This window comes from Lissotriton helveticus, chromosome 3_1, assembly GCF_964261635.1.
Source record: "Lissotriton helveticus chromosome 3_1, aLisHel1.1, whole genome shotgun sequence".
In the NCBI taxonomy this organism is placed as follows: Eukaryota; Metazoa; Chordata; class Amphibia; order Caudata; family Salamandridae; genus Lissotriton; species Lissotriton helveticus.
The window spans coordinates 10,851,678-12,005,110 of NC_136061.1; the positions used below are offsets into that span (position 1 = coordinate 10,851,678).

Here is a 1,153,433-nt window from a genome sequence, read left to right on the forward strand (position 1 = left end):
TCTTTCACAGCCAAGGTCGTCAAAAGGGCCATCAACACCCAGCTACCAAACTTCATCAAAGCCCACAACATCCTGGACACCTCCCAATCCAGATACTGCAGCAACCACAGCACTGAGACCACCCTACTCATCGCCACTGACGACATCCGTGCCTTCCTCAACCATGGCTAAACGGTAGCCCTCATATTCCTGGACCTCTCAGCTGCTTTCGACACCGTCTCCCACCACATACTAGCCACAAGACTCCACCACGCTGGCATCCAAGGAAAGGCCCTAGACTGGGCAAGTCCGAATCTCACATGCAGTACTCAATGAGTTAGACTTCCGCCGTACCTCTCAGAACCGATGTGGAGTACCCCAGGGATTCTCCCTCAGCCTCACCCTCTTCACATGGCCAACATGACCCCCGCACAACCATCATCAGAAACCATGGGTTCACCATTGTCTCCTATGCGGATATAGGAAACATTACCAGGCACAACTTTGAAGAAGGGATGAAAGTCATTGCCCCCCCGGATGAAGAAGAACTGCCTGAAACTCAACTCCGAGAAAACAGAAGCCCTCATCATGGGCTCCACTCCCTAAGCATGGGACAACACCTGGTGGCCCTCCGCCCCCTAAACCCTCCCCCAATAGACAATGCACGAAACCTAGGCATCATAATGAATTTATCATTCACTATGAACTGCCAGATCAACACCATATCCTTGGCTTGCTTCAACACCATCCGCATATTCCAAAAACCGTTTAGATAGATCCCCTCAGAATCCAGAAAAACTATCATGCACGCTCTAATCACTAGAAGACTGGATTACGGCAGTACCCTTTATGTAAGAATCAACAAAAAACTCCTTTGCAAGCTCCAAACCATCCAGATTGCCACAGCCAGACTGATCCTAGACATCCCCAGTCACAACCGCATCACCCAACACCTCCGTGATCTCCACTGGCTCCCCATCAAAAGAAGAATAACCTTCAAGCTCCTCATCACACATACAAGGCCGTCCACAACTCCGGAACAGCATACCTAAACAACTGCCTCTCCTTCCTCGCACCCAAGTGAAACCTCGGATCAGAAAACCTCTCTTTGGCCACCTTCCCATGCATCTACAAGACCAGAATGGGTGGAAAGTCTTTCTCCTACCACACAGCCAAGATCTGGAACAACCTCCCCCTGCACCTCAGGAAAAGCCCTATATAGCCCCAGTTAAAGAGAACCTCCAGACGTGGCTCTTCAGATGACCCCAGCACCCTACGGAACCGTCCCCCCTAGCACCTTGAGACTCTCACAGATGAGTAATTGAGCTTTACAAACTCCTGAATGATTGATTGATTGATTGATTGCAGTCATGGCAATAAAATGTCCCACGCTGTCATGGTTTAAAAGGCTGGCATGCCTGCAAAGTGTGGTGGACTTTTAATGCGCGGGGAGTTTATCCTCATGTACACCCAGAGAGAGAGAGAGTACAAGGTCTCCACCTACTCTTACTCCACACGGTCACCAGCAGCACTGAGCAGCAGAGCACAACTGCAGATTAGGAAGCAGCATCTCTCCACTAGTTGAGTGTCAAAAGACAGCCAGTGTGAGTCCACACACAGGAGCAGCTATAGTGTGAGTGTTAGCCCACAGAGGGCTGTTATAACTTATTTGTCTCTTCCCTACTGCTCAGCCAGTGTGAGTGCTGGTGTACTGGATGATGTTTGGAATGTTGGATGTGTGTGATGTCACGGGATGCTTGGGGTCTGGAGCTGTGTGGGGGGCAGTTGGTGGATGCAGGCTGAGCAGCAGGGAGGCTGCTCCTGGTGGGGCTTTTGTCATCTTTACTTATTTACTTGAAACCTAACTTGGAACTAAGCTTTATTAAATCCAGCTTGTTATATATACCTGGCTCAAGGACTTTGTTATTTACAACATTTTTGGCGACGCTTGTAGAACCTACAATCTACAGGAGAGAGTCTATTTACAGCGTGCAGGAAAGGAAAACAATTAAGGAACCTACAAATGATGAGTCTGTACTTAAAAGAACCTGCGTGTGAAGAAAACAGTCTGGGTCTGGAAGAATTAAAGAACCTACTAAGAGAAAAGTAATGGTAACTATTGGAAAAGACTTAACTTTACAGAAAAGACAATGTAAGCAACACCCTGGTCAGCCCCACCAGTGTCCCTCATCATCTGGACAGCCTGCAGCCAGGGCGTTTGGACTGTGAACCTGCTAGAGAAGTGTCATGGTCTGACAGCAGGTTTTGTTTCGGCAGTAGAAACTGGCGATTGGGCACTCAGCGGTCACCTGAAAAGACTTATGGGTTCATATCTACATGCTTGTGAGCTAAAAACGGACCCTGTCAAATGATCGGAGCCCGTGTTTTTATTCTTTTCAATGAGAGTGATATCTTGAAATGTGTTGAAAGAGGGTGAAGGTGACTTTCTGGACTTGGCACTTGTGTGAGCAAGCTGTTTGGAGTTTTATGCTCTGGGTGCCTCTGTGTCACGAATTGTGAAGCACAGATTTTGACAGTTTGTTGCCTGTGTATGTCTCTCAGCGATAATGGGACATGGCTGAGAGTGATTTGGGGGATTCTCTTGCATCGCTGCCTGCCTCAGGTGAAGGTTGTCTGGGTGAGAAAGTGAATTTGTGTTTGCCACGTAATTTGTTTCGTTTACAGTGAGGATAAAAGAAACTGTCACGCATCCATTTAAAACTGTAAACTTGGCACGCGCTTCTCACCTCTTTACAACGAACAGCTGGTGAGTCTCCTATGATGATGTCGTAGAACCTCCATGGGTTCTGGTGGAGAAGCAGAGTCTTCTGTGCGTCAGCCAGCGTCAGAGGCTTTCAACCTCTGACCCGAGAAGGACTTGTGCGCAACGTCGAGCAGCCATTTTGGTTAATTGAATTTTAAGGTCACCGGAACACAATGACACAGGAGCAAAATTCAAGGTTACAAGAAGATAAAGCCAGTGGATCTCACAAGCATTTAAAAGAGGGAAACATAATTTGTGAGTAATTGCTGTGTGACTGCCGTTCCTGTGCTTTCTTCAGCACTCCTGTGCTCTGATGGATTTACATGTGTATGCATCATTTGGGAAGTGAGGGCAAACAGTGTGCTTAATGTCTCAAGTTAACTTAATGGCAAAAACGAGCCTTATTGAATTTTCGCTACATTTCAAAGACTGTGATAAGGTTAAATATTGTACATTACTGCCATCTCGTGGATTTTCAAAGTATTTAATTAGAATTCTTTTCTCAAAGACTGAGAGGAAAGTAGACTTCCTTCATATGCTAGTGAGGGTGCAGTCAGCAGCTCGGTGAAACCATCGTTCACGTTAACTGTTTCCTGGGTTTCTGCAAGTTTTTTCGGAGTAATACAGCTACTGGCAGCTTAAGGACAGAGATTTGTGTTTGGTTGGGGACCTCGGTGAGAGACCGCTCACCGGAGCACGGGACTTTCCCTTTCATTATATTGCTGGTCACTATAATGTTTGTCTCGTTGTGTGTGTGCGGGTTCATGGTCATGGTCTGTGTCTAAGGTCTGTATCAGTGTATGTTGCACTGTGCAGCCATCTTAGGGGAGGTCATGGGGTGGTATATTCTGTCCTGAGGTGATTTGATACTTCTTGGGGTGTTTAGTGCCTAAGTGCTGTTTAGTTTGGATGGTGAGTGTTCTATTTGTTTGTGAAGTTGGGGGTGGTGATTGCCCCAGTGCTGTTTATTTTAGGGGGTGAGTGCCCTATGGAGGTGAGTTTGTGGGGTGGTGAGTACCCCAGTGCTGTTTATTTTAGGGTGGTGGGTGCCCTACGGTGGTGAGTTTGTGGGGTGGTGAGTGCCCCAGTGCTGTTTATTTTAGGGTAGTGAGTGCCCTACGGTGGTGAGTTAGTGGGGTGGCCAGTGTCCCAGTGCTGTTTATTTTAGGGTGGTGAGTGCCCTACAGTGGTGAGTTTTTGGGGTGGTCAGTGCCCCAGTGCTGTTTATTTTAGGGTGGTGAGTGCCCTACGGTGGTGAGTTTGTGGGGTGGTCAGTGCCCCAGTGCAGTTTATTTTAGGGTGGTGAGTGCCCTACGGTGGTGAGTTTGTGGGGTGTACAGTGCCCCAGTGCTGTTTATTTTAGGGTGGTGAGTGCCCTACGGTGGTGAGTTTGTGGGGTGGTCAGTGTCCCAGTGCTGTTTATTTTAGGGTGGTGAGTGCCCCACTGTGGTCAGTTTGTGGGGTGGTTAGTGCCCCAGTGCTGTTTATTTTAGGGTGGTGAGTGCCCTACGGTGGTGAATTTGGGGGGTGGTGAGTGCCCGAGTTCTGTTTATTTTAGGGTGGTGAGTGCCCTACGGTGGTGAGTTTGTGGGGTGGTCAGTGCCCCAGTGCTGTTTATTTTAGGGTGGTGAGTGCCCTACGGTGGTGAGTTTGTGGGGTGGTGAGTGCCCCAGTACTGTTTACCCAGATTTTACTGTGGAGGTCTTCACAACTCGCATTTCATGGTCAAGGAGCTAGGCTTGAAGTATACTCTTTTCTACCCTGCTAAACTACCTTCACTATAACTTGCGGATCTGGAACATGATAGGTATGGCCAATTCCACAAAAAGGAACTGGGTTCATATGTAGCTTAAGCGCCTCTGCAAGCACAGAGCTTTTTTCGCAAGAGATGTATTTGACGCAGGCAGAGTTACAACTAGTACCTGTAAAATGGAGGGGATAGGCGTATGGCATTAAGACATTGTGCATGCAAGGGGGTCTTGATATGGATTGCCCTGAATGTCCCATTTGTGAAACAGTTGACACTGAGGGCCGGTACGTGGTGGCAGAAGGATGTAACAATGGGAACCCTTCATGTTGATGGTTATTTATGCCCCAACACTAATCACTGCTATTTTTAGGTCTCCTGACCCCAGCTCCTTTCCGTAACCCACACAATCCAAGAATATCAGGCACTGGCTTTAATTGTGTTTCGGATGTAGCCCGGGACTGCTCCCCCTCCTTTAAACTGCGCTATGTGTGTCAGGGTGTGACAATACTTTCAGGACTGGATGGTTAACAGGATCATGTTTGATATGTTGCACATGCAAAGTCCAGACACCAGAGCCTTTTCATTTTATTGCCTGGTCCATGTGCTCTAAACCAAGCCTTTTTCTCTGCAATGATCCATATGACTGAGTAATTGCTGGGTACTCTCTCAGATCATTGGCCACTGATGATGACAATTCTGACCGGGAGGTTCCAGGCAAAGGCACTTCGGAACTGCCTTTCAGGGAAGCCCTGTCGATACATATTACCAGAGCACTGAAGTGGGATGCCCACAAGGTGGTCATCAGAGGGCATTGCATTGCCACTATGTGGGGATCCCATAAGCCCTGCGTGGGGAGCTATTGGACATGGAGCGGATGTTGAAACTACTTGATACTGAGGTGTCATGGAGGGCTCATAGGACGCAAAGACACAAGCAGGTGAGAAAGAGCCAAAGGTATCTAGTGGTGCAGTAGGGGAAACAACTATAGGCACTACCTTGCCCTTCTTCATGCAGAGGGGATCACTCAGACAGGCTATAGGCATAGCTGGTTAAAGAGGACCAGGAATGCCCATCAATAGAAACAATCAAGTTAGGGGTGGGACAGTGGTTAATATGCATGTGGCCATTAAAGCCGCTTTTGAGGAGTAATATTGCTCCCTGTAGATGGATGCAGACAACCCCACATTGACAGGATCACAAGGTTTCTTCATGGGGTAACATAACCATTATTGAATCTGCTTCAATGAGTGGAACTGGATATAATACATCCAAACCAACAAAGCCCCTCATGACTGTCGGGTGTTGGTCTTGTTGGGGGTCCTAACGGGCACCCCAGGATTGGTGCCCTGGGCCAGAACGACCCTTTGCACTGGGCTAGAGTATATTCCTATATCTTCCTGTGTGAATTAGCCTGTAATGGCACATGCACATTCCTGGGTGCCCTTCCCAATTAAGTTGTTCCCCCAGTGACTACTGCCATGATACCCCATACTGCGAACCTTGTCCGTGCAGGGGCCTTCTTCCTCATAACATGCTGCCACATCTGAGGTTATGGGTGTGACATGTCTAGGCTATTGTGACTCCACTGTTCCCTTTTGTTAATAATCAGTTTGTTGAGATATTGTTTGTGAGTGACACAATGGAATTGGTTTTTTGTTTCTTTTTCTACTTGTGCATAAACCATTAAAAAAATTTTTTAGGAAATAATTCTTTTTTCAAAGTTATGTTTTAGTGGGTCTCTGAAGTCCTACGATCATGCCACTGGGTGGACTATTTATGAATGAGTGTCCATCAAATCACTTCAATAACTTAAATCTTGTTTTTATTTTTTGGGTGTATGTGTTGAACCTTTTATTCGTCTCACTGCAATCCCAGACTTTACCAAAATTAAAACAAGGCTACAAATCCTCCAGCTCAATAGTTCAGACAATGAGAAAGAAGGTGCAAGGATTGATTTAATCTTGTACAGTGCAGTCATCTCTCCCCTCAAAACATTCCTATGTATGGACAAGACCATGCCAAATGCATTAAACCTGCCCCCCTTGCTACTTCGATTTGCCAAACTGATTTTTTGTTCTGAGATAACACTGAATACGAAGGTTTCCTGAACAATATGAATTATGTTTCAGGTTGTGTTCTGTATATATAGAAACATCGTCCATGTACACCTGTACAACCAATAGCCTGCTAACTATGCAAATTCCTCTATGTGCATGCAGCCGCCTATACACAAGGGTCAAGTGTTCCACCTCAATGGCAAATAGGAGTGGTGACAGGGGGCAATGCTGTCTGGCTACGAGTTTCCTATGGAACAAGATAATTTTAATACAATACCTAACCAGGCCTGTTCTAGTTAATACCTAAAACATATATGGCCACTCCAGAGGGTCAAATACTTTTTTAGCAAAAAGAAAAGGTGACACTACCAGTAATTTAGGGTATAAATGATGCATCACTACATTTAAAAATGTTGGGTGGCTGGGTATAAAATCAGTCTGGTCTGGAAATACCAGACCCTGATATAAGTGGTTTGAGTCAACTAGCCGAGACTTTTGCAGATATCATATTGTTAATGTAAAGCAATAACAATAGTCTATATGATGCACAGTGGTTCTCTGGTCTGTCTGGGTTAAAAAGCGCTACCCGTATATCCTTTCATATCATTGTGGAACTCTCCTCTTCTAGAAGGGCTTCTTCATTCTCCTTAAGTAGTTGGGGGCCTAATAAATCAGCATAAGCTTCTTAAGATTGAATTGTAATCCCATCAGGTCCAGGTGTCCTTCCACTCTGCAGCTACTTTATTACCTACAGACTAAGGGCCCGATGTAGGTAAATCTTTTTTACCATTCTTAAATACCGATTCATACCGAATTGGTATTTAAGAAGTGGTAAAAAAGAGGAGGGCAGATGTAGGTAATTAATTACCGAATCGTAAGGCACCCCAATTACAGGCATGTGTGCCATGTGGCACACATACATGCCTAAGGGCCTGTCTGTGTGTCACATGGCATAGGTGTGCATGCACAGATGTGCATGCACACCTGGATTCGGTGTTTCAACACCCAATTGGATTGGGTGGTAATATACCAACTCCTAAAGGCCTGTGGCACTGTTTGCAGTGCCACCTACATGTGAGATTTACCGAATCGGTAAAATTACCGATTCGGTATTTTACAGAATCGGTAAATTTACCGATTCTGTAAAAAAGTTCCCCTACATCTCAATGACCCATTTACCGGTCGGTAACGGCCGAATTCGGCCGTTACCGACCGGTAATGGCCACCTACATCGGGCCCCAAATCCTTAAGACAGACACATGTGAACCTTTCCATTCATGCAAGTGTGATATCATTCGGATAGTCTGCAAATCTGCTGCACTGTAGTAGTGTCTATGGACCGATCTCTCAGTGGTGTGAATACATGCAATACTTGTAAGTGTACTGGACAGCATTCAACTGGGTGTTCTGCATTCCTCCAGTCTGCGCGCCTGAGGTTTGTGAGTGTGGTGTACTCCTAAAACCGTGAACTACAAAAAACACCCAATGGTTGGGTGGATTGGAAATTGTGTTAACCTTAATTTCATGAGGCAATATGTCCCGAGATAATATGCAAATCACCATATCAAACAACAGTTATAAAAAAAAAGAATGACTCAAGTGACAGAATTTGAAGTTTAATGAAGATTTATTACAAAAATGTAAAATGTAAAATGCACAAAATAGTAAAGTGGAAATGCAACTAATCTCATTTATATACATAAAGTCATTAGAGTGATGGCTCTTTTTAATAGAAGAATACAGAGTAATAGACAACATCCATAAAAGACCAAGTTCCAAATATGCGGGAAAATCATTAAGAACTCAAACAACATCATTAGTAGCATAGGAAAGATCTTCTGGTTCATAACAAAAATCAGGCATTTATGTAGGAATGAAAACTGCTGAATCATGGTGTGAGCTAGGAGATACGTTTCAACAAATCAGTATACAGACTTTAAGCACTAACTTACTACTTTTTTAGTGTATACCCTCCAGCCCCCTGATCTAATATCACCCAGAGGTGACACACTAGTTAAATAAACAACAATAAACCATGGGGAATGGATCCAATGCCACATGCAAGAGCCTTGGAAAAATGTTAGAATTTAAGCCCATGCCAAAGAGTCTTCTTCAGGAACAGTGTCATTCAGAAATAAATAAAGACGACTTGTTTCACGATGTGCAGCAGAAATAAAAAGTACCTGCGCAATACATGTTTTGGCAAAGACGATGTTTAAACCTAATCAAGCCTAGTGGCATAAGCCAGGACATATCAAAACAATTTCAAATGCAATATTATTTATTTATTTTATTTATTTATTTTATTTTGCGTGTTTGTAGAGCGCTAGAATAAACTCCCAGGGGAGTATCTCCGTGCTGTATGACTGCCGAACCTGCAGGAGATCGAGTTACATGACTGCAATCTAGTTCTGAAACTGTATGGTTAGACCTGGAACAAGAACGTCTTCAGCTTTTTCCTGAAGGCCAGATGATTTTCAAGCTGCCTAAGCTGGAGAGGGAGGCCATTCCATATCTTCGGTCCCCTTACCGACAGAGCCTTGCCCCCTTGTCTTGCCCGCTTGATCCTAGGAATCGTAAGAAGCAATTGATCACTGGACCGTAGAGCACGGGAAGGGACATACGGCACAAACTTGTCTGCCAGATAAGAGGGACCCAAACCATGAAGTCCTTTGTGTACCGTACAACAGATCTTAAAGATGACTCTCTGACGGATGGAAAGCCAATGAAGCCTGGCAAGAAGTGGTTTTGATGGTGTTCTGGCAGGGGCATTTACAACCAGCCTAGCTGCAGTGTTCTGCACGACCTGTAACCTGTCCAGATCCTCCTCATCAGTATCAGGTTGGCATACACATGTGCATTTGATTAATAGGTAATCCCTTCAGGAAAGTGTGGCATAATTCGGACCCTGTGTATTATCTTTTCCAGCTACCTAAAGAAAATGTCAAGTCTTGTTAATTGTTTTCACAGCAATTTCAATGTTTCTGTTTCCTTTGCTATGCCCTTCCACACAGCTTACACTTTAAAGGCCTGCCAAACCATTGTTATCGATGGCACAGAGATCAGGAAGAGGTCAGAATATTCAGTGAATGGTGAACACAACTCATTTATGAAAGAGGCATCAAGTTAGAACTATTGGGGAGTGGTCTGATAAGGTTCTGCACAGAATGCCAGTGTGTCCAATCTAGGATGTAAGGCCCATAGACACCCGTCAATAGACTATTCTTGAACTTGCATCGCGCACCGTAGATTATTAATTGTATTGTACTGTGGTTGAATGTTGTGCTCACCTGACATCCAAAAAGTATCCGCCATTCGTGATTTATGCTATTATTGCAGACTAGAACGCGTCAAAGTTAAGGTTGTATTCATACACCAGTGTCACTTCAATAATATTTAAATATTATGTATACCACTTGTCATGATACCTTATCACTCTGGGTTCTGGGTTTGTCAATAGATGAAAGTTCAGGGATTGCAAGATGAGGGTAACAACTCCCCTAGAGCTAGAGTGTGAGACTCATAATATTTGTGTCTTCCCCACTTCAAGGCAAAAGCAGATTGTGGACCAGGACTTAGGTGTGTTTCAAGTACCATGTTTCTTGTATCATAGTTATGTCCACTTTAACACGGGACCGAGACAGCCTTGCTAGCAGTGACTGAAGAAACAAGAACTGTGCTGGACCAAGGAGGGAAAGCAGCCATTATATTATTAGATCTTAGTGCCGCGTTCGACACGGTGAACCATGCCATTCTATTACATCGTCTCAATGGCATGGGGGTGTCGGGCGCGGCCATGGCGTGGCTCACCTCCTTCCTGGATGAGCGCTTCTTCCAGGTGTTTGAGGGGGAGGCTGTATCCACCAAGCAGCCACTTAGTTGTGGGGTCCCCCAGGGCACTGCCCTGAGCCCCACACTTTTTAATGTCTACATGAGGCCTAACGGAGATAGGCCACCCATTTGGTGTCCGAATTGTCACCTATGCAGACGACACTCAGCTGGTGGTTTCATTGAACCACGCTGAGGGGTCGTCCAACAGTCTGAGCCCATGTTTAGACGAAGTTGCCAGATGGATGGAATACTCCTGCCTCAAACTAAATGGGGCAAAGACGGAAATCATGCTACTGGGCAACCCTTCACCCACTATTTTGGCCTCTATGTGGCCTACCTCTCTAGGTTCCCCTCCCCCCCGAAACCCCAGATAAAAAGCCTGGAAGTTTAGCTAGATAAATCACTTGACTTCACCTTCCAGGCCACCAAAATTGCATCTACCTGTTTTGGGTTGATGAGAATGCTCCGGAAAGTTCTCCCTTTGCTTCCGTTCCAGGTGAGGAGAATCATGGTCCAAGCCCTGATACTCTCCTGCCTGGATTACGGTGATGCTCTTTACCTGGGAGCACCAGTGGCCGTGATTAACAAACTCCAGGTCACTCAAAACAGTGCGGCTCGACTGCTGTTTCAAATTCCTCGCTGGCAGTCGGCCAAACAGGCATTGAGGAAGCTACACTGGCTTCCTGTGGCAGCCAGGGTACAATTTAAAGCCATGTGCCTTGTCCAGAAAGCCATTCATAGAACAGGCCCTATTATAATGGATCCTCTAGCCACTCCTTATCTTCCCCCTAGAGCCCTCCGTTCCTGACGTTACATCTGGCCACTATGACCAAGATAAATAAGGCTCGCTGGGGCGGTCGCTCTTTTTCTCACAATGCCGCGAGAATTTGGAATTCCCTCCCGCTTGACCTTAGAGCGAACAACAATTTGCTGGCATTCAAAAAGCGTTTGACAACCCACTTGTTTGGAAAGACCTGTTAGCACCCCATCCCGCCGGATTCCATTCAAAGCGCTGCGAGGCCTCCGGTAGTCTACGCGCTATATAAATATCATTTAATTTAATTTATAATGATCCTATGATTGTTCAGCCCTCTAACATTCCAGTTTATCATTTTAACTACTCTTTCCCAATGCATATCATAAACTCCACATATCATACTTCCATTTGCAAAGGTGTTGTACCTGGTGTACTGCTGTATGTAACATATTGATTATATTGCATGCAATCCTGGTGCCAACAGGAAATGTACTCTGCTGTGCACTGGACGTGATTAAACTGTCTCCATTCTTTCAACCATCTCTCCGCCTACAATTACCACAATAGTCAACAAGTTCCCAAATCCCTTAACCCCCATAAACATATTGTTGGAAATTCGGTTTCTGATTGGCAGAGGTATCCACCCTGTCAAAACAGATATCACAATCCTAGTCAGGGTAAGTCAGATACACACCCTATATTAACCGCTGATCGCCCTCTAGTAGCTCGGCACAGAGCAGGCAGGCTTTATTTGAGAGGCAATATGTAAAGTATTTGTGCAACACTTCAGACAATAAACCAGTACTTACAACCCCCAAAAAGAGACCTTAGAGCTTGATGTAATGAACAAAACAAGACCAAAACCACAAAACCCAATTCAGTAGGGCAGGAGATATGAAATTTAATATTTTAGATGAGTATTACACAGAAAAGCACAAAGTACCAACGGTGGTTAACTGGTCACGCCAGATCGGGACAAAGCCACAAATTAAGGCCAACAGGGATGCAGCAAGGCCCAGCTACAGGGACCCACCTGCACCCACAGAACACAGAACATTTAATCCTGGAGCGCGGTCTGTGCAGTGTTGCTTTGCGAGGCTTCAGGTCATCTGTTCCGAGAAAGACCAAAGAAGGCAGAGCACCTTAAGTAAACTTCCAAGGGTCCGGGACAGACTTAAATTAGGATTTTGTCTTAAGTCTGTCCTAGGTCTGTCTTAAGTCTGTCTTAAGTTTGTCTTAAGTCAAACTAAAGACAAAATCCTAACTTTACTACCACTAAATGCCTTCTGTGAATACCAAAAGTAGTAAGAGCAGGACCTCTGACCTCGGCCACGGACCTGCTCTCACACCTCGTAGCTCCGGTCTGCCATCTGCCTGTACTGTGCCTCTGCCAGGCTGGTAGGGGTTCGAGCCCAGCCTTGCTTGTTGCCCTCTTTTGCAGTGCCTTCTTATCGCTGGTTGCACCTTCTTTTGTTATATTCATTATGCTTCACTGTTTCATTCTTGTTGTGATTGCTGTACCCCTCCGTTTGTGCTGTGATTTTTGTGCCCCACTGCTCATTCGTGCCATTTTTGCCTCCTTTCCCGCTTGTTTTTCCACGCCCCCCCTCCTGCAGCTGCTGCCCCCACAGGCCCCTCCCCTCCTCCCTCCTCACTCCCACCTCCCAGGTGTGCCTCTCTCCCACCTCCCCCTTATAATGCTGGCCGCTGCATGGTGAGGGGCCTGAATGCTCCACACGCCGCACAGCTCCACCAGTTGTGCCCGTGCCTTCCCCCCTGCTGCCTCCTGAGTTCGCCGCTGCTGGGTTGCGCTTAGTGCCACTTGGTTCATTGTCCACTGCCTGTAACTATCTACTACCTGTAATTATGTAATTGTGTCATTGTTCACAGTCCACTGCCTGGTTTTCTTTCATTCTCTCCAGTATCCCAGTCTCCCCCTCCTTGCCTTCTGTACCACTCGCCGTTTGTTTCCCGTTCCTGCCACTGCTCCGCTGCGGCCCGCCCCCTTTTTTTTGCCTTCTGTATCACACTAACAATGTATAGTATCCTCAGGTTGTAAATATGTTCATTTAATCCTCTGCATCTAGCTGCTCAGCCAGTGTGAGTGTTCCGGTTAAAATGTTAGTGTGAGTGGAATGTTTGGGTGCATGAGTGTGGTCAGTTTAGGATGGGCTGAGCAGCTAGGAGGCTGCTCCTGGTGGGGCTGCTTGTTCCAGACTTATACTTCCTGTTATCCTACTTATGGCTGAATAAACCTTCTACATAACTCAACCACATCTGCCTCGACTACATCATTATATGTATGTATGGACCAAGATACTACACAATGCCCATTCACCAACCCGCTCCCGCCTCCCAGCTGCTCCTCCCTCCCACCTCGCCTTAATTGGCAGCCGCGCAGTGGGCGCGCAGCTGGCGCTCCAGAGGCAAGCCTGTTTGCACCCATCCGAGCCAGGACCACGCCCAGCGGCAGAACCCCTAGACCCCGCAACCGCCACCACACCAGACTCCACTACGACGCCAGCACTCTCCACGCACTCAACACCGGCCGAAACCACTGCTGCTTCCAGGCCGCCCCAAAACGCACCATGGACCCTTCTCCTGACGTACATGCAGCTTCACCTGCGTCAGAACCTCCAAACCTCCTAGAACCAATTCCAACCACCTCTGCTGCTTACTCCTGAACACCTGCTCCGCATGCAAACACGCCGTTGAGCTCTGGGACATGCTCGACACCTCCGTCCCAGACGTTGCCTTCCTGACCGAGACCTGGTGGAACAACCTCTCAGCGCTCGACATCACCATAGCCGCCCGTACGGCTACAAGATCACCCACAGGGACAGCACCAACGGAATCAGAGAAGGAATAGCCGTTATCCACAAGTTCACCCTCAAGGTCTCCACCCACTCGGATGACACCCTCAACGCCACTGCACACCTGCACTTCCTGATCCACACAAACCCCAACACCCCCCTTAGAGGAACACTCGTCTACAGACCCCCCCGGACCCTGGGCACAGTTCAGCGACATCATCGCTGACCTCGCCAGCAGCCACGCACTCGTCTCCACGGACTACATCCTCCTCGGGGACCTGAACTTCCACCTCAAGAATGACAACAACACCAACTCCGCAACCCTGATTGACAATCTTGCAAACCTCGGCCTGAGACAACTCATCTTAGCACCCACCCACACCGCCGCCGGCCACACGCTTGACCACATCTTCTCCACAAGCACCCATGTCTCCTTCCATCACACCACAGAACTCCACCAGACCGACCACCACTGCCTCCACCTTCAAGAAACCCACCTCACACCACCGCACCCAACAGCTGCCCCACCGCTGCTGGAGCAAAGCCACCGAAGATCAGCTGACCACCACCCTCGCCCAGAACCCTCCCACCGACCCAGACGCCGCCGCCCACAATCTCAAACAGTGGATCAACAACTGTGCCAACACCGTTGCCCCGCTCAAAAAACACTTCAACAGCCGCACCAGCAAGAAGGCCACCTGGTTCACAGAAGAGCTCCAGACCTCCAAACGACATCAGGCGCCAACTAGACAACGGGGATACATCAGCCCTCATCCTCCTGGACCTATCAGCCGCCTTCGACGCCGTCTGCCACCGCACAATAAGACACGCCTCCAAGAAGCCGTAATCCAAGAGAAGGCCCTCGACTGGACCACGTCCTTCCTCCACAGCAGGACCCAGAGCGACCACCTCCCACCCTTCCGATCCGAAGCCACCAACATCATATGCGGCGTAGCCCAGGGCTCATCCCTCAGCCCGACGCTGTTCAACGTCTACATGGCCCCCCTCGCACAAGTGGCCCGCCAGCACGACCTCAACATCATCTCCTATGCCGACGAAACCCAGCTCATCCTCTCCCTCACCAAGGACCCGCACACCGCCAAAACCAACCACCACGAGGGAATGAAGGCCGTCGCCGAATGGATGAGGAACAGCCGACTGAAACTGAACTCCGACAAGACGGAGATCCTCATCCTCGGACCGACCCCCCCAGCCTGGGACAACTCCTGGTGCCCGACCATGCTGGGAACAGCACCAACACCCACTGACCACGCACCCAACCTCGGAATCATCCTCGACTCCTCCCTCTCCATGTCAAAGCAGGTCAACGCCGTCTCCTCATCCTGCTACAACACCCTCTGCATGCTCAGCAGGATCTACAAATGGATCCCTACCGAAACGAGAAGAACGGTAATACAGGCTCTTTTCAGCAGCAGGCTTGACTACAGCAACGCACTCTACGCAGGAATCTCAGCTAAACACCTGCGACGACTACAACGCATCCAAAATGCCTCCGGCCGACTGATCCTCAACGTCCCTCGCCACAGCCACATCACCCCCACCTGAGAGACCAACACTGGCTCCCCGTAGTCAAGAGGATCACCTTCAAGCTCCTCACCCACGCATACAAGGCACTCCATAACACCGAACCAGCCTACCTGAACAGCAGACTCAACTTCTACACCCCTACCCGCCAGCTCCGATCCCCCAGCTTCGCCCTCGTCACTGTCCCCCGCATCCAACGAACGACCTCTGGCAGCAGATCCTTCTCCTTCCTCGCCGCCAAGACCTGGAACACCCTCCCCACCCACCTCCGGCAGACACAAGACCTGCTCACCTTCAGAAGACTCCTCAAGACCTGGCTCTTTGAACAGCAGCAGAACCAACCCCCCCCCTCAGCGCCTTGAGACCCTCACGGGTATGTAGTGCGCTTTACAAATTGCTTGATTGATTGATTTTGTCTTAAGTTAGTTCTGTGAATCGGCCCCAGCGTGTGACTGTTTAAGTGAGTAGTTGGATGTCTCAGTTAATGTCTGACTGAATGACCGGTTGTGTGAGTTTGTGTATCAGGTGTGTGAGTGGTACTTGAGTGGCTGTATGCACGCGTGACTATGGTGTGTTCTGGCACGTAAGCTGTAAGTTGTGTGAGAACTATTAAATCTCCAGTTCATAAACTCGTGGAGGAAAGGCACAAAGAAGGTAGTTGCCGAGTTGCCAACTCAGTACAGGGCTCAGTTACACCCTGGAATTGGTGATGGATCAATAAGGCCTTGATAAGCCTTATATCAGTTTGGACGTCAAACATCTGTGGCTGTAGTAATGATGTAGTAACGATCTCTCCCAAAGACCCTCAATAACCAAGAAGACTACATCCTCCTATCAGCAGTGCGCCAGGAGGCTTGTTTGCAGACTGTTGGTCAAAGGAGGCATGGCCTCAAAAAACCTCCTAGCTTATCGAGATGATGTCCTAATTTTCTCAAGAACAAAGGTGGAGCATAAAGATATCTTATAAAAGTGTTAGAAGGGTTGAAGGACATAGACATCACACTGAAACCTGAAAAATGCAAATTACTCAAAACTGAATTAGATCATCTAGGACAACACATCTCTGACACTGGTGTACATCCTATGTTTTCATTGGTACAAGACATACAAGGTGTTACTCTTCATAAAGATAAAGACATCTTGAAATCTTTTCTTGGGATGAGTGAATATTATGCAAGATTAATTCAAGGTTATGCTATGATTCTACAACCACTTGGTAAGTTATTAAAAAAAAGTTAAATTTCTTTAGGATGATGCAGATGACAAAGCCTTCAATACAGTCAAAAAGGTTTTTATGAACGCTTCTGCTTTATCAGCTTTCAGACACAATACTAAATCATGGCTGTTGATGCAGGTCATATTGGTTTAGGTGCCGTGCTATCACACTTTTATGGAAACAATGAACATACAGTAGCTTTGCTTCACGTTCCCTCAAAACTTCAGAGTCTCACGTTAGCACTATTGCGAGAAGCTTTTGGCCTGCTCCTGGGCAATTGAAAAGTTCAAAATGTATCTTTAGGGTATGAGTTTTGTCCTTGTTATTGATCATAATCCTTTAATTAATTAACGTAATGGAAATGGCTTAGGAAAAGAGTCCATTATACTGATTAGACTTCTTTCACACTTGAATTGATTTTATTCCTGGTAACAACATCTCTTGAGCAGATTTATTATCCACAATGCCTATTCAGGACATTGACTCCACTGAGGAGCATGAAGAAGTTGAATCAGTAGTAGCCACTTTAGATGATATTTTAAGTACTTCTGAGCTTATTTCTCATGATAATTGTTTGTCTGCCATTGCTCATGATAACATCTTATCCCTCCTGATTATGGAGTTTGTTAAAAAAGTTTGGCAAAGGAACGGTGTTCATCTGCTCCCCATAGACCTTTCTCACAGGTGGCCAGTTAGTAATCCATTATTGATGTCCTGCTTTTTCACAATGATGCCACCATTCCATCTGCTGCCATAAGAGCCAAGCTATTCCACGTGGCTCATCAAAGTTATCTGGGGGTCGGGGCCACAGCCAAGAACTTAAGCCAATATTTTTGGTGTCCCTCTCTTTATTCCCAAGTAGCCAACTGGAGGTCTTCCTGCAGTACTAGTCTGCTCTTAGACAAACACTGGTTTACTCATAACACACCATTATGTGTGGCTCCTTCTCCTGAAGACCCTTGGTCAAGAGAATCCATAGATTTTGCAAGACCAATTCTTTTATTGCCAACAGACAAAAGATTCCTAATAGTGCTTGTTGATTATTTTTCAAAATGGATATTTTTTGATTTTGTCCCGGTAGTGAACACGTTGTCTGTAGAAAGCTTTCTAAGCTATTTCTTTGACAGTGGATGACCACCTAGGGACTTGGTAACTGATAATGGCACTCACTTTATTTCCTCACAGATGAAAACGTTTGCACACAAACACCATATCAGACATCTTAATGTGGCATTATACTCATCACCCTCTAATGGTCTCATAGAGAGAGCAAATAGGTTTTTGAAAGAAGGTGAACATTCCTTAAAAAAAAATGTATGGGCTAATCATCTTACCCCACATTCCACCTCTGGTATTCTCCTTTTCTGCTATTAAGAAAAAGGAAACCCAAATAAGATGTATGTCATGATTGGGTAAAGGACAAAATGCCCACGGACAAAGTTTGTGACTGTGCCAGTACCAAGGTGGTGAAAGAAAGGGTGGATCCTGCACACATAAAATACAAATGGTATTAAGACACCACACATGGAGTGAAATGTGTTAAATTTATAAAATAAATGACTTGGTTCTTCTCAGATAACCCAATAGAGTACAAAAAGGAGAATCTGTGTTTTCTGAGCCAGTTCAATTTGAAAAACCCTCATGTATATATTTAAATTAAGCTCATGACCCACATTCCTTCGCCAGGGTATCCACAACAGAGCTTTCAGATATGGTTTGGTTTTCTTGAAGGACGAACTTTGGTAAGTAGGCTCCTGCTTTACTTTAAGTAAACCTCGAGGGCCTCATTTATGAAAAGTGACGCAACGCTGCGTGAAAACAGCGATGCGTCACTTTTCATTGCGACCTCTTTGCGACACCAATGATGCGTCATATTTAACGTATGACGCATCATGTCGCAAGGAGTTACAGATACGTCAGTATTTCTGACGTATCTGTAAGCGCAAAAGTGACGCATTGCTGGAGTGTGTCACAAAAGTGACGCAACTCCAGCAATGCACCCTTTCACATGGGGCAAACCCCATGTGAAAGGGCCTGCGTGAGTCTTACACCTGCTGTAAGGCAGGCGCAAGATTTTGACGCAACGTCGTCCTAAAAGTGACGCAGTGAAATCTCATAGATTTCACTGCGTCACTTCTACGACCCTTCCTTGCGTCAATACGCCCCCCTTGCATACATTATACTTGGCGCAGGGGTTTACAAAGTGACGCATCTACCTAGATGCGTCACTTTGTAAATATGGTGCAACAAGGCACATTATTTACGCTGCTGGTGCGTCACAAAAAGTGACGCACCGGCAGCGTAAAAGTCACGCACGGCCTCATAAATGAGGCCCCGGCTGTTTAACTCACTTTGCTGACTGTTGGTATTGCTTACCATCACCATTCCAGTTTAAAACATTTTGTGAAGATTCATCAAATGATGCCAAAGTTATTGGCACATGAATAAATGTTCTTCCTTTGGAAACTCTCATAGTCTCAGCCCATGGCACTAGATATAATACTGCTTGTCTCTTTGTAGTGGTGAGTGATTGTTTGTTTTAGTGTCTTTGTGGGTGGGGGAGGGTGTGTGTGACTGCTTGTAAGGAAGAGTGAGTAGTTGAGTCAGTGGCTGCATGAGTAATGTTACATATGTGAGGGGCTGATTGGGTGCGTGAGACTGTGTATGTCAGCGTGGGTGAGAGAGTGGATGTGCCAGTGGTTTATGGATGAGTGACTGGGTATGTGAAATGCAGTACATGTGAGTGACAGGGTTTATGATTGAATGTATGGGTGAGTGAGTGAATGTGAGAGTATCTGCATGGTGAGTGCATGCTTGTGTCACTGACAGTATAGGTGAGTGAGTATGTGCTAGTATCTGTAAGAGTGAGTGTGTGTTAGTGTATGGGTGAGTGAGTGGCTATGTAATTGACTAAATAGGTGAGTGAGTTGGTGTATGAGTAGCTGTGTGTGGCTGTATGGGCATATGAGTGGATATGTCAGGGACAGGCTAAGTGAAGAAATGGGTGTATAAGTGACTGTATGGCTGACTGAGTGGATGTGTGTATAGATCTATCAATCAGTGAGGGGATATATAAGTACTGGCTGTGAATAGTTTTGCAATGGGTTTTGTGGGAGTGGGTGTCTGATAGGGTCTATGGGGTGTGAGTGGGTGTGTCAAAGATTATGTGGATGATGTCATCAGTGATGCCATTTGAAATGTCATAAGTGATGTTATCAGCGATGTCAGTGACCATGTCATCAGTGATATAATATATGAGGTCATAAGCAGTACATTGCGGAGTGCGAGTTCTAATTAGTTCAGCTAACTATAACTGCTGTATTGCTCTGGTTTTGTACGATTCACATTTTACCCTAACTATAACATCCCTGTAACCTTTGTTTTTTTTAATGAATTTAGAAGGTTTTTTAAATTTAATTTCCTAACTATATCGTCTTTGTAACCTTTGTTATTTTCAGTACATTTCTAAGATTTTCTAAATATTAATTCCTAAATATAATGTCCCTGTAACATTTGTCTTTTCAGTTAATGGTGACGCGACCCCATCGCAAGTCATGTCACATGGAAAAAACGCTTTTGATTGGTTATAAAGCTTTTGGTTCTGTTACAAGTAGGATCCAGCACCTGTTTCTTTCTTCTTTTGGGTTTGTCTGAATCTGTTGATACCTTTTTGTATTCTCTGCACCTATCTGTTTCATCTTTTTTGGTGTTTAGAGCAACTGGTGTTTAAAAAAGGATATGGCACCTTCTCATCTGGAAGAAGAAGAGCTGAAAGAGGTTGAAAAATCAATGAAGAAAAACATTTTGTAGTTCTTACCAATCCTTAGAACCTGTGTATTGCTCGGATAACTTAAACTAAGGGCTTGGTTTCAAGAGTGATTCCAGACACTCCCCTAGGATATGTTTGCCAATAGACCACCCAGCTCACAGTGCCACCATAAGCGTCCATTACCTATCAAGGAAAGAAAGGTTTCTGGCAACCACTGAACATGACAACCCTGAGGGATCATGGGAACAGTACAAATCTTTCAATCAGTCACTTATGCTCACTTATTCTCAGCGAATTATACAGAGAATACACAGTGGGACGTTTTAAATAATATGTATCTGATGAACATTATTCTTGCATAAAATAAGTGTTCTGGAATGATAAGTAGACAGAAGCTAATAAGCGTGATTACGAGCACCAAGAGCATAAATAGTAGATATAGTTCTACCATGGTGCTAAAACAATGTATATATGCACGCATATAAACAAGACAGTAATCCAGCGTACTCCAAATATGTGAACCATACTCTAAGTGTACCTAGAATGCATGTAGGTGTTGAGCCAAGAATCCCCCCAGAGTACTGTTCAACCCCTAATACCTGATGGGAGAGAGTGAATGACCCCATTTTGATCTTGAGTTGGACACCCCTCTCGGAATGTCAAACTTGTGCTTTGTGAATTCTCAGCATGCACGGACCCTCAGTGTCAGCAGAAGTACCTTCTCTACCAATCTATTGGGATGCCTATTATTTATGATAAAAGGCGGCCTTGCAATGTGCACATTAGATAGATGAAGTTATAGATATGTGGATAGCATTGTCACCTCGCAGATCAAGAAAGGACTACTTTTGCACCCAATGCATAAAGACGCCTAGCACATGATGTTCAAGGCATAGTGATAATGGTGTTCGAAGCTGGATGTGTCAACAAAGTAGTTTTAGAGAAACTAATCCAACAGTGTCGTGTATGCAAATGTTTGCGTAGGTTCACAGCTGAAATGCTATTTTTGAGTACAATGTAAGAAATAAGTTGCTTCGCAACATGTACCTAACTGGTGACTATAACACTCACTACCCATACTAAGGGGCAATATATAAAAGCTATCTTAAAGCCAGCATACCATAAATGGAATAAAAGGTTAAAACATTACTTTTAAAGTCGTCTAAAAGCAAGCTTCTCTTTAAAATATCTCAAAAAGCCTTAAAGTCATCATATTCTCAAAATTCCCAGTTATTATACACATTTGAAATCCTAAGCACTCCAAAAGTCATGGTGCCTGGGAAAAAAATACAACTAAATTGTTTTGGATAAATTTGTTTTTTAACAAGCTGAAGTGTTCCCACACTGAAAAGCGCAATTATTTCCTGTGTTCAGAGTGGCAGACGTAACATTTTTGTTGCCCATAACCACAGACAACAATCCCTGAAGAGCACCTCAAAGCAGATTTATGGAGCAAAGGTGATTCCTTCCAGTTCCCACAGCAGCCTCTGAGAGAGGGACTGCATCCTGTATTTATATCGAAGAACCGTTGTCCAAGTCACTAAGAGTTGAAGCATCTCAGGGTGGCTCAAGAAATGCATTTATCAGCAATGAAAGAGGCTGGGGACAAAAATTACCCTGGGCTGTTAACGGGTCGAGCAGTACATCAGTGTCCAATGGCACAACCAATTGTGATCCTAGGCATATGTCAAATATTCATTCATGGACGCAAAGCAGAAAGTAGAATACAGGTTGTACACAATTAAGCCACACAGGCCTGAAGGACGACCAGTGCTCTTCCAGTTCCGAAGTGTGCCAAACGTGCAAACCATGTGCTCACGGCATTGTAGCACGAGCAGGGTTGTCTTCATTCTGAATCGAACTGGAACACCCATTGCAGAAAAAAAACATTTTAGACAGGGTTCCCTCCAAAAGTAGCAGGACAAGCGGGAGCTTCCCAGCACAGAGTGTATAAATGATAGAATAACTCCGTAGATTGTCTGAAAGGTGTTAATCAGTGCAGAGCTGATACATTTAAAAAAATGCACTATTCCCCTTATATCAGAAACTTTGAAGATACGATGAACTACCTCCCCAAAATGAAGTGGGAATTAGTGTGGAATAGTGTCTGTATCTCAAATGAGGACCTTGCAACCTGGAGATCAAACATCTCTCTGGCGAAAAGTAAGGACATATTCTGTTGAAAAAGCATGGCTTTCAGTCTACTAAGGGAATCAAAGCTTATATTGAAGGCATTTATCGAAGGCCACACCAGTGCCTTCCTATTTTTGTGCCCAAAAACACCACTGGGTTTGGGCTCCCAACAGTAAGGCCAAGCCTCTGAACAATATTCAACTAAACAAACACCACTACTGTCATCTTATTCCTGCCTTAATTTGTACAAACAAGTTGGGCCTCCTCCAACAAGTCTACCAGACTACTAATTCTCTCAGAATCAATCAACACTTTTTATTAGTTTTCTTTTCAAAGTCAAAACATAAATGAAAATCTTTCTTTTACATCTTTACATCCTAATTACTCACGGCCCAACAAAACAATATTTACAATTCAATCCTTTGATACACTTCAATTTTTTACATAGCCATAGACAACAAATGTTAAATGCTTTGAATTATTTACAAAAATTAATCCACAATTAATAGCACTCTTATGGCTATCTCAACATGGCCTACGCGTTTTGAACTTGTGATGCTTTTTGAGTTCTCATTAGGAACAAAGGCTGTGAAGGGAAAAACAGAAACTGTTTTTAGCCTAAATCTTTTAAATCTGACCGTTACTAGTCTCAGAACCTCCTTCTACCATGTTTTTCATAGATAATTTTTACAGTCTTGCCCCATTAAAAAGGTCTAGTTTCGCCACAAAATTTGGCAATAGCTCAAGACTGTAAAAATAATTTATGAAAAACATGGTAGAACCAACAGAGCTAGTGGCGTATAGATAAAGTCATCTTTAAAATACAACGGAATACAACTAGCGAGACAATAAGAAAAAGAAGTGGAACCACAAACAACTAAAGTGCAATAAAAAAGCGCTCGTATCAAGGGCCAAGAGAACAAGACACAATTTAATTTGTGGGTTTGTATGATGATACAACATGCTCTTAGGCTAAATATCAAGATCATGTTTTATGGGCAGATTCAAACCATTGATGACAATGGATGATGTTGCTTAAGATATATGAAAGAGACATTAATTATGGGACTGGTGCATGTGAATACCTTTACACATTATATGTCGATATAACAAGATAATGGACATTGTAAGCCTCAGGTCGTCACCAAATGAAACTACGAATCCCATGAGCACCCAGACCCTGAACACGGAAGTACATGGCGCTGAGGGACTCTTATAAAGCAAAAGTAATCCGTTTCCATATCACTGAGAATTTCTACCTTATACACCTCACTGAATCTATACCCATAAGTTTTAATAGGATATGTTATGGAGACACGATCTTGAGCAAATCGATTAAAACCAAAAAACTATGAGTCTCACAGTGATGACGTCATTAACTACATATCCCATGATCCCTTGACCCAGGAAGACACCACGAGTATTAATCGGGATCGTCGGCACCCTGATACCAAGAGCGGACACCCAGTGTTGTGACCATCCGGAGACAGCTTTAAGGTACGCTCCGCTGCCCCGCAGATCATTACTAAGACTGACTAATGCCTCAATTAGTACTCGTATTTTTAAAGTAGATGCCCACTTTGTCTCCCTGTTTAGATTCACTCGGAAAAGCCCCTGCCCACGTTGCAAACCGGATAAAGTGATCCCGGTTAAAGTAAGTCAGCCACCGCATGTTCAATCTTTTGAAGGCAATCCTCCTTTTTTAACAATTACACTCAATGTTGGTTCCATCACCTTTTAGGTCCCCCTTAAAATTCCTGATGCTATTGCACCTGAATAGGACGGGCCAAAAGAATTGCCAATGTAAGTAAAGTGTGCCTGAAACCTTGGCCGTGTTTTTCTGTATGAGTCAGCTAGTTTGTTGGAACTGGAATATAAGGCTATTCCTAATACTACTGTTTTTGATACAGTGTCCTGCGCCAGTTGAAGATAAGGCTTCATGTTGAAAAGGTAAGAGTGCTACAAGGAGGTTCTGAGACTGGTAAAGGTCAGATTTAAAAGCTTTAGGCAAAAAACAGTTTCGGTTTTTCCCTTCACAGCCTTTGGTCCTAATGAGAACTCAAAAAGCATCACGAGTTCGAAACGCGTAGACCATGTTGAGATAGCCATAAGAGTGCTATTAATTGTGGATTAATTTCTGTAAATATTTCAAAGCATTTAACATTTGTTGTCTATGGCTATATAAAAAATTGAAGTATATCAAAGGATTGAATTGTAAATATTGTTTTGTTGCGCCGTGAGTGGATGAGATGTTGTGAATGTTTCTTGAAGTGGGAATGAGATAATGAATGTATGATGTTTCATTGTTGTATTTTTGAATGTTTTTATTGTTGTCATTAGTATGTAAAGAAGTAAAAGAAAGATTTTCATTTATGTTTTGACCTTGAAAAGAAAACTAATAAAAAAATGTGATTGATTCTGACAGAACTAGTAGTCTGGTCGACTTGTTGGAGGAAGCCCAACTTGTTTATACAAATGAAGGCATGAATAAGATGACAGTAGTGGCGTTAGTTTAGTTGGATAATCCTATTTTTGTGGGCAGGTGGAAACAGTACTTGTGTACAACAAGTGACTAAGGAATTAACTGTCACTAGATAACCCATGCCGAGTTCCATTCTACAGCCACCTTGATCATTCAATATCAAATAGCTCCTACTCGAGAGTAATTTGAAAACCAGACGTATCACAGCAGCTATCGATCCTTCAGATAACAAGACAAGTTTGCAACAGAAGCATTACATGATCCATGAAGAGAAATGTCCTTGCAAACTAAAGAAGCGCTCAAAGTGCCCTCACAGTCGGAACCACTAAGGACAACCTCTGTGTCCCCTTTCCTGCATCTAAACCTGAATGGTAATTCCCAATACTGGCACACATAACCTTCTCCTAGCGCTTCACATCTGCTTACCTGTTGGTATTGGAGACAATATTAGAATTGAAAGGTTGTGACAAGTTGGGTGATATTGCCATGTATAATCCAGTTTGTGGATGGTGTCTCAGCCATGGTGAAAGGTTTTTGGTGTAGTTTTTCAATGTGCAGCTTGGTGTATTTTGCACCTCTGCGTGCCAGAGTTATTTGCCTTTCTGACAGATCATATAAAGAAAACAGGCTGGTAGTGTTGATGTTATGCCACAGCAAGAGGCCAGAACATAGTGTGTGTAACATCCAGCTCGGTATTATGATTGATTGTAATTGTGACTTTCCATGTTGTAAAATTGACATGTCCTGCTGAATTATGTTGATTGCAAAAGATGCAATTTTGCCTAGTGAATAAATTCTGGATGATAATGTGGTCATCCCCTTGTCGACCGCAGTCAAAGCCATTTCCAGATTAACCCTGTTGATCTTGGCCAATCTCTCTGCAGCTTCCTGATAAGAAATATTCCCTAGCTTGTTGTATATACCATACAAGAAGCACTTTTGACATGGGATTCTGTGACCTTGTAAAAAATCATTGAGATCCAGGTCATCAGAAATAAGGGACAATTGTTGTTTCACCTGGGAAGTGTTGAGGTCTTAAGTAAATCTAGGCATACATTCCTGAACCTATATAATGTCACCACCCATGCTTGTTCTGATTGTGCATAGTGTTGATCAGGCCTGTTGATCTTAAACCCTCCCGTATTTCACAGGAATCTAGAATGATATTTATCTGTTTCTAGAGTCCAAACCATCCAACCCTGCTGATCGGGATCTGATGTGTTGTATGATCTATTTCAGAGCATGGCATCTAGCTTAGCCTCACTGTGTTTTGTGTATTGTTGCCAATGTTTAAAATGTGCAAATGTGGGAATACGAGGTGTGTTCAAATCTTTTGCCTTATCTAAACAAAGACAGGATCTCTGCTGCACTGTTTATTCAGGAAGATTATCTGATGTGGTATAAGGCATGCTCTGAATAAAGCCTCTTGACCCTGAACCTGCTAAATCAGTGTTCCCCATATAGATTGTGTGTCTATTGTGTCTTTCCAACAGTCGAAACCCTGTATAGACAGTTGGGAAATAATGGAAGCAGGTTAAATCAGTTTGTGAGCATATTCTTATATGCAGGTGTAGGTGCAAGCCTATAGAAATAAGAGGCTGGGTCTGATGTGTCAAAACCAGCAAAATATGCAAACTTCTGTGCAAATGCTCTTGAACTACCTTTCGGTGGTGTTGCGCAGTGTTCCCATTGGGTGTACTTGTAAACAGCACGTGGGACATTAGCTTTGTTTAAAAAATGGTGACGTAATATTGATAACAGAACATGTTGCCAAAGTTAAATGTACCATCATTCAATTCATCATTAGAAAATTCAGCTAATTGCTCTAAATCCGAAAGCAAATTATGAACAGTTTCAATGTCCCAATCATCAGAGAAAGTACTAGAGGTGATGATCATTTAAAGGAATTTGTAACAAATATGGAATTTGCAAAAGTTCTGTAAGACCATACTTATCAAACAATACCCTGTCCCATACAATTCTTTTAGGAACTGGAACCTATGTAATGTTCTTAGTCATTATGTGATGATGCATGTGGTTTTAGAACCAAGTCCATGTGTTGAACTGCAGAGTGTTCTGGCAGATAGTGTCCATTTAGAGGTAGAAAAAAGGCAGTTACCAAACCAATAAGAAACACAAAAAGGGGTGCTAGTGGTCTAAGTGGAACTGAGAGTGTCTGCTTTCTCCTAAATAGTGTGTGTATGCGTATAGACTGAAGAGTAGTAAGAGAAGGTAAGAAAACCCATCAGCCCACCCATTGGCGGAGCTTCATCATCTGGGATTTTTTGAATCTGAACTGGTATCCACTAGGTTACTCACTGTTGTTATTGTGAGTAGGTACTAGTAACGGATCCACCAGTGATGGAAAAGAGGCCAAAAAGAAATGATGGTGTAAAGAGCTGAGGGTAGACAGGTTGCAGTGCTCGAGAAATGTGTATTAGTGAAAAATAGTGTATTAAAATTGACTAACATGGTGCCAAAGGGTGACTTTTATTCTGGTGGTCACCATGATGACAAGGTTAAAAAAACAGAGTGTGGATAGAGTTTCAGCAAATACTTCTATCCAGATGGTAAGTTAACTGGTCGACATGTTTCAGACGGAAATGGCTTTCTTCAGGACCTATGATAACAACACTACTGCAACTATAACCAAAAAGTGTAGTGAGAATAACATACCATGCATGAATAGCCTACCATCTGACAGGTTAGTGAGTGGTAGCTTCGAAGGTCATGGATGTAGAATCACCTCTCCTAGAAAAAATAGTGTATACAGACACACAGTATAACAGATGAAAGTCACAAAATGCAATCAGACATAAATCATCCAACGAGACATTGCTCATTCATTATTTTGCTTAATTAATCACTCACCCAAAATCTGCTTGGGAGTGGCCTCACCTCGTCTGGCACCCGCTCAGGTAATGAGGCCCGCTCTGAAGAAATGGAAAAGGAATACCTTAGGAATCACTTATCTGGTATTAGTTCCAATTCATAACATCCCTTGGTGTAGAGCAGTGGGCATGAAAAAGACAATGGTACTCAGCTAACCTGGCCAGCTGATGATGGAAGATCTTACAATGAAAATAACGTAGATTAAAAAATGCAATGGTATGTGTAAGATTAACAGGTGGCATTATGGCCCCTACACATAGCTGTTTGCATTGGGGGTAATACTTGGAAGTATACTATGCACTCATATCAACATCATAATCCACATACTATTGGGAAAAAAAGGGAAGTGCATAGTTGTAGAACCGAGTGCATAGTTAGAAAGCCAGTATTTGGTTGAAAAAGCCTTTGAATCTAGGTTGTTCCAACCCCAAAAGCACTCATTAAGCCCTTTTGAAACATGTCAAAAATACGTTTAGAAAAATACGATGGAGTGCGGTAAGACGATGTCCAGTGGAGAGAGCCCCTAGCAATATTGCTCAAAGTGAGCAAACATCCGAAGAATCTAGCCTAAAAAAACTATCCCCAAGAGTCAACAAGCCGCTGTACTCACCTGTCCGTCGGTACCTCCAAGCCCCTCTGAGCTGAGGGGAAGGTAACCTGACGGACAGGGACAGCAGCTTAAATCTGTTGTGTGCGGACCGTAACGGAAGCAGCCGTGCTGACCCTCCTGTGTTCTCTCAGGATTGTAATACGTGCCCGTATCAGAGCGAACGGACTAGAGAGAAGACTATGGACGCCCGCAATGATGTACAAATATTTCACCACAAGAGTATCTAGATAAACCCGTGCTGGTTTGTTATTGGGCAAAAATTAAAAAACGCTACGCTGATTGGATAAACAATCGGCCAATCAGGGCCAAGCTTATGCCCACACGTTAAGTTGGAGCCAAAAATGTCTTATCGCTACGGTGGTTGGGTCGGCAAATAACCAATCCGGGCTCAGCTGATGCCCGTAAACAACAACAGATAGGGGCCCAGTCAACGAAATCGGCCTCGCTCTGTCATTGACAAATGAGCTCGAAAGGGTTTAAAAAAATAGTGTCACTACACTATCTTCACACTGGAATCGAGTAATTGTTGTAACTCCAAAGCAGATTTTAGGTGGAAGAGTTCTAAAAGTGTATTTAAGGGAGTGTATTTTGTATCAGTCTCCCTAGTGTTTCCTAAGGGTGTAGTACGCCGGATGTTAGAAAGGCGGACCCGAAGAAACACCGAATGAAGAAAAATAGAGACGTATCAGAAAATACCCAGTCAATTCTAAGTATGTAATATGGATATAATACGTCAATAATATCAGACAAAACACCCAGAACAACCACCAAGGGAAGTGTGATGAAGACGTAACATTACACGCCTAATAGGTCGAATAGTCTATGAAGATATCTAGCAGTCGCAATATAGAATTTATAAAACAGACAATTGGAGGCATGCCTACACCTTATGTTCAGTAGACGTGGTGTTGGCCTCAAGCTGAAATATAAGAACAAATGGGTTGGATCAAGGAAAATGCCCCGCCCAATATGTGCCTAGCAGTGGCGACCGCTGACATTAGTAGAAACAGAGTCATAAACAAGTACAATGCTCAAAAGATCTTATAGGTAATAATCCAGAGGTATGAACATGTATTTGAAAGAAACGCCGTAATACTGAGCAAGATGGTTGTCAGATTTGAACCCAAGGAATCTCGTCATTCAGTCCCATAATGTCGCACTTCATTCTAAAAATCCATTTTTGTTCTTTAACAAACAAATAGTGGGATATGTCGCTGACATGGTGGGGAATGTAAGGTTGCTCGAGTACTACCCACTTCAACTCTTCAGGAGTATGTTTCATACTAAGGAAGTGATTGGTCAGGCGCGTTGATTGTCGATTGCGCCTGATGGTGCGTTAATGCTCGTTGATCCTCAGTTTGACCTTTCTTGTGGTCATACCGATGTAGTGAAGGGAACAGGGGCATGTTATCAGATAGATCACCCTTTCGCTATTACAGTTGGTGTGGTGTTTTAAAATCCATGGGCGCTCTGTGCCAATGTCCACGGTAAGGGTTTTTTCAGTCTGTGGGCATTCAGAGCAACCACCATCAAAACCAATTTCTAAAGTTCACGGTTGAACATAGCAAGACTGAACTCCCGTTCTTAGACTTACTGATTTTTCCAAAGGATGGCCATTTGGCGAGTAGATTCTACCGCAAACCTATGTCTAGGAACTCTCTACTTCAAGTCAGCAGTCATCACCCACGGTCCCGTCGTGAGAATTTGCCCTTTGGGCAATTTCTGAGGGTCCATAGAAACTGCTCTGAGACTAGGGATTTTGAGGATCTCTCTCGTGATCTGAGTACCAAACTAAGAGACTGAAACTACCCTAATGTCCTGATACGTAGAGCACGAAAGAGGGCTTTCAACAATCACAGAGAGGTTTGCTTGCCCCTCCAGTTGTTAAACCTCCCCTGGAAAATCTGACCTTTGTCACCACTTTTAGCACTGCGTCTACACAGGTACAAAAGATAGTCTGGAAAAACTGGCGGATTCTGAATACGACCGGAGTGACTATTCCATTTCCAATGTTTGCCTTCAAGAGGAGTCACAATCTACACGATGAGCTATTACACACTAGACCTCGCTCCTCTCCTGAAGAATCTCCTAATACACTATGGAACCTTCCACCGGTCCAGGGCCATCACCTGGATCTGATGAAAAATTGTCATAATGCACGAATTAGCCATGTGCCATCTGGCCTATTCTTGGCAACTCATCAGATTTTGTAGATCTGGGATATGACTCGATCTGTGGCATGTTGACATAAACGTCATCAATTTTGTGAATTGAAATTTGTGTACTTGTTGTCTGTACAGTTGCAGTTGTTTCAATAGGGAGAATCATCAACTAATTTTCATTGGCAGCATCTATTTGGAAAGTGGAGTCTTAAGTCGTTATTAAAGCTTCCACCCAAACTTCCTGAACACGGGGCCTATTGTTGAGAATCAACCACATTTTGTGTTTGATTAGATCAATTGAGACAAACTTTTTGTCTTGACGGCCCACAAGAGGCAGAAGAAGGATCATTCTGGATCCTTCAACAGCTAGGAAAGGTACAAGCCCAAATTCTTTCGTGTCTACTATTTACTCTCTGACCAGGTCCCCAGTCTCCAAGACCCAGGCAGGTCTTGTTGCTACTGTTTTCACTTCCCAGTGGTGGTGTATTCTACTTGGACATTGCTTTGTAAAGCTCTGTATTCTTTTAGGTCCTGAAGCTTTGTGTTTAAGTGGTTTTATGAGGCTTGCTTACAAAAGACATGTGTGGTCTTGGACTGAAAGGTGAAATAGTTCTGTCAATATTTGCCCAGGGGTACGATAGACCGTCTGTTTTTTAAGTTAGGATCATCAGCTTCACCACACGTCTCAGACTACATGTACAAGTGCAGACATGGCTGACACATGGTTGCAGTCAGACATTAAAATTTAACAGAATATGCTTTCAGTGTCAGGCACACACATCACTATCTATGTCCTTCTTGAAATTTACCTTTGCAGAGTTATCAGTACTAGGATATAGGTTAATACACTTGGGAACGTGTTTCCAACCTCACATTTCGCTATCAGTTTGATTAGAGACACAGAGCTGACAGTGTCAGGCCTAACCCACAATGAAAGGCCGACTCCTCTCATGTCACTCTTATTAATGTCAGTGGGCCTGATTCAGAAAGGTAAATTGAGACAAAAGACTTACTTTAAGTGAGCTATTGCCCAGAGCCACATGGTGCCGGGCTAACCTGCCGCCTGCGCCGTGGTTCGAACCATGAGCCTGTCTTCCAGATTCAGACGCCATGGCCACTGCACCACACTTGTACTTGGTGCATTGCAATTTATACCTCATTCATGGCTATTGCTGCTTCCTTTTCTATAATTGATTGTCAAAGTGGATCTTGAGTCAATTAACTAGACCTTTGACTGATTTGTGAACTTTCTCTAACTATTTCTGCTCTAATAATTCCTTTTTGTTCAATCTCATCAGTTATAGTTTTTAAATAAGTAGGAAATACTGTACACTGAATCGTATATTTTGTTGCAATAAAAGAATATTCAAAGCAGCCAAAATCACCAAGTAAGTCTGTTTTACTTTGCCATGGCTTAAACAGTTTCAGAAGTGCTAAATAGAAAAATTCTCTCTTATCTGGAGTTACAACTGAGTTTTCAGTGTCAATAAGATTTCTTGTGGCATGTTTCACTAAACAGCCATCACATCCAATTAATACATATTCTTCTTCTTTTCTGTAACATTCTTTTGAAATCTGTAGTGTTGAAGTATTGCCTACAGACATACGTTTTATAGATGTGAACTCTTTTTGAATAGTGTGTATCCAACATATTCGTTTTCTGGCTCATACTCTGTTAAGTATTGGATTTCTGGAAAATATTTCAATATTCTGTTTGGAGGGTAGGCCTAGGCTTACCCAAATGATTCCTCTTCACTATGAATACAAACAGACTGAGCTCAAGCGATCCAAAGACTCATAAGATCCTATCTATTTATGGGAAACCGTCTTCATGCTAAAGCTGTAACATTTTTGCTAAGACTCTTTGTGCAGACATTTTTTCCTACATTTATTTTATCTCTGACTTCACAGATTTTGTGATATATGATGTCACATAACAAGCAACAGCAATTGAGTTGTCTGCAACAAACTGAATTTCCATATTTGCATTCCACATTTTCAAAATGACTGGATTATAGTCATTAATGTACTTTGAAGCTTCCATTCTCCTAAGTTGTATGTATTCTTGGGAGATTTCAGAGGTATTTTATATCTTACTGTGTCAAAAAGCCATTTACTCTTCTTTAGGAAATTAAGTTATGGGTTGTGGGAATGCAAAACAACATTTTGTATAAAATCTTCCTTTACAATTGTATTTCCTTCTGCAGTATTTTCCACATATATGGCTTTGAAACCATAAACCTTGCTGTCTTAAGTTGTGTTCTCCTCATTCTCTTGGGATGGCACATCTAACATACTGTTTGATGACAAAGCAAACAGCCTCATCACTATCCGTTCAATGGTTTGGTGCATCCTTTATCCATAATAGCATCAGTCTATAAGGAACATCTCTGACTTGGTACTCTTTTCGCCAAAAGAAATCAGTTACCTCTCCAAGAGGTGAATGCGGAGACGCCAACCGGGAACTCGAGCCTGCTACAACTATGCTGTTGCCAGCACTGGTAACACGGCTGGCACCAGCCCCTGAATTTCGCCCCAGATTGTCCAGCGCAGATATGCCCCGGAAGCACTCAAATCAAATGAATTTGAACTTGTAAAGCGCACTTATACCCCAACTGTGGTTTGCTGGCGCTGTACGCATACCGCTGTGGAACCCTTCCTGGCTTTTCCCTGTGAAATGTCCACTCCTTGGCACCCCCAAGGTGAAACCAGGCATCCCAGCGCTGCTGGGGCCATTGTGGAGATTAAGCAAGCTATTGCCCAGAGTGGGACCCATGATTAGAATAGGCACCGAGTCGAGAATTATCAGGTCAGAGAAATTGAGCCCAAGACCCGCCGAGGCGGGAATTGAACCCTGGTCCTGGGCCAGACCTCTGCATCAGGGTCAGCAGCTCTAACCATTGAGCCACACTTCTCCCCAACTTCTCAAGTGCTTCTGTTTCCCAGGTTGCAGTGTTAGGCTGGATCCTGCCAGCTTGCGGGTCAGAGGGTGACCCTTTTAAAGTGGGCCATGGAGCAGCTGGACGGTCTCTTTCCTTGCCGCTGTGCACCCTGCAGGCAATTACGCCCACGCAAGGATGTTTTTTAATTTCTGATTTTGTTCTCCCTTGCAGGTCGGCATCCAGTGCAGGTCCGCTGCTCATCACCACGGGAATCAGAGAGGGAGCAAGGCACTGTCCCATCTGCAGAGTAGCCGGGAGCCACGTGGGTTTGAGTGTATACTCACCTGCCCCTCATGATTGGCATTGCAGTGGTGGCTCTGTCTGGTTGTGCTACTTGCCTGCATTACCTGTGAATTGGGTGCTTTGGAATTAGGGCAGCGGAGGGGCAAAATAAAGCTTTGGTCTGGTGGCACTTGCACTGAGGTAAGGTGCAGTATTCAGGCCTGCTAGGCCAACAGTTATTGCTTTCTTGGGCCCTAATTTTCTACTGTGTTTAAGGGCATTTCATATGCTTGCCATTTGTGAGGGACAGTTGAATCCAAGTGGCTTGGATTAGTTAGTTTTGAGTGGTGATGTACGTAGGTACTTGGTCATTTTGGGTTAGAGGGCTCTAGATTTGTAGTGGTCACGGCACCAAAGTTAGAGAGGGGTGAGAAGCGCTCACGATGGAAGAATGGATGGAGGCAATGATGCATAGGATGGAAGATATGGGGCAGTCCTAGACACATTTGCGAAACGGAGTTGAGGGACAGGAAGGAGCAGACGAAAGGCCTAGGTGAGAGATAATTCAACACACCCTCAAAAACTAAAACAATAGGAAATAATTAGGAGTACCACAAAAAATAGAGGTTGGAGTAATAAACCTCTGAGTTGCTCCAGCAGGATGATCTACTATTTAGGTAATGGTCCTGGTAGATCTATATAAACGTGAAATGGATTTGTGGTCCCCGATATTGGCTATAGTTTATAATGTTGCAGCTGAGAATGATTTCCCAAAATCCTGGAGACAATCCCTCATAATCCCAATCTTTAAGAAAGGTTTAAAAACTGAAGCCTGTAACTATCGCCCGATATCTTTGCTGGATTCTTCGGTTAAGGTTATGAGTAGGGTGTTATTAAAGAGTCTGGAAACCTGGTTGAATGACAATAAGATACTGTCCCCGGTCCAATATGGGTTTAGAAAGGGCCTAGGAACCCTTGAACAATGTGTCAATCTTGATTTATTGTTAGGGAAATATACTCGTGCCAAAGGAGGAAATCTGTATCTTTGTTTTGCTGACCTCAGCAGTGCCTTCGACTTGATCGATCATTCTATACTGTGGCCAATACTGCTAGAACTTGGAGCTCCCAAAGAAATGACCCTTTTTTAGCAAGACTATATGCGACGCTCTCTAGCAAAGTGCGTTACGGGTATAAGGGAGAATGTATACCATCCTTTAGGGTCAGAAGGGGAATCTGCCAGGGTTGTGTCCTGGCGCCTTTAATATTTTCTTTATTTATTAATCATGTTGATGCAGCCTTGAGATTGGTACCTGCAGACGCCCCAATGGTCGAGGGAAGTGCTATACCCATTCTACTATATGCAGACGATGCTGTATTAATGTCACGTACACCCATTGGATTGCAACGTTTGATTGATGAGTTTGTTTTGTTTATTGAAAATAGAAAACCTTTAATTAACATGACAAAGATATTTGTTATACAAAAGGGTATGATGGACGGAGCATTTCAACAAATCAAACACTCACCCCCAGTCAACTGATCTGGGTTTAATCCATCACCATTCTTTAGTTCACTCAGCCACCCCAGTTCAGACATGGCTATATGCAAATCAGTCTGACCCTGTGCCTCACGGGAACAGTCCAGCCCGAACTGCCAAGCCATGTCTTTCCTGGACCGGAAACAAGCATCCTGGGACCGGTTTCGGATTCATAATCCTCATCAGCCAGGCTATCTTGAATCCAGTGGCCAAGTGAACAAGGGACTCACGTCTGAGCATACCCTGCCACACTTAGGGCGAACAAAGCGATACAAAAGGGTATGATGGACAGAGCGTTTCAACAAATCAAACACTCACCCCCAGTTAACTGATCTGGGTTTAATCCATCACCATTCTTTAGTTCACTCAGCCACCCCAGTTCAGACATGGCTACATGCAAGATATTTGTTATGTCCTGTGGCATGAAACCTAAAACCAATAGCTCTTTTTATATTCAAGTGGTGAATTCTTTCTGTTACTTAGGTATTACTTTTTCAGGCAAGGGGAGATGGGTGTGCGAACACGAAAATATACGCTCTAAGATGACTAGAACACCAATGGGATTTTTTAGATTTGCGACAAAATTGGTTAATCGCCGCATCGAGGATATACAAGCCGCCAATAATGATTTAGAAAAATTTGACAACATATTTTAACATTAAAAGAATGTGTAGAGAACCCAAAGGATCAACTACAGCGGAATGAACAAGTGAACAACCCAGACATCACTCACTCTACCACAACATGCTTAATGTCACCTAAAGAACTGCAGGATCAACAGCAATAACACCACTAGGATACACAGAAATCCTACAACCAAGAGAACCTCAGCATCATCAACAGTCTACGATGCGAGGAGACATAACGGGGACAGAAGACAGCCTGAAGGGAGAGGACTCAGAGAGCATAGAAACAGCGATAATATTTGAGTGTACTGCCCCGGCACAAATACAGAGGGAAGAATTATCAGTGCTGGACCAGGAGACGGATCCACAAAGATCATCAATACTAGAAGACATTACGGAGAGTGAGGACAGTCTGGATGAAGAGGCTACAGAGAAAACAGAAACACCCATACTGTCTGGTAATACCGCCACAGAGCAAACACAGAGGGAAGAATCAACGCTGCTCTCACATGAAGTGACTTATCCTACTAGCAGACCACCCAGTATGAATCTAGGAGTAATTGACATGGAAGATACCACCCCACGTTCAACCTCCCCAGATATGGAAGATTACACCTTTCCAACAACTTCCCATTGTACATCACAAAGGTCAGATAGGAATTCACGAAACACCAATCACCCAAGAGGGGCAGAAAGACCACACGACACAGATGGCGCATCACACGCCGAACATAAAGAAGGCACCACCAACAGAACTAGGGTCACAAAGGAAAGGAACTCAGGAAAAGGAATAGACCCGAAACACTGGAGCACAATCAGTGAATACAGAAATGAGAGGTTGAACATCGCTAATACATTTCATCAGACCCGAAGAGATTCCATAGGACTACAGGCACAAATGGACAACATATCACAAACAATGAATACAGAAATCACAAACAGTGAATACAGAAATGAGAGAATGGACACCCCTAATACGTCACCTCAGACCCTGAGAGATATCAAAGGGTTACAGGCACAAATTGACAATATATCACAGGACATCCCTAGCACACGGAAAACAATGGAAAAGATTCTGGAACTCACGATGAGCACGCACTCCAAAGTCGAACACATCCAAGAAGTTTTGCATAATTCTCAAGAAAAAAGGAGGGAGATAGCCATGCCATCACTAAATAGGCAGAACCGTCCAGATAGGAGTCCTAGTTATTTAACAGAAGACGAAACCTTATCCCTACTTCAGAATTATGAGCCTCCAGAACATAGTAGAGGGGAAGAAATAAGAACAGTTCCAATTGATGCTAATAGAACAGCCAGACATAAAGAAAGGAAAACTAACCTTAACAACTTACAACAAGTCCAATTTTCCACCAACTTGTCTGAGCAGGACTCTAGTAACACAAGAAAACCTCTGAAATGCCTACTGCTTAACTGTAGGTCCGCAGTAAAACATGCGTCAGACATCGCGGCCCTCATTATTAGCCAGAAAATCGACCTTGCAATCCTAACAGAGACATGGGTGTCGGAATCATCGTCTACAGTCATGGATCTGCTAGTGCCCCCTCAATACAACATAGTGAGACTAGACATAGAAATCAACCAAAATAAATGCGACTCTCTCGAATCCTGTGAATACCTAGGTCTAAATATACGATCCACAGAATATCAAAGATGTAACTTACATGCCCTATACCATCCTCCTGGAAATAATGCCACTTTCATAGACCAGTTAATGGAGATCATCACGGAAAACTCTAACACCCACTCTAACGACATATTCCTGGGCGATTTTAACTTGGGATGACAAGAAAGACAACAGATCAGTGTTCTTAAAGACTTTTTAACTGAGCTAAATCTTACCCAAGCTTGCAGACAGCCGACACACTCAAAAGGAGCAACACTGGACTGGATAATATCAAAAAACAAGAACATAGTGATCAACTCAGTTATGCAGTGTGACTGGTCCGATCACCATGCAATAACCTTCCTAATACCCACATTGAAAAGGAATAAGACCACAGAGCCTATTAAACTCAAAAAGTGGACCCGGGACAACAAGGATGCGAATATTGAACGGCTAGTAGAAATCTGTGAGAAAGGTCTGAATCCGCCCCACAACGTGCAGAATGTGAATGACCTAACGGCTCACTACACTACAACAATAACAAACATAGTCAACACTACCATGCCACTAAAACTGAAAAGGATCACAGAAAAGGACAAAAACCCTTGGTTCAACGGGGCACTAAATGATGATAGGCGGAAACTAAGACTTGCTGAAAGAAAGTGGAGACAACACCCTACAACAGCCGAACTGAAATCACTCAGAAAAATTAGAAATGAGTACAACAAAAAGATCCTCAATTCCAAAAAAGAATATATTAGATCAGAACTAGATAACGCCAAAAACCGGCCAAGGAAGCTTTTCGAGATTTTAAAGCAACAATTCAACAAATTAGCCAAAACGGCCCAAGAAACCACTAAAACTCAGGTGAACTGCGAAGAAATTTCAACCTTCTTCACCAACAAGGCCTACACTTTGGAAATAGAGCTTAAGATGACAGCGGACAACATGCCTGACAAACCACACAGACTGAACAACCCCATCCTGACAATCAACCACGATGAGGCAAAAAACAAAGCGCATTGGGATACCTTCAAGCTTTACGATCAGAATACTATCGCCAAAACATTATCGGATATCAAACCGAATAACCACTATAATGACCCTCTACCTGCCAAATGTATACAAAAAATCAACCACATCGTCATCCCTATATGGACCAGAATAATAAATGCATCGCTATCACAAGGGATACTTCCTGATTGCTTAAAAACAGGCCAAGTGGTTCCCATCATCAAAAAACCAACAGCGGACCCAGCAGACCATAATAACTTTCGCCCACTTACCAATATTCCAGTACTGGCCAAATTAATCGAGAAATGTGTACAAAACCAACTGAGCCACCACATATCGAATTTCACACTGCTAGACGACTGCCAATCTGGATTTAGAACAGGCCACAGCACAGAAACAGCAATCCTGCATATTGTCGACGATGCATTACAGGCCCTAGATCAGAATAGAACATGTCTACTAGTACTTCTGGACCCGTCCTCTGCATTCGACACGGTAAATCATGAAAAATTACTAAACGGGCTGCATAACAGGATGGGAATATCGGGAAATGTGCTGAAATGGTTTGAATCCTTCCTTCAGAATAGAACTCAAAGATTCTTGGTCAGCCAGACACTATCCCCATCATGTCCTAATTTGATCGGAGTCCCTCAAGGATCTACACTATCTCCTTCACTCTTCAACCTGTATTTCAAACCTCTGACAGAAATTCTCAAAGACGCAAACATATCTTATCATATGTACGCAGACGACACACAAATATACATCAAGATCGCTTCTCTGGAAGATATCATGTTAAAGAATGAGGCCTTAAAAATGTCCTTAAACTGGTTGACCAGCAATCATCTGAAGCTAAATGCAGAAAAAATGTAGTTCCTTTTAATCTCTCCACCTAAGAACCACACGGAAGTGAAAGAATGGGCTAAATTGATTCCAACACTAAACTGCACTCCTACTCTAGTGGACTCAGCAAAATCACTAGGAATCACATTAGACAAGAACCTTGACATGAGAACCCATATCAAATCTATGGCAAAAAATGCCCGCTTTCACTTGAACTATATTAGGAAAGTTAAACCATTCGTCTCTGCCGCAGACCTCAAAATGGCAGTACAATCCTTAGTTATCTCAAGGATTGAATATGGATGTACTACCTAAGCAGGTCTACCAAAAAGTTCAACAGCACCACAAAAAGCATGTCTCAATACAGCTGCAAGGCTCATCACCGGATCGAGGAAATTCGATCATATCACGCCAGGCCTGAAATCTCTAAACTGGCTACCATTCGAAGCCAGAATCCAACTTAAAATGTCATGTATCACCCACAAAACGCTTCACTACAAAACACCAAGAGACCTGGCTCAGAAAATAGAGTTATCTGGAGGAGACAGACCGGCCAGGAGTGCTAAGGAGCTGCTGCTGTGACCTCCCATCTTCTGGAAGAAGAAAACATACGACAGAGCTTTTTCAGGGGCAGCTCCTAGAATCTGGAACTCACTCCCTCCAAATGTTAGGAAAATTACTAACACGGCAACATTCAAGAGGGAAGCTAAGATTTTCCTAATGAGTAAGTTCCTCACTTAGGCAAGAAGAGACATCATCGCCATTACGACATAGTTGTGCCAAAGCAGAGCAGCAAAGGGAAGTAAATAGAAAGTCACTAATTGTACTGGGAATAACCTAGAGGCGCTATACTTATCTAGAATCAGAAGGAAAAATGCACAAATAAAGACTAGTGGATCTATTGTTATTGTACTACAATTTACAGTACTGTATCATGTATGATAACCTTGAAGACTGACACCGGCTGAAATTATGTTGGAATATGCACATGCCGATGTCAAGTAGTAGTTTAATATACTGCGCCATTGTACATTGTTATGATAAAATGCTTTATAATTGCATACCTAACATACCACATATCAGTATGAAACGGTTTACTACATAACTTTATACCTGAATAATTATGATATGCAAGATGTATCCCTAACCCACCTAGTGTATTGTTTTTGTATCTGTGAAGTGCTCTGATACCCAAGGGTCACGTTTGTGGTATACAAAACTGTCTAAATAAAATAAAATAAATAAAATAAAATAAATAAATGCAAGATGTGTTACCTCAGCCCTTTATGGTGCAGGGGTATGGGGTCACTGTCAATTTGATTTATTACAGCAGGATGAAAATACTTTTCTTAAACGTCTTTTATATGTTCCACAATCAGCTTCAACGGAACTCATACACCGCAAAGTGGGTCTTAATTATATCACTGATCTCGCTGCCCTCCGCCCACTCCTCCTATGGAGATCTATTTGGGCTAAGAATGAGACCTTTTTTACCCAATCAATAATTAAAGACTGTATCAGATTAGATAATTGCCTAAAACTTCCATGTCTAAAATACAGCCACCATTGGAATGGCCTCCTTTTTAATTATGATGCCCAGCAGAACTAGATTATGCATCTTCAATTGCTAAATCAGAGATAAAAACCTATTTTCTTACATATAAAATAAAGACCCGTCTGAGAGCTATTGGTGACCAGCCAACTTTTATGTTCTATCAGCAATTGGGCCTCAATGATGTTTTTCAGGATTATTTAACTATTGCTACTAAACCATTTCATCATTTTGTTTTGACTCGTCTTCGGCTGGATATCGCCCATCATCTTGTGGCATTTCCAGTCATGAAAAAGCATTCTTCTGCCGTCTGTCCTTGTGACAATACATCACGTCAAAGGTGTTGTCATTTTCTATTATTCTGCAAAATTGATCTTTTTTAAGGAAATTGTATTTAAAACCTATCTTTTTAACGTATAATGTAAGATCGACAAAAACTGCAATGAACTTGTTGATCTCTTTGGACAACCCAGGATTATGTTTCAATGTAGCGTCTTATTTATTACATTCTATTGCTATTAGGAAATCTATTGTAGTCTGACAATTGAGAGGGTACAGCTAACCGCTCCTAAACCATCGATTGTTATTATGAATGAATGAATGAATGAAAGATTACTTATAATGCGCAAACTTAGCCCAGAAGGACGTCAAGGCGCAGACTAAAACATAAAATTGCATAGGCAGAACAAAAGAATTGAGAAATTTAATAATAAGTGATTTAGGGGCATATTATCAAGGGGGTTTATCTCCGCTTTTTTGGCTTTAAAAGCCAAGAAAGCGGAGATAAAATTATCTCCCTATTACCTAGCTGTCGCTAACACCAGTTAGCAACAGCTAGTAGGAGATAGCGACCATCTTGGGCCCCACTTTGCATGTCAGTGATATTTATCACTAATGACGTGCAAAGTGGGCGTGCCAAGATGTTAGCGACTGGAAACAGTCGCTAACATCGCTATCTCCTATTACCAACTTTTGGAGATATTCGCGCTAAGCGCAAATATCTCCAAATGCTAACACCTGCCCCTGAGCAGTTCTTAGCCATCTTATCCAATGGGAGGTGGATAACATGGCTAAGAGCATTATCTCGGTAATGCATGAATATCGCTGACTTTTCAGCGATATTCATGCATTGCGGCCGTTTTTTATCGCATTTGCGATAAACCTTGGTAATACCAAGGATTATCTGCGATAAAAATCGCCGCAGCTCAGCGGTAAATTTTTGTCTCTAACCAAGCAATAGCGATAATTATCGCTATTGCTCGGTAATATGCCCCAAGGTGATAAGCCTGAGAAAAGAGCCAAGTTTTCAAGAGCTTCCGGAACGTGATCAGGGAAGGTTGGGTGGAAAGGTCGGGGGGGAGGTTATTCAACAGTTTGGAGGCCAGAGTGGAAAAGGCTCTTCCTCCCCATTTCGCCTTTTAAAATCTGGGGACCGTCAGAGTCTTTATACCATCGGAGCCGGAGCCGAACACGGCTCTGTGGGCCAGACATATAAGCTTAAAGGAAATCCTGGCATGTATAGGTAGCCAGTGGAGATCCTTTCTGGCCTGAGTTGCGGATGATAGCCTAGGGAGGTTTAGATCCATCCTAGCAGCCGAGTTTTGAACCATCTGGAGACGATGGAGGGCTTTCTTGTTGATGCCCCCATACAGCGCATTGCAATAGTCAAGCCTGGAAGATACCAGGGCAACAGTTGACTGCTTGCGAGCGTCAGGTGATAAGTAGGGGGCAATCTTTTTTAGCATGCGGATGGTATTGCAGCAGGTGGAAACAGTTCTATTTACCTGAAGGTCAAAGGAGAGAGGGCCGAGTCAAAAAGAACGCCACGGTTCCTGGCCGAGTTGGTGGGAAGGGGACAGTCTCCCAAAGAGGGGGGCCACCAGTCCTTTGACCAGATGTCGGGATTCCCTCCAAAGACTAGTACCTCCGTCTTCTCACCGTTTAGCTTCAGGTAATTGCGTACCATCCACTGAGAGACCTCCTCCATACAAGTTTGAAATTTGGAAGCGGCCTCAGTGGTCGGTGAGGTAGTAGAGATGACAATATTTGGTACCCAAAGGATCTTATCACCTCGGCAAGTGGGGTTACATAGATGTTGAATAGAAGGGGACTCAGGGCAGAGCACATTATGGTAGGAGGACAGAAAGCCACCAAGCTGGACCCTCTGCTGTCTATGCGAGAGAAAAGAAGACAGGAGACTCAGGGCACTTCCCCTCAACCCTATCCCCTTCAGCTGGTCGACCAGGATAGAAGGGGATAGGGTAGCCAAAGCTGCCGTGAGATCGAGGAGCACCAGTAGAGTTGTCCGCCCTCTGTCAACCTCGTGCGGATGTTATTAGCCACGACAATGAGGGCGGAATCGGTGCTGTGGGCAGCACGGAACTCATGCTGGGAGATGTCAAGAAGACCAGATTTTTCTAGATATGCGTTCAGATGGGAGTTGAGGTGGGCCTCAAGCATCTTCGCCGGGGCTCGGAGCAGGGATATTGGCCGGAAGTTTTTTAAGACTTCTGGATTGAGCGAAGGTTTCTTTAAGAGGGGCTTTACAACTGTCGATTTCCAAGGAATAGGAAAATATCCCTCATCAATGGCCATATTCATAACTTGCAGGAGGGGAGGAAGGACAGACTCTCTGCAGCCTTTCAAGATTTTTAGAGGGCAGGGATCGAGAGGCGAGCAAGATTTAGTGGCATCGAGAAGGTGATTAAGTTCCTCATATGACAGGTGGGGAAAACTGGAGAAATTTGGCAGGGAATCAGACTCAATGGTTTCCGTGTGTGAAGGGAGAAAGGGGGAGGGCAGGAGTGTACTGCTGACATCTAGTGAAGTTTTAACGGATTTGAGGGAAATGTAGATATCAGAGATTTTAGAGTGGAAGAATCCTGCGATATTGTTGCAGAGCTCTTGTGACTCGTTCACTGATTCAGTCATTTTGGGAGTGGCCAGGGTGTCAATATGTTGAAAAGTTCCCTAGGGGATTTCAATGAGGCGGTAATTTTGTTAAAATAGTTCTTTTTTTCTTTGTCAATAGCTTTTTTGTATTCTCTCAGGGCAGACTTATGTAGATTTTTCATCCGGGGGTCCGGGTGGACATACCAAGCTCTTTACTTCTGTCTACATTTCTGCTGCAGTGATCTTAGATGTTCCGAGAACCAGGGAGACGAGGGGCTCTTCCTGGCTGAATAGTGTTTTTTAAGGGGTGCTAGCGAATCCAGGGCATTATGGAAAATGTTACGGCATCATCAATGTAAACAGCATGATGCACTTTACTTTAACATTTTATAGTACTGTTTAAACAATGGAAAACTGAAATTTGAATTGTAAAATGCACTTTTCCCCGTCCTTTCCAACAAAATTGTGAATATATGATCTTGTTTGTCGATATACATTTTTCCATTGTCTTTTAACTGCTGGTATTTGCTGCCTGTTTTGTATTTTATTATGTCTTATTTTCTATTGCTTATATGGCTGTATATTACACCCGAATAAAAGCGTATGAACTGAACTGAAGTGAATGCTCAATGTGGAATAATTTAAGGAGCATCCTTATGATTAGAAGGACGAAGAGAACAAAAGAAAATATACACTTTGTGTTTGTATGTTTAAATGTAAATATGTTTATATATGTGTTAACGTGATGTATATGTTTATATATACGTAAAAAAAAGAACACTTTCTTTTGTGTTTTCCAAAAATTGATGAAATAAACACAGAAAAGTATGCTTTAATGAGGAGCACGTGTGTCTATACTGAATTGCTTTGACTATTAATGGTTAAAAAATATATAGACAGTTTTCTAGGGAATTATGTCCATAGGAAGAGATAATTTAGGTATCGCTTCATCTTACTGTTAAGTGAGGTTATCTATCCCGAGCGGCATTTCCTCTGGTACCTAAGAAAGCTAAATCCAAGTGGGGTTGGGGGCCCTTGGTCCAATGGTTACCAGACGTAGAGACTCCAGGACCTTTGCCCCAACAGGGGACTTCCATCTGAGGGGTGAATGGGGCAGCAGCGTCATGGGTTACACCAGGAGGTACGGGGGCACCAGTCAACTGGTCGTGGCGGTGCCAGCAGGAGATCCATGTTCAGAGGGGCCCCAAACTAGCCAGTTTCAGGCCTCAGTAAGTCACGTGCCTGGGCACCAAGAAATGTTGACCAGTTTAGCAATGGTGCTCAATGGTTAGCCAAGGCAGGTTCATGGACCTCTTCAGCAGGAAGTGGTGCTTTTTTAGGACCCACCCAAGGAATTGGGGCACTTGGTCTCACAAGAAGAAGATTGAGGAAACTGGAGAACTTGATTACACTGGTGGGGGTGATAAGGGGGTATGTTGAGATTTCAACAGGACAAATCTACACCAGTCCCATGGGCTCATGCTGATTAGGCGCGCATGTTCCTTCTGTGGCTTCTCCTCACACGCTGAATCCAAATGCTTTGAAAAGTCAAGGGAAAAAGGAGGTAAAAAGCAAGAATGAGGACTTACTTCACATCAAGGCCCATGCGCCGATAAAGACAATGGCATCAATACCATGGTTGAATAAATAGAGTTGCCAAACACATCCCTGATTGTTTTGGAAGGCTTATGGGATGGTTTTAGGATTCCTGACTCATATTCCTGGGCTCTGAGCGCCCGAGTATGATTCAAGTATGCACTGATGGAGTCGAGTTGCTCGTAGTCCGATTGACGTCTATGGGAGCCTGGATGCATCGTGCCCTCTGCACCATGCATGCATGTGTCGTGGGGCCCTTGAACCCCCAACTGTAATTGACTTGCTGGGATTTGGCTGAAGGGGGGCCCGCTATGGCCCCTGAAGTCCGCTTCACAAAGCTTTTTCAAGTCGGAGGCACCAAGTCGATCTGGCTGCTCGAGGCACGCATCATACTTGGTCGCTTGAAAATCAGACCCATTGGGCTGTACGAGTTGGCCATGTTGTAGTCGTCCTGAGGGCTTCGCTGATGAGTACGAGTCACTCGGAGCGTGAGGTGATATTCACATCGTACTTGCACAACGTGTCGGAAATTGTAAGCGTGACTTGGGCGAGATCGGAATCAGGCCCCTAAGTGTTTGAAATCAAGTAGGTGTACCTAGGTTTCTTAACATGCATTTAAGTTCACCATGATGGAGATACCAATATTTATTGGTGCCATGTTGGCACACTATCAAATTAATTGAGTGAGATTACAAAATGTCACCCCTTTGTTCAACTTTATCCATGAACTCTTTTGCAGAATATTTTGAAGATGAACTCCTGTTTTAGTATATAATTCACCACATGTGAAATCAATAAGGCTAACATGAAGCTAACCTAGGCTGTTGGGGGGAATTTTAAAAGTCCATAAGAGTTGCGTTTTAAAGGTTATAAGCCCACCGCTAGAAATCTACAAAGTCCAAGCCAGGGCAGCCACCATATATGGGGCAGAATTGGGGGGGCACAGTCCATCCAATGCCTTTACTTTAACTGAAAATAATTTCATTAGACAAACTCTGGCCCTGCCAAAAAATACACCCCTAGTACCACTAAGGATGGATCTGGATATCCTCCCAATTGCGGATTTAATCTCCTCCCGTCCGTTGCTATATTGGCGACGGCTGTGAAGTACTCCTGAGTTGGGCCACTACAGGGAGGTACTAAAAGTGGTATTGTCATCTCTGGGGGCAAGTAGTATACCCTGGTTGTCCTTTTAGGGATTCCTTTCACGCAATTGGAAGAGAGGACCCATGGACCACTGCTGAAGAATCTTGTCCATCTACTTCTAAAAAAACCTTGGCAAATGCAGTGAAAGAGCACAAATTGATTAGCATTTTACAGGCAGTAAACCCTTTGAGTTTAAATATAGGTTTTTGGATTTTAAGTCCCAATATAAATTTGAGCTGGTGTTGGACTCAATGCAACCGTTATTAGCTAAGAAGTTGTGTTTGCAATTTAAATATGAGACGTTCACCCTTTACGCCACAACTAATAAATGGGCGGGTGTAACCCACCGCCTATGTCCTGGATGCCTAGCGGAGGAAGAGACAGCAATCCACGTAGTGCTCTTCTGCTCGGCATACAAAGAAGCTAGGTCTAAATGGGTTATACAACTTTGTAGAAACCTGGGTATTAGAACTATCGTGAATGCTTTAGGATCCTAAAAACTGATACTTACCCGGCTTATGTTGTTGCACTCTCGAAATTTCTTTTTGCTATGTGGTCTAAACGAAGGCACCTACTAAAAAGCTGACCTGATTTCAAGCAACAACAAGCTCCTTCCTGTAACTTGCTTTGATTATTTAGTATGTAAAATCTGTAAGTCAGGTATTGGGAGTTAATTCTATATGAGAGATAGAAATACCTCCCAGTTGGCCGGCACTTTGATCCTGGGCTTTATAAAAATAATATATATTTATTTTTTATTTTTTATTTTTTTTATTTCTTTATTTCGGCCGAATGGCCATAAAAGACACACGTATGTACATACATGGAACAAAAAATCGTAACAGTATACATGCATCAATTCATTTAAAACAACAAGTTCTAAAATAGAGTGCGGAGTTAATTTTCACCAATCAATTTAAAACATCATTCATTTAGCAGCAAAGTTCAGTCTTTAGAATTAGTCCAACTTAAAGCATCTGTCCCAATTTCTTTCGGGCGATGTACACAGAGTAGAGGAACCTACTAATGCTGAATACGATAGACTGAGCAGTATTAGTTTTTAAGATCCTGTATGCTGTTAAACAGGATCTGGTTCCTAAAAGTACACACATGGGTTTAAGCCATCTTTTCCGAGCTTTCAGATACGCTTTGCATATAAACAACATGTGGACCTCATTCTCCTTGCACAAGTCTGAACACATAGGACATCTCTCACTTATACTATTCAGACAATCCGGCTTATTCTTTGACCAACACTCTATATTGGAATTCAGCATGAGATTCCCATACCTAAATTTCAAGAAGAGAGTCTTAGCAACAGGGGGCTCTATTTCGTCCAAGAAGGATTCAAAACAAGGTTCATTTTTAAAGGACAAAAAGTTTTGGGTTAGAGTGCCAATTCTGCTTTCATGAGCATGCCTATTATTCATAAAGGACCAGTAGGCTCTTTTTACCATGGGTTTAGCAAAGGAGGGTAAATTCTCTGGGTTTTCCCAGAACGAATGCAAGCCCAGAATTACGAGCCATTTTTTAATATGCCCGAACCACCGAAGGGAATTAAAAGAATCTAAGTTCATTACTTCTCGGAGACCATTCCTATAGTCTATCAATTCTGGGGTGGACCAAATCCTTATCCAGAACATTAACGGTCTTATAGTAGTTAGGTGGTTGGTTCGTTTAAAATTCAAATCGAGCTGAAGGGGAATTAGTGGTGTACTAGTTGGGACCCTTACAATTGTTCTCATAAATTTATTATCCAGGCCTTGAAAACTCTCCCTGGCCCAAGGTCCCCATATCTCAGCCCCATATAGGGCGGCAGATTGAATTTTAAATTTAAAGAGTTCAAGTACAGGTGTTACACTTTTACTTGTACTAGAATTCAATCTACAGATTATTGGTTTGGCATTATGAGCATATGACACCTTGCTTTTCTCGATTTGGGCCTTCCATGTTAACTTAGAGTCAAGTACTACCCCCAAGTAGGTAAAATTCTCCACGGTACCTAGAGTTTCCCCGTTCAAGATCAGGTTCCCTCTGTCCGGCCTACTAGGATTCAAAGCCATACATTTGGTTTTATCAACGTTTATTTCAAGCCCTCTGGTCACACAGTAGCTACTAAAGGAGTCTAAGAGTGCCTGGAGGCCCTTCTTGGTTTGGGATATTAAAATGGTATCATCCGCGAAGAGCAACGCAGGCACTCTCTCTCCATTGAGCTGAGGTGAATCATTGCTACAAGCATTAAGATAATCAGGAACATCGTTGACAAAAATAGAAAACAGGGTGGGGGCCAGGACGCATCCCTGTCGGACACCACGCTTAATCGGGATGTCACGCGTCAGTTCGCCATTCGGACCCCATCTGATGTTTGCATGATTTCTAGCGTGTAGCTCAATTATGTGGACCAAGAGGCTTCCTGGCAGGCCGGTTTTGTTTAAAGATCTCCAGAGCAAGTTGCGGGGAACAAGGTCAAATGCCGCTCTCAGGTCAATGAAGGCTACATACAAATGACCTTTCCTAATGTGAACATACTTCCAGTACAGACAACAAAATCTGAAGACCTGGTCTATGGTGCTGATCTTAGACCTAAAGCCTGCCTGAAATTTGGAAAGTATAGCTGACTCCTCCAACCAATCATTTATCCTAAATAGCAAATGTTTGGCATAGAGTTTTTGCAGAATGTCCATTAAACTAATAGGTCTGTAATTTGAAGGGACGGATCTATTCCCCTTTTTGAAAATTGGGACAACTTCTGCTGCACGCCAACTATCAGGGAATTTGCAACTTACGGACAGAGCATTAAACAGACGATTAATATAGGGGGCCCAGACTTCAGATTCATGTTTGTAGAGGTCACCCGGTATTTTATCTGGGCCGGGAGCTTTGTTATTTTTTAATTCATTGATTGCCCTATTTGTTTCGTCCAGGGTAAAATCAAGGCATACAGGTAGTGGAAGTGGACATGGGAACTCCTCATCACCACTGTCATATTGTTTATACAAATTGGTAAAATGTGTCACCCATGTCATTTCATCAATGAACGTGTCCTTCACAGGTCTTCCTGCATGCCCCCCGTTTGCAACCAACCTCCAGAAGCCAACATTATCATTTTGTTTTGCAGCAGTCAACATGTCAGCCCAAATTAACTCTTCCCATGTTTTTTTTTGAACATGCTTATACTCATCCCTGGCGAGTCTAACATCATCTTGGGATTTGTTTTTAATAGCATTAAGAGCTTCCTCTTGGCCATTTTACATGAATGATCATACCAGATTTTCCCATGGCATCCCACTCGTACATTTTGCTGTTTCTTCTTTGGCATTTTGGACATATAAATTCTTAATTCATTAAAGAAAACCTTGTGTAGCTCAACAAAGTGATCACAACTATCAGTTAACAAGGGTTGTCCTACTAAAGGTGCAAAAGTCTTATCAAACAGTGAGTAGACTGCAGCTGAGGTCTTACCTTCAGTTAAAAGATGCGACCATTTTAGAGCACGTCTGTTATTATTAATTATATGTAGCTATCTCACTTGATGTAAGGGCGGGGATATCTCTAATCATGTGTACGTCAATATAAAGTTCCAGAGGATAATGATCACTCTCGGCCCTTGTTGATACTTTAAAATCAATCATGAAGTGCCAAATAGTTAATGAAACAAAAATAAAATCTAGCCTGCTATTTGATTTCCCAAAGGTTGGTTGTTTGGTTAGGTCTGAGGGAAAGCGACCATTGCACGCTCTAAGACCATGGTCAACTGTTAGCCTCAGTAGTTGGACCGCCAAAGTGGTACACGGGACATAGTTAGAAGTTTCGAGCTGAGGAATATTATAAGCTTGATCTTCATCTTGGAAAACATCAGTAATCCCGAGTATCGGTTCGAAATTGCAATTCAAGTCACCTCCCAATATCAGAGGGACTTCGCCCACCACCCTTTACAAAAAAAGAGTCCAGGATTTCCAAAGTGGGCGAGACCTTGGAATGCCCTGTAGGTCTGTTGTAGACATTAACAATGTAGTATACACCCCCTTTTGCGGATGCAATTTTTAAAGCCAAAATATCAGGGGTTCCTGTATCTATGGGTTCAACCTTTATAGCTAGGGTAATTTTAAGCCATATGATCAGTCCCCCAGATGGCCTACCCCTATCAGACTGGATGGCCTCAATGCCGAAGGTTTTATATCCCATCCTATGCGGGATATCCAATGCCCAGGTTTCTTGTAGTAGGCAGAAATCACTGGAATCGACATAATCTGCCCATTCAGGATCTTTCTGATTTTTGCCTACCCCTGCAATATTCCATGACAGGAAAAACAGCTGTGGAATTGGGCCACTACCAGAAGAATCACATTCGGCAGTAGGCGACACTGGTGCCAAAGGGGGAACTACTCTGTCTCGGTATGGGTCATCTATTTTGATCTCTTCATCAGTAATCAGTGCCCCTGTTGAAGTACTGATTTTTCCACCAGAACAATCCTCAACTGTATGGGTACATATTAAAGTCAAAACTGAATGACTTTCCATATGTCCGAGACTATAATCAGACACTACGGAGAGACTATCAGTAAACCCTGCAATCTGGGGTAGGGAAGCCGTTGCCACTACATCAACAGTAGGTTGCCTTGCAAGTCAGTCTACCTCCTCAAGGCTACCAAACCTATTCTGGGTAGATAGACCATTCCAGCACACAAAAGGATCTTGGTAATTGGAGGGATGGATCCTCCATGCGTGGCGCTGTACCAGGGACCAATCGTCTTCCCGTGACTTTTTGGGAGGTGGCGGATAGAAGAAAGGCAAAAGCCTGGGTATAACACGAGAACCTTCACTGGTGGGGCAAGAACAAATGTAACGTGCTGTATGTGGGTCCTCGAAGGTCACCACTATGCAATCCCCAACCGCGGATTTCTTTGTGGGACCCACCCAGGGGACACGACGCACCATCAGGACTCTGCTCTTCCGACCATTGGGGATTGGACGGTTCGCATTAAGCCAGTGCATTGTCTTGTTCTTCAAAGACCAGTGGTTCTCATAATGGCCGCTTTCAATCTGAGAAACGCCCGTCAGAACAACCACATAATCATTGGCCTCTGGGGGAAGATCGATGTAACCCCCTCTAAAGTTATTCTTAGCAGAAGTGCCCTGAGAGTATTGCTGACGAGATTCACTGGGGGGAGGTTTGACAGGAGGGCCTGTAGTAGGCTTTGGAGTTGGTCGGGGAAAAGGACGGGTGGGGACCTCAGGTTTAGAAATAGCAGGAATTTGGTTCACACCCAGGGTTCGCGGCTTGGGAACCGGGCGTTCAGGTGATGGTACAGGGGGAGGAAGATGTAATGCTTGTGGAGTTGGGTCCTCTACCCCGAAGCCCTGGTTTTCTAAACTTCTCAAGCCGAGAGTGGCCAAAGCAATAATGCTTTTCTCCATCTCCAGCAAGCTGTTTTCAATGCATGAGAGTCTCAGAGCAAGGGGGGAAAGAAGTTTCTTGAGTGTTTCCCAAACTATACCTATGAATTCCCCATCCTTCCCTTCCCGACCCTCAACAAGTAAGCCCCCCTCCTGTACTGTGGTGGTAGTAGAAGCAGGATCTGTCCCCTCAGAAACCCCCTCTCGATATGGCTGATCCCTAGGGATAATCCCTTCTGTTATATTGGGTAGTGGTACACTGGGCAATTTCGGTTTCTGTGCCACCGCAACTCTTGCCTTCTTACGGTAATAAGTATACCAGGAGATCTTTTTCCTTTTGGGTAAATTACCCAGAGTTGTATTAGTCCTAGATGAATTAAAAATTACTGGGGCGGGGAAATTAGAGCTGGGATCCTGCTTGCCAGTAAGTGGTTTTAGAATTACCGGGGTAGAAAAGTTAAAACTGACATTCTTCATGGGAGACAACACAGGCAGGATCGAGTCACCTGCATCAACAGCTGGCCCTAGGGCTGAGAAGGGGAGTTGTAAAATCGGAGCCTGGTGGACTTCTGCCTGCAAGACTAAAGAGCTGAGATTGGCAGGTCGCTCCGGGGTAACAGCCGTAGCTATATGCCCCAGTGAAGATTTTTTGGAAACTGCAATTACCTCCGATAATCTTCTAGCGGCAGCCAACTCAAGAGAGACACGAGTCTGCAGTTTGGAAATTTCCTCGTCAATCGCAAGATTAGTATGAGTGATAAAATCATCCATTGGACCACTAATTGATATGCCTCCCTTACCGGCCTTACTACGAGTTAACCTGGTGGACATAGTTAAACAAGGGCAAGGACCCGGGTAAGGCCTCCTAGGGAATGCGAGAGATTACAACATCAACCCCACTTAATCAATAAAGGAAAAAGGACGAAAGAGGGTAGGCCAGTCCAGTCCTCTCAGACCTCGAACGGCCTCATACGGCCCAGTCTTTGCCCAGTCTTCGCCCGGGCTGCGTCCCGCGCTGCGGGAGGCGGAGGTTGTAATATAGGGGGCGTGGGGGGCGGGCCAGCAGGGAGAGCGGACCGGAAGCTCTCCGTCGGTCTTGCAGGGACTTCTGGGAAATGAAGTCCCCGCACGCTCGCAGCCCTGCAGTCGCCTCGCGCCCACAGCCGCCTTAGCTCCACAAACAATGTCCCTCAGTGGTGGTGTCCGCTGCACACGTCGAAGCGGCACCCGCGGAGCGGGTGCAGCGAGGAGTGGGCCGGTGGGCCGGTGCGCTGGAGTGCTGGTTACAATGATGCTGCCTCGGTGGTTAAAAGCCAGGAACTGCCGCTAAAAAAGTGAGTGTCCCACACCTTGATTCAAAATGCACCTTTTTAAAAGCCTCGGGAGGGGCGGGGGGCGGGCCAGCAGGGAGAGCGGACCGGAAGCTCTCCGTCGGTCTTGCAGGGACTTCTGGGAAATGAAGTCCCCGCACGCTCGCAGCCCCGCAGTCGCCTCGCGCCCACAGCCGCCTTAGCTCCACAAACAATGCCCCTCAGTGGTGGTGTCCGCTGCACACGTCGAAGCGGCACCCGCGGAGCGGGTGCGGCGAGGAGTGGGCCGGTGGGCCGGTGGGCGGGTGCGCTGGAGTGCTGGTTACAATGATGCTGCCTCGGTGGTTAAAAGCCAGGAACTGCCGCTAAAAAAGTGAGTGTCCCACACGTTGATTCAAAATGCACCTTTTTAAAAGCCTCGGGAGGGGCGGGGGGCGGGCCAGCAGGGAGAGCGGACCGGAAGCTCTCCGTCGGTCTTGCAGGGACTTCTGGGAAATGAAGTCCCCGCACGCTTGCAGCCCCGCAGTCGCCTCGCGCCCACAGCCGCCTTAGCTCCACAAACAATGCCCCTCAGTGGTGGTGTCCGCTGCACACGTCGAAGCGGCACCCGCGGAGCGGGTGCGGCGAGGAGTGGGCCGGTGGGCCGGTGGGCCGGTGCGCTGGAGTGCTGGAGTGCTGGTTACAATGATGCTGCCTCGGTGGTTAAAAGCCAGGAACTGCCGCTGCTTCGGGACGGGCGTGTATTCTTCTTGGAATCTCCCTGGGCGTGGACCGTCACAGTGGGATTCTATTACAGGACTGGAAAACAATATATATATTTCAGCGTAAATTATATTTTTAATGTATGTTTTATTTCTTCGATTTCCCTATAATGACGATTTTCTATTTCCCATTGTTTATAGTGGCTTTCCTATGTCTACAGGCCTACATTCCAGTGTTCTTGATGATTTAGCATTTTCCTTTTTTGAGATTTTATTGTGCTGTACATTTAAATGTGCTTTTATGGCTGTAATAGCCGAAATAAAGTTTTTTGAATGAATGAATGAAAGTCTAGACAAATCACGCTCAAACAGAAGATGAAATATATATGGCATGCACTGTCAAATCGCAGATCTTCAGAGAACAATATTGTTGATCGGTACTTTGATGCTGGAATCCCTACAGGCCGATCATCAAATCATCCACCTTCCTCACTGGGAAACAGCTGTGGAAAACAACACGCTTCTAAACCTTTTTCCCATATACTTATGGGAGCTCCTTTTGCTTTTTAATTTGAAATAATTAAATAGTGTTTCCTATGGTTTCTTTTGAATAGAGGGGGAATGTGATATAATGTTCATACATCCCTTCTTTTCTGGGTTAATCCACTTTTTCAATTTGGCCATTTGACCTTACTGTTTCATCAACATCTACGATTCTTATCATATCATAAATATTCTGTACCAGGTATAATGTTGCATTTCAAAGTTTAGTAATATCTACAAACTCTTGCTAGAATATTTTACTCTTTGCTGGTACTCCATTTAGTAGAATAACTACTGGCTGATTTTCCTCTCTGTCTACAACAACAGTTTTAATATTTTTCTTAAAATCTAAAGGTAAGCACACAACTCTTCCTTTGAGACCTTTTAGTGAATATGTTGTAGCCAGCTTACCTGTCCTAGGCTCCATACGAACTATGGCCTGGAATGGGTGTACAGATTATAGACTTATATACACTTACATCTGCCAGTTCCTGAGGATGGATTCCAACCCAAAGTTGTTATGTACTGGTCTAGCTAGCTTCTAATTTGTTGTAACAGTATTTAAATATAACTTGATCAGTGGACAAGTCAAATTGTTTGCCTAAAAATAAATAAACAGCGAATTGTAGCCACTTATTTTTGTTTTCTTTTTCACTTTTTAAATATAAATCAACAATCCCAGTTTGATGTTTGAAGTCAGTGCGTCAACAACAAACACAAACATAATTAGGTCTTTCAGAGGAGACAGTGTTAAACATTGCAATTTTATCCGCAAAATCATCAATACGAATCTTCCTCAATCAATCAATCAATCAATCTGGGGTATATAGAGCGTACTGCTCACCCTTGAGGGTCTCAAGGTGCTGAGGGGAGGGGGGGGGGGGGCAGCTCTGGATCAGTCAAAGAGCCAGGTCTTGAGGTCCTTCCTGAAAGCGTGTAGTGTTGCGGAACGTCAGATGTCCATGGGGAGCTTGTTCCTGGTCTTAGCTGCAATGGAGGAGAAGGATCTCCCACCTGTTCTGTTTCTGTAGATGAGGGGGACCTCTGCCAGGGTGAGGTCAGCGGAGCGGATGTTCCTCTTAGGTACGTGGAAGGACACTCTCTCATTGAGGTATTTGGGTCCACTGTTGTTGAGGGATTTGTAGGCATGGGTGAGAAGTTTGAAGGTGATCCTCTTCTCGATGGGGAGACAGTGGAGGTCTCGTAGGTGTTGGGTCATATGTTTGTGACGTGGAGTACCAAAGATGAGTCTGGCAGCGTCGTTCTGGATGGTCTGGTGTCTGTGTAGTAGAGCTCTGTTGATTACGGCATATAGGGAGTTGCCTTAGTCCAGTCTGCTAGTTATGAGCATGCGGGTGATGGTCTTTCTGCAGCCGGCAGGATCCATTTGAAGGTCTTGCAGAGGATATGCAGGCAATTGAAGTTGTTGGAGGCAACGGCGTTGCCCTGGCAGTTCATGGAGAGGGAGGAGTCGAGGGTGATGCTGAGGTTACGTGCATGGTCTGTAGGGGTGGGAGTGTTCCAGAGGGCGGAGTGCCACCAGGTGTTGTCCCAGGCAGAGTTGCAGGCTCTGAAGATGAGGACCTTGGTCTTCTATGAGTTGAGCTTCAACCCGCTGCCTTTCATCCAGGCTGCCACGTTCTTCATTCCTTCCTGGAAGCAGAGTCTGGTGTCTTCGGGATTCTTTGTGAGTGAGAGGATTAGCAGGGTGTTGTCGGCATAGGATACAATGCTGAGCCCATACTGTCTGACAATGGCGGCGAGTGGGGCCATGTAGATGTTGAAGAGCGTGGGGCTGAGTGATGAGCCTTGGGGGACCCCACAGTTGATATTGGTGGGTTTGGAGAGGAAGGGGGAGTCTGATCCTCTGGGTTCTGCTGGAGAGAAAGGATCAGATCCAGTCGAGGGTGGCTCCTTGTATCCCTGCATTGTTAAGTCTGGCTGCCGGTGTGCGATGAGAAAAGGTGTTGAAGGCAGCAGAGAGGTCTAGAAGGATGAGGGCCACGGTATTGAGTAGCATGCAGATGATGTCAGTGGCAGCGAGGAGAGTGGTCTCAGTGCTGTGGTTGCTGCAGAATCCAGATTGGGAGGTATCTAGGATGGCGTTCTCTTCGAAGAAGGTGGTCAGCTGGGCGTTCATGAGTCGCTCAGTGACCTTTGCCGCGTAAGGGAGGAGAGAGATGGGCCGGTAGTTTTTCAGGTCCGTTGGGATCCAGCTGTGAAATTCTGTGGCTGCGGAGTTGGTTTTGGTTGTGGCACTGTGGGGGTCTTAGAGGAGGGTGGTGATGAGGAGTTCCTCTGTGACCCTGCTCCTGTTTCTTTGTGGTGGTCGTGGGGCGGGCTTGGGTGCGGTGGTGGTGTTGAAAGTAAAGTGGACACAGTGGTGGTCCGTCCAGAGGGGCGGGGTGGTGCATCTGAAACGGATGTTAGTCCGTCCTGCAAAGATAGGGTCTACTACACCTACAGACATCAAGTCCTCACTTTCCCTACCAGAACCAAATAAACAAATTTGTACATCATCATAAACTTACTGAATATCTGCTACAGAACCATTTGTAGGATCCATTTTCTCCTTTGGAATGGGAGAACCATCTTTCACCTCATAAAATCAACCACTAGCATCGACTGCATGTAAGAATGTGTTCTCCTGAAAATAACAGGCTTCATTCAAGAAATGCACAGTGCTGGAAGCATGTTCCCAATTACTAAAGAAAGTTTCACAAAATGTACTTCTTTTAACCAGTCTTTTTCTTATCTTCATGAACACCACTGCAGTGTTCTCAATCTCTTTAATATTAGGATAATTTTTGTTTCAACTCAAAAAAACTTTATCTACCACAATTTTAATCTGTTGCTTTTGCTTATAAGCTGCCGATATCCTCTGAAACTGGTTTAATTTCTCAAGTAAATTTTGAATTACTCTGCTTCTAAACATTCTTCTTCTTATATCTTAATACGGTTTGTGTCTTCTTGTTAGATGACTTGTTTTTCCACAAAATGTTCTTCTCTGAGTAATCCCCTTTCTTTTGTTACTTGTTAAAGTTTTATTTGTCTTTTCAGCACTTTCCACAGTTTTTATTTTTCTTAATATTGTTTTAAGAAACTCCGTAGTTCTCACCAGTAGATTTCTTTTCATCTACAATATTGTGCCCCTCTTACAATACCTTCTTTTCAGTGTTCTTTAAGTAGCACTGTTTTTGTGCTCTTCTATTTTGTTTTGTTGTCATCTTTAAGTCTTTTGGTTCAAGTAAACTATATATCTGAAAATAAAGAATAATTTAAATTTCATGTTATATAAATTAATAATCTTAAATTGTGCATATTACATTACTCCCAACAATCAATTAGTAATTGCTTTAATTAGACTGTCAATATCTCCTTTAATTATAGATATGCACAATTTCTAAATAACTACCTCACAGAAGGTGTACATGCTTGAAACACTGTTTGCGAGGATACATAGGTAGGTATACTCTTTCAGTTTATACATTTAGTGTTTTTTTATACAAGGTAGCAGAGTATGAAGGTGTAGGTCCAAGTACTTCCATGAGGGATGCTTAGAAAAAAGATATTTAGTATTGAGAATGAAAGATGAATTAGCTATGTCAATAATTGTCCAGGGATGTGACAAACTGCTTAGTTTTCAAGTTAGGATCATAAACTGCACCTCACAGCTTGCTCTACATGTGCGACATGGAAGAGGTCAGACATTCAAGCTTGACAGAATGCCCATTCAGTTTCAAGCTCACACATTGCTATCTACATCCTATTTGCAGTATACCCTTGCAGAGTTATGTATACCAGGATAGTAGTTAATACATTTAGGAACACATTTTAAACCTCAGATTCCTCTACCAGTTTCATTAGAGAGACAGAACATTCAGTGTCAGGCCTAACCAAAAAGAAAATGGCATCTACTGTCATGTCACTATTATTAGTGTCAACATCTTTCCTGAGACCTCAATGAGTCTGTCAGTGCCTTTTACGGGTGAGTTGACACATGTAAAGTTTTGTGTAGGCACTAGGCTACCTCTCTTTCAGTCTGTATGCTGAATAAATGTATCTAGATGATCCTAAATATATCACTTTCTGCTCATTATACAGGGCAAGCAGGAATGAAGCTGTGTGTTCTGGTGCTTCCAGCAGGCATACCTAGAAAACAGATGTCTGCTTCATGCATATGTCATGTCTGGGTGATGAACGAATGCATGGATACTGGTTGGGTGATTGTATGGCTGCTTGGGTAGTGTCTTTTTCTGGATTTGTGAATTTCTAGTACCATGTTGATTGCATGAGTGCAATGGTATTGCTCTCCCAGCGTGCAGCTCTGTAGCTCACTCAGGCAGTGCTCTTTCTCTGGTAGCAGGCTAGCACAACAGACACAGACTGTGGTTCAAGGCCCTGTGGCTTGCCTCTGTACTACTCTTGCCTTTAGTTTATTTTATTCAGTCTTGCTTGTCTTTTAGTGTAGACTGTTTTACCCCTTGTTCCTCTGGGTTTTTCCTTTCCTATTCCTGAGTCCTACCCCTTCTGCCTCTTCTCACTGCTCCTGCCACTGTGGTCCCTCCCACTCCTGCATTTCCCACTCCCGCCTCCTAGCTATCCCCCCTCCCCTGACCTCTATTTCATGGAGGCTGCTGCGTGGCCACACTGCTTTTGCGCCAAAGGCATGCCAAAGGCAAGCCTGTCTTTACCCGTCTATTACCCAATCACAACCGGCTACAGGACCCTGGTCACCTGACCTACCAGTGCTACAGTTCAACGGCTCTGCATGTACTCAAAGCGAGCAAGAATAACAACTGAAAGTTCTCACCACCCATGGTCCTTTAACCTGCTGAAATTACAGCCACCCCTTCAACATTGCCAAAACCCAGGACCCACCTCCATCCTTCTCAAGGTCCGCTCCCTCCACAGACACACCACAAAAATCTGGGACCTCCTCGACAGCACCTCCCCTGACATCGCTTTTCTTACTGAAACCTGGCCAGGATTTTGTGTATTGAGGTCAGGAGGGCTGAAAGGAATGAGACGTGCCTGGAGCACACAAGGTGTCCCTGTGCATACCCCGGTTCAAACCAGTTGCTGGGGCACTCCAGCCCCAGCTCTGGCGTGAAACCAGACAAATTATAGGGGGTGTAACCACCCCCGCTTCCTGGTCCCACCCATGGGAGGGACCTAGTCACTAGTACAGCCCACTTTAGCAGGATAAAGGTAGGAGCTGGTCCCATTCCAGATTAGATTATCCTGAACAACTCTACAAGAAGAAACTCTGGACTTCGACGTTCTGCTCCACAGAAGACTGAAGAATCTCCCTTGTGGACAAGGAGTGTCCACCCTGCAACTGCAGGCACCATCAAGCGTCCTAGCGGTTCACTTTGTCGTCCTTCCTGCCGGAACCAGACTTCAGAGCCCGACGAGATCTGGACTTCCAGACCTCTCCGACTTCAACCTACATCTGCAGCACAGCTGAGATCCGTGGGTGCGACGAGACACGTGGGACCGGCCATCTTGAAGAAACTGCACTTCACTTCCAGCACGACTTCAGAGGCATCCTCGAGAAAGTGCTTTGGGGATTGAGAATCCCCAGCCCCGAGCAGCTCCTGCACCGAAGGCCAGCCCTCCAGCATCCACGAGATCTGCATGGGGCCCTTTTGCTTGGTTTCTGCTCGACACGTTGTCTGGTCACTTGCCGGCTGGCTAGTGGCCTCCTAGACGACGATCCTTGAAATCTTCACTGCTGGTCTGGTTGCTCCAGACTGGCCCTTGCTCCCTTCCAAAAGAGGAGCATCCCGGACCCTCCTGGTCTACTCCAAACGCCGTTTCCACTCACCACATGGGTTGCCTTTGCCAAGGCCTGTTGACTCCAAATCCGGATCCGACACTGCCGACAGCGAGAACCTGCGTGGGACAGCTCATGCCTCCATCCTGCTCGTCGAAGACACCTCCTGGTCCACGTGGCTCCAGAGACAAGCGTCCACTCTTCACCTGATCGCGACAACAGCATCCGGTTCTCTCCTGGTTCCACACCGGTCACTGGCTAGTGACTTTGAACACTGTTCCCTCTGCTTTCAGGTCCTCTTCTTCCTCGATCCACCCGTGGATCGCACCGGACATCTTCCACTTGGTCGCCTGCAGCATCTTTCTTCAAGGCTCCATAGATTTTGACGCGGAAACCCGACACACTTTGACACCTATGCACCTGCAGCCCGTGGGTGAGGTAACAAGAGCATTTCGGTGCTAAAGGGTAGATTAACTCTCCTAGTGTCCAGATTTCCAGTTGTTTTAGTCCTAAGTAGTAAAGACTGTCCGTACTTACCTTTTTCGTAAACTGTACTGTCCATTGACTTTGTTCCGCATCTCGCGTGTGAGTTCACACTCTGCACACGTGTCCCGTGGGCCTCCTATTACTTACCTAAGGTTAGGATAGTATAGTCCCAGCGATCCTACAGCCTCTGGACAGCTCCATTTCTTCTATCGATTTCCTTATACCATTTACTTAGTATATGGTTTGTCGTGCCCCCAGGGCACCATTGTAATTTTGTGCAACTTATCGTATTTTTCCTAAGAGATTGTCATGCGTTTAGCCCTCTGATCTCATAAAGAGTTCAGAGGTGTTTGTTATTAATAAATATATTGTTTATTTTCATAACAACCTGTGTGGTGTATTTTCATCTTGTATTCAAGGGGTTATATGTGGTAAAACAGCTGGCTTCACATGCCAAAAGAGTTTAGCCTAAGACTGCTTTGTCCATGCTACCATTAGGATAGCTGGTCTATAAGGTTGACTTACAACCAATCACCATAAGGGTTGTCTGGACTCATACAAGGTGATCACTAGAACTAGTGAACATCATATATCAGGCCAATTTCTCACAGCACCCTTTCTTGATAATATGGCCCTATATTTGTCCATTTTTCCACAATTTCTAGCCTCTCTTTCAATACTCCCCTCTCTCTCCTCTTACTTATTTCTCTCTCTCGGTACAACTGTCTTTTTCTTATATTGTCCTCTGTGGTCATATTGCCCTTCTTTGTCTTTATATTTTCCTGTTTCTCCTCTTATTCCTTCTGTCTCCTCATTTTCTTCCCTTTCTCTTCATATTTATTTTTTTCTTGATACTCCCTGTTCTGTCCTCTTTTTTGTTTCTCTCCCTCTGTATATAGTCTGGGTCGATTTACAAGCCCCTTGTGCATCTTTGTTGTTTTATTGAGTTTGTTTTTTTGATGTAATAGTGGCAGAAATAATGTAGTAAATTGCATATGTATTTGGAAAATAAGTCAGTGTTGTTCACTGAAATGTAATAATTATATACATGGAATATGTATAGTCACTTAAACGTTTTCCAGTAGTAAATGGTAAAATGCATGGTCTAATTTTTTTTGTCTAATATCACACTGTACATGTGTGCACATTAAGGAATTATATTCACCCCTTTTTAAACGTTTTACAGTAGTAAATGTGTTTTGGTAAAATGCATGTTCTTATAATTTTTTGGGTAATATCACACTGTGTATCTGTGTACATTAAGGAATTATGGGGCATTTTATCAAGGACCGGTGTTAAAATTATCTCTGTTTTATCGGCAGGAAGCTGCCGATAAAATGGCGATAATGGGCTTGATAATACGCCCTTGTTAATTCCCAGAGAAGCCCATGTTCTGATGTTAACATGGGCTTCTCTGGGAATTAACAAGGGCGTATTATCAAGCCCATTATCGCCATTTAATCGGCAGTTTCCTGCCGATAAAACGGCGATCATTTTAACACCAGTCCTTGATAATATGCCCCTGAATTTGCACCTTTTTGCATATTTTCTACACTCTCTTGCCATACTTCCTCCTCTCTCAAGTCTCCTTCCTCTCTCATTATACTACCTTCTTTTTCTTATACTCTGCTCTCTTTTTATACTTTTTTTTCATACTTGCTCCTCTTTTTGCATATTTGTCCTCCTCTTTATATTCTCTCTTGTCTTTATATTCACCACTGTTGTCATTGTTCTTACTGTCTTCTCATAGTACTCCCTCTCTCCTTATATGGTCAGTCTTCATTTGTATTTGTCTTTTCCCCACATTTTTGTCTCTGTGTCTTGTTACATTCCTTCCTCTTTTTTCATATATACGCTTCTGTTCTTATATTGTCTGTTACTTCTTAGTGTTGCTGTTCTTTGCAGGTACTCCCTATTGTTTTCTCATACTTTTCTTTTTCTAATACTCTTCTCTCTGTACTCACATTTCTCTTCTCTTTTCTTATACTTTGCACTCTCTACTAATATTGCCATCTTTTCTTATTGTCATATGTCTCTCCTCATTTTCCCCCTGTTCTAAAACTCCCCCCTGTTTTCATATTCTCCTCTCTCTTCTCTTACTTCTCCATGTCTCCTCATACTACTGAGTTTTCTTATATTTCCTTTTGTCCTATACTCCTTCTCTCTGTGTTCATATTTTCCACTTTTTCTTCATATTTCTTTTCTATTTTCATTTTCTGTCCTCTCTGTTTATACTTCTTGAATCTGTTCATATTGTTTGCTCTCTTCTCTTACTCCTCCTTGACTCCCTGCATACACCCTGCAGCATTTTCCTCATGTTCTCCGTCTTTTCATACTGACCTCTCTCATTATATTTGTTTCTCTGGTCATACTTCCGCCTCTTTCGTCATACACTTTTCACTCTTCATAATCCTCCATCTGTTTATAGTCCTTCTTTTCTCCTCATACTGTATCCTCTGTTCTTGAACACCCCTTTTTTCCTTATTCTCCATTTTTCCTCAAATTCTCTGTGCTCTCTTCTGGTACTGTTCTCTCTGTCCTTATACTCACTGTCTCTTCTTATAGTACCCCCTCTGTCCTCTTACTCTCTTTTTTTCATCTTATACTCTTTCTTCTCTCCTCAGATTTCCATCTTTCTTTTCATACTCTCCCTTACCTATTCATATTTTCCAGTTTATTCATACTTCCTTTATCCCGTTATATTGCAGTGTCTGTTTATACTGCCCTTTTTCGTTATATTTTCCCTTGTTTCTTTCTCCTTGCTCTCTTGTTGCAAGTACTGTTATTTTCATAGTCCCACGTTTGTCCTCATAATCCTCCCTCTGTTCTTATAAGTAATTTTACAGAATAGTTCATATATTTATTTTTGTAATGTTATATATATTTTTTATAATAGATTCTGTTTATCAATACTGAAAAAACTGTATCATGCCTACGAAATGTCAAATTAAGATACATCTGCATTGTGATTAAATAACAATGCATGGGAACTAATTGTGTGATTATTTTGTGTTAATAATCTATTTGTATATTGCTTGTTGTTTGCTGGGACCCCCTTCTCTCAGTACTGGTAAGAGAAGGAGCACTTTTCTGAGGAAAATATTAAAGACTAACAGCCTGATTCATGTACAGGCCGTTTTGCGTGGCCCTAATAGCGAATCATAGCGACTCGCTATTGAGGACACGCAAAACGGCATTCATGTAGGAATTGCAAATTAAATAGCGATTCCTACATGTTCTTTATTTGCGAGTAGCAATTTGCTACTCGTAAAAACTCACCATTCATTCCTATGGGCCAAGAGGCCCATAGGAATGAATGGGGAGTATCCCTTATTTGCGAGTAGCAATTTGCTACTCGCAAATAAGATAGCGATTTGAAGGGTGCCAGGGGTGTCCAAAGGACGCCCTGTAGCACCCCTAAAATGCACATTTGAACAGGTGTTGCGCACACACATGTCCAAAGGACATGTGTGTGTGCAACATGCAACTTTGAAAAATGCTTTTAAAAGCATTTTTCTGAGTTTTTGCTATTTACCGACAGGTCTGACCTCTCGGTAAATAGCGGCCCCAAAAGTGCAAATTCGCAATTTTTTAATGTGTCATGAATAGCATTTGAGGAATCTCTAATACAGATTCCTTAAATGCTATTCCTCGCATATTTGCTAATTCTTAAATAGCGATTTTTGCATTTGGGATCATGAATACCAAATGCAAAAATCGCACTCGCAAAGGGCCAGATTCTCAGAATCTGGCCCTTTTGCGAGCGCTATTGCCTACATGAATCAGGCTGTTTGAGTAGTGTGCACAAAGTAAAAATGGTATTAGTGTATCTGCAACGAAAAAGAAAAAGAAGCATAAAGAGAACAATCATGGAAAGTCAACTGCAGAAAAAACAGTGTATAGTAAAAGGAGGAAAAACCAATTTATGGAAATTTGGAAAAAAATGTTTTATAATAGAGTTGTGTTAAATTTAATTAAAGAAATTAAGGGATGTAAAAAAAAGCATGTTATAAGAAGAAGAAAGGTATAGAAAATGTAGATGAGAAAGCTTTTGAATTGAAAACAAAATTGTTTATTTTAGTAATCAATAGAATTCGACCACTAGATAAGCCAATCCATTTAATGAAGGGCAAAAGTAAGTGGAGAAGAGTAATTAACAGAAGTAATTTTTGTGAGTTTTTTTTTGAGTGAATGGAAACATAGTTCAAGTTCTGAGCCTTTTTTTTATGAATACATTTATCTTCAGAGTAATGATTTGTTGCATGCAGTTGACACTAGTGTTCGTGCTTATGAGGTTAGAAATGGTTGTCCTATTGAGAAAATTGTTCCTAGAAATGCAGAAGAGGTGTTAGCTGATGAAGTTTTAGGGAGACGTCCTAAAGCTCCAGTGTTCACTTGGAATTGTAGTAGTATTTGTAGTGTACGGCAAGAATCTATAGATTTTTTACGCAATTTCTTACGTAACTATACTAAGAAAAGTGTTAAACAAAAGATTAAGATGTTGCAAGGACTCGACCCTTGCAGAGTGAGAGAAAATACTGGTTTGCAAGGTCATTCTCTGGCTTGTGTTTCTAAAAAAGTATGTCAAAGTGGTTTTCACCATTTCAGGATGTTAGCAGTACATCATTCTGAAATGAGGAAATTACTGAGAAGATTGTATTATGCAAAAAGTCCAGCTCTAAAGTTAAAAAAGTTGAACATTGCTCTTTTGCATGGGTCTGTTTCAAATGTAAAGAACGTTTGTGATGAAATTAAGGTTAGTTGTTTTGTTCCTGAGGAAGACAGTGCAGAAATTTAGATATTAATAGAAGGAAATGTAGAAGAGAATGTACAACATTGTAGTACAGAAAATTTTGAGCAAGAAATTACAAAGTTTAAGGTGATTTCAGGTGAAAGGCCAAATCATTGTTGTGTCTGTTGCCGCAGACTTATTATAAAAATCAGACCAGGACTGTTGATTTGTATTTAAAAAGTGAAAAGGAAAACAATAATGTGTGGAAGGATTTTGCAACTTGTTTGCTGGTGGAGAATTGTTTTAATTTGATTTCTGATCATCGTATTTGTAAATATTGTTATAACAAATTGGACGAGAACAAAATGCCTGCTAGAGCTGTGCATAATAATGTTGAGTTGGTAAATATTCCTTCTGAACTGATAGATTTAAATACCTGATGCTACTAAGAGTAAGACAATCTGGAAAGAATTAGTGGATGTTAGGAAAGTGAAAAAGGCAACGATGTATCTAATAAAAAATAATCAATATTACAGAAATGTGTATGTGAGAGAAGAAGAAATAACTGTAGAAGAAGATAGTGACTTGCCATCTGGACAAATTGAAAAAGTGGATGTCTCCAGAACTGAAGAAATCTACAAACATTACAGTGTTCATCCACTGCATTCTAAACAAGTGATGGGGAATACTATAGAGTTATTCTAAATGAAAGAAGCAAAAGGAAGTCCCATTAGTGTATGGGAAAAAAGCTTGGAAGCTCATTGTTTCCCTCAGTTGTTTCCCACAGGAAAAGGAGGATGATATGATGACCGACCTGTGCAGATTCCTGCATCTGAATACCGGACATCAAGATTATATGTAGAAGATCCAAGATTTCGACAATGTATTCCGTTTTTGTTTCATCTTTTGTTTGAGAGTGATTTGTCTGGACTTTCTTATGCAGTAAACCATATCTTGAAAACAGGTGTACATCTGCAAAATGTTTCGGCAAAGGAATTTATGGATAAAGTACTGCAGAAAGATAATGTTTTGGAATCTCAGCTGATTAATTTCATGGCATGTCAACGTGGTACTAATGAGTACTGGTACCGTTGTCATGGAGATCTGAAATATATGCTAAGGAACTTAGGAAATCCTACATGGTTCCTTACTCTAAGCTGTGCTGAATATGCTTGGGATGATTTACTTCAATTTCTTCGAGAGGCAAATCCAAATATACTAAATATTGAATACAAGACACCTGGAGAATTGTGCTCTTAGTTAACGTATGCAGGTATTTCAATCATAGATTTGAAACTATGATGTCTTTTATAACCAATAAAAAAAAATCCTCCTCTTGGAGAGGTTCCGGACTTCTTTTGGAGAAAGGAGTATCAAGCAAGAGGTGCTCCTCACATACACATGCTAATATGGATCAAAGATGCTCCCAAATTTGGAACAGACTCGGATGATGCTGTGTTGTCTTTTATTGAAGAATATGCTACATAGAATATGCTACATGTGATATACCCAAAAGTAAACAAGATAAGGACTTAAGACAAGTCTTATGATTCCAAAGCCATCGTTGTGGGAAATACTGTCGTTGAAAGAACAAATCTAAGGACAAATTCTACACCAAATGCTGTTTTGGATTTCCATGTCCAGTAATATCGAAAGGAAGAGTGAACAGTTTTATGTCATGTTTGCGACATACTATCACAAGAAAGTCTCCAAAAATACCTAAAACTTAAGAAGAAATGAAGAGTCAAAATACATAAATGACTATAACCCAGTCATTTTGTCCATGTGGAATGCTAATATGGATATTCAATATGTTACAGACAATTCCATTGTTGTTGCTCGATATGTAACATCGTACATAACAAAATCATAAAAGACGGAATTGAAGGAAATGTGGGAAGAGATTTCCCACGAGAAGAGTCTAAGTAAGAAATTATATACTTACAGTTTAAAGATGTTATCTCATTGAGAAATTGGAGCGTATGAATGCTCGGATCGCTTATCATCTGCAAGTCTATACTCCAAATCTAGAAGAATCATTTGGGTGAGTCTAGGTCTTGCTGCAACACGAAACCGAGTTCTTAAATCTGTACAAGACATTGAATATTTAGCTGAAAAAGAGCCAGAAAATACAGATATTGTGAAAAGAAATATGTTGGATACATATTATCCAAACAGAAGTCATCATCTTGAGAAAATTTGTCTCTATGAAGTGCTGCAAAACTATATTTTTTAAACAGGATATTGCAGAAAACATCAATAATGGTATATATGCCGTGATTGGTTCTGAAGGATGTTTGGTGAAACAAAGAAAAGGACATTTGATTAATCACCATAAACTGAGTTGCAAAACACCTGAGAAAAGGGAATTTTACTATTTAGCTCTTTTGCAACTTTTCAAGCCGTGGCGTTCAGAATTGGAATTACTTGGAGATTTCGAGAGCTATGAAGATTCCTTCAAAGCAACTAAAGATACTATAGAATGTCCTGTTTTTGCTAATTATGTGAAAATGTTGAATGACCAAATTGAGCAAGTAGCTAGAATTGCAGCAGAGATTGCTAGAGACAGTTCTCAAGAGAGTCAAACTTTTGCTCCGTTGAGTCAGGACCTACTAGGAGAACCAATTGTTCAAAATGAAGCAGCAACTGCTATGGAAGAGGTGGAAACAGAAATGTTTCAAGCTCAAGAAGATGTAACAAACTTAGGAAACTTGGAAGAACAACTAAATCTTGAGCAGAATGAAATATATGAGCAAGTGAGAGAACAGATTGACCATGGATCACTTCATGAGAAGAAAGAGTGCTCTTGCTCATCATTTGAACCTATCCGAATGTATGTGAGTGGACCAGCTGGAACAGGCAAAATTCTTTTAATTAAAGTAATTACAAGTTTTCTACAGAAAACAACTGAGTCGACTTTGTCTGTATTGTCACTGCTCCAACTGGATTAGCAGACCACAATATTAAAGGAATTACTTTACATCGTTTATTAATGCTACCAGTAGAGCATGAAAACAAATTAGAATACCACAAGCTATCTGGAGAAGCTTGTTGTGAAGTTTCAAGAGTCTTGAGGAAAATGGAACTTCTCATTATTGATGAGGTAAGCATGGTATAAAACGTAATGCTTGCTTTTGTGCATTTAAGAATGCAGAAAATTCTTAAAACAGAGTATGACGTATTATTTGGAGGAAAACACGTCATAGTTTTTGGAGATCTTCTACAACTTACTCCTGTAAAAGGACAACCAGTGTTTAAAACACTGTCGCATGAAGATACCAGAAGTCTTTGGGGAGCATTGGAAATGTTAACATTTGGTCATATTTTGAGTATAAGGAACATATTACAAATATGCGACAGGCAAATGATGCTAATTATGGAACTTTTCTTCAAGATATAAGAATTGAAAAAATGACTGAACATGACACACAAGCTTTACAGAGACGATTACTTTCCAATTTGTTTCCAAATGAAAATATTGTCCCAGAGAAAATATACATGAGAATTGCAGAAAACAAATCTGTAATCTGCTTAATGCCAACACTAAGTGAATGTTCTATATTCAATGAAGAAATGTTAAAGTTGGAAAATGAAGAAATTATAAAATTGGAAGCTATTGATAAAATAGAACATGAAGGAATCACTATTATTTTGACTGAAAAGTTGAAGAGGAAATTGGATTCTTTAGAGGAATCGATAAGTAAAACTGCTGGTTTAGAAAATAATTTGTATGCATGTGTAAACTGTAGAGTAATTTTATGACTTAATTTGAATGTGGAAAAAGGTTTAGTAAATGAAGCAATGGGTAAAATTGTTGATTTTGTTAATTATGTAAAGAGAGATGAGATTGAATTTTTGAAAATCAAATTTGATCAAATTGAAGAAGTACAACAATTTAGTCATTGTTCAGCTCGGTTTTTGCGTGTAAAGATTTGTATGTACGCAGAACACAGTTTCCTATTTCTTTGGCTTATGCGGTGACCATTCATAAATCCCAAGGTTTAAGTGTAGATGGTGCTTTAGTGAATATTGGAAGTACTGTGTTTAAAGAGGGTATGGCATATGTTGCTTTGTCTCGAGTCAGAACTTTATCTGGATTGTACTTGAATGATTTTGATGAGACAAAGGTTAGGGTAGATGCAAATTGTGTGAAAGAGTATAATAGGTTAAGAAGAGAATATGCACCCAATTTAGGTCAATATCCAGTATTTGAAAAGCGTGTGGTAGGTAGAAAAATAAGATTTGAGAATATCTGAAGTAAAACTGTAGAGTAAAAAAAAAAACAAGATGAAGTTGCGCCTGCATGCAAAAGGAAAAAGGACAGTGTTGAAGAGAATGTTGGTTATCGGTTTGAAAATAGTTGTGGTGTCAACTACTATGCTCATGTAGTTGTTAATGTTGTTTTTGTTTGTGAAAGTTTGCAACAGCAAATTGTTGAAAATTGGGACAAAAGATTCTGTTCATTGTTGTATTCTGTTTATGAGAAATGTAGTAGCGATAAAAGTAAAATACAAAGTGTTTCTGATATTCAAAATGTTTTGGACATAAATTCTGGTTCTAGTCAATTTACGCAGAATATTCAGCAAGATTGTCAGGAATTTTTTAATGTTTATGCTTGGTGTACTGAAAGATGAAGGTATAGGTATTGAAAACCTTTTTGGCCTTTCTTATTAATGGCAACATGACTGTCAAAATTGTCCCTCAGGGCTCATCATGGAGCCCTACGCTTTTTAATGTGTACATGACTCCGTTTGAAAAAATCAACACTTTATATGGCATTAAACTCTTGACCTATGCCGATGACACCCAGCTCATTGTATCCCTAAGTCAGCAGGACCACCCTTCCATCGATCTCAACTCCTGCCTTGGGGATATAGCCGGCTGGATGGACAGGTCCCACCTCAGGCTTAACGGTGACAAGACGGAGATTCTGGTCATAGGTAACCAGTCACATTTTCGCCCTGATACATTATGGCCCCCATGCATGGGTCCGCCCCCTACCCCAAAGGCTGATATTAAAAGCCTGGGGATCTGGTTGGATCAAGGCCTTACGCTTAACACCCAAGCAAGGAAAACCGCTGGAACTTGTTATGGCCTTCTTCGTACTTCCTGCAAAATTCTACCTCTGCTCCCAATTCAGTCCAGAAAGATTTTGATCCAGGGCCTCATATTGTCCAGATTGGACTATGGGAATGACCTATACCTAGGTGTTCCAAAGAAAGTGAAGGTTGTACAAAACACCGCTGCCCGGCTTCTTACTGGCGCCAACAACCGAATCTCAGCAAAACTGGCTCGCAGGTCACTTCATTGGCTTCCCATTTTGGAAAGAGTTCATTTTAAAGCCCTTTGCACGACTCACAAAATCCTTCATGGCAAGGCCCCCCCTATTCTAAAAGATCTCATTGTCCCCTATAAAACCAATAGAACCCTGCGGTCTACACATCTTCATCTGACTCTGACACCCAGGATCAAGAGGGCTCGATCAGGAGGCCGCCTTTTTTCGTATAATACCTCTAAACTGTGGAATTCTCTTCCACTGGATATCCGTGCTCAGCCTAATCTTCTTTCTTTTCGTAAACTTCTGAAGAGCTGGCTTTTCCCCTATCACTAGCGCTGGGACGCTCACGGGCAGCCATGCGCTCTAGAAATCAACAAACATAAACATAAACATTGGTAAATACGGTGTCAACATGACGTGCTCCCAGTTAATAATACCGCCGTTCCTGGAAGGCATCCTTAACTGCCAACAACTCCTTGCCATCAACAGAATAATTGAGCTCTGGAGATGTCAGTTTTCTAGATCGAAAGGCCACAGAGTGAAGTTGACCAGTGTTCTAGTGTTGTTGGGATAGAATTCCACCAATGGCAGGTCGGAGGTGTCGGCTTCCACATAGAAGGGTTCTTTCAGGTCTGGATGTAGAAGAATTGGTGCCGGGGTAAAGGATTCTTTGAGAAACTCGAAGGCTTCTTCTGCTTGATCTGACCAATTAAATGGTACTCCTTTCTTTGAAAGTTTAGTAATCGGAAAAATCTTCTTGAAGAATTCTTGAATGAAGCGGCGGTAGAAATTTGCGAAGCCAATAAAACTTTGTACCTCTTTCGAATTTCGAGGAGAGGACCCATCCAGGATTGCTTGAATTTTACCAGAGTCCATAGAAATTCATTTTTCAGATAAAACAAAGCCTAGGAATTCCACTTTATTCACACAGAAAGCACATTTTTCTAGCTTCACATACACATTATTTTCCAAAAGTCTTCCTAGGATTGCTCTCACGTGTTTCTGTAAATTCCCGGAAATAATCAAGATGTTGTTGATCTAAACCACAGCTACCCAGTCCAATCACTCTCTTAGTACATCATTTACAAAGTGCTGGAAGGCAGCTGAAGAACTGCACAAGCCATAAAGCATGACTTGGTATTCATACTATCTAAATCTGGTTCGGGAGACGGTCTTCCACTCATTTCCCTTGGCTACACGAATCAAATGATAAGCGCCACAAAGATCTAATTTTGTTAAGATTTTGGCTTCACAGTCCTTTGATTGAGTGCTCTATACCCAATGCACTTTCTTAGTTCTTCATTCTTCTCTTTTGTGACAAAGAAAAGAGGAGACGAGACAGGGGATTGGGGAGGACAGATAAAACCATTAGACAGATATTGATCCAGGTATTCCTGAAGGAATGTATTCTCTTTTTCGGTAAGGGCGTAGAATAACCACTGCTTCTAGAGCACAGACCTTCATAGGACTGGTGGCTAAAACCTTGGCTGGGGTGGTTCCGATGTCTTTATTTAAAAGTACCATACCAATGATACAGACATTAGCTGGAATTCATCTGGATGGTTCTTCTTTCCAGGTTTCTTTCCGGGTTGTGCTCAGTTAACCACTGCAGACCAAGGATCAATCGAAATTTGGGCGCATCAATTAGGTTGAAGGAAATTATTTCTCGGGCCCACGATGAACCTTTAGTTCAAAGAGTTCCATTTAATCTGTGATGCAACCAGAAGATAGATTTGTGCCATCCACGGCATGTACTGGTTCTGCAATTTTTATGGGGACAAATTATATTCCAATTCTTTTGGCATACTGGATATCTCAAAAATTTCCAGTTGCCCTGGAATTGATCATCACAGAAGTCTCCTTTATTGTGTTTTCACTGAAACTTATTTCAAATGAGACTTGTAGGTGAGGAGAGGCAGACTGTAAAGTATTTGCCACTTGCTGAAGATCTGGGGTTGACTCTCACTGAACATCCATCAGGAAACCCTTTTCACTGATGGTGTTTCTCTTTTACCAGATTACTTGTCTTGGGCCTTTTAGGACATTCTTTTACAAAGTGCCCCGATTGACCGCAGTACAGACATAAGTTCCCAGTTTTTTTTTTCCTTTCCTTCCTTTGATAGGGGACGTCTCACACTTCCAATCTGCATGGGCTCTTCCTTAAGTTGAGGTTCTGTATTCTTGATGACATCCGCATGCTCCTGTGAAACTATGGTGGAATTGGGCAAAATTCACATTTCATTCAGACCTCCTCTCAAATAACCTTTGATCAATTTGCAAAACTAAGGCAATTCATTTTGATACATCAGTGGGACGGTCTGGTATTAATGCAAATGCATCCTTTAACTCCTCTTGTAACCTCCATGAAAGATTGCTGCTCTTTTGCTTGCTGGCCGTCCTGTCTGAACAATTAACTTATTAAACTGGGCAAAATAAGAAATCAGATTTCTATTTCCTTGCTTTAGATCTAGTAATTTGTTATCAGTTGCCTGAGAAATTGCCCGATCAAAGATTAGGAGGAATTCTGTCTTAAATTTCTCTAAATCATATAACACAGTATTGTTTCTTGACTGGTCTGCATAGGAAATGTAGAGAACATTGGGGCAAAAATATCTGTGCCCTATGGAGGACACCATGGAAGCGTTCTGAGGGGGCTAAAGCAATAATAGAGGAGATAGAATCAATTTCTTCTGTTGTTATTTCTGAGGTCAGAGACAAGGGTGTCTTCCCTGTGGCTCCACTAGTCAGGGATGGGGTGCCCAAGGTAATTTCTCTTAATTTTTGCATAAGCTGTCGACTTTCCAATTGGGACCTTTTTAATTCCTCTCTTAATACTTTGTTTTCTTCTATGGTGTGGGTCAGTTGTTTTTGCCTGTTGTCAATTAGATTTCCCAGAGCATTAATATCTAACCCCTCAGCCATTCTACTCAGGTGGATATAGAAGGTAGCACAGGAGCAGACCACGGCTGTCAGCGGAACAACATGTCCATACTCACACCCACGGTCGGAAAGCGGAATGGGAATAGAAAAAGCAAGACCGCCTTCAGTTTCAAGTATCTGTCAACCTCCCTCTGCTAGCCACTATACGTGAGTTATGCAGATGAGGTGATGAAGAGACCTGTGGGGGAATTGAGGTTCTGAGATTCTGAACCCGTTCAATAAAGGTTGTCGTATTGTGACGATTTTAGTATCAGTGGACCAAAAATGGCGAGTATAGTATGTACGAGTGTTTTCGTCATGTTCGAGTGATGGATTCACTATGAAATATGGGATTCCGTTCTGAACCCTCGAGTTCCATTTTGTGTGCGGCAGCCATTTTGTGGTTGCCCTCACATAAGCCGATGACTGCGGCTGAACGAGTCTTTTGGGACACGTACACCTTTAGCTGACTCTTGTGTGACCTGGGCAAACTGACTCCGTTGCCCGAGGCCAAGCTTGTTAGGTCAGTTCCTTTCCCAGTAGCTGATCAAGATTAACGATCAAGGCACAGGACGCCATAAACCATTATCACACACACAACTATATCTTATCTTACTTGCACCTGTCTCTGCTCCTTTCTTTATGGCCTGTTACGATGGGGATGTTCCTGTTTTTATGATGGGTTTCTTTTGATTTGTCTGATGAAGAATGTTGGGTTTGACCAATAACTGATGGTGGGCTGGACAATGAAATGTGGGTTTGTCTTGCAATGCTTTTATTGTACACATGGGATTGGTTTACTGTAAATAAGGAATGTTTGCCTGAAGCGTAATATTTTGTATAAAAAGGGTTGACTGGCTTTGTAAAGTTGAGCAGTCTCCTATGAGTATACGTCATTGTACTTTGTGGACTTCTGTTACAGGCTGCAGCCAATAAATTTGATCTTTGACGCCACCAAGAAGCGTCCCGTATCTTTGTAGGCCGAGGCAGGGGACTCCGAAGACTTCGGTCGTTATCCCTGGCGCCGCTGGGTTCTAAAACCCGGTTCTTCACTTGGCGCCCAACGTTGGGCGACTTCAGCGGTTCCGGTCCAAAGCCTGAAGATCGTGAGGAGCTTCGTGTGAAATTCTGGAGGAAGGCCAGCCACTTCATCGAGCCCTGTATGTCGTCGTGGTCCGAAAGTCTTTGCTGCGAGGTTCCCCGCTTTCCGACGGCTACGAAGGACTGCTGCCCTGACTGTCACCCTGTCTTGAGCCCTTTGACAATTTGTAGAGCAAGACGATAGACGGGTCTTCTGGTGACATCATCGATACCTCAGTTAAGTATGAGTGGAGCGTCTCCCAGTCCTTAGTTTTTGGTATCCCCTTGGATCTTTGATTTGGAGCTTGCAAATCCCAAAGCCGAGGGATTCGTGTATTCACGAGACTATCGTATTCGATAATCCTTTGAAGTTTGAAGCTAGGCTAGTGAGCGAAGATGCCTGGTCTTAGCATTGGCAAATTGTTTTGTTGTGGTCAGAATAGGGATTCCCGAATGGAAGATTTGTGTCTGGTTCCGCCAATTGGAACTCCAACCTATGAGCTCTATGTGAAGCACGGCGTGGGTCTTATCACGTATAATGAAGTGTGGATCCGTTACACTAGGAAGGACGGTGTCCTTAAGTGGCCCCAATATGGTAGCTACGACACCGAGATTTTGGATGATCTAGAGGTTAGACTTTTCAAGAAGAAAGCCCGGCCGGCGATGTTTGACTCTTTCCGCCTATGGCGAAAGGAAGCCAAACAGAGGGAAATTAAATTAGCGAAGAGAAATAAAAGAGAGAAGGGTATTTCGATAATGCAGGCTGCCATACAGTTTAAAGATAACGAAGAGGAAAGAGCAAGTGAGCAGTTGCACAGGCAACTTAAAATGGCTATTGATAAGTGTTATCCTGTTCTGCCGCTTCTTCAGCAAGATGAAGGGAAGGAACTTGAGAAAGATCCTTTAATGTCACATTTGTTAAGTTCACCACCCCCTTATATGCAGAGTGCTACAGCACCTCCGCAACCTTTCGTTGCGCAACCTCCGGTTGTTTTGCCTCAGGTTCTTCCACAGCCGCCAGCTCCTCTTCAGTTGGCTCCTATTGCTATGGCACAGCCTCCTCAAGGGCCGCCGACTTTGCTACCTGCTCTGCCTTTACTTCCTACGACTTTGCCTCCTGTATTGACTACCTTTCCTGATATGCCTTCTGATGCTGCCTCTGCGTCTGCTTTGTCTCATTCTGTTTTTCCTCCTGTTCTTTTGTCGACTTCTCCTTCTGTTCAACAGAGAATGACTGATACTGTTGCTAGTCTTTTATCTCCCTTCTTCGGGTCATCGAGTATGACCCCTGCTTCAACGCGTAAACAGTTGCGTAGTCAACTGCCTGATTCTAGAGAGCGGGACGTGTTGGATCATTTGGCACGTAAATGGGTTACTCGTCCTTCGAGTTACGATATAGGTTCTGTTATGGATGTCTTCTATCAATGGGAAGCACCGAAGCAGAGATATGTTTTTAATAAGATGTGTGCTTTCCTTCGTGAAGAATGGGAAGATGGTGAGTTGGAGCAGACTCCGCCTGAGTTGATTCGCGTACAGTCTGAGTTTGCGCAGGGAACTATAGTGGGTCCCGATGTTGAGAAAGCAGTTGCTACATTCTTGTAGTTTAGGAATGAGGCTCCTTCCCAGTCGTTGTTTGAGCCTGATTCTTCTGTCAGGAGAAAGGTGCGACAATATCCAATGAGAGAAGTTCCTCCGGTATGGAAGGAAGCAGTTCAGGCTGATGTAGATCTTGGTATTGTAGCTGTACCGGCACACTTTCAGCGTGTTTGGGTACATGTTCCATGGAAGCGATCTGAAGTTCTGGCTCTTAAGCAGACTTTACCTGACCCCCGTAAAAATCCTGCAGGGTACTATAAGGAATTATCACAGACTGCAGACTCATGTATTATGAATTTAGCTGATATAGATATGTTGTTTGGGAATGTTGTTCCGCAGCCTTTATGGGGATTGATTCGTCATACGGATCATGCGCAAGAGTTGGGTGATACGTGGGTTAATATTGCAGCTGCAAATGATAGACAAGTTGGTGGTGCTAAACCTGATACAAAACACAAAAGAGCAGATCAAGTCTGGAAGAGGTGTGTGCCTGCAATAGCAGCCGTGTGTTACTAATGGTGAATGCGTGAAACAAAGGGTACCAGACATAAAGACTGTTGGTGGCAGGGGGCTGAAAAAATTCCCATCAGACCACCCATGTGGTGGAGTTTGCGTCATGTGGGAAATAAAGATCATGCCATCCCAAGTCCGACCAAATAGTGCCGGTACGGGAATAGATGTCCCCAAAAAATTTTTATGATCGTTATGTGCATCCTAAAGTGATGTAAACTAAGAAAGTGCAGTGCTCAATAATTAAAATTGGCTACCCAGACTCTAAAAATTGTTCAAACTAGAAGTCTGAGTGTCAAAGATTAAAATCACGATTAAAAGGTCCTGAAGAAAGCCGGGTTAGGTGCCCTTAAAGGCTGAAACATGTCGACCACACTGCCTAGCGCCATAGGGTAGTCTTACTACCCAGCGTGATTTTAATCTTTGACACTCAGACTTCTAGTTTGAACAATTTTTAGTGTCTGGGTAGCCAATTTTAATTATTGAGCACTGCACTTTCTTAGTTTACATCACTTTAGGATGCACATAACGATCATAAAAATTTTTGGGGGACATCTATTCCCGTACCGGCACTATTTGGTCGGACTTGGGATGGCATGATCTTTAATTCCCACATGACGCAAACTCCACCACATGGGTGGTCTGATGGGAATTTTTTCAGCCCCCTGCCACCAACAGTCTTTATGTCTGGTACCCTTTGTTTCACGCATTCACCATTAGTAACACACGGCTGCTATTGCAGGCACACACCTCTTCCAGACTTGATCTGCTCTTTTGTGTTTTGTATCTGAAGATAGGGGAGCGAGCAGACAGGTCATTAAACAGTCCCCCTGACCCTCAACACACCCTTCTTGTTTCTCGGTGCTAAACCTGAGCCTTTGGTAGCTGACCTCTCTGGTAAGATTGTTACTTACATGAAGACTTTGATGCCGGCTATGCGTGTAAATTGGGATAAATTGTCAGCGTGTAAGCAGAAGAAAGATGAAGGTGTGTCTGATTTCTTCACCAGGTTTGAAGAGACGTTTATCGACCATAGTGGTCAAGACATGAGTACAGAAGGTGGTCAAAGGTTGTTTGTTGACAAGTTTGTACATAATTTGCTTCCTGAGTTGTGCAAGAAGTTGAAAGATTCAGAGAGTTCTTGGGCCGTTTCCTCTTCAGCGCAAATACTGGCTACTGCACAGTATTACGAAAATAGAGATAAGGACGAGAAGGATAGAGCAGACAAGAAGACTAGAGAGTTGAAGACGAAGGTTCTTTTACAGCAGGCGTATCCGCCACGTAGTGGTCAGCGTGATTATCAGCAACCTCAGCAGTTTCAGCAAAGAGACTCGCAAAGGTTTGAGTCTTCTCAGCCGCGTTTCTTTGCAGGCCCTAATCAGTGTGCGTATTGTAGGAAAGAAGGCCATTTCAAGAGTAATTGTCCGGTTCTGTTACAGCGCGGGAATAATGTTTCTAATGTGAGAGGTCGAGGTGGTCAGCAAGCTTCTAGAGGTAGAGGACGTGGTGTGGTCCCCCAGAATGCACGTTCCTTTCATCAACAGAATACGATGAATTGTTTTGATCAACAGAATGGTGCGTCTGGTAGGACGACTCAGTACTTTACTGACGACTACTATGTCGAAGGTGAGCAAGCAGATGGTAATGATTGCTAGGACAGCCATGGACAAAGAGAGGGAGTTGTTTCAGTTCCAGTAGATCAGAGTGGACCTTATGTTGAGGTGATTACATCAGGTGTGTCAGAGCCTTTTCTGTTGGATACTGGTGCTACAAAGAGTTCTATTATGCACTCTAAACTCCCTGGCGCACCTTTGTCTGGCAAAATGAATGTTCCAGTAGGCTTTTCTGGCGCCCCGGTTAGGAACCCGATTTCTAGTCCTTTGTCTCTTTCTGTTGGACCTTGTGAATTGGAAGCACCCCTGATTTTGACGACAGGTTGTGGTGAGAATTTGTTGGGATTAGATCTGTTGAAGAGATTGTATGCGACGCTACAGTGTTCTCCTTCAGGAGTACAACTTACTTTAGGTAAGAGAGTGATTTCTCCGATGTATTTGTCGAGAGATCGACTCCCGGTTGAATTGTCTTCCCTTCCTGATACTCTTTGGGCTTCTGGTCCTAATGATGTGGGTCTCTTGGAGATTCCCCCATATGTTGTGACCTTGAAGACCATTGTTAGAATGCCACGTATTCCACAGTACAGGATTTCTAGTGATGGTGAAAGAGGGTTGCTAGCGATCATTTATGACCTGATTGAGAAGGATGTGATTGGGGAAACGAGAGGTAATGTGTGCAACAGTCCTGTTTTGCTTGTTTTGAAACGTACTGACTCTTCGCAACCGCCTGTGTATAGGTTCGTGATCGATCTTCGAGAAGTGAACAAGATTGTAGTGCCACAATTTCCTGTTGTTCCTGACATTACTGCCTTACTGACTATGATTCCAGCTTCGGCTGCCTGGTTTTCAGTAATTGACTTGAAGAATGCTTTCTCCAGCATTCCGATTGCCGAGGAGAGTAGAGATATTTTCGGCTTCTGTTTAGGAGGCCGAAGCTTTCAGTTCAAGCGCGCTCCTCAAGGCTATTGTGAGAGTCCATCGATCTATAGTCAGGCTTTGAAAACACAACTTGATACGATTGTTTTACCTGAAGGTGCTGCTCTTGTTCAGTATGTCGATGATTTGTTAGTGGCTACTGATACTGAAGAGATTTGTAAAGAAGCTACTTTGTCGCTGTTACATCATTTGTCTGACTTCCATCATAAAGTGTCCCTTTCGAAGTTGCAGTATTGTCGACAAGAAGTGACCTACTCAGGTCATCTCTTATCGAAGGAGGGAAGAAGATTGACCCCAGAACGAATCCAAGCGATTGCGAAAATGAGTGTTCCAAGCACACAGAGAAAAGTGCGTGCTTTCCTGGGTATTACGTCATACTGTAGACAGTGGATCTCAAATTTTTCGCTTCTTGCGAAACCTTTGATAGCTCTTACTGTTAAGGATACCCCGAATCCTATTCCATGGAGTGACGAATGTGAAAAGAGCTTTTCTGAATTGCGTGATGCGTTGTGTTCGGCTCCTGTGTTGGGTACTCCCGACTACAGTAAGCCCTTTACACTTTATGTCCACGAGAGAGAAGGTTGTGCATTGTCAGTGTTGACACAATCTTTTGGGGACAAGCAGCGTCCATGTGCGTATTTCTCGTCGACTTTGGATCCGGTAGCTAGAGCGTTGCCGAGTTGCTTGTGAGCTGCAGTGGCAGCGGCTGTTTCTATTCGACAGTTTGCTGGTTTGGTGATGGACAATACGTTGGTTGTGATGGTTCCACTTCCACATGCAGTGGATACCTTGTTAAATAGGACCAAGACACAGCACTTAACTAGTGCTCGATTGTCAGGTTACGAGTTGACACTCCTAGCGAGTCATGTGCACATAAAGAGATGCAATACGTTGAATCCAGCTACATTGTTGCCGATTTCAGTGGAGACAGATGTTTCTGAAGAGCATGATTGCTTTCTGAGGACAGAGGAAGAAACGAAAGGGAGAATAGATCTTAGGGATTCTCCTCTTGCGGAATGTGATGGTACTTTATGGTTGGATGGTTCGTGCTTCAAGCTTCCGAATGGTGATACGAATGCGGCATATGCTGTTACGACTTTGCATACGATTGTTGAAGCTGCACGTATCCCAAATAATTCAGCTCAAGCAGCAGAGTTGATTGCTTTAACGAGAGCGTGTGTGTTGTCAAAAGGAAAGCGAGTGACTGTGTACACCGATAGTCAGTATGCGTTTGGTGTGGCTCACAGTTTTGGACGTGTGTGGAGGGAACGTAGTTTCCTTACGTCTCATGGTACGAAGATACAGCATGGTCAGTTGGTGAATGAGCTTCTGGAGTCACTGACCTTGCCGTTGCAAGTTGCGATTGTGAAGTGCAGTGCACATAAGAAGGTTACAGATGATGTTGGTCGTGGTAATGCGTTTGCGGATGAAGTTGCGAAAGATACGGCAAGAGATGTGATGAGTCGAATGTATGTTGCGGGTCCGGCAAGATGGGTTCCGGATAGAGGAATGTTTGAAGATACGATAGAAAGTGTGAAGTCGATTCAAGCTGAAGCTACAGAGAAAGAGTTGAGTGTATGGAGAGAGAGTACGGGTAGATTGGATGTGAATGGTTGTTGGGTTGAGTTGTCAGAGCATCAGCGATGGTTGTTACCTGATGCGTACGTGCTTGCAGTGGTTACAATGGCGCATGGTATGGCTCATATCAGTGCGAAAGGGATTTGTACGCTGTTGGCTCCAGTATGGCAAAATGCTGGAATTCCTAAGTGTGCAGAGAATGTGGTCAAGAATTGTGTGGTTTGTTTGCAATACAATCCTGGTAAGGGAACTCCAATCCCAGCTGGTCATTTTAAGCCTCCGACGTATCCGTTTGAGGTTTTGCAGCTAGATTTTATTCACATGGAGAGATGCAACAACCTGAAATATCTACTCGTGGTTGTTTGTGCCTTTTCGAGATGGGTTGAAGCATATTCCCTGAAAGATAATACTGCCCAGTCCACAGCTAAAGCCCTTGTCAAAGAGTTTTACCCTAGGTTTGGTTTACCCAGAATGGTTTGGAGTGATAATGGGATTGAATTTGTGGGTCATGTGATGAAGAGAGTGTGTGAAGCATTGGGAATACGACAGAAGTTCAATGCTGCAAATCACCCCCAATCAGCTGGTCTAGTTGAGTGCTATAATGGCACCCTTAAACTGAAGCTTGCCAAGATACAAGCGAGCTCTGGTCTTAAATGGTCTGATGCTTTGCCTTTAGCACTTTTGTCGACTAGGATGACTGTGCATTCACGAGTGGGACTTAGTCCATATGAAATCGTTTTTGGTCGCCCGAAAAACATATGGGGAGTGCCGAGGCCGACAAAATTTAGCGAGATTGAACACCCTGTACTGCTCGATTACTTGTATGATTTGACGGCTAAATTACGTGTTTTACACCAACAGGTTCACGATACTTTGCCTCAGGCTCCTGAAGATTTGGGACATTCCATTACTCCTGGTTCATGGATTTTCGTGAAAAACTTCCAGCGAACGAAGAACGATCAGCCCCGCTGGATTGGCCCCTATTTGGTCCTGCTATCGACAAGATCTGCGGTGCGGAAAAAGAACTGGATCCACGGCGTACATTGTAAGAGGGCCCCTTTGCCTCTGCCGTATGAACGTTGGATCCAGGAGGGTATTGCAGATTCTGAAACTGAGACTGTGCCTCGTTTTCTGCCTTTCAGCGATGCACATTTAATGGGGACAAATTCTGAGCGTGAAAGCGACGATCTTCTGCAAGAAGCTGTGCCATCTTCAGTTCGATTGGACACTACTGAGCCTGACCTGTTGTTTCGTGATGAGACATTACCAGAGAAAAGCTGTTATAAATTGAGGTCGAGAACTATGGACAAATAAAATAAGAATTTCTTTTCTTTGCTATTTTTGAAAGTGCAGCTCTCCCATCTGAGAAACTGTTTTGAACGATTTTTTGTTTTTCGAATCGCCATCCGGGTTCAGCTGTAGGGTCGCGGCGTCAAGTCTTTGGAGTGCAAGCCGAAGACACAAGGTCGACGGTTCTGGTTGGTCCTTGGGCGTTTCCCTGGACTGACAGGCGCATTCCTTAGCACGGAACACCCTACCTCCGCGAGCAGCAAGGTTAGAGGATGGAGTTTTTCGAGATGGAGAGACCTGCCAAAGAGATGAATTGTAGAGCCAAAATGTGTACAATGATGACTAGAAAACGTTTTCTGATATTATGTCTTTTCATGTTGCTTGGTTTAATGATGTTTTTAATAGGATATGTTCTATTCTCTTTCCAAGTGATGTTTGCACCCACCACACAGCCCATACCTTCTTCTACTGTTTCTTCGCATTCCTTTCACCCTCTGCCCGAACATGAGTCCAAGAGCTCAGTTAGGGAAGAGTATCTGCACTGAGACGTATGTCTTTGCGTCCCAGACTTCCCCGTCATTCCTAGCAGCTAAGGGTACCTATTTTGTCTGTTACGATAGAGCGTGCACGTGGTTGTCCCCTGATTTCTCGGGCACGTGTTTTGTCTCGTTCCTGTTGCCTCCTACGTATACAGCTGCGGCACATTACCACAAGACAAGAGTTGTTAGAGGTGTCTTCAGTAAGGAAGATACTGCAAGACAAGAATTAGGTGACTTTTTGAAGGGTTTTCTGCCATTTTGGGGACCTATGGTTAACAGCAGGAATATACGGCAATTGACGAGTGGTGGAGTCCATCGTAGTTGAAACTGCCGGTGCCCTTAGTAACTTGACTGCTGAGCTCCAGTAGGATCGACTTATGACTCTGCAGAACAGAGTTGCGTTAGATGTCATACTTGCAGATAGAGGAGGGGTATGTAAATTGATCCAATCGAGCTGCTGCGTTTTTATTCCAGACAATGCTCCGACAGTGTACCAAGCCATTTCCAAGCTACATAAGATCTCCGAGTCTATACATGTGGACGAAGGAGATTGGTCGTTAATGGGATGGTTTTGGGGATTGTTATCCACTTGGGGATGGAAGATTCTGATGGTCATTGGGATGATCTTAGCCATTCTTTTCCTGTTCTGTCTTTGTGTGCAGTGTGCTCCTGCTACATGTGGCCTTTGTGCTACATCATGTGTAAGGAGACCTGTATCAAAAGATGTGCTAAGTAATAGGATGATGCTACAGCAACATCTTGATGATCTAATGAGTATAGACCTAGATTCAGACTAACGTGGGTTTAGGTGATTGCCTATGTAAGGGCAAAAGGAGGGTCTGAGGTTCCGAGATTCTGAACCCGTTCAATAAAGGTTGTCGTATTGTGACGATTTTGGTATCAGCGGACCAAAAATGGCGAGTATAGTATGTACGAGTGTTTTCGTCATGTTCGAGTGATGGATTCACTATGAAATATGGGATTCCGTTCTGAACCCTCGGGTTCCATTTTATGTGTGGGAGCCATTTTGTGGTTGCCCTCACATAGGCCGATGACTGCGGCCGAACGAGTCTTTTGGGACACGTACACCTTTAGCTGACTCTTGTGTGACCTGGGCAAACTGACTCCGTTGCCCGAGGCCAAGCTTGTTAGGTCAGTTCCTTTCCCAGTAGCTGATCAAGATTAACGATCAAGGCACAGGACGCCATAAACCATTATCACACACACAACTATGTCTTATCTTACTTGCACCTGTCTCTGCTCCTTTCTTTATGGCCTGTTACGATGGGGATGTTCCCGTTTTTATGATGGGTTTCTTTTGATTTGTCTGATGAAGAATGTTGGGTTCGACCAATAATTGATGGTGGGCTGGACGATGAAATGTGGGTTTGTCTTGCAATGCTTTTATTGTACACATGGGATTGGTTTACTGTAAATAAGGAATGTTTGCCTGAAGCGTAATATTTTGTATAAAAAGGGTTGACTGGCTTTGTAAAGTTGAGCAGTCTCCTACGAATATATGTCATTGTACTTCGTGGACTTCTGTTACAGGCTGCAGCCAATACATTTGATTTTTGACGCCACCAAGAAGAGTCCCGTGTCTTTGTAGGCCGAGGCAGGGGAATCCAAAGACTTCGGGCATTATACCTGGCGCCGCTGGGTTCTAAAACCCGGTTCTTCAGAATGACAAACAATTATTTTGCAATCCTACTCTATCATTCAGGTTCTGACTAATCTCACACTCTCTCTAATCTATCTGAGTTACTTTCAGGCTTGCATCAATCTATGAGCGATCCAGAAGCATTTCCAAACTTGAGCTGACAAACTTAGTGTCGAAGTGAAGCAATATTGAACACTCAAACAAGAGTAGATACTGTGATATTGCAGGAATATAGTTTTCAATAAATGTCTTGGATAATATAGTTGATGTCAAAAGTTTGAGTCAATTCGTAATTTTGCAGTATTCTGAGTTACTGTCCTTTAGATGTACTGCGCAACGGAAGCTATGTCGAAATTTGGCTCTTTTCTGACAGACTCGCAGACTCTTTCCTCTCAGGAAGACTATCTCCTCAGAAAAACTTGAACACTACTTTAAACTAAATGGGGAACACCCAGAGACCTGTCCTTCGTAAACATTACATCAGTTCCAGTTCCTGAAGGAATAGTTTGGAACAGAGTTTCCTATTAAGTATATGGTTCAACTGAAATTTTAAAAAATACCACACCTATTTAAAAATGTTCTTAGTGATATCATTCCTCTAGTAAACTCTCTGATGATTGGGACCTTGAAACAACAACATTTACACAAAAGCTTTCTTATTTTTCTGGGTTTAAGAGTTCAGATCAACCTCACAACATTATAGGCTTGCACCTACACCTACAAATGAAAATATGCTCACCACCACCAATCTGATGTACTCTGCTTCCTATATTTCCCAACTGTCTTTACAGGGTTTTGCATTTTGGAGGGACACTATAGATAGAAAATCTGTCTGGGGGACTAAAGATTGACAAGCTCAGGGAACTGAGGCCTTATTTAGAGCATGCCTCATACCAAATCAGTTAATCTTCCTGAAGACACAGTGCAACTCACTCCCTGTCTTGGGTTAGCCAAGGTTATGGACTTGAGCACACCTCGGATTCCCTCACTTACAAACTTTGAGGGGTGGCAAAATTAAACACAGCACAGTGAGGATACATTAGATGACATTCTACATGATTATTTGTTCAATTCATCAGTCTCCTATTGGAAGGGGTGGTTGGTTTGGCCTATCGACACGAATAGTGCCAGTCAAGACTCTGGGCTACCACCGAAGGGTTTAGTATCCATATTCATACCCAGCACTATGTACAAACAGAACGCAAGGGGGTGGTGACATCTTACAGTGATGGAAAGTTATGCCTAGAATGGCTAAAAACCTCAACACTGTTACAGGTGAAACAACAGATATCTTGTCTCTCAGATGACATGGACCTTAGGGATTTTTTGTAAGGTCCCCAGAAGCCACGCCCGAAGCACTTCCTATATGCTATGTTCAACAAAGTATGGAAACTCTCTCAACAGGAGGATGCTGAGTGATTGAGTCAGATTGACAGGGTTAACATACAAAACGCTTTGGTTGTGGTCGACAATGGCATGACCAACCTACCATCCAGAACTATTTACTGGGCAACATTGTGTCTTCTGGAATAGTCATAATGGAACAGGATTTGACTATATTACAACCTGGCTAATCACAAATGTGATCCATTCTATACTAAGCTGGACGCTACACTCAATGCATTCCGGTCATGTGCCCTGGTGGTATATCAACAGTACAACCCTGTTTTCTGCTTATAATCTAACAGAAAGACAGACAACAAATGGCACAAAGAGATTCAAAATATACAATGCTGCACATTGAAAAACTGGACCAATTACCTTTCACCATGTCTTAGTCACCTCCCACAGATTGGTTAATCCATGGCTTTACCAATACTTTCTCCAGTATCACCAGATAGGCAGGTACGATGCATTGGGAGAGGGATACTTACATGAGTACTGGGAACTACCATATAGATTTTCAGTTGTTCAGGCTGCAAAAGAGCCTTAAGTGGTTGTTTAGTTTGTAAAGACATTTTGCTTTACGGAGCCTGTAATGCTTCAGTTGCTGTCATTTATCTAATTTCCCAACTGCTGTTGAATAGGAGCTATTTTGTTTAATGACCAAGACTGTTGTAAGATGTCACCAGGCATCCCATATCTGTTTACAGTAAGTTCCAGGTTACTTGTTGTACGCAAGTATTGTTTCCACCGACCCACACAGTTAGGAAAGCGATGCTATGGCCTTTATTGGATGTTTCCTTTATATGGTTTGATTCTCTGAGCAGACTGAAAGACATGCTTTTTCAGAAGGATGTGGCATTAACCTCAGCCCAAGAAACGTTTGATCTCCATGTTGCAACTTTTTCAGCTGAGATACAGGCACTAGTTTGAACAAAAGTTCTGCTCCATTTCATAGAAATGGTTCATTGTATCTTTAACATGTCCGATATGAGGGGTATGGTACACCTATTTAAAAGCATAGGTTCTGCACTATTGAGTACCTTTCAGGCGTTCTTCGGAGTTATTCCTGCATTCATACACTCTGTATTGGGAAGCGATTTTGATGAGCTTTTGCTGGACCTACTACTTGTAGTGGGTATCCTGGTTAAAATGTTCCTGTTATGCAATGGATGGCCAAAGTCCTCAAGGTATGGAAATGGTACTTCAGGTGAGACTTTGCCATGAACGTATGGTACTCCACCTGGGCACACCTTGTATTGGGGAGCTCAGTGAGTATTGGTTCCTATTGTTAATACCAGTCTGGGTTGACTGAATCTTGTCTGCGCTCCGCTGCATACTCTGCAGATTCGAATGCGTGTTGGACACATTTCTGACTCTTCCATCGGATGTGCCATCGGACTTAGACGTACTACTGGACCCATTAAAGGCCCACTTATTACAATGTCCTCAGCATATTCTGATGTTTATGATGGCATTCGTAGAGCCTCCACAGAATGCTTCAGCTCCTGTCAGAATGGACAATCACTCCACAACAAGCACACAGGTTACTTCTGCCCTGAAGACTGTAACAAATTCCAGTCCTTCTTCTTAAGGAAAGTGAAAGCCTATTGACGGAAATCCACCTTACTCCAATTGTCCACTGTCGTTCAGCATCAGAACCCCTGCCCCCACATATGATAAACTACTCACCATCTTCCCTATGCTTACTCATGACTCCCTGTCCTTTTTAATGGGTTGAGTTAAGTCAGGATCACCTGCGGATCCCTGACCCCAAGGTTCTTCAATTTGGCATTACCAGGGATTGAAAGCGAGGTCCTCACATTACTAAATCAATCTCTCGAATGTGGTCACGTTACTACCGATTTTAAGGAAGCGCGAGTCATCCCACTCCTGAAAAAAATGGGGGCAGATGTGAAGACCTAAAAGATTTTAGGCCAATATCCCAACTTCCATTCCTGGCGAAAGTCCTGGAACAGCAAGTGCTGAAATCCCTGACACAGAACATAGAAGCAAACCATCTCCTGAAAACCAACCAGGAAGGTTCCAGGGCCCATCACAGAACGGAAATGGTCATGCTGGCAGTGCTGGATGAACTCAGGCTTAGGGCCTATAAGAAAAAACTATGGGGTATATTACCAACAACTAGCGATAATTTTTGTCTCTAACTTGTTTAGAGACAAAAATTATCGCCGCACATCGGCGATTTTTATCGCAGATAAACCTTGCTATTAGCAAGGTTTATCGCAAATGCGATAAAAAACGGCCGCAATGCATGAATATCGCTGAAAAGTCAGCGATATTCATGCATTATCGAGCAAATGCTCTTAGCCATGTTATCCACCTCCCATTGGATAACATGGTGAAGAACTGCTCAGGGCAGGTGTTAGCTTTTGGAGATATTCGCGCTTAGCGCGAATATCTCCAAAAGTTGGTAATAGGAGATAGCGATGTTAGCGACTGTTTCCAGTCGCTAACATCTTGGCACGCCCACTTTGCATGTCATTAGTGATAAATATCACTGACATGCAAAGCGGGGCCCAAGATGGTCGCTATCTCCTATTAGCTGTCACTAACTGGTGTTAGCGACAGCTTGGTAATAGGGAGATAATTTTATCTCCGCTTTCTTGGCTTTTAAAGCCAAAAAAGCGGAGATAAACCCCTTGATAATATACCCCGAAGTGCCCTGGTCTTACTAGACCTATCCGCGGCATTTGACATGGTCAACCAAGACCAAATTCTGTTGCTGATCTCAGAGTTAGGCATCTAGGGTACGACCCTCAGATGGCTCACGTCCTTCCTCACTGACCGATCACAGAGAGTACAGCTTGGTGACTATATGTCTGATTCCGGCAAACACTTGCGCCACAGGTCTCAGCATTGTCTCCCCTACTATTCAACGCCTACCTCCAGTCCCTGATAGCTTCAGTGAATCTCATGGAGTGTGAGATCTATAAATACTCTGACGACACTCAAGTTATCATCCAGATAGACAACTCCCAGGCTGCATACTCCCGAAAGCTAAACATTCTAAAATACATAGTCAATTGGATGACGGCCAACTATCTCAAAATCAATCCTGATAAGACTGAGGTATTGGCCATCACCACAGACTCTAACCCCTGGAGTGACCTCTTTTGGCCACAAGAGCTGCGCACAAACACTGTACCAGCCCAGGCCGTAGGAAGCCTGGGCATCAAAGGCGATGCCAAGCTGTTTATGACCCAGCAGGTATCTGCCGTAGTAGGAACATGTGTTGGCCTGCTTAAACATCCACAGAAACTTGCCCCCTTCTCACGTTTTCAACACTCAGAACAGCAGTATCTACAGGTCATCATGAATGATGCTGCCAGACAAATTTTTAGACTGCCCAGGAGGGCCCACGCTACCCCCGTCTATGCCAGCTACACTGGCTCCCGAAAAGGCAGAGAACAAGGTTTAACAGCCTTTGCATCAAGCACAAAGCCATCTATGGCCAAGCCCCATCGTACATTAAAGATCACTTAGCAACCTACACTCCTAGCAGGATACTACGGTCCTCGGAGGCTGGCCTGCTGGCCTGCCCCCATTTTATCATGACCTCTAAAGGAGGCAGAGCCTTCTAAACCTCAATCCCTGTGCAATACAACAAGCTGCCGGAGAATCTGCATAAGGAGCATGCCCCCCTCCCTTTTAGGAAGAAGTTAAAAACACTCCTCTTTGCGGGAATCTGGGGCACCACCTAATTATCTGTACCCCCTACACGTGCTAGGGTAGGGCTCTCTCTCACAGCACTTAGAGACTTGACAGTGAGTATGCGCTCTTAAATTTACAATTACTATTACAATTACATTTATCCACTGATGTCATCAGGTTGTTTGCCCTGGTTGGTGGTCCTAAATTTGGCTGGGTACATGAGGGAGTAATCTATGTTCAGTGCACTCAAGTGTTTTTTTTTATTTCCATGTATGAAGAAAGTTGGCACTCAACTGCTACAGTGTAGACCAGACATATCTTGCCTACTTGCTTGCTTATCTACCACAGACCCTTGGTGCGAGCTATTTCTAGCAGCCAGTCTCTGTCCTGAAGTTGAATGGGGAGGCCACCATTGACTATGGGAGGGGGGCTTTCAGAGGGTGGGCCCAACCAGAAACCTGTGACCATCTCCACATAGAAACATTTTGAAGTCTTGCCTTGTAAGACTGTAATGGGAACCAGTTCTCTCATGAGTACATTGGTGCTGGGGACACCCTTCAACTCTTGTACTCACTGTCGCGCGAGTGTGGCTTCTACATCATCCACCATGTCAGCTAAGGTTTTGTGTTATGCTCTTAACAGCTTGATGTGGTGTTTACCACATATTAAATAAAGATAAATTTACGAGGTATAGATGAGCAAGTGGGTTGTATTCAACTCAGCCACAAACGGTCTCAGCTCAACTGCTAATCCAGATAATTATACATTCTAAGAATCCTCATATTTACATTCCAAACTAATTAAAGTAACAGGCACATAAGATAAAGTACAGATCATCACATATCTCCCTTCTTTAACAAGACAAAATAAAATGAAGGAAGAGAGACTTATTTTATAAGAATGCTAATATACAAATGAAAGCTAATTAAACACAAACAATTACGGTAATAAACAATGGGGAAAAATTGAACACAAAATCAGACATAATCTTTCATGTAAGCAGGAGCCCTGCGAGATCTTTGACTCCTCTCATTACCATCAAATAAAGGTGTGGAGTAATCTGTGGAAAGTCTCACTGAGTTAAACACGTTGTTGTTATTGTCAGAAACATCTCGACATACATCTTTAGTTTTAACTACCACTACACGACTTTTGTTCCAAATTCTTCCATCTAATGTTTTAATAGCATTCTTAAAAACTTTAGTAACAGGTCTTACATTGGTATACCTAGACCAAGCTTTACTGCCAACTTGTGTTTTTATCTTAACAAGATCACCAACTTTCACTTCTTGATATTGCACACATTTCTTCCCATCAAAATATTTTTTCCTGCTCAACTGTTTATTCAACTCTCTTTCTCTCCATTCTCCTATGCCACTATCAATTAAACCTTTGTTCCATTTCATCCATCCAGGACACCACAAGGTATTAGGAACTCTACCTTTAAACAGTTCAAACGGTGATTTTCCAGTAGTGGAATGTGGAGAACAACGATATGCATTAATTCTGTCTTGAAGAGCAACCTTCCAATTCAACCCATTCACTCTGGCAAGCTGTATGCATTCTTTAAGAGTTTTATTAACTCTCTCTACTGCTCCTTTAGTCTCGGGATGGTATAAAGAACATCTTTTATGACAAATTCCTCTTTTTTTTATAAAACTTTGAAACAAAGTGGAACAAAATTGAGGACCATTGTCAGATAAAATACTATTAGGATAACTTTCTTTCTTGAATATATCATCTAAAAACTTAATAACAGAATCAGAAGTAATGTCTCTAACAGCACAACCCTCTATCCATCTAGAGTAAAGATCTAGTAGTACTATTAAATAAGGAGTATCAGCAACACCATTAAGTGGACCTAATATATCAATAGCAACTTCATCCCACTGATAACGTGGCAACTCTCTGCAAACCATGGTCATCTGCTTAGTTTTAAGAATCTTATCGCTGGCACAACATTCAACACATTCTCTAACCATTCTTTCTATCTCTAAATCCATTCCTGGCCACCAAAATTGCAGACGCATCATTTCCTTTGTTTTTACAATACCTAAGTGTCCACAATGTGCACGTGAAAGGAGTCTTTTTCTAACACCAAAAGGTGGTACCAATTTTGTGCCACATGTCAACATACCATCTGTTATTGAAAGTTCTTCACAAACAAGAGACCAGGGTTTTGTCAATCTTTTATTCTCTTTCAATAAATCCATAACCTTGATTAACTCTTCATCTTTCTCCAATTCACTTCTCCACTCGCCTTCTTCCACAACACCCTCAGTAATTTCACAAACATTAATCACTTCTTCATTTTCATATGAATCCTCATCACCTATAGAATTTCCATCTACCAATCTTGACAAACAATCAGCAGATTTATTTGCCACGCCAGGAATATACTGTACTTCGAAATCAAATTCTTGTAACGTAATAATCCACTTCCTAATCCTTGATGAAATAGCATCTAGACCTTTCTTCAAAAATATCTCTTTTAAAGGTTTATGATCAGATAAAACACAAATCTTAGTTCCCCAAATCAATTTTTTTAATTTTCTAAGTGCCCAAAAAATTGCTAATGATTCTTTCTCTACAACCGAGTAGTTTATCTCTGAACCTCTAAGACACCTTGAAGAACAACCAATTAAAAATTCCTTCCCATTTCTTCTTTGAACTAGAACTGCGCCAAGTCCTTTATCACTTGCATCTGTAAACATGTATGTTGGAAATCCAGGAATAAACGCATGAAGAGACGGAGCTTTCTTTAACTCAACTTTTATACCCTCAAATTCACTCTTGCACACACTAGTCCAATCAAATACCACATTTTTTGCTGTTAACTTTCTAAAGTTGCAAGTTTTGTCAGCGAAGTTTGTTATAAATTTCCCATAAAATTCTACCATGCCCAAAAAAGAAAGAAGTTCTTCTTTATTGACAGGCTCAGCAATTCTATCTATTGATTCAACAAGCTCTCTTTTTGGAAAAACACCTTCACATGTTATACGATGTCCTAAGTAATTGACTTCTTCCACTCCAAATTTACATTTTTCTTTTTTTAATGACAGACCTGCCACGTTCAAACGATCCAAAACTGCACACACACGTTTATTGTGTTCCTGAATGTTATCACCGTAAATTAACAAATCATCTTGGTAACATTTCACACCACTCAGACCTTTCAGAATTTTAGACATAATGCGTTGAAATACTGAAGCGGCTGAAATGAGACCAAAAGGTCTACGCCTGAATTTGAATGTGCCCATAGGAGTAACAAACGCTGTTAATTCCTGTGAAGCTTCATCTAATTCCACCTGGTGGTAAGCGGAAGCTAAATCCAGAGATATAAAATACCTCGCACCTTCTAATGTTCCAACCATTTCATCTATATTTGGTAACAGAAATGTATCCACTACCACTTCTCTGTTTAAGGAACGTAAATCAATGCATAAGCGAATTTCTGCTGAAGGTTTCCTAGCTATAACAACAGGAGCCAACCATTCTGTGGCTTCAACTGGTTCTAATATTTTATTAACAACCAGTTTCTCAATTTCTTTTTGTACAGCAACCTGTTCACCTATTGGGATTCTCCTTACTTTAGCCACAACTGGAACCTCTTTCAACCTTATATGATGTTTGTATCCTTTGAAGCACCCTAGACAATCTTTAAAAACATCTGGAAATTTTTCTTCAAACATTTCAGACATATTTCAAACCTCTTGTATCTGCACTTGAGGTGATGGATTAGGATTAAGTTAGGATCCAAGTTCCCGCTGAAGTCTCCAACCCAATAGTGCATCACCTTTTTTACCCACATAAATTTTCCCAACAGTTATCCAGCTGCCTAACACAATGGTAGCTATAAAATATCTTAACATTTTATGGGTTTTTCACCATAACCCAATGGAAATATATCATTCCTTAACATTTTTACCTTACGTTCAAAATTCTCAACATATAACTTTTCATCAATCATAGTAATCTGAGCACATGAATCAAATTTAAAATTCATTAAAACATTTTCTACATTTACTAAATGAGATGGATGTTCCAATAAATCTCATTTCACCTGAAAAGTAACTGTTTTCACCTGAGGTTGTGACCATTTTTAAGCATAGTTATCTTTTTTATACAATTTTGTTCTACAACGGTTCGCAAAATGACCCTTTTTTCCACAAGTATTACACGTTGATCTTAAAGCTGGACAATCTGTGAAATTAGCTGAATACCCAATTTGACCACGTCTAAAACAGGAAAAACTATTGCTCTGACTAGAAGAATCAGTGGACGTGTTACTTAATTTCTGATAATTTTTCTCCACATTGCCAGAATCCTGCTTCTTTACTTGACAAATCAATTCTTCTACTTTAGATTCTATTTTATCTCAGTGTTAGTTGTTATCTGTTTTTCTCCTTTTAGTTCTTCCACACATTTAGTCATATGTTCAACTTGTTTTGCGATGACTAATACTTCTTCCAGAGGTGGTTCGTCCTTTAACCAAAGTTCTTTTCTTATGCTATCTTCTGCACACCTCAAAACAAATTGAACTCTAATCCTTTCTTCCAATGTTTGGCCAAATTTACATGTCGAGGCTAGTTTCTTTAGAGCTGATACATATTCTTCAACAGATTCATCTTTTTTTGAGCTCGTAACCCAAAGTGATATCTCTCCATTATAGTGCTTAACCTAGGTAGATAGTGTCGATCAAGTTGTATAATAGTTATTTCATATTCATTTAAATTCCTTTGCTCAGATGTACCTAGTTCAGGTAAATGTTCCAAAACGTCTTGTCCCTCACCTCCTAAACAATGTAGTAGCAAGGAATGCTTACGTTCTGCACTTAAATTTGTGCCACATACTTTTGCATAGTTCGCAAATATGTTTTTCCATTTTTGCCATTTTACATTCGGTTTCCCTGGACTTGTTAGAAAGAACGCAGGTTGAGTTACGTTTTGCTTTTTTTTAATATTTAAATTTATCTTTTAATGTGTCTGTTATGGATACAAGAGTCAAATTCTTCTTTTGCACAAACTTCAGTTTAATTATTACTATTTTTTATTTATTCTTTAATATATTTTTCAGTTTCAGACTTCTTTATTTTGAAGAAATTCTTTATTTTATTAATCAGATGCTTTTCTGTTATTATTTTCATATTTCACAATTAATATAGTTATTCTTAGGATCTATCAACAACAGAAAAAGACCATTTCCTCTTTTTTCCATGAGAGTTCACTTCAAATGCGCCTTTTCTAGACGTAATACGATTTTATAGAAATGTTAGGCAACCTCAAAGCCCTTTTCTTTTTTTTTTAGCTACGAGATCACCGGGTTGTTAAGAAGAACAATGCTCCCAATTAGCCTCAGATGCCGTGCTTCTGATTTGCTTCTTAGTTTCCGTAATACGTCATAATGAAATCTTTGTCATGAATCACTGAAGCGCAAGACGCAGTTTCTTCCTCTCTCCTGGAATGCAGGGAAATGCTTCCTTTAACAAACATCATTGAAATGCATGCGAACGCGTAAATGACACGCACATCATCTTTTCTGTTGCATAAACTTGGCACTTCCACTAAAATCTTTCTGACTCCTTGTAAGCCTCCCACCACACTCCTCACCGTAACTGTCACAGAAGTGCATTCATACTTCGAAAACTGCCGCTGGGAAGACAAAGCTTCACTTCTTTACTTCACCGCCGCTGGAGGAGTTTTCCGAGGCAAGGTCAGATTTACCCATGTGTTGAGGTGTTCTCCCTTCTTTCGATCGTCGCCAAATTAATGTGGTGTTTACCACATATTAAATAAAGATAAATTTACGAGGTGTAGATGAGCAAGTGGGTTTTATTCACCTCAGCCACAAACAGTCTCAGCTCAACTGCTAATCCAGATAATTATACATTCTAAGAATCCTCATATTTACACTCCAAACTAATTAAAGTAACAGGCACATAAGATAAAGTACAGATCATCACACTTGACATGATGTACGACTGAGTCTAATTTCGTTGGAACACTTGAAGAATGGCATCAATTTGGATGCCTGAGAGTCCAAAATCCTTTTCACATGACTGATTATGGTATCTCCTGGAGGTACCGATTCTCTGGCTGTCATGATCTGGGGCTCTGAACTGGGGTTGGTTTGCTTGTATTTTACCATTCTTTCCATGGGTGGCCTCATGAGCACCGTGTTTTGGAGGGGATAGAAGGCCTGCAGTTCCCTCATGGCCAGGTCAGGACTGACTCTGTCCCTCTTTCCAAAGGACAACAGCTGTTGGACCAAGGAGTTTGGGTCTCTTACCGGTAGCCCTCAGAGTCCACCTTCCTGGCTGCTTTGGTTTCAGCTGCAGATTATTGTCAGTTCTGAGGCACATCAGTCTTGAGCCTCCACAGGCTCCTGCTCAGTCTAACAGTTGGCACACTCAACAGCCCTCAGCGCCACACTCCATCATACAGTTCCCCCACAGTCAATGTGACACTCAGTACCTCTGTATGCAGTGTTGTAGGTGCAAGGTATGTTCCCTATGTAGAGCAAACAGGATCCTCCTCATCTGACCCCCAGCCTGCATCCCCATCAGTTGGACCCACTCACAATTCCCATGCACAGCCGACCTACAGCTTCAGTGCTAATCTCATCTCATACTCACACTTGTGGTGGGTCACCAAAACCCACCCCCTTCCACTCATCAGTGTGCCTCTGTCAGCCATGTCTTTTGCATGGCAGCAGGTGCTTTGCCTGTGCCTCAGAAGAACTCCTCTTGTGAACTTGGGGGAGTTATGCACTTTCACTGTCTGCCAGGCCCCCTCTGCAGCCTTCCACAGCAACAGGAGGGTGATGGTATATAGGCCAACTGGGTAGCCCCTGCTCAGGCCCCCACCCGAGATTCTTTGTAGCATGCTCACCACTTCAACTATACCACGGACCCATTCCCTGGTCTATGACGGCCTTTGTGCAGCTTGCAGCACTTCTGTGTTTCTACCTGCAGAAATCAAGTGAGGGTTGCAAGCTCGGTCACCTGCCTTGTACACATGTGGCTCGCTAAGCCCTTGTGATGGTGATGCATGATGAATGTCCATGACCTGCTAGGCCATACTGGAGCCTCGGACTACATGTGTGGGGTCTTCAGAATTATGGACATGTCACAAGTTGAAGCTGTTCACTCTCCTACAGCTATTTTCTTATTCACAAAGCAATGGGAGTGTTCCGGTGCTTGATGCAGGATTAACAAAAGACTCCATGTTCTCAGAACACCTCTTTTTCTGCAGCAAATCTGTGCCGTTTGGAATTAATAATTATGGTTCAGTTCATTAAGCAAATCAGACTAAAACACCAGAAAGAAATGATATAATCTATTGTACTGAATATCATTAGAATATGAATGGCTATTAGCAGGAAATCAGTTAAAGACTAACATGCGTCAAAGACACTGATGAAAAGAAGCTCCCAGACATTGCATTCATTGACGTCATTAGAAATATTGAAATAAATAAGACACATAGGGGCTCATTAGGTGCCTCTCCTTCACTCTGGGGGCCCACAGGGGCCCCCCAGAGTGAAGACCGTATGCCTTTCCGTGCCGGCATCGCCGCCGCAGAAAGGCACCTGATAGACACCGCCACCATATTAAACCTTTTCCACCGTGGTCGCAAGGCGACCGGGGCGGAAAAGGAGCGGACGGTCTATCCATCCGCCGTGGTCCCCCCTGCCATCCTAATATGGCGGGTGGGGAATTCTAGGTGCGGATGGCGGGTGGATTGCCCCTGCCAGGCTGGCGGTGGCTACTGCCAGCCTGGCATGGGCAATCCGCTCGCCATCCTAATGGGCCCCTAAGTGATCAGATCCATTTTGTTGCCTCCATTTGTGTGACCTACTGATCAATCATTTCATAGTTCCACTTCCCAGGCAGGGGATGTTGATCCACTGTTGAGGATTTGGGGTGATTCTCTGTCAAGTATGATTTTCTCTCTGTTGCTCAGACTCAACCTTTGTGAGAGACCCTGACTGACTTCAACCTTCTTGGGCAGTCATCAGGCACAGACAAAAGCACAGTCCTGTTTAGTAACTTTGGGATTAGGTGATATTTTTGTGGATGGAGCATTCACCGTTGGGACTTTACATCCACCAGGCCGTGAATAAAAAGCCTGGCAGATTTATAAATGACTGCCAATAAATGTATAACGTAATTGACAGTAACCACAGTTACTGCAGTTCCTCTCAATGCATTTTACTGTTTCCAACAGGGATGTGTTTGAAGTTCATAGGCCTGTTAAACACAGTGTTTGTATAAAGAAATAGAAGAAGATAAGGCTGTTCTCACCATGGAAGGCTTCTCCCATAGCTGGGGGAGCCTTAATATATTTTTATTATTCCTTACTGACATTCACATTTGGTGCGCAGACATGTCGCCATTTCTCTGACCACCTATGCTCCACATGGCTGTCGGACGGGGTTAATCACAAAGGAGACAGGGTGGTCTCCACCATGATTAACTCAAAGGTTTATGATGCGACAGAGTTTACTTGATGCCAAGAATTATTTCATCCATTTCAGAGAAACGTTCAAACTATCCCTTACTCCTAACATCTATCAAATATATCATTACTCAGAAAGAAAGAAACAGCAACCCTCCACTCTGTGTTTCAGTCTCCACCCTCCAGCTATGAGGCTGCAGTCAATATACTTTCACTGTCTAGGGAAGCTCTATATTTATCCATCACATCATGGAACATGCATGCCCAATGGTCCACATATTTTTATTTATGTATGTATTCATAAAGTTTTATATAGCGCGAACATGATCCCGAAGGATATCAGAGCGCTTCACAATTGGAGTGACAGTAAAGTAACAATTGCAGTACCGGCATCAAATAGGAATACCAAACAAAACAGTAACAAACAAAAGGGGTCAACAAAGAATAAGACATTAACTGGTACATAGCGAACTAGGAGGGGAGCAAATGATTAGTAAAAGAAGAATAGCATCCAGTGTAGTGCTTATAGGTGTAAGGCCAATGCATTAGAGCAGACAATCCAAACCCCTTTTAAGGTAAGAACTTGTTCAGAAGGAATCCTATTCAGACTTTGGCCACACATGGAGTCTTTCTACTGTACAGTTGTACACACCACAAACATGCAGACACACATAGAATGCCAACTCAAAAGAATGGGGGTTCAACTAGTTCTTGTCACCCTGATTCTAATTTCCTGAATCCTGTACACCTGGTTCAAGTCCTTCCTGGTTATTATTATTATTATTAATTTTATTGAGCGCACAGCTACCCAGAGGGTTTCCCGGCGCTGACCAGAGAACAGGGGTATGACCATTAACAACTAGTTTACTGGTTAAATAACCACGACTTCAGTTCCCTGCGGAACCTAAGCTAGTTGGGCTCAGTTCGAAGAGCAAGAGGAAGGGAGTTCCAGAGGGAAGGACCCAGAAAAGAAAAAGAACGCCCACCCATTCTTGCTCGCTTAATCCTTGGGATCAGGAGCTTGAACTGGGTGGATGATCTGAGAGTCCGGGGGGGGGACATAAGAACTAATGAAGGATTAAAGATATTGTGGGGCTTTGCCAGTGATAATTCTGTGTATAAAACACAGGGCCTTAAATTTAACCCGACTCTCGATACGAAGCCAATGAAGGCTGCGTAAGAAAGGGGAAATGGATGACCTATAAGGGAGTTTACCAAGCAGGCGAGCAGCCATGTTTTGAACTGTCTGGAGTTTCTGGACAATCTCCCTACCAGCACCTTCTTCTGCTCCTGACCCTTCTTTGTATTATCCCTTCCTGGGCCTCCCAATCCTGGTACTACTGATCCTCACCCTGATAGTCTGCTGGGTCTTTCACTCCCTAATCTTGTTCTCCTGGTTCTCCTAGATCTGCCTTTTCAAGTCCTCTTGATATTGGGTCATCCTGATTCTCCTTGCCCTGATCCCTGTCTCTGAGGTCCATCTGGTACTGCATCCAGAGGTCCCGGTCCTTTCAGGTCCTCTTGGGCTGGGCTTGTTAATTTCTGTCCAGGGCTAGTCCCCTTGGGTCTTGTGGCTCTGGTTGTCCTGCTCTCCATCCTCCTGCTCCATTTGTTATTTTAATTTCTGGAGCTCTTGATTGTGACCCCTCTGGTCTTCCTAGCTCTGCTTCTGGTCCTGCTTATTCTGACCCTTCTGGTTCATATCATCCTCCCCAATTGGGCCCCTAGCCTTATCGGCCCTAATCCATCTGCTCCTGCCTTGGTTAGTTCTCCTGGTCCTCCTCCAACAGGTGATGTTTCCCTTGGACCTTTACATCCTATTTATCCAGTAATGTGTCTACTTAGTCTTGATTCTCCTTGCTCAGGTCATTCAGTCCTTAGCCAACCAGGCCTGGTCATTCTGGCTCCCTTCATCCTGACCCTCCTTTTACTCGTCCTACTTTCGCTACTTGTCCTTGTCCACCTTTTCTAGAGGCATAACTTATCTATCACCTTCTTTCACTTCTGCTTCCCCACTCCAAGGGAGTCCCAACACTATGTATCCATCAATTTACCTCATGAAAGTGTCACAGAGCAATAAGCCCCCCCACCCAGTACCCACTGTACTTGTTCCTCCCTCTGGGGATCAGATACCAGCTGTCTCTCTGTATTCACCGCTTTCTGCTGCTTGTTGGCTGCTGTTGTGTTGCCAGGTTTGAATTACTAAGCAAGCACAACCCTCTTAGAAACAAGGCCCTCCATAAGAAGCCCAAAACAGCAGAGCCCTTAAAAAGGATAAAAATAACATCATCACCATTCAAAACACAACATATTCTCATGAGTGAAAAAAACAGTTATGTAACATGCTTTAAAAGCATATTTATTATTCTTTGCAGACAGCTCAGTACTCCTGCACTGCAGCACAAAATACCTGTGTGCCTGATCCTCGCAAATGTCACAGATTTTTGAGGAGGAAAATGGAAGATTTAAAAAAAACTTAACAAGAAAAATGTACTCTCTCCTTCACTTCCATTGAAACAGAGGCAACTTTGAACAGGAGACAGCCACGATGAAGCCATTCTTGGATTCTACTGGCATGTGTGTATTCTGAAGATCCTGAAGTAGAAGAAGAATTCCTACACTTAGTTTTTGAATATTAAAATCACATAAATGATTTTTTATTCTTAATTGAATTTACAGTTTTTTCAACTATAAACAGCTTAGCTTACTTCATGCACCTATCTTTTTACAAACTATCGTACAATTGTATATGCACTTACATTCATATGCCTCACACATGTTGCATCCCCATTAAGAGATGCCATCACCCTACCATCACCCTTTTTCCCTCCTTTCTTCATTAGCTATTAAAGACCTCCTTCACACTATGCATCGGGCCCCCAGTCAAATGGTGCATTTCTAATATTCATCCTGTGGTTGTCTAAACAGAAGAGATTCTGTACTGTTTTGCCAGCCTCCGGGAAAATAGAAGCAACTCTACATTGTTAGTCTGGTGGCCGGGTATATTGCCACTTCTGTCTTTTAAAGCTAAAGGACACCTCATTTTCTGTAAATTTGTCTTAGTTTGAACACATGGGGCCTTGTAAACTAGTCATCAATGGGTGCCAGGATCACAATTCACTTTATTCCTGTTCAAGTCAATTGTCTCTGGTTTGCAATGCTTGTTGATTCATAACCTCCCTGTACAGTAGACAGATTTCCAACTTAAGAAGAGCAAAGCATTTGTGTAAGGATTTGAATTTTGAATTACTCAGAAATGTTTTATATTTTAGCAAATGTCCAGTGATCTGATACAAAAATATGTTATTGAGAATTGAACTTGAAAATCAGCTTGACACAAAGCAAGGCATCTACTGGAGAATGGGTGTGTTCTGTTGTGATACCTCAACAGGAAACCACAGAGAAATCAGATATTAAGATGTGCCCCTGGATGGGGGGGGAGGGAGCAGACCAAGTTTATCATTTGTAAGGTTATGGAGTACTGTATTATAGGAATGCGTGATTCCTCACTGCGGGGCTCTGGAGATGTTCCCACTTCAATGACTGCGCAGAGGACATCCCTCTGCTGTCGATTCACATTAAAGGTTTTGACCCCTGCCAGGTGACGCGGACGCTGATCAGCTTATTCAGAGCTCCTTTTATCTCCTTGTTCCGCAGAGTGTAGATCAGCGGGTTGAGTACCGGTGTCACCAGACCATAAATGAGGGTGAAGATCTTCTGGTCCTCCTTTGGGATGACGGCCTTGGGAAGCATGTACATGACGATGATGCTCCCATAGAAGAGGATGACCACCGTCAGGTGAGAGCTGCAGGTGGAGAACGCCTTGCGCCTGCTGGACGCGGGCATCCTCAAGATGGTGTAGAAGATGCGAAGGTACGAGAAGGTGATCAGCAACACAGGAACTATAATAACGCCAACTGAGATGATAAGGATCACTAGCTGCTGCAAGCGGATGTCCACGCATGCCAGATGCAGAGCGGGGGCCAACTCACAGATGTAATGGTCAATCGTGTTGTGCCCACAGAAGGGCACAGTGACTGTGGGAAAGACCTGCACCATGGAAAGGAGAAGCCCACTGAGGATGGTCGCAACGCTGAGCCTGATGCAAGTGGCTTTGCTGACTATGCTATGGTAGCTCAGGGGTTTGCAGATGGCGACATAGCGATCCCATGCCATCACCGCCAGAAGAATGCATTGGGAGATTCCCAAGGCGAGGCCAATTACCATTTGTGCAACACACATGGAGAATGGAACAATATTTGGTTTATAGAGGAAGCCATTCAAGCAGGTAGTGACGTTTGTTGATAAAAAAGCAATATCCAGATAGGCCAGATTACACAGGAAGTAGTACATAGGAGAGTGAAGCCGAGAGTCTGTGTGGACCACTGCAATGATGAGCCCGTTGGAAGCAAGCATGAGCAGATAGATGGCGAGGAAAGTCACAAACAGCGCAATCCCGGTCTGCCTTGTCACAGGAAATCCCACAATGATGAACTCAGTCAGCAGGCTCTGGTTCCCTCTGTCCATGCTAAGCCCCTAAGGAGACCTAAAGGAAACAGAAAGACAGCATAATGGGCTCTCATTCTTAAAGACTAGATATCAAACTGCACAGCCCCTAGATTTGGAGTGACTTTAAATAATCACTGGCATAGAAACTTAGAACTCTTTCTTCCTTGGGTCTTGTCATGTTGCATCAGCAGAGGCTACTCAAGCATAAAACAAATAATCTTATTTGCTGTCAATTTTAGTTAGTCTGAACGTAGGCCAATACTGACTGTAACCTTTCAGATCAACACTTCCAATCACAGTGCTTAGGGTTGTCTTAACTTTAATCAAACCCATAATATCTCAGCTTTACTCAATGATGATATTGGATATATGCATGGCAATAAAGAATAAAACTGGGATGGTGAAAGATACATAAACAAACAGAACTGAAGGGAAAGAGCTGCAGTGAAGGAGCCCTGTCTGTTTTCTTAAAGACTAGTTGCAGTCCAATTGACCAAGGAGTCAATGGTCTGTCTGAATGTACTCCTTCCTTAATACTAAGGCAGAAAACATGAACAGCAGAGCATGGTTTTTGTCTTCATATGGTCTTAGGGACATCTTAAGAATATGGGGGTCCTGCTGTTAAATGTATTTTGAGGGCCCCTGTTTTTTTTGTTTTTTTTCTTTAACATTTTTATACAGTGCATTTGACAAACTTAAGTTATGGCGAAGCAAAGCATTACAGGAACAGCAGATTAACCAAAGCATAGCACATGTATAAGAAAAACTAGGAACTCTAGCGGGCATACATTAACAAAAGAGAAAAGAAAAGAGAAAGACACCACATGGGTAGAGCAGAAAAAGCAGATAAGGAGAAGAACACAGGGGTAACCAGACCAACAGCTCAGTCTATCCTATCAAGTCTGTTATAGGGGTCCATATTTTACGGCCCATTTCCTGTCTTTTTTGCCCTTTTAATCTGTAGACTGCTGTTTCCATATTGTATATTGCTAGCAGTGGGGATCTCCAGTTAATGAAGGTTGGGGATCAGGGCTGATCCATTGGGCAGTAATCCCGATCTAAAGATAGAAATAGCTACAAATAAAAAGCATTTCTCTGGTTTACTGCACCCTGACATATTATGCGATTGGTCTACCCCCAAAATAGCTAGGCAGGGAGTTAGCCTCACAGCTTTCCCAGAGACCTGAGTGAGAAAAGTTTATATATCTTGTATGTACTTAGCAAGCAAAGGGCAGGAAAAAAACATGTGTAGAGTGTCAGCAGCTAAAAGGCCACATCTACTACACGTATTCCCGCGAGAGTTAGACCATTCAGAAACTTTACCAGTGGTGTAATACAAATCATAGGCTGCCATATAATGTTGGGCCCTCAGACTGCCAGTTATCAATATCTGATTGGCCATTTCGAGGGAGGCAAAAAAGTCTGTTCCTTCTTGCCCAAGCTTTCTGTCCCACTTTTCGCTTTGGACAATCAGATCATCTGGCAGATTGGATAGTAGTGTTTGATAAATTAACCCAATCCTTGTCCTTTTCTCTATAGATCCAACTAAAGAGATTTTCTGAAACTTTTCGGGTCCTTCTAACGTAAATTTAGATACATAGCTCCTAATTTGTAGATAATTAAAAAAGTGTCTAGTTGGGGGCCCATATCTTCCCTGGAGTTCGGAAAAATAGACCATTTGACCTTCATGGAAGAAATCCCCCAGAACTCTAATTCCTAGATTAACCCACCTAATAATAATAGGATCCTGATATATTAAAGGCTGTAAGAGGGGTGTGTGCATTGATGGTTGGGATCCCAAATTGCCACCGGATTTTCCTCCAAACAGAATAAGCTGATTGGATGGTTTTAAATTTAGCTTTCTTATAATAACTTGGTACGAAGATGCTCACCAGACATTTGTGAACAGCTTTGCTAAGTAATGTCGCATACATCGTAGGTCTAGCAAATACAGGCACTGCACAGCTGTCCCCTGAGATTAACACTCCCATATGTTGTAGCAGTGCAGCCCAGTGATAGAACATTAAAGATGGTAGACCCAAACCACCCCTTAATCTAGGAAGTATCAACCACTTAGATGCTCTTCTGGGTTTATGGTACCCCCAAAGAAATCTCAAACAGGCCCTGTCTGCACTAAGGATGTACTTCATTGGGAATTCAATGGGGATGGTCCTGAATAAGTATAGGAATTTGGGGAATATTGACGTTTTAAGAACGTTAGAACAGCCATGCAGTGAAAGGTGTAAATAGCACAATCTCTCCAGTGCTTGGTTTACCTTTTTGAAAAATGGCAAGATGTTAATTTCTGGAATCTTCTCTACTGCCGTAGTGATCTTAAAGCCCAAATAGGTGGCAACTGAAGTTGTTGGAAGCCCTGCTGGTTTTAAAAAGTCAGAATTTATAACTTGGGTTTTGTCAGCATTGAGGCGATAACCAGAGACTGACCCAAAAAGTTTGGCAGAGTCATAGACAGCCGGGAAAGCGGAACCCGCATCCTTCGTGAAAATGGCAACGTCATCGGCGTAAGCAAAGTTTTATAAGCCACGATGTTAGCCGTGACCGCCTGTATCCTTGGATTACTATCTAATTTACTCAAAAAGGGATCAATGTATAAAGAGAATGAGAGCGGGAAGCAGGGGTAACCCTGACAAGTTCCTCTGCTAATGGGAAATAGAGGCGACTCATGTCCCGAAATACGAACGGAGGCCTTAGAAGAGATTTATAGGGCTTGTATAGCTCTAATAAAGTCTTCTGGAAACCCCTTAAATCTCAACAGTTGCCAGAGGAAGTTCCAAGAGACCCTGTTGAACGCCTTTTCGGCGTCCAACAGGATAATTGCCAAAGGTTGTTTACAGGTAGAGGCCCAATCAAATAAAACGATCACCCGCCTGATATGATCAGAGGTGTCCCGGCCAGGGATAAAACTGTGCTGGCGAGTAGAAACTAGAGAAGTGATGGCCCTTCCCAATCTAAATGCCACAATTGTAGTGTAGATTTTACCGTCAGCACATATTAGGGAGATCGGCCGATAGGATGAAGGAGTAAGCTCAGGTTTGTCCTTTTTCTTAAAGACTACAATGGTAGTTTTATGCCAAGAGTCTGGAGTCCAACCACCCTGAGCTGAGAAGAACAGGGACTCGACCTCCTCATAAAGAATACTGCTAAAGTTCAGTAGAATTACAGGGGTAGTGAGTCTGGCCCGGCAGCCTACCCCGCAGCCAATGAAGTTATCGCTAATTCTATCTCTTCCCTTGATATCGGAGAAGAAAGGGCATCTTGCTGCTGCAGTGGAACTTTCGCTGTTATATAGTCATCCAGGTAACCCTCCCCTGGGACAGCTTCAGTATCCTTGTCTGGAGAATATAATGTCTCATAAAACTCTTGAAACACCCCAAGCACTTTATCTGGTTGATCCTGCGTAAGGCTGTTTTTATCGTTAATACAGCTGATCCGGTTTGCCACCTCCTTGCATTGCAGTCTCTTAGCCAACAACCTGCAAGTATTTTCCCCGTACACGTAGATATTAGTTCTATTTGGATGAACTTGGCAGCAAGCACTTCCCCAAAATATTGCTTTATTCTGTTCTTACAGATTGCTATTTGTCGTTGACACTCCTCTCTTTACCCTTGATCATCAATGACCAAAATAAATTCTGCTTCGATTTCTCAAAGCTGGTTAATCCAGCCATTAACCCTTTATTTAATTACCTTCTGACGGTGAAGGGAAAAGCTAAGAGTCTCCCCCCTCACCGCAGCTTTGGAAGTGTCCCAAACGATTAGATCGGAGGCGGTGCCTTTGTTAATCTAAAACAAGTCAGTTATCCAAGTATTCATGTGGCTATGGTACTCTCCTGTAAGCATAATACCTCAATATCTAAATGTCTAATAAGTTGGGCCAAGATTCCCCTTTTATTTCTGTAATTTAGCCCACAGCAGTTTAGAGAACACAACCAAATCAATTCACGTCTACCCGTCATCCTTAAGAGTTACCCGGAGCAGCCCATTGAGACCCAGACCTGTGTGCATCACACCCATGCCTGTAATCAATGTTTTGCCGAAAAAGAAATAAAAATTAAACACATACTACTTTAAGAAAATTTGTACTGTTTGCCATAACAACTTATTGAGAAAACTGTTTGTGCCCCAAACCCACAACCACCAACCCCAACCTTGCCCCTTCCCTGTCCCCCTTCATACCCCCACCACATTAAGGGCATGGGGACCAACAGTCCCTGGTGATGTAGAGCTGGAGACCCCCATCTCTCCCCACTCCACAACAAAGACCACGAAAGTTAGCTAAATAAAGACATTGAAGAACCACAATCGTATTAAACGCAAAAATGGAGAAACAATAAATTGGCATGATACTCCCAAAAAGTGAGAGGAAAAATAAAAGAAAACCCCCAAAAAAGAGATCAAATACCTCTGCCAACTAACCCCAGTTTTAGTTATCCAACCAGAGAACTGAACCTTAGTCCTGTCAAAATCTTCAAATAAAGAAGAAAATGACAAAAACAAACAAGACATTTCGCAAACTATTAGCTATCCAAAGAACATAATCTGGAATTTTCTCCTGCCGTCATGGAGAGAAAATACTCCTTGGCCTGGATCTCTGACTGGAAAAAATGTGTCTGTCTTTTGTAAATCACTTTTAATTTGGCGGGCTTCAAAAGAAAAACCTGAGTGCCCTTCTGCTGAAATTCCGGGATCAACTGTCTTAGGTGCCAGCGTAGTTCGACTGTCCTTTGACAAAAGGTAGGGCGATCAGGCCTGGCCAAGTCATACAGAGATTCCCGGCCCAAGAAGTTATTCAGAGAAAAAAGAATTGCTCGTGGCCGATTGTCAGACTGACCACCTATATTGCGTCGATTGAAAGGAAAGCGATGTGCCCTTTGGATTTGGGTATTCCAGTCCCATTGAAGGAGATCCAGAAAAGCTTCCCGAAAAAGTTCCACCACAAATTGCCATTGGTACTTCCTTTACCCTCCGGGACACCCAAAATTCTTAAGTTCTTATTCTGTGCGAGGTTTTCAAGGTCAGTCAATTTGAGCAGGGTATCATCCTTTACCATCTGTATATTCTCAACCTTAGATCTCTGTGAAGCCAAGTCGTCTTTGAGTTGTGATATTCTGGTTTCCGCTTCTGATATTCTCAAAGAGAAGTCTGAACAGGTTTTAGCGATCCTGCGGATGGAATTCTGAAGTTTCCTACAGGTTCCTTGTGTGCGGGAGCTTTCCCCCCTTGATTCCTCCCTATGAGCCATCATCACTTGATAGATGGTAAAGCGTGATTTCTTCGGGGAAAGCGATGGTTTAGCCGGATCCCTAGGCACTGCTCCTTCTGTTGCATTGTTTGGAGCCCCCAAACCAGATGAGTAAGAATAGTCCAAAGCCAACCCACCAGGGGTCTCCTCAGTCAAAGTGGGGCGAACCTGTACTATTTTCATTGGTTTGACTGTCTCTGGGCTTACCAGAGAATGCTAAGCAACCCCCTCCCAATGCAGGCTGCTTGAATCACTGCCATCCCCGGCCCAGTCTCTGTCTTAATTGTTTTCTTCTCCCGAAGAATGAGAAACATTTGATAGGGAGAAAAACGTACCTATTGTGTCATCATCTCTATTCAGGTCCAGATTTTCCTTAGAAACATCAGTCTTAAGTGTGGCCAGGATATCCACATTGTGATTTTCCGAGAGAGGAACTTCATTTACCAGCATGCATCTCTTTTGCTGAGTAATAGCCGAGTCTATATCATTGACAATTCTAGTCTGGGGAATAATTGCCTCGATACCTTGCAATGCAACATCACCCACTGCCACACCGGTGGGCAATGCAGATATGACTGACTTTTACCCTTGGGGGCATTCACTTACCGGTGTGAGCGTAGACACAGGAGGAGCTTCAGCATTGTCACAGACAAGCAATCCCTCAGTACTGTTATTCGAGACAAAATCTGGAGTTTTCATTAAACCGGAGCCTCTGACCGCCAGTGCCAGTACCAGTGCTGGATGTAACCTTCGTTTTTAATGACTGTGCATTGAACAGCCCGGGAACTGTCTGCTTGGCACGACCGGAGGTAGTGTTTTTCTTAGGCTCCTTCATCGCAGCCATAACTGCGAGTGAGACCTCGGCAGCCCGACCCTCTGTGGCAGAATTGGCAGGGTTGGTCCTGGGAGTTCTTACCGAAGCTCCAGCCCCCGTTTCCTTTTCCGGTAGCCTTTGGTGGCATAATTCGAAGCGGGAGCAGCCGTGTCCCATCAGGCAGCGAAAGAGCAGTCAAAGAAGTTAAACAGCTATCCCGGCGTCGACACACCAAGAAACAGGTTAGCGGAGAGCTCCACAGCCAGGAGCGGCAGCACCCGATCATTCAGATAAGTGACTCGATCAGCTTAGGGCAGCGTTGATAAGGGCACAGTATTGCTCATTTCCACATAAGCGCACAGGTAAAAAAGTTCTTCATAGCCCAGCAGATGAGGCAGCGGTAGAGAGAAGGAGGAGAGCAGCTCACTCGGCCATCTTCACGGCCGCCATCTTGCCCACATTCCTGCCGGCAGTGGTCAAATGAGGACCCCTGTTTGGAACAGCTTTGAATTTATAATCCAATTTCAGCTTTTATGCCCTATTTGGTCATTCCACTGACAATGCAGAGGCACACTCATCCAAATTCTCCCACACATCACTCATATTAAAATTAAATTTAGAGTATTTAAAAGCATCTGATTAAGAATTATTTAAGATTATCAGAGCAAGGCTATGCAGAACAGAGCTGGCGCCAGCATGGGGCCCCCTGAAAGGCTGGAGCCCTAGGCAGAGACCCACTTTATTTTATTTTTATTTCTTTATTTAAATTTGTATGTCAACGCACAGCTACCCACAAGGGTTTCCCGGTGCCATGAAGGAACAGCAGAAGGTGGAGAAACCTGTTGGCTGAAAAGTCATGTTTTAAGGGATCTACGGAATAAAAGGAGGTTTGGTTGCATGCGGAGGGGCAATGGCTGAGCGTTCCATAAGGCAGGGCCCAGGTAGGCAAAAGAGCACCCTCCCATACGAGAAAGTCTGACTTTAGGGACTTAGAATTTCTCTTGGGTGGAAGATCTGAGAGTGCGGGGAACATAAGGACATGCTAGATGTTGCAAATAGCGGGGGGACTTTGCATGCTTAACACAGAACATGTGAGTAACGGCCTTGAATTTGACCCGTTTCTCCACTGGAAGCCAGTGGAGATCTACCAGTAGCCCGGACATCGATGCAGTTTTGGATGCTCAGCAAAGCAGCAGAGTTTTGTACTCACTGCAGTTTACGTGTTACCTCTTTGTTGACTCCCAAGTAAAGAATATTCCCGTAATACAGCCTAGAAGTAACAAGGGCTTGGATTACGTTGGCTGAGTGTGAGATGGAAGCATCCACAGGATCTTCCTCAACCACTTCAGAATGGTAAAACAGGTAGCAGCAACCTTGGTGGCTTGTTACCGCATAGAGAGAGAGTCGTCAATAATGAAACCAAGGTTGCGTACTTGAGTAGAGGATTGTGGGAGCATACCCATTTCTGGCGGCCAATGTTGAGGGCCCCATAGACCTTGATATTTGCCCAGGATCAGGACCTCTGTTTTATCGCCATTGGATCTTAAAAAGGTGGTGTTCATCCAGGCCACGACTTTACTGAAACCAGATCTTAGTGCAGAGGGCTCAGAGGTTTTTCCAGCTGAGAGAGAGAAGACGATTTGGGTATCGTCGGCGTATGAAAAAAGCGACAACCCAGATTCCTCAACCATGGCTTCCAGCAGTCTAATGTAAATGTTGAACAACAGGGTGCTGAGAATCGAGCCCTGGGGGACCCCATACAGTGAGGTGTGATGCTTGGATTTGGAGGTAGATGAAAAGACCTGAAAGGTGTGGTCAGTGAGAAAAGAGCTTAGCCAGTTCAGGGCCGCCCAGGTGACACCAGAGGATTGGAGGGCCTTTATGAGTACGGTATGAGAAGCCGTATCGAAGGCCGCACTCAGGTCAAGCAATACCAAGGCCATGGTTTCGCCCACGTCAATAAGAACTACCTACCCCAATTGAAGAAACAAGGCCCCAGAGAGGGGTCCTTAAATAAACACACTGTCACCGGAGCAATTTAAGTGCAGGGAATATCAGTCACTCCAAGTTGTACAAAAATATGTATTATGTTAAGTATGATATCTTTTTGAAATAATTGTTAAAAATCAATAAAACTCTATATTTTAGTGCAACTTGGTGTGACTGATCTTCCCTGCACTTAAATGTCTCCAGGTGACAGTGTGTTTATTTAAGGACCCCTCTCTGGGGCCTTGTTTCTTCAATTGGGGCCGGTAATTCTTGGTGTAGGTGTTTCAGTTGTTCCCCTGTTTACCTGCCCTTAATTATTCAGGGGTCCCCCTTCTTAGTAGTTTTCGCCTGTGTCAATGTTATGTCGAGGCATTTCTGTAACCCCTAGGAGGGTGGACTCAGTGGAGTAACCAGTCCTGAAGCCGGACTGGGAAGGATGCAAAAGACCATTGGTTTCAATAAACTTAGACAAATGCCCATTAATATGTCTCTCAAGAATCTTTGAGAGAACAGGAAGGAGTGAAATTGGACGAAAGTTAGAAGGGTGTGCAGGGTCAGCGTTAGTTTTTTTTAATAATGGGACAACCATTGCATCTTTCCAATCTGGGGGATCAATGGAGTTTGTTAGGGATGTGTTGAGCAGTTGAAGAATGTGATTAAGAGAGGGTGGTTCGATTTGTTGTAAACCCGCAATCGGCAGTAAGTCACAAGGGGATCTGATTTAATTTGACTGAGATGCTGTGTGAGTGTTACCATGTCCAAGGGTGGCCAGGTGTCAAGAGTAATCATATGTATCTGAGCAGTGCAGTTTTCGGGCACTGAGGCGGGACGATCAACGGTCGCAGTAGGTGAGGGAGAAGAAGAGGGGGCAGTGCTAGCCAGAGCAGAATAAATAGTTTCCACTTTATTTAGGAAACATTGGGCAAGATCCTCGCATTGTGTTGTATTGAGGCTGGGAGGTGGTTGCGTGGCAGCTAAGCCGGATAGATCTTTGACCCTGTTAAATAAGATTTTAGGGCAGATATTGGCCTGAGTGATGGATGTAAAAACATAGTTAGCACGTGCAGCCCTACAGTGGGAATGATAAGCCTGTTTAATAGTTTGCCCATTTAAATTCTAAGACATTGCATAATATCACAGCATTCATGGTAAAACCTTAACCAATAGCACATAGGAACATCTGAATCATTGCATCCAAAAATGAAGCAAGGACAGAGTGTGCACTTAATAATAGTACACAATGAAAGATTTGCATTTTGTGTAATTATGTGTAAATTGGCTGAAAGTTTCAATAATAACATGATAGAAACGTATGCAAATTTCACACACCCAGTTTCTTCCTTGCATGCTGAGGTCCTGGTAGGGGAATCTTGTGATTGTTGTTGTTCTCTATTAGGAGAGAGCTGACTGCCACTGACATGATGGCCAAGTAGCACCCAAACTATCAGGTCAAAGGTTGATGCCAGCAGACTAGCTGAAGCCCTGTCGATGTACGCCAAGGGTTAATCACTGCAGTTAACAGACAATTCAAAATGGCCTCCATGTGACACTGAGGCTTGGAACACAGCTCTCTTGGAGGAGATTTGCTCAGACCTATCAAAGCTGAGCTGGGTGGCCATGGCCTGGCTAAATGTCCCTCCACATTACAACCCCTATTAGGAAGCCTGCCTTATATGACTCTCACTTATGTGCATTCAGGGGTAACACAGCTGCCAAGGTTTCAGATTGCTTATGTGTGACATTTTCAAAATGTCAGTGTCATTATGAGTGACACTTTCTCGTGAACAGTCTAATGTTACCCACCCTTAGCAGTAGCATGTCGCAGCCCAAGCCTTGGTCGGACAGCTATTGCTGAGTGGGGTAGCAAAATACAGTAAATTAACTCCTTCGCTGCAGCGGCTATTCCGCCGCAGTGCTAAGCCGTTGGGGCGGCCGCGCGGCGGCCGCATGCTGGTGACGGAGCCGCTCCGTCACCAGCGTCGGCTGAGCTGTGCTCATGATGGAGCGGTTCCGTCACGGCCCGCCCCGCTCAATAGAACGCTCAGCGCAGGTGCAGGATTCGCGCCGCGCAGGCGTGCCGAGCGGGCCGTGACGGAACCGCTCCGTCATGAGCACAGCTCAGCCGACGCTGGTGACGGAGCGGTTCCGTCACCAGCACCGAAGGGGTTAAATGGAGAGTTTCTGCCTTAGGCCCCTGGCTGACAACCAATCAAATGAATGGCACAATCCGATCACACCCGATGGATTGAGTCTGCCCAGGTTCTGCCACGTGGGACCCGAGGCCGACTACAGTATACTAGAGGGGCCCCAGGTCTCCTCATGTACACTTCTCTGATTGGATCCCACTTTTACTGCAGTTTACACTCATCCCAGTTTTTGCATATATTTAGAAGCTTCATTTTGCTACTATGGTTTGAGCCGTAGGTGCTTTTTTTACATTGCTTAGGCCAGTGTGTAGTTTTGTGTTTAGGTCTTCACATTTCTGAGGTCCTTTTCATTTGCATGTGAGTTTCTGTGATAGCAGGATCTTTCCATGTCATAATATATCGAGATTCCTAGTCATCCCGTCGGACACTAGCACCATCTTGTAGTTTTTTTAAACAAGCTTAGCTATTATGCGTTCATCCCAGCAAAGCCTCATGGTTTTATGGCACCTCAGGTCACCTTTCTATTGCGTGACAAACCCAGGCATTGAGGTCATGCAGGAAAATGACCACAATTGTGTTATTCTAACACAAGATGTGTGGCACTTGCCCGGCTGGGGAGAGACACAAACGTCTGACAATGAAACCCAGCGTGGAAACCCAAACCTTGTCAATTCTTGATATGACATTGAACAAAAAGTAACTTTTAGGAGAAATAGCAGACATTTGTCCAGGTACAGGGAAGGACCTGCAGTGGGTAAAGAATGCCCTACAGACCCTGCAGAGGCACACACAGGCTCCAGTGGATGTTGACACCTTTCACCGGACAAAACCAGGACAGGGAGTCTCCGGGTCCGCTCTCAGCATCCCCTCCTCGTTGCCTGAAAATATGTGTCATAAAGAAGACAAACACAAGGAAAGTAACAACATTTATTTGTGCTGTGAAGATCACATCTTACAAACAAGAGAGCCTCAGCTTTCTGGCTACCTCAACACTCCATGCACAAACCAGTGTCCCAGGGAGGAAGGGGGACGAGAAGCAGGTGAAAGAGAGACCAGAAAACTAGATGGAATACAAAAAATACATTTATATTTTGCACTATATAATTGAACCTATGCCCCAGAGCTGTCTGCATGGGTCCAGCCGATGCCGCGATGGCTTTGTCCTCTCCTCAGAGGTGCACTGTAGGCCTGTGGAAAAGTAAATTTTGCCATGTTGTATGTGCCTACGTGTTCCCCATCTTTTGCTATATGTGCATGATCGATATGCATGTATTCCCCTATGATCAATTAAAGACGCAATTACAGTTGTGTCCATCTCTAGTATGCCAGTTTCCAGTTTTCGTGAATACAACGAATATCAGGCCTATGTAATCCTACGTTGCCACGTTTTACAGTGTGCACGTTAATTCATTGAATTGTCCCCGTTTCTAGGCCTCAAAAGGGCCCGGACTCAGATTCAGCTCCTGTCTCCTGAACCCTCTCCGAGGAGCGATACAGCCCCCACCTGTATCCCTGACCCTTCACTTACTTTCATGCCTCGCAGTGCCCGGCTCGGCCTGGCTCTGTCTCCCAGTCTGCCAAGAGTATGTTATGATTCTAGTTATCAGTCCAGCCCTCCTTCTCTGCATTCCTAAGCTACTGAATCGCATCAATAGTTTCCGTCATGGTCTAGCCTTTATGTCTCCATGTAAGAGAAATACTGTATTAATATTCATAAGAATATTCCTCGCACACACACTACATGTAGAATTATGCATGCACCAGTCTTAATGTCTGTTAGCCTTTGCCCTGATAGCTTTTGGATTCTATCAACATGTTCTCTAAACACCAGATACCAGATAGGCTTTAGGTACATGTCGCTCTGACACTCCAGACTTTAGTCTCCTCTTCTAGCGCAGAAGTCATAGCCCCCCAGTTCTCCCTAGTAACACGTCATTGTCAGTTTGCGCGCACCACTAGGTTAGAGGTCCCAGCTGCTCAGGTAGCCCCCTCCATGTTTCCGCCCCATTTATGACATATTCTGTTACGTTTGCATCACATGTCTATGTATACGCCCTGTACACACCTCTTGTTACACCCACTTTATGCCTTATCTTTCGCGACTGCTACAAACTCCGCCTACTGCTACGCCTACTGTATTGAATGCAATGTATTTGTTTAACTATAAATATTGTGCACTGTTATTAAAAAGTTACCCCCCTTATGCTCCCAGATCCTGCCCCCGGCAGCTGCCATCCCATTCCCGTACAGGCTGTCCTGTTCCTGTCCTTTTATGCTTAATTAAAGCCTGTCAACTCCAGCTACCTCGAATCTTGACTCTTATTTATTGAGCTATCTGTTTATATTGTATCCAGTCAAAAATAGACCCGGTAATTAATTATTTATTTACCACATAATGGCGCCCGAATAGGGACTTGCCCTTTCCCCACGCGCCGGAGAAGCCACGCAGGCCCCCTGATCCTCTGCAGCCGTGACGGAACCATACCGTGCACGTGCAGATATTTCTGCTTCAAGTATCCCTCAGGCCCACGGAGGAGACGGAGGTTGCGGTCCAGCGTCCAGACGAGGCGGTGGAGGAACGCGGCGAGTCCCGACCAGAGCCCAAGCCGAGAGTCCAAGGTCCGAGGTATCCGGAGGCCCACCTGTAACTAAAGTCCGAAGTTCGTCCATCCGTCGTCGTAGCAGTCCAGTCCAGTCCGAGGCCTTCCGTTCTTGCTGCCCGGTGAGTACCGTTGCTGGGGTAGTATCTAGACAGGGTCAATTAATTTGTCTCTGGTCCGTGGGTCTGGGTACACAGATCCAACACGAAGTGTCCACTTAGGTGGATGCGGGTCCTGACGTGTCTCTTTATGGGACCGGTAAGTTTCGTACTGTTTCAGCAGTGCATCTAGTAATTCTAGTCAGTTCTGTTCTCGAGAAATTCATGTGTTCTGTTCTCAGTATTTCAGGTAGTATTCTGTCCGAACTGTTATTTTAAATGTTATTTCATGTGTTTTCAATGTCGTGGTATGAGTGATTTGTTTTCTTAAAGTTATTATTGTGTTTATCGTGTATTGTACTGTGTCCAGACTCTAGCCTAGTTATGCCTCTGTTCTCGAAGTTACGTCAGTTAAAAACTAGAAAAGGTCTGCTCGAGGAAGCAGTTCCTGTCCCGCCTAGGGACAGTCCAGGTCATTTTATGTATCATAAACATGGCATAAGTGCCATATTATATCTAGATTTATGGGTAGAGTACACCAAGGAATTAGAAGAGAAATATAGATGGCCTGTATCAGGTACATGGGATGCCAAGTGCATCATGTGAGTAAAAGAAGCATTATGGAAAAAGAAATCCAGACAGTCCCAGAAAGATGCCATCGAGTTATGGCGCAAAGAATCTCACAAAAGAACAGAGAAAGAAATCAGAAAGTCTGAGTTAAGTAGAGAATCCTCAGAAAGAGCCCAAGAAAGGGAATTAATCGAAGTAGGTGAACGAGTTAAAGCCGAACAGTCAGACAGACAGAGAAATGCCCTCATTAAGGGTATGTATCCTATTCTTGCTGAGGGCTTGCCGAAAGCAACCCCGGAAGCACCATGTAATTTTCCGCCGCCATTAGTTCCGATTAAGCTACGTCACAAACCGACCGCAGCTGATATTTTTCTCTCGTCCTATTTGGACGACACAGTCCCAGAATATGCAAATCCTGCTCAGCCAGCTCCTGTAAATAATGTAATTCCTGTTCTTCCAGCCACCGGGGCACCTGTTACAGCACCTGTTACGGTACCCCCGGTCCAGCCCATAGTACAAGTTCCCGCTACATCGGTCACTCTGCCAGCACGAAGAGTATCAGTCGACGATTCCAGTTTAGGGGCCGCGGGGGGAGGTCCTCCTGGTACCCCGCCGCCACACAAGCGTGTAACGTTAGTCGAGTTACATGAACGTGCGTTACAGCGTACGCCCAAATATCAGTCCGTTGCAGATATCAAGCGAGCTCTTACCGAATGCCGTTATGATCCAGTCCCAGGCGATGATAATATGGTTATATATTCATTGCGCGTAAGACGGGTGACCGAGTATTTGGACACCCTACCGAATATGAAAGAAGATCTAGACAGAATATATCGTTTCATCCGTACAGGGGACGATCCAGAAAGTATTGGCGAAATCATGTCTCTAAGGAAAGCTGAGACCCAGCTCATGCTATTAAAATTTCTAATTAATTGTTTAATAAGGGAACAAGATTGTCCGACTAAAGATCCGACCGAAATGAAAGTTCTGACAAGGTGGAGTGATAATATAGCCGAGGGTAGACACAAGACACTCAGTAGTATAGAGAGTATGTACAAGAAAATTCGTAAGGAAATAATAAGGTTACACGACAATCGTAAAGCAGCACAAGTAAGCGAGAAAGAAGACAACACTGATACTGAAGAAGTAGAAGACAAAAATACCGCCAGAATAGCGTATGTAGGTAGATCTAGACTTCCAGACCGACATTCACGCCTAGAACACAAGAAAGTTTTTCATCTTCCAGCACCAGAACAAGGTTCTCTTGAACAAGTATTTCAAGCTACCGATCACATTCTGAAATCACAAATCGGTTATAGTGAACTTAGTACCATGCATGAACAAGAACTAGCCCGATCAGCAGTCCGATGGGCTACTGATTCTACCACTTTTCCAGACGAAATAGTGGCACAAATGTTTCTGAAACTGCCCCCAGCCGAGCAGCGACTGGTGGGTATGTATATGATCCAGCACCTCATCACACTGTATGAGGGTCAGCATTCTGATCCAGGTCCGTTACATGATGTTCTGAACGAGTTACTCCAGTATAGATGGAAAGGTTTAGGTACCGATTTAATTAGCGTCATTCTAGAACAGCGCCACAAATATAGAACGTTTCTGAATCCGCATTTTGGTCATGTCTCACCTCCAGAAAGTAAATCATTTTACATAGATAGACAGCATCCGTTACGAGAAGTACACCCAGTTAGGACAGCGGGTGGTGAAATGCAACGAGTATTTGTTTACACCCCTATCACAAAGATGGAACTCTTAGAGATGAAGAAATTAATTCCCTGTCACGACAAAGATCCAGCAGGGTTCCATCGAGAATTAAAAGACATGCTCCGTATGGGAGAATACACGTATCCAGATGTCATTAAAATGTTAAAGGTCCTGTTGCCCGCAGGGGTATATGAAAAACTCAAGGAAAAAGAATGGGAGGTGGGAGAGAAAAAGATTGATTGGACAGCTCTAGAAGCTGAAGATAAAATACGAGTACCAGGTACCGGTCTTGGGGATAAATGTAAAGAATTGCCCGAGTTATTGATACAAGTTTTGCCAAGGTTACTAGCCACGAAAAAGGAAGATTGGGATGCAATCTCAGCATGTAAACAGAAACAGGATGAAGACACTAGTGATTTTTATTCTAGATTTGAAAAATGTTTTATTATTAACAGTGGTTTGAAGACAGGTAGCGAGTCGTACCCTCATCTTTTTGTTACTAAACTAGTCGAGAATTCAAGTCCACAAGTTAAAAATCGAGTTTTGAAAGTCGAAAGTAGTTGGCAAGCTAGTACCCCGTCACAAATGTTACAGATGCTCCAGTATCACCAGAACAGAATCAGGGAAGAGCAAGAACACGAAAGGAGACGTATGAAAGACACGAAAATGAAAGTACTAGTTGCACAATCTGTTCCACAAGACAGTCAGAAGAGGGGTCCGAATCAAGCCAGTCATCCTGCAGCTCCCGTTAAAGGGACATGCAATTATTGTAAACAGCCAGGTCATTTTATAAACGAGTGTGCAGTTCTGAAACATAACATAGCAACTGGTAAAACTAAAGAAAGACCACGTCCGCCTAGACAAGAACAAGTCTCACAGACTTCTCAGTCACCACAGAATGCACAACAGACAGCTCCAGCACCGCAGCCTATCGCTGCAACACAGCATGTTACACAGCAGATGTACCAGTATGCCCAGACAGAGTATCCAGAGTATCAACCGTATTCATGAAACAGCCTAGAGAGGGAGGTAGGCTTGCCTCTCATCGAGATACCTGTAGATCAAGAGGGTCCCTATGTACACAGTCAAGTATTAGGGAAAGACAGAAAGTTTCTGATTGATACAGGGGCAAGTAGGACTACTATCAGTCATGACGAGGTTCCAGGGGCTCCGCTCTCAGGCTCTAGAAATGTTTCCCTTGGATTTTCAGGAAAGCCTATTGTAAACGAGATATCAAAGCCAGTTACTCTAGAAGTTGGTCCATTGTCCCGAACTACTGATTTATTACTTACGAAATCATGTCCAGAAAATTTGTTAGGCATTAAAACATTGAAAGAATTAGGTGCAGTAATTTGCTGTTCCCCAGAAGGAATCCGATTGTTCTTAAGGGACTTTAAAGGTCACTATGTATTACGTGATTTTGATCCAAGATTGTCAAATGTACCGCAGCATTTATGGGCGCAAGGTCCAACTGATGTAGGTTTTATGCAAATCACACCCCATCGTGTGACTCTCAAGCAAGGCATAGTCTTGCCACGAATCAGACAGTACAGATTGCCACCTGAGGCTGTAGCAGCCTTATCCAAAATTATTGATGAGCTCATTGCTCAAGGAGTGGTTGTAGAAACTGACTCCAATGTATGTAATTCTCCTATCATTCCAGTCATGAAACGTACTGATCCAAATGCACTTCCAGTATATCGATTAGTGATTGACCTTCGAGAACTTAATAAATGTATCATACCCCAGTATCCAGTAGTCCCAGATATTTCATCCTTATTGACAGCTATTGATCCCGAAGCTACATTTTTTACTGTAATAGACCTCAAGAATGCATTTTTCAGTGTTCCCATTCATCCAAACAGCCAGTACCTTTTCGGTTTTTGTTTAAATGGAAGGAGCTATAAATTCACACGAGCTCCTCAAGGTTTCACAGAAAGTCCTAGTATTTACAGTCAAGCACTTAAAAGACAACTAGACAATATTCACATGCCAGCTGACACTGCCCTGCTCCAGTATGTCGATGATCTACTGATCACAGCCCGTTCTGAACGTGACTGCGAGCGAGCGTCACTTACAGTTCTGTATTTCCTAGCCGAGATGGGGCACAAGGTGTCCCCTTCGAAGCTTCAGTTCTGTGTCCAGCAAGTGATCTACTTAGGCCACTTACTGTCCAAGTGGGGTAGGCAGTTGACACCAGACCGTATCCAGTTAATAGCGAGTCTTCCACAGCCCAAGACACAAAAGGAGGTACGTGCTTTTATCGGCCTCACTTCTTACTGCAGACAATGGATTCCTCAGTATGCATTTCTAGCCAAGCCACTGATACAGTTAACGACACAAGAGGCAGCCGTATCGACTGTCCTCCCTTGGACCCAGGAACATACACTTAGTTTTAATGAATTAAAGAAAGCCTTATGCCAAGCACCTGTTCTAGCTACACCGAACTACAGTAAGCCTTTTACACTTTTTGTCACAGAACGTAATGGTACTGCATTATCTGTTCTCACACAAGATCAAGCCGGACAGTACAAGCCCTGTGCTTATTTTTCGAGCACACTAGATCCAGTATCCCAGGCTCTGCCTGCGTGCCTCAAGTCAGTTGCAGCCACAGCTCTAGCTATCAGACAAAGTGATTCCATAGTATTAGGACACTCCCTGACAGTACAAGTTCCACATTCCGTGGAAGTTCTTTTAAACCGAACACAGACTCAGCACTTGACAATTGCACGTTTAACAGGTTATGAACTGACACTGTTCCAGCCACACATAGAAATCAGACGCTGCAACGTTCTAAATCCTGCTACACTGTTACCGTCAGTTACTTCAAATCCTGCCACACATGACTGTGTGGAAGTTGTTAACACTATGACCAAGCCAAGACAAGACCTGACAGACATTGCATTACCTAATCCCGACCTGACACTTTATGTGGACGGTTCATGTATGAGAACTAGTACAGGAGAACTAGTAGCCGTGTATGCAGTGACTACTGATACAGAAGTTATTGAAACACACCGTATTGACACCCTGTCTGCTCAAGCAGCAGAGCTAGTTGCTCTGACCCAAGCCTGCATACGTGCCAAGAACCTGAAAGTGAACATATATACAGATTCACGTTACGCATTCGGAGTTGTACACGACTTCGGAGTACTCTGGCAGGAGAGAGGTTTCATGACTTCTCATGGAACCAAGATTCAGCATGGTCTCCTCATTCAAGCTCTGTTAGATGCAATACATTTACCAACAGCTATCGCTATCATGAAGTGCAAAGCACATACGAAAGTTACTGATATTATTTCCCAAGGTAATGATCTAGCAGATCGAACAGCCAAGCTTACAGCTCAGACTCCAGACATTCCAGTTAACAAGACACAGACATGCATTCCAGAACAGACTACTTGTATGACAGTTAAGGACCCTACACAAGATGTCATAGACATACAGTTACATGCTACTCCTGAAGAAATCAAGAAATGGTCCGAACAAGGAGGGGTCCAGACAGATCAGGGATGGTTGACGAAGGGAAAAGCCACATGGTTTCTCCCCGACTCTATGGTTCAAGTCATTATCAATACCGCACATAGTCCAGCACATCTAGGAGAAAAAGCCATGTTAGACAGTATACAGAACCTTTGGTTCAACAAACACTTACGAGCTGCAGCCAAGCAGAAAGTCCGTACCTGTATGATATGTTGCCAGTTCAATCCAGGTAAAAGTGTCCCGGTGGAACAAGGTGGATTCCAACCCCCTGACCACCCTTTTGAAGTCCTCCAGATGGATTATATTCAGATGGAGCGATGTTGAGGTTTCAAGTATGTTCTTGTAGTTGTATGCGCTTTGTCCAGGTGGACAGAAGCATATCCAGTTCCAGATTACACAGCAGCGACCACTGCCAAGCAGTTGGTTCGTGAATTCTTCCCCCGTTATGGACTCCCTAGGGTCGTGTATTCTGATAACGGCCAGCCATTCTCATCCGAGCTAATGAAACATGTTTCCCTTTTGTTAGGGTACCAGTGGAAGTTCCATTGTGTACGCCATCCTGAAGCAGCCGGTCTCGTAGAGGGACATAATCAGACCTTGAAAATCCGTATTGCCAAGACATGTAAAGAGAAAGGTGTAGACTGGCTAGTTGCCCTGCCAGTTGCTTTATTCTTCATGCGCATGGTCGCACATTCCAGATCAGGTCTGTCCCCTTATGAGGTCGTATTCGGCCGTCCCCCAAATATGTGGGGTACACCTAGACCCCGCAGTATTACAGATGTTTCCAGTAATATGTTGACAGATTACCTAGCTTCCTTGATGTCTGCCCTACACTCTTGTCGTTCGCAGGTTGCCGCTGCATTTCCAGACAATACTGAAGTGAAACCGCACGAGGTCATTCCAGGAGACCTTGTTCTCGTAAGGAACTTTGATCGTTCAAGTCCGCTGGAGCCCCGTTGGAAGGAGCCACGACTAGTCCTCCTGACCACCCGCACGGCCGTGAAGTTGGAAGGCCGCAAGGGATGGGTCCATCTGTCGCATATCAAGAAATTCCATGGAGTCCGGAAAAAGACGTTTATAAAGGACATTTCTAAAGACTGTTCCATTTCTAAAGACTGCCTGAAGCCAGACTCTAAACCAGACATTGATTTGAATCCCGAACTGAAAGTTCCTCTGTTAGAGAAAACTCCGCAGCAGGAGTATAAGTTAAAACTCCGGTCTAGTAAAATAAGTCAGCCAGTTTAATTGTCTAAGTCCCCCTCGGGTGAAACGGTTAGACAGGTATCTGACATGTATGAGATAGACCCCCATAGTGAGAGAGTTAGTCAAAACTCTATACGATGTATCATTTTTCTAAGTTTTCTATTGTTTCTAAGTTTGATGGTTACCTGCACAAGTTATGCATTGCATTTATGTTTTCCAATTTCTCATGTAAATAAGTTTTCTAATGCCACAGTAGAGCACACATTTAGTGATCTGCCTCCTCACGAGTTATCCTATCGTCTTGCTATGAGAAATAATACATTCATCCGAATGTTACACTATTCACACCAGACCAGCAATGCCACTAATTGTTGGGTGTGTGGTCGACTCCCCCCTTTCCAGACACCGAAGGGAGTTCTGCCACTCTTTCCTTATCCGTTTTCACATAATGGTTCGTGTGGAGCATGGTCCACGTTAACGTCATCTTCAAATGATATGTCCCTTCTGAATAGAACATGTTTTCCAGACAAGCAAGGTCTCTCCCATAGAACAGGGTTAGATCTAGAAAATGAAGTTTATAATTTAGGTAATTATTCTTCGAATTTTATGGTCCTGAATGTTCAGTCTGATACTACTCCAGACTTACCTGCTATTTCAGTACTACCAGTAAAAGGCGAATTATGTGTCCGAAATAATGGTTCCGCACATGTAGGACATAGTGATTGTACTAATACTGTCGAGTATAGTGACAGTGGGAAATCTATCTTCAAAGCTTCACGTCATTCTTATTTTGTTTGTGGTCAGACCGCATATGTTTGTCTGCCCCTCGATTGGGATGGAACCTGTTACATTGCCTTCTTACTGCCACCAGTTTTTCTAGCCCCATCAGATTATCACAGAAACACACATCTAGTACACGTCAGACATAGAAGGGAGATCGAGTCCCCAATTGTCGATCAAACTGAAACTGCTCTAGAACAATATCAAGACTTCAATAAAGGTTTCTTCTTTTTTATAGGACCTGTCCAGAATAGTAAGTTAATCTGTAGACTAACCAGAACCCTTGAAGCAGTAGTGAATGAGACTACTTCTGCTCTAGGTAACTTAACCGAAGAGCAATCTGCTATGAGATTTGTCGTGCTCCAAAATCGTCTCGTTCTTGACGTCATACTGGCCGATAGAGGAGGAGCATGTAGAGTCATCGGATCTAGTTGCTGCATTTTCATTCCTAATAACGCGCCGTCTGTTTATTCAGCTATAACCAGACTTCTTAAAATTGCCCATCAGTTACACCAGAATCCAGGCACCTGGACATGGTCCGGTTGGCTCTGGAGTATCATATCTGCTTGGGGATGGAAAGTATTGTCATTTCTAGGTATCGCAGTAATGATCATTTTCAGTTGCTGCCTCTGTATACAATGTGGCCCTGCGATTTGCGGCATGTGTGCTACCTCTTGTATTCCTAGTCCTAAGTCCCGTTCCAAGACAATTCGAGACGAGCAAATGATGCTATATGAAATGATAGATGGTATCATGAATATAGATGTTTCCTGATGGAAACGTAGGGCACAAGGAGGGAATGTGGAAAAGTAAATTTTGCCATGTTGTATGTGCCTACGTGTTCCCCATCTTTTGCTATATGTGCATGATCGATATGCATGTATTCCCCTATGATCAATTAAAGACGCAATTACAGTTGTGTCCATCTCTAGTATGCCAGTTTCCAGTTTTCGTGAATACAACGAATATCAGGCCTATGTAATCCTACGTTGCCACGTTTTACAGTGTGCACGTTAATTCATTGAATTGTCCCCGTTTCTAGGCCTCAAAAGGGCCCGGACTCAGATTCAGCTCCTGTCTCCTGAACCCTCTCCGAGGAGCGATACAGCCCCCACCTGTATCCCTGACCCTTCACTTACTTTCATGCCTCGCAGTGCCCGGCTCGGCCTGGCTCTGTCTCCCAGTCTGCCAAGAGTATGTTATGATTCTAGTTATCAGTCCAGCCCTCCTTCTCTGCATTCCTAAGCTACTGAATCGCATCAATAGTTTCCGTCATGGTCTATCCTTTATGTCTCCATGTAAGAGAAATACTGTATTAATATTCATAAGAATATTCCTCGCACACACACTACATGTAGAATTATGCATGCACCAGTCTTAATGTCTGTTAGCCTTTGCCCTGATAGCTTTTGGATTCTATCAACATGTTCTCTAAACACCAGATACCAGATAGGCTTTAGGTACATGTCGCTCTGACACTCCAGACTTTAGTCTCCTCTTCTAGCGCAGAAGTCATAGCCCCCCAGTTCTCCCTAGTAACACGTCATTGTCAGTTTGCGCGCACCACTAGGTTAGAGGTCCCAGCTGCTCAGGTAGCCCCCTCCATGTTTCCGCCCCATTTATGACATATTCTGTTACGTTTGCATCACATGTCTATGTATACGCCCTGTACACACCTCTTGTTACACCCACTTTATGCCTTATCTTTCGCGACTGCTACAAACTCCGTCTACTGCTACGCCTACTGTATTGAATGCAATGTATTTGTTTAACTATAAATATTGTGCACTGTTATTAAAAAGTTACCCCCTTATGCTCCCAGATCCTGCCCCCGGCAGCTGCCATCCCATTCCCGTACAGGCTGTCCTGTTCCTGTCCTTTTATGCTTAATTAAAGCCTGTCAACTCCAGCTACCTCGAATCTTGACTCTTATTTATTGAGCTATCTGTTTATATTGTATCCAGTCAAAAATAGACCCGGTAATTAATTATTTATTTACCACAGGCCACGAGGCTCCCTCACAGCTTCCTAAAATTACCACAGAAGTAATGAAGCTAAGCTAGAGGGGACATGACAACATCAGGTTACCAAGATGTGTGGAGACCAGAATCAGGAGTGTAAAACATTCTCCACATCTGCACCCTGCTTTGTTGCATGCACCCATGTCTGCAGCTATTCTACTGAGATATTTGTAAAGAGATACATTGTCAATGTTGGCGTTTTGCACCCCTGGCTGGTGGCCCCACCTGTGGTATTACTGTGTTATCCTACATTTGTCCAGCAAGAACTAACAACAATTTGGTAATCCTGCATGTGGGAAATACCACACCCTGTGGTATTGGTGTTTACAAGACGTTGTGTTACAGTTCCAAATATTCTGAATCAGGAACTTATGGAAAGCATCAGGACGTGTTCAGAGAGAAATAGAATAGAGACAGAGAGAGAAACAGCAGTGGAGCAAAGACCCTTACACTAATAAGAAAGAGACACAGAAATGTGAGACAAACCAGGCTCTATTGGATAACTGTGACAGACTGAGAGGTATACTGGAGAAGGACTGAGAGAGAGTCAGGAGCACAACTGAAGAGGCATATAGAGTGACCATCCAGGAGTAGTAAAACAGAGCTAGATACAAACACAAACACATACACTCCCGAAGGCACATACCCCCACAGACACACCCACACAGGCAAACCCAGGCAGACACGCACCTACACACACCCTCCCACACTGGAATACTCACACAACCACACAGGCACATCAATACAGAAGCACACCCAGAGAAACAGGTGCATACACAGAAAGACAGAAAGAGGCAAGATTGGGAACACCTAGAACCTTGAGTGTGAGTCTCACTAAACTTAGTACACGAGTGATGCAAGCCCCACTGTCCCCATCCTGACACCCGCTGTCTCTCCGCACTCGACTTCAGAGTTGCAGAGGGGGTCAGACAGTGGCTGGTGGAATGGGATGTCTTCAGACTGTGGGAGTACTGATCTTCACTCTGAGGAGGTGAATATAAACCGCCCCTTAGTCTGCTGCACCTCCATCCTCAGGGATTTAGCAACACTGGAGCTCTGTGACAGAGGACACAAGAGAATATATGAATGGAAAGAACATTTCCAATTTGCCAAAGTCTGTACTTTTAAACTTTACAATGTTCACAGATGTTATCAAGAAGGGTCATCTCTATGTCAAGCAAGCCTTTGACTCCGTAATTACGGGTGGGCGCAAAATCCATTCCACTTGTGGATTTTGCGGATTTTTGGCAATTGCACGATCCGAGAATCTCGCAAAATTGCCAAAAAATTAGTTAATCCGCTCACGGGCAGTTTCTGGCCCAGTTGAGCACAAACCGGTGGCGTCATCCAGGATAAATATGAAGGGCAGGGTTCATTCTGGCACGATGCTCCTGTCACAAAAATTAAACCTCAACAGGATGCACTTACAGATATAAATAAAGCAGGTGCCCGAGTTGAAGCTAAAATTCAGTAACGCATTCATAAGCCCAAAAACAATTGTGAGCTTTGTTGAGGCTGGGCTTGTATGCTTTCTCCCCATATCTACCGTCAAAAATTAGCTGTGATGCTGGATAGAGGTCTCTGCATCCTTCACTTTCACTAGCGCAATCCCTATGCAGTTCCTGTGTCCAGGAGCTTCTTTCTCCTCATCTGCTGCTCTGATCGGTCTCTGACCATTCATACACACAAGAGGTATGTGAACTCGCATAGAAAGCCTGCCCGTTTGGCCACGCCCACACCCTCGCGGTGTGCATTGTCTTCCCGCCATTTACCCACTATGATGGACAGCTCACTTAAGAGACCTCTGTGCCCTTCGGCGCGATGGCATAGTAACATACACATGGTAACTGGAGACAACTCTTCTGGCAGGAAAAGCACTATACATTTACCCAACGAGGTAGCACTTACTTTTTGGCCAGTAGAAAGTACTCCAGTTGTGTAGAGGTATCCCACAAAACAATGGCGTATTCTTGGATAAATATGAAGGGAGGGTTCATTCTGGCACGATGCTCCTGTCACAAAAATGGAACCTCAACAGGAATCACTTACAGATATAAATGAAGCAGGTGCCCGAGTTGAAGCTCAAATTCAGTAACGCATTTGTCAGCCCAAAAACAATCGTGATCTTTTTCGAGGCTGGGCAGGTGTGCTTTCTCCCCATATCTACCGTCGAAAATTTGCTGTGATGCTGGATGATCTCCTCATCTGCTGCTCTGATCGGTCTCTGACCTTTTATACACACAAGAGGCATGTGAACTTGCATAGAAGCCCGCCCGTTTGGCCCCGCCCCACGCACTAGCTGTGTGCACCGTCTTCCCGCCATTTACCCACTATGATGGACAGCTGACTCCAGGGACCCCTGCGCCCTTTGGCGGGATGGCAGTAACACACACATGGTCACTGGAGACAACTCTTCTGGCACTTTACGCAGCTGTAGTGTAGGAAAAGCACTATGCATTTACCCAACAAGGTAGCACTTACTGATTAGCCAGTAGAAGTACAAAAAGTACTTCTACTGGCTAATCAGTAAGTGCTATTTGTGCAAAACTGCAAATCCACGAGTAAGCAAATTTTTTTGCGAACTCGCAGATTTTTTTGCAATTTCGCGCAAATTTGTGGACCGCAAATCCGCAAATTTCGCCCATACTTATCCATAATACCAAATGGGATTCTGCAACTTATAGCGCATCTGCACCAGGACAGCAATGCCTATGTCCGATGGAACAAGTGGGGTGAACTCACTAGCAAGATTGGAGTGTATTAAGGAGTGTTGTGTAGCATTTTAGGATCCTAGCATAATTTACGAATTCATGCCCTTATATAGGAATAATTCATATTGCCCTTATATAGACATAGAAATCATACCCATATTTAGACATAACCCATCCGGTCCAAATACAGGCATGGCTGCTTACACTAGTTCCAAAAAGCCACAATGATTTCTTGGAAAACTCTGCTTCAGCAGTCAGAGACATCCCTTTTCTTGAATATTGATTTGTCCTAGAAATCATGGAGTTTTCAAAGAACTACCATTCCCTTGGGGTTCTCTGATGACGTTATTATGTCGACTTTACGTCAACCCAGGCATCTTCAAGGTATAAATATAGTTACATTTGCCCTAGTAAAGGCGCGGTGGTTCGGAGCAGCTCAACTATCTACTTGCCCGACGCAGCTCGCTACAGCAAGTGCCAAAGGAAGCCGATCCTCCAGCTGAGGCACTGATCGAGAAGCTGTCCTTTCTCTCGCTGAGAATCCAGCTCCAGTGTTTTCAAGCTCCCCTCGTGGGGTGTTGAGAAATCGAGTCCGAGACAGAGATACCAGACCTCCTTCATTCTAAAACAAAGGTATGGAGCTGATTAGACCCTAGGAAAAATCTTGGTTAGAAGCTTGGCAAAGAAAAACTAAACCTATGCTACATCTCACTTACTTCTTCCCTCGTACTAGACTTAGGTTAGGTACATTGGGGTAGGCGTATTTTAGAAGTACCAGTTGAGTACGTTCTAGCCTTTGTTATTTATGTATGTATTTAACTGTGGTTTAGAAACCATACAATGCTTTTACAGTATTATTTTATAATACTCTTCTTACTGTACGCATTATACTTTGCAACCAGTATTACGCTTGTAGCAGTTCACTTTACTTGCATGAGAAAGAAGGCTGTTCAATAAATACCTTTAATTGAAAACGCCTGTCTCTCTATTTCTCTGCTCCTCTGATGAAATGAAGCATGCATGATTGACTGAGTGAAATATCTATCTATTGTTTCCACGACTCTGAAGGTCAGTTTTATTCTTGTGGAAACAAAGTTGTCATGTTTATGCGGTTGTCAGAAAGTAATCATTGTTTATTCAAGAAAGTTTCAAGTGACCTCTGAGCTAGCTGGCCCTCACAATTAAGTTTAATATATTCGATAGAGACCTAGTCGACCTAAGTCCTACGTCAAATCTATAGGATATATTATTCCAATGCACATAGCCTATTGGGAATATAAAAAATACACTACAGGAGTGTGAAAAGGATGTGTCCCTACCAAAACCCTGTTTACCCTCTATATGAATCGGGTAATTCATATTTTTTATAAGTGTGGGGGTGATCTCCTACATGCAAATACCTTCACTCCTGTTTACAGATGACACATCATTAATTGCCAAAACCCCTATGGGCATGCAAAATATATTGAACAAGTTTGCAACAGTGTGCACTGATTTCGGCTTCAAGATAAATACCTCTAAGACCAAGTTTGGTATTTTTTTTGTTTAAGTTCAAAGTATTTTATTGAGATTTTATAATGGACAATACACATAGACATACAAAAAATATTAATAAGCTGAAAAATCTAATACAGTAGATACAATATAATAAATGCATATTCATTCCAATAGATATGCAATTAATCGTAAACCTAGAAAAACTAAAATAAGGGCGGTAGGCGGGGGAGGGAAACATTCAATCAAAACATTGTTTGAGTTATAAACAGAGCTACTACGTCGCATCAATTAATATAATATAAGTACAATACAAAAGAGAACAAATGATAAAAATATCAATCAGATGATAAATAAATATCCACAGGAATTCAAAATGAGTGGTAAGAATTAGAATTATTGAAAACCCCAGACAAGGATAACTGAGCACCTCTTCTTGTAAAAATAACCCATGACCACCAAGCATGAACTGATAACTTTGAAACATCTTTCCAACAGAAGGTAATGTATTTTAAAACAGCTGAAATTAAAGAAATTGAAGTGCTTGCATTTAAGATCACTTAAATCCTGCGATAAAATAATAGATTTGCATAGTAACATTTTATGTGATATGTCTTCATGAATATTTAGTATCTTTTTAATAATAGCCCAAACTTCTGTCCAAAATTTGGAGATTAAAGGACAATTGTAAAGCATATGTTTTAATCAACCAGGGTGTAAATTACAATGCCAACATGTATCAGATTTAAGAAGCTTAGCTTGAAGTAAACGTATTGGAGTCCAATAACAATTAAGTAAAATATAAGAATTAGTTTGATAAAGTGAGACATGTAACCATCCAAATATATTATTAAGCCATATAATTTCCCATGTATCAATAGACAATGAAAGTGATGGTTCATTATTCCAGAATGTTGTAATCACATTTTTGTTACTTCCTAGAGTATTAGATAATTTTTTATATAAAATAGAAACACCATGAGGATTTGTTGATAGTTTGTATATAAATGGATAAACCAGCTTGAACCTTAGATGGAATAGCATGCGAAAAATAATCTAAAATTGAATTACTTAAATTTTCGTATTTTATACATTCAGAATTAGATAGATTGACTTTGTTTGTAGATCGTCAAACAATATAAAAGTGTTCTGAGAATAAACGTCTTTAAGATAAAAAATACCAGCTTTAATCCATGAAAACGAAAAACTAATATTTCTATTCAATTTAATAACATTACTATACCATAAAGATAATTCATCAGTACTGCACATGGGATATTTAAAAATGGAGTCTAAATCGTTGAAAATCATTTTAGTGGATTTGAGGATAACAGACTTATGAAAAAATGATGATTTGTCAGACATAGTTAACAGAGTGGGTAGTGGAAAGGGTTTTACAATGGTTTCTTCAATGTGGAGCCAAGTAGACGGATTTTGTAAAAAGGAATGATTAAACCATATGGCACTTTGTTTTAAAATAAAAGTTTTATGATAAAGAAAAAAATCTGGGATACCGAATCCAGCATTACATTTAGACATTTTTAATTTTTTATAACTAGTACGAAGTGCTTTGCTATTCCAAAGAAATTGGGAAAGAAGTTTATTAACATCTTTATAAAATTCTAGTGGCAATTGAGTAGGAATCATGGCAGGGGTATAAAAGATTTTCGGAGCGATATTCATTTTAATAGATTCCATTCCACCCCACCATGAAAGATGCAACGAAGACCATTTAGACGTTTTATCTTTAATATAATCTAAAACAAAAAAACTGTTTAAGGTCATTGTTGATTTTATAGAAGAAGAGAATAAAATACCAAGATATTATAATGCATTCTTTTGCCTAATGATTCCCTTCATGGGTATCATATCAGGAGTGCAATAAATGTTTAAAGGAAAACATTCAGTTTTGTTAGTGTTTATTTGTACCCAGAAACCATAGAATATGTTGTTATTATTTCTATTACGGAAGGAAATGAGGATAATGGGTCACCGATAAATAAAAGTACGTCATGGGTTTGAATACCAGCTCTCTTACTAAGGATTGTATTAAAATGGTAGCAGAGTGTTTGTAACTTATCTCTTTATTGTGGATCATTACACGTAATAAAAAGTTGTTCATACTTCGCTATTTGTTTTTCTAATCGTTTAATATTTGCATTAAAGGTCTTATTTTTGTGGGCCATAATAGAATTAGTAACCCCTCTAATATAGGCTTTAAAAGCATCTCATCTATTAACGATAGAAGTAGAACCTTCAGGATTCAGTTGAAAATAATCATGAATGGCGGATAACAGTTTTGGCTTATTATGTTCATTGAGAGCCATACCAGAATTTATTCTCCATCTAGATTTAGAAAAAGTTGAATTTAGATTTAACATACAAGAAATCATAGCATGATCAGAAACATCAATATTACCAATCGTAGGAGTATTGATAGAATTAATAAGCTGTCATGTGACTAATATATAATCATTTCTAGAATGGAAATTGTGTGAATTTGAAAAGAAAGTAAAACATTTTCTGTAGGAAAATGGAGACACCAGATTTCAACGAACTTGGTGGTTTGAAGAAATGATTTAAAAGCAAAATAAACCATCGGAGGATGGATTTTTTTTTTAAATAGTCTGTCTAATAACGGATCAGATATAACATTAAAATCACCTGCAACAATTAAAGGGCCGTTACCAATTTTCAGCACCTCAGTTGAAAGATTGTTCCAAAAAGCAGGATCATCTGCAGTAGGACCATAAACATTTAATAAAAATATGATAGAATCATGAACTTTAACTTTAACAATTAAATATCTCCCGTCTGTAATTTTACTAAAAATTTGGCAATGTGACTTTTTTGCAAAAAGTATAGCTACACCATTTTTCTTGCCATTAGCAGGAGAAGAAACAATACTGTCAACCCATTTTTTCTTCATATAATCTAGGATTTTATCTTCTACATGAGTTTCCTGTAAAAAACAAAAATCAGCTTTGCAATTACCTAAATAATCCAAAATTTTAGTACATTTAATTGGATGGCGTAAACCTTTAACATTTAATGAAACTACTTTAATACTAGCAATAGAAGAAGAAAAGGAGAAAAAAGATTAAGAACAGGCTATTAAGATCAAGCATTGGAAATGCAATAGGTCTCGCAATTACGCGAGTCTGAACTATTAGCATTGTAAATGATAATGCCCTTTATTTTTGCGTTCTGGTTTTTAGAACATAAATAAAAGGCTTTGTCACTTACAAGGCCTATAGCTTAAATTTGCGTTAAAACGAGACCTATTGCATTTCCAATGCTTGTTCTTTATTTTATTAAGAGCCCAAAAGATGCAAAACAGGGACACGTCTGCTCTTAGCATTCAACCTGAAACATTCCGTCTTGCTAAATATGTTGTCCATGTGAGGAATTATTGTGCAATTTTATATCTACCCCTTTCCTTCCGAGTAATCTTCAGAACTCGGCCTGTATTCAAAGCCTATGTCAACATCTTTACTGCTTGAGCAATGATGAAAAAGACGAACAGATTATCACTGTAGCGCTCTGGACCCGTTTCCCACTAACGGCATGTCTGAAGTCAAGAATGTTACCATTTGTGTGGAGCCACGATCGGAACATGTAACTTAGTTCCCCTTGAAATCCGAAACTGAATGTACCGGGATATGTAAAATGACACGTTCAACTTGTGGCTAAAAGCCCGTGCAATGCCATCGCGCATTGAAGCCATGGCACGCTTTTAAAACACACACAAGTGCTAAAAAAAAATAATGATCCTTGATGCCAGTATCACCAGTGCAAGCACCATGTAGCTGCCAATATGTGATTTAAATAGGTGTAATCCCACCCTGCCACCATGCTTCTGAACAGGGCAAGCGCTGAATGTCCTGGTAGCATCAAAGCTGCCCAATGAGCAGTAATGATAAATGTGGAATGGTATAAATAATAAAAAAAAGCGTTCAGATAGGAGCAGAGCTCGCAACAGGAGCAGGAAACGGGAACCTGCCTGTTTTCAATCGTGCAGAAGAAGCAGCTGTGCGATGAGAGAGACTTCCCATACATGCCGCAGAAGCAAAAGAAAAAAAAGTAGATGCAGCAGGGGGCGGAGAGCAGGGGGTCGGAGCGGGAAGAGCTGCTGGCGTGGGAGGGTGATTGATGGGCGGGGCAGCTTTCTTTCTGGTGTTTTTCAGCCGTCGGAGTGTCCCGTTGCCCCTGTGGGAATGTGGAATGGTATAAGAGAGAACGATGTGATCGCTGTGTTAGCGAGATGTTGGAAGGGAGCATGCCGTCTGCGTAGATGGATCTACAGCCATCGCGCAAGATGTTTTAAGTGCAAGGAGGGAAGCCGGATGGGGGTAGGAGAGCCTGGGACGTGAATGCGAGCGAGGAGGGAAGCCGGATGGGGGTGGGAGAGCCTGGGGCGTGAATGCGAGCGAGGAGGGAAGCCGGATGGGGGTGGGAGAGCCTGGGGCGTGAATGCGAGCAAGGAGGCAGGCAGATTAGGGAGATGCGCGTGCTTGTGTGGTCACGTGACCTGCTTTGTGGACACGTGACCTCACATGCACTGTGAAGAAACGCCAGTGGTTTCACTAGCCGATAGAGCACTTGAATTCGATCCTATCCATTCCTGCGGAATGGGACAGGCTCGACCTAAAAAAGCACATATGATAAAAAGAGAGTAGCTCCATAGCATGCAAAAGGGAAAGGAGAAAGTAAAACATAGAGAAAGAGAAAAACAAAATACATAAATATGAACATTGAAACGCACACATGCTCTACAAGCATGACTGTAACCGTTGGAGCCCGAAATATGATGAATTAATCAAAAGTATCTCAGCAAAAAAGATACTGGAAAAAAGTCAAGTAGTAGGGTCACGAGTGTCCATTGAGTGCTGAAGTTTTTTAATTGTTGTACTTGGCCCTTCTGGCAGGTTCCCTCCTGAACTTTTTGCTTTTAATGGTGACTTGGTGTTAGTGATTTTTGGCTTCTGCGCACTTTACCACTGTGTCCCAGGGTAAAGTGCGTGCGTGTAGTGAGTTTGGCCTGCCCTCCCATAGGAATGCATGGGGAATGTATGTGTCCCTGGTAGTTCTTGATGCGTGGGGAGTGCAGATGCAAGTTTGGTATGTGCGGACTCGTGTGATTAAATGCTGCGCGATGATGTGTGCGGCGTTATTGTGTCTAGTGTGGAAGTGCCACTTCTAGAAGTTGGCATGTCTGTGTAATTTATGTGAATTGGCTGCCTGGCTTGTGATTGGCTGGAGCTGGCCGGTGAGCCTGGCTCCAGGAGTGAGGATGAGTCTGCCCCGGTGGTGAGTGAAGAGATCTGCATATTGATGTGAGGGAGGGGTGCACCTGGGACCTGAAAAGGGCTGGGCTTTCCCCACACAATGCTGGCTCCGAACTCTGTGGTGTGTCTGATGACCCAAGCCTGACTAGTGAATGGGAAGAGGTACTGAGCATATCAGAGTACTCCAAAATCAGCTGCAACTGGTTTTCCCCCCACCCTGCAGACACAAAGGAATTAGGTGTATAAAAAGGGGCTGTGTCCCCATGAATATTTTTCTCTTCCTGATCCTATCTGGAGGGGGGCCTGCTGCTGCTGGATGCCAGGAGGACCGCCACTGTGGACTGCCCCTGGGCATAGCCTTCGTCTGCCTTTCTAAAGGACTTGCCCTGGACCTTCGCGCATTTAGCGCCTGGGAGCGCTTGCTTATGGTGCTATGGAGCGCTGTGCTTCCCTGAGTAGTGCTTCCCTCTTTTGAACTGAAGCCCGGAGCTGCGATCGTTCTTTGAGGGATTCCCCGGCATGGGGATCCCCCTTGGCTGTATTTCCAAGCAGGTGCCTACCCTGCATTTTCCCCGCTTTCTATAACCTTTAAAGAGGGAGCCTACCCCTCGAAATCACCACAGCGGGCTGGGGTCGACAAGCAACGCAACCGTGATCCGGGAAATCCCGGAAGTCAGGCAACCCTCATGGTGACGGGGGCGGGGCCTGACCCAGAAGTGCTAGAGGGAAAGCAGGAAGCAGACGGGAGCCTACCCCGCGCTCCTGCATGCCGGCGAGAAGTCACCCTCTCTCCCTGGGTCTCCCGAGAGGAAGGGAGAGCCCCGGACTGCCTGCTCACTGGAAGAAGAGCCCACACATGAGCCCACCCCGCCCTGGCCCGCGCCCGAGGAAGTCTGCTGATATGCGGGGCTCCCGTGTGGAAGAGAGAGCCCCGCAACTGAGGGTGAGTCAAAGCGGAAGGGGCTAGAGGCACATTGTCGGTGCCTGCCCCCGCCGCACTAGTGTAGATGAGAGAGCCCTCGATGCCGAGTAGGGGACCTGGAGCAGCCACCACCGGAGGGTCACCGTCCCGGTGAGTGAGGGCTGGGAAGGGACCACAGCCGCATTTGCTTTCTTTTGTTATTGAGACAGTAATGCCGGTGTCTGAGCGGCCCCACCTGGCAGAGGGCCGCTCCAACGTGGGGCCTTTTGCATTCCGAGCCCATGAGGGGGGTATTTGCTGATCTCGAGTCCCCCCGAGTGGGAATACAACGATTCCGGGCATTTTTGTATTCAGAGCCTGAGAGGCTCCATCACTTCGGGGGCATTTTTATTAATCAGAGCCCACGAGGCTCACACATTGTTGTGGGCCCTATTGTTCCCTAGAGCCCACTGGAGAGCCAGGAGGCACGCTGGTGCCAGGCTCAGCTCCCCAGCTGCCCAGCACTTAGTGGGCAGCTGCTACGTTTAGGCCCCCTTGAGAATCTTCTTTGGCTGCCTGCGCAGCCTGCCCTAACATTTTAGACACAGGGCGTTTTAGCACCTGAGAGGCCAGTTGGCCTGGGGGACAGCTCAGGTGTTGTGCCCTTGCGTGGGGTACATGTTCATGCCTTATGTGATATTTTGCGCAAATGTGTCTTCATGCATCATGTGTCTTACCTACACCTCTGAATGTGTCTTCATGCATCATGTGTCTTACCTACACCGCTGAATGTGTTTTTATGCATCATGTACAAAGCTGCTTGCCTATACCTCTGAATGTGTTTTTATGCATCATGTACAAAGCTGCTTGCCTATACCTCTGAATGTGTTTTTATGCATCATGTGTGAAGCTTCTGGCCTATACCTCTGAATGTATTGTTATGCTTAGGAGGTTGTTTTTCCTAGTATAGTTTTGCTAGTGAACTCATGGTTCCCTGCGTGATATTTTCCTAAGGTGGTTAGGATTGCTTAGGTGGTAGTTTCCTTTTACCAGTGGTTACGGGTTGTGTGCTACATTTGCTATTTGGTGCTACAGTTATGATATGTTCCATGTGCTAAATGTTATTCCTACAAAGTGCTAATTCTACAAAGTGCTAGTTCTAAAAGTGCTTATTCCTGACAGTGGTCCATGTGGCCCTGTCCCATGTACATAATCCCCTGTAAATTCTGCCCGTGCCTATGGCGAGTTGTAAAGTGTGTGTGTTAGACCTGTCAGCCCTTGGGTAGTTTTCCCTATTTTTTTTCGCCTTGGCCTCATTTTTCCCACCTACTTTTTGTTGGCCTTAGGACTCTGAGCACCTTCCCATTGTTTCCCAATGTTAAGGTGGAGGTGCTCTCTACCCCTAAGATGGCTACCACTGACCCCTGCTACTGCAGTGTGGTCTTTTTAGGCGCACTCTAGTAGCCAGGAGCTGGCTGGAACCCTTAAACAATGTAGCAATACCAGCCTGCCCATAGCTAGAATGAGGGAAGCTCCTGGAACCTTCTAGAACAGGGGTGATGACACCAACTGCCACTGCCAACTGCCAACTGTCGCTATATAAGGAAAGGGAGGGAAACTTTCCAGCCAGAGTAGAGATGTTGGGGCATCACTTACCTGGGGGAACCTACGCAGGAGATTTAGGGGGTAGGGCTTAGTCAGGAACCTATGCCACTGTGGGTGACAGGGTTTAGGCGCTGCCCACCAAGCTGTGTGAGGAACACTGGACTAGCCCACTGATCTGGCCCGGCGGGAGGGGAACCCAGGGACCACCTGAAGTGACCTGCTGAGGAAAGCCTTCAACTTACCCCCCCTCTCAAGAAACCAAGACTCTACTTCAACCAAAGGGTGCCAGAACCAACAAGCGCCAAGAAGAAACTCCCCTGCGCCAGTCAGGACTACTGGAGATCGGTCAGGTACTGGACTGTGCTGCACCTGCGCCCCCTGTCACCTGGGCCCCCGTGCTGTCCTGCCTAACCACCCCCTGACTGAACTGCCTGAATTGCTATGCCTCTGAGTAGCGCTATGGACTTCTGACTGTCAAGCGCTTCCTTGTATGCCACCTGAGAGGCGCTGTAATTGTGCATCAAGCGTCCTCCTGCCTGTCCCGGCTCCCAGCGCTGTACCTGTGGTGAGGGATTAGTACGGTGCCCCCGGAGCACCGCTGCGACCCCGCAGCGCTACTAGAAGTACTCACCACCACATTCCCGGTAAAGCCTGGGACCCGAAGCGCTGTTGTATGCCCCCCGGCGGCCCCCGGTATCAGGAGAGGGCCGTCGCCATGTCGCTGAGGGCCGCACCCAGACCCAGAGTGAGGAAATCCCTGTGGCGGCCCCCGGTAGCAGGACAGGGCCGCCACCGTCGATATCACCGCCGCCGTCCGGCCCAAGAGTGGAGAATCCCTGTGGCAGCCCCTGGTAGCATGAGGTAGGCTGCCGCGTACTTCAGCTGGGCCGCGCTAGGCCCTGAGGCCCTTCACCAACATCTGAGTCTGAGTGAGAGCCCCCCCCAGCATGCACCAGCCCAAGAGGAACTCCGCGAAGGGCTGAAGAGGCCCAGAGACTTCAGGTAAACCCCTGGGGAGGAGGGCGGAAGGCCCCGATGAGGCTCTGAGTTCGCCCCTCCCCTGGGGGAAGACTGTTGCCAGGCTAAGATAGCCCCATTAATGAAATGTTTTCCCTAAGCTTATGAAGTGGTTTTCCTATGCTGAATGAACTGTTCTGCCAGCCCCAGTGTTCGTACTTTTACCTACAAAAAGGGTTATTCCTACGAGCTGTGATGACATTTATGCTTAATTAAATGTTTATGCCTGTTTAGTATAGGCCCCGGACTGCTGATTCTGACCTACTGTCCTGGGGTAAAGTTAAAGGTTCATTAGGCTCTATACATGGTTGGCCTGACCACTGAAACTTTTACTTCTGCTAAGTAACTGGTCTACATTTAATGAAAGTCCATTCATACCTAATGAGATGCCTGTTCATTTAGAATGGGATGTTGCATGATCTTTACCGAAATGTTTACCATTACCAGATGAAAAGCGTACTTCTGACTAATGCAGTATTTATTGGAAGGCATACAGATATTTAATATTTAATATTTATTTAGTTAAGTATTTATCGCTGAGTAATGCAGAGCATGTGTTTTGAAGGAAAGGCAATGAGTTAATGCTACTGTGATTTTTGACTGCCCTGATTCTAATCCCAGATAAAATGTATTTATTTGAATCCAGCATACTGGTGTGGTCTCAGTCATTGCGTGTGCATTTGTTGTCTCAGTGGATGCGTGTGCTGTGTAGTCACTTAACACCTGAGCTTTCGGGTGCCTACCTGCTCGTGCCAGGCTACCCGCGGGGACCTGGCGAACCCAGTTCCTACAGTGTGTTTATCATCTAATGTGTTTGGTATAATACAAAGGCTATTTTTATATATAACCTTGTGTGGAGTTTCCTTTGTGGTGGACCTTGGGTGTTGTTGTTGCTGGGTGCATGCGCAAATACTTAACTTACATTGCCTCCGGGATAAGCCTTACTGCTCGTGTCACGTTACCTAGAGGGTGGGCATGGGTTATCTTTGGCGTGTAACTCCCTTGCCCTGACTGGAGTGGTGGTTTCTGCCTGGCTTTGGTGCAAGCCTTAGCCAACCGGAAATCCCATTTCTAACATTGATCAAGAAAATGTTGCAGTTCTTCTGGGCGATGAAAGGATTTTGAGAAAGAATATTTCTTAGTTGAGGGCAAAGGTCAGTAAATTCCTTGCGAATTGCAACAGTTTCTTTTGCAAAATCCTGATGAATGAAGATTTTATTGCCATTAACCATCAGTGAGGGAATTTCTCTTGCTGCTTTTCTGATCAGAACCAAATGAGGATGACAAAACACTTTAAATATAATTTGTCTAGAGTTGGTATGTTGAGGAATAGGATGGAAAGGAATTCTGTGAGCCTTATCGATTTCAAAATTTTCGGGGAATTTGAGATTGAAAAGACCAGAAATTAGGTTCTCCAAGTATAATCGACAGTTCGTTCCCTCAACCTCTTCTGGTAAATTAAATATGCGAAGGTTGCATTGCCTATTGCCATTTTCCATATCCAAAAGATGTGAGCACATAGGAGATATTTTCACCACAAGTGGGGTAAAAGCATCCACTTTTACTTTCTTATCTTGTATTTTAATTGAATTATCAGAAATTTTCATTGATAAACATGCCATTTCTTTTCACACATTTTTAATTTCTGTCGCAATAGTGTCTTTATTGGCACAAAGTGCCTGAATTTTTTCCAAAATTAAAGATAGTGAAGGTTCAGATGACTCTACCACTTTCGATTTTAATGGAGGAGGTGAAACCTGCTGTCTCCTTTTATTGTTGAGAGGATTTTTATTTTCCATGTTTGTGCAAAAATAATTAAATTTGAATATAGATGAAGAAGTAAAAGAAATGATGCAATCCACAAAATGACTGGTGCAGCAGCTAAACTGTACTGTGGGTGTGGCTAGGCCAAAACCAGGCCCTTTCCCAAGGTATACTCCGCCCCCCTGACAGACAATCCAGGTAGGAAAAATTTGAAATGCCTCACTGCCCAGAAGCAAGCCAGGGCTTCCTTCTCGATTATGGAATAGTTTTGTTCTGCATTGGAGAGGCAGCTGGAAGCAAACGCTACAATCTTTTTTTCCTTCCCTTCCTTTTGTATGAGGGTAGCCCCCAACCCTTTGTTCGAGGCATCTGTGGTGAGGATTGTTTTCTTCTTGTTGTCGAATATCCCGAGTTCTTGTGAGTTCAAAACTTCTTCTTTTAGTTCATCCATGGCTACCTTATGTTCTTCCTTCCAAACGAATTCAGAGTTCTTCTTCAGGAGCCTATGCATTGACTCACATTTCGCAGCAAAGTTTTTGACATATTTGGCCATATACTCCATGAGTCCCAGGAAAGATTTAAGTTCTTCTTTATTTCTCGGGTAAGGGGCATCCTTCACTACCCCCAACAAGCTGTTTTTGGGTCTGAACCCCTCCTCCGAAATCGAATGGCCTAAGTAGTCTACTGATGTTACTCTTATTTTACACTTGTTCCTCTGTACCGTCAGCCCTGCATCGGTGAGCTTCTGGAACATCACCTTGAGGGTACCGTCATGTTCTTCTACACTACGGCCATACACCAGGATGTTGTCTTGGAAACACATCGACCGATCTACTCCTCTCAGTATTTGCTGCATTATTTTCTGGAACACCGCCCCAGCTGATGCCAGTCTAAAAGGCATCCTCCTGAACATGAATGGCCCTTGGGGAGTTATGAAGGCAGTGAGTGGTCTGAAATCTGGGTGGAGATCCACCTGGTGATACGCCATAGAAAGATCAATCACACTGAAGTACTTCGCTTGTCCCATAGTATTGAGCATTTCGTTAATGTTCGGTAAAGGGTGCCTTTCCACCCAGATGTTTTCGTTGAGACTGCGAAGGTCTACACATAACCGAATACCATCTCCATTGGCTTTGGCCGCTATAACCACTGGGGCCAACCATTGTGAGCAATCCACTGGTTGTATAACTCCCATGTCACACAATTTGTTCAGTTCCTTTTCCAAAGGTTCCCTCATGAGTTGTGGTTCAGGGCGCAATTTGTGGACTACAGGCTTGGCATTCGATTTGAGTTTGATCTTATGCTGGAATTCGTGTAGGCAGCCAAGTTTTTCTTGGAATAGACCCGGGAATTCCTCACAAATGGTATCGCTACTCTGGACTCTTTCTGTGAGTAATACTTTCTCTTTGCTGTTAGAGTCTAGAATGATGCCTAAATCCTTCTGCTGCTGCCATCGCAGCAGGTTAGATCCGGACTCAACTATGTAAATCTTCCCATACGCTTCTCTATTCTTGAATTGTATTCTCATTTCCTTCATCCCCATGAGTAGTATCGGTTCCTTACTGTAGCCCGTGGGAGAAATGTCAGGTTTCTGTAAGGAGGTCATCCCTTGTTCTCCTAGACTTTCATAACCTTCCTTGTTGAGTAGCGTGAAAGGGGAGCATGAATCGGCATACATGGTCACACTTTTATTGTTCAATAGAATCTCACACTTGAGATAAATGGCAATGACGGACCCAGCATTACTTTTGAGCTGCAGTACAAACTTTTTCTCACCAGCTATAACACATTTAACTTCTTTGTTGTACACTTTTTCCCCTTCTCTACCCCCTTCTCTCATGTGGGGCTCCCCTTCCCTGCACACTCTGGCAAAATGCCCCCTTCTGCTACAATTTTTGCAGTGCAGGTACCATTCCTTGCAGGACACTGGGGAAAGTTAGCAAACTGATTGCTGCTACCACATCTAAAGCACTTGAGGTGGCTTTCTTGGTTGCTAGTCTTCTTACTCACACTTCCTTTATTTATTAACTTGTAAACATCTGCTTCTTCATCACAGTCCTTGACAGTAGCCACTACCCCACTGCTGGGCTTCATTTCCTTTATACACTTGGCAGTGTGTTCAATAGATTTTGCAATCTCAAATGCTTCTCTTAAGCAGGGGTTCTTGGCTAAGAGCTTTTCCTGAATTCTAGGGTTGTTAGTGCAACGCACTAATTAATCCTTTATAAGGGAATCAGTGAGATTTCCAAATTCACAAAACTGTGTAAGTCCCCACAAGGCAGCAATATAATTCTTGACAGACTTTTGTTTCCCCTGCACCCTGCTAAAAAAGTTACGACATTCTAGTACTACATTTATTTTATCTCCAAACTGCTCCTCTAATTTTCCTACAGTGCACATAAACAGATCAACATCTCCACCTTCCTCTCTCCCCACAGGTTCAGGCAGTGTCTCATATATTTTCCTCCCATGGACCCCTAAATTATGAAGGAGGATGTGTTGTTTCCGCAAGGATGTAAACCTTTCACCCCATATGGCAATGATGTAGGATTCAAAAAGTTTGAACCATTCCTTCCAGCATATTTCTGGTTCCCCTATTTCATTGAAGAAGGGGGGGGTTGGCTCATGCTCGCCGCTGCCATCATGGATGCACAAGGAGAAACGACGGGAGGAGTGCCCCAGGAGGAGTAGGAGAGTTGGATTGGGGAACGCCCCTAGAATACACCTGACACAACAGTATAATGTGAGGGGAATAGTACAAAAGAGGCAAAGGATGGCTAAGGGAGTGAAAACACAAGGAATCATTAGGAGCCAAGGAACAATTTGTGAAACCGAAGACCCTCTGCACTAAAATGAGTTGTATGTGCAGAACCAAATGTTACACTCATGTCCCTCTAAGTCATACAGGATGAACATGCACCCGCCAGATGTTGTGCCCAGAACACTCTGAGCATGCAGGAGGATGTGACTGATGGACCCCAGCCACTATGGAGGAAGCAAAATCCACAGGAATAAGGAACCTTCCCCTGAGGATGTAACCGATGTTGAACCCCTCTAAATCAGGGAAATGTAGGATGAAGCTGTAATACCAATGTGAGTAACTGTCTACAGTACCTTGAGTCCAGTCATTGCCAATGCAGCCAGGAGAAAAAGTCAGTTGTCAGTGCAATATTACTTTGCTGCACCGGAAAAAAAAAAGGTCCTACCAACTAATACGTCTGTGTGGAAACCGAGGCAATACTGAAATTGACCACACAAGTGCACTGTGGTGCAAGTTGGAAAATCAGCCCGGGAATACTTTTTCCTCACACGAACGCTGACAGGAACCTGAAGAGAAGTACACCAGGTGAAAAAGAAGGACTGCTGTGCTGCGATGTCCTCATAGCAGAAGGCCTTCCGATCGGCGAGGAATTTTGACGAGGGAGCATCCGCTCGGCGCCCCAGTAACCCCACGGGAGGATGGCAGGGAGGCCAGAAATGGGAGCACTGAGTTCTTAAAGACAGCTGCAAAGGAAGTATAGGAACTCGACGGGCAACCTCCTACGGCACACAGATGGCTGGCAGGTCTAAACAACCCCGCAGGAGAAACCGGAAAAGGCCCCCTCGTTGGACGCCACCAGAAGTGGCAAGGACCTGGAGAATGTGATGAAAGGAACCTCACTGGAAGGTTTCATGAAGAGAACGCAGCACGCCACCACACAGCGCGTTCCGATGCTTGCCAGGAGAGAAATCCTAACACAATTTCTCCCAGCGTCACCAGCGATGTGACGGACGAGCACCAGAGGAGATCCCCACCGGTGTGCAAAGGGAGATCCGCCCACGCCACAGATAACGAAAGCTCCAAAGGTCACAGGGAGACTCTGACGGGAATGACCGGAGCAGCGCTGAGGGGATGGAGGAGGCAACCCTCCGCTGGCTAGCCCAAAAAACTCCTTCAGGGAACACACGCAGCAGGATCAGTCTCCTCACCGGCACTCCCTCACCAACAACAGGCTCAGTTCCCGACAGAGATCCGTGTGAGGCCAGGAAACACCGCCGTGGGTGCGCAGGATGGCACAGTTCCTTCTCTGGAAGACAAAGGTCAGAAAGCTTCTTTCCACTGAATCCTCCGCCGATGAAGAACAATAACTGCTTGAACATGAGGAAACTCCACCGAAAACCACGGAAACCACTGAAGGAAATGACAGCAGATGCATAGGAGAGAGTACTCAGAGTGGAGATGGTCACAACTGCCCCCTTCGCAGTGCGTCTCGTCGCCAGTGTTGAAATGAAGAAGGACACAGGAAATCTTAAGCAGGAACTTCATTGACCATCCACTCTCCACTGCTCAGCCAGCATCACCACTTGGGGATCCAACATTCTAAGGTGAGCTCTAGTGGGGCATACCAAGGTAACACAGGCGGGGGAGGGCGGAATGTACCATTGTGAGAACTACATCAGATCTTTATTTTGGTCAAATCAAGAACTACTACTACTATTAGGGTAGAGTGTGGAATATAAAATTCTGTGGAAGGGAAGATAATTCCTTCCAAAATCCAGAACTTTATTCAAATGTGTGCATATCCCTCTATGCATGTGTATTTTATTTTTAAGGATGAGATATTGTCCTGAAAATGAAGTCTACTTCTTTTTTTCTATAATCTTTTTAAGCGAATCACAATTTTGAAATAACCTTTTGTCTGTTTGTCGGTGCAGGCACTGCGATGTGTGGGTTGCAGGAGATTTCAGTAGGAATTCAGGACAGGTTGTGGAATATGGTGAGAAGTCTGTGGTCAGGGGCTCCCCATGGCACTTCCTGCCTGGAGGTGGAATATGAAAGGACTGGACAGTGCCTGAGACCGGCCACAGCTTCAGAATGATCCAAGTCCTAAGCGCCAAACAGGATCCATGGTAGCTCACTGACGGTATAACTGGTGACTCCAGAGGTCCTGATCATTCCAAATCTGATTACTATTATTCTTGGGTAGAATTTCTTTTTTATATATCTTTTTATTGAAGGTTTTTTTAATAAATCAACAATATTTTCACATTAGCACTGTCTTAAATCTCAGATTACATTCAAGAATTGGTCAAACCCACCCCCCTGATGCCACCATGTCTCCCTTCTCATTCTGCATTTAACCGTGTAATTCTCTGTCAATTTGTCACCTCTCCATCAGGCCCTTATCTTTGGGTACACTTTTGATCAAATTACAGTAACTGTGTCCAAGAGTTGACATTTTTCTGAAGGAGAGAAAATGTATGACATAAGAGTAACTATAGGGCCAAGATTGCTACACCTTTTTCAAATTGTGATCGTAAGAATGCAGTCAAAAGAATTTGAGTTTTTTTATGTAAAGTGTGAAATGTTTGGGGCCAGGAGAAATCTGACACCACCATTGGTGTCTGATGGGGGTGACCCTACCATTCCTGAGTGTTTCTGGTATGAAAAGTGGTGATGCTGAAACATTGATCAGCTGGCTTCAGACAGAGGTGTTAGAGAAATCAATTTAAATGAACACTGACAATTAAACCCTATGATTTGCACTTTATATAACATTGCCTAAAAAATGAAATGGCTCTTTTAGGTGGTAACGTGCCTCACACACATCCACTACATGAATAGGCTATGAGGGAATCTCTACATTTGCACAGATAACAAGCACACTCATGCCTGTTGGGAAAACCCCTTCCTTAAATGAAGAAATAATTATCCGGTCATAAAGCCTTGTTTGAAGTAAAAGGATGTGAATCTGCAATCGAAGGTAGGTGCATTTCTTCACATGGGGCAGAATTATGCCTTTTGAAATTCATAAACATATGTAGATTTCGCTGCAAACCTTTGCCGGCTGCTGTTGTCCAGAGTCAATGGTAGACAGGTTTTATGGGTTTCATTTTGTACACTAGCATTTACTTGGAAAATGTAGTCCTAAAGATTCTCACTTCTATAGCCCCCTTTCCTACCCTTGGCTGCAGGGATTCAGTTATAAATGCCAGGGTGGGAAGGGGTTTGTTAACCATACACATGACACATGCCCTTGTCAGTGGAGACCAATTTTGCGCCTAAAGGCCAATATTTATTTTAACAGTAAGTGGAATGGCCCACATGACTTAGTATGTAAGGCAGCCTCCTTAGGTAGCCCAATTGTAGGTCAAGAACTCAAACATGACACCAATGAGGATGTGGGGAGGGAGTGTGCTGAGATATGGGCATAAGATACTAGAAGATACACTTTCAATGAGGGTACGACATACAAACCAAAAAGAGCATACAAGCTAAAATCTCCTCTCCTTTGCTTCCTAGGTAACGGAACAATTCCTGTGGGTCGAAATACAAATTGCAGTGGCACACATTTCAATTCGGACCTTCAGTACGGCACCTCCAGCCTCATGGACATCTATTGTGCCTGCGGGGAGCACATCTACCTGCAGCTACCCCCCCACTGGCAAGGACTCTGTTCCATCGTGACCATGCATGAACTGCATCTGGTCGTCCCACCAGCAAACATTTCCCACATTTATGCACACCCAATGGCAGGTGATGTCACCCTGCTCCACCACCGGAAAAGGGAAGTCTTGAAGTATTTCTAAGATGGCCCATTTAAAAAAAATCCACAGGAATTCCGCCTTTTCAACGATGCCGAACTCTTCTTCGGGGGCATCATCCCCCTGTTCCAGACCAAAGCCAATGCACGCTGGCTACAGGTGACCAGATATGAACTGATGCAGCTTGTTAACAACATCCGTGATGGGTTCAACGCCGTGAAAGAAGAACTACGACCCCTACGACTAATGGTTCTAGAGCACAGATATGTTCTAGACCAGCTAACAGCAATGAATGGAGTTGGCCTAACGGCTAGGGCGCTCGACCTCGGACCTGGAGGAACTGGGTTCGAGTCTCGGTAACGACACCAAAACCTCCTGTGATTCTGGGCAAATCACTTAATCTCCCCGTGCCTAAAAAAACGAAAGTGTGTCCTCATGTAACGTAACTGGAAAAATATGTAAAGCGCTCTGATAACTGATTCGGTTCGGTTCTAGTTCGCGCTATATAAAACTGCAAAAAAAAAAAAAAAAAAAAGAATGGTGGAGTGTGCGCCAAGGTGGGAAAGAGGTCCTGCTGTACTTTCATCTTGATTATTTACAACAAGGGGTGGTGATGGACAGAGTCTCCGAATTAAGCAGAATACTCTCACCCAGTCAAGAGATCAGGGCTAGATCCAACACCATTTTTTAGCTCATTGCACCATCCCAGTTTCAGAACCTGGCTGTATGCAAATTAGTATGTCCCTGGCCCAGTGCATCATGGGAACAGGGCAGACCAGACTACAAAAGCCAATTCTTATACTGGGAAGGAAACAAGCTTCCGGGGACCGGTTTCTGGCATTTCAGCCGTCTTCGGCCCAGCTTGCTTGAATCCTGATGGTGCAATGAGCAAGGGACTCACATCTGAGTATACCCTTCCACGCTTAGGGTGGACAAAATTATTTACAACAAGGGGTTAAATTATTTTGGCCACCATAAGTGTGGAAGGGTATGCTCAGACATGAGTCCCTTGCTCACTGCACCATCAGGATTCAAGCAAGCCGGGCCGAAGACGGCTGTAATGCCAGAAACCGGTCCCCGGAAGCTTGTTTCCTTTCCAGTGAAGAATTGGCTTGGTAGTTTGGTCTGCCCTGTTCCCATGATGCACTGGGCCAGGGACAGACTAATTTGCATGTAGCCAGGTTCTGAACTGGGATGGTGCAGTGAGCTAAAAAACGGTGATGGATCAAGCCCTGATCTGTTGACTGGGTAGGAGTGTTCTGATTACCTCAGATACTCTGTCCATCACCACCCCCTTTTTGAAATTATTTTGGCCACCATAAGTGTGGAAGGGTATGCTCAGACATGAGTCCCTTGCTCACTGCACCATCAGGATTCAAGCAAGCCGGGCCGAAGACGGCTGTAATGCCAGAAACCGGTCCCCGGAAGCTTGTTTCCTTTCCAGTGAAGAATTGGCTTGGTAGTTTGGTCTGCCCTGTTCCCATGATGCACTGGGCCAGGGACAGACTAATTTGCATGTAGCCAGGTTCTGAACTGGGATGGTGCAGTGAGCTAAAAAACGGTGATGGATCAAGCCCTGATCTGTTGACTGGGTAGGAGTGTTCTGATTAACTCAGATACTCTGTCCATCACCACCCCCTTTTTGAAATTATTTTGGCCACCATAAGTGTGGAAGGGTATGCTCAGACATGAGTCCCTTGCTCACTGCACCATCAGGATTCAAGCAAGCCGGGCCGAAGACGGCTGTAATGCCAGAAACCGGTCCCCGGAAGCTTGTTTCCTTTCCAGTGAAGAATTGGCTTGGTAGTTTGGTCTGCCCTGTTCCCATGATGCACTGGGCCAGGGACAGACTAATTTGCATGTAGCCAGGTTCTGAACTGGGATGGTGCAGTGAGCTAAAAAACGGTGATGGATCAAGCCCTGATCTGTTGACTGGGTAGGAGTGTTCTGATTAACTCAGATACTCTGTCCATCACCACCCCCTTTTTGAAATTATTTTGGCCACCATAAGTGTGGAAGGGTATGCTCAGACATGAGTCCCTTGCTCACTGCACCATCAGGATTCAAGCAAGCCGGGCCGAAGACGGCTGTAATGCCAGAAACCGGTCCCCGGAAGCTTGTTTCCTTTCCAGTGAAGAATTGGCTTGGTAGTTTGGTCTGCCCTGTTCCCATGATGCACTGGGCCAGGGACAGACTAATTTGCATGTAGCCAGGTTCTGAACTGGGATGGTGCAGTGAGCTAAAAAACGGTGATGGATCAAGCCCTGATCTGTTGACTGGGTAGGAGTGTTCTGATTAACTCAGATACTCTGTCCATCACCACCCCCTTTTTGAAATTATTTTGGCCACCATAAGTGTGGAAGGGTATGCTCAGACATGAGTCCCTTGCTCACTGCACCATCAGGATTCAAGCAAGCCGGGCCGAAGACGGCTGTAATGCCAGAAACCGGTCCCCGGAAGCTTGTTTCCTTTCCAGTGAAGAATTGGCTTGGTAGTTTGGTCTGCCCTGTTCCCATGATGCACTGGGCCAGGGACAGACTAATTTGCATGTAGCCAGGTTCTGAACTGGGATGGTGCAGTGAGCTAAAAAACGGTGATGGATCAAGCCCTGATCTGTTGACTGGGTAGGAGTGTTCTGATTAACTCAGATACTCTGTCCATCACCACCCCCTTTTTGAAATTATTTTGGCCACCATAAGTGTGGAAGGGTATGCTCAGACATGAGTCCCTTGCTCACTGCACCATCAGGATTCAAGCAAGCCGGGCCGAAGACGGCTGTAATGCCAGAAACCGGTCCCCGGAAGCTTGTTTCCTTTCCAGTGAAGAATTGGCTTGGTAGTTTGGTCTGCCCTGTTCCCATGATGCACTGGGCCAGGGACAGACTAATTTGCATGTAGCCAGGTTCTGAACTGGGATGGTGCAGTGAGCTAAAAAACGGTGATGGATCAAGCCCTGATCTGTTGACTGGGTAGGAGTGTTCTGATTAACTCAGATACTCTGTCCATCACCACCCCCTTTTTGAAATTAGTACTTTCATCTTGGCCAATGATGCAGACAATGGAACACTTACGAAGGCCATCGAGGATTTGGACAATCTGGGAAAAGAGATGCATGATGAGGGAGGTGCTCAAGCAGATGTCTTAACTGACTGGTTCCATTTGGACTGGATGCCTTCATGGCTGTCTGCAGTACTTAAATTTTTAATGCCGATTTTTTGTGTGCTGCTGCTGTTGGGTTTTGGGACACAGATATTGATACACTGTGTTAAGAGATTCAGTTCTAAGGTAATAGGGATGAACTATGCAGACTCAGGCGCATACACAGGGATACGCAGGGGACAAAGAGACGAAGGAGAGGTGGCAATGATGAATGTAGTAGAGTTGACGATTCCTGACTCTCGCACATTACAAGTTCCTATGGATAGTCAGTACCAGGCCCAGGTGCATAGAACTCCACCGCTTCCCTCAGGAAGAGACTTGGTACATCCCTATGAGACAATGTGTGACAGATTAGGGAGTCCACATGAGGATCTAGGAGCTACCCAGAACAAAAACTCAGAAGAGCCGCTTCTTCATGACTCACATTGGCCCCTCCCCCCAGCACCAGCTAAATATGCACTTCGAATGATGTTCAATGATATTCCATAATATGAACAAGACGGGAGAATGATAGAGGGGAAGATTTTACTATATAAATATCCTGGGACACTCTCATCGCTTAGCCAGCATTAACCCCTGGGTAGGCCCTGCTGCTTGAAAGTTATAGGCCTCAGTTACGTTGACCAGAGTGCTGCCATTTTCTCATAGTTTAATCAGAAAGCAGGTCTGACCTAGGCTTCACCCAGCCCCACTTGTCTGCGAGGCTCCGCACTCCTGCTTCAAGCCCCCACCCTAATGTGTGCTAAGTTCACGAACGTTAAAGTTCAACTTCCCCTCTATTCTTTCAACACACCCTGAACCTCCACCTAAGGCTGTGCATGAGAAAAGGGGAAGTTCACACCGCAGATAGGACAAGCTTGGGTGATGAATGTGGCAACAAGCATTACAGACTGGTACATACACGCATAAATAGAATTCTTTTGCGCAATAATAACACTTTTCTGCCTTTCTGCCGCCCAAGCAGAATTTATGACAATCTTCCAGTCAACATGGCGCGACCTTAGTCTAGACTAGTGTACGTGTTGCATTTACAGGAAAAGGGCTACATTTGAACGTATGGATGGGAAAGGTACAGGCCAGGCTGGAAGTGATGAAGGAAGGGTATGTGGTACGAGGTGACGTGAGATGGCGTGACCATAGGCTCTCACCGCCTGAACAATATAAAAAGGAAGTCCACAAGAATATCTTCGGACAACTCCTCATCTGTTTGTAGGTATTCAGGCAGCGAGTTGTCTCCAAGGGCCCTTGTTTATTTATTTTTTTTAAATATTGTTATTGTTTTATTAGGCATCAGCAGAAAGAGAACAAAAAAGAAGAGAAGCACCTATATACATCCAGTCAAGAGCAGAAATAATAATATGATTCACTTCCCTAATTTCTCACTTTTCAATCCAGTTAGTAACTGGAGACCATAAATTACAGCCAAATGTCTTCCTTCTTATAGCTTTCAGTTTATACAGTGCAGTTTCAAGATGATACAAAGAAAGAAGCTTATTTCGCCACAAAATAATATTTGGTGGTTCTTCATCAAGCCAGCTGGACGTGACACAGAAACGGAAAACGGACATACTTATAAACACAAACCCAGCTACTGGATCTGAGATTGAGTTAGATGCATTTTCTTCACAGCCGAACAAAACCAAAGATGCGGTTAATTTAACTGAAATACCCAATTCGGCTGTGAGAAAATGCTCCACATCAGCAATGAATTTTATCAATCTCGGGCATTTGAAAAACATATGAATAGTGTCAGTTCCATAAAGATTACAGAGACTACAACTCGTCCCACGTCCAACACTCCATTTGGCTATCTTCCCCGGTGTATAATACAATCCGAATATAGACATATAATGCTGACTGATTAATGACCCATTCATTAAAACCTTTCTAGCGATTGCTAAACTACTCTCTATATTTAGTAAAGGAATATTTAATTTATGCTGCCATTTGCTCGCTACCGCCTCTAAATCATCCTCTCTTTTTTCCAGAATTAATTGATACAAAGATCCAATTCTTTGTCGATGTTCTATTGCTTCTAAAATTTAAATTTTCTCCAGAAAAATTAATGACTGTGAAAGCTTTTGTAGGCAGAAGCTTCGTACCTGGAGGTATTTAAAAAAAGTCGGATCGATGTATGTGATAAGTGTTTATCAAATGCTCAAATGAAACAAAATCTTGTTCCATAAACAGATCGCCCAGCTTTTTAATGCCTAAATCGTTCCACCTATCCATTACCCCATCCTGGAATATCGCCGGCAAAAAAGAACATTTCTGCAAAGATGTATATTTCGTTAAATTTATATTGAGACGGCATTTCTTCTTGACTGTTCGCCAGATGGAGTAGGCTGTATCAAATATCTTAAACTTAGTTTTTTTTGTAGTAACTGGGCTCTATGATCCTATTTAGACATTGTTTCGCCTCTGTCCCCAGGAGCATTTCGTAAATGGAGGGGGTCAGACATTCCTCCAGATGGTCCTCTGGTAATAGAAGTACACCCATATATTGCATTATAGCCATCCAATGATAGGTTTGAAAATTTGGCATAGCCCATCCCCCTCTTTCTCGGGGTAGTTCACAGCTTTTAAGTGCTCTCCTTGCGAGATGATACCCCCATAAAAAACTAGAGCTCATTCTCTCCAGCATTGCGAAATAGCCGGATGGAATTAACAAAGGTATGGCTCGGAAAATATATACAAATTTTGGGAAGATAAGCATTTTTAGCAAGTTGCTATGGCCTAAAAGGGATAGTCTCAGATTATTAACCCTTTCTAGAATCTTATTTGATGATGCTATTACTGGATCTAAATTAATTGGCCCTTGTTTAAATGTTTGTACTTCATGTATATATATATTACCTGTATTGTATTTTAGCTGTTTTTAATAAGAAAATCTATATCTGCAAATGTTCTCTAAACTTGTGTCAACTTTAATCACATTACATGCTTTTCTATTGTGATTGCAGGATAACTCACTTCTATAGTTTTGTGAGTGTTCCCAATAATATTTACTTTGTATTCTATGATATTTACAGGAGTTCTCATTTATAGGCGAATATGAGAATTCTCAATGAAGTGTACTTCACCTTTTGTGAGTAATCTACCTCAAAACCTACATGTGCTTCTAAGTATAGACACACTCTCAATCAGGAAACTGTATTTAGTATAATCAAATTGATCTATGCGACTTTCAGTGAATGCGGAGCGCTGGACTAAGAACTTATGCGATTTCTCATGCTGTGACTGTAGTTTCTAGAAGTTGCACCTTCTAAATAAACCTGTTAAACTTTCAGCCTCGGTTTCCATGGCTCATATATCTGTTTTTCTCTGTTTTTAGAACAAGCATTCCAGGACTCTCCGATACAAATTAAGGCGCCCCTTTTGTCCCTAGCTCACTCTCACAAACTCCCAAGTGCAGGCTCCGTGAGCCCTGCGCCAAGCCCCCACCTCCCTTACCCGTAATAAATCTCCCCCAACAGGTGCCAGGTGCTCTCACGGTCCTAAGGGGTATTATTGGTGCCAGGTGCTCTCACGCTCTAAGGGGGTATTATTGGTGCCAGGTGCTCTCACGCTCTAAGGGGGTACTGTTGGTGCCAGGTGCTCTCATGCTCTAAGGGGTACTGTTGGTGCCAGGTGCTCTCACGCTCTAAGGGGGTACTGATGGAGCCAGGTGCTCTCATGCTCTAAGGGGTACTGTCAGTGCCAGGTGCTCTCAGGCTCTAAGGGGGTACTGTTGGTACCAGATGCTCTCATGCTCTAAGGGGGTACTGTTGGTGCCTGGTGCGCTAACGCTCTAAGGGGATACTGTTGCTGCCAGGTGCGCTCACGCTCTAAGGGGGTACTGTTGGTGCCAGGTGATATCATGCTCTAAGGGGTACTGTCAGTGCCAGGTGCTATCAGGCTCTAAGGGGGTACTGTTGGTGCCAGGTGCTCTCATGCTCTAAGGGGGTACTGTTTGAGCCAGGTGTGCTCACGCTTTAAGGGGGTCCTGTTGATGCCAGCTGCTCTCATGCTCTAAGGGGGTACTGTTGGTGACAGGTGCTCTCATGCTCTAATGGGGTGCTGTTGGTGCCAGGTGCTCTCACGCTCTTAGGGGGTACTGTCGGTGCCAGGTGATATCATGCTCTAATGGTGTATTGTAAGTGCCAGGTGCTCTTACGGTCCTAAGGGGGTACTGTCAGTGCCCTCACGCTCTAAGGGGGTACTGTCAGTGCCAGGTGCTCTCACACTCCAGGGGGTACTGTCAGTACCAAGTGCTCTCAGGCTCTAAGGGGGCACTGTTGGTGCCAGGTGCTCTCACGCTCTAAGGGGATACTGTTGGTGCCAGATGCGCTCGCGCTCTAGGGGCACTGTTGGTGCCAGGTGCTCTCACGCTCTAAGGTGGTACTGTTGATACAAGTTGAACTCATGCTCTTTGGGGGTACTGTTTGTGCCAGGAGCTTACACGGTCTTAAGGGTTTCTGTTGGTGCCAGGTGCTCTCACGCTCCAAGGGGGTACTGTCGGTGCCAGATGCTCACACGGTCTTAAGGGTTTCTATTGGTGTCAGGTGCTCTCATGCTCCAAGGGGGTACTGTTGGTGCATGATGCTCTCAAACTCTAGGGGTTACTGTTGGTGTCAGGTGCTCTCACTGTTCTAAGGTGGTACTGTTGATGCCAGATGCTCTTATGCTCTAAGGGGTACTGTCAGTGCCAGGTGTTCTCACTGTCCTAAGGGGGTACTGTTAGTGCCTGATACTCTCACGCTCTAAGGGGGTACTGTTGGTTCCAGGTGCTCTCATGCTCTAAGGGATACTGTCAGTGTCAGGTGCTCTCACTTTCCTAAGGGAGTACTGTTGGTGCCAGGTGCTCTCACTTTCCTAAGGGAGTACTGTTGGTGCCAGGTGCTCTCATGCTCTAAGGGGTACTGTCAGTGCCAGGTGTTCTCACTGTCCTAAGGGGGTACTGTTAGTGCCCGATACTCTCATGCTCTAAGGGGGTACTGTTGGTGCCAGGTGCTCTCATGCTCTAGAGGTACTGTTGGTGCCAGATGCGCTCACATTCTAAGGGGTACTGTCCGTACCCGGTGTTCTCACTGTCCTAAGGATAGCCTTTAAGATCGGCTGCCTGGCCTTCAAATCTCTGACTGGCCCTTCCCCTGTTTTTTTTAAATCCCTGATCACTCCCTACTGCCCGACACGCAATCTGAGATGCACTCATCTTCGACTTCTGGTTGTCCTTTCCTTTAAACTTACAAAATTTGGCGGTCCAAGATTTGCCCACTTGACCCCCAAATTCTGGAACTCTTTACCGTTCTCACTTAAAACCTCCAATTCCATGCTTCATTTTAGGAAGTCTCTCAAAACCAGGCTTTTCTCACAAATCTGCTAAACTCCCCCGCTGTAACTTCTAGTATCCAATCAGCGCCAGGAAACTCATGGTGTCAGAGCGCTCTAGAAAAACCCCTTAACATAACATAACATAACATACTGTTGGTGCCAGGTGCTCTCATGCTCTAAGGGGTACTGTCAGTGCCAGGTGTTCTCACTGTCCTAAGGGGGTACTGTTAGTGCCAGGTGCTCTCATGCTCTAGACGGTACTGTTGGTGCCAAGTGTGCTCCTGCTCTAAGGGGGTACTGTTGGTGCCAGGTGCTCTCATGCTCTAAGGGGTACTGTCAGTGCCAGGTGTTCTCATGCTATAGAGGGTACTGTTGGTGCCAAGTGTGCTCCTGCTCTAAGGGGGTACTGTTGGTGCCAGATGCGCTCACGCTCTAAGGGGTACTGTCAGTGCCAGGTGTTCTCACTGTCCTAAGGGCACCTGTTTGTGCCAGGTGCTATCATGCTCTGAGGGGTAATGTCAGTGCTAGGTGCTCTCACTGTCCTAAGGGAGTACTGTTGTTGCCAGGCGCTCTCATGCTCTAAGGTGTACTGTTGGTGCCAGGTGCTCTCTCGTTCTAAGGGGGTACTGTTGGTGCCAGGTGCGCTCATGCTCTAAAGGGGTACTGTTGGTGCCAGGTGCTCTCATGCAGTAAGGGGTACTGTTGGTACCAGGTGCTCTCACGGTCTAAGGGAGTGCTGCTGGTGCCAGGTGCTCTCATGCTCTAAGGGGGTACCATTGGTGCCAGGTGCTCTCACGCTCTAAGGGGGTATTGTTGGTGCCAAGTGCACTCACGCTCTAAGGGGGTACTGTTGGTTCCAGGTGCTCTTATGCTCTAAGGGGTACTGTTGGTGCCATGTGGGCTCAGGCTCTAAGGGGGTACTATCAGTGCAAGGTGCTCTCATGCTACAATGGCATGTGTTGTAATAGCATCTGCGATGTAATATCATGTGTTGTAAAGGCATTCGTTGTAAAGGATCCTGCGTTGTAAAAATTGCGTTGTAAAAGTAGTTTGTTGTAATAGTTGCGATGTAACGGTTGTTTCCTTCTAAGGGGTACTGTCAGTGCCAGCTGTTCTCACTGTCCTAAGGGGGTACTGTTGGTGCCAGGTGCTCTCACTGTCCTAAGGGGGTACTGTTGGTACCAGGTGCTCACACGTTCCTAAGGGGGTACTGTCAGTGCCAGGTGCTCTCACTGTCCTAAGGGGGTATTGTCAGTGCCAGGTGCTCTCATGCTCTAAGGGGTTCTGTCAGTGCCAGGTACTCTCACTGTCCTAAAGGGGTTACAGTTGCTGCCAGGTGATCTCATGCTCTAAGGGGGTACTGTTGGTGCCAGGTGCTCACACGGTCCTAAGGGGGTACTGTCAGTGCCAGGTGCCCTCACTCTCCTAAGTTGGTACTGTTGGTGCCAGGTGCTCTCATGCTCTAAGGGGTACTGTTGGTGCCAGGTGCTCTCATGCTCTAAGGAGTACTGTCAGTGCCAGGTACTCTCACTGTCCTAAAGGGGAACAGTTGTTGCCAGGTGTTCTCATGCTCTAGAGGGTGCTATTGGTGCCAGGTGCTCTCAAGCTTTAAGGGGGTACTGTTGGATCCAGGTGCTCTCACGCTCTAAGGGGGTACTGTTGGTACCAGGTGCTATCACGCTTTCAGGGGGTACTGTTAGTGCCAGGTGGTCTCATGCTCTAAGGGGGTACTGTTGGTGCCAGGTGCGCTCAAGCTCTGAGGGGGTACTGCTGGTGTCAGGTGTGCTCACACTCCAAGGGGGTACTGTTGGTTCCAGGTGCACTCACGCTTTAAGGGGTAGTGTTAGTGCCAGGTGCTCTCAAGGTCCTAAAGTGGTACTGTTGGTGCCAGGTGCGCTCCTGCTCTATGGGGATACTGTTGGTGCCAGGTGCTCTCATGCTCTGAGGGGTAGTGTCAGTGCCAGGTGCTCTCATTGTCCTAAGGGAGTTCTGTTGTTGCCAGGTCCTCTCATGCTCTAAGGGGGTACTGTTGGTGCCAGGTGCTCTCATGCAGTAAGGGGGGACTGTGGGTGCCATGTACCCTCATGCCCTAAGGGGTACTGTTGGCACCAGGTGCTCTCACGGTCTAAGGGAGTACTGTTGGTGCCAGCTGCTCTCATGCTCTAAGTGGTGTGGTGTGGCTCACTGGTTAGAGGTGGCAGACCCGGGAGCAGAGGACGGCCCGGGACCAGGGTTCAATCCCCGACGCGGCAGGGTCTTGGACCAGGGTCAACAGACTCGATAATTCTCGCCTCGGTGTCTACTCTAACTAGGGATCACACTCGGCAACTCTGGGCATTAGCTTGCCTCATCTCCACAATGGCCCCCCACATACGCCGGGGATGCCTGGTTTCACCTTGGAGATACCCAGTAGGGATCATCTCACAGGGAAAGCCAGGACGGGTTCCCCAGCGGTCTACAGCGCAGAGATACTCCTTCGGGAGTCGATTCTTGCGCTTTAGAAACCCACAATCAATCAATTAAGGGGTTATTGTTGGTGCCAGGTGCGCTCATGCTCTAAACGGTACTGTTGGTGCCAGGTGTGCTCACGCTCTAAAGGTTACTGTTGGTGCCAGTTGCTCTCACGCTCTATGGGGTACTGTCTGTGCCAGGTCCTCTCTCGGTCTTAAGGGGGTACTGTTGGTGCCAGTTGCTCTCACGCTCTAAGGGGTATTGTCGGCACCAGGTGCTCTCATGCTCTAACTGGATACTCTCAGTGCCAGGTGCTCTCATGCTCTAAAGGGGTACTGTTGGTGCCAGGTGCGCTCACGCTCTAACGGAGGACTGTTGGAGCCAGGTGCGTTCAAGCTCTAAGTGGATACTGCTGGTGTCAGGTGTGCTCACACTCTAAGGGGGTACTGTTGGTGCCAGGTGCGCTCACGCTTTAAGGGGTACTGTCAGTGGCATGTGTTCTCAAGGTCCTGAAGTGGTACTGTTGGTGCCAGGTGCGCTCGTGCTCTAAGGGGGTACTGTTAGTGCCAGGTGCGCTCACGCTCTAAGGGGCACTGTCAGTGCCAGGTGCCCTCGAGGTCCTAAAGTGGTACTGTTGGTGCCAGGTGCTCTCATTCTCTAAGGGGGTACTGTTGGTGCCAGGTGCTCTCATTCTCTAAGGTGGTACTGTTGGTGCCAGGTGCGCTGCTGCTCTAAGGGGATACTGTTGGTGCCAGGTGCTCTCATGCTCTGAGGGGTAATGTTCGTGCCAGGTACTCTCACTGTCATAAGGGAGTACTGTTGGTGCCAGGTGCTCTCATGCTCTAAGGGGGTACTGTTGGTGGCAGGTGCTCTCCTGCTCTAAGGGGGTACTGTTGGGGCCAGGTGCGCTCACGCTCTAAGGGGTACTGTCAGTGCAAGGTGCGCTCATGCTCTAAGGGGGTACTGTTGGTGCCAGGTGCGCTTCTGCTCTAAGCGGGTACAGTTGGTGCCAGTGTGTTGGACTTGGCCCTTCTGGCAGGTTCACCCCTGAACTTTTTGCTTTTTATATGTGACCCTGGTAGTTCCTGATGCGTTGGGTGTGCAGGCTCGAGTCTGGTGTGTGCGGATTCGTGTGATTGAATGCTGCGCAATGATGTGTGCAGCGTGTTTATGTCTAATATGGAAGTGCCACTTCTAGAAGTGTGCCTGTCTGTGCAGTGAATGTGCTGGCTTGTGATTGGCTGGAGCTGGCTGGTGTGCCAGGCTCCGTGAGTCATGATGGGTCTACCCCAGTGGTGAGTGTTGAGATTAGCATGTGTGATGTGAGGGAGTGGTGCACCTGGGACCTGAATAGGGCTGGGCTTTCTCCACACAATGTTGGCTCCGCCCCCTGTGGTGCTTCTAATGTCCCTAGCCTGGCCAGTAAAAGGAAAGGGTGGTTGAGCACATCACAGTGCTCCAAAAGCAGCTGCGACTGGTTTTCCCCCCATCCTGTACCCTGAGACAAAGGAATTCCCTGTATAAAAAGGGGCTGTGTCCCCTTACAAAATGTTATTGTTTCTGACTGGAATCTACCAGGGGCGTGCTGCTGCTGGGGCCCAGGGGAAGGCTTGCCTCCCTGGGCCCTGCCCAGCCCCTGGATACCCTGGATTGCTGGAGGACTTCTTGGGGACCCCTCTGCCTTTTCTGGACGACTGGGGGACTTGATTTGCGGGGAGCTGGCTGCTTCTGTTCCTTGCCCCAGGATCTCTCCTTTATCTTTGGGGGCCTTTTTGCTTGCCCTAGCGCCTGGGAGGCGCTTGATTCTAGACTAGCTTTGTTGTTTGGGTGGTCCGCCCCTCAGGGCTGCATTCCTCATTGGCAGCGCGATGCTGCCCCTTTTGCTCGAGGGATTCCCCGGCGTGGGGATCCCCCCATCGCTCATTTTCGGAGCGGGAGCCCACCCCGCGTTCCTGCCGCTTATTTGCCCCGTTTTATGATTTCATTCCCGAGGGAGCCTACCCCTCGAAAATCACCACCGCCGGCCCGTGGATCTGCTGTGAGGCGCTGTCCCGCCTCCATCCCCCCAGGGCCTCGCTTCCATTGGCGGCCCCGGAGAAAGTATTGCCGCATTGTGATTGGTCCCCGGCCGCAGGGACTCCCTTCGCGATATTCCTGGGCCGCGCAGGGATTTGCCAAGCCCCGAGGGCTTCCCCGCGCGCACCTAGGAAACAGACCAGCCCCCCAGAGAAGTGAGGGAGGTGTGCGCAGGGCTCTCGGAAGTCTGAAGAGAGCCCAACGGCCCCGGAGAAGGGCCTTCACCCAGAAGCTTACCGGGAGGCGGAGAAGAGCTGCAGAGCCGAGGGGAGAGAGAGATTCCCCTGCAGCCACCGCCGAGATCAGGAGCCGGGAAGCCGAGCCTGTGAGTGGGGCCGTGTGTGCATTCAAAGGGAGGAGGGCGTCGGGGTACATTGCCGGTGCCCGTCCCCTCCCCAGTGTTGCTAGTTGGTTGGGGGCAGTATCGAGAAGGGGTAGAGCGGCCCCGGTTGCCAGAGGGCCGCTCCCCTGTTGCCCTGACACACTTGGTTGGAGCCCAGAAGAGGCTCTGGGGCATAGTTTATTTACGAGCCTGAGAGGCTCCAAAAGGAGGCATTTCGTGTGCGAGCCCAGAGAGGCTCGTGGGGGCATATTGTTGAGCCCTGTGAGGCTCCCAGCCCACAGTTGTTTTAGAGCCCCAGAGAGGCTCTGGAGTGCCATTCTGTTTGTTTAGAGCCACGAGGCTCTTGGGGGACACGAGTGCTTTGGCCAGAGCCTGCGAGCCTCCAGTGTTGGCCCATCAATTTCTCCACATCTGTCCAGCACTTAGTGGGCAGCTGCTACGTTTAGGCCCCTGACATTTGGGACAGTCACTGGTTGTGGCCTTATGTGATTTCTGTGCAATTGTCCTTTCCTACACCGCTGAATGTATGTTTATGCATCCTGTGTTTTGTTCCCATGCCTATACCCCTAAATATATGGTGATACTTAAGTGGTTGTTTTTCTCCTAGCACAGGTGTTGCTAGTGAGGTCCTGGTTCCCTACGTGACATTTTCCTAAAGTGGTTAGGGTTGCGTAGGTGGTACTTACCGGTTACCAGTGGTTACTGGTTGTGTGTTTTATATTCTATGTTCTAAGTGCTAATTCTAGCAAGTGCTAAGTTCTAAAAGTTAATGTTCCTGACCGTGGTCCATGTGGCCCTGTCTTGTACATATCCCCTGTAAATTCGTGTACATATCCCCTGTAAATTCTTGTACATATCCCCTGTAAATTCTGCCTGTGCCTGTTGGCACATTGTAAAATGTGTGTTTTTATCTAATGTGTTTTGGTGTAATACAAAGCCTATTTTAATACATAACCTAGTGTGGCGTTTCCTTTGTGGTGGGCCTTGGATTTTGTTGCTGGGGGTGCGTGCGCAAACACTTTACTCACATTGCCTCCGAGTTTAGCCTTACTGCTCGTGCTACGTTACCAATGGGGTACTGTTGGAGCCAGTTGTTCTCACGCTCGAAGGGGTATTGTTGGTACCAGGTGCTCTCATGCTCTAAGGGAGTACTGTCAGTGCCAGGTGCTCTCATGCTACAAGGGGGTACTGTTGGAGCCAGGTGCACTCAATCTTTAAGAGGGTACTGTTGGTGCCATGTGCGCTCACGCTCCAAGTGGGTACTGTTGGTGCAGATGGCGCTCAAGCTCTAAGGGGGTACTGTTGGAGCAAAGTGTGCTCACACTCTAAGGGGGTTCTTTTGGTGCCAGGTGATCTCACGGTCCAAAGTAGTACTGTAGGTGCCAGGTGACATCATGCTGTAAGGGGTTACTGTCAGTGCCAGGTGCTCTCACGGTCCTAAGGGGGTACTGTCAGTGCCCTCACGCTCTATGGATTACTGATGGTGCCATGTGCTCTCAGGCTCTAGGTGGCACTGTTAGTGCCAGGTGCTCTCATTCTCTAAGGGGGTACTGTCGGTGCCAGGTGCTCTCATGCTACAAGGGGGTACTGTTGGAGCCAGGTGCACTCAAGCTCTAAGGGGGTACTGTTGGTGCCAGGTGCACTCAAGCTTTAAGGCAGTACTGTTGGTGCCAGGTGCTCTTACCGTCAAAGGGGGTTCTATTGGTGCTAGGTGATCTCACACTCCAAAGGGGCTCTCTCGGTGCCAGGTGATATCATGCTCTAAGGGGGTACTGTCAGTGCCAGGGGCTCTCACGGTCCTAAGGGGGTACTGTCAGTGTCCTCATGCACTAAGGGGGTACTGTCAGTGCCAGGTGCTCTTATGCTTTAAAGGACCCTGTTGGTGCCAGGTGCTCCTACTTTCCTAAGGTGGTACTGTTGTTTCTAGGTGCTCTCACTGTCCTAAGGTGGTACTGTTGGTGCCAGGTGCTCTCATTCTCTGAGGGGTACTTTCAGTTTCAGGTGCTCTCACTGTCCTAAGGGAGTACTGTTGGTGCCAGGTGCTCTCATGCACTAAGGGGGTACTGTTCATGCCAGGTGCTCTCACGGTCTAAGGGGGTTCTGTTGGTGCCAGGTGATCTCACGCTCCTAGGGGGTACTGTCGATGCCAGGTGATATCATGCTCTAAGAGGGTACTGTCAGTGCCAGGTGCTCTCATGGTCCTAAGGGAGTACTGTCAGTGTCCTCACACTCTAAAGGGGTACTGTCGGTTCCAGGTGCTCTTACACTCTAGGGGGTACTGTCTGTGCCAGATGCTCTCACACTGTAGGGGGTTAATGTTGTTGCCAGCTGCTCTCACTGTCCTAAGGTGGTACTGTTTGTGTCATATGCTCTCACTGTCCTATTGGAGTACTGTTGGTGCCAGGTGCTCTCACATTTCTAAGGGGGTACTGTTGGTGCCAGGTGATCTCATGCTCTAAGTGGTTCTGTCAGTGCCAGGTGCTCTCACTGTCCTAAGGGGGTACTGTTGGTGCCAGGTGCTCTCATGCTCTATCGAGTACTGTTGCTGCCAGGTGCTCTCATGCTCTAAGGGGTTATCTTAGTGCCAGGTGCTCTCATGCTTTAAGAGGGTACTGTTGGTGCCAGGTGCTCTCATGCTTTAAGGGGGTACTGTTCATGCCAGGTGCGCTCATGCTCTAAGGAGGTACTGTTGGTGCCAGGTGCGCTCACGCTCTAAGGGGGTACAGTTGGTGCCAGGTGCTCTCATGCTCTAAGGGGGTACTGTTAGTGCCAGATGCGATCACGCTCTAAGGGGTACTGTTGGTGCCAGGTGCTCTCATGCTCTAAGGGGTACGGTCAGTGCCAGGTGTTCTCACTGTCCTAAGGGGGTACTGTTAGGGCCATGTGCTCTCACTCTCTAAGCGGGTACTGTTGGTGCCAGGTGCTCTTACGCTCTAGGGGGTACTGTTGGTGCGAGGTGCTCTCATGTTCTAAGGGGTACTGTCAGTGCCAGGTGTTCTCACTGTCTTAAGGGGGTACTGTTAGTGCCAGGTGCTCTTACGCTCTAAAGGGTACTGTTGGTGCCAGGTGCTCTCATGCTCTAAGGGGTACTGTTAGTGCCAGGTGCTCTCAGGCTCTAAGCGGGTACTGTTGGTGCCAGGTGCTTTTACGCTCTAGGGGGTACTGTCAGTGCCAGGTGTTCTCATGCTCTAGAGGGTACTGTTGGTGCTAAGTGTGCTTATGCTCTAAAGCGGTACAGTTTGTGCCAGGTGCTTTCATGCTCTAAGGGGGTACTGTTAGTGCCAGGTGCACTCACGTTCTAAGGGGGTACTGTTCATGCCAGGTGCTCTCACGGTCTAAGGGGGTTCTGTTGGTGCCAGGTGATCTCACGCTCTAAGGGGTACGGTCAGTGCCAGGTGTTCTCACTGTCCTAAGGGGGTACTGTTAGGGCCATGTGCTCTCACTCTCTAAGCGGGTACTGTTGGTGCCAGGTGCTCTTACGCTCTAGGGGGTACTGTTGGTGCGAGGTGCTCTCATGTTCTAAGGGGTACTGTCAGTGCCAGGTGTTCTCACTGTCTTAAGGGGGTACTGTTAGTGCCAGGTGCTCTTACGCTCTAAAGGGTACTGTTGGTGCCAGGTGCTCTCATGCTCTAAGGGGTACTGTTAGTGCCAGGTGCTCTCAGGCTCTAAGCGGGTACTGTTGGTGCCAGGTGCTTTTACGCTCTAGGGGGTACTGTCAGTGCCAGGTGTTCTCATGCTCTAGAGGGTACTGTTGGTGCTAAGTGTGCTTATGCTCTAAAGCGGTACAGTTTGTGCCAGGTGCTTTCATGCTCTAAGGGGGTACTGTTAGTGCCAGGTGCACTCACGTTCTAAGGGGGTACTGTTCATGCCAGGTGCTCTCACGGTCTAAGGGGGTTCTGTTGGTGCCAGGTGATCTCACGCTCCAAAGAGGTACTGTCGGTGCCAGGTGATATCATGCTCTTAGAGGGTACTGTCAGTGCCAGGTGCTCTCATGGTCCTAAGGGAGTACTGTCAGTGTCCTCACGCTCTAAAGGGGTACTGTTGGTTCCAGGTGCTGTTACGCTCTAGGGGGTACTGTCGGTGCCAGATGCTCTCACACTGTAGGGGGTACTGTTTGTGTCATATGCTCTCACTGTCCTATTGGAGTACTGTTGGTGCCAGGTGCTCTCACATTTCTAAGGGGGTACTGTTGGTGCCAGGCCCCTGACATTTGGGACAGTCACTGGTTGTGGCCTTATGTGATTTCTGTGCAATTGTCCTTTCCTACACCGCTGAATGTATGTTTATGCATCCTGTGTTTTGTTCCCATGCCTATACCCCTAAATATATGGTGATACTTAAGTGGTTGTTTTTCTCCTAGCACAGGTGTTGCTAGTGAGGTCCTGGTTCCCTACGTGACATTTTCCTAAAGTGGTTAGGGTTGCGTAGGTGGTACTTACCGGTTACCAGTGGTTACTGGTTGTGTGTTTTATATTCTATGTTCTAAGTGCTAATTCTAGCAAGTGCTAAGTTCTAAAAGTTAATATTCCTGAGAGTGGTCCATGTGGCCCTATCTTGTACATATCCCCTGTAAATTCGTGTACATATCCCCTGTAAATTCTTGTACATATCCCCTGTAAATTCTGCCTGTGCCTGTTGGCACATTGTAAAATGTGTGTTTTTATCTAATGTGTTTTGGTGTAATACAAAGGCTATTTTAATACATAACCTAGTGTGGCGTTTCCTTAGTGGTGGGCCTTGGATTTTGTTGCTGGGGGTGCGTGCGCAAACACTTTACTCACATTGCCTCCGAGTTTAGCCTTACTGCTCGTGCTACGTTACCAATGGGGTACTGTTGGAGCCAGTTGTTCTCACGCTCGAAGGGGTATTGTTGGTGCCAGGTGCTCTCATGCTCTAAGGGAGTACTGTCAGTGCCAGGTGCTCTCATGCTACAATGGGGTACTGTTGGAGCCAGGTGCACTCAATCTTTAAGAGGGTACTGTTGGTGCCATGTGCGCTCACGCTCCAAGTGGGTACTGTTGGTGCAGATGGCGCTCAAGCTCTAAGGGGGTACTGTTGGAGCAAAGTGTGCTCACACTCTAAGGGGGTTCTTTTGGTGCCAGGTGATCTCACGGTCCAAAGTAGTACTGTAGGTGCCAGGTGACATCATGCTGTAAGGGGTTACTGTCAGTGCCAGGTGCTCTCACGGTCCTAAGGGGGTACTGTCAGTGCCCTCACGCTCTATGGATTACTGATGGTGCCATGTGCTCTCAGGCTCTAGGTGGCACTGTTAGTGCCAGGTGCTCTCATGCTCTAAGGGTTACTGATGGTGCCAGGTGCTCTCATGCTCTAAGGGGTACTGTTGGTGCCAGGTGCGCTCCCGCTCTAAGGGGGTACTGTCGGTGCCAGGTGCTCTCATGCTACAAGAGGGTACTGTTGGAGCCAGGTGCACTCAAGCTCTAAGGGGGCACTGTTGGTGCCAGGTGCTCTCATGCTCTAAGGGGTACTGTTGTTGCCAGGTGCTCTCATTCTCTAAGGGGGTACTGTCGGTGCCAGGTGCTCTCATGCTACAAGGGGGTACTGTTGGAGCCAGGTGCACTCAAGCTCTAAGGGGGTACTGTTGGTGCCAGGTGCTCTCATGCTCTAAAGAGGTACTGTTGGTGCCAGGTGCACTCAAGCTTTAAGGCAGTACTGTTGGTGCCAGGTGCTCTTACCGTCAAAGGGGGTTCTATTGGTGCTAGGTGATCTCACACTCCAAAGGGGCTCTCTCGGTGCCAGGTGATATCATGCTCTAAGGGGGTACTGTCAGTGCCAGGGGCTCTCACGGTCCTAAGGGGGTACTGTCAGTGTCCTCATGCTCTAAGGGGGTACTGTCAGTGCCAGGTGCTCTTATGCTTTAAAGGGTACTGTTGGTGCCAGGTGCTCTCATGCTCTAGGGGGCACTGTTGGTGCCAGGTGCTCTCACTGTCCTAAGATGGTACTGTTGTTTCCAGGTGCTCTCACTGTCCTAAGGTGGTACTGTTGGTGTCAGGTGCTCTCATTCTCTGAGGGGTACTTTGAGTTCCAGGTGCTCTCACTGTCCTAAGGGAGTACTGTTGGTGCCAGGTGTTCTCATGCATTAGAGGGTACTGTTGGTGCCAGATGCACTCACGCTCTAAGGGGTACTGTTAGTGCTAGGTGCTCTCACTGTCCTAAGGGTGTACTGTTGGTGCCAATGTGCTCTCATGCTCTAAGGAGTACTGTCAGTGCCAGGTGTTCTCACTGTCCTAAGGGTGTACATTTAGTGCCAGGTGCTCTCAGGCTCTAAGCGGCTACTGTTGGTGCCAGGTGCTTTTTCGCTCTAGGGGGTACTGTTGGTGCCAGGTGCTCTCATGCTCTAAGGGGTACTGTCAGTGCCAGGTGTTCTCACTGTCCTAAGGGGGTACTGTTAGTGCCAGGTGCTCTCACGCTCTAAGCGGGGACTGTTGGTGCCAGGTGCTCTCATGCTCTAGAGGGTACTGTTGTTGCTAAGTGTGCTCACGCTCTAAAGGGGTACTGTCAGTGCCAGGGGCTCTTACGGTCCTAAGGGGGTACTGTCAGTGTCCTCATGCTCTAAGGGGGTACTGTCAGGTCAGTGCCAGGTGCTCTTACGCTTTAGGGGTACTGTTGGTGCCAGGTGCTCTCATGCTCTAGGGGGTACTGTTGGTGCCAGGTGCTCCTACTTTCCTAAGGTGGTACTGTTGTTTCTAGGTGCCCTCACTGTCCTAAGGTGGTACTGTTGGTGCCAGGTGCTCTCATTCTCTGAGGGGTACTTTCAGTTTCAGGTGCTCTCACTGTCCTAAGGGAGTACTGTTGGTGCCAGGTGCTCTCATGCACTAAGGGGGTACTGTTCATGCCAGGTGCTCTCACGGTCTAAGGGGGTTCTGTTTGTGCCAGGTGATCTCACGCTCCAAGGGGGTACTGTCGATGCCAGGTGATATCATGCTCTAAGAGGGTACTGTCAGTGCCAGGTGCTCTCATGGTCCTAAGGGAGTACTGTCAGTGTCCTCACACTCTAAAGGGGTACTGTCGGTTCCAGGTGCTCTTACACTCTAGGGGGTACTGTCTGTGCCAGATGCTCTCACACTGTAGGGGGTTAATGTTGTTGCCAGGTGCTCTCACTGTCCTAAGGTGGTACTGTTTGTGGCATATGCTCTCACTGTCCTATTGGAGTACTGTTGGTGCCAGGTGCTCTCACATTTCTAAGGGGGTACTGTTGGTGCCAGGTGATCTCATGCTCTAAGTGGTTCTGTCAGTGCCAGGTGCTCTCACTGTCCTAAGGGGGTACTGTTGGTGCCAGGTGCTCTCATGCTCTATCGAGTACTGTTGCTGCCAGGTGCTCTCATGCTCTAAGGGGTTATCTTAGTGCCAGGTGCTCTCACGCTTTAAGAGGGTACTGTTGGTGCCAGGTGCTCTCATGCTTTAAGGGGGTACTGTTCATGCCAGGTGCGCTCATGCTCTAAGGAGGTACTGTTGGTGCCAGGTGCGCTCACGCTCTAAGGGGGTACAGTTGGTGCCAGGTGCTCTCATGCTCTAAGGGGGTACTGTTAGTGCCAGATGCGATCACGCTTTAAGGGGTACTGTTGGTGCCAGGTGCTCTCATGCTCTAAGGGGTACGGTCAGTGCCAGGTGTTCTTACTGTCCTAAGGGTGTACTGTTAGGGCCATGTGCTCTCACTCTCTAAGCGGGTACTGTTGGTGCCAGGTGCTCTTACGCTCTAGGGGGTACTGTTGGTGCGAGGTGCTCTCATGTTCTAAGGGGTACTGTCAGTGCCAGGTGTTCTCACTGTCTTAAGGGGGTACTGTTAGTGCCAGGAGCTCTTACGCTCTAAAGGGTACTGTTGGTGCCAGGTGCTCTCATGCTCTAAGGGGTACTGTTAGTGCCAGGTGCTCTCAGGCTCTAAGCGGGTACTGTTGGTGCCAGGTTACGCTCTAGGGGGCACTGTCAGTGCCAGGTTTTCTCATGCTCTAGAGGGTACTGTTGGTGCTAAGTGTGCTTATGCTCTAAAGCGGTACTGTTGGTGCCAGGTGCTCTCATGCTGTAAGGGGGTACAGTTTGTGCCAGGTGCTTTCATGCTCTAAGGGGGTACTGTTAGTGCCAGGTGCACTCACGTTCTAAGGGGGTACTGTTCATGCCAGGTGCTCTCACGGTCTAAGGGGGTTCTGTTGGTGCCAGGTGATCTCACGCTCCAAAGGGGTACTGTCGGTGCCAGGTGATATCATGCTCTTAGAGGGTACTGTCAGTGCCAGGTGCTCTCATGGTCCTAAGGGAGTACTGTCAGTGTCCTCACGCTCTAAAGGGGTACTGTTGGTTCCAGGTGCTCTTACGCTCTAGGGGGTACTGTCGGTGCCAGATGCTCTCACACTGTAGGGGGTACTGTTTGTGTCATATGCTCTCACTGTCCTATTGGAGTACTGGTGGTGCCAGGTGCTCTCACATTTCTAAGGGGGTACTGTTGGTGCCAGGTGATCTCATGCTCTAAGTGGTTCTGTCAGTGCCAGGTGCTCTCACTGTCCTAAGGGGTTACTGTTGGTGCCAGGTGCTCTCATGCTCTATCGAGTACTGTTGCTGCCAGGTGCTCTCATGCTCTAAGGGGTTATCTTAGTGCCAGGTGCTCTCATGCTTTAAGAGGGTACTGTTGGTGCCAGGTGCTCTCATGCTTTAAGGGGGTACTGTTCATGCCAGGTGCGCTCATGCTCTAAGGAGGTACTGTTGGTGCCAGGTGCGCTCACGCTCTAAGGGGGTACAGTTGGTGCCAGGTGCTATCATGCTCTAAGGGGGTACTGTTAGTGCCAGATGCGCTCACGCTCTAAGGGGTACGGTCAGTGCCAGGTGCTTTCACTGTCCTAAGGGGGTACTGTTAGGGCCAGGTGCTCTCACTCTCTAAGCGGGTACTGTTGGTGCCAGGTGCTCTTAAGCTCTAGGGGGTACTGTTGGTGCGAGGTGCTCTCATGTTCTAAGGGGTACTGTCAGTGCCAGGTGTTCTCACTGTCTTAAGGGGGTACTGTTAGTGCCAGGTGCTCTTACGCTCTAAGGGGTACCTTTGGTGCCAGGTGCTCTCATGCTCTAAGGGGTACTGTCAGTGCCAGGTGTTCTCACTGTCTTAAGGGGGTACTGTTAGTGCCAGGTGCTCTCACGCTCTAAGCGGGTAGTGTTGGTGTGAGGTGTTCTCATGCTCTAGAGGGTACTGTTGGTGCCAGGTGTTCTCATGCTCTAGAGGGTACTGTTGGTGCTAAGTGTGCTCACGCTCTAAAGGGGTACTGTTGGTGCCAGGTGCGCTCATTCTCCAAGGGGCTACTGTTGGTGCCAGGTGCTCTCATGCTCTAAGGGGGAACTTTTACTGCCAGGTGCTCTCACGGTCTAAGGGGGTTCTGTTGGTGGCAGGTGATCTCACGCTCCAATGGGGTTCTGTCGGTGCCAGGTGATATCATGCTCTAAGAGGGTACTGTCAGTGCCAGGTACTCTCATGGTCCTAAGGGAGTACTGTCAGTGTCCTCACGCTCTAAGGGGGCACTGTCGGTGCCAGGTGCTCTTACGCTTTAGGGGGTACTGTTGGTGCCAGGTGCTCTCATGCTCTAGGGGGTACTGTTGGTGCCAGGTGCTCTCACTTTCCTAAGGTGGTACTGTTGTTTCTAGGTGCTCTCACTGTCCTAAGGTGGTACTGTTGGTGCCATGTGCTCTCATTCTCTGAGGGGTACTTTCAGTTTCAGGTGCTGTCACTGTCCTAAGGGAGTACTGTTGGTGCCAGGTGCTCTCATGCACTAGAGGGCACTGTTGGTGTCAGATGCACTCACGCTCTAAGTGGTACTGTTTGTGTCATGTGCTCTCACTGTCCTATTGGAGTACTGTTGGTGCCAGATGCTCTCACATTTCTAAGGGGGTACTGTTGGTGCCAGGTGATCCCATGCTTTAAGTGGTACTGTCAGTGCCAGGTGCTCTCACTGTCCTAAGGGGGTACTGTTGGTGCCAGGTGCTCTCATGCTCTATCGAGTACTGTTGCTGCCAGGTGCTCTCATGCTCCAAGGGGTTATGTTAGTGCCAGGTGCTCTCATGCTTTAAGAGGGTACTGTAGGTGCCAGGTGCTCTCATGCTTTAAGTGGGTACTGTTCATGTCAGGTGCGCTCATGCTATAAGGGGGTACTGTTGGTGCCAGGTGCGCTCACGCTCTAAGGGGGTACAGTTGGTGCGAGGTGCTCTCATGTTCTAAGGGGTACTGTCAGTGCCAGGTGTTCTCACTGTCTTAAGGGGGTACTGTTAGTGCCAGGAGCTCTTACGCTCTAAAGGGTACTGTTGGTGCCAGGTGCTCTCATGCTCTAAGGGGTACTGTTAGTGCCAGGTGCTCTCAGGCTCTAAGCGGGTACTGTTGGTGCCAGGTTACGCTCTAGGGGGCACTGTCAGTGCCAGGTTTTCTCATGCTCTAGAGGGTACTGTTGGTGCTAAGTGTGCTTATGCTCTAAAGCGGTACTGTTGGTGCCAGGTGCTCTCATGCTGTAAGGGGGTACAGTTTGTGCCAGGTGCTTTCATGCTCTAAGGGGGTACTGTTAGTGCCAGGTGCACTCACGTTCTAAGGGGGTACTGTTCATGCCAGGTGCTCTCACGGTCTAAGGGGGTTCTGTTGGTGCCAGGTGATCTCACGCTCCAAAGGGGTACTGTCGGTGCCAGGTGATATCATGCTCTTAGAGGGTACTGTCAGTGCCAGGTGCTCTCATGGTCCTAAGGGAGTACTGTCAGTGTCCTCACGCTCTAAAGGGGTACTGTTGGTTCCAGGTGCTCTTACGCTCTAGGGGGTACTGTCGGTGCCAGATGCTCTCACACTGTAGGGGGTACTGTTTGTGTCATATGCTCTCACTGTCCTATTGGAGTACTGGTGGTGCCAGGTGCTCTCACATTTCTAAGGGGGTACTGTTGGTGCCAGGTGATCTCATGCTCTAAGTGGTTCTGTCAGTGCCAGGTGCTCTCACTGTCCTAAGGGGTTACTGTTGGTGCCAGGTGCTCTCATGCTCTATCGAGTACTGTTGCTGCCAGGTGCTCTCATGCTCTAAGGGGTTATCTTAGTGCCAGGTGCTCTCATGCTTTAAGAGGGTACTGTTGGTGCCAGGTGCTCTCATGCTTTAAGGGGGTACTGTTCATGCCAGGTGCGCTCATGCTCTAAGGAGGTACTGTTGGTGCCAGGTGCGCTCACGCTCTAAGGGGGTACAGTTGGTGCCAGGTGCTATCATGCTCTAAGGGGGTACTGTTAGTGCCAGATGCGCTCACGCTCTAAGGGGTACGGTCAGTGCCAGGTGTTCTCATGCTCTAAGGGGTACGGTCAGTGCCAGGTGTTCTCACTGTCCTAAGGGGGTACTGTTAGGGCCAGGTGCTCTCACTCTCTAAGCGGGTACTGTTGGTGCCAGGTGCTCTTAAGCTCTAGGGAGTACTGTTGGTGCGAGGTGCTCTCATGTTCTAAGGGGTACTGTCAGTGCCAGGTGTTCTCACTGTCTTAAGGGGGTACTGTTAGTGCCAGGTGCTCTTACGCTCTAAGGGGTACCTTTGGTGCCAGGTGCTCTCATGCTCTAAGGGGTACTGTCAGTGCCAGGTGTTCTCACTGTCTTAAGGGGGTACTGTTAGTGCCAGGTGCTCTCACGCTCTAAGCGGGTAGTGTTGGTGCCAGGTGTTCTCATGCTCTAGAGGGTACTGTTGGTGCTAAGTGTGCTCACGCTCTAAAGGGGTACTGTTGGTGCCAGGTGCGCTCATTCTCCAAGGGGCTACTGTTGGTGCCAGGTGCTCTCATGCTCTAAGGGGGAACTTTTACTGCCAGGTGCTCTCACGGTCTAAGGGGGTTCTGTTGGTGGCAGGTGATCTCACGCTCCAATGGGGTTCTGTCGGTGCCAGGTGATATCATGCTCTAAGAGGGTACTGTCAGTGCCAGGTACTCTCATGGTCCTAAGGGAGTACTGTCAGTGTCCTCACGCTCTAAGGGGGCACTGTCGGTGCCAGGTGCTCTTACGCTTTAGGGGGTACTGTTGGTGCCAGGTGCTCTCATGCTCTAGGGGGTACTGTTGGTGCCAGGTGCTCTCACTTTCCTAAGGTGGTACTGTTGTTTCTAGGTGCTCTCACTGTCCTAAGGTGGTACTGTTGGTGCCATGTGCTCTCATTCTCTGAGGGGTACTTTCAGTTTCAGGTGCTGTCACTGTCCTAAGGGAGTACTGTTGGTGCCAGGTGCTCTCATGCACTAGAGGGCACTGTTGGTGTCAGATGCACTCACGCTCTAAGTGGTACTGTTTGTGTCATGTGCTCTCACTGTCCTATTGGAGTACTGTTGGTGCCAGATGCTCTCACATTTCTAAGGGGGTACTGTTGGTGCCAGGTGATCCCATGCTTTAAGTGGTACTGTCAGTGCCAGGTGCTCTCACTGTCCTAAGGGGGTACTGTTGGTGCCAGGTGCTCTCATGCTCTATCGAGTACTGTTGCTGCCAGGTGCTCTCATGCTCCAAGGGGTTATGTTAGTGCCAGGTGCTCTCATGCTTTAAGAGGGTACTGTAGGTGCCAGGTGCTCTCATGCTTTAAGTGGGTACTGTTCATGTCAGGTGCGCTCATGCTATAAGGGGGTACTGTTGGTGCCAGGTGCGCTCACGCTCTAAGGGGGTACAGTTGGTGCCAGGTGCTCTCATGCTCTAAGGTGGTACTGTTAGTGCCAGATGCACTCACGCTCTAAGGGGTACTGTTAGGGCCAGGTGCTCTCACTCTCTAAGAGGGTACTGTAGGTGCCAGGTGCTCTCATGCTTTAAGTGGGTACTGTTCATGTCAGGTGCGCTCATGCTCTAAGGGGGTACTGTTGGTGCCAGGTGCGCTCACGCTCTAAGGGGGTACAGTTGGTGCCAGGTGCTCTCATGCTCTAAGGGGGTACTGTTAGTGCCAGGTGCACTCACGCTCTAAGCGGGTACTGTTGGTGCGAGGTGCTCTCATGCTCTAGAGGGTACTGTTGGTGCCAGGTGTTCTCATGCTCTAGAGGGTACTGTTGGTGCTAAGTGTGCCCACGCTCTAAAGGGGTACTGTCGGTGCCAGGTGATATCATGCTCTAAGAGGGTACTGTCAGTGCCAGGTACTCTCATGGTCCTAAGGGAGTACTGTCAGTGTCCTCACGCTCCAAGGGGGCACTGTCGGTGCCAGGTGCTCTTACGCTCTAGGGGGTACTGTAAATGTAAATGTAAAATGTAAATGTGTTTGTATTTATATAGCGCACTTCTACCCAGAGGTCTCTCCAGCTCCACCCATCACTCTCTTCCAGCTCCACCCATCACTCTCCTCCAGCTCCACCCATCACTCTCCTCCATCTCCACCCATCAGTCTCCTTCGGCTCCACCCATCACTCTCCTCCAGATCCTCTCATCACTCTCCTCCAGCTCCACCCATCACTCTCCTCCAGCTCCACCCATCACTCTCCTCCAGCTCCAGCCATCACTCTTCTCCAGCTCCACCCATCACTCTCCTCCAGCTCCACCCATCACTCTCCTCCGGCTCCACCCATCACTCTCCTCCAGCTCCACCCATCACTCTCCTACAGCCTCACCCATCACTCTCCTCCAGCTCCACCCATCACTCTCCTCCAGCTCCACCCATCACTCTCCTCCGGCTCCACCCATCACTCTCCTCCAGCTCCACCCATCACTCTCCTCCGGCTCCACCCATCACTCCTCTCCAGCTCTACCCATCACTCTCCTCCAGCTCCACCCATCACACTCCTCCAGCTCCACCCATCACTCTCCTCCAGCTCCACCCATCACTCTCCTCCAGCTCCACCCATCAGTCTCCTCCAGCTCCACCCATCAGTCTCCTCCAGCTCCACCCATCACTCTCCTCCAGCTCCACCCATCACTCTCCTACAGCCTCACCCATCACTCTCCTCCAGCTCCACCCATCACTCTCCTCCAGCTCCACCCATCACTCTCCTCCAGCTCCACTCACCACTTGCATCCAGCTACACCCATCACTCTCCTCCATTCCACCCATCAGTCTCCTCCTGCTCTACCCATCACTCTCCTCTAGCACTACCCATCACTCTCCTCCAATCCACCCATCACACTCCCCCAGCTCCATCTATCAGTCTCCTCCAGCTCCACCCAACACTCTTGTCAGACCTGTTAGCCTTAGGGTGGTCTTTCCCTATTTTTTTCGCCTTTGCCTCATTTTTCCCACCTACTTTTTGTTGGCCTTAGGTCTCTGGGCACCTTCCCATTGCTAATCAATGCTAATTTGCAGGTGCTCTCTTCCCCCATCATGGCTGCCACTGACCCTTGTTACTGCAGCATGGTCTTTTTAGATGCACTCTAGTAGCCAGGAGCTGGCTGGAACCCCTAAACAATGTTGTGACTCCAGCCTGCCTGCCCTACCCATAGCTAGAGTGAGGAAGCTCCTGGAACCTTCCGGAATAGGGGAGTGGTCAATAACTGCCAACTGCCACTATAAAAGAAAAGGGAGGGAAACTTTCCAGTTAGTTGGGGCATCACTAACCTTGGGGGCCCTTCGCAGGAGACTTAGGCGGTAGGGCCTATGCCACTGGGGGTTACAGGGCTTAGGTGCTGCCTTCCAAGTAGAGTGAGGAACCCTGAACTAGCCCACTGATCTGGCCCAGTGGGAGGGGAACACAGGGACCATCTGAAGTGTCCTGCTGAGGAAAGCCTTCAACTCAACCCCCCCACCTCAAGAAACCAAAAGACTGTAACCCACAGCTTTCCAAACTGGGTGTCGCGACACAGTACTGTGTCGCTCCCCATTTGTGGGTGTGTCGCGCGATGATTCAGTCTGCGTGGCCAATTAGGAAAATGCTCTCTTGGACGTTGCCTTTACGTTCAGTACGCGGTGGAAGGAGCAGAATTAGACGAGCCGCGAGCGAGACAACGCATCCCGTGTTGCCTTTCAGAAGCAGTGACCACACAGAGCCCCATCCCAGGCACTCGGTAAGATTGGCCTGTAACTTTTTTTTTTCGTTGGGCGCATTGTAATTGCCACAGCTTGTTGTTTTCTGCCCGGTGGTTTGCGCGACAAATCGGATGCTAAGTGGCACTAGCAGGGGGAAATGAGGGTGAGGAAATACTGTTGATTTATGTATATGCTCCACCGGGTCTGTAGTCTGAAATACTCCGTCGGATGGGGCCTTCTTGATGAAAGCATCAAGAAGGCCCCATCCGACGGAGTATTTCAGACTACAGGCCCGGTCGAGCATATACGTAAATCAACAGTATTTCTACTGTTGATTTATGTATATGTTCCACCGGGCCTGTAGTCTGAAATACTCCGTCGGATGGGGCCTTCTTGATGGAGGCTTCCTTGGCACTCACAATCGGAGGGGCGGCACTCCTTTTATGCCTTGCAAATGTAAAGCAACGACAGTCTGCACAGTGCCAGTTGGCCACAGCAGTATCTCCTTGGGGTAGCGCTCTGGCCAACACAAAGGACCTGAAATCAACAGGTGTGGGAATACTAGGTTCAGATTTGCTGGGGGCATTTCTGGCGGTAATAGTGCAAGGGGGAACCACTATATATAGGGTAGTACCTATTACACTATTCCTGTCTTCAGCAATGTGTTTCCTGGCCGCAGACCCAGAAGCAACTCTACTGCCAGGAAAACAACCTTCACATACTCACTAAAAGAAAGATGGAGAAACTGAGACACTGACAGGACATATGCCAATTCCTGGATGATGTATTGTCACCTCCCTCTTCTCAGTGACACAGTTACCTCTGTATTCTCTGGAGTTAATGTGGCTTTATCAACGCTCAGTCATAGATCACAAAAATTGATGCTTTCTTGGTGGTGAAAATCACTCTCCGGAGCAGTGTCCTGTCACGACACTGTGATATTTTAACGAACATGTTCTGTACTATTTACATTATTTATACCATATTTCTTACTTTTTCATGTTTAGTATACCAATGTAACAAGAGATGCTATCTACATGCACAAAATATTAGATAGGGTGTCCCCAACTGTAGATTGCGAGGATATTGCAAGTCTGCCTATTTCCAATTTTTTTTCCCACCGCTTATTAGTTTTGTATTTTCTGATTGTTGGTGTGTTTTTTGTTTTCGCCACCTTTCCACTGAACCTGTCTTTCTTTTCTTGTTCGGACTCTCTTTTTTTTTATTTCTAACCCATCTCTTTTCACTTTCCTGTTCATATGTCTTTGACTCATTTGCCCCCTGTGGAAAATTAGTACGGTTTGGTAAACATTGTGATGCCACACTTTTTGTCGTGCGCACCCGCCATTTTAGGTGCCTCGATCAGAACCACCCTCTGCACGCCACTAACCCCCAGCACAGCTCTCAACCTCGCAGGCATCCCCCCGCACGCTGACAACCCCCCCGCTCTCACATGCCTTGGGTCGTAAACCACTCTTCAGCGCAGCTCTGCCTCGGAATCCCATCCTGTTCCCAGCGCGACACCTCCCTTCATTCCTTTCATGGTCCCAGGTCCTTTGATACAAACCCCCCTTTTTCCTGTGTGCCCGTTTGTCTTCCTCGTTCCCAGGCCGCCACCTGGCCCTGCGGATACTGTTTATTGCCCCCCCCCCCGTACAGTAGGAAGCTTCCCCCATTAAAGGACCCTCGAATTGATCAAAGCCCCCTCCCTATGAGATCCGATCAACCCCACACATCCCGTGAATCGGCGGAATGTCCAGCTGCGCGATAATCATCACCTGTTGTGACCGGGGTGGGGACTTCAACTGTAAATGTGTGTGGGAATGGGCCTGAAGGGGAGATTCCGAGGATGTCCTTTCATACTTCAAAGCATTGCAAGAATGTGTTACCTGCAATAAAGATCATAAACCTGTGTATAAGAGGCCAGGCCTCAGAGATGCGGTTAGAGCACCTCGTGAAGATACTTGCTGTCCGAACTGATGTGTTCTCCTCCGGAGAGAATAAACCCTTGTTTCCTGCCTTCCAGTCTCCAGCGCCTGCCTCTTCATTGATTAATATTTTGTGGGTTAAAGAGGCGACACCGCCGGGCAATACTTAAGGATCTTTGTTTATTGGTTGTCCCTGACCCTTTTTTTACACCCCACCTACTCTCTCGCCCCCGCCCTCCCCCCTTTGGACCACTGGTGCAAGGGCAATTCTGGCAGAGATAAGAGCTATTGTCAGCTGCCACAAAAGAATCGATGAGCGTGCTCCTACCTCTCCATTGTGAGTCTGCCCTGTGGAAGAAGGCAGACATGTACACGAGCACTGTGATTTGCTCTGAATACACACCTACATGCACACATCACCTGCTACTCTTGTAATTAATTATTACAGGCAACCTTGCACTGGATACACCGATAGAATGAGCAGCGGAACGAAGGGAGCGACAACCTGAGGGAAATTGGAGGGTTTTACACAGGCAATGGGGGTTTCTGATATTTGCAGGGCGAGAGAGATTATTCCTACTACTGGAGTGCACATGCTATGCACTTTAGACTTGATTTTTTTTCCCCCGGTTGCTCTTTAACTAGGATCGTAGAGGTGGAGTACTTGGCCTGGGGAATTAGTGATCACTCGCCTCTGCATGTAACTATGACCTGGCGTCTCTTTAACAGGCAGGAGGTCAAGCGACTAGACAAGGCCAGCAAGCTGTAACTCAAGGAAAACAGGGAGACAGTGCTGAGTCCGATCACTCTGTGGGTATCTTATAAAGCTACAATTCAGGGAGTGACTATTACAGGTGAGATAGGCAGTAGTAGGATGGCTGCCCTGGAAGGGGAGCTAACATAGCTAGAAAGTGAACATGTCACCACCACTGTGTCCCACTTGAAAACTGAAATGGACCCGAAGAGGGCCGAATAGCTGGACTGTTGCTCATAATTTCAGTGTAAATTTGAGTGCCATTTCAATGACTATGCGTGACACTTTCTAGTGATCAAAAATCAAGCAACGAAGATGAGGGTAAAACAAATATAAGAAATTACACCCCTTTGAGCAAGGACAAACTCTAAGAACTACTGCAAAGCTTAAGAATAATTGTTATACAGCTTTCATTTCTCTGACTAGCCAAAATTGCAGCAAATAGATAAAACGGTATGGAATACGTGAATAATTATAATCAGCTGAGTGCCTTGCAGATTCCCTCGATGGCCGCTGGCTACATGCACAAACCTAAACTTGCTTACACTCAGTTTTTCCAGTCACTGTCTTTGTTAGAACAGATTCACAATTGCTTCATTAACCTTTCTGCTTTCTCAAATTTGCTTGGAAATGCTCCATTTGCCCACTACTTTTTCCAAAATTTCTTGGGGGAGAACCCCATACCCCCCTAAGGTGGTTCAGGCGCTCTCGCTGCGCTCGCTCGCATTACCGTGTCCCTGCAAAAAATATTGACAAACAGGTGTGTCACCAACATGAAAAGTTTGGAAAGCTGTGCTGTAACCTATCAAGGGCGCAGGAACCACCAAGCGCCAAGGACAAACCTATCTGCCAGGACTACTGGGGATCAATCAGGTACTGGCCTGCGCTGTCCTGCCTAACCCCCCTTGGCTGTCCTACATCATCTCCACTGTGGTGCTGCCTGCCCTACTTGCCCAGCGCTCCCCTACTGTGCTCTGAAGCGCTAGTGAGATACCTGTCCCCAGCGCTATCCCTACTGAGTGCTGCATTCCCCCCCTGAGTGCTGTGCCACCTGTGAAGCGCTGTAGTTCTGCCTCAAGCGCCCACCTGCTGGGTCCTGTGGAGCGCTGTTATTGACGACCCTGAGAGGGACTTCCAAGCGTTCCTAATCCCCGCGAGACGCTGCGAGGAGAGGGGGGCTGTGTGCCTTGTGGAGCGCCCCCCCCGGCTGTCATCTGCCCGGCGGCCCCCGATGCCAGGAGAGGGCCGCCGCCATGCTGCAGTGGGCCGCGCCCGGCCCATGAGGAATTAGGGGGAAAGGCGCTGCCCTCCGGTGTGCCTGGTGGGGCCCCGTCACCGCCACAGCCCAGCCTGACTGTGAGGAGTCCCCGCGGCGGCCCCTAAGGCTGTGAGAAGGCCACCGCAGAATTCTAGTCAGGCCGCGTTAGGCCTGAGAGGCTGAGACACTCACCCTACGTGACGGGGCGCGTTCCAAGCCCCGCCCTCGCCGCGCACCAATTGGTCCGCGCTGCTGAGCCCCGTCTGGTGAGGCCGCTGTTTGGCCGGACGCCGGGAGAAGCCCGGTCGGCCCGAGAACCCACACGGAGGGGGCCCAGTGGAGCTAGAGTCTGCTCCGTCATGCTGCAACCCTGAAGCTGGCTATTTCATCAGTGCTGGGGCCCAGGAAGCCCGGCTGAGCCCCGCAACCTGCCCCCACAGCGCCAGCCCTGCCGGAGAGCTTTGGAACGAGCACGAGGCCCCCGACCAGCCGGAGATCTCCGCAAGGGCTCAGGAGGAGCCGAAGAGTCAAGGTAACCCCCGGTGAGGAGGGCGGAAGGGCTTAGTTTGCCCCTCCCCTGGGGAAGATTGTTGCTGGGCCCCGTTGGCCCCAATTGACCCCTTTAAAGCACTGGAACCGGGCCAGGGCCCCCAAGAGGCACCGTGGGGGATGCAGAAGATAACAGTTAACCGCTGTTAGGGGAAAGGCCCTGATTAAGGAACAGTTGGTTATTCTTGCCCCATGAATTTTGGTTATCCTGGCCTAAGGAAATGCTCATTTTACCGGGAGGCATGGTTTACTAGTGCGTGATGCCTAACTAATGAACTGATGTATTGTTTACCTAATGAAATGGTTACTGCTGAGCAATGAAATGGTTATGAATTCCGACAGCTACCTGCTGAAAGGGTTGTCCTTACCTACTGAAGGGTTTACTTCTAGTTAAAGAATTGCTTTATTCCAGCCCTATGAAATGTTCTACTTCTGCTGTTGAACTGCTTATCTTTGCAGCTTGGAAATGTTTTACCCCCATTTAATGATATGCTGATTCCTGCAGCGATGAAATGTTGATTGCTAAGTAATGCAATTTTATTTGAATGTCTCTATAAGGAATTCTTTGCAGGTGCTGACTAGGAGCAAGGCTGATGTCAGGCCTACAGTTATTTACTATTTAATATTTATTTATTTATGTTTTTATGGGCGAGTAATGGAAAATATGCGCTTTTAAGGAAAGGTAAAGAGTTGGCACTACTGTGATTTTTGATTGCCCTGATCTTGATCTTAGATAAAACTTATTTATTTGAGACAAACATACTGGTGTGGTCTCAGTCTTTGCGTGCATTTTATTGTCTCAGTGGATGTGTGTGCTGTGCGGTCACTTAACACCTAAGCTTTCGGGTGCCTACCTGCTCGGGCCAAGCTACCCCCCGGGGATCTGGTGACCCCAGGTCCTACATTTGGTGGCGAGCGGTGGGATTGAGGACCTGTGGCTATACAGCACCCTCCAGTGAGACAGAGTGTGCTGCAATAAGACCAGACACCTATCGTGCATGCAAGCATAATTAAATGACCCCCCACTGTCTAGCCTTTGTGTATAGAGACCTGTTTTGACCTAATCCTGCTACCTACGTCCTAGAGTCTTTCCCTTTATTGTATCTGGGTCCCCACCTGGCAAAATGGAGTTCCAGCTAGCCGATCTGGAAGAGGACACAGTGGTGCAGCTAAGGGAATTATGTCAGGGGATGGGGGTGCCGGTTGGGCGGAGAGCTGCAAAGGAAGAACTCCGTACCGCCTTGAGGACATGGGCAAGGGCCCAACCAGAGGGGAGAGGGGATGGGCGACAGGAGGGGCAGGCTACACCAGGGGAGGCGGGCGCTCCAGAAGACCCAGGCCTACTCAACATTGATGTGTCTGACAATGTGTTGCCAGGAAGACGTTCCGGGGCAGGGAGCATTGTATCTAGGGGGAGTGCGTCGTCGCAGGAGTATGAGTAGCGCTGTATTCATACCGCTGTGGAACCCATCCTGGCTTTCCTGTGAAATGTCCACTCCTGGGCACCCCCAAGGTGAAGCCAGGCATCCAAGCACTGCTGGGGCCATTGTGGAGATTAAGCAAGCTATTGCCAAGAGTCACAGAGTGGGACCCATGATTAGACTAGGCACCGAGGCGAGAATTATCAGATCCGGGGAAATTGAGTCCAAGAGCCGCGGGTATTGAGCCCTGGTCCCGGGCCAGACCTCTGCATCAGGGTCTGCCGCTCTAACCATTGAGCCACGCTTCTCCAGGGATGTAGCCTGAGACAACGGCCCAACCCAATGCTGGTCGTGGAGAGGAGAGTGTTGTGGAGGACACACCCTGTGTGATGGATGGGGAGCCCGCGGAGGTACCCCCGGAGTCCGTGGAGGTGGATGTTGTTCCCGTGTAGGACTTGCCGACCCTTGCCGAGTGGCATGTGGAAGGAGGGCCTACCCGGGAGGAATTCTGTCGGGCGCAGAAGGAGTGCCCCACGCTTGAAGGCATGCGGCGGTAGCCCGAAGTCAAAGCGGTCAACCAAGAGACCGGCAGCTATCACGTGTATTGGGAGGATGGCCTCCTTTACAGTAAGCCTAAGGTTCCCGTGCATGGATCCTCAAGGGCCTTAGTGGTCCCCCAATGCTACCGAGCCTTCCTATTGGAATTGGCGCATGAGATTCCTTTGGCTGGACACTTGGGCCAGGACAAAACCTTTGCGCGGTTGGTCCCGCATTTTTATTGGCCCAGGATGAGAGTTGCCTCTGACACCTATTGCAAGACCTGCAAGACTTGCCAGGCAAGTGGCAAGACTGGGACTAAAGTGAAGGTCCCTTTGAAACTGCTCCTGGTGGTGGGGACCCCTTTTGAGCGGGTCGGAATTGACATCGTTGGGCCGTTGGACCCTCCGACCTCTGCGGGACACCGGTTCATCTTGGTGTTAGTGGACCACGCCACTCGGTACCCGGAGGCTATTCCTCTGAGGACCGTCACTGCACCTGTGGTGGCGCGGGCCCTGATGGGGATATTTACCAGAGTGGGATTCCCCAAGGTCGTGGTGTCAGACAGGGGCACGAACTTCATGTCGGCCTTCATGCAGGCCATGTGGAAGGAGTGCGGAATGACCTACCAGTTCTCCACTCCTTACCACCCCCAGACTAACGGGCTCGTAGAGCGCTTCAACAAGACCTTGAAGGGGATGATCCGGAGCCTGCAAGAGGACTTGAGGCTGAAATGGGACATCCTCCTCTCTTGCCTGCTGTTTTTGTACCGCGAGGTGCCACAGAAGGGAGTCGGGTTCAGCCCCTTTGAACTGCTCTATGGCCTTCCCGTTAGGGGCTCCTCAGCCTTGTCAAGGAGGGGTGGGAGGAGACTTCGAAGAAGCTTCCCCGTGAAGTCTTCAGCTACATGCTGGCGTTCCCCAGCCAGATGGCCAAGCTGTGGAAGGAAGCCTCAGACAACTTGGAGGCTAGCCAAGCCGTCATGAAGGAGTGGTACGACCGCAACGCTCGGACGGTGGAGTTGGAGGCTGGACAGAGGTGTGGGTCATGTAGCCTGGGGAGCTTAGTGCCCTCCAGGACCGGTGGACTGGTCCGTACAAAATTGTGGAGCGTCGAGGCCAGTCTACCTATGTCGTTGACTTAAAGACCCCCCGACAGCCCCATCGGGTGCTCCACGTCAACCGCCTGAAGCCTCACCATGAGCGATCTGAGCTTGCTCTCCTCATGGTGATGGATGGGAGCGAGGAGGCAGAGAGTGAGCCTCTTCCTGACCTTCTGGCGGCCCAGGAGAAGGATGGTTCAGTAGAGGGAGTTGTCCGCTCCCCATCCTTGACCCCAGAACAACAGAGGGACTGCCGCCAGGTGTTGGAGCAGTACGTCTCGTTGTTCTCCCTCACGCCTTGAATTACACATCAGTGTACCCATGATGTGGACACAGGGGACAGTCCGCCTGTAAAAACCAAGTCTTACCGGCTGTCCGATAAAGTTAAGAACAGCATCCAGGGTGAGGTGGCCAAAATGCTGGAGCTGGGGGTGATCGAACCTTCCAGCAGCCCTTGGGCTAGTCCGGTTGTGTTGGTGCCGAAAGCGGCCCCACCGGGCACCTCACCAGAACTTCGGTTCTGTGTGGACTATCGGGGATTGAACTCTGTCACCAAGACAGACGCTCACCCGATCCCACGGGCAGATGAGCTGATTGACCGGCTGGGAGCAGCCTGCTACCGCAGCACCATTGATCTAACATTAGGGTACTGGCAGATTGCCATGGCCGGTGGAGCAAAGGAGAAAACAGCGTTCTCCACCCCGAGCGCCACTTTCAATTTAGAGTGATGCCCTTCGGGCTCAAGAATGCTCCGGCCACCTTCCAGCGGGCGGTGAACCAGGTGCTGTCTGGCCTGGAGTCCTTCTCAGTGGCGTACCTGGATGACATAGCTCTCTTCAGTAGCACCTGGGAGGACCATCTGCAGCATCTCCAGGAGGTGCTGCAGGCTTTGCAACGTGCTGGCCTGACCATTAAGGCTAGCAAGTGCCAGATTGGACAGGGATCTGTCGTTTACCTGGGACACCTGGTGGGCGGAGGTAAGGTGCAATCCCTCCAGGCCAAAATTGAGATCATCTTGGCCTGGGAGCCCTCCAAAACTAAGACTGAGGTCCAAGCTTTCCTCGGCCTCACTGGCTATTACTGCAGGTTCGTCAAGGGATATGGTACCATCGTAGCCCCCTTGACTGAGTTGACGTCCAAGAAGCAGCCACGCAAGGTGATCTGGACGGCTGTTTGCCAAGAGGCATTCGGAACACTGAAGCGCGCGATGTGCACCGCTCCGGTGCTTGCAACACCTGACTTCTCGAAAGAATTTATCGTGCAGACGGATGCCTCTGAGCATGGCATATGCGCTGTGCTTTCGCAACTCAACAATGATGGCCAAGATCAACCTGTGGCCTTTATTTCCAAAAGACTCCTCCCTCGGGAACGGCGATGGAGTACCATCGAGCGAGAAGCCTTCGCTGTGGTCTGGACCTTGAAGAAGTTGAGGCCATACCTTTTTGGCTCTCACTTCCTAATTCAAACCGACCCCTTCGCTGGCTCATGCAGATGAGAGGCGAAAATACCAAGTTGCTAAGGTGGTCCATTTCCCTACAGGGGATAGACTTCAGGGTGGACATCAGCCCGGAGTTGACCACGCCAATGCTGACGGTCTCTCCCGGTTTTTCCGCCTTAGTGACAAGAACTCCCTAGAGGTTGGGTATCTCTCCCCACTTTCAGCTGGGGGGATGCATGTTAGACCTTTCAGCCTTAGGGTGGTCTTTCCCTATTTTTTTTCACCTTTGCCTCATTTTTCCCACCTTCTTTTTGTTGGCCTTAGGTCTCTGGGCACCTTCCCATTGCTAACCAATGCTAAGGTGTAGGTGCTCTCTTCCCCCAACATGCTGCCACTGACCCCTGCTGTCGTAATTTGGCAGTACCTGAGTTAGCGTTTAGCTCAGCTACACGACCTTTTCTGTTAACTTGACCAAAACGTGCGGGGGCCATTTTGTATTTGGTGGCTTCTATTTGCATGATTATGCGGCCTCGTGGTCAGCATGCCCTTTTGTCCTTCCTCCATGCCAATGAACCTTCTCCCTGCCCAGCAACAGGCTATTTTTAGCAGTGGTCAGTCTCGCGCATGCGTACATCTGATCTTTGGACTAACGAGTGGTCACTCCTTAGGAATGTTCCCCCACCTGACCAGTGGTATTAAGTCCCTCCCACATGCTGGCTGTGTTCCAAAAATGTCCTTATATGTACCTAAAACTGTTCAAATGTATACCGCCTACCTTTTTATTGCTGTTAAACTGTATAAAAGAGGTCGCACACCGATGTTTGGTGTGATACTTCTTGCATTGCCGAAGGGTGCTGTAGGAATGTACCACCACCCCATGGGGTCCTAATAAACTTGTCTTTTGCATTTTCAGTTTCCGTGCCAATTTCCATTATATGGTGTTCGAGAGTTTTTGCAGAGTATGTAGGTCTGACAGAACCCGATACCTCAATTGGCGACCACGAAGGGACTCATCGGCGACTCGGATGCCCGAAGGAGAGGTCGCGACGGAGGACTGGAAACTCGCTATGGACGCGTACGCTGCCACTGAGTGACCCAAGTCTTGGCACCCATGGTGTTTTTTCCTTTCCTTCTGATCTGACCTTCCCGGTGGCGCCGGTCTTCGACTGAGATCCTGATCGTTGGCCTGTCGTGTAGTGCCTGTTTGGCTGATTCAGCTACGGAACTTGGCAGTTGAAATCTGGACACTTTTGAAAATATTTGGTAAGCTTATGTTTGGTAAGGTAGTCTACTGACACTTACTGTGGCTTTTGAATTTGAATTTGAATTTGTATGAGTTAGCTAACGTTTGGACCTATGATTTGAATTATATGTGGAGTGCACCTCACATAGGCAGGCATGTAGGGATATTTCTCTGATTTTGAATTTGTTTGAAAGGCACACCGTGCGTAAAGTACATTTAAGTGCCATTTGTTGTAATATCGCGTCTCCGTGATATTTTTGAACATGCCTGTTCTCAGCACACTCCGAGGAATGTGCTGCTTTGGAAATGGTACCAATTATCGATTAAATGAATCCCAGCCGGCTCCCCCAGAGGGGACTCCTAATCGCGAAATGTACATTAAATTTGGCCTTCCTCCCATTATGTATAGCACATTATGGCATAAGTATACCAAAACTGATCGTGAATTGCAATGGCCACTACATGGGTCATTTGACTTAAGAAAAGTTCAGTATGTGGAACAATGTTTGTTTCAGCGCAGGTCTAGACAGGACATGTTCGATTGTGTGCGTATGTGGGAGAAAGCGGTGCGCGAACGAATGAAGCGTGAAGAAGCCTTGGCGGACAAAGAGCAGCAAAAGGCTGCTCAGGATAAACCTTTACAGCTGCAGGAGAAGGAATTGCAGGAACAGAAAGAGAAAGAGAGTCGAGAACGTAATTTCCAAGTTAATGGTCAGTTTCCTATTCGACGTCTTCTTTATCCTGTCCTTACTAATGAATTAGATGATTTTTCATTGTTAGATCGTTGCCCGCCTCCGTATGTTCAGCCTACGGCTCCGGATGAGGACTCGGACGAGGATAATCGGAATAAACAGCGTACCAGGTTACCTACCGAGCGTATGACGGAATTGCGTTCGGTTGCTCGTAAACTTAATATCAATGCTATAACTGTTTCAGGGGTTGATGATCTTATGAGTAAGTGGTCTGACAAGGAACGATTGTATTTTTTAGATCATTTTGCAGATGAAGTTGTTGACCGGTTTAGGAAGCAATCTTCTGAGTTGGAACCTAAAGATATATCAGTAGGTCGTGATAATTTTCGGAAAGGTATGTTTGTTCTTTCAGAGGCGGAGGAATTTTTCCGACGGTTGATTCTGCTACGGGATGAGGCGACACGATTGCGAGCGGCGAGAAAGGCATCGGATCTATCAGCGTCTGGATCGACGGAAACTTCCAGAGAGTGCCCTATCTATGGATCAGATAAGAGTGTTGCGGTTAATGTTATGCCTATGCGAGAAGCTGCGCCTTTGTATGTCCCTCCTAAAGGGGCAGGCACGGACGACGATAAGACGTCTGTAGATGCGAAGGGTTCTTTCATATATAATTGGGTTTATACACCATGGAATAGAGCGGATGTTATGGCACTTAAGAATGCTTTGCCTGACCCCCGTAAAAATCCAGCAGCTTTCTATGAAGGTGTGGAGGGCGCTATTTCTTCGTGCATTATGACATTAGTCGATATTGATCTTTTCTTTGGACTAATATTGCCTTCTGATATGTGGAGGGCGATCCATAAGTTTGATGACCGAGCGATATTAGGTGCAGAGTGGAAGGACATAACTAGAGCTGATTTAGAGAGGGAATCTGCATGTAAGCCGTGTCAATTGATTTTAGATTTACCGACAGCTATCTTAAATAAATTAAAAACGCTTGTCCCCCCTAAGAAAATTGATTGGACAGTATTGGCGTCTTGTAAGCAGAAGTCGGATGAATCGGTTTCTGATTTCTTTTCACGTTTTGAGGAAGCATTCCATGATTACAGTGGTCAATTATTAACAGAGGACACGGGCAGACATTTGTTTGTAGACAAGTATGTGGCTAATCTCCTACCGGAGATTGCAAAACGATTAAAGGCTAGCGAAAGTTCATGGACCACTGCAACACCCGCTTCTTTATTAACTATGGCTCAGTATTATGAACGACAGGAATTGGAGGCTAAAGAAAGTAGTGATAAGAAAGCGAAGGACTTAAAGACGAAGGTGATGTTGGCACAGGTTCATGCTACGTAATCGAGAGGGAATGATAGGGGTAGATGAGGATCGTATGTTACGTCTTCCCCTCGTTCTGACATTTCTGAGGATCAGTGTGCATACTGTAAGCAGTTTGGACATTGGGTTGCAGATTGTCCGGTACTTCGTGAACAGCGTAGTCAGAGGGGTCGAGGAAGTGGAAGGTCACGGAATAGTTATTCAGGACCGAGAGGTGGAGCGAATGATCGTGGTAGGTTTGAAGAGAGGGGTCGTGGTCAGGTTGAACATAATACTTTTGATCGGCGGAATCAATATCAGATAGCTGAAGGAGAGATTACTGAGTCTCAGGACAATAGATATGCATAGGATTGCATAGGATGGGGTGTGGAATCGGTTGAGGTACCAGTCGATCAAAGGGGTCCATAAATATCAGCACATGTTTTGGGTTCTACTGATCAGTTTCTGGTTCACACAGGAGCTACTCGTAGCGCTCTGTCCAAACACTTGTTTCCAAGGGCTCCCCTGTCTGGCGAAACAATTACAGCAATAGGGTTTGATGGAACACCTTCTCTAAGCCCATTGTCTTAACCCCTTACATTTCATGTTGATAAATTAATTGCCCCATGTCCGTTTCTATTATCTCCAAATACACCAGATAATATTATGGGACTTGATATGCTAAAGCATTTTCGTGCAACAATACGCTGTGCCCCTGAAGGGGTGCGGGTTATTTTGAATGAGAACTACCCAGAAATTGAGAGATCGTGCCTCATGCAGGAGGCCGATGCATTAGCTTCCCTTCCAAGCACGTTATGGGCTACTTCCGATACTGATGTGGGTCAAATGATTATTCCTCCTGTGCGCATTACTGTGAAGGAGGGAGCGACTTTACCTCGTGTTCCTCAGTACAAGATCTCCAGAGAAGGTGAAATAGCTTTGACACATATTGTGAATGACTTGATAATGGCAGGGGTGGTGGAGGAAGTGCCCTACAATGTTTGCAATAGTCCAATTCTTCCGATCCTAAAGAAAGATACAGATACTAAGATCTATTGTTTTATTATTGATTTGAGGGAAATTAATAAGATAGTTGTACCCCAGTATCCAGTAGTGTCTGACATTACCACATTACTTACTTTGGTTCCACCCACATCTACTACATTTACGGTGATCGATTTGAAAAATGCTTTCTTTTCGATTCCCATTCATCCTGATAGCCGATATTTGTTCGGCTTTACATTAAATAATAAATCTTATAGATGTTGTCGAGTTCCTCAAGGTTACACAGAAAGTCCTAGCATTTACAGCCAGGCTTTGAAAAGACAGCTTGATTCCTTTGATTTGCAGTCTGGGGTGGCGCTTATCCAATATGTCGACGACATTTTGCTCGCGGCAGATACACAGGAGCAATGCGAGGAGAGTACACTCTCCCTGCTTTCTTTCCTTGCTGAACACAATCACAAGGTTTCGCGAAAGAAGCTACAATATTGTAGAGCAAAGGTGACCTACCTCGGTCATCTTTTGTCTAAGGAGGGACGTGCATTGACATCAGATCGAATTCAAGCAATTTTAGATACACCAGTCCTTTGCACGCAGAAGGATGTTCGCGATTTCATAGGTTTGACGTCCTTTTGTAGGCAATGGATACTAGGATTTTCGTACATTGTAAAACCTTTGTTAACATTGCTGTCCAAAACTGCACCAACTCCCCTTGAATGGACGGATGAATGACAGAATGCTTTTGAACAATTGAGACAAGCTCTTTGTTCTGCACCAGTGTTAGGTACACCAGATTATACAAAGCTCTTTACATTGTATGTACATGAGAAGGATGGGTGCGCATTGTCAGTCTTGGTACAATTACACGGAGATAAACAGAGACCTTGCGCATATTTTTCAGCGGTACTCGATCCTGTGGCTCGAGGACTGCCTGGATGCCTCAGAGCAGTTGCTGCAACAGCAGTAGCTATACGGCAGAGTGAGGGAATAGTCTTGTCGCACAAATTGCTGGTGTTAGTTCCCCATGCGGTAGATGCGCTATTGAACCAAACGAAAACGCAGCATCTAACTAGTGCCCGTTTAACGGGATACGAGTTAACACTGTTGGCGCCACACATTACATTGAAGAGGTGCGCCACTTTGAACCCTGCTACTTCATTGCCATATCCTGTTACTGAGACCCAGGAGGAAGAACAACATGATTGTGTTTTTCTGACTGATGAACAAACAAAGAGTCGTGTCGATTTACAGGACACGCCACTTCCAGATGTAGATGGGGAACTGTGGGTTGATGGATCGTGTGTGCGATTGCCAGATGGTACGGCTTCCGCAGCCTATGCGATCACGACACTTAAAACAGTGGTAGAAACAGCACGGATACCGCAAAAATCTGCCCAAGCAGCTGAATTGATAGCCTTAACGAAAGCATGTGAGTTAAGTGCTGGTCTATGTGTGAATATCTATACTGATAGTCGTTACGCCTTTGGAGTAGTGCACGATTTTGGCCTACTCTGGAGGGAACGAGGGTTTATGACCTCACACGGAACACACATCATGTACGGAGAGTTGGTATGTGACCTCCTGAATGCACTATTATGTCCAAAGAAGGTTGCGATAATAAAATGTAGTGCACATAAGAAAGTGACAGACAAAATAGGGAAAGGAAATGCTTTTGCAGACCGCATAGCGAGAGAAACTGCCATGTTGCAAAATGACTCCCCTATGTATGTGGTGAGATCACAAGCTGAGCGATGGCATGATGCTAGAGAAGAAATTCTAGACATACAGTAGTCAGCGTCTGAAGCAGAACTCGCAAACTGGGCAGTAGAAAGAGTATTGGATGATGAGGGTTGTTGGAGAAGCAAAGACATGGAAAAATGGAAATTACCTGCTGCTTACTTGCAAGCAATGGTTCAAATGACGCATGGGCTGGCACATATTGGAGCTCTTGCAATTACTAAATTGCTTACACGAGTTTGGGAGCATCCTGAGATTGCCAGCACGGCTAGGAGAGTAGTGCAGACCTGTCTGATATGCCTACAGTACAATCCTGCTAAAGGGACCTATACTCCTAAAGGAGGGTTCGTTCCACCTACTGCACCATTCGAAGTACTGCAAATGGATTACATCCAGCTGGAGCGCTGTAATAACCTCAAGTATGTCTTAGTGGTGGTGTGTGCTTTCAGTAAATGGATTGAAGCCTACCCCACGAAGGATAATACAACATTGACAACAGCTAAGGTGTTACTCAAAGAGTACTTCCCACGTTATGGTGTTTGTAAATTTTTGTGGAATGATAATGGTCCTCATTTCGTTGGGAAAGTAGTGGAGCATGTCCTGAAAGGATTGGGAATAAGGCAAAAATGTCATGCTGTATTCCATCCGCAGTCAGCAGGTCTGGTAGAGAGGTACAATGCGACTCTGAAGCTGAAGTTAGCGAAGATTGTGGCATCCACGTCTTTGAAATGGCCGGACGCTTTGCCATTGGCATTACTGTCTATTAGATCAGTGCCACATTCCCGATCTGGCCTCACACCCTATGAAGTGGTGTTCGGAAGGCCCATGAATATCTGGGGAGTTCCAAAGCCTCGTTTGATACATGATGTGCCTTGTATAATGATGAACGATTATTTGGCACGATTAACAAATGATTTACTTTCTATTCATCAACAGGTTCGAGAAGCGCTCCCCGACAATTCCATTGGAGAGGCTCACAATCTTTGTCCTGGCGACCATGTCATGATCCGAGTGTTTGAGAGATCCAGCAGTTTGGAGCCTAGGTGGCCTGGCCCTGAACAGGTACTGCTGGCAACACGAACGGCTGTGCGCGTCACGAATAAGAAGCGGTGGATACATTCAACATACTGCCGACGTGTCTCTCCGGATCTGGTGAACCCTACTGTGTTGTCTGACTACCGAGACATCTTGGACGCGGAGAAGAGCCCAGCTGTTACGCCTCACGAGTCGGAGGGAGCCTTCCCGGACCACACTGTTTCTGGTGGAGTGAAGTACAATCTGCGGCCAAGGAAATAATATTCTTGTATTTTTCGTGACTGGTTAGTAACCGTTCCGAGGTTTGTGAAAACGGAAGCCGGGAATATCAAGGGGGGGGGATCAGTTCTGCCCAGTGTAGCGACACCCGTCTTGAATCTCGGAGAAGAAATCAGCGGCAGCCTCGGTTCTCAGCACTATATTTTTTTTTTTTAGTTTTTTTTTTTTGAGACTTTGTTCTTTGTATTATGGCACCTATGACATTGAGAAATAGAAGAATTCTGGGTGCGGTTCTTTTTGCTACGACAATAGTGGTAATAGCAGTAATAGCTTGGACTATAGAAAGACGAGACTATTTACTGCCTACCAGTCCAATTCCATCTGAACATTTCCATTTTACTTTGCCCTATCATGAAGAGAGACATAGACAGACTTATTTGAATAACAGTTTCATTCAAATTTTACACCACACACACAATATGACAAATACCTCCAATTGTTGGGTATGTGGTATGTTGCCTGGACATCAGAAGAAAGGAGGAACTCCACTTATTCCTCTTCCTTTTTCTCACAATGGTTCGTGTAATGCTTGGTACACTCTTCTCTTTACATTAAGATGGCCAACAAAAGGTGGACTACTTTTCCGATTGAACAAGGTCTGTTACAATGATCGAGATGGCTATTCACAAGCAGAAGGAACTAAATTGGAGTGGGAAGAATATCGACCGGACAATGTATCTACACCTCGTATCTTCACCAACCAGAGACTTACAAATATGTCTAGTTTACATGTGATAGTAACAAAGAAGATCCCTTGGGGACAAATACTTGTGACACACAATGGTAATTGGTTGACACCAAATTAGCCCATATACTAGAAGTAGATATCCACAAACCAACCACTAATTTTTATAATTACTCTTTAATATTTTTTATGTTAAAAAGACTTGTTTTGAATTTTGCCACAAAATTAAAAACAGTACATAACAAATGCATTCAAAAACATGTACAATTACATCATATTAAAAATTGTTTTAACTCTTAAAAAGACAATCCTGTGTTAGAGGAATTGGCCAAGACAATACAGTATAAAATACAAAATACAAAATCATAAAAGGGGAGAAAATGAGGAGAGAAAACAACAGGCAATCCTATTTTTCATATGAATACATATCAGGGAATCTTAATGTAAACCACTACTCCAGGACACACTCTACTTTTAGTGTCTATGGGGTAAGCTCTGTCCTTGATTATGTGAACCTGGCGTCGACGCGTTTCGATGGTTTAAAAACAATCAACCATCTTTTTCAAGACCAAATCTATGTGTGTCTCTCCTATGTCCGGCACTGGATGGTTGCCAATTTCGAAGAAATCCTTATGTCATATTCATTTTATATTCCATTTCTTCTGATTTCCATTTGTGAGTCCTATGATCCTTTTTCTTAATTTTTCGGTAATTTACATTAGGTCTTCTATTAAAAGTTTTCAACTTTGTCTGGAAGTTTCTTCTTCCCTTTGAGATAATGGTCAGCAGCGTCCAAAGGACAATTGACTTGCTGTTTATATCTTGACTCTATCTTCTTTGATTTCCAGGATTATTCCCCGAAGATATTCCTGCCCCACGTTGTTAGTAAGCCTGCTGGTCAGCTGTTTTGTGGGGTGTACGTCTTTTAGTACTCAAGTGAGAAAGGAAGGGTAGAGTCCTCACTTTAAGTTGAAAAGGTCAGATGAGCTGTTCAAAAAACTATTGAGTCCATCTTGGGTTCTCCGATAAAAACGCGAGCGCTGACATCAAAGCTCCGGCCTCTGTTACGCTGCCTCCCGGGTGTCTCCGTAATCTCCTGTTAGTTTACATGTTTTACAGTTATTGATACAAAAGCAGATCTTTGTATTAGAAATAAAGGAACAATTCCGGTAGGGAGGAGTGAATGCAGTATTACTCTCACATTTGATACCCCTAATGGTATTTCATTTGTGGCCTCACGAAACACTTACTTTATTTGCGGTAATAAAGGTTATCATCGTCTTCCTCTTGGATGGTTAGGCACATGTTATATATCTTTTGTATTACCCCCTGTGTTTATTGCCCCGCCTATGTACCATAATAATTTAGTATTGTATCACGATTTTATATTGAATAGAGTTAAGAGAACATTGGACATTGATGATGTTGACCAAACTGATACCTCACTACAACAATATGTGGATTTTAATTTAGGCCTGTTCTCTTTTGTTGGTGCTGCTTTAAACAGCAGGAAAATTAGACGGCTAACACGTGTTGTGGAAGCAGTTGCTAATGAAACTGCTTCTGCTTTAGGGAATATAACTGAAGAACTCCAGATTACAAGAATTGTTACGCTTCAGAACCGGATGGTTCTGGACGTAGTGTTAGCTGCCGTGGGGGTACATGCCGCATTATCGGAAGTAGTTGTTGTGTGTACATCCCTGATAATTCGCCATCTGTGTATGATGCCATTTCTAAATTGCACAAAATTGCTGCTGAAATTCATACTGACAATGGTACTTGGACCTTTTCTGGTTGGTTTTGGACTCTGCTCAGTACATGGGGTTGGAAACTGTTAACGGTTCTAAGCGTGATTATTGGGATATTCTTCTTCTGTTGTTTATGTATTCAATGTGGCCCTACTTTCTACTTTATGTTCTGTATGTATTACAGCCTGTATCCCATCCAAACGAGCTATTGCTAAAAATGTACAGATGAGTAATGCTGAAGTAATGAAAATTATGATGATCGATATTGACGATAAACATCCGGATTATTTCCATTATGAGGTAGCTTCAGCTAAACGCTAAAAGGGCCGTCTGTCGTAATTTGGCAGTACCTGAGTTAGCGTTTAGCTCAGCTACACAAGCTTTTCTGTTAACTTGACTAAAACGTGCGGGGGCCATTTTGTATTTGGTGGCTTCTATTTGCATGAATATGCGGCCTCGTGGTCAGCATGCCCTTTTGTCCTTCCTCCATGCCAATGAACCTTCTCCCTGCCCAGCAACAGGCTATTTTTAGCAGTGGTCAGTCTCGCGCATGCGTACATCTGATCTTTGGACTAACGAGTGGTCACTCCTTAGGAATGTTCCCCAAACTGACCAGTGGTATTAAGTCCCTCCCACATGCTGGCTGTGTTCCAAAAATGTCCTTATATGTACCTAAAACTGTTCAAATGTATACCACCTACCTTTTTATTGCTGTTAAACTGTATAAAAGAGGTCGCGCACCGATGTTCGGTGTGATACTTCTTGCATTGCCGAAGGGTGCTGTAGGAATGTACCACCACCCCATGGGGTCCTAATAAACTTGTCTTTTGCATTTTCAGTTTCCATGCCATATTCCATTATATGGTGTTCGAGAGTTTTTGCAGAGTATGTAGGCCTGACAGAACCCGATACCTCACTGCTACTGCAGCGTGGTCTTTTTAGACGCACTCTAGTAGCCAGGAGCTGGCTGGAACCCCTAAACTATGTTGCGACTCCAGACTGCCTGCCCTGCCCATAGCTAGAGTGAGGAAGCTCCTGGAATCTTCCGGAATAGGGGAGTGGTCACCAACTGCCGACTGCCACTATAAAAGAAAAGGGAGGGAAACTTTCCAGTCAGTTGGGGCATCACTGACTTGGGGGACCCTACGCAGGAGACTTAGGCGGTAGGGCCCAGTCAGGGGCCTATGCCACTGGGGGTGACAGGGCTTAGGTGCTGCCTTCCAAGTAGAGTGAGGAACCCTGAACTAGGAAGAGAAGTGGGCGGTGCACAACAAAATTGTTCAGAACTCGAGGTATGAATTTAAAGCGCGGATGGGTGCACTCCAGGGAGACGGTCCCGCTGGGCGTCTAGAAATATGAAACAGATGAGTGTATGCAAATGCTTGCAAGTACATCCCCTGTATGAGGCACTCCTGAAATGTTCATCGAAATGATTGCAAAAGTAAATGTAGCAAAGTTGGTTTACGTTAGATTTCTCTTGTTTTGTGCGGATGTTCGATTTATGTTCTATAATGCGAACTTTACTTTTTCTTTCGGTCTTCCCGACATACATTTTCCCGCATGGGCATTTATGTTTCCTTTTTTCCCATTCCGCTCTCTGACACGGGCTTATCTCTTCCTTTCTAGTTCTCCTTGACAAAGGGCGTGCAGCCCGAAATGCATTGGAGTATGTGAACAAGCCGCATTGTGAATCAATTAATGATATGATTTAAATATCATTGGAACACTGTACTCTATGAAATAATATGGATGAATAAACCAACTTTGCTACATTTACTTTTGAAATCATTTCGATGAACCCTGAACTAGCCCACTGATCTGGCCCGGTGGGAGGGGAACCCAGGGACCATCTGAAGTGACCTGCTGAGGAAAGCCTTCAACTCCACCCCCCCACCTCAAGAAACCAAGAGACTGTAACCTATCAAGGGCGTAGGAACCACCAAGCACCAAGGACAAACCTATCTGCCAGGACTTCTGGGGATCAATCAGGTACTGGGCCTGAGCTGTCCTCCCTAACCCCCCCTTGGCTGGCCTACATCATATCCACTGTGGTGGTGCCTGCCCTACCTGCCCAGCGCTCCCCTATTGTGCGCTGAAGCACTAGTGAGAAACCTGTCCCCAGCGCTATCCCTACTAAGCGCTGCATTCCCCCCTGAGCGCTGTGCCACCTGTGAAGCGCTGTAGTTCTGCCTCAAGCGCCCACCTGCTGAGTCCTGTGGAGCGCTGGTTTTGGCGACCCTGAGAGGGACTTCCAAGCGTTCCTATTCCCCGCGAGACGCTGCGAGGAGTGGGGGGCTGTGTGCCGTGTGGAGCGCCCCCGGCTGTCATCTGCCCGGTGGCCCCCGACGCCAGGAAAGGGCCGCCGCCATGCTGCAGTGGGCCGCGCCTGGCCCTGGAGGAATTAGGGGGAAAGGCGCTGCCCTCCGGTGCGCCTGGTGGGGCCCGGTCACCGCCGCAGCCCAGCCCGACCGTGAGGAGTCCCCGCGGTGGCCCCATAGGCTGTGAGAAGGCTGCCGCAGAATTTTAGTCAGGCCGCGTTAGGCCCAAGAGGCTGAGACACTCACCCCATGTGACGGGGGTGCGTTCCAAGCCCCGCCCCCACCGCCCACCAATTGGTCCACGCTGCTGAGCCCCGTCAGGTGAGGCCGCTGATTGGCCGGACGCCGGGAGAAGCCCGGTCGGCCCGAGAACCCACACGGAGGGGGCCCAGAGGAGCGAGAGTCTCCTCCATCATGCTGCACCCCAGAGGCTGGCTATTTCATCAGTGCTGGGGCCCGGGAAGCCCGGCTGAGCACCGCAACCTGCCCCCACAGTGCCAGCCCTGCCGGAGAGCTCTGGAACGAGCACGAACCCACCGACCAGCCGGAGATCTCCGCAAGGGTTCAGGAGGAGCCGAAGAGTCAAGGTAACCCCCGGGGAGGAGGGCGGAAGGCCTGAGTTTGGCCCTCCCCTGGGGTAGATTGTTGCTGGGCCCCATTTGCCCCAATTGACCCCTTTCAAGCACTGGAACTGGGCCAGAGCCCCCAAGAGACACCGTGGGGGCCGCAGCTTATAACAGTTAACCCCTCGTTAGAGGAAAGGCCCTGATTAAGGAACAGTTGGTTATTCTTGCCCCATGAATGGTGGTTATCCTGGCCTAAGGAAATGCTCATTTTAACGGGAGGCATGGTTTACCAGTGCCTGATGCCTAACTAATGAACTGATGTATTGTTTACCTAATGAAATGGTTACTGCTGAGCAATGAAATGGTTATGAATTCCGACAGGTAGCTGCTGAAAGGGTTGTCCTTACCTACTGAAGGGTTTACTTCTAATGAATGAATTGGTTTATTCCAGCCTCATGAAATGTTCTACTTCTGCTGTTGAACTACTTATCTTTGCATCTAGGAAATATTTTACCCCCATTTAATGATATGCTGATTCCTGCAGCGATGAAATGTTGATTGCTAAGTAATGCAATGTTGTTTGAATGTCTCTATAAGGAATTCTTTGCAGGTGCTGACTAGGAGCAATGCTGATGTCAGTACTACAGTTATTTACTATTTAATATTTATTTATTTATGTAATTATGGTAGAGTAATGGAAAATATGTGCTTTTAAGGAAAGGTAACGAGTTGGTATTACTGTGATTTTTTATTGCCATAAACTTGATCTTAAATAAAACTTTTTTATTTGAGACAAACATACTGGTGTGGTCTCAGTCTTTGCGTGCATTTTATCGTCTCAGTGGATGTGTGCACTGTGTAGTCACTTAACACCTAAGCTTTCGGGTGCCTACCTGCTCGGGCCAAGCTACCCCCCCAGGGATCTGGTGACCCCCCGTCCTACAACTCTCCTCCAGCTCAACCCATTAGTCTCCTATAGCTCCACTCATTACTCTCATCCAGCTCCAAGCATCACTCTCGTCCAGCTCTACCCATCACTCTCCTCCAGCTCTACCCATCACTCTCCTCCAGCTCCACCCATCAGTCTCCTCCAGCTCCACCCATCACTCTCCTCCAGCTTCACTCATCACTCTACTCCAGCTCCACCCATGACTCTCCTCCAGCTCCACCTATCAGTCTCCTCCAGCTCCACCCATCACTCTCCTCCAGCTCCACTCACCACTTTGCCTCCAGCTCTACCCATCACTCTCCTCCAGCTCCACCCATCAGTTTCCTCAAACTCCACAAATCAGTCTCCAGCTCCACAAATTAGTCTCCTCCAGCTCCACCCATCACTCTCCTTTATATCCACTAATCACTCTCCTCTAGCTCTCCCCATCACTCTCCTCCAGCTCTCCCCATCAGTCTCCTCCAGCTCCACCCATCAGTCTTCTCCAGCTCCACCCATCAGTCTCCTCCAGCTCCGCCCATCACTCTCCTCCAGCTCCACCCATCAGTCTCCTCCAGCTCCACCCATCACTCTCCTCCAGCTCCACCCATCACTCCACTCTAGCTCCACCCATCACTCTCCTCCAGCTCCACCCACTCTCCTCCAGCTCCACCCATCAGTTTCCTCAAGCTCCACCCATCACTCTCCTCCAGCTCCACCCATCACTCTCCTCCTGCTACACCAATCCCTCTCCTCCAGCTCCACCCATCACTCTCCTCCAGCTCCACCCATCACTCTCCTCCAGCTCCACCCATCACTCTCCTCCAGCTCCACCCATCACTCTCCTCCAGCTCCACCCATCACTCTCCTACAGCTCCACCCATCACTCTCCTCCAGCTCCACCCATCACTCTCCTCCAGCTCCACCCATAACTCTCCTCCAGTTCCACCCATCACTCTCCTCCATTCCACCCATCACTCTCCTCCATCTCCACCCATCACTCTCCTCCATCTCCACCCATCACTTTCCTCCAGCTCCACCCATCAGTCTCCTCCAGCTCCACCCATCACTCTCCTCCAGCTCCACCCATCACTCTCCTCCTGCTACACCAATCCCTCTCCTCCAGCTCCACCCATCACTCTCCTCCAGCTCCACCCATCACTCTCCTCCAGCTCCACCCATCACTCTCCTCCAGCTCCACCCATCACTCTCCTCTAGCTCCACCCATCAGTCTCCTCCAGCTCCACCCATCACTCTCCTCCTGCTACACCAATCCCTCTCCTCCAGCTCCACCTATCACTCTCCTCCAGCTCCACCCATCACTCTCCTCCAGCTCCACCCATCACTCTCCTCCAGCTCCACCCATCACTCTCCTCCAGCTCCACCCATCACTCTCCTCCAGCTCCACCCATCACTCTCCTACAGCTCCACCCATCACTCTCCTCCAGCTCCACCCATCACTCTCCTCCAGCTCCACCCATCACTCTCCTCCAGCTCCACCCAATTCTCTTCTCCAGCTCCACCCATCACTCTCCTCCAGCTCCACCCATCACTCTCCTCCAGCTCCACCCATCAGTCTCCTCTGTGTCCACCCATCAGTCTCCTCCAGCTCCACCCATCACTCTCCTCCAGCTCCACCCATCACTCTCCTCCAGCTCCACCCAATTCTCTTCTCCAGCTCCACCCATCACTCTCCTCCAGCTCCACCCATCACTCTCCTCTAGCTCCACCCATCAGTCTTCTTCAGCTCCACCCATCACTCTCCTCCAGCCTCACCCATCACTCTCCTCCAGCTCCACCCATAAACTCTCCTCCAGCTCCACCCATCACTCTCCTCCAGCTCCACCCATCACTCTCCTACAGCTCCACCCATCACTCTCCTCCAGCTCCACCCATCACTCTCCTCCGGCTCCACCCATCACTCTCCTCCAGCTCCACCCATAACTCTCCTCCAGTTCCACCCATCACTCTCCTCCATTCCACCCATCAGTCTCCTCCAGCTCCACCCATCACTCTCCTCCAGCTCCACCCATCACTCTCCTCCAGCTCCACCCATCACTCTCCTCCAGCTCCACCCATCACTCTCCTCCGGCTCCACCCATCACTCTCCTCCAGCTCCACCCATCAGTCTCCTCCAGCTCCACCCATCACTCTCCTCCAGCTCCACCCATCACTCTCCTCCCTCGCTAAGCCTTAATCGGTTTAGCTGCATTAAATAGTCCACACCGTTTTTTTGTGGAACAGTTTGCTGTAGGTTTATTGCATACAAGGAGTATGTCAACGAGGTGGGTTAACATATGTGCAATCCAAGGGCAGGCAGTGGTGAGCAACCTCAGATGCGCACCAGCCTGATTAGCTGAACAGCACCACGGCCAACCCAACCCTTTTCGGGGAGATTACCCCCTTAATTACAGTGGACCACCAGTCCATGACTTTACTCAGACATTTTTATGGGTGGAGCTTTGCAAGGCAAGCCCCCGGTTGCTCAGGCTTACAACCGCCCGAAGGACTAGTGGGGGGGCTGATGATTTCATCCAGGGTCCTGCCGTAAAGACTCCTGGTTTGGCATAGGGCACCCCTGTTTTGTGCCTGACAAGGGTATCCCTATGTACTAATATGCCTCTGGATCCCCCTGTAAATATAAATGTAGTGTACTGCATAGCGCACGAATCGACCCCAGCTGGGGTATCTCGGCGCTTGTACGAATACCGCTGTGGAAACCTTCCTGGCTTTTCCATGTGAAGTGCCCACTCCTGGGCACCCCCAAGGTGAAGCCAGGCATCCTAGCGTTGTTTGGGCCTTTGTGGAGATTAAGCAAGTTATTGCCCAGAGTCGCAGAGTGGGACTCCATGATTGGAATATGCAGCGAGGCGAGAATTATCAGGTCCGGGGAGATTGAGCCCAAGACCCGCCGAGGCGGGAATTGAACCCTGGTCCCGGGCTAGAACTCTGCATCAGGGTCTGCCGCTCTAACCATTGAGCCACACTTCTCCAACTTCTGTAACTCCGCCTGCAACACAATTTGATACATTAGCAAGTTCAATTCCTTTGCCCCACCATCCCGCAGGCACTCAGGGTACGTGGTTGGGAGGGTGACAGCAGGGAACAAAGAAGATGGCCAGCGGGTGGGGCCAGGTATAGGTACTTGGCCACAGCCCACTGCATGCCGGAAATGACGCCGCAGAGGCGCCGGACATTGAGGGGACTCCTGCAAGAATGGGTCACAGAGATGTGCCTGAATGCGGCACTAAGGTGGCAGCCCTCTTACAGGGGCACACGGCGGGCAAAAGAGTAACCACATTTCAATTCAATTCTTTGTTTCCCTCACCTTTGAGGATGACAACACAGTGCTTTATTTCTGCTTTTGTAACTGCTGATATATTTGTACAGTTATTTTACAGGTATTTAAATATTGTCTGTAACACAGTGTGCTAGAAAAAAAAACGATAACCTGTAGCCTTTCCTTCTGCGCCCCCTGTACCACAAAAAAGATTGTCAGGTAGTTCACTTGACAGGGTCCGCTATGTTTGCAGTCAGAGAAAGAAAAGTTAACAGAATAAGCAGGAATTTGTTAGATGACACAGCCTGACATTTGTCATTTGGCTTTAAACTCACTGCACCCACCCTGACTTCATGCACCGATGCTCGAAACTGGGCACACATGTACATTCCAGACACATACTCTCTACACTGTGCACACACGTCTGCTCCAGACACATACTCTCAAACCTCTGCATACATGTCCTCTTCAGACACATACTCTCTACAGTGTGCACACACGTCTGCTCCAGACACATACTCTCAAACCTCTGCATACAAGCCCTCTCCAGACACGTACTCTACAGTGTGCACACACGTCTGCTCCAGACACATACTCTCTAACCTCTGCATACATGTCCTCTCCAGACACATACTCTCTACAGTGTGCACACACGTCTGCTCCAGACACATACTCTCTAACCTCTGCATACATGTCCTCTCCAAACACGTACTCTCTACAGTGTGCACACACGTCTGCTCCAGACACATACTCTCCAACCTCTACATACATGTCCTCTCCAGACACATACTCTCTACAGTGTGCACACACGTCTGCTCCAGACACATACTCTCTAACCTCTGCATACATGTCCTCTCCAGACACATACTCTCTACAGTGTGCACACACGTCTGCTCCAGACACATACTCTCAAACCTCTGCATACAAGCCCTCTCCAGACACGTACTCTACAGTGTGCACACACGTCTGCTCCAGACACATACTCTCAAACCTCTGCATACAAGCCCTCTCCAGACACATACTCTCTACAGTGTGCACACACGTCTGCTCCAGACACATACTCTCTAACCTCTGCATACATGTCCTCTCCAGACACATACTCTCTACAGTGTGCACACACGTCTGCTCCAGACACATACTCTCAAACCTCTGCATACAAGCCCTCTCCAGACACGTACTCTACAGTGTGCACACACGTCTGCTCCAGACACATACTCTCTAACCTCTGCATACAAGCCCTCTCCAGACACGTACTCTACAGTGTGCACACACGTCTGCTCCAGACACATACTCTCTACACTGTGCACACACGTCTGCTCCAGACACATACTCTCTAACCTCTGCATACATGTCCTCTCCAGACACATACTCTCTACAGTGTGCACACACGTCTGCTCCAGACACATACTCTCTACAGTGTGCACACACGTCTGCTCCAGACACATACTCTCAAACCTCTGCATACATGTCCTCTCCAGACACGTACTCTCTACAGTGTGCACACACCTCCACTCCATACACATAGGGCCAGATGTAGGTAGATTTTAGCGTTACCGACCGGTTTTTAGCAATCCCCAATGTAGGAAAGGAATCGGTAATAAGGAATCTGTAAATATTGATTCCTTAATACTGATTTCTTATTGCTCTTGCATTTAAGGAATTGGTAATACTGATTCCTTAAATGCAATGTAGAAAGCACATACAAGGGTGCTTTTGGGCCTGAGGAAATCGTAGTTACCACCAAATTCAAGTTGGTGGTAATTATCAAACCCGTTTAAAAAAAGCACTTTCTTGCTTTTTAGAAGTGCAATGTGGTACACATCCATGCCCTTAAGGCCAATTTGTGATTCATAGCGAATCGCATTTTGAGAATCACAATTTGGTATGCAAAAAAAATCGCAAATAAATTGCGATTCCTTAAAAATCGCAGATTTTTTTTGATTACCCGTTTTGCATTTCCTTAATTGCGTATTTGCGAACTCCCAATTAAGGAATCGCAAAACGGGTAATCTGAAGCTCAGGTGCAGCTTGATGACATCACAACCAGGAAGTGTGACTATCCATGCTGCACCTGAGTTTCAGAATTAGAGTGAGAGGCTGGAAGTAGGGCTGAGGCACCAGTGCACTGCAACAGAGACTGGAGAAATGGCTACACAGGAGCAGCAGCAGGGTGAAAGCCAAAGAAAGAGAAAACAGAAGTTTTCTGAAAGGGAGCAGGAGGTGCTCATCCAGGAGATGGTGGTGAGCTATGAGCTGTTATTTGGAAAAAATCCCTCAGAGTGCCAGAGACCAGGAAAAAACAGGCATTACCCACCGCAGTGTTGAGGAATTGCGAAAACGCTGGTAGGATATGCGTCAGCGTTCGAAGGAAAGGGTTGCTGCCAGGCTGCAGGAGGCAAAACTGACTGGTTGAGGGACAACCACTGCCCCCACTTCCACGCCAATGGAGGAATTGGTCGAGGGTACTTTACTACCAGAGAGTGTGAGCGGCGTGGCTGACCTCGATAGCTCCAACCTACTAGGACCAAGACAAGGTAAGAAGTATGCCATCACCCCCTGATACCGATCTACGCCACCCTCATGAGAGACCCAGACACACATCACAAATGCCAATCAAGTGCAGCCATCCACACAAACATAGCAATGCATTATGGGAGATGTAGTCACATTAAACAAACAGTGGAACAGTGAAACCCAGCTAGGCTCAAGCAGTATGTGTGTATGAGTAAAGGCAATATACAGACCCATGTAATAAACCAAATAGTGTAATTTATTGCATTACCAATGCAAGGCTGGATATCAAATTAATGTGTGCATTTACGACCACAGCACCACGAGAAACACAGAGCCAGAGACCTGGAGGGGAGGATGAGTCCCACAGCACCGCAGTGCCAGAGCAAGTGGAGAAGGAGGAGGATGAGGGCAGTCCAGTCATCTCAACCAAACGCCCCCGGCGCATTGCAGTGGCTCCATTGCCACCGCTGGAGGACAAAATCGTGACCCAGAGGAAGAAGACAACCAAGACCAGGGACAGTCTGTGCCACAGTCCAGACCATGAGCAGTTCAAAGTCCCATACCAGCCATTCCATCCAGGCGCAGGGCCCGTCCATCCCCAAGAACACCTGCGGCAGGAGGTGAGTCAGTGTTCCACGGCCTCAAAGGAACCATGCTTGAGGTTCAGCGCCTGCAGGCGAAAAGCATACAGGCAATTCAAAGACAGCTTAGGGTGGGCTTCAGGGGCATGACGGGTGCCCTGGAGGCCCTATGTGCGGAGATACAGGCGGACTGTGCTGCTAGGCGCTGTGAAAGTCAGCGCCTCCACACACGCCTTGAACTATTCACAAGGGTGGTTAACCGTCTGGCCTCAGCCACCTCTATCCAGTCACGGTGCAGCATTAGCATGCAGCGTGAGGTTGCATACAGCAGTCAGGACATGGCCAGGGGATTACTCCTGGTCACATGTGCTGTGGATCAGCTGCGGACAGTTGCTATTGGAGGGACAGGAGTCCTCAGTTCACTAGAGGAGGGCGCACAATCAAGCTGTAGAAACCTCACTCCACCCCCCAACAGGACAGGCGCCGTAGTTAGCGTCATGACAGTGCTGCAGATGCCACTGGAGAGGGGAATGTGCACTCGGGCGCAGGGCGATGGTACGTCAGCACCGCCGTTGAGGTGCCCGGACTTACTAATGGCAATGGGTGAATTAACCAATTGCACAAAGTGGACAGTGAACAATTTATTGTTTTTGCACTGTGCATCCAACATGTGTGTGACTTGACTATCCACATTGTGTGCTACACAGGCTGTGTGATGTTATGAATCCTGACTTAAAGGATATTAAACACAGTTTATCCTGAATACATAGCATGATGTCATCACTTCTCACCTAGAAATAGTTCTGTCTTATGTCATTTCGCTTCTGTCGCCTGGCTGCCGCTCCAATCACACCGGCTGGCCGGCATCATAGAGCTGGCCCCTCCTCATCTGATGTGTCTGAATTGCTGAGCTCCAATGGGGTGAATTTCCTGGTAGAGATGCTATGCAGCATGGCACACGCAACCACCATCTTGCAGCAGGTCTCAGGGCTGTATTGCAGTGCTCCTCCACTCTTATGCAGGCATCTGAAACGGCGCTTAAGTATACCAAAGGTCGGCTCAATGGTACTGCGGGTGGCAGTGTGGGCACTGTTGTACCTCCGCTCCCTGGTGTTTGCAGGATTTAGGTATGGGGTCAATATGAAGTCCCGGACTGCATACGCCCTGTCACCTGTGAGGCAAGAGGAAATAGGTTACACACTCTCCTGCCACTGCTGTACTTTACTATTTTGTCACTGTTTCCCATACAATTACCTAGAAGTTAGTCCAAACTCCCCATTAGTGAGTCGATGGTGGATCCCACTGTGGTGAAATATGAACGAGTCGTGGGTGCTGGCTGGGTATTTAGCAACAATGTCAGTGATAATGTGCTTGGAATCACACACCACTTGTATATTGAGGGAATGGTAGGATTTGCGATTCCTGAACACATACTCATTGCGGGAGGGGGGGATATGGCGACATGTGTTCCATCTATGCATCCAATGGCTTGGGGGAATTGTGCTATTTGATAGAACTCCTGCTTGGTCTGGTCTAGTGCCTGTGGGGTGCAGGGGAAGTGGATGTGGTGGTGCAGCATCTGAACCATGGCATCAAGGAACGCGTGGCAAAAATGCGACAATGCACTCTGTGACACCCCTCCTACAGAGGCTATCAACCCGGGAAGCTACCTGATGCCAAGAGGTGCAGTGAGCACAGGACCTGGATGTGGGTGGGGATGGTGTGTTTCCTGCGTGTGGGGTGTTCAAGAATAGGTTTGAGATCCTCAATTAAATCAAGGATGCTCTCTTCATCCAGCCTGTAGTGTGTATGGATGTCCTCCTCAGTCCGCTGGAACAGGGTAATGCGTGCACGGAATAACCTCTCCTGGCGTCTCCTCCTCTGTGCAGCTGCTCTGAGTCACAGCCTCCTGGCTATCACATACAGCCCAGCCATTGTGGAACAATCTGTTGCATTGTGGGACTCTTTAAATAGTTTGCACCTGGTTACCACCTGCTCATACTTGGTGTTAATTGCGATTCTCAAAATAGCGAATTTCGTGAATTCACTATTTGCAATTTTTTCATACATTGCATTGTGATTTCTTATTTTGCGATATCCCGTTTGTGAATTTCTCAAACTTAGAAAATCGCAACCTAAGAAATCGCTAGTGAATTCACAGAATTCTGGTTATCGCAACGTAAGAAACGTTATATTTGCGATTTCTCATTTTGCGATGCAATTGTGCCTCATACATCGGAAATAGCGATTCGCAGCATTTGCGCCTAAAAATTTCGTTGCCTCATATAGCCCCCTGTCTCAGCTTAAGGCGATCTTTTACCCTCAAGCCCAGAAGAAGCCAAGCTTTGATGTTGCTTCTGCAGTCCCCTGTGCTCCACCTTCATGCACCAGGAATTAAAAACAAATCATTAACCTTTGGTGTTAAGAAGGAGTGAGAGAGGCGCCATCAGTGGGTGAACTGCATAATGTGAGACCTGGGACCACTCCTGACCCCCCCGCTGTGAAAACATCCTGAGATCCCAGGAGAATGCTTTATTTTACAGCGCCACCTTTACATTCAGGATCACATGTGCGATCAGCTTCCAAAGCAATTCAGGGTGTGCACTGTACAGAAATATCTGATGGGTAAAGGCAGAGGTGCTTCTGCATGTGAAAGAAACACCTTTTGTAATGATCAAGATACTATCATATGTTCTCAAGGTGTTTTCAGGGTGCTATTCGTGCACTGGCAGCTAGCCCCTTAGCTCGGCTCTGGCTCGACTCTGGCTTGGCTCCGGCTCGCCTCTGGCTTGGCGCTGGCTCGGCTCTGGCTCGGCTCTGGCTCGGATCTTGCTCGGCTCTGGCTCGGATCTTGCTCGGCTCTGGCTCGGCTCTGGCTCGGATCTTGCTCGGCTCTGGCTCGGATCTTGCTCGGCTCTGGCTCGGCTTTGGCTCGGCTCTGGTTCGGAACTTGCTCGGCACTGGTTCGGAACTTGCTCGGCTCTGGCTCAGCTCTGGCTCGGCTCCAGCTCGCCTCTGGCTCAGCTCTGGCTCAGTTCTGGCTCGGATCTTGCTCGCCTCTGGCTCGGCTCTGGCTCAGTTCTGGCTCGGTTCTTGCTCGACTCTGGCTCGGCTCCGGCTCGCCTCTGGCTTGGCACTGGCTCGGCTCTGGCTCGGCTCTGGCTCGGATCTTGCTCGGCTCTGGCTCGGCTCTGGCTCGGATCTTGCTCGGCTCTGGCTCAGCTCTGGCTCAGCTCCAGCTCGCCTCTGGCTTGGCTCTGGCTCAGTTCTGGCTCGGATCTTGCTCGACTCTGGCTCGGCTCCGGCTCGCCTCTGGCTTGGCACTGGCTCGGCTCTGGCTCGGCTCTGGCTCGGCTCTGGCTCGGATCTTGCTCGGCTCTGGCTCGGCTCTGGCTCGGATCTTGCTCGGCTCTGGCTCAGCTCTGGCTCAGCTCCAGCTCGCCTCTGGCTTGGCTCTGGCTCAGTTCTGGCTCGGATCTTGCTCGGCTCTTGTCCCGCTCTGGCTCGTCTCCAGCTCGCCTCTGGAAATGTGCTGGCTCATTGACCTCTCCAGGCACCTTCTCTCTACACTATGGGCAACTCACCACATAGGCAGGGATCACCCCTCCAAGGGTGTAAAATGTATCTCATCCGATACCTGTCCGTGCACACATAGAGATGTCTCCTCATGGGGTGTAACACATAGTGCCAGCTACTTATGTGCACACATGCAGACATCTCTCTTCTAAGGGTGTAACGCCTGCATGGCAGCAAACATACTACTGTACACACGGGCATCTAAAATAGCTCCAGACCTTGTGTGGTTTCATTAACCATAGATCAGAGAGAGCTCTGCTGGTGACGGAGCACACACATGACCTGTTCACCGCTCTCTGGGTGTTATGCTATGTATGTGATCCGCAGCTCTCAACATGACGCAGTACATTTATGACCCATTCAGAGCTAGCTGGGTGTCACGGTACATACATGACCCATTCATACCCCTGAAAGTGAGACGGTACATACAAGACTCGTTTAGAGCTCTGAGAGTGACCAAGTACCTCGATGATTCCTTCAGAGCTCTGTGGGTGACACAGCACCTGCATGACCATTCGGAGCTCTGAGTGAAAATGTACATTAAGGACCCATTGCAAGCTTTGTGGGTGACACAGTATATACATGACTATTCAGAGCTCTGAGAGTGACACAGTACATACAAGACTCGTTCAGAGCTCTGAGAGTGACACAGTACATACAAGACTCGTTCAGAGCTCTGAGAGTGACACAATACATACAAGACTCAGTCCGAGCTCTGAGAGTGACCGAGTACCTAGATGATTCCTTCAGAGCTCTGTGGGTGACACAGTACATACATGACTCGTTCAGAGCTCTGAGAGTGACACAGTACATGCAAGACTTGTTCAGAGCTCTGGGAGTGACACAGTACATACAAGACTCCTTCAGATCTCTGAGAGTGACACAGTAAATACAAGACTTGTTCAGAGCTCCGAGAGTGACACAAAACATACAAGACTCGTTCAGAGCTCTGAGAGTGACAGTACATACAAGACTCGTTCAGAGCTCTGTGAGTGACACAGTACATACAAGACTCGTTCAGAGTTCTGCGAGTGACCGAGTACCTAGAGTGCTGTGGGTGACACAGTACATACATGACTCGTTCAGAGCTCTGAGAGTGACAGTGCATACATGACTCGTTCAGAGCTCGGAGAGTGACACAGTACATACAAGACTCGTTCAGAGCTCTGTGGGTGACACAGTACATAAAAGACTTGTTCAGAGCTCTGAGAGTGACACAGTACATACATGACTCAATCAGAGCTCTGTGGGTGACACAGTACATATATGACTCGTTCAGAGCTCTGTGGGTGACACAGTACATACAAGACTCGTTCAGAGCTCTGAGAGTGACACAGTACATACATGACTTGTTCAGAGCTCTGTGAGTGACACAGTACATACATGACTCGTTCAGATCTCTGTGGGTGACACAGTTCATACAAGACTTGTTCAGAGCTCTGAGAGTGACGCAGTACATACAAGACTTGTTCAGAGCTCTGAGAGTGACACAGTAAATAGATGACTTGTTCAGAGCTCTGAGAGTGACACAGTACATACAAGACTCGTTCAGAGCTCTGTGGGTGACACCAGTGGCGTAACGAACTTTGAGGGGTCCCCTCTGCAGGGTACGTGAACCCGGACTCAATCTAGAGCTCCCCAGCAGAAGTGCGGTGCTGACGGGGCCCCCTGGAGAGTGAGTGCCCCCCCCGCACCACGGGGGCTGCAGGGGTCTGTGTTACGCCCCTGGGTGACACAGTACATACATGACTCGTTCAGATCTCTGAGAGTGACACAGTACATACATGACTCGTTCAGAGCTCTGAGAGTGACACAGTACATACATGACTCGTTCAGAGCTCTGAGAGTGACACAGTACATACAAGGCTCGTTTAGAGCTCTGAGAGTGACTCAGTACATACAAGACTCGTTCAGAGCTCTGAGAGTGACACAATACATTCAAGACTCGTTCAGAGCTCTGAGAGTGACACAGTACATACAAGACTCACTCCGAGTTCTGCGAGTGACCGAGTACCTAGATGATTCCGTCAGAGCTCTGTGGATGACACAGTATATACATGACAGTTCAGACTTTTGAGAGTGACACAGTACATACATGACTCGTTCAGAGCTCTGAGAGTGACAAAGTACCTAGATGATTCCTTCATCATAGTACATAAATGATTCGTTCAGAGCTCTGAGAGTGATGCAGTACATACAAGACTTGTTCAGAGCTCTGAGAGTGACTGTGTACCTAGATGATTTCTACAGAGCTCTGTGGGTGACACAGTACCTGCATGACCGTTCAGAGCTCTGAGAGTGAATATATATATATGTGACCCATAGAAAACTCTGTGGGTGACACAGTACATACATGACCGTTCAGACTTCTGAGAGTGACACAGTACATATAGAACACATCAGGAGCTCTGTGGATGACACAAAATGTTCAAGTCCTGCCCTCAGGGCTGTGGTTGGCACATATATATATATATATATGTGGTGCTTCGTGGGTGACACAGTACATATATGATCCTTTCAAATCTGTGTGTACAGTGTACACAAATGACCCATTCAGAGCTCTTTGAGTGACAGGGTGCAGGAGTGTGTTTGACACCTCGTTTGGATCTTTGGTTCAGAATAAAATGTTCTTTCCCTGAAGAGAAGAAAGTGTTTCTTTAGAACATCCGCTTTTAGATCTCACAAACTGTGTTACATACTAATGTCATGAAAAATACTTTCTATCAGACATATTTAAACTCTGAATTTGGGGATCTCACAGCATATTCTCTGCAATCAATGTTTCTTATTCTGTTTTTGCCTCAGCTACTCACCCTTACCTCCCAGATGACGCTGCACCTGTTACAGCTTTACTGCCAGCATGTTAAAGTTCATGGTGCCCCTCCAGTGTCTCCCCTGCAGGGTGGGCATGGGCCCACATGGAAACCTGCATTCCAAGGAGCTCTGCACCCCTCCCCGGCTCACCTCGTCGGTAACAGGTGCTTGGACCGTGCCAGGGGCTGCCCCTCTGCACCAGCACAGCACTCCTTATAACCCACCAGGGTTGGATCCGAGAACAAACAACCTTTCCCAAGGCTCCTCAGTGATGTCACCTGTGTGCCCTGAAGAAGGCTCAGGAGGCCCTGAAGAAAATAACAAGCACACATCCCAGGGACAGTTCTCTCGTCTGGTGCCAGACTCCAGCTGTTCATCAAAAAATAGACTTTCGGTCCCCAATCAATGTCACCTGTGTGCTCTGATGAAGACCTGGGAGACATCTATAGATGAAGACGAAACTCATTAACACCTCAAATCAACACAAACCATTTAGTGTGGCTGTAAAACATGTACACTAATGAGGACCCGTTCACGAGCTCCCTCCAGACCCGCTTAATGAGGTTTGTGCTACATTGTGGCATTCAGGGGAAACCACTCATCAGACACAAAGTAATGAGTCTCCGGGGTTCTCCTCAGAGAAGGCTGACCTTGAAGGGAAGTGGTGATGGTCACATGCACTGTCCTGATAGGAGAGCTCTGAAGTGGCCCTTGTGGTGATGGTCACATGCACTGTCCTCATAGGAGAGCTCTGAAGTGGCCCTTGTGGTGATGGTCACTTGTACTGTCCTGATAGAAGACCTCTGAAGTGGGCCTAGTGGTGATGGTCACCTGCACTGTCCTGATTGGAGAGCACTGAAGCTGCCCTTGTGGTGATTGTCACATGTGCTGTCCTCAAATAAGTGCTCTGAAGTTGTCCTTGTGGTGTTGGTTACATACACTGTCCTGATACAAGACATGTGATTTGGGCCTTTGTTGCAGGGATTCTGCTCATACACAGAACTGTGCACAGAGACCCAGGACCTCAGTGAATTGTGGTGGACCAAACAACTCACCTCAGTACCTAGAACCCCTATTCGACTAGCATCAGTGTCTCATTAGCTCTCCATCCTATAGCAAAGCTACCAATGATTAAACAACCCAGAACATGCAACTTAGGTTACTCACAGGAATGGTGGGAATTAAGAACACTCTTTCATCTGTTATTCTCATACCAGTCCAGAACGTGAGTAAATAGAGACACGGGAAAGTTTAAAATATTTATTTTAACAACGTGCTCTAAGATGAAGTATTTTTGCTAACATTAGCAAACATATGATTAAAAATAATACAATCAGCATTGTTACAATTCCATAAAACACAAAAGGAGAAATCATATTATAATGATAGTGGAAACAGATCCTATAGTGCCTTCTGTACCACCGTCCCCAGCTAGGAACTGTGGGGCATATTATCAAGCAGGGAGTTAAAAATTATCGCCGTTTTAGCGGCAGAAAACTGCTGCTATAGCGGCGATAATGGGCTTGATAATACGGCCTTGTAAATTCCAATAGAATTCTGGTGTGGACATAAGTTTCTATTGGAATTCTCCAGGGCATATTATCAAGCCCATTTTCAGCGCTTTAGCGGCAGTTTTCTGCCGCTAAAACGGCGATAATTTTAACGCCCTGCTTGATAATATGCCCCTATGTTTTATGATAATAGTAGGACTCTTAGGCTTGAATGGGGAACCCCATACCTCCAAGATCAGCAGGAGTGAATCCCCTCAGGACCAGCAAAAGCTCCCGCTCTCTGAAAAAGTATTTGCTCCAAGTGTCCTAATCATGCATGCAGTGCAATATTAAAGGCGCTAGAATTTCAGTTAGCTGCAGCTGTGTGCATGTTGTGTCTAGAGCGTGGGCCGATCAGCCCGAATAACAGCTTACATTGTTATGATAACCTTGTAGGCTTCTGCACACATTGTACAGACTGAGGCTGCGATGTAAGTCTAGGGATGTTGAAAACAAGCCTTTCTCATGTGAAGATTTTCAAGCAGTCTAACTTACAACAACAGTTACATGCAGTGTCGTGTGCAAAAGCTGCACAAGAGCAAAATGGCGTTTAAACATCTAATAAGCTTATACTAACAAAGCAATGTGTGCACGCAGGACCCTGCCTTCACTACACCCACCCTTGATCAGAACACGTACAAGAAGGAGGGCAAATCAGGAATACAGAGTTCAAGTTAGAGTCATTAACACCCCAAATCAACACAAACCATTTAGTGTGTCTGTAAAACATGTACACTAATGAGGACCCGTTCATGAGCTCCGTCCAGACGCGCTTAATGAGGTTTGTGGTACACTGCGGCATTCAGGGGAAACCATTCATCAGACACAAAGTAATGAGACTCCGGTGTTCTCTTCAGAGAAGGCTGACCTTGCAAGTAAGTGATGCAAAGTCTGAGCTGAAGGGCAGTGAACGGTCGAAAGGGGATAGGGTCCTAGGTTTGGACAAGTGGTGATATTCACATGCACTGTCCTAATATGAAAGCTCTAATGTGGCGCTTGTGGTGATGGTCACATGCACTGTCCTGATATGAGACCTCTGAAGCGGCCCTTCTGGTGATGGCCACATGCACTGTCCCGAAAGTAGTGCTCTGAAGTGGCCTTTGTGCTGATGGTCACATGCACTGTCCTGAAAGTAGTGCTCTGAAGTGGCCCTTGTGGTGATGGTCACATGCAGTATCCTGATTGGAGAGCTCTGAAGCTGCCCCTGTGGTGATTGTCACATGGAATGTCCTCATAGGAGACATCAAAAGTGGACCTTGTGGTGATTGTCACATGCACTGTCCTGATAGGAGCGCTCTAAAGTGGCTCTTGTGGTGTGGTAATGGTCACATGCACTGTCCTAATAGAAGAGCTCTGAAGTGGCCCTTGTGGTGATGGCAACATGCACTTTCCTCATAGGAGAGCTCTGAAGTGGCCTGTAGTGATTGTCACATGCACTCTCCTGATAGGAAAGCTCTTAATTGACCTCATGGTGATCGACAAATGCACTGTCCTAATAGGAGGGCTTTGAAGTGGCACTTGTGGTGATGGTCACATGCACTGTCCAGATAGAAGAGCTCTTAAGTGGCCTTTGTGGTGATGCTCACATGCACTTTCCTGAGAGGAAAGCTTTAAAGTGGCCCTTGTGGTGATGTTCACATGCACTGTCCTCATAGGAGAGCTCTGAAGTGGCCCTTGTGGTGATGTCACATGTACTTTTCTCATAGGAGAGCTCTGAAGTGGCCTGTAGTGATTGTCACATGCACTTTCCTCATAGGAGAGCTCGGACGTGGCCGGTAGTTATTGTCACATGCACTGTCCTAATAAAAGAGCTTTGACGTGTGTGGTGATGGTCACATGCACTGTCCTGATTGGAGAGCTCTGAAGTTGCCCTTGTGGTGATGGCCACATTCACTTTCCTCATATGAGTGCTTTGAAGATGCCCTTGTGGTGATGGTTACATGCACTGTCCAGATACAAGAGCTCTGAAGTGGCCCTTGTGGTGATGGTCACATGCACTGTTCTGAAAGGAGAGCTCTGAAGTTGACTTGTGGTGATGGCCGAATACACTGTCCTAATAGGAGACTTCTTAAGTGGCCCAAGTGGTGATGGTCACATGCACACATGCACTGTCCTGATTGGAGAACTCTGAAGTGGCCCTTGAGGTGATGGCCACATGCACTGTCCTAATAGGAGAGGTTTGAAGTGGCTCTGGTGGTGATGGTCACATGCACTGTCCTGATAGGAGAGCTCTGAAGTGGCCCTTGTGATGATGGCCACATGCACTGTCCTAATTGGAGAGCTCTGAAGTGGCAATTGTGGTGATGGTCACATGCACTGTCCTAATAGGAGAGCTCTGAAGTGGCCCTTGTGGTGATTATCACATGCACTGTCCTGATAGGAGAGCTCTGAAGTTGTCTTTGTGGTGATGGTCACATGCAAAGTCCTGATAAGAAAGCTATGAAGTGGCCCTTGTGGTAATGGCCAAATGCTCATTCCTAATAAGAGACGTGACTGTTCATTGAGCAATTCCAGTGTCCAGGTTTTCACCATAGCCGAGAGCTCAGCGGCGGAGCAAACAGCAGCAGAGCAGAGGAGAGGAGCGGGTCGCACCAGCACCGGCAAGCAAGCTGATTGCGGTGGAATGGGCCAAGTGGGAGGCGAGGGACCGTACGGGACCGTACGGGCTGCATGGAGGGAGAGTGCATTAAAGGCTAGCGGCAGCTTCGGCACCGGATGGTTTTGCCTGTCCGCCAGCACGCCGGCTTGCCTGCCTTCTGCCTGCTGCCTGAACCCACGAACGCTCCCGGCCCCGCCTCCATGAATCCGTGACTGAAGCGGTGGCTGTGGCAGTGGGGCTACGGGGGTCGCGGCTGCTACTAAAGCTGAGCCGAGCCCAGTTGTAAGGAGCAGCGAGGAGGAAAGGAACCGGCGGGGCAGGATTGGCAGCAGCAGCCGCTGTATGAGGTGAGGCCCGCGATCAGTTTTCTGGCCAGTCTATTGTCAGCTGAGGTTGAGGCCGAGGGTCAGGACCTTGGGGAGGGGTGTTTGGTGTAACAGTGGCCGCGGGCTCCCACACAGCATCCATACAGCCTCCACACTCCATACAGCCTCCACACAGCAGCTGAGACACCTGGCCGGGCAGGAGTAGGACAGAGTTGCGGGAAACACCCCTGAAGTCAGCCGCGAGGAGCTTGGGAGCCATTCCAGTTGTGCTTCAGCTGTCCCCTTCTCCCTGTCCCCCCGTTTGGCTCGGCAATGAGAAGCAGGCCAGAGAGTACCCAGAGAGGCTTAAAAACATGCGTTTGAGCAAACGGGAGGCTTGACACCAGCATTGACATCAGCATTGGAAAAAACTCGACACTAGGAAGACTGTGGCCATATCGACAGCCAACAGACAGTCAACAGTTAGTCAAGACAGCTACCTCAGTCTAAGAGCCTACAGCGTCGCAATAATGCGGTCTGGAAAGACAAGGCAGTCGGCTCAAGCAAACCCTGCCAAAAGGATGAAGAGAGCAGCAAAACAGTCACTAAATAAGTCACTAAATAAGGGAGGCACCGAGGCGGATGCAAAGATAAACGGCGAAGTCTCCAAACTAATCTCTCCATTCCTTACCAACTCCAATTCCGATACCTCGACAAGCGGGACAGTAAGCAGTACATGCAGAGACCCACTCCTGACTAAGCCATGCTACCAACCCAAAATATACACAAAGTTTTCATTCCTAAAAGATGCCGGCCCAGTATTGTGTATAAACAGCAGCAAAGTAACTAATCTCCCCGAGCCACTCCAACCTCTACATGCACACCAAATGGAACACCAGTTGGTAGAGCAACAGAAATGGCAGCAGCGGGGGCTAGACTTCAGAAATTTAGCAGTCTGCGCCAAAGCTATGGTAGCGCTAGCAGAGACTTGAGCGCTAAAGAGGGAGAGGTCGCTTCAGCCATAACAAAGAAGGTAAAACTCCAGGGACCTGAGAAAGGCGATCTCTTGGGGCACGATGCCCTGATCCATCTGGTGACGCCCTGCCTTACAACCATTGTAATAGACAATGAGTGAAAGCAAAACACCCCCAGACTGGCAGCCAGCCACAGAGTATCAACAACAGAGGGTGGAGAAGAAGGTCTGGAGGAAAAAAAGGGGGAAACCACCAATAATTGCATCCCCTGCGCCCTTTATAACCATAACAGCACCTCTGACAAACATGTCAAGAATGGATCCCCAAACAAAATCTCCCACAAGTACAGGAAGGAAACGTGGAAATCAATGGAAACCAGGAGCTTAGCATTGCTTCTCATGGCTCCCTACAGCGACGGGATACTCTATCAAAGGCTAACACGGAGGATAACCGTAATGAAAATCGCCTCACCCTGGGCACCTTTGAGCCAGACTCATCGGAAAGTCTTGGGTCACATAAGCACAAGGAGGCGTGCAAAGTAAACATCAGCACAGGAGACAGTAAAGTCTCCTTCAATACACAAAAAAATACCAACGTCGAGGAAATATCGTCAACACATGATGGCCATGGAAAATCTAATATCCAACAGGGTCTAGTCTCTCTCTCTATCTCAGCTCAACCAGCTCAAACAGCCCAACTAGTCTGTAACACAAATCAAGCTCCAATAGGGTCAGTAACGTCTCACGGAACTGAACCTGAGTCATCATATCTTACTCCTGAAGAATGGGAGGAATTGGTCGCGTCCTACCCCATAGCCTCTGGAAGCGAGTCAGAAATAAGAAATAACAGTTCTCCAATATCCAACAGTGAAAAAGCTAAGAGACAAAGCAAAGACGACGTCTGGTGTACTTTATTACGAACAATGCAAATGTCTGTGAATGCACTGCAGTACCATTCTTAAGGGCTAGTGTGTGGGAATACGGCCTCTAGCTGTGATATTTTTTGAGCTGTCCCGAAAGGCATTTGCTCACTTTAGTGGGCATTTTACCCATAACTGTGTGTAGTATTTGTGGTGTAAATATAGTTGTAGAACTCTGAATTTGTCCTGTTGGTGTAGCTTTTGTTGGCTGAAGTGTGAGTGTTCTCATCACAAACCGTGCCAGGTTTCTGTAAGGTTATATTATTTCTTTATGAAGTGGACGTAGGTCTGCCACTGGCATTGAGTCAATATCTGGATGTTGGACAATGGATCCATCTCTTTTTCGAGCATACGGACAGTATTCATTTTATTTTTTATTTTCAATGTAAGAATGGAATGTATTTGATTGTGCATCTGCTTGTGGGACTCGTGAGCCTCAATCATGAAGGATACTGTCATACCCATAGCTGTGACTACATAGTCTATTTTCAGAAATGTTGAGTTTCTGTTCTAGTTCTTCCTCAACTACAGCATGTTGAGCTCGCACAGCAGCGTCTTCATCAGCCCTTGTTTTCAAAGGTTTCTCAAGGAAGAATTTCAAGGAAACTGAGATATGGTTTTATGCACAATAGGAACAATTTCTCCCTCAAGCTTGATAAACCTACAGCCAATACATAGGATTTTAAAGGTTAAGGACCCTTCTCAGCGGACTTCGAAGAAACCCTGTGGAACTTAGGAGGTTGGAGAGCCACCCCATCTGCGGATATAGTAGTAGCAGATTTACATATCTCAGGTAAGCTGGGTGCACAGGGCCGAAGTGGCTTCGGAAACCGTCATTGAACTCTATGGAGGACTTCAAAGAAAAGCCACTGCTGGTAAGAGGAAAAGTGTCCATTGGAATCCAAAGATGGATTCTTGTTGAAGAGTACCTGAAATCAGAGGGGACAAAGTGTGGGTCACTAAGAAGTGACCAGGGGCTTGGTAGTTAAATGCCCACCGATGTTGGGTACTTCAGTTGCATTAAGGGGCTTTTTGAATCAACAGCTGCAGGGACCAGGAGATGTCAAGGACAACAAGGAGCTGGATGCGAGCTGTCCCATGCAGGATGTTGAGTGCTAAGGGGTTGGTGTCTGGCTGGAGCACCAACAAGCCTTGGCAGCTGTAACCCATGAAGAAGGTCAAGAAAGGGTAGGTTCCAGAAGACTCACCAAGCACAGGGAAGTCAGGGCATGCCTGGAGAAATCAGAGAATCCAGAGAAAGGCAGTGTTGACCCTCAAGGGGACTGGAGGCACAGGAGTCACGAGGGGACCTCAAGCAGTTTCACAAAGCAGCAGCCCATGGAGCAATCGGTGTGAGGAAGCTGGAGTTGTTTGTAGGAAATAGTGCTAGAGGTTGGGGCTACTTAGAGCCCAAATCACTTGTTTGGGGATTTCCAACAAGCATATGCACTTGCAACAGTACTCAGTGCACAGGGGTATGGGTATTGCAGTCCTCATGAGGGATTCAGGTCTTAAACTAGGTGAGAGGGCAGCTCAGACCTCGAGTAACTTGAAAACCCACCTTATGTGTAGCTGGAGCCTTTGTAGTCATACGAGTCCAGGAGCAGCAGACCGGTCAGTTAAGATGCGGTGCCTGCTGTTACAGGGGAGTGACTCCTTCATTCCCAAGGAGATATCTTCAGTTGTCCTTGATGTTCTACAGGTCCTGCACGGAGCCTATATGGTACAAGGGCTCAGGCGATGCTTCAGACTGAGAGGGAGATGAATTCGGCCCCAAACAGAGTCCAGTGAATTCCAGAGTGTCCAAACGGTCGAAGTGCAGTGGTTTCATGATCAGAATCTTGTCAATGTTGAATCTAGGGTCCTACAGCCAGTTAAGCCCATGTGTACCCACAGGAGAGGGTTGGACAGATTCAGGGGGCCCTCCCAGCGGGGTGTCTGGACAGTGGGGAGGATCCTCTAATGTCCTTTGTCCAGTTTCATGCCAGAGCAGGAGCCAACGGCTCCCAGGACTGGTTTGAGCGGTACTATGCACAGGGAGGCCAAATGTGCCCCTCATGCAGACTTTCGGTCCCTGGCAAGTGCATCCACCCAGCCCTAATAAGCTAAATCCTGTCTGGGAGGTGGTCACACCTCCCTGTGACAGGATGCCTATGTTTCTTCCTTCCCCTGCTCGAGCTTGGCTCAGCAGCAGGAGGGCAGAAATGTGTCTCTGGTTGGCAGCAACCATTTTGGGCTACCGGCGACTGGAAGGCTGGTACTGGGAACACCAGGGACCTCACAAAGCTTGTTTCTGATGGGTGGAATCATACCTCTCGCACCTGTTACCCGTGTGGGGGTATGATTCCACAATGTTTGATACCAAACACAATAGGGTTACTTTCAGCTGTTTTAGAGGTGGTCATCACGCAGTTGCATAGTGCCACTCTATATGTCGTAAAAGACCGCAGCACTAACAACCCGGGAGAATGAACACTGTAGGCTGTAGGGGTGTCCGCTCATGCAGTTGCACACTCTCACTTAGAACCAAGCACCCTGCCTCCAGGACTGTTAAGGCCTGCTATAGGGATGACTGATAGGTTTCAAGTGTAGTGACCCTTATATATAGGAATCCTATACCTTGAGTAAGTAGTGCATACACCAACTTACACAGGCTGCAATGGCAGGCCTGTAGTTCCATTTTGCATTGCCTCTCATGGGTGGCATAATACATGCTTCAGCCCATATACTAGGGACTGGCAAGAGTACCCCAGTATCCAATCTTGAGTCTACCTAAGTAAATGACATAAGAGTTTAGGGAGAAAGCAGATAGACTGGGGTCTTGATTAGCAGCGTCCCAGTCGGAATAGTAAAAACAGGTATCACAGGAAGCAGAAAGTGGGGGTAACCATAAGAAGGAGATCCTCCTTTCCTACACCTGTGCACTCACAATATGCCATAATGGCTCAGATATTGCAGAGTCATATCTGCTAATGCCAATACGTCCACATATGAGGATTAATTCACCCTGCCTTAGGGCTATATGGCCGGAAGTAGCAGTGACTTACCTACATCTGTGTGTCTGTGGGCATGGCACACAGGGCTGTGTGCCATGTTGACTCTAGGATTTCATAATAGAACATAACATGTGTATTTGTGAAACACAAGGTCACCCGTAGGTGTCTTGTCGCTGAATATCAGATGTTTATTGTTACCCAACTCAATGATACCCATTTTATCTGACCTCAGATGGATTAAAGGCTGAGTGGACCCGCCGGGATTTAGACCTATGACAATGAGGTTGAACACATGTTCCTGTAGTGGACACAGTAGTCCACTGAGTCACCAGGCCCATGTTTCTCTGCATCAAAGCACGCAGCCTGCATTTCCAGTGTGCATAGCCTTGGTGAGGGGGTCTGGGTGGCACAACCAGTGCGGCAGCCCCAGAGGACACTCTTAAGTACCCATGCTCTAGGTACGTGGTCTACCATTCACTAGGGACTTTCAGGGGTAACTGAAGTAGTGAAAATCGTGACTAATTTTGGGGGAAAAGATTTAGCACTTATAACCTGGATTGCAATTACACTTCAAAATCACATCTTTAAAAAAAAAAAATGTAACTTTTTTTCATCCTTTTTTTAAAAAAAATGTTGTCCTCATTTACCGCCCATCTCACTTTGAGTGTGGTTTTCCAGCCCGTCCGTACCCTCACTCAGCGAACTGAGAGGCATTGGTGGCTAGGGATTTATCCTCGTCACACTACCGGCACTAAGACTGGCTGGTATATTCACTCAAAAGTCCACTGAGATATCTCTATTTTATAGGCTTCTTGAGCTAGATGACCTTATCTTGAAAACATCGCCCCAACCGCTGGGAGTAGTTCCAACCTGGTCAAAGAGACTTGAGGAAGCTTAATCATAGGACTCCAGATGGAAAGAAAAAGAAACAAGAAAAAAAAAACCTCCGGGTCTCATCATGATTTCAAGATATTCCAAAAACTTCTCTTCTTTTGGCTGCCTGTTCTTAATAAATCCAACTTCGATGTCACCAGGAGCAAAGATTGCCATTCATAGAAGGAAGGACGGATAGAATGTGTCCATTTTATGCAGATTTGCCTCCTAGCCGGGAGGACCGCATAGAAGAGTAAAGATCTCGCTCTTCCCTTATCATTCTCTTGAAGACCAGAAAAAACTAGGGAAGAGTCCAAAATAACCAGCGTGCTAATTAGTTCAGACATATATTTGATGAAGCTATCCCAAAAGGAGGCCAGTGCAGTGCATTCTTTAAACATATGGGGCCTTATTTATGAAGGCCTTGCGCCGCCGGTGTGACCAAGTCCTAAATAGGCTAGATGTTTAACCTTTGAGATTCAGGAGTACACCAGAATGGTCTGAGAGGTAAGGTGCCAGATATACGACGCTCTTAACCATACTCCTTAATGAGTAACTTATTTATTTATTTATGTATTTATTTATTTAAACTTATAATGCTCACAGCTACCCGCAGTGGGTTTCCCGGCGCCAAGGGACAGACTAAAGAAGAAGAACTAACAGACTGAATTTACTGGTAAGTAGCCTCTAATCACTGCTGAAGCCAAGTTTTAAGTCCCTTACGAAAACGAAAAAGACTGGTTTCCGTCTTCAAGGTCACAGGTAGGGCATTCCAGAATTTAGGACCCAGATGGGAAAAAGAGCGGCCTCCCATTTTTGCTAGCCTAAATCTGGGAAGAGAAAAGTCACCATTCCCTGAAGATCGCAGATTGTGACTCGGCTTGTAGGCCTGAACTAGGCCCTGAAGATATTTGGGGGCTGAGCCTTGTTTGATCTTAAAAACGTGACAAAGGGCTTTGAATTAATTCGGCTCGGAATTTTGAGCCAGTAAAGGTCACGAAGTGCAAGAGAGGCGGATGTTCTCCTAGGGACATTGCGAAGGAGCCGGGCAGCCATATTCTGGACTACTTGAAGTTTCTTTATCGTTGTCAGATCGGCTCCAAGATAGAGAACATTGCCATAATCCAGGCGTGAAACAACCAATGCCTAGACTACGGTTCTCTGTGTGGAAGGGGGCAACATCCACAAGATTTTTTGAAGCCATCTCAAAGTGGCAAAACAAATAGAGGCCACCTTCACGGCCACCTTCAACGTGCAGCGGTCATGCGCAGCGGGTGCGCCGATTGCACGCCGAAGGCGCGCCAAAGGCAAGCCCGTCTGCGCCCGTCCGCGCCTGGACCGCGCCCAGTGCCAGGACCCCTGGCCCCCGCCGATGCGAGACCACCCGACAGACCTACGACGCCGCCACCCTCAACGCACTCAATGCCGGCCGGAACCCCGCCTGCTGCCGGGCCACCCCGAAACGCATCCACGGACCCTTCACCTGCAAGGCCTGCAAGTTCACCTGCCTCCGAACCTGCACTGCACCCGCCAAGCCAAGCACCAGCAAGACCCACCTCAAGTGCATCCTGCTCAACACCCACTCCATCCACAGACACGCCATCGAACTCTGGAACCTGCTCGACACAACTTCACCAGACGTCGCCTTCCTCATGGAAACCTGGATGAACGCCTCCTCTGCACCGGACATCGCCATCGCCATTCCAGACAGATACAAGATCACCCGGAGGGACCGCATCAACCAGACCGGAGGAGGCATCGCCATCGTACACAAGAACACCATCCGCATCACGACCGACTCCAACGACACCTTCTCCGCCACAGAGCACCTCCACTTCCAGATACACGCCGACCCAAAGACGACGCTCAGAGGCACCCTTATCTACAGACCCTCGGGACCACGCACACAATTCAGCGATGACATCACAGACTTCATCAGCCCGCACGCCCTCCCCTCTGCTGACTACATCCTCCTAGGGGACCTCAACTTCCACCTGGAGAACAACAAGGACCGCAACACCGCCGCCCTGCTGGACAACCTCGCCAACCTCGGACTCAAGCAACTGGCCAACACCCCCACCCACTACGCCGGCCACACACTTGATCCCGTCTTCTCTTCCAGCAAGCACATCACCTTCAGCCACTTCACCGGACTTCACTGGACCGACCACAGCTGCGTCCACAGCTGCGTCCACTTCAGCTTCAGAAGAACCACGACCCACCACCACCCGCAACAGGTTCCTCACAGGAGCTGGAGCAAGATCACCGCCGAGCAGCTCACCACCTCCCTCAGCCAGAACCCACCCGCCAGCACAACGGACCCCAACGAAGCAGCCTGCAACTTCACGCAGTGGCTGACCGCCTGCGCCTACGACCTCGCGCCACTGAAGAACCCTCCCAGCAGACCCAGAAGCAAGAAGGCCTCCTGGTTCACCGACGAACTCAAGGACTCCAAGAAGAACTGCCGCACCCTCGAGAAAACCTGGCTCCGCGACCAGACCACAGACAACATGACCGCCCTCAAACATGCCACCCGCAAGCACCACCAGCTTATCTGCACCACCAAGAACAAATCACTAAAGGAACGACTGGACAACCACGCCCACGACAGCAAGGAACTCTTCAACATCGTCAAGGAGTTCTCCAACCCCAGCACCGGCAACAACGACATCACTCCTTCACAAGATCTCTGCGACTCTCTCCCCTCGTTCTTCCACCGCAAGATCGCCGACATCCACAACAGCTTCGACGCACCATCCACGCACCCTACCATCAAACCAACGCCCCCACCGTCACCCTCCGCACCTGTACCACGGTGACCACCGAAGACACAGCCCGCACGATGAGCACCATCCACTCCGGATCTCCAACTGACCCCAGCCCCCACCACGTCTTCAACAAGGCCGACTCCACCATCGCACCCCAACTCCGGAACATCATCAACACCTCCTTCAACACCGCCACCTTCCCGGAGAGCTGGAAGCATGCCGAGCTCAGCGCCCTACTGAAGAAACCAACAGCGGACCCCACCGACCTCAAAAACTTCCGCCTCATCTCGCTCCTCCCTTTTCCTGCCAAAGTCATCGAGAAGACCGTCAACAGACAGCTTGCTGCCTTCCTCGAGACAAACGGATCCCTCGACCCCTCGCAGTCCGGTTTCAGAGCCAACCACAGCACCGAGACCGCCCTCATCGCAGCCACCGACGACATCCGAGCCCTGCTCGACAACGGGGAAACAGCGGCACTCATCCTCCTGGACCTCTCTGCAGCGTTCGACACTGTCTGCCACCGCACCCTAGTTCAACGCCTAAGCAACATCGGTATCCAAGAGAAGGCACTGGAGTGGATCATCTTGTTCCTCGCCGGAAGAACACAGAGAGTCCGCCTTCCCCCGTTTCGATAGGTATGGGCGAAATTTGCGAATTCGCGTTCCGCGAATTTGCGCGAAAACGAATTCTCAATCTGCAAAATCCGCGAATGCGTGCAAATTTGCGGATTTTTGGTTTATTGCGTGTTCGCGGGGTTTTTTGCGTGTTCGCGGGGTTTTTTGCGTGTTCGCGGGGCTTTTTGCGTGTTCGCGGGCCGCTTGCATGGCTAAGTTACCCATGCAGTCGAGTATGGGAACAGCACCCTCTGGTTCACCACTGCCACCCTCTGGTTCATCACTGCCACCCTCTGGTTCACCCCTGCCACCCTCTGGTTCACCCCTGCCACCCTCTGGTTCACCCCTGCCACCCTCTGGTTCACCACAGCCACCCTCTGGTTCATCACAGCACCCTCTAGTTCACCACTGCCACCCTCTGGTTCAGCACTGTCACCCTCTGGTTCACCACTGCCACCCTCTGGTTCACGACTGCCACCCTCTGGTTCATCACAGCACCTCTGGTTCACCACTGCCACCCTCTGGTTAACCACTGTCACCCTCTGGTTCAGCACTGCCACCCTCTGGTTCACCACTCTCACCCTCTGGTTCAGCACAGCCACCCTCTGGTTCACCACTGCCATTCTCTGGTTCACCACTGCCACCCTATGGTTCACCCATGCCACCATCTGGTTCCCCACTGCCACCCTCTGGTTCACCCCTGCCACCCTCTGGTTCACCCCTGCCACCCTATGGTTCACCACTGCCACCCTCTGGTTCACCACTGCCACCCTCTGGTTCATCACAGCACCCTCTGGTTCACCCCTGCCACCCTCTAGTTCAGCACTGTCACCCTCTAGTTCACCACTGCCACCCTCTGGTTCACAACTGCCACCCTCTGGTTCATCACAGCACCTCTGGTTCACCACTGCCACACTCTGGTTAACCACTGTCACCCTCTGGTTCAGCACTGCCACCCTCGGGTTCACCACTGCCACTCTCTGGTTCACCACTGCCACCCTCTGGTTCACCCATGCCACCCTCTGGTTCCCCACTGCCACCCTCTGGTTCACCCCTGCCACCATTTGGTTCATCACTGCCACCCTCTGGTTCACCCCTGCCACCCTCTGGTTTACCCCTGCCACCCTCTGGTTCAGCACTGCCACCCTCTGGTTCAGCACTGTCACCCTCTGATTCACCCCTGCCACCCTCTGGTTCACCCCTGCCACCCTCTGGTTCAGCACTGCCACCCTCTGGTTCAGCATTGTCACCCTCTGGTTTACCCCTGCCACCCTCTGGTTCATCACTGTCACCCTCTGGTTCATCACTGCCAGCCTCTGGTTCACCACTGCCACCCTCTACCGAGACCTTTTGTGACGCAGCGGCAGCACAAAAGATGCTGGGTATTAACAACGTGACGCATCTCTCTTTGAGATGCGTCACGTTGTAAAGCCCTGCGCCATCAGGAGGCGTTCCGATTCAGCCTCCTAAAAGTGGCTGAGTGAAATCTACAAGATTTCACTCAGTCACTTTTAGGCCAATGCTGCGTCAAAACCCTTCGCCTGCTTGAAGCAGACGCAAGGCTTGATGCAGCATTGGGGAGATAGGGCACCCCCAGAGCATTGCTGGAGCTGCGTCGCAAGTAAATGCGGCACACCATGGGTGGCGGAGCTGCGGCGCACAATAACTAGCACATCCCTGGGGATGCGCCAGTTATTGTAAATCTGCCCCTATACATTTAGCCAATGAGGGAGCACTTACTGATTAGACAGTAGAAAGTACTCCAATTCAGTAGAGGTATAGCACAAAAAGGTGGCATCTTCGTGGACAAACATGCAGGGCGGGATTCATTCTGCCCCCTGTTAGACTCGTTTTTTTGTGCCCTTCTGCCCTCTGTTATTCCCTTGTTTTTGTACCCTTCTGCCCTCTGTTAGACTCGTTTTTGTGCCTTTCTGCTCCGTTAGACTCGTTTTTTGTGCCCTTCTGCCCTCAGTTAGACTCGTTTTTCCCTTGTTTTTCTGCCCTTCTGTCCTCTGTTAGACTGTTTTTTTGTGCCCTTCTGCCCTCTGTTAGACTCGTTTTCCCCTTGTTTTTCTGCCCTTCTGCCCTTTGTTAGACTGCTTTTTGTGCCTTTCTGCCCTCTGCATCACCACATCATCACTCAGCGCTACCCCAGCATCACTCAGCTCCACCACATTATCACTCAGCACCACCACATTAACACTCAGCACCACCACAGCACCACTCAGCACCACCACAGCATCACTCTGCACCACCACAGCAACACTCAGCACCACCAAAGCATCACTCAGCACTACCAAATCATCACTCAGCACCACCACATCATCACTCAGCACGACCACAGCATCACTCAGCACCGCCACAGCACCACTCATCACCACCACAGCATCACTCAGCACCACCACAGCATTACTCAGCACCACCACAGCACCACTCAGCACCACCACAGCACCACTCAGCGCCACCACAGCATCACTCAGCGCCACCACAGCATCACTCACCGCCACCACATTATCACTCAGCACCACCACAGCACCACTCAGCACCACCACAGCATCACTCAGCACTACCACAGCATCACTCAGCACCACCACAGCACCAATCAGCACCACCACAGCACCACTCAGTGGCACCACAGCATCACTCAGCACCACCACAGCATCACTCAGCACCACCACATTATCACTCAGCACCACCACAGCACCGCTCAGCACCACCACAGCATCACTAAGCACCACCACAGCATCACTCAACACCACCACAGCACCACTCAGCACCACCCCAGCATCACTCAGCACCACCCCAGTATCACTCAGCACCACCACAGCACCACTCAGCATCACCACAGCACCACTCAGCACCACCCCAGCACCACTCAGCACCACCCCAGCATCAATCTGCCAACCATTCAACAACAACTGGTTCAAATATGTTCTCTCAAGGTTTCAAACTTTATTACAAAGGCACAAAAAGATGTTAATATTTCACTTCTGTTCTTGGATTTTCGTCACAATAAAATACACTGAACATAATCTTCACAAAAGTTATTTACAAAAGTTTATGCTATTGCCATTATAAATTAAAATCACTTTTATTTAAGTATTAATTATTTAAAAATTAAAAGCCATTGTAATTTGTAATATCAATACAGCTAAGTCACGTAAATACAAAACATGCGAGACCTATTGCATTGCAAATGCTTGTTTGTACTTTGTCATCTACGAGATCTTTGCTATGTTTCAAAAAAGAAAAAGAGAGAGAGATAGAGAGAGAGGGAGCGAGAGAGAGAGTGAAAGAAAGAAAGAATGAAAGAAAGAAAGAAAAAAGAAAGAAAAGAGAGAGAGAGAGAAAGAAAGAAAGAGACAGACAGAGAAAGAACAAGAAAGTGAAAGTGAAAGGGAGAGTGGGGAAGCGAGGGAGAGAAAGAGAAAGAGAGAGTAAGAGAAAGAGGGGAGAGAAAGAAAGAAAGAAAGAAAGAAAGAAAGAAAGAAAGAAAGAAAGAAAGAAAGAAAGAAAGAAAGAAAGAAAGGAAGAAAGAAAGAAAGAAAGAAAGAAACAGGGAGAGAGAGAATGAGAGAGAAAGAAAGAGAGAGACAGCGAAAAAACAAGAAAGTGAAAGAGAGAGAGAAAGAAAGAGAGAGAAAGAGAGAGCGAGAAAGAGAGGGTGTGAGTGAGAGAAAGGGAGAGAAAGAGAGGGAGAGAGAAGAGGAGAGAGGGAGAGAGAAAGAGAGAACGAGAGAGAAAGAAAGAGACAGAGAAAGAGCAAGAAAGTAAAAGAGAGAGAGAAAGAGAGAGAGAAAGAGAGAAAGACACACAGAGAGGGAGAGAGAGAGAGAGAGGATGAGAGAGAGAAAGAAAGAGAGAGAAAGAGAGAGCGAGAAAGAGAGGATGTGAGAGAGAGAAAGAAAGAGAGGGAGATATAGAGAAAGAGAGAGAGCAACGGAGAAAGAAAGAGATAAGCAGAGAAAGAGAAGGAACTTGAAAGAGAGAGAGAAAGAGATAAATAGAGCAAGAAAGGAGAGGAAGAGAGAGATAGATAGAGAGAAAGAGAGAGAAAGAGAGGGAGAGAGAGAACAAGAGAAAGAAAGAGAGGCCGGATCTCTGAAGGGCCAGATTCCTGAGTTGCCCTTACAGAACATACAGCTTTTTATTTTTAGCAAAATGCATATGAAAATTGTACTGTAAAGGTCTCTTTTAGTTTAACCGCTCCTGACAACTCAAAATGGGTGTATTTGCCATCCTCTCCCTTCTTCCTGTTTTTTTATATCTGTAAGTGCTTCCTGATGAGGTTTAATTCCTGGGACAGGTATCTTGTTGCCTACTTGTAACTATTCTCTGACCCTGCTTCAAGGGTCAGAGCAGGGTCAGAGAATAGTTGCAAGTAGGCAACGAGGCGCCAGGAATCACTTAGCAGCAGGTGCCCAAGTTGAAGTTAATTTCTTTGTAACCCTTTTGTAAAAGGTTACAAAGAAATTAGGTTCAACTTTTGCACCTGCTGCTGTAACCCTTGCTTGGCTGAAAATTCGTCCCCGCTGATTTGCGGATTTTACTGCGATTTCGTGAGATTCGCGGATCGCGAAATTGCGGAAAATCCACAAATTCGCCCGCGAAACGAATTTTACGCCCACCCTTATCCGAGGCCACCGAAGTCATCTGCGGCGTCCCGCAAGGATCATCACTCAGCCCCACCCTCTTCAACGTCTACATGAGACCTCTTGCAGCCGTCGCACGCCAGCACAACCTCAACATCGTCTCCTACGCCGACGACACACAGCTGATCCTCTCCCTCAGCAGAGACCCCGACACCGCAGAACTAGCCTACATGAAGGGATGAAAGACGTCGCCGCATGGATGAAGAACAGCCGCCTGAAACTGAACTCAGACAAGACGGAAGTCCTCATCCTGGGACCATCGCCCTCCGCCTGGGACGACTCCTGATGGCCCCCCGCCCTGGGCACCACTCCCAAGCCAACAGACCACGCACGCAACCTGGGCTTCATCCTGGACTCCTCCCTCTCGATGACCAGACAAGTCAACGCCGTCTCCTCATCATGCTTCAACACCCTACGCATGCTCCGCAAGATCTTCCGCTGGATCCCGACCGAAACCAGAAAGACGGTCGCCCAGGCACTCGTCACCAGCCGACTGGACTACGGAAACGCCCTCTACGCCGGAACCACAGCCAAGCTACAGAAAAGACTCCAGCGCATCCAGAACGCCTCCGCCCGACTCATCCTGAACATCCCCCGACGCAGCCACATCTCCGGCCACCTGAGAGACCTGCACTGGCTCCCCATCAGCAAGAGGATCACGTTCAGGCTCCTCACCCAAACACACAAGTCTCTCCATGACCTGCGCCCCAAGTACCTCAACAACCGCCTGATCTTCTACACGCGCACCCGTCAGCTACGTTCTACAAGCCTCGCCCTCGCCGCCGTACCACGCATCCGAAGAGCCAACGCTGGAGGCAGATCCTTCTCCTACCTTGTGGCCAATACATGGAACTCCCTCCCCATCCACCTTCGGCTGAACCAGGACCATCTCGCCTTCAGGAGACAACTCAAGACCTGGCTGTTCGAGCAATAGCGGACCCCTTCCCCAAGCGCCTTGAGACCCTTCCGGGTGAGTAGTGCGCTCTACAAATGTTATGATTGATTGATTGAATGATTGATTTCTGTCTCATTGTGAGTTTATCATCAATGAGAAACCCGAGATTGCATACTACAGTAGCGGGCTGAGGGGTAGGTCCCATATCGTTGGGCCAATGGTGGGGGCCCCATAGATCCTTTCCCTTGCCCAGTATCACAACCTCGGTCTTGTCACCGTTTCGTTTCAGGAAATTGCTCTTCATCCACTCGGAGACTCGAGTCAAACCTACTTTCAGAGCTGAAATTTCATTGCACTCCTTGTTAGAAAGGGAAAAAATAATTTGAGTGTCATCAGCGTAGGAATATAAAGTGAGACCGGCTTCCTCCACAATAGTGGCCAGGGGTCTCACATAAATATTGAATAGTAAAGGACAGACAAACTATAGAGGAGGCAGAGGCAGAGAAGACTTGAAAAGTACGGCCACTTAGAAAAGAGGCTATCCAGGCTAGAGCAGAGCCCTCCACTCCCAGGGACCGGAGAGTCGCAAGGAGGATGGAATGAGACACAGTGTCGAACGCAGCGCTCAAATCAAGAAGAATGAGCGCAGATGTTTCTCCGTGATCGACACTGTGTCGCAGACTCTCGGTAACTCTGTTGGAAGGGCGATCCCAGGGGAGACAGAAGATGTCTGACTGACCACCCGAGACCCACCTCTCCTTATGGAATACGCCGAGCGCCGTCGAGGGGCCTCCTTGACGAGGCTCCTCTCCTACAATCGTAACAGCCGAGCAGTCACACCACTGCCGACCTGATCCAGGGCTAGCCCAGATATAGGACGGGAGTCCTTTGATGTCCGGACCCTCACGCCTGGGGGTCAGAGGGGCCGGGATGAGGGTGTCCAGACACCCAGCAGGGGGGTGGAGCCAGCGCCCAGGGAGGCCGGAGGGCGATCGATACCAGGCGTCCGAGGACGGCTGGAGGGCCATCGAAACTCCCCTCCTCTTAGATCCGTCGAGTGGCCACTCTACCACCTGGGTGGATCCTGGTGCCTCGATGTCGGGGCTTTGCTGGGGCCGTGGCCAGGGTCGGGCCGAGGCCACGTGCTCGGGACGTGATGGGCCCAAGATGGAGTCAGGCCTGAAATGGTGGCCCGGAGTGGTAGCCGGACCTGCAGAGTTGGGGCGAGCAGGGTTCGCCGGGTTCCAGGGGGGAGAGCCGTGAGTTGCCAGGGGGGCTGCTCTCGTCGAGGGTTCGTGGAGGGTAGTGCCGGGGGCGACAGCGGGTCGGTGGAGGGCCGATGTCGTCCCGGGCCCGCCATGCGGGAGGGGTAGGACCACGCCACGAGGCCGGGTCCAACAAACTCCTAGAAATGTAGTTTCGGTGGAATGATGTGCTCTAAAGCTTGACTGAGATGAGTATAAAAATCCCGAGCTCTCAACAAGGTGGGTTAATTGCGTATTAATATGTCTTTCCAGGATCTTTGAAAGAGCAGGGAGCAATGAAAAAGGCCTGAAGTTAAATAAGTTGGCAGCATCTGCTCCAGCCTTTTTCAATAAGGGGATAATCATAGCATGCTTCCACTCCTGTGGAACATGTGACTCAGTTAGAGAGGAATTAAGAAGTTGCATTAACACACGACGTGAACCAAGGTCGAGTTGTTTAAAATTATGACCGGTACCGGGTCGCGTGGGGAGCCAGATTTATTGCTATTCAAGCAGGAGGAGAAGGAGACATCGTCAAAAGGTGACCAATCTGTAAGTTTGGCCGTCAGAGAAGGCAGATTATCTAGGGTCAATACTGGCCCTGGCAATAACGCATCATCAGGATTAGAGGGACTCAATGAGTCATAGATACGTTCCACTTTTGCTATGAAAAATTCTGCAACTGAATTGCATTTAGCCTCGTCTAAGGCAGGAGGAGCAGGTGCCAAATCTGCTCCTGTTAGTTTTTTCACCACAGAAAAAAGGGTGCAGGGGCAGTTTTGGGCATTCGTGACAGTGTTGGCAACATAAGCAGCTCTGGCCATTTTGCATTGATTATGATAGTCTCTGAGGGCTTCCTTGTAAGCCACTTTACGGGAAGCGGAGTAGGAACGTCTCCATTTCCTTTCAAAGGTCTTACAGTTGGATTTCATACACCTTAAATCGTCAGAGAACCAGGGTGCAGGAGGACGATGAGATGAGGAGTTCTTAAGTGTCAGGGGGAGGAACTTGTCAACAGCAGTGCTCAACCATTTGGATACTGCGATGTTCAACAAAGATACAGACGTATCACCGTTCGGTAGGGTATCCGTCAGATGCAAGTTAAAATTAGTTATGTCGAGTTTACTCCACCGACGTATGTACTCATCCTTACTGCTATTACCACTAGTCATGATTTTAGTCCGGGACAGAGAAAAATATACAGCGTAGTGGTCCGACCATTCCAAGGGACGGGTAGAGGGTGAACATTCATACGGGAGGTTAGAGAGGACAGGGTCCAATAAATGCCCTGCAGAATGTGTTGGCCCTGAATTACATAACGAGATGTTAAGAGCTTCCAGCTCAGATAAAAACTATTTACTAACATTGCATTGAGCGTCATCAAAATGAAGGTTCAAATCGCCAAGGATGGTGAAATTGGCAGCCTTCAAAGATAGTGGAGCAATGGTTTCTGCAAAGGACGTTGTCCAGGCATGAGAATTCCCAGGAGGGCGATAAATCAGGAGACCTGACAGAGTGAACTGGGGGCTAATTGCTAACTTGAAATGTTCAGCTTCGCATCCGAGCAAAGGAAAGGCATCAAATGTGCAGGTATAATTGGATTGAAAAATTATCGCAATACCGCCTCCTTTACCAATATCTCTATCCTTCCTAATCATTACATAGTCATTGGGGATAGCCATGGCTATATCCGGCCCGAGCTCTCGTGAAGCCAGGTTTCCGTAAGAAACGTGGCATCGGGTCTTTCATCGACTAGAAAATCATGAATGTTATTCTTGTGTTTAGGAAGTGACCTACAGTTTATACTCCAGAACTGGAGTCTGGGGCAGGTAGGAGGAGATTTCAAGCCCCTTGTTCTGCCCCTGTGTTTACCCCGTTTATGTGATTGTTTCATTAGGTTACACATAGACATCCTTCCCATAAATAACCCACAATGGGTGCATTTGAAGTTATGAATCGGCAAAGTGCAGATTGTGCAGTGTGCAGATGGAAGGTGTCTAAGCCGCTTTAACTCCTCCCCAGTATAAGTGATGACAGTACCGTGGTAAGCAGAAGCAACTGAAACCGGAACAGCATCGGTAGCCCCTAGGCCCGTCCTAGCGTGGACGGGCATAGACGGGCTTACCTCTGGCGCACCTCCGGCGCACCATGGGCGCGCACGCTGCGTGCATTCGCTGCGCGCCTGCATTCAGAAGTGCTTAAATAGGGTGTGGTAAGTACCCCCACAACACTAGCACGCTACCCAAGATGGCGTCTTGGGAGCGTCTCAAGGCCCTGGTCCCACACCCAAGATGGCGGTCAGGGCGGACACAGCGCGAGGCTCACCGAAGTGGTGAGTAGTGTTTGTCACGATTAAAGTGCAGGAATGCGGACAAAGAAAATCAAAGCAGTTTTGAGCAGCAAAATCACCAACTAACAGCAAAAGTGCAAGTTACACAATTTCAATTTTAAAATGTACAATATATTAAAAACGAGCAGCGTTTCAGTACAGCAGCCTTTCAGCTAGTTCTAGAAGCACGCCTGTCTCCCAAGCCCTTAAATAGATTTTGCTAAATACCCCAGCAACACTAACACGCTACCCAAGATGGCGTCTTGGGAGCGTCTCAAGGCCCTGGTCCCACACCCAAGATGGCGGTCGGGGCGGACACAGCGCGAGGCTCACCGAAGTGGTGAGTAGTGTTTATCACGATTAAAGTGCAGGAATGCGGACAAAGAGAATCAAAGCAGTTTTGAGCAGCAAAATCACCAACTAACAGCAAAAGTGCAAGTTACACAATTTCAATTTTAAAATGTACAATATATTAAAAACGAGCAGCGTTTCAGTACAGCAGGGTTTACGCGACTGATGTCTATACTTATAAATTAGATACGCCACCCCCTGTTGGTGTCCCAATCTATCTCTCCAGATGTCCGATAGAGTATACTGTTTCATGGCCCCCAGCAAATACTCTCGGGATTTAGACAGGGCTGCTGCTCTTTTAGATGGTGATTTATCTAGTTCCGGATCTAACACAATATTAAAATCCCCCGCTAGGACAATTGGCTATGAAAAATCCAGTAAGTGTGAAAAGATGGTCTTCATACTAGAAGGATCATCCTGGTTAAGGCCGTAATATCTGGTTAAAATTAGCGGGGTGTTCACAATTAAGATTTTAACGATCACCCACCTACCAGTTGAATCTATTATATAAGAGCAAACTTGGGCCCTAGCTGAAATCTTAAATATGATATATACCCCTCTGATGTTTGCTGTTTGGTTGGTACTAACATAGGAACCCACCCAAACGTGGGGCTTTAACAGGGCAGTCATTTCTTCTTCCCTTAGGTGTGTCTCCTGGAGGATAATGACCTGCGCCATTGAGTCTCGTAAGTATTGTAGAATCTTATCTCTCCTTGGCCTAGTGCGTAGGCCATTAACATTCAAGGAAAGAATCTGCATGGAAGTCATTGTGGCTCCCCCTTACTTGCCCTTACCTGCTGCATGATATTATTCATTGGCCCACTCCATATCTTTCCTGTGCCCTTCACTAAAGTTCTAAAGGGTAACATATCGAAGATAGCGGAAATGAGGTTTTTGATGTTTTTTCCCCTCCCTCCCTTCCCCCCTTCCCTTAATCTTAACCCCCTCCCCTGGAGAACCCCACCTCCAATCATCCGGACAGAAATCATCCAGGTGTTGCGACCTAAGATTCCCACCCTGTACCCCCATCTTAAAAAGAGAATTATACAAAGCCCCCAACTAAGAGTGCAAACATAAATCCCCACCCAAAAGAATCAATCTACCTACCCCTATTATGATGTGCATTTTAAGGACCTTATCCTTAGCCTTAAACATAAGGTCAATTATAAACGTATTCATCTCTGAACGAGGGGGGAGGGGGAATAAACCAGAAATAGATAAAGGTAAAATAGGAAGGAGGAAAAACCTAGTCAGTGTCTATATTAATATCTCTTTTGTCACATCTTCCTCCCCATACTTCTAAAAAAAAAGAGAGAAAAAAAAAACAAAAAACTTTACTATTCTCCCCCTAACTGTGGAAAATTATATTTTGCCTTGCCATGTGTGCCTACGTGTTCCCCATCCTATGTTATATGTGCATGATCGATATGCATATATCCCCCTATGATCGATTAAAGATGCAATTATAGTTGTGTCCAACTCTAGTATGTCAGTATCCAGTTCTCGTGAAAGCAACGAGTATTAGGCCTATGTTGCCACGTTTACAGTGTGCACGTTAATTCACCGCATTGTCCCCGTTTCTAGGCCTCAAAAGGGCCCGGATACCAGATTCAAGCTCCAGTCTCCTGAACCCACTCCGAGGAGCGATGCAGCCCCCACCTGCATCCCTGACCCTTCACTTACTTCCTGCCAAGCAGCGCGGTGCCCGGCCTGGCTCTGCCTGCCTGTCTGCCAAGAATATGTTATGCTTCTAGTTATCAGTTCAGCTTTCCTTCTTCGCATTCCTAAGCTACTGAACTGCATAAACAGTTTCAGCTATAGTCTAGTCTTTCTGTCTCCATGCAAGAGAATTACTGTAATAGTATTCATAGAAGATTCCTAGCACACGCAATACATGTAGAATAGATGCATGCACCAGCCCTAGTGTCAAGTAGCCTTTGCCCTGATAACTTTTAGATTCTATCAACATGTACTCCAAACACCAGATACCAGATATGATATAGGTACATGTCGTCCTGACACTGCAGACTTTAGTCTCCTCTTCTAGTGTAGAAGTCATAGCCCCCAGTTCTCCCTGGTAACACGTCATTGCCCGTTTGCGCGCACCACTAGGTTAAAGGTCCCAGCTGCTCAGGTAGCCCCCTCCATGTTTCCGCCCATTCATGACACTTCTATGACGTTTCTCATCACATGTCTACGTGCACGCCCTGTGCACGCCTTCTTTTTCCGCCCATGTGTTCTTATCTTACGCTTGTCACAAGTCACGCCTACTGTATGTAATGTAATGTAATGTTGTACTATATATATGCTGCACTGTCCATGAAATGGTGCAGCTGCCTTCCTTCCTTCCTACTTTATTTCAGGCTGTCCCGTTCCAGTCCCTTCCCTTTTGCCTGAATAAAGCCTGTTCAACTCGGACACATCGGATCCTGCCTCTTATTTATTGAGCTATCTGTTATTGTTAATATATTCAAAAATAGAACCGGTAATTAATTATTTATTTACCACATAATGGCGCCCGAATAGGGACGAGCCCCTTCCTCACGCGCTGGCGATGCTACGCAGGCCCCCTGACCCTCTGCAGCCGTGACGGAACTCTACTGCGCACCGGCAGATATTTCTGCTTCAAGTCTCCCTCAGGCCCACGGAGGAAACGGAGACTGCGGTCCGACATCCAGACGAAGCGGTGTGGAATGCGGTTCGTCCCGACCAGAGCCCAAGCCGAGAGAGCAAGGTCCGAAGTATCCGGAGGCCCACCTGTTTCCGAAGTCCGAAGTTCGTAGTCCGACGTCGTAGCAGTCCAGTCCAGTCCGAGGCCTTCCAGTTTCTGCTTCCCGGTGAGTACCGTCGCGGGGGAAGTATCTAGACAGGATCATTAGTTTGTTCCTGGTCCGTTGGGTTTGGGTACACAGATCCAGTCCGAAGTATTCACCTAGGTGGATACGGGTCCGACGTGTCTCTTTATGGGACCGGTATGTTCTGTACTGTTTTAGCAGTGCATCCAGTAATTCTAGTAAGTTTCGTTCTCGAGAAATTCATGTGTTCTGTTTTCAGTGTATCAGGTAGTATTCTGTTCGAACTGTTATCAATGTATTTTTATGTCGTGGTATGAGAGATTTGTTTGCTATTCTATTACTGTGATTATTGTGTATTGTGTTCCAAGTGTATTACCGAAATGCCTCTGTTCTCGAAATTACGTCAGTTAAAGACCAGCAAAGGGTTACTCGAAGAAGCCGTTCCTGTCCCTCCTAGGGACAGTCCAGGACATTTTATGTATCACAAGCATGGCTTAGATGCCATAATATATCTAGACTTATGGGCGGACTATACTAAGGAACTAGAAGAGAAATATAGATGGCCCGTATCAGGTACATGGGATGCCGAGTGCATCATGCGAGTAGAAGAAGCATTATGGAAAAAGAAAGCCAGACAGTCCCAGAAAGACGCCATCGAGTTATGGCGCAAAGAATCTCATAAAAGATCCGAAAAAGAATTCAGAAAAACAGAATTAAGTAGGGAATCCTCAGAAAGAGCCCAAGAAAGGGAATTAATCGAAGAAGGTGAACGAGTTAGAGTAGAACAGTCAGATAGACAGAGAAATGCCTTTATTAAAGGCATGTATCCTCTTCTTGCTGAGGGCTTGCCGAAAGCAACCCCGGAAGCACCCTGTAATTTACCGCCGCCATTGGTCCCGATTAAGCTACGTCATAAACCGACCGCAGCTGATATTTTTCTTTCGTCCTATTTGGACGACACAGTCCCAGCCTATGCAAATCCTGCCCCGCCTGCTCCCGTTAATAATGTAATTCCTGTCCCGCCAACTACTGTTCCCGGGGGCCAAGTTCATGTTCCGGCACCCCCGGACCAGCTCACAGTACATGCACCCGTTATGCCAGTCACTCTACCAGCCCGTACAGTATTCACCGACGATTCTAGTTTAGGAGCCGCGGGGGGAGGTTCTCCTCACACCCCGCCTCAACCAAGACGTCTGACGCTACATGAACTAGCGTTACAGCGTACGCCAAAAGTGTCTACATACGTAGATATCATGCGAGGTCTTACTGACTGACGTTATGATCCAGTTCCAGGCGAGGATCACATGGTCATATATTCATTACGTTTAAGACGGGTTGCCAGCTATTTGGACACCCTGCCCGATATGGGAGAACATCTAGACAGAATATATCGTTTCATCCGTACAGGAGAGAATCCAGGAAGTATTCACGAAGCCATGGTTCAAAGAAAAGTCAAGACTCAGCTCATGATTTTAAAGTTCCTGATTAACTGTTTAGTAAGAGAGCAAGATTGTCCAGAAAAAGATCAAGAAGAACTGAAAGTCCTGACTAGGTGGAGTGACAATATAGCCGATGGAAAACACAAGACACAAGGTTGTATAGAGAGTATGTACAAGAAAATTCGTAGGGAAATCATAAGTATACACGAGAAACGAGAAGCAAAAAGAGCAACCGAGAAAGAGAGTGACTCTTCTACTGAAGAGGTAGATAATGAGAATCCTTCCAGAATAGCGTATGTAGGTAGAACTAGACTTTCCGACCGAAATTCAGGTCTAGATTACAAGAAAACTTTTCCTCCTCCAGTACCAGAACAGTGTTCTCTTGAGCAAGTATTCCAGGCCACCGATCACATTCTGAAATCACGAATAGGGTATAGCGAGCTTAGTACAATGCATGAGCAAGAACTAGCCCGATCAGCAGTCCGATGGACTAGTGATTCTACCACGTTTCCAGATGAAATAGTGGCTCAAACGTTTCTGAAACTGCCCCCAGCCGAGCAACGTCTGGTGGGTATGTATATGATCCAGCACCTCATTACACTGTATGAGGAACAGCATTCTGATCCAGGTCCGCTACATGATATATTGAACGAGTTACTACAGTACAGATGGAAAGGTCTAGGTACCGATTTAATTAGTGTCATTCTAGAACAGCGCCACAAATACGAAACGTTTCTGAATCCACATTTTGTTCACGTCTCACCCCCAGAAAGTAAATCATTCTACATAGACAGACAGAATCCGTTACGAGAAGTACATCCAGTCAAGAAAGAGGGTGGTGGTCTAGAACGAGTATTTGTTTACACCCCTATCACGAAAATAGAACTCTTGGAAATGAAAAAGTTAATCCCCTGTCACGATAAAGATCCAGCAGGGTTTCATCATGAATTAAAGGACATGCTCCGTATGGGAGAATACACGTATCCTGATATCATTAAAATGTTAAAAGTCCTGTTGCCTGCGGGCATATATGAAAAACTCAAGGAAAAAGAATGGGAGGTGGGAGAGAAAAAGATAGATTGGACAGCATTAGAAGCTGAAGATAATACACGAGTACCAGGTACCGGTCTTGGGGATAAAGCTAAAGCTTTGCCCGAATTGTTAATACAAGTCTTGCCAAGATTACTAGCCACGAAAAAGGAAGATTGGGATGCCATCTCAGCCTGTAAACAGAAACAAGACGAAGATACTAGTGATTTTTATTCTAGATTTGAGAAATGTTTCATTATTAATAGTGGTCTGAAAACAAGTAGTGAATCGTACCCTCATCTTTTTGTTACCAAACTAGTCGAGAATTCAAGTCCACAAGTCAAAAATCGAGTACTGAAAGTCGAAAGTACCTGGCAAGCTAATACTCCGTCACAGATGCTCCAGATGCTACAGTATCACCAGAATAGAATCAGGGAAGAGCAGGAACACGAAAGGAGACGTATGAAAGACACGAAAATGAAAGTATTAGTTGCACAATCTGTTCCGCATGACAGTCAGAAGAGGAATCCGAATCAAGCCAGTCATCCTGCAGTTCCCGTTAAAGGGACATGTAATTACTGTAAACAGCCAGGTCATTTTATAAACGAATGTGCAGTTCTGAAGCACAATATAGCTACTGGTAAGACTAAAGAAAGACCACGTCCGCCTAGACAAGAACAAGTCCCACAGACTTCCCAGCCACCGCAGAATGCACAACAGACAGTTACAGTACCGCAGCCTATCGCTGCAACACAACATGTTACACAGCAGATGTACCAGTATGCACAGTCAGAGTATCCAGATTATCAGCCATATTCATGAAACAGCCTAGAGAGGGAGGTAGGCTTGCCTCTCATCGAGATACCTGTAGATCAAGAGGGTCCCTATGTACACAGTCAAGTATTGGGGAAAGACAGAAAGTTTCTGATTGATACAGGGGCAAGTAGGACTACCATCAGTCATGACGAGGTTCCAGGGGCTCCGCTCTCAGGCTCTAGAAATGTTTCCCTTGGATTTTCAGGAAAACCTATTGTTAATGAAATATCGAAACCAGTTACTCTAGATGTTGGTCCATTGTCCCGAACAACAGATTTGTTACTCACGAAATCTTGCCCAGAGAATCTGTTAGGCATTAAAACTCTTAAAGAATTAGGAGCAGTCATATGCTGCTCCCCAGAAGGGGTCCGTTTGTTTCTCCGTGATTTTAAAGGTCATTATGTATTACGTGATTTTGATCCAAGATTATCGAATGTACCACAGCATTTATGGGCGCAAGGTCCAACTGATGTAGGTTGTATGCATATCACACCCCATCGTGTCACTCTGAAGCAAGGTATTGTATTACCACGAATCAGACAGTACAGATTGCCACCTGAGGCTGTAGCAGCCTTATCCAAAATTATTGACGAACTTATTGCTCAAGGAGTGGTTGTAGAAACTGACTCCAATGTATGTAATTCTCCTATCATTCCAGTCCTGAAACGTACTGATCCAAATACACCTCCAGTTTATCGATTAGTGATTGACCTTCGAGAACTTAATAAGTGTATCATACCCCAGTACCCAGTGGTCCCTGATATTTCCTCACTCTTGACAGCCATTGATTCTGAAGCCACATTCTTTACAGTTATCGATCTCAAGAACGCATTCTTTAGTGTCCCCATTCATCCAGACAGCCAGTTCCTTTTCGGATTCTGTTTAAATGGAAGAAGCTATAAATTCACACGAGCTCCTCAAGGTTTTACAGAAAGTCCTAGTATTTACAGTCAAGCACTTAAAAGACAACTAGACAATATTCACATGCCAACTGACACTGCCCTGCTCCAGTATGTCGATGATCTACTGATCACAGCCCGTTCTGAACGTGACTGCGAATGTGCGTCACTTACAGTTCTGTATTTCCTGGCCGAGATGGGGCACAAGGTGTCCCCTTCCAAATTGCAATTCTGTGTCCAGCAAGTGGTCTACTTAGGACACTTACTGTCCAAGAGGGGTAGGCAGTTGACACCAGACCGTATCCAGCTAATAGCACATCTTCCACAACCCAAGACACAGAAGGAGGTACGAGCTTTTATCGGCCTCACTTCTTACTGCAGACTGTGGTAAATAAATAATTTATTACCGGATCTATTTTTCAGAATAATCAATAAACAGGTAGCTCAATAAATAAGAGTCAAGATTCGAGGTAGCTGGAGTTTACAGGCTTTAATCAGGCATAAAGGACAGGAACAGGACAGCCTGTACGGGAATAGGATGGCAGCTGCCGGGGGCAGGATCTGGGAGCATAAGGAATAGGCTAACTTTTAATATGCGAGTACAGTATATATACTTAAACAAATACATTACATTCAATACAGTAGGCGTAGCAGTAGGCGTGGTTCGTAACAGTCGCGAAAGATAAGAGTAAAATGATGTAACAAGAAGGCGTGTACAGGGCGTATACATAGGCATGTGATGTAAACGTAACAGAATATGTCATAAACGGGGCGGAAACATGGAGGGGGCTATCTGAGCAGCTGGGACCTCTAACCTAGTGGTGCGCGCAAACTGGCAATGACGTGTTACCAGGGAGAACTGGGGGCTATGACTTCTGCGCTAGAAGAGGAGACTAAAGTCTGGAGTGTCAGAGCAACATGTACCCAGGCATATCTAGTATCTGGTGTTTAGAGTACATGTTGATAGAATCCAAAAGTTATCAGGGCAAAGACTAATAGACTTTAAGACTGGTGCATGCATAATTCTATATGTATTGCGTGTGCGAGGAATATTCTATGAACATTAATACAGTATTTCTCTTACATAGAGACATAAAGGCTAGACCGTGACGGAAACTATTGATGCGATTCAGTAGCTTAGGAATGCAGAAAAGGAGGGCTGGACTGATAACTAGAAACATAACATATTCTTGGCAGACTGGGAGGCAGAGCCAGGCCGGGCCGGGCACTGCGTGGCAAGAAAGTAAGCTAAGGGTCAGGGATGCAGGTGGGGGCTGTATCGCTCCTCGGAGAGGGTTCAGGAGACAGGAGCTGAATCTGAGTCCGGGCCCTTTTGAGGCCTAGAAACGGGGACAATTCAATGAATTAACGTGCACACTGTAAAATGTGGCAACGTAGGTTTACATAGGCCTAATATTCGTTGCTTTCACGAAGACTGGAAACTGGCATACTAGAGATGGACACAACTGTAATTGCGTCTTTAATCGATCAGAGGGGAATACATGCATATCGATCATGCACATATAACATAAGATGGGGAACACGTAGGCACATATAACATGGCAAAATTTACTTTTCCACATTCCCTCCTTGTGCCCTACGTTTCCATCAGGAAACATCAATATTCATGATACCATCTATCATTTCATATAGCATCATTTGCTCGTCTCGAATTGTCTTGGAACGGGATTTAGGACTAGGAATACAAGAGGTAGCACAAATGCCGCAAATCGCAGGGCCACATTGTATACAGAGGCAGCAACTGAATATGATCATTACTGCAATACCTAGAAATGACAATACTTTCCATCCCCAGGCAGATATAATACTCCAGAGCCAACCGGACCATGTCCAGGTGCCTGGATTCTGGTGTAACTGATGGGCAATTTTGTGAAGTCTGGTTATAGCTGAATAAACAGACGGCGCGTTATTAGGAATGAAAATGCAGCAACTAGATCCGATGACTCTACATGCTCCTCCTCTATCGGCCAGTATGACGTCAAGAACGAGACGATTTTGGAGCACGGCAAATCTCATAGCAGATTGCTCTTCGGTTAAGTTACCTAGAGCAGAAGTAGTCTCATTCACTACTGCTTCGAGGGTTCTAGTTAGTCTACGTATTAACTTACTATTCTGGACAGGTCCTATAAAGAAAAAGAAACCTTTATTAAAGTCTTGATACTGTTCTAGAGTAGTTTCAGTTTGATCGACAATTGGGGACTCGATCTCCCTTCTAGGTCTGACGTGTACTAGATGTGTGTTTCTGTGATAATCAGATGGGGCTAGAAAAACTGGTGGCAGTAGGAAGGCAATGTAACATGTTCCATCCCAATCGAGGGGCAGACGAACATATGCGGTCTGACCACAAACAAAATAAGAATGACGTGAGGCTTTGAAAATAGATTTCCCACTGTCACTATACTCGACAATAGTAGTACAATCACTATGTCCTACATGTGCGGAACCATTCTTTCTGACACATAATTCGCCTTTGACTGGTAGTACTGAAATAGCAGGCAAATCTGGAGTAGTATCAGACTGAACATTCAGGACCATGAAATTCGAAGAATAATTACCCAAATCATATACTTCATTTTCTAGATCTAACCCTGTTCTATGGGAAAGACCTTGCTTGTCTGGAAAACATGTTCTATTCAGAAGGGACATATCATTGGAGGATGACGTTAACGTGGACCATGCTCCACACGAACCATTATGTGAAAACGGATAAGGAAAGAGTGGCAGGACTCCCTTCGGTGTTTGGAAAGGGGGGAGTCGACCACACACCCAACAATAAGTAGCATTGCTGGTCTGGTGTGAATAGTGTAACATTCTGATAAATGTATTATTTCGCATAGCAAGACGATAGGATAGCTCGTGAGGAGGCAGATCACTAAATGTGTGCTCTACTGTAGCATTAGAAAACTTGTTTACATGTGAACTTGAAAAACATAAATGTAAAGCATAACTTGTGCAGGTAACCATAAGACTCATATATAATAAAAAACTTAGAACAATAATACATCGTATAGAGTTTTGACTAACTCTCTCACTATGGGGGTCTATCTCATACATGTCAGAAACCTGTCTAACCGTTTCACCCGAGAGGGACTTAGACAATTAAACTGGCTGACTTATTTTACAAGACCGGAGTTTTAATTTATACTCCTGTTGCGGAGTTTTCTCTAACAGAGTAACTTTGAGTTCCGAGTCAAGTTCAGAGTCTGTTTTCAGGCAGTCTTTAGGAATAGAACAGTCCTTAGCAAAAGTTTTTTCACGAACTCCATGGAATTTCTTGATGTGGGACAGGTGGACCCATCCTTTCCTGCCCTCCAATTTCACTGCTGTCCTTGTAGTTAATAAGACGAGGCGAGGCTCCTTCCAACGGGGTTCCAACGGACTTGAACGATCAAAATTCCGTACCAACACCAGGTTTCCTGGAATGACTTCATGCGGTTTCACCTCGGTGTTGTCTGGAAATGCGGCGGCAACCTGTGAACGACAAGAGTGTAGGGCAGACATCAAGGAAGCTAGGTAATCTGTCAGCATATTACTGGAAACATCTGTAATACTGCGGGGTCTAGGTGTACCCCACATGTTTGGGGGGCGGCCGAATACGACCTCATACGGGGACAGACCTGATCTGGAATGTGCAACCATCCGCATATAAAATAGAGCAACTGGCAGGGCAACTAGCCAATCTACACCTTTCTCTTTGCATACCTTGGCAATGCGAATTTTCCGGGTCTGATTATGTCTCTCTACGAGACCGGCTGCTTCAGGATGGCGCACACAATGGAACTTCCACTGGTACCCTAACAGAAGGGAAACATGTTTCATAAGCTCAGATGAGAATGGCTGGCCGTTATCAGAATACACGACCCTAGGGAGTCCATAGCGGGGAAAGAATTCACGAACCAACTGCCTGGCAGTGGTCGCGGCTGTGTAATCTGGAACTGGATATGCTTCTGTCCACCTGGACAAAGCGCATACAACTACGAGGACATACTTGAAACCTCGACATCGCTCCATCTGAATATAATCCATCTGGAGGACTTCAAAAGGGTGGTCAGGAGGTTGGAATCCACCTTGTTCCACCGGGACACATTTACCTGGATTGAATTGACAACATATCATACAGGTACGGACTTTCTGCTTGGCTGCAGCTCGTAAATGCTTGTTGAACCAAAGGTTCTGAATACTGTCTAACATAGCTTTTTCTCCTAGATGTGCTGGACTATGTGCGGTATTGATAATGACTTGAACCATAGAGTCGGGGAGAAACCATGTGGCTTTTCCCTTCGTCAACCATCCCTGATCTGTCTGGACCCCTCCTTGTTCGGACCATTTCTTGATTTCTTCGGGAGTAGCATGTAACTGTATGTCTATGATATCTTGTGTAGGGTCCTTAACTGTCATACAAGTAGTTTGATCTAGAGTGAATGTCTGTGTCGTGTTAACTGGAATGTCTGGAGTCTGAGCTGTAAGCTTGGCTGTTCGATCTGCTAGATCGTTACCTTGGGAAATGATGTCAGTAACTTTCGTATGTGCCTTGCACTTCATGATAGCGATAGCTGTCGGTAAATGTATTGCATCTAACAGAGCTTGAATGAGGAGACCATGCTGAATCTTGGTTCCATGAGAAGTCATGAAACCTCTCTCCTCCCAGAGCACTCCAAAGTCGTGTACAACTCCGAATGCGTAACGTGAATCTGTGTATATGTTTACTTTCAGGTTCTTGGCACGTATGCAGGCTTGGGTCAGAGCCACTAGCTCTGCTGCTTGAGCAGACAGGGTGTCAATACGATGTGTTTCTATAACTTCGGTTTCAGTAGTCACTGCATACGCGGCTACTAGTTCTCCTGTACTAGTTCTCATACATGAACCATCCACATAAAGTGTCAGGTCGGGGTTAGGTAATGCAATGTCTGTCAGGTCTTGTCTTGGCTTAGTCATAGTATTAACAACTTCCACACAGTCATGTGTGGCAGGATTTGAAGTAACTGACGGTAACAGTGTGGCAGGAATTAGAATGTTGCAGCGTCTGATTTCTATGTGTGGCTGGAACAGTGTCAGTTCATAACCTGTTGAACGTGCAATTGTCAAGTGCTGAGTCTGTGTTCGGTTTAAAAGAACTTCCACGGAGTGTGGAACTTGTACTGTCAGGGAATGTCCTAACACTATGGAATCACTTTGTCTGATTGCTAGAGCTGTGGCTGCAACTGACTTGAGGCACGCAGGCAGAGCCTGGGCTACTGGATCTAATGTGCTCGAAAAATAAGCACAGGGCTTGTACTGTCCTGCTTGATCTTGTGTGAGAACAGATAATGCAGTACCATCACGTTCTGTGACAAAAAGTGTAAAAGGCTTACTGTAGTTCGGTGTAGCTAAAACAGGTGCTTGGCATAAAGCTCTCTTTAATTCATTGAAAACAAGTGTATGTTCAGATGTCCAAGGGAGGACAGTCGATACGGCTGCCTCCTGTGTCGTTAACTGTATCAGTGGTTTGGCTAGAAATGCGTACTGAGGAATCCATTGTCTGCAGTAAGAAGTGAGGCCAATAAAAGCTCGTACCTCCTTCTGTGTCTTGGGCTGAGGGAGACTCGCTATTAACTGGATACGGTCTGGTGTCAACTGCCTACCCCACTTGGACAGTAAGTGGCCTAAGTAGATCACTTGCTGGACACAGAACTGAAGCTTCGAAGGGGACACCTTGTGCCCCATCTCGGCTAGGAAATACAGAACTGTAAGTGACGCTCGCTCGCAGTCACGCTCAGAACGGGCTGTGATCAGTAGATCATCGACATACTGGAGCAGGGCAGTGTCAGTTGGCATGTGAATATTGTCTAGTTGTCTCTTAAGTGCTTGACTGTAAATACTAGGACTTTCTGTCAAACCTTGAGGAGCTTGTGTAAATGTATAGCTCCTTCCATTTAAACAAAAACCAAAAAGGTACTGGCTGTCTGGATGAATGGGGACACTGAAAAATGCATTCTTGAGGTCGATAACTGTGAAAAATGTAGCTTCAGAATCAATGGCTGTTAGTAGGGATGAAATATCTGGAACTACTGGATACTGGGGTATGATACATTTATTAAGCTCTCGAAGGTCAATCACTAATCGATATACTGGAGGTGCATTTGGATCAGTACGTTTCAGGACCGGAATGATAGGAGAATTACATACATTGGAGTCAGTTTCTACAACCACTCCCTGAGCAATAAGCTCGTCAATAATTTTGGACAAGGCTGCTACAGCCTCAGGTGGCAATCTGTACTGTCTGATTCGTGGCAAAACTATACCTTGTTTGAGAGTCACACGATGGGGTGTGATATCCATACATCCTACATCAGTTGGACCTTGCGCCCATAAATGCTGCGGTACATTCAGTAATCTTGGATCAAAATCACGTAATACATAGTGACCTTTAAAGTCTCTGAGAAACAATCGAACCCCTTCTGGGGAGCAGCAAATTACTGCACCTAATTCTTTCAGTGTTTTAATGCCTAACAAATTTTCTGGACATGACTTCGTAAGTAACAAATCAGTAGTTCGGGACAATGGACCAACTTCTAGGGAAACTGGTTTCGAAATTTCATTAACAATAGGCTTTCCTGAAGATCCAAGTGAAACATTTTTAGAGCCTGAGAGCGGAGCCCCTGGAACCTCGTCATGACTGATAGTAGTCCTACTTGCCCCTGTATCAATCAGAAACTTTCTGTCTTTCCCCAATACTTGACTGTGTACATAGGGACCCTCTTGATCTACAGGTATCTCGATGAGAGGCAAGCCTACCTCCCTCTTTAGGCTGTTTCATGAATACTGTTGATACTCTGGATACTCTGACTGAGCATACTGGTACATCTGCTGTGTAACATGCTGTGTTGCAGCGATAGGCTGCGGTGCTGGAACTGTCTGTTGTGCATTCTGTGGTGACTGAGAAGTCTGTGAAACTTGTTCTTGTCTAGGCGGACGTGGTCTTTCTTTAGTCTTACCAGTAGCTATGTTGTGTTTCAGAACTGCACACTCGTTTATAAAATGACCTGGCTGTTTACAGTAATTGCAAGTCCCTTTAACGGGAGCTGCAAGATGACTGGCTTGATTCGGACCCCTCTTCTGACTGTCTTGTGGAACAGATTGTGCAACTAATACTTTCATTTTCGTATCTTTCATACGTCTCCTTTCGTGTTCTTGCTCTTCCCTGATTCTGTTCTGGTGATACTGGAGCATCTGGAGCATTTGTGACGGGGTATTAGCTTGCCAGGTACTTTCGACTTTCAAAACTCGATTTTTAACTTGTGGACTTGAATTCTCAACTAGTTTAGTAACAAAAAGATGAGGGTACGACTCACTACTCGTCTTCAAACCACTGTTAATAATAAAACATTTTTCGAATCTAGAATAAAAATCACTAGTGTCTTCATCCTGTTTCTGTTTACAAGCTGAGATTGCATCCCAATCTTCCTTTTTCGTGGCTAGTAACCTTGGCAAAACCTGTATCAGTAACTCGGGCAATTCTTTACATTTGTCCCCAAGACCAGTACCTGGTACTCGTATATTATCTTCAGTTTCTAGAGCTGTCCAATCTATCTTTTTCTCTCCCACCTCCCATTCTTTTTCCTTGAGTTTCTCATATACCCCTGCGGGCAACAGGACCTTTAGCATTTTAATGATATCTGGATACGTGTATTCTCCCATACGGAGCATGTCTTTTAATTCTCGATGGAACCCTGCTGGATCTTTGTCGTGACAGGGAATTAACTTTTTCATCTCTAAGAGTTCCATCTTTGTGACAGGGGTGTAAAAAAATACTCGTTCTAGTCCACCACCCGTTCCTCTAACTGGGTGTACTTCTCGTAACGGATGCTGTCTATCTATGTAAAATGATTTACTTTCTGGAGGTGAGACATGAACAAAATGCGGATTCAGAAACGTTCGGTATTTGTGGCGCTGTTCTAGAATGACACTAATTAAATCGGTACCTAGACCTCTCCATCTATACTGGAGTAACTCGTTCAGAACATCATGTAACGGACCTGGATCAGAATGTTGTCCCCCATACAGTGTAATGAGGTGCTGGATCATATACATACCCACCAGTCGCTGCTCGGCTGGGGGCAGTTTCAGAAACATTTGTGCCACTATTTCGTCAGGAAAAGTGGTAGAATCAGTAGCCCATCGGACTGCTGATCGGGCTAGTTCTTGTTCATGCATGGTACTAAGTTCACTATAACCGATTCGTGATTTCAGAATGTGATCGGTAGCTTGAAATACTTGTTCAAGAGAACCTTGTTCTGTTGCTGGAAGAGGAAAAACTTTCTTGTGTTCTAGGCGTGAATGTCGGTCGGGAAGTCTAGTTTTACCTACATACGCTATTCTGGTGAGATTCTCGTCGTCTACCTCTTCGGTAGGAGAGTCGTCTTCTTTCTCGCTTACTTGTGCTGCTTTGCGCTTCTCGTGCAACCTTATTATTTCCTTACGAATTTTCTTGTACATACTCTCTATACAACCTAATGTCCTGTGTCTTCCCTTGGCTATATGATCACTCCACCTTGTCAGGACTTTCATTTCGGTCGGATCTTTATCTGGATAATCTTGTTCCCTTATTAAACAATTAATTAGAAACTTTAAAAGCATGAGCTGAGTCTCAGCTTTCCTTTGAGACATGGCTTCGCCAATACTTTCTGGATCTACTCCTGTACGGATGAAACGATATATTCTGTCTAGATCTTCTTTCATATTCGGTAGGGTGTCCAAATACTCAGTTACCCGTCTTACACGCAATGAATATATGACCATATCATTGTCGCCTGGGACTGGATCATAACGGCATTCGGTGAGAGCTCGCTTGATATCCGCAACGGACTGGAGTTTGGGCGTACGCTGTAACGCACGTTCATGTAGCTCAAGTAATGACAGACGTTTGTGTTGCGGCGGGGTACAAGGAGGACTTCCCCCCCCCCGCGGCTCCTAAACTAGAATCGTCGACGGGTACTATTCGTGCTGGGAGAGTGACTGATGTAGCGGGTACTTGTACTGTGGGCTGGACCGGGGGTGCTGTAGCAGGTGCTGTAACATTAACTGGACCCACGGGGCCAGCGACTGGAGGAACAGGAATCACATTATTTACAGGAGCTGGCGGAACTGTATTTGCATATTCCGGGACTGTGTCGTCCAAATAGGACGAGAGAAAAATATCAGCTGCGGTCGGTTTGTGACGTAGCTTAATCGGAACTAATGGCGGCGGAAAATTACATGGTGCTTCCGGGGTTGCTTTCGGCAAGCCCTCGGCAAGAAGAGGATACATACCCTTAATAAGGGCATTTCTCTGTCTGTCTGACTGTTCGGCTTTAACTCGTTCACCTACTTCGATTAATTCCCTGTCTTGGGCTCTTTCTGAGGATTCCCTACTTAATTCTGTTTTTCTGATTTCTTTTTCGGTTCTTCTATGAGATTCTTTGCGCCATAACTCGATGGCATCTTTCTGGGACTGTCTGGCTTTCTTTTTCCATAATGCTTCTTCTACTCGCACGATGCACTCGGCATCCCACGTACCTGATACGGGCCAATATATTTCTCTTCTAATTCCTTGGTGTAATCCACCCATAAGTCTAGATATAATATGGCACTTAGGCCATGCTTATGATACATAAAATGACCTGGACTGTCCCTAGGCGGGACAGGAACTGCTTCCTCTAGCAGACCTTTTCTAGTTCTTAACTGACGTAATTTCGAGAACAAAGGCATAATTTAGGCTGGAGTCTGGACACAATACAATACACGATAAACACAGTAATAACTGAAAAAACGAATCACTCATACCACGACATTGAAAACACATGGAATAACATTTATAATAACAGTTCGGACAGAATACATGAATTTTCTCGAGAACAGAACTTACTGGAACAGAAACTTACTAGAATGACTAGATGCACTGCTAAAACAGTACGAAACTTACCGGTCCCATAAAGAGACACGTCAGGACCCGCGTCCACCTAGGTGAACACTTCGTGTTGGATCTGTGTACCCAAACCCACGGACCAGAGACAAATTAATTGACCCTGTCTAGATACTACCCCAGCAACGGTACTCACCGGGCAGCAAGAACGGAAGGCCTCGGACTGGACTGGACTGCTACGACGACGGACTACGAACTTCGGAATACAGTTACAGGTGGGCCTCTGGATACCTCGGACCTTGTACTCTCGGCTTGGGCTCTGGTCGGGACTCGCCGCGTTCCTCACCGCCTCGTCTGGACGCTGGACCGCAACCTCCGTCTCCTCCGTGGGCCTGAGGGATACTTGAAGCAGAAATATCTGCACGTGCACGGTATGGTTCCGTCACGGCTGCAGAGGATCAGGGGGCCTGCGTGGCTTCTCCGGTGCGTGGGGAAAGGGCAAGTCCCTATTCGGGCGCCATTATGTGGTAAATAAATAATTTATTACCGGATCTATTTTTCAGAATAATCAATAAACAGGTAGCTCAATAAATAAGAGTCAAGATTCGAGGTAGCTGGAGTTTACAGGCTTTAATCAGGCATAAAGGACAGGAACAGGACAGCCTGTACGGGAATAGGATGGCAGCTGCCGGGGGCAGGATCTGGGAGCATAAGGAATAGGCTAACTTTTAATATGCGAGTACAGTATATATACTTAAACAAATACATTACATTCAATACAGTAGGCGTAGCAGTAGGCGTGGTTCGTAACAGTCGCGAAAGATAAGAGTATAATGATGTAACAAGAAGGCGTGTACAGGGCGTATACATAGGCATGTGATGTAAACGTAACAGAATATGTCATAAACGGGGCGGAAACATGGAGGGGGCTATCTGAGCAGCTGGGACCTCTAACCTAGTGGTGCGCGCAAACTGGCAATGACGTGTTACCAGGGAGAACTGGGGGCTATGACTTCTGCGCTAGAAGAGGAGACTAAAGTCTGGAGTGTCAGAGCAACATGTACCCAGGCATATCTAGTATCTGGTGTTTAGAGTACATGTTGATAGAATCCAAAAGTTATCAGGGCAAAGACTAATAGACTTTAAGACTGGTGCATGCATAATTCTATATGTATTGCGTGTGCGAGGAATATTCTATGAACATTAATACAGTATTTCTCTTACATGGAGACATAAAGGCTAGACCATGACGGAAACTATTGATGCGATTCAGTAGCTTAGGAATGCAGAAAAGGAGGGCTGGACTGATAACTAGAAACATAACATATTCTTGGCAGACTGGGAGGCAGAGCCAGGCCGGGCCGGGCACTGCGTGGCAAGAAAGTAAGCTAAGGGTCAGGGATGCAGGTGGGGGCTGTATCGCTCCTCGGAGAGGGTTCAGGAGACAGGAGCTGAATCTGAGTCCGGGCCCTTTTTAGGCCTAGAAACGGGGACAATTCAATGAATTAACGTGCACACTGTAAAATGTGGCAACGTAGGTTTACATAGGCCTAATATTCGTTGCTTTCACGAAGACTGGAAACTGGCATACTAGAGATGGACACAACTGTAATTGCGTCTTTAATCGATCAGAGGGGAATACATGCATATCGATCATGCACATATAACATAAGATGGGGAACACGTAGGCACATATAACATGGCAAAATTTACTTTTCCACAAGACAATGGATTCCTCAGTACGCATTTCTAGCCAAGCCACTGATACAGTTAACGACACAGGAGGCAGCCGTATCGACTGTCCTCCCTTGGACCCAGGAACATACACTTGTTTTCAATGAATTAAAGAAAGCTTTATGTAATGCACCTGTTCTGGCAACACCGAACTACAGTAAGCCTTTCACACTTTTTGTTACAGAACGTGATGGTACTGCATTATCTGTTCTCACACAAGATCAAGCAGGACAATACAAGCCCTGTGCTTATTTTTCTAGCACATTAGATCCAGTGGCCCAGGCTCTGCCTGCGTGCCTCAAGTCAGTTGCAGCCACAGCTCTAGCTATCAGACAAAGTGATTCCATAGTGTTAGGACACTCCCTGAGAGTACAAGTTCCACACTCCGTGGAAGTTCTTTTAAACAGAACACAGACTCAGCACTTGACAATTGCACGTTTAACAGGTTATGAACTGACACTGTTCCAGCCACACATAGAAATCAGACGCTGCAACATTTTAAATCCAACTACACTGTTACCGTCAGTCACCTCCAATCCGGCCACACATGACTGTGTGGAAGTTGTTAACACCATGACAAAGCCAAGACAAAACTTGACAGACATTGCATTACCTAATCCCGACCTGACACTTTATGTGGATGGTTCATGTATGAGAACAAGTACAGGAGAACTAGTAGCCGCGTATGCAGTGACTACTGAAACCGAAGTTATAGAAACACATCATATTGACACCCTGTCTTCTCAAGCAGCAGAGCTTGTCGCTCTGACCCAAGCCTGCATACGTGCCAAGAACCTGAAAGTTAACATATACACAGATTCACGTTATGCATTCGGAGTCGTACACGACTTTGGAGTGCTCTGGCAAGAAAGAGGTTTTATGACTTCTCATGGAACCAAGATTCAGCATGGCCCCTGTTGGAAATGGGATCCCCGGTTGGCCAAGGCTTTCGCCAAAGTCAGTCAGAGACCACCACCCCCAAGTCAGGGCAAGGGAGTTACACGCCAAGATAACCCCTACTCACCCTCTAGGTAACGTGGCGCGAGCAGCAAGGCTAAACTTGGAGGCGATATAGGCTAAGTATCTGCGCACGCACCCCAGCAACAACAACCAAAGGCCCACCACAAAGGAAACTCCACACAAGGTTATATAAAAATAGCCTTTGTATTACACCAAAACACATTAGATAAAACACACACTTTACAATGTGCCAGAGGCACGGGCAGAATTTACAGGGGGATATTTACAAGACAGGGCCACCTGGACCACTGTCCGGAATCAGAAGTAGCACTTTCAGAAATAGCACTTTTGCATGTAAAATCACTGTAGCACACAATAAAAGTAGAGCACACAACCAGTCACTACTGGTAACAGGACCTCACTAGCACCACCTGTACTAGGGAGAAAACAACCACCTATGTATTACAATACCTGTAGGGGTGTAAGAGGAAAACACATGATGTAATGCATAACATTCATTCAGAGGTGTAACAATAAAACACAGTTGCGCAAAACTCACCAGTCACCACCTGTGACTGTCCCTGTGTCCCAATGTCAGGGCCTAAACGTGGCAGTTGCCCACAAAGTGCTGGGCAACTGGTGCAGGGAAAGTTAGGGCACTGTGGAGCCTCTCTGGCTCAGAAGTAAATCAAAATGCCCCCCTAGAGCGTCTCTGGACTCTTGCAAATGTGGCACCAACGTTGGAGTCCCCCCTCTGGGGACTCGAAATCAATGAAGGCCCCTTGAGCCCCTCTCAGGGCTCTAAACAAATAAAGGTGTTGCCCCCTGAGCCTCTCAGGGCTATTAACATCAATAAGGGCCGCCACAAGCCTCTCGGGCTCTTAGAAACAATGCTGTTCTGAGCCTCGCAGGCTCTACGTAAAGAAATGCCCCACTGGTTGGGGCGAGCACACAGGGGGGGCGGGCACCGACAATATGCCCCGACGCCCCCCTCTCTCGCAAATGGCCGCCGGAGCCCTTCGTGGACTCAATCAAGAATGCCCCCCAAGAGCCCTGCAGGCTCTAAGAACAAATGCCCCGGTTGCTGGAGCCTCTCTTAGGCTCTAAGGAATGCCTTGGGGGAGCCTCGAGAACTGGAGCAGCACTCACCGGGTTCTGCTGATGCTCCCTCGGTCTGGGGAGTAGCGCGTCTCCTCTGCCCGGCGGCTCTTCTTCTCCCCGGGGCTCTCCCTTCACATGGAGCCCCGGCAGGCAGCAGCTTCCGCCTGCCTCTCTCCTGCCCCCGGCCTGCCTGACTTCCGGGTCGCGGCTGCGGGGGCGGGACTTCCGGTCGGCCCGCTCTCCGATTGACCGGCCGGCGAGAACACTTCCGGGTCGCACTTGGCAGCGGCCCGGCAACGTTTTTAAACACCCCGGGCTGCGGCGGTGAATCTCGAGGGGCAATGCCGGGTGGGCACCGGCCTTAAATTAAATTAAGAAGCGAGGTGGGCACTCGCAAATTCGAATAAAGGGGCACAGCCCAAAAAGGGCAATAACCACAGCCACAGGTGCGGCGTGGGCAGCCGCGAACCGGCGGCAGCACGCAGGGCGGCCCCTGCTTTCCCCACGCAAAATGCGGGGCGGGAAAGCGCGATCGGCAATCGAACAGGTAAATGCCGGATGGGCACCGGCCTCCCGCAGACCACGCGCTCCCAAGCGCCAGGGGCATCAATAAAGCGCTCTCAGCGCTAGGAACAGGGTCACAGCGCTCCCAAGCGCTACAAGTGGAAAGTAAAGCGCTCCAAGCGCTATAAGCCAAAGAAAAGCGCTCTCAAGCACTAGGGAGCACTCAGTTCAGCAGTAAAGTCCTTGTAGGCTGGCAGGGGGGCAAGGCTGGGCCCAGAGCCAGCACACTGGGTCTCCAGGCAGGGAGACACCCCAAGTGGCGGTCCTCTGGCCCAGCAGCAGCAACAGCCCCCTCAGGATCCTGGAAAAGAGAGAACAACTTCAGTGGGGACACAGCCCCATTTTTATACACCATTTCCCTTTGTCTGAGGGTGCAGAGTGGGGGCGGAACCAGTCGCAGCTGGTTCTTGAGTACTCTGTTTACCTCAACCACCCTCTCTATTCACTGGCAGGGCCTGGGTCATTAGACACACCACAGGGGGGCAGAGCCAGCATTGTGTGGGGAAAACCCAGCCCATCCAGGACACAGGTACACTCCTCCCACACATCACTCATGCTAATCTCCCACTCACCACCGGGCAGACCCATCCAGACTTCCTGGAGCCTGGCATGCCAGCCAGCTCCAGCCAATCACACGCCAGCACCCTCACAGCACACGTACAGCCATGTCTAGAAATGGCGCTTCCCTACTAGACACATACATGCTGCATACACCATCTCGCAGCATTCACTCTCACGAGTTCACACATACCACACTCAAGCCTGTACACCCCACGCATCAGGAACTACCAGGGACACATACATTCCCCATGCATTCCTATGGGCGGGCAGGCCTAGCTCAGCACATGCACTCAGAGTGCGCACGCACTTTCCACTGGGACACAGCGAAAGTGCGCAGAATCCAAAAATCACCATCTCCAGGTCACCATTTCAAGCAAAAAGTCTAGGGGTGAACCTGCCCTAAGGGCCAAAGTCCAACATAACCCCCTTCCAGCCAAAATGCAGGGGAGACCAATCACCACCGTGATGGACTTCCCTGCTTGGGGCGATAGAACACGGACGCGGGCCCGCAACTGCAGGGACACCCTCCTGTTCTACGCCACGGTGAACCCATGGGATTCCTTCTAGAACCACTATCCGGACCAACTGGGCTACCCCACTGGTACTCCCGAGCTGTCCGCGGCCAGGACCAGGCCCTGGGCCACCCAGGTGCCACTGGTCCTTGCCAATTCGCAGAGCGGGGGGTAGTAACCCCTGGCACATAGAGGCCATTTTCCACTCTTCCTGTCTGCAAGACAGGACTAGACTGCCACTGGTTCTCCAGCCTAGGGCCTACAACCTCAGGCGGACCAGGAGTCTCAGGGAAGGCTCTCCTCCCCTTACCTCTTCTCCTAGGGTTCCTCCTCCTCCGGCGAGGGGTACACCTAGAACGCCATTCCAACCCAGGGCTTATCCACTCAGGTTGCACCGGGGTCAGAGGGGGGCTCTCCCACCCTCTGCACCCCCTTCCAGAGGTCTGCCCTCTCCCACCTGGAGAAGTTCCTCTGGAAGAAGAACCGGTCAGGACACTGGTTACAGTCATCCTACCCTTCAGGTCAGGCTGATCCTGAACCTGGCCTTCCAACCTCTGGTCTAAAACCTTCGGTGGAACAATTGCCTGGCACTCCAGGACTTCTGGGGACTTACACTCCATCCCCCTGAGGCTAACAAATGAGACATATGTTGTGTGACTGTCTGTCTGGCGCAGATCTCCCGCCCTCTGTCCACCTGACAGTGCGTGACGATCCCCCAGACCAGAAGTGGTGTTACCATGGTCACTACACGGGAACCTAGCCCAACTGGGGAGTCCCTGACCCACTGGTCCTTCCACTGGGGAACTCCCCCAATCACTCCTCACTCTGGACTCCTGTACCCTCCCTACCGGAGCGGTACTGCCAGAGTCTAGAACCATAGGAGCTCTGGTTACAGACGCTCCAGGTCCTCTACTCACTAGGAGATCTTCCTCAAGTGGACTAACAGGACAGCCTAGGTCCCCAACCTGGTGTTCCCTACAGAAACCATCCAAGTCCTGAGGCAGGGCTTCGGGCGTCCGGGGAACCTCGGTCTCCCCCTCACTCCTGCTCCACTGAGCCAGGCAGTGAGCCCCTACACCCTCCTCGCTATCCTGGGACCTAGCTGGGCTACACTGAGCCTCCTCCACCACGCTGGGCTGGAAGATACCTGAACCACTACTTTTGGAGTCACTCCCTAATGACTCTAGAGAACCTTTAGCACTCTCCCAGCGGTCTGCTTCATCTGCAAGCTCACTTGGACTAAGGGATTCAGACTTCAACAGGTGCTGGCGCAACTCTGGACAAACAACATTGAGCAACTGCTCTTTGAGAAACATATTCAGTACTCCGTCTCTCTCATCATCCGAGCTAGCCTCCAGCCAATCCCACATTGCATCAGAACAGTCATCCATAAAAACCCCCCAACTCTGATGAGGCAGTTTCCTACTGCCCCTGAACTTCAACCTTAACTCCTCCTCTTGGGAACAAGGGACCATACGTTGGGCACGGGGTAGGGGACTTTCTGCACTGAAGTCTAAACAGCTGCCACCACTGGACTCAGCCCTCCCTGGGGAATCCAGAAAATTAAAACTGCGCGCAGGGGATAGTCTATCCTCCAGAGCTACTTTGCCCCTGGTGGAGGCCCTCTCAGCCTCCTCTATCCTTTCCTGCGCTAAGACCCTCTCGGTCTCTAGCTGTTGCTTCCTAAGCTCCAGCTGCGCCATAGCCTGGGCATGCTCCAACCTGAGCTTCTCTAAAGCCAGCTGGTGCTCCCTTTCTCTCCTCCTATCTTCCAGCTCCTCTGGGGACAGGGAAAGGGATGAGGCGCTGCCTCCTACACTGGACCCAGCAAGGGACTCCCTATCTATGGGGTCCTCACTCTCTACTGGCATCCAGGTGCTGTCATCTTCTTCCTCCTCTTCTGAATCTTCAGGGCTCCCCACAGACCCACCACCCTCCTGGTGTGGGGCCCGGGCCCTTTCCTCACTGCGCTCAAGATCCCATTGATCCTCTTGCCATTTGACCATGCATCTCCTAAGTGCATACCATCCTGACTGATCCGCCCCTATGCCTCTCTCTTCACAGAACTTTCTCAGCTCCCACACACCGTATGTGGCTAGATCATTGAAATCAAAAACCAGCTCCATTCTGGCGGACGTTCTTGAGAAGAGATCACACAGGGAACCTAGGGGTCTGAGCTAACACAGGAGTACACAATTCACAAAGGTATCAGCAAGCTCTCTACCCCAGAGAACTCACACTCACTTGCCTAGTGCCACACACCATTCATCCACACACAACCCTCCCCTCGGACTGGTAAGGCAGTTTCTACCACCCCTGATTCCTCAACCTGACCACAAGTGACACAGGTACCGACTCTGGGCGCAGGGTAGGGGACAAATGTACTGACACAATTGCACAATGATACCTTGAGGAGAAGAAAATATGAAACTTCCAAAAAAAAACAATCCCCTAAAATGTGGTCATCTAAAATGCAGAGTTTTGTGGTGCAGCCAGCCGCTACTAAGGTACAAGGCAAACACAAATCCTTATCCCGCCGCTTGCCGCCAATGTTGGAAATGGGATCCCCGGCTGGCCAAGGCTTTCGCCAAAGTCAGTCAGAGACCACCACCCCCAAGTCAGGGCAAGGGAGTTACACGCCAAGATAACCCCTACTCACCCTCTAGGTAACGTGGCGCGAGCAGCAAGGCTAAACTTGGAGGCGATGTAGGCTAAGTATCTGCGCACGCACCCCAGCAACAACAACCAAAGGCCCACCACAAAGGAAACTCCACACAAGGTTATATAAAAATAGCCTTTGTATTACACCAAAACACATTAGATAAAACACACACTTTACAATGTGCCAGAGGCACGGGCAGAATTTACAGGGGGATATTTACAAGACAGGGCCACCTGGACCACTGTCCGGAATCAGAAGTAGCACTTTCAGAAATAGCACTTTTGCATGTAAAATCACTGTAGCACACAATAAAAATAGAGCACACAACCAGTCACTACTGGTAACAGGACCTCACTAGCACCACCTGTACTAGGGAGAAAACAACCACCTATGTATTACAATACCTGTAGGGGTGTAAGAGGAAAACACATGATGTAATGCATAACATTCATTCAGAGGTGTAACAATAAAACACAGTTGCGCAAAACTCACCAGTCACCACCTGTGACTGTCCCTGTGTCCCAATGTCAGGGCCTAAACGTGGCAGTTGCCCACAAAGTGCTGGGCAACTGGTGCAGGGAAAGTTAGGGCACTGTGGAGCCTCTCTGGCTCAGAAGTAAATCAAAATGCCCCCCTAGAGCCTCTCTGGACTCTTGCAAATGTGGCACCAACGTTGGAGTCCCCCCTCTGGGGACTCGAAATCAATGAAGGCCCCTTGAGCCCCTCTCAGGGCTCTAAACAAATTAAGGTGATGCCCCTGAGCCTCTCAGGGCTATTAACATCAATAAGGGCCGCCACAAGCCTCTCGGGCTCTTAGAAACAATGCTGTTCTGAGCCTCGCAGGCTCTACGTAAAGAAATGCCCCACTGGTTGGGGCGAGCACACAGGGGGGGCGGGCACCGACAATATGCCCCGACGCCCCCCTCTCTCGCAAATGGCCGCCGGAGCCCTTCGTGGACTCAATCAAGAATGCCCCCCAAGAGCCCTGCAGGCTCTAAGAACAAATGCCCCGGTTGCTGGAGCCTCTCTTAGGCTCTAAGGAATGCCTTGGGGGAGCCTCGAGAACTGGAGCAGCACTCACCGGGTTCTGCTGATGCTCCCTCGGTCTGGGGAGTAGCGCGTCTCCTCTGCCCGGCGGCTCTTCTTCTCCCCGGGGCTCTCCCTTCACATGGAGCCCCGGCAGGCAGCAGCTTCCGCCTGCCTCTCTCCTGCCCCCGGCCTGCCTGACTTCCGGGTCGCGGCTGCGGGGGCGGGACTTCCGGTCGGCCCGCTCTCCGATTGGCCGGCCGGCGAGAACACTTCCGGGTCGCACTTGGCAGCGGCCCGGCAACGTTTTTAAACACCCCGGGCTGCGGCGGTTAATCTCGAGGGGCAATGCCGGGTGGGCACCGGCCTTAAAATAAATTAAGAAGCGAGGTGGGCACTCGCAAATTCGAATAAAGGGGCACAGCCCAAAAAGGGCAATAACCACAGCCACAGGTGCGGCGTGGGCAGCCGCGAACCGGCGGCAGCACGCAGGGCGGCCCCTGCTTTCCCCACGCAAAATGCGGGGCGGGAAAGCGCGATCGGCAATCGAACAGGTAAATGCCGGATGGGCACCGGCCTCCCGCAGACCACGCGCTCCCAAGCGCCAGGGGCATCAATAAAGCGCTCTCAGCGCTAGGAACAGGGTCACAGCGCTCCCAAGCGCTACAAGTGGAAAGTAAAGTGCTCCAAGCGCTATAAGCCAAAGAAAAGCGCTCTCAAGCGCTAGGGAGCACTCAGTTCAGCAATAAAGTCCTTGTAGGCTGGCAGGGGGGCAAGGCTGGGCCCAGAGCCAGCACACTGGGTCTCCAGGCAGGGAGACACCCCAAGTGGCGGTCCTCTGGCCCAGCAGCAGCAACAGCCCCCTCAGGATCCTGGAAAAGAGAGAACAACTTCAGTGGGGACACAGCCCCATTTTTATACACCATTTCCCTTTGTCTGAGGGTGCAGAGTGGGGGCGGAACCAGTCGCAGCTGGTTCTTGAGTACTCTGTTTACCTCAACCACCCTCTCTATTCACTGGCAGGGCCTGGGTCATTAGACACACCACAGGGGGGCGGAGCCAGCATTGTGTGGGGAAAACCCAGCCCATCCAGGACACAGGTACACTCCTCCCACACATCACTCATGCTAATCTCCCACTCACCACCGGGCAGACCCATCCAGACTTCCTGGAGCCTGGCATGCCAGCCAGCTCCAGCCAATCACACGCCAGCACCCTCACAGCACACGTACAGCCATGTCTAGAAATGGCGCTTCCCTACTAGACACATACATGCTGCATACACCATCTCGCAGCATTCACTCTCACGAGTTCACACATACCACACTCAAGCCTGTACACCCCACGCATCAGGAACTACCAGGGACACATACATTCCCCATGCATTCCTATGGGCGGGCAGGCCTAGCTCAGCACATGCACTCAGAGTGCGCACGCACTTTCCACTGGGACACAGTGAAAGTGCGCAGAATCCAAAAATCACCATCTCCAGGTCACCATTTCAAGCAAAAAGTCTAGGGGTGAACCTGCCCTAAGGGCCAAAGTCCAACAGCCCCCTCATTCAAGCTCTGTTAGATGCAATACATTTACCGACAGCTATCGCTATCATGAAGTGCAAAGCACATACGAAAGCCACTGACATCATTTCCCAGGGTAACGATCTAGCAGATCGAACAGCCAAGCTTACAGCCCGGACTCCAGACATTCCAGTTAACACGACACCGACACACACTCCAGATCAGACTACTTGTATGACAGTTAAGGACCCTACACAAGATGTAATAGATATACAGTTACATGCCACTCCCAATGAAATAAAGAAATGGTCCGAACATGGAGGGGTCCAGACAGATCAAGGATGGTTGACGAAGGGAAAAGCCACATGGTTTCTCCCCGACTCTATGGTTCAAGTCATTATTAACACCGCACATAGTCCAGCACACTTAGGAGAAAAAGCCATGTTAGACAGTATCCAGAACATTTGGTTTAACAAGCATTTACGAGCAGCAGCCAAACAGAAAGTGCGTACCTGCATGATCTGTTGTCAGTTCAATCCAGGTAAAGGTGTCCCGGTGGAACAAGGTGGATTCCATCCTCCTGACCACCCTTTTGAAGTCCTCCAGATGGATTATATTCAGATGGAGCGATGTCGAGGTTTCAAGTATGTCCTCGTAGTTGTATGCGCTTTGTCCAGGTGGACAGAAGCATATCCAGTTCCAGATTACACAGCTGCGACCACTGCCAGGCAGTTGGTTCGTGAGTATTTTCCCCGCTATGGATTACCTAGGGTCGTGTATTCAGATAACGGCCAGCCATTCTCATCCGAGCTCATGAAACAAGTTTCCCTTCTGTTAGGTTACCAGTGGAAGTTGCATTGTGTACGCCATCCTGAAGCAGCCGGTCTCGTAGAGAGACATAATCAGACTCTGAAAATCCGCATTGCTAAAGTTTGTGCAGAGAAAGGTGTAGATTGGATAGTAGCACTGCCAGTTGCCCTTTTTTATATGAGAATGGTCGCTCACTCCCGTTCAGGTCTATCTCCGTATGAGATAGTGTTTGGTCGTCCCCCCAACATGTGGGGTACACCTAGACCCCGTACCATAACTGACGTTGACAGTAATATGCTGACAGATTACCTTGCCTCCTTGATGTCTGCACTACAATCTTGTCGTTCACAGGTTGCCGCTACATTTCCAGACAACACCGAAGTAAAACCACACGAGGTCGTTCCGGGGGATTTCGTGCTGGTTCGCAATTTTGATCGTTCAAGTCCGCTGGAGCCCCGCTGGAAGGAGCCCCGCCTCGTTCTTCTCACCACCCGGACAGCAGTGAAGATTGAGAACCGAAAAGGGTGGCTACACGCGAGCCACGTCAAGAAGTTCCATGGACTTAAAGCTAAAACTTTTCTCAAGGAATGCCCCGTTCTCAAGGACTGCCCAGAAACTGAATTTAAACTTCCCCTGATAGAAAAAACTCCGCAGCAGGAGTATAAATCCAAGTTGAGGTCTAGTAAGTCAGCCAGTTTAATTGTCTAAGTCCCTCTCGGGTGAAACAGTTAGACAGGTTCCTGACATGTATAAGACAGACCCACACAGTGAGAGAGTTAGTCAAAACTCTAAGAGAATACGCTATCGAAAGAATCTTTGCAGTAGATGCATAGTTACTCTGTTCTTTTTATTATTCCTGAGTCTTATGGTTACATGCATAAGTTATGCGTTGCATTTATGTTTTCCTATTTCACATGTACATATGTTTTCTAATGCTACAGTAGAGCACACATTTAGTGACCTACCTCCTCACGAGTTATCCTATCGTCTTGCTATGCGTAATAATACTTTTATCCGAATGCTGCACTATTCACACCAGACCAGCAATGCCACTAATTGTTGGGTGTGTGGTCGACTCCCCCCTTTCCAGACACCGAAGGGAGTTCTGCCACTCTTTCCTTATCCTTTTTCACATAATGATTCGTGTGGAGCATGGTCCACGTTAACGTCATCCTCAACTGATATGTCCATTCTGAATCGAACATGTTTCCCAGACAAGGAAGGTCTTTCCCATAGAACAGGGTTAGATCTAGAAAATGAAGTATATGATTTAGGTAATTATTCCTCGAATTTCATGGTTTTGAATGTTCAGTCCGATACTACTCCAGATTTGCCTGCTATTTCAGTTCTACCAGTTAAAGGCGAATTATGTGTCAGAAAGAATGGTTCCGCACATGTAGGACATAGTGATTGTACTACTATGGTCGATTATAGTGACAGTGGGAAATCTATTTTCAAAGCCTCACGTCATTCTTATTTTGTTTGTGGTCAGACCGCATATGTTCGTCTGCCCCTCGATTGGGATGGAACATGTTATATTGCCTTCCTACTGCCACCAGTTTTTCTAGCCCCATCTGATTATCACAGAAACACACATCTAGTACACGTTAGACATAGAAGGGAGACTGAGTCCCCAATTGTTGATCAGACTGAAACTGCCCTAGAACAATATCAAGACTTCAATAAAGGTTTCTTCTTCTTTATAGGTCCTGTCCAGAAAAGTAAGTTAATACGTAGGCTAACCAGAACCCTTGAAGCAGTAGTGAATGAGACTACTTCCGCTCTAGGTAACTTAACCGAAGAGCAATCTGCTATTAGATTTGTCGTGCTCCAAAATCGTCTCGTTCTTGACGTCATACTGGCCGATAGAGGAGGAGCATGTAGAGTCATCGGATCTAGTTGCTGCATTTTCATTCCTAATAACGCGCCTTCTGTTTATTCAGCTATAACCAGACTTCATAAAATTGCCCATCAGTTACACCAGAATCCAGGCACCTGGACATGGTCCGGTTGGCTCTGGAGTATCATATCTGCCTGGGGATGGAAAGTATTGTCATTCCTAGGTATAGCAGTAATGATCATATTCAGTTGCTGCCTTTGTTTACAATGTGGCCCTGCGATTTGCGGCATGTGTGCTACCTCTTGTATTCCTAGTCCTAAGTCCCGTTCCAAGACAATTCGAGACGAGCAAATGATGCTATATGAACAGATAGATGGTATCATGAATATTGATGTTTCCTGATGGAAACATAGGGCACAAGGAGGGAATGTGGAAAATTATATTTTGCCTTGCCATGTGTGCCTACGTGTTCCCCATCCTATGTTATATGTGCATGATCGATATGCATATATCCCCCTATGATTGATTAAAGACGCAATTATAGTTGTGTCCAACTCTAGTATGTCAGTATCCAGTTCTCGTGAAAGCAACGAGTATTAGGCCTATGTTGCCACGTTTACAGTGTGCACGTTAATTCACCGCATTGTCCCCGTTTCTAGGCCTCAAAAGGGCCCGGATACCAGATTCAAGCTCCAGTCTCCTGAACCCACTCCGAGGAGCGATGCAGCCCCCACCTGCATCCCTGACCCTTCACTTACTTCCTGCCAAGCAGCGCGGTGCCCGGCCTGGCTCTGCCTGCCTGTCTGCCAAGAATATGTTATGCTTCTAGTTATCAGTTCAGCTTTCCTTCTTCGCATTCCTAAGCTACTGAACTGCATAAACAGTTTCAGCTATAGTCTAGTCTTTCTGTCTCCATGCAAGAGAATTACTGTAATAGTATTCATAGAAGATTCCTAGCACACGCAATACATGTAGAATAGATGCATGCACCAGCCCTAGTGTCAAGTAGCCTTTGCCCTGATAACTTTTAGATTCTATCAACATGTACTCCAAACACCAGATACCAGATATGATATAGGTACATGTCGTCCTGACACTGCAGACTTTAGTCTCCTCTTCTAGTGTAGAAGTCATAGCCCCCAGTTCTCCCTGGTAACACGTCATTGCCCGTTTGCGCGCACCACTAGGTTAAAGGTCCCAGCTGCTCAGGTAGCCCCCTCCATGTTTCCGCCCATTCATGACACTTCTATGACGTTTCTCATCACATGTCTACGTGCACGCCCTGTGCACGCCTTCTTTTTCCGCCCATGTGTTCTTATCTTACGCTTGTCACAAGTCACGCCTACTGTATGTAATGTAATGTAATGTTGTACTATATATATGCTGCACTGTCGATGAAATGGTGCAGCTGCCTTCCTTCCTTCCTACTTTATTTCAGGCTGTCCCGTTCCAGTCCCTTCCCTTTTGCCTGAATAAAGCCTGTTCAACTCGGACACATCGGATCCTGCCTCTTATTTATTGAGCTATCTGTTATTGTTAATATATTCAAAAATAGTACCGGTAATTAATTATTTATTTACCACATAACTCTCCCCTGCATTCATATATACATAGCTTTTGATAATGGATAGGGATCTGGAGACAGGTCTCAAAACTACTTTTGCCTATAACTTGTTTATATTTAACCCGCCTGTAAGTTTCCGAGAAGATCCTCTGCCTTCTGTACTGATCTTACAATGTACATATTATTTTTGTACATAATCCTCAAGGAGGCGGGGAATTTTAGTTGGACTACTGCTCCCATTTTTTTAAAGTCTTCCATCTTCCTCCCCAATTCCCACTGGCGTTCCAAAGTAGCTCTAGACAGATCTGATTGCATTTGAAACGGAAAATCTTTACCCCTCAATGATTTAAGTTTAAGAGAAAGACTCAAAATGTGCTCTTTTACTGAGTAGGTATGAAAGTTGATAAGGATTTTCCTTGGCTTAGGGTGGCTCCGGTTGCGTCTGAAAGGGTTCCGATGGATTCCTTGAATGTCTCTATCCAGTTCTTCGGCAGTGATCTCTAATTCCAGTGATTCCTTTAAAAGATTTATCATAAAAGGTTTTAGATCACTCCCCTCGCTGCCCTCCGGGACATTCAATACTCGTAAATTATTCCTACAGGAGTTTTTCTCTACCAGTTCCAGCCTATCCCTCAATGCTCCTTTCTCATTCGCCAGTTAGTGTCCCCACTTCTGATTCCAGAGTTTCTGTCCTTGCATTCAAAACATCTACTTTTTTATCTAATGATTCACAGAAACTTCTGATCTACCCTTGGTTTGTAGCCAAAACCTCAAAACCCTTTTTTAAGTCCACTGCCAGAGAGGCTATAAGTGTTTCCAGAGAGGAGATAGAGTGAGCCTCTGTGGCCGTGATGGAAGCTTGAACCTGGGCAAAATCCGAGGCTGGGACTGAAGCCAAAGCCTGGGCTTGATCTTGAACTTGAGCTGGGGCCACAGCCAGAGCCGATGCCGTAGACGATGTCGGGCCACATTCCCCCCAACAGGACTATGCGCCTTTAGTGAATCCTGAGGGTTCTATATGGTAGCAACATGAGGGATCTGATCTATGGAAAACCTCTTGCCCTTTTTTTCCTACGCCATCCTGCCACTTCTTGCTGTTAACTCAAAGTTTCCTTTATCTTCTATATCTACTTTATTATCTACGGTAGCCTGATCTCACACCAACTTATACGTACCTAAGGAGGGAGTAGAGGTGCCTAGCTCCGTTGGATCTGCTGCTGGCTGAATTCTAACCTCTCTTCTCACCCTATCAGCTTCTCCCAGACTCAATACCTCTGGTAAGACCTTAAAATAAGACCTTAGGGAGGGCGTAATCTTGAATTTTGGGTCCAACAATGGCTCCTTAGCCTTGGCTTTGAGAAGTTTGGTGTTTTTCTTCTTAGCCTCTCTGAGAGAAAAGTAGAGGTACCCTTTCTACTGCTTTTCCTACCTTTCCTGGTCTTGGACTTCACCTCCGTCCACCCAGCACCCCTACCATTGCCCTGCTCCTCACAATCACTATCACTCTCGTTGCTCCCGAGTGTGAAGCTGGCGGTATCTTGTCTAGTATCTAGTGTAGTGTCTAAGCCCCTCTTTAACTCACTCAGCTATAGCTGTAGCTGGACGGCTATTTTTTTTATCTGGCTTAGACCTATGCTTCCTGTCCCTCCTATAGCTTCCCTTATTTAGGTGCAGGGACATGAGTATGAGCATGAGCAACCCCACCTCACCCAGCTATTCCAGCCCCTTCATCCTGCCAGCCCTCGTAAAACTGGGTGCTCTGAGTGTCCTGGATAAGCTGACCCTGAAACTTTTCTGGCCCGGGCTCTACTTCAACCAAATTGTGTACCCCCGAACACTTCGCTTCCTTTCTCAGCTCCAGGATGCACTCTGCTGCTGCTCCTTTGATGCCCCCCTAAGGAAGCCACGGGCTGCGACTCTACGACTTCTCCTTGGCTCCAGTCCGCAGCCCCCAACGCGTGGAGCAAAGTGAGGAAGGAGTAAAACAATTCCCGGCCCCAGTCCTAATGTCCACACTAGCAGGGCTGGGAGAGCTGGGGGAGCTATGCTTATCGCCCTCTTCTCCACGTTCTCTTTTCTCTCCGTTACACATCCGTTATAACAGGTCTTTCTGGAAAAAAAAAAAAGCAGACTTTGCCCAAGCAAATCAAGTCAACTTCCCAGCAATTTACAAACAAAACCCACAGCTCTGAGCGTCCGGCACCAGACCTCCAAAAGACATGCTGCTGCCACCTCAGGGGACGAAGAAACGGCTCTCAGAGAACACGGGTGCCCTCCAAACGCCAAATGCAAAACCTGGATCAAAATCAACTCCTACGGGCTCCCAGCACAATCAGACAGCCACCACAGCCCCCACCATCCTGCTATCTCCCGGTCTTACTGCGCCCCCCTACCGGGCTGGATCATATCTCCCGCGGGCTACACAGCATCGGCATCCACATTGGCACTACACGGCACCGCACAGTCTCGCGGTCTCACCGTGGCCCCGGCTCCGCTGCTTCCCACACCATCCTGCAAGCACCCACGGGAAAGAAGAGGAGGAACTCTGTCAAAAAACAAATACGGAGGGTACGGAAGGTAGGCAAGCTACATTACCGACCGTGGCACGGCAAATAACGGCCCATGAAGCGCACAGGTGATGGGGGAGCCGATAGGGATCTTAGGCGCAGCGGCTATCGTGTGCAGCCGCCATGTTCTCCCTTAGTCCCCGCTTTCCTCTCAAAATAACATCTTTTTTTTTTTTTGCCTGACTCAAAATCAAATCTTGCGTCAGGCAAAAAGAGGGGGCTAACCATTTCAAAAGAGGCACTTTGCTACAAGTATTTAAGAATACCCATACATTGAATAAGTAAGACACAATAAACACTAAAAATCCAACATCAATTCATGAAAATTGGTTATATTTTTATGAACAAATAGACTACAAAATGACAAACACCCAATGTAGAGTGCCGGAGACATTTTGAAAGGATAAACAGTTTCTAGTGCTTAGAAAACACAATAACTCCCACTTAGGACATCTGGTAGCACTTGACTGGCATAAAGTCATCGTTTGATGCTGACCGAGATGGAGCCCTGAGCAAATAATCTAAGTGTGAGGCCTTGGTCTCCATCTAACATCTGGTCTTAGCAACGTTTTCAGCGCTTTTTTTGTTGTTGACGATCAAGACTCTTCTTCAATATCTTATCAATTGGTGGAGCTTTTAGAGGGACGAAACTGAAAACCAGGCTGGGTCTCGATTCGACGTCGATTCGACGCCGGTGGATTGACTCTTGTCGATGAGTCTGTCACCTTATGGAGCTTGTCTAAATGTTGCTCCAAACTTTGCCAAACTTCTCAAACTTGATCCTGAAGTTCTTCTTGTGGGTCAAAGTGTCTAAAACTACAATCCAAGGGTCTAGAAGATTAGGTATGGTCCTCTGGGTGTTAGGACTACATTTCCCACAGTGTACCTGTCCAAATCGTTAAAAAATCCACTTTACTCACTCTAGGCTGCAGACTTTTTGGTGGAGATGATGCAGGTGAGTTCTGTTAACCTGTTGGTGTCAGGAATTCTACTTCTTAATCATTTGAAGCCCGGCAAAGTCCTTAGGGCTGTAGTTCCAGATTGTTCATTAATTGCAGTCCTTTGGATTCAATTCAGAGTTCAAGCGGGCAGTCTTTCTTCTCCTTATTAATTCAGGTAGGCGATCTGAGTAGCTTTCCAGATCTCCCATGTTCAATTAGAGTTCCTAGGCAATAAGTATGAGTGCACCCCTGACCAATGAGATGTAGGGCACCACCCAGGTGTATGACCACTTCCTCCAAGGTGTAGCACATTTCTGACCTAGAAAGCACTATTCTTCCAAAGTCCAAAACGGGAAAACATCTCTCCTGCTAAGCCATCACACTGAATTATCTAACATTCCCTTACACTTCCCTACCGGCCCCTTCACTAATCTAATTACTGGGGCTCCTGTCTGTCTGGTGTTGTAGTACGTGGGGTGAGCCTGTGCTGCCCTAAACTGTCATTCTGCTTTTAAAGACCTGGATGGCTACTCCGCCCCATTGTGCCTTATGCTCTGCAGCTTGCAGTTATCTTCTCGCAGGAAATCCTTTGTCCCCAGTCAGGCCACTTCACACCTCATTAATGCAGCTTTGCTCAGCCTGGCAGAGGCTGGCCAATCAGGAGAGGGCTGCTAGAAGGCTGGATTTTGGCTTACAGAAAACAAAGATCTATACCTTGCTTTCTGTGACAGTTATAATAAATCTAACAGTGGCAAGTTGTTGAACTTAATCTATCATTTTGATACTTTGTGCCCCTGTGTAGCGTCGCGGCTAACAAAGTTGTTGCAAATATTGGTGAATCATTATTGCACATTTTTATAGAAATATTGAGATTCTGATATGCTTTTATAGAGTTATTTATATCCTGAGTTATCTACTGTCAAAGTCAAAGTCAAAGTATTTTATTTGCACAATTAATTAAAATCATTGCAATTTGTACAGACAATAATTGCGATTTTAAAAAAAAGGGGGGGGAAAAAAAAACCTGTAAACGCTTAAAAGAAGGGGGGGTTGATTTTGACTGTGATTGTTCACATTTTTCATGTAGTTATAATTTTTTTTATGTGGTGGTGGCTATTGAAATCCTGCTTTTGCTTGCTGCTTTTTGGGTTTCCCCGCGGGGATCGCAATGACAGACATCATCGCGATATAATATACAGAGTCACCGCGGAAACGGAAATTAGGTTTCAGAAATGGTTGTTCTAGAAATACAGTAGAAAAACATGAGTTTGAAGTGTACAGTAATACAACTCTAGTGTGTAAAATGCTGTGATGTGTGTGCATGTATGTGTTTTCAATTTATGAGAAAGGTTCAATCGTAGCAGTGAACGACGTCTCAGCAGCATCCCGCATAATCGCGAAAACGGTAAATAGTTTTGAAAGATGGTTTTTATGGGTTATCTTGGCGTGTAACTCCCTTGCCCTGACGTGGAAGTGGTGGTCTCTGACTGACTTTGGCGCAAGCCCTGGCCAGCCAGGGATCCCATTTCTAACATGGCTGGCAGCGAAAGGGGATCCGGATTTGTGTTTTCGTTGTACCACAGTGGCAAATGGCCGCACTACAAAACTCTACATTTTAGATGACCACATTTTGGGGATTATTGTTTTTTTGAAGTTCCATATTTTCTTCTCCTAAAATTATCATTGTGTAATTGTGTCCAGTACATTTGTCTCCCGCCCTGCGCCCAGAGTTGGTACCTGTGTCACGTGTGGTCAGGTTGAGGAATCAGGGGTGGTAGAAACTGCCTTACCAGTCAAAGGGGGGGGTTGTGTGTGGATGAATGGTGTGTTGCACTGGACAAGTGAGTGTGAGTTCTCTGGGATAGGGAACGTGCTGAATACCTTTGTGAATTGTGTACTCCTGTGTTGAGCTCAGACCCCTAGGTTCCTTGTGTAATCTTTTCTCTAGAAAGTCCGCCAAAATGGAGCCTGCTTTTGATTTCAAGGATCTAGACACCTACAGTAAGTGGGAGCTGGTAAGGTTCTGTGAAGAGAGAGACCTAGGGAGGGGTGAGTCAAACCATTACGACCTTAGAGACCGCCTGGCCAGATGGCAAAAGGATCAATGGGATCTTGAGCGCAGTGAGGAAAGGGCCTGGGCCTCACACCATGAGGGTGGTGGGTCTGTAGGGAGCCCGAAGATTCAGAAGAGGAGGGAGAAGATGTCAGTACCTGGACGCCAGTAGAGAGTGAAGACCCCATATGTAGGGTGTCCCTTGCTGGGTCCAGTGTAGGCGGCAGCGCCTCATCCCTTTTCCTGTCCCCAGAGGAGTGGGAAGATAGGAGGAGAGAAAGGGAACACCAGCTGGCTTTAGAAAAGCTCAGATTAGAGCATGCCCAGGCTATGGCACAGCTGGCCGTTAGAAAGCGACAGCTAGAGACTGAGAGGGTCGTAGCGCAGGAGAGGATAGAGGAGGCTGAGAGGGCCTTCACCAGAGAGAAATTACCTCTGGAGGGTAGACTATCCCCTGCGCGCAGTTTTAATTTTCTGGACTCCCCAGAGCGGGTTGAGTCCAGTGATGGCAGCTATATAGAGCCCAGTGCGAGCACTTCCACTCCCAGTTACCAGAGTATGGTACCTGTTTCCCAAGAGGAGGAGTTAAGGTTGAAGTTCAGGGACAGTAAGAAGCTGTCTCACCAGTCTTGGGAGGAGTTTGAGGATGAATGTTGCGGAGCTCTGTGGGCTTGGGTAGAGGTCCACACTGGCTCTGATTGTGACAAACTGTTTGATATGATTGTCAAAGAGCACCTGCTCAGTTGTTGTTCACCAGGGTTGCGCCAACACCTGTTGGGGTGTGGATTGTCTGAGGCATGTGAGCTTGCAGATGAAGCAGACCGCTGGGGAAGGGCTAGAGGTTCTCTAGAGTTATTAGGGAGTGATTCCAAAAGTAGTGGTTCAGGTATCCTCCAGCCCAGCGTGGTGGAGCAGGCTCAGTGTAGCCCAGCTAGGTCCCAGGATAGCGAGGAGGGTGTAGGGGCTTACTGCCTGGCTCAGTGGAGCAGGAGTAAGAGGGTGACCAAGGGTCCCCAGACGCATGAAGCCCTGCCTCAGGACTTGGATGGTTTCTTGAGGGAACACCAGGTTGGGGGACCTAGGCTGTCCTGTTAGTCCATTTGAGGAAGATATCCTAGTGAGTAGAGGACCTGGAGCACCTATAAACAGGGCCCCTGTGGTTCTAGAGTCTGGCAGTACCGCTCTGGTAGGGAGGGTACAGGAGTCCAGTGTGATGAGTGATTGGGGGATGAGTTCCCCAGTGGAAGAACCAGTGGGTCAGGGACTAGCCAGTTGGGCTAGGATCCAGTGTAGTGACCATGGTGACACCACTTCTGTTCTGGGGGATCTTTGCGCACTGTCAGGTGGACAGGGGACGGGAGATCTGCGCCAGACAGACAGTCACACAACATATGTGTCATTTGTTAGCCTCTGGGGGATGGTGTGTAAATCCCCAGAAGTCCCCCTGATTTTTCCATCTTCAGGCGGGATAGACCCGGTGGTCGGGGAGGTGGGTTGGCTATCATCGTTAAGAAATCTTTCAGGTGCCACACACTTGATCTGGCCTCTCTCAAGGACTGTGAGAGTATTGGCTTCGTGATCCAAATTAACCCCTTCTCCTCCCTCTCAGGAGGACTCGTCTACCGCCCCCCTGGGAACGCCACATCGTTCTTGGACTCCCTGGACGAGACATTGGGATCACTTATGACCCACTATCCCACTTTCACCTTCCTTGGTGATTTTAATCTCCATTTGGAATCCTGCTCAGACCCTCACACCTCTAACTTCCTACACTCACTTGAGATTTTTGGCCTTTCTCAACGGGTTTTCCACCCTACTCACCGGGCCGGGCACACTCTGGACGGCATCTGTACAAACTCGGCTTCCCTTGATGTCTCTCCCCCATTACCACAAATATGGACAGACCACTGTTTTATTCCTTTTTCCATCAAGGCTAAACCCCTATTGCTACCACACACTAAAAGCCCTCTCACCCCCTTCCCTACCAACTGTAAGAAAGTGGCCGAGCGCATCAAGTTGAACCCCCAGCTCTCTGTCCCCCCCCTCCCATCGTCGGAGAGGCATCACAAGACTCTAAAAACTTTCATCTGTGGATTGACAGAGTGGTTTCTGCCAACTCCAACTCCACCAATCAAAAATCAGTTCAATGCAAAAGGAAGCCCAATGCCCCCTGGTACACCCAGGCCCTTACTGAGTGTCATCTAAAGTGCAGGGTCCTTGAAAGAGAATGGAGGAAAACATACAATCCCACCTCTAGATCCATATACATCCTGCAGAGGAAACAATACCTCTCCAACATAAAAAAAGCTAAAAAGGTATTCTTCACCTCAGCAATAGAGGAAGCCCAACAGAAACAACATACTATTTTTAATATAGTAAAGTCCTTCACCCACCCAAAGGCACTGTCACTCGAAATTCCCCCATCACAAACCCTCTGTGACCAAATAGCAGATTTTTTCATCGAAAAAATCAACAATATTCATAAGGATTTCCCCCCCCACCAATTTATATACATGATATCGACACCACCATACCCTCTTTGAGTAACTTCACAACAGTTTCCCTGTCACAATCACAAAAGGCTATTATGACCTGTAGATCGGGAGCCCCCACGGATTCTTGTCCCCCGAGTATTCTACACCACCTTATTGAGGTCGTCAACCCGTCAATCAATGCCATTGTTAACGAATCCCTCAACTCAGGCATTGTCCCCGCTGAATGGAAGAAGGCCATAGTTAAGCCCCTTATGAAAAAACATAATAAATCCCCAACTGATCTATCCAACATGCGCCCTATCTCCCTACTCCCAGCACTAGGCAAAATCACCGAGCAGTTAGTTCACCAGGAACTAAAAATGTTTGTGGAAAATAATTGCATCTTGCACCCTCAGCAATCTGGCTTTCGCCCGGGCCATTCCACAGAAACTGCGCTGATCGAACTATCGGATACCATTAAGTTCTTGCAGGATGAGGGAAGACAGGCTGTTCTCATCCTGCTAGACTTAACCGCAGCCTTCGACACCATCTCACATGCCATTCTCATTAATAGAATGCGTGAGATGGGTGTGACGGGTACCGCCTTGGCCTGGATAACATCATTCCTATCCAATCGATCACAAACTGTTTCTTTAGGCCCCTTCCTTTCTGGCGAAAGACCCACCATATCAGGTGTGCCCCAGGGGTCCATACTGAGTCCTCTTTTTTTAATATATACATGGCCCCCCTCCTCACGCTGATTGAATCCCACGGGATCCTCGTGACTTCCTATGCTGACGACACTCAGCTTGTCGTCACCATAGATAAAACACACCCTGACGCGGCCCTGAGATTTCAAAATTGCCTTTCCCAAGTTTTTTCTTGGCTTAACCTGAACCACCTCAAATGCAACAGCGCCAAAACCGAAATAATACCCTTAGGCAAAGGCATCCTCTTCTCCCCTAAAGACTGGTGGCCTCAAAATTCTGAAGCTCCACCGAGTGCGGTCTTCTCAGCCCGCAATCTTGGGGTTCAATTTGACTCGTCCTTTAGTTTTGACGAGCACGTGCGCATTACCGCTGGGTGCTGTTTTAGCTTGATCAGACAGCTAAAGAAATTCTTTGATTTCCTCCCTATCCCAGCCAGGAAATCAGTCGCGGTGGCTCTTATTCTTTCCCGGCTGGACTATTGTAATGGCCTCCTGGCAGGCATAAAGAAATCCTCCCTCAAGAAACTGCAAAGTGTCCAACACGCAGCGGCCAGGCTCGTGCTTAAACTCCCCCGAAGGTCCTCGGCCTCGGCAGCCCTCAACACTCTTCATTGGCTGCCCCTCCACAAAAGAATTCTCTTCAAGCTTCTCGTCACAGTCTACAAATCCACCAGGAACACTGGCCCTTCCTACCTGGCTAAGCGCTTCCTGCGTTACATTCCATCTCGTTGCCTGAGGTCGTCAGGAGCCAATTTAGTCACTGTACCCCGAATAAAACTAAAAACAAAAGCTGGAAAGACCTTCTCATTTCTGGCCTCCAGGGCATGGAATTGTCTCCCTCCCTACCTTAGGCATGCCCCCTCAGAAAGCCTTTTTAGGAAACTTCTGAAGACCTGGATTTTCCCTCAGTCCGACTCATCGGTCCTCGCAGCCATCTGATTCTCGCTCTCCACTGCGGGTTCTCTGTTTGCTCAGCGCCAAGATGCTCCTTTCAGAGCGATAGTCGCGCTATACAAATTTCAATAAATATCAAATATCAAAAGTCCTGGAGTGCCAGGCAATTATTCCACCAAAGGTTTTAGACCAGAGGTTGGGAGGCCAGGTTCAGGTTCAGCCTGACCTGAAGGATAGGACGACTGTAACCAGGGTCCTGACCGGTTCTTCTTCCTGAGGAACCTCTCCAGTTGGGAGAGTGCAGACCTCTGGAAGGGGGTGCAGAGGGTGGGAGAGCCCACCTCTGACGCCGGTGCAACCTGAGGGGTTAAACCCTGGGTTGGAATGGTGTTCTAGGTGTACCCCCCGCCGGAGGAGGAGGAACCCTAGGAGAAGAGGTAGGGGAGGAGAGCCTTCCCAGAGACACTAGGTCTGCCTGAGGTTGTAGACCCTCGGCTGGAGAACCAGTGGCAGTCTAGCCCTGCCTTACAGACAGGAAGAGTGGAAAATGGCTACTATGTGCCAGGGGTTACTACCCCCCACTGTGTGAATAGGCAAGGACCAGTGGCACCTGGGTGGCCCGGGGCCTGGTCCTGGCTGCGGACAGCTCGGGAGTACCAGTGGGGTAGCCCAGTTGGTCCAGACAGTGTTTTGAGAAGGAACCCCATGGGTTCACCGTGGCGTAGAACCGGAGGGTGTCCCTGCAGTTGCGGGCCCGCGTCCGTGTTCATCACGGTGGTGATTGGTCTCCCCTGCGTTTTGGCTGGAAGGGGGTTGTGTTGGACTTGGCCCTTCTGGCAGGTTCACCCCTAAACTTTTTGCTTTTAATGGTGACCTGGTAATGGTGATTTTTGGTTTCTGCGCACTTTCACTGTGTCCCAGTGGAAAGTGCGTGCGCACTCTGAGTGCGTGGGGTGATATAGGGCTGCCCTCCCATAGGAATGCATGGGGAATGTATGTGTCCCTGGTAGTTCCTGATGCGTGGGTTGTGCAGGCTTGAGTCTGGTACGTGCGGACTCGTGTGATTGAATGCTGCGAAATGATGTATGCGGCGTGTATGTGTCTAGTGTGGAAGTGCCACTTCTAGACATGGGTGTGCGTGTGCAGTGAGTGTGCTGGCGTGTGATTGGCTGGGGCTGGCTGGTGAGCCTGGCTCCAGGAGTCTGGGCGGGTCTGCCCAGTGGTGAGTGTTGAGATTAGCATGCTGATGGCTGGGGGGGAGTGCTCCTGGGTCGTGAATAGGGCTGGGCTTTCCCCAAATAATGCTGGCTCCGCCCCCTGTGGGGCGTCTAACGATCCTAGCCCTGCCAGTGAATAGAGTGAATAGAGTGAGGGGCTGAGCACATCAAGAGTACTCACAAACCAGCTGCGACTGGTTTCCCCCCCCACCCTGAGCCAGACAAAGGGAAAAGGTGTTTAAAAGAGGGGCTGTGACCCCATGAAAATGTTCTCTTCCAGGATCCTATCTGAGGGGGGCTGATTCTGTTGCTGGGCACCAGGAGGACCGCTACTTGGACTGCCTCCCTGCCTGGAGGCCCAGTGAGCTGGCTCTGGGCCCAGCCTTGCCCCCCTGCCTGCCTAAAAGAACTTTTCTGGACCTTTATCTGTGCCCTAGCGCTGGGATCGCTTTATTTTCACCTCCAAGCGCCTGGAAGCGCTTTAATTCACCCCTAAGCGCCTGGGAGCGTTTTATTCTTATCTAAGCGCTTGGGAGCGCTTTATTTGTCAAAGCCGGTGCCCACCCGGCATTTTCCTCATGTTTTGTGGGGCTTAGCGGCGCGGGTGCCCACCCCACTCATTGCCGCACCTTTGCCAACTTTGGTTGCCTGAGCGAGTGCCCACCTCGCATTATATTTAAATTAGAGGGAACCCACCCCTCGGAGCACCTAGTTCACCGCAGCCCGGAGTGTTTTGAAACGTTGCCGGGCCGCTGCCTAGTACGACCCGGAAGTGCCCGCCTAAGTACGCCAGGCAAAACTAGAGAAGACGTGGGCGGGACCTCCGGACACCCGGAAGCAACCTCCCTCCCCTGGGGCTCCGAGACGAGAGGAGAGCCGCGTGGTGAAGCAGCAGAGGCGCGGCCGCCGGCGAGGCCCCGGAGGAGGGGCGCCCCGCCCGCGGCACCTGAGGAGCAGTCCAGCGAGGCCGGAGCCCCAGAGGAGAGCCCCGCGGGCCCTTGGACTCCCATTGCCATCAGGAGAAAAGTCCGGAGGAGCCTGTGGACCGGTGAGTGGGGCCCGGTGTGCAGTATCGAGGAGGAGGGCATCGGGGCACATTGCCGGTGACCGCCCCTCCCCTCCAGTGTAAGGGGGCATTCTTTTCCTGAGTGCCGAGGGGGGGACTCCTACGACTTCCCGGCATCTTGGTCCCAGAGCCCTGAGGCTCCACCGAGGGCACCAGTTTTTACGAGCCCAGAGAGGCTCGGGAGTGCCGCATATTGGTGTTTGAGCCTGAAAGTCTCAGGGGGCACATCTTTATTTAGAGCCCAGAGAGGCTCCCAGCCCTATTTGTTCTCGAGCCTAAGAGAGGCTCCGGGGGCATCACTTTGTTTGCGAACCCAGAGAGGTTCTTGGGCATCTTCTTGACCTCGAGTCTCCAGGAGGGGGACTCCAACATTGGGGCCACATTTATTCAGAGCCCACGAGGCTCACGGGGCCATTTTGTATTCAGAGCCTGAGGGGCTCAGGGGGCATTGTATTTGTTTAGGGCCACAAGGCTCCAGCGTTGGCCCCTTGGTTTCCACAGCTGCCCAGCACTTAGTGGGCAGTTGCTACGTTTAGGCCCCCCCCCCTGACTTTCGGACCCAGGGTGTCCTAGCCCTAGAGAGGCCAGTTGGCCTATGGACTGCCACAGGTTGTGGCTAATGTGATTTTTGCGCAATTGTGTTTTTTGATACACCTCTGAATGTTTTTAGGCATCATTTATTTATTTTATTCATTAATTAAATTTATTGAGCGCGACAGCTACCCATAAGGGTTTTCCGGCGCTGAGAGACAGATACACACGACACCAGGCAAAAAAGTTAGAGATCAAAAAGCCAGGTTTTCACCGCTCTGCGAAATCGCATGTGACACTTTTCCATCCGAGTGGCCAAGGGAAGTGAGTTCCACAGTCTGGGTCCTAAGTTCGCAAAGGAACAACCACCCATTCTGAAAAGTCTAAACTTCGGTACATTGAAAAGGTGATGGGATGAGGAACGAAGTGAGCAAGCAGGAAGATAAGGGCTAACACGGGCCTGAAGATAAAGGGATTTTAATCTTGTGCATAAAGCTTAATGCTTTAAACTTTATCCTATTTTCAACACGGAGCCAATGCAGCTCCCTCAGGCGTTCTGTAATATGGTCACGTTTCCGACAGCCACAGAGAAGCCGAGCCGCAGCATTTTGTACCAATTGAAGGCGCCGTGTGACGGCCTTGGCAGACCCCAGGTAGAGCACGTTGCCGTAATCCAACCTAGAGGTTACCAAGGCATTCACAACGGATCTCTGGGTGTTATCGGGGAGTATCCAAAAGATTTTACGCAGCCATCGTAAGATGGAAAAACAGGTGGCTGGACTTTGTTGACCTGATCTTTCATGGATAGTCCCTTATCGATAATTACTCCCAGATTTCGCACTTGTTCAGACGGAGTTGGTAAAGGACCCATGGCAGTAGGCCAATGTCTTAAGTTCCAAAGGTCGGGTTTATTTCCGAGGACCAGAACCTCAGTCTTTCCGCCATTTAACTTGAGCAGGTTGCGATTCATCCATCCGGATATTTCGCTACGGCCAGCTTGCAAAGGGGAAGGAACAGTGGGATCTATTTGAGATAGTGAAAAAATAATTTGTGAATCATCAGCATAGGTATAAAGGTTTAATCCAGAACATTGTGCAACATAAGCCAAAGGTGTAACATAAAGACTAAAAAGAAGAGGACTAAGGATTGACCCCTGGGGCACACCGTGAGGGGAGGAATAGCTTTTAGAAGAGGATGACTTGGAAAAGATTTGGAAAGTGCGATCAGACAAAAGGATGCAAGCCAGTCCAAGGCTTTATTACCAATGCTGATGGCAGCCAGGGATTTGAGAAGGATACTGTGTAACACAGTATCAAAGGCTGCGCTGAGATCAAGTAAAATCAACGCAACCGTTTCTCCACGATCCAAGAGCAAGCGCAGATTGTCTGAGACGCCCAAAAGGGTCGTCTTCGTAGAGAAGCCAGGGCGAAATCCGGACTGGGATGGATGTAAAAGGCTTTTTTTCCTTCCCTGCACCTCTGAATGTGTTTTGATGCGCCAGGTGCTATGTGTTCTTGCCTATACCCCTAATGTATGGTGATACTTAGATAGTTGGTTTGCTCCTAGTACAGGTGTTGCTAGTGAGGTCCTGGTTCCCTGCGCAACATTCTCCTAAGGTGGTTCAAGTTCAGGCATTTATAAAGCGCACTACTCACCCAGAGGGTCTCAAGGCGCTAGAGGGAGGGGTTCATTGTTTGTCGAATATCCATGTTTTCAGTTCTTTTCTGAAGGAGGTGTGATTCTGAGTAAGGCGGAGGTGGGTGGGGAGTGAGTTCCAGGTCTTGGCAGCCAGGAAGGAAAAGGATCTGCCACCCATGGTGGTTTTTTGGATTCGCGGGACTGCGGCGAGGGCTTGATTGGATGATCTTAGTTGGCGGGTGGGATGGTAGAAGGACAGTCGGGTGTTGAGGCATTCGGGTCCTAGATTATAAAGGGCCTTGTGTGCGTGGGTAAGAAGGCGGAAAGTAATTCTTTTGTTGACGGGAAGCCAGTGGAGGTTTTTTAAGTGACAGGTGATGTGCTCTTGGCGCGGGATGTCTAATATGAGTCTCGCTGATGCGTTTTGGATGCGCTGGAGCTTTTTCAGCAATTTTGTTGTAATTCCGGCGTAGAGTGTGTTGCCATAGTCCAGTCGGCTCGTGACCAGTGCATGGGTGACAGTTTTCTCGTTTCGAGGGGCATCCAGCGGAAGATCTTTTTGAGAATGCGAAGGACGTTAAAGCAGGAGGACGATACGGCGTTGACTTGTCTGGACATTGAGAGAGAGGAGTCTAGAATGAAGCCAAGGTTACGTGCATGGTCTGTGGGTGAGGGCGCTGGTTAGAGTTGCGTAGGTGGTACTTACCGGTTACCAGTGATTACTGGTTGTGTGTTACATTTTCTAATTGTGCTACAGTGATTTTATATTCTATGTTATAAGTGCTAAGTTTTAAAAGTGCCTATTCCTGACAGTGGTCCATGTGGCCCTGTCTTGTACATATCCCCTGTAAATTCTGCCCGTGCCTGTTGGCACATTGTAAAGTGTGTGTTTTTATCTAATGTGTTTTGGTGTAATACAAAGGCTATTTTTATACATAACCTGGTGTGGAGTTTCCTTTGTGGTGGGCCTTGGGTGTTGTTGCTGGGGGAGCGCGTTCAAACACTTAACTGACATTGCCTCCAAGTTTAGCCTTACTGCTCGTGCTACGTTACCAAGGGGGTGAGCAGGGGTTATCTTGGCGTGTAACTCCCTTGCCCTGACTTGGGAGTGGTGGTCTCTGACTGACTTTGGCGCAAGCTCTGGCCAGCCAGGGATCCCATTTCTAACAGTACGATGGGGGAAAATAGGGTCAGATCTCTGTGCCAGAAGATGCAGCTGATTGTGAACCTTTTTTCACGCCCAATGCTAACTGGATACTGAAGGCTGCATGGGCGTGCCAGAGCGATGTCACTGGATCCCAGGCAAAACTGTCTCCCAGGCTAGAGGTACTCAACATTTGGAGAGATTGAACACATCCCACACACACAGAACTCTCACCACCATGGGGATGACAACAGCAAAGAGGAATGTGGGCAAGAAATAAGGATCTGATATGCCTCAAAATTTGACCTCTGGGTAAACAGACATGGATTGGTGCATGTTGGTGGAACAGCAGGTCTATGAGTGGAGGGGCCGCCCCTATAAGTGGGAAAACATATGGGAGCAATGAAGAATGCACTAGGGACAATAGTGACCTGGCCCTTGTGTGAGGCAAAAAAGGAAACCACTGACAGGATAGTGGAGAATGGAAACGACAGTTTGGAGCTGCCAGAGCACATCTTCCATAGATTAAGGTAGCGCAATTTGATGGACTGATAGAGGGGAGTAGAGCTGGGGTGTTTTGATGGAGATGTTTTGCACTATTTTTGTAGTTTTCTTGTGTCTTATAAAAAGTATGCCTTGCAGTACCTGGCAGATTGGAATGGATTTAGTTACAGGAGGTCCCTGTCACTCTTTTTTCTGTTGCTTTGGCTCTCACTCCCCATTATGGGATCTTGTTGGTTGTGTTCATGATTAAAGTTAATGCTTTTTCCATCTCAACCAGTAGATCTTGATGGTGGTGGGTGGGGCTTGGGGTGATCCAATCTCACGCACCTCTGAAGATGCTGGATCACAGCTTTGAACATGATCAGTGTATGAATGTGATTGTTTCTTTAAATATATGACAATTTTTTTTCATTTATCATTGTGTGGCTAGTGTCCTTGACTTTCTGTCTGATGCGTGTTGCCATTGTATTTTGCAGATTTTTTTGCCTAAGGCAATAGATTCTTTGTTGAGGTGGGCGGTGAATCTACCACTACAAGCTCAGGCTTTTTCACGGGGTTTGATAGTTTTTTTTTTGTCTCATGCTGTAGGCAATATTGGACAGTGAGTCATCACAACACTTGTAGACATTGGTCTGCAGAGGGTTATGTTAGGTGAACCGTAGCTTGGTATCTCTATCCGGTTTGTTGCTGTTGCAAATTGTGTCACACCAATGTCTCTCAAATCTTGCCTTTGCGTAAGATGGTAGGGTCTCAGAGAGTCTTCAAACTCCTTAATTTGCTCTGATTTTGTCAATTTTGCATCGGCGCAATGCTGCAGTTTTACCAATTTAGAGTCAATGTTTGGTGTGGAATTTGGCTGGCTGTGTGGGAGATTCAGTTTAAATGTGCCCAACACTGATTGGAATATTGATGGAACATTCCCAATGTGTTCAGTATTGGGGGGCAGGGACATCCCCTTGGCACTAGTTGTTCTTATCTTGCGGACAAATTATTAAGGAGTCTAGATTTTGCAGCATGTTCTGCCCTTAATGCAGTGGTTAGTTGCTTTTCAAACAATTAGATGTCCTCTGGAAGAACTCTAGAGAACTATAATGACAGGAGAAAGATAAATACTGTAAGTTAACTTTAGTTAGTCACATTAACAAGAGCAAATTCAAAATTTAACAAGAGTAAATACAACAGCTGCCCAGTTATGGACCCTGCAATGTGCCGGCCTTTGACTGGCCAATAGTAGCTGCTTCTGTCCGAGATATTATATGCCGGAGGTGGCTACTTTCCCCAGGAATGCAAATGCAGTCTCATTCTTTGTGTAAGGCAGGAGTCAGTGTAGGACAGGAATGGCCACGTCAGTTTCATATCAGTCTGTCACATACGATCTTACATTCTTTTCAAGTTAACCTTGTGTATGACAATGAACCTTTAAACAGAAGAGCTTCTTGTGTAACCACTGTGGGCAGGGTGTACAAACCTTTTGTGAGGTCGCAAACTTCCCCAATCACAGAATACGATTGCGTCCTCCAAATAACAATTTTTGATGTACAAATTTGAAATTTTGTAATCTATCACTGAATTGCAAATTGGGTTTGCGACTTGGTATTAGTAAGGGGCGTGTTTAGTGTGTCCATTCCTAATACCGAATCGCAGTGGTATGGTGAATGTTTTACAACCGACGTAAGGTTGCAAAACATCAACATTTTTCCACCTACTTCAAGTAGGTGGTAACCAATTTAACATTAGTAATAAGCTTTATTCTATAAATATTATCATGAAAGCATATACATCCAAAATTCATATATATAAAACATATATGCAATGTAATAGATAAGACCGACTATACATCATATATTTACAATTAAAATTAGGTTAAAAAGTTCCATGAAAAAAACGTCAAAAACAATGATCAAGGTAAGTACATCAAGTGATATGTGCATGGGCTGCCGGGCTGCTATTTGTCGCTAAGAGCTTTGTTCTTGTTAGCCATGTGCAACCCAAAAATGTTGCCACACCACAGACCAGAGTAAGTGAGGAGGTGTCTGTCTTTAAGATGCGCAATGCCACCCAGTAGTTCTTGGAGCCAAGCATTTTACAGACTGGTTTGAGCCACTTGGCTCTAGCCATCCTGTACGCCGGGCACGCAAAGAAGAAATGGGCAATTGACTCATTTGGGGCTGCACAGCTTGGGCAGGGAACAGATGGAGATTTATGCCGGTTCCAGGTTGCTGTCACCTCGTTTAGCGAGAGAGTCCCTAATCTCATTTTCAGATAAAGTGCCCTATCCCTGGGTGTTTGAATAAAATCAAGAAAGGATTCTAATTTGCAAATGGGTTTATGCTCAAGGAACATCCCACCTTATGTGTAGCTGGAGCCTTTGTAGTCATACGAGCCCAGGAGCAGCAGACCGGTCAGTTAAGATGCGTTGCCTGCTGTTACAGGGGAGTGACTCCTTCACTCCCAAGGAGATATCTTCAGTTGTCCTTGATGTTCTACAGGTCCTGCACGGAGCCTATATGGTACAAGGGCTCAGGCGATGCTTTAGACTGAGAGGGAGATGAATTCGGCCCCAAACAGAGTCCAGTGAATTCCAGAGTTTCCAAACGGTCGAAGTGCAGTGGTTTTATGATCAGAATCTTGTCAATGTTGAATCTAGGGTCCTACAGCCAGTTAAGCCCATGTGTACCCACAGGAGAGGGTTGGACAGATTCAGGGGGCCTTCCCAGCGGGGTGGAGGATCCTCTAATGTCCTTTGTCCAGTTTCACGCCAGCGCAGGAGCCAACGTCTCCCAGGACTGGTTTGAGCGGTACTATGCACAGGGAGGCCAAATGTGCCCCTCATGCAGCCTTTCGGACCCTGGCAAGTGCATCCACCCAGCCCTAATAAGCTAAATCCTGTCTGGGAGGAGGCCACAACACGCTGTGACATGATGCCTATGTTTCTTCCTTCCCCTGCTCGAGCTTGGCTCAGCTGCAGGAGGGCAGAAATGTGTCTCTGGTTGGCAGCAACCATTTTGGGCTGCCGGCGACTGGAAGGCTGGTACTGGGAACACCAGGGACCTCACAAAGCTTGTTTCTGATGGGCCGAATCATACCTCTCGCACCTGTTACCCGTGTGGGGGTATGATTCCACAATGTTTGATACCAAACACAATAGGGTTACTTTCAGCTGTTTTAGAGGTGGTCATCACGCAGTTGCATAGTGCCACTCTATATGTCGTAAAAGACCGCAGCACTAACAACCCGGGAGAATAAACACTGTAGGCTGTAGGGGTGTCCGCTCATGCAGTTGCACACTCTCACTTAGAACCAAGCACCCTGCCTCCAGGACTGTTAAGGCCTGCTATAGGGATGACTGATAGGTTTCAAGTGTAGTGACCCTTATATATAGGAATCCTATACCTTGAGTAAGTAGTGCATACACCAACTTACACAGGCTGCAATGGCAGGCCTGTAGTTCCATTTTGCATTGCCTCTCATGGGTGGCATAATACATGCTTCAGCCCATATACTAGGGACTGGCAAGAGTACCCCAGTATCCAATCTTGAGTCTACCTAAGTACATGACATAAGAGTTTAGGGAGAAAGCAGATAGACTGGGGTCTTGATTAGCAGCGTCCCAGTCGGAATAGTAAAAACAGGTATCACAGGAAGCAGAAAGTGGGGGTAACCATAAGAAGGAGACCCTCCTTTCCTACACCTGTGCACTCACAATATGCCATAATGGCTCAGATATTGCAGAGTCATATCTGCTAATGCCAATACGTCCACATATGAGGATTAATTCACCCTGCCTTAGGGCTATATGGCCGGAAGTAGCAGTGACTTACCTACATCTGTGTGTCTGTGGGCATGGCACACAGGGCTGTGTGCCATGTTGACTCTAGGATTTCATAATAGAACATAACATGTGTATTTGTGAAACGCAAGGTCACCCTCACGGCCTTGCCCTTTTTAGTATTGAAGATTGCCTCCCTTACTTCGAGACAGGAAAATGCCCTGTCCAAGTATTTTTTTTGTTCTGAAGTAAAAAAGGGAAGCGTCATATCCTCAAGCCACTTTTGAGCACCCTGGCATCCTCCTGATAGATGTTCTGAAAGAAGGACTGGAAGGCTTCTCGAATTTCTTCATCCGTTGCAGCAATACCTCTTTCATCTCTAATCTCTTTGATATAGCTCCTGGCTCGATCCGATCTACTCTTCCAAGCAAGGAGCTTGCCTGCTCCTTCCCCATATTCAAAATGTGATATGTTGCTGGCTTCCCACCTTCAAATTAGCCTGGTGTTCAAAATGCCATCGAGCTGGGACTTCAAATCCTTAATCCTATCCCGCTTCTCCTGTAGGATTTCAGAGGACATTGGAGCACAGAGATCTACCTCTGCATCCTTCAGCCTATTCTCGATAACTGAGATCTCCTCCTTATACCTTTGATTCCTATAACAAGACCTGTTGGTAATTTGTCCCCGTAGGAAGGCCTTCAGAGAATCCCACACTGAGGGCTGTACCCTCATTTACCTCTAAAAACCATGACACTTCCTGTGAAAGATAAAGTTCCTCTTCCCTCTCCCCTAGGATGGCACGATTAAAGGACCAAGTCCTAATTGGGCTAGATGTTTGACCTTTGAGATTCAGGAGTACACCAGAATGGTCTGAGAGGTGAGGTGCCAGATATACGACGCTCTTAACCATACTCATTAATGAGTAACTTATCAACACAAAGTCATTACGCGACTGATGTCTATACTTATAATTTCGATACACCACCCCCTTTTGCTGTCCCGATCTATCTCTCCAGATGTTCGATAGAGTATACTGTTTCATGGCCCCCAGCAAATACTCTCGGGATTTAGACAGGGCTGCTTCTCTGTTAGATGGTGATTTATCTAGTTCCGGATCTAACACAATATTAAAATCCCCCGCTAGGACAATTGGCTTTGAAAAATCCAGTAAGTGTGAAAAGATGGTCTTCATACTAGAAGAATCATCCTGGTTAGGGCTGTAATATCTGGTTAAAATTAGCGGGGTGTTCATAATTAAGATTTTAACGATCACCCACCTACCAGTTGAATCTTTTATATAAGAGCAAACTTGGGCCCTAGCTGAAGTCTTAAATATGATAGATACCCCTCTGATGTTTGCTGTTTGGTTGGTACTATGAAAGTGGCCAAGCCCCACTCTGGCGACTAGGACTCCAACACGCTACCACGTATTATATGCTATTCCAATTAAGCAGTTTATTTCATATTAAATCATGAATCATTGAATATTCATCAACATTTATAACAGAGACCTTTTAACACATTACATAATCAAATCAACAAAAATATATATATTCATTATTGATCATGAACATTCCAGTTTTCGCATCACAACCCAATGCATTTCATGACCTGATGTCGTTCATGTTGGAAAAGAACAAGAAAAAGGAAACGTATTTCAGACGATGCACAAATCATTTAACATAAACTCACTGAAACAACATATGCATGTGTGACAGTCTTTTCATTGCTAATTAAAATATTAAATGCATAGTCAACACTCCTTACTACTTCTATTACCAAACCTTAGATCAGTCCAACTCACTTCTTACCATCCTGAGGGTTTCAATCATTGCCTATTCTATCCCAAAACAACAAGAACTCAAAACACCACTGACCTTTATTGAAAGTGCCAGTTGATGAATGAACTTCACCAAGAAAACGCATTTGTTTCTGTGCAGAGACCCTGTTGGGAACAGAGTTCAAGAATATTAAGAACAAAACTCATATCATATTAGTAGCGAGCACCAAAAGAAAGACACGAGTGCTCACCCTACTTGCGGACAAACATCAACAAAGCAGAAATCCCGTTCTAATCGTTGAATGTATCGCTAGGGAATATCCCCAAATAGTCCGTCCTGAAATAGGTGCAACCTGTGAAGACAAAATTACTTTGATTCATGCCTCAAGGAAAAACGTACATTTTTACAAAAAGACAGACCTAAGTGCACACATGCCTGCTTACCTCAAATGCGGGTACCCGCTTTGAGAAGCACTCAAATCTTGTTGTGACGAAAGATAAATATGCCGCCGGTACAAGTGTTGACCGAGCACACTCCCCAGGTAGTTCTACAAGAATAACAGTAATTTCGAATTACTAAATGCACAGAAGCAATCTTAGAATTTCTACCAAATAGCTAGATTACTAGCTCAATTCATAAAGTAGACCTGTCTCTGCTGCGGCTGTGACCTGTTTCTGCTGTGGGTGTGATCTGTCTCTGCTGTGCATGTGATCTGCCTCTGCTGTGGCTGTGACCTGTCTCTGCTGTGGCTGTGACCTGTTTGGTTGGTACTGACATGGGAACCCACCCAAGTGTGGGGCTTTAACAGGGGAGTCATTTCTTCTTCCCTTAGGTGGGTCTCCTGGAGGATAATGACCTGCGCCGTTGAGTCTCGTAAGTATTGTAGAATATTATCTCTCCTTGGCCTAGTGTGCAGGCCGTTAACATTCCAGGAAAGAATCTGCATGGAAGTCATGGTGGCTCCCCCTTACTTGCCCTTACCTGCTGCACGATATTAATCATTGGCCCCCTCCATACCTTTCCTGTGCCCTTCCCTATAGTTCTAAAGCGTAACATATCGAAGATAGCGCAAATGAAGTTTTTGATGCTTTTACCTCTCCTTCCCTACCCTTAACCTCCTCCCCTGGAGAACCCCACCTCCAATCATCCGGACAGAAATTGTCCAGGTGTTGCGACCTAAGATTCCCACCCTGTACCCCCATCTTAAAAAAATAATTATACAAAGCCCCCAACTAAGAGTGCAAACATAAATCCCACCCAAACTACCTACCCCAATTATGAAGTGCATTGTAATGTCCTTATCCTTAGCCTTAAACATAAGGTTAATTATAAACGTATTCATCTCTGAACAAGGGGGGGGGGATATTTAGGATAGCTAGTCGCGGCTACCCTGGGGAGTGTTTGGAGAAGTCACGAGGCTCATCAGCCCATGTTTCAGGCCAGGACTATTGGGAATTACATTTCAACCTTTTAAGTAACTACAGAAAGTAGCGACACCATTAATAGATGTGAATTTGGGCATTATTTATATATGGATAAGTTTTCATACATCTACTCAAGTACACTTTATCTCTGGTACTGACTGTTCCCCCTGCGATGAACATAGAAACCTACGAGTGAAGAGGTTCCATACCTTTAAGAGATACCTGGCAGCAGCATACACTACCCCCTCCTACCTGGATACTACCGCCACTTTTGGCTCATAGAATGCGAATCCTTTAATAATAATATAAAGGACCCGCTGATTTTAATTCTGTGTGTACTAGTTTATGTTTAATGTTGGCTCTGATGAAGGTGACATTAGCTTTTTCGCCGAAACGTACGTAGGCCAGTTCTTACCTGAGATCCGAGCAAAACAAGATTATTAGAAGAAGAAAAACCAAGAGAAAAAGAGATCTATAAATTTGGAAACAATAAAAAGAAGAAGAAACAAGACAGTTAAACTGTAAAAACACTACTGGGATTTCAGATATTTTGTGTGTCTTTTGTATGTAATTTGTTTGTATTATGTCACTATTGAGAGTCTGGTTTATTAGGAATGTATGAAATAGAATGTGTGAGGTTTAGATAGTTCCATTTTTGTTGTGGGGTCTGTATTAACTTTATTTCACATGTTAAAAATGGATTTTGCACTTATATTTCTATAAAACATGAAAAAAAGATGAAATGTTTACTTGATTTTAAATGTTAAACAACAATAAATAACGAATCAAAATATCTTATGCTTATGTGAATACTTTCAGTATGGTTGCATATCTATAGAAATGTACTAGAGTAAATTTCAATTGTGAACAAGATACAGGTCAGAGGTTATCATTCCTAATTTTTCTGTGCTCACTCCCTCCTCTAGACCTAAAACCAATATTGGGAGTACCCTTGCTCTATTCTCAAGGGGGAGGGGGATATACCAGAAATAGATAAAGGGAAAATGGGAAAGAGGAAGAACCTAGTCAGTGTCTATATTAATATCTCTTTTGTCACATCTTCCTCCCCATACTGCCCAACAAAAAGAGAGAAAAAAAACAAAAAATGTTACTATTCTCCCTCTAACTCTCCCCTGCATTCATACATACATAGCACTTGATAATGGATAGGGATCTGGAGACAGGTCTCAAAACTACTTTTGCCTATAACTTGTTTATATTTAACCCGCCTGTAAGTTTCCGAGAAGATCCTCTACCTTCTGTCCTGATCTTACAATGTACATCTTATTTTTGTACATAATCCTCAAGGAGGCGGGGAATTTTAGTTGGACTACTGCTCCCATTTGTTTAAACTCTTCCATCTTCCTCCCCAATTCCCACTTGCGATCCAAAGTAGCTCTAGACAGATCGGATAGAATTTGAAACGGAAAATCTTTACCCCTCAATGATTTAGGTTTAAGAGAAAGACTCAAAATGTGCTCTTTTACTGAGTAGGTATGAAAGTTGATAAGGATTTTCCTTGGCTTAGGGTGGCTCTGGTTGCGTCTGAAAGGGTCCCGATGGATTCTTTGAATGTCTCTATCCAGTTCTTCGGCAGTGATCTATAATTCCAGTGATTCCTTTAAAAGATTTATCATAAAAGGTTTTAGATCACTCCCCTCGCTGCCCTCCGGGACATTCAATACTCGTAAATTATTCCTACAGGAGTTGTTCTCTACCAGTTCCAGCCTATCCCTCAATGCTCCTTTCTCATTCGCCAGTTAGTGTCCCCACTTCTGATTCCAGAGTTTCTGTCCTTGCATTCAAAAGATCTACTTTTTTATCTAATGATTCACAGAAACTTCTGAGCTCCCCTTGGTTTGTAGCCAAAACCTCAAAACCCTTTTTTATGTCCACTGCCAGAGAGGCTATAAGTGTTTCCAGAGAGGAGATAGAGTGAGCCTCTGTGGCCGTGATGGAAGCTTGAACCTGGGCAAAATCCGAGGCTGGGACTGAAGCCAAAGCCTGGGCTTGATCTTGAACTTGAGCTGGGGCCACAGCCAGAGCCGATGCCGTAGACGATGTCGGGCCACATTCCCCCCAACAGGACTATGCGCCTTTAGTGAGTCCTGAGGGTTCTATATGGTAGCAACATGAGGGATCTGATCTATGGAAAACCTCTTGCCCTTTTTTTCCTACGCCATCCTGCCACTTCTTGCTGTTAACTCAAAGTTTCCTTTATCTTCTATATCTACTTTATTATCTACGGTAGCCTGATCTCACACCAACTTATACGTACCTAAGGAGGGAGTAGAGGTGCCTAGCTCCGTTGGATCTGCTGCTGGCTGAATTCCGACCTCTCTTCTCACCCTATCAGCTTCCCCCAGACTCAATACCTCTGGTAAGACCTTAAAATAAGACCTTAGGGAGGGCGTAATCTTGAATTTTGGGTCCAACAATGGCTCTTTAGCCTTGACTTTGTGTTTTTCTTCTTAGCCTCTCCTGAGAGAAAAGTAGAGGTACCCTTTCCACTGCCTTTCCTACCTTTCCTGGTCTTGGCCTTCACCTCCGTCTACCCAGCGCTCCTACCATCGCCCTGCTCCTCACAATCACTATCACTCTTGTTGCTCCCGAGTGTGAAGCTGGCGGTATCTTGTCTAGTATCTAGTATAGTGTCTAACCCCCTCTTTATCTCACTCAGCTGTAGCTGTAGCCGGACGGATATGTTTTTTATCTGGCTTAGACCTATGCTTCCTGTCCCTCCTATAGCTTCCCTTATTTAGGTGCAGGGACATGAGTATGAGCATGAGCAACCCCACCTCACCCAGCTATTCCAGCCCCTTCATCCTGCCAGCCCTCGTAAAACTGGGTGCCCAGAGTGTCCTGGATAAGCTGACCCTGAAATTTATCTGGCCCGGGCTCTACTTCGATCAAATATTGTACCTCCGAACACTTCGCTTCCTTTGTCAGCTCCAGGATGAACTCTGCTGCTGCTCCTTTGATGCCCCCCTAAGGAAGCCACGGGCTGCGACTCTACGACTTATCCTTAGCTCCAGTGCCGCAACCCCCCAACGCGTGGAGCAAAGTGAGGAAGGAGTAAAACAAGTCCCGGTCCCAATGTCCACACTAGCAGGGCTGGGAGAGCTGGGGGAGCTATGCTTATCACCGTCTTTTCCACGTTCTCTTTTCTCTCCATTACACATCCGTTATAACAGGTCTATCTGGTCAAAAAAAAAAGCAGACTTTGCCCAAGCAAATCAAGCCAACTCCACAGCAATTTGCAAACAAAACCCGGGCACCAGACCTCCAAATCACACGCTGCTGCCACCTCAGGGGATGAAGAAACGGCTCTCAGAGAACACGGGTGCCCTCCAAACGCCAAATGCAAATCCCGGATCAAAATCAACTCCTAGGGGCTCCCAGCACAATCAGACAGCCCCCTACAGCCCCCACCATCCTGCTATCTCCCGGTCAAACTCCCAGTCTTCCTGCACCCCCCTACCGGGCCGGATCAGATCTCCCATGGGCTACACAGCATCGACATCCACATCGGCATGGCACCGCACAGTCTCGTGGTCTCACCGCGGCCCCGGCTCTGCTGCTTCTCACGTCGTCCTGCAAGCACCGGCAGGAAAGAAGAGAAGGAACTCGGTCAAAACACAAATACGCAGGGTACGGAAGGTAGGCAAGCTACATTACCAACCGTAGCATTCCAAAAAGTGGCCCATGAAGCGCACAGGTGATGGGGGAGCAGATAGGGATCTTAGGCGCAGCGGATACTCGTGTGCAGCTGCCATGTTCGTCCTTAGTCCCCGCTTTCCTCTCAAAATCACATCTTTTTTTTTTGCCTGGCTCAAAATCACATCTTGCGTCAGGCAAAAAGAGGGGGCTAACCATTTCAAAAGAGGCACTTTGCTACAAGTATTTAAGAATACTAATACATTAAATAAGTAAGACACAATAAACACTAAAACATCAATTCATAAAAATAGGTTACATTTTTATGAACAAATAGACACCAAAACGACAAACACCCAATGTAGAGTACCGGAGACATTTTTAAAGGATAAACAGTTTCTAGTGCTTAGAAAACACAATAACGCCCACTTAGGACATCTGGTAGCACTTGACTGGCATAAAGTCAAAGTTTGATGCTGACCGAGATGGAGCCCTGATCAAATAATCTAAGTGGGAGGCCTTGGTCTAAATCTAACCCCTGGTCTTAGAAACGTTTTCAGCGCTCTTACTGTCGTTGTCGAACAAGGCTCATTTCAATATCTTGTCAATGGCTGGAGCTTTTAGAGAGACGAAACTGAAAACCAGGCTGGGTCTCGATTCAACGTTGATTCGACATCGGTGGATGGACTCTTGCCGATGAGTCTGTCACCTTATGGAGCTTGTCTAAAGGTTGCTCCAAACTTTGCCAAACTTCTCATACTTTTTCCTGAAGTTCTTCTTGTGGGTTCAAAGTGTCTAAAACTACAATCCAAGGGTCTAGAAGATTAGGTATGGTCCTCTGGGTGTTAGGACTACATTTCCCACAGTGTACCTGTCCAAATCGTTAAGAATTCACTTTACTCACTCTAGGCTGCAGACTTTTTGGTGGAGATGATGCAGGTGAGTTCTGTTAACCTGTTGGTGTCAGGAATTCTACTTCTTAATCATTTGAAGCCCGGAAAAGTCCTTAGGGCTGTAGTTTCAGATTGTTCATTAATTGCAGTCCTTTGGATCCAATTCAGAGTTCAAGCGCGCAGTCTTTCTTCTCGTTAATAATTAAGGTAGGCGATCTGAGTAGCTTTCCAGATCTCCGATGTTCATTTAGAGTTCTTGGGCAATAAGTATGAGTGCACCCCTGACCAATGAGATGTAGGGCACCACCCAGGTGTAAGACCAGTTCCTCCAAGGTGTAGCACATTTCTGACCTGCAAAGCACTATTCTTCCAAAGTCCAAAAAGGGAAAACATCTCTCCTGCTAAGCCATCACACTGAATTATCTAACATTCCCTTACACTTTCCTACCGGCCCCTTCACTAATCTAATTACTGGGGCTCCTGTCTCTCTGGGGTTGTAGGACGTGGGGTGAGCCTGTGCTGCCCTAAACTGTCATTCTGCCTTTAAAGACCTGGATGGCTACTCCACCCCATTGTGCCTTATGCTCTGTAGCTTGCAGTTCTCTTCTCGCAGGAAATCCTTTGTCCCCAGTCAGGCCACTTCACACCTCATTAATGCAGCTTTGCTCAGCCTGGCAGAGGCTGGCCAATCAGGAGAGGGCTGCTAGAAGGCTGGATTTTGGCTTACAGAAAACAAAGGTCTATAACTTGCTTTCTGTGACAGTTATAATAAATCTAACAGTGGCAAGTTGTTGAACTTAATCTATCATTTTGATGCTTTAGCCCCTGTGTAGCGTCGCAGGGACATTGCGGCTAACAAAGTTGTTGCAAATATTGGTGAATCCTTAGTGCACATTTTTATAGAAATATTGAGATTCTGATATGCTTTTATAGAGTTATTTATATCATGAGTTATCTACTGTGATTGTTCACATTTTTCATGGAGTTATAATTTTTTTTATGTGGTGGTGGCTATTGAAATCCTGCTTTTGCTTGCTGCTTTTTGGGCATCCCCGCATGGATCTCGATGACAGACATCATCGCAACATAATATACAGAGTCACTGCGGAAACGGAAAGTAGGTTTCAGAAATGGTTGTTCTAGAAATACAGTAGAAAAATATGAGTTTGAAGTGTACAGTAATAAAACTCTAGGGCACGATTCACAGAACTAACTTAAGACAAAATCCTAAACTTACTACCATTTTCGTATTCACAGAAGGCACTTACTCATTTTGGTATTCACAGAAGACACTTACTCTTTTCAGTATTCACAAAAGTTAGGAGTCCTAACTTTAGGATTCCTAAATGCCTTCTGTGAATACCGAAAGTCTTAAAATTAGGATTTTTCTCAGTTTAGTAGTAGTAAAGTTGAGAAAAATCCTAATTTTAAGACTTTCGGTATTCACAGAAGGCATTTAAGAGTCCGAAAGTTAGGAGTCCTAACTTTACTACTACTAAATTGAGAAAAATCCTATTTTTAAGACTTTCGATATTCACAGAGGGCATTTAGGTGTTCTAAAGTTAGGAGTTTATGCAATTATATATTAAGTTTGATACCTAGATTGCACTCACACGTAGCTCGGAAGAAAAGCCTACATGCAGTAAAACATGCAGTTAGCTACTGACAGAAGGAAATAACCAAGGTTTCAGAGATATGGTTGCAATTGTTATGTATCTCACAGGAATGAAGCTACTGTCTCAGTCACTCAAGCAGTATTCAGGCACTCATGGAATCACCCAGCCACTGTTTTGGCAGTCATCAAATCAGTGATTTACTATTCATGGAGTTATTCAATTATCCACAAACTATACATGTACTCTTGCAATCAGACATTATGTAGTCATTGAAGTATGCAGGCACTGCATATAAATTCATCTAATCACTTAGGTACTATATATTGACTTATGCAATTAACGAGGCTTTGACTATGCAATCATTATAACATGTATGCAGAACTTATGCAGTCAAAATACCCACTTACAATCCATGCAGTCACGAAATACTGAGACAAGAGTATGCACTGATAAAACACTCCAATTTTGCTCATGCACTCATGTAATTAGATAGAGAGTACCATTGTAGTAAACCTATCACCCATCCAGTACCTATGAAGCCATTTAATTACTGAGCCAATAGTCTTGCACTAATACAATCATCCCAGCAGTATACTTTATTTCATCCAAACTCTCAAACTTTAACAATGGAATCCTGCAGTCACTCAGACACTAGTCATGCACTCATCAACTTATATAGGCACTACTGATGCAAATATTCAATTCTCCGGGCACCACCTATATAGTTAAGTAAGCATCCGGCCACTACCTGTTCAGTCAACCAAAAAAACATGTGCAATATACAAGTGCTGAACCACTGTTCATCCACTCATCCAATAGGCTAGGTGCTATGCATGGGCGTAATCAATCATGTATGCACTATACATGCATTGCATAAATCAGCTATATACTATGTGTGCACTCTTGCAATCATCCAGGTACTAGAGTTGCACTCATTTATTCATTCTACCAGTATCTATGCATGTATTGCATTATTGAAATATCAGTCATAGACTTGTCAAATCATTCAGGCTCTACTAATGCACTCATCGAAACACCCGGATATTAGTGGTATACTCATTCAAACATGCAGGTAGTTAGTATGCAGAGATGGAAGCTGACATAGTCAGGGAATCATCTAGGCACTACCTGTATCCTAAAGGAATCCCCTAGGCACTTCCTGTGCACTCATTTAATCATCCAGGGAGTATTGATGTATTGAACCACAAACCCATGTATTGACAAGTTTTACAGAGGAATACGTAGTCTTCAGACAATTGGGTGATATGTTTACAGGAGTGCATGAGTAGAGCCCGAGTGTTTCATCTGTGAGTGCGTGGGTTGTAAGTGGGTGTTTAGATGGCTGCGTAGGTTCTGCGTAAATGTTGTAATGATTACAAATTAAAGCCTTCTAAATATAGTGTTACATTTTTTTTTAAAAGTGTAGAAGAGGAGATGCAGTAAAACATAAAGAACAATTTGTGAGAGTAGTTGATAAGGCATGTGCTTTGAAGAGGAAACTTTTCATTTTGATTCTGAATATAATGAAGACTATTGACAAAATAGTGTTTTACATAAGGAGACCAAACCAGAATGAAAGATTAGTTAATAGAAGTAACTGTTGTACAGTGTTTAGTGGACAATGGATACTTACTTCTTGTACAGAGGCTTTCTTTTATGAAGAAATCTAGCCCCGGGATAACAAATTAGTTCATGATATTGATTAAAGAGGACAATGTTATAAAATGAAGAATGGTAGTCCCATAGCAAACGAGTTGATGGTACCTAGAATGCAGACGAAGTTATTGCAGAAGAGGGATGAGGAAAGTGGGGTCAGTGTACTGTATACAAATTGAATTGGTTTAGTGTTTCTAGTATGAGACAGGTATCAATAGAATAGCAAGAAAGTTCCTACATATCTTTCAAAGGCAAATTTTAAAACACAAAATAAATTATGCTACTCTACAATGAAAACTTTAGGTAGCAGGATGTAGTTTGTGAAAACTCCTGCTTTAGGTTTAGGAGAAATTAATCAGGCATTTTTGCATGGTAGCATGGCAGACATAGAAAAGATTTGTGGTGATGTGCAGTTTCATTTTTTTGGTCTTGGGCAGGATTCTGGGGAAAATGAAGAGATGTTAAGAGGAGGAGTTGCAGAACAGGACATATTCCTTATAGTTGATACTAGAGTGTTTTGTAAAAACTGCGTATGTTTGTATATGTTGTTGATGCACTTACTAGAAGATTTAAAGACAGTCTGTGACTTATAATAAAAAGTGAAAAAGTGAATTATGATAACTGGCAAAAGTTAGCTGTGTATTTATTTGTAGAGGGATGGTTTGACTTTAGTATATGGCAAGTTATACATAAGTAGTGTTACAATAAATTGGAAAATAACAAAATGAATAACAGATAGATATGTGATGCCTATTTTGTAAGACAATAAAATGCCTACTAATGTAGAAAAACAATGAATGTCAAAAATAAAAAAACACATCAACATTTAGTATTCTTTCCAGCATTGCAAAGGGCCATTATGGACTGATCTCCAGCACTAACTACATCTCCACAATCCATGCATTATGATGCTCTCAGAGAAAGCTGTGAAGTCAAATCTTGAAGTTGAGATTGGACCTCAGAAGGGACTCTCTGCTTCGGTGTTCTTGTGCAGCTATTGAAGTCGAGGACCCTTCAGCTTCCAATTGCGTTCTTGCTGTTCACTTGACTTCCTCTCATGAAATGTGCAAAAAAAGATAAAATGGGGAACAAATACCATGTATGAACACGCAGTATCATGTTTGAATAATGACAGTATTGTGAATAGATGTAACACACTACTCTCCAGCACTTATAACAGTGCGTGGCCATCCTTTACAACTCTTGAGCCATATATGTTGCAGTAGTCTGCACCTCAGAAGAGTGTTTCTGACCAGGAATTGTTGCCGCTGCCATGGAAATAGATGCTCCACCAGCTTCACTTGGCTTGATTGTCAGTTGGAGAGGTTTGTATGATATGTTTTTAGATGGTATAACATGGACGTTGTCTCACATTAATATTTTTTTGCTTCCCTCTAGAGACGGTCCTGTCAGACATTGTGCATTGCACTAGTTGTGCAGCAGTTTTTGAAGTTTGGAAAACAATGGATAGTTTGATGATTTTTTGGAAGTTATGTAGAGTTTAGGTGTTTAGATGTTTAAAGTTATTTTTTGAAACTGTTGTTCTTTTTACAAATATTTTGTTAAAATAAAGTTAAACCAATATGTTACTAAGCAGATAGGCTTACAATTTGTGTAAAATATGACTATCTATCTGTTTTACACTTTTTCATTGGTATTCGTAACTACTAAAGTCATTGTGACCTCCGGTGTTGCTGTGCATTTTTGATGTACTTTTTTTCGACAAATGAATACAAAGGGGACAGATATATTAGTCTCTTACTAAATAGATATGTCAAATATGTCTATATGTGTTGATTCACAGTCTGTCCTTGTCGGTGGCACTCACAGAATCATACAGGCACTACCCGTGCAATTACCAAGGATGTCCTTTCTGCATCACTCTGCAAACACACCTCCTGACATAGTACTAGGTGGGGATGAAGTCCCCCTGGCTATTGAGGGTATTTGGTGGCTAAGTATCTCTCTTGTTACCACCAGCAACTTTTACACAGTCGGTTTACTAAGAGGTGTTCTGAGGCCATGCCCACTTTCTGCACGATTCTGCAAACACATCTCCTGGCACACTACTGGTTGGGGAATAAAGTTGTCTTGGATGCTAAAGGACCTTGGTGACCAAGTAGCCCTTTTGGTACTTTCTATAAGTGCTACTCGGTGGGATTTCTGGGAGCTGGTCATAGGACCCGCCCCCTTTCCACACTATTTTGCAAAGACCATTGCACTTAAAAAAATGGAAATTCACTGAAAAAAGCATAGGTTACAAGTAAGTTATAGTTAACAGTTAGCATTAAAAAAACATCAGCACTTCACTGAAGAAACCAAAGGTTACAGGGACGTTATAGTTAGGCTCTGGTACAAAAACAGTGACATTCAACAGTTATAGTTAGCTGAGTTAACTATAACTCACACCCTCAAAACGCACTAGTTATGACCTCACATATTACATCACTTTTCTAAGGTTTTTTAAATGCTAATTTCTAACTATAATGTCCCTGAGGCCTGTGTTTTTTTAGTGAATTTCGAAGGTTTTTTTTACTAACAGTCACGTTTTCAGAGTGGTGGAGAAAGGGGACCACTTACCAGCTCTCTGGAATTCAGTTGTATAGGACTTACAGGAGGTACCAGGAGGGCTTCTTGACCTGTAAGGTCCCTCAGAGGTAAAGTGGACTTCATCCCCCAGGCAGTAGTGAGCCAGTAGGCTCGTTTGCAGGATGGTGGAAAAAGGAGGGAATAGCCTCCGAAAACCCCTCCTAGCAATCCCACTGTGTTTGACTTACTGGAGGTAACAAGAGAGGTAATTGGCCCCAAGGACGTCCATATGAGCCAACTAGCCCTTCTGTTACCTCCAGTAGGCCCCACACACGTGGCATTGTTGAGTTCTGATAGTGGCCACACCCCCTTTCTCTATCAGTCTCTGCTGGGGGCCTTAGGGGCCAACTCGATCACCCGTTACCTCCAGTAAGCCCCACACAGTAGGATAGCTGAGAGGTGGTCGTAGACCGTGTCCCGTTTCTCCGCCGCTCTGCAACTGCACCACCTGGCGCACTCTTGGTTTGATGGATGAAGTCCCCTTCATTGCTGAGGGTTCTTAGGGGCCAACTAGCCCACCTGATATCTCCAGTAAGCCCCAAACAGCTGGATTGCTGAGAGGTGGTCGGCTTCTGTTTTTGTTTCAGCTCTAGGATTTGAGGGCTGTGTGGCTTTCCTTCCCTTGATGCTTATGGGCCCCAGGAACCTCATCCACTGGGACCTGACCCATGTATTATTTGTATCTTGGCTATGGCCTCGACTATGGCCAATTCAACCACTCATCATTTTACTACGTCTTTGAGTCATAGTTGGCCCATTTTTGACCATTGTTGCCTCCACCCAATGGCAATGCAACGTTTATATATGAAGACCAGTTCCACAATCTGGCACTCCCGCTTGTTTTTGGCAGATCTGGGTTTTAATCCCAACATGCAGAGAGGAGTCCATGATTACTTCCCTTTCAATTGCCTCAGACGCCATCTTCAATGACTCCTCCCATACCTGTGCAACAAGAAGACCCTCAAACACCATGTGGTAAAAATGTGCCCCCCGTTGCCCACACCTGGCATATTGAGTATTCCTCCAAGAGCATGAACCCTGCATGCTTTTGTGTAAGGCAGGCCTGGTGCAGATAATGGAACCCTGTGGATTCAGCCTGGAGTTACAGCACACATTTTAAGGAACTCCTTGGCTGCTGCACAGTGATTGGTGGATAAGTGCTGGGTCAAGCAGGTCGGCCTCCACTCATGTGAGTCGGTCAAGGCCTTGAGGAGTGCCCACTCCCACAATGCATCTGTAAGCTTGGCTTCTGTAAGAGAACTATTCTGGACAGTGTCTCTTACTTAACTGCCAGACATCAGAGGTTTTTAAATGTTAAATGGGGAATGACAGGCCATCCATGGGGTTAGACTGGGTGCTTTCCTGGACCTCGCGAGGGGTGGAGCGCTCTCCGCAGATAGTGCAGCGCCCTACCCGCAATGAACGCCTTGCAATGTTCACATCTTCTATATTAATACAGGCCTTTGAGTCTCTTGCCAGAATTTGAAACAAAAGAACTTTTAAATGGGCTTCTGCGTTTCTAGGCACTTGTGGGCACTTCCCCCAATGAGCCGTATCTCCCAGCTTTGAATCCCTGCTTCTGCTCTCATCATTGTGTATTTCTTACATTTCCAGATAAAAGTTCCATGTGCATTGCTGTGTTTCTTTCAAAGTCAAAGTCAAAGTTTTTATTTGATTTGGTACTCAACTGAGGACCACAAATATTATATAAACACAATTTTCTTTACAAGTCAATATAATGTCAAAAAAGGTTTTAAAAATGTGTAAAAATTATAACAAACAAATTCATTGGGAGGCTGTTTACATGCAAGTAGCAATTCTTTTGCAGTAACAATTCTACAATTCCGATATATAGGATCTAGATATCTTAACCGTGCTGTTACTACATTAGCATATGGGCATATAAATAAGAGGTGCTCGATGTTCTGATTTCCCCCATGACAAAGAGTACATAGCGGGGTTCTGCCTGGAGACCACCTTGAAGTAAAGGTTGACACTGGTAAAATTCCCAAACGCAACATTGTGATTGCTCTCCTTGCGCCGTGAGTGAGGGAAAACCCTAAATATGGCTGTTCTTGCTTATACTCCAATGACTCGATGTAAGGGTTGTACAGAGATAAATTGCTACAATGTGAGTAATCAAGGTCGAAACTCAGCTTAGGGGTAAAACATTTTAGGAAAAGTTTGAGTTGTGAGGGTGACCAAGTCAATAAAATTTCAGAATTAATTTTAGCTAATTGAAATGCCACTGTCATATTTCTAAAGAATATAGAGTGTGAAGAGTTTTGATCAAAAGTCTCGATCTTTAACATAAATCGTAATGAGCCTTCTTTAGCATGAAGGAGGTTATAAGCCCACCTGATAATGTTAGCTACCGCTGTAGCATATGCGCTAGTAATCGAAAATTCAAGTCTTAGCGCTTGCACTGGTGTTGATGCAGAGACTTTCAAGATTTTCTTTAGTATTTTTCCTTCTTTTAGATCCATGTAGGACCACTGTTTAATAGCAATGTGTTCGGTGGCATACGATAAAACAGGAGGTATCTTTGCTCTATACACTTTTAGTAATGTGGAAAAATGCCTATTCCCAGTGGCCGAATACAGTCTCAAAAGGGCCCCAGCGTGTAATTCGGATTTCCTTTTTAGATGATTGATTTGCTTAATATTTTGCAGATTCTTTGAAAAAATCCTACCTAAATATGTGTATTCCTCGACCTCTTCTATGTGTTCTCCACCCAGCCTCCAACAGTACTTTACACCTTTTTTCTTATCGGAGAATGAAACCACTTTTGTTTTATTTAGGTTGGGAATTAAAAAGTTATCTTTCGAGTATTTGTATAGAATGTCGAGAAGTCTTTGTAATCCAAAGGGCGTGAGATCCAACATTACTATATCGCCAGCACATAATAAGGCGTGTATGCTTTGTGCAGCGATCTTTGGGGGCAAACTGGAGCCTTGTTGCAGATGAAGGGGTAGGTCGCTAAGATACAGTGAGAATAAGATCGGTGCTAAAAGGCACCCTTGTTTGAGGCCATTGGACGTGCGAATTATATTAGTCAAACCTTGTTCGCTCCCCATTTGAACTTGGCACCATGTCTTATTGTGGAGATTAACAACAACCCGGAGCAATTGTTCGGGGATACCCAGCCTCCTCAATTTGTTCCACAGAGTCGGTCTGTCCACCCGATCGAAAGCAGTAGAGTAATCAATAAATGCTGCGTATATTGATTGTGATCTCCCCACTATATATTTGTCTAGAATGGTCTGAAGTGTTGCTATATTATCAATGACGGAGTGGTTGGGTCGAAATCCTGCCTGAAACATTGGTATTAGACCCTGCGAGAATGCCGAAATTTTTAATCGATCTAATACTTCTGCAGCAAAGATTTTCCCAGACGCATCCATCAGCGCTATTTGCCGATAGTTACTGGCTATGTTTTTGTTCCCCTTTTTGTATATTGGAATGATTGTACTTCCCTGCCAAGACTTCGGTATTTCTCCAGTTTCAAAGATGTAATTAAAAAGGGGAGAAAGCATCTGGCTCCACTCCTTGGGGTCTGTTTGGAGGACCTTGATGGGAATTTGGTCAGGGCCTGAAGCGCCAGTGCTTCTCGCTTTTCTGATATGCATTGCAATAGAATTTGACGAGGTCTTAGTGATTTTAGTGTCATTCCTTTCCGTAATAGTATCGAAATCCTTCCCTTCAAGGTGAGATGGGTTTGGTTTATATAAGTCGTGCAGGTATATTTCCCAGTCCTCTGGCGAGACTGGGATAGCTTCACGTTTCTTTTTCGATCCAGTCATTTTAGCAATTAAAGACCAGTATTTTCGCTGATTCTGATGTTTAGCTGCTATTTGGATATCAACCCAATTGCGGTCCTGCAGCAGTTTTTTGTGCTTATTTTTCTCTCTTCGTATTTGATTTTTTAGTTTGTTGATTTCTGCCTTAGTTGTTATTGAGAAATTCAAATGTTGTGCTCGAATGAGTCTATTAAGCTTTTTTGCAGCAGGCGAGTTCCGATTTTTATTTTTATTGGTGGTTGTGCTTTTTCCATAGCTGGCCAGTTGTGATTTATTTATGAGCGCGTTCTTAAGGTTATTGACTATGTATTCGAAATTCGTTATGGGGTCGTCTGAATGGATGTTAGTTAACAGTTGAGTATGAGCGACCAGTGTAGTTATGTTGTCCAAGGTGGAAGAATTCCAAAAGATCCGCCTCTGGTTGATATTAACTTCGGTTATAGATTTATGAAATGTTGGCTGGTTTGTAAAGGAGGTATAGGCCATCCAGAGGGTAGTTAAATGTAAAAGAGCGTGGTCGCTCTCTTCTGTGAAGTAGATATACAGGTACGTAACTGACTCCTTTATATCCATCCCACAGATTAAATAATCGAGAGTAGAAGAAGTTCCATTTCCCCGTCTGGTATATGATGCCGGTATGTCACCTTCCGTATTGCCGTTAAGTATTGTCCCATTTATACTTGGTAGTAATGATAGTAGCGACCTACCTCTCTTATCCGATTTATTACCCTTAGGGAATTTTGGGAAGGACATTTCCAGTGATTCTTCTTTAGATAAATTAGCCCATTTGCCAATTTCGCTGTTTGAAATTTTTCCGTTCAGGTCACCCATAATTAGATATGGCATGTGGGTGCGATCGTCAATTATATGACTGATTGTTTCCATTATCTCACCAAAAAGGGCATCATGATTATTGCCGAGTGGGGCATAAATGTTAAATAGCAATATTGCATTGCGGGGAGCTGTAGGTTGTGTTTTCAATGCCACCTTGATACACTGCAAGTTTTCAGAATTTGTCTCGATATTTTCTTGAGACCATAAGTATTCCTCACTTAGCAAGATTGCCAGTCCACCCTTTGCGTGGCCCCGATTGGATTTCTTTGCAGGGATGTCGTAGATGTAGTATCCTTTCTGGCAGAAGGTATTTGTTGCCCAGGTTTCCTGGAGGGCCAGGATATCTGGATGATTTTTTGTGGCATCGGTCATTTTGTTAGTGGTTTTCCAGGCCATATTCCATAATGTGATGCTCAAGCCTTTACTAAACAGTATATTGTTGGTGATTAATGATTTTTTTACTGTTTAGTGTCTCCGATATCCAAGCCCAAGATTTTATTGTTTGTTCGACATCGCTTCCTTCTGAATCATGACTCCATACTGTCCTTTCTCCTTTGTTCACTTGGATTTTTAGGGTGTCATTTCCCAAAACATATGGTACAGACTCTTCCCAGTTAGTGAAGTTATTGTGCTGACTTTTGCTTTGTGTAACAGTATTAAATATGCCGTTGAATCCTTTATTATATATGGTGTTCCTGGGTTCTATTCTTGCAATTACATCGTAGCCATTTTTATGTAATATTTCCTTCTCTCTGAGAATTATCTCTGGAAGTACTGGTGACCAGAATGATACCAGCGCTAATTTGTTATTTTCTTTTTTCGGGAAAGTCACCAAGTCTATTTCATTACTTGTAAGAGAATTTAGGGAAGATATTTGTTGAAGAATATTGATTATTCTTCCTCGATTCAGTGGCACATTGTCTGTGGGGAAGAGTTCTTCAATTATTGGATGCTTTGATGATATTCCTACCCCAGGCGAAGATTTACTGATGTCTTTTTCTCCTACTCCATTAGTTATCAGCCCAGTTTTATGCAGTGATGAAACCGGAAGATATACATCTGCTTTTGGGTTCAAAGATTTCACATTCAATCTAGTTTGATTAACTGAAGGTACCTCGAGTATGGAAGTATTAGAGTTTATTATAGCATTTTTGCCCTCTACAATTTTTGTCGGAGTTGTTGGTTTTTGGAATTTGAGTTTACGCACTTTTTTTTGTGAATTCTTCTTAGTGGCTTTCTTCTCCTTTTATTCCCCTTTGCACTTGAGGTTCCATTTGTTTTAGAGATCTCGTCCTTATGGTCTACTTCAAGATCATTTTGGGTGGTTGTTACCTGGGCCTCATTATCACACCCGGTTTGGTGTAAATCTGTTTTTTTTGTAGATTTCGAAAAAATGGAATAGTGTTTGGTTATATTTTTTGGTTCTTCTCTGAATAGCTTTTTAAGTGAGTATGTAATTGGTGATCTGTTATTTCTTCTTGGTTCCTTTGTTTTTATTTCTAGTATTACTACTTCAGATGTTTGTGTGCTTGTATCACGTTTGTTTGGAGACTGTGTATTTGTAGTACAATTTGTTAAGTGACCTTCCAGATATAACGTCTTGTCAGATTCTTGTTGTTTTTTCGTTACATTAGTTAAGTCTTTTTTCCTTTTTTCCTCTACTAAAAATTTAAGTATACCTGTTTGAACATCGAGGGTATCATCCGAGTTTGCTAAGATGTGACCTAGATGAGTGAGGACCGATTCCAGTATTTCCTGCAAGGAAAAAAGAGCTTTTGACATAGGTGTTGCAGGGTTAGCAGAATTTAGGTTTGGGTAAAAAGGATCAGGGAAAGACTCATGTACTGAATGGTGATGAAGTGATTTTTGCAGAGAGCTGATAAATAGATTTTCTTGAATTAACGGTAGTTCCGATTTATCATTTGCTGACTTCGTGTTGATGCACATAGAATCTTCAAAACAGGTTTGGCTACCTAGAGGTTCTGTCGGCTTTAGGGGTGTAGAGTGAGACACCTCGTGATCCAATTTTTGTAGATCCTCGGTTAATGAGCTTTTCTTTTGGTTGCCTTCGGAATCTGAATCACTTAAGTGGTGTGCGCGTTGTTGGTTCGGAGAGGGAGACTGTTTTTCCTCCTTAATTTCCATGGGGTCAGAGTTGTTTCCTGCTTCAGAGTTGATAATAGATAGTTGTTTTTTCGGTGATAGAGCAGAAAAGTATTTGCTAATTGCCGGGGTACTAGATATTTGGCCGTGCTTTAATACTTTATCGGAGGATTTCCTGACTGCTTCCTCAGTGCCCATACGTCTCATAAAGATTGTGCGTGATCGTAACTTTTTTAATGCCATTGAAGTTGCCTGGATATCCACTGATGAATGTGAGATTACTCTTGCTCCAGTAGGTAAAGTTCTTGAAGTTATCTTAAGAGACTGTTTGAAGTCTACTGAAGATGTAGGTTTGGAAATCCCAAAAGTCAGTGACTATTCCCTGTTCCTATATCTGTGTTTTGGTCACGGTAATACTATTAGTTCTTTCCGCGACCTACATTGGAGATTTGCTGCTTTTCTCCGTGTTTCCTGGGGTCCGACGCAGATGTCAAAATATGGTGGCCCGTCCCGTCCTTGTACGTCCCCGGACGGCCACAGACGGTCCCGCCCTTGTCCCGGGCTTCTCCCGGCGCGCTCCCGCGTACGCGGATTCTGTTTCCGGTTTATAGCGGGAGGGGGCGGGAAGAGGACCAGCTGCGGCGAGTCAGGAGAGCAACGCCCGCTGGTCCTCGCAGTCCCGCAAGGGTGGGTGGCTCTCCTTCAGCTCCTCAGTAAAGGGGATGTGTCCAGTTGGTAGTTGCCTCGAGCGGCGCCCGCGAAGCGGGGGCCGCGAGGAGTGGGCTGGTTGAAGAGATGAAATTGAAAAGCTCACAGCAAAGAGCACTACTGTCACGAAGCGCCGAGACCCTCTCTCGACAGAACAACCTGTGTTTCTCAGTGTATACGTGATGTGGCATTGTTTAGATTGCATTGTATAATAAGATGCTTTTGCATTTAATATCTTTAAAAAAAACGAGAGACAGATTAGCCTCAGTTTCCTGTAAATTGGAATAATTCACTCATATTCCGAAGGTATTCTGGCCAAATGAAATGTATTCCAAGCTCTTCAAGTCAATTGCTGCGTGTGTTTGACAAGCGCTGGCTGCGTGAGATGCAAGTTGGTTTCTAAAAGCCAGGAACGGTTTCCTGAGCCGTAAAAAGAATGCGCCCATCATCAGTGTCTCGGGTGAATCACAGGCAGCCTCATATCTCCAGCAAACAAGCACTGCTCCAGGCACCGCCACGGAGGAAGCGTCTGGGAGTAAATCAACAGCAATAGAACTGGAGGTAACACAAACAATGAAACCACTGGTAAAGGGAGCGTTGAACCCGGGCGGTTCTCACTGCACCCGAGGTGTCTCTCGACTTTGGCCCTCAGGCCTTTGTTACTTGTATTCCTCGCCACGGGTGCTTTGTTGTCCCAGCAGGGCCCTGTTTACTTGCACCCTAATAAGAGTGTGTCCTCAAGACAAGGTGAGTGCTCGTGCAGTGACAGCCGCTTCCATCGCCGTGTCTGATACTCTTTCATGGGCTTTGTGTATTTCCCACAGTGCAGCCCCCACTGTGAAGAACCCACAGCAAATGGATGCAGATGTGGAGGGGCTCAAAGGACTCGTAAACATGAACACAAAACGTCAATCGGGGTCTAGTGTTTCTTTCACTTTACACAACTGATTCAAATCCAGCCAGCCCCCCCCTCCCCCCCTCAGGGGACCGTCATGAGGGAAGGTTGCACAGATCGCTCTGTTTAAAAGTACGATAACAGGGCACTTTCAGCCAGCAAGAGAAGGGTAAAGCAGTTTCCATACTTGACAATATGTTTTATTCCACTTTAAATGCATATGTACCTCCAGAAACAGCAGGGTGAGAGAATGGGGTGTCTGCGTGCCGCTTGTATTTTATTTGAGCAGTTGCGGTGCTACTCTGAAAGGGAAGCATTGATCGGACCTGCTCCGTCTCTTTTTACTGCTCCGGCCACCAGTGAGCACTCCGCTTTTATCAAGTTTACCTGCATCTTTGAAATAGATAAGGGGAACAGATACTGGTTGTTAGACCTGGCACCATTGGTGTGGGTCTCCCTTCCATTTTTGCTGTTGCCTCATGTGTTTTTGCTGGTGTTAGATGCTTTGGGCACTGTGCCACTGCTGTTCAGTGCCACGGTGCAAGTGCTCCCTATTGTAAATTGATGTATGGATTAGTGATTCCATGTTTGGCTATTTTGGTTTACTTGTCAGACCCTAGTCTAGTGCACTGAGTGTGCCAGGGCGTGTAAATCCAAATGCTGCTAGTGGGCCTGCAGCACTGGTTGTGCCACCCACAGAAGCGGCCTTTTAAAGTGTGTCTGAGATCTGCCATTGCAGAGCCTGCGTGCAGTCTGGTACTGCCATGCTGACTGGGCAAGTGACACCCACTTGCCAGTCCCTGAACCTTCCCTTTTCTTCATATCAGTCACCCCTCTGGTAGGCCCAAGGGTTGGGTGCATTGTAAGTATAAAATAGGACAAGCCCTGATGTGTGTGGAATGTCCTAATATTGAATGACAGCCATTTTCGTTTTTCACTATTGCAAGGCTACCTGTTCTCCATAGGCCTGAATGGAGGACGCGCTACCAGTGAACTTCTTGCCATTCTTGTTGGGAGGACCTGCTTTTGTTCTCCTGAGGGGGCTGCCGTTTCCTTTTGCGGAGCTCGCTGCCGCCGCTTTTTCACGGCAGCTGGAACAAGCTACTGCCCTATCACAGCCTACACCACCGCGTCGGGGGAACTACAATTCCCAGGATCCCTGGCGGCGCAACTAGGCATAGTTACGTGCCAGGAGGTGCATATATATACTCTTAATGGCAGCACTGCACTTACAGTGCCCAGGAATGGACCTGGGTATTGTAGGGGTACAGGGTCATGCACCTGTACCCTCACCATTGACATAGGGCACCCAGCTAGAGGGGTGACTGATGTATGCCAGGGCAGTGGTTTGTGGGCATGGCACACAGGGATGTGTGCCATGTCGACTCTTCACTTTGTTCTGCACCAAGACATGCCACCTGCAAAGACAGTGTGTGTGTGTCAGGGTACAGGGCCTCTAAGGGTGGCACAATAAGTGCTGCAGCCCTTAGAGGCCTTCTCTGGTCACTGTGATATTTACCAGGGGCTGACATGTGACCAGAGATGCCAATTGGGTTTTAGGCTTCAATGCAGTTTTAGGGGAAGAACATAGGCCCTGGGTACCTGATTAGCAGGAGCCCAGGACTTACTCAGTCAAAGAACATCAGCAATTCAGCAAAAAGTGGGAGCATACCATGTTAGAAAGAGGGCACTTGCGCACACTGCCCTCCTCTTTGTCATTTTCTGCCCCTGTTTCAGACTGACTTGCTTGTATTTTTTTTGTCAATTTCTGTCTCCCAGTTTGCAAGGAAGTTTATACACTAGTCTCCAAATGTATGCCTGGGACTTACTTTCTTTGCCAGTGATTCCTGTTGCCTGCTTTTTTTGTTCTCCTGGGGTTTCGGGAGTGTAATTGGTGGTTTTTGAGTGTAATTATACCAGGGGGTGTTAGAGTTGGTTTCCTGCAAGGTCATTCCGTTGGCTCCGTTGGAGGTTTTTGAGCCCTTAGTCCCTGTTGCTCCGGGGGCTGAGTTAGAGTCTTTGTTGGCCCTGTACTTACTCCAAGGTAACAGCCAAAGACGAGATCCAGTGGCTGGCGGTGGGGTTGAGCAAGGGCAGGAGAGGGTTCTCCACAGCCTACACTGCCTCCTCAGTCATCTGTCGACCAGGCTTGGGCCCTGCAATGAGATGTAGCCCCCATTAGTTATGAAGTTAGCAGATATTGGCAAGTATTAATGTGATTTGCTGGTGTTTTCAACTGGGGGTTTCGACCATCCCCCTTGCTCAATCAATAAATTTATCATGCATTTGTTAAGTGCGACTACCCACCCGTAAGGGTCTCAACGCGTTGGGCGGTGCTCGTGGTCGCAGGTTCTAGTCCATCAAGGAGGGGGTCGGTTGAAGAGCCAGATTTTTAGGTTTCTTGCAAAGATGGGGAGCAATGTTGTCTGTCTGAGGTGGAGCAGTAGGTCGTTCCAGGCTCTGGAAGTGTGGAAGGAGAAGGAGCGGCCTCCCGGTCTGGTCTTTCTGGTGCTTGGGACCACGGCGTAGGAGAGCTAGGCTTATCGTACGGGTCCTTTGGGGTGCGTGGAATTTGAGTCAGCTTAAGGTGACTCTAGCTTCGATGGGGAGCCAGTGGAGTGTGCGCAGGTGCTGGGAGATGTGGCAGTGTCTTGGTAGGTTGAGGACCAGTCTTGCAGTGGCGTTTTGGATGTTCTGTAGCTTGTGGGTGAGGTTATTGTTTATTCCGGAGTAGAGTGCATTGCCGTAGTCGAGCCTGCTGGTGACCAGGGCATTAGTGACAGACTTTCTGTGTTAGAGGGGGATTCATTTGAAGGTCTTACGTACGAAGCGGAAGGTGTGGAAGCAGGAGGATGAGACAGAGTTGATCTGGTGGTCCATTTTGAGCTCTGAGTCCAGGATGATCGCCAGGTTGCCTGAGTGGTCCATGGGGGTGGGCGTGCTTCCGAGGGCGGAGGGGCCACCACTTGTCGTTCTGGGCATCGGGGTTTGGGCACATGATGAGTACTTCCATTTTGATAGTGTTTAGTTGTAGGCAGCTGTTTTTCATCCATTTGGTGGCAGATGAGTTGGGTGTCGTCTGCGTATGACACAATCTTGAGTCTGCAGGTTCTGACGAAGGGAGTAAGTGGAGCAATGTAGATGTTAAAGAACGTAGGGCTGAGGGAGGACCCCTAGGGGATGCCGCCAGTGGTAGATGTATGGTCCAAGAAGAAAGGGGGGAGTCTGCCCCGCTGCGTTCTGCTGAAGAGGAAGGAGTGGATCCACTTGAGGGCCTTGTCTTTGATCCCTGCATCGTGGAGTCTGCGTATTAGGGTGCGGTGAGAGACTGTGTCGAGCGCTGCTGAGAGGTCAAGGAGGATGAGGGCTGCTATTTCTCCTTTGTCCAGTAAGGTGCGGATGTCATCTGTTGCGGCGAGAAGGGCATAGGTCGTTGTTTTCTGCGATGGTTGGGGTGGAGTTGTTGAGTGAGGAGGTGAGCTGGTCGTTGGTGATTCAGGTCCAGTTTTTTCGTGGGAGCAGGTGCTGGTGTCTGTGGATGGTGGGTGTTCTGAAGGTGAAGTGGGCACATCGATGGTCAGTCTATGGGAGTTCGGTGGTGTGGCTGGAGGTGATGGAGTTTGTTGTGAAGAGGGGGTCGATGGTGTGTCCTGCTGAGTGCATGGGTTTGTCACGATCTGGCGGAGTCCAATGTTGTGGAGGTTGTCCAGGAGGGATGTGGTGCTGAGGTCCAGTTGGTTGTCGAGGTGGAAGTTGAGGTCTCCCAGTAGGGTGTAGTTGGTGGATGCAATGACATGCGGGGAGATGATGTCCTAGATGGAGTTTGTGAAAAGTCTGCAGGGTCCAAGGGGTCGGTGGATGAGGGTTCCTCGGAGGGTGGAGGTAGGGCTGGTCAGTATCTTGAAGTGAAGGTGTTTTATCAGGTCTGTTGGCTCGTCGGAAAGTGTTCTCAGGCAGAGGGTGGATTTGTGGACGATGGTGATTGTTCTTCCTGGTGAGTAGTGCGGTCCTTCCTGGTGATCTTGTATCCTTGGGGAATGGCGATGGCGATGTCCGGTCCTGAGGTGGTTTTGGTCCAGGTTTCGGTAAAGAATGCTACGTCCGGGGTGGTGCTGTCGAGGAAGTCCCAGATTTTGGTGGCGTGTTTGTGGAGAGATCGGACGTTGAGGAGGATGCATTGCGGGGTCTTATGTTTGTTAGTTTTCTTGGGACGGGTTGCTCTGAGTCTGTGGTCTTGGTCTCCGTGTTTCCCCTCTCTGTCCTAAGCTATGATGAGGACAGATTGGCTTAGCCAGGGAGGCAGAGGCTGGGGGTTCGGGGTGATGTGGGAGCAAGCGAGGAGAGGCTGAGGCTGGAGCTAAGGTGGCAGGAAGTTGGAGTAACGGGGGATTGGGACCACTGCCAGACAAGCTGCACCAGCCTAATGCTGGGCCACTACTGTACCGCTTTTTTAATCCTGCAGGCCTGGCCTCCCCGTTAGTTGCCTGCTGAGCTGCCTTTCACAGGCATTGTTCCACGAAGGCAAGACCGGAAAAGAAATGTCAGCTGGTCGACAGTTTTGGGAGCAGGCCGTTTGCGAGCGCGCAGAGCAGGTTGAGCGTATTAAGCAGTGTAGATATGACACATCCATGATGGAAAGCTCCAGTAGGACACATTAAAGCAGTGTAGAAAGTGACCTTAATTGTCCTAGGCTTTCTTGAGCAGTGCTGGGATCCGTCCACCTCAGCCTCTTCAACTCACAGGGGCTTTTCATCTGCATACTTGCTATACAACCAGCATCAGCAGAAACAGGCCACACCCAACACGCTTCACATACGGAAATCGGATGTGACGTACTCTCTGGATCCATCCACTGTGGCTGTTGATCTGCATACATGCTCTACAACTAGCAGCAGCAGCAGAAACAGGCCACACCAAGCATGCTTCACATAAGGAAACAGGATGTGACGTACTTTCTGGATCCTTCCACTGTGGCAGACATGCTCTACAACTAGCAGCAGCAGCAGAAACAGGCCACACCCAGCATGCTTCGCATAAGGAAACAGGATGTGACGTACTTTCTGGATCCTTCCACTGTGGCAGACATGCTCTACAACCAGCAGCAGCAGAAACAGGCCACGCCCAGCATGCTTCGCATAAGGAAACAGGATGTGACGTACTTTCTGGATCCTTCCACTGTGGCAGACATGCTCTACAACCAGCAGCAGCAGAAACAAGCCACGGCCAGCACGCTTCACATAAGGAAACAGGATGTGACGTACTCTGCGGATCCATCCACTGTGGCTATTGAGCTGCATACTTGCTGTACAACCAGCAGCAGGAGAGACAGGCCACGCGCAGCACGCTTCACACAAGGAAACAGGAAGTGACATACTCTCTGGATCCATCCACTGTGGCTATTGAGCTGCATACTTGCTGTACAACCAGCAGCAGGAGAGACAGGCCACGCCCAGCACGCTTCACATAAGGAAACAGGTTGTGACGTACTCTCTGGATCCATCCACTGTGGCTATTGAGCTGCATACTTGCTGTACAGCCACGCGCTGAAACACCAGCAGAAACAGGCCACGCCCAGCACGCTTCACATAAGGAAACAGGATGTGACGTACTCTCTGGATCCATCCACTGTGGCTATTGAGCTGCATACATGCTGTACAAGCAGCAGCAGCAGAAACAGGCCACGCCCAACACGCTTCACGCGAGGAAACAGGAAGTGACGTCCTCGACTGATTTAGAAACCAGGAAATGCTGAAGGTTTATTTACTGGCAAAACTTTTTTTCAAGATACATTTCTCCTTAGGGGAGGTGGCTAGCCCTCAGGAAATAGGTCCATGGTGACCCAGATTTTTCTCCTCCCCTTGTTCTTCAACATACTCTTCCCAGAGATCATTAATTGTTGAGAAAGACATGACCCTCCCCCCTGAGGATGGCAAGTGAATGTTGGGAAATGCCTGGAGCCTCATCATCAAACAGATACTTCCAATTCAGCATTAGTTTATTTCATTTTAGCCATTTAAGCAAGAGTCGTTAATTTAAGTAAAGTTTATATAAAATCAGACAGAACCACAAATGTGTGCTTGATGGCATATTCAACACCACTTATTATTCTACAGCCCTGATCAATAATCAAGACTGGTTCAATATTAATGAAATCCTCAATCAGAAGTCACTCCAAACCATGCCACATAACTCCACACCACACCACATGGTTCTAAACCCCAGAAATCTGCACCACACAACATAAATACACTCCACATAATACCACCTAACGCCACATAATTACACACCACATTACTACACTGTACTCAATACAACATAAATGCATTCCACATATTAGCACTATATACCACATACCGGATATCCAAATAAGGTCACTCCACACAATAACACATAATTCCAATAAGCATAATTTAATGCAACTGCACACAGTTCTGGGCCACCTCAGTAGTGCTGCGCACGTCAGTTGGCCAGCGTGGCACGCCCGCGCAATGGAACGCCTGCACTGCGGCGGAATTGCCGCCCCGGTAAACTGGTTAACATTCACTTTGAATTCTGCTAGTGTCAGTTAACTCTTCACAATCCTTGACGCAGTCTTCAGATATTTTTCACAAAGAATACCACTGCTCCTCAATCAGAAGTCACAATCAAAGAGACGAGCCTTCGTTGATCTCTTGCAATGACACCAGAGTGCTGTGAATACACTCTACCAGATACTACTAAGCTTTAAATGCTGCTCTACTAGTATTCTTTTAGCCATTTATTGAAGTGTTCATTACCTATTTGAAGGGTAGTTGAGTAGAACAAGTATTCCATCATTTGCACATTTTGGCTTCCATTTTGGTGAGGGTAGTATTAGAGAAACATCATGAAATGTATAGCCTGATTTCAGTTTGGTATCCGGTGAGATCCTTGTATCCTGGGAAATAGTGTATCCTCACACTCAGCCCGCACAGAGATCGTCCGCTTGTGTCTGGTCCTGTGATGTATTCCTATAGGTTCTGTATCGATCCCCCTATTCCTGACCCTCTTCTGGTTAACAAGTTAACTAGCAGCCATCCCATGATGCAGAAAACCCCCATGATGCAGGAACCGTTATCTGATAAAGCCACACTACGGCACAGGAACGTGTTATCTGATTAGGTCATAACGCTTGCCATCTAATTAGACAAGCGATATTCCTCCAGCCCCTGATAAGGCATACGGAGTTCTCAAAACAAATCAAATCTATGACAACCTGGGAAAAACCCTGCGGCCATTGTTTTGATTTCATCGAGAACTTCAGCAAAAGAATGTGCTAACGACCAAGTCGTATGACATCCTTATTGACGTATCTATGTCCATCCTTACGTCAATCTCGGCACCTTAAAGGTATAAATATTACCGATATTGCCCTATGCAAACACACGCGGTGGTGACGAGATCGGAGCAGCGAGACTTGCCGAAGAGGCCAGCACAGAGCGGACCCCGCTGGCGCTGCCCCGCCTTCCTGACGCGCTGAGAACGAGACGCTGCTTTTCTCCTGCCGAGAAATCCAGCTCCGGCGCTTCCAAGCGGCCCTCGCAGGCAGCTGGAATATCAAGACCAGAGACGAGAGATACCAGCCCTCAACCATTCTAGATCTCAGGTACAGAACTGAAAAACCCCTTGCAGAGAATTCTTGAGTCAGTCACTTGGCAAAACAAACTTAACTTAAACTGCTACTTATCTACTCCCGCCCACGTATTAGGCTTAGGTCAGGTACACTGGGGTAGGCGTGGTTAGAAGCACCAGTTGAGTACGATTAGTCAAATGTATATATGTATGTATCTATTTTATCAATTTTAAATATCATATGGCTTAGAAACCATATCAATGCTTCTGCAGTATTATTTTATACTCCTGCTTTTATTGTATGCACTTTACTTAACCGTAAGTATCGCAATAATATCGATTCATTTCTCTTGTACGAGAAAAGAGACTGATCAATAAATAACATCTTTTATTGAACACGCCCGTCTCTTCCTTTTCTATACAATCTGGTGAAACTAAGAATGCACTGAACTGACTGAGTAAAATAAGTTGTCTTTTGTTTTCACACGACTCTAGAGATACACTCTTGATTAGGGGAGAGCAAAGTTGTCATGTTCTATGGTTGTCAGAAACTAAATCCCTTCTTGTCTATCCAGGGAGGTTAAACTCCTCCTTGCCTATTCGAGAAAGTTTCTAGTGAACTCTGAGCTAGCTGGCAAAACCAAAAACTTTAAGTCTAATATCGTCAGTAGAAGACCTAGTTAACCTCCGTCCTAGGTCTATACTATTGAAGGTATTATTCCAATGCGCAGAGCCGATTGGGATAATAGGAACTACACTACATGGCGCCCAACTCGTTTGGATAGGCGATAAAACTAACGCAAGACATTTAGAGTAACTCAGTCGTGCTTTTTCACTCAGACCCCTTTTTTCCCATAATACTCCAAAGACGTCTGGAGTGGGTGAAAGGTAATATCCGCCAGACCTCGCAGGAGGGAACTCCTATGTATGGTTCTTGGTTTAGTCAACGTTGAAGGATACACTGTTCCAAAATATTGTGCATCTAATCTTTGTTTCCATAAGAAACCTGATCTGCAAACAAAAGAAATAATCTTCCTGTCGGTAAAATGGTAGACAGTGATGAAGAAAGAGAGACAGTTAGAATAGCAACTGAACTCGCAGCAGCTGATACTGCTATGCAAGAAACGGACCCGGATATAATACTCATCCCGGTCATCAAAAGGAAATCTATAACTTTAAAACTTATAGAAAATGGACTGACACCTAGAGGTGGCACAGTCATATTCGTAATTGAGGCACACGAATTTTGGCAGACAGAGGTATACTATTCATGGATACATTTTCCAGCAGCAAATGCTGTAACAAAGTACTTCCACTATTACAAAACAGAGGAACCTCCTGATACGTACACTCCTTTCGAGGAGGTGGAAGTACCACTTAAATTTCAAGAGCACCTGCTCTTATTTAATGGCGCCCTAAAACACAATAATCACATCACCAGGCTCGGTCCTTTAGGTAGACCAGGAGCAACGTGGCCGGTCCTAGCCGGATACACACCACATCCAGACATTGAAAGAATGTCTGCAGCAGATCTTTTAGTACAACTAAAACAATTAAAAAAGTACATAGACAATTAATCCAATATGTGATGCGGACTTCAACAATCCAACCAGCAATTAAAATTCCACAGCTGACCCCTCACCAGGGGAACACAAATAAAATTACACCACAGAACATACAGTCCTGCCTAGGTAAAGTACCAGCTAAACGGGAACAAATACCATTCTGGCTAGCACAAAAAATCACCCAAATAGAGGCGGTGTTTCCAGACACCACCCCGTTAGAAAAACACAGGATTCTGACTATCTGTCTTCCAATGGGAATCGCACCACACGTGGAGGACTGTGACACTTGGGGTACAGTCTTTGCTTCCATTTACACAAAAACGCATGGTGTTCCATCCATCTCGGTAATACCAGATGTGCTAAAACAAATTCAAGACGAATACGGTCCAGAACCCGCTTTAACTCTTGGTATGAAATTACTGAAAGACTTCAAGCAGGTCTCGGCTATATTATTAGCCAACATAAAGGGAGAAGCAGCAAACGTGGCGATCCGCCAGAGGTTAAAAGAGACAGATATAGCAGACCAACCAGCTGAAATTGCCAGAATCATAGAAAAATCCTATGAGGAACTAGGTAGAGATAGTTTAGGTGGAATACCAGTAAAACCACAACTGATTGAAAGTCCTGAAAAAATATTTTTTAATAATAATTTAACATCACAAAAAAAGAGCTGGGATGGAAACAAACAATCCAATCCTAAAGAAAAGAAATTCCAGTCCAGAGGAAGGTCTCCTCGGCGGAGAGAAAAATCTCCGAACCAAAGACACAGGTCACCCCAAAGTGACCCCTCTGGGAAAAGACATAACCTTAGAAATAGGGATAATATAAAGAAGCCTGATAGATATCAAGACATTGATACACGTCCCTCTCAATCTTTTCAGACTTCCTCGCAGAAATCGGAAAGAAGAGGACGATCAGAACAAAGAGAAGAGCACGCCAAGTCCAAAGACAAGGAACCTGCTCATCTAAAAAAGAAATTACAATTTCCAAAAAAGAAGGTAGCCAGCATTAAAATAGTTAACAATGCCGAGAATTCTGAGGACACAACTGAAAAACGGAGAATGGGCTCAGACAATGCTAGACAGCGCAGCAGAAGTGAGCATAGCTCGCAAAGTCCTTATGAATCATCTGGAGACAGTGGACACGAATGAATATCTTCAAGTGGAAACTGCAGACACCAGAGTTAGCAAACCTCATAAAATATATGAAATAACTTTACGTATAGAAGGGGATAAGACTAGAAAAATAAGGGGACTATTCTGGGATAATCTCTCCAAGGGCTATGACATCCTTCTACCTGAAAAAGACTGGCCACCAGAGTTTGTCAGGGATTGCCCTCATGGCGAAGAAATAATTATGCCTGCCTTCTCAAATCATATCCCAATTCATAAAAAATACACACTTGCTAGAAAGTGGGCAGTAGCTCAAGCTCCTGCTTTATATAAAAATCACGTAGGATGGGATGAGGACTCTCCTCCTCACAAAATCCAGTTAAAATCACAACCTACTGCACAAAGACAGTACCCAATTAAGCAAGAAGCTAAAAAACAGGTAAAAGAAATCCTAGATCAATTAGAATACCAGGGGGTGATTGAAACTTGCACCTCACAAATGAACAACCCTTTGTTTCCGGTCTCCAAACCAGACAATTCATATCGTCTAGTTTTGGATTACCGACACCTTAACTCATGTTGCAAAACTTTTGCAGTGCAAAACTCGCATAGTGCTGCACTAATGAATAACATAGTGCGCAAAAAATACAAAACAACATTAGACATCTCTAATGGATTCTTTTGTCAAAACATAGCACCAGAGAGCAGATATTTGTCTGCGTTCTCAATAAATGGCACTCAAAAACAATTCTGTCGGTTAGCCCAGGGGTACAAGAACAGCCCAGGGGTATTCTCAGCGAGAGTAACAGAATTACTACAAACATATGATGACGAAGCATTATCTTATGTCGACGACATATACTTAACAGATGATGACTTGGATACTCACTTGAAGAGAGTGAACACCATAATACTTGGGTTCGCAGCAGAGGGTTACAAATTCAACTTTAAAAAATCCAGAATTGCCCATCTGACAGTCCTGTTCTTAGGATATGAATTATCAAGTGAAGGCAAAAGCCTGGCTGACAATTTCCTAGAGAAATGTGCCGTACTCCAAGCACCTAGAACACTAAAAAACCTACAGTCAATTCCAGGCTTCCTAAATTTCGAAAGAACATACATTGCAAATTACGCAGAAAGGGTCAAACCCCTTTATGATCTAATAAAACCAGATTTTAAAAGAACCAATTGGACTCAAATACACACAGAAATTCTGAGATCCTTACAAACATACATGTTAATTAAAACAAAATTAGAAACACGTGATAACACACGCAATCTTGTGATTCGAGTCATCCCAGGAAGATGCGGATTCACATACCTGACCTCTAATGAGGGAGAAAAGGTACCAATTGCATTCAAATCACACTTGTACACTAAGGCTGAAATGAAATTTAGCCCAACGGAAAAAATTCTAACTGCAACACAGACAGCTATAGCAAAAGAACGAGCCCTGGCACAAGGTAAACGAATAATATTCGTGACACCGATACCAGCCCTAGAGGCTGTAACAAAAGCAAGCATTCCAAATGCTAAAGCGCTCCATCCAAGAAGGATACAATGGGCTAATTCTCTTGCTGCAACAGACGTGGCATACGAATTTGATCCTAACTTAAAAACACAAGAATTTCTCCAATATGAATTTGAATGTCCTCCGCCGACCGAAATTCTGCCTCTAGAACATTACGGCTGTATAATATATACAGACAGATCAGCACAACCCGCAGTGGGGGGTAAACAAGCTTACAGTGCTGCGTGCGCGATTGTTAAAGGTCGCTGGCACGAAGGGAAATTTAAACCAGCCGTCACTAAAACACAATCTCTAGGAGATTGTACAGCTCAGCGAGCTGAACTACTGGCATTCAAGATGGCGCTTGAAAATACCGATCGAGAATTCCCCACACTCATAGTGTGCGATTCGTATTATTGCGTTCAGTCTTACAATGAATACTTGCAGATCTGGCTTCAGAATGGTTTTAAGGATGCAAAAGGAGGCACAATCAAGCATAAAATGCTCTGGGAACAAGTAGTTCTGTTACAAAAAGAACTACCAAAGACTCACGTGATACATACACTGAGTCATCAACGTGATGGCGTTCACGTTGCAGGGAATTCATTGGCTGATGAGGCCGCGAAGGCAGCTGTGCAGACGGCTTCCGTAGCTGCCATCACACGGTCAAAAACAAAAATAGACAGCGAAATATTACAGGCTGTCAGCGCTACAGAAAAGGATTCGATAGAAACACTCCCGAAAGGCTTTCCAGTAAAATACTCATACATAACTGATGCAAACAATGTTCCTTTTGCTCGAATCCCTGGAGTGGGGGATAGGGCAATTCCAAACATGGAACATAGGTTAGGACTGATAATAGCGGCACACGAAGGGCTTGCTTCTATACATGCTGGTGTCTCAGCCACAGTATCGTTATTAAAACAGAGATACTGGTGGCCACAAATGAGAAGACAAACAAGGAACTATGTTTTAGAATGTGAAATATGTCAAAGAATGAAAGTATCAACGGTGAGACGACCAGCACAGACACCCCTTCTAATCTCAGATAAACCATTAGCCTGTGTTTATCTGGACCACTGTGGTCCCTTACAAAGGGATGGTAACTATAAATATATCTTGGTCGCAGTGGATTCATGCACGAGATTCATATGGATGTGGCCCCAGCGATCGGCTGACGCCAGAACTGTTATAACAGATTTGCGAGTCTTTATCGGCACATACACAATTGTCATGCTGCATTCTGACCAGGGTCCTGCTTTTAGCTCTCGAGCTTATAAGGAGGCCATGACCAGCATGGGCATTGCATTGCGGTACTCTTGTCCATTTCACCCTGAGGGGAACGGAATTGTTGAAAGAAAAAACTGTGACATAAAGCAATCTATAACAGCAAAGGTATTAGGTTCGGGAGCTGGGTGGGTCAAACATCTAATAAGTGTCCAACGTAGTCTAAATAACCTGCCAAGAAATTCTCTGAAGGGATTCAGTCCGTACGAATTATTGTTTGGAACTAGGATGTTAGTCTTAGACCTCGACAGTCAGACTTCAGTGGTGAAGGAAAAAAGCTTTGATATCAAAGATCGTTTGGCTATTTTACAGGACTTAAACAAAACAAGAAAAGACCTGAGCAACATAAAGTTGAAACAGCAGCCAACAACCACTGAAGAACCACCACCTGTCCCAGCAAGACCTGTCTGGATTCCAAAAGTCGGGGATCTAGTCAGAGAAAAGATCGCGGTAAAGAAGGAATTTGGGCCTTCTTACAGAAAAGCAGTTCCTGTCTTGTCTATCAACGGGACAAGATCAGTTGTACTACCGCCGCTTGCTGGTAAAAAGGAGAACCGAGTTGTGTCAATCGACCTGGTAAAACCACAATCATGTGGCCGATAACAAATAGTAGGCCCAGTGGACTCCCGATAAGTAGCAGAACACCAAGGTTTGCTACCAATACAGAGGTCCCAACTAAGAGGCTAATCACATTCGAAACGCCTACAGAAGAACAACAAGGACTATGCAACAATGCAATGGAACTTAGACCTCTGAAAACCCAAATAAAAACATTTAGCAGAGACACACCAATCTACAATGAAGTAACAAACGAATATGCAAGAAACAGTAATCGTGAAGCAATTGGAACAATTGACAGAACTGCATCCGGCTACTTCATAAACTTCGATGATTCCTCTGAAGGCTTCAGTGAATCAAAAGCACAGCCATCAACAAAAACCTTTAAAGATAAAGCTAAAGAACTTTTGAAACAACTGAAAGAAACATATCTGATTTCTCCATGGATCGAATTTTGGGTGGGTTTTGGTGCATTTATCCTCATACTTTGGCTCATCATGGTACTAACTTTGGGACGCTTCATTGAGGCAAAATATGCTAAAATGGACACAGCAAGTCAGAAAATCAACTTGATCCTCAAACCACACACATCTTCACACGTCGAGAAAAGAGAACTTTCTTCAGTCAACTTCACAGCCAATCCTATACCGGGTGGGGTAGCATGGGACAACACTGACTACGAAATCTATGGTCCGGTTGAAATCCTGAAATATCCACACCAAATCAAGATCTCATTGAGTGACTTTGTAAAACCAAGCTCATTTGCTGATGATTGGGACTTTGAAAGTATAAATAATACGATGTCTGACTTAGTGATGTCTGCTAAATTTACCAAACATGATTATTTGCAGGGTTCGACAAATTATGATAGTATGTACTGCTACAACCACTATGGTAACCATTTTCTACATAAATCTGCACAACCTAGAAATGTTTTAAATTATAATCAATGGGAACATTGTGCAACCCCTCCAAAAGGAAGCTCAAGAACCTTTTATGACAAATATTCATACTTTTCAGGTTTTAACACAAGTAATGCTGAAACATTTTATTTCAAATTGTCAAATAAGACAGGGACAAAGACCATGATAACAAACACGAAATTGATATATTCAGACTCATTTTTTGAACAAATGAATACTTTTGGTTTTGATTATTGGGACAAAAATGTTGAAGTAAAAAGTGTTTGGGGTACAAAAGAATGGCAAGTACAAGGTATAGAATCTTTGTTTAGAGCCTGCATGATCCCAGAACAAATTATATTTTTAAATGACACTGTTCAACAAACCACCTGTCTTGGCCTAGCCAAAATCAAAGACTTAAATAAACCGTCTATTCCAAAACCAACAATGAAAAGCAATAGCTCTACAGATGAAGAGATAGACGTGAACTATGTATTAAACCAAAACAGAACACATCCTGATTGGAAACAGTGGTTGATCTGGCCCACAGATACTAATAACTGTCAAGACAGATTCCTGAACAAAACCCAGGGGTTCAAATTGACCAGGCCAGACCCTAGATATTCCCAAAGACAACACCCAGGAATAATAACCACCTACAGTGTGGGCAAATTATGCCTTCAATGGCTACAAACTTCCACACTGGCAGAAATTAAGCAACACCTAACTTTACTTACTGATGGTGCTGACTTGCGTGATTTCATTATGGGACCACGCAAACAGCGTCCAAAGCGTTTCATAGCAGCCTCTGTATATGCAGCATACAACGAGGCCTGGAAGGTGACTCAAATTGAAACAGCAGAAAGAATACGGGAAATTTACCGTATTAATTTGGAAAAATCACTTTCTGTAGTGGACAATGGGTTAATGACTCTGTCCTCCAGAATTTTTTCTCTGGACAGCATTGTGTCTTCAGCAATCGACATAATATCGCAAGACTTACTGTTGTTACAACACGGTCAGTCTCAATTGCGTTCTATTGTACAGCTTGGCTGGACGTTACAAAATCTGCGTTCAGGCTATGTGCCTTGGCGTTTAATCAACACAACGTCACTATTTAATATCTTTAACCTTACTGATAAACAAATCAGTATGGCACAGAAGGATGCTGATTATACAATCCTGAGCATTGAGAAACTCGAAAGATTACCAGTGACAATGTCAGAACGACCTGTCAGTGAATGGATAATACATGGGATAATTAATATTCCAATATCAACCTTCAGGTTTCAATACTGCCAAAAATATATACAGGCTGGCATGTACGAAAAATTGGGGAAAGGGTACATTAAAACAACATGGAACTTGCCCTATTCACATGCATGTGTCAGTAATAAAGGACAGAAAGTGTTTCTTAGTGGCAATAATTGTGCAATGTCACTAAGCGGTACACTTCTGTGTAATGGAATTAGTTTGCATGGAGCCTGTGAAGGGAACTCAAATAACCTTTCATGTCACCAGCTAGGCGCACCTGCAACAGAGATAGAACCATTCTTTCAAAGACTCTATAATGGGAGTTACATTCTAATTGTAGATCGCAGATGTTGTAGTCTTATGCCCGGGACTCCTTATCTCGTAACTACGACTGCGAAGGTCAAGTGCTGTGGACACTCATTGTTTCCCAGCTCCTTTCCAGACAGGGAGGCAAGGGCATGGCCCAACTTGAAAATTACTTCTATTCGAATAGATACTTTAAGCAGAATGAAAACAGTGCTTCTTCAGACGCCAACCAGACTCACGTCATCAAAAGAAACGTATGATCTCCTAGTCGCAAGGACGACTGCAGAGATTCACTCTTTGTTATCAACTAATTCCCCCATACATTTCGCAGAAATCCTGAATGAAATCTTAAATATTTCTGATACCAGTGGAGTCTCAAAGGTATTTAAGACAGTATTTTTGATGGCATTAACACCATTCAAAGCCATACTGGGTATTTTTCCAGATTTCGTCCATTCGATTTTTGGCGGACTTCCCCTCATTTTGGGACTAATTGCAGGAATCCTATTCTTAGTCCTTATATTTCGTTATGGCAAACCATGTCACAGACAAAACACCTGCGACAAGGGAAGAAACAATCCGAGCCATTGGATACCGGGACCGGATATCAAAAATCCTGGGACTATCCCGGCTTAGAGACCTGAACATGACTTGGTTTCTATCATTTTGACCAATGTGGCATCGATGTGTTTTACCTGTATTAAGGTGCCTGCTATGCGGAGAAGAATGCGTGTTAGACACCTGTCTGATGCTACAATCTGATGCGGCAATGGATGCAGAAACATTGTTGAGTCCAATCAAGGCTCATGCTTTGTGCTGCCCTCAACGGCTACCAATCCTGATGACGGCATTCGTGGAAGCTTCACCACTACGATTAAGGGGTAGTGAAGTTCAAGATGAAAGCAGCATCGATCAGGTACGACCTTCTGTCAGCAATCCTAATCAAAAAGTCAATGGAGACAATCATGCGCACGAATGCATGGTTACACCTTTTTCCGAGTTAGTGGAACTCTCCCAGGAAGCTGTTGACAGCTTTTTCGACAGTCTAAATGATATGATGTTCTCACCAGAGCAGAAATAGAGACTTTTGAGCAAGCTCGCACACGGCGTTCCCTGAATTTGGCCTTTAACTTTAATAATAAAGTCACATGAACAATTTTCCCTCCAGTTCACGGACAGCAATTTTTTCAGCAGCCCCAAAGTATTTTTACAATTTTTCGGGACACTTATCTTCTTCTTAAAGTAAGAACTATTCTTAGAGAACTAAAATTTCTATTTTTAGATACTTTATAGACATTAGCTGCCCGCTGGTATGTTCATAATTATTTTATTCTGTGATGAAATGGTCTCGAACCTTTTTTCTGTATTAAGAGCCATTTCATGTGTAAATTCTCATATACAAATTAGTGATAATGTATAGATATGCGTGATTACTTTAGCATTATTCTACAGCTTGAGTGCATATAATACATGTGACTGCCTTTTTCCGTATATTTGATAATTTCAAAATGCATTTATGTATTTTGGGGTGGTAAGGTATACACTATACTCTACAGTATGTTTTACTATGCCTAGATTAGTAAATATGTCCATAGTTAGCGTGGAGTGGGTGTGATGTATTCCTATAGGTTCTGTATCGATCCCCCTATTCCTGACCCCTATTCTGGTTAACAAGTTAACTAGCAGCCATCCCATGATGCAGAAAACCCCCATGATGCAGGAACCGTTATCTGATAAAGCCACACTACGGCACAGGAACGTGTTATCTGATTAGGTCATAACGCTTGCCATCTAATTAGACAAGCGATATTCCTCCAGCTCCTGATAAGGCATACGGAGTTCTCAAAACAAATCAAACCTATGACAACCTGGGAAAAACCCTGCGGCCATTGTTTTGATTTCATCGAGAACTTCAGCAAAAGAATGTGCTAACGACCAAGTCGTATGACATCCTTATTGACGTATCTATGTCCATCCTTACGTCAATCTCGGCACCTTAAAGGTATAAATATTACCGATATTGCCCTATGCAAACACCCGCGGTGGTGACGAGATCGGAGCAGCGAGACTTGCCGAAGAGGCCAGCACAGAGCGGACCCCGCTGGCGCTGCCCCGCCTTCCTGACGTGCTGAGAACGAGACGCTGCTTTTCTCCTGCCGAGAAATCCAGCTCCGGCGCTTCCAAGCGGCCCTCGCAGGCAGCTGGAATATCAAGACCAAAGACGAGAGATACCAGCCCTCAACCATTCTAGATCTCAGGTACAGAACTGAATAACCCCTTGCAGAAAATTCTTGAGTCAGTCACTTGGCAAAACAAACTTAACTTAAACTGCTACTTATCTACTCCCGCCCACGTATTAGGCTTAGGTCAGGTACACTGGGGTAGGCGTGGTTAGAAGCACCAGTTGAGTACGATTAGTCAAATGTATATATGTATGTATCTATTTTATCAATTTTAAATATCATATGGCTTAGAAACCATATCAATGCTTCTGCAGTATTATTTTATACTCCTGCTTTTATTGTATGCACTTTACTTAACCGTAAGTATCGCAATAATATCGATTCATTTCTCTTGTACGAGAAAAGAGACTGATCAATAAATAACATCTTTTATTGAACACGCCCGTCTCTTCCTTTTCTATACAATCTGGTGAAACTAAGAATGCACTGAACTGACTGAGTAAAATAAGTTGTCTTTTGTTTTCACACGACTCTAGAGATACACTCTTGATTAGGGGAGAGCAAAGTTGTCATGTTCTATGGTTGTCAGAAACTAACAGCCTGATTCATGTACGGGCCGTTTTGCGTGGCCCTAATAGCGAAGCATAGCGACTCGCTATTGAGGACACGCAAAACGGTATTCATGTAGGAATTGCTAAATAAATAGCGATTCCTACATGTTCTCTATTTGCGAGTAGCAATTTGCTACTCGCAAAAAAAGGAATAACTCCCCATTCATTCCTATGGGCCAAAAGGCCCATAAGACTGAATGGGGAGTATCCCTTATTTGCGAGTAGCAATTTGCTACTCTCAAATCAGATAGCGATTTTAAGGGTGCCAGGGGTGTCCAAAGGACACCCTGTAGCACCCCTAAAATGCACATTTGAACAGGTGTTGCGCACACACATGTCCAAAGGACATGTGTGTGTGTAACATGCAAAAGAAAAAAATGCACTAAAGTGCTTTTTACACAATTAACGCAATTTACCACCAAGTCAGACCTGGTGGTAAATTGAGACCAAATATAGCGATTTCGCTATTTCTATTTGGTTGTTGAATTGCATTTAAGGAATCTCTATTAGAGATTCCTTAAATCCAATTCCTCGCAAATATGCGAATTCTTGAATAGCGATTTTTGCATTTGGGATGATGAATTCCAAATGCAAAAATCGCACTCGCAAAGGGCCAGATTCTCAGAATCTGGCCCTTTGCGAGTGCAATTTAGCTTCATGAATCAGGCTGAAAATCCCTTCTTGTCTATCCAGGGAGGTTAAACTCCTCCTTGCCTATTCGAGAAAGTTTCTAGTGAACTCTGAGCTAGCTGGCAAAACCAAAAACTTTAAGTCTTATATCGTCAGTAGAAGACCTAGTTAACCTCCGTCCTAGGTCTATACTATTGAAGGTATTATTCCAATGCGCAGAGCCGATTGGGATAATAGGAACTACACTACAGTCCAGTGTATTCTCCGAAGACTGCCGAAGAGCAGGGGATACACGCTCCCAAGGGGACACCAGATATAGATAACCCCAGGACGGTTCAGGGAATGTATTATATTGTAATGTAAAGAAAATTTGTAGAGCACACTGCAACTCATCGTGCATCCTGGCGCTAAAGAGGGAAGAAGACAGTAAAAGAGCAGCTGTGACCAAAAGCAGCTAGAGATTTTGTTCTAGGAAAAAGCCAGAATCAGAAACAGGGATGATAAACAGGAACCAGTGAGAAGCAGAGATGGCCTTTTTGGACATGAGGTCCTAGGAGTAATGTTTGTGTATAATCATGTAGTTGTTAGTTGCAAGAATGAGAGGGGGATGTTAACCCCTCCCATGCTGATGACGAGCTCAGCTCATCATGAGGCAAGGTGCTCGGGTGCTCATGACGAGCTCAGCTCGTCATGAGCCGTGGAACGCTCACACGCGGGGATAATTCCCCCGCTGTGCTGAGCGTTCCATTAAATGGGCGCGGTCATGACTAGCTCAGCTCGTCATGAGCACAGCGCCACCGTGCTGCGTGACGAGCTCAGCTCGTCACGAGCACTGTGGCACTGTGCGCGCCCCCCACCCCCCAGCACAGCGGGGTAATTACCCCCGCTGTGAAGGGGTTAAACTGCTGGGAGGGCAATATTAGGAATGGGGGTCGTATGTTGGGACATTAGAGAACTGAAGGACAAGTCCCTGTGAGCTCTGCTTACTTCAGAATAAAGCGGTCTTTTCCACACATCAAAGTGTATCCAGATTCAGTCGTCTTCCCCTAGGCAGGGGGCGGAGCTTTCATTGGTGCAGTATGTGGAGTAGCACCGGGTACGAGAGGCCCTAAATGTTGCTCTATTTTACAGTTCGAAAGTGGTTAGGGACCCTTTTTCCTTCCTTGCTCCTGGGCCCACTAACTTCTGGCTAGGGGGTGTAGCTTCAGTTGGTGCAGTAGGTGCAGTGGCACCAGAACCAGAGGCCCTAACTGTTGTTGTATTCCACAGTTCAAAGAGTGGTTAGGGGCACCATTTCCTTCCTTGCACCTGGGCCCAGGACACACTCTCTACGTCACTGCTGCTGGGCACGAGGCTCCAGAGGTGAATACTTCAGAGGGGGCTGCGGCTTCCGGCTCCCCCTTTCATCGTTCACTCTCAGTGAGATGCTTTTGTTGAAATTCGATCACTCTCATTTCAGAAACATGTAAAGACACATTTGTTTAATTTGCTTTTAGAAATTACTATTTTTCTTTTTTATTGGAAAAATGTACTATTGTTATCAGTTAATTATCTTTTGACAATACAATGATTTTATTTTGTTCAAGCTGATGACTTTGTGTGCACCAACTGATACAATGACAATGAAATAACAATGTATCCCACACCCGCAGTCCGCCGTCGAGATATTACTGCAGAGTAGCGCGTTTTCCGGACCCAAGGCAGATGTAGGGATATACTTTCTCTTTAAAAGTGGCGGTGAAGGTGTAGATATGCTCTTGTTTCTTAGCATCATAGAAGGACACCAGCCCCTCCTCGTAGTCCACGAAAACCCCCACATTGTATGACATTTTGTATAAACCTTTCATTTTGCCAGCTTCCTCGCTCCCGAGAAGCCTCGGGCCGCCTACACTCACAGCCCAGACGCCGTCCTGGGGTGAACGGACAGTAGTGCCACCGACACCTCTCTTCACGGAGGCGCTGGCCACCCCCAGCACCCAGAAGTCTCTCGGTGTGAACCAAGTTCTTGGGTCCCCGGGGGGGCCCGCCGAGAGCTGCCAGTACCACCTCCCCGCATTCACCCCCGTGGACCCCAGCACGCAGCCGTCTGTCTCACGTCTGTCCGGACTTTGGGGGGCAGCGGCAACGAGGGGGGCAGACACTTCCTTCCGGTCACTGCTGATGACGAGGGTCCCATCTGCAGTCTTCGGATCCGCCGCCAGGGGCACTGCGGAGAGATAGAGGAGATCATGAGGCCACTCACCCAACTGCTCAGCACAGAGAAAAACATTGAAAAGAGCCTGACAATGACGTCACCGGAGAACCCCAAACTAACTGATGCCTTCACCTCCTGAGGTGTCAGACGGACAGATGAGTGTAGAGCAGTGTGCAGCAGGTGCAGTGCCACCAGGACTGGCTAACGATGCTCCTGGAATAGTGAACACTGAGCGGAGGCGTAGGTTTCAATGGTGCAGCAGGTGCAGTGGCACCGGTCCTGGCTAGCAATGCTCCTGGACCAGTGCACCATGAGTAGAGGCGTTGGTCTCAATGGTGCAGCAGGTGCAGAGCCACTGGGCCTAGGTAGAAATGCTCTTGTACTCAATGGTGCAGCAGGTGCAGTGATCAGCTCCCAGCCGCATCGATTCCATACCACTATGGTGCTGGAGGCACTACCGAGTGTGTTCGATGCACTTTATAGTTCAGGACGAAACTACAAACAGGTTTTTGCTAGAATCAGAGACAAGTTCCACTAATCCAGATGTGCTGCAGGTTGGTGTGAAGGCTGGTGGTGTGTGGGCAGTTGTGTCTCACTCCTTAGGGTATTGTGGAGGAGTGTGGCTCAATGGTTAGAGCGGCAGACCCTGATGCAGAGGTCTGGCCCGGGACCAGGGTTCGATTCCCACCTCGGCAGGTCTTGGGCTCAATTTCCTCAGACCTGATAGTTCTCGCCTCGGTGCCTATTCTAATCATGGGTCCCACTCTGCAACTCTGGGTAATAGCTTGCTTAATCTCCACAACAGTGCTAGGATGCCTGGCTTCACCCTGGGGGTGCCCAGGAGTGGACACCTCACAGGGAAAGCCAGGAGGGGTTCCACAGCGGTATGAGTATCAGCGCCAGGAAGCCGAATAGGCGACACCGCAAGGTGACCGTCTGGTGACAGTGCGCTCTATAAGTACCATTACATTTACATTTACATTTACATTGTCATGTCAGGAGGCTCATGTGCTGAGCGGCCGCGAGACCCCTCAAGCTGCAGCACACAGAGAGCCGGATTTATCATACCTTCATGCAATGTAACACACAAAGACATATTATTGTGCTACATGAAAGGGGCTTGGCAGGAATGTGCCATATTTAACATTATATGTCGCCCTCCTGTCCTCTGCTTGCGCTGGCGTACAGTGGGCTTCCTTGGGCCAAAGCAGCACCCTTGTGCCATGGTCCAAGTGTAGTATGAACAAGGGGGTATACCCATGTATAGTCACTGGGACCTGGGTTGTATGTATGCTGAAAGGAAGGGGTCCCAGTGTGTCAAGGGAACTAATTAAACAATTGAAACACAATTACTCGAAAGACAAATGTTTAGATCCACACGGTTTAATTCACAGTGGGATAGAGTATAATATACACATTGTAGAATGCAATAAACTGTATTGACGTCATACAGTGCCCCAAGGTGGGAGAAGGAACGTGATAGTGAGGATAGCGTGAAGTGAAGGGATTACGTGACAGTAAAATCAGTTGTTTAGGCATATATACGTGACACCAATGCGGTGGCAACAACTTGTATATCACATAGTAAATTGTTCAAACACAGGCATACGACACCAGGTACAGCATATATACAATGTTGGTGTGTAGTTGCCACAATAAAAACAAACAGTCGACGTTTCGACCCTCTTGAGGTTGCAGGATCGTTTTAACCTTGCTGTGGGGTCTTCATCAGGACCATAGAAGGGGAGTGGGGGCAAAGGACCTAATGGGGGTACAATAATTCCAGGTTAGAGGGTGGTAATCAACCTCTAAATTTACACATAGGTAGAGACAAAATTATGCTTAGGTCGGGACAAAGAAATGACCTAGTAATGTCATTGGTTGAGAAGTAATGATTACACATGCAGTTAAAACGGATTCATAAATGGGCCTGGAGAAAGGGGACCAGTGCGCGCCGCTACATAAGCATTTACAGACAGCGGTACCCTAAATGTGAATGAGCTGGTTAGTGACAATTGGTTTATAACACTCTAACATGTCATAAGGACATGTATGTATATACCCATGCAGTTAAACGGATTCATTAATTAGCCTTGGGAACAGGAACCAATGTGCGCCACTACAAAAGCATTTGCAGACAGCGGTACCACAAGTATAAATGCGGGAGAGTTGGTTTAGAACAATTGGGATGAGACAATCAGACATGTCATAAGGACATGTATGTAAGGCCGTCGGTCGGGAAAGGGCTGTAGCGTAAATCACTAACGCTTGGAATGCGGCAAGGGGCTACGCGCATGAAGGAGGCCTGTCCGTATGTCACAATGTGGATGCCACGGGTATTGGAGCTGCCGGGTTATTAAACAATGGCTGAAACTAATAATCATGGTCTTTATTTAAACGGAAAAAATAGCTAATGGCTAAACTCAGCCATCTATGAAACGCTTACCGCAAGTCAGCGTGCTGCTTATCTCACAGGCGGCGGATCAGATGAGTTAAAAACAAGTGGGCAGATACCGCATCTAAAAAAAGGAACGAGCAATCTGGTAATAAAGAGGCTGTCTGAGAAGGCCGGCAAAGCCACTTAGCAAATAGAACCAACTAGTGAATGGTTACATTGAAGGTGGATAGACCGGGCAGCTTACCGATTTGTGGCGGCACAAGAGTTGTCAGTGATCGGTAATATCCAAAGTCGTCAATTTCAGACTTAATGGTCTACGGGATGGGTCTGTGGGATGTAAAAAATGTATTAAATAGGGCCGAAAGCGGCTTTCAGAGAGGAGCGGCGAGGCCACTTAGCGAATTCGTCCAACACGTAAATTGTAGATTAAACCGGGCAGCTTACCGATTTAGGCGGCACCTGAATTTGTCAGAGATCGGTAATGTCCAAAGTCGTCGATTTCAGACTAATTGGTATGCGAGATGAGTCTGTGGGATATAAAAGGAGGGATAATTAATCTTGATGGTCTCTATGGGGAGCGAGAGCGGGCTCTCAGTTAGAATGTGACTTACTCGGTAGATTGCTTTCGGTGGCTCCGTGCGCGAGATGCGGTGCGAATGCCGCGTTTCCTGGTTAGATATGGGAGTCATGGAAACAGGTCATGTGGTGGCAGCTGGGGAGAGTAGAGCTAGTAAAAAGACTGACTGGTCAGGCACGTTCATGGTGACACAGGGGAGCGCAGTGGAGTGCTAAAAGGCAGATGTTCATCGAATGGTAAACATTATAATGGAATACAAAGTGAGATGGAGGAGACCAATTATAGTTATTAAATTACAGAGTATACATAGACACATATAGATGAAAGCTCAACATTGAACGCTATGTGGGGAGGACAGCATGCAAATATCTTCACCGTCTTATGTGACTTAACCTCATAACAATTACTGTGGTTAACGGAGCGTACCTCTCAAACATGAGGGTAAAGGCTCTGTATATACGTGAACAGATGTTACACATGATCAGCAATGTATGTAAATAAATTGGCTACAGCGTGGACCAAAAATGAAAGGTAGAGCAAAATAGATAGCTTGTGAGAGGGAATCAGATTAATTAGGGTAATGTGGCCAATTGGGAGAATGAACTATCAGATTCATTGAGGCCAGTTTCAATGGAATTGAAAAAGTACATCCATTTTATTTCTCGTATGTTGAGAATGTCAGAAATGTTGCCTCCACGTGGTCCCAGTGTAACTTTTTCAATGACCAACCATCGTAAGCTTTCTGGTGGGTGGTTGTTCAATTTGAAATGTTCCGCAAGTGGTGCACCTTCAACCTCACAACGAATGCGGCTCATGTGTTGTAGTATGCGTGCCTTGATTCTCTGTTGGGTCTGCCCAATGTAGATCTTCTGGCATGGACATAGAATAGCATAAATGACGTTGCTAGAGTTGCAGTTACTGAAGCATTTCAATTTCACAGTTAGATGAAGATAAGTAAAGTCTTTGGTCTGTATCGTCAAGTCACAGGCCTTGCAATGGCCACATTTAGAGTGGCCAATTACAGGTGGTAAGTTCCACAGAGTGTTGATCGTGGGCTGACTTTCAGGGGATAGGAATGAATTCACGACATGATCCCTGATGCATTTAGCTTTCTTGAATGCATGAAGTGGTGTAAGGGGTTGTTTAATGTCATCGGAAACCAAATGCCAGTGTTTGTTGATGATTTTTTTGATGCTGTTGCTCTTGGTGCTGAACGTCGTGACACAGACAATACGGCTTTCCTGCTGTTCCGTTCTGTTTTTGGGCACAAGTAGTTCCTCTCGGGGGTAGAACCAAGCGCGTTTGCGGGCCTTTTTGATCAAACGTCTGGGATAGCCACGGCTTAGCAATCGGTTGGATAGATCCTGAGACTCAGAGAAATAATCATCTTTGGTGGAACAGTTGCGGCGTATCCTGAGGAATTGCCCGAAGGGCAGGTTATCCCTGAGGGCACGTGGATGATGGCTCGTGTAAGCCAATAGGGAATTCCTCTCAGCTTGTTTGCGGAATAGTTTGGTGCAGAGTCTTCCAGATTCATGGTAGATTGTGACATCCAAAAAGTCAATGGAGTTGCTATCTGATGAGATTGTGAATTTGACGTGCTGGGATTGCTCATTGAGCCAAGTAAAGAAATTGTTCAATTGGTCATGGCTACCATTCCAGATCAAGAGGATGTCGTCGATATACCTTACCCAAAGGCCGACTTGGTCTCTGAATGGGTTGAGTTGGCTAAGAACCGTGTCCTCTTCGAATGCTGCCATATATAATATAGCTACATCGGGTGCAAACGGAGCGCCCATCGCCACTCCAGAGGTTTGGAGGTAGAAGTTGGTATCAAACAGAAAAAAATTCCGGGTCATTGCGATTTTGAGTAGGGCTACAATGAACTCAGATGGTACTTGAACAGGTGCTGGACGTGTCTGGAGGCAGCGGGCAATGACCGTCAAGGCTTCCTCTTGAGGGATGCAGGTGTAGAGGGAGACGACGTCACAGGTGGCTAGTATTTGCTGGGATGGATCATATGGTATACTTTCAGTTATATTGATGGTGTGCATCGTATCTCTGAGGTAAGACGGAGTGGCCTCTGCTAGTGGTTTAATGAAAAAGTCAATGTACTTTCCCAATGGTTCCAAAATGGACCCAAAACCTGACACAATGGGCCGACCGGGTGGATTAGTCATGCTTTTGTGAAGTTTAGGTAGGGTGTAAATGGTTGCCAGGCGTGGGTGTTTATTGTTGAGAAAATGGAATTCATTCTCAGACAGGAAGCCTAGATCCAATCCCTCTTGTGTAATCTCTAAGATCTCAGTAGCAATGGATCTGGTGGGGTCTGATCTCAATATTTGATAACAACTGGTGTCCTGTAGTTGGCGTAGAATCTCAGATTTATACGCAGATTGATCCTGGATCACAATCGCCCCGCCCTTATCGGCCGGCTTGATCACGACTTGGGTGTTCTTGGCCAGTGTCTGTAGTGCAGTTTTCTGGGATCTGCTGATGTTATATCGAACAAAGGTTTTGTCTTGTAGGGCCCATTGTATATCACGCCAGACCACCGTTTCATAGGCTAGAATTTGATTGGACATCGTGCTTGCATAAGGGACAAATGTGGATGGCGGTCGTAAGCCTGTTACAGATGTTTTCGACTGTGTGTCGGAGTTGCGGAAAAAGTACTTTAATCGGATTTTCCGAAAGAATTTGATTAGTTCTGTTCTTACCAGGAAGTGGTCAGGGTTGTATGTAGGGACATAGGATAGTCCCTTGCTGAGTACTTGAACTTCTGTGTCACTGAGTTGTTGCTTTGAGATATTGACAATGGGATTCAGTATTCCATCAGGCTCCAATGGGTCTACCAACGGTAAGTCTTGTTGCGAGTCACCCTCTCGCCGTGCGGTTCTGGTTGGAATTGAACTTGTTTGGACGGTTGTCCTTGGCCTCCACTCCAGTTGGTTTGTTGCTGCTGGGAGCCACGTTGATTCTGACCTCGGGGCCATGAATTGCCTCTTCCTCGTGGGGGTCGCCAAGATCCATGGCCTTGTCCTAAAAAAGGAGGGAATAACTGAGGAGGATAATTGTAGTCAAAATACGGGTATTGGTGACTTGGGCCTGCAGAGTCCGGCTCTCCCTCAGAGCTATGAGATGAATCCGAAAAGGTCGGGTAATTCCGTCTGCCTCTGAAATTACCCCGACCTCTGGTAGTGAACCGGCCTTGTGTGTCCTGTCGGTAATAGTCGTCTTGCAGGTATGGGTATGTCTTTTTTTTATCGTAGAGACGAATATCTCGTGCCAATTTTTCAAGTTTACGGTTTTAGGTGGTTAGATCAAAGTCCTTGAGTGTAGCTTGTAGGTTGGTTAAGGTGTCCTTTGCGTTTGCAAAGTTGGAGTCAGCAGATATTTCCGCTTTCAATGCAGCGATTTCGGCGGTGAGTTGTACTACCTGGTCTTTGGCAGTTTCAACGCCCAACACCATCCAGTGGCGAGAGCAATTATTGGATATGTGGCTGAAACCTTCTCTGAATTTCGGAACTTCAATGAAAATGGCCGGTTCTATCTTGATTTGCAGTCCAACTGGAATTATGTTCTCTTTAAGGTACTTAGTGAGCAAATGACCGTGCCAGCGGGTACGCACCAGTTTTTTCTCCAGGCGTTCAAGACGTGAGATTTTGTCTTTTAATGAAAAGTCAATTGTTGGAACATCAGATTGAAAGAAGATATTGTCAGGGTTTTCAAGCAATTTGTCAATGTAGTCCTCAGAGTAGGACAGGAGCTCTCTTTCTACCATATTGTGATGCTAGAGTTAAGAATCAAGAACAATGGAGTGGGGAAGGGAAACCTCGCAGACCAGCGTCTGCTCGAAGTAGAGTATGAACAAGGGGGTATACCCATGTATAGTCACTGGGACCTGGGTTGTATGTATGCTGAAAGGAAGGGGTCCCAGTGTGTCAAGGGAACTAATTAAACAATTGAAACACAATTACTCGAAAGACAAATGTTTAGATCCACACGGTTTAATTCACAGTGGGATAGAGTATAATATACACATTGTAGAATGCAATAAACTGTATTGACGTCATACAGTGCCCCAAGGTGGGAGAAGGAACGTGATAGTGAGGATAGCGTGAAGTGAAGGGATTACGTGACAGTAAAATCAGTTGTTTAGGCATATATACGTGACACCAATGCGGTGGCAACAACTTGTATATCACATAGTAAATTGTTCAAACACAGGCATACGACACCAGGTACAGCATATATACAATGTTGGTGTGTAGTTGCCACAATAAAAACAAACAGTCGACGTTTCGACCCTCTTGAGGTTGCAGGATCGTTTTAACCTTGCTGTGGGGTCTTCATCAGGACCATAGAAGGGGAGTGGGGGCAAAGGACCTAATGGGGGTACAATAATTCCAGGTTAGAGGGTGGTAATCAACCTCTAAATTTACACATAGGTAGAGACAAAATTATGCTTAGGTCGGGACAAAGAAATGACCTAGTAATGTCATTGGTTGAGAAGTAATGATTACACATGCAGTTAAAACGGATTCATAAATGGGCCTGGAGAAAGGGGACCAGTGCGCGCCGCTACATAAGCATTTACAGACAGCGGTACCCTAAATGTGAATGAGCTGGTTAGTGACAATTGGTTTATAACACTCTAACATGTCATAAGGACATGTATGTATATACCCATGCAGTTAAACGGATTCATTAATTAGCCTTGGGAACAGGAACCAATGTGCGCCACTACAAAAGCATTTGCAGACAGCGGTACCACAAGTATAAATGCGGGAGAGTTGGTTTAGAACAATTGGGATGAGACAATCAGACATGTCATAAGGACATGTATGTAAGGCCGTCGGTCGGGAAAGGGCATTCAAGAAAGCTAAATGCATCAGGGATCATGTCGTGAATTCATTCCTATCCCCTGAAAGTCAGCCCACGATCAACACTCTGTGGAACTTACCACCTGTAATTGGCCACTCTAAATGTGGCCATTGCAAGGCCTGTGACTTGACGATACAGACCAAAGACTTTACTTATCTTCATCTAACTGTGAAATTGAAATGCTTCAGTAACTGCAACTCTAGCAACGTCATTTATGCTATTCTATGTCCATGCCAGAAGATCTACATTGGGCAGACCCAACAGAGAATCAAGGCACGCATACTACAACACATGAGCCGCATTCGTTGTGAGGTTGAAGGTGCACCACTTGCGGAACATTTCAAATTGAACAACCACCCACCAGAAAGCTTACGATGGTTGGTCATTGAAAAAGTTACACTGGGACCACGTGGAGGCAACATTTCTGACATTCTCAACATACGAGAAATAAAATGGATGTACTTTTTCAATTCCATTGAAACTGGCCTCAATGAATCTGATAGTTCATTCTCCCAATTGGCCACATTACCCTAATTAATCTGATTCCCTCTCACAAGCTATCTGTTTTGCTCTACCTTTCATTTTTGGTCCACGCTGTAGCCAATTTATTTACATACATTGCTGATCATGTGTAACATCTGTTCACGTATATACAGAGCCGTTACCCTCATGTTTGAGAGGTACGCTCCGTTAACCACAGTAATTGTTATGAGGTTAAGTCACATAAGACGGTGAAGATATTTGCATGCTGTCCTCCCCACATAGCGTTCAATGTTGAGCTTTCATCTATATGTGTCTATGTATACTCTGTAATTTAATAACTATAATTGGTCTCCTCCATCTCACTTTGTATTCCATTATAATGTTTACCATTCGATGAACATCTGCCTTTTAGCACTCCACTGCGCTCCCCTGTGTCACCATGAACGTGCCTGACCAGTCAGTCTTTTTACTAGCTCTACTCTCCCCAGCTGCCACCACATGACCTGTTTCCATGACTCCCATATCTAACCAGGAAACGCGGCATTCGCACCGCATCTCGCGCACGGAGCCACCGAAAGCAATCTACCGAGTAAGTCACATTCTAACTGAGAGCCCGCTCTCGCTCCCCATAGAGACCATCAAGATTGATTATCCCTCCTTTTATATCCCACAGACTCATCTCGCATACCAATTAGTCTGAAATCGACGACTTTGGACATTACCGATCTCTGACAAATTCAGGTGCCGCCTAAATCGGTAAGCTGCCCGGTTTAATCTACAATTTACGTGTTGGACGAATTCGCTGAGTGGCCTCGCCGCTCCTCTCTGAAAGCCGCTTTCGGCCCTATTTAATACATTTTTTACATCCCACAGACCCATCCCGTAGACCATTAAGTCTGAAATTGACGACTTTGGATATTACCGATCACTGACAACTCTTGTGCCGCCACAAATCGGTAAGCTGCCCGGTCTATCCACCTTCAATGTAACCATTCACTAGTTGGTTCTATTTGCTAAGTGGCTTTGCCGGCCTTCTCAGACAGCCTCTTTATTACCAGATTGCTCGTTCCTTTTTTTAGATGCGGTATCTGCCCACTTGTTTTTAACTCATCTGATCCGCCGCCTGTGAGATAAGCAGCACGCTGACTTGCGGTAAGCGTTTCATAGATGGCTGAGTTTAGCCATTAGCTATTTTTTCCGTTTAAATAAAGACCATGATTATTAGTTTCAGCCATTGTTTAATAACCCGGCAGCTCCAATACCCGTGGCATCCACATTGTGACATACGGACAGGCCTCCTTCATGCGCGTAGCCCCTTGCCGCATTCCAAGCGTTAGTGATTTACGCTACAGCCCTTTCCCGACCGACGGCCTTACATACATGTCCTTATGACATGTCTGATTGTCTCATCCCAATTGTTCTAAACCAACTCTCCCGCATTTATACTTGTGGTACCGCTGTCTGCAAATGCTTTTGTAGTGGCGCACATTGGTTCCTGTTCCCAAGGCTAATTAATGAATCCGTTTAACTGCATGGGTATATACATACATGTCCTTATGACATGTTAGAGTGTTATAAACCAATTGTCACTAACCAGCTCATTCACATTTAGGGTACCGCTGTCTGTAAATGCTTATGTAGCGGCGCGCACTGGTCCCCTTTCTCCAGGCCCATTTATGAATCCGTTTTAACTGCATGTGTAATCATTACTTCTCAACCAATGACATTACTAGGTCATTTCTTTGTCCCGACCTAAGCATAATTTTGTCTCTACCTATGTGTAAATTTAGAGGTTGATTACCACCCTCTAACCTGGAATTATTGTACCCCCATTAGGTCCTTTGCCCCCACTCCCCTTCTATGGTCCTGATGAAGACCCCACAGCAAGGTTAAAACGATCCTGCAACCTCAAGAGGGTCGAAACGTCGACTGTTTGTTTTTATTGTGGCAACTACACACCAACATTGTATATATGCTGTACCTGGTGTCGTATGCCTGTGTTTGAACAATTTACTATGTGATATACAAGTTGTTGCCACCGCATTGGTGTCACGTATATATGCCTAAACAACTGATTTTACTGTCACGTAATCCCTTCACTTCACGCTATCCTCACTATCACGTTCCTTCTCCCACCTTGGGGCACTGTATGACGTCAATACAGTTTATTGCATTCTACAATGTGTATATTATACTCTATCCCACTGTGAATTAAACCGTGTGGATCTAAACATTTGTCTTTCGAGTAATTGTGTTTCAATTGTTTAATTAGTTCCCTTGACACACATGGTCCAAGTGTGGCTGGATTGTAGGCAGGATTATTTTTGTTCAGGAAGTTGATCTTCCTGTGCAAAAACAATCCCAAGAGGCGTCTTCCTCTTTTCATGTGTGCTGCACAATGCAGCACCCAAGGATGGAGGGAAAACGAGGGGAAATAACAATATTTGTTCTCATTAGGCCTGCTCTGGGGAGGCGTAATGTTTTGACGGTGTCCCAGGTTTATGTGATTAATTAAATCTGACAGTGTCAAAATCCATGGTTGCTGCACGTGAACACCCACTGCAATGCTCACGGGACGCTGCCCTGGCACAGAGTAACACAGCGATACTTCAGATTTACCAAGCCAAACACGGCTGCGTGTGAACACCCACTGCAACGCTCACGGGATGCCGCCCTGGCGCAGAGTAACACAGCGATTCTTCAGATTTACCAAGCCAAACACGGCTGCGTGTGAACACCCACTGCAACGCTCACGGGACGCCTCCCTGGCACAGAGTAACACAGCAATACTTCAGGTTTACCAAGCCAAACACGGCTGCGTGTAGCGTGGTAAATCTCATTCTAGGTTTTGTGTCACCATGCGCCGCTTACAAAGTCCAATGGCAATGAAACACCTTGATAAATTCAGCCCAACGTCTTAACGTGTACGCAAGAAGTCCACAGAACTCGTTCTGATGTGCGTCAAAATCCATGAAAGTTGCATGGAAATACCCACACAACACCCATGGATTGCCTCCCTGACACAGATTATGATAATGCAGCAAATTGGGCACAATGCTTGATTCATGATTTGTGAATGTATTCAGGGCCACGCAAGGTGACTTCATTAATCTCATTGTTGGGGTGTGACGCAACATGGCTCATAAATATGCCCCTTAGTCTGATGTAAGTAACACTTCTTAAGGCAGACTCAGTGCGGTATAGTTACTAATATTTTGAGCTGTGTTTGCATCACAAAAGCGACGCAGAGATATTTTTTGCCCTATTTATTTTCCTGCCCAAAACTGGTTTAGGGCTGGAAAACCACTGATAGTAACTCAAAGCAGTGCACAGCGCTGCTTAATATTACTTGACGTCAAGGGGGTGTTCCATGGGTGGTGCATTGGGGTTCCCATGTATCCACCCAATGTTTCTGATGCTAAAACCCTATTTACTATGTAAATGTAACAGGGTTTTGCGTCAAATAGACTCATACAGACACCCTTGCGCTACGGTGCAAAGGTATGCACGTGGTTCAGGGATGCCTGACAGTGCACCAGCACTAGTGAGAGGAGAGAAGAAGGCCATATTTCTGTAAATATGGCCCTCTCCGGCTCTCTCCTTTTGACTCAACACAGCACAGCATATTTGACTGCTGCGTTGCGTGAGAATTTAGTCAATCTGGGCTGGTGTGTGTTGCTGTGGTCACCCACCCTTCTGTCCTTTACACAGGTCCCTCTAGACATGGAGAGAACATAACATACCATGGGTATGTGTAAAGCGCACGTTCACCCCTAGCCCCACCGGACATCTTGTCGCTGAAATTACAGATGTATATTGTCACCCAACTCAATGGTACTCATTTTATCGACCTCAAAGGAATGAAAGGCTGAGTGGACCCGCCGGTATTTGAACCTGTGACCATGAGTTCGAACACAGGACCATGCAGTGGATGCATTAGTTCACTCTGCCACCAGACGCAGCTGTCCTAAAATATCTCTTCTAATATATCTCTCCTGTGTAACAAGTCACACGTGTTGCATATTTTTGTGTATGCTGTACCAGGCAGGGAGCACGCTAAAGATATACATTCAAGGATGTAAAACAACATATAGATGTACCTCGGAAGACTGTTGGGTCAAAAACACGCCTCTCTGCAAAGAAAAAAGAGAAACAAGACAATATATTATTTTATATGTTGTTCCTTCGTTATATGCTGGTAATATACACATTAATCAGCTGTGTTAATATGGTCTTCTGCAACACTGCCCTTTTAGGGAGGCATTATTTTATTTATCATGTTTAGATCTCATGTCCAGCATTAAGAGTCAAGTGCACTCCTTAGTTTTACGAAAGTTTTGTAGTTTATTCCAATTTAAAGTTTTTGGCGTGCAGCCCGACTGTGGTCTGTCCTAGAACCACGTGGATTATAAATTTAAAGAAGTTGAAGCGAGTGCACTTCAAGCTCGAGCGCACTGCAAGTGCCAAATAGCGTATCAAAAATCCACCAGTTTGTTCATTTTAATCCTTTTATTGCAAATAGTTTAAATTGTTTCCTCAGTTGTACTTGTTACATAGTAGACCGTAAAAAGTATCAATGCTTCTACACGGCAGCTGTGCTCAAGCCTCGTGCTGTCGCATGCCCCATACTTTCAACAAATCTTTAGTGATTCTTCTTTGTCCCAATGCATTTCGGGCTTATATTATAGCCCTTCTTCAGGGATCACTAAAAGTTTAACGAAACGTAACCGTTAGGTATTCTCATGGCCCAACCATATTATTAACATTACATCATTGCATTACTCAGATTCTCTGATTAACATTTTCCCGCTATGCGCGATATAAAGCGCTACGACCTTTCACCTACACAAAGCAAGGGTCACCCCGCATTTTGCTAGCACGTTTTATGACCTTGTAATTGAAGCACATATTGTCACATTGCTGTTCCCCATTCATCTATCTTCGTAATTTAGACCTATTATATACAACAAAATACTTCTTCCTTCCTACCTTCGGTCTCAGTCATAACGGTCAAATGCGGGGTGACCCTTGCTTTGTGTAGGTGAAAGGTCGTAGCGCTTTATATCGCGCATAGCGGGAAAATGTTAATCAGAGAATCTGAGTAATGCAATGATGTAATGTTAATAATATGGTTGGCAAAAAGATCGTGCTGTTGCACACCTGTGTTATGAATTCTTTATCCAAAGTGATAACAAATGTAAGGTAATGTTGCGATGTTTTAAGAGAGTTGCGTGCTACTCCCAGTCTATGGGACAAGACCCATTATTCCCAATGGCTTATAATACAACATTAGACTGTGGAATCATCCACTGTTAGGAGAGTGCACAGCTAATGGACAAATATGTCTCAAAACCAATTAATCTGATTTAATTTTCAAAAAGTAATAACTGCTTCTCAAGGGCAAAAAGTTTGTATCCAATTGTCCAGTCTCAAAACCATATGTTACAAAAATAAACGCTTTTTTCAAACATTGTATTCATGCTGATTGTCATATATCAAAGGTAATCATTTAAGAAAACATAACATTATACATGAATATGTAAATACAAAGTTTCATTGTGAACTTAAATACTCCCAATGCATTTCGGTTTCATAATCGGAACCCTTCTTCAGGTGAGGCAATTCGATGTCTTCACAAGGTGCAATGTAATCCACAGAAATCTAAAACACAACAAGATGCAGTAAGTCTACTGCATCCAAGATTTGAGGATTTGCACTCAGAAACGTGACAATGTGCTCACTAAGTAACAGAAAGTGAAAAAAGTTTTGTGCAAACAAATTACGAAATTGAAGATTAGAGCAAAATCACCAAAGGGTGGTGTACTGATCTGGATATTGAGTGATACAGATACCACGCTGAGGTGTGGTGCCACAACCAAGTTTAGTGAAAGCTTGCCTAATAAAAAAGTGTAATTACCGTGGGTTTCAGAAGTGCGTCACAAAAAAACGATAATGACGTCCTGGCTGCTCGTAAGGTTTCTATAAAAAGTGAATGTGATCGCTATTAGAGTATGGAACTGGAAAAAAATGAGAGTAAACCATCCAAAGTACACATTAGGCTCACCTTACAATAGGGAATGTGTTTGTCCGTTAGTACTCTAGACGAGTTTACTCAAAGCCTGCGTTCGTATTAACCTAAAAGAATTACCAATGCGAGTGTTAACGAGACTGATATCTAATAGTCTCATGTAGAAGATCTAACGGCTAATAAACTATGTTCAACCTACCCGAAGGTACGAGGTGTAAGATCCTTCGTCTACCGTTGCCGCTTCAAGACGCCAAACTAGCGTTGTGTTCAAGCCCGAAATGCATTGGGACAAAGAAGAATCACTAAAGATTTGTTGAAAGTATGGGGCATGCGAGAGCAAGAGGCTTGAGCACAGCTGCCGTGTAGAAGCATTGATACTTTTTACGGTCTACTATGTAACAAGTACAACTGAGGAAACAATTTAAACTATTTGCAATAAAAGGATTAAAATGAACAAACTGGTGGATTTTTGATACGCTATTTGGCACTTGCAGTGCGCTCGAGTTTGAAGTGCACTTGCTTCAACTTCTCTAAATAGCTCTAATGTCCACCACTTATAACTCTCATGTCTACCTCTCATAACTCACATATCAACATCTCATAATGCTCATGTCTACCACTCATGTATATCTTTCCAGTCTTCATCTGATGTTGTCATATAGTAACTGCTTACCTATATACCGTGTTAAGTTAGCATGAGCTTATTAAATGTTTAAACGCCATTTTTCCGTTTGCTGCTTCTGCACACGACACATAATTGTTGTTTTAGCTTTCAACCTAGAAGAGCGTTGGGATTTACATAAGAATAATATGTTATTGCTCTGATATCAGCTTTGCTTGTTAAAATATGTCTGCACAGTGAGTGCTGAAGCCTTCAAGGATAACTCGACACAGTGTTGTTGTGAGATCTGATCTTCGCACCTTCCTAGACATAACATGAATGCAGCTGCTGCCAAAATCTGGCTTTAGGCGCATTTTATATTGCTTTGCTTAGAGCACACGACACACACTTGATGGTGCTTCGCATGCAGAGAGCTGGTGGAAGATGATGTGATCCTCTGCCAATGAGATCTTGAGGTATGGGGCCGCCCTGCTAAAACCCAAAGAGACCTTCTTAGATATAATATAATATACTAGGTAGGGAGGGTGAGAATTAGGTGTTGTTAACTCCTATTCATTTCAGCATTTTAGCATGCTGTCACCTTTCGCATCTTATGGACTAGTAACTATGCTGATAACTTTGCTTCTTATAATATGTTTGCTTGTATTATCTAAGATACTGCATTTGAGAACCCTGCATTAGTAAATAAATATTTCAAATGCGCACGTGTCCTCTTTTACTCCACGTTCTGGTTTGAAATGATTGTATAACGAAAGAGTGTTCATGTGTTCCACGTGACCTGAGGTATTCTAAGTTCATGTTCTGGTTTGTCTAAACATTGGGAGTTTGTTATGACCAATGAGACACTGTAGCTAGCCCGGTAAGGGGATTTTGGGTACTAAGGTGAGTTTTGGGCCACCCTAATTCACTGAGGTTCCAAATCTCTATGCACAGTTCTGTAGGAGAACGGAATCCCTGCTACAATGTCTGCCTCTCACAAATGTCATGTCTACCTCTCATATCTACCCCTCTTGTCTACCTCTTATAACTCTCCTTTCTATATTTCATGTCGAACTCTCAAGACTGCCTCTCATTTCTACCCCTCATTTCCACTTCTCACAACTCTCATGCATATCTCTCAGGTTTCTCTCATGTCTTACTCTCATTTTTACTGCTTATAATTCTCATGTTGACCTCACAGATGTCTATCTCTCATGTTTCATGCCTATGTCTGAAGAACTAATGTCAAATACCCCTGAAAGATTAGAAAGTCCAAAAGTGAGAGGTGGCTTGTAAAATTGTCCCCAGGAATAAAACTAGTCCCCGTCCTTTAAGCCTCCTGGAGGACTGCCTGATGCCCAGTACTGCCAGTCCAGGCCTGGTTCCCATGGGATTGGCTTTCACAGAGGACCAAGGTCCAGCGGTGGGTGGCCGCAGCCCGATGCAGCGTACAGTGCAATACTGCCAGCAACAGACCAGATCCACCAATCAGAGAGGCAGAAGGAAGAGGCCAATCTGGATATCAGTCCCTCAGAGGAACATGTCCATCCTTCACACTGGCCCAACCTCCCTACTTGCTTGCTTGTTTATGATATAACGAGCACAAGCTAAGATTGGGACACCGGAAGTACACATATTTAGAGAACATGTCAGCTTCCAGTAATGTGAGGAAATTTCCAGAATGCGTTAGTGCAACTCCTGATGACTGCCACTTGGCAGGTCATGGTGTATGGACCACACCACACAGCAGAAACTGTGGGGCCCTCCATTACCTCCCTGGATATGAATTAAATAAAACGTGGCACTTATAGCGCGCACAGCTACTCAATAGAGTGTCCCAGCGCCGTAAGACCTCAAGACAGGCGCTAACCATATACATTGACCATAGGCTTAGCTCAAAGTTATTGCTGGAATAACCATGTTTTCAGTTGCTTCCTAAAGCAGAACCTGTATCAGTAGTAATGGCAGGCCGTTCCAAAGCTGTGCTTCTAGGACCTGAAAGGAGCAGCTGCCAATACAGGTGTGGGAAAACATGAGGGTGCGTGCCTGCTGCTGCGATGAGGACCTCAATGTTTGGTGTGGAATGACTCTTTTCCTGTTGTAAAAGTCACCCGTCCAGTGCAGAGCTTTAAGAGCCAGAACCCATGCATTAAAGCGGATCCTCTTACGGATTGGTAGCCAATAAAGGGATTTCAGGTGGGGGCACATCCGCGTTCAAGGGCTTACCATAACTATTGCCCTAGCCACCGCGTTCTGGACCACCTGGAGATGTGTCAATAAATATTCTCGAAGACCCAGGTATAAGATCATTCCCTTAGTTCAGCCTTGACACTATCACACCAGCTACTGTCTGATTCTGGGACTTCATAGATAGGTTCACCTATCACCTATCACAGTCTTTGCACACAGACCCTATGAACACTAGACTTTCTTTCAGAGATGGCTGAAAACATGGTGTGTTACAAATTCTGGGCAGTATTCCCACCCAGGTTACCAGCTACTGCAATTTTCTGGGCAATACTGGGGAATAACACGTTGGTCCTGGAATTTGCTGCATTGGATTCTGCACACATTTTGTGACTCTGAATGTGCAGTCCTGCCAAACATGCCTCAATGCCAGTGCTATGAGCCTTAACCCCTTCGGTGCTCATGACGGAACCATTCTATCACGAGCCACGGTGGGGCTGTGCTGGTGACGGAGTGGTTCTGTCACGGCCCGGCCGCCGCGCCTGCGCGGCGCTGATTCCGCGCCTGCTCTGGGCGTTCCATTGAGCGGGCGGGGCCGTGACGGAACCATTCCGCACAAGCACAGCTCTACCGCAGCTCGTGACGGAGTGGTTCCATCATGAGCATGGCGGCGACGCGCGGGCCCCCCTCCCCCTTAGCGATGCGGCGGAATTACCGCCGCCGTTAAGGGGTTAAAAGATGTATGTCTGCTTGTCTCACCCACAGTTGGGACCCAATTATGCGGGGGCTCTGAGTTAAAGTGTTTCTCGTGAACTGCAATACTTACTGTGCGACCACAAGTGTGACAAAGCAAAACATGACTCGCAGCCATCCATTGCTGGTGGTCAGAGCAGTTTTCAAAATGCTAACTTGACTTTGCCATTTAAAACAATCACAACGCCATGTTGGTTATTTTTGATATTCATGAGCCACCCATAAGGCGGGCCTATTGATCCCAAATACAGGGATCAGTATATTAAAAAGTAGAACTTGTTTTTTTTACGTGTTCTGACTGTAAAAAACCCAGATTGGCATTTTTCTACCTAGACTGACTAGTAGCCCCTTTCTTTGGTGAGTACATGATGACACACCGACAACTCAGCTGCGCTTAGATCTGAATGAAAATACTACAGTCGTCATTTCAAGGTCTCAAATGAGTTGTTGCATTATGCCCAACTTGATCCCAAGTGAAATTAAATGTAACTTTCAAGTAAACATCAACTTCAGAAAGCTGACACTGTTGATTCAAATGTTCTAGTGACTGTTTACGGTTGATGGGCACAAGTCAGCCTTCTGCCTCCTCAGGAAGGAACACAAAGGGCCTGTACAAACAGCTCCAACGATGAGTGGCAAAGTCAAAGATCTTTAATGTATGTCAGTCACCCCTGAGGTAAACATCCTAGTCCCAGGAGCATGGTGCAGTATATTTAAGGTATTGGCATATAAATGCAAGTTTAATTGTCCCTATAAAAGTTCTTTCCAGTAAGATCTACTATAAGTGATTAGCGGTCATTTGGATAACATGGGCTGGGATCCTGGCATACTTGAGGTCGCAAGCTGGATTATAATGCCAACAAATATGGTCAGGTTTGGTATCAAACAACTTGCCTCCTCACCCCTACATGATTCCAATATCAGGATTGATGTAGCATGCACCCAGGTGGCTATCTTAGAGGTTGCCCACCTGGTTGCCCAAGCTTTTCCTGTAGGCTGGCTTGCAGCCTGCAGCTACCGCAGGCCAGACAGAGATCTGACCTCCTGCCAAGCAGTGTTAACACTACCAGGAGTCAGATTCAAAGGCCCCGCTGGGATGGAGGTGACACCTCCCTCCCTGACAGGATAGCTTCAAGTGGCACATTGAGGCACTGAGCTTTTAAGCCTTCACCACCTCTGATATGCACACATGCTTATTTCTGGATGTGGTCACCTCAGGTTTAGATTAGCCAATGGGGTAAGGAGCCCTTTGGCCATTTGCACCCACATCCTAACACCCCTAAATCTAGAGTTTAGGGGACATCCTTGACACTAGAACCTCAGACCTGTGAAGACAGCAACGAAGGACAGAGAAGAGGCTTGAGTCTGCGACAAAAGTAGCTGCCCAGACCAAAGATGGTATACTCTGCACAGATGAAAACTTTCATAGAACTGCATGACTGGGACTCATTCCGGACCAAAGACCAGCTCCCCCAGATAGAGTAACCGCTTTGAGAGCCAAAGGCAACACTAGACTCCCTTGGATTAGTCATACTAGAAGGTAAACACAGTATACTGAAACCAAAGAATCTCTGGGTATTGGGCCCTCTGAGGGTTTACTTAAATGTAGATGGTCCAACGCATTGTAGTAAACATAGCCCTGACCTCCAGAAAGTTTCAGGTGAGGTGGCTGTTGTTTCCCCTCGGACATCGGGGCGTCGAGGTGTCAGCTTGTTGATCTTACCACAACCAAGGCTTGTTGGTGACCAGTCCTCCTTTGCTCAACATTGCATCAAGACGGAACCATACAACACATTCAGCTGACCATGGCAATGGTCCCGTTGTTGACCTTTTGCATCCGTTTTCTCCCTAGCACCATCTAAGTGGTAAACACAGCTCTATTTCGGCTCTCACTTCAGTCCTTATCTATCTACTATATTTGTTAATGTCCCAGTAATTCATAAACAATGATTCTTTCTTTATTCAGACCAGGCGTTGGGAGATTTACTCTCTTTAAATAGGTGATGTACAGTGGTCCTAAATAAGCTTCAGTTACCAGTGGGGGGTGGACGGCTGGGAGTGCCCTTCTTTCAGGCTTATTAACTTGCAGCACAGCTGCATTGGGTGGCCAGATGTCTATTGGTAATAATCTTTTTGAATCCAGTACGGGGATCGCCCCTGACCCCGCATGTACTACAAGAAATTCTTAATCCTACTTTTAAGCTGCATCGTTCATGGACCCTACAGTGTGGATAGCTCGGAAGTGGTTGGCTTGAGTCTTTCAACTTACAAGCACACAATCCCTTACTCTGCAGTCCCATCATTACAAGACCTTCCAGGACTCCAGGGGCACTTTACTGCTGATCAATTAGCAACCAGGTATGAGCATTCCAATGATGCAGTGGGGGATTTGTTTCAGAATGATCACTTGCTTACATTTGATCAGATATGTCAGGAAAATAGCATTCCTCCAACTCAATTTCTATGACATGAGTAGTTATTCAGATCCCTCAGGATGATATGGGGTTCGATGGAGACAGGAACACCAACACATGCAGTGATGCCCGCCGTAGGCACAGATTGACACCTAATCACATGGTTTTACAGAGCTGTTAGGGGCCACATTGGGATATCTCTGAGCCAACTCCATCAGGAATGGGAGGAGGATTTCGTGCTGCCCCTACATGATATTAAATGGACGCTAGCACTTCATTCTGCTCATGCTATTTCTAGAAATGCATGATTTATGAACATTCAGTTTATGATACTTCATAGGGCTTACCTCATACCTTCTTGAATGAACCGTATGTTGTCATTGGCTGACCGTGCGTGCCCTAGATGCCCAGTGCTGTTGGCTGACCTTAGGCACATGCTTTGTGAGTGTCTAGATATTGCAAGTTTCTGGCATTCAGTACACACCCTATTAGTGACAGTTACAGAGCTAACTACACTCAACTACTGTGAAGCTACAGAACTGGGCTTTTAGCTAAGCCCTTCTTTTAGCTAAGAACATACTAACTAAGCATTGGCGTGCACTACAGCCCTCATATTTACTTCAGTGGGTGAAGCAGAAAGTTCCACGCAGAATTGGGAGGAATCCCGAAGAATAAGAAAACGTCTCATAGCAGCAGCCTGGGACACCATGCGAATACAATTCAAGGAGCATAGAACAGAGTAGCCCTCTATGACCTCACATCAGTCTGCTCCTCCTGTCTCCTCTTCTGATAGGGAATAACAAGACATATGGTGGATCAACACCAGGATCTGTACTCACACTCCTTAGTCATGAACCGCTAACTAGAATCCCCTCTATTCCCTAATTTGCCTAGTCATGCTTTCCACTCATATACTCCTCTTTCTTCTACACTTTCCTAGTTTGATTTCTCCAAAATATATATTTTTTTATCTCTATAAATGTTCACTTTCTTCATGGACTGAAAAATTTGCTGTTGCAGCTGATGAACCCGACCACTTAATACTAATTTAAGATGATGAATTCAATTATGCTGATGATACCCAGCTGGTCTTTTCCCTGGAAGGAAATAATGCGGTCCCGCTGGAGACATTCCATCGCTGCATGGCAGCTACAGCGGATTGGCTTCGGGCCAATTCCTTGCAATTTAACAGCTCAAAGACCGAGGTGCTCCACTGCTCCACGGACCGGATTCCTCGGGTACTTCCGGAGAACTTTTGGCCATCTACTTTCCCCGAGACAGTGTCGGCCGCGGGGTCAGCTCGTAACTTGGGGGTGATTTTTGGCCCAAATTTACAGCTGGATATGCATGTTAATAAGACCATCTCCACGTGCATGAGGCTGCTACGCATGCTGTGTAAAGTCTTGCCCCTTCTCCCTGAGCAGGCCAGGCCGGAAGTAGTGCGCGGGACCATACTGAGTCGTTTAGATTACTGCAACGCGCTGCTTCTGGAGGCCCCAAAAAATCTGCTGGGGAAGTTACAACGGGTGCAAAACATGGCCGCTAAGCTGGCTTTCTCTCGCCCTAACCTTAGCTCCTCCACCTTAGCCTTAAGGGACCTACACTGGTTGCCGGTGCACCTGCGTGTATTGTATAAAGCGGCGTGCCTAGTGTTTAAGGCGGTACATCGACAGGGCCCAGTGCCATTGCAGAACATGTTTGCTTGGTGCTCTGCCTCGCGGTCCCTTCACTCTTCTTCGGCACAATTGCTTGTGGTTCCGAGATTCCAGAGAGTAAGGATGGGTGGCCGCTCGTTTAGCGTCGCAGCGGCCAAACTCTGGAACTCCCTGCCACTCCCTCTGAGAAGTCAAAGGGACTTCTTCCTGTTTAGGAAAGCCCTAAAAACGCATCTCTTCCCTAGGGATGTTTGAGCAGTGGAAGTGCTGTGGACCGGATCTCAAGCGCCAGGATGCCCTTGGGGCGACAGGACCGCGCTATATAAGTACACCTACAAATACAAGTATTCTCCTTCAATTTATATAGATTAAAATAAGCTTGTTGTATTGTATTACTGCATTGCTTAATTTAAAAGCCAGGACAACTCTGCACCTGGGCCTTTCGGGACAGGTAAAATTAAGCATACTATTGTGGCTTGGTCCTTAACTCTCCATTGGTTTTATCTAAACAACCTGCACGTGAACGATTGTCTCTTGTACCTTTGTTCTTAGTGACCCCAAAGGTAATGTTTAGAATACTGATTTGCACTGATTATGAGTTCTTCAAAATCTATTGCTCCAGTTACATGCATCCAAATGTGTTCATTTTGGTGTCTGAATTCTTATAAAATTCTGCTTTATGTTTATAACTAAGGCTGGCAGACAGGCTGGACCTCGGAAGTGTGTCATAGCCATCCTGATACACAAGATATACCCCTCTACTTGCTTCCTTCCTTGAGACAGTCCAACTACCCAGTCAAATACCCAGCCTAACAGGGAGGGAATTACTCCAGGGAGAGATCACTAAGAAGGAGATAGCACGAGACATCTCTAACCCCCCATACCATAAAGCCACCAGGGAGAATGGCTTCCCCGCCATGTTTTACGAGTGGACTAAAGATGTGGTTTTGATTTCTTTCCATGATGCTTTCAAGGAGGCTGACCGGACGGGCTTCTTTGGCCTCTTCTCCAACAAGCCCTTTGTCACGGTACTCCCAAGGCCCCAACTCTGTAGCAGTTACTGCCCCATCTCAATGGTGATGTCACGATCTTGGCCATCAGACTAGAGCCCCATCTTAAACAGGTGATTCTCTCCTTAGTTCATCATACTCAGGTGGGGTTTGTCCCAGGTTGATCATACGTATAACACGACTCACACAATCAGGCTCATTACAGATCAGCAGGAGGAGGGTCTAGCCCTGTCATTGTATGCCAAGGTCTTTGACAAGATAGAGTGGATTACCTGTTTAAAACACACTCCAGAAATATGTACCCTCCTTCGGCACAGGTCAAATGCATATCCTTTTGCAGCACACTGGGTGGCACGGCAGGGGTGCCCACGGTCCCCTTTGCTATTCCTCCTGGCATGAAGACCCATCTGGCAGTACTGTGCCAGTCAAAGCAGATAGTGGGTATCCCTACCCTTGGGGAGCCTCAACGCTCTACTTATCTGTGAATGATATCTTGCTCACACTTACTGTACTCTCCTCCTCCATGCCAGAACTTCTGGAGACTACCAACACTTTCGCAGTCATCTCTATATATGTGGTTAATGGCGAAGCTCTACCGCTCTCAGGGGTAACCATCTGTGCTGCCATTAACAGCCTCTCGTTGAAGTGGACGGCCTCTAGTCTAAGTATTTGGGGTTGTATGTCAATAGTTTTCCAGGGAGAGCATGGTGGGGGACAACTTAGCTCATTTCCTGCATTGAATGCCACTTGTCTTCGAGAAATGGACAAACTTGAAACTTTCATACTGGAGGAGGTCGCAGGCGGTGAAGTTGTTGACCCTCCAGAGGTTTAGCTATGTGCTGGGCATGCTCCCTCTGTTGATGCCCCCTACGATTCTTTAACAGGTTGGCATACCATTATACAACACTACAGAAAAACAGAATAGCAACAAACACTTCTTAAAATATTAAGGACTAAGACGATAAAAGCATGACGACAACCTATGCGGATTAAAATTAAATAAAAGAGGAAAAGAAAATCAGTTCCTGCGCGTGATAGTATTAAAATTATCTTCTATATTAGGGAGATTGCACTCACGCAGTTAGGGTCAATTGGTTATTTTTGATTTTAGCGCCTCTTGCGCACCACATAGAGAGAAGGTATCTGGAGGTTGCAAACACAATCAATGGGGAGGTCTCATATTTCAATATTCTAAATGACTCCCTATAGTCCCTGAGGCCCCTGGACTTACATAATTGGACGATCCATTTAGCTCTTGCCCTTGAGTAGGAAGGGCAGAAGAGCAGAACGTGCAGATCTGTCTCTTCACCACAGTCGCACCCAGGAAAAGCGCTCGATATATGGTGAGCATTCGACCACTTGTTTGTCGCAGCCCGCACTGGTAGTATTCCGTGTCTAAATTGGACATATAACTTCTTTGCCAGTGTAGGCTGGATGTCGTCCAGAAGTTTCTCGAACTGATAAGTATCCTTAGCCTCCAGAAATGTATTGGTCAGCCTACCCAAGGATGGTTTAGATAGAATAACATCCATTTGATGTTGTTTAAGAGCAACAACCAACGACCTCTTGGAGGTCAGGGCGCAGGTTTCCTCAGGATGGAGCCACAAGTCTCCCCTGCCCAATAGCTGGCAGAGCTGCTTGACGTGTTTCATGCAGGGGATTTTTCTTGCGCCCTTTGTAGTAAAAAAGTCCCTTAAGTCCTCCCTGTAGCTTAGGAGCTCTGGAGTGGACCAGAGACACCTCCAGTAGAGTAAGGGGCGATTAAAGATAACCTCCTGAATGGGGACCAAGCCCAGATCTAGCCGTAGAGGAGTCAGAGGTGTACTCTGGGGAAGTCAGAGTAGGCGCCTCATAAAACTGTTCTCAGTGGTGGTCAGCGAGGTGGCGCTGACGTGGCCCCATAAATCAACTCCGTAGAGTGCCCCGCCTCTTGCATGTGCTTTATAAATTTCCACTGGGGGCCCCGAAGTTTTAAGTGAGCACTCGTTATATACTTTGAGTATACCTCCAGAGGATTGGGCCAGCTTCAAGTTTGCCTTAGCCATATGGGACCCCATTCCATCTTATCGTTTAGCGTTACCCCTAGATACTCAAAAGTGGAGACTCTTTCCAACGCTGAGCCCTCCATATGCGGTGCGATGTATTAGCATTAAAAACCATGTACTTGGTTTTTGAAAGGTTTATCTCCAAGTTCCTAGATTTATAAAAGGAGCAAAGCGCCTCCAAGGTTCGCTGTAACCCCATGGGAGATTTTGATAACAATAGGGTGTCATCAGCGAACATCAGGGCTGGTATCTTGCGGGCAGCTAGTCTTGGGGAGTCTAGATCCCTTGAACTCTTCAGATGTTCAATTAGACCGTTAAGGAACAAGGAAAAGAGCGTTGGGGCCAGTACACACCCCTGCCTAACGCCCTTTTGCACCGGAAAGGGAGCCGAATGCTCCCCATTTCTCCCATACCTCACTCTAGCGAATGTGCCTTGATGGAGACGTTTAAACAATTGGCACAAATAAACTGGAGCTCCCAGCTCTAACAGTATCGCCCAGAGCTTGTCCCTCTGTACCAAGACAAATGCGGATCGAAGATCCACAAAGATCAAGTAGAGACTTCCCACCCCCATGGTCACCGTCTTCCAGTATACCAACTGGAGTCTGAACAATTGATCAATTGTTCAGACCTTGGCACGAAAGCCCGCTTGGAGGGACGTTAGGATGTGGTGGTCGTCCATCCAGCTCTGCAGTCTTGCTAGTAGGAGGCGGGCGAACAATTTCTGGGAGACGTCAATGAGACTAATGGGGCGGTAGTTAGCCGGGTCGAGTGGGGAAGCCTTTTTGTGAATGGGGATGATGTCAGCACCCAGCCAAGTTAGAGGGATCTCCATGCCATGTAAGATGGCATTAAAGTAAAGCAAAAAGTAGGGAGCCCAAACCTTCTGTTTGCTCAAGAAAAGGTCTCCAGGGATCCTATCCAATCCAGGGGCCTTCCCGGGGGACAGACTTCTAAGGGCCACCTGGATCTCGGACAGACTGAAGGGTATGAAGTCGGTATCATTTGCAGCCGCTAACACTATAGCGAGTGGGTCCTCCACTGGAGTAACTGGATCGGCTAGGGGTGCAGTGTCAGGAGGGAAAAGAGAGGCTTAAAGTGGGCTGTCCAAACCTCTTCACTCAGGTTGGGGATCATAGCGGACGTCCCCTCTGATGAGCCTGATCTTACTAGGTTCCAGAAGGCCCTGTAGTCACGACCACCCAGGGCTTCTTTTATGCTTTCCCATCTCAAAGCTTCCCATTCCGACTTAGACTCCTTGATTATAGTTTTGTAGGTGAGTCTTGCCCCTCTAATACTCTGCAGTGAGCCAGATTTAACCTCCCTAACTAAGGCACGCTTATCAGCCCTACATTCTTTATTAAACCATTGGGCCTGTTTTTTTGCCTGAGCCTTTCTGTTGACTGAAATGTAAAAATAGTCTACCAGGGTAGAAAAGAGGTTGTTGTGGATATTCTTAAACTCCAGAAAATAGGAGAGGTCGAAATTATGAACTGGGAGTTCAAAGGCCTCTACTAAGGCGCTAACAACATGTTGGTAAAGCTCCGCTATTTTGTCAGGGGCTACCACAAACTTAGCCCACCTGATACGTCTGCCCCCTGCCACTATGAATACATTTGGATCTGCAAGAATTTCCAGTGTCCCCAATTCGTGTTGTTGTCCTAGGGTGTGTTTTAGTTCTAGTGACAGAAGATTATTGCCACTATCTACCCTATCGGTTACTGTGAAGGCCCTTGTTTGTTTCCAGAATTCCACGTTGATGATAATATAGTCGATAGTGGTGCTTTTCCCCACTCTATTGTAGGTACTCTTTCCTGGGACATCAGGAGGGATTCTGCTATTGCAGGCTCTAAGGGAATGGGTTACTAGGAGCTTGTTGATCTGGAGGGCCAAAGGGGTTAGACGCTTTGCCGGGTACATGGCGCACTCTTGGATGTGCCAAGTGGCATCCTCATCCAGGGTTACGGCAGGGATTCCTGCCAAGGGCTCATAGTGACAATTAAAATCGCCCCCGATAATTCTGTGTGTCGGTGCTGGAAATGTGGAGAGGAGTTCATCAAGAGCCTCTAACGTAGATTGCACCAACCGATTAGGGGTAGGGCGCAGATAGATGTTAAAGACCGCCACCGTTGAGCCATCCAAATAATTGAGTGCCATACAGAAGATGTCCGGGGAATGGGATTCAGTGGCTTTAACTGAGCATCCTAGGTGGGTAGCGACTCAAATACACAAGCCCCCCGAAGGTCTTCCCCTAGGTCCCTGATCTGCCGGTGTATAAAATGTTGCATATCCCACCCTAGAGGGGACGGTCAACAGCCAGGTCTCTTGGAACATGCACAAGTCGTACTTGTCAATCAGCTCACCCCAATCTGGATTAGATAACTTAGGGGCAAGTCCTGCTACGTTCCAGGAGCCAATTAAGGATTTATAAGGTTCGGCCCGTACAGGGCTAGCCAAGGTGGATACATCTACGTTGTGAGGGGAAGATCCTGAAGGGCTGTCTAGCTCTATTCCCTCGCCAAGGGGGCAAGTGTTGGAATTTGGGCTAGATGAGTTTGTTATTTATCGAACGTTCATATACCTAAAGGCCAAGTTGGGGGGACCCTCTTCAACTTTCTCGCCCTCCACTTGTGGACACCCTCCACTTTGAGGAACAAAATCATTGGGCCCTGGTTGGTAAGATAGTCAATCCACATTGTTTAGGGCACTGAAGCCATTGGCTACGGGTATGTTATATTCTACTTCGTGTATACCATGATGGGATTGGGTTGGTGCCAGCCTGCCCGAAGCCAAAGCCTGTGAGTAGAAGGACCCCAAGGGGAAAGGATTGATTGGGCCCGGGTTGCAAGGCCCACACCACTCAAGAATGTGGTTGACCACTCTAGGATCCCTGAAATTGACAATCACACAGTCCCCTCCGATATCTTTGCATTTAGTACCCAGCCAGCTAACATTTCTCGCAAACAAGATTTCCCCCTGGCCCGATCCTATTAGTGGTCTGTATCTATTCAGCCAGAAGGTTATATTATTTTTCAATTCGGGGAATATTTCACCTCGCTCGCCAGTCAGCTGAAGAACTCCGGTTAAAACCACCACGTATGGAGCTGCCTCAGGTGGTAACTGGGGGCAGGTTGGAGGGTGTTGGATGCCATTTCCGGGGCCTATCCTGACGGGGTTTTGGGGCACCTGATCCCGGTCTGGCTGCTGCTTGCCAGTAACTTTTGGTGTAGGAGGGGTGTCTCGGTGAGTCAAACTAGCTGCGTTAGGGAGCACTCTAGGAGACACAATAGGTCCCAGAGCGATGGTGACAGGGATACGTTTGGACGGAGTTGTTGAAACCCGTCCCTGTGGCTGGATGTCTAGTGAGGGGCTTTTACTTAATGTGTGGCCTAGGGATACATGCTTGGTGTTACTTGTTACCGAATTCACAATGTTAATCCCCGATGGAAAGGGTTGGTGTTCGCCTCTTCCCCTTTTGTTATTTATCAAAGAAACTACTTTATCAATTCTGCTCATCAAGGCTTTCAAGTGGGAATTGATAAGCAGTTCCAATTGGGCTTGGAAATCCATTAATAAATGTGACGCCCACACAGGGGGTGCTAAGGTAGAGAAGAGGGGGCCTGGCTCGTCCTCTGGGGCATCTGGGGTAACTATGGTTTTCTTGATTACTTCTTTAGGTTGTTTTTGCTTCTTGGTTTTAGAGCGAGGCTTTGATGCCTTTTTGGTCACAAGGGGAACTAGAGGGGGGAAAGAGGACTCTAACAAAGAGTCAGGGGAATTAGCAGTAGTTAACCATACGTTCCCAGTTGGTGAAGGGGTGGGCATAGCAGGTGTAAGTGAGAGACGTCTTTTGGTGTTCTCTATGGCCGAGGCAACCACCCCTATAGTTTTTTGCAACATTTTGTCTATATCAGTTAGACTCGGTAATGGGGTTGATGAAGCTGCTTTTTGCCTTGTGAGAGGACGTGATGTTGGGGGATTAGATTTGCCCATGATAATTAGCGTGCGGTGCTGGTAAATTTATAATTTAAAATTATCGTTACAGGGGCTCAAGTTAACAGATCCAACTGAAAAATACAGAAGAAAATGACTAAATTGGTGGGTAGATATAAGGAGATCACTAAAAGTTAATACGGCCCCAGAGCAAAATTTCAATTGACAAAATGTCACTTTGGAGCCAGTTTTGCTAACAACTGGCGTGGTTTACCACAATACGAGGACTCCCATCCCATCGAGCTTGATCAGCCAAGAGGGTTGGCCCGGCCCGGCCTCCTTAGGCCCTTGACGGCCACAGATGGCCCACCCATTGCCCGGGCTTAGCCCAGCGACCTCCCGCGCACGTCCCATGACGCGGGAGGTTGAGGGTGATTATAAGCCCTTCAGGTGTGGTGGGAGGGGCTGGCAGTTTGCTCCGCGGCCCCCGCTGGTTCCTGGGCACTGGAGTCCAAGGTTTAGCACCCCACAGCAAGTTTCGACCACCGCGGCGTCTCCTGCGAAGCGGGAGGCGCAGGAGTTACAAAGCCCTTCAGGTGTGGTGGGAGGGGCTGGCGGTTTGCTCCGCAGCCCCTGCTGGTTCCTGGGCGCTGGAGAGCAAGGTTTAGCACCCCACAGCAAGTCTCGACCAGCGCGGTGTCTCCCACGAAGCGGGAGGCGCAAGGAGTTATGAAGCCCTTCAGGTGTGGTGGAAGGGGCTGGCGGTTTGCTCCGCGGCCCCCGTTGGTTCCTGGGTGCTGGAGTGCAAGGTTTAGCACCCCACAGCAAGTCTCGACCAGCACAGCGTCTCCCGCGAAGCGGGAGGCGCAAGGAGTTATGAAGCCCTTCAGGTGTGGTGGAAGGGGCAGGCGGTTTGCTCCGTGGCCCCCTCTTGTTCGTGGGCGCTGGAGTCCAAGGTTTAGCACCCCACACGAAGTCTCGACCAGCGCGGTGTCTCCCGCGAAGCGGGAGGCGCAAAGAGTTATGAAGGCCTGCAGGTGTGGTGGGAGGGGCTGGCGGTTTGCTCCGCGGCCCCCGTTGGTTCCTGGGCGCTGGAGTCCAAGATTTAGCACCCCACAGCAAGTCTCGACCAGCGCGTTGTCTCCCGCGAAGCGGGAGGCGCAAGGAGTTATGAAGCCCTTCAGGTGTGGTGGGAGGGGCTGGCAGTTTGCTCCACGGCCCTTGTTGGTTCCTCGGCGCTGGAGTCCAAGGTTTAGCACCCCACAGCAAGTCTCGACCAGCGCGGTGTCTCCCGCGAAGCGGGTGGTGCAAGGAGTTATGAAGCCCTTCAGGTGTGGTGAGAGCGGCTGGCGGTTTGCTCCGCGGCCCTTGTTGGTTCCTGGGCGCTGGAGTCCATGGTTTAGCACCCCACAGCAAGTCTCGACCAGGGCGGTGTCTCCCGGGAAGCGCAAGGAGTTATGAAGCCCTTCAGGTGTGGTGGGAGGGGCTGGCGGTTTGCTCCGCGGCCCTTGTTGGTTCTTGGGCGCTGGGGTCCAAGGTTTAGCACCCCACAGCAAGTCTCGACCAGCGCGGTGTCTCCCGCGAAGCGGGAGGCGCAAGGAGTTATGAAGCCCTTCAGGTGTGGTGGAAGGGGCTGGCGGTTTGCTCCGTGGCCCCCGTTGGTTCCTGGGTGCTGGAGTGCAAGGTTTAGCACCCCACAGCAAGTCTCGACCAGCGCAGCGTCTCCCGCGAAGCGGGAGGCGCAAGGAGTTATTAAGCCCTTCAGGTGCGGTGGAAGGGGCAGGCGGTTTGCTCCGCGGCCCTTGTTGGTTCCTGGGCGCTGGAGTCCAAAGGCTTAGCACCCCACAGCAAGTCTCGACCAGCGCGGTGTTTCCCGCGAAGCGGGAGGTGCAAGGAGTTATGAAGCCCTTCAGGTGCGGTGGAAGGGGCAGGCGGTTTGCTCCGCGGCCCTTGTTGGTTCCTGGGCGCTGGAGTCCAAGGTTTAGCACCCCACAGCAAGTCTCGACCCGCGCGGTGTCTCCCGCGAAGCGGGAGGCGCAAGGAGTTATGAAGCCCTTCAGGTGTGGTGGGAGGGGCTGACGGTTTGCTCCGCGGCCCTTGTTGGTTCCTGGGCGCTGGGGTCCAAGGTTTAGCACCCCACAGCAAGTCTCGACCAGCGCGGTGTCTCCTGCGAAGTGGGAGGCGCAAGGAGTTATGAAGCCCTTCAGGTGTGGTGGAAGGGGCTGGCGGTTTGCTCCGCGGCCCCCGTTGGTTCCTGGGTGCTGGAGTGCAAGGTTTAGCACCCCACAGCAAGTCTTGACCAGCGCAGCGTCTCCCGCGAAGCGGAAGGCGCAAGGAGTTATGAAGCCCTTCAGGTGTGGTGGAAGGGGCTGGCGGTTTGCTCCGCGGCCCCCGTTGGTTCCTGGGTGCTGGAGTGCAAGGTTTAGCACCCCACAGCAAGTCTTGACCAGCGCAGCGTCTCCCGCGAAGCGGGAGGCGCAAGGAGTTATTAAGCCCTTCAGGTGTGGTGGATGGGGCAGGCGGTTTGCTCCGCGGCCCCCGTTGGTTCCTGGGCGCTGGAGTCCAAGATTTAGCACCCCACAGAAAGTCTCGACCAGCGCGTTGTCTCCCGCGAAGCGGGAGGCGCAAGGAGTTATGAAGCCCTTCAGGTGTGGTGGGAGGGGTTGGCGGTTTGCTCCGCAGCCCTTGTTGGTTCCTCGGCGCTGGAGTCCAAGGTTTAGCACCCCACAGCAAGTCTCGACCAGCGCGGTGTCTCCCGCGAAGCGGGAGGTGCAAGGAGTTATTAAGCCCTTCAGGTGTGGTGGATGGGGCAGGCGGTTTGCTCCGCGGCCCCCGTTGGTTCCTGGGCGCTGGAGTCCAAGATTTAGCACCCCACAGAAAGTCTCGACCAGCGCGTTGTCTCCCGCGAAGCGGGAGGCGCAAGGAGTTATGAAGCCCTTCAGGTGTGGTGGGAGGGGCTGGCGGTTTGCTCCGCAGCCCTTGTTGGTTCCTCGGCGCTGGAGTCCAAGGTTTAGCACCCCACAGCAAGTCTCGACCAGCGCGGTGTCTCCCGCGAAGCGGGAGGTGCAAGGAGTTATGAAGCCCTTCAGGTGTGGTGGGAGGGGCTGGCGGTTTGCTCCGCGGCCCTTGTTGGTTCCTGGGCGCTGGAGTCCAAGGTTTAGCACCCCACAGCAAGTCTCGACCAGCGCGGTGTCTCCCGCGAAGCGCAAGGAGTTATGAAGCCCTTCAGGTGTGGTGGAAGGGGCTGGCGGTTTGCTCCACGGCCCCCGTTGGTTCCTGGGTGCTGGAGTGCAAGGTTTAGCACCCCACAGCAAGTCTTGACCAGCGCAGCGTCTCCCGCGAAGCGGGAGGCGCAAGGAGTTATTAAGCCCTTCAGGTGTGGTGGATGGGGCAGGCGGTTTGCTCCGCGGCCCCCGTTGGTTCCTGGGCGCTGGAGTCCAAGATTTAGCACCCCACAGAAAGTCTCGACCAGCGCGTTGTCTCCCGCGAAGCAGGAGGCGCAAGGAGTTATGAAGCCCTTCAGGTGTGGTGGGAGGGGCTGGCGGTTTGCTCCGCAGCCCTTGTTGGTTCCTCGGCGCTGGAGTCCAAGGTTTAGCACCCCACAGCAAGTCTCGACCAGCGCGGTGTCTCCCGCGAAGCGGGAGGTGCAAGGAGTTATGAAGCCCTTCAGGTGTGGTGGGAGGGGCTGGCGGTTTGCTCCGCGGCCCTTGTTGGTTCCTGGGCGCTGGAGTCCAAGGTTTAGCACCCCACAGCAAGTCTCGACCAGCGCGGTGTCTCCCGCGAAGCGCAAGGAGTTATGAAGCCCTTCAGGTGTGGTGGGAGGGGCTGGCGGTTTGCTCCGCGGCCCTTGTTGGTTCCTGGGCGCTGGGGTCCAAGGTTTAGCACCCCACAGCAAGTCTCGACCAGCGCGGTGTCTCCCGCGAAGCGGGAGGCGCAAGGAGTTATGAAGCCCTTCAGGTGTGGTGGAAGGGGCTGGCGGTTTGCTCCGTGGCCCCCGTTGGTTCCTGAGTGCTGGAGTGCAAGGTTTAGCACCCCACAGCAAGTCTCGACCAGCGCAGCATCTCCCGCGAAGCGGGAGGCGCAAGGAGTTATTAAGCCCTTCAGGTGCGGTGGAAGGGGCAGGCGGTTTGCTCCGCGGCCCTTGTTGGTTCCTGGGCGCTGGAGTCCAAGGTTTAGCACCCCACAGCAAGTCTCGACCAGCGCGATGTTTCCCGCGAAGCGGGAGGTGCAAGGAGTTATGAAGCCCTTCAGGTGTGGTGGGAGGGGCTGGCGGTTTGCTCCGCGGCCCTTGTTGGTTCCTGGGCGCTGGGGTCCAAGGTTTAGCACCCCACAGCAAGTCTCGACCAGCGCGGTGTCTCCCGCGAAGCGGGAGGCGCAAGGAGTTATGAAGCCCTTCAGGTGTGGTGGATGGGGCAGGCGGTTTGCTCCGCGGCCCCCGTTGGTTCCTGGGTGCTGGAGTGCAAGGTTTAGCACCCCACAGCAAGTTTCGACCAGCGCAGCGTCTCCCGCGAAGCGGGAGGCGCAAGGTGTTATTAAGCCCTTCAGGTGTGGTGGATGGGGCAGGCGGTTTGCTCCGTGGCCCCCTCTGGTTCCTGGGCGCTGGAGTCCAAGGTTTAGCACCCCACAGCAAGTCTCGACCAGCGCGGTGGCTCCCGCGAAGCGGGAGGTGCAAGGAGTTATGAAGCCCTTCAGGTGTGGTGGGAGGGGCTGGCGGTTTGCTCCGCGGCCCTTGTTGGTTCCTGGGCGCTGGAGACCAAGGTTTAGCACCCCACAGCAAGTCTCGAGCAGCGCGGTGTCTCCCGTGAAGCGGGAGGCGCAAGGAGTTATGAAGCCCTTCAGGTGTGGTGGGAGGGGCTGGCGGTTTGCTCCGCGGCCCTTGTTGGTTCCTGGACGCAGGAGTCCAAGGTTTAGCACCCAACAGCAAGTCTCGACCAGCGCGGTGTCTTCCGCGAAGCGGGAGGTGCAAGGAGTTATGAAGCCCTTCTGGTGTGGTGGGAGGGGCTGGTTGTTTGCTCCGCGGCCCCCATTGGTTCCTGGGCCCTGGAGTGCAAGGTTTAGCACCCCACAGCAAGTCTCGACCAGCGCAATGTCTCACACGAACCGGGAGGCGCAAGGAGTTATGAAGCCCTTCAGGTGTGGTGGAAGGGGCAGGCGATTTGCTCCGTGGCCCCCTCTGGTTCCTGGGCGCTGGAGTCCAAGGTTTAGCACCCCACAGCAAGTCTCGACAAGCGCGGTGACTCCCGCGAAGCGGGAGGCGCAAGGAGTTATGATGGCCTTCAGGTGTGGTGGGAGGGGCTGGCGGTTTGCTCCACGGCCCCCGTTGGTTCCTGGGCGCTGGAGTCCAATATTTAGCACCCCACAGCAAGTCTCGACCAGCGCGATGTCTCCCGTGAAGCGGGATGCGCAAGGAGTTATGAAGCCCTTCAGGTGTGGTGGGAGGGGCTGGCGGTTTGCTCCGCGGCCCCCGTTGGTTCCTGGGCGCTGGAGTGCAAGGTTTAGCACCCCACAGCAAGTCTCGACCAGCGCAGCGTCTCCCGCGAAGCGGGAGGCGCAAGGAGTTATGAAGCCCTTCAGGTGTGGTGGAAGGGCCAGGCGGTTTGCTCCGTGGCCCCCTCTGGTTCCTGGGCACTGGAGTCCAAGGTTTAGCACCCCAGAACAAGTCTCGACCAGCGCAGTGTCTCCTGCGAAGCGGGAGGCGCAAGGAGTTATGAAGCCCTTCAGGTGTGGTGGTAGGGACTGGCGGTTTGCTCCGCAGCCCCTGTTGGTTCCTGGGCGCTGGAGTCCAAGGTTTAGCACCCCACAGCAAGTCTCGACCAGCGCGGTGTCTCCCGCGAAGCGGGTAGCGCAAGGAGTTATGAAGCCCTTCAGGAGTGGTGGGAGGGGCTGGCGGTTTGCTCCGCGGCCCCCGTTGGTTCCTGGGCGCTGGAGTCCAAGATTTAGCACCCCACAGCAAGTCTCGACCAGCGCAGTCTGGTCAATAGTTGCCTGGGGAGAGCATGGTGGGGGACAACTTAGCTCATTTCCTGCATTGAATGCCACTTGTCTTCGAGAAATGGACAAACTTGAAACTTTGATCCTGGAGGAGGTCGCAGGCGGTAAAGATGTTGACCCTCCAGAGGTTTAGCTATGTGCTGGGCATGCTCCCTCTGTTGACGCCCCCTAAGATTCTTTAACAGGTTGGCAAAGGTATTTAGTCCATGATTTGAGGGAGGATAACGCCACTATGAACACTGGGGAACGTATTGCCCATAAATCTCCAAGTAGCCTTGGTCTCCCCCCGTGTTGAGCATTATTTATGCCCTTGCACCTGGCAGAACCAGCATATATGCAAACTCAGGTTCGAGACTCCACATTGTGGACCCAGTAAAGAATCATATCAGAGACAGCCCAGTAAAGCTATTGTCCGTATATATGCCAGTCTCAGCCACCGCATGGCCAGCGAGCCCCATAATCCAGGTGAGGTCCAGAACATGGGCCCGGACTCACAGGCTTCTCTCGTGGATGTTCACCTCCATGATAAGGTGCCCATCTGGTACCATGCCGGCATTTCCATGGGGGACTATGCTCAATTGGGACCTCTGGCGGGAAGCAGGGATTCACACTCTGAGCCGCCTGTGGTCCCTGGCCAAACTCAAATCCTTTGCGATGTTTCAAGATGAAATACGCCGCTCCCCAATCAGCTGTGGCGATATACGCAAATGTGCCGTTGCCTCACACATGAACAGGCCCTTCCGCCTTGGATCATCCCCACCTCTCGGATGGTCACTATTCTGAAAGCATGGGGGCAGTTTAAAAGTATGATGTCCAGTTGGTGTTATTTTCTGATTCACTCTCTGTACTCCTAGCTGCAAGCCTGATGGCGACTTGACAGGAGGAGGACAGGGTGGGGCTCCTTGAGAACCTTGGTTGTGGTGCCCGGATGAAATTCTGCCTCTTTAAAATCCTGCAGGAATGGCACTGGATACCTGCAAAACTCAAGTTTTGCCAGAGGGTAGCCACGTTCATGGTGACATTGTTCATATACTCTGTGGTTGCCCAGACATCTGCCCCTTCTGGGCCTCTGTGGGGTATGAAATATAACACCCACTCCACCTTATACTTAACAATAATAATACACATTTTTGAAATACACATTTATAACAGTGTCAGTGCTTAAAATTATCAAGTAGTCATGTAAAATGGTTCTAAAAATGTTTTAAAAAAATTAATTAAAAACAGTTTAAAAAATGAGGAAAACGTTCTTTGGTAATGTTTGACATTGTTGTAAAGTTCTGCAAATCACAGTTCTAAATGAGTTCGATCACACAAGCTGAACTACCGCAAGAGTACTTAGAAGGCCATGCTTTCTGAAAGTATCAATTTGAAAAGTTATTTTGAGAAAAAATTAAAGGGAAGGAAAAAGTTCCATATTCGTTCCCAGCACATGGTGAGCCAGATTTAGATTAAATATCCTTGCTGGGAGACATAACATTATCACTGCCTGCTACAGCAGGGGACAAACATTGAAATACCTTGCATAGCACGTCAAGAGTGCATATATGTGTATCCTCATTGCCGACAGCTGGTGTGTAGGCATCCGGTGCTGAATTCGATGAATCTGTGTCAATGCTGGAGCTGAAACTGTATTCAGTCGTGAAAGGCACCTGCGGTTCCTCAAGAAAGGCATGCGTCAAGATGGGAATACGCTGGGGACAGAGTTGTGCATGGGACCACAAGCGTTCCAGCCTGGAGTCTAATTCGCCTGGCGTTTCCGTCAGAGGTGTCAGACAGATGTCAAACTTGCATTCACCTCCGCAGAACAGGCATCGAAAGACAGGTATGAAGCCGACCTCAAAGACTGGTTAGAAGGATTAGAACCAAGAAGCACTTAGTTCTCATAGGCGAGGTGCACACAGATGCGGTATCATCCGCTCACGGTAATATCTTTCCAGGAGAGCTTTCACAATCTCGCTGGTGGATGGTCCGTCCATTGCGCAGCAGGTAGAAGATAATCAGGATTCCAGCTACAGCGAGCAGTATCAGAGGTAGACCCCCGAAAATACTTCCAAACATGGCATTCATGAAGTTAGTAATAACTCAGAGGACTGTTTGGAAAGTGCCCTGTGGTCTTTAATAGGTGTATAATGCCACTCGTATCAGACATGTTAAAGATACGACCCTACGAAATGTAGGGGGCAGTTGGTGCGGATTCGTGGCTGTATCTCTGTCCAGGTCCTTGCAGCTTAAAGTTCAAAGGTTTCTCGAGTGAAGGTTCACGGCACAGTTTGCTGTAAAAGCATGGCTTTCATTCTGCTCAAAGCATCAAACTGTATCAAGGAAACATTCAATTAAGGCATACTAGTGCTTCTCTGACTGTATTTGCCTGAGGAAACAATACTTGCATACAGCAATTAGCTCTGGTGTTCACATTGACCAGATATAAAATGCCTGGAAGCATGCCACAAGAACCTTGATCGTTTAGTATCAAGTAACTCCCATTGGAAAGTAACTCTAACACTGTCATTATCACGGCAGCTGCTGTTCCTTTCATGTGGTAAAACAGATTTGAAACTACACCATTACAGGCTCCGTGTAAAACAATATCTTGGCACATGAGAGAACCACTTAAAGCGTTCTTGCAGTTGGTACCACTAAGAAACACTTTTTGATCCCCACTCTGGCATCGAAATTTATATGGTAAAACCCAGGATTTCATTAATGTATTCCTTACCCAATTTTTCATATCTGCCGCCCTGCCTTTGCTCAAGGCAATAGTGAAACAGAGTGGTAGTAACCGGGAGAGTGATTTGGCCATGGATTAGCCACTCAGTGGATGGTAATTCAGCTATTGTAAGTGGCAGTGTTTCCTGTTTTTCAATTTGCAGCATTGTATATTTAGCTACCCTTTGTGCCATTTTTATCTGTGTATCAGTAAGATTCTATTATTAAAACATAGATATACTGTTTATTTTATAAAGAGCTTTACTTTCCTGGGCTTGTCCCCCTCCAGCCGGAGTGCTACCTCACGTAACCTATGTGGGATGCTCACCCTGGTGTCTGGTGTTTCCACTGTGATGTAATCATTCAACTCCGCTGTCACCAGAAATTCCTTTAGGTTCAGGCAAGCTATTGTTACTCCTGATGCACTGTCTAGCATCGTCAGAGCCCATTGCCCATTCAGAAGCTGTGTCCTCAGAATTCTGGGCATGTCTGATATTCAGACCAGCAACTTTGTTTTTCTTAAGTTGAGGTTTTGGATTTTGCTTATCTTCTTTTTTAGAAGTAAAGTCTTGAGCGACCTGCTTGATTCTGGACCGTGTGCGCTCCTCTCTGTTTTCTGACCATCGTTTTCTTTCAGAGCCTTTCTTTGAGCCCTAAAAGGAACATGAGGAATGTGAATCAGTATCCTGATAGCTGTCAGGTTTCCTAATATTATCCCTATTCCTAAGGTTGTGCCTTTTTATCAGAGGTCTCCTGTTGAGGAGACCTACCTTGGACTGAGATATCTTTTCTTTAAAGTTTGCTTTTTTATCCCAATTCTTTTTAGAAGAAGTATGTGTTTGTTTAACAGTGTCCTTCTCAGGACTGACCTGTAGGCGAGGTTTTATAGATTTCCCCCCCAAACTATCTCTGCCTAATTCTGGATATGCAGTTTCAATTATTTTGGGTAGTTCAGCCTCCTGAATTAACAGGGCAGACCTCCCTTAGGTGTTGGCGGATTGCCACTGATGCTGCTTCCACTTTATATGTTAGCTAGTATTATGACTGACACCTGGTCATAACCTAGTATTATGGCTGATACCTGGTCATACTTATTTAATAACTCCATCCCTAAGTTTAGGGCAGGTCCTGCTCCACAGTCATTTTGTATTTGTCTTAATACATCGGGTATTACTTCTAATGAAGGAATACGATGAGTTCTGGTATATATGGCAGCAACGACTGTACCCCAAGAGGTGCAATCCCCATGGACAAACAGATTGTTAACATTCTGTGCTTTTCATGTGGTGTTGTATTTGGGAATACTGCTACTAACTGGGTTATTTTCTGAGCTACCCAGTAATAAATAGGGTTCAGGTTTTGTGGGCACTTTGCCCATTACCGCGTTGAATGTTTGTAGTGTAATTTTAGTTCCTGTGCTGTGTGTAGGAGCAGCATTTGGTGTAATTACTGTTGGTTGGACCACAAGTGTCCTTAAGACATGTTTCTGTAGAGTTTTATCAACTCTTTCATTTGAGAAAGTAGTTCATCACCTGGCATTGTGTCAATGTCTGGATGTGGTGTACATATCGCTAATATTGGTAATGTTGCTCATGGTCTTCCTAAGGGAACAGACCTTGCTCTTGTATTTATGTGGGGTAGGGCGCCATTAAACCAGAAAATATGTTCCTGGTAATTGAGCAGAATCTCAATCTCCTCAAACGGAGTGTAGACCGCTGGAATTTCATCATGAATGTAATAATGAAAGGTTTTAGTTACAGCATCTGCTGCTGGGAATATAACTCATGAGTAGAATACTTCTGTTCTGAAATCTTCGTGTGCCTCTATCACAAATATTACTACACCTCCTCTGGGTGGTAACCCATGTTTCAGTAGTTTAACTGTTAAAGTTTTTCTTATTTTGGTTGCAATTTGTATTGCATTTGTATGTTCCTCACCAGTCTGATTAAGTCTTTGGGCTTAATCTCTCTCCTAGTCAGGCATCATGTTTAAGACACGGAATTATTGTACAAGGAAATTATGAAAAGGTTTTATGCAAAGGTTTTACGCACAATTTTGGAAAATTTCCTCTCAAGATTGATTAACCAACAGTCAATACATAGGATATCTTGCCTACTCAGCTGTGGCAGAGGTGTTTCCACTTACTCGAGACGTATCTGGGTTTTGTAAGTAGGGTCACTGAGAATAAGCCTGACTGGGCTACTCAGGTGCTACTGTTGAGTAAGTGCGCCATATATATACCACATCGGCATGTAAACACCACGTTGGACGCCATGTAGTGTAGTTCCAATAGTACCCTTTCATGCAGGACCTACCCTGTGTACAGATAACATATACTTTGAGCTTGGAGTTTTGTCCTTATAATGCTTATTCATATAAAATACTGGGAGCTGATGTAGGGAAAGTGTACAATGTTCCCTGGACCTATATGAGGGTACTGATATGAAATATAACACCCACCCCACCTTATACTTAACAATAATAATTCACATTTTTGAAATACACATTTATAACAGTGTGAGTGCATACAATTATCAAGTAGTCATTTAAAATGTTTCTAAAAAAATTAAACAAATCAATTACAAACAGTTTAAAAAATGAGGAAAAAGTTATTTGGTAATGTTTGACATTTTTATAAAGTTCTGCAAATCACAGTTCTAAATTAGTTCGATCACACAAATTTAACTACTGCAAGCATACTTAGAAGGCCTTGCTTTCTGAAAGTGTCAATTTAAAAAGTTATATTGAGAAAAAATGAAAGGAAAGGAAAAAGTTCTATATTGGTTCCCAGCACATGGTGAACCAGATTTAGATTAAATGTCCTGGCTGGACGACATAACAGTATCACTGCCTGCTACAGCAGGGGACAAACATTGCAATACCTCGCATAGCACATCAAGAGTGCATAGATGTGAATCCTCGTTGCCGACAGATGGTGTGTAGGCATCCAGTGCTGAATTCGATACCTTGGTGTCAATGCTGGAGCTGAAATTTAATTCAGTATCGAAAGGCACCTGCGGTTCCTCAAGGAAGGCATGCGTCAAGATGGGAATACGCTGGGGACAGAGTCGTGCATGTGAGCACAAGGAGTCTAATTCTACTGGCGTTTCCTTGAGAGGTGTCAGACAGATGTCCTACTTACATTCGTCTCCGCAGAACATGCATCAGAAAACAGGCACAATGCAGTTCTCAAAGACTAGTCTGAAGGATAAGAACCAAGAAGCACTTAGTGCTGTATCATGCACTCACGGTAATGTCTTTTCAGGAGAGCTTTCGCAATCTCGCTGGTGAATGGTTGAAGTGGTAGAATCACGAGAAGGCAGAAATTACCATAAACACCTCCTCCAAAGAGAAACCTTCTAGACAAAATTGCTGGACACTCTCACTCCGAATGAACTCAATAACCAGATCGAATATAGCTGTTTTTGTGAATGTTCTGTATCCGTCTACTAATACTTTAATCCTCAGACTGCATGGTACTCTTTGACCTCCAGAGCATCTCTTTGACTTTCAGGTCTTCACATGTTTCCCTTCCACTCACCATCCCCAGTGTACATCACTTTGCTGGTTTTAACCAACATTATACTGCTAACTTTATTCTAACATCCTTATTTTCAACACTAGCTCTATGTTTAGTTAGCAGGTATTATTTTCATTTGGCATGTATTATTTCATTTTAAAATGGTGACTCTACATGTAGATTGCCACCTGCCAATCTACATGTAGAGTCACCATTCTAAAATGGCCCCAATGCTTCACTCTTTCATTTACTTTGCATTCTTTTTCATTTTATCCTTTCATCCTTTTATCTTTTCACCTCTCATTTTCCACATATTATTTTTTACGTACGTTTTACGTAGTGTTTATATGCCCTCCTTATTCATTTGTTAAGCTACTCACGCTTGTTGCCAACTACGTAAACACACTAAGTTATCAGGACTTTGAACGTCCCGCCTTCCTCCATTCCTGGGGACATTTTCTATTTTTATAAGAGTGACGCCAGTCACTCTTTGGCCTTCACTAATGGGAAATACACCATTTGTCGGAACTGCAGTAAGACACCCGTCAGTGTACTTATGCATGTGTATTCGTAGCATGACTTCACGATAAATCGTTTCACCAATACATATCATGACCGAATTTAGTGTTAGTGGGTTCACAATCTTTACCAGTGGAAACCGTTATCTTCCACCAAGCATACTCGATATATTAGCATAAAAATATGTCCATCCGCCCATACAGCATGGCCGCAGTAAGAGTCTGTTGGTTCACTTTTAAGTTAGTGGAACCATGATTGTTCACCCTGCATGCTTACAAGTAGTACAACACCTCAATATTCATAACACGTCATTTTTCACATCTTGTTTATGCAGTATGACAGAATCACTTGTATGTTTATTCACTTTCCCAACATCGCCCTGCACTGGTTTTTATCAAGTGAATAATTTTTCATTTTTACACACTATCTCTGGCGCACCTATTGCTTTCTATCGACGGCCTGCTTATTCAAGGCTCACGAAATGCCCTTGATTTGTCAACCACCTCAATGGGGTACTCAAGGTTCTTTTTTCACTTCTGAGATTATTATGATATTACTACTCACTACATTTGCCATCTACATTTAATTGTTTTGTAGACATGAATTCCCCCTGACGAAGTTTTTTACCCGAAATGCATTGGGTGTGATGAAGCATTGGGTATAAACCGTATCACTTCAGAAGATCCTATCGGAAATTCATAATGACTGCGGAATACATTTTACTTCCATGTTGAACTGTTGCTTATTAATTATTACATACAAGTAGATTAACCTCCTTGTTGGAGACCAGTTGTTCCACCCGGGGACATTTCCCAGCAGGGCAATGCTTCTCCGACATTGTACCATTACGCTGACTGATCAGACAGCGATACCCCAGTCACATGCAAAACATAGAGTCAATCGTTGAACTTCAAATTATAGCAAGGATGTGCATGTACCTCTAATTGGTATTAAAATGTTTCTGCCAGACCTTGATGGTCTAGACGTTGTGGCTGTTGCTGCAACATTTGACGTAGATAATCATTCTACTATGTTACTGGGTCTACAAAAGACCCGTGACACACTGGCTAAAGATCATTTTCCCTCGTCCACTGAAGCAGCGATGCTGATTCCTGCTACTGACTGGCATCCTAAAGTTGGTGATCTTGTACGAGAAAAGCTGGAGAACAAAAAAATTTTTGGTCCCTCTTTTTGTGCACCTGTCCCAGTTCTTGGATTGAAGGGTGCTCAAACAGTGATTTTGCCTCCTTTGCCTGGTCGCAAGGAAAGCAAATTTATTTCAATTGACAATGTCAAGCTACACCATATGGCCAATACTGAATAGTGTAACTCCCAGTATTCCAGGCCGAACTGTTTTGCTGAATCCGATAGATCCAGCTTCTTCGACTAGTACTCGCGTTGTGGAGGGGAGTTGGTAAATTCTATTGACTTCTTGACTGTTGTCCATGTTTCTTCCTCTAATGAAGACGTCGAGCATGAATCTGCCCCTTATTGAGGTCTTCATTGACATTCCAGACAGTACTCTGAATGTTCTGTTTGATGCTGCACTGCCCCCTCTGTTGCACTTGGGAGCTAGCGGTTATTACATGGATCGTACAATTTTCTCATACAATTTATCATCTTCATCCTTATCTGTGACAACTCAACCAACGCAAACCAGTCTTTTCATCACCTGGTTCAAAAAGACTTATCTGGTCCCTCCCTGGACATATATCTGGATAGTGCTCACTCTTTTCTTCCTTTTCATGTGGATTAGGTTTGTGACTGTGTTCTTCTTGCTCATCAATGGTCATTATTTGCCGGAACACTCTGCTGTGAAGTTGGTTGTTGGAAGTCTGGCTCCCCATACATTGTCCCATATCATGGAACATGATCAAGACCTCGTGAATATTTTGGCCTTCCCTGTTGCTAATGGAATCATTTGGGACAAAACTGCATTTGAGTTCCATAGTCCGAAGGAGGCCCTGAACATTCCATATGTGTTCCGCATTTAACTAGGAGATGTGGACAGACACTTAGACAACTATGATGCTCATGCAGTTCATTAATTTTTTTCTGATTTCAACATATTATGTTGCTTTTGATGCTGAAGATTTGTATTACAATTAAGCCAATTATATGGTTTTATTCTATTACCAGCATTATGAAAACATAGGTAACAAGGGTACTCCCGACGGTAATTTAAGGTCTAGAGGAGGGAGTGGCAAACGAACAGCAATGGAAAGGGGGAACCTCTATTCTGACCTATCTATCTTTACATAATAGCATTTAAGTATGTTCCCAATTTTTTACAGGATGCAACAAGGTACATAGAATCATTCACTTAGACATAGTATTTATTATTTTCCATTTATTCATCATTATAACAATTTTTTTTTCTTCATTTTTTAGTGATTATATTGTCAAAATTGTAATGCAGTGACATGATAACATTTATACAACAATTTAAAATACAGGGCTAAGACTTTGTTTAACAGGAACCCCTAAACAATCTATATACAATTACTGTCACTCATACCGTCATTCATACAAACTCACACTCTCTTACCCACTTTCCTAACAATACTAACACAACATACACAGTGAAAAAATAGTGTGTCCTATATTAGACTCCTCAGAATATAGCTCAACCCGTGGTTTGAGTCTTCCTTTTTAGATTTTTGCAAGGATTAGTAATCTTTTGTAATCATTTCCTTTCTTTCTTCAAGGTTTGATTCTATTTTGTGTGAGGGTCCCAGATGCGTACGGCCTACGTACGTTTCGGTGGTATCATTGCTGTAATTCACCTTCCTCAGGGCCAACATGAAACTGGACAACGAACATATACATGCATTCTATTAAAACCAGGGGGTTCTCATAATCTGAAATAAGAACATATGTACCAACATTAGTTGCTGAGCATCCAAATAGGCAGTTCATTTCTTAAATATTTAACGATCATTCTATGCTATAGACTATTGTATGATAAAGTCAAAGATAGTTGGATAAACTAGTGTACTAGGCATTTAGTACCTTAATTCCCAGAGTTAGGAAAAGACATGTAGTAAAGAGAGTATAGAGAAAGTCTTGTGTCCCGAAAGTGTTGGAAAGTTTATATCACGAAAGTATTGGAAAGTTTATAGACAGAGAGTAGTTTGTCTCTGTGCACCCATACTGAACATACATTACATGCGAAGTGCTCTTGTGTCTTCACATATAGGAGATTTACACGAGTATGGTCTACTTTTAACATTGATGGTCCTTTCACAGAAATTTGAAAGAAATTGGTCTGATGGGCGCGAGTGTTCTAACTCTCTGTGAAGATATTGATCCTATCAGAGGGATGCAAAAGAAACCTAGTGAGAAACTATTCTGGTTGTAAGAAAAGGTATATATAGGGCTGAGAGCATCTGTGTTTTACCCAAGTAATTGTGGTCCACAGTGTGCATCTGTATTTCTTATTTGCATTGAGTGATATCTCGGGCATGCACAGTGAATGACTGGTGCTGCTCTGATGACCTGGAAGGAAATAGGGCAAGTTATAACCAAGATATGGGGAGGATATGGAGGTGCTATAGTCCAACTAGCTGTTAATCTCAACTCAGATGTGAGTTGTGGGATATGCCTCCGTTATAATGGTGCTATATCTCGCTATGTGGGGCCAGCTTGAAAAACGATTCTACAATGATTTACAGGGCATGCACTAATTTTCTGGTTCAGACTCATGGGATGGGCACAGAGAACGATGTGCATCCTGTGATTACTTAGGAGTGGCACTTTTGAGCAGCTCGAGGCGCGCGTTACATAACTACTAAGATCTAAGTAAGAGATAGTTTCATGCTGCATGGTGGCTGCTTTGGTGGTCAGGTCGCTCTACGGTTTGTTGTGCTACAAGCGCACTGTCTCAGGTGCATGATGACTACTTAAATTGCCAGTATACAAAGGCAGGACACTATGCAGTGGGACAGCTGAACAGCAAATTAGATAGGGGCCCGTGCGTCTGACATGGGAGTGCCTGTATTGAATCTGCTGGTTAGAGCTGACGACACGAGGTGCTGGTTTTATTTGTCACGTTATGGAGAGACGTGAGAACATCTTTCCAACATATTATTTTCAATACTGTCTGTTAAAGGTTAATTGGTCCTAGAGCAGTGTCCCTTTCTTTCATGCATACCTGTAAAGCGTCTGTCTGACTCGCTTATTGCAGCGCTGTGTGATTAAGGCTTCATGTTGCTATGGCTAAGTCCTCTTCTATCCTACCAGCCCGTAAGATGTAATATTTCAGGGCTGTGCAGGGTAGACACAAGCTAGAAGTGGTATAAACAGAGCGAGCGGCTAAATTACAAAAAGGGAAAGTCTCTGCGCTTTCCTAGGCAGGTAGAGCGTGCGTACCTCTAGTGTACTAAGCAAGGATGTGTCTCAGGGGGGCGCCTCCGGCCGATGTCTCTGCCACAGACAACTGACAAATGGTCGTCTTCTGCTTTTATAGCATTAAGATTACTTAAGTGGTCACAGCCGGGTCGGGGCCCGAAGCTCATTGAGCTGGGTCCTGTGTGTAAAAATAAACATAGGACTACGCGCAGATGTGCTCTCTCTGTGATGAAAAACAGAGAGGACTCGTGGATATTTTCTATGTAGATATTACAACATGACGCTCATCAAAAGAAAAAATGATTCACTCAATTAATCTGTTAAATCTCTAAATCAAATCAAGAATGTTACTGGGGGTTAAATGTCAGAAACTTTATAGATGAAAATTATTTGAAAAATATATTTTTTATATTTTGAATTTTTTTTACAAAACAGCCATTATATGGCCAATCTGAGAGGGGAAAACGTAGATGATGAGAGGATAGGCCATGCATACTACCACCTTGTGGTGGGGTTTTGGGATAAGAGAGCCTACATCAACTAACATGTGAAATAGGATAAAAGATTGAAGGCATACCAGTATATCTAATCCTGGGGATGAGGATATTCATGCTTGTGCCAATATGTTCCAGATGTGATCACAAGTTGTCTCAACATGTTGGAAATAGTAATTGGACTTGCTAAAGGGTTCAGTATTAAGCTCTTGAGATTAATCAGTGATAATCCAACAAATCTCTTCGTTGTGGCCATGACGTACCGTATCTAGATGATATATCGAGAAGTTTTCTCGTTTTTTTCTCAGTTTGGTCATGTCTTTACCCGGAATGTGCTGTACTCGTTCTAGAATAAGCCAGCGCATGTCTTTCTCTGTGTGGCCATATTGGATGTAATGTGCTACCATGGGAGCATTTGTTTTTCTGGTTCTAACAGCAGATTTGTGTTCAGAGAATCTCACTCGAAATTCTCTGGCAGTCTCTCCTATGTAACCTAAGCTACAGGGACATAAGATAAGATAGATGAACAACAAAATCAGACAGGTTATAAACAAAAACTGGAAAATCCTAAATACTCATGATCACACGACAGAACTAAGTAGGCCCCTGATCGCGTTTAGGAGGAATCCTAATCTCTGAGACAAATTAGTCCACAGCAGGGAAAAACAAAAAGACAAAACATACCAACGGACTATTGATGGCAAGCCACTACCAAAAGGGAACCACAAATGTGGTACCTGTCATGCCTGCGATCAGGTAATTCCTGGCAACATGTGGACGTATAGAAATAAAACTGGCCAGCTCAAAGAGATGACAAATTGCAAAACACCTAATGTCAGGCTTGGCAGGTGACACATGAGCGACAAAACTCTTTAGTGTCCTCAGACATATGAGGCCAGTGAAAGTGTGGGGCAAGCCTTTCCCAAGTCTTGTTCTGGCCTAAGTGACCTGCAAGGGGAATTTCATGGGCCAATGTGAGAAGGAAACCTCTAAGAGACAAGGGGATGACCAGCCTCCTGGTAGCACCAGGTTTGGGGTCTCTTGCCTCAGAGTATAGGAGTCCATCTTCCCAGTATACCCTGTGGGCACCTGTAGCATTCCCTGCAGCCTCAGCAGCAGCCTGCTGTCTGAGGGGTTCAAGGGAGGAACAGTCTAACTGTGCCTGTCTCAAGTCTGCCCTGGAAGGTCCCCCTGTCCCAAGAAACTCAACCTGTTCAGGCTCAAGCTCTTCTAGGACAGTTCCTTCTGGGGTCTCTGGGTCAGCCTCCTGAGAGGGCTGATCCTCAACCTGAGGCAGGGGGGAAGGCTCAGCCTTACCCCTACTGCTCTTCCTCATGGGTAGTGTCTGGTCCATTCTTCCAGGATCCAGCACTTGTTCAGCTGGGCATTTCTTGATATGTGAGTAGAGACCTAGCCTTTCTACATGAGTCCTGTACTCCACATCTGACCACAGTGAGGATTCCAAAACATTGCCCAAAAGACAATCTACTAGGAGGTCTGAACTAACTACAACCCTTTTGAGGCCAGTTACCCCTCCCCAGGAGAAATTAACAACTGCCATACTGTGATTGGTAGTGACATTGCTAGCATTGGTCACTAGGTAGTCTGAACCTAGCATGATCTGGTCAGGGTCCACAAATGTTGGTGTCACCATAGTGACACTGGCACAGGTGTCCCTGTAGGCCTGAGCCATCTTTCCATTTATCAAAGGCGTTTGCCTGTATTTGCCCAGAGTACTAGGACTTACAGTAGGGGTCATATCCATGTCCCCAGTACAAACAAGAACTGCCTGAGTAGGTATTCTAACTAAGTCAGAACCCACCTCAGTTCCCAGGGTTAACCCAACTATAGCCTTGGGAGGTACACTACCACTACTAACTGTACTAGGGGGTGCAGGTGTCTTAGGGACAGTAGTGGTAGGAGTTTGGCCTTTCTTGGTGCACTCACTAAACCAGTGAGTCTTACTTTTACAGTATTGGCACCATGGTTTCTTAGGACCATCATTCTTCTTCTTTTGGGAAGTTTGGGACCCACTCTCCTTAGGTTGTTGTGGCCCTGTTGAAGGCTTCTGGTCATTTTGCTTATTCTCATTACCCTTCTGGTCTGCTTTCTTCTGGCCACCACCCTGGTTCTGCTGCTTGACCCTTGTCCTGACCCATCTGTATGCCTTCTTTCCCAATTCTTGGGGAGAGGTCAGATCTGAGTCAATCAAGTGCTGATGCAACAACTGGTTCTGACAATTATTTAAGATTTGCTCTCTCATAGTTAGATTATACAATCCTGTGTAATCAGTAACTTTACTTCCCAGTAACCAGCCTTCCAAAGCCTTAGTGGCACAATCAACAAAGTCAGTCCAATCTTGAGCCTGAGTCTTCTGGGTGTCTCTGAACATTAACCTGTACTGTTCAGTGGTTAAACCAAACCCATCAATCAGTGCATTTTTCAAGACTTGGTAATCATTAGCATCCTCATCTCTAACAGTGAGGAGCTTATCTCTACCTTCACATTCAAAGGAGAGCCACAATATAGCTCCCACTGACTCTGGGGTACCTGCTGTACTTTGCAGGCTCTCTCCAAAGCAGTTATCCATTTGTGGATATCATCTCCTGTCTTATAGGAGGGCACTATTTTACTCAGGTTTCTAGTATCAAAACCCCTTTCTCTATCCCTAGGGATATTGCTGCCACCAGTGGGGAGTACCCCACTCAACTGTTGCTCTCTAGCAAAGGCAAGCTTCTCTTTGGCAAGGGCAAGTTCTTCCCTCTGGATCCTCAGATTAGCTTCTCTCATCTTTGCTTCATGCTCTCTCCTCTGAGGGGAAGTCATTCTCCTCTGGGGAGAAGTCATTCTCCTCTGAGCAGAGGCATGAGAGTGCACAGATCTATTGGAGCCCCTAGAATGAGATCTATCTCTTCTGACCCCAAGGTCAGGCCTGCTCATGGACAGCACTGGGGGTCCCCTAGTACTATCCATAAGTAAGTCTAAGTTGGTCCTGGTGAGTCTGATGACTACCACAGGACCTTTGTGTGCCTCATCCCCAGATGATTCCTCCTCCTCCTCCTCAGCTACATTCTCTGTCTCAGGGAGGTCTGGATCACCACGAGTACCTTCTAAGGGGGGCATGCTCCTATCTGGATTAGAGGGGTCTGTGTCAGCAGCCCTTCTTGCATCATATGTCTCTAAGAGACCTAACAGAAAAGGAGTGGTAGGGTTGGAACCCTGTTTCAATTTCCTGGAGGTACACAATTGTCTCATCTCCTGGAAACTGAGAGCTGCATATCTGGAAAGGACCTGTGGAGGGTCACTAACCACTAGGGGAGTCCCTGAAGAGTCTCCATGGGTAGACATGCTTCTAGTGAGGTGTAAGTGATGCACCTACCTACACTATGGGTTTTCCTACTGATCCCTTGCTAAGAGTTGTAGTCAGGGTGTGCTAGGCCCTTTCTACTACAACAGCTGAACAGCTGGTTCAATATAACTCAGAGTATTTCTAAGCTTGTTATATGTACCTATAGTACCTTATGTGATCTTTCAAATGATATTTCAAGATTATATGTGGTAAAAACAACAGCAAGCTCAAATCCCAACCGCTGCACACCAATGTGAGAAGTTGGCCCAGATATATGATGCTCACTAGTTCTAGTGATCACCTTGTATCAGTCCAAACAACCCTTATGGTGATTGGTTGTAAGTCAACCTTATAGACCAGCTATCCTAATGGTAGCATGGACAAAGCAGTCTTAGGCTAAAGTCTTTTAGCATGGGAAGCCAGCTGTTTTACCACAATATAACCCCTTAAATACCAGATGAAAGGACACCACACAGGTTGTAATGAATATAAACAGTATATTTATTAATAACAAACACCTCTGAACTCTTTATGAGGTCAGAGGACTAAGCACATGACAATCTCTTAGGAAAAATACGATAAGTTGCACAAAATTACAATGGTGCGGTAGGGGCACGACAAACCATATACTAAGTAAGTGGAATGTGAAAGTTGATAGAAGGAATGGAGCTGTCCAGAGGCTGTAGGATCAATGGGACCACGCTACACTAACTCTAGGTAAGTAATAGGAGGCCCACGGAACGCGTGTGCAGAGTGTGAACTCACACGCGAGATGCGTAACAACATCTATGGACAGTACAGTTCAAGTTAAAGGTGAGTACGGACAATCCTGACTAGTGAGGACAAAAACGACTGTGGAACTGGACACTAGGACAGTTAAACTACCCTTGAGCACCAAAATGCTCTCATTACCTCACCCACGGGCTGCGGGTGCATAGGTGCCAAAGTGTGTCGGGTTCTCGCGTTGAAGTCATTGGAGCCTGAAAGAAAAGATGCTGCAGGCGACCAGGAGGAAGATGTCCGGTGCGATCCAAGGGTGGATCGGTGAAGAAGAGCACCTGAAAGCAGAGGGGACAATGTTCAAAGTCACTAGCCAGTGACCGGTGTGGAATCAGGAAGGAACCAGATGTCGTCGTCGCGATCAGGTGAAGAGTGGACGCTTGACTCTGCAGCCACGTGGACCAGGAGTTGTCTTCGATGACCAGGATGGAGGCACGATCTGTCCCACGCAGGCTCTCGCTGTCGGTGGTGTTGGATCCGGAATCGGCGTCAACAGGCCTTGGAAAAGGCAACCCACGCGGTGAGTGGAGAAAGCGTCTGGTGCGGACTAGGAGATTCCGGGGTGCCCCTCTTATGGAAGGGAGCAAGGGCCAGTCCGGAGCAACCAGACCAGCAGCAAAGATTTAAAAGTTTGTCGTCTAGGAGGCCACTAGCCAGCCGGCAAGTGACCAGACAACGCATCGAGCAGCAAACAAGCAGAGGGGCCCCACGCAGATCTCATGGATGCTGGAGGGCGGATCTTCGGTGCAGGGGCTGCTCGGGGCTGGGGCTTCTCAGTCCCTAAAGCACTTGGTCGAGTTTACCTCGGGAGTCGTGCTGGAAGCGAAGTGCAGTTTCTTTCAAGATGGCCGGTCCCACGTGTCTCGTCACACCCACGGGTCTCAGCTTGGCTGCAGATGTGAGTTGAGGTCGGAGAGGTCTGGGAATCCGGGTCTCGTCGGGCTCTGAAGTCTGGATCCTCGAGGGAAGATGACAAAGTGAAGCCGCTGGACGCTTGATGGTGCCTGCTTGTGCAGGGTGGACACTCCTTGCCCACAAGGGAGATTTCTTCAGTCTTCTGTGGAGCAGAACGTCGAAGTCCAGAGTTTCTTCTTGTAGAGTAGTTCAGGATTAATCTAATTTGGAATGGGACCAGCTCCTACCTTTATCCTGCTAAAGGGGGCTTCACTACTGACTAGGTCCCTCCCCTGGGTGGGACCAGGAAGGGGGGTGGCTACACCCCCTATCCTTTGTCCGGTTTCCCGCCAGAGCTGGGGCAGGGATGCCCCAGCAACTGGTTTGAACCGGTGTATGCACAGGACACCTTGTGTGCCCTGGGCATGTCTCATTCCTTTCAGGCCTACCCTACCCAATACACAAAATCCTGTCTGGGGTGGTGCTAGCACCTCCCAAGGCAGGAAACCCTTTGTCCAAGCCTCCCTCGCTGGAAGGACTCCCAGCAGCAGGAGGTCAGACATGTGTCTGTGGTGGCAGCATCCATTTTGTGATGCCAAGGCTCGAGTTAACTTTAACCGGGGTTCTCAGATACAAACATGTTGTGTCCCTCTAGAAGGGTGGAATGCTACCCCCGTTGCCAGAATTGGTGAGGGGGTAGTATTCCAATTCGTATGACACCTTACTCTACATGTTTTGATAATGCTATACCAGAGTTAGCATTTAACCGCGAGGATTATAATGCACTTAAGAGTATATGGTATAGCGTTATCATGGAACAGCTATAAGGACTTGGTTCCGCAAGCTGCAAACTGGCTCAGCTCATGCCAGAGCACCATCTCACATAATTCCAAGCACTCTGCCTTCAGGATTGATAAGGCCTTCCTTAGGAGTGACTGATAGGAATATATGTGTCCATTTTAGGTTTAGATATAGGTATACTATATCTACAGCAAAGGGTGAGTACACCACCTTGCCCCAGCTGTCGTGCAGCCAGTTGTGTCTATTTTAGATGGCCAGCCAGGGGTGGCATAATACATGCTTCAGCCCCTGGTAGGCCCTGGGTACACCTATGCCCTGGGTACCTATGGTACACTGTACAGGGACTGATAAGGTGGCCCAGTACCAATTGGTAAATGCACCTAGGTACATGGTTGTCAATTTAGAGAGAGAACAGCTAGGCTGTGGGTCTGATTAGCAGGCCCACAGCCAGGGAAAGTCGTAAACCAGTGAAGCAAAAAGCAAAAATCTGGGGTGACCATAGGATTGCAGACCCTACTCTCCTACATATGCTCCTGAAGGATATCGGAGTGCTTCACAATTTGAGGGAAAGGGAGGTAACAAATGCAGTACAGGCATACAATTGGAATACCAGACAAAACAGTTACAAATAAATTGGGTCAACAAAGAATAAGACAACAACTGTTACATAGCGAACTAGGAGGGGAGCAAATGATTAGTAAAAGAGGAATAGCACCCAGCACAGGGCTTAAAGGTGTAAGTCCAATGCAGTAGAGCCGATGATCCAAGACCCTTTTAAGGTAAGGACTTGTTAATAAGGAATCTTTTTTTTCTTCCAAATTGAAAGCAACCTTGGGGGAGATTCTATGTATTTCCGGTAGCAGAGAGTTCCATATCTTTGGAGCAGAGTTGGAGAAAGCAGGGTGACATATTCTCTTTTTGTGAAATATGATGACTTATCCCTTTATGATATATGTCTTTGTTGCAAAGCTAACTGTGTAGGGCTTGTGCATTTTGCTGTGTGTTTTAGAGCATGATAGTTAAAATAAGCATTTTAACCCGTTCGGTGCACATGACGGCCTGGAGTCATCATGATGCACAATGGGCGTGTGCTCATGACGGCTCAAGCCCGTCATGGCACCCGCCCATGGGAGAAGCACTGGTGCTCCACCCGTGGGATGCCGATCATCGCGTTTCTACCAGGGAAGGCAGAGAAGCCCTTCCCTTGCCTTCCCCGCCACCCCCTCTGTGTCATCAATGATATCAGCGCATGAGGCGCACTGACGCCATTGGAGGTTTCCCTTTGTTCGCCAACACGCAGGAAGACATTTGCTTCCAGCGCGTCGGGGAAAAAACAGGTACGTTTTGTCGCTGGGGAGGGGGGGATTTCTCCAAAAGAGGCATCGGGGGAGATCTGCCCCCCCCGATGGGGGGGGCAGATCTCCCCATTTTTTTATATAGGCCCCTAGACCACCAGGGATTTATTTGTGGAGAGTGACCCCTTGGGCAAGGGTTGCTCTCCTTTGGGTGCAATGTTTGTGGCTGTGTCTGGAGGGCAGATCTCGCCATGTTTTTTTTAAAATTGGGCCCACTAGACCACCAGGGATGTGTTTGTGGGGAGTGACTCCTTGGTCAAGGGTTGCTCCCCTTTGGGCAGCATTCATTTGGCCGTTTCTGCCACCCTGAGGGGCAGATCGGCTGATTTGTTTTTTGTAGGGCCACTAGGCCACCAGGGGTTTTGGACAAGGGTCGCTCTCCTTTATGGGAGGATGCTTGTGGCCATTTCTGTCCTCTTTGGGTGGCAGAATAGCAGTATTTTATTTTTGTGTTTTGGGGAGTGGCCTCAAGGGCATGGGTTGCTCCCCTTTTATGGAGGTGAATATTTTATTTATACTTTTAGGCCCATCAACCCCTTAGCTTGGCTGGTGGATTGTGTGTGGATTGGTGCATTATTTGCATATGTGATTGTAACTTTTTTTCTCCTTTTTATTCTAGTGTAAAGCTTTCGACTCCTGTTTGCGGTTTTGGCAGTGGCTGTTCTGCAGTTTTGCGTAGTTGCATTTTTTTTGGTAAGAAAAACATTTTTGTTTTATTTACTCCAAATGAGTATTATTGCCATGCATGAATGCATTTTTTCGTAAGTGGTGTCTTAATGGCAGCATATTTAGATAGTGTTTTGAGCATGAAATTCTTTGCGATGTGTTTTGCATCGTCTTACGTGTAATTTTCACTTCTCTTTCTTTTTTAGTGGGATATTGTTGATCCATACTGTGTCTGTGCAGAGTGGGTGGTGGCGAGTCTAGCTGCTTCTGGCAAGTGAGTGGTATGGTTTTGGAGTAAATAGGTCTTTCTGATAAAGACGCATTTTGTTTATTACTTATTTTGCAAAGTGTTTGTTGTCGTTGACTTTTTTGACAAGTTACCTTTATTAGTAAGCATTATGGCTAGCAGTAGAGTGACTGCTCAGCAGGTGGTTGGTATGCTTCCTGAATCTTCCTCTGAGCATGATTATAAGACTGACAGTGCGTCTGAGGGAGAGGAGGGATGGGGAGATTCTGGCAGTGGATTTTCTCTCCACATGGAATCATCGGATGATGAAGGTTCGCTCAGTGCAGATGAAGGTAATCTTGGTGTGGATGAAGCAACTCTCAGAGCGGATGAAGTGCCTGTTTTCGAGGAGGATACTGCTGTGCCAATGGTGCAAGAGGCATCTGAATTGCAGCCTGAGGCTGCTAGTCTTCCTACTGGAAGGGCTGGACTCTGGGTTGATCCAAACATGGTGCAGCCGGTGTTGCCTGCCTTTAGTGGTGATGCAGGGTGTAGAGTGGATTGTGAATGTTTTTGCCTATAAAGTTTTTTCAGCTGTTTATGGAGGATGTATTTTTGGGTGAGATTGTTAAGCAGACTAATTTGTATGCTGAACAGTGGGACAACAGTGGTAAACTTAGGCCCCACTCTAGTGCTACCCGGTGGACTCGCAGAAATCTGGAAAAAATGAAGACGTTTTGGGGTTTGACTTCATTAATGGGTTTGATAACAAAGCCGCCCATGGCTTCATATTGGTCTACCAGTCCCTTGATGGCAACAGCCATATTTCCTGCAGTTATGGCTTATGAACTGCATTTATTTTTGCTTTGGATGCTGCATTTTGTTGATAATGCTTTGGCATTGCCACAAGATCACCCTCACTGTCACTGTCTTTTTAAGATTCGTCATGTTCTTGATCATTTTGTAGATTGATTTTCAGAGATCTATACTCCAGGGAAAGAAATAATTATTGATGAGTCTTTAGTCCTGTTCAAGGGCTGTTAGGTTTTTATGCAGTACATCCCTAGCAAGAGGGCATGCTATGGAATTAAGCTGTATATGTTGTCTGAGAGAAGGACAGGATATGTTTTTAATTTCTGTGTTTACACTGGTAAGGATTCAACTATTGACCACCTCAACCCTCTAGTTTTGGAGTTTCAGAGACAATTGTGTGGGATCTTGCCAGAGGACTGTTTAGCAGAGGCCACCATTTATACCTTGATAACTTGTACACTGCTGTGCAATTGTTTAAGTAATTGTTCCAAGTGGACACTTTTGCTTGTGGCACAATCCGCTCTAACTGTAAAGTTTATCCAAAAGTGCTTGTTTGCATAAAACTTCAGAGGGGACAGTGCAGTTCCTTGTGCAGTGGTACTAGCTATGAAATGTGTGGACAGGAGGGATGTGTACATGCTGAGTACCATCCATGATGAGAGTACTTCACCTGGGCCTGTTTGGGGTCAGGTTGCTGAAGTGCACAAACCTGTGTGCATTTTAGACTACAATAAGCACATGGGTGGTGTTGATAGAGAAGATCAGAGGTTGGAACCTTACACTGCTATTCGTAAGGCTTATGTTTGGTATAAGAAGTTGGCCATCCAACTGTGGAAAAGTAAATTTTGCCATGTTGTATGTGCCTACGTGTTCCCCATCTTATGCCATATGTGCATGATCGATATGCATGTATTCCCCTCTGATCGATTAAAGACGCAATTACAGTTGTGTCCACCTCTAGTATGCCAGTTTCCAGTCCTCGTGAATACAACGAATATTAGGCCTATGTAAACCTACGTTGCCACATTTCACAGTGTGCACGTTAATTCATTGAATTGTCCCCGTTCCTAGGCCTCAAAAGGGCCCGGACTCAGATTCAGCTCCTGTCTCCTGAACCCTCTCCGAGGAGCGATACAGCCCCCACCTGTATCCCTGACCCTTAGCTTACTTCTTGCCACGCAGTGCCCGGCCCGGCCTGGCACTGCGTGGCAAGAAGTAACCTGTTCCTGTCCTTTTATGCCTGATTAAAGCCTGTATACTTCAGCTACCTCGAATCTTGACTCTTATTTATTGAGCTATCTGTTATTAGAGTATCCTGAAAAATAGAACCGGTAATTAATTATTTATTTACCACATAATGGTGCCCGAATAGGGACTTGCCCTTTCCCCACGCCCCGGAGAAGCCACGCAGGCCCCCTGATCCTCTGCAGCCGTGACGGAACCATACCGTGCACGTGCAGATATTTCTGCTTCAAGTATCCCTCAGGCCCACGGAGGAGACGGAGGTTGCGGTCCAGCATCCAGACGAGGCGGTGGAGGAACGCGGCGAGTCCCGACCAGAGCCCAAGCTGAGAGTCCAAGGTCCGAGGTATCCAGAGGCCCACCTGTAACTGAAGTCCGAAGTTCGTCCGTCCGTCGTCGTAGCAGTCCAGTCCAGTCCGAGGCCTTCCGTTCTTGCTGCCCGGTGAGTACCATTGCTGGGGTAGTATCTAGACAGGGTCAATTAATTTGTCTCTGGTCCGTGGGTTTGGGTACACAGATCCAACACGAAGTGTCCACCTAGGTGGATGCGGGTCCTGACGTGTCTCTTTATGGGACCGGTAGGTTTCGTGCTGTTTTAGCAGTGCATCCAGTCATTCTAGTAAAGTTTCTGTTCTAGTAAGTTCTGTTCTCGAGAAATTCATGTGTTCTGTTCTCAGTATTCCAGGTGATATTCTGTCCAAATTGTTAAATGTCAATTCATGTGTTTTCAGTGTCGTGGTATGAGTGATTTGTTTTTCAAGTTATTATTGTGTTTATCGTGTATTGTATTGTGTCCAGATTCCAGTCTAAGTCATGCCTCTGTTCTCGAAATTACGTCAGTTAAAAACCAGAAAAGGTCTGCTCGAAGAAGCAGTTCCTGTCCCGCCTAGGGACAGTCCAGGTCATTTTATGTATCATAAGCATGGCATAAGTGCCATATTATATCTAGACTTATGGGTGGATTACACCAAGGAATTAGAAGAGAAATATAGATGGCCTGTATCAGGTACATGGGATGCCGAGTGTATCATGCGAGTAGAAGAAGCATTATGGAAAAAGAAATCCAGACAGTCCCAGAAAGATGCCATCGAGTTATGGCGCAAAGAATCTCATTAAAGAACCGAAAAAGAAATCAGAAAGTCAGAATTAAGTAGGGAATCCTCAGAAAGAGCCCAAGAAAGGGAATTACTAGAAATAGGTGAACGAGTTAAAGCCGAACAGTCAGACAGACAGAGAAATACCCTTATTAAGGGTATGTATCCTCTTCTTGCCGAGGGCTTGCCGAAAGCAACCCCGGAAGCACCATGTAATTTTCCGCCGCCATTAGTTCCGATTAAGTTACGTCACAAACCGACCGCAGCTGATATTTTTCTCTCGTCCTATTTGGACGATACAGTCCCAGAATATGCAAATTCTGTTCCGCCAGCTCCCGTAAATAATGTAATTCCTGTTCCTCCAGCCACCGGGGCACCCGTTACAGCACCTGTTACGGTACCCCCGGTCCAGCCCATAGTACAAGTTCCCGCTACATCAGTCACTCTGCCAGCCCGTACAATACCCGTCGACGATTCTAGTTTAGGGGCCTCGGGGGGAAGTCCTCCTGGAACCCCGCCTCAACACAGACGTGTGACATTACTCGAGCTACATGCCCGAGCGTTACAGCGGTCGCCCAAAAATCAGTCAGTTGCAGATATCAAACGAGCTCTTACCGAATGCCGTTATGATCCAGTCCCAGGCGATGATGGTATGGTCCTGTATTCATTGCGTGTAAGACGGGTGACCGAATATTTGGACACCCTACCGAATATGAAAGAATATCTAGACAGAATATATCGTTTCATCCGTACAGGAGTAGATCCAGAAAGTATTGGCGAGGCCATGTCTCAAAGAAAAGTCGAGATTCAACTCATGCTTTTAAAGTTTCTAATTAATTGTTTGATAAGAGAACAAGATTATCCGGATAAAGATCCGGAAGAAATGAAAGTCCTGACCAGGTGGAGTGACCATATAGCCGAGGGAAGACACAAGACACTAGCTAGTATAGAGAGTATGTACAAGAAAATTCGTAGGGAAATAATAAAGTTACACGAGAAACGAAAAGCAGTACAAGTAAGCGAGAAAGAAGACAACTCTTCTACTGAAGAGGTAGACGACGAGAATCCCACCAGAATAGCGTATGTAGGTAGAACTAGACTTCCCGACCGACATTCACGCCTAGAACACAAGAAAGTTTTTCCTCCTCCAGCACCAGAACAAGGTTCTCTCGAGCAAGTATTTCAAGCTACCGATCACATTCTGAAATCACGAATCGGTTATAGTGAACTTAGTACCATGCATGAACAAGAACTAGCCCGATCAGCAGTCCGATGGACTACTGATTCTACCACTTTTCCAGATGAAATAGTGGCACAAATGTTTCTGAAACTGCCCCCAGCCGAGCAGCGACTGGTGGGTATGTATATGATCCAACACCTCATTACACTGTATGAGGGACAACATTCCGATCCAGGTCCGTTACATGATGTTCTGAACGAGTTACTCCAATATAGATGGAGAGGCCTAGGTACCGATTTAATTAGTATCATTCTAGAACAGCGCCACAAATATAGAACGTTCCTGAATCCGCATTTTGTTCATGTCTCACCTCCAGAAAGTAAATCATTTTACATAGATAGACAGCATCCGTTACGAGAAGTACACCCAGTTAGGACAGCGGGTGGTGAAATGCAACGAGTATTTGTTTACACCCCTATCACAAAGATGGAACTCTTAGAGATGTAGAAATTAATTCCCTGTCACGACAAAGATCCAGCAGGGTTCCATCGAGAATTAAAAGACATGCTCCGTATGGGAGAATACACATATCCTGATATCATTAAAATGCTAAAGGTCCTGTTGCCCGCAGGGGTATATGAAAAACTCAAGGAAAAAGAATGGGAGGTGGGAGAGAAAAAGATAGATTGGACAGCTCTAGAAGCTGAAGACAATTCACGAGTACCAGGTACCGGTCTAGGGGCTAAAGTTAAAGAATTGCCCGAGTTATTGATTCAGGTCTTGCCAAGGTTACTAGCCACGAAAAAGGAAGATTGGGATGCAATCTCAGCATGTAAACAGAAACAGGATGAAGACACTAGTGATTTTTATTCTAGATTTGAAAAATGTTTTATTATCAACAGTGGTTTGAAGACAGGTAGCGAGTCATACCCTCATCTTTTTGTTACCAAACTAGTCGAGAATTCAAGTCCACAAGTTAAAAATCGAGTACTGAAAGTCGAAAGTAGTTGGCAAGCTAACACTCCGTCCCAAATGTTACAGATGCTCCAGTATCACCAGAATAGAATCAGGGAAGAGCAAGAACACGAAAGGAGACGTATGAAAGACACGAAAATGAAAGTATTAGTTGCACAATCTGTTCCACAAGACAGTCAGAAGAGGGGTCCGAATCAAGCCAGTCATCCAGCAGCTCCCGTTAAAGGGACTTGCAATTATTGTAAACAGCCAGGTCATTTTATAAACGAGTGTGCAGTTCTGAAACACAACATAGCTACTGGTAAGACTAAAGAAAGACCACGTCCGCCTAGACAAGAACAAGTTTCACAGATTTCTCAGTCACCACAGAATGCACAACAGACAGTTCCAGCTCCGCAGCCTATCGCTGCAACACAGCATGTTACACAGCAGATGTACCAGTATGCTCAGTCAGAGTATCCAGAGTATCAACAGTATTCATGAAACAGCCTAGAGAGGGAGGTAGGCTTGCCTCTCATCGAGATACCTGTAGATCAAGAGGGTCCCTATGTACACAGTCAAGTATTAGGGAAAGACAGAAAGTTTCTGATTGATACAGGGGCAAGTAGGACTACTATCAGTCACGACGAGGTTCCAGGGGCTCCGCTCTCAGGCTCTAAAAATGTTTCCCTTGGATTTTCAGGAAAGCCTATTGTGAACGAGATTTCAAAACCAGTTTCCCTAGAAGTTGGTCCATTGTCCCGAACTACTGATTTGTTACTTACGAAGTCATGTCCAGAAAATTTGTTAGGTATTAAAACACTGAAAGAATTAGGTGCACTAATTTGCTGCTCCCCAGAAGGAGTACGATTGTTTTTGCGTGACTTTAAAGGTCACTATGTATTACGCGATTTTGATCCAAGATTATCCAATGTACCGCAGCATTTATGGGCGCAAGGTCCAACTGATGTAGGTTTTATGCAAATCACACCCCATCGTGTGACTCTCAAGCAAGGTATAGTCTTGCCACGAATCAGACAATATAGATTGCCACCTGAGGCTGTAGCAGCCTTATCCAAAATTATTGACGAGCTCATTGCTCAGGGAGTGGTTGTAGAAACTGACTCCAATGTATGTAATTCTCCTATCATTCCAGTCATGAAACGTACTGATCCAAATGCACCTCCAGTATATCGATTAGTGATTGACCTTCGAGAACTTAATAAATGTATAATACCTCAGTATCCAGTAGTCCCAGATATTTCTTCCCTATTAACAGCCATTGATTCTGAAGCTACGTTTTTCACTGTTATCGACCTCAAGAACGCATTTTTCAGTGTTCCCATTCATCCAGACAGCCAGTACCTTTTCGGATTCTGTTTAAATGGAAGGAGCTATAAATTCACACGAGCTCCTCAAGGTTTCACAGAAAGTCCTAGTATTTACAGTCAAGCACTTAAAAGACAACTAGACAACATTCACATGCCATCAGACACTGCCCTGCTCCAGTATGTCGATGATCTACTGATCACAGCCCGTTCTGAACGTGACTGCGAGCGTGCGTCACTTACGGTTCTGTATTTCCTGGCCGAGCAGGGGCACAAGGTGTCCCCTTCCAAATTACAATTCTGTGTCCAGCAAGTGATCTACTTAGGCCACTTACTGTCCAAGTGGGGTAGGCAGTTGACACCAGATCGTATCCAGTTAATAGCGAGTCTTCCACAGCCCAAGACACAGAAGGAGGTACGTGCTTTTATTGGCCTCACTTCTTATTGCAGACAATGGATTCCTCAGTATGCATTTCTAGCAAAGCCACTGATACAGTTAACGACACAGGAGGCAGCCGTATCGACTGTCCTCCCTTGGACATCTGAACATACACTTAGTTTTAATGAATTAAAGAAAGCCTTATGTCAAGCACCTGTTCTAGCAACACCGAACTACAGTAAGCCTTTTATACTTTTTGTCACAGAACGTGATGGTACTGCATTATCTGTTCTCACACAAGATCAAGCAGGACAATACAAGCCCTGTGCTTATTTTTCGAGCACATTAGATCCAGTAGCCCAGGCTCTGCCTGCGTGCCTCAAGTCAGTTGCAGCCACAGCTCTAGCAATCAGACAAAGTGATTCCATAGTGTTAGGACACTCCCTGACAGTACAAGTTCCACACTCCGTGGAAGTTCTTTTAAACCGAACACAGACTCAGCACTTGACAATTGCACGTTTAACAGGTTATGAACTGACACTGTTCCAGCCACACATAGAAATCAGACGCTGCAACATTTTAAATCCTGCTACACTGTTACCGTCAGTTACTTCAAATCCTGCCACACATGACTGTGTGGAAGTCATTAATACTATGACTAAGCCAAGACAAGACCTGACAGACATTGCATTACCTAACCCCGACCTGACACTTTATGTGGACGGTTCATGTATGAGAACTAGTACAGGAGAACTAGCAGCCGCGTACGCAGTGACTACTGACACTGAAGTTATAGAAACACACCGTATTGACACCCTGTCTGCTCAAGCAGCAGAGCTAGTTGCTCTGACCCAAGCCTGCATACGTGCCAAGAACCTGAAAGTAAACATATATACAGATTCACGTTACGCATTCGGAGTTGTACACGACTTCGGAGTGCTCTGGCAGGAGAGAGGTTTCATGACTTCTCATGGAACCAAGATTCAGCATGGTCTCCTCATTCAAGCTCTGTTAGATGCAATACATTTACCGACAGCTATCGCTATCATGAAGTGCAAGTCACATACGAAAGTTACTGATATCATTTCCCAAGTTAACGATCTAGCAGATCGAACAGCCAAGCTTACAGCTCAGACTCCAGACATTCCAGTTAACACGACACAGACACTCACCCCAGATCCGACTACTTGTATGACAGTTAAGGACCCTACACAAGATGTCATAGACATACAGTTACATGCTACTCCTGAAGAAATCAAGAAATGGTCCGAACAAGGAGGGGTCCAGACAGATCAAGGATGGGTGACGAAGGGAAAAGCCACATGGTTTCTCCCCGACTCTATGGTTCAAGTCATTATCAATACCGCACATAGTCCAGCACACCTAGGAGAAAAAGCTATGTTAGACAGTATACAGAACCTTTGGTTCAACAAGCATTTACGAGCTGCAGCCAAGCAGAAAGTCCGTACCTGTATGATATGTTGCCAGTTCAATCCAGGTAAAAGTGTCCCGGTGGAACAAGGTGGATTCCAACCTCCTGACCACCCTTTTGAAGTCCTCCAGATGGATTATATTCAGATGGAGCGATGTCGAGGTTTCAAGTATGTCCTCGTAGTTGTATGCGCTTTGTCCAGGTGGACAGAAGCATATCCAGTTCCAGATTACACAGCCGCGACCACTGCCAAGCAGTTGGTTCGTGAATTCTTTCCCCGCTATGGACTCCCTAGGGTCGTGTATTCTGATAACGGCCAGCCATTCTCATCTGAACTTATGAAACAAGTTTCCCTTCTGTTAGGGTACCAGTGGAAGTTCCATTGTGTGCGCCATCCTGAAGCAGCCGGTCTCGTAGAGAGACATAATCAAACCCTGAAAATCCGTATTGCTAAGACATGTAAAGAGAAAGGTGTAGACTGGCTAGTTGCCCTGCCAGTTGCTTTATTCTACATGAGAATGGTCGCACATTCCAGATCAGGTCTGTCCCCTTATGAGGTCGTATTCGGCCGCCCCCCAAATATGTGGGGTACACCTAGACCCCGAAGTATTACAGACGTTTCCAGTAATATGCTGACAGATTACCTAGCTTCCTTGATGTCTGCCCTACACTCTTGTCGTTCACAGGTTGCCGCTGCATTTCCAGACAATACCGAGGTGAAACCGCATGAAATCGTTCCAGGAAACCTCGTATTGGTCCGAAATTTTGATCGTTCAAGTCCGCTGGAGCCTCGTTGGAAGGAGCCACGACTTGTCCTCCTGACCACCCGCACGGCCGTGAAGTTGGAGGGCCGCAAGGGTTGGCTCCATCTGTCCCATGTAAAGAAATTCCATGGAGTCCGGAAAAAGACATTTTTAAAGGACACTTCTAAAAACTGTTCCATTTCTAAAGACTGCCTGAAACCAGATATTGATCTAAATCCTGAACTGAAAGTTCCTCTGTTAGAGAAAACTCCGCAAGAGGAGTATAAGTTGAAGCTCCGGTCTAGTAAAATAAGTCAGCCAGTTTAATTGTCTAAGTCCCTCTCGGGTGAAAAGGTTAGACAGGTATCTGACATGTATGAGATAGACCCCCATAGTGAGAGAGTTAGTCAAAACTCTATAAGATGTATCGTTTTTCTAAGTTTCTTATTGTTTCTAAGTTTGATGGTTACCTGCACAAGTTATGCAATACATTTATGTTTTCCAAGTTCACATATAAATAAGTTTTCTAATACTACAGTAGAGCACACATTTAGTGATCTGCCTCCTCACGAGTTATCCTATCGTCTTGCTATGAGAAATAATACATTTATAAGAATGTTACACTATTCACACCAGACCAGCAATGCTACTAATTGTTGGGTGTGTGGTCGACTCCCCCCTTACCAGACACCGAAGGGAGTTCTGCCACTCTTTCCTTATCCGTTTTCACATAATGGTTCGTGTGGAGCATGGTCCACTTTAACGTCATCCTCCAATGATATGTCCCTTCTGAATAGAACATGTTTTCCAGACAAGCAAGGTCTCCCCCATAGAACAGGGTTAGATCTAGAAAATGAAGTATATGATTTAGGTAATTATTCTTCGAATTTTATGATCCTGAATGTTCAGTCTGATACTACTCCAGACTTGCCTGCTATTTCAGTACGACCAGTCAAAGGCGAATTATGTGTCAGAAAGAATGGTTCCGCACATGTAGGACATAGTGATTGTACTACTATTGTCGAGTATAGTGACAGTGGGAAATCTATTTTCAAAGCCTCACGTCATTCTTATTTTGTTTGTGGTCAGACCGCATATGTTCGTCTGCCCCTCGATTGGGATGGAACATGTTACGTTGCCTTCCTACTGCCACCAGTTTTTCTAGCCCCATCTGATTATCACAGAAACACACATCTAGTACACGTCAGACATAGACGGGAGATTGAGTCCCCGATTGTCGATCAAACTGAAACTACTCTAGAACAATATCAAGATTTCAATAAAGGTTTCTTCTTCTTTATAGGACCTATCCAGAATAGTAAGTTAATACGTAGACTAACCAGAACCCTTGAAGCAGTAGTGAATGAGACTACTTCTGCTCTAGGTAACTTAACCGAAGAGCAATCTGCTATGAGATTTGTCGTGCTCCAAAATCGTCTCGTTCTTGACGTCATACTGGCCGATAGAGGAGGAGCATGTAGAGTCATCGGATCTAGTTGCTGCATTTTCATTCCTAATAACGCGCCGTCTGTTTATTCAGCTATAACTAGACTTCATAAAATTGCCCATCAGTTACACCAGAATCCAGGCACCTGGACATGGTCCGGTTGGCTCTGGAGTATTATATCTGCTTGGGGATGGAAAGTATTGTCATTCCTAGGTATTGCAGTAATGATCATATTCAGTTGCTGCCTCTGTATACAATGTGGCCCTGCGATTTGCGGCATTTGTGCTACCTCTTGTATTCCTAGTCCTAAGTCCCGTTCCAAGACAATTCGAGACGAGCAAATGATGCTATATGAAATGATAGATGGTATCATGAATATAGATGTTTCCTGATGGAAACGTAGGGCACAAGGAGGGAATGTGGAAAAGTAAATTTTGCCATGTTGTATGTGCCTACGTGTTCCCCATCTTATGCCATATGTGCATGATCGATATGCATGTATTCCCCTCTGATCGATTAAAGACGCAATTACAGTTGTGTCCACCTCTAGTATGCCAGTTTCCAGTCCTCGTGAATACAACGAATATTAGGCCTATGTAAACCTACGTTGCCACATTTCATAGTGTGCACGTTAATTCATTGAATTGTCCCCGTTCCTAGGCCTCAAAAGGGCCCGGACTCAGATTCAGCTCCTGTCTCCTGAACCCTCTCCGAGGAGCGATACAGCCCCCACCTGTATCCCTGACCCTTAGCTTACTTCTTGCCACGCAGTGCCCGGCCCGGCCTGGCTCTGCCTCCCAGTCTGCCAAGAGTATGTTATGTTTCTAGTTATCAGTCCAGCCCTCCTTCTCTGCATTTCTAAGCTACTGAATCGCATCAATAGTTTCCGTCATAGTCTAGCCTTTATGTCTCCATGTAAGAGAAATACTGTATTAATGTTCATGGAATATTACTCGCACAAGCACTACATATAGAATAATGCATGCACCAGTCTTAGAGTCTATTAGCCATTGCCCTGATAACTTTTGGATTCTATCAACATGTACTCTAAACACCAGATACTAGATATGCCTGGGTACATGTCGCTCTGACACTCCAGACTTTCGTCTCCTCTTCTAGCGCAGAAGTCATAGCCCCCAGTTCTCCCTGGTAACACGTCATTGCCCATTTGCGCGCACCACTAGGTTAGAGGTCCCAGCTGCTCAGGTAGCCCCCTTCATGTTTCCGCCCCTTTTATGACATATTCTGTTACGTTTGCATCACATGTCTATGTACACGCCTTCTTGTTGCATCAGTTTTGCCCTTATCTTTCGCGACTGCTACAAACCCCGCCTACTGCTACGCCTACTGTATTGAATGTAATGTAATTGTTTTAACTATAAATATTGTGCACCGATATTAAAGTTTGCTAGCCAATTCCCAGATCCTGCCCCCGGCAGCTGCCATCCTATTCCCATGCAGGCTGTCCTGTTCCTGTCCTTTTATGCCTGATTAAAGCCTGTATACTTCAGCTACCTCGAATCTTGACTCTTATTTATTGAGCTATCTGTTATTAGAGTATCCTGAAAAATAGAACCGGTAATTAATTATTTATTTACCCTACAACTCTTCAATTTTCAATGCTTTATTGTGTTCAAGGAGTGTTCTCCCGCGTTAAAGTTGACTTTTGTTCAGTTTCAGGAGTCTGTAATAGGCAGCCTTGTTGTTGTGGAACAGGCAAGTGTTCCTAGATTTGGTGTGGTGGAGGATGTGGCTCGATTGCAATCGCCACTTTCCTCCCACACCCTTTTTTTTTTTTTTTTTTTTTTTTAAGGTTTTGTTGAGTGCGAACTTGACCTATGAGGGTATCAGAGCGCTTTACAGATTCAGAGAGTAATACAAAAGGCAGGTTATCACAGGAGAACTGTACATCAGAGCATTTTACAGATTCAGAGAGTCGTACAGTTGGCAGGATATCACAGGAGTACTTTACATTAGGGGAGGGGGTGCTGGGTCGCAGGATGGGGCAGTAGACTCTCAGGTGGCTGTGGAACGGGTTTAGCCAAGGAATTTACCCATGAGGAAGGATTTAGCCTCCTTTTTGAAGCGTGCCAGGGAGGGGATTCTCCTGATGTCGGGTGGGAAGGAGTTCCATATTCTTGGTGCAGTCCCGGCGAACGCCCGATTATAGGATTTTTTTTTCCTAAAGCGTGCAGGCCGGAGTAGGAGGGCATTGGCCGATCGTGAATTTCTGCTTCCTCTGGATATCACAAGCTTCTGTGCAAGATACGCAGGGGAGTTAGACTGTAAGGCCGTGTGCGTGATGCATGCCAGCTTGAGGTGAATCCTAGCCTCGAGGGGGAAGCCAGTTCAACGCTTTCTGGTGAGGAGTGATGCAATCAAATTTTCTAGTGCCTGTAAGTAATCTGGTGGCTGCATTGAGACAGGCTTTTAAGGGTGCCAGATAGATCTTGGGTAAACCAGAGAGGGTGGAGTAACCATATTCCAGCCGAGAGATAACTAATGATTGGACTGCAAGTTTTAGGTCGGGGGTGTCTAGAAAGGTTTTCAGTTTCCATAGGTAGCTCAGGTGGAATCTGGCAGATTTGGCCATTGAGTTGATGAGGTCTTGCATGTTTAAATTATAATCCAAGGTAATTCCCAGAGATTTGGCCGAGTCCACAATGGTCGGGGGACAGTTTAAGTCTGGTATAGCTTTGATCCATGTCTGGATCTCAGAGTTGCTTTTGGGCGGGGAGATTAGTAGGAACTCAGTTTTCGTTGCATTGAGTTTGAGTTGGTTGGAGGAGAGCCATTGGACGGTCAGCTTCAGGGCCTCGTTCAAGGTGAGGATCTCCTCAAGAGATGAGATTGTTATGTATATCTGAGTGTCATCAACATACATATGGAAGGAGATATTTGCAGTGTGAAGGACTTCGGCAAGGGGTTCTAAGTAGAGGTTGAAAAGGGTGGGGGTCAACGTTGATCCCTGAGGGACACCCACCGTGACCCGGAGGGAGCGGACAGGTTGCCATTGATTAGGAATCTCTGCGATCGGTATTGGAGGTAGGAGCTAAACCAGTCGAGGACTGTGCCATTTAATCCCATCCTGAGTTTGAGGCGTTCGAGTAGCATCTCGTGGTTGACCGTGTCGAAGGCCGAAGATAGATCAAGGAGGATTAGGGGACAGGTTTTGTCTTGGTCAAGGGCTTGAAGAGCATCATCGACAATGTGGAGCATGGTGGTTTCAGTGCTGTGTCCCAGTCGGAAGCCGGATTGGCAGTCATCGAGTAGATGGAAGTTGTTGATGTGGTGACTGTATTTGTACACACTTATCCAGCACTTTAGCCAACAGAGGAATGTTGGAAATTGGTCTAAAGTTGTCTGGGGAGGCTGGGTCCAGCGACAGCTTTTTCAGAATGGGGAGGACTTGGCCTGCTTTCAACGAGGCCGGGATTGAACCCTGCTGGAGAGAGGTGTTGATTATCGCAGTCCAGCTAGGAATAATGGATTTGGCAGCGGTCGCAAGACAGTTTGAAGAGAGCGGGTCGTTGAAATGGTTGTTCGGGTTTAAGGTGGAAATGATTTTGGCGACAGAGACTTCATCGTAGGGTGAGAATTCGGACCAGTGCGCAAGATTCTTGGATGAGGGCCGTGGCGGCAGGGGGGAGGAGGCAGAAGGTCAAGGTTCGGTAGAGGGAGTGATGCAGCACTGAGTACGATACCTAAGGTTTTGATTTTTTTTGCGAAAAACAAGGAGAAATCCTCGGAGGAGAAGAGTGACTTGGGGTTTTCTGTTGCTGTTTTGGACAGTTTGTTCGATTGGAGTTTGAACATCTCAAAGAGTATGCGTGGTCAGTTCTGCGCATTTCCTAGTTCCACTCTGAGTTGAGGATGTTCTTGTTGTATGTATTTCTGGCCTGACAAAGAACTTTTAGGTGATCTGCCGAGGGGTGCTGTCTCCAGATTCTTTCGGCTTGTCGGAGGGATCTCCTCTCGTAGTTGAGGGAACCAGTGAACCATGGGTTTCTATCTTTGACTTGAGTTCTTTTTAGTTTAAGAAGGGCTAGGTCATCCAAAATGTTCAACATCGTTATAGAGTAGTGATCATTGAGGTCACTGACCGATGTGATGAGGGGGGGAGGTCGGATGTGCAGCGGATCTTGAGTTCATTGAGGTCTAGGTTTTTGCTGGCTCTGACCCAGCGTTTTGGGAGCACCGGTTGTGGTGCCCTTGTCTTGCAGGTGCCAGGTAGAAGGAAGGCGATAGCATGGTGGTCTGACCATTCGCAGGGGTCAATAGATAAGTCAAGTCAAGTAAATAATTTGTATAGCGCACTACTCACCCAGAGGGTCTCAAGGCGCTTGGGGGAGAGGGTTTCATTACTGATCAAAAAACCAAGTATCCCAGGATGCAGGCGAGATCGGGGGCACAGTCTGGCACAGAGTGTTGATGCGGTACAAGGGCAGCCAGGAGCGGGTGGAGCGACCGTTTCTGACGGTTGTCTCCTTAGAGATGATCCAGTCGAGAGTGGCCCTTTTCGAGGGGGTTGGGAGTGGGCAGGTTTGGGTCAGGGCTAGATCGGCCATGAGGTCTTTAATGGCGTTGACATGGGGATCCTTAAGGTCATTCTAGTGCAGGTTGAAGTCTCCAAGTAAAATGTCTTTGGTGTTGTGGGAGTTCTTAGCCGTGATAATTTCCATGAGGTAGTCACTGAAGGGTTTGTTCATGCCTGGGGGGTGGTAAAAGATGTGCAGGTTGCATAGGTGTGTGGTGTTACTGCAGACTGAGAGGGCTAGATATTCACAGGAATCGGTGGTATCCGTTAGAAGCTCTGTGACAAGGAGGTTAGAGCGATGGATGCAGGCGATTCCGCCACCTTTTTTGTTATGTGGTCTGTCTAGCCTGGCAATGTTAAAGTTGGGGGGAACTAAGAGGTCGAGGCATGGGGATGATGAATCATTAAGCCATGATTTTGTTAGAATAGCCAAGTCGGTGTTATTGTTCAGAATGAGAGCGGCGACATCGGCGGCATGCTTTACTGCAGAACGTCCGATGATTAAGAGACCCGTCAGAGCAGGAAGGGAGGTGGTGGCGGGAGTCGGGGCAGACAGGGGTACAGGTGCAAGATTGCTTTGGAGCACCCTTCTATTACAGAGGGGAGCTGACCTGTAGGGGTTGGTAACCACTGTGCAGATGGGGTGTGCAGCACTCACGTCGGGTAGACAAGGAGAGGTAGGGGCTGCATTATGATCCTGGAGAATATCCTGGATTTCCTTTTCAGTGAGGTTTGGTGAATTTGTTGTGATGAGGGAAAAGTTGTAAGAGAGGGAGAGGTCAAGGGTTTCCACCTCCTATAGACTGCTAGTGGACCCTCAAAAGACTTTCCCACTAGGAGATGCAGAGTCTGTTGGTGAAATGGTACGCGGAAAGAGACTCATATATACTGCCCCGAGTGTCCTTCTAACCCTGGGCTGTGTGTGCCTGCTTGTTTTAGAACGTACCATACGCAAAAAAGAATTATTGGGAGCATCCATGAGTGGTAAAGTGAACTGCCTGGTCTGTATTGTTTAAACATTTTCGTTCTGTTTCAAGATTGGCATTAGTGCAATGTATTTAGTTGCAGATTTTGTGTTAGTAGATTTGTATCTATTTGCAATTTGTTTGTGTTTTCTTTTTTGTATAAAACAATCCTAAATGTGATGGCAGTGTGCCTGGACTGGCACTTGGCTGGCAGTGTGCGTTGACTGGCGCTTAGCTGTTGATGTGTGCGGACTGGCGCTTGGCTGGCAGTGAACGCGGACTGGCGCTTGGCTGGCGGTGTGCGTGGTATGGTGCTTGGCTGGCGGTGTGTGTGGATTGGTGCTTGGCTGGCGGGATGCTTCGATTGGCGTTTGGCTGGTGGTGTGCGTGGACTGGCGATTGGCTGGCGGTGTGTATGGCCTGGTGTTTGGCTGGCGGTATGTGTGTTGAGTGGTGCTTGGCTGGTGGTGTGCGTGGATTGGCACTTGGATGGCGGTGTGTGTGGACTGGTGCTTGGCTGGATGTGAGCGTGGACTGGTGCTTGGCTGGTGGTGTGCGAGTAGTAAAGTAAAAGTCCACATTTGTAAAGCGCACAATCACCCGTAAGTGTCTCTAGGCGCTGGGGGGCCGTCGGGAAGATTAAGCGAGCTATTGCCCAGAGTCACATGGTGCTGGGCTGACCTGCCGCCGGAGCCGGGGATCGAACCGTGGTCCCCAGATTCCAGCGTCAGTCGCCCTGGCCGCGGCGCCACACCTCTTCCACAGTAGTAGTAGTGACTTGCTGGTGGTCACTACACACACTGCTAGCCGAGTGCCACTCCATGCACTCCATCAGCTTGTGTGGTTGCTATGTCAGGAATGTGGGTGTGTGAAAGTGATGGGCCCTTGAATGGTGCTGTCTGGTGGTGTGAGTGTTGTAATGTGATGGTCCCACAGCTGACGGTGTGAATGGTGTCACATGTATGAAAGGAGTATGAATGGCCTGTAAAGAGGTTGGTGCCTTGTGGCTTTACATCTCACCAGCTGTGAGTCAATGGTTCAGTTTCTTATCCTTTCAATTATTAACAGTGCATTTCATTTTTCTGAAATGACTCGCTAATACAATTGTATATACTGAACCATCACTCACTCTCGTGCCAAATCCAACCAATATATATCTGTGTGCTTGAGGATTACATGGCTCTATAGTAATATTTGTCTTTCTCAAGCAGGGTGTACCTTGTCCCTTTTTGTGAATGTTGTAATGTGTTGGTTTTGTGCCTGATGGTGTGAATGGTCTTGTGTGTATCATGTATGAAAGGTGTGTGAATGGCCTATAAAGGGGTTGGGGCCTTAACATGGCTTTACAGCTCATGAGATGCGAGTCACTGGTTCAGTTTTTTGTCCTTTCATTTATTGACAGTGCATTTCATTTTTGTGAAATCTCTTGTTAATAAAATTGTGTATACTGAACCATCACTCGCCCTCGTGCCAAATCCAACCAGAATGTGTGTGTGTTTGAGGAATAGATGGCTGTACAGTAATCCTTGTCTTTTTAGTCTCTCTGCCAAGATGTACATTCCCTCTAAGAATAACCTACCAACTGTAGATATTGTCGTAAACTAAACATCAAGGTGATGTCTCTCTTGAGGATCCCAACAAGTTATTTTATCCACAATGTCTTGCAATCCTAAAAATGTCTGTCATATTTTCCTTGCAATATTGAGCAAAAATGTTCATGCTGCAGAAATAAACAAAACATTATCTCAAAACAACCTGGTTTTGCAAGGGGGAGTCATCTGGGTTTTTGGACCCGTGCTCGGCGGCCATCTAGGGAAATCTTAGAACTGGGATTTCGGGTTGGCTAAGGCTTACGCCAAAGCCAGGCAGAAACCACCAATCTAGTCAGGCCAAGGGAGTCACACGCCAAGATAACCCCTGCTCACCCCCTTGGTAGCTTGGCACGAGCAGACAGGCTTATCCCGGAGGCAATGTGTAAAGCATTTGCGCACGCACACAACAACATCAACATCCTAGGCACACCACAAAAGGAACTCCACATAAGGTTATATAAAAATAACTTTTGTATTGTCAAAACACATCAGATAGTAATCACACAATATACATTGTGCCAACTGGCATGGATAATATTCACGCAGGATTATTTACATCAGGACAGGGCCACGTGGGCCACTGTCAGAATCAGCACTTAGTAGAACTAGCACTTAGAATAACTGTAATACCAAATAACAATTATAGATCACAACCAGTAACCACTGGTGACAGGTAGGTACACACTACGCAATACTAATAACTAATACTAATAACTAATAGCCTAGATCAGGCATGAACACATAACCTCTCTAGTATAACATACTAGGCAAAGCAAACTTCTAAGCATGAGCACCTTTAGAAGTATAACACAAGCATAAAGGCAAAGCACATTACGCAGCAATCACATTTAGGCCTAACCAGTAAAAATACAGTAGGCGATCTCTCACTAGTCTAAACACATTAGACTCTGCCTCCTAAGAATAAATCACATTTAGGGGCGTACCTCACAGTGAAGTAAACTCTCACTGTCATAAACCCACATAGGTAAAATAACCTCATAATCATAGTAACATCACATTGCGCAAAAATCACATTAGGCAATTACCATCATAAACATAGTAAAATCACACTGCGCAGAAATCACATTAGGGCCTTGCGCCCTACCCACATACCAGCCCTCTGGCCAACTGGCCATATCAAGAAGGGGCTCAAATGCCCTGTGTCCAGAATGTCAGGGCGCGCTGCCAATGCAGCGCCAGTCAGGGGTGCGCCACCGGCGCAAACCTAAATGTTGCAGCTGCCCACTAACTGCTGGGCAGCTGGGAACAGTAACAGGGCCAAAACGTGGCAGCTGGCACTAAGTGCTGCGCAGCTGTGGAAGGCCTGGCACCTCTGTGCCATCTCCGTCCCACACAGGGATTCTCTCTACCTTGGCCCTAAGCAGTGCAGCTGTCAGCTAATTGCTGGGCAGCTGGGAAACAACAAAACTGCAACAGGGTCCTCACTGACCCTAGAACAGGACTGCGCCAACTGTTGGAGCCATCTGGCTCTGAAATAATAATAATAATAGGAAATCTTGTAGAGCGCAATGGTGACGCACAACGGCGTGTCCCCGCGCTGAGATGCGGACGCGTACAGAGAGTGTTCTGAGGGGAAGGCCAGCTATCTGGCATAAAGAAATGTTTTCAGCTTGGCTCTGAAGATAGCCTCTGAGGGTTCCAAACGCAGCGCCACCGGGAGTTTATTCCAGCAGGATGCGGCAAGGTACCTGAAGGATCTGCCACCCATCCTTGCTCTGGACACCTTAGGAATAGTCAGGCGCCCTGAGCCAGAGGATCTAATCGCACGGGATGGCTCGTATTGTGTCAAGAGACCCTGAAGTGGAAGGGGTGCCCTGCCGTTAATGATCCGATGACAGGTGCAGAGGGCCTTGAATTCTACCCTGCTCCTGACCGGGAGCCAGTGCAAGGCCTGGAGCGCGGCTTTGGAGGCTGATCTTCTAGGTAGTCTGAGAACTAGCCGGGCAGCGGCGTTTTGCAAGACCTGTAGGCGGCACAGATTCTTCTCGAGGGTTCCTAGATAGAGAAGGTTGCCGTAGTCCATTTTGGAAGTGACTAAGGCATGCACTAGTGTTCGGCGGGCTTTGGTGGGAAGGAGCTCCAAGACCTTCCTGAGGGTTTTGAGGATCCCGAAGCAGGTGCCGACCACCCGGTTGACCTGGGGGCCAAAAGTTAGGTCGGAGTCGAACCAGACACCCAAATTCCTCGCCTCCAGGCAGGGGGTAGGTGCTGGTCCCAAGCAAGGGGGCCACCACGCTGACGTCCACGCCGCCCGGTCTCCCCCTACCACCAGCACCTCAGTCTTGTTGCCGTTAAGTTTAAGGCAATTGGCAGACATCCAGGCAGCAAGATCTTGCATGCATGCTCTGAAGATGTCTGCCGCAAGGCCGGGTGCACGCGATAGGGAGATGACCAGCTGCGTGTCGTCAGCGTATGACACCATGCGCAGACCGTAGCTCTCCACTATGGAGGCGACCGGGGCCACATATAGATTAAAAAGCGTTGGGCTTAGGGACGAGCCCTGTGGTACCCCCTGATCCAATGCCACTCGCCTGGAATAGCAGTCGCCCTGCCTGACTTGGAAACCTCGGCCCGATAGGAACGACTGGATCCATTTTAGCGCTGTGCACCTTAGAGCCCTCTAGGCTCTATAATCATAATGAAGCAAAACATGGGGACAAGAACCTGGGCGCTTCAAAGAAATATAGCCCACGTTGGAGCCACACAGGCTCTGACACAAAAAATGCCCTTGAGCCTCTCAGGCTCCTAAAACAAATATGTCCCCGTCGTTGGAGTCCCCCCTCTGGGGACTTGTGATCAAAAGATATGCCCCCTGAGCCTCTCATGGCTCGACAACAAATATGCCGCCACCTCGATGGGGGAGCCTCGTGGGCTCTTAGAATCACTAATAGCGCGTTGGGGCGGCCCACTGTCATCCGGGGCCTCCCTGCATGCACCAACTATGCCCCCCTAAACTGAGGATAGGACACGGGCCATTGTTAGAGCCTACGGGGCTCTAAGACACATCATGGCGAAAACGGAGGAGCGGCCCGCTGCTGCCTCCCCCCCCCCTCGTAACCACTAGGATCAGCCATAGTCGCTCTCGGAGCTCCACTCACCGGAGTTTTCCTGGGGGAGGGGAGGGCTGCCGGATCTCTTCCTCGGTGGCGCGGGCGGACTCTGGCTGCACGCGGGGCTCGTCTCTCCTCACAGGAGCCCTGCCAGCCACTGCAGCACGCCTCCTGTCTTGCGGCGGCATTCGGGAGCTTCTCCCTTCTTCACCGCCATGCTGGATTCCTCACTCAGCCACAGCATACCCGGTCTCAGAGAATGGCTTCCCCCAGGCAGGGGAAGCGGAAACAACGCCCTCCCGGCCCCGCCCACAACCCGGCGGCGGGCCGGACCTCTCCTTCCTGCGTTTTCCCCGGGCTGCAGCAGTGAACTCTTCCTGGGCACAACGAGGGGTAGACACCCTCGAAAAGCAACTGAAACGCAGAAGCGAGGTGGGCACTCGCCAGACAACCAAATAAACGGGGTGGCACCCGTCCACAAAATAAGTGAATCAAGGCACAAAGCAGCGAGGTGGGCACTCGCAATGACGGCATCAGGAGGGAATCCCTCACGTCAGGATTCCCTCTACCAGGGCTACAGCCACCGCGCTGCGCAGCCCACGGTCTCCCCTCTCCTGGGGAGCGAGCAGAATCTAGCGCTCTGCCAAAGATAAAGCGCCTCTCAGCAGTCTGCTGCCACAGCCCCCCAACAGGCGCTAGGATCACAAAGAAGTACAGATAAAGTGCTCCTCCTGGCAGCAGCAGAGAGTACACATGGGGACAAAAGCATCATACTCCCCCCAGCGTAATAATCCCAGTCTAGGGACAAAGAGAGGGAGCACCAACAGCTCCTATCCAGGTCCAAGTCTTCCAGATATCCAGGGGCTGGGCAGGGCCCAGAGAGGCAGGCCTTCCCCTGGGCCCCAGCAGCAGCACGCCCCTGGCAGATTCGAGTTAAGAACAAGAACCTCTTCAGGGTGTCACAGCACCTTTTTAATACAGCATTTCCCTTTGTCTGTGTCTGCAGGGTGGGGGAAAACCAGGTGCAGCTGGTTTGGGAGCACTCTTGATGTGCTCAGCCACCCCTCCCATTCACTAGTCAGGCTAGGGTCATCAGTCGCACCACAGGGGGCGGATCCAGCATTGTGTGGGGAAAGCCCAGCCCTATTCAGGTCCCAGGTGCACCCCTCCCTCACATCAGCATGTTAATCTCTCCACTCACCACCAGGGCAGACCCATCCAGACTCCTGGAGCCAGGCTCACAAGCCAGCTCCAGCCAATCACGTGCCAGCACACTCACTACACACACAAACCCATGTCTAGAAGTGGCACTTCCATAATAGACACAATCATGCTGCATACATCATTGTGCAGCATTCAATCTCACGCGTTTGCACATACCAAACTCGACCCTGCACTCCCCACACATCAGGAACTACCATGGTCACACATATTCCCCATGCAATCCTATGGGAGGGCAGGTCACTCACCACACATACACAGAGAGCTCACGCACTTTACACTGTACCACAGTGAAAAAGTGCACAGAGACCTAAAATCACCAACACCAGGCTACAGAGACAGGCTAGGCAAAAGCAAAAAAAGTTTTGGGGTGAACCTGCCAAAAGGGCCAGGTCCAACAGGAAACCTACCAAAAGCTCACATTTCTGAAAACTAGACACCTGGGCGATTCCAGGGAGGTATGGCTTTCGTGGATCCCTCAACGTTTCTTTACCCAGAATCCCCTTCAAACCTCAATTTTAGTTGAAAGAAATCACTTTTTTCACACATTTTTGTGTGCAAAAGTTGTGGCATCACCAAGCTGACACAAATTTCCTACCACCCATAATTCCCCCAGGTCTCCTGATAAAAATAGTGCCTCACTTGTGTAGGAGGACCAAGTACCCGCAACAGGCAAGGGCCCACAACATATTGAGGCAACATCAAAATAGCCTATCTCAAAACAACCTGGTTTTGCAAGGGGGGTCACCTGGGTTTTGGCCCAGTGCTCGGCGGTCACCTAGGGAAACCTGCCAAACCCACACATTTCTGAAAACTAGACACCCAGGGATTTCCAGGGAGGTATGGCTTGCATGGATCCCTCAACGTTTCCTTACCCAGAATCCCCTGCAAACCTCAATTTTAGCTGAAAAATCACTTTTTTCACACATTTTTGTGTGCAAAAGTTGTGGCATCACCAAGCTGACACAAATTTCCTACCACCCAGCATTTCAGTAGGTCTCCCAATGAAATGGTGATTCTCTTGTGTGGGAGGGCCAAGTACCCGCAACAGGAAAGGGCCCACAACGTATTGAGGCAACATCAAAATTGCCTATCTCAAAACGACATGGTTTTGCAAGAGGGTTCACCTGGGTTTTTGGCCCGGAGCTCGGCATCCACCTAGGGAAACTTACAAAACCCACACATTTCTGATAACTAGACACCCAGGGGATTCCAGGGAGGTATAGCTTGTGTGGATCTCCCAACCTTTCCTTACCCAGATTCCCCTGCAAACCTCAATTTTAGCTGACAAAATCACTTTTTTCACGTATTTTTGTGTGGGAAAGATGTGGCATCACCAAGCTGACATAAATATCCTACCACCCAGCGTTCCCCCGGGTTTCCCGATAAATACTGTGCCTCACTCGTGTGGGAGGCCCAAGTACCCGCAACAGGCAAGGGCCCACAATGTATTGAGGTGACATCAAAATTGCCTATCTCAAAATGACCTGGTTTTGCAAGAGGGTTCACCTGGGTTTTTGGCCCGGAGCTCGGCATCCACCTAGGGAAACTTACAAAACCCACACATTTCTGATAACTAGACACCCTGGGGATTCCAGGGAGGTATAGCTTGTGTGGATCTCCCAACCTTTCCTTACCCAGAATCCCCTTCAAACCTCAATTTTAGCTGACAAAATCACTTTTTTCACGTATTTTTGTGTGGGAAAGATGTGGCATCACCAAGCTGACATAAATATCCTACCACCCAGCGTTCCCCCGGGTTTCCCGATAAATACTGTGCCTCACTCGTGTAGGAGGACCAAGTACCCGCAACAGGCAAGGGCCCACAACATATTGAGGCAACATCAAAATAGCCTATCTCAAAACAACCTGGTTTTGCAAGGGGGGTCACCTGGGTTTTGGCCCAGTGCTCGGCGGTCACCTAGGGAAACCTGCCAAACCCACACATTTCTGAAAACTAAACACCCAGGGATTTCCAGGGAGGTATGGCTTGCATGGATCCCTCAACGTTTCCTTACCCAGAATCCCCTGCAAACCTCAATTTTAGCTGAAAAATCACTTTTTTCACACATTTTTGTGTGCAAAAGTTGTGGCATCACCAAGCTGACACAAATTTCCTACCACCCAGCATTTCAGTAGGTCTCCCAATGAAATGGTGATTCTCTTGTGTGGGAGGGCCAAGTACCCGCAACAGGAAAGGGCCCACAACGTATTGAGGCAACATCAAAATTGCCTATCTCAAAACGACATGGTTTTGCAAGAGGGTTCACCTGGGTTTTTGGCCCGGAGCTCGGCATCCACCTAGGGAAACTTACAAAACCCACACATTTCTGATAACTAGACACCCAGGGGATTCCAGGGAGGTATAGCTTGTGTGGATCTCCCAACCTTTCCTTACCCAGATTCCCCTGCAAACCTCAATTTTAGCTGACAAAATCACTTTTTTCACGTATTTTTGTGTGGGAAAGATGTGGCATCACCAAGCTGACATAAATATCCTACCACCCAGCGTTCCCCCGGGTTTCCCGATAAATACTGTGCCTCACTCGTGTGGGAGGCCCAAGTACCCGCAACAGGCAAGGGCCCACAACGTATTGAGGTGACATCAAAATTGCCTATCTCAAAACGACCTGGTTTTGCAAGGGGTGTCACCTGGATTTTTGGCCCGGTGCTCGGCGGCCACCTAGGGAAACATACAAGACCCACACATTTCTGAAAATTAGACACCCGGGGGATTCCAGGGAGGTATGGCTTGCAAGGATCCCCCAAAGTTTCCTTACCCAGAATCCCCTGCAAACCTCAAATCTAACTGAACAAATCACTTTTTTTTACACATTTTTGTGTGGGAAAGTTGTGGCATCACCGGGCTGACACACATTTCCTACCACCCAGCGTTCCCCTGGGTCTCCCAATTATATTGGTGCCTCACTTGTGTGGAAGGCCCAAGTACCCACGATAGGCAAGTGCCCAAAACGTAATGAGGCGACATCAAAATTGCCTATCTCAAAATGACCAAGTTTTGCAAGGGGGGTCACCTGAGTTTTTGGCCCAGTGCCGGCAGAGCTAGGGTTAAAAAATTACAGCTAGGCACTTTGCCAAAAAAGGGTCATTTTTCACTGTGATATTGTGTTGTGTCCACGTTGCGTTTTGCTCCGTTTCCTGTTGTGGGCACAAGGCCTACCCACACGAGTGAGGTACCATTTTTCTCAGAAGACTATGGGGAACGCGGAGTGGGTGGAAATTTGTGGATGCACACAAATTCCAAAACTTCCCACCACAGAAATGTGAGGAAACTGTGTTTTTTTGGCAATTTGATATGTTTGCGAGGGATTCTGGGTAATAGAACCTGGTGTGAGGCAGTCAAGTCACCCCATCCTGGATTTCCCTGGGTGTCTGGTGCTCAAAAAAGTATAGGTCTGCTAGGTTTCCATAGGTGCCGGCAGAGCTAGCGTTAAAAAACTACAGCGAGGCAGTTTGCTAAAAAAGGGTCATTTTCACTGTGATATTGTGGTTTGTCCACGTTGTGTTTTGCGCTGTTTCCTGTCATGGGCACTAGGTCTACCCACACAAGTGAGGTACCATTTTTATCGGAAGCATTTTGGAAATACAGGGTGCGTGGAAATTTGTGGATCCATGCAAATTCCAGAACTTTCCACCACAGAAATATGAGGAAAATCTGTTATTTTTTTGTTCATTTTTAGGTTTGCAAGGGATTATGGGTAATAGAACTTGGTGTGAGGCAGTTAAGTCACCACATCCTAGATTTCCCTGGGTGTCTAGTTTTAAAAAATGAATAGGTTTGTTAGGTTTCCCTAGGTGCCGGCAGAGCTAGCGTTCAAAAACTACAGCGAGGCACTTTGCCAAAAAGGGTCATTTTTGACTGTGAAATTGTGTTGTATCCATGTTGCGTTTTGCGCCGTTGTCTGTCGCAGGCATGAGACCTACCCACACAGTGAGGTACTATTTTTCTCGGAAGACTATGGGGAATGCGGGATGGGTAGAAATTTGTGGATCCACACAAATTCCTGAACTTTCCACTACAGAAATGTGAATAAAATTTGTTTGTTTTTTAATTGTTTAGGTTTGCAAGGGATTCTGGGTAACAGAACCTGGTGGGAACCAGTACAGTCACACTATCCTGGATTTACTTGGGTGTCTAGTTTTAAAAAATGGTTAGGTTTGCTAGGTTTCCCTAGGTGCCGGCAGAGCTAGCGTTCAAAAACTACAGCTAGGCACTTTGCCAAAAAAGGGTCATTTTTGACTGTGAAATTGTGTTGAATCGACGTTGCGTTTTGCGCCGTTGTCTGTCGCAGACATCACTCCTAACCACACAGTGAGGTACCATTTTTATCTGAAGACTATGGGGAATGCGGGATGGGTAGAAATTTGTGGATCCACACAAATTCCTGAACTTTCCACTACAGAAATGTGACGAAAATGTTTTTTATTTTTTTTATTGTTTAGGTTTGCAATAGATTCTGGGTAACAGAAGCTGGTGGGAACCAGTAAAGTCACCCCATCATGGATTTCCCTGGATGTCTGTTTTTCAAAAATGTCTAGGTTTGCTAGGTTTCCCTCGGTGCCGACAGAGCTAGGGTTAAAAAACTATAGCTAGGTACTTTACCAAAAAAGCGTCATTTTTCACTGTGAAATTGTGATGTGTCCAGGTTGCATTTTGCGCTGTTTCATGTCGCGGGCACTATGCCTACCCATGCAAGTGAGGTACCATTTTTCTCTGAAGACTTTTGGGAATGCAATGTGAGTGGAAATATGTGGATCCACACAGATTCCAGAACTTTCCACCACAGAAATGTGAGGAAAATGTGTTTTTTGGACAATTTTTTAGGTCTGCAAGGGATTCTCAGTAACAGAACCTGGTGAGAGGCAGTCAAGTTACCCCATCCTGGATTCCGCTGTGTGTCTAGTTTTCAAAATGAAGTTTAGGTTTGCTATGTATCCCTAGGTGCCGGCAGAGCTAGGGCTAAAAAACTACAGTGAGACAGTTTGCTAAAAAAAGGGTAATTTTCACTGTGATATTGTGGTTTGTTCACGTTGTGTTTTGCGCTGTTTCCTGTCGTGGGCACTAGGTCTACCCACACAAGTGAGGTACCATTTTTCTTGGAAGCCTTTTGGGAATACAGGGTGCATGGAAATTTGTGGATCCATGCAAATTCCAGAACTTTCCACCACAGAAATATGAGGAAAATCAGTTTTTTTGGTCATTTTTTAGGTTTGCAAGGGATTCTGGGTAATAGAACTTAGTGTGAGGCAGTTAAGTCACCACATCCTAGATTTCCCTGGGTGTCTAGTTTAAAAAAAATGAATAGGTTTGCTAGGTTTCCCTAGGTGCATGCAGAGCTAGCGTTCAAAAACTACAGCTAGGCACTTTGCAAAAAAAGGGTCATTTTTGACTGTGAAATTGTGTTGTATCCACATTGCGTTTTGCGCCGTTGTATGTCTACCCACACAGTGAGGTACCATTTTTCTCGGAAGACTATGGGGAATGCGGGATGGGTAGAAATTTGTGGATACACTCAAATTCCTGAATTTTCCACTACAGAAATGTGAAGAAAATGTGTTTTATTTTTTTATTGTTTAGGTTTGCAAGGGATTCTGGGTAACAGAACCTGGTAGGAACCAGTACAGTCACACTATCCTGGATTTACCTGGGTGTCTCATTTTAAAAAATGGATAGGTTTGCTAGCTTTCTCTAGGTGCCGGCAGAGCTACGGTTCTAAAACTACATTGAGGCACTTTGCCAAAAAAGGGTCATTTTTCACTATGAAATTGAGGAGTGTCCATGTTGTGTTTTGTACAGTTTCCTATCGCAGGCACTAGTCCTACCCACACAAGTGAGGTACAAGTTTTCTCATAAGATATTGGGGAACGTAGGGTGGGTGGAAATTTGGGGATCCACACAGATTCCAGAGCATTCCAAGACAGAAATGTGAGGAAAATTTATTTTTTGAATCATTTTTTAAGGTTTGTAAGTGATTCTGGGTAAGAGAACCTGGTAGGAGCCAGTCAAGTCACCCCGTCATGGATTTCCCTGGGTGTCTGTTTTTCAAAAATGTATAGGTTTGCTAGGATTCCCTAGGTGCCGGCAGAGCTAGGGTTAAAAAACTACAGCTTGGTACTGTGCCAAAAAAGGGTCATTTTTCATTGTGAAATTGTTGTATGTCCAGGTTGCGTTTTGTGCTGTTTCATGTCGCGGGCACTAGGCCTACCCATGCAAGTGAGGTACCATTTTTCTCTGAAGACTTTTGGGAATGCAAGGTGAGTGGATATTTGTGGATCCACACAGATTCCAGAATTTTTCACCATAGAAATGTGAGGAAAATTTGTTTTTTGGACAATTTTTTAGGTCTACAAGGGATTCTCAGTAACAGAACCTGGTGAGAGGCAGTCGAGTTACCCCATCCTGGATTCCCCTGTGTGTCTAGTTTTCAAAAAGAAGTATAGGTTTGCTATGTTTCCCTAGGTGCCGGCAGAGCTAGGGCTAAAAAACTACAGCTAAGCAGTCTGCTAAAAAAGGGTCATTTTCACTGTGATATTGAGTTTTGTCCACGTTGTGTTTTGTGCTGTTTCCTGTCGTGGGCACTAGGTCTACCCACACAAGTGAGGTACCATTTTTCTCGGAAGCCTTTTGAAAATGCAGGGTGGGTGGAAATTTGTGGATCCATGAAAATTCCAGAACTTTCCACCACAGAAGTATGAGGAAAATGTGTTTTTTGTCAATTATTTAGGTGTGCAAGGGATTCTGGGTAAAAGAACTTGGTGTGAGGCAGTTAAGCCACCACATCCTGGATTTCCCTGGGTGTGTAGTTTTAAAAAATTAATAGATTTGCTAGGTTTCCCTAGGTGCCGGCAGAGCTAGCGTTCAAAAACTACAGCTAGGCACTTTGCCAAAAAAGGGTCATTTTTTACTGCGAAATTGTGTTGTATCCATGTTGCGTTTTGAGCCGTTGCCTGTCGCAGGTATGAGGCCTACCAACACAGTGAGTTACCATTTTTCTTGGAAGACTGTGGGGAATGCAGGATGGGTAGAAATTTGTGGATCCACACAAATTCCAGAAACTTCCACTACAGAAATGTGAAGAAAATGTGTGTTTTTTTTAAAAATTGTTTAGGTTTGCAAGGGATTCTGGGTAACAGAACCTGGTGGGAACAAGTAAAGTCACATTATCCTGGATTCACCTGGGTGTCTTTAAAAAATGGATAGGTTTGCTAGGTTTCCCTAGGTGCCGGCAGAGCTACGGTTCAAAAACTACAGTGAGGCACTTTGCCAAAAAAGGGTAATTTTTCACTATGAAATTGAGGTGTGTCCATGTTGTGTTTTGCACAGTTTCCTATCACAGGCACTAGTCCTACCCACACAAGTGAGGTACATGTTTTCTCATAAGACATTGGGAAATGTGGGGTGGGAGGAAATTTGTGGATCCACACAGATTCCAGAACATTCCAAGACAGAAATGGGAGGAAAATGTGTTTTTTAAAATATTTTTTTAGGTTTGCAAGGGATTCTGGGTAAAAGAACCTGGTAGGAGCCAGCCAAGTCATGCCATCATGGATTTTTTCTGGGTGTATGTTTTTCAAAAATGTATAGGTTTGCTAGGTTTCCCGGTCGTGCCGGCAGAGCTAGCGTTCAGAAACTACAGCTAGGTGCTTTGCCAAAAAAGGGGTAATTTTTCACTGTGAAATTGTGGCGTGTCCACGTTGTATTTTGCGCTGTTTCATGTCCTGGGCACTAGGCCTACCCATACAAGTGAGGTACCATTTTTCTCGGAAGCCTTTGGGGAACGTGAGGTGTGTGGAAATTTGTGGATCCACGCAAATTCCAGAACTTTCCACTACAGAAATGTGAGGAAAATTTGTTTTCAGGGCAATTTTTTAGGTTTGCAAGGGATTCCGGGTAGCAGAACCTGGTGGGAGCCAGTCAAGTCACCCCATCCTAGATTTCGATGGGTGTGTAGTTTTAAAAAATGTATAGGTTTGCTAGGTTTTCCTCTGTGCCAGCAGAGCTATGGTTCAAAAACTACAGCTAGGCACTTTGCCAAAAAAGGGTCATTTTTCACAGTGAAATTGTGGTGTGTCCACGTTGCGTTTTGCACCGATTCCTGTCACATGCATTAGGGTTACACACGCAAGTGAGGCACCATTTTTCTTGAAAGATTTTGGGGAACGCGGGGTGGGTAGAAATGGGTGGGTCCACGCAGATTCCAGAACTTTCCACAACAGAAATGTGATGAAAATGTGTTTTTTTGGCCATTTCTGCATAACATAAGCTGGTGAGAGCAGTCAAGTCTCTCCATCCTGTGTTCCTCTTGGTGTGTAGGTTTATAAAATGTATAGGTTTGCTAGGTTTCCCTAGGTGCCGGCAGAGCTAGGGTTAAAAAACTACAGCCAGGCACTCTGCAAAAAAAAGGGTAATTTTTCATTGTGAAAATGTGGTGTTTTCACGTTACGTTTTAAGCCATTTCCTGTCGTGGACACTATGCCTTCCCACACAAGTGAGGTACCATTTTTATTGGGGGACTTAGGGTAAGTAAGATTTGTAAAGCAACTGTTATTACCTATTGACTTCCAATGCATTTGTGCCTTCCAAATGAAAGACAATGTGTAAAAAAGAAGCCAGTTAGAAAAAAGACCGATAATTCTCTTGCTAGTATGAGTGTTCCCAATTTTGGAAATGCGCAAATATCTACTGTTTATAAACTCTATATTTTGTTCCCATTTGAGAAACACATAGGTGTCTTTCATACCAAGTTTTCCATGTATACATTTTCGCAGAGTAATTGCTATATATCCGCTACATAATAAAAGACCATTGCAAGTCGCTGCTCAGTTTTTGGCTCTGGGTTCATCGGGTTCTTGGTGAACCTACAAGTTCTATATATCCCCACAACTAGTAAAGTCCGACGGATGTAACTGTATATTGCTTCCAAAGAGCTGTCATAATTAGAAGAAGTTACAGGTGAAAAAGCTGACACAACAGTCTGTTTCCTATATTTATCTATTAGTTTCTATAAATAAACCTTGAATGATCTACACAAATGACCCCTTGCTGAATTCAGAATTTTGTCTACTTTTAAAAAATGTATAGCAGTCCAGGATCCATTATTGCTTTCATACCCATTTCTACCTTTAACTGGATGGAGGTTGAAAGCACAAAAATTGCAAAAATATGCCAAAACTGTGTAAAAAATGTTGGTTTACTGACAAAAGTCTGTCATTCCCTAAAAGCTAGGAAAATGCTGATTTCAGCCCCAAAAACCTTTTTTTGATACCATTTGCAGGGAAAACCCAGACACTTTCATTTGCAGCACTTTTTTCCCATTTTTCCCCAAAAAACAAAAATGTAGCTGTATTTTGGCTAATTCGTGTATCCCCTCCATGGAAATGCAAAAACCCTGGGTACCTTTAGACTCCCCATCATGTTGGAAGAAAAGGACATAAATTTGGTGTGGATACCTTATGTGGTCAAAAAGTTACAGGGGCCTAAGGGCGAACTACCTCAAATAGCCCAAAAAAGGCTTAGCACAGGATGGGGAAAAGGGCTAGCAATGAAGGGGTTAAACTATATTCGTGTTTCGGTCCATTCTTATTGTGAACATGTATGAGAGAGTGTGCGAAAAAGGTGTGTTTTGTTACCGCGATCGCTGAGAGATCCAGGAGTGTTGTGTTCTGGGATGTCTAATCACTTGCTTCTTTATGAGTGTGTAGGAGAGCGAGTGAGACACTATAGCTAGTCGGCCCTGGATTTGTGGGTAGGTAAATTGGTGGGATGGCTTAGCCCTTAAAAAATAGAAACAATCTCCCTCTCAACCTATATTCCTTTTTCACAAATACATAATGTGAGCTCAAATAAATCTCTAAATGACTAAATCACAAATAATTAACAAAATAACATTTTTATTTCATTTCTTTTATCTTCATTTCTTTTATCAAAAGAGTTTTCATCATACTATCAATTTTGTAATTCAATTTAATTGTGTATATATTATGTGTTTTAAAAATGATTTACAAAATTGGTAGTATGATGAAAAAACTTTTGATTAAAGAAATGAAGATAAAAGAAATGAAAAAATATATATATTTTTGTTAATTATTTGTGATTTGGTCATTTAGAGATTTATTTGAGCTTACATTATGTATTTGTGAAAAAGGAATATAGGTCGTGAGGGAGATTGTTTCAATTTTTGTGTGTTACCTCCCCTCTTCTCCCTAACCTGCTAGGTTCTCTTAGAGGGGGTCCCCTACATACTGCAAGGCTTAGCCCCTAAACACAGAGGTCACATATTCCTACATATAGGTCTGTGTCTGTGCAGAATGCCTGCAACACTACAGGGCCAAAAGCCGAAGAAGCCTGCCTTAGCCAGTTGGTAGCCACAATTGTTTGACCCACCCGGACTGTTGAAGATCAGCCTGGTAGACCAATTCTCGGTGCTTAAAAGTTGTACCTGAGCCTGCTGGACTCTGGAGTGTAATTGGAGTGCAGTTTGAACAAGATATGTCAGCCACTGGAACAGCTGGTTTTCTTGTAACTGGAAACCAGTAGATCATTGGCAACAGTTTTTTGGATGGGCTTCAACCAGACTTTGAGGGACTTCAAAGTCTGTGACCATGGGCCAAGGAGTAGTCCCTGGAAAACCCCATCACCTGATCAAAATCCTCAGCATCTTACAGCATCCTATGTCCCTTGCATAAGGACCCCTCCATTGAAGTCAATAGTGGTTAGCCTATAAAACCTGCAAGATAACGGCCCTGTGGAAGAGATGTGGTGCAGCGGCCAGGGCGCCTGCCTCCGCAACCTGGGGGCTCGCGGTTCGATCCCCGGTGCCGGCGGCAGATCAGCCCAACACCATGTGACTCTGGGCAACAGCTTGCTTAATCTTCCTGATGGCGCCCAGTGCCTTAACACCTTCGGGTCATTGTTTGCGGTTTACAAATACTGGACATTTACATTTACTACGACCTTTAGCCCTTGAGTCTCACTCTCTGCTGGAATTGGTTACTCAAAGTGGGACAAAGTATCCAAACACAACTTTATTAACCGTTTTCAAAGTAACCACTAACTAGAGTAGTTTCCAATGCTTTTTTTGCAATGAGAGTGAAAAGCAGTGATTTACTATGTGCTAAACCTTATGGATTTTGTAAATGTTGGTGTCTGAAAATCCATAAAGATAGGAGCTTTTTAAATATATTTTTGTTGGATTGGGTTTCTTTCTTATCTAACTGTTTTGGTATTTATAAATGCTTTGCACTTGTTTCTTTGTTAGAGCCTGACTACACGAAGCCACAGCTGCCCAGGGTTGAGCTAATGTGTTACAGATGAGCGGACTGGATGGATTTGACGTTTTTAATATGGTGAGGTCATAGAACCTCTCTTTATAATACACCATTTTCTTTATAAAAACTATTATTGGTGCTGGACGATTAGAGATAAAAGATACTGAACTGGATGGTTGATATTTTAGGTCTTGTTAATTGTTTCTAATGGTTACGATTATATTGGTTACTTAGTTTGATGGCATGCTTCTTTCATCCATGATTAATACAGTATAATATTTATATATCATTTCACATAATATTGAACAACCTACAGTATCAAAAGCATGCCTAGAACTTCTTTGTCAAAATAAAAGAAAACAATCAAAGTCTGAAAGGACAACTAATCTCTTCCAACTCTTGGGTGTGCCTTGAGATGGACACATCTTCACTGTCTAACCTGCACATGGCAGGGCTGTTGGATTTCTTCTAGTATGTCTCTGGTTTTATTCAAAAGTAATATGATGTTGTCATGATGGCAGCATTTATGATGAGCCCACCAGCCCCTCTGCTATGAGTTGAAGGGTAGCACTTGGCTTCTCTTACCTCTGCACCTCACTCCACTATCACTCCTCCTCGTGCAGCTGTTGAATCCCCAGGAAGCGCGTGGACAATCGAAGATAGACTTTTCTTCTCCTGTGCACCTGACGTCACTCATCCACACGGGGGAGACGCCACTTCCAAATAGATAATTTATTGTTTCCGCACTGGATGCTGATCCACAGTTGAGTTGTCTACAGACCACCTCAGCATCCTTCAGATCCCAGTCACTATCACAGACCGTCCCCCAGCGATTCTCGTGTTTGATCTCCACCCTCCCCCTGCAGGCGTCACCAGAATTCACCAACCGGACAGTATCAGCTCCCCCTGTGAAGAAAGGAGCAGAAGGAACAGGTCAGAAACATTGATCTCATAAGAATCTAATTTGTGGGAACAATTGTCATCAAATCTGTGAACATCCATCTGCCCCCATTGTCAGTGCCTACTGTGGCCTGTGTGCTACCAGATTACACTTAGTAGCTAATAATCAACCCAGAACTCTTTCAGTCTACCTAAATTACATCACATTTAATATTTAATATGGTTGGTCACATTGCTATTCATTGTATGCGGCCGAGCCGGTCTCGAGTGGGACTTGGGTATTAGGGTCATACTGTTCCTGCGTATCAGTGAGGAGCACAATGTGAATTCAGGTCAAGATTTGACAAGTGTGATTGCTGCCGTCAGCCACTCTTATAATCGGAAAAACGGGTAAACATTATTTTGTGAAGTGAAGAGGTCAAATTATGACCAGCCGAGAGTGTTTCTGGAGTTTTTTTGGGGGAGGGGGTTTAAGATTTTTGGCGAACTGTGCAATGTGCTTTATAATCTTTCCTTCCACTGAAAATGCCATGTTCTCATTTGGCTTGCCTTATTTTCCAATGTAAAGAATCCAAACTGCTTGTGTTCCATTATTTCAAAATGTGCACCACGCAATGCATACTGTAAAACAAAGCATTGAAATGCAGTGGACATACGCAAGTTTAAAACACCCACACATCTATTAAAATGGGCTTTTCTAAGCACATGGGTTTTTCAAGTCATTTCGGAGTCGTTGAAAACCTATTAAATGTTGGGCTGCCGCTAAATAATACTCAAATCCTGTTTGATACAGCCTGGTGCCACTGTTATACACATACAAGAAATGTCCTGCTAAAATGACTTCAATCATTAAACAGGACTGATTTCTTACACAGCACAGACAGTGAATCTGTGACATATCTACCTTCCAAGAATGAGCCTTTCCATGACAATACCAAAGTGCAGACTTCGCACACAGTAAAATAGGAAAGGCTGTTTGTTGATCATGGTAGTAGTCACAGTGGGTTTACCATGTCAGTGCTTTCAGTGATTAAACAAAATGTGTGAAAAATATGCAGGGTAAGAGGGAAAGGGGGTACAACAACAAGAACAGACCCCTCACTTAGTAGTAATTTAAACTCGGTAATATATCCTACATTCACATGAAAAAATAACATTGTCCCACAAACAGAAGTTATTCAGAAGATATTGTCATATTTTTATTTACAAATTTTTCTGATACTTAAGAACGTAATAACAACATAAGCTCATACTCGTGACCACGATACCATACAAATGTTCTATATATACATATTTATATTATATACACACAAGAACCCCCAAGAACCAAAATCACAGGCAGACATACCCCGTCAGTCCAAAACACTCATACATTTCATCCGAACAACCCGTTTCGCCACAATCACAAGCTCACAACAAACAATTACAAAAAATAAGCAACAAGTAACAATTCATATCCATATATAATACAGAAACAAAAGAAACGGAAAGAAAAGCGCCGACGCGTGTTTCGGAAAGGAACTCTTGGTCCTAAATTCCTTCGTCAGGGCGCAAATACATCAATGTTTCCATATACGTGTTTCTTATTCTTGATTATTAGATATCAGGTAAGCACTCCAATTTAATGGTCATGAGGGGGTACAATCCTAATTCAGAAACATAATCTGAATTCAAATCCTATTTTATGAAGGATGGCACGAGTCAAGGAACCGGGTATAATTCATTCAGTCGCTCAGTATATATTGCGGTGAATGGCTCACTGTTGTAGGGGAAGGGCTACCCGGCTATTTAGTGAGGGGAGCGAGCGTTGATTCCCAATCATGTAAACAAATGGACGGGAGGTAGCGTCGCCGGGGGCAGAATAAATCCACACACGTCATCTCCTGTATGAAGTAATTTAAAAGCTGGATAAAGGGTAGCGATCCATCCGTAACTCGATCGAGATGCCCAGGGACCGGAAAGGGGGTACTTCTTGGCATCGGGTGGCACTACTATGCTTTTAAAACCTGTATTGACAACATATCCACAAATATTGTGTAATGCCCTAAAAAGAAATGTCAGGTTTTATTTACCCAGTAACATTTGTATAGATTCCCTGCTGCCAATAATGAAACAGGAGCCACAGGTTAAAATAAATAAGTTTCCAAATCTGGACACCACATTCCCTTGGTTGGACAGAACGGTGTTGTCTAAACAAAAATAGATTGTCATCTTGCTATTAAAAAAAAACCAATGAATACTAGTGGTGACAGAGCCTTGAGCTGCGCAGAGACCTCAGCAGTAAAGGAAAGAGTGAGTAGGTCTCCTAATCTTGACTGGTGCACTGAAAGGTTTACTGAAGAAAGTTGCTCGTTAATGTCACTCAGTTATCTCAGAAAACCTACCATGAGGTCAGCACTGCAGATGCCACTGGGCCGATTTTCTTCATTTCACTGATCTCTTCTTCCCCTGCTTACACATTTGTTGACGTCAACGGTATGTGTTTGACCACAACACCATTAAGCCTCCACACCAAAAGCAGCCATGTAACATAACATTTTCTCATTTATTACATCTCCATCTTCATCACTGTACATTCCAGCACCTGTGGTCAGGCTTACATCACCCCTCCCTGAAAAAATTGACATGATGGGGAGCCAATTATGTCAAGGGAGCCGCTGGTCGAAAAAGTTTGGGAACCACTGCCCTATTGGGTTGAATAGAAAGTTGATTTCCTTGCAGAACTATACAGTCGATCACTTCTTGAAAATAAATGTTTCAAAAAGTAAAATTTTAGTTATGAAATGTAAATTGGCACATATGTTCTGAAAAATTGGAGGTTGTAGACTCATTTCCTTATTTAGGGAAACTAATGGCAGGTAGCACAAAGAACAAATTCCATATTGATCACAGTGCATCTAAAGCAGTATCACACGCCAACGGTTTGCGTATTTTTTATAATGCTATGGGTAGAAGGCATTTTTTACATTCATTAATGGTTTTTGAAGGAAAAATTCCATCAACGCTGCTTTAAGCCATTGAATCCATCCCTGTAAAAGATTGGAATTTTTGGGACAGAATCGACAGTCAGATATTACGCAAATTATGTAATTTTAATACTTTAGTTCCAACGGCTGCTATTAGGCTGGAATTTTGCTTTATAAGCTCCTATATTCAAGTTTTAGCTAGGGTTTTGCGTTGGGGATACCAGTTGAGCAAGACTCATTAAGAGGGATCATGTGTCAAGAAGTTTTTGGTGATCAGGCAAGTAATTATTCCTTCTATCATGATTTTGTATTTGCACAAATAAACTTCTCTGTACAGGAAGATTTATTGAATACTCTTCTTTCTTCAGAATTTAAATCTTTCTTAAAAATCTCTAGTGGTAAGATTAGTTTTAATAGAGACAATGAATTCTGTAATTCCAAAAAGAGACTAGAGTTAATTGCAAGGACAATCACACCAAAAACGTCTAAAAAATGTGTATACTGGAATTGACAGCATGGAACCCGAAGGTTTCTCACACTGTGTCGCAAGAATCTTCTACCTTTAAACGATTTACCTTACACACTGGTTCCCAAATCTGAGTAATGGAAAAATCTGTAATCTTTACAATTCGAGTGTTCAGACCTTGGATCACATCTTGTTTGCATGTCCCGCCTTGACCTCGAGCTGCCGTCATTGGCTACGGCCAATGTTCTTTTAAAATGGTGTCAAAAATGTAACTTCTGCACGCGACTCTCTATTATGACCAAAAAATGAAGCAGTGTGTTTAAAACTTTTTAATGATTTTAAGGAGTTCATGTTTATATTTTAATCCTATTTTTGCTGCTGTTTGCACAAGAGGGAGTTGCTGTGTTCTTCTTCCATCTTCCATTCTACTGCTAGCTTAAAGTCTCAGATAAAGTAAGATACTGGATTGCGTTTGTTTGCACATGTACTGCTGCTACTGTATGTCTTTCTGGTTAGGATAGGATATGTTTCATAAATCCCATTTGCTGCTAAAATCAAATACTCTGCTGACGATGAATTTTGCATTTTATTTTGTATTTTAACTTGTTGACAGTTATTGTCCCTCGTACATTTTCTGTACTTTTTAGGATACATCTTGCCATTTTACTCTGTCTTCTGTCTGTGGAATGATTGTTGCTATATTTACATTTTCATGTATTCATTTTTATGTATTTTATGTGGACCTCATATGAGTTCCAAATCTTAATAAATATTTGAATTGAATTGCTCATTTTCCTCTATGTGTTTATTTGCTTGGTTTTCTCCCTAGACAATGTTTTGCCAGCTTGTTGAATATGTTGACTAAAAGGACTACAGTGCCTGACAACCCTCCATGTGGTAAAAAGGGATTTATTATAAAAAGGGAGACCTCTGGGCTTTGTCAGCAGACCCCATTCCTCAAGGCCTACATGAAAGGTTTACATCTCAGGACAAGCACAGCTCCCCTCTGTGGAAAGATATCTCTCCAAGTGTCAACCACATGTTTCGCTTGCAATATTAAAGCATACGATTTCCAGTAGTGCAGCTGTGGGTAGCATGTTATGTCTAGGTGCGAGGGACTGATCAAAACAGAGAAAGAAGGGGCATTGTTGATCGACCGTGTACATCGTGTCCAGACTAAACCTCAGAGCACAGTAGAGAACGTGAAAGCCAGACACTTCTCATGTGAAAGGGGCACCAACAGACTTTCAAAATAAACATGTGCAGTGTTGTACGCAAAAGCAGCCTCATGGCAGCGACGCTCATGCTAACTGAACAATGTCGACAATGAACCCACAATCTATACTACATCACCATGATTCAAATCTGGTCATTACTCACTTTTCTAGAAGTTGAAAATCTTGACCAGGATGAAGCTGCAGTGTGTAGCCGACAAAGGCTCTAGAAGGCCAGGTACACCTTTTGTGAAGAGACACTGAACAGGATTTGCTTCGGAAGAAGAACATAGCAGGAGTAACAGCAAAGTCAGACCAACCGCAATGCTCCTTGGCCAGATCGGCAAGCAGGTAAATTCAAGTCTCCTCTCAGTCTTCAAAGCATTTTTAAGCTGAAAATATTCTACGCCCAAATTTTGGTTTTAAGATGTTTGGGCACCTTTATCACAATTTCAAAGAGTCCAGGGCTGAGTGAACAACATGTGACGGTTAGAAATTTACTTCAGACAAGGTCCAGTTGCAGGGTTCAAGTTGTTGGACATTTTTGTGTCTCACTCCGGTAGTCATGATAATGCTTGTTCAACAGTGATTTCCTTTAAATCTTGTCTCAGATCAATACTAGATTCGATAAATAGTACCAACTTTTTGAAACTGAACTCGGACAAGACTGAAGTTCTTTTTTTTGGCTCTTTTTGGGGTGCGCAATTTCGGTAATCGCAATATTTTGCTATTTCCCAAATTGTGATTGCATTTAAGGAATCGCAATTTGCGATTCCTTAAATACAATGCAAGAAGCACTTTGCAATAGCAATTTCGCTATTTAGGCTGCAAATTACCGAACAAATAAACTGGTGAGTAATTTGAAAAAACGTTGAAAAATGCACTAAAGTGCGTTTTTCAAAGTTTCATGTTGCACAAACAAATGCCCTTGGGGCATGTGTGTGCGCAACGTGGGTGCACACCACAATTTCAGGGGTGCAACAGGGTGTCCTTTTGACACCTTTGCACCCTTGTGTCACAGGGATTCTGCTCCTACACAGAACTGTGCATAGAAACTTGGATCCTCAGTGAATTAGGGTGAACCAAAACTCACGTTAGTATCCAAAATCCCCTACCAGACTAGCAATCAGTGTCTCATTGGTTCTTCCATACCCCCAATGATTACACAACCCAGAACATGAAACTTAGAATACCTCAGGCAATGTGGAACGCATGAACACTCTTTTGTTATACGCTCATACCAGTCCAAAACAAGGAGTAAATGAAGACATGTGCAAGTTTGAAATATTTATTTCTAATGCCGTGTTCTCAGGCGCAGTATCTTAGCTAATACAAGCAAACATATTATAAGCAACAAGGTTATCAGCATAGTTACTATTCCTTAAAATACAAAGGGAGAAAGCATGTTAAAATGCTCAATGGAAAAGGGCTAGATTGCACCTAATCTGACCCTCCCTTGCTAGTATAGTATTTTATATCTATAGAAGGTCTCTTGGGTTTACAAGGGCGGCCCCATACCCCTGGTCCTAGTAGAAAGGGATCACATCATTTTCTACACCAGCGTTCTGCATGCGAATGTTCTCCAAACTGTGTCTGCATGCCCTGCGCAGAGCGTTATTAAATGCGCCAAAATCAGAGGTGCCCACAGCTGCATGTGTTATGTCTAGAACGTGCGCTGATCAGACCGAACAACAACCAGTGTGTTGAAATAACCTTGAAGGCCTCGGCACTCACTGTTCAGACATAGTTTACCAAGCAAGGCTGATAATATGGGAAAACATATTATTCTCGTGTGAAGCAAAATATTCTGCTAGACTCTAAACATTTATAATATTGTGTGCCGTGTGCAAAAGCATCAAAAAGGTAAAATGGCGTTTAAACTTCTAATAAGCTCATGCTAACTTAACACAGTGTAAAGTCATGACCCATCTCCTTGACACCCTCCCTTGATCCGAACATGGATAAGATAAGATAAAATAAGATAAGGGCAAATTTGGAAAGCAGAGTTCAAGAACAACAGTCAGAACCCGTCCCAAATTGCCACAGGGAAGAAAAAATTCAGAACAAAAAACTGTATAGTTCAAATTCAATAAATGTAGCCATGGACATAGTTAAGTTAATAGGTCTGGGTAGAAAAAATTGAAGCTCGATAAAAAAATAAACAAAAAATATCCGATGTCCAACATGTGACCTCGGTCATGGAAGAGAGAGAAGCGATGACACATCTCAGTCTAACAATGAATAGGCAAAATATGCAGCAACAGCCTCCAACAGGAAGTCACTGTGCTCATCTAAAAATATGTCAGCCATCCAATTTAACAAAGGGAAAGAACATACATCTTCTTCAATTACTGGAGCCTCTAGAGGACAACTCAGTGGGTTTTCAATGAAGCTGTGTGCCAAGAAATCTTGTGCCGCTGCGAACACATTCCAAGGACCCAGAACTCCATGCATCGCTGCAAAGGCCATAATCCTTCCGCCAGAACAAAACAATTCATGAGCAACTAAGGGGCTCATACACTGATCATAATCCGCATCGGGAGACACCATATTGCAGAGACACAAATCCAGGGCCCAGTCGAAATCGCAACTCAGGCAATGAAAGACAGGCTGGATGCAAGTAAAGTAGGAAAATCGAAATGATAATCCATAAGCCGCACTCAATGTAGCAAGAGGCAGCGCTCCATAGTACTCAAGCATCCGGTTACCGAGCAGCACCAGCCGTGACAGTTCTCCTTGTAACACAGGATGTGCACCCATTTTGAAATAAACACAACAGCAAAAGAACGCCTGCAGCCAGAGCCAGCAGTAAGGGAAATCCACCAAACAGGCTGGAAAAACTCAAATGAAAAAATGCCAGGACCACACAAAATATAGTATGAAAAGAAGTCACAACGCCACTGCTTACAACTTTAAAAAAGTGTGCCAGCCCTGTGGTGGAGGATGCATTAAAGATAGTGTGAATTCACTCACCAAAATGCATGGGCAAATCAGTATTTAATGAAGCATGCACCTCTGTGCGGGTGTTTGCCACGTGAAGGACGAACGTCTCACGAGCAGACGTGAGGGCTACTTCTTTCTGGGGCAATAGAGCTCTTATGCAACTCATCTTGTTGAACTCTGCTTTCAAGGTCGGAATCGTGGGCCAGATGGATACATCAAGCTTCCCATGCGGAGGAGGATACATTACATTTTTACAGCAAATCACACGCTCACTGACGGTTACGACATAAGGAATTCCTGCTACTAACCCACAACAATCATTATTATTTAACAGCAAATAACTCACATTTGCCAGTAATGAGAACGTGGGTACAATAGCAGGCACAGGTGTACCATTCAAACTTCCGGCTAAATTCGACTCATTCTGGTTACAAGAGCCATGCACTTGGATATGTCTACACATTAAGGAGTGATCTGGTGTTTCAGTGCAATCTTCACCATTTAAATAAACTTCCTTACCCTCCCTAAGGCATCTATATGTAAACGGAAGCGACAAAGCTTCATGGAGATAAGCACTTCCAAGAGGCTCAGATCTACCAAGTACTTCATACACGCCTCGAACTTAAATAGAGGAAACCGGAGAGTTATTAACCCATGGGTAAGCCACGTTGCTGAATTGGCTTCAGCCACTGAAAATGGTAAAGGTTCTAACTTCTAAATGTGTAACATGGAAAAGTTGCATCTTTCATTGACATTAAACGTTGCTTGTCAGTCAAATTAAACGGGGCAAACAATAATGATGTGTTCATGCAGTGCCATGGCACTTTTCCAGCTTTCAAGGTTTGCAAGGTCCATGCAAACTGCATAATGGAGCGCAATTGATTCTGACCATTGCACAAAACAGACACTTCATCTTGCACAAAATCAACAACAGATGATACAATATTGTCTAACGTGTAAATGCGGTAAGAGAGCATGTTAATGCTGTTATCCACTACTGCTAGCACTTTCTCTAAATTAGCCTGATCTATAGCTCGAATGCGGGTAGCCGCCTTAATCTGGGACATTTTACAGACCTCGCTGTAAATAGCATATATCCATCTTTTAGATCTGCCGTGAGCCGGGCCTTTCACAAAATCATTCAGATCAACATCGTCAGTCAGTTTAGATAAATGCAGCTTAACTGACGCCAACGTGGAATGTTTGAGCCAACTCTGACATATTTTGCCTTCAGAATAGGTAGTCACAGAATGGCCACTTTCAAAACGGGGATCCACCCTGACCTGTGTATAGCCAGGAGCTAAACCCAGAAAACGATGCTGGCAAGAATCAGCACTTTTGTGCCAGAGCAACCGACCCTTGGGATCCAAACTGGATATGTTAAAGGAAGAATTCAGCAACAGAGTTTGTAACTCTCTGATCGAAAATGTAGTGGTATTATCCCAACCGGAATATTCTTCTAATTCAGGAAAAGAAGGAGCATTTAACTTTTTAATAGTAGCCAATCCAAAGCAAGTTGTCTGTGAAATTGTAGAATTCAAAAGCAACATATCGTTCGGGATGAGGCATGCACGATGTAAAGCCTCAGTGCCTTGCACTTGCCAGCTCTTAGAACCCCAAACAGATTTAAGATCAATGGTTTCCCCCCACAACTCATAGCTCCCAACAGCCAATTGGTCTAGAAAGGACTTCAAATACAATAATTTTGTGTCGGTAAGTCTAACCTTAGATGTCGACTTTTCAGTCATCTTAAAATAAAATGTATTGGCATTTGACTAATTAAAATCGGTAAAGTAAGTGAACCTTTTCAAAAAGGAAGTGGAACTGCCTTGTACAGGAGTCGGACAATCTTCCCATTGTATAAAATTAACAGTGTTCCTCCTGGTATTTGCTTTATGCAGGTAGTGATTGCCAACATGTTGGTAACAATACAAATCTCCGTAATTAGCAGATTCTAAATACAAATCTTCAGCATCAAAGGCAGCATAATACTTCAAATTAGAAAACAAAGCTTCTACGGCCTGAACATCCCAATCATGAGAACGTATATTTTGTTTAATCACATCCCCCATAGAAACTCTAAGCACATTAGGGACATTTATAACCTCAGTGGGCCCATGGATTTGAAATCGAACAGCATCCCACACTATTCCATCCAAGACAGGCCAAGCAGTGATGTTAACAAAAGCCAGGTCTCTCTTCAATCTGTGTGACGAGGAATGGGGAGCCAATGTTCCATTAATATGTCGAATGCCAGTTCTCTCTTCGACATAGTGTCCATTGACAAGGCAAAAAAAATACACCACAAAGCCAATTGACATGAACAGGTAAATCGAAAAAAGCACCAACCAAATGTAGGTCCAAGGTGGAATCAAAAAATGTTTTTTAAACAGTGTTCCCAAAACATAAATTTTTGAAGGGGTCTGCGATGTGTGAGAGTCAGTGTCAAATGAAAATCTGGATTCTGTAGCCAAACGAGTTTGCAAATCAGGCATTGATAAGTCAGAGGGGTAAGTATAGTCAGTTTCATAAAGGTGAGCACCAGGCAGTGAACTCAATAAAGGACTCGAAACTGCAGGCATCTTGAGGGCAACATCAGGCCTTGGAATAGATGCCGGGGACAAAACAGAATTTCTCAAAATCGAAGGACATGAGACTGCTGGTGTCATTCTAAGAAGAATCGGCCACTCTGATTAGTTTGACATGGTCAATGGAGATATGCCTGTTTTCTTTACGACCTGGAAGTGGTGGTAGAATGACCGTTCTTGTGCCCTTCACTCCAAGCACCGGAACTGGAGCTCGATAAGAGGGACCAAATTCTTTCTTGTTTTCGATCTTCTCTCGAACCAGTTCTCCAACTTAGGGTAGCCAGCCAACTACCGGAATCTGCAATTCAGCTTCAGACGTGCAGGGCAAATGTTCCTTTGCAAGACCATATTTTGTCTTTTGTAGATCCTGTAAAACATTGCAATGTTCATCTACGTCAAAGGAGGCAGCAACTGCCGCCTGGTCTAGACCGTCAAGGTCCGGGACAAACATCTTGATACCAAAGAGCATTTCGTATGGGGTCAGCCCACCCAGAGACCTTCTAGGGAGATTATTAAGGGCACGCAGCACGCTATTGAGGTGGGCCAGCAATTTCCTGCCAGTGCCTACAACCCTAGCTGTCAAAGACTGCTTTAAATCACGGTTCATTCATTCCACAACACTATTACCCTCAGGTCTCCATGGAGACGAAAACTTAACTTGGACCCCCAACGAAGCCATGGTATCCTTATATGCCTTAGAGGCAAAAACAGGTCCCTGATCCAAATGGAAGGTACCACAGGCAAAATTCCCTACAAAGACACGCAAGTCTCTTATGATAGTTCGCAAATCAGCACTGCGGTGCGGTCACACCCACACAAAGCATGTGCATGAATCAACTGCTACTAAGACGTATTTATACGCAGTATCAGAAGAAAAAGGACCACAGTGATCTAAGTAAACCCAACCAAGTCGTTTATTAGAAATGTACAACTGTGTCTGGGGTGGGCGCGCAGCAGTGGAAGGTTAAATCTGCTGGCAAATGTCACATTAAAGGACATAATCACATGTCTGTTTGTACAGTACCCGCCACCAGAAACGTTGTTGTAACTGAGATACAGTAGCCAAAACGTCCGCATGTGAATCCAAAAGAACAGGTTTTCATTGTAAGACTGGACACAGTAGTAAGAATCACTCACAATAAGAGTCATCACACTAGGATCAGCGTACTCTAATGCAAGCATCAGAGCACGGAGCTCTGCCAATTGTGCGGTACAGTCCCCTAAAGTCTGTGTGTGCACAACCTTGGACTTGAATTCATCATTCACCATGGCACCTACCACAATGGCGCAAGCTGAAACGTATGCGTGCTTAGACCCATGCGCAACTTGCGCTGAATCATCAGTGTAAGTGATACAATGGAAATCCTCCAAAGTCCTCTTAGTCAATGGAGCAGGATGAAAAAATTCCTACTGCAAAAACTCTTGTGACTGTAAAGAGGCATCAAAAATAAACGTGACATCCGGAGATGTCAATGATGCAGCCCATTGTACCCACCGTGGGTGCAAAGCCTTAGAATTTGGTACACTGGCTATCGTCACAGCCTCAAGTGCAGGATACGGGGTAACAACCAACATTCGTTTTCCCTGCGACAGTGCTTATTCCTTCAGAATCGCCATTTGCACTGCTGTCAAAACTTTTTCCACAGTGGAAAACCGCATTTCAGCCGAAGTGTACAAGTGTGACTTGTAAGCAATAGGTACTGTGTCTCCTTCATTAAAAGTAAGGTACGTGAAAGCCACCGTCCCAGGGATGATTCTTATCACCAGGTTAGTGTGGTTATCACAAGTCAGTAAGTATTTAGATTCTAGAAGATCAGCCTGCAAAGATTGCAAAATGGCTGACTGTTCTGGCAGGCAGCATGATTTGGTAAAAGTTGGTTGTATCAAAGCATACAAAGGCTTGATATGCTGGGCATATTTGGGAATGTATGTACGCCCGAAATTCAAAAATCCCAGCAAGGACTGTAACTTTTTCAGGGTTGTAGGAGCGCGCAGTTGTGCGCATTTCTCCAAGGAGTGAGGAGCCAAACCTCGACCTTCATTGTTGAGCTCATAGCCCAGGAATAACACTGTGCACTCTGCAATGTGAGACTTTGCAAAGTTAAATTTGTATTTGAAGTCTGCAAAGTTACAAATTATGCAATCAACATGACACAGATGCACCCAAATTTCGTCGTCTGTGAGATAAATGTCATCCACATACAAACACGCATCTGGGTCAACTCTCTCCAAGAGAGAGACTATGCGGGCAGCAAACACACCTGGACTATTATTATAGCCCATCACTAGGAGTTTAAATTTACATTGTTTGCCGCCACAGGTGAAACTGGTCCATTGGGAACTAAGACCAGACAAATTGCGGGCAAAAAAAAGTTGGATATGTCATGTGTGGTTTTAAACCGTTTTCGCACAAGACCATCCACTAAAGCAGAGCCGTGGGTATTCTGTACTGCACAGGTACGGCAATGCAAGTTTAAATGCCGGTAATCCAATACCAAACGGTACGAACCGTCAGGCTTGGTCACAGTAAAACGTGGGTTATTCATTGGTGACACACAAGTTTCAATGGCACCTTGATATTCCAATTGCTCAAGGATTTCCCCAACGGAAGCCTTAGCTTCACGTTTGATGGGATATTGAGGTTGGGCTGTGGCATAGACGGTAAAGGAATCTCGTGGCGAGGTGTACGGTACAGAGCCGGCGCAAGGGCCTTTGCCCACTTGTTAGAAGGGCAACCCCGGGTGAGGCAGAAGATGTCTGACTGACCACCCCTAGGTCCACCCCTCCGTCTAGAAGTAGCCGAGTGTTAGCGAGAGGCCTCCTGGGTGAGGGTCCTCTCCTAGGATCGTACAGCAGAGTAATCACAACACTACAAATGGACACCACACAAGAGGATAAGTTCTTAGGCTTTATCAAGAATAAAGGTTGCTTGTCTTCAGCGAAAAAGCTCCAGGCGCACTGACAGTACCCCAAAACCTGAGTCCCGAAACAATCCAACAAACCCTCTTCCCACCCACCCCCAGAATAGGCACTAAGCCGCAGAAACCCATCCAAATGCAGAATTCCCAATGAAAACAGCCTCTGGTAACTACCAGAGTCTCACAATAAGTGTGAGATCGGGGGGGGTCGGCACCACATCCCACGGACAGCGAGCTCACACACTCCGTTAGCCCGACCTTCCCCATCACTCCCCAGGTGTCCCACATCCCCACTGTGTCAGTGGCAGGAGCCACGGAGTGTACGAGGTATCAGCCCAACAACCCTCAGCCAGCCCGGGGTAGACATTCCCATACCCGTCTTATAGCATGAATCATATCAGCATTTACAATACCACAGCAGGGGGGGTACAGGGGTAATTCGTCAAGCAAGCCATCTGCAGCCCCAGGAGTGACATGAGGCGGCGCAGGGCCACAACCGCCCGATCCCTCCGACGTCCCATCCTCAGAGCCCCTGCGGGAGCCCGACTCCACCGCCGACATCGACTCCGCCGTTCTGGAAATAGTAGAGATCGCCCTGAGGGCCTCCTTGAGTTCCGGTTCAGTTTGTGACACGGAGGGGGTCCGAGTAGCCGTCGGCCGCCTCCTGGTTCTCCTGTTCCGTTGAGGTTTCGGCGCGGCGTCCCGCATCTCCCCAGATGTCAGATGAGCGTCCGCACCGGCCCTGTACAGTTCCAGCCAGTCCCACACCTCTTCAGGAGAATTGTAGAAGGAGGAGTTGCCCTCCATCATGACCCGCAGGCGGGCCGGGAACAAAAGAGAGTAACGGATACCTTCCTCACGGAGAGCCTTCTTGACCGCCAGGAAGGTAGAGCGCAGCCTCTGGACCTCAAGGGAATAATCCGGGTAGATGGAAACACGGGCATTGTCCACTTGGTAGGGCCCCAGTGCCCGCGCTCTCTGCAAAATAATGTCCCGGTCTCTGACGTGCAAGAGGCATGCCATCACCGGCAGTGGAGGTCGACCAACAGCAGGAGGGCGGGCCGGCACGCGGTGAGCTCGCTCCAGCATGTAAAATGGCATCAGGCCCTCCGGGACAACCACGTTTAGGAGCCAGGTTTCAAGGTAGCCCAGCATGTCAGTACCTTCAATTTTTTCAGGCAGGCCCACCACGCGTATATTGTTTCGCCGATTGCGTCCCTCCGCATCCTCTGCCCTCTTTTCAAGCAATTGTACCCGCTGCTGCAGATCTCCCAGGGAGGCCTCAGCCGCCTTGTGAGAGGGCTCCAGCGCGTCCAACCGAGCCTCAGTTTGTTTGACCCGGTCTGCCAGTTTGCCGTTGTCCGCCCGTAGGATCCCCAAGTTCGTGGACACCTGAGCGATGTCGTGATGCAGGGCCTCTCTCGTGTCGGTGATGGCTTGCAGGATCTGATCCAGTTGGCTCAGTGGAAGACCCGCCGTCGATACACCGGACGGGGCAGGGTCCCGACCGCCCGATGAGTCCTCCGCAGGGACAGGAGGCGGCTTCTGGCGCTTCCCCATGGTGGCAGCCATCTCCCAGCAGGCGCTGGGCACTCCCCGAGTCAGATCCACCAGGGGCCCCCACCAAGCCGATGGGCAAGAGCTCAGTCACACGAACCAAGGTCCGCTTCCCGGGTCGCGCACGTGGCAGCGCTGCCGCGGGCCTTCAGGTCAAGGATCCCGCTCCCAGATCCGACCAGGTGCGCCACGCAGCCCATGGCTGACGCTGCAAGAATGTTCCAAGGTCGAGCTGCTCCCCGCACAGAAGCGGGGGTGACCGGGTGTGCGGCGGCAGGCCCCAGTTAGTAGGCGCCAGTGCTCTCACTCCTTAATAGGCCTTGGGCACCGCACCGGAGCTCCAACGTCTCCTGCTAGCAGCAGCCGGCAAGTCTACACCGCAGCCCCCAAGCCGGAGTGGAGCGCGGTCCCGCAGGCCGCGGCAGATGGTCCACGTCACCAGAGGAGCCCGCAGTGCTGTCCCTCCAGGTCCTCCGTGGTCGCCAGGGCTCACCAGCGCCTCAGTCCAGCCAATCAATACAATCAAATCACCCCCATAGGGTCACGGCAGAGCCAGGCAGGTCCGGGTGTGCATGCAACCTCCAGGTCCCAGACGATGGCTCGTCGAGGAGCACAAGTGGCAAAGCGCCGAGTGCGCAGCTCCACCGCGGCCGTGTTTGCCGGGACTCAGCAGCAACGGGAGGTGCGAGGACTCCTCCTCTGAGTGCACGCTCCACCGGGCACTACGTAGGTCCTCCACTGGATCGACCCATCGCCTATCGTTGCCGGTCCGCTGCGAAGCCGGGGCTCCGACCCCCACCGCAACCGGAGACCGGCCGGCCCTCACTGCAAGGCGGCCAGCCAACCAATCGAGGTCGGGGATGAGGCCGGGTGCACAGGCCGCAGAAAGATGGCCGGCACTGCCCAGGGGAGTCCGTTCGCGGCGCGCTGTATCACTGCCGCCGAGCTGGCCCCGCTGCTCCGGGACGATCCTCGACGTCCACTGCTGGGTAAGTGAACAGTCTCAGTCTGTTAGAGACACCAGGATAAGGATTAACAGGATAAAGGGGGAAGGCAGGTACGGAGCGTAGGGCTCACACGTCCATTCTCGTTGGTGGCCAAGCCACGCCCCCCCTGAAAGCAGTCGTCTTTTAAAGTGTACATTTATTTTGTAAAGTGTGCGTTTCTTTGGAAGGTGAGAATATTTAATGCTTAAATGCAAAAAAGTCGACTCTGTGTGTGTGCATAGCAGATAAATGGTGCATACAAACTAGCACCATTATAAACCGGAGTTTATTTTTTTAATGCACAATGGGTTTTTTTATCTTGGAGGGAATCGGCTAACGCAATGAGTTCCTTCACAATGCGGTGAAAATAACTGCAGTCGTGTTTGAAGGGACATGTGAACGTGTCTTGCCACGGTGGTGTGAAATCAAGCATGCTGCTAATTTTAGTAATTTGCACGTGAGGTAATTCTGGCAGTTTGCACAAGTGCATGTGCTAACTCTATTCTATGGCTGAATCCATGTGGTGATTTTGCAGTTCTGTTGGTAGCAAGTACGCGTAGAGGTTCTGCTGAATACCAACCATGGCCACCAGGGTTAAAAGCACAGATGTACAGTAATACACATTTAATTTTATTTTATGTGTTTTTATATAGCGCAGACTTTACCCGAAGGTGTTAAAGTGCTTCCCAATAGGAACAGTAGTGAAACATGAGGAAAAATTACAAGTGAGCATGTTACAAGACCAAACATTATGTTACATAAGGCAATAGTAACAATTGTGCATGTATCAAGAGCAAACAAAATACAAGAGGTAGCAAACGATACATTACAAGAGGGAAAGTGACTTTTGCTTGTTACAAAGGAGTACACAATACAAGTAGAAGTATAATACTGCAATAAATGTCAGACTCTCAAACCTCTAGAACACAATGGGAAGGGGCTTCCATAGTCATGTAGAACTAAATTTCCTATAATGGAAGGACTTCCTTCAGATAGTAGAAAGGGTGAGAATTACATTTGACAGTGTCTTTGAAGGAGGAGAGATTTCAATCAATCAATCAATCAATCATTTGTAAAGTGCACTACATACCGTGAGGGTCTCAAGGCTCTGAGGGGGGGCTACTGATCGAACAGCCAGGTCTTGAGTATCCTCCTAAAGGTCAGCAGGTCTTGGGTCTGTCGTAGGCTCAGTGGGAGGGTGTTCCATGTCATGGTGGCGGGGTGGGAGAAAGATCTACCACTGGTGGTGGTTGTTCGGATGCGCGGTAAGATGGCAAATGAGAGGTCGCCGGAGCATAGCTGGCGGTTGGGGATGTAGAAGGAGAGCCGTCTGTTGAGGTAGGCTGGGCCAGTCTTGTGGAGTGCCAGTGTGCGTGGGTGAGGAGCTTGAAGGATATCGTCTTGTTGACAGGGAGCCAGTGCAGGTTTCTCAGGTGGGGGGTGATGTGGCCGAGGCGTGGTACGTCAAGGATCAGTCGTGTTTTGGATGCGTTGTAGTCCTTTTATGAGCTTGGTCGGGGCTCCCGCGTAGAGTGCGTTTCCGTATTCGAGTCTGCAGCTGACGAGGGCCTGGGTGACGGTGTTTCTTGTATCTTTCGGGATCCATCTGTAGTTCTTGCGGAGCATGCGGAGGGTGTTGAAGCAGGAGGAGGAGACGGCGTTGACTTGCTTGGTCATTGAGAGCGTTGAGTCGAGGATGATTCCCAGGTTGCGTGCGTGGTCGGTGGGTGTTGGGGCTGCCCCCAGTTCCGTCGGCCACCAGGAGTCGTCCCAGGCTGAAGGGTTGGAGCCGAGGATGAGGACCTCGGTCTTGTCCGAGTTCAGCTTCAGACGGCTGGTCTTCATTCAGTCGGCGACGGCCTTCATTCCTTTGTGGAGGTTGGCTTTGGCTGTGATGGGGTCCTTGGTGAGGGAGAGGATCAGCTTAGTGTTAGTGTTATCGGCATAGGAGATTATGTTGAGCTCCTGCTGTCAGGCTACGTGTGCGAGCGGGGCCATGTAAATGTTGAAGAGCGTCGGGCTGAGGGAGGATCCCTGGGGTACGCCGCAGATGATCTTGGAGGCTTTGGAATGGAATGGGGGAGGCGTACTCTCTGGATTCTGCTGGAGAGGAAGGAGGTGGTCCAATCCAGAGCCTTGTCTCGGATCCCTGCAGTCTGGGTGTAGTGTGCAGTGGCAGACAGTGTCGAAGGCGGCAGAGAGGTCTAGGAGGATGAGTGCTACGGTCTCGCCGTTGTCCAGCAGGGTACTAATGTCATCGGTGGCGGCGATGAGTGCAGTCTCGGTGCTGAGGTTGCTGCGGAACCCCGACTGGGAAGGGTCCAGGATTCTGTTTTCTTTGAGGTATCGGGTTAGCTTTCTGTTGACGGTCGCTTATCTCGATGACCTTGGCCGGGAAGGTGATCAGAGAGATGGGCCAGAAGTTCTTGAGGTCTCTTGGGTCTGCTTTACGTTTTTTGAGTAGGGCGTTGATCTCAGCATGTTTCCAGATCTCTGGGAAGGTCGCGGTTTCGAGGGAGAGATTGATGACGTTGCGCAGGTGGGATGAGATGGTGCTACTTGCTCTGTTGAAGACGTGGTGCAGGAATGGGTCAGACGGAGAGCCGGAGTGGATTGAGTGCATGGTCTTGATGGTGTCATCAATGCTCATGCTGGCCCTGGCTAGCAGGGGGTCGTGTTCGATGGTGTACGGAGGGTCTGTTGCATTGCTGTCTGTTGGGGCTGTCTGGGTGTTGAAGCTGTCGTGGATGTTGAGGTTCCGTAGTTTTCGACTCAGCTTCCTATCTAGCCGCCATTTTGTACTTAGCCGCCATTTTTGTGTTGTCTCACTCAGGCAACAGGGCGAAGGCGGTGTTTTTGCTTTTCCAGCTGCTTCATGTCTCTCCTGTTAAAGAGTAACCCTTGTCCTTGATTACCAAACCGATGTCAGGGCCTGTCCGAGTTTGTTAAATCCATGTCTAGACTGATTAATCATTGTCTAACTCCACTGTTTGGGTCCCACCATTCTTCTTGACTTCATTCTATTTGACTGGCCTTCGGTATTCTCTTCGTGTATTCTCTTGTTACATAAACTATCCTTCGAAGCATTCAAACATGTTCTACCACCTGCAAATTGAATTAAGGGCACTAGTGTTGATTAACTTTAGGGGAGGAGAGCACACGGGGTCTGAAAGGAGGGTGTGTTTTGACATTCAATAGCTTGTTTTCGAACTATTCCTATGTGTCAGTTTTGTATGTTTTGGGAGTGGGCATTGTAAACATATGACCTATGATAGATTGTGAACCACGAAAGTAAGTGACAGTCTCCTGAGAATCTACCTTCTGTAACTTCTAGGACAACTGGCTGCAGCTAATAAATCTGATTTTCTACGCTCAACAGAGTGTCTCGTGTCTCTGTCTGACAAGGCAGGTGAACTCAGAGATATTAGGTGTGCCCTGCGCCGCTGAGTCCATACGGCCCGGTTCTCCAATTGGGGGCCCAACGTGTGGGCGACTTCAGTGGTAGTGGTTCAGCCCGAGGGTCGTGAGGAGCTTCGCAAGAATATTCTGGAGGATTTGCGAACCACGTGAGCGACCCCTGTATGTCGAAGTGGACCGAGGGTCTTTTACAGCGCGGCTACTCCTTTCCGACGGCTGCTGACGACTGCTGCCCTGACTGTCGCCCTGCCTTGGCTCTTTGGTGATGATTGGTATCGCGAGACGTTAGACGGACATCTGTTGGCGTACGAAAACATTTAGTTAAGTATTCTTGGGTAGCGCCCACTCTTTGTTTGGTTTTGGTTTTTGTTATTCGATCAGTGCACTTATCGAAGCCGAGGGGTAAGTACGTTTGTGCTGTGACTATATTGTCTTAAACCCCTTGACGTTTGTAAAATGTCCAGTTTGTTACGAAATGCCTGGATTTAGTAAGTTTAGGAAATTCTGTTGCTTTGGTTGTTCTAGGGATTCCCGGCTAGAGGATTCTTGTCCGATTCCTCCGGTTGGAACTCCCACTTATGAGCTCTATTCGAAACATGGTCTTGGTCCTATTATTTTTAATGAAACATGGATCCGATACACAAAGAAAGATGGTGTCCTCCAGTGGCCACAAAATGGTAGTTTTGAGCCAGATATATTAAATAATTTAGAAGCGATTTTGTTTAAGAGAAAAGCCCGGCCGGCAATGTTTGACTATTTCCGCCTCTGGCGTAAGGAAGCCAAACAGAAAGAAATTAAGCAAATGAAGAAAGATAAGAAGGAGCAAAATATGACAATTTTACAGGCTGCCCAACAATTTAAAAACAACCCGACTGATCAGATAATCGAAGTATCAGAAAGACAGCATCGTATGGCAATAGATAGATGTTATCCTGTGTTGCCTTCTTCCTCAAAGAGTAAGGGTCTTGATGAAGATAATTTCATGTCCCATCTATTGAAATTACCTCCACCTCATGTATTAGGTAACCCTGGGCGTAAAACTACGCTCCGTTCACGGAGTTTGCGAATTTTCGGCAACTTCGCACTTTGTGGCGAGAGCGAAGATGTCGACTACTTCGCAATTTACAGCGTAGCGTAGTCCTCGCGCGCTCAATAGCATTCTCGCGTGCGCGGTAATGACTTACCGTAGTTCTGCGTTCGCTTTCTCGCTTTTCTCTCCCGGTCGCGTTCGCTACGATGTTTGGAATCCGGCCTCACAATCCCATGCGACTTTGAAAACGCGATAACGTCATTCGGACGCGCGAACATGTCATTGGGACGTGCGATCCTCCTTGCAACGCCATGTTGGTAAGAACGCGTTTCCGAACACGCAGAAACTGCAATCTAGCACAGAATATCTCCCGAGCATGTTAAAATCTTCTCAAAAATATTCATTTAACCCCTCAGATTGTGATTTTGCTGTTTTTCTTTGGGCTAGGAGTCCTCTTTTTGTTTCTACTCTTTTTTTCAAGAGAAAGGAAGTGCCCCTGATTCTCCAACTTCCTGTTCCTGTCCTCCAGGCTCTTCCCAGTGCTTTGTCTTTGTGGTGTTCACTTTCATTTGGAATTGGAGCTGGAAGGATCACTCTTTGCTGCATCAAAGCATTTAATTGGATTTATTGAGGAATTTTGGATTTGAACTTTTCTTTTACAAGTAATATTGAGAATTGATAATTGGTGTACTGTAAATGTTTGTTTGGTTTGGGTTTTTTTTTTAACTACAGTTTTCTGTGCTTCTCAATCTTTCTTAAAAATTATTATTGAGGGAGGCCTGTACTTTCATGAGGGGCCAAGTTGTATGTGTTTGAAATTTCATCCAGAAGGCCTAGAGGTACCCAAGGGTCCACCCATGTTTCTGTTGTGTCTGTAAAACATCATGGATGGCATTGGATTTAATTGCATACTCTGTTGTAGTGAAATTGTAGTGGAATTTAATTTTTTTTTGTAAAACTAGGTAACCCTAGTAGTTCATGTAGTTAGTGTAGGCCTGCTTGAGTTCATTTCCTTTCTGTGGGTGGCTTGGCCAGGTGGTGGGGGCCATTTTGTGTTTGTAGCCACTGTGTTTTTGCCATAGGCCTCCAAGCTTGCGGCCTACTCTGCCAGTAGGCCCAAGGGTACTACTAGAGTCCTCATCATGTGGGTGCATGAAAGTTGTTCAACTGATTTTGGGGTGTTTAAGTTGTAAGTGTAACATCATGTAGCTCATGGATGACTTTGGATTGAGTAGCAAAATGTGTTTTTGGTGTTGAATTACAGGTTTTGAGTGTGTGTTGAATAATATGGCTTTTTCTGCGCACTAGGTAACCCTAGAATTCAGCTCGCGTAGTTTTGCTAACTTTGCACAGTGCTACAACGCGACCTTACAGTTTTTGTCTTCTTCGCGCGCTCAATGTGCGTGCTCGGGCACGCGATAACGACGTTTTGTACTGTTCGCGCTGCCGAACACGCCGAATTTGCATTCTCGCGAGCAATATCTCTCGAGTTGCCTAAAACGTTCCCGAAAATGTAGATGCTGTTCATTTTGCTAAAAGAAACACCTCAGGTTGTCATTTGCTTGTAGTTTTTGGAGCATGGACCACTTACTGTTTCTGTCCTCTGTGTACTTTGTTGTTTAAGGGTGGCCTGACGATGTGGGCGGCTTGGCGGCCATTTTGTCAAGCCAAGCATTGTCCTTTTGCCATAGGAATGTATTGCCTGTCTTCTCTTTCTTTTCATGTTTTTGGGGGTGGCCACCAGGCCATGTGGGGGCGGCCATTTTGTGTGACCTTCCATCGTGATTTCGTTTTTTTGCCGCAGGCCAACACACTTGTGTGATTTTTTCTGCCAGTAGGCCTAGAGTCCCAGAGATAGTCAGCGGGATGCTTGATGTAGCGTTGTCCATTTTGTCTGTTGAATTTAACATCATTTGAGTTAGGGCATGGGTGGCAATGCATTTAATTTTCAAATGTGGTGTTTGGGGTGTAGTTAACTGTTTGGGTGAAAACTCTAAATGCCTTTGTTGTGTGTGTTGTTGTGTTACTTTCAAACCTTGAAGCCATGGGGATTTTCTTTATTGCATTAACCTGTGATGTGTAACAGGCATCCTCCTTTTTCTGGCTATATAGGGTTATTGATAGACCTGCTTGAGTTTATTTAAATTGTATGAACTTTCTTGTTGGTGGGCTGGCCATGGGGCTGGTGCCCATTCCCATTTGGTGAAGCCATGCATTTTGCTTTTTCCATAGGCCTGCTTTGTCTGTTTTTTATTTTTATTCCTTTCTTATTTTTTTATTCCTTTTCTTTTTTTATTGTGACCGCCTGTCCATGTTGTGGCGACCATTTCCTGGTACTAGTAGTCGCCTTTGTGTTTTTGCCATAGGCCTCCAAGCTTGTGGCCTACTCTGCCAGTGGGTGCATGAAAGTTGTTCAACTGATTTTGGGGTGTTTAAGTTGTAAGTGTAACATCATAGGTCATGGATGGCTTTGGATTGATTAGCAAAATGTGTTTTAGGTGTTGAATTGCAGGTTTTGGGTGTGTGTTGAATAATATGGCTTTTTCTGCGCACTAGGTAACTCTAGAATTCAGCTTGCGTAGTTTTGGTAACTTTGCACAGTGCTACAACGCGACCTTACAGTTTTTGTCTTCTTCGCGCGCTCAATGTGCGTGCTCGTTTTGTACTGTTCGCGCTGCCGAACACGCCAAATTTGCATTCTCGCAAACAATATCTCTCGAGTTGCCTAAAACGTTCCCGAAAATGTAGATGCTGTTCATTTTGCTAAAAGAAACTCCTCAGGTTGTCATTTGCTTGTAGATTTTGGATCATGGACCACTTACTGTTTCTGTCCTCTGTGTACTTTGTTGTTTGAGGGTGGCCTGACCATGTGGGCGGCTTGGCGGCCATTTTGTCAAGCCAAGCATTGTCCTTTTGCCATAGGAATGTATTGTCTGTCTTCTCTTTCTTTTCATGTTTTTGGGGTGGCCAGGCCATGTGGGGGCATCCATTTTGTGTGACCTTCCATCGTGGTTAAGTTTTTTTGCCGCAGGCCTACCAACTTGTTTGATTTTTTCTGCCAGTAGGCCTAGAGTCCCAGAGATAGTCAGCGGGATGCTTGATGTAGCGTTGTCCATTTTGTCTGTTGAATCTAACATCATTTGATTTAGGGCATGGGTGGCAAACTGGCAATGCATTTAATTTTCAAATGTGGTGTTTGGGGTGTAGTTAACTGTTTGGGTGAAAACTCTAAATGCCTTTGTTGTTTGTGTTGTTGTGTTAAATTCAAACCTTGTAGCCATGGGGATTTTCTTTTTTGCATTAACCTGTGATGCAGGCATCCTCCTTTTTCTGGCCATATAGGGAGGGATATAGGCCTGCTTGAGTTTATTGTTTTCTGGCCTTTACCCATGTACATGTGATGAGAGTGCCCATCTGGAGCTGGGGTGGTAGTAGTAGTGTGCTGTTTTGTTTTTGACAAATTGGCCTGTGTCTTGCCATTGTTCCTGTTGGCTTACTACTGTTCACATCCCCATTGCTATCTGCTGCAGGTCACTGATGCTGCATCCATCCGAAATGATGCACAAATTAAGGATAAACAAGTTCCACTTCCACTACATTTGCTTTTTAGTTCTTTGCTATTCTTACTCTTACTGGTTGTACTAATACTTCTAGTAGTAATTAAAATTAAAGCTAAAAAAAATCCACATTCGACTGATGTTGTTATGTTAACTTCTGCCTTCTTTGCTTGTAGGTGCTCAAGAGGAGGTGTCTGTCATCATTCATCGCCTGTTCTACTGCCAGACGGACGTCCTTCTGTACTACGTCACGTGTGGTGTGACTAACCTGACCAGACATCATTCTCAGCAACTTGTGCAACTGAGTGCTGCTGCTGATATCTGAAGAAGATGGGCCCAAAGAAAGCAGGTACCAGGTCCTCCAAGACCAAGAAAGTAGCTGAGAAGAAGGAAGAACAGAAGAAGGAAATGACACTTAAGTCTGGTGTTGACCCGAAAACCTTTTTTGGGCAAAAAAAAGTACGCCTGCAGCAGCAGTGACCGGGGTCGAAGCTGGGGCCAGCACCTCCGCATCAGTGGGCCCAAGCCACCAACCCAGGCCCAAGCAGATGAGTGGGGAAGAGGTAGCCAGCCTAATGGTGGAAAGCAGTGATACTGAGCCTGAGCTGAACTTATCGCTATCTCAAAGTAGTATACATTCCACGCAAGAGGGAACACAGCAGAAAAGTGGTGAACAACAACCAGCGCCCGCAATAGTAGATGTTCAACCTGAGCCACCGCCCGCAATAGGGGTTGTTCAACAACCACCTCCCGCAATAGTAGATGCTCAACGAAAAGAACAACCATAATCAGCGCCTGCAATAGTAGGTGTTCCACAACCACCGCCCACAATAGTAGATGTTCAACGAAAACAACAACCACAACCACTGCCTGCAATAGTTGTTGTTCAAGAACCACCACCGGCAATAGTAGTTGTTCCTCCTGAAGTCGGGGCAGTTCAGGAAATTGAGCCTGATGCAGAGCAAGAAGAGGCAGCACCTCATGCAGGAGATCTATTGTTTTCCAAATCCCCACCAAGGAAAAGGAGGGTTAGTCCATTGAGTTCTTCGCCAAGCATCCCTTCTGATAATCTTGATCTCGATTGGGAGCCACAACAATCTCAGCATGAGAGGGAGAGACATCACAAGAAGACCAGGCTAGGGAAAAGGAAGGTTCCAGGAAGCCTACCACTTATGGAGTGCGATGTTGAGCAGCCGGATAATGATGGTGATGATGAGTCAGACCCAGTCATCACAAGCATTACTCCTGGCCCTGAGGACACGGAGACCAACATTTTAACCCTATCAAGAATTGCTGCGACTAGGGATGTAGCACGCATATCACCAACACAGGCCACACCAAAACTACCTCCAGCTTCCATTTTTACATTTGCACACAGCCAGCAGCGTCCTCTATCCAGCACAAGTACCCCCTCAGCAGCAGTAGGTAGTGGTACTACTGCGCAGCCACACAGTGAAATTCACCACACAACCTCCAGTTCATCCGGCATTGGAAGTGGCACCTCTAGCAGGAGACAAAAGTTAAGCTCCCCATTGTGGGACTTCTTTACAGTTAGCGCAAATGAGGAGAACATTGCTATATGCTCCATTTGTCATTCCTCTGTTAGTCGTGGTAAGCTTGGTACAAACAATGGTACAGGAGGCCAAATGACCCATATGAAAAAACACCACGCAATCAAGTGGGAGGACCACCTACGTATCATAAAAGCAGGAACCATTAATGTTGGTGGGGAAGCAGTATAAGGTCCACAGGTCGAACAGGAAGAAGAGGGAGACATTCTATATAGTAGTGGTACACTAAGTACCCCGGTCCGACTCCCCAGCACTGCAGTGGTAGATCCCACATCCTCCGCATCAGCAACATCTCTGTGTTACCAGAGTAAGAGTAACCCGGAGACACCAAGGAGTACGGGTGCAAAGTCTGCAAAGCGAATGACAGCATCGAGCACAACAGAAAGAAATACCAAGCAGCGTACCATTCTTAGCATGTTTAGGCAGGAGGGAAAGTACGAGCGCAACCACCCAATAGCACGTTTGTACAATGCTAAGCTTGCTAAAATGTTAGCACTGGACCTTCTCCCTTTTTCTTTTGTTGAAGGGGTGGGTTTCCTGGAATTTGTGTCAACCCTCTGCCAAAATGGAATGTTCCCAGCCGCTACTTTTTTGCCAGAGTTCCTGTTCCAGCACTACACCACGACGTGCTGGAATTGCTTGGAAAAGCCTTGCAGCACAGTGCTGTGCATAGTATCCACCTGACAACAGACATGTGGACCAGTAGCCAAGCCACTGATTACATGTGCATCACTGCACACTGGATCTCTTTTACAGGTGTTAGAGACAAGATATCTACAGGCATTGACACTACTGAGATTTTTAATGATACTCGCAAACATGCTACTGTAGCCATGTTTGCTATGGAGATATCGCATACTGCTGCAAACATTTTGAATGAGTTCAACAGCAAGGTCTTTGAATGGCTGCGACCAAGAGGCCTCAATATTGGTTTTGTTGCCACCGACAATGGCAGTAATGTAGTTAAAGCCATGGAAGATGGTGGCTATTTTAGGGTCCCGTGTTTGGCACACTGCATTAACATTGTGGTTCAAGGCTTTCTGAAAAATGAAAGCAAATTCAGCAGCTTACTGACCATTTGCAGAAGAATCTGCACGCATTTCAATCATTCTTTTAAAGCCCGGAAGCAGCTACGGGTCATTCAACGTGAGTATAAAATGCCAGTGAAAGCACTCATCCAGGAGGTACCAACACGTTGGAACTCTACTTATTACATGCTTGATCGGTTGTTTGAGCAGTACATACCACTTAATGCTTATGTCATGACAATGTCAAGAAGATCAAGGGATACAACTGTTATTAAAGCCATGACAGTTGAGATGTCGCAATGGGACCTCATTAAATGCCTGACAGAGATGCTACTTCCTTTTGAGGTCTTCACACGTGCAGTCAGCATGGAGGACTGTACTATGAGCCAATCTATCCCATTGTTGTACATGGTAGAGCAAGAGCTGAAGGAGGTGTCTGAAACATATGAAGGTGTTGAAGGAAAACTTGAAGCAAGTAATTTGGCAAAGTCCTTAGCCGGCCGCTTATCTCAGAATACAAGGATTCAAAATAAGATTGTGTCGCATCAACATTACATTACTGCCACAATTTTGGATCCACAGTACAAATTATTTGTGAACAGTAATGCAGTAATTCCTTTTTCAGAAGGGGATGTTTCCAAGTACAAAACTGTAATAGCCGAGGAAGCCACTGATATAGAAAACGAACGGCTCTCAATTAGAGGCCTGCCAGTGCTAGCCAAGGACAGAGCAAGTACTACTGAGCATCCTACAGAGTCAAGTTCTTCTTCACAGCATGCGAGCAGTGTGTTTGCTTCCCAGCAGTCACCAACACAAACAATAACAACAACCGCACCAATAGGATCTGATTCATCAGACACAAGCAAAAAAATAGCTGCTTGGTTTCCACAGAAAGGGATGGGTAAGTCCGTTGCTGTCGCAAAGCAAAAAGAGGACGAGCAAACCCGAGCACCAATGAACATTGAGCGGTTCCTTGGAATTCCAGAGAAATTTGAGGGAGATGACGCCAGAGGGGCAAAGATCAACGTTCTTAAAGAATCATTCCCGGAACTGGAAGCATGGGATATGGCAAGGGAGATACAACGGGCCCATCGTTTCCCCTTAACTCTGGTAACTTTCTCCACCGCGAAGCAATTTACGATCTTGCAAGACCAACCACACAAAGAGAACATAAGGGATTCAAATTATTCGCGAGACCGGATTTCGCTCACTCTACAGTGGAGTGTAGATGGAAAATGCGCAAACTATTTGATCCATTTGAAAAACTGGGAGCGAAAGTATTCTTGCAAAATCCATCATGCCTGAAAATTATATACAAGGGCTCAACAAGAAGCTTTAACAGTGAAATACAAGCGGAGGATTATCTTCGAGAAATTACAGAGACTAATCCACGAAACTCTGGGAAATAATATAAATCTTATTCCAGGACATGTAAGAGGATATGATAAACTGAATTATCTATCCCACCTCATATTCATGTACAAAGTTCGAGGTATTATGGAAAATTAGTTTATCGGTTGAACAGGCTGGAAAACAAGCCTACTTAACTGTTATAAGAGAAATGTTATTAAACTTGCTAGACCTTGTTTATTTGACATATGCTAAATATGTAATATACATCAACAAACCAGCCCAGCCCGTTGGGCTTGCTTACACTGATGTCACATCCCTGGTCGCAACGAGACCAGGTAACCCTCAAAGGTGGTGGTGGGTGGGGGGTGGGCAAGAGGGGGGTGGTCGGGCAGAACGGTCAGTTATTTGACAAATTCATCTGCGAATTGAAAGAAAAGCATCACTATATCGACATAAAAAATGGATTGATAGATGGGTCAACTAAAAATATTATCATTAAATATTTGTGGCTTAAATGACATCAAGAAGAGACAAATGGTGGCAGTAGGCCTACAGACTATTGGTTCTAATATCGTATGTTTGCAGGAAACTCATATTGAAGGGTCACAATCACAAATGCTAAATTCACTAGGATATAATCTGATTAGTGCAACTACACAGGGTATGCGGGCAAGAGGGGTACCACTTTTAGCCAGAGGAAGAGGGTTTAATTTTAATAGAACTAAATCCGATACATTGGGAAGATGGGTGATCACAGAAGTTCATTCAGGTCAATCCTCATCAATGACCATTTGCACAATTTAGGGGAGCAATAACGATGACCCCTTGGTAATTAATAATCTCTCCAACGAATTTACTAATTGGCCGCTACCTCTTATAATCTGTGGTTATCTCAATATAAATCTTTCATATGACTGGTCAATAAAAGATGACTGGCATTACCATGGACAGAAACCAAAAGTCTTCAAAGCTATCAAGGAACTATGTATCACCCACGGGTTAATTGATGCGTGGCAGACTTCAAACAGTAATTCCTATGATCCAAGGTATACATATTACTAAAATCCACATCATACACATGCAAGACTGGATTACTTCTTGATTTCTAGTTCAATTAAAACGTCCTCCAAAGTAGAAAAATTACCCCGTATTATGTTGGATCATAATCCTCTGATACTTACAGTGGAGACAACATCTTTGACACAGACACCACAAGCTTGGACATTTGAGAGGTCTCTGCTCCTCGAGAGTGAATATTGTAAACATATGAGAAGCTATATTTCAAACTTTTTAGTGGTTAATAACGGCAGCACAATGATAGATTTCGTCTGGGACGCCCTAAAAGCAAGCATTAGGGGTGAAACTATACAATACTCACTCAGGACTAACAAGTGTGCAAGAGAAACATTAAGACTTTTACAAGAAACCTTAAAAAGGGTGGAGGAAGTTCTTATAAGGGTAAGAAGAACCTCTTTTACTACAGAAGAGATAACTAATGCACAAACTCAGGTCGCAATAGCTAAGGCGGCAATTACAAATATATATATCAATAAAGCAGTTAAAAAGGCTACTGTTCACCGGGAAAAAAATATACGAGGTTAGTGAGTCAGTTGGTCAGCAATTAGCAATCCGATGAGACAGCAGACTACACAAAATGTAATACAGGAAATCCAAGACCCTATAATTGGCAGAGTATCTGACTCAGATAAGATCAGAGAAACATTTTGGCGTTTTTACAGTGCTCTCTATACAGAAGAAGAAGAAATAGACCAAGAGAAAATTACTGAATATTTAGATATAGATGCCTGTGACAAACTCAACACTGAAGACCAGCTAATCTTGGAAAAGGCCCCCGACATTGAGGAAATAAGAAAAACGGTAAAAGATCTCTCCCGCGGGAAGGCAATTGGAGTAGACGCTATCCCCCTTGAATTTCACATAGTATTTCTGGATCAACTTCAAGAAATTTTGTTGAATCTATGCTTACATCTATTTAGAGGAGGGCAACCCCCCAACTCATGGTCTACGGCAAAAATCGTGATATTCCCTAAGAAAAATAAACCCCCTGATCAGATGGGCTCTTATCGACCCATCACATTAATAAATGCAGATTCTAAAATTTACTCCAAACTACTCGCCAACCGTATCTCATCAATAATCCATAAAGTCACATCTAAATTTCAGCATGGCTTTATCCCTGGGAGAGACACTACCAATCACACACGGAGGGTAATCAGTTTATTTGACCATACCCAGGTGACAGGAGACCCGATGGCATTAATACTACTCGATGCCGAGAAAGCTTTTGATCGGGTCTCCTGGGCATTCTTGTGGCAGGCAATGTCCAGGGTCGGTTTCAACCAGGCTTTCATACAGGCAATACAAAAACTCTACATTAATCCTCAGGCTATGGTGATGGTTAACGGAGGTAACTCAAAAGAAATAAAAATCTCGAGAGGAACTAGGCAGGGATGCCCCTGCTCCCCGCTGCTGTTCACTCTTTATATTGATCCATTTATCAGGAGACTGCAAAATAATAGGAATATAACTGCCATTTTGAAAAATAAATACTCAACAAAAATTCTCACTTATGCGGATGATATCGCCATTGTCACTGCTAAGCCAAACCTGGCTATGCCAATTATTGAGCAGGAGGCTTTAAGATTTGGCAAAATTTCAGGATACGCTCTGAATTGAGGGAAAACCCAAATAATTACTAACAATAAATGTGTTATGACAGATCCACGCATAACACATTCAGCCACTTATCTAGGGGTTACAATAACATCTAAATTAGAAAATCTAGTTGACCTGAACTTAAAACCTATAGTAAATAAAATGCAAAAAGATCTCCGCCGTATTAATAATCTACATCTCTCTTTGATCGGACGGGTCAATGCTTTAAAAATGGTCTACTTGCCAAAACTTTTGTATATATTTAGAGCCATTAATCTAGAAATCTCAGACCAGTGGTTTAAAAGAATGGAACATATCTTTACGGACTTTATCTGGTCATATACACAGCCCCGTCGTGCTTATAAACTACTGACACTTCCCAAAGAAAGAGGAGGATTATGCCTCCCAAACCTTAGGCTATATTACTGGGCAACAGTCTTGTTATATAACCATGAGCTTTTCCTTCTCGACGGAACAGGGACAACTGGGGATAAAGACGCTCCCACAATTCATCAAATAATATTAGGTAACAGAAGCACCGGCTATCTTTGGAGATATCTCTTCGATAGTTACCATAAAAAAGTAAGATTAAAAACACTCATAGCAGCGTTTAAAGTTTGGAAATCTGTGAGGAAAATTACAGGTCTGGGACGATTATCTTTTTACACACCCATACAAATTAATCCCCTCTTACCTGACATATTTAAAGATTCCTATATCGATAGATGGATCATAGCCGGAATTACTCATATAGGATGTTTTTTTCCTCAGAAGGGCTACATTCTTTTGAATTTTTGAAAGACAAGTATCATTTGGAATGGAGAGATTTCTTTAAATATCTCTAAATAAGATATTTTCTATCACGACGTGTGAGGGGAGAGGACACTATGATTAAAAGTACCCTAACTGAAATTCTCAGCCACTATCAGGAAAAAATACGGATCGGGGGGTTATACCAGTTATTACTGATACATTTATCGGATGACAGGCAGAAGATTATTCAGAAATGGCAAAAGAAATTTATAATCTCTGCAGAAGAATTTGAGTATGCATATGGGCTATCACAAACTACACTTATGTCAACCAAACTTCAAACACAATTTTATAAAATATGTTTTTTTATGTACTATACTCCAGATAGAATCGCCAAATGGGGCAGTGGGAGAGGAACATGCTGCTTTCGATGTAACTTACAAGATGCGGACTGTATACACATTTTTTCATCTTGTCCGTCTTTAATTTTTCTCAAATTAAAAATCGGACATTTCCTCTCATTAATTCTCAAAACCGTTGTTACTCTATCTGATCAAACAGTCGGCCTGGGCCTAACAAATTCTACTAATCAGAATATTGGTCATGAACTGATTTTTATTTCGATGGCCGTATTAAGAATTTGTATAGCATCAGCTTGGTTAGATCCTATTGCAACCTCATACCAACAGTGGTATTCAAGACTGTTAGCAATTATTAATCTAGAAATGGCAATATATAAAACTAAAGGTAGGAAATGTAGAATAAAAGGCTTAAAAATCTGGTCACCCTTAATAGAATGGTCAGAATCCTTGTGACTTATATAACAATAATTTGGCTACAATCGTTTAGTTTCAATGTGTACCTATCTAATCCAATGTATATTTGTCCTTGAATAATTATGTGTTAATTCATATATTTACTTTTTTCTTTTATTATATATATATGCTTTTGAAATTCTTTTTGTTTCACATTTAATCTGCCCGATCGGAGGGGGGGGGGTTGTCTTACGTGTTGTATTGTCTTTTTTCTGTTAAAAATCCAATACAAAAAATAAAAAAAAGAACATTGAGCGGTTGGTCCAGGCCTATCTGGATGACACAACAGATGTGTTCATGGAGCAAAGCCCATTGGTGTATTGGTATAGGACAAGAAGCCAATGGCCACTGCTCAGCAGGCTGGCGATAAAGTATCTAGCTTGCCCTGTTGCAAGTGTCTCTTCTGAGCGTGTTTTCAGTGCTGCTGGTGCCATTGTGACTGTGAAAAGGACCAGTCTCTCGGCCAAAAGCGTGGAGAGGTTAACCATGATAAAAATGAATCAGCACTTGATACCACCAGACTATAAAGTACGTGAATCAGAGCTGGAAGAGGAGAGCGAGTCGGAAGAAATAATTAGTGGGTTACAGGACCTACTTCTGTTGGAAGAACCACCAGGGTTTGAGGACGAGCTCCTCTTCCCTGACAACTAGGCTTTGCTTGCGGTGCCAAACTTAATCATCATCAATCACAGGTAAGAAGAGAAGTTTGCTAGGAGGTATAATGGAGGAGAGACTGGTAGTACAAATAGGACAAATATGACTCAGTGAGGGGTACCGCATCTATCTGTTGGCTGCATGATGTTGTTACATGTAGTCAATTAATAAATTATTTCAATCATACACTGGCCGCAGCCCTGCATGTAGAGTCAACCTTGTGATGTACAACAGTAACCCCACCACAAAACAACATCACATGTGTACGTTGAAAATAAATAACATTTATTGATGTACAAAAAAAATTACCTAGTCCTCTCCTATCCCACCCCTATCCCCACACTAACCCCAACCAATGTCCAAGTCCAAAGAATGTCCCACAAAAATAAGTTAACCCCAACACCCAATTCCCACCCACCAACAAAAGTATTAAAAAAGGGGCAAATGAACAGGGTCCATCACAATCGGCGGGCTTTAAGGTGTTTGTCCACCAAGATCTTTACACGCTCCTCTAATTGATCCTCCAACTTTGACACCCGAAGGAGAATCTTTTGCCGAAATGCACGGCACCTACATTTGCATCCATGAGGTGGGTGGGCGGCAGATGTTGTTAAATGCCGGCGGTGAGCGGATGCCTGACCACGGCGCCGTACTCCTGCAGGTAGGGCCTGGCTGGGGCCTGGGGCAATGGTAGAAGGAGCAGCTGCTGCCTCTTCCTCCTCCTTGGCCTCAGCCACCAGCCGGCGGTACTCCTCAACAATGGCCTTCAGTTTCCTTTGCCGGGCCCTGGCTGCCAACTCCTTCCTTGATGGTTTTTGGGAAGGAGTATGAGTATCTATAAAAAAAAGAAACAGAATTGTAACTGAAACTCTTCCAAATTAATTCAACACATAGTTGCATAGTAGCACTACCAAGCGCAGTACATACAAATGGTGGCAACTTTTAGTATCTATCTAATCTATCCTCCTGCTTCCCCTGCCTGTAACTTTTGTTGAAGTTTTTTCCTGCATTATACTGGCCCTAGTACTATGGGTGGACTTGAGTAAACAGAAGAACACCAGTCTTTTTTGTATCTCCTTTTATATTTTCAAAGTAAATCTCTGCTTCCAGTGACAGTCTCCACCTATGACGAATACAATACATTTAGGGGGAAAACAACCAATAAAAATCAATGTCTATCATTCTTTATTATCACCTTAGCTAGTTTCACTTTCACCAACAACCACCCATGCGTCCACTCCTTCCTTGCCTTGGGTTTCATTGTCACAAACTCCGCTCATGATTCTTGCTATCCACTATATCAATGCACCCATATTGTTTTGCCCAACCAGGCATGCATCTTCTCTTTCACCTTCCAGTTCTACCCATCCTTCAACAACCCATGCATCGGATTCATATCAGCCACGTGCATGAACCTTCCAAAGTATCCTTCTTTGGTAGTCTTATTACATCTTTCGTCCTTCCTCCTTCCTCCCTAGTTCACTTCTTTCCCTTTTTGTTCAACACATCCCTCAAGGTCATCTGATCTGATTTTTAGTCTTCTCCATAACTTTTGGGGGTCGGGACGGAGTGGGACAAATGACTATGACTGAGACACTTAGGTAGGTAGACTGTAGTTGAATTGTGGGTTCTTCTGACTGAGTTCTGTGACTAGGGTGTAAGTAAGGTCCAACCTCCCTATCACCAACATCCTATTTTCTTGTGCATCGTTCTGTATGTGCCTGTGCAGAGAATAACCGTAACAGTAGTAGTAGTATAATAACCTAACAGAAATTAGTAGGCAAACATCTGGTTGCGCATTTTTGGGGTGGGAATTGACAAAGACTAGAGATTACAGAGGACAACGCAAAAGACAGAAGTGGACCCAGTGGCTACAGCTATTCTATCACAGCTTTATTCCAAAGAATACCTTAACTAAAGAGTGGCCAACAGGGCAAGCTTAGCTAAAGACAGTCTAATAGTAGTAGCACAAAGAGTCATCTGGCAGAGGCAGTTTGAAGGAATTAATTTTAAACTAGTCAGGGATGGCATTAGATACCCAAAATTTGGAAAACAAATCGAAGACCAAAGAAGGTTTAGCTAACATTTAATTAGGAAAGAGGCTTAATAGGTTTGAAACAAAAAGGTGCGTTAAAAAGTTAGGGAAATATAATTCATAATATAATATAAGCACTGGAGGACTTACTGGTTCCAGCAGCAGGATCCTCGGTAGAAGAGCGCTCCTCTGGTGGTTGTCCCGCCGACTCGGACCCCGTCTTCGTGCCCCTCGGTGGTGCTGATCATGTAAGAAATATTAAATAAAGAGAAACATTGAGTGCTGTGAAACAAATACATCATTCAAAAATCCTCTCCAACATTTTAGGAAACAACAATTGCAATAAAATTTACTTCGAAGTCTAATTGACTACTGCCTTGCAGGATTCACAGACCGTCTACTTATAGAACACTGATGAAATGTTCCATAAACATTCTGATTACAGAATATACTAACGAAACCAGTACCACCTGACCTACACCACCTATTCCAGAATCTAGCCAGGCCAATTGTTCAGTAAGTCGGCATTTCCATTTTATTTTTGCCCGCAAACATGCATAGATGAGATGGAGGAGTAGGACACATGCATAAATTTGTGCATACACGAAATTGTCGTTGCTTGCGTCATATGAACGGCTACTGACTGACGTGACAATGCTATTGCTGCTAAGCCTACCACTCAGTAAACAAACTTCAAACCGGTTCTATGGAGGGGTGGGATAAATAAGAACTAACTAAGCATTCAGTGACAGAGGAGGCGCCGCGTAATGCAGACCGTTAAGAAAATATGAACTAATACTATCCATCCACCACTATTTCACTAAAGGACAATGTAAGGACTAGACTTTAGCAATAGCATTAACTAACTTCAGTTCTCTAAAGTAAACTCGAACATCAATAATCACCAGCCCAAGCTAGCGCACAGTTACAAACCAGTAAGAGAAGTGGCGAGCGAGCAGCACCTTTATCAGACGGAATTGATCTGCAATGTAACTAAGCGCACAAGTAATAGTGTTACTTATTCGTCCAAGAATTATACACAATACTTATACTACTATATATACATATATTAATATTACTAGCTACTCACCAAGCCCCACGACCTCGACACCTAGCAGGTCCAACAGGTCCTGCTCCCTGTCCAGAATGTCTGCCCACCGGTGGGCCAGCTGCTGGTGGGTGTGCCGGATATCCGTGCGGCGGAAGACTGCCCGGCGCACCTTCACCCACCGGCGGTGACGCTCCTCTGGGAGGTAACCAGAGCCTGGCCTGCCGCCTGCTGCCAAGGTCAAGGGGAGGTGGCGCTGGATAAAAAAAACCAGGGCGGCCACCTCCGGCTCCCCGAAAAGATTCCGGGCCTTCACCCCTAATGGTCGCATTCTGCCGCAAGGCAGCCGGTTCTTGGGCGCAGGCGCCTTGCCCTTCGAGCCGGTTCTGCTGTTCCCCTTTGCCATGGTTCTGGGGTGGAGGTGGAGGTGGAAAAGAAAAGTTAGAACAAAAGGAAAAAAAGTTAGGGGGAAGAAGTAGGAGCTTAAATAAAGAAGTAAAATAAAACAGTAGAAAAGTTTAAAAACAGGTTAGGAAAGTAGAAATAAAATGCAAAATATGAACTTAGGGACAGAGAGAGATAGATGATAAGTAAAAAAAGTAAGAAAAACTGTGAAAATAAGTAAGGATTGCAAAGATAAAAGGTGGATAGAAAACTAGGCTCAGAACCATAGCAGATAGTGTGAAAAACAAGATGGCCGCACCCGTCGCGACCACGTGGGTAAGTTCACGCGCGATTTCACGCTAACACGCACTTTGTCAGGGTGAACAAGTAGTTGTGTTCCCGAACAAGACGTGCACCGCGCGAACACATTATACGCGACCCAAAAGAGGAATTAGGGGACGCGAGCGGGAGGGACAATTGAAAAAAACAAGATGGCCGCGCCCATAGCCCACCACATGGTTAAGGTCGCACACTACAATCCCCCGAGCACGCAGACAGCGCCCCTAACACGCACAACGTGCTCCCGAGCAAGAAAAACGGCTCGCGAACGGGTCCAGCAAGCTACTACGCACGCTAGCGAAGCTACGCGAAGCTCGCGTAGTGCGAGAACGTCTTCGCGTAGCTTCGCGTAGCGCGACTACGCATACTACGCTGCACCCCCATTACAACCTGCTGCTAATCCAGTTGTTCCGATTCCTGCACAATTGCCTCTTCCAGTAATTCCACCTCCTCCTCCTTTGCCACCGACTTCTGTACCCCAATCTTCTATACATCAGTCTCCTTAATCTTCAGTTTCTTTTGCTACTAGTTCCTCTCCTGTTTTACAGAATACGTTGTCTCCTGTTCTAGTGTCGGATTCTCCTACAGCCCGCCAACGATTAGTTGACACCATTTCTGGTCTTTTGTCACCTCTTCTTGGGCCTCTTTATTTTTTTCCTGCTACGTCTCGAAGGCAATCTCGTAGCCAGATTCCAGATGGGGAAGAGAGGATTAAACTAGATTCTCTCGCTCGTAATTGGATCATGAGTGGTTCACAGTATAGCGTGCGCGATATTTTGTTACTTTTCAGTCTTCCTTTTTCTCTCAAGCTTCTCTTTAACCTGATCCTGTGGTTAGTCGTAAAATGACACACTATCTTATGCGAGAAGTTCCTCCGATATGGAGGGATGCGGTTCCACAGGCAGGTAATATTCCAGGTGTCCCAGCTCATTTTCAGCGTATATGGGTACATGATCCTTGGAAAAGATCGGAGGTCTTGGCGCTTAAACAGTCTTTACCGGACCCTCGTAAGAATCCCGCTGGGTATTATAAAGATTTGTCCCAGACTGTTGATGCGTGTATCATGAATTTGGCAGATATTTATTTACTGATGGGAAATGTAGTCCCACAAGCTCTATGGGCTAAAATTCGTAGGGAAGATCATGATCAAGCTTTAGGTGGAAATTGGGCTGCTATAGCGGCCGCAGATGCAGGACAGATAGATGGTGCTAAACCTGATGATTTGATCACAGAATTACATGGTAGAATAATAGCCCTTATGAAAACGATGATGCCTGCTGTACGCGTTAACTGGGATAAGTTAGCAGCGTGCAAACAAAAGACGGATGAAAGTGTCTCTGATTTCTTTACTCGTTTCGAAGAAACTTTCATTGATCATAGTGGTCAAGATATGAGTATTGAAGGTGGACAGCGATTATTCATGGATACATTTGTATTTAATCTACTTCCTGAATTATCGCATAAATTGAAACAATCAGAGAGTTCATGGGCCGTTTCATCGACTGCCCAAATATTAGCTACTGCTCAGTATTACAAGAATAGGGATAAGGAAGAAAAAGAAAAGGTGGACAAAAAGACTAAAGAATTGAAAAGGAAGATTCTTTTGCAACAAGCTTATCCCCCGCGTTCTGGTCAGTCTGAATCGCAACAGCCTCCACAGTTTCAGAGATTGTTGCAGAAACATACACCTTTTGTTCCGCGACCTCCATTGGGTCCTAATCAATGCGCCTATTGTAAAGAGGAAGGTCATTTTAAGATTAATTGTCCGGTTTTGCTACAACGTACTGGTGGACAATCTGTGCCACGAGGACGTGGTGGTTTTCAGTCAACACCTAGGGGTAGAGGGCGAGGTGCGTTGCCTCAAGGACAGCGTTCCTTACCCACGCAGAACACTATGAATTATTTTGATCAGCAGAATTCTCAGTCCGCGCAATATTATAATGATGATTATTGTGCAGAGAGTGAGAGTCCCGATTTTCACACTAGCTAGGACAGCTATAGACAAATCAAGGGAGTCGTATCAGTTCCAGTGGATCAGAATGGACCTTATGTTGATGTTGTAGCATTAGGTGTTACAGAACCATTTCTTTTGGATACTGGTGCAATGAGAAGTTCTATCATGCATTCCAAACTCCCTGGGGCACCTTTGTCTGGCTTAACAAATGTTTCCGTAGGATTCTCTGGCGCCCCGGTTAGTAACCCTGTTTCTTGTCCTTTGTCTATTTCCATTGGTCCTTATGATTTAGAAGCTCCGCTTCTTTTGACGACCGGTTGCGATGAAAACTTGTTGGGTTTAGACTTATTGAAACGTTTGCATGCCACATTGTATTTTTCCCCCTTGGGTGTACATCTTACTTTGGGTGATAAATTGACTTCTCCAATGTATGTATCTAAAGACCATCTGCCACTCTAATTGCGTTCACTTCCTGCTACACTTTTGGGCTACGGGTCCGAATGATGTTGGTTTGCTTCAGATTCCGCCTTATGTGATTACTGTTAAGCCTGATGTTAAGTTGACACGCATTCCTCAATACAAAATCTCTAATGATGGTGAGTGAGCTTTATTAGCTATCGTTTATGACTTCGTTCAGAAGGGTGTGGTTGAAGAGACTAGAGGAAATGTTTGCAATAGTCCTGTTTTGCCTGTCCTTAAACGTACTGATCCTTCTCAGCCACCTGTGTATCGTTTTGTAATTGATCTCGGAGAGGTCAGCAAAATTGTTGTGCCTCAGTTTCCTGTTGTTCCGGACATTACTGCTCTGCTCACTATGATTCCTGCTTCGGCAGCTTGGTTTTTGGTTATTGATCTCAAAAATGCTTTCTTTAGCATTCCCATTGCTGAGGAGAGTAGGGATCTTTTTGGCTTCTCTCTCGGAGGCTGAAGCTTCTGGTTTAAACGTGCACCTCAAGGCTATTGTGAGAGTCCCTCCATCTATAGTCAGGCTTTGAAATCCCAGCTTGACACTTTTTCTTTGCCTCCAGGTGCTACTCTTATCCAATATGTGGATGATTTGTTAGTGACTGCTGATTCAGAAGATGTCTGTGAAAGTTCGACTGTGTTACTTCTGCAACATTTGTCTGATTTACACCATAGGGTGTCACCTTCCAAGTTACAATATTGTCGCCAAGAGGTTACCTATTTAGGTCATCTCTTGTCAAAGGAGGGAAGGCGAATGACCCCAGAACGTGTCCATGCAATTGCACGAATGTCTGTGCCATCCACACAAAGATTTCTTAGGCATTACCTCTTATTGTAGACAATGGATCCCAAATTTGTCTCTGTTGGCTAAACCTTTGTGGGCACTTACTCTGAAAGATACATCCCAACCTCTTCCATGGACTGATGGGTGTCAGAAGAGGTTTTCTGATTTACGTACTGCCTTGTGTTCGGCTCCTGTGTTGAGTACTCCAGACTACAGTAAGCCTTTCACACTCTATGTTCATAAAAGAAAAGGTTGTGCATTGTCAGTCTTGACACAACAATCTGGAGACAAGCAAAGGCCATGTGCCTATTTTTTGGGTACATTGGATCCAGTAGCCAAGGCATTACCTAGATGTCTTAGAGCGACAACAGCAGCGGTGATCTCCATTCGTCAATCTGCTCGACTGGTGTTAGATCATACTCTTAATGTTATGGTGCCACATGCAGTAGTTAATCTTTTATACAGAACAAAGACACAACACTTAATGAGTGCCTGTTTGTCAGGATATGAGTTGGCGCTTTTCCCTAGTCACATTCATATTAAGAGATGGAATATTCTGAATCCGGCAACATTGTTACCTTTTCTAGATGAGAAAAATGTACAAGACCAGCATGATTGTATTCTTCGTACAGAAAAGGAAACTAAAGGCCGAATTGATTTAAAATACACGCCACTTGTGAATCCGGATGGAATTTTGTGGGTAGATGGGTCTTGTTTTAAGCTTCCTAATGGTGAGACGACAGCAGCTTATGCTGTTACAACATTGCATACAGTAGTAGAAACTGCACGCATTTCACAGAATTCAGCGCAAGCTGCAGAGTTAATTGCATTAACGAGAGCATGTGTGTTGGCAAAAGGAAAAAGAGTGACCGTTTATACAGATAGCCAATATGCCTTTGGCGTTGCTCGTAGTTTCGGCCGTTTGTGGAAGGAAAGAGGATTCTTTACCTCCCACGGCACTAAAATACAGCATGGTCAGTTGGTAACTGACCTTCTTGAATCACTTGCTTTGCCTGCTCAAGTAGCGATCGTGAAGTGCAGTGCACATAAAAGGATCACCGATGATGTGGGTCGAGGGAATGCATTTGCGGATGAAGTAGCGAGGGAAACATCGAAAGATATTGAAAGTCACATGTATGTTGCGGGCCCCGCAAGATGGGTCGCAGCAGGAGGTATGTGTGAAGACACAGTAGAAAGCGTGAAAATGATTCAGAAGGAAGCAACGGAGAAAGAATTGTTTAAGTGGAAAGAGAGTATGGGAATGTTGGACACGATGGGATGTTGGACGGAATTGTCAGAGCATCAGCGATGGTTGCTACCGGATACGTATGTACTACCTGTAGTTACTATGGCACATCGACCAGCCCATATCAATGCAAGGGGTATATGTAAACTTCTGGCTCCAGTATGGCAGAATGAAGGTATTCCCAAATGTGCGGAGAATGTGGTGAAGCATTGTATTGTTTGTTTGATGCACAATCCAGGAAAGGGAACACCAACTCCAGCAGGTCATTTTGCTCCCCCTACGTATCCTTTTGAGGTACTGCAAATAGATTACATTCACATGGAGCGAGTATGTCCTGGTGGTGGTCTGCACCTTGTCCAGATGGATAGAGGCCTACCCCCTAAAGAACAATACTGCTTTGTCCACTGCTAAAGTCCTTTTGAAGGAGTTTTTCCCGAGGTTTGGTTTGCCGTTCTCGTTTGGGGCTTAGCCCATATGAGATTGTTTCTGGATGCCCAGCTAATGTTTGGGGAGTCCCTCGCCCCAAGAAATATTCCGATGTTCCGTATCCATTGTTGGTTGATTATCTGCATGACCTCACCACTAAATTATGTGTTATTCGTCAACAGATCCAAAACGCTTTGCCGGAGGCCTCCTCAGACCCAGGACACTCCATCCAACCTGGGGATTGGGTGTGTCTGAAGAACTTCCAGAGAAAAAAGAACCTGGAACCTCGTTGGGGGCCGCCGAGACAAGTCTTGTTGACCACTCGTACAGCAGTGAAGGTCTTTGGCAAGAAAAATTGGATCCACGGCGTGCACTGTAAAAAGGGTACCATTACCTTTACCTTATGACCAGTGGGTCCGAGAAGCTGTTGGTGATAGTGTATGTGAGAAAGTACCCATATTTGTACCATTCAGTAGTGCACGCCTGGAATAGACATGTTGTGAAAGAGAAGACAACGACGTTTTGCAGGAAGCTGTACCATTTCACTTGCGACTGAACACATCAGATCCAGAGACTTTGTTCAGGGACCAAACGATACCTGGCAAGACACGATACAACCTGAGACCAAGGTTGACCAAGGACAATTACATTTTGCGTTTTGTAATTTTGCCTTTTTTTAATAAGAGACATTCCTTTTCCATTATCCATCAAGTTGCAGGGTCAAGGTAGGAGTCTTAGGCTGTGACCTGAATAGTGACTAGGTCAACAGGACTTGCAGTGTCATAGGACGGCTAACAATCACAGCCAAGTGATTAAGGAAGATTATCGTGAGCAACGCCTTTAGAGTAATGGATAACAAAACGGAAGGAGGTGATATTAAAATGATGAAAAGAAACCATTATAAAAAGATATTGTTTAGTCGTTGTGGCGTAGCACTATGTATTCTGATATGTTTATGTAGTTTATTAGCATGTGTAGGATTGATCGTACACATTATGCAGCCAGCACCTGTTCCTATTTCTGTCTCTTTGATGTCCTCTACTACTATTTCTCAGCACAAATTCTATGCACTCCCAGACCATGAGCAGATGAGGAGAACGGAATATCTCAACAATTCATTTATTCAGTTGCTGCATCAACACCAATTGGTAGTCAATACTACTGACTGTTGGGTCTGTGGACTTATGCCCCATAATACGGAGAGAGGGATGCCGTATTTAGTTCTTCCATTCTCGTATGAAGGTTCTGCTTGGGCTTATCTGGCTATGTTTTCTAATGCATACCAGAATCAACTCCGATATCCTCCTGGTGGGTCCTATAATGGTGGAGTGGATTTTAGTCACAGTCCTTTGATAAGGGGAATAGTGACTATGGCGAAAATTGACGACATAAGTAAGATTCCCATGGATGAGAAACCAGCATATGATGGTTGGAATGTGACTCGTTATATCACTAGCCTCACAGACAAGTTTAAACAGAAGAGGTCTTCACTGATTTGGACTATACCTCATAAAGGTAATTTGTGTTTGCAAATAAATGGCCAGAACACTAAGATCAAACAGGAAAAGAGTAATTGCTCCCATACATATGTTAATACACCCTTGGTTTCTTCTCCGTTAGTACCATCTCAAGGTACATATTTTATCTGCCACATGGCTTCCCACATATTTCTCGGGAACATATTATGTAGCTTTCCTTCTTCCTCCGACATATACTGCTCCTGCAGATCATCACAGAAAGAGATATGGTAGAGGGGTTATTGATGCTGAAGACACAGCTGGACAAGAGGGAGGAGATTTTCTAAAGGGGTTTCTTTCCTTTTGGGGTCCAATAGTTAATAGCAGAAACATCAGACGTATAGTCCGTGGGGTCGATGCTACCATAAACGTGACTTCTGGAGCATTGAATAATTTGACAGCTGAGCTTCAGGCGGATCGTCTTATGACTTTACAAATCCGAATGGTTTTAGATATTGTCTTAGCAGATAGAGGAGGAGTCTGTAAATTAATTGGGTCTAGTTGCTGTGTTTACGTTCCCGATAATGCCCCTACAGTATACCAAGCCATTTATAAAGTACATGTAATTTCCGAGTCCATTCATCAGGATACTGGAGATTGGTCTGTGATGGGATGGTTTTGGGGACTACTGTCCACATGGGGATGGAAAGTGTTAACTTTCCTTGGAGCGATTCTAGCGATCATCTTTTCTTGTTGCCTCTGTTTACAGTGTGGCCCAGCCATCTGTGTACTTTGTGCCACTGTATGCGTTCCAAAGCCAGTGTCACAGAAAATTTGACAGAATATTAGAATGATGTTACAGCAACAACTCAATGACCTCATGAGGGTCTGAGGTTCTGTAGTTTTCGACTCCACTTTGTATCTAGCCGCCATTTTGTGCTTAGGCGCCATTTTGTGTTGCATCACTCAGGCAGCACGGCGAACGCGGTGTTTTTGCTTTTCCAGCTGCTACATGTCTCTCCTGTTAAAGAGTAACCCTTGTCCTTGATTACCAAACCGATTTCAGGGCCTGGCCGAGTTTGTTAAATCCATGTCTAGACTGATTAATCCTTGTCTAACTCCACTGTTTGGGTCCCCCCATTCTTCTTGACTTCATTCTATTTGACTGGCCTTCGCTATTCTCTTCGTGTATTCTCTTGTTTCATAAACTATCCTTCGAAGCATTCAAACATGTTCTACCACCTGCAAATTGAATTAAGGGCACTAGTGTTGATTAACTTTAGGGGAGGAGAGCAGACGGGGTCTGAAAGGAGGGTGTGTTTTGACATTCGATAGCTTGTTTTCGAACTATTCCTATTTGTCAGTTTTGTATGTTTTGGGAGTGGGCATTGTAAACATATGACCTATAATAGATTGTGAGCCACGCAATTAAGTGGCAGTCTCCTGAGAATCTACCTTCTGTAACTTCTAGGACAACTGTGCTTGGCTGCAGCTAATAAATCTGATTTTCTACGCCCAACAGAGTGTCTCGTGTCTCTGTCTGACAAGGCAGGTGAGCCCGGAGATATTAGGCGTGCCCTGCGCCGCTGGGTCCATAAGGCCCGGTTCTCCAATGTCTGCTGTCTTGCGGTGGAAGAAGGTGGCAAGGGAGTCGCACAGGGCTTGCGGCGGCGGAATGTCGTTGGTGTTGGAGCTGGGGTTAGAGAGTTCCTTCACGATGTTGAATAGCTCCTTGCTATTGTGTGCATTGTTGTCGAGGCGGTCTTTGAAGGAGATCCTCTTGGCCGCCCTGATGAGGAGGTGGTGGTTGCGGATGGTGTCCTTGTGTGCTGCGTGGCTGTCTGGAGTTTGTTCACTGTGCCACTTCTTCTCTAGTTTCCGGCAGGCTTGAGTGGAGGCTAGGAGTTCTGGGGTGAACCAGGTGGTCCTTTTGCTGGTGTCTCTGTGGGGGGGGTTTCTTCAGCAGGGCAAGGGTGTTTGTGCAGTCCTCGATCCAGCGTCTGAGGCTGTGGGCAGCGTCATCGGTGTTGGAGGGTTTGGTGGGTGGGCTGAGAGCGAGGTTTACGTGTAGTTGGTCTTCGGTGATTTTGCTCCAGCAGCGGCGGGGGATCTGTTGGGTGCGGTGGTGTGTGGTGGGTTTCTGAAAGGTGAAGTGGATACAGTGTTGGTCGGTCCAGAGGAGTTCAGTGGTGTGGCTGATGAAGACGTATGGGTTTGAGGAGAAGACTGGGACGAGCGTGTGGCTGGTGGAGTGGGTGGGCATTGTGACGAGTTGCTTCAGTCAGAAGTTGGCAAGGTTATCAATCAGGGTTGTGGAGTTGTTGTCGTTGTTGTTCTCAAGGTGAAAGTTCAGGTCTCCGAGGAGGATGTAGTCGGTGGAGGTCAGGGTGTGCGTGCTGATCAAGTCGGAGATGGAGTCGCTGAACTTGGGGCGGGGTACGGGGGGGTTGGTAGATGAGGGTGCCTCTGAGGCTGGAATTAGGGGGTGTGCGGATCTGGAAATGCATGTGTTCAGCGGTGCTGAGTGCGTTTTCACTGCTAGGCGAGACCCTGATGCTGTTCTTGTGGACTATAGCGATTCCTCTTCCGACTCCGTTGGTGCGGTCTCTGCGGGTGATCTTGTAGCCTCCAGGTCTCTGTTAGGAAGGCGACGTTCAGGGAGGTGGTGTCGAGCAGGTCCCAGAGCTCGACAGCATGCTTTTGTGTGGAATGGGTGTTCAGTAATATGCATTCGAGGTGGTTGGGGTCTTTCTTAGCGGGTGGTTCGTCGTCTCTGAGGCTGGTGTAGCTGCAGTTCTGGCAGGTGAAGGGGCCTTGGGTGCGTTTCGGGGCGGCCTTGAAGCAGGTGTGGCTCCATCCGGAGTTGAGAGCGTGCAGAGTGCTGCCATCGTAGTGGCGGCGGTCAACGTGGCGGGTGCAGGGGCCAGGGGATCTGGCGCTGGGCGTGGTCCAATCGTGGACGGGCGCAGACGGGCTTACCTTAGGTGCACCTTCTGCACGCCAGTGTCAGCGAGTGGGAAGTCAGGGGGGTGGGGCCGCAAGGGACGCAGCAGCGAGGGCAGTTAAGGGACAACAAAGGTAACAGGAGGAAAAAGGAGCACAAAAATCGAGGGTAAAACGAGTGGCACGGAAGGCAAAGGGGCACAAAAAAACAATGGAACAGAAGGCAAAAAGGGCACAGAAACAAGGGAAAAACGACTGGCACAGAGGGCAGAAGGGCACATAAAAACAAGTGGAACAGGGGGCAGAAAGGCACAAAAAATGAAGGAAAAACAAGTGGAACAGAGGGAAGAAAGGCACAAAAAAACTAGGGAAAAACGAGTGGAACAGAGGTCAGAAAGGCACACAAACGAGGGAAAAACAAGTGGCACAGAGGGCAGAAGGGCACAAAAAATGAGTGGAACAGAGGGCACAAGGGCACAAAAAAACAATGGACAAACGAGTGGAACAGAGGGCAGAAAGGCACAAAAAATGAGGGAAAACCAAGTGGAACAGAGGGCAGAAAGGCACAAAAAATGAGGGGAAAATGAGTGGAACAGAGGGCAGAAAGGCAAAAAAAACTAGGGAAAAACAAATGTGGAACAGAGGGCAGATAGGCACAAAAAACAAGAGAAAAACGAGTGGAACAGAGGGCAGAAAAACAAGGGAAAAACGAGTGGCACAGAGGGCAGAAGGGCACAAAAATGAGGGGAAAACGAGTGGAACAGAGGGCATAAAGTCACAAAAAAAGAGGAACAAACGAGTGGCACAGAGGGCAGAAAGGCACAAAAAACGAGGGAAAAACGAGTGGAACAGAGGGCAGAGAGGCACAAAAAACGAGGGAAAAACAAGTGGAACAGAGGGCTAAATGGGCAGAGAGGCACGGGGCAGCGAGGAGAACAGAGGGGAAAACCGGGCAGAGACACGGGGGCAGCGAGGAGTACAGAAGGAAAGACCAGGCAGAGAGAGCACGGGGACAGCGACGGGAACAGAGGGAAGATAATGGGGCACGGACCACGTACAGGCAGTGGGAGAAGACAGACAACAGCAGTCACAGACACAACAATGAAAATGCAGGCAATACAATAAAAGCAATAAAGCGGAGGATGAGCAAACCTATGTACGGCCTACCATAGACCACAAGGGATGAGACGCAGGTGGCAGCCTGCGGGTGGTGGAGGACCTTGAACGTCCTCAGCAGCGGCAGCTGGGGCAGAGAGGCACAGGTGGTGCTGTGCGGAGGGGAAGCGACCCACCTGGTGGGGTCAAGGTTCAGTTTGAAGGCCTGGGAAGAGGTGGTGGTCCGGAGCTGAGGCGGTAGTGAGTTCCAGATTTGCACCGCGTTGCCTGAAAAGGATTGGCCCATCGATCTTTCCTTCTTGAAAGTGGGAGGTTCAAGCAATAGATTTTCCACATTACGTGATTGTCTAGAGCCTCCAGAGAGTTTCAGTTAATTTGACAGGTACCGAGGAGAGGAGTGCCAGGCTTTTTCGGTGATACAGGCAGTCTTGTAGATAGATCTTGCCTTGATGGGAAGCCAACGGAGGGTGGATAAAATGGGTGTGATTTGGTCGCTTCTTTTGGACCCATATATGAATGAGAGTTGCAGTAGTCTAGTCTGGAGAGAACCGGCGATTGGACCAGGGTTTTAAGGTCATGCTCCGGGAAGAAGCAATGGATCCCCCAAAGAAGGTGCAGTTGGTATCGAGCAGACTTTGCAATGGAATTTAGGTGGGAGAATAGATTGAGTTTTGTGTTGAGTATGACACCAAGGGATTTTGCGCTGTCGACAATGATGGCTTTATTGTTAAGCAGATTCATCTGATCCGTCTATGATTGAACCAGGGGAGGAAAAAGTGAGGAGGAGAGGAGGAGGATTTCAGTTTTAGAGGGATTCAGAATCAGTTGATGAGTTAACATCCAGTTTTGAATGGAGTCGAGAGTAGAGCTTAGGATGGAGAGATCGTTAGTGGAGGCAACCTTGAGGTAGATTTGAGTGTTGTCCTCATAGAGATGATAGTGGATCCCCGATTTGCTTAGGAGATTTTCCAATGGTTCTAACTAGAGATTGAACAATGTGGGTGCAAGTATAGAGCCTTGAGGAACACCTTGACCTACCGCAAAAGGAGATGAAAGACTATTCGCTATTTTGATCATTTGGGATTTATCAGAGAGGAAGGAAGCAAACCATTTCAGCACAGTGCCCTCCATGCCCATTCTCTGTTGAAGAGTGTTAAGGAGAGTGCCACCATTGTTACAATAAATGATCAAATAATAATGATGCACATAAAAGTGGTGTCACCAAGATACATTCATTATTCATAATTACATGGCATAGACATGCTACTGGCAAGGAGTGTGTAACTGTGCCCTGGCATGAAGGACTTGATGGGAAGTGATACCATCTCCTGTTTTTGGAAGACTATAATGCTTCATGCAATCAACAGACCAATATGTTTGTTAGTAGAAGTGCACACTACTAGCCATCTAGTTCCCAATTTTGGGGTAAAACAAACTGCAGTAAGTGATTATAACCCAATTGTGTTATCTATGTTCCCCTATGCCACTTGCCCCACAGTTTCTAAATGTGAAGCAAATATTGTTCCAGGTAGGCTGAATGGCGTTCGTTTTACACGGTCTCTGATTGATAGTACTGCAGAGAGTGTTTGGCTATGAATGCAAATGAGTTCGACCTTTGCTTAGGCCCTGATGTGGATAATGTTGGTTTGGTCAATGCCTTTGAGCTAATTTCCAAAGCTCCCAGCACACTTTGATGTGTCCTGCAAGGTCAGGGGCCAACAAGAGACATGGCTGGTTCAATCACTTGGGTACACCCATTGTGTCCCAAGGAACTATTCTGTCATCAAGTCCCTAGGGAAGCAATATAATAAGGGGAAAAGAGTTTAGGGAAAAGGCTTGGTTGAACCTGGTTCAGGCAGTCAATCCTAATGACGGAATACTTTTTTGGAATACGGTAAATGCCCCGTTTTAAAAAAAAATACTCTATTCCTGATTTATTAGCTCACATCCCTCTGCAAACCTGGTTTGATCACTTAATAAGTTGACGTATATTCATCCAGCATCAGAGGAGGCACAAACAAGTATTATTCCCATGAGTAGTAGGCCCCTTGACTTTACCCTGGATGAGGTTCTTGAAGCCTTGAAAGGATTCACCAGAGGTAAAGCACCCGGACCCAATCGGATTCTTGTTGATGCTTTTAAAGACATGAGTGAGCTACGGGGACCAATTCTAACTTGCGTCTTTAAAGCAGTGGCAATGGGCTTAGTACCCTCTATGTGAGCTAATTCTATTACAGCCCTATTTTCTTTTTTTTGTAACTGTTTTTATTTAACAAAAAGGTTATGGTCTCGACGTGTCATACATTTGCTTGTAGAATGTCACTTGTATGTACAATGATACTATGAAAATGTTAATCTGAAAACGTAGAAGCTATGAGTTTCTTGTTGCTCAAAAGGGAATCATTTCTGATATTTATATGTTTCTCTTATCTTCATTGTTTGCTTGCGGGAAAGTGTCACTCATAGTCACAGTACTAAATAGCTCAATTCAGAAATTGCTCGTAACCACCTGCTCTGCATGCCCAAAGAAACATCCATCTAGCCCACTGTTTTCATAGTTCTTCCCACTCCCATTTTCTATCCCTTCTCCACTTACATCCTATGCCATTGCATCTTTTTTTGCTCTTACCCTAAGGTTAGATCATATATTGAGGCACAACTACATACATATTCAAGGCCAAAGAAACCTGACAGAAACACCCAGACTCCCAGTCTTCCCAGCTTCCTCTATCTCTCAAACACTACCTAGTCTTCACCTCTGTCTTTTCTCCTGGTATGGTTTGAAGGTGGTGGGGTTGGTAGGGTAGAGAGTAGAGCAGCGACGGCTCCTCCGTAGTGGCAAATGAACGTGCCCCCCCACTGCTAAAAGCCAGTAGATGAATAATAAAAGGATAAAAAAATAATTTATAATTTTATTTTTCCTTGGCAAAGGCAAGTGGTCCAAGTCTAGGGCAGGGCCATCCTCTAGGGACAATAGCAGGGAGGAGGAGTGGTGGGCACTGTTAGTTTACTTGTTGGTTTGGACGGCCAACCTAGGAAAGCCAAACCAACATGCATACTTAATTTCTCCAGCCCAGCTGTGTTGTATTTCCAGGTAGAGAAAAGCCCCAGAATCATATGCCTTAGTGAGCATTAAACCAGTCCGCTCAGGACAATCCTGGTGATGCTGTCATGCTGGGTAATTGCAAAATAACTGTTGACGGACAGAATGCAGAACAATGTCATACATCCACCCCAGTACAGAGATCTGGACCTAAATCCATAATTTTTTTGCACTCAACACCACCCCAGTTCAGACATGGCCATATGCAAATCAGCCTTGACCCTGTGCCTCATAGGAACAGTCCAGCCCGAACTGCCAAGCCATGTCTTTCCTGGACCGGAGTCAAGCATCCTAGTTCCGGTTTCTGGCTATCAGCCGTCTTCAGCCAGGATAGCTTGTCTCCAGGGTTGTGGAGAGCATGGGACTCGTGTCTGAGCATGCCCATCCTACTCGGGGTGACAAATGCAAAACAACAGTTGCTGGTTAATAGCATAAGAGCGGCTTCGGGATTGGGTGTGTCGTCTGTGAGCTGGACTGCGCTCGTGGAAGAAGCTGAAAAGCGGCAGGTAAGTCCATCTTTTTAAAAAAAATATCTGCTGCCCTACCACTTTCTATTGAAAGCAGCCACCACTGGAGTAGGGGCTTTGTAGTATGTAAGAATGGAGATCTTACACGTAAATAGAAGGTAATAAGCAGGTTTAATGCAGCACAGAAGAAAACAGGTCTGTCACCTATCTGGCCAAAGCTCTAACTGCCACAGCATAGAATACAGACAAGCATCACAGATAGAATGTATAAACAATCTAGAAGGCTAACACTGAAGCAAAGCTAAGCAGATTACAACATATCTCCCCCCCTTAGATAACAAGAGAAATTAATAGAAAACAAAAGAAATTAAAGAACAAAAGAACCATCAATGAATGTAATCTTCCAAGTAAGCTGGAGGATGGCGGGAACGTGGACTCCTCAGACCGATACCTAAGGGAGCTAAGCGAACAGGAATAGAATCAACAGTAGAACTGGCAGTAAGGGTAGAACCAGCATCATCACACAATGAAGTAGAAGCATCACCACTACCCACCTCTGCCCGTACAGCAGACGGAGAAGAAACATTAGAGTTACTATGAAAAGATAACATATAGCCATTGCAGTTCTTATCACACACATTTGAAGAATCCTCCTTAGAAACAGTTCCATGTTTTTGGTAGAGTGCCACCCTCCTGTAATTCCATTTTTCACCATTGTCAAGAAGGACATAGTGAGAAAAAACCTTCCTAACGGAAAAAGGACCTCTAAACTTAGTAAGGCCTTTAGAACAACGGCCAGGCTTAACCTTGACAAGATCACCAACTGAGATTGGTGAAGAAGTCAAGCCAGGTGGAGAAGGTTTATCAAAACTTCTCAACCAAGAAGGAGTCAGCTTCGAAACAGGAGGACGACCACGCATCAACTCAAAAGGAGACTTCTCTCCATGTTTGTGAGGAGTTGAGCGATAGGCCCACACAAGTTCCTGAACACGCTCACTTGAGAAGCATCCACTCGCAACAAACATCTGAATCACACATTTGACCAAACGGTTTACCCTCTCACACAAACCATTACTTTCGGGATTGTACAGACAGGTACGATGATGCTCAATACCACACTCACCAACAAAAGAAGTCATTTTGGCAGACGTCAATTAAGTACCGTTGTCAGTAATCAGCACTGAGGGAAAACCCTCATCAATAAAGACACTCTTTAGAAAAGCAATAGTGGAGTCAGTAGTAATCTCCCTCATAAAATGAACAGCCAACCATTTAGAAAAGCAATCAATTACGACAACAGCAAAACGCTGATTAGAAGGTAACTCATTCATTGGACCAATGAAATCAAGGCAGATACTGTGCCAAGGTAGATCCTTAAAGGAAATGCTACCAATAGAACGAGAGCCTACAACCTTAAGGCGTTTCTCACCTTCTTTACAAAAACTACACTTAATTACACAATCCACAGCATCGGAATCAATCAAGGGCCACCAGAAATTTTCTTTCACACGTCTTTGGGTGAGGGTCTGCCCCAAATGACCCTCGTGAGCCATATCAAGAATCTTACTCCTCAGAGAACTAGGAGGAATAAAACGATCACCCCTCATCAAAACATTCTCACCAGACAAAGATAATTCATTCAATACTCTAAGAAAGGGCCTAACTGGGGGCTCAACGGTACTCTCTCTTCTCGACCCTTTGACAACAAGATCTACCACTGCTTTTAAAACAGAATCCTCCTCCATGCCTTTTGACCACTCCTCAGCAGAAAAGGAACCTTCCCTTAAGAACAAGACATCTTGTAAGGAAGCAACAGCAGCATCATCTGGCACAACATCTAAAGAGTTTTGCATTTTGATAGACTGCACAGGAAGACGAGATAAGCAGTCAGCCTGGATGTTCTTCCAACCATGTACAAACTCCACATCAAATTGATAATCCTGTAGACGAGAAGCTAATCTGGCCAACCTGGGTGAGCCCTTCCCAGTACCCCCAGGGGCTAAAACATTAAGCAGGGGCTTGTGATCGGTACGAAGAACAAATCTAGAACCCCACAAGTAAGTCCTAAAGTAACTTGCACCCCAAGCAGCCGCAAGTGCCTCTCGTTCTATTACAGAGTAATTTAATTCAGATGCAGTCAATGGTCTAGATGCAAAAGCAATGGTTTTTTCCACCCCACCATGTTTTTGAAGAAGAACAGCACCCAGACCAATCCCACTCGCATCCACCATCAGAATAGAAGAACGACTGGTATCAAACGGAGTAAGTACATTGGCAGATTTGAGTTCGGCTTTGATCTCATTAAAGCAAGAATCCTGCTCACCAGACCACGAAAACTTGACTCCCTTTTTTAACAAACATCTCATAGGAGCAGGTTTGGTTGAGAAAACCCTAACAAACTTAGCATAGAACTCGATTAACCCCATGAAAGATCTGAGTTGCTCCTTATCAGTTGGAGGAGGAGCTAATTCAATGGCTTCCAACAGGTTTTTCTTTGGCCTAACGCCTTCAGCAGACAAGGAAAAGCCTAAGTATTCCACCTCTTTGATCAAGAACGCACATTTCTCTCTCCGCAATGTGAGACCAGCTTCAGCCACTCTGCGCAAAACATTTTGTAAAACACTATCGTGCTCCTCTAACGAATCACCAAAAATCAGGATATCGTCCTGAAAGTATATTACTTTATCTAAACCCTTAAACACCTCAGTAACCATGCGCTGGAAAACACTCGCAGCAGAAATTAGCCCAAAGGGTAAACGAGTGAATTGAAAAGTCCCTTCTCCAGTAACAAAGGCTGTCAGGTGTTTAGAAGCTTCTTCAAGACGAATCTGGTGATATGCATGTTTCAGATCTAACTTAAAAATTTAGCTCCTTTGAGAGTGGAAATCAATTCCCCAATATTAGGCAACGGAAACACGTCAGCCACTACACACTTATTCAATTAGCGCAAATCCACACAGAACCTCATTTTGTTGTCAGGTTTCTGAGAAATCACAACAGGGGAAATCCATGGAGACGCTTCTACAGGCTCTATAATCCCCCCTTGCAACATTTCCTCCAGAACAGATTTTACTTCATTACGCAAAGCAAAAGGCACCCGTCGAGCTTTGTGTTGAACAGGAATACTGCCCTCTTTCAACACAATTCTATGAGAGTACCCCTGCAATTCACCTAATTGTTCTCTAAAAACATTGTTATAACTGGTGAGAATATCATCAACAGTGAGATTGTCTAGAACCATAACAGGTTCCTCAGCCCTTGGATTTACCACAATGTGTAAGTCATATTGATGAGAACGTCCAAAAATGGCAGGGCCATCTACAGATATATACATTTTACCCCAAGTGAATCTGTCTTTGAAAACAATCTTCCCGTCAAAGTAACCAAGAAGGTTAATTTTCTCTCCCTGGTAACCTGAAGGAAAGATGTCACAATCATGGAGACACTTGTTACCCCACACAACTTTTAACAAAGACGCAGGAATGATGGTCCACTTTGAACCAGTGTCCACCATTAGATTGATACACTTGTCATCAATCATAAAATCAGCTTTTGGAATTCGCTCTCTTTTCTCAAGACAGGAACATACTGAATCACACAAAACAAGAATTTTGTTTACATCTCGCTTTAGCTCACCAAACTCATCCACTACAGTTACCCTTGAATTAGACTTGTTTTTGCACATCTTGGCAAAATGACCTAGCTTACCACACCGTAAGCATTCCTTGTTATTCGCAAAACAAAACTTTGCTTCAGATGAATGTGAATAACTACCACACCTTGAACACATTTTGGGATGAGGCCTATTAGAGGGTTGATGAGAAACATTTTTCTTTTGAAGAACATAACCTTTTTTTCTCACAATAGCAATAGCAGCCGCTTCACTGTCACTGTTATCACTATTAACCACTTTGTGTGAAACTTCAGCAACTTTTGTTTCCAATCCACTCTTCTGAAGTTCCTTCATGCATTTTTCACTCTCTTCAACTATTTTGGCTAATTCAATCGCTACTTTCAAAGTAGGGTTTTTAGCTGCCCATAAACGCTCTTGTATTTTACGATTATTAGCTTGTACTATAAGTTGATCCCTAATGAGCTCATCTGCCATTTGTCCAAAGTTACACTTAACAGACAATTCACTTAAGCGCGCAACAAAATCATCAATACTCTCATCTTCAAGTTGTTTGTTCTTATAAAATTTGTATCTCTGTTGGACTAAATTTTCTTCTTTTCCAAATCTCGTCTCCAACCTTGTAACCGCTTCTTTAAACTCGTCCAGAGGTGAGGATGAACCAGAGGGTAAAACTTGTGGCAAAAATTTAAATATACGTTGTCCCTCCTTCCCCAAAGTTGTCATGAGAAGAGCCTTTTTCCTTTTAGGCGAAAAATCATCTCCATCTAATGCCTCTATATAATTGTTAAACATAGCAATCCAATCTTCCCAAGAAGTGGATGGGTTTCCAGGCTCGCTAAGGAATTGAGGAGGAAGAGCAACATTGACTGGCTGTGCCATTATCAGTACACTTATATGTAAATAGAGAACCACAAAATAAAATTGTAAAGTGGTTTGAGCAAAATGTTGAATTAATGTTCAAAATAAGCACAACTGTTGCAACTGTCACAGTACAAGTTGTTTTGAATAAGTCATTAAAATAAGTTAATTCCAATAGCAAAGTTACTAACTTGTTGTAAACAACTTTAAAAGAAATAGCGCAAAAAGAAATACGCGCTTACTGTTGATCCAGTGAAGCAAGTATAATGAGAGGAGAAGTCCGATGAATGGTCGATGAAGCAAGAGAAAATGCACATTAAATTAAAAATACTGACGCGGTATTTTACGAGACCATCGAAAGCCGATGTGCTTTCCGAAAGATGGCCGACAGCGTCAGGCGTCACACCCGCGTCAAACGTCACGCGTTTGGCCTTTCACACTGGCGTCAAACGTCACGCGTTTGACTTTACGCTAGTGACGTATCTTGTTAACTAGTTGCCAGGTTACTAGTTGCTAGGTGACAAGAAGAATGCCGTGCGTCAAACGCAATAGCTTGTGAGTTGCCGTGGTAACAAAAGGAAGTCTCACTCACCGCTAAGCAGTTGCTAAGACGACGCAGAGAGGTGACGTCAGTAGATTGAAACAACGGCAATGCCGATAGAGAAAACACTAAAATTAGTAGTTCCGCTTCGTTTTTCTCGGCACTGCTCGATGTCGGAAGCAAGAGAACGTCCTTTTCTCTCAACGCTTGTCACGTAGGGTTCACTGGGAAACAGAGCACTGTTCTTCTGTATAATTCAACTCCACTGCAATTCTTGGATATCGAAAAATGGCCAGAAGCATCCACAAGCCAAGTCGCCAAATGTAGTATGTAAGAATGGAGATCTTACACGTAAATAGAAGGTAATAAGCAGGTTTAATGCAGCACAGAAGAAAACAGGTCTGTCACCTATCTGGCCAAAGCTCTAACTGCCACAGCATAGAATACAGACAAGCATCACAGATAGAATTTATAAACAATCTAGAAGGCTAACACTGAAGCAAAGCTAAGCAGATTACAACAGGCTTCTACATAGAAAGTTCTTACACCAAATATTATTGAATTTAAATAGATGAACCAATAAAAGATTTGTGTATGCTAACTCATACTGTCCCTCAGCTGCTAGCATTCTCATTTACTTCATTCTTCCTGATGGTCCTATCAGTAAGATTGTAAATCTTTACATGGGTGTGGAGTCATTCATGCTTTCTTTCACAGCTACAGTTTTGCATAACAAGGTCTCTCACCACTGCAGTGTCCAGCTATCCATGCACTCCCGCTCCTGCTTGCTGCTCTCATGCTCTCCCGTTTCAAACCCTCCCCCAGGCCGATTCATTTTCTCTGAGTTGTCTCCTGCAGTCTACCCAAAGGACGCACGTCCACTTCTCCCAGGAGTACTTATCGGGGAACTGCTGCTGTCCACGTGAGGGGAAAAGCAAGGCAGCCTGGAGCACCATTTGGCATCGTGGCAGCAATAAAAGGTAATCTAGAAAAACATTTAAGGCTCTGTGAGTGCTCCCATTGCCAACACTGGTGATCTGCTGACGCTCACAGGATGGTTTTCCTTGGCAACTAGGCAACCATTGCATGATATCCAACCTTTGGAAAACTTTGGCCCAGTCACAAAAAGGGTCATTCTTGGCCATATGTGAGCACCCATGATACATTGGCTACCTCTGGTAAAATGCTGGGTTGGGTATAATGGTAGGATGGTGCCTATCTTTCGCATGTGCAAAGTGGTGATTGGCCGTAGGGTTTTTTTATATTATTTTGTAATGTTTTATTGGTACCACAGTGGCTACTACGCTAGGTACCCTAGTACCAGGCACTGATACTGGGGTACCTGAGACCCAATCTTTTTATTTTCTGTTTTTACCTGTTATGAATTAAAGTGAAGTGTCCCAAAGGCATGCCTATCCTGACCCCTAAGTGGCCTTTCATGTTTTCCCCCCTTCAGGACTAGAGGATTGAGATGGCTGACCCAACATTCTCATTTTTGTGGCTAGCCAATCAGGGTCCACCCTTCCACTTTGGATTGGCCAATCACAGAATACCTGGCACCAATGGTTCACTTATTTTTAATTTTTTACTGGTGTTTACTCTACCATAACATGTACATTTGTAAAGCATGCTGATTAATAGATGTTTATTGTTACCCAACTCAATGGTACTCATATTATCAGCCTCACGATAAAAGGCTGAGTGGATTGGGATTTGAAACCGTTGCAGTGAGGTCATGTATAGACTACTACAGTGGATGCATTAGTCCATGAAGACAAGAAACCAGCTCATTATGATCTCCATTTTGATGCTAATTTCTCAAAAATCGCTGAACAGGCTTACACCACATAACCAAAGGCAGGTTTTCTCTATAAAGTTCTAACATTTTGCTTAACAATGTTGGCATAATTTCTGCATAAGTTTCCAAGATGAAGCCAAAGTGATTGTTTAAAAAAAATGTTTTTAATTAAACGGTACAAAGGCTATTAAAGAAAGGAAAAAATGCCTTTCCTATAGAAACTCTGGCCAAACTAGAACTAAACTGTGGTGACTGTGTAATAAAGTTATGATATTCACCACTCAATATACCATAATATGGTGTATGGTTAGTGAAACTCAACCACACATTCTGTCTCAGTTTATGCTTAAGAAGTTGAATTCACAATGTTATGTGCCTATTTACAAAATACGTTTTTACATTAGTAAATCACTCATATCTCCTTGTCAATTATTGCAGCTATTCGTCAGATTTCCCTGTACATTTCAAGGTAAGAATGGTTGCTAAAAAGGTAAGCGAAACTCATTTTTTAAAAACAAGTGAGTAGCACCAACTTTGACCACATACCCCAAAATAACGGATTCTCTGGCACTTTCCCTTTGTACTCCTCATCTGCATATCTCGGAAATAAGTTTCTGTTTATCAAATGCAGACCCTTAAAAAAAAAAATAAGAAACACCTACTGCATTGTAGGCCAGTTGAAGTACTAATCTGCAGTCATTAACAAAACCACTCAATATCCTTCTCAGTTTTGCCAGACCATACTCAAAGCCACGGTGCTTCTTGCTCACTATACCATCACCCACTCACAACACATCCTAGTACCACTACTCACCACTAACCACTAAACATTTTTCTTCTTATTCGCTCTGCTGGTAAATATTTGAGAATCAACAGGCAACTGTATTTCCATCATCTCAAGAAATTGTCAATATATGTAGGGGCCACTGCAATTATGCAGCTGAAGTGGACCAAATCATGGGGCATAGTTGACAAAATTATGTGGTAAGAAAAGGCAATTTTTTTAGACTAATGCAGCAAATTTTGTGACATTTTTGCATTTATTATTTTGGCATTTTTATTGTTGTTGACACTGGCTTAGCGAAGGTTTTACTCCATTAGTACTACTTTAAAATTCAAATACAGCAATAGGCTATAGAAAGGTGACCCATCAACCTTCACAAAAGGACTTCCACTATGCAACAGATTAGTAACTCTGCCCTATGCCACTCCACTGTACGCCACTCTACGCGACTCCACTCTGTCACTCCAATACATGACAATATCTGCCACTCCATTCTACAACACTCTATTCCACTCTTCGCAATTCCACACTGCAACACTCCACACCACCAGCTAGTACACAACATAGCTAAAACACATTGGCAAAGCCAATAGCTCTTCCAATAAGCGAATATCATTGAAATGTCATATCACACACTTTTGTGTCCAACTGCATATCCTTTGAAAAAAAATTACAAGTCAATGCCATAAACACCTTGTACAAACGTGTTTAGTGAATTGATTTTTTAAGTTCTAACATTAATGGAGTCTGGTGGACAATCAACTCGGGGGGAATTAGAACAATTACTTTTTTATCTGAAAACTCATTGAATTATGCACAATTGCTCATTTTGGGTAACCTGAAAGCAATCGGTGGTGATCCTGTCTTGTCATGCACCAAGTGGGAATTTAGTCAGGTTCTCGAGAATTCAACTGGCTCTCTACTGGCAGGAGGAGGGGTCTCCTGGTACAATCCTGTGTATGTCTGGGTTGGCTCCTTTGCTTTGTGCTTCTGCTATGATCTCTTGCTCCGGTCTTCTCACATACCACAATTATAAAATGCTTACTAAATGCATGACTAATTAGTTTGTAACAGGCGTATTAGACTCATTGACTCCCAAGATATGTAACACATAAAATTTAGTCCAAAAGCCATCATGAAAAGAAGCCTTGTGCAAGCAACCAAATTAATAAACTTGCTATAAATTAATCAGAATTAATGCGACTTGTTTTCAATTAACTTTAAATATGAATTCTGCTAGTCTTACTTAACTCTTGACAGTCATTGCCATTAGTCTTCAGATATTGCACACAAAGATACCAATAATCTTCAATTAGCGGTCACAATAAAGGAGACTAGCCTTAATTTTGCTCTTGAAATAGCCCAATAGTGTTCAATTAACATTCACTTTAAATTCTACTAGTCTTACTTGAGTCTTCACAATCATTGCCGTTAGTATTCAGATATTGCTCACAAACAATACCTCTAGCCTTCAAACAGTGGTCACAATCAATGAGACTAGCCTTCATTTTGCTCTTGAAACAGCACAAGAGCTGTAAATAAACCCTAACAGAATACTACTACGCTTCAAATACTTTTCTTCTAGAATACTACTAGCCTTCTTTTAGCAATCAATTGAAGTGTTCATTATGTATTTGAAGGGTAGTTGAGTAGAACTAGTATTCCCTCATTTGCATAATTCTGCTTGTGGGCATACTACATAGTCTTCATGCATACTAAATAAATACTATATTTTAATAGTAAATGAATAGTAAATGAATACCACTGTAACCACTGGAATCACACTAAGTGAAGATCTTCCATTTTGGTGACGACTGGGGTCGTTAAGGTAGGGGGTGCAAACTTATGCTTATTGTGCAGTCCAGTGTCCCCTCTCTTTTCAACTGTTTGTGTCTCGTTCTCTGTGGTCCTTGACCTCTCCCTATAAAATGTAAAGCCTCTGTAGGTTAACTGATTGTCACCCCATATGCCATAGTTTATTTCAGTCATTGGTGGGGGGTGCAGGTGGTATGCATACACTATGCATTCATAGTTGAACCACGGTTGGTCTCTCCTGCTTCTTCTGAAACCTCTGGCGTTTCCTTTTTGTACTCAAATGTGTGCTTGTATAACTTCTTATTTATGGCCAGTTGACCAGTCTGAGGCGCTGCCTTCCTCACTGTTTATGTTACTGCCCCATTTCCAGAGTGGAATAACCCTGGTGTACGGGTATACTTCTCATGTGAAAACCGTTTTGAATCTTTGTTTAGTTTTTCTATTTTTGATTCCTTCAGGTATTCATGCATTTCTTTATTCAGTTCATGCAGTCTCTTTTGAGTTTGCCTGCTTTAATTTATACTATTTGTTCCTTTGATAGTCTTGTAGCAGTTACAGGTAATAATCAGAGCAGATGTAGCTTCATCCAGCAAAGATTGGGATCTTCTTTCTGATCTTAAGAAAACCCACATCAAAACCTCCATTCATGGACTGCAAATGACTGAGTGTCTCAGAAAGAGCAGGACCCCAAGGGCTTGCTAGCTAGGAACGAGCCGTTCACCTGCCTACATGATAAGATCTTTAAGAAAGGCTGATTGATCATATTGAGTCACTGTACACAAGACTGGTTACTCCTGGTAACTAAGACTCCCACAAAACACTCAGAGGAACACAAACAAACAACACTGAGTATTTCTTTTATTACTGGTGGAAATACTCCCCCTCTGCCCTGTATCCTCCAGCTCCCCTGTATCAACACCTGTAAGTGCCAAGTTTATAGAAGTGACAAAGAAAATGAAGGTGGGAGGGAAGAAGCGAGGGAAGGGGGGAGGGAAGGAGGCAAGGGGAGGGACTGAGGGAGGGAGGAAGGGAGGGGGGAGAGACTGAAGGATGGTGGGAGGAAAAGAGTGAAGGATTGTCGAAAGTAGGGATTGAGGGAGGGAAGGATTATGGCGGGAGCGAGGGTGGGAGGGAAGGAGGGAGAGAAGTAGGGAATGAGGGAGGTCAGGAGTGATGTATGAGGGGAAGGATGGAGGAAGCAAAGGACAGAGAGGTGAACAGAGGGGAGGGGACTGTGATGGGGAAGACTCGAGCTCAGGGTCATGGACATAGTTCGTAAGTCATAGGATCATTAGTTAAAATAAAAAAAAACGCCTCAGTGGATGGGGCAAACTAGACTCAGGCAAGACAAATCACAATATCTGCTTCTAGGTGGCTCTACACAGAGCAGGGATTGAAACGTGAATCCCTTCTTCCCCCTAAGGAGTCATAACCATTGGGACGATACAGAGAGCCGGAGCAAGAACACAGGCAGGAAGGAGGTTTGCAAGTTCACTCTTGGCTCCAGAGTGAATAATTATCTGCTTGAAAATATTTAATGAAGGGTCTTAATGGTTCATCCAGCCCCACCTGATGAAATGCTTTCTACAAGAGGTCACTTTTATTTTGACAGATGTTATTCAATGAACATTGGTTTTACACTCAGGTTCCACCTCTTACCTGTACAGGTGACTCCAGCATTCCTCCCCGTTGGACAGGTATTAACATCCCAGCCTCGCTGGGCACATTTCCACAGGGCATACTCATCTCCTTGGCACTGGACATCACTCATCAAGACTGGCAAAGCACTGATCCCGAATGATGAATTATATTGATAACTTTGCACAGCTCCACATCTAAGCTGTCTGCAGACCACTGACGCGTCCTCCTGATCCCAGGCATCAACACACACGGACCCCCACACCCCGTGGTGCCTTACCTCCACTCTTCCAGAGCAGAGAGAGGCGCCGTTCACCAACCGGACCTCATCAGGACCTGGGAAGAGATGAACAGGGCAATGGGAAGGAATGCAAACAAAATGAACCAAGAAAACAGAACTTCCTCTTCATCAAAGGTGAGCTTGAATGGTTATATTCCGTAAAGCATGGCAAATGATGTACAGTGGGAATAAATCCTATAAAAAAGTGATTGCTCTTTTTCTAGTCTCATAGGAGATGTGTTGGCCGCATCCTCCACTTAGCACCTACGCATTTCCCAAAAGAACGGAAGAGTCCAATGGGATCTAATGAACGGGAATTATGGAGCAAGGATTCGCACGTAAATCGACTTGCATGGACTAAGCCCTCTCAAAATAATAAGTAATGTATTAATAAACATGTTTCGTTTTACTAATAATTGCATTACACAACATTTCTTCCATCTAGGGGAAGCTTGTCAATGTGCTTTTACTAACTGTAATCCAAAAGCATTAAAATGGCCGCCGCAACACGGGAACCTTTTTGTGCATGCGTCTGTCACACTCACGTGACACGACATACTCTCTGCTTGGTAGGAAACCTTTGCTTCTGTGCACTAGAATTAAAGATGGCCGCTCTATGTTTTCACATGCTAATGCTTTCACCGCTGCTTTTATTAAATTGTTTGTTCTGCCTAATCCCTAGCGCTGTCATTAAAATAAAGTAATGGGAATAGAGTAGAGATAAGTGGTATACAGAACATTCATTTATTCTTTGTTCTAAAACTGTTTCTCTTTGATTTTGCTATTAGTTCGTGTTTGGACCAATCAAAATATACAGTGTTCCATCTTGGGTCCCGGAATCACACCTGTGCACAAGAGACCAATTTTCCTCGAGTCATGGCATTGAACCAGTGCCCATGACAGTCTTGCCTGCGATGCACCCGGGAACCCAAACTATTGAACTTTCAAGAGGAAGACAACTTGTTAAAATGTTAACATTGTATTTACTAATAGAATATTCATTGTTGGGTGGAATAAAAGTGTATGGGAAATAAAATATTTTGGGCGGGAACATAAATCTGAATATTGATGAAAATGACCTCATAATTGGTATGGTGTGATGACCTCTCCTCGTCTTTTGACCAATCAAATTGTGGGAATTCACACATTTGCAACATTGGGGGGTGGTACACTGCCCTGGAAAATGATATAACTAAGGTAGGTTTAGCTAGTTAGATTTTCCGACTTGTCCGAATAGCTGACCTGTCACTGACCCAACGCACTCAATAGGCAATAACTGACCCAATGCACTCAATAGGCGATTGGGAGCAGAGGTGCTGGTGAAGCACTCTGTCAGAAGATTCGAGAGGCGAGGTGCTGGTGGAGCACTCTGGCAGAAGATTCGATAACCCAATCGGGGTTCTGGGAAGAAGTTTGATAACCCAATCGGGGTTCCTGAGGGAGAAGATTCGCTAACCCAATCGGAGTCTGACTGTTAGCTGCAGAGAGGGTGTGACGCTGGCGTTATACTTTAGCTGTGGGTGCCGGTCCTGATCTACGGTGGTCCTGTCCTGATCCAATTCGGTCCGTATTTATTTTGATTCTGGTCTACACCTGTTCTATCCTGTTGGCACCTGCACTATCGGGGGTCCTGTCCTTTATCCCAGCCCGTGGCAAGGGTTGTTCTTCACACCATTCTAGGTAAATATAAAGCTGAGCGGGATATGTCATTGTGCTGTTTCCCTCTTCTTACCCTTCATATAATTCAAAAGAACGTTTGATGATACTTTCACATCATCTTGCTTTGATTTTATTCTTTCTAATTGACCAAGCTCTGACTGAGTCAGTATGGACTCTGACCTCTGAGAAAATATTTAGATAAAGCGTTTAAATCTTTCCTGAGTCTGTGGTTATTTATGAGTGCAAATGTTTAATGCTACCTATTTTCTTGCTAACTCCCTTGGTCCCTTAGGACGCTAGGTACCAGTGACTAGGATTGGTAAGTCAAAGGTATAGGTCCTAAAGTAAATACTACTGGTTTTAAAAGTGTAGGTTTACCTGTTCAAAGTGTGTATGTGTTTATGGGCCCAGGTGAGTATGGTGAGAATCTCGGGCAGGTAAACCTGTGTTCTATCAGGAACAGAGAGTCCATGATTGATGCATTGGGCGCCTCTTTGGACTCAGCTACACTCATCAGCTTTTTACCATACAACTCTTCTGACAGGGACATCATCATTGGTCAGCGACTATTCCTTATACACCCCGACACTCCTAAGATGTTATCTCAAGATTCAAAAATATGTCCATATGGCCATGAGAATAAACCTTTCTGATTGACTTTAAATGTGGAGTCAGGAAAGCTTTACCTAAGTGTAAATGTTGGCTGTCCTGCCTCCATCTTGTCTCTCAATCTTTACTCAAGGCTTGGTGAATTGTGATGGCTTCAGTCCTTGATAAGTTTGCAGATGATATGAACAGAACACTTTAACTATAGGTATTCACCCCCAATTAGCAATAAATCACACAAGAAGCAGCAGGCAGACATCTCTCTTTTGACTCCCGCTTTATGCCCTTTGCTGAGTCACTGCACCTCAATTGTCTGAGACTTGTCCCTGATTTATTCATTTCTAAGTTCTGAAGCACATATGTGTGGGGGGCTTCTTAGCACTGGGACCACTGTAGGTGCATGGGAAGGTAGATTAAATGTATGTTTTGAATTCTCATGTTATCCAGAAGTCTTGGAGAGGACAGTATCCACTTCCTCTTACTGTCCTGAAGACCCCTCCCTGTAATTTCTCCAGCCTTGGGTCTTTTTGAATTTGTGTTTTGGAAGGGAAGCATCACTCTTTTTTGGTCTGCAATCTCTGCTGCCTGATCCATGCTTGGAAGGTGAAATTATACTTTGTTTGGAAAATCAAGTAAGCCAAGTACTGTTAGTATTGGCAGACACCACTATTCTTGATCCTTTTCTTTCTTCTTTAATCTTTGCTGATGGACTGGAGTTTATATTAGGGAGGTGAAGGGAGGCCCTTGTGAGATTAAGTGACAGTTAATATCTCTGGATGGGGAGGTCTGGTTTTGATAGCCTGTACTAATTGTGCCTCGACGTATCTTCGTATTGAGGTTTGTTGTACTTTCTGAGGCCTAGTCTGCTGTTGGCTTCAAATGTATTTTAAAAAATATGTTTTTCCAATTCTCACTGCCTGAGTGTCAGAGTTATCTTTTGCTATTATAGGGGTTTGTGGGTGGTTTGTATTCCTGTGTAAGAAAGCAAGGCTTTTTGCAGGCCCCTTACCCCACTTTGTTCCCCTATTTGGATTACTGAAAGCTGGTTTTCTGACTCTGACCATGCCCTGGGCTCTGCTAACCAGGCTCAGAGCCAGCGCTCTGATTCAAAGGTATATTGTGATTAGTTGCAATTACAGTTGGACCTGACAACCTACCTGTAAGTCCCTAGTAAATGTTAGGACATGTAGGTGTGTAAAGGCCAGTGGATTGAATGCCCTTAAGTGGTGTCTACTGTCCATATTCAACTTTGGAACAAAAAGTACTTCCCAAAAAATTAAACAACCCTATTTTGAAATATGTCTCCTCCGATGCCCTGGTGAAGGAAAAAAACAGCAAATTTGTTGTTTTCCCCATTGCAGTAGGCTATCTCCATAGACTAACATGTACTTTGCTAGCTCCATAGGTTAACATGTACTTTGCTAGCTCCATAGGCTAACATGTTCTTTGCTAGCTCCATAGGCTAGCATGTAGTGCGCTAGGTCCATAGGCTAACATGTAGTGTGCTAGCTCCATAGGCTAACAAGTAGTGTGCTACCTACATAACCTAACACGTAGTGTGCTACCTACATAGGCTAACATGTAGTGTGCTAGCTCCATATGCGAATATGTAGTGTGCTAACTATATAGGCTAACATGTACTTTGCTAGCTCCTTAGGCTAACATGAAGTCTGCTAGCTCCATAGGCTAACATGCAGTGTGCTAGCTCCATAGGCTAACATGTAGTGTGCTAGCTCCCTAGACTAACAAGCACTGTGCTAGCTCCATAGGCTAACATATAGTGTGCCTACTCCATAGGCTAACACGCAGTGTGCTAGCTCCATAGGCTGACATGTAGTGTGCCTACTCCATAGGCTAACATGTAGTATGCTAGCTCCATAGGCTAACGTGTAGTATGCTAGCTCCATAGGCTAACATGTAGTGTGCCTACTCCGTAGGCTAACATGAAGTGTGCTAGCTAGGCTAACATGCTGTGTGCTTGCTCCATAGGCTAATGTGTAGTGTGCCAGCTCCTTAGGATAACATGAAGTGTGCAAGCTCCATAGACTGATGTGCAGTGTGCTAGCTCCATAGGCTAACATGTAGTGTGCTAGCTCCATAGGCTGACATGTAGTGTGCCTACTCCATAGGCTAACATGTAGTATTCTAGCTCCATAGGCTAACATGTAGTATGCTAGCTCCATAGGCTAACATGTAGTGTGCCTACTCCCCAGGCTAACATGTAGTGTGCTAGCTAGGCTAACATGCAGTGTGCTTGCTCCATAGGCTAACGTGTAGTGTGCCAGCTCCCTAGGATAACATGAAGTGTGCTAACTCCATAGACTGGCGTGTAGTGCGCTAGCTCAATAGGCTAACATGAAGTGTACTTGCTCCATAGGCTAACATATACTTTGCTAGCTCCTCAGGCTAACATGTAGTGTGCTAGCTGCATAGACTGACGTGTAGTGTGCTAGCTCCATATGCTAACATGTAGTGTACGGATCACTGAAATAATATCGAGGGACAGAATATCGACCATCAAAAATATCGTTGACAAAATATCGAGAGTCAAAATATCGAGTTTCTATCTACAAACAGGTAAGTACAAAAATATCGAGTTAAAAATATCGTTTACAAAAATATAGTTGTAAAAAATATCGTATTTACTAAAAACAGTGTTAAATTAAATTAATATTAATAATTAATTACTAAAATATACTTAAAATTACTTAAATTAATTTATAATAATTAAATAATTAATGAAAGTTAAATAAATAATTTTTTATTTCATATTTATTAAAACATATATATATAGTAACAAAATATAATAAAATAATACCCAAAAACTGAAAACTGACCCTGAACCCTAAAAATACCCCTTTACCCAAAAACCCAAAACTGACCCTGAACCCTAAAAATACCCCTTTACCCAAAAACTGAAAACTGACCTGAACCCTAAAAATACCCCTTTACCCAAAAACTGAAAACTGACCCTGAACCCTAAAAATACCCCTTTACCCAAAAACTGAAAACTGACCCTGAACCCTAAAAATACCCCTTTACCCAAAAACTGAAAACTGACCCTGAACCCTAAAAACACCCCTTTACCCAAAAACCCAAAACTGACCCTGAACCCTAAAAATACCCCTTTACCCAAAAACCCAAAACTGACCCTGAACCCTAAAAATACCCCTTTACCCAAAAACCAAAAACTGACCCTGAACCCTAAAAATAAAAACGAATTTTTTTACTATCTATATTATATACTTACATATTTTCACTTTCTATATTATTTACAGTCGATATTACTTCACTTACCTTAAAAACGATATTTTGGCTGTCTATATTCTGTCCTGTCGATATTTTGTCCAAACGATATTTTTGACTCGATATTCTATCCAAACGATATTTTGGAGTCGATATTATGTCTGTGCACCGTAGTGTACTAGCTCCATGAGCTAACATGTAGTATGATATCTCCATGAGCCTCTATACCTGGCCCATCAAACCAATAGAGATTGGAATTGTTTTTTGGCCAACGTCCGCTCCTTACCTGAACATTCTGTGGCCATTTGTGATTTGTTATCTTCCACCTCGCCCCATATCGCATTTTTGACTGAGACATGGACTAAGCCTCACTCCAATCCTGACATTGCTATCACACTCCCAGAGGGCTACCACATTCTGAGACAAGATAGACCACTTAAAGCAGGTGGAGGACTACCAATTATTTACAAGGATCCCATGAAAATCTCCATTATTGAACAGCGACACCATGGAGATATTCATTTTTAGAGCAGACATATATTCTCAAATCTGCTGGAAAGGCGCCCTGGTCTATCAAACTCCCAGGCCCCAATCCAACTTCCCTTCCCAATTATTGGAACTCATCTCCCCCTATGTGATCTCCACCAAAAATGTTCTACTTCTTGGGAACTTTAATGTGCATGGGGAAAATCCTGAAAACAAAGACGCCGCAACACTATTAACTGACCTTACCTCAGTTGATCTAGGCAAAGTTAATGCTGATCCCACCCATCAGGCAGGACATATGTTGGACTTAGTCATAACCAATTTTCCCAACATAACCTATACAACCACCAAGCCCCTGGAGTGGTCAGATCATTACATAATTAATTTTGCAATCAGAGGACATCACAGAGATATTGCCCCCAAAACCAACTCTATTAGGAAATATAGACAATGTCATAAAATCACACCACAATCATTTCAAGAATCCTTCATCCCACCCCTCGTTGAGGAATCTGATAATACTGAGGAAAGATTATCCTCCTTAACCACTAAGCTTCTAGTCACTATTGACCATTTAGCCCAATTAAAGTCTTAATCTAGTTCTTGTAAACACAACCACTCCCCATGGTACTCCCCTTTCCCTCAAAACTGAGAAATGCTTGTGCAAAATACTTCAACGTATTTAGCGTCTCCCACATAGCCCCCAAGATAAAAATCGTTTCAAAAGCACACTAGCGAATTATCATAGAAACCTGAAATCAGCTCGTAAACAACATATTGCTCAACAGATTGACAAAGCAGAAAACTCTTCTCGCACCCTATTTCAGATATTAAATTCTTTCACCAACCCTAGAGCATGTAATTCAGAAGAAGCTCCTTCCCAAAACCTTTGCAACACTATCGCAAACTACCTCTCTCACAAAATTGAAAAAATATACAAAAAAATCACTTCGGTATCCGCCCATCATTCTGAGACCCACATCGATGTACCACCCATCAGAGATTATTCCCTTACATTAAAAGTCTTCCTCGCTCTCACTAATAATGAAACAGACTTGCTTATAAAAATGGTCATATTCGGATCCCCATTAGATCCTCTACCGGCCAAGATCTCAGCCACCCTGCCCAACACTCTTGCCAAGCCTATATGTTCAATCCTTAATAGCTCCATGAAAGAAGGCACCCTTCCAACTGAGTGGAAGGCAGCACAGATCATTCCTATTAGAAAAAATCTGAAGGTGCCACCAGAGGACGTCACCAACTACCGTCAATCAATCAGGGGTTTGTTAAAGTGCGACTAGTAACCCGTAAGGGTCTCAAGGCGCTGTCCCATCTCTTTGCTCCCCCTTTACGGTAAACTCCTAGAAAAACATTTAAACCAACACCTATCGGAGTTCATTGAATCCTCTAACCACCTCAACCAATCTCAGTCTGACTTTGGCCCCAAACACAGTACCAAATCAACACTGGTGGAGGTTACTGATAACATTCGAATGGCTGCAGATAGTGGTCGGGCAGTAATTTTGGTGCTGCTTGACCTGTCTGCAGCCTTCGACACCATATCTCCTATTGAATACTGAAAAATCTGAGATAATGCTGTTCGGAGAAGCAAAATTGGGATGGTCCCCCAATTGGTGGCCTGGGGAATTAGGACCTGCTCCACCCCCTAAGAACACAGTGAAAGATTTAGGAGTGGGAATTGACCAGGAACTAACGTTAGAAGAGTCTTCCCTTTGTTACCATCAGTAACCCGTAAAACCTTAGTCCAGGCACTGATCATCAGTCGCCTGGATTATTGTAATGCTTTGCTGATCTCTGCTAAGGAAACCTCCTTAAATAAACTCCAGGTAGTTCAGAACATTGCTGCACGTCTAATGCACAAGGCCCCTCCCAGAACACCCTCTGCTCCACTTCTTCGTAAACTTCATTGACTCCCAATAAAAAAGAGAATTAAATTTAAAATCTGCTGCATGGTGTATAAATCATTACATAACATGAGCCCCAGATATTTAGCCCAAAAATTTACCAGATATACACTGGCCAGACCTCTCAGATCCAGCCATTAAGAACTTATTTGTTCTCCCTGTATCAAACTGGCACGTACAGGAGGCAAAGCTTTCTCTTATTTGCCCCCCCAGTACTGGAACTAAATCCCCATACCGATTCGCAGTGCACAAATTTCTTGAACTTCAAGAAACCTTTGAATACTGAACTGTTTTAGTCCTTTGTGGCCTGACCACAAGCAGTCTGAGTGCAGAGATACCCCGTATTGGTAATTTAAGCGCTATATAAGACACATAAAATAAAATAAATAAATAGGCTAACATGCAGTGTGCTACCTCCATAGACTGGCGTGTAGAGTGTTAGCTCCATGTGCTAACATGTAGTGTAATAGCTCCTTAGGCTAACATGTAGTATGCTGTCTCCATAGGCTAACATGTATTGTGCTAGCTCCATAGGCTAACATGTAGTGTACTAGCTCCATAGGCTAACATGTACTTTGCTAGCTCCAAAGGCTAACATGTAGTGTGCTAGCCTCATAGGCTAAAATGTAGTGTGCTTGCTCCATAGGCTTACATGCAGTGTGCTTGCTCCATAGCTAACATGTAGTTTGATTGTTCCATATGCTAACATGTAGTGTGCTAACTCCATAGGCTAACATGTAGTGTGCTAGCCCCATAGGCTAACATGTAGTTTGATTGTTCCATATGCTAACATGCAGTGTGCTAGCCCCATAGGCTAACATGTAGCTTGATTGTTCCATATGCTAACATGTAGTGTGCTAGCCCCATAGGCTAACATAGGAAGGCGTTAATAAATCTTAACAAAGCCCATCTTTTGACATGAGTGAGAGAGAACAATAATACAAAGTGTCCAAATAATGTAACCAAGAATCCAACAACTTACCAAAGTTCAATTTATTATAACTACTAGTAGCCCGCACCAATGTTGTCTGGGGGCAATGAGGCTTCTGGGCCAACCGGCCGCCCAGGCCACCGCCCGCCCCAGCCCCCACCCTAGCCGGTACTAATGCCACTGAGCTCTATCATTGACTTCAAAGAGCACAGCTAGGAAAAAACATTGCCACTGTATGCAGCAAATCTAAGCCGACAGGATAAAGCGGGGAAAAAAGCACGCGCAGCTCGCGGGTCGCTCTGACGCAGTGTCCTGGAATGGCGGGTCGGGACTGCAGTGCGCGCCTCAATCGCCCCACATGCCTATTCACTTGTGTTTGAAGCCGCCGTTCTTCAGGGTCAACCTCCCGCCCCGGTCCCCTCCCGCCCCGACATTTTACGTGTCCCTTTGCCTTACCTAAGCCGCCGCTCCTCCCTGCGCTCCTGACTTCACCGCCGCTCGTCACCGCTCCTCCCCGCCTGTCCGCCGCTCCTCTCTGCTCCTCCCCGCCTGTCCACCGCTCCTCCCCGCGCTCATGTCCGCCGCTCCTCCTCGTCATCACGCATGTCGCGGCCGGCGCTACTTCCAGGGACTACTTTTTTTAAGTTAAATTTTTAAATTTACGTTTAATTTTTATTTTATATAGCCTATGTCCTTCTGCACACCCTGACAATTTCAACGATGTATGAGGTGTTCGGATTGGCGCTGTGGTTCCCGAGTTTACCTGGCTCAAAGGTTTGTGTTCTCTCTTTCTAATAGTAGTATAGATTGTATGAAGGAAGTTATAGAAGTGATTTTTCTAATTGGCCACACTACCTTAATGAGGTGTGAAGTAGTCTGGACTGAAACGAAGAGAGCATCTGGTGGGAGGAGAGCTGCATCTGCACATGCCAGGACAGGAAGTGGGCTGGGTAACCAAAAAGGTCTTCAAAGGGAGAAAGACAATAAGGACAGGAACTAGATCCACCTTCACTTCCTGAAACCCCAGCCAGGTGGGAGGCCCTATAATTCAATTTGCAGAGGGGCTGGAAGGAGGGTGCAGATACATGTTAGCACTCCTGTGGGAGGCATTAGTCAAATCTGAACCTCCAGGAGAGATTTTATAAATGTTGTATTTTTGTGAGAATTACTTTCTGTGAAAAACATATGGTACACTTCTAAGGAAGTGGTTATCACAGAGGGGAGCACCCTGAACCCCATTGGACAGGGGTAGGTGCCAGCCCAGAAACTACAATAAATATGAAAGAGCTGCCCAGCAACTGAGATCCCTGCCTAGAAACATCAACAGAAGAAGAACTGCCAAGCTGAACTCACGGTATCGAACAAGAGAGCACTGCACCTGCTTCACACTTCAAACTTCCCAAAAGAGGACTTTGCCTTGCTTCAAAGGTTTAAGAAGTAGACTCCCTGAAAGCAACAGGTAGAAAAGAGTTTCAAGAACATCACCTGCAACTACTTCACCAAGTCAAGCCCAACTTCACCTGGACTTTAAAGGATTTGACCAGGTGGTTTGTTGGAATTGTAGCCTAAAACCCCCAAGAGGCAGCTCAAGCTTCAGGACCTTTGGCTGGTGCTTTGGGCACTCAAAGACCCAAAGGAGATGTGGAAAAAGATCCATGAGTTTGAGAAAAGTTTGACACCTTTTGTCAAAAAGCTCCGTAAGTTGAATGCCCCTGACAACAACAGTCATGCCGACCACTATGAACCATGGCTCGGCCTAAAATCCAGGTTTACCCCAGTAAAAGATCTGGGGCTCTTTGATATCGAAGCCGAAGGCAAAGACCTCCAGGAATCACTGAGATATCACTCTAAAACAGTCAAAAACCATCCAGTCCACACATTAAAAAAATTCTTCATACTCCAAAATAACACCATTATATATATTTACTTGTATATTGACATGTATGACAGTAAATATTATTCTCTATTGGAGATCTCAGTGGTATTCACTTCACATATTTTTGTTTGGACTTCTACGTCCTGTTTTTCTTTCTATTGTTGTCAACTCACATTTTCTGTATCACGTTTTTAATATTTATATTATGTATTATCTGTATAAATTTAATGCCTCATGTTTCAGATCCTATTTAAATTGGACTTGGGCTCCTTGAATACATTTGTCTTTTGCCACCATCATCATATTATATACTGCACCTTGAGGAAGGTGTCTTCTCCAAATGTTAGGTTATTTTCACCAAAATAAGCGATAGCATATTTCCCTGAACTTGTTTTTGGCAGAAATTCAATACTGATTAATTAACTTTTTCTGACTTTGTTCTGAACTTGACATTTATGCATAATATTTTTTTTTTATTTATACAGCGCATGGCTGCCCCAGCGCTACCCAGGTACCTGCTGTAGGGAGACAAGCTGAGGGAGAGAGGTAAAGCCGGGAATAACAAGGTTTTTATGGCCTTTCAAAAAGCTAGATGGTGCACTTTGCGCGGCGACGCAAGATGGCCGCCTCCTGAGAAGCTCCACTGCTTCGAGCTCCGCTCGACTTTACTGGGACCTCTCGCACGACTTCCTACTTATACCCGACGACGGATTCAGCTGTCAGAAGGATGGGGGACCTGCCTGAGCAAGTATCAGACCCTGGGTCGGTCTCATTATTCACTTTTTTGGCTCTTGTTTGTTTCGCGGCCGCTTTAATGATGCGCCATAATTGCAATCAGCGCGACGTTACACCTCACCCCCTCAAAGTGAGAGCACAGCTTTGATGATTTTTAGCAATTTACTGGGAGAATAGTCACTCGACCTGCATGACTGTTGAGTTCACTGAGGGAGTTAGGCGCTGGACTGCCCAGAAGCCTACATGTTTTGTCAGCAAAGCTTCAGAAATTCTGCCTGAGGTTTTTCATCCTATTTTCATTCTACTATGTGTATCAACTGTCGGAAGGATGGGGGACTTACCTGAGCATTATTCAGACCCTGGGTTGGTCTGAATTTTCATTTTTCTGTCGCCTGTTTGTTTCGCGGGCCAGCGGCCGCCATTTTGGCTTCTCTTTGCTGACGCGATTACATTTTCACAAGTGTGATGCTACAACGTACCCTTTTTCCTCAGAAGTTCTCCCCCTCACTATTTTGTTGCATGGGCTTCACTTTTTTTTTGTTGCAGCACAGAGGCTTTTTTACTTCCTATGAAGTCTTGTCATTTAGTCAATAATTTCAGAAAGGGACTTTACCCGGTTGCTGTGCAGCTTCATTGCCTCATCTTGTTTTTACTTCTTTTGGTGTGGGTGCTACCACTCCACTGTTCTGCTCATCATTGTATTGCCCTTTTCTCATTAACGTTTTTAGTATCAAGCCTACTGCCCCTACTTTGTTGCAATTATGGAGCACTCTCACAAATCTCAGAGCTCCGCAAACAGTGGGCGTAAAGATACTAACACTGCATCCGGTAAGCGGCTTAAAAAAGACCCGCCTTCACCCTCTAAGTCACCACTTCCTCTCACCCTGGAGGACATTATGGAGGAGTTGAGCCTCATTCACCCTTTTATGTCTGAAACTGCCGCTACTTTACAGCGTATGGAAAACAAATCGTCTAATCTCGATTTAAGACTATCCGATGTTTAACAGAAAGTCAGTGGTGCTCAGAATGTGCTTGCTAAAGTGGAAACCCTCACTAATGACGTCGCTCATCTGAAGAAAACTACAGAGGATTTGGAAAACCGTAATAGACGCAATAACCTGCGTATTTATGGTATTCCGGAAAAATTCTGAAGGCACATATTTGATTGCATTCTTGAAAACTCAGGTCCTTCCACTCGTCGGTCTATCAAAGACAATGGACTTTAATATCGAAAGGGCGCATAGACTTGGACCTCAGAGTGCTTCCACTTCTAAGCCCAGAGGTATCAGTGCATTTTTCCTTCTCTATTCCGATCTTATTGCCATGATCAATGCTGCAAAACAACATAAGCAATTCTTCTGGTCGGGACACAGAATATTCTTCAGCCAAGATGTCGCCAAATCCACTGCCACCCGTCGGAAGGAATTTCTTGACTTGAGACCTACATTACGCTCAATGAATGCACGTTATGGTCTAATTTATCCCTGCTTCTTTAAAGTTACCTATAAAGAGAGAACATGGAGTTTCGAGGATCCTGCTGACCTTTGCAAATTCATCCATTCCCACAAGGGTGATTCAATGGACACTAGTAAAACATGAGGATAACTCTTGGTTGTTAATGCCTGTTGTGTTTCATGTTTGTTATGCCTCTCTTATTTATTCAATGTAATCCTTTTTTTTTCCTATTTTGTTTCTTTTAGGTTTCCTTCCCCCACTGTAGTCGGAGACTCCCCTTCCAAGTGTTGCCCTTTTGTACACCCCACGTGTGTATTTGGTCTTCCCTGTGATCCTGTTCCTCCTAGCCCTTGGTAAGCCTTTTTATTGTTTTTCTCTGCCCCCGTCCCACTTCAATGGTTTTTCTTATGTCTCACCCTATGACTGAAGTCTTCGGACTTATAGTCATCTTCTTTTTTATATCTTTCTGGATGGAACCTTTTCATCCACCTTCCCTTTTTCTGTTTTTTGTTTCGCCTCTTTCTCCTTCTTCCTTCTTTTTTTCCTTCTCCTTTCTCATTGTTCCCTCATTTGCTCATCCATTACTTCAATTACTATGTCTCTTTTATCTTTTACCTTTTCATTATTTTTCCATCTTTTTGTTGCAGCTTTGTCCACTTTTCATTCTTTTGTGGTATATCTTTTTCAGCTTTTTCCTTTCTAAAGGTCCAACTTTTTCCACTTCTTTCACTCTTCCTCTTCCATACTCTTTTATTAATCTAATTACACTCATAATTCCTCACATTTCTTTCCTTATTTTTTCATTTCTCACTAATACTTGGTCTTTTTCCTTTCTCCATCCTTTTACTTCTCTATCTTCTTCCTTCTGATACTTATGAAAGGTTTACGTATCATTACGTGGAATGTTAAGGGTTTGCGTAATCCCATTAAACAACAACGTGTGCTATCGCACCTTGCTAGATTGAACTGTCAAATTGCAATGCTACAAGAATCACATCTTACATTGGAGGAATTATCTATGTTATGTAAACATTGGGTTGGTGAAATCTTTTGCTCACCCGCTGTTCACAACAAAAATGGAGTGATTATTTTGTTTCATAAATCTTTAGATCTTTCATTACAAAATACATTTTTAGATAATGAAGGTAGATGGCTTTATTTAGATGTTACTGTTAACAAACACCAGTTCTCTCTTTGCAATGTTTATGGTCCCACCGGTGATTATTTATCCTTTTGGAATAACTTTTCCACTTTTCTTTCCTCTCATGTAGCTGACCACTTAATCCTGGGTGGGGATTGGAACCAATTTATGGACCCTTTCCTTGATAGAAAATCTCAGACTAGGTATGTCCCGAATAGAATACAGAAGGGTTTGGTCAAAACCATTACTAACAGAGTGTTAATTGATTCATTGCGCACCTCTCACCCTGACACTTTAGAATTTTCTTTCTTTTCCCCTGTTCATAAGTCACATTCACGCATCGACTATCTCTTTCTTACAGAGTCAGCTTTTCAATTGATGACCAATGTGGATATTGGCTCAATACTCATTTCTGATCATGCCCCTGTTATCCTAGATATGGATTATTCCCTTCTTTCTCCTGCTTCCAAGAGATGACGCTTTAATAACTCCCTCCTCCTTGACACTCAATTCTCTAAGCAATGTCTTCTTTTCACCCAAGAGTTCTTCCAACACAATCTTACCTCTGTTTCCAATTTTCATGTTGTTTGGGATGCCTTTAAAGCTTCTGCTCGGGGCTTCATAATTGATTTTGTTTCTTGTGAGAAGAAGAAAACTCTTTCCACTCGCTTTCGCTTCTCAAGCAAATTAAAGCACAAATACTTTACCACCAATGGTCGTGATACTCTACCTCTTCTCATTCATGCCAAAATGCAATATAATAAACTCTCGTGGGATTCAGATAGCAATATTCTTCTTAAATTTAATGCTAAAATGTATGGTGGTTGCAACAAAGTGGGTAGATCCCTTGCAAATTATCTTAAAATTAAAAAGCAAAAATCCACAATTGCCGCCATCAAAGATGATTTTGGGAGTCTGCACTTTTCAGATTCTTCTATACTCGATTGCTTTACAACATTTTATTCTTCTCTCTATACCCCTGAATCTTCCCCCTCCTCTAACCTTATTGATTCCTTCTTTAGCAGTATCCCCAAATCATCACACAATACTCCCGATCTTACTTCTCTCGATGCTCCCATTTCTGCAAGAGAATTGACTGAGGCACTGACCCTACTTCCAAAAGATAAAATGCCTGGGCCTGATGGTTTCTCGGTCCGATTTTTTCTGCATTTCAAAGCATTTCTGATTCCTCATCTTTTGACATTGATTAACTCTTTTTTGTTAGCTGGAGAATCACGTGGTTCTTTTACTCAAGCAATGTTGTGTCTCATTCCCAAAAAGGACAAAGACCCTTCTTTGTGTAAGAACTATAGGCCAATCTCCTTAATTAATACGGATTGCAAAATCTACGCTAAACTTCTTGCTCTTCGCATTAACACAGTAATTCCCAACCTTGTCAATATTTATCAATCGGGCTTTGTGAAAGGTTGCTCAATTACGGACAATTCACGTACCCTTCTTAATATTATATACTTAGGGGCCCATTATGATGTCGGGCGGATTGCCCTCGCGAGGCTGGCGGTAGTCACCGCCAGCATGGCAGGGGCAATCCGCCCGACATCCTCACTCGTTTTCCCCCAGCCATATTAGTATGGCGGAGGGGACCTCGGCGGACGGAAAGACCGTCCGCGGCTTTTCCGCCCCGGTCGCATTGCGGAAAAATATGGTGGCGGTGTCTATCAGACACCGCCAGCCATATTACAATGGGCATTTTACAATTTTACAATGCCTTTCCGTGGTGGCAATACTGCCTCGGAATGGCATGCGGTCTTCACTCTGGGGGCCCCCTGCAGGCCCCAAGAGTGAAGATGGGGTGGGGGCTGCACACGGGGGGGTACCTGTTGTATCCCCCCACATTTGCATAATCAAAGCGGCAGGCACCGCTTTCTTTATGCAAATGCTGAAATGCATTTCTAGCATTGTGGTTGCCGGTGCTGAGAGCACCGCCCGCCACAATGCTAGAAATGCAGGATGTGCCTGCCACTATGGCGGGCACATCCTAATGCCCCCCACAGGACCCCTGCCCTTATGGTGGGTGGTCCCAATCCCCGTGAGGATGGCGGGCGGGCTAAGTCCGTCCGCCATCCTAATGACCCCCTAAGCTTCTAAACTCGACTCCCCTATTGCGGCCATTACATTAGATGCCGAAAAGGCTTTCGATAGGGTGAGTTTGGTTTTCATTTTTGGGTCTCTTCGGTGGCACGATTTTAGTCCCACTATTATCAAATTCATAAAACTTTTATATTCCTCGCCCTCCACTTCAGTTTGGGTTAATGGTTCTCAGTCTCGATATTTCCCTCTTCTTAGAGGCACGAGACAGGGTTGCCCTCTCTCCCCTCTCCTTTTCATCCTTTCACTTGAACCTTTCTTAGAGACTATTAGAACATTGGAATGTTGGGAGCTCCATTGAAAACAATGGACTGCTCTGGGCTTATAATGGCTGGTATAAGCCTGGAGCTCCAACATTCCAATGTTTCTTTGTTCACAGCTCTGGCTGTGAACAAAGGCTTCGGTGAGCCTGAGGGGATTCCAATCCCCTCACGCTTCCAAAAGGCTTTGTTTTTTTGTTAGAACATTCTGTCCTCTAGTGACAGAATGTTCTAATAGCCTTATAGCCCTTCGTAGATGGGCTGTACCGCTATTAAAGTCCCTCTCCCTTGTTAAAGGCCCTCGCCTTCGGCTCGGGGCCTTGAACGCTGGAGAGGGCCTTTAATAGCCGGTATAGCCCTCTAGGGCGGGCTACAAGGCTAAATTAAACGTTCTAAGGTTTATACGGGTTTTACTTATCATGATGTGCATACCAAATTTACTGTTTATGCCGATGATATTCTTCTCTTTATTTCCAATACGTCCACTTCCCCCCGGCCTTTTTCTCCTTACTAAAAGATTATTCCGGTGTTTCGGGTTATAAACTAAATGTTGACAAATCAGAAATCCTCCCTCTTAATAAATTCTGTCTCCCTTCTATGTTTACTGGCTCTGGTTTTGCATGGGCCTCCTCTCACATCAGATGTCTTGGTGTCTTATATTGTAATCATCTTAGGGCTCTCATCAAACTCAATCACTCTGAAATTCTCTCTAAGCTCACACCCCTCATTGATAGTTGGTCACCAGAGAGCGCCAGAGAGCACCGAGCTGTGCGAGCAGTGAGATCAAGGGCGGTGTGCAAGGCGGCAATCGAGTCCCCGGCTCCCCATGTCTCACTGGAATTGCTCATCAAGAAGCACCTGGAGCAGCACAGCGCGTGAAGGTAAGCTGTGGAGGCAAGCGCGGCCGCCGATAGAGGCGACTGCGAAGTAAGAGCCCGGGGTGCGGACCGAGGGGTTGCCCGACTAGGTCTCTCAGCCTGCGGTTCCCCCGTGCGCCCCGCTTGCCTGCCCCCTCCCACCCCCAAGACGCGCAAACAACCACATAAAAACTATCAAATAACAGTCCCACAGTGAAACTCTTTGCTATTCTGGTGGCCCACCAGCATTGTCAAACGGAGCCTCTGCCGCCCATGCAGACATCCCTTTCAGGTCTGGTTACTGCTGTCCTTAAAAGTGACCCCTGAAGTCTCCTGAAGCATCCGAACTTCCTCTGCCAAGTGAATAGTTGGGTGTTCAGATTGAGCAAAGCACAAAGCCTGTGCAACCACCCCAGCCTCTAGAGACAGGCGACGAGGTGCCGTTAGAAAGATATAAAGACCCAGGGCTGTAGCCCCCCCCTTGCTATTCGTGTGTGCGTGTAGACTTAGACACATTCACATACACAAGTCACACAAGTCAAGTACAGGTGACATAATCAAATAAAGAGACTCACTGGCTCGAACTACATCGCGCCGACCCCCAGTTAACGGCACCCAAGGATGTCGCTCAAAAAGACTCAGTCTAGCACGCAGGAGGCGGAGGTGAACCTTGAATGCCCAGCACAAAGAAGGATAACAAGGAGCATAAGCTCTCAAAAAACCCAGGAAACAGTTAATTGGAACTCCCTCCACCAAGGACTCATTAAACATTTCTTTCAGGCTTCTAGTGGTTTAACCGCCTGGGACGAGAGACAACGAGAGAGCGCCTCCACACCGGGGCCACTAAAGACCTATTAGGACCAGAGGGGCCATAATTCTTGCGAGTTTGCCATCACGGAGAAAATCGTGAGCCCCGAAGCATGTCTTCAGCCCGCCGTCAAGGCGAAGAGCCCAATCAGGATTACAGCCGATATTCACGTGAGACCCACAGTGGGGGCAAACGCGGAGGAAGACACCGAGGAACAAAACGAGGCACTTGCAGCCACTTCTCCAAAGAGCATAGGCAAGCAATTGCACACATTGGAGATACCTCGGGTAAAACAGAAGACCACCTCACCTGAAATGGCCACACTAACAACATCATTTCTGCATAAATTAGAACAGTCCATTGAACGAACACTCGAAGCAACACCAATAAATACAGGAAAAATTGACGTCCTGAGAACACCACAATCCGAGGGATGGAGTCCGTTGGGCTGAACACCTCAGCAAAATGTAACCGAAGAAGCCATCCTCAAAGAATTAAACCTGTCTGCCATAAGAGAAGTTCAGGATACAATGGCCAGAGCGCTGTTATGGCAGTCCATGAAGATGGAAGTACAAATCGATCTGCTGTACTCAATTGCCCAGCATCTGGCGCGCCAAGGCGACAAGTTGGCAAAACTAGAGGCCCTATTTGACCCCCCGAACACCAACGCGGCTAACACCAACTCCTGTGCTGCCATAATAGAAAAATGGGCAAGCTTACCTGACGTTCTAAAGGATATGCTTGCTTTAGTCAAGGGAAAAGGAGAGATGACTCCTCAAGTACACGACCGACATGCCCTGAAGACAGTGCATATCGAAATGACCAACCATTGCATTGCGGTTAGTAGCCCAACAAAAGAGCGACTGGCAGAGCCCTGCAACAACACCACACCGGCAGATCAAGGGAATGGGGACCGTGAGGCCTTGGACCTTGATACTACAAGTGATGACTCATTCGTCGTTGTTCCTCTGGTGACAAGGGCCGAAGGTGCTTTGGTAAGCGAAAAAGCTCCGCTGTCAAGGAGGGCCAAAAAAAGACTAAAGAAACAACTGAGGAAAGCCAAGAAATCCAAAGCCAAAAGCAGACATATCCCACCAGTAACACAAACCTCCGGAGCCACAGAAACCAAAAGCAGCCCTAAACCACTCTTTCCCATCTTCCTTCCCAAACAGGACACCAAGGCCAGGAAGCCCAGAGAGGCACCCCCCGTCCTAGGTGAGGCCCAAAGACACCAGTTCTTCCTCCTGGAGGGTCAAACCAATGAGGAGGCCCAACTGAGGACATCACAGAAGGAAGCCGGTGCACAACCTAGCGCCTCAGGCCCGGTGCGACAACAAAGGACAGAAACAAACCTTAATTTAAACCAGGACTGCCAAGAGCGGAAGGAACACCAAATGAGGTGTCAGGCAGACAGCAGCTAGGAGATACATACAACAGTCTTCTAAATTTAAACTCAACCCAGGGCGAGCGGCAAGAACTACAAACTGAGGAAGGATCACCGAAAGAGGCGCCAGCTAGACAGCAGCAGAGAGCCAACCGCATAAACCCTCTAAACTCAAATTATCAGAGGCACATCTTCTTGGGAGAAGAGCAGACTCAACGTTCCACTCAATATAAAAAACAACTAGAAACTTACGAGGTGCTGCTTACTCCCAGATACTTAGCAAAAGGCTCCTACGACATTCTAAATAGGTCTAACATTGTCCGCCTTTTCGGTCACATTGACTCCCCGGCACAAATTACCTCTGAGAAGATCGAGTGGGTGATGTTCAAGAGCCTGGAGACAGACACCCACGGTGACTCCACTTTAGTTGGGTTTGTAAAACAGCAAGTCCAACAGGCTGTCCTCAAGGAAGCGACACAACTCGCAGAATGGGGTATTGAAGTCACCGCCCTCAGGGCACCAAAATATCCACACGTCCTGACGCCCACTCACTGTCCTCAAGAACCTAAATCTGTCCTCATAGGCACAAGATCCACCAGCCCAGATGAGGGGACGAAAGCAGGGAGACGAAGAACCCCGTTAAAAATTAACATCCTGCTAAAAGATAGGCAGCGGAGAGTGCAGTGGTCTCAGCAAGGACTGGACCACAGGATGGACACATGGAGACAGGGTCTCTAACCAAACAGATATACATGGAAACAGAGCACGCCTAAACCCACCTAGGGGTCAAGATTGCAACTTAACCATCATCTCATGGAATATAGCTGGGCTTAGTAACATTTTTAGGGACATGGCCACCCGCGACTACCTCGCACAGGGGGACATATTGTGCATTCAAGAGACCTGGGCGAGGACTACCACCCCAATTGGCGGCTTTTATGAACATTTTAAATCAGCAACCAAAAGAACGATCTTTGGGCGCCCGTCAGGTGGCCTTTGGATCTTCGTAAGCCATGCCTGCAAATTTAAGACCACTGAACTAAACTTGGTGACTCCTGACCTCAAGGCCATCACTATAGAGGGGTTGAAATCGGGTCAAAAGCCCCACCCTCTTTTATTAATCAATTGCTACGTCAACCCAACTACATATCAAACACCCCAGGCTATGGAACCATTCACTACCATTCTGGAAGATCTACTCATAAATCATGTGTACCACGATGTAATATTTGCAGGCGACTTCAACATAAGAGGCCTGGGTCTGACCACCATTACACCTCCCAGCAAGAAGTTAGCCCCCCTGATTGAATTTCTCTCACACTTCAATTTGCAATCAACACACGGAACACAAAAAATGAGCAATCCCGCATGGACTGCTAAACCCACTTTCAGGAATGTTTCCACCATAGACTATATCTTCACAAATGAAGGGGTGGCCCACAAACTTTGTGACTTCACTGTAGATGACAGAGATGAAAGCGACCACAGGTCCCTCCTAGCCACATTTAACCTGGCACGGGAACAGGTGGACTCTCAGGTAACAATCGGAGTAACCACAGGCGAAGAACATCATTTAGTTCTCAAAAGAATCAAATGGACGTCCAATCTTGGCCACAGACTGACTGATTTTGTAGCCAGTAGGGAGGCTGAATTCAGGTCACAAGATATAGAGAACATCACGCACTTCTGGGAAACACTGACCAAGGATTTTATGAAGTGCTTGGGTAACACCAACCAACTAAGACACCGCCAAAATAACACCAGGCCAAGACAATTAAAATCGCGGAGTTTAACACAGAGCAAGCGCTCACTTAACATGGCAATAAGGGAAACAAAAAAGAAGGGCGAATATCTGCAAGGGAGGGTTTCCACCTCCGCCCTACGAGTCAACTACAAAAAGAAAGTCTGGGAGTTGAAAAGGCAGCGCGCAGAACAAAACTGGCTCACAGTGTTCTCTTTATTTAAAGAAAAAGATAACCGCAGGCTATGGCGCTTCATCAACAGCCTGACTTCTAGCGGAGTGCATAAGGAAAACAGTGTCGCTGGGAATGTGTGGGAACAGTATGCCAAGCGGCTCTACACCTGTGAGCCAAACCGGGCTAACCCAGGAAGCCTAGAGTGGTCCAAGGCGGCTGCCGCAACCATCAAAACTCAAAGCTTGCCGCCTGTAGCCCCAAGATCGAGTCGACATGCAAAGTACACAGAGGAGGAGGTTTTAAAGTACATTAAGCAACCAGAACCGATGGAGCTCCTGGCCCAAATGGAATCCCTGCCCAGGTTTTTAAAACTGCCTCAGCCTTCTTTGCAACAACACTTACTCCTCTATTTAATCATTCATTTGCTACTGCCACCCTGCCAACTTCCTGGAAAGGCTCAGTCCTATTTACCATTTACAATAAGGGTGACCACTCGAACCCGGCCAACTACAGGCTTATAGCCCTTTTAGACATAGAAGCCAAGGTTTACGCCCGTCTTCTTTCAAGGGACTTGGAGGCCTGGGTGGACAAGAATGGCATTCTCCCGCCCACACAGACTGGCTTCAGGGCCAACAGTTCCACTCTAGACAACATCATAGCGCTCTCCTACCTGGCGAAGAAGGCCAACACGAGGGATAAGCTGTCACTGTTTTGTTGTTTTATAGACTATTCTACAGCCTTCGATCGAGTGATCAGAAGCCGACTATGGGCAAAACTTGAGACCTGGGGGCTCCCACAAGTCCTGCTAAAAGGTATAAAAGCACTATATGAGGGGACATGGGTCCAGGTGAAATTAAGTCCAACAATTTTAACAGCAAGAATCGAGACCAACTCTGGACTTAAGCAGGGGTGTGTTCTGGCCCCCCTACTTTTTAACCTGTATACAGCTGACATGGGGCAAGCCCTGAAAGATGCCAACTTAGTACCGCCAAGATTGGGGAAGCTGGTCCTGGGATCGCTCCAGTACGCTGATGACACGGTGGTCATGGACCACACCAGGGTGGGACTTCAAAGAGCTTTAAATAGCCTGGCGACGTACAACAAAGAAAATGACCTACGGATAAACGTTATTAAGACCAAGATAGTAATCTTTGGCAAATATCGGCGAAAAAAAGAAGCAACATGGATCCTGGGGGAGAACTTAATCGCTACTGCCCCATCCTATAACTATCTGGGAGTTTGGGTGTCAGAGAGGGCCACTGCAGCTAAACATCTAAAGGAGCTAAAACCAAGAATAGATAAAACAATTCTGTTTTTAAGACGCCTAAGCTATCGCTTGGTCAGCCCCTCAGCAGAACCAATGTTGACAGTACTCAGGGCAAAACTGATTCCCTCCATTACGTATGGCCATATTGCCTACCCAGGTGCATTCGAGAAAGTGGTCAATGCGGCCCAGGCGAAAGCGTACAAGTTGGTGCTACAGGCCCCCAGACAGGCTAGGAACAACAGGCTAAGGCTAGAAATAGGCCTGAATCGACCAGAGTTGGCATTACTGGGGGACCTGATAAAATACTACATCAGAGTACTGAAAGCGCCCGAAAACACCCTAAAGCATTTCTTAAAATCCACATTTGGTGAAGTGGGCTCTCCATGGCACTCTAAGCTGGCACAAGGCATTGATCTATTGAAAATTGAGGGTAAGAGCTTGCACCTCAATGAAATACCATACTCAGCCTGGGCACAAGCCGTAAAGCGTCAAGTCCAGTCCATCTCGTTCGAGCTTGATCTTCTATCGCTACGGCACAACCCACTAACGTTGGCCCTGGATAAGTCTTATACTCTCGGGAAACCCCAACCATACCTGCGAGACTCACTAACAACTCATGCGAGAAAGAAAATCCTGTATCTGCGCCTCCTGGCTCTCATGATCACGGACTTTAATCCAAAATGGGCACGAACAGACGGTGCCACCGCCTGTCGATTATGCAACTACCGCAGAGAGTCATGGTTACACCTGCTATGTTGCTGTCCAAAGTTGGCCAGCGATCATCATCATTTGCTGCGCCCGGCCTTACGGAATCTAGGCCATTGAACCTGCAGAGAGGCCTCGGACTGGTGCTTCTCAGAAACTATGACCTGCCTATTAGCCAGGGTCGCTAAGTTCACCCACCAAGTCAAAATGGCACTCGACCTCCATCAAAAGGCCATAGATCCTAAGAGTCTCCACACTGTGCAAGGAGCACCATCTGGAGCACAAACGAGTGTCAGTCTACAGCTAACTTAGGGAACTCCCGCTAAGTAACTGGAACAACTGGACCCAGAAACTATACCAGGGTCGGACAAGGGTCCAACGAAGAACCCATCCTTGGTGATGCGCAGTGAAAACGTTCATGTCAAACCTCCACACTTTCCCAAGACTCTAATTGGGGTAAAGCTAAGGAACAGACAAAAACTTTCCTTCTTCTAATAGAACTTTAATTGGACAAAAAAGGGGCAAAATTAGCCATTATTCTATTTTAAAGTTGTACATATGGTTTTACTGGGCGACGGGTACATGGGGGGGAAGGGGGAGATGATCTTTGTGTTTTATACTGTAAAGATTTTAAGTAATCGCACAGTTTAATAAATAAAATACTTTTGTTGTTTATTTAAAAAAAAAAAAAGATAGTTGGTCACCCCTTTTTCTTTCATGGTAGGGCAGACTAGCCATGATTAAGATGATGCTTCTCCCTATCATTAATTTCTATCTTTCTATGCTCCTTATTCCCCTTCCTAACACCTTTTTTCATCCTGTCAATAGTCTACTTATTAAATTCATTTGGAATAATCGCAAGCCTAGAATTTCGCTAGCTCGCCTACAACTCCCTAAAGATTCTGGAGGAGTTAATTTTCCTCATCTTAAACGTTATCACTCTGCTTATTCTTTGAAGCAAATTTAGACCTTTCTTTCCGATCTCAATACCTCCTCATGCACGGCGTGGAGTACCTTAGAATTGGCACAATGTTCTCCCTTTTCTTTTCTTTCTGCTATCTGGGTCACTTTACCCCCAAAACGTTTATCTTTCCCTACCCTCTTGCACTCTAAGGCGTTGGTTCTTACTTCGCTTTCAGCTAATTTTTCTCCTACCTCCCGTTCTTTGGACATCCCTCTTTGGTACAATAAATACATCAAGATCAATAATCGCGCCCTCTTTTGGAAGGAATGGATAGACAAAGGGATCATCACTCCTCAACACTTGCTTAAGGGAGATACTTTCTTATCTTTTTCTGAGATTCAATCTCTTTACAATATCTCATCACGCTGTTCTGCTCTTTATACTACACTCAAAGATGCCCTGACCAACTATTGTTTCCCTACTACTCTTTCGCCTACTACCTCCTCCGACCCCCCTCTCCTCCCCCTACCCCTATCAATTTTTCTACCCAATTTAAAGCAGCCACTATATAAATTGATTGCTCACACTCCCACACTTAGAATAAAATCTCCTTTAGAACTCCTCTGGGAAAAGACCTCTGCATAGATCTCCCCTTTTGCACATGGGACATTCTATGGTCCCGTATCCACACTACCTCTCGTTCGGCCAGCACGACACAATCCCTATATTTTTTTTTTAAATGGACTATTTTTCACTCCTAGTACCCTTCACAGATTCAAATGGCTGGATTCCCCTAAATGTTGACATGCTCCCACGCGCCTGCTGGTCGCTTTCATATGTTCTTTCAATGTCCCCCTATTGCTGACCTATGGTCCAGAATATGGTCTAAGTTAAATGATATCCTTATGTCAAATATTCCTTTTCACATTGAACATGTTTTCTTAGGTCATGTGTCCATTGTTTTTGATAATTACAAAGAGTGCGGTAACTTTGTCAATCTATTCATTGCTATTACTTTTCAGATTATTACTTCAAATTGGAAGGATTCATCAAATGTTTCCTTTCTAGCATGGTGGAACTTACTTTGTCATCATCATAGAATGGACAGAGCTTACGCTTCCTCCACTCCGTTGTTGAATAAGAGAGACTTATTGTGGTTACCTTTGCCAAACTTTTTATCTAGGAAGTTACCTTAACTGTATATTATGTTATTTATTATGATAGATTGCTCTTTCATTGATTATTGTTTTCCTCTTTTTTCTTTCCTCCCTTTTCCTTCTTTTTTCTTTTCCTTTTCTCCTTTTTTCTTCCTTTCTTTCTCCTCTTCCTTATCAAAAATACTCTTTAATTGTACCTGTATTAAGTATGGTGCTATTCCATAGGGTTACTTTTCTACCTTGGTTTCTCATCATATTCTTAGGTGTTAAAGTTTCCTGCTAAGATGTACTCTGTACTGATGTTTTACATTGTTTTACTCTTTTAATAAAGCATTTTAAACAGAAAAAAAGCTAGATGGTTCTGAGTACCTCTAATGGAAACAGGAAGAACGTTCCAGAGTCCGGACGCCAAAGCCTTAAAAGAACCGTCTGCGGCTCTTGCTCGTAGGACTCGGGGGGGGGGGGGGTTGCCAGGCTAAAAACTGATTGGTTGAGCTCAATGTACTTCACTGTAAGTACAGTGCTAGCATATCTACTAAGACATGGGGCACCTGCTGGCTCAGAATTTTGGGAGCACAGCACAATGTCTAAAAATGGATTCTTTTATCAACAGGCAGCCAGTGTAGCTTATGTAAAAGCTTTGACACTGAGCAAGATTTAGGGAGAGCATAAAGAGTACGTGCTGCTGCTTTTTGTACCCTATGAAGGCGCTGAGGCTCAGATTTATTAGCGCCTAAGTAAAGGGAATTACTGTAGTCCAGCCTGGATAAAATTCCGGCTTGGATAATTGTCCGGTGAGTTTGCGAGTCAAAGAAACCTAGAAGGGGCTTTAATCCCTGCAAAAGACCAAAACAAGCCACCGCAGACGCTTTTGTTTGGGTTTCGAAGGATAGCCCACTGTCGATCCATATTCCCAAATTTTTCACTGCCTCCTAAGGCAGAAGTGCAGGCTTCAGCTCACCTGGCCACCATTGCTCCGACCACAAATTACTGTCTCTCCCAAATACTAGTATTTCAGATTTGCTGCCATTTAACTGCAGGTAGTTTGCTGTCATCTGATCAGCAATGGCCAGCATGTCCTCCTTAAATTCAGCAAGGTTATTTTTGCATTTCTTGGAAAAAGAGATAACCAATTGGGTGTCATCAGCGTAAGATACTAATGACGACCCTCCGCTTTTTGCTATCACCACAGGGGTTTGCAGGTAGATATTAAAGAGGGTAGGGCTTGTAGTGTTGTTCCTATAGTCCCAATAGGCTCTGCGCATTGGAATAATATCTTCAGTAGTGTAGACTAGGACTGAGGTTAACTAGGTCTCTACTGACTATATTAGACTTACGTTTTTTGCCAGCTAGCTCAGAGTTCACTAGAAACTTTCTCGAATAAGCGAGGAGGAGTTTAACCTCCCTGGATAGACAAGAAGGGATTTAGTTTCTGACAACCATAAAACATGACAAATTTGCTCTCCCTGAATAAGAGTGTATCTCTAGAGTCGTGTGAAAACAAAAGACAGCTATTTCACTCAGTCGATAAGTGCGTACTTAGTTTCACCAGATTCCAGAGAATAAGAGAGACGGGCGTTTTCAATAAAAGGTGTTATTTATTGAGCAGTCTCCTTCCTCATACAAGAGAAATGAATTGCTACAATTGCAATACTTATAGTTAAGTAAAGTGCATATAGTAAAAGCAGGATTATAAAATAATACTGTAAAAGCATTGATATGGTTTCTTAGCCATATGATACTTAAAAATGGATAAAATAGATACATACATATATACATTGACTAATCGTACTCAACTGGTGCTTCTAACTACGCCTACCCCGGTGTACCTGACCTAAGCCTAATACGTGGGAGGGAGTAAGTAAGTAGCAGTTTAAGTTAAGTTTGTTTTGCCAAGAATCTGACTCAAGAATTCTCTGTAAGGGTTTAGTCAGTTCAGTACCTGGGTATTAGAAGGTAGGAGGGCTGGAATCTCTCTCTCAGGACTCGATATCCCAGTCACCCGCAAGGTGGGCTGGAAACGCCGGAGGCTGGATTTCTCGGCAGGAGAAAAGACAGCGTCTTTCTCAGCGCGTCAAAAGGGAGGGGCAGCGTCCGTGGGCTCTCGCATCAGCTGGGCTCTCGGCAAGTAGTAGCTGCTCCAGATTCACCACCACCGTGTCTTTGCTTAAGGCAACGTTGGTATATTTATACCTGAAAGGTGCCGGGATTGACGTAAGGCTGGACATAAGACGTCAATAAAGATGTCATTAAGAACTGGTCGTTCTTACAGTGTTTTACATGAGTTCTTGGACGAAATCAAAACAAAGGCAGCGGGGATTTCCCAGTTTGCTGGAGGCTTGGTTTTGTTTAAGAACTCGGTGTGCTTTCTAGGGGGCTGGAGGAATAGGCTTGCTTAATGTGACAGCATGCGCTATGACTGAATTATGAAAAGGGTTTCTATGCCGTTGTAGGGATATTATTGATTTATAACCGGACAAGGGCAAAGAATAGGAATATCGATTCAGGTACCTAGATAAACACACTACACCCACTCCACAAATTTATGTCCATAATTACTAAAACTAAGCAATAGTAAACATATCTAACGGTGCATGTGTATACCGATCCACCCCAAAATAAATTTTTTGCATTTGAAATGGCATATGCGAAATACACGAAAAATGAGTATAGGTACATTATTTCAAGCAGAGTAATCATTCATAAAATAGGATGCATATATCAGAGGAATGATTTTGCGAAATTACACATGAAATGGCTCTTAATACAGAAATATTGCATCACATATAAATACAGTTATTTGTAAATATGCTAGAGGCTGAGGTAATATATTGTCTCTAGAGTTCCTAAAAATAGAAGCTCTGTTCTCTAAGAATAGTTCTACTTTAAGCAGAGGATGAGCGCCAAAAAAGGTAAATATTTTGGAATCGGGGAAAAAAAATAATTTCGTTTTTCAGGGGAAGAAGAAAAAAAAACAGTTCCAAATATTCCCAGTAGCTTTTGTTTTTCAAAGCTGAAGGCCAAATTCAGAGTTCAGGGAACGCTGTGTGCTCGTTTGCTTAAAAGTTATTCTTGTTGTTCGGGGGAGAACATCATTTCAGACAGACTTTCAAAAAAGCAGTTTACCGCTTCAGGTGAAAGTTCGACCAAGTTTGAAAATGTCGCTACCATGCAGTCGTGAGCATGATTGCTTTCAATGATGACAGGATCTGCACTGCTCACAGAAGGTCGTACCTGGTTGATGCTGCTCTCATCTTGTACTTCACTACCCTTTAATCGCAGTGGTGAAGTTTCCAGGAATGCCGTCATCAGGATAGGTAACCGCTGGGGACAACACGATGCATGAGCCTTTACGGGACTTAGCAAAGTATCTGTATCCAATGGTACTTCTGATTGTAGTGTGAGACAGATGTCCAACCCGCATTCGTCTCCGCACAGCATACATCTTAACACAGGTAAGATACAATTCTGCCAGATGGGTCTGAATGAAAGAAACCAGGTCATATTCGGCAAATTAATCACCATAAAAGAAATACAAATACATATACATTTACTGATTCTCCATAAAATTATTAAAACTAATAAAAGAGGATGCACAACAGACTCTAATTTACTACCAACGCATACAGCATTAGACCATTAAGTCCCCCGGACGCAGTTTCAATAATCTGGAGCGCGTCAACCACACACTACCCAAGAATTTTGCTACCCCACAAATCATGAAGGAAGATGAACTGTCCGTAGAGAGAACACGAAGTGCCTGATTATGGCACCTCAACCCCAGTTCCCTGCAGACTGGTTTCAACCAAAGATTCCGAGCTCCTTTGTAAGCTGGGCAGGCAAAAAACAAATGGGCCACAGACTCCTTTGGTGCCACACAACCTGGGCATGCACGAGGGGGGCACCAGAGTTTAACCACCTCGCCGTGAACTCATGCACTGGAAGCGTCCCATATCGCAGTTTTAGGTATAACGCACGATCTAGGGGTTTAGTTATCAGGTCGAGGAAGGGCTCCAATTTCCTCACACACTTAAATAACAAGAATTGATCCGTGAGTCGGCCCCCATCCGCAGACCTCAGCGCATTATTCTGGACCCAGTCCCAATATAGCTTTTTAATCACTTCCTTGGGCGGTGGCAATTGTGACTCCCATGCATCCCTTAACCCCAGGTTAAGAACCAGGTCTTTCAGTTTATTCAGCCATACTATTTTTTTGCCCGTGTCCAGTAGCAGAAGATCATCAAGCCCTTCAGCGTATTTTGCAAGCTCGGCAGTTCTTCTCAAGCGAGTCCAAAAGAGCAACGGGCGAAGCCTTACCAAGTCCTTTAATGCTCTTCTACCCAGATCTAGTCTCAGGGGGATCAATGGGGTGGAAGTGGGGAGAGCCACCACCTTCCTTAGGAAGTTATTTTCCGCTGTCGATAGATCACACACATTTTCGAACCCCCAGAGTTCAGAGCCATATAGTGCCGCAGGGAGAATCTGGCCCTCGTAAATGGCCATAGCAGGGGAGACAGGCTTGCTGCTTGATTCACGGAGCTCCCTCAAAGTCACCCCGGATACTCTTTGGTGACTGAGTAGCATTTTGGCCAAATGATTCTTCCAGGACATACGACTGTTTATCCGGACACCCAGGTAATCAAAGGATTCAACCAACTCCAAAGGAACACCATTAAGTAGAAGATTATTTTTGAATCTCTTGGAGGGGGAGAGTGCCATCAATTTAGTTTTTGACTTGTTAATGGTTAAGCCTCGGTTGGTACAGAAGGAGCTAAACCGGTTCAAGAGTTTTTGCAGGCCCACAGGGGATTTGGAGATTAATAAGGTATCGTCGGCGAAGAGTAGGGTGGGGATTTTTTCCCCCGCCAGGGATGGGGCATCCGCCTCCTCTCCCTTCAGATGGTCCACCACACCATTCACAAATAGGGAGAAAAGTGTCGGAGCCATAACGCAGCCCTGGCGTACTCCTCTCCTCACAGGGACCCTATCTGTTAACTGTCCCTGGGATCCCCATCTAACCCTCGCGTAATTCCCCTCGTGGAGCTTTACGATTAGTTTAAGGAGTCCACTGGGAAAACCCATCTCCCCTAGGATTTTCCATAATTTTGCACGAGGGACCAGGTCGAAAGCTGTTTTGAGATCTATGAAGGCCATATATAAACTACCTTTCTTGATGGTCACTGCCTTCCAATAGATAGCAAAAAAGCGAAAGACCTGGTCCATCGTGCCTACCTTTCTTCTAAAGCCCGCTTGTAAGTGGGAAAGAATACTGGCCTCCTCCATCCAATCTCCTACTCTAGAGATAATGACCCTGCCAACCACTTTCTGGATTATGTCTATCAGACTGATAGGTCTGTAGTTAGCAGGGTCCTCTCTAGCCCCCTTCTTGAACACGGTTACCACCTCTGCCCCTTTCCAAGAATCTGGCACCTGGTGACCCCTAGTGATCAGCTTCATTATTATGGCTATTAATTTAGCCCAAGCCTGAGGCTCCACCATCAACAAATCTCCAGGAATCCCATCCTGTCCGGCTGCTTTCTTAGGGGTTAGGTGTCTGATCGCCGCCACTACCTCTGAGGTCGTAAATGGGAGGTCGTCCTCCCCTGGGGTATCCCCCTCACCCAAACTAACCGTCCCAGGGCTGATTGTTTCCTCAGAGCCTCCATACAGGGATGAGAAATGATCAAACCATTGCTGACTAGTTATGTGTGCAGCCAATGGTTGTGATTTCCTCTGTCTAGATCTATTAATCAAATCCCAAAAGAGGTTCGGGTTCCTACTGCTCACAGCATTGGATAAGTCCTGCCAATGCTGTTCCTCCCACTCACGTTTGGCCAGTGATAATGCTTTCAGGTAATCCTTCCTGGCCGCTCTAACCAGCAAGGAGTCCCCCGAAATCAGGGCTTTTGTCAGTTGTCTCCTCTTGTCCTTACACTGGTCAGTATACCAGGGTTTAGTAAGAGTGGGGGGTACAATAGTGGCCCTATTGCACTTCGCTTTCGCGGTGAAAAATTGACCAACGTGGTCTAGTGTGGCCTTGTAGGCAGAATCAAGGGAGGGGTAAGGGAGCCTGCTAATCGGATCTTCACCAATCCAACCCTCCAGGTCTAAAGTCAAGCGCTCCACCATAGATTTAATGTCCCCTAGATCGTCCTCCCTGAGTTTAGCCTTATCCCATTTCAATCTGCGACAGTTATTATATGGGATAACCTCCATAGATATTTTTGAGTTGACTTTCGCCCTCCTAACTTTTAGGGTAGCCCAGTTAAATTTACAGCACAAGGGATTATGGTCGCTATCCTGACTTGGGTAGACCTCCATGTCAATAAGGTCCGCCCAAAAACAGACATCCATTAGGATGTAGTCAATTCGGGATGGCTCAGTAAGCCTATTGAAGGTCAGTGCCCCTGCCTGATCAGATGTAGTCCTACCGTTAAGGGCTCTTAGCTTGTGCTCCCTAGTCAGTGCATTGATTTGAATTGCCCTAGCTGACCATTTCCTAATCGGGGGCAGGGATAATGATGGGATGGACCATTTTGAATCCTCCTCTTCGATGCCCAAGGGATCATCTCCGAGGAGCGGTTCAAACGTGCAATTAAAATCACCCCCCACGATGATCTTTGATGAAGACGGGCAGTTTGCTAAGGCGGAGTCCAGAGCTGTTAAAGTTAGGGAGGCTGGATCCCCAGGGGCCCCTCTAGCATAAACGTTAAAAAGGACAAGCCTACTACCCTCCACCTTTCCTCTACAGGAAAGATGGAGGATATCGTTACACTCCAGGGTATGGCGTGTAACCACCCAATCCAGTTCTATTTTGATCCACACCGTAAGGCCCCCCGCTGGTCTACCCTTTCCCTTACTTACTGCTGGAAGAAAGTGAGTGGTATACCCCGCTTTGTATAGTGGATTTAGGCTCCAAGTTTCCTGAACAGGCAAACATCGAACCTCTCAATAAACACGTGCCACTCTGGTATTTCTAACTTCCTTTTTAACCCCGCAATGTTCCAGGAAAGGAGACTTATTACCCGACTACCTTTTGGCACTAAAGTGTGTCCCTCTCCAGTCCCACCCTCGTTGTCCACCATGGTCATACAGCACCCCCCCTCCGATACCAGGGGGATAGTGGTCACAGGACAACCATCCACGCCAGTCACGGGGCTAGTGAACATAAAAGCCTCAATAATGTTATTAGTGATCACAGTTTGGACTGGGGATGACCCGACCTTCTCCATATCTACACTACAACAGGCACGTCGTGAGGTCTCCCCCTCACGAAGTTCACTTGACTCCCCCCCGGGCGCTGAACTTCAATCACAGTCTTCCAGCCCCGAAAGCTGAGAAAACCGATTATATGTGTCCAGCGGGGTAAACGGTCTCAAATGGCTCAACCTGGTGTCGTGGTTACTCATGTGTCTATAAGGGACCCTAGACCACGGAGGGAGCTGATCAGGCATCAAGGGAAAATGTTGTCCATGCTGGGGATAGTTATTAATAGGAGGCAGGGTAAAGGAAGGCCTATAAGATAGGAATTTATTTGGATGTTTAAAAGGGGCAGCCTCTGTCCTGGGGTAGAAATATGTTAAGGCTCGAGGGGTGATACGGGATTCGCCATTTCCTGGTGGCCAGTTTAAAATATAATCGACAGCCCGAGGATCTCTAAAATTCACCACCACTATGTCCCCCTCTATATTTTTAGTGCTACTCCCCAGCCAATTAATCCGTCTAACGTGGACTATGTCCCCATCTATATTGGGCGCTATCGGCCTGTATGTTCTCAACCAATGAATAATTTTGTTCTTAAGGTCAACGTATCCCTCCTTCTTATTTTCCGCTATCTGGGGGACCCCTGTCAAGACCACCACAAAGGGCGCTGCTTCTGGGGGAATTTCTACTTGTGGGACCTTTTTGAGTGGTATCTTGTTATTCCGACCTACCCCTTGGGTGTTCTGGTTGCCGCTTATCGTAGCCTTTAAAGTTGGTTTGTTTGGGGCGGCGCCTGAATCGGTTCTTGGTGGCTTTGGTTGAGTTGGGGGCTGTGCTTTTTGGGTGGAAAGATCAACTGTGCCCTGGGGTTGTAGGGTTTGCTTGGCCGGCTGTGCTGGGACGGGGGAGTTTTTTTGTGCCAAATTAGAAGGGGGCAATGTCGAAGGTGTTGAATGCGCCACCCCACTCCCCTTGGTTTTAGTCAGAGTGGCCATGCTAGTTATGGTGGCTTCCAGTATGGTCAGTCTGATTTCCACCTTTTTAATGCACTCATTGATGGGTAAGAGGAGAGATCTCAACAAGAACTCCAAGTTTCCCATCAATGGAGGGGGGGAAGAGGTAACAGCAACTGCCGCTCCAGTACTATCATCAGGAATCACTGTCTGTATAACTACTTCAGGCGGGTTGTGACCCAATGGTGATACTACTGCTGGTATAAAATCCTGTTCTGCTACTGGGGTACTATCAGATAAAATGGGAGTTTTTGACCTTTTGCCAAACTCAGTATGCGAGGTTTTGACTTTGCCAGGTACCACCCTAAGTGTCTTTCTTTTTTTACTAGGTGGTGGGCGGTGGATCTGGGCCGCAATTAAAAGCTTTGGTTTTTGTTTCCTGGGAATAGATGTGACAGGGGCACAATTAGGACTAGGGGTAGGGGAGACAGATATAATGTTATCCAAGGGGAAATCAGGTGTGGATACAAAGTCACGGAACAGTAGGGGGACGCCTTCTGTGCTAGCATTATCCCCACTCAAATCTACAGAACCTCCATCCCGGGTTGAATCCAACAAGGAACTGTCAATAAGGGGTCTTTGTTTCAAACTCTCAACTGAGCGACGCCGCTCTGCCCTACGCTCCGCTAGAATGGAATCCTTATCTCCCTCGCTCTTCTTAGGGAAATAATTCACCAATGAACCGTTGCGTAGTCTACCTTTTTTCCCTGGAGTTTCCTCTTCTGTCGCCATGTCCAACGTATAGCCAAGCACAAGTCACTAAACTGAAGTTGTTAGGGGGCTGGCCCAGCCCAGCCTACTTCGGCCACTGACGGCCACAGACGGTCCCGCCCTTGTCCCGGGCTTCTCCCGGGATGCTCCCGCGCGCTCCCGCGCCGCGGGGGATTGTCTCTCCTTAAATGTGTGGGAAAATGAATGGTTGAGATGAGGGGGCGTGGCAGGCAAGGAGAGCGGCCCGATGGCGGGAGGCGAGGGTAACCGAGACTTCTGGGACACGAAGTCCGGCCCCTGACGCTCGCAGCCTTGCCTGCACGGTGATGTTCCTTTTTGCTCGCCCGTTGGTCTCAGGAGTCCAGGTAGCACTGCGGGACCCGCAGAGCGGGTTCCGCGAGGAGTAGGTGATAAAGCCCTCAGCAGTGATGACGGAGGCCTCTGTGATAGAGTCAGCAAGTTTCCCACTGCGTCCAGGTGCAGCTACCTTTTCTACAACGAGAGGGGGGCGGGGCAGGCAAGGAGAGCGGCCCGATGGCGGGAGGCGAGGGTAACCGAGACTTCTGGGACACGAAGTCCGGCCCCTGACGCTCGCAGCCTTGCCTGCACGGTGATGTTCCTTTTTGCTCGCCCGTTGGTCTCAGGAGTCCAGGTAGCGCTGCGGGACCCGCGGAGCGGGTTCCGCGAGGAGTAGGTGATAAAGCCCTCAGCAGTGATGACGGAGCCCTCTGTGATAGAGTCAGCAAGTTTCCCACTGCGTCCAGGTGCAGCTACCTTTTCTACAACGAGAGGGGGGCGTGGCAGGCAAGGAGAGCGGCCCGATGGCGGGAGGCGAGGGTAACCGAGACTTCTGGGACACGAAGTCCGGCCCCTGACGCTCGCAGCCTTGCCTGCACGGTGATGTTCCTTTTTGCTCGCCCGTTGGTCTCAGGAGTCCAGGTAGCGCTGCGGGACCCGCGGAGCGGGTTCCGCGAGGAGTAGGTGATAAAGCCCTCAGCAGTGATGACGGAGGCCTCTGTGATAGAGTCAGCAAGTTTCCCCAGGTCATATTCAGATCTCTTAGCCTGGCTAATCCAAGGACTTTAGTTATGTGGTCCCAATAGCGTATAGCTAGGATCGTTTCTTCCATTGTTGCTGGAGTCTTGTCTGTGACATGGCTTGCCATAACGAAGCAGGAGTATCAAAAATAAAATGCCTGCTACGAGTCCCAACAGGAGTGGAAGGCCGCCAAAGATCGAATGGACAAAATTAGGAAAGATGCCCAGGACTGCTTTGAACGGTGTCAACAGTCCCGAAAAAAATCGTCTTAAATACATGTGGGATCCCATTCGTATCTGACATGTTAAAGATTTGGCTTAGCATTTCCGAGAAATGTAAGGGGCAATTTGTTGATAATAATGCATGTATCTCTGTCGTTGTCCTTGCAACTTGGAGATCATACGTTTCTTTCGATGACGTCAAGGGCACAGGCGTCTGTAGAAGAACAGACTTCATTCTGCTTAAAGTATCAATTCAAATAGAAGAGATTTTTAAACTGGGCCAAATTTTTCCCTCCCTGTCTGGAGTGTCGTTCGGATACAATACTTGCATACAACAAGTGACCATGGACGAAACGCTTACAAGATAAGCTTTTCCTGGCACCAAGCCACAACATCTGTGGTCCACTATTAGAATGTAGCTCCCGTTAGAAAGCCGCCTAAAAAATGGCTCTATTCGAGTTGCAGGTGTGCCAAGCTGGTGGCATGAAAGGTTATTTGAAGTCCCCTCACAGGCCCCATGTAGATTTATACCCTGACACAGAAGTATACCACTTAGTGATCTTTTACAATTATTACCACTAAGAAATACACTCTGTCCTTTTTCACTATAACATGTGTGTGTGTGTAAGGTAATTTCCATGATGACTTAATGTATCCTTTACCCAACCTTTCATACTGGCATGCCTGTATATACTTTTGGCAGTATTGAAATTGGAAAGTTGTTATCGGAATAGTTATGATTCCGTGTATTATCCATTCAATGACAGGTCGTTCTGACATTGTCAATGGTAATCTCTCAAGTTTTTCAATGCTCAGAATTGTATATTCTGCTCCTTTTTGTGCCAAGCTGATTTGTGTATCAGTAAGGTTAAAGATAGAGAATAATGACGTTGTGTTGATTAAACGCCAAGGCACGTAGCCTGAACGCAGATTTTGTAACGTCCAGCCAAGCTGTACAATAGAACGTAATTGGGACTGACCATGTTGTAACATTAGTAAGTCCTGCCCTATTATATCGATTGCAGATGATACAATACTGTCCAGTGAATATATTCTGGAAGACAGAGTCATTAACCCATTGTCCACAACAGAAAGTGATTTTTCCAAATTGATACGGTCAATTTCCCGTATTTTTTCTGCTGTTTCAATTTGTGTTTCTTTCCAAGCTTTGTTGTATGCCGCATATATAGAGGCCGCTATGAAACGTTTTTGACGCTGTTTGCGTGGTCCCTGTATGAAATCACGCAAGTCAGCACCTTCTTTAAGTAAAGTCAAGTGTTGCTTAATTTCTGCCAGTGTGGATGTCTGTACCCATTCGAGGCAGAGTTTTCCTACACTGTATGTTGTAATTATCCCTGGATGTTGTCTCTGGGAGTATCTAGGGTCTGGCCTGGTCAATTTGAACCCCTGTATTTTGTTCAGGAATCTATCTTGACAGTTATTTGTGTCTGTGGGCCAGATCAACCATTTTTTCCAATCAGGATGTGTTCTGTTTTGGTTAAAAATATGGAATACGTCTATCTCAACGTCTGTAGTGCTATTACTGTCAGGTATTGGCTTTGGAATAGACGGTTTGTTTAAGTCTTTGATTTTGGCTAGGCCAAGACAGGTTGTCTGTTGAATTGTGTCATTCAAGAATATAATTTGTTCTGGGATCATGCAGGCTCTGAATAATGATTCTATACCTTGGACCTGCCAATCTCTTGTACCCCAGATGGTTTTCGTTTCAATATTATTTTTCCAAAAATCAAAAACAAATGTATTCATTTTTTCAAAAAATGTTTCTGAATAGATTAATTTTGTGTTTGTCAGCATGGTTTTCATTCCTGTCTTATTTAACAGTTTGAAATAAAACGTTTCTGCATCACTTGTGTTAAACCCTGAGAAGTATGGGAATTTATCATAACATTTTTTTGAACTGGTGGAGTTGCACAATGTTCCCATTGATTATAATTAAAAACATTTCTAGGTTGAGCAGATTTATGCAAATAATGGTTAGCATAGTGATTGTAGCAGTACATCTGTTCATAATTAGATGAACCTTGTAAATAATCATGTTCTGTAAATTTTGCTGACATAACTAAGTCTGACATCATATCATTAATACTTTCATCAGAGAATGTGCTCGGTTTTACAAAGTCACTTAATGAAACCTTGAATTGATGTGGATACTTCAAGAGCTCGACTGGGCCATATATTTCGTAATCAGTTTTGTCCCATGCTACCCCACCGGGTATCGGATTGGCTGTGAAATTTACTAACGAAAGTTCTCTTTTCTTGATGTGTGAAGACTTGTGTGGCTTTAGGACCAAGTTGATGTTCTGACTTGCTGTGTCCATTGTAATATATTTTCCCTCAATGAAGTGTCCCAAGCATAGTACCATGAAGAGCCAAAGCAGGAGAAAAAATACACCTAGCACCACCCAAAATTCAATCCATGGAGAAATCAGATAGGTTTCTTGGAGTTGATGAAAGAGTTCTTTTGCTTTGTCTTTAAAAGTCTTTGTTGTTGTTGGCTGTTCCTCAGGTTCGCTTGGATCCTCAGAAAAGTCATCGAAATTGATGAAGTAGCCTGGTGCAGTTCTGTCAATTGTTGGGATTGCTTCCGGATTTTCATTTGTTTTTGGAATTTTCCTTGTTTCATTAGCATAGTCTGTGGCTACATCGTTGTAGACAGGTGTTTGTTGACGAATTGTTGCAATTTGGGTTTTAAGAGGCAAAAGTTCCATGGCTTTGTTGCATAGTCCTTATTGATTCACTGTAGGTTTATCAAATGTGATTAGTCTCTCAGTTTGAACCTCTTGTATTGTAGGAAACTTTGGTGTTCTGCTATTTCTTGGGAGTCCACTTGGCCTACTACTTATTATTGGCCACATGATTGTGGTTTAACCAGGTCGATGGATACAACCCGGTTCTCCTTTTTACCAGCAAGGGGCGGTAGTACTACTGATCTTGTTCCGTTGACAGCTAAGACAGGTACTGCTTTTCTGTAAGAAGGCCCAAATTCCTTCTTCACCGCGATTTTCTCTCTGACCAGATTCCCAATCTTTGGAATCCAGACAGGCCTTGCTGGGACAGGTGGTTTCTCTTCAGTGGCTGTTGGCTGTTGTTTCAACTTTATGTTGCTCAGGTCTTTTCTTGTTTCATTTAAGTCCTGTAAAATAGCCAAACGATCTTTGATATCAAAGCATTTTCCTTCTACCACTGAAGTCTGACTATCGAGGTCCTGGATATGCATTCTAGTCCCGAACAATAGTTCGTATGGACTGAAACCTTTTAGAGAATTTCTTGGCAGATTATTAAGACTACGTTGGACACTTATTAAATGTTTGACCCACCCAACACCCAAACCTAATACCTTTGCCGTTATAGATTGCTTTATGTCTCGTTTTTTTTCTTTCCACAATCCCGTTTCCCTCAGGATGGAAGAGACAAGAATACCGCAATGCATTGCCCATGCTGGTCATGGCCTCCTTATAAGCTCGAGAGCTAAACGCAGGACCCTGGTCAGAATGTAGCATGCCAATTGCGTATGTGCCGATAAAGACTCGCAAATCTTTTATAACAGTTCTGGTGTCAGCCGAGCGTTAGGGCCACATCCAAATGAATCTCGTGCAGGAATCCACTGCGACCATGATATATTTATAGTTGCCATCCCTTTGTAAGGGACCGCAGTGGTCCAGGTAAACACACGCTAATGGTTTATCTGAGATCAGAAGGGGCGTCTGTGCTGGTCGTTTCACTGTCGAAACTTTCATCTTTTGGCATATTTCACATTCTAGAACATAGTTCCTAGTTTGTCTTCTCATGTGAGGCCACCAGTATCTCTGTTTTAATAATGATACTGTGGCCGAAACACCAGCATGTGCAGAAGCGAGCCCTTCGTGTGCCGCTATAATTAGTCCTAACCTATGTTCCATGTTTGGAATTGCCCTATCCCCCACTCCAGGGATTCGAGCAAATGGAACGTTATTCGCATCAGTTATGTATGAGTACTTTACTGGAAAGCCTTTCGTGAGTGATTTTATCGCATTTTGTACTGTAGCGCTGACGGCTTGCAATATCTCGCTGTCTATTTTTGTTTTTGACCGGGTGATAGCAGCTACGGAAGCCGTTTGCACAGCTGCCTTCGCGGCCTCATCAGCCAATGAATTCCCTGCAACGTGAACGCCATCACGTTGATGACTCAGTGTATGTATCACGTGAGTCTTTTGTAGTTCTTTTTGTAAAAGAACTACTTGTTCCCAAAACGTTTTATGCTTGATTGTGCCACCCTTTGCATCTTTGAAACCATTTAGAACCCAGTTCTGCAAGTATTCATTATAAGACTGAATGCAATAATATGAATCGCAGACTATGAGTGTGGGGAATTCGCGATCGGTATTTTCAAGCGCCATCTTAAATGCTAGTAGTTCAGCTCGCTGAGCTGTACAATCTCCTAGAGATTGTGTTTTAGTGACCAGTGGTCTAAATTTTCCTTCGTGCCAACGACCTTTAACAATCGCGCACGCAGCACTGTAAGCTTGTTTACCCCCAACTGCGGGCTGTGCTGATCCGTCTGTATATATTATACAGCCGTAGTGTTCAAGAGGCAAGATTTCGGTCGGCAGAGGACATTCAAATTCATATTGGAGAAATAGTTGTGTTTTTAAATTAGGATCAAATTCGTATACCACGTCTTTTGCAGCAAGAGAATTAACCCATTGTATCCATCTCGGATGTAGTGCTTTAGCATTCGGAATGCTTGCCTTTGTTACCGCTTCTAGAGCTGGTACTGTTGTAACGATGACTATTCGTTTACCTTGTGCTAGGGCTCTTTCTTTTTCTACCGCAGTCTGAACCGCGGTTAGAATTTTTTCAGTTGAGCTAAATTTCATTTCAGCTTCTGTGTACAAATGTGATTTGTATGCTATTGGTACCGTTTCTCCCTCATTAGAGGTTAGGTATGTGAATCCGCATCTTCCTGGGATGACTCGAATCACAAGGTTGCGTGTGTTATCGCGTGTTTGCAATTTTGTTTTAGCTAACATGTCTGTTTGCAATGATCTCAAAATTTCTGTGTGTTTTTGAGTCCAATTGATTGTTTTAAAATCTGGTTTTATTAGTTCATAGAGAGGTTTATCCCTCTCTGCATAATTTAGAATGTAAGTTCTTCCGAAATTCAGGAAACCTAGAATTGATTGTAAGTTTTTCAGCGTTCTTGGTGCTTGGATTACAGCACATTTCTCTAAGAAATTGTCTGCCAGGCTTTTGCCTTCACTTGATAATTCATATCCTAAAAACAGGACAGTTAGATGGGCAATCCTTGATTTTTTAAAGTTGAATTTGTAACCCTCTGCTGCGAACCCAAGTATTATGGTGTTCACTCTTTTCAAGTGAGTATCCAAGTCATCATCTGTTAGATAGATGTCATCGACATAAGATAATGCCTCATCATCATACATTTGTAGTAACTCTGTTACTCTTGCTGAGAATAATCCTGGGCGGTTCTTGAACCCTTGTGGGAGTCGACAGAATTTTTACTGCGAGCCCATTATTGAGAAAGCGGTCAAATATGTGCTTTCAAGTGCTATGTTTTGACAAAAGAATCCATTAGAGATGTCTAATGTTGTTTTGTATTTTTTGCGCACTATGTTATTCATTAGTGCTGCACTGTGTGAGTTTTGTACTGCAAAAGTTTTGCAACATGAGTTTAGATGTCTGTAGTCTAAAACTAGACGATATGAATCGTCTGGCTTGGAGACAGGAAACAAAGGATTGTTCATTTGTGAGGTGCAAGTTTCAATCACCCCCTGGTATTCAAGTTGATCTAAGATCTCCCTGACCTGTTTTTTAGCTTCTTGCTTAATTGGGTACCTCTGTGCAGTTGGTTGACATTTTAACTGGATTTTGTGAGGAGGAGAGTCCTCATCCCATGTTTTTTATATAATGCAGGAGCCTGGGCTACTGCCCACTTTCTTGCATATAAAGCTTTTTTATGAATTGAAATGTGTTTTGAGAATGCAGGCATAATCATTTCTTCGCCATGAGGGCACTCCCTGACAAACTCCGGTGGCCAGTCTTTTTCAGCTATAAGGATGTCATAGCCTTTGGAGAGGTTATCCCAAAATAGACCCCTTATTTTCCTAGTCTTATCTCCCTCTATACGTAATGTTATTTCGTATATTTTATGAGGTTTGCTAACTCTGGTATCTGCAGTTTCCACCTGAATGTAATCATTCGTGTCCACTGTCTCCAGATGATTCATCAGGATCTTGCGAGCTATGCTCACTTCTGCTGCGCTGTCTAGCATTGTCTGAGCCCACTCTCCGTTTTTCAGCTGTGTCCTCAGGATCCTCGGCATGTTTGATTACTTTAATACTGGCTACCTTCTTTTTTGGAAATTGTAATTTTTTACTTTGATGAGCAGGTTCCTTGTCTTTGGACTTGACGTGCTCTTCTTTCTGATTTCTGTGAGGAAGTCTGAAAAGATCGAGAGGGACGAGTATCAATATCTTGATATCTATCAGGTTTTTTCAATTTATCCCTATTTCTAAGGTTGTATCTTTTTTCAGAGGGCTCCCTCTGGGGAGACTTGTGTCCTTGGTCCGGAGATCTTTCTCTCTGGAATCTTTTTTCTTTGGGAGTGGATTGTTTATTTCCATCCCAGCTCTTTTTGGAGTGTTTAGATTATTTTTAATAAATATCTTTTCAGGATTTTCAGTTAGTTGGGGTTTTACTGGTTTCCCACCCAAACTATCTCTTCCTAGTTCTTCATAGGATTTTTCTATGATTCTGGCAAGTTCAAATGGTTGTTCTGCTATATCTGTTTCTTTCAATTTCTGGCGGATCGCCACAGATGCTGCTTCTCCTTTTATGTTGGATAACAATAAAGCTGAGACTTGCTTGAAGTCTTTCAGTAATTTCATACCCAGAGTTAAAGCAGGTTCTGGACCGTATTCATTTTGAATCTGTTTTAGCACATCCGGTATTACCGCCATGGACGGAACACCATGTGTTTTTGTGTAAATAGAAGCAAAAACTGTGCCCCAAGTGTCACAGTCCTCCACATGTGGTGCGATCCCCATTGGAAGACAGATAGTCAGAATTCTGTGTTTCTCAACAGGGGTAGTATACGGAAATACTGCCTCTATTTGAGTGATTTTTTGTGCTAACCAGAATGGAATTTATTCCCGTTTTATGGGTACTTTACCTAGACATGACTGTATGTTCTGTGGTGTGATTTTATTCGTGTTCCCCTGATGAGGGGTCAGCTGTGGAATGTTAATAGCTGGTTGGACTGTTGAAGTCCGCATTACATATTGGACTAATTGTCTATGTATTTTAATTAGTACTTTTAGGTGGACTAAAAGTTCCGGTATTGACATTTTTTCGATGTCTGGATGTGGTGTGTAGCTGGCTAGAACCGGCCACGTTGCTCCTGGTCTACCTAGTGGACCGAGCCTGGTGATGTGATTATTATGTTTTAGGGCGCCTTTAAACCAGAGCAGGTGCTCTTGGTATTTTAATGGGATTTCCACCTCCTCGAAAGGAGTGTACTCTTCCGGAGGTTCCTCTATTTTGTAATAGTGGAACTCACGTGTGACAGCGTTTGCTGCTGTAAAGTTTATCCATGAATAGAATACCTCTGTCTGCCGATATTCATGTATGAGTGGTAAAGGGGTATGCCCTCGTAACTCATGGACCTGGGTCAGTATGCAAGTACAAAGATCGGGTGGTCCGAGTAGAATAGGTATTTTTGCAATTATTTATACTTGGTATATAGTAGAGTTTTAAACACCACAATTATTTTTCACAATATTTTTCATGTGTTTAGCGCAATGAAGGTATCGTATGCAGTATTCCAAGAATTGTATTTATTCTTTATACATGCAGTCGTTTTACTAATTCCTGCATACCATTATTCATAAAACATCTTTATATCATTAATGTAATTGGTACAGTCATTACACAAATGGTGCTCTCAGTGAGGATAGGAAGAAGGGAGTGAGAGGTAGGTGTGGGACGTGGTAAAGGTGGTGTGACAGTATTGCATCACATTAAAATAATAACGCCTTTACAGTTAAGGTAATATCAGTGTTCCCAAAGTACATCACACATAGGTTAAAGAGAATTGTTCATTGGTTCCTATGGTGTGTAGGGTTCGGCGTAGTCTACGTTTCGACCCCGTATAAATCGAAGGGTTATTCTTCCCTCATGCTGGGGTCTTCATCAGGACAGGATGGAGATCCTAGAAAACAGGACATGGCCTGATTTTGATTATCAATTGTGGTTGGGAGGCGCTTTGCATGTGGGTTAACCAAGAAGTTACCTACATGGTGAGAGGCGGACGGCAAGTCTTGCGTCACGTCTTGGGCTTAGGTTTGCTCCTGTTAGTTTCGAAATCTGAAATACATTATAAGAAAGGATGGGGGAGGGGTAGGGCCGGGAATGCTACACATTTCATGGGTCATCATGATGAAGGGTAAGCCGGTAGGCATCAACTTACTTTGATCCGGCGTCTTTAATGAAAGGTGTCTTCCTATAGTATGCTTCAATGTGAGCTGCACATCTTTCTGGGAGGATCATGAAACAGAAATACAGGTTAGGTTTCTGTTCGGCACATGACCATTATTGCAGATAGCTACACTATGGTGATTGTAAAAAAGTTTAATGGAACGATTAGTTAAAGTTTCTCCTATCCATTAAGAATGCTTATTTCAGCCGCGATGTGACTATACAGTCGAAAGAAATTGCCCACAGGCTGTTTGGCAATTCTTACTGTGTCGACTGTTTGCTTAGGACACACGGTTTGGTAGCGATCAAATGAGAGCATACACATGACTTATTTTTCTTTAGCAGGACTGCAGCGGTCAGCGCACCTTGGCTTCGCCGGGATTGTGGCTGCTCGCGGTGCAGGCGCTAGCTGCTAATCTCAAAAAAGAGGCTCGGCTCTGGTGGCCAATCGGCAGTCTCCGTTGGGGAGTGCCGTGGCGCCGGACTCTTAACTGCAGGGGAATGTCTGAAAAGAGTCTTGCGGGTTTGTAAGAGTTTGACAAGGGGCCGATGGATCATGAATCTGCCACATAGGCGGAAAAAGGTGTCTTGGCCGGGGCATACACGTGCAAACATCAGGCGTGATTGCTGTGATGCGGGAACTGTCGTCATGTAAAATAACTCTATTCCATATATCAAACATGTAGGTGCATATTTATAATACATCAGATATCCACCATATTAAGAATCTATACAGTTCATTAAAATCACGTTCTAATCTGATTACAAACGGATATTTTATGTTCATCATATACGTTCAAATTTTAACGGAATTATTAATGCTCATCACATACAATGGTCCTAACAGAGTGTGGTTATATGACATTGAATCTAGGTATAAATGGTATCTCAACCAGTGATGGAATATCGACATTATTGCATACTTGGCTGTTTGGCCGGCTTAAGGACATCCTGCAAAGACTAATCTTAGGGGCACAATATTGTCCACCCAGCAGATAAATACTTTTATCCCAGAGGGAAATTAATGAATATCAGGTAGGAACAGAGTACTACTGAGAAGATTCTTGCTGTATGGATTGTTAGTGTGCTCGTAGGCCTCGATTTCCTTTTTATTTCGGATCTAGTCCTGCCATTTGCACAAAGATAGCGTCCAGTTCATTCAGGCCTTTGTGTATTGTGTTAAATATATGCATCCATTTGCACTCCCTGATATTCAGGACGTTGTTGAGATTACCCCCCGGGGTCCCAGGGTGATCTTTTCGAGTACAATCCATTTCATGGAGTCTGGAGTGTGTGTCATTTCCATGTAGTGTTCCACCAGAGGTGCCCCTATGGTCTGGCATCGAATTCTGCTACAGTGTTGAAAAATCCGGTTTTTGATCTTTTGCTTTGTTTGACCTATGTACATAAGATCGCATGGACAGATGATGGCATATATAACTCCACTCGAGTTGCAATTGGTGAAAGATTTCAAGTCTACCGTTAAGTTGTTATTGGTAATTTATTTTGTCTCCCAACAAGTTGAGCAGGCTTTGCATGTTGTGCATCGAAAATGGCCTACCACCTCTGGTAGATTCCATAATCCTTGTATGGTAGGTGCCTGTGGTGTGTCCAGCAAGGAACGGATGACATGGTCTCTTATGCTTCTAGCCTTTTTGAAGACATGCATCGGTGGTTCTGGGCTGTCTATGATGTCTGCTACCAAATCCCTGTGATTGTTTATTATTTTCTTTATCTCATTGCTTTTGTTGCAATATGTAGTAACACAGATCATTCTTTCTTTGGATGGTTGGCGTTCTTTAGGCGTCAGTAGGGTACTTCGGTCCTGGAACCAGGCTCTTTTACGAGATTTTTTTACCAGTCTTTTTGGATACCCTCTTTCGATCAGGCGAATAATCAGGTCGTCCGATTCTTTAAAGTAATCCTCTTTAAGAGAGCAATTCCTCCTGATGCGAAGAAATTGCCCGAAGGGCAAATTATCCCGGAGACCTCTGGTGTGATGACTCGTATATCTCAGCAAGGTGTTCCTTTCTGCCGGTTTTCTGTAGAGGGTGGTGTATAGTTTGCCTTCATTTTCTTTGATACTGATATCGAGGAAATCAATTGAATTTTTGCTCTTGTGCATTGTGAATTGTATGTCATCTGACTGGTTGTTGAGCCATTCGAAGAAATCCTGCAACTCGACATCATCGCCGTTCCAGATCATGAGAACATTGTCTATGTACCTGACCCATGTGGAGATTTTCGTCTGGTGCGGGTTATGATGGGATAGGATACAGTGTTGTTCGTATTCAGACATGAACAGGATGGCCAAGTCCGGGGTGAAGGCTGCGCCCATGGCCACTCCCTTGCTCTGGATATAGAACTTATCTTGAAAGAAGAAAAAGTTCCTTGTCATAGCGACTTCCAGTAGGTCTACAATAAACTCTGTGGGCACTCCAGCTGGTTGTTCCCTCTTTTGTAGGGCTCTTCTCATCGATTCCAAGGCAGGTCTTTGAGGTATGCTGGTGTAAAGGGAGACAATGTCCATTGTCACCAAAATGTGACTTTCTTTGTTGAAGTTTGCCTGATCAACCAAATTAATCACTTGCATAGTGTCCCTAAGATATGTGGGTGTATTTTCGGCCAGGGGTTTGAGGAACGCATCCACATATTTACATAGTGGTTCCAGAAGGGACACACAACCGGATATGATGGCGCGGCCTGGAGGCTTTACAGGGTTTTTATGTACTTTAGGTAGTACGTATATCGTAGGCACTCTAGGTTGTTCCACATTCCAATATTCGAATTCTTTTTTGGAAAGGAAACCCATTTCCATTGCTTTCTTGGTGATAATTATGATCTCCTTCCTGATCTCCTTTGTGGGGTCCAGTGCTACCGGCCTGTAGCTAACTCCGTCCGTGAGTTGGGAAAGGATCTCCGCCTTATAGTCTTCCACATCCAACATCACAATAGAGCCCCCTTTGTCCGCAGGTTTGATCACGATTGACTTGTTGTTTTTCAGGTCGTTCAACGCTTTTCTTTCTCCTGGTGTGATGTTATGCTTCACATACAATCTTTTTTTGCATATCTTCAGGACATCTCGCATTACTACACTCTCGTAGGTTGCAATCCTATGTGATACTGATGCCATACTTGGCATGAAAGTAGACGGCGGCCGTAAGTTCGTGAAGGCTGCGGCAGCGGTTGTTGGTCGATTCTTAAAGAAGTTCCTTAGGCATAATTTGCGGAAAAATCGGGTTAGTTCAGTTTGGATATTGAATCTGTTGACCTGCGACGTCGGTACAAATGATAGACCTTTAGAGAGTACACTAGTTTCTTCACTTGTAAGTGTATATCTTGATAGATTGATGATAGGACTTGTGATCGTTATAGTTGTAGAGGTGTTTCTGGGGATCCCCCCGTCACCATCTGTAGGTTTTCCTCCTGGTGCTCCTCTCGCCGTGGTCCTCCGCTTGAAAATGTACCTGTTTGGTGTTCTGACCCTGTTGTCTTCCTCCATCCCACGTCTGTTGGTTCTGGCCTCTGGTTGGGCGATTGCTCCAAGATCCCCCTCTGCCTCTGCCTCTTGGCGGCCTCCATTGGGTATCTCCTAAAAAAGACGTTTGGGGGCCACTCATGTGACCCTGTGGGGGCTGGTACCATTGGTCTTGTGGTTGGTAGTTTGCTCCTGGTTGTTCGTTTTCACTCTCACCACTATATGAGGAGTCGGAAAAGTTGGTGAATCTGCGTGTTCCCCTGTAGCCCCCTCTACCTCTGTAAAAGAAATGGCCCTGTGTATCCTGTCTGTAGTAATCAGCTTGGAGATAGGGGTAAGTCTTCTTTTTATCATAGTACTGGATGTCTTTGGATAGTTTGTCCAGTTTCTTCGTTTGTGTTTCTATGTCAAAATCTTTCAAAGTTTTTTTCAATCGTTCAAGGGTCTCTTTAGCATCACTGAAGGCCGCGTGGCTACTTATTTCTGCTTTTAGATCTTCTATCTCTTTAGCCAGCTGTTCAACCTGTTCTTTTGCAGTCTCCACTCCCAGCACCATCCAGTGCCGGGAGCAGTTGTTTGCCACGAAGCTAAAACCTTCTTTAAACTTTGGGCTGTCCACAAATATAGCGGGTACGTTTCGGGCGTGAAGTCCAGTGGGGATGATGTTGGCTCTCAAGTACCCAGTAAGTAAGTGTCCGTGTAGTTTAGTTCTCACTAACTTCTTTTCGAGACGTTCTAGTTTGTTAATTTTCCCGTTAAGTGAGTAGTCTATGTTGGTGCTATGGGATGAAAGGAAAGCATTCCCTGTGTCTCCCCCGATCAAGTCCTTTATATAATCTTCCGTATAAGAGAGGGTCTCTAGTGACATACTTGTATCCCCCTCCCTGGATGCAGAATACTCGTTTAGTGAGTAGTATTACTTGAATATATAACCACACTCTGTTAGGACCATTGTATGTGATGAGCATTAATAATTCCGTTAAAATTTGAACGTATATGATGAACATAAAATATCCGTTTGTAATCAGATTAGAACGTGATTTTAATGAACTGTATAGACTCTTAATATGGTGGATATCTGATGTATTATAATTATGCACCTACATGTTTGATATATAGAATAGAGTTATTTTACATGACGACAGTTCCCGCATCACAGCAATCACGCCTGATGTTTGCACGTGCATGCCCCGGCCAAGACACATTTTTCTGCCTATGAGGCAGATTCATGATCCATCGGCCCCTTGTCAAACTCTTACAAACCTGCAAGACTCTTTTCAGACGTTCCCCTGCAGTTAAGAGTCCGGCGCCACGGCACTCCCCAACGGAGACTGCCGATTGGCCACCAGAGCCGAGCCCGTCTTTTGAGATTAGCAGCTAGCGCCTGCACCGCGAGCAGCCACAATCCCGGCGAAGCCAAGGTGCGCTGACCGCTGCAGTCCTGCTAAAGAAAAATAAGGTATGTGTATGCTCTCATTTGATCGCTACCAAACCGTGTGTCCTAAGCAAACAGTCGACACAGTAAGAATTGCCAAACAGCCTGTGGGCAATTTCTTTCGACTGTATAGTCACATCGCGGCTGAAATGAGCATTCTTAATGGATAGGAGAAACTTTAACTAATCGTTCCATTAAACTTTTTTACAATCACCATAGTGTAGCTATCTGCAATAATGGTCATGTGCCGAACAGAAACCTAACCTGTATTTCTGTTTCATGATCCTCCCAGAAAGATGTGCAGCTCACATTGAAGCATACTATAGGAAGACACCTTTCATTAAAGATGCCGGATCAAAGTAAGTTGATGCCTACCGGCTTACCCTTCATCATGATGACCCATGAAATGTGTAGCATTCCCGGCCCTACCCCTCCCCCATCCTTTCTTATAATGTATTTCAGATTTCGAAACTAACAGGAGCAAACCTAAGCCCAAGACGTGACGCAAGACTTGCCGTCCGCCTCTCACCATGTAGGTAACTTCTCGGTTAGCCCACATGCAAAGCGCCTCCCAACCACAATAGATAATCAAAATTAGGCCATGTCCTGTTTTCTAGGCTCTCCATCCTGTCCTGATGAAGACCCCAGCATGAGGGAAGAATAACCCTTCGATTTATACGGGGTCGAAACGTAGACTACGCCGAACCCTACACGCCATAGGAACCAATGAACAATTCTCTTTAACCTATGTGTGATTTACTTTGGGAACACTGATATTACCTTAACTGTAAAGGCGTTATTATTTTAATTTGATGCAATACTGTCAAACCACCTTTACCACGTCCCACACCTACCTCTCACTCCCTTCTTCCTATCCTCACTGAGAGCACCATTTGTGTAATGACTGTACCAATTACATTAATGATATACAGATGTTTTATGAATAATTGTATGCAGGAATTAGTAAAACGACTGCATGTATAAAGAATAAATACAATTCTTGGAATACTGCATACGATATCTTCATTGCGCTAAACACATGAAAAATATTGTGAAAAATAATTGTGGTGTTTAAAACTCTACTATATACCAAGTATGAATAATTGCAAAAATACCTATTCTACTCGGACCACCCGATCTTTGTACTTGCCGATATTCATGTGCCTCAATTACGAATATGACTGTACCACCTCTTGGTGTTAGTCCATTTTCTATAAGTTTAAGTGTTATAGTTTTTCTTATGTTGACCGGGATGAGTATTGCATCCGGGTCGGTCTGCAGGAGACTATTGTCATCCGCTAGGGGTTGAGCTGCTATTCTAGCTGTCTCCCTTTCTTCTTCTCCGTCTGACATTTAACTGACAGGAAGGTATTTGTTGCAGATCAAGTTTGAAGGAAACAAAGATTAGGTGAACAATATTTTGGAACACTGTATCCTTCAACGTTGAAGAAACCAAAAACTATACATAGAAATTTCTTCCTACTAAGTTCCGGCGGATTTTAACCTTTGACCCACTCCAGACGTCTTTGGAGTATTTACGGGAGAAAGGGTCTGTGTGAAAAAGCACGACTGAGTTACTCTAATGTCTTGCGTTAGATTTATCGCCTTACCAAACGTTTGGGCGCCATGTAGTGTAGTTCCTATAGTCCCAATAGGCTCTGAGCATTGGAATAATATCTTCAGTAGTGTAGACGTAGGACTGAGGTTAACTAGGTCTCTACTGACTATATTAGACTTAAATTTTTTGCCAGCTAGCTCAGAGTTCACTAGAAACGTTCTCGAATAAGCGAGGAGGAGTTTAACCTCCCTGGATAGACAAGAAGGGATTTAGTTTCTGACAACCATAAAACATGACATCTTTGCTCTCCCTGAATAAGAGTGTATCTCTAGAGTCGTGTGAAAGCAAAAGACAGCTATTTCACTCAGTCAATAAGTGCGTACTTAGTTTCACCAGATTGCAGAGAAAAAGAGAGACGGGCGTTTTCAATAAAAGGTGTTATTTATTGAGCAGTCTCCTTCCTCATACAAGAGAAATGAATTGCTACAATTGCAATACTTATAGTTAAGTAAAGTGCATATAGTAAAAGCAGGATTATAAAATAATACTGTAAAAGCATTGATATGGTTTCTAAGCCATATGATACTTTAAAATGGATAAAATAGATACATACATATATACATTGACTAATCGTACTCAACTGGTGCTTCTAACTACGCCTAACCCGGTGTACCTGACCTAAGCCTAATACGTGGGACGGAGTAAGTAAGTAGCAGTTTAAGTTAAGTTTGTTTTGCCAAGAATCTGACTCAAGAATTCTCTGTAAGGGTTTAGTCAGTTCAGTACCTGGGTATTAGAAGGCAGGAGGGCTGGTATCTCTCTCTCAGGACTCGGTATCCCAGTCACCCGCAAGGGTGGGCTGGAAACGCCGGAGGCTGGATTTCTTGGCAGGAGAAAAGACAGCGTCTTTCTCAGCGCGTCAAAAGGGAGGGGCAGCGTCCGTGGGCTCTCGCATCAGCTGGGCAAGTGGATAGCTGCTCCAGATACACCACCACCGTGTCTTTGCTTAAGGCAACGTTGGTATATTTATACCTGCAAGGTGCCGGGATTGACGTAAGGCTGGACATAAGACGTCAATAAAGATGTCACTAAGAACTGGTCGTTCTTACAGTGTTTTACATGAGTTCTTGGACGAAATCAAAACAAAGGCAGCGGGGATTTCCCAGGTTACTGGAGGCTTGGATTCGTTTAAGAACTCGGTATGCTTTCTAGGGGGCTGGAGGAGTAGGCTTGCTTAATGTGACAGCATGCGCTATGACTGAATTATGAAAAGGGTTTCTATGCCGTTGTAGGGATATTATTGATTTATAACCAGACAAGGGCAAAGAATAGGAATATCGATTCAGGTACCTAGATAAACACACTACAGGCTCAATAATGATCCTGCTGCACTCCGTAATGGATAGCATACGCCTACAAACAGTGGGGTAGTACAGTGACTTGGAATGTTCTACGATCCAGAAAGATCTAAATCAGGCCAAGAATACACCCCGTTCCCTGTCCCTTGCAAGTGGCACAACAGGATCTCATAGGATACTGTATCAAAAGTGGCGCTTAGGTAATGAAGAGCCGCAGAGTTTCCTTCATACAAACTGCTTCGGATTTGCTCTGTCACTGTCAACAACTCGGATTCGGTGCTGTGTCATCATCTGAAACCATTCTGTGAGGAGCCCAGTATCTCATTGAGCTCTACAAACTCTGTGAGGAAGGCGTTCACATGAGATTCAGTAGCTTCAGCGAGGAAAGGGAACTGATATAGTTTTCTGGCTTGGATGGCTCCAAAGATATTTTTTTAATAGTGTTGTTACTTTAGCATGTTTCCTTGCAAGTGGTAAGGATGCCAAGGTCAGGGATAGATTAATCAACTCCCTCCATACTGTGTTTTTTAGGTCTCGTCTACGCAGTGCGCATGCACTGCTTAGCAGGGCCTTTAGCCATCACTCTGCTCATTTTCAAGAACACACTCGTGCTTGTGGCAGCATCCACCTTGTGGGGGCGAGCAGGGGCACGAGTGCAGTGCTGGAAAATGAGCAGAATGCTCTTCCAAGTGCACTTGTGCGTTCCTCTCTCCTCGCCCACACATCCCGGCCACTTCAAAGAATCACAGTCTTCAAAATTCGGTCTGGGACTCATTCGGGAGCCTACGGGTTGAGAGTTGTGATTTAAACTACTAAATGTATAATTGCTGCTTATTTCAGCTATTCTCTTTGTAAAGTGTTCTTTATTTGTGGGTTTGTAAGCAACCACTTGGTCATCTCCAACGTTTTCTATCCACTTAAAGTACTAGAAACGTTCAGATGCCACGAGACAACCAATCCCCCCACATAAACGCTGAATGTTCGCTTTGGTGCCCTGTATCTAGGGTCCTGCTCTCAACATATTCATACTGTTGCGCCTCTTAAGTACCTGCGCATTTTGTGTGCCTTTTCTCTATCTCCACAGGTGTCACAAATATATGCCCAGGGCCATGCACCTTAAGCACGCATTAATTAATTAATTATACCTTAAGCACGCATGCCAGCATTTCGGCATAAGAAGTGATGTTCCCACACTCAAATCTTACCTTCCTCCACCGGACACAGATTTGTAATTATTTGACCATTTCTGCTTTGGAGATTTGGGTTAGTCTCCACCAAATTCACTGTCTCAAAGAGTGTAAATGACTTCGATAGGCGAGAGCAAGGAGAAGCAGTCTGAAGCAAGTTGAAACTGATTGACAGGGTTCAGGGCAGCATAGAAGGCTCAGAGCCACAGAAATCCAGAAATTGGTTAAAGAAAAACTGCCACCGGGAAAAGAGGTTAGTTTTGTGACGAAAGATCAGGAAAATCGCCCACCTTTTGACACACTCGGCCCTCATCCAAGTGGTGATCGCCTTGGTCCTCTCTCGCCTAGATTTTTCGAACTCATTATATCTGGGCCTCCCCCTCACTCTGTCCAGATGACTACAGATCGTCCAAAATCAAGCTGCGAGGCTAATATTCAAAAGTAATCGAAGGACTTCGGCGAAACCCTTGCTAGCCTCTCTTCATTGGCTTCCTATCGAGCATCGGATCACATTAAAAGTAGGATGCCTGGTTCACAAAGCGCTCCATGGCAAAAGCCCCAGGTTCATTAATCACCTAATAAATAAATACGAACCAACTCGGAACCTTCGCTCTGCCCATCAGTCCCTCCTTAAACTACCACTGTATTAGAGAAAACGACTTGGAGGATGTCGATTCGCTTATCTTGCCCCCAAGACCTGGAACAGCTTCCCCCTGTCTCTCCGGTCCTGTACTAACCTGGTGAAATTCAGGGGTGCTCTGAAGACCTTGTTATTCAAGCAAGCGCACGGTTAGACTACTTTTCACCATCTGTCTCCCCTCAGCGCCATGAAACCTCTGGGTGACCGTGCGCTTGATAAATTCCGAATAACATAACATAACATAACATAACGATACACACGTCACATGGGCCACATGCATTGCTAGGAAACTTGCTTTAACAGGAACTAATCACTACCAGCGAGCTTCACTTAGTGCATTTTACAACAAATTTGTTTATGAACGCGGCAACATATATCACGTTGCCACAAAGCTGCCTCACTTCTCGCTCGCCGTACTGGGATTTCAAAGGGGCCAAAAGAAGGCATTTCACACATAATAAAATAACCTGACATATGATGGGTGACCTTAGAGCACTCAGTGTTACATGCCAGTGGTAGTGTTACTAGCACGTGATTTAAAAAACAATCATATGTCATCCATGGTGAGCACAGTGGTGAGCATGCTCATATGGGAGTTAACTTTGTTAACTGTTGACACTTAAAAACATAGCAGCAGAACTCAAAACAAGCCATTCATAGCACTCACCTATCTAATTGTCATTTTGTCAAAATAACTTCCATGGTCACTTGCTGTATGCAAGTATTGTATCCAAACAGCAAACCAGACAAGGAGGCAGCAATATGGCCTTCTCTGAATATCTCTTCTATTCGAATTATTACTTTAAGCAGAACGAAATCCATTCTTTTACAAACAACTGTGCCTTTAACCTAGTCTAGAGAAATGTATGATCGGCAAGTTGCAAGGACAGCAGCAGAGATACATACATTATTATCGACAAATTGCCCCGTGCATTTAGTAGAAATGTTAAGTCAAATCTTAAATATGTCTGATACCAGTGGCATCGCACATGTATTTAAGACAGTTTTTTGGGACTGTTAGCACCCTTTGAAGCAGTCCTGAGCATCTTCCCGAATTTCGTGCTCTCCGTGTTCGGCGGCCTGCCTCTCATCTTGGGACGCGTAACAGGAATCTTATTTTTGTTCCTTCTGCTCCAATATGGCAAGTCCACCCACAAACAAAACTCAGGCTACCATGGAAGAAATGATGATTAATGATTAAAGCAATACATTTCTTCATAATCTGATGAACCTTCTAAATAATCATGTTCTGTAAATTTTGCTGACATTTCTAAAACTGACATCATATTATTAATATTTTCAAAGTCCCAATCATCAGAGAAAGTACTATGTGATACAAAGTCAGTTAAAGAAACCTTGAACTGGTGTGGATATTTCAAGAGTTCAACCGGGCCATAGATGTCGTAATCAGTAGTGTCCCATGCTACACCACCAGGTATAGGAATGGCTGTGATGTTTACTGATGATAGTTCTCTTTTTTCAATGTGAGAAGATCTGTGAGGCTTTAGAACCAAGTTGATGTTCTGACTTGCTGTGTCCATTGTACTATATTTTCCATCAATCATTCTTCCCAAGCTTAAAACCAAAATGAGCCAGAGTAGGAGGAAAAGTACACCTAACACAATCCAGTTGATGAAAGAGTTCAGTTGTTTTTTCTTTGAAAAGTTTTATTTCCTGGCATTTCTACATGTTCAATTGGATCCTCATTAAGTCATCGAAATTGATGAAGTAGCCAGATGCAGTTCTGTCAATTGTTGGGATTGCTTCTGGATTTTCATTAATCTTTGGATTTGTATAGTCAGAGGCTACATCATTGTAGATTGGTGTTTTTTGACGGACTGTTGCAATTTGGGTTTCAAGAGGCACAAGTTCCATGGCTTTGTTGCATAGTCCTTCTTTATTTACTGCAGGTTTATCAAACCTGTGATTAGCCTCTCAGTTTGAACCTCTTGAATTGTAGCAAGGTTTGATCTTCTGCTACTTCTTGGGAGTCCACTGGGCCTACTACTTATTATTACCACATGATTATGGTTTTACCAGGTCGATGGATACAACTCTGGTCTCCTTTTTACCAGCAAGGGGCGGTAGTACTACTGATCTTGTTAAGACAGGAACTGCTTTTCTGTAAGAAGGCCCAAATTCCTTCTTCACCGTGATCTTTTCTCTGACCAGATCCCCAATCTTTGGAATCCAGACAGGTCTTGCTGGGACCGGTGGTTTTTCTTCAGTGTCCGTTGGCTTTAGCTTTGTGTTACTTAGACTTCTTGTTTCATTTAAGTCCTGTAAAACATCCAAACGATCTTTGACATCAAAGGTTTTTTGTTCCACCACTGAAGTGTGACTATCGAGGTCTTCAATTATCATTCTTGTACCAGACAAAAGTTCATATGGAGTGATTCCACCCAGTATAGACCGATATCTCTGATAGTATAGACCGATATCTTTGATAAACGCAGACGCCAAGGCTTTTGCTAAAATACTGGCAAATCGACTCGCACCTCTCATGCCCGAATTGGTCAACACTCAACAACATGGATTTGTCACAGGACGTGATACTACCGTCCATACTAATATGGCTATCACAGCTTTTGATGTAGCATCGATTAATCACACCTCACTCGGAATGGTCTTGTTAGATGCTGAATAAGCCTTTGACCGAGTGGGGTGGGATTTTTTGTGGGCTGTCCTCGAGACCTTCGGCATTGGGGGAAGATACCTTGGATGGATTCGGATGCTATATTATCAACCAATGGCAAGGATTAGCTACGCAGGAAGGAGCTCTCTCAGTTTTCCAATTGGAAGAGGAACCCAGCTGGGGTGCCCTCTTTCACCCCTGCTGATCACTGGAACCATTCCTTAATGCATTATTAGCACAGGATGATATTAGTCCATTCCAGCATATGCGGAATAGCTTAAAAATTACAGCATACGTAGACGATGTCGCGATCTTTACTACTGATGTACTCAAGGCTATACCTACAGTAATAGAACAGGCAAAACAATTCGGAAATGTATCTGGATACAAATTAAATATAAACACAACTCAAGTTATTACTAACTATAATCCATCAGGCCTGGTACCAGGTTTGTGCTCCAATGCAGTATATATGGGTGTTAAAATATCTGCAAAGATTGAAGAAATAATAGCCCTTAACTATGATCCACTTTTGAAGGAAGTGGCTAAATCTTTAAAAAAAATGGCATAAGATACCGTTAAGTCTGGCTGGGCGTATAAACTTAATAAAGATGAAAATAGCACCCAAATGTCTCTATTTATTTAGATTGATTCCGTTACGCCCCAATAACCTTTTTTTTGTAAAAACTCGGTGGAGTCTGTGGCAGCTACATATGGGGCTACAAAAAAGCTAGGAGAGCAATAAATCTTTTAAAGCTCCCAATTGAAAAAGGGGGATTAACGTTCCCCGACTTTAGATTATATTTTTTTGCTTCTTTTTTTCATCAAATACGTAGCCTACTGAGAAATGAAAACTCCTTATTTTTTCATCATTTTATGTTAGGGCATGATAGTAAACAATTTTTGGCCCAAACAAATGACCCAAACTATTACAAACGAGTCAAGTTTAAGACTGCTAAGCATATCGTACAAATTTGGAAGCAAATTATGATTCTTGACAAGACGTCCTTTTTTAATGCTGAACTAATGTTATGGGGGAACCCAGGACTTCCTGAAATATTCTCAGGTGGGGAAGGGACAGCCTGGTCTAGCCATGGCATTAAAACTTTGGGAGACCTTTATGGACCTGATGGTTTATTAGGGTTTTCATCACTTAAATTATTATATAATTTGAATGATAGGATGTATTTTAAATACATGTAAATTCAAGACTTTCTAGTTCGGAGAATGAATATTAAAGAAGTCCGACACTTGGATATTCTACAATGCTTATATTCAGATAGGACTAAGGGCCCGATGTAGGTAGGCATTTACCGGTCGGTAACGGCCGAATTCGGCCGTTACCGACCGGTAAATGCCTTTTCCAATGTAGGGGGCATGTATTTACAGATTCTGTATTTTTACCGAATCTGTATTTACCGAATCGGTACAAATACCGAATTGGTAAATACAGACTGGGTAAAAATACCGAATCTGTAAATGCAGATGTAGGTGGCTCTTTAAAGAGTGCCACAGGCCCCTAAGAATTCGTTATTTACCATGTAATACTATTGCATGGTAAATAACGAATTCAGGTGTGCATGCACATCTGTGCATGTGCACCTGTGCCATGTGACACACAGACATGCCCTTAGGGCATGTATGTGTGCCACATGCCACACAAGCCTGACATTGGGGTGCTACAGGGTGTCAAAGTGACACCCTGTTTCCCCTGGCAGGATTCGGTATTTACCGATTCGGTAATTACCGAATCGGTATTTGCCATTGATTCCTATGGGCCCATAGGAATCAATGGCAAATACTGATTCTGTATTTACAGAATCGGTAAATAATTGAAAAAGAAAAATTACCTACATCTGCCTACTTCCAATTTACCTACTCTTAAATACCGAATCGGTATGATTCGGTATTTAAGAGTAGGTAAATCGAGATTACCTACATCGGGCCCTAAGTCACTTAGCAGTAAAAGCTATTGTCTTTTGAACCAGGCAAAAGGAGATGATTGTGTTAATTTAGCATCCAAATGGTCCGACCGGCTAGGATTAAGTATAACTCCCAAGCAGATATCTGCTTCCTTTACCCAACTTAACCGAGTAGTACAGTCTTCTAGTATGAGATTGCAGTCTTACAGAACCATTTGCCAACTATATTACACTTCTCAAAGAATCTCAAGTTGGGTACTAGATAATCGCTCAAATGAACGTACAAGTTGCCCCAAATGTAAATTAGAAGCTGCCGATATTGTCCATATGCTTTTCTCATGTCCGGCGTTATCAGAGTTTTGGAAGGGCATTGTAGGAGTACTAGATAGAAAACATAGTATATCACCATCCCTTTCAGCTCATCTGATTTTATTAGATCTGCAGGAATCAAATAGTCCAAACAAAGATTTGAACTCTATCTTATATGCCTGCGCAAGACTAACTATAGCTAGGGCATGGATATCTCCAGATCAATCAATCATCAATCAATCATAGCATTTGTATAGCGCGCTACTCACCCTGGAGGGTCTCAAGGCGCTTGGGGGAAGGGGTCCGCTATTGCTCGAACAGCCAGGTCTTGAGTTGTTTCCTGAAGGCGAGATGGTCCTGGGTCAGTCGAAGGTGGATGGGGAGGGAGTTCCATGTCTTGGCCGCCAGGTAGGAGAAGGATCTGCCTCCGGCGGTGGCTCTTCGAATGCGTGGTACCGCGGCGAGGGCGAGGCTAGTAGATCGTAGCTGGTGGGTAAGCGTGTAGAAGGCCAGTCGGACGTTGAGGTACTTGGGCCCAGGTCGTGGAGAGACTTGTGTGTGTGGGTGAGGAGCCTGAACGTGATCCTCTTGATGATGGGGAGCCAGTGCAGGTCCCTTAGGTTGCCGGAGATGTGGCTGCACCGGGGGATGTCCAGGATGATTCGGGCGGAGGCGTTCTGTAGCTTGGCTGTGGTTCCGGCGTAGAGGGTGTTTCCGTAGTCCAGTCGGCTGGTGATGAGTGCCTGGGTGACCGTCTTCCTGGTTTCTGTCGGGATCCATCGAAAGATCTCGCGGAGCATGCGTAGGGTGGTGAAGCACGATGAGGAGACGGCGCTGACCTTTCTGGTCATCGAGAGGGAAGAGTCCAGGATGAAGCCCAGGTTGCGTGCGTGGTCTGTTGGCTTGGGAGCGGTGCCCAGGGCGGGAGGCCACCAGGAGATGTCCCAGGTGGAGGGCGATGGTCCCAGGATGAGGACTTCCGTCTTGTCTGAGTTCAGTTTGAGGCGGCTGTTCTTCATCCACTCGGCGACATCTTTCATCCCTTCGTATAGGCTGATCTGGCGGTGTCGGGGTTTCTGGTGAGGGAGAGGATCAGCTGGGTGTCGTCGGCGTAGGAGATGATGTTGAGGTTGTGTTGGTGTGCGATGGCTGCAAGAGGTCTCATGTAGACGTTGAAGAGGGTGGGGCTGAGTGAAGATCCTTGTGGTATGCCGCAGATGACTTTGGTGGCCTCGGATCGAAACGGGGGAAGGCGAACTCTCTGTGTTCTTCCGGCGAGGAACGAGATGATCCACTCCAGTGCCTTCTCTTGGATGCCGATGTTGCTGAGGCGTTGGAATAGGGTGCAGTGGCAGACAGTGTCGAATGCTGCGGAGAGGTCCAGGAGGATGAGGGCCGCTGTTTCCCCGTTGTCGAGCAGGGCTCGGATGTCGTCGGTGGCTGCGATCAGGGCGGTCTCGGTGCTGTGATTGGCTCTGAAACCGGACTGCGAGGGTTCGAGGGATTCGTTCGTCTCGATGAAGGCGGCCAGCTGTCTGTTGAGGATCTTCTCGAGGACTTTCACAGGAAAAGGGAGGAGCGAGATGGGGCGGAAGTTTTTGAGGTCGGTGGGGTCCGCTGTTGGTTTCTTCAGTAGGGCGCTGAGCTCGGCATGCTTCCAGCTCTCCAGGAAGGTGGCGGTGTTGAAGGAGGTGTTGATGATGTTCCGGAGTTGGGGTGCGATGGTGGAGTCGGCCTTATTGAAGACGTGGTGGGGGCAGGGGTCGGTCGGAGATCCGGAGTGGATGGTGTTCATCGTGCGGGCTGTGTCTTCGGTGGTCACCGTGGTCCAGGTGCGGAGGGTGACGGTGGGGGGCGTTGGTTCAACGGTTGGGTACGTGGATGGTGCGCCGAAGCTTTTGTGGATGTCGGCGATCTTGCGGTGGAAGAACGAGGCGAGACAGTCGCAGAGATCTTGTGAAGGAGTGATGTCGTTGTTGCCGGTGCTGGGGTTGGAGAACTCCTTGAGGATGCTGAAGAGTTCCTTGCTGTCGTGGGCGTTGTTGTCCAGTCGTTCCTTCAGTGATTTCTTCTTGGTGGTGCGGATAAGCTGGTGGTGCTTGCGGGTGGCTTTTTTGAGGGCGGTCATGTTGCTTTCTCGAGGGTGCGGCAGTTCTTCTTGGAGTCCTGGAGTTCGCCGGTAAACCAGGAGTCTGCTTCTGGGTCTGCTGGGAGGGTTCTTCAGTGGTGCGAGGTCATCGGTGCAGGCGGTCAGCCACTGTGTGAAGTTGCGGGCTGCTTCGTTGGGGTCCGTTGTGCTGGCGGGTGGGCTCTTGCTGAGGGAGGTGGTGAGCTGGTCAGCGGTAATCTTGCTCCAGCTCCTCTGAGGAGCCTGTTGCGGGAGGTGGTGGGTCGTGGTTCTTCTGAAGCTGAAGTGGACGCAGCTGTGGTCGGTCCAGTGGAGTCCGGTTGCGTGGCTGAAGGTGATGTGCTGGCTGGAAGAGAAGACTGGATCAAGCGTGTGGCCGGCGTAGTGGGTGGGGGTGTTGACCAGTTGCTTGAGTCCGAGGTTGGCGAGGTTTTCCAGCAGGGCGGCGGTGTTGCAGTCCTTGCTGTTCTCCAGGTGGAATTTGAGGTTCCCTAGGAGTATGTGCGAACTGATGAAGTCCGTGATGTCTTCGCTGAATTGTGTGCGTGGTCCTGGGGTCTGTAGACGAGGGTGCCTCTGAGGGTTGTCTTTGGGTCGGTGTGTATCTGGAAGTGGAGGCGCTCCGCGGTGACGAAGGTGTCGTTGGAGTCGGTCGTGATGCGGATGGTGTTCTTGTGGACGATGGCGATGCCTCCTACGGTCTGGTTGATGCGGTCCCTCCTGATGATCTTGTACCCGTCCGGGATGGCGATGGCGATGTCAGGGGCTGAGGAGACGTTCATCCAGGTTTCCGTGAGGAAGGCGATGTCTGGTGATGTTGTGTCGAGGAGGTTCCAGAGTTCCACGGCGTGTCTGTGGACGGAGCGGGTGCTGAGCAGGATGCACTTGAGGTGGTTGCTGCTGGTGTTTGACTTGGCGGGAGCGGTGCAGGTTCGGAGGCAGGTGAACTTGCAGGTTTTGCAGGTGAAGGGTGCGTGGATGCATTTCTGGTGGCCCGGCAGCTGGCGGGGTTCCGCCGGCATTGAGTGGGTTGAGGGCGGCGGCGTCGTAGGTCTGTCGGGGCGTCTTGCATCGGCGAGGGCCAGAGGTCCTGGCGCTGGGCGCAGGCCAGGCACGGACGGGCGCAGACGGGCTTGCCTTTGGCGCGCCTTCGGCGCACAATCCGCTGTGCGTACGCGTGGGCATCATAAGAAGGAATCCGGGAGGGCGGGTCAGCTGGGTGGCGGGAGCGGGGCGGCGAATGGGCTGGCGGGTGACCGCACCTGGAGCAGGCTCAGCGGTCACTCCCTCGTGGTCAGCGCTGTCCCCTTAAGAAGGAATCCGGGAGGGCGGGTCAGCTGGGTGGTGGGAGCGGGGCGGCGAATGGGCTGGTCGGGGGCGGGGCCGCAGGGAGGCAGCGGCGGGAAAAGACTCTGGCAAGCGGGCGGCTCAGCGGCGGCTGAGTCGCTCGAGACAGGCAGAACAGGAGGCAGGCAGCAGCAACAGCGGTGACGCGTGGGGGGTTGCCTCGCCTGGAGCAGGCTCAGCGGTTATGGAGTGGTGGGCTCTGGTAAATGAAATATACACTATGGAGATAGCACTAGCAAGATTAAGGGGCCCTAACCCTTTGAGGAAAAAAGAGGGATTATGGGTCATTCTATTCGGGGGAGATTAAAATTTTACAAGATTGTACCTGGCCTTAGATACTAAATTAAGGCACATTCAGACGTAGATCTGCCATTGCCTATTCTTTCTACCTCTGTGTTTATATTTCTGTTTGTTTTTATTATGCTTATGTATATTTTTGTCTGATTTTTGTATAATTATGTTATGAATTGTAAAAGTATTTACTTTACTCTGCCTCTTGTGATATAAAAAAAAGATTTAAAAAAAAGGAGTGAGTCCACCCAGAGAATGTCTTGGCAGATTATTAAGACTACGTTGGACTATGTTTGACCCACCCGTCACCTGAACCTAATACCCTCGCTATTATAGATTGCTTTATGTCACGTTTTTTTCTCTCCACTACCGCATTTCCCTCAGGATGGAATGGACTAGAGTACCGCAATGCAATGCCCAAGCTGGCCATGGCCTCCTTGTAAGCTCGAGAGCTAAACGCAGGACCCTGGTCAAAATGTAGCATGCCAATTGCGTATGTGCCGATAAAGACTCGCATATCTTTTATAATAGTTCTGGCGTCAGCCGAGCGCTGGGGCCACATCCAAATGAATTTAGTGCAGGAATCCACTGCGACCATGATATATTTATAGTTGCCATCCCTTTGTAAGGGACCACAGTGGTCCAGGTAAACACTTGCTAATGGTTTATCTGAGATTAGAAGGGGCGTCTGTGCAGGTCGTTTCACTGTTGATACTTTCATTTTTTGGCATATTTCACATTCCAGAACACAGTTTCTAGTCTGTTTTTTCATGCGTGGCCACCAATATCTCTGTTTTAATAATGATACTGTGGCAGAAACACCAGCCTGTGCAGAAGCGAGCCCTTCGTGTGCCGCTAAAATTAATCCTAACCTGTGTTCCATGTTTGGAATTTCCCTATCCCCCACTCCAGGGATTACAGCAAATGGAACATTCTTCGCATCAGTTTTGTAAAAGTGCTTTACTGGAAAGCCTTTCGGGAGTGTATTACCACTGTCTTTTACTGAAGCACTGACAGCTTGCATTATCTCGCTGTCTATTTTTGTTTTTGACCGGGTAATGGCAGCTACGGAAGCCATTTGCACAGGTGCCTTCGCGGCCTCATCAGCCAATGAATTCCCTGCAATGTGAACGCCATCACGTTGATGACTCAGTGTATGTATCACGTGAGTCTTCTGTAGTTCTTTCTGTAAAAGAATTACTTGTTCCCAAAGCATTTTATGCTTGATTGTGCCACCTTTTGCATCTTTGAAACCGTTTTGAACCCAGTTCTGCAAGTATTCATTGTAAGACCGGACGCAATAATACGAATCGCACACTATTAGGGGTCGATTCCGATTCGGGGAAAAAAACGTCCGTACGATTTGTATCCGGAGCCCTCTCCGTACGAATCGTACCCATCCGTCCGAGTCGCGAAGTATGATCCATATTCCGTGAATCCGTCCAAATCGTCGCGATCCGTACGTATTGAAAGGCCGAAACCGTGACCCGTACGACTCGTACGCATACCGTACGAATCGTACACATGCCGTATGACCCGACGAGTACGATCCGGACCGGGGTTCGTACGGTCCACGTCAGGTAAGGGCGAGTCGTATGGAAAAGCACACAAACACATACACACCGTACGGTCCGTACCCCCCCATAATCGCAGGGGTACGCACCGTACCCCTGCGATCATGGGGTGTACAAGCCGTACCCCCATTATACGATCTGTGTACGAGCCGTACCCCCATTGTACGATCGGTGTACGAGCCGTACCCCCATGTACGATCGGTGTACGAGCCGTACCCCATGTACGATCGGTGTACGAGCCATACCCCTTGTACGATCGGTGTACGAGCCGTACCCCCGTTGTACGATGGGTGTACGAGCCGTACCCCCATTGTACCCCATGTACGATCGGTGTACGAGCCGTACCCCCATTGTACGATGGGTGTACGAGCCGTACCCCCATTGTACCCCATGTACGATCGGTGTACGAGCCGTACCCCCATTGTACGATGGGTGTACGAGCCATGTACGGCTCGTACACCGATCGTACATGGTGTACGGCTCGTACTCTGCTTTTACGGCTGTTTTCAGCTCCCGTAGAAAAAGGGTTGTACGGTGCGTACGCGACACGTATCGTACTTGCTGGGTCGTAAAAACCAGCCGCGAACCGTACAGATGTCGTGTACAGCGGGTTCCGAGGGAGAATCGTATGGAGATTAGAGTCGTATGGTGTCTTGTACGACTCGTACGGAGTACGGCTCCTGGTACGAATCGTACTTCGTCGTACGTACGGGACGTTTACAGGTACGATTCGTACGGGGAAAAAACGCTCCGTACGACGATTCGGAGCGCTTTTTACTGGATCGGACTCGACCCCCTAGTGTGGTAATTCGCGATCGGTATTTTCAAGCGCCATCTTGAAAGCCTGTAGTTCAGCTCGCTGAGCTGTACAATCTCCGAGTGATTGAGTTTTAGTGACCAGGGGTCCAAACTTTCCTTCGTGCCACCGACCTTTAACGATCGCGCACGCAGCACTATATGCTTGTTTACCCCCAACTGCGGGTTGTGCTGAACCGTCCATATATATTATACAGACGTAGTGTTCTAGAGGCAGGATCTCAATCGGCAGAGGACATTCATATTCATGTTGGAGAAATTCTTGCATTTTTAAGTTAGGATCAAATTCGTATACTACGTCTGGTGCAGCACAAGAATTAACCTATTGTATCCATCTCGGATGTAAAGCTTTAGCATTTGGAAGGCTGTCTATTGTTACTGCCTCTAGGGCAGGTACCGGTGTAACGATTATTATACGTTTACCTTGTGCGCGGGCTCTTTCTTTTGCTACAGCAGTTTGGACCACAGTCAGAATTTTCTCAGTAGAACTGAATTTCATTTCAGCTTGTGTGTACAAGTGTGATTTATAAGCTATTGGTACCGTTTCTCCCTCATTAGAGGTCAGGTACGTAAATCCGCATCTTCCTGGGATGACTTGGATTACAAGGTTGCGTTAGTTTGCGCATGTTTGCAGTTTTGTTTTAGTTAACATGTCTGTTTGTATTGATCGTAACATTTTTGTGTGTTTCTGAGTTCAATTAATTGGCTTGAAATCAGGTTTTATTAATTCGTAGAGAGGTTTAACCCTCACTGCATAGTTTAGAATGTAAGTTCTTCCGAAATTCAGGAAACCTAGAATTGATTGTAAGTTTTTCAGCGTTTTTGGAGTTTGAAGTACTGCACACTTCTCTAAGAAGTTGTCTGCTAGGCTTTTGCCTTCACTTGATAACTCATATCCTAAAAATAGGACAGTGAGGTGGGCATTTTGTGACTTTTTAAAGTTGAATATGTACCCTTCAGATGCGAACCCAAGTATAATGGTGTTCACTCTTTTCAAGTGTGTCTCCAGGTCATCGTCTGTAAGATAGATGTCATCGACATAAGATAATGCTTCATCATCATATATTTCCAGTAATTCTGTTACCCTGGCTGAAAATAATCCTGGGCTGCTCTTGAATCCCTGGGGGAGACGACAAAAATGCTCTGGGGCCCCATACAGGAGAAAGCGGTCTAACACCTGCTTTCTGGTGCATCGTTTTGACAGAAGAAACCATTTGAAATATCTAATGTCGTTTTATATTTTTTGCGCACAATGTTATTCATTAGTGCTGCACTGTGTGAATTTTGTACTGCAAATGTTTTGCAACAAGAGTTTAGGTGTCTGTAGTCCAAAACTAGACAATATGAATCGTCTGGTTTGGAGACATGAAACAAAAGGTTGTTCATTTGTGAGGTGCATGTTTCAATCACCCCCTGGTTTTCAAGTTGATCCAAGAACTCCCTGACTTGTTTTTTTGCTTCTTGCTTAACAGGATACTGTCTCTGTGCAGTAGGTTGATTTTTTAACTGGATTTTATGGTGAGGAGAATCCTCATCCCATCCTACATGATTTTTATATAATGCAGGGGCTTGGGCCACTGCCCATTTTCTAGCTTATGTGTATTTTTTATGAATTGGAATATGATTTGAGAAGGCAGGCATAATCATTTCTTTGCCATGTGAGCACTCCCTGACAAACTCTGGTGGCCAGTCTTTCTCTGCTAGAAGGCCTTTAGATAGATTCTCCCAAAAGAGACCTCTTATTTTCCTAGTTTTGTCCCCTTCTATACGTAATGTTATTTCATATAATTTATGTGGTAAACTAACTCTGGTGTCTGCAGTTTCCACCTGAATGTATTCATTTGTGTCCACTGTCTCCAGAAGATTCATCAGGATCTTGCGAGCTATGGTCACTACTGCTGCGCTGTCTAGCATTGTCTTGGCCCATTCTCTGTCCTTGAGTTGTGTCCTCAGAATCCTTGGCATGTTTTATTTTAATACTATCTACATTCTTTTTGGGAAATTGTAATTGTTTACTTTGATGAGAAGGTTCCTTGTCTTTGGACTTGACGCGCTCTTCTTTATGTTCTGGCCGTCCTCTTCTTTCCGATTTCTGTGTGGAAGTCTGAAAATATCGAGAGGGACGTGTATCATTAACTTGATATCTGTCAGGTTTTCTTAAATTATCCCTATTTCTAAGGTTGTATCTTTTTTCCGAGGGCTCCCGTTGTGGAGACCTGTCCCCTTTTCCAGGATATTTATTTCTCAGTTGGGGAGCCCTTCCTCTGGACTGAAACTGTTTTTCTCTGGGAGTGGTTTGTTTATTACCCTCCCACTTCTTTTTTGGAGTAATGAGATTATTCTTAATAAAGCTTTTTTCAGGATTTTCGGTTAGTTGTGGTTTTAGTGGTTTCCCACCCAAACTATCTCTACCTAATTCTTCATAGGATTTTTCAATTATTCTGGCAAGTTCAAAAGGTAGTTCTGCTATATATGTTTCTTTCAAATTTTGGTGGATTGCTACGGATGCTGCTTCTCCTTTTATGTTGCCTAATAGTATAGCCGAGACTTGCTTAAAGTCTTTCAGTAATTTAATACCTAGATTTAAAGCAGGATTCGGACAGTATTAATTTTGAATCTGTCTTAGTACGTCTGGTATAACCACCATAGACGGAACACCAACTGTTTTTGTGTAAATTGAAGCAAAGACTGTTCCCCAAGTGTCACAGTCCTCCATATGTGGTGTGATCCCCATTGGTAGACAGATTGTCAGAATTCTGTGTTTCTCATTAGGTGTAGTATCAGGAAATACTGCCTCTATTTGAGTAATTTTTTTAGCTAACCAGAATGGAATTTGTTCCCATTTTGCTGGTGATTTGCGAATGACTGATTGTATAGTCTGTGGTGTAATTTCATTTGTGCTCCCCTGGTGAGGGGTGTGCTGTGGAATTTGTATTGCTGGTTGGACTGTTAGAGTCCGCATGACATATTGGACCAATTCTCTATGTATTTTAATTAATTGTTTTAGCTGAACTAAAAGTTCTCTGCCTGACATTCCTTCAATGTCAGGATGTGGTGTATAGCTGGCTAGAACCGGCCAAGTGGCTCCTGGTCTACCTAGTGGACCGAGCCTGGCAATGTGATTTTGATGTTTTAGGGCACCATTAAACCAGAGCTGATGCTCTTGGTAAGTTAGTGGAATTTCAACGTCCTCGAAAGGGACGTATTCCTCTGGAGGTTCCTCCGCTTTGTAGTAGTGGAAATCGTGCGTCACAGCATTTGCTGCCGGAAAATGTATCCATGGATAGAATACCTCTGTCTGCCGATATTCATGGGACTCTACCACAAATATGACTGTACCACCTCTTGATGATACTCCATTATTTATAAGTTTGTAAGTTACACCCTTCTTACATTGACTGGGATGATTATAGCATCCGGGTCATTTTGTTGCAGAGCAAGTTCTCAAGGAAACAAAGATTAGGTGCACAATATTTTGGAACACTGTATCCTTCAACGTTGACTAAACCAAAAACTAATACATAGGACTCTCTTCCTACTAAGTTTTGGCGGATATTAACCTTTCACCCACTCCAGACGTCTATCGGAGTTTTTTACGGGAGAAAGGGGTCTGTGTGAAAAGCACGACTGAGTTACTCTAGTATCTAGCGTTAAATTATCGCCTTACCAAACGTTGGGCGCCATGTAGTGTAGTTCCTATATTCCCAATAGGCTCTGCGCATTGGAATAACATAAACGATAGTTTAGACGTAGGACTTAGGTCGACTAGGTCTCTATTGAATATATTAGACTTAATTATGAATGGCAGCTAGCTCAGAGGTCACTAGAAGTTTTCTCGCGTAAACAAGAAGGTGTTAACTTTCCTGAATAGACAAGAAGGGATTCGTTTCTGACAACCGCATAAACATGACAACTTTGCTCCCTCCAGAATTAGGAGTATATCTCCAGAGTCGCGGAAACAATAGATAACTATTTTACTCAGTCAATCGTGCATGCTTAGTTTCACCAGAAGTGCAGAGAAACAGAGAGACGGCGTTTTCAATAAAAAAAGGTTATTTATTGAACAGTCTTCTTTCTCTTGCAAGAGAAGTGAGTTGCTACAATTGCAATACTTGTCATAAAGTAAAGTGCTTACAGTAAAATGAGTAATATGAAATAATACTGTAAAAGCATGGTATGGTTTCTAAGCCATACGGTGTTTAAAATAGATAAAATATATACATTGATAAAATCATAACTAAACTTACTCAACTGGTGCTTCTAAGATACGCCTACCCCGGTGTACCTAACCTAAGCCTAGTATATGGGAAGGAGTAAGTGAGCTGTAGTTTAAGTTAAGATAGTTACTGCCAAGAATCTGAATTAAGAATTCTCTAAGGGTCTAATCAGCTCCGTATCTTGGTTATAGAATGAAAGAGGTCTTGTATCTCTCTCTCAGGACTCGATCTCCCAGCAACCCGCAATGGTGACAGGGAAACACTGGAGCTGGATTTCTCGGCAGGAGAAAAGACAGCGTCTCTCTCAGTGCGTCAATGGGAGGGTCGGCTTCCTTCGGCACTCGCTACAGCAGGGCGTCGGGCAAGTAGATAGCCGATCTGCTCCAAACCACCGTGTGTTTTGTTAAGGCAGATGCTGGTATATTTATACCTGGAGTTTGACGTAAGGTTGGACATAAGACATCACTAAGAACTCGCAGTTCTTTCAGGACTCCAGGAGTTCTAGGGCAAATCAATACAGAAGCAGGGGGAATTCCCGGACTGCTGGAGGCTTGGTTTGTTTAAGAACGCGTTGTGCTTTCTAGGAGTCTATGGGAGTAGCCTTGCCGTATTTGGACTGCGTTGGCTATGACTTAATATGGGTATGATTCTTATGCCTTTATAAGGGATACGTTTTGGACTTTTATAGCCGACTCCAGAGATAATCCGACGAACTAGACTAACCACTCTGGAGACCCCTGTGATTCCCAACAACAGTTTTTAATTAAGACTCCTTTTCGGATGTTTACACGAACAACGCAGTGTACTACTTTAGGCTTATACATATCAGCATTGGAGTTTTAGATTCAGAATTGGCCCTTTTCATCACGCGTTTTAAACTCATAAAACTACCTACTCCATTGCCCCTGTCCTTTAGATTGGAGGCGCGCAGTTTTCGATCATCGTTGCTACCGAAATTGGAAATTTATCGCTGTGGCTCTTCGTTAATACAGATTACCTTGGTTATTATACAGTTTCCAATTGACATCAGTCCTGAAGATGGTCTCACAAATGATTTTCTAGGAGACCGAAACGTCGACCTTCGCCTTATCCATATTCTATGATTTGTACTAGTCTGTTGGATAGGTGTACTCTCTTTGTGTTTTTATAATTATTAATTGATTTTTGATGAATTAATTTGTTACAAGGATTACTAAGAATTCCTTCAGAGTCAAACTTGAATTATCAATTGTGGTTAAAATAAATTCCCTTGAAGGCACCTTTACCCTTCTACATAATCACCCAAACCCTCAAGGGTATTTTGGGTTGCTTACTGCTTTATACTCTTTTTTTTATAAGGATATGACTTGATATAACCACATAAGGGCATAAATCTGGAATATTTCAATAGAGTCCTAGATACGTTTACCACAGAGTCAATGGAATTAAACTAAGACTACAGCTCCCAGAGTGTACTGTGTTATCTTAAAGCCCAGCACTAGAAATGTGAGGCCTCTGCTAGCATGCACTTATCTGATCACAATAACTGTTGGGAGTTTTCCTCAGTGATGGGAGGTGCAGGCCGTGAAGGAGGCCCTGAAAGAGGCCGTTGAATTACAACCCTCACCTGCTCTGATATCCCTTGGCAGGAGACAGCAGGCGAGGATTCATCATCAGGATGAGCCTTCTGAATTATAGCTTAATTCTTAATTCATCAGTTCCATAGTGGTCAAATGGCGGATTTACTTGCACTTCTTGCACTACAAAATAACTTTCTTCACGATATGGTGGGTGGTTTTCACGTCTTTTTGTTTTTTAATTATTCGCAATGTGATATTTTTTTCTCTGGAAGGCGTTTGCTTTACCAAGATGGACTTCTGTTCTCTCCCCTGCAAAAAAGATTGGGCACCTGCCAACAATGTAGCCATATGCTAAATGTGATATTTATTGATGTGTTTTTGTGCAATTGTATATAGAGCAGGCATTTCCCAAAGGCGCCAGAGCGCTTTAAAATAAAACAATGATTTTGACATTTTTGAGCATTTGTTCACTTTTAACAAACCACGCTTTGCATTCTCTAATGTATGTATACTTGTAAAGCGCACTGTTACCTCGTTACGTGGTGTCCTGGCGCTGTATACCGCTGGGGAACCCATCCTGGCTTTCCCTGTGAGAGGGCACCCCAAGGTGAAGCCAGGCATCCCCAGCGTTGCTGGGGCCGTTGTGGAGATTAAGCAAGCTATTGCCCAGAGTTGCAGAGTGGGACCCATGGTTAGCTTAGGCACCTAAGTGAGAATTATCGAGTCCGCGGACATTGACCCAAGACCCTGCCGCGTCGGGAATTGAACCCTGGTCCTTGGCCGACCTCTGCTTCAGGGTCTGCCGCTTCTAACCAGTGAGCCACACTTCTCCACAATTTCTGGGTTTGTAGTTCTAGGTTTCTCCTGTAAGTAAGGAGTTACCCCGAGGCCGTGCCTCACAGTCAATCATGCAAATGAATGAAATGAAATGAAATGAAAAATGAATGAAAAAGACATTTGTAAAGCGCATGGCTACCCGTATGAGCTGATTATCTGGCTGGGAACAAGTGAGTCTTCAGCATTTTTCTAAAGGAGAGATGATCTACTTCCAAACGAATATGTTCCCGAAGCTCATTCCATTTTTTGGAGGCAACATAAGAAAAACGTCGACCTCCACTTCTGGCCCTCTGAATTTTTGGTACTATGGCCATGCGTTTACTTTCAGAGCGTAGAGCTATTTTAGGACGGTATGGGGAAACCATCAACTGAAGTATTGGTGGACCATTGGAAGTCAGGATTTTGTGAGTGATGCAGAGAGATTTAAACTGAATTCTCTCAACAATTGGCAGCCAATGAAGATAGTTTAACGCAATTCTCGCTGATTTTCTACGAGGAATATGCAGAAGCATTGACTGAGGTGCTCCAAGATAAAGCGCATTTGCATAGTCCAGGCGCGACATTATCAGGGCCTGGAGAAGCAGCTTCTTCGCATGCAAGGGTAAAAGAGGAAGAATCTTTCTCACCATTCTCAGCATTCCAAAGCAGCACCCTGCAACTTTCTTTGCCTGGATCCTCATGTTAAGTTTGTTATCAAGCCAAACACCTAGACTCTTTATATGGTCTTTAGGTGTGGGCGGATTCCCCATACAGTTGGGCCATCTAATTATTGGGCTTAATTGCAAAGTTTTGCCCAATATCATGAGGTCAGCTTTTTCTCCGTTCAGTTGTAAGAAGGAGCATTTCATCCAGGCTGACACTTCCTCAAGGCACCTAGGGAGATTATGCATGCCTTCTCCCGATTGATTAAGGGATACAATTAGTTGTGTGTCATCGGCATATGTCACTATTTGTATGCCAAATGATTCCACAATTGTTGCCAAGGGGTGCATATAAACATTAAAAAGAGTAGGACTTAGTGAGGAACCCTGTGGCACTCCGCATTTCAATGGCATGATCTTGGAAGTCGTATCATCTTCGAACACCTGAAATGACCGACCTTCCAGGAAGGATGTTAACCACCTCAGTGCGGTTCCCGTCACCCCCAATTCTTGGCATCTGGAAATAAGAAGTTGGTGGTTGACGGTATCTAAGGCCGCACTGAGGTCTAGGAGGATTATTGCTGCTGATCCTCCTACATCCATCATTTTTCTAGCTTCCTCAACTACGACCACCAGAGCGGTTTCAGTACCTTGGTGGGATCTGAAACCCGTCTGTCTTGGATGAAGGCGATCGTTGTCCTCAAGATATGAGGACAGAATGGAGTTTACATATTTCTCAGCCATTTTTGCTATTCCGGGTAGTAATGAGATAACCCGATAGTTTGCCCACACCTCAGGATCAGATCCTGCCTTTTTTACCAGGGCTTTTACCATGGCTTTTTTCCACTGAGCAGGTACCTTCCCAACTTCCAATGACGAGTTGATAAGTGCAGCAATGGTGGGGGCTACTTTTATGGCTACTTTGTTCAGAATAGTAGGCGGAGCCATATCTCTTGGGGAGCCTGATTTTAGCTTGTTCAGTAAGGATATAGCGCCCTCAAGAGTCAGAGGCGGGAAGGATTCGAGACTGGGTTGTAAAAGGTCTCTTTTTACTTCCGGTTGTTGTTCATTTTCTAGATTCTCAGATGTTGAAAAGCTGAATAGATCGCCTCAATTTTGGCATGGAAAAACTCAGCGAGGTCATCACATCTTCCCGGTGAATCCCTTGAATTAACTATATTGGGTGGAGGAGTGGTAAGAGACCTTAATATTGTTAAGTTTTCTCGTGGGGTGTTTGAAGCTGATGCAATTTTTGCCTCGTAGAATTTAGATTGCACAGTGAAAATTTCTAATTTATAAAGTTTTACAGCTTCATGGTAAACTTGCTTTTTTTCTAGTGAGAAGTCTCTCCTCCACTGCCTCTCTAACTGTTTGCATTTGCGTTTTAGATCTTTTAACTCAGGGGTGTACCATGCTATTCTTTTGGGACCTTGTTTAATATCTCTGCAGTTTTTTGGGGCTAGCTGGTCCATCTATTAAATTGTCCATTTGCTACTTCTGGGTCATCATCAAGTGCCGGGCAGGTATCTGTGAGGATGGCTGCCCAGGTTTCCAGGGGAATTTTCGATCAGTTCCGGCTGAGCTTCTTCATATGGTTTTCTGACACCTCCTTTATAGGTGGAGACCAAGAGAAGGGAATCAAATAGTGGTCGCTCCAAAGTAACGGAGAGGGATTATCAACTGCTATGTCAGCGTTAGTAAAAACAGGGTCCAGAAGGTGTCCCTAATATGGGTCGATCCCTTCACTTTCTGAGTAAGCAGCAGTGCACCTAATTCTTCCACATTAGGTGCTGAGTAGACGAACACAACCAATCAGCACACCCCACCTCTGTAAAATCCTACCCTTCCTCTTCTAACAAGATGCAAATGTGTTTCATTTCAGTAAATCTGTTAAAAATCCAGGCATTTTCCATTTTGTGAAAGGAAAGAAGGGTTTGACTCGGGGCTGATGCACCTCTAGCGGTTTGAGAGGTTGTATTGAAGGGGTAAGCAGTTGAGGTAGGTGAAACCTGGAGTGCTGAAGAGTGGGAAAGGGGCGTGGGGGTGTTTAGTTTGTGGTTAAACATTTAGAAGTTGGGAAACTGGGTTTGATTCTGGCGTCAGCTCAAATATCCGTTGATTCTGGGCAAATCACTTACTGTACCTGTGCGTAAAAAAAAACGTGTCTGTCTGTAATGCAACTTGCCCTCATCTAAAGCTCTCTGATACCTTCAGGTCGAGTTCGCGCTATAGAACCAAGCGGTAGACAATTTAAAAAAAAAGCGAGCACTGTGTTAAAGCCCGGCGCCCGTGCATACTTAAGTCATGAGTACGGCAGCCCATGAAGCGGATGCAATGCTGATAACAAAAAATATTAGAGTTGCGGCGTCGGCTCAATCATACTGTATGATTTTTGGCAAATCATTTTATCTCCCCATACAGACCTGGGACACCAGCAGGAGTGGAGTTTTCTGCACTTTTCACTCTGCGGAGTGCAGAAAACTCCGCTTTGCGAAGTGCAGCAAAGTGCTTTCCCGCTGGCGATTGCGAGCGGTAAATTTGCGATCGTGAATGGTAAGTTTGCGAGTGTGAGCTGCCGCTCGGAAAGGATCTCTACACGAGCGGCAGGAATACCAACACAAACTGCAGTTTGCATTGCACTCTGCCACTCCCTGAACTTTTTTTGTAACTTCGCAGAATTCCGCAAAGCAAAACTCTGCGAAGTACGCCCAGGCCGAGTTAAAATGTTGCTATGGCCGGCATTCAGAGTATGTCATGTGCCCCCATGCACACATACACCACAGCGGGCGGCAAAGGAGACACAACCATCGCATTGTGCAAAGAAAGGCAGATCAAATGCTATTCTTTCCATAGTGAACTGACATCAATGTCACAAGAGTGAACTTGTTTTTAAATACAGGCCACAGCATGCACGACAAAGGAAAGGCGCTCTGCCATATTTGAAGAAAAGCCTTGACATGCTGAGCTATTTAGATAAAATGTTCTCTGAAACAACACATAATGAATTGCAGCAAAAGGAAACTGAAGTTAAGCGGTGCTGCTCTGCCAAACACTTAAGTGAGGTTCTGTTATGTGAACCAATTGGAATGCTGACACCAAGAGAGACATTGCAGTGAACCAATCCCAAGCAGCAGGTGGGATTGCACCCAGTAAAGTGTTTACTTCAGGTCTTCCAGACAGTGCATACGCGCTGCCTCGGCTCGACCTAAAAAGCAATGGAGCGCCAGGAAAGTGCCTGGTTGGTCACAATTTGCTCTCATAGCTTTCTCCTACATATGGACTAAACGTCTGATTTTTTGGGGAATTACTTTGTGGGATCTGTTGCTTTTCTTACCTGTGCACTGTACCGACGCATCCCTTTTTTTATAACAAGATGCTTGTGGTGTGCTGCTGTAGGAACACTGTAACAAGCTGGGCTCGTCTCCACTGCAGTCCACATTGGATATATAAGGGAACGTGTTCCTGAAGGCTCCAAAGACAGACCCTCCAGGGGCTGAGATTGGCGCTCCGCACCCCACCTGTCTGCAGACCACAGCGGCATCGCTCATATCCCAATACAAGTCACAAATTGTTCCTTCCGAGCCCTGTATCTTAACCAGCACAACCCCAGCACAGGGATCCGCAGCATTAGAGAGGCGCACACGATCTGTATCAACTGCAAAGAAACAGAGAAATGAAAGTTTACTTAGTTATAAGACCATATATTAAGTACAACTTCCAGCACAGTGCCCTCAAATCAATCTCAGCCAATCACAGGAAAGCAGGGAGGAGAGAGAGAGAGAGAGAGAGAGAGAGAGACAAGGTCAGGAACCTTGGTTTTCTACTAGATAAGGATCTCTCGTGTAAGGCCCAAATTACCCAGGTGACATCGGCCTGTTTTTACAGTATCAAGGTGCTCAGGAAAGTTTTACCCTACATCCCGATCGCACTAAGAAAGATGGTGATGGGAGCCCTTGTATTGTCCCGGATAGACTACTGCAACTCACTTTACCTGGGAGCAGGAGAAAAACAACTGACCAAACTACAGGCAATTCAGAATGTAGCGGCTAGGGCGCTGCTGAACCTCCCTAAACGTCAACCTACGTCCAAAGCCATTTGAGAGCTTCACTGGCTCCCGGTCAGGCGCCGTATTCAATTCAAGGCTCTTTGTTTGGTACATAGGGGCCAGATGTAGGTAGCCAAATACCGGTCGGTAACGGCCGATTTCGGCCGTTACTGACATGTATTTGGCTATTGAGATGTAGGGGGACGGAAACAGGGCAAATCGGTAATTTTACCGATTCGGTAAATATACCGGTCGGTAAATTTACCGACCGGTATTTTTACAGAATCGATAAAATTGATATGTAGGTGGGACTCTTCTGAGTCCCACAAGGCCTACAAAATCGGTATTTTACCATCAAATTCAATTTGATGGTAAAATACCGATTCAGGTGTGCATGCACATGTGTGCATGCACACCTGTGCCATATGACAGGCAGACCTGCCCTTAGGGCAGGTATGCCTGCCACATGGCCCCTGAACCTTTTTTGGGGGTGCTAGAGGGTGTCAAAGTGACACCCCCTGCACCCTTGTCAAAATCGGTATTTACCGATTCGGTAAATACCGACCGGTAATGCCCCATTCATTCCTATGGGCTTCAAAGCCCATAGGAATGAATGGAGCATTACCGGTCGGTATTTACCGAATCGGTAAATACAGATATTTACCGATTCGGTAAATGGAACATCTGGATGTTCCTACATACCCCCCCTTCTTATTTACTGATTCTTAATTACCGAATCGGTAAAATTCGGTAATTAAGAATCGGTAAATAAGTTTTACCTACATCTGGGCCTAGGTCCTTACATGGAAAAGGACCTGACGATTTCATTAAACTACTGCCCTGTTACGTACCCTTTCGAACTCTGAGGTCAGCCAACCAGGACCTAGTGTGTCAACCCAGAATAAGCAGAGCCCGATGGGGAGGAAAATCATTTTCCCACCTAGCGGCAAAATTATGGAACTCGCTGCCCCCCATGTTACGTGTCCAAAAATCTAAACTAAGCTTCAGGAAGGCCTTAAAAACCTGGTTCTTCACTCAGATCTAACTGCTCCATTGTATTTCTGTGTATTTCAGCGCCAAGACGCCGTGGCATTAGTGCGCTTTATAAGCATTTCAGTCAGTCAGTCAGTCAGAGAGAGAAAGATAAATAGAGAGTGACAAGTAGAGAGCAGGAGAGAGAGAGAGAGAGAGAAAGATAAATAGAGAGTGACAAGTAGAGAGCAGGAGAGAGAGGAGAAGATTGGTTGAGAGTGGAAGAAAAAGAATAAGAGAAAAGAGGTGAAAACAAGAAAGAGATGAGAGAGAAAGAGGGGAGAGGGAGAGAGAGAACAGGGAATATAGAGAGACAGAGATGGAGCAAGAGAGTGTAAAGAGTGGGGCAGTGAACATGAGTGAGTGAGAAAGAGAAAGAGAGACAGGAAGGAAACAAGAGTGATAGAGATGTAGAAAGAGGGAGAAAGAGAGGGATGAAGAGAGAGAATGAGAGCACAAGAGGAGAGAGAACAAACAATAGACAGAAGGTGGCAAAGGGCAGAAGAGAGAAATAGAAAGGGAGAGATAAGATGGAGGGAGAGAACAAAAAGGAGAAATCAATGTGAAAAAAACACAAGTGACAATTGGGCGCTTGTAGATCGAGTTACCTGGAACCCCTGGGTGGTAAGGGGATGAGGGTTCCAGGTACAGTAGGTTCTTCCTTCTAAAACGATGTGTGTTTTAATGTGAACCACACAAGTTATACCCAGTAACACCCCGAAGCAAAGCAACAAAAAGCAGCACTGAGAAATACGCACATTTCCATCACAAATATCGTTTGAGCTGGAAAGTTAATAATCTTGCAAGACTTTTTGGGATTTTGCACCACTTTGTCTGTCATAACTCGTAAGCAAATTTGGTCCTATATGCGATAATACAGGATGAATCATACTATGTGTTGCAAAATATTCGCCAAAAATCTTGCTGTTGCATCATCCGGAGCTGTCTCGAAGAGTAATTTTAGCTTACAAATCCTTATTCAGAGACAAACTCTGAAATATCTGACAGGTTTAATGTGTGCTTTGCAATGTGAAGAATATTTAGAGAAATGAAAGAATTCCCTTTTGAACAGGTGCTTCAATGAGGTGCTATTTATGAATGCAAGGCCTGGTCTGCCAATCTTACCAGAAAGGGCTTTGCATAAAACCTAGGGGTGGTTGGGTTAAGCTATTCCTTATATGTACTTTTAACACCCTGTGACGCAAAGTGATGACAAACAGCTCTAAGTACTATTTGCACTGAGAGACAGGCCCATTTCCATTCCAAAATAACTTTTGTGCTGGAAAGTTAATTTCCTTCTAAACTTTGTATGGTTTTTTCTCCAAGTTGCACCTTTGAAAACATGTATTAACTCTAGACCACCTGCATGTGCGAATACAGGGTGATTGACAGCCAGAAGAACAATCCTGCATGTCCCAAAATGACCCTTAAATAACATCCTATTATTGCAACATCCGGTGCAAAATAAACTGAAATGTAGAAAACCTGTGGAAATCAACATTTTTCATATAATATCACATAAATAATGCTTGTAACAAAGAAGTGTGCAGTGAGGCAAGCAGACCAGCTCATGAGGAAGTCTGGGTAAAAATGTTTTTGAATGAAACAAAACCGGTAGAAACTGGTTCTGGAATCCATTTTTTTTAAATTGGTTTCCACAACTTTTTCACCATGAATGTTGAGTACCAGGGTGACCACACTAACCTCACAAATCCCTTTCTTTATAAAAATGATTTATTATAGTTTGGCTTTGCACTTGTTTTCAACATTTTCTGCCCCTTCCACACTTTCATCTATTTGTTTTTGAACTTTTTCAACTACTCCTTTATTGTTCCTATTTTCTTGCATTTTAATCCATTATCTTTCCTTTTTTCCTTCTATGGAACCATGTTTCATTTCAGCAACAGGAGACACTGCTTTCACCATCACCCTTCTGCTACACAACCTTACTCTTCATTGTATCATTTACATTTGTTCCCCGCTCCCTTCCATCCCGGTCCTTCTGATGTCAAGGTGTCCATCTGCCCCTCCACCACCCTGTATTTATGTGTACCTATCTTTCCCAACCACCTTTTCCCTCAATTATCTTTTGTGTGTAATTCTCATTAATTATCTGTGGGCATCTATTTCTGTAGGTACCTTTTTTGTCATCAAATTCTCTGGGCTGGGTTGTGGCAGAAAGAAAAAGACTACAGAGACCTGTATTTTTAATGCACTTTTCTCCCATTATCCTTTACAAAATCAATTATATTTATAATGTTTCTTATTTTAGAAATAAAAAGACATTTTCAGCTTGGTATATACCAAATCTAAGATTCAACTGAGTTCCGGGTAACTTTTCACAAACAACTGATTTTCATGGAAAATAGTTTTCTTAATTTTAACAATTTCCCAACATGGAGTTTCCTCAGCCTAGTCATGTTCATGATGGGAAATCCTCAATAGAAGATGAACCAAATGTAATGACTCAGGATCCCATTCACAAAGGTAAATTTACATAGGAATAAATATATACTTGTAATTGTTACACGTTGCAGTAAATTGACTGATTCTGGCTGGTCTCCATTTCTCAGTGTAAATTCACTCCAAAGTTTGAACTTCCATGTCTTCACCCCATGAAACCAAAGGTTTGAGTTGCGTTAAATTCTTCAAGCTTTCTATATGGGAGTCACTATTTTGTGGAGCCTGTGTGTGTTTGTGTGTGTGTGTGTGGCTGTGTATGTGTCTGTGTGGAAGTGTGTATGTGTTTGTGTGTGTGTTTGTGTGGGTTTGTGTTACTATCCTTGTGAGGACTTTGGTGTGATAACTAGGGGTGGGCGGAATTTGCGTAGTCATGCTCAGCAAAGTTCCGCAAATGGTAAAATAAATCGAGCTCGCAGAATACATTTTTGTGAAAGGAGCATCGTGCCACAATGAATCCTGCCCAGCATATATTTTTATCCAAGAAGATGCCACTATTTTGTGCATTCTACACACCACTAGCAGGCAGGGGGTAAAGAAAGAAGAAGGGCATGAAATAACCTCACAACAGGATTCTATGTGAATTCACATGCCTCTTGTTTATAAAAGGTCAGAGAGAGATCAGAGCAGCAGATGAGTGGAAAGAACCTCCTGATCACAGGAACTACACGGGGATTGCTGGATGACCTGGTTGATGGCCGCGCCCCACCAGTGTGACTCACGAGGCTCGTCAGTGGGCGTGTCAGTGGAGGAGTGTGGCACAGCTTGTGTGCAGAGGCTACACGAGGAGCAGGCAGGCTGCCGGGGTTGAGGTCGTGCGCCGAGAGGTCTGAGCCAGTGTTAGTGCCGGAGCCGGAGCCTGAGTTAACCAGGGTGAGGCAGGAGCCGAGTGGAGCAGCGAACGGAGAGCGGCGGATTCCGGTAAGGCCGCTAGGGCGGCTAAGCTCACGCAAGGGGGTTTTGGGGTGTAGGGGACAACTGGGTCGACTGGGAGGAGGCAGCCTCGCGCACCGCCCCCTTCTTTCGACCGGGTGTGCGGGCGGTTTCTCGCCTGTCCCTCCCCCCCGAGAGAGCGTTGATGCAGCCGCCTTATGCTGAGAGCTCATTGACCCCCTTGCCCGGCGCTCGCCTGCTTACCGCTGCTGGCCTACCCCATCTCTAGGTTTCGAGGTGTGCGCCCCCTCTCTCAGGGGGCCGCACTGCACGCAACATCCAGTGTCCCAGGGCCTGAATGACCTAGAGAGGAGTGGTGAGTCGGAGTGGTGTCTACGGGCAGGAGAGGGTGGTGGTTTGGTTGAGCAGGACAAAGTGAGCAGGGGGGTGCCATCCGCTGCAGATTGATACAACCATACAGAGAGCAGCCACGCAGTGTATGCCAACACAGTCACCCCTGAAGTGTGAACCTAGAAAACCGTCCTCCAACAATCCTGTCCCTGTACCAAAGCAGCAGCGGAGCCGGATCTGCGATCAGCCAAAAGAGCCCTAAGCCATGACCACTCCGGTGCAATGAGATCTGGGAAAGGAAGAAAGTACACTGCACCCAAGCGAAGGAAGTCCAAGCAACCAGACGCAGCTGGGGTACAAGCCCACGCCAACCATACACTAAAACCTCAAAAACCTAAAAGCCTAACTCTACGGGACTTTTTTAGAAAGACTCCATCAAAAACCGCAGAACTAATACAATCGTTAGAGCAACACCCACAAACCGTGGAGGTAATCACTTCTACAATCTCGGACCACTCAGGGTTCGACCGCCAAGTACCAGCGCAGAACTGGGTATTAGAGATGATGCCAGCAAAAGAGCCGCCAGAGGTCTATATCTTTGGGTCTACTCGTACTAACCATAACAGGGAAAACACCCAAACTGTTCCTTTTCAACCAGGCAGGCCCTTCACGTCTCTGGCAGATGACAATGGGCCCTCCCACCTACCGCAATTACAGCTGGAAGACACCATGTGCCCAACAGAGGCTTCCCCTGTGCCGCTACAACTCTCACAATCTTCCGTCATTGGACCGTTGTCCTTGACCCCGTCTAAGCCATCTACGGGCCTCCCCCTGCAAACAACGACGGTGCAAATCCACGGGTAAGCTGGGCCTGTGCAACCCAATGGCAGTCATCCACTTTTAACCTCGCTAACCCCACCAATAACAAAAATACCAGTAGCACCAACAGACTTGAGCCCTCTATACAAGTTACTCTCGCCTTCTGGCCAAACAAGGACTCCATGTCAAAGTCAATCAGCGCAGCTGGCTACAAATGACCAACTCATGTCGGATTTGTCCCTCTTCTTTAAGACCAACCCAAGTTCCCCAAGCCCGAGCCTCATTCCAAACGAAAAACCTAACACAGAAGAGGACACTACGACTAGTGTCTGGCCACAATTATTACAGACTCTCCAACAAACTGTGACCGCACTCAACTACCATTCAGTAAAACTAGAGGTGCAGGTAGACTTACTAAATACCCTGGCACTTTTCACATCAGGGATTGACGGCAAATTAGACAAACTGAACTCGCTAATTTTAAGGGCGCAAGCATCTGCAAACTTTGTCCAACCAACGTGCTGCTGCTCCCCAATCATTGACTCCCTTTCTCTGCTTCCAGATTGCCTTTCCACCATCATCAGGGAAGTAAAGCAGCTGAGGGGAGGAAACGTGTTAGCCGAATTGCAACTCCCCAAACATCAAGAACTGGATAAACCCCCGGAGGACCTTGTAAACAAAAATACAAAAACAAAGGAAGAAGAAGTGGACACCACAGGAACAATCAATCGCCCATCACCGATGAACGGTCACTCTCAGAGTGCTTCAATAAAACCAACACCGACGGTTGAAAATGGCCCCCTCCCGTCACCAATTGGGCTAACAGTCCAGCATGCCCAATCTGAGGATGCGCGAAACAGCAGTTCTGCTTCTTCGCCCGTTCCATCAGGCCCGGCCCCCCCGGGACCCATTCCTCCTTGCAGCAAGAGAGAGCGAAAGCGTCAACGCAAAGCCAGAAACAAGCTCAGGGCGAATTCCAACTTGGCCCACCAGGATCTCTTTCCCATTTTTTCGATAGCCGAAAATAAAAAACCTCCTATAGAAAGCAGCACAGTGGAACCAACGACAAACCCAATAATAACCCCCAACGGAGCCGCACCGGATTCACCAACTCAAGAACTGGCGAGGAGTCCGCAAAGTCAAAGAATACTAACAATTGCCCTGGCAGCGACAGCAGAGGGCAGCGATCCCGTAATAAGCACAGGGGTGAGCCCAGCCAGGTCAAGTAACACCGGGCACGAGACAGTGGCAGGAAAATCTCGGCCTTTAACGGCTCTCCCACTTTCTGGGAATGAAAACACAACGCTAAAACTAAGTTTTACTAAAACTATCTGGAATGACACAGCTACCCGGATCAGTCACACTTCACAATTAAAACGGGTCCCCCTCCAACCACCACAGCAGTCACATAAAAACAGATCAGATGCACAATCAAAAAAACGGTCTTCAGACCCACAAGTGCACCAGAGCCGCGAAGCGATGACCTATCGTGTCATCGGATTTTACTAGCCCCTGAATACAATTCCAAGGGGCGGCACGACATTCTTAACAGATCAAATCTGTTGAAATTAGTGGAGGGTATACCGGGGCTAGCAGGTCTGGACACGAACAGCATCGAATCCATTGAATTCCTTCCCCCAACGAGGAAACCAACCCTCTGAGGTCACCGTTGTAACTTTTGCACAGGGAGGCTGGGCAGGAGCCTTTCTTGAACATAAGGCCATACTGCGGAACTGGGGAATTAGGGTGTTCCCTTACTCAACGCCAGAGTATCCAATCACGCTGCTATCCAGAGCGACCACACCCAGCCAGTCGGCCCCCACCAAAAACACAGAGCATGGGAGGCCGTTCTCTGTTTTAAAAAATGCCTCAGGGTCGGATACAGAACTTAAATGTCCCGAAATAGCGGCGAGAAACGAAGAACCAGACCACGTCTGGGGATGGCTGCCAGCAGTACTGGCCTCAAAACACCCAAACTGACCATCGGCGGCTGGGACACCTGCAGAAACACACAATGCATCCAAATCACTCCTCCCAGCAGGGGTACCATAGCACAAAGTGGATAATAGCAAAGGGGGGCCACTCTTTTCACTGTGCTCATGGAATATCACCGGCCTACACCAAAAAACCTTAAACGAAGACACCATGGCTTTCCTGGGGGAACACGTGGCACTTGCTCTACAGGAAACCTGGGAATCAGAGGGCCGCCCTATAGAAGGATTTATCAAATATTAGAAACCGGCACTTAGGGGCAGCCGCTTCGGCCACCCCAAAGGTGGGCTGTCCACATACATATCCAATAACTTAAAAGGCGAATTCAGTCAACTTTACTTGAAAGAAGACTGGCTACTGGGGGTCAAAATCAACTTGCGGAGCAGACAGCGATTACTCTTGCTTATAAATGTGTACATTAACCCCAACACCCGCACAAAAAAAGACCACCTGGCCAGACTCTGTGAAATTATGAATGATATAGCCGCAGAATATCCCAACACGGACCGCATTATCACAGGGGACTTTAATACAAACCTATTTCAGGGGAACACAGCAGACTCAGAAGGACCCAACATGACCAGCATCATTGAGGCTATCCCCCAATCCAAACCTCCTGTGCAAGTTTCCAATATATTAGGCGAGGTCACTGTGACGAGACTCTACAACGCAGGTTACCTGGTGGTGAATGGAAGATCGGCCAGCGACTCCCCCCAAACTAGACCTGGTCAAATGGAAGAAAAAAGTCCTACTTCGACTTTACTATTTGCAATTTCGAACTCCTGTTTAATCTGACTAGCTTCTCCGTTCTGCCAAGGTCCGAAAGCGACCACAGGCCATTGGTTATCTCCTTCACCACAAATCTAGTTCTCCATAAAAAGGCACCATTTACTTACAAAGGAATACATTCCGATAATTTAAAACGCCTGAAATGGAGTGAGTCCAATTGTCAGAGCATCTTAAGAACAAGCAAGGATTTTATCATGTGTGTTCCAGACCAAGTGGTTTCCCCAACAGTAATATGGTCGCAGTTATGCGCACATCTGATCAGTACTTACCCAGTGAAAAGGCAGGGCCCAAATCATACTCCACGATAAGGAGCAATAGCCCTCCCCATCATAAAATCACTAAAAAGAACGAGAAACAACGCACTGAGGTTGCTATCAAAATTTCCAGGGAACAGCAGCTTTCTCGTTACATACCGTCACGCCCAAAAGACACTTAGGAGGGCAGTCGCCCAAGAGAAAAGGGCCCAGGAATCTCAATTCTGGGTCAAACTGGTATGGGAAAGCAAGCAAAAGAACTCAAGGAAATTCTGGTCACTTGTCAACTGCACCGATCCAAACATAACATCGTTTGGATCAGCGAACATTCAGGAAGCAGACTGGATTTCATACTTAACAGAGCATTTCCAGGCACAAGACCACCCTGGCCGCCCATGGGTTTTTGACACTGGCATGGGCGTAGCACCGAATACCCCACCCGACTCAATGCAGGGGCTTACCACACTTGATGAATTGTCTGAAGAAAGAGTAGCCAAAGCACTGACAAAATGGAGACAAGATGGCGCACCGGGCCCGAATGGCCTGCCACAAAGGCTATTCAAGTCCGATGTCCCCTTCTGGTCTATGGTGCTATCAAACCTCTTTAATTACACCATGAGCTCTCGAATAATTCTGGACTCTTGGAGAGGTGCTATCATTCATCCTATTTATAAAGCTGGAGCACGAGGCAACCCGAACAATTACAGATTAATCGCCCTGCTGGATATAGAGGCAAAGCACTTTGCAGGCCTCATTTTGGAGGATCTTAGACAATGGGCAAAGGACAACAATCTGATTCCCCTGAATCAAACAGGGTTTGTTCCCAACTCAGGTACAATGACGAACTTACTGACAATCTCCACCATTATTGACAAAGCTCTTTCAAGCTCCAGGTCGATTTTTTGCTGCTTTGTTGATTTCAAAGCAGCATTTGACCGGGTGCCCAGGGCAGCACTCTGGCAACAACTGAGGCAGTGGGGAATCCCAGACAACATTCTCAATCCAATTATCCTGCTGTATTCCAACACATGGGTTCGAGTGAAGTTAGGGTCTGGCTCGCATCTCTCCCAGAAAATCTCGACCTTTCGTGGTATCAAACAGGGATGCGTGCTGGCCCTCCTCCTCTTCAACCTATTCATTGCTGACCTGTCAAGCACTCTAGAGAAGGGAATCAGCCATCCACCCAAAGTAGGAGGTACGACATTATGTAATCTCTTATATGCCGACGACCTGGCACTGTTCAGTCTCACCAGAGTGGGGCTACAAAGACTCCTTGATGCCTTAATGCAATACACGGCTAACAACCAGTTAGAAATTAACATGAAAAAAACTATGATTGTCCCGTTTGGCAAAAAACGCTACAGCGCTGGAGGCTGGTCGATAGATACAGAAAGCCTCTCAATCTGCCAATCTTACAAATACTTAGGGGTCCATCTCGACTCCAGGGGCAGTTTTACTAAACAGAACACTGTGATTGCAGCCAAGTATACAGCTTTATTGGTATCCTTGGCTAAGTTATCGAGGAGACTCTCAGGCCCCACTGTCTTGCCCTTACTGGAAGTGCTTAGAGCAAAGATCGGGCCCACACTCTCGTATGGCATAGAGATTTTCAAGGGTAAAATGAATAATACCTTAAATAAACTTACAACCAAACTCTACAAGAAATTGCTTCACTTGCCGAGTTCTTCCTCGCCAGCACAGGTCAGACTAGAGCTGGGGTTAATTAATTATGAAGCCTCCAATGTTGGCTCATGTCTTAAGCTGATCCACAAATTAAGACAGGCAGAAGCAGGTACCCTGGAATTCCTAGTCTGGAAGGAAATCAGTGTGAACAACCCGGGGGGATCATTTGGCCGCCTCCTAAATGACCACATTCAACAAATGTCTGCTGCGGATCTCTGGGCTCTTAATCCAAGCCAGACTGTCTTTAAAAACACAATTAAAAAATGTATAAAATTGAAATCCCTGATCATGGACAAAACCCTTCTTGCGAAACGTAGTCATGCCTGGGCAGTAGCCAACTCTTATAAACGACTATCCCCGGCCAATTACCTTTCGGCAACATTTTCTCATTATCTAAAGTGATGCCTGATCGCCCTTAGATTGGGAGACTGGCGTTTCCTTCGAAATCTACCAGTATGGCGTCGAAAAAGGGACGATCTAATGTGCAGAGGTTGTGGGGCAGCAAATGAAACCAATCTGCACGTGCTTTGTATATGCCCTCTCTTTATTCTTCAACGCAGACGCCTACTCAGGCCAGAATGGAACAGGCTGGGAGTCCGGATTTGTAGGCACGCCCTTATTGCTGCTCTGTCTTTAGAGAACCCTGTTTTAAATATAAAATTGGCCAAATTCGTTCAGCAAGTTTACAGTATTTTAGAAAAATTGGAAATGGCTAAGGATCCGCTGATAACTGTGTAGAATGATATGTATTTTAACTTCATCTGCTTTGTCCGGGAGTGTTAATTTTTAAATCGATACGTCGCAGTAAGCACTGATAAGAAAGGCCAAATTTTATTTAGCTTTTTCTACTCTTTTAATCTGTAAAATTGTACTAAATGTGTTGGAAGAATCTTTTAAAGATATGTTTTTATATATCTAAATAAAGAAATTATTATTATTTATTATTATTACACGGGGATTGGGTTTGAGAAACTCATGGATGCAAAGACCTCTGCTCAACTGGACTACTTTCTACTGGCTAATCAGTAAGTGCTACCTCATTGGGTAAATGTATAGTGTCTTTCCTACACTACAGCTGCGGGCCAGAAGAGTTGTCACCATGTGTGTCTGTAACATTGCCAACGTGCCGCAAGGCGCCGGGTTCCCTTGAGTGAGCGGTCCATCATAGTGGGTAAAGGGCTGGAAGACTTTGCATACTACTATATGTGGGGCGGGGCCAAAGGGAAGGGCCTTCTATGCGAGTTCAGAAGCCTATTGTTTTTAAAGGTTTGGAGAGTGATAAGAGCAGCAGATGAGACGAAAGAACCTCCTGGTCACAGGAACTACACGGGGATTGTGCTCGAAAAAACATCCTGGTCACAAGAACTACACATTTATTGCACTCGAAAAAACCTCCTAGTCACAGGAACTACAAGGGGATTGCGCTCGAGAAACTCATGGATGCAAAGACCTCCATCAAGGATCACTGCTAATTTTTGACAGTAGACGTAGGGAGAAAGCACCCCTGCCCAGCCTCGACCCTGCTCACAAACTTTTTGGGCTGATTAATGCGGTACTGAATTTGAGCTGCAACTCGGGCATCTGCTTTATTTATATCTGTAAGAGCTTCCTGTTGAGGTTTAATTTTTGTGACAGGAGCATTGTGCCAGAATGAATCCTGCCCTGCATATTTACCCAAAAATAAAATACGCAAATTTCACGAGCAGAGCGGAATTTTTCACCCACCCTTAGGGATAACACAGTCAGGCTGTGGGGAGTTGATTGCACTCTGGGGACCTGAACCAAAGTCCCCACAAGGTAAAGACTTCTAAATGATTGGAAATGACTTTTAAAACACCTGTGTCCATTTTTACAACTTTTTAAAAATGTATCTTGTGGGGACCTGTGCATCATCATATGTGTTTATATTTTTGCTCAGCTCTGCCCCTCGAGACAAGATGCGGTATTGCACCCTTAAACACACTTAGTATATTAAACAAACTTCACTAATTAGATAACCTCTGGTAAAAAAAAAAGGAGAGTAATTTTGAAAGAGCCTGCCCATCAGAAAACATATTACCTGATTACAATATCTTTTTTATTTGTATGCAACATTTGTTTAGAAGCAAAATATTTATTAAATGAAGCTACTGTGTTGCCCTTCTTTTTTTTGCTGTTTTTTTTCTTTGAAATGCACAATTGATTGAATGTTATTGTTTTACATTTCCAAGACATGACCGATTCCATATTTAAGATCTTATGTTACTTTATAGTTCAATCATTGATCATGACTAGTCCTGAACTTTTGTGCCCAATGTAACTTACTTTTCTTATGGGTGCTCATAGTTAAGCTAAAAGTTATATCAGTACCTTGTCATTTGGATGATATTTTGGAAAAGGTGGATACTCACCTATGTAGAATTATGGAGAAAATTTGCACTATTTTCATGCAAAATGAAAATTTCACACATTTGATGTATTGTGAGTTTCACACAAGCCTAATGGGTCTAACTGCCCTAACATTTACTCAATGAATACAAAACTTTAATAAAATGTGACACTCTTTCTGGATTTAAATTTGACAGAATCTCAGGCAAATCATGTTTGCACCCACTCTATTACAGCACGGCGCATTAAACATATATTGATCAGAGTACGCAATAATGATGGCAGGCACAATGTTCTACTTAAAATGCAACACTTTTTTCCACAGTAAAGCAATAGCATTTCCTCCGTCTAAGAATGAGTTTTACATATTTTTCATAGACATTTATTTTTAATGGGGTTAAAACCAGGATGCATTCCCCCGACACTGGAGGCACATCTGCACACCTTTAAAGGCCTGAATGAGATGATCAAAGAGCAGGGCTTTAAGTGGGCAGGGTCTCACCGGATCTGAGCACCGGAGGTTTTTTAAAGGTGGTCTCGAATCGGGTCTCTATCTGGCTCTGTTTTGTGCCCTGACACAGGCGGTCCGGAATGCAGTGACAGCAGGCTCATACTGCTCACTTCTCACTTTAATCCTTTAAAGAGAATCATTCTCTCTCTGTACAATTCCCTTCTTTTTTTTAAACTCAGGAGTAGCAACATTGCTGGGCTTAAAGTGGAAGTTTATACAAGCCATAGTTGCCGCTTATTTATCTTAAGCAACTAACAACCAATAACAAAGCCAAAAGTCCCAACTTGTTGTAGGTATGATGTTACTTGTATCAAATATCAGGACAAAATGACATAAATATAAAAATACAAGTTGGACGGCACACTATGCAAAGCACACATTTTTAGTCACAGCCATAATACATTTAGCCACGCCCGTTTCAGAGCCCCCTAGTTTTTTTCATCCCACTTAAAGCCCTGTCAAAGAGTAAATGGAGAGCGCATGTTCGATAGAGTCAAATAGGTTAAAGCTGCCCCCGACCTCCCCCAGTCACTCATAAACAGAGTGGGATCTGGCTTTTGTGGTAAAAGCTCTGAGTGAGACCTTTTTAAATCAAAACAAGTCAAGTGTATTGCCCAGAATGAAGCTCAGGGCTTACCCTGTTCAGGCCTTACCCTGTTTCTTAAACAGGGTATGTCTGCAATATCGAGTTGCATAGTAATTGCATTTATATAGCAAACGCTGCCGCAGACGAGGCTTGGACGTTCTTCATGGCAGTGAGCGCTTTTTTTCCACAACCCAAGTTTAGTAGTTAATGTGATGGCTTTTGGTTAGTGATTTAAGTATTGAGTTGATATTAGGAGCGATGGGGCATATTTACAAGGGCTTTATCTCTGATTTTTTGGCTTACAAAGCCAAAAAAGAGGAGCTAAAACCAGCGCCCTATTTACAAGAGGGTGCTAACATGCATACTGGCATGTTAGCACCCTTTTTCCCAACGCCTCCCTTTGCACCTCCCAGACAGGATTTAGTGTATTGGGGCTGGGTGGGTGCACTCTGAGTGCACCTGAAAGTCTGTACTGGGGGATTATTTACCTGTGCATAGTCCAGCCCAAACCTATTCTGGGAGCCATAGGTTCCTGCTCTGGCATGAAACTTGACAAAGGACATGGGTGTAACCACCCCTCTGTCCTCCCCCTCCCCAGGAGGGTACCCTGAATCTGTCTAACCCTCTCCCATGGGTACAAAAGGGCTTATTTGGCTGTAAGACTTTAGAATTTACATGGACAAAAGATTCTACAAGAAGAAACCAATAACTTTCGACTGTCTGGACACTCTGGACTTCGCTGGACTTTGACAGGGCCTGACTTTGTCTCCCTCTCTCTCCAAAGCCATGTGCTTGCCCTAGCTCCATACAGGCTCCAGGCAGGACCTGTGGTACACTAAGCACAACTGAAGAATCTCGCTTGGAGTGTAGAGGTCACTCACCTGCAATTGCAGGCACCGTAATGCAACTGACTGGTCTGCTTCTTCTGAGCTCCTGCAGACTCCAAAGATCACAGTAACATAGGAGTTGGGTTTTTGAAGGTAGCTGAGGTTGATCTGCCCTCTCAGCAAGTTTAAGGCCAGTATCCCTTGTGGGGACTGCATAACCCGAACCCCTGTACAAAGCATCCATTTGCAGTTGCATATGCTTGTTGGTGATTCCCAAGCTTGTGCATTGGACTCTGTGTAGTGCCTACCCTGAGCTGTATTTTCACCAAAGAACTCCTGCCTACTCACACCAAGTGCTCCTTCAGCTGGTACTTTGCAATCTTGCTCAAGGTCCTCTCGCGACTCCTGCTCTGTTGGCCTGTGGGTCCCTCTGAAGGTCAATTTGATTTCTGTTGGGCTTTCTTGGTTGCTCCAGACATGCCCTTACTCTCCATTGCTTGGGGAGTCCCCTGGACCTTTCTGATCTACACCGTAACTAGCTTGATCTCCCTGTGTGGGTTGCAACTTCTTTTATGATGCTGTCAATACCACGCAGGTAGGTAACAACACAGATGTTACAACAACCGCATTATTACCACCCGCGGCATTACATCATAAGACGTTTCAACGACTTGCGCTAGGTGACGTGCAACACCAGGGAATGTGTTGGTCTTTAAATCCAACACCTTCCCTCGTGTTGCGCTAACTGGAGTAGCAATAGTAATTAATACCATTCCTAAGTCCAGGGCGCCAATAGCGCAAGTCGTTAAAATGACTTGCGATGAAATGCTTCACCTGGTAACAACGCGGTCATTGACTAAATTATTACCTACTACGTCCTAAAAGTCCTCATTGTAACGTGACACATTCCTTTTGCCATGGCCTGTTGGTGCCCCAGCCGGACGCTGACCCCTCAGCACTTGACATCCTTCATGGGACAGCTCACTTCCGGCTCCTGATCATTTTCAACATCTCCTTGTCCTTGTGGCTGCAAAGTCCAACATCCCTTCTTCGCACCTGGTGCGATCACCGTACGCAAACCGTACGATTATCAAAAAAAACAAACATGAAAAGTAATTAATTAGAATTATATTTTAATATATTGAATAAAAAGAATTAATTTAAAAAAAAAGAATTTAGTTTTGTTATTATTTAACATTAATAATATGAAATCTATACTACTATTATAAAGAGAGAGCCCAAACCTTTGAGGCGGGTAAGCTCAGGAACCACAGCGCCAACCGGGACACCGCATGCAGCATTGGAAAGGTGAGGCAAAGCAGATGGACATAGGCTATACACCAGTGCAACATATACATTGCAAGGCACAAAGCACATTGCGGGACAAAATAGTCCGCTGGAAGTAGCACTGGCTCTGAGGAGCATACGCCGCCTGCAGCATGGGAATAGTGTCTGTGCAGGGGTATGAGAATAGCATCCTACTGGAAGTAGCACCGGCTCTGCGGAGCATACCCCGCCTGTAGCGTGGGAATAGCCTCTGTGCAGGGAATAGCGTCTGTGCAGGGGTGTGAGAATAGCGTAGCGGCTCTGAGGAGCATAGGCCGCCCGCAGCGTGGGAATAGGGTCTGTGCAGGGAATAGCGTCTGTGCAGGGGGGTCAGAATAGCCTCCTATGACGTGGGCAGAGCGTCCCATGGTGTGTGCAGATAGCGGCGTAACATGTAGATGATAACGGCGTCTCAGTGCACCTGGGCACATTGTGCAGACCAAGACGGATGAGGCGCGTGTGCACAATGTGTGATTGGGGTAAATTCGGGACACACACAGCATCGCGTACAGAGGCACCCGTGAACACTGTGATGGCCAAAACGGGTAAGGCGCGTTTCCGCACTGTGTCATGGGGGGGGATTACAGACATGCAAAGCATCTGCATCAGCACAGCATTGCAGTGCCGCTTTGGGACACTGTGAGGCCACACACGCTGAAAAACGGCGTCTCAGTGCACCTGGGCACATTGTGCAGGCCAAGACTGATCAGGCACGTGTGCACAATGTGTCATTGGGGTAAATTCGGGACACACATAGCATCGCGTACAGAGGCACCCGGGAACATTGTGCAGGCCAAAACGGGTAAGGCGTGTTTCCGCACTGTGTCATTGGGGGGGATTACAGACACGCACAGCATCTGCATCAGCACAGCACAGCACCGCGGTGCCGCTTTGGGACACTGTGAGGCCACACGCGCTGAACGTTGGTGCCGTCATTATTAAATGCAGAGCCTGACATTCTTTTTTATACCCGGACAACGTCGGGACGGGCTGCTAGTATAATTTATAAAATAAAATAAATATAAATATTTATAATAAAAATGTAAGAAATTAGTATAAAAAGAAAGAAATATAATAATTAATACATTTAAAAATTATCATTTACAAAACCTTTGAAATTCACTGAAAAAACCATAGGTTTCACACAGGTTATAGTGAGGAATTAGCATTTAAAAAACCTTGCAAATTCACTGAAAAATCCATAGGTTTCACACACGTTAAAGTGAGGAATTAGCATTTAAAAAACCTTAGAAATTCACTGAAAAAACCATTCACTGACCATGTCATGAGTGATGTAATATGTGATGTCATCAGCAGTGCATTGCGGGCTCGCAAGTTATAGTTAGCTGAACTAACTATAACGGGGAAATTTCAAATGTTTCGTATGAGTGAAATGTCCAGCTAACTATAACATGCTAATTCCTAACTATAACGTGTGTGAAAACTATGGTTTTTTCAGTGAATTTTCAAGGTTTTTCAAATGCTAATTCCTAACTATAACGTGCCTGAAACCAATGGTTTTTTCAGTGAATTTCTAAGGTTTTTCAAATGCTTATTCCTAACTATAACGTGCCTGAAACCTATGGTTTTTTCAGCGAATTTCTGAGGTTTTTCAAATGCTAATTCCTAACTATAACATGCCTGAAACTTATGGTTTTTTCAGTGAATTTCAAAGGTTTTGTAAATGATAATTTTAAAGTATATTAATTATTATATTTCTTTCTTTTTATAATAATTTCCTACTTTTTTGTTATAAATAATTATATTTATTTTATTTTTAAAATTACATTTCATATTTTTAATGTAAAATATTAACAAAAGTAAAATTCAAAAAGAATGCACTGCTAGTGAAACCACCTGTGTGAATTTGTAAGTGTTTGTTAGGGGCAGATTTACAATACCCTTGTGCCTCATTTATATCGCCGTTACATCACTTTTCTGATGAAGCGTGGTGCAAAAGATGCGCCATGGTATGTGGTATTTAGAATGTGACGTATCTGAGAGGAGCATCACATTGTAAATCCCTGTACCAGAAGTGCACATTCCTACATGGGGGGGGGGGGGGCGTTCTGCCGCAAGAACACCTCCTAAAAGTGGCTCAGTGAAATCTACGAGATTTTCCTTCTGGGCTCATGCTGTGTCAAAACCCTGCACTAGCTTGAAGCAGGTGTAAGGATTGACACAGCATTCTCAGCATACGGCCCCCAGAGCATTGCTGGAGATGCATTCCACTTGTAAAATAACTCAAACAATGAACCACCTTTATAGCACAGACACATCACATATATGTGCCATTTTTGTCCCATGGTACACCGCATTGTACATACGTCGCATCCATGGTGGTGGTATCACGGAGCACAATAACTAACATGAAAAAGCTTTATTCGATTTTAAATACATAAAATCATAAAAGCAACAGATACATTACACAGCAACATGGTTAGAAAACATTCATATATTAACAAATTGTTAAGCTTTTCCTTTTCTTTAAAATACTCTTTAAAAAACCTAGCATGACAGTCACACAGGTTGCATCATTTAGAGATAATAAAAACAGTAGGGCTGGGCGACATTGCCTCCATGTACCAAACTTTTTTAAAAGTGGTTTGATCCATCTAGACCTCTCCAGCATATAAAATTTACAAAAACAGATAACATGCAGAGTAGATTGGGTAGACAAGTTGTCACATGGGCATTTACAGAGATTTCTACCCCAATCATCAATAACTAACATATTCCTGGGGACATGCCAGTTATTGTATATGTGCCCATTACTGTTTTAATGTAGTGAATGAATTACTACATACCGATAAATCACTCACTACAAAACTAAAACAACAGTGACAGAGTGTTTGGAGGAAGTCTAAGGATATAGATTGGGGAATTGAAGGCATAAAACAAAAGTTTCCAGGTGCATACAAGACTGCATGTATACGCCATGTGAATTTTAAGCAATCCATACCCTCAGACCCACTTAGCATATTTACATCAATACAAACATTTAAAGAATATATAACTGAATCTATAAGTGCTTCACTTTTAGCACAATAAATACATTAGTAGATAGCGCTCAGACCTTTATTATTTTTAAAAAATACATTTATTTTTGTAACATCTCATAATTTAACAGACATTCCAACACAAGTTCATCAGATATATCATTCAGATCAATTGCCTCGTTAGCAGTTTCTGAATTAATTCGTTTTAAAATTTCAACATAATTTAATACTTCCAGAAAATCTCCATCAAAGTTTTTGTCTTCGAAATCACACCTCATTTCTCCAGCACTAATTTCCCCTTCTTCACTCTCATTGCCTGTGACAGATAGGATCACTTCTTCAATTATACTCAAGATAATATCCAAAATCTTCTCAGTATGAGCCTGTTCTCTTTCCATAATTTTTCCTTTATGTTCTTGCTCCTTCTATAAAAATATAAACAGTTAATTTTATCACTTTTCATAAGATATAATCCAAAACTACAGTTTTCACCTATGTTGGCCTACAAAAAATACTATATAAATACTATTATCTGATAACATTCCATTACAAGAGTTTTACTCCTTTGTAAAGTTATATAAATATAATTACTTATAAGAATATCCTGTTCTTAGCTTTTCTTAAATGATGAAGCCAGTCACTCTTTATGACTATAGGAAAAGACTCAGGCTAGTATACTAAAATACACTACTAAAAATTTTAAAATATATCTATTCACCTTACCCATTCCAAAATAATAAATGTGTTTTAGAAAAATGCAAATGATACTATTCATTGTCCAGAATAACACTGTGTATCTGTGTATATTTAGACATCATTATCACACTACATTTTGAATACTTCATGTCTTTACTCTATCTCTATTCCTCATCTATAACTTAGTCTAACCCTACTAATAACCTACCTCTTCGACTTTCGAACTAGCCTCTCCTCTAGTATTTATCTGCAACCTTGTACCTTTTGGATCTTTATTTTTCTCACTGCTCATAACCTATAATTATGTAACATTCATTAACCTAGGCCTCTCAGTTTAGTATCTAATTTGTATTTTATTAATTTCCTTGTGTTCTTCTACTAACCTTTGTTTATGCTGTTGCTTGTTATCTATTCTGTCAAGCCTTGAATATCTTGTGTTTTACACTAACGTTCCTTCTTAATTCAACAGTGTTTCTACTATTCCTTACTCAATGTGTTCTTTTCCCTTAATACCTTGCTTATCACGAATTTTATCGTTTCTCATTTTAGGGTACACAAAATACATCGAGTGAATATATTCAATATTTTCTATAATGTCAGGTAAATTTAGTCACTCAGTAACTTGTCATACGATTATTTTCCAAGAATATACCCTTGTCAACTATAAGGTTTCACTTAGGTTTCTTGTATGGTTTCTTGTTCTCTCTGCTCTTCAGATGCTAAACACGACTGAGTCCATCTTCCCAGAAGGAGCCACGACAGAAAAATCAACCGCTGTGTAATGTGTGGGCTTCTTCGAACTCGGAAGCTGAATTCTAGTTGCAGGCACGATAACTAAGGTAAGTTTAACCGGGAACCTTCTTTAACTCTCTCACAAATATTTGTGCTTTCTCTTCAGGAATATCTATTGATCAATTGAAAACTGGTCTGAACTCAGGAACGTCGTAGGTGAAGTGCGCACTCGTTAGGGAGCGAGCGCCTTAACAAGGATTCCCCACAAGTGTGTGCTAAATGACTAGACCACCACTGTGTCTTTCCACGAGACGCCCATCTTAGAATTCCTCTGTTCCACCAAAGCACTCCAAGTATGTCTTCTTGCGGATTCTTCATCTCTCCTGCAGCAGCTGGTGTTTAGATAAGTCATTATCATATCCACTGATTCATGAGGGGTTCTGACAGGTACACCCAATATCTCATTTTTTGAAATATCCTTCAAAGATACAAACCATCTTTACACATTTACCTTCTCGTCCATGTTTTGTTACTTGAGCTCGTTTGAAGCACATCCCATCGACCATTTTTAGCAGTTATTTGTACTTACCTGAAGCATATTAAATAATAAGTAAATTATATATTATAAAATTACCATATGTGAAAGACACAAAAAAATACAGTTACAATATATCTTTTACAACACAAAATAATTTGTAAAGTATTACATTTGCCTTTTTTGCTGTTCTCAGAAACTATTGAATTTCACTAGAAACAGTGAGTTGAATACTACTCATCATACAAAGCTGGCAAAAAAACAGACAATCAATAAGATTATCTTAAAAAAAACATTCAACATTCTCAATAATAATCTAAAAAATAGAAATAAACCATATTTTAAATGTTTTTCTCTAAGAACAATTTCTTACGTAAATATGACACCTAAAACAATCATAACATAACAAAACATTATGAATAATTTTCATACACTATAAATAATATTACTTACAAATATATTCTGACAAAATATATAACAACAAGTCCTTTGTTGTTTCACATACTATTCCACACGGCCAAATAGTATGCGTCAAATTCTTAGTTTGGTAATTGTTCAATAGTAATCCTGAGCGTCTGCCTCCCAGCCTTCTGATCCAAAACCACTGACACCATTTGCTCCGTCTCCCAGTGCTCATCCCTGAGCCCGACACTATTCAACATCTACATGGCCACCCTCACACAAGTGACCCGCCATCACAACCTCAAGATCATCTCCTACATCGACGACATCAAGCTCATCCTCTTCCTCACCAAGAATCTACATACCACCAAAAGCAACCTCCACGACACAATGAAGGACATCACCAACTACATAAAGAGCAGCTCTCTAAACATGAAATCGCACAGAATAAAAGTATTCATCCTCAGACCCACCCCCTCAGCCTCAGACGACTCCTGCTAGCTCACTACACTGTGGACAGTACCAAGACCTACCAACCATATCCACAACCTAGGATTCATCTTAAACTCCTCCCTCTCCATGTAAGCAAGTCTACACCGTCTCCTCGTAGTGCCATAACACCCTCCACATGCTCCGCAACATTTACAAGTGGATCCTTACCAAAAGAAGAAGAACAGTGACACAGTCCCCCATCAGCAGCAGACTACTCTATGGCAAAACACTCTACACATGAATTCCAGCCAAGCACCTACAACAACTACAACAAATACAAAAGACCACCACCTGACTGATTGTCAATGTTCCCTGCTGCAGCCATACCAGTCACCACCTAATATACGTACACTGCCAAAATATCAACAAGAGGGTCACCTTCAAGCTCCATACCCTCACTTACAAAGTCCTCTACAACACCAGTCCAACCTACCTTAACAGCAGTAATCCAAAAAAGGCCACATTTTTAACTTAAAATTTTGGCTTTGAAAATATTAGGTACGAATTTGGTAACTCTTTAGGCAAACGTTGCTTAAAAACTAATTGACTATCATTACAATATATCCAACCTTTCAGACATTTTATATAAACAGTTTAATGTCCAGATGATGTAGAAGGTGCATCATGAAAAATAATTGCAACAGCTACAAAAGTTCTTCCTGATATTGAAACTTGCCCAGCTAAAAAACATTTAATTAAAGTTTCCAATTTTCTTCCATCAGCTCTACAACGTTGCAACATTAAAATTACATACTGTCCATATCTTTGTATAAACAATGTTGATGACATTTCTGATTTACATTGACTACACTCCATGTTTTGAGTTGCTCCTCCAATTAGATTATTAAAAGACACTTATTCACAGTCAGGTAAAGTAAAATATATTAATCTTTCAGTGTCTATGTTAGTGCTACATGTAAACAAAGAATTTTGACACTCATGTTGCCATTTATAAGAAAGGCCAAAAAGGTTTTCAATATCTATACCTTCATCTTCCAGTTCCACCAAACATAAACGTTAAAAATTCCTGACAATCTTGCTGAATATTCTACGTAAATTGACTAGAACCAGAACATATGTCCAATACATTTCGAATATTAGAAACACTTTGTATTTTACTTGTATCACTACTACATTTCTCATAAACAGAATACAACAATGAACAGAATCTTTCGTCCCGATTTTCAACAATTTGCTGTTGCAAACTTTCAAGAACAAAAACAACATTAACAACTACTTTAGCATAGCAGTTGACACCACAACTATTTTCAAACCGATAACCAACATTCTCTTCAACACTGTCCTTTTTCTTGCAGGCGCAACTTCATCTTGTTTTTTTTCTTTCTCTACAGTTTCACTACAGATATTCTCAAATCTCCTTTCTCTACCTACCACACGCTTTTCAAATACTGGATATTGACCTAAATTGGGTGCATGTTCTCTTCTTAACCTATTATACTCTTTCACACAATTTGCATCTGTACTAACCTTTGTCTCATCAAAATCAATCAAGTACAATCCAGAAAAAGTTCTGACTCGAGACAAAGCAACATATGCCATACCCTCTTTAAACACGGTACTTCCAATATTCACTAAAGCACTATCTACACCTAAACCTGGAGATTTATGAATGGTCACCGCATATGCCAAACAAACAGGAAACTGTTTTCTGCGTACATACAAATCTTTTACAAGCAAAAACCGAGATGAACAAAACTAAATTGTTGTACTTCAGCAATTTCATCAAATTTGTTTTTCAACAATTCAATCCCAAAATGTTACCATTGTTCCATTTACTAAACCTTTTCCCACATTCAAATTACGTCGTAAAATTACCCTACAGTTTACACATGCATACAAATTCTTTTCTAAACCTGCAGTTTTGCTTATCGATTTCTCTAAAGTGCCACAGCAAGAGATTCTTTCCACGCCGTGAGGGCAACGGCATCTCTACCTTGAGCTTCGCGCCGTGAGGGAAATGGCTGCAGTGTCATCACGCCGGACCCACCAGCAGCAGGAAAACCCCCATCTCCCAGCTGCCCCAGGGTCCGGCGCAGCAGTAGTGACGATCCCGACGTGCCCGGAGGCGTTTTAAGAGTAAGGAGTGTCGAACGCGCTCGGGCCACAGCAAGAGATTCATTCTACACCGTGAGGGCAACGCCTTTCACGTAGCTGCTTTTCCCACCGTGAGGGCAACGGCATCTCCACCTTGAGCTTCGTGCCGTGAGGGAAATGGATGCAGTGTCATCACGCCGTAACCACCATCAGCGGGGAAAAACACATCTCCCAGGTGCCCCGGGGTCCGGCGCAGCAGTAGTACCAAAGTAACCTCTTTGCCGAACTATCATGGGGAAAAGGAGAACTGATGGCTGTAAACCTAATGGTGGGGGAGGAGCGACTCTGGACTCATACTTTGTAAAAGTATCAAGCATGTTAAATGAGGAAATCAAAAGAACAGAAAGAAGACTCTCGCTGGATCCAGGTCGCAGTATTACTGCCATGATACATGACATTCCAGTAACACAGACCGAATCCCCAGGTGTTCCTCTGGACTTAATAGATCTGGTTGACCCAATAACTATGTCAAAGAGTAGTCATGCCCAGTCCCTAAATCCCTCCCCATTGGGATTTACTGAGGATGTGTCACCTTGTACCTCCCCGTCACCCGCACCTGTTATGAGACGATGCACTAGGGCTGGTGGATTGGTACCTCCTGGAAAGGCAAAACAGAAGGGGGCAAGGCATCCAAAAGCAAAGTTACAAATATCTAAACAACCACCTCCGACCTCCCAACCTTCATTGGAGGACTTATCCAACACTATCTGGGTCACTCTCAAAGAAAAACTAGATCTTACTTTGATCCCTATCTTGTCCAGGTTATCCACCATTGAAGACAGGATGATTGTTTTGGAGCAAAATGGTGGTTTGATACCTCAGTCTGATGCCCCCATAGCAGGAATAGCATTACATCAGGTGCCGGATGGCCAGTTAGTTATCACAAAGGGACAGGTACATCCACCCCCTTTAACCCAGGGCATTTCGGCCTTAGAGGGGCTAGTACCTAAAGATTAAGACCTCACAATTACTGCTGCAAAACATACTAGTGGACCAACCAACCAGGAGAGAGGGACCCCGCTCATTACTACTGTAGCTATTGGTCCAGGTGCCTCCTCAGACATACATACTGAACCCTTACAAGAGAGAGTCATTCCAATTCACTCCTGAGGCCCTACCCCTAGTTCTGGTCTTGGCCAATGCTCCCCCTTTGGGACCCGGCCAAGTGGAAACAGCAGCCTCTTTAGTGGATAAAGCCTCGAACTGGCTGATTAACAATATGAGGATATCCCCTAGGGGCAAACAGCAACTTGCAGGAGAAATCATAATGGCTAGAAGGGTGACGTGGCTAGGCGATCACAAATAAATTCCTTTGCCGAAACATTTTTCAGATGTACACCTGTTTTCAATATATGGTTTACTGCATAAGAAAGTCCAGACAAATCACTCTCAAACAAAAGATGAAACAAATACGGAATACGTTGTCGAAATCTTGGATCTTCTGCATATAATCTTGACGTCCGGTATTCAGATGCAGGAATCTGCACTGGTCGGTCATCATATCGTCCTCCTTTTCCTGTGGGAAACAATTGAGGGAAACAACGAGCTTCCAAGATTTTTTCCTATACACTAATGGGACTTCCTTTTGCTTCTTTCATTTGGAATAACTCTATAGTATTCCCCATCACTTCTTTAGAATGCAGTGGATGAACACTGTAATATTCGTAGATTTCTTTAGTTCTGGACACATCCACTTTTTCAATTTGTCCAGATGGTAAGTCACTATCTTCTTCTACAGTTATTTCTTCTTCTCTCATGTACACATTTCTGTAATATTGATTATTTTTTACCAGATACAACGTTGCCTTTTTCACTTTCCTAACATCCACTAGTTCTTGCCAGATTTTCTTACTCTTAGTAGGAACGCCATTAACAAGAATAACTAAAGGTTCATCCTCTAGATTTTCTACATCAATTGTTTCAATATTTTTCTTTAAATCTAGGGGCAGATATACAACTCTTCCCTTTAATCCTCTCTGTAAATCAGTAGGAGGCAATTTTCCTGTCTTAGGCTCCATACGAACAGTAGCCTGAAATGGATGCACACATTGAATCAGAATAGACTCATAGGTATTTAAATCCATCAGTTCAGAAGGAATATTTACCAACTCAAGATTATTATGCACAGCTCTAGCAGGCATTTTGTTCTCGTCTAATTTGGTATAATAATATTTACAAATACGCTGATCAGAACCCAAATTAAAACAATTCTCTACCAACAAATAAGTTGCAAAATCTTTCCACTCATTATTATTTTCCTTTTCACTTTTTAAATGCAGATCAACAGTCCTGGTCTGATTTTTATAATGAATTCGTCGACAACACACACAACAATAATTTGGCCTTTCACCTGAAATCACATTAAAATTTGTAATTTCTTGCTCAAAATTGTCTGTACTACAATGTTGTACATTCTCTTCTACATTTACTTCTATTAATATCTCAATTTCTGCACTGTCTTCCTCAGGACCAAAATAACTAACCTCAATTTCATCACAAACCTTCTTTATACTTGATACAGATCCATGCAAAAGAGCACTGTTCAACTTCTTTAACGTTAGAGCTGGACTTTTTGCATAATACAATCTTCTGACTAATTTCCTCATTCCAGAATGATGTACTGCTAACATCCTGAAATGGTGAAAAATACTTTGGCATACTTTATTAGAAAGTCAAGCCAGAGAATGACCTTGTAAACCAGTATTTTCTCTCACTCTGCAAGGGTCTAGTCCTTGCAACATCTTAATCTTTTGTTTAACACTTTTCTTAGTATATTTGTCCTTTCCCTTATTTTTTTTTTCTTTTCATTTCCATTCCAATGACCCCCCCTGGAGTTTTTTACTCTTTATCTTTTTTTTTTTTCAATTTTGTTCAATTCTATCCTTAGACTTTTACTATGATTAATTAGCTTTATTTCCACTGCTTATATGGACAGGGACTCTACAATCATTTTTGTTCCGACTGAAGCGCTGCACTAAGATAAGAAGATAGGAGGAGTGCCACCAAGAGAAACGACCAGTATTGCAAGACCTGATGTTGTTATTCCAAGAGAAGCTTACTCTTAAGTTAGCCAGTAGCCCCATTTTTCCCCCTTTTAGACAACAACAGCTCATCTGCCGCCTGAACAGAACGAACGTTAAACATCTTGTTGTTGAACATGATCTTTAAAGCTGCTGGAAAGCCCATTTGTACTGTAGCGCCCAGATCACGAAATGCCTCCATCCTCCTCCCCAGTTCCCATTGTTTTACCAGGGTGATCCTGCTTAGATCTGATCGTATTTGAAAGGTGAATCCTTTGCAGGTTAAAGATTTTTACTTTAGCGCTAAATTGAGGATCTGTTTGTTTAGTGTATATGTATGAAAGTTCACTAAAATCTTTCTGGGCTTTGTTCTTTGGGGGTTTCGCCTAAAAGGATCTCTATGAATCCTTTGAATATCCTTAAGGAGCTCTTCTTCTGGAATATCAAGATTGAGGGACTGTTTTAAGAGCGGAATAATAAAGTCTTTAATGTCCGAACCCTCACTTCCCTCTGGCACATTCAAAATTCTGATGTTGCATCGCCTTGCATTGTTCTCCAATGTCTCCATCCTCTCTGCTAATGACAAATCTTCTCTCTTTAGTTTTGATATTTCAACCTTAGTGTCTTCTAGATGTAAAGATAGCCCGCCCACTGTCTCTTCTAGAGCCTCCGTTCTTGCAGTAAGACCATCAATCTTAGTGTCAAGAGACTCACAATAGTCTTTGATCTCTCTCTGTATTGATGCAGACTCTTCAAAGCCTCTCTTTATGTCAGCTGACAGAGATGAAAACATAAGCTGTAGAGAAGCCATTGTAATGCTGGAGGAAGGATCAATAATTGGGGCGGTATGACCGCTGGCTATTAGCGTGTCTTTTGCAGTCGGAAACATATCCAAAGTTGTTTGTAGTGAGGGGTCTGGGTCATCTGAATTAAGATGCTCAGCTGAAATCTCCCTCTTATGACCTGCCTGGCCTCCTTCTATACCCCTACTAAAAAGTGAGGTTGAAGGGGAATCTCCCGTTAAAGGATAAGAAGAGCCCTGTTTACTGCTAGTAAGGGGGGTGCAACTGACCTCCTCGATTTCTCCGTTTTGCACAGTCAAAGCTGCAGAGGATATAGTATAGTTATCTAGTTCACTATGGCCTGATGCTACAATCTTCTGCACGGACTGGGGAGATTGCAAGGCACCCTCCATATGTAATGGTAGGAAGGAAGCTGGTTCAAAAACCAAAGGGTCCACAGGTTGAAGAGCAGGTACAGAAGCCAGCGGGGATATAACACTAACATTTTCCAGAAAATGTGACTGTTTCGGGGTTTCAAAAGGGCCAGAGGGGGAAAAGACGCACTCAGGTGGAAAGTTATCCTGGACTAAGTCCAATACCTGGGGGACTACTTTAAAAAAGGAGCGTAGCGAGGGCGTAATCTTAGAGCTAGGAATGGGTGCTGTTTTGATGGGTGCTGCTTTGATTGCCCTGCTCCCCCTGTATGTGCGCTTAGCCTTAACCTCAGTTACTAAATATGAGGATGGTTTATTGAGTGCTAGGCCCCCAGATGTAATGGAAGCACGTTGCGCGAAATCCCTTTGCTTCTGTTCCTGCTCACAGAAGGGCTTTATAGATTGGGTTATTGAATGAACTTTCACTCCCTTCTTTTTACGGTTGTTTTTTGGTCTACTAACTCTGCTGACTCCCTTACTCTGCGATCCTTTAGATGCGGAGATTACTACAGCATGGGGGGTCGAAACTGATTCTTGGGCTTGAACTAATTCCCCCCCTCCTCAGTCCCCTTCACCTCACTCTCCAGCATTTCATCTGCTGCATCTGCTTCTTCCGCGCCTGTTTTCTCCACGGCAGCCTCTGCCAACAGCACAGTATTGCTACAATGAGTGGTAGATTCCCCAGGGTGAAAGTCTCTTCGGAAGCTCCGCAGGCGCCTTCCACGTCGGAGCTCCAGGGCGGCTCGAAGCCACAGCCACACGCCTCCCAGCGCCTGTGCATCCTGAAAGAGAAAATGGCCACGGTCCTGAATCAACGTATCCTCCAAAGATGGGAGAGTAGCAAACTATCCCATTTTGAATATGGGGAGGGAGCGGGCAAATTATTGGCCTGGAAGACCAAAACAGACCAGGCTCGAAACATCATAGCCTCGGTAACTACCCTCTCTTCAGACATAGAAATTAGTACAGCTTTTAAGGACTTCTTTAAAAAGATATATCCGGAGGACGGGAACATCACTCTAGATAATGTAGACAGTTGGCTAGACGGTGTCTCCCTTCCATCACTCTCGTTAGAACAGAGTGCTTTTTTGGATTGGGAGATTACAGAGGAAGCGGTTACATCAGCTATCCTGGGAAGCAAGAGTAACAAGGCAGCTGGCCCTGATGGCCTTCCAGCCGAAATTTATAAAAATCTGGCATCTGAAATATCACCTTTCCTTGTTATACTCTTTAACTACATACTGCAGGACAGGGCCTTACCACCCACATCCTGGAATAGCGCGTCTATCACGCTTATCTTGAAACCAGGTAAACCTGCTAACAACTGTGGCTCGTATCGCCCTATATCAATCCTGAACGCGGATTACAAAATCTTTGCATCTCTGTTAGCAAACAGGTTGGCCCAGGTGGCCCCTGACATCTTACATCTTAATCAGAAGGACTTTGTGAGGGGTCGTCAGTTGCACGTGCTCACGTACTATCTCATAGGTGCCATAGACATAGCAATAAAAGATTCTATGGCTTTGTCTATCCTCACGTTGGACGCTACCAAGGCCTTCGACAGGGTTAATTGGATTTCCCTGTCGGGGGCCATGAGAAAGTTCAACGTGGGAGAGGGTTTTCGCAGGGCGGTGAAATTGCTGTATAATTGTCCATCAGCTTCCGTGTTGGTTAATGGGGCTTTGTCTGAACCCTTTGCAGTAACTAGAGGCACACGGCAGGGCTGCCCTCTATCCCCCCTCCTATTTGTTCTATATATAGAGCCATTCGCGCAGAGATTAAGAGAGGACAATACAATCAAATCCTTCTTTTATGGGGATTGGGAAAAGAGGGTGGCCCTATATGCGGACGATATCATGATAATGACTTCGGATATCAGTACCGCATTTCCTGCAGCAATTAAAATAGCACTGGAATTTGGGGAGGTGTCTGGTTACGAGGTTAATGCCTCCAAAACTGAGGTAATGACTTGGAACGATGATGCGAGTGGCTTTAATCAACATCTTAGTGGAAACTTGCGTTATTTAGGGTTGAATATCGTCAAAGATATCACCCAGATTGCCCCCTTAAACTTTGCAGCAATAGTAAAAGAGTGTTGTAAGTTAATGAGATCTTGGCAACACCTTCCCTTGTCCTGGTTGGAAAGAGCAAATCTTGTAAAGATGACAATCCTACCTAAGGTTTCCTTTTTGTTTAATACAATCCCACTTTTTTTTTACCCTTCTTTGCTGGCAAAGTTACAGGGAGAAATTTCTTCTTTCCTATGGAAAAACAAAAATCCTAGGATAGCCTGGAAAAAGATCAGGCGCCGTAGGGAGAAGGTTGGACTGGCGGGCCCGATATACAGATATATGCGTGGGCGTTTCAACTCTCACACTCACGCATGCTTCTAAAAAACACCAACAGAAGAGGGAGTAGGCAACATGTTCTCGGCTCTCCTACGCTGTGAGCGAATTGGTCAATCAGGTTACCTCTTCAAGTTCGGAGATCCCAAGTTTAAAAAAAAAGTAAAATTGAAGGTGATTTATGACCTGGCAAGAACTTGGGCAAAGATCAGATCTACAATTAATTTGGGGTACTATTCCAGTAGATCTCCAATTTGGGATCTACCCTTGGCTCCAAGCTGGGCGAGTGAAGCATTAGCACTCCCATTGAGAGAAGCTGGAATATCAACCTGGGGAGATTTGTTTGTCGAAGGGACACTGCTTCCTTGGGACTATCTAGTAAATAAGGTGGGCCCAACATGTCTAGATTTAAATATCTACAAATTTCGAGCTGGGCTCAAGCTGCTACCACTCAATCTGCACCACGAACAAATTTGCTACTAGGAGGAGGCTGTGAACTCGAAACTCTTCTGGTAGATAAACCACCAGCAAAGAAAGAGATCTCTGTGTGGTATAACTTAACCACATGAGCGCTAGCGAAATTCCCCTCCTGTGCTCTTCTTTACAAAAACCCATTATTCATGACGAGCTGGGCTCGTCATGAGCGTAGCAGGAGGCTACCTCATGACGAGCCCAGCTCGTCATGAGCGTCGAAGGGGTTAATATTAGAAGAGATCGATGGTAACTTCCCTCTCCCAGAGTTGCTGTGGGGAGAATTAATGCCAGGAGTACATGTGAAAGATCTCTGGTCATTCTCCTGTAGGGTCCTTTGGGATTTAGTTAAACCAGCTTGGCTGCGTAGAAACCATCTTTTTACCCTACATAGGGCGTACTACTCCCCACAGAGGTTGTCAAAGTTTTCTCTTGTAGGCCCTGTGGCCTGTCCAAGTTGTGGTTTAAAGAGGCCCCGGATACTCATATGTTCTTCGATTGCCCCCAGTTGACGATCTTTTGGGACTCAATAAGCAGCAAACTTTCATCTTCCTTGGGCTCCAATGTAGGGATTAATCTCTGCATGGTCATCTTTGGAGTTGTGGATCAGACTCATAGTCCGGCAAATACCTTATTATTTTATTCCATCCTGGCAGCTCGAAGAGAAATCTGTAAACATTGGAAAGATGCTTCCCCCCCTACGTTTAACGATTGGTGTAACTCTATCGTACAGATCTCGAAATTAGACCTGGTCAGGGCAGGGAAGAAAGAGAGAAGAGCCTTTTGGCATTTGTTGGACTGGTCAAATTGAACCTGGGTTTTTCTTTTGTTTTGTTTTTTCCCAGGTCCGATGTTTACACTGCCATGGTTCAATCACTCTGCTATACCCAACTAACTGTTGGCATTAGCCATGATAGCATCTGGCTTATTGGTGTCATCAGCCAGTTGTGCAACAAAGTTGGTTTGTTGGGAATGAGTCAGATGTTGCTGAAGGGATATGTTCTCACCATCCGTTTATCGTCCCAACCAGTTTCGACTGAGTCAGCACGACTGTACTCTGTGCCTCACTACCTACGTTTGGAGCAAGGCAGCTAGAAACCATGAATGTGGATGAGGATACAAAAAAAACAAAAAAACACTTTTCTTAGTATAGTTACGTAAGAAACTGCGTAAAAAATCAATTGATTCTTGCCGTACACTGCAAATACTACTACAATTCCAAGTGTACAGTGGAGCTTTAGGACGTCTCCCCAAAACTTCATCAGCTAACACCTCTTCTGCATTTCTAGGAACAATTTTCTCTTTCTCAATAGAACAACCATGTCTAACCTCATGAGCACGATCACTAGTGTCAACTGCATACAACAAATCGTTACTCTGAAAATAACTTTCTTCATTAAAAAAAGGCTCAGACCTTGAACTATGTTTCCATTCACCCAAAAAAAATCACAAAAATTACTTCTGTTAATTACTCTTCACCACTTACTTTTGGCCTTCATTAAATGGATTGGCTTATCTAGTGATCGAATTCTATTGATTACTAAAATGAACAATTATGTTTTCAATTCCAAAGCTTTCTCAACTATATTTTCTATACCTTTCTTCTTCTTATAAAATGCTGTTTTTTTTTACACCCCTTATTTTCTTTAAGTAAATTTGAAACAACTCTATTATAAAACATTTTATTCCTAATTTCCATAAATTGATTTTTCCTCCTTTTACTATACACTATTTTTTCTGTAGTTGACTTTCCATGATTCTTCTCTTTATTCTTCTTTTTCTTTTTCGTTGCAGACACACTAATACCATTATTCCCTTCCTCCACACTATTATCAGTATGTAATATTTTCCTCAGGAAAGTGTTTCTTAACACACGGTTCTTCATGTAAATCTTGTGGATTCTTTCATTGTTTCCTCTTCTGAGTTTTGGCAGGCATTACACTGTTTCTTGAGTATTGATAGACAGAATCTATTAAAAATATATATATATAACATTACAAAAATAAATATATGAAATATTCCATAATATTACTTATAAGAACAGAGGCAGAATTATGACGAGAAACGTGAGGCAATGAAAATGAAAGTACTTACACCTCTCCCTGCGACTCAGCCAAAGCATGAGCTTCCCAGATTTGTCCCCGACATCTTATAACCTGTGCAGGGTTGCAAGCACCTGTGCCTTTGCCTCGTTTGTGGCCAGGTCCCTGTACTGTTGCTGGGCATCAAGCAGGCGCTGAAGCACCTGTGGATCTCTGTCAAGCAAGTGCTGTCGTTCAAGGCCTAGGATTTTGGCTTCTAATGCGTACAACTCCTCTTGAGCTTTCCGTTTCTCCCAGGATACATTACTCTGTGCCCTATCTCAAAGCACTGTTTTGTAGGCTTCCCATATGGTTACCCCTGACTGGACGGAGCCTACATTTTTGGCAAAGTTAACCTTTGTATCTGCCCAGATGCCCTGTAGGATCATGTGGTTTTGTAAGTCCCATTGTGTCAATCCCCAGCCCCCTGTCTGCGGTTGCGGCCTCCCTCCCAGCCAGACCAGCAGAGGTGAGTGGTCCGAAATACCCTGCGCCAGATATGTAGCTCCGTCGTAAGTTCCTAGGGCGTGTCGGGCAAGAAAGACATAGTCTAGGCGGGAGTGTACATTGTGTGCCCCCGAGTAGTAGGAATAACTTTTCACGCTGGAATGCAACAATCTCCAGATATCTGTCAACCCCATCATTCCTATTTTCCTGGCTACAGACGTCGTGTGGGAGCCGTCAAGTCTCATCCCAGACCGGTCCAGCTGGGTGGACGTAATGTCATTAAAGTCACCAGCTATGATATGTAGCGTATCTGGCGTGTCTAGCAATATTTCTGCCACTCCGGTCAATGTCCTTGCCTGTAGTTTCTGGGGGCAAAGACCGAGAATAGAGTGATTCATTGTCTCCTCCATGTTCCAATATCGCAATCAAGATACGAACTTGTCGTTATCGACAGACCCCAATTGGAGATGTATTCAGCGTACTATCGCAACAACGACTGCTGATGTTTGACAGAATGGGCAAGTGCCCGTTAACTTCATGGTGGTACGGAGGGCCACAAGAATCTGTTCATGGAACATCAATGGCTTAGTTAATAAAAAGTACGACCCGGAGCTCATACAATATTTAACCTCATTCGATCTCCTGTTAATACAAGAAACTTGGGAAGATAAAGTATTTGATCTACAGGTATTTACGTCACTCTGTACGCCAGCAACCAAAACTTCAACCTTCGGCCACAGTTCAGGAGGATTGATGGTATTCGCCTCTATAACGACAATAGGCGAAATTAGGGCTCTGGACTTTCATATAACCCCCCCAAGTGTCATACAGGTGGTAAAGCTTTCACTCCCTCTAACAAAGCAGCACCAGGAAGTTATTATTATAAACACATACATTCACTCCAAATGGAAATAAAAATCGGTGGAAGAGCTGGGGCATGTTCTACAAAAAATAAGGGACTCCGGGGAGTCAGACACCTTCATCCTGGCTGATGACTTTAACATGCTTCTCATCAGCAATGTGCAAGGCACTGACCTCTCTTATGAGTTAGACACAGCATGGGGCGTGCCGCCGCAAGGTCGAACAAAAAATAACAACCTAACGAAACACTCAAAAAACCTTCTTTGGCAATTGAACACCCATAACTTAAGGGCCCTAAACGGACGTTATGCTGAAGACGATCCACCGGCAGCCACTTTCCACTCTAGCACACAATCCTCGCATTTGGATTACATGTTCATGTCCTTAGACATGTTCAGCTGGATAACTTCATTTAAAATAGACCTGAGTGATTTGAGCGACCACCTGCCCTTAGTGGCTGAGATAAAATCCAATTCGGCAGAGTAAAAAGAACGCTACATTGGCCCAGAAACAGAAGTCAGTGCAAACTTAAAACGGATACGGTGCAGTCTTGATAACATCGACCTTATTGGTTCAATTGAGAAAACCCTCTTCCACCTAATTCACTGCTCAACTAAGTTGGGGAATGTCTGGCATGACTTCATCATCACCATCGGGGAACAACTGGGTAGTACCAGGCCCACCAATTCTCGCCTTGTGAGACAGATGTGGTTGGATATGAAAACACAAAAACGCCTGATTAATCAAACTCTGAGGCGGATACGAAAGGATCAGGGAAACCCTAGTTTGCAAGTAGTGCTGAGGGAAGCAAAATTCACACATAGCAGAGGAAGTATGGACCAAATACTTACTGTCACACTTTAATAACGATAATATAGGAAATACGACAACAAAGTCCCTCTGCATGGAAATCACAAAGCTCGGTCGTGATGGTAACCCCAGCAATCAAAGCGGGACAAGCATGTGTGGATTGGGGGAATTTAAGGGTATGACCTTACCACAACTAGAACATTTAGAAGGGGAAGGCAGACCTATGAAGAACATGGAGACAGGGCTCACGGAATACACCCCAGCAGACATCGGGCGTCGAATCACCAAGGGACGACCGAATGGGGCCCCGGGACCGAATGGAATCCCTCCCATGTTGTACAAATCTGACGTAGCCTTTTGGAGTGCATCCTTGGGTCAGGTCTTTAACGAGGCCAGACTTACTTTATCCCTTCCGGACTCCTGGCATGGGTCCAACATTAGTCCAATATACAAACATGGGAGCAAGAGTAATGCGAACAGCTACCGTCTCATTGCTTTGCTTGATATAGAAGCAAAATATTTCAGCGGTCTCATTCTGGAAGAACTATCGGCGTGGGCGTCCGAAAAAGCCATTATCCCTCCCAATCAAACAGGTTTCCGTAAAGGCCAAGGGACAACAACCAACATCATGGCCCTGTCCTTACTGATGGGCGAAGCAAAAACCACCAAGCAACCGCTATTCCTCTCATTCATTGATTACACTGCGGCCTTCGACCATCTGGACCGGAATAAACTTTGGGAAAAACTATTCAATTGGGGCATTCCGAAACATCTCCTAGATGCCCTAATACTGCTCCACTCTAACCCCTGGGTTAAAATTAAACTTGGAACTGGCCAGCACCTCTCGAAGCAGATTAGGACAACTAAAGGACTAAAGCAGGGGTGCTTATTAGCGCCAATTCTCTTCAATCTGTTTATTTCGGACTTACCGGAGGAACTTGACAAATGCCGCAATCATGTGCCCAAGCTAGGAAAAGTCACCCTCCCTAGTCTGTTATATGCGGACGATTTAGTGCTGATAAGCCGGTCGCCAATAGGCCTTCAGCATCTTTTGAATAGTACCCATGCCTTCTCGGTAAAGAATGCCCTAGAAATAAACCTCAACAAATCTAAGGTCATGACAGTGAACTACAGGAAGAAAAGGATCCCTTGTTGGTACCTGAACGGAGTAAAGCTTGAATGGGTAGCCACATACAAGTACCTTGGCGTCATGTTGGATTCTAAGAACACGTCTAGGCCTCAGCTCCAGTCTATCCGAGGGAAGGCAACAATGATCCACCTCGCACTGAAATCACTAAAGACTAACAGCCTGGTTCATGAAGCTAAATTGCACTCGCAAAGGGCAAGATTCTCAGAATCTTGCCTTTTGCGAGTGCAATTTTGGCATTTGGGATTCACAATCCCAAATGCAAAAATCGCTAATGAAGAATTAGCTAATATGCGAGGATTAGCATTTAAGGAATCTCTATTAGAGATTCCTTAAATGCTATTCATGACACTTTCAAAAATTGCGATTTTGCAAATTTGGGCCGCTATTTACCGAGAGGTCAGACCTCTCGGTAAATAGCAAAAACTTAGAAAAATGCTTTTAAAAGCATTTTTCTAAGTTGCATGTTCAACACCTGTTCAAATGTGCATTTTAGGGGTGCTACAGGGTGTCCTTTGGACACCCCTGGCACCCTTAAAATCGCTATCTTATTTGCGAGTAGTAAATTGCTACTCGCAAATAAGGGATACTCCCCATTCATTCCTATGGGCCTTTTGGCCCATAGGAATGAATGGGGAGTTATTCCTTTTTTTGCGAGTAGCAATTTTCTACTCGCAAATAGAGAACATGTAGGAATCGCTATTTATTTAGCAATTCCTACATGAATACCGTTTTGCGTGTCCTCAATAGCGAGTCGCTATGATTCGCTATTAGGGCCACGCAAAATGGCCCGTACATGAATCAGGCTGTAAACTCCCTGGCCTCATCCTTAAACCCTTCCTTGAAATCCTCCGAGCGAAACTTCAACCAACGCTCACCTATGGGAGTGAATCGTTGCATGGGAAGGACGCTGCATTGCTAGATACAGTTATAGCCAATTGTTACAGGGCTATCTTCAATCTTCCCAAATACGCGTCTCCGGCCCAAATTCGTTTAGAATTTGGGGTGGTCAAACAAACACTAGAAAGACGGAGTAACTAACTGGCGCAAGATTCGCGATGCAGATCCTGATTCCTTAAATGCCAGCATCTGGGAAGAGCTACTTAGATGTCGCACTTCACTGCCGAGGGACTACCTATTTGGATCTATTGATGTGCTAGGCTTATCGAATATTTGGGAAACCACCATAGATCACCAGTCCTTCAAAAAGTTGGCAAAAAAATCTGCCCGAATAATTTCGGCAATAGAAGATAAGAAAGACCTAGCCAACAGGGCGCATGGATGGATAGCGGTGGGAGATTATGGCAAAATACGGCCACAGGCATATGTTAATATCGGGATGAAAATAAAAATCAAAGAAAAGTTCCTGAAACTGGGCCTTGGAGCTATCCCGATATTACCGCACCTGCCGCCATGGGAGAGAACTCATGCCTCGGCTCTATGTCGCCTGTGTAAATCTGGCAAAGAGGACATCATCCACGTTATATGCATTTGCCCGAGACTAATGGACTTGAGGCATAAGCTGTTGCTAACTTTTTTTTAGATCACATGCCGTTCGGACCTGTAGGCAGGCAGTCAAACTGTGTTTTTCCTCCAGTGACATTAAACTGAACTGTCAGGTTGTGAAGTTCTTTGATTTAATGAAGGAAAGACTCAAGCACACCTGAAAGACTCATCGGGACTTAATAACAACCTTGAATTGACAATAGTAACTGCTGTATTTTAAATCATTTGTACTGTCATATGGCGTTTAATATTTTTGTAAAGATTTTAATTAATCATATACAAATAAATATTACTTACTTACCATGTTCCTGTCACCCCCACATAGGTCCCCTGTAGATCTACCCAGGTTCGAATCACAGAAAAAGGTGGGGATTTTTTAATCAGGATAGCCACATCCCGTGACCCAGATGTGTATCCCACATGTGCTAAAACTTTGTAGGCTCTTCCTGCCAGGAATCCACACTTCGTGCCCTTAAGGTGAGTCTCCTGGAGGCAAACTATGTCTGGGTGCAACCCTTTAATATATGTCGTCACCAGCCCTCGTTTTACCTTGTCCCCCATACCATTGATGTTCCCCGTGAGTATCCGGCAGGGTCCCGTCTCCCTACCACCCCCGTGGGCACCGTGTGTGTCTACAGCAGTCATATCGTAGCAGCAGGTAGGTGTAGGCCGTAGGTGGGTGTGGCGGCGTGTGTGTCCGGCAGCGCAGAGCTGCATGCCATATGCCAATCAAACAAGAAACAGAACACAAAACAACTGTCTTGTAACCCATACCCCATTGTAACTCCCTCCCTCTCCCAACCCACCCAATCCCCCCCCTCCCCAGTGACCCCCTCCCGGCAGCATGACGTGGAGGTTGACTCTAGGGCAGGTGGAGTTCTGTCGCCCTCCCACAGCAAACTCAGTCCACAAGTTCCAACTCCTGTGGGTACCCCTGAACCATCAGGGGCGAGCCCTGAAAAGATGTGAACTTAGAAGTTAAAATACTTAGGAAAAAATGTAAAGAACTAAAAAAGGGAAGAAAAAGGCAAACAGAGTCAAGTAGTGAAACTCAAAAAACAGAACAAGCAAGTAAGGGAGGGTGTCCAACTTGCATGCTCTAGGCATGGTCCATCGTCTCTTGGTCAGCCAAATCGGTTCTAGCTTCATGAATTAGAGTCCAGGGTGTCCCCCTGAGATGCCGCAGCATCCGGCATCTGTCCTTTTTCCAGTTCATTTATTTCCAGCTCCAAAGGGTGCAGAGACTGGTCGTCCTTTGTCCCCTTCAGATGAGGTACCCTGCGGTTCTTCTTCCTCCTCGGAGCGTGTTTTGTCCGCCAGACACCGAAAGTGGGATCCAGAGGGTTGGGGGGGATCCAGGGAGACTGCACTCCGACATCTTTGTCTTGTATGTCCAGCCTTGTGGTATGGAGTTGCTGCCAGGGAGCGGTGTGCCCATCCCTGTCGAGAGCTATGTGGCTTCGGCATCTCTCCAAGGCCCCCTGCGGGCCTGTCTGTCCCAATGACCGCAGGTGTCCCAGACTCCCTCTGTGTCAATGGCGGGCGCTCCTCCAGCCACTGCCATGCCTCCTCCGGGGTTTGAAAAAAAAAGGACTTTCCCTTGTAGATCACTTTTAGTTTTGCTGAGAACAGTAGCGTGTATTGAATTTGGAGGTCTCTTAGTTTAGATTTAACCGAGTCATAGGAGTGTCTCTGCCTCTGTACTTCCTGGCTGTAGTCCGGGAAAATCATTATGTGGGCGTTATCAAGACGGATGTCCCAGAGTTTCCTCGCTTCCTGTAGTATCATGTCTCTGTCTAAAAAATTTATGAGACAGGCTATGACCGGATTGAGTCTCGCTCCCACTGGCGGTTTAGCCAATAGCGCACGGTGAGCCCTTTCAATGATGAAACAAGTCAAACATTTCTCCTTAGGGAAGGTGCGCATCAGCCAGGAGTGCAGGTATTCCGTCATGTTGGCTCCTTCGATTCCTTCTCTAAATCCCACAAAGTGGAGGTTGTTGCGTCTTGCCCTGTTTTCGGCATCGTCCACCTTCCACTGTAGCTGCCTATGGGATGTTTGAAGCTCCGTCATCCCTTTTCTCAGGTCGTGTAGTGTATCCTCCACGTCACTTAGTCTCGTTTCTGATTCTGTCACTCTTGCCGGCAGGTTTCAGAGGTTCTGTCGCAGGAGAGTTACTTCCGACCCCACTGCTCCAATTTTGTTCTCCAGGGTTTCACAGGAGCCCTGTATCGCGTTCATCAGCAGGGCTGTATCCGAGCGGGTGGTCCCAGAGTCCTCCTCCGGTGGGGGACCATCTTAGTATAGCGATCCAGCATCCCCTGCTTGGGAGGCTTGGAGTCTTTATCTCTTGGCTTGCCCATGTTGCCTTGCCACACAGCACGCACCCCCAGGTGTCTCTGTAGTAAAGTGCCATCCAAGTCCGCTCCTCGACTCACCACTCTCAGGCCTCTTGGCTGGAAGGTCGCCCCGACCAGTAGTCCAGTCTTATCTTGTTTTTTGTTAGGCTACGCCCCAAGTGACCAGCATGTGCTAGGTCCACAATTTTTTGTCTGAGTGATATAGGTGTAACAATTTTTTATCCTCTATATACTACACCATCTTGAATGTTGAGTTCCAGTATCACTCCCAGAACCCACTCAATGCACTTGTTACCTTACTCTTTTCATTGGGCCACCCTCTGATTATACAGTCTTTCAGGGCTTGCATATCCTCATCACTATTTAGGCACTGCTCCCATACCTCTTTGCTTAGACATGTCAATTTCAAGATTCTCTCCTCATCTTCAACTACCACATCACATTCATTAGTTTCAGTAGACTAGCGGGACAGGAAGTCTGCTACCACATTTTTTGACCCTGGCATATATTTTACAGAGAAATTGTACCCCTCTAATCCCAAAATCCATCTTGATATGCGTGGTGTGGTTTTTCTGACCCATTGGTCGTGAAGGCATACATGAGGGGTTTGTGGTCGGTCCTCACAGTGAAGGGAATGCCCCGGGGGAAGAAATGGAAATGTTTGATGGCTCATGTGCATGCCAGCGCCTCCTTCTCCACCGTGGAGTAGTTTACTTCTGATCCTTTGAGGGCGTGAGAAACAAATGCCACCACTTGTTCCTTGTTATTATCCACCTGGGTGAGGCTAGCCCCTAACCCCTTATTACTGGCATCCGTATACAGAATGATAGTTTTGGTAGGGTCAAATCTGCCCAATGATGGGGCTGAGGCAATGCTTTCCTTTACTGTGGTGAACGCCGCTTGACAGTTTTCATTCCATGTAAAAGGGGTTCTGGCCTTGAGCAATGATCTCAGAGGCTCCACAATGCTTGCATAATTTTTCACAAACTTGGCATAATACTCAGATAACCCCAAAAATGATTTCAAGTCATCTACATTCGCTGGTGGTTTAGTCCCTTGGACGGCCTCAACCAGGTCTACCTTGGGCTTTATCCCATCCTCTGAAATCGTGTGGCCCAGGTATTCTATGGACCCTACCCCAATGCGACACTTCTCCTTCTTTATTGTCAACCCTGCTGCTTCCAATTTACTCAATGCCTTCCTCAAGATGGAATTGTGTTCCTTGTTTAGGGTCTGGATTAGCAACTAGGAGCCTTTCCTTTATCTTTGCGTTGTTAGTGCACCTTACTAGCTGGTCCCTAATGAGAGAATCTTGCAGGGTTTCAAATAAATTCACATGTGTTGGCAAGACCTTTAAGGGCTGCTATATACGTTTTCACTTTTTCACTCTTCCCCTGTACTCTTGAAAAGAACTTTCAAACACAACGTTAATAGTTTTACCGAAATATTTTTCCAATCTGTTAACTGCTGCTCGGTACACATTTTCATCATCATCGCTGTCCTCTTCTGCCTCGGATGATATGTTATCATATGTTTTCTGACCTTCAATCCATAAATTATGAAGTAAAGTATGTAGTTCCGTAATGCAGAAAATTTTGCACCCCTTATTATTGCTATTAGTTAGGACTCTAAAAGTCCAAACCATCGTTTCCATTGTTATTCATTGAGAAAAGGTGGCGGCTGTGACATGTTTGCACTCACCATTTCAAGAAAGAAGAGTAAGGAAGTATAGCAATACTCACCACAAGGTAGTTAAATGTTTTACCCTTAGCTGATGTGTACTCTTCCTTCCTTCCCCAACTAGAAAACACAGTAATAGTGAAAAAGTCCAGCTGTGCCTGTCAGCGTATAAAAGCGACTGGCGTGGAGTAAATGTGCTTCCAGCTGTGCCTGACAGTGTGTAATAGGTGACAGGCGTGGAGTAAATGTGCTTCACCGCTTTGGGTGGAGGGTGGGCCACTTGGTGCTCCTGGTGAAGACAGTTACATGGAGAACCAGGGAAATTCCAAAGGACTCTGTCCAAAAGAGTTAAGAGTAGGCTGTGCCCATCAGCGTTAATAATTGACAGGCGAACCATGACCTCCTCAGGCCAACCGAGGCGGTAACTTACATGCAGCTGTGCCTGTCAGCGGAGGCTAAGACAGGCTGTAGCATGATAGAACAGTGAGGCAAGGGTTAAGTTATGTAATGTGGTTACGAAGGGGGCGCCGCTCGTTCGTTCCGCCTCCGGAGATGACGCTTGCTGAGATGAAGATCGGGATAAGGGGGGAAAACGTCACTGCTCTGGCCGGGAACTGCTGCTGACAATAGCTCGCTGGTGAGAGAAACGATGTCTCTTACATTGCTCTTCTTCTATCCTCCCCCATGAACCTCTTTGAGGATAGCCGCAGGGGGGGAAGGGGTTTTGCCACTACACACCGCTAATCCGGACAAGGAAGCAGGATTGATTAGCTCTCCCCCCAGATTAATAAAGTGGTGTAGTGTAGTTCCTATATTCCCTATAGGCTCTGCGCATTGGAATAACATAAACGATAGTTTAGACGTAGGACTGAGGTCGACAAGGTCTCTATTGAATATGTTAGACTTAATTATGAATGCCAGCTAGCTCAGAGGTCACTAGAAACTTTCTTGAGTAAACAAGAAGGTGTTAACTTTCCTGAATAGACAAGAAGGGATTAGTTTCTGACAACCGCATAAACATGACAACTTTGCTCCCTTCAGAATAAGGAGTATATCTCCAGAGTCGCGGAAACAATAGATAACTATTTCACTTAGTCAATCGTGCATACTTAGTTTCACTAGAAGCGCACAGAAATAGAGAGACGGGCGTTTAAAAAAAAGTGGTTATTTATTGAACAGTCTTCTTTCCCATGCAAGAGAAGTGAGTTGCCACAATTGCAAAACTTGTTATAAAGTAAAGTGCGTACAGTAAAAGGAGTATTATAAAATAATACTGTAAAAGCCTGGTATGGTTTCTAAGCCATACGGTGTTTAAAATAGATAAAATATATACATAGATAAAACCATGACTACACATACTCAACTGGTGCTTCTAAGATACGCCTACCCCGGTGTACCTAACCTAAGGCTAGTATGTGGGAAGGAGTAAGTGAGCTGCAGTTTAAGTTAAGATAGTTTTTGCCAAGAATCTGAATCAAGAATTCTCTAAGGATCTAATCAGCTCCGTACCTTGGTTATAGAATGAAGGAGGTCTTGTATCTCTTTCTCAGGACTCGATCTCCCAGCAACCCGCAAGGGTGACTGGAAACACTGGAGCTGGATTTCTCGGCAGGAGAAAAGACAGCGTCTCTCTCAGTGCGTCAATGGGAGGGTCGGCTTCCTTCGGCACTTGCCACAGCCGATCATCGGCAAGTAGATGGCTGATCTGCTTCAAACCACCACGTGTTTGCTAAGGCAGATGCTGGTATATTAATACCTGGAAGGTGCCGAGCTTGACGTAAGTTTGGACATAAGACGTCACTATGAACTCGCAGTTCTTTCTGGACTCCAGGAGTTCTTGGACAAATAAAAACAGAAGCAGGGGGAATTCCCGGGTTGCTTTAGGCTTGGTTTGTTTAAGAACGTGTTGTACTTTCAAGGAGTCTTTGTGAGTAGCCTTGCCGTATTTGGACTGCATTGGCTATGACTTAATATGGATATGATTCTTATGCCTGAAGGACATGATTTGTTATAACCACACAAGGGCATACATCGGGAATATTTAAATAGGGTCCTAGATACGTTCACAACAGTGGCACTGCAGGGGCTTCACCGCTCACCTCAATACAGAGATTTTCTGAAATAGAAGAGGGAGCCTTGGTGGCCTTCACTCTTCTACAGCTTCCGGTGGGCTCCACCTCTCCTCACCTTCACAATCGGAGAGATATTTCCAGCACACAGGCAGCACGAAGTCACCATGGCAGGGTCGAATGATGCCTTGAATTTCAACTTAACCTTCCACATAGGTAAGTCAAGAATCTTAATTAAATCACTTGCTGTAACTGCAGTACGTATTGGGGGTGATGGTGTACTGTCCCCACACGGTTTTGCATCGCCAGTGTTACAAAGATGAGACGCACAGGTAATTCTTCAGAAGTCTTCTTTATTGCATCTTAACACCATCACAAGTTCCAGTCAGTTGAAGCCAGCTATAGAATGTTCACACAATCTTGCCAGAGCTGTACCAAGGGGAGGGAGATAGGAGGGGGGGTGGGGTGAACCAAGTGAGATTACAACAGGAACCTAAGCCAAATAATGGGCCAGTACAACACCATAGTGCCAAGGTTACAAATCCAGCAATTGTGCAGCAAAGACACAGGATAAAAAAACACTGGCATTAAATAGGCCACACTGAGGGACAAACAGAAAAGAGTAAGAAAATGAAGAAGACCCACAGGTCATAATCATGCAGAAGTCACGGTGAGGCACTACCAACAGTTTTCCCAGATTGACATACCACCTTTGAGCACAGGAGTGGGGTCCCACAAGTGCACAAATAGTTATTAATTATTATCAATTGGTATCAATTAAGGCTATGCTAGTCTCAGGAGGCAAAACTTTTGTTGGCCAACTAGACCACATAAAAAAAGTATAGGTCACATGAGGCAGCAAGAAATATTAAAAGTCCCTGGAGGATTAAAAGGGAGCAATTACGATGATTAGGAGGGAGTACATACGTTGAAACTAACCCTGGGCGAAGCACTATGCTACGCTTGCGTAGTTTGCAAAGTTTGCGCAACTGCGCACTACGCGAGCTGCACGTAGCACAGTGCGAACATGTGTAGCGCAGCGTAGCGTAGAGCAGCGGTCATTTTTTGCTTGTTCGCGGTCCTCAACGTCATGTTCGCGACCGCGAGCAAGCAAAATGACATCCCGGCGAGACTCTCAATGCGGGGAGGTCAGGTTTCTCATTGCGAGTGGTCGTACATGCTCGCGACCGCTCGTGATGAGAAACTACCAGTTTGCGTTGAGGAAGCTGCCGCTCCAGTAAAAATCTTCTCGAGCGGCAGAAAACTACAGCTCGCACTGTGCAAGATGATGTTTTCAATGATTGCACAGTGTCGGATGCTTGTTCGCACTGTGCCATCATTGAAAATGCATCTTGCACAGTGCGAACATGCTACTACGCAGCTCGCGTAGTGCTACGTGAAGTTTGCGTACTGCGAAGTGCACTTCGCGTAGCTTCGCGTAGCGCTACTTCGCGAACTACGCCCAGGGTTAGTTGAAACACAAAGCACGTGGCATTGCACAAAAATGCAACACAGATATTCATGCACGCACAATTTATAAGAAAAGAGGCCTAGGAAGGCCTTGCAACGCAGAAGGTTATGATCATTTACACATCAATCAATACGAATAGAGGTCTGGGAAGGACACGTGAGGCAACAGTAAATATTAAAAGTCACCGGAGGATTAGGAGGGAGCAAATACGATAAAGCACAAAGCACGTGGCGCACAACAATAAAGCAAAACAGAGCTGGTAGGGCCTCGTGACACAGTAAAAAATAATACTATTGTGCACGCACAATTTATGAGAACAGAGGCCAAAGCATGTGGCGTACCTTAGAAATACGACACAGAAATTCATGCACACACAATTTATAAGAAAAGAGGTCTGGTGGGCTCCATGACGCAGAAAGAAAAATAACCATTATGTACGCACAATTTAAAACCATTAAGGGCTGGGAGGGCCACGTGATGCAGAAAAAAATACCATCATGCACGTACAATTTATAAGAACAGAGTCCAAAGCACGTGACACACTTCAAAAATACGACAAAGAAATTCATGCACGCACAATTTATAAAAAAAGAGGCCTAGAAGGGCCCCGTGACACAGAAGGAAACATTACGATCAACCACGTACAATTAATAAGAATAGAGGCCTGGGAAGGCCATGTGAGGCAGCAATAAATATTAAAAGTCATGGGAGGATTAGGAGGGAGCAAATACGATGAAACACAAAGCACTTGGCGCAAAACAATAAAGCAAAACAGAGCTGGGAGAGCCATGTGATGCAGTAAGAAATAATACTATCAAGAACGCACAATTTATAAGAACAGAGGCTAAAGCACATGACACACTTAAAAAATATGACACAGAAATTCATGCACCCTCAATTTATAAGAAAAGAGGCTTGGGCGGGCCCCATAACTCAGAAGGAAATATTACTTTCATGAACGCAAGATCAATAAGAATAGAGGCATGGGAAGGCCACGACAGGCAACAATGAATATTAAAAGTCACTGTTTCTCCTTTATCTAAATTCAGGCGGATAGTTTCCGTGACAACTAATTGGGTGCTTTCTGTCGAGAAACCTGCTCTAAAACCTGACTGAGAGGGGTGAAGTAAATGATTCATAGCTACATATTGCATCAAATGAATGTGTATGTGTTTTTCTTGGACTTTGACAGAATTGGCAGCAGTGATATTGGACGGTAGTTTTTAGTGTCAGCGGGATCGGCATTAGTTTTTTTTAGTAGTGGGTGAATCATGGCGTGTTTCCATGTAGGGGGAATTTCTGCTTCTTTAATCGATGTGTTAAGAAGATGCGTTAGGACTGATAGCACAGAGTGATCTAATTGTTTCAGGATGTTGGCTGGCAATGGGTCCATAGGTGAACCAGATTTTATAGATTTCAGGAGTGTGCCCATGCTATCGGTTGTTAGATTTGGCCCGTCCCTTAGGGCATGGTCTGCGATTGTTTCATTGTACTCGGGTACATCAGGGGGATTTTTTTTTTTTTTTAATTGTTTTACTGAAAATACATGAGTAAACAGAAATCCAATTAATCACTTATGGCATAGTAACAAATTACGTCTTACAGGAGCAATTTCTCAAATTTCACCCAAAAAAAAAAAATAGACAAATAACTGGGGAGCAACAGATTTTTTTTTTAACTATGTAAATCCAAATAAGTCAGAACTGCGCCCAAGATTTGCAACAAGCCCAATTTCTTTTTACGCCGACCATTAAAGCATACAAACTATACTCCATATTAAACATAGAGAGAAACCTTGCCCTCCAGACCTCAAATGTTGAGGATTCTTTTTGTAACGAGTCCGAGGATATGCATAATCTTAGTACAGCTGTGGCCAAAAAAATCAAATATACATTCTTGCTTGGTATTGCTTCAGCCGCAGCCCCCATCTCTACCCCCAACAGAATCTGAACAGGTGATAAATGTATAGGAGCTCCAAGTAATTCTGTTAGGAACTTGTCCAGGTGCTCCAACAGTCTAATTAATGATGGACACGCATAAAAAATATGCACATCATCAGCGACAGGTTGCCCACACCGGAAACATTGCCCCACTTGGTCAACACCCCATTTAGCAATCTTATCCGATGTATAATACAAATTAAAGGTGGATTTATAATGCTGCGCAGTTAATTTAGCAGATAAGAATAATTGTATAGCTAATTCGATAGAAGCCTCTAAGTGTATATCCTGACGTCCTAATCTATGCCCCCATTTACGACTTCGCTCATCCAAATCATTAGGCTTCACACTAAGCATACGCTCATATAATGCTCCTATTCTTGCAGCCTTTCTATTTGGTTCTATCAATGGATTAGATTGAATATTACCACAAGTGTTCAAAAGATAGTGCCTAATCTGTAGATATTTAAAAAAATCCGCCCGGGGCAAATGATATTGCTCCCTAAGTTGATCAAATGATTTGAGACCCTCTGCCGAGAAAAGATCCCCCACTAGAATAATACCTTTGTATCTCCAATTATACACAATACGATCCCAAAATAGGCTTGGGAAGAAAGTTGTCGCAGCCAGAGGTGTGTACCAAGGTATTTTTCCAAATGCATACATCTTCTTAATTGTTTTCCATACTTCATATGCAGCCCCGAGAACCTTAAATCTAGTGCGTTTATAAGAGCTCCAATCTAGATTTAAAAACAGACAATTTTTAGCTTTCACACCTAGTAACATCTGATATATAGAAGGGCATTCTGCTATATCTAAAGGCCCCATCCCTGTAAGCAATATATTCATATGTTGGATCATACAAGTGTAGTAATACAGGGTACAATCGGCTACGGACCACACCCCTAACATTCTAGGGACCATATACCGCATAGCCCACCTGGCCTTCCCACGGGACCATTAAAATCGTGCGCAAATAGACTGTAATTGTGCCAGGCTAGCTTTTGGTATTTCTAATGGTACCCACCTAAAGAAGTATAACACTTTTGGGAGGATCATCATCCTTAATACATTACACCTCCATACTAAAGAGAGATGTAAACATTCACACCGATCGAGCTGTCGACGAACCCCTATCAGCAGCTCTCCCCAATTCGACTTAACCAATGCTGTTGCTGAGGTCCGGATCCATACTCCCAAATAAATGACTTCTTGTAGGACCCTGAAATCTGAATATGAACTCAAATTCACACATAAAATCTGGGTTTTTGCTGTATTTAGCTTATAGCCAGACACAGCCCCAAATTCTGTTGCCAGATACTCGATCTCCTGCATTGCTACTGCTGGTTTGGATGTTACAACAGCTACATCATCAGCGTAGGCGAGAACCTTATCTTCCCATAGCAGCCCAGGTTCTGGTGTTAACCTGGCCTCCTATGGTTATTCACAAGGGCATATTATCAAGGCCATTATCGCCGCTTTATCTGCAGTTTCCTGCTGATAAAAGCGACGATAATGTATCGCCTTTTGTTGATAATATGGCTCATTGCTCTTTTTTTAACCAGTAAACTTAGGTGCATATTATCAAGGACCGGTGTTATAATTATCGCCATTTTATTGGCAAGAAACTGCTGCTAAAACGGCGATAATGACCTTGATAATACATCCTTGTTATTTCCCATAGAAGCCCATGTTAAAAACAGAACATAGGCTTCTAAGGCAATTAGCAAGGACGTATTATCAAGCCCACCCTCCCAACATTAATAAAAAACCATGGGCCCTTGTAAATTCCCATAGCAGCCCAAGTTCTGATGTTAACCTTGGGCTGCTATGGTTATTCACAAGGGCGTATTATCAGGACCATTTTTGCTGTTTTATCGGCAGTTTCCTGCCCATAAAACGTAGATAATTTTAACACCGGTCCTCGATAATATGCCCGTCAGTGCCATATTTTCAGTAAAGGGGGATACATTATTGCCGCTTTTATCGGCAGGAAACTGCCGCTAAAGCGGCAATAATGGGCTTGATAATAGGCCCTTGTAAATTCCCATAGCAGCCCAGGTTCTAGTGTTAATCTGGGCTTCTATTGCAATTCACAAGGATATATTATCATGCCCATTATCGCCGCTTTATCGGCAGTTTCCTGCCGATAAAAACTGCGATAATGTATCGCCTTTTGTTGATAATATGGCCCATTGCTCTTTTTTTGACCACTAAACTTAGGTGCATATTATCAAGGACCGGTGTTAAAATTATCGCCGTTTTATTGGCAGGAAACTACCGATAAAACGGGATAATGAGCTTGATAATACGGCATTGGTATTTCCCATAGAAGCCAGATCACCAGAACATAGGCTTCTATGGGAATTAACAAGGACGTATTATCAAGCCCACCCTCCCAACATTAATAAAAAACTCAACACAATGCAGGTACCCGGAGCTGGAAGGTCACTTTACATATTACTGCCCCAGAAAGGTGGCGTTACCGACGACGTGTATGGGGGGAGAGGGAGGGAGAACTCAAAATATACTCTTTTTCAAAAAAAGACCCGAAGGGTGCCGCTCCCCGAGATTGCGGGGAGTAGGACCGTAACCCCCCCCCACTTCCTTCAAAATAAAACCAGAGGAGTGCCGTTTCCCAGTGCTTGGGGCACCTTACAAGCCCCATTATTTCCCCCCTCGGAACCTAATGAATAAAACGGACTTCTAGTTTTTTTCACCTTCTCCAGCTCGTACAAGTAATGCACGAGTACCCCACCATTTTTTATTTTTTTTAAATAAAAATTGAGCCTAAAGAACCATGTACCACCCCCTGACCAAGACTATAGGCTCAGAATGTTTCTACAATTAACAAACTACATAGAAGGGGGTCTGAGGGCTGGTTTACCGACTCATCCTAGATACATGCCCCTATCAATAACCTGATTCAACACAAAGGAATATCTAGGAGTCTAAAAGTGAACTAAAATCACAAGCAACTGTTGACGTGACAAATAAAGGAAGGGTGGCAGCTACATTAACCAATTGCACCACGTGATATAATGACACCACATTCACGTGAGGCACATACTCTAGGTGAGAATTTTCCCATCAGTTGGCTACCTGTTCCGCCACTTTTACATCATTTGGGTTCTCCTTACCCAGGAGTCAGTGCAATCGCAGTCACACAAAGCGGAATGGAGGTAAGAAGACCCACCGTTCTTATCTGGTGGTCGAAAACAGTGTGATAGGACAACTGAAAAAGCAGTGCAAATAAGTGATTAGTGAGAATATAAAATTAGATGAGACTGAGTAGAAGAAAGACTTTTAATGTTTTCTCTCAGCTCCCTAACTCTAAAAGCAAAAGTGTGAAAGCAGATTTAACAAAATATCTGCTCAGCGAGTGGTCAACATGTTTCTGCTTATAAGGAATTACCTATGCATTCTTCAGGACCTAGTTGGTGCTACTGCTGTAAAATTAGTGACGAAAATAAAAAGGAATCATATCACCTGATCTTCAGGCTCAGATGCTCCACCACATCCTACAATATAAGATCACAACAACAGGAGGGGGAAGTGAAAAGAAACACATAACATTACAAGTTTTATAAAACAATACACTCATGAGTAGTGTTATTGAAGTGACTTGCCAACACATATTTTATGACAAATTCACATTCACCCAATTAGTGTGGGGATCGCGCCTCACCTCACCTGGCTGCAGCTCAGGTAAATTAGGAGCACCGCTCTGTTTAGAAAAAACATATATATACACATAAGCATTCACTGTTGATCCCGTAAGGTACCGAAAAATTACCATACTGCTCAGAGTTGCTATCAACGATCTCTTGTTATGCCACGCGATAGCATGTGCAACTCAGGGCACAATGTGCAATGACCTTTGTTTCAAATGTCTGGTGATCTATGTAATTGATGTACAACAAGCTGTTGATGGTAATCAGCTCTTGTGCCTAGCGCTTATATCAATGAATTTAAAATAGTCTTTGTCCCTGACTTCAAGTTACACGCGGTCTCTACATCGCGTGCCCTCAAAAAAGCCTGCGGTGTTAAAAGACTCACATGCAAGAATAGTCAGGTACAGACAAACTCACTTGGGCGTCTCACTCGCACGATAATCATTACAAGTCAAGCCACCTCAGGCAGTGGCATAAACAAGTTCTGTGCGTGATAAACAAACAAAATGAGACACCACGTCTTTGCTCAAATGTTACCGATCTCAATGCGCCAGGCGTATTTCGCTACATACGAAGATATAGTATTCAGGCACTCGACATTCTCTTCAGTCTGGCCGAAGTTCACACACCATGTTAGCACTTGACAATGATGGTATATTATTAGGGCAACAACCTGATCAATATCTATGGTGGTGACTATGATGGTATCCCATAGGTCTATTATCAGATCATAGCGACATACAGGGGATAGGTTCGTTTAGCCCCTCCTTGTCGCTATTCAGCTTGTATACCCATTTCTGTTCTTTTCTGAAAAGAAATTTGCTTACATCTGGGCAATGGTCAGAAATGGTTGGCTGTTCTAATATGGTCCACATAAAATCATTGGGGCCATGTCCCACTTCAAGAAAATGGGCTGTTAGGCGCGTCGCTTGTTTGCGGCAACGGACTGTGCTTTTATGCTCACAAATGCGAGTTCTTGTTTTTCTTGTGGTCATGCCCACGTATCTTTTGGGGCAAGGGCAAGTAATGAGATAGATTGTGCTCTCACTATTGCAATTTGTGAATTTTATCTGTTGCCACGGACGGCCTGTGCCAATGTCAACTGTGGTAGATTTTGTTGTCTGCGGACAGACAGAACAGTTTCCGCAGGGGTGATGTCCTTGTACAGGTGGGAGATCCCATAGGGTCCCCACCTGTCGGGTCATCCTGTTTTTTGGCCGGGTGTGTACCAGCTGATCTTTTATGTTTTGACCTCTCTTGAAAGCAAAGAGTGGTACAGGCAGTGTGTCCCCGCTGGTATTCAGAATTGACCAGTGTTTTTTTATGATCTATTGGACCTGATTCGATCTAGTATGGAAAGTGTTCACAAAAGTCATCCTGTCAGACTTTTCTTTTGGGACCGCCAACTCCAGAAGTGCTTCCCGGTTATTGTTCGACGCCCTTTTCTTAGATTGGCGGATAATCGTGGATGGATAATTCTTCTCACGTAGCTGTTCTGACAATTTGGCCGAATGGGTCTCAAAAGCCTCTTTGGTTGAACAGTTTCTTTTAAGCCTTAGGAACTGTCAGAAAAGAACAGAAATGGGTATACAAGCTGAATAGCGACAAGGAGGGGCTAAACGAACCTATCCCCTGGATGTCGCTATGATCTGATAATAGACCTATGGGATACCATCATAGTCACCACCATAGATATTGATCACGTTGTTGCCCTAATAATATACCACATCGTTGTAATGTTGAAATCACTAATGTGGATATCGATATGACTCATGGGGTGTCGCTATGATCTGATAAAAGAACTGTAGGGTAGCATCATAGTTACCATCATAGATATTGATCATGCTGTTGCCCTAACAATATACCACATCTCTGTAATGTAGACAACAATAATGTGGATATCGATATGATCCAGTGGAGTTTGTTGGGCTGATGGTTTGTCTACATATCGGAAATAGACTAAGCACACGTCTTGGTCATTGGGCTGTGGACAACGTTGCAGTCAATGGAGGCCACTTGATCCGATATATCAAGCCTAGGCTCTGACAGTGGGTGCGTAGTTGCTGTTACTTATATGTTGCTGCCAAATGACTTCTAATATGGGCACAGTCGATTGCGTATTGAGTAGACGTATCTTAAAATGCGCACAAGCATATTCCATCACAGCCTGGGTCTCTAAGCGAGCACTTTGGTAAACAGGACGCCTCACGAACTACAATGACCAGCATCCTTTGCGCTATCACGTGAGCGCGTTGAAAATGCGAGTCATCAAGGAGACGGCGCCACTCCCGTTCGGTGCCTCCCCAAGTCCAGCGCAGAGGAACGCCTGGAGACACCGACGGAGAGGTAAGCGCATCCTGCCCCGCTCACGCGCTAAGTTTGTTTGATCATTGTCAAGTGCTAACATGGTGTGTGAACTTCGGCCAGACTGAAGAGAATGTCGAGTGCCTGAATACTATATCTTCGTATGTAGCGAAATACGCCTGGCGCATTGAGATCGGTAACATTTGAGCAAAGACGTGGTGTCTCATTTTGTTTGTTTATCACGCACAGAACTTGTTTATGCCACTGCCTGAGGCGGCTTGACTTGTAATGATTATCGTGCGAGTGAGACGCCCAAGTGAGTTTGTCTGTACGTGACTATTCTTGCATGTGAGTCTTTTAACACCGCCGGCTTTTTCGAGGGCACGCGATGTAGAGACCGCGTGTAACTTGAAGTCAGGGACAGAGACTATTTTAAATTCATTGATATAAGTGCTAGGCACAAGAGCTGATTACCATCAACAGCTTGATGTACATCAATTACATAGATCACCAGACATTTGAAACAAAGGTCATTGCACATTGTGCCCTGAGTTGCACATGCTATCGCGTGGCATAACAAGAGATCGTTGATAGCAACTCTGAGCAGTATGGTAATTTTTCGGTACCTTACGGGATCAACAGTGAATGCTTATGTGTATATATATGTTTTTTCTAAACAGAGCGGTGCTCCTCATTTACCTGAGCTGCAGCCAGGTGAGGTGAGGCGCGATCCCCACACTAATTGGGTGAGTGTGAATTTGTCATAAAATATGTGTTGGCAAGTCACTTCAATAACACTACTCATGAGTGTATTGTTTTATAAAACTTGTAATGTTATGTGTTTCTTTTCACTTCCCCCTCCTGTTGTTGTGATCTTATATTGTAGATTGTGGTGGAGCATCTGAGCCTGAAGATCAGGTGATATGATTCCTTTTTATTTTCGTCACTAATTTTACAGCAGTGGCACCAACTAGGTCCTGAAGAATGCATAGGTAATTCCTTATATGCAGAAACATGTTGACCACTCGCTGAGCAGATATTTTGTTAAATCTGCTTTTACACTTTTGCTTTTAGAGTTAGGGAGCTGAGAGAAAACATTAAAAGTCTTTCTTCTACTCAGTCTCATCTAATTTTATATTCTCACTAATCACTTATTTGCACTGCTTTTTCAGTTGTCCTATCACACTGTTTTCGACCACCAGATAAGAACGGTGGGTCTTCTTACCTCCATTCCACTTTGTGTGACTGCGATTGCACTGACTCCTGGGTAAGGAGAACCCAAATGATGTAAAAGTGGCGGAACAGGTAGACAACTGATGGGAACATTCTCACCTAGAGTATGTGCCTCACGTGAATGTGGTGTAATTATATCACGTGGTGCAATTGGTTAATGTAGCTGCCACCCTTCCTTTATTTGTCACGTCAACAGTTGCTTGTGATTTGAGTTCACTTTTAGACTCCTAGATATTCCTTTGTGTTGAATCAGAATGTTTCTACCCTGACCCCTTGTTAAAACATAATCGACAAACGTGAACATCACCGGCGCCATCTTGCCTAACAAGAGCCACTGTCCGCACATAAATGGCATCCATTTTAGGTGCCGTGGCATTCTCGCACTTTGCGAGTCACCCACGATTCACCCTGACCTCGCAACCATCCCCAACGCTCTGCTCCAGCATAACCAAATGCTCGGAGGTCATAAGACCTTGAACTCGTGCAAAAATCCCGGAGCCACTTTCCGCCCTAAACACGTTTGTCCTTTAATCCTCCCCGTTCGAGCAGGCCCTTCTGATAACCCCCAACTGCACCTGGCCACTCGATCCGGTCCCAGGCTGTAAACCAAGCCTTGCGGACATACTTTATTGCCCCCACACAGCAGGACTTGTTGCACACACAGAATTGCACGATCTTATCATCTACATAACCCTTAGATCAGACCGATCCCACGTATTTACAGACCCTATTGGAATGTCCGACTGTGTGATATCAATCACCAATTAAGGTCCGGGTGGGGGACTACCAACTGTTGGGACTCTGTGAGAACCTGCTGGGGGCGGGAATTCCAAGGATGTTTGACCACTAATAAAGTTGCTACGAAATGGTATAAAATGTGGGAACACCTCCTGAAGACATTGATTTGTGTCAGGCCTGTTGTGTTCTCTACTGAAGCAATAAACCCGTTCTTGCTTTCCAGTTTCCAACAGCCTTGTTATTCGTTAAAGATTATCTGTTTTCCCACAAATTGGTGTCCCAACGCGGGGCCCATCAGCGACACGTGGGTCCGGTAGAGAGGTCCTAACGACGGAGTGAACGACTGCAACGATCATGAAAGTGCACTACACCTGAAAGAGACCCTCGTCTGGCGGCCGTTCATCCGAACTTCACCGGTTCCGAACAGACCTCTCTCGAGTGACCTACGGTCCTGACTGGGATCCCACAGGAGTGCCGCGGCTAATATGGAGAAAAGAGGACGATCGGGCACTGGAAGTGGAAGACGAAGAACTGTCCATACGGTCCGGGTAAGGTCGTGAAAACGACTAACGATGAATGATTGATTGTTATTGAAAATACTAGTATTGCACTTTATTGGTTAGTTTAGCTCGTTAGCTACTTGATACGTTGGTTCTCTTTGAGATATTCCCTGTTTGCAAACAACGAAGAATAGGAATATTCTCTCTCTCTTTGCAGGCAGTAAAGGGTAGGTAGTGCGGACCTTTGTCCACAATTGTTTGAGATCTTTATTTGTCCGATTATACGTCATGCCTATCTTTTCCCCACTGATTGGTAATTGGTTCAACCCGGACCGTTTATTAGAGGCCGATCATCCGGCTCCACCAGAAGGCACCCCTAATAAGGACATGTTTATAAAATATGGACCAGTCGCTGTAGCTTACAGTAAGCTATGGCATAAACACACAAAGAAAGATAGGGAAAATCAGTGGCCACTGACGGGATCTTTTGATCCTGCTAAAATAGAAACGCTGGAAATAGCTTTACGTGAAAAGAAAACGACGCCAACTATGCTTGACAGCTTCGGGTTATGGCAAAAAGAAACTACGCAATGAAAAAAAAGAGTAGAAGCAAGAGTAGAAAAGGAACTGCGAAAATCGGCTCACCTATCTGGCAAAAAGTTAGAAGAGGAAATTATGGAAAGAAAAAAAGTTAGGAAAGAACGAGAGGCGGAGATTTTGGGTCAATACCCGGTTAGAGGTCCCTCAACCCTTTACCCTGAGCTCCCATCGAAACAAAGGATCGATGACCATCTGCTTCTAGGTCCACCGATTATCAACATGCCCCCTTCCTATGTCCCTACCCATCCCCTAGTGCAACAGCAAGAACCTCCGAGTACCACTGAAGGTAGCGCCAGGACCTCGGTACCCACGGCCTCTGCGCCGACTGAGCCTCTCGCGACAAATACCTTATCAGATAACCCACTAGATAGAACTGAAATAAACGAGTCGGTAAGAATCCCACGACTCAGTAAACATGAGCGAGCAGGCATCAATAGAATAGTTAAGACCTTAATGGATAGAAAAGAAACTGAGGAACACATAACCGACATATGTAATTCGTACACCAACAATCGAAAACGACACTTTGTTGTGCCCTTTTGCTACGATATGCTCACAGCGTATGAGGAAAAATATAGGACAAAAGGGCCCGACCGACTCATGACTATGTACAGGAAGGTAGATATAGGAGATGTGAGTGAATGAGACGTAGCGGAACTGTTAGAAGTCTCATGGAGCAAGGGCAGACAGACAAAGAAACAACATTAGCAATGACGGAACCCCCGATAGAAAGAGTAGATATCATGATGCCCATCAAGGAAGCTGCCCCCTATTTGGTCCCCCCTAGATGACAAGGATCGCAAGACAATATAAATCATCAAGACGCTAAGGGAAGGGTGGTCTATAATTGGGTATATCAGCCCTGGGATAGATAGGACATTCTGACATTTTGAAAATCCCTGCCAGATTTACGAAAGAATCCTACTGCATTTTCCACAGAGTTAGGCACAGCCCTAGGATTGACAATTATGACGCTAGCCGACATCGACTTATTCTTTGGACTATGTCTGCCAGCTGATGTGTGGGAACAGATTAGAAAGGTAGACCACTTAGACCTGTTCAGACATATCTGGGGACAACTAGACGGACTGGATAAACAGTGAAATCCTGGACAGAAACCCTTAAAAGCCATACTAGACCTCCCAGACAAAATAGTGCAGAAAGTGAAAACCCTAATTCCTGAGAAAAAGATAGATTGGTCTATTGTGACAGCTTGCCGCCAAAAGCCACAAGAAGATGTCTCAGAGTTCTTCTCTCGGTTCAAGACAGTGTTCTCCGACTATAGTGGACAAGACATGTCCACTGCAACCGGACACCACTTGTTCGTACAGAACTATGTTAAGGGTCTGTTACCAGAAGTTTCACAGAAATTACAGACCAGTGAGAGCAGTTGGGCGGCTTCTAAACCAGCGGCCATCCTCAGATGGCCCAGTACTACGTGCACCAGAAAAATGAGAACAAAAGGGCCAACGAGAAGAAAAAGAAGGATTTAAAAGAGAGGGTCATGATAGCACAGCTACAGGGTGTACATTCAGGAAGGGAACAGTACAAGGGAGGATATCAGCAAAATACCCCTAGAGCGCCACCACCTAGGAATAACGTGCCTGCCCCATATAATGGACGATGAGACTTAGGGGAAGATCAGTGTGCATATTGTAAAGGGTTTGGACACTGGTAATCCCAATGCCCGATCCTGGCAGAAATAAATAGAGACAAAGGCACGAGAGAATTAGCAAATGGACCCAGAGGTAGAGGACGGGGAAGAGGGCACGCAAAAGACATTAATGAGGAGAGAACGGGTTGGACAAATGCTTTTGGCCGCCCCGGACAGAACCAGTATCAGCAATCAGACTACGACAACGTGCACGACTTTGCATAGGACAGCCAAGGGCAAGGGAGGGATCCAGTCGAGCTCTATGTTGATCAGCAACGCCCTTATGTTACCGCAAAGGTCCTGGGCACAGAGTCGCCATTTTTGGTAGACACAGCAGCAACATGTAGTGCATTATCCAAACGACTGATTCCATGGGCCCCCTTGTCTGGCTCACATGTGACCTCAATAGGATTTGATGGTACGCCCTCCACTAACCCTTTGTCTAGACCCATCCCTTTTAATCTAGAAAATAACATCATCGACACGACATTCCTTCTCTCTTGCAACACCCCAGACGCCATTATGGGCCTCGACTTACTGAAACACTTCCGTGCAACTATTCGATGTTCCCCGGACGGAGTGCGAGTCATCTTATATGACAATCACCGACACCAGAGAGATAATCCACCCCAACACATGTATCCCATTTCCACAGCAGACACATCCCTACTGGACACTTTACCATCACACTTGTGGGCTAGGGCTGACTCGGATGTAGGGCAAATGATGACGACAATGGTTACCAAATTTTAGTCTCATCGTCAAACCCCTTCTCTCCTCCTAGCCAAAGACACACCCTTTCCACTCCCTTGGACACCAGAATGCCAGTCTGCGTTCAAAGAATTGCGAGATGCCCTCTGTTCAGCACCCGTTCTAGGAACACCGGACTACTCCAAACCATTTTCCCTCTACACGCACGAAAGGGAGGGATGCACATTATCTGTCCTGAAGCAATCGATTGGCCACAAGCAACGCCCCTGTGCTTATCTCTCTGACACCCTTGACCCAGTAACTAGAGCGCTGCCCGCGTGCTTGCGCGCTGTAGCAGCTGCAGAAGTTTCCATACGACAGAGCGAGGGAATAGTGCTCTCCAACTCCATCACAGTGCTAGTACCACATGCAGTTGACACATTGCTAAACCAGACTAAGACACAACATTTGATGAGTGCCCGACTGACTGGATATGAACTGACTCTGTTAGCACCACACATTACGATGAAACGATGTTCCACCCTCAATTCAGCCACATTGCTGCCTCTTCCTGAAAACGACCCCAATACGATTTCACTACACGACTGCGTAACACTCACTGATGAACAGACTAAAAGTAGAGTTGACCTCCGAGACACTGCCTTTCCAGAGCCAGAGGGGGAACTATGGGTAGACGGCTCATGTCTCAAACTCCCTGACGGCACTACCTCAGCAGCATATGCCGTAACCACAGCCCAAACTGTTATAGAGACTGCCCGCATTACCCAATGATCCGCCCAAGCAGCTGAGCTCATTGCCCTCACACGACCTTGCATCCTAGCGGCTGGCATGACAGTCAACATATACACCGATAGCCAGTATGCATTTGGGGTGGTTTATCATTTCGGGCTCCTTTGGAGGGAAAGAGAGTTCCTGGCGTCACATGGCACCCCATCTTACACTGAGAGCTAGTCTCAGCACTGACAGAAGCAGTCCTCCTCTCCAAGCAGCTAGCAGTGATCAAGTGTCAGGCTCATAAGAAGGTGACCGATCTCATTGGACAGGGAAAAGCTCTAGCAGACATTGCCGCTCAAACCACTGCACAAGACAGAACAACGACACACATGTATGTGACCAGGTCACAAGCAGAACACTGGACTGACACTAGGGCGACCATAAGGGACATACAAATGACAGGCACACAGAGTGAACTGACAGAATGGGCACGGGTTGGACTGAAAGACGAGGAAGGCTGCTGGAGGACAAAAGACGGTGACAAATGGTTGTTACCAAACGCATATCTGATTCCCATACTGACCATGGCACACCTAAACTCACACATATGATCTGCCCTCATGACCGAGCTTATCACAAGAGTATGGCATAACAGCAAGATTTCAGACTCAGCAAAACGTTTGGTACAGCAATGCATGGTGTGCCTACATCACAACTCAGGGAAGGGGACAGCAATGCCACGGGGAGGGCTTGGAGTCCCCGATCACCCCTTTGAGGTCCTCCAAATGGACTACATACAGTTAGAGAGGTGCCATGGTCTCAAGTACGTCCTAGTCATTGTGTGCACATTTAGCAAATGGGTGGAAGCATACCTCACTCGAGACAATACGGCCACAGCTACAGCTAAGGTGTTGTTGAAAGAATTCTTCCCTAGATACGGCCTTTGTTGAATTTTATGGAGCGACAATGGCCCCCATTTTGTAGCGGAAGTGATCCAAAACATTCTGAAGGGCTTAGGGGTATAGCAAAAATTCCACGCTGTCTTTCACCCCCAATCAGCAGGCCTAGTAGAACGGCACAATTGCAAAGATAGTCGCCACCACTGGGCTGAAATAGCCCGATGCACTCCCACTGGCATTGCTATTGATGCGTTCCACCCCAACCAAGCACACACTGACACCCTACGAAGTAGTCTTTGGTAGGCTGATGAACGTTTGGGCGGCACTGAAACCATCCACCATTAATGATGTCCCGGACATATTAATGTCTGATTACCTGCACAAACTGACAACCGAATTAACACTTATCCACCAACAGGTGCTGCATGCCATTCCGGACGTGTCCAGGGGCCCAGGACACGATATCAAACCTGGCGACTTCGTGCTAGTAAAGAACTTCCAGAGGTCGGAGAGTCTGCAACCCAGGTGGACGGGTCCCTGGCAGGTCCTCATCACCACCCGAACTGCCCTTCGAGAGGAAGGAAAGAAAAACTGGCTGCACCCCCACCATTGCCGACGGATCTCACCAACCCTGACGACCAGCAAGGAAGTGGACATCCAAGAAGAGCTCCTGACGAAAGATCGACCAGCCTTGAACTGCTACCCACAGGCAGAGACACTAGAACTGGCAGAGTATCCCGACCCTACTGTACCATCCAAGAAAGGGTATAAGCTGAGGTCGACAAAAGGAGGGCGTCTCGACACGCAGACCACTAACTAAGTCAAAAGTCTCAGATCGGTGGGGGGCATGGCTTGACTGGCGAGCATGGCGGTCGTGTGGAGCACTAGCTCCGACCAGCCTGGAACTATCCTGCATAAAAATCCTGGCCCTGATCATCTGAAGTGGCACATCATGAGCAGGCTTGCTGTCAGACCCGCAGGGCATCCTCCGACGCAGGCAAAAGCGGCAAAGCGGCTCCGGTGGAGCGCAGTGAAGCCCCGACACGAGCGGGAGCCGGGAGGGCCCACCTGGGCCTGGGAAGCCAGGGCTGAAAGCTTGGTGGAATCCGGCGGGCGTGAACAGCCCGGCCGCTACAATCGGCGGTGGAGACCGGGATTTGCGACATCTGCCCACCGGAGAGCACTGGTGACCCTGGGCACTGCGGACGACCCCCCCCCCCCTCTGGGAAGTAGTGGAGAGGTGCTGCGGATCCTACTGGCTGGCGAGGTGACCGGCCCCTGGAGATCGCGTAGAGCTGCCGCCATTTTGTGGACGAGCTGGGGCGACCGCGCTGCTACACTACACCGCTGAGGTGCAGACCTGGAGAGAGGCCCACTAGAGATCCGGCGGAGCTGGTGAGGTGTTTCCTGCAGTGAGTCCGGGGCTGTGGGTGCCTAGGGCCACGGGGTTCAAGTCGGGCCCCGGCTCGGGGAGCCAATTGGGCCCGTTATTGCTGCGGAGCCCCGGGGCGGTGTGATTGGCGCCATATCCAGCGGTGGTGCTCCTAGGGCTCCCCCTATCCTCGGGAGCTGCGCAGTGTTGGGTGCAGTCCAGAGGGCGGAGACGTCCCGGCCGAGGTTGTCGACGGTGGAGACCAGGGCTTGTGACGTCCGCCCACTGGGGAGCGATTGAGATCTGGGACGCGGCTGAGGGGACTTCCCCCCCCCCGGATGTGGTGGAGGGGTGCTGCGGCTTCAGTGGGCTGGCGAGGCGACCCGCTCTGGGTGCCTGTGGAGAGCTGTTGTCATTTGGAGGAACCGCTGCCCACTGCGAGTGACTGGCGGTGAGTCTGGGGCAGTGTGTGTTTGGGGCCACGGGGGTCAGATCGGGCCCCGGCCCGGGGAGCCCATTGGGACTGTTGCTGCTGCCAGGGCCCCCGAGACAGTGGGAGTGGCGCCATTGACTGCCGCAGTGCCCCTGGGGTTCCCCCTGGATCTCGGGATCTGGAGCTGGGGGCTGGGGTTGACAGCCCATCATAGTACCACCCCCTTGCCCCCCCTGAGGTGGACACTCAGCAGCATTTTGGGCCCGCACAGTTCGAACGGCTTGGGGACTCACACGGCCCGGAAGGCGGCAGGGCGGCTGCGAAGAGGCGTGGGCTGCAGACGTGCTGAGCTCTGCCCCTAGATCACTGGACACTATGACGCGTGGAGGAGCCGGCGGAGGTCAGGGCAAGCAGGGCCCCATTGACAAATACACGGAGGCGGTGGGCCCCGGGGGTTCTCAGACCACGGTGCCTGACAACACGGCGCTGTTAGCGGCAATCACACAATCGAGGGATGCGCTAGACGCAAAAATCGGGGCAGTTGGGTCGGACATTATGCTCCTCCGCCAAGGCCTGCGAAATGCAGTGGAGCGCATTAACGGAGCTGAGACGCGCTTAACGGAGGTTGAGGATGACGTCTCTACCCACAAGAAGAAGGTGCTGGCTCTGGAAAAAGTGCAGAAGGGCATGGTAATGCTGGCTGAAGATGCGGAAGGGCGCGCGCGGAGGAGCAACCTCCGCTTTGTGGGCTTTCCTGAGAATTGCGAGGGCTCTGATACGGAGCGCTTTCTGACCCAATGGCTGGAGAGCTGGATCCCGGCTGACGCTCTCTCATGCTGTTTTGTAGTTGAGAGGGCACATCGAGCATTGATACAAAAGCCTCCTGCGGGTGCACGTCCAAGGCCCATTATTGCTAAATTCCTGAACTATGCTGACCGTGACACCATCCTGCGGCAAGCGCGCATGAAGGGCACTTTGACATATGACAACGCTATTGTTTTGATCTTTCCGGACTACACCAAATTAGTGCAACAACAGCGTCAGTCCTTCGCCGCGGCCAAAGCCCGGCTCCGGGGCCTCAAGCTCCAATACGCATTGCTCTATCCAGCACGGCTGCGGGGGAGGACAGGGGTGCTGCCACCAAGCTGCGGGCGTTAGCAACCGGGCTGGATTGGGTTGATACTTGGAGATACAAACATGGGTCTCGCAGGGACTTCACGTACTTTTCCACGTCGCGAGACTCCTTGTCCCAGTTGGACTACATATTTGTGCCCAGGGCCCTGGTCCATAGAGTGCTGTCAGTGGAGATCTTGCCCCATGCGCTGTCCAACCACTCACCGTTACTCCTTACATTAGATACGGGGGGTGCCAGATGGCCGTTCCGGTGGCGCATGCCGGCCTGGCACTTAACGCAGGATACCTATCGCACACACATAACCTCCGAAATTGCTCACTTCCTTACGGCTAACGTGGGTGAGGAGGAATCCCAGGCGACAATCTGGGAGGCCCTGAAACCCACGATATGGGGGGTGGACATTTCGTGGTGTGCGGCGGCGCGGCGGGAGAAGCGCAGAGACCTAGTGCGTTGAGAGGAGGAGTTGGAGGCATTGGAGCGTAGGGGCCGAGAGGAGGGTGGCGCACCCGCCAGGCAGCAACTGGCACTGGCCCAACAGCAGTACGCATCAGTGCTGATGGATGAAGCCCGACAAGCCTGGCTGGCCACAAGCAGTCGAGTCTACCAATGGGGGGACAAGTCCAGCAAGATGCTGCATCGGTTGTGCCAAGGCATTATGCACGCCCAACCGTTACCCCGAATAGTGGGTCCCGGAAAAGCGCCCATTCACGAACCAGTGGTGATTGCCGAGAGCTTCGCGGAGTACTACGAGGGCCTGTATGCACCCATGGAGTGCCTGGAGGCAGAGGTCGTACAGCGATTCATAGACGACCTACCACCGAAGGCCGTCTCGGACGAGGTGTGGGACCTGTTAGACCGCCCTCTAACAGACGACGAGCTCACCACGACGTTGGGTGAACTGAACCCCGGCAAGGCGCCCTGCCCAAACGGGTTCCCAAGCGAGTTCTTTCGGCGGTTCGCGACGCAATTGGGCCCTCACTTCCGACCGGTGGTTGAGGAGGCATGCGAGCGCGGGATACTCCCCCCTGACTGGCATCATGCGGAGGTTGTAGTGTTCCTCAAACCAGGGAGACCCCCAGAGAATCATGCATCATACCGCCCCATATCCCTTCTGAACACGGAGGCCAAGATACTGGCCAAGGCCTTAGCAAATAGGCTTAACCGTATATCTCAGAACTAGTCCACCCCAACCAGGCGGGCTTTATGCTGCAGAGAGCCACTCGCCACAATATTCGGAGAGCCTAGGTTGCGGTCGCGGCCTGGGGTCACTTGGGGGAGCGAGCGGCCTTGTTCCTGGCTGACATGGACAGGGCATTTGACTCCCTGAGCTGGACATACTTATTCGCTCAGCTGGGCTGCCTCAATCTCGGCCCACACTTCCTGGCCTATATTCGGCTGTTGTACACAGATCTCACAGCAGCGGTGCGCGTGGGTGGATGCGTGTCTCGATCGTTCCCGATCTGGCGTGGGACGCGGCAGGGCTGCCCCCTCTCCCCATACCTGTTTGCGCTCGCGATGGAGCCCCTGGCGGCATGGGTGCACACTGACGCCCAACTTAAAGGATTCAGGTGGTCGGCGGGCCACGCAGATAGAATTGCACTGTACGCCAACGACGTCTTGTTCTTCCTCACTGACCTTGACCGGTCTGGGCTCGCCTATTGCACATTCTGCAAATATTTGGTGAGTCGTCGGGCCTATACATGAACCCAAGCAAATCCACACTGTGGCTCTTAGGAGCTCGGCAGACGGTTGGAGACTGGGCATCGGGCCTCCAATTGGCCTTTGAGGAAGTGAAGTATTTGGGAGTGTTTTTGTCAGAAGACGCGGCACTCTCCAATGAGCGTAACCTTGCTCCGGTCTGGGACCGCACACGGGAGGACCTGAAGGTATGGTCTAAAATACCACTGACTATAATGGGTAGGTCCGCTATCTTCAAAATAGTGGCACTTCCACGCCTGCTTTATCAACTACAGAATCATCCCCATGTGATTCCGCCCCATTGGTTTCGGCGCCTCAATTCGGCGTTGACGGGGTTTTTGTGGGCGGGTGGCGCAGTGCGAGTGGCCCTACGAACGTGTTTCCTGTCAACGTACACCGGGGGGCTGCCACATCGGATGTGCTCTCATATTATCATGCATCCCACCTGCTGGTACTGAATGATTGGTGATACGCAGATAAGGGGGATCCAGCCTACGTGGTAGAGAGGGTGCTGATGGGGACTGCGTCCCTACATACACTATTATACTCAGCGCCACTCAGAAAGTCCCTCCCATCGGTCACGCAAGTGGTCTTTCAGGTATGGAGACAAGCCTTACGCCGGATGGGCTGGTGGAATGTGCTAACCCAAGAGACCCCGCTGTGGCGCAATGGTAGGCTGCCCCAAATGGACACTCTGTAATGTAATGATGTCTTGTAAAGCGCATGAATCACCCCGCATGGGGTATCTCTGCGCTGTAGACCGCTGGGGAACCCGTCCTGGCTTTCCCTGTGAGATGGTCCCTACTGGGTATCTCCAAGGTGAAACCAGGCATCCCCGGCATATGTGGGGGGCCGTTGTGGAGATGAGGCAAGCTAATGCCCAGAGTTGCCGAGTGTGATCCCTGGGTAGAGTAGGCACCGAGGCGAGAATTATCGAGTCCGCTGACCCTGGTCCACGACCCTGCGGCGTCGGGAATTGAACCCTGGTCCCAGGCCAACCTCTGCTTCCGGGCCTGCCGCCTCTAACCAGTGAGCCACACCACTCCACTCCACTCCACTCTGACGGGCTTCAGAGGCTGGGATGCGATTGGCATCTCTACCCTCGGAGATGTCATGTCTGACTGCGTCCTCAAGTCGTTCAAAACACTGCGGAAGGAATATGCGATGCCCCATACTCAGTTCTATAAGTACCTCCAGTTCCGCCATGCGTTGATGCCATACTTGGCTGGCCTGGAACAACTCCCTGAGTTCAGCCCGCTTGAAGCTAAATTATTCATGGGGGAATTGCCCGATAAGAAGGTGTCCCGCATTTACCAAACTCTAGTACGACACTGTTCCACGGATCTGCAGCGGCTTAAAACCACATGGGAACAGGATGTTGGAGATTTAGACGAGGTGGGTTGGGTGGAGGCCTTAGAGAGTCCCATGGGGGTGGCTATTTCCGTGCGCCTGTGCCTTATTCAATTTAGATTTCTACACCGCATATACAACACTAGGCAACGCTTATGGAAGGTGGGTATGGTGGCGTCTCCTAACTGTCAGGTTTCAGGTTTTAAAGTCTTTATTTCGAATTTTTAACAAATCATAAAAGACGCATTAAAATACAAAAAACACAAAAAAACAACAAAACAGGAAAAGCAACACTATAAGAAAGATTAAACACCAAATTAAAAGAAAAATATTCAAATAAAGGAACATTTGAGACAAATGGATAAAACCGGATTAAATTCAATTTCAATTAATGAAAATACCTGATTATTTTATAAAAAAAGGTAAAATTAAGTTAAAAAGAAAACAATGCAATTCAAGTTCTTTGTAAGCGGGCCTTTTGTATGGGAAGGAAAAGAAAGGGGTATAGATGATGCAGCTAAGTCATGGAACAGTTGGCAAAAACATGGTCAAACAGATTATAATCAATTTTAGAACATCTTGGTCCTTAGGACTAAGGCATGCTGTTTTTTTAGCCTTAGGAGCCAGGCCCATCCCAAATATTTTGCCAGAGTTACTACAAAGAGTTCAGAGGTGTTAGTCCTAAGCACCCGTATGGCTTCCTTCGATGTTTTAAAAGGTAGTTTTTGAAACAAAGGTTTTAGCCATTTCTTTCGGGGTGCACCGTACCTTGGGCAAGCAAAAAGAAAATGTCCTTCAGATTCAGTATGACCTGGGCAGCATGTACAGTAGGGCGATAACCCTGTAGACCATTTGCTTAAAAAAGCGTTTAAGGGCAAAGCGCCCACTCTAAACTGATGATACAGCTTCTTGTCTAACGGACGGGTTATTACATCCCAATATGGCTCTCTCTCTAGGTCAAGTTTGAATATTAAGAACCTGCCTGTAAGGCTGTTATGATTAGAAAGCAGAACTCTTTTTACGCGGGTTGTGGCCCAGTACAAGGATTTGAACTCATCTTTGGAAGGAAAGGCATTGGATTGAGGGGATGTCCAAAGGTGTTCCAGGCCCATATCATTAAGGATAGATTTAACAGCAGAAAGCCATGGTATTTTCCCTGAGCCCCTAATGGACCTGACCTCCGCAAGTTCTTTCGCAAAGAGTGATAAATCTGGAGATGTCCATATCCGTCTCCACAGTGCCACTAGCCTAAATCTAGCCATCTCATTAATAGGTGGGGAACCAAGGTCCAAACAGAGGGGAATCGAGGGTGTTGACTGCGGGAGGCCCACTAGGTTTCGAAGGAATCTGCATTGGATTTTGAACAAATTAAGCAAGTCCATGTGGCCCCACAGATCCGCGCCATACAGAATGGCTGTAGAGATTTTAACATCATAGATCTTAAGGGCTGGGAGGACCCGCTTTGTAATTGACTCCTTTTGCTCTTTGATAAGACAACCAGTCAGCCTGGCAAGTTTAAGATGTTGTATATTAATCTGGTCCTTCCATCTTAGGCGACTATCGAGGGTAACCCCTAAATAGGTCATGGTATCGACCTGCTCAAGGTTTACTCCATTCATCCTCACTGAACTACGAACTGAATGGTTTTTTGTAAAAACCATAAACTTTGTTTTCCCCACATTGACTACCAAATTGTTGATGGCACAGTGCTCCTCAAAGCGGTCGAGAGCCCGCTGAAGTCCGCTACGCGTTTTTGAGAGGATTAAAGTGTCATCTGCGAAGATGAGTAAAGGAAATCTCATCCCAGCCAGCATTGGTGCATCAGTGGGGGTGTCCGTAAAAAACTTGACAACTTGATCGATGAAGAGGAGGAAGAGGGTTGGGGCCAGGACACACCCCTGGCGGACACCTCGAGTTACAGGAAATGTCTCCGTCACTTGTCCCTGGCCCCCCCATCTCACCCTCGCAAAGTTGTCCTCATGGAGTCTAACAATGAGGTCTAAAAGTTCTAATGGGCACCCCAGGCTTTCAAGAACACCCCATAGCTTGGACCTTGGCACTAAATCGAAGGCGGACTTCAGATCAATGAATGCAGCATAGATGGTGCCGCTGCCGAGCCACACCTTCTTCCAATAGATCAGGCAGAATCTAAAAACCTGATCTATGGTGCTCATCCCTGATCTGAAGCCCGCCTGCATGGGTGACAGGATATTCTCTGTTTCAATCCATCCCTGGACCCGTCCTAAAACCATGCGTGCTACTATCTTTTGAATCGAATCGATCAAACTAATAGGGCGGTAGTTGCCTGGGATGGATTTATCGCCCTTTTTGTAAATTGGAACAATTTCGGCCCCTTTCCATGAATTTGGGACCGTGGCTCCAAGGGCCAAGGTGTTAGCTATCCTAGTTATATAAGGGAGCCACAAGGCAGGATTAGATTTAAATAAATCTGCCGGGATCAGATCCATACCTGGGGCTTTCCCTCTGAGGGGCGATGCCAAGGCTAGCTCAACCTCAGCAACTGTGAAGGTGAGTTTTTCGCTTAGGGGGGTCAGCAAGAGTGCATTGCCTAAGGGATTTGTAGCATCGTAGTCATCAGCTCTAAATTGGGCCGAGTAGAACGATACCCAATCCTCAAGGGGCATATTATTTCCCGGGGTAGAAGAGTCCATGTTTTTTCCCCATTTAACCAAATCCCAAAACCTTTTCTGGTTGTTAGTGGAGGATGCCTCCAGGAGGTCTGACCAAAACTTATCCTCCCACTCCCGTTTCGATTCTCTAAGAATCTTCTTGTAATTGAACCTTGCAGCTTTCACTCCAACCATGTCCCGGGATTTAATGGCTGAGATGAGAGCTGCATGTGCCTCCCTACATTTCCTATTGTACCATTTTTGGGGCAACAGATTTGTTTTAGTAGGAGCACTTCCACATGGTAGGGAAAGAAGTGTTTTTAAGTGGTCAAAGCATTTAGTATGAACTCCCATCACATTGTTAGCTAGTCCAGGATCCACCCCCATCAAATCTATTTGCGACATTACATTAAGCGCATTTTCAACCACAACATTAATGTTGTCCAGTAGACACTCATCTTCCAAGACCCGGGACCACTTCAGTCTCCTCCTGTCATTGGTGAGTAGGACGTCACCTGTGTAAGTGACAGCGGGTTGTGGTCACTTTCCGATCGCTGTAGAACTGCCATGTCTATTAATGATAACCAATGTTCCATGTTCAATAAGATGTAATCAATGCGGCTCTGCCTCAGCCCATTGTCAAAGGTGCAATTTCCTTTGATATCCGAGGCAGAGCGACCGTTACATGCACGGAACCCATTTTGTAAACAAAATGCCATCCAGGATACTGCCGCCTCTATTGCTTTTGCCCTCTTATCCACTTGTAAGTCCGGAACACCCCATACAGAATCGTCTGCCATAGTCCAAGTGTCTCCCATATCAAACAAAGGTTCTATAGTGCAATTTAGATCGCCAACAAGGATAGTAATAATGCCTCTGTCCATTTTCGTAATGATATGGTCAATAGAGTTCAACAATGGTGGGCTTCGACCACCAGGCAGACCTCTAGCATAGATGTTAACAATGTTCATGATTTGATTATTCCCTTTGTTTAGTATGATGGAGAGGAGATCCAGGTTCTCCACAGGAAGTTCGGTTGGATAAAAGCCCAAGGATTGTTTCACCGAAATCAGCAAACCGCCTGAAGCCCGCCCTTTGCCCCCTTTGGTTGCAGGTTTGAAAAAGTTAATATAGCCCAGCTTGTGAACAGGCTCCGTTGCCCACGTTTCCTGCAACAGTATAATGTCATAAGTGTCCACAAAGTTCGACCAGTCTGTAGAAGCAAGGCGAGCCTTGATACCCGCTATATTCCAGGACAGGATTTTCAAGTGGTCTTTCAGATTTTCCTTTAATGAAGGGTGTAAGGGCTGTACAAATCCATAAGACGTCCCTTTATCGTCTTTAACCACTATATGCTTAGCATGATCCGCTGGTACTATAAGATTATCCTTAGTCGAGATCCCCTGGACACCTACATATAGTAGAGGGCTAGATAACAGAGAGGCTTGACCTACTTCCTCATCTACTTGATTGCTGGTTTGATTTGGGCACACCATGCTATGCTCAATAGGCTCTTGGGCTAATGCGCTGCCAAACAGAGACTCACTAGATGGATCGTTGAGTCAATCAATAGCCTCAAGGCCAGAGAGGGGGCCAAAATGGTTAAAGAGAAAGGGGCGCTGGCAGTCAAGCGGTGTTAATGCCAGGGGGTGTCTTACTGTAGGGTCCTTACGAAATAAAGGGTAGGATTGAAGGGGTATTTGCCTATGCGGATAAAAGTATGATAAGGCTAGTGTTTGTACATCCCCCTGCCTTGCAAACCTTGGTTCTCGTCTGATGGTATCTACCACCCACGAATCTTTAAACGAGATAAGGATACAATCTCCTTCTAAGTCTTTTGATTCCGGCCCCACCCAGTCCACTCTCCTCGCATATAATATCTCCGTGGGAGTGGAGGGGGGTAATGGGCGATTTTTATTCAACCAAAAGATGATTTTATTGCGGAGGTTGCCATATGACTCCCTGGCACCCGGTTTTAATGGTGCTACACCTGTCAAAACGATGGTATGTTGGGCTGCCTCTGGTGGTAAATCAAAACTAGGGATGGTTGGTCTTTGACGTCCCCCATTCCTGTTGTTGGTGGGGGCAGTACGTTGGACTCTAGGGGTACTTGGGTGGGGAAGATTTAAAGTAGGTTGTGGGGGAGGGCCCATTATTTGGCTCCCACCACTATTTTGTTTAGCCGCTGGTTTCGATTGGGGCTTTGGTGCCTGGGCGTGAATGCTAGCTCCTGATTTGGAAGATGTAGTATTAAGTTTTTCGCCCCCCTTAAGTGTGGTACTATTCATTCCTATGGTTTTATTAGGGATAGTTTTACCTTTTTCCATATTGTTATTACTAATGGCCTTAGTAGATACTAAAGTTTTAATGGCACCCGTAGTGTTAGGACCAAGTAGTGTTTGTAGCATCGTATGGTTTGAATTGATCAGATCCTCCATACTATCAATTTTTGAGGTCATGAGCCTAGTCCGCTCCAGGACTGGTAAGAGTAATGTTTTAAACATGGCCTCCATTTTAGCTAGCAAAACTTCGTCACTATTAAGGCACATAGGGCAGGTGCTTGAAGAGCCCAATGCCGAAAGGGAAGGACATAACATGTTATTAAATACAGAGGGTATTAAGGGGTTTGGGGGGAGCTCGGACCCCTGAATCCCACCATCTTGAACTCTGTTTACTTTGCAGATTTTTAAGTCTCTTTCCCCCGACAATCTAGAGTCCATCTTTCTCTTTTTAGTGTTGGGGCCAAAATTGTGTATAGGATGGTTAATGATTTCGGCAGAGTTGGACATGTGAGAATGATTAAGGGGAAGACATCCGGAAGGCTGGCTAAAATCCGACTCCCCACTGATCAATGAATCATTATCATCATCCCGATCCCCCTGGCTACATTGGGAAGCGTCTATACTAGGCCTTTCTTCCCTTGGTATATCCCCTGTTGTACTACCCCCTATGTTTTCTAGATGGACTATTGCGTCCGTAGAGGTAGTATGGACGCAGTTAAAGGCAGCATGTGGAGCGGAGGACGCAGGGGAGATGGATAATGCTAGTGCCCCCAGTGATGATCGCTTTCCACAAATAAGGTCTATTGAGAGTCTTTTCTCTACCATGGAGATTTCCTTTTCCAGGATTCCAGTGGCCCATGTTATGAAGGCATCAAGGGGACCAGAGACGACGCCCTTGGTGGTGTTGATTTGGACAGTACGTTCCTTCCCTGATCTTAGTGGCATTTTCAATGGCCTTCTAATCGACCGGGGGGGTGGGCCTAGGCCGGACTCTGCCGTACTCGAACGGCCTCAAACGGCCCGCTCTTTGCCCGGTCTTCGCCCCGGCCCTTGCCCCGCGCGCGTCCCGCGTGCGCGTTGCTATGACTGCTTATCAGGGAAATGAATAAGTGGAGGGGGCGGGAAGAGGACCAGCTGCGGCCGATCAGCGCCGCTGGGCACGCTGGTCCTCGCAGTCCCGCCTCAGTGCAAACTGTCCTGCTGTGAAGTCCCTGAAGCAGCGTTGGTGCTCCTTAACACGTCCAGAAGCCGGGGCTGGTTCCCCAGGAAAGTCTCTCACCTTCGAGCGGCCCCCGCGGAGCGGGGGCCGCGAGGCGTGGTGGCGAAGTGGCCGGAGAAGCCGCACAACAAACAGGCAAGCGAGCGGAAACTGCACTCCCACAGGGTCGTTATGGGGGTCTCAGTCAGCACTCACACCGCGTTGGTTTTATGGTGGAGGGGCGGGAAGAGGACCAGCTGCGGCCGATCAGCGCCGCTGGGCACGCTGGTCCTCGCAGTCCCGCCTCAGTGCAAACTGTCCGGCTGTGAAGTCCCTGAAGCGGCGTTGGTGCTCCTTAGCACGTCCAGAAGCCGGGGCTGGTTCCCCAGGAAAGTCTCTCACCTTCGAGCGGCTCCCGCGGAGCGGGGGCCGCGAGGCGTGGTGGCGAAGTGGTCGTAGAAGCCGCACAACAAACAGGCAAGCGAGCGGAAACTGCACTCCCACAGGGTCGTTATGGGGGTCCCAGTCAGCACTCACACCGCGTTGGTTTTATGGTGGAGGGGCGGGAAGAGGACCAGCTGCGGCCGATCTGCGCCGCTGGGCACGCTGGTCCTCGCAGTCCCGCCTCAGTGCAAACTGTCCTGCTGTGAAGTCCCTGAAGCGGCGTTGGTGCTCCTTAGCACGTCCAGAAGCCGGGGCTGGTTCCCCAGGAAAGTCTTTCACCTTCGAGCGGCACCCGAGGAGCGGGGGCCGCGAGGCGTGGTGGCGAAGTGGCCGGAGAAGCCGCACAACAAACAGGCAAGCGAGCGGAAACTGCACTCCCACAGGGTCGTTATGGGGGTCCCAGTCAGCACTCACACCGCGTTGGTTTTATGGTGGAGGGGCGGGAAGAGGACCAGCTGTGGCCGATCAGCGTCGCTGGGCACGCTGGTCCTCGCAGTCCCGCCTCAGTGCAAACTGTCCTGCTGTGAAGTCCCTGAAGCGGCGTTGGTGCTCCTTAGCACGTCCAGAAGCCGGGGCTGGTTCCCCAGGAAAGTCTCTCACCTTCGAGCGGCACCCGCGGAGCGGGGGCCGCGAGGCGTGGTGGCGAAGTGGCCGGAGAAGCCGCACAAGAAAAAGGCAAGCGAGCGGAAACTGCACTCCCACAGGGTCGTTATGGGGGTCTCCTAACTGTCTACGCTGCGGGATGGCGGAGGGCACATTGCTACATACAGTTTGGGACTGTGGGGCGCTACAGAGATTCTGGACGGGGGTATTCCGCTGCCTAGAGGAGGTCCTGGCAAGGGAACTTCAGAGGGATCCTAGATTAGCCCTGCTCCATGTCTGGCCAGGGTAGGGAACAATAGATATAAGCACCACTTACTCTTGCTAGGGTTAACGCTGGCAAAACGCGGCATTGCGAAAGCGTGGAAGGCGCCTCGGGCTCCGCCATTGGCGGCCTGGAAGAATGGGCTGCACTTCTGCATGGGGCTTGAACTGCCCATCTTTGTGGCCAGGGGTTGCCCTCGAAAGCATTTTAAAATATGGAAAAGGTGGGCGGACTATCGGGGCCTGGAACTGGACCCGCCACCAGATGTCAATGCCCGATTACCTTCCTTATGAGTACTATGGTAGGATATTATGACTGTGATTGATGTACATGGCTTGTATTGTATACGTTCCAAATTTTTGTGGTCTGAGCAAGGAGCGGCACCCTGGGGGGGTGGGAAGGGCGGGTGGGGGTAATTAAGTTCCTTTTCCTTTTGGTATTCACATTTGTAAACTACTGAAGTGGAAATTGATGTTATGATTCTGGCAGTGGTCTCTGGATGACAGAGCTTTACATGTTTAGTCATGTGTCTTCAGTCAATAAAATCTGTTTAAAAAAAAAAAAAAATCTCAGATTGGTAGCCAACACTACAAAGGCTACCAGGAGATACGCTAGACGAAGTATGTGGTCCTGGGAGTCATCGAGCCCCTTTAAAATGATGGAAGATCCCGGACGACCGAAGAATCGCTGCAACAACGCCAAGACTGCCAAGTTCACACAGTAAAGACAATCGCACTCATAGCAGCATCACTCACAAGCCTCTTGCTAATGGTAGCAGTCTGGATCATCGAAGAGAGTGCTCCTGCTTATCGAACATTGATGCCCACTGTGCAATCCACCACTGAAAAAGAACACTATCTGGTATCACTGTCACCACGCCTCCAAGAACAACGAAGAGAGTTCTGGAATAACTCTTTCGTCCAACTGCTGCACCAGCACAATCTTGTTGCAAATGCTACGGACTGTTGGGTCTGTGGGCTGCTACCACATGCCACTGAACATTCCATTCCTTTCATCCCTTCACCTTTCTCTGTTCATGGGTCCTGCCTTGCTTGGTTAATGCTCCTACAAGAAAGCTACAAAGACAATGCCACATCGGAGGCGCTAAGGGGCGCACAGCGGAATGGCTGGGTGATCCACAGCTCCGCCGGACGGCCGACAGCGTTATGGCCTGTACCTGCCCCTGACTCCACTAAAGTGCCGGATAACTGCTCCCCAAGGTGTGTGAACACACCGCGCGTGTTCGGGTCAGGGATGGACCGCGACACTGCACGCAAAACAGAGAAAACAGCCTAAGTCTGCGAGCGCGGCCGCCCGGAGTCCAAGATGGCGGCGGGTGTGGCTAATGTATACCGAAATATCATCGCGACTACCGCCGCGCCGCAACAGTGAGTACTGCGTAAAAAACTCGCAGCGGACGCTGAAGGGGCAGAAAATGCTGCATGGTTAAAGCCCCCTTTCAACGCTTCCAGAGAGTGTGTCGTTGCATGGGCGCCGCGCTGTGATGCCTGATCGGCGGCCGACTGTGTGTGTGGACAAGATGGCGGCGCCAGAGTGGCCGGTGCCCGGCAGACGCACGCATTCTTTCGGATGCCCATCGGAGACAGGCGGGTGCGATTGAGGCAGGAAGACACCCGCTGGCGAGGATGCGATCCATAGATAACATCGGCTTTGCACACGAGAATGCAACGTCATGACATGCATGGTTAAGACTGCCTCTGCTGTAAGGCGGGGTGAAATGGCGCGAAAGCAAATGCCGCGCCTATCTACAAGCCCACAACTCCTGCCGGATCTGATGGAGCGCCCTGCATGAGAAAAAGGTGGCGTGTCCGCATTGCGAGTGTTTGACCCGGAGGGGGCCACTATGAGCGTCGTGCCGGGCGCTAACACACCCATCTAAGCTCCTCATTTCTACTGAGACTACACGCTGCCCTCCACGATGTATGCCCCGTGATGTGGGGAGCAGGCACATCGCATACGGGACCCTGGCGCCAGCTGAGGGGATCAATCGGATTGCTGCGTGGATCTACTACCAGGGTACAGTTGCCGGGCCATAGCAGGAAGAGTGTCCCGCCCTTGCTCCTACACGTAGCCTCCAGGCGCATAACCCGACCCATCAATCAGGACGGCGGCGTTAATCAGGGTCACTAGGTCTTCAAACCAAACTGCGAAACCACCAACATGCCAGTAACGATGGTGAAAACTGACAGGCAACAACAGAAGATATCCTTCGAGAGCAAAAAAACACCCAAACCCTCGGAGCAAATGGCGGCCAGCGAAAGTCCGGCGGACCCAGTGCCAAGCAGCAACATGGAAAAGATATTGCTGTCTATCCAGGCGAACCTGCAGGACATCAACGGTAAACTGGATAATCTGACGTGCAGGATGGACAGCATGACTGCCAAACAAGAAAAACATGGCGAGAGACTGGACACGGCCGAAAATCGCATCTCCGCCGTAGAGGATGAGTCGCGCATAACAACCACCAAATGCGCCGGCATGGAACGCGTCCTGGAGGTGATAAAAGCGAAGGAGGAGGAGTTGGAAGCGCATTCGAGGCGCAATATTGTGAGCATCACAGGCCTTCCAGAGTCGACCAACATCGGCAGGATGGAAGTCTATGTCGAGAAACTATGCAGGGATCTCTTCGGCGAGGAGGCGCTCTCCCAGATCTTCATTGTGGAACGCGCACACAGGTCTCTTGCGCCTCGCCCACCACCTGGAGCTGCGCCTAGACCAATTGTAGCGAGAATATTAAACTATCGCGACAGAGATACCATCTTAAGTCTGGCACGTAAAAAAGTTAAAATCACCTATCAGGGTAACACTCTCGAATTCTACCCGGACCACACCATAGCAGTACAACAGGCAAGGAAGGAATTTGCAACCGTGAAGGCCAAACTTAGAGAGCTTAACATCACTTATTCCATGCTATATCCGGCCAGACTGCGTGTAACATGGGACGGCAAGGCGGTGCTGCTGTCGTCTCCTAAAGCGGCGCAAGATTTTGTAAAAAAGGTGTTGAAACACAACAAGACTACTGCTAGGGTGGAGCAGCATCAGGACTCGGAATGAAAAGGCTGGCAAGGATCACTGGTGAACTGCGGTAAGATATCACATGCTTGATTCGGGGTTTGGTGATGTCCTAGCAAGATACATTGACAATTGGTTCGTGAGGCCTCCTATATCAGGAGGGTGGCCTATGCACTGCAAGGGACACTGTATACTTACCATGCCCACCTAACAGACCCACTGTTTCGTTGATTACGTAGAACTAATGTAGTGTTTTAGTCATTGAACGTGGTATTCACCTACGACGCGGCCTGATTTCTCTTATGTATTCGGTAGTCCCATCCAGGGAGTCATTAACTCACTGATTCCGGACTTTTCAGTGACCATTTACTGTGAGATGATACACCAGGAGAGTGGAACAATATGCCACACTGTCCGGACTATTGGCGCACGTAACCAGTGCCTTGTCTCTGGGAGGGTCTGGGGAGCTACTTTACACAGTTTGTGTCATTTGTAATATCAATGATACCCTCAAACCTGCACTATTACAGAGGTAGAAGTCCCAGGTAATTGTTCGCCTCACAATTTCTTAACAATCTAAAGTATGGGGCGGAACGCCTGGAGAGCGCCGCCGGGAGGTTGACGCTCCTGGATCGGTGACCGCTTGCCAACATGAGTGCCTTGCTTGCAGGGGTACTGGGGCTGCTGTTCTCTGGCCTGACTCGAGTTTCTTTTTTGGAGATATGTGGGATAAGGTCAGCCTACCACACCAAACATGTACGCATAGATAGTCAAATGAGCCGTCCGCATCCTTTGAGATGGGTGCTGAGTTGTGCCCCAAGTGGACCTCCACAAGGGTATTCCCTGACTAAGTTTTGGTTTATGACAGGCATTGACCTGAAGTTCGCTAGTTTGAAGGGTATGTCTCAAATGGGAATGTGGCTTCGGCAGATTTAGGTTGCTGGAGTGGGTTGTTGTTCATGTTACGGGACCACGAAATTTGTACATTGATACTTTCCTGTGCATTGCTTGGCTGAGGGCTAATCGACCACGAGCAGCCTCACACGCTGCGGTGAGTTTGGACTCTGCTCCTGATTGTTGTCTGCTTCTAACATGTACTGTATGGCCGTTTCGATGACTCCGCCACATATAACTGCCGGCAGAACACACCTAAATTTCCTAACGTGGAATATTGGAGGCTTTACACAACCTAAGAATATAAGGCAGGTGTTTGCTTATCTGAACAGATGGGATGTAGATGTGGCTATACTGCAGGAAACCCACATTGCGCCTAACACACATCAACATATAGGCAAACGATGGGCGGAATCAACTTACACTGCCACATTGGAGTTCTGGACTTTTTTGGTTCCGTCCAGAGGTGTCAGGGACAACACCCGAAGACCCCGGAGTTCAACCTGTCTCGTGCACAAACAAACAGAAACACGGGCTTCTCGATGGTGGCGTCAAAGACCAAAGGTTTATTACTGCAGGGACACAGAAGTCACAGAAACTGCACACGGGCAGTGTCTAGGAGCCTGTTCAATTTGTACAAAGAGGGTTGTTCCTTATATACTAAATATTCTGCTCGGGGCAAATTCTTTACATGTTACCACAGTTCTAAACATTCGTGTCTTAAACAATAAATATTTGGCGTTGCACAGGAATCGTCAACAGTATCTGATGTCAAAACATTACGAATGAGGGGTTCCCACTAGTCCATCATAATCCCATGTCAATTCTTCATTCAAGACCCGGACCGCCTCATCGTAAATTTCGTTACCTCCCCCTAATAAAGGCCCAGAAGGAAAGGAGCAGAGCCAGGTGTGGAAGATAGAAAGACAGGATAAGAGATGTTTGTGGGTCGTAAATGGGCACGGTTACCAGCTTCGGCCGCCTAATCATGATCAGGCCAACGAACACAAGAACCAGTATAGCAGGACTGGCCTCAGGCTGGGGAGGCAGTTCTTGCCGAGTCATGCTGCTACAGCGTTGCTGGCCTAAGGTGCACGTGTCACTCGCAAGGTGAATCGCCGGCTAAAGCCTACGTGTCCTTAAATGAAAAGAGGTCATTGTGTGTCCATTGACTATGTGAGGGCAAGGAATACAAAATGGCTTCCGTGTTCTAAGATGGATGCCACGGGTAGAACAGAAATGTGTTTGTAACTGGAGTGCTCTTGCTCGTAGCATAGCGAAAACACCAGGATATACTAAATGGATCATTTGCGGTTCACTGATACCAAAATTATGTATTTACGACAATGTTACAAACACGGGTAAAATCGTCACGGAACCTCAGACCCTCCTTTTGCCCTTACATAGGCAATTACTCAGTCTATATCAGAGTCAGAGTCTAATTCTATGCTCATTAGGTCAGTGACATGTTGTTGTATCATCATCCTGTCTCGTGCCTTTTCTCCTAATGCAGGTGGTTTTCTGAAACAGGTTGCAGCACAGAGACTACACAGAGCGGGACCACATTGGATAATAAGACAGCACGAGAACAGAAATACTAGGATGACACCAATGACCATCAGAACCTTCCATCCCCACGCTGATACCAGAGTCCAAAACCACTCCATGAAGGACCAGTTTCCCTTATCTACGTGTATAGAGTCGGAAATCTTGTGTAGCTTAGAGATTGCTTCATAGACTGTTGGAGCATTATTTGGAATAAAGACACAGCAGCTCGATTGGATCATTCTGCATACCCCACCTCGATCTGCAAGTATTACGTCTAGAACCATACGGTTCTGCAACGTCATGAGACGATCCGCCTGAAGCTCAGCTGTTAAGTTACTAAGGGCACCAGCAGTTTCTGTAATAGTAGATTCAACTACCCGTGTTTGTTGATGTAGATTTCTACTATTGGCCATAGGCCCCCAAAACGGAAGGAAACCTTTGAAAAAGTCTCCAGCTTCTTGACCAGCGGTATCTTCCTTGCTGAAGACACCTCTTGCTACTCTGGTCTTGTGATAATCTGAAGAAGCAGTGTATGTCGGAGGTAACAATCGAGCAATATAACATGAACCTGAAAAGTCAGCAGGCAGCCATGTATATGCTCTGTCCTGACAGATGAAGTAGGTACCCCTAGCAGTCAGGAAGGCAGGGGAGGAGTTAGACGGAAATACGTAAGTCTCAACGCACTCACTCCTCCCTAGCTGAGCTCTCAGATTTCTCCCATTTCCTTGCAAACAGACCTGACCTCGGTGAGGCACGACCCAAACTGAAGTGGAGCTTTTACGCTTGCTTTCTCCCAAACTAAGGCGATACTCTGTAGAGTTCCAACTCAAATACACCCGTAATTCATCTCTAGGGTAAGATGGAGTATTATTGACGTCTTTAATCATGTCAATAATTCCCTGGACTAAAGCTTTGTTGGCTGAGTTGTATTTAGTGGACCGTGGTGGGCGCGGAGGATAGGTCTCAAGGGCATATGAAAAAATGGTCTGAAAGGCCTGAAATGATCCATTGTAGCTAAAAGGCAAGACTAGATAGGGAATGCCTTTATCCATAGTGTGAGGTATCAAGCCACACACCCAGCAGTCTGTAGTATTAACTACCAGTTGGTGTTGATGCAAGAGCTGTACAAATGTATTGTTAATAAATTCTGAGCGTCGAGCTTGTTCGTGTTCAGGAAATGAGTGAAAAGAATGCATAGAAGAAACCGTAGAAGTAGTAGGATCAAGGGGAGGTACTGTAGTTACTGGCATAAAAATCAAATGTACACCAAAGACGATTCCACCCACCAACGTTATCAAAACAATTAAAAATGTAACTGCACATTGCATTAGAAAGCATTTGCTGTGAAGTATTCTGTACAGTCTATTTCTGCGAACATAAATTACATTTTCTCGTTGCAGCTCAGGAAGCTCCATCTTCTACGACCGTTCGCGACCACTGATGATGTGTACATAGATGAAAATGCCTCTATCAGCCCTGGGAGTTCCCAGAACTAACAGAAAGATCGACCTTGTGTCTGACCCCCGCAGATTCAACTAGGTACACAGCCACGACCCTACGGCTACCCAGACGGCAAGGCAATTTTAAAACAAAAAGAAACAATACAAAGTTTTAGCAAACTTCCTGGCTGGAGGCAATGTATAGGAAATTCAAATCTGAAAATAGGCAGTTTCCTGCTTTATTTGTCCATATTGCGAGAACGTAAGTTGTATCTCAGTTTTGCAGGAGCTGTCTGGTCTGGAAACAATGTATTTTCAGCCGACGTTGCAATGTTCACGTTTTCAGATGACAAATGTTCTTTTGGTGCAGATGGCAAATGTTCGTTGGGTGTGGATGACAAATGTTCAGGGTTCAAAAGAGCAGTTTCAAGAGGAGAGTCAGAATTTGGTGAATCAGTGATCAGTTCTGCATCGCTGAAAGGTATGAACCTGGGGACTTGTTCCGTTTCAGAGGTACCGATTCCTTTCTTTACCCAGTTGTCGTAAGGAAGTGGCAGAGGCACACGTTTGACATGTGTCGTATGGATCCAGTTTTTCCTTCCGGCCACACGAATAGCAGTTCTCGTTGCTAGTAGGACTTGGAAAGGGCCAATGAATCTGGGCTGAAGATTTTTCGTTCTTGCAAAATTTCTAATGACCACCTGATCACCCGGTTTCAGCTGATGGCCTGGACTCTCCGGTGGCTTTGGCAATGCATCGAAAACCTGTTGGTGAATAAGACTCAATTTAGCAGTCAAGTCGAAAAGGTAATCAATTAACATTGGGTATTCCAGCTGCTTGAATTCTTTTGGTCTAGGTACCCCCCAAACATTTGCAGGACGACCAAAAACTATTTCATAAGGACTAAGCCCTACTCTAGAATGTACAGTTGCTCTTGTTGATAGCAAAGCCAAAGGCAATGCGTCTGGCCAGGACAAACCCGTGGATGCTTGTATCTTAGCAAGTTTCAGTTTAAGGGTGCCATTGTAACCCTCGACTAAACCCGCGGACTGGGGATGATTCGCACTATGAAACTTCTGTCTAATCCCTAGGCCGGCACACACACTCTGCATAACTTTCCCTACGAACTCACTTCCGTTATCTGACCATACAATCCGTGGCATTCCGTATCTGGGGAAGTATTCTTTAAGAAGAATTTTGGCAGTGGATAATGCAGTATTGTCCTTTAGCGGGTATGCTTCGATCCATCTGGAGAAAGCACAAACTACCACTAGGACGTACTTCAGATTATTACAACGATCCATGTGAATGAAGTCTAGCTGGATCACTTCGAAGGGGCAGGAAGGAGGAGCGAAGTGACCTACAGGTGTGGGGATTCCCTTGCCAGGATTATGCATCAAGCATACCATACAATTTCTCACCACTCTCTCTGCACACTTACTAATCCCATCATTCTTCCAGACCGGAGCCAACATCTTACAAATCCCTTTTGAACTGATGTGTGCTGTTCCATGTGCCATCGTTACTACTGCAAGCACATACGCATCAGGCAACATCCAACGCTGTTGTTCTGACAAGTCAATCCAACACCCACTCGAGTCCAATTTACCCGTGCTCTCTTTCCATGCAAGTTTTTCCTCCTCAGTCGCCTCTTTCTGAATTTCTTTCACGCTTTCCACTGTGTCCTCACACATTCCAGACTCAGAAATCCATCTTGCAGACGTTGCAACATACATTCTACTCATCATATTTCTAGCTGTCTGTTTTGCAGTCTCATCGGCAAAAGCATTCCCACGACCAACATCATCCGTGATTGCTTTATGAGCACTGCATTTCACAATCGCAACTTCAGTCGGCAAGGTTAGAGATTCCAACAAGTCATTAACTAGCTGGCCATGTTGAATCTTAGTCCCATGGGACGTAATGAAACCTCTCTCTTTCCACAAACGGCCAAAACTATGGGCCACGCCGAACGCGTACTGACTATCTGTGAACACATTCACTCTCTTTCCCTTAGCTAAAACGCACGCTCTTGTTAGCGCGATCAATTCTGCAGCCGGGGCAGAATTCTGACTCACTCTTGCAGTCTCCACAATCGTACTCAAGGTCGTTACTGCATAAGCAGCAGTCACATCACCATTCTCCAATTTGAAGCAAGACCCATCAACATACAGCGTGCCATCTGGGTCTGACAACGGAGTGTCTTTTAGGTCAATTCGTCCTTTTGTTTCTTCCTCAGTTTTGAAATAACAGTCGTGTGGTTCGGAATCACTCGACTCTTGGCTAGTCGGCAACAATGTTGCTGGATTCAATACATTGCATCTTTTGATCTGAATATGACTAGCTAACAGTGTCAGTTCATAACCTGATAATCTAGCACTGGTAAGGTGTTGCGTCTTGGTTCGATTCATGAGTGTATCCACAGCATGAGGAACCATAACCACTAGCATGTTGTTCATTACTAAACCAGCAGATTGCCGAATGGAAGCTGCAGCTGCGGCTGTAGCTCTCAAGCAACTAGGCAACGCTCTAGCTACTGGATCTAATGTTGATGAAAAATACGCACAAGGGCGTTGTTTATCACCAAATTTCTGCGTCAACACACTCAATGCACAACCTTCTCTCTCGTGGACATAGAGCGTGAATGGCTTACTGTAGTCGGGTGTACCCAATACAGGTGCTGAACACAGTGCATTTCGTAATTCAGAAAAACTCTGCTGACATTCAGCAGACCATGGTACCGGACTCGGAACATTTTTCCCAGTCAAAGCTACCAACGGTTTTGCTAAAAGAGAAAAATTCGGGATCCATTGCCTACAATATGAGGTAATACCTAAAAAGGCACGTACTTCTCTCTGCGTGCTAGGAACATTCATCTGTGTAATTGCTTTTATTCTCTCTGGGGTCAACTTCCTTCCCTCCTTTGACAAGAGATGACCTAGGTAGGTCACTTCTTGGCAGCAGTATTGCATTTTTTAAGGTGACACCTTGTGATTCAAATTTGACAAATGATGCAATAAAGAAATCGTAGCTGTTTTGCAAGTTTCCTTGTCATCAGCAGCCACTAGAAGATCATCAACATATTGTATTAAAGCAGAACCAAGAGGAAGTACGAAGGAATCTAACTGGCTTTTTAATGCTTGACTATAAATGGACGGGCTTTCACAATAGCCTTGTGGAGCGCGTTTAAACCTAAAGCTTCGTCCTCCTAGAGAGAAACCGAAGATATCTCTGCTTTCTTCGGCTATCGGAATGCTGAAAAAGGCATTTTTCAAGTCGACAACCGAAAACCATGCTGCTGTAGCAGGAATCAACGTTAACAATGCAGTAATGTCTGGAACCACAGGAAACTGTGGAATCACAATTTTATTAACCTCTCTGAGATCAATTACAAACCTATATATTGGAGGTTTTGTAGGGTCAGTTCGTTTCAAAATAGGCAGTACAGGACTATTACAGACATTACCTCTAGTTTCTTCTATAACGTCTTTCTCAATCAGATCATGCACTATCAGTAGGAGCGCACGCTCACCTTCACTAGAGATTCTGTATTGTGGAATTCGTGGAAGTTTGACATTTGCTTTCAAAGTTATTACATAGGGTGGAATTTCCAATAGACCTACATCATTAGGACCAGTCGCCCACAGAGTATCAGGGAGTGAACGCAGCTCTGGTGGGAGCGCATCCATCGACAAGTACATCGGAGAGATTATTCTTTTACCCAACGTAAGCTGTACTCCTTCTGGAGAACAGTACAATGTCGCGTACAGGCGTTTTAACAAGTCTAAACCAAGCAGATTTTCGTTACAACCTGTCGTCAAAATCAGGGGTGCTTTCAATTGACAGGGTCCAACAGAAATAGACAAAGGACCAGAAACAGGGTTATGAACAGGGGCGCCCGAAAAACCTACTGAAACGTTTGTTGAGCCAGACAAAGGTGCGCCAGGGAGTTTCGCATGTATGATAGAACTTTTTGCTGCACCAGTATCCAACAGAAACGGTTCGACTATACCTGATGTTGCTACTGCGACATAAGGCCCACTCTGATCTACTGGAACTGATACTACTCCCTCTCTTTGTCCATGGCTGTCCTAGTACTCACTTTGCTGACCTTCCTCACTAGCTTCATAATAGTCTTCAACATGATACTGTGGAGACCTATTCTGTTGGGCAGATTGTCCATTTCGCTGGTCGAAATAATTAGAAGGGCGATCACTCGTCTGCGGAGGCATAGCACCTCGTCCTCGACCTCTAGAGTTTTGCATAGAACTACCACGACCTCTCTGAGCTGCCGCAGCATTATTTTGTGCCCGAACTGGACACTCATTTTTGTAATGACCTTCCACTTTGCAATAAGCACATTGATTCCATTGGTATTGTGGTCTTTGAAAATTATATTCCGTTCTTTGATATGACCCTTGCTGCATATTAGTCTGATTCGTGCGAGGCTGATAAGCTTGCTGTAAAAGTACTTTAGTTTTTAAATCTTTCGTCTTTTTATCTGATTTTTCCTTCTCTTCTTTATCCCTATTTTCATAGTACTGGGCAGTCGCAAGTATTTGCGCAGTCGTAGAGACAGCCCACGCACTTTCAGAATTCTTTAATTTACCACTAAGTTCTGGCAACAGATTGTGCACAAATTTATCAACAAATAATCTCTGACCTCCTTCTGTGCTCATATCCTGACCACTATGATCCACGAAAGTCTCCTCGAATCTTGTGAAAAAGTCTGAGACGCTTTTGTCTTTCTTCTGTTTGCACGCGGACAATTTGTCCCAGTTAACGCGCAATGCTGGCATCAAGGTTTTCATTAAATCGATTATTCTACCAGGCAAATTAGCAATTAAGGGTTCAGGTTTAGAACCACCTATTTGTTGACCATCCGCTGCAATTATAGCTGCCCAGTCACCACCTAGGGCAACTGGATGATTCTCTTTACGAATTTTAGCCCAAATTGGTTGCGGTACTACATTACCAAATAGCAGATCTATGTCAGCAAGATTCAATACACAAGCGTCAACTGTTTGAGCCAACTCTTTGTAGTACCCTGCAGGATTTTTACGCGGATCTGGCAAGGCCTGTTTCACTGCTAATACTTCAGCTCGCTTCCATGGAATATGTATCCATACTCTCTGGAATTGGGCCGGAGCGGCTGCAATACCAAGGTTTACATTAGCTTGCACAGCTTCACGCCAAATTGGTGGAACCTCTCTCATTGGGTATTGACGATTTTGTTTCGTACTGCGTTTCTCTAACTCTCTCGGTGAACGAAGGGATGAGTCGGTTCTATAACTTAGAACCAGTTCCATCGCTTCTTTTATATTTTGACCGACTATCATACCTGCAGCAAACTCTTTCTGAACATTAATTAATTCTCCTAGATTTGATTCAGGGTCATCCTCTTCCAATTCCTCACGTAGAAGGAAACACATTTCATCGAACACATATCGTTGTGTCGGTTCATTCCATTGCATAAATGTATCTAATACATCTTGTACATTATATCTTCCAACTTTCGAAACCCATCTAAGAGCAGTGGAATCTAATATTCCTCTTTCTTCAGTACTGGGAAGCTGACTACGCCTCTGTACAGAGTCAGAGGTAGGAGTCTTAATCAGAGTTTTATAGAAGGGAGATAGAATATTAGAGACAGAATCAGTGATTCTCCGACAAACAGAAAGTGGAGTCATAATATTAGCAGAGGCAGTAAATAGAGTAGCAGTTGGAACAGATAGATTAGGAACAGTAGGAGTAGCAGGAAAAATAGCTTGTGAAGTAGCAGGTGTGAGCGACACAGGCATAGGTAAAGAAGCCGGCAACCCTGGAAGAGGGGTTGTCGAAGGAACATTAATATTGACCACAGGAGGTACAGGAACTTGATTCAGGGGAGCGGGAACACCAGGTTGTCCAGCAACCGGTAATTGAACATTCGGTATAGGTGGAGCCGTAGCACCCTGTGCATACGGTGGGGGTGATCGTAACAAGTAAGACAACAGGGGATCCTTTTCAGGGTCCTCTACTATCTTAGTCGTACTCGATGGTAAAGCAGGATAGCACTTGTCTATCGCTAAATTACGCTCTCTATTGGCCACCTCCATCGCTTTTTCAGACTCGTTGAGTTGCAGCTGCCTAGCAGACTGTTCTAAAGTCAACTCTTGCTCTTTCTGTTCTTTCTTCAACTTTTTAATTTCTCTCTGTTTAGATTCTTTTCGCCAATAACGGAAAGAATCAAACATTGCCGGCCGGGCTTTCTTCTTAAACAACCTTCTTTCTAGATTATCGAGAACTTCAGGTTCAAAACTACCATGTAGTGGCCAACTAAGGACACCATCTTTCTCTGTGAAGCGGATCCATACCTCGTTATAAGAGATAGGGCCCACACCAAATTTGCAATATAGATCATAAAGAGGAGTTCCAATCGGAGGAACCAAACACGAGTCCTCCAACTGGGAATCACTGTTGCAACTAAAACAAGACAACATACAATTTTTCCGACTTACCATTTTATAATCCGGAACACAAAACAAACAAGACACAAACAGAAAAGCTGCGCACTCGAGAACTTAGGCCTACCAGAACTGATAAACGTATCGATACCTGAACTGAACAGAATGATTATCGTAACCAGAATAACCAGTGATAATCTTACAGAACTGAACTGAACTGAGAACTAAAAGGATTATCCAAACAGGAGCAACCCTCACAAAATACTTAACTGAGGTACTGAAGACGTCACCAAGGAGAAACCCGTCACGTCTCGCCGTACTAAGGACTGCACCTCGGGTCCAAGACAGGGCGACAGTCAAGGCAACGGACCACTGCAGCCGTCTGAACGGGAACCCTCGCGGAAGAGAACGTCGGGGCCACTTTTGCGATATGCCGGGATCGATGAAGTGGGGCGCCTCCCTCTGAAATCTTCACACGAAGCTCCTCGAACTCTTCAGGCTTTTGGACCGGTACCGAATGACGTCGCCCCACGTTGGGCGCCAATTGGAGTTCTGGACTTTTTTGGTTCCGTCCAGAGGTGTCAGGGACAACACCCGAAGACCCCGGAGTTCAACCTGTCTCGGTGCACAAACAAACAGAAACACGGGCTTCTCGATGGTGGCGTCAAAGACCAAAGGTTTATTACTGCAGGGACACAGAAGTCACAGAAACTGCACACGGGCAGTGTCTAGGAGCCTGTTCAATTTGTACAAAGAGGGTTGTTCCTTATATACTAAATATTCTGCTCGGGGCAAATTCTTTACATGTTACCACAGTTCTAAACATTCGTGTCTTAAACAATAAATATTTGGCGTTGCACAGGAATCGTCAACAGTATCTGATGTCAAAACATTACGAATGAGGGGTTCCCACTAGTCCATCATAATCCCATGTCAATTCTTCATTCAAGACCCGGACCGCCTCATCGTAAATTTCGTTACCTCCCCCTAATAAAGGCCCAGAAGGAAAGGAGCAGAGCCAGGTGTGGAAGATAGAAAGACAGGATAAGAGATGTTTGTGGGTCGTAAATGGGCACGGTTACCAGCTTCGGCCGCCTAATCATGATCAGGCCAACGAACACAAGAACCAGTATAGCAGGACTGGCCTCAGGCTGGGGAGGCAGTTCTTGCCGAGTCATGCTGCTACAGCGTTGCTGGCCTAAGGTGCACGTGTCACTCGCAAGGTGAATCGCCGGCTAAAGCCTACGTGTCCTTAAATGAAAAGAGGTCATTGTGTGTCCATTGACTATGTGAGGGCAAGGAATACAAAATGGCTTCCGTGTTCTAAGATGGATGCCACGGGTAGAACAGAAATGTGTTTGTAACTGGAGTGCTCTTGCTCGTAGCATAGCGAAAACACCAGGATATACTAAATGGATCATTTGCGGTTCACTGATACCAAAATTATGTATTTACGACAATGTTACAAACACGAGTAAAATCGTCACGGAACCTCAACGTACTCCTCTTATTCAATGGGGGGTGATAACACTGATCCGAAAGGGCGTGAATTTCACGGTAAACAAGGTGCTTAGTGACACTAATGGGAGGTATGGCATAATGTCCGGTGTATTACGTGGACAAAAGATAACACTCCTCAACATATACGGTCCAAATGTGGATGCACTCGAATTCTTTCAAGAAGTATGGACCCACTTACAGTCATTCACAGACACACATATCATATGCGGGGAGACTGGAACGTGACTAGGGTGGATGGGGTGGATCGCTCCTCACACTCCTCAGAACAACACAAACAAGCAAGGACGAAATTAGATCATATGCTGACGGACCTGTCCTTAACAGATATATGGAGACACAGACATACTCACACACCAGGTGGCACTCACGTTTCTGCAATCCACAATAGTTAGTCATGTCTGGATTACTGGCTGGGCACAGATAGCATTGCCTTATGGACGCGAGATTTATGCGTACTGCCAAGGACACTGTCAGATCATAACCCTGTACTGATCAAACTCACGATACCGTACTACACACACCCCCGTTTCACTGGAGATTCAATTCCCGTGCTCTGACTGACACTGTTTAAGCTGACACCATAAATAATGCGATTAAAGAATACTTTCAGATAAACGCGCCAGAGAGCGAAGACCCAGGCCTACTGTGGCAGGCCTTTAAGGCCACGATAAGGGGCGTGTGCATCAGCACCACTATAGGCGTATTGAAGGACATTAGACAGCAGATAAAACGTTGCGAGACGCGTATGACAGAATTGGAGGTGGCCTATGAGTCCACTCAAGATGCTGCGTTACTGGGTGAATTGCGCCACATCCACACGGAACATCAAACATTTGTCAAAGATGAAATAAAATACCTAGACAGGAAACACACAGCCAGGTTATTCGGCGAGGGAGGTCGACCTGGAGGCGTACTTGCAAATAAAATTTGCGAGGGTAAGGGACACACTGCTATACTGCGCATAAAGTCAAAAGATGGTACACCACAGACACATGCTACAGACATACTGAATAGCTTTGTTGACACATATGGGACATTATATAAATCTCAACCAATACGGTCAGAGGGGGAGATACTCAACTATTTGAATGATGTGGCAATAGGCTGGCTATCAGATGGCCAGAGGGAATGGCTGGCACTGCCTATCACGGTGGAGGAGGTGACTGACGTAATCAAATCGCTTCCTAATGGAAAGGCGCCTGGGCCCGATGGGTACACAAACGAATTTTATAAACAATACGCGGATATCCTTGCGCCTTATATGGTAAAAATGTACGGTGCGTCTTTCGATCAATCAGAACTGCCCCCCACACTTCGAGAGGCAGTAATGATCGCCCTTCTGAAACCCTCTAAAGACCCGGAGATGTGTGACTCTTATAGACCGTTATCGCTCATAAACGTGGATTCCAAAATACTCTCCAAACTACTTGCGGTTCGGCTGACTCCACTGATGACTAAACTGGTCCTCCCAGACCAGGCAGGTTTTATCCCTACTAGAACAACGTCACACAACACTAGGTCGCTCTTTGCCCTATCGCACTACCTCCAGCCCTCCATGAAAGCGGCGGCGGTTCTGCTCGATGCCGCCAAGGCTTTTGACTTCATTGAATGGAGGTATCTGATTACCATTTTGAATAGAACGGGTTTCCCCAAACGCTTCGTGCAATGGGTAGCATTGATATACACCAAACCATGTGCCCGGGTTCGTGTCAATGGTTATGTGTTCTATGTCTTTACTATAGAGCGAGGCACAAGACAGCGATGCCCTTTATCGCCCTTACTTTTCGCGCTGGCCTTAAAACCATTGGCCTGCCTCATAAGACAAAACTACAAAGAATCGGCTCTGCGCTTCAAATCCAGACCTCTTCATATCTCGTTATACGCAGACGATATGTTGCTATATGTTCGCGACCCAGACACACACCTCAACAGTCTGCTCAGGGAATACATCAAATTTGGGGGTCACTCTGTAGAAAAAAGGGTCAGGCAGATCAGGTCGATTACCCCTTTTCAAGGTTTGCCCGGCGTTAGCCGCTTCTCACCCAACTCACGGTTACCAAAATAAAGAGGCAGGCGCTGGAGACTGAAAGGCAGGAAACAGGAGTTTATTCCGGAGCAGAACACGTCAAATCAGACAACAGGGTATCTTCTCGAGGTGCTCTAAACGCATCCTTCAGGCCTGGCCTCTTATACACAGGTTTATTGCTTTATTACATGAAACACATTCTTGTCAATACTTTGATGTACGGAAAGACATCCTCGGAATCTTCGCTTTGGGCCTGTTCCCACACACATTTACAGTAGAAGTCCCCACCCCGGTCACAGTAGGTGATGACTATCGCACACCAGGACATTCCGTCAATTCCCGGAATGTGTGTCTGATCGGATCTCATGGGGTGGGGTGGGGCATTGATCAGTCAGAGATCCTTTGAATCGGGGCAGCTGCTGACTGTAAGGGGGCCAATAAATGGTGTCCGCAGGGCCAGGTGGCGCCCTGGGAATGGGCAGGAAGATTGGGCACAGGGGAAAAGGGGGTTCAATAAAGGATGGGGAGGTGTTGGCCGGGAGCGGAATGCATTATTGAGGCAGAGTCGCGCTGGAGGGGAGTTTTATGGTTCAGGTATGAGAGAGCGGGGGCTATCAGCGCGCGGGGGATGCTTGCGAGGTCAGAGGGAGAGACGCGCTAGCTAGCGGCGTTGGGCAGGGAGACCATGGTTTTCAAAATGGTTGCCACTTACGCGCACGAAGGGGCCTAAAAAGGGACAAGATGGTGTGGCCAATGTTTCATGATTTTCACTTTACGCTCAACAGTGGCTATGGTGAACATAAATGAACGCCGCTTATGTATACCGATTTTAGTCATTTTCCACAGTCCCCAGTTTTTATCGTAAGTTAGTTCATTTCTGTTCATGTCTGAGGTAAGGACGTACAAGCTGACATTTAATTATACTAATAAGGGAAGTATGTGGCTGGGCTGTCTATTGAGGTCGTTGGTAGCCCATATGCATTACGGGCAGATGGAAATAATCCTGCTATCAATGCTGACAGAATCGTACATAACCACATGTAGTCAATGCGATAGGCGAGGAGGCAGTGCATGCAAAATTACATTAGCTGTGTCATACGTTAGACCTTGGAGACGGAGACATTATTTAGACGATGTAGGAAATTCGTTAATACAAACATGATGTCATACAAAAAAATGTTCTGGCAGAATAAGGGCTATTATTACTTGAGGTCTGGACTCCATGGGGATCAAAACTAGACGGTATGCTCATGTGCATAACTGGTGTTCCACAATCATCATGATACAGAGTTAACGCTTTCTTAGTTATCCATGTACAGTTGAAAGTGACCGATGTAAGGTTTCGAAAGCTCAATTGGGTGATAATCAATACAAGTGGTTGGGAGAGGAATTCAAATTAATACAAGTGTCAGTCAAGGGGTGGCAATGTTCAAAAAGGGTTCGTCTTTCCAGTGTCTTATTACAGCGAGCCATCCCTGGTAGGTTCTCATTGTTCTTCTTCTTTCGTTGGCACTGTTGAGCACCGGCGGTGGAGCTAAGCGTCCAGCTCTACTTAAGATCTCGCGTTGCACGGTGTGGCCATTCTTTTGCTCTCGGGCCACAGTCCTGTTTGTCCTGTTACCTAACTAATCTATCATAGGTACCTTAGGTGGGGTACCCGCGTTCCGTTCTTCCTTCGTGACAAACCCTATTCTATCTTTTGTGCTGTGTTTCTTCTCAGAGTCAAGTTCAAAAATTCCATATGAAAAAAAGGGGGAGGGTGATGGGGCGTGCCTTGGGAGGCTGAGGGAAGAGAGGGTGGAGTGGGATCAGATCTGAGACAGACCAAGGAGGGCAGAAATTTCAAGCAAGTGGGCCCATCAATCGGGCACAATGGGCTGGGACTTTCGGCACGAGCTCAACAACGTGCAGGGGCTTCTGGACAGCCCTTCTTTCCTTCACTTTCCACGCTGAGAAGGGTGCCTTGTCCCGCAACTCTTAGCTCTGTGGCTCCACCTTGGTCGAGGTCATAGATATTCCCCGATCTGCAGCCAGGCTGTGCGTCACATCCGGCCCCTCTCCTCCGACAACTGCACGTTATCCTTAAATGAGTATATAAAAACAAGTTTTAGAGAACTGGCAGGGGAAGACGTTTACACACTTTAATTTCTCCCCCAACCCCAAGTAGTTGGGGAAACGTTCATTGGTCATGATAGGGTGGATGCTTAGTAATCCCTACATCGGTGTATGTTGTTAACTCATGCATCATCGCTGTAGTGCAGGTCGGGAAGCATTTTTCTAATTTCAAACATCATGTCTGTCTGGTGTTTTACTCCTGTTATATTTGCGAACGTGGCAAGAAGTCTGATATCTAAAATGTACATGGTTTATCGAATTCAAACCGGCTCCTTCAGTAGAGACTCGCGTTTGTCTAAAACAAATCCTGTTGGGCTATATGTTTCTTCAAGGTCTGCTAATTTATAAAAAGTGTGAAATGCTATTATCATGGGCTTATAGCTACAGTCTTTAAGATTTTCTGGGACGGCTGGTACAGCACTGGGACCATTCTGGAGAAACGGGGACGTATCGGACATCCTATTTTTGTGCAATGGGCGGTGGTAATCCGAATGATGGAGGTGGTGTTACTAAAGCGCTAAAACAAAAGCCACTGACATATAGTTCCCTTTTAAGGGTCAGATTAGGGGACATCAGTCGTCTTACCTGTCCTTTCTTTCTCAGCCAATTAAGTTCCATCATTTTACAGAAAGGAGAGGTAGTAATATGGCAAAATGTGATCGTTTTGTTTCTGTCAATTTGTTCAAACACTGTCGTGTCTAAAGCCAATTATACCCGTACCGGCGAGGTACAATGTCGTCATTTATTCAAAAAGAGGGAGCAAGGGAGCCCTCGGAGGGAGAGAGCGTCGTGCGCACCAAATAGGCTATCAGTACACGTACAACATAAAAAGAGAGAGAGAAACGTGTATAACAATAGGCTATTCAGTGCACACACATACAGAACAGTACGGGGCAGTTTCACGTATAAAACACAAGCTGAGGGAAAACATAAATTCATAGTTTACGTATACACAAATACCAGATAGGGTGCGACAGTACATACATCAAGTACGAAAACCTAAGACAAAACACAGAGCTATTTTGGGCAGAAGGACTTTTTCATGCGTGTTGCGCATTCTCAGCATTTTATTTATTTCATTTGGGGGTCGAGCTCTTTGTTCTCCTTCCTTCCTAATAGTGGACAATTTTTGTTGGTAACCTCGTTTTTGAAAATACTTACTCCCTTCTTAGTTGGTCGGACACTAGTCCAGTCGTGCTTATACTCACGGCGGGGCCTTCCAACATCTAGCAAATGATGATCCAAGTTGAGGTAAAGGAGGGGTGTCAGTCGGGCGTGCGATGGTGCAATTCTGACTTTTCTATGAGGGTGGAAGAAGAGGGGGGTAAATCTAAAACATGACAATATTCCTAATTTCTGGGCTGAGGGGGGTTTTGGATGAACCCCAACCCGGGGTACTCTTGACTTCTCTTATTTAGTCAGCACGTAAATTGACTCACTGGTGCGCATTATTTTGGGTGTACATTTGGGATATCGGTTCGGGTCCGGGGTACTACAATAACCCCTCAAGTTTCTGGTGTAGGCCACTCTCCCATTCACTAGCTCCAGAGAGGGAGAGAGTCGTTCCTAGGTAAGGTAAGTGCTATGTTCTTTTTCGTCCTTCACATGCAGGTACCATGTTCGGGCTTATTTTTCTTATTCCATTAATCGTTCGATCAACACCTCCGTCATACAAAAAGCATTCTTTTATCGACCCAGACGTGCACCACACATACGCATTCATACCGTACAAATCAGTGCCCATGCGCACATTCATACCATACAATTTTTCACGCTCCCAGAGATAGCTCCTTCATACAATGTACCGTCTCACAGAGTTAGCCTATTTTCTTCGCGTGGAACACGGTGTGTTTTAGGTCTTCTCCATACTTCAGCTGAAATTCTGATATTAATCCTGCGGAAAAGAAAAAGAGAGGGGGGGGTGGCAGCGTTCAAAGCATATCAGCGCGCATAAACACGAAAATGTTTTTACCTACCATGTACCTGACTTATCTCTGTGGGATGCAGTCCCTTTTATCTCGGCATTGAAGCCCAGAGGAACCGGTAGTGCGGAAAAGATGACCAATGGTTTATTACATAGATCGCCCGAGGGCGGTAGTACAGACCGCGTGTAGGAGAGGGTCAAAGGCCAGGGGTATTCAGTATAAGGTGGGGGGTGACGGATTCATATTTTCATTCGAGGAAAAGAAATGGTTTACGGTGGTACAGGGTCGTTCTTGTTCGGAGAGCATGGTATTTTAAAAACCCTATCAGTTTAAATGGCTGGTTATGATGCTAGTTCCATATATATTTTTCTTTTAAAACCTTGATTGAAAAAGATGTCAGCATTCAAATACGGGCCTCCAACCATACAGGCCGGCCACGGGGCAGACGGGAAATGCATGAGGTAAGGAGAGATTACGCTTGTAGTATAGGAATACGTAATGAGCGAGCCATTTTAATTGAAACAACTGAACGAGACAAATGGTTGCAGGATCAATGAAGGTTGATTTTATAATTGAAAGTAAAACAGGATCAGTTACAATAAAATCGTTCATACGCGTACCATGGGCAAGCATCATGAGTAACATTGCTTCAAAAATACAATAATCAATAGTGAATAAGAACCAATATCAGTAGGGTTGTCCGCATGCCCAGTCAGTACCCTTCCCCGCCCGCCACGTGCTCAAGGACCGTATACATATCCCAAAACATCAAGGCTACGTAACTAAAACGTCATAAGGAGTTGCAAGTCTCGCCTATACTGGCGCCATTTTGGGGCGAGGCCGGGTGGGTCCAGAGTATAGTCCAAATGCCTCCGACAACTAGCGGCCGGACCAGAATCCCTTTCGGCAGTTCAAAAAAGTTTGTTAGCGCCAACAGAAAGAACAGGCTGCATGAACCGTGACTCAAAGGGGGAGGAAGGCAAAAAATCTTCCCTACCGGGTCACGCTGAGGTCCCACCGGAGCTGATCGAGTGTCTCTTGGTAATTCAGACAAAAGCTGGCGTCATCATGAGAGCACCACCATCTTGCGGCAACGTTGTGGCCACTCCAGAAAGCGGGACAGCAGGCGTGTCCCTCCACCGATGCGCCGAATCAGCCTCTCCCACGGCACCAGATGTGGACAAGGCGGCGGTCACCCGGTGCGGCGGCATATCCATGGGGGATAGTCGAGCAACAGTGGCGGTTGCCCCCACCGGAAGCCCGCGGGAGTCGAGGGCCAACGACTCTCGTAGAATCTTTAAAGCTTGGACAATGTCTTCAAGAGTGTGGCTCATGCCTGAGCAGGCAAGCATTCGAGTTCCAGAGTAGTCCAGAGCCGTTCTAGTGGACCGGGCCCAAATCCAGGGAGCCGGCCGCCATTTTGAGCGTTCCGCAGCAGCACCCGCTCTTCACCCTGGCCACCGGAGCGGGTCCTCCGGCCATCCAACGAGTGGAATGCCAATGGCAGTCCTGGTGCAGCCGTCCAGCAGGTGAAACGTTAATGGTTGTCCTGCTGCAGCTGGCCGGCGAGTGAAACACTAAGGGTCGCCCTGCTGCAGCTGGCCGGCGAGTGAAACGCTAAGGGTCGCCCTGCTGCAGCTGGGGAACCTCCCCCGTCCCAGGGCACCCCACGCCGTCTCTCGACGCAGCGTTATAGGATGGCTGGACCAGGCGACAAAGGTGTGGGGGGGGGGTGAGGAGGGCCATCAGCAGGGCATCCCCCCGCACACAACTTGTTGGGCACCACATCTGGACGTCCTGGGGACGGGCCTCGGCGCGTTGGGTAGCCTCCGGCCTATTCGCACAACGGGCCGCCACCGATGCTACCTCGCCGGCTGATGGCTTTTGTAGACTTTCTAAAGCCCAAATCCTACTAAAAGTAGCCCAAAGTAGCCCAAAGTAGCCCAACATTGCTACAGCGTCAAGCAGGCGGCAAATGTATTTGGGTTTGTTGTTGCAGCCGTTTGCCATGTAAATAGTTGTTTAATAACTAGTTGTATAATAAAACGTTTTAACATGTTACTTTGCTGGAGTGTTGTATTTATTTATAATTTTTGCATAGGGTTTGTCGTTATTTGGGCGGGGTGGGCGGTGGAACCGAGCTGTCTTGCAGCCATCATGTCGTCGAGTTCGGTTCTTCTCACTAGTTTCATATTTCTCACGAGGGGTTGTTCCTAATGTTTCTATTTTAGCGAGGGCAAAAAGAGATCCCATCAGTGGCCTACTGATTTTGCTCTATTCCTTTTGTTTTTCCTAACGATTTTTATGTTATAGTTTGCTAGCACGATACAGCGGCTAATCCGCATTTTTATATATATGTCCTTTTTATTAGGGGTGTCCTCCGGTGGAGCCGGATGATCTACCTCTAATAAACGGTCCGGGCTGAACCAACTACCAACAAACGGGGCAAAGATAGGCATGACGGGTTACAATGGGGACAAAAGTCTGCACTACCTATCCTTCACTATTCACAAAGACTAAACAGAGTATTGTGACTCTGTGCTTATTTGTGAATAGAGAATAACCCAAAGAGAACCAATTCCGAACGATCAATGTTCGGTCAAACAATCAATCAAATGAGGGATAAAAATAGGCACGACGGATTACAACGGGGGCAAAAGCCTGCGTTACCTATCCTTCACTATTCACAAGGACTAAACAGAGTATTGCGACTCTGTGCTTATTTGTAAATAGAGAATGATCCAAAGAGAACCAATTCCAAAACAGTAAATGATTGGATAACAATCAATCAAATGGAGAGGGAAGTAGGCACGACGGATTACAACGGGGGCAAAAGCCTGCGTTACCTACCCTTCACTATCTGCAAAGACTAAACAGAGTATGGCGACTCTGTGCTTGTTTGCAAATAGAGAATCTCTCAGAAACAATCAAATGAGTAATACTAGTATTTTCAAACAATCAAACAATCAATTCGCAATTCGTCGTGTTACACGACCTTACCCGGACCGCATGGACAGTTTCCTGTCTTCCGAATCCAGCGCCCGATCGTCCTCTATCTTCTGTCGTGGCACTCCTGATGGTTCCCAGTCAGGACCGTAGATCACTCGAGAGAGGTCTGCTCGGAACCAGTGAAGTTCGGATGATCGGCTGCCAGACGAGGGTCTATTGGGCAGGTGCACTTCCCGATCGTTGCAGTCGTTCACTCTGTCGTTGGGACCTCTCCCACTGGATCCACGTGTCACTGATGGGCCCCACGTTTGGGACGCCAATTGTAGAAAAAAGGGTCAGGCAGATCAGGTCGATTACCCCTTTTCAAGGTTTGCCCGGCGTTAGCCGCTTCTCACCCAACTCACGGTTACCAAAATAAAGAGGCAGGCGCTGGAGACTGGAAGGCAGGAAACAGGAGTTTATTCCGACGGAGCAGAAACGTCAAATCAGACAACAGGGTATCTTCTCGAGGTGCTCTAAACGCATCCTTGAGGCCTGGCCTCTTATACACAGGTTTATTGCTTTATTACATGAAACACATTCTTGTCCATACTTTGATGTACGGAAAGACATCCTCGGAATCCTCGCTTTGGGCCTGTTCCCACACACATTTACAGTAGAAGTCCCCACCCCGGTCACAGTAGGTGATGACTATCGCACACCAGGACATTCTGTTGATTCCCGGAATGTGTGTCTGATCGGATCTCATGGGGTGGGGTGGGGCATTGATCAGTCAGAGATCCTTTTGAATCGGGGCAGCTGCTGACTGTATGGGGGCCAATAAATGGTGTCCGCAGGGCCAGGTGGCGCCCTGGGAACGGGCAGGAAGATTGGGCACAGGGGAAAAGGGGGTTCAATAAAGGATGGGGAGGTGTTGGCCGGGAGCGGAATGCATTTCTGAGGCAGAGTTGCGCTGGAGGGGAGTTTTATGGTTCAGGTATGAGAGAGCGGGGGCTATCAGCGTGCAGGGGATGCTTGTGAGGTCAGAGGGAGAGACGCGCTAGCTAGCGGCGTTGGGCAGGGAGACCATGGTTTTCAAAATGGTTGCCACTTACGCGCACGAAGGGGCCTAAAAAGGGACAAGATGGTGTGGCCAATGTTTCATGATTTTCACTTTACGCTCAACAGTGGCTATGGTGAACATAAATGAACGCCGCTTATGTATACCGATTTTAGTCATTTTCCACAACTCGGGATTAGCCATAAACTGGTCCAAATCCTCGATCATCCCTCTAACGGATTCGACAATCCCCATTAACTTGGAATACCCGCTTGAATGGCAGCATGATCCCATACGATACCTGGGTGTAATGTACCATAGAGACCCTGCGGAGGTTATAAGGTCGAACTATGGATCAGCCATCTCCAAACTGGAAGATAAAATACATCGCTGGATACAACTTCTACTGTCCCTGGCGGACCGTATAGCGATTGTAAAGATGAACGTTTTGCCTAAACTACTGTACCTTTTTAATAACATCCCTATCACACCCCCTGGAGAGGTTTTTCGCCGCATAAAGTCGCTTGTACTGAAGCTCATATGGGCAGGCAAACAGGCCCGCGTAGATCTTCAAACACTGACTCTTCCATATCTACGAGGTGGTTTCGGTGTGCCAGATTTTCTATTGTATTATTTGTGTGCTCAGGCACAATACGCGGCTTATTGGTATCATGAGATACCGTATCACACACATACTGCTATCGAAGAGGGCGATGCGGAACCCGTCCCATTGACGGCAATTCTGTCTCATATCAGACAGCCCCTACATGCCCAATACATCAACACTATAGACACCACAGTCAAAGCATGGCAGAAACTAGGACACCTTGCACACAAAACACCACTGTACGCACCTGCAATGCCATTGCACTACCATCAGGCGCTCTCGGTAACATGCGAGAAAGTGGGCATGTCGCTACTGCAACGTGCAGGGATAGTTCAGATGGGAGATCTATTCCATGAGGGCAAATTCTTAGACATTAAGAACCTAACATACATCCAAAATAAATTGCCAATGTTCTTATTCACGTATTACAGATTGAAGCGTGCGCTGAAAGTCCTCTATCCGACATTCCCGAACGAACCTGAGAGGCTGTGCACGCTGCAAATGATCATTACCACCCAGGATCTATCACAGTTAGTGTCAAGGCTATACTCCTCAGCATAGGCCGAAATATCACACAACACTGATAAAGCTAGAGCTAGATGGGGCATGGTTTTGATTGATCCATTGACGGATCTAGAGTGGCAGCAAACATGCGCATTAACACAAATACTCACCCCTAATGGTAACCTTAGAATTATACACTTTAAGTTTATACACCAAGCTTATTACATGCCTGCGCGTATGCTCAAATATGGCCTCCAGGAGGACGACAGGTGTAAGAGATGTGGTACAGAAGGCGCAGATTTCACACACTTGGCCTGGTCTTGTCCTCAGATACGGAAATATTGGGTAGATATAACCAATACGATCTCAACTATGATAGAGGTGGAGGTAGAATGCACAATGAGGACCTGTCTGCTGGGAATAGTACCACAATTACGAGCCACCAAACGCAAATTTTGTGCAATATCCTTGCTGTTGGCCAAAAGACAGGTTGCGCAATGCTGGCACAGTAGGAAAGTACCACAGACATCCGGTAGGTTGAAAGCCATGTCAAGTTGTAGGGATAAGTTATTAATATATGAGGAAGAACTCCCAGCGAAATCGAGACCCAAGGATGTTTGGAGTTATTTCACGGACTACATGAGTACATTGCAAACGAACTCGGATGTCTGAGCTACACATGCTTGCTAAGTGGTGAGGGGGGATGTATTGTGGGTAGTGTGCCGTAACGCCCAGTCAAGAAGACAAGACAGGAGTCGACAGGTTAGAGCTGTTAATACTGCTAAATGTACTAATATGTATTTTTTTAGTTTTTAAGTTATGGTCCTAGGTTGGTTGTTGTAATCTACAAATATCATTAAATATAAGACCACAAACTGCATTATGCCGCCGGACCTAGCGTTGTCGGCTACATGGCTGTGTGAACTCTACGACACTCAACGATATAACTCGCAGCCGGCCCTCAGGGTTGTAGGCTCATGGCCGTGTATGTCTAACAAAGGTAAATAAAGGTCTTACAAAAAAAAACAAAGACAATGCCACATCTGATGGAACAATAAAACAATTCTACGAGTTCTGGCTGGACAAAACTGGAAGAACAGCTGTTCCCTTTTCTCCTCTCACTTCGAATGCAACTTTCCCAATGGACATTCCTGCAAAAGAACGAGTGGAAATGCAAGTGTTCAATAATCCAGCCAGGCCCACCTTCTCCTTTCTAAAGAAGAGAACAGCTGCAACCACAACTGTGGCCCTATCTGTGGTGAACGTCTCAGCTCTTGTCTGCATCGAAGTCCATGAAACAAAAAACGTGGGCCGCAGTACTTGTCGCATCACCAGGACTCTACATACCACCGACCCCCCTTCATTTGTTGCATCGCCAAATATGTACTTCATCAGTGGTATTAAAGCTTACACCTGGCTTCCAAAAGGCGGGGGGGCACTTGCTACATAGCCTTTGTTCTGCCTCCGACCTACACTGCACCTGCTGGTCATCATCGAGAAAAACGGTCCGGAGACACAGACCAAGCAGATTCTGCTGCATCCCAGTTTCTTGATGCAGTTAAAGGACTTGTTCCACTTTGGGGTCTGATGGCAAACAGCCATTCAACATCTGTCTCAGGCAGTTGAGATAGCTTTGAACTTAACAGCTGGTATCCTCACCAACAACACTGCCGAGCTTCAAGCGGTCCGCCTCATGACTTTGCAGGATCCTCTTGTTTTAGATGTGATACTGGTAGACCGCGGAGGAGCATGCCGCATCATTGGTGCCAGCTGTTGCACCTTTGTTCCCGATAATTTGCCTTCTGTTTAAAAGGCAATTGAACACTTGCACAGACTTGCATCAGAGATCTATCAAAGACAAGACACTTGGACACTTGGAAGCTGGTTTTGGAGGATATTAAACGAGTGGGGATGGAAAGTATTGATGATCCTCTTGATTCCAGAGTTTATAATACGTGGATGCTGTCTGGGGATACACTGCATACATCCTCTGTGTTCACTATGTATGAACTCCTTGTGCCCTAGAAATCTAGACTCTCACACAGCTCGAATAAACGTAATACATGACACAGAGATACAGAACATTATGGGGATTGAAATAGATTAGCAAGATGTCTTGGGAATGTTCAAAGGGAGGACTATTAAAACATAATCGACAAACGTGAACATCACCGGCGCCATCTTGTCTAACAAGAGCCACTGTCCGCACATAAACGGCATCCATTTTAGGTGCCACGGCCATCTCGCGCTTTGCGAGTCACCCACGATTCACCCTGACCTCGCAACCATCCCCGGCGCTCTTCTCCAGCATGACTGCATGCTCGGAGGTCATAAAACCTTGTCCTCGTGACAAAACCCGGGGGCCACTTTCCGCCCCAAACACGTTTGTCCTTTCATCCTCCCCGTTCGAGCAGGCCCTTCTCATAACCCTCAACTGCACCTGGTCACTCGATCCGGTCCAAGGCTGTAAACTAAGCCTTGCGGACATACTTTATTGCCCCCACACAGCAGGACTTGTTGCACACACAGAAATGCACAATCTTATCATCTACATAACCCTTAGATCAGACCGATCCCACGTATTTACAGACCCTATCGGAATGTCTGGCTGTGTGATATCAATCACCAATCAAGGTCCGGGTGGGGGACTACCAACTGTTGGGACTCTGTAAGAACCTATTGGGGGCGGGAATTCCAAGGATGTTTGACCACTAATAAAGTTGCTACGAAATGGTACAAAATGTGGGACAGCGGAGAAGTTGTTAGAACACCTCCTGAAGACATTGATTTGTGACAGGCCTGTTGTGTTCTCTACTGAAGCAATAAACCCGTTCTTGCTTTCCAGTTTCCAGCACCTGTGTCTTTTATTTGGTAAATATCGATATTGGGATTATAGGTGCCCTGCGCAGAGCAGCCTTGTTATTCGTTAAAGATTGGCTGTTTTCCCACACCCTTTCCTTATTTCTCAACTTTGTTCTACTGTTTTCCTGTGACTCTGCTCTCCCGACAAACAACATGGCTGCCAACACTTCCTGGTTTGGAGTATTGACAGCCAATCAGCATGCAGCTCCTGCTCGTAATTGTACGTATTTCCATACGCATACGCCACGATTTTTATTTTAAAAAAAGAAAAGAAAAAATGGAGCCTAAGCATCCATGTACGACCCCCTGAGCAAGCCTAGAGGGTCAGAATGTCTCTACCCTACCCCCTTCCCTTATTTCTCAACTTTGTTTTACTGTTTTCTTGAGACTCGGTTCTAGCGAGCCACACGATGGCCACAAACACTTCCTGGTTTCGAGTGTTGACAGACAGTTCACACCCAATCAGCATGTAGCTCGTGCTCGTAATTGAACAGATTTCAGTACGCGTGCTGAACTCCGTCTCTAGATATCGCTATGATTTTACTTGCAATTTTCTCAGAAATTACTGAATGGATTTACACCATTTAACAAAAAGCACAATCTGGGAACAGAACTCTACCTCTCTGACAAATTTCGTGTAATTCTGTTCAGCCGTTCGGGCTGTAGCCCTGGCTAAAGGTCCCTATGGAAAATTGCATGGGAAAAACACGTTTGATGAATCACTCCCAAACCTTCAGGGAAGGAGCGGAACTGAGCAGGCCATTTTCTTGGAGAAATTCACGAAGATTCGTCCACTGGCGCCAAAGTTATGCCAAATAAAATGTTGCGGATTTCCTATGGAAACTAGGTCCTAACTATAACTACCTACTGGCGACCGCCACTAGGTAATATATATATATATCTGGGGGTTTGGGTAGATCCTGCTCTTTCCTATGAAGGACACATAAGAATGGTTGTTGGAAAGTGTTTTGGTGTTTTGAGAAATCTGCGTAAAACGCTGGATCTTCTTCCCATAGGGGCAAGAAAGACAATGGTCCACGCGCGCATAACATCGCGCCTCGATTATGCCAACATACTTTATCTTGGGGCCACGCACAAGGCTCTTGGACAACTACAGGTTCTGCAGAACGCCGCCACGCGGCTGGTCCTTAGGTAGCCTAGGAGGGCAGTTTAAAAAAAAGTGCTTAACTCATTACACTGGTTGCCAGTGAAAGAAAGAGTTATGTTTAAGACACTATGCACTTGTCATCGAATTCTTAACAATGCTGGCCCGTCTTATCTGAATGACTTGATCACCAGATATGCGCCAACGAGATCGCTGAGGTATACAGGCACCGGGCTATTGGTGATCCCTAAGGTAAAGAAGGCCAGGATGGGAGGTCGTTCTTTCAGGTATCGGGCTGCTCAGAATTGGAATAAACTCCCACAACAATTCAGGCTGGAAAGCTCTGAGATCAAGTTTAGAAAGATGCTTAAAACCTATCTGTTCTCTGGCAGCTTGTAGTGGCTTATAGCTGCGAGGTTCTGCTTTTCCTCCCTCTCACTCAGCGCGGGGACACGCCGAGATGGCGTAACCAGGCGTTTTATAAATTTCTTTATTATATATATATATATATATATATATATATTCACTGAAAAAACCATAGGTTATAGACCATATATAGTTAGGAATTAGCATTTAAAAAACCTTATTTTACTCACACAAAACCATTGAAATTCCATATATAGTTAGTTGTACTAACTATATATCGCGCACCCGCAATCCACTGCTGATGATGTCACATATTACATCATTCATGACATGGTCAGTGACATCACTGATGACATCACTGATGACATCTCAAATGACATCACTGATGACATCACTGATGACAACATCCAGTGACTGTATGTTTCTGTAAAGTTAAAATATGTCTTATATATTGAAGAATGAGTGGATGTATAAGTGTCTGGATGATGAATTTAGTAGGTGCATGACTGACTGTATGAGTGAGTGGTTAAATGTGTCTCACTGAGCGCATGGGTTAGTGACTAAACTGTCTTAATTTGTGCATCATTATGTCTGTTGTTCTGTAAACTGCTGCATGTGTTGATCATTAGCTATATGAGTAACTATATGGGTTATTGATTGGTTGCCCAAGCATTTGTATTGGAGACTGAGAGTGTGTGTGGGTGGCTGGGAGGTGTATGACTCTGTGCATAGATGTATGGGTTCAAAAGTGCATGTGGAAACAGCTGTATGGGCGGTTTACTGTGTGCATGAGTGTATTGGTGAGTGAATGGATATCTCAGTGCTACATGTCAGAGTAAGTACATATGTAAAACACAGTACATGTGGTAGTTGACATATATAAATAACTGTGCATAAGAGCCAGTGAATGTGTGAGTGGCTGTATGGATTATTGTGAACTTGTATCAGGGATTGTATAACAGAGTAAATATGTGTTATTATATGTTTCAATAAGTAAGGTGTGTTTAACGATATAGTTGAGCAAATGGAGGTGTGATTGATTCTTTGCAAGACTGATTAGGTGTGTGAGTAACTCCATGGTGAGTGTCTGTTTACACTGAGTGTATCTACGGTTATATTAGAGTCTGAAGAGGTTCATCGTATCATCACATGAATGATGTCATGAGTAATGTCAAATGAGATGTCATCAGTGATGTCATGAGTGATGTCATTTGAGATGTCATCAGTGATGTCATCAGTGATGTCACTGACCATGTCATGAATGATGTAATATGTGACATCATCAGCAGTGGATTGCGGGTGCGCGATATATAGTTAGTACAACTAACTATATATGGAATTTCAATGGTTTTGTGTGAGTAAAATAAGGTTTTTTAAATGCTAATTCCTAACTATATATGGTCTATAACCTATGGTTTTTTCAGTGAATTTCATAGGTTTTTTAATAGCAAATCTTTATAAAAATAATACATTTTAAATCTAATTTTATATTTTATAATTTTTTTATTTTTTTTTAATATTATTTTTAGTGCGCTCCCGGGGTGCGGACAGGTGAACGCACGGGTAAGCGCAATCTTGCGGCGCGCCCCAGGGCGCGTACTAATGCGCGTCCCGGAAGCGCTATTGCCGAGAACGAAAACAACATTGTGACGTATCGCGTAGCCGCCACGCCTTGCGTCATAAGACACGTATCGCGTAGCCGCGAGATGCGTCTTATGACGCACCGCGTAAGCGCACCCGGAAGCGCATACGATCGCGCAACGTAAGCGCCCTGATGCGCTTACGATACACGCCCGGGACGCGCCCCGGGGCGCGTAGCGTAAGCGCGTCAAACCATGTGACTTTAAAATAACACTTTTCATTGGTTCAGAACTTTTTTTTTTCCAAATTGTGTGAAACCCACCCATTTCTCTCACTATTGCTTTGTACTTGGAGAGAGCAAGAGCTGTTGTGTCTACTCTATCTCCTACTTTTCTGATCTCCAGCAATGGCTGCAAGAGAGTCATCCAGCAGTGATTCAGAGGGATTTTTAGATGAGGACCCTCCTCAGCAAAAGAAAAAAACCCATTTCATCTGGAAATTTTACGAAATCCCAGAAGGACAGAAAAAAGTCAACGCTCCCAAAGTAACATGCAAAATATGTGGGAGTAGTTTATCCAGAGGCAATCCTCTGAAAAAATATAGTTTTGGGAATGCTAATTTGATCCGGCATGTGAAAAGAAGACACCCTAACAACTTTGCCAGGGAGAGTGTCAGAGAGCTGGCACGGAATGCACCCACAGATGGCGGCAGCACCTCCACTGGTGGAGCAACACCTTCGGGACCACCCCGTGGAAGAATGGTCCCTAACATTCAGCCGGTGTTTGCGGGCATCAAATTTTCGTGCACAGAGTGTGACGAACTGCTCTGCTATGGGGAGCAGAGTGTTGAACTGATTGCCCTAAAGAAACAGCAACACCGCTGCTCTTCCAGTCCCTAAATGTTCAAATTTTTTTGCTCCTGTTGAGCAGTTTTGGAATCCTTGTTTTTGTTTTTCCCTTGAAAAAAATCCCAAAATAATATAAAATTGTTTTTAAAAAGTCTAAAAAAATATAAAACAACAAAAACAAAAAAATATATATAAAACAACAAAATCAAAAAAAAAGTTCTTTTCAGAACTACCTCCAATTTTTAAAAAGAAGCTTTATTTTTTATAAAGTCTGTCATTTTTAATCTCCATGGTACGCTCCCCCGTACGCTCCCCGGTGCGCGTACCGGGCGCTCACCCCCGCGAAAATCGATATATTTTTTTTTTTTTTTCACCCGCGGGAGCCTTTTATGGCCCCCACATGAAACCTAGGGGGTCAGGGGGTGTGTACCCTGCCCCCTCTTGCTCATTTCCCCCTTTGATTTTTGCCACCTCTTGTGTCTCAATCCTACCGAGACACAAGATGGCGGCCGCTGCGGACTGTTTCGAATGTTTACAGACACCCGAGAACCAATCAGCTTGCCGTGCGCAAGTCGCGTTGCGCGCCTGGAGCGCTCCCCGGTACGCGTACCGAGGAGCGCTCCAGGCGCGGCTCTAGATATATATCTTTTTTTGAACGTTAATTTCTCAAAATCCACTGTAGCACATATATTGAGACCTACAAAAGGCACATCGGGCTACCAGTCCCTACAATTTTGCCAAGTTTCGTGCAAATCCATTCAGCCGTTCGGGCTAAAAGTGAGGCCAACCGCCCTATGGAAAACTCAATGTTAAAAACACGTTTTGGGACCCCCCTTTTTTCTCGACACCCCCTTGACGAAACCCCCCCAAATTTTCAGGGGCTGCTCAGAAACAAAATGTTCCATTTTCCTGAAAATTTCAGCCAATTCCGTCTACAAACGCCAAAGTTATTAGACATAGAATTTTCAAAAATCCCATAGGGAAAAAATCCTAACTATATATACCTACTGGCGACCGCCAGTAGGTAACATATATATATATATATATATATATTCACTGAAAAAACCATATGTTATAGACCATATATAGTTAGGAATTAGCATTTACAAAACCTTGAAAATTCACTGAAAAAACCATAGGTTATAGACCATATATAGTTAGGAATTAGCATTTAGAAAACCTTATTTTACTCACACAAAACCATTGAAATTCCATATATAGTTAGTTGCACTAACTATATATCGCGCACCCGCAATCCACTGCTGATGATGTCACATATTACATCATTCATGACATGGTCAGTGACATCACTGATGACATCACTGATGACATCATCTAGTGTCTGTGTGTTTTTGTAAAGTTTAAATAAGTTTTACATATTGAAGAATGACTGGATGGATGGAAGACTGAGTGTGTGTGTGGCTGGCTGGGAGGTGTGTGACGCTGTGCATATCAATGTGTACTTGTATCAGTGATTGTATAAGAGAGTAAGTATGTGTTAGTATATGTGTGAAAAGTATGGTGTTCTGTGTTTAACTATAGATGAGGAAATCGAAGTGTGATTGATTCTTCACAGGACTGACTAGGTGTATGAGTGCATATGATAGTGTTCTAATAATAACTGACTGTATGTATGAGTAATTGTATGGGTGAATGAGTGAATGTGTGTGTAGACGTACGAATCAGTGAGTGCGTATGTAGTAACTGGTATTGGTGTGTCATGATGTCATCAGTGATGTCATTTGAGATGTCATCAGTGATGTCATTTCAGATGTCATTAGTGATGTCATCAGTGATGTCACTGAAGTATGGTGTTCTGTGTTTAACTGTATAGATGAAGTAATGGAAGTGTGATTGATTCTTTACAGGACTGACTTGGTGTGTGAGTAACTCCATGGATGAGTGGCAGTGTGTAACTGTCTGCATAGGTGTATGAGTGCATATGATAGTGTTGTAATAATGAGTGACTGTATGTATGAGTGATTGTATGGGTGAATGAGTGAATGTGTGTGTAGACGTAGGAATCAGTGAGTGCGTATGTAGTAACTGGTATTGGTGTGTCATGATGTCATCAGTGATGTCATTTGAGATGTCATCAGTGATGTCATCAGTGATGTCATTTGAGATGTCATCAGTGATGTCATCAGTGATGTCACTGACCATGTCATGAATGATGTAATATGTGACATCATCAGCAGTGGATTGCGGGTGCGCGATATATAGTTAGTGCAACTAACTATATATGGAATTTCAATGGTTTTGTGTGAGTAAAATAAGGTTTTCTAAATGCTAATTCCTAACTATATATGGTCTATAACCTATGGTTTTTTCAGTGAATTTTCAAGGTTTTGTAAATGCTAATTCCTAACTATATATGGTCTATAACCTATGGTTTTTTCAGTGAATTTCATTGGTTTTTTAACAGCTAATATCTGTAGCTGTAAAATGTATTCTTCTTTAAATCCAAAAATATATTTTATATGTTTATTAATAATTTTTTTTTAAAATATTTTTTTTTCTTCGTTCCCGCTTCGCGAATCGGGAAGCTTCCCGTTAGCTGACCTTGATGCCGCGAAATAGACCGCGAGCCGGTAAACGTTTCTTTACCGCAACTGCCGCGTTAGAAAACAACATCGTGACGCCTCCCGTCCGCATGACGTTTCGCGTTGTCGCGTGATACGTCATATGACGTGCTACGTTAGCGAACTGGTACGCTTACCGAGTCGCAAAGCACAGGTTTCTGGAAGCAAACCGGGAGGCCCTGCAAAGCGCTTAACGTAAACACAGCAGGTCATGTAAATTGGTAATAACACTTTTCATTGGTTCATTTCACTTTTGGTTTCCTAATGATGTAAGACTAGGTCATATAATCTAAAATGAACACTTTTCATTGGTTGAGAACTATTGTTTTTCCCAAATGATGAAAATCCCTCCTTCTTTCCTCACTCTGACTTTCATCATTGTGAGAGAAAGACCCTTTGTTACCAGTGAGCAATGGCTTCTTTAGTAGCTTCAGCTGGTGCTTCCCCACCACCTCCACCACATCCAAGGAAGAGTGGACCACCTGCTGAAGTTATAATTCAGCAAGAAGAAGAAGAAGAAGAAGAGGAACAGGACGACGAGCACGAAGAGAGACACTTTTTGCCTGAGGAGCCCAGGACGTCTCACCGGAAAGAAAACTTCATTTGGCAATTTTTTAAAATTCCCAAAGGTCAGAAAAAAGTAAATGCAAGATACGTAACTTGCCTTATATGTCAAGATAGACTGTCCAGAGGGACCGACAAAAAATACAGCTTCGGAAACTACACAATGCATCGCCATATGACTAGGTGGCATCCTAACAACTACAGTGCTGCACAGTTTCGTAACGACCTAGATAATCTCCCTATTATGGCCAGAAGATCTGTTGTACCGGAAGTAACGGGACCAGAGGGCAGGGAGATGGTGCCAAATATACAAATGAGATTTGGTGAAGTAAAACAAGTCTGCGTACATTGCAGTCAATTCATTTGCTACAGAGAAAGTAGCATCACTCTGATCAACAGAGCTATTGACAATCATATGCAAGTTTGTACGAAACGCCCCAAATAATAAATTCTTTTCTTTTTTTGTTGCTCCTGTTGAGCCCTTTACAATGAATCGTTTTCGTTGCCCCCTCCGAAAAAAAAACCAAAAAAATATAAAACTGTTCAGAAAAATTCAAAAAAAGTAAAAAAATGTTCAGAAAAATAATAAAAAAAATATAAAACAACAAAAACAATAAAAAAAAGTTCTTTTCAGAACTACCTCCCCGTTATTAAAAAAATTGGTACAATATTTGGAACTGTGCCAACCTCTATTTCTCTTAGTTCGCTTCCCAGTTCGCTCGCCGGTACGCGAACCGGAAGCGAACCAAAAAAACAGTAAGTATAAGGGAAGGAAACAGACAGTTATGTTAAAAGAAAGACAGCTATAGGGGAGTAAACTAGAGATACTATTACCCGTAATCCACTGCTGATGATGTCACATATTACATCATTCATGACATGCTCAGTGACATCATCAGCAGAGGATTGCGGGTTTTTTGGCAACGTGCCTTATCCACGGTTTAATAACGCTGCCTTTTGCTTTATATAAGTTTTCAAATTGTATGAAATATATACCAATAGGTCGTTATGAACCTTTAGGTAGTGCTTTTCTTCATGAGGTCTGGTCGCTTCCATACACATACAGATGTTTCAAAGATGATCAAGAAGTTTATCTGAATGGAGAGGAATGCACTGAGACGCCAGATCATTCACTAATGTGTAGGCACATACAGTTACACGGTTCATGCAACAAACACCGACCAAATATGGCTTGCGTGTTGCAAGGCACGCCAGTTCCTGCTATCATCCCCACGTTCAAGTTGTTGGAAAATGGTAGTTATTTGATGCTCAATAATGAAGATTGTTCTGGGTTAATTAAAAGTATTCCTTTTATCGTAACAGTAAGTGAACGGGTTATTTGCTGCAGAAATGTTCTATTTCCTCCCACACATGAACATAGGGAGTTTTCAATCTGGCCACAAATACCAACCTTGGGAGCAGATTTCAACGGCATGGCAAGAATAAGAGCTCTTTTGTCTCAGAGAGAGGTGGCCTTGAGTTCGGCCCGTGAAACTTTCGTACTTCACATAGCGAACACCCGTACAGAGGTGCAGACCCTTTTCAATACTGATTCGCCTTTCCATTTCAGAAAGATGGTTCGGACTATCTTTAACGCGTCCTCCACAAAGGCCCTGGCGCACTTTTTTAAAGTTGTTACCAGTGGTCTTGTGACTTCATTTGAGAAAATCTTTGGAGTCATCCCTGCTTTCTTTCATTCTATTTTTTCCACTCTGCTTCGTGGATTCCCATTTTTACTTGCATTACCAGCGGACGCTCTTGTGCTTTTTTACATTTTTAAATATGGATGTCCCTCCTGTGCAATCTCCCGCCCTGCAGCTGCTGACACTGTTCCGCAATCGCATGCTAGAATATTATGGCACAATGCCGTTGGCGATATTAAGCACGGCATATGGATTATCTTTTCGATTCTCCTACTTCACCTGTGTCCAGCCTGTATTTCACTGCCTGACCTGTGATTTCGATTGGGCCATTGATTTGTGTCTCTGCGGACCGGTTTCTCCTGACGTCGACTTTAATCAGCTGATGACTCCTATCATTACTCACGAGTTGGTTTGTCCTGGCGAAAGGATTATGGCTGTGGCATTGATGCATGGACTAATTGGTCCCTGGAATTTACTGGCGGCAACACAGTCTTTCTTGGAACAGAGCTTTCTTGAAAACCCACCGAGCTGTGCTCTGATGGTGATAGAGGATCCGGTGCTGGGAGAGCACGTATGTTCTTTTCCGCTTTTAAATTGGATGGCTGAACTCTTTTCGGATGAAGACGGTGACTTCCTATTGGAGGCTGTTGCAGCTTATTTTGCATACACAGTTATGTCATAGACCTTTTTCATGTTTGATATGCTGAGTACTAGCATTTCATTGACAATTCATTGACTTATTTGTCAAGTTTTTATTATTTAGCTTGCCTATTGGCTTAAGACTCGATAAAGTACTTGGCTGTTTTATTTTTCTTTAGCATTACATTTTCCTAGTTTTTAATGTTTTACCTTGCGGACCGTCCACATATAAAGTTGCAATCTGCTCTCATGAGATGGCACTTCTATTATCTTATTCAGTTCGTTTCCGGATCATGGGGAGGTGTCATCTAGGTCCTGGATATCTTTACACCGTGTTAAGTTAGCATGGGCTCATTACCGGTTTAAACGCCATTTTTCCTTTTTTGCAACTTCTGCACACGACACTTAGTTGTTGCTTTAGCTTTCAACCTAGTAGTTCATCGTGGTTTACATGAGAATAATATGTTGTTGCTCTACTATCTGCTTTGCTTGTTAAACTATATCTGTACAGCGAGTGCTGAAGTTTCAAGAACAACACGATACAGAATTGTTATGAGGTCTGATCTCCACGACTTCATACTCATAACATAAGTGCAGCTTCTGCCAATTCTGGGCATGAGGCGGGTTTTATATTGCTTTGCCGAACACACATACACAACAGTTGATGCGGTTCACATGAAGAGAGAGCTGGTGTATGCTGATGTGATTCCTTCAAATCTAAGACACTAAAGTATGGGCACGCCCTAAACCAACACAAACAGACCTTCGTAGCAAATAATATAATATGTGTATTAGGGAGGGTGAGATATAAGCAGCCGCGGGCCGTGGAGGGAGTTACGGTGGGGCAGGGAGGCGGGGAGGGGGAGGGGCAGAGTGGAGCCCTCTCCACCCTGCCCCTCCCCCTCCCCGCCTCCCTGCCCCACCGTAACTCCCTCCACGGCCCGTGGCTGCTTATAAGTGTTGCTAACTCTTATTCATTTACAGCATGTTAACATACTGTCACCATTCGCTTTTTATGTACTAGTAACTATGCTGGTAATTTTGCTACTGATAATATGTGTACTTGTATTATCTAAGATACTACGCCTGAGAAGACGGCATTAGTAAATAAACATTTCAAATACACATGTGTTCTTCTTAACTCCATGTTCTGGTTTCTAAGAAATATATAACGACCGACTGTTCATGAGTTCCACGTATCCTGAGGTACTATAAGTTCATATTCTGGATTGTCTAAACATTGAGAGTTTGTTATATCCAATGTGACACTGTACCTAGCTTGCTAAGGGGTTTTTGATTACTAAGGTGAGTTTTGGGGCACCCTAATTCGCCGAGGTTCCAATCCTCTGTCCACAGTTCTGTGTGAGAACAGAAACCCTGCGACAGGGGCACCCCCGACCCTTGCTGGAGCTTCATCACACTTGCGATACAACTCCAGCAATGCGCCACCTTTACGGCACAGATACATCACGCATCTGTGCTGTTTTTGCCCCATGATGCGCCGCATTGTAAATGCAGCACACCATAGGTGACAGAACAGCGGCACAGAATGACTAACACATCCCTGGTGATGCGCCAGTCATCATAAATCTATCCCTATGCTTCTTATCTTGTTAGAGATGAACCGCCATATGTATCATCAAAGTTTTTTGCATTTCCTAAATAGCGAACTTTAAGGAATAAATAGCGATTCTTTACCATTCCTAGTTTGCGATGAGCTATTTGCTAATTACAAATTACCCATTCATTTCCTTCATTTCCATAGGGCGGTTGGACTCACTTTTAGCTCGAACGGCTGAATGGATTTCCACGAAACTTGGCAAAATTGTAGGGACTGGTAGCCCGATGTGCCTTTGCTATGTCTCAAGATATATGCTCCAGTGGTTTTTACGAAAATTAACTTTGAAAAATATATATTGGGCTACATTGGCCTATATATATGTTGGAGCCCAAATGTAGTCCAATGTAGCCCAATGAAGCCCAATGAAGCCCAATGTAGCCCAAAGATGGCCGCCAGAGACAAAAAAAACAAATGTAGCCCAAATATCAGCCAGATGTAGCCCAACTATAGCCCAGTGACAGAATGACCAATCAGCTTCGCAAACCTCCGTTACGCGAAGCGGAGCGCTGTTACAGATATATATCTTTTTTTTAACGTTAATTTCTCAAAATCCACTGGAGCACATATATTGAGACCTAGCAAAGGCACATCGGGCTACCAGTCCCTAATATTTTACCAAGTTTCGTGCAAATACATTCAGCCGTTCGATTATTATTATTATTTTTTTTTTTGCCCCGCGGGGCCCTTTTAAAACCTCCACATCAAACCTAGGGGGTCAGCGAGGATCTACTATGCCCCCTTATGGTCATTTGCCCCTTCGCTTTGGCCTCCTCTTGTCTCTCGATCCTACCGAGAGACAAGATGGCGGCCGCTACGGACTGTTTGGAATGTTTACAGACGCCGAAGAACCAATCAGCTTCGCAAAGCTCCGTAACACGAAAAGTACACGAAGCAGAGCGCTGTTACAGATATATATCTTTTTTTGAACGTTAATTTCTCAAAATCCACTGGAGCACATATATTGAGATCTAGCAAAGGCACATCGGGCTACCAGTCCCTACAATTTTGCCAAGTTTCGTGCAAATCCATTCAGCTGTTCGATTATTATTATTTTTATTTTTTTTTGCCCCGCGGGGCCCTTTTAAAACCTCCACATCAAACCTAAAGGGTCAGGGAGGATCTACTATGCCCCCTTATGGTCATTTGCCCCTTCGGTTTGGCCTCCGCTTGTCTCTCGATCCTACCGAGAGACAAGATGGCGGCCGCTACGGACTGTTTGGAATGTTTACAGACGCCGGAGAACCAATCAGCTTCGCTTCACAAAGCTCCGTACCGCGTAAAGTCCGCGAACCGGAGCGCTGCCCGGTCCGCTGTTACAGATATATATCTTTTTTTGAACGTTAATTTCTCAAAATCCACTGAAGCACATATATTGAGACCTACAAAAGGCACATCGGGCGACCAGTCCCTACAATTTTGCCAAGTTTCGTGCAAATCCATTCAGCCGTTCGGGCTAAAAGTGAGGCCAACCGCCCTATGGAAAACTCAATGTTAAAAACACGTTTTGGGACCCCCCTTTTTTCTCGGCCCCCCCTGGACGAACCCCCCCCAAATTTTCAAGGGCTGCTCAGAAACAAAATGTGCCATTTTCCTGAAAATTTCAGCCAATTCCGTCCACAAACGCCAAAGTTATTAGACATAGAATTTTCAAAAAACCCATAGAGAAAAAATCCTAACTATATATACCTACTGGCGACCGCCAGTAGGTAATATATATATATATATATATATATTCACTGAAAAAACCATAGGTTATAGACCATATATAGTTAGGAATTAGCATTTAAAAAACCTTATTTTACTCACACAAAACCATTGAAATTCCATATATAGTTAGTTGCACTAACTATATATCGCGCACCTGCAATCCACTGCTGATGATGTCACATATTACATCATTCATGACATGGTCAGTGACATCACTGATGACATCACTGATGACATCTCAAATGACATCACTGATGACATCACTGATGACATCTCATTTGACATCAATGACCACATCACTGATGATATCATTCATGTGACAATACAATGCATCTCCTCACATTTTAATATAACCTCTGTTTCACCCAGTGTTAAATACAGAATATAATTTTTGAAACCATTGACACACCAATACTAGTTACTACATACGCACTCACTGATTCCTACGTCTACACACACCTTCACTCATTCACCCATACTATCATTCATACATACAATCACTCATCTTTACAACACTATCATATGCACTCATACACCTATACAGACACTCACAGTCTGCCACTCATCCATGGAGTTACTCACACACCTAGTCAGTCCTGTAAAGAATCAATGACACTTCCATTTTCTTGTCTATACAGTTAAACATAGAGCACCTTACATTTTCAAACATATACTAACACATACTTACCTTGTTATACAATCATTGATACAAGTACACATTGATCTGCACAGAGTCACACACCTCCCAGCCAGCCACACACACACTCAGTCTCCCATACAAATACTTGGACAATCAATCAGTAACCCATATAGTTAATCATATAGCTACTGATCAAAACATGCAGCAGTTTACAGAACAACAGACATAATGATGCACAAATTAAGACACTTTAGTCACTAACCCATGCACTCAGTGAGACACATTTAATCACTCACTCATGCATTCAGTCATGCACCTACTAAATCCTTTGTCCAGACACTTATACTTCCACTCATTCTTCAATATGTAAGACACATTTTAACTTTACAGAAACATACAGTCACTGGATGTTGTCATCAGTGATGTCATCAGTGATGTCATTTGAGATGTCATCAGTGATGTCATCAGTGATGTCACTGACCATGTCATGAATGATGTAATATGTGACATCATCAGCAGTGGATTGCAGGTGCGCGATATATAGTTAGTGCAACTAACTATATATGGAATTTCAATGGTTTTGTGTGAGTAAAATAAGGTTTTTTAAATGCTAATTCCTAACTATATATGGTCTATAACCTATGGTTTTTTCAGTGAATTTTCAAGGTTTTGTAAATGCTAATTCCTAACTATATATGGTCTATAACCTATGGTTTTTTCAGTGAATTTCAATGGTTTTTTAATAGCAAATATCATAAGCTGTCGAATGTCAAGTACGTGGTAAGTGAAAACATTTTCGTGTTTATGCACACTGATCTGCTTTGAATGGTGCCCCCCCCCCTCATTTCTATTAGGAGTACTCTCTCTTTGCAGATAGTGAAAGGTAGTTAACGCAGGTCTTTGCCCCCATTGTAATCCGTCGTGCCTGCTTCTCTCTCCATTTGATTCATTGTTATCCAAGTATTTACTGTTTTAGAATTAGTTCTCTTTGGTTCATTCTCTATTTACAAACAAACACAGAGTCGCAATACTCTGTTTAGTCTTTGCAGATAACGAAAAATCGTGTAAAAAAAAAGAAAAGGAATCGAGCAAAATCAGTAGGCCACTAATGGGATCTCTTTTTGACCTCGCTAAAATAGAAACATTAGGAACAACCCCTCATGACAAATACAAAACTAGTGAGATGAACTGAACTCCACACAATGATGGCTGCAAAACAGCTCTGCTCCGCCACCCACCCCGCCCAAAATAACGATAAAGAACGGCTGCCATGATTGGTTGCGGAATGACCACGACGGAGCTACGAAATGGTGCTGCTCTCATGCTAACCCCAGCTTCAGTCTGAAACATCCAGAAACACTGTAGACTACCAATTCGATCAGTTCCGGTAGCGCCCCAATGTAACCCGGTAGAGAAGAACTAGCCCTCCCCTCTTTGACTGATGGTTCTTGTTGCCTGTCCCTTCTGTTGTCATTTAACAGAACTATTTAGCCTGCTGAAAGGGGTTGTGTTCCGACCGCTGGTTGGTGGAGACATTTTGACTATATTCTGTACCTGCGTTGTCGCGTAATGCGTCATATGACGCGCCGCGTTAGCGCATCCGGAAGTCATCCGGGGCGCGCAGCGCGTAACGTAAGCATAACAAGTCATGTGACTTGTTAATAAAACTTTTCATTGGTTCATTTTACTTTTCTTATTGTAATGATGAAAGGCTTGGTCATATGACCTAAAAATTACGCTTTTCATTACTTCCGAACATTATTTTTTCTTAAATATATGTTATAATGTTCCAGGCTAATGTACTTTCCCGGAAATTTTACAACTGTCCTGCAAGTAAAATATATTCTTTTTTCGAGAAAAAGAGCGTTTCTTCGTCCCATGACGGAGCCGTTGAGCAAAAGAGGGTCGACCTGCTGTCTTAGTCGCCGATACGCCTGAATATGAGATTCTTATCGATCACTTTATGTTGCAGGAATAGAAAACACAACAGCCCTTGACCATTTATCTTTACTGCGTTCCTTCGTATTATACCTTTTACCCTTCATGTAATTGGTCTGCTTTATTTCACTTGCCTTTTAATGATTCTAAAACAGTGACTATTATTAAAAACTTTACCAATGTATATACTACTACCATGTTTTCTTTTAAAAACCTTTATTGTGAAAATTTCATTATACAAATACGAGCCTATAACCACGTGGGCCGGCCACGGAGCAAACTGTAATCGTATATGATGAATAGACATTTACACTGTAGAGGAACGTAACGGGCGGGCCATTAGGTTGCAAGAACTAAGGTGTCTAACAGTTACGGAATCGGTGGACGTACATTTTATAATTAAAATACGACAGGGCCAGTTACAATAAAATTATCTAGATATACATTTGCGGGCAAGTACCATGGGTGACGTTAATTCGAACTTTCAACAGTACAGTAATCAATAACACATCAGAACTTAATATCAATAGGGATGTCGAAATATTCAATCAATTCTCGTCCCCGCCCGCCATGTGCTTCAAAACTGCATACGTATCTCGTGATTTCAAGGTTCTGCAACCAGTACACAACAAGGAGTTACGAGTCCCATTTATTCTGGCGCCATTTTGGGCGAGGACGGGCAGGTCCAGGATATAGTCAAAATGTCTCTACCAACCATCGACTATGATGATGTTCATATGCTGTATTTATTAGAGTAACACTCAGATGTCCACATGAAATAAATTTGCCACAATCTAAACATGTCATTTTAATCTTTCCAAAGTTCTTCTAAATATTTGGGACCGTTTCCCTTGCCTCTGAAGCTCTCAGTGCCACTTCTTTGATGAATGTACTAGCAGGTCAGGGGTTCTCCTCCAAATCTCTCTTTTATGCAGCACTATAATTAATTGGTGCCACCTCTCCATATGACGATGCATGGTATAGTTACCACAACTATATTTTTTTTCGGTTCCTCTAGAGAGTTCATCGTGGCAGATGAAGCGTGTAACGTACCGGGCATTTACCTTTTTTTGCATGTACAGGAAAGGAAAAAAAAATCGAGCGTCCGAGTTCTAAGGTGTCCCAGGGCCATTTTAGTGGACCAGGCCCAAATCCAAAGAACAGGCCGCCATTTTGAGAGTCCTGTTGCAGCCGCCTGTCGCTGTAGCATCAAGAGCAGCCGAAACTCAGCTGAATGGCAACTGAAACGGTAAAGGGGCGCCCCACTACAGCAGACGAGCCAGGCCCAAATCCAAAGAACTGCTATCTCACAGGCTAATGGGGCGACCCACGCCGAGTTTCAGCATTGTAGGATGACCACACAAGTACAGCAACTTGCTAGACATCACCTCGGTGCCATCCGGATCTCGGCGCCCCACTGCAGATGAAGTGCCTCTCAACTATGAAACCACCACGGTGACATCCGGATCTTGGCGCGTTGTGCTGCCTTCGGCCTATTCGCACATCGGTCCGCTACTGACGCCATCTCACAGGCTAATGGGGCGACCCACGCCGAGTTTCAGCATTGTAGGATGACCACACCAGTACAGCAACTTGCTAGACATCACCTCGGTGCCATCCGGATCTCGGCGCCCCACTGCAGATGAAGTGCCTCTCAACTATGAAACCACCACGGTGACATCCGGATCTTGGCGCGTTGTGCTGCCTTCGGCCTATTCGCACATCGGTCCGCTACTGACGCCATCTCACAGGCTAATGGGGCGACCCACGCCGAGTTTCAGCATTGTAGGATGACCACACCAGTACAGCAACTTGCTAGACATCACCTCGGTGCCATCCGGATCTCGGCGCCCCACTGCAGATGAAGTGCCTCTCAACTATGAAACCACCACGGTGACATCCGGATCTTGGCGCGTTGTGCTGCCTTCGGCCTATTCGCACATCGGTCCGCTACTGACGCCATCTCACAGGCTAATGGGGTGACCCACGCCGAGTTTCAGCATTGTAGGATGACCACACCAACTTGCTAGACATCACCTCAGTGCCATCCGAATCTTGGCATCTCAACGCCTAGTGGTATCTTCCATACAAAAAATATTGTTACGCTGCCTTTGGCCCCATTCGCACATCAGTCCGCAACTTAGACATCACCTCGGTGCCATCCGGATCTTGGCATCTCAGCGCCTTGTGGTGTCAGTCAGAAAATATTGTTGTGCTGCCTTCGGCCTATTCGCACATCGGTCCGCTACTGACGCCATCTCACAGGCCAACGGGGCGCCCCACGCCGACTTTCAGCATTGTAGGATGGCCACACCAGTGCGGCAACTTGCTACACACCACCTCGGTGCCATCCGGATCTTGGCATCTCAGCGCCTTGTGGTCTCTTCTACACCGGAAATATAGTAGAAAATATTGTTGCGCTGCCTTTGGCCCCATTCACACATCAGTCCGCTACTGACACCATCTCACAGGCCAACGGGGCGCCCCACGCCGACTTTCAACATTGTAGGATGGCCACAGAAGTGCGACAACTTACTAGACACCACCTCGGTGCCATCCGGATCTTGGCGCGTTGTGCTGCCTTCGGCCTATTCGCACATCGGTCCGCTACTGACGCAAACTCACAGGCCAACGGGGCGCCCCACGCCGACTTTCAGCATTGTAGGATGGCCACACCAGTGCGGCAACTTCCTACACACCACCTCGGTGCCATCCGGATCTTGGCGCGTAGTGAAGCTGCAGCAGCTGCAAATAAGCTTCAGACAGTGTTACAACCGCTGCTCAGAACTCTCAACTATGACACCACCTCGATGCCATCCGGATCTTGGCGCGTTGTATTGCCTTCGGCCTATTCGCACATCGGTCCGCTACTGACGCCGCCTCACGTGCCAACGTATTTTCTCCGCATTTTATACCCTATGCCGCATAACAGGTCATGTGACTTGTTTATAAAACTTTTCATTGGTTCATTTTACTTTTGGTTTCCTAATGATGGAAGGCTTGATCATATGACCTAAAAACAACACTTTTCATTGGATGAAAACTTTTTTTTTCCCCCAAACGATGAAAGCCCCACCTTGTTTCTGGATGTTTCAGACTGAAGCTGGCGTCACCATGAGAGCACCACCATCTCGTAGCTCCGTCGTGGTCATTCCGCGAGCAATCATGGCAGCCGCTCCCCACCAGAAGCCTGCAGGAGTCGGGGCCCCCAAAACTTTTGATGAATTCTCAAGGCGGAGGGGACGCTTTCGAGAATGGGGTCCAAGACCTAGCAGACAAGCGTCCGATTTCCAAGGTGTCCCAGGGCCATTTCAGTGGACCAGGCCCAAAAAGGAAACAGCCTGCCGCCATTTTGAGAGTCCTGTGACAGCCGCCTATCGCTGCACCGCAAGAGTGGGCGCAACTCAGCTGAATGGCGGATTTTGACACAGTGGACCAAAAGCGGACGGAATGGCAACTGAAACGGTAAAGGGGCGCCCCACTACAACAGACGAGACTCCACCTGGAGAGGCCCGTTCACGCCGCCTCCCCCGGGGCGCTCCACGCCGTTATTCGGAGCAGCATTGTAGGATACCAAAACCAGTGCGGCAACTTACTGGACATCACCTTGGTGCCATCGTTCTGCTGCCTTGGAACTATTCGCACAACAGTTTGCTACTGATGACCCACCCCCCGCGACGCCCCACGCCGTTATTTGCTGGGTGGCAACTTACTAGACATCACTTTTGTGTCATCTAGATTTCGGCGCGTTCTGCTGCCTTGGAACTATTCGCACAACAGTTTGCTACTGATCACCCACCCCCCGCGACGCCCCACGCCGGAAATCTGGACGTTGTGCTGCGTTGGGACTATTCGCACAGCCGACCGCTACTTCGTTGTTTTTCTCTAAAAATGTTTATATGTTATTACTATTTTTGTTTTCTTGTATATATTTATAAATTATTAAAGTTTTATAATCTTACTACTTTGTCGGAGTGCTATATATTTTTAATGTGACACATAATTGTAAAATTTTTGATGTACAAAGAGTCATCCCTGGAATCTTCCGCTTCACGCTCGGTCCCCTCCCCAATCACAATACAGAATGGTTTTCAGATAATAGCAACGCTTCTGCTGTGACGGATCTCATCGAGTGTGGGCCTTGATCTACTATAACTCCTTTGAAGACGGGTGATTCTTTACAGCTGTGGCCATAAACTACATCTGCAGGGCTAGCTGATAGCCTAGGACCGGCCTGGACAATCGGACACAGAGGAAAAGGAGTGTCAGAGGGTGCGGTAGTGAATAGGGCGAAAGGGAGGTGTCGGGCGGGCACAGGGTGTGATTCTCAGGGAAGAACAGCGCAGATGGGGGGAGGTTTATTACCCATGCATAAAACAGAGAGCGGGGGTGACCACTGCCTGGGGGAGATGCTTGCGAGGGTGGGGAGCCATGCTAAGGATCGACAGCGTTCACAGAGTGGATCTGGTCAAGGCATCTAAAATGGCTGCCGTGCACGACAAAAGTGTGGCATTTGAAAAAAGACAAGATGGCGCACACAATGTTTTTCAACAATTCCTGATTTCCTTCGAATCGAACGTTAACAGACGTTGGGGCATATTACCAAAGTTAAGCGATATTTATCCCTAACGATGCATTGCAAAGATTTTTTTACCGTCAGAAATTATCGCAGATAAACCTTGCTATTATCAAGGTTTATCGCAAATACGATAAAAAACGAGCGCAATGCATTAATGTCGCTGAAAACTCCGCGATATTCATGCATTACCGAGCTAATGCTCTTAGCCATGTTATCCACCTCCCATTGGATAACATGGCTAAGAACTGCTCAGGGCAGCTGTTACTTTTTGGAGATATTCGCGCTTATCTCGAATATTTCCAAAAGTTGATAATAGGAGATAGCGATGTTAGCGACTGTTTCCAGTCGCTAACATCTTGGCATGCCCACTTTGCATGTCATTAGTGATAAATATCACTCACATGCAAAGTGGGACCCAAGATGGTCGCTATCTCCTACTAGCCGTCGCTAACTGGTGTTAGCAACAGCTAGGTAATACACATATAATTTTATCTCCGCGAAGCGGAGCGCTGTTACAGATATATATCTTGTTTTTGAACGTTAATTTCTCAAAATGCACTGAAGCACATATATTGAGACATAGCAAAGGCACATCGGGCTACCAGTCCCTAATATTTTACCAAGTTTCGTGCAAATCCATTCAGCCGTTCGATTATTATTATTATTATTTTTTTTTGCCCCGCGGGGCCCTTTTAAAACCTCCACATCAAACCTAGGGGGTCAGCGAGGATCTACTATGCCCCCTTATGGTCATTTGCCCCTTCGCTTTGGCCTCCTCTTGTCTCTCGATCCTACCGAGAGACAAGATGGCGGCCGCTACGTACTGTTTGGAATGTTTACAGACACCGGAGAGCCAATCAGCTTCGCTTCGCAAAGCTCCGTAACGCGAAAAGTACGCGAAGCGGTGCGCTGTTACAGATATATATCTTTTTTTGAACGTTAATTTCTCAAAATCCACTGAAGCACATATATTGAGACCTAGCAAAGGCACATCGGGCTACCAGTCCCTACAATTTTGCCAAGTTTCGTGCAAATCCATTCGGCCGTTCGATTATTATTATTATTATTTTTTTTTGCCCCGCGGGGCCCTTTTAAAACCTCCACATCAAACCTAGGGGGTCAGCGAGGATCTACTATGCCCCCTTATAGTTATTTCCCCCTTTGTTTTGACCTCCTCTTGTCTCTCGATCCTACCGAGAGACAAGATGGCGGCCGCTACGGACTGTTTGGAATGTTGACAGACGCCGGAGAACCAATCAGCTTCGCTTCACAAAGCTCCGTTGCGCGAAAAGTCCGCGAACCAGAGCGCTAACCGGTCCGCTGTTACAGATATATATCTTTTTTTAAACGTTAATTTCTCAAAATCCACTGGAGCACATATATTGAGACCTACAAAAGGCACATCGGGCTACCAGTCCCTACAATTTTGCCAAGTTTCGTGCAAATCCATTCAGCCGTTCGGGCTAAAAGTGAGGCCAACCGCCCTATGGAAAACTCAATGTTAAAAACACGTTTTGGGACCCCCCTTTTTTCTCGGCCCCCACTGGACGAACCCCCCCCCAAATTTTCAAGGGCTGCTCAGAAACAAAATGTGCCATTTTCCTGAAAATTTCAGCCGATTCCGTCCACAAACGCCAAAGTTATTAGACATAGAATTTTCAAAAAACCCATAGAGAAAAAATCCTAACTATATATACCTACTGGCGACCGCCAGTAGGTAATATATATATATATTACCTACTGGCGGTCGCCAGTAGGTATATATAGTTAGGATTTTTCCCCTATGGGATTTTTGAAAATTCTATGTCTAATAACTTTGGCGTTTGTGGACGGAATTGGCTGAAATTTTCAGGAAAATGGCACATTTTGTTTCTGAGCAGCCCTTGAAAATTTGGGGGGGGTTCGTCAAGGGGGGGCCGAGAAAAAAGGGGGGTCCCAAAACGTGTTTTTAACATTGAGTTTTCCATAGGGCGGTTGGCCTCACTTTTAGCCCGAACGGCTGAATGGATTTGCACGAAACTTGGCAAAATTGTAGGGACTGGTAGCCCGATGTGCCTTTTGTAGGTCTCAATATATGTGCTCCAGTGGATTTTGAGAAATTAACGTTTAAAAAAAGATATATATCTGTAAGCGCGGACCAGGCAGCGCTCTGGTTCGCGGACTTTTCGCGCAACGGAGCTTTGTGAAGCGAAGCTGATTGGTTCTCCGGCGTCTGTCAACATTCCAAACAGTCCGTAGCGGCCGCCATCTTGTCTCTCGGTAGGATCGAGAGACAAGAGGAGGTCAAAACAAAGGGGGAAATAACTATAAGGGGGCATAGTAGATCCTCGCTGACCCCCTAGGTTTGATGTGGAGGTTTTAAAAGGGCCCCGCGGGGCAAAAAAAAATAATAAAAATAATAATTGAACGGCTGAATGGATTTGCACGAAACTTGGCAAAATATTAGGGACTGGTAGCCCGATGTGCCTTTGCTAGGTCTCAATATATGTGCTCCAGTGGATTTTGAGAAATTAACGTTCAAAAAAAGATATATATCTGTAACAGCGCTCCGCTTCGCGTAACGGAGGTTTGCGAAGCTGATTGGTCATTCTGTCACTGGGCTATAGTTGGGCTACATCTGGCTGATATTTGGGCTACATTTGTTTTTTTGTGTGTCTGGCGGCCATCTTTGGGCTACATTGGGCTACATTGGGCTTCATTGGGCTACATTCGGCTAATTAGCAAATAGCTCATCGCAAACTAGGAATGGTAAAGAATCGCTATTTATTCCTTAAAGTCCGCTATTTAGGAAATGCAAATAACTTTGATGATACATATGGCGGTTCATCTCTAACAAGATAAGAAGCATAGGGATAGATTTATGATGACTGGCGCATCACCAGGGATGTGTTAGTCATTCTGTGCCGCTGTTCCGTCACCTATGGTGTGCTGCATTTACAATGCGGCGCATCATGGGGCAAAAACAGCACAGATGCGTGATGTATCTGTGCCGTAAAGGTGGCGCATTGCTGGAGTTGTATCGCAAGTGTGATGAAGCTCCAGCAAGGGTCGGGGGTGCCCCTGTCGCAGGGTTTCTGTTCTCACACAGAACTGTGGACAGAGGATTGGAACCTCGGCGAATTAGGGTGTCCCAAAACTCACGTTAGTAATCAAAAACTATTTAGCAAGCTAGGTACAGTGTCACATTGGATATAACAAACTCTCAATGTTTAGACAATCCAGAATATGAACTTATAGTACCTCAGGATACGTGGAACTCATGAACAGTCGGTCGTTATAGATTTCTTAGAAACCAGAACATGGAGTTAAGAAGAACAGATGTGTATTTGAAATGTTTATTTACTAATGCCGTCTTCTCAGGCGTAGTACCTTAGATAATAAAAGTACACATATTATCAGTAGCAAAATTACCAGCATAGTTACTAGTACATAAAAAGTGAATGGTGATAGTATGTTAACATGCTGTAAATGAATAAGAGTTAGCAACACTTATAAGCAGCCGCGGGCCGTGGAGGGAGTTACGGTGAGGCAGGGAGGCGGGGAGGGGGAGAAGCAGGGTGGAGAATACAAGTACACATATTATCAGTAGCAAAATTACCAGCATAGTTACTAGTACATAAAAAGCGAATGGTGACAGTATGTTAACATGCTGTAAATGAATAAGAGTTAGCAACACTTATAAGCAGCCGCGGGCCGTGGAGGGAGTTACGGTGGGGCAGGGAGGCGGGGAGGGGGAGGGGCAAGGTAGAGAGGGCTCCACCCTGCTTCTCCCCCTCCCCGCCTCCCTGCCCCATCGTAACTCCCTCCACGGCCCGCGGCTGCTTATATCTCACCCTCCCTAATACACATATTATATTATTTGCTAAGAAGGTCTCTTTGTGTTGGTTTAGGGCGTGCCCATACTTTAGTGTCTTAGATTTGAAGGAATCACATCAGCATACACCAGCTCTCTCTTCATGTGAACCGCATCAACTGTTGTGTATGTGTGTTCGGCAAAGCAATATAAAACCCGCCTCATGCCCAGAATTGGCAGAAGTTGCACTTATGTTATGAGTATGAAGTCGTGGAGATCAGACCTCATAACAATTCTGTATTGTGTTGTTCTTGAAACTTTAGCACTCGCTGTACAGATATAGTTTAACAAGTAAAGCAGATAGTAGACCAATAACATATTATTCTCATGTAAACCACGATGAACTACTAGGTGGAAAGCTAAAGCAACAAGTAAGTGTCGTGTGCAGAAGTTGCAAAAAAGGAAAAATGGCGTTTAAACCGGTAATGAGCCCATGCTAACTTAACACGGTGTAAAGATATCCAGGACCTAGATGACACCTCCTCATGATCCGGAAACGAACTGAATAAGATAATAGAAGTGCCATCTCATGAGAGCAGATTGCAAGTTTATATGTGGACGGTCCGCAAGGTAAAGCATTAAAAACTAGGAAAATTCAATGCTAAAGAAAAATAAAACAGCCAAGTACTTTATCGAGTCTTAAGCCAATAGGCAAGGTAAATAATAAAAACTTGACAAATAAGTCAATGAATTGTCAATGAAATGCTAGTACTCAGCATATCAAACATGAAAAAGGTCTATGACATAACTGTGTATGCAAAATAAGCTGCAACAGCCTCCAATAGGAAGTCACCGTCTTCATCCGAAAACAGTTCAGCCATCCAATTTAAAAGCGGAAAAGAACATACGTGCTCTCCCAGCACCGGATCCTCTATCACCATCAGAGGACAGCTCGGTGGGTTTTCAAGAAAGCTGTGTTCCAAGAAAGACTGTGCTGCCGCCAGTAAATTCCAGGGACCAAGTAGTCCATGCATCAATGCCACAGCCATAATCCTTTCGCCAGGACAAATCAACTCGTGAGTAATGATAGGAGTCATCAGCTGATTAAAGTCGACGTCAGGAGAAACCGGTCCGCAGAGACACAAATCAATGGCCCAATCGAAATCACAGGTCAGGCAGTGAAATACAGGCTGGACACAGGTGAAGTAGGAGAACCGAAAAGATAATCCATATGCCGTGCTTAATATCGCCAACGGCATTGTGCCATAATATTCTAGCATGCGATTGCGGAACAGTGTCAGCAGCTGCAGGGTCGGAGGTTGCATAGGAGGGACATCCATATTTAAAAATGTAAAAAAGCACAAGAGCGTCCGCTGGTAATGCAAGTAAAAATGCCAATCCACGAACCAGAGTGCAGAAAATACAATGAAAGGGAGCAGGGATGACTCCAAAGATTTTCTCAAATGAAGTCACGAGACCACTGGTAACAACTTTAAAAAAGTGTGCCAGGGATTTTGTGGAGGATGCGTTAAAGATAGTCGGAAACATGTTGCTGAAATTGAAAGGCAAACCTGTGTACGGGTGTTCGCTATGTGAAGTACGAAAGTTTCACGGGCCGAACTCAAGGCCACCTCTCTCTGAGACAAAAGAGCTCTTATTCTTGCCATGCCGTTGAAACGTGTCCCAAGGTTGGTATTTGTGGCCAGATTGAAAACTCCCTATGTTCATGTGTGGGAGGAAATAGAACATTTCTGCAGCAAATAACCCGTTCACTTACTGTTACGATAAAAGGAATACTTTTAATTAACTCAGAACAATCTTCATTATTGAGCATCAAATAACTACCATTTTCCAACAACTTGAACGTGGGGATGATAGCAGGAACTGGCGTGCCTTGCAACACGCAAGCCATATTTGGTCGGTGTTTGTTGCATGAATCGTGTAACTGTATGTGCCTACACATTAGTGAATGATCTGGCGTCTCAGTGCATTCCTCTCCATTCAGATAAACTTCTTGATCATCTTTGAAACATCTGTATGTGTATGGAAGCGACCAGACCTCATGAACAAAAGCACTACCTAAAGGTTCATAAAGACCTATTGGTATATATTTCATACAATTTGAAAACTTATATAAAGCAAAAGGCAGCGTTATTAAACCGTGGATAAGGCATGTTGCCAAAAAACCCGCAATCCTCTGCTGATGATGTCACTGAGCATGTCATGAATGATGTAATATGTGACATCATCAGCAGTGGATTATGGGTAATAGTATCTCTAGTTTACTCCCCTATAGCTGTCTTTCTTTTAACATAAGTGTGTGTTTCCTTCCCTTATACTTACTGTTTTTGGTTCGCTTCCAGTTCGCGTACCAGCGAGCGAACTAGGAAGCGAACTAAGAGAAATAGAGGTTGGCACAGTTCCAAATATTGTACCAATTTTTTATTAACGGGGAGGTAGTTCTGAAAAGAACTTTTTTTTTTATTTTTCTGAACATTTTTTTACTGTTTTTGAATTTTTCGGAACAGTTTTATATTTTTTTTGGTTTTTCTTGGAGGGGGCAATGAAAACGATTCATTGTAAAGGGCTCAACAGGAGCAACAAAACAAAAAAAAGAAGTATTTATTATTTTGGGCGTTTCGGACAAACTTGCATATGATAGTCAATAGCTCTGTTGATCAGAGTGATGCTTCTTTCTCCGTAGGAAATGAATCCATCGCAAAATACGCAGGTGTGTTTTACTTCACCAAATCTCATTTGTATATTTGGCACCATCTCCCTGCCCTCTGGTCCCGTTACTTCCGGTACAACAGATCTTCTGGCCATAATAGGGAGATTATCTAGGTCGTTCCGAAACTGTGCAGCACTGTAGTTGTTAGGATGCCACCTAGTCATATGGCGATGCATTGTGTAGTTTCCGAAACTGTATTTTTTGTCGGTCCCTCTGGACAGTCTATCTTGACATATAAGGCAAGTTACGTATCTTGCATTTACTTTTTTCTGACCTTTGGGAATTTTAAAAAATTGCCAAATGAAGTTTTCTTTCCGGTGAGACGTCTTGGGCTGCTCAGGCAAAAACTGCCTCTCTTCGTGCTCGTCCTCCTGTTCCTCTTCTTCTTCTTCTTGTTGAATTACAACTTGAGCAGGTGGTCCACTCTTCCTTGGATGTGGTGGAGGTGGTGGGGAAGCACCAGCTGAAGCTACTAAAGAAGCCATTGCTCAGTGATCACAAAGGGTCTTTCTCTCACAATGATGAAAGTCAGAGTGAGGAAAGAAGGAGGGATTTTCATCATTTGGGAAAAACAAGAGTTCTCAACCAATCAAAAGTGTTCATTTTAGATTATATGACCTAGTCTTACATCATTAGGAAACCAAAAGTGAAATGAACCAATGAAAAGTGTTATTACCAAGTCACATGACTTGCTGTGTTTACGTTAAGCGCTTTGCAGGGCCTCCCGGTTTGCTTCCAGAAACCTGCGCTTTGGCACTCGCTTCGCGTACCAGTTCGCTAACGTAGCACGTCATATGACGTATCACGCGACAACGTGAAACGTCATGCGGACGGGAGGCGTCACGATGTTGTTTTCTAACGCGGCACTTGCGGTAAAGAAACGTTTACCGGCTCGCGGTCTATTTCGCGGCATCAAGGTCAGCTAACGGGAAGCTTCCCGATTCGCGAAGCGGGAACGAAGAAAAAAAAATATTTAAAAAAAAATTATTCATAAACATATAAAATATATTTTTGGATTTAAAGAAGAATACATTTTACAGCTACAGATATTAGCTGTTAAAAAACCAATGAAATTCACAGAAAAAACCATAGGTTATAGACCATATATAGTTAGGAATTAGCATTTACAAAACCTTGAAAATTCACTGAAAAAACCATAGGTTATAGACCAAATATAGTTAGGAATTAGCATTTAGAAAACCTTATTTTACTCACACAAAACCATTGAAATTCCATATATAGTTAGTTGCACTAACTATATATCGCGCACCCGCAATCCACTGCTGATGATGTCACATATTACATCATTCATGACATGGTCAGTGACATCACTGATGACATCACTGATGACATCTCAAATGACATCACTGATGACAACATCCAGTGACTGTATGTTTCTGTAAAGTTAAAATATGTCTTAGATATTGAAGAATGAGTGGATGTATAAGTGTCTGGATGAAGGATTTAGTAGGTGCGTGACTGACTGTATGAGTGAGTGATTAAATGTGTCTCACTGAATGCATGGGTTAGTGACTAAACTGTCTTAATTTGTGCATCATTATGTCTGTTGTGATGTAAACTGCTGCATGTGTTGATCATTAGCTATACGAGAGGCTATATGTGTTATTAATTGGTTGCCCAAGTATTTCTATGGGAGATTGAGTTTGTGTGGGGGTGGCTGGGAGGTGTGTGACTCTGTGCATAGATGTGTGAGCAGTTGATTCACTAGGTGTATGAGTTCAAGAGTGCATGTGGAAAAAGCTACATGGGCGGTTGACTGTGTGCATGAGTGTATTGATGAGTGAATGGATATCTCAATGCTACATGTCATAGTAAGTACATATGTAAAACACAGTACATGTGAGAGTTGGCATATATAAATAACTGTGCATGAGAGCCACTGAATGTGTGAGTGGCTGTATGGATCATTGTGAACTTGTATCAGGGATTGTATAAGAGAGTAAATATGTGTTAGTATATGTTTGAATAAGTAAGGTGTGTATAACTGTATAGTTGAGGAAATGGAGGTGAGATTGTTTCTTTGCATGACTGACTAGGTGTGTGAGTAACTCCATGGATGAGTGACAGTGTGTGAGTGTCTGTATACACTGAGTGTATCTAAGGTTATATTAGAGTCTGAAGAGGTTTATCGTATTAGCACAAGAATGATGTCAAATGAGATGTCATCAGTGATGTCATCAGTGATGTCATTTGAGATGTCATCAGTGATGTCATCAGTGATGTCACTGACCATGTCATGAATGATGTAATATGTGACATCATCAGCAGTGGATTGCGGGTGCGCGATATATAGTTAGTGCAACTAACTATATATGGAATTTCAATGGTTTTGTGTGAGTAAAATAAGGTTTTCTAAATGCTAATTCCTAACTATATATGGTCTATAACCTATGGTTTTTTCAGTGAATTTTCAAGGTTTTGTAAATGCTAATTCCTAACTATATATGGTCTATAACCTATGGTTTTTTCTGTGAATATATATATATTTATGTTCACTGAAAAAAACACAGGTTTCAGGGATGTTATAGTTAGTTGGACATCTAACTCATATAAAACCAGAGAAATTTGCCAGTTATAGTTAGTTGAGCTAACTATAACTCGCGCACCCGCAATGCACTGCTAAGGACGTCACATATTACATCATTCATGGTCATGGTCAGTGACATCACTGATGCCATCACTGGTAACATCATCCAGTGAAAGTGTGTTTCTATAAAGTTTAAATGTTTTTCATATATATCTATGCCAAGGTGTATTGAAGAATGAGTGGATTTATAAGTGCCTGATTGGATTATTTAGTAGGTGCGTGACTGACTGTATAAGTGAGTGATTAAACGTGTCTTACTGAATGCATGGGTTAGTGACTAAACTGTGTGAAAGTCTGTATTAGTCTTGCAGTTGGTGTGGTAGCGACTGCATGGGTTGGTGAGTAGCTACATGAGTGTCTAAATAGATTATTGATTTGTTGTCTGAGTATCTGTATCTGTGCCTGAGTGTCTGGGTGGGTGGGTGGAGGTGTATGTGTGAGTGGGTGATTCACTAGTTGTATGGACACAGCGGAGACGCTGTCAGCTACGCGGCACTGCATATCTGGTGTTGAATTGCTATTAGAAAGCTGCTTCTTATTTTAAAGCACCTTATTACCTACCTGTGCACTCCTGGGCTTCGGTCAAACTCAGCTGGTGCCGATTGTTTGGAGGGCCTTTAAGGAGGAAACATAACTTCCGGTTGGATTAGCGCTCTAGCATACGCGCGCCCACCAATATTTAGAGACCTCCTGTTGCGCACGCGCGGCGGACACAGCGGAGATGCTGTCAGCTATGCGGTCCTGCATATCTGGTGTTGAATTGCTATTAGAAAGCTGCTTCTTACTTTTTAAAAATACTGATTTTAAAGCTCTTATTACCTACCTGTGCACTCCTGGGCTCCGGTCCGACGCGGCTGGTGCCGATTGTTCAGAGGGCCTTTAAGGAGGAAACATATCTTCCGGTTAGGTTAGCGCTCTAGCATACGTGCGCCCACTGTTATTTAGAGACCTCCTGTTACGCACGCATGGCGGACACAGCAGAGCCGCTGTCAGCTACTCGGCGCTGCATATCTGGTGTTGAATTGCTATTAGAAATCTGCTTCTTACTTTTGAAAAAAAAATACTGATTTTAAAGCTACTTATTACCTACCTGTGCACTCCTGGGCTCTGGTCCGACGTGGCTGGTGCTGATTGTTCGGAGGGCCTTTAAGGAGGAAACATAACTTCCGATTTGGTTAGCGCTCTGGCATATGCGCTCCTACCAGTATTCGGAGACCTCCTGATGCATACGCGCAGCGGACGCGCGCAGCGGGCTCTCCGGAGGTTACCAAAGGCAAGCCCGTCTGCGCCCGTCCAAGGCCGGCGGGAACCAGGGGCCAGAATCCTTGGACCTTTTGACAAAATCAAGCCCATCCGCCATAGTTATAATGCACAGACTATGCGGAACCTAAGGGCAGCCCCAGACGATAGGTGTCTTCACGCTATGTGCCCAGCTAACAACAATGTGCTAAATTGTTCCCACTGTGATTTCAAATTCCATCCTCACACTAAGACAGCCCAGAGACTCCTGCCAACAATAAAAAAAATTCTTCTGAACTGTCGTTCCCTTATAAAGCATTCTAAAGAATTGTTGCTCCTTTTGGAAACGTTTAACCCCCGATGCTCTTTTCCCATCCAAAACATGGCTGCAGGACGAGGACGACCCAGCCATCACAAAGATTTTACAGTTAGGGTATATATTACAGAGAGCAGATGGGAAAACTGGCAGAGGTGGGGGACTTGGGATAATCTTCAAGGATTGTTTCCGATGTCGCTCATCAACTGCAGAAGAACTCGACTGCAAAAGAATGAGCTTCACTCTTGAAATCTCACCCACGGTTACCTTTTCTGCCCTGTTACTCTACCGGCCACCAGGACCAATGGGACAGTTTCTTGATAGCCTTCCGTACACTGTTGTGGAATTAGCACTATCCCCAGTGAACTTTACAGTCCTCGGAGATCTGAACATACATCTAGATGACCCCTCTGATCATCAAGCAAGGGATCGTCTGCCTAGCTTAGCAGCCCTTCAAATTGTGCAGAGGAGCTTTGCACCCACCCATATTAAGGGCCATCTTTTAGATGCGGTGCTTAGTAACAACCAGAAGTTCCATGTGGGCCCCCCAATCCCTCTTCCATGGACCGATCACCTACTCGTTCCTTTGATGTGGGAAACTCTGAGGCCCCCTGTAGTACAGACTCCGGCTCTACTGCTGGGGAGGAAGTGGTCGAACCTTTCTGTCAGCCAGTGGTCAACCTCATTGACCGCTACCACCCCTTTGTCCGGCCTTGACCCGGGCAAGGCCAACAGTTACTTTGATGAGTAGATACAGACCTCGCTAGACTCTTTAATCCTTTTAAAAACATTACACAAAAAAATAAATCAAAAGAGGCACCTTGGTTCACTTCCAATCTAAGGGAATCAAAACAAAGTTGTAGGAAATTAGGGAGGAGCTGGAGGCAGGATCAAGAAGCCGAAAGCAGAAATGCTTACAGAGAAGAAGAAGCTATTAGAAAGTATAAGGTGGAAATAAAAACTGCTCAGTCTGCCTTCTATGAGGTCAGGATAAGTGCGGCCGCTAATTCCCCTAGGGAAATTTACCGGATTGCGAAATCGCTCATTAACATCCCACAAAAACCCCCTGACCCCAGAGAGGCCCAAAACCGTTGCGACAAGCAGGCTGAATATTTCCACCACAAAATTCAGCTTGTTTCCTTCTCTTTTTCCTTGCTATAGGGTACATCCACTCCATTTGGTGCCGAGAGCTGTCCTTCGTTTACCTACTGCCCTCTAATGAAATTTTCCACTGCTTGACGAGGGACTACTGAGCACTCTAATGTCAAGAGTATCATCTGGCTGTCCGACTGACCCAGCCCCACCGCGCCATCTCATGTTAGTCTCTAATGTAATCCGGCCAATGATCTTGAATGTCTTAAACGCCTCCATCACCACAGGAAAGGTGCTGTGGGCGTGGAAATGTGGCAAAGTCAGAGCTTTATTGAAGAAACTCAGTTTGGATCCTTCCATCATGGCCAATTACCGTCGTATCTCCCTCCTTGCATGGTTGGGCAAGCTGCTTGAGAAGCATATCAATACCATCCTGGTTCACAATCTGGAGTCTAACAATCTACTCCAGGACTCTCAAGCAGGTTTCCGCCCGAAGCTTGGGACGGAAGCAGCCCTCTTGGCTGTGATAGAGAGCGCTCGGAGGTATCTGGATCAAATCGGCACTGCAGCAATCATTCTGCTGGATCTCAGTGCCGTCTTTGACACGGTAGACCACAACATCTTGCTCTCTCGTTTAAAACACCTTGGAGTGTCAGATCTGGCTTTGACCTGGCTTCAATCCTTTCCGGAAAACCGGTTCTTTCAGGTCTCGGAGGGTGCCACTCAATCTAAATCTTGGCCCATTAGCTGCGGGGTCCCTCAGGGTTCCTCCCTAAGTCCCACCCTTTTTAATATTTATATGGAGCCTTTGGCTGGAATAGGGCGCATTGAAATTGTCACCTACACAGATGACACCCAACTGGTGGTTGCCTTCAACCACCCTAATTGGCATCTAGTACCCTATGCAGTTGCCTAGGAGCAGTTGCCGACTAGATGTCGCTCTCCCACCTAAAGCTAATCAGGGACAAGACAGAACTGATGTTCCTGGGCAAGTCCCCGTCACCCAGAGCAGCTATAGACTGGCCGACATGTATGGGCACTATGCCGGAGCCTAAAGATCAAATCAAGAGTCTCGGAGTATGGCTGGATAGCTCTCTCTGCTTCAACGATCAAGCTAGCAAGCTCTCAGCCACCATCTTCGGCCTGATGAGACTGCTGAGGAAAATTCTGCCCCTCCTCCCTTTTTCGATCCTGTGGGATGATGGTGCAGGCTTTGATCTTGTCCCGTCTAGATTACGGGAACACCCTGAACCTGGGTGCTCCGATGACCACCATCAAAAAACTTCAGGTGCCCCAGAACTGCGTGGCACGCTTAATTTTGAAGCTGCCTCCAAGATACTCAGGGTCAGCTGCTGTGAAAAAACTTCACTGGCAGCCTATCCAGGCTAGGATCCAATTTAAGGCGATGTGTATAGTCCACAAAACTATGTGGCAAGCTGCCCCGGCTATGCTTCACTCCTTAGTGCCCCCCTATCACCCTTCCAGAAATTTGCACTATAGCACATCCTTTCTTGCAGTCTCATGGAAAGTGCAACGAGCTAGATGGGGAGGTCGCTCCTTCTACTGGAATGCTGCCTCCTTCTGGAACGCCCTGCCCCCATCATGCGCATCGAATCTGTTCTACAAAAGTATTGCAAACTTCTGAAAACTTTTCTCTTCCACTAAATTGCACAGCCTGATTGATGGCCTTGCCCTCCTGTCCTAAGCGCTACGAGGACTCAGGGTAGAAGTGCGATTTAGAAAACTGAATTTCATTTCATTCATTTCATTCATAAGTGCATCTGTAAAGGGCTGTATGGGTGACGTAGTGTGTGTATGGGTGTGTTGGTGAATGAATGCATGTCTCAGTGGAATATGTGTAAGTAACTACATATGTTTTAAGGCAGGATATGTCAGTGTTGGAGTATATAAATTAGTATAAATGAGAGTAAGATATTCAAAGATTGGGTGTATAAATCACTGTCTGCTCGTATCAGTGATTGTATACAGCACTAAGTATGTCTTAGTATCTGCATAAACAAGTGATGTGGTGTGTGTATAAATAACTCAATGAGTATGTATAGGTGGGTCTCTGAGTATGTATAGGTGGGTGTATCAGCACATATTATAGTACTGTATTGATGAGTAACTGTAAGTATAAGACACTGGATGTGTGTATAGACCTAGGAAATAGCTGGTGGTATGTAGTATCTGGCATTCTTGTGTGTATGGTTTCAAAAATAGTAGTCTTTATTTTAGAGTTTGTGTATCATAGTTTATATTAGGGCATCAGTATGTGCATCAGATTATCATGTGGATGATGTCATCAGTGATGTCATCAGTGATGTCATTTCAGATGTCATCAGTGATGTCTTCATAATGTCACTGACAATGTCATGAGTGATGTAATATGTGGCGTCATCAGTAGTACATTGCGGGTGCGCGAGTTATAGTTAGTTCAACTAACTATGACTGCCAAATTTCTACGTTTTATATCATTCAAATGTCCAAATAACTATAGTGTCCCTAAAACCTATGGTTTTTTCAGTGAATTTCTAAAGTTTTTTAAATGCTAATTCCTAACTATAACGTCTGTAAACCTATGGTTTTTTCAGTGAATATATAGATATTACCTACTGGCGGTCACCATTAGGTAGTTATAGTTAGGACCTTGTTTGTATTCAAAAATACATTTTTTCTTTTCCCAATAACTTTGGCGCTGGTTGATGATTCTTCGCAAAATTTTTAAAACTAGTGCTCGCTACGGTCAGCTCCTTTCCTGAAAGTTTTGGAGTGATTCAGCAAGCAGGATTTGGCAAGCGAGGGCCGAGAAAAAAAGGGGGGGTCCAAAAACGTGTTTTCTCCATGTGAATTCGCGTAGGAAATTTTGGACATGGCTACAGCCCGGACTGCTGAACGGAATTACAGCAAATTTGGTAAAAAGATAGCCCTTGTTTCACAAAGAACTCTTTTTGCTTAATGGTGTAAATTTGTTCAGTAGTTGCTGAGAAAATCAAAAAATACAAGTTTTGATATATAGAGGCGTGGAGGATCCGCGGACCCGCCCGACCACGATCTTTATTCTAATTGGCTGTCAACATTCCAAACCAGGAAGTGTTGGCAGCCATTCTGTGACTTGCTTTGTTATATTTAACCCACCATGTGGGTAGGTCCCATGGGATTTGAAAATTAAAAGCTGGGGCCGCGGGGGCCCTCACAGCCCTGGGGTCCACCACCTCCCCGGGGCTCTGTTTTTAAATTTAGAGATCCCTTTGTGTGGGGGCACAAGCCCTCCCACATGCCCCGGGGAGCACCACATCCCAGGGCACTAACTATTAAAATGGAAGGGGTCGTTTTTGGACCCCCGAGCCCCAGGGACCACCACCTCCCGGGGCTTTTCAAAGTTGTGAGTGGGGCCATGTGGCCCCCCTACTGGAGCCTTCAATGGGCATGTGGACCTCCACCCCCCGGGGCTGGCTCCTGCAGTGTCCCAGGAGGCCCACCCTCGGACACTGCTGTATGCTACGGTAGTGCGGGAGCACATCTCCCGCCCTACCGTAGCAAACTCTGCTTTGTATTTTGGAAGAGAAAAAAGGGAAACCGCCTCTCTCTTCCAGAATCCAAAGCAGAATTGATTTTCCACACGGGGAGCGGCATTGCAGTAGCTCCCCATTTGGAAAAGCAATGCTGGCTCTCGCAGTATATTGTGAGTGGGCGGGTCCATTGGGGCATTGGGGCTCCCCCATGGTCCCCCACCGAACTAACTAGGCCCCGGGGGATGGGGCCCCCAGGGCGAGTATATATTAGTTGTAGGAGCCGCGCTTTTTTTCCGAAAGATTTGGAGTCGTGACCCTAGATTGGCTCTCAGCGTTGCCCCCTGGTATGAACGCACGGGATGCATGACTCCCAGTGCAGCCCCCTGGTATGAACACAAGGGGTACATGACTACCAGCGTGGCCCCCTGGGGTGAACTCAAGGGTTGCGCGACTCCAAGTCGCGATGGGTGCGCGACTCCAAACCAAAAAAATGAACAAGTTTTTTAATATAAATGTAGGTTGTATGTTTGGATCTTGGGTGGGTCTAAAAAGAGCCCTTGTGTTTAATGGGACAATTTGGTAGCTACGTATAAGTGCTGACGCAAAGTCTGAAGTTGTTGAGAAAGAGTCTGTTTCCCTCATCTGTGAAATGTACACCATCTCTCCTGTAGACAAGTGCGGCCGGTGAGAGAGGCTGTCACCCTCGCTTTTAAAATATTTCGGTGATTTTATTATGAGTTACTGCTTTTTAATGTATTTTAAGTCTTGAAGATATTCCTGAAGGGGGTTCTGTGTGGAGAAGTGTGGCTCAATGGTTAGAGCGGCAGACCCTGATGCAGAGGTCTGGCCCGGGATGAGGGTTCAATTCCCCGCCTCGGCGGGTCTTGGGCTCAATTTCCCCGGACCTGATAATTCTCGCCTCGGTGCCTATTCTAATCATGGGTCTCACTCAGCAACTCTGGGCAATAGTTTGCTTAATCTTCACAATGGCCCCAACAGCGCTGGGATGCCTTGCTTCACCCTGAGGGTGCCCAGGAGTGGACATTTCACAGGGAAAAGCCAGGAAGGTTTCCACAGCGGTATGAGTACAGCGCCAGGACGCCCCGTTGCTGGGGCAGTAGTGCGCTTTACAAGTACAAATTCATTCATTCATCATTCATAGGTTGTCTCTTACCTGAGGTGTTGGTGCTCTGTTCTTCTATCTTCCCGTCCCGGTCCGACGTGGCAGTTAGTGCCGTTGCGCGGAGGACGGGGAAGGCTTGAGCCACACTTCCGTTCTACACTGCGGGGCAGGTCAGCGCTCTAGTCCGGGCAGGAGGGCCATAAAATGCGCATGCCTGAGCGGGCGTGTAGCGACAAGGGAGGCCGGTGAGAGAGGCTGTCACCCTCGTTTTTAAAATATTCCGGTGATTTTAATATGAGCTACTGCTTTTAAATTTATTTTTAAATCTTGAAGATATTCCTGAGGGGGCTCTGTAGGTTGTCTCTTACCTGAGGTGTTGGAGCTCTGTTCTTCTGCCTTCCCATCCCGGTCTGACGCGGCAGTTAGTGCAGTTGCGCGGAGGATGGGGAAGGCTTCAGCCACACTTCTGGTCCACACTGCGGGGCAGGTCAGCGCTCTAGTCTGGGCAGGAGGGCCATAAAACGAGCATGCCTGAGCGGACGACACTCAGCTCGTCGTATCCCTTAACCCCTTCCATGCTCATGACGGAACGGTTCCGTCATGAGCTACGGTTGAGCTGTGCTCATGACGGAACCGTTCCGTCATGACCACGCCCGTTTCTATTAGGGCCCAGCACCGGAGGGGGAAACGCGGTCGCACTGAAAAGGTTAACCAAAAGAACAACACTGCCACCGACTTGTACTCCTGTACAGGGATATAACTAGCTGGATGGACAAGTCCGGATGTATGACGTTACAACGCATACTATTACAACGCATGCTTTTACAACGCATTTTTCACATCGCAAATACTATTACAACGCATGTTTTTACAACGAATACTATTACAACGCGAAATAGTGTTATTCATAGTAATATGCTATTACAACGAATTCATTTACAACGTATACCGTTACAACGCCAAAATACATAATATATATATATATTTTTTTCTAAAATAAAACCTGGGACGGGATGCAGGGAAACTAGGGGTTTTGGGTGGGGAAGTGTTTTAAAATGTAGAGAAAAACTGAACGTTATTTTAACTAAATTCAATATTTTTATTAAAATGAATAATCAAGTATTAAAATTAATACCCGAGTATTAAAAATTAATACTCATATATTCGTCACTGTTTACAATTTTATAAAATGTACGAAAATAACACTAAAATAAAGTCCAAACATATTAGTATTATTAACAAAAAAATATTCGTGAACAAAAACATTAAACAAACACATAGGGGTCGATTCCGATCCGGTAAAAAGCGCTCTGAATCGTCGTACGGAGCATTTTTTCCCCGTACGAATCGTACCTGTAAACGTCCTGTACGTACGGCGAAGTACGATTCGTACCAGGAGCCGTACTCCGTACGAGTCGTACAAGACACCGTACGACTCTAATCTCCGTACGATTCTCCCTCGGAACCCGCTGTACGCGACATCTGTACGGTTCGCGGCTGGTTTTTACGACCCAGCAAGTACGATACGTGTCGGGTACGCACCGTACGACCCTTTTTCTACGGGAGCTGAAAACAGCCGTAAAAGCTGAGTTCGCGCCGAAACAGGTACAGAACGGCCCCCCCGGGTACGGTGTGTACCCCCCATGATCGCAGGGGTACGGTGCTTACTACTGCGATCATGGGGTGTACGAGCCGTACCCCCATTGTACGATCGATGTACGAGCCGTACCCCCATTGTACGATCGATGTACGAGCCGTACCCCCATTGTACGATCGATGTACGAGCCGTACCCCCATTGTACGATGGGTGTACGGCTCGTACCCCATTGTACGATCGGTGTACGGCTCGTACACCGATCGTACAATGGGGGTACGGCTCGTACATCGATCGTACATGGGGTACGGCTCGTACACCCATTGTACGATCGGTGTACGGCTCGTACACTGATCGTACAATGGGGGTATGGCTCGTACACCCCATGATCGCAGTAGTACGCACCGTACCCCTGCGATCATGGGGTGTACAGACCATACGGTGTGTATGTGTTTGTGTGCTTTTCCGTACGACTCGCCCTTACCTGAGGTGGCCGTACGAATCGCGTCCTGATCACCGGGTCTGGATCGTACTCGCCGAGTCGTACGGTGTGTGTACGAGTCGTACGGAAATGGCTCCGGATACGAATCGTACGGACGGTGATTTTACCGGATCGGAATCGACGCCATAATCTCCATTTTAAAATGTATTCTTCCAAAATAAGTCCTACAACTCTTTCCATTAAATTAATACCACAACACTACTTCCAAAATGGATGCCAAAACGGAACGAAAAAGCCAAAACAATTACACTTTTAACTACATTTTAAATTATGTTTCCTCAAAAATAAAACGTACCTAAATAAAGAATGCCAACGCTGTGTTTCTTTAAAAAACAATGACACACTGAAAAACATATAAGTACGAGCCAGACACCATTTTTAAAACAGTTGATTCTCAACTCCCAGAGAGACCAGACGTCAACAGCTGACCCTCTGACCTGTTAGCAAATATAATACCCGATTATATATTAGAGGCATTATTTCTCATATAACAAGTAAGTTATTAAGTAATATCTGCAATGTTTTCGACTAACGATTAAAAGGTTGCCACTAATAAGTTTATATTTCGTATTTAAATAATAATATAAGTCCCATATTTTATTATATTTATGGATACATATATCCATAAACTTAAAAACCATCCATATAAAAAGCATACTAGAATGTAAATAAAAATGTGTATTAATTATTTATATTTACAATAATATATATACATATATTAATCAATAACATCAACAAATGTTACATTTTTATTAATAGTCGAGGTACTATAACCTACTACGAAAACGCCCACAGCAAAAACATTTGGGTTTTGCCAAAAAGCAACACTCTATTTCAAGATTAATTTGAAGGTACTTTTGTATTTTTTTAAAATACAGTTTTGTAAGCAAAAATGAAAAGAAATACTTGTTTAAAACCATATATATTTTATTTAATTTTCACAGAGAAAATCGTTTTGAAAAAAATAACAACTTTTCTCTACTTTGAAAATGTAATCGACAATTTTAAAATAAGGTAAATATTTTATTGTTTACATTATTGATTTTTTAGAAATGTAGTCATTAATAAAGATTACATATATGGTGTAGGGCGTAATATTTTGTATTTTAACTAAAAATAACAGCATCAGAAAGAAAAATGTGGAATGGTGTAGGGGTATCAATTACTATTCTAACTCCAGTTAGGTGCAACAGTAAGGAAAGTGTAGGATGGTGTAGGGGTTTCAATTTCTAATCTGACTCCAAGTAGGTGCAACAGTATGGTAAGTGTGGGATGGTGTAAGAGTATTAATTACTAATCTAACTCTAGGTAGGTGCAACAGTAGGGAAAGTGTGGGATGGTGTAGGGGTATTAATTACTAATCTAACTCCAGGTAGGTGCAACAGTAGGGAAAGTGTGGGATGGTGTAGGGGTATTAATTACTAATCTAACTCCAAGTAGGTGCAACAGTAGGGAAAGTGTGTGATGGTGTAGGGGTATCAATTACTATTCTATCTCCAGGTAGGTGCAACAGTAGGGAAAGTGTGGGATGGTGTAGGGGTATCAATTACTAATCTAACTCCAAGTAGGTGCAACAGTAAGGAAAGTGTGGGATAGTGTAGGGGAGTGTGGGATGGTGTAGGGGTATCAATTACTATTCTAACTCCAAGTAGGTGCAACAGTAGGGTAAGCGTGGGATGGTGTAGGGGAATTAATTACTATTCTAACTCCATGTAGGTGCAACAGTAGGGAAAGTGTGGGATGGTGTAGGGGTATCAATTACTAATCTAACTCCAAGTTGGTGCAACAGTAGGGAAAGTGTGGGATGTTGTAGGGGTATTAATTACTAATCTAACTCCAGGTAGGTGCAACAGTAGGGAAAGTGTGGGATGGTGTAGGGGTATTAATTACTAATCTAACTCCAAGTAGGTGCAACAGTAGGGAAAGTGTGTGATGGTGTAGGGGTATCAATTACTATTCTATCTCCAGGTAGGTGCAACAGTAGGGAAAGTGTGGGATGGTATAGGGGTATCAATTACTAATCTAACTCCAGGTAGGTGCAACAGTAGGGAAAGTGTGTGATGGTGTAGGGGTATCAATTACTAATCTAACTCCAAGTAGGTGCAACAGTAAGGAAAGTGTGGGATAGTGTAGGGGTATCAATTACTATTCTAACTCCAAGTAGGTGCAACAGTAAGGAAAGTGTGGGATGGTGTAGGGGTATCAATTACTAATCTAACTCCAAGTAGGTGCAACAGTAGGGTAAGCGTGGGATGGTGTAGGGGAATTAATTACTATTCTAACTCCATGTAGGTGCAACAGTAGGGAAAGTGTGGGATGGTGTAGGGGTATCAATTACTAATCTAACTCCAAGTAGGTGCAACAGTAAGGAAAGTGTTGGATAGTGTAGGTGTATCAATTACTATTCTAACTCCAGGTAGGTGCAACAGTAAGGAAAGTGTGGTATGGTGTAGGGGTATCAATTACTAATCTAACTCCAGAAAGGTGCAACACTAGGGAAAGTGTGGGGTGGTGTAGAACACTGTAAAATCAAAATAATTATATTCAATTTGATTAACCTTTTTAACTTCATCATAAACATTTTACATTTAAATGACATTTTTTTTCCTATTTCATTTTTAGAAACTCTCAAAAAATCTTCTGATCATCAAAAATCTCCAAAGGAGAACAACTCAAAAAGCCACCAAGAGACGAAAATACAAGCAGAATCCAGACCAGAAAGAAAGAAAGAAATCCAAAAGGTATATAAAACACATAATGCCAGTGAAATTGTACAATAATATAGGGGTATCATTTACTAATCTAACTACAGAAAGGTACAACAGTAGGGTAAGTGTTGGATGGTGTAGGGGTATCAATTACTAATCTAACTCCAAGTAGTTGCAACAGTAGGGAAAGTGCTGGATGGTGTAGAGTTATTAATTACTATTGTAACTCCAGGTAGGTGCAACAGTAGGGACAGTGTGGGATGGTGTAGGGGTATCAATTACTATTATAACTCCAGTTAGGTGGAACAGTAGGGAAAGTGTGGGATTGTGTAGGGGTATCAATTACTATTATAACTCCAGTTAGGTGGAACAGTAGGGAAAGTGTGGGATGGTGTAGGGGTATCAATTACTAATCTAACTCCAAGTAGATGCAACAGTAAGGAAAGTGTGGGATAGTGTAGGGGTATTAATTACTAATCTAACTCCAGGTGGTTGCAACAGTAGGGTAAGTGTGGGATGGTGTAGAACATTGTGAATTCAAAAATAATTATACCCAATTTTATTGACATTTCTAACTTCATCATAAACAATTTGCATTTAAATAACATTTCTTTTTCCTATTTCATTTTTTAGAAACTCTCAAAAAACTTCTGATACTCAAATATCTCAAAAGAACAACAACTCTAAAGGCCACCAAGAGACGAAAATACAACCAGAATCCAGACCATAAAGAAAGAAAGAAACTCAAAAGGTATATAAAACATATAATGCAACAGGAAATGCACAATAGTGTATGGGTAGCATTTACTAATCTATCTCCAGGTAGGTTCAACAGCAAGGAAAGTGTGGGATGGAGTAGGGGTATCAATTACTATTCTAACTCCAGTTAGGTGCAACAGTAAGGAAAGTGTGGGATGGTGTAGGGGTATCAATTACTAATCTAACTCCAGGTAGGTGCAACAGTAGGGTAAGTGTGTGACGGTGTAGGGGTATCAATTACTAATCTAACTCCAAGTAGGTGTAACAGTAGGGTAAGTGTGTGATGGTGTAGAGGTATGAATTACTATTCTAACTTCAAGTAGGTGCAACAGTATGGTAAGTGTGGGATGGTGTAGGGGTATTAATTACTAATCTAACTCCAAGTAGGTGCAACAGTAGGGAAAGTGTGTGATGGTGTAGGGGTATCAATTACTATTCTATCTCCAGGTAGGTGCAACAGTAGGGAAAGTGTGGGATGGTGTAGGGGTATCAATTACTAATCTAACTCCAGGTAGGTGCAACAGTAGGGAAAGTGTGTGATGGTGTAGGGGTATCAATTACTAATCGAACTCCAAGTAGGTGCAACAGTAAGGAAAGTGTGGGATAGTGTAGGGGTATCAATTACTATTCTAACTCCAAGTAGGTGCAACAGTAAGGAAAGTGTGGGATGGTGTAGGGGTATTATTATTATTATTATTATTATTATTATTATTATTATTATTATTATTATTATTATTATTTATTTTTATAAAGCGCGTAGTCACCCGGAGGTATCCCAGCGCTAAAAAATCCTAATTCTGCAGACCTGAGGACCAGGAGCTGAGAGCAAAAGAGAGGAGGGGTGAGAATTCAAGCAGGGGGGCATAAAAAAAACTAGGGAAAGAGATGCGTCTTTAACTGCTTCCTGAAGCGCAGATATTGAGGTTCAAGACGCAGGTCGCGAGGGAGTGAATTCCAAAGATGAGCAGCTTGTACCGAAAAGCGTCTTCCTCCTGATCGGGCTTTCCTGAATCTTGGAGTATTGATGAGGTTTTCTGCAGTAGACCGGAGGGATCTAGTGGTTATGTAAGGAGTGACAAAGTTGCTAAGGACTGGGGGGCCTTGGTTATGCAAAGTTTTGTAGACGAGGCACAAGGCCTTGAATTTGACTCGCTCCCTTATGGGGAGCCAGTGAAGAAGTTTGAGAGCAGGTTTAGCAGATGATCTGGTAGGGGTGTTTGTGATAATCCGGGCAGCGGTGTTCTGAATTCTCTGGAGTTTATTAAGGGTTGCTTCAGGAGCGCCCAAATAAATCACATTGCTGTAATCTAGTCTCGAAATTATGAGACCTTGGATTAGCAATTTTTGGGACTTGGGGGGGAGAAGGGGCAGGACTTTCCTCAGAGATTTTAAGAAACCAAAGCAGGTCCCTGCTACCTTCTTTGCTTGCGAAGTGAATGAGAGATCAGAATCAATCCATACACCCAGACTTTTTACCTCTTTTTTTGGATCGGGGGGAGGACCTAGACAGGCTGGCCAAATGTCCAGGGGGAGTGAGGTTCCTTTTGGACCAAGTATGAGGACCTCGGTTTTTGTCCCATTTAGCTTTAAGGCTGATCTATTCATCCATCGGTGGACCTGCGTAAGGCAGTTGAAGAGATCAGCTTTCTGTTGTTTAGGATGGGACAGAGACACCACTAGTTGTGTGTCGTCAGCATAGCTGACGACGCTCACTCCGAATGGGGTGATAACCTCCTCCAATGTGGACATATAGATATTAAATAATGTGGGGCTCAGGGAAGAGCCCTGGGGCACACCACATTGGAGGGGCATTTCGGAGGAGCGGGCGTTCTTCTCCCAGATCTGATAGGTCCGTTGGGCCAGGAAGGATGAAAGCCAGGATAGGGCTGTACCTTCCACTCCAACTCTTGCCAATCTTTCGATGAGGAGTTGGTGGTCAACGGTGTCGAACGCCGCACTAAGGTCGAGGAGGATCACTGCCACTGATCCTCCCCCATCCAGTAGTGCCCTGGCCTCCTCTACCGCTGCCAGGAGGGCGATGTCGGTGCCCTGCCCTGGTCGGAAGCCGGTCTGGGAACTTTTTAGTTTGTTATTGGCCTCCAGAAACTGCGAGAGTTTCCTATTGACTAATTTTTCCGCGATCTTGCTGACTCCTGGGAGTAGGGAAATGGGCCTGTAGTTCGCCAGATTCTCAGGGTCGAGAGAAGGTTTCTTCAGTAGGGCTTTTACGACAGCCGTCTTCCAACTCAGGGGTACAACTCCTTGTTGGAGTGAGGTATTGATCAGATGAGTGAGGGAGGGAATGATTGTAGGGGCTACCTCCTTGAGGATCCGAAAAGGGGCAGGGTCCCTAGGGGAGCCGCTCTTCATGGAATTGAAGGTATTTCTCACTTCATCTATAGTGACCTGTCCCCACGTGGAAAGACAAGTGGGAGATGTCGTGTGTGACAAAACGGTTTCTTCCCCCGGACTCGAGGGAGGAATTGAATCCAAAATTAGTCGGATTTTGTCATGGAAGAAATTAGCCAGTTGTTGGCATTTCTCTTGGTCGGCTTTAGGGTCGGAGGGGGGTCCCAGTCCAAGTTCCGGAGGTTTTAAAAGCTCTTTAAGGATGACGTATGCTTCCTTACTGGAGCATCCCGCTTTCTCAATTCTCTCCTGAAAGAACATGCTTTTGGTTTTTCGAATAGCGGTTTTATAAGTTAGAAGAGAAATAGAGTAGGTGTTTTTTTTGGTTTCTGATTTGTCCCGTCTCCAAGAGCGTTCGGTTTTCTTACACTCTTGGCGCAGAGCTTTAAGCTCTGGAGTATACCATAAAGCGGGGGATAATCTTTTGGACTGTTTAAGGGTGATGGTTTTCGGAAGCATCGTGTCTAGGGATGAGGTGATCCAATCACTGAATTGTTTGTCCGCCATAGTGGGGTCAGAGGAGAGCTCGGGAATGGAGTCTGCAAGAGAGGCAGCCCATTTCTCAGGTGACAGTTTGCGCCATTGTCGGTCGAAAACCTGGGTTTTAGAGGTTGGGAGGATCGGTGTGGAGATTTCCCAGGAAATAGGGACCAGAAAATGGTCCGTCCATGGGAGGGTCACAGGTGATTTGGTGGTAATCGTTGCTATATTGGTGAGGATAGGGTCCAATAAGTGGCCCTTCTCATGGGTAGGCTCGTTGTTTACTAGATGGATCTTTAAAGATGTTAGATCATGTCGGAGGTCCGAGGCTACTCGATCCGTGGGGTCCAGGAAGTGGAGGTTTAAGTCACCTAGCATCAGGAAGTTGGAGGTGGACGAGGCTAGTTGTGATACAGATTCGATAGTGGAATTGATAAAATTGCCTGGGGCACCTGGGGGGCATAGATCAGTAGCCCTGTCAGGGAATGGGCTGGGGAGATTTGGATGGAGAATTGACAACTCTCGCAGTCCTTGATATAGGCGTTGGACGTCCTACAGGTGAATTGTTCCCTGTGAATTATGGCTACCCCGCCTCCTCTCCCTTTGGGTCTGTTCAAAGCTTGGCAGAGGTACCCTGTGGGGAGGGCCGCGACGACGTCCGGGTCGGTGTTATCTGACAGCCATGTTTCCGTTAGGAACAGTAGGTCAAAATCCTGATCTTGAACCAGAAGATGTACTTCGGTAGCATGTTTGGGGAGGGAGCGGCAATTAAGAAGTCCCAACTTCAAAGCGAGTGTGGTAGGTTTCAGGGGGGGAGTCGGATTACATCGCGGACAGATCGAGAAAGCATTACCTGCGGTAAACGTGTGGTGGCAGGCAAGGATGTTCTTAGGACGTAGTGCGCGTAATGTATCTGCCGTATACCTCACTCGATCCTGAAGGCCACTAGGCAGAGTAACAGGGCCTGGGGCCGGCTGGGCCCGGACGGGCCCAGACGGGCTTGCCTTTGGCGCGCCTTCGGCGCGCTGACGGCGCGCCCGCTGCGCCCGTCCGCTGCGCTCCCTGACCTGATACATAATTTATAGGCGGGGAGAGTGTTAGTAGGAGGAGGGCGTGGCCACCCGGAGGGGGCGAGTCCTGGGCTCCTCGCGGCCGGTAATGGCGGCGTGCGCGTGGGTCCTAAGTAAGACAGCGACCTAGTCAACTGTTTCTGGTCACACAGGTGAGCGCAGGGTAACAAGTGACAAAAGTCTTTAAAAAGCACACAGTTTTACAATTTTAAAAACAATTTATAGAGATCAGCGTTATGCTCCCGGCTGTGCCTCAGGAGTGATAGGATTAACCACGAGCTCGTAGTCAGCTCGAGTTAAATAGAAAAGTGGACGTGGCCTCGTTCTGGTGGGCGTGGCCAGGGGTGAGCCTTGCTGAATGGCGGCAGGCGGGGAAAGCCTGTTTCCAGGTAACAAGTGACAACAAGCTTTAAAGAGCACACAGTTTCACAATTTTAAAACCATTTAGAGAGATCAGCGCTATGCTCCCGGCTGTGCCTCAGGAGTGATAGGATTAACCACGAGCTCGTAGTCAGCTCGAGTTAAATAGAAAAGTGGGCGTGGCCTCGTTCTGGTGGGCGTGGCCAGGGGGGAGCCTTGCTGAATGGCGGCAGGCGGGGAAAGCCTGTTTCCAGGTAACAAGTGACAACAAGCTTTAAAGAGCACACAGTTTCACAATTTTAAAACAATTTAGAGAGATCAGCGCTATGCTCCCGGCTGTGCCTCAGGAGTGATAGGATTAACCACGAGCTCGTAGTCAGCTCGAGTTAAATAGAAAAGTGGGCGTGGCCTCGTTCTGGTGGGCGTGGCCAGGGGGGAGCCTTGCTGAGTAGCGGCAGGCGGGGAAGCCTGTTTCCAGGTAACAAGTGACAGAAGTCTTTAAAAAGCACACAGTTTTACAATTTTAAAAACAATTTATAGAGATCAGCGTTATGCTCCCGGCTGTGCCTCAGGAGTGATAGGATTAATTAGTATCAATTACTAATCTAACTCCAAGTAGGTGCAACAGTAGGGTAAGCGTGGGATGGTGTAGGGGAATTAATTACTATTCTAACTCCATGTAGGTGCAACAGTAGGGAAAGTGTGGGATGGTGTAGGGGTATCAATTACTAATCTAACTCCAAGTAGGTGCAACAGTAAGGAAAGTGTTGGATAGTGTAGGTGTATCAATTACTATTCTAACTCCAGGTAGGTGCAACAGTAAGGAAAGTGTGGTATGGTGTAGGGGTATCAATTACTAATCTAACTCCAGAAAGGTGCAACACTAGGGAAAGTGTGGGGTGGTGTAGAACACTGTAAAATCAAAATAATTATATTCAATTTGATTAACCTTTTTAACTTCATCATAAACATTTTACATTTAAATGACATTTTTTTTCCTATTTCATTTTTAGAAACTCTCAAAAAATCTTCTGATCATCAAAAATCTCCAAAGGAGAACAACTCAAAAAGCCACCAAGAGACGAAAATACAAGCAGAATCCAGACCAGAAAGAAAGAAAGAAATCCAAAAGGTATATAAAACACATAATGCCAGTGAAATTGTACAATAATATAGGGGTATCATTTACTAATCTAACTACAGAAAGGTACAACAGTAGGGTAAGTGTTGGATGGTGTAGGGGTATCAATTACTAATCTAACTCCAAGTAGTTGCAACAGTAGGGAAAGTGCTGGATGGTGTAGAGTTATTAATTACTATTGTAACTCCAGGTAGGTGCAACAATAGGGACAGTGTGGGATGGTGTAGGGGTATCAATTACTATTATAACTCCAGTTAGGTGGAACAGTAGGGAAAGTGTGGGATTGTGTAGGGGTATCAATTACTATTATAACTCCAGTTAGGTGGAACAGTAGGGAAAGTGTGGGATTGTGTAGGGGTATCAATTACTATTATAACTTCCATTAGATGGAACAGTAGGCTAAGTGTGGGATGGTGTAGGGGTATCAATTACTAATCTAACTCCAAGTAGATGCAACAGTAAGGAAAGTGTGGGATAGTGTAGGGGTATTAATTACTAATCTAACTCCAGGTGGTTGCAACAGTAGGGTAAGTGTGGGATGGTGTAGAACATTGTGAATTCAAAAATAATTATACCCAATTTTATTGACATTTCTAACTTCATCATAAACAATTTGCATTTAAATAACATTTCTTTTTCCTATTTCATTTTTAGAAACTCTCAAAAAACTTCTGATACTCAAATATCTCAAAAGAACAACAACTCTAAAGGCCACCAAGAGACGAAAATACAACCAGAATCCAGACCATAAAGAAAGAAAGAAACTCAAAAGGTATATAAAACATATAATGCAACAGGAAATGCACAATAGTGTATGGGTAGCATTTACTAATCTATCTCCAGGTAGGTTCAACAGCAAGGAAAGTGTGGGATGGAGTAGGGGTATCAATTACTATTCTAACTCCAGTTAGGTGCAACAGTAAGGAAAGTGTGGGATGGTGTAGGGGTATCAATTACTAATCTAACTCCAGGTAGGTGCAACAGTAGGGTAAGTGTATGACGGTGTAGGGGTATCAATTACTAATCTAACTCCAAGTAGGTGTAACAGTAGGGTAAGTGTGTGATGGTGTAGAGGTATGAATTACTATTCTAACTTCAAGTAGGTGCAACAGTATGGTAAGTGTGGGATGGTGTAGGGGTGTTAATTACTAATCTAACTCCAAGTAGGTGCAACAGTAGGGAAAGTGTGTGATGGTGTAGGGGTATCAATTACTATTCTATCTCCAGGTAGGTGCAACAGTAGGGAAAGTGTGGGATGGTGTAGGGGTATCAATTACTAATCTAACTCCAGGTAGGTGCAACAGTAGGGAAAGTGTGTGATGGTGTAGGGGTATCAATTACTAATCGAACTCCAAGTAGGTGCAACAGTAAGGAAAGTGTGGGATAGTGTAGGGGTATCAATTACTATTCTAACTCCAAGTAGGTGCAACAGTAAGGAAAGTGTGGGATGGTGTAGGGGTATCAATTACTAATCTAACTCCAAGTAGGTGCAACAGTAGGGTAAGCGTGGGATGGTGTAGGGGAATTAATTACTATTCTAACTCCATGTAGGTGCAACAGTAGGGAAAGTGTGGGATGGTGTAGGGGTATCAATTACTAATCTAACTCCAAGTAGGTGCAACAGTAAGGAAAGTGTTGGATAGTGTAGGTGTATCAATTACTATTCTAACTCCAGGTAGGTGCAACAGTAAGGAAAGTGTGGTATGGTGTAGGGGTATCAATTACTAATCTAACTCCAGAAAGGTGCAACACTAGGGAAAGTGTGGGGTGGTGTAGAACACTGTAAAATCAAAATAATTATATTCAATTTGATTAACCTTTTTAACTTCATCATAAACATTTTACATTTAAATGACATTTTTTTTCCTATTTCATTTTTAGAAACTCTCAAAAAATCTTCTGATCATCAAAAATCTCCAAAGGAGAACAACTCAAAAAGCCACCAAGAGACGAAAATACAAGCAGAATCCAGACCAGAAAGAAAGAAAGAAATCCAAAAGGTATATAAAACACATAATGCCAGTGAAATTGTACAATAATATAGGGGTATCATTTACTAATCTAACTACAGAAAGGTACAACAGTAGGGTAAGTGTTGGATGGTGTAGGGGTATCAATTACTAATCTAACTCCAAGTAGTTGCAACAGTAGGGAAAGTGCTGGATGGTGTAGAGTTATTAATTACTATTGTAACTCCAGGTAGGTGCAACAGTAGGGACAGTGTGGGATGGTGTAGGGGTATCAATTACTATTATAACTCCAGTTAGGTGGAACAGTAGGGAAAGTGTGGGATTGTGTAGGGGTATCAATTACTATTATAACTCCAGTTAGGTGGAACAGTAGGGAAAGTGTGGGATTGTGTAGGGGTATCAATTACTATTATAACTTCCATTAGATGGAACAGTAGGCTAAGTGTGGGATGGTGTAGGGGTATCAATTACTAATCTAACTCCAAGTAGATGCAACAGTAAGGAAAGTGTGGGATAGTGTAGGGGTATTAATTACTAATCTAACTCCAGGTGGTTGCAACAGTAGGGTAAGTGTGGGATGGTGTAGAACATTGTGAATTCAAAAATAATTATACCCAATTTTATTGACATTTCTAACTTCATCATAAACAATTTGCATTTAAATAACATTTCTTTTTCCTATTTCATTTTTAGAAACTCTCAAAAAACTTCTGATACTCAAATATCTCAAAAGAACAACAACTCTAAAGGCCACCAAGAGACGAAAATACAACCAGAATCCAGACCATAAAGAAAGAAAGAAACTCAAAAGGTATATAAAACATATAATGCAACAGGAAATGCACAATAGTGTATGGGTAGCATTTACTAATCTATCTCCAGGTAGGTTCAACAGCAAGGAAAGTGTGGGATGGAGTAGGGGTATCAATTACTATTCTAACTCCAGTTACTTGAGTCCGAGGTTGGCGAGGTTGTCCAGCAGGGCGGAGGTGTTGCGGTCCTTGCTGTTCTCCAGGTGGAAGTTGAGGTCCCCTAAGAGGATGTAGTCAGTGGAGCGGAGGGCGTGCGGGCTGATGAAGTCCGTGATGTCTTCGCTGAATTGTGTGCGTGGTCCCGGGGGTCTGTAGACGAGGGTGCCTCTGAGGGTCGTCTTTGGGTCGGTGTGTATCTGGAAGTGGAGAAACTCGGCGGCGGCGAAGGTGTCGTTGGAGTCGGTCGTGATGCGGATGGTGTTCTTGTGTACGATGGCGATGCCTCCTCCAGTCTGGTTGATGCGGTCTCTCCGGATGATCTTGTATCTGTCTGGGATGGCAATGGCGATGTCAGGTGCTGAGGAGGCGTTCATCCAGGTTTCTGTGAGGAAGGCGAGGTCTGGTGAGGTTGTGTCGAGCAGGTTCCAGAGTTCGATGGCGTGTCTGTGGATGGAGCGGGTGTTGAGCAGGTTGCACTTGAGGTGGCTGTTGTGGGTGCTCGGCTTGGTAGCTGTGGTGTAGGTCCGGAGGCAGGTGAACTTGCAGGCTTGACAGGTGAAGGGTCCGTGGGTGCGTCTCGGAGTGGCTCGGTGGCAGGCTCTTGTTCGATCGGGTTTGAGTGCGATGAGGGTGGCAGGGTCGTAGGTCCGTCGTGTGGGCTGGCATCGACGGGGGCCAGGGGTCCTGGCAATGGGCGCGGTCCGGGCGCGGACGGGCGCAGACGGGCTTGCCTTCGGCGCACAATCGGCGCGCCCGCTGCGCGTCAACGCTGCGCATGCTTGGGGTCGTCATAAGTAGGCAGCCGGGAGGAGGGTCAGCGGTGGGGCGGCGAATGGGCTAGCGGGGGGCGGGGCCGCAGGGAGGCAGCGGCGGGAAAGACTGGTGCGGGCGGGCGGCTCAGCGACGGCTGGGTCGCCCGGTCATCAGCTGGAGAAAAAGGCGGCAAAAAGGAGCAGAAGGCAGGAGGAGCGAGGGGGCGACCAGGCCACAGGAGCAGGCACAGTGGTCGCTCCCTGGACGAGGAAGCAGCTCCCTTAAGTAGGCAGCCGGGAGGAGGGTCAGCGGTGGGGCAGGGAATGGGCTAGCGGGGGCGGGGCCGCAGGGAGGCAGCGGCGGGAAAGACTGGTGCGGGCGGGCGGCTCAACGACGGCTGGGTCGCCCGGTCATCAGCTGGAGAAAAAGGCGGCAAAAAGGAGCAGCAGGCAGGAGGAGCGAGGGGGCGACCAGGCCACAGGAGCAGGCACAGTGGTTGCTCCCTGGACGAGGACGCGGCTCCCTTAAGTAGGCAGCCGGGAGGAGGGTCAGCGGTGGGGCGGCGAATGGGCTAGCGGGGGGCGGGGCCGCAGGGAGGCAGCGGTGGGATAGACTGGTGCGGGCGGGCGGCTCAGCGACGGCTGGGTCGCCCAGTCATCAGCTGGAGAAAAAGGCGGCAAAAAGGAGCAGCAGGCAGGAGGAGCGAGGGGGCGACCAGGCCACAGGAGCAGGCACAGTGGTTGAAACGGTACCAATAGCTTATAAATCACACTTGTACACACAAGCTGAAATGAAATTCAGTTCTACTGAAAAAATTCTGACTGCAGTCCAAACTGCTGTAGCAAAAGAAAGAGCCCTCGCACAAGGTAAACGCATAATAATCGTTACAGCAGTACCTGCCCTAGAGGCAGTAACAAGAGCCAGCATTCCGAATGCTAAAGCTTTACATCCAAGATGGATACAATGGTTAATTCTCTTGCTGCATCAGGCGTAGTATACAAATTTGATCCCAACTTAAAAATGCAAGAATTTCTCCAATACAAATATGAATGTCCTCTGCCGACTGAAATCATGCCCCTAGAACATTACGGCTGTATAATATATATAGACGGTTCAGCACAACCCGCAGTTGGGGGTAAACATGCATATAGTGCTGCATGCGTGATAGTTAACCCCTTCCATGCTCATGACTTTGCATCCATGAGTTTCTCGAGCGTGATCCCCGTGTAGTTCCTGTGGCCAGAAGACTGCTTTTTCCTGATATGATGCCCTGCTCGCTGTCTGACCCTTTATACACAAGAGGCATGTGAACACATGCATAGCAGCCCCACCCGTTTGGCCCCGCACCACACACTAGTGGTATGAAACGTCTTCCCGCCCTTTCCCCACTATGATGGACAGCTTCGTCCATCATAGTGGCATCTAAGCGGATAAATACGCAGGGCAGGATACATCCTGGCAAGAGTCTCCTGTCACAAAAATTAAACCTCAACAGGAAGAACTTACAGAAGAAGCAGGTGCCCGAGTTGAGGCTCAAATTCAGTAACGTTATATTCAGCCCAAAACATTAGTGAGCACGGTCGAGGCTGGGCAAGTGTGCTTTAACACCGTCTCTGCCGCCGAAAATTAGCTGTAATACTTTGGGGAGGTCTTTGCATCCATGAGTTACTCGAGCGTGATCCCCGTGTAGTTCCTGTGACCAGGAGGCTGCTTTCTCCAAATATGATGCCCTGCTCGCTGTCTTACCCTTTATACACAAGAGGCATGTGAACACAAGCAAAGCAGCCCCGCCCGTTCAGCCCGCAACACACACTAGCGGTATGAAACGTCTTCCCTCCCTTACCCTACTATGATGGACAGCTTCGTCCATCATAGTGGCATCTAAGCGGATAAATATGCAGGGCAGGATACATCCTGGCACGAGTCTCCTGGCATAAAAATTAAACCTCAACCGGAAGCACTTACAGAAGAAGCAGGTGCCCAAGTTGAGGCTCAAATTCAGTAACGTTTTAATCAGCCCAAAACATCAGTGAGCATGGTCGAGGCTGGTCAAGTGTGCTTTAACCCCGTCTCTGCTGCCGAAATGTAGCTGTAATACTTCAGGGAGGTCTTTGCATCCATGAGTTTCTTGAGCGTGATCCCCGCAGGGGTGTGAAAATTTTTACAAAATCTACTTGGCCAGGGGACAAAATGTTACACAAATCTACTTGTCCTAGGAAGGTAACTGCTTGCCCCGCCTACTCCATAAATCACTAAGGTAGATCTGCACGAAGAGAACTTGCACTGCAATCAGTGCATCATACTGAACAATATATATTTTAAGTGCAAGTCCAATTATGCAGTGCATGGTCATGCACTCTCAAATGCAACTGTTGCACTGGGTTGTTGTACAGCATGCATGCAGATCTATCACTGTGCACTGCACCCAATAATCAACTAGTGTGCATGTAACACATTTTCATATGTTGAGGAATAGTGCCCAAAGGCAGATTGCAGACTGGTAATGGTCTAAATTTCTTGAAGTGTTTTTGGCACAGACCAGACTGCATTGAAATATGAAGCTGTAGGACAGAAGGGCGTTCTTCATCATAGGGCCAACTCATATCTGTCCAGCTTAAAAAAATACTCAGATGTGATGCTCTCACAAACTTGTGGATGAGAATAATAATCCACATTTGTAAAGCGCACAATCACCCGTAAGGGTCTCTAGGCGCTGGGGGCCGTCGGGAAGATTAAGCAAGCTATTGCCCAGAGTCACATGGTGCAGGGCTAACCTGCCCCCGGAGCCGGGGATCGAACCCTGATCCCCAGATTCCAGCGTCAGTCGCCCTGGCCGCGGCGCCACACCTCTCCCACCAATGACTCCCACCAATGACTGCACTGCTTGGCAGAGCTTATGAACGATTTGTGGTGCAGCAAAATCACATAGCAGATGTGATGTGGTTCACTGAGGCAGTACCTAAAAATACAAATACATAAGAGGCAGTAATGGGCAGTTAAATCAATCTCTCCTTTTACATTTCTGTGTGGTGTGTTTATATTCTTGCGCACTCACTGCTACATCTCCACATTCTTCTTCCACACAAAGAGCATATGCAGCACTGGCAGTAGCAGACTGTACAGGGTTATCTCATGCATATCGTAATGGGAGCAGCAGAGTAAGCTACCCTAACATGAAGAGGTGCAGCTCAGCAATTTATGTTCAAGTTTGTCTCCCTCAGATATGTAGGACATGTAGCAGCTACACGTGAACATTTTCACAGACACACAGCTGGAAAGCAAGCGAAGGGAAGGAGTGTTAGGTTGAAAAGACAGTAAATATACAAGTGAAGAGCTGAGCATCATTGAGATGGGGGCTAGTGGGTAACTGCAACCACTCAACATTTCATGTCACACCTAGCAAGGACGCCTAAGCTCAGTCATAGTAGAGTTGGAAACACTGTCCTGGCCTCTTGAATAGTCAAATGCTATCTGGCGAATGAAGTTTGTTTACACTTCAGCGGAATTTAAAAATCTAATAATAGCTGAACACCCAAAAGCACCACTAATTCTATGTTCTCTAGTGACATATTGGGTCTGGTGGCTTGGTGGACGAATGCGTCCATTGTAGGGCCCTGTGTTTGACCTCATGGTCACAGGTTCCCAACCCACCGGGTGCACTTAGCCTTTCATCCTTCTGAGGTCGATAAAATTAGTATCATTGACTTGGGTAACAATAAACATCTATTATTCCGCGCAAAAATACCCCTCTGGATGAATGTGTGCTTTACCAATGCAGGTTATGTTATCAAGCCAGGACACAGGCCTGAACACTGAGGCACTTTCCTTGCACCTCTTGCACTGATGGTGGTAGAATCTGAGTTCAAGTTGCAGGATTCTTTCCTTTCACTTTTAAAAATGGGAAAGCTTCAGAGTCTGCTTCATCTGTGAAAGGAAAGCATCGTGCTTGTCACATGAGCCTGGTACGGGCGTTTATTTTTTGCAGTGTGTTTATATATCACGATCACGACCAAAAGGTATTGGAGTGCTTCTCATGAGCACCAGTTACATTAACACAAGGTCATGTTCACTTTTCGTTTTAAGCCAGAGCAGATTGAGTGATCTGCCACAAATCACAGGATGTTTAGCAATGCTGAGATTCAAACCTGGTCCCCAAGGTTCAAAGTCAGGCAGCTCTGGTTGTAACAGGGAAGTCAGGAGCGGGGTAGGTATGTGTGGTGTGTGTGTGTGTGTGTGTGTGAAGGGCCTATGGATGGTGATTGGTAAAATGTTAGGGCAGCCCCACTCTCTCTTCCTAATAAGGGGGACTCTTTGCTCCGTTCACTCAGTCTGGAGTCTGTGACAGGAGGCCCTGGCCCTACCTCTTCTCCTGTCCTACTCTCCAAACCCCATGGCAGAAAGTCCTGAATACTGCATTCAAAAGGCAGTGTGAGTGCAGCGGTGGTAGCAGGAACAGCTTGCGAGGCTGGAGAATCTGCTGTCTGCTCAGTGATTGAATTGCATAAAAAAATGTATAGGAACTGTGAGCCTGCACGAAAAGGGGGAGGCAGTGTTAGTGAGTCTGGAGGCGGGGTCAAAGCAGTGGCTAAAAATATATATATATAAAGATATATGTATATTCTAAGTTTTTATGGTCTTTCACCTTCAAGGTAAACTACATGTCACATGGAGAGCTTTAATTGAAACGATAATCAGTGAGACATTATGAAACCTCTATTAGTTCTTGCACTGGCCAACTAGTGAACATTTAGCAAAGCAGGCACGAATCTCTCTGACAAGTCGTCCTAGGCACAGGCACCCACAAGTGCAGACTGCACACGCATCCCTGTGCACAGGTGACTGTGCACGTTTCTGATGCTAGCCACAGGCAGCCGTCCTGCAGGCCACTGAACTCCACCAGAGACAACGTCAAGCTGTCAAAAGAGCCGGGCCAGCCTTTGAGTGGCTCGGGTTGAGTTGGAAGCTGTGAGATGCCACTGGGTCTCTGCTGAAGGAGGTTCTGGTCCCCGGAGGTGGAAGGGGCAATGAAACAGCTCTGTATACGTGGCTTCATACAGCACTCGGGGTCCTCAAAAGCCAAGCAGTTATTTTAAAATGTGATTACACAGGCACATGGTCCCGGAAAATAGCAGGAAAGGGAGAATGAAATGTTGGTGGATGAGAGAAAAATAATGCGAAGGAGAGAGAACGAGACAGATCCTGTTAACTCATGTCACATTGGGTGAAATGTGAGGCGCACACTCTATTAGCCCCCCAATGGATGAGTGTGTGCGCTATGTGACTGATTCGGGACACTGGCATTTCAACATCTCTTCATCTTTACACATATTATATAACAGCATACAGAGGCTCCCTGTTCACCATCTCAATTATTTTTCGGGCAAAAATTAGTCGACTTCAATCAGGCGCTGTGCAGGTAACTGATTGCAACTTCTGTCCCTAAAGGAAATGGATACAAATCACCTATCCGCCCCACCAGTTTTAAATTCCACCAGCTGTCAAGGACAATACGAGGTAAAACTATTAATTTGCTCTAATGCTACAACGTGGTATTGCTGAGATACTAAGCGCAGGAATTTTACATGTTTACGAACCGGTACAATTCTTTAATGGCAAATTTAGTATAAAATGTGTAGTTACATTGCAGAGCTCCACTTAAAAAACAGTCCGATCCAAACCCCATGTTAGCGCGCTCTGTTTTCTCGAGTTGACTCGGAACTGGACACTAGCGTAATACTGTTATTTTGACTGCGATCAGTTGAGCTCTCAGCAGGATGTTTGCGTCTCGTTCTTCCTTTGCAAGCAGAGAGGATAAAGTTAACTGCATTCCTATGGCCCTGATGCCGCAAGTTGACTTTGCATTAGCCTAGTAACATTAATGCTACACTTCTTACTCACCTCGGTCTCAGGTCGCACCCCAGCAGCGAGCTATTTGTGCTGCCCTCTAGTGATAACATGGAGACAGCTTCCTCATGGTTCTGCACGTCCACCCCGTTGATATTTAGAAAGAGAGACACCAGATTACGTACACTGCCGCTTGTTGAGACTGACGTTTCAGTCCCCCAGCCTGACACTGGGTAGAACCAGTCATGGGCTGCTAGCCAATCAGAGGCCTCAAAAGCGTCTCCGGCCTTTCTGATTGGTTGTGAGTCCCAGAGTGCACAAAGCCTGTCTTTTTTACACGATTTTTTTACGCGATGTAATGTCTACTTGTCCATCGGACAAAATAGACATTAAATCTTCTTGCCCGTGGTAAAAATCAACATGGCTCGGGCGTCGGGCGATATGATTCCCCCACCCCTGGACCCCGTGTAGTTCCTGTGGCCAGGAGGCTGCTTTCCCCTCATATTATGCCCTGCTCGCTGTCTGACCCTTTATACTTAGGAGGCATGTGAACACACGCATAACAGCCCCGCCCGTTCGGCCCCACACCACACACTAGCGGTATGAAACGTCTTCCCGCCCTTTCCCTACTATGATGGACAGCTTCGTCCATCATAGTGGCATCTAAGTGGATAAATATGCAGGGCAAGATTCATTCTGGCATGAGGCTCCTGTCACAAAAATTAAACCTCAACAGGAAGCACTTACAGAAAAAGCAGGTGCCCGAGTTGAGGCTCAAATTCAATAACGTTTTAATCAGCCCAAAACATTAGTGAGCACAGTCGAGGCTGGGCAAGTGTACTTTAACACCGTCTCTGCCGCCAAAAATTAGCTGTAATACTTTGGGGAGGTCTCTGCATCCATGAGTTACTCGAGCGTGATCCCCGTGTAGTTCCTGTGGCCAGGAGGCTGCTTTCTCCAAATATGATGCCCTGCTCGCTGTCTTACCCTTTATACACAAGAGGCGTGTGAACACACGCATAGCAGCCCCGCCCGTTCGGCCCCGCACCACACACTAGCGGTATGAAACGTCTTCCCGCCCTTTCCCCACTATGATGGACAGCTTCGTCCATCATAGTGGCATCTAAGTGGATAAATATTCAAGGCAGGATTCATTCTGGCACAAGGCTCCTGTCACAAAAGTTAAACCTCAACAGGAAGCACTTACAGAAGAAGCAGGTGCCCGAGTTGAGGCTCAAATTCAGTAACGTTTTAATCAGCCCAAAACATTAATGGGCACGTTCGAGGCTGGGCAAGTGTGCTTTAACCCCGTCTCTGCCGCCGAAAATGAGCTGTAATACTTTGGGGAGGTCTTTGCATCCATGAGTTTCTCTAGCATGATCCCTGTGTAGTTCCTCCGACCAGGAGGCTGCTTTCTCCTCATATGATGCACTGCTTACTGTCTGACCCTTTATACACGAGGCATGTGAACACACGCATAGAAGCCCCGCCCATTCGTCCCCACACCACACACTAGCAGTATGAAACGTCTTCCGGCCCATTCCCCACTATGATGGACAGCTCACTCAAGGGACCTCGGGGCCTTTTGGCGCGGTGGCAAAGTTACAGGCACACATGGTCAGTGGAGTCTTCTGGCCCTTTACGCAGCTGCAGTGTAGGAAAAGCACTATACATTTACCCAAGGAGGTAGCACTTACTGATTAGCCAGTAGAAAGTACTCCAGTTGCGTATAGTGCAATTGCAAAAAAATCCACGATTTCGCGTGAAAATCCACAAATTCGCGGATTTTTTTGCTTTTTCGCGCGAATTCATTGACCGCAGATCAGCAAAATTCTTCTGCTTATACATGGAGAGGGAAGAGTCGAGGATGAATCCTAGGTTGCGTGCATGGTCGGTGGGTGTTGGTGCAGTTGCCAGTGTGGTTGCCCAACATGAGTCGTCCCAGGCTGAGGGGGTGGGTCCGAGGATGAGGGCCTCCGTCTTGTCCGAGTTTAGTTTCAGACGGCTGCTCCTCATCCAGTCGGCGACGGCATTCATTCCCTCGTGGAGGTTTGTTTTGGCGGTGTGTGGGTCCTTGGTGAGGGAGAGGATGAGCTGGGTGTCATCGGCATAGGAGATGATGTTGAGGTCGTGGTGGTGGGCCACTTTTGCTAGGGGGGCCATGTAGATGTTGAACAGCGTCGGGCTGAGAGATGAACCCTACGAAACGCCGCAGATGATGTTGGTGGCTTCGGATCGGAAGGGTGGGAGGCGGGCGCTCTGGGTTCTGCCGTCGACGAAGGATGTGGTCCAGTCAAGGGCCTTCTCTTGGATTCCGGCTTCTTGGAGGCGTGTCTTTAGAGTGCGATAGGAGACCGTGTCGAAGGTGGCTGACAGGTCCAGGAGGATAAGGGCTGATGTTTCACCATTGTCTAATTGGCGCCTGATGTCGTCTGTGGCAGCAATGAGGGCTGTCTCGGTGCTGTGGTTTCATCTGAATCCGGACTGGGACGAGTCCAAGATGTTGTTGTCTTCGAGGTGGCGGGCCAATTGCACGTTGATGATTTTCACGGTGACCTTCAACGGCAACGGGAGCAGGTAGATGGGCCAGAAGTTTTTGAGGTCCTTGGGGTTCGCCTTGGGCTTTTTGAGGAGGGCGTTGATTTTGGCGTGCTTCGAAGGAGATGTTGATGACCTTCCGTAGTTGGGGTGCGATGGCTGCATCTGCTTTGTTGAATACGTCGTGTGGGCATGCGTCTGACGGAGATCCTGAGTGGAAGGAGTTCATGACCTTGCGTGTCTCGTCGACGTTGGACCAGGAGGTCAGGCGGTTGGCGCTGGTGGTGTTCGCAGGGGAGGTGGAATCTGGCGTAGTCGGGGCAGTCGTGATGTTGAAGCTGTCGTGGATGTCAGCGATCTTGCGGTGGAAGAAGATGGCCAGTGAGTCGCACAGTTCTTGTGAGGGTGGAATGTCGTTGGCATTGGCGCTGGGGTTGGAGAGTTCTTTTACGATGCTGAAGAGCTCTTTGCTGTCATGTGTGTTGTTATCCAGGCGGTCTTTGAAGGAGGATCTCTTGGCTGATCTGATTAGGTGGTGATGTCTGCGGGTGGCGTCCTTGTTGGCTGCGTGGTTGTCCAGTGTGCGTTCGTGGAGCCATTTCTTCTCCAGTTTCCGGCAGGCGCGTTTGGAGGTCTGGAGCTCGTCAGTGAACCAGGTGGCTCTCTTGCTGGCATCGCTGTTGGAGGGTTTCTTGAGTGGGGTGAGGGTGTTGGCGCAGTCATCGATCCACTGTCTGAGGTTGCGGGCTGCGGCGTCTGGGTTGGTGGGGTCGGTGGGTGGGTTCTGGGCGAGGGTGGTGATCAGCTGGTCTTCGGTGACTTTGCTCCAGCAGCGACAAGGCAGCTGTTGGGTGTGGTGGTGCATGGTTGTTTTCTTGAAGGGGAAATGGATGCACCGGTGGTCGGTCCAGTGGAGTTCGGTGTTGTGGTCGAAGGCAACGTGGGTGCTTGTGGAGAAGATGGGGTCCAGCGTGTGGCCGGCAGCGTGGGTGGGTGCAGTGACGAGTTGTCTGAGGCCGAGGTTGGCGAGGTTGGTGATCAGCGTGGCTGAGTTTGCATCGTCATTGTTCTCGAGGTGGAAGTTCAGGTCCCGGAGGAGGATGTAGTCCGTGGAGGCGAGTGCGTGGTTGCTGGTGAGGTCGGCGATGGAGTTGCTGAACTGAGCCCAGGATCCGGGGGGTCTGTAGGCGAGTGTTACTCTGAGGGTGGTGTTGGGGTCAGTGTGGATCCAGAAGTGCAGGTGTACGGCGGTATTGAGTGTGTCGTCTACGTGGGTAGTGACATTGAGGGTGGACGATGGCTATTCCTCCTCCGATTCCGTTGGCGCGATCCCTGCGGGTGATCATGTAGCCGTCCGGGATGGCTATGGCGATGTCGGGCTCCGAGGAGTCGTTCCACCAGGTCTCGGTTAGGAAGGCCACATCTGGCGCGGAGGTGTCGAGCAGATCCCAGAGCTCGACGGTGTGTTTGTGTGCAGAGCGGGTGTTGAGGAGTATGCAGCGGAGGTGGTTGGGTCCAGTCCTTGGAGGTTTGGTGGCTCTGTTGCAGGTGAAGCTGCAAGTGCAGCAGGAGAAGGGTCCGTGGGTCTGTTTCAGGGCGGCCTAGAAGCAGGTGTGGTTTCGGCCGGCGTTGAGTGCATGGAGGGTGCTGGCGTCGTAGCGGAGTCTGGTGTTGTGGCGTTCGCGGGGTCCAGGCGTTCTGGGGCTGTGCGTGTTCCAGGCACGGACGGGCGCAGATGGGCTTGCCTTAGGTGCGCCTTTGGCACGCCAGCGGCGCGACCGCGCAGCGTCCTGCATATATACGGAGGTGGGAGGGAGGAGCAGATGGGAGGCGGGAGTAGCGCGTGGGCAGGGGGGCGGGGAAAGAGTGGGACAGAAAGCAAAATGGGATGCAAAGAGGGGGAAAACAGTGGCACAGAGGGCAAAATGGGGCACAACAGAGGGGAAAAATGAGTTGCACAGAGAGCAAAAACGGAGCACAAAGGAAGGTGAAGACAGTGGCACAGAGGGCACAATGGGGCACAACAGAAGGGAAAAACAAGTGGCACATAAGCAAAAACGGGGCACACAGAGGGGGGAAAAACAGTGGTGTGATGATGTATATCTGTTTTCATTAATACACCTTTAATATGCTGGAACTTTCTTCTCTATGTATTCTGATCTCGTGTGAGATTCTGGAATACAGAGGAGTTCCAGCCGTCAGTTGAAGATTGGACCTGTGGCTGAGGTTATAATTAAAGCCTACTCTCTAATTATTCTTGTTCCTTATTCTTTATTTTGAATTGAAGACACTACATTGTTTGGCGACGATCGGGTGAACCCTGAACTCTACCTCAACCCTCAACACAGGCAGAAAAGCGGAAAAGAAGAACGACTCTCCTGCTCCTCCAGCGGCTGTATTTAATTGGAAGGAAGCGAAATCTTCCCAGCGGCAGAGAAAAAGGAAAACATGCAGTGAGGAGTTTGGTAGGCGGAGGTGTGCCGAAAGAGAATTAATATATATATAGGAGAGATCAAGTTTTATTAACGTTTCTCTCTCGCGCTGTGCCTCGAGAAGGGAAGAGACGCGTTTGTCTCTCGCGCTGTGTCTCGAGAAAGGAAGAGACGTATAAACAACTGACATAAATCTTCTGCGTTTCTTTCTCGCGCTGGCTTAAAAAAAAAAAAAGAGACGCGCAAACAGCTGAAGGAGACGCGTAAACAGCTGACGCGTGAATAGCTGATGAAGAACTCCTGAAACAGTGGTGCGCGCAGGAAGTTCTATGTTTCAGACACATGCTTGTGTAACAAAGGAAAGATATGCTGCACTTTAGAATTGGAATACAAAGTTGAAGTCTGCGCTCTAAAGCCCATAATTACATCACAAAGCAGATTATTAAACTCTTTTATTCTCAAGTAAGACGGCAAGTTAACTGGAATACAAAGAACAAGATTATGATGTCAGAGTAAAGAGTAGAAAATAGTAAGACAAAAGTCATTGTGAAGAAATAAGAACTTTATAAAAAAAAAAAAAAAATCTACATATTTTAAAAGGAAAAAGAAATAATCTTTAAATTAATTGTAATTTAAGAAAGAACACTAACAAAGGAAAATAAAATGCAGAATGTTACTCAGCCTGCTTTCTTTTTGAATACCCCAGGAGAACCGAATATAAAATGGAAAAAATAGAAGAAAATTTTTGCAAACTATGCGAGGGTGTGTGGAACTAATTTGAGTGCGGAAAGGAAGCTTGCTCTTCTTCTCCATTGCTTGGGGGGGGGGGAAGGTCAAGACATCTTAGAACATCTTCCTGACTTATCTGCTGGAGAACAACGTAATTTGAATGAGTATGAAATTGCGATTGCACAACCTGACAAACATTATCTCCCGAGAGTCAGTACCATTATGGAACGCTATCATTTTGGACTAAGAGAACAGAAAAGGGATGAGACTGTGGAAGAGTATGTTTCTTCATTGAGAAAACTAGCATCTTCATGTAATTTTGGTCTGACTCTAGATGAACGAATTAGGGATCAATTTGTACCCAGGTGTGCACATGATGAGATTAGAAAAGAACTGTGGTTAAAAGATGAACCACCCCTTGAGGAAGTTTTGGCGATAGCGAAACAAGTAGAACATATGACAAAGTGTGTTGGAGAATTGAAGAAAGAAAAGGAAAAAGGATCTGTAAATGAAAAAAAAGAAGAAACAAAGATTGAAGAAGTTGTTTGTCAAGTGAAGAAAATTGAGAAGTATGAGACACAAAGTAATGTTGAAAAGGAAAATACAGGATCAAATCTTGCAAGTCAGAACTTATATTCAGGACAAAATAACAAATTTGCCTGTTTTAGATGTGGACAAATAGGTCATTTGGCGAATCTGTCCAGCTTTGAGAATTGTATGTAACTCGTGTGGGAAGAAAGGTCACTATGCTAAATTTTGTAGAACGAAAGTATTTAGGCCTGAAATGACAAAGAAAAGATGGAGTCAGTCACAGCCACAAGCTAGAACCATTACTTTTGAAATAAAATGTGAGGTGGCTGATCATCCTACACATTTGGTAAAGGTGGGAAATGTGATGATTAATTTTAAATTTGATTCATGTTCACGCATAACTTGATTGATGAAAAATTGTTTAATACGAACTTTGTTGGCAAAGTAAAACTGATGAGATCTGACTTGAGACCACTTGGATATGGGGATAAACCAATTAAGATGCTTGGTTGTTTTATGGCTGAGATAGAACTTGGGAGTAGAATAATTGCAGGAAAGGTTTATGTTGCAAAGAAGGGTGATACATTACTAGGTTGGGTGCATCAGGGTCAACTTGGTGTGACTTTGAATCCGAATGCTAATCCCCAAGTTCAAATCCAAAAAGTGAATATAAATGAAATGAAAGAGGACGTAGTAGATTTAGGTGGAGATTTGTCAAGTAAATTCCCAAAAGTGTTCAGGGAAGGTTTGGGTTGCTTGAAGGGCTATAAACATCACATTAGAATGAGAGAGAATGCTGTACCGGTTGTAGCGAAAGTAAGAAGAATAACTTTAATGGAGCAAGAGAAAGTGAAAGAAGAAATAGATAAGTTGTTGAAGAATGGTGTGATTGAACAGGTGGAAGCTACTGAATGGTTGGCTCCCGTGGTTGTTGTTAAGAAACCAACTGGTGAGATTAGACTTTGTATTGATCTCAGATCATTAAATAAAGAAGTGGTAGTTGACAGGTTTCCTCTACCAAATATTGATGAGATGGTGAGTACGTTGGAGGGAGCTAAGTTTTTCACCACTCTGGATCTTGCTTCAGCGTACCAGCAAGTGGTGTTAGATGAGTCTTCTCAGGACCTTACAGCATTTATCACTCCCATGGGCACATATAGGTACAAGAGAATGCCTTTTGGCCTTGTGTCTGCGGCTTCTGTATTTCAAAGGATAATGGCAAGGATTTTGAGAGGGTTATCTGGAGTGAGATGCTATCAGGATGACTTATTGATTTATGGAAATAGTGTTCAAGAGCATTATGGTCGTGTCTGTGCTTGAAACGTTTGGAAGATGCAGGCATGACACTTAAGAAAAGCAAATGCAAGTTTGGTGTAAAAGAAGTAAATTACTTGGGTCATAGAATAACTGGTCAAGGTATTTATCCCAAGAAGGAACTAGTGGACACCATTAACAAGATAAAGGAACCAGAGAACAAGGAGGAATTAATTTCCTTTCTTGGCATGGTAGAGTTTTATGGTAAATTTATTTGTAATTTTGCAGATAAAACTCAGTCTTTGAGAAGGTTGACGTCAAGAAATGTTGAGTATGAATGGACAGATGAGTGTAAAAAAGAATTTGATGGCATTAAGTGTGAGTTGAATAAAGCACCCTCTCTTCAGGCTTTTGTACCGGGTTTACCTACAATTTTATTTACAGATGCGAGTGAAAAGGGACTTGGTGCTGTCCCGGTTCAGAGAAGAAATGGAAAAGACTTCTTGATTTGTTGTTCCTCAAGGTGTTTAAGAGGCTCAGAATTGAATTATTCTGTTATAGAAAAAGAGTCTCTTGCTATTTATTGGGCTTTGAGGAAGTTGAAGAATTTGATTTGGGGCACGAAGGTACTCATCTTTTCAGATCATAAACCTTTGAAAGAGATTTTTGATAAAAAAGGCTTGGATGCAATTTCGTCGAGAATTAGGAGATGGATTGTTTCCTTCCAAGAGTTTGACTTTGTTATGTTATGTTATGTTATGTTATTAAAAATTTATAAAGCGCACGTACGCCCGAGGGCTTCTTGGCGCTGGAAAAATAAAAAACATAACAAAGGGTGAGTCTGCCGGCAGCGTTATTTCAAGTAAGCTTTTGTGAAAAGGTGAGTCTTGAATGCCTTTCTGAAGGCAAGGAGATCTTTACTCTGTCTGAGGGCTAGTGGCAGAGAATTCCATAAGCTAGCTGCTAGGAAATGGAAGCTGCTGCCGCCTTGTCGTTTTTTCTTAAAGCGAGGAACTTCAAGAAGGTCTTTGTGGGCAGATCTTAGGTTCCGTGAGGGAACATATCTTCCGATCAGCTGTCTGATGAATAGAGGTCCCTTGCCTTGCAGAGCCTTAAAAATAATGCACCCGGCTTTGAATTCGGCTCTTTGAGCCACGGGTAGCCAGTGCAGGCTCTCTAGGCCTGGTTTAATTGATTCCCACTTGGGTACTTTGCAGATCAGCCTGGCGGCCTGATTCTGCAAGTACTGCAGTCTTCTGAGTTGTCCTGCGGGTAGGCCTAGGTATAGGCTGTTTGAGAAGTCGATGTGGGAGAGGACTAAGGCCATGACCACCTGAATTAAGGCGGAGGGAGTGAGGAAATGGGCGATTTTCCTGATTTTCCTCAGTTGGAAAAATCCAGAGGAAACCACGGTTCCGATTTGGGATTTTAGCGAGAGGTCCTCGTTGATGGTTATCCCCAGACTTTTTACAGTCAGAGATTTCTTAGGGGGGAGGCCCATATCAGACAGCCAGAAGTTAGGGCTCCAACTGATTTCGCTCTTGCCGGGCAGGATCAGCTCAGTTTTCCCTGGGTTCAATTTAAGGTGATTAGAGGACATCCACCTCTGGATTAGAGTCATAGTGGCTTGGAAGTCCTCCACCGCATTTGGGGAGTTGAGGACAAAAACGAGCTGTAAGTCATCTGCATAGTTATATACAGTTACTTTATGCTTTCTCAGGGCAAAAAGAAGGGGCCGCATATATAAATTGAATAACAAGGGGGATAGTGAAGAGCCTTGGGGCACCCCACAGAAAGACTTGACTTTGGCGGCAGAAAAGGAGCCTAAGCAGACAGACTGGGTACGTTCGGAGATGAATGATTTCAACCAGGCTAGGGCAGAGTCTCTGAGACCCGCCTGTTCGACACGGTTGACCAGAATGGAATAGTCAACCGTGTCGAATGCAGCGGACAGGTCAAGAAGTACTAGGGCTTGATGAAGGTTGTTGTCAGCGTTGGACCTCAAGGTGTTCTGGACGGCCAATATCACTGCCTCAGTGGAGTGACCAGGCCGGAAGCCTGCTTGGTTGGGTTGGAGATATTCCGTTTCCTCCACGAAATTAGAGAGGCAGTTGGTGACATGCGCCTCCAGCATTTTCGATAGGAAGGGCAGCATGGATATGGGCCGATAGTTCGTGAGGTCCAGCGGGTCGATACCAGGCTTCTTGGTGAGGGGAATCAATAAGGCCTGTTTGAAGCTGCTAGGCACTGTCCCTGAAGTAAGAGAGTCGTTGAGCAAAGGTATCATGCTGTTGGGCATAGCTCTACCAATTTCTTTCATGATTTGGGGGGGGCAGGCATCCATGGGTGAGCCTGATTTGACTCTGGACAATAGTGCCAAGAAAGTTTTCAAGTCGATAAGGGGAAAAGAATGTAAAGTTGAGGGGTTGAGATAGATGTCGTCCACTGGGGCGCAAGCTGGAAGTGTGGAGATGTTCTGCTTAATTGTTAAGATCTTATCGCGGAAGAAGTCATTCAGGGAGTTGCATAGCGCTTGTGTGGGAACTACCGGGGGGGAAGTTCTATCGTCATTGCAAAGATCGTTCACTATCCTGAAGATTTCTTTTGACTTGTTGGTGGAGTTTAGGATTTTAGATGAGTAATAGGTTGTTTTATGGTTTTGTAGAGATTTTTGATATGTTTTCCTGGCTGAGCAGTATGTGGCCTTGGCCAGTGGGCAGTACTGGGAGCGCCAGGTTCTTTCCTTTTGCCTTACTTCCAGTTTCAGTTTTTTTAGTTCAGGTGTGAACCATTTGTATGCGTTCGGACTCCTAGTGCTGCTGAAATGTGTAGGAGGAGCATAGATGTTAATCGCTGTAGTAAGCCATTCAATAAGCCGGCCATCGGCCTCCTCCACATTAGTGCTGCCAAGGGGAAGGGAGTTACCCAAAAAGTTGAGAAAGGCTGGCATATCCATAGAGGACCATTTCCTGATGGTTTTGCTGGATTGTAGCTTGAAGTGGGTTGTCTTATCTAACTGGAAGGAGAAACTTATGCTGTGGTGATCAGACCAGCAGCAAGGTTTTATGTCTAATGCGGATAGAGACAAGTTCAGAGACCAGATTTGGTCAAGGCTATGGCCCTTCTGGTGAGTCTCAGTGTGGATGTGTTGTATCAAGTTGAGATCACAGAAAAGTTCACTCATCTCTGCAGCCTGGGGGTCCAATGATAAGTTGTCAAACCAGAAGTTTAAATCCCCAACCAGAAGTAGTTTAGAATGGTTAGTGACCAATGGTGCCAATAGCTGAGCTAGAGTGGAAGGGAATGTGGCCATGGTTTGGGGGGGGCGGTATAGTAGGACCAATACAAGTGAGCCATTGGGAGTATCTATTTTGGCGACTATGTTTTCAGTATTAGGTAAAGGCAGAGAGGGGAGCTGTCTAAGTTGGAATTTTTTATTGACGATTATAGCTGCTCCTCCCCCAGTTTTTCCGCCTGGGCGGAGTGCTGATAGAATGTAGTAATCTGCAGGTAGGGCAGCTAGAATGTCCGGTAGTGAGTCCGGAGTGAGCCAGGTCTCTGTCAGTAGCAGCATGTCAGGCTGTTTGTCCATTAGTAGCAGAAAAATATCTGATTGGTGTTTAATCATGGAGCGGGTATTGAGATATATACACCTGAACGTGTAGGTAGAGCAGGGTGTGGTCGTGCGCATAGAGTACTCAGGAGCAGGGGCATTTGTGAGGGTGGCGGGGTTGCCTATGCCTAAGTGAGATATACGTTTCGCCGCGTTATGGGGGACAGGTGGACACGTCGTGGCGGTTGGGCGCAGCGCTAGTAATTCAGCAGAAGTATAAGTGTAGTAGCCCGCAGGGTCCTTGGCCCCTGGTCCCGGACGCTCGCGGACGAGCGCAGACGAGCTTGCCTTAAGCGCGCCTTCGGCGCGCTTTCGTCGCGCCCGCTGCGCTCGTCCGCTGCGCTTCCAGTGTAAACACATGTTATATAGTAGCCGAGAGAGGGAAAAGGGGGCGTGGCCGGCGCGGTGGGCGTGTCCGCAAAGCCCTGAATGGCGGCAAGATTTGTTCGACACTCGCCTGCACCAGCTTGTGATCAGCTGGGCGGTGGTGTCTGTGGATGCAGAAAGTGCTCCCTGTGCAGCAAGTAAGTATTATAGTTTAAAAACACAATATTACACCAATAAAATGCAAATTAATAAACCTCCCGGCTATTTTGCCTCAGGAGCGGTAGGGTAAACGCCGCGCTCGCAGTCAGCGTGCGTTTAAATGCGAGGATGAGGGGGCGTGGCCGGCGCGGTGGGCGTGGCCGCAAAGCCCTGAATGGCGGCAAGATTTGTTCGACACTCGCCTGCACCAGCTTGTGATCAGCTGGGCGGTGGTGTCTGTGGATGCAGAAAGTGCTCCCTGTGCAGCAAGTAAGTATTATAGTTTAAAAACACAATATTACACCAATAAAATGCAAATTAATAAACCTCCCGGCTATTTTGCCTCAGGAGCGGTAGGGTAAAGACTTTGCTGTTGACTATATTCCGGGGGTGTCAAATAAATCAGCTGATTGTCTTTCAAGAATGGTAGGTAAGGAAAATTTTGATGAAGAAGATGACTTTGGTGTGAGTGATGACTCTATAAGTGTATGTGAGATCACAGAGGGAGCAATTGAAGAGAAAAAATGGAGAGATGAGTTGGAGAAGGATGAAGAGATTAAAAAGGTGATGCTTTCTCTAAGTAGTAACTCACGGTTAGAGAAACCTTGGATGCTGGTTTCAGATGAACTTTCGACAAATTCTGGATTTTTAACTCGTGGTACAAAGATGGTGCCACCTTTGGGTATTAGGAAGAAATTATTATCTCATGCACATTCAGGACATCTTTATTTATTTATTTATTTGTTTATTTGAGCAATTTTTAGAGCACCCAAATACCTCAAGGGTGTCTCGGCCCTATAGTTGCAGAACTTCCAATGGATCGGGGAGTATTCAGGCTGGGAACAACCACGTTTTTAGTTTTTTCCTGAAGTTGAGGAGTGTCGGCGCGGTTTTAATGTGGAAGGGGAGCGTGTTCCACAACTTGGCTGTAGCGACAGAGAAACGTTTATCTCCCCAATTAACTCTTCGTGTTCGAGGAACTCTTAGTAGGTGGGCTGTGGATGAGCGTAAGGTTCTGAGGTGTTCGAGCGGCTGAAAGGCTTGTCTTAAGAATAGAGGGCCTTGGTTGTGGATAGCTTTGTATGCTATGCATAGAGCCTTGAATTTAATCCTACTCCTCACAGGTAGCCAGTGCAATTGTTTGATGTAGGGGGAGATAGATGCAAACTTAGGGATGGATAGCAGTGTCCTGGCCGCTGCGTTTTGCACCGTTTGTAGTCTGTTGACAACCCTTTGTTGTGCGTTCAGTAGGAGGGCATTGCAATAGTCTATTTTAGAAAGGACTAGTGTGCTGACTAAGGTTTTGCCTGCTGATGGAGGGAGATAAGGGATTAGTTTTTTAATCTTTTTTAGAGTGTAAAAGGAAGAGGAGACCACTGCATTAGCATGTTGCTGGAAGGACATCTTGATGTCGAAGATGACGCCTAGGTTTCGTACCTTGATCACTGGTTCAGGAGGTTGTCCCATTTGAGACGGCCACCATTGCGGGGACCATGTCGGTTGCAGCCTCCCGAATGTCATCACTTCTGTTTTATCAGAATTCAGTTTTAGACAGTTGGATGACATCCAGGAGCTTATTGCATTCATCCCGTTTTGGAAATTGGCTGCTACAGAAGTGCCGTCATTATATACGGACAACACTAATTGTGTGTCGTCAGCATATGTAGTAAGTGAGATTCCGTAGGATTTTATGACCCTCGCCAAGTCCGACACATATATATTGAAAAGTGTCGGGCTTAGCGAGGATCCCTGCGGTACTCCACAAGGTAAGGAAAACGTCTGAGAGGTGTAGTTGCCCATCTTCACTGTTTGTGGGCGGTTGGACAGAAATGAGGCAAGAAGATCTTTAGCCTTGTCCTTTATTCCTATGGCCGCGACACGGTCGATCAAGGTGACGTGATCGACCGTGTCGAATGCTGCGGAGAGATCTAGGAGTATCAGAATTGCTGAGCCTCCGTTGTCCATAGTGGACCTTATCTCATCCGCTGCTTTTAGGAGCGCAGTCTCTGTTCCGTGGCCCTGTCGAAACCCAAACTGGGTGTCGTCCAGCAAGTTGTTATTATGTATGTAAGTTGACAACTGGATGTTCATGATTTTTTCAAAAATCTTGGCAGGGAACGGGAGACATGCGATGGGCCTGTAGCTAGCAGGAAGAAGGGGGTCTAGGGTAGGTTTTTTTAAAAGAGGTTTGATGGTAGCTTCCTTCCATACAGAAGGGTAGATGCCCGTTGTGAACATTGCATTGCAGATGGTGGATAGTGACGGAGCAATGGCTTCAGAGATGAGATTACAAATGCCCGGAGGGCAAGGATCAAAGGGTGAACCCGATTTAGTTTGGGCTATTAAGGGTTGAACGAGTTCTTGCGTGGTGGCTTGAAAAATTGAAAAAACTGGGTCAGTTTCGGTGGTATCTTGCGGAGTGAAGGTGAGTGATGAATCCGGAGAGAAAGTAGTGAAGATAGTTCTAACTTTATCTTCAAAGAAATTGGCCAAGGCATCTGAGAGAGCCTGTGATCCTTCTGGGCGAGGTGCAAGGGGGTTAGATAGGTAGTTAACTACCTGAAATAGTTTACCTGTACTGTTTTTAGCCTGATTGATTTGGTTGGTGTAGTAAGTGGTTTTCTCTGCTATTATAAGTTTTTTGTAATTTGATAAAGCATTTTTGTATATGGTCTTTTCGCAGGGATTGAAATGGCGACGCCACTGCCTTTCTAGATTCCTGCAGTATTGTCTCTGCAGTCGGAGAGGCTCGGTGAACCAAGGAGCCGATGGGAGTTTTCTATTTCTGTGAGAAATTTTGCTAGGTGCTAGCTTATTACAGGCTGCCTTTAGGTTGTTCAGGTAGGTAGCGGAGGCTACTACGGGATCTTGTTCATTTGGCATAGGGCTATCTCGCATTGTCTGTGTGAGAAGGTCCAGATTAATGTTTTTCCAATCTCTAAAATTCATGGGTGTAGATGGTATAGACTTGTTAGAGTTGGTTGGAATGGAAAAACATAAGGCCGCATGATCTGTCCAAGCTAGAGGAATGACCTTGGTGATGGCACTGGTGATCTTGGAATTGTTAAAACTAAGGAGATTTTACTAATGCAATTTTGGTGGCCTGGAATGGATCTAGAGATTGAGAGACTGGTGAGAGATTGTCCTGAGTGCTGTGCTAGTGATAAGATATTAAAGACGAAGCAGATGCCAATGGTGAAGAGATTGCTACCAAAACATCCTTGGGACGAATTGGCTATAGATATAGTTGGTCCTTTGTCAGGTGTAAGTGATACACCTTACCTTTTAGTGTTAATGGATTTGTATTCTAGGTGGATTGAGGTGTGTGCTGTTAGGGAAATTACCTCGGAGGAGGTGGTCAAATTTCTGGATGCACTTTTTAGGAAGGAGAGTTTTCCAAATAGTCTTCTTTCAGATAATGGGCCACAATTTTGTTCAAGGGTATTTGAGGAATACATGAGGAAGTGTGGTGTTGTACATAAGAAATGTTCATTGTACCATCCCGAAACGAATGGTGCAGTTGAGAGAATCAACAAAACTCTGAAAGAGGCAATACAGTTAGCTAGATCATCTGGGTTAAACTGGAAGACTGTTCTTCAAGAAAGAAATAATGCTTACCACTTTGCACCACATTCAACAACTGGGAGATCACCGTTTGAATTGTTTAAAGGGAGGGCTCCCAACACATGGTTGTGTCCTGGATGGATGGAGCTCAACAAGGGTTTGGTTGATAATGGAATTGGTTAGTGGCGTTGGAAAGAAGAAAGAAAACTAGATGAAAGAAAGCAGTATTATGATAAAAGAAAGTGTGTGGATGTACAGAAGATTTTAGTAGGTGATCTTGTTCGGATAAAAGCTCCGGTTGGTTGCAGACCCTGGTCGAAGTATACTGATGTGAGAGCAGTGGTAAAAGTTTTTAGGAATGCAGTTAAAACGGAGGATGGAAGAATATGGAATAGGAGTAGAGTGGTTGTGGTAGGGTCGAGATTTCTTGCACAAGATTTGTCGTGTGGAAGAGAAGGATTACATCATCCAACTTTCAATGGTTCGAATTTATCTTCTTCTTCCCTTAGGAGTCAAAGAGTACGTAGGCCTCCTGTTTATTTGAGGGATTATTCATAATAAGTTTTTCCTAGGCCTCCTGTTTATTTGAGGGATTATTCATTATGTGTCCTTTTCTCTGCATGTTTCTTTTTGTTAAAATTCATTGTTTTATGCTTTTCCTTAGGAGGGAGATGTGTGATGATGTATATCTGTTTTCATTAATACACCTTTAATATGCTGGAACTTTCTTCTCTATGTATTCTGATCTCGTGTGAGATTCTGGAATACAGAGGAGTTCCAGCCGTCAGTTGAAGATTGGACCTGTGGCTGAGGTTATAATTAAAGCCTACTCTCTAATTATACTTGTTCCTTATTCTTTATTTTGAATTGAAGACACTACAAGTGGCACAGAGGGTAAAAAGAGGGCACAATAGAGGGGAAAACGAGTGGCACAGAAGCAAAAACGGGACACACAGAGGGGGGAAAAACAGTTGCACAGAGGGCAAAAACAGGGCACAACAGAGGGGAAAACTAGTGGCACAGAAGCAAAAATGGGACACAGAGGGGGGAAAAACGAGTGGCACAGAGAGCAAAAATGGGGCACACAGAGGGGGAAAAACAGTGGCACAGATGGCAAAATGGGGCACAGAGAGGGGGAAAAACAGTGGCACAGAGTGCAAAAACGAGGCACACAGAGGGGGGAAAACAGTGGCACAAAGGGGGTAGAGCACACTTACCAGCGGGTTCTCGGCAGCGGCAGCAGGAGCACACAGGCAGAGATGTGTGGAGGGGGACCGACCTACCAGGAGGGTCAGGGGTCACTCAGCAATCATTGATGCGTTAACCAACAACCCATGATCAATAAAAATCATATCAATCCTGGAGTACTGTTTATGGGGGTGAGAAAAGAATGTAAACCCTGGTGTTGTAGGATACAGTGTCCACCAGGCATCATCCAGTTGATGAATATGCAATAAATCACATATAGCAGCCCTTACCTGGACCATCCTAGCTCTTGCACGTGGGTTGGTAGTATCAATTATTTTATCCAAAATACAATTAAAGTCACCCATACAAAACACACTACATTTACATTTACATTAAGCCCACAGACATTCCAACTCATAAATTTGACTATAGATATTGCCGGAGTTCAGAAAGGCAGAATACTTCTCTACCCATACCAAACACATGCGTTTTCCCACCCAACAGAAGCTAATTTTTATTTCCACAACTCACCTGTGCTACTTTAAAAATTCTGTGACTATTTAACCCCCTCGTTCCACCCAACCCCCTCAGACCACCCCAAACGCCCCCACCCCGTTTGTTGGAAAAGGAAAAGGAATCACCCGCCTTAAGGCTGTCCTGACCGACAGCAAGTGAAAGACATCATGACCACCCCTCCCCAGGGGCCCACAGCAAGCCTACGCACCATCCCCCCTCTATCCATACCACCCCAGCAGAAAAAGCGTGATGCAAATCTGACAGCTATTATTTGGAGTAGCGAAAGAAGCATTTAACTATTGCACAAATGTAACCTGTAACAGCATTTCCTACTCTCTAGTGCCTAGAAAAACAAATAAAGATGCCAACAAAAACCCAAGACAGAGATTAGACCAGAACAATAAGTTAACCAAGGATTGGGGGCGGTTTGCCAACTGGCCATTACTTTTTTAGCCTCCTGCTCACTTAAAAAAAAATAAGAGCGACCATCCTTAACAACTTTGAGCCGAGCAGGTTCCTGCAAAAAAAACTGGGAGCAGACTGACTTAAATGAGTCCATGAGCTGGCGAAGCTGCCATCTCTTCTCCATGGATGACTTGCACAAATTATATCTCACAAAGATTGACATAGCGACCACTTGAACAGGAGCCATTGTCCAGGCCTTAAAAAAAAAGATACCAGAATAGGACGAGAAAAAAATGTTTCAGCTTGCAAATTAGGTGGCAAAAAGAGTAAGAGACGGTGTGCTCTTTAGACCTGCATGTCCATATCGCAGTCCTCCAGGTCCGGGAAGTCTTTCTGTAGCAGGTCCACAGTAAATGCATGAGGATCAGAGCCTTCTTTTCCCTCCGTTATCCCGAAAATCCTCAAATTATGACGCCGCTGGTGATTTTCAATGTCATCAACTTTAAGTTGCATTGAGGCAAGCTGTGACTCTTGTGCGGTAACCACCTTGACCGTGTGGGAATTGATTTGCTCCAACCCAGCCACCCGCTCCTGCAGCTCAGTGACCTCCGCATTTAAGTGATGGACCTTGGTGGTGACCTCAGATAGTGATTTTTTAATTTCGGTAGGGTCCACCCTTGCCTGTTGGTAGTAGGCTTGTGCTTCCGCTCCTTGAGCATTGAGAGCATGCATGATACTAGAGAGTGAGGGCTCGTCTCCCCCTTCATTCTCCCCGCTCAAATGATTCTGCTCGTCATTAAGTCTTGTTTGCACTTCATTGGAGCCCTGAGAGGCGAGGGGGGGAGGGAGAGGATCCAAATGCTGTGGATGAATTATTAAATGCAAGAGGTGTTGACTCCTTTGAGTGAAGGGGCACCCTGTCATCAACGTTTTGACCATGGCAGCGCACAGTGCCTGTTTCTGAAGCTTTTGGGCATTCCATATTATATGGGCTGGTATCACTGACAGAAAAATTGCTCGTGATTTGTCGTACTGTAGAGGCAGCACAGGCCATAGTAGCCACCTGGTCAATGCCTCCCTTCAGAGGGGTAGGGGCGATAATGTCCCCCTGTGACTCTGCAATAGAGAGTCTGGAGACAATAGATCGTACTTCTCCCTTTGATGAGACCCATTTTTGGAGAGGACTGACTCCAGGGGCGGCCTTAGAAGTGCTTGCTACACCCTTCAATCGTCCAAGTGTATCATTCATCTGCGCAGTGTTGCCAATCCCTCCACGACCTCTGCCGCCTTTCCAAGTCCGACAGATTTTATAGCCTTTTTCTTATCCTTTCGGGGTTCTCACCTCCTCAGGGGCATTGCCCCCGAGCTGCTAATAACAGTGCCCAAATTGGATGAGGAAGGGTCATTAGGCGAATCCACGCCCAAAGCCCTCCCTGTTTCTGCAGTTTTGTATGCCTGGTCCTTACTCCCTCCAACTCCATCACCAAATCATTCTGTAGGGCAATTGTCGCTCCTGCCTGGGCAACTCATCTGTATTAATTCATTTTGCTGATGCAATGGGCTTGCATTATTTGGGCCCTCTGTTTGGGGAAGGAGACTGATCAACCCAGAAGAGAGAATTCCAGTCTCACTAGCACCAGCCACGAGTGGAGAGGATTCAGCCGGGCCTTGATCCACCAAGCATGTGCCCCCAGGAGAGAGAGGAGAAACAAGAGAAACATCTACCATTAGAATCCTCCGTGCTCCCCACCCCTCATTAACAGCAGCGTTCAGTACTTCTGCCATCTGTCTGAGGGGGACAGCAGATTCAGATCCGAAGGACCGAAGAAGCGCTCTGGCCTTCCCTGAGCGTAATAATTTAAGAATAGGTTTCCCCACCTGTGGGTCTGTATGACAACTTAAAACACCATTGCCTACTGGAGCTTTCCCAGGCATTATAACATTGTCTACAGAAGAATCATTTTGATTACCCATCTGTCCATCCGTACCTTCAGTTGCAGTAGGTAGCCCACTCTCTACCTGTGCCTCTATGCGTTCTCGTCTAGTTGAGCAAGGTGGGGCCATCACCCTTCGCTTTCCCCTCAGTTTTTCCTTAAACTGAGAATCAAATCCCAGCGTTAGTATAGTGTTGTCCAGCCGCGTGTCCCCTACTCCGCTAGTAGGTCTGTAGCAACCCCTTGAGGCAACAGATTCCAGCAGAGAGAGCCGCACTAATGTGTGCAGCTCCCCCCTATCTGAAACCCACCTCACAATGCGGGCGGAGCGAATCAGGCAGCTGGAGTTAGTGAGCCGGCACATCTGTTAGTAAGCAGGGACCAAAAATCCAGAGAAAAAGCCAGGAGACTGCCGCTGTAAAGCCGAGAACGCTACTAGTCTGTGGCCGTAGCCACACCCTCAAGCTGACAGCAGCTGAAGCAGAGATGAGGGAAAACACGGAGACTGCAGCTGGACTCCAGCAGGAGCGGGAGCCGTTGTAGTCCACACTGCCCGCAGTCGAGAGTCTTCAGGTACCAAACACCGCTTTGATATTTCTTTAATGGAAAGAAAGCCTTTGGAGAAATAGATTTCCAGCCGAACTGGGAGCTGGGCGTCGGGGAAGGGCATCGCGGCGGGTCAGCCAGAAGTTCCGGAGGAGAGCGGCTGAGCGTCTTAAGTGGCGGCGTCAATCTGCCATCTTCCTTCTCCCCTGCCCGTAGGAATCCTCAAAAATTACACATTTTAGGGTGATTTCATGTGAAAGGCCACATTGTTCTTGTATTTGTTGCTGACAAACTCACTATAGAAATTAAACTAGGACTATTGGTCCATATTTTAAAAGTGAAAAAGAAAATAATTATAAGTGGAAAGAATTTACAACTTACTTGTTTGATAGAGGATTCCTTTGATTTGGGTACTGATCAGTGTATTTGTTAATATTGTTACAACAAATTAGACGATAATAAAATGCCTTCTGGAGCTGTCCATATTAATCCAGAGTGGGTAACTTTTCCTCCAGAACTGATAGATATAAACACATATGAGTCTATTCTGATTCAATGTGTGCACCTGTTTCAGGCTATTGTTCGTATGGAGCCTAAGACAGGGAAATTGCCTCCTACAGATTTACAGAGCGGATTAAAAGGAAGAGTCGTATATTCACCTCTAGATTTAAAGAAAAATATTAAAACTATTGGTGTAGAGAATGTAGAAAGTGAATCACTAGTTATACTAGTTAATGGTGTTCCTACTAAGAGTAAGAAAATCTGGAATGAATTAGTGGATGTCAGGAAAGTTCAAAAGGACACATTATATCTGATAAAAAATAATGTATACTTTAAGAATGTGTATGTGGAAGAAAAATAAATACTTTTAGGAGATAATAGTGAAATGTCAACTGGTCAAATTGAAAAAGTGGACATGTCCAAAAGTGAAGAAATTTAAGAACATTACAGTGTACATCCACTTCATTCATAAGAAGTGATGGGGAATACTATTGATTTATTCCAAATGACGAAAGCGAAGAGGACTCCCTTAAGTGCATGGGAAAAAAGTAGTCGATATGACGAACGATCAATGCAGATTCCTGTATCAGAATATTGAACAACAAGATTGTATGCAGAAGATCCAAGATTTCGACAATGTATCCCATATATATTTCATCTATATTTCATCTTTTGTTTGAGAGTGACTTGTCTGGACTTTCATATGCAGTTAACCACATATTAAAAACAGGAGTACATCTTCAAAATGTTTGTGCTAAGGAATTTAAGAATGAAGTAGATCAGAGGGACAATCATTTAGAATCTCAACTGATTAATTTGATGGTATGTCAGCGTGGCACTAATGAGTACTGGTATCGTCAACATGGAGAAGATAAATGCATGCTAAGGACCTTTGAAACTCCTTACGAACTCCTGCGTGGTTTGTTACCATAAGCTGTGCTGAATACGCTTCAGATGATTTACTTGAATTTCTTCGAGAAGCAAATTCAAATATTAAAAATATTGAATACAAGACACCTGGATAATTATGCTCTTTGGATCCTGTAAATGTATGCAGATATTTCAATCATAGGTTTGGAGCTATGATGTCTTTTATCTGCAATGAAAAAAGAATCCTCCTCTTGGAGAAGTTAATGATTTCTTTTGGGGAAAGGAGTATCAAGCTAGAGGTTCTCCTCATATATATATGCTATTATGGATCAAGGATGCACCCAAATTTGGAACTGATTTGGATGAAACTGTTTTATATTTTATTGAAGATTATGTTACATGTGCTATACCAAATAGAACAGAAGAAGACACCTTAAGGCAACAAGTGTTACGATTCCAAAGTCATCGATGTGGCAAATACTGTCGACGAAAGTGCAAGTCCAAGGAAAAGTTTTATACCAAATGTAGTTTTGGATTTCCACGTCCAGTAATATCCAAAGGAAGAGTAAACAGTTTCATGTCAGCTGTGAGACATACCAGCACTAGAAAATCTCCCAAAAATACGTATAATTTGAGAAGAAGTGAAGACGGAGTTGAAAGAAATGTAGGAAGAAATTTCCCACGAGAAGAGTCTTAGTAAGAAATTATACAGTTTCAGTTTGAAGATGTTATCGAGCAATTGGAGCGTATGAATGCTGGGATCAGTTGTCATCTGCAAGTTTATACTCAAAGTCAAGAAGAATCATTTGGGTGAGTCTAGGTCTTGCTGCACCGCGAAATCGAGTACTTCAATCTATACAAGAAATTGAATATTTAGCAGTAAACGAACCAGAAAGTGAAGATATTGTCAAAACAAACATGTAGGATACATGCTATCCAAATGGAAGTCGTCATCTTGAAATCATATGTCTTTATGAAGTGCTGCAATATTACACTTTTACGAGAAATACTACAGAAAACATAAATGAATGAAAATATGCAGTGATATGTTCAGAAAGATGTTTGGTGAAACAAAGCATAGGGAATCTGATTAATCAGACAAACTGAGTTGTGATACTACTGATAGAAGAGAAGTTTACTGTTTAGCACTTTTGCAACACTTTAAGCCTTGGCGTACAGAATTGTAATTACTTGGAGATTTTCAATGCTATGAAGGTTCTTTCAATGCATGTAAATATAGCTTTGAATGCACAGTTTTTGCAAATGATCTCAAAATGTTGAATGAAGAAATTGATCAAGAAGCTACTATTGCAGCTGAGATTGCTAGAGAATATTCTCAAGATAGTCACAATTCTGCTCCACTGAGTTAAGATCCACTAGGACAGCCAATTCTTGAAAATGAAGCGGCAATTGCCATTAATGAGATAGAAACAGCAATTCATCAAGCTCAAGAATATATTATGGTATTATGAAACTTGGAAGAACAACTAAATGTCGAACAGAGAGAAAAATATCAGCAAGTGAGACAACAGATCGAACATGGATTTCTTCATGAAAAGAAAGAATGCACATGCACCTCATTTCAACCTTTCCAAATGTATGTCAGTGGTCAAGATGGTACCGGAAAAAGTTTCATAATTAAAGTTTTGACCAGTTATCTACAGAATACAACTGACTCACATTTGTTTTGTGTTGTAATTGTTCCAACTAGATTGGCAGCACACAACATTAAAGGAATTACATTACATTATTTACTAATGCTACCTGTTGAGCATGAAAATAAATTGGAATATCACAAGCTATCTGGAGAAGTGTGTTATAAAGTTTCAAGAGTGCTAAAGAAAATGAAACTTCTGATTATTGATGAGGTGAGCACGCTCTCAAACTTAGAGGTCCATTAGGATGGCAGACGGACAAAGTCCGTCCGCCATCCTGTCGGGCGCCAGTACCATCCACCACAAGGGCGGAGGAACCGTGCCCCCAATTATGATGCATCCGCAACAGTGGCGGGTGCATCCCGCATTTTTTACATTGCGGCGGACGGTGCTTGAAGCACTGGCCGCCGCAATGCAAAAAATGCACATTGTACATTTCAATGCACAACATGACAGGCACCGTGCGGTGCCTGTCATGGTGTACATTGAAATGCTGGGGGGTACCGTAATTATCCCCCATGTGCACCCCCCACATCCCCCTTCACCCTGGGGGAGTGCAACGGGCCCCCAAATGAAAGACATTATGCCTGTCTGTGGCGGCATTGCTGCCACTGAAAGGCATTCCTCACCGGCCATCCTAATATGGCTGGCGGTGTCTTATAGACACCGCCACCATACCAGGCCTTTTCTGCCGCGGTCGCAAGCAGACCACGGTGGAAAGCGGCAGACAGTCTTCCCCTCCACCACGGCCCCCCCGCCATCGTAATATGGCGGGGGGAAGAAAGGTGGTGGAAGGGCAAGGATGGCGGACGGATCGCCACCGCCTGCATGGCGGTGGCAATCCGTCCGCCATCCTAATGGACCCCTAAATGCTTGCCTTTGTGCATGTAAGAATGCAGCAAATTCTGAAAACAGAATACGATGTTTTATTTGGAAGAAAACATATGTAGTTTTTGGAGATCTACTGCAACTCACTCCCGTATAAGGACAACCAGTATTTAAAACGCTTGTACATGAAGACACCAAAAAGTCTTTGGGAAATTTTGGAAACGTTAACATTTGGTCATATTTTGAATACAAAGAACTCATTAAAAATATGCGGCAAATGATGTTGATTATGGAACTATTCTTTAAGATATAAGAATTAGAGTACTGACAGAACACAGCAAACAAGCTTTGCAAAGTAGACTACTTACAAATGTATTTCCAAATGAAAATTCAGTTCCTGAAAAAATATATAAAATATATAAAAAAAATTGCAGAAAATAAATCTATTATCTGCTTAATGCCAACACTGCACGGGTGTTCTACATTCAATGAAGAACTTTTAAAGCTGGAAAATGAACAAATAATAAAAATGGAAGCCATTGATAAAATAGAGAATGAAGTAATCACTATTATTTTGACAGAAAAATTTAAAACAAAATTGAATTCTTTAGAATAATCTATATCTAAAACTGCTGGTTTAGAAAAGAATTTTTTTTGTGTAAACTGTCTGGTAATTTTATGATGTACTTTGGATGTGAAAAAAGGTTTAGTAAATGGAGCAATGGGTAAAGTTGTTGATTTTGTTAATTATCAAAATAGAGATGGAATTGAATTTTTGAAAATCAAATTTGATCAAATTGAAGAAGTAAAACAAATTGGTTGTTGTTTTGTTTGTTTTTTGCTTGTTAAAGATTTGTATGTTCATAGAAAACAGTTTCCTCTGTCTCTGGCATATGTGGTGACTATTCATAAATCATAAGGGTAAGTGTAGACGGTACTTTGGTAAACGTTGGAAGTATAGTATTTAAAGAGGGTATGGCATATGTTGCTTTATCCAGAGTGGGAAATTTAACTGGATTGCATTTGATTGATTTTGATGAGAAAAAGATTAGTGTAGATGCAAATTGTGTAAGAGAATATAATTAGTTAAGAAGATTGTATGCTCCCAATTTAGGTCACTATCCTGTATATGAAAAGCATGTGGTAGGTCAAAAAGGAAGATATGAGAATATCTGTAGTGAAGTTAAAGAGTAGAAAAAAAATCAAGATAATGTTGACTTTCCAAGCAAAAAGAAAAAGTACACTATTGAAGAGATTGTCGGATACCAGTTAGAAAATAGTTCAGGTAGCAACTGCCAGGCAATCGTAGTGGTAAATGTTGTATTTGTTCTAGAAAGTCTGCAACAACAAATTATGGAGAATCAAGAAAAAAGATTTTGTTCCTTGTTGCATTCTATTTAGGAATAATTGAGAACTGATAAAAGTAAAATACAAAGTGTTTCTGATATTCGAAATCTTCTGGATATATTTTCTGGTACTATGCAATTTACAGAATGTCCAACAAGATGCTTACGAATTCCTAATGTATATGCTTGCAGTATTAGAAGATGAAGGAATACAAATTGAAAATCAGTTTGGAATTCGTTATAAATAGAAACATGAATGTAAAAATTGTAGGTTTACTTATACCACTAACATAGACACTGAAAGATTCATATATTTGACAATACCAGACTGTAAAACAGTGTCTTTCAACAAATTGGTTAAAGCAGCAGATCAAAACATGGAGTGTAGCCAATGCAAATCAGAAATGTTATCAACATTATTTATACAAAGATTTGGAACTATATAATGTAATGATACAACATTCTACAGCTGGTGGAAGAAAATTATAAACTTTAATTAAACATTTTGTAGCAATTCAACTATCAATATCAGGAAGAACTGTTGTAGCAGTAGCAATTATTTTCATCGATGTTCCTTCTACAACATCTGGACATTACACCGTCTATTTAAAATGTAATAAAGGATGGACATATTATAATGATACTTATTTGTTTTTTAGATAACGTTTGCCTAACAAATTACCAAATTCATATCTAATATTTTTAAAGCAAAAGTTCTAAGAACATAACTCGGCCTATTGGGAATATGTTAACATGTATTAATATGATTACTTTGGACAATTTCAATATAACAGATTTCAGGAATAACATTTGGCCTAGAGGAAAGATATTAATATTAATTAGGCACTTTTTCTGGGATATTTTGACAGCATATATTTAAAAAAAACATCATTTAGAGTATATGGAAATTTAAATAAATTGTTGATTGAATTATTGTTTCAGTTCTTTCATATTGTAGTCACAAAATTCTCTTAGAAAAAAGCAAGTTATATATGTGTGATTTGTTTTATATGCTCTGTTATTGAGGATGTTATTTTCATGCACTGTGCAGAGATAGTTGACTGTATTGAAAATATTTTTGACATAGATTTATTTTTTTAAAACAATCTTATTGATTTTTTTTTGCTCACTGTTATGTGATGAGTAACATTGAAATGACAATCTACTGTGAAATTCAATATATTCTGAGAACAGCATAAAAAAGCAAACCAAATCATTTATATAATGCTACAATTATGTTGTGCCGTAAAAATTATATTATTATATATTATAACTGTATTTTTCCTTCTCTTAGATCCTAATTCTGAAGTTTGACATATTTTAAAAATTCCAATTATAAAAAACAACTGGAAAAAATGTTTAGAATGTTTTACTACTGTAAGATTAAGTAATCCAAACACTATTGATGCACTACTACATTCAGCTGTGAAATATTTATATGAAAAACTCTAAACAGCATCTTATTAAAGAACTCCCTATGGAGCCTAGGAATCCTCCTGTATGTCCCATGCACTTCTCCAATCACCCATCCAGTACTATCTACTCACCCTATCACTCCGCCAATAACTAAGCACTTATAAAATCATCTTGGAGTCTTTTTGCATTACTGTGATCTTTCCAATTACTAGAGATGTACTTATGAAATGTCCTAGCTACTAAGAGAAGTATACATACAACATTCTACACTATGCATGCAGACCTTTAACCACATACATACTATTGGTACAGTCTAGTAAATACTAAGGTACTACCCATGCTGCCTAGGAATTCTCTTGTCAGTCCCGTGTACTTCTCTAATCACCCATCCAGCACTATGTACTTATGCAATCACTTTGACAATATCTATCCACTTATAAATTCACCAGACACCCTTTTTGCAGCACTGTAATCATTCCACTTCCTAGTCATGTACTTATGGAACGACCTAGCTACTAAGACATGTATACCTACAATATTCTGTGGAGAATGTATGTAGACCTCTAACTACAAACATACTATTGGTACACTGCACTAAATACCGAAGTAGTACCCATGCACCCTAGGAATCTACCTGTCAATCTCATGCACTTGTCCAATCACCCATCCTTCACTATCTACGTATCCTATCATTCCACCAATACCTAACCACTTATAAATTGAGCATAAACTCTGCTTGCAGCACTGTAATAATTCCAGTTATTAGTCATGTACTTAAGGAATCGCCTAGCCAGTAACACTGGTACAGCTACAATATTCTGTGCACTATGGATGGAGACTTCTAAACAGCTACATACTATTGCACGCACGCACCCGCAATGCACTGCTGATGATGTCACATATTGCATCATTCATGACATGGTCAGTGACATCATTGATGACATCTAAAATGACATCACTCATAACATCACTGATGACATCATCCAGTGACTGTGTGTTTCTGTAAAGTTTAAATATGTTTTATGTATATGCCAAGATGTATTGAAGAATGAGTGGGTATATATGTGTCTCAATGGAGGATTTAGGAGGTGTGAGACTAATTGTATAAGTGACTGATTAAACGTGTCTAACTGAATGCATGGGTTAGTGACTAAACTGTGTGAATGTCTGTATCAGTCTGTCTTTTGTTGTGTAAGCTGGTACATGGGTTGGTCAGTAGCTACATGAGTGTCTTTATGGGTTATTGATTGTTTGCCTGAGTATTCGTATCAGAGACAAGGTGTGTGTGTGGGTGGGCTGGAGGTGCGTGACTCTGTGCATTGATGTGTGAGTGGTTGATTCAATGGTTGTATGGGTTCAAGAGTACATGTGGAAATAGCTGTGTGAGTGGGGGAGTGTGTGTATGGGTGTGTTGGTGATTGAATGGATGTCTCAGTGGTACATGTGTGAGTAACTACATAAGTAAAAGGCGGCAAATGTGAGTGATTGTGTATATGAATAACTATATATGAAAGTGAGTCAGTGAGTGATTGTGAGAGTCGCTGTATGGATGAGTGGATGGATGAGTGTTTACTTGTATCAGTGAATATATAGTAGAGTAAGTATGAGTTACTATTTGTATGAATTAATGAAGTTGTGTGTGTATAACTGTATAGGTGAGTAAATGCGAGTGTGATTGATTCTTTGCATGACTGACTAGGTGTGTGAGTAACTCCATGGATGAGTGGCAGTCTGTGAGTGTCTGAACAGGTGTATAAGTGCATATGATAGTGTTGTATTGGTGAGTGACTGCATGTACAAGTGATTGCATGGGTGAATGAGTGGATGTGTGTGTAGACCTAGGAATCAGTGAGTGCATATGTAATAACTGGTATTGGTGTCTCGATGGTTCCAAAAATGGTAGTCTGCATTTTACAGTGGGTGTTTCAAAGGTTATGTTAGTGTGTGAGGAAGTGCATCAGATTTTCACATGAATTATGTCACCAGTGATGTTATCAGTGGTGTCATTTGATATCTCATCAGTGAGGTCATCTGTGATGTCAATGACTGTTAGACCTGGCATCTTTGGCATGGTTTCCTCCTATCTTTTTGCCTCTACCTTCTGTATTTTTGAAGCTGTGCTGGATTTCGTTTTTGCTGGTTTAGATGCTTTTGACACTCTGCCACTGCTGATCAGTGCCAGAGTGTAAGTGCTCCATATGTAAATTGTTATTCTGATTGGATATACATGTTTGGCCTATTTGTATCACCATGATGTCCCTAGTAAAGTGCACTGGGTGTGCCAGGGCTTGTGATAACAAATGCTACTATTGGGCCTGCAGCACTGATGTTGTATTATAACGGCGATTGAGTTGAGCGTTAGCTAAAAGACATCGAGTTTTAACCGTTATCTTGACATTTGGCGGCATCCATTTTGTATGCCACACATTGCCTCGTGTCGACCATGTGCGTTGTCCTACCTTTCTGCTCATGGCTTTTGAATCTGCCCGGCAACAGTCTAATAATAGCATCTCTGTGTTTTGCCGCTGACCGTTAGGGTCCACATCTGCTAAACGTTAGCTCTAGATTGGAATGTGTTAGCCGAGACCCTAAGACTGTTAACTCCTCCCACTGATCGATTGTGCTTCTCGATATTGCCTTGTATGGACATAAAATGTGCTCTTGTGCCTTGTACCGCCTTCTTTTGAGCCCCTGTGTGGGTATAAATAAACCATGTGTCCAGTAGCCCTTTGTGCTACTTCTCATAGTGCCGAAGGGTACTGTCTGAACTTTAGCACCATCTCATGAGATGTAATAAATTCTATGTTTTGCAATTCCAGTTTCCGTGCTAACTTATTCCTTGGGTCTGAGGACTTCGTGCGCAGAAGGGCGAACCCCCTTGCACTAGCGGGCCAGGCTGAGGCCTGTACGAAACCCACATGAGTAGCTCTAAAATGGTGTCTCAGGCCTGCCACTGCAGTGCCTGCGTGCAGTTTAGAAACTGCCATGTCCTCCTGGTCAGTGTCCCCACTGACCAGGTCTAACCCTTCCCCTTTCATGCACATTAGTCACCCCTATGGAAGGCCCAAGGTACCCCCCTGGGCAGGGTGCAGTGTATGTGAAAGGTAGAGCATGTACTGGTGCAGGTAACCTGTTCTGGTAGTGAATTACAGCCATTTTCATTGTTCGCTATTGTAAAGCTATCTTGCTCCATAGATTAACATGGGGAATGCTGGCTACAGTGGTTACCAGCATTTCTTCTCATAGGAACAAGATAGGATATAAGTGTCTAGTGTCCCTGAACTCAGAATTTAATAACACATCTTTCAGGAAAGGTTGTTTTTAAATCCTGTGTTTGAGAACAGCACTTTTAGAAAGTTGCTGTTCTCTTGTCTGACCTTTCTGTGTGCCTTGGCCTGCTTGTGTTTTGACTGTATGGTTTGAGAGAGACAGGGGCTGGGGATTCCCCAGGAGGCTGGCTGAGTCAGCCCTAGGCTGAATGACTGCATTTGCAACTGGAGTGGTGGGAGGAGTTAGCACCTGGGCCTGAATAGGGCTGTGCCTGCCTTCCACAATGCTGGCTCCACCTCCTGCTGGGCGGATGACGACCCTGCCCCTCACTCTTAAAGGAAAGAAGAAGCCAGGTAAACAAAGAACTCAGGCAACCCCCAGAACTGGTTCAGACCAGGCTCAGGGCCCACTTGCACAAAGAGAACAAAGACTTTTTGGGGTATAAGTACAGGACCCCTGACAACAGAAAATTAGATCATCCTGGAATCAAGAAGGAACCTCTGCCAAGGAGAAAGCTGAATCTGAAGAAGGAAGACTGTCCTGCTGTTGCTCTGCTGGACTGACCTGTTGCTTTGCTGCCAAGGAGAGGGGACGGACTTTGCTGTTGTGCTGTGTCCCCTGACTTGAAGGAATCTCCAAGGGCCTGAGAAGATCTGGCTCCCTGTTCTGAAGTCCCAGGAACAAAAGGACTTCACCCCCAGCTTCCCTGAACTCTGCTGAGAGAGTTCTGTCCTTCCTAGCGTGCTTGATCCAGTTGTGGGTCCTCTTGAAGTTGTACCTGTGCTGGGAAGCTTGAAACTAAGCTTGAGAGACTTTTGCAATTGAAAAGTATTGCATCGCTCGCTGCGGAGCGCATCCCCGACAGTGCGAGGAAATTCCCGCCGCTACGAAGTCCGAGATCATCGCAGCGCCTGTTGCCGCCGCCGGAGCCATCGCATCCTTCGTTTGCGGGACGCACCAGACCGGTGAGGGAAAGTCTAACATCGCTGCGAATGTCGTCGCAGAGCCTGTCGTCGCTGGGTGAGTTCGCCGCACGGCTTGCTTGCGGACCGCATCACGCCGCTGCGAGAGTCGTCGCAGAAACCATTGCGTTGAGGAGCTGCGAGAGAGAAGATCACCGCTGGTCTGCGCATTGTCGCCCGGAGATCGTCGTAACTCCAAAGATCATCGCATCGTGCCTTTTGCGAGAACAAACTTCCTACGGAACCTCTGCACCGGAATCCATACAAGTGGCCTTCCTCCCCATACAGACCGGATTCTTTGCAACACGCCCGCTGCTGCAGCGGGGTTGTCGCATCGCCTTCCCAGGGTCTCAGGAGCAACGCATCGCTTGTTTTCCACCGCACCAGCTTCTGCTTTTGGAACTTTGTCGCAACTAAAAGGTACTGTGAGCTAACGTGACGCAACTGTGAACTTTTCACGCAACTGTGGATTATTTTATCGCAACCTACAGAATTTTTATCGCAACCTTAAGAGCTATTTTGAAACCATATTCTTGAACTGTGTATGTTGGATTTTTGTTGTTTTGGTCTTGTGTAGTTTAGATTAAATACCATTATTTTTCTAAACAGCAGGGGTTATCTCAGAGGGTTATCTCCTTGCCCTGACTAGAAGCAAGGGTCCCTATTTGGACAGTGGTACATACTTCTGCCAACTAGAGACCCCAGTTCTAACATGCCATGAATGATGTAATATGTGACATCATGAGCAGTGCATTGCAGGGCTGCGATTTATAGTTAGCTGAACTAACTATAACTAGAATTTCTATGGTTTTGTACGAGTGTAAAGTCCAGCTAAATATAACGTCCCTGAAACCTATGTTTTTTTCAGTGAATTTCAAAGGTTTTTTAAATGATAATTTTTAGGAGCAGACAGAATACAGCAAACATTGCTCCTTTTCTGGCTCCTTTGAGCTCATATAGTGTGGCTTTGTATATTATAATATTGACACTGTACTTGACCTCAGAGGTGTTGGTGACCCGTTGGCGCGAAGACTAAAGATTTATACGTACCGTCACCAGCTTCTGGTTGTTAGTCTTTTTACCCCTTGGGATCATATACTGTGAATATGTATATTTTAATATTAACAGTCATGGTGATCTCAGATGAGTTTATGACCCGTCAGTGCAAAGACTAAAGATGTATATGTAACGTCAGCAGCTTCTGGTATCTAAGTCTGTTTCCCCCTTGGGATTATATAGTGTGAATATGTATATTATAATATTCACAGTCATTATGATCTCAGAGTAATTCATGACCCGTTTCCCCAAAGATAAAAGATTTTAAAGTCCCGTAGAAAAGAAGCTCTGTGTCAGAACTCTTAAATACCTTGTTCTTGGTTCACCGGTTCTTGCACAGGAACAGAGATGTAAGATCCCAAATCCCTTTCAACAATGCTGGTGGGTCTTATACAGAACCCTCCATCATTACCTTAAGGGAAGGGGGAGATTGGATAAAATAACAAACAAAGAAGAGACTGGTCCAGCGTAGGGTTTCTCAGTCAGCTGTCTTCTGTTCTGTTATTGCTTCTGAGTTAACCTAAAATAACATCACATATTACAAATCTAATCTACTGTGAACAGAAAACTACTACTGTTCTATAATCTATTCTCACCCACCCTTATACTGCTGGACCTTAGCTCCTCTCCTGATAGTGTTGTGGATGTTCTCCTCTAATTAGTTGTCACTGTGGGAAAAAGGCACAATGTTTTAATGCTTATCCTTAAACAATGCCTACACTATAATCTTTTAATGTGTAGTAAGGCACTTACTTCACTACAAAGACGGCCCTTCACGTCTTTTTTTATCAGCATATTTTTTATACTTTTCCTTGGCTACTCGTAGGTTTTCAACAGCGTTCTGCTGGATTTGAAGCAGATGCGAAATGACCTCTCTCACAGCGGGCACTGCTGTCTCCATTTGTCTGATGGTGGCATTTGGGTGCCTGCCATAGTTCAAGAAAAAGGGGAAAACCCTGTCGAGCTATTTTTTGCATTATTGTGGGCAAATTCCGCTGTCCACAAATACTCAGACCAATTCCCTTCTTCTTTTAATAGGACCAACCGTAGATATTGTTCTAGTTCTTGGTTTACTCTTTCAGTCTGCCCATCTGTTTCTTGGTGGTAACTAGTGGAGAACCTAACTTCTGTTCCTAACCCTTCCATAAAGGCCCTCCAAAAGTGGGACAGAAATTGGGAACCCCTATCAGAAATGACAATTTTAGGAATTCCATGTATTTTGACAATCTGGGAGCTAAAATGAGTGGCTAACTGTTTGGCTGAAGGAACCCCTTTTAAAGCTGTAAAGTGGGCCATTTTTGAAAAGGCATCCACTACTACTAGGATGGTGTCATGACCTTGACTAAGTGGTAAGTCTGTAATAAGATCTAAGGTAACTGTGTGCCATGGATAGGGAGGTGTAGGTAGGGGCTGTAATAACCCTTTTGGTGCCTGCCGTTCAGACTTTCCCTGCGCGCAAACCACACATGACTTAACATATCTCTCAATATCTGATGCCATCTTAGGCCACCAGTAATGTCTTTTAATTAACTCCTTAGTCTTGGCTTCTCCCTTGTGACCTGCCAGCTTGTCATCATGGCATTCATGCATTACTTGTTGCTGTAGCTCTGTTGTCGGAAGGTACAAGGCATCCTGGTGATAAGGCATTTGTCGTATGATTTTCCTGCTGGCATCCTCCTCTACCCAACTCTGCATTGCCTCTGGACTCATGGCGTCAGCAATCGACTCTTGTAACTCTATGGAGATTGTAGCTCCTACGATCTTGTCATTGGGGATGATTGGCTGTACGTCTGTAACTGTCTTTTGCAACTCTGTACCAATCCTGGACAGTGCGTCAGCCTTTCCATTTTGAGCTCCAGGACGGAAAGTGATCACAAAATCATAGTCCGCGAAATACAAGGACCATCTCAGTTGTCGTGGTGTAAGAGTTCTGGCTGTCTTTAGAAATTTTAAATTACGATGATCCGTAAACACCGTCACTTGGTGTCGGGCCCCCATCAAGTAGTGTCGCCACTCCTGAAAGGCGTCCTTAATAGCCAACAGCTCTTTCTCAGTGATTGTATAATTTATCTCGGCTTGGGTCAACTTCCTTGATCGGTAAGCGACCGGATGCAGTTGGCCGGTGGTCTTATGCCGCTGTGATAACACTCCTCCCACAGCCTGATCCGATGCATCTGTTTCTACAAAAAGAGGTTCTAACGGGTCAGCATGCAACAGAACTGGTGCCGTGGTGAAATCTTTCTTCAAAGATTGAAAGGCCTCCTCAGACTCTTTTGACCACTCAAACTTGGTTCCTTTTCTCAGTAATTTAGTGAGAGGAAGAATCTTTCTTGAGAACTCACAGATGAATCTCCGGTAGAAGTTAGCGAATCCAATGAAGCTCTGGACTTCCTAAACACTCCTTGGAGATTCCCAGCTCGTTACTGCTTCCACCTTGCGTCGATCCATCAGAATTCCCGAGGGGGACAAAACAAAACCCAAGAACTCCACCTGTGTAACATCAAAAGCACATTTTTCTAGCTTCACAAACAACTTATTCTCCTGTAGTTTCCGCAATACACCTTTCACTTGCTCGTGATGTTTAGTCACCCCAGAAGAATAAATTAGAATATCGTCAATGTACACTATTGCACACTGATCAATGAATTCCTTCAGGATGTCGTTGATGAAGTGCTGGAAGGCTGCTGGGGCATTGCACAGTCCGTAAGGCATCACCTGATATTCGAAGAGTCCAAATCTAGTCCGAAACGCCGTCTTCCACTCATCTCCTTCGCGCATTCGAACTAGGTGATAGGCTCCTCTCAGGTCGAGTTTGGTGTAGATTTGCGCTCCTTTAACTTGGTCTAAGAGCACCGAAATCAAAGGTAAGGGATACCGGTTCTTCTTGGTTATCTTGTTGATGGCTCTATAGTCGATGCACGTCCGCAATTCTCCTTCCTTCTTGGGCACGAAAAATAAGGGAGACGAGACAGGCGATTGGGACGGCCGAATGAATCCGTTGGCAAGATATTTATCTAGATACTCCTTGAGGTGTTGATGCTCTTTTTCGGTCAGGGCATAGACCCGACTGCATGGCAGGTTGGATCCAGGTTCCAATTCTATCTTGCAGTCATAAACTCGATGTGGTGGTAGATGTTCCACTTCCACTTCATTAAACACATTTGCATATTCTTTATATTCCTCGGGAATTTCCTGATTGTTGATCACACACACGGAATGCTCAATGGAACACAAGGACATGGCTGGGTAGTTCTTTGCACGTTCCATCTCTGGATTATAGCAATTTTCTTGACAATAGCTCGAATCCATTACTATAGTTCTGGAGCTCCAATCAATAGTAGGATTATGTTCCGTAAGCCACGGAAGGCCAAGAATCAATTGGAATTGGGGAGCATCTATTAAGTTAAACTGGATTTTCTCCTGATGTCCATCACTAGCTGTCAGTTGGTTATTTCTGTGTGGCTCACAATTGGTCCCGACGATAGGTTCGTCCCATCCACTGCACGAACTGGCTCGCTCTTTACCTTTCGGATGGCCTGGATTCCAACTTTAGCAGCGAATCTTAAATCACAGAAATTTCCAGTGGCTCCCGAATCAATCATAACCGATACTTCCGCTAGATTGGTCTGTCCGAACTTTACTTCCATGGTCTGAACTAAGTGCGGAGCCGCCGACTGTAGGGTATTCGCCACTTGATGATCGTGCGGAGTTATTTTTTGAATCGCACCCACCTGCTCAACTCCTCCCGCAGGTGGTGCTGTTAGTTTTCCTTCGGCTTGTAAGTTCCCTTAGGTTTCTTTGGGCACTCTCGAACAAAATGACTCCCTGATCCACAATACATACATTGGTTATTCACCCTTCTTTTCTCTTTCTCCTCCTTGGTTAGAGGGCCTCTTATTGCTCCAATCTGCATTGGTTCGGGTCCTGAATTCGTCTCTGAAGTTCTTGCCCCCTCCGACCGAGCTCGGTCAAATCTTGGAGGAATCGACTTAAAGTCCTTCTTCTTTTCTCCTCGCCTTTCTCCTTGCCGGAAATCTATCTCCAACACCAAATCTATGAGTGCGGAAACCTCAGTTGGTCTGTTAGGAATTTGGGCCAAGGTGTCCTTTAATTCATCTCTCAGTCCACGATAGAACACCGCAGCCCTCTTACTTTCAGGCCAATTCGTCTCCACCACCAACTTATTGAACTGGGCCAGATATGCGATCAATTCTCTGTTTCCCTGTCGTAAATCAAGCAGCTCATTATCCACCACTTGGGATATTCTCCGTCGGTCAAAGATCCGTAAGAATTCTCGCTTGAAATCTTCAAAATTTCTCAACAATGGGTCATCTCGTGTAACTAAGGGCATGGACCACGAGGCCGCATCCCACTTAGATATGAGAGTATGAAAGCCACTCTAGATTGCGCGTCAGGGAAGATCGAAGGACGGCACATGAAGTGTAATGAGCATTGAGAGAGAAATACCTGGGCCTTTTGCGGGTCCCCACTAAATCTCTCTGGGGCCGCTAATGGAATGACTGGGGAGAGCGAATGTATAACTTGTGTGGTTGATCTGTTCGTAGTTTCTAAAACTGGGTTCATGGCTTCTCTCTCCAAACTACTAGGTTGACGTAGTCTTAATGCCAACTCGGCAGTTTCTTTTCGGGCGCTAACTACTTCTTGCCTCAAATTTCGATTTTCCTCCCTAACCGCTCCCAATTCCTTCTGTATTGCATCTAGAATTGTACCTAAGGATTGGATATCTATCCCCTCTGCCATCTCTGTTCGGGTGCGAAGGCAACTTGGGCACTTCACTCTGTCAGAACTCTTAAATACCTTGTTCTTGGTTCACCGGTTCTTGCACAGGAACAGAGATGTAAGATCCCAAATCCCTTTCAACAATGCTGGTGGGTCTTATACAGAACCCTCCATCATTACCTTAAGGGAAGGGGGAGATTGGATAAAATAACAAACAAAGAAGAGACTGGTCCAGCGTAGGGTTTCTCAGTCAGCTGTCTTCTGTTCTGTTATTGCTTCTGAGTTAACCTAAAATAACATCACATATTACAAATCTAATCTACTGTGAACAGAAAACTACTACTGTTCTAAAATCTATTCTCACCCACCCTTATACTGCTGGACCTTAGCTCCTCTCCTGATAGTGTTGTGGATGTTCTCCTCTAATTAGTTGTCACTGTGGGAAAAAGGCACAATGTTTTAATGCTTATCCTTAAACAATGCCTACACTATAATCTTTTAATGTGTAGTAAGGCACTTACTTCACTAATAGTGGAGCCTCCCTTGTTATATGGGGTTCTGTTGTTTTACTGTATGAACTGGTTAAGTTCTTCTGTGCTGTTAACACTCTTTTCCATATAATGTCTTATTCTGTGTGTTGGGTTGCCTTCTGTTATCTCTTAGTACGTGTCTTTATATACATTTATACATGAGTTACATTCTTCTGACATTTCTCATTCTTGACCAGCCTTTACAATCAGTTCGTTTAAAACCTGTAGTTTTGACTGAAAAGCAACTTGCCACAAGGTAGTTTTCTCAAGATTATCACTGTGCGCTATTTATCTATTTTCACTTAGCTTTTGTCTTCTCTTCCTCTGAACTCAGCGCCTCAGCTTTCTCAGCTCGCTTTTGGATTACTCCTCTCAGATGAATGACGAACTTTTCATTGACGCCTCTCTTAGATACTGAACTCGACTCGCATGAAGCCTTGCGAGGTAAACTCCAAACTGCAATGACTCTCTCCTCAAACGATACTCGACGGGCTCAGATCTCGCGCTTGATTTAATGCGCCGAGTCCTGAAATATACAGTTCATTAGTCTAACACAAACAATTCCATTGAACTATGACTGACTCTTCAGAATTCGCGGCTCTCCTCGAAACGAACTTCACCGGCGGTTTCTTCTCAGTGAAGTGCGCATTCTTCAGGCTGCTCGCGCTACATATCGCGTTCAACGCCGCTGTGACTCCAGCGACTAGAACGCTCACTGTGACTTCTGTTGGCAACCTCGGCAGCCATCTTGTATCTCCAGTCTCGCATTCTCATCACCCACATGTTACCAGCAACAGATCGTCCTGTCAGCGTCCCAGTTGGGCAGCCATAAGTAAGACCCAGAGTCTGGATCCTGACACTCTGAACATATTAACCACTGGAAAGTATTTAGTTAATGATCTTGTTTTCGTTTTCATAACTTTATTTCCCTTTTCCTTTTTGTGTACCACCAGTGACACTCTCTATATTGTAATAGAGTGTCATGTTGTCACACCACAGGAATTGGAGATTTGTCAGAGCCAGGAGGAAACCATCTGAAACACAGCTTACTGGCCTTTATAACTTACTTGATCAGATATTTTTACAGTGAGAACATTTTTTGAAATTGCAGTCTAAAAAAAGATACTTTGCACATAAACTTTCTTAGTGAATACCTTTGATAAACCCTTCATTTCTGAATGATATTTTGTAATTTCTATTTTTCTCAGTTGCAGTTCCTATTCACCTTATCCCTATGGAATATATAGGATACGTAGTGTATATTATTATACTACTGTCCAATATATTCTTAAAAGAGTACGTGATTTGTTAGCGGAGCAGTGAGTGACCTCTAGGCACTACGACAGAATGTTCCCGAATTCTTCAGAATAGAAATTGTAAAAAATGATGAAGCGTACATTTCTATGTAATATAAAGTCATTTGAGTTTAACAGTTTTTACTTGTTATTGATCTTCCTATCTGAGATGATGTAGTGCGCGAGTGTTTCTTGTGCACTTCTTTTCTACATTATCTAAAAGTAACTCATGCCCTCTTATATTATCAAGAATATGGGGCAGCACTTTTACAAACTATATCAGAAAAAAAGGAGAGTGTGGCCAGGCTTAAGTGATATTTTATGAATTGCGTCAGTTTCTGAAGAAAGTTTATTTGTAATTGCTTATTTAAACCATTTCAAACCTTGGATAGAAACTTTTGCTGTGCAACCAAATCTCCCTGTCAGAAAAGTAAACACCATATTATAAGTAAATAATGCTCCTGGGAAGTATCCCACCCGCAAACTTAATAAAACGAAGACCGAAACACAATCTGTGTTTTTTCCGTCATGATTTGTACTCCCCACGGCAATTATATAAATAGCCCTTAAAATATATAAAAAACACTTTTTACCTCCACTGTCCCTGTCTACCACTTTGTGACCACTGTACAGAGTTAATAGTGTTCCTACCCTCCCTGCTACTACTTTGTTTTCCCGTACTCCATTGAAGTGTTTCACAAAATGGCTAACAACAGTGAACCGTTCCCAGTTAAGCTCGGGAAGGTCCTCCTTGGAACACGTTACCCAATTAGATATCCCTGATGCTCTGTGGAGGGGGATGGAATGGCTAGCAAAACTTCTCTTTTCAATGGATCGCAGCCAATGAATATTAAGCTTGGGAAGGTACTGCTTAGAACACGTCAGCCAATCAGATATCCTTGCTACTCCAAGAAGGGGAAGGGAATGGCTGCATACACTTCCACTTTTAATTGTTCACAGCCACTGAACATTGAGCTCTTTTTTGGAACACCGCAGCCAATTAAATGTTAATTTTGTTCCAAGCACAGGAACAGAAAACGCCCTCCCACATTTTGACTAACAAAGTGACACTCTCTGTGATAAAAATAAACACTGCATTATAAGTAAACATTACTGCGCATTATAGTAAAGGAAAGCTGCAATACGGCTCATTGTTATTCTCCTGATATGATTTCCATAGCCTAGGGAACATTGCCGCAATAGCATTGTTTTCCCGACGGGATTTCCAGAGCCTATGCAACCTTACTGCTTGCCGCAATATGGCGCATTGTTTTCCCGACGGGATTTCCAGAGCCTACTCAAAATTCAAACTCCCTGCCTCTGCACCATACAGACTGCTTAAACTCAGACCACATTTTTCCTACTATGGACTCTTGTACAATTTTTCTCTTTTTCCACCCTACTCCTTTCAACTGAGTCACAAAATGGCTGCCAACACTTCCTAGTTTCAACTGTTCACAGCCAATGAGCCGCAAGCTCATAAAGCCTCAGCCAATCAGATGTCAGAATTCTCAAATATTGATATGTGCAAAAATTTGAAATTTCTTAAAAACTACTGAACGGATTTACCTATTTGAACAAAAGCCTGCTTTCTTGACCAAGACCGTTTTCCTTACCAAATTTGACCTGTAGCCTTGTCTAAAGTTTCCTCTAGAAATTGCATGGAGAAAACACATTTTGGGAACCCCCCTTTTTCTCGGCCCCCCCTTGACCAATCACCCCCAAACTTTCAAGATTGGAGCGGATCTACAATGAGAAATGTTTTAAAAAAATTTGTAAAGATTCAGTAAATGACGCCAAAATTATAAACACATGAAAAATGCTTTTACTATGGAAACGTGGTCCTAACTATAACTACCTAATGGTGACCGCCAGTAGGTAATATGTATAAAGGTTGTTTAAAGCTCCTCATTGACAGAGGCCATCATTTGGACCACTAGGGGCCCGATGTAGGTAAAACGCATTTACCGATTTTAAAATACCGATCCGTACAGAATCGGTATTTCAAAATCGGAAAATGATATGTAGGAAATAATCATCGGAAAAATACCGAATCGGTAGCAATCGGTATCGAGAGTCGATACGTACCGATTCGCCAACTACCGAATCGGTATAGGGCGGGTCGGACAAGTCCGAATCGGAAAAAAAAAAATGCGGAACCAACCGAATCGGTAAACGCCGATTCGGAATTATAAATACGCCCCATGGGCCGAAAGGCCAATAGGAAGGCATTACACATTCCGATTCGGTATTTACCGAACACATTCGGAAAATACCGAATCGGAAAATACCGATTCGGAGAATGCCGTTTTGCCGAGCTGGTTGAGTGACACTGAAGACATCAGCCAATGAGCTGTAAGCACCCTCCCCCACAGGGAGTGGCAACCCAGGCAGGTGCAACTCATCAGAACTTTCTGGAAAGCTGCCTGAGCTGAGAAAACACAGAGAGAGCAGCATTGTGAGCAGGATCCCTGTGAGACATGGACACCAGCACAGAGAGCCAGAAGGCAGCGCGTAAGCGCAATCCAAAATTCAGCACCATGGAGCTGCAAACTTTGGTGGAGGAGGTGGTGAGGGTGCACACCCAGCTATATGGAAGGCTGTCCCTCACTGTTCCGGAGAGCACCAAGAGGAGGCTGTGGATCGACATCGGGGAGAAAGTGAATGCAGTTGGTGTCACCCACAGGAGCCTAGACGACCTCAAGAAGAGGTTTTATGACATCCGTGGCGTGACCAAGCGCAAACTGGCCGACCTGCACAAGCAGGCTGGACTCACTGGAGGAGGAACAAACCGTGCGCCACCCCTCACTCAGCTGGAGGAACTAGTGGCGACCACCATCGAGAGGGCCAGTGTCGTGGGAATTGGGGACCTGGATAGCTCATCCCGAGCTACAGCTACAGGTAAGAAGCATGCGCAACTTGACACACCATACCAGACACCTCCCCTACAGACCCAATGCACAGCCAAACCCCAGGCCAGTACTGCTAGCAACAGACATGAGCAATGCATCTTGCTAAATGTACTCTGCAAAAGTTACCAAAAATGCCACAGCAGAAGCGTGAGATAAATAACTGTAATACAGCATCAACGTGTTTGTAATGAGATGTGCAATGCTTTAATAGTTGTGACTGTAACACATTAGCACCCACTTGACAAATGCTTCTTTGTACATAGGGGCACCATCAGGCGGGGGAGCAGCATCAGCTCCAGCACCAGCTCCAGCACCAACAGCCAGTGCGGCGGTGGCAAGCACCAGTGCAGCAGCACAGGAGGAGGAGGACAACAGCTGTGCCCTGGCAAATGAGGAGGACACTGGACATTCCCTCACAACTCCACACTCCCCCCGACTGTCTCACTCTCAGTCGCCCTCATTGGTATTCTCCCCGGAGAACACACCACCACAGAGCCACCCTGCACCTGCCACTTCCCCGGCCCGGAGGAGAATAGTAGCTCCATTAGTCATCATGGAGGGGGCAGCGGGTCAGGCTCCTGCACAAGACCCCGTGACACCAGCGTCACCAGAGCACACACAGCAGGGCAGCAGAATCCCACGTAGGCCACGTGCAACCAGCAGCCCAATACCAGCACCGGGAGGCAGCGTCTTCGCAGGGCTGGAGACCAGCATGGTCACGATACAGAGGATGCAGGCGAAATCCATCCTGACCTGCCATCGCCAGTTGCGCCTGCACAACCTGCAGATGGGTGAGATGACACAGGGCTTCAAGACCTTCGTTGACAGCAACAAGGAAATAGCGACATCAATTGGCCGAATGACCACTGCCATCACCCAGCTCTGCAACAGGTTGGATGACCATGAGCTGAGTCGTCGCAGGGATGCACGAGTCACGAACAGGTCACTCAACCGCCTTGCGGCTGCGACTGCCCAGCTATGCCAACGTGGGGCAAACATGGAGGCCAGCCTCACACAGAACATGTCCGAGGTCACTAGGGGCATGGGCCGTATTACAACCGCCATGGAGACACTACTCATCTCCAACACCGTAGTGAATCCCGTCCTGGGCGAGGCTGGGGACAGCAGCAGCCGCAGCAGCCCGGCCAGCGCTGCGTCAGAGCCGCGCCGGAGCAGCAGGCGCTCAGCTGAGGCTGCAGGGCATTCAGAAGGGGGTGAGGCTCATCCTAGTGGGCCTGCTAAGCGCAGCAAAAAATAGGACTGCCACTGCGGGTGAGGCAACCCGGACATTGGACATTCCTACCCCTTCTTGTTTAACTTTTCTTTTGTTGCACATCAGTGCAGTAACGTTGATGCAACATTATTAAATTTATTTTCTGAAAACATACATTGACCTGTTTGTGCATCTGTACTCACTCAGAAATAGTTGTCTGTGATCTCCTGACGCCTGTATCTGCCGTCAGATGGTGCAGAGACTCCAGCAGGTAGTGGTAGTGGCACAGCATTGTCATCGTCAGGGTCCTCGTAGTCGGATAACTCTACCTCAGTGCCTTTCCTGACTGCAAGGTTGTGCAACATTGCACAGACAGCAATAATCTTGCAGCAGGTGATGGGGGTATATTGCCTTGCACCTCCGCTCTTGTGCAGACATCTGAACCTGCTCTTCCAGATGCCAAAGGTCCTTTCCACTACGTTCCTCGTGCTTTTGTGGGCACGGTTGTACCTCCTTTGGCTGGGTGTTGAGGGGTTGAGGTAAGGGGTGAGAATGAACGAGCGTAGGGCATATGCACTGTCACCTAGAAGGAGAAGGGGTAACATTACTCACATGCATACATGTATTTCACACTGCAATTTTGGTTATGGGGGTCTGACTCTGTATCTTACCTAGGAGGTATCCTTCGCCAAATTCCCCTGCCATCAGCCGTGCATAAATTCCGCTACTCTGGAAGATATAGGAGTCGTGGGTACTCCCCGGAAACTTTGCAACCAGGTCAGTGATCACACACTTGGCATTGTATATCACTTGCACATTTATGGTGTGCCGTGACTTCCGATTGCGGTATACGTATTCGGTGTCAGCAGGGGGGCAAATCGGTATGTGTGTGCCATCTATGCAGCCAATGATGTGGGGGAATCTTGCCATCTGATAGAATTCAGCTTTTGTCTGTGCCAGTTCTGCATGGGTGGAAGGGAAGGAAATGTAGTGGTCCATCCTCTGGATCATGGCATCAAGGAACTTGTGGAAGAACCTTGACAGGCTGCTCTGGGTCACCCCTCCTGCCACAGCAACTACACTTTGATAGCTGCCAGACGCCAGCAGGTGTAGGCAGCATAGCACCTGCACCTGCACAGGGATTGCGTGTGCCCTTGGGGTGGGGTGCTGCAACAGGGGTTGGAGGTCCCTGATGAGGTCTCTGATGGTGTCTGCCTCCAGCCTGTACCTCTGTAGGATCTCTGGATCTGTCAGCATGCACAGGGTCACCCTCTGCCTGTACACCTGCTCCTGTCTCAGCCATTCCCTCTCTCCTTCCTGCTGTATCCGTAGCCGTCTTGCTATGACATAGAAAGCTGCCATGTTGCAAGTAGAACTGCATTTTGGGTCCTTTTTTATAGGTTACACCTGGTTACCACCTGATTCCAATCCATGGTAATTTCCGACTCTGAAATACCGAATTTGGAGCAAAATCGGTATTTCAGTGCTTACCTACATCTCAATCTTAGGCTTTTCGCATGGAATCGGATTATCACCGATTCGGAATATATACCAATTCGGCGATTTTACCGATTCGGAAAGTCACCGAGTCGGTCGGATTCCGAATCGGAAAAAAGTAGGAATCGGAAAAATCTCCGATTAGGTAATCTACCGAATCGGAGATTTTTTCCGATTCCTACTTTTTTCCGATTCGGATTCCGACCGACTCGGTGACTTTCCGAATCGGTAAAATCGCCGATTTCACAGGATTTCGGCCTCCTACATCCCGTTGTCTCTATTCCGATCGGTAACGGACGAAATTACCGATTTTCTGCCGTTACCGACCGACCTACATCGGGCCCTTGATCCTGAATTTTGACTCTGACAATGTGCTGAAGCCTGCTTACCAGGTCCCAGTGCCAGTGACCGTGCCATTAAACCGATGTGTGTGAATTGGCATCCCCTTTTGGCAATGACATTACCCCCCTATAAGCCCCTGGTATATGATACCAGGAGAACCAAGCGATTGGTGGTAAAGGGGTCTCTGGGACGGCAACACAGTCTTGTGACCCCCTTGATGACCCAAACAAAGTACCAGCAGCAGGCCTGCCATTGCAGACTGTTAGAGCAGTGCAAACTGCTTAATTTTGAATATGCCCTCATTATGTGCGGCACAGTCACCTACTCTGCCTTTAATATATGTCAAACACCCCTAAGAAAATTCCCCTGAGCCCAGAAGGAAGGGTGCAGTATATTAAAATTGTGGACATATAGGTGTACCCTTTATGTCTCCATAGTGGCTTTCCCCATTAAAAACAACTATCAGTGATACAATCCCATTGTTGATTATGGGCTGACACCAGGGCATACTTGGGGTTCTCAACTCCATTATGGTACTGCCAAAATATGCCATGTTTGGTATAAAAAATCATGCCTTTTCAAACAACATGTAAAGGCGACTCACCCACCCACCTCCCGTTTCCAACTTTTGGAATAGCGTCTCTTGATAGGTATGCTTCAAGTGTTAGAATGCTCAATTAATTATCCATTGACTATGCCTTATAACCGATAGTTACTTTTTCTTTGCATTTGTCTATGTGCCACACTAGACAACGGTGTTGTGGTATAAATTTTATTGACGTCTGAAACTGGGAGGGGTGAATCTCGATGACCATTGAACCCATTGTTTTCCAACAATAGGGAGAAAGATAATTTAGGGTAGGGCTGTTACTACTCGGAGGGAGTAGAAGGTCCAGCTACAGCGTACACCCTGAAATGTATGTGATACAAAAAGGCTGAGCTGTTCCCCAGAACAAAAAGAAATGTACTAGTCGTGCAGGTATGTGAGGATGTTGTAGAATCTCAATGGGAACTACAGTTGGGCATCCATTATGTTGGATGTAATGCCCTCACACACCCTTGCGGGTATCATGCTCCATCATCTGGGCTTGCTCCTCGTTGGGTTGGCGGTGCAATACCCAACGGGCGCCACCTCAAAGAGGGGCACTTTGGTGGAGATCTTTTATCCAACTGCCCGTATGATGAAGTGGGGGTATGGGGCCAGAATAACATAGACTTGGTCTGTGAGTTTAAAATATGGCTAGGAGTACCAGGATCAGGTTTATTCTGGGGGTCCCCTGCTCTAATTAAAAAAGAAAAACTAATCAGTTCTCGTTGGAATATTATGTTTCCTTTCTCGAGTCTTGAGTCTAGGTTTAGTATGTGCTCTGGTTGGTCGACATGTTTCTCGCCTGTGTCTTGTGACTGGCGATTCTTCAGGACCCAGAATATCAAGAAAAATAACAAGAAAAATATTTTCTTTTGAATTACTGTCTACGTTGGTGAGATCTGTTCTAGGAGCTAATGTTCCGTGACTATTTAAACAAATAAAGTGAGTGTTGTACAATGTCTATACCTGTGTTGCGCGTCATCTACCTGGATGGGAAGAAAAAAAAGCAATGCAACAGGTATGAAACTCTTGACCAGGGTGACCTTGTACATTCCAAGTGTAGCACTAATCGCATGTGAACTAAAACCAATGTGAAACAGCGTAGTGAGCATGCCTGTGTGGTGGTTCAGTCAAGCTCATACTCTATAAAACCACAATTAAAAAGCAGTAGCAGCAGTTATTCGAAGGTGATTGTAACTGGAACACTCACCTAATGGTTGCCCCTCGTGTAGCCTGTTTGTATATGGCTGACTTCGAGGCAAGACACTTTACCGTGCAGACCAACCCACACTATTCCAATATTAAATTATGGAAACGTTTCATAGATGACATCCTGATCTTTTGGGTTGGCAACAGGGAATCCTATAATGAATTATTTGGTTGGATCAACACTCTTAACCCTTACCTTAAATTCACCATGACGGCATCAGCCTCCCAGATTGTGTTTCTAGACCTAACCATCTTGGCTGTAGGAGGCAAACTAAGCACTACCATGTTCAGAAAGAACACAGACCGTAACAGTCTCCTACACTTCACCAGCCACAAACCCAAAGCACTCCGAGTTAACTTGCCTTTTGGGCAATTTCTAAGGGTCAGGAGAAATTGTAGCAGGATACAGAGCTATAAGTCAGAATCCAAGATATTCCCTAGGAACTTAACAGACAGGGGCTACCCCACCAGGGTAATTGCCCAGGCTAGGGAAAGTGCCATGAACAACCTCAGAGATAGCCTTTTGGAACGTAGAGCAAAAGATCCAGTTGATAACCAACCTATGACTTGCGTTACTACAATCACACCAGCTTCAAATGAAGTGAAAAAAATCTTGAAACGACATTGGCAAATTCTGAACACAGGAATGCTTGAATTAGGACCTCCCCGGTTTGCGTTTAAAAGATCTAAGAACGTTAAAGACATCCTTGTCAAAACTAGACCTAAAATAAAACGTGCCCTTTGTCAAAGCACTCTTTGGCAACTACCTGCAGTTGTGGGACACTACCCTTGTGGCTCATGTAGTGTGTGTCCTTACACAAGTGTATATAAAACCATTGCATTAACCGATTCCTTCAGCTGAGAACTCAGGTGCCACACAAATTGCAACAGCACTAACTGCATCTCCCTGCTAATCTGCATTATACTATGTGGGAATGACGACACGCACCATAAAGACACGCATTTCTGAACACCGAAGTAATTTCCGGTGTAAAAAGACCAATACCAACGAGTACTGGTTAGTTTTTCTTTTTTAATTAGAGCAGGGGACCCCCAGAATAAAACTGATCCTGGTACTCCTAGCCATATTTTAAACTCACAGACCAAGTCTACGTTATTCTCGCCCCACACCCCCACTTCATCATATGGCAGTTGGATAAAAGATCTCCGCCGAAGTGCCCCTCTTTAAGGTGTCGCCCGTTGGGTATTGCACCGCCGACCCAATGAGGAGCAAGCCCAGATGATGAAGCATGAAACCCGCAAGGGTATGTGAGGGCATTACATCCAACACTATGGATGCCCAACTGTAGTTCCTATTGAGATTCTACAACATCCTCACATACCTGCACGACTAGTACATTCCTTTTTGTTCTGTGGAACAGCTCAGCCTTTTTGAATCACATTGAACCTATTGGCTAAACTTCTTAGAGGTAATTGCGACACATATAGTATGTTTTTCTGATAATTTAACAATGCCTACGCCGATGACACCCAAATTGTCTTCTCTCTGTCAGGCAGAGATGAGAACAGCCCCTCTGCTCTAAAGCTCAGCCTGGTACGCGTGGCCGAGTGGATGCAGAAGAACTGTCTGAAATTAAACGGGGAGAAGACAAAGGTGGTGATATTGGGCAAGAATAAAAATCTATGGGGCCCCCAACATTGGCCTAGTGATATTGGACCACTTCCACAACCAGCCACAGTGGTTCGCAACCTTGGTTTCCTTGTTGACGACAAGTGATCTATGAGGCAGTAGGCTACAAAGGTTGCTGCGATCTGCTTTTCCACCTTAAGATGGCTCCAGAAAATGTTATGGATGCTGCCCCTATCCACTCAGAGAACTGTTGTCCAGGCGTTGGTTGTTTCCTGCCTGGACTACGGTAATGTTCTCTATTTGGGAGCTGATGCTGCAACCATTAAGATTCTTCAGGTAATCCACAATGCGGCTGCCCGCCTGCTTCGGAAGGTTCCTAGGAGAACTTCAGCATCTTCTGCTCTGCGTGACTTACACTGGCTTACAATCTCAAGCCGGATTAAATTTAAAGCCTTATGTTATCTGTTCAAGATTAGGCAGGGCACTGCCCCTAAATACCTACAGAACTTAGTTCAACCATACAGGACTCATCGAACCCGTAGATCTTCTTGAATGGAGACTTTATTATCCCAAGATTCAAACTTGCCAGAATGGGTGGGCGGTCTTTCGCTCATCTAGGTCCCAAGCTCTGGAACGCTTTACCAGTTGCTCTAAAATTGGAGAATAACTTGCTGCGATTCCGGACGGGACTTAAGACCTTGCTTTTTGAGTGATCTGCCCGTTGTCCGGGTCTGCTTGATATTACCTGATACTTCTTTCTTCTTGAGTCTATCCCTAGCGCCGGGAAACCCAATGCGATCCTTTTGTATAACTGCCTGCCCGGTTGTATACGTCTTAACTTTCTAGGATCATATTAAGAATTGGTTGGATAATTGTAGGGTGCGTAACTTCCTGTCCTTTTTCCCCCCTCCCTTTCCTTCCCCTTCCCCTCCTCCCCTTCCCCCTCCCCCTTTTTCTCCCTGTCCTTCCTTCGTCAACCTAATTTCCATTTTGGTATGTGTTACGTGCTATGGGAGATCTGGTCATGCTCTTGAACCTTAGATTTTATTGCCGATCACCAATATGTAAATATAATTCTTGTATGTTGTAGATGTGATTCGCCAACACTGAGACAACGCTCTATTAATCCTGGCATCTTGAATTGACTACGGTACTTAATAATAGGTGAGAAGCGACTAAGGGGCATATTACCAACTATAAGAGATCATTTTTGTCTCTAACTTGTTTAGAGACAAAAATTATCGCCGCACATCGGCGATTTTTATCGCAGATAAACCTTGCTATTAGCAAGGTTTATCGCAAATGCGATAAAAAACGGCCGCAATGCATGAATATCGCTGAAAAGTCAGCGATATTCATGCATTATCGAGCAAATGCTCTTAGCCATGTTATTCACCTCCCATTGGTTAACATGGCTAAGAACTGCTCAGGGCAGGTGTTAGCTTTTGGAGATATTCGCGCTTAGCGCGAATATCTCCAAAAGTTGGTAACAGGAGATAGCGATGTTAGCGACTGTTTCCAGTCGCTAACATCTTGGCACGCCCACTTTGCATGTCATTAGTGATAAATATCACTGACATGCAAAGCGGGGCCCAAGATGGTCGCTATCTCCTATTAGCTGTCGCTAACTGGTGTTAGCGACAGCTTGGTAATAGGGAGATAATTTTATCTCCGCTTTCTTGGCTTTTAAAGCCAAAAAAGCGGAGATAAACCCCCTTGATAATATGCCCCTAAGTCCTGATATGTTTTGTCTGATTGTCCAGTGTCCTCTATGTTGAGAATCCGTTGGTATAGAGTACATGAATATAGTCTCCTACCTTCAATAGATGATCTTCCTTTAACAGTTGTAACCGGAAATTGGACCATTATCGACAATTTAGAAAATAGCGACATTTCCGCTAAATATCCTTTCTACGAGCTTTATATCTAAATTCGAATTAAGAATTAGGTGAGACAATTTAAAGATATGAAGTGTGAATAACCTATGGTTCCCTAATATTTTTGGTGCTGTGGGATATATTGATTATGATTTCCCTTTCTTTCTTTTTTCTATTTGCTTGTGGCCAACTGTTATGTATTGACTTTTTGGTCATTTTGAATTTAGGAGGATACCCTTGCATAGGAGGATATTAGTTATTGGCTTCCAAATGAGGAGACTTCTTTCAGAAGCACCATTATTGTTGATTATTGTGACTAGCTGCGAGATACATATATCTGACTCTATTGATCCATATTTATTCAAATTAATGTCTCTTTATTTTCCAACTTCATAACAAGCACCTGTTTGTTTGCTTTGTGAAAAATAGTAGCACAGTTAATATTTCTTATGAACATAAGAGTGTTTGGAGACACAAATTTTGGGATATTTCTCTAGAGTTAGAACTCGGTTGTCTGGGACGACCCAACGGGGGTGACGGAACCTAGTGAGGACTATTATTCTTCTAGTACAAGCACCTCTTAAGTGCTCTCTACGTAAGGTGATAGCCCACAGGATGAACCTATTCCCCTTTTTTCACTGATTTATATATGAGGATTTGGTCGCTATTTGTTTTCCACTTTCCCCTTTTTCTTCCTTTTTTCCACTCTTTTTCTACTTTATTCTATATACTCTTATTACATTTTTAACTGGTTTACCTTGTGGTAAAGCCTATTTACTCATGCATTTCAATTGATGTTATCAGAATAGAGCATGTTTTTAATCAAGAAGCCGTTTTTGTACGTCGTAACATTGAGGAATTAATTTGTTCCTTCATACATCTTTTTAACTTGATTATAGGATTTCTGCTTGGTAAAAAAATCTTTTTTCTACCTTTGGTTTTAACAATCTCAGTGTGAAGTATATGTATTTCTTGAATATGTCTGTGTAATTTCTTGCTTTGGATCTATACACGTGTTATGTAAGGTTTAGTTGTATGTGATGATTTAAAATGATTTTTTGTATCTCTTGTATTGTGTATATATATATATGTTTTATATATGTACATTTATGTTTGTATATACCATAATTATTGCAGCCCTGACGAAGTTCCCATGGCACTGGGGGAACGAAACGCGTTGGCTGTGCTGTTTTTCACGAAAAGAATAAATAAAGAGAAGAACTTTCACACTAACCTCTTGTGAAACTGACTGTATTGGAGTGCACCTCTTTCTTCCTATGAACAACATGCCTTTTCACCCCTGACATGATTCTTGTGTCAAGGACAATGTGGCATCCACCCAGGTGGAGACCTTAGATGGTGCCCACATAGTTGCAATAGCTTTCCTATGTTTTGACTGGCAAACCGCACTTTCCAGCACCTGCTGCCACCAAGGTTGGCTTTGACCTCCTGCTAGGTAGTGTGAACACTCCCTGGACTCAGAAACAAAGGCCTGGGCAAGAAGGGGGTCAAACCTACCTCCTCCCAAGCAGCCTAGTGAATGAGCACATAAAAACAGTGAGCTTCAAAGGCTGCACCGCCTCTGAAATGCATTAGGGCTGACTCCTAGCGGAGGAAAGAGCCCACCATAGGACATCTGCTCAGGGGAAGACAGGAAATTATCTATGGAATGTATACCCCTAGAAGGCTGACCACACCTCCAGGGTTGGCAGCCCAGTCTGTACACTAAATTCAGTTTTCTGCTATGTTTCAGAGAGGTAGAATAGAGGGGTTCTGGGTAGAAGAGTTGACCCACCCCACATGATGTGGTTACCCTATGGGCAGATTAGCTGTAGGAATTAGCTGCCCATTGGATATTATTCTTACACCCCTTACCCCCTAAATCTAGGATTGAAAAGGCTTCCTGGACCCCCGATTCTCTGGTCAAACTCATTTGCATATGGCAGGGTTCAAACTGGGGTGGCATGGTGAGCAAACAAACGATGAATGCAACCCAGATCTCTTATCTGGGGGTGAATGGTTAAAAGGTTTCAGCACTCCGTCTATCATCTTGTTGTGTTTGCAACCTCTGAGCCAACTGTGTGCATGTCACATTAAATCAGAATTTCGAAAAAGATGGATTTTATGAGACTATCTGTTTGATATCAAATATGACTCTTTTAGGAGGGGCTGTAATGGAGCTGGCAACCTTAGATGCCCCATGACCTCCAGAACACTTATGGTAGCTCTTTAATCAAAAGATGCTGCTAAAAGGACATAAAAGCTTGCACTTATATGCCCACGCCTTTAGCATAATGCATCCTGCCTACTGGGATTATGTGCCCTACCTTTCAGGTGACGGACATACTAAAAATAGTGCTTTGACCTTGTCACTCTTGGTGAGGGCAATGTTGAATTGGAGATGACATCTGTTTATATGGGCCACTCAGGGTGTCAAAATCAGTCCTGCAGGCCCTGGGGACCCCATTACCACTCATACTCTGGATACAGGGGAATCTGGGTAGGAAAACGTTGGGGATCCACATAACCCATACCAACCTGAACTCCCTAGGGTGTTGTTTGCAGAAATGTGTGGGTTTGTAGGTTTCCCTATATGGTCATCGTGCCTGGGATCAAAAACCTAGGTGTCCTCCTTGAGAAACCAGGGAGTTTTGAGATACATATTTTTGATGTCTCCACACTTCATTTTGGCCCCTTGCCTGTCACTGGTGCTTGACCCACCCACACGTGTGAGGTACTATTTTTATCTAGAGACCTGGGGTAATACTGGCTATTGTAAAATTTGTCAGCCTCGTGATCTTACTACTTTCCCACACAGAAATTTGAGAAACATTTGCTTTTTTCAGCCAAATTTGATGTTTGCAGGGGATTCTCGGTAGGAAAATGTTAGGGGTGGGGGTCCTTGCAAGACACACCTCCCTGTACTCCTCAGGGTGTCAAGTTTTCAGAAATGTCTGGATTTTGTAGGGTTCTTTAGATGGACACCAAGCCCGCAGCCAAAATCCGTGGGTCCCCCCTTGCAAAACCAGATTGTTTTGTGATAGGAAATGTTAATGTCTCCACACTATGTTTTGGGCTGCTGCCTGTCGCAGCTAAGCCTACCCACAAAAGTGAGGTACAATTTTTACTGGGAGACTTTGGACTCTGCAGGGTGGGTGGAAATTTGTGGTTTTACACAGATTCAAGAACTTTCCATCACAGAAATGCGAGGAAAATATGTTTTTGTTTTTTACAAAGTGTGAGGTTTGCAAAGGATTCTGGGTAACATAACATGGTGACAGCCATCAAAGTCACCCCTTCCTGGATTTTCCTGGGTGTCTATTTTTAAAAAATGTATAGGTTTGCTAGATTTCACCAGGTGTCGGGAGAGCTAGGGTTACAAATCCACAGCTAGGCACTTTGCCAAAAAAGGATCAGTTTTCACCGTAAAAATGAGGTTTGTACACATTGAATTTTGGCCAATTTCCTGTCGCAGGCACTAGGCCTACTGTTAGACCTGGCATCATTGGCGTGAGTCTCCCTTCCATTTTGATGGATTGCCTCCTCTGTTTTGATATATTTTTGCTGGATTTATGCTTTGGTCACTGTGCCACTGCTGATCAGTGCCACAGTGCATGTGCTCCCTATGTTACATTAATATACTGATTGGATTCCATGATTGGGTTATTTGACTTACCTGTCAGCCCCTAGTACAGTGCACCATGTGTGCCCAGGGCTTGTAAATCAAATGCTGCTGGTGGGCTTGCAGCACTGGTTGTGCCACCCACAGAAGCAGCTTGTAAAGTGTGTCTCAGGCCTGCCATTGCAAAGCCTGTGTGCAGTCTAGCCCTGCCATGTCGACGTGGCCAACTGCACCCACTTGCCAGTCCCTAAACCTTCCTTTTGCTTTATATTAGACACCCCTATGGTAGGCCCAAGGGCAGGGTGCATTGTAAGTACAAGGTAGGACATGTGTGTGTAGCATGTTCTAATAGTGAATTACAGCCATTTTCGTGTTTCACTATTGAAGGCTACCTGTTCTCATAGGCCAGAATGGGCAGTTAAGATTGTTACGTTCCTACAATCCTAACTGACTCAGGGAACATGGTAGAAATTCGAATTTAGTATGCCTGAACTCACAATAATAAAATACATCTTTTAGTAAAGTGTATTTTAATATTCTGTGTTTGCAAATACCACTTTCACTAAGCAGGTATTTGCTTGCCTAACCATTTGAGCTTGCCTCTGCTGAGTTGTGTATTCTTTGTCTGGGTTTGTGAGTGACAGGGCTGGGGAATTCCAGGAGGCAAGCGGGACAGCCCAGTGGTGAATAGAGAGATTTACATACAGATGGGAGGGGGAGAGTGCACCTGGGACCTGAATATGGCTGGGCCTATCTTCTACAATGCTGGCTCCACCTCCTGTGGCTTGTCTGATGACTCTGCCCTGCACTGTGAAAGGAGAAGAGTAATCATGTCAACAGAGTCCTCCAGAGCTGTATCTTCCCTCCCCTGTGCTGGCTCCACCTCCTGTGGGGCGTCTGATGCCTCTGCCCTGCACAGTGTAAGGAAGAAGAGAGTCATGTAAACGAAGTGCTCAGTAACAGGTTTGGACTAGGCAGCGGCCTCTCTGCCTTCAGAGAACAAAGGATTTTGGGGTATAAATATTGGGACCCGGCTCCCAAGAAATTAGATCACTTCTGGAAAAAAAAACTTTCTGCCAAGGAGAAGAACCAGGGAAGCTGCAGGAGTTTTGACTGCCCCTCTGCCAGTGTGCTGTTTGCTGGGTTGGCTTGCAGTGGTTGCTTCATTGCCAAGGGAAAGGAGAAGGAACTTTGTAAGGACTTTCATCTACAGAATATTCTCCAAGAGCTTGAACTGTACTTGCCTCCTGCTGAAGTCTCAGGGGCAAAATACTTCACCTCCAGCTCCCTCCTGAATCTCCTTGCTGGGAATTCTGACTCCAGTCACTTGCGTGCCGCTGGGAGCTGGAAGCGCGACGCATCGAGAAGAAGCGTGTCACCGCCACAGCTGAAATCATCGCAACACCGGAGAAGTGAGCCGTCGCCGCATCTCCCTGGAAGCGTGTGTTCATCGAAGTACCCTGCTGTCGCATCACCGGAGAAGCGTGACAACATCGAGGGATTAGCCATCGCATCACCGGAGAAGCCATTTGCAGGGCCTGTCGCGGATCCAAAGTACTGAGTCGTCGCAAGGCTGCCATGGCATCATCGCATCGTCCTCGCATCGCCGCATCAAGGGCGCCATCTTCTCGCATCGCAACTGGATCATGGCATTGCATCAAGGCGCCATCTTGCACACCACAACGGGCCCGCAAGCCGAGAATCTACGCATCACCTTCTCTCCGGTAAGGCTCACGATGAGTCCCATACTCTGCGCAAGCATTGAGGAAGGACGCAACCGTTCCCCCGGATCACGAAACCAACGCATCTCCCCTTTTGCAAGCCTTTTGTTTACTTTGCGTTATGCATCCAGGTACTTTATTGAGAACGTTGTTGCATTTACCAACAACTTGAATTAAGATACTTTAATTATCTTTTAAGTAATCTTAAGTGTAGTATTGTGGATTTTTCTTGTTAGTGGTCTTGTGTTTAAGTCTATATAAAGAATACTTATTTTTATAAAACATGTGTTGTGTCCATCTGTAGTGTTTTCACGGTATTACTGTGTAGATTCACAAATGCTTAAAAAAAAAAACACCAGGCGGGTGGCAGGCGCCTGTTTTGGTATTTTGAGGGGGCTACGGAAAACCCTGGACACCCTACCGACGTCATTCAGAAAAATCCTTGTTCATGCTCTGGTAACCTCATGCCTAGATTACGTCAACCTGCTCTGGGCACAAATGTTAGATGTTTGCAATGCTTGCAGTGCATCCAAAATGCAGCAGCAAGGCTAGTTCTTATGCTCCCGAAAAGGGCCTCTGCCACTGGTGCGCTGGCCTCTCTACATTGGCTCCCCATTAGGGAGAGAGTAAAGTTCAAGGCCGTGTGCGTGAGTCATCAGATTTTACATAGAAAGGGGCCAAGTTTCCTGCATGATTTCTTAACTCCCTATCTTCCGACTAGACTATTAAGGTCAAGCAGGAAAGGGAAGGTGAACGTTCGTAAAATCAGGAGAGCAAGAATGGGCGGCCGCTCGTTTTGTTATTTGGCAGCCCAGCTGTGGAACTTGCTTCCTCAGGCACTCCGGCTGGAGTGTTCTGAATCTACCTTCCGGAAGGGTCTTAAAACGCACCTGTTTCCTGCCTCCTAATCTGAATTTGATCTGTTTAGCTGATTGTTGATTGTTGTTGTTTTATTGCTTCGTAGCACGGGGACACACTGGCCTCCGTGTAACCAGGCGCTTTACAAATGTAATATATTTTTTTTAATTATTATTATTAACACACTGCCTCTGAGATAAGCCTGGCTGCTCGTGCCAAGCTACCAAGGGGGTCCGCAGGGGTTATTAAGGCGTGTAATCCCCTTATCCTGACTTAGAAGTAAGGGTCCCTATTTGGACAAAGGTGATAACCATTGCCAACTAGAGAACCCCAGATCTAACACCTACCAACACAAGTGAAATATCATTTTTTATCAGGAGCCTTAGGGGAACACAGAATTGTGTAGCAACTGTTAATACCTGTTGACTTTCTATGTATTTCTGCCTTCCAATTGTAAGAAAATGGGTAAAAGAATAACTCTCTTTGAAAAATGTCCTATAATTTACATGCTAATATGGGTACCCACAAATTTGAATATGTGCAAATAGCTACTGCTTCTAAACTCTATGGGCCACATGCATAAAAATTAGAAATTGCAATGACCTAATCAGTAATCAGAATTTCCAATGCGAGTATCATATACTGATTCGTAGTGGATCACAATACGACCTACCTCATTATTATTAATGGGGTAGCTCACAATTTGCGTCCCCCTATGAATCACAAAAATCACTGGGATGGTGACATGCTGGTGTTAACAGACCACCATGCCTATGATTGCTTTTACATAAAGCAAACTTTTTTTTTTGTAAAGCAGCCCATTTTCCTTAAAGGAAAACTGGTTGCAAAGTTTTACTTTTATTTATTAAGAGCAGGCAGTGGTCTGTGGGGCAACTTAAAAATGCTTTTACAAACATTCACAAAAGGGGAGGATGTCCCTCAGGGACCCCTTCCCATTTGCAAATGGGTCACTACCTACTTGAAGTAGGTGGTAACATGCAAATGGTCAAGGTCACAAAACATTCATACATGCCATTAGGATTCGCTAATTTGAAGGGACGCCCTGAACATGCCACTTCCAAATAGTGAATCGCTAACCCATTTTGCTATTCGTTAACAGGTTACCAAATGTCAAAATAGGGTTTGATACATGGATCAAGCATTTTTGTGATCGGAAATGGCCGATTCTGAGAATTGGCCCGTTTGTGCACACAAACATGATTGATAGATGTGGCTATAAATTTTGTTCCCATTTCCGAAATACATATGTGTCCTTGATACCTATTTTTCACGCTGTATTCTTTACCAAATGAATTGCTATATAACCGGTACACAATGAAAAACTATTACTAGGCGCAGCTCAGTTATTGGCTCGGGGTTGCTCAGGTTCTTGGTGAACTTACAAGTCCTATATATCCCTACAACCAGAAGGGTCCAGTGGATATACCGGTATATTGCTTTAAAAGATCTATGAAGTTACAGGTGAAAATGTGGACAAATGTCTGTTTTTCAACTCATTTTTAAGTTTTTAGTTAAAGCATGCAAGACCTCTTGCATATACTTTAGTTTATACTTGTATGTGTATGTACTTTGTGGGTTCTGTAGATCAGCCTTAGGACACGTCTGCTTCTGCTTAGGGGATTTTATTTCTGATCAACTGCCTCTTTTTAACTATTTTAATAGAAAACAACCAACAGAGGTCAGTAAAATACCAGAATTGCTTTCTGCTTATGGACTTTATTTTTATTCTTTTTCTTTTTCTGGCAACTGCCTCTATTTAACTTTCATGATAGAAAAGGACCAGCAGAGGTCAGTAAAATACCTGAATTACATTAGCATTCTCTAGATTCCTGTCCATACAAATTGTTTTCCATGAGCCCCCGTAAACAATAATATTTCTTCAAATCTTGTATTTTCAGTGATACGACCAGCGGTGGCCCTGATTTTATATTAAAAACAGATCTTTGGATTATACCATTTCCAGCTGAAAGGCAACATTTCTCTTCATGTGTTCCCATATGTGGTGTGTCATGCAGTTTAGTGCTTATTTTCCATCCATGTTAAAGAACAATACATGTTTCAGCATCCAGGCTAATGTGCTGCATGGCTAAATACGTATAGGGTCCCCAAGGCGAGACCCATTCCATTGCAAATGCTTGTTCTTATTTTCAACTGTTAGTTTCTATAAAAACAATCTTGAATGATCTACACAAATGATCCCTTCCTGAATTCATAATTCTGTATACATTTCAGAAGCGTATAGCTTTCCTGAATCCATTATAGCTTTCACGCCTATTTCTACCATTAACTGGAAAGAGGTTGAAAGCACAAACAGTAGCAAAAATAGACTATTTCTCTGTAAGATTCCAAACTGTGTAAAATAATGGTTTTCTGACAAAAGTCTGCCTGTCCCTCAGAGCTGGGAAGATGGTGATTTCAGCACAATAAACTCCTTGTTTATATGATTTGCAGGGGAAAACCAGATGTTTTCTTTTGCAGCACTTTTTCCCTCTTTAGAAATGTATGTTGGCTAATTTCTGGGTCCCCTCCAGGGTAATCCACAAACCCTGAGTACCTTTAAAATCCTCATGATGTCGGAGGAAAAGAACACAATTTTGGTGTGGATACCTTATGTGAACAAAACGTTTAAAGGGCCTAAGCGCGAACTACCCCAAATAGCCAAATACAGCGTTAGAACGGGGTTGGAGGCCTAGAAATGAAAGCGTTAAACTTCTTGGCAAGCACTGCCACGGGGGCCTGGTTAGCAGCTCCAGTGCACTTTCAGAGTCATTACCAAAAATGTTGAGGGTGGCAATTCAAAAATGGCACTTTCCTACATTTTTCTAATCATATTGAGTTTCGATACCAATATCATACAAGGTACAAAGGAAAATTCTACAGTAATATATTGGGAACAAATAGGTGTTCCCTTCTCAGTAATGTCTCAGATAGCAACAGTATTCAAATAAAGGTACATATACATAGGGTGTAAGTGAGGAGTTGCCTATGAAATAAATAGCAAAGAATTACAGAAAAAGAGGATGGTAAGAAAACCAAATGAGGTAAAATAGAAGAAACCCGTACTTATCTATTTAACTTGAATCTACTTATTCTAGCACTAAACTAAGGAGACCCCCCCTCCCCCCAAGGCACTGCTCTACGTAATAACATAATCATTGATTTTGGAGATTGTAGTCACACAAACTAATGTGTTAGACCTGGCAACTTGGCGTGAGTTTCCCTTCCGCTTTTTGCTGATGTGCCTCAGATGTTTTGCTGGTGTTCGATGCTCAGGGCACTGCACCACGGCCAATCCGTGCCGTAGTGCAAGTGCTCCCAACGTAAAGTATGTATGTAATTGATTTCCATTTCCATTTCCATTTCTATAGCGTGTAATAGTTCCGATGGCTTGTCTGGCCTAAGAGAACAGGTAGCCCTTCAATAGTGAAGAACCAAAAAGGGCGGCAATTCACTACTAGGACATGCCACACTCTAGGCTTGTCCTACCTTACGCTTGCAATGCACCCGGCCCGTAGGCCTACACAAGGGGTGACTGATATGAAGGTTAGGGAAGGTTCGGGGACTGGCAGTAAATATGTGATACAAGAGATTAGAGACAGTGAAGATTCTGAGAATTGACCTGTTGGTGCACACAAAAATGATTGATAGATGTGGCTGTAAATGTTGTTTCCATATCTGAAATACATATGTGTCGTTGATACCTATTTTTCACGCTGTATTCTTTACCAAATGAATTGCTATATACACAATGAAAAACTATTACTAGGCGCAGCTCAGTTATTGGCTCTGGGTTGCTCAGGTTCTTGGTGAACCTACAAGTCCTATATATCCCTACAACCAGAAGGGTCCAGTGGATATACCGGTATATTGCTTTAAAAGATCTATGAAGTTACAGGTGAAAATGTGGCACAAATATCTGTTTTTCAACTCATTTTCAAGTTTTTAGTTCAAGCATGCAAGACCTCTTGTATATACTTTAGTATATACTTATATGTGTATGTACTATGTGGGTTCTGTAGATCAGCCTTAGGACATGTCTTCTTCTGCTTAGGGGATTTTATTTCTGTTCAACTGCCTCTATTTAACTGTTTTAATAGAAAACAACCAACAGAGGTCAGTAAAATACCAGAATTGCTTTCTGCTTATGGACTTTATTTTTATTCTTTTTCTTTTTCTGGCAACTGCCTCTATTTAACTTTCATGATAGAAAAGGACCAGCAGAGGCCAGTAAAATACCAGAATCACTTTAGCATTCTCTAGATTCCTGTCCATAGAAATTGGTTTCCATGAGCCCCCGTAGACAATAATATTTCTTCAAATCTTGTATTTTGCAGTGATACGACCACCGGTCGCCCTGATTTTATATTAAAAACAGATCTTTGGACTATAACATTTCCAGCTGAAAGGCAACATTTCTCTTCATGTGTTCCCATATGTGGTGTGTCACGCAGTTTAGTGCTTATTTTACTCCCATGTTAAAGAACAGTAGATGTTTCAGCATCCATGCTAATTTGCTGCATGGCTAAATACATATAGGGTCCCCAAGGCGAGACCGATTGCATTGCAAATGCTCGTTCTTATTTTCAACTGTTAGTTTCTATAAAACAATCTTGAAGAATCTACAGAAATGATCCCTTGCTGAATTCATAATTCTGTCTACTTTTCAGAAGTGTATAGCTTTCCTGAGTCCATTATAGCTTTCACATCTATCTCTACCATTAACTGGAAAGAGGTTGAAAGCACAAACAGTAGCAAAAATAGACTATTTCTCTGTAAAATTCCAAACTGTGTGAAAAAATGCTTTTCTGACAAAAGTCTGCCTGTCCCTCAAAGCTTGGAAGATGGTGATTTCAGCACCACAAACCCTTTGTTTATATGATTTGCAGGCGAAAACCAGATGTTTTCTTCTGCAGCACTTTTCCCCCTTTAAAAATGTATGTTGGCTAATTTCTGGGTCCCCTCCAGGGTAATCCACAAACCCTGAGTACCTTTAAAATCCTCATGATGTCGGAGGAAAAGAACACAATTTTGGTGTGGATACCTTATGTGGACATAACATTTAAAGGGCCTAAGCGCGAACTACCCCAAATAGCAAAATAAAGCGTTAGAACGGGGTTGGAGACATAGCAATGAAAGAGTTAAAGTTCTTAGCAAACACTGCCACGGGGGCCAGGTTAGCAGCTCCAGTGCACTTTCAGAGTCAAAACCATCAGCATTGGGGAAACATGTTCCCTCCTGGTTGTTCCCTCTTTTAAATTCAGCAGAATCGGTGGCCGGAGATTCGCACTCTTGGCCCCCAAGTTCTGGAACTCTCTTCCTCCCTCGCTTAAATTCTCCAACTCGCTTATCCAATTTCGCAAATCCTTAAAAACTTGGCTCTTCCCACAATCCGGTTAATCTCCTCCGCCTCCCTCAGTATCAGATCAGCGCCAGGAAACCCACGGTGACAGAGCGCTTTATAAGCACACCTTAACATAACATAACATAACATGTTGAGGGTGGCCATACAAAAATGGCACTTTCCTACATTTTTTTATTCATAATTTTATTGAGGTTCGATACCAATATCATACAAGGTACAAAGGAAAATTCAACAGTAATATATTGGGAACAAATAGGTGATCCCTTCTAAGTAATGTCTCAGATAGCACCAATATTCAAATAAAGGTTCATATATATAGAGTGTAAGTGAGGAGTTGCCTATGAAATAAATAGCAAAGAATTACAGAAAAAGAGGATGGTAAGAAAACCAAATGAGGTAAAATAGAAGAAACCCGTACTTATCTATTTAACTTGAATCTACTTATTCTAGCATTAAACTAAGGAGACCCCCCTCCCCCCAAGGCACTGCTCTACGTAATAACATAATCATTGATTTTGGAGATTGTGGTCACACAAACTAATGCAAGTAGCAACAGATTTATAAGCTCACATATACATTTAAATTGGCATATATTCATGTGTTTATTTCCCTTGGATAATGGCACTTTCTTACATAATGTAATATTAGGCTTAACTGTGGTACATAAGATGTTGTCGAACAAAGTCGCTATGCAATAATTTGTCACACCCGCAGTTGTACTTCTCTGTCCCCAAGCCATCGAGCACTCTTTCTACTTTTTCTGGGTCTCTGGAGAAGATACATGGTTCTAAATGCTTTTGCTGCACAAAACTCAAAATCATCAGACCGTGTCATTAACCTGTCAGACAAACAGCACTCACCACAATCAGGACAGAACGCAGACGCCCTCAGGGCAAGAAGCAGGAACACAAGGTGCCCCCACATTTGAAGATCTGAAAGACAGGGCACACTTTGTCAATATTATTCAGAATGTCACAGTTGCACTTGTTCTACTCTCAATTGATTCCCTCATAGATTGCATCCTTTTGTTTTTTTTCATCTAAATGGTGGTGAGGGTGTGTGAGATGAGACCCACTGCTTCTAGTCTGTGAGGGGGGTTAATGACTCACATGTGAGCCCGTGCCCCAGGAACTTCTCAGACAGGAGTGCCCACTGCTGTAGGGTGTGTGAGAGGGGAACACTGCTTCTAGTCAAGGGGGTTTATGACTCCCATGGGATTCCATGCCCCAGGAGCATCAGATTCAAGAGTGCCCAGTGCTGTGGGGTGTGTGAGAGGAGAACCCTGCTTCTAGTCTGGAAGGGGGGGTTAATGACTCGTATGTGAGCAGATGCCGCAGGAGCATCAGAGTCAGGAGTGCCAAGGGCTGTGGGGTGTGCACTATGTGAGATCAGTCTCAGCACTTCATGTCTATGTGTGGGTTGGAGACAATCAATCAATCAATCAAAGCATTTGTATAGCGCACTACTCACCCGGAGGGTCTCAAGGCGCTAGGGGAGGGGGGGTCCGCTACTGCTCGAACAGCCAGGTCTTGAGCTGCTTCCTGAAGGCGAGGTGGTCCTGGGTCAGGCGGAGGTGGGTCGGGAGGGAGTTCCAAGTCTTGGCGGCCAGGTAGGAGAAGGACCTTCCCCCTGTGGTGGCTCTTCGGATGCGGGGGACGGCGGCGAGGGCGTGGCCGGTCGATCGAAGCTGGCGTTTGGGAGCGTAGAAGTTGAGGCGGCTGTTGAGGTATCCTGGGCCTTGGTTGTGCAGGGCTTTGTGTGCGTGGGTGAGGAGTCGGAAGGTGATTCTCTTGTTGACCGGGAGCCAGTGCAGGTCTCTCAGGTGTCCGGAGATGTGGTTGCGACGGGGGATGTCCAGGATGAGTCGTGCCGAGGCGTTCTGGATCCGCTGGAGTCTCTTCTGGAGTTTGGCGGTGGTTCCGGCGTAGAGGGCGTTGCCGTAGTCCAGTCGGCTGGTGACGAGGGCCTGGGTGACCGTCTTCCTGGTCTCGGTGGGGATCCACCGGAAGATCTTGCGTAGCATGTGTAGGATGTTGAAGCACGACGAGGAGACGGCGTTGACTTGTCTGGTCATGGAGAGGGAGGAGTCCAGGATGAAGCCCAGGTTGCGTGCGTGGTCTGTTGGTTTGGGTGCGTGCCTAGGGCGGGGGGCCACCAGGAGTCGTCCCAGGCGGAGGGTGAGGAACCCAGGATGAGGACTTCCGTCTTGTCCGAGTTCAGTTTCAGGCGGCTGTTCTTCATCCATTTGGCTACCTCTTTCATACCTTCGTGTAGGTTGGCTCTGGCGGTGGCGGGGTCGTTGGTGAGGGAGAGGATCAGCTGGGTGTCGTCGGCGTAGGAGATGATGTTGAGGTTGTGCTGGCGTGCGATGGCTGCGAGGGGACTCATGTAGATGTTGAAGAGGGTTGGGCTGAGCGAGGAGCCTTGAGGAACGCCGCAGATGACTTCGGTGGCTTCTGATCTGAACGGGGGGAGGCGGACTCTCTGTGTCCTTCCGGCGAGGAAGGAGGTGATCCACTCCAGTGCCTTCTCCTGGATTCCGACGTTGCTGAGGCGCTGTACTAGGGTACAGTGGCAGACAGTGTCGAAGGCCGCGGAGAGGTCTAGGAGGATGAGGGCCGCTGTTTCTCCATTGTCGAGCAGGGCTCGGATGTCATCGGTTGCTGCGATCAGGGCGGTCTTGGTGCTGTGGTTGGCGCGGAAGCCGGATTGCGAGAGGTCGAGGGATCCGTTTGTCTCGAGGAAGGCGGCCAGCTGCTTGTTGACGGTCTTCTCGATGACTTTTGCGGGAAACGGGAGCAGTGAGATGGGTCGGTAGTTCTTGAGGTCGGTGGGGTCGGCTGATGGCTTCTTCAGTAGGGCGCTGAGTTCGGCGTGCTTCCAGCTCTCCGGGAAGGTAGTGGTGTTGATGGCGTCCCGCAGGTGGGGTGCGATGACAGCGTCGGCCTTGTTGAAGACGTGGTGAGGGCAAGGGTCGTTCGGAGATCCGGAGTGGATGGAGTTCATCGTGCGGATGGTGTCTTCGGTGCTGATCGGGGTCCAGGCACGGAGGGTGGTGGTGGGGGGCGGTGGTTCGGTCGTGGCATGCGTCGATTGAGTGCTGAAGCTGTTGTGTATGTCCGCGATCTTGTTGTGGAAGTAGGAGGCGAGGAAGTTGCAGAGGTCTTGCGAAGGGGTGATGTCGTTGTTTCCGGCGTTGGGGTTGGAGAGCTCTTTAACGATGTTGAAGAGTTCCTTGCTGTTGTGTGCGTTGTTGTCCAGTCGTTCCTTGAATGCAGTTTTCTTGGTGGTGTGGATCAGTTGGTGGTGTTTTCGGGTGGCGAGCTTGAGGGCAGTCATGTTGTCCGGTGTTGGGTCTCTGCGCCAGGCTTTCTCAAGGGCTCTGCAGTCCTTCTTGGAGCTCTTGAGTTCGTCGGTGAACCATGGGGCTTTCTTGCTGCCGGGTCTGCTAGGCGGGGTCCTCAGAGGGGCGAGGTCGTCTGCGCAGTCGCTGATCCACTTCGTGAGGTTGGTGGCCGCTTGGCTGGGGTTCGTTGCGCTGGTGGGTGGGTGGGTGGTGGGTGGCTGAGCCAGACAAGGGTCTGGCTCAGATCTTAGAGCCCATGGAGTCTACCCGTCATGGGGCAATGACAGCAGACTTTTCCCATGCACTCTGCCGTTAGTGCTCCTTAGCTCCCACACCGCCCCCTAGAAGCCAGAAGCCGGCAGCCAAACGCTACAGCTGCTGTCACAGAGACATACCAACAGGATGTTTTTTTTAGTTCCTGAGTCCTTGAAGGGGGAGAAGAAAGCTTAGTACAGGCAGGTGAGGAAGACCAACATGGGTGATACAAAGGACTTAAGCCGGCGAGGCAAGCTGATCATCAAAAGAGCATGACCGATGTAGCTGCCACAAATCCACTGATAGAAAACAGAATCAGATGATAGGAGTGCCTGTGGCAGGAACTCTGGGCTGCTGTACTGCTGCTGGGCGGCTGCTGCAGCTTTGATAAAATGGCTTCTGAACAGCTGCATTGTGCTGCCCCAACTCGAGCACGGTGAGTGCGCTGCACCGACGAGTCGGGCAGGTCGAGCTCATTTGCGGTTAGATTAGCAGGCCGTGCTTTTGGAAGGGGAGCAGGCCTGCCAAGTACCACACATCTGAAACCTTGGTGGCTCCTCAAGCATTTAGGGACTCATTTATGAGACTCCTTGCACCTCCGGTACATCACTTTTTGTGACGTTCCCTGGCGCAGAAGCCTGCGTGATATTTATCAGGCTGCACTAAGCCACTTTTTTTTTTACTTAATGCTGCCTGATGAATATCAGTCCCTTTAACGCAATGTTCTGCATTAAAGGAGCGTGCAATGGGTGCTGCCGGGGCATTCCCATCAACATCCCCGCAGAAATCGTAAATCTGAGGCTGTGCCAAAAGCTTACGCTTTCCATGGGGAGGAGTAAGGGAGGCACAACGAGGAGAAATATCTTGATTACGCCTCGTTTTTTCCTTTTTCTATGTGGGCTGCATTCTACAGCACATATAGAAAGAGAAAAAGATTCTTGGAATTTTTTTGCCATAGGGAAGCGTAGCAAAAAGGCCTGCAGCACCTCACTACGGTAAAACCTCATAAATGAGGCCCTTACTCTAGTTCAGACCCAGACCCCGGCCCGAGTTCAGGAGCAGACAGCAGTAACCACCAGACTAACTCATCCACTTTCAAGTCCGCTTGCATTCAAGTTAGCCTGCCTACAACCTCCACTTCTTCGAAGTATAAAGGTATTAAAGGTACACATGTATCTTCCGTAGAGATAGGGGTGAGCATACAGGACAAAAGTCTAACACAAGAATCAGCAGAGATAGAATATGGGGGGGAATCGTTCAAAAGCACGCTAGCTTCCATACTTAGAGTACGCTCCATGAACGACTGTCAAAATTGGTGGAAAATATGTCCTCTACCCCGATGAGGTTGAAAGAGGCCGAGGATCATGTTTCAGAGTTGGAGGATAAGGTGGCGGGTATGCAGCAAGAAGTCATCCAACTGGAGAAAAGCGAAAATCAGATCGAGAACAAGTTACAGGCTTTAGAGAACTATATTAGAAGCTCTAACCTTTGATTGGTGGGCATTCAGGAGGGTTGTGAGGACACTCAAGTTATGAAATGGATGAGTCACCTTTGAAAAAAACTATGGCTAAGAATTACTAGAGCTCACAGGATACCGTCTCAGAGATATGCAAATTCAAAATACCCATGCACAATACTTTTGGAGTTTGCATAATATCACATTAACGATTCTGTATTAAGCATGGCCATAGCAAAGAGAACTTTTTCAACTCCAGAAGTAACATCCTTTCTCATATGTCAGCAGTAACTGCATACAATGAAGAGAATTTGTGAAAATGATTGATTCATTTAACTGTGCCCAGGTATCGATAGCCCAACAAGCCACACTTAAAGTCATAGCAAAGGGCCAATTCCTTTTATTTCCTGATATTAGATCACTTCTTATGAACATTTCTAATTAGAATTCTAAAATTGGCAGCTGTTTAGACCTTATATACCATGCAAGATTTCTGCTGAGGGGAGGGACACTCTGGAATCCAATTCTGGAAGAGTGCAAGGTTGAACGCAGAAGGGGGCAACTAGTCAAAGTTGTGGTAGGGAAGGAAGAACAGGCAATCCTTCACCAGGGGGGGTCATGGGTAATTCAAGGGTGTGTGTGTGAAGCAAAGAAAAAAATGGAGAGTTCAAACTCATGTTCTTTAATTTTGGAAAACTGGAGGGGGTTGAACAAAGCCAGACTTGCTGGGACGAGAAACACTGTAATTATGGCAAAAGGGAAATTAAAGAAGAACAGGGATAGAGCATCAGAGCGGAAAGGCAGCTTAAGGTGCACAGCACGTCTACCATTATGTAATGCACTTTATATTGTATGATGCACTTTGGTCTTGCGTAATTAGCTTAATAGGCAGCTTAATGGATATGACCCTTTATTATTTTTGTTAAAGGAGACAATCTATCATATAAAAGGGAATTAGGCAGGGAATCATGTAGTCATAATTATGCACTCTCTTGCCGTATTTCTTCCTTGGTTGGTCTGCTGCATTCGATTGGCGAGTCCTTGCCAACACCTGTCTGAGGAAAATCCTCCACATGCACTTGCCAAGCACCACCAGCAACAACAATCTGGCAGAAGAATTTTCATCCCATTATGAAAAGACACTGGAGCTGGACAGGTCACACTCTCTGCAAGCCCCTGCCAAACAACACCAGCCAAGCCCTCACCTGCAACCTGCAATGGTAAAGGAAATGTGGGATGGCATAGAAACACCTGTAGCAAGGCCTCAAGACTGACTGCAAGGAGATGGGTTATGATGGGAGTCAGATTGAAAGAAAAACCCAGGACAGAGATGACTGGAGCACCTGGTTAATGACCCGTACATCTGGAGGGGTAAGTAGCATAAAATAGCAAGTAAGTAAGTACTCACTCTGCAATCACTACCTCAGAAAGGTAAATACCTCCTTCTCAATCTGTGGTTGCTCCCTCAGAGAGATAGATACCTCCTGCTCACTGTGTGGGAGTCTGCATTATCTTTGACACTTACATCGCTTTGCAGAAAGTTTAATTCCACCTGCTTGATGTCTGAAATCTACATTCCAGCATCCACTTTATTAACACTTTCTCAGGGAGTTTAAGAAAAAGACTGTCTGGCATGTTCTTGTACTCAATGGTGCTAAATGTGTGCCGTGTCCTGCCCTATATCTAATGTTGTCATCTATTTTCGAGAGTGTGAAATACCCCAGTCACACTGTCTCTAATCTCTTGTATCACATATTTACTGTTTCTAATCTCTTGTACCCCACACTCTCTGTCTGTAATGTGCAGCGCTACCTCCACTGCTACCATCCATTCCTTATCACGTTAAATAGTCTTTACTCACTGTCTATAATTTCTGTATCCCATACTCACTGTCTCTGATCTCCTGTATCCCATACTCACTGCCTCTAATCTCCTGTACCCCATACTCACTGTCTCTGATCTCCTGTATCCCATACTCACTGTCTCTGATCTCCTGTATCCCATACTCACTGCCTCTAATCTCCTGTACCCCATACTCACTGTCTCTGATCTCCTGTACCCCATACTCACTGCCTCTAATCTCCTGGATCCCATACTCACTGCCTCTCATCTCCTGGATCCCATACTCACTGCCTCTAATCTCCTGGATCCCATACTCACTGCCTCTCATCTCCCGGATCCCATACTCACTGCCTCTAATCTCCTGGATCCCATACTCACTGCCTCTAATCTCCTGGATCCCACACTCACTGCCTCTAATCTCCTGGATCCCATACTCACTGCCTCTCATCTCCTGGATCCCACACTCACTGCCTCTAATCTCCTGGATCCCATACTCACTGCCTCTCATCTCCTGGATCCCACACTCACTGCCTCTAATCTCCTGGATCCCATACTCACTGCCTCTCATCTCCTGGATCCCACACTCACTGCCTCTCATCTCCTGGATCCCACACTCACTGCCTCTAATCTCCTGGATCCCATACTCACTGCCTCTAATCTCCTGGATCCCATACTCACTGCCTCTAATCTCCTGATCCCATACTCACTGCCTCTAATCTCCTGGATCCCATACTCCCTGTCTCTAATCTCCCAGATCCCATACTTACTGTGTCTGATATCCAGTATTCCAGTCTCAATGTCTCTAATCTTATGGAACCCAATTTTCACTTTCTCTAGTCACTCGGATCTCATACACACTGTCTCTAATTTCTTGTATTTCATACTCACTGTCTCAATTGCACTGCACTACCTTCAATGTTACCCTTTCTTTCTTATTTAGTTAAATACCCCATTCTCGCTTTTTTTAATCTCTTGTTTCCCATACCCATTTTCCTAATCTCTCACACCCAATACTCACTCTCTCTCATCTCATTTCCCCATTCTCCCTGTCTATAAGCTCCTGGTTTCATTACTCACTGTCTCTAATCTCCCAGATCCCATACTCACTGTCTCTATTCTCTTGCACTACCTTCAATGCTACCCTCTCTTATCTAGTTAAATACCATATACTCACTTTCTCTAATCACTTGCACTCCATTGTCTCTGCATTTAATCTCTTGTACCCCATACCCACTGTTACTAATTTCCTGTACCCAGTACTCATTGTCTCTCATCTCATTTCCCCATTATCAATGTCTGCATTCCTGTATTCCATTCTCACTGTCTGTAATCCCTTATTCTATACTCACTGCCTCTAATCTCCCAGATCCCACACTTACCGTCTCTAGTCTCTCGGATCTCATACTCACTGTCTCGATTTTCCTGCACTTCCTTCAATTCTACCCTCTCTTTCTTATCAAGTTAAATACCCTATTCTTGCTGCCTCTAATCTCCTGGATCCCATACTCACTGTCTCTAATCTCCCGGATCCCATACTCACTGTCTCTAATCTCCTGTACCCAAGATCAGTGTTTTCAATCTCCTGTACCCCATACTCACTGTCTCCAATCTCCTGTACCCACGCTCAGTGCTTTCATTCTCCTGTACCCCATACTCACTGTCTCTAATTTCCTGGATCCGATACTCACTGTCTCTAATCTCCTGGATCGATACTCACTGTCTCTGATCTCCTGTACCCCATACTCACCGTCTCTGATCTCCTGTACCCCATACTCACTGTCTCTAATCTCCTGTACCCCATACTCACTGTCTCTAATCTACTGTACCCCATACTTACTGTCTCTAATCTCCTGTACCCACGCTCAGTGTTTTCAATCTCCTGTACCCCATACTCACTGTCTCCAATCTCCTGTACCCCATACTCACCGTCTCTAATCTCCTGTACCCCATACTCACTGTCTCTAATCTCCTGTACCCAAGCTCAGTGTTTCAATCTCCTGTATCCCATACTCACTGTCTCCAATCTCCTGTACCCCATACTCACCGTCTCTAATCTCCTGTACCCCATACTCACTGTCTCTAATCTCCTGTACCCAAGCTCAGTGTTTCAATCTCCTGTACCCCATACTCACTGCCTCTAATCTCCTGTACCCCATACTCACTGTCTCTAATCTACTGTACCCCATACTCACTGTCTCTAATCTCCTGTACCCACGCTCAGTGTTTTCAATCTCCTGTACCCCATACTCACTGTCTCTAATCTCCTGGATCCCATACTCACTGTCTCTAATCTCCTGTACCCCATACTCACTGTCTCCAATCTCCTGTATCCCATACTCACTGTCTCTAATCTCCTGTACCCCATACTCACCGTCTCTAATCTCCTGTACCCCATACTCACTGTCTCTAATCTCCTGTACCCAAGCTCAGTGTTTCAATCTCCTGTACCCCATACTCACTGTCTCCAATCTCCTGTACCCCATACTCACTGTCTCTAATCTCCTGTACCCCATACTCACTGTCTCTAATCTCCTGTATCCATACTCACTGTCTATATTCTCCTGCACATCCTTCAATGCTACCCTCTCATTCTTATCTAGGTAAATACCCCATAATCTCTGTCTCTTATCACTTGTACCACATTCTCACTGCCTTTAATCTCTTGTACTCCATACCCATTTTTCCTAATCTGATTTACCCCATAAGCACTGTCTCTAATCTCTCTCGTTATCTCCAAAGATGCCATCTGCTGTATCATTATTGTGGATTTAACTACTCCATATTCATTGTTGGGAATCTCCATTCATATCTGACATGTTCATTTCTTCCTCATACTGTGGAACATGCCACATTCTGAAGATCCAAATCTCTTCCTCAGGGTGAGACTCTGCCTGGAGTTGTCTCTCTAATCTCTTCCAGTTCCATCTTGTCTTATTGAATTTAGAAACATAATACTTACTCTCTGGAGCTCTGCAGATATGTATGGTCCTCAAATGATGTGAGGTGATTGTGGGATGCTCTATACTTTAATTTGAGGCAGACTACCCTGATATACCTGACCCTCCACGTGGGGAGGGATCTGCTGCTCGTCCAGTGTCCAATCATCTCCCCATTTATTTCAATAATTTGCAACTTCAAACTGACATTAACTCCACCCAACGTCATGTTTTCCACGATTTGGATCCCATCAAAGCATTACCTACCTAGGCTCAGTGTTTAGGGAAAAATCATCTTTGGCATGAACACACAAAGACCAAACACACACACATGCACACACACCGACACATCCTCATATACACACATACACACACACACACACACACAGAACAGCGGATCAACTCATTGGAGGCACTGTTAATCCACCAGGGAATAATATATGGAGTCCATGCAGGGGTACCAGGAGAGCAACACATTGGAGGTACTGCTAATCCACAAAGGAGTATCATATTGAGTCTACCCAGGAGTAACAGGGGAGCAACTCATTGGAGGCATTGTTAATACACCAGGGAGTATTAAATGGAGTCCATGCAGAAGTACCAGGAGAGCAACACATTGAAGACACTGTTAATGCACCAAGCAGTATTATATGGAGCCCACGCAGGAGTAACAGGGGAAAAGCTCATTAGAGGCACTGTTAATCTGTCAAAGAGTATCATATTGAGTCTACCTATGAGTAACAGGGAAGTGAATCATTGGAGGCACTGTTAATCCACCAAGGAGTATGATATGGAGTCCACATAGGAGTAACAGGCAAGCAACTCAATGAAGGCACTGCTAATCCACCAAGGAGTATTATATGGAGTCCACGCAGGAGTAACAGGGGAAAAACTTGATGGAGGCACTGTTAATTCCTCAAGGATTATTGTATGGAGTCCACACAGAAGTAACAGGGGAGCAACTCACTGGAGGCACTGCTAATCCACCAAGGACTATCATATTGAGTCTACCTAGGAGGAACAGGGGAGCAACTCATTAAGGCACTGCTAATTTACCAAGGAGTAACATATTGAGTCTACCTAGGAGCATAAGCATACAGACCTACAGGCACCTGCACACATAAACCACCAAGCAAGCAATCACCCATATACACAGACCACATGAAGTGTTACATTGAATCCTTAATGCTGTGTGAGGGCTGTTTAAAAGTGCTTGATGTGACCGGAGGGAGGAAAGAGTAAGGAGCTTAATAAATGTCATGATTTTTTTTACTATAGAACCTAGCAGTAGTTTATAAATAACATTATCTGTATGTGCTCCTTCCAGAGCAGGGAAACACAGGCAAGAACATAAGGCTGTAGGTGAAGGAAAGAGGAAGCAAGAGAGGGATGTAGGTATAAATCAAGGAAGAGACAGTACAGTATGAAGAACAGGGGCCTAACAGATGTTTAGGATTGGAGGCACTGCTAGAAAGACGCCAAGGCATGCCAAGTACCCATATCCATGAACCAGCACCTGAAGCTAAGATGATGCCTTCAGACACTCAGGCACACATGCACTGCCCACACAACATAGATATCGTCATATAGTACAGATAGGGATTAACAGAGTGTCACAGGACTGAACAAATGGAAAACAGATGGACAGCTGTCTGGATGCAGGTTTACGTACCCTTCATCCTGAAACTCGTTGCTGCCAAAATTTCATTTCCAAGTACAGGAAAGATTTATGTCAATGCCAACTGCATACTGGCCTCTACTTACAGAAGTCATTCCCTCTGACCTACTGGCTAGTGAAACAGGTGACTCTCCATTCCCTATGAAATGATAACTTGTTATAATGACATTGCATTTAAGTCTGAGAACTCATGCAGCCCAAGTGGCTGAGAAACAGCAGAGCGCTGAACAGAAGGGCAAGAGTCAAGATACTTTGTTGAAAAGATTGACAGAAGGGAGAGAGGAGGTGGGTAACAATGAGTGGGGGTGTGCTAGACAAGAAGAGCTGCTGTTATATTGTCAAATTTCTAATATTTGTACGTAAAGAATAAAAGTGAAGTTTTAGGAGCTGGATGTTGATTTTATAGGGGAGAAGGGTGGGTAGTAATTAAAAAACTTATATAAAAACTATTAAATTGCTTAAATTTGTGTGGGATGTTTGGTTTTTAGGGGATAAGGTTGGGTAGTAATTTTAAAATGTTGTGTCAACATTTTTATAATAATAATTTGAATTTAGAAAAAAATTAATTTGAAATGTATAATTTAAAATTATAAATTATAAATTTTGCGACAATATGAATTTAAATTGTAAAAAATAATTTGTTATTAAAAAAATAATTACATTTGTAAATGTTGTATAATATTTTAAAATATTTTTTATTTAAAAAATAAATATTTTGGTGTGATAAATATGGTAATTAATTTATTTTATATTTTAAATGTACAAATTTAGGGGTCTATAACGATATTGGGCAGATCGCCATATTATATTGGCAGGGGTACCGTGGCGGACCGGAAGACCATCCACCGCTTTTCTGCCCGGTCGACAAGTCGATCAGGTGGAAAAGGGTTGAATATGCTAGCGGTGTCTGCGAGACACCGCCATCCATATTACAATGACTGCGGGAACCAACCTTTCTGTGGCAGCTGGAAGGCATGCCGTTTTTGCTGTTGGGGGCCAGTTGTGGGCCCCAAGGATGTTGGAGTGTAGAGGGGTACATTGGGGGTATCAATGGTACCGCCCTGCATTTGCATGCATGAGGTGTCGGGCACCTTGCGGTGCCTGCCACGTTGTGCATTTGGGGTATTTTGTTACTACATGGAATATTTTTGCCTTGGATTGTTTTTCATTTAATCTATTTTGAGGATATTCTACAGCTACACAACCGTAAGTTGTTTTTAACATTATTGAGGGCGGGAAATGTCTATTTGTGAATTTTATTTTGTTATTCGTTATTTTATGTGATATCATATTGACTTATATAGAAAATGTATGACATAATTTGACTAATATAAAAAATACTTTGTGTGTTTAATATGCTTTTAATGTTTGCTATTTGTTTTATATTAAATAATAGATTGTGCTATTAGATCTATGTATTCTAGGCCTTGGATATTTGGATACATTCTTGTTTTTTGTTGGAGGTATTTGTAAATTATGAATTGTTTTTTTACTCAGTTTTGGATAGCGATTGTTCCTCTCTGTTCTATTTTTATTGAATGTATACGTTTGTGCAGTGTTGGTTGCCCTCTCCTTATTATGGCCTGGAAGGCATTATTTATGAATGAATATGACAAGGGTAGGGATGCACACCTGTAATGTTCACTTTGTTCATTTCTCCATTTTCCAAAAAGCGTGCTATTAGGCAAGGTGCCATGCCCCAGCTGCACCAAATAATGAAATAACAGCTATGGGATCGAAAATACGCCCCAGGCTAATGCACATTAGCGGTCGACCGAAAGGCTGTCATTCTTTTAAACCAATAAATCACGTTATTACCATATAATCCATATTTTCAACACCATGCTTCTGCATTTTCACCACAATTATCTCGTTCCACAGGCGGAATGATGCTTGCCAATTTTCAAAGTTTCTAATGTTAGTGCTGGGCCATCGGAACCTCTTAGCACAAACACCAAAGAAGCAAATTCGTCTGTAGGCCGTTTCATTATTTGGTGCAGCTGGGGCATGGCACCTTGCCTAATAGCACGCGTTTTGGAACATGGAGAAATGAACACAGTGAACATTACATATGCGCATCCCTACCCTTGTCATATTCATTCGTAATTTATGCCCTTTTTGGGATAGCACCCAATTCAAAAAATGATGAGTAAAATGAAGATTTACATTGGAAACTGTTTCATTCCACACGGCTGGCATGGCTGCTCTTAGATATATGGGAAAACCTTCACGAACATTTTTCCATAGAGACTGTTGGGGAAATAGATTATAGGTTACTAGAGTACCATTTGATATAACATGCAGATTGAGGTTTTTTACAATGCTAATGAATTATGGGTAATAGAGTTTTTGTATACAACTGGTACGTCTTTTGTGTCATGTTGCTGGTGGGAAATGTAAATCTCTAGACCAATAGGAAGAGACTTCTGTATTTAAACGAGGGTTGGTAACAGGGAGGGGACTACCATCTGTGTGAGGAGAAACTGAGGATGGTTGAGAGTTCCTGTTTATGGCAGGTATGAAGCATCGTTACAATAGAGTAAAATGCTGAATGATGGAGTTTTTGGAGGTGGATGTGAGTGATTGAGGAAATGGAGAAAGACAAGGTGATTCGTGGGTTGAATGGTGTTGTGCAGGGGTATTCGGGGGTTGTGGATGGAGAGCGCACTGAGCGGCGTGTGAGTTGAGTTGCGAGTGAAACACACAGTGAAAGAATGGAAAGTCGAACGGTGACTTTGTTTTTATTTGGGATGAGTGAGTGGGGCTCAGGAGTTGGGGGTGTTTAGAGTGAGCATACAATAGTTTAAAGGTGAGGATTCCCGTTAGTTTATAGTTGTTGGGTTGATGGATTTTTATTTTTTATGTACGAACCTCAAGGGAGCAAGTCAAAAATATTGTAATTATAGGCAAAAATATATGAATTTATATTGATGAGATTTAATGTGCAAATATGTCAATGGTAATGCTGTTTTTTTGTACTTGTTATTAAAGTGACCCCTGACGAAGGGCACCTTGATGCCTGAAATGCATTGGGTTTCTTCTAAATAAACAACACTGCCTACAGACAAATGTGCTTCTTACGTGTTTGTGCTAAGAAGTTCGGATGGCCCAGCACTAACATTAGAACATTTTCCGCCTGTGGAACGAGATAATTGTGGTGAAAATGCAGAAGCATGGTGTTAAAAATATGGATTACATTGTAATACCGTGATTTATTGGTTTAAAAGAAAGACAGCCTTTCGGGCGACCGCTAATGTGCATTAGCCTGGGGCGTATTTTCGCTAGTTGTTATTGGAAGGCATTAGGCCATCCTTCTACCGCATTATTAGTTTTTTGTTATTTTTGCAATAGTGCTGGCGTAGACATTCTACCAGGGACATTTACATTTTGGTTATCTACGTTGACCTGAACGATGCAACCTCCCCACCCAGGTGGCCTCAAAGTAATCCAACAAGAGAGTACATTTTCTTCATTAATGCAGTAGAAAGGACTGTCTATTAATAAGTTATAATAATTTGCTACTACTATTGTTGGCACGCATGCTAGTGCAAATCAGTTTTTTATTTGCTACGAAAGTTCCTGTTGGTACTCAATAGGTAAGGTAGATTATTGGAAGTGTCTCCACATACTTAAATTAAAGTGGTAGTAACACCCTTGGATTGCAGTATGTGGGTATATTTTTAGACTAGTTTGTATCATAGCTAGTTCGAAATCTATTATTATCCTTTGGGGATAATAATTATCAGTTAATTATTTTATTATTGTTAATAGTTCTATATAGGTGGGATTATTTTTATTTGGCAGCAATGCATAAATGAAGGGAATATTGGTTTCCTGAAATTTACCATGAATTGTGTAAAGTTGGTAAAATGGTTTTGGGCATACTTTAAAAGTTCTATCCATCATCCATGTTTCACAGTGTTTCAGTGTTTGCAAGTTATTATTAGTTGCAAAAAGAATCATTATTTTATCAATACTTTGGTTGTCATACATCAAGAATGTGTCCTTGTTGTGGGTAATAGTATATTCAGGTAGTATTTCAATTTCTTGAAATGTTTGGGGGGTTGGTGGAAACCTCTTTTAGTTTTAGCTATTAATTGTTTCAGGCTGGGGATAGGGGGCAATTGTCCCATGACATGTTATCTAGACTTATGTCGAAACATTTTTCAAGTTTCAGTGCTTGTCTGTTGGGAGCCTGTACTTGCTTCTCAAATTGTTTCTAAGGCTTCCCATACTTCTAATTCTGTCACATTGGGTGGATCGTTGTGCTCTCTCACATTCACAACGTTATCTACAGTAGTAGATTGACCATAGCATGCAGTTGAATAGTATTTGCTACATGTCCAATGTGCTTTGGTATCTTTCACCTTTTCTTGGGTGTAGGTATAACCCATGTAGCTAAGCATCAATTTTCCCTTTTGTGATGTAATAAAGCTTGCTCTTTCAGCAATATCTAGGGTATATTTGTGAACACACACACACACACATATATATATATCCACTTTAAAAACCATAGGTTTGACACCAGTTATAGTTAGCTGGAAATGTTACTGACATAAAACCATTGAAATTCCCACGTTATAGTTAGTTGGACTCACTATAACTCGCGCACCCGCAATGCACTGCTGATGATGTCACATATTACATCGTTCATGACGTGGTTAGTGACATCACTGATGACATCACTGATGACATCTCAAATGACATCACTGATGACATCACTGATGACATCTCAAATAACATCACTGATGACATCACTGATCCATATTTATCCAGCCAGTCCGGATGCCTCGTCACCTTCCCCTCGACTCAGTGGGAGGCTCGAGGCAACGACGGACAGGTGGGTGACGAGGTCCTCTAGGCTTCAGATTAGTAAATTGAGCGCCTTTAAGTAGGAGAGACATCAGACTAAAAAGACTTTGTACCAGTAACCCACAATACTATACAGTGGGACTCTTGGATGGTACCAATCTATACAAAACAACCCAGATGACGAGATTCCACCAATGGGTGGGCAGATGGGTTTATATGGATTGTGCTGATTTTTGTGTCTTTTCTGAATTTTTGGTGTGGTGTTGGGGCCTGGCCATGTTGCTGGGGGTTAAGTGTATATTTTGAATTCAGGCAGTGTGCTCAGGCCTGTATCCAGTTTGCCTTGCTTAGATATATTATGCCCAGGGGTAGTGAGTGGTGCATATAAAGAGGAGCATATTTACAAGCCCCTTGGTATCAATTGAGATAGAATATAGAAAAAAGGGTATATTTACAAGCCTCTTCTGCACCACTCACTACCCCTGGGCATAAAGGGTGTAAGCAAGGCAAACTGGATGCCAGCCTGAGCACATTGCCTGGATTCAAAATGGATCCTTGACCACTCACTACTCCTGGGCATAATGGGCGAAAGCAAGGTTAACTGATTATAGGCCTCAGCACATTGCTTGGATTTAAAATGGACCCTGGGCCTTCACCCCCAGCAACATGGGTAGTCCTTGCCTGGACCAGGCCTCCAAATCCTGAATTAAAACATTATTGAGGGCAGGAATGTCAGTGGATTGTGCTGATTTTTGTGTGTTTTCTGAATTTTTGGTGTGGTGTTGGGGCCTGGCTATGTTGCTGGGGGTCAAGATTACATTTTGAATCCAGGCAGTGTGCTCAGGCCTGCACCCAGTAATGTAGTGCATATTGAAATGGGCTATGTTCTGTTTGAAAAACTGATTTACCATGCTGTATGATTTTTGGAGAAATGTGTGGTTATAATATTTTTTAAAAGGGTCACATTTGGCGCAATGTTTAAAATGGGCTTGTAAATATGCCCCTCTTTTTTCTGATATATATCTCTTTTTTTCTAGATTGTTTTTAATGCTTTGCTCAAATGTTGGTATATCATCTTTTTATTAAATGTGACAGAAAGGGTTTGTAAATATGCTCCAATTTTTGTTAAAGGTGATGCAAGGGGCTTTAATGTTTAACATTAATGCTGGTATAGAGATTGTGTAATGGTTTCATTAGATATATTATGCCCAGGGGTAGTGAGTGGTGCATATTAAAGAGGAGCATATTTACAAACCCCTTGGTATCAATTGAGATAGAATATAGAAAAAAGGGTATATTTACAAGCCTCTTCTGCACCACTCACTACCCCTGGGCATAATGGGTGTAAGCAAGGCAAACTGGATGCAAGCCTGAGCACACTGCCTGGCTTCAAAATGGATCCTTGACCCCCAGCAACATGGCCAGGCCAGGGTTTGTAAATATGCTCCAATTTTTGTTAAAGGAGATGCAAGGGGCTTTAATGTTTAACATTAATGCTGGTATAGAGATTGTGTAATTGTTTCATTTCATTGGCATATTTACAAGACATGAATGAAACTGTTACAGTATTTTTGGGGGCGTTGTTGGAGCCTGGCAATGTGGGTGGAGGTCATATTGAGGTCTGGTCCAGGCAGGGCCTGGCCATGTTGCTGGGGGAGAAGGCCCATAGGAATCAATGGCAAACACAGATTCGGTAATTATCGAATCGGTAATTACCGAATTTTACCGAATTGGTAATTAATTCGGTAAAAATACCTACATCCCCATTGCCAGTTCTTAAATACTGAATCGGTATGATTCGATATTTAAGAAGTGGTAATCTGGGATTACCTACATTGTGCCCTCGGTATTTATGAGTAGGTAAATCGAGATTACGTACATCTGGCCAATTGAGTTGTAACATATTTATATACATATATTACATTTCAGCTTTGAAAGTAGTACAGTATACTATTGGTAAACACCTTATAGGTTTATGGTGTACCACATTCTTATAGTTTTGCACTTTGACATTCACTATGACAAACTTTTACATACAGACATAGAAATTTAGTTATTTCTTTAACCAGTAGAGGTAGTTCTAAAAATAACTTTTTTTTTTTGGTTTTGTTTTGCTTGAAAAACGTAGAAAAATGAACTTTTTATACAAAATAATTGTTCAACAGGAACAAACTATGAAATTGAAAGAAAAATTATTTTGTGCATCTGTGGTTCCTGTTTTTCTGTAAAATTACTTCAATGGATTGTTGTCCGAAGGCTACTAATTTACTGCAATTTATGCATTGCATCATTAGATTTTTCAGTTCTGGCTGAATGTTCGCCACCGTTGAAGATGGCATTGGTGGTACTCCGGTTCTTGCTGTAGATGTACTAGGAGAAGAGTCCTCCTCCTGAGATCTTTGCACCACAGCTCTGCTCCAATTATTGGGGTGCAGATTTTTACATGGCGTTCCATGGTGTGGGTTCCAAATGAATATTTCTTATATGGATTTCCTCTTGATAACACCGTGTCACAGTACTTGCAGGTGACCAGTGGTGCATTTACTTTCTTTTGATGTTCTGGAAAACTGAAACATTTCCAGACTATGGACTCCTTCTTACTTGAGTGAGGGTCCTCTTCAACAAACTCTTCATTAGAAGAATGGTCAGACTCTGGATGTTCAGCCATTTGGAAGTATTTTTCTGTAGCTAGGAGCTGTAGAAAAAAGGTGTTGCTTCTCTGAAAGCCAAAGAAGAATGATGAACATGGGAGGGGTTTTTCAACAATTGGAGTAGGAAGTATTATAAACCAATTAAATCTTTTGGTTTAAGGTCACATGGTTGGACGTAAGCTTACGGAGCGCTTACGTTGCGTTTACGGGGCGCTTACGTAAGCTTACGTTGCGTTTACGGGGCACTTACGTCATCTTACGGAGCGTTTACGTAGTACGCACCCTCGCGAGATTTATAATTGCTTAAATAAAGTTATATATGGTCTTTAAAAGTTTAAATTAACATGTTCTTTATTATTCCAGATAATGTGTACCTTTACATTATGCAATGAATACGTAGATATAACGATTTGAAGTTTATAAAACTTTCAGGGGTAAGAGCTCGGAGCTCTTACGTTGCGTGCACATGCGACGCACCCTCGCGAGATTTGTTACTACTTTAAAAAGTAATATACTGTTGTTAAAAGTTTGAAAAAACCATTTTCTACATTAAAGCAAATATTGTCTACCTTTAAAATCGACGTTAAAAACGTAGATATTATGTTTTAGAAATTTTAAAAAATTTGTCGTGGTAAGAGCTTGGAGCGCTCACGGTGCGCGGACCCTGTAATCATATAAAAAAAACTTGAAAATAAAAATATATATATTCACTGAAAAAACTAGAGGTTTGAATCCTTACATAGTTAGGTATTAGCAATTAAAAAAAAACTTGCGAATTCACTGAAAAAAACCATAGGTTTCAGGCCATATATAGTTAGGTATTAGCATTTAAAAAACCTTGGAAATTCACTGAAAAAACCATAGGTTTCAGGTCATATATAGTTTGGAATTAGCATTTAAAAAACCGTGCAAATTCACTGAAAAAACCATAGGTTTCAGGTCATATATAGTTAGGTATTAGGTATTAGCATTTAAAAAACCGTTGAAATTGCTCTTATATAGTTAGTTGGACTAACTATATTTCGCGCACCCGCAATCCACTGCTGATGATGGCACATATTACATCATTCATGACATGGTCAGTGACATCACTGATGACATCACTGATGACATCTCAAATGACATCACTGATGACATCACTGATGACATCTCAATTGACATCACTGATGACATCATTCATGTGATAATACGATGCACCTCCTCACACTCTAATCTAACCTTTGATACACCCAGTCTTAAATACAAACTACCATTCTTGAAACCATTGACACACCAATACCAGTTACTACATACGCACTCACTGATTCCTAGGTCTACACACACATCCACTCATTCACCCATACAATCACTCATACATACAGTCATTCATCAATACAATACTATCATATGCACTTATACACCTATAGAGACACTCACACACTTTCACTCATCCATGGAGTTTCTCACACACCTAGTCAGTCATGCAAAGAATCAATCACACTCCCATTTCCTCATCTATACAGTTGTACACACAACACCTTACTTATTCAAACATATACTAACACATACTTACTCTCTTAAACAATCACTGATACAAGTACACATTGATCCATACAGCCACTTGCATAATCACTGGCTCTCATGTATAGTCATTTATATATACCAACTCTCACATGCACTGTGTTTGACATATGTACTTACTTGGACATGTAGCACTGAGATATACATTCACTCACCAACACACCAATGCACACAGTAAACCGCCCATACAGCTGTTTCCATATGCACTCTTGAACTCATACACCTAGTGAATCAACTGCTCACACATCTATGCACAGAGTCACACACCTCCCAGTCACCCACACACACACTCAGTCTCACATACAAATACTTGGGCAACCAATCAATGACCCATATAGCCACTCATAGAGCTACTGATCAACACATACAGCATCTTACACAACAACAGACATACTGATGCACACATTCAGACAGTTTAGTCACTAACCCATGCATTCAGTAAGACACATTTAATCACTCAATCATACAGTCAGTCACGCACCTACTAAATCCTTCATCCAGACACTTATACATCTACTCATTCTTCAATATGTAAAACATTTAAACTTTACAGAAACACACAGTCACTGGATAATGTCATCAGTGATGTCATCAGTGATGTCATTTTAGATGTCATCAGTGATGTCATCAGTGATGTCACTGACCATGTCCCGAATGATGTAATATGTGACATCATCAGCAGTGGATTGCGGGTGCGCGAAATATAGTTAGTCCAACTAACTATATAAGAGCAATTTCAATGGTTTTTTAAATTCTAATACCTAACTATATATGACCTGAAACCTATGGTTTTTTCAGTGTATATATATATATTCACTGAAAAAACCATAGGTTTCACCCATGTTATAGTTAGCTGGACATTTCTCTCATACAAAACCATTGAAATTCCCCCATAACTTGCGCACCCGCAATGCACTGCTGATGACATCACATTTTATATCACTCATGACATGGTCAGTGACATCACTCATGACATCACTGATGACATCATCCAGGGAATGTGTGTCTTTCTGAAAAATAAATATGTTTTATATACCTATATCCAAATGTCGATTGAAGAATAAATGGGTAATTAAGTGTCTGAATGGATGTCCTTTTGTAAAAATGATTGCATAACTGACTTATTAGGTGAATCTTAGTGAATACATGTATTAGCGAGTAATGTTTAAATATGTAAATATCTGTATCAGTGCCTCACTTTGTCTATAAGTGGCTGCATGGGTAGGTGAGTAGCTACATGAGTGTGTATATGGGATATTAGTTTGTTTTTTGAGTATCAGTATGAGTATCTGTATGGTTCGGTAAGGGATATTACTTAGCACACAAATGCATCAATGAGTGACTCACTGTTTGTATGTATTTTGAAGACAGCATGTGTGCAGCACTGTATGGGTGGATGACTGTGTATATGGGTGTGTTAGTGAGTGAATGACTGTCTCAATAGTTTCTTAATGACTAACTACATATGTTTTAATCTAGTATATGTCAGTATTAATGTATATACGTGACTATATATGACAGTGACAGATTGGAAGAGTTCCTGTATAAATAAGTATGTGTTTCTATACCTGATTGTTTAAGAGAGTAAGCATGTGTACGTTTCTGTAGAAATAAGTGTAGTGGTGTGTGTAGACCTGTATATGCAAGTAAATGGATGTTTGATAGTTTATTTCCATGTGTGAGTATGTATCTGAATAACTCTATGTATAAGTTTTGGTGTGTAACAGGATGTATACGTGTATGAGTACATATGATGAGTGAGTACATGTATGAGTGACTATATACAACTACTGCTGAATGAATGAATGTCTATGTAGATGCTGGAATTACTAAATAAGTTGTTCTAACTGGTATTGGTATCTCAATTTTTTTGAAAATGTTAGTTCCTATTTTTGAATGTGTGTATCAAAGGTAATATTAGGGTGAGAGGAGGTCTGCCACTCTTTCACAAGGATCAGTGATGTAATCAGTGATGTCATTTGAGATGTCATCAGTGATGTCATGAGTGATGTCACTGACCATGTCATGAGTGATGTAATATGTGATGTCATCAGCAGTGCATTGCGGGTGCGCGAGTTATAGTTAGCTGAACTAACTATAACGGGGGAATTTCAATGGTTTTGTATGAGAGAAATGTCCAGCTAACTATAACATGGGTGAAACCTATGATTTTTTCAGTGAATTTGCAAGGTTTTTTAAATGCTAATTCCTAACTATAACGTGTGTGAAACCTATGGTTTTTTCAATGAATTTGCAAGGTTTTTAACATGCTAATTCCTAACTGTAACGTTTGTGAAACCTATGTTTTTTTCAGTGAATTTCAAAGGTTTTGTAAATGATAAGTTATAAATGTATTAATTATTATGTCTTTCTTTTTATACTAATTTCTTATATTTTTAATATAAATATTTATATGTATTTAATTTTTTAGATTATATTTCATATTCTTATTATAAAATAATAACAAAACTAAATTGCAAAGTAATTTTTGGATTAAATATTGCTTGACTTCGGTTGCAAGTATAACACAACTCCAGCAATGCTCTGGGGCCCTATGTTTGAGAGGAGAGAGGAGTAGAGGAGCAGGCTGTGAGCAGCGAGCAGCGAGTGGATTGGCGAGAGGAGCCGAGGGAACCTGAACCCTGAGCCTGCATAGGAGCTCCGAGCCTGAGCCTGAGCCCGAGCATGAGCTCCCTAGCGTGAGCGTGAGTGAGGTGAGGAGCAGCAAGTGGCAAGGGGGCAGAGGCAGGCAGCAATAGCGGTGAGGACCCTGTGGAGCCTGAGGTTCTAGCCAGTCCATGGCTCACCTGCCACACAGCTCCACACAGCTCCGTCACGCTGAGGCCCGCCTTGACATTAAAGGATTGTAAGCAGGGGAACCCAATCAACCCTTGAAGGCTTGGGCACTGTATGGTTTTAAAGGAGGCATCGCGTGGAGTGCCGTGGGGGCGGTGTGAGACCTGCAATCTGGGGCCCTTGCGGACATTTCAGCTCTCCTCCTAGCACTCTCCTGGTCCTCTTCTGATTACCACCTCTGTGCAGTCTGGGGCTTGTAGTTTTGTTTTTGAATGTCCCCATTGAGGCACATTGGACTTCTCCGTTGGCCCTGTCAAGCAAATTTCACTGCAATGCACCGCAAGCACCACCAGCTCATCCGCACCACCAAGAAGAAATCCCTGAAGGAACGACTGGACAACAACGCCCACGACAGCAAAGAGCTCTTCACTATTGTCAAGGAGTTCTCCAACCCCAGCACCGGCACCAACGACATCACTCCGTCACAAGACCTCTGCGACTCCCTCGCCTCGTTCTTCCACCGCAAGATCGCCGACATCCACAACAGCTTCGGCGCCCCACCCACGCACCCAACCATCGAACCAATGCCCCCCACCGCCACCCTTTGCACCTGGACCTCGGTGACCACCGAGGACACAGCCCGCACGATGAACACCATCCACTCCGGATCACCGACCGACCCCTGCCCACACCACGTCTTCAACAAGGCCGACTCCACCATCGCACCCCAACTCCGGAACATCATCAACGCCTCCTGCAAAAAACCACTACCTTCCCGGAGAGCTGGAAGCACGCCGAGATCAGCGCCCTCCTGAAGAAACCTACAGCGGACCCCACCGATCTCAAAAACTTCCGCCCCATCTCGCTCCTCCCTTTTCCTGCTAAAGTCATCGAGAAGATCGTCAACAGACAGCTGACCGCCTTCCTCGAGACGAACGGATCCCTCGACCCCTCGCAATCCGGCTTCAGAGCCAACCACAGCACCGAGACCGCCCTCATCGCAGCCACCGACGACATCCGGACCCTGCTCGACAAGGGGGATACAGTGGCCCTCATCCTCCTGGACCTCTCCGCTGCGTTCGACACGGTCTGCCACCGCACCCTAGTCCAGCGCCTCAGCAACATCGGTATCCAAGAGAAGGCACTGGAGTGGATCATCTCGTTCCTCGCCGGAAGAACACAAAGAGTCCGCCTCCCCCCGTTTCGCTCCGAGGCCACCGAAGTCATCTGCGGCATCCCGCAAGGATCTTCACTCAGCCCCACCCTCTTCAACATCTACATGAAACCTCTCGCAGCCATCGCACGCCAGCACAACCTCAACATCATCTCTTACGCCGACGACACCCAGCTGATCCTCTCCCTCACCAGAGACCCCGACACGGCCAGAACCTGCCTACACAAAGGGATGGAAGACGTCGCCGAGTGGATGAAGGACAGCCGCCTGAAACTGAACTCGGACAAGACGGAAGTCCTCATCCTGGGATCTTCGTCCTCCGCCTGGGACGACTCCTGGTGGCCCCCAGCCCTGGGCACCGCACTCAAGCCAACCGACCACGCACGCAACCTGGGCTTCATCCTGGACCCCTCCCTCTCGATGACCAGACAAGTCAACACCGTCTCCTCATCGTGCTTCAACACCCTGCGTATGCTTCGCAAGATCTTCCGCTGGATCCCGACCGAGACCAGGAAGACTGTCACCCAGGCACTCGTCACCAACCGACTGGACTACGGAAACGCCCTCTACGCCGGAACCACAGCCAAGCTACAGAAAAGACTCCAGCGCATCCAGAACGCCTCCGCCCGACTCATCCTGGATGTCCCCCGACGCAGCCACATCTCCAGCCACCTGAGGAACGTGCACTGGCTCCCCGTCGACAAGAGGATCACGTTCCGGCTCCTCACCCACGCACACAAGTCTCTCCATGACCTGGGCCCCAAGTACCTCAACGACCGCCTGACCTTCTACACGCCCACCCGCCAGCTACGGTCCACCAGCCTCGCCCTTGCAGCCGTACCACGCATCCGAAGACCCACCGCCGGAGGAAGATCCTTCTCTTACCTGGCTGCCAAGACTTGGAACTCCCTCCCCATCCACCTTCGGCTGACCCAGGACCATCTCGCCTTCAGGAAACAACTCAAGACCTGGCTGTTCGAGCAGTAGCATACCCTTCCCCCCAAGCGCCTTGAGACCCTCCCGGGTGAGTAGTGCGCTATACAAATGGCATGATTGATTGATTGATTGATGGGTGAGACGGTACCCTGTGCAGGCAGCGGTTGTGTACTTTGAGCACTTTAGAGCAGAGTGAAGCGGAGCAGTGTTCTCTGGATTCTCTGGATTGCTGGATTAGCGGGAGAAACCCTCCACCTATCTCCCCCCCCTGCTGGGTACTCATGTTGTGGTTGAAGTGCAGCTTGTCTCTAGAGCAGTAGTCAATACAGGTGTCCACAGTGTGAGTGGGCTTCTGGTCTGTTGTCTCTTGTGTTGCCCCAAGTCGTACAGTGCTCAGCCATTCCACCCCACTCCACAGTCATCCTACAGCCGGGAAAATATCGATATCACCATGCCAAGACCCCAAAAGGCATCATAAAGACACCCCGGCACCACTCAGTATCTCCAGCATCCCCAGCATCTCCTGCAAACGATCAGAAAACTAGAATCTATCCAGGAGTCAAGCAAGGGGGAGGGTCTGCCAAAAGCCAAAGCAGTGAGAGTCAGTGGCAGCAGTGGGAGCCTTGAGTTTAACCAGAGAACTTATTTAAGCAGGGGAGGGCAGTCTGCCAACCTGCCAACCAGCAGGAGGGAAGCAGGGAAAAGTTGCTGGGAAAAGTTTCTCCAGCTGCGCTCTTCTTCTCCTTCCTGTTTGGTACAGCAGCGAGGCTTAAGAGCGAAAGAGCGAGCAGGAGCAGGAAGTGAGCAGGAAGAGAGTGGCTTGTCACCAGTATAATAAAAAAACAACTCGACAACAGAAATTGTGGCCACAATAGACAGCTAACAGACAACAAAGACAGCTTCCTCAATCTAATAGCTTGTAACTCTCACCATTCTGCATGCAATAATGCGGTCCGGAAAGACAAGGCAGCAGGCACTAGTAAACCCTGCCAAAAGGACAAGGAGAGCAGCCAAGCAGACAATAAATACGGGAGGCACCGAAGCAGACGCGAGGATAAAAAGCGAAGTCTTCAATTTCAATTTAATCTCTCCACTCCTTACCAACTCTGAATCCTTGTCAAGCGGGAAAGCAAGCGGTACATGCAGCAATCCAATCCTGACTAAGTCATACTACCAACCCAAAATCTACACAAAGTTTTCATTCCTAAAAGATGCCGGGCCAGCACTGTGTATAAACAGCAGCAAAGTAACTAATCTCTCCGAGCCACTCCAACCCCTACATTCACACCAAACAGAACACCTGCTGGCAGGAAAACAGCAATGGCAGCAGCAACGGCAGCAACGGCAGCAGTGGGGGCCAGACCGCAGAAGCTCAGCAGCCACCGGCAAAAGCTATGGATGCGGAAACGAGAGCCCTGAAGAGGGAGAAGTAGCACCAGCTATAACTAAGAAGACAGAACCCCAGGGGTCAGAGAAAAACGATTACCCAGGACACGTTGTGCTGAGTCAACTGGAGACTTCTTTCCCTCTAATCATTGCAATAGACAATGAGCACAAGCAAAACACGCCCGAACAGGCAGCCAGCTACAGAGCATCAACAGCAGAGGGCAGAGAGGAAGGTACGGAGGAAAAAAAGGGGGAAATTACTAATAACTGTACCTCCCATAACTATAACTGCACCTCTGACAAGCACGCCAAGGATGGACCCTTAGACAAAATGTCCCCACAGGTACAGGAAGGAGATGCGGAAACTCACGGAGAACAGGAGCTCAGCATAGCTTCTCATGGTCCCCTATAGTGACTGGACATGCTATTAAATGCTAACATGGATGATACCCGCTACGAAAACCGCCTGACCTTGGGCACCTTGGAGCTGGACTCATCAGAAAGACTGGGGTCACGTAAACACAAGGAGGCGTGCAGAGTAAACATGAGCATGGCTAACACGAGTAAAGGATACAGTGAAGAATCCTTCAATACACCAAAAAATACCAACATTGGGGAACCATCGTCAGCACAAGATGGCCAGGAAAAACCTAACACTCAACATGATCTCACCTCTCTCTGTCGCAGCTCAACAAGCTCAATTTGTCCGTAACACGAATCAAGCAGCAGTAGGATCTGTAAAGTCTCACGGAACTGAACCTGAGTCATCATATCTTACTCCGGAAGAATGGGAGGAATTGGTCGCGTCTTATCCCACTGCCTCTGGAGGTGAGCCAGAAAGAAGAAATAACAGTTCTCCAATATTCAATAATGAAAAAGCTAAAAGACAAAGCAAAGACGACGTCTGGTGCACTTTATTGCAAACAATGCAAAAGTCTGTGAATGCACTGCAGTACCATTCAGACAAGATGGACCTCCAGCTGTCAGTCCTCAACACACTCTCCATTTATGTCACCGGCATAGACGACAAGTTGGCAGACCTCAACAATCTGATCAAGAGAGCTCAGTCAGAGACAAAATTCGCACAGGCTATCTGCACCTCTATAACAATTGTGGACAAGCTAGCAACATTACCATCAGCACTGGACAACTTCCTTGCCGATATCAGGAAAGCAGTGCCAGCACAAACAGTGCCTGGTGCGGCCCACACCAGCATTAGTAGTCAGCAAACAACAAAGCCAAGAAAAGCCCAGGACCCCAAGGCCCAGGTCAAGCTAACTGCAACTGCGGCCCTGACAGCAGACGGGAGTCAGGCTCCTGAGGAGGGGGAATTACTGATATCAGGGTTAAATAACGGTGCATTAGCCGAAGGAACTGCAGCAACCCTGACGAGAAAGATCATTCAATCCAGCAAATCCCCGGAAAATCAGGAACTGACAGACGGTGCACAGTTATCGTCTAAACAGCGGAGAAAACAAAGGAGGAAGGGGCGGTAGCAAAAATTCATTCAGTAACTGCCACAGAGTAAGTAAGAAACACACATTCCCTGGGTCGAACTAACAGAGGATCAATTGATCTATCCATGTAGGGAAGAAGCAAAAGCGGTCTCAGGTCGAGAAGAAGAAAAGAGCCCATCCCAGTATAAAGCACTGGAAATCACTGTGCATTCAATTGCCAATGACTCAATAACTGATGGTCCGGCACAAAACCTAAGGACCAAGAATAGGAGTACGATAGGGGAACCATCGATAACTACAACATCAGCAACCACTGGACCGCAGGAGCCAGTAGGGGAAAAAGCAGCCTCACAAAGAAGCACTTGCAGGGAGGGAGAGACAACTAAAACATCAACCTCAAGCAGCTAGCAAACCGCAGCAAGCAACAGCCAGTTTCTGGATCTGACTATACAAGTGCGGAGGCCATCACTATTAACAGAGGTCTCAATAGTGATAGAGAACACTCAGGACTCACAAACAGGGCAGTCTGGTACAACAACTACAATTGTGTTCTACCCAAAGTATATATCAAAGGGACGGGTTGACATATTAAACAGAGGCAACATTTTGCGCTTGCTAAGGTCCATCAACGCTTTAAAGAACATAAAAAGCACTGACCTGGAATCTGTTGAGTTCAAAGAATTGCCTGATCACCCATGTGCAGAGTCAACGAAAACAGGTTCAACAATTGGGGCATCAAACTTTGGGCACTTGAAAAACCAAGGTATCCTGACCACTTGGTCGAACCTAAGCAAGGGGAAGAAAACCCCGGCTCTGAACAACTGAGCCCACAGTTATTCTCAGTACTGCGAGGGGCGCGTAGTAACAGCACAGAGCACAGGGGTAGTAGAGAATACAATGCAGTTGAGCAATAAGTGGAGCACGATTACCAGGACAATAAACATCAAAACTGAAAGACCATGACATTCTCAGAAGTATGCACTCAAAAATTCATTGAAAATCTGCTCCTGGAATATCAATGGGCTGGGAGATAAGACCTCGGACCCAGAACCTCAATCTTACCGGCAAAAATGTGTTATAATTTCACTCCAAGAAACTTGGAGCGAAGCACTGACGGCACTACACGGCTTCAGCATGCTTCACCTACCGGCAATTAGGAATGCCAAATTTGGACACAAAAAGGGAGGTTTAGCTACATACAGTTCTATAAGTAGTATCTACTCAGCAGAACCATTACCATACAACTTAGCACCACCAAACAAGATAAAAGTAATCCGAAATACTTTACAGGGGAGGATAAGAAAAGAACATATAATACTTGTGAACCTCTATCTGCAACCACGTCACAAAAATAAAGGGAGTCAACAATTAAAGTAGGTGCTGGCGAAAATTATAACAGAGGAGAAAACAATTAACTGGATATCACAGGGGACTTCAACCTAAGCATGCTGAGGAAATGAGTTGTTGACATCAACTCAGAAGACGATCCATTTGCATCGGAGGAAATGTCCCAAGACATCAGCACAGATGGAAGACTCACTGTCAGAACCTCTACACCGGGTTCAATGATTTGCCTCAGACAGGTCAGGAATTCTCTGTTGGTAACATGTGGACTGAGTGGGTCCGGCGATGGAGACATAAGATGGCCACTGAAGTGGGAATGCAGGTTGGCGGTCTAGTCTCTGTGCCGCAGCTGCAAGGAAATTAAGGTGCAGCGCGAGCGCATCTGAAACCGCGCACTTCACTGAAGTTTCCAGCCGGGAATGTCATGCTGAAGTTGCGTTCTTGTCATAGGTCTTGTCAGTCACGAAGGAAAACTAGAAAACGTTCCTTCAAGTATCCGGAGAGCTGTTAAAACTATTTTCAAGAAGAAACTCGGCGCTCTGAGGCAACGCGAGTTGAAGAGCAGAGCTTGTAACCAGAGCGGCGTCAAGCCGACAGAGAGAGGAGTCTTCGTTCTCGAACAGCGGAGAGGAGTGAGAAACCGAAGCTAAGTGAAAGTTTAGATAAAGAAATAAATGTACATAGAGAATACTTACCTGACTAAAGTATAACCGTCGGACTACTGAAATAAACGAGTGAGAGAAAGAGGAAGTAAGCGTGTAACCAGTAAAAGACAATAGAATGCTAATAGTCATTTCAATGTAAATATGTATATACTCACCTGGACTGCTATAAGGTGTCGCAATTCCTAAAAATCTGTAAGAGACAAAAACAGAGAGTTTAAGAAGCTAAGACGCAGATAATAAGGCAGCATTTAAGGAAGAAGAGAGTATAACAGAAACCCACTTAAAAGGAGAACTCATCTAGTTAGTGAAGTAAGTGCACTTACATATTATAATTTGGTAGAGATAGTTGAGGCCAACTGACAAGAGGTACTAATACCTTATCTTTCTAATAGTAACAACTAACAGACGAGGAAGATAGAACTTCAACAAATAAGAAAGAAGAGAAGCTAAAGTCCAGAAGAGGGAGGGTACGTGAGATATGACAGTAGAGTAGTTTAAGATTAATAGTAGAGGTGTTTTGGATTGTAATGGTGTATTAATTACAGGTTCCATTGAAAGAACAGACGACGTCTGCAAGTAGCTGACTGAGGGAGCTACGACGTCTGCAAGTAGCTGACTGAGGGAGCTGATTCTGGACCAGTCTCTTCTTTGTTTATCATTTTATCCAATTCCCCCGTCCCCCGAGGTAATGACTTGTAGGTTCTGTGAAAAGACCTACTAGCATTGCTGAGAGGGATTTGGGACTCAGCATCTCTGTTCCCGTGCAAGAACTGGTAAGCCACTACAGTTAGTTAAGCTTGGAATTCTGACACTCACATACACCTCGAAAAATTTGTTGTCGCTTTTAGAACAATTGGGCTCACGAGCACTAAATGCCAGATTTCCTGAAGATCATCCACAAACAGCAACTTTTAACAATGCATCAACAAGGTCTACAATTGACTATACATTCTGCTCTCGCTATATGTTCACAAGAGTAAAAAACTACTGCATTGGAAGTGTAGACTTCAGCGACCACTTACCCCAAGAAATCACAATAGAAGATCAATCATTATATAAACTACCCGCAGCAAACACAATCTGCTCAGATTATACTAACAACGAAAGAAAAGTAAAATGTAGAAACAATGATCCCAATGGGACTCCTATCTTCTGCAAAGCAACTCTGGGAAAAAGGGAAAGCAGCCAACTCCGACATAATTGCAGGCTGGGAGGAATTTACAACCGCCCTACATAATAGCTATGGAGATTCAAAGGGGCATTCTCAAAGTAGGAGAATCAAGTTCCATCAAACCCTACAGTCAGGCCCCATCTTACGGAACAACGTTAAACTAAAACAGCTAAAAGTACGGATAAACAACACACTGCGGAGGCTGAAGAACGATCACTCAGCACTGCAAGAATTGCGGTAGTTGAAAGCTACCCGCAAAAAACTTATATGGCAAGATAAAAAGAAAGCAGAGGAATCTCCTTGGGCTACACTCCTGTATGATATTAAAAGCAACAACAGTGCATAGTTTTGGAAAAAGATTAATGCCCTATATAACCCACAAGGTCAGCACATCAGCTCCAGTGTCACTGAAGAAGCTTGGATAAACTACCTCGAATCCCATTTTAACAGAAAACAGACTTCCGATATTGGCCTAAATAACCCCGCGCCCAGCATGGAAACCCACCTGCATCCGGGACACCTCAATAAAGAACACGGTCAGAACCTCACAATCACAAAGAACCAAGTTTATAAGAGAATTTTGAAAGGTAGGTGAGAGGGAGCTCCTGGTCCATATGGGATCCCACCTATACTGTTCAAACATGATCCTGAATTTTGGTCCATGATCCTAAAACCGATCTTTGATGAAATCCTACAGACATCAATAATACCTGCATCGTGGAGGGGCTGAATAATCCCACCAATTTATAAAAAAGGCAAGAGGAGCGACCCAAAAAGCTATCGGCTGGTAGCTCTTCTGGAAAATGAGGCCAAATATTACGCCGGGGTTCTTCTACAAGAATTAACAACATGGGCCACAGAAATCAAAGCAATACAGTATAATCAAACTGGTTTGTGCAGAGACATGGGCACTGCTACTAACATCTCTGCCCTCTCACTAATGATTGATACCGCACTTGTAATCAAACAGCCTCTATACATCTGTTTCATTGATTACAGTTGAGCATTTGATCATATAAACAGAAATATTCTGTCGCACAAACTAAAAACGTTAGTTATCCCATCATTACTCCTGAGACAACTAATCCTTTTGCATAGTAACACCTGGGTACAAGTGAAGCCCTGGGGCAGGCGACCACCTATCAAAATAGATCAATACAACTTCAGGACAAAAACAAGGGTGCGTTCTTGCCCCGACACTTTTTAATCTATTTATGGCCGAGCTTTCATCCCAACTCAATGGAATTAATGCGCACGCCCGAAGTTAGGAGGTCATCAGCTATCTAACATTCTATATGCAGATGACTTAGTACTCATCAGCAGGAAACCCATAGGACTACAACGCCTGTTGGATACTACACTTCAATACTCAGACATCAATAGACTAAGCATCAACCAAGATAAAACAAAAGTCATGAGTGTAAACCAACGGAAAACAAAAACAAAGTATAACTGGCACCTGACAAAAGTTAAACGAAGTCGTACAAGAATATAAATATCTGGGAGTCATGATTGATAGCAAAGGCAACTTCAAAGCACAATGCGAGGCAATAAAAAAGAGTGGATTAACAACAGCGATTGCACTAAGAAACTTGAAAAATACAACCGCTGGGCCAAGCTTTCTCCTTCTGACCAAGGTGATACAGGCCAAACTTATTCCATCAATCACATATGGAAGCGAAGCTATGAGAGGGAGGGACGCGGAAACATTGAATGGCATCATCGCCAGAGCGCTGAGAATAATATATGGGTTGCCTGGATATACATCTCCTGCGCAAATGCGGCTCGAATTTGGGATACAAAGACAGGAGCTAGCCAGAAAAGGAGCTTTTGTTAAAACCTTGTTCAAGATCAAAAAGGGGCAGCCAGAAACATTAAACTTCTACTTGTGGAGAGAAGTAGAAACCACGGAAACCTGCCCAGACAGACATTTTCTGGACACTGCACTTGATCAGCTGGGGTTACGGTAACTCTGGGCAATGTCAGGGACTATGGCAAGCTTCAAAAAAATTGTGAACAACATCGTTAAAAAAGAGTCCAGTTTACAAGACAAAGCAGCTTTGGCGAGCGTTCACATGGCTGGCTCACTATTCAATCTAGCAGTAAAGCGACTCCTCAAGCTTATCTACTCGCCAACATCTCGAAAGCCACCAAAGAGAAGTTTTTGAAATTTAGGTTAGGAGTATTACCAACAGCATACCATCTGCCACCTTGGCTGCGCCCGCCTAAGCCAGCAACGTGCCGCCTGTGCAGGGAAGGAGAGGAGGACATAGTCAACATCATTACCATCTGCCCTGAGCTGATGCAGGAACGCTGGTCACTTCTTAGACCCATTTTTAACAAAAACCAAAGACGGACGTGCCGACAAGCAGTGCTTGCAAGCTTCTTAGGCGATGACATTCAATTAAACTGCTACTTGGTAAAATTTTTAACTGCAGCAGATCTTTGATTAAAACAGCTATCATCAGATCATCGATGAAGCTGTACTGGAAAAGAGATGGCGACGACCTGTCAATACTTTGCGCTCACATCTGTGACTTTGTTTTTAAGCATATAATTTTTAAGCATTTATTTTTTGCACATACAAGCTCCAAAGAAAAATATCAAAAGGTTAGTTATCCTTGTTTAAACCAATGAATGTTGAGACGGGACTATGCACTACAAACATGCACTGATCACGACCTCACAAACTGCTATTTACCTCAACCGATAAAAATGAAGAAACAACACTACGGGTCATCAAGGTTGGGGGAGGGGATCCGCTCCGTGATCTTAATGTGCGCTTTTTAATTAAGGTCATAAGCGTATTTTAAACTAATGTTTTATTGCTTATAAACGATGCTCATGTATCTTTTTGTAATGGTTTTAATTAACTGCACAATAAATATTTTTTCTTTCTATGCTCACAAAGCTGTATCAATCGTTACACCTGCTTCAATGATGTGCAAGGTTTTGACGCAGCATAAGCTCAAAAGTGACTGAATGAAATGTTATACATTTCACACAGTCACAGTAGGTAGGATAAATAAAGCACTTGACACAATGCAGAGTGACACTATTTATTGTATTTAATTTTCCAATGTTTTGAAAATAGAATATACTCATGTACAACATATTGTTTTATTTCAAAAATGAATATTTAATATATTTTTTGGAATCACCACATGAGCTGATTTTATAGTAAAGATAAAAAGAAGTGTTTATGTACAAGGAGCTACAACAGAAGAAATTCAGTATGGAAAATCAACAACATAATTTCGAAATTAGTAACAGTGTCATAGAAGAGCTGAACATACTTTATGAATAGCGAGAATGAAGAGCAAGATATAAATGCTGGAGATATTAGCTGTGATTTCCTAGATTAAAGGTTAGATGTTGATTTTTGGGAAGAATTATATGACATCTAGTATGATCATATGAGTTTTGAATTTGATAATGAGGTATATGAAATAAATAATGAAATTATTTTAGGTCTATTAAGTTATGAGATGTTATAAGAATACATTTATTAAAATGGCTGCAAGTGTGCAAATTACCCAGTGTCTTTAGCCGGGGAAGTAGTTACAACAAAAAGGCTTGATGAAGGGCCTTGACTTTCAATCAGAATGTGATATTGAAGAATAATTGATAATACCAGTCAAGAAAGGCAGAAAGTGTGCAATTTAAGCACTGCTTTCGGCTGAGGTAGTTCATACTAATTAGAAGATAATGTCAAAAAAGTAATGTTGAGCATAGTCAGTCAGTCAAAAGTTTACTTTATTTGGTTAGTCATAACCATAAAGCATGCATATACAAAAAAGAATTCCATGTAAAATAGCAGCAAGTTAAAAATTCATTTAGTTAAAATGTATTTTCTCGTTCATTAATTACACACTTGTAATGTTGAGCATAGTGATGCTCCTGATCCATGCATTTTATTAGGTCGACAGATTGTTCCTCGTAAGACAAAACTTCATCACAATAAATGCATAGAATGTTAATTTCATCGAAATGAGGATTAATTTGTGGGTGTGGATTGGTTGCTGAATGTGCTGCTGCAGCAATCGCTGTGCATGGTACAGCAGTAGGTGGGTTCTCTCTGTAAATGAAAAGGAGGACATTTTTCCGTCTTAGGCTCTATACGAATTAAAACCTGAAATGGATGGACACATTTAATAAGAATAGACTCATATGTTTTTAAATTCATCCATTCAGAAGGAATTATTATGAAGTCTATATTATTATGCACAGCACTAGGAGGCATTTTGTTCTTATCTAATTTGTTATAAAAAATATTTAAAAATATGCTGATTAGAATGCAATTGAAAACAATTCTGTGACAAATAAGTTGCGAAATGTTTCGTCATTATTATTTTCCTTTTTAAATACACATGAACAGTACTGGTTTGATTTTTATAACGAGTTTGTTGAAAACAAATCGAAGAATAATTTGGTGTTTTGGTGTTAGTGAAATCACCTACAACTTTGTAATATGTTGCTCACAATTATCTATAGTACAACATTGTACATTCTGTTCCACATTTTCTTCTATTAATATCTGAGTTTCTGCACGGTTTTCCTGAGGACCAAAGTAACTAAGCTGAATTTCTTCAGAGACATTTGTTACATCTGATACAGATGCACGGAAAAGAGTACTGTTCAATTTTTTTAACATTAGAGCTGGAATTCTTTGGTAATACATGTTCTGATTAATTTTCTGATTTGAGTATGATGAACTGGTAACATTCTGAATTGGTGAAAAACACTTTGGCATACTTTTTTAGAAAGATAAGGCAGGGAATGACTTTGCAAAGCAGTATTTTCTCTCACTCTGCAAGAGTCTAGTGCGTTCCACATCTTAATCTTTTGTTTAACACGTTTATTATTATACTTAGGTAAAAACTTGCATAAGAAAATTAATAGATTCTTAACTTACATTATAAAGACTACTACAATTGGAAGTGTTCACTGGAGTTTTAGAACGTGTCCCTAAAAGTTCCTCAGGTAACACTTCTTTTGCATTTGTAGGAACAATGTTGTGTTTCACAATAGCACAACCATTTCTAACTTCATAGGTACGAATAATGGTGTCATCTGTATGCAAATCATTACTCTGAAGATAACTTGTCATAAAAAAGGTTTAGAACTTGATCTATTGTTCCATTCTCCTAAGAAAAATTTCTGAAAAATGTGTTAGTTTCTCTTTTCCATTTACTTTTGTACTTCATTAAAGGGATTGATGAATGCAATTTTGACACAGTTAACAGAATGTGTGGACACAGTACAATTTTGAGAAATGAAGGCTGCATTTCGTAATGTACAAACTGTAAGGAAATGTGATGACACTGTGAAATTGTCTATTTTAAATAAATCAAGATTGTATTGAATGTTTTCTGTACTACTGGCGGTATTGGTATCTAGTTGCGAACTCTAGTGAGCGCAGAATTTATTGAAGGCTCTTCTTTGTAGACATAAGAGAAATTTACATGCAAAAGTGAATTGAAGTTGTGAACCCTGCTGTCCGTAATATACATCGAAGGTGCTAATCGATACAAATATTGATGAATGCTATTTTGTACATTTAACAGAATTTGAGGACATAGTATAATTGTCTCTGCCTTAAGGAAGGCAAGGCTGAATACAATGCTGTCCTTAATGTAGAAAGAAAGCTGAATGCAAGTTGTGTACCCTGTTGTCTGCAGGTTAGATTGAAGGCAGTTCTTGATACAAAGATTGAAGAATGCTATTTAGTTGCAGATAACAGAATTTGCGGTCACAGCAGAATTGCGTTTGGGTTAAAGAAAGCAAGGTTGAATACAATGCTGTCCTTAATGTAGAAGGAAAGCTCAATTGAAGTTGTGAACTGAGCTGTCCGTAGTGTAGATTGAAGGCAGTTGTTGACACAAAGGTCGATGAATGCCATTTAGTCACAGATAATAGAATCTCAGGATACAGTATAATTGTGGGTGCCTTAAGGAAAGCAAGGCTAAATGCAATGCTGTCCTTAATATAGAAGGAACGCTGAATTCAAGTTGTGAACTGAGATGTCTGCAATGTAGATTGAAGGCAGTTGTTGATACAAAGATTGATGAATGCTATTTAGTTGCAGATAATAGAATCTCAGGATACAGTATAATTGTGGGTGCCTTAAGGAAAGCAAGGCTAAATGCAATTCTGTCCTTAATATAGAAGGAAAACTCAATTGAAGTTGTGAACTGAGCTGTCCGTAGTGTAGATTGAAGCCAGTTGTTCACACAAAGGTCGATGAATGCCATTTAGTCACAGATAATAGAATCTCAGGATACAGTATAATTGTGTGTGCCTTAAGGAATTTAAGGATAAATGTAATGCCGTCCTTAATGTAGAAGGAAAGTTGAATTCAAGTTGTGAACTTGCTGTCCACAGTGTAGATCGAAGGTAGTTGTTGACAGGAAGATCGGTCAATGCAAGTTGTGAACTCTGCTGTCTGTAGTGTAGATTGAAGGCAGTTGTTGAGACAAAGACTGAAGAATGCTATTTAGTTACAGATAACAGAATCTGAGGACATAGAATTGTATTTGTGATAAGGAAAACAGTGTTGAATGTAATGCGGTCCTTCATGTAGAAGAAAAGCTCAATTGAAGTTGTGAACTCTGCTGTCTGCAGTATAGTTTGAAGGCAGTTGTTGAGACAAAGATTGAATATTGCTATTCAGTTACAGATAACAGAATCTGAGGACAGAGTAGAATTGTATCTGTGATAAGGAAAAGAGTGTTGCATGTAATGCGGTCCTTAATGTAGAAGGAAAGGTGAAATGAAGTTGTGAACCCTGCTGTCTGCAGTGTAGATCGAAGGTCGTTGTTGACAGAAAGATCGGTCAATGCAAGTTGTCAAGCCAGTTGTCCGCAGTTTAGATTGAAGGTACTTGTTGACAGAAAGATTGAAGAATGCTATTTAGTTACAGATAATAGAATCTGAGGATATAGAATTGTAATTGTGATAAGGAAAACAGTGTTGAATGTAATGAGGTCCTTCATGTAGAAGGAAAGCTCAATTGAAGTTGTGAACTCTTCTGTCTGCAGTGTAGATTGAAGGCAGTTGTTGAGACAAAGATTGAAGAATGCTATTTAGTTACAGATAACAGAATCTGAGGACATAGAGTTGTATTTGTGATAAGGAAAACATTGTTGAACGTAATGCGGTACTTAATGTAGAAGGAAAGCTCAATTGAAGTTGTGAACTTTGCTGTCTGCAGTGTAGATTGAAGGTAGTTGTTGAGACAAAGATTGACGATTGGTATTTAGTTACAGATAACAGAATTTGAGGACATAAAGTTGTATTTGTGATAAGGAAAACAGTATTAAATGTAATGCGGTCCTTAATGTAGAAGAAAAGCTCAATTGAAGTTGTGAACTCTGCTTCTGCAGTGTAGGTTGAATGCAGTTGTTGAGACAAAGATTGAAGAATGCTATTTAGTTACAGATAACAGAATCTGAAGACATAGAATTTTATTTGTGATAAGGAAAACAGTGTTGCATGTAATGCGGTCCTTAATGTAGAAGAAAAGCTCAATTGAAGTTGTGAACTCTGCTTCTGCAGTGTAGGTTGAATGCAGTTGTTGAGACAAAGATTGAAGAATGCTATTTAGTTACAGATAACAACATCTGAGGACATAGAATTTTATTTGTGATAAGGAAAACAGTGTTGAATGTAATGCGGTCCTTAACCACTTGGATGCTAATGACAAGGGTAACTCGTCATGGACTGCCCATTCATTTCAATGGAAATTACAGTAAAATCCTTGAAGTGCCTTAGCACTAAAGGAGTTAATGTAGAAGGAAAGCTCAATTGAAGATGTCAACTCTGCTGTCTGCAGTGTAGATTGAAGGCAGTTGTTGACACAATGATTGAAGAATGCTATTTAGTTACAGATAACAGAATTTGAGGTCACAGTAGAGTTGTCTGTGCCTTAAGGAATGCAAGGCTGAATGCAATGCTGTCCTTAATGTAGAGGTAAAGCTCAATTGAAGTTGTGAACTGAGCTGTCCGTAGTGTAGATTGAAGGCAGTTGCTGACACAAAGGTTGATGAATGCCATTTAGTCACAGATAATAGAATCTCAGGATACAGTATAATTGTGTGTGCCTTAAGGAATGCAAGGCTAAATGTAATGATGTCCTTAATGTAGAAGGAAAGTTGAATTCAAGTTGTGAACTCGGCTGTCCGCAGTGTAGATCGAAGGTAGTTGTTGACAGGAAGATCGGTCAATGCAAGTTGTGAACCCTTCTGTCTGCAGTGTAGATTGAATAATGGATAATCCCAGGCAAGAAAGGCAGTAAGTGTGCATCTAAAGCTACAAAGTTCTGTGTAGTTTGCGATGAGGAGTAGTTGAAGCAGGACGCATTGGTAACAAAGTCTTTATAATCAAGTTTTCTAATAAATATTGGTTGTTTATTTACAGAAGTAAGTTGAAGTATATCTCTGAAAAGTTTGATATATTTGTTTTCAGTTTAGTTCAAACGTCTTTATTTCGATTTGATAAAATCATAAAAGACAACATAATCAATACTACTAAAAACACATAAACGACATAAAATTACCATAACATTCATAAATACATCATCACTTTGTACAGTAAAAAGAGAATTAAATATTCTTTAAAGACGTGCAGAATCATACCTAATAAAAAGAAGAAGATGGGGAGAGTAACGACCAGTTATCTAACAGATGGGTGCCTTGCTCTAATAGCCCATACCCAGCCTAGAAATTTAGCCACTCCTATAGTTATACATTCAGTGGTATTTGATCTTAAAATCCAAAGAGCCTCACCACTCCCTCTTGTCTTTAATCTTTTACAGATGGGAGTAAGCCATTTCTTGCGGGGGCTATATAGGCCTGGCAGGCAAAGAAGATATGGCCCAATGATTCTTTTTGGTCTTCACACCAAGGGCAAGACTCCGTTGATTGACCAGACCATTTATGTGTGAATGTTCTGACCGGCAGTGCGCCTATTCTAAATTGATGATATATTTTCCGATCCATACTTTTCGTAATGATATCCCAGTATGGCTCTAGTTGAAAATCTATTTTATGACTTAAGAACACTCCTTTCAGATTGGCCATCTAGGATAATTTAACATATTTGGCTTTTACAGTCGCCCAATACAATAATTTGAATTCTTGTTTTGATGGAAAGTCAGTGTTAGCCGGATCTGACCATTGCATGTTTAAGCCCATATCTAATAGAATGGATTTCACAACCCGAAACCACGGGAGGTTTCCAGACCCCATAATTGATCTTAGATCCATGATTTCATTAGCAAATAAGATCAGTTCGGGTGTGGACCAAATACGTCGCCACAATGCAACCATCCTATAACGTGCCAAATCCTTAAAAGAATAACATCCCATATCAGAAAGAAGGGGTAATGTCGGAGTAGATTGTGGAAGACTAACCAAGCCCCGCAAAAACTTGTTTTGTATTTTATCCAGGGATGCCAGGTCCACATAACCCCATAAATCAGCACCATAAAGGATTGCAGATCTAATTTTGGCATTATATATTTTAATTGCCGGTGTAATCCTTTTTGTGTGGGCGCAACGTTGTTCCTTGACCAAGCACCCCGTTAGGCGGGCGGATTTGAGGTATAAAGCTTCAATCTTGGGCTTCCACCGCAACCTATAGTCAAGGACTATACCCAAATAGGTCATTACATTCACCTGTTCAAGTTCGGTACCATTCATACAGACATGGCTAGAGTGAGGCTTATTTTTCGTTAAGACCATGAATTTTGTTTTAGAGACATTTATCTCCAAATCATTATCTTTACAGAAATCCATGAACTTATTAATTGCAGACTGTAACCCTGATTGGGTTTTGGCCAGGATCAGTGTATCGTCTGCAAAAATTAATAAGGGAAAATTTCTGCCTCCTAAAACTGGGGCATCTGTGGGGGTTTGTTTTGTAATTAAGTCATCTCATTCAATATGGTGATGCAGTGATTTGTGGTGCACAGAGTTAGTAATGTTTGGCGCCGAGGTTGAATGTACCCAGTGATGATGTATGGTTGGGCGGGGTGCAGTAATTGAAGTAATGTGTTATGTCGATTGAATTCTGCATGAATTCCATTTAAAAGGTACAGTATGTCTCACTGTGACATAAAACTGTTAACTCTTTTTTGTGATGATTTATGGTGCAGTGAGTAAGTAGTAAGTTTGGTGCTGAGCTTGTATGTTCCCTGTTCAGTGTATATTGAAGGTAGTTGTTAAAAGACATAGACAAATGGTATTTGTCACTTTTTTTAAAGAAAATCTGAAGACATACAGTAGAAGCATCTCTAAATTAAATAAATGAAGTCTGAATTTCCTATTCGTCAAACTGTAAGTAAACGTGTGGACATTGTGAAATTGTCTATGTTTTAAATAAATTAAGATTGTATTGAATTTTTCTGTAGTGCTGGCGGTGTAGGTATCTAGTTGTGAACTCTACTGAGCGCAGAATTGATTGAAGGCACTTCTGAGGACACATAGTGAGGAGAAATTTACATGGAAAGCTGAATTGCAGTTGTGAACCCTGCTGTCTGTAATGTAGAGGGAAGGTACTAATTCAAACAAACATTGCTGTATGCTATTTTGTACAGTTAACAGAATTTGAGGACAGAGTACAATTGTGTCTGCCTTAAGTAAAGCAAAACTGAAAAGAATGTTGTCTTTAATGTAGAAGGAAAACTGAATTAAAGTTGTGAACCGAGCTGTCCGTAGTGTAGATTGAAGGCAGTTGTTCACACAAAGATCGATGAATGCTATTTAGTCACAGATAAAAGGAACTGAGGATACAGTATAATTGTCTCTGCCTTAAGGAAAGGAGGCTGAATACGGTGTTGTCCTTAATGTAGAAGGAAGGTGAATTCAAGTTGTGAACCCAGCTGTTCGTAGAGTAGATTGAAAGCAGTTGTTGACACAATCAATCAATCAATCATGCCATTTGTATAGCGCACTACTCACCCGGGAGGGTCTGAAGGCGCTTGGGGGGAGGGGTATGCTACTGCTCGAACAGCCAGGTCTTGAGTTGTTTCCTGAAGGCGAGATGGTCCTGGGTCAGCCGTAGGTGGATGGGGAGGGAGTTCCAAGTCTTGGCAGCCAGGTAAGAGAAGGATCTTCCTCCGGCGGTGGCTCTTTGGATGCGTGGTAGGGCTGCGAGGGCGAGGCTGGTGGACCGTAGCTGGCGGGTGGGCGTGTAGAAGGTCAGGCGGTCGTTGAGGTACTTGGGGCCCAGGTCGTGGAGAGACTTGTGTGCGTGGGTGAGGAGCCGGAACATGATCCTCTTGTCAACGGGGAGCCAGTGCAGGTTCCTCAGGTGGCTGGAGATGTGGCTGCGTCGGGGGACATCCAGGATGAGTCGGGCGGATGCGTTCGGGATGCGTTGGAGTCTTTTCTGTAGCTTGGCTGTGGTTCCGGCGTAGAGGGCGTTTCCGTAGTCCAGTCGGCTGGTGACGAGTGCCTGGGTGACAGTCTTCCTGGTCTCGGTCGGGATCCAGCGGAAGATCTTGCGAAGCATACGCAGGTTGTTGAAGCACGTTGAGGAGACGGCGTTGACTTGTCTGGTCATCGAGAGGGAGGGGTCCAGGATGAAGCGCAGGTTGCGTGCGTGGTCGGTTGGCTTGGGTGCGGTGCCCAGGGCTGGGGGCCACCAGGAGTCGTCCCAGGCGGAGGGCGAAGATCCCAGGATTAGGACTTCCGTCTTGTCCGAGTTCAATTTCAGGCGGCTGTCCTTCATCCACTCGGCGACGTCTTTCATCCCTTCATGTAGGCAGGTTCTGGCGGTGTCGGGGTCTCTGGTGAGGGAGAGGATCAGCTGGGTGTCGTCAGCGTAAGAGATGATGTTGAGGTTGTGCTGGCGTGCGATGGCTGCGAGAGGTTTCATGTAGATGTTGAAGAGGGTGGGGCTGAGTGAAGAACCATGCGGGACGCCGCAGATGACTTCGTTGGCCTCAGAGCGAAACGGGGGGAGGCGGACTCTTTGTGTTCTTCCGGCGAGGAACGAGATGATCCACTCCAGTGCCTTCTCTTGGATACCGATGTTGCTGAGGCGCTGGACTAGGGTGTGGTGGCAGACCGTGTCGAACGCAGCGGAGAGGTCTAGGAGGATGAGGGCCACTGTTTCCCCCTTGTCGAGCAGGGTCCGGATGTCGTCGGTGGCTGCGATGAGGGCGGTCTCGGTGCTGTGGTTGGCTCTGAAGCCGGACTGCGAGGGGTCGAGGGATCCGTTCGTCTCAAGGAAGGCGGTCAGCTGTCTGTTGACGATCTTCTCGATGACTTTAGCAGGAAAAGGGAGGAGCGAGATGGGGCGGAAGTTTTTGAGATCGGTGGGGTCCGCTGTAGGTTTCTTCAGGAGGGCGCTGATTCCGGCGTGCTTCCAGCTCTCCGGGAAGGTGGCGGTGTTGAAGGAGGCGTTGATGATGTTCCGGAGTTGGGGTGCGATGGTGGAGTCGGCCTTGTTGAAGACGTGGTGTGGGCAGGGGTCGGTCGGTGATCCGGAGTGGATGGTGTTCATCGTGCGGGCTGTGTCTTCGGTGGTCACCGTCGTCCAGGTGCGAAGGGTGGCGGTGGGGGGCGTTGGTTCGACGGTTGGGTGCATAGGTGGGGCGCCGAAGCTGTTGTGGATGTTGGCGATCTTGCGGTGGAAGAACGAGGCAAGGTAGTCGCAGAGGTCTTGTGACGGAGTGATGTCGTTGTTGCCGGTGCTGGGGTTGGAGAACTCCTTGACGATAGTGAAGAGCTCTTTGCTGTCGTGGGTGTTGTTTTCCAGTCGTTCCTTCAGGGATTTCTTCTTGGTGGTGCGGATGAGCTGGTGGTGCTTGCGGGTAGCGTGTTTGAGGGCGGTCATGTTGTCCGTGGTCCGGTCGAGGAGCCAGGCTTTCTTGAGGGTGCTGCAGATCTTCTTGGAGTCCTTGAGGTCGTCGGTGAACCAGGATGCCTTCTTGCTTCTGGGTCTGCTGGGAGGGTTCTTTAGTGGCGCGAGGTCGTCGGCGCAGGTGGTCAGCCACTGTATGAAGTTGCGGGCTGCTTCGTTGGGGTCCGTTGTGTTGGCGGGTAGGCTCTGGCTGAGGGAGGTGGTGAGCTGGTCTGCGGTGATCTTGCTCCAATTCCTGTGAGGTACCTGTTACGGGTGGTGGTGAGTCGTGGATCTTTTGAAGCTGAAGTGGACGCAGCTGTGGTCGGTCCAGTGGAGTCCGGTGGCGTGTCTGAAGGTGATGTACTTGCTGGAAGAGAAGACGGGATCAATCGTGTGGACGGCGTACTGGGTGGGGGTGTTGACCAGTTGCTTGAGTCTGAGGTTGGCGAGGTTTTCCAGCAGGATGGTGGTGTTGCGGTCCTTGTTGTTCTCCAGGTGGAAGTTGAGGTCCCCGAGGAGGATGTAGTCAGTGGAGGGGAGGGCGTGCGGGCTGATGAAGTCTGTGATGTCTTCGCTGAATTGTGTGCGTGGTCCTGGGGGTCTGTAGACGAGGGTGCCTCTGAGGGTCGTCTTAGGGTCGGTGTGAATCTGGAAGTGGAGATGTTCGGCTGCGGCGAAGGAGTCGTTGGCGTCGGTCGTGATGCAGATGGTGTTCCTGTGGACGATGGCGATGCCACCTCCGGTCTTGTTGATGCAGTCCCTCCTGATGATCTTGTACGCGTCCGCGATGGCGATGGTGATGTCGGGTGCAGAGGAGGCGTTCATCCAGGTTTCCGTGAGGAAGGCGATGTCCGGTGATGTAGCGTCGAGGAGGTTCCAGAGTTCCACGGCGTGTCTGTAGACGGATCGGGTGTTGATCAGGATGCACTTGAGGTGGTTGCTGCTGGTGTTTGTCTTTGCGGGTGCTGGGCAGGTTCGGAGGCAGGTGAACTTGCAGGTGCAGCAGGTGAAGGGTCCGTGGGTGCGTCTCGGGGTGGCTCGACAGCAGGCGTGGGTCCGGCTGGCATTGAGTGCGTTGAGAGTGGCGGCGTCGTAGGTCAGTCGGGTCGTCTTGCCTTGGCGGTGAGGGCCAGGGGTCCTGGCGCTGGGCGCAGGCCAGGCGCGGACCGGCGCAGACGGGCTTACCTTTGGTGCACCTTCGGCGCTCCGTCGGTGCTCCCGCTGCGCGCGTCCGCTGCGCGGTCGCTCTGGGGGCGTCATAAGTAAGGAGCCGGGAGGGAGGAGCAGCTGGGTGGCGGGAGCGGGGCGGCGAATGGAATCACAGGGGGGCGGGGCCGCAGGGAGGCAGCGGCGGGAAATTCCAAGAAGCAGCGGGCAGCGGGAAATTCCCAGGAGCAGCGGGAAATTCCCAGGAGCAGTGGGCAGCGAGCGAAGGAATCTGCAGACAGGAGGCGGCAAAGGCAGGCAGGAGCGGCAGCAGTGAGTGGGGTGACCAAGCCCTGTGGAGGGCTGAGCGGTCACCCCACTCACACAAAGATTGAAGAATGCTATTTAGTCACAGATAAGAGAATCGGAGGACACAGCATAATTGTCTGTCTTAAATAAATTGAGAGTAATATGTCATACTATGTTTTAATAATATGCTGCATTCTTAAATGCACAAAGGCAAGCATTAAGTTTGATACCAAGCTTACGTCATCAATATTGAGAACTTTAATTTTCTTTCAGAGTCTTCACAACAAGCTTCTGCAGATAGCTTGTGGTATTGTAATTTGTTGTCATGCTCCAGAGGTAGATTAAGTAAAAGATGTAATGTAGCATTGGGAATGTTAATATTTGGTCATATTTTGAATATATGGGATTTATTACAAATATGCGATAAGTATATGATGCTAGTTATGGAAGTATTCTATAAGATATAAGAATTGGAAAAAAGAGTGAACATGGCAAAGAAGTTTTAGAGATACGATTACTTTGCAATTTGTTTGCAAATGAAAATATTGTTTCTGAGTTTGTAGCTATTTTTAGAATGATTGATAACCGTAGTTAAGAAACACAGCTAGTTTGCAAATTTACAAATGCATTCGGCTGGGATAGTAGCTACAACAAAAAGGCTTGATAAAGGGTCTAGACTTTGAATCAGAATATGAAATTGAAGAATAATTGATAATCCTTGCGAAAAAAGGCAACAAGTAGGTGTGTGTATGTGTGGATGATGTGTTGATTAAGTGGAAGATGAATAAGGTAAAAAAATAGGAAAGGGTGCATGTGAGAAGTTGGCCTGGTATATGCTGCTCACTAGTTCTAGTAATCACCTTGTACCATGCCAAGCAACCCTTATGATGATTGGTTGTAAGTCAACCTGATAGACCAGCTATCCTAGTGGTAGCATGGACAAAGCAGTCTTAGGCTAAACTCTGTAAAGGCATGTGAAGCAAGCTGTTTTACTGTACACAATCCCCTTGAATACCAAATGAAAGGACACCACACAGATATATATTGAAAATATATATATATTTATTTACTACAAATATCCCCTATACTCTTTATGAGCACAGAAGCAAATGCGTTAAAACAAAACACAGTTTAAATACACAAAAGTTGCACAATATGGATGAGCCCTAGGGGCCACCTAAACCATATACTAAAATAGTAGTATAAGAACCACCATTGGGAAAGGAAAGAGGCCTTGGGCCTGGGGAATCGCTGGAGCTGTTCGGGACTAACAGTGATGAAGTCGGGAAAGGCCCGCGGGACTCGGGTGCAGCGCTTAAAGCGCACGCATGCACCAATGCAATGTCAATGGTGCGTAAAAGTTACAAAGTTAGTGTTTAAGGAACCTTCCGATGGACCTAGGAGGACAAAACTTTAGAGATAGGCACTAGAGGTGTGTACCAGTGTGGGAACACCGGCGTTGCTGAGTTACCTCACCCACAGGAAGCGGGTGCACAGGTGCGAAGTCGTGTCGGGTTTCGTCACGCAGGTCAATGGTGCCTGGAGATGAAGATGCTGCAGGCGGGTCGTCGAGGAGAGTTCCGGTGGATCCAAGGGTGGATATGAAGAGGTGAAGACCTGAAAGCAGAGGGGACAATGTTCAAAGTCACTAGCCAGTGACTACCGTGGAACCAGGATGGAACCAGGCGATGTCGGGTGCAAACAGGTGAAGAAGTGAAGATTGTCTCTGCAGCCACGTGGACACGAAGAGGTCGAGGACGTCCAGGCGTTGGTCACGAGCTGTCCCACAAAGGCTCTAGCTGTTGGCGGTATCAGCTTCTTGATCGGAGCAAACAGGCCTTGGCTAATGCAAGCCACGCAGAAATCAATGCAAGCTTCTTACTCGGACCAGCAAAGTCAGAGCGGGTGCTCCTTTTCAGGGGAGTGAGGGCCAGTCTGGAGCAACCAGACCAGCGGTGTTGTTCATAGTTTTTCATCACCGAGATGGCCGCTAGCCACGTGGCAAGTGGCCGGGATGGTGCGTCGAGTGGCAAAGTGCAAAAGGGCCCCACGCAGATCATGGAGATGCTGGGGGGCTGATCTTTGGTGCAAATGCTGCTCGGTGTCGCTGCTTCTCAAACTCTAAAGCACAGCACGAGGGTGCCTCGGGTGCTGCGCAGTCAGCTTCTCGGGGTTTATTTCAAGGGGTCCGGTCCCACGTCTCTCGGTGCCTCCACGGGTCTCTTCTTTTCAGGGACTGTGGATCAGGCTCTGAGATGTGAGGGAGTCTGAGTCTTGTTAGGCTCTGGGCTCGGGCTCCAGCGGGAGGCGGCGGCAAAGCAGATGTCGAGTTGCTGGTTGGTGCCTGTATTCACAGGGTGGTCACTCCTTGGCCACAAGGGAGATTCTCTTCAGTCTTCTGTGCAGCAGAATGTCGAAGTCCAGTTTTCTTCTTAGTTTCAAGTCGAGTTCAGGATGATCTGAAGTCTTGGGACACAGCTCCTACTCTTATTCCAAATCTAGGGGCCGGATTACCTGCTAGGTCCCTCCTCTGGGTGGGACCAGGAAGGGGGGTGGGAACACCCCCTTTCCTTTGTCCAGCTTTGCATCAAGACTGGGGCTGGAGAGCCCCAGCACCGGTTTGAACTGGCAAATGCACAGGGATACATTGTGTGCCCCAGACATGTCTGATTCTATTCAGCCCTGTCCTACCCAATACACAAAATCCTGTCTGGGGTGGTGCTACCACCTCCCAAGGCAGGAAACCCTTTGTCCAAGCCTCCCTCGCTGGAAGGACTCCCAGCAGCAGGAGGTCAGACGTGTGTCTGTGGTGGCAGCATCCATTTTGTGATGCTAAGGCTCACGTTTAACTTTAACCGGGGTTCAGGTTAGGTACATGTCGTGTCCCTCTAGAAGGGTGGAATGCTACCCCCGTCGCCAGAACTGGCGAGGGGGTAGTATTCCAATTCGTATGACACCTTACTCGACATGTTTTGATACAGCCAAACCAAAGATAGCATTTAACCGCGAGGTTCATAATACACTTAAGAGTATATGGTATGGCAATATCATGAAACCGCTAAAGGGCTTGGTTCCGAAAGCTGCAGACAGGCTCAGCTCATGCCAGAGCACCATCTCACATATTTCCATGCACTCTGCCTCCAGGATTGCTGAGGCCTTCCATAGGAGTGGCTGATAGGAACATATGTGTCCATTTTAGGTTAGATATAGGCATACTATACCTAAGTAAGGGGTGGTTACATCGACTTACCCCAGCTGAGTGATCAGCCAGTTGTGTCAAATATGGAGGCCAGGCCAGGGGTGGCACAATACGTGCTGCAGCCCCTGGTAGGCCTTGGAAGCACCTATGCCCTGGGTACCTGGGGTACACTGTCACAGGGGCCAATAAGGTGAACCAGTTACAATTTTGTAATGCACCTGATGTGCATTGGCATTAATTTAGAGAGAGAACAGCAGGCTGTGGGTCTGATTAGCAGGCCCACAACCACATTAAGTCTTAAACCAGTGAAGCAAAAAGCAAACATTTGGGTTGACCATAGGATAGCAGACCCTACTCTCCTACACAACCCCCCCCCCAAACGCAGGGACATTAGACTAACCTTGACCAGTTGTGTCTTCATGTTCTAAGTGGAAGTACCTGGAGAGACCATCTGCATTACCATGGTCAGTCCCTGGGCGGTGCTCCACTGTAAAGTCCATCCCCTGTAGGGAAATGGACCACCTGAGCAGTTTGGCGTTTTCACCCTTCATCTGATTAAGCCATAAGAGGGGCTTATGGTCGGTCTGAATCTTGAAGTGAGTGCCAAACAAGTATGGTCTCAACTTCTTCAGGGCCCACACCACAGCAAAGGCCTCCCTCTCAATGGCTGACCAACGTTTCTCTCTGGGGGTCAGCCTTCTACTAATAAAAGCAATGGGATGGTCTTGACCATCTACATTAAGTTGTGAAAGCACAGCTCCCACTCCCAACTCAGAAGCATCTGTTTGGACAATTAACTCTCTTGAGTAGTCAGGACTCTTCAGGATAGGTGCAGAGCACATGGCCTTCTTCAGGTCATCAAATGCCTTTTGACAGTTTACTGTCCACTGAACCTTTTTGGGCATCTTCTTGGATGTCAGATCATTAAGAGGAGTCACAATGGACCCATAGTTCTTAACTAACTTCCTGTAGTACCCAGTCAGGCCCAAGAAAGCTCTGTCCTGAGTCTGGGTAGTTGGAGGGGACCAGTCCTTTATGGTCTGGAGCTTACTCTCCAGGGGTTAAACTTGGCCTCCACCTACAAGGTGGCCCAAGTATACAACTTTACTCTGCCCTATCTGGCACTTGGTTGCCTTGATAGTGAGGCCTGCCTTTTGCAGAGCCTCTAGCACTTCCTTCAGGTGGACCAGGTGATCCTCCCAGGTGGAGCTGAAGACAGCAATATCATCCAGATATGCTGCGCAAAAGTCATCCAGCCCAGTAAGGACTTGATTCACCAACCTTTGAAAGTGGCAGGTGCATTTCTCAAACCAAAGGGCATCACCACAAATTGGTAATGCCCACCTGGGGTAGAAAATGCACTCTTGGCTTTAGACTCCTCAGCTAACCTGATTTGCCAGTAGCCAGCTGTCAAGTCAAATGTGCTCAAATACTTGGCAGAAGCCAATTTGTCTATGAGCTCATCTGCCCTTGGAATATGGTGTGCATCTGTCCGGGTGACAGCATTGAGTCCTCTGTAATCCACACAGAACCTCATCTCTCTCTTTCCATCTTTGGTGTGAGGTTTGGGGACCGGAACCACTGGGCTAGCCCAGGGGCTCTCTGAAGGCTCAATGACACCTAATTCCAGCATCTTTTGCACCTCAGTCTTGATACAATCTCTGACATGGTCAGGTTGCCTGTAAATCTTGTTTTTCACAGGGAGACTGTCACCAGTGTCCACCACATGGGTACACCAGTTAGTCTGACTGGGTGTCAGGGAGAACATATGTCTATATGACTGCAAAACGTGTCTGCAGTCATTTTGCTGATGTTCAGTGAGGCTGCCATCTAAGGCCACACCATCAACTGAGCCATCCTCAGGGTTCTGAGTCAGCAGGTCTGGGAGAGGGTCACTCTCTTCCTCCTGCCCCTCATCTGTAGCCATGAGCAAGCCCATGTCTGCCTTGTCAACATATGCTTTCAGCCTGTTAACATGGAGCACCCTGTGGGGGCTCCTGGGAGTTCCTAGGTCCACCAAGTAGGTAACATCTCCCTTCTTTTCAATGATAGTATGGGGTCCAGACCATTTGTCTTGGAGTGCTGCTGGGGCCACTGGCTCCAACACCCATACTTTCTGTCCAGGCTGGTATTCAGTCAAGACAGCCTTTTGGTCATGCCAAGCTTTCTGTAATTCTTGGCTAGCCTCAATGTTTTTTGATGCCTTCTCCATGTACTCAGCCATCCTGGAGCGGAGACCATGTGCATAGTCCAATATGTCTTGCTTGGGCTTTTTGAGAGGTAACTCCCATCCTTCCCTCACCAAACACAGGGGTCTTCTTACAGGGTGCCCAAACAACAATTCAAAGGGGCTGAAGCCAACCCCCTTTTGTGGGACCTCTCTGTAAGCAAACAGAAGGCAGGGTAGAAGGATGTCCCATCTTCGCCTGAGCTTTTCTGGTAATCCTTTGATCATACCCTTTAGGGTCTTGTTAAATCTTTCAACAAGCCCATTGCATTGTGGATGATAGGGAGTGGTGAACTTGTAGTTGACACCACATTCCTTCCACATAGCTGTCAAGTATCCTGACATGAAGTTGGCACCTCTATCAGATACTACCTCCTTAGGAAACCCCACTCTGGAGAAAACTCCAAGTAAGGCCCTCGCCACAACAGGAGCTGTTGTGGTCCTAAGTGGAATTGACTTTGGGTACCTGGTGGCATGGTCCACCACCACCAGAATGAATCTGTGCCCAGATGCTGTAGGGGGATCCATTGGACCTACAATGTGAATCTCCACTCTTTCAAAGGGCACCCCCACCACAGGTAGTGGTATCCAGGGGGCCTTTGTGGTACCACCTGCTTTGCCACTGGCTTGGCAGGTTACACAGGAGCGACAAAACTCCTTGGTATCTTCAGACATATGAGGCCAGTGAAAGTGGGAGACAAGCATGTCCCAAGTCTTATTCTGGCCTAGGTGTCCTGCTAAGGGAATATCATGGGCCAAGGTAAGAAGGAAGCCCCTAAATTGCAGAGGTATGACCAACCTCCTGGTTGTACCAGGCTTGGGGTCTCTACCCTCTGAATAAAGGAGCCCATCATCCCAATATACTTTATGGGTGCCTTGAGCATTCCCAGCAGCCTCAGCAGCAGCCTGCTGTCTGAGGGGTTCAAGAGAAGGACAGGTTAACTGAGCCTGCCCCAAGTCTGCCCTAGAAGGTCCCCCTGTCCCCAGAAACTCAACCTGATCAGGTTCAAGCTCTTCAGGGACAGTTCCCTCAGGGGTCTCAAGATCATCTTCCTGTGAAGGCTGATCCTCACTTGTATGCAGTTGGGAAGGCACAGCCTTTACCCTCCTGTTCCTTGTCTTGGGAGGTGCTTGGTCCATTGTTCCAGGATCCAAGACCTGAGGTTCAGAGAGGCACTTTTTGGCCTGTGACCTGGTCACCGCAAGGAAATGTGATGATATCCCTAACATCTCTGCATGAGTCCTGTACTCAACTTCTGACCATAGAGAGCTCTCCAGGTCATTGCCCAACAAACATTCAACTGGGAGATCTGCACTAACCACAACCCTTTTTAGGCCAGTTACCCCTCCCAAGGGAAAAGTTAACAACTGCCACACTATGTGTAGTAGTGACATTGCTGGCATTGGTCACCAGGTAATTATCACCTGGTATGTATTGTCCAGGGTCCACAAAGCTAGGTGTCACCATAGTGACACTGGCACATGTGTCCCTGTATGCTTGAGCCACTTTTTCATTAATCAAAGGTGTCTGCCTGTACTTGCCCAGGTTACTGGGACTGACAGTAGTGGACAAATCAATTTCCACATCACAGATCAGATCAGCCTGTGTAGGGGTTCTGACTAGGCCAGAATCTCCCTCAGTTCCCAAGGTGATACCCACTACCCCCTTAGTTTGTGGACCAACACTGCTAACTGTACTAGTGGGTACAGGTGCCTTAGGGGCTGCAGTGTTGGGGGCTCCACCCTTTTTACAATCACTTGTCCAGTGAGAGGTGTTTTTACAAGTACTACACCAGGGTTTCCTTTGACCTTCGTTCTTCTTCTTCTTGTAAGTTTGGGACCCACCCTCAGTATTAGTTTGGGGCCCTGTTGAAGACTTCTGGTCTTTAGCTTTCTGCTCCCCACCCTTCTGGTCTGTTTTCTTTTGGTCACCACTCTGGTTCTGGTTCTGGTTCTTTTGCTTAACTCTAGTTCTAACCCATTTGTCTGCCCTCTTTCCCAATTATTGGGGATAGGTTAGATCTAAGTCAACCAAATGTTGATGCAACTGCTGGTTCTGACAGTTATTTAAAATCTGTTCTCTCATAAGCAAATTGTACAATCCTTCATAGTCTGTAACCTTACTTCCCAGCAACCAGCCCTCCAGAGCTTTAGTGGCACATTCAACAAATTCAGACCAGTCCTGAGTCTGTGTCTTCTGGGTGTCTCTGAACATTAACCTGTACTGTTCAGTGGTTAAGCCTAACCCATCAATCAGAGCACTCTTCAGGACCAGGTAGTTTCTAGAATCCCCATCACTAACTGTGAGGAGTCTGTCTCGGCCTCTACCTTCAAAGGAGAGCCACAATATTGCTGCCCACTGCTCCTGAGGGATCTGCTGTACTCTGCAGGCTCTCTCAAGTGCAGTCATTCATTTGTGGATATCATCCCCAGCTTTGTAGGGGGGCACAATCTTACTCAGGTTGCTATTGTCAGAGGACCTGTCTTTATCCTTAGGGATAGTGCTGCCACCTGTGCATTCTACTCCACTCTCTCTAGGCTGCCTTGCTCTAGCAAGTTTCTCTTTGGCCAGGGCAACTTCTAATTCTTGCTTCTGGATCCTAAGTTCAGCCTCTCTCGTTTTGGCCTCATGTTCCCTCCTCTGAGGGCTAGACATCACTCTTCTGGGGTGACCATGAGAGCCTCTAGAAGCTTGGGAGGTATTGGATTCACCTGAGTGATTCCTCCTCCTCCTGGGCTCCTGGTTAAGACCACTTGGGGGTCTGAATGGGTTGGACCCACTTTCAGTCCCAAATAGGCTTAAGTTAGCCTGGTTAAGCCTGCTGACTAACACCTGGCTATTTCTACCGTCATCAGAATCACTTTCTTCCTCCTCCTCATCCTCTTCTTCCTCATCCTCAGGCTGAGTATCCCCAGTGGTCTGGTTTTCCTCATCTATCTGGATGACAGGGACAGGGGCATCAGTGTTATCATCTTCAGAAGGAGAGCCTCCATCTCCATTCCCTGAGGGGCCTGGTTTGGAGGTCTTTAGAGCTTCAGACTTTTCTAAAAGCTCTCTGAGGTGGTCTGCTGTAGGGGTAGGACCCGTTTTGATTCCTCTTAAGGAACACAGCTGCCTCAGTTCTTTAAAGTTGAATATAGCAAATTTGGATGGTGCCTTTGGAGGGTCACTCTCAACAGAGATAGGTCCGGTGGACCCCTCTGCTCCAGACATTGCTCTAGTGTGGGTGGATATGTTGCAATCTACCTACACTGGTGTTTACCTACTAAACCTATCTAGTAGTTGTAGTCAGGGTGTGCTACTCCCTATCCTCTACAACAACTAAGTTCAGTAGAACTTAAGTATACTAGTCTTGTTTTAATATACCTAGCAGGTATGATCTTTCAAATGATACTCTCAAATATTGTAATGGTAAAACAACAGCAAGCTCAAATCCCAATCCGCTGCTCACCAATGTGAGAAGTTGGCCTGGTATATGCTGCTCACTAGTTCTAGTGATCACCTTGTACATGCCAAGCAACCCTTATGATGATTGGTTGTAAGTCAACCTGATAGACCAGCTATCCTAGTGGTAGCATGGACAAAGCAGTCTTAGGCTAAACTCTGTAAAGGCATGTGAAGCAAGCTGTTTTACCATACACAATCCCCTTGAATACCAAATGAAAGGACACCACACAGATATATATTGAAAATATATATATATTTATTTACTACAAATATCCCCTATACTCTTTATGAGCACAGAAGCAAATGCGTTAAAACAAAACACAGTTTAAAAACACAAAAGTTACTCAATATGGATGAGCTCACCTAAACTATATACTAAAATAGTGGTATAAGAACCACCATTGGGAAAGGAAAGAGGCCTAGGGCCTGGGGAATCGCTGGAGCTGTTCGGGACTAACAGTGATGAAGTCGGGAAAGGCCCGCGGGACTCGGGTGCAGCGCTTAAAGCGCACGCATGCACCGATGCAATGTCAATGGTGCGTAAAAGTTACAAAGTTAGTGTTTAAGGAACCTTCCGATGGACCTAGGAGGACAAAACGTTAGAGCTAGGCACTAGAGGTGTGTACCAGTGTGGGAACACCGGCGTTGCTGAGTTACCTCACCCACAGGAAGCGGGTGCACAGGTGCCAAGTCGTGTCGGGTTTCGTCACGCAGGTCGATGGTGCCTGGAGATGAAGATGCTGCAGGCGGGTCGTCGAGGAGAGTTCCGATGGATCCAAGGGTGGATCTGAAGAGGTGAAGACCTGAAAGCAGAGGGGACAATGTTCAAAGTCACTAGCCAGTGACTACCGTGGAACCAGGATGGAACCAGGCGATGTCGGGTGCAAACAGGTGAAGAAGTAAAGATTGTCTCTGCAGCCACGTGGACACGAAGAGGTCGAGGACATCCAGGCATTGGTCACGAGCTGTCCCACAAAGGCTCTAGCGGTTGGCGGTGTCGGCTTCTTGATCGGAGCAAACAGGCCTTGGCTAATGCAAGCCACACAGAAATCAATGCAAGCTTCTTACTCGGAAAAGCAAGGTCAGAACGGGTGCTCCTTTTCAGGGGAGCGAGGGCCAGTCTGGAGCAACCAGACCAGTGGTGTTGGTTGTAGTTTTCGTCGCCAAGATGGCCGCTAGCCACGTGGCAAGTGACCGGGATGGTGCATCAAGTGGCAAAGTGCAAAAGGACCCCACGCAGATCGTGGAGATGCTGGGGGGCTGATCTTTGGTGCAAATGCTGCTCGGTATCGGGGCTTCTCAAACCCCAAAGCACAGCATCGAGGGTGCCTCGGGTGCTGCGCAGTCAGCTTCTCGGGGGTGTTTCAAGGCATCTGGTCCCACGTCTCTCAGTGCCTCCACGGGTCTCTTCTTTTCAGGGCCTGTGGATCGGGCTCTGAGATGTTTGGGAGTTTGGGTTTTGTAAGGCTCTGGGCTCGGGCTCTGGCGGGAGGCGGCGGCAAAGCAGACATCGAGTTGCTGGTTGGTGCCTGTATTCACAGGGTGGTCACTCCTTGGCCACAAGGGAGATTCTCTTCAGTCTTCTGTGCAGCAGAATGCCAAAGTCCAGTTTTCTTCTTAGTTTCAAGTCGAGTTCAGGATGATCTGAAGTCTTGGGACACAGCTCCTACTCTTATTCCAAATCTAGGGGCCGGATTACCTGCTATGTCCCTCCTCTGGGTGGGACCAGGAAGGGGGGTGGTTACACCCCCTTACTACAGAAAAAATTGAATCCAACCTTGAACTGGAGATCCCGCAGAATATATTGGAGGCAGCTCTTGGCACAGATAGTGAAGACAAATGTAGATTGAAAGATTAATTGAAGTTATGAACACTGCTGTCTGGTGTAGATTGAATGAAGAATCAGTTAAATTCTGGATGAATATGGATATGTGGTGATGGTAGGAGGTAGCGGTTACCAAGAGTTCTTGTGTGTGTGACAGCTGCACAATATTGTTAATTTAGTGTGTGTGAATGCAGCGCTGATAAGTGGTGGAATGAGTTAATGGCATGTGAAGCAAGTATATTTTGTGGATTGTGTAATTATCCATGATCGAAGCCGGATGTGTTGGTAACAAAGTCTTTAAAATTAAGTTTTCTAATAAATATTGGTTGTCGATTCACAGAAGTGAAGTTGAAGTATATCTCCATAAAGTATGATATTTTTTTTTCCAAATACGTCATGCCATAGTTGTCTCTGCTTTAAGGAACGTAAGGCTGGATTCAATGCAGTCTCTAATGTAGAAGGAAGTTGAATTCAAGTTGTGAAACCAGCTCTGCGTAGTGTAGGTTGAAGGCAGTTGTTCACACAAATATTGAAGAATGCTATTTAATCACAGATAACAGAACCTGGGGACACAGTATAATTGTCGCTGCCACAAGGAAAGCAAGGCTGAATACAATGTTGTCCTTAATGTAGAAGGAAACCTGTATTCAAGTTTGAACCCAGCTGACTGCAGTGTAGATTGAAGGCAGTTGTTGAAACAAACATCAATGAAAGGTATTTTGTTACTGTTTGCATAACCTGAGGACAGAGTATAATTTGTTAACCATAGACCATACTGGCTCTTTTTTAATATTGATAGATTTTTATTAAGCGTTTTATTATGCATGAACGGCAGGAAGTGTGCAAATTACCCACTGCAATTGATGAGTAATAACTCAATAAAGGGCCTGCACTTTGAATTTTAAGAAACATAATTGATAAGGCCAGCTAAGAAAGGCAGGAAGTGTGCACATTATCCACTGCCTTCTGGCCTGCAGTACCTACATGAAAAAGGCTTGATAAAGGGACTTGAGTTTGATTCAGAATATGAAATTCAAGAGTATTTGATAATTGCAGCCAAGAAAGGCAGGAAGTGTGCAAATTTTGCACTGCCATCGGCTGGGTTAGTAGCTATAACAAAAAGGTTTGATAAAGGGCCTGCATTTTGAATATGGATATGAAATAGAAGAATAGTTGTTAACCATAGCCAAGAAAGTTAGAAAGTAGGTGTGTGTGTGTATGTGTAGATGTTGTGTTGATTGAGTGGGAGATGAATAATGTAAAAAAACAAGAAAGGTTGAAAGTGTGCAAATTACCCACTGCCATTCACGGGTAGTAGTTACCAAGAAGGCTCAATAAAGTGCCTGTACTTTGAATTTGTATTGCAAGAACGATAATTGATAACCGCAGTCAAGAAACGCAGCAAGTATGCAAATTTCCTACTGCCTTCTGCTGGGGTAGTAGCTACAACAAAAAGGTTTGAAAAAAAGGACCTTGACTTTGAATCAGAGTATGAAATTGAAGAATGATTGATAACCCCAGAGAAGAAAGGCAGCAAGTATGCAAATTTCTTACTGCTTTCGGCTGGGGTAGTTGTTACTATAAAAAGGCTTGATAAAGGGCTTGCATTTTGAATAGGAATATGAAATAGAAGAACAGTTGAGAACCATAGTTAAGAAAGGCAGCACGTAGGTGTGTGTATGTGTAGATGATGTGTTGATTGAGTGGAAGATGAATAATGTGAAAAAATAAGAAAGGCTGCAAATGTGGAAGTTATGCACTGCCATTCACTAGTAGTAGTTACCAAGAAGGCTCAATAAAGGGTCTGTACTTTGAATTCCAATTTGAAGAAAAATAATTGATAAGCCCAGCTAAGAAAGGCAGCAACTGTGCAAATTTCCCACTGCCTTCTGGCTTTGCAATATCTACATGAAAACGTTTGATAAAGGGGCATGATTTTGAATCAGAATATGAAATTGAAGAGTATTTGATAATGTCAGGCAAGAAAGGAAGGAAGTGTGCACATTTCGACCTGCCATCGCCTGGGTTAGTACCTACAACAATAAGGTTCGATAAAGGGCCTGTTCTTTGAATACGGATATGAAATAGAAGAATAGTCGATAACCATAGCCAAGAGAGGCTGCACGTAGGTGTGTGTATGTGTAGATGATGTGTTGATTGAGTGGAAGATGAATAATGTGAAAAAATAAGAAAGGATGCAAGTGTGGAAATTATTCACTGGAATTCATGAGTAGTAGTTACCAAGAAGGCTCAATAAAGGGTCTGTACTTTGAATTAGGATAAGAAACAGTAGATTTGATAAACATAGACCATAGTAGCTCTTTTTTAAAATTGGTAGACCTTTGTTAAGCTTTTTATTATATATGAACGGTAGGAAGTGCGCAAATTACCTACTTTTTGACGATTAAGAGTTACCAAAAAGGCTCAATAAAGGGCCTGCACTTTGAATTTTAAGAGGAATAATTGATAAGCCCACTTAAGAAAGGTAGCAAGTGGGCAAATTTCCCACTGCCTTCTGGCCGTGCAATATCTACATGAAAAAGGCTTGATAAAGGGACATGAGTTTGAATTAGAATATGAAATTCAAGAGTTTTTGATAACCGCAGGAAAGAAAGGCAGCAAGTGTGCAAACTTCCCACTGTCTTTGGCCGGGGTAGTAGCTACAATAAAAAGGTTCGATAAACAGCCTGCATTTTGAATATGGACATGAAATAGAAGATTAGTTATCCATAGCAAAGAAAGGTAGAAAGTAAGTGTGTGTGTGTGTGTACATGATATGTTGATTAAGTGGAAGATAAAAAAGGTGAAAGATAAGAAAGACAGCAGACGCACAAACTACCCACTGCTTTGTAAAGAAAGTGGGCGTTTTGGTTTTCCAGTCCATTACACAGGCTGTGCGTCGGAATGTGCAGAGGGAGCCTGAGAAATGGGTATCTCATCTAAGGAGATTAGCGAGTGCACAAAGTACACACACCGTGCGGTAGAAAGGACGCAAAAAAGGATGCATGTGTACAAATTACCCACTGCCATTCATGGGTAGTAGTTACGAAGAAGGTTCAATAAAGGGCCTGAAGTTTGAATTACTTCAAGAATAATTGTTAACTCCGGTGAAAAAAGTCTGCAGGTGTGCAAATTTCCAACTGTTTTTGGCTGCGGTAGTAGCTAGAACAGAAAGGCTCAATAAAGGGCCTTGACTGGAATCTGTTCATCAGGTATTTCATACACATCAATTTCCTCATTAGCAGGATTGGAATTCATGTGTTCTAAAGTTTTAACATAATTTAATGCTTCTAGAAAGTGTGTATCAAAGCTTTCGTCTTTGAAACCATAGCTCATGTCTATAGCACTAATTTCCTCTCTTCACTCACATTGCCTGTGATAGATACGATTAGTTCTTGAAATACACTCAAGATAATATCCAAAATCTCCTCAGTATGAGGCTGTTCTCTTTCCATAATTTTTTCTTTATGTTGTTGCTCCTTGTATAAAAATATAAACAGTTAATTTTATTAGTTTTCGTAATATATAAATACAAACCTAGTGTTTTCACTTATTTTGGCTTACAAAAAATATTATATAAAGACCATTATCAAATAACATTTCATTAGTAGAGTTTTACTCATTTACAAAGTTATATAAATATAATTATTTATAAGGATATTGTGTTCTTATGTTTTCTTAAATTTTGAAATCAGTCGCTCCTTATGACTAACCCTGGGCGAAGCACTACGCTACGCTCGTGTAGTTCGCGAAGTTTGTGTAACTTCGCACTACGCGAGCTGCACATAGCACAGTGCGAACACGCGTAGCGCAGCGTAGCGTAGTGCAGCGGTCATTTTTTGCTTGTTCGCGGTCCTCAACGCTATGTTCGCGACCGCGAGCAAGCAAAATGACATCCCGGCGAGATTCGAGTGGTCGTGCATGCTCGCGACAGCTCGTGATGAGAAACTACCAGTTTGCATTGAAAAAGCTGCTGCTCGAGTAAAAATCTACTAGAGCGGAAGAAAACTACAGCTCGCACTGTGCAAGATGCCGTTTTCAATGATTGCACAGTGCCGGATGCTTGTTCGCACTGTGCAATCATTGAAAATGCATCTTGCACAGTGCGAACATGCTACTATGCAGTTCGCGTAGTGCTACGTGAAGCTCGCGTTGTGCGAAGTGCACTTCGCGTAGCGCTACTTCGCGAACTACGCCCAGGGGAAAAGGCTCAGGCTGTTATAGCAAAATACAGTGGTAAAAAATGTAGAATATGCCTATTCACCTTACCCATTCCAAAATAGTATTGTTTCCACTTTGGTTAGAACAAAAAGGCTAGATAAAGGGCATGAGTTTGAATCAGAATATAAAATTCAAGGATAATTGATAAGCCTAGCCAAAAAAAGGCAGCAAGTTTGTGTGTTATGTGATTGAGAAGATAAAAAAGGTGAAAATTAGAAAGGCTGCAGAGGTGCAAAGTACCCACTGCCTTGTCGGGGAAGTGGATGTTTGGTTTCCCACCTCATTATACAGATAGATTGTCGAATTTCGTAGTGGAGTCTGAGAAATGACTACCACATGAAATGAAGGAATGTAAGTGTACTAAGTTAGCACTGCAGAGGTAGGGCTGAATAATTACAACACCAGGCCCATTTCAGGGACTCCATTTTGAATTAGAATAATACTTTGCAAAGGCTGCAAGTAATGTAGTAGGTAGGTGTATTTGAGGTAGTGGATGTAGAATAAGGTGAAAAGGAAGAAAGGTAGCAGAAGCGGAAAGAACCTACTGTTTTGTAAAGGAAATGGGTGTTTTGTTTTCCAGTACATTACAGAGTGTTAGTCGGATTCTGCAGTGGGAGCGTAAGAAACGGTTGTTAACCACAGGCAAGAAAGGTAGAAAGTAGATAATGTGTTGATTGAGTGGAAGATGAATAATGTAAAAATAAGAATGGCTGCTACGTCACCAAGTACATAAAGAGGAGCTCTCTAAACATGAAGTGGCACAAAATGAAGGTACTCATCCTCAGACTTACCCTTTCAGCTAGCTGAGTACATTGTGGACAGTACCAACACCTATCAAGCATGTACACAACCTAGGATTCATCTTCAACTCCTCCCTTTGTATGTGTATGTGTAAGTAAGTTCACACCGTCTCCTCGTACTGCTAAAACACCCTCCGCATGCTCTGCAACATTTACAATTGGATCGTAAACAAAAGAAAAACAGTGACACAGTCCTTCATGAGCAGCAGACTACATAGTGGCTAAACACTGTATATAGGAATTCCAGTCAAACATGTACAACAGTTACAACAAGTCCAAAAGACCTCCATCTGAGTGATTTTCAATGTCCTCTGCTGCAGCCACATCATTCACCACCTGATACACCTACACTGCCTTAATACCAAGAATAGGATCACTTTCAAGCTGCTCACCCTCACTTATAAAATACTCTACAATACCAGAGTAATGTACCTTAACAGTAGTAATCCTGAAAGGCCAAATGTTGATGTTAAAATTTTGACTTTAAAAATATTTGGTAAGATTTTGGTAACACTTTAGGCAAACGTTGCTTATAAACTAATTGCCTATCATTATAATGTATCCAAGCTTTCAGTGATTTTAAATAAACAGTGTAATGTCCAGATGTTGTAGAAGATCCATTATGAAAAATATTTGCAACAGTTACAAATGTTCTTCCAGATAGTGAAACGTGACCAGCTACAACATTTTTAATTAAAATTTGCAATATTGTTATTGGTTGCAAAAGTGCAAATTACCTAGTGTGTTTAGTTGGGGAAGTAGTTACAACAAAAAGGCTCGATAAAGGGCCTTGTCTTTGAATATGAAATTGAAGAATAATTGATAACGCCAGCCAAAAAAGGCAGCAAGTAAGTGTGTGTACTTGTGGATGGTGTCTAGATCGAGTAGAAGATTAATTAGGTGAAAAATAAGAAAGGCTGCAGATATGCAAACTACTCTCTGCCTTGTCAGGGAAGTGGATCGTTCGATATCCTTTTTATTATAGAGAGAGGGTGTCGGATTCCGCAGTGGGAGGCTGAGAAATGACTACCACATCTAAGGAAGCAAAGCAAGTGTACTAAGTTCCCACTGTGGCCCGTAGAGTTTAAAAATAACAACATCCGTTGCCCTTTTCAGAGTCTCTACTTTGAATTAGAATAATAGTTGGCAAAGACAGTCAAGAAAGGCAGCAGGTAGGTGTGTTTGTGCTAGTGGATGTAGAATAAGGTGAAAATTAAGAAAGACAGGAGACGTGGAAACTACCGATGGCTTTGTAAAGGAAGTGGGTGTTTAGTTTTCCAGTCCATTAAACAAACTGTGCGTCAGATTTTGTAGTGGGAGCCTGAGAAATGAGTATCACATTTAAGCAAACAGTGCAAGAGCAGAAAGTACAGTCACTGTGCGGTAGAAAGGACGGAAGAAAGGACACAAGTGTGCAAATTACTGACTGGTATTTATGGTTTGTAGTTAGCATGAAGGCTGAATAAAGGGTCTGTATTTAGAATTTTCTGTAATTTTAGAATAATTCATAACTCCAGCCAAGAAAGGCAGCAAGTGTGCAAATTTTCCACTGCCTTCGGACGGGGTAGTTTGATAAATGTCTAATAACTAATGTTAAGGACAGTGACGGTTCCGTGTGTTGTTTTTGATCAGGTTGATAGACTGTCCAATTCTATTTTGTGAAGAACTGTTAAATTCTACATCCGTCTTTAGAACTAGTGGGAGGGTAGCATTTTAAAGCATTTTAAAGTGTTTGATAGGTTACACTATATGTGTGCATGGAGCTAAAGAAAACGTAGCATGGTCATTTATGATTAATTTTCTTTTTGAAATTCAGCAATTATTTTCTTTACCTGTTGAAATATAAATTTAAATGTTCCTCTTTGAAGGTCAAGAAGCAACACCGCTCCTGTACTCAATAATATTCAATGGTAGTCTAAAAAGTAGTGGTAATTCCACTGTCACCAAGGTAGAAATCTGACAATCGAAAGACTCAGCTATTTTTTTTAGACAATTATTTCATAGTCCTAATGGAAAAGGTGTTTAGACTCAACAAGATTTTTTTTGTTTTACATATATAGGCAGTAATAAGAAGTATGATTTATATTTCCTTTTATGGATTGAAGGTCATCTTCTGCTGCATTCGGAACATTGGGTATGTTGAAAAGTAAGTTCTAATTAATATTGCATGGTTTAAAGGTGAATAGGTTGTTGAAATACAAACTGTATAAGTATTTATATGGTAAACATAGTTCCAGGGTCAGAATATGCAGTTTCATAACCTGGATATCGGCACACAAAGTAGTTTTGTTCAGTGCCAGTAACTACTGTGTAAGTTTTTGGGTTTTGCCAAAGTTTGTTATAATGGTGAGGTCACAGCAGCTTCCACTGCAATAACGTTTTAGAAACACGATGGCAAAAGAAGTCACGCAATAACAAAACTAAAAAGCTGACCATCAATTTTAGACTTACTGCCTTTGCCAATGTTTGTTTAATTTTGTTTTCCATACTCTTTTTGAAACTAGTAACAGAGATTTTCCATAATGACATTTTTCAGAAATAGTATGGATGTAATGTAATGTGTAATGTAATGTATGTATACTTGTAGAGCGCACTGTTACCTCGTTACGTGGTGTCCCGGTGCTGTATACCGCTGGGGAACCAGTCCTGGCTTTCCCTGTGAGAGGGCACCCCAAGGTGAAGCCAGGCATCCCCGGCGTTGCTGGGGCCGTTGTGGAGATTAAGCAAGCTATTGCCCAGAGTTGCAGAGTGGGACCGATGATTAGCGTAGGCACCTAAGCGAGAATTGTCGAGTCTGCGGACATTGACCCAAGACCCTGCCGCGTCGGGAATTGAACCCTGGTCCCGGGCCGACCTCTGCTTCAGGGTCTGCCGCTTCTAACCAGTGAGCCACACTTCTCCACATCAACATGTTACTAAAAGATTCTGCAAAAAAAATGGTAAGTGAAATTTTATAGTAGTTTAGCAAAATGTTTTTTCCTGCATTCTCTTTTTTATGAACATTTTAGTTTGAAAGGAAAGAATCATCAATCTTGCTTTTAAGCTTCTGCAATTATTTGCATCAAATCGCAGGGCATTCTGGGAGCAGGAAACATAGTAGTAAACTTTGCAAATGTGTGTACACTTTTTTTTACTAGAAAAGCTGTCAGTAGTGTAGTCTCAGCTTACAACATTTATTTTGAACACTCACTCTAATAATATTGACTTCGGATCAATGTTGTGGAAGGTGGAAGGTCATTAACACATGGACACAAATATTACCTCGGCAGCAGAGAGTTGCCATTCCTGCTCCAGAACGTTTTATTGAAAATTGGCAGCTGAAGGATTTGTGCTGCAGGGGATGGGACTATTTGTTCCAATGACAAAGTAAATGTGAATTTTTTATAGCCCTGGCCCCAGTAAATATATCATGGTGATCATTGAGAGGTGCAAGAGTTCCTGATAGGTATACGTTGGTCAGACGTGTTTCAGAGCTGTATGCTTTTGTATACTGCAGGCACTGATAATAGTGCTTACAACATTTATTTAGAGTGTCCAGCTGAATAATAAAGGCATTGAATTACTGAAGCATAAATACAGATTTGAAAAGTATTAACATATGGGCAAACATATTACCTTAACTGCAGACAATGCCCTTCCCTGATCTAATATGTGGTACTGCTAACTGGTAGGCAAAGGGTTTGTGCTGCTGGGAGTTGGGCCTACTTGTTCCAAGGATATAATACACATGAAAACGTGTTGTCCTTGATCCCAACCAATATGTCCTGTGCGTCGGGCTCTAGCAGGGGTCTCCAACCTTTTCTGTAGTAAGAGCTAATTCTGATGAAGGAAAGTCCTGCTGAGCTACTAGCATATTTTATCACTGTAAAATGCCGATGATATTAACATTACACTATGACCACCATAAGCACACTTATCAGTGGTAACCCCCCAAAAATTTCAGGTGAAGTTATCAGCAGAATGCTAGGAAACTATTTATCAATATTAAATGCTTGTAATGAAGTAAAATTCAAATCATCACATGCTGTGTGCCACAAAGGGTAGTACCACAGCAGTAAGTCTCCCCAACTCAAATTGTATTATCATTCAGCTAACAACTTTAAATGTGTTTTAGAATTGCAATATTATGTCTTCATTCGCATATTAGTTTTTGAAAATACACATAGTTTTCTATCAAAATCTCTTTCAGCTTTGAGCAATCAAACTCAGTTTTCCAGAAGAAAAACCTTTTAAAAAAAGCATTATTTATAGAGAATACACAGTCCCTAAACATCACCTTTTACTTTTCATTGAGTACTGCCATGTAAAAATGCCTCTCATGGACAAATTATGCTTCAAATACCCAGGTATTGGAATCATAGGCCATGGTTCCTCACCATAACACTAAGAATGCCTCTGTTATGCTAATAATGCCCACCATTAAACCAGGGCTACCACTGTGCCACAGCTGGATGCCCAACATATATCAGTTATGGCCATTATAATGGAAGAAGATGCTGCCACTCTGTCAGGAATGGCTAAAAGCAGATCAGTCGTGCTCTTAATATGTCAGTGACGGCAGCAAGTATGTAATTACTCTACTTATGTGCCCAAAATAGTCAAGGACGAAAATATTATAGCTATGGCACAATTATACATGAATGGGCACAATTGCATCAGAGATAATACTCTTATGATGGAAACCAGCATACATATTTGGCAGTCCTTGACGCTAGGAGTAGTTTTAAGGAATCCACACTGTTTATTTAGGAAGGACACAATGTCACACACCCACACAACAATTAATGTTATGTTTTTAATTTTCCCTGCTCTGGATGCATACTCTGTTCTCTTCGGCTCTTTGGTTCATCATGCTCCCAACTAACATATTTTCACTTTAGTTCTTGAAGTCACACCCTTTGGTGGGTCATCCCTGGTTATTGCTGCTACTATTCTTTGATGTCACATACCGTGCGACTGATGGAGCAGGGTGGACAATATGGCAAATCTCTTTCTTAGGTAGATTTAAAGTTGATAAAGATGGTTCATGTGGCAGACCCATAGGCCAATACTGCATCTTCCACATGCTTCAACACCCTCCGCTTATTCAGCAAGACTTTCAAATGGACCCACCCCCCGAATGCAGGAAGACCGTCACATATGCACTCATCATCAGCAGGCTGGACTATGGGAACACCCTCTATGCCGGAATCAACAAATCTCTACTCTACAAACTTTAGACTGTCCAGAATGCCGCAGCTAGACTCATGCTCAGCATCCCATGACAAGACCACATTACCCAGCATATACGAGACCTCCATTGCCTCCCCGTCGAAAAAAGAGTGACTTTCAAGCTGCTCACACACAACTATAAAGCCCTCAACAACACCGTACCCAATACATCAACAAATTAATGTCCTACTACACCCCCAAAATAAACCTCCGCTCCGCTGACCCGGTCTTGGCCGAGATCCCCTCCATCTACAGAACTAGTACAGGAGGCATACCCTTCTCCTACATCATGGCCAATACCTGGAACAAACTACCCCTCAGCATCAGATGAAGCACCACACTGAAAGCATTCAGGAAGAGCCTCAAGATCTGGCTTTTCGAATGACCTGAAGTGCCCAAATCCCCCCACACACACTCCCCCAGCGCCTTGAGACCCTCACAGGTGAGTAGTGCACTCTATATATTGATTGATTGATAGGCCACCAAAGTGTGTGTTTGAGTGTTAGCAAATGGCCCTGTCATTGGTTTGGCTGTCAGTAACTCTTAAGGGTAGTCAAATGAGCAGTGTTGCCTTTTACAATATAAAGAGAATCTCCCAGATTGGCTTGGTTTGCTTCACCTCTGAGAGCTACTTTCAGGGTGCTGGTGAGCTACTAGTTGCTCCCGAGCTACTAGTTGGAAACCCCTGGGCTATAGGAATTCCACATCCCTGACGGTGCATAGGCAGCTTTCGAACATAGTGGAGGCCTTTCAGAAAAGATTCTTACCATAAGGTTTTCTGTAGAAATTGCTGAAACTTTTTGGTTGTAGACAGCACAAGACTTTTCAACAGACTGTAAATGTAAAAAAGATGTATATAAGCGCATCATAATAGCAATGCTAACCATTGGAAAGTTAATTTGCAAATATTGTACATCTTGCAAGTGATTTGAAATCAACGCAATGGGACTGTGGCAACTATTCAAAAGAACAATAATTATTCGTATTGGGGTTGAAAAGCAATCATAGGTTTCATAGCAACTGTGTTAGGACCATAGTAGTGGTGAGACAAAATGATATGCAAATAACAATATGGTTCCGACGGGCACTATAGATTCGTTTGGTAGACGCTCATAAATGTTATCCTTGAAAACCCTCTTAGCTATTTACGAGTATTTTAAAGAAGTAAACTATTAAGATGAGTAACTGCCATTGGTCATAGTCGTGACGCTTCAATTGTTGTAGGGAAACCCTTTAGAGAGATACGAATGGCTATGTTTAATAGTTTGCTTTTTTTATTTTCATGAAGAGAGACAATTTTATAATTGTGCAATATAATAAATAATAAAGAGATAAGGAACATTTTTTGTAGGGAAAAGTTACCTAAAATTTTGAATTTTGTAACTCCGTGAATCATGACCCATTGTCTTTGTTAAAAGTTTGGAAGTGTATAGAAAATATTGTAGAAATATAATTTTTAGTATGGAGAGTTTACATTTTACGGTACAGATGTCTACATTAGATACATTACACAATTATTTAAAACGATTACCCCTTACATTATTGATAAAAAAATGTAGATAGTTTAAACTATTAAAACCAGTTATATTTTCCAAGAATAACTTTGAAAATGGACAAAAAATGTTGAAAAACTTGTACTTACCAGAAGTATCCAATGACAGGCAGTATTTGTCGGAGTACGAAGAATATCCATTTTCTGAAAAGGTACCTGTAGAGTTAAAATGCAATCATTAATAGGTTTACATTACAACCAAATTACATTCGTTTAGAGTTATAAGTATTAGAAAAAGTGAATATTAATGAATGTATTTTCAAAAGGAACATCGTTTCATTGAAAAATATCTTACATTTGTCATAGTCTTCTAAACGTTACTCGATTCTACTCTTAAACATTAATTCAAATAGAGGTCTGAGAGGGCCATATGAAGTAGCAGTAACTAATACAAGCATGTAGGCATCATTTTAATGAATACAGGTTTGGGAGTGTCACATGACGCAGTAATAAATATTAAAACTAATAGGAGAATTAGGAGGGGGCAAATACGATGAACTAGAAAGTATGTATTCCACAAAAATAAAGCAAAAGAGAGCTGGGAGGGCCACGTGACAGATTAAAAGAAAATAATACTATTATGAACGCACAATTTGTATCAATACAGGCTGAAGCACGTGACAGTTTAAAAATACAAAACTGAAATTTATGCACGGAGACTTTTTTTAATTAGAGGTCTGGAGGACCTCGTGAGGCAGAAAGAAACATTTATACTATGTATATACAATTTAAAACCGTTAAGGGGAATGAGGGCCACATGATGGAAAAAAGAATATCATCATGAATGTACAATAAAAAGAACACATACCAAAGCACGCGACAGTATTAAAAAATATGACACAGAAATTCATGCATGCTCAATTTAAAAAAAAAAAAGGCCTGCTAGTGGTCCGTGATACAGAAGGAAATATTACGATGAACAAAGGAAGATCAATAAGAATACAGGCCTGGGACAGCCTCGTGACGCTGAAAAAAATATACCATCATGCACGCACAATTAATAATTTAGGCCTAAGCACGTGGCGTAGTAGAGAAATACGAAAAAGAAATTCATGCATGGTCAATTTATAAAAAAAGAGGACTGGGAGTGCTACGTGACACAAAATGTAATATTAGGATCAACAAAGGAAGATCAATAAGAATACATGCCTGGGAGGGCCCCGGTCCCCGTGCCCCACCCTGATGCTTTAACCGGAGCGAAGGCGCCGGACCAAAATAAACTTTATTTTCGGCTGCTTTCACCATGACCCCCGTCATCTTGATGTGACTGGTGGCTGTACTAAAACACTGGACACTTGACTACCCGGTCAGTCTGCCTGGATACATTAATGGACACTATGGGCGATCTGTAACAGGGATTTCCACCCACTGTTCAGTAGACATCCAGTCCACCATTTTGGGGCCCCTCCCACAACTAGCCTAAGATGGCGAACCCCCCCTCATCAATGACTGATGAGCAACGAGGAGCCCTCACACTATACCAATATTTCGGACATCTTGGAACAGACCTTGACCTATACCTTCACCGTAGCACCTCTCCTATAATTCCTTTACCTGCGCAGGCCATTTACCCAACCCTATAACTAATTGAGACCCACTTACTCTCTGACAGTGTTTTTAACCAACTCCTGTCTTCTATACTAATCTCCCTCTCAACTTTACCCCATGCTATATCGACACTTGACCTATACCCACAGACTGCTGACCTATATACTATCCCTCCTCTCAACTACACCCCCTTTCCAGTTTGACCTCTGGCCCTTTCCAACACTATACTACGTATCCTAATGTACTTAACCCACCACCCTAATATCTTCTCCTTTCTGCCCTATTCTGATCGTCACCCCAGTCTTTTTTTGTCGTTTGACACTCTATTTATGCAGCCTACTCCTCATTCCACTTTCCTCCTAAATCTGCTTCTCCCTCGCCCCTTAATGCCTTTGTATTTCTAGATCGCTTCCATCATTTGTTACATGAGCTGACCCACATACTCATCACAACCCTGCCTCCTTACATCCCTTTATCTGATATATCTGTCCTTTCTATTTTCTTTATTTGGTTCACTGTCTTCATTATGCTTTCCATACTCTACTGTTCTATGTGATATGATATGCATTATCCTCGCCACATATGCTACATTTCCCATATATGCCATATTTTACTGTTGATTCTGTGCATTGTAGGGTGCTCCATCTGCATTATGTCTGCTTTATCCCACTGTGTGTTTCATCTTGTCATGTTCGCGCTAACTGATTTGATGTGCTTCATCTTCCCCACGTATGCTTTATCGCCACTTATGCCTTCCCTTACTGTCTTTGTATAAGTATACTACCACCCACTGGATATCCCTCTGTCATGATGTGCACTTTCCTAGCCATATGTGCTATATCTGCTGTATATGCCATGTCTAAATGTTGATTCTGTGCATTGTGATGTGCGTCATCTTCATTATGTCTTTTATATTCTACTGTATGTTTATTTTGTCTTGATCGCGCTAGATGATTTAGATGTGCTCCACCTCACCCATACATGCGTTATCTCCATTCTAAGCCCTCGCTTACAGTTTACTTTGCATCAACATACCACCACCGGCTTGATATCCCCTGATCTTTACTCATCCTCTTCCATCTATCATCGTTTGAACCTACCTAACCTACCCACTGGTTATGCCACACCCCCGTACCAACTCCGCCTTTTTGCAGTCTGGGTGTCCTCTATACCTGCTGCCCTTGTGTGGTTGCAACTACACCTCTAACCGCTTGTCCCTGCTTTGGCTAAACCTATCTCAACCCAGTATTTTGATCCTAAAGGTTGTTGCTTCTTTGCTTCTCCCCTCTTCCCACACTCTCTCCCTAATCTCCCTACCATGCCTCCCCTCACATATCCCCCCTCTTCCTCACAGACACGCATCTCGAAACTAGGCCCAAACTCCTGGTCTATCATATACCCTCCCCATCTCTCCAAACATGGGAAAAAAAACCTTAAACAAAAACTTCTCTGTCTCCACCCAGAAATCTTATTTTCTGACCACCACAATACCCTCAACTCCTCTATTGTCGCCAACTACATCTTCTTCGCCAAACGCCCATCAAAATGCAAAAGTATATTCCTTCGACACCTCCCTATCATTGTCTCCCCCAAGATCCCTTACAATCTCCACCACTCCCTCTCCCTCATTCTGACATTTCCATCTTCAAATTTGGAAACATCCTCATCCAAGCCTCTTTAAATCACCTCCACATCTTTGAACATCACTTTAATGCGCTATCCCAACTCCTCTCACATCCCTTGAACCCTCCCCTCTCACCCCCTCAATCCCTGGACCCTTCACCTCCCTTCTCTTCCCCTGCCCCATGCCTCTTCCCTCTGACTCACCCATACTCCTGGTTTCTTCACTAACCATGGTGCCTCTCACCCCCCCACCACCTCTCCCGAATATACCCTCTACCCCTCCCATCTTCGATGTCTATTCCCTACCTCTACTGACTACCCCAGCCCGCAACTCCACCACCTTCCCCGAAACCCGATCCCTCCCTGCACCCCCTTCCACCTGTACAGAATCGCCTGATCAGAAACCTCCGTGGACTAACACAACCAGCAACCCCATTTTATCACCTCCCACCTCCCCAATTGGCCCTCCACACCCCTCACTATCACCAGCACCTCCCCCTCTGATTATCCCCTCTCACACTCCCTCGATCTCGCAGATATCCCATACATCCCATAATACTATGGGTATTCCAACCCCTATTGTCTCCCCTCCCCATCTTCCGATGCCTCCGACCAACACTAATTCCCCTCCCACGTCGTCCTCCTGTGCCCCCATCTCCCAAAAGATGATCATGATTCTCACCATATTCCTAGTTCCTAGTCCCCTCCCCCCAGGCTATCCCCCCGCTTCCGCTCATCAATTCCCATTCCCTTGATCACGCAAACTCCTCTAACCTCCCAAACATTACAGATCCACTTCACTCCTCACTTCTCACTCAATCACTCCTTAATGATGAACTACTCCTGGTGTTACTGGTTGTGGAACTCGCCTCACTCAGAACTGATGTCTCACTCCTCACCAAAACCCACTCCCCTGACCAAGCTCACACGTTGGTCCCTTCGCAAATCACTACCTCCTTATCACCACACACCAACTCCTCTCCTCTTAATCCCCCCAATAACCTCCCGGCCAGCGCTGATACGGTTACCAACTCTAACACGCCTCCTGGCGTAACGACCGACAACAGAACTCCACTTTTCCCTACCCTCCCTTGTAACCTCAGTACCTCATCCATACCCACTGAACTCACCAAAATCGCACATGCCTTCATTGCCAACACTTCCCCCCAAATACCGCATGACACATGCACTCCATTCGTTGAATCCAACTCCCTTACGTGCTCTTTTGCTTCTCACCCAGAATCCTACCCTCCTACTCCCCATAGCCCTCAGTCCACTATTCCAGTGCTCCTGGGTACGAGTAGATTTCCCCTCCCTCCGTCATCACCTAGACCCCCACAACAACGAAGACCAATACCCCCCTGTCCCCATTACAATTACCCAACCCCACCCCCCTGTCATGAATGCTGATTAACTGCCGATCCACCTCCAGTCACGCAACTGACATTGCGGAAACTATTCTTGTTGAAAACATAGACATAGCATTCCTGACCGAAACCTGGCTTACCCCCCATTCCACTCCTATCCTAGACTTGCTGAAGCCCCCTGTTTATCGCATCATCAAAAAAGATAGAAGTGATCAAATAGGAGGAGACCTTGCCATCATCTTTAGAGGCAATCTTAATCTCACGCGTCTCGAAGTGCAAGACCCATCCACATTTGAATACCTCTGCGCAGATATCAACTCCTGGCGCTCCCGTCATTAGGCTCCACACTATCTACCACCCCCCTGAAAACTCCATCTCCTTTACTGAAGAGATGTCCGATCTTCTTACTCAAGCGTCTCTCTCCCACTCTAAGAATTTTTTTCTACGGGACTATAACATCCACTGGAACAAAAATTACGACCCTGCTGTCTCCAGGTTTAATGATATCATGGACATCACCGACCTGACCCAACTCTGCCAATCCCCAACTCACACCAAAGGTGCCACCCTTGATGCTAACCTGACTAGCAAGGATCTCGCCTCCCTCTCAAAGATCCTTCCTGTAGACTGGTCCGACCATCACTTTATCCTCTTCAACTTAAATGGCTCCATTATATACTCGGCCCCCATAGGCAGTTTACCGTTGAAACCTACCCATAAACTTCACATTATTCCGCCGGGCGAATCGGAAGCCACCATTGAATCCCGCCTACTTCTCACCCCTCTCTCCCACAGCACCGACGATCTTACCGAACACTACAACAATTCTATTCTAGAAGCCTTTGATCAAATTGCCCATATCAAATACAAACAAGAAAAAAACATCCCACCTAAATCCTGGTTCAATACGGACCTTAACAAGGAAAGACGGGCACTCAGGCACTCAGAACGTACCTGGAGGTATCATCCCACCACCCACAATTTAGTGCTTCTCAGAAATGCCAGGGCCCAATACAAAAAACACATCTTCAATGAAAAAGCTTCCTATCTCCGAGCGCAGCTAGACCAGGCTAGGAACCGCCCTAGAGAACTCTTCAACATTGTCAAAAAACAAACCTCCTCTGGCCCTCCCAAAACGCTAGCCACTACTGAAAGATGTGAAGAAATCGCCAGCTTCTTCTCCAACAAAATCAACGTGAACAAACTATCCTTCACCTCCACCCCCCTCCCACCCCAACCCCCCTCAAACATCACCTCTTCCCTAACATTTGTAGCACTAACTCGCCCATTTCTAGACAACTTCCAACCACTCTCAGTTCCCCCCCTCCCAGTCTCCAGTCTCATACACCACCAAGCTAAAAACAATGCCTCCTGGAGCGAATTCTCCCCTATCTCTGAAACAGCTATCGTCAACATCATCTCGAAACTCAAATCGTCCTCTCACACCAAAGACCCTCTTCCCTCTCACCTGGTCCAAGAGCTCAAACACATCACTGCCCCTCTCTGGAGCAATATCATCAACTCCTCTCTCTCCACGGGCTGTGTTCCCGCCTCCCTTCAATTAGGCCAAATCTCCCCCATTCTTAAAAATCCCTCCACCGACCCGAATGACCTTAACAACCTACGCCCCATCTCTAACCTTCCCTTCCTCTCTAAAGCCATGGAAAAATGTGTCCTTTCCCAACTTGATAACCATATCATCTCCTACAATCTCCTTGACATGTTCCGATCTTTTCAGAAAAGGTTGCAGTACTGAAACGGCCATGCTCAATATTACAGACGATATTCACCGCTCTCTAGACAGAGGTGAATCCTCTCCTTGACCTTTCGGCAGCATTTGACACTGTCCACCACTCCACCTTTCTTAACGCCCTTAAAGCTCGATTTGGTCTTGAGGGCACCGTACTCAAATGGTTCTCCTCATTCTTTCAAAACAGATCTCAACAAATTAAGCTCAATTAATGCCTCTCAAAACCCCAACAGGTCTCACTTGGCGTTCCACAAGGCTCTATCCTCTCCCCCACCCTATTCAATCTATTCATGGAACCACTCACCCTCATTCTCAAACAAGCCAAAATATGCTACCACCTCTATGCCGATGACACCCAACTTTACTACAAGATCAAATCCCACAATGACATCCTTCACCTCAACGACACATTGATGAAAATTCAAGCCTGGTTCCACCTTAATCATCTCAAACTGAACCCTAAAAAAAAACGAAATCATCCTATTTAGTCCCAAGAACGACTCTCTCCCTATCCAGCTCTGGATCAACGATATCACCGCTCTTAACTGCCCCCTCTCCATCTCCAACTCTGTCAAATCCCTAGGCATCAGCATTGATCTAAACCTGACACTAATCCCACACATAAAAAATGCTGCCAAAAGTCCCCTTTTTACCCTTCACCACCTATAGAAACTGAAACCTTTTATTCCAGCCAATGACTTTAGAATCGTTGTCCAATCACTAGTCCTATCCAAAATTGATTATGGTAACGCAACACTCGCTGGCATCCCTAAAATCCACCTGGCCCCGATTAACTGTGTTCTCAACCTTGCCGCGAGACTCATCTCCGATTGTAAAAAATTCGACCACATCTCTCCTGTCCTTAAAAACCTCAGCTGGCTCCCAATTGAAGGAAGATCTACCTACAAGATTGCATGTATCACACACAAAGCCCTCCACCTAAACACCCCCTCTTATCTTGCTGACAAATTACAAAAAGCTGGTTGCGCCAGGTCCCTTAAGAGCACCAACTCCCTTGTCCTAATTCCACCCAGACTCAAATGCAAAAAAGCCCCTACGATTTGGAACTCCCTCCCCAAGGATCTCCGCTGCAACCCCTCCTACCTTCTCTTAAAAAAGGCTCAAATCGCTTCTTCTCAACAAATATTTGGGCACCTTATATCTCTGATTCGAGCACTGTCCACTCCTGCTCTCCTGCTAACCCCTCACCCCACCCCCTTCCCACCTCTCTTACCTCTCTTACCTCCTCTCCTCCTGTTCTACACCCCCTATGCCTCGGATTCTCTACAACACCCCATCCACCTTTATACTCGCCTGGCCTCTCCTCCCCACTCCCTCATTTAAAGGCTATTTTTTTTTTCCTACATGAGTATTTGCTTGCTGCTTAAGTCGTCATTTATCGCTACTCCACATGCATTTGAATGTATTGTTTCTTTTTTATATCTTTCATCATTAATGCACACTGTGAACGATTTCTTGTTTGTATACCTACCTTGTAAAGCACTCTGATACCCTTCGGTCCAGTAGCGCTTTATAAAACTCTCTAAATAAATAAATAAATATTGGGCATCGTGACGCAGAAAAAAAAATACCATCATGCACGCACAATTAATAATGGAGGCCTGAGCACGTGGCGTAGTAGAGAAATACGAAAAAGAAATGCATGCATGCCCAATTTATAATAAAAGAGGCCTGGAGAACTTTGTGACGTAGAAAGAAAAATGTCCATTATGTATGCACATTTTAAAACCATTGAGGGGTTTTGAGGGCCACGTTATGCAGAAAAAAATACCATCATGCACGTTTAATTTATAACGGAGCCGAAAGCATGTGACACACTTCTAAAACAGGACTTAAATTCATACACACTCAATTTATATAAAAAAGAGGCTTGGGAGTGTTCCGTGACACCGAAGTAAACATATTACGATCATGACCGGAAGATGAATATGAATAAAGGCATGAGAGGGGCTCGTGGCGCAGAAATATATAATATCATGCACGCCCAATTAATAATAAAGGCCTAAGGACATGGCATAGTACAGAAATTCGACACAGAAATGTATGCACGTACCATTTATAAAAATTAGAGGTGTATAGGATCTCGTGACTTATAAAGAATCATTGAGGGGTAGGAGGGTCACGTGGTGTAGAAAGGAATACCATCATGTACATACAATAAAAAGAACAGATTCCAAAACACGTGAGACTCTTCAAAAATACGACACAGAAATTCATGCGCGCTCAGTTTATAAAAAAAGAGGACTGGGAGTGGTCCGTGACACAGAAGGAAATATTAGGATCAGCAAAGGAAGATCAATAGGAATACAGGCCTGGGACGGTCGCGTGACATAGAAAAAATATACCATCATGCACGCACAATTAATAATAGAGGCCTAAGCACGTGGCGTAGTAGAGAAATACGAGAAAGAAATTCATGTATGCTGAATTTATTAAAAAGAGGTCTGGGAATGCCTCGTGATGCAGAAAAATAAATACCATCATGCACGCACAATCAATATTAGAGGCCTGAGCACGTGGTGTACTATAGAAATACTACACAGAAATTCATGGACGAGCAATTGACAAAAAAAATAGAGGTGTTGAGCAAGTCGTGACGCAGAAAGAAACTTTTAAACTATGTGCATACAATTTAAAACCATTGAGCGGTAGGAACGCCATATGGAGGAGAAAAAAATAGCATTATGGATATACAATTTACAGTGGAGGCTGATATTGTGACGTCTTCTCTTACCTTTGCTTCTGTCATCTTTTGTCGTGTCTTCAAAGGCTGCGGTTTCGCTGAGTCTGAGGTGTTGTCCATGCGGGCGGTACCGCCTTCGCGCCTATGGTATTGTGGCTGGGCTGCAGCAGCAGTGACACCATGTCGAGTGTCAGGAGTCCTCCTCTGCACGAGCAATCAATTTGTAGTAAAATTGATGATGACACTCTGTTTGTCACCGTAGCACAGGCAGGCAAAAGAGAGTGTGCTCACGTCAGTGCCCGCATTATATGGGAACCGCGGGGGCTGACCAAATCTAGCCGAGGGCCGTGATTGGTAGCGTTTTCGTGGTCTGCAAGAATGACGGCCCTGGGGGACATCCCATTGGCTAATGTATTAGTTTCCAGGCTTAGTGCTAGGAAGCATGCTAGGTGGTGGCATGTGGGTAGTGTGGGCGGGCGTGCCCCTCGCATGTGCAAGTATGAGTGCACTAACAATTAACGACAGAGAGAGATGGGGTGGTGTTATATTGTACGCAGAGGCAGGCCAAGAATCGAGTCTGCAATGAGTCAGCACTTCTAATCATTCTCCTTAGCACGTCCTGAGCTCTGATTTGTCACTGAGAGGGTGATCGCACCATACTTTGTACTGCTTATCATACTCAGCGTGTACCCGCGCATACTGCACAAATATGCTTTGACGTTACGAGTCACATTAAAGCTTCGGTGTGACGTCATGTACGGAATTCTGTACGCGAAAGGGGGCAATGTTTCTACTTGGTTTAAAACATGTATGTATTTAATGTACATACTAAGGGCAGACATTTGGGATAACTATGAATTTTTTTAATACTTTTAATAATCATATATTACTTTTAAAAAGAATTACACAAATCGCGGTAGAACATCATGCGTACTCGTATGGAAAGAGCTGCTCAAGCGCATCTTAAGCATAAGCAAAGGCATGTGACTTTAAAACTTTTGCTATTGCGACTGTTGAAAGTTCCGTCCCATTATAATTATTCGACTTTGACTTTCTAAGAAGCAGCATTTGTTCCGAGAATCTTCTCAAATAGAAGGAAGATCACAATATTTTATGCAATGGACTCTTCTTGCAGTAGTTCTTCAGAGAGAGATTTAATTCCTGAAGATCATCCAAAGAAGAGGAAAGAAGCTCTAATTTGGAAGTTTTTTACTTTTCCAGAAGGTCAAAAAAAGGTTAATCCTCCAAAAGTAGCCTGTAAAATTTGCAAAACAACTCTATCAAGGGGTGATCCATGTAAAAAATACTCGTTTGGCACATCAAATATGGTGCGACACGTGAAGAACTTGCACCCCAACAACTTTGCTCCAGCTGCAAGACACACATTGCACAAGAACCCACCTGCTGCTACACCAAGCACATCAACTGCTGCAGAAGTATTTTCAGCAAGCAGTCTACACCCACAAATTGATTCTGATTTTGCTAAAGTTAAAATTCTATGCATTTATTGCGATAAACTTTTGTGTTATGGGGAACAGTCTATGGACCTGATGAAATGCAGGATGCAGGAGCATCGCTGTCCTCGACAATATATATATATTTTTTATTCTTTTGTTCCGCTTGGAATTTGTTCAGAAAACACACAAGAAATACAAAACTAAAAAACAATAAAAAACAGTTCTTTTTAGAACTACCTTCAATGGTCAAAGAAAGAACTATGGGGCCGATTATGATTGCGGTGAAGCCACCCCCGGCCCGGAGGATGCGGATTCACCGCTGCGGTGTCTGTAAAGACCCCTTGCCTTCAGACCGCGGCGGAAAGCTCTAATATGGTGGCGGTGTCTATCAGACACCGCCATCCATATTTGGATTAGCCTTTGGCCATGCCTTTTCGCCGCTGCAATGTCGCCACGAAAAGGCATACGGTTTTTTCTTTGGGGGCCCATTCCGGGCCCCCAGGGTGATGGGGGGGTGGGGGTGCACAAGCATTGGCATGCACAAAGCAGAGTCCGAAGCACTTGAATGGACATATGTACATAAATATGTCCTGGTGAAACTGTGTTCGGGGCAGATTTACAATCCCTTTGTGCCTCTTTTACACAGCCGTTGCGTCACTTTTGTGACACAAGCCTGGACAGCATAGACAGAGTGGACAGCATGGACAGCATAGACAGAGTGGACAGCATGGACAGCATAGACAGAGTGGACAGTGTGGCCAGGATAGACAGAGTGGACAGCATGGACAGCGTAGCCAGAGTGGACAGCATGGACAGCGTAGACAGTGTAGACAGCATGGACAGCGTAGACAGAGTGGACAGCGTGGACAGCATAGACAGAGTGGACAGCATGGACAGCATAGACAGAGTGGAAAGCGTGAAGGCATAGACAGAGTGAACATCGTGGACAGCATAGACAGAGTGGACAGCATGGACAGCGTAGACAGAGTGGACAGCGTGGACAGCATAGACAGAGTGGACAGCATAGACAGAGTGGACAGCATGGACAGCGTAGACAGAGTGGACAGCATGAACAGCATAGACAGAGTGGACAGCATAGACAGCATAGACAGAGCATGGACAGCATAGACAGAGTGGACAGTGTGAACAGCATAGACAGAGTGGACAGTGTGGACAGCATAGACAGAGTGGACAGTGTGGAAAATGTGGCCAGCATAGACAGAGTGGACAGTGTGGCCAGGATAGACAGAGTGGACAGCATGGAGGGCATATACAGAGTGGACAGCATGAACAGAATAGACAGAGTGGACAACATGGACAGTGTAGACAGAGTGGACAACCTGGACAGCATAGACAGATTATACAGCATGGACAGCATAGACATAGTGGACAGCGTGGACAGCATAGACAGAGTGGACAGCATGGACAGCGTAGACAGAGTGGACAGCGTGAACAGCATAGACAGAGTGGAAAGCATGGACAGAGTAGACAGAGTGGACAGCGTGGACAGCATAGACAGAGTGGAAAGCGTGAAGGCATAGACAGAGTGAACATCGTGGACAGCATAGACAGAGTGGACAGCATGGACAGCGTAGACAGAGTGGACAGCGTGGACAGCATAGACAGAGTGGACAGCATGGACAGCATGGACAGCATAGACAGAGTGGACAGCATGGACAGCGTAAACTGAGTGGACAGCATGGACAGCATAGACAGAGTGGACAGCGTGGGCAGCATAGACAGAGTGGACAGCGTGGACAGCATAGACAGAGTGGACAGCATGGACAGCATAAACATAGAGGACAGTGTGGACAGTGTGGACAGCATAGACAGAGTGCACAATGTGGACAGCATAGACAGAGTGGACAGCGTGGACAGCGTAGACAGAGTGGACAGCATGGACAGCATAGACAGAGTGGACAGCGTGGACAGCATAGACAGAGTGGACAGCGTGGACAGCGTAGACAGAATGGACAGCATGGACAGCATAGACAGAGTGGACAGTGTGGCCAGGAAAGACAGAGTGGACAGCAAGGACATCATAGACAGAGTGGACAGCGTGGACAGCATAGACAGAGTGGACAGCATGGACAGCATAGACAGAGTGGACAGCGTGGTCAGCATAGACAAAGTGGACAGCATGGACAGCGTAGACAGAGTGGACAGTGTGGCCAGGATAGACAGAGTGGACAGCATGGACAGCATAGACAGAGTGGACAGCGTGGACAGCATAGGCAGAGTGGACAGCATGGACAGCATAGACAGAGTGGACAGCGTGGACAGCATAGACAAAGTGGACAGCATGGACAGCGTAGACAGAGTGGACAGAGTGGACAGCGTGGACAGCGTAGACAGAGTGGACAGCATGGACAGCATAGACTGAGTGGACAGCATGGACAGCGTAGACAGAGTGGACAGTGTGGCCAGGATAGACAGAGTGGACAGCATGGACAGCATAGACAGAGTGGACAGCATGAACAGAATAGACAGAGTGGACAACATGGACAGCGTAGACAGAGTGGACAACCTGGACAGCATAGACAGATTATACAGCATGGACAGCATAGACAGAGTGGACAGCGTGGACAGCATAGACAGAGTGGACAGCATGGACAGCGTAGACAGAGTGGACAGCGTGAACAGCATAGACAGAGTGGACAGCGTGGACAGCATAGACAGAGTGGACAGCATGGACAGCATAGACATAGAGGACAGTGTGGACAGTGTGGCCAGCATAGACAGAGTGGACAACGTGGACAGCATAGACAGAGTGGACAGCATGGACAGCATAGACAGAGTGGACAGCATAGACAGAGTGGACAGCGTGGACAGCATAGACAGAGTGGACAGCGTAGACAGAATGGACAGCATGGACAGCATAGACAGAGTGGACAGTGTGGCCAGGATAGACAGAGTGGACAGCATGGACAGCATAGACAGAGTGGACAGCGTGGACAGCGTAGACAGAGTGGACAGCATGGACAGCATAGACAGAGTGGACAGCGTGGACAGCATAGACAAAGTGGACAGCATGGACAGCGTAGACAGAGTGGACAGAATGGACAGCGTAGACAGAGTGGACAGCGTGGACAGCAAAGACAGAGTGGACAACATGGACAGCATGGACAGAGTGGACAGCATGGACAGTGTAGACAGAGTGGACAGCATGGACAGCATAGACAGAGTGGACAGCGTGGACAGCATAGACAGAGTGGACAGCATGGACAGCGTAGAGAGAGAGGACAGCATGGACAGCATAGACTGAGTCGACAGCATGGACAGCATAGACAGATTGGACAGCGTGGACAGCATAGACAGAGTGGACAGCGTGGATAGCATAGACAGAGTGGTCAGTGTGAACAGTGTGGCCAGCATAGGCAGAGTGGACAGCGTGGACAGCATAGACAGAGTGTACAGTGTGGCAAGGATAGACAGAGTGGACAGTGTGGACAGCATGGACAGAGTGGACAGCGTGGACAGCGTAGACAGAGTGGACAGCATGACCAGCATAGGCGGAGTGGACAGCGTGGACAGCATAGACAGAGTGGACACCATGGACAGTGTAGACAGAATGGACAGCATGAACAGCATAGACAGAGTGGAAAGCATGGACAGAGTAGACAGAGTGGACAGCGTGGACAGCATAGACAGAGTGGAAAGCGTGAAGGCATAGACAGAGTGAACATCGTGGACAGCATAGACAGAGTGGACAGCATGGACAGCGTAGACAGAGTGGACAGCGTGGACAGCATAGACAGAGTGGACAGCATGGACAGCATAGACAGAGTGGACAGCATGGACAGCGTAAACTGAGTGGACAGCATGGACAGCATAGACAGAGTGGACAGCGTGGGCAGCATAGACAGAGTGGACAGCGTGGACAGCATAGACAGAGTGGACAGCATGGACAGCATAAACATAGAGGACAATATGGACAGTGTGGACAGCATAGACAGAGTGGACAATGTGGACAGCATAGACAGAGTGGACAGCGTGGACAGCGTAGACAGAGTGGACAGCATGGACAGCATAGACAGAGTGGACAGCGTGGACAGCATAGACAGAGTGGACAGCGTGGACAGCATAGACAAAGTGGACAGCATGGACAGCGTAGACAGAGTGGACAGCGTGGCCAGGATAGACAGAGTGGACAGCATGGACAGCATAGACAGAGTGGACAGCGTGGACAGCATAGGCAGAGTGGACAGCATGGACAGCATAGACAGAGTGGACAGCGTGGACAGCATAGACAAAGTGGACAGCATGGACAGCGTAGACAGAGTGGACAGAATGGACAGCGTAAACAGAGTGGACAGCGTGGACAGCGTAGACAGAGTGGACAACATGGACAGCATAGACTGAGTGGACAGCATGGACAGCATAGACAGAGTGGACAGTGTGGCCAGGATAGACAGAGTGGACAGCATGGACAGCATAGACAGAGTGGACAGCATGAACAGAATAGACAGAGTGGACAACATGGACAGCGTAGACTGAGTGGACAACCTGGACAGCATAGACAGATTATACAGCATGGACAGCATAGACAGAGTGGACAGCGTGGACAGCATAGACAGAGTGGACAGCATGGACAGCGTAGACAGAGTGGACAGCGTGAACAGCATAGACAGAGTGGACAGCATAGACAGAGTGGACAGCATGGACAGCATAGACATAGAGGACAGTGTGGACAGTGTGGCCAGCATAGACAGAGTGGACAACGTGGACAGCATAGACAGAGTGGACAGCATGGACAGCGTAGACAGAGTGGACAGCATAGACAGAGTGGACAGCATGGACAGCATAGACAGAGTGGACAGCGTAGACAGAATGGACAGCATGGACAGCATAGACAGAGTGGACAGTGTGGCCAGGATAGACAGAGTGGACAGCATGGACAGCATAGACAGAGTGGACAGCGTGGACAGCGTAGACAGAGTGGACAGCATGGACAGCATAGACAGAGTGGACAGCGTGGACAGCATAGACAAAGTGGACAGCATGGACAGCGTAGACAGAGTGGACAGAATGGACAGCGTAGACAGAGTGGACAGCGTGGACAGCAAAGACAGAGTGGACAACATGGACAGCATGGACAGAGTGGACAGCATGGACAGTGTAGACAGAGTGGACAGCATGGACAGCATAGACAGAGTGGACAGCGTGGACAGCATAGACAGAGTGGACAGCATGGACAGCGTAGAGAGAGAGGACAGCATGGACAGCATAGACTGAGTCGACAGCATGGACAGCATAGACAGATTGGACAGCGTGGACAGCATAGACAGAGTGGACAGCGTGGATAGCATAGACAGAGTGGTCAGTGTGAACAGTGTGGCCAGCATAGGCAGAGTGGACAGCGTGGACAGCATAGACAGAGTGTACAGTGTGGCAAGGATAGACAGAGTGGACAGTGTGGACAGCATGGACAGAGTGGACAGCGTGGACAGCGTAGACAGAGTGGACAGCATGACCAGCATAGGCGGAGTGGACAGCGTGGACAGCATAGACAGAGTGGACACCATGGACAGTGTAGACAGAATGGACAGCATTGACAGCATAGACAGATTGGACGGTGTGGCCAGGATAGACAGAGTGGACAGCATGGACAGCATAGACAGAGTGGATGCATGGACAGCGTAGACAGAGTGGACAGCACGGACAGCATAGACAGAGTGGACAGCATGGACAGCATTGACAGAGTGGACAGCATGGACAGCGTAGACAGAGTGGACAGCATGGACAGCATTGACAGAGTGTACAGCGTTTACAGCAAAGACAAAGTGGACAGCATGGAAAGCGTAGACAGAGTGGACAGCGTCGACAGCATAGTGAGAGTGGACAGCATAGACAGCATAGACAGAGTGGACAGCATGGACAGCGTAGACAGAGTGGACAGCATGGACAGCATAGACAGAGTGGACAGCATGGACAGCATAGACAGAGCATGGACAGCATAGACAGAGTTGACAGTATGGACAGCATAGGCAGAGTGGACAGTGTGGACAGCATAGACAGAGTGGACAGTGTGGACAGTGTGGCCAGCATAGACAGAGTGGACAGCGTGGACTGCATAGACAGAGTGGACAGTGTGGCCAGGATAGACAGAGTGGACAGCATAGACAGAGTGGACAGCATGGATAGCATAGACAGAGTGGATGCATGGACAGCGTAGACAGAGTGGACAGCACGGTCAGCATAAACAGAGTGGACAGCATGGACAGCATTGACAGAGTGGACAGCATGGACAGCGTAGACAGAGTGGACAGCATGGACAGCATTGACAGAGTGTACTTAATTTACAGCAAAGACAGGGTGGACAGCATGGACAGCATAGACAGAGTGGACAGCATGGACAGCGTAGACAGAGTGGACAGCGTGGACAGCATAGTCAGAGTGGACAGCATAGACAGCATAGACAGAGTGGACAGCATGGACAGCGTAGACAGAGTGGACAGCATGGACAGCATAGACAGAGTGGACAGCATGGACAGCATAGACAGAGCATGGACAGCATAGACAGAGTTGACAGTATGGACAGCATAGGCAGAGTGGACAGTGTGGACAGCATAGACAGAGTGGACAGTGTGGACAGTGTGGCCAGCATAGACAGAGTGGACAGCGTGGACAGCATAGACAGAGTGGACAGTGTGGACAGCATAGACAGAGTGGACAGCGTAGACAGAATGGACAGCATGGACAGCATAGACAGAGTGGACAGTGTGGCCAGGATAGACAGAGTGGACAGCATGGACAGCATAGACAGAGTGGACAGCGTAGACAGAGTGGACAGCATGGACAGCATAGACAGAGTGGACAGCGTGGACAGCATAGACAAAGTGGACAGCATGGACAGCGTAGACAGAGTGGACAGAATGGACAGCGTAGACAGAGTGGACAGCGTGGACAGCAAAGACAGAGTGGACAACATGGACAGCATGGACAGAGTGGACAGCATGGACAGTGTAGACAGAGTGGACAGCATGGACAGCAAAGACAGAGTGGACAGCGTGGACAGCATAGACAGAGTGGACAGCATGGACAGCGTAGAGAGAGAGGACAGCATGGACAGCATAGACTGAGTCGACAGCATGGACAGCATAGACAGATTGGACAGCGTGGACAGCATAGACAGAGTGGACAGCGTGGATAGCATAGACAGAGTGGTCAGTGTGAACAGTGTGGCCAGCATAGGCAGAGTGGACAGCGTGGACAGCATAGACAGAGTGTACAGTGTGGCAAGGATAGACAGAGTGGACAGTGTGGACAGCATGGACAGAGTGGACAGCGTGGACAGCGTAGACAGAGTGGACAGCATGACCAGCATAGGCGGAGTGGACAGCGTGGACAGCATAGACAGAGTGGACACCATGGACAGTGTAGACAGAATGGACAGCGTGAACAGCATAGACAGAGTGGAAAGCATGGACAGAGTAGACAGAGTGGACAGCGTGGACAGCATAGACAGAGTGGAAAGCGTGAAGGCATAGACAGAGTGAACATCGTGGACAGCATAGACAGAGTGGACAGCATGGACAGCGTAGACAGAGTGGACAGCGTGGACAGCATAGACAGAGTGGACAGCATGGACAGCATAGACAGAGTGGACAGCATGGACAGCGTAAACTGAGTGGACAGCATGGACAGCATAGACAGAGTGGACAGAGTGGACAGCGTGGACAGCATAAACATAGAGGACAATATGGACAGTGTGGACAGCATAGACAGAGTGGACAATGTGGACAGCATAGACAGAGTGGACAGCGTGGACAGCGTAGACAGAGTGGACAGCATGGACAGCGTAGACAGAGTGGACAGCATGGACAGCATTGACAGAGTGTACAGCGTTTACAGCAAAGACAAAGTGGACAGCATGGAAAGCGTAGACAGAGTGGACAGCGTCGACAGCATAGTGAGAGTGGACAGCATAGACAGCATAGACAGAGTGGACAGCATGGACAGCGTAGACAGAGTGGACAGCATGGACAGCATAGACAGAGTGGACAGCATGGACAGCATAGACAGAGCATGGACAGCATAGACAGAGTTGACAGTATGGACAGCATAGGCAGAGTGGACAGTGTGGACAGCATAGACAGAGTGGACAGTGTGGACAGTGTGGCCAGCATAGACAGAGTGGACAGCGTGGACTGCATAGACAGAGTGGACAGTGTGGCCAGGATAGACAGAGTGGACAGCATAGACAGAGTGGACAGCATGGATAGCATAGACAGAGTGGATGCATGGACAGCGTAGACAGAGTGGACAGCACGGTCAGCATAAACAGAGTGGACAGCATGGACAGCATTGACAGAGTGGACAGCATGGACAGCGTAGACAGAGTGGACAGCATGGACAGCATTGACAGAGTGTACTTAATTTACAGCAAAGACAGGGTGGACAGCATGGACAGCATAGACAGAGTGGACAGCATGGACAGCGTAGACAGAGTGGACAGCGTGGACAGCATAGTCAGAGTGGACAGCATAGACAGCATAGACAGAGTGGACAGCATGGACAGCGTAGACAGAGTGGACAGCATGGACAGCATAGACAGAGTGGACAGCATGGACAGCATAGACAGAGCATGGACAGCATAGACAGAGTTGACAGTATGGACAGCATAGGCAGAGTGGACAGTGTGGACAGCATAGACAGAGTGGACAGTGTGGACAGTGTGGCCAGCATAGACAGAGTGGACAGCGTGGACAGCATAGACAGAGTGGACAGTGTGGACAGCATAGACAGAGTGGACAGCGTAGACAGAATGGACAGCATGGACAGCATAGACAGAGTGGACAGTGTGGCCAGGATAGACAGAGTGGACAGCATGGACAGCATAGACAGAGTGGACAGCGTAGACAGAGTGGACAGCATGGACAGCATAGACAGAGTGGACAGCGTGGACAGCATAGACAAAGTGGACAGCATGGACAGCGTAGACAGAGTGGACAGAATGGACAGCGTAGACAGAGTGGACAGCGTGGACAGCAAAGACAGAGTGGACAACATGGACAGCATGGACAGAGTGGACAGCATGGACAGTGTAGACAGAGTGGACAGCATGGACAGCAAAGACAGAGTGGACAGCGTGGACAGCATAGACAGAGTGGACAGCATGGACAGCGTAGAGAGAGAGGACAGCATGGACAGCATAGACTGAGTCGACAGCATGGACAGCATAGACAGATTGGACAGCGTGGACAGCATAGACAGAGTGGACAGCGTGGATAGCATAGACAGAGTGGTCAGTGTGAACAGTGTGGCCAGCATAGGCAGAGTGGACAGCGTGGACAGCATAGACAGAGTGTACAGTGTGGCAAGGATAGACAGAGTGGACAGTGTGGACAGCATGGACAGAGTGGACAGCGTGGACAGCGTAGACAGAGTGGACAGCATGACCAGCATAGGCGGAGTGGACAGCGTGGACAGCATAGACAGAGTGGACACCATGGACAGTGTAGACAGAATGGACAGCGTGAACAGCATAGACAGAGTGGAAAGCATGGACAGAGTAGACAGAGTGGACAGCGTGGACAGCATAGACAGAGTGGAAAGCGTGAAGGCATAGACAGAGTGAACATCGTGGACAGCATAGACAGAGTGGACAGCATGGACAGCGTAGACAGAGTGGACAGCGTGGACAGCATAGACAGAGTGGACAGCATGGACAGCATAGACAGAGTGGACAGCATGGACAGCGTAAACTGAGTGGACAGCATGGACAGCATAGACAGAGTGGACAGAGTGGACAGCGTGGACAGCATAAACATAGAGGACAATATGGACAGTGTGGACAGCATAGACAGAGTGGACAATGTGGACAGCATAGACAGAGTGGACAGCGTGGACAGCGTAGACAGAGTGGACAGCATGGACAGCATAGACAGAGTGGACAGCGTGGACAGCGTAGACAGAGTGGACAGCGTGGACAGCATAGACAAAGTGGACAGCATGGACAGCATAGACAGAGTGGACAGTGTGGCCAGGATAGACAGAGTGGACAGCATGGACAGCATAGACAGAGTGGACAGCGTGGACAGCATAGGCAGAGTGGACAGCATGGACAGCATAGACAGAGTGGACAGCGTGGACAGCATAGACAAAGTGGACAGCATGGACAGCGTAGACAGAGTGGACAGAATGGACAGCGTAAACAGAGTGGACAGCGTGGACAGCGTAGACAGAGTGGACAGCATGGACAGCATAGACTGAGTGGACAGCATGGACAGCGTAGACAGAGTGGACAGTGTGGCCAGGATAGACAGAGTGGACAGCATGGACAGCATAGACAGAGTGGACAGCATGAACAGAATAGACAGAGTGGACAACATGGACAGCGTAGACAGAGTGGACAACCTGGACAGCATAGACAGATTATACAGCATGGACAGCATAGACAGAGTGGACAGCGTGGACAGCATAGACAGAGTGGACAGCATGGACAGCGTAGACAGAGTGGACAGCGTGAACAGCATAGACAGAGTGGACAGCGTGGACAGCATAGACAGAGTGGACAGCATGGACAGCATAGACATAGAGGACAGTGTGGACAGTGTGGCCAGCATAGACAGAGTGGACAACGTGGACAGCATAGACAGAGTGGACAGCATGGACAGCGTAGACAGAGTGGACAGCATAGACAGAGTGGACAGCGTGGACAGCATAGACAGAGTGGACAGCGTAGACAGAATGGACAGCATGGACAGCATAGACAGAGTGGACAGTGTGGCCAGGATAGACAGAGTGGACAGCATGGACAGCATAGACAGCGTAGACAGAGTGGACAGCGTAGACAGAGTGGACAGCATGGACAGCATAGACAGAGTGGACAGCGTGGACAGCATAGACAAAGTGGACAGCATGGACAGCGTAGACAGAGTGGACAGAATGGACAGCGTAGACAGAGTGGACAGCGTGGACAGCAAAGACAGAGTGGACAACATGGACAGCATGGACAGAGTGGACAGCATGGACAGTGTAGACAGAGTGGACAGCATGGACAGCATAGACAGAGTGGACAGCGTGGACAGCATAGACAGAGTGGACAGCATGGACAGCGTAGAGAGAGAGGACAGCATGGACAGCATAGACTGAGTCGACAGCATGGACAGCATAGACAGATTGGACAGCGTGGACAGCATAGACAGAGTGGACAGCGTGGATAGCATAGACAGAGTGGTCAGTGTGAACAGTGTGGCCAGCATAGGCAGAGTGGACAGCGTGGACAGCATAGACAGAGTGTACAGTGTGGCAAGGATAGACAGAGTGGACAGTGTGGACAGCATGGACAGAGTGGACAGCGTGGACAGCATAGACAGAGTGGACACCATGGACAGTGTAGACAGAATGGACAGCATTGACAGCATAGACAGATTGGACGGTGTGGCCAGGATAGACAGAGTGGACAGCATGGACAGCATAGACAGAGTGGATGCATGGACAGCGTAGACAGAGTGGACAGCACGGACAGCATAGACAGAGTGGACAGCATGGACAGCATTGACAGAGTGGACAGCATGGACAGCGTAGACAGAGTGGACAGCATGGACAGCATTGACAGAGTGTACAGCGTTTACAGCAAAGACAAAGTGGACAGCATGGACAGCGTAGACAGAGTGGACAGCGTCGACAGCATAGTGAGAGTGGACAGCATAGACAGCATAGACAGAGTGGACAGCATGGACAGCGTAGACAGAGTGGACAGCATGGACAGCATAGACAGAGTGGACAGCATGGACAGCATAGACAGAGCATGGACAGCATAGACAGAGTTGACAGTATGGACAGCATAGGCAGAGTGGACAGTGTGGACAGCATAGACAGAGTGGACAGTGTGGACAGTGTGGCCAGCATAGACAGAGTGGACAGCGTGGACTGCATAGACAGAGTGGACAGTGTGGCCAGGATAGACAGAGTGGACAGCATGGACAGCATAGACAGAGTGGACAGCATGGATAGCATAGACAGAGTGGATGCATGGACAGCGTAGACAGAGTGGACAGCACGGTCAGCATAAACAGAGTGGACAGCATGGACAGCATTGACAGAGTGGACAGCATGGACAGCGTAGACAGAGTGGACAGCATGGACAGCATTGACAGAGTGTACTTCATTTACAGCAAAGACAGAGTGGACAGCATGGACAGCATAGACAGAGTGGACAGCATGGACAGCGTAGACAGAGTGGACAGCGTGGACAGCATAGTCAGAGTGGACAGCATGGACAGCATAGACAGAGTGGACAGCATGGACAGCATAGACAGAGCATGGACAGCATAGACAGAGTTGACAGTATGGACAGCATAGGCAGAGTGGACAGTGTGGACAGCATAGACAGAGTGGACAGTGTGGACAGTGTGGCCAGCATAGACAGAGTGGACAGCGTGGACTGCATAGACAGAGTGGACAGTGTGGCCAGGATAGACAGAGTGGACAGCATGGACAGCATAGACAGAGTGGACAGCATGGATAGCATAGACAGAGTGGATGCATGGACAGCGTAGACAGAGTGGACAGCACGGTCAGCATAAACAGAGTGGACAGCATGGACAGCATTGACAGAGTGGACAGCATGGACAGCGTAGACAGAGTGGACAGCGTAGACAGAGTGGACAGCATGGACAGCATAGACAGAGTGGACAGCATGGACAGCATAGACAAAGTGGACAGCATGGACAGCGTAGACAGAGTGGACAGAATGGACAGCGTAGACAGAGTGGACAGCGTGGACAGCAAAGACAGAGTGGACAACATGGACAGCATGGACAGAGTGGACAGCATGGACAGTGTAGACAGAGTGGACAGCATGGACAGCAAAGACAGAGTGGACAGCGTGGACAGCATAGACAGAGTGGACAGCATGGACAGCGTAGAGAGAGAGGACAGCATGGACAGCATAGACTGAGTCGACAGCATGGACAGCATAGACAGATTGGACAGCGTGGACAGCATAGACAGAGTGGACAGCGTGGATAGCATAGACAGAGTGGTCAGTGTGAACAGTGTGGCCAGCATAGGCAGAGTGGACAGCGTGGACAGCATAGACAGAGTGTACAGTGTGGCAAGGATAGACAGAGTGTACAGTGTGGACAGCATGGACAGAGTGGACAGCGTGGACAGCGTAGACAGAGTGGACAGCATGACCAGCATAGGCGGAGTGGACAGCGTGGACAGCATAGACAGAGTGGACACCATGGACAGTGTAGACAGAATGGACAGCGTGAACAGCATAGACAGAGTGGAAAGCATGGACAGAGTAGACAGAGTGGACAGCGTGGACAGCATAGACAGAGTGGAAAGCGTGAAGGCATAGACAGAGTGAACATCGTGGACAGCATAGACAGAGTGGACAGCATGGACAGCGTAGACAGAGTGGACAGCGTGGACAGCATAGACAGAGTGGACAGCATGGACAGCATAGACAGAGTGGACAGCATGGACAGCGTAAACTGAGTGGACAGCATGGACAGCATAGACAGAGTGGACAGCGTGGACAGCATAGACAGAGTGGACAGCATGGACAGCATAAACATAGAGGACAATATGGACAGTGTGGACAGCATAGACAGAGTGGACAATGTGGACAGCATAGACAGAGTGGACAGCGTGGACAGCGTAGACAGAGTGGACAGCATGGACAGCATAGACAGAGTGGACAGCGTGGACAGCGTAGACAGAGTGGACAGCGTGGACAGCATAGACAAAGTGGACAGCATGGACAGCATAGACAGAGTGGACAGTGTGGCCAGGATAGACAGAGTGGACAGCATGGACAGCATAGACAGAGTGGACAGCGTGGACAGCATAAGCAGAGTGGACAGCATGGACAGCATAGACAGAGTGGACAGCGTGGACAGCATAGACAAAGTGGACAGCATGGACAGCGTAGACAGAGTGGACAGAATGGACAGCGTAAACAGAGTGGACAGCGTGGACAGCGTAGACAGAGTGGACAGCATGGACAGCATAGACTGAGTGGACAGCATGGACAGCGTAGACAGAGTGGACAGTGTGGCCAGGATAGACAGAGTGGACAGCATGGACAGCATAGACAGAGTGGACAGCATGAACAGAATAGACAGAGTGGACAACATGGACAGCGTAGACAGAGTGGACAACCTGGACAGCATAGACAGATTATACAGCATGGACAGCATAGACAGAGTGGACAGCGTGGACAGCATAGACAGAGTGGACAGCATGGACAGCGTAGACAGAGTGGACAGCGTGAACAGCATAGACAGAGTGGACAGCGTGGACAGCATAGACAGAGTGGACAGCATGGACAGCATAGACATAGAGGACAGTGTGGACAGTGTGGCCAGCACAGACAGAGTGGACAACGTGGACAGCATAGACAGAGTGGACAGCATGGACAGCGTAGACAGAGTGGACAGCATAGACAGAGTGGACAGCGTGGACAGCATAGACAGAGTGGACAGCGTAGACAGAATGGACAGCATGGACAGCATAGACAGAGTGGACAGTGTGGCCAGGATAGACAGAGTGGACAGCATGGACAGCATAGACAGCGTAGACAGAGTGGACAGCGTAGACAGAGTGGACAGCATGGACAGCATAGACAGAGTGGACAGCGTGGACAGCATAGACAAAGTGGACAGCATGGACAGCGTAGACAGAGTGGACAGAATGGACAGCGTAGACAGAGTGGACAGCGTGGACAGCAAAGACAGAGTGGACAACATGGACAGCATGGACAGAGTGGACAGCATGGACAGTGTAGACAGAGTGGACAGCATGGACAGCATAGACAGAGTGGACAGCGTGGACAGCATAGACAGAGTGGACAGCATGGACAGCGTAGAGAGAGAGGACAGCATGGACAGCATAGACTGAGTCGACAGCATGGACAGCATAGACAGATTGGACAGCGTGGACAGCATAGACAGAGTGGACAGCGTGGATAGCATAGACAGAGTGGTCAGTGTGAACAGTGTGGCCAGCATAGGCAGAGTGGACAGCGTGGACAGCATAGACAGAGTGTACAGTGTGGCAAGGATAGACAGAGTGGACAGTGTGGACAGCATGGGCAGAGTGGACAGCGTGGACAGCATAGACAGAGTGGACACCATGGACAGTGTAGACAGAATGGACAGCATTGACAGCATAGACAGATTGGACGGTGTGGCCAGGATAGACAGAGTGGACAGCATGGACAGCATAGACAGAGTGGATGCATGGACAGCGTAGACAGAGTGGACAGCACGGACAGCATAGACAGAGTGGACAGCATGGACAGCATTGACAGAGTGGACAGCATGGACAGCGTAGACAGAGTGGACAGCATGGACAGCATAGACAGAGTGGACAGCGTCAACAGCATAGTGAGAGTGGACAGCATAGACAGCATAGACAGAGTGGACAGCATGGACAGCGTAGACAGAGTGGACAGCATGGACAGCATAGACAGAGTGGACAGCATGGACAGCATAGACAGAGCATGGACAGCATAGACAGAGTTGACAGTATGGACAGCATAGGCAGAGTGGACAGTGTGGACAGCATAGACAGAGTGGACAGTGTGGACAGTGTGGCCAGCATAGACAGAGTGGACAGCGTGGACTGCATAGACAGAGTGGACAGTGTGGCCAGGATAGACAGAGTGGACAGCATGGACAGCATAGACAGAGTGGACAGCATGGATAGCATAGACAGAGTGGATGCATGGACAGCGTAGACAGAGTGGACAGCACGGTCAGCATAAACAGAGTGGACAGCATGGACAGCATTGACAGAGTGGACAGCATGGACAGCGTAGACAGAGTGGACAGCATGGACAGCATTGACAGAGTGGACTTCATTTACAGCAAAGACAGAGTGGACAGCATGGACAGCATAGACAGAGTGGACAGCATGGACAGCGTAGACAGAGTGGACAGCGTGGACAGCATAGTCAGAGTGGACAGCATGGACAGCATAGACAGAGTGGACAGCATGGACAGCATAGACAGAGCATGGACAGCATAGACAGAGTTGACAGTATGGACAGCATAGGCAGAGTGGACAGTGTGGACAGCATAGACAGAGTGGACAGTGTGGACAGTGTGGCCAGCATAGACAGAGTGGACAGCGTGGACTGCATAGACAGAGTGGACAGTGTGGCCAGGATAGACAGAGTGGACAGCATGGACAGCATAGACAGAGTGGACAGCATGGATAGCATAGACAGAGTGGATGCATGGACAGCGTAGACAGAGTGGACAGCACGGTCAGCATAAACAGAGTGGACAGCATGGACAGCATTGACAGAGTGGACAGCATGGACAGCGTAGACAGAGTGGACAGCATGGACAGCATTGACAGAGTGTACTTCATTTACAGCAAAGACAGAGTGGACAGCATGGACAGCATAGACAGAGTGGACAGCATGGACAGCGTAGACAGAGTGGACAGCGTGGACAGCATAGTGAGAGTGGACAGCATAGACAGCATAGACAGAGTGGACAGCATGGACAGCGTAGACAGAGTGGACAGCATGGACAGCATAGACAGAGTGGACAGCATGGACAGCATAGACAGAGCATGGACAGCATAGACAGAGTTGACAGTATGGACAGCATAGGCAGAGTGGACAGTGTGGACAGCATAGACAGAGTGGACAGTGTGGACAGTGTGGCCAGCATAGACAGAGTGGACAGCGTGGACAGCATAGACAGAGTGGACAGTGTGGCCAGGATAGACAGATTGGACAGCATGGACAGCATAGACAGAGTGGACAGCATGGACAGCGTAGACAGAGTGGACAGCGTGGACAGCATAGACAGAGTGGACAGCATGGACAGCATAGACAGAGTGGACTGCATGCACAGCATAGACAGAGTGTACAGCACGGCCAGCGTAGATGAATGGACAGCGGAAACAGCATAGACAGAGTGGACAGCATGGACAGCATAGACATAGTGGACAGCATGGACAGAGTGGACAGTATGGACAGTATGGACAGCATAGACAGAGTGTGCAGCATGGACAGCGTAGACAGAGTGGACAGCGTGGACAGCATAGACAGAGTGGACAGCATGGACAGCATAGACAGAGTGGACATCGTGGACAGCATAGACAGAGTGGACAGCATGGACAGCATAAACAGAGTAGACAGCATGGACAGCGTAGACAGAGTGGACAGCGTGGACAGCATAGACAGAGTGGACAGCATGGACAGCATAGACAGAGGGAACAGCGTGGACAGCATAGACAGAGTGGACAGCATGGACATCATAGACAGAGTGGACAGCTTGAACAGCGTAGACAGAGTGGATAGCATGGACAGCGTAGACAGAGTGGACAGCATGGACAGCATAGACAGAGTGGACAGCATAGACAGCATAGTCAGAGCATGGACAGAGTGGACAGTGTGGACAGCATAGACAGAGTGGACAGTGTGGAAAGTGTGGCCAGCATAGACAGAGTGGACAGCATGGACAGCATAGACAGAGTGGACAGTGTGGCCAGGATAGACAGAGTGGACAGCATGGACAGCATAGACAGAGTCGACAGCATGAACAGAATAGACAGAGTGGACAACATGGACAGCGTAAACAGAGTGGATAACCTGGACAGCATAGACAGATTAGACAGCATAGACAGCATAGACAGAGTGGACAGCGTGGACAGCATAGACAGAGTGGACAGCATGGACAATGTAGACAGAGTGGACAGCGTGGACAGCATAGACAGAGTGGAAAGCATGGACAGCGTAGACAGAGTGGACAGCGTGGACAGCGTAGACAGAGTGGACAGCGCGAAGGCATAGACAGAGTGAACATCGTGGACAGCATAGACAGAGTGGACAGCATGGACAGCATAGACAGAGTGGACAGCGCGAAGGCATAGACAGAGTGAACATCGTGGACAGCATAGACAGAGTGGACAGCATGGACAGCGTAGACAGAGTGGACAGCGTGGACAGCATAGACAGAGTAGACAGCATGGACAACGTAGACAGAGTGGACAGCATGGACAGCATAGACTGAGTGGACAGCATGGACAGCGTAGACAGAGTGGACAGCGTGGACAGCATAGACAGAGTGGACAGCGTGGACAGCATAGACAGAGTGGACAGCATGGACAGCATAGACAGAGTGGACAGTGTGGACAGTGTGGCCAGCATAGACAGAGTGGACCACGTGGACAGCATAGACAGAGTGGACAGCGTGGCCAGGATAAACAGAGTGGACAGCGTGGATAGCGTAGACAGAGTGGACAGCATGGGCAGCATAGACAGAGTGGACAGCATGGACAGCATAGACAGAGTGGACATCGTGGACAGCATAGACAGAATGGACAGCATGGACAGCATAGACAGAGTGGACAGTGTGGCCAGGATAGACAGAGTGGACAGCATGGACAGCATATACAGAGTGGACAGCATGGACAACGTAGATAGAGTGGACAGCATGGACAGCATAGACAGAGTGGACATCATGGACAGCGTAGACAGAGTGGACAGGATGGACAGCATAGACTGAGTGGACAGTATGGACAGCGTAGACAGAGTGGACAGCGTGGACAGCATAGACAGAGTAGAAAGCGTGGACAGCATAGACAGAGTGGACAGTGTGGCAAGCATAGACAGAGTGCACAGCGTGGACAGCATAGACAGAGTGGACAGCGTGTGGCCAGGATAGACAGAGTGGACAGTGTGGACAGCATAGACAGAGTGGACAGCGTGGACAGCGTAGACAGAGTGGACAGCATGACCAGCATAGACAGAGTGGACAGCGTGGACAGCATAGACAGAGTGGACACCATGGACAGCGAAGACAGAATGGACAGCATGGACAGCATAGACAGATTGGACAGTGTGGCCAGGATAGACAGAGTGGACAGCGTGGACAGCATAGACAGAGTGGACGCGTGGACAGCATAGACAGAGTGGACAGCACGGACAGCATAGACAGAGTGGACAGCATGGACAGCATTGACAGAGTGGACAGCATGGACAGCGTAGACAGAGTGGACAGCATGGACAGCATAGACAGAGTGGACAGCATGGACACCATAGACAGAATGGACAGCGTGGACAGCGTGGACAGCATAGTCAGAGTGGACAGCATGGACAGGATAGACAGAGTGGACACCATGGACAGGGTAGACAGAGTGGGCAGCATGGACAGCGTAGACAGAGTGGACAGCATGGACAGCATAGACAGAGTGGACAGCATGGACAGCAAAGACAGAACATGGACAGCATAGACAGAGTTGACAGTATGGACAGCATAGGCAGAGTGGACAGTGTGGACAGCATAGACAGAGTGGACAGTGTGGACAGTGTGGCAAGCATAGACAGAGTGGACAGCATGGACAGCATAGACAGATTTGACAGTGTGGCCAGGATAGACAGAGTGGACAGCATGGACAGCATAGACAGAGTGGACAGCATGGACAGCATAGAGAGAGTGGACAGCATGGACAGCATAGACAGAGTGGACAGCGTGGACAGCATAGACAGAGTGGACAGCATGGACAGCATAGACAGAGTGGACAGCGAGCACAGCATAGACAGAGTGGACAGCATGGCCAGCGTAGACAGCGTGGACAGCGTGAACAGAATAGACAGAGTGGACAGCATGGACAGCATTGACAGAGTGGACAGCATAGACAGAGTGGACAGTATGGACAGCATAGACAGAGTGTGCAGCATGGACAGCGTAGACAGAGTGGACAGTGTGGACAGCATAGACAGAGTGGATAGCATGGACAGCATAGACAGAGTGGACAGCATGGACAGCGTAGACAGAGTGGACAGCGTGAACAGCATAGACAGAGTGGACAGCATGGACAGCATAGACAGAGTAGACAGCATGGACAGCATAGACAGAGTGGACAGCGTGGACAGCATAGACAGAGTGGACAGCATGGACAGCATAGACAGAGTGAACAGCATGGACAGCATAGACAGAGTGAACAGTGTGGACAGTGTGGCCAGCATAGACAGAGTGGACAGCATGGACTGCATAGACAGAGTGGACAGTGTGGCCAGGATAGGCAGAGTGGACAGCGTGGACAGCATAGACAGAGTTGACAGCATGGACAGCATAGACAGAGTGGACAGTGTGGCCAAGATAGGCAGAGTGGACAGCGTGGACAGCGTGGACAGCATAGACAGAATGGACAGTATGGACAGCATAGACAAAGTGGACAGCATGGGCAGCGTAGACAGAGTGGACAGCATGGACAGCATAGACAGAGTGGACAGCATGGACAGCATAGACAGAGTGGACAGCATGGACAGCATAGACAGAGTGGAAAGCATGGACAGCGTAGACTGAGTGGACAGCATGGACAGCATAGACTGAGTGGACAGCGTGGACAGCATTGGCAAAGTGGACAGCATGGACAGCATAGACAGAGTGGACAGCATGGACAGCGTAGACAGAGTGGACAGCATGGACAGCGTAGACAGAGAGGACAGCATGGACAGCATGGACAGCATAGACAGAGTGGACAGCATGGACAGCATAGACAGAGTGGACAGCATAGACAGAGTCGACAGCATGGACAGCATAGACAGAGTGGACAGCATGGACAGTGTAGACAGAGTGGACAGCGTGGACAGCATAGACAGAGTGGACTGCATGGATAGCATAGACAGAGTGTACAGCGTGGGCAGTATAGACAGAGTGGACAGCGTGGACAGCATAGACTGAGTGGACAGGGTGGACAGCATAGACAGAGTGGGCAGCATGGAAAGCATAGACAGAGTGGACAGCATGGACAGCATAGACAGAGTGGACAGCATGGACAGCATAGACAGAGTGGACAGCGTGGACAGCATAGACAGAGTGGACAGCATGGACAGCATAGACAGAGTGGACATTGTGGGCAGTATAGACAGAGTGGACAGCATGGACAGCGTAGACTGAGTGGACAGCGTGGACAGCATAGACAGAGTGGACAGCATGGAAAGCATAGACAAAGTGGACAGCATGGAAAGCATAGACAGAGTGGACAGTGTGGCCAGGATAGGCAGAGTGGACCGCGTGGACAGCGTAGACTGAGTCGACAGCATGGACAGCATAGACTGAGTGGACAGCGTGGACAACATTGGCAAAGTGGACAGCATGGACAGCATAGACAGAGTGGACAGCATGGACAGCGTAGACAGAGTGGACAGCGTGGACAGCATAGACAGAGTGGACAGCATGGACAGTGTAGACAGAGTGGACAACGTGGACAGCATAGACAGAGTGGACAGCATGGACAGCATAGACAGAGTGGACAGCGTGGGCAGTATAGACAGAGTGGACAGCGTGGACAGCGTAGACTGAGTGGACAGCGTGGACAGCATAGACAGAGTGGACAGCATGGAAAGCATAGACAAAGTGGACAGCATGGACAGCATAGACACAGTGGACAGCATGGACAGCATAGACAGAGTGGACAGCATGGACAGCGTAGACAGAGTGGACAGCGTGGACAGCATAGACAGAGTGGACTGCATGGATAGCATATACAGAGTGTACAGCGTGGGCAGTATAGACAGAGTAGACAGCGTGGACAGCGTAGACTGAGTGGACAGTGTGGACAGCATAGACAGAGCGGACAGCATGGAAAGCATAGACAGAGTGGACAGCATGGACTGCATAGACAGAGTGGACAGCATGGACAGCGTAGACAGAGTGGAAAGCGTGGACAGCATAGACAGAGTGGACAGCATAGACAGAGTGGACAGCGTGGGCAGTATAGACAGAGTGGACAGCGTGGACAGCGTAGACTGAGTGGACAGCATGGACAGCATAGACAGAGTGGACAGCATGGAAAGCATAGACAAAGTGGACAGCATGGACAGCATAGACAGAGTGGACAGCATGGACAGCGTAGACAGAATGGACAGCATGGACAGCATAAACAGAGTGGACAGCATGGACAGCATAGACAGAGTGGACAGCGTGGGCAGTATAGACAGAGTGGGCAGCATGGACAGCGTAGACAGAGTGGAGAGCATGGACAGCATAGACAGAGTGGACAGCGTGGACAGCATTGGCAAAGTGGACAGCATGGACAGCATAGACAGGGTGGACAGCATGGACAGCGTAGACAGAGTGGACAGCGTGGCCAGGATAGACAGAGTGGACAGCGTGGACAGCGTAGACAGAGTGGACAGCATGGACAGCATAGACAGAGTGGACAGCATGGACAGCATAGACAGAGTGGACAGCGTGGACAGCATAGACAGAATGGACAGCATGGACAGCATAGACAGAGTGGACAGCATCGACAGCGTAGACAGAGTGGACAGCATGGACAGCATACAGAGAGTGGACAGCGTGGACAGCATAGACAGAGTGGACATCATGTACAGCGTAGACAGAGTGGACAGCATGGACAGCATAGACTGAGTGACAGCATGGACAGCGTAGACAGAGTGGACAGCGTGGACAGCATAGACAGAGTAGACAGCGTGGACAGCATAGACAGAGTGGACAGTGTGGACAGTGTGGCAAGCCTAGACAGAGTGCACAGCGTGGACAGCGTAGACAGAGTGGACAGCATGACCAGCATAGACAGAGTGGACAGCGTGGACAGCATAGACAGAGTGGACACCATGGACAGCGAAGACAGAATGGACAGCATGGACAGCATAGACAGATTGGACAGTGTGGCCAGGATAGACAGAGTGGACAGCGTGGACAGCATAGACAGAGTGGACGCGTGGACAGCGTAGACAGAGTGGACAGCACGGACAGCATAGACAGAGTGGACAGCATGGACAGCATTGACAGAGTGGACAGCATGGACAGCGTAGACAGAGTGGACAGCATGGACAGCATAGACAGAGTGGACAGCATGGACAGCATAGACAGAATGGACAGCGTGGACAGCATAGTCAGAGTGGACAGCATGGACAGCATAGACAGAGTGGACACCATGGACAGGGTAGACAGAGTGGGCAGCATGGACAGCGTAGACAGAGTGGACAGCATGGACAGCATAGACAGAGTGGACAGCATGGACAGCAAAGACAGAACATGGACAGCATAGACAGAGTTGACAGTATGGACAGCATAGGCAGAGTGGACAGTGTGGACAGCATAGACAGAGTGGACAGTGTGGACAGTGTGGCAAGGATAGACAGAGTGGACAGCATGGACAGCATAGACAGATTTGACAGTGTGGCCAGGATAGACAGAGTGGACAGCATGGACAGCATAGAAAGAGTGGACAGCATAGACAGAGTGGACAGCATGGACAGCGTAGACAGAGTGGACAGCGTGGACAGCATAGACAGAGTGGACAGAATGGACAGCATAGACAGAGTGGACAGCGAGCACAGCATAGACAGAGTGGACAGCATAGCCAGCGTAGACAGCATGGACAGCGTGAACAGCATAGACAGAGTGGACAGCATGGACAGCATTGACAGAGTGGACAGCATAGACAGAGTGGACAGTATGGACAGCATAGACAGAGTGTGCAGCATGGACAGCGTAGACAGAGTGGACAGCGTGGACAGCATAGACAGAGTGGATAGCATGGACAGCATAGACAGAGTGGACAGCATGGACAGCGTAGACAGAGTGGACAGCGTGGACAGCATAGACAGAGTGGACAGCATGGACAGCATAGACATAGTAGACAGCATGGACAGCATAGACAGAGTGGACAGCGTGGACAGCATTGACAGAGTGGACAGCATGGACAGCATAGACAGAGTGAACAGCATGGACAGCATAGACAGAGTGAACAGTGTGGACAGTGTGGCCAGCATAGACAGAGTGGACAGCATGGACTGCATAGACAGAGTGGACAGCATGGACAGCGTAGACAGAGTGGACAGCGTGGACAGCATAGACAGAGTGGACAGCATGGACAGCATAGACAGAGTGGACAGCGTGGGCAGTATAGACAGAGTGGACAGCGTAGACTGAGTGGACAGCGTGGACAGCATAGACAGAGTGGACAGCATGGAAAGCATAGACAAAGTGGACAGCATGGACAGCATAGACAGAGTGGACAGCATGGACAGCGTAGACAGAATGGACAGCATGGACAGCATAAACAGAGTGGACAGCATGGACAGCATAGACAGAGTGGACAGCGTGGGCAGTATAGACAGAGTGGACAGCATGGACAGCGTAGACAGAGTGGAAAGCATGGACAGCATAGACAGAGTGGACAGCATGGACAGCATAGACAGAGTGGACAGCATGGCTTTTCAAATTAAAATGGCTACATTAACTTGATCCATTCTCTGAACAAGTTTAGATTTGTGTTATTAACTTTAGCAATAGCACAAAAATTCATGTGGGCACTCTTTTAATGGCCAATATTAACAGACAGCCTTAGGACAACATTCAGAAATTACTAGACATCTTTCTGATACTAGCTATTGGTGCTAATATTTTAAAAGAGGTATCACAATTTGAGTCCATCTACTGCTCCTGTGGCAGATTTCCAACTATACTTATTCTATGGGTCTTTTGAAAGTGTGCGCAACAATGCACAGTAGGCTACAGAATCCATCATAACACAAACTACTGTTCAAGCAGGCACAACAATAAAACTAAAGGTTAAAAACCTTATGGTTCATTTAAAACTTCCACATACCTTTAAGATTTGGTCACTTATCACACCACTTGCCGCTGTGCCAAGAGAAACAAATACTGGTAGAGCCAATAGGTCTGGCTTTTCAGTAGCAGAGATGTTAACAAATGTTTTATGCACATGAGTACTACAGTGAAGCTACCCTACTAGTTTTGCCACTGCATGGAAAAACTAGCAAACATGATTCCTTTTTGCACAGTGTGCACACAGCAGATACATAACTGAATGTGACAAACAGTGCAATACTTCAGTACTTTTAGAATTTCAAATAGTCCATGGTGTATTATAATGGAAGCATTTGCTGGAAGGTGGAACACTATAACAAGCAGCCAATAGTATGAGGTGGGAGATTAACACTCCTCGGGGTAGAGCCAAAGCCGACAATATGTATAGTTGAAATAGCTGGTAACAAATGGGGCTTACTGAGAGCTGCATGGTCAAGCTAGATCTAAAAAAGCCAAATGCAAAGGCCACCTTTGCATAACACACAGAAGGACGTCTTAGAGGGTAGTGGGAATTCTTTCATGGGCCACAGTCGGTCCTTGAATGATGGCACTAGGAAGGAAGCTTGTTGTAAATCAAAAATAGACTAGCTTAATTATTCAAGAAAAAACAAAAAAATTGATTTAATTTATCAAGGACTCAAGTATGTTTCGTCACCGGTTAGTGGCACCTGGTAGGTGTGCTCATAAAGCCCTCACCCACCAACCTAGTTGGTGGCATGCTTCATCATCGGGCCCACCCAGTGACACCTAGCGTGTCCCGGGTGTGCTTCGACGCCTGATTACAGCGGAGCAGGTATGTCGCTGTGTGTGCGGTGAAGACTGTTATGAAAAGTGGGTTTAAAACGGCTTGGCGGGGATCCCAGTGCCCGAGGGCAAATTACACTTTAATAGCTGGGTCACCGTCAGCGGTTAAAAATAATAAGGCTGTTGGATGTTAGAGGCGAGTTATGACCTCCCACATCCTGGGATGTGTCAACATGTTTCAGCCAGTGCCTTATGACTAAGCTGGCTTTCTTCAGGACGGGTAAAAGGGTGTGTGCAGTTAAAACTAGTGGGTGTATATTCAGACTATGTGTATACACGCCCTAGAGTGTTTTTCTATGTGTGAGTGGGGGATTCCCATCTCAAAAAACACCTGTACATATAACATATAGGACAAGGACAAAACATACATGGAAAAAGTTAGAGTCACTTGACTGTATGGTTTGTATACAGTTGGTTGCCGGCTTTATAGCGGTGTAGGTGCTGGCTATAAGCGGCTATGGTGTAATGGTATTGGTGGTACCATTAGAGTGGGGTTCGCACCAAAATTCGGAGGTGGGGTGGCTAAAACACGAATTATACAGAAGTAGTGCACAGTGGTACATGAGGAAACATAAGACTTCATTCCTACGCTAGTTTTTCAAAAAAGCTACTTCATGGTTTGAGAAGTGGCATGGGTTGACCCTGTGGAATAAAGACATTGGTTTTGCCACAAAGTTTTGAGAGAGAGAGAGAGACCTGTGGGAGAGAAAACGCTTACCAGTGATGTAGATTGGTCAGTCTACTCACAGAATTCTTGGTCAGTCTTGGCGCGTTGTAGTGCGCTTTTACCGCGCATGCGCATTGGGTGCTGATTCCGCGCATGCGCGCCTATGGTAGTTTCAGCGCTACTCGCTCGCGCATGCGCGGGCATGGCTATGCGAGGTAGTGCAATTACAGGCCATTTGAAAAGCCATCTGGTGTAGATGGTATAGCGACAGTTAGAGGATACATAGAGGCAAAGAGTTGGAATTGTTGGGATTTAAGGGGGAGATTTGGACATGCCTCATTATAACCAGACGCTGGTCTGTGGATGGGTGGCACAGTTGGAGAGTCACGTGCTTATTATGTGTAAGATAAAGAATTCCACGGAATGGCATCGTTGAGCCCATTGGTGGATGTCGAAAGACGATATATCCATCTTTGTTCTTTGCCTAAGAGTCATTTGTCATTTTCAACAGCACTTTCAGGGATTTGTTCAATTATTGTCCAATTGAAGTCATTGGGTGTATGACAGTGGGTGATGAAATGGTTTGTCAATTTGCTTACGTTTTTCTTGCATCGTATGGTGCTTCGATGCTCAGTGATTCTGGTCTTGATCTTTCGGGTGGTCATCCCCACATATCGGAGGCCACATGTGCACGTCAGAAGGTATACAACATTGCGTGAGTTGCAGTTGGTGTGATTTTGCTGCGTCCATACTTTGTTGGGCTCCAGATTCAGTGTTCTGGTGTGTGTGGTCAGGTGGCACACGCTACAATCGTTGCAGGGGTAGTGTCCCGTGACTTTTGGCAGTCCCCAGGCATTCAGGATGGTGTTAGCTGGTTGTTTTGGTGGTGGTCTAGGTCTGGTACTCACCAGCTGGTCCTTGAGGTTTTTGTTCCTTTTGTAAGCGAATCTTGGGGTTTCCCAATTCCTTTGTCCAGAATTAATGATCCTCCAATGTTTTCTTATGATTTTGGTCACTTCATTTGATGCCGTGTTGTAGGTAGTGACGCAAGTGATTGGTTGTTCCTGGTCCTCCTTCACGTGGGTCTCCAGGAGGGCATCCCGGTTCTGGTTTCTCGCCCTTTTCTGGGTTTTGCGGACGATGGTTTTTGGATATCCACGGTTTCTAGTTTGGTTGCTAATTCGGCAGATTGTGCTTTGTAGTCATTCACATTGGTACAGTTCCTCCGGATGCGCAGGAACTGTCCGAATGGTAGGTTTTCTTTCAGGGGACGGGGGTGGAAGCTGTTGAAGTGCAGTAGGGAATTCCTAGCCGTGGGTTTATAGTAAGTCGTTGTGGTTAGGGTTCCATCTTCTGCCCTGATGTCAAGGTCCAGGAAGGGCAATGCTTCGTTACTAGCAGTGCTAGTGAACTTCAAGTATTGGTCCCTGGTGTTGAGCCAAGTCATGAAGTTGTCCAGTTCAATCTGTGAGCCTTGCCAGATGACCAGGATATCGTCAATGTACCTGTGCCATTTCAGGATGTGGTGGTTGAACGGGTTACTGGTCGTGGCAATGTGGGAGCACTCAAAATGGTGTACATATAATCCTGCCACACTAGGGGCAAACGACTATCTGATGCCATCATGATAGAAATCCAGACCACAGAGAGCCATTTCAAAGCCACCATCACAGCATTCAAGAAAAAATTGGATGACCAAAACAGAGACATCAATGAGTACAAAGAATACCTAACCCAAGCCAAGATCAAAAAATTCGACAAAGACTTGAAGAAATTCAACTATGCCAAAGTTTATCCATACTCAGAAGAGGATTACACACCCCAAACTAATAATACCAAGATGTCAAATTCCTCAGGGGACGACAGCTCTGTCTCAAGCAATTCCAGCAATGGCTCACAAAAGAGAGGAGGAAGGGGAAGAGGGCGAAGAGGGCAACAGTGGCCAAACAACTGGCCAGGAGGGCAACAAAGCAATTTCTATGGCTTTCCACCTAACCTTGGTCAAATGCCAAATCCTTACTATGGCTTCCCACCCATGTACCCACCAGGACCCATGCCCCTCTTTCCGGGTAACCAAGGTCCACACATTCCTTTTTTAGGACAGGGCCGAAGAGCTCGGGGACGACGAAGACAATTCCAACAACAACCACAGGTCCATTGGACCGGCGAGGAGAACCCGGTGAGCGCGAACACACGCCAGAAGGCGAAGGAAGCAACCCCAGGATCGAGCAAAACCTAAACCACGCCAACCAACCTTCGCTGGTATTCAACTTATCCAGCACCCCGTTATCACAAACAGAAAAATCAGTCCTAGAGAAGGGACTGTCTTTCGTGCCGACTACCAGACTCGACAAATTTCAACTACATGTTGAACTGGCACAGTTTTTCCGAAAACTCAAATTGAAGTCTTTCTTCGAAAAATCAAACCCAGAGAATGAACAACCTCAAGAAAACCCGAACATCACCGGCCTCCGGCCCAAATCCACATTTGTACCCCCTCCATCCACTATCCCCCCTGAAATCACAACGTTTGAGCAAGCTGTGTATCATGACATTGAGCATCTAAGCCCCACCAACCATTTCAACAATTTGTCATGGAATGACAGACAAACAATACAACGCCTACAAAACATCCCCACTCTTGTCATTAAACCCGCAGACAAAGGGGGAGGCATTGTCCTACAGGACAAGACGGATTATGACACCGAGTGTCGGAGACTCCTTAGCGATAAAAGGAACTATCGCAGGTTGGAACAGGACCCATCCAATGAACTACGGACAAGTATTCACAATCTGGTGAAAAGGGCAGCAGACGCGGAACATATTTCCAAACAGGAAGCCGAATACCTATGCCCTGAACATACGAAGACACCTTACTTTTATACAGTACCTAAGGTACACAAGGGCAAACTTCCACCACCTGGTAGACCCATCGTGTCAGGCATAAACTCCCTCTTGGAACCTTTGTCACGTTATTGCGACTTCTTCCTCAACCCCTTGGTGCAACGAACCCCAACGTATATAAAGGACACCAAGCACCTGTTACAAGTCATTGACAAAATGGACTTCGACCCCGACACCCAGCTCCTGGTGGGGCTAGACGTGGAGAGCCTATACACCAGCCTGCCTCAGGACGCCACCTTGAAAGTCCTCCATGATGTCTTAATGGCATCACCCTGGCCCTACCACACCCCCAGGGACTTCATACTGGCATGTGCCACCTTGGCCCTCAAGCAAAACTTTTTCGAGTATGAAGGCACCTTTTACCTGCAAACGAATGGCACGTCCATGGGCAGCGTCTTTGCCCCTAGTGTGGCAGGATTATATGTACACCATTTTGAGTGCTCCCACATTGCCACGACCAGTAACCCGTTCAACCACCACATCCTGAAATGGCACAGGTACATTGACGATATCCTGGTCATCTGGCAAGGCTCACAGATTGAACTGGACAACTTCATGACTTGGCTCAACACCAGGGACCAATACTTGAAGTTCACTAGCACTGCTAGTAACAAAGCATTGCCCTTCCTGGACCTTGACATCAGGGCAGAAGATGGAACCCTAACCACAACGACTTACTATAAACCCACGGCTAGGAATTCCCTACTGCACTTCAACAGCTTCCACCCCCGTCCCCTGAAAGAAAACCTACCATTCGGACAGTTCCTGCGCATCCGGAGGAACTGTACCAATGTGAATGACTACAAAGCACAATCTGCCGAATTAGCAACCAAACTAGAAAACCGTGGATATCCAAAAACCATCGTCCGCAAAACCCAGAAAAGGGCGAGAAACCAGAACCGGGATGCCCTCCTGGAGACCCACGTGAAGGAGGACCAGGAACAACCAATCACTTGCGTCACTACCTACAACACGGCATCAAATGAAGTGACCAAAATCATAAGAAAACATTGGAGGATCATTAATTCTGGACAAAGGAATTGGGAAACCCCAAGATTCGCTTACAAAAGGAACAAAAACCTCAAGGACCAGCTGGTGAGTACCAGACCTAGACCACCACCAAAACAACCAGCTAACACCATCCTGAATGCCTGGGGACTGCCAAAAGTCACGGGACACTACCCCTGCAACGATTGTAGCGTGTGCCACCTGACCACACACACCAGAACACTGAATCTGGAGCCCAACAAAGTATGGACGCAGCAAAATCACACCAACTGCAACTCACGCAATGTTGTATACCTTCTGACGTGCACATGTGGCCTCCGATATGTGGGGATGACCACCCGAAAGATCAAGACCAGAATCACTGAGCATCGAAGCACCATACGATGCAAGAAAAACGTAAGCAAATTGACAAACCATTTCATCACCCACTGTCATACACCCAATGACTTCAATTGGACAATAATTGAACAAATCCCTGAAAGTGCTGTTGAAAATGACAAAAGACTCTTAGGCAAAGAACAAAGATGGATATATCGTCTTTCGACATCCACCAATGGGCTCAACGATGCCATCCCGTGGAATTCTTTATCTTACACATAATAAGCACGTGACTCTCCAACTGTGCCACCCATCCACAGACCAGCGTCTGTTTATAATGAGGCATGTCCAAATCTCCCCCTTAAATTCCAACAATTCCAACTCTTTGCCTCTATGTATCCTCTAACTGTCGCTATACCATCTACACCAGATGGCTTTTCAAATGGCCTGTAATTGCACTACCTCGCATAGCCATGCCCGCGCATGCGCGAGCGAGTAGCGCTGAAACTACCATAGGCGCGCATGCGCGGAATCAGCACCCAATGCGCATGCGCGGTAAAAGCGAACTAAAACGCGCATGCGCAGAACCACACCACTATCATGACGAGCGCCCGCGAGCGCGCTGACTCGATAGCTCGAGTCTTTCCACCCTTTTCTCCTACACAGGTGCAAACAATCTAGCAATCAACAAAAAGTATAAAAAGCTCACCTTCAGGGCCATTCCTTACCGGTGCAGCGAAGGAGGCAGTACAGGTCTACGGCAGGCTCTGACCAAGAATTCTGTGAGTACACTGACCAATCTACATCTCTGGTAAGCGTTTTCTCTCCCACAGGTCTCTCTCTCTCTCTCAAAACTTTGTGGCAAAACCAATGTCTTTATTCCACAGGGTCAACCCATGCCACTTCTCAAACCATGAAGTAGCTTTTTTGAAAAACTAGCGTAAGAATGAAGTCTTATGTTTCCTCATGTACCACTGTGCACTACTTCTGTATAATTCGTGTTTTAGCCACCCCACCTCCGAATTTTAGTGCGAACCCCACTCTAATGGTACCACCAATACCATTACACCATAGCCGCTTATAGCCAGCACCTACACCGCTATAAAGCCGGCAACCAACTGTATACAAACCATACAGTCAAGTGACTCTAACTTTTTCCATGTATGTTTTGTCCTTGTCCTATATGTTATATGTACAGGTGTTTTTTGAGATGGGAATCCCCCACTCACACATAGAAAAACACTCTAGGGCGTGTATACACATAGTCTGAATATACACCCACTAGTTTTAACTGCACACACCCTTTTACCCGTCCTGAAGAAAGCCAGCTTAGTCATAAGGCACTGGCTGAAACATGTTGACACATCCCAGGATGTGGGAGGTCGTAACTCGCCTCTAACATCCAACAGCCTTATTATTTTTAACCGCTGACGGTGACCCAGCTATTAAAGTGTAATTTGCCCTCGGGCACTGGGATCCCCGCCAAGCCGTTTTAAACCCACTTTTCATAACAGTCTTCACCGCACACACAGCGACATACCTGCTCCGCTGTAATCAGGCGTCGAAGCACACCCGGGACACGCTAGGTGTCACTGGGTGGGCCCGATGATGAAGCATGCCACCAACTAGGTTGGTGGGTGAGGGCTTTATGAGCACACCTACCAGGTGCCACTAACCGGTGACGAAACATACTTGAGTCCTTGATAAATTAAGTCAATTTTTTTGTTTTTTCTTGAATAATTAAGCTAGTCTATTTTTGATTTACAACATATAAACCGGGGGATATGGACTAGCTTTCTGGTCCTCTCTCTCCTTCTTGATACACGCACGCACTAGGAAGGAAGCTCCAAGGAAAAATTAAAAGACAATGACATAACCTCCTTGAAGGACTTGTGCAGCGTGAATGACAGTCACTGTACATATTGGAGAAGCCTGTGTCACTGCCAGCACAAATACGTAAGGTTTGTGCCACACATTCACAGTCTGCGAACAGGTACAGAATGGCTCAGCTGTTACAACTGTCCTTTCCTATGCTGGAAGTTAATTGTCAAAATACAGGTCTCTTCAATAGGGGCATTTCTCTTTGCATCGGAGCTTGCCGGGACACCATTTACCTGCCGCTTGACCCAGGGGGCCATTGTTACCTGCCATTAGTCTCCCCCGCCGCCGCTAAAACCAACACGCGGCCCCCAGGTCTCTTTGCTGCGTGACACCGCCCTCTCCCGCCCACTTCTACTCCCGGAGGCGCTCAAAGGCGAGGCTCTACTCCTGCGTCGCGGGACACGCGCGGGCACAGCCGGGCTAAGCCCGGGCAAAGGGAGGGCCGTCTGTGGCCGTCCGGGGCAGTCCGAGGCAGGGCAGGGCCACTAATCTGACAACCTGTTATTGGAGACACTCTGTTTTGGCGCACGGACACTTGAAAACTTCGCAACGGTTAGTGACTCTTGAACTCCTGACAGTGTGTTGGTGATTAGTACTATTAATCTGCAGTCACTGCTATATTTTAGAGTATGAGTATCCGTAAAGATAAAATGGGACAGGGGGTAGTGGGCACTTAAGATGCCGTCCTTATTAGAGCAGAGTTGGTTCTTATAAAGGAAATCCAATTGATGCAAAGAAAACTCTCCTTAGAACCAGAAAGAACATCATTAGAACTACGTAGGAAGCCCATTGAACCTAATACAGTGGGAGGCGCCCCTATTAACATCAATACTAACCCCAAAGAAGTCAGGGATAACAACTCAGGACCACCTCTTTCTTACCCCACAAGTGCCACTCGAACCGTTGATAATTATCACAGATCACCCAGTCATGTCGCACGCCATTCCCATGATACCGCCACCATTGTCACCTTCTTCTCCAGTTGTGGCCAGAGTCACGCGACAGTCACAGCTTACAGCCAAGGGGGGTAAGGCCGAGGCAGCAGTAAGGAAAAGAAAGGCAGAGAAGGAACCACTCACAGCACAGCAAACTTGCAAAATGGCAAAGTTAACGGGCAATACACTTGGCAATGAGGGCCAGGAAACACAAGCAGTAGTCGGTAACCCTATTTCCACTCTTACGGAAATATCAACAAGCTTTAGTGAACATTACCCAGCAGAGTTGGAGGATGTAATTGTGGATAAAATAGAGGGAAACCTAAACGCTTTATTAAAACCATTAATGGACAAACTTGTGGCTATTGAAAATCGCCTGAATACCATAGAACTGAAACTACTGATGCCCATTAGCCAAGTCACAAACAAGGGGCCCTCATCTCTGAGCAGACAACCAGCACACCCGGCAGGAGAGGCTAATACTATCATTACAGATTCTGGAAACGCTACAAAAGCAGAGAACTTGCTGGCCCAGAAAATAAATATGGATAACGCCCAGTTGATAGCTGACAGCTCTACATGGGCAGGGCTGAAATTAGGAGGAAGCAGTGTCTTGGAGGGGCAAGACAGGGGAAAAACCTATACTGAGAACAGAAAGGGTTACCTTAGCCTACCACCAGAGTCCACACCATACACCATCGTGCTTTTAAATGTCCCACTGATTGAATCTAACTCAGAGGAACATTTCACCTCTTTAAAAAATAAGGCGCTACATTTAGTAGACACCAGAACTGGACTGGAAACCATTTGTTTGAAGATTTCAAAATGGTGCGTAGGGTGCCCTGGATAGGTAGTTCAAATAAACATGTTAAGGGTGATTGTATAGTCCTGAATTTTGGTACCCCTGAGTTAGTGAGAACAATTTTAGAGAGGGCTGGGAGTAAGCACAGGGGAAGGAAGGAGATTCACATCTTACCTCTGGGCTTCTTTTATCGTAATTTGCAGACCACACCCGCCCACTTGCAGAATAACCGACCCACCACACAAAATTCAGGGAGATACAACTATAATGTCCCAACCTTCAATCATTTTGAGCAGGCGTTCTCTAATTTAGACGATCAAGATTGACTCCCGAGTATGTTGACAACTATAAGATGCCGAGAAGAACGACCGATAATGAGGTTATCATATCACGAGCAAATAAGCCCAGGAGGGGGTAATGCGGCACAGGAAAAGGTTTTGACACCCCCAGAAACGCAGCCTATTGACTGCCTCATTGATGTGGGTAATTTGCAGCCAACTCAATCTATTATTAATAGTAAACCAGAAAACACTCGCAACCAAAAGGTATTAACTAATTGCAAAGATCTTAAAATTCTAAGCTGGAATGTCGCCGGCCTTGAATCTAGACTGGGGGACAATGACTGGTTACACTCATTATGTGGCATAGATATTATAATGCTCCAAGAAACATGGGTCTCAGCCGACCTACACATAGAAGGGTTTCATTGCATCAGTGTAATTGCTTCTAAACCCAATCATGGTCATGCATCTGGCGGACTATTAACTGGTGTTAGGATAACTGCTGGAGGAAGTGTCAAGGTAATACCAACTACCAGCCCAAATATCCAGATAACAGAATATAAGGGACGGGTACCCCTATATTTGATTAATTTTTATAATAATGATTTTAAATCAGTCCCGAATAAGAATTTTGTTGAACTTTTTAAAACTATATCAGACCTAGCCCAACAACATATTATGGGCAATGACAGAGGGATCCTCATTGGAGGAGATTTTAACGCAAAGATTCAGGGGGTATCTCAAGGCATGAATAAACTCCAAGCTGATCCAGCTATACGAAGGGGCTTAGAACTACAATGTTTCATAGATGAACATGTTCTTACCAATGTAATGTATTTGTGTGACATTCCGGTAGAAGAACAGATACCGACTTATATAGATAGAGACTGTTCGTCAACTATCGATTACATTTTTATGTCCCCATGTTTAGTAGATCGGGTCATAGAGGCCAAAGTTCTGCCTACAAGCTTTGGAAATCACAACCCGCTGTCAGTGGCTTTATGTGTAGAAACTAGCCCCGTCTACCCTACAGCCTGTGGTGCAAGAGATATTACTCCCTCAACAAATAATTGAAGGTTAAAGTGGAGGGGAGTAGATAGCGGTGGTATATTAGAAATTGTGCTAGCAGAACATGGGCCTTTGATTGACTCATGTATATCCATAGAGGGAAGCCATATAAGGAAAATTGATGAGTTTGTAAGATTATGTTCGGTAATAAAATCCCTTCTGTCAGTACCACCACATAAGGCAGCGAAGAAACCCAGATGGTTTGATCATAGTTGCTCAGAGGCAAATAGGGCCCTACGTAAAGCCCTGTCTTCCAAACCTGGGTGCCCAGTGGAGGTAAGAGCGGCAAGGAAGACATATAAAATTAAGATGGGCGAACGGAAGTCCACCCTATTGACGGAGCATTGGGAGGCTCTAGTCAATTCTGCAAAGGGGAAAAACGAGAAATCCTTTTGGCCCGCAGTTAGGAATATGCGTAACATGCGCCAACATCTGACAACAATTAGCTGCTCTATTTCGAGCGACTTATGGGAGAACCATTTTTCCAAGATTTATGCCGCACCCTCAGATAAGGAATTTTGTTATATAGCAGGACAACCAAGCTGTTTACAAATCACGTTACATGAGGTAGAATTAGCCATGAAACAGAGCCTTAGTAACAAGGCACCTGGTCCGGGAAACATCACTTACAACGCAACTTTTACCACGCAGTGCCTTTACATCGCAACTTTTACAACGCAAACCATTACAACTCATTGCGCTGGGGGGCGCTCTAGGATAGGGAATAGGTTTAATTTACTATCCAACACCTTCCCTACTATCCACGGGGACTGGAGTTGGAATAGTAAATTAAACTATTCACTAACCAGCGCCCAAAAGCACTGTGCGTTGTAATGGTATGCGTTGTAAAAACCGCGATGTAAAAGCATGCGTTGTAATGTCGTACATCCGGACCCCTGATGGCCTCCCAATAGATCTCATCAAGTAGAAGCCAGATCTCTGGGCCCCAATTTTATTAAAAGTTTTTAATAGTGTGACCCTAGCTCCCATGCCCGATACCTGGTCAACTAGCATCATTGTGCCGATATACAAAAAGGGAGATAGATCTGACCCGATTAACTACAGGCCAATCTCGCTGTTGGATAACACACTGAAGATCTTGGGGAGGGTACTTTACAATAGAGTCTCGGAATGGACGGAGGATAGCGGGATTTTGGATCCCAGTCAGATGGGATTCAGAAGTAGGGTTGGTACGGTCGAGCAGTGTTTGAATCTTAAACTAGTAATTGGTAAATATAACATTGCTCGGTCATCACCGATCTACTTAGCTTTTATGGACTTATCGTCCGCTTTCGACTTTGTCAACCGTGCAAAACTCTGGACCATTCTTCTGGACTGTGGCCTAGATGAACCCTTGGTACACTTCCTGGCATTCCTACACACCGATCTTAATGCACAAGTTAGGATTGGAATGGGAGGGGAAACCTCGGGCGCGATTAAGGTGGGACGAGGTGTTAGACAGGGGTGCGTTTTAGCACCCCTGCTTTTTATCATTTATGCTCAGACTCACTCTCATTTATACACAACCCCTGTATCCACAAAAGCAGATCAGAAGGTCGCTTGTTCCCCTACATTGCACCCAAAGCATGGAACAACTTTCTACAACACATCAGAGCCTCCTCCTCACTTCATGAGTTTAAGAAGCTGCAGACCTGGCTCTTCAAATAACTCTGCGGCGACCAGATGTATGCTCAAGGCCTGGATGCCTCGCAGGTGATTATTGCGCTGTACAAATCAACGCAACATAACAACATAAGATTATAGCTGTCAGTTCTCCAAAATTATTCACAATCTACCTAATGTGGGCAAAGAACAGGACTGGATCAGGGTAGAAATCATTGGTCCGAGGAGATGTTAGGCTAACCCCATCTAAAAGTGGTGAGGTGTGTGAATATAAACTAGTACCACTCACTAAGACGCCGTTAGGGCTCTTTTAAACAGCCAGAGTAGAAGGGATGTTTCCCTCTGAGGTATATCATATGTACCTCAAGAGATTTTGGCTACCCTCACCCAACATTCAAGATGCAACCTAGGGTGTAGGGGCTAGGGGAAAAGGGCATATTGGGACTTTTCCTGCGATTGATCATGAGTCATGACTCATGATCTGTGAGGGCACGAAGAAGAGCAAAAACATGTTGATGACACTCCGGAGAGTTATGAAACAATCCTTTTAGCCCTTTCAGTCATGGGAGAGTGAGGGAAACAAAAATAATAGAATATTTGCTAGCCCCTACATGTTTTCAATTTAGGATTCCTTAGATCTTCTTTCACTACCAGGAGGAAAAAAGGAAGAAATACTTGCGTTGCGAGAAAAGAAACAGGCGTTCTCTATTATAAGTGGAAATTGGCTTCTAGGATTAAAAACACTCACCGAAGAGCTCCAAAAGGATCCCTCGTGAATCAAGAGATCTGATCAAGCAGAGGCAGAATCCACCGATGCGTATTACCACCGTTTAGCAAGGGAGGGTTTCTAGGATTCCCTTTTTGTTGCCTTCGTTTACTCTCCTCCTTCCTATTTGTTTTGTATGTCACAGGTTTTTCTCCCTCCACCCTTTTGTTGGCACAGTTTCCCACATTGAAGGGACGTCTGCAGCAATGCAATTGTTTCCCCACAGTTCTATTCTGCATTAAGCTGGGAAATTACCTTTTAAATCATAAAAAAAGAAAGTAAACACCATCCACCACTCAGTCTGTCAAAGTGTTTCATATCTACTATTCACCGTTTGCAAATTCTGAAACACCTGTGTCCTAGACAGATTTTATTATTTCCAATGAGATATTTAACAGCAACGTGATGTACATATACACATGGAATATTGAAGGGGACTCTGAGATTATATATTTCAATGTTCTTTTTTTGATCATGACATTGCACCGATCTCGCGGCTGTGATCACCTGAGTGTCTGTTTGGTGTGCCTCAGGTGCAGCTGCTGTCAGGATATAAAGCCAGTCACCCCCAGTGCTGCTGCTCTCAGGATATAAAGCCAGTCACCTCCAGTGCTGCTGCTCTAAGGATATAAAGCCAGTCACCTCCAGTGCTGCTGCTATCAGGATATAAAGTCAGTCCCCTCCAGTGCTGCTGCTATCAGGATATAAAGCCAGTCCCCTCCAGTGCTGCTGCTATCAGGATATAAAGCCAGTCACCCCCAGTGCTGCTGCTCTCAGGATATAAAGTCAGTCCCCTCCAGTGCTGCTGCTATCAGGATATGAAGCCAGTCACCCCCAGTGCTGCTGCTATCAGGATATAAAGTCAGTCCCCTCCAGTGCTGCTGCTATCAGGATATAAAGCCAGTCCCCTACAGTGCTGCTGCTATCAGGATATAAAGCCAGTCACCCCCAGTGCTGCTGCTCTCAGGATATAAAACCAGTCCCCTCCAGTGCTGCTGCTATCAGGATATAAAGCCAGTCACCCCCAGTGCTGCTGCTATCAGGATATAAAGTCAGTCCCCTCCAGTGCTGCTGCTATCAGGATATAAAGCCAGTCACCCCCAGTGCTGCTGCTATCAGGATATAAAGTCAGTCCCCTCCAGTGCTGCTGCTATCAGGATATAAAGTCAGTCACCTCCAATGCTGCTGCTATCAGGATATAAAGCCAGTCACCCCCAGTGCTGCTGCTATCAGGATATAAAGTCAGTCACCTCCAGTGCTGCTGCTCTCAGGATATAAAGCCAGTCACCTCCAGTGCTGCTGCTATCAGGATATAACGTCAGTCCCCTCCAGTGCTGCTGCTATCAGGATATAAAGCCAGTCACTCCCAGTGCTGCTGCTATCAGGATATAAAGCCAGTCACCTCCAGTGCTGCTGCTCTCAGGATATAAAGCCAGTCCCCTCCAGTGCTGCTGCTATCAGGGTATAAAGCCAGTCCCCTTCAGTGCTGCTGCTATCAGGATATAAAGCCAGTCACCCCCAGTGCTGCTGATATCAGGATATAAAGCCAGTCACCTCCAGTGCTGCTGCTATCAGGATATAAATCCTGTCACCACCAGTGCTGCTGCTATCAGGGTATAAAGCCAGTCACCTCCAGTGCTGCTGCTATCAGGATATAAAGCCAGTCCCCTCCAGTGCTGCTGCTATAAGGATATAAAGCCAGTCACCCCCAGTGCTGCTGCTATCAGGATATAAAGCCAGTCACCCCCAGTGCTGCTGCTCTCAGGATATAAAGCCAGTCACCTCCAGTGCTGCTGCTCTCAGGATATAAAGCCAGTCACCTCCAGTGCTGCTGTTATCAGGATATAAAGTAAGTCACCCCCAGTGCTGCTGCTATCAGGATATAAAGCCAGTCACCCCCAGTGCTGCTGCTCTCAGGATATAAAGCCAGTCACCTCCAGTGCTGCTGCTCTCAGGATATAAAGCCAGTCACCTCCAGTGCTGCTGCTATCAGGATATAAAGTCAGTCCCCTCCAGTGCTGCTGCTATCAGGATATAAAGCCAGTCCCCTCCAGTGCTGCTGCTATCAGGATATATAGCCAGTCACCCCCAGTGCTGCTGCTATCAGGATATAAAGTCAGTCCCCTCCAGTGCTGCTGCTATCAGGATATAAAGCCAGTCACCCCCAGTGCTGCTGCTATCAGGATATAAAGTCAGTCCCCTCCAGTGCTGCAGCTATCAGGATATAAAGCCAGTCCCCTACAGTGCTGCTGCTATCAGGATATAAAGCCAGTCACCCCCAGTGCTGCTGCTATCAGGATATAAAGCCAGTCCCCTCCAGTGCTACTGCTATCAGGATATAAAGCCAATCACCCCCAGTGCTGCTGCTATCAGGATATAAAGCCAGTCACCCCCAGTGCTGCTGCTATCAGGATATAAAGCCAGTCACCTCCAGTGATGCTGCTATCAGGATATAAAGTCAGTCACCTCCAGTGCTGCTGCTATCAGGATATAAAGCCAGTCCCCTCCAGTGCTGCTGCTATCAGGATATAAAGCCAGTCACCCCCAGTGCTGCTGCTCTCAGGATATAAAGCCAGTCACCTCCAGTGCTGCTGCTCTCAGGATATAAAGCCAGTCACCTCCAGTGCTGCTGCTATCAGGATATAAAGCCAGTCCCCTCCAGTGCTGCTGCTCTCAGGATATAAAGTCAGTCACCTCCAGTGCTGCTGCTCTCAGGGTATAAAGCCAGTCACCTCCAGTGCTGCTGCTCTCAGGATGTAAAGTCAGTCCCCTCCAGTGCTGCTGCTATCAGGATATAAAGCCAGTCCCCTCCAGTGCTGCTGCTCTCAGGATATAAAGTCAGTCACCTCCAGTGCTGCTGCTCTCAGGGTATAAAGTCAGTCCCCTCCAGTGCTGCTGCTATCAGGATATAAAGCCAGTCACCCCCAGTGCTGCTGCTATCAGGATATAAAGCCAGTCACCTCCAGTGCTGCTGCTATCAGGGTATAAAGCCAGTCACCTCCAGTGCTGCTGCTATCAGGATATAAAGCCAGTCTCCTCCAGTGCTGCTGCTATCAGGATATAAAGCCAGTCACCCCCAGTGCTGCTGCTATCAGGATATAAAGCCAGTCACCCCCAGTGCTGCTGCTATCAGGATATAAAGCCAGTCACCTCCAGTGCTGCTGCTATCAGGATATAAAGTCAGTCACCTCCAGTGCTGCTGCTATCAGGATATAAAGCCAGTCACCCCCAGTGCTGCTGCTATCAGGATATAAAGTCAGTCACCTCCAGTGCTCCTGCTCTCAGGCTATAAAGCCAGTCACCTCCAGTGCTGCTGCTATCAGGATATAAAGCCAGTCCCCTCCAGTGCTGCTGCTATCAGGATATAAAGCCAGTCACCCCCAGTGCTGCTGCTCTCAGGATATAAAGCCAGTCACCTCCAGTGCTGCTGCTCTCAGGATATAAAGCCAGTCACCTCCAGTGCTGCTGCTATCAGGATATAAAGCCAGTCCCCTCCAGTGCTGCTGCTCTCAGGATATAAAGTCAGTCACCTCCAGTGCTGCTGCTCTCAGGGTATAAAGCCAGTCCCCTCCAGTGCTGCTGCTCTCAGGATGTAAAGTCAGTCCCCTCCAGTGCTGCTGCAATCAGGATATAAAGCCAGTCCCCTCCAGTGCTGCTGCTCTCAGGATATAAAGTCAGTCACCTCCAGTGCTGCTGCTCTCAGGGTATAAAGTCAGTCCCCTCCAGTGCTGCTGCTATCAGGATATAAAGCCAGTCACCCCCAGTGCTGCTGCTATCAGGATATAAAGCCAGTCACCTCCAGTGCTGCTGCTATCAGGGTATAAAGCCAGTCACCTCCAGTGCTGCTGCTATCAGGATATAAAGCCAGTCTCCTCCAGTGCTGCTGCTATCAGGATATAAAGCCAGTCACCCCCAGTGCTGCTGCTATCAGGATATAAAGCCAGTCACCTGCAGTGCTGCTGCTATCAGGATATAAAGCCAGTCACCTCCAGTGCTGCTGCTATCAGGATATAAAGCCAGTCCCCTCCAGTGCTGCTGCTATCAGGATATAAAGCCAGTCACCCCCAGTGCTGCTGCTCTCAGGATATAAAGCCAGTCACCTCCAGTGCTGCTGCTCTCAGGATATAAAGCCAGCCACGTCCAGTGCTGCTGCTATCAGGATATAAAGCCAGTCCCCTCCAGTGCTGCTGCTCTCAGGATATAAAGTCAGTCACCTCCAGTGCTGCTGCTCTCAGGGTATAAAGCCAGTCACCTCCAGTGCTGATGCTATCAGGATATAAAGCCAGTCACCCCCAGTGCTGCTGCTATCAGGATATAAAGCCAGTCACCTCCAGTGCTGCTGCTCTCAGGATATAAAGTCAGTCACCCCCAGTGCTGCTGCTCTCAGGATATAAAGTCAGTCACCTCCAGTGCTGCTGCTATCAGGGTATAAAGCCAGTCACCTCCAGTGCTGCTGCTATCAGGGTATAAAGCCAGTCACCTCCAGTGCTGCTGCTCTCATGATATAAAGCCAGTCCCCTCCAGTGCTGCTGCTATCAGGATATAAAGCCAGTCATCTCCAGTGCTGCTGCTATCAGGGTATAAAGCCAGTCACCTCCAGTGCTGCTGCTCTCATGATATAAAGTCAGTCACCTCCAGTGCTGCTGCTATCAGGATATAAAGCCAGTCCCCTCCAGTGCTGCTGCTATCAGGATATAAAGCCAGTCACCTCCAGTGCTGCTTCTATCAGGATATAAAGCCAGTCACCTCCAGTGCTGCTGCTATCAGGATATAAAGCCAGTCACCTCCAGTGCTGCTGCTATCAGGGTATAAAGCCAGTCCCCTTCAGTGCTGCTGCTATCAGGATATAAAGTCAGCCACATCCTGTGCTGCTGCTCTGTAAGCTACACTTCAAGGTGTGTGCTTTTGCAGCCCCTCTCCCTCTCCATTCTGGGAGTTGTTATGCTCCACGTCTCGTTTGATGCTTTATGACTTCTTGTGATGCCTGATCGGGCATCTGCGAGTGGCCATACTGAGGCCCTGCTTTGGACTCTGCTCGGGTTTCCTTTCTGTCACTAGTGCTAAAGGCTACGTTGGGTTTTCAAGTAAAAGTTGATTTCCTTAAATATCAAATATGGAATTGTATTTCCTTTCAAATGGGCAGAAGATAATGTATTATATGACGGAGTGCAACTCTGGAGTTTAATATGTCTACTTTGCCCGGGCATGCTTTAACTTCTTGGCTTTTATTTATTTTTTTTAAATCCTGTGCGTCTATGCAATTTGCAGAATCCATTTTTTTCTCTGGCAATATTGTTGATGTTACTAAAGTTTGTAGAAAAATGGGTGGCTTTGCTCATTTATATTCTGCACCATAAATTAATTCACATGCACGCAAACTAAATTACTTTCAACCTGTTGCAAATCATTAAAAGAGCTAAACAAGGTGCTCGGTTGCCAAACTGAATGTTAGCACTCATTAGATCCATGATGTAAAATGACCTTTACATGGACTATTGCTACAAGTAAAAAAGCATTGACAAAACCAATATTATTGGCATACGTGCAGATAGAAGGATTCCTTTGAGAACATAGATAGAGATGTATTTGGCAAAGAGGACTATTTGGAGGAGAAAACCAACAGAGAGAGGGTTTCAGAAGAAGCTGTAAAATTACACCACAGCAAATAAGTTACTTAAAAGGTGTGCTGGCTATTTCTATATGCAGCCAAATTGATTGGAAAGAGAACTTAGGCACAAGAAAAAAACATATCTGCTGAATATGTGGGAATATGACGTTTGTCAACGACTGAGCACAACATTCAGTAATACTTCTCTGACTTATACAGATGATGGCTGGTAGAGCAACTGCACATTAACATTTACAATGTTTCATAAAAACACAAAACGCAGAACACCGACCTGATGACCCTAAGGTGGCGCCTTCATCTAAAAGAACAGATCCAATACTGCATAATATTATGTGAACAAAGGCAAAGCAACACAAAAACTACGAAATCATGGTACAAGCATTAAAATGTAACAATTTGCATTGATGACTTTTAGATATTTAAAAAAAAACGATCAGATCAGCTTATATTTGATCACAGTGCATGCACCATCATTCTTTAATTCTTTATAATTGTCGTTTACCACTATCAAACAGCAATAGTTAATATTCTTGGATTCTAAACTATCTTTTTAGCAATTTTTACAAATCAACTAACTATTTTCAGACGAAAAAAGTCTAAATTTAATAGCGTCATGCACATGCAGTTTTATTTGAATGAATAGAGAAAACGTTAATTTGCATGGAAAATATTTGGATAAATACTGGATGATGCTGCTTTCCCTTTTAAATGATACTCCTTTCTACTGCTAGCATGTGTTTATGATAAGCAAAGTGTGTTTAAATGCAAAGTGTGTTTAAGGCTGCAGTACCACAGCTTGTCTCCGGGGGCAGAGCTGAGCAAAGATATAAACACACTTGATGAAACACAGGTCCCCACAAGGCAATTTTTTAAAAAGTTGTAAAAATTGACACAGATGTTCCTGAAGTCATTTTATATCATTTAGAAGACATTGCCTTGTGGGGACCAGTGTTCCAGCAACTTATTGAGATAAAGTTTGCATAGCCAAGGAAGAAAGACTAAACTCTGAGCGCCTTGCTCCCTATACTCAAGCAGGCAAAGCCATTGCTCCTAACTAAATGTGACGGTTATTAGAATAATTCCGTAATCGCTTTAAACAACCTCCAGGGCGGTTCTGCTAGGGAAATCGCACAATGGCCAGACGGGCACCCACCACGAAGGATCAGGATCATGTTTGGTCGTGTAAAACAACATTATTAAACTAACGGACGCATCAAACATAGTTCCCTTCACCAAGGACTATTCCTAAGGTGCACTTCCTGGTGGGGAGCTCTCATTTTGGCGAGCTGCCCTCTGCCAGGGGAGCAGAGGCCGTGGCCACCTGGTGGGCTGCCTGCCAGTTCCAGGCTCTAAATGACACCCTCATTTTCAGGCAGGCGGACATCGAAGAGGTGAGCGCGCGGACATTTGTGCAGAAGTGAGGGAGGACAAGGAGCTGTTGGCGGGTATAGTACTACAGAGAACAGCCCGGGAGCCCAGGTGGGTGGATTCTGCAGTGAGGCCCATCCTGAGCAGGGAGCACAGAAGTGACTACGATGTTGGAGGAGACTGCTGACCGGGTGATGCGGGCCAGAGCGGCTGGTAACGTGCTGTAGTGCCCCCTGCGCTCACCTCATGGGACACATGCAGCAGGAGGCGGTGAGTGTGGAGCGCGGGTGGGAGGATTGCCAAGCCTCTGCGAGGAGCAGGCCGTAGGGATCGCAGTGGTAAATGGGCCCTTGTTGTATGTGGCGTGGCTTGATGTGATGAAGAAGATGGCGGCGTTTCTTTAAGCTGCATTGAGCCTCCATCATGTCGACTGGCCCAAATGACTCCTGACGCCCCACTGAACATTTCTCATGCGGCGCAACGTACTCCGATCACAAAGCAATGGCTCTTGGGACCTTATCTCAGCGAGGTGTGCTCCCTGGAATGATCTTGCCCGCAACCAGTTCCACTCAAGATGGTGGCTTTAGGGGCCTGGCCCGGGCTGGCTTCGAGGAGCGGGCTTTGCACTGTGGTGGATCAGGGTGGTGGGGCCCAGGGGTCCGGCATGGACAGAGCAGATCCCATCACTCATCAACTACCTCTTCCCTCCCTCACTCTTTCTGCCTCCCTTATTCCTTTCCTTTCTCCCCTGAATATCTCTCCCCTACCTGCTTTTTTCCATATGCCCGAGCTATGCTTCTGTAAATATGTAATATAATATTGTTCAAGCCTAATCGCTGTTAAATGTAGTCCTTACTGAACTTACTATTTGTATATATAGAACTCTAACCACTAGTATATGTAGTAGACCTTTGTACTTACTACCATTCCTATGTGATTTTAGAGTTTTTCCGTTTGTATTTCTTCCTTGAGTGACTTTACAACTTGTACATTTGCAATTTTTTCCTGATTATATCTTCTCCTTGAGTGACTTTACAACTTGTACATTTGCAATTTTTTCCTGATTATATCTTCTCCTTGAGTGACTTTACAACTTGTACATTTGCAATTTGTTCTTGTTTATATCATCTCCTTGAGTGACTTTACAACTTGTACATTTGCAATCTTTTCTTGTTTATATCTTCTCCATGAGTGACTTTACAACTTGTATATTTGAAATTTGTTTCTGTTTCTATCTCGTATGTACCTCATGTAATCCAAAGTCCTTATGTAACGCAACTGGGTCTTTTGTAAAGCGCTCTGACACCTTCGGGTAATGTTCGCGCTATATAAAATCGCATTAAATAAAATAAAATAAAAAATGAAAAAAATCAAGTCCCCACAGCGTGAGTGTGTTATCATGCCCAGGTCCCCACAAAGATAGTAACACAACCCCCCCCCCCCACACACACACAAACAGCTCCCACGGTCACATTTTTGTGTGGCTGAAGGCTTTTAACATCTTGAAAATGCCCTAGGTAGGTTGGGTTGGCCCCTATAACTTTTAAACCATTGCTTAGGGCATACCCAGGAGTCATTCCCACCCATTAGCTCACGCCAGGCGTACATGTGCCACCTCATTGCAGCCACTCCAGAACATTCCTGTGGAAAATAAAAAAGAGGAGTGGTCCTGCTGCCTGAGACTTGAGAAGAGCCCAGTCATCTAGACCGTCACTCCACCGTGCCCAGAACAAAGAAGCAAAATCCCATAGTCATTAGGATGACCTCCTTTTAAAGCTACAAGGACAAAAGTAGTCCTTTTCCTGCTAACTGCCAAGCAGACCAGTGCCAACCAGACCTGTAGTAGACCCTTCTGTCAGTCCTCTGCCTGACACACTGTGAGTTTCTAAGTGCCTCCCTTGAGGATTTGGTGTGCTTTAGTAGTGTATTCCTGTAGTAAATTAGCACTTAAATGACAAAAATTAGAAGGTAAAATCTATGACCAGGATGAACCTGGTTGGGGTATCTTAAATGTGTGCCTAGGTCCCGGTTTAACTTGACCATTGACCATCATTAGCATGTTGTGCTTCTTGGTGCTATTTTTGCTTGAAACTTCCCCTCAATAGATTTTTTGTCATTTTGATGTAATTTTGTTTGTTAAACTTTATGTTTTTTATTTCGGTTAGGGATTTGTAATTTTTTGGATTTTAACTTTAGTTAGACCTGTCTGCTCTGTGCCAAAGCTACCAGGAGGTTATGCTTGGGTTAATTTAGTGAATTGTACAACTTCCTATAGTGAGTAATTGAAAAAATGGATAAATGAGAGATTCAATCTCTGCAGGTTTGAGGTTAGTAATAAGAATCTTCAACTGCTTAGGGCTGAATAGCGTCCATCATCTGTTACTGCATTCACACAGAAGGTGGTGTAAACACTCTTAGAGGCATGCTGTACCTTCCAGTGACACTAAGGTTGCTAAGTACCAGCTGGAGGCAGTAAGGATGCCCTGTCCATGTCAGCGCCACCAAGGATAAAGTGTTCCTGCTGGAGGCACTAAGAGTCCTGTTTCCCAAAGGCAATGACATCTGTGACAGTAATTACTCTTGTGATGCAAAATTACAGAAATGAAGGAATCACACCAGTGAGAGCAATTCATAGTAATTTAGGTCAAATAAACCTACTTCAGGAGCATGGGAGCAATGAACTAAGAGAGAGCGAGCCGCTGCCCGCTGCTGCTGTTCATGTCCTGTTGCATTTTGTGCTATTTTGTTAGCGCAAAATTCATCCTCTGCCCCATTTTGCAAGCGAGGGTGTATTTTGCACCAACAAAATAGCGATAAATGCGACTCACATATTTACACATATTTCTGTAATTTTGCCTTAATTACGAGTAATGATGCCTATGAGAATTACGCCAGTTACGCCCACGTCTAGTCTTTATCTGAGCTCAAATACCAAAACTTGTATTTAACGTTATGATGAATAAGTTACCTAGGGGGTGCTTCAGATGAAAGCGGAAATGCTGTTATTAAACTACATATTTAACACTCCTTTTTGATTCTGTTATATTTATCTAAAGTGGGATTTTCCATAAAAAACACCAAGGCCCAGATTTATGTACAAATCATGCTTCTCAGTGAAGCCAGTACATTTTCAGCGCTGCACTGCGCTGCGTTGCATGAATGGGAGAGAGATGAGTACAGCATCAGAACTACCGACATGTGGCGCTGTTCTGCCTCTCCCTTCGCAGGCACACTTTTGGCTGCCATGTACCAACACAGTGGTACAAAAGGGGGTGGTGATGGACGGAGCATCTGAATCTATCAAACACTCACACCCAGTCAAAAGATCTGGGTTTAATCCATCACCGTTCTTTAGCCCACTCTGCCACCCCAGTTCAGACATGGCCATATGCAAATCAGTCTGACCCTGTGCCTCATGGGAACAGTCCAGCCCGAACTGCCAAGCCATGTCTTCCCTGAACCGGAAACAAGCTTCCCAGGACCGGTGTCTGGCATTACAGCCGTCTTCAGCCCGGCTTGCTTGAATCCAGTGGCAAAGTAAGCAAGGGACTCACGTCTGAGCATACCCTGCCACACTTATGGCGGCCAAAGCGGTACAAAAGGGGGTGGTGATGGACGGAGCATCTGAACCAATCAAACACTCACACCGAGTCAAAAGATCTGGGTTTAATCCATCACCGTTCTTTAGCCCACTCTGCCACCCCAGTTCAGACAGGGCCATATGCAAATCAGTCTGACCCTGTGCCTCATGGGAACAGTCCAGCCCGAACTGCCAAGCCATGTCTTCCCTGGACCGGAAACAAGCTTCCCAGGACCGGTGTCTGGCATTACAGCCGTCTTCATCCCGGCTTGCTTGAATCCAGTGGCAAAGTGAGCAAGGGACTCACGTCTGAGCATACCCTGCCACACTTATGGCGGCCAAAGCGGTACAAAAGGGGGTGGTGATGGACGGAGCATCTGAACCAATCAAACACTCACACCCAGTCAAAAGATCTGGGTTTAATCCATCACCGTTCTTTAGCCCACTCTGCCACCCCAGTTCAGACAGGGCCATATCCATCACCACCCCCTTTTGTACCATGTACTAACACATCCATCCTTCTGTCATAGTGTCTATGTTGAGTGAATCATTGCTTTTTCTACTGAAAGGAGTTCCTCCCAGTACAAAAACTATGCTTTAAAGTGTTATCTACTGTGCATATGTGGTGTAGAATGCAACACACGGAGCGAGGGAAAAATGAGGAGAAATGTCAACATCTCTTCTTTTACACTGGGTGAGAGAAGGTGCAGGATTTTGGTGCAAATATCTGTTGGCATCTCTTTGTAGATGGGATTTGCATAACAAATTATAGGGGTAAGATCAGTCATTCCAAAGGGGGAATCTCTTGTAGAATCTAACCCGCTGGGAGACAGAATCCTAGGCAGCCATATGCCTCGGAAAACAATATCATTGACTTATCAGAAATGAATTAACAACATGACTGATCCCCTCCTGTGGCAGCACAAATACTGGGCGGCTGATGTGGGAGAAATGGAGGACGACGACTGGCAGGAAGCCTTAGCTTGAGCAACTCAAGGTCCTGCTCAGGATATATTTATCACACTCTACCCTCGTAAAAATGGAGTATAAACAGGACTCTCATTGTGGCAGAGAATGCCACAGAGAGGGTACATGTATTCACGTCATCTGGGAATGTGCGCATATGCAGCGTTATTGGTCGTGGGTAGCATGAGAGACACCAACGATTACAGCATCGAAAAAAGACATTGACTGGTGTACGTTAATGGAACAAACAGTGGGCGAATCAAGGGGATGCTTAAGGAAATGGACACAAAGATGGGGCAGATGGAATGAGCATATGGGGAAATGCTCATGCTGCCCATCACATGATGCCAGTAGTAGAATAAGGGGGATACCTAAGAATGGCTAGGTCAAAGTGGAAAGATAGAAGGGATGGGTGCGGAGATTGTGTTAGGAGAATGGTCATGCTCAGTATAATGATGTACAATTTTGTGGTATTATTATGTGTTGTACTATATAAAAAAGAGTTATATAAAAAAAAACATCTAGGTGGTTGCGTAATAACGTCCATGCACAACCAAACGGATGCCTTCATGAGAAAAGGTAACCCAAGGCTGCACATTCTGCAGTTTTGAGTTACTATGTGTTACAATGCAAACCATGAAACTGCAGTAAGTCTTATAACTTCCAATTATATAACATACTTGTTCAATATCAGCAACAGTTTCCAGCAAATAGTATTTTGTTTGCATTGAAAGATCATGGTGTTGTTATCCTCCTTCCTCAAGAACTTTTAGGCAAAATATCACATCCCTCCTTCTTGCGTTTCGAGCCAGTTCGCGTTTTGCCGCAGAGCGGAGCCACCCAGCCAGCCAGCAGCAGAGCAGAGCGGAGCCAGCGGTGTCAGCAGAGTTGGGAAAGCGGGAAAGCATCTGCTCCTTTGCTACCGCTGCTGCCGCTGCCGCTGTTGCCGCTGCCGCTGCTGCCGCTACCGCTGCTGCTGCTGCTGCCGCTACCGCTGCTGCTGCTGCTGCTGCTGCCGCTACCGCTGCTGCTGCTGCTGCCGCTGCTGCCACTGCCGCCACTGCCAACGCTGCCGCTGCTGCCGCTGCCCTGCTGTCGCTGCCGCTTCTGCCCTTGCCGCTGCCACTGCCGCTGCTGCCACTGCCGCTGCTGCCAATGCTGCCGCTGCCACTGCCGCTGCTGCCGCTGCCACTGCCGCTGCTGCCACTGCTGCCGCTGCTGCGTAAAGTGACACCGTGGTAGGCTAAAAGCAGTAGGTAGAAGGCGGGAGGTGCGATGCTGCGCAGTTGGGCCCTGGAAAACTGTGCCCCCGCTCTTTGAAACACTGGAGGAAGTAGCAGGAGGCTGTGAGAAGTGACGGAGCGGGTGGAATCAGTCCCCCGGGACTCCCCTCCCCCACCTCATAACACCTCATAACACCCCATGGATCCTCAGAAAAGCCGCTTGTGGTAACACTCTGCAGGGAGTGGAGAGAGTGGGCAGCAGATTTCGAGAGGCAGGGGAGTGGTGGCCGCTGCAACTGCCGAAGCAGCAAGCCCCTAACAAAGAAGGAGCAGAGAGCAGGGCTGCAGGGCTAGCAAGGACCAGGATCAGGATCGCACCATCGCTCCTATCTATCTACATCTTACTTCTTTCTCATGTTGCATGCCATCCAGTATTAAGGGCACAAGGAGCTACAAGGAGACATAAGGGGACACAAGGACCATATAGCAACTAAATCTATAACTAATCTATCACTAATCTACAAACCATTAACTGCGCAGCTACAGAAGCGGGGAGGCTACAGGATTTGAGAGGTGAGCCAGGCAACCAGAAACTCCTTCCTTTTCATCCCTCCTCTCTTCTCTCCTCTTTCCTACTCCTGCCCATTTTCAGCTTGATTAAGATAATCAATATAACTTTTAAGACTAAGATTGAGAGATTGAGAGCCCAAACCCCAGGCTTGCTTGTTCACTGCAGCAGACGCACACTGCTCAGCACCGTTCATTTGTTCCTCTGAGTTCTCATGTCCCTACGTCAGTCCCTGTGCCAGCGTATTTACAACTCAGCGCCAAGCATTTAAACCTCAATCATCATCTAAGCAATTCATTTTTTTTACTCCAATTTCAATTTCAATTTGCAGTCAAACTCTTGACATAATAGAAGGCAACCAGGCAACAAGGTCAAGTCGACTTAAGCCAGACAGGAATATAGTGTCAGAGAACATTGGTTAAGAAAAAAGATGCATAGACAGGCATACAGGTAGCCTGTTTAGTCTTTCAGTCTATCAGAATGCGATTGGGTAAAGAACGGCGGAGCATCACCAGTGTAATTAGCAATCGGAAAAAGAAGAACAAGGTTCTCAATGTACCTGTTAACCAACCAGGCAACCTACCATCCAGCAATGTGGATAATTCAGCAGCGGTCTCAGATCACACACCAATGTTGATAAAACTAAACAGTGGTCCACCACCACTTGAGATAGCACAAATTTATGGTTATCAACCCAAAATGTATTCTAAGTTCTTTTTCGTAAAAGATGCCGGTGCTCTATTAAATCATGCTAATGAAACACAGCGGGGACTTCCCCCTCCCCTAGGTCGAGAGAAACCAACAACGCAAACAACCGACGGGATAAGGACAAGAACAGTCTTAAGAACAACCCCCATCTTTAGAACAACCGAAAAAAGTCCACCACCAAAGAAGACCCAGAAAGACATTATTGAGAAACGACAGGGACAGCAGAGCCTGCATATAGAAACAACTAACTTCGAAGGTATCGAAGGTATCAGAGGTGTCAGTGGTGTTGGCGAATACAAATTCAACGATGGGGACTGTAGCAATTACGGCCTTGCCCTCAGCGAAGACTACTCCAACAAGAGTGCCAAAAGAGAGAATAAGGAAACAAAGGAATCTAGATAATCTTGGGGTACCCCACTCTTTAGTGGGCCCCCAGAGGCATTAAGAGAGTTCCTTTAGAACCTTTAATCACAATCAGGAAGGTTCCCCAAGCAAAGAAAGAAATAGGGACACAACATCTTGGAAATTCCAAAGCGTCACCCTGCTCTAATATAATAATAATAATAATAATCCACATTTGTACAGCGCACAATCACCCGTTAGGGTCTCTAGGCGCTGGGGGCCGTCGGGAAGATTAAGCAAGCTATTGCCCAGAGTCACATGGTGCTGGGCTAATCTGCCGCCGGTGCCGGGGATCGAACCGCGATCCCCAGCTTCCGGAGTCAGTCGCCCTGGCCGAGGCGCCACACCTCTAACATACCTTCGGAGCATAAAATGGCTAACAATACGTTAGCAGAATTACTAACAGAATTTGAGGAAGACAAGGTTGATGAAAAAAGTATTGAAGAATTGTCTCCCGCCCACACAAGACTGGACTCCAGCCTACAGCACCCCCACAATCTCCAGGACCGGGAAATAGACTTATTGAGCTCCACCCCCTCAGGCCAAATTTTAGAAGGACATCCATTAATCTCAACGCCAATGCATTCCAACAGTGACCGGGAGGAAATCCCAGATAATCATGAGAAAACCTATAGACATCATTGTAATGAAAAATCTTCTGTCACAACGGAAGAATGGAAAAAAAATGGTCAATGCATACATCCTGGAAATAAGAGACAATCACTCTACAAAACAAAACATAGAGGAAACACCAACTGTACTGAACACGTTCTGGGAGTCCCTATTGAATACTATGTAATTATCCACAAAAGCTATGGAATACCATTTGGATAAGATGGATAACCAGCTAGCACTTATTCATTGCCTAGCAACAAACGTTGCAAGCATAAACAATAAACTCTTGGAACTGAACAATTTGATCAAAAGAGTTCAATCTGAAACAACAATAACCCCCCCCCCAAGTTGTGCATGCTTCTCAATAGTTGACAAAATTGTTACGAAGCCAACAGTAATGCGAGATCTCTTCATTGAAATAAAGGAAGCAAATAACATCAAAAACAACAATGGAATTCAAAAATACGACCCTGAAGGAGAAGGAAGAGGAGAGGGTAGTACTCCTGGAAAGGAATCTGACAACAAAGAGTTATTGAACTACCCCAAAGAAAATAAGGGAAGTAAGCACACAAACGCATTTCCCTTAGAAGGAAAAAGTGAGAACCTCGGACATGGAAAAACAAGTGTGGATACGCGGCAAACAACACCAAAGCAACAAGGAAGTCCTGAGGCGTGGAAATGTCAGGGTTCGAATCATAAAGAACTTAAGGGAAATCACCGAAAAGATGAGCAGAACTTGCGCAGCCCCATTAAGCCTTCAAGTAAGCCTGAAGACGACGACACACAGCTATTCAAAATGCCATCTTCAAAACGCGAAAAAAAGGGAGGAATAAGACAACCTCCATTCAGACTTTCTTCCATCCGATGGGCAAGCACCCAAAGGGATCTCCAGAACATAGCAGCATCAAAGAATCTCCGTCTCAACAAGGGAAAATAACCACAGCTATTGATCCTTCACAAGAGGGTCCTGAAGATAAGGAAAGACCACCCTTACGTGAAAGCCAAGTGTCCCTAATGGAAAGTAAGTGCAAACAAACTGAACATCTTCTGACAACTGTACAGGGTAAAGGTAAAGTAAGGGATGATGAAGCAACGAGTAGCAACTGTAAAGAGGAAGTGGGGAAAAAAGTCAGGATAGACAATACAATTCAATACAATAATAACCCCAACTGCCCAAGTTACATCGGGCACGGAAAAGACAAAAAATACAAAAACAAAAATGACAACGCAGGATCTTATAGTGGAAATAGCTGCAAAATGGCAGGCACACGAGGCTAATCCCGTTTTTATACGGGAACACAGAAATCAGACCGTGCAGTTGACCTCCCACCACTTAGATACCCAGAGGAGCTGGAAACACAGTCAATTACAGAAACACCCCAAGGAATTACAGGGCAAAAAGAATCAAAAACTATTTTATTTATCCCAGAGTTTAAATCTAAAGACCGGGGAGACATCTTAAATAAAGGCAACATTCTCAGACTGCTAACCTCTATTAACAACCTAGCTGGCGTCGTTACTCAAGATCTGGACTATGTTGAATTTGCACAACTCAATCACTTATCAGAGCAAGTAATCTCCAAAACCACGTGGATGACAGGAGAGACAGTAGAGAGGATTCTAAAAGAAAAGCGCCAACTAGAAGCATGGGGGATCCGCATAAAACCACAGTACAATGTTGGCTACCCTGAACCATCACTTGAAATAGACAAAGATTTCAACTGGGACCCCTTCAAAAGAATTAGGACCGGTGGATCTACAAAATCAGTGCTGAAAGGGGCATGGCGCACCACCGTAGAAGCTATTGACAGCACCAGCCTATGCATTCGAGGAAATAACGAGTATATAACATCAGAAGGCTGGTCCTGGCTAGCAAAAACCATCAATAACAAGCGCCCTGACCAATGAGGGACTATTAAGCAAGGAGAAGATACTCCTCAACTAAAAATCTGCTCCTGAAATATAAATGGACTAGAGTAAAAAATTACGCTTGCAGAACTACTAACGTACTTTCAACAGTATGACCTATTCCTACTTTGAGAAACTTGGTTGGCAGAACCTCTCCACCTTCAAGGTTACAAATCATATCGCCTACCAGCTAGTAGAAACTCGAAGTATGGACGTATGAAAGGAGGTTTAACCACGTATGCCTCAAGAAAAACAGTACACTCAGCTAAAGAAATGACAATGAAATACAAATCTAACAATGGGATCAACGCAATTCAGATGGAGATAGCAAGACCCAAGAAAATTAAACAACAAGTGCTATAGGTAAACTCCTATATTCACCACAGAGAGAAAAAATAAGTTTAAAAAATCCCTAGGGGCCCATTAGGATGGCGGGCGGATCGCCATCACCATATTAGCATGGCGGGGGGTACCGGGGCGGACGGAAAGACCGTCCGCCGCTTTTCCGCCCCGGTCACCTTGCGGCCGGGGCAGAAAAGGGTTTATATGGTGGCGGTGTCTATTAGAAACCGCCAGCCATATTAGGATAGGCATTTGGGAACGCCTTTCCGTGGCGGCAATGCCGCCACGGAAAGGCATGCGGAGTCCGTTGCGGGCCCCCAGGGACTCCAGGGGGGGTGCACATGGGGGGTACCTATGGTACCCCCCTGCATTTCAATCCACAACATGACACGCACCTTGCGGTGCCTGTCATGTTGTGCATTGAAATGCACAACTTGCATTTTTAGCATTGCGGCGGGCGTTTTTTTCAGCTCCGCCCGCCGCAATGCTAAAAATGCAGGAAGTCCGCCCGTCATCCTAATGGGGGCCCTAGTGTCAGAATTAACGAGGATCATGACAGTACCAACGACACCACATTATATCATCTCAGGAGACTTCAACATGTCCCTCTCTTGGAAAAGTGGTAATGATAACTCAGCAGAAAAACAACTACTCAAGTCAAGTCAAGTCAAGTCAAATGATCTTTATTCGGATAAAAATATCCATAAAAGCACAATTCATCACCACCAATAAGAAAATGCGATACAAATTTTAAAACATTCAAAAATACATATCATCCAATGCAAATACAAAGTTACAATATTAACAGACTACTAGAATGGGGGTTCTCACCGCTGGACGAGAGTAAGTGGGGTAAACAAACGATGGTATCTAAATCCCTACTGATGGAACTAACTAGTCTGGGGCTGATAGCTTTAAACGGTAGACATCCGGGTGGATAGACAATACCTTCATATCTCTTTTAGCTCTGAACCTAGTAAGCAGGTTTAAGATTGGAATAATAGACTGTAGCGATCATTTGCCACAAGAGCTCAAACTTGAGGTTCAGGATATAGCGCAAACCATCTCAACAGAAAACCAGGTTTTAATAGTAACCCCGATAAAGGATCTGGAAAAAATCGAGGAGATGGCAAAAAATTGCTGGGAAGAAAATAGAATGAACGAAGGAGAAAACATCAAGGGCTGGGAGAACTTCCTAGAAAGCCTAATTTTAGCTAACGCAAAATTAAACACAGGAGTAACCATTAGCGGAGCTTAGAACCATCAAAGTCTAGCCAGTGGAGACAAGAGCGAACAAAGAAAGAACCCTCTAACAAACAAAGCCCATGACCTGAGGCAAATAAAAAGGGAAATCAACAGAGTAATTCACAAATTGCATCAGAGAGACACAGATATCAGCTCACAGGTAAAAGTAAGGAAGCTAAAGTGTAGAAAGAACAAAATTGCTTAACAAATAAGTCACGAATCTACAGAGAAGACATAGGCCAAACTGCTATACGACATCAAATCTAACAACAGTGCAAGATTCTGGTGCATAGTGAACAACTTAGACAACGCAAGGGCTTTTGAAATAAACTGACAGATAACAGAAGAAGATTGGGTAAAGTACCTGCAGCATGATTTTAACAAAAACACAGACTAAATTACCCAAGGCACTTCGGTCTTAAACTGCAATCTCCAGTCACGGAAAAACTTAGGAGGAGAGAATCTCATGTCACTCACAATCAAACAGATAAAAAATTGAATGTCTAAGGGCAAGAAAGAGGGTGCTCTGGGGCCCAACAGAATTCCTCCAAGTCTATATAAACAAGATCCAGACTACTGGGCCAAACAACTTTGTCCCCTCTTTAAAAACATTCTGGATGGGGGGAGAATCCCAAACTCCTGGAAAGGATCTATTATTTTCCCTATTTTCAAAAAAGGCAGTAAAAGTCAGGCAAAGAATTACAGGTTAATAGCCCTAATTGATATAGACGCAAAATATTATGCAGGTCTATTACTGGAGAAACTCACAGAAAAGGCATCAATGATAGTATTAATTCCTATTAACCAAACAGGCTTTCAAAGAAGTACAGGGACAATGACTAACACTCTTGCCCTCTCTTTATTAATTAACACCTCAGTAAAAATCAAGAGGCCACTATTTGTCTGTTTTATTGACTATACGTCTGCTTTTGACAGCATCGAAAGGGGCAAACTTTGGTCCAAGCTATCAGACTATCGCCCCGCAACTTTTGAACCAACTAATTGCACTTCCAAATAAAACTAGGAACCGGTAACATCCTGTCGAGGAAAATAACAACCACCAAAGGGCTGAAGCAGGGATGTGTTCTTGCCCCGACTCTGTTCAACCTCTTCCTGTCTGATCTGCCAGCAGAGCTCGACAAATGCATCCACCATGCCCCAAATCTAGGAGGGTCATCAATATCGAACTTGCTGTATGCAGACGATTTAATATTGATCAATTGAACTCCAATTGGACTTCAGCACCTTATAAATATTACAAGCAACTTTTCAGATAGAAATGGGCTAATGATAAACTTGGAGAAGTCAAAAGTGATGATCATAAATCAAAGGAAACAAGGGCATCGTTGCTGGGAACTTCGGGGCAAATTGTTGAAGGTGGTCGATGAGTACAAGTATCTGGGTACCACTTTTGACAGAAAGGCTTCCTCCGGACAACACAAATCAACTATTAGAACAAGAGGGACTGCACTGACAGTAGCACTAAAAAGAATTAAGCACAAAATAGCAGGCAAAATTGCTTCCTACCATCACCCACCATCACCTACGGAGGTGAATGCAAAGCATGAGAGGAAGAGATGAGACAGTTCTTTATAAAGTAGAGTCGAAATCAATTCGACTCATTTTTAACCTCCCCCAATACATTTCTCCAGCGCAGCTAAGACTAGAAATTGGCCTCCAAAAACAGCAAGGAGCATGGAAGGGAGCTTATGCAAAGTGCTGGTACAAAATAAAGGGAGCAGAGAACGGTTCTATTAACTCATACTTATGGAAAGAGATGAACAAAACGAAAGACAATCCAGCTGCGGTCTACCAATGCTCGGCAATAAACTATTTAGACCTACAGGAGCTCTGGGAGACCAATGGCCAACATAAAACCTTTAAATAACTAATAAACAAAACAGTAAAGTTATTGTCTTTGGAAGAAGACAAATCCACCCTATCCAAAAGAGCACACAGGTGGTTTGTCATTCAAGGTTACACAAGGGCCGCGCCGCAAACCTACTTGGGAACAGGATTCTCAAAGGTTACGAAGGAATCATATCTGAAACTGAGGATGGGTGTTTTACCAGTCAACCAGCATCTTCCTCCTTGGCATAGGTCAGACACAAACACAAACTGCAAAATCTGCGGCGAATTTAAAAACGATATTCCCCATTTAAATTGAAAATTATATCTTGGAATGCAGCCGGGATACATAACAGCCCAGAGAAACTAGAGTTTTCTCTGGAGGCTAACGTGATTTGCATCCAAGAAACATGGTGTGTTAATAATTTATGTGCAGGGAAAGACTACTTTGTGCTTGAGGATGCGGTGTCCCTGTCAAAGAAAGGGCACGCAAAAGGGGGAATTGCTTGTTTTTTGTCCAATAGATTGCAGTGGAAATTTTCCCATTATGTTGATCCAAGTAATCTTTTTCAAGCAATTTCAATAGGTAGTCTCGATCGTATTGGCAATAAGCATTCTGTTGTAATTATTAATGCTTACATTCCCCCCGAAGAATGTTTTAATATTTTATTGAAGCAAGTGTTTCTTTATATTAAGCAGATTAAAGAGGTATATCCACCCCCTGAAGTAATATTAGTTGGGAATTTGAACTGTAAAGTTTCTAATTCAAGTATAGATTTATTTAGAAATAGATCTAAAGAAGAGGCCTACCTCATTCCACAATCACTCTTCCCAGATAAAATAAAAACTAATAAAAGAGGGAAGATATTGTTGGAAGAACTGTTTGCGGTGGAGGGGCTTATTTTAAACGGTAGGCTCCCTTCTGATTTCCCTGCTAAATTTACCCATAGGTCCGTTCATAGCGAGTCAATTCCAGATTATGTGATTTCTGATTATGATATTTTCTCGCTAGTCCAGGATCTAATGGTATTACCAACAGCATTGAGTGACCACAATGTGATTAGTATAAGCATCTCTTTACAACCTCCTCCCTCTGATACCTGGTCATTCAATAACAATGGTGTTAATTTCCATAAAGTCTCGGGTAGATGCTTTTGGAATCCAAGTGCCAAGAAGGGTGTGCAGGATATTCTTCGTAAAACCATACTAGAATTAAGTGAAATTATGTACTTTGAAAAATTTATGAGGGAGATTACCTCGGTTGCAAAAACGTCTAGTTTTCCTAAGAAAAAGTTCTTTTATCCTAGTGCAATGCTCCCCCTAAATAAGGAAATAAATAAATTAGTGCGGGAGCAATTTCTATGTAGATCTAGTGAATTAGCAAATAAAATATCTCTGCTAAAAAGAAGGAGAAGTAGACTGAGAATGAAACTTAAAAAAGAAAAAGAAGACTTACTGTGGGTAAGTCTAAGGGAGGCCGTTGTGCATGGAAAGGCTAGAGAATGTTGGTCTATAATTGGCAAAGGATGTGGAGTAAGAGCTAGCCCTCTTCCTATCCCCATTTCTGAAGAGGTATGGACCTCTTTTATCTCAAAGCTATATGCTGCGAATGGCACAATGGTAGAGGATAGTGGGTTTGTTCAAGAAGTTGAGCTTCCTATTGACCCCCCTTCGGAAGAAACTATCGCAATGGCTATTAAGAACATGCGCTCCTCTGGAGCAATGGGACCCGATGAGTTACCCATAGCGGTTTTGAAGCAGGATCCGACTCTATGGAGTAAGATACATTTCCCATTGTTTAGATCCTGCTTCATCTCTAAAATGGTGCCTGCTTCTTGGAGGGGAAGCATACTGGTCCCATTATTTAAGAAGGGAGATAGGGACAAGCCTATAAATTACCGTTTGATAGCCCTCCTTGATTCAATCGGAAAAGTTTTTGCAAAGTGTCTTTTAATATTAATTAACGATTGGGTTGAAATAAATAACATTTTACCATTGGAACAGACTGGTTTCCGCAAAGGGCACGGCACACTAGATAATCTCACCGCCCTTCAGGTGATCTCGGACAAATACATACATGTTGGAGGGGGGGTTTTATTGATTTCTCCACAGCGTGCGACAAAGTAGATCGTCTTACGCTGTGGAGAAAATTAGCAGCACTGGGTGTGCCGTCTCATTTATTGGATCTTGTACGGTCTCTTCATACGGATACCAGGTGTCGTGTGCTTCAAGGTGGAGAAAGGGGTCTTTCACAACTAATCCCATCCTTGAATGGACTTAAACAGGGTTGCCTTTTGGCTCCACTATTGTTCTCCCTGTATATTGCTGATCTCCCATCTTCTCTGTCTGCTTGTACGGGCATTGCCCCGGTTGTGGGGGGCTCTTCTATTTCCTGTTTGCTGTATGCAGACGATATCCTCATACTTGATCTAACACCTAAGGGTTTGGCTAATCGTCTGCAGGCTCTACATTTATTCACTGAGTCCCACTTTATGAGGATAAATGCTTCTAAAAGCAAAATGATGTGCATTTCAGGAAAGAAGAAATCCAGGTCAGAAAATTTTGGATGGTCCATTGGTGGTCAGAAATTAGAGGAAGTTAGATCTTATACTTTTTTAGGTAAAATAATTTCGGCCAATTTGAGTGAGAAGCCCCATATTGATTATAACTCGCGAAAAGCCCTTGCTCTTGGCAAAGGTTTGTGTTCCCTTTACTTTGCTACAGGGAAAAGACATTTTGCTTGTTTACTGGAGGTGTTTAGGGCAAAAATTCCTGCAACACTTCTATATGGAATAGAACTTGTCGAGCTGAAGCATTGGGGTTTCTGTCACACAGTTGAAGGAAAATTATTAAGATCTTTATGTACTCTTAACATAGCTTGTTCGCTGGCAGCATGTAGGCTTGAATTTGGCCTTAGGAGTAGCTGGGTTCAGGGACTGTGTGCTTTGGTTAGATGGGTGGCCAGTTTGGCCAGAGGAGAACCGGGATCATTGAGAGCTCTTCTTAAAGGAGAATTGTTGGGCAACTTTAAAGAGTGTTCTCAAATAGTTAGGAATTTTAGAAAAGCTGTGACACTTTTAGAGTTGGATGAAAGTACTCTTTTTACTAATTCCCCGACTCAGCTAAAATCCCTGCTGAAACAGGCTTCGTGGGAACTCTGTTTTAAATTGAATAAGAATGTCCTACAAGAAAAGAGGGGATGTGATCTCCTTCTTAATACTTATTCAATAAAGCTTGCTCAACCGTATGTGACATGGAATATTCCACATGGAGTTCGAAGATTATGGTTTCTCCTAAGACATGATTTATTACCTCTAAATCTTCTTTCATCAAAATGGTATGGATCTTCTTCGATATGTAACCTATGTAATATGGCCGTGCAGGATCAAACTCATGTATTGTTTCTATGTCCTGCATTGTGCTCTTTGCGGTTGAAATGGTTAAAGTCGATTTGTCTTCAACTAGGCAACTTTAATGCGAATATCTTTTTACAGGCTTTGTATTTCCCCCCTAATGAAATGTTTTGCTTCCAAATTTTTAATTTTTTAAAAGGTTTTTTAGCTATTTATTAATGAAATATGGAGGTGTTTGCTGCTGATTATCTTGTCCAACGTCAATTGTTGTAAACTGTCTTTGGGTTTTCCATGTATTTTATTCTATTTCCATTTGTGTATTTTTATTATGTATTTTATGTGGCCCTCTCTTGAGAGCCAAAACATAATAAATAAATTGAAAATATTCTCCATTTGTTGTGCAGCTGCAGAGGCTTAGACAAAGAGCGCAAACTGCTACTAAAACCATCTTGGAACATGAGAGTGATCCGAACCCGCAGGCAAGCACTAAAAGCATGCTTTGATGGAAGTGACATCCAACTAGCATGCAGATTGGTGAAATGTGTTAAGATTGCAAAAGCTATGTCAAATGTAACTGTAATATAACAGATCAAGGATAGAGATCTGGTTTCAAATGACAGAAGCTGCAACTCTTAAAACGCGGATCTAACTGGAAACCATAATCAGATACCAATGGAGCACAATGCAGGGCACTGCACTACGGACAATTATTATAATCGTTAGAGCAGGAGTTTTTTTAATCTGTTTTTACCCCATTCAATTTGATAAAACCTGTGACTCATAACTAATGGTTTTTACTGTAAGATATATTGAAGCTCTTTTAACAAATGTATTGGTATATGTGACCTAATTTTTAATGTAAGATTTTGCAAACATTGTAATTAATCATGCAATAAAGATTACTTACTTACTTACTTAGGTAAAATAGTTATTAAATTATGTATTAAATTATGTACGTGGGGATTTATGCCAATTTACATTTCAGAACCTAGTGGTAATAAACCACTGCTATCTTCTGTAGCTGAAAAGATGGTTCCATTAATTAAACTCCTTACTCACTCCCTCTCTTCCCTTTTTTTCCACTCCACTGTCACATCCGGCAAATTTAAACTACATTTCTAGAGCACCCAAGTATTCTTTAAGCATCTAATATAACATGTCATGTGGTCTGTGTGCATGACTGATTGCTTACTATGTTGTTTATGTGTATATGTGCCTGTAGGTCAGCATGTAATGATGCATGTTTATTTGCTGACCTATGGGCACAGATGTCTCTGGGTGATTTTTTATTTCTGTTCTGCATGCATGTATCATCGAAGTCAATTATGGTGTGGATTCTTGGTGCATGCCCCAGTTAAACATCAAAGAAATTGGCTTTGTCAAAGCTTGTTTAAACTTCACCCACAACAACAGTTTCAAATTCAAAATGCTGCAAATATTTGATGTTACTATATTGCCCAGTTTAACAATACTCAAATTATGATTCTCTGAAGGGTGGGTGACTGAGTTTGGCCTTTGAGGGATTCAGGAGAGGGGAAAATTCAGGTAGGAGACTAGAAGATTTAGGAGTTGGCTTGCTGATCTCTAACAGAAATGATTCAAGTCCCATGGAATAGAATGATTCCCATTATGAGGGATCTTACTGATGAACCACAACACAGCACCCCTAATTGATAGAGCAAGATGAGTGTAAAGCAGATGTATTACCTCATCAGTTATCACTGCAAATGATGGCATTTTATTCCTTTTTAATCCAGCTCCAGCACCACCCCTCCCATCACCCCTCATGAGATGGAGGCTCTTGGTCAATGGCTCACAATCTACAAGACAAGTCATGCTAAGGGCAACGCAGGGGCAGAAAGATGAAGCTGCGCTTAAGACCTCACCATACTAAATAGACAGAGTACAATCAGACCATGAACTGGACAATCACATACCGATAGACAGACAGACTTAGCAACTGATGGAGATAATGTTTCCAGGTTCTTATAGGACTCTGTATACCCCACACTGATGAGCACATTTGCAGCACCCATGCTTCTGCTGATCATTAAGCGGTGCATGAAACATGAGGAGGATGAAAGTCTCAGAATCTGGAATGAGGCTTCAATTGTAAAAGTTATGCCATGCTATTCATATTCCCAAAATTCCCCCACTGCCCTGGTATCTTTTGGGTAAGGGCATTCCAGGGTAAATGGCAACCTGTTGTGGTAATTTCCCTGTGTGGCTCTGTTAGGGCCAAGAACCAACTTTATCCAGAAGTCCTGATTCCCCAATGACAGCTGCACCTCACCGTCAAATCAATCTAAAAGACACAATTTAAAGGACGCAACCAAGGTCTACTCCCCAGACACCAGTCAATATAATGGAAGAACCCTTAATAATAGTCAACCCTGAGCTGTGTTTGTTCACATGCGTTGTGGTTGTCTTTGTTCCTTTTCTCTTTTTCTTTTCTTTTCTTTCCTTTCCTTTAGTTCCCTTTCTTTTCCTTTTTTCCTTTCCTTGCCTTGTCTTCCTTTTTTTTTCCTTTCCTTTCCTTTACTATCCTTTCACGTGCCGTTCTTTTTCTTTCCCTCATCTTTTCCTTTCCTTTCCTTTCCTTTCCTTTCCTTTCCTTTCCTTTCCTTTCCTCTCCCTTCTTTTCCTTTCCTCTCCTTTCCTCTCCTTTGCTTTCCTTTTCCTCTCCTTTCCATTTCCTTTCCTTTCCCCTCTTTCCACCTCTCCCTTTTTGTCTTTCCATTTCATGCCAAGATCTCTTTATCTTCTTTTCTTTCACTTCTAGTCTTTCCCATTTTCAATCCTCAAACTACATGTGTCCTTCCTCTTGTGTTGTTTTGCAATTCCTCTTTCACTTTTGGCCTTACCCCCTCCACCCTTTGCGTTCCTGTACTGATTTGGTCCTTTCCTCTGGGGGTGGAGGCTAAGTCCACCTTCCTGTGATGTCTTCCCTGATTGGATCTGTTGAGGCAATGTGGGGCATGTGTTGACCCTCCCTGAACTACTCTCCATTCAGTCCTGAGTAAACGCCATTCATAGTTTTGTATTTTAACAATACTTTCAATTAGTTGTTCCTATGTTACATCTAAGTAGACATCATATAACAGTCCATGGTTTAGTGTTTTGTGAGTTAGCAAAGACAGAATCCTTTCCATCCTGATGGACTCCGTAGGACTGTAATGTTAGTGTTAGGGCATAAATAAGTGAATGCAGGTTTACAATACTGTCTTCAAGGATACAAGTAGACAACAAAGTAGTGTAATACCAAGCTCTATGTGTCGTGTAGTCATAGGTGAGTCCTCTGGCTGGAAAGGACTCTAAACATGATGGTTTAGCAGTGCATCTAATTGGTCACATCAAAATTACCCTGTGTGGACTCAATATGATACTCCTTGGTGGATTAACAATGCCTCCAGTGAGTTGCCCCCAGTAACTCCTGTGTGGGCTCTATAAAATACTACTTGATGGATTAACAGTACCTCCAATGAGTGGCTCCCCTGTTACTCCTAGGTAGACTCAATATAATACTCCTTGGTGGACTAGCAGTGCTTTAAATGAGTTGCTCCTGTTACTCATAGATAGACTCCATTGTTGTGTTTCTATCTAGGACCCTAATTCGATATTCCCGATTTGTACCCTTATATGGTTATAGTAAATAATATCCTTATAAAGGCATAAGAATCATATCCATATTTAGCGATAGCCCATGCAGTCCAAATACGGCAAGGCTACTCCCCTAGACTCCTAGAAAGTACAACGCGTTCTTTAAACAAACCAAGCCTCCAGCAGCCCGGGAAATCCCCCTGCTCTTGTTTTGATTTGCACAAGAACTCCTAGAGTCCAGAAAGAACTGTTAGTTCCTAGTGACGTTTTATGTCCAACCTTATGTCAAACCCGGCACGTTTCAGGTATAAATATACCAACGTTGCCTTAAGCAAAGACACGGTGGTTTGGAGCAGAGCGGCTATCTACTTGCCCGAAGCCCAGCTGATGCGAGGAGCCGAAGGATGCCGCCCCTCCCTTTTAACGCACTGAGAAAGACGCTGTCTTTTTCTCCAGCCGAGAAAATTCCAGCTCCGGAGTTTCCAGTCACCCTTGCGGGTTGCTGGGATATCCTACATTCTATTACCAAGGTACGGAGCTGAATAAACCCTTAAGAGAATTCTTGATTCAGATTCCTTGGCAAAAACCAACTTAACTTAAACTGCTACTTACTTACTCCTTCCCACGTATTAGGCTTAGGTCAGGTACACTGGGGTAGGCGTATCTAGAAGCACCAGTTGAGTACGTTGGTCAATGTTTTTATGTATGTATATATTTTATCCATTTTAAAGTATCATATGGCTAAGAAACCATATCAATGCTTTTACAGTATTATTTTATAATACTACTTTTACTGTACGCACTTTACTTCACGATACGTATTGCAATTGTGGCAATTAATTTCTCTTGCATGAGAAAGAAGACTGCTCAATAAATAACACCTTTTATTGAAAACGCCCGTCTCTCTATTTCTCTGCACTGGTGAAACTAAGTACGCATGATTGACTGAGTGAAATAACCGTCTATTGTTTTCACACGACTCTAGAGATACACTCTTTATTCTGAGGGAGCAAAGTTGTCATGTTTATGCGGTTGTCAGAAGCTAATCCCTTCTTGTCTAAATCCGGACAGTTAAATCTTTCCTGAACATTCGAGAAAGTTTCTAGTGACCTCTGAGCTAGCTGGCAAAACTAATTACGTCTAATATAGTCAGTAGAGACCTAGTCGACCTCAGTCTTACGTCTACACTGCTGTTTATATTATTCCAATGCGCAGAGCCTATTGGGAATATAGGAACTACACTACATGGTGCCCAACGTTTGGTAAGGCGATAATCTAACGCAAGACATTAGAGTAACTCAGTCGTGCTTTTTCTCACAGACCCTTTTCCCGTAAAAACTCCAATAGACGTCTGGAGTGGGTAAAAGGTTAATATCCGCCGGGACTTAGTAGGAAGAGATTCCTATGTATAGTTTTTGGTTTAGTCAACGTTGAAGGATACAGTGTTACAAAATATTGTGCACCTAATCTTTGTTTCCTTGGAAACCTGCTCTGCAAACTCTCATTAAAACAAGGTCAACTAACGGCAACAGCCACGAAACCGGTGAAGCTGCAGTAGATGCGAATCAACCGAGTTTCGATGTTACAGGGTTTAATGAAAATGAACCGGGTGCAATTATCCCAGCAAATATAAGAAGAACTATAACTAAAAAACTTATAGAAAATGGAGTATCACCACGAGGTGGTACAGTCGTATTCGTGGTAGAGGCCCATGAATATCGGCAGACAGAGGTGTTCTATTCATGGATAAACTTTCCAGCAGCAAACGCTGTAACACACGAATTCCACTATTATAAAATAGAGGAACCTCTGGATGAATACGCTCCTTTCGAGGACGTTGAACTCCCACTAACATACCAAGAGCACCTGCTCTGGTTTAAAGGCGCCCTAAAACATCAAAATCACATCACCAGGCTAGGTCCACTAGGTAGACCAGGAGCCACGTGGTCGGTTCCAGCCAGCTACACACCAGATTCCGACATAGGAAAAATGTCAAGCGAAGAACTCTTAGTTAAACTAAATTAATTAACAAAGGCATACAGAGAATTAGTTCAATTGGCAATGGAGGATATAACTTACCTCCAGAAAATGAAAGAAACAGATATAGCAGAACAACCATTTGAACTTGCCTGAATCATAGAAACATCCTATGAAGAACTAGGTAGAGATAGTTTGGGTGGGAAACCAGTAAAACCCCAACTAACTGAAAAACCTGAAAAAACATTTATTAAAAATAATCTAAATACTCCAAAAAAGAGTTGGGATGGAAATAGATAATCCACTCCCAGAGAAAAACGATTCCAGTCCAGAGGAAGGTCTCCTCAACGGAGAGAAAGATCTCCGGACCGAGGAAACAAGTCTCCCCAGAGGGAGCCCTCTGAGAAAAGATACAACCTTAGAGATAGGGATAAATTAAGAAAACCTGATAGATATCAAGATATTGATACACGTCCCTCTTGATCTTTTCAGACTTCCTCACAGAAATCGGAAAGAAGAGGACGGTCAGAACACAAAGAAGAGCACGTCAAGTCCAAAGACAAGGAACCTACTCATCAAACTAAAAAATTACAATTTCCAAGAAAGAAGGTAGCAAGTATTAAAATTAAACATGCCGAGGATACTGAGGACACAACTGAAAAACGGAGAGTGGGCCCAGACAATGTTAGACAGCGCAGCAGAAGTGACAGTAGCTCGCAAGATCCTGATGAATCTTCTGGAGACAGTGGACACGAATGAATACATTCAGGTGGAAACTGCAGACACCGGGGTTAGCAAACCCCATAAATTATACGAAATAACATTACGTATAGAGGGGGACAAAATTAGGAAAGTAAGGGGTCTCTTTTGGGATAACCTTTCAAAAGGCTATGACATCCTGTTAGCTGAGAAAGACTGGCCACCAGAGTTTGCCAGGGAGTGCCCTCATGGCGAAGAAATGATTATGCCTGCCTTCTCAAATCATATTTCAACTCATAAAAAATCCATATATGCAAGAAAATGGGCAGTGGCCCAAGCTCCTACATTATATAAAAATCATGTAGGATGGGATGAGGATTCTCCTCCTCACAAAATCCAGTTAAAAAATCAACCCACTGCACAAAGGCAGTACCCAGTTAAACAAGAAGCTAAAAAGCAAGTCAGGGAGATCTTAGATCAACTTGAATATCAGGGGGTGATTGAAACATGCACCTCACAAATGAACAATCCTTTGTTTCCTGTCTCCAAGCCAGACGATTCATATCGTCTAGTTTTGGACTACAGACACCTAAACTCCTGTTGCAAGACATTTGCAGTACAAAACTCACACAGTGCAGCACTAATGAATAACATCGTGCGCAAAAAATATAAAACAACATTAGACATCGCTAATCGATGAAAACATTGCACCTGAAAGCAGGTAATTGACCGCTTTCTCAATAATGGGGTCACAAAAACACTTCTGTCGACTCCCACAGGGATTCAAGAATAGCCCAGATTATTCTCAGCAAGGGTAACAGAGTTACTACAAATATATGATGATGAGGCATTATCTTATGTCGAGGACATCTATCTAACAGATGATGACCTGGAGAAACACTTGAAAAGAGTGAACACCATAATACTTGGGTTTGCAGCTGAGGGTTACAAATTCAACTTTAAAAAGTCACGAATTGCCCATCTAACTGTCCTGTTTTTAGGATATGAATTATCAAGTGAAGGCAAGAGCCTAGCAGAGAACTTCTTAGAGAAGTGTGCGCTGAAGAACTTACAATCAATACTAGGTTTCCTGAATTTCTGAAGAACATACATTCTAAATTATGCAGAGAGGGTTAAACCTCTATATGAATTAATAAAACCTGATGTTAAACCAATCAATTGGACTCAGAAACACACAGAAATTTTAAGATCATTGCAAACAGACATGGTAGCTAAAACAAAATTGCAAACTCGCGGAAACGTACGCAACCTTGTAATCCGAGTCATCCCAGGAAGATGAGGATTCACATACCTAACCTCTAATGAGGGAGAAACGGTACCAATAGCTTACAAATCACACTTGTACACTCATGCTGAAATGAAATTCAGTTCAACTGAAAAAATTCTAACTGCGGTTCCAACAGCTGTAGCAAAAGAAAGAGCCCTAGCACAAAGTAAACGAATAATAATTGTTACACCAGTACCTGCCCTAGAAGCAGTAACAAAAGCAAGCATTCAGAATGCTAAAGCACTACATCCGAGATGGATACAACGGGTTAATTCTCTTGTTGCAACAGACGTAGTATACGAATTTGTTCCTAATTTAAAAACACAAGAATTTCTCCAATATGAATATGAATGTCCTCTGCCGACCGAAATCCTGCCTCCAAAACATTACGGCTGTATAATATATACAGACGGTTCAGCACAGCCTGCAGTTGGGGGTAAACAAGCTTACAGTGCTGCGTGCGCGATTGTTAAAGGTCGTTGGCACGAAGGAAAATTTAGACCAATGGTCACTAAAACCCAATCTCTAGGAGATTTTACAGCTCAGCGAGCTGAACTACTAGCATTTAAGATGGCGCTTGAAAATACTGACCGCGAATTCCCCACACTGGTAGTGTGCGATTCATATTACTGCGTTCAGTCTTATAATGAATACTTGCAAAACTGGGTTCAAAACGGCTTCAAAGATGCAAAAGGTGGCACAATCAAGCATAAAACGCTTTGGGAACAAGTAGTTCTTTTACAGAAAGAACTACAAAAGACTCACGTGATACATACACTGAGTCATCAACGTGATGGCGTTCACGTTGCGGGGAATTCATTGGCTGATGAAGCCGCGAAGGCAGCTGTGCAAACGGCTTCCGTAGCTGCTATCACCCGGTCAAAACCAAAAATAGACAGCGATATAATACAAGCTGTCAGTGCTTCAGTAAAAAATGATAGAAAAACACTCCCGAAAGGCTTTCCAGTAAAGTACTCATACATAACTGATACGAATAATGTTCCTTTTGCTCGAATCACTGGAGTGGGGGATAGGGCAATTCCAAACAGGGAACACAGGTTAGGACTAAGTTTAGTGGCACACGAAGGGCTCGCTTCTGCACTCGCTGGTGTTTCCGCCACAATATCGTTAATAAAACAGAGATATTGGTGGCCGCGCATGAGAAAACAAACTAGGAACTATGTTCGAGAATGTGAAATATGCCAAAAAATGAAAGTGTCAACAGTGAAACGACCAGCACAGACGCCCCTTCTAATCTCAGATAAACCATTAGCGTGTGTTTACCTGGAACACTGTGGTCCCTTATAACGGGATGGCAACTATAAATATATCATGGTCGCAGTGGATTCCTGCACGAGATTCATTTGGATGTGGCCCCAGCGCTCGGCTGACTCCAGAACTGTTATAAAAGATTTGCGAGTCTTTAACGGCACATACGCAATTGGCATGCTACATTCTGACCAGGGTCCTGCGTTTAGCTCTCGGGCTTACAAGGAGGCCATGGCCAGCATGGGCATTGCATTGCGGTACTCTTCTCCATTCCATCCTGAGGGAAATGCGGTAGTGGAAAGAAAAAAACGGGACATAAAGCAATCTATAACGGCGAGGGTATTAGGTTCAGGTGATGGGTGGGTCAAACATTTAACAAGTGTCCAACGTAGTCTTAATAATCTGCCAAGAAATTCTCTAAAAGGTCTCACTCCATACGAACTATTGTTCGGTACTAGAATGCACATTCAGGATTTAGATAGTCACACTTCAGTGGTAGAAGAAAAAGCCTTTGATATCAAAGACCGTTTGGCTGTTTTACAGGACTTAAATAAAACAAGAAGAAGTCTAAGTAATATAAAATTACAGCAACAGCCAACAGCCACTGAAGAAAAACCACCTATCCCAGCAAGACCTGTCTGGATTACAAAGATTGGGGATCTGGTCAGAGAAAAGATCGTGGTGAAGAAGGAATTTGGGCTTTCTTACAGAAAAGCTGTACCTGTCTTAGCTGTCAGCGGAACAAGATCAGTTGTACTACCGCCCCTTACTGGTAAAAAGGAGAACCGAGTTGTATCCATCCACCTGGTAAAACCACAATCATGTGGCCAATCATAAGTAGTAGGCCCAGTGGACACCCTAGAAATAGCAGAAGACCAAATCTTGCTACAATCCAAGAGGTTCAAACTGAAAGACTAATCACATTTGATAAACCTGCAGTGAATAAAAAAGGAATATGCAACAAAGCCATGGAACTTGTGCCTCTTGAAACCCAAATTGCAACAGTTCGTCAAGAAACACCATTCTACAATGATGTAGCCTCAGACTATGCTAATGAAACAAAGAAAAATCCAAAAGCAAATGAAAATACGGAAGCAATTCCAATAATTGACAGAACTGCATCTGGCTACTTCATCAATTTTGATGACTTTTCTGACGATCCAAGCGAGCCTGAAGAAACGCCAGCAACAAAAACTTTCAGGGACAAAGTAACTGAACTTTTTCACCAACTAAAAGAAACATATCTGATTTCACCATGGATTGAATTTTGGATTGTGCTAGGTGTACTTTTCCTCCTGCTTTGGCTCATCATGGTTCTATGGTTGGGAAAATTAATTGATGGAAAATATAGTACAATGGACACAGCAAGTCAGAACATCAACTTGGTCCTAAAGCCTCACACATCCTCTCACATCGAGAAAAGAGAACTGTCATCAGTGAACATCACAGCCAATCCAATACCCGGTGGGGTAGCATGGGACAGAACTGATTATGACATTTTGGGCCCGATTGAGCACTTGAAATATCCACACCAGTAAGTGACTTTGTGACACCAAGTACTTTCTCTGATCATTGGGACTTTGAAAACATTAATAATATGATGTCAGATTTAGTAATGTCAGCTAAATTCACAGAACATGATTATTTACAGGGTTCATCAAATTATGAAGAGTTATATTGTTATAATCATTTTGGTCATCACTATTTGCATAAATCTTCTCAACCTAGAAATGTTTTTACTTATAACCAATGGGAACATTGTCCAACTTCGCCAAAAGGCAGCTCGAAAACATTTTATGAGAAATTCCAATACTTCTCAGGGTTTAACAACAGTGATCCAGAAACGTTTTATTTCAAAATGCTAAATAAGACAGGAATGAGAACAATGTTGACAAATACTAAATTGATTTATTCTGAAACATTTTATGACAAAATGTCTACATTTGGTTTTGAATTTTGGAAAAACAACATTGAAACAAAAACCATCTGGGGTTCAAAAGAATGGCAGGTACAAGGCCTAGAAGCATTATTTAGGGCCTGCATGATCCCAGAACAAATAATATTTCTGAATGGCACAATTCAACAAACTACTTGTCTTGGCCTAGCTAAGATAAAAGACTTAAATAAACTATCTATTCCAAAGCCCATAACTGATAGTAATAGCACTACAGATGTGGAGATAGACGTATCCCATATTTTATACCAAAACAGAGCACATCCTGATTGGAAAAAATGGTTGATCTGGCCCACAGACACAAATAACTGTCAAGATAGATTCCTGAACAAAACACAGGGGTTTAAACAGAACAGGCCAGACCCTAGATGCGCCCAGAGACAACATCCAGGGATAGTTACAACATACAGTGTAGGGAAACTATGCCTTGAATGGCTACAGAAATCCACACTGGCTGAAATTAAGCAACACTTGACTTTACTTAAAGACGGTGCTGACTTGCGTGATTTCATACTGGGACCACGCAAACAGCTTCAAAATCGTTTCATAGTGGCCGGTATATACGCTGCATACAACGAGGCTAGGAAAGTAACACAAATTGAAACAGCAGAAAAAATACAAGAAATTGATCGTATTAATTTGGAAAAATCACTTTCTGTAGTGGACAATGGGTTAATGACTCTGTCCTCCAGAATATATTCACTGGACAGCATTGTATCATCTGCTATTGATATAATAGAGCAGGACTTACTAATGCTACAACATGGCAGTCCCAATTGCGTTCTATTGTACAGCTTGGCTGGACGTTGCAAAATCTGCGTTCAGGCTACGTGCCATGGCGTTTAATCAACACAACGTCATTATTCTCTATCTTTAACCTTACTGATAAACAAATCTGTTTGGCACAAAAAGGAGCAGACTATACGATTCTGAGCATTCAAAAACTTGAGAGATTACCATTGACAATGTCAGAAAGACCTGTCATTGAATGGATAACACACGGAACAAATACAATTCCGATTACAACTTTCCAGTTTAAATATTGCCAAGAGTATATACCTGCAGGCCAGTATTAAAGGTTGGGTAAAGGATACATCAAGTCAACATGGAAATTACCTTATACACACGAATGTTATAGTGAAAGGAAAAAGGAGGTATTCCTTAGTGGTAACAATTGTAAAAAATCACTAAGCGGTACACTTCTGTGTCAAGGTATTAACTTGCATGGAGCCTGCGAAGGGTCTTCAAACAACCTTTCATGTCGCCTGCACGGCACTCCTGCAAAACAGATAGACCCATTTTTCAGACAGCTTTCCAACTGCAGTTATGTTCTAATAAGTGACCACAGCTGTTGTGGCATGGTGCCAGGAAAACCCTATCTCGTAACCATCACTTCCAGGGTCATTTGCTGTATGCAAGTATTGTATCCACACAGCAATCCAGACATGGAGGCTGCGTTATGGCCTTCTTTGAATATCTCTTCTATTCGAATTGATACTTTAAGCAGAATGAAATCCATTCTTTTACAGACAACTGTGCCTTTAACCTCGTCCAAAGAGACGTATGAACTGCAAGTTGCAAGGACAGCGGCAGATATACATTCCCTATTATCAACAAATTGCCCCGTCCATTTTGTAGAAATGTTAAATCAAATCTTAAACATGTCTGATACCACTGGCATCGCACATGTATTTAAGACAGTTTTTTTCGGGACTGTTAGCACCCTTTGAAACAGTTCTGGGCATTTTCCCGAATTTTGTCCATTCGTTCTTTGGAGGTCTGCCTCTACTTTTGGGACTCTTAGCAGGAATTTTATTTTTGATCATTCTGCTTCGATATGGCAAGCCAAGCCACAGACAAGACTCCAGCAACAATGGGAGAAACGATCCTAGCTATACGCTACCGGGACCGCATAACTAAAGTCCTCGGATTAGCCCGGCTAAGCGATCTGAATACAACCTGGTTTCTTTCATTCAGACCAATCTGGCAAGATTGCATATTACCTGTGCTTCGATGTATGCTATGCGGAGAAGAATGCGTGTTGGACGTCTGTCTTACACTACCATCAGCAGTACCAATGGATATAGACACCTTGCTAGGTCCGGTAACGACTCATGCATCGTGTTGTCCCCAGCGGTTACCTATTCTGATGACGGCATTCGTTGAGACTTTACCACTACAAATAGGTGGCAGTGGAGTACGAAATGAAAGCAGCACCACACAGGTACAACCTTCTGTGAGCATTGCTGATCCTGACATCGATGATAGCAATCATTCTCACATATGCACAATTACAGCATTTTCGAACTTGGTTGAACTTTCACCTGATGTTGTAGACCAATTTTTTGCAAGTCTGTCTCATATGATGTTCTCCCCTGAACAACGAGAATAAGTTTTAAAAACAACAAGCACACAGCGTTCCCTGAACTCTGAATTCGGCCTTCAGTTTTGATAAACAAAAGCTACTGAAAACATTTGGAACTATTTTTTCCCCTGAAAGCGAAATAATTTTATTTTCACTTCCAAAATATTTACCCTTTTTCTGGCACATGGTACTCTGCTTAAAGTAGAACTATTCTTAGAGAACAGAGCTTCTATTTTTAGGAACTGTAGAGACAATATTTTATCTCAGCCTCTAGCATATGTACAGCATTTGTATAAATATGTGATGAAATGGTCTCGACCTTCTTTTCTGTATTCAGAGCCATTTCATGTGTAATTTTCGCAATTCATTCAGCTGATATATATATGCATTTAACTGAATGATAACACTGCTTTAAAAGCGTACAGTACCAATACTCATTTTCGTGTATTTACCATATACCATTTCAAATGCGAATGATGTATTTTGGGGTGGGTTGGAAAACACACATGCATCTTTATATGTTTAATATTGCTTAGTTTTAGTAATGATGGACATTAGTACGTGGAGTGGGTGTTGTGTTTCTATCTAGGACCCTAATTCGATATTCCCGATTTGTGCCCTTATATGGTTAAAATAAATAATATCCTTATAAAGGCATAAGAATCATATCCATATTTAGTAAGAGCCCATGCAGTCCAAATACGGCAAGGCTACTTCCCTAGACTCCTAGAAAGTGCAACGCGTTCTTTAAACAAACCAAGCCTCCAGCAGTCCGGGAAATCCCCCTGCTCTTGTTTTGATTTGCACAAGAACTTTTAGAGTCCAGAAAGAACTGTTAGTTCCTAGTGACGTCTTATGTCCAACCTTACGTCAAACCCGGCACCTTTCAGGTATAAATATACCAACGTTGCCTTAAGCAAAGACACAGTGGTTTGCAGCAGAGCGGCTATCTACTTTCCCGAAGCCCAGCTGATGCGAGGAGCCAAAGGACGCCGCCCCTCCATTTTGATGCACTGAGAAAGACGCTGTCTTTTTCTCCATCCAAGAAAATTTCAGCTCCGGTGTTTCCAGTCACCCTTGCGGGTTGCTGGGATATCGAGTCCTGAGAGAGATACCAGACCTCCTACATTCTATTACCAAGGTACGAAGCTGACTAAACCCTTAAGAGAATTCTTGATTCAGATTCCATGGCAAAAACCAACTTAACTTAAATTGCTACTCACTTACTCCTTCCCACGTATTAGGCTTAGGTCTGGTACACTGGGGTAGGCGTATCTAGAAGCACCAGTTGAGTACGTTAGTCAATGTTTTTATGTATGTATATATTTTATCCATTTTAAAGTATCATATGGCTAAGAAACCATAACAATGCTTTTACAGTATTATTTTATAATACTACTTTTACTGTACGCACTTTACTTCATGATAAGCATTGCAATTGTGGCAATTCATTTCTCTTGCATGAGAAAGAAGACTGCTCAATAAATAACACCTTTTATTGAACACGCCCGTCTCTCTATTTCTCTGCACTCTGGTGAAACTAAGTACGCATGATTGACTGAGTGAAATAACCGTCTATTGTTTTCACGCGACTCTAGAGATACACTCTTTTTTCTGAGGGAGCAAAGTTGTCATGTTTATGCGGTTGTCAGAAGCTAATCCCTTCTTGTCTAAGTCCGGAGAGTTAACTCTTTCCTGAACATTCGAGAAAGTTTCTAGTGACCTCTGAGCTAGCTGGCAAAACTAATTAAGTCTAATATAGTCAGTAGAGACCTAGTCAACCTCAGTCCTACGTCTACACTGCTGTTTATATCATTCCAATGCGCAGAGCCTATTGGGAATATAGGAACTACACTACACCATATGATACCCCTTGTTGGACTAACGGTGCCACCAATGAGTTGCTTCCCTGTTACTCCTGCGTAGACTCTATATAATACTCCTTGGTGGATTAACAGTGCCTACAATGAGTTGCTCCTGTTAATTCAGCGTGGACTCAATATGATACTCCTTGGTGAATTAACAGGGCCTCCAAAGTGTGCCTCCAATGAGACGCTCCCCTGTTAGTCGTAGATAGACCCAATCAGATACTCCTTGGTGGATCAACAGTGCCTCCAATGAGTGGATCCCCTGTTACCCCAGCGTAGACTTCATATAATACTCCTTGGTGGATTAACAGTGCCTCCAATGTGTTTCTCCCCTGTTACACCTGCGTGGACTCCATAAAATACTCCTTGGTGAATTTTCAATGCCTCCAATGAGTTGCTCCCCTGTTACTCTTATGTAGACTCAACATGATATTAACAGTGCCTCATATGTGATGCTCCCCTGTTACTCCTGCGTGGACTCCTTATAATACTTTTTGGTGGATTAACAGTGCCTCCAGTGAGTTGCTCCCCTGTTACTCCTGCGTAGACTCTATATAATACTCCTTGGTGGATAAACAGTGCCTACAATGAGTTGCTCCTGTTATTTCAGCGTGGACTCAATATGATACTCCTTGGTAAATGAACAGTGCCTCCGAAGCGTTTTTCCCCAGTTACTCATAGGTGGACTCCATATAACACTCCTTGGTCGAATAACAGTGCTTCATATGAGGTGCTCCCCTGTTACTCCTGCATGAACTCCATTTAATACTTCTTGGTGGATTAACAGTGCCTCCAATGAGTTGCTCCCCTGTTACTCCTAGGTAGACTCCATATGATACTCCTTGGTGGATTAGCAGTACCTCCAATGAGTTGCTCCCCTGTTACTCCTAGGTAGACTCCATATGATACTCCTTGGTAGATTAGCAGTGCCTCCAATGAGTTGCTCCCCTGTTACTCCTAGGTAGACTCCATATGATACTCCTTGGTGGATTAGCAGTACCTCCAATGAGTTGCTCCCCTGTTACTCCTAGGTAGACTCCATATGATACTCCTTGGTAGATTAGCAGTGCCTCCAATGAGTTGCTCCCCTGTTACTCCTAGGTAGACTCCATATGATACTCCTTGGTGGATTAGCAGTACCTCCAATGAGTTGCTCCCATGTTACTCTTAGGTAGATTCCGTATGATACTCCTTGGTAGATTAGCAGTGCCCGCAATGAGTTGCTCCCCTGATATTCCTGTGTGGACTCCATATGCAAAGGGGTCTGAAGTGCTTTAAAAGTGTCTCAAACTGTTTTAATTATTTTAACCTAGCGGGTAGACTTCATATACTATTTGCTGGTGTTTATACATTACCCACAGTTGGTTGCTCCTCCATTACTCCTGGATTATCTTCAAAAGTTCTTCTTGGTGGGGTAAGCTCGCCTTGAATGAATTTCTAATGCTACTTTGTGAACTCAATGTACCACACCCCCCAGATATCAGCAACACTCGTGCATATGCGTAGTGACAGTCAGTGTCACATCATCAAACTTCACTAACCTCAACAACATGTACCAGGTAAGTCACACCACAAACAACTCTTTCAACCAGGCGCTCTGAAGGGTGCCCAGGAATGTGATGCAAGGTGTAGTAGTTGACGACCTCACCAAGGGAAGGAGAGGCTATGTTCATCTTAACTGGACCATCGAAGGAAAGGCATTAGGCTAAGCCTGGGCATACTCCTGGGAAAAAGTGCAAAAAGCACTCTGCCGCACTAGGCGAAGCTCCATAACAGCGGAGTGCGTTGGATAAATTCCAGTTCACAGTGATTTTCAAGACCAGGTGCTTGTCCACAATGTGCAATCATCGCAAATGGCACCATTCACAGCAAAAGGGGGCGCTGCTTCCTTTCTGCAGCTTGAGTAGATTTTTACTCGAGCGGCAGCTTTTCTCAATGCGAACGGGCGGTTTTACAACACGGATGGTCATGAGCATACGCGACCACTCGCAACGATAAATATGAACGCCCGCGTTGAGTAATCTCACTGGGAGGTTGATTTTCCACGCTCATGCTCACCAACTTGACATCTACAAAAGCGAGCAAGGAAAAAAATTCTGCTCAGCAACGCAAAGCAGAGTTTTTCAGAACTCTGCAAGCTTTGTGTAACGCGGAGTGCAGATAACTCTGCAAACTCCAGGAGAGGAGTGGAGTTTACAGCCCGTACCTACATTAGGCCTCCAAGGGAATATGGAGAGTGATATATACTCAGTTTGAAAGAAATGTCATTTTCAACTAACCTTCAACATTTATAGACATGCTATAGTTGTTCTAATAAAAGTAATGTTATACCGCCATCTTGCATATGGCATTAATGTAAGTCTGGATGGAGTCAGATATGGAGCTAAGCATCAGTAACAATGCAAATCAACAAGGACATCTGAGACATGGTCTGTTTCATTCCAGAGTAATAGAGCATTAGCTCAGCCTTTAAAATATGTAGTTGTTTTGGTGGCTCAAATGGCACGCCCCTTTTCTGTGTAAGTGTGTCTTTGTATGTTCATGCCAAAGATGATTTTTCAGTGAACACTTTGCCCAAGGAGGTAATGCTTGGATGAGATCCAAATATTTTAAAACATGGAGGGGGGAGTTAATGTCAGCCTTGAAACCAGCAAATGATTGAAACAAATCTTGATATGATTGGACACTGGAAGGGCAGCAGATTCCTCCCCAAATCTAGTCTCAGATATATAAGGACAGTCTGCCTCAAATTAAAGTATACGGCTTCACAGCACACCTGTGGGTACTATACAGACCTGTAGAGCTCCAGAGAGTGAGTATCATGATTCTTAATCGTATAGGACAAAATGGAACTGGGAGAGATTTGAGAGACAAATCCAGACAGGGATTAAGACTCACCCTGAGGAAGAGATTGGGATATTCAGGATCTGGCATGTTCCACAGTATGAGGAAGAAACGAAGGTGGCAGATATATGAATGGGGAATTTAACTGATAAGAAAGAGATGGCAGATTACAGCTTTGGAGGAAATACAGGATATTACAGACAGTGTGCATGAGGTAATGGGATCATAGACAGTGAACATGGAATACAGAATATTACAGAGACAGTGAGTATGGGGTACAGGAGATTAGGAAAAGTGGGTATGTGGTACAAGAGATCAAAGGCAGTGAGAATGGGATACGGGATATTAGAGTGAGTGATTATGTGGTATTTAACTTGATAAGAAACAGAAGGCAACATTAATGGTAGTGCAGGAGAATAGAGACAGTGAGAATGAGATACAACGGATCAGAGACAGTGAGTGTGGGATCCAGGAGATTAGAGACAGTGAGTTTAGGATACAGGGGTACAGACAATGAGTGTGGGGGAAAGAGATTAGACAGGAAAATAGTATGGTGACAATAGATTAGGGCAAATGAGTATGATACAAGAGCTTAGAAGCAGTACGAATGGGGTACAAGACATTAGTGACAGTGAGAATCGGGTACAAGAGATTAGTGATAGTGAGTATGGGGTATTTAACTTGATAAGACAGACATATCAGAGATGGAGATAGTAAAGGAGATTAGAAAGGGTGGATCTGAGGTATGTAACTCTCAAAAATAGATGGCATCATTACATACATGAAGAGGACACTGTATACATTTGGCATTATACAGCACAAGAACCTGCACCACAGTTTTTCTCTTAAACACCTTGGGGAATGGATACAAATGGGGATGTGTGACTGTTGATTACAGACATCAAGTTGGGGTTATTTAACTTTCTGATATGCGATGGAAGTGGCAGAGAAAATGCAGACCCTCACACATTGAGTTGAAAGTACATACTTCTCTGAGGGAGCAACAGCATGGTGAGCAAAGATATTGATCTTTCTGAGGGCGTGACATAGAAGGGAGTACGTACTTACTTGCTTATTTTTGCCTACTACCTATCCTGGGGTATAGTCCCTAAACCAGGTCCTCCAGTCATCTAGGTCCTGGGTTCTTCTTTGAAACTGACTCCAGGTGCAACCCATGCCCTTACAGTCAGCACAAAGCCATAACTCCAGGTATTTCTTGGCCTTCCCTCTTTTCCTTTACCATTGAATGCTCCAGATGAGGGTGGTGTTTTTTTACAGGCTTGCGGAGGGTTTGACCTATCTAGCTCCAGTGTCTTTTCATGATGAGATGAAAATTCTGCTGTCATAGGCCATTGTTGCTGGTGGAGTTTGGCAATTGGATTTGGAGGATTTTCCTTAGACAGGTGCTGTTAAAGTTCTTCACTTTGTTGGTGGTGTCACTGTTGTCCTCCAGGTTTCTGCTCCATACAGAAGTGTTTGCAAGTCTGACCTTGGTTTGCAGCTTTAGGTCCTTAGAGCTCCAGATTTTTTTAGCTGACTGAAGGCAGCCATTAACACTACCATCTTCAAAGATACACGAAAATAGAGTGAATGTTCAGTCACCCTTAGTAACAAGTTTAAAGTCCTGCAAGAACTAGAGGACACTTAATAGCAAGCCACTAGGAGTAGATAGAAGAAACAGCATCATAAACATGCCAGGAGGTACTGGGTTACAAGAAACACCAGCAACAAGATCTCCTACAAGCAAGAAAGGAAAAAAGCTGAAGTCAAAAGCAGCCAAACAAGAGCAGAAAAAAAAGATGAAGGTGAATACACCAAAATCAACAAGGAAGTGAAGAGAAGATCAAGAGCAGACAATCGAAAAATCATCGGTCTTTTTACAGAATCCCAGGAAGCAGCAAGGCATGGAAGCTTGAAAGAGCTCTAAGAGATAACAAAATAACTCTCTGGCAGGTTCAGGAAGCCAAAGAGACCTGTTAAAGACAAAGCTGGAGAGACAGTCATTGGTAAACCAAGCCAACAAGGAAAATGGGCATAGCACTTTGAGGAATTACTGAAACAGCCTCTGCTGCATTTTTCACCAAACATACAGCCAGGTGACAAGGACTTGCCAATCAACTGCAGCAGAACAACCATAGTTGAAATACGTCAAGCCATCAAACATCTGAGGAATGGAAGGCAGCAGGATCTGACAACATTTCCACAGAGACATTGAAGGCAGACAATGAAACATCAGTAGACATGATTTATCCTATGTTTGGAGGGATCTAGGAAGGGGAAAAGGTGCCATGAGACTGTAAGGAGGGCTATCAGATCAAGATCCCCCAGGAACGCGATATGAGTTACTGCGCAAGCTACAGAGGGATAACTCTTCCATCAATCCCAGGCAAAGTGTTTAACGAAGAAATTGTGAACAGAATGAAGGAAGAAGTCAATGCTCGGTTACAAGTACAGCAAGCCGACTTCCACAATGATAGATCTTGCACAGACTAAATTGCATCTATGCACATCATCATTGAGCAGTCAATGGAATGGAACGACCCTCTCTATGTCAACTTCAACTACTACTCAAAGGCATTTAACAGTGTGGATAAAGAGACCCTTCGCAAACTCATCCCATCCACACTATGGTGTGCCAAATAAACACATAACAATCATCAGGAACTCTGACAAGAGAATGACCTGAAAGATAGATAGGACAACCCACAGGAGACTTCCAAGGAGGAAATGAGTCTGCCAGGCTTGTTTGCTCCCACCTTTTCTCTTCATGCTAGCCCTCGACAGGATCATGAAGACATCCACAGCAGGGAGAAGAATTGAGATTTAGTGGACAGCATGGGTGCTGCTTGTGACTCGATCTTTACAGACGATTTAGTCCTACTATCCCAGACCATCTGCATAGGCAAGAGAACACCGACAAAGTCACACGTGCAGGTGATGCACTGGAAGAGGTTTCGGCCTTCGCCTACCTTGGCATTGTCATACACATGTAGGGTGGCACAGACGCCGACATCAGAAGAGCGAGTAAGAGTTATTTATCTCTTTGAGAGAGTAAATGCAAAATCAAGGTGAAGGTAGTCACCTCTCTGATGGAATGACAATGGAGTTAGAAAGGGCAATGTGCATCTTTGTCTAAGCGACAGTAGTGATATAGCATAGGACATTTTTATGTTCACCACTCAGAGGGGTGACAGCAGTGACTGCAGTGCTATGGAGAGTGCAGATTATGTCATTGACATTTAATTCTCTGAGGGCGATATGCTAGCTGTAGTACTCGAGATTACAGCAAAGAGACATATCCTACCATAAGTGTCAGTACACAACCATCACACATTTACAATTACTCTTACATCGGTTTGCTGTTATTAAAACATATTTATAACTCATTAACACCTACTAGCACCCACATGTACATAACTAATGCCTACCTCATACTCTCACAAGTTACACCTAACAATCACCCACCTTTTTACCCTTCACTGGTACAAACACCAAAATGTGCTTACATTGCACCAAATATAAGTTGCAACATTACAAGTACTTGCACTTAACTTATATTTAAACATACCTTATCAATAATGTACACTTAATTTAATTATTAATTTGAACTCACTTATGTCTGAATAGTCCTGCTGTATGTTTTGCAAAATGCAGGAAGAAATATCATTCATAAAGGGCTGAGTATCTCTGCAGAAAACCATTTGAACTATGTGTAGTGTGTTGAAAGTTTCTAAGAGTAATTAGGCAGCACAGAATCTGCATGCAAGCAATTAGGACACAAATACACCATTCACAACTACTATAAACACACAGATGTATCATGTATAATTTATTTTTCTGTAAATTTGCCTAGGTGTATTTGTTTACATGTCCTTTTCATTTCAGGTTTTGATTTCAAAGTTAGAATATCTATGTTCTACTCTCCCCAAAGACCTTGAATATGTGTTTTGTGTGTAGATGCCTCTGCTTTATCACCATCACGCCTGCAGTGTTAAAAAAGAAGTCTGTGCAGTGGTTGGCTCCATCTGTAATGCTCATTGTCCATGTGCAGTCATTAATTAACTGAGAACAATTAACCTGTCAGACTCCCCCAGAAAACATAGCGTCCTGAATCTGCGCTTTGTGCTTTAATGCATCTTCTCCATCCCTATTGGGTCTATGAAGTTAAACATGAATTCATCCCATTGGATTCATCTCTGATGCTCAGGATTCATGGGCTCACATGGGAAGTCAATGATCCCACCCTGGACCAGAAGCAATGAGGGCCATGTCACACAGTGCACACCCCACAGCACTGGTTACTTGTAACTGTGGTGCTCACATGAGCTTACATGGGGTCATTAACTAGAAGAATTGAGACTCATTTTATACAACGCATCGCCCATAGCACAAGGCAATACCCTGAGAGGTTCTTGGTCTATGAGTTCCAGTGGGCATGCATACCCCACAATACTGAACGCTCTTCTCTGTGATGCTCATGGGCTCATATGGGCAGTCATTAATCCCACCCCTAGAGTAGGAGTTGTGAGGCTCATATCACACAGTGCACACCCCACAGCACTGGTCTTCTCACCTGTGATGCTTAGGCTCACATGGATAACATCGGAGTCACTAAACCAATAAATACACTTAGGGAATTGGGGCGTATATCACACAGCAAGGGCAGTCAATAATCCCACTGCTAGACTTGAAGTGGTGAGGCTCATCTCACAAAGCACCCCCCAGTGGTGGCTGCCATGGAATAATATGAGGGTGTGGGGGCAGCGAGGCAGAAAAACAACTGGAATGAGCACTGGTGGCCGGCCTCGCTGGGTACCATGCCTACATCAAAACCAGTGGTTAAGAACTTGGGAGTGTGGATGGATGCGGCTCTCAATTTTCAGACCCACACGAAGATCTGGGTCTGTTGAGAGGTCTCCACCCCATCCTGAAGTTCTTTAATGCGCCAGTTCGGCAGCTTATTGTCCAGGCTATGATTTTATCGCGCCTGGACTATGCGAGCGTGCTGCTCCTGGGCGCAAACAAAGCCGAGATTCTACGACTCTAACGAGTCCAAAACTCGGCAGCTAGAGCACCGGTCAGACTTCCCCGTAGATGCTCTGCCAGAGCCACAATCAGAGGCTTACACTGGCTTCCGATTGGCGCACGGATCCAGTTTAAAGCACTCTGTATGGCGTTTAAAATCTTGAAATGTAAAAGTCCTGAGTTGTTGCGGCCTCTTCTAACCTCGTACATTCCCCAACGTAGCTTGCGCTCATTGGAACAACATCTGGTAATCATACCTAGGATTAAACTGTGCCGTGCGGGGGGGGGCGTTCATTTCGGCTTCTAGCAGCTAAGTTGTGGAACTCCCTGCCAGTCTCTATTTGTGGCATAGAGGACACATTAACCTTCCGGAAAGCCATTAAGACCTTCCTCTTTCCATTGTCTTAGGGATTGTGATTTCTTTGGCCAGCTTCTGTTTAATCTGTACAATTAGTTTAACAGCGCCGGGACGCCTCTTCGCTGGGGCAGCTGTGCGCTTAACAAAATTCTAACACATAACACAAATTATAAAACTTCACCTACCTGACTGCCAGCTGCCACCTCTCCTCCATCCTCCTTGGTTGAAGCATGGATGAACAAAGACTCCCAGACTCCCCTAAGCCAATCACAACGCTGCTGTCACAAGCATACCAGCAGCACTGTGATTGTTCATGATCATCCTGGTTTGGAGCTCAGACAGGGAGTGGGAGCCTGTGCATGTTCTCCACCCGCCGGTAGGAGAAATGCTAAGTGAGCATAGCTCTTTGGCTGGCACATGCACACTTACGTGCACCAACCACCCCTTCCCCTGCTGGCTGTGAAGAAAGCCCAGCCCTGTCCCTCCCCGAAAGGGAAACAAAACTGCATTAGTACGGAAAAATAAAATTGTAATAGCATTCCGTGGTTATCATTTTATTTTTCCTTTTCACACTGCTCAAAGAGCAGTAGGGCGGAGCTCCTCCGCCTTAGCAGAGGATCTGCCACTGCACCCCCCACAGCGCTGGAAACTCTTCTGTGATGCTCAGGGTCCATAGTCTCATGTGGGTGGCAATAACTCCACACCTAGACTAGAAGCAGTGAGACTAATGCCACACAGTGCCCACCTCACAGCTCCGGACAATCCCAATGTCACCCACTGTTTCCAAAACAATAGTATTGTACAAGAGCAGAAAAGGAGACATTTTCACCTTTATATCATTAATATAATCGAACGTATGCACCACCAATCAAGAGTGGCTATGGGCCAGGTACAAACTGTAACATTCGGAGTAATATTGACAAAGTGTGCCCTCTTTTTCAGATCTTCAAATGTGGGGGACATTGTATTCCTGCTTCCTGCCCTTAGGGCGTCTGCATTCTGTCCTGATTGTGGTAAGTGCTGTTTTTGTGACAAGTTAATGACACTATCTGATGATTTGTACATGTACAGCTTGTAATGCAATAGAGCAGCCCAAAGTAAAGTGGTGATCTAATGTATGTATGTCTGTATTGTGAGTTTTCTGCAGCAAATGGATTTGTCTCCTCACGTCCTCTCCAGAGCACTGAAACAAGAAGAAACAGTGATTGATGGGTCTGGGACAGAGAAGTGCAAATTATGCTTTGACATAGTGCATTAACATTGTGACATAAGATAATAAGCAGCCCAGTTTAGCCTAATACCACATCATGAAGGTAAGCACCCTTTTGTATGGTCACCCCAACACCTTTTCCCCCAATGCTGATGTTTATGACTCTGAAAGTGGCAATGGAGCCTGCTCTCAAGGCCTTAGTGCAAGTGCTTGGAAATAATAATAATAAATAAATAAATCCACATTTGTAAAGCGCACAATCACCCGTAAGGGTCTCTAGGCGCTGGGGGCCGTCGGGAAGATTAAGCAAGCTATTGCCCAGAGTCACATGGTGCTGGGCTGACCTGCCACCGGTGCCGGGGATCGAACCGTGATCCCCAGATTCCAGCGTCAATCGCCCTGTCCGCGGCGCCACACCTCTTCCAAAAGACCTTAATCCCCTTAAACGTACCGGGTAAGTGGCACCAAAGGTACCCATGCCCTGGGCGTTACAAGGATCATCAGGGCCTGAACTACTCATTTTGCCTCACTCTGTTACCCAAGTATACAGATGTCAGCAGGCCTACCAGTGCAGACTGCACCTACTCAACTTTGCCCTCACCATGAGTGGCAAGGTCAAAGCACTATTTCTTTAATATGCCAGCCACCCTTCAGGTAGTCCTCCTCAATCCAGGAGGCAAGATGCATCACCTGCCATCGGGACCACTGAGGAATTGTCAAAAAGTGAATGGTCTAGTACGTTGTAGGAAATGTAGTTCTAACCTCCAGCAATTTTCAGGCAGCTACTGTTTCCCCCAGGACTCCAGGACACCGACATATCAGTAAGCTGTTTTTGGTGCTGACAATCCTTGTTGCTAGCTGTAGGAAAGTGGAATATTATGTGGCGAGGGAGTTAGCCCTAACCATGCAATATCATCATGATACCCTAAAGATGGTTTTTGGATTCACACTATTAAATCCTTAGCTCAATCCTAGTAAAGCGGCAAAGAGCAGTCAGACTTTATCAGAGTACCAACATGGATGATAAGCAATTGAAATGACCCAATAGAAATCCAGATCCAATGTATAAAACTAAATCGCAGTGTTATATTATTGTAGACACCAAAACAAATAAAATAGCATAAATATAACTGGTGTTATAGAATTTAGAAGCAACATTAAATCAGTGCAAAATAATACATGAAAGCAATTACATTGTAAGAAAGACCACCAGTTACAATCAGCCCGTTCCAGGTCAATTTACTTGGAACGATTGCAGGGTTAAAGTTGTTTGGGATCTAGGACCCGGCCACATCAGTCAGAGCAATTTTACCTAGCCCAGCGTTATACAATGTTCTCTCTTGTCTCAGCTTCGACTATGGGGTCAGTTGCAGGATTGGTGCAGCCAGCCTTGGAAGCAGTAAGCACAGTGACAATGTGGAGTCACCGGACTGAGGTAGCTGCTTGAAACTTTGCGTCAGGCAGGATTACAATTCAACCATTTGGTTTTCATCAATCGTTTGATGGGCCAGATGGCCGGTGATTCTTTGATTTCTTCAAGTGTGTTTACCAGCAGTGTGTAGGGGACTGATACCACCAGGCAGGGGAGACTGAGGGTGCTTCTGGTTACTGTGGGGGTCCCACAAGCAGGAACAACCAAGTCTTAGCCAAGGACATAGTTTGTTCTCACACTTCCAAGTTGGTTGCCACATGGACAAAGTGTCCATCTTTAGCTTTGTGCTGGTGGGCAAATTCCTTGTTGGCGTGGACACAGCTTCTTCCCCTTCCTTCTTTGATTCAGGTCTATCAGATATGAGGTGTCAGGGGAGACCCTTAAATCCTATAATTAGTAGCATTAAGGGTGAGGAGACTAATAGCCAATGGGTAGCTTGCTCCTACAGCTAATCCACCCCTTTAGTGATCGCATCAGGTGGAATTTGGCACCTTTTCTACCTTGAACCCTCCATTCTGCCACCCCTCAGATGTATACTAGATTTACACTACCTTCCTAGCTAATTTTCTGCCTGTCCCCGAGTAGAGGTTCTTGGGACAGGAGGAGGGCTGTTTCCTACCCGTGAGTCTGCCCTGATGCATGTATTGAAGCTCAGAACCTTGATGTTCCCATTTACAAGCCTGCACAGGAGGAATAAGGTGTTACCTCCTTCCTGATCATGTCTTTGTCTCAGGATGGAGCTCTCCTGCCTAAAACTGAAAGGAGAAAAGACAGAGCTAATGTCCTTAGGCAATTCCCCCATCTTCAATACAGGAGTGCTGTGGCAAATTGTCTTGCTCCTGCACCTAAAAATCTAAATAAAAGTTTAGGCTTGTGGCCGGGCCGTTCCCTGAATTTTGAGCATCAGGCAACAAATTTGGCAGCTGCCTGTTATGTCATCCAAAAGATGCTACATGAAGCTCTTCACCTTCTTCTCTTCTTGGCAAGGAGACTAATTGTCGAAACTCTGATTCTTTTTTGCCTGGACTAGGGGAATGCCCTTTATCTATGAGCTCCCTGAGCAACTATCTCCAAACAGCAGATTGTTCAAAACTGTGCAGCGCGTTAGCTCCTTCAGATCCCTAACTGTCAATGCGCTAAACCAGCACTGAAGGCCCTTCACTGGCTACCTGTATCGGAGAGAATTAAATTGAAGTCTCTTTGTATTGCCCACAAGTCCTTTGAGGGAAATGGACCGCCTATCAATTAATCTATAATCTCTCCCTACAACGGAAACAGATTCTTCTGCTCGACCAACCTTCACCTTGCTTCAGTTCCCAAAATAAAAAAGATGCAAAGCGGTGGGCAGTTGTTCTCCTATAATGTCGCCAAGCTTTGGAATGCCCTTCCCCTCATGTACATCTTGAGCCCAACCCTCTGGCCACCCGGAAACTTCTCAAAACATGGCTCTTCCAAAACCCCACCCAGTAATTTGTCATCTTCTACCTGCAGCCGCTATTAGCACTGAGATGCGTTAGGGTAGCTACGCGCTATATAAATATGTTTCTATTCTAAAATCCATCCTTTGTTCCCGAGTACTGGGAGTGTACACACTGCCTAGCAGGAGGTCATAAACTTGTCTCGGTGGAAGCAGGCTCAGGAATGTGTGTGCCTGCCAACCAAAGCATAGGAAAGATACGGCACCATCCAAGGTCTCGAACTGGGTGCAAGTCACATCGCCCTTGCCACCAGAATCATGTCAGGATGACAAGGCACTTTGTTTGAAACCAAACATAACATATTTTGGGAGTACCATAATGGCGCTAGCGACTGTGAGTATGCCCGGGTGCCAGCATATGTTATCCAATGCGACCACTAACACTTAAGTTGGTGTTCAATGGAGAAACCTTCTACAGGGACAAACTGGCTTATATTTAAATGTCCACACCCTTAATATACTTCACCCAGTGTTCTGGACTCACAGGACCTTTCTTAAAGGTGTCTGACACATATTAAAGGCAGTCCAGGTAACTGTGCCACACACGGTGAGGGCACACTTGAAGACAAGCACTAGTTTGTGTGGGTCACTGTGGGAGGCACAATACCATGCTGCAGCCCCTGGGACCCCTTTACCACTAATGCTCTCGATAACTCTGGTTCCATATGCTGTTGACTAATAAGGGGGTAAATTCATTGCGAATAGGGGGAGCCAATTCGCACACATCAGTTTTAGGGAGAAAGCTATGGACCTAGTAGTCCAAACGGGGCAAAAAATGATGGGGACATCTGCAAGAGGGCCTATTTTCTTAGAGTGGGCAGTCCCTCAGTGCCTACCACTACCTTTTTGCATCCCTGTCCTCATCCGCACTGCCCAAACAGCAAAACCAGTTCCTGTGGATCCAGTGTACAGCACCAGGGAGAGCCAGGGCCCTACGAGTGACTTAGGTAAAATTCAACGGACTCTCGTAGCTTGTTCCTGGTACCAGCATCACCGTACGCACTTCAGTGTTTTCTACTGGACTTGACCTGCATATGACCATGTTTCCCTAGTGTGTTTTCCCATTGACCACAATGATATCGTTTTGCAAGTGGGAAATGCATTGATTTATTTTTCCTTTTGAAATCCATATTTCAGATTAGGCTTATCAGATTAGTTTTGTTTTGGTGTTTACATTTATATAAAAATCTGCTTTATTTGAATTTATCAGTGCCAGATTTATTTTGAGTCGTGTTCATTAATTATCAGTCATGTTTGTGCTCTGAAATGCTTTCCGCATATTCATCCATTAAAGCCTGACTATCCTGTGCCAGACTACCAGAAATGAGCCGGAGGTTTATTAGTGTGAATCCAAAGAATGCATCACAGGTAGAAAGAGGAAGGAAATAGGAGAAATACAGATATTTCTACTCATTACTCCTCATCTGGGGAGGTGAAGCATTTTGATGCATTCCCAGGTCTACCAGTGATGTCATATTTGGGAATGCACAAAATTCCATGCATGGATGTGTGGGAACACTCATGCTTCACCCATGTAATGCCTCTCTGGTTCATTGTAACACCATTCAATGATTTGCGCTGTGTTTCTCTAGATTTATCGAGCAATGCACGGCCATCAAAGGTGCCTTGTATGGCTTGATAAATCTTATTTAGTATCATTGTGCGGCTCCAGTGTAATGTAACTGCATGGAAAATCTACCCCTAAGTATTGAAAGCAGCCTATAGTTCTTAGATAGAATTGTCAAAGCATGCCAACTTTGATATAACAAATAAGACTGGACATACCAGGTATTAACCCATGGACATATGCTTTTTTACCTTCAAAAGAACAGCATGTAAAGAGTATGACGGGTGAAGGTAGTATGCTCATTAGCATTGTGAGACCTTGTTTTTTAATGAATATCAGCTTCATTAAAAAAAACAGCATCCACTTTATTGCTCAATGTAGGTTTGGTGACTGGGAGGGGTAGGATACAGGTTAAGGCTCTCTGTAGTAGGGCATTCGTTTTGGAGTCGATGTTGAGTATCGTGAGGAACGTAGTTTTCCCTGAAGAGTTGCATAATTATTGAACACCGTGTACAGTAAGGATTTTACATATATCTGTGGTTGAGTGTTATTGTAAACAAGGCTACCCGTGAAATGTAAAATAAATGGTCAATGGTGCATATAGCACAACATTGACACGCCTAGGGAAGTTGTATCTGTAATGATATTAATGGTGTTTTATTTTATATCAGGTTTTTTCTATGTTCCATTGTCAGCAACTCCACACCGTGCACAGCCGTAAGCCATGGACATCAGGTAGTTGGTAACAGGGCAACGGCCAACCCACCCATTGGCAGCCAAATCCCCTCCATGCAATGAGCGACATGCTTTATACAGGCTTTCGCAATGCAGAGCGTGCAGTTGTTCACAGGGCCTGGTTTTCAGTGAGGTTCTCCATCTAACTCCCAGCAGCAGCCAACCCCGTGCCACTCAATTCCATGCAGTGCCTGGCCTGGTGTTCATCCATGCCCTTCTTCCAATCCCCCGCAGACCGCCAACCCCATGCTGTGCACAGCCTGTAGTCTTGCGTGGCGTGGGTTGGCAGCAGGGCCAGGCTTGCAGCTAGGCCGTGCATTCAACTCATCACAGACAGGCTTCTAGAGGTAGCATTCTCCCCCGTGCACAGTCAAGCCCATGATGGACATGCCCATTGTCTGCGGCCTGCATTAATTATAGGTGGGTGCTGCGATGCCCACCCAGAATACCCACCAACCGCCATGTTGGGGCTTCTCAAATGGCCTCCGCCACACCAGCCAGTTACCCCTATGGTATAGGAGCTAGCAATAATTAGGATGGAGTCCCCTGGGATCCTAGTAGCTAAGGTAGGGTGTCGAGAAACACCCTCACATTAATAAAAAATATGGCCCTGGGAGAAGGGTTTCCTGGATCTGAAACTGCTTAGGGGGAGCCGCTCATCCACTACCATTATTAAAAAAAGCATATGGATGCCCCAGGTTGCTAAAGGTACACCCACAATATATATATTTTTCTTAAAAGTGAATTAGATACGAACATTGTTTGATATTGTGTGGGGCTTAAGTAAATGAAGTCACATTACCAATGCATAAAGAGTGAGACTATTGAGTCTATCAAAGGAGGAACATATCAATATATGTGTAAAGCAGCTCTATCATCTTTGCCCAAAATTCACCTATATTTTTAAACATAATATATTTCAATATTTCACATAATTCAATGTATAATTATTTTTATTTTTTTGGTTTTTAAAAAGTTCTTTATTTTGCATAAGGGTGACATCATACAAGTTACAATTTACAGCCGCAGGGGCTGGCTGCGTCGTGGATGATCAGGTAGATGTTAACTGAGTAACACAGCCATTTAGCCGGCAACCCGGGGGTCCGGCGGCGAGTCTCATGAGTCTGCAGTGGAAGCCATCTGATATCTAGTTATACAAGTGACAGAACCACTTCTGATCACGTCTGTTAGCAGCCTGCTGCTGTTTCCAGTTACACCGAGCCACCAACCTCTTTGCTGCCAGAAGAAATCAACTGCGGACCCGCCCGCCTGTCTCCCGCCGCCCGACTGCTCACCTGTCACCTGGAGCAGGGGCCGCCGAGAGGAGACGGGCGAGGGGCGGACTTCAACGTCCCGCGGCCCTTGCGGTGTTCCGCCGCACGGGGAAGCGCCAGGCGGCGCTTAAATTTGGCACCAGCCCCATCGAGTGGGGGAACCACTTCTGATCACGTCTGTTAGCAGCCTGCTGCTGTTTCCAGTTACACCGAGCCACGAACCTCTTTGCTGCCAGAAGAAATCAACTGCGGACCCGCCCGCCTGTCTCCCGCCGCCCAAGTGCTCACCTGTCACCTGGAGCAGGGGCCGCCGAGAGGAGACGGGCGAGGGGCGGACTTCAACGTCCAGCGGCCCTTGCGGTGTTCCGCCACACGGGGAAGCGCCAGGCGGCGCTTAAATTTGGCACCAGCCCCATCGAGTGGGGGAGCCACTTCTGATCACGTCTGTTAGCAGCCTGCTGCTGTTTCCAGTTACACCGAGCCACGAACCTCTTTGCTGCCAGAAGAAATCAACTACGGACCCGCCCGCCTGTCTCCCGCCGCCCGACTGCTCACCTGTCACCTGGAGCAGGGGCCGCCGAGAGGAGACGGGCGAGGGGTGGACTTCAACGTCCAGCGGCCCTTGCGGTGTTCCGCCACACGGGGAAGCGCCAGGCGGCGCTTAAATTTGGCACCAGACCCATCTCGCGGGACGCCGGGCGAAGCCCGGGCCAACGGCGGGCCCGTTGTTGCCCGTTAGTTACCGGTCGAGACCGGACCGGGCCACCCCCCTTGATTTCTGCTGCTAATCCCGACGCGTCTTTGAACTCAGGATTCCGCATATACCCATCGTGCCTGGAAGAACCAGAAGCAAAACAAAATCTGCACGGGCTGTTGCCCAGATCACTGGTCCTATAGATCAATTTATTTCACGGACCAATGAGGCCATCGAACACAGTATTTCCCTTTTGGAACGCAGAGTTTCTTTGGACCTCATTAAAGCGAAACGCTCCTCTATGGGCCTTTTAGCAACTGCGGCATCTCCCATCCAACAAGCTCCTACTACCGTTTTTCTCCCTCAATCTGTGACTGTTGCAGATACTCATACAGTACCATGCTCTGTGGATCTATCAGTAACGCAATCAGATTCTGACTCCCTTCTATCAGACGACTTAGAGGTTACCCCGGACCTAGAGGCTTGTCAAACACACGGCATAATGGAATCAACCATAGATAAGCAATCTCGGGGACTGAGGGAAGGAGCCATCCCTAAACGATGAAACACTACATCATGCGGTAACACAGTGTTGCCCGACACCCCCTTGGAATCTGGGAGGGAATCTGGGAGGGATCGACTTCCACAGACCATACAACCAAGTATAAATGCTCCAATTGAAAATAGTTCTATACCACCTACCATTATTGTAGAGGATACAGATAACCCATGTAAAGTTTGTAAATCTACCTCGCAAATATTAACTACAATTAAAGAGCTTTTTTCCCAGCATTTAAAACCTATACAAATTCCTGTTTGTTTAAAAGAAGCCCTCCATAGACCCACGAGGAACCTAGTGGAAATTTCAAATTTAAGGAGACTCTATAATATGGCTAGACGGGAACGTAGAAGAGAAATTAAGAAAAATCTCTGGGCCCAACTTCACGATAGCTGCCAAAGTAAAGACAGTGCTCTATTCTGGCAAGTCATCAGATCCCCCTTCTTGGCTGACACTACAAAGGGGCAGCATCTAGATGTCGCAGTTACGGCAGACAGTGGGTCATGCATTTTTCTAAAATCTTTGGCCACTCTCTTCTAGACTCAACAGGAACAGATCACAGCAGAGCTCATACATTGGAGAAGAACATCTATCCGATAAACATCTATTTCAACCACGCGGAAGTCATCAAAGCGCTTAAGGCGTCGAAACCAGGCAAAGCTCCTGGTCCTGACAGAGTCCCAATTGACATTTTTCTCCATAATATTGAACTATGGTCTCCAATAATCACCCAGGTTCTGGCAGCTGTAACATCCGTTGGACTACTACAGTCATGGTCAACATCAATCCTACTCCCCATCTTTAAAAAAGGCGATCGTAATGATCCGGCCTGTTACAGGCCAATTTCCCTTCTGGACTCCATGGGTAAAATTTGCAGGTCGAGTGCTCCTGGACCGCTTACAATCTTGGGCCCAGGAAAACAACATCATGACCGACCTGCAATATGGCTTCCAGAAGGGTCTTGGGACCGTGGAGCAGGCTTTGAACCTCACCCTCCTGACTGGAAAATATGTAGGCGCAAAAGGAGGTAACATCTTCCTCGTATATGTCGATCTTAGCGCGGCATTTGACTGTGTTCAGCATGCAAAACTATGGACAATACTTAGTGACCTTGGAGTGGATCCACCCCTAATAGTCTTCCTCCGGGAACTCTATTCTGACGCCACAGGGTGCGTTAGATTTGGCACTAACGATGAGTTAACTCGCTCCTTAATATCAAAGGGAGTAAGACAGGGCTGTGTACTGGCTCCCTTCCTGTTCAACCTTTACACTAATGGCCTAGAGCAGGCCATGTTGGAAGGGAGCCAGGATCTTCCACAGATAAATCACCGTCCAATACCGACACTGCTATATGCAGATGATTCTGTGATTTTAGCCCGAACTCTAAATCAACTTCAAAAACAACTCAACAAATACAGTAGCTTTATGGGTTCACTAGGTTTGAAAATCAATATAAAAAAGACATTTACAATGTATATTGGTCCTAGGGTCAAAAATCCTAAACCAATATTGGTGGATAACACAAGACTAGAAAAAACCTCTGTTTATCCATATTTGGGCATCCTCGTGGATGATTCCTTGAACTGGCGACAGGCTACGGCCAGCAGAAACCTTCTCTTCGAACGAGCAACATCGGCCCTGGTCTCATTTTCGAGAAAGCTAGGCAAACCCGCTCCACCCGAACTCCTGAAAATTTACTATGCTAAATGCCATAGTGTGGCTACCTATGGAGCAGATGTTTAGGGGTATGGCCATATAGACCCCATACAGATAACAGAGAATTGTTTTGTCAAATACCTACTGGCCCTCCCGCAAAGCGCCCCAAATTACGCCTCACATAACGAGCTTGGTATGGAATACATTATAGACACGATTCGTTCCCAATCAATTTTACTGTGTCAACGTATATGGTCCAAACATGAGTGCCATCTGACACGATCTTTGATTATGGACTGTATAGCCTTAACTAACTGGCACAAGATCCCCTGGCTGCTCTATGTGCGGAACTTTTTCAATGACCTTGGCCGTAGGTCTTATTTTGACGATCCACCTAGCGTCGAAGACATCTCCAGAAAAGAGTTAAAAAACATGTGCTTGGTCCATTTGAGAGAGCTGCGCAACCAGACGGAGATTACAAAAACCTCGAACAACCAAATTTGTGCAACGCAAACTGTTAAAGGCATGCAACCTTATCTGACTTATTATCTGTCTAATTACGAGAAATACCTTTTGACTAGATTTCGTTTCAATACTTTTTTCCGTTTAGTTTCCTTTCCTGAAGTTCAAAACTGGTCTCGCACTCTTATGAATTGCCCATGTGATGGAGTTTCTTTACAATCAACAATTCATATTTTCTTCTTTTGCAAATATTATAAACTACCTCGAAAATTCTGGATTCTCCCACTTCTTCACTCCTCAGGTTACAGACTATGTCACCCTGCATTTCTTTTTCTGCAGCTCTTGGACTTGCGTAGGGCGCGTCAGTGGCTAATGTACAGCGCTGCGAATTTTTGGCTAATACGTGCGAAGTTGAATGCTAGATCGTACCCTTCATAGCATGTAGGTGTCTTCATATCTCCGTCATTCGTGGGTAGCATGAAGTCAACAGGGTGTCGCTTCCTGGTAATGTCATGATGCATCTAATGTCCACTTTGCAAGTAAGAAAAGGGGGCCTGGTCAGGGAACTTGACCAGCAAACAAACTGTTCCCTACGCCTATACAATGGCGAGGAAAAAAAAAACTGTGGTCCGGAGGGCAGAGGGGAGAGGAGGGGGGGGAGATCGTCACGGGTTCACACATGCGGTAGTAAGCATGAAGCAGGGCCCGGCAGGGCGTTCTGCAATGGAGAGGGAGAAGCGGGGGGGGGGCCCCATGTCCCGGGTAGGGGCTGTTGGGCGTTGCCCGTGGTGCATAGGCAGCACAGGTCGGCGTTCCGTAGGGCATTAGCGCAGTCCTTCTGTAGGGGGGGGGGAATAGAAGGGGGAGGCGCCGTTCTGTCAGCGTCTATAGTCAGCATGGGCAGTCTAAGGCAAGGGCAGGAATGCATGTGTAGAGTCGTAGAGGCGTCTGGTGTGGTGCGGAGAACCGCAAGTGTCTGCATCCGATAGCGCAGGTCATGAGGTCAGAAGAGGTGAGGGGGTGTGGGAAAGGGGGTGCTGGGCCGTGTCCGCTCTCCGAGGTAAGGGGCAGCGCTAAAGCAGCTGCCTGGTGTCTCAAGTGATCCCCCGTTCCCGGCAGATGTGCTGGAATGCCTTAAGGTAGTCGTTCCAGAGCTGGGCAATAGGGAATTTACGGAGTCCTGCCGTTTCCTCCCGGAGGAGCACCGTGCCCTCTGCTCGTGCCCAGTTGGTAAAGGAGGCGCGCCAGTGCTGAGTAGGAGGGGGGTCGCGGCCTTCCAATGTTTTGTGAGCAGGCGTTTGGCTGTTATAAGCCCCATATCCCAAAAGCGTGTCCTCACTTTATTAAGTTTCGTTTGTACAGCCCCAAGATACATGTTTCCCACGTGCGCGCCATTTGTTCGCCAGTGCTGCGTGTGAGGAGTGTAATGACTTCGTCCCAATATGCTTGTATATCTGGACAATGCCACAACATGTGTAAGAGGTCTGCTCCAGTCAGAGAGCAGCGTGGACAGGGAGCATCAGTGGTCGTGAAGTATCTATTTATTTTGTCGGGTGTGAGGTAAGCGCGGTGTAAGATGTAGAACTGAATGATTTTGAAGCGGGGGTTGCGTGGGACATACGTCGGTCCCACCAGAATCATCGCCCATTCTCCTTCAGTCCAGTCCCGTCCTCTATCTGCACCCACTTCTCCCGCAGCGGCAATGTAGATGGCTGCGAGTGTGCCTGTAGGGCCTGCGCCAGCCAGTGGATGACGTGCGAGCCATTTCCCATGACATGCAGGTATTGCATGAAGTTGTGTATCGGCAATTCTGCGGTTACATCGCCCCAGGAGGCTGCAAGCGTGCCTAAGAGAGCCACGTGGAGCAGGAACTGACCAACTGGGAGTTCCGTGGTAGCTGCCAGGTCTGCAAAGGTGAGTAGCGCGCCGTCAGCGTACAGGTCCCCCTAGGTGTCCACCCCTGCTTGTGACAAGCTAGCTAAGCGGGGCACGGTCAGTGCGTCCATCAGCCCTGGAGTGCCCAGTATGGGTAGTATCGGAGCATATGGTGTCGTTGCTCGGGTGAGTCGCAGACAGCGTAGGAAGCACTTGCGCGCTACCGCTAGGTGCAGCTGTGTGGGGCAGGAAGTCCGGGTCATCGGGTGAAATAGCGTGCAGATTTGCGGTTGCGTCCAGGCAGCAGCGTCCGAGGCGGTGTCCTCTAGGTGCATGCCGCTGAGCCACCCCGCCACCCATTGCATTTGTGCCGAGAGGTAGTACAGCTCCATATTGGGAACCGCCAGACCTCCTGACTCGGTTGGCATGTAGAGCTTAGTCAGCGCTACTCGAGGTCGGCCCTTGTTCCATATGAGGCTACGCAGCAGGATCTCCAAGTCTCAGAATAGCTTATTCGGCACGTAAGTGGGTATATTGGCGAAATAGTACAGTAGTCTAGGCAGCACTACCATTTTGGTAAGTGCTACTTGGCTCGGCACGTTGAGGGGCAAGATGTTCCAGAATCCAATCTGCGCCCGAATCGAGGCAACGGCCCGCAGGAGGTTCCCCTCCAGCACATCCGCCGGGTTTCGATATATTCTTATCCCCAGATAGCGGAAAGTAGTGGGGTACCAGTGCAATCTGCCTCCGCCCAAGCTCACATCGCACTCTGGCGTGTCCGGGCCAAAGGAATAAGCCCCCAATTTGGCCCAGTTAACTCGTAGTCCCGACATTTCCTCGAAGGTCCGAAAAACATCGGCCAGGGAGGCAGGGATGTCAGTTATGTCCCTGACGTACAGCAGTAAGTCGTCAGTGTATAGTGACACTGTGTGGAGGCCATCAGCCAGTGGAATCCCCCATGCAGGTCCTTGCGCCCTGAGGATTGTAGCCAGTGGTTCCATGGCCAGGGAGAATAGTAGAGGCGACAGGGGGCAGCCCTGCCTGGTGCCTCGTCGCACCCGAATGGTGTCCGAAAGCAATACGCCTGTGCGGACCCGGACTGTCGGTTTGTCGTATAGCAGGCCCACCATAGCTTCATAGCCCCCACCTAGTTGGAATTTCTCCATAACCGCCCCCAGGTACGGCCACTCTACCGAATCGAAGGCCTTCTCCAGGTCCAAGATCAGGCACCCAGCTCTGGGCCACTGTCGGGTAGCATACTCCTGGACGCGGAAAAGGCGGCGGATATTGTGAGAGGTATGGCGGGTCGGGACAAAGCCGTTCTGGTCCTGATGCACCAGGTCAGGCACATAGGGGGCCAGCCTCCGGGCTAGCGTTGAGGCCAGTATCTTGTAGTCTGCATTTAGCAGCGCCAGGGGGCGGTAAGAGCCCACCCACGTGCAGTCCTTATCAGGTTTGGGGATGGAAATCAGGGTTGCTTCATTTAGCGTTGTGGGTAAGGCTGCGTCCTCCAATGCCGCGGCGTACATTTTCAGAAGCTCCGGGATAAGTATATCCGAGCCTGCTTTGTAAAATTCGGCTGGGAGCCCATCCGGGCCCGGAGATTTGCCGTTAGACAGATTGAAAATTGCATCCCGGACCTCATCGGGCGCAAGCGAGGCTCCCAGTTCGTCTTGTTGTACAGTAGTCAGGTGTGGCAGCTGTAGAGGAGCGAGGTAGTCAGCAATGTCCGGGTGTGGGTGCTGCAAGCGAGAGCGATATAATGCAGTATAGTGAGAGGTGAACGCGTCATGGATCTGGCATTGGTTGTACAATAGGCCCCTCCCCTCCAATAGGCGCCTTGATACCTGCGGGTCATTGTTCTTGCGCATTATAAATTTTCTTTCAATTCTTTCAATTCCCCTCCGCGTGTATCGCTACCACTGGGGTCGAACGCGTCTCCTGTGAAATCAACCAGACCAGTAACTTGCCAGGCCTGTCACTCAGGTGACGCGTCCTCGCCGAGTGTGCTGCATAGTTAATGTCGCGAAGTCTCTGCAGTAGGCGCGTGTGGTCTGCGCGCGCCCCCTGCAGCAGGTCAGCACCGCCTTGAACAGCCCCCCCCTCCCTGTCTAGTAGAGTATTTTCTAGCCTGGTCAGTTCACTCTCGAGTTGCTGTCTCATGTGGCCCTGTGTCCTCAAACAGTGTCCCCGAATCACCACTTTGAAGGCGTCCCATTCTACCTGGGGGGAGGACGCCGTACCCGCGTTGTCTTCAAAATACTGAGCAATGCGTGTAAGGAGGGAGTCGCGGAAGGCCGCGTCAAGGATCAATGTCGGCTGCAGTCGCCAGGTGGGTATGCGGGGGCGCGGCTTGTCCCAGTTTATGGTCAAGAAGTGCGGGTTATGGTCTGAGTATGTGCGGCCCATGTAGAGTGCATTAGTTGCAAGGGGTAAGAGTTCGGTAGACGCCATGAAACGGTCTAGGCGTACATGCAAGTCGTGTGCACCCGAGTAGTAGGAGTAGACCCGTGTCCCAGGGTTGTGTGACCTCCAAACGTCATGGAGGTCCCATTGTTCGGCCCACTCCAGCAGCGCCTTCGTGGCACCACGAGTCGGAGCGCCGAGAGGGGGCGGGGAGGAGCGATCTATCGTTATGTCTAATGTGCAGTTATAATCTCCACCCAGTAGCCATGGGGATGTGTGCCAGGATGCCATCTTCGTGGATAGGTGCGCCAAGAAGCCTCCCTGATCAGTGTTTGGGGCGTAAAGTGAGACCAGTGCTATCTGTTGCCCATCAAGCCTACCCTGCACTGCAACAAACCTGCCCTCCTGGTCTATCATAGTGTCCGTAACCGTCCAAGGGATCCCAGGGCGGACCCATATCAGTGTGCGGCGGGCGTAAGAGGAGTAGGTCATGTCATAGAGTTGTCCGCGCCATTTGCGGTGTAGTGCAAGCACCTCTGCCTTGTTCAAGTGCGTTTCCTGCAGCAATGCTATGCCTATCTTGTGACGTTTTAAGTATGAGTAGATGTGGTAGCGCCTGGCTGATGTGTGCATTCCCCTAATGTTCCAGGTGCATATTCGTGTCTCAGTCATAGCCACCATGACTGTGAGCGCCACCGGCCCCCCCGCGTGGTATAGAAGGGTAGGGAAAGGGGGGGAAACATATGGCCTCAACATGGCCACATAACCTAAAATGCCAAAAGGTCGGCTGCACAACATGTCGCCGTCCAAACACTCAAATAAGCTCGTAAACTATACAGTTCAAGGGGGTGCCTTGTGGCTTATGTTCCAACAATAGAAGTTACGGAATAGTCCTTAGGAAGTGCAGCGTCCCTTCCGGATAGGGTAGAAAGGCCGTTGCTGTCCGGCATATGCCCAATTCTTGCCGCTCAGTGCAGCGTCCGCGGCCCTCTCAAGCCTCAGGTAGCAGGGGCGAGGCCCCCTGGGGGGGGAGATCCCCCCTGTCCAAGTGGACTAGGCTGCGCCAGTTGGCTCATATAGTGCTGCTGCTGTTGTGGTCAGCTCTCGGCAGCGGGCAACTGGGCCGCGTGTGTGCAGTAGCCACAGTTCCTGGTCAGAGTCCAGTGTCCCAGTGCAAGTAGGGTTAAGCAGTGCGTAGCCGCACTAATCGCCTCTCTAGGGGGGCTCTATGAGGTGCTCATGTGGTCATGTCTTTACCGGTGCATGAGGGTAGGTTTCCATTCGGATCAGTTCAGCCAAACAGGTCGGCAGTTTGTGGAGTGATGTCTGGGAGGCCGTCAGTGTGTTGGGAGTCTGTTATTCCATAGATTGCCTCATCATCACTCGGGAGAGGCGCCGGGCTGGCATCCGTAGCCGGGGACGGAGCCGGAGAACTGCTAATCTCCACCACTCTGCGGAGAGAGTCTCGCTGTTCCTGCATCATCTCGTTCGCAGATGGGGAGTGAGTCGGTGATTCTCGATCTCGGGGAGGGGTGGAAGCCCCACGTCGGCGGCGCCTCCGCGCTCCCCGTGCGCGATTCGTGGTAGCAGTCCCATGCGCCCTTCTGGGTACGTCTGGCATGTTTTGTCTAGGCAGGCCTCAACTTCATCAGGGTTCAAGAAGAAATGCGTCCTGTCTTTCGCCACTACCCGTAGCTTGGCAGGGAAGAGCAGCGAGTATTTGAGTCCGGCCTGACGCAGTCTCCTCTTCACCTCCAGAAAGGAGTGCCGTTGTCTTTGCACTTGCACGGTGTAATCCGGAAAGAACATTACTGTGGCGTTGTCTATCCGGATCTCGCCCAACTTCCTGGCCTCCCGTAAGACCGCATCACGGTCCCTGTAGTTCAGGACTCGTAGGATGATAGGCCTGGGGTTTGAGCCCACTGATAGGGGTTTCGTGGGCACTCGGTGGGCACACTCCACCACAAAGTGGGGCGACAGTGTGCCTCCTGGCAGTATTTCTCGTAGCCAGTCTTCCACTTTTTGCGTGGGGTCCATCCCTTCCCACTTCTCCGGAATGCCCACCAAACGGATGTTGTTCCTCCGCGCCCGCCCCTCCGCATCCTCCGCCCGGTCCTCCAAGAATTCCACCCTGTTCAGAAGATCTTGTATGTGCCTGTCCGATTGAGTCACCTTCGGTTCCAGTGTTGCCATCGTGTCTTCCAACGTCGTGGTGCGGTCCTGCAGCTTCTTGTGGTCAGCCCTAAGGTGAGTGAAATCAATCGCCACACTGTCTATTCTGGTTTCCAAGGAGGTGCGCGTCTGTTGGAGGGACTCCTCCATTCTTTCCATGGCTGCCAGGACGGAGTCTAGCTTCGATGCCACATGGTCGGCGTCCATCTTGGATGATGTCTTCGCCGTCTTCCCCTTCACCGACGCATTCCCTGTTCCGGTGCGGGTCATCACCCCCCCAGACATGGGGCAGGCGGCGTGCGCAGGCAGATAATTCAATGTATAATAATAGTGATTAATATAATCTGTAATAAAGTTTTAGTAAAAAAATCAACATGTCTGTGAGTCCTTCATTTTTATTACTGCATTTCCTGGGCTGAAAATTGTTAAAGGATAAAAGATAGAATCAGATACATATTGGTGTTCTTTTTTTTTTAGTTTTTTAAATAAAACCATCATATCTCTAAATCATTCTTCAAACATGTTCTGCCCTCAAGATGCAATCATAAAAACCACTGCGAGTCCTTGCACTCCAGTTGAAGTAGGCCCGAAACAACCACATAATACATTTTCCTTGGGGACCTTGGTGGAAGGACCCGGGACCCCCATGGCCCCAGCTGACTCCACCGCTGGCGCCTATGTTGCACCCCAGTGAGCTCCCCTTGTGGGAGCCAGCTACTTTCTGGTTGGCAGTAATCAGTGATGTCATTCGTGATTTATCATTGATGTCATCAGTGATGTCACTGACCATGTCATGAGTGATGTAATGTAATATTAATAAATTTCTTTATTCGGAATTTCAAAAATTAGAAATCCATAAAAGCAGTATTGATACATAATAATTTCTTCCTTTAAAAATTTGTGATCATAAAATTATGTAATACAATACAATTTCACATACAAAAAATCATTTTCACAGTTCATTTGAAGTGCACTAATCAGAGGGCAATTACTCACAGTTCATTTAGAGTGCACTAATCAAATGGAGATTACTTTACAAATTTTTCCTGTGTCTAAATATGCATTTCAAAAAGTTTAGTACGTGATAACAGGTAATTTCTGTGTCTAGGAGCTGTAGACAGAGCATGGCAGGACGACATTGTCCAAAACCCCAAGATTTTAACAGGGATAATAGCCACAGTTTTCGATGTTCATTATAGAATTTGCAGAACATAACTACATGTAGTGTGGATTGCGCGGACTTTTCGTCACAAGGACAGGGGGGTAGATTTGGATCCCATGCGTTCATTAGTGGGAATGCTGTTAATCTGTGAAATAGGTTTAATCTAAATCTTGTCAGAAGAAAACGATCAAAAATACTGATTTCAAGATTTAGATAGGGCTGAATGGAGAAGGTGGATTGTACCATTATAGCATGTTGAACAGATGGTTTACCTGCTTCAGAGAGAAGCCTTAAATTGTCCAAATGTCCCAGGGCCAGAGCTTTTAGTTCCTTTTTCGAAAGTTCGCAGATCTTTTCAGGAGTGAGATAGTATTTCTCTAACCCTAGGTCAATTAAAAAGTTCTTAATGTAGGCTAGCCATTTTATTTTTAGAGCGTGGTCTAGTAACATAGCATCTGCCACTATCAACTTGGTGAGAGCATTCTTTTCCGAGGTCCAGATACGGCGCCATAAAAGTAGAGGTTGTATTCTTGCCAGATCCTCAAAGTATGGAACGCCTAGTTCAACATGGCATGCATACGTTGAGGATCGCTTTGGGGCCATCAGGAGGAACCTCCAAAAAGCATTCTCTGCAATCTGTAGGGCTGAGACATCCATGTGTCCCCATACGCCAGCCCCATATAGAGCCGCTGACTGGCATTTGGCTCTATATATTGCTAGTAATTCCAGGGGTGGTCGTTTTCCCAGTTTTTGCGAGAAGGAGACCAGGGCTGCTATGGCTCTCTTTAAGCAGTGTTTCCTTGCTTCTACTGCCACTTTCCAAGTCAATTTCTTATCTATTATAATGCCCAGATAGCAGTATTCAGATGTAAACTCTATTTTTTGTTTTTTGAGGATTAAGTCTTAAGGGTGTTTCCTCCCTGTACCTGCCGTCATCACGAAAGTCTTTGTGACATTTATGTGGAGGTCAAGGCTGCCCATAAACAAAGAGTATCTGGTAAGTACCCTCTGGAGTTCGCGAGGAGTCCGTGCCAGCAGGACGGCGTCGTCCGCATAGAGTAGAGCGGGAATCGGGTGATGTTTTGCCTGTGGGAGGTCCTGGGCACCCTTCAAGAGCTCAACCTCCAAGTTGTTAGTATAGAGGGAGAATAAGAAAGGGGCCAGGACACATCCTTGTCTGACTCCACGCTCCACGCCAAATGGCGTCGACAGCTCGCCCTTTGTGCCGAAGCGGACTCTAGCAGAAGGTTTCAAATACAGTTCCCTTAGAAAGTTCAAAAGTTGCAAATCTACCCCCATTTGTGACAGCACGGACCAAAATTTGGTGTGTGAGACGCAATCAAACGCGGCAGACAAGTCCACGTATACCATGTAGAGTTTGTCTTGCTTTGCATGTATATATTTCCCCATAATGATAGAAAGATTTAGGGCCTGTTCCACTGTTCCAAATCCCTCCCGGAAACCAAATTGTAGCTCGGACAGGATGCCTCTCTCCTCCACCCACTGCTGGAGTCGATCCAAGATCACCCTACCTGCTATCTTTCCCAACAAATCCAACAAGGATATTGGACGATAGCAGGCAGGGTCCTGGCGATTACCCTTTTTAAAAATCGGAACAATCACGGCCCTTGTCCAGGACTGCAGAATTCCTTTCCTTGAAGCTGCCGTGCATACCCTAGTAATAATAGGGGCCCAAAGGTCTGTATTGTGCTTGAAAAAGTCTACCGGGACTCCATCCGGCCCTGGAGCTTTTCCGTTTTTACTTAATTTCAGGGCCAGGAGGACCTCCGAGATTTCAAAGTCTATTTGGATAGGGTAAGTTGGGGCCGCTAAATTTTCTCCTTCAGATTCTTGATCTGTTGTTTGACTTTGGAATATTTTGGAGAAGTGCGAGACCCATACTGCCTCTTCAATGGCGACTTCAATTTTTGGGGTTTTATCATCTTCCAGAAAAGGAGCTCTCACTACTCTCCAGAAGGTTTCGCTATTTTTTTCTTGGGCGCTAGAATGAAGTTCGTCCCACAAAGCCTGCTTTATTTCCGCCTTTCTCTTTTTCCGAATTGCGAGATATTCCTTTCTCAATGTTGCTATTTGAAGGGGGTCTCTATCGTCTTTATTTAGTGCTACCTTAAGCTTGGTATGAGCCTGGGTGCAATCGTGACTAAACCAGCCTTTATTGTGAGGAGGACCAGTTTTTGGTTTTGCTGTGAGTAGAGATTTAATTTTTTCCATAATTTGTGAGAAGTTACTAAGGATTCCCTCATCTTCTGTCGTTAAATCTAGGCATTTCTTAATCTGAGGATATACTGATTTTATCAGCTTTTCAGTAAGTGCCCCGGGGTTTATCTTCCCCCACTTTATTGTATATCCATTTAAATGGCCCAGAGTTATGTTATTCTGACTCAGTGCTTTATCTATTGTCAAGGCTAAGGATTGTTGATGGATTAAATTCAGTTCCAATTTAAGGGCTGAGTAATCACTTAGGGTGTTTGGTATAACTTCAAAGTGCTTCGCTCTAGTTTGAAGACCAACGGATATTAGTATATAATCAACCGTTGTGTTGAATCCCCTTCCCAAATAGGTCGGTTCTAGGCGTTTGGTACTACCATCTAGAGTATTTGCAATTTGGAGATCAAGGTCTGATATAAGATCATTCATTATTCCACCAATCTTATTATGACAAAAATGAGTGAGGGGGTTACCTTCCTCTATCGCCATCCCTGGAATTTTTTTTCCTGAGAGATTACAATAGTGTAAATTGAAGTCCCCTACCCATATTATAAATACAGGGCCCTTTGCTCCTCTTTTCTGCCTTAGGGTGGTTAGTTTCTCGTATAGATAACCCAATACTCTCTGGAGCTGCAGTTCCTCAAGGTTGTTATAAAAATTAATAAGGACAACAGACTCGTTTTTAGGCAATGAGAGGTAGATGATCTGGAAATTATGGTCCAGTTCGATGGTAGTTAGTTTTATTTGTTGGATGGTATTAGCTATATGGATATTTAGTCCTCCCTTTGGCCTGCCCTTCGGGCTCACCAAAGCAGGTGAAAAATACGTCCTATAGCCCTGTAAATGAAGTACTGTTGGCGACCATGTCTCCTGTAGGCAGACTATTTGGTGTCTACACACAAGATGCATGATACTCCCATCTTCAATTTTGGACCGCAGTCCCGCAGTGTTCCAGGAAACTATAGTCAAGGGGGGAGAGACACTCATAGGGGTGTTATCAGTTTGGGAATTGTGATGAATGTCGGGGTTATGTGGAATTGGGGAGTCAGGGTCTTCTGGCTGTGATGGTCAGTCCACTGACTCTAAGCCACTATACATGTTCATTAATGGTATTCCATTCCAGCCCTCCCAACGAGATTGTTCTCTATAATTTCTCCGCTGTTCTTGTCCCCTCCACTCTTCCCTTTCTCTTCCCCGATAGCGGGGGCCCACTGTGTACCAGGGTCCATCACTTTGGGAGGGACCGTCCTGAAATCCCGGTGGATAGAAAAAAGAGAGGCGCTTTGTGCCAATCCCCCCATTTAAGCTAAACTCCTCCCCTGAGCAGATGTGCTCCACTATTCTAGGGTCTTCAAATGTGATTAAGATACAATCGCCCTGTATAGTCTTTCTTCCCTGACCAACCCAAGGGGCTCTTCTAACCATCAAGATTCTCGTTGAACAGTAAGAGGGGGGTGGGCGGTTTATACTAAGCCAATGTTGAATCTTGTTTTTTAGCGACCAGTTTGGTTCGGATTTTAGATCCACCAATTCTGGAACGCCGGTCAGGATGACTACAAATGGGCTTGCTTCTGGTGGAAGGGTTACTGGGCGTGTTTCGCTCGGTTGATTTCTCTCCCTCTCTCTGTTTATTTGGGGTTGTTTTATTTTCGTAGCTGTACTTTTGGGGTAACAAAGGGCATTATTTTTTACAGTTGAGGTGTTTACAGGTGGATTGTCTGTTGCTATTTTCTTAGCCACTGTCGTACTAGTGGGCATTGATGCTACGGTCAGTGTAGGGGTCGATTTTTTAACTTGGGGCACAGAAATTAGGCTAGACGGCTTAGCCGTCACTGGTTTGTGTGTTTTTTGTGCCTCTTGGGTACGGTTAGAGTTTTGTTTCGGTTTCATCAGGGTTGAGAGTTCAGCTATCGCTTTTTCTAAATTTGTTAGTGTAGCTTGTATTGGTATGAGGGTTTTTTGTAGAAGATCTCCAATTTTGGCTAATAGATCTGTGTTATATTCTTGATCTAGTTCGTATGTTAGTGGGGCATTAGGTGCTGTTTCTAGATTTATAGGAGGTGAGACATCGTGTAGATGGTGTATCACCGCGGTATGCCTATTCTGGTTTTCCAGTAGAGGGGAACTACGTATGTTCTCTATTATCTCTGTTCTAGGTGATGTTTGTTTACCTGATTGTATGCTGTTTATAGCTACCTGTTTCTTCTTTTTGTGATGTAATATGTGATGTCATCAGCAGTGCAATACAGGGGCGCAGGTTGCAGCTCAACTATGTACAACTAACTATAAATGCTAATTTCTAACTACAATGTCCTGTATTTATATATATATATATATATTTTATATTATATATATATATATATATATATATCCAAAGAGTTGCCTGTGTATGAAGGGGCCACTCAACAGGTATAACCTTCGCCAACACTTTTTAATGGAAGAATGCACAGCGAGGAGGAGACGCTGCATCACATAATTAAGTCCAACCTGACGCGTTTCATGCCTGTGGCATTTCTTCAGAGGTAGCAGACTTGTGAGGCATCAGCACAACATTTGAAGTCAAAACTCCGCCTTGAGGGCGTGGCCACTTCCAAGGCTTTCTGGATCTTGTAGTCCCGTTTTACTCAAGTGAGGTGTTGCGCTTGATACTCAACTTACTTTTATGACCAAATGGTTTGTAATGTAGCTCTCGAGTCCTCGCTGGCCACATCACTCTTCCAAAAATAAGCTCCTGTCCCATAGGCAACTACGTCGTTTAGGCGTCGCTGCAGGGAAGCTTCGCAGCCTCGGGTCACCCTCCGCGGCTCAGGCAAGCCGCAAATACATCCAAAGAGTTGCCTGTGTATGAAGGGGCCACTCAACAGGTATAACCTTCGCCAACACTTTTTAATGGAAGAATGCACAGCGAGGAGGAGACGCTGCATCACATAATTAAGTCCAACCTGACGCGTTTCATGCCTGTGGCATTTCTTCAGAGGTAGCAGACTTGTGAGGCATCAGCACAACATTTGAAGTCAAAACTCCGCCTTGAGGGCGTGGCCACTTCCAAGGCTTTCTGGATCTTGTAGTCCCGTTTTACTCAAGTGAGGTGTTGCGCTTGATACTCAACTTACTTTTATGACCAAATGGTTTGTAATGTAGCTCTCGAGTCCTCGCTGGCCACATCACTCTTCCAAAAATAAGCTCCTGTCCCATAGGCAACTACGTCGTTTAGGCGTCGCTGCAGGGAAGCTTCGCAGCCTCGGGTCACCCTCCGCGGCTCAGGCAAGCCGCAAATACATCCAAAGAGTTGCCTGTGTATGAAGGGGCCACTCAACAGGTATAACCTTCGCCAACACTTTTTAATGGAAGAATGCACAGCGAGGAGGAGACGCTGCATCACATAATTAAGTCCAACCTGACGCGTTTCATGCCTGTGGCATTTCTTCAGAGGTAGCAGACTTGCATGAAACGCGTCAGGTTGGACTTAATTATGTGATGCAGCGTCTCCTCCTCGCTGTGCATTCTTCCATTAAAAAGTGTTGGCGAAGGTTATACCTGTTGAGTGGCCCCTTCATACACAGGCAACTCTTTGGATGTATTTGCGGCTTGCCTGAGCCGCGGAGGGTGACCCGAGGCTGCGAAGCTTCCCTGCAGCGACGCCTAAACGACGTAGTTGCCTATGGGACAGGAGCTTATTTTTGGAAGAGTGATGTGGCCAGCGAGGACTCGAGAGCTACATTACAAACCATTTGGTCATAAAAGTAAGTTGAGTATCAAGCGCAACACCTCACTTGAGTAAAACGGGACTACAAGATCCAGAAAGCCTTGGAAGTGGCCATGCCCTCAAGGCGGAGTTTTGACTTCAAATGTTGTGCTGATGCCTCACAAGTCTGCTACCTCTGAAGAAATGCCACAGGCATGAAACGCGTCAGGTTGGACTTAATTATGTGATGCAGCGTCTCCTCCTCGCTGTGCATTCTTCCATTAAAAAGTGTTGGCGAAGGTTATACCTGTTGAGTGGCCCCTTCATACACAGGCAACTCTTTGGATGTATTTGCGGCTTGCCTGAGCCGCCGAGGGTGACCCGAGGCTGCGAAGCTTCCCTGCAGCGACGCCTAAACGACGTAGTTGCCTATGGGACAGGAGCTTATTTTTGGAAGAGTGATGTGGCCAGCGAGGACTCGAGAGCTACATTACAAACCATTTGGTCATAAAAGTAAGTTGAGTATCAAGCGCAACACCTCACTTGAGTAAAACGGGACTACAAGATCCAGAAAGCCTTGGAAGTGGCCACGCCCTCAAGGCGGAGTTTTGACTTCAAATGTTGTGCTGATGCCTCACAAGTCTGCTACCTCTGAAGAAATGCCACAGGCATGAAACGCGTCAGGTTGGACTTAATTATGTGATGCAGCGTCTCCTCCTCGCTGTGCATTCTTCCATTAAAAAGTGTTGGCGAAGGTTATACCTGTTGAGTGGCCCCTTCATACACAGGCAACTCTTTGGATGTATTTGCGGCTTGCCTGAGCCGCGGAGGGTGACCCGAGGCTGCGAAGCTTCCCTGCAGCGACGCCTAAACGACGTAGTTGCCTATGGGACAGGAGCTTATTTTTGGAAGAGTGATGTGGCCAGCGAGGACTCGAGAGCTACATTACAAACCATTTGGTCATAAAAGTAAGTTGAGTATCAAGCGCAACACCTCACTTGAGTAAAACGGGACTACAAGATCCAGAAAGCCTTGGAAGTGGCCATGCCCTCAAGGCGGAGTTTTGACTTCAAATGTTGTGCTGATGCCTCACAAGTCTGCTACCTCTGAAGAAATGCCACAGGCATGAAACGCGTCAGGTTGGACTTAATTATGTGATGCAGCGTCTCCTCCTCGCTGTGCATTCTTCCATTAAAAAGTGTTGGCGAAGGTTATACCTGTTGAGTGGCCCCTTCATACACAGGCAACTCTTTGGATATATATATATATATTCACTGAAAAAACCATAGGTTATAGACCATATATAGTTAGGAATTAGCATTTAAAAAACCTTTTTTTACTCACACAAAACCATTGAAATTCCATATATAGTTAGTTGTACTAACTATATATCGCGCACCCGCAATCCACTGCTGATCATGTCACATATTACATCATTCATGACATGGTCAGTGACATCACTGATGACATCACTGATGACATCTCAAATGACATCACTGATGACATCACTGATGACAACATCCAGTGACTGTATGTTTCTGTAAAGTTAAAATATGTCTTACATATTGAAGAATGAGTGGATGTGTAAGTGTCTGGATGAAGGATTTATTAGGTGCATGATTGACTGTATGAGTGAGTGAATAAATGTGTGTCACTGAGTGCATGAGTTAGTGACTAAACTGTCTTAATTTGTGCATCATTATGTCTGTTGTTCTGTAAACTGCTGCATGTGTTGATCAGTAGCTATATGAGTAAGTATATGGGTTATTGATTGGTTGCCCAAGTATTTGTATGGGAGACTGAGTGTGTGTGTGTGGGTGGCTGGGAGGTGTATGACTCTGTGCATAGATGTGTGAGCATTTGATTCACTAGATGTATGGGTTCAAAAGTGCATGTGGAAACACCTGTATGGGCGGTTGACTGAGTGCATTGGTGAGTGAATGGATATCTCAGTGCTACATGTCAAAGTAAGTACATATGTAAAACACAGTACATGTGACAGTTGACATATATAAATAACTGTGCATAAGAGCCAGTGAATGTGTGAGTGGCTGTATGGATCATTGTGTACTTGTATCAGGCATTGTAAAAGAGAGTAAATATGTGTTAGTATATGTTTGAATAAGTAAGGTGTGTATAACTGTATAGTTGAGGAAATGGATGTGTGAATGATTCTTTGCATGACTGACTAAGTGTCTGAGTAACTCCATGGATGAGTGACAGTCTGTGAGTGTCTGTTTACACTGAGTGTATCTAAGGTTATATTAGAGTCTGAAGAGGTTCATCGTATTATCACATGAATGATGTCATCAGTGATGTGATCAGTAATGTCAAATGAGATGTCATCAGTGATGTCATTTGAGATGTCATCAGTGATGTCATCAGTGATGTCATTTGAGATGTCATCAGTGATGTCATCAGTGATGTCTTTTGAGATGTCATCAGTGATGTCATCAGTGATGTCACTGACCATGTCATGAATGATGTAATATGTGACATGATCAGCAGTGGATTGCGGGTGCGCGATATATAGTTAGTACAACTAACTATATATGGAATTTCAATGGTTTTGTGTGAGTAAAAAAAGGTTTTTTAAATGCTAATTCCTAACTATATATGGTCTATAACCTATGGTTTTTTCAGTGAATTTTCAAGGTTTTGTAAATGCTAATTCCTAACTATATATGGTCTATAACCTATGGTTTTTTCAGTGAATTTCATTGGTTTTTTAAAAGCTAATATCTATAGCTGTAAAATGTATTTTTCTTTAAATCAAAAAATTTATTTTATATGTTTATTAATATTTTTTGTTATTATTATGCTTTGGTTCGCTCCCGATTCGCGAACCGGGAAGCTTCCCGTTAGGTTAATTTGGTGCCGCGACCCGGTCCGCGAACCAGTAAACGTTCCGTTTGCGCAACTGCCGCGTTAGAAATCAACATCGTGACGCGTCGCGGATGCGCGACGTATTACGTTGTCACGTAATGCGTCTTATGACGCGCCGCGTTAGCGCACCCGGAAGTGCTCCGGTACGCGAACTGAGACGCGGGGCGCGTCGCGAAAGCGCGTCGTATCGCGTTGCCGCGTAATGCGTCTTATGACGCGCCGCGTTAGCGCACCCGGAAGTGCTCCGGAGCGCGAACCGAGGCGCGAAGCGCAGCTCCCCGGAAGCGATCCGGGGCGCGTTCCGCAGCACGTAACATAAGTCATGTGACTTGTTAATAAAACTTTTCATTGGTTCATTTCACTTTTGGTTTCCTAATGATGTAAGGCTAGGTCATGTGATCTAAAAATAACACTTTTCATTGGTTTAGACCTATTTTTTTTCCAAAATGATGAAAACCCCTCCTTCTTTCCTCACTCTGACTTTCATCTTTGTGAGAGGAAGACCCTTTGTGATCACTGAGCAATGGCTTCATTGGTAGCTTCAGCTGTTGCACCCCCACCACCACCACCACCTCCTCATGGGAAGAGAGGACCACCTCCACAGTTCATTAGCAACACAGAGGAGGAAGAGGATGAACAAGAGGAAGAAGAGATACAGGCACCACAGTTTTTACAAGAGGAGCCCCGGGTTTCTCATCGGAAAACTAGTTTCATTTGGCAGTTTTTTTCAATCCCTGAAGGGCAGAAAAAAGTTAATGCTCGATATGTGACGTGCCTGATATGTAAAGAGGACTTATCTAGAGGCACCTTAAAGAAGTATAGCTTCGGCAACTACACCATGCACCGTCACATGCAGAGGTGGCATCCACTAAACTACAGCCGGGCAGAGATGCGTGACCTTCAGGACAATCCTCCAACTCCTGTGGCCAGGACATCAACACAGATATCTTTGTCAGGGCCAGAGGCACGGGAAACCGTGCCAAACATTCAGGACAACTTTGTCCATATGAAGATTACCTGTTTATATTGCGGTGCATTACTCTCATGTGCCAATATGAGCATTAACTTAATCAACAGAGTATTTGAAAACCACAAGTGCTCTAAACGCCCCAGAAAGTAATTTTTTTTTTGCTCCTGTTGAGCCCTTTCCAATGCCTGTTTCTTGTTGTTTCCTCTCCAAAAAAAACAAAAAAAACATAAAACTGTTCAAAAAATACAAAAAAACCAAAAAATGTTCAGAAAAATATAAAACAACAAAAACATTAAAAAAAAAGTTCTTTTCAGAACTACCTCCCCTTTCAAAAAAAATTGCTAGAATGTTTAGCACTCTGGCAAGCTGTATTTCTTTTGGTTCGCTTCCTGGTTCGCTCGCCGGTACGCGAACCGGGAGCAAACCAAAAAAAAAAAAAAAAAAAAAAAAAGAAGAGTAAGTATAAGGGAAGTAAACAGAGAGTAATGTTAAAACAAAGACAGCTATAGGGTCTAAACCAGAGATACTGTTTAATAGATTTATTTACCGAAGAAAAGAGGGAAGAGGATATAATTGTGAAAAACAAAATAGATAAGGAAGTGAAAGAAAAAAAGGAGAGTAGAAGAATAACAAAGAAGATTTTCTTGGAGAATGTGAGTGAATGTTCAAAATAAGATTAAAACATGTGGAATAACAGAGAGAAAAAACAGAAAACAGAAAAGAAGAAGTAACACAAAAAGAATAATTGAAACAGCAAAGAAATGTAAATAACATAGGGCCATATCATCAACATAGGCAATACAAGTTTTGCAGCTTTTATCGGCAGAAATGTGTCGCTAAAGCCGCTTTTGCGGCAGAAAACTGCCGCTAAAACCACTTTAGCAGCAGTTTTCTGCCAATAAAAAAAGCAATAATTTTATTGGCTGTGTTCATAATATGCCCCTTAGTGTGCTTCAACTACACAGAGAAAGCATAATGAACAAGTAGTGAAAGAGTGATCAGTCAAAGACACTAAGAGTAATAGAGACGGAGTGAGTGAACAAGAGTGAGGAACTATGAGAAGAGAGGGACTGAGAAAAGGAGTGGAAGGAGTAGAGTAAGTAGGTAATAGAGAAAGGAATGAGGGAAGTAGCAAAGGCAGGAAACTGAGGGTTAAAGAAATGAAGCTGTGGAACTAATAGTAGGTGAATGTGATAGAAATGTAACGAAAAGAGTACAAAACATTTACCTTATAATTGTCGTTAACTTACTCACTTTTTATTTTTATACTTTCAATCTGTGAAAGAGAGAACAAACATTTAAAAAATATTAAAACATGTATTTAAAAATTAGAAAAGACAAGGGAAAAGATTGAAGGACAAACAGTTTTTCAACAACTTTGACACTTACAGAAGCTTCTGCTTCTCCAGGCCCCCTACACAGTCCTAAAGATATACATTTTAAACTAACAGTATCTTGATGCAGATGAAGTGAGGCCTATCTTAAAACATGGTGCATCTTTTGCACTGCTGTTGTCTCACAAAAGTGTCGCAAGACACTAACATTTTAAATGATTGTTTCAGGATGCCAATAAGATGTGTCCTATCCAGAGGTTTGTTTGAGGTGAGGCCTACTCTGGGTTCCAAATGAAATTTCGAGTTGTTGAAGAGAACAGAGGACTTAATACATGCGAAGGTCTACCAATGAAGTAAGTCATGTCCACTTCACTCTTGAACAAACGCCAGACCTCTTTTGTGTCCGTGGACAGAGCTAAACTTCATCTGCACAATGTCATTCGTAAACTTAGGAAACACTGGTGATGTAATTGAAAAATGTGGAGTTTCTTTTCCTCATTTTACAATTACATAACCTGTGTTTCCTTTGCTTAGGTACCTCATAGTGCAGATGGAGTCTAGCATATCAAAGAGTACACAGAAGTTGAGCAGTGTATACAACAATTTTGACATTTACAGAAGACTCAGCTTCTTATCTTGTTGGAGATGAAGTGAGGCCTGTCTTGCAACATGGTGCATCTTTCGCATCACTGCTGCATCGGTTTCATGTGGCACAGGTTTTTTACAGCATGACACATCTGCCTAGATGCATCAATTTGTAATTTTGTCGCCACATAGCAAATCTTTTGCACCGCCACTGCGTCACACAGTGGCGCAAAAGAGGCATCACTGCGTCACACAGTGGCGCAAAAGAGGCATACACCTATCATAAATCTGTCCCTAGCATTTTAAATGATTAATTCAGGATGACGATAAGGTGTGGCCTCTCCAGAGGTTTGTTTAAGGTGAGGCCTACTCAGGGTTGCAGATCAAATTTACGCTTGTTGAAGAATACAAAGGAGATAATACATGTGAAAGCCTACCAATGAAGTAAGTCATGTCCACTTCACTCTTGAACAAAGGCCAGACCTCTTCTGTGTCCGTGGACAGACCTAAACTTCATCTGCACAATGTCATTCGTAAACTTAGGAAACACAGGTGATGTAATTGAAAAACGTGCAATTTCTTTTGCTCATTTCACAATCACATCACTTGTGTTTCCTTTGCTTAGGTATCTCATTGTGCAGATGTAGTCCAGCATATGAAACAGTACCCAGAAGTGCAGCTCTGCATGCAACAACTTTGACACTTACAAAAGCTTCAGCTTCTGCTGCCCCCTACACAGTGCTAATTATATACATTTTAAACTGATGGTATCTTGCTGGAGATGAACTGAAACCTATCATGCAACATGGTGCATCTTTTACACAAAAGTGACCCACAGCGGCGCAAAAGAGGCGCACGGCCATCATAAATCTGACCCTAACATTTTAAATGATTGTTTCAAGATGCAGATAAGGTGTAACCTATCCACAGATTTGTTTCAGGTAAGTCCTACTTAGGGTTGCAGATGAAATTTAGGTTTGTTGAAGAATACAGAGGAGATAATACATGTGCAGGCCTACCAACGAAGTGAGTCATGTCCACTGCACTCTTGAAGAAATGTCAGACCTCCTCTGTCTCCTGGAACAGGCCTAAACCTCATCTACACAATGTGATGTGTAATGTTAGAAAACACAGGTAATATAATTGAAAAACGTTCAATTTTTTTTGCTCATTCCACAATCATATCACCTGTGTTTCCATTGCTTAGGTATCTCATTGTGGAAATGTAGTCTATCATATGAAAGACTACCTAGAATGTGAGCACTGTATGCAACAACTTTGACACTTACAGAAGCCTCTCCTTCTCCATGCCTCCTACACAGTTCTAAATGTACATCATAAATACAAACAGTACAGAATTAATTATACATGTTAAATGGTTTATTTTTGCTGTTCTCAGAATGTATCAAATTTCACTAAAAACAGTGACTTGAAGGTATTCATCATATAACAGCGGGGAAAAAAAACCACAATCAAAATTATTGTGTTTAAAAAACCCATACAACATAACAAATCAGAATTCAGAACTCCTTAAAATTAACTTACTTTCCATGACGTCGAAGGATGTCCTATGAACAGCTTACACTCTGTTGTGCTGTTATTACTTTCAGCCCGCCACTTTCTGAAAGAAAACCTCCATCGTTTTGAAAAATATGTTACATACAATAAATGACTTCTCGCTCTCTACCACACGTTTCCACAAGGCCAAATCATGTAAGAGCCATTTATAACTCTTGGAATTCTTGTAAGCCAATCCCGTCATTTTGTATTTCCGCAACTTTCAGAATTAAAATGTTGAAGATCATTTTCACAATCCTGGACTAGTAATATCTTACCCTTCTTGCTCACTCATGTTCTACATTTCCTATGACACTGATACTGCTTACTATGAAGCAGACTTACACTACCTCTATGACTACTACAATTATTTAATTCTCTACATCACTTTTAATCACAAAGCAATATAAAACAGTAGACAGCATTGCAGACTTACATTCCCTCTACTCCATGTTTTGATTGGCTGCTTCAATTAGCTTATAAAAAGAAACAGTTTTTCTGAACTCATTCAAAGTGCAGTTATTTTTCCATGACATCAAGTGTTATGGTAAGAAGTTATGTCTCTGTACTACACTTAGCCTCAAGGCGCAAATCGTGTAGGAGCCATTAGAACCTCTTGAAATTCCTCAGAGCACATCCCGAGATTCTTTCCCTAAAATTTTAGTTTTAAAAACACCAGGTAAGAATTTTTAAGGTCATACGGCAATTTTTTTTTGAAAATTAAAACAGAATCGTTGCAGAATGACCAGCCATTTCTAGACTTTAAATAAGCTGTGTAATGTCCTGATGTTATTGAAGGACCTTTATCAAAAAGGGGGAGGGTGATCAATAGATCAATGGACACGAATTACCACTTATGAGAGTGGAAGGTCCAGTTACAGCATGTGTCCTTGAGTAGTCTATACCAACAAAGCGAGGTGCTGAACTGTTCCTACAAGGGAGGTTAGAGGAAAAATGAAACGGGCAAGACAAAAACTGGCGTGACCAGAGGTGTAAATGTGACACCTGTGGGCATCCCTTTGTTGGATGTATTTGCCTCACACACCCCGAAGGATGTCATGCTTCATCATCGGCGGTTGCTCCTCGTCGGGGGGGCGGTGCAATCCCCGACGGGCACACCTCAAAGAGGGGCACTTTGGCGGAGATCTTTTGTATCCAACTGCCCTGTGGTGAAGTGTGGGTGTGTGGGCGGGGAGGCAACTGAGACAGAAGTGCTCATTAAAATGCAGCAAGGGGTGCCGGAAACTATTTTATTCTGGTGGTCCCTTTGTTGCAGTTAAAATCGTGAAGGCAAGCTCACTCAGTGTCACCTCGTTAGGTAGAGTGACCTGTGTGGAGCTCAGGAAATAAACAAGTGGTCAACATGTTTCTCGCGAAAGGAATATTATCCAGCGATTCATCAGGACCTTACCAAGTGAAAAATATAAAAGAAATGAACTCAATAACATGCCAGTGTCATGTACATGGTGTGATGCGGGTATGTTTTACCTCAATAGAAAGTCCTATGCCTGGAACATGAGAAAGAAGGAGATACATATTAATGGTACATTTCTCATTATAACAGCAAGGATTGTCAACGCCAGAATGTGAATGTAATAAGGCATGCTTTGGGCAGTGTGGGGAATAGTCACTACCTCTCCATGCCAGGTGGTTTCAGCGTGCAGTGCGTAGTGTACACACACTCTAAAACTATAAAGGTGGGGGAGTACAGCATTAAAAACAATATATAAAAACAGCAGGCAACTACAGAAACACCAAACTAGCTCAAGGTGGCAACACGAACATTAATAGTGTGGGTGTCAACAGCTAAGGCTCAGTATGGGCTATCAGACCTAGGTGGCACACAGGAAAGTGAGAAAATCAGTGCCAAACTCAGTTGGAAAATCAGTGCCAAACTCACCTAATGGTTAAGGGCTAAATGCTACATGAGTGGTCGGCGGGTCGGCACAACGGGGTTAAGCCTTCAGGCTTAGCTAGAGAATGGATACAATTAAAAAGGTGAAGGAATTCCTCCAGGTAAATCCGGTATGTTAGCAACGCGGTAGCGCTGTACAGAGGATTCAGGACGCCGAGGTTGAAGCCTCCATGAGGACAGGTCTCACAGCGAGCCCCTATCCTACCCTCCTCTTACCTTAATCAGCCCGTGTCCGCGTCGGTTCACCTACCCATCTCCGCCGAGCTCGGATAGATGGGTAGGGATCGCGGTGTTTGTTTTTAATGAAGCCCGGTTCAGGAGTTCCGGTCAATACTCCGCCTTCCGCCAATGTCATGTGACAAAGGTGGTGAATCGGTCGGCCATGATGGAGTGGTGCAAGTCGACCGTTTTATGCATGTTTATACGCAATCCATCTAGAAATAAGTGTATATTACATCGGTTGTTAGGGAACTAGTAGTATTATACCATTTCCCTAACCTTGTGCTTCAAAAATTATTTCAAAAAATTATTTCCAAAAATTATTTGAAAAATTAGGCATCTCGACATAGATTAGTTCGAGTATACATCACTATGTGATCCTGGCTGAGGCCGTGTTGATCGAACTTCAATTGGGACCTGGATGATGTATAATTCACGTTGGATGTGAAAGGGAATGTAATCAGTATATCAACCAATAGTAAGCTATTATGATATCACGTGGCTTATTTCGAACGAGTATCATGACGCTATTAAATGTGGGCCGGCCATGGTGTAAGGGTAAAGTACCCCTCCACATATATGGGTAGGCTTGGTAAGGGGGGCGGAGGGAGGGAAGGGGGGAAGGGGGGTCCACAGTGAATCAGATGATTGTAACCGGGTTAAATTGCGTATCGAGTCCTACTGTAGACCCCTACAATAATCTATCTGGATTCACGAGTGATACATGAAAGTCCAGATGGTCACTTGTTCTGGCATGTGCCCAGGGTGGTTATGATATGTCGAACAGAAGGTGTAAGATACACCAGCACTGGGGTCAAATATGGGTCAGAATGGACTAAGCCAGGGGGATATGACCCTTGGGTTTATTGGGGGCCATATAAAACATATCTGGATGGCTAGTGTGTGGTTTACAATGAGTGCCAGGGGATATCTTCATTAAGCCCTCGGCTATCAGTGGAAAGACGATGGACCCATCTCTGCTCCTTCCTAAAGAGTGCATTCTTGGGGCAGTTAGGACTTGATTCCAGGACAACCCATGTCATGGAGTCCGCGTTGTGGTTGGAATCCACATAATGTTTGCACATTTTTGTATTGGTCTTTTTGCAGCGAAAATTGCTGCGGTGTTCAATGATACGGGTTTTAACTGGGCGAGTGGTCATTCCTATATACTGCAAATTGCAAGGGCAGGTCAACAGATAGATACAGTGTGTCGTGTTGCAATTGGTGTGGTGCCTCAGTTCCCAGTTGAAAGTCTCAGATAGTTGGATGGTTTTTAGTGTCAGGGTGAACCTACAGACAACACAAGAGCCACATGGGTAATGGCCCGTGACAGGTGGTAGATGCCAAAGAGTATGTTGGGTCTCTTTTGTGCTGGTCTTCGGTCTGGTGCTGATCAGTATATCTTTAAGGTTCTGCGATCTCATGAACGCAAACCGGGGTTGTTCTAGAGTCAGTTCACCTGTATTGAGGATCCCCCAGTGGCGTTTGATGGTATTTCTGATTTGGTTGGATAGGGGGGTAAAGGTGGTAACACAGGTGATGACTTGGTTCTCAACCGTTGCGTTCTCCTGTCTCTCGAGTAGTGCCTCTCGGTTATTGTTCCGGGCCCGTTTTCTGGCTTTGTAGACATCACTCTTAGGATACCCTCTGTCCAGGAGATTCCTGGATAGGAGAGAGGATTCCTTTTTGTAATCAGACACTTCGCTACAATTGCGTCTAATCCGGAGAAATTGTCCGAACGGTAGATTAGAGCGTAGGGCCTTCGGGTGATGACTCTGGAAATGGAGCAGACTATTCCGGTCTGTGGGCTTCCTGTACATCGTTGTCTTAAGGGACCCTCCTTCCAGTTGGATGGTGAGGTCAAGGAAAGCAATTTCGCTCTGGGAAGAGGACATGGTGAAGTGCAGGAACGGGTTCAAAGTGTTTACCCATTCAAAGAACTCCTCATGGGCTGATGGTGGACCTGTCCATAATATCAAGATCTCGTCTATATACCGCTTCCACATCATGATGTTCTCTCGGAAGGGATTAGACTGATGGTATACGTGTTTATCTTCGAACTCTGCCATGTATAGACAGGCCACCGAAGGGGCAAAGGTGCTGCCCATAGATGTACCCTGGGTCTGATGGTAGTGTTGCCCCTTGTATTCGAAGTAATTCTCGGTAAGGGGCAACACACTCCATGATGAAAGTCTGTGGTGTATTAGAATTCCATGTCTCAAGGCCCAGTCTTTCCTCTATTACTTCTAGGGTGGCCCTCTGAGGGATATTGGTATAGAGGGCCTCCACATCTAGAGTAATTAAGAGGTCGATTTGTGTGGTGTCCTGTATAGAATTCAACAGGCGTAACACATCTGTAGTGTCTTGAATGTACGAGGGGATGCTTTTTACCAGAGGCTGCAAGAAATGGTCACAAAATTGTGAAAGTGGCTCTAGCACCGAGTTGATACCTGACACAATTGGCCTCCCTGGTACAGGGTTAGTACCTTTATGGATCTTAGGCAGGATGTAGAAATATGGTACCCGGGGGTCCCTTTTCATCAAGAATTCTGCCTCCTTTTTAGTGATCCATTCCTCGTTTTCAGCACCCATTACTAAACCTGTAATTGTGGTCTGTAGGCGTCTAGTTGGATCGCCTGCGATGGGTGTGTAGTATCTGCGATCACTCAGTTGTCTGGTACATTCCAGATCATAATCCACAGTATTCATAAGGACTGTTGCTCCCCCCTTGTCTGCCTGTTTGATTGTAATAAGGGGATCATTTGCCAATGATTTTAGCACCAACATTTCTTTGTTGGTGATGTTGGAAGAGTTATGCGGTCTGTCCAGTTGGTTTATCTCCTTGAGGACTGTTTGCTCAAAAGTCAAGACTTCGTTAGGCACCATCCCATTGTGGGGTGTAAAGGTTGACGGGTTACGTAGACCCGAGTCCTCAGTGGGTTCAAGGGGTTTTCCATCAAAGAAAGCTTTCAGCCTAATTTTTCTGAAGAGTGCTTTAATCTCTCTTGTTTGTTGGAAATGGTCTGTCCTCGGGGTTGGAACAAAGCCTAACCCTTTTTGGAGGACCAGCTCCTCTTCTTCAGTCAAGACACGGTTAGATAAGTTGACCACCAAACTCATTTTGGTCCTGAGCGGGTCGTCCTCTTTGAGGTGTGCCCGTCGGGGATTGCACCGCCCCCCGACGAGGAGCAACCGCCGATGATGAAGCATGACATCCTTCGGGGTGTGTGAGGCAAATACATCCAACAAAGGGATGCCCACAGGTGTCACATTTACACCTCTGGTCACGCCAGTTTTTGTCTTGCCCGTTTCATTTTTCCTCTAACCTCCCTTGTAGGAACAGTTCAGCACCTCGCTTTGTTGTTATTGAAGGACCGTCATGATATATAATTGCTGCAGTTACAAAATTACTTCCTGATATTGACAACTGTGAAGCCACAAAATGTTTAATTAAAGTTGTCAATTTTGTTCCATCAGGCCTACATCGTTGGAACATTAAAATGACATACTGGACATATGTTCGTATAAATTATGTTGACATCATTTCAGATTTACATTGGCTACATTCCATGTTGTGATCAGCTGCTTTTACTAGCTTATTAAAGGAGACTGATTTACTGTCTGGCAAAGTTAAATATATAAATCTTTCTGAGTCTACACTAGTAGTACTTGATACCCTACAGTTCTCGCAGTCATGCTGCCATTGATAAGAAAGCCCAAACAGGTGATCTACATCTACACCTTCAGCATGCAATACATCAAGCATATACATTAAAAACTCCTGACAATCTTGCTGAATATTTTGAGAGAATTGTGTTTGACCTGAACATCTGTCTAACAGATTTCGAATTTCAGACACACTTTCTATTTTTGTTCTATCAGTGCTACATTTCTCTAACACAGAATTTAACAAACTGCAAAATCTTTGATCAGAATTGACCACAATCTCTTCTTTTACATTTTCTAGAGAAAACAAAACATTAACCACTACATTAGCATAGCAGTTGACACCAGAACTGTTTTCAAATTGAAAACCAACAACATCTTCAACAGAATCCTTTTTGTTTCTGCTTATAATTTCAGGTTCATCGACTTTTCGTCTTTTTGCTACAACCTCCCTAGTATTGGTCACATTTCTTCGTTTCCGGCCTACCACACGTTTCTCAAACTAAGGATATTGAGGCAAATGTGGCGCATACTCTCTTCTTAACCTATTGTATTCCTTAACACAATCTAGATCCGCACAAATGTTTGTGACATCACACTCAATCAAGTACAATCCCGATAAAGTTCTAACTCGTGACAATGCCACATATGCCATACCCTCCTTGAACACAGAACTGCCAATATTCACCAATGCACTGTCTACACTTAAACCTTGCGATTTATGGATTGTCACCGCATATGCCAAGCAAACAGGAAACTGCTTACGGCGAACATATAAGTCTTTTACAAGCAAAAATCTAGCAGAACAACGACCAATTAGCTGTACTTCCTCAATGCCATCAAATTTAATTTTTAAAAATTCAATTCCATCTCTATTTCTGTATTTCACAAAATCAACAACATTACCCATTGATCCATTTACCAGACCTCTTTCAACATGTAAATTCCTTCTTAAAATTATACGGCAGTTTAAGCACACATTCAGAGTCTTTTCAAAACCTGCAGTTTTAGATATAGTCTTCTCTAATGAATCCAATTTTGATTTCAAATTCTCAGACAAAATAATTGTTGATCCCATATGCTCTACTCTGTCAATAGCTTCCAGTTTCACAATCTCTTGGTTTTCTAAATGCAACATTTTGTTGTTGAAGATGGCACATTCTGCAAGAGTTGGCATCAAACATATTCCAGATTTCTTCTCAGTAATTTTCTGAAAAATATTCTCAGGCACAACATCTTGTTCTGGATATAAATTTGACAGTAATCGTGCATGTAAAGCTTCTTTCCCATGCTCGGTCACTTTTCCAATTCTAACATCTTGTAGAATATTCTTGTAACCTTCATCCTTCGCCTGACACATATTTTCATGCAGTTCAGCATAATTGAAGTTTAACCATATATTGACGTTGCCAATGCTCCCTAGGCACTTCCTGGTATCTTCATGCGTGAGCATTTTGAACACAGGTTGTCCTTTCACTGGTGTCAGCTGCAGAAGATCTCCGAAAACAATGATGTGTTTGCCACCAAATAACACATCATACTCTGTTTTGAGAACTTCTTGCATTCTCAAATGCACAAAGGCAAGCATGACATTGGAAACCATGCTTACTTCGTCAATGATAAGAAGTTTCATTTTCCTCAAGACTCTTGAAACTTCACAACAAGCATCTCCAGATAGCTTGTGATATTGTAATTTGTTGTCATGCTCCACTGGCAGCATCAGTAAACGATGTAAAGTAATCCCTTTAATGTTATGTGCTGCCAGCCCAGTTGTAGCGGTAACAACACAAGACAGCGGTGATTCAGTCCTTTTCTGCAGATAAGATGCAATTGCTTTAATCAGAAAACTTTTTCCAGTTCCCGCTTCTCCACTCACGTACAGTCGGACAGGCTTCAACGACGTACATGAGCACTCTTTCTTCTCATGACTTAATCCATGATCAATTTGCTTGGTAACTTCGTCATATATTTTCCTCTGCTCAACGTTGAGTTGTCTTTCCAAGTCTTCTAAGTTAACCGCATCCTCCTGAGCATGTGCCATGGCTCTTTCCACTTCATTCATGGCAGTGGCAGCTTCATTTTCGATAACAGGTCCTCCTAGTGGATCCTGACTCAATGAAACAGAACTCTGACTGTCCTGAGAACTGTCTCTGGCAATCTCGGCTGCAATCGTTGCTTCCTGCTCGATTTCCGCATTCAACATTTCTACATATTTGGGAAAAGCAGGACATTCTATGGTCTCCTTGGCGGCAGTGAAAGAGTCTTCGTAACAGAGGAAATCTCCAAGCAGTTCCTCTTCTGCACGCCAAGGCTTGAAAAGTTGCAAAAGTGCTAAATAGAAAAACTCCTTTTTTTCAGGAGATTCGCCACTCAATTTTCGATGGTTTACCAAGTGGCATTTTCTTTGCTTGACCAGACATCCCTCACTTCCAATTACAGCATACACTCCTTTCTCAGTATCTTCTTTGATGTTCCTCTTGAATATGTAATTTTGTAGAACCTCATACAGACAAACATTCTCGAGGTGACTGCTTTGATTTGTATAATATGTATCCAACATGTTGGTCTTCAAAATGTCGGTACTGTTTGGCTCCTTTTCCGCCAAATACTCAATTTCCCGCACAGGTTTCAGAACTCGATTACGCGTTGCAACAAGACCAAGACTCGCCCAAACGATACTCCTAGATTTGGCATAGAGACTTGCTGAAGACAACCGGTCAGAACATTCGTAAGCTCCGATTTCTCGATGCGACAACATCTTCAGACTGAAACTGTACAACTTCTTACTGAGGCCCTTTTCATGGGAAATGTCCTCCCAAATATCCTTCAATTCTGTCTTTTCTTTTTTGGTGATGTAAGATGTCACATACCGAGCCACAGCCATACAGTTATCAGCCACAAACTGTATATCCATGTTAGCATTCCACATGGACAAAATCACTGGGTTGTAGTCGTTGATGTACTTGGACTCTTCGTTCCTCTTCAAATTGTATGTGTTTTTAGGTGATTTCTTCATCACATTATGTCGCAGCGAAGACATCAAACTGTTTACTCTTCCTTTAGAAATCACCGGTCGTGGAAAGCCGAAACGACATTTGGTGTAGAACTTGTCCTTGTTTCGGAATTTACGACGACAGTACTTTCCACAACGATGGCTTTGGAAACGTAGAACTTTTTCTCTTAGGCTTTTCTTCTCCTTTGCGTTTGGAACAGCACACGTAGAATACTGTTGTATGAAACTCATCACTGAGTCTTCTGGATCTGTTCCAAATTTAGGTGCATCCTTGATCCACAGCAGCATATGTATATGAGGAGCACCTCTTGCTTGGTACTCCTTTCTCCAGAAGAAATCCAACATCTCTCCAAGAGGTGGATTCTTCTTATTCATGATGAAAGACATCATAGCTTCAAATCTATGATTGAAGTACCTGCATACATTGACTGGATCCAAAGAGCACAGTTCTCCGGGTGTCTTGAATTCGATGTTTTCAATGTTTCCATTTGCCTCTCGTAGAAATTCAAGTAAGTCTTCCCAGCCATACTCGGCACAGCTCAGAGTGAGGAACCATGTGGGAGTTCCTAAGTTCCTCAGCATACATTTTAAATCACCATGACGACGGTAGCAGTACTCATTAGTATCACGCTGAAATGCCATGAGATTAATCAGGTGACAATCCAAAATACTGTCTTGGACATTGACTTTATCCATAAAGTCACTTGCCGAGATGTTTTGCATGTGTATACCACTTTTCAAGATGTGGTTCACTGCATATGACAGTCCACACAGATCGCTTTCAAACAGGAGATGAAACAAATAGGGAATACATTGTCGAAACCTAGCATCTCCTGCATACAATCGCAAAGTCCGGTATTCAGAAGCAGGAATTTGATGAGGTCGCTCATCATATCTTCCTCCCTGACCTGTTGGAAAAAGCTGTGGGAAACACCGAGCTTCCAAACTTTCCTCCCAAACACTAATGGGACTCCCTTTGGCTTGTTTCATTTGAAACAACTCAATAGCATTCCCCATGACTTCCTTGGAATGCAAAGGATGAACACTATAATGTTCATATATTTCTTCACTAGTAGAGGGTTCTACTTTCTCAATTTGACCAGCACACAAATCGCTATCCTCTTCCTCACTTACTTCCTCTTCTGCAACATATACATTCTTATAGTACTTATTATTTTTTTTCAAATACAATGTTGCCTTTTTGACTTTCCTAACATCCACTAAATCTTGCCATATTTTCTTATTCTTTGTCGGAACCCCATTAACTAAGATAACCAGAGGTTCCTCTTCCACTTTTTCTACTCCAATTGTGTTAATGTTTTTCTTCAAATCTAGAGGCAAATAAACAACTCTTCCCTTTAATCCTCTCTGTAAATCTGATGGAGGCAATTTCCCTGTCTTTGGCTCCATTCTTACAATAGCCTGAAAGGGATGGATACTTTGAATCAAAATAGATTCATAAGTATTTAAATCCTTCAATTCAGAAGGAATCTCAACCAATTCCAGATTATTATGAACTGCTCTAGCAGGCATCTGGTTTTGATTTAATTTGTTACAACAATAAGTACACACAAGTTGATCCGATCCCAAATCAAAAATTTTTCTACCATCAAGTATGTTGTGAAATCCTTCCATTCACTATTATTTTCCCTTTCCCTTTTTGCATATAAATCCACTAACTTAGTCTGATTCTTATAATAAGTGCGTCGACAACACACACAAGTGAAATTAGGCCTCTCACTTGATTTCACCTGAAACGTCGCAATTTCCCTCTGAAAATTATCTGTACTGGAAACCTGTACACTATCTTCCACATTACCCTCTTCTTCTTGGTCAATTTCAACATTCTCCTCTTTACTTCCAAAGTAACAAAACTCAATTTCTGCACAAATATTCTTCACATCTACTTCTGAACCATGCAAAAGAGCAGCGCATAATTGTTTAAGCATAATTGCTGGACTCTTAGCATAATACAACATTCTAACTAATTTCCTCACTTTATTATGATGCACTGCTAGCATCCTGAAATGATGAAAAACACTCTGGCATACTCTCCTGGAAAGACAAGCCAGTGAATGACCATGCAAACCTGTCACTTCTCTCACTCTGCAAGGATCTAATTCTTGCAACAACTTCATTTTCTGCTTCAAACTTTTCTTATTAAATGTCCGTACAAAATGACAAAGCAAATTGATGGAATCCTGTCGCACACTGCAAATACTACTACACTTCCAGGTGTACACAGGACCCTTAGGACGTCTTCCTAAAACCTCATTACCTAACACCTCTTCTGTCTCTGTTGTCACAAGTTTTTCTTTTTCAACTGGACAACCATCTTTCACTTCATAAGCTCGACCACTGGTGTCAACTGCATGCACCAAATCATTATCCTGGAAATAACTCTCCTCATTAAAAAATGCCTCACAACTTGAACTATGCATCCATTCTCCGGAAAAAACTTCACAAAAATTACTACGATTAACTATTCTCTTCCATCTACTATTTCTTTTGAAATCATAAATTGCCTTGTTTAGCTTCCTAATTCTATTGATTATCAAAATAAATAACTTACGTTTAATTTCAAATGCCTGATCAATAACTTTCTCAATTTTTTTTTTCTCTTATAAAAAACCACTTTCTGTTGACCTTTCCTAATATTTTTTAACAAATTGCCAATTATCCTGTTGCGGAACATTCGTTTACGAATGTCCCTAAACTGTTGTTTCCTTCTACTATCATGCACAGAGTTATCTCTTGCTCTAGCAGTAACATTTTTCATTGGCCTTTCCTTTCCGTTTAAATTGCTTCTCTTTTTCTGGACTGAAACATTTTCTGTAGTAATACTTTTTTTACTACAAATATTACTTATGAATGATTTCGTGGTCTTACCCGGTGCTTTCTTGGTGACTTGACAACTTTTTTTTGTAGAGGACTGCTGCAGTATTTGATACACCTGCTGTCTTTGACGTTTTGTAGCCTTTCTAATTCGAGCCTTAGTTGGCATTTTCAAATTTTGAAATGGTCTGCAGTTGAATCTGTGGTAAAATATAATAAAAAATGTTATTAACCACTATTACCAAACAGTAAATCAATAACAGTCGTCAAAAACTTAACACACTACTTGACATTTTTACATAGAATATTTGTTAGTGCTTTGGCAAATTTAGAATACACAAATAGCAGAAAAGAAATGGAATTCTTCTTCATTTACCTGTCCTGTTTTATATGTGAATCTGATCTAATTTTATGAGCATATTTTAATATTTTATTGAAGACACTACACATAACCTGTTTTTGAAGGTGTGTTTAATTTAAAATTAAACAGTTTACATTTTTACTTTTCATTTATTGTAAATTTTAAAAATAAATGTTTATAGTTCCATAGGCTCAAGCAGGTCAGCTTCCCACCCTATGTCATACAATTCTGACAAATCTGCATCCTCATCATGTTCTTCTTCATCCTCAGGATTTAAATCATCCAAGGTATCTACTTCCACTGATGTTTCAATTACGAGTTCAATGATGAGGTCGAGATCAACTGATTGCTGATTGTCGCTCATGTTGATGTTGTCGTTATCTTTAAAGAAAGATAACAACAATGAGATGTTGCAGAGTAAGAGACAAATCTCAGAGATTATAATAGTAAAATTGTTTAACAAGAGTAACATTTTGCAGCTATTATTTAGCCATGTCCAGCGATGCTGAGGAGGTGAGGCCTATGTCCAAGTTTTCAGTGAACAGGACTCATCTCTTCTTAACCTTGGATAAGCCTCACCGACTCTGTGTCCCCTGCTCATACTTAAATGTACAGGGGCAGATTTATGCTAAGTGGCGCATCCCCACGGATGCACCAGTTAATGTGCACCGCTGCTCTGCCAGCCATAGTGTGCCGAATTTACAATGTGGAGCACCATTGAGCAAAAACAGCACAGATGCGTCACGCATCTGTGCCGCAAAAGCAGCACATTGCAGGAATCACGTCATAAGCGCGACATGTCTACTGCAATGCACAGGAGGAACCCTCACATTGCATGGTGCATCACTTCTTATGCCTGTTTCAAACAGGCGTAAGGATTTGATTCAGCAATGCTATAAAGCTGACTCAGTGAAATCTTCTAAATTTCACTGTGTTAGTTTTACAGGGCTTTCATGCAAATTAATGCATACCTTGCAACAAAACACCTATATGAAAACTGACCCAGGTTTCATGTGGCACAGGACTTTACAGCATGACACATCTGCCTAGATGCATCAAGTTGTAAATATGTCGCCAAATAGCAAATCTTTTGCACCGCCGCTGCGTCACAATAGTGAGGCACAGTGACACAATATGAGTCATACACCTATCATAAATCTGTCCCTAACATGTTAAATGATTGATTCAGGATGACATTAAGGTGTGGCCTATCCAGAGGTTTGTTTAAGGTGAGGCCTACTCACGGTTGCAGATTAAATTTACGCTTGTTGAAGAGTATAGAGGAGATAATACATGTGAAGACCTACCAATGAAGTAAGTCATGTCCACTTCACTCTTGAACAAATGCCAGACCTCTTCTGTGTCCATGGACAGACCTAAACCTCATCTGCACAATGTCATTCGTAAACTTAGGAAACACAGGTGATGTAATTTGAAAAATGTGGAGTTTCTTTTCCTCATTTCACAATCACATCACCTGTGTTTCCTTTGCTTAGGTATCTCATAGTGCAGATGGACTCTAGCATATGAAAGAGTACACATAAGCTGAGCAGTGTATACAACAATTTTGACATTTACAGAAGATTCAGCTTCTTATCTTGTTGGAGATGAAATGAGGCCTGTATTGCAACATGGTGCATGTTTTACATCACTGCTGCATCGGTTTCATGTGGCACGGGACTTTACAGCATGACACATCTGCCTAGATGCATCAAGTTGTAAATATGTCGCCACATAGCAAATCTTTTGCACCACCGCTGCATCACAAAAGTGACGCACAGTGGCGCAAAAGAGTCATACACCTATCATAAATCTGTCCCTAACATGTTAAATGATTGATTCAGGATGACGATAAGGTGTGGCCTATCCAGAGGTTTGTTTAAGGTGAGGCCTACTCAGGGTTGCAGATTAAATTTACGCTTGTTGAAGAGTATAGAGGAGATAATACATGTGAAGGCCTACCAATGAAGTAAGTCATGTCCACTTCACTCTTGAACAAAGGCCACACCTCTTCTGTGTCCATGGACAGACCTAAACCTCATCTGAACAATGTCATTCGTAAACTTAGCAAACACAGGTGATGTAATTGAAAAATGTGGAGTTTCTTTTCCTCATTTCACAATCACATCACCTGTGTTTCCTTTGCTTAGGTATCTCATAGTGCAGATGGACTGTAGCATATGAAAGAGTACACAGAAGTTGAGCAGTGTATACAACAATTTTGACATTTACAGAAGATTCAGCTTCTTATCTTGTTGGAGATGAAATGAGGCCTGTCTTGCAACATGGTGCATCTTTTCCATCACTGCTGCATCGGTTTCATGTGGCACGGGACTTTACAGCATGACACATCTGCCTAGATGCATCAATTTTTAAATATGTCGCCACATAGCAAATCTTTTGCACCACCGCTGCGTCACAAAAGTGACGCACAGTGGCGCAAAAGAGGCACACACCTATCATAAATCTGTCCCTAACATGTTAAATGATTGATTCAGGATAACGATAAGGTGTGGCCTATCCAGAGGTTTGTTTAAGGTGAGGCCTACTCAGGGTTGCAGATTAAATTTACGCTTGTTGAAGACTATAGAGGAGATAATACATGTGAAGACCTACCAATGAAGTAAGTCATGTCCACTTCACTCTTGAACAAAGGCCAGACCTCTTCTGTGTCCGTGGACAGACCTAAACCTCATCTGCACAATGTCATTCGTAAACTTAGCAAACACAGGTGATGTAATTGAAAAATGTGGAGTTTCTTTTCCTCATTTCACAATCACATCACCTGTGTTTCCTTTGCTTAGGTATCTCATAGTGCAGATGGACTCTAGCATATGAAAGAGTACACAGAAGTTGAGCAGTGTATACAACAATTTTGACATTTACAGAAGATTCAGCTTCTTATCTTGTTGGAGATGAAATGAGGCCTGTCTTGCAACATGGTGCATCTTTTCCATCACTGCTGCATCGGTTTCATGTGGCACGGGACTTTACAGCATGACACATCTGCCTAGATGCATCAATTTGTAATTTTGTCGCCACATAGCAAATCTTTTGCACCGCCACTGCGTCACAAAAGTGACGCACAGTGGCGCAAAAGAGGCATACACCTATCATAAATCTGTCCCTAACATTTTAAATGATTAATTCAGGATGACGATAAGGTGTGGCCTCTCCAAAGGTTTGTTTAAGGTGAGGCCTACTCAGCGTTGCAGATCAAATTTACGCTTGTTGAAGAATACAGAGGAGATAATACATGTGAAAGCCTACCAATGAAGTAAGTCATGTCCACTTCACTCTTGAACAAAGGCCAGACCTCTTTTGTGTCCGTGGACGGAGCTAAACTTCATCTGCACAATGTCATTCGTAAACTTAGGAAACACAGGTGATGAAAGTGTTTTTTTAAAGCCTTTGCACCATTTTTGGGTCACTTTTAATATGGCTATGTAACTCAAAGAATCAAAATGTAAATTTGCCAAGCACAGGTGCGAGCATATTTACAAGGAATTTGCACCACGGGGAAAGGTCTTAAATTAAAATGGGAAAAATAACATCAGAGACACTCAAATGCCTTATAAATATGCCCTAAACAACCTATGAAGCTCTAGCAGTACATATCCAGAAATGTAATTGATTTCAAAAAACGTTTTTAAACACAACATATAAATCAATTGTATACCTACATTCATGGGGAAATGACTTAAAATGTCCTTAAGACACATAAAAGCGTTTTTTGATTGCCCTTGCACCATTTTTGGGTCACTTTTAACATGGCTATGTAACTCAAAGAATCAAAATCTAAATTTGCCAAGCACATGTGGGAGCATATTTACAAGGAACTTTCCCCACGGAGAAAGGTCTTTTAATTTAAAATGGGAAAAATAACATCAGAGACACTCAAATGCCTTATAAATATGCCCCAAACAACCTATGAAGCTCTAGCAGTACATATCCAGAAATGTAATTGATTTCAAAAAACGTTTTTAAACACAACATATAAATCAATTGTATACCTACATTCATGGGAAAATGACTTAAAATGTCCTTAAGACACATGAAAGCGTTTTTTGATTGCCCTTGCACCATTTTTGGGTCACTTTTAACATGGCTATGTAACTCAAAGAATCAAAATCTAAATTTGCCAAGCACAGGTGGGAGCATATTTACAAGGAACTTGCCCCACGGAGAAAGGTCTTAAATTAAAATGGGAAAAATAACATCAGAGACACTCAAATGCCTTATAAAGAAGCAGACACCATTATTTCCTTGTCATAAATTTTAAAAGCATTCCTTTTCCTCAAAAACGATTTTCAAGTCATAATTTGAAAACACTGCACAGCTCCTATGTACAAAAACACCCTGTCAGTACTAATACTTCACATTATCTCCAATTACAATTTCTCAAAGAAACAAAATCTATTTGTAAAACACTTGAGACAAAGCAACATTTTAAAAACACAACTTTCTTCATAATTTTCTCCTTAAAGCATACTATTCTCTATCTAAATTAAATAAATCTTTTCTCACCTTAGCAAATACTTTATGAGTTTCAAAACAGTCTCAGAAATACACCAATTTGTCTTCAGCAGAACAAAGGGTATGCACTCCAGAGGCTGCAGCTATAGAAAGCACAGAAATGCTGTAAATCATCACACATATCTCTCATGTCACCCAATCAAAACTCTTCCCTCACTTTTTTCAAATCAAAACCCTTCCCCCCTCTGCCCTCTCTGCCTTTTTTGCATAGCAACCACCTCCTGGAAGACCTCTGGTGTTTGCAAGTTCACACAACAATGTTTCAATTGAACTCTGAACTCTCAGTGCACCTGCGTATCCAGTGCAATCTTTCATTAAATGATTTTTTCTTGACCATTCAAATTACATCTTTCAAAGAACTCATCCATGCACCCTAACTTTCTGTTTTCAGCAATCAAAATCCACCAATCACTGTTACTGCTTCATTAACACAGAAACTCCACAGTTCTTTTCATTTTAAACTCTTATTTTTTCAACTGCCATTTCATTACCACACTTCATCTGACTGCAGCAGAACCTTCTCTCACCATGTTTTCTGTCTGGATTGTTGGACATAGTTACATCTACTGGGCTCAAAGGTATGCTGAGAACAGAAATTTACCTAACCTCAATTTACAAGATGTGGAAATTAAGTGGTTTGGCCACAGAGGATTAAAATGTCACCAATTGATACCATTGGTGAAAACCTTTATGCATTTGCCAAAACCTGACCTGTTAATTGTGCACTGTGGAGGTAATGATTTGGGCACTTTGACTGGAGTAGGTCTGGAAATGCTTTTAAAGGACACCTTTGAGCAATTAATGGCACTTTTTCCTCAAACTGCCTTGGTATATTCAAATATATGCCAAAGACAGAAATGGAGGTGGTCGAACCAATTTTGTCCACAAATTGAGAAGTCGAGGAAGCATGTAAACAAATCTGTTTCAGCTTACATGAGAGACCATGGAATGGGCTCCGTGTACAACGATAACTTGCGTTACTGCATGCAAGATATCTACAGAGGAGATGGAGTTCACTTCTCAGATGAGGGCAACAGAATTTTCATTTTGAATTTAAGACTATGCATTGGTACCTACTTATAAGTACCTGAATGTACCATAAACCCAAAAGCTCTTCTCAGAGCTACCCTACATCTGATCACTCACAATTATTATTTTACTCTAACTTTTTTCACAAATTTTCAACAAAGTACGCTCCCCGGAGCGCTACCCGGTACGCGAACCGGAAGCTAACCGCGCGAAATTGTTTTAAAAAATGTTTTTTTTTCGCACATATGGGCCTCCTCAGCCATCCTCAGAAAACCTAGGGGGTCAAAATACGTCTACCGTGTCCCCTTCTACCCATTCTGAACATTATGTGCCCTCCATCTTGTATCTTAATTCGACCGAAACACAAAATGGTGGACTCCCGTAACGCTTAAGGTTCGCGTACCGGGGCGCTCGCCAGTTCGCGTACCGGGGCGCTCCCCGGGAAGCGCTCCATTAAAAAAGGTCGGAAAGTAATTTACAGAAGAAACCCTTGAGACACTTTCACCAAATATAGATTTGCTCATACTACATACCAATCACTACCATTTTCACAAATTTGGTTGAAATTCCATTTAGCCATTTAGCCTGTAGACCTCTCTAAATACCCTGAGGTAAATTACTTCACAAAACACATCTGAAGTGTTGGAATTGACAACCAATTAAAATGTTACTTTCATTTTCTATTTTTTTTTACCTGACATTTGATTGGTTATGTACCTGAATGTATATAAAGGAAGAGAAGGAAACACAGCCATTTTGACTACTACTTCCTGGTGTACATTTCAATAGGATTTTCACTAATCACTTCAACTTCTTTGTAAAGGTAAGTTGTTATTTTAAAAACTGAAGTATATTGTGCACTATAAGTTAATATGGTAAACTTTTTCTGATAGTTATATACTATCCCTCTGTAGTAGTTATAGATTTAGATAGACTTCTCTGTTATAGTTATGGATGGAGTTAGGTTTCTCTTGTATAATTATGAATTTACTTACGTTAAATCACATACACTTTTTTATATTCCTACTTCCACTCTGATACTATACACTGCCCAAAGATAAATTCACTGTTAAAAACTGCCTATCTAAAATTAATCCCAACAGTGCCCTATCTCTACTAATATATTTTTTATCCAAATTTCAGACAAAATGGAAGGCGAACACAAAGTTTCATTTGAAATTGTCCTGCAAGAGACCAACCAAGAAATAATTGATCCAAATTATATAGAATTTATGGATGAAACTTGGGACCAAGAACTACTGCAATGTGTGCAAGCAGTAGATGTCCTCCTTGAAAATGAGGACATTTTACACACTCAAACATTACAAGCTATGTTCAATGAAAATAACGACATTTCAGACAGTGAAATGTTAGACATTTTATTAAATTTTGAAACACAATAAATAATTGCTTAAAAAATAAAGAAATAAAAAAATAATCAACAAAACCAACAATCAATTAACATACAGTATTTGAAAAGTCTATCATTCTTTTTTCCTTATAGTACGCTCCCCGAGCCGCTTCCCGGTTCGCGAACCGGGCGCTATCCACGCAAAAAAAACAAAAAACATTTTTTTTTTTTTGCCCCGCGGGGCCCTTTTAAAGCCTCCACATCAAACCTAGGGGGTCAGGGAGGATCTACTATGCCCCCTTATGGTCATTTTCGCCTTTGTTTTGGCCTCCTCTTGTCTCCCGATCCTACCGAGAGACAAGATGGCGGCCGCTCCGGACTGTTTAGAATGTTGACAGACACCGAAGAGCCAATCAGCTTCGCTTCTCGAAGTTCCGTTACGCGTCAAGTACGCGAACCGGGGCGCTGCCCGGAGCGCGCTTACAGATATATATCTTTTCTCAAAATCCACTGGAGCACATATATTGAGACCTAGCAAAGGCACATCGGGCTAACAGTCCCTACAATTTTGCCAAGTTTCGTGCAAATCCATTCAGCCGTTCGGGCTAAAAGTGAGGCCAACCGCCCTATGGAAATTAACATGGGAAAAACGCGCTTTGGGACCCCCCTTTTTTCTCGGCCCCCCCTTGACGAACCCACCCCCCAACTTTTCAGGGCCTGCCCAGAAACAAAATGTTCCATTTTCCTGAAAATTTCAGCCAATTCCGTCCACAAACGCCAAAGTTATTAGACATAGAATTTTCAAAAATCCCATAGAGAAAAAATCCTAACTATATATACCTACTGGCGACCGCCAGTAGGTAATATATATATATATATATATATATATATATATATATATATAATATAAAACTACACCATCCCTGATTGTTTGTTGCGGGGGTAGTTTTAGCAGGGATTTGGCCATTTTGAAGATTTCCTTGGGGGACTTGGATGCTAAGTTGATTTTTTCCTCATAGAATGATGATTGTGCAGCTTTAATTTCGGCTTGATAGGTTTTATTTGCTTCCCTATACTTGAATTTGTTGCATTCTGCGTAATCCTTTCTCCACTTTCTCTTCAGCCTTTAACAAATTTGTTTTAATTCCCGTAGGTTCCGGGTGTACCAAGGGGTGATCCTAAGCCTACCAATTTTGTGGGTAACTTTTTTAGGAAGGACATCCTCTAGCGAGCTTCCGATCCAGGTATTAAAATCATTGTTGGCCAAGATTGGGTTTGGATCGCCAGCTGGTCTAGTGGCATCTAGAGCTCTTTCCCATTGTTCTATGGGGAGCTTAGCCTAGTTGCATTCTTTGCTCAAAGCTGCGTTAGAGAAGGGGATGAGGTCTGTAATGTTCAATGATAGGGGGATCATGAAATGGTCAGACCATGGTAGCGGAGAGGGTATTCCTACTGAGAATTCCTCACAGTTACTAACAAGCATTGGCATAGCCAATAGGTCTCGCCTTTGGGACCTTTTAGGTGTTTAGTCATGCAGCACATTATCACCCACCGGGCAGATTTCTGTAATGGAACTAGTACTTATGTAAAGTCCTCTGATACCTTCATTCATGCTACAAAATGCAAAAAATAAAAAGGAATGAAAGGAGAAGTGCTTGCAGATTTCTGAGATGGGGGCGCGAAAAGATGCACTCTGTAGAGTTACGCTGTGCCTACCAACTGTAGATGTTTGGTTTTTCTCCCCAACAGTAGGGTAAAATGCTGATTGCTAACGTTCTTCTGTTTTAGTTAACCATAAGCATGATCATCCGGTCAATAAATGGTTAAGCATGACAATGTAGCTATTTACTGAAACCCCACGAGGATCGTTCCCTTCCTCCCTAAGACATGAGTGGTATTTAAGGAGCTTTAACTATTGTAGAAGCTGCTTGTTGCCTTCCAGGGTAGGCTTGTTGGCCAAGGCCCGCTCATTAGACAGTGCTAACGATTCTGCTGAAAAGTAAGATGTCACCGTAATTGATTTAGTTTCTGTTCCTTTGTGTTTTAAAGAAAATGAAAGTGCACTCTTGTGGAGGTGGGGTGGAGGGGACGTGCCTTCTAATGAAAGCTGCTAGATCTGGAAATGAAACCTGACCCAAAACAGATGGCAGCCTGCGCGCCGCTGCTGCTGGCTCCTATTATATAATGCCAGTACCAAATCAGTACAAATCAGAAAGCTAGCACTGTATAGAAAATCAGGAGCCAAATTGAAAGGAGGCGAAAGTGAGTTATCCCATTGTGCAAGTGAAGGCGGGGCTGGAGTATGCTGCATCTTGTAGCCGAGCTACAGATGTTTATTGCCAACCAAATGAATGTTAATTAGTCCGTCAGCCTCTAATAGGATGAAAGGCTGAGAAGACGCGCTGAGTTTCGAACCTGCGGTTGTGAGGTCAAACATAATATTAATAGGATGCTTGCCTTAAAGATAAGTTTGCATTATATAATGCCAGTACCAAATCAGAAAGCGAGCACAGTTGAGAAAATCAGAAGCCGAATTGAAAGGAGGCGAAAGTGAGTTATCCCAGTGTGCAAGTGAAGGTGGGGCTAGAGTATGCTGCATCTTGGTGCAGAGTAACAGATGTTTATTGCCAACCAAAGGAATGTTAATTAGTCCATCAGCCTCTAGTAGGGTTAAAGGCTGAGCAGACGCGCTGGGGTTCGAACCTGCGGTTGCGGTTGTGAGGTCAAACATAAGATTATTGCAGGGCAACGCGGAGACAACCATATACCCATTCGGCGGTTAGGTCGGGACGCGGCGGGGAGACGAGTGGTACGGGACACTTGCCCCCGGGTCGCTATCGCGGCCACCTGGCGGAGGGCCTGACGGAGGAGGCAGGGAGAATCACACCGCGGTTGGGGTCCTGACCAGACAGGAGCCGGTCGCTCGTGGGGGCCATCGGCGAGAGCAGAGCGAGACCGGTGGCGGTATTGACGGCCAGCCCTCGGGGGGGCTATCCCTACTGGCCGGTGGATAAGACTCGAGGTGGCGGTGGTGGGGGGCCCCCCAAACAAGGCCCCATTGACAAATTCACGGGCCCCCCAAAAAAAAGCTTCATGACATGGCACGGAGTCTTAATTGGGTGGACACTTGGTGGCACCTACATGGTAATACGAGCGGTTCATAAATCCTATTCCAGGCTGGATTACCTTTTTGTCCCAGGTGTTGCGCTACATAGGGTGGAGGATGCAGACATCCTGCCACGCGGGCTTTCGGACCACTCTCCCACTACAGTGGACATTGGCTTAGACAAAGAGCGGCCATTCAGGTGGCGCCTCTCCATGTGGCATCTGCAGCAGCCAGACTACCAGTGGTAGTTTCCATCTCGCCGTAGCGAACACCGGTTGTCCGTGTCGCCTGAGTCTTGTAACTGGAGAAAGTACGTGGAATTTAAGCCACGCCTGTCCTACGCTTGCCTTATCCAAGTGGACTCTCTGCGTGTATATAAAGGAAGATTGCTTGTCCTGGGGCCAGATAGTGATTTCTGCCCCTTCCCCACACCCCCGTGTGGGTGGGTGTGTTTGTGGGCTGCCAACACCTGTCCGAGAATTAACGAGGACTGACAAGTATAGAGTACCCATTGTCCTGATGAAGCCTACATCATCTGGCTGAAACGCGACCGCGACTGCGTCGACACCTTTTGCTTCAATTGGAGTCCCCTGTTATTACGAAATAAGTTGTTTGATTTTTTTCTGATTGGCACCTATACAAATATAGATTGGGTTGATTCTGTAACCCCTAGGTGCCTTACTCTTGGGACTACCATTGTGTTGTGCTCTCATTATAAATTAAGTGGAAGCACCGATCCGAATTAGGATATATATATATTTTTTGTATATATATTTTTTGTTTTGTTTGGGGTACATAGAAACGTGATATTGTAAATGTGATGTATATTTGTATATATGTATATGTGATATTTTGTAGATAGACTGTTGGTTGTTGTGCTCCCCTTGATGTCCGCTCATATGTGTGTTGATGAATTTATATATGTTATTCTTTCATGTTTAATTTCTGTTTCACAAGAGAATTAATTGTTTCTTGTTTGAAAATTAAATTTGGATCAATCCCTTCGGTACCCTTTGTTGCTACTTTTTCATCTTAGGATGTCTCCTGCTCAGGTATGGGAGGGTTAAATGGGCAGAACCCCTGACCATTTTTTTGCTAGTACCAGTGGCATATGGGCGAGGCCATCGCCCACTTCCTGACAGAAAATGTAGGGTCGGTAGCGGAGGTTAGCACGGTGTGGGAGTCAATGAAGCCAACGCTCAGGGGGTGGACATAGTATGGTGCGGGGCAGCGCGGAAGAAACGTAGGGAGAACCTAGTTCGGGCTGAGGCCGATATTGCAGCATTAGAGCTCCTAGGGAGTACGGAAGGGGCAGCTTCTTCTGGCGCAGCAGTCTTATGCGTCCATGCTGATGGACGAAGCCAAACAGATATGGCTTGCTACACGCAGCCGGATCTACCAATGGGGGGACAAATCCGGGACGATGCTCCACCAGCTCTGTCAGGGTACGTTCCAGGCCCAGACCCTGCCTCAGATATTAGGTACGGCGGGGTCCCCGGTCACAGATCCCACAGCATTGGCAGAGGGGTTTGCCACTTACTACGCCAGCCTATATGCCCCACATGAATGTCTCCCCGCTGACGTAGTGGACAAATTCCTAGCAGTCTCGGATGAGGTGAGGGACCGTCTGGAACTGGTAAAGCGCCCAGGCCCAACGGGTTTCCCAGCGAAATCTACAGGAAATATCACCTACAGCTGGGGGCACATTATAGAATGGCTGTGGAGGAGGCTAGGGAGCGGGGCAGCCTTCCACCCGACTGGAGACACGCAGAAGTAGTTGTCTTCCACAAACTTGGCCGTCCCCCCGAGCAGCATGCATCATACCGCCCGATCTCCTTATTGAACGTTGAAGCAAAGATTCTAGCTAAAGCGTTGGCCAATCGACTCCTGCCTTATGTGGCCGATCTTGTTCACCCAGACCAGGCCGGCTTTATGCCTCAGAGGGCAATCAGGCACAAAATTTGAAGAGCGCATGTGGCAGTGGCAGCAGTCCGGAGAGCCGGGGTGCCTGCGGCGCTCCTGCTGGCCGATATGGACAGGGCATTCGACTCACTGAGTTGGGTCTACTTATTCGCCCTCCTATCGAGGCTGAATCAGGGTCCTCGTTTCCTGTCGTATTTACAGCTGCTGTATACCGACCTGACGGCCTCGTTCAGGGTGGCAGGGGCCACCTCCTCTAGCTTTAACATACGAAGGGGCACCCGACAGGGTTGTCCCCTCTCGCCCTACCTTTTTGCCCTGGCCATGGAGCCATTGGCCGTGTGGGTGCGCATGGACGCGCAGCTACGTGGATTCGAGTGGGATCGGGACTTGTCCGATAGAATCGCGCTGTATGCAGACGATGTCTTATTTTTTCTAACAGACATTGACAGGTCAGGGCCACGCATCATGGAAATCATGCAGATTTTTGGCGAGACGTCGGGGCTTTTCATGAACCACCGCAAAATCCACTTTATGGGTGCTGGGGGGACATACACGGGCAGGGGCTTGGGCATCGGCGCTACAGGTAGTGATAGGAGGCATTAAATACCTGGGCGTCTTCATATCCGAGGTCCCAGCGATTTCCTGGGAGCGGAATGTTGTGCCGGTGTGGGAGCGGGCCAGAGCAGATATCAAAACATGGTCCCGCATGCCGTTGACCATATACGGCAGTTCGGCCATTTTCAAAATGGTGGCCCTCCTCAGATTGCTGTACCAACTGCAGAATCTTCCCTACCCGATTCCCTCCCCATGGTTTCGGCAGGTTAACGCGGTGCTGGGACAGTTCCTCTGGACTGGTGGCGCAGTACGGGTCGCAGTGAGCATGTGCTTTCTCACCTCCTACTGCGGCGGCCTGGTGACATCTGACATCCTCTCCTACTATCAGGCATCCCATCTTCTCGTCCTAAATGATTGGTGGTATGGGGATAGGAGAGACCCAGCATACGCTTTGGAGCGCCTTCTAATGGGTGCCCACTCGCTTCATACTATACTCTACGCGGCGCAGATACGGAAGACGCTACCGCCCGACACGCAGTTAGTGTTTCAGATCTAGAGGCAAGCCCTGCGGCGTATGGGGTGGTGGAACACTTTGACGGGCGAAACTCCCCTTTGGCGCAATGGTTGATTCCCTGGTCTGGCCGCGTTACAAGGCTTTGGGGGGTGGGACAACATTGGAATCTCCACACTGGGGGATGTGCTGTTAGGGGTGACCCTTAAGTCCGTTCAGGAGCTAAGCCAGGAGTTTGTTATGCCCCGAACTCAGTTCTTTAAATACCTTCAATTCCGCCATGCTCTCTCCCCGTGTCTGGAGGAGTTAGAATCACTCCCTGATTTTAGCCCCCTAGAGGCCAAGGTGTTTATGGGAGATCTGGGGCCCAAAAAGATATCCCGTATATATCAGAACCATAGTCACGCACTGTTCCACTTCGTTACAGAAGTTACGGGAGTCCTGAGAAAAGGATGTGGTTGCCTTGGAAGAGGAGGACTGGAGGGAGGCATTAGCCGGGCCCCGGGGTGCCGCCATCTCGATACGCCTCTGCTTATACAGTTCAAGTACCTCCATAGGGTATATTTTACCAGACAACGTTTATGGAGGACTGGCCTGATAGTGTCCCCAGACTGTCTACGATGTGGGCTGGAAGTTGGGACGTTCCTACATACAGTATGGAGCTGTCCTGCACTGGCTAGATTTTGGAAAGTGGTGTGGGACTGTTTGTCTGAAGTGCTTGGGTGGGAACTCCCCCGTACACCACAGTTCGGTCGACTGCATGTTTTAGAAGGGGTGGGAGGGAACGTTTACAAGAGACATTTGCTGTTATTGGGCCTTACCCTGGCCAAGAGAGATGTGGCCAGAGCTTGGAAAGACACACAAGCCCCTACGGTTGTAGCATGGAAGAGGGGGCTTGATTTCTGCATGGGGCTGGAGAGGCCGATTTTTATTGCTAGGGCTGCCCACGGAAACACTTCCAAATTTGGAAGAGGCGGGCCGATTTTAGGGGCCTATGGCTTGAGCCTCCGGCTGATCAAGACCCGCTGGTAGATGTGGGATGAGATGTTAATGACGAGTGCATACATTGGGTTCAGATATTATGTACTGAAGTGGAGACAAAGAATGATGACCGTGCGACGGGGAGTGGGGGGGGGGCTTGGGGGGTACGGGGCTGGGGAAGGGGGGAGTTTGGGTTGTGGGAGGGTTGGGGGGGCACTGTTCACCCTTGCTTTTGTATTTGTTGAATGATTATTTAAGAAGAAAATTGGATTGTGCTCTATTTTCTGAAGCCTAAATGTCCTGCAGCCATCTCTGGGGTACAGAGACCTGCATATTGTGTACAATCCTCAATAAAAAATTTTTTTTTTAAAACATAAGAATATTAATAGGGTGCTTGCCTTTAACGTTAAGATTGCATTATATATTGCCAGTACCAAATCATAAAGTGAGCACAGTAGAGAAAATCAGGAGCCGTGAGTGTAAGCAGAAGCCTCACTACCTCTGCCTTGGCTGCCACTGTCAAAACACGATTCTGCTTCCTTCCTCCATCTAAAAGTCAACGGCAATGGGCCTAGCATGACAACAAATGCACAAGTTTCTCATTGCAAACAGAACATTCGCAGGGCTGTGCCTGTGCATGTGGCATGTGAAGGGAGGGTTGGTTAAAAAGAATAGCGCGAGAGAGAAGCGGGGGTGAGTAAGCACGGCAGTGCGGCCAACACACTAATTAAAGAAAGATGGTGACATGACCCCGAACAGATGGCGCCCCTGCTCATAACTGCAAGCCGTAGGCCGTGGGTGGATACATTTACTGGGAAAGGTGGAACATGCAGCCGCCTTAGCCCAATTGTCTGCTGTCTTTTTAGAAAGACAAACGCAAAGACCAATTGAAATAATTCAGAAAATAAAAACACACGCACAAGCGCGTGAAAAGTTCAGAGTGACTCCAAGAGGTCGTTTTCCAAGAGCAGCGCATGCGCGCTGCGGTAGCCTCGACCTACATAGGAAGGTTTAGGCCTGGCAAAAAGTTTATTTTGTCAGGTCGAATTTGCAGCTTTAAAACTGCACACTCCGGCTGCAGGAGATGGCCGGAAGACATGCTTTGCCTTGTCACTTCCATGAAGACACAATAGGAATTGAAGTCCACTAGCAACATTAAACTTACGGGTCCTGGGGACAGTGGGTACCATATACTAGGGACTTTTAGTACGCTAAATGTGCCAATCAGGAATTTTAAACCAACAGCATCAGTTCGAAAGATGTGGGTGAGCATACAAAAGAAGAGACATTTTCTTATATGGTTTTATCAAATTTATAAAAGATCAAGCTTAGTATAAGTGGCAAAGAAAAGTAAACAATGCTTTAGTTCTGTGCAAGCTTACTATGTTTTGAAACTCTTGAATAGAACTAACTTCAGAATTTGACTTTCTTGGTTTTTAAGGAGAACAATACGGCTTCCCCAGCAAACTTTACAAACATAGGAGGGCTGCTGTTAGACATTGCATCCATTGTTTTTAGTCCGAAATATTAAGCTACTCATACTGTATTAAACAATATATTGGTATAGCGTACATAATTTCGGACCTTCAGCTGTGTAGAAGGTCCCATAATAACACTTGTTGCAGAAAGTAAAAGTAGCACGTCCAATAGTGAGAAGGTTAGCAAATGTGTGAAATATTGATTTAAACAAGCAAAATCTTGTAACATACTGAAAAAAAGTCCGATTACAGAAAGAAATTAAACTTGGTTTTGGTGGAGTTCATAAGAAATGTAACTCAACTACGGAATGTGGAAATATCATAGGCCTTATCTCTGTAAAATTTCAGAATTTCTTCTGCTGGGCAGAGAATGGAGCCCTACCACCCCATATTTAATAAACTGATTTGGAGTCCTATGGTCAATTGATTGAAGCATTCTGCTATTGGAAGACTTTCTAAATGCAGCCAAAGATAGCATCGAGAGATTTAAAACTAGAGGCTACAGTCCATCCCACCTGAGTCAAACATTAAGAAAAGTAACCAGAATCCCAAGGGCCGAGCTATTGAAACAACATAAAAATGACAAAAAAAGCAAAGACGAAAAATTCCGTCTGATCACCACCTTTTAAATGATGCCGATTTTTTTTAATCAACTTTACGCAGAAATTGGCACATCCTAAAAACCGATCCGATCATTGGGATGGATATCCCGAATAGTCCCCTTGTGACTTTCAAGAAAACTAAATCTCTCAAAGATCTTTTAGTACATAGTCATCTAGAGACACCACAACCAAGAACCAACACAGTTGCCGAAATGAGAGGCTTTTTCCCTTGTGGAAAATGCAAGGCCTGCACACACAGTAAACGAGTTTTAGGCTACGAAATACCTGGCCTAAAAAATCGCAGGCCTATAAATTTCTTTATAACTTGCATGACGCCTTATGTAGTATACTGTCTGGTGTGTCCCTGCAAGTTGAAATATATAGGGAGCACTATCAAAAGTGTCAAATTGAGAATACTTGAGCATATGCGCGCTATAGCAAATAAAGATATGTCATCACCTGTAGCCAAGCATTTTGCCATTAAACATCGAAGCAACAGGGACGAATTGCAATATTTTGGAATTGATCAGGTACCAGAACACGAAAGGGGTGGTAATAGATTAACTAAGCTCAGACGCCTAGAATCTCGATACATTATCGACCTGCAAATGAAAATTCCAACAGGCCTCAATAGTGGGGAAGAATTGGCCATTCACTTAGGAAAATAAGAATATAGAGACATTTCCAGGACCACTGTAACCAATCTCTATGAAACAGTATTGCTAACTGAGGATTTATCTTGTGAGGGTTTCTTCAGCGGTTCCGAGTGTTAGGAACCGCCACAGCCGATCCACGGCGAGATTGTTTAGGAGAGGTGTGCTCGATATTAGGCTAAATCATTCAATGGGAACAGCTTAAGATCATGTGGTGTGCAAGATACACTATAACGATATTTTCGGAGTCTGAATAGTATTTAATCATGTATACTCTAACAGTATCTCTGACAAAGTGTAAGGAATGTTTAACGAATTTGTTTGATCATCGGTTTGATCGAGCCGATATACGGCTCAATTTAACATTAATCAATGCATTTGTGTACATATATAATGTTTAACAGTCTGGAAGGTTTCATCATTAATTATGATTTGATGTTATATGGTTTTGCCTAAATTGCACACTCAAAGATGGCGCTCAAGAATTTTCATTGAGTAGTCCTACCTCACTTTCTGTTTTGAGATTGTATGCTGCATTTAAAAATGGCTTCAGTGCAACACTCGTGTTGACACATTGATAAAGGGCTTGACCCGAAACGCGTCTGTGAGAAGCGCTTAATAAATTTGGAAACAATTGACGAAACACCCCGCGAGTGCTGCCTTTTTCCTTCCCGGCTGGGGGGGGAGACTTGGAGCGGTATTTATACACGGCGCACCACCGTGTTAGCGGCACCCACCGCCAGTGCCCCGTTGCTGTTGCTGCAAACTGGAGCAGGATATATATATATATATATATATATATATTACCTACTGGCGGTCGCCAGTAGGTATATATAGTTAGGATTTTTTCTCTATGGGTTTTTTGAAAATTCTATGTCTAATAACTTTGGCGTTTGTGGACGGAATTGGCTGAAATTTTCTGGAAAATGGAACATTTTGTTTCTGAGCAGCCACTGGAAATTTGGGGGGAGTTGGTCCAGGGGGGGCCGAGAAAAAAGGGGGGTCCCAAAACGTGTTTTTAACATTGAGTTTTCCATAGGGCGGTTAGCCTCACTTTTAGCCCGAACGGCTGAATGGATTTGCATGAAACTTGGCAAATTTGTAGGGACTGGTAGCCCGATGTGCCTTTTGTAGGTCTCAATATATGTGCTGCAGTGGATTTTGAGAAAATAACGTTCAAAAAAAGATATATATCTGTAAGCGCGGACCAGGCAGCGCCCCGGTACGCGTACTTGACGCGTAACGGAACTTCGCGTAGCGAAGTTGATTGGCTCTCCGGTGTCTGTCAACATTCTAAACAGTCCGGAGCGGCCGCCATCTTGTCTCTCGGTAGGATCGAGAGACAAGAGGAGGTCAAAAGCGAAGGGGCAAATGACCTTAAGGGGGCATAGTAGATACTCCCTGACCCCCTAGGTTTGATGTGGAGGCTTTAAAGGGGCCCCGCTAAGCAAAAAAAAAAAAAAATTTTTTTTGTTTTTTTTCGTGGTTAGCGCCCGGTACGCGAACCGGGAAGCGTACTGGGGAGCGTATCACAATAAAAAATGAATGATAGACTTTTCAAATGCTGTATGTTAATTGATTGTTGGTTTTGTTGATTATTTTTTTTTTTTTTAATTTTTTTTATTGTGTTTCATAATTTATTAAACTTTCTAACATTTCATTGTCAGAAATTTCATAATCATGGAATATAGATTGTAGTCTCTGAGGTTGTAAAATGTCCTCATTTGCAAGGAGGTTATCTACTGCTTGCACACATTGCAGTAGTTCTTGGTCCCATGTTTCATCCATAAATTCAATCTCATTTGGATCAATGATTTCTGTGTTGGACTCTGGAAGGACAATTTCAAATGAAATGTTTTGTTCACTTTCCATTTTTCCTGAAATTTGCATAAAAAAAATATATATTAGTAGAGGTAGGGCACTGTTGGGATTAATTTTAGATAGGCAGTTTTTATCAGAGAATTTATCTTTGGGCAGTGTATAGTATCAGAGTGGAAGTAGGAATATAAAAAAGTGTATCTAAATTTATAAGTACTACAGAGGGATAGTATATAACTAACAGAAAAAGTTTGCCATATTAACTTAAAGTGCACAATATACTTCAGTTTTAAAAATAACAACTTACCTTTAAAAAGAAGTTGAAGTTATTAATGAAAATCCAAATGAAATGTACACCAGGAAGTAGTAGTCAAAATGGCTGTGTTTCCTTCTCTTCCTTTATATATATTCGGGTACATAACCAATCAAATATCATGTAAAAAAAGTAGAAAATGAAAGTAACATTTTAATTGGTTGTCAATTCCAACACTTCAGATGTGTTTTGTGAAGTAATTTACCTCACGGTATTTAGAGAGGACTACAGGCTAAATGGCTAAATGGAATTCCAATCAAATTTGTGAAAATGGTAGGGATTGGTATGTAGTATGAGTTATTCTATATTTGGTGAAATTGTCTCCAGTGGCTTTTCTGTGAACTACTTTCCCACCTTTTTTGATGGTGCGCTTCCCAGGAAGCGACCCGGTACGCGAACCGGTGAGCGCCCTGGTACGCGAACCTTAAGCGTAACGGGAGTTCACCATTTTGTGTTTCGGTCGAATTATGATACAAGATGGAGGGCAAATAATGTTCAGAATGGGTAGAAGGGGGCACGGTAGACTTATCTTGACCCCCTAGGTTTTGTGAGGGTGGCTGAGGAGGCCCATATGTGCGGAAAAAGAAACATTTTTTTTAAAAATTTCGCGAGGTTAGCTCCCGGTACGCGTACCGGGTAGCGCACCAGGGAGCGTATTTTGTTGAAAATTTGTGAAAATAGTTAGAGTAAAATAATAATTGTGAGTGATCAGATGTAGGGTAGCTCTGAGAAGAGCTTTTGGGTTTATGGTACATTTAGGTACTTATAAGTAGGTACCAATGCACATTCTTAAATTCAGAGTGAAAACTCTGTTGCCCTCATCTGAGAAGTGAACTCCATCTCCTCTGTAGATATCTTGCATGTAGTAACGCAAGTTATTGTTGTACAGGGAGCCCATTCCATGGTCTCTCATGTAAGCTGAAACAGATTTGTTTACATGCTTCCTCGACTTCTCAATTTGTGGACAAAATTGGTTTGACCACCTCCATTTCTGTCTTTGGCATATATTTGAATATACCAAGGCAGTCTGAGGAAAAAGTGCCATTAATTGCTCAAAGGTGTCCTTTAAAAGCATTTCCAGACCTACACCAGTCAAAGTGCCCAAGTCATTACCTCCACAGTGCACAATTAACAGGTCAGGTTTTGGCAAATGCATAAAGGTTTTCACCAATGGTATCAATTGGTGACATTTTAATCCTCTCTGGCCAAACCACTTAATTTCCACATCTTGTAAATTGAGGTTAGGTAAATTCCTGCTTTCAACGTACCTTTGAGCCCAGTGAATATAACTATGACCAACAATCCAGACAGAAAACATGGTGAGAGAAGGTTCTCCTGCAGTCAGATGAAGTGTGGCAATGAAATGGCAGTTGAAAAAATGTGAGTTTGAAATGAAAAAAACTGTGGAGTTTCTGTGTTCATGAAGTAGTAACAGTGATTGGTGGATTTTGATTGATGAAAACAGAAAGTTAGGGTGTAGAGATGTGTTCTTTGAAAGATGTATTTTGAGTGGTCAATAAAAAATCATTAAATGAAAGAAAGCACTGGATATGCAGGTGCACTGAGAGTTCAGAGTTCAATTGCAACATTGTTGTGTGAATTTGCAAACACCAGAGTTTCTCCAAGAGGTGGTTGCTATGGAAAATAGGCAGAAAGGGCAGAGGGGGAAGGGTTTTCATTTGAAAAAAAGTGAGGGAAGAGTTTTGATTGGGTGACATGAGAAATATGTGTGAAGAATTACACCATTTCTGTGCTTTTGATAGCTGCAGACTCTGGAGTGCATACCTTTTGCTCTGCTGAAGACAAATTGGTGTGTTTCTGAGACTGTTTTCAAACTCAAAGTATTTGCTAAGGTGAGAAAATATTTCTTTACTTTAGATAGAGAATAGTGTGCTTTAAGGAGAAAATTATGATTTATGTGGCGCAATTTGCTAGTAAATATGCTCTCACATGTGCATGGAAATTTTTGATTTTGAATGTTTCTGTTATATAGCCATGTTAAAAGTGACTCAACCATGCTGGAAAGTCAATCAAAAAATGATTTCATGTACTTTAATGACATTTTAAGTCATTTTCTGATGTGCAGTGTTTAGAAATTATGATTTGAAAATCGTTTTTGTGGAAAAGGAATTGTTTTTAAAATCATGACAAGGAAATAATGGTGTATGGTTATTTATAAGGCAATTGACTGTCCTTGATGTTATTTTTCTCATTTTATTGTAAGACCTTTCTCTGTGGCGCAAATTGCTTGTAAATATGCTCTTACATGTGCATGAAAATTTTAATTATCAATGTTTGTGTTACATAGCCATGATAAAAGTGAACCAACCATGCAGGAAAGCCAATAAAAAAACGCTTTCATGTGTTTCAATGACATTTTAAGTCATTTTCTCATGTGCAGTTTTTTGAAATTATGATCTGAAAATCGTTTTTGGGAAAAAGGAATTGTTTTTAAATTCAAGAGAAGGACATAATGGTGTATGGTTCTTTATAAGGCAATTGACTGTCCCTGATGTTATTTTTCCCATTTTAATGTCAGACCTTTCTTTGTGGCGCAAATTGCTTGTAAATATGCTCCCACCTGTACATTGAAAATTTTGATTTTGAATGTTTATGTTACATAGCCATGTTTAAAGTGACCCTACCATGCAGGAAAGCCAATCAAAATACGCTTTTATGTGTCTTAAGGACAATTTAAGTAATTTTCCCATGTGTAGTGTTTTGAAGTTATGATTTGAAAATCGTTTTTGAGGTAAAGGAATGTTGTTAAAATTTATGTTCGCCATATGCCCCCAAATTTCTTTCTCAGGGTTGCAGCAGGGTGCTCTTGAGACACCCCTGCACTTTTGGAATAAATTCCTAATTTGTGATGAGCAAATTGTTAATCGCAAATTGCACCTTCATTTATATGAGCCTCCTAGCCCATGGAAATGAATGGGTAATTTGCAATTAGCAATTTTCTCATCGCAAATTTGGAATGGTAAAGAATCGCTATTTATTCCTTAAAATTCGCTTTTTTGGAAATGCAAAATAGTTATATGATACATATGGCGGTTGATGTCTAACAAGATAAGAAGCTTATGGATACATTTATGATGACTGGTGCAATGAAGTAGAAATCACTTACTTCATTGGTAGGCCTTTACAATAAATTATCTCCTCTGTATTCTTCATCAAGCATAACTTTAATCTGCAATCCTGAGTAGGCCTCACCTTAAACAAACCTCTGGATAGGCCACATCTTATTGTCATCCTGATTTAATCATTTATAATTCTAGGGACAGATTTATGATAGGTGTATACCTCTTTTGTGCCACTTAGAAAACATTGTCCATGGGGAAATGAATTAAAATGTCATTAAGACACATGAATGTGTTTTTTTTAAACGTTTGCAATTTTTTTGGGTCACTTTCAACATGGCTATGTGTCTGAAACAGTCAAAATCTAAATTTGCAATGCACTGGTGGGAGCATATTTACAAGGAATGTGCTTCATGGGGAAAGGTCTTATAATGTAATATGGGAAAAATGACATTAGAGATACTGAAATGCCTTATAGAGAAGCATACACCATTATGTCCTTGTCATAAATTTGCAAACCATTACTTTTCCCCAAAAACGATTTTCAAATTATATTTAGAAAACAGTGCACATGTGGAAATTACTTAAAATGTCAATAATTCAAAAATTGTGATTCCTTAAATGCAATGTATAAAAAAAAAATATGTAAAAAATGATATTAAGGATTTGGAAACTACCACCAACTTGTAGTTTGTGGTAATTTGCGAATTCTTTTCAAAAAGAATTTTTTTTTTAAAAAAAAAAAGGTCCCATATGACGCCCATACATGCCATTAGGGCATGTAGGTGTGCCATGTGCTCCCAAATTTCTTTTTCAGGGGTGCAGCAGGTTGTTCTTGAGATACCCCTGCACGCTTGAAAAAAATCCTATTTTGTGATGAGCTAATTGCTAATCACAACTTGCAACATTAATTCCTATGAGCCTCCTAGCCTATGGAAATGAATGGGTAATTTGCAATTAGCAATTTGCTCATTGCAAATTAGGAATAGTAAAGAATCGCTATTTATTCCTTAAAATTTGCTATTTATAATATGTAAAATATTTTGATGATACATATGGCAGTTCATCTGTAACAAGATAAGAAGCTTAGGGATAGATTTATGATGAGTGGCGCATCCCCAGGGATGTGACAGTCATCCTGCGCCACTGTTCCGCCACCCATGGTGTGCTGCATTTACAATGCGGCGCAGCATGGGGCAAAAAAGGCACAGATGTGTGACGCATCTGTGCTGTAAAGGTGGCGCATTGCTGGAGTTGTATCGTAAGTGCGATGCAGCTCCAGCAAGGATCAGGGGTGCCCCATCTATACAATGCTGCGTCAAGACCTATGCCAGCTTCAAGCAGGTGCAGGGTTTTGAAGCAGCTTTCTCCTATCTGATTGTAAATGCGGCACACCATGGGTGGTAAAGCAGTGGTGCACATTAACTGGTGCATGCCTGGGGATGTGCCATTTAATATAAATCTGCACTTTAACATTTGAGTATGTGCAGGGGACACAGAGTCGTTGAGGCTTATCCAAGGTTAAGAACAGATGAGTCCTGTTCAGTGAAAAATTAGACATAGGCTTCACCTGCTCAGCATCGCTGGACATGGCTAAATAATAGCTGCAAAATGTTACTCTTGTTAAATAATTTTACTATTATAATCTGTGAGATTTGTCTCTTACTCTGCAACATCTCATTGTTGTTGTCTTTCTTTAAAGATAAAGACAACCTCAACATGAGCGACAATCTGCAATCAGTTGATTTTGACCTCATCATTGAACTTGTAATTGAAACATCAGTGGATGTTGATCCATTGGATGATTTAAATCCTGAGGATGAAGAAGAGCGTGATGAGGATGCAGATTTGTCCGAATTATATGATATAGGATGGGAAGATGACCTGCTTGAGCCTTTGGAATTATAAACATTTATTTTTAAAATTTATAATCAATAAAAAGTAAAAAGGTAAACCGTTTAATTTAAAAATAAAGACACCTTCAAAAACAGGTTATGTGTAGTGTCTTCAATAAAATATTAAAATATGCTCATAAAATTAGATCAGATTCACATATAAAATAGCATAGGTAACATAAATATAAATCTCATTTCTTTTCTGCTACTTCTGTATTGTAAATTTGCAAGGACTAAAAAATCTTCTATTTAAAATGTCAAGTAGTGTGTTATGTTTTTGATCACTATTACTGATTTACTGTTTGATAATATTTTTTTATTAACATTTTTATTATATTTTTCCTCAGATTCAACTATGCCTACAAAAATAAGAGAGATGAAGGCTGCAAAACGTCAAAGACAGCAGGAGAAAAAAAAAATGCAGCAGTCCTCTAACAAAAAGATTTCTCAAGCGATGAAGAAAGCACCGGGTAAGAGCTCTAAATATTTCATAAAAAATATTTCTAATAAAAAAAATATTAGTACAGAAAATGTTTCAATCCATAACAACACAAGTAAATCAAATGGAAAGAAAAGGACAAATGAAAATGTTACTGCTAGAGCAAGAGATAAATCTGTGCATGATAGTAGAAGGAAACAACAGTTTACGGAGATTCGTAAACGAATGTTCCGTAACAGGATAATTGGCAATTTGTTAAAAAATATTAAGAAAGGTCAACAGAAATTAGTTTTTTATAGGAGAAAAAAAAAAGTTGAGAAAGTTATTGATCAGGCTTTTGAAATTAAACGTAAGTTATTTATTTTGATAATCAATAGAATTAGGAAGCTAAACAAGGCAATTTTTGATTTCAAAAGAAATAGTAGATGGAAGAGAATAGTTAATCGTAGTAATTTTTGTGAAGTTTTTTCTGGAGAATGGATACATAGTTCAAGCTGTGAGGCATTTTTTAATGAAGAGAGTTATTTCCAGGATAATGATTTGGTGCATGCAGTTGACATCAGTGGTCGTGCTTATGAAGTGAAAGATGGTTGTCCAGTTGAAAAAGAAAAACTTGTGACAACAGAGGCAGAAGAGTTGTTAGGTAATGAGGTTTTAGGAAGACGTGCTAAGGGTCCTGTGTACACCTGGAAGTGTAGTAGTATTTGCAGTGTGCGACAGGATTCTATCAATTTGCTTTGTGATTTTGTACGGTCATTTAACAAGAAAAGTTTGAAGCAGAAAATGAGGTTGTTGCAAGAATTAGATCCTTGCAGAGTGAGAGAAGTGACAGGTTTGCATGGTCATTCACTGGCTTGTCTTTCCAGGAGAGTATGCCAGAGTGTTTTTCATCATTTCAGGATGCTAGCAGTGCATCATAACAAAGTGAGGAAGTTAGTTAGACTGTTGTATTATGCTAAGAGTCCAGCAATTATGCTGAAACAATTATGTGCTGCTCTTCTGCATGGTTCTGAAATAGATGTGAGGAATATATGTGAAGAAATTGAGTTTTGTTACTTTGGAAGTAAAGAGGAGAATGTTGAAATTGAGCAAGAAATAGAGGGTCATTTGGAAGATACTGTACATGTTTCCAGTACAGATAATTTCCAGAGGGAAATTGCGACGTTTGACATGAAATCAAGTGAGAGGCCTAATTTCACTTGTGTGTGTTGTCGACGCACTTATTATAAGAATCAGACTAAGTTAGTGGATTTATATGCAAAAAGTGAAAGGGAAAATAATAGTGAATGGAAGGATTTTGCAACATACTTGATGGTAGAAAATTGTTTTGATTTGGGATTGGATCAACGTGTGTGTACTTATTGTTGTAACAAATTAAAACAAAACCAGATGCCTGCTAGAGCAGTTCATAATAATCTGGAATTGGTTGAGATTCCTTCTGAATTGAAGGATTTAAATACTTATGAATCTATTTTGATTCAAAGTATCCATCCCTTTCAGGCTATTGTAAGAATGGAGCCAAAGACAGGGAAATTGCCTCCATCAGATTTACAGAGAGGATTAAAGGGAAGAGTTGTTTATTTGCCTCTAGATTTGAAGAAAAACATTAACACAATTGGAGTAGAAAAAGTGGAAGAGGAACCTCTGGTTATCTTAGTTAATGGGGTTCCGACAAAGAATAAGAAAATATGGCAAGATTTAGTAGATGTTAGGAAAGTTAAAAAGGCAACATTGTATTTGAAAAAAAATAATAAATACTATAAGAATGTATATGTTGAAGAAGAGGAAGTAAGTGAGGAAGAGGATAGCGATTTGTGTGCTGGTCAAATTGAGAAAGTAGAACCCTCTACTAGTGAGGAAATATATGAACATTATAGTGTTCATCCTTTGCATTCAAAGGAAGTCATGGGGAATGCTATTGAGTTGTTTCAAATGAAACAAGCCAAAGGGAGTCCCATTAGTGTTTGGGAGGAAAGTTTGGAAGCTCGGTGTTTCCCACAGCTTTTTCCAACAGGTCAGGGAGGAAGATATGATGAGCGACCTCATCAAATTCCTGCTTCTGAATACCGGACTTTGCGATTGTATGCAGGAGATGCTAGGTTTCGACAATGCATTCCATATTTGTTTCATCTCCTGTTTGAAAGCGATCTGTCTGGACTGTCATATGCAGTGAACCACATCTTGAAAAGTGGTATACACATGCAAAACATCTCGGCAAGTGATTTTATGGATAAAGTGAATGTCCAAGATAGTATTTTGGATTCTCACCTGATTAATCTCATGGCGTGTCAGCGTGGTACTAATGAGTACTGGTACCGTCGTCATGGTGATTTAAAATGTATGCTGAGGAACTTAGGTACTCCCACATGGTTCCTCACTCTGAGCTGTGCCGAGTATGGCTGGGAAGACTTACTTGAATTTCTACGAGAGGCAAATGCTAACGTAGAAAACATCGAATTCAAGACACCCGGAGAACTGTGCTCTTTGGATCCAGTCAATGTATGTAGGTACTTCAATCATAGATTTGAAGCTATGATGTCTTTCATCATGAATAAGAAGAATCCACCTCTTGGAGAGGTGTTGGATTTCTTCTGGAGAAAGGAGTACCAAGCAAGAGGTGCTCCTCATATACATATGTTGCTGTGGATCAAGGATGCACCTAAATTTGGAACGGATCCAGATGACTCAGTGATGAGTTTCATCCAACAGTATTCTACGTGTGCTGTTCCAAACGCAAAGGAGAAGAAAAGCCTAAGAGAAAAAGTTCTGCGTTTCCAAAGCCATCGATGTGGAAAGTACTGCCGTCGTAAATTCCGAAACAAGGACAAGTTCTACACTAAATGTCGTTTCGGCTTTCCACGACCGGTGATTTCTAAAGGAAGAGTAAACAGTTTGATGTCTTCGCTGCGACACAATGTCATGAAGAAATCACCTAAAAACACTTACAATTTGAAGAGGAACGAAGAGTCCAAGTACATCAACGACTACAACCCGGTGATTTTGTCCATGTGGAATGCTAACATGGATATACAGTTTGTGGCTGATAACTGTATGGCTGTGGCTCGGTATGTGACGTCTTACATCACCAAAAAAGAGAAGACAGAATTGAAGGATATGTGGGAGGACATTTCCCATGAAAAGAGCCTCAGCAAGAAGTTGTACAGTTTCAGTCTGAAGATGTTGTCGCATCGAGAAATCGGAGCGTACGAATGTTCTGACCGGTTGTCTTCAGCAAGTCTCTATGCCAAGTCCAGGAGTATCGTTTGGGCGAGTCTTGGTCTTGCTGCAACGCGTAATCGAGTTCTCAAACCTGTGCGGGAAATTGAGTATTTGGCGGAAAAGGAGCCAAACAGTACCGACATTTTGAAGACAAACATGTTGGATACATATTATCCAAATCGAAGCAGTCACCTAGAGAATGTTTGTCTGTATGAGGTTCTGCAAAATTACATGTTCAAGAGGAACATCAAAGAAGATACTGAGAAAGGAGTGTATGCTGTAATAGGAAGTGAGGGATGTCTGGTGAAGCAAAGAAAATGCCACTTGATAAACCATCGAAAATTGAGTGGCGAATCTCCTGAAAAAAAGGAGTTTTTCTATTTAGCACTTTTGCAACTTTTCAAGCCTTGGCGTGCAGAAGAGGAACTGCTTGGAGATTTCCTCTGTTATGAAGACTCTTTCAATGCCGCCAAGGAGACCATAGAATGTCCTGCTTTTCCCAAATATGTAGAAATGTTGAATGCGGAAATTGAGCAGGAAGCAACGATTGCAGCCGAGATTGCCAGAGACAGTTCTCAGGACAGTCAGAGTTCTGCTTCATTGAGTCAGGATCCACTAGGAGGACCTCTTATTGAAAATGAAGCTGCCACTGCTATGAATGAGGTGGAAAGAGCCATGGCACATGCTCAAGAGGATGCGGTTAACTTAGAAGAGTTGGAAAGGCAACTCAATGTTGAGCAGAGGAAAATATATGACGAAGTTACCATGCAAATTGATCATGGATTAAGTCATGATAAGAAAGAGTGCTCATGTACGTCGTTGAAGCCTGTCCGACTGTACGTGAGTGGAGAAGCGGGAACTGGAAAAAGTTTCCTCATTAAAGCAATTTCATGCTATTTGCAGGAAAGGACAGAGTCATCGCTGTCTTGTGTTGTCACTGCTCCAACTGGACTGGCAGCACATAATATTAAAGGGATTACTTTACATCGTTTACTGATGCTGCCAGTGGAGCATGACAACAAATTAGAATATCACAAGCTATCTGGAGATGCTTGTTTTGAAGTTTCAAGAATCTTGAGGAAAATGAAACTTCTTATCATTGACGAAGTAAGCATGGTTTCCAATGTCATGCTTGCCTTTGTGCATTTGAGGATGCAAGAAGTTCTCAAAACAGAGTATGATGTGTTATTTGGTGGCAAACACATCATTGTTTTCGGAGATCTTCTGCAGCTGACACCAGTGAAAGGGCAACCTGTGTTCAAAATGCTCACGCATGAAGATACCAGGAAGTGCCTAGGCAGCATTGGCAACGTCAATATATGGTTAAACTTCAATTATGCTGAACTGCATGAAAATATGCGTCAGGCAAAGGATGAAGTTTACAAGACTATTCTACAAGATGTTAGAATTGGAAAAGTGACCGAGCATGGAAAAGAAGCTTTACATGCACGATTACTGTCAAATTTATATCCAGAACAAGATGTTGTGCCTGAGAATATTTTTCAGAAAATTACTGATAAGAAATCTGGAATATGTTTGATGCCAACTCTTGCAGAATGTGCCAAATTTAACAACAAAATGTTGCATTTAGAAAAGCAAGAGATTGTGAAAGTGGAAGCTATTGATAGAGTAGAGCATATGGGATCAACAATTATTTTGTCTGAGAATCTGAAATCAAAATTGGATTCATTAGAGAAGACTATATCTAAAACTGCAGGTTTTGAAAAGACTCTGAATGTGTGCTTGAACTGCCGTATAATTTTAAGAAGGAATTTACATGTTGAAAGAGGTCTGGTAAATGGATCAATGGGTAATGTTGTTGATTTTGTGAAATACAGAAATAGAGATGGAATTGAATTTTTAAAAATTAAATTTGATGGCATTGAGGAAGTACAGCTAATTGCTCGTTGTTCTGCTAGATTTTTGCTTGTAAAAGACTTATATGTTCGCCGTAAGCAGTTCCCTGTTTGCTTGGCATATGCGGTGACAATTCATAAATCGCAAGGTTTAAGTGTAGACACTGCATTGGTGAATATTGGCAGTTCTGTGTTCAAGGAGGGTATGGCATATGTGGCATTGTCACGAGTTAGAACTTTATCGGGATTGTACTTGATTGAGTGTGATGTCAGAAACATTTGTGCAGATCTAGATTGTGTTAAGGAATACAATAGGTTAAGAAGAGAGTATGCGCCACATTTGCCTCAGTTTCCTTTGTTTGAGAAACGTCTGGTAGGCCGGAAACGAAGAAATGAGAACAATACTGGGGAGGTTGTAGCAAAAAGACAAAAAGTGAATGAACCTAAAATTACAAGCAGAAACAAAGAGGATTCTGTTGAAGATGTTGTTGGTTTTCAGTTTGAAAACAGTTCTGGTGTCAACTGCTATGCTAATGTAGTAATGAATGTTTTGTTTTCTCTAAAAAATGTAAAAGAAGAGATTGTGGTCAATTCTGATCAAAGATTTTGCAGTTTGTTGAATTCTGTGTTAGAGAAATGTAGCACAGATAGAACAAAAATAGAAAGTGTGTCTGAAATTCGAAACCTGTTAGACAGATGTTCAGGGCAAACACAATTCTCTCAAAATATTCAGCAAGATTGTCAGGAGTTTTTAATGTATATGCTTGATGTATTACATGCTGAAGGTGTAGATGTAGATCAGCTGTTTGGGCTTTCTTATCAATGGCAGCATGACTGCGAGAACTGTATGGTATCAAGTACTACTAGTGTAGACTCAGAAAGATTTATATATTTAACTTTGCCAGACAGTAAATCAGTCTCCTTTAATAAGCTAGTAAAAGCTGCTAATCACAGCATGGAGTGTAGCCAATGTAAATCTGAAATGATGTCCACATTATTTATACGAAAATATGGCCAGTACGTCATTTTAATGTTCCAACGATGTAGGCCTGATGGAACAAAATTGACAACTTTAATAAAAAATTTTGTAGCTTCGCAGTTGTCAATATCAGGAAGGACTTTTGTAACTACAGCAATTATATATCATGACGGCCCTTCAATATCATCAGGACATTACACAGCTTATTTAAAGTCTAGAAATGGCTGGTCATTCTGCAATGATTCTGTTTTAATTTTCAAAAAAAAATTGCCGTATGACCTTAAAAACTCTTACCTGGTGTTTTTAAAACCAAAATTTTAGGAAAATAATCTCGGGATATGATCTGTGGAATTTCAAGAAGTTCTAATGGCTCCTACACAATTTGGCCTTGAGGATAAGTGTAGTTCAGAGACATAACTTCTAATCAAAGGATTGGACATCATGGAGATGTATGTGCACTTTAAATGAGTTCAGAAAAATTGTTTCTTTTCATAAGCTAATTGAAGCAGCCAATCAAAACATGGAGTAGAGGGAATGTAAGTCTGCAATGCTGTCTACTGTTTTACATTGCTTTGTGATTAAAAGTGATGTAGAGAATTAAATAATTGTAGTACTCATAGAGGTAGTGTAAGTCTGCTTCATATTAAGCAGTATCAGTGTCATAGGAAATGTAGAACATGACTGACCAAGAAGGGGAAGATATTACTATTCCAGGATTGTGAAAATGATCTTCAACATTTTAATTCTGAAAGTTGCGGAAATGCCAAATGATGGGATTGGCTTACAAGAAATCCAAGAGTTATAAATATCTCTGACTAGATTTGGCCTTGTGGAAAATAGTGGTAGAGAGCAAGAAGTCATTTATTGCATGTAACGTGTTTTTAAAAACGATGGAGGTTTTCTTTCAGAAAGTGGCGGGCTGAAAGTAATAACAGCACAAAAGAGTGTAAGCTGTTCATAGGACATCCTTGGACGTCATGGAAAGTAAGTTAACTTTAAGGAGTTCTGAATTTTATTTTCTGATGTTGTATGGGTTTTTTAAACACAATCATTTTGATTGTGTTTTTTTTTCCCCGCTGTTACATGATGAATACCTTCAAGTCACTGTTTTTAGTGAATTTTGATACATTCTGAGAACAGCAAAAATAAACCATTTAACATGTATAATTAATTCTGTACTGTTTGCATTTATGATGTATATGTAGAACTGTGTAGGAGGCATGGAGAAGGTGAGTTTTCTGTAAGTGTTAAATTTATTGTATGCAGTGCTGCACTTCTACGTAATCTTTCATATGCTGGACTACATCTGCACAATGAGATACCTAAGCAAAGGAAACACAAGTGATGTGATTGTGAAATGAGCAAAATAAATTGCACATATTTCAATTACAACACTTGAGTTTCCTATCATTACGAATCACATTGTGCAGATCAAGTTTAGGTCTGTCCAGGGAAACATAGGAGGTTTCTACTTTGTTGAAGAGTGCAGTGGACATGACTCACTTCATTAGTAGACTTTCACAGATATTATCTCCTCTGTACACTTCAACAAGTGTAAATCTCATCTTGAACTCTGAGTAGGCCTCACCTCAAACAAATCTCTGGATAGGAGACATGTTATTGGCATACTGAAGCGACACTTTTCTGAAACAAGAGCAATGCAAAAGATGCACCATGTTTTAAGATAGTCCTCACTTCATCTGCATCAAGATACTGTTAGTTTAAAATGTATATCTTTAGCATTGTGTAGAGGACCTGGAGAAGCAGAAGCTTCTGTCAGTGTCAAAGTTGTTGAAAAACTATTTGTCCTTCAATATTTTCCCTTGTCTTTTGTAATTTTTAAATACATATTTTAATTTTTTTTTAAATGTTGGTTCTCTCTTTCACAGATTGAAAGTATAGAAATAAAATGTGATTAATTTAACAGCAATTACAAGGTAAATAGTTGTACTCTTTTCGTTACATTTCTATCACATTCACCTACTATTAGATCCACTGCTTCACTTCTTTAATCCTCAGTTTCCTGCCTTTGCTACTTTCCTCATTCCTTTCTCTATTACCTATTTACTCAACTCCTTCCACTCTTTTTCTCAGTCCCTCTGTTCTCATAGTTCCTCAGTCTTGTTCACTCACTCCATCTCTATTACTCTTAGTGTCTGTGAATTACTTTCCCAACTTTTTTTTTTTGGGGACCGCTTCCTGGGAAGTTGCCCGGTTCGCAAACCAGCAGCGTTATGGCAGTCCACCATTTTGTGTTTCGTTCGAATCAAGATACAAGATGGAGGGCAAATAATGTTCAGAATAGGTAGAAGGGGGCACGGTAGATGTATCTTGACCCCCTTGGTTTTCTGAGGGTGGCTCAGGAGGACCATATTTCTTCACTCTTGTTCACTCTCTCTGTTTCTATTAATGTCACTGTTTATGACTGATCAAAAAAATGTTTTTTAAAAAAGAACAGTAACTATAAGGGAAGGAAATAGACAGTTATGTTAAAAGAAAGACAGCTAAAGGGAGTAAACTAACGATACTGTTACCTACAATCCACTGCTGTTGATGTTACTGACCATGTCATGAATGATGTAATATGTGAAATCATCAACAGTGGATTGTAGGTAACAGTATCCTTATTTTACTCCCTAGAGCTGTCTTTCTTTTAACATAACTGTGTATTTCCTTCCCTTATAGTTACTGTTCTTTTTTAAAAAATATTTTTTTGGTTAGCTTCCGGTACGCGTACCGGGTAGCGCTCCGGGAGCGAACTAAGAGAAATACAGGTTGGCAGAGTTCCAAATTTTCTACCAATTTTTTTATAATGGGGAGTTAGTTCTGAAAAGAACTTTTTTTTTTATGTTTTTGTTGTTTTATATTTTTTTTAGTATTTTTTGAACATTTTTTTACTTTTTTTGTATTTTCTGAACGTTTTTAAAATTTTTTTGGTTTTTTTGGGGGGGGGGAAACAAAAACGATCCATTATAAAGGGCTCAACAGGAGCAAAAAAAAAAAAAGAATTTATTTTTTGGTGCGTTTTGTGCAAACATTAATATGATTTTGAATTGCTCGCAAAATCAAAGTGATGCTACTTTCTCTGTAGCAGATGAAAGCGCCACATTCCACGCACACTTGTTTTACGTGACCAAACAACATTTGGATGTTTGCAATCACCTCCCTCGCCTCTGGTCCCGACACCTCTGGAACCACCGATCTTCTTGCCATTTGGAGGGGATGTTGTTGTTGGTCACGTAGCTGGGCAGCACTATAGTTATTTGGGTGCCACCTACTCATATGCCGATGCATAGTATGATTCCCATAACTATATTTTTTATCGGTGCCCCTTGACAATCTGTCACCGCATATGCGGCAAAACACGTAACGAGCATTCACTTTCTTTTGCCCCTCAGGAATTCTGTAGAATTGCCAGATATAATTCTCCTGTCGATTGTACCTCCTGGGCTCCTCTGGCAAAAACTCATGCTCTTCCTCCTCTTCCTCCTCTTCCTGTTCTTCCTCTTCTTGCAGAATTACTTCTGCAGGTGGTCCTCTCTTTCTTGGATTTGGTGGAGGTGGTGGGCTAGCACCAGCTGAAGCTACTAATGAAGCCATCACAAAGTCTCAATAAAGGGTCTTTCTCTCACCAAGATGAAAGTCAGAGTGATGAAAGAAGGAGGGGTTTTCATCATTTGGGAAAAACAAAAGTTCTAAACCAATGAAAAGTGTCCATTTTAGATCACATGACCTTGTATTACATCATTAGGAAACCAAAAGTGAAATGAACCAATGAAAAGTGTTATTATCGAGTCACATGACCTGCTATGTTTACATTACGCGGTCGGCGCCGCGCCGCGGATCGCTTCCGGTTCGCGTACCGGTGCGCTTCCGGGTACGCTAACGTAGCACGTAATATGACGTATTACGCGAGAACGCGAAACGTCATGCTGACGCGAAGCGTCGCGATGTTGTTTTGTAACGCGAGAGGTGCGCTAAAGGAACGTTTACCAGTTCGCGTACCGGGTCGCGCCTCCGGATTGAGCTAACGGGAAGCTAACCGGTACGCGTACTGGGAGCGAAACAAAAAAAAATTAAAAAAAAATTGTATAAAAAACATGTAAAAAATATTTTTCTTTTTAAAGAATAATACATTGTAAAGGTTTTGATATTAGCTATTAAAAAACCAATGAAATTCAGTGAAAAAACCATAGGTTATAGACCATATATAGTTAGGAATTAGCATTTACAAAACCTTAAAAATTCACTGAAAAAACCATAGGTTATAGACCATATATAGTTAGGAATTAGCATTTACAAAACCTTGAAAATTCACTGAAAAAACCATAGGTTATAGACCATATATAGTTAGGAAGTAGCATTTAAAAAACCTTATTTTACTCACACAAAACCATTGAAATTCCATATATAGTTAGTTGCACTAACTATATATCGCGCACCCGCAATCCACTGCTGATGATGTCACATATTACATCATTCATGACATGGTCAGTGACATCACTGATGACATCACTGATGACATCTCAAATGACATCACTGATGACATCACTGATGACATCTCATTTGACATCAATGACCACATCACTGATGATATCATTCATGTGACAATACAATGCATCTCCTCACACTTTAATATAACCTCTGTTACACCCAGTGTTAAATACAGAGTATAATTTTTGAAACCATTGACACACCAATACTAGTTACTACATACGCACTCAGTGATTCCTATGTTTACACACACATTCACTCATTTACCCATACAATCATTCATACATACAATCACTCATCTTTACAACACTATCATATGCACTCATACACCTATACAGACTCTCACACTCTGTCACTCATCCATGGAGTTACTCACACACCTAGTCAGTCCTGTAAAGAATCAATCACACTTCCATTTTCTAATCTATATAGTTAAACATAGAGCACCTTACATTTTGAAACATATACTAACACATAATTACTCTCTTATACAATCATTGATACAAGTACACATTGATCTGCACAGAGTCACACACCTCCCAGCCAGCCACACACACACTCAGTCTCCCATACAAATACTTGGGCAATCAATCAATAACCCATATAGTTACTCATATAGCTACTGATCAACACATGCAGCAGTTTACAGAACAACAGACATAATGATGCACAAATTAAGACAGTTTAGTCACTAACCCATGCACTCAGTGAGACACATTTAATCACTCACTCATACAGTCAGTCACGCACCTACTAAATCCTTCATCCAGACACTTCTACATCTACTCATTCTTCAATATGTAAAACATATTTAAACTTTACAGAAACACACAGTCACTGGATGATGTCATCAGTGATGTCATTTGAGATGTCATCAGTGATGTCATCAGTGATGTCACTGACCATGTCATGAATGATGTAATATGTGACATCATCAGCAGTGGATTGCGGGTGCGCGATATATAGTTAGTGCAACTAACTATATATGGAATTTCAATGGTTTTGTGTGAGTAAAATAAGGTTTTTTAAATGCTAATTCCTAACTATATATGGTCTATAACCTATGGTTTTTTCAGTGAATATATATATATATATATATATATATATATATATATATATATATATATATATATACGTTTTTCTTGCTGCAACCAAACAGTAAGAGTCAAGCTGAATTGCCTAGTAGTCCATCATTATTGAGTGCAGGAGACCGTTCTGTGTTTGAAGATATCTGGTCACTGTAAAATGAACACAATACATCCACAAGCATGGTAACAACAACCTCGGTGGAAGACCAGGGGATTTGTAGGACCCCCTTCAAGCCCAAATCTGTCCTTCAGCCGATTATGACCCATGACAACCTGGATGTGTATCAGGAACTGATTACCAAGGATTTTGAAGAAATTGTATATTGCCACAAATAAAAAACATTTTGCCATACACAAGCACAATCAAAGTTATAATCATCTGATCAAAAAACTTGAATCTGACAGGAATATTATCGTCAGACAAGCGGACAAAGGCGGGAACATCGTCTTATGGACACGCCAAATGTACATAAGGGAAGCAGAAACGCAATTACAGGATCCCTTATGTTATAGGATGAGCAACATCCAAGCTATAAAATCAGCATGGAAGGATCAGAACTCCAAGTTGATGGCATGGAGAAGTGGCAATTTAATCTCCAATGAAGAGTTTTGTTTCCTCAAAAAGGATTATCCTGTAATCCCAACATTTTATCTGATACCTAAAGTTCATAAAAATATTGACTCGCCACCTGGACGACCCATAATTTCCGCCATCAACAGTTCCACTGAAAATATTTCGAAATACATAGACTACTTCTTGCAGGACTGGGTTAAAGGACTATTCTCTTATGTACAGGATACCTCAGACTTCATTCATAAACTTGAAAACAGTACTTGGAATCCAGAACGTTTGTTAATGACGTTAGATGTGTCATCATTATACACTTCTATTAGACACTGTGATGGTGTAAAGGCAGTGGAGCATTACTTAAACAAACGTCCGATGAACTTTTCATCCCCTAACAAAATGCTTTTATCAATGATGCAGATTTGTCTAGAACAGAATTTTTTCCTGTTCAATAACCAGGTGTTCAACAAATTAGGGGTATGGCCATGGGGGCCTGTTTCTCCCCCAGTTTTGCATGTTTACACATGGGACTGTGGGAGGAGCAGGTCCTCATGGTTCGACATCAAGCTACTATGCGTGATCATGTACTTATATACCTGAGATACATAGACAATCTGTTCATGGTCTGGCAGGGATCGCTAAGTGATGCACAGATGTTTGTGGAGGAATGAAATGATAACAATCTAAATTTACAATTTACCTCCACCATTGATGCTAAATCCATTTGCTTTTTGGACACAGAAGTGTATGTTGAGAATACCAGCCTAGGTACGAAACTTCATAGGAAGCCAACTGCACGGAATACCGTGCTGCATGCGGCTAGTCAACATCCGTACCACCTGATAAGAAGTATCCCCTTCGGGGAGATGCGGCGTATCAGGAGAATCTGTAGCTCGGATCCGGAATGTTTTAAGGCACAGGAAGAAAGCAAATCGTGATCCTTGGTAAGGGGATACTCAGAGGAGGTCCTGAAAAAAGCTATAGATCATTCGAGAGCTATTACAAGAGAACAAGCCTTGACCACTAAACCTAAGGTTTAGTGGTCAAGGCGATTCTAAAATTCAGCCAAGAATCATACTGACATACAATAGGCAACATAGTTTAATTAGGAAGATTTTCTATAAGAACTGGAACCTTGTGACAGGGGATCCTGTCATAGGGGGGTTGGTGACCAACAAACCTGAACTAACCTTTAGAAAATCTCCATCTATGGGAAGTATGTTAGTAAGCAATTGCCCAGAGGTATCGATACCCAGCACATGGATGGCACTCAGTAAAGGGTTAAAAAAAAATTCAAATTGCAAAGCATGCCGTTACGGCTGCAATAAAACTCACTTTACTGTCCCATTTAAGAGTAAACCTGTGCTCGTCAAGAAGAGATTGACCTGCAAGACAGACTATGCAGTCTATGTACTGACTGCAGTGTCCGTGTGGATTGCGGTATGTGGGAAGTACCCGACTACCCGCCCACAAACGGATGTTGCAGCACATTAGGGCCATTGCAGGTAAAGACCAAGCTTACCCAATTGCACGACATTTCGAACATATGCATGAAAGTGATCCCAAACATTTACAGATACTGTGCTGCCACTCAAATGAGGAGGAAATAGAGAAGCACAATTACGCCTTCTTGAGACACGATACATATTGGAACTTGACAGTAAGAATCCTGCGGGTCTAAATGCAAGTGAAGACTTGTATACCTGCTTATAGTTCCAAGGCAGCACAATAAGGTTTCTCATAGGGATCAGGGGGGAGTCCTGCAGTATGTCTGGAAGTAAGATCACGCCAGAAATGAATAAGAACCTCAATAAGGCTGATCTTTCTTCCCTATTTTTAAATGTGCACAAAATTCTTTTTAATTGTGGGGTTTTTCTTGTCGTAGGATAGCCCGCATTAATTAATTTTCCTCATAAGCACTTTATAGCAGTATTTGCACATAAATAGCACATTGTTCTTTGCACTATATAGAGGAGTACTTAGTAGAGTTCTATTTTTAGACTTGAATCACCACGTGTATCAATGTATTTAATTTACCCACTTGGGTTCTATATGCAGTTATCAACATTGAAAACCTGAAAGAATGAATTATAACTGAATATGAATTTAAATGTATTTATACGAATATTTATATATTTTTGCAAACCTATTTATATATTTTTTATTATTGTATTTATAACATGCGTTTCTAATGGTTGATTATTGATTTTAGACACTGAGTCTGTTATTTAAATCATGACAATATCATTTCAAGAAATTCTTCAGTTTTTATGATTCAACTACACTGAACATTGTCACTTTTTCGCGCTATTTTGCACTACAAGTCCTCAAAAATAATTTGAAAATTAGTATTAGCCACCACATGCTGAAAGACACAAAATTTCAACGCCCATCTGTACATGACAATCAGCATTAGGAGAAGAGACATGACAATACACAGTACCTTCCAGAAACGGGCCACTACCCTGTTACAGTTTATGTAACATAGAAAGAACCCCTTTTCAACATACGTGAGCCAAATTAGGTAAATAATGATTTTAAAGGTGCTTTTCTATTTAAAAGAATGATCTAAAAGACTAGCAAAAAATATGCTTATCTCTAAAGAAACTTCTTCATGTTTCATGTCTCTGCTATTTGTAGTTTTAAAGCAAACATCAAGTGTACTGTATTCAAGGCAAATACAGCAGATAGACTAAATTCCAGAAGAATTAACAAGTGAGATGTTGGTTGTCATAGTCTAATCGTACGTCTTAAGGCACAGACATGTAACACACTAAGAGCTGAATCTAGTTTACTAGAGCAAACCAGTGTACCATACAACAAAATAATTATGTGAATTAAGCCATCCGCAAACCTGTGCTACACAACTTTTAAGTGAGCTAGGTGTGCGTTTAAGCCTATGGGGGTTGGTACCAAAGTACTACTTGTAGGATTCTTTTTTTCTACAAAAGTCCTTGGTTTTAAACAAATCGATTTTAATAATTCACAACTTTTCAGTATAAGACAGAGACTTCTTAGGGGCAAAAACCACTAAAGTGAAGTCATCTGAGAGTGTAAAGCAACATGTGATCGTTCTCCAAAAACTGTGGTGGATAGAGTACAGTACAAAAAATTGGTGGCACTACGTAAGCAAGCTGTTATTTGTGCCACATAATGGGGGGCAAATGTCCCTCCAAGATTAGTTTAATTGTGACTGATGTGTCTGTGTGGAGTTTACCAAAGATCAAGCTGAAAGGGCTGTGTAATATTTAGAGCATTTAAGGTATATAGGCAGGTAACAACGCGTTTCACCTTACGGCTTGTTCACGTTCCAGCCGTTGTGATGTGTGCACCCATATTCATCCCACGTCCGTAATAGAAATGGGACTCACACCCCATGCGTGTGGTAGCAGTACAAAATCATAGCAGCCATTTTGATAAGGTAAAAACGCTCAATACATCATGTCGCAATGTTGAATTAATGTACAAAAACATAAGGTACCACAGTTCCCTTCAGTTATCTGGGGTCCGTCTTAACTGTAATGTTCAGGATGGGAAGGCGCAGCTGTTTTCTTGATCGGAAAGCAGGAATGAAACACCAAAGCCCACTGGAGGGTGAAAATTAGGCCATAAATCGATTGTGAAGCACAAGAGCCACTGGAGGCTAACAAGCGGGTACCGTACCACAAGTCCCAGCGTGCACCGCTATGAAACTGACACACCGGAGGTCTATATAAACTGGTGCAGTAACGTGAGGAACTGTGGAAAACCAAAATGGTGTGCTGACAATATGCCTCTGTGGAAGAAACGTCATAGTTTCTAAATGCATTAGGCAAATGGGTCACCGATAGGCCATATTTCTCTGCTAAAAATGATTACCTTGCCGAGACTGCTCTACTACTTTCGTACTCTGCCCGTATGGGTGCCAAGCTCTGTCTTCCGTAGACTACGGTCGCAGATCACCTCCTTTATATGGAACTCGGGAAGGTGCAGAGTGGCACTGACGACGCTCATCCGCCCGAAAGACGAGGGCGGGTTGGCAGTGCCGTATTTTGAGCTCTACTACCTCGCGGCTGTAGGAGAGTAGGGTCTGCAATCCTATGATCACCCAGATTTTTGCTTTTTGCTTCACTGGTTTACGACTTTCCCTGGCTGTGGGCCTGCTAATCAGACCCACAGCCTAGCTGTTCTCTCTATTCCAAATTGTACCCAGGTACTGAATTGGCACTGGGCCCTCTCTGAGTCCCTGTACCCAGGGCTGAGGTGCACCCAGAAGTCTCCCAGGGGCTGCAGCATGTATTATGCCACCCCTGGGCTGACTAACTAAACAGACACAACTGGCTGCTTGACAGCTGGGGCAAAGTGGTGTACTCACCCTTTGCTTTAGATATAGTATTCCTATATCTAAACCTAAGATGGACACATATATTCCTATCAGTCACTCCTATGGCAGGCCTTAACAATCCTGAAGGCAGAGTGCTTGGAATAATGTGAAATGGTGCTCTGGCATGAGCTGAGCCCGTTTGCAGCTTGCGGAACCAAGTCCTAATAGCTGTTCCATGATAACGCATACCATATACTCTTAAGTGCATTATAATCTTCGCGGTTATATGCCAACTCTGGTATCGCTTTATCAAAACATGTCGAGTAAGGTGTCATACGATTTGGAATACTAACCCCTCGCCAATTCTGGCGACGGGGTTAGCATTCCACCCTTCTAGAGGGACACGACATGTTGGTAACCTGTAACCCCGGTTAAAGTCAGACATAGCCTCAGCTCCACAAGATGGATGCTGCCACCGAGACACAAGTCTGCCCTCCTGTTGCTGGGAGTCCTCCCAGCGCAGGAGGCAAGGACAAAGGGTTTCCTGTCAGGGGCGGTGCCAGCACCGTCCCAGACAGGATTTTGTGTATCCTAGGTAGGCAGGGCTTTAGAGGAAGGTGACTGCAAGTGGCACCCCGGTGCTCACTATGCATAGGCCGGCTTGAACCAGTTCCAGGGGCACACCAGACCCTGAGCTGGGGAAAAGCCCGCCAAAGGAGAGGGGTGTAACCACCCCCCTCCTAGTCCCACCCATAGGGCAGGACTTAGTCGCGTGCCAGCCCCCTTTTTCAGGATAAAGGTAGGAACTGGCCCCCTTCCAAATGAGATCAATCTTTGAATCCTGAACCGACTTTCTACGAGAGGAACTCAAGACTCTTCCTAAGATTTCTCCCTTGTGACTAAGGAGTAGTCACCCTGCAGCAGCAGGCACCAACCAAACATCGCGGTCTGCTGTAAGTCTCTCCTCCGGATCAAGACTGCCCAGCACGACGAGAACCGGCTTCCCTGGCACCTCTGACCTCAACCTGCATCATCAGCCCAGCTGTGATCCGTGGGTGTGACGAGACCTCGAGGGACCGGCCATCTTTAAAGACTGCACGACGCTTGTCCAGCACGACCACCGAGTGACCCTCGACTGAGTGCTTTGGGGTAAGAGAAGCCCCGACCCTGAGCAGCTCCAGCACCGAAGTTCAGCCCCCCCTGCATCCACGAGATCTGCGTGGGGCCCTTCTGCTCTTTGCTGCTCACCGCGTTGTCCAGGTCACTTGCCCGTTGGCTAGTGGCCCTCTTACGACGCTTCACGACGACAAACACCGCTGGTCTGGTTGCTCCAGACTAGCCCTTGCTCCCCTCCAACAGAGGAGCACCTTGGACCCTCCTGGTCCACTCCAGACTCCATTATAAGTCCACCGCGTGGGCTTGCATTTGCCAAGACTTGTTGCCCCAATCCTGGGTCCAGCGACGTCGACAGCAGATACCTTCGTGGGACAGCTCGCACCTCCATCCTGGTCGCCGACAACGCCTCCTGGTCCGAGAGACTACAGAGCCCAGCAGCGCCCACTCACCTGGTCGAGGTGACTTCGTCCGGTGCCATCCTGGTGCCCACCTAAATCACTGGCTAGTGATTCAGAACTTGGTCCCCTCTGCTTACAGGTCTTCTTCTTCCCTGATCCAGGCTTGGATCACCACGAACTTCTTCACTGGCCGCCTGCCAGCAACTTCTTTCTTCAGGCTCCTGGTTCGTCAACGAGGGTTTCCGACGCCACTTGAACCCTATGCAGCCGCAGCCCCTGGGCTAGGTAAACCGAGTACTCCGGTGCTCCAGCGTAGTCCAACACTCTAAGTGTCCGGATCCACTTTCGTTTTTGACCTACCTAGTCGGGTTCGCCCGAGAACAGTAACTTTGTCTTTGCTAGCCTCCATAGACTTTTTCCCGCCTTACGCGTGAGAGTTCCCACTCTGCACACGACGTCCCTAGGCCTCCTGCTTGTAATCTAAAGGTTCAGTAGTCCAGTCCTAGCGATTCTAAAGCCTATGAGAATAGTACTTACCTGCTAGTAATTTCGCATTCCACTTCTTGTGTATATGGTTTTTCGTGCCCCTCGGGCATTTGTGTAAATTGTGCGACTTTAAGTATTTTCGTAAGAGTTTTGTTGTGTGCTTAGCTCCCTGTCTCATAAAGAGCCAGGGTAGTCTTGTTAGAAATAAACATACATTTATTTTCATAACAACTTGTGTGGTGTCCTTTCACTTGGTGTTCAAGGGGTATATGTGATGGTAAAACAGCTGGCTTAACACGCCCTCTAGAGTCTTAGCCTTAGACTGCTCGTATCCATGCTACTAGGATAGCTGGTCTATAAGGTTGACTTACAACCAATCATCAATAAGGGTTGTCTGGACTGATACATAGTGATCACTAGAATAGTGAGCACTGCATATCAGGCCAACTTCTCACATTGGTGAGCAGCGGTTGGGATTTGAGCTTGCTGTTGTTTTACCACACGTATCCTAAGAATATCATTTGAAAGATCACATAAGTACTGAGGTACATATAACTTAGCTTAGAATACTCTGAGTTCTACTGAACCAGCTGTTGTAGCTCCTAGGGCCTAGCACACCCTAAACTGCAACTCTAGCAAGGGATCAGTAGGTAAACATATAGTGTAGGTAAGTGCACCACTTACACCTCACTAGAAAAGCATGTCTACCCAGGGAGAGTCTTCAGGGACTCCCCTTGTGGCTGTTGACCCTCCACAGGTCATCTCAAGATATGCAGCTCTCAATTTCCAGGAGTTGAGACACTTGTGTACCTCCAAGAAATTGAAACAGGGGTCTAACCCCACCACTCCCTTTCTGTTAGGTCTCTTAGAGACTTATGATGCTAGGAAAGCATCTCAGGGAGATGGGAATAAGCCAGCCCTAGAGGGACACCTGGGTGATCCAGACCTCCTTGACACTGAAAATGCAGTTGAGGAGGAGTATCTTGAGGAACTCTCTGGGGATGAGGCAGAAAAGGGTCCTGGGTTAGTCAGCAGACTCACTAGGGCCAATTTAGACCTACTTGGGCAAGGATCTGGGGGACCCCCAGTACTGACCCTAATTAGGCCTAACCTTGGAGTTAGGAGAAATAGATCTCCTTCTAGGGACTCCAATAGATCCCTGCACTCTAATGCCTCTTCTCAGAGGAGAAGGAACTCTCCCTAGAGGAGATTGACTTCCCCTCAGAGAATAGAGCATGAAGCCAGAATGAGACAGGCTACTCTGAGGATTGAAAGGGAAGAACTTGCCCTGGCCAAAGAAAAGCTTGCCTTTGCTAGAGAGCAGCAGATGAGTGGGATAGTTCCCACTGGTGGCAGCAATCTCCCAAGAGATAGAGAGAAGGGTTTAGATACTAAACAACTGACAAAGATAGTGCCCCCCTTTAAACAAGGGGATGACAGCCAGAAATGGATGGCTGCTTTGGAGAGGGCCTGCACTGTGCAGTGCATTCCCCAGAGTCAGTGGGCAGCTATACTGTGGCTCTCCTTTGATGGCAAAGGTAGAGATAAGCTCCTCACTACTAGAGTTGAGGATGCTAACAATTACCAGGTCCTGAAAAATACACTGGTTGATGGGTTTGGCTTAACCACTGAGCAGTACAGGTTGCTGTTCAGAGACACCCAGAAAACTCAGTCTCGGGACTGGTCTGACTTTGTGGATTGTGCCACTAAGGCTTTGGAGGGCTGGTTGCTGGGTAGCAAGGTTACTGATTACCCAGGATTGTATAATCTTATGATGAGAGAACAGATTTTAAATAACTGTCAGAATCAGTTGTTGCACCAGCACCTTGTTGATTCAGATCTGACCTCTCCCCAAGAATTGGGAAAGAAGGCAGACAAATGGGTCAGAACAAGGATCAAGCAGAACCAGACTCAGAACCAGGGTGGTCAGAAGAAAGCAGACCAAAAGGGTAATAATAAGAGTGAACAAAATGACCAGAAGTCTTCAACAGGTCCCCAACAACCCAAAGAGGGTGGGGGTCAGGCTTCACAGCAGAAAAAGAAGACTCCAGAAGGCCAGTCAAAAAGGTGGTGCCAGTACTGTAAAAGTAAGTCTCACTGGTTTAGTGAGTGCACCAAAAGAGGAGGGCAAACTCCTACCACTACAGCCCCTAAGGCAACTGCACCCCCTAGTACAGTCAGTAGTGGTAGTGCACCTCCCAAGGTATTAGTTGGGTTAACCTTGGGAACTGAGGGGTCTGACAACTTAGTTGGCACACTCACTCAGGCTGTCCTTGTCTGTACAGGGGATATGTCCCCTGATGTCAGTCCCAATACTTTGGGCAAATACAGGCAGACACCTTTGATAAATGGCAAAATGGCTCAGGCCTATAGGGACACTTGTGCCAGTGTCACAATGGTGACACCTAACTTTGTGGACCCTGGACAGATCATGCCAGGTACAGATTTCCTGGTGACCAATGCCAGCAACATCACTACCAGTCATAGTATGGCGATTGTTGCTTTCTCCTGGGGAGGGGTAAGTGGCCAAAAGAAAGTTGTGGTTAGTTCAGACCTCCCAGTGGATTGTTTGTTGGGCAATGATTTGGAGTCATCACTATGGTCAGAAGTGTAGCAGAGGACTCACATGGAAATGTTAGGCTTGCCAGCACATGTGCTTGCTGTGACTAGGTCACAGGCCAGAAGATGCCCCACTGAACAGGTGCTGGATCCTGGAACCATGGACCAGACACCTTCCAAGAAGAAGAGCAGTAGGGTTAAGGCTTTGCCTTCCCCCTTGCCCCAGGTTGAGGATCAAGTCTCTGAGGAGGCTGATCTGAGAGAGCTGAGGGAAACTGAGCCTAAAGAGCTTGAACTTGATCAAGTTGAGTTTCTGGGCTCAGGGGGACCCTCCAGAGAAGACCTGGGGAAGGCACAGTTAGACTGCCCTTCCCTTGAACCCCTCAGACAGCAGGCTGCTGCTGAGGCTGCAGGGAACGCCACAGGTGCCCACAAGGTATACTGGGAAGATGGACTCCTGTACTCTGAGTCAAGAGACCTCAAGCCTGGTGCAACCAGGAGGCTGGTCATCCCCTTGTCTCAGAGGGGTTTCCTTCTCACCTTGGCCCATGAGATTCCCCTTGCAGGTCACTTAGGCCAGACAAAGACTTGGGACAGACTTGTCTCACACTTTCACTGGCCTCACATGAATGAGAATACCAAGGAGTTTTGTCGCTCCTGTGTCACTTGCCAAGCCAGTGGTAAGTCAGGTGGCACAACAAAGGCCCCCCTCATACCACTACCTGTGGTGGGGGTTCCCTTTGAAAGAGTGGGGATTGACATTGTTGGTTCAATGGAACCCCAGACAGCATCAGGGCACAAGTTTATACTGGTGGTGGTGGACCATGCCACCAGGTATCCTGAAGCTATTCCACTTAGGACCACTACAGCACCTGTAGTGGCAAGGGCCCTAGTTGGAGTGTTCTCCAGAGTGGGCTTCCCTAAGGAGGTTGTTTCTGACAGAGGTGCAAACTTCATGTCAGGATATCTGACTGCAATGTGGAAGGAATGTGGTGTTAACTACAAGTTCACCACACCCTATCATCCACAGTGCAATGGGCTTGTTGAAAGATTCAACAGGACCCTCAAAGGGATGATTCATGGACTACCTGAAAAGCTCCTGCGTAGATGGGATGTCCTGATACCCTGCCTCTGTTTGCTTACAGAGAGGTCCCACAGAAGGGGGTTGGCTACAGCCCTTTTGAACTTCTGTATGGGCATCCTGTGAGAGGACCCCTGTGTTTGGTGAAGGAAGGATGGGAGAGACCTCTCAAAAAGCCTACAACCAACATAGTGGACTATGTACTTGGTCTCCGCTCCAGGATGGCTGAATACATGGAGAAGGCATCTAAAAACCTTGAGGCCAGCCAAGAACTCCAAAAAGCTTGGCATGACCAGAAGGCTGTCCTGACTGTGTACAAGCCTGGACAGAAAGTGTGGGTGCTGGAGCCAGTGGCCCCAGCAGCACTCAAAGACAAATGGTCTGGGCCCCACACAATCATTGAGCAAAAGGGAGAGGTCACCTACCTGGTGGACCTTGGAACTCCAAGGAGCCCCCTCAGGGTGCTCCATGTGAACAGGCTCAAGGCATATGTCGACAGGAAGGACATGAGCTTGCTCATGGCCACAGATGAGGGACAGGAGGAAGGAAGAGAGTGACCCTCTCCCAGACACTGCTCACTCAGAATCCAGATGATGGATCAGTAGATGGTGTTGTCTTTTGTGGCAGCCTCTCTGAACATCAGCAACAGGATTGTAGACAAGTTCTGCAATCCTTCAGACATATGTTCTCTCTGACCCCCAGCCAAACTGATTGGTGTACCCATGAAGTTGACACTGGAGACAGTCTGCCTGTCAAGAGTAAAATCTACAGACAGCCTGATCATGTCAGAGACTGCATCAAGACAGAGGTGCAGAAAATGTTGGAGCTGGGTGTCATTGAGCCCTCAGATAGCCCTTGGGCTAGCCCAGTAGTTCTAGTGCCAAAGCCTCACACCCAGGGTGGTAAGAAAGAGATGAGGTTTTGCGTAGACTACAGAGGTCTCAATGCAGTCACTAAGACTGATGCCCACCCAATACCAAGAGCAGATGAACTTATTGATAGATTGGCTTCTGCCAATTACTTAAGTACATTTGACCTGACAGCTGGGTATTGGCAAATCAGGTTAGCTGAGGAGGCCAAACCCAAGACAGCATTCTCTACCCCTGGTGGACATTATCAGTTTGTGGTAATGCCCTTTGGTTTGAAAAATGCACCTGCCACCTTCCAAAGGTTAGTGAATCAAGTCCTCACTGGGTTGGATGACTTCTGTGCAGCTTATCTTGACGATATTGCTGTCTTTAGCTCCACCTGGGAGGATCACCTGGTCCACCTGAGGAAAGTGTTAGAGGCACTGCAAAAGGCAGGCCTCACTATCATGGCCACTAGGTGCCAGATAGGGCAGACACAGGTTGTATACCTGGGCCACCTTGTAGGTGGAGGCCAGGTTCAGCCATTGGAGAGTAAGATACAGGCCATCAAGGACTGGCCTCCTCCAATCACCCAGACTCAGGTTCGAGCTTTCTTGGGCCTGACTGGTTACTATAGGAAATTTGTCAGAAATTATGGGTCCATTGTGACCCCCCTTAATGACCTGACAAGTAAAAAGATGCCAAAGAAAGTTCAGTGGACAGCAGGCTGTCAAAAGGCATTCAATGACCTAAAGCAGGCCATGTGCACAGCACCTATCCTAAAGAGTCCAGACTACTCCAAGCCATTCATTGTCCAAACAGATGCTTCTGAGTTGGGTGTGGGAGCTGTTCTATCTCAACTGAATTTTGATGGTAACGACCAGCCCATTGCTTTTATTAGCAGAAGGCTGACCCCCAGAGAGAAAAATTGGTCAGCTATTGAGAGGGAGGCCTTTGCTGTGGTTTGGGCCCTGAAGAAGCTGAGGCCATACTTGTTTGGCACTCACTTCACAGTTCAGACCGACCACAAGCCCCTCTTATGGCTAAGTCAGATGAAGGGTGAAAACCCCAAACTACTTAGGTGGTCCATTTCCCTACAGGGGATGGATTTTACAGTGGAGCACAGACCTGGTACTGATCATGGCAATGCCGATGGGCTCTCCAGGTATTTCCACTTAGAGCAAGAAGACTCACCTGGTCAAGATTAGTTTATTGTCCCAAAGTTTGGGGGGGGGGGTCATGTAGGAGAGTAGGGTCTGCAATCCTATGATCACCCAGATTTTTGCTTTTTGCTTCGCTGGTTTACAACTTTCCCTGGCTGTGGGCCTGCTAATCAGACCCACAGCCTAGCTGTTGTCTCTATTCCAAATTGTACCCAGGTACTGAATTGGCACTGGGCCCTCTCTGAGTCCCTGTACCCAGGGCTGAGGGGCACCCAGAAGTCTCCCAGGGGCTGCAGCATGTATTATGCCACCCCTGGGCTGACTAACTAAACAGACACAACTGGCTGCTTGACAGCTGGGGCAAAGTGGTGTACTCACCCTTTGCTTTAGATATAGTATTCCTATTTCTAAACCTAAGATGGACACATATATTCCTATCAGTCACTCCTATGGCAGGCCTTAACAATCCTGAAGGCAGAGTGCTTGGAATAATGTGAAATGGTGCTCTGGCATGAGCTGAGCCCGTTTGCAGCTTGCGGAACCAAGTCCTAATAGCTGTTCCATGATAACGAATACCATATACTCTTAAGTGCATTATAATCCTCACGGTTATATGCCAACTCTGGTATCGCTTTATCAAAACATGTCGAGTAAGGTGTCATACGATTTGGAAAACTAACCCCTCGCCAATTCTGGCGACGGGGTTAGCATTCCACCCTTCTAGAGGGACACGAAATGTTGGTAACCTGTAACCCCGGTTAAAGTCAGACATAGCCTCAGCTCCACAAGATGGATGCTGCCACCGAGACACAAGTCTGCCCTCCTGTTGCTGGGAGTCCTCCCAGCACAGGAGGCAAGGACAAAGGGTTTCCTGTCAGGGGCGGTGCCAGCACCGTCCCAGACAGGATTTTGTGTATCCTAGGTAGGCAGGGCTTTAGAGGAAGGTGACTGCAAGTGGCACCCCGGTGCTCACTATGCATAGGTCGGCTTGAACCAGTTCCAGGGGCACACCAGACCCTGAGCTGGGGAAAAGCCCGCCAAAGGAGAGGGGTGTAACTACCCCCCTCCTAGTCCCACCCATAGGGCAGGACTTAGTCGCGTGCCAGCCCCCTTTTTCAGGATAAAGGTAGGAACTGGCCCCCTTCCAAATGAGATCAATCTTTGAATCCTGAACCGACTTTCTACGAGAGGAACTCAAGACTCTTCCTAAGATTTCTCCCTTGTGACTAAGGAATAGTCACCCTGCAGCAGCAGGCACCAACCAAGCATCGCGGTCTGCTGTAAGTCTCTCCTCCGGATCAAGACTGCCCAGCACGACGAGAACCGGCTTCCCTGGCACCTCTGACCTCAACCTGCATCATCAGCCCAGCTGTGATCCGTGGGTGTGACGAGACCTCGAGGGACCGGCCATCTTTAAAGACTGCACGACGCTTGTCCAGCACGACCACCGAGTGACCCTCGACTGAGTGCTTTGGGGTAAGAGAAGCCCCGACCCTGAGCAGCTCCAGCACCGAAGTTCAGCCCCCCCTGCATCCACGAGATCTGCGTGGGGCCCTTCTGCTCTTTGCTGCTCACCGCATTGTCCAGGTCACTTGCCAGTTGGCTAGTGGCCCTCTTACGACACTTCACGACGACAAACACCGCTGGTCTGGTTGCTCCAGACTAGCCCTTGCTCCCCTCCAACAGAGGAGCACCTTGGACCCTCCTGGTCCACTCCAGACTCCATTTTAAGTCCACCGCGTGGGCTTGCATTTGCCAAGACTTGTTGCCCCAATCCTGGGTCCAGCGACGTCGACAGCAGATACCTTCGTGGGACCTCGCACCTCCATCCTGGTCGCCGACAATGCCTCCTGGTCCGAGAGACTGCAGAGCCCAGCAGCGCCCACTCACCTGGTCGAGGTGACTTCGTCCGGTGCCATCCTGGTGCCCACCTAAATCACTGGCTAGTGATTCAGAACTTGGTCCCCTCTGCTTACAGGTCTTCTTCTTCCCTGATCCAGGCTTGGATCACCACGAACTTCTTCACTGGCCGCCTGCCAGCAACTTCTTTCTTCAGGCTCCTGGTTCGTCAACGAGGGTTTCCGACGCCACTTGAACCCTATGCAGCCGCAGCCCCTGGGCTAGGTAAACCGAGTACTCCGGTGCTCCAGCGTACTCCAACACTCTAAGTGTCCGGATCCACTTTCGTTTTTGACCTACCTAGTCGGGTTCGCCCGAGAACAGTAACTTTGTCTTTTCTAGCCTCCATAGACTTTTTCCCGCCTTACGCGTGAGAGTTCCCACTCTGCACACGACGTCCCTAGGCCTCCTGCTTGTAATCTAAAGGTTCAGTAGTCCAGTCCTAGCGATTCTAAAGCCTATGAGAATAGTACTTACCTGCTAGTAATTTCGCATTCCACTTCTTGTGTATATGGTTTTTCGTGCCCCTCGGGCATTTGTGTAAATTGTGCGACTTTAAGTACTTTCGTAAGAGTTTTGTTGTGTGCTTAGCTCCCTGTCTCATAAAGAGCCAGGGTAGTCTTGTTAGAAATAAACATACATTTATTTTCATAACAACTTGTGTGGTGTCCTTTCACTTGGTGTTCAAGGGGTATATGTGATGGTAAAACAGCTGGCTTAACACGCCCTCTAGAGTCTTAGCCTTAGACTGCTCGTATCCATGCTACTAGGATAGCTGGTATATAACGTTGACTTACAACCAATCCTCAATAAGGGTTGTCTGGACTGATACATAGTGATCACTAGAATAGTGAGCACTGCATATCAGGCCAACTTCTCACAGCGGCTCAATTGCAGCTCTTCACCCAAGAAGTGGCGAGAGTGTACCGTGGCCCGGAGCAGGAAAGGGATAGGGGGACGCCGCGTCATGTACTGGCTTACATAACTATGCAGCAGAAAATTGCCCTGAAAGACATGACTCCTGAAGAACAGACGTTCCGTCTATGCTGGAACCGATCGCAACGCCGAGCGGGTCCACAACACCTATATGCCCCAGAAATCCCGCTGGGGATGGTGACCGCGCTCCCACATGGGGGAGATTGGTCTCAGCTACAGCAGTGGGAAGATGCGGGGATACAAGTGGTTGGCGACTTGTACGAGGACGGAGCACTGATACCCTTCCAGGACCTTCAGGAGAGATTTGGCCTTCCGCGAGGAGGGTATTTATTGCATACAGCAGTGACGAGGGCTATCCGAGCACATTGGAAGGGGGGGTTGGTTGAACCGACAACCACCCTGGCTTGCCAATATACGATGATGGCGGCAGGGACATATAAGGCAGTGACGTGCCTGTACTCCAGAATGTTGCGGGAGAATCTTCCACCACTCACGACACTTAAATCCAAGTGGGAAGCAGATCTTGGCAAAGACATCCCGGACACCACCTGGGCTCAAATAGTGCGACGGGCTAACAAGAGCACGAGGAATGCGAGATTCCAACAGATCCACTTTTACATCTTACATAGGGCCTACATGACACAGGGAAAAATTAAAAAATACTTTGGGGTAACCGAGGTGAGTTGCCCGCGATGCACTTTAGAGGGAGCGGAGCTGGACCATATGTTATGGTCCTGCCCAGAACTGCATGACTACTGGCAGGCGATTGGGGAAACGCTTAACGAGGTCACTGACAGAACGGTGGACTTTGATATGGCAACCTGCATACTACATTGGTTCCCACATACGCCTAAGCATAAAACCACTAGTAAATTTATAGACATGGGATTAATTCTAGCCAAGAGAGAAATTATGAGAGTGTGGAAGGCAAGGGTGGGTCCATCACACAGAAAATGGGTGAATGAACTGCTGAAGTGGGCGACCTGTGAAACCACGATCAGATATTAAGCGGCCTGCAAGAAGCCAGATGAAAGAGCCAGAGACACGGCCGCAGCGTGGGAGGTTGTAGTGCAGGCACTGAGGGATAGCACACTGCAGGAGGACGAGGAGACCCCAAATGCACATAATGGTAGCCCCCAGGGCGCACCAGATTCACCACATGACTGATAACGTACTAACTCCTGAAAAATACCCATGCCGGTAGTCACACGAGGGCATTCCTAGGTAGATGGTGGGGTCACGGGGGAGGGGGGTACGGGAGGGAGTTTGAGTTTAAAATGTTGGGCATGGGCCACGGGGAAGGGGGGCACACAGTTACAATAGCAGGAGTACACTTTTTTCGGATATACAGAGCGGTAATGCTAAGAAATTGGATACCTGGCTCATCCCTCTGCAGAGCGCCGCCCAGCCTCCGGGATGTGGGCTAAATGGCTGTGTAAGGAGCGGAATAGCGGGGAGGGAGGAAGATGATTGGCACAACATTGCTGGTTAAGAATTATCCGTTGTACTGTAAACCTGCAATAAAAATTGTTTTACAAAAAAATAAATAATAATTAGGCAAATGGGTGTGATGTGTCAGTGTTGCACTCCTGCTTTGAAAATAAAGGGTTTGAAACTCAACAGTCGGTGGAGTGTGTTTCTCGATGCAGGGCAACCTTTATCAGTTTAATAACGGTGCACGCTGAGACTTGTGATACGGTACCCGCTTGTAAGCCTTCAGTGGCTCTTGTGCTTCACAATCGATCTATGGACTCGTTTTCACCCTCCAGTGGGCTTCGGTGTTTCATTCCTGCTTTCCGATGAATTAAACAGCTGCGCCTTCCCATCCTGAACATTACAGGTAAGACAGACTCCAGATAACTGAAGGGGCGGTGCAGTCTCTCCACGGCTGGACCTGCAGCGTGTTAATCTTTTTTTTGGTATTTATATAGCGCATGGCTACCCGTAGGCATCCCAGCGCATAAGATGTACAGAAGCAGATGACCGGAACACATTAAGGAAACAGCAGTGTCTTTAGGGATCTCCGGAAGGAGAGATGGTTGGGTTCGGCACGACGATAGGGCGGGAGGGAATTCCAGAGTTTGTCAGTGTGCAGGGAGAATTGACGGCCTCCATTTCTGGTTTTATTGACTTTAGGAAAGGATGCCAGGTTAAGAAATTTGGATCAGAGGGCTCAGTTGGGCTGGTAGCGCTGGATGACTTTTTTGAGGATGGGGGGCCTAGGTTGTGGAATGATTTATGGGCGATACAAAGTGATTTAAATTTGATTCTTTCCTCAACGGAAAGCCAATGGAGAGATTTCAGCTCTGGTCTGGCGGATTGCATTTTAGGTATGTCAAGCAGTAATCTCGCAGCCCGATTCTGGACGGTCTGAAGCCTCGAGATAGTGGCCATCGAAGTACCCAGATAAAGCACGTTTGCGTAGTCCAGCCTGGACAAAACAAGGGCCTGTACCATGATCTTTCTTGCCCTAAATGGCAGGATTGGGAGAATTTTGCGAGAGATTAGGAGGGGACCGTAGCAGGTGGCGGCCGTCTTCCGAGCCTGGGACTTAAAGGATAGGTCCTGGTCCAGCCAGACGCCCAGACTCTTGACCTGGGTTTTGGGAATGGGAGCCGGACCCAGGACAGTAGGCCAGATTTCTCTCATGTCAAGTGGGGAACGATTTCCCAAGACCATATTTTCACTTTTATCCCAGTTTAGTTTCAAAAAGGAATCCCTCATCCAGGAGCCTATTTCTTGAAGACAGGAGTTTAGGCCTGGGGGGGTTACTGTCCTTTTTGTTGAATCCAATCACCATCTGAGTGTCATCAGCATAGGTGATAATATGGACTCCGAAGGGGAGAACTGTTTCGGCGAGGGTGTGAGTATATACATTGAAAAGAGTAGGGCTTAAGGGAGGAGCCCTGGGGTACTCCGCATTGGAGGTTTTGTTTTTTGGAGGCTACTTCATTGTGGAACACTTGAAATGATCTATTATTTAGAAACGACTGGAGCCAAGCCAGTGCGGCACCGGAGATACCTATGTTGCTCAACCTTTGGATTAGAATGTGGTGATTGACTGTATCGAAAGCCACGCTAAGATCAAGAAGCAGGACTACCGCTGTGCCACCCGAGTCAATTATTTTTCTGGTTTCCTCTACTACCGAGATCAGGGCAGTTTCTGTTCCCTGTAGTGGGCGGAAACCCGTCTGACTGTGATGGAGAAGATTGTGGGTCTCTAGGAAAGAGGAAAGAATCGTGTTGGCGTATTTTTCCGTAATTTTACTTATCATTGGGCCGGTAGTTTCCTAAAACAGACAGGTCCAGGGAGGGTTTCTTCAGTAAGGCCTTCACCATGGCTTCCTTCCAGGCAGGGGGTACCATTCCTGATGCGAGTGAGGTGTTGACTAATTGTAGGATTACCGGAAGGACTACATCTGCTACCTGTGTGAGCCTACGTATGGGAACAGGGTCTTTGGGAGAGCCACTTTTAACTTTGAGGAACAGTTTTTCTAATTCAGACATTTCCAAGGCGGAATGTAATCAAGGCCAGGCTGCCTGTTACCGGTGGGAGTGAGTGGGATGTCTTTATTTACAGGGGGAAAGAAGGAAAAAATAGTGTTGATTTTTGTGACAAAGAATTCGGCAAGTTTGTCACACTGGGTTCCTGAAGTGTCGGGGTGGGCAGGATTTGGGGGAGGTTTTGAGAGGGTTTTCACAACATTAAAGATCTCTCGCGTCGAGTTGGATGCAGCTAAGATTTTTCCCTCGTAGAAGCTTGCCTGTGCGGTTCTAATATTGGCTTTGTAAAGGCTGATATTTTTCCTGTATTTCTCTTTTGAGTCCGGGGAAAAGTTTTTTCTCCAAGCTCTTTTCGATTTTTTATAGTTCGGTTTGAAAACTCGGAGAGCATCCGTGTACCACAGCTTTTTAGGGTTTTTGGCCTTGACTTTTAGATCTTTTACAGGAATAAGGGAATTCAGGGAACTTGTAATCCAGCGTTTAAAATTTTCGTGGCTATAGCTATATCTGCAGAGGGTGCCGGTTTGGAGGCTTTCAGAGTAGTAGCCCATTGTTCTGATGACAAATTGGACCAAGGCCTGGCTTTTACGACAATGGGGGATGTTTTCATAGTTTTGCCTAGTGGGGAACATATAAAAGGTATGATGAAGTGATCCGACCAGGGAACCGGTATTGCGTTTTCCCCCACCAGAGAATCCAGGTTCGAGAAAATTGCATTCAGTGAGTGGCCCTTTATATGAGTGGAATTAGAAACTTTATGCGACAGTTGGAAGGCCGCAAGATCTTTAGTTAGTTCTACCGCCAGGGTCTGTAAGGGATCGTCAAAATGGAGATTAGAGTCCCCAAGTATAGAGAAATTGGCGGATGAGGTGGCTAGGTTAGCAACTAGGTCAGGAAGAGATTTGCAGAAGTTCAGGGAAGGCCCGGGGGGTCTATAGATTAACATGCCTGTGAGAGTGAGTACGGGGCTAAATTCGATGGTGTCTATGTCACAGTCTATGGCAGGGCTGCCCAGGATTCTGCACATCAGTTCGTGTTTATAGATGATAGCGATTCCGCCACCATTCCCTACTGGACGGTCCATCCTCGTGATGGCATAGCCCAGAGGCAAGGCTTGGACGAGGTCAGGATCATAATTAGGGGAGAGCCATGTTTCTGTAAGGAAAACTGCCTCCGGCGCTTCTTCTTCAAGAAGAATAGAGATTTCGGTGGCGTGGCATGGCAGAGATCTGTAATTTATTAAAAACATCTTAAAATTCAGGTTGTTAATGGTGGGGGGGGGGCAAGTTGTTTCCTAGCTGAAATCTACAATGTGGACAGAGTGGAGGTAGGCTGTACGGTAAGATGGTATGTTTGCATGCTCCCATCAGAGGGGAGTTCAGGTGGCAAGTGCCTCTGGACTATAGCATAGCCGCTGGCCAGCACGGGGACCAGGGTTTGTGGCCCCTGGCCCCGACCGGCCGTGGACGGGCGCAGACGGGCTTGCCTTTGGCGCGGCAGCGGCGTGCCCGCTGCGTGTCCGGGTAAGCATTGCTTTGTATGCACTCGAGTGGGGCGGGCGACTAGACCGCTGACCCTGACCCCTAAGATGTCGTCCCCGCCAACTAGCAATGTGGCCCGGGTCTCCCTCCGCGCAAACGGGAACACCCGCGGCGGAACGGGGAGGAGGGGCGAGCAAGAATTACAGCGGGACTACTGGAGTAAGGTGAGCAAGAGCGAGGCTAAAATAATGAATTTTTAAAAGCTAGTGCAATTGAGGCAGGTACTTGTAAAACTTTTAAAAACACAAGAGGTCCGTGCAAAATAGCAATTGCCAAGGTTTTCAAAGGTTGCCCTGCATCGAGCATCGAGAAACGCACTCCACCGGCTGTTGAGTTTCAAACCCTTTATTTTCAAAGCAGGAGTGCAACTCCGACACATCACGCCCACGGCCATATATATATATATATATATATATATATATCCGTGTCCGTGTCTTCTTTGCAGGAGTTTGCTGATTGAAGATTTGGTTTATATATATATATATATATCTGTCACAAAGTGATCCAGCAGGCTGCGAGAGCGCTCCACAGTGTGTGCTCGGCTCAGGGGTCGGATCCAGACCCAATTAATTACTTTGTCATACAAATGGAGCGGCACAAACAGAGAGTTTCAGAAGCCTTTATTCAGCGCTTCACCCCACCTAAATAACATTTCCAACCAAGAAAGACACATAATGATATAGCCCACTAGAGGGCAAAAATTGATCATACATAAATGAGACTCTTTGAAATGAAATGCGATACCAAAATAAAATGAATTTAAATGCGTCACATATACTATGCTAAAGAATAGTATTGTTGTCGAAATTGGGATCAGCTTACATCAAATATGATGAAATTCAGCATAAGTTACACTTATGGGTTTTAATAAAAACTACAGCCTCCAGAATGCTTAGAGCCAAGGAACACACTAAACAGGAAATGAAAAATGTGACTTTAAAAGGACTAACTTCCTGTGAATCAGTTGATCGTGAGCAAAGGAGAGGTGCTCCCGAAACGCGTAGATCTGTGTTTATCTGCATAAATGCTTAATTGAAGGCTTAAAAATTAATTAAAACCGCAAAAGAAAGTGAGAACGGGAGTTCGTCCCATTATTCCTCGCCGTTAAGGGAGGTTTGTGTGTTTAATATATATATATATATATATATATATATATATATATTTTACCTACTGGCGGTCGCCAGTAGGTATATATAGTTAGGATTTTTTCTCTATGGGATTTTTGAAAATTCTATGTCTAATAACTTTGGCGTTTGTGGACGGAATTGGCTGAAATTTTCAGGACAATGGCACATTTTGTTTCTGAGCAGCCCCTAAAAAATTTTGGGGGGGTTCGTCAAGGGGGGGCCGAGAAAAAAGGGGGGTCCCAAAACACGTTTTTCCCATGTTAATTTCCATAGGGCGGTTGGCCTCACTTTTAGCCCGAACGGCTGAATGGATTTGCACGAAACTTGGCAAAATTGTAGGGACTGGTACCCCGATGTGCCTTTTGTAGGTCTCAATATATGTGCTCCAGTGGATTTTGAGAAATTAACGTTTAAAAAAAGATATATATCTGTAACAGCGGACCTGGCAGCGTCCCAGGACGCGTACTTTACGCGCAACGGAGCTTTGTGAAGCGAAGCTGATTGGTTCTCCGGCGTCTGTCAACATTCCAAACAGTCCGTAGCGGCCGCCATCTTGTCTCTCGGTAGGATCGAGAGACAAGAGGAGGCGAAAGCGAAGGGGCAAATGACCATAAGGGGGAATAGTAGATCCTCGCTGACCCCCTAGGTTTGATGTGGAGGTTTTAAAAGGGCCCCGCGGGGCAAAAAAAAAAATAATAATAATAATCGAACGGCTGAATGGATTTGCACGAAACTTGGCAAAATTGTAGGGACTGGTAGCCCGATGTGCCTTTGCTAGGTCTCAATATATGTGCTCCAGTGGATTTTGAGAAATTAACGTTCAAAAAAAGATATATATCTGTAACAGCGCTCCGCTTCGCGTACTTTTCGCGTTACGGAGGTTTGCGAAGCTGATTGGTTTTTCGGCGTCTGTAAACATTCCAAACAGTCCGTAGCGGCCGCCATCTTGTCTCTCGGTAGGATCGAGAGACAAGAGGAGGCCAAAGCGAAGAGGCAAATGACCATAAGGGGGCATAGTAGATCGTCCCTGACTCCCTAGGTTTGATGTGGAGGCTTTGAAGGGGTCTCGCAGGGCAAAAAAAAATATACCGTTTTTTTAGTTTTTTTGCGTGGAGTGCGCCCTGTTCGCGAACCGGGAAGCGTTCTGGGGAGCGTACTTTCTTGAAAATTAGTGAAAAAAGTTAGAGTAAAATAATAATTGTGAGTGATCAGATGTAGGGTAGCTCTGAGAAGAGCTTTTGGGTTTATGGTACATTTAGGTACTTATAAGTAGGTACCAATGCACATTCTTAAATTCAGAGTGAAAACTCTGTTGCCCTCATCTGAGAAGTGAACTCCATCTCCTCTGTAGATATCTTGCATGTAGTAACGCAAGTTATTGTTGTACAGGGAGCCCATTCCATGGTCTCTCATGTAAGCTGAAACAGATTTGTTTACATGCTTCCTCGACTTCTCAATTTGTGGACAAAATTGGTTCGACCACCTCCATTTCTGTCTTTGGCATATATTTGAATATACCAAGGCAGTCTGAGGAAAAAGTGCCATCAATTGCTCAAAGGTGTCCTTTAAAAGCATTTCCAGACCTACCCCAGTCAAAGTGCCCAAATCATTACCTCCACAGTGCACAATTAACAAGTCAGGTTTTGGCAAATGCATAAAGGTTTTCACCAATGGTATCAATTGGTGACATTTTAATCCTCTGTGGCCAAACCATTTAATTTCCACATCTTGTAAATTGAGGTTAGGTAAATTCCTGTTTTCAGCGTACCTTTGAGCCCAATATATGTAACTATGTCCAACAATCCAGACAGAAAACATGGTGAGAGAAGGGTCTGCTGCAGTCAGATGAAGTGTGGCAATGAAATGGCAGTTGAAAAAATGAGAGTGTAAAATGAAAAAAACTGAGGAGTTTCTGTGTTAATGAAGCAGTAAGAGTGATTGGTGGATTTTGATTGCTGAAAACAGAAAGTTAGTGTGCATGGATGAGTTCGTTGAAAGATGTATTTTGAGTGGCGAAGAAAAAATCATTAAATGAAAGAATGCTCTGGATATGCAGGTGCACTGAGAGTTCAGAGTTCAATTGCAACATTGTTGTGTGAGAGGTCTTGCAAGAGGTGGTTGCTATGCAGAAAAAGCAGAGAGGGGGCAGAGGGGGGGAAGGGTTTTGCTTTGAAAAAAAGTGAGGGAAGAGTTTTGATTGGGTGACATGAGAGATATGTGTGAGGAATTACAGCATTTCTGTGCTTTTGATAGCTGCAGACTCTGGAGTGCATACCTTTTGCTCTGCTGAAGACAAATTGGTGTGTTTCTGAGACTGTTTTGCTAAGGTGAGAAAAGATTTCTTTAATTTAGATAGAAAATAGTGTGCTTTAAGGAGAAAATTATGAAGAAAGTTGTGTTTTTCAAATGTTGCTTTGTCTCAAGTGTTTCACAAATAGATTTTGTTTCTTTGAGAAATTGTAATTGGAGAAAATGTGAAGTATTAGTACTGACAGGGCTTTTATGTGCATAGGAGCTGTGGAGTGTTTTCAAATTATGACTTGTAAATCGTTTTTGAGAAAAAGCAATGGTTTTAATATTGATGAGAAGGACATAATGGTGTCTGCTTCTTTATAAGGTAATTGAGAGTCTCTGATGTTATTTTTCCCATTTCAATGTAAGAAGTTTGTCTGTGGAGCAAATTGCTTGTAAATATGCTCCCACCTGTGCATGGCAAATTTAGATTTTGAATGTTTCCGTTACATAGGCATGTTAAAGGTGACTGAAACATGCTGCAAAGGCAATCAAAAAATGCTTTTATGTGTCTTAAGGACATTTTAAGTCATTTCCCCATGTGCAGTGTTTTAAAATTATGAGTTGAAAATCGTTTTTGAGGTAAAGGAATGTTTTCAAAATTTATGTGCGCCATATGACCCCAAATTTTTTTTTCAGGGGTGCAGCAGGGTGTTCTTGAGACACCCCTGCACCGTCGGAAAAATTCGTAATTTGCGATGAGGTAATTGCTAATCGCAAATTGCACCTTCATTCCTATGGGCCTCCTGCTGCATGGAAATGAATGGGTAATTTGTAATTAGCAAATAGCTCATCGCAAACTAGGAATGGTAAAGAATCGCTATTTATTCCTTAAAGTTCGCTATTTAGGAAACGCAAAAAACTTTGATGATACATATGGCGGTTTATCTCTAACAAGATAAGAAGCATAGGGATAGATTTATGATGACTGGCGCATCACCAGGGATGTGTTAGTCATCCTGCGCTGCTGTTCCAACACCCATGGTGTGCTGCATTTACAATGCGGCGCAGCATGGGGCAAAAACAGCACAGATGCGTGACGTATTTGTGCCGTAAAGTTGGCGCATTGCTGGAGTTGTATCGCAAGTGTGATGAAGCTCCAGTAAGGTTGAGGGGGGCCCCTGTCGCAGGGTTTCTGTTCTGACACAGAACTGTGGACAGAGGATTGGAACCTCGGCGAATTAGGGTGTCCCAAAACTCACCTTAGTAATCAAAACCCCTTAGCAAGCTAGGTACAGTGTCACATTGGATATAACAAACTCTCAATGTTTAGACAATCCAGAATATGAACTTATAGTACCTCAGGATACGTGGAACTCATGAACAGTCGGTCGTTATATATTTCTTAGAAACGAGAACATGGAGTTAAGAAGAACACATGGGTATTTGAAATGTTTATTTACTAATGCCGTCTTCTCAGGCGTAGTATCTTAGATTATACAAGTACACATATTATCAGTAGCAAAATTACCAGCATAGTCAATAGTACATAAAAAGCGAATGGTGACAGTATGTTAACATGCTGTAAATGAATAAGAGTTAGCAACACTTATAAGCAGCCGCGGGCCGTGGAGGGAGTTACGGTGGGGCAGGGAGGCGGGGAGGGGGAGGGGCAGGGTGGAGAGGGCTCCACCCTGCTTCTCCCCCTCCCCGCCTCCCTGCCTCACCGTAACTCCCTCCACGGCCCGCGGCTGCTTATATCTCACCCTCCCTAATACACATATTATATTATTTGCTAAGAAGGTCTCTTTGTGTTGGTTTAGGGCGTGCCGATACTTTAGTGTCTTAGATTTGAAGGAATCACATCAGCATAGAAAAGATAATCCATATGCCGTGCTTAATATCGCCAACGGCATTGTGCCATAATATTCTAGCATGCGATTGCGGAACAGTGTCAGCAGCTGCAGGGCGGGAGCTTGCACAGGAGGGACATCCATATTTAAAAATGTAAAAAAGCACAAGAGTGTCCGCTGGTAATGCAAGTAAAAATGGGAATCCACGAAGCACAGTGGAAAAATATAGAATGAAAGAAAGCAGGGATGACTCCAAAGATTTTCTCAAATGAAGTCACGAGACCACTGGTAACAATTTTAAAAAAGTGCGCCAGGCCCTTTGTGGAGGACGCGTTAGAGATAGTCCGAACCATCTTGCTGAAATGGAAAGGCGAATCTGTATTTAAAAGGGTCTGCACCTCTGTACGGGTGTTCGCTGTGTGAAGCACGAAAGTTTCACGGGCCGAACTCAAGGCCACCTCTCTCTGAGACAAAATAGCTCTTATTCTTGCCATGCCGTTGAAATGTGCTGCCAAGGTTGGTATTTGTGGCCAGATTGAAAACTCCCTATGTTCATGTGTGGGAGGAAATAGAACATTTCTGCAGCAAATAACCCGTTCATTTACTGTTACGATAAAATGAATACTTTTAATTAACCCAGAACAATCTTCATTATTGAGCATCAAATAACTACCATTTTCCAAGAACTTGAACGTGGGGATGATAGCAGGAACTGGTGTGCCTTGCAACACGCAAGCCATATTTGGTCGGTGTTTGTTGCATGAACCGTGTAACTGTATGTGCCTACACATTAGTGAATGATCTGGCGTCTCAGTGCATTCCTCTCCATTCAGATAAAGTTCTTGATCATCTTTGAAAATCTGTATGTGTATGGAAGCGACCAGACTTCATGAAGAAAACCACTACCTAAAGGTTAATAACGACCTATTGGTATATATTTCATACAATTTGAAAACTTATATAAAGCAAAAGGCAGCGTTATTAAACCGTGGATAAGGCACGTTGCCAAAGCAGTCAACCTTTTGGATTTATACTGGAAATGTTAAAGGAAGAGTTACGGAGTAGGGCCTGTAAATCTTTAATAGACAACGAGTAAAATTACTCCAACCATCATATTCCTCTAACTCCGGGATAGTAGGGGTGTTTAATTTTTTAGAAGTAGCCAATCCAAAGCATTTGGTCTGGGAAATTGTTTCATTCACAAACCACATATGTTTTGGGATGAGACATGCACGGTGGAAAGCCTCAGTGCCTTGTACCTGCCAGGTTCGTGAACCCCAAACTGATGTAGATCCTGGATATTTTTACTCTGTATTACGTTAGCATGGTCTCATTACTGGTTTAAACGCCATTTTTCCTTTTTTGTAACTTCTGCACACGACACTTAGTTGTTGCTTTAGCTTTCAGCCTACCTGCGTCAAGATCTATGCCTGCTTCAAGCAGGCGCAGGGTTTTGATGTAGCTTTGTCCTATCTGATTGTAAATGCGGCACACCGTGGGTGGCAGAGCAGCGGTGCACGTTAACTGGTGCATCCCTGGGGATGTGCTAGTTAATATAAATCTGCCCCTTTACATTTAATTATGTGCAGGGGACACAGAGTAGGTGAGGTTTATCCAAGGTTAAGAAGAGATGAGTCCTGTTCAGTGAAAAATTGGAGATAGGCTTCAGTATATTATATACTTAAGTAGTGTGTTAAGTTTTTGATGACTGTTATTAATTTACTGTTGGGTAATAGTGGTTAATAACATTTTTTATTATATTTTACCACAGATTCAACTGCAGATTATTTCAAGATTTTAGGATACCTACCAAAGAAAGAGTAAGAAAGGCTGAAAAACGTCAAAGACAGCAGGACCATGGAATAATGCAGCAGTCCTCTAACAAAAAGATTTGTCAAGTCACCAAGAAAGCACCGGGTAAGAGTCGAAAAACAGTCATAAGAAATATGTGTAGTAAAAAAAATATTACTACAGAAAATGTTTCAGTCCAGAAAAGGAGAAAGAATTCAAATGGTAAGGAAAGGCCAATGAGAAATGTTACTGCTAGAGTAAGAGATAACTCTATGCATGAAAGTAGAAGGAAACAACAGTTTAGGGATATTCGTAAACGAATGTTCCGCCACAGGATAATTTGGAATTTGTTAAAAAATATTAAGAAAGGTCAGCAGAAAGTGGTTTTTTATAAGAGAAAAAAAATAGTTGAGAAAGTTATTGATCAGGCATTTGAAATTAAACGTAAGTTATTTATTTTGACAATCAATAGAATTAGGAAGCTAAACAAGGTAATTTATGATTTCAAAAGAAATAGTAGATGGAAGAGAATAGTTAATCGTAGTAATTTTTGTGAAGTTTTTTCTGGAGAATGGATGCATAGTTCAAGCTCTGAGGCATTTTTTAATGAGGAGAGTTATTTCCAGGATAATGATTTGGTGCATGCAGTTGACACCAGTGGTCGAGCTTATGAAGTGAAAGATGGTTGTCCAGTTGAAAAAGAAAAACTTGTGAGAACAGAGATAGAAGAGGTGTTAGGTAATGAGGTTTTAGGGAGACGTCCTAAGGGTCCTGTGTACACCTGGAAGTGTAGTAGTATTTGCAGTGTACGACAGGATTCCATCAATTTGCTTTGTGATTTTATACGGTCATTTAGTAAGAAAATTTTGAAGCAGAAAATGAAGTTGTTGCAAGAATTAGATCCTTGCAGAGTGAGAGAAGTGATAGGTTTGCATGGTCATTCACTGGCTTGTCTTTCCAGGAGAGTATGCCAGAGTGTTTTTCATCATTTCAGGATGCTAGCAGTGCATCATAATAAAGTGAGGAAATTAGTTAGAATGTTGTATTATGCTAAGAGTCCAGCAATTATGCTTAAACAATTATGCGCTGCTCTTTTGCATGGTTCTGAAATAGATGTGAAGAATATATGTGAAGAAATTGAGTTTTGTTACTTTGGAAGTAAAGAGGAGAATGTTGAAATTGACCAAGAAGAAGAGAGTAATGTGGAAGATAGTGTACAGGTTTGCAGTACAGATAATTTCCAGAGGGAAATTGCGACGTTTGAGGTGAAATCAAGTGAGAGGCCAAATTTCACTTGTGTGTGTTGTCGACGCACTTATTATAAGAATCAGACTAAGTTAGTGGATTTATATGGAAAAAGTGAAAGGGAAAATAATAGTGAATGGAAGGATTTTGCAACATACTTGATGGTAGAAAATTGTTTTGATTTGGGATTGGATCAACGTGTGTGTACTTATTGTTGTAACAAATTAAATCAAAACCAGATGCCTGCTAGAGCAGTTCATAATAATCTGGAATTGGTTGAGATTCCTTCTGAATTGAAGGATTTAAATACTTATGAATCTATTTTGATTCAAAGTATCCATCCCTTTCAGGCTATTGTAAGAATGGAGCCAAAGACAGGGAAATTGCCTCCATCAGATTTACAGAGAGGATTAAAGGGAAGAGTTGTTTATTTGCCTCTAGATTTGAAGAAAAACATTAACACAATTGGAGTAGAAAAAGTGGAAGAGGAACCTCTTGTTATCTTAGTTAATGGGGTTCCGACAAAGAATAAGAAAATATGGCAAGATTTATTAGATGTTAGGAAAGTCAAAAGGGCAACATTGTATTTGAAAAAATATAATAAATACTATAAAAATGTATATGTTGCAGAAGAGGAAGTAAGTGAGGAAGAGGATAGCGATTTGTGTGCTGGTCAAATTGAGAAAGTAGAACCCTGTACTAGTGAAGAAATATATGAACATTATAGTGTTCATCCTTTGCATTCCAAGGAAGTCATGGGGAATGCTATTGAGTTGTTTCAAATGAAACAAGCGAAAGGGAGTCCCATTAGTGTTTGGGAGGAAAGTTTGGAAGCTCGGTGTTTCCCACAGCTTTTTCCAACAGGTCAGGGAGGAAGATATGATGAGCGACCTCATCAAATTCCTGCTTCTGAATACCGGACTTTGCGATTGTATGCAGGAGATCCTAGGTTTCGACAATGCATTCCTTATTTGTTTCATCTCCTGTTTGAAAGCGATCTGTCTGGACTGTCATATGCAGTGAACCACATCTTGAAAAGTGGTATACACATGCAAAACATCTCGGCAAGTGACTTTATGGATAAAGTCAATGTCCAAGACAGTATTTTGGATTCTCACCTGATTAATCTCATGGCGTGTCAGCGTGGTACTAATGAGTACTGGTACCGTCGTCATGGTGATTTAAAATGTATGCTGAGGAACTTAGGAACTCCCACATGGTTCCTCACTTTGAGCTGTGCTGAGTATGGCTGGGAAGACTTACTTGAATTTCTACGAGAGGCAAATGCTAACGTAGAAAACATCGAATTCAAGACACCCGGAGAACTGTGCTCTTTGGATCCAGTCAATGTATGTAGGTACTTCAATCATAGATTTGAAGGTATGATGTCTTTCATCATGAATAAGAAGAATCCACCTCTTGGAGAGGTGTTGGATTTCTTCTGGAGGAAGGAGTACCAAGCAAGAGGTGCTCCTCATATACATATGTTGCTGTGGATCAAGGATGCACCTAAATTTGGAACGGATGCAGACGACTCAGTGATGAGTTTCATAGAACAGTATTCTACGTGTGCTGTTCCAAACGCAAAGGAGAAAAAAAGCCTAAGAGAAAAAGTTCTACGTTTCCAAAGCCATCGATGTGGAAAGTACTGTCGTCGTAAATTCCGGAACAAAGACAAGTTCTACACCAAATGTCGTTTCGGCTTTCCACGATCGGTGATTTCTAAAGGAAGAGTGAACAGTTTGATGTCTTCGCTGCGACATAATGTGATGAAGAAATCACCTAAAAACACATACAATTTGAAGAGGAACGAAGAGTCTAAGTACATCAACGACTACAACCCGGTGATTTTGTCCATGTGGAATGCTAACATGGATATACAGTTTGTGGCTGATAACTGTATGGCTGTGGCTCGGTATGTGACATCTTACATCACCAAAAAAGAGAAGACAGAATTGAAGGATATGTGGGAGGACATTTCCCATGAAAAGAGCCTCAGCAAGAAGTTGTACAGTTTCAGTCTGAAGATGTTGTCGCATCGAGAAATCGGAGCTTACGAATGTTCTGACCGGTTGTCTTCAGCAAGTCTCTATGCCAAGTCCAGGAGTATCATTTGGGCGAGTGTTGGTCTTGCTGCAACGCGTAATCGAGTTCTGAAACCTGTGCGGGAAATTGAGTATTTGGCGGAAAAGGAGCCAAACAGTACCGACATTTTGAAGAGCAACATGTTGGATACATATTATCCAAATCGAAGCAGTCACCTCGAGAATGTTTGTCTGTATGAGGTTCTGCAAAATTACATATTCAAGAGGAACATCAAAGAAGATACTGAGAAAGGAGTGTATGCTGTAATAGGAAGTGAGGGATGTCTGGTCAAGCAAAGAAAATGCCACTTGATAAACCATCGAAAATTGAGTGGCGAATCTCCTGAAAAAAAGGAGTTTTTCTATTTAGCACTTTTGCAACTTTTTAAGCCTTGGCGTGCAGAAGAGGAACTGCTTGGAGATTTCCTTTGTTACGAAGACTCATTCAATGCTGCCAAGGAGACCATAGAATGTCCTGCTTTTCCCAAATATGTAGAAATGTTGAATGTGGAAATTGAGCAGGAAGCAACGATTGCAGCCGAGATTGCCAGAGACAGTTCTCAGGACAGTCAGAGTTCTGCTTCATTGAGTCAGGATCCACTAGGAGGACCTCTTATCGAAAATGAAGCTGCCACTGCTATGAATGAAGAGGAAAGAGCCATGGCACATGCTCAGGAGGATGCGGTTAACTTAGAAGAGTTGGAAAGACAACTCAACGTTGAGCAGAGGAAAATATATGACAAACTTACCATGCAAATTGATCATGGATTAAGTCATGACAAGAAAGAGTGCTCATGTACGTCGTTGAAGCCTGTCCGACTGTACGTGAGTGGAGAAGCGGGAACTGGAAAAAGTTTCCTTATTAAAGCAATTTCATGTTATTTGCAGGAAAGGACAGAGTCATCGCTGTCTTGTGTTGTCACCGCTCCAACTGGACTGGCAGCACATAACATTAAAGGGATTACTTTACATCGTTTACTGATGCTGCCAGTGGAGCATGACAACAAATTAGAATATCACAAGCTATCTGGAGATGCTTGTTTTGAAGTTTCAAGAGTCTTGAGGAAAATGAAACTTCTTATCATTGACGAAGTAAGCATGGTTTCCAATGTCATGCTTGCCTTTGTGCATTTGAGAATGCAAGAAGTTCTCAAAACAGAGTATGATGTGTTATTTGGTGGCAAACACATCATTGTTTTCGGAGATCTTCTGCAGCTGACACCAGTGAAAGGGCAACCTGTGTTCAAAATGCTCATGCATGAAGATACCAGGAAGTGCTTAGGGAGTATTGGCAACGTCAATATATGGTTAAACTTCAATTATGCTGAACTGCATGAAAATATGCGTCAGGCAAAGGATGAAGTTTACAAGACTATTCTACAAGATGTTAGAATTGGAAAAGTGACCGAGCATGGGAAAGAAGCTTTACATGCACGATTACTGACAAATTTATATCCAGACGAAGATGTTGTGCCTGAGAATATTTTTCAGAAAGTTACTGAGAAAAAATCTGGAATATGTTTGATGCCAACTCTTGCAGAATGTGCCAAATTCAACAACAAAATGTTGCATTTAGAAAAGCAAGAGATTGTGAAATTGGAAGCTATTGACAGAGTAGAGCATATGGGATCAACAATTATTTTGTCTGAGAATCTGAAAACAAAATTGGATTCATTAGAGAAGAGTATATCTAAAACTGCGGGTTTTGAAAAGACTCTGAATGTGTGCTTGAACTGCCGTATAATTTTAAGAAGGAATTTACATGTTGAAAGAGGTCTGGTAAATGGATCAATGGGTAATGTTGTTGATTTTGTGAAATACAGAAATAGAGATGGAATTGAATTTTTAAAAATTAAATTTGATGGCATTGAGGAAGTACAGCTAATTGCTCGTTGTTCTGCTAGATTTTTGCTTGTAAAAGACTTATATGTTCGTCGTAAGCAGTTTCCTGTTTGCTTGGCATATGCGGTGACAATCCATAAATCGCAAGGTTTAAGTGTAGACTGTGCATTGGTGAATATTGGAAGTTCTGTGTTCAAGGAGGGTATGGCATATGTGGCATTGTCACGAGTTAGGACTTTATCGGGATTGTACTTGATTGAGTGTGATGTCACAAACATTTGTGCGGATCTAGATTGTGTTAAGGAATACAATAGGTTGAGAAGAGAGTATGCGCCACATTTGCCTCAGTATCCTTTGTTTGAGAAACGTGTGGTAGGCCGGAAACGAAGAAATGTGACCAATACTGGGGAGGTTGTAGCAAAAAGACGAAAAGTCGATGAACCTGAAATTATAAGCAGAAACAAAAAGGATTCTGTTGAAGATGTTGTTGGTTTTCAATTTGAAAACAGTTCTGGTGTCAACTGCTATGCTAATGTAGTAGTTAATGTTTTGTTTTCTCTACAAAATGTAAAAGAAGAGATTGTGGTCAATTCTGATCAAAGATTTTGCAGTTTGTTAAATTCTGTGTTAGAGAAATGTAGCACTGATAGAACAAACATAGAAAGTGTGTCTGAAATTCGAAATCTGTTAGACAGATGTTCAGGCCAAACTCAATTCTCTCAAAATAGTCAGCAAGATTGTCAGGAGTTTTTAATGTATATGCTTGATGTATTGTATGCTGAAGGTGTAGATGTAGATCATCTGTTTGGGCTTTCTTATCAATGGCAGCATGACTGCGAGAACTGTAGGGTATCAAGTAGTACTAGTGTAGACTCAGAAAGATTTATATATTTAACTTTGCCAGACAGTAAATCAGTCTCTTTTAATAAGCTAGTAAAAGCAGCTGATCACAATATGGAGTGTAGGCAATGTAAATCTGAAATGATGTCCACATTATTTATACGAACATATGGCCAGTATGTCATTTTAATGTTCCAACGATGTAGGCCTGATGGAACAAAATTGACAACTTTAATTAAAAATTTTGTGGCTTCACAGTTGTCAATATCAGGAAGGACTTTTGTAACTGTAGCAATTATATATCATGATGGTCCTTCAATAACATCAGGACATTACACAGCTTATTTAAAGTGTAGAAATGGCTGGTCATTCTGCAATGATTCTGTTTTAATTTTCAAAAAAAAATTGCCATATGACCTTAAAAACTCTTACCTGGTGTTTTTAAAACCAAAATTTTAGGGAAAGAATCTCGGGATGTGCTCTGAGGAATTTCAAGAAGTTCTCATGGCTCCTACACTATTTGGCCTTGAGGATAAGTGTAGTACAGAGACATAACTTTTTACCATAACACTGGACGTTATTGAGAAATACGTGCACTTTGAATGAGTTCAGAAAAACTATTTCTTTTTATAAGCTAATTGAAGCAGCCAATCAAAACATGGAGTAGAGGGAATGTAAGTCTGCAATGCTGTCTACTGTTTTACATTGCTTTGTGATTAAAAGTGATGTAGAGAATTAAATAATTGTACTAGTCATAAAGGTAGTGTAAGTCTGCTTCATAGTGAGCAGTATCAGTGTGATAGGAAATGTAGAACATGATTGAGCAAGAAGGGGAAGATATTACTAGTCCAGGATTGTGTAAATGATCTTCAACATTTTAATTCTGAAAGTTGCGGAAATGCGAAAAGACGGGATTGGCTAACAAGAAATCCAAGAGTTATACATGGCTCTGACAAGATTTGGCCTTGTGGAATCTTGTGGTAGAGAGCAAGAAGTCATTTATTGTATGTAACATGTTTTTGAAAACGATGGAGGTTTTCTTTCAGAAAGTGGCGGGTTGAAAGTAATAACAGCACAACAGAGTGTAAGCTGTTCATAGGACATCCTTGGCCGTCATGGAAAGTAAGTTAACTTTAAGGAGTTCTGAATTCTGATTTCTAATGTTGTATGGGTTTTTTAAACACAATCATTTTGATTGTGTTTTTTTTTCCCCGCTGTTATATGATGAATACCTTCAAGTCACTGTTTTAGTGAAATTTGATACATTCTGAGAACAGCAAAAATAAACCATTTAACATGTATAATTAATTCTGTTCTGTTTGCATTTATGATGTACATGTAGAACTGTGTAGGAGGCATGGAGAAGGTGAGGCTTCTGTAAGTGTCAAAGTTGTTGCATACAGTGCTCATATTCTACGTAGTCTTTTATATTTCATTACTTTCACTGTTTCTGACTGATCTAAAAAATTTTTTTTAAAAAAGAACAGTAAGTATAAGGGAAGGAAACAGACAGTTATGTTAAAAGAAACACAGCTATAGGGAATAAACTAGGGATACTGTTACCCGCAATCCTCTGCTGATGATGTCACTGAGCATGTCATGAATGATGTAATATGTGACATCATCAGCAGTGGATTACGGGTAATAGTATCTCTAGTTTACTCCCTTATAGCTGTCTTTCTTTTAACATAAGTGTCTGTTTCCTTCCCTTATACTTACTGTTCTTTTTAAAAAAAAAATAATTTGGGTTCGCTTCCGGTTCGCGTACCGGGGAGCGAACTGGGAAGCGAACTAAGAGAAATAGAGGTTGGCACAGTTGCAAATATTGTACCAATTTTTTAATAACGGGGAGGTAGTTCTGAAAAGAACTTTTTTTTAAATTGTTTTTGTTGTTTTATATTTTTTTTATTATTTTTCTGAACATTTTTTTACTTTTTTTGAATTTTTCTGAACAGTTTTATATTTTTTTTGTTTTTTTTCGGAGGGGGCAACGAAAACGATTCATTGTAAAGGGCTCAACAGAGCAAGAAAACAAAAAAAAGAATTTATTGTTTGGGGAGTTTCGGACAAACATGAGTATGATTGTCAATAGCTCTGTTGATCAGAGTGATGCTACTTTCTGCGTAGCAAATGAATCCACTGCAATGTACGCAGACTTGTTTTACTTCACGAAATCTCGTTTGTATATTTGGCACCATCTCCCTGCCCTCTGGTCCCGTTACTTCCGGTACAACAGATCTTCTGGCCATAATAGGGAGATTATCTAGGACGTCCTGTTCCTCTTCTTCCTCTTCTTGCTGAATTATAACTTTAGCAGGTGGTCCACTCTTCCTTGGATGTGGTGGAGGTGGTGGGGAAGCACCAGCTGAAGCTAGTAAAGAAGCCATTGCTCACTGGTAACAAAGGGTCTTTCTCTCACAATGATGAAAGTCAGAGTGAGGAAAGAAGGAGGGATTTTCACCATTTGGGAAAAAAAATAGTTCTCAACCAATGAAAAGTGTTCATTTTAGATCATATGACCTAGTCTTACATCATTAGGAAACCGAAAGTGAAATGAACCAATGAAAAGTGTTATTACCAAGTCACATGATCTGCTGTGTGTATGTTACGCGCTTTGCAGGGCCTCCCGGTTTGCTTCCAGAAACCTGTGCTTTGCGACTCGGTAAGCGTACGAGTTCGCTAACGTAGCACGTCATATGACGTATCACGCGACAACGCGAAACGTCATGCGGACGGGAGGCGTCACGATGTTGTTTTCTAACACGGCAGTTGCGGTAAAGAAACGTTTACCGGCTCGCGGTCTATTTCGCGGCATCAAGGTCAGCTAACGGGAAGCTTCCCGATTCGCGAAGCGGGAACGAAGAAAAAAAAATATTTAAAAAAAAAGTTATTAATAAACATATAAAATATATTTTTGGATTTAAAGAAGAATACATTTTACAGCTACAGATATTAGCTGTTAAAAAACCAATGAAATTCACTGAAAAAACCATAGGTTATAGACCATATATAGTTAGGAATTAGCATTTACAAAACCTTGAAAATTCACTGAAAAAACCATAGGTTATAGACCATATATAGTTAGGAATTAGCATTTAAAAAACCTTATTTTACTCACACAAAACCATTGAAATTCCATATATAGTTAGTTGCACTAACTATATATCGCGCACCCGCAATCCACTGCTGATCATGTCACATATTACATCATTCATGACATGGTCAGTGACATCACTGATGACATCACTGATGACATCTCAAATGACATCACTGATGACATCTCACTTGACATCAATGATCACATCACTGATGATATCATTCATGTGATAATACAATGCATCTCCTCACACTCTAATATAACCTCCGTTACACCCAGTGTTAAATAGAGAGTATCATTTTTTAAACCATTGACACACCAATACTAGTTACTACATACGCACTCACTGATTCCTATGTCTACACACACATTCACTCATACAATCATTCATACATACAATCACTCATCTTTACAACACTATCATATGCACTCATACACCTATACAGACACTCACACTCTGCCACTCATCCATGGAGTTACTCACACACCTAGTCAGTCCTGAAAAGAATCAATCACACTTCCATTTTCTCATCTATACAGTTAAACACAGAACACCTTACATTTTTGAAACATATACTAACACATAGTTACTCTCTTATAGAATCACTGATACAAGTACACATTGATCTGCACAGAGTCACACACCTCCCAGCCAGCCATACACACACTCAGTCTCCCATACAAATACTTGTGCAACCAATCAATAACCCATATAGCTACTTATATAGCTACTGATCAACACGTGCAGCAGCTTGCACAACAACAGACATACTGATGCACACTTTTAGACAGTTTAGTCACTAACCCGTGCATTCAGTAAGACGCATTTAATCACTCACTCATACAGTCAATCACGCACCTACTAAAACCTTCATTCAGACACTTATACATCCACTCATTCTTCAATATGTAAAACATATTTAAACTTTACAGAAACACATAATCACTGGATGTTGTCATCAGTGATGTCATCAGTGATGTCACTGACCATGTCATGAATGATGTAATATGTGACATGATCAGCAGTGGATTGCGGGTGCGCGATATATAGTTAGTGCAACTAACTATATATGGAATTTCAATGGTTTTGTGTGAGTAAAATAAGGTTTTTTAAATGCTAATTCCTAACTATATATGGTCTATAACCTATGGTTTTTTCAGTGAATTTTCAAGGTTTTGTAAATGCTAATTCCTAACTATATATGGTCTATAACCTATGGTTTTTTCAGTGAATATATATATATATATACATATATATATATACATATATATATATTACCTACTGGCGGTCGCCAGTAGGTATATATAGTTAGGATTTTTTCCCTATGGGTTTTTTGAAAATTCTATGTCTAATAACTTTGGCGTTTGTGGACGGAATTGGCTGAAATTTTCTGGAAAATGGAACATTTTGTTTCTGAGCAGCCCCTGGAAATTTGGGGGGGGTTCGTCCAGGGGGGGCCGAGAAAAAAGGGGGGTCCCAAAACGTGTTTTTAACATTGAGTTTTCCATAGGGTGGTCTGTCGCATTTTTAGCCCGAACGGCTGAATGGATTTGCACGAAACTTGGCAAAATTGTAGAGACTGGTAGCCCGATGTGCCTTTTGTAGGTCTCAATTTATGTGCTCCAGTGGATTTTGAAAAATTAACATTTAAAAAAAGATATATATCTGTAACAGCGGACTGAGCAGCTCCCGGTTCGCGGACCGGGGAGCGTACCAAAACTTCGCGTAGCGAAGCTGATTGGCTCTCCGGCGTCTGTAAACATTCCAAACAGTCCGGAGCGGCCGCCATCTTGTCTCTCGGTAGGATTGAGAGACAAGAGGAGGCCAAAACAAAAAGGGAAATAACCATAAGGGGGCATAGTAGATCCTCCCTGACCCCTTAGGTTTAATGTGGAGGCTTTAAAAGGGCCCCGCGGGGCAAAAAAAAAAAAAATTTTTGTTTTGTTTTTTTGCGTGGGTAGCGCCCGGTACGCGAACCGGGAAGCGTTCTGGGCAGCGTACTGCAATGAAAAATGAATGATAGACTTTTCAAATGCTGTATGTTAATTGATTGTTGTTTTTGTTGATTATTTTTTATTTTTTTTATTTTTTAAGCATTTTTTATTGTGTTTCATATTTTATTAAACTTTCTAACATTTCATTGTCAGAAATTTCAAAATTATCATGGAATATACATTGTAGTCTCTGAGGTTGTAAAATGTCCTCATTTGCAAGGAGGTTATCTACTGCTTGTACACATTGCAGTAGTTCTTGGTCCCAAGTTTCATCCATAAATTCAATCTCATTTGGATCAATGATTTCTGTGTTGGACTCTGGAAGGACAATTTCAAATGAAATTTTTTGTTCGCTTTCCATTTTCCCTGAAATTTGCATAAAAAAAATATATATTAGTAGAGGTAGGGCAATGTTGGGATTGATTTTAGATAGGCAGTTTTTAACAGTGAATTTATCTTTGGGCAGTGTATAGTATCAGAGTGATTGTATCTAAATTTATAAGTACTACAGAGGGATAGTATATAACTAACAGAAAAAGTTTGCCATAATAACTTAAAGTGCACAATATACTTCAGTTTTAAAAATAACAACTTACCTTTAAAAATAAGTTGAAGTTATTAATGAAAATCCTATTGAAATGTACACCAGGAAGTAGTAGTCAAAATGGCTGTGTTTCCTTCTCTTCCTTTATATATATTCGGGTACATAACCAATCAAATGTCAGGTAAAAAAAGTAGAAAATGAAAGTAACATTTTAATTGGTTGTGAATTCCAACACTTCAGATGTGTTTTGTGAAGTAATTTACCTCACGGTATTTAGAGAGGTCTACAGGCTAAATGGCTAAATGGAATTCCAATCAAATTTGTGAAAATGGTAGGGATTGGTATGTAGTATGAGCTAATCTATATTTGGTGAAATTATCTCAAGTGGCTTTTGTGTGAACTACTTTCCCACCTTTTTTGATGGTGCGCTTCCCAGGGAGCGACCCGGTACGCGAACCGTTGAGCGCCCCGGTTCGCGGACCTTAAGCGTTCCAGGAGTCCACCATTTTGTGTTTCGGTCGAATTAAGATACAAGATGGAGGGCAAATAATGTTCAGAATGGGTAGAAGGGGGCACGGTAGAGTTATCTTGACCCCCTAGGTTTTCTGAGGGTGGCTGAGGAGGCTTATATGTGCGAAAAAAAAAAAATTTCAAAAAAAATTTCGCGAGGTTAGCTCCCGGTTCGCGTACCGGGTAGCGGCCCCGGTAGCGTATTTTGTTGAAAATTAGTGAAAAATGTTAGAGTAAAATAATAATTGTGAGTGATCAGATGTAGGGTAGCTCTGAGAAGAGCTTTTGGGTTTATGGTACATTTAGGTACTTATAAGTAGGTACCAATGCACATTCTTAAATTCAGAGTGAAAATTCTGTTGCCCTCATCTGAGAAGTGAACTCCATCTCCTCTGTAGATATCTTGCATGTAGTAACGCAAGTTATTGTTGTACAGGGAGCCCATTCCATGGTCTCTCATGTAAGCTGAAACAGATTTGTTTACATGCTTCCTCGATTTCTCAATTTGTGGACAAAATTGGTTGGACCACCTCCATTTCTGTCTTTGGCATATATTTGAATATACCAAGGCAGTCTGAGGAAAAAATGACATTAATTGCTCAAAGGTGTCCTTTAAAAGCATTTCCAGACCTACCCCAGTCAAAGTGCCCAAGTCATTACCTCCACAGTGCACAATTAACAGGTCAGGTTTGGGCAAATGCATAAAGGTTTTCACCAATGGTATCAATTGGTGACATTTTAATCCTCTGTGGCCAAACCACTTAATTTCCACATCTTGTAAATTGAGGTTAGGTAAATTCCTGCTTTCAACGTACCTTTGAGCCCAGTGAATATAACTATGACCAACAATCCAGACAGAAAACATGGTGAGAGAAGGTTCTCCTGCAGTCAGATGAAGTGTGGCAATGAAATGGCAGTTGAAAAAATGAGAGTTTGAAATGAAAAAAACTATGGAGTTTCTGTGTTCATGAAGCAGTAACAGTGATTGGTGGATTTTGATTGATGAAAACAGAAAGTTAGGGTGTACAGATGTGTTGTTTGAGAGATGTATTTTGAGTGGTCAATAAAAAATCCTTAAATGAAAGAAAGCACTGGATATGCAGGTGCACTGAGAGTTCAGAGTTCAATTGCAACATTGTTGTGTGAACTTGCAAACACCAGATTTTCTCCAAGAGGTGGTTGCTATGGAAAATAGCCAGAAATGGCAGAGGGGGGAAGGGTTTTCATTTGAAAAAAAGTGAGGGAAGAGTTTTGATTGGGTGACATGAGAAATATGTGTGAAGAATTACAGCATTTCTGTGCTTTTGATAGCTGCAGACTCTGGAGTGCATACCTTTTGCTCTGCTGAAGACAAATTGGTGTGTTTCTTAGACTGTTTTCAAACTCAAAGTATTTGCTAAGGTGAGAAAATATTTCTTTATTTTAGATAGAGAATAGTGTGCTTTAAGGAGAAAATTATGATTTATGTGGCGCAAATTGCTTGTAAATATGCTCTCACATGTGCATGAAAAAATTTGATTTTGAATGTTAGTGTTATATAGCCATGTTAAAAGTGACTCAACCATGCTGGAAAGTCAATCAAAAAATGATTTCATGTGTTTTAATGACATTTTAAGTCATTTTCCCATGTGCAGTGTTTAGAAATTATGATTTGAAAATCGTTTTTGGGGAAAAGGAATTGTTTATAAAATCATGACAAGGACATAATGGTGTATGGTTCTTTATAAGGCAATTGACTGTCCCTGATGTTATTTTTCTCATTTTAGTGTAAGACCTTTCTCTGTGGCGCAAATTGCTTGTAAATATGCTCTCACATGTGCATGGAAAGTTTTAATTTTGAATGTTTGTGTTACATAGCCATGTTAAAAGTGACCCAACCATGGAGGAAAGCCAATCAAAAAACGCTTTCATGTGTTTCAATGACATTTCAAGTCATTTTCTCATGTGCAGTGTTTAGAAATTATGATTTGAAAATCGTTTTTGGGAAAAAGGAATTGTTTTTAAATTCATGAGAAGGACATAATGGTGTATGGTTCTTTATAAGGCAATTAACTGTCCCTGATGTTATTTTTCCCATTTTAATGTAAGACCTTTCTCTGTGGCGCAAATTGCTTGTAAATATGCTCCCACCTGTGCATGGACAGTGCAGATTATTTTAAATATTTTAAATTTTAGTGTCTTGCGACACTTTTCTGAGACAACAGCAATGCAAAAGATGCACCATTTTTTAAGATAGGCCTCACTTCATCTGCATCAAGATAGTGTTAGTTTAAAATGTATATCTTTAGGACTGCTCCAGTGGATTTTGAGAAATTAACGTTTAAAAAAAGATATATATCTGTAAGCGCGCTCTGGGCAGCGCTCCGGTCCGCGGACCTTAAGCGTACCGGAACTTCGCGTAGCGAAGCTGATTGGCTCTCCGGTGTCTGTCAACATTCTAAACAGTCCGTAGCGGCCGCCATCTTGTCTCTCGGTAGGATTGAGAGACAAGAGGAGGACAAAACAAAGGGGGAAATAACCATAAGGGGGCATACTAGATCCTCCATGACCCCCTAGGTTTAATGTGGAGGTTTTAAAAGGGCCTTACTTACTCTATTTTTTTTTTTTTTTTAAATTCGGGTTAGCTCCCGGTTCGCGTACCGGGAAGCTAACCGGGAAGCGAACCAAAAGAAATAGAGCTTGCCAGAGTGCTAAACATTCTAGCTAATTTTTAATAACGGGGAGGTAGTTCTAAAAAGAACTTTTTTTTTTATATTTTTGTTGTTTTATATTTTTTTTTTCTTTTTTGAACATTATTTGTTTTTTTTGTATTTTTTGAACACTTATTTGTTTTTTTTGTTTTTTTTCAAAGGGAAGGAACAGAAAGAGGCATTGAAAAAGGCTCAACAGGAGCAAAAAAAAAATTTAAAACTTGCTGCGTTTGGAGCATCGGTGTTTCTCGAAAGCCAAATTAATTAATTTCAGACTCATGTTTGCGCATGAAATTAAAGTGCCACAATATAAGCATGTCACCTTCATATGGACAAATTTTTTTTGGATATTTGGCGCTGTTTCGTTGGCCTCTCCAAATGTGAGAGACATATCAGGTGATGTTCTTGTCACCGAAATTGGGGGGTTCTGTTGTAGTTCACGCACCTCTGCACGACTATAGTTGATTGGATGCCACCTCTGCATATGTCGGTGCATCGTGTGATTTCCAAAACTGTATTTTTTATTAGTGCCCCGGGATAACTTTTCTTGGCAGATAAGGCACGTAGCATAGCGTGCATTGACTTTTTTCTCTCCTGGTGGAATGGAAAAAAATTGCCAGATAAAGCTAACTTTGCGATGAGATACCCGGGGTAACTCTTTGACAAATCGTGGTCCCTCTTCTTCCTCTCCGTCTTGTTCTTCCTCTTCCTCCTCTGTGTCTCCAATAAACTGTGCAGATGGTCCTCTCTTCCTATGAGGAGATGGTGGTGGTGGTGGTGGGGGTGCAGAAGCTGAAGCTACTATTGAAGCCATTTTTTAATCAGAGCAAATGATCAGGTCTTCCTTTCTCAAAGTTGAAAGTCAGAGTGAGAAAAAAGGTGGGGGCTTTCATCATTTGGGGAAAAAAATAGTTCTAAACCAATGAAAAGTGTTATTTTTAGGTCACCTGACCTAGCCTTACATCATTATGAAACCAAAAGTGAAATGAACCAATGAAAAGTTTTATTAACAAGTCACATGACCTCTCACGCTCATGTTACGCGCTGCGGAACGCGCCCCGGTTAGCTTCCGGGTCGCTGCGCTTCGCGCCTCGGTCCGCGCCCCGGGGCACTTCCGGGTGCGCTAACGCGGTACGTCACAAGACGCATTACGCGGCAACGCGATACGTCGCGTTTTCGCGACGCGCCGCGGATCGCTTCCGGGGAGCTGCGTTTCGCGCCTCGGTACGCGCCCCGGGGCACTTCCGGGTGCGCTAACGCGGTACGTCACAAGACGCATTACGCGGCAACGCGATACCGTCACGATGTTGATTTCTTACCGGTTCGCGGACCGGGTCGCGGCATTAATTTGAGCTAACGGGAAGCTTTCCGGTTCGCGGACCGGGAGCAAAACAAAAAAAAACATTTAAAAAAAATTATTAATAAACATATAAAATATATTTTTGGATTTAAAGAAGAATACATTTTACAGCTATAGATATTAGCTTTTAAAAAACCAATGAAATTCACTGAAAAAACCATAGGTTATAGACCATATATAGTTAGGAATTAGCATTTACAAAACCATGAAAATTCACTGAAAAAAACCATAGGTTATACACCATATATAGTTAGGAATTAGCATTTAAAAAACCTTATTTTACTCACACAAAACCAATGAAATTCCATATATAGTTAGTTGTACTAACTATATATCGCGCACCCGCAATCCACTGCTGATCATGTCACATATTACATCATTCATGACATGGTCAGTGACATCACTGATGACATCACTGATGACATCTCAAATGACATCACTGATGACATCACTGATGACATCTCAAATGACATCACTGATGACATCACATCACAACTGAATGAGTGGATGTATAAGTGTCTGAATGAAGGTTTTAGTAGGTGCGTGACTGACTGTATGAGTGAATGATTAAATGTGTCTCACTGAATGCATAGGTTAGTGACTAAACTGTCTTAATTTGTGCATCATTATGTCTGGTATTCTGTAAACTGCTGCATGTGTTGATCAGTAGCTATATGAGTAACTATATGAGTTATTGATTGATTGTCCAAGTATTTGTATGGGAGACTGAGTGTGTGTGTGGCTAGCTGGGAGATGTGTGACTCTGTGCAGATCAATGTGTTCTTGTATCAATGATTTATAAGAGAGTAAGTATGTGTTAGAATATGTTTGAAAATGTAAGGTACTCTATGTTTAACTGTATAGATTAGAAAATGGAAGTGTGATTGATTCTTTACAGGACTGACTAGGTGTGTGAGTAACTCCAAGGATGAGTGGCAGAGTGTGAGTGTCTGTATAGGGTGTATGAGTGCATATGATAGTGTTGTAAAGATGAGTGATTGTATGTATGAATGATTGTATGGGTGAATGAGTGAATGTGTGTGTAGACGTAGGAATCAGTGAGTGCGTATGTAGTAACTAGTATTGGTGTGTCAATTGTTTTAAAAAATATATTCTGTATTTAACACTGGGTGTAACAGAGGTTATATTAAAGTGTGAGGAGATGCATTGTATTGTCACATGAATGATATCATCAGTGATGTGACCATTGATGTCAAATGAGATGTCATCAGTGATGTCATCAGTGATGTCATTTGAGATGTCATCAGTGATGTCATCAGTGATGTCATTTGAGATGTCATCAGTGATGTCATCAGTGATGTCACTGACCATGTCATGAATGATGTAATATGTGACATGATCAGCAGTGGATTGCGGGTGCGCGATATATAGTTAGTACAACTAACTATATATGGAATTTCATTGGTTTTGTGTGAGTAAAATAAGGTTTTTTAAATGCTAATTCCTAACTATATATGGTGTATAACCTATGGTTTTTTTCAGTGAATTTTCATGGTTTTGTAAATGCTAATTCCTAACTATATATGGTCTATAACCTATGGTTTTTTCAGTGAATATATATATAGATATATGTTTTAAGCAAAAACAATGAATACACCGCACTCCTCCTGTATATTTCAACAAAGCTGTTTTATTAGCCCATTTCCATCTTGCACTCCTACGCGTTTCGAACTCTACAGTTCTTGTAAAGCTGCCGTGAACAAGAACTGTAGAGTTCGAAACGCATAGGAGTGCAAGATGGAAATGGGCTAATAAAACAGCTTTGTTGAAATATACAGGAGTGCGGCGTGTTCATTGTTTTTGCTTAAAACAGAAATTTGCAGGAGTGTCCTTATCCTGCCGCCTGCACCAGCTAACAGTTGCTCCACCCGCCGAGGACATTTGCGTATATATATATATATATATATCCCGCCCCACTGTCAAACAAATGACCAGACCAGCACTCTCGTTGGTTTAAACCTCAATTCGGTTTATTGCGCAAAAGTATACAAAACAAGACGCGTTTCAGCCTTAGCCTTCGTCAGTGTCAGCTGACGTCGGCGAGGCGGAAGTTAATATTGGCAAAATAAATAAACATTAACAAAGGACTTAACGTTCCACAGTAATCGCCATCTTAAAGTGGCTACATTAGTAAACAAAAGAAAGTATATACATTTGTTTCTGATTCGCAGGAAGCTGCTGTCAAGATTCGATATCCACACATTTTAACTAGGCGGAAGCAATGTAGAAGAACATTCTACTATTACATAATTGAACCCTGTATGGGTATAGTTGATAAACAGTTTTACTCAACTATGAATCAAATCTATTTGCTGTTCCGCCATCATATTCTCTTGTGTGCTTTAGTTGAAATAAACTAAATAGCCACATGATTCAAAATTAATTAAATGAATATAACGAGATCCGCTATGACCAAAAATTACACTTATAATTGATTAAGCCCTGGATGTGCTGGTAGTGACAATTTCCTACATGTATTGTTCCTACTCTGTCACTAATCAATTGGAGTAATACTGTCTGTAGACCTAGGGTCAAGTTTATAATATTTAATGATGGCCCTGTGGTTACTAGTAACATCCGGAGATCCCTTACCTAACACTCACGCTGCTCATTCCTACATACTGGGGCTAAAGGTGAATTATGAGTTCCTCGCCCGCATTCAGCCCATTCGGCATTTTCGTTTGGAGTTCGATGATGTACCTGGACTCCAAGCGTCTTAGTCTTTTCTTGTAGTCTCCCCCCCCTGATATCCAATGGGATACAGTCAAGGCAGAAGAAGGTTAAGAGATTTCTATCGCTGTTATGATGGATGGCGAAATGCCTCGCTACTGGGTAGTTTTCATCTCTGTTGCAAATCGCCCTTTGGTGCTCCAATATGCGTAACTTCACAGCATTTACCATGCTCCCTATGTAGCGGTAGCCACAGGGGCATTCTAGGCAATACACCACATGGGTCGTGGAACAGGTCATGAACTTGGAGATCTTAGTACGTGAGTTTTTATCTGGTACTTGGTAAGATAGAACTCTTCTACTGGAACTGCAGGCCTTGCATTTCCCGCAAGGAAACGAGCCATGCATGGTGTGCAGTCCAGTGTTGGATATTTCTTTCGCTAGATGGCTCTGTACTAGCGTATCTTTTAGAGACCTAGTCTTTCTAAAAGTGATTAGAGTTTGGTTAGAGAGTTCCTTCCCAATCACTGCGTCTGACTTCAGGATCTTCCAATTTCTGCACATAATTGATCTTACTTTATTCACTGCCACTGAATAATTAGTAATAAGTCTTATTTTGCCTGTTCCTTACTAATGGTTTGGACCTTGTCCATTTCTCAGTAGTGTCTGTCTATTTATTGTATCCACTTTACTTTTTGCATGTTGGAGTACCTTGTGTGAGTAGCCACGTGATTTGAAGCGTTTCATGCTCCTATCTGCTACCTCCTCAAAGTCCTTTTACATTGAACTGTTTCTTTGTATTCTTAACAGTTCCCCATACGGGATACTGTTTACAAGAGTTTGGGGGTGGCTGCTTCGACCATGAAGGACCGAGTTACCAGCCGTACTTTTCCTGTATAGGGCAGTTTGAATAGCCCCTGATTTAACAAACACCTTAAGGTCAAGGAAATTCACTTCTTCCCTACTCATTTCTTGGGTGAAGGTTAGGTTTAAATCATTTTGGTTTAGGGTTGTGATAAACTCTTGTGCTGAGGACTCTGATCCCTTCAAATGATGAAGAGATCATTAATGTATCTCCTCCAGCAAACCACCCTGTCCACCCACTCCACCTTGTCGTCGGCCCAGGCCACCTGCTTCTCCCAACAACCCACGAACAAGTTCGCGTAGCTGGGGGCGAAGGAGGTGCCCATTGCCGTCCCCCTGATTTGCCTGTAGCGTTGATCTTGGAAAATAAAGATATTATTATTGAGACAAAATGAAATAAATTCCATTATCATGTGACTATGTTCCAAGTATCTGGCTGATCGTAGGCCAAGGAAAGTTTCCACTGCCTTAATTCCGTCCTGATGTCTTATGCTAGTGTATAGGCTGGAAATGTCCAGAGTTATCATAATGAAATCACTCTCCCAGTTCACATTCTGTATTTGCTTCAGGAAGTCTTTCGTGTCTCTCGTATAAGAGCTCAGTTGGGTCACCCACGGGGCCAAAAAGGAGTTGATGAATTTCGACATGTTTTCAGTTAGTCCTCCAACGGATGACACGATGGGTCTTCTTGGTGGTCTAGCGGCATCCTTGTGGACCTTTGGTAAATGGTAAAAGTTGGGGATCTTAGGTTGCTTATTTTGTAGGAATAAAAGTTCTTCCCTGGATAGAATTCCTTTCCCATACCATTTGTCAACCAGTGTATGATATTCCCGTATGCTGGATAAATATTCCTCCTCTGTTGTTAGCGAGTAGTTGTCCTTGTCCTGTAATTGGCGAAGTGCCTCTCTACAGTAACTTTCTCGGCTGAGTATCATGACATTCCCGCCCTTGTCGGATGGCTTTATCACAATCATGTCATCCTGTTCCAAGGTTTGAATAGCTTTTCTTTGGTTGGATGATATATTCCATTTCATTTTGCTTTTAGAACTTTCTTCTTGCTGGGATAGGTTCTGAAGTTCTTGAATCACAGTTTCAGAAAAAATGTCAATAGCATCTATTGGAGACTGGGCGCAGAAGCGTGATGGAGGTTTAAAGTTACTTTGTGAGATACATAATGCAAGAGCTCTGCTCGTATCATTCACTGGAATGGGCTGTTCAATGCTGCATTCATTTTGTAGTTCTTCGAGTATGGCCAAAAGTTCTAAGTTATGGACGTTGATATCTAAAGGCTCTGGTGGTTCAATTTCTTCACCAATGACGTTTCTTGGCCTCTGTTCCCTTTGTGCCTTCTGTTTGAAGAATTTCCACAGCTTCAGTTTTCGGATAAATAAGAACAAATCAATGCGCGTTTGTGTATATTTGTAACGGCTAGTGGGACAGAATGTAAGTCCCAATTTCAAGACATTTTGTTCGTTGGAAGTTAAAACTCTTCTCGAGAGATTAATGATGGTTAGATCTTCCATTACTTCCTGATGGTCTGTATCTTTCGACTCCTTAGTTGTCTGGTGCCATTTCCTGTGTTTTCTCCCCCCCTCCTTGTGATGTGTTTGTGCTTTTAGATGGCTCCGGTGGACGGCCTTTCCCTCCCCTCAACCATGATTGACAGATGAGGTCGAACTCCTCGCGAAAAGAAGGTTGAGCTCTTGCTGTCTGCCTGGTGCCTGAGTTTTTGTCTTCTGATTGCTCCGCACTAGTCGGGTCTGACTCTGAGGTCTCCCTGGTCTCAGTGGTCCTCTGGGTCTTAGATCTCAAATTACGTCAAGGTGCGTCGTATTTTCTTGCGAACTTAAGTATTCTTCCTTTTTCGTAATCCCGAGCGTCACGCTCGAATTTCAATTGTTTCCTTAATTGTATTTTCTTTTCATAGGCAGTGAGCCGTTTTTTCATAAACTCTTTCTCGGCATCCAACTGTGCTTGATCGGCCAATTCTACAATTTCCTTTTCAAGAGATTCAATATCCTTCAGTGCCTTCTCTCGGTCTCTCCAGGCAAATTTGATTAAAATTCTCAGCATTCCTTCTGAGGAATGCGCCGTGTACTCCGCCCATTCACACAACAAATCCGGGTCTGGATTCTCATATGCCGGTATGGTATAGATGCGGAGGCCACGCGGTATTCTTTTCACCTCTATGTAATGTTGTAGGGAAGTGGCCTGATATATATATATATATATATATATTGCAGCACATTCAACTATAAAGTCGAAGAAATGGCAAGCACACTGGAATCCGATTTCAGTAATTTTAATGCAAACCCCCCTTCACCCCTGACAGACGCGTTTCGCTATTCCAGCTTCATCAGTGTCAGTTTGTTTGTGTAAAAAGCGCCATTTTAAACTTATTGGCCATAGCCGAAATCATTGACATAGATGATGTTACAATTTGCCAAAGTGGCGCCCATCTTTGAGTGTATATCATTCCTCTATTTACAATGTGGAAAATGACGCAAGAAATAAAGTGCATAGTGCTCATTTAAAAACATTACGACAACAAACATTTCTTAATTCATGTACATACATTACATTGTGATACCTTACGAGACATAAGATGGCAAACATGTAGTTTTGATATAACATTGTGTTTACTCAGTCTGTTTTCTTCTAGGGGTGTATCCCCCAATGAAACCTCTTGTGAATACATAAGATCTCCATGTTTACGCCTATTTGTCTCTGTTGTTTTGTAGCCCTGTATGGGCAAGAATATCTTATTTTGTTATTCAATCAATAGTGGTCTAGGATAAGGAACATAAGTGAGTTGGCTGGGAGTTTATTCTATTTTTCAGTTTATAGTTTGGACATTACTGTTAGTAATACACATGATCCCATGTGTATAGTTAGAGGTGGACCCACAATTCCTCATCATTATTGAGACCCCATGGTGTCATGGTCTTAAGGTCAATTATATACCTTGATTCCAAGATCCTGAGTGCCTTCTCTCGTCCCCCCCCCACGTTCTAGACGATTCACTTGGTCAATACAATAGAAGCTTAAAAGGTCTCTATCACTGTGATGGCATTCAGCGAAATGCAGAGCAACCGGATATGATTTATCTTTATTAGCGATTGCTCGCATATGTTCGAGTATCCTAAGCTTCGTGGGGTTAATAGTGCTCCCTATGTATCTTCTTTTGCACGGGCACTCTAGACAGTAGATGGTAAAATTAGAATTGCAGTTTAACAATTTCTTTATTTTTCTATTGGGTCTTTCCTCACCTGTTCTGCCCGGGTATTCTAAGACTTTCTTACTCCCTTTGCAGGCTTTACAGCGCAAACAGGGGAAAAACCCTTTTAGGTTAGTACGATTAATGGGCCGTGGCTCTGAGGAAAAATGGCTGCGCACAAGGTGATCTGAAAGTGATTGACAACGCCGATATGTTATTAATGACTTTAGAAAGATGCTTTTTCAAAATGCTGTCAGTGGTCAGAATGTGCCAGTTTTTCTTAAAAGAGTGGACCAGGTCACCTGATTTAGTGTTGAATTTGGTGATCATTCTCACCTCATCTTCCACTATTGGCACTGTTTTTGGTACCAGGAGATCCCTCCTGTTGATTGTAGACGCCTTGTTTGAAGCCTGTTGTAGTATGCTTTAAGAGTATCCCCTATTTAGGAACCTATCATTAGCCTCATTTTTGGCTTGCTGAACAGTTTCTTTTTAGGCGTAACAATTCGCCATAGGGGAAATTTTTTATCAGACTCATAGGGTGGTAACTCGCCGCGTGCAAGACGGCGTTACCCGCCGTAGATTTCCTGTAGAGTCTCGTTTGGAGGGTGTTGTCATTTATATAGACCTCCATGTCCTGTTCCTAATAACGACGGACACATACATGATTTTTAAAGGAGCTGTATTAGGCACCTCTTGTCTCGTCCATGTCCCTATTCTAACTGCCCCTTTCCTGTCTCCGCTCCTCCTCTTCCTCTGGCCCCCTAGCTCCGCCCACTCCCAACTACTAGAATGCACCACAATCTTACATCTCCCCCCTTGTTAACGAAATGAACTTAACGTCCAACATATTTATAGTTTCTCGATCAGCCACACGGGTCCGCGGGCCGTTCATTTGAGCTATGGAGACGCATCTCCGTTTCCGTTGTGTGTCTTTCTGTCGCCTTGACGATAGCATCCTTTACTGCATGAGTGTATCTTTGCAATTGCGCAACGTCTCGTGTGATCTGCGTATGCTCAGATTCGTGGTGATTTTTACTCAGCTTCTGGGTGATCCACTCACCTTCAGTGTCTGAGGTGACTGTGAAGGGCTCAGCTTGATATCGGCAGTCTGTCTTCCTTTGCAACTCTTGTTCGATTGGCGCTCGATCTCCTTTCTGAGGGGATGTTGTTCTGGTTCTCGTCCGAGCACCCGCATGTACTTTTACTTCTTTTTGTCTTGTCCGGTTGAGGGCAACACTGCCCTCCTGTTCAGAGTCATGGATGCCAGACGGTAAAGTATTATCTGAAGAGATCGTCTTGGTATGTCTTACAAAGATTCGTCCAGGATAATCTAAAGTCCCTGGGACACAGCTCCTATACTTATACTAAGAAAGGGGGCTGGGTTACCTGACTAGGTCCCTCCTAGGGTGGACCTGAGAAGGGGGTGGTTACACCCCTTTCCCTTTGTCCAGTTTCATGCCAGAGCTGGGGCTGGAGTGCCCCAGCAACTGGTTTGAACCAGGCTATGCATGGAGCACCTTGTGTGCCCCAGGCAGTGTCTAGATGCATTCACTGAATGCAGCCCTCCCTGCCCCAATACACAAAACCCCTGTCTGGGGAGGTGCTGGCACCTCCCTGGAGAAGAAACCTATTGTCCAGGACTCCCTTGCTGGAGTTTCCCCAGCAACAGGAGGTCAGACTCGTGTCTGTGGCAGCAGCCTCAATTTTGTGATGCTGAGGCTCTTTTTAACTTTACCCGGGTAAAGCAGTAAATTACATGTCTTTTCCCTCTATAAGGGCGGAATGCTACCCCCGCCGCCAGAATTGGCGGGGGTGTAGTATTCCAAAGTGTTTGACACCTTACACAACATGTTTTGATAAAGCCAAACCAAAGTAAGCATTAACTGCGAGGATTATAATGCACTTAAGAGTATATGGTCTGGCTATATCATAGAACAGCTATAAGGAGATGGTTCCAAAAGCTGCAGAGGGGCTCAGCTCATGCTAGGGCACCCTCTCACATAAAACCAAGCACTCTGCCTCCAGGATTGTCGAGGCCTACCATAGGAGTGGCTTATAGGTGTATATGTGTCTATATATACAGGTAGATATAGGTATACTATATCTAAGTAAGGGATGATTACACCACCTTACCCAGGCTGTGTGAACATACCTGTGGTGTCAGTTTGAAAGGCAAACCAGGGGTGGCACAATACATGCTGCAGCCCCTGATAGGCCTAGGGTACACCTATGCCCTGAGTACCTATGGTACACTATACAGGGGCTCACAAGAGTGATCCAGTAACCAATCTGGTATGCACCTAAAGTGCATGGTATCAATTTAGAGAGAGAACAGCTAGGCGGTGGATCTGATTAGCGGGCCCACAGCCACACTAAAGTAAAAAAATACAGAGAATCATAGCAACCATAGGAAGCAGACCCTACTCTCCTACACACACTGTACTATTTTGTTTTAAAACTGTAATTGGTTACTCATCCGGGCCCATCGCCCCAGAGGATCGCATCTCCTTGATCGCCATTTAAATGTCTTTGTCAGATGGCGAGTCATACGATAGGGGTCTTCCTTTAGTGCGATACATTCGATTGCAGTTGCATTACCTCCATATAAGTCCTAAATAAAGCTGACCCATTTATGCTCCTTAATAGCAACTGGGAGTGGTCGTGATCTCGCTCCACATCCCTCCCCGATAAGAGACCAATACATTCTTACTTGGCCTTTAAACACTGTTTCTATCAGTTTAATTTAGATGTTAATCTAGATGTTATCTTCCCTCTCTTTTCGTAGCTTAACCTTTACCCTAGTCCTCCTCCTCTAATAGTAATATTCTATGATATCTTTCAGAGGAGTAGTTCAAGTACTGTTCTTTAATTAATTTGTTTATTTCAAGATTAAACTGCTGGAGGGGTCTGGGGACTACTTTAGGACTTTTTCTTTGGTTTGACTTCTTTGCAATATCTAACACCTTAATCATAAATGCATTAAAACTGGCAATTTCTGTTCCATTCCAATTAGACAAGTTCTCTACAGTGACCTCTAAGACACTGTCCAGGCCCAAGATGGTGTTGGTATCCTAATGACATCTCCATGATTTCTTAGCAAAACTAACAGATTCACCATTTAGTGCCCATGGATCGTTCAAGAGTAAATTTAGATTAACGGTAAGAGTTAGTACTTTGTGGTCGCTGTAGGAAGAATTGAAAATCTTAAGAACTTTCAATAAGAAGGAGGTACTTCCCACTACCACATAATGTAAAATGGATTCTCTTCTATAAGATTTCCAAGTAAAGGTAGCCAGTTTATCTGAAGGCAATCTTCCATTTACTATAATAGCATCAACCTTCATTAATTTATCAAGGAGCATTTTTCCTCTCTTATTTGTCCTAATATTTTGTGGAAAGAGTGCTTGTGGGATCAGTTGAGATTCTTCTTTTTCCTTATTGTAGTATATATCTAAAGTAGAATTAGAGGTTTTACAATTCAGAACCCCTACCAAGACTATATGAGGGGGGAGTTCTACTTCATTAACATTCTTAATGTAGGAAAAGACCGTCTTTAAGAGTACATTGTGAGAGGCATCTGGTGGAATATAAGCATTTATCAATGTCAGTGGTGTGCATTTTACATTATTGCCAGGATTATACAATGTTATTGCTAAATAAAGATTACCAGGATCTTTATAGTAATCATAATTCAATGTTATCTTATTTGACAATAAGCAGGCCACCCCTCCTTTTGCAAGTCCTCTCCTGGATGGGATTGCTTTAGAATCTAAAGTAAAATAATCCTTACTAAGTATATCCTCTGTAAACCAGGTCTCCTGAAGACAGATCATGTTTGCATCTAATGCACATAAGTATTGTAACTTCTCCATACTATTCTTTATTCCTGCAGCATTCCATAATATTATTTATAATTCATTGCTAGAAGGATGGCTTTTACGGGAGTTTTTTATTGGATCTGCTTGATAGAACACCAGGTAACCAGTTCCATTGTGGACTCTCTTCTTTGGAGTTCCATTGAAAGGAAAAGGGGGTGCAATCTTTGAATTTCACTTGTCTGCCATTTTTTTTAATACAGATGTTTAATTCCTCTGTTTCATATTGGCAATCTTTACTGCCTGAAAATAAATGTGTTGACAAAGGCCTATTGTCAAGGGCTGTATTTTGGGGGTTCTCCGAAAATGGGAATATATCAACCCCCCTACTTTGTAGGCGTTCTGACCATTGTAATATTAGGTTTTCAATAATTTTGGAATTAAACCTTACCCTTGATTTATAAATGACTTCTGTTTTTAAGATGGAGACTAAACTTTTATCACTGCTTTGAATAAGTTTCAAACTTTAAATCTCCAGGAGACATTTAAGAAGTGAATACAATCTAACTGGAAAGTGTCTGTACTTTCCCAGATGCGTTCAACATCAGTTATCTCAGATGTACCTCTCATTTTTGCGATGTCAGAGAACGGGACAGCCAAGGGATTAAGTACTGATGAGAGGAGGTTAACAGGCCTCAACTGCTCCCCTGTTATAAGTGAAGTAGACCCCACTATTAAAATATTATCAAAAACTGTTATGGGGTATGCAAAATTCAAGGGGGCGCTTCATAGGCCATCATTAGCTCTGTTGCCAGATCTTCATTCTCTGGGTTCACAAGATCAACTTCATCTTTCTGGTTCATAACTTGTTATGCATTTTGTGGCTTCTGGGAGGAAGATTCCTTACTAACTGAGGCCTCAATGTTTTCTTTAAAGCAAAATTTTCTTGCTTCTTTTTTGAGAATCTTCATATTGATTTCATATTTTTTCCTATGTTCTTTTAATTTTTCCCATTACTCCCATTTTTTTCCAAGTGTGAAGCTTCTAAGACATTTTCTTTCTCATCACTCAACTGGGTTTTAAAAATAGGAAATACTTCCTTGTCTATCCTGTTTGCTGAGTCTGCCAAGTCTCTTACTTCTTGGGCTGAATCATAGTTAGCCTGTATAGATTTTGGTAAAGGTTCAAGGGTCTTCTCTAAGATTGCCACTTTGTTCATTTGCTTATCAGTTTGGGGCTTGCCATCGTGAGCAGTATAAGTTAGGAGAATATTGGCATTCTCAAGTATATTCTCCATAACCTCTTCTGCCTTTGCTTCCGTTCCTACTTGTTTGTTTTCAGTTTTTGAACTCACCTCCTTCTCCTGACTACCTTTTAACAATACCTTTAATATTTGAGTTACAGTTTCCAACACACAGTCTGAACATTCACACATTGTTCAAGTAGAGTTACAATAAAGGATAATAACTAGTGAATCTGAGACTAATATATCTTTCCTGATAATTTGACTGGGTTGGGTATCATTGATATTTAAATCAGGGCTCAAAGAGGGGTGTGAGTGCAATTATTGGATTTATTAGATGGAGTATTGCTGAATAATTTTAGTCTTATGGGAACTGTTAGTGCGGGAGTATTTTCTAATTCTATAATCTTGCTAGTATCACAAGAATTATACCTCCTGCAGAGTTCTAAATCTAGATCTGGGAGAGTAAAATCTTTATTTTGGCATCCTCTGCTGGATAGGGACCGAGGGGCTTTTCTACGATTCCGTGGGGTGTTTGTAGAGTTCTGTGTAGAATTTCATTTACTGTTTTAAGAGTAGGTCCAAATGATTCATGGGGGACTGGAAAGCCAGTTAGAACCCCAGGGCACCGTACTGAATGCCTCTGGGATTCTAGGGATTCTCCGCATCCACGTTTACTACCAGTAGTATGTGATTCTACAACCTCAATCATATCAGGGACATTAATAACATTATTTCCCATTTCAACGTCATTTCTGTTCCCAATCACATTTTCTCCTCCGTTCTCAATAGTTACGGTATTTGATCCAACTTGGGATTTTTTTCCTTTCCCCTTTCATATAGACTGAATAGTTGACTTTTTCCTTTTGACAGCATGCCGGAGACATCCTTGTTTCGTAAGGAATTTGATTTAGTTTTTGCACAGGTTCTACTCACAAGTAATTGTCCTGACCTTAGTTTTTTTTGCTGTCATTGTATTTAAACGGTGTTCAAAACTAGGGACAGATATGACAAATATGACAAACGGATCAGGGGACACAGGATAGAGCGTTACACCATAAATGACCAACATGACTATAAAATGACTATAAATATAAAAATAGGTAAAACAAATGACAACAAATATAAGGCAATTTACAAATTAGAGTTTCAGAGTCAATCACCAGATCATATGACAGAGGGGCAGGAGGGACAGGGGGACAGAAAACACAGCAAAAATGCACTACAGTAATGTCTGTGCAAGCAAATTTCCCTTTCCTTTCCTTTCCTTTCCTTTCCTTTCCTTTCCTTTCCTTTTCCTTTCCTTTCCTTTCCTTTCCTTTCCTTTCCTTTCCTTTCCTTTCTTTTCCATCCTTTCCTTTCCTTTCCTTTCCTTCCCTTTCCTTTCCTTCCCTTTCCTTTCCTTTCCTTTCCTTTCCTTTCCTTTCCTTTCCTTTCCTTTCCTTTCCTTTTTTTCCTTCCTTTCCTTTCCTTTCCTTTCCTTTCCTTTCCTTTCCTTTCCTTTCCTTTCCTTTCCTTTCCTTTCCTTTCCTTTCCTTTCCTTTCCTTTTCCTTTCCTTTCCTTTCCTTTCCTTTCCTTTCCTTTCCTTTCCTTTCCTTTCCTTTCCTTTCCTTTCCTTTCCTCTCCTTTCCTACAATGTTTCACCCAGAGAGGTACTAGCCCCTACTAGTTGCTACTAGTCACAGTCCACTACTGGTATTTTTCTGGGAACAAATTTCAGAAGTATGAAATATTGTGAAGTAATCATAAGGTACATATGGTGACATAAGGTGGCAAAAAGCGTCCAGCTGCTTTGGCCTCAGATCTCAGGCCTCTGGGTCTCAGGTCAGCCTCAGTTCAAATAGGAGTTCCTTCACTCCCGAAGACCTGCCTGGTCTCAAAATTACTGGGCTATCGTGGAGGTGGGGGTGGGGGAGGTAAGTGGCAGGTACCGACTACCTGCTGCCCGGAGCGCCTTTTGTCTCCCTGGGTGCGAGCGGGAGCAACAGAATCGTCAGTTACAGCCCGGTGTTCATCAAAGACACGTGCGGCTCATTCACAGCTCGCAGCAGCTCCCCTTGCTCCCCGTGCTGCTGCTTCCATTGCTGCTTTGCTCCGTGCTCTCGCGGCTCAGAGCTTAGATCCAGTACAGCGATTTAGTCCAACCTCCCTCGATCGCTCTCCTCCGCTGCTGCTCTGCTCTGCTCTCCTCTGCTCTCTGCACTGCACCGCTCACGTGACAAGCTCTCTTGCGTCTTGTTGTTTTCGTTGACCCCAAAAACCTTAGCCAAGCACCTGCCAAGACAAACTTTTTCCAAGCTAGGCGGCACTGGATAGGGACCAAAAGAGGACAGATCAAAAAGAAATGGTAAATGAGTCAGTCATCGACTCGCCCCTGCAGCAGTGGACAAAAGTTTTTGCAGCAAAGACAAGAACAAAAAATGTTAGGCTCCTGCAGCTCCTGAGGCATTTGAAAGCATTTTGCAGCTCCTGTCGCAGTTAAAAAAAAAGAAAGTCTAGCGGCAAAGACAAAGAATGAAGACGTTTTGCAGAACTTTTGCAGCTCCTGCCGCACTGGTAATTGACTCGCGGCTCCTGAGTCCAGTGAGTCAGCAGTTATCTTGAGGCTCCAGCCGCGTTAGGCAAAGATGTTGCGGTACCTGCCGCACACAGGCAACCTGACAGGCCCCTAAACAAAAGTCAAACAAAACGGGCAGCCCACCGCGGGTCTCCGTGTTTCTACCCAACTGCACTCACGGTTCACAGCTTAGAGGCGAGGTGCCGCAGCGACTCTCCGACTCCCGCTACCTGCTGTGCTCTGTACACCGCTGCTCCTCCACTTCTCCTCAGGACTGCCTGCCTTCCTCCCACCTCGTTTGCATGAATTGTGCAACACCATTTTCCATGTGCGCAACTGCAAACTTTGTAGGCACCTCATTGGCGATCAGAAGAAGGGCACAGACAGCCCCCCGGCCTACTATTGAGAGTTGTAATAGTGATGCCCTGCCTACTTACGTATCTTTCTCGCCATCTAACTCCTGATGCTTTTGCTCAAAGGACACCCTTGGTTGCCGTCTATCTGTTTTATTGCAACGGTTGATTTGTAATTGATTTTCGTATAATTGTCCATTGCTTATGATGGTATCTTCTTATAGTTCACATGCACTTTAGACAAATATGCACATCAACTTTTCTGTGGTTGAAAGAACTTCTGATGTCAGCTCAAACTGTAAGATATTTCTTTTAAACTTTTATTGTCCGCTATTTTAAACTTTCTACCGATTGCCTCTTTTCAATGGTATTGGCAAGTCCTACCAAATGTCTAGCCCTGTCCCCTTATCGACATGGGTATGATTAACTTGTATCTTTGTTTCTTTTATGGTATTTTACTGAATTAAAGAGAGTTTGATAGACTGAACATGGTCTCCGCAGTCTTCACTTACAGTATCTGAGTCTATATGTGATATATCATAAGACTGATGCAGCTTTACATTCTTATTCTAATGCTCAACAAGTGGATGCACCCAAGACAGGGTCAGAGAGGCGGGCATTTAAAGACCACACAAACCAACTGTTGAGTTTACTCGCTAAGCAAATATGGGACATTCACACCATTTAAGGCTGTAACTTATACTTAACTTATACAGACCTCCCATAATACAGTTAGTGGACTTACCATGAATTTACAGTTGATTCATTGACTATTATGTATAACTACTTTGCAATGGTAGCGGCAGGTACACCGTTGATCAAAACACAGTGACGTAGGTTATGAATCAATTTGAGGAGAGGGACTAACAAGTAATTCACTCACTACCTTAAGGTTCATGGCACAATCATCACACATTTCTAATAAATTATTCATGGGTTAACTGTTATTATAACATACTTATAAGTAATTTACCCTTACTAACACCTACGTACACATAACTAATGCCTACCTCATACTCTCACAACTTACACCTAACAAACTTACCCCTTATACCTACACACACCAAAGTTTTCAAGTAGGCTTGGGTATGTGTTGTATGCATGTATGCCTCTGCTTCATACTTGTCATGTCTGTATTGTAAGAAAGGAAGTCACGATGGACCCGTGTAGTCCTTAGCTCCATCTCTAATCTCATGGTTCACGGGTTTACATGAGCAATTATCAACCGAAGAATAGAAGTGGTGAGGCTCATCTCACGCAGAGCATGTCCCACAGCACTGGGCACTCACCATCACCTGATGCGTCCAGGTCACTAGGACTGTACAAAGGCAGGAGATGAGAAGTGTGCATCTTTATATTAATGATAACCAAAATTATTCAATCTATGACATCACCAATCGAGAGTGGATAAGGAACAAGAACAAACTAGCACATTCCCACCAAATATTGACAAAGTGTGCTCTCTCTTTCAGATCTTCAAATGTGGGGGCACCTTGTGTTCCTGCTGCTTGCCCTGAGGGTGTCTGCGTTCTGTCCTGATTGTGGTAAGTGCTGTTTGTCTGGTTAATGACACCGTCTGGTGATTTGTACATGTACAGCTTTTAGTGCCTGGGTGCTCTCCAAGTAAGGTGATGATCTAATGTATGTATTTTTTTATTGTGGATTTTGCGCAGCCAAAAAAACATTTGTCACTTCTCGTCCTCTCCAGAGCATCAGAAAAAGTAAAAAGAGTGTTTGTTGACTCTGGGAAGTACAAATGTTGGTGTGACATAATATTGCATAACAGCATTATAATATACCATAACTACATACCAGAGAACAGAATAACATTACAGTATATCACAATGACATAATATAACTTATTAGAATGTACAGTATACCTATATACACAGCTATCTATATAGATATTCACTGTAAACTTTATTGTAACGTTATATTTAGGTGAATATATCAGTGATTTGCGCCCCCGCCATGCACTGCAAATGACCTCACATATTACATCACTGACAGCATAATGTATAACATCACTGATGACATCTCCGATGATAGCACTGATGACAACAGTGTACACTTTGCTCTATAAAAGGGCATAGGATTAGAGCTCTGAACTTAAGTGCAAAATAGCTCAGAAGAGTATGAGGCATCATTAATGCCATCGCAGAAACAACTCCCTTAAGTATAGAAAGCATGGGTTCTGTGCTATATTGAACCAATACCATACACTTCACGGGTAGCACAGTTCAGATTAATAATCAACCACAGATAAATGGGAAGAATTTATTGCATACAGTGTTTAATCTGTATAGAAGTTTTCAGAACAGAGCCACGTTTCTAAAAATGCTGTTCCAAAACTAAGGCGCTACCATGGACAGCTTTTATCTGTATCAAACCCATGGCAGTCACCAAACCTACATTGAGATGAGTGGAGAAGTGGGCACTGTAAACAATATTTACTATATGGAGAGACTTTTCCATGCTTTAATAAGAAATGCCTGTAGCTCTTAAAACTCTGCTGAAAACTTTACAGACGACCCATCTTCTGAAGCAAAACAGGTCCTTGTGCAGAGCATAATAACTGATGAACACAGTCATATGTTAAGTAGAAATTGTCAAAACAAGATCATTCTGTTTAAAAGCTGAAGGCTGCTTTAAATACTTTAAAAACGTTTGTGTGCATGTGGGGGAGTGGGTGTAGCGGGCCGGAAAATCAGGCGAGGAGGCCGTAGGTAGTGGGCAATACTGGTAGTTTATTTCTTGGAACAACAAGGAATGTCACAAGCGAGAGGAAGGGAGGCTCCCGGCGATGTCTTCTGTTCCGGCTCTTCTGTCTGCAGCTCGAGGTCTTTAGGCTCTCCGGGGATGGCTCCGATGGCGGGGAGGATCCACGGAGGGCAGTACGAGAGGAAACAAAAGACAAGGGACCGTTAGTCCTATCTGGTACTCTACGCAGTGGATACCGCTCACCGTCACCCGGGTAGTGCGAGGGGGGGCCGGAAACAGGCTGTGAGGAAAGGAGGGTACCGGGAAAGGGAATACAGGGTAGGAAATAGAGAGGGTGCAAAAGGGGGGAAGACGTGAGAGGGACGGGGTTGTCGCTGTGGGGTGCTATACAGTTCTTTATACAGTGCAGGGAAGGTGAGACTATGGAGAAGGGGTTATGTACAGGGACAACACAGGGACTCCTAATGAGTAGGGAATAGGAAGGTAAAAGGCACTCACGCGGTCCGCCGTAACTCTCCGGTGAGTTACGGCCGCTCTCCAGCCACCTCCGTTGGATTCCACCACTCCTCAGTCCACTCGTCTTCTTCACACGCCTGTTCTCCTTCTCCGTCTCCAGCCAGAGGGTCCTGCCACGAAACTCCGACGACGGGTTCTCTTTGTTCCTTGTTTTTATCCTGTGCTGGCGCTGCCTTGGGGGCGGGACTTCCGGGGTCAGCACGATATGGTTCCTCCGGACCTGCTGCTCGGGTTGGTCCCTGCGGGAGAGAGAAGGGCGGGGTTTCTTTGGTCAGGGCTGGTGTTCCGTGTCTGGTCTCGGTTATGGCGTCCTGGCTCTGGAGCCGCAGTCCCGGAGGTAAGGGATGAGGTATAGGCGGGGGAGGGGGGCCCCTGACGTGGGCTCTTCGGGTCGCCGGCTCACATCCCCTTCCCCTAGCTGTCCTTCCTGTACTGGGTGGAGACAGGGGGTACCGCGACAGGAAATCTGCATTACCCTGATCTGTGCCTTTCCGGTGTCTTGTTTGAAAGTGAAAGGGTTGTAGGGACAAAAAATCCAGCGCAGGACCCTGTCGTTCTGTCCTTTGTTTCGGGCCATCCACTCCAGGGGGGCGTGGTCTGTGTAGAGGACGAAGTCTCTGCCCTCTAGGTAGTACCTCAGATTGTCCACGGCCCACTTAATGGCTAAGGCCTCCTTCTCAACTACAGCCTATTGTTTTTCTCTAGGAAACAGTTTGCGGCTCACATAGAGAATGGGTCGTTCGTTGCCAAGGGTGTCTTTCTGAGATAGCACGGCCCCCAACCCATGATCCGAAGCATCTGTTTGCAGGATAAAAGGGAGCGAATAGTCAGGGGGTACCAAGACAGGACTGGAAGTCAAGGCGTCCTTCAAGTCCGTGAAGGCATGCCATGCTTCGGGAGAGGGGTTTCGTAGCTTCTCGTCGGAGCGGTTCGTTTTCTTCAGGAGGTCCGTAAGGGCTGCAGCTCTCTGGGAGAAATTGGGTACGAACCGTCGGTAATACCCGAGAAGGCCCAAAAAGGCTCGTAGGTCTTTTTTTGTTTGGGGAAAGGGTAGGGACCGGATGGCCACGGTTTTGCTTTCTTGGGGTCTTATCAGGCCATCACCCAGAAGGTACCCCAGGTATTTGACTGTTTTTGCCACTAAGGTGGTTTTGGCTGGATTGATGGCAAATCCAAAAGAGCCCAAGGAGGAGACGACGCTGGACAGATGCCTCAAGTGTTGGGGCCAGCTGTCGCTAAAGATAATGATGTCGTCTAAATAGGCGCCTGCGTAGTGGGAATGATGACGCAGGACCTGGTTCATGGCGCGTTGAAAGGTGGCTGGGGCACCATGAAGACCAAAGGGCATGACCACGAACTGGTATAAGCCCTCAGGGGTGGAAAAGGCAGTCTTCTTCTTGTCTTGTTCCCTTAGGGGTATTTGCCAGTACCCTTTGCAGAGGTCAAGGGTAGAGATATACTTCGCCTTCCCTATCCGCTCAATCATTTCGTCCACCCGGGGCAAGGGATAAGTGTCGAAGCTGGACACCTTATTGACCTCCCGGAAATCTATGCAAAAACGGACCGACCCGTCAGGTTTTGGCACCAGAACTATGGGGGAGTTCCATTCGCTAACTGAGGGCTCTATGATCCCCATCTTTTGCATAGCTTCTACCTCCTGACGGATAACCGTCCGGCGTGCCTCTGGTACTCGGTAGGGTCTCAGTTGGACAACTTTCCCTGGTTCTGTTTCTATAGAATGTTCAGTAACCCGTGTTCGACCCGGGGAAGAGGAGAAGACTCTTTCCAGGGACTCTAGGGTTTGTTGCAGTTTGTGGATTTGCACAGGGTTTAGATCAGGGTCGAGACAGGGGTCGAAAGAGAAGGGGGACCTTTTACCGGTTCCGGACAGCACTGGTCGGGGACCTTCCCATTTTTTCAATGAGTTCACGTGGTAAATCTGGGAAGTGCCTCGTGTGGGGTCTAATTCCACCTCGTAGGTGACTGGGGTCACTTGTCGGAGGATGGTGTAGGGACCTTGCCACTGTCCCAGGAGTTTCTTGTCGGACGAGGGCATCATGAGGAGGACTAAGTCCTGAACAGCAAAGGCGCGGTTGCGGGTGCCTTTGTCGTATTGCCTCTTTTGATTGTCCTGGGCGTTTCCTAGGTTTTGTCGGACAATGTCCCGGATCATGGACAGGTGAGTTTTCAGATTCTCCAGATATTCGGGAAGCGGACGAGTGCGGTCCGGCTCGTCTTCCCAGGCCTCCCGTGCCATGTCTAGCAGGGTACGAGGGGGACGGCCATACAACAGTTCGTAAGGGGAGTATCCGGTTCTACTCTGCGTTTTACAGCGGATAGCGAATAAGGCCAAAGGAAGCATGTCTTCCCATTTCTTCGCTTCCAGGCCCAGAAGTTTCTTCAGCGTCTGCTTCAAAGTGGCGTTATAACGCTCCACCAACCCGTCCGTTTGCGGATGATAAGCAGATGTTCTAATCTGTTTAATCCCAAGCTCTGAACAGACACGTTTCATGAGAGCCGAAACAAATGGAGTACCCTGGTCGGTTAGGATTTCCCGGGGAAACCCTACCCGGGAAAACAAGGAGATCAGGGCCTTTGCTATAGTCTGGGTAGTGGGCTGGCGTAGGGGAATGGCCTCCGGAAAGCGGGTGGCATAGTCCACTATGACCAACGCATAGCGACACCCGCTACGGGAGGGCAGGAGGGGCCCGATAATGTCCATCCCTATACGGCTAAAGGGGACGTCTATGAGAGGGAGGGGTTGGAAGGGAACACGGGGAGGTCTATGACGACTGTTTTTTTGGCATACTACACATTCACGGCAGTAGGATTTGACTCTTTGATACACCCCTGGCCAATAGAATTTCTCCAAGACTGCTTGGCTGGTCTTCTCGTCCCCGAAGTGTCCCCCTAAAAGATGACTGTGTGCCAGGAAGAGGACTTTATCTTGAAAGGGACCGGGGATAAGTAGCTGGGCGTTTTGTTGGACACCCCCTTTTCGGTACAGGAGCCCGTTTTTCTTGTAGAAGTAAGGACCTACTTGCAAGGGGTCCTCGTGATCAAGGGCTCTTCCCCAGGCTTCCTGTAGGAGTGGGTCTTCCTGCTGTGCCGCCCTGAACTCCCGGTAGGTCTGCCAAGGGTGTTCATCCACAATAGCGGGATAAGCGCCGACGTACTCCTTCTTCTCTCTTCTTTTCTGGCTTTTGGGTTTGTGGGGTTTGGATGTCATCGTCAGATTGGGTTGTCCCGGATACGGTGCCTCTTTCCACCACTGGGCCAGGGAATCGGAGGTGTCTTGCAGGAGCGTAGGCAGTCCCAGATAATCACTCCCTAGAATGGCCTGTTCTGGAAGGGCGGGTACGAGTCCAACAGTGAGACAGGAACCTGGGTCTTTGGAATGTTGTACTCGTACCTGAGTCGTGGGGTACTGTTTGGTGTCGCCATGGACACATTGAATGGCTACGAGGCCAGTCGGACTACAGACCGGGTGTGCAAGGTCTTGAGGCCTAACAACGCTCTGACGACAACCGGAATCGGCAAGGGCCATGAGGTTTTGTCCGTCGATTGACACAGGACAGTGGCACGGCGGGGGAGAACTCCCAGGAGGGTTGCAGAGATAGTTCCTCACGAAGCCGACCTCCATCGGTTCTTCCTTCTGCGGGCACATTCGGGCAATGTGTCCGAACCCTCCACATGAATAACACTGGGGTCCAGGAGTAGGGGTTCGAAACACCACCGGGGAAGGAAAAAGGGGGGTTGGTTCAGGCCGTCGGGCAGGTGGTGGCCGGTTAGGGCGAGTGGTCAGAGCCGACGAGGGCCTGTGGGGGTGTTCCTCCTTCCCCCGTTGGAGCTCCTGAGCACGGCTATAGGCTGAAGCGATCTCTATGGCGGTCTCCAGGGTGAGTCGGGAGTGCTGTCTCACCCAGCGTTGTGTGGCCGGGTGTAAGGAGGTTAGGAATTGCTCCAGGTATATTTTCTCCATGATGTTTTCTTTGGTGGACGTCTCCGGCCGAAGCCATGGGTTCGCGAGGTCCCGAACCAAAAATGAGAGGGCCCTCGGGTTCTCTTGAGGTTTCTCCCGGGCTTGGCGTAGTTTCACCCTGTAGGTGTCATCGTCGATGCCCAGCCGTTCTAATATACACTGCTTAATGTCGTTATAGGGGTTGTTTCCCTGTATGTTGGCCTGTTGGTAGGCGGCTTGTAGATCGCCCGTGAGGAGCGGCCCCAGATACTGGCCCCAGCGGTCCACCGGCCAGTTGGCGGCTTGGGCTAATCTCTCGAAATTAGTGAAAAAGTAGTCCGGGTCCTCCCCTGGGACATACTTTTGAAGGACCACCGAGGGGAAAGAGGTCACCGGCCGTTGTTGCCCCAGGGCATCCGTTAGCTTTCCCATGGTTTGCTCGTGGGCCACCCCCTGGCCCTTCAGGACGTCATGTAGCTGTCCTCTATCATCTTCTGCGGTTTTGAGGAACTGTTCCATCAGTTTGCTGAACTGTTCCTGGGATTCCGCCATCTTCTTAACCACGGCCTCCATGCTTCCAGCAAATCCCACTTCTGACACCAGATGTGGGGGAGTGGGTGTAGCGGGCCGGAAAATCAGGCGAGGAGGCCGTAGGTAGTGGGCAATACTGGTAGTTTATTTCTTGGAACAACAAGGAATGTCACAAGCGAGAGGAAGGGAGGCTCCCGGCGATGTCTTCTGTTCCGGCTCTTCTGTCTGCAGCTCGAGGTCTTTAGGCTCTCCGGGGATGGCTCCGATGGCGGGGAGGATCCACGGAGGGCAGTACGAGAGGAAACAAAAGACAAGGGACCGTTAGTCCTATCTGGTACTCTACGCAGTGGATACCGCTCACCGTCACCCGGGTAGTGCGAGGGGGGGCTGGAAACAGGCTGTGAGGAAAGGAGGGTACCGGGAAAGGGAATACAGGGTAGGAAATAGAGAGGGTGCAAAAGGGGGGAAGACGTGAGAGGGACGGGGTTGTCGCTGTGGGGTGCTATACAGTTCTTTATACAGTGCAGGGAAGGTGAGACTATGGAGAAGGGGTTATGTACAGGGACAACACAGGGACTCCTAATGAGTAGGGAATAGGAAGGTAAAAGGCACTCACGCGGTCCGCCGTAACTCTCCGGTGAGTTACGGCCGCTCTCCAGCCACCTCCGTTGGATTCCACCACTCCTCAGTCCACTCGTCTTCTTCACACGCCTGTTCTCCTTCTCCGTCTCCAGCCAGAGGGTCCTGCCACGAAACTCCGACGACGGGTTCTCTTTGTTCCTCGTTTTTATCCTGTGCTGGCGCTGCCTTGGGGGCGGGACTTCCGGGGTCAGCACGATATGGTTCCTCCGGACCTGCTGCTCGGGTTGGTCCCTGCGGGAGAGAGAAGGGCGGGGTTTCTTTGGTCAGGGCTAGTGTTCCGTGTCTGGTCTCGGTTATGGCGTCCTGGCTCTGGAGCCGCAGTCCCGGAGGTAAGGGATGAGGTATAGGCGGGGGAGGGGGGCCCCTGACGTGGGCTCTTCGGGTCGCCGGCTCACAGTGCAGTACTGAAAAAACCTGTGTGGAACATAGTGAAGACAAATCCTCAAATTCCACCTTCACACAGTGTTAATCTTCAATACAAAAAAACAACCATATTCAATAACGCTACACACCTGTGATGCATTAGAAGCACCCATGTTTTGTAAACACTTACACCCACTAGCTGGACCCAGGCTGCTCATAGTTAGATAGAAAATTTCAATGGTCGTTACCTGCCACTATGTAAACTATAAAACAAACTAGCACACTCATTGTATGATGTCATCAATTATGTAATTTGAGATGTTATCAGTGATGTTATAAATGATGTCATATAACATTTCATGACTAATTTAATATGTGAGGTCATAAGCAGTGCATGGTGGAGGTGCAAGTTAATCAAGAATACTTTATTCAGTTTCTATACAGTCAAAAGATCATAAATATGTTAAAATAAATGAACAAAATGCTCAGTCAATCAACCCAGGGTATCCCTGGAAATTGTATTTTTGTGCAAAAAAGACAAGTAGTTTGATTTTAAAACCAGCTTGTCCTCCTTACAGATTCGTTTAGTAGAGTCCCATAGTTTTTGTAACCAGTTGCAAATAAATATTAATCAGGGAACCTCCAAAACATGCTCCATTTCCTTTACATCTCTCAAGGAATCTCTGTATTCAGGGAGTTCAAGGGTCATTCAGATTCAAATCCAAAATAATGATGATTTCAGTTGGGCCAGGCCTGATACTCGTTTCATCCCGATATCAAAATAAAGTGGTATAAGAAGGGTGCTTACCGGAATAGATAGCAATGATCTAACAAAACTGTTCTCCACTACAGTGCTCTTCTTGGTGTCTGTGTAGACCCAGACTTCTGCATCAGCATTTTGGGCCTTTGCACAGTAAGCTTCCAGGTCAGGAGAAATAGAACATGGCTATGTAGTCTTTTGAATGCGGGGATTAGAATATTTAGAGGGTTCCCTTATTTATGTGGTACCCACTTAAATTTATCAGACATGGTTAACCCCAGCTAATCAAAGCGAAAAGTCTGTTCAAAATGGTCGGTTCCAGCCCTTAATGAGCAGCTCTTATTAACACTCTTACCAATAATCATGAACTTAATGTCAATCTGCTGAATAAATTCCAGGTCCCTGCCGCATCATAACTCCAGGAATTTATTTAGCAGATTTGGTAACCCTATTAAATTAATGGAGAATCATCTTCAAACAAGAGTATAGATCTTTTGGCCCCATTCAGGATAAACATCATTAGCACTCTTTCCTAATTCCATGGCCTCATCAGTAACATATAAGGCGAACACAGTGGGTGCAAAAACGCACCCCGGTCCAACCCTTCTTGCAACTGGGATGCGTTTTGTCAGCTCCTTGCTGTCACCACACCTAACTTGCATGTAAATCTTTTCATGTAGTCTGGCTAATAGTACATTTATGCCACTGGAAATTCCCTTACTTGCTAGTATTCTACAAAGGTTCTCCCAAGGGATCAGATCCAATGTGGCATGCAAATAGATGAATACCACATACAGTTTCTGGGTGCACAACAGGACATCATTCCAATGAAGGAGGGCAAACTTAAAAACATGATCTAGTGTACTAATGTCCACAGGAACTCCTGCCTAAAAAAGGGCATCAATATCTTCTGATCGTCCATCCAATCTTCCAGCCTATACAAGAGCTGCCTAGAAAATTATCTAGTAAAGTAATAGGACTAAAGTTTGACGGGCATCCAGAGTCACCCTTTTGAAGATCAGGATTCTTTCCACCACCTTCTATGTATCCCTAATCTCTCCCCATAGCTATTGCATTACAAAGTCGATTCACGAACGTGTTCCAGAATCTAGGTTCTGATATATATATACATCACCATGAATTTGATCAGGACCGGGGGCCTTTAGCGCTTTTAAACTATTAATAGAAGAGAGGATGTCCTCTAAGGTAATAGAGATCTTGTCAGTCTGCCCATTTCACGATATTATAACATCACCCTCGGAGCACTAATATCCTGCCTCAGAGGGCTGTTTCATAGTAAAATCCAGAACATACCATTTGGAAAAGCGTTCTTCCCAACTTTCTGGTGGGATGTTATTTCATCTAGGGCAAGTACTTCTGATTGTTTCTTGTGAAATGTGCAGTCTAAAATGTGTAAAATTCGTGTAAATCATATCATATCATGAAATTGCACAGAGTACGTAAAGGTGTAATAGTTAATATATATTCACTGAAAAAAACACAGATTTCAGGGATGCTTTAGTTAGTTGAACATTTCACTAGTACAAAACCAGAGAAATTTGGTCATACAGGTATATGAGCTAACTGTAACTCGCTCCCCTCACAATCCACTGCTGATGATGTCACATATTACATCATTCAAGACATTGTCAGTGACATTACTGATGACATCACTGATGACGTTTCAAATGACATCACTTATTACATTATTCAGTGACTGTGTGTTTCTGTAAAGTTTAAACGTGTTTCATATATATATATATTCACTGAAAAAAACCATAGGTTTCAGGAGTTATATAGTTAGGAATTAGCTTTTAAAAAACCTTTGAAATTCACTCAAAAAACTATAAGTTTTAGTGGTGTTATAGTTAGCTGGACATTTTACTTATACAAAACCATTGAAATTGCTCCTATATAGTTAGTTGTACTAACTATATTTCGCGCACCCGCAATCCGCTGCTGATGATGTCACATATTAGATCATTCATGACATGGTCAGTGACATCACTGATGACATCTCAAATGACATCACTGATGACATCACTGATGACATCATCCAGTGAATGTGGCTTGCTTCGTTATTTAAATATGCATTATATATATAGCAATTTGCATTGAAGAATAAGTGGATATATATAAATACATATTTGGATGGAGGATTTAGTAGCAGTGTAATTGACTGTTTACTTGACCAATTTATAATGTCTCACTAAATATAGTGGATAGTGACTAAACTGTGTGAATATCTGTATCACTTTGTCAGTTGTTGTGTAAACTGATTCTACAGTTGGTTACTAGCTATGTGAAAGTCTATATTAGTTATTGATTAGTTAACTGAGTATTTGTATAGGAGTGTGAAAGTGTGTGTGGTTCGGTGGGGGGGGTGTGACTGTCCAAAGATGTGTGAATAGTTGATTCAGTAGATATATGAAGTTAAAACTACATGTTTAAACAGTTGTTTGGGTGAGTGAATATCTTTATGGGTGTGGTGATGATCAAATATATTTCTCAATGGTACAGGTCCAACAAACTAGAAAAATAAAAGGCAGTGTATGTGTCAGTTGTTGTATATAAATAAGTATATATAAGACACAATGATTGTGTGAGTGACTGTATGGATAACTGTATACTTGTAATAATGATTTTATAATTCACTAAGTATGACTTACTATCTAAATGAATAGAAGAAGTGGAGTTTGTATAAGTGTTTTGCTAAGTAAATATGTAAGTACGATCCATTGTTTGCATAAGTGAGTAGGATGACTTCATATGTGAATAGGATGCGTGCTGTTGTTTAATGTCGATATAGATGTATAAGTATTTTTGATAGTGTTCTATTGTTCATTGACAGCATGTATGAGTGAATCCATAGGTAAGTGATTAGATGTGTTTATACATCTATGAATCACTGAGTGGATTTTTAGATACTTGTATTGCCGTGACAATGGATTTAAATATGATACTCTGTATTTTACAAAGAGTGATGAAAAATTGTAATAGTGTATGAAAAGGTGTATGTGATTGTCACGTGGATGATGTCATCAGTGATGTCATCAGTGATGTCATTTGAGATGTCATCAGTGATGTCACTGACCATGTCATGAATGATCTAATATGTGACAACATCAGCAGTGGATTGCGGGTGCGCGAAATTTAGTTACTACAACTAACTATATAGGAGCAATTTCAATGGTTTTGTATGAGTAAAATGTCCAGCTAACTATAACACCACTATAGTTTTTTGAGTGAATTTCAAAGGTTTTTTAAAAGCTAATTCCTAACTATATAACTCCTGAAACCTATGGTTTTTTCAGTGAATTTCAAAGGTTTTTTAAATGCTAATTCCTAACTATATAAGGCCTGAAACCTATGGTTTTTTCAGTGAATTTGCAAGGTTTTTTAAATGCTAATTCCTAACTATATAAGGCCTGAAACCTATGGCTTTTTCAGTGAATTTCAAAGGTTTTTTAAATGGTAATTCCTAACTATATAAGGCCTGAAACCTATGGTTTTTTCAGTGAATTCGCAAGGTTTTTTAAATGCTAATTCCTAACTATATAAGGCCTGAAACCTATGGTTTTTTCATTGAATTCGCAAGGTTTATTAAATGCTAATTCTATTAGCGGATAACGTTTTTATATATTAAAACGTTTTTTTAATCTCAAATGTCTGCTTTGCTAACAGAGTTTTTAAGCACAGGCTCTTTTGTCTCTGGTGGCCATCTTGGGAGACTGCATATCAGAATTTTTTTAATGAAATATAAGAGGATTTGAGAAGTCACTCAAAATGTGCCCTATTTTTTCTTTCTTCAGCACTAATCATAATTTCTATGGCAAAATGAACCCCCTCATTTTGTTCCTTTGCAAATTAAATGTTTTAAGTGTTAACACTTTATTCCAATCAAGATGACTTCAGGTGTGCCATACTTTTGTCATAAGTAAGACTGTTAGCGCTCTAGTTGTTCTTTAGAACACTCTGGGACATTCTGTCATTGGGCTATAGTTGGGCTACATCTGGCTGATATTTGGGCTACATTTGTTTTTTTTTGTCTCTGGTGGCCATCTTTGGGCTACATTGGGCTACATTGGGCTACATTTGGGCTCTTACATATATATAGCCCAATGTAGGCCAATATATATTTTTTCAAAGTTAATTTTCGTAAAAATCACTGGAGCACATATCTTGAGACATAGCAAAGGCACATCGGGCTACCAGTCCCTACAATTTTGCCAAGTTTGGTGGAAAACCATTCAGCCGTTCGGGCTAAAAGTGAGTCCAACCGCCCTATGGAAATTAACATGGGGAAAACACGTTTGGGACCCCCCTTTTATCTCGGCCCCCGCTTGACGAATCCCCCCCAAACTTTCAGAGAAGGACTGGAGCGCCGCGAGGCAAAGTTAAGGAAAATTTCAGGAAGATTCCTCAACCGGCGCCAAAGTTATTCCCAATAGAATGTTGCAATTTCCCTATGGAAAACAATCCTAACTATATATACCTACTGGCTATTGCCAGTAGGTAATATATTCACAGAAAGAAACATAGGTTTCACACACGTTATAGTTAGGAATTAGCATTTAAAAAAACCTAGCAAATTCATTGAAAAAACCATAGTTTTCATATCAGTTATAGTTAGCTGGACAATATACTCATACAAAACCATTGAAATTCCCACGTTATAGTTAGTTGTACTCACTATAACTGGCGCGCCTGCAATGCACTGCTAATTACATCACATATTACGGATGTATGACATTACAACGCATGCTTTTACATCGCATGCTTTTACAACGCGAGTTTTACAACGCATACCATTACAACGCATAGTGCTTTTGGGCACTGGATAGTGAATAGTTTAATTTACTATTCCAACTCCAGTCCCCGTGGATAGTAGGGAAGGTGTTGGATAGTAAGTTAAACCTATTCCCTATCCTAGAGCGCCCCCCAGCGCAATGCGTTGTAATGGTTTGAGTTGTAAAAGTTGCGTCGTAAAGGCACTGCATGGTAAAAGTTGCGTTGTAAAGGTTGTTTACCCATATTACATCACTCATGACATAGTCAGTGACATCACTGATGACCACTGATGACATCTCAAATGACATCACTGATGACATCACTGATGACATCATCCAGTGAATGTGTGTCTTTCTGAAAAAAAATATGTTTTATATATGTGTACCTAAACGTCGATGGAAGAATAAACGGTTAACACCTTGGCTGCTATAGATATTTTCCTCCTGTGCTGCATTCCCAGATTTACCATTGTTCATGACAAGGGCAGCTCGTCATGAGCACAGCTCAACCGTGCCTCATGACGAGCTGAGCTCGTCATGAGCAGCGAAGGGGTTAAATAAGTGTTTAAATGGATGTTTTTTTTAATTGATTGTGTAACTGACTTATAAAGTGTGTCTTACAAAATACATGTATTAGCAATTATTGTTTAAATTTGTAAATATCTGTATCACTGTCTCCCTTTATCTATAGATGGCTCCTTGCGTTGGTGAGTAGCTACATGATTGTCTATATGGGTTATTAGTTAGTTTGTTGAGTATTAGTATGAGTGTCTGTTTGGTTTGGTGGGGGGTATTACTTTGTGCATAGATGAATGAATGAGCGGCTTACTGTTTGTATATGTTTTGCAGACAGCATGTGTGCAGGACTTTATGGGTGGATGAGTGTGTGTATAGGTGTGTTAGTGAGTGAATGACTGTCTCAATCATATCTTTATGAGTAACTACATATGTTTTAAATTAGTATAAGTGAGAATTGATGCATATAGGTAAGTATGTGTGAGAGTGAGAGATTGTAAGAGATTCTGTATAAATAAGTTTTTGTTCCTATAAGTGACTGTTTTAGTAAAAAAGTATGTGTACGTTTATGTAAAAGTAAGAGTAGTGGTTTATGTATAGCTGTATAAGCAAGTGAATGGTTGTTTTATAATTTATTTGCATGTATGAGTATGTGTGTGAGTAACTCTAAGGATGAGTGTCGGTGTGCAACAAAATGTATAGGTGAATGAGTACATATGATGATTGAGTATGTGTATGAGTAACTATATAGAAATGTTGGTGAATGAGTGAATGTGTATGTAGATTTTGCCATTTCTGAATAGGTTGTTGTAACTGGAATTAGTTTCTCCATTTTATTCTATTTTTCAATGTGTGTATCCGAACTTATATTACACTGAGAGAGGGTCTACCACTCTTTCACAAGGATGATCTCATCAGTGATGTCATCAGTGATGTCATTTGAGATGTCATCAGTGATGTCATCAGTGATGTCACTGACTATGTCATGAGTGATGTAATATGTGATGTCATTAGCAGTGCATTGCGGGCGCGACAGTAATAGTGAGTATAACTAACTATAACGTGGGAATTTCAATGGTTTTGTATCAGTAAATGGTCCAGCTAACTTTAACTGATATGAAACCTATGGTTTTTTCAATGAATTTGCTAGGTTTTTTAAATGCTAATTCCTTACTATAATGTGTGTGAAACCTATGGTTGTTTTAGTGAATTTGCAAGGTTTTTTAAATGCTAACCCTTAAATTAAATATGTGTGAAAATCTTTGTTTTTTATTATGAATATAAATACAACATCAAACACTGAAACTAGTTTTTTTCTCCTTTCTTTACTGCCGTTCCCTTACTTTTTCACTCCCCTTAACTCACTCCCCTACCCTTAGTCCCCTTCTTTCAGTCACTCTTCGACTCCTCTTTTGTCATTCACCATACTCCCCTTTTCTCACTCTTTCCCTCAGTCCCTTCCTTCCCTTCACTCAGTCATTTCAATCACTCATTTATGCACTACGCTTTCATTCAAAAAAATGAACGACAGAGTGTATTAGGAATATAACTTTTTTCTTTTGTTGTTTTATATTTTTTTTCCTTTTTTTAAAGTTTTATATATTTTTTAGTTTTTTTGAAGAAAATTCAGGAGCTGCAACATGGAAACTGTTCAACAAGAACAAAATAAATGAAAAATAGAAAAACAATGATCTCCTTTCAGAGCATTTATGATTCTGAATGCTGCGTTCAATTAGATTCAGGCTCTGTTCTCCATAAACAATAAGATCAAAACATTTGTTGCACCGCATATGCACATGCGCCAAATATGGCCTATGGTCCATTTCTGCTGTTGCTGGCGATGGAGGTAGATGTGCTGGCCACAGCTGGTAGAATCTGCTGGGCCAGAGCTCTTGTGGCTGCTTGGGAATATTGCACAGGGTGCACATTTTTTACATGTCTGATCATGGTATGGATTGAAAAGGAGTATTTTTTGAGAGGGTTTCCCCTTGAAAGAACAGTACCACAAAGGGTACACATTACTTTAGGGGCATTTACCGTTTTTAGTCCCTCAGGAAAAGTAAAAAACTTCCAAATAAAAGAAGATTTCCCCTTCTTGGCTAGCTGGCGGTATTCTAGGTGGGAGTCAGAAGAAGAATATGTTGTTTCCGTTCTTTCTGCTATCCTGCTGTTTTTTCTGCTTCCAGCTCCAAAAAGGGTCCTTCTTCCAGGAGAATAAAGCAAATAGTGAGGGAAATGGGTGGGGTTTTTGAAGATTCTAGATCTGAAACTACTATGAACGAATGAAAAGTGTTGTTTTTGAGTGACATGAGTTGACGTGCGCGCCCGGGTGCGCGCACTTGGTGCGCGCATCCGGGCGCGCACGTCGCTTCAAAATGGCATTTTACCCGATTTACATAAAAGTTTCAAAACGTGAAAAGGAGGCAAGGTAGACACTCCCTGACCCCCTAGAGCTTTTCAGGGGGTCCTTAAAGAACCGTCGGAGACCTTTAGGGACCCCATGAGAAGCTCTAGGGGTCAGGGAGTGTCTACCTTCCCTCCTATTCATGTTTTGAAACTTTTATGTAAATTGGGTAAAACGCCATTTTGAAGTGAGGTGCGCGACCGGGTGCGCGCACCTCGCGATTTTTTTTTTAAAAAAAGGGTTTTTTTTGCCCGTCGGAGTTCTTTAGGGACCCCCTGAGAAGCTCTAGGGGGTCAGGGAGTGTCTACCTTGCCTCCTTTTCACATTTTGTACCTTTTATGAATATCGGGCAGAATGCCATTTTAAAGCGACATGCGTGCCTGGGTGCACGCACCACGTGCGCGCACCCGAGCGCACACGTCAAGTCATGTGACTCAAAAACAACACTTTTCATTGGTTCATAGTAGTTTCCGTCCTAGAATCTTCAAAAACCCCACCCACTTCCCTCACTATCTGTTTCACTCTCATGAGAGAAGGAGCCTTTGCAACTTTCCTGAGAATTTTCTGAAATGGCTGCAAGACAGGATTATCTTCTGATTCTGGGGAAGAATATCGGCTATCTCAAAGAAAAGGGAAGGAATCTTTCATTTGGAAATTTTTTACTTTTCCTGAAGGGCTAAAAAAAGTGAATGCCCCGAAAGTCACTTGCACTATATTTGGCACTGTTCTCTCAAGGGGAAACCCTTAAAAAAAGTACTCCTTTTCAATACATACAATGATAAGGCATATTAGACAAGTGCACCCTGTGCAATTTGCACAGGCATCAACAAGAGCTCTGGCCACACAAATACCACCAGCTGTGGCCAGCACATCATCTGGAGGACCAGCTGCATCTCCATCCACTGCAGAGATGGACTTAAGACAATTCTTGAAAAAAGTCCACATGAGATGCAACAAATGCTTTCAAATTATTGTGTATGGGGAGCAGAGCCTCACTCTGATTGACCGGAGAATTAATGAACACCAATGCTCCCAGAGAAGATGATTTTTTTTAAATTTTGGATTTATTTTGTTCCTGTTGAACAGTTTTGCAGTTGAAGATTCCTGTTCCCGTTTGAAAAAAGAAAAAAATATATAAAACTTTCAAAAAAGAAAAAAATATATAAAACAACAAAACAAAAAAAAGTTATTTTCAGAGCTAACTCACTTCTCCAAAAAGCACTGTATTTCAAACACAATGTGTCATTATTTGTTTGAATGAATGTGTAGTGAATAAATGAATGACTGAAATGACTGAGTGTAGGGGAGGAAGAGACTGAGTGAAGAATGGAGAGTATGGTGAGTAAGGAAAGGTGAGTCAAAGAGTGACTGAAAAGAAAGGGACTAAGGGTAGGGGAGTGAGTTAAGGGGAGTTAAAAAGTAAGGGAAGTGCACGAAGAAAAAGAGAGTAATGGAGAGGGAGTCAAAGAAGGAGAGCGGGGGCGGAGACAGGGAAGGAGTGTAAGGGATGGAGAGAGGGAAATGGAGTAGGGTAAGGGGAGTGAAGATAAGAGAAGTGAAGTGATGGTGAGGGAAGGGTATTTGAGGATGATAAAAGGGAGGTAAGTGAAAGTGAAAAGTGAGGAGTGAGTGAGAAAAAAATTGAGTGAGGGAATGGAGGGACTTAGAAAAGCGTAGAGAGGGAATGGAACTGAGGGACAGATTTATGTTACCTGACACATCTCTGCAAATTAGCAGAGATTTGCCAGGAAAGATGCGGCACACAAGTTTATCCTTGCGCCACCCATGATGCACCGCATTTGCAATGCGGCGCACCATGGCGCCAGAATAAACAGATGCATGTCGTATCTAGGGCGTAAAGTTGGCACAGTGCTGAAATTGTGTTGCATGCGGCAAGCAACTCCAGCACTTTTCCAACTTGCCCTATCTGTAACGTGGTGCGTCAAGCCTTACACCTGCTTCAACTAGGTGCAAGGTTTTGACGCATCAGCATTGGTAAAGTGACTCAGTGAAATTTTGTAGATTTCACTGAATCACTTTTCAAGGGCGTTCCTGCGACGGAACGCCCACCCATGCGTGGAAATGCCCACATGAAACCTGACACTGGTTTCATGTGGTGCAGGGTTTTACAACGTGACGCATCTCCCTGATGCGTCACGTTCTAAATACCCTGCACTATAGCGCTTCTTTTGCGCTGCCACTGCGTAAGAAAAGTGACGCAGCGGCGGTGTAAAAGAGGCACAAGGGGCTTCTAAATCTGCCCCTGAGAATTTAAATGAGTGAAAGAGTGTGAGGGAGACTGAGGGAAAGAGAGTGGAAAAGAGAAAAGGGGTGAGATACAGACAGGAAGAGAGGTTAGACTGAGTGAGACACAGCAAGAGAGGGGGAGAAAATGTTCAAAAGATGAGTGACAGAGTAAATGAAAGGGAGTTAGCAGAAGGGAATGAGGAAAAAAAAATAAGGGAGCAGAATTGACAGATGAAGTGAGGAAAAGAAACTGAGGGGTACTAATGAAATTGGAGAAGAAGAAAAGAAATGGGTGTGATGCACAGAGAAGAGATAATGAGTGGGACAAGAGGAGTAATATTGAGTAAAGGGCAGTGATAATGAGGGAAGGGATATAAGAGTGAGGGGAAAGGAATAATGGAAAAAAAGCATATTAACAGAAAGGAAAAATAAGTGAATGAGAGACAAGTATTTATGGAAAGAGAGAAAAGAAAATGAAAAATAGACAAGAGAGACGGAGACAGTGAAATAGATAAACACAAGAAGACTGAGGGAGTATGAAGGAGTAAAACACTTACACTTACTAAAACAGAGGAAGAGACATAGAGCGGAAGGAGGAAAGGAGAGTGATGGAGAGAATAAAGGAAGGGGACTGAGCAAAAGTGAGTGAAGGAGCGAAAAAAGTGGAGTGACTGAAGATCAGTGAGGGATGATGTAATAGAAATATAGTAATGGGGGAGTGAGAAGAGATTGAGCGATAAAGCAACACAAGGTAGTGAATGAGGAAAAAGAGCCTTAGAGATGGATGGAGGAAAGGAGAGTGAGGGAGGTAATAAATGAAGGGAAATGAGCGAAAGAGAGTGAGGAAGTGAAATAGGTTGAGTGAGTGAAGGTGAGGTCGCCCCCACACACCGCTGCTTCTGCCTCGTTTGCCTGCCTTGTGTGTTGTTGCCTTCGTTCCTGCCTCCTTTTTGTTTTTCCTTCACCTTGCCTTGTGTGTTGTTGCCTTCGTTTCTGCCTCCATTTTTGTTTTTCCTTTACCTTGCCTTGTGTGCTGTTGCCTTCTTTTCTTCCTCCATTTTTGTTTTTTCTTCACCTTGCCTTGTGTGCTGTTGCCTTGGTTTCTGCCTCCTTTCTTTCCTTCGTTTCTCACCCCCCATATGACCCAGCCGCCGCTGAGCCGCCCTCGGACCTCCTTTCCCGCGCTGCCTACCTGTGGCCCCGCCCCCCTCCTGCCCATTCGCCGCCCCACTCCCGCCACCCAGCTGCTCCTCCCTCCCGGCTCCTTACTTAAGGGGATCACGTAGAGGTGTAGGGAGCGAACGCTGAGCCTGTAACCGCTACTTCTGCCTCATTTGCCTGCCTTGTGTGTTGTTGCCTTCGTTCCTGCCTCCATTTTGTTTTTCCTTCACCTTGCCTTGTGTGTTGTTACCTTCGTTTCTGCCTCCATTTTTGTTTTTCCTTCACCTCGCCTTGTGTCCTGTTGCCTTTGTTTCTGCCTCCATTTTTGTTTTTCCTTCACCTTGCCTTGTGTGCTGTTGCCTTCGTTTCTGCCTCCTTATTTTCCTTCGTTTCTCACCCCCCCGGACGACCCAGCCGCCGCTGAGCCGCCCTCAGACCTCCTTTCCCGCCGCTGCCTCCCTGCGGCTCTGCCCCCCTCCTGTCCATTTGCCGCCCGCTCCCGCCACCCAGCTGCTCCTCCCTCCCGGCTCCTTACTTAAGGGGACTGCGTAGAGGTGTAGGGAGCGACCGCTGAGCCTGTAAACAGGCGAGGTCGCCCCCACACACCACTGCTTCTGCCTCGTTTGCCTGCTTTGTGTGTTGTTGCCTTCGTTCCTGCCTGCATTTTGTTTTTCCTTCACCTTGCCTTGTGTGTTGTTGCCTTCGTTTCTGCCTCCATTTTTGTTTTCCCTTCACCTTGCCTTGTGTGCTATTGCCTTCGTTTCTGCCTCCATTTTTGTTTTTCCTTCACCATGCCTTGTGTGCTGTTGCCTTCGTTACTGCCTCCTTTTTTTCCTTCGTTTCTCACCCCCCCGGACGACCCAGCTGCCGCTGAGCCGCCCTCGGACCTCCTTTCCCGCCGCTGCCTCCCTGCGGCCCGCCCCCCTCCTGCCCATTCGCCGCCCCGCTCCCGCCACCCAGCTCCACCTCCCTCCCGGCTCCTTACTTATGACGCCCACGCATACGCGAAGCCTTGACGCGCAGCAGGCGCGCCGATTGTGCGCCGAAGGCGCGCCGATTGTGCGCCGAAGGCGCACCAAAGGCAAGCCCGTCTGCGCCTGTCCGCGCCTGGCCCGTGCCCAGCGCCAGGCCCCCTGGCCCCCGACGGACCTACGCTGCCGCCACCCTCATCACACTCTAACCCGACCGAACAAGAGCCTGCCACCGAGCCACCCCGAGACGCACCTACGGACCCTTCACCTGTCAAGCCTGCAAGTTCACCTGCCTCCGGACCTGCACCACAGCTACCAAGCCGAGCACCAACAACAGCCACCTCAAGTGCATCCTGCTCAACACCCGCTCCATCCACAGACACGCCATCGAACTTTGGAACCTGCTCGACACAACCTCACCAGACGTCGCCTTCCTCACAGAAACCTGGATGAACGCCTCATCAGCGCCCGACATCGCCATCGCCATCCCAGACGGATACAAGATCATCCGGAGGGACCGCGTCAACCAGACTGGAGGAGGCATCGCCATCGTGCACAAGAACACCATCCGCATCACGACCGACTCCAACAACACCTTCGCCGCCGCCGAGTATCTCCACTTCCAGATACACACTGACCCAAAGACAACCCTCAGAGGCACCCTCGTCTACAGACCCCCGGGTCCACGTACACAATTCAGCGAAGACATTACGGACTTCAGCAGCCCGCACGCCCTCCGCTCCGCTGACTACATCCTCCTAGGGGACCTCAACTTCCACCTGGAGAACAACAAGGACCGCAACATCGCCGCCCTGCTGGACAACCTCGCCAACCTCGGACTCAAGCAACTGGTCAACACCCCCACCCACTACGCCGGCCACACGCTCGATCCCATCTTCTCATCCAGCAAGCACATCACCTTCAGCCACTCCACCGGACTTCACTGGACCGACCACAGCTGCGTCCACTTCAGCTTCAGAAGAACCACGACCCACCGCCACCCGCAACAGGTTCCTCGCAGGAGCTGGAGCAAGTTCACCGCCGAGCAGCTCACCACCTCCCTCAGCCAAAACCCACCCGCCAACGAACCCCAACGAAGCAGCACGCAACCTCACACAGTGGCTGACTGCCTGCGCCGATGACCTCGCGCCACTAAAGAACCCTCCCAGCAGACCCAGAAGCAAGAAAGCCTCCTGGTTCACCGACGAACTCATGGACTCCAAGAAGACCTGCCGCACCCTCGAGAAAGCCTGGCTCCTCGACCAGACCACAGACAACATGACCACCCTCAAAGACGCCACCCGCAAGCACCACCAGCTCATCCGCACCACCAAGAAGAAATCACTGAAGGAACGACTGGACAAAAACGCCCACGACAGCAAGGAACTCTTCAGCATTGTCAAGTAATTCTCCAACCCCAGCACCGGCAACAACGACATCACTCCTTCACAAGATCTCTGCGACTCTCTCGCCTCATACTTCCACCGCAAGATCGCCGACATCCACAACATTTTCGGCGCACCATCCACGCACCCAACCGTCGAACCAACGCCCCCCACCGCCATCCTCCGCACCTGGACCACGGTGACCACCGAAGACACAGCCTGCACGATGAACACCATCCACTCCGGATCTCGAACTGACCCCTGCCCCCACCACATCTTCAACAAGGCCGACTCCATCATCGCACGTCGACGTCATCAACTCCTCCTTCAACACCGCCATCATCTCGGAGAGCTGGAAGCATGCCGAACTCAACGCCCTACTGAAGAAACAAACAGCGGACCCCACCGACCTCAAGAAAGTCCGCCCCATCTCGCTCCTCCCTTTTCCTGCCAAAGTCATCGAGAAGACCGTCAACAGACAGCTTGCAGCCTTCCTCGAGACGAACGGATCCCTCGACCCCTCGCAGTCCGGTTTCCGAGCCAACCACAGCACCGAGACCGCCCTCATCGCAGCCACCGACGACATCCGAGCCCTGCTCGACAACGGGGAAACAGAGGCCCGCATCCTCCTGGACCTCTCCGCAGTGTTCGATACTGTTTGCCACCGCACCCTAGTTCAACGCCTCAGCAACATCGTTATCCAAGAAAAGGCACTGGAGTGGATCATCTCGTTCCTCGCCGGAAGAACACAAAGAGTCTGCCTTCCCCCGTTCCGATCCGAGGCCACCGAAGTCATCTGCGGCGTACCGCAAGGATCATCACTCAGCCCCACCCTCTTCAACATCTACATGAGACCTCTTGCAGCCATCGAACACCAACACAACCTCAACATCATCTCCTACGCCGACGACACCCAACTGATCCTCTCCCTCACCAGAGACCCCGCCACTGCCAGAACGAGCCTACACGAAGGGATGAAAGACGTCGCCGAGTGGATGAAGAACAGCCGCCTGAAACTGAACTCAGACAAGACGGAAGTCCTCATCCTGGGACCATCGCCCTCCGCCTGGGACGACTCCTGGTGGCCTCCCGTCCTGGGCACCGCTCCCAAGCCAACGGACCACGCACGCAACCTGGGCTTCATCCTGGACTCTTCCCTCTTGATGACCAGACAAGTCAACGCCGTCTCCTCATCGTGCTTCAACACCCTGCGTATGCTCCGAAAGATCTTCCGACGGATCCCGACCGAAACCAGGAAGACGGTCACCCAGGCACTCGTCACCAGCCGATTGGACCACGGGAACACCCTCTACGCTGGAACCACAGCCAAACTCCAGCGCATACAGAACGCCTCCGCCCGACTCATCTTGGACATCCCAGATGCAGCTACATCTCCGGCCACCTGAGGGACCTGCACTGGCTCCCCGTCAGCAAAAGGATCACGTTCAGGCTCCTTACCCACGCACACAAGTCTCTCCACGACCTGGGCCCCAAGTACCTCAACGACCGCCTGACCTTCTACACGCCCACCCGTCAGCTACGTTCTAGAAGCCTCGCCCTCGCCGCCGTACCACGCATCCGAAGAGCCACCGCCGGAGGAAGATCCGTCTCCTACCTGGCAGCCAAGACATGGAACTCCCTCCCCATCCAACTCCGGCTGACACAGGACCATCGCGCCTTCAGGAAACAACTCAAGACCTGGCTGTTCGAGCAGTAGCGGACCCCTCCCCCAAGCGCCTTGAGACCCTTCCGGTTGAGTAGCGCGCTATACAAATGTTATGATTGATTGATTGATTGATTGACTAAGGGATGATGTTATGGAAAGAGAGTAAGGGGGAGTGAGAAGATACTGAGGGATAGAACAAGACAAAGGTAGTAAGAGAGGAAGATAGGAAAGGGAAGTAAGGGACAGAGAGAGAAAGAGGCAGTTGGACAAGGTGAGTGAGGGTAAAGAAAGAGTATGGATAGGTACAGAAAGACTGTAAAGAAAAATGAAGGAAAGTAATAAGAATGAGTAAAGGAGAGTAAAATGAGTAAAGGAAGTGGAATAAGAGAGAGATCAAAGAATGAGAAAGAGAGAAAGAGAAGTAAGAGAGTGATGAAAAAGTATTTTTTGTTTGTCATACATACTTTATAAATAATGACATATTAATAGTATATTTCTTAAAAAAATATACTACCTGTGGAAGAAAAGAAAAAATTGCGTTATAATATATATTTCATAATACAAAAGAAAGTAGGAGTGAAGAAAACAGAAAGAGAAAAAAAGGAAGGGTGAGGGAGAGAGAGAGAGAGGGAAAGAATATGTAGAGTATAAATGAATAACTAAAATGACTGAGTGAAGGAGTGGAAGGGACTGAGGGAATGAGTGTGGAAAGGAGACTATGGTGAGTGAGGAAAGGAGAGTATGATGAGTGAGGAAAGGTGAGACAAACGGTGACTAAAAGAAAGGGACTAAGCGTAGGGGAGTGAAAAAGTAAGGGAAGGGCACTAAGGGAAAGAGAGTGTAGGAGGGTGAGTGAGCAAAGGGGAGCGGGGCAGAGACAGGGAAGGAGTATAAGGGACGGACAGAGGGAAATAGAGTAGGGTAAGGGGAGTGAAGGTTAAGAGAAGTGGAGTGATAGTGAGGGAAGGGGTATGAGGATGATAAAAGGGAGATAAGTGCAAGTGAGAAGTGGGGAGTGAGGGAGAGAGAAATTGAGTGAAGGAATGGAGGGACTTAGGAAATTGTAGTGAGGGAAGGAGACTGAGGATTTAAATGAGTGAAGAAGAGTTAGGGAGAGTGAGGGAAAGAGAGTGGAAAAGACAAGAGGGGTTAGATAGAGGCAGGAGGAAATGTAGTGGGGGAAGGGGAGTGACGGTGAGTAAACGGCGATGACAGTTAGAGAAAGGGTATAAGGGTGAGGGAAGGAGAATGGGGGAGAAAGAGAAGGAGAGCAACTGAGTGAGAGGGAGTGTGGTGGTTAGAGTGAGTTACACAGAAGAAGAGAGGGAGGGAAAAATGGAGTGAAGGGGAGTGGGGGTCTAAACGAATGGGAGTTAGCAAAAGTGAATGAGGAAAGTGAAGTAAAGGAAGAGGATTGATGGATGGAGTGAGGGAAAGAGAGTAAGGGGGAGTGAGAGCATAGAAACAGGTGAAAGAGAATAGGAGTGATGCACAGAGATGAGAATATGAAGTAGGAGAAGATGAGTGAGAGTTAGTGAAGGGCAGTGACAGGGAGGGGAAAAGAAGAATCATATTAAGAGAGATGAAACAGTAGTGAGTCAGAGAGAAGGATTTATGGAAAGAGAGAGGAAAGAAAAGAAAGAGTGGTGGAGAGAGAGGGAGACAGTGAGAGAGATAAACAGAGTGAGAGCGAAGAAGCGTGAAGGAGTAAATCAGTTATACTGACTGAGACAGAGGAAGAAACTTAGAGACGGATGAAAGAAAGGAGAATGAGGGACAGAATAAAGGAAGGGGAGTGAGCAAAAGGGAGTGACAGAGTGAGAGAAGTGGAGTGACTGAAGGTCAGTGAGGGATCATGTAATAGAAAGAGAGTAAGGGGGAGTGAGAACAGATTGAACGATGCAGCAACACAAGGTAGTGATTGAGGAAGATAGGAAAGAGAAGTGAGAGATAGACAGGGGAAAGACAGAGTTATACAAGGTCAGTTATGGTGAGGGAAGAGTACTTTTGGAGAGAAAAGGAGTGTAGAGGTGAATGAAGGGCAATAATGACAACGAGAAAAGGAGAGTAAGATCAATAAAGGAAGGTTAGTAAGAGAGAGATTAAAGAATGTGAAAGAGAGAAAGAAAAGTAAGATAGTGATGAAAAATGATTTTCTGTTTGTGAAACTTACCTAATAAATAATGACAACTTTATAGCTTTCTTTTTTAAAACATACTATCTATGGAAGAAAAGAAAAAATTGAGTTATAATGTATATTCTATAATACAAAAGAAAGTATGAGTGAAAAAAATTGAAAGGAAAAGAGAGGAAGGATGACAGAGAGAGATAGAAAGAGAGTAAGTGAAACACAAAGAGAGGTAGAGTGTGTGACTCAAAGGAAATGAAGTGGTTAGCCTGAGTGAGAAAAAGAAAAAGAGGAAGAGGGAAATGGAGTGAAAAAAGTGAGAGACTCAAGGTATGAAAATTAGCAAAAGACATTGAAGAAAGGGGAATAAGGAAAAGGGATTGACAGATGGAGTGAGCGAAACAAAATAAGTGAAACTTAGGAAATAGGAGCAGGAGAAATGGAATGCCAATGATGAACAGAGAAGAAAATATGAAATGGAAGAATATGACTTAGATTGAGTGAAAGGCAGTGACAGTGATAGAAGTGATAGAAGGGTGAGGAAAGAGAGAAAGATAAGTAAGAGATTCTTAAAAAGTTTGAGAAGAAACAATTCAGTTATAATGTATATTTCGCAATACAAAATACAAAATAATTTGTACAATATTTTAATTATTTTATTTTGCTGTTCTCAGAATGTATTGAATTTCACTTAAAACAGTGAGTGCAATACTACTCATCATATGACAGCGGGCAAAAAAAACATAATCAAAAAGATTGTGTTTAAAAAAAAACATACAACATTTGAATACATAATGTAAATATTCGAAAAAAAAATATCTTAAATATTTTTCTCTAATTCGCAATTTCTTGTTAAGTATGCTACATCTCCAACAATCACAAAGTAATAAAACAATATCACTTATTTTTTATACCGTTTAAATAAACTTCCATATAAGCATTTTCTAACAACATTTTCCCGAAGTAGTCATCTTGTTCTGAGATACTTCTCCTCACGGCCAAATAGTATGTGTAAAATCCTTAGTTTGCAAATTACTTAATTGTACTCTTAACCTTTCTTTTCCCGACCTTTAGACTCAAAAGTTCCAACGTGTTCTCTACCATCTAACATCAGTAAAACCTCTACCTGATGCTATCACTATCTCAAATACAATTTTTTTTAATAATTTGGTCACCCTCACTCACAAACTAATTTTGAACAACAGAGTATTCTTTTTTTAACAGCAGTAATCTTCCTAGGCCAATTAATTTTCCTAAAATTTGGGTTGCAAAAACACTAGGTAAGAATTTGCTAAGTCAAAAGGCAAACGTTTTTTAAATGTCAATTGAGTATCATTACAGTGTGTCCTGCCCTTTTGGAGATGTGTAATGTCCTGATGTTGTAGAAGGACCATCATGGAAGGTAATTGCTACAGTTACAAAAGTTCTTCCAGAAATTGATAGTTGAGAAGTCACAACATTTTTATTTGAAGTTGTCAATTTTGTTCCATCAGGTCTGCATTGTCGGAGCATTAAAATTACAAACTGTCCATATCTTCGGATAAATATTGTTGATAACATTTCTGAGTTACATTGAGAACTGACCATGTTTTGATTTGCTTCTCTAACTAGATTATTGAAAGACACTGCTTTAAAGTCTGGTAATGTTAAATATATAAATCTTTCAGTGTGTATGTCAGTACTACTTGAAAACGAATAATTGTCGCACTCATGTTGCCATTTATAAAAAAGGCCAAAAAGACTATCAATATCTACACCTTCATCTTGTAAAACAGCAAGCATATACATTAGAAATTCCTGACAATCTTGCTGAATATTCTGAGAAAATTGATTTAGTCTAGCAGTAGCACATATGTCTAAAACATTTCGAATATCAGAAACATTTTCTATTTTAGTGTTATCACTGCTACATTTTTCAAACACAGAATTCAATAAACAACAAAATGTTTGCTCACGATTTTCAACAATCTGTTGCTGTAAAGTTTCAAGAAAAAAAACAACATTAACCACTACATTTGCATAGCAGTTGACATCTGGATTGTTTTCAAACTGAAATCCAACAACCTCTTCAGTAGTATCCTTTTTCTTTTTGCTTCCAATCACAGGTTCATCTACTTTTTTTCTTTTCTCTACAACTTCACTACATTTTTTCTCATATCTTCTTTTTCGTCCTATCACGCGCTTTTCAATTAAAGGATATTGAGGTAAACTTGGAGCATATTCTCTTCTTAACCTGTTATACTCCTTCACACAATTTAGATCTGCACTAATCTTTATCTCATCAAAATCAAACAGATACAATCCAGATAAAGTTCTAACTCGAGATAAAGCAACATAGGCCATACCCTCTTTGAACACAGTACTTCCAATATTTACCAAAGCACTATCTACACTTAAACCTTGAGATTTATGAATAGTCACCGCATATGCCAAACAAACAGGAAACTGTTTTCGCCGGGCATATAAATCTTTCACATGCAAAAATCGATTTGAACAACAGCTGACTTGTTGTACCTCTTCAATTCCATCAAATTTGATTTTTAAAAATTCAATCTCATCTCTATTTGGGTAGTTCACAAAACCAACAACATTACCCATTGCTCCATTCACCAAACCTCTTTCCACATGTAAATTTCATCGTAAAATAATCGGACAATTTAAACATACATACAGATTCTTTTCTAAATCATGGTCCTCATTTATGAGGCCGTGCGTCACTTTTACGCCGCCGGTGCGGCACTTTTTGTGATGCACCAGCAGCGTAAATAATGTGCCTTGTTGCACCATATTTACAAAGTGACGCATCTAGGTAGATGCGTCACTTTGTAAACCCCTGCGCCACATTATACCTGCGCCAGGTATAATGGGCCTCATTTATGAGAAATTACGCATCGCTGCGTGAAAGCAGCGATGCGTCACTTCTTAGTGCGCACTCCTTGCGACATTCCTGATGCGTCATATTTAATATATGACGCATCATGTTGCAAGGAGTTACAGATACGTCAGTATTTCTGACGTACCTGTAAGCGTAAAAGTGACGCATTGCTGGAGTGTGTCACAAAAGTGACACAACTCCAGCAATGCGCCCTTTCACATGGGGCAAGCCCCATGTGAAAGGGCCTGCGTCAGTCTTACGTCTGCTGTGAGGCAGGCGCAAGATTTCGACGCATCAGTGTCCTAAAAGTGATGCAATGAAATCTCATAGATTTCACTGCATCACTTCTACGACCCCTCCTTGCGTCAATACGCCCCCCTTGCATACATTATACCTGGCGCAGGTATAATGTGGCGCAGGGGTTTACAAAGTGACGCATCAACCTAGATCCGTCACTTTGATTTCTCTAAATAATCCAATTTTAACTTCAACCTTTCTGACAAAATAATAGTACTTCCTTCATGCTCTATTCTATCTTTACCTTCCAGTTTCTTAATTTCTTGATTTTATAACTTTAACATTTTTTCATTGAATATTGAGCATTCTTGTAGAGTTGGCATCAAGCATATAACTGACTTATCCTCTGCCACTTTACTATATATATTCTCTGCCACATCATTTTCGTTTGGAAACAAATTTGAAAATAATCGTGCCTGTAAAGTTTCTTTGGCATGTTCACTTAGTTTTCCAATTCTTATATCTTGATGAATATTTCCATAATCAGCATCCTTTGCCTGTCGCATATTTTGAATGAGTTCTGTATATTTGAAATGCGACCATATATTAACATTTCCAATACTTCCCAGGCACTTTCGGATGTCTTCATGTGTAACTGTTTTAAATACTGGCTGTCCTTTCTCAGGAGTTAGCTGCAGTAGATCTCCAAAAACGATGACGTGTTTGCCACCAAATAACACATCATACTCTGTTTTAAGGATTTGTTGCATTTTTAAATGCACAAAGGCAAGCATTACATTTGATACCATGCTTACCTCATCAATAATGAGAAGTTTGATTTTTTTAAGGACTCTAGAAACTTCACAACAAGCTTCTCCAGATAGCTTGCGGTATTCTAATTTATTTTCATGTTCTACTGGCAGCATCAATAAACGATGTAAAGTAATCCCTTTAATGTTGTGTGCTGCCAACCCAGTTGGAGCAGTGACAACACAGGAGAGTGACGACTCAGTTGTTTGCTGTAGATATGTTACAATTCCTTTAATTAGAAAACTTTTACCAGTTCCGGCTTCTCCACTCACGTATAGTCGGACAGGTTGAAATGACATACATGAGCATCCTTTTTTCTCATGACGTAAACCATGCTCAATCTGCTCTGTCACTTCATCATATATTTGTTTTTGCTCAGGATTTAGTTGTTTTTTCAATTCTTCTAAGTTTATTACATCCTCTTGAGCTTGTTCCATGGCTCTCTCCACCTCATCAATGGCAGTGGCTGCTTCATTTTGGATAATTGGTTGTCCTAGTGGATCTTGACTCAACGAAGCAGAACTTTGACTGTCTTGAGAACTGTCTCTAGCAATCTCTGCTCCAATTGTTGCTTCTTGCTGTATTTCGTCGGTCAACATTTGCAGATAATTACAAAAAACAGGACATTCTATACTATTTTTAGATGCGTGGAATGAATCTTCATAACTGTCAAAGTCTCCAAGTAGTTCCTCTTCTGTACGCCATGGCTTATAGAGTTGCAAAAGAGCTAAATATTAAAATTCCCTTTTCTCAGGAGTTTAGCAACTCAGTTTTCGGTGATTAATCAAATGTCCTTTTCTTTGTTTCACCAGACATCCCTCACATTCAATCACAGCATATACACCTTTATCGATATCTTCTGTAATATTCCTTTCAAAAGTGTAGCTATGCAGTACTTCATACAGACAAATGTTTTCAAGCTGGTTACTTCTATTTGGATAGTATGTATCCAACATGTTTGTCTTCAGAATATCTTTACTGTTTGGTTCTTTCTCTGCTAAATATTCAATTTCTTGAACAGGTTTCAAAACTCGATTTCGGGTTCTTGCAAGAACTAAACTCACCCAAATGATTGTTCTAGATTTCGCATATAGACTTGCAGATGATAATCAATCAGAACATTCATATGCTCCAATTTCTCGATGAGACAACATCTTCAAACTGTAACTATACAATTGCTTACTTAGGCTCTTTTCATGAGAAATTTCTTCCCACATTTCCTTTAGTTCCGTCTTTTCAGATTTGGTGATGTAAGACGTTACATATCGAGCCACAGCAATAGAGTTGTCTGCAACATATTGAATATCCATGTTAGCATTCCACATGGACAAAATGACTGGGTTATAGTCAGTTATGTATTTGGACTCTTCACCTCTTCTTAAATTATAGGTATTTTTTGGTGATCTTCTTGTAACAGTATGTCGCAAAGATGACATAAAATTGTTCACTCTTCCTTTTGAAATTACTGGTCGTGGAAATCCAAAACAACTATTGGTATAGAATTTATCCTTTGATTTGAACTTTCGTCGACAGTATTTGCTACAACGATGGCTTTGAAATCGTAAGACTTTTCCTCTTAAGTCCTTATCTTTTGTACTTTTGGGTATATCACATGTTGCATATTCTTCAATGAAAGACATTACAGTGTCATCTGAGTCTGTTCCAAATTTGGGAGCATCTTTTGATCCATAATAGCATATGAATATGAGGAGCACCTCTCGCTTGATACTCTTTTCTCCAGAAGAAATCCAGAACCTCGCCAAGAGGAGGATTTTGTTTTGTTTGTTAGAAAATACATCATAGCTTCAAATCTATGATTAAAATACCTGCATACATTAACTGGATCCAAAGAGCACAGTTCTCCAGGTGTCTTGTATTTTCTATGTTTGCATTTGCCTCTCGAAGAAATTCAAGTAAATCTTTCCAAGCATACTCAGCACAGCTTAGAGTAAGAAACCATGTAGGAGCTCGTAAGTTTCTTAGCATACATTTCAAATCCCCATGACGACGGTACCAATGCTCGTTAGTACCACGCTAACATGCCATGAGATTAATTAGCTGAGATTCCAAAACGCTGTCTTTCTGTTGGACTTTATCCATAAAGTCCTTTGCCGAAACATTTTGCAGATGAACTCCACTTTTTAGTATATGGTTCACTGCATAAGAAAGTCCAGACAAGCCACTGGCGATTTTAACATCCAGCCATGCCCCTTAGCTCCAGGTAACCCATGCTGTTTTAGGAGAGAGCAAGGCAATAATGGGGTGACAGATAAAGTGGATTCCCTTCACTTTCCAACCTGTAATTATGGTAGTCTTTTAAATAATATGATAGCCGAATTTGATCTAGACCTGCTTAGTTGTAATAGAAACAAGTCTAAGTATACTTGCCCTACATTTACAGGCAGATATGCCAATACCAATATTGATCATATTTTGCTTTCAAACACTACCGAATTTACCAACATATGGGTGAGGGAAGAATCCCTTAGCGACCATAATAGTATCTTTTTAACCCTATTAGGGTGGGGTTGTAAGCCTCCCGTTAATGAATTTTGTTCTACTGATATAGTCCCTACAAGACCAAATGGCCCAAGGATCAAGTGAGCCGGAATTGATCCCGCGAAAAAACTTAAGGATGTCGTGGAAAAATGTAGGAGCGAGATTTCTTATTGTTTAGGGAAGTCACCAACACGGCAACTATGGTGTCAAGTTACATTAGAATAAACACAGCCATAGAAGTTGTATTTACTAAGAAGCAGTCTAAAACCAGAGTAACTAGGCTGGGATGGTTTGACAAACCCTGTACCTTGTCCTTACGTGAACTTAAAAAGGCCCTATGTTTTAAACCACGCAATCATAATAATATTAAAACTTTGCGTGTTAAATACAAGGAGGCCCTTTCTAACAGGAATAAGGTCCTGCAAGAAGAAGCTTTGAACAATCTTAATCAAGCTGCGCAAACCCAAAATAGTAAACTCTACTGGGAGACCATAAATAGCCCCTTTTTAAACACCGAGGGGATCCCGAAATTAACATCTTACATAGCATGTAACGCATGGATCGAACATTTCTCTAATATTTTTAACCCGGAAGGGAAGCCCCTAGAAATTGCTGCCCAAGTGGTTTCAGCCTGGTTGCCCCTACCACTGGGAATTTCCTTGGAGGAGGTTTATGAAGGCTTGTCTGATAGCAAAGGAGGAAAGGCCCCTGGTCCCGATGGGGTACCTATAGACCTTCTTAAAGCCGAAATGAATCTGTGGGCACCCATCCTAGTGAGGGTCTTCAATGCTGCAGCTGAGGGTTGTTCACTACCATCTTGAGGCCAGTCCGTTATTATCCCTTTATTTAAAAAAGATAGTAAATCAGAGGCGGGTAATTATTGCCCCATCTCCTTACTGGATGCCTCTGTAAAGGTAATGAGTCGAATTATGTTACAGAGGCTGGAAACATGGGCAAACGAAAAGGATATTTTAACCAAGGTCCAATATGGTTTTCGAAAAGGCATGGGGACACTAGAACAATGTGTAAATTTAGATCTTCTAATCAACAAATACACGGTAGTTATAGAGGGGAATTTGTTTTTATGTTTTGCAGACCTGAGTAGCGCGTTTGACTTGGTTGACCACTGTATATTATGGCAGGTTCTGTTGGAGGTAGGAGCTCCAAAGGAGATTGTACATTTTTTGGCCAGGCTATATGAGAGACTGTCATGTAAGGTGCGCTACGGATCACTTGGCGAATGTACCCCATTTTTCAAAGTTTCAAGAGGCATTCGCCAGGGTTGCGTTCTGGCCCATCTTTTATTTTCCCTTTTTATTAACCAAATCGATTCCATACTGTGCCAGACCCCTGCTGATGCACCTTTGATTGGACGTAAACCGGTGCCAATTTTATTATATGCGGATGACGCTGTGCTATTGTCCCGCACGCAGATTGGTTTACAGCACCTCATCGACAGTTTTATGACGTTTATAGAAAGTAGGAAGCTACTAGTAAATAAATCTAAAACCTTTGTAATGTCCTGTGGGATGAAAGCCAAGAAAACTCATTCTAGTTTTTTTTATCGACAAGGTCAAGATGGTACAAGTAAAAACCTTTTGTTATTTAGGTATCACCTTTGCCAATAATGGGTCATGGCAACTCCGAGTTTGAAAATATCAGCCTAAAAACGAAGAGATCCACTAATAGCATTTTTAGATTCTCTTCTAAACTGGGGGTGAGGAGTATCAAAGACATGATGAACATCTATAATGTAAAATGTGTGCCCTCAGCATTGTATGGAGCGGGGGTTTGGGGTCATTGTGTTGGTCCTAATGTGCAGAGAGACGAAAATAAGTTCCTCAGAAAACTGTTATGCGTACCACCTTCAGTATCAGTGGACCTGATTCATGAAAAAGTAGGAATTGAATTTATTTCGGATCTTGCTGCACTGCGCCCCTTGCTGCTTTGGCGCTCAATCTGGACTAAGTCTGAAACTCAATTTACCCAGGAGATTATTCTCGATTGTCTCAGGTTGGATTACTCCTCATGCATCCGCTGGCTCAAGTATATACACCATTGGTTTTATTTCCTTTTTCAGTTTGACATTTTTCTTGACCCTAGTTCTGTAGTTTCGATCCCAAAAAGAGACATTAAACAAAGGTTTTTAAGTCATAAGAAAGAAGGTCGTGCAAAGGCGTCTGGAAAGCTGCAAACCGTGATGACTTACCGGGATTACAATCTACCCACCGGCTTTCAACCCTACCTCTCTGGTGTTCTCACTGGTTTGTTTTAACACGCTTACGATTGGGAATCGTTCATCATCTTGTTGCATTTCCTATGATGAATTTTAGATCGGATATAGCATGCCCTTGTGACAATGTTTCTCGTCAGAGCTGCTGCCATTTCCTACTGTTTTGCAAATTTTATTACTTTCTTAGGGTAACATATTTAAAACCCGTCTTTTTAAAACACAATGTTCGTTCCATGAGGAACGCTTTACGGCTACTTAGTTCCTTAGAAGACATGGATATCTGCTTCTTCGTAGCGACATATATATTAAAATGTACAGCTGCCAGGAAAGCCATGGTTTTATGATATTTGAGATTGAGTCCTGTTTTACCATGGCCTCCTGTCTGTATATTTTATTAATGTACAGTTGCCAGGAAAACCATAGTTTTATGACATTATGGATTGGGTTCCGTTTTCCTTACCTTGGTTTCCTGTCTGTATATTTGTTTACTTATTTATTTTTTGTGCAATACTTTATATGTACAAAGGATATATTATGTATTATAAATTAATCTAGCCTTTTTTGACTTATAGCTTTGTACAGTAGAAATCTAACTCCGGTCATATCATGTTTTTAGAATCCCCTCCTACTATGTATAATGGCTCCCTTTTGATCCTTTTTTTTAACTGTCGTGTCCTTGATGCCTTTTTTTATCACTGTATGTTATTATGTATATTTATTTATTTTCGAAACTTCTAGAGCGCGAACAAATACCACGAATGGTGTCTCGGCGCTGGGCAGACAGAGAGGCACTTCCTGTGTATTTATTGAGTGAATAACCAAGTCTTCACTTGCTTTCTAAAAAGCAACAGTGAAGAGCTGTTTTTTATATGATGGGGTAAGGAGTTCCAGAGCCTCGAGGCAGCCACCAAGAAACGTCTATCTCCCCAATTGACTGTTCTCACTCGTTGAATGCATAGGGATGCGGAAGAGGCAGATCTTAACGCTCTCTTGGGAACATACATCTGCAGTGATTCCCTAAAGAATTCGGGTCCTTGGCTATTCAGTGCCTTGTATGTAATACACAAAGCCTTGAATTTTGTTCTTTTTTTTACTGGGAGCCAGTGCAGTTGATAAACGACGGATGAGATAGGCGCGAATTTGGGGGTTTTGGTCAAAATTCGTGCAGCGGCGTTCTGCACCATTTGTAATTTTTTAAAGACTTGCTCTTGAGCATTCAGCAGAAGCCCATTACAGTAGTCCACCTTGGATAACACCAAGGAGGACATCAGGGTTTTCCCTGCAGACAGGGGAAGGTAAGGTAGTAGCTTTTTCACTTTCCGTAGCGTAAAAAAGGAAGAGGAAACTACTGCATTGGCGTGATTGGTGAAACTTAGTTTGTTGTCAAACAGCACTCCTAAGTTTCTGACCTTTGAGACTGGGGTGGGTGGATTGCCCATTTCGGGTGGCCACCAGATCGGCGACCAAGATGGTTTTAGGTCTCCAAACACCATTACCTCGGTCTTATCGGTGTTTAATTTTAGACAATTACTGTCCATCCAATGACTGATGGCTCTTATGCCCGTCTGAAAGTTGGCTGCCACTTCGATCCCATTTTTGTGCACTGCCAACACCAACTGAGTGTCGTCAGAGTACGAAGTCACTCCCATTCCATAGGTTTTGATGACCCTCGCCAAGTCCGACACATAGATGTTAAAAAGTGTCGGACTCAGCGAGGATCCCTGGGGGACTCCGCAAGGCAGCACAAACGTAGGTGAATAGAAGTTCCCCATTTTTACTGACTGTTCTCTGTTAGCCAGGAAAGAGGCCAGAAGCTCCGCAGCCTTGCCCTTTATGCCCATGGCTGTGACACTGTCGATCAAGATGTTATGATCGACCGTGTCAAAGGCCGCTGAGAGATCAAGCAAGATCAGAACAGCCGAACCACCCTGGTCCATGATCTGTCTGATCTCTTCAGAAGCCTTAATGAGCGCCGTCTCCGTTCCGTGTCCTCTCCTAAACCCAAACTGAGTGTTATCTAACAAGTTGTTATGATCAATGTAGCTAGCCAGCTGCTTGTTTATCACTTTTTCAAGTATTTTAGATGGATAAGGAAGGGCTGCTATAGGGCGATAACTTTTTAATTCCAAGGTGTTAAGAATGGGTTTCTTTAGAAGTGGCTTTATTGTGGCAGTTTTCCAACTTTGAGGATAAATTCCTGATTCACAGATGGTACTGCAGATGTTCTCCAGGATAGGGGCTACCACATCAGATGTTAGCTTGATGATGGTTGATGGGCAAGGATCCAGCGGGGAGCCTGACTTAGTTGTTTTAATGAGATCTTTTATTTCCGATAGTGATGGAGGGAGAAATTCATTCAGAGAGGAGGATGTGAATTGTACCTACTTGATGTTATCTGAAGGTTCCCGTGTCATGCCATTGTTAAATTTATCAAAGATTTCTGTGGTCTTCTCCCGATTGTTTTTTATATTGTCGTGTTTCCGATGTTTTTTAGCAATATATGTTATATATGTATGTGTTCTGCTTGTATGGTTTGTTCTACAAATCGAATAAAGCTTTTGAACTGAACTGAGGAAAACAATGAGCTTCCAAGCTTTCTTCCCATACACTAATGGGACTTCCTTTTGCTTTTTTCATCTGAAATAATTCAATAGCATTCCCTATTGCTTCTTTGGAATGCAGTGGATGAACACTATAATGTTCATAAATTTCTTCACTTCTGGACACATCCACTTTTTCAATTTGTCCAGCTGACAAATCATTATCCTCTTCTACAATTGTTTCCTCTTCTCCTACGTATACATTTTTATAGTATTGATTGTTTTTGACCAAATACAACGTTGCCTTTTTCACTTTTCTAACATCCACTACATCTTGCCAGATTTTCTTACTCTTTGTAGGCGCACCATTAACTAGAATAACTAGAGGTTCCTCTTCCAGATTTTCAACACCAATCGTCTCAATGTTTTTCTTTAAATCAAGAGGCAAATATACAACTCTTTCCTTTAATCCTCTCTGTAAATCTGAAGGAGGCAATTTCCCTGTCTTAGGCTCCATACGAACAATAGCCTGAAATGGATGCACACATTGAATCAGAATAGTCTCATAGCCATTTAAATCCATCAGTTCAGATGGAATATTTACAAACTCAAGATTATTAGATACAGCTCTATCAGGCATTCTATTTTCATTTAATTTATTATAACAATATTTACAAATACATTGATCACAACCCAAATCAAAACAATTTTCTACCAACAAATAAGTTGCAAAATCTTTCCACTCACTATTATTTTCCTCTTCACTTTTTAAATATAAATCAACTAACCTGGTTTGATTTTTGTAATGATTGTGTCGACAACACACACAAGAAAAGTTTGGCTTTTTACCTGAAATGACCTTAAACTTTGTTATTTCTTGTTCAAAATTTTCTGTATTAAAATTCTGTACATTTTCTACCACATTTCCTTCTATCTTCTTCTGGACCAAAGTAACTAGCCTCAATTTCTTCACAGATGTTCTTAACATCTAATTCAGATCCATGCAAAAGAGCACTATTTAACTGTTTGAGCTTAAGTGCTGGAATTTTTGCATAATACAACCTTCTCACTAATTTCCACACTTCGGTATGATGCACTGCTAACATCCTGAAATTGTGAAAAACACTGTGGCATACTTTTTTAGAAAGACAAGCCAGAGAATGCCCTTGCAGACCTGTTTTTTCTCCCACTCTGCAAGGGTCTAATTCTTGCAACATTTTAACCTTTAGTTTAAGACTTTTCTTAGCATACTTACGTAAGAAATTGCAAAAAAAATCAATTCAATTCTGTTGGACACTACAAATACTACTACAATTTAAAGTATGCACTGGAGCCTTAGAACGTCTCCCTAAAACTTCATCAGCTATCACCTCTTCTGCATTTCTAGGCACAATTTTCTCTTTTTCAATAGGACAACCGTCCTTCACCTCATATGCTCGACCACTGGTGTCAACTGCATGCAACAAATCATTACTCTGAAAGTAACTCTCTTCATTAAAAAATGGCTCAGAACTTGAACTATGCTTCCATTTTCCAGAAAAAACATTACAAAAATTACTTCTATTTATTTCTCTTTTTCCATTTACGCTTAGCTTTTAAGACATTGATTGCCTTATGTAGTGTAGTTATTCTATTAATTAGAAGTGTGGCTTAAGTGGTTGGTGCCGCAGACCCTGATGCAGAGGTCTGGCCCGGACCAGGGTTCAATTCCCCACCTCGGCGGGTCTTGGACTCAAATTTCCCCGGACCTGATCATTCTCGCCTCGGTGCCTATTCCAATCATGGAGTCCCACTCTGCAACTCTGGGCAATAGCTTGCTTAATCTCCCCGATGGCCCCTCGCACCGGGATGCCTGGCTTTCACCTTGGGGATGCCCAGTAATGGGTTATCTCACAGGGTAAAACCAGGACGGGTTCCCAAAGCAAGCGCTTAGAAACCGTTCGGTGATACAGCGCTATATAAATTAACTACATTTATTAATTACTAAAACAAACAACTTCTTTTTTATATTAAATGCGCGTTCAATAACATTCTCAATATATATTTTTTTCTAATAAAAAGCAACTTTCCTTTTAGAAATCTTTACATTTTTTAATAAATTCGAAACAACCCTGTTATAAAACATGCGCTTCCTCATTTGTGCAAACTGATTAGTACGTCTATTATTATAGACTACTTCATCACCACATATCTGGGAAACATTTGTCTTTTTTCTCTGATTTCTCCTTGTAGATACTGACAAGTGTTTTTCATTTTCCAAAATATTCGAACTTTTTTTTATTTGAGTTAATTTCTTTATGAAATCCTTGGTTGTCTTACCAGGAGCACTCTTTTTTTTGTCCGTACTTTGTTGATTACGTAAATCTTCAAATAGTTTTTTCTTGGAAAAGTAAATCTGTTTATAGAAATTATAACCAGTTACACCAAGAAGACCCGTTTTCCACGAAGTCCGCGGCCCGTTCACAGATGGCGAGTCAAACCGAGCGGGACACTCGGTAATCAATCCACCACAAAGTTTTCTTCATAGAAAGACTCGCACTCAGGATAACCTCAGTTTATTAAAGCAAAGTAACGCGTTTCAACAGCAAACAGCAAAAGCTGTCTTGATCACACAGCTTTTGCTATAGAAATTATAACCACTAAATGTTGTAAACACTGGTTCACTTTATAAGTAAAATTAAGGCATAACAACAGTCTCTGAACAGAGTAGGAAATCATGTAGTGAGTACTGTTTCTGACTTTATGGCAGTGCATTGCTGTTTCAACATTATAGAATTATTTGCTGAGAACAATATTTCAGGGTTAAGAACAGTACAGTGGTTTTCAGGTAGTGTAGGGGGTCATAGTGGGATTGATATTTCTGACCCTAAACCCTAACACACTTCATCAGATTATCTATTCTCATTTTTATTAAACACATCAACGATCCAAATTATTACAATACTGCAAAAAGACTCAGTCAAATAATTTTTAATTATAAATGATAAACTTATTCATCAAACATTTCATATTGCAATAAGACTTCCAACATGACTTCGTCCGGTATTTCGTTTTCATCAAATACAAAATGTACATCTCCAAATTCAAAATCTTCTACCGCTTCCACAAAAACACTGTCCAAACTCTCATCAAAGAAATCTTCAGTTTCAGTATCAATTTCCTCTGGAAAAGGTCCATCTTTGACCTCCTCTATGAATTCGCATGAGATCTCAAAATTCAAAGCAACGTTCTCTTTATTCTCTTCCATTGCACCAATATGATAATGTTGCTGGTCCTTGCAAAAAAATATAAACACTTAATTATATTGTTTTCACTAATAGATAATAAAAAACTACCTTTATCAATTTTATAAGTGCATATATTCCCATACTTTTAAACACACTAACTACGCAAATTAATCTGCCACCTTCCTCTTAAATGAAAACAGACTCACACTGTGATTTTAGCCACATAACACTATCTCTTGTAATTTAGTAAAATAATTACTACAGTCATAGGAGGTCTTACTGTGAGTGTTGTTTCAGTTGCTTTTGCATTTCAACAGCACACCTGGCATCTAAATTGAACAGGATGAACACAATTTGAAAATTAAGAGACCTGAGATACATACTGCATTGAACTTTCTTCAACTATCTATCCTAAATCATGACACAGTGCATGGTTTACGTGATTTAGCCCACAGAGTGACAGATAATAGAAATAGAGAGAAAATGGTACAATCAGTGGATGTGAGACTACAGACAGAGAGGGAAAAGTTTTAACATGATAACACTGTCTAATACACACAAGCAACCATATCATAATAGACCTATGCAAATGCATATGAAAGGGTGCAGACAGATAGTACAGGCACAGATAGAGAAATGTTGCAGATAAGAAATGAAATAACGCGGGCAGAGACTAAACTGTTAGAGACAGAGGATAGATGGCGCAGGGCTGCAAGAAGAGGAACAGAGGGTATAGTCACAAAAAAGATGGTGCAGAGAGACGGTAAGATGGTATGAGCACAGACACTTATAGTGCAAGTAGACAGACATGGTACACACAAAGGATAAAATGATACAACAGAGAAGAAATATTACATGCAGAGACTAAATTGAGCACACAAAGGCAGAGATAGAAAAGACGGAGAAAAAATAATACAAGCAGAGGGGGCAAAACTACAGACAGAAAGGGAAACGATTTATCATGGTAGCACTGTGTAACACACACCAGCAACCATATCATAATAGGCCTCTGCAAATGCACATGAAAGGATGCAGACAGATGGTACAGGCAGAGATAGAGAGATGATGCACATCAAAAATGAAATAACGCAGGCAGAGACTAAACTGTTACAGGCAGAGGATAGATGATGCAGGGTTGCAAGCAGAGGAACACATGGAGCAGTCACAAAAAAGTTGGTGGGAAGAGACGGTGAAATTGTATGAGCACATACATAAATAGTGCAAGCAGACACAGACATGGTACACCCAGAAGAGACAATGGTACAACAGAGAAGAAATGCTGGAAACAGTGAGAATTTTTTTTTCTTATTATCTTAAACTGCACACAAATAGATCTCCTTTACAAATTAGCAACTCATCTTTATAAATGGTTTTGAAGATTCAAAACACTCTCAACCGCACTCCAGAATCTTTGTTTTAAGCACTGAACACTAAAAAAACAAAAAAGCACTAATTTCATTACCATGTTACATGCTAAATAGAAATAACTTATATTACATGTTCTAAAACCTTACTCAGTTCAAAAATAGATCATTTACAGATTTTTAAACACACATTATTCAGATACATTCATCTAAAAACAAGCTTGACTCATAGTGTGATCTTACACCCATGACAGTATGCCTTGCAATTCATTAAAATAAATACTATCTGCTACTAAAAAGACAGACAAGGAAGATTACAGAAAAACGTGCAAATATAATTGCTTCTTTCAGAGAAACACTCACTGTGATCCTGGTCAAAAACTTTAAAACCGCTCAATTTAATAAAACACATTTACCACAGTCATTTCTTTAAGAGAGAGAAAACAGCCCATGTGTTCAATATTAGACAGATTTGTTGGCATGAGCTGTAAGCCATTTTGTATTTCTGGCAGTCATTTTGTTTGCCGTGTGCTCTCTCCTACCTTTCTGTTAATTATCCTTGTAGCCTGCCAACAAATCTGTCTGATATTCAACACATGGGCTAAGTTCTCTGTCTTAAAGAAATGACTGTGATAAATGGTTTTAGTAAAATGAGCACTTCACCAGGATGTTACATGTAATCTACCATGTCTGTGTCTGCTTGCATTATGTGTGTCAGTGCTCATACTATCTCACTGTCTCTGCTGGCAAAAAACAGACCATATATATATAAGCAAGACATAACATTCCCTTTTCATTTGAACAGCACACCCTGGATCTTTATTACACAGCTTAGAGCCTATTTGGGAACTAAAAGGCCTGACAGACATGCTGCCTAAGATTCTGTAGTAGTACATATCCTAAAGCCTAACTGACTTGAACAATACATGTATTCCCATATTTTTAAACACATCAACTAAACAAATTATTCACCCAGATTTATTTAAAATCAAGCTTGCATCACAGTGTGGTCTTAGACACATGACGAGGATGTTACATGTAATCAATCATCTCTGCCTCCACTATGTGTGTCTGTGCTCATACTATCCCACTGTCTCTACTGGCAAAAAACAGACCATATATATATAAGCAAGGCATAACATTCCTTTTTCATTTCAACAGCACACCCTGGATCTTTATTGCACAGCTTAGAGCCTATTTGGGAACTAAGTGACCTAACAGACATGCTACCTAAGATTCTCTAGTAGTACATATCCTAAAGCCTTACTGCAACATCATTTTAAAGTTCTCCGTTTCCTGTGACACAGGCTTTGGGACACACAAGGAGGCACAAAGACCACAGATGGCGGGGCCACACTGCAAACAAAGACAGCAAGAGAAAATGATGGCCAAAATCATTCCAAGGAAAGTTAACACTTTCCATCCCCTTGTGGACATTAGTCCCCAAAACCATCCCATCACGGACCATTCTCCTGTGTCCTGATGAATAGACTCAGAAATCATGTGTAACTTAGAAATGGCTTGGTATACTGTAGGGGCGTTATCAGTAATGTAAATGCAGCAACTAGACCCAATCAATTTACAGACTCCTCCTCTATCTGCAAAGACAATGTCTAAAACCATTCGGTTTTCCAAAGTCATAAAACGATCCACCTGAAGTTCGGCTGTCAAATTACTCAAGGCTCCGGAAGTCACATTTATCGTAGCCTCGACAACACAAATTAGTTGTCTAATGTTTCTGCTATTGGCCATTGGGCCCCAAAAAGGAAGAAACCCTTTCATAACGTCCCCGGCCTCTTGTCCAGCTGTGTCTTCAGAATCAATAACCCCTCTGCCACATCTTTTCCTGTGATGACCTGAAGGGGCAGTGTATGTTGGGGGAAGAAGAAAAGCCACGTAACATGTTCCTGAAAAATAGGTGGGAAGCCATGTATAGGGTCTATCATGACAAACAAAATATGTACCTTGAGATGGTACTAACGGTGAGGAAATCAGGGGAGAATAGATTTATGTATCGGAACAAACACTCTTTTCCTGTTTATTCTTATTATTCTGACCATTTATATGCAAACATAAATTACCTTTATGAGGTATGGTCCAAATTGGCAAAGATCTCCTTTATGTAGCCTTATCAGTAAGGCTGGTAACATAATGAGTCACATTCCAACCATCATATGCTCGTTTCTCATCAACGGGAATCTTACCAATTTTGGCAATTTTAGCCATAGTCATTATTCCCTTTATCAAAGAACTATGACTAAAGTCTGCTCCACCATTATATGGACCACCCAGACGAAGTCGAAGTTGATTCTGGTATGCATTAGAAAACATAGCCAAATAAGCCCAACCGGAACCTTCATAAGAAAACGGGAGGACTAAATATGGCATCCCTTTCTCAGTGTTATGGGGCATAAGCCCACAAACCCAACAATCAGTAGTGTTGACTACCAGTTGATGCTGATGTAGCAACTGGATGAATGAATTGTTATAGTATTCTGTTCTCCTAATTTGCTCATGATATGGGAGTGTACAGAACTTATGCGGGGAGGTAGTAGTAGAAAGAGGCAAAGAAAAAGAGGTTGGAGCAGGTGCTCGCTGCATAGTGTGGACAACCAAACCCACACAAGCTAATAAAATACATGAACATACTAAAATACACAATGCTACGCACATCGATTAAACAATAATGTCTTATATTTAAGTTGCATCGCAACTTTCTTATCATTCCCTTCCACTTTATTATCCATTCTCTAAGGCGTTGATCACTGTAATCTTCCTGGATCACTTAGTTGTGGTTATTAGCCGTCCTATGACACTGCAAGTCCTGCTGACCTAGGTCACTACTCAGGTCACAGCATAAGACTCATACCGTGACCCTGCAACTTGATGGATAGAGAAAAGGAAATGTCTTTCAAAAATAAAAAGTATAACCAGAAAAGAAGAAAAAGGAGAAAAAAAGGTTCAATTGTCTTTTGTCAACCTAGGCCTTAGGTTGTACCGTGTCTTGCCAGGTATCGTCTGGTCTAGAAACAAAGTCTCTGGATTTGTTGTGTTCAGTCGCAAATGTGATGGTACAGCTTTTTGCAATACGTCGTCATCTTCTTTCTCAGAACTTGTCCAATCCAGGCGTGCACTACTGAAAGGTACAAATAGCTGGTACTTTTTCACTCTCACTATCAGCTTTGCCTTCTCTGACCCATTGGTCATAAGGTAAAGGAAAGCGTACCCTCTTACAGTGCAGGCCGTGGACCCAATTTTTCTTCCCGACGACCATCACTGCTGTATGCGTCACCAGAAGCACTTGTCGCGGCGGCCCTCAAAGAGGTTCCAGGTTCTTTTTCCTATGAAAGTTCTTTAAGCACACGAAGTCACCAGGTTGGATAGAATGACCTGGATCTGAGGAAGCCTCCGGCAAAACATTTTGGACCTGTTGATGAATAACATGTAATTTAGTGGTGAGGTCATGCAAGTAATCAACCAACAATGGGTATGGAATATCGGAATACTTTTTACGTCGAGGGACTCTCCAGACATTGGCTGGACGCCCAAAAACAACCTCATGAGGACTAAGTCCTAAACGAGAATGTACAGTTGTTCTCGTAGAGAGAAGTGCCAAAGGCAAAGCATCGGGCCAAGCGAGGCCCGTGCTGCCCTGAATCTTTGCTAATTTGAGCTTGAGAGTGACATTATAGCACTCCACCAAACCCGCTGACTGAGGGTGGTTTGCCGCATAGAATTTCTGCCTAATGCCAAGACCCGCACACACTTTCTGCATAATTTGACCTACAAATTCACTTCCATTGTCACTCCAGACAATGCGCGGCAAACCAAACCTCGGGAAGAATTCCTTCAAGAGGACTTTGGCAGTGGATAAGGCAGTATTATCCTTTAGGGGGTAGGCCTCTATCCGTCTGGAAAAGGCACACACCACCAACAGGACATACTTGAGGTTATTGGAACGTTCCATATGAATGTAATCAATTTGTAATACCTCAAAAGGATACGTAGGGGGAGCAAAGTGACCTGGCGGAGTTGGGGTTCCTTTTCCTCGGTTATGCATCAAACAAACAATACAATGCTTTACCACATTTTCCGCACATTTAGGGATACCTTCATTCTGCCATACTGGAGCCAAAAGCTTGCATATTCCTTTTGCACTGATATGAGCTGGACCATGAGCCATAGTAACTACAGGTAGTACATAGGCATCATAGGCACCAACGTTGGTGTTCTGATAACTCCGTCCAACATCCTGTCGCATCCAACATTCCCGTACTCTCTCTCCACTTATCCAATTCCTTCTCTGTTGCTTCTTCTTGGATCATTTTTACACTTTCTAATGTGTCTTCACACATACCTACTTCTTTGACCCATCTTGCAGGACCTGCAACATACATACGACTCTTGACATCTTTCGCTGTTTCTTTCACTACCTCATCTGCCAAAGCATTCCCGCGACCTACATCATCAGTGATCTTTTTGTGTGCACTGCACTTCACAATCGCTCTCTGAATAGGCAAGGCAAGTGATTGAAGAAGGTCAGTTACCAACTGACCATGCTGTATTTTAGTCCCATGGGAATTAAGAATCCTCTTTCCTTCCACAAACAACCGAACCTATGGGCCACGCCAAAGGCGTATTGGCTGTCAGTGTAAACAGTCACTCTCTCTCCTTTTGCCAACACACACGCTCTCGTCGGTGCAATCAACTCAGCTGCTTGTGCTGAATTCTGTGTAATGCGTGCAGTTTCTACTACTGTATACAAAGTAGTAACAGCATAAGCTGCAGTCATTTCGCCATTAGGAAGCTTGAAACAAGACCCATCCACCCATAGGATCCCATCCGGGTCCACGAGTGGTGTATCTTTTAAATCTATTCTGCCTTTTGTTTCCTCCTCTGTACGAAGAAAACAATCATGCTGTTTTTGTGTATTTTTCTCTTCTGGAATAGGTAACAATTTAAAACATTACATCGTTTGATATGTATGTGACTAGCCAAAAGCGTCAACTCATACCCAGACAAGCGAGCACTCGTGAGATGTTGCGTTTTCATTCTGTTCAAGAGAGTATCTACTGCATGTGGTACCATAACAACAAGAGTGTGATCCAATACCAATCCAGGAGATTGGCGAAAGGAGATTGCTGCTGCTGCTGTTGCTCTGAGACAACTAGGCAATGCCTTGGCTACTGGATCCGATGTAGCCGGAAAATAGGCACATGGCCTTTGTTTGTCTCCAAATTGTTGTGTCAAGACTGACAACGCACAACCTTCTCTTTCATGTACATAGAGTATGAAAGGCTTACTATAATCTGGAGTACCCAACACAGGAGCAGAACACAAAGCAGTACGTAAATCAGAGAAACTCTTGTGACATTTATCTGTCGAAGGAAGAGGTTGGGGTGTATCTTTCAGAGTAATTGCCAACAAAGGTTTAGCCAACAAAGAAAAATTTGGAATCCACTGTCTACAATAAGAGGTAATGCCCAAAAAGGCACGCACCTCCCTTTGTGTGGAGGGTACAGTTATTCGTGCAATTGCATGGATTTGTTCTGGGGTCAATCGCCTTTCCTCCTACGACAAGAAATTACCTAAATAGGTAACCTCTTGGTGGCAATATTGTAGCTTAGAAGGTGACACCTTATGATGTAAATCAGACAAATGACGCAAAAGTGAAGCAGTCGCATGTTTACAAACATACTCTGAATCGGCAGCCACTAACAAATAATCCACATACTGAATAAGAGTAGCACCTGGAGGCAAAGAAAAAGCATCAAGCTGAGAATTCAAAGCCTGGCTATAAATGGAGGGACTCTCACAATAACCTTGAGGTGCACGTTTAAATTGAAAGCTTTGGCCTCCAAGAGAGAAACCAAAGAGATCCCTACTCTCCTCAGCAATAGGAATGCTAAAGAAAGCATTGTTAAGATCAATAACTGAGAACCAAACAGCCGAAGCGGGTATCATTGTGAGCAAAGCAGTAATATCCGGGACAACAGGAAACTGAGTGACAACAATTTTGTTGACCTCTCGAAGATCAATCACAAAACGATATATAAGAGGCTTAGAAGGATCAGTACATTTAAGAACAGGCAAAACAGGACTATTGCAAACATTTCCTCTCGTTTCTTTACCCACACCCTTTTGAACTAAATCATAAACAATAGCCAACATAGCTCTTTCGCCATCGTTGGAAATCTTATACTGAGGAATGCGTGGCAATTTAACATCAGGCTTGACAGTAATCACGTAAGGTGGAATTTCGAGCAAACCAACATCATTCGGACCCGTGGCCCAAAGCGTAGCAGGAAGTGAGCGCAATTCAAGTGGCAGCTGATCCTTAGACAAAATACATTGGAGAAACCATTTTATGACCCAAAGTAAGATGTACACCAGAGGGGGAACAATACAATGTTGCATGTAGACATTTCAATAAATCCAAACCCAACAAATTCTCACCGCAACCAGTCGTTAAAATGAGCGGGGCTTCCAAATCATAAGGACCAATGGAAATGGGTAAAGGACAAGAAACCGGATTGCGAACTGGGGCGCCAGAGAATCCCACAGAAACATTCGTTAAGCCAGACAAAGGTGCCCCAGGGAGTTTGGAGTGAATAATAGAACTTCTCATTGCACCAGTATCCAAAAGAAATGGTTCTGAAACACCTAATGCAATGATGTCAACATAAGGCCCATTCTGATCCACCGGAGCTGATACCACTCCCTTGCTTTGTCCATGGCTGTCCTAGCTAGTAGGAAAATCTGTATTTTCACTTTCAATACAATAATCGTCATTGTAATATTGTGCAGACTGGGAATTCTGTTGATCAAAATTATTCATAGTATTCTGAGGGGGAAAAGAACGCTGTCCCTGAGACAACGACCTCGCCCTCTACCCCTAGGTGCTGACGGAAAACCACCACGGCCTCGTGGCCCTGGCAGTCTACCATTACGCTGCAATAAAACCGGACAACTACTCTTAAAATGACCTTCGTTTTTACAATAGGCACATTGATTAGGATCTAGTAAAGGTCGCGGAACGAAAGGTGTAGGTTTCTGTAACAATCTTTGAAACTGTGGGGGCTGTTGCAATTGACGCTGAGCAGAATGAGGGGGATAAGCTTGTTGCAAAAGAACTTTCGTTTTTAATTCTTTAGTCTTTTTCTCCACTCTATCCTTTTCTTCCTAATCCCTATTCTCGTAGTACTGAGCATTAGCTAATATCTGGGCAGACGATGAAACGGCCCACGAACTCTCCGAGTCTTTTCATTTATGCGATAATTCTGGAAGTAAATTAAATACAAATGTATCCACAAATAATCACTGTCCACCTTCAGTACTCATATCTTGACCGCTATGGTCGATGAACGTCTCCTCGAAACGGGTAAAGAAATCAGAGACACTCTCGTCTTTCAGCTGTTTACACGCAGCTAACTTATCCCAATTAACGCGCAAGGCAGGCATCATCGTTTTCATCAAAGTGATGATTCTACCGGGCAATTCTGTAATCAAAGCATCAGGTTTAGCACCACCTACTTGTGCTGCATCCACGGCAATTATAGCAGCCCAATTACCACCTAAAGCTTGATCGTGATCTTCCCTGCGAATCCGAGCCCATAATGCCAGAGGGACTACATTTCCCATCAGCAAATCAATGTCTGCTAAATTCATAATGCACACATCAACAGTCTGGGACAGCTCTTTATAAAACCCAGCAGGATTCTTATGAGGGTCCGGTAAAGACTGTTTAAGCACCAAAACTTCCTATCTTTTCCAAGGGTCATGTACCCATATACACTGAAAATGAGCTGGGATAGCCAGAACAGCGCCTGCTTGTGGAACCTCATCTCTCCATATTGGAGTAACTTCTCTCATAGGATATTGTTTTATTTTACGCCGAACCGCAGGATCAGGTTCAAGTGTCTGGAAGGCATCCTCAACATCGGGACCCACAATAAGTCCTTTATCAAATTTAGCCTGTATGATAAAACAAGCCCTGAGGAGGTAAATCCAAATCCATATCTCCCCATCCTTTAACAAGAGTATTACACATAACATTAAAAACGTATCTCTGCGTAGGTGCATTCCACTGAAGAAAAGTATCCAGAATATCGCGCACACTATACTGTGGACCACTCATGATCCAATTGTGAGCGAGAGAGTCAATCTATCTTGTTCGTCAGAATCTGGAATTTGACTACGGGATTGCCTTCGGGACGAAACAGGAGTCAAGTTAAGAGACCCAAAGAAAGGTGAGAGAAGACCAGAAACAGTATCGACTAATCGTTGACAAGCCGTAGGAGAATCCGACAATAAAACAGGAGACAATGTATTAAGCACAGCAGGAGAAGAGCTAGTAGTTAGAAGAGGAAAAGATGGTAAGGGAGACTGAGGTACAAAAGTCGGCGGCAAAGGAGGTGGAAATACTGGAAGAAGCAATTGTGGAAGAATCGGAACAACTGGTTGAGCAATAGGTTGCTGGACAACATGTTGTAATATGGATGCATTAGCACCTAGTACATAAGGCAAAGGTAATCTCAACAAATGAGACATTAAGGGATCTTCGTCAAGATCTTTAGTCTGTGGGGAAGTAGGCAACACAGAATAACATCTGTCTATTGCGATACAATGCTGTCTTTCTGAAACTTCAATCATCTGATCTGTCTCATTATTCTTAAACTTTTGAGCAGCCTGTAAAATCAACATATCTTGTGTTTTCTTATCTCTTTTTGCCTGTTTAATTTCTTTCTGTTTGGCTTCCTTACGCCATAGGCGGAAAGAGTCAAACATTGCCGGCCGGGCGTTTCTCTTAAATAAAATTGTTTCTAAGTTATCTAATATATCCGGTTTAAAACTACCATTTTGTGGCCACTGCAGAACACCATCTTTCTTTGTATATCGGATCCATGTTTCATTAAAAATAATGGGGCCAAGACCATGTTTCGAATAGAGCTCATAAGTGGGAGTTCCAACCGGAGGAATCGGACAAGAATTCTCAAGCCGGGAATCCCTGTTACAGCTAAAACAGCAAAACTTCCTGGCATTTCGTAACGAACTGGACTATTCACAAACTTCAAGGGGGTTAAAGCAATGATCACAGCACAAACGTGCTTATCCCTTGGCTTCGACTAATGCATTTGTCAAATAACAAAAGCAAGACAAAAGAGTGGGCGCTACCCACAAATACTTAACTAAATGTTTTCTCATGCCAAGAGATGTCCGTCTAACGTCTCGCGATACCAATCATCACCAGAGGGCCAAGGCAGGGCAACAGTCAGGGCAGCAGTCGACAACAGCCGTCGGGAAGGAGTAGCCATGCTGCAAAAGACCTTCAGTCCACTTCGACATACAGGGGTCGCTTGACGTGGTTCGCAAATCCTCCAGAATTTTCTTGCGAGGCTCCTCACGACTCTCGGGCTGAACCACTACCACTGAAGCCGCCCCACGTTGGGCGCCAGTTGGAGAACCGGGCCTTATGGGACAAGCGGAGCAGGGCACGCCTGAAATCTCCGGGTTCACCTGCCTTGTCAGACAGAGACACGAGACACTCGGTTAGGCGTAGAAAATCAGGTTTATTAGCTGCAGCTAAGCACAGTTGTCCAAGAAGTACAACAAGGGTAGATTCTTAGGAGACTGCCACTTAATTCCGTGGCGCACAATCTTTTATAGGACACATATTTACAAAGTCTACTCCCAAAACATACAGAACTGACAAATAGGAAAAGTTTGAAAACAAGCTATCAAGTATCTAGAATACACCCTTCTTTCAGACCCTGTGTTCTCCCCTCCCCTCAAGTTAATCAATGCTAGTGCATGTAATTCAATTTGCAGGTGGCAGGACGTATTTGCGTGTTTTAAAGGATAGTTGTGTAATAGGAGAATACAAGGAGAGAATAGTGAAGGCCAGTCAAATAAGATAAAGTAAAGGAAGAATGGTGGGACCCAAACAGTCATATAAAACAAGGATCAATCAGTCTAGACATGGACTAACAAACTCGGCCAGTCCCTGACATCAGTTTCGTAAACAAGGACTAAGGGTTACTTTTTAACAGGAGAGACGCATAGCAGCTGGAAAGGCAAAAACATTGCATTCGCCGTGCTGCCTGAGTAAAGGCAACACAAAATGGCGACGGTCACAAAATGGCGGCTAAATACAAAGCGAAGTCGAAAACCACAGAACCTCAAAGGTAAAGAAGGTGAGTTTGTCTCTTCAGCCACGAGGTCCAGGAGGCATCAACAATGACCGGGAGCTGGATTTGAGCTGTCTCACAATGGATTTAGATGACTGCAGCATCGGTATCCAGATTGGACCCAACAAGCCTTAGAAACTGCAACCCATGCAAGATATCAAGATTGGCTCTGTTGCAGACCAGCAAGGTCTTTGGCACTTCTCCTTTTCAGGGAAGCTGGCGAAAGCCTGGATTCAAGATGGCATCTTGAGGGGGCTCACTAGCCAACAGGCAAAGAGCTGGGAAGATGCATCAAGCACAAATGTAAAGGCGGGGCCCATGGGACACTCGCGGAGTGTGGGGGCCTGAGCTTCAGTTCAAATGATGCTCACGGCTGGAGCTTCTAGTACCCGAATGCACAACTTACTGAGATTTCAGGAACAGACTGCAGTTAGCAAAATGCAGGATGTCCAAGATGTCCGGTCCCACGTCTCTCGTGTCCGCCACGGGTCTTAGCTTTGCTGTGGATGTGGGTCGGGTTCAGAGAAGTCTGGAAGTCAAGTTCTTGAGTCACAGAGTCTTTGGGTTCCAGCGGGAGCCTTGAAACTGCAGACAGGCAAAGTTGCTGTTGGTGCATGTTTGCACAGGGTTGTCACTCCTTGACCACAAGGTGTTGTCATTCCTTGACCACAAGGGAGATGTCTTCCATATTCCAGTCAGAATGGAATGTCGAAGGTCCAAGATATGTCTTACAAAGATTCGTCCAGGATAATCTAAAGTCCCTGGGACACAGCTCCTATACTTATACTAAGAAAGGGGGCTGGGTTACCTGACTAGGTCCCTCCTAGGGTGGACCTGAGAAGGGGGTGGTTACACCCCTTTCCCTTTGTCTAGTTTCATGCCAGAGCTGGGGCTGGAGTGCCCCAGCAACTGGTTTGAACCGGGATATGCATGGAGCACCTTGTGTGCCCCAGGCAGTGTCTAGATGCATTCACTGAATGCAGCCCTCCCTGCCCCAATACACAAAACCCCTGTCTGGGGAGGTGCTGGCACCTCCCTGGACAAGAAACCTATTGTCCAGGACTCCCTTGCTGGAGTTTCCCCAGCAACAGGAGGTCAGTCTCGTGTCTGTGGCAGCCTCAATTTTGTGATGCTGAGGCTATTTTTAACTTTACCCGGGTAAAGCAGTAAATTACATGTCTTTTCCCTCTATAAGGGCGGAATGCTACCCCCACCGCCAGAATTGGCAGGGGTGTAGTATTCCAAAGTGTTTGACACCTTACACAACATGTTTTGATAAAGCCAAACCAAAGTAAGCATTAACTGCGAGGATTATAATGCACTTAAGAGTATATGGTCTGGCTATATCATAGAACAGCTATAAGGAGATGGTTCCGAAAGCTGCAGAGGGGCTCAGCTCATGCTAGGGCACCCTCTCACATAAAACCAAGCACTCTGCCTCCAGGATTGTCGAGGCCTACCATAGGAGTGGCTTATAGGTGTATATGTGTCTATATATACAGGTAGATATAGGTATACTATATCTAAGTAAGGGGTGATTACACCACCTTACCCAGGCTGTGTGAACATACCTGTGGTGTCAGTTTGAAAGGCAAACCAGGGGTGGCACAATACATGCTGCAGCCCCTGATAGGCCTAGGGTACACCTATGCCCTGAGTACCTATGGTACACTATACAGGGGCTCACAAGAGTGATCCAGTAACCAATCTGGTATGCACCTAAAGTGCATGGTATCAATTTAGAGAGAGAACAGCTAGATTGTGGATCTGATTAGCGGGCCCACAGCCACACTAAAGTAAAAAAATACAGAGAATCATAGCAACCATAGGAAGCAGACCCTACTCTCCTACACACACCCTACTATTTTGTTTTAAAACTGTAATTGGTTACTCGCTACTTCAATTCAGAAAATTGGTAAAAACCTGGTTATTTGACCAATAAACTGTTCAGGACAATACTTTTTAAGGTAGATACATGTTCAATCTGGGATTTTCAGCAAATTCATAGCGCCAAGACACCCACGGGTATACGCTGCGCTTTATAAATTTTTAAAATAAAATAAATAAATAAATAAATTACTCATCCGGGCCCATCGCCCCGTAGGATCGCACCTCCTTGATCGCCATTTAAATGTCTTTTTCAGATGGCGAGTCATACGATAGGGGTCTTCCTTTAGTGCGATACATTCAATTGCAGTTGCATTACCTCCATATAAGTCCTAAATAAAGCTGACCCATTTATGCTCCTTAATAGCAACTGGAAGTGGTCGTGATCTCGCTCCACATCCCTCCCCGATAAGAGACCAATACATTCTTACTTGGCCTTTAAACACTGTTTCTATCAGTTTAATTTAGATGTTAATCTAGATGTTATCTTCCCTCTCTTTTCGTAGCTTAACCTTTACCCTAGTCCTCCTCCTCTAATAGTAATATTCTATGATATCTTTCAGAGGAGTAGTTCAAGTACTGTTCTTTAATTAATTTGTTTATTTCAAGATTAAACTGCTGGAGGGGTCTGGGGACTACTTTAGGACTTTTTCTTTGGTTTGACTTCTTTGCAATATCTAACGCCTTAATCATAAATGCATTAAAACTGGCAATTTCTGTTCCATTCCAATTAGACAAGTTCTCTACAGTGACCTCTAAGACACTGTCCAGGCCCAAGATGGTGTTGGTATCCTAATGACATCTCCATGATTTCTTAGCAAAACTAACAGATTCACCATTTAGTGCCCATGGATCGTTCAAGAGTAAATTTAGATTAACGGTAAGAGTTAGTACTTTGTGGTCGCTGTAGGAAGAATTGAAAATCTTAAGAACTTTCAATAAGAAGGAGGTACTTCCCACTACCACATAATTTAAAATGGATTCTCTTCTATAAGATTTCCAAGTAAAGGTAGCCAGTTTATCTGAAGGCAATCTTCCATTTACTATAATAGCATCAACCTTCATTAATTTATCAAGGAGCATTTTTCCTCTCTTATTTGTCCTAATATGTTGTGGAAAGAGTGCTTGTGGGATCAGTTGAGATTCTTCTTTTTCCTTATTGTAGTATATATCTAAAGTAAAGTCAAAGTCAAAGTCAAAAACCACTTTATTCGATTTTGTTAAAAATCATAAAAGCATACTATAACAATTAAAAGGCAATCCAGGTTTCATACAATACAATATATAAAATCAGTAAAAAAGTCAGATTAAAAAGATCATCATGTGCAAAAAAGCGAAGTATACCACATTCATCACAGTCCCCAGTGTTAGACTTATAATTTCCTCTTCCTAATCCGAACAGCAGCAACAAGGTAATTTGCTACACTGAACATCACCAAAGGCGATTCAAGCATTTGTAGAAACAGTAGAGCTGGTTTAGCTTGTATGAAAGCTTTCCCCTTCAACAAAGGCACCAAATACTTTATCCTTGGAACATTATAAAAGGGGCAGAACAACATAAGGTGCATATTGTCTTGAATGGAGAAATTGTCACATTTGCATACAGGTGCATCCTCGGGCTTGAACCATCCCTGTCTATCACAGAGTACCAAATAAATCTGGTTAAATCGAAACTTAACCAGAAGCCGTCTGTGAAACGGGATGTTAACCAGGGCAAGATACGGTTGGATGGCTATGCAGGTAATTGTCATATAATGTGCTTTAACCGTAGGTTTTGTTAGCTGGAGTTGCTCTCTCTCCAAGGTCTTAAGCTTGTAGAAGTTTTCCTTGACCCAAGCTAAGTCTGCTTTTTTCAGGTCAAACGGAGAGGAGAAAATCTCCGGGCGTCCTAGTTCTACTGAGCACTTATAAATATATGACAGCCAAGCAATGTCTTTATGTTTGTCTAGTTTTAAACAATCCATCAGAATTTTGTGATTAAGACCTAAGTTGTTATTAACCCAGACCCTAATCCACAAAAGAATGGGTGCCATAGAGAGGATATCAGTAATGTACCCTACTCCAAGCTCCTGGTGGACAGAAAAGGTGGCTGTCGACAAGGGGAGTCCTAACATAGAACAAAAAAAGTATTAACCTCTGTTTGGATAGTTTCAGTTTTTACATAGCCCCACAATCCAGCTCCGTACCTAGCTATAGCCAGTGATTCCGCCCTGTACAAAGCTAATAATGCACCACTTGGTTTCCCCCCGAGTCTCCTTGAGAAGCTCAAGATGGCGTTAACAGAGCTCCTCACTGCTTTAGTTTTTGCTATTATCTGAGGAGACCAACTGCCCTTGGTGTCAAAAATTACACCGAGGTAAGTGAAAACTTTTACATTAGTGATCACTTCCCCCTTACAATAGAAAGATTTAGTATTATTTTTAGCAGCCCCAAAAACCATAACGTGGGATTTAGAATTATTAACCACAAGGTCAAGAGAAGACATAAAGTCACTGAATGCATTTAAGAGTCTCTGGAGGCCAAGATGTGTCCTAGCTATTAAGGCAGCGTCATCCGCGTACAGGAGCACTGGAATATGAGTGTCTCCTGCACGCGGTGTGTCCACAGAAGCAGCCAAAAGGTTTTTTTCCAGAGAATTTATGTATAAAGTGAACAGCATAGGAGCAAGGATGCAGCCTTGCCGTACACCCCTGCCTGATTTAAACCATGCTGTACGATGTCCCTATTGATCCATTCTAATGGAAGCCTTTAAATCCTTGTGGAGTTCAGCTAAAAAGTAGACCAGAGGAGGATCCAATCCCATTTTTAACAGCATGACCCACAGCTTTGATCTGTTTACTAAATCAAATGCAGTGGAGAGATCCATGTAAGCAACAAAGATTGCCCCCTTTTTTGCATTTGTATATTTAGAAATTATCATGTGCAAATTTAGGCATTGGTCCTCTGTTGCTCTTCCTGTCCGGAAACCATACTGAGCATTGGACAAAATGTCATTTTCTAGTGTCCACTTGTTAATTTTAGCCAACAGTACTTTACCCAGGATCTTCATAGAAGAATCCAGCAAGGAAATGGGGCGGTAGCATTTGGGGTCACTTCTTAGTCCTTTTTTAAAGATTGGGACAATGATTGAGCATGTCCAGGTATTTGGGAAACCCCCTACAAGTACATGGTTAAAAACATTTGTTAGTATCGTGGCCCACATGTCCGGGTTTGATTTGTAAAAATCTAGGGGAACCCCATCGGGTCCCGGAGCTTTGCTCTTAGCAGAACTAATTATCGCGACCTTAACTTCATTTTCATTAAAATCTGGATTGGGTTGCAAGTCAGAATAGCAGGGGATATGGAATGTTTCATAAACCTGATTGCTCCCATAAATGACTGAAAAATGATTAAGCCACTCTGATTCTGGTATATTTGCCTCAAGGTCTATATTACGTGATTGGGCAAATAAGGGGTTATTTATTATGGACCAGAATTTAGAACTGTCTTTGAGGGTGGTTGAATCCATTAAAGCGTCCCAGGCTTCTTCTTTTACGTTTTTTTTGCGTGTCTTTACCGCCTCAGCATATTTTTTCCTGAGCTGCGCTACCACTAACTTATTTCTGGGAGAATGTTTAAGCGCAGCCATCAATGCAGAGTGAGCTTTCGAACAAGTATGGTCGAACCAACCAGAGACTGGGGCAGGTCCCCTCTTTGGGCTAAGTGTAAGCTCTTCTTCCACCCTAGAGCAGATAGCCTCAAAGGCAGCAACTATCTCTTTACCCCCCCTTTCAAGGTCCCTACAAATCTGAAGTTCCGCCATCATATCTTGTTTGATAAGATTTAAAAAGTCCTCTGGGCAGACTTTACACCATTTTAATCGCCTCCCTTGGTCTTTGCTCTTTACATTCTTCACAGAAGTGACCAACAAAGCCCCTTTGAGCAGTCCAAGCGACCCATCCAGGACTAAGGACACCGGATTGTGGTCACTAAATCCACTTTCAATGGCATTATAAAAGTGAACATAATGGAGGAGTCCCGGAGATAAAAAAATGTAATCAATGATAGATTCACTACCCCTCGCATTATACGTGGCCACACGATCGTTGAGATCAGAGAAACCCGGTTCATATAAGTCATTTGCTGATAACAAATGTTCCATAGCTGATCCCTTCAAACTATGCTCAAAATGGGGGGGGGGTCGTAAGGTCAGGCCCATTAAAGTCTTTGATCTGACAGTGTAAACCGCACAAATGAACATTAAAATCACCCATTAAAATGATTTGAACAAAAGTGGTTTGTTTTGACATATAATCAGTTATAAACATACTTAAACTTTCTAAAACAAAATTTGGGGGTCCACCCTGCAAGGAGTTATAACAATTAATAAGAACAGTTTTATTTTTATCTGGGTGGAGGATTTCCAGGAACTGAAAGTGATGTGACGAGCTAGTAAATTCCCTCACACTTCCAGCTATATTAAGAGACACCAGTAACATCAGGCCACCTCTGTCCCTTCCCACCGGGGTACACTGTGCATTGACAAAGAATGAAGAATAGCCATCCAACCAAAAAGAATTATCCCTTGCCCATGTTTCCTGCATGGCAACTATATCGTGTTCTTTCAACTTACCCAACCAAATCGGGTCATTCTGTTTAGCACGTAAGCCCGCAATATTCCAGGACAGAATCTTAACTTTTCTATTACCTTGCTCTATTGTAACCTCCCTTTCATTAGATGTGATGTTACATGGGGTAGGGATGTTGACGTTATCATCCTGGACATTAGCTATCAAATTTAATTGCTGGGGCTCTAGTCAGTCCATATTTGCCTGATTGGCAAGAGCCGCAAATCTATTAGAAAGGGGCAGGTTATCTATGTATGTATTCCTTGCAGAAGTGACTACACCACTGCCCCTAGGTTTCTTTGTCACCCATTCATTCCCTTGGGGCGGAAAATTTTGTCTACCCTCTACCCCATGGTTGTTATTTTGCTGCGGCCTACCGTGCCCGCCTCCAGCTGTCATGAGTGCAGGTGGATAAAAAAAAACCCCAGAGGCATGGCGCGCACACCCTTACCTAATGGGTCCAACGGGGAAGTGATGGAGCGGGATAGAAAACAGAAATCTGTTTAAACCCGTGAAGTCACACTTCCATAAATAAATTAATAATGCTAACAATTTGTGCTGTGTGTGCTAATTCAACCTAGTTTAAAGTTACATTACATTACAGAACACGTGGGAAATTAACATGTGTGCTCATAAATGTGCATTATGTTGCATTCTCATGTATGTAGAAAATAATAAATTAATCTTGTCTATTGTCATGTCATAACTAATAGCAGCTGTTTTTAAAAATAATGGCATGTGCTTATTTTGCTTCCCTTGTCTATGTGATGTCATTTCTACTATTCTAGGTGCACATAAGGTTTTATGGATTCATGAAGACTGGTAGATATAAAATGCTGCTTTATTTGTGCTTTACTGCTAGGTAATTTAGACTAATGGGTTAATTATTAGCAATGATGGGAGGCAACAGAACAAACTGTATTTCTTTCATTAATTATTCTTTGTGTTTGTTTATATAATAGTTTTACAAGTGAAGCTTAGAGATGGCTGCAAGGAAAATAGTACCCTTTTAAAAGTGGCGCAGGGACAGTGGCGCAGAAAATTGACGTTTTCTGAAAGAGGCCTAATGATGAAAATGGCTCAAGTGAAAATAATTCTGAGAAGGATGGAAAAGGCCTCTGAGCTTTTATTTTGAAAGGTTTTGGATTGAACTGCTAAAAAGATGACTTTTTGGAGAAATTTGCTAACGTTTGCTAACGTGCCACGGGAGTTCAGAGCTGACTGGCTCAAGGTTAAAAGGAAGCTTTCGCTACAAAATGTAGCAGCCTAAGGAAGAACTGCCAAGACTTCTACATGAACAATGGACTAGTGAATTTGCCCGGGCATGTAAGAAGGAGGTGTCACAGTTTACTGTGGTACGAGGTGGCTCAACCAATGGAGAACTAGAATTCGTCTGCTGGAATGTGAAAAATAGTTAGCTCAGCTCAATTTAGGGTATAAGAATAGGTTCAGAGAACACATAGTTGGCTTACGCTCGAGAAAATCTGGAGGACGATGTTATGCTGATGGACTTTACACGTGAGGACAGGAGTTTTTATTAATTACTTTATTACTAAGTGATGAGGGTAGAGACAGAGATATAGTTAGGATTTTGGAAATGCTTAATTTTACTTATTCCTGCTAATGAATAATAATTCTTGATTTATGCTCTTTTTATTAATACTGAATAAATCTTTCTTTATGACATTTTCTAATGCTTGTTTAATAAAATACCAAAACCTAAGTTTTCCTAGATGTGTTTAAAATAAACTTTCTAAAATGACAAGCTGGTCTTGATTATTGCAGATGGTTTAAACAACTATATTTAGATCTTATCGCCTCATGATTCAAGCGCTCTATTGTTGTTATGGGCCTAGTGTTATAGTGTAAGTTTTGTGGTAGTAGATAGTGTCATTTGTGCAATATTTTGGTGAGAGCGCTGGATCAATTTCTGGTAGCCATCGGACGGTTTATATATGTTGTTTTTGACATACATGTTACATGCATGATACATATATGTTGGTAAATTCATAGGATTAAGTTTTAACACATGTTGAGTTTGTTTTATTTTGTGCTATGTGTGTACCGGTACAAAAACTGTGTGATGAGAAGGTAGTCATGCAGAATATCAGATCTGTTTCTGTGATATCGCCGAGTATCACTGTTGGTATCGCCGTGTACCAGAAGTATTGTCGCCGTGCAATACAGTGTTGTCGCCGTGCAACACAGTTTTAGGGCTAGGTGTGAATCTTGTAATAGTGAGGGTTTTCTAAGAAATTAGAGCAGCATGAGAATAGGGACAAAGCGCCTTCCATAAAACTCACTGTGATAAGAGTATTAGTTATATTCAAGCTTGAGTGAAGGGCAGGGTAATGTCGGTGCATGATTATCTATAAACAGGTTAGAGTCCTGTACGGGTACATGTTTTATATCTATAAACAGGTGAGAGTCCTGTACGGATAACGGTGTTATTTTGCTAACGGTGCATGATTTCTATAAACAGGTGAGAGTCCTGTACGGATTTCATGTGTGTCTGAAGTTAGGGAATTTTCAGTGTGAAAGTGCGTGATTGTTTTGTAAGGTATGTTCAAGTGGAACTCTTAGATACTGTCACTTCGCGGTGCGTTCAGAGGAAAATGAGTTCATATTCTTACGTGTTAGAAGGGTAGGGTAAGAGTTGCTCTACTGGCAAATGGAAATTATCCTTAGTGTGAATAGCGCCGACTATTCCGAAGTGTGGATACTTGAATGTATGTAAACTATCCTAATTAGAGAAGCAGACAGATGAGTTTCGTTTTATATATTCACTAAAATGTACCAAAAGTAATTCTAAGGTACTTAGGAATGTTCTAGGTAAAGTCTATACCATTCTAAGACTTTATAAAGCGTTGCGCGTTGTTTAAATAAACTTAAAAGCACTGCGCGCTATTTTAAATCATTTAAAAGTGCCCCGATCGAAAATTGTAAGGGAGGGGCTGTTTTAGGAGTGAAACCGTGTGGGGAGAGACTGAAGCTGCAGCAGCTCCCTACGTCAGAGTGGCCGCGCTCTGATTGGGTAAGGCGTCCGGAGCGTCATAGTAAAGCTAGGCTCCGATTGGTTGAAAGCCTAAAGTCTCACAGCAAAGCAGTGAGGGCATTATATTGATTTTGGTGATTGTATAAAAATTAATTGATGTGTACCACCACTATTATCCAAATTGTTTATAAATTCAAGTGTCCCCGTTTTTTTTTTAGATCTTTTATTTGCAAGCAATTTCACAAGTAAATAATGCCAGCATCATAGTTAAAAATAAATTATTTCAATTTTAAAAGTACCCGATTTGTTCTTTCCTTCGTTTTAATAGTGTTAAATGAGCTGAACACGAAGGGAAGAGATTAAAATAAAAAACAAAATTGTAAACGAAGGAGCCGCCTTTCCATTGGCTCAGACTCCGACTTGTCATAGAATAGCCGTGCATCCATTGGCTAGTGACGCGCAGCGTCATAAGGGAGCCGCGACCGGATTGGTTGAGGCTCGAGTGTGGGCTTTGTCACTACTGCCTGCCGAGAAAGTATCATCAAGATTATTAAATTTTAAAGAGCAATGGATTAACTATCTACATGAATACCTATTAACAAAAAACACACTCAAAATTAGAAATAGATCTTTGCTTTAGTTACAAATATAAATATCCCTGTTTTAATTTGCTTTCTTGATGAAACCGCGAAAATAATAAATAACGCGTGTGACATATATGGAAAAATTCTTCCCTATGGTTTCTTTCTTTTCCACAATCGCGCTGTTGCAATTACAGTGCATTTTGTGAGGGAGGGGCTGTTGAGGAGCGAGTGCGAACGAAGGGGAGAGCTGCCAGCTGCAGCGGCTGCCTGCGTCACAGCCGCCGCGCTGCCATTGGCTAGAACGCCGTCGCGTCATAGGCAGACCCGTGCTGTGATTGGGCGAAATTTCGACGTGTAATACACGGAGCCGCGCTCTGATTGGGCGAAGCTCCGTGTGTTGGGCGAGGTCTAGAATTATTTTTAAAAATGTCCCCGATATAGTTTTCCTTTCCTAAAATAGTGCCATTATAATTCCATAAAAATTTGCGAGGGAGGGGCGGTTCGTCGTGTGGGGAGCGAGGGGAGAGCGGCCGGCTGCAGCGAGCGAGGCTCCGTGACTTCATGGAGGAGTTGCGCATGGATTGGCTGGTGACGCGTGGTGGCACGGGAGGAGCCGCGCTCCCATTGGGCAGAGCTTCTGAGGTGTCATTGTGGAGCCGCGCTGAGGTTTGCTAGGGGTTTGGGGCAGTTGAGCAGGGACAGGCTCTGATTTGCTGAGAGGCCTGGCGAGTGACAGCGAAGTAGCGCTGTGATTGGTTGGAGTCGCGCACACCCCTGGCAGGTCGCGCACCCATTGGTTGGTGACGCGCACACCCCTGGTTCCCGGTGCAACTTAAGGAGGTTGTGCACCGATTGGTTGTTGACGCGTGGCGTCACACAGAGGCCGCGACCTCATTGGTTGGGGCTTCGTGAGCCTCGAGGTTGTTTATTTTTGTGCAATGAATTATGCTACACTTGTGCCAGCTATTTGGGGATTTTGAAAATTAAGAAACAGATTGAAACACAGTGTTGTTTAGGCTTGGTTAAGGAAGGCTCTGAAGAGTTTTTGGCAACTGATGTGTAATTTGGGTTTGAAACAACTGGCTAATGTCAGGTACTATAATTAAGCTAAGATTTAATGTGTTTTTAGTTTTATTGTTTATATGAGATGAGTGCCCAACACTGATTATAGAACACACCTGGGAAGGAACAAGGGTGTAAACATTAATAGCATTGTGTCACAATTTGATGATATGTAAATTTCCAAGTAAAAAAAAAAAATTTTTTAATTATTAGTTTAAATAAATTAATAAGAAGGGGTAAAGGTTATTTACAAGCAAGACATTATATTTAAATTAAAGCAAATAAGTTAGGTTTTCTTTCCCACAGGTATACGTTGCAGAAGGTGTGTAAGTGAAAAATAAGTACAATTAAAACACATGTGATTATATGTTGGTATTATTATAAATAAATATTTTGCGTTGCTACTGTTTTTGCAAATTAATATTTTTTCTTTCCAGGTTTATAAAATTTTAGTGATATAATTAAATTAGGAGATATATTAAATTGACCAAATTATAAGGTTTTCAACACCTGATAGTGTTAAATTAATTAATTAATTGATCAGCAAGCACTGCAAGGCAAATTTAGAGAGTACATTTACCAAATTGATTAAAGAAAATGTCTTCCTTATATAAGAAAATGAAAAAGGTTGTTGCTAAATGTGAGAATAAATTAAAGATTCCAAAATTAGCGAAGATAAATAATAAAGGCGTCAGAGTAGAACATATAGATCAGTGTACAATTGATGTTGTAAATATGGATCAGAACAGGAATACAAGAAGACCCCCAGAGCAGATTAATGTAACGCCAAAAGTGTCAGATCAAACTGATAAAGTGCCAGCTCAGACTTCTACTAAAATTGATGCAACAGAAAAGCATGATGAGATGCTTAATACTTCTGGAATTAATATTCCTGATCATGTGAATTCAACAAATAATTTAAAGGAGTCCATGAAATATATGGAAACAGAGATAGTCCATGTACTTAGAAAAGATGAAATTAGTTCTGCAGTTTTAAAGGTCCCTTTAACTGAAAAGGTTTATTCTATTGTACTTGAGATTGAACTAGTAGGGATTGTAACTCAGCAAGAAACAGAGATGACTTCAGTTCTGGTAAGTGAGAAGTCTGATACTGATCTGATTAAATTGACCCAGCCTGATGAGTCAAAATTATGCTTAAATGAAAAGGAAATTGAAATAAATGAGCTAAATGAACAGCTACAAATACAGCGACAGGTAATGGTTCAGCAGATTGACATGGCTTCATTGCCATTGCAAAATTTTGTTAATGAACAGACAGAGAAAACAGATACAGGATTAATTAATGAACAAGAAAACAGTCTAAAAGGATTAGATGTACTTCCAGAATTTTGGAATAAAAATAATGTTCTTTTGAGTGAAGACATTAAAGTAAAGGATGCAATTGATCAACAGATTGAAACATTGACTTCTACAGGTTCACTTTTCAGAAATGCAAATTTAATTAAAAGATTGATTGATGATATTCAATTGGCAGAAAAGTTTGCTGTCGTGATATGTGCAGCATACAAAATGAATGATGAACATGCTTTGAATTCACTAATACTAACATCTGTAGTTGAAACATGGCAGGGAATTAAAGGCTTACAAGATGAAGCAACTCATGAGGAGAGAAACACATGGTTGAGTACAGATTTTAGACAGCAAGATGAGAATAAGATTTGGATATACAGAAATGACAGAGTAGTTTTGCTAAATAGCATGATTACTGACATGGACAGAATGTACCATAGATTTGTGGAATTTCTTTACCAGAGGTGTCTAACTTGCCAGCAAGTGAACACAATTAAGAGAACAATTGTGAGATTGGAAACAGAATTACAGGAGAGTGGTTCATTGACCAGATTACAAATGGATTTTTGTGAGATGTCACTACATGACAAACTGTGCTACATTTTTGTGATTTACTGTTTGATTACAAAATGGTTTGAAACATTTCAGATGCGACATGATGAAATTACTGTTGCAAAGTTATCAGATAACAGAAAACATATTGAAAACAGACTGTTTCATTGTACAGATAGAACAAAAATTTCAGATGTTGAGGAGCATGAGAACCGTACTATAAAAGACAGAGATGCAAAAATAAGCCTAGCTGCAGGTACAAAGTGGACAGATATCCTTCCACTTGTATTGATGTTTTTGAGAAATACTACTGATAAAAAGACAGATTTAAGTCCACGTGAGATTATGATGGACAAGGTCATGAGACAGACATTCATACCAGAGAAAAGAATGATGCCTATCAATGATAGCATCAATTTGGAGAACTGCAGGAATTTATCAGATAAAATGATTTCTGTGTTTGATGAAGATGAAACTGAAGTGCAAACAAGAGAAAAAGAGCAAGTACTTGAATTGTTACCAGGAAAAAGAATCAGGAAAAAGGTTCGTCTAAAAGGAAATTCTCTAGTGCCAAGGTGGCAGAAAAGGAGGCTAGTCAGTCTTGTCACAACAAATGCAGAGAAGTGCAAAAGACTGAAGAGGGGGATTGACACTGGCCATACTTTTCGTGTAACTACACCTGAAAATCCTGATGAGGATAGTGTCACAACTGCTGATTCAGATTCTGAAGAAGAGCCTGAAGAGAATCCAGATCTTGAAGATCGACAAGTTGGTCGACATCTGGAGAACATAAATAGAAAACAAGCCTTGATTGAAGAAGACTTGAAAGTTGTGACTGAAGACTCAGAAAATGATGGAAATCTGCCAGAAAAAGAAGCAGAAGAAGAATGTGATCAGATTGTGATTCAAGACCAGGAGAGTATTGAAAAGCAGAAAAGTAGCTCTGAAAGCAGGAACAGGAATTCTGAAACTGGGAAGTTGAAGGTAATTGAAGAAGAAAATGAATTGCCAAGTACCAGCTACAAAGATGACGTTCCTAACGGAGTGAAGCTGCCGAGTAAAGAAGTACCTGAGTCCAGAATTCAAATTTCTGACACTGAAACTGATGAAAGTGATGAAGATTCTGAAATAAGAAAATTCAGAAAAGGAGCTTGGAGAACAGAACGTAATGTGACCAAGCGGAAGAAGAAATTACTAAGAAAAAGTGATAACTGGCCAGAAGAAAATGAAGGCCTAAAATTCAAATTGAAATACAGATTAAAGAAACAGATTGATGAAAAATCAAGTCAAAAAGATTCTGTAAAGGAAAGTGAGGCAGGAAAGAAAATAGAAGTGATACCTGTAATAGAGGTAAATAGTCACAGTCAAAAAGAGATTGAAAACAAAAGTGACAATGATTGAAGTACATACCTGTTAAATTTTAGGTTTCTGTTTTTGGCATAAGGCTGAAGAAAATGTGTTAGATGACACAAGGTCGAAGAAATTCTGTTAGCTGAAAAATTAATTTGTGACATTAGGTCGAAGAAAAACTGTTAGCAGGTTTAAAGAGTATATAAAAAAAAAAAAAATAAATAAAAATTGAAAAAGGGGGGTGTTAGAAATTTTTAGAAAATTTAGGTACAATTTTTTAAATTTTTGTTTTATTTTTCTTTGCAAGCTTAATGAAAACATAATTCTGCTTTGGTTAATTTAGGTTATTGTTCTTTTAGAAATAATCAAGGAGAAGTTTAAAGTTAATATGACAAGCAAGATACAGACATTTTATTAGTTATAGTTTTTGCAACACTTTTATTGAAGCTCAGTTGTATGTTACACAAGAAAAAGAAATAGAACTAGAGGGGTTTCTTAAAACTCAATATGAGAATTGCAGATAAACTGATGAGATAAGTCTTTAGAAATACTAACACAGGTGAAATTGAATCATGTTCATCTTAGATAAAATCTTTGCTAAAATATTGGGTGGTGGTGTGGTGATTTGTTAATCACCAGATGAGGGAGTTGATGGAGCGGGATAGAAAACAGAAATCTGTTTAAACCCGTGAAGTCACACTTCCATAAATAAATTAATAATGCTAACAATTTGTGCTGTGTGTGCTAATTCAACCTAGTTTAAAGTTACATTACATTACAGAACACGTGGGAAATTAACATGTGTGCTCATAAATGTGCATTATGTTGCATTCTCATGTATGTAGAAAATAATAAATTAATCTTGTCTATTGTCATGTCATAACTAATAGCAGCTGTTTTTAAAAATAATGGCATGTGCTTATTTTGCTTCCCTTGTCTATGTGATGTCATTTCTACTATTCTAGGTGCACATAAGGTTTTATGGATTCATGAAGACTGGTAGATATAAAATGCTGCTTTATTTGTGCTTTACTGCTAGGTAATTTAGACTAATGGGTTAATTATTAGCAATGATGGGAGGCAACAGAACAAACTGTATTTCTTTCATTAATTATTCTTTGTGTTTGTTTATATAATAGTTTTACAAGTGAAGCTTAGAGATGGCTGCAAGGAAAATAGTACCCTTTTAAAAGTGGCGCAGGGACAGTGGCGCAGAAAATTGACGTTTTCTGAAAGAGGCCTAATGATGAAAATGGCTCAAGTGAAAATAATTCTGAGAAGGATGGAAAAGGCCTCTGAGCTTTTATTTTGAAAGGTTTTGGATTGAACTGCTAAAAAGATGACTTTTTGGAGAAATTTGCTAACGTTTGCTAACGTGCCACGGGAGTTCAGAGCTGACTGGCTCAAGGTTAAAAGGAAGCTTTCGCTACAAAATGTAGCAGCCTAAGGAAGAACTGCCAAGACTTCTACATGAACAATGGACTAGTGAATTTGCCCGGGCATGTAAGAAGGAGGTGTCACAGTTTACTGTGGTACGAGGTGGCTCAACCAATGGAGAACTAGAATTCGTCTGCTGGAATGTGAAAAATAGTTAGCTCAGCTCAATTTAGGGTATAAGAATAGGTTCAGAGAACACATAGTTGGCTTACGCTCGAGAAAATCTGGAGGACGATGTTATGCTGATGGACTTTACACGTGAGGACAGGAGTTTTTATTAATTACTTTATTACTAAGTGATGAGGGTAGAGACAGAGATATAGTTAGGATTTTGGAAATGCTTAATTTTACTTATTCCTGCTAATGAATAATAATTCTTGATTTATGCTCTTTTTATTAATACTGAATAAATCTTTCTTTATGACATTTTCTAATGCTTGTTTAATAAAATACCAAAACCTAAGTTTTCAAAGATGTGTTTAAAATAAACTTTCTAAAATGACAAGCTGGTCTTGATTATTGCAGATGGTTTAAACAACTATATTTAGATCTTATCGCCTCATGATTCAAGCGCTCTATTGTTGTTATGGGCCTAGTGTTATAGTGTAAGTTTTGTGGTAGTAGATAGTGTCATTTGTGCAATATTTTGGTGAGAGCGCTGGATCAGAAGCATCCCAAAAAAGGCGTCTAGTGACATCCCGAGATTTAAAATTGACTAGAACACAGTCTCCTGTTACGCATTTTTTGGTTTTTCCCACCCAATTAACCCTTCTACACATCATGATATTAGCTGCGATGTTACTATCACCCGTGCAATTCGCATTACACCATTTATCCGTGTGATTTAGCAGCGTTTCATGATGTTCCACCTCCCCGTGTCTAATTTAGGCACATTTACCAATACTGCTACAAAGGGAGTTGCATCGGGGGGTAGGTGCACTGGAGGTACCCTGCCCACCCGTTCGCCTAGAAGACCTCCTGGCTTTTCCAACAAAACAGGGTTATGTGCTGTTTGCAGCAGGGGCATGTATCTACCATTTACAACGTTCCCTTTGTTAGACACAGAGTTTTCTGCGGGCGGGTTTATAACAGGGTTATTCGGCGGGTCAATTTCTATAGGTGCAGAAACCTGTGGGACATGAGGACATGTCAGATTATGTGATGGCAATACAGGGGCCTGACTATTTAAGAACTCATTAGTGCGTTCACATTTTCTCAACAGGTTATTAACACAATCCTTCAGAGTCTCAGTTATATCTGTTGCAATCTGAATTAAGGCGGATTCAAGTCTATCAGAAAAGAGTTTTTCCAGTAAAGGCGAGAGACCCTCCTCGGTGATGTAACTAGCGCGCTGATCCCTGGACTGAGTGTTAGCCATATTTTCTTTGACACCCATGTCCATAGATGTGGAAGGTGCAATAGTAACAGGAAGTTCTGGAGAAGGCAAAACTGTGGGAGTCAGCGCCACGTTTGGTCGGCATGATTCAATGATGATCCTCGGCTCCAGTGGTACACAGCTAATAGGCATGGTGTTAATAGAGCTTGTGCCTGCAGATGTAGTTTCCAGCCCCAGCGCACGTTCAGAAACCGCTATCTGGGTGGATAATTCATCAACTTTTGACGTCAAGTATGTAATTATACTAGTCGTATATTTGGGAACCTTGGCCTTAGCTTCTCCCTGCACTGGAGTAACTAATTTGCGCTTACCCATGTTGTTAGAGATATAGCCCGTCCCGTCCCTGGTCGTCCTTGGACGGCCTTAGACGGCCCGCCCTCTGCCCGGGCTCCGCCCGACGCCGCCCGCGCGCGTCCGCGAGGCGGAGGTAGCCGTCTCCTTTTGTGCGCCTCCTGGTGCTGTCAGCAGGAAGTGTGCGGTGCAGTAGCCCGGGCAAGCTGGGTGTTGTGGTCCGCTCCTCTCCGCGGCCGTGTGATGGTACTACACGGCGGCGTGGGCGACCACGGCGTCAGGGACCCATCGGCGTGGTCAAGAGGTGCAGCACGGCGTCTGGTCACTGTGAGCAGCGTGACCCCTCCTGCAGTCGGTGAAGAATTCGGTAAGACCCCCCTATCTAAAGTAGAATTAGAGGTTTTACAATTCAGAACCCCTACCAAGACTATATGAGGGGGGAGTTCTACTTCATTAACATTCTTAATGTAGGAAAAGACCGTCTTTAAGAGTACATTGTGAGAGGCATCTGGTGGAATATAAGCATTTATCAATGTCAGTGGTGTGCATTTTACATTATTGCCAGGATTATACAATGTTATTGCTAAATAAAGATTACCAGGATCTTTATAGTAATCATAATTCAATGTTATCCTATTTGACAATAAGCAGGCCACCCCTCCCTTTCCAAGTCCTCTCCTGGATGGGATTGCTTTAGAATCTAAAGTAAAATAATCCTTACTAAGTATATCCTCTGTAAACCAGGTCTCCTGAAGACAGATCATGTTTGCATCTAATGCACATAAGTATTGTAACTACTCCATACTATTCTTTATTCCTGCAGCATTCCATAATATTATTTATAATTCATTGCTAGAAGGATGGCTTTTACGGGAGTTTTTTATTGGATCTGCTTGATAGAACACCAGGTAACCAGTTCCATTGTGGACTCTCTTCTTTGGAGTTCCATTGAAAGGAAAAGAGGTGCAATCTTTGAATTTCACTTGTCTGCCATTTTTTGTAATACAGATGTTTAATTCCTCTGTTTCATATTGGCAATCTCTACTGCCTGAAACTAAATGTGTTGACAAAGGCCTATTGTCAAGGGCTCTATTTTGGGGGTTCTCAGAAAATGGGAATATATCAACCCCCCTACTTTGTAGGCGTTCTGACCATTGTAATATTAGGTTTGCAATAAATTTGGAATTAAACCTTACCCTTGATTTATAACTGACTTCTGTTTTTTAAGATGGAGGCTAAACTGTTATCACTGCTTTGAATAAGTTTCAAACTTTAAATCTCCAGGAGACATTTAAGAAGTGAATACAATCTAACTGGAAAGTGTCTGTACTTTCCCAGATGCGTTCAACATCAGTTATCTCAGATGTACCTCTCATTTTTGCGATGTCAGAGAACGGGACAGCCAAGGGATTAAGTACTGATGAGAGGAGGTTAACAGGCCTCAACTGCTCCCCTGTTATAAGTGAAGTAGACCCCACTATTAAAATATTATCCAAAACTGTTATGGGGTATGCAAAATTCAAGGGGGGGCTTCATAGGCCATCATTAGCTCTGTTGCTAGATCTTCATTCTCTGCGTTCACAAGATCAACTTCATCTTTCTGGTTCATAACTTGTTATGCATTTTGCGGCTTATGGGAGGAAGATTCCTTACTAACTGAGGCCTCAATGTTTTCTTTAAAGCAACATTTTCTTGCTTCTTTTTTGAGAACCTTCATATTGATTTCATATTTTTTCCTATGTTCTTTTAATTTTTCCCATTACTCCCATTTTGTTCCAAGTGTGAAGCTTCTAAGACATTTTCTTTCTCATCACTCAACTGGGTTTTAAAAATAGGAAATACTTCCTTGTCTATCCTGTTTGCTGAGTCTGCCAAGTCTCTTACTTCTTGGGCTGAATCATAGTTAGCCTGTATAGATTTTGGTAAAGGTTCAAGGGTCTTCTCTAAGATCGCCACTTTGTTCATTTGCTTATCAGTTTGGGTCTTGCCATCGTGAGCAATATAAATTAGGAGACTATTGGCATTCTCAAGTATATTCTCCATAACCTCTTCTGCCTTTGCTTCCGTTCCTACTTGTTTATTTTCAGTTTTTGAACTCACCTCCTTCTCCTGACTACCTTTTAACAATACCTTTAATATTTGAGTTACAGTTTCCAACACAAAGTCTGAACATTCAACATTGTTCAAGTAGAGTTACAATAAAGGATAATAACTAGTGAATCTGAGACTAATATATCTTTCCTGATAATTTGACTGGGTTGGGTATCATTGATATTTAAATCAGTGCTCAAAGAGGGGTGTGAGTGCAAAAGAGAATTATTGGATTTATTAGATGGAGTATTGCTGAATAATTTTAGTCTTATGGGAACTGTTAGTGCTGGAGTATTTGTTAATTCTATAATCTTGCTAGTATCACAAGAATTATACCTCCTGCAGAGTTCTAAATCTAGATCTGGGAGAGTAAAATCTTTATTTTGGACATCCTCTGCTGGATAGGGACCGAGGGGCTTTTCTACGATTCCGTGGGGTGTTTGTAGAGTTCTGTGTAGAATTTCATTTACTGTTTTAAGAGTAGGTCCAAATGATTCATGGGGACTGGAAAGCCAGTTAGAACCCCAGGGCACCGTACTGAATGCCTCTGGGATTCTAGGGATTCTCCGCATCCACATTTACTACCAGTAGTATGTGATTCTACAACCTCAATCATATCAGGGACATTAATAACATTATTTCCCATTTCAACGTCATTTCTGTTCCCAATCACATTTTCTCCTCCGTTCTCAATAGTTACGGTATTTGATCCAACTTGGGATTTTTTTCCTTTCCCCTTTCATATAGACTGAATAGTTGACTTTTTCCTTTTGACAGCATGCCGGAGACATCCTTGTTTCGTAAGGAATTTGATTTAGTTTTTGCACAGGTTCTACTCACAAGTAATTGTCCTGACCTTAGTTTTTTTTGCTGTCATTGTATTTAAACGGTGTTCAAAACTAGGGACAGATATGACAAATATGACAAACGGATCAGGGGACACAGGATAGAGCGTTACACCATAAATGACCAACATGACTATAAAATGACTATAAATATAAAAATAGGTAAAACAAATGACAACAAATATAAGGCAATTTACAAATTAGAGTTTCAGAGTCAATCACCAGATCATATGACAGAGGGGCAGGAGGGACAGGGGGACAGAAAACACAGCAAAAATGCACTACAGTAATGTCTGTGCAAGCAAATTTCCCTTTCCTTTCCTTTCCTTTCCTTTCCTTTCCTTTCCTTTCCTTTTCCTTTCCTTTCCTTTCCTTTCCTTTCCTTTCCTTTCCTTTCCTTTCTTTTCCATCCTTTCCTTTCCTTTCCTTTCCTTCCCTTTCCTTTCCTTCCCTTTCCTTTCCTTTCCTTTCCTTTCCTTTCCTTTCCTTTCCTTTCCTTTCCTTTCCTTTTTTTCCTTCCTTTCCTTTCCTTTCCTTTCCTTTCCTTTCCTTTCCTTTCCTTTCCTTTCCTTTCCTTTCCTTTCCTTTCCTTTCCTTTCCTTTCCTTTTCCTTTCCTTTCCTTTCCTTTCCTTTCCTTTCCTTTCCTTTCCTTTCCTTTCCTTTCCTTTCCTTTCCTTTCCTCTCCTTTCCTACAATGTTTCACCCAGAGAGGTACTAGCCCCTACTAGTTGCTACTAGTCACAGTCCACTACTGGTATTTTTCTGGGAACAAATTTCAGAAGTATGAAATATTGTGAAGTAATCATAAGGTACATATGGTGACATAAGGTGGCAAAAAGCGTCCAGCTGCTTTGGCCTCAGATCTCAGGCCTCTGGGTCTCAGGTCAGCCTCAGTTCAAATAGGAGTTCCTTCACTCCCGAAGACCTGCCTGGTCTCAAAATTACTGGGCTATCGTGGAGGTGGGGGTGGGGGAGGTAAGTGGCAGGTACCGACTACCTGCTGCCCGGAGCGCCTTTTGTCTCCCTGGGTGCGAGCGGGAGCAACAGAATCGTCAGTTACAGCCCGGTGTTCATCAAAGACACGTGCGGCTCATTCACAGCTCGCAGCAGCTCCCCTTGCTCCCCGTGCTGCTGCTTCCATTGCTGCTTTGCTCCGTGCTCTCGCGGCTCAGAGCTTAGATCCAGTACAGCGATTTAGTCCAACCTCCCTCGATCGCTCTCCTCCGCTGCTGCTCTGCTCTGCTCTCCTCTGCTCTCTGCACTGCACCGCTCACGTGACAAGCTCTCTTGCGTCTTGTTGTTTTCGTTGACCCCAAAAACCTTAGCCAAGCACCTGCCAAGACAAACTTTTTCCAAGCTAGGCGGCACTGGATAGGGACCAAAAGAGGACAGATCAAAAAGAAATGGTAAATGAGTCAGTCATCGACTCGCCCCTGCAGCAGTGGACAAAAGTTTTTGCAGCAAAGACAAGAACAAAAAATGTTAGGCTCCTGCAGCTCCTGAGGCATTTGAAAGCATTTTGCAGCTCCTGTCGCAGTTAAAAAAAAAGAAAGTCTAGCGGCAAAGACAAAGAATGAAGACGTTTTGCAGAACTTTTGCAGCTCCTGCCGCACTGGTAATTGACTCGCGGCTCCTGAGTCCAGTGAGTCAGCAGTTATCTTGAGGCTCCAGCCGCGTTAGGCAAAGATGTTGCGGTACCTGCCGCACACAGGCAACCTGACAGGCCCCTAAACAAAAGTCAAACAAAACGGGCAGCCCACCGCGGGTCTCCGTGTTTCTACCCAACTGCACTCACGGTTCACAGCTTAGAGGCGAGGTGCCGCAGCGACTCTCCGACTCCCGCTACCTGCTGTGCTCTGTACACCGCTGCTCCTCCACTTCTCCTCAGGACTGCCTGCCTTCCTCCCACCTCGTTTGCATGAATTGTGCAACACCATTTTCCATGTGCGCAACTGCAAACTTTGTAGGCACCTCATTGGCGATCAGAAGAAGGGCACAGACAGCCCCCCGGCCTACTATTGAGAGTTGTAATAGTGATGCCCTGCCTACTTACGTATCTTTCTCGCCATCTAACTCCTGATGCTTTTGCTCAAAGGACACCCTTGGTTGCCGTCTATCTGTTTTATTGCAACGGTTGATTTGTAATTGATTTTCGTATAATTGTCCATTGCTTATGATGGTATCTTCTTATAGTTCACATGCACTTTAGACAAATATGCACATCAACTTTTCTGTGGTTGAAAGAACTTCTGATGTCAGCTCAAACTGTAAGATATTTCTTTTAAACTTTTATTGTCCGCTATTTTAAACTTTCTACCGATTGCCTCTTTTCAATGGTATTGGCAAGTCCTACCAAATGTCTAGCCCTGTCCCCTTATCGACATGGGTATGATTAACTTGTATCTTTGTTTCTTTTATGGTATTTTACTGAATTAAAGAGAGTTTGATAGACTGAACATGGTCTCCGCAGTCTTCACTTACAGTATCTGAGTCTATATGTGATATATCATAAGACTGATGCAGCTTTACATTCTTATTCTAATGCTCAACAAGTGGATGCACCCAAGACAGGGTCAGAGAGGCGGGCATTTAAAGACCACACAAACCAACTGTTGAGTTTACTCGCTAAGCAAATATGGGACATTCACACCATTTAAGGCTGTAACTTATACTTAACTTATACAGACCTCCCATAATACAGTTAGTGGACTTACCATGAATTTACAGTTGATTCATTGACTATTATGTATAACTACTTTGCAATGGTAGCGGCAGGTACACCGTTGATCAAAACACAGTGACGTAGGTTATGAATCAATTTGAGGAGAGGGACTAACAAGTAATTCACTCACTACCTTAAGGTTCATGGCACAATCATCACACATTTCTAATAAATTATTCATGGGTTAACTGTTATTATAACATACTTATAAGTAATTTACCCTTACTAACACCTACGTACACATAACTAATGCCTACCTCATACTCTCACAACTTACACCTAACAAACTTACCCCTTATACCTACACACACCAAAGTTTTCAAGTAGGCTTGGGTATGTGTTGTATGCATGTATGCCTCTGCTTCATACTTGTCATGTCTGTATTGTAAGAAAGGAAGTCACGATGGACCCGTGTAGTCCTTAGCTCCATCTCTAATCTCATGGTTCACGGGTTTACATGAGCAATTATCAACCGAAGAATAGAAGTGGTGAGGCTCATCTCACGCAGAGCATGTCCCACAGCACTGGGCACTCACCATCACCTGATGCGTCCAGGTCACTAGGACTGTACAAAGGCAGGAGATGAGAAGTGTGCATCTTTATATTAATGATAACCAAAATTATTCAATCTATGACATCACCAATCGAGAGTGGATAAGGAACAAGAACAAACTAGCACATTCCCACCAAATATTGACAAAGTGTGCTCTCTCTTTCAGATCTTCAAATGTGGGGGCACCTTGTGTTCCTGCTGCTTGCCCTGAGGGTGTCTGCGTTCTGTCCTGATTGTGGTAAGTGCTGTTTGTCTGGTTAATGACACCGTCTGGTGATTTGTACATGTACAGCTTTTAGTGCCTG

The 1,153,433-nt window shown here is 44.8% G+C and overlaps 1 protein-coding gene across 3 annotated transcripts; it reads right to left on the minus strand.

Annotated features, from left to right (window-relative positions):
- Nucleotides 1–327,574: 327,574 nt before the first annotated feature.
- LOC144824375 (scavenger receptor cysteine-rich domain-containing protein DMBT1-like) lies at nt 327,575–891,568 on the minus strand. Of its 3 annotated transcripts, none has more exons than XM_078683487.1 (7): nt 891,493–891,568; nt 776,038–776,109; nt 554,012–554,332; nt 478,378–478,692; nt 416,715–417,035; nt 340,663–340,695; nt 327,575–328,232 (listed from the first exon to the last, which is right to left on the minus strand). In XM_078683487.1, the coding sequence occupies exons 2-7, from the start codon at nt 776,099–776,101 to the stop codon at nt 327,694–327,696; spliced, it is 1,593 nt and encodes a 530-aa protein (XP_078539613.1). In that variant the 5' UTR covers nt 776,102–776,109; nt 891,493–891,568; the 3' UTR covers nt 327,575–327,693. The 3 variants fall into 3 exon arrangements, with proteins under 3 accessions (XP_078539613.1, XP_078539614.1, XP_078539615.1); XM_078683488.1 differs by lacking the exon at nt 891,493–891,568 and adding an exon at nt 785,036–785,082; XM_078683489.1 differs by lacking the exons at nt 327,575–328,232; nt 340,663–340,695 and adding an exon at nt 372,302–372,788.
- Nucleotides 891,569–1,153,433: the final 261,865 nt, after the last annotated feature.

Excerpts from the sequence above, each read along its gene's own strand:
- LOC144824375 (XM_078683487.1), bottom strand. The coding sequence starts at position 776,101 with ATGTGGGGGCACCTTGTGTTCCTGCTTCTTGCCCTGAGGGCGTCTGCG. Across the intron at positions 417,036-478,377 it reads TGCTGGAGTCACCTGTACAG|GGGGAGCTGATACTGTCCGG; the intron begins GTAAGAGGTGGA and ends CTTTCTTCACAG. Across the intron at positions 328,233-340,662 it reads TGACCCAACAGTCTTCCGAG|TGCCCCTGGCGGCGGATCCG; the intron begins GTACATCTATAT and ends ATCTCTCCGCAG.